We start from the raw sequence: 1,145,862 nt of genomic DNA on the forward strand, positions 1-1,145,862 counted from the left end.
GTGTGGGAGGAGAAAATGAATGCCAGTCCAGCTCCCTCTCCCTTGCTAACCACAGGCTCTTGACTGACCCCCGGACGTTGGAAACTGACCCCCAGTTTCCTAATTCATAAGTAGGAAAGGCAGCTGGGTGGCCCAGGAGTCAGAGCAAGATGGGAGACGCACTCGCTAGGCCATTTGGAAATGACTGGCTGGAAATGTGACGTGGGAAATGGGTCTCCCCCTCCAGCCCCGCTGACGACCTTCCCCTAGAACCACCACCTGCCAAGAGGTCAGTGTGTAGCCCGACTGGAATAACACCTCCATCCTCCATGCCGCCCACTCCTGCCCCAGCTGGGACACATAAGCTGGCCCAAGGTGGGGGCAGAGTGGGCACCTCACCCAGCCCCTTTCACCACATTCTCCTCTGCCCACTTCACCCACCCCCTCCCCCCAGGCCCGGGCCACCAGTTGCTCTGGGGCAGCTGTCTGCCAGGAAGCAGCTCGCCCAGGATTAACCCTCCTCGTGCTGGGCGCTCAGGCTGACTCAGCGCATTCTCGGGCAGCAGCCCCTTCCTCCCGCCTGCTCTGCGCCCTCGGACGGCGGAGACCTGGTCCCTAGGAGGCTCAGAGGGCTCCCACCCCTCACCTCTGCCCGCTGGTCCCTCCACGGGGGTTGGGAAGCCGACCTGGGGGGGTGGAGGGTGGGAGGTTGCCAGCCCCAGTCCCCAGGCTGACAGGTCCCCAGCTGTCAAGGGGGTGCCGGGGGCCAGAGTGCACTGCTGTGATGTGTGTGACAGGGGACCTCTGGGCAGTAGGGAGGGTGGGGCGGGGGCAGGTCAAATCCCCCATCTGGAAACCCTGCTACTGCCCAGAGGCGGCTCTCCAGCTGCTCCTCCCACGGGATCATAAATTAGCTGGTGAGCTGGCCCGTCTGCGTGGGGGACTCAGGATTCCAGCATGGCCTGTCGCCCCTCCCCCACCTTCTAGGCCAGCCCCTCCCCCACCCAGAGCCTCTCCAGCGGGGAACCACCTCTCCTCCCCCTCCCCCAGGTGGAGTTACAGAATTGCCCGGGAGCAGAGGGCGAGGAGAGGGGAGAGAAGAGGGAGGGTCATCCTGCTGCGTATTTCTCAACTCCTAGAGAAGCGGCAGTCCAGCCCCTTGGGATTCGGATTCGCAGGAGGCCAGGGACAGCCAGGAAGATGTGGCTAGTGGCGCAACCTTCCGGGAACAGCTGCTGGGGCAGAACTCCCACCAGGACCAGCTGGCTGCCACCCCACACATTTACTCGGCTCTCCAGGACTGTCCAGGGGGTCTCAAGTGGGACAGACACCCAGCTGGCCTGGCTCACAGACCGGGGGGAGCTGCCAGCCCGGCAGCTGCGCCTACCCCATCAGGGCTTCCCTTGAGGCCGATTTGGGCCAGGAGCTGGAGGGGAGGAGACCCAGTGGCCGAAGCCACCCAAACGCAGAATCAGCTGGGACACAATCCCGAGCTCAGGCCTCTACGTCCAATCCCATTTCCCCAGTGTCCTTGAGTGCCTGCCCTGAGCAGGAGGGTTCCACTGGCAGACAGAGATGGTGGGGTCCACAGTGCCCCAAAGCAGGGACCCCCCAGGCACAAGGGTTAGCGCACACCTGGCCCTGCGGCCCCAGCCCCCGCAGGTGCTCAATAGATGTCCTCCTTCACAGGCAATCTTCCTGGCACCGGCGGAGCCCTGAGTATCCTCCCTTCACTGCAGGGGGCCCCATGGGTCCAGTCCCTCCTGACCCACTTCCCTATTTTAGAGTATTTTTAAGCCAAACCCTGGGTAGGCGGGAGTCAGGTGGGATGGAATCTGACATGGCCCCCCCCCAGGGGGCCTCCCTGTCCCTCTGCAGATCGGATTCCCCCGCTACCACCGCCACTCACAGCTGACAGAGAGCACCTTCCCACACACCTGCTGGATGGGGCAGATATGGGGGCCAGTATGAGGGGTGAAAAACCAAAAACCGGCCGGGGAGAGGCGGCGAGGCTGCGCTGCGCTCCGGAGTTCACCCCCTCAATCCCGGGGGGACCCCAGCGACAGGGCTCCCAGGCTGCGGTCGCTCGGGTCGCTCTGCCAGTTCTGGGGTTGCGGGTGGGGCGGGGCCGGGCCGGGCCGTGGATGGGGCAGATGCCGGGGGCTGGACCCGGGGCGAGCGTGCCTGACTCCCGGCCGCGGCGCCAGACCCGGGGCCGACGGGGGCGCTCGGCCGCCGAGAGGTGCCCGAAGTTAGGGAAACAAAGAGCGGAGCCGCTGGACGGGGAAGAGAGGGCCGGCGCGCCCGGGGCCTGGGTGCCTGAGGGCGCGAGGGGGCCGCTATGGACCGGGAGCCACGCCCCGGGGGCCGCCGCGGCGTCGCGTTCCCACGGCCCGGCCCGAGGCCAGCAGGTGTCCCTTCCGAGAGGCCGGCCGGGCCGGGGTCCCAAGGGTTAAGGCGGCCGGCCGCCCCTCCCCCCGGCCTCCCCCGCCCCCTCCCCGGGGCGCGGGGCTCGGGCGCCCAGGCGGGCCGGGGCGGGGCCTGACGTCCGCAGGCGGAGCGAGCCGAGCCGGGCCGGGCGCCGCGCTGCAGACCCGCCAGGCTCCAGCCTCGCCCGCCGTCCCCTGAGCTGGAAGATGGCGAAGCCGGGCGCGCGGCCCCGCGGTTCCCGGGGCCCAGCGCCGCTGCTGCTGGCCGGGCTGGCGCTGCTGGGCGCGGTGCGGGCGCGGGCGGCAGCGGGCGGCAGCTTCAGCCTGCACCCGCCCTACTTCAACCTGGCGGAGGGCGCCCGCATCGCCGCCTCCGCCACCTGCGGCGAGGAGGCCCCGGCGCGCGGCGCCCCGCGCCCCACCGAGGACCTCTACTGCAAGTTGGTGGGGGGGGCCGGCGGGGACCCCAACCAGACCATCCAGGTGAGCGCAGGCCGCGGGTCGGGCGGGCCGGGCCGGGGTGGCGGGGCCGCCGGCGCAGGGCACGCACCGGGCTCGGACTCCGGAACTCCAGCCCGACTCGGCGAGGAGCCCCAGGGGCCGCGGAGAAGCCAGGTACGGACCGCGGCCCCCGCCGCCCGTCCCTACGCCCCGGTTCCGCCTTTCGGCAGACGGAAGGGACCCCAACTCGGCCCTTCGGGCTCAGCCAGAGAAGTGCGCGTGCCTCCGGGAAGGCGGCACGCAGCGGACCCGGGCGCGGCCGGCACCGCTCGAGTTCGGCGGCGGTGGCTGGCCGGAGGGGAGGGGCTGGTGCCTGGTCCCCAGCGGCCCCAAGTCCCGGGATCCCGGCGAGGGCGGGACTTGGCCTCCCCGGCCGGCTGCCTGTGGGGTGGAGGCGGACCACTCCGCCTTCCCCCGGGACAGGCTGGAACCTGCTGGAGACGGGATGGGACGGGGACGGGGACGGGGACGGGGATGGGGCGGGAGGGGCCAGACACAGCTCTCGCTCCCGCGGGTCTAGGGAGTCGGTGGGACCCTCAAGGTGGGAGGGGAACAAACGGAGGGATTTTTAACTGAGGATGGGAACACAGACCGGCTGCCGCTCTGCCTGGGGCGATAGGGTCTGCTCCAGAGGCTCCCTGACACCCCGTGCTAGGCCCATCCTCCCACCCCTGCCAAACCTGAGGGAGAGTCTGGGGGCCCCAAGGCTGTTGTAACCTGAGCCTCAGCCTCCGGGGACTTGCTGCCACCTTCCCGGTAGGAGAGGCTGGGGGAGGGAGGAGGTAGTTGGAGAGTAGAGTGATGGGGTGGGTGATGAATGAGGGAGCCTCAGCTGGGGCCCCTTCACTGCCGCCTGCCCACTCCCCTTGCCCCCCCCACCCAGGGAGGGAGGAGTGAGAGGGGGCCCTGGTGCAGCAGAGCCATCCGGGACAGAAATGTCACCTCCCGCCGGTTCCCGGACACACTTCTCTGGACCCATGCTCTCCTCAAAGCCCTGTACAGCTGAGCAGGAGGTCTCAAGCCCACGTCTCAGGTGGGGAAACGGAGGCCTGTAAAGCCCCAAAGCCAGACTAGGATCTGGCTGGGGTGAGCGGGGGCGACCTGAGACCCCAGTACGGGCCCTTAGTGCCTCTGGGTGACATCAAAGGGGACAGGTGGAGGGGAGGAGCTTGTGGGGGGGGGTCTCCAAAGCTGCTTAGAGGGCCTGGCTCAGTCCTGGCCACCCCTCCTAGATGCTCAGCTGGGATTCCGCAGCTAATCGGCCCAGGCTCCAAGCCATCTCCCTGTTGGAGAGAGTCTCCCTGTTGCCCACCTGTGCTGCCTGGCCCAGGCCCTTGAGGAGGGGCAGCTGCGTGGATCCTTGAGGGAGAGGCCATTTATTACCACCTCCTAGTGCTTAAAGGAGCAGCACAGGAGCTGGTGGCCTGGGGTCAAAGGCCTTCTCCTTAGCTGTGTGGCTCCCCCGCCCCAGCCTCAGGCTCCTCATCTGTAAAATGGGAACAACGTGAGGGCCGGCCTCACCCGAAGTTGTGAGTTTGGCCTGAGGGGCCGGGGAAGCTGTCCGTCACACAGTGACCACTTGGCAAGTGGCAGTGGCTGTGCGTTGCAAGCAAGGGGGCCCTGAGTGAGAACTTCAGCCCTGCCCTCCCAGCTCACAGTTTAGCAAGTTAGAGCTGAAGCCTCTCTTTGAAACTCTGTAGCGCTCAGCCATTGCACCCCTGTGCTGAGGCTGCCAGGGCAGAAAGACCAGCCAGAAAGGCTGAAGGCCAACCTTGGTCAAGTTGCTGGACCCACTGGAGCCTCTGCCCTGTCCTCTTGGGGGATGGGATCTGCTCACCGCCCTGCCTTCCTGTTGGGTTGGTGTTTGGGCCTTGCCCACAGACACTGGAGCTGAGTGGCCAGGCGCACCTCCCTGTCCCAAGAGCCCAGTCTTTTGGGTGGATCAGGGAGGACGTGGGCCCAAGGCTGCAGGCCAGCAGCTCCCAGGGCCCCCTGGGACAGAAGCTGGCCGGGGGCACGCCACCCGGGGTGTGGAATGAGCCATGCTGGGCATCGGGGCAGCTAGGGCAGGCAGAGGGCACCTTGGGAGTCCGGCCCTGCGACTTCAGGTGGGCAGCGGAGGAATTCTGGGCTGGCCCCAGCCCCGCAGGGGAAGTCGGGGGCTCGGCTGCCAGCGTGGTGACTCACCGGGAGGGGAAGTCCTTATCACTGCTCCTTGCTTCCTCGCTCTGTTCCTGGCAGGACCCTCTGCAGCAGAGGGGCGGAGAGAGGCTGCTTTCCCCAGCCCCATCCGCCAGGCAGAGAGGTCGGCAGTGACCACGTCACTCAGCGGTCCCGCTGCGGCCACGTGGGGAGTAGAGTCACCTTCCCCCGATTCTCTGGGTGGACCTGAGCAGACACGTCCCTTGGCTCCCTTGACCAAGGGAGCCTTCTTTGGAAGGCCCACCCCAGCCAGATGGCCCTACCCACCACCTCTGAGAAGCCTCCCAGCTCCGCCAGGCCCCAGACAGCCCACACGCACGTGCTTAGCGCTCTCGGTGAGCCTCTCTGAGCCCCTCCTCTGCTCTCCCTCTGGCAGCTCCCACAGGTCTGGGAGCCAGAGCCCGGGTTCCAGTTTGGGGTTCCGCATTTGAGCTGGTAGTATGGGCTGCACAGATGGTGGCCTTTTTCTGGGTGTCCTCCATTGCTCCAGCCCCTCGGCGTGGCACCTCTGGGTGGCGGCCTCAGGGAGGCAGTTAAGAACGAGGCAGGTGCACCTCCCCCCACCCCCCAGGAGGCAGTAAATGGAGAATTGCTAATAGCCAGACAATTCCACCTCTCCTGTGGTAGAATAAATAAAGCACAGTGATGGGGCCGGAGTTGTCAGGTCAGCCTCTTGGGTGGTCTGGAGCTCTGGGGCTCTGCTGAGGAGGTGACAGCTGAGCTGGAGGACAAGAGTTCAGGGTGCCAAGGCCCCAGGCAGGAACAGGGTAGAGATGGGGTCAGCCAAAGCACCCAGCACGAGGGGTCCTGGGAGCCCGCTGGATGGGAGGCTTGGCGTCTGAGTCTGTTGCCTTCTGGTCTCTCCATCCTGGGCGCACCGAGGAAGCCAGGAGCACGTGTGTCCGCGCCATGCGTATATGGAGGCTTGGGGGCTCTCTGTGGCTGCCGGGCCTGGGAGTGGGGCAGGGCATCTCCCACGCTCCCACCTCTGACTCCTAGGACAAGGTCTGGCCCCCTGGGAGGCTGGGAGGGGTGGAGCGGCCGCATTTCCCAGACGTGGCCTCTCTGGGCCTCAAACAATGCCAAGTCTCCGAGGGCCGCCTTTGTGTGCAGAGGGACAGCAGGTCTGGTTTCCTCTGGGGTGGGAGGTTGGGCCTCCACCGGGCCAGCAGCCAGGGCCCAGCTCTGCCTCTACCCCCGCCCCCAAAGCTTTCAGCACCTATTCCTCCCCCACGGGGACAGCAGGCCAGGATGATGCTGGGAGCCCCCTCTTCCCCGAGGACAGGGCCCCGGCAGGTGGCTGGGCCGTGACAGAAGCAGCTGCCAGGCCCCGTGTGGGATCCGTTAATCCTACAGTGGCCGAGGCAGGTGCCAGCATCGCCCCCACTCTTCACACTGGGGCGCTGAGGCTCAGCCGCTGCCGTGACCTGGCCCAGTCCCAGGGCTCGGAAGTGGCAGAGCCAGGAGGTCCAGGCCTCGTCTGCTGGCTGCCCACGTGCCTCCACTCTGGGGCCTGTCCCCACAGGCCGCCGAGATGGCTTAATTCCACCTCTCTGGAGACCCTAATCCAGATGGCTCTGGGTGAGAGTCTGGTGGGGAGGTTTGGGGGATGAGCTGGTGGAGGTGGCGACGGGCTCACATCGGGCCTGGGCCTTCCGGCTGTAGCCCCACCTTCCTTCCTCTTTAGGTCCCCCCCAGGCCCCATCCTGCAAGAGCCCTTCTGAAGCCCCCTGCAGTGGCTGGTGGTTGGGGGGCGGGGGTGGGCGAGAAACGTGTGACTTGCCCCTTGACCGTGCTCTTACCCCCTCAGCTCCAGCTACATTGGCTTTCTTGCTGTTTGCTCCTTGTTTGCTCTCCCTGTCCCAGGGCCTTTGCACAGCCAGCCCCTCTGCCTGGAGCACACCGCCCCCTTATGGTGTAGGCCTCAGATGCCACCTCCTCAGGGAGGCCCGCCATGTTTTCCCACCTGCAGCGGGTGCCCTGCTCCCTCCTTGCTCTCTCGTTTCCTCTGTAATGGGTGTGATCATCTCTCACATGAACCGTATCCCAAGTTGAGAATGTGTATTTGCTCTCAGTGTGTATTTGCCAGGTGAATGAGTGACTGGCGCACAAGGGTCCACAGATTGGGGGTGCGGCCAGTGTGATGGGGTGGGAGGGTGACCAGAGGGGTAAGGGGTCCCATCTGACCGCCCCCTCCCCTACAGGGCCAGTACTGCGACATCTGCACGGCTGCAAACAGCAACAGGGCGCACCCTGTGAGCAACGCCATTGACGGCACGGAACGCTGGTGGCAGAGCCCACCACTGTCGCGCGGCCTGGAGTACAATGAGGTCAACGTCACCCTGGACCTGGGCCAGGTAGAGTCCCTTTTTCGCCTGCTGCAGCCTGACCCCTATGTCCCTGGCCAAAGGGCTCACCGTGGGGCGAGGACCAGAAGGCGAGGTGTCCACCCAGAGTGAGCTTGGGAGGCTGGGCAGAGGCTGGGCACAGACGGGCTGCTGGTGGCAGGCCCATACAGACGGAGGCGTGGCACTGGGCACCTTCCGTTTGTTTTCTCAGCATCCTCGTGGTGCACAGGGAGAGAGGGGTGCCGGATGGGGGGCTTACCAGAGGTCACATGGAGAGTTAGGGTGAGGGGCGCTAAGGGGACAACACGGAGGTGGGGCTGAAATGCTGTGAGCCCTGGTGTTTACTCTGAGGAATTCCTCTGCAGGGAGCCAGGCTCCACTGGTGGGAGTGGGAGGGGCTCCAGGAATGCAGAGGAGGCCAGAGGAAGTGGACATTCCTAGGATACCTGTGCTGCAGAGGCCACCGAGGGGTTAGGTGTGCCTGCCCAGGCCCCTGCACAGGCAGGGGTGGGGGGTGGGAGCCAGGCGTTTCCCAGTGACAAACGAGCCCCCCTTGGTGGACCTGGGCTGCGTCCCACTCCCCATGTGACATTGTTAGGCGCCGGTCCTTGGTATCCTGGCCTGTGAAATGGGCCAACAGTCCTGATGCCTCCTTGGATGGGGTGGGGGAGGGGGAGGTAGATGAGGCCAAACCCAGAAGCGGCCAGCTCTGGGCCTGCCTGGGAGTTGGGCTACAAGGTCGATCCTGCTAGACCTCACCTCCACCCCCTTCCCTGTTCATGGGGCCAGGGAAGGAGCACTAGACCGTGAGTCCAGGGACCTGAGTTCAGGCCAGCTTTGCCACGGTCCCGGTGTGTGACCTGGTGGGTCTCTGCTCCTTGCTGAGCCTCCATCCCGCTGTCGTCCTGAGGGCATTCGAGGAGAGGTGGTGAAGCATCTCCTGTGAGCCTGGCTGGAGGGGCGGGCCCTGCGGGCAGGTTCAGGGGACAGTGTTGGGTGCCTCTTGCCCCAGCCCGGAAGCCTGCCGGCCTGGCCTGGTGGGCAGGTGGGCAGTGAGGGTGTGGGTTCGAGTCCCAGTAAGTGGCCGGGGATTTCCGGGGGGCCATGGGTTATCTGTTAGGCCCTGGGAGGGGCTGCCCATCGGGCCCTGCCTGCGGCTCCGGGGCTGGTGGTGCTGCCTGGCCCAGGTCTGGGTGGGGCTGGGCCGATTTCGCTTCAGCTCACTGGGCTTTCACCGCATCTGTGCTCTCCTTCCCCCTGGAGGCTGGGAGGGACCTCAGCAACCCTGTGTGCCCCCCGGGTGCCCCTCTCTCTGGCACTGCCACGGGTGGGGGGGGTGTGCCCGTGGGAGGGGGAGGGGGAAGTGGGTTCTGCCCTTGCCCCAGGGTCAATCGGGGGAACTTGTGCTGAGCTGCTGGGCCCTTCTCGCCCCTCCTCCCCCGTGGACAAGCCTGGCCAGACTAGGGCAGGGCAAGGGCCCTTGCTGGGGGCACAGTGGCCTGGTCTCCATGACAACCCCAGGGTGGCCCGGAGCAGGTGGGCACAGTGCCCTCCCGGGGTGCAGTGGATGGGGCCGAGGAGGAGCTCGGGTGGCGCTCAGCTCCCCCGGCTCTGTGGCCCCTGAGGCTTGGTGTCCACATGTAGGAAGTGGGCCAGCGAGGCGGAGGCAGGCGGCACGTCTGCTTTGTAGACTGGGCCTGGGCCGGGGAGAGGGTTTCACTGTGTACACCCTGCTCCTCCAAGCCGCAGTTTCCCCGACTGTAAAATGACGCAAATGTAAAAGGACTCAAATGACTTTGTAGACTGGGCCTGGGCCATTTCCAGCCCAGTTAGGGGGGGAGACTGACCCATCCATCCACCTAGCCATTCTTCCTCTCTCCCTGCCCCCCATCCTTCCTTCCTTTTTGCCACCCACCCATCCACTCGTCCATCCACCAGCCCATCCACCTAACATCCATTCATCCACCAACGCTTCTTTCCATCTGCTCGACCCTCCCTCCTCCCTCCTCTCTTCCTTCCCCCCTTTACTGACTTCCCAAAGCCCCCATCTTGGTTGGGCCAGGGGGCTGCCAGCCTTGGTTGGGGTGGGAGCTGGTGAGCATGGGGGGTGCCCACCAGTGTGCTTTAGAGTTGGGTGGAGCGGAAGGGCCCAGTTTCCAGCTCCGTGGGCGAGAGAGCTCTCTTTCCGGGGCATGTTTCTGAGCCACTGTGGAATTTCAGGGGAGACTTCCGCATTCACCACCTTCCCTTTCGGAAAAGGAGCTTGTTGCCCCTTCCTCCCTTGGCCACTGTGTGACGACTGGGTCCCTTCAGGGTGCCCTGCTCACGGGGGTCGGGGACAGAGACCAGGTCCTGCGTTGGCCGAGGAGCCCCACGTGGGGTAGGCGGTAGGGGAGGACGGAGGTGGCGCGGGCTGGAGCACTGGGCGGGAGGCGTCTCGGAGGAGTGGGCCCGACTTGTCCGGCTGGCCCTCATAGGGGCCCAGGGGTCTGTATCCTCAGGTGCCCCCAGGTCTGGTGACGGCAGCAGCTGGGCCCCGCCGTCAGACAGGATGTCCCCAGGCAGGGCAGGACCCTCTGAGCACACTCCCTGGGGCAGATGGGGAGAGAGGCCAAGTGGGAGGGGCCTGGCTAAGCCAGTTCAACCCTGGGGGCTCCCTTGCTTTGGGGCTGGGCCGTCGCTGGAGGCGCAGGTCCTGGGGTGGGGCTGGGGCTTCTGTGAGGAAGCGGGCTGAGTGGGCAGTGGGGCTGGGCACTCCCAGTGCAGCGGCTGCCAGGGGCCTTTGTTCTGGGAGCTGGAGCGGATGCCCCGGGAAAGCGGGGCGGGGCGGCGGGGGCAGCTGGCCCTGGGCATCAGGAGGACTTCCTGCCCCGGGGAGGACAGAGCGGGCTGCGTGCAGCTCCTCCTCACCCCTGGGGGGTGGAGCAGGGGCTGCTGGGGCCTGGTCCCTGCGGCGTCCGCCTGTGCTGGGGCCTTGGCAGCCTGCTCACTCTCTCTTCCGGTCACGCCTCATCCCGTTCTGACCTTCCCCGTTCCAGGGTGGGTGAGGGCCGTTGGACCCTCTTCCCCCCCATTTTGCAGATGGAGAACCAGGCCCCAGGAGCAGAGACCTGGCGGGAAGGGCACGGAGAGGTCTAGGCCTTTGCTCTTGCCCTGCTCGCCATGTGGGTCTCGGCCAGGAACCCTCAGACCTGAGAGAACTGAGCTGTAGGTCTGAGGATTGCGGGCTGCTGGCCTCGGAAGGGGGTTCTCCAGAGCGGGAAGTCTCCACGGCTGGTGACTGAGGGGACACTTGCCCGAGTCCCAGCAGTGGCCTGTCCTCCCAGGGGGCGCAGCGGGTTCTTGCTTCTCTCCTGGGTCCTGCCCGCCTCAGCCTCCCCATCGCGGAGCCTCACCCGTCCACGTAGCCCGGTGGTCTTAAGGAGCTGGGCAGGGTTAGGGCTGGCCCTGGGGGGCGTCCCCCACCCTCTCCAGACACCCGCTTCCTGGCCTGGCCATGGGGAGGGGCTCTCCCCAGCAGCCCCCGCCCCTCACCTGCGGGCCCGCAGCCCTCATTCCCTAGATGCAGGTGAGGAATGCAGATCCCCTGCCAACCGTGGGCTGTGTTTTCTTCTCCCCCCCGGGGTGGGGCATCCCCTTGTCCCAGTCCTGAGAGGCCGGGGCTGGAGGGGAGTGGCCTGGAGACCAGGTTGGGGGGTACAGCGGGGGTGGAGGGGGTGAGATGCAGAGCGAGGCTGGGCTGGCGGTGGAGTGTAGGCTGGGGGAGTTGGGTGTGAGGCCAGAAAGTGTTGGTTGGGGAACTCTAGAAATGCCAGGGTCGGGGGTCTGCCCTCCCTGGGGGACAGCGGGGAGGCGGGGGGGCGCCAGCTGCCCCCCAGCGCGTGGGGGTATGTGCAGCGCCTGGGGAGACAGCGCCAGTGTGGAGGAGAGGCCGGGCTTGGCAGGGCCAGGCCGTCTGTGCCTCGGTTCCCTCCTCTAGGTGCGGGCGCAGAGAGCACCTGCTGGGGCCTTGACGCCGCGCTGAGGGCCCCGGACGTGCTGGCTGTTTTGTGGCCGGGATGCTCCGTGCACGTCCGCCCTGCCCGTCCCGGTTCTGGGCCATGCACCCTCCAAGCGGGCCTGCTCGGGGCTCCCCGGGCGGGCCTCCTGGTCCTGGCATGCCCGCCGGTCTGCTGGGTTATGAGGTCATGGTCACTGGCCTGGCTGTCCAGACCTAGCTGGGCACTCGGCCACGTGGCCAGTGCCCCAGGACGGTCAGCGGGGTGGCTCGAGGGAAGCGGCAGGAAGTGTGGTTGGGCTGGCCAGGCTCTAGCTGCAGGGCCCAGCAGCCAGGACAGGTGCAGGGGCTGGGCCGGAGGTGGCCCCTTGAGCTGGGCTCCCGCAGAGGAGAGGGCGGAGCGTCCGGGAAGGCCTCCCCACCGAGGGTCCTCGGGCCGGCACAGGCCCCACCTCTCCTCATGGGAACCGCGAGACCCTGCCTCTCTCTGCTTCTCGCTTTGCTCGGAGGATGCGGGGCCGGAGGGGCCACCCATGCCCGGGGCGGGGGGCCGTTCGTCCTCGGTCCCCTGGCCATCCTGGCACACTCGTCTGCTCACGCTGGGCACACACAGACACCCCCGCCACCCCACACTGACTCCCCCAGGCTCTGGTGGCCCCCAAGGCTTCTGTCCTCTGTCTGCTTTTAAACAAATGCCATGGCGTTGGTTTCTGGCCATACAGCTCACACCTGAGACTAAACTGTTTGGGTGTCGGGGTCCCCTTGGGATAAACTCCACTTCCTGCGGCCTGGGACTGACCATCTGGCCTGACCTGGGCCAGGCTGTAGGGAGGATGGGGTGGGGGCAGGGCCTAAAAACCCCCCTTCAAGGCAGGGGGCCCAAGACAGCCCCTGGGCGGTCGAGGGGGCGGGTCTCTGAATCCCCCCAGGCCCAGCTCCGTTGAGGTGCTGGGCCACATGGGCATTTGCCCTTCACTCTAGCTGGTGAACTCCTACAGAGCCGTCGGAGCCCTTCCACCCCCACCCAGCCCCTGAAAGTCCCCCTGCTCTGCTCCACACACCTGTGTGTTGGGCTCCCGGCCCCGCAGTCAGGGTCCCTGGGGCCTCTGCCTGCCCTCTCTACATTTCAACGTTTTATTTTTCTTTCCAGCAGTGGCTCTTCCACTCTGGGAGTTGCATCCACATGTGGCCTGTTTTCAGGCTCCTGTCGTGTGGGTGGCCATTCTTATTTACCCAGTTGGGGGCCTGAGTAGACACGCCTGCCTGGCCGGCCCCCCTGCTGCAGCGTTCCTCTTTATCGAGGCTTCCAGATGGGGTCTCTGCAGAGAGGGCCAAACCTGGGGGTGCCGGGTCAACTGGATTCAGCACACAGGGCCCTGAAGGCCGGCCCAGCAGTCTGGGGTGGAGGGTCCAGGAGGGTGGGGAGCCGTCCCGGACGCCTCATCTAGGAGGGGCTTCCTGCCGCCGCCCAGCCACGGCCTGGGACCCTGGCCCGTCCCTGGGAATCGGCACGGGGCCCTGCTTCCTGCGGGGCCAGGGCTGAGTCACACGCTGCCTGGTGATTCATGCCGCCTGGCCCAGCGGTTGGGGGCTGGGCCCCTCCTTCCCCAGGCAGGGGCACAGGGCCTGGCCTGGGGCTCCCCAGCCCTGAGATGGGCCAGGGCAGAGGGGGCGTGCGCTGGCCCTGATGACCTTATGCTCCCAGGTGCTCCAGCCCCAGCCCAATCCCTGGGACGTAGGTGTCTGAGCCCAGGAGGCTGCCGACCAGCGGTCACCTCCTGCACCCCCATCCCTGGGGCTACAGAGACCCTCACGGGGACTGCAGCACCGGTTTCCTCTCTAGCCCTCCCTGTATTTTCTGACTCCAGCCCCGCCCATGTTCGCTCCCCTCCCCACACCTCTGCCTCTGGGCACCAGTGTGTGTGGTGTGGCTCTGGGTGGTGTCTCTGCGGCATCCCTGCCAGGTGGTTGCCAGCTTCTGCTGGCCTCTTCCCTTTCAAGACTTTCAGAGCCTTCACACCATTTTGAAAGGGCCTCAACCCTGAGCCCTGGTCTCTGACTTCTGCTGTGTTTGTCCCACTGCCCCATGCCCACCCAGGGCCATCTAGTCACTGAGGCCTGGGACCCACCCTGGGCCCCCAGCTCTGGCCCCAGGGCTCTGCAGCCTCCTGCCACCCCCCCGCCAGGCGGCGGCCACGGGGCGGATCCCCTCCCGGGCGAGCCCTGGCCCTCCGAGGTCAGGCTGCGTGTGGGGGCCGTCAGGGGAGCCGTGGCCGAGAGGCGGGTCCGGCTGCTGTCCTGGAGACGTGCCTGCCCCAGAATAGCCAGATTTTTAAAAATAACTCAGGAGGCTTTTGTTTGGCTTTTGCTTTAAAAGACTTTTTTTCCTTTTGCACAGAACTCTGTAGCAGCGGGAAAGGTCAGCTGGCGTTGGCAGCCGAGTGGAGCCGAGTGGAGCCGAGCGGGCAGGGGTGGCATGGGGAGGGCCGTGTCCAGGGAGGCCAGGGGTCTGCTCCCGCTCCTGGGTCACGCCCAGGGTGGCTGTGTGGCCCTGGGAACCAGGACCAGGTTGGGGAGAGATGGGGAGAGCTGAGCGCATGCCTTCCCGTCACTCCAGCCTGGGCTGGAGCCCCTGTGTGACAGCCAGATGACCAGGTGGACAGATGGACAGAAGGCAAGGGTCTTCCTTGGAGCACACCCAGCGTGCTGGCCTGGGGGCGGAAGTTTCCATACTGCCCGTGTCCTGCCCGATTAGCATCTCCGAGTCAATATTTGTGCAAGTGCTCTCAGCTGGGAAAAATGCGACCGGCCCCGTCGACCTGGGGGAGGGACAGAGCTGGCCAGCGGAGGGTGCAGCCTGGTGGCCTCGCTCAGGGAAAGGCGGGGGTGGGCCCCAGGGGCCTCGGCAGGAGGCTTTAATCTCCTTGGGGGCCTTCAGTGCGGGCCATGCTGCCGCCCCCAGAGCAGCCTATGTCCACGTCCACTGCACACCCAGGCCCCCCACGCCGCCATGCCCCCCTTTCTCACGAAGACCCCTCCTGGCACAGGGGCCATCTGAGATCCCCAGGGCTCCCTGGAATGCCTGAGAGTTGGCCAAATTGCCTGCTGGGTGTAGGGTCCATCCCCCCAGAGGCTTGAGCCCCTCCCCTGACCGGGCAGGGCAAAGTGGAAGATGACCTCAAGGTCTGGCAGTGGGTGAATAGGCCCTCATTCCCCCCCAACACCCAGGGAAAGGCCTCTCTTGGCCTGACTTGGGCCCCTCCCTGTAATCGCCAGGCCTTCCGGGAAGGGCAGGACTCAGACTGGGCGTGTCTCAGGGTCCCAGGACCTTACGCCCCCTGCCCCCCGCCCCACCCTGCCACGCCTGGATTCTTAGCAGGCTGGCCTCCTGAGGGATGGGGCCACGAGGTGTCCATGCTCCCTCCACTGTCCCTCGAGGGGGTCGTCACAGCGGCTTCAGGCTGACCAGGGGTAGGGGGTGACTGTGCGCCTTGGGCGGCCCTGGAGGGGATCCCCGCTCTGCCCCATGTGGCCACAGGTTCGGGGCCTGGCTGGCTGACCGAAGGTCAGCTGGTCCGGGGCAGAAGTCCAGAGCAGTGGACACCAGGAGGGAACCTGCTCCCCTGGGCTGGGCAGGGCCCCACTGAGGGGACGGTGGGCGGCCGGAGGCGTGACGTTGCCCTCAAGGCTGGTGGGCAGTTCAGAGCCCACCTGGGGGTGCCCCTGTGAGCAGGTCTGGCATGGGGGTGTGAGCTGGGGGTCTCCAAGGGGAGCACAGGCGCCGTCCATGGATGGCGTGCTCACTAACTGTGTCTCTGCCCCTCATCTGGGGCCCCCACTCTGCCCGTGTGCAGGGCGGGTGCCCGGGTCTCCCACTGGACCTGCCCGGGTCTCCTTGGAGCCCAAACTTCACGCACAGAGACCAGCCTGGACGATGGCCCCGTCTTCGGCTTTGGGGCGGGGGAGGGGTTCACTGGCCCTCAGAGCTGTTGAGGTCTGGAAACCACAGTCCCTACTTCGTGGTCACCGTGTAGGGCAAGCTGAGCTGGGTGGGCACCAGGGTGCTACCCCCAGAGGTGTGGGGGGGGCACAGCCGATGTGCGCTCTGCTCACGTGCCCACCCTCTCCGGGGTCTCGGTGGCTCATCATCGAGGCCACAGGCAGGGCAGGTGCTTCTGCCTGAGCCCATGGGCTGTTCTCAGCGGCCCCAGAGCCCTTTCCTCGGGCCTGTGCCAGGTGGGGCTGGGGGCCCCAAAGCTAAGACCTGCCAGGCTGCAGGGCTGGGGAGCAGTCAGCCAAGGAGGGGCCCCACCAAGCCCCCAGGGGCACAGGACACGGGGACATCCAGGGATGCTGACCTCTGGCCAGGAGGAGAAGAGAGACGAGGGATGGGCACCTCCCTGGGAGTGAGGTCAGGCCGAGACCCAGGGAGAGAGCAGCAGGTGGGCCCTGGGGGGTTCTGGACGCCTCTGGAAGAGCAGCCTCCCCGCTCCCTGGCCAGGTGCTCCCCCAACAGGCCGGGGGTGGGTTGGCAGGGTTTCCCCACGCCAGCTTTGGGAGGGCCCGTTTTTGTCTGTCTCCCCGCTGGGGGCTCCTGACAGCTGGGGGCTCCTGACAGCGGCAGGCAGAGGCTGGGCCCTGGTTGCTCCATGCTGGCTGCCCCTGCAGGCCGGTCAGCGGGTGAAACGGGCAGGTCCTGAGTTGGCTCTGAAGATGATGGGGGCGGTGACCAGGGTGAGGCCGTGACGGGGGCCCCCCATCCCAGAACAGGGGTTCACCGGCCTGCTGTGCGAGGAGGCCAGGCCCCTGGGAGCTTGGGACACTGTCTGGCCACCTTCCCAGGCCGGCCACCAGAGCTCTGGGGACAGTGGGATGAGCTCCTGCCTCGGCCTTGCCCAGCCCCACTGCCCGGGCCCAGGAGACAGGCTGCCCGTGTGTGCCCCGTCTGACTCCAGTTGCTGTCAGGCCCGTGTGCAGCCTCACAGCAGGGCTCTCCAAGCTCCTGAGGGGGGGCTGGGGAGGCAGGTGGGGCTGGGCCCTAAGGCACCCCCAGGCCCAAGAGGGGAGCCCTCCGGAAATGCTGGGTTCCGCCGGTCACCTTTGTGTCCTGGTGCAGGCCTCAGTGGCCAGGGGCCAGCCAGTAAGCGAGGGGCTGTTCCCTGAGCCAGTCGGCCCTCTCACCTGGGTGTGCCTGGCCCTTGAGGGCAAACACACAGATGTCCACTGTGAGCCCCGCCTCACGGGGTGGGCCTGGCCCTCCAGGTATGGGGGGGCCCAGGTGGCATGGAAGGGACGTCCATACACTCACTGCCCCACAGGTTTTCCACGTGGCCTACGTGCTCATCAAGTTTGCCAACTCCCCTCGGCCAGACCTCTGGGTGCTGGAACGGTCCATGGACTTCGGCCACACCTACCAGCCATGGCAGTATTTCGCCTGTGAGTCTCCCGGCGCCAGGGGTGTCCCCTGGGGTGGGCCGCATGCTCTCTCAGGGTCTCCGGACAGCAGGGAGCCCTCACGCCCAGCTTCTGCGTGGGTCAGGGCTGTCGGGTGCATGTCCCCGAAGGCTGGTGGGGGTTCGGTGGCTTGTGTCCCTGAAACGGGCACGGCTGGGTCCAGGGGCCCTCGGTACTGGGAGTCTCTCGTGCCATCTCCAGGTTCACTCTGGACTGGCCTTATGCTCCGGCAGCTCCTGAGGTGACAAAGGCGGCCAGCTGAGCTGCCCGGTCAGGAGAGCACGGGAGCCCTGCACCCCTGCTCACTGGCTGGCCGTTCCATGTGCCACCCTGACAGATCATGTCGATGGGGACGCTTCGATTGGGCGGGCCTGGGACACGTGTCCCCCCCAAACTCCAAGGCCCGAGAGTGAGTGCGGGGCGGCCAGTCCTATAAAGGACAGTCAGGAATGGTCCCCCAAGGATGGGGATGGCAAGGGCCACCCAGGGAACACACTTGTTCTCTGCAGAGAGAGGGACAGGCAAGGCAATCCGGGCTCGGGGCAGGGGCAGGCTGAGCCCTGGCCTTGCCCTCCTGAGGAGCTCCCCTGTCCTCCCAAGCGCCACAGTCTTCAACAGAACCTCGCGGGTGGGCGGCGTTCCCGCCTCGAGGTTGATGCTGCCTCCCGGTTGAGGCCGTGAGGCTCCTCCGGGGAAGTCCGGGCACGCAGGGCAGCAGGGCGCTGCCGTCGGGCCTCCTCCGAGGGCTTCCCTGGAGCCCTGCGCCCTCACCCTCCGGCGGTTCCCGCAGCCTCCAAGAGGGACTGCCTGGAGCGGTTTGGGCCGCGGACACTGGAGCGCATCTCGGGGGACGACGACGTCATGTGCAGCACCGAGTATTCGCGGATCGTGCCCCTGGAGAATGGCGAGGTGGGCGGGGCGGCGCGGGGGCGGGGCGGGAAGGGGGTGCGGCCGGGCGGTCCCTGCCGGAGCCACGCCCACGCCTGACCCGCGCCCACTCCGCAGATCGTGGTGTCCCTGGTGAACGGGCGCCCAGGTGCCATGAACTTCTCCTACTCGCCGCTGCTGCGTGATTTCACCAAAGCCACCAACATCCGCCTGCGCTTCCTGCGCACCAACACGCTGCTGGGCCACCTCATGGGCAAGGCGCTGCGGGACCCCACAGTCACCCGCAGGGTGAGCAGGCAGGCGGGGCTTTGGGGGCTGGTGTGGGCGGGGCCACGCGGGCTCGGCGCTGGGATCTGGGGGCAGGTGTGGGCGGCCGCTGACTTACCCGGGCCGGCGCAGTACTATTACAGCATCAAGGACATCAGCATCGGCGGCCGCTGCGTCTGCCACGGGCACGCGGATGTCTGTGACGCTAAAGACCCCACAGACCCCTTCAGGTGAGACCTGTAGCTCCTTGCCCGTACCCCACATCCCCTGCCCAGCCTGAAGGAGAGGAGGCCTGGTTCCGTTGCCCACCGTGTCCCCCGCCCTTGTGACCTGCACTGGCCCCTCACTGCTCGGCCTCAGTTTCCCCGTGTGCACCGTGAGGTGGAAGGGCAGTGCCTGGAGCCTGGCTTGGGCCTGTTTGCCGTGCTGCCGGCAGAGGTGGAGCCTTGCCTGGACCTGCAAGCCAGCTGCCCCTCCACCCAGCTGCCCCCAGCAGAAGCCCCCGGCCCTGTGGAGGGGAGTCAGTGAGAGAGGTAATCCGCCTGAGGCTGCATGTTTCTGTTCTCCAGGATAGGGGAAGCTCCCCCGCCTTCCTTGAGAACACAAACGATAACACTCCCTGCTGCCCCCAGCCGTGATCACACCCCATCACAGGCAGGGGCCAAGGCTCAGGACAGGGAGTAGCCCAGAGACCCCCATCTGACATGGCCAGTGCTCCTGCAGCTGGGACAGCTGAGGGCTCTGAGCCCCACCCAGCGTCGGCCAATAAGGCAGGGCCCAGGAATCTGCATCTTTAACAAGCTACCACTAGACGCTACGTGCCCAAGTGGCTCCAGCCGCCCCAAATTCAGCGGTGAGCACGCAGCTCAGTTATCAGCCGGAGCCTGGCGCTGAGCCAGCTCTCCTCCTGGCTCGCAGCCTCGGCGGCGGCGGGGTTTGTTCATTTGCTCGTTCCTCCCTGCCTCCTTTTTCCCTTCCCTCTTTCCTTCCTTCCTCTCTCTCTTCCCTCCTCCTTTCCTTCCGTGCTCCCATCCGTCAGCAGCTGTGTGTGGTGCTCACACGTGCTGCCCCAGGAGCACCTGTTCTGGGCAGGCCTGTGCCCAGCGCAGAGGTCCCGGTGGGGCTGAGTGCGCTGGGGGTCTTAAAGCAGGTCCAGGGCTGGACCCGAGGTGCTGGGAGAGGAAGCAGAGCCTGCGACGGGGGGCCCGTGACCAGGCTCCCCCAGCCTCCACCCCCGAGGGGCACCTCCAGCAGGGAGCGGGCGAGACCCTCCTGCTGCTTCCCTCACCTCAAGATCATGCAGCTCCCACTTCTGCTGGGGTTTTGTTGCTGTGTCCACACCCCAATTGATAGGGGAGGCGAATGAAGCCCAGACAGGGTAGGAGCTCACCCCGGCTCTCACCGTCAGAGCTGCACCAAGAGGTGAGCCCCAGACCTCTTCAGGCATGGCTGATGGGTGTGAAGGTGGAAGAGGTGTGAGCGCACTCCCTAGAGGACTCAGGCAGGCCCTCAGGACCCACCTGGCCTGTCCGGTCTCCGCACGGGCCCCAGGCATGGGTTCCTGCCCGCAGCTTCAAGCACTGAGCTCGGGCGCAGCTAATTGCTCTGGGAAATGAAGTGCCAAGTGGGAACTCGTGATGGTTGGGAAGGGCGCCTGCCGGGTGGCAAAACTGGCCTCAGAGGAGAGGTGGGCCTGCCCTTGCCTGTTGGGAAGGCGTCGGCATCCACCCTGACTCACCTGCACCTGGGCGTGGACGGAGCTCAGCTCACCCTGCAGGTGGGACGTCTCCCCCGGAACAACAAACGCTGACACCCCTCACACACAGTGTCCTGCAGTATCAGCCTGCCCTGCCGCCTCTGCCCCTTCCATGAGGGCTCTGCCCTGCCCACTGGCCTGCCTCCGTCCCTCTGCTTCCACCCCCCCCCACCCCAGAAGCTCTCTCCCACCTCCGTCGCCACGGCCATCGGTCTGAGTGCTGACTACCTGCCCAGTCTGTACTGAGCCCCCCATTCATTCTCCCCCATCCCTTGGTTTGGAAGTTGCATGTTTTGTTTCTGTTGGTGTTTTAGTTGAGTCAGGCCAACAAAATGCCAGAGGCTGGGCGACTTAAAAACAACAGAGATTTACTTCTTGCAGTTCTGGAGGCTGCTGAGGGCCCCCTTTCCTAGTTCATAGATGGCTGTCTTCTGGCTGTGTCCTCACAGTGGGGAAGGGGTGAGGGAGCTCTCAGGGGTCTTCTTATAAGGATGCTTAGTCCCACTGACGAGGGCTCTACCCTCATGACCTAATCACCTCCCAAAGGCCCCGCCTCCAAACACCATCGCTTCCGGGGTTGGATTTCACATGTGAATTTTGGGCGGACACGAACGTTCAGTCTGTGGCAATTGGTGATCACCGTTACATTTCTTTTCTAGTTCTGTTGATTGCAGTGGTAGCCCTCCCTCTTCAACAGGCATACTTGACCTCGCCAAATGCAGATTTAACTAGTTGTCTCCCTGATCAGACCCAGGGCTCCAGAACACTAACCCCAGGCACGGTATCTGCACCCAGCAATGGATCCATCACCTTGACTCCCAGTTCCTGTTCTGTGTCCTTGCTTGGCTCCCAGTGCATCCCTGGGGACTCAGTTTCCTTTTCCTTTAGTACTTTCCATGAGAGTCTGTTAGTCATTGAATGGCTGTTATGCCCTCACTCTTGGGTGATAGTTTAGCTGGCTGTAGAATTCCTGGTTGATGGCCGGCCGTATCTCTCAACACTTGGGAAATGTCATTTCAGTCTCTTGGCGTTTTTCGGTGGGTGGGAGAATGTGCTGTCACCTGCACCATCGTGCCTCTGTGGGTTTTGTGCCTCTTCTCGGTGTTTCTGTGATCTTGCCTCAGTGCTCTGCACGTTTACTCTGCATCGTTGAGTAGTGGACATATTGCCTGTTGCTCAGGGGTTGTGCTTTTTGAATTTAAAAATACGTGTCTTTGTTACTTTAGGACCATTTTTGGCCGTTGGCCCTCTAGGACTCTCAGCTCTCCCCTCGCTCCCTCTTTTCTCTTTCTGGAATTCCTGTTATACAGGTGGGAACGTGGGTGGTTTCCTTCGGTCTCAGGACTTCTTGTATTCCCGCCTCTGCCTCCTGAGCTGCTCTCTGGATGGCTTCTTCAGTTCATTGAATCTCTCTTCAGCTGTGTCTGATCTGCCGTGTAGCCCATCCTTTGAGTCTTTAATTTCAATCATTTTATTTTTCATTTATAGAAGTTCTGATTGGTTCTTTCGTCACATCTGCCTATTTTTCATAGCACTGTGGTTTTTATTATGTTTTAGATTCTTTTGGTTATAATCTTTAAACACTCTCTTTTTATGGTTTCTACTCAATTGCTCCATTAAGTGAAGCTCCTGGGGTGCAGCCCTGCTGTTGGTTGCGTCGGCTGACCCTCTTGGGTCGTTTCTCTGCAGGCTCTTCAGCGGGGCTTCATCCGTGTGATGGCCGTGTGCCCTGGATTGGGAAGAATCCCTCCAGCGTAGCTTTTCAAGGGCTTTTGACAAACACCCCACTTTTTGTGTTAATTTCTTGGTTTTGGGGTGCCCTGACTATGTAGATTCTTGAAAAACCAAACACCGGCCACAGGCTCTCGGTTACAGATCCTCGGCGCTTCCTGTGATGACCTCTCTGTGGCAGGTTATTCCTGCTTCCTTCCTGAACACCAAGGAGCAGTGGGGCCGAGTCCCAGGGCCCTGCAGCCCCTTGTGGGGGAGGGGCTAGAGCGTGATTTGGAGCTCTGGGTCTCTTCTTCATGGACTGGCTCCTGGGGGCTGCTCAGGACCGGCACAGCACCGCAGCTGTGGTGCTGACCCGGGACCGAGGGGCAAACGGCCCAGGGATGGGGCTGTGGTTCCTGCTCGCCCCCTGGCTGAGCTGTGGAGGTGTGTGCTGGAGATGGGGTTCTGTGCAGTAGGTGGCTGCGACCTCGGTCTTCAGCTGCGGCCAGCTGTCCCCCCGCCCACTGAGCCAACGGGAGCTGCTCTCCAGGACAGCAGGCAGGATTCCAGCTCTCTGACTGGTGTCCACCCCCGGCTGGAAGAGGAAGCCGTTCTTGGCCACTTGCTCCTGGGCAGGTGCCCTGGATACATGGGGGTGTCTGGCTGAGCCCAGGGCCGCCTGCTGATCGAGACCTGGGTCTCAGAGCTGGCCCAGGAAAGCCGTAGACTTGGCCTTGGGTCCTGGCCGTGGTGGAGAGGGCATAGCTAAATCCTGAAGGGCCCAGGGCTCCAGGCTGACCTGCGGACAGGGGCCACCTGCGCTGACCACTCAACACCCTGCCCCAGCTCCCACCCTCCGTGAAGGCCCTGCACAGCCCCGCCTTTCTCGTGTCCCTGTGGGTCCACGGCGGGTCTGAGTGCTTTCCGTGCCTGCGTGCCCCCCACAGGCTGCAGTGCGCCTGCCAGCACAACACGTGTGGGAACTCCTGTGACCGCTGCTGCCCCGGCTTCAACCAGCAGCCGTGGAAGCCGGCAACCACAGACAGCGCCAACGAGTGCCAGTGTGAGTGCCCCCGCGCGTGCTCACACGTGCGTTCACACACGCGCACACGTTCACACAGGCTCTTGCATGCACGTGCTGACGCCCACACGGAATGCTCACACGCACACACGTACTCACGTTCACACGTGTACACTCTCGATACTCGGGTATACGTGCATGTGCTTGCGCACACGTGTGCATGTGTGCATGTGTGCTAACAATACGTACAGGGCTCACGCGCGTTCACACACGCTTGAACACACTCACACGCGTGCTGTTGGCACACAGGCAGCATGGCACGTTCTGTCCCCTGAGCCAGGCCACGTTTGGGGTCACCTGTGGCTTGCGGGACGTGCCCCAGGGGTCCCAGTCGGGCGGGGTCACGGAGGCCGCCTGACAGCTGAGCCCCCGCTCTCCAGCCTGCAACTGCCACGGCCACGCCCACGACTGCTACTACGACCCCGAGGTGGACCGGAGCAATGCCAGCCAGAACCAGGACCGCGTCTACCGAGGCGGGGGCGTGTGCATCGATTGCCAGGTGGGCTGGGGCTGCTGCCAGGCCGGCTGTGGGGATGGGGGCTCCGGAGACCCAGGTCTCTCGGGTGGGCGGGTCCGTGTGAGGTCAGGCATGGGGCTGAGGATGTGGTCGGGTCCCTGGGGCTGGGGACGGGGCTGCCCCTGGACTCAGCGGCCCTGCCCCACCGCAGCATCACACCACCGGCATCAACTGTGAGCGGTGCCTGCCCGGCTTCTACCGCTCCCCAGACCACCCGCTCGACTCACCCCACGCCTGCCGCCGTGAGTGGGGGCGGCCCCGGGTGGGGTGGCCTGGGCGGGGGCATTCCAAGGGGTGTCCAGGAGCAGGGTCTGCCCAGGTCGGGGTGTCCTGGGGCCTTCGCGGCTCTGGGAGGCCCCGGCTCTCGTCCCACCTCCCAGGCTGGGGAGGCAGACGCTGCCCCTTCGCGGGGCCCGCAAGCCCTGGACTTGGGTTCCCCTGACTTCCCGCCCCCGCCCAGGCTGTGACTGCGAGTCGGACTTCACGGACGGGACGTGCGAGGACCTGACGGGCCGCTGCTACTGCCGGCCGAACTTCACGGGGGCGCGATGCGATGCGTGTGCCGAAGGCTTCAGCGGCTTCCCACGTTGCCACCGTGAGGGCGCGGCCTGGGGGTGGGGGCAGGCCCTGAGTCCCTGAGCATCCCTGCCTGCTGGGCTTGGAGCCAGGGCGGGGGGCGGGGGACCCCAGGGGGGACTCTTTCGTCCTGCCCGTACCTCCGGTGATGCCGAGAGACACGGGCGGCCGGGCACTGAGCCAGCCTGGCTGACACTTGCTGTCTCCTTCCTCAGCGGTGCCCTCCTTCTCTCACAATGACACGGGGGAGCAGGTGCTACCGGCCGGACAGATTGTGAGTAAGTGTCCCCCGAGGTCTCCATCCTGGCCTGGGCCCCACTGGAGCTGTGGGGCAGGAGGGGCCACACCCAGGTCCACAGAGAGCGGGTATTTCCGTTTTGTTCACCATGTCTTGGCTTCTTTTAATTTTGTGCAAATGTTACGTATTTATGCTAGAAAACCTTCAAAAACATAGGTGAGCAGAAAGCTAAAGAAGAGAGTCGTGCAGAATTGCACCTCCTGCGAGCAACCCCTCCTCCCTCTGTGTGCGTGCGTGTTTTTATAAACATCCATGTGCGCCGTGCACGCTGTTGTGTAATTGCGTTTTCTACCCACACCATCCTGTAAACACATCATTTCGTGTTCTGCCTTGTGCAGACAGATATAGCTCTTGCTTAACCTGCTCTCAATTCTTGGAAATTTAGGTTCTTTCCAGATTTTATAAAAATAACACTACAGTAAACCTCCTTGCAGCTAAAGCTTTCCATGAATTCTTAACTACTTCTGAAGCATACTTTCCTAGAAGAAGGCTCTGGGTCACTAGACATGCATGTTCAGGGACATTGTTGGCTGCAGGTTGCCAAACCGCTCTCCTGACATAAAATCGTCTACCGGGTGGAATGGCAACGGCCGCGTCACGTGTGTTAGGCGTTGCTGTCACTACACGGCAACATTCATTATTGCAGAAATCTTTTCATTGGTTCACTTTCCCCCTTTTCGGTTTTCCTGGAATTGGGATGCGCCTTTCAGTTGACGGCTTATTGATGTCTAATTGGCCGGCGTTTTCCTTTCACAGCAGCACAAAATAGTGGTGTGTCCTAGAATTGGTTGTGTCTTAGATCAGATGGCATTTGGTATTTCCTTGGTTTTAGCTTTGTTTGTTTGCCTCGTTTGCAAGGTTGAATCTTCCTTTTTTTTTTTAACACGTAAGTATTTACTTACGAATATATTTTGTTTATTTATTTATTTTTTTTTTTTTTTCGGCCGCACCACGCAGCATGTAGAGAACTTCCCCGACCAGGGACCAAACCCGTGGCCCCTGCAGTGGAAGCACGGAGTCTTAACCGCTGGACCGCCAGGGAGGTCCAAGGTTGAATCTTCTCTTGCATTTCTTGACTCCTGTTGCTTTCACTTGTGAATTTCCTATCCGAGGTTGTGGCTCAGTTTTCTTTTCACTTGTTTGCTGCTATGAGCTCTTTGTGTATTAACTATATTATCTGTTCCTCACGCGTCATGTGCTTTTCTCCCAGTGGGTAATTTGCCCTTCCTGTTATTTTTTTGCACGTGAATCTGTTGACCTGGTTCTTCTGGTGTCTGACTCAGTCATATCTCAGTGGAGGTCCCTAAACCCAACTATTCGCATATCTCTTGGTTCTTTGGCGGTTTTCTTTTTGACGTTTAAATGTTTAGTTTTTAATCATGGGGTAAACCAGGGGTCAGCAGATTTTTTCTGAAAAGGGCCGGACAGTAAATGTTTTAGACTTAGAGGGCCGTGTGTTCCCTGTTGCAAAGCTTCAGCTCTGCTGTTGTATGTTGCAGCTTGGAAGTGGCCATGGACCATGTGCAAGTGAATGGGCATGGCCGTGTTCCAATAAAACTTTATAAACCATGCACAGGCGCCTTGGACTGAAGTTTGCCAATCCCTGGTATAAACTGTTGAAAATCCCTCCTTTCTCCACTGGCCCTTGGTGAGCACTCGGTAATTGTGCTGGTGCGGCATTTCACTTTTAATCTGTGAACCGTAGGATGAATTCTACTAATATCCTTCCTACTGTGGACCCAGCATTGAACATAAACATTTTGTGTCTATATTTGTGAGTGAGGCTGGGTGAAAGCCTTCTTGTTATTTTTTTGGTACTATCTTGTTTTGGTTTTGTAATTCATCTTGTAGAATACTTGAAAAACAATCCATACTTTGTTATGCTCCAGAGCAGTTTAAAAATCACAGGAATTATCGGGCTTCCCTGATGGTGCAGTGGTTAAGAATCCACCTGCCAATGCAGGGGACATGGGTTCGAGCCCTGGTCCGAGAAGAGCCCCCATGCCGCGGAGCAACTAAGCCCGTGCGCCACAACTACTGAGTCTGCGCTCTAGAGCCTGCGAGCCACAACTACTGAGCCCGCCTGCCACAACGACTGAAGCCCATACGCCTAGAGCCCGTGCTCTGCAACAAGAGAAGCCACCACAATGAGAAGCCCATGCACCACAACAAAGAGTAGCCTCCACTCGCCACAACTAGAGAAAGCCCACGTGCAGCAACAAAGACGCAATGCAGCCAAAAATAAACAAATAAATAAATAAATTTATTTTTTTAAAAATCACAGGAATTATCAGTTTCTTAAAAGCTTGTTAGAAGTTACTTAAAAAACCATCTGGTCCTGATACCTGTTTTCCCATGGAGAGCTTAGATGATGGTTTTCTTTTATTATGTGTGTTTATTTTCTACGTCATTGTAAATCAGTTTTGATTATTTATATTTTCTTAGCAAATTGTTTGTCATTTGGATTTTAAAAGGTATTGGCATAAAGTTATGCACGACATTCTGTACATGATTTTTAAATTTCCTTTCATTCCTTTTGTCTATTTTTATTTTCTTCTTTCTTTTCTTTCCTACCTTTATTACACCTAACAGAAGTTTGTTGAGTTTATTGGTGTTCTCAAAGTGCAGCTTATTGATAAGACCTGCTGGAGTTTTTCTCTGTTTAGTTTGGGAGAGAGATTTTACTTCCTAATACGGAAAAAAAAATTTTTTTCTAAGATTTTTTTTTTAAATTAATTTCTTTTTTGGCTGCGTTAGGTCTTTGTTGCTGTGTGCGGGCTTTCTCTAGTTGCGGCGAGTGGGGGCTACTCTGCGTTGTGGTGTGCGGGCTTCTCATTGTGGTGGCTTCTCTTGTTGCAGAGCACAGGCTCTAGGTGAGCGGGCTTAGTAGTTGTGGCTCGCGGGCTCGAGGGCACAGGCTCAGTAGTTTTGGCGCATGGGCTTAGTCGCTCTGCAGCATGTGGGATCTTCCCGGACCAGGGCTGCAACCCGTGTCCCCTGCATTGGCAGGTGGATTCTTAACCACTGCGCAATCAGGGAAGTCCTAATATAGAAAATTTTGAACTAAAACCATCTTTCTTTCTTTTATTCATTGCAGTATAACTGGCATACGTTATTATATTAGTTTCAGGTATATAACACCACGATTTGGTATTTTTATATATTGTGAAATGATCACCACAGAAAGTCTAGTTAACATCTGCCACCACACATAGTTACTGTTTTTTTCTCATGATGAGTGCTTTGAAGATCTAATCTCTTAGCAACTTTGAATTATGCAGCACATTATTATTAATTACTGCCACCATTGCTGTACATTACATCGCCATGACTTGTTTATTTTATACCTGGAAGTTTGCACCTTTTGACACCCTTCACCCATTTCACCAAACCCCCAATCCCCACCTCTGGCAACTACCAATCGGTTTTCTATATCCATGAACTTGATTGTGTGTGTGTGTGTTTTTTGGGAGGGGAGGCGGGGGGTTTAAGATTCTGCATATAAGTGAGATCATACAGTATTTGTCTTTCTGTACATTTTTTGATTTATTATTTTTATAGCTTCTTGAATTAATTATTATTTTTAGTCTCTCTTAATTATCCACAAGAGGTTTAAAGTGTTTTCTCTCAATCAGGGGTGATTTTATTCTGCAGGAAAATGTCTGGAGACTTCTTTGGTTCTTATAACTGGGGGATGCCACTGTCACCTAGTGGGTGGGGGCCAGGGATTGTGCTAAATATCCTACAGTGCACAGGACAGCCCCCATCCGCACAATAAAGAGTTATCCAGGCCAGAATGTTACTGGTGCCAAGGTTGAGAAACCCTGGGTTAAAGCTATAAATTTGCTTCAGAGTGTAGCTTTGGCTAGCTGTCCCATAGGGTTGATATGCTGGGTTCTCACAGCTGTACCTTTCTAAACAGTGTATCATTTCAGTTTTCATTTTCCTTTTTTTTTTTTTTTAACATCTTTATTGGAGTATAATTGCTTTACAATGGTGTGTTAGTTTCTGCTTTATAACAGAGTGAATCAGTTATACATATACATATGTTCCCATATCTCTTCCCTCTTGCGTCTCCCTCCCTCCCACCCTCCCTATCCCACCCCTCTAGGTGGTCACAAACCACCGAGCTGATCTCCCTGTGCTATGCGGCTGCTTCCCACTAGCTATCTGTTTTACATTTGGTAGTGTATATATGTCCATGCCACTCTCTCACCCTGTCACATCTTACCCCTCCCCCTCCCCATATCCTCAAGTCCATTCTCTAGTAGGTCTGTGTCTTTATTCCCGTCTTGCCACTAGGTTCTTCATGACCTTTTTTTTTTTTCCTTAGATTCCATATATATGTGTTAGCATCATTTTCCTTTTGATCCGAGTTGTTTAGAACAGCGTTTGTCATTTCAGGTGGTTAGGTTTCCATTCCATCCTTTTTTTGATGGTTCAGTCCTAGTTTTACTGCATCATGGTCAGATTTTATTTATTTATTTTTAATTATTATTTTTTTAAATTTTATGTATTTATTTTTGGCGGCATTGGGTCTTCATTGCTGTGCATAGGCTTTCTCTAGTTGTGGCGTGTGGGCTTCTCTTCGTTGTGGTGCGTGGGCTTCTCTCTCGCTGCGGTGGCTTCTCGTTGCGGAGCACAGGCTCTAGGCGCACGGGTTTCAGTGGTTGCAGCACGCAGGCTCAGTAGTTTCAGCACTTGGGCTCTAGAGCGCAGGCTCAGTAGTTGGGCTTAGTTGCTCCGCGGCATGTGGGATCTTCCCAGACCAGGGATTGAACCCATGTCCCCTGCACTGGCAGGTGGATTCTTAACCACTGCACCACCAGGCAAGTCCAAACCCACTCTGCTGTTAATTTTTGTCACATTCTGGGAATAGTGTATTCAGTTTTTCTATGACAATAGTTTTGCCAAATTCTCCTCCCAATTACAATAGTTTTGGTTTTCAGCACCCCTGGACCATATGTATCCTGCTCTTCGAGCTTTGCGCATGCTGCATTTCTTGGGGCAAGTCCTTTTTCTCAACACACAACATCCCTCTTTGTCTCCATGAATGCTTGTGCCTTGGGCTCACCACGCTCCATGCTCCCCTTCTCTGTGACTGTGCCACCCACTCTCCCTTCTGGAAGCTCTTTGTTTCCTGTCCAAATCCTTGGTTCAAGGTGCAATCTTTCAGAAGGACATGACTGGATTCTCCTTCAAGAGTCTAACCGATGCCTTTGGGTTTATCTCGTGAGAGGAGATGTGGCCTGGCAGAGGGACTGTGGCTGCTGTCAATTTGGGCTCACAGCTGCCCCAGTTGTATCATTTCTCGCATTCTGCTTAAATTTTTCCTTTCCCGACTTTTGCTGGATTTACCAACAAAACGTGTTTTGGTTGGTTTGTGTTTTCTTCTCCAAGGGTTTGCAAGTTCTGTTTCTGTCTTCTGGTCTGGCCCGAGGTTACCCTTATGCTTTGACAAATACTGAACCATTATTCCATGTCAGTAAAAAAATTAAATAGTATTACCCCTTTCTGTGCATCAGTTACGACTTTTAGCACACTTTTTCTTTCTTATTCCTAATCCCCAGAATTATTTATAAAGAGTAGAATTTTCTTTTCACCTTGTTATGATTTTTTTGCATTTTCTCTGGTTGTGTCAATGCCTGCAGTTGGCTTGGTTTCTACATTATGCACAACTAATTATGTGTAGTGGTCCTGATTTCACCGCATGCCACTGTTTTCCCAAAACATCAGCTTTCCCTTGTTGGGATTTTTAGTCTTTTTAGTTTCACATGAGTGCAGTGTCAAGTGTAAGGAAAGGAGTTTTGTGGAGAAGGGAGGTTTTTTTGGGGGGGAGAGTGGGTGGCTGGGGTCCACAGGGCCTCTGAGACTCCTCCCCCCCCACCCCCCCACAGACTGTGACTGCAGCGCCGCCGGGACCCAGGGCAACGCCTGCCGGAAGGACCCACGGGTGGGGCGCTGCGTGTGCAAACCCAGCTTCCAGGGCACGCACTGTGAGCTCTGCGCCCCGGGCTTCTACGGGCCGGGCTGCCAGCGTGAGTCCAGCTCCGTCCCCGTCCCCGTCCCCGTCCCCTCGTGGACCCCAGGAGCCCAGCCCCTCTGTGACCACCTCCTCCCTGCAGCCTGCCCGTGCTCCAGCCCCGGCGTGGTGGACGGAACCTGTGACCGCGACTCGGGCCAGTGCACGTGCCGGACGGGATTCGAGGGGGCGGCGTGCGACCGCTGTGCCCCTGGCTACTTCCACTTCCCCCTCTGCCAGCGTGAGCGCAGCGCCCCCGGTGGGGGGTGGGAGGGGGACCGTGGTCCTGGCCTGCCTGGCTCAGGACCCCGTGCGCCTCTCGGCCCCGCAGTGTGTGGCTGCAGCCCCACGGGGACCCTGCCCGAGGGCTGCGATGACGCTGGCCGCTGCCCGTGCCGACCCGAGTTTGACGGCCCCCGCTGTGACCGCTGCCGCCCGGGCCACCACAGCTACCCCGAGTGCCACGGTGAGCAGAGGGCCTCAGGGGCCCCGGACGGGGTGGGAGGGCCACCCGCAGGCCCCCAGAGCCTGACCCCGAGTCCTCTGCAGCCTGCGCCTGCGACCCCCGGGGTGCCCTGGACCAGCTGTGTGGGGCGGGCGGGGTGTGCCGCTGCCACCCCAGCTACGCGGGTGCCACCTGCCAGGAGTGCAGCCCAGGCTTCCACGGCTTCCCCGACTGTGCCCGTGAGTGCCCTGGCGGGAGGGGGGGCGGGGGAGGGCGTGTGCCCACTGCGTGCTCACACCCCGCTCTCCTCCCCTCTCCCCCAGCCTGCCACTGCTCCCCCGAAGGCTCCCTGCACACAGCCTGCGACCCCCACAGCGGGCAGTGCAGCTGCCGACCCCGAGTGACGGGGCTGCGCTGTGACATGTGTGTGCCCGGTGCCTACAACTTCCCCTATTGCGAAGGTGAGGCTGGTGCCGTGTGTGTTTGTTGGGTGCTGTGCATGTCATGTGCTGCATGTTCCCATGACTGTCCCTGTGCTCTGTGTGCGCGCGCGTGTGTTCATATGGTTCACGTGCTGCGGTCACGAGTGTCCGTGTGTTGTGCATGTGCGTTCACGTGCTGTGAATGTCCACGCATATCTCCACATGGTTTTTGGATGTGCCTGTTTACTCGCATGTGGTCATGTGCTGTGTGTCGGTTCATGCTTGTTCACGTGCTTTGTGCATGTGTGCTCACATGACTGTTCACACGTGTGTGCCTGTTGTGTGTACTCATTGTGTGTTCATAATCACGTGCTGTGTGGTGGGGGACCAGGGCATGTAGGCACACGTAGTTTCTTGCCTGTTCACACGTGTGGGAGGCGTGTGTGTTGGCTCCCATGGAGCCTCGGGTCCTGGCCAGGCCTGGGGAAGCCCTTGGCCGTCAGGGTCAGTGACCGAGTAATGACGGTGGCCGGGGCATCTCTCCACAGCTGGCTCCTGCCACCCTGCTGGCCTGGCCCCAGCCGATCATGATCTTCCTGAGGTGAGCCCAGGTCAGCCCTCTGGGGCTGAGACCATCACTTCCAGAGGGACCATCACTTCCTCAGCTGCTCGGTTGCCATGGCAACCTCAGAGCCCATTTGTTCGCTTGGCTGCTCCTCTGTCCTCACTGCAGGGTCATGCCAGAGATGGGACAGGGCTCCAGGGTTGAGGGTTTGCGGGTAGGAGGGCAGGGACGCACTCTGACCCTCAGTCTCATCCTTTCCCAGGCACACATCCCCTGTAGGTGCCGGGCTCACGTGGAGGGGCCGAGCTGCGATCGCTGTAAACCTGGGTTCTGGGGGCTGAGTCCTAGCAACCCTGAGGGCTGCACCCGTGAGTCTGCCCGGAGTGGGTGTCGGGGTGCTGGGAGAGACCCCTGTGGAGGGGGAGGGCTGGCTCCACAGATCCGGCGCGGGGATGGAGTCCAGGGCCTCCTGCCCCCTGCTCTGCTCTCAGGCCCACTCTGCCCCTCCCCCAGGCTGCAGCTGTGACCCCAGGGGCACAGTGGGTGGAGCTGCTGAGTGCCAGCCGGTGAGTCTGAGGGCCCAGATATTGGGGGCTGTGGGAGCCGCATGTAGGGACCCTCCCCTGCCTGGTCCCACCTTCTCCCTTGGCCCCCAGGGCAACGGCCAGTGCTTCTGCAAGCCCCATGTGTGCGGCCACACCTGCGCGGCCTGCAAGGATGGCTTCTTCGGGCTGGATCAGGCCGACTACTTCGGCTGCCGTGGTAAGCAGCCGCTTACGCGGCCCTCGGACCACATCCTGGGGGATGCTGAGGCCCAGAGAGGGACAGATGGGGCAGGGACCCAGCCAGGGCCTGGGCACGGCATGGCACTTGCCGAGCTGCTTCTAGATGCCCGGCCAGACCCGTGCTAGGCATGGGAGTGAGGAGGCAGGTTTCACCCCTCAGTGCTCCTCCCCTCCATCCCTTGCCCCTGGCGGCAGGCGTCACTGACCGATCCCAGGGCCCTTGCCCCTGGACTCAGAGCCTCTGTTGTCCAGGGACCCAGGCAGCCCCTGGGGGAGGTGAGGCGGCCTCCCAGCCGAGCCGCTCTTGGCAGAGGGTGGGTGGAGCACTGAGGCCGGGTGGGGGCCGGGCCGCATTGACTTGCTCCCTCCCACCGCAGGCTGCCGGTGCGACGTTGGCGGAGCTCTGGGACAGGGCTGTGAGCCGAGGACAGGCGCCTGCCTGTGCCGCCCCAGCACCCAGGGCCCCACCTGCAGCAAGTGGGTGCCCCCGCCCCGGCTGGGCGGGCGGGCAGGGGGCTGGGGCGGCAGCTTGTCCCCCGGGCTTCTCCCTGGGGACCCTGGTGAGCGGGCAGAGCCAGTGCCCGCCCTGCCCAGACCGGATGCCAGCTGCCCTGACCGGCCCTGCCGTGGCCAGGCCGGCGCAGGACCACTACCTTCCCGACCTGCACCAGCTGCGCCTGGAGCTGGAGGAGGCGGCCACGCCCGAGGGCCACGCCGTGCGCTTCGGCTTCAACCCTCTCGAGTTCGAGAGCTTCAGCTGGAGGGGCTATGCGCAGATGGCACCCATCCAGGTGGGTGCGGTGCTGCCCCATTCTGGGGCCAGCGGAGTGGGTGGGCAGGCCCCTGAGGTGGCAGGGCCGGGCCGGGAATGGCCAGGGAGGAGCAGCCCCGACTTCCCACGCCCACCCGTACCCACCGCAGCCCAGGATCGTGGCAAGGCTGAACGTGGCCTCCCCTGACCTCTTCCGACTGGTCTTCCGATACGTCAACCGCGGGCCCGCGAGCGTGAGCGGGCGGGTCTCTGTGCGCGACCAGGGCAAGTTTGCCACCTGCGCCAACTGTGAGTGCGGGGGGCTACCCTCTGGGCCCCACCCCACTCACGCCTCGCCCCAGCCAGCCCCACCTCGTCCCCGCACGTGGGTGGGAGGCCCAGCCCTTCCCGCTGGCCCTGTGGGAGGTGCGGCCTGGGTGGCCATGCTGCGTCCAGGAGGCTTGCCGTCCCCGCCCCCAGGCACAGAGCAGAGCCAGCCCGTGGCCTTCCCGCCCAGCACGGAGCCTGCCTTCGTCACCGTGCCCCAGAGGGGCTTCGGGGAGCCCTTCGTGCTGAACCCCGGCGCCTGGGCCCTGCTCGTGGAGGCCGAGGGGGTGCTCCTGGTGAGGCGGGGCTGAGCGGGCTGGGGCAGGGCGCGGGGCGGGGGCCACGGCACCTAACCTCCCCGCCGCCCCCCAGGACTACGTGGCTCTCCTGCCCAGCGCCTACTACGAGGCGGCCCTCCTGCAGCTGCGGGTGACTGAGCCCTGCACGTTCCGGCCCGACGCGCAGCGCTCCGGGGACCAGTGAGGGCCGGCCGGTGGGGGAGGGGGCGGGCCTGACCCTCGCTGTGCTCAGGCCACCTGCCCCGTGCTGACCAGACTGTGCGCCCCCCCCAGCTGCCTCCTCTACACCCACCTGCCCCTGGACGGCTTCCCCTCCGCCGCTGGGCCTGAGGCCCTGTGTCGCCATGGCAACAGCTTACCCCGGCCCTGCCTCACGGAGCAGCTCAGCCCCGCTCACCCGCTGCTGGTCGCCTGCCAGGGCGCAGATGTGCGTGTCCCCGGGACCCCACGGGGGTGGGCGGGGTCAAGACTTGGGGAGACGTGCCCATGGCCTGGGGGGAGGGAGAGTCCACGTTGCAGTGACAGGACCCAGGCGCAGAGCAAGAGTGATGGCGGGCAGAGCATGGGCGGCACAGCTGGGTGCCCAAGGCCAGGCTGCCGGCTCGGGCAGCACCCGCTGCCTTCTGGGGCTCTGACCTTGGGAGTCAGTGCCTCGGGGCCTCATCCGTACACAGGGTACAGATGGCCCAGCCGTCCAGCTTATTGTGAGGAGGTGGCAGGTCGCTGGTTCACTTCAGGCACCGGACACTCTACAGTGATGAAGCTGGCGGGCCACGGGTGGGCAGGGGGGGCTCGGAGCGAGCGGAGGTTGGAAGCCGAGTGGCTGCGGGAGTGCCCCAGGCAGCAGGGACGGCGGGCACACAGGCCCTGAGGTGGGGGACGAGGCTGTGCGGGGAGGGGATGGGAAAGGCCGTGTTCAGGAGCGTCCTGTTCTCTAGGTGGGGTGCTGGGGCGGGGGCCTCACCTCGCCCTGTCCCCCCAGGTGGACGTCCAGCTTCAGGTGGCGGTGACGCAGCCAGGCCCCTATGCCCTGGTGGTGGAGTACGCTAATGAGGACGCCCGCCAGGAGGTGGACGTGGCCGTGCACACCCCCCGGCGGGCCCCCCAGCAGGGGGCGCTCACCCTCCACCCCTGCTCATACAGGTGTCTGGGGAGTGGGGAGAGGATTCACGCCTGGGGGGCCGGTGGAGGGCTCCGGGCTCCAGGGCTGCCCTACCCACTGACCACCCCTGCCCGTCCCCCAGCACCCTGTGCCGGGGCACCGCCCTGGATGCCCAGCACCATCTGACGGTCTTCCACCTGGACACGGAGGCCAGCGTCCGGCTCACGGCCGAGCAGGCACGATTCTTCCTGGTAAGGCCCCGACCCCCTCACCTGCACGGGCCCCAGGACCCCACTGGGGGGTTAGGTCTTTCCGAAGATTTTAAACACACGCGAAAGTAGAAGAATGTGATGAGCCTGGGTACCCATCACCAGTGCCATCTTCAGCTCACATCGGGTGGAGGTTCTTCCAGAACCCTCCTCCTGCAGGGGTTTTTCCCTGTGGGTATGAAATGTAAATTTGTTTATAAATAATGCTCACGGTCACATAAGAGGGCTGTGATGCGCTGGAGGCAGAGAAGGAAGAACAATCTTAACGAAAGGCTGCTTTTTGGTATAATTTACAAAAACACAACACCTTGTGGACCCGAATTAGGAAGGGGTCCACACAGCGTGGGTTCTGAAGCTTGGGATTCACTGTCGTCGTGGTAACTTGCTTTTTTTTTTTTTTTTTAATTCATTAATTTGTTTATTTATTTTTGGCTGTATTGGGTTTTCGTTGCTGCACGTGGGCTTTCTCTAGTTGCGGCGAGCGGGGGCTACTGTTCGTTGCGGTGCGCGGGCTTCTCATTGCGGTGGCTTTCTCTAGTTGCGGCGAGCGGGGGCTACTGTTCGTTGCGGTGCGCGGGCTTCTCATTGCGGTGGCTTCTCTTGTTGTGGAGCATGGGCTCTAGGCACGCGGGCTTCAGTAGTTGTGGCATGTGGGCTCAGTAGTTGTGGCGCACGGGCTTAGTTGCTCTGCGGCATGTGGGATCTTCCCGGACCAGGGATCAAACCCATGACGCCTGCATTGGCAGGCGGATTCTTAACCACTGCACCACCAGGGAAGCCTGTAGCTTACTTCTGTGTCAACTTCACAGAGTTGAAAATTAAATCCCAAGGCTAAACATTCTGGGCAATATTAATCGTTAGTTTGATGCCCGGAACCAAGCATACGTGTTTATTCAATAAGTGACAAAATGGATGACGTTGTTCTCATCAGAGTATTACCTAGTCTCACTGTCATGTTTCCCTTGGCCTTTAAAAGTTTTATCAGAGTATCATATGCACATATTTTTATGAAAGCGTCAAATATTGAAAACAGACTTGCAACAACAAAGCGTAATCGCATGCCCCATCTGCGCGTCTTCTCATTCTACTTTCCGGAGCAGTCCGTTTCTTCCACGTTGCTAAGTAACACATGCTACGTTGCTTCCTCCTAATTTTTCGACGTCGCAACCCCCACGGTTCTGTCCTCATGCACACGCGGCGCTGTAGTCGTGGGCTGGGACACTTTAGACTCTCCATGGAGCTGTACCCACAGCCCAGTACCCAGGCCAGGAAGCAACATGGCCCCACCCCCGACGCCACTCAGGCCCCCACCCCCACCGGGGTAACCGCCTCCAGACACTGACAGCACCGCCTAGTTTGCCTGTTCCGGAACTTTCTATAATTGGAGTCACACAGGTGTTCCTTTGCGCTGCCTCTTTGGCCGACGCCATGGCGGGGAAGGATGGAGCTGTCGCTGTGGTCACGCGGTATTCTGTCTTCGCTGTCGGGTTTTTCTAGACACCCTGAGATACCATGTTTTACCGCATCTGTCACACACGTTTCTTCGCCGTGGTAGGCGGTACAGGACGGAGATGCCTGCTCACGAGTCCCCGCTCGCTGAGTGCCTGCCTGTGCCGGGCCCCCGGCCCTATGACCACAGACGGCGGTGGGGTGCAGTGGGAGGAGGAGTGGCCTCGGGGGGAGCTGGGAGGTGCTCCAGGCCCAGAATCCACAGCCGAGGGCTGCAGAGAGCAGGACCGGCCTGGGTGCGGATGGGCCGCTCCTGCCGCCACACCCACACCTGTCCCCTGCCTGCAGCACAGTGTCACCCTGGTGCCCGCGGAGACCTTCAGCTCAGAGTTCGTGGAGCCCCGCGTCCGCTGCATCAGCAGTCACGGCGCCTTCAGCCCCAGCAGGTAGTGGGGCTGGGGGCGGGAGCCCAGAGCGGCAGCAGGGCGGTGGCCGGGACTCGGCGACTCACCCCTGTGTTCCCCACCCCCCAGTGCCGACTGCCTGCCCTCCCGCTTCCCGAAGCCGCCACAGCCTGTGGTGCTCAGGGCCTGCCAGGTGCTGCCGCTGCCGCCCGGCCTCCCGCTGACCCGCTCTCGGGAGCTCACGCCGGACGCGCCCCCGCCCGGGCCCCAGCCCCGGCCCCCCACCGCTGCGGACCCCGACGTGGAGCCTACCCTGCTGCGCCACCCCCAGGTGCGGGCCGGGGCCGGGAGGGGCCGGGGGGTGCTGGGGTAGGACTTGCAGCCCCTGGTACCCCTGCATCTCTGCCCACTCACCGGAGCTGCTCCCCCCGGCGCAGGGCACCGTGGTCTTCACCACCCACGTGCCCGCCCTGGGCCGCTACGCCTTCCTGCTGCACGGCTACCAGCCGGCCCACCCCGCCTTCGCTGTGGAGGTCCTCATCAACGGGGGTCGTGTCTGGCAGGGTAAGCAGAGGGGCGGACCCCGGGGCAAGGAGGCTCTCGGGGGTCTCGTCCACACGGCCCCTCGCGTGATACCACACGTGACGTGGATGGGGCGCGTGCTGGGTCCACAGCTCACAGGGGCCGTGGCTCGGTGCCCGCTGCCTGGCTGTGACAGGGCCATGTGCCCCATCCTGCCCTCAGCTCTCACATGAGGTGCCCCAGGGCCAACTGTGGGTGGCAGGCCCTGCCCCTCACATCTGTGTTGTGACTCAAAGTTCACCCCGTCCTGCGCTCGGGTGATCGAGGGCTCGCTGTGGGACCCGGGTCCGCACACGTCTATTTCATTCTGCTCTGACGAGCCCGGGGACCTGCGCCTCGTGGGGCCTCATGTGTGACCACAGCCGATTCACGTAGCACGAGTGGGCCCAGCCACGTGGGTCTCTGGGCGGGTCACACACGCGTGTCTTGTTCAGGGATGCACGGTCCTCGGTGGTGGGTGCTGCCGTTGGGATCCTCTCCTCCCTGGTGACTCCAGGAGTGTCCCAAGCCCGGGGTGAGGCCGTGAGGCCGTGGGGCGGGGTGCTGTGCGTGTGCTGGGGGCACTGACCTGCCTTTCCTCACCTCCAGGCCACGCCGACGCCAGCTTCTGCCCGCACGCCTACGGCTGCCGTGCCCTGGTGGTGTGTGAGGGCCGGGCCATCCTGGACGTGACCGACAGTGAGCTCGCTGTGACCGTGCGTGTGCCCGAGGGCCGCTGGCTCTGGCTGGTGAGTCCTCGGGCTGGTAGCCGTCCTCCACCCGTCGTACCGCTGTTGGTCGCTCTGCCAGTGTGTACCCTGCTTGCCGCGGCCCAACCCCGAGCTAGGTGCCAGGGGCGGCAGCCTCTGGGGACCTCCAGGCCCGTCACGAGAGGCTCCTGAGGGGTCCAAGGGCCAAGATGTTGCCCAGCAGCTCCCTGGGGCCCTGCTGGTCAGAGTGGCCTTCCTGGAGAGGGAGGCGTCCGGCAAAAAGGGATGGACGGGGCGCCAGGAGCTTGGGCCCCTCCTCGCACTCCCCAAGCTTCCGTTTGGCCACAGAGGCTGGCCTCCCCTCTGAGTGGCCCCGGGAGGGACCCGGCACCTGGCAGCCTGGCTGGGGCCCCGGACCAGGGTGTGATGTCACCACCGCTGTCTTAGCTGCCCGGCCAGACCCTGGCCTGTGGCAGAGAAGCCCTGGCGTTGGCCCCTGCCAGGGGGCTCCGGCACCCACCCCCGACCTGGACTCTTCGCTGGGCCCGCGGGAAGGTGACCAGGCCTTGATGCTCTAGGAGTACGTGCTGGTGGTCCCCGAAGACGCCTACAGCCCCAGCTACTTCCAGGAGGAGCCCCTGGACAAATCCTACGACTTCATCAGCCAGTGCGCCACCCACGGTTACCACGTCAGGTGGGCCGGGCTCGGGGCCGGGGGCAGCAGGGTAGGGGCCGGGCTGGGAGCTGGCCTCACCACCCGCCCTCACCGCAGCTCCTCCAGCTCGTCGTCCTTCTGCCGCAACGCCGCCGCCTCCCTCTCCCTCTTCTATAACAACGGGGCTCGGCCGTGCAGCTGCCACGAGGTGGGCGCCGTGGGCCCCACGTGTGAGCCCTTTGGGGGCCAGTGTCCCTGCCGCGCCCACGTCATAGGCCGTGACTGCTCCCGCTGTGCCACTGGCTACTGGGGCTTCCCCAGCTGCAGGCGTGAGTACCCCAGTCCACGGGAGCGCCGGGGGGTGCCTCCAGGAAACAGTGGTCAGGACCACGTCCTGGAGCCTGGTGGACCAGCCCTGCCGCGTCCTGTCTGCGACAGCCCGGGCCTTACAGGGTTGTCCAGGAGGTTCCGGGCACTAGACAGCAGTTCTGACCAGCTGACGCCACGTCAGAGGAGCTGCCTGGGGCTTGGGGCCCGGAGCTGGGTAGAACCAGGCTGGGGGTAGGGTGGCCTCTCCAGCCCCCCCCATGCAGTGTCCCCAGGTCTGCCGTCGGGTCCCCTGACCGGGGCCTGTGCACGCGCCCCACAGCCTGTGACTGCAGCGGCCGCCTCTGTGACGAGCTCACGGGCCAGTGCATCTGCCCGCCGCGCACCGTCCCGCCCGACTGCATCGTCTGCCAGCCCCAGACCTTTGGCTGCCACCCCCTGGTCGGCTGTGAGGAGTGTAACTGCTCGGGGCCTGGCGTCCAGGAGCTCATGGACCCCACCTGCGATGTGGACAGCGGCCAGTGCAGGTGAGCACCAGGGGGCGGGTCCCCATGGCCTCGGGGCAGTCCCGGGTCACCTGCCAGTGAGCCCTGAACCCACCCCCCCACCCCCGTAGTGTCCCCGGCGCTCAGGGGGGCACCACCTTGGTGGGGGGCACCTCTGGTCTCTCGTGTCAGTGTGAGGGGCCAGGTGGAGGAGAGGCCCAGCCAGCTCCTGAACCCTCATGGCAGGTGCAGACCCAACGTGGCCGGACGCCGCTGTGACACATGTGCTCCCGGGTTCCACGGCTTCCCCAGCTGCCGCCCCTGCGACTGCCACGAAGCAGGCTCTGCACCTGGAACGTGCGACCCCCTCACCGGCCAGTGCTCTTGCAAGGTGAGGGCGGTCTGGGACCAGACCTGCCGACCCCACCCCGTCCCTCGTCTTGCCTGCTCAGCGGACCTTCGTTCTCTCTGGGAGGTTGGCGCTTCCTGGCACCTTTGGGCCAGCCAGCCCAGTTGTGGGGTGACAGCCAACACTGCCCTGTCGTGCCCTCCTGCCCCCAGGAGAACGTGCAGGGCCCGCGATGCGGCCAGTGCCGCCTTGGGACGTTCTCCCTGGACGCTGCCAACCCCAAAGGCTGCACCCGCTGCTTCTGCTTCGGGGCCACGGATCGCTGCCGGAGCTCGGCCTACGCCCGCCGGGAGGTGTGCGGGCAGGACGGGCGGGGACTCAGGGAGGGGGTCTGAGACGTGGGACGGGGCCCTGTGATACGCGAGGGCATGCGCCTGTGTTACCCACCCGCGTGCCTTGCAGTTCGTGGACATGGAGGGCTGGACGCTGCTGAGTGGTGACCGGCAGGTGGTGCCCCACGAGCGGCAGGCGGAGGCAACACTGCTTCGCGCGGACCTGCGGCGCGTGCCTGAGGCCTTCCCCGAGCTGTACTGGCAGGCCCCGCCCTCCTACCTGGGGGACCGGGTGAGCAGGCCGATTGGCCCCTGGGAGGGCACCTGGAGGGTGTCCAGGACCTCCTGGAGGCCTGGGGGGGCCGGCAGTGAGGATGCTGGTGTCCAGGGAGGGATAGGGTGCCTAGAACTACAGCCGTCGACTCTGGGCCCGTGGACGGGGTCTGGCCAGGTCGCATCCCTCTGTCCGGCCTCCAGGTGTCGTCCTACGGCGGGACCCTCCACTACGAACTGCACTCAGAGACCCAGCGGGGAGACGTGTTCATCCCCACGGAGAGCAGGCCAGACGTGGTGCTGCAGGTGGCCCACCGGGTGGTCTTGGCAAGGGCGGGCAGCGGGCACAGCCGAGCCGGGACCGTGGGCAGCCCGATTCCCAGCCCTCATCCGCCCACACGCCTCCCCAGGGCAACCAGATGAGCATCACGTTCCTGGAGCCAGTGTACCCGGCACCCGGCCACGTTCACCGCGGGGAGCTGCAGCTGGTGGAGGTGAGCGGTCGTCTCTGGCCCCCAAGGCTACAGGGGCTGCTCTCCGTGTCAGAAAGCAGGGTCCCGGAGCAGGACGGGGCGGGACCCTCATCAGCACGCCTCTTTCCTGGTCCCCCGTGGGGGTAGTTCTCCTGGGCCGAGTGCGGGCTTGCAAACCCCTGATCCCTGACGAGTGGGCAGCTCCTCCGACGCCTGGCCCTGGGGTTCCCTCTGCAAGCCACCAGCTTGTGTCTTTCGTCCATTTCCTTTCCAAGGGGTTTCGTGTTATTCTTGATGTTCACCCTGTGTCCTGGCTTTAGAGCTGCGATCGTCTTCTTTTAGTCTGTACTCTTGTAGCTTGTGTGTCTTTCTGTAAGATCTTTGCTGATGAACAGACGTTCTTGCATTTGATGTACTCAAGTCATTCATTTTTCATTTGCAGTTAGTCTTTTCGTGTGTTAAAGTCTTTGCCTCTCAGATTAGAAATCACTCACCTGTACCGCGTGTCCCCCCCACGTGCCCTGCGTGTCCCCATCCCCCACGGGAGGGTCTGTCCTGGGCTCCTGCTGCGCCCCATTGCGGCGGCTGCACTGAGGCCCTGTCGTGGCCGCGCAGGGCAATTTCCGGCACATGGAGACCCACAGCGCCGTGTCCCGCGAGGAGCTCATGATGGTGCTGGCCGGCCTGGAGCAGCTGCACATCCGCGCCCTCTTCTCACAGACCTCCTCGGCCATCTCCCTGCGCAGGGTGGCGCTGGAGGTGGCCAGCGAGGTGGGCGGGGGACCTCCGGCCAGCAACGTGGAGCTGTGCATGTGCCCTGCCAACTACCGCGGGGACTCGTGCCAGGTGAGGTGGCGGGGGCAGACACCGGGCTGCCGGGCTGCCGCCGACCGGTCACCCTGCCCCGCGCGCGCACGTCCCCCCTCCCCCGAGCATCCACGCCTGGCCTCTGTCTCCGTCTCACCCCACCCGTCCTCCTGCCAGCTGGGTGTCACGCTCCCGGCAGCTGACCTTCCCGCCACAGGCTGAGCCGGCCACTTGCTCATCCGTCTGCTAATCCGCTGTCACCTGCCCCCTGCCCAGCCCCCCGTGCACACAGCTGTTCTTCATCTGTTCAGTGCCCAGTGCGTCCCACGTCCACGGTTTACCCAGACAGCATCCACCGAACCCCCCTCCCCTCCCTCCGCCCGCTTGGAAGAGGTGTTTGGAGGAGAACAGGAGGTGGTCCCCTGAGCCGAGGCATCTGCGTGGCTTTGTGGGCTGGACTTTGTGCCTTCAGCGGTCAGGCTCAGGAGCATGGTCCCCGGCCTGCCCCCATACCAGGCTGGCCCCGCCTCCTTTCCTGACCGCTGATGCCCACCCGCCCCCAGGAATGTGCGCCTGGCTACTACCGGGACGTCAAAGGTCTCTTTTTGGGTCGCTGCGTCCCCTGTCAGTGCCATGGCCACTCAGACCGCTGCCTCCCTGGCTCGGGTGTCTGTGTGGTGAGTGGGGCCCCGCAGGGGAGGGCAGCCACCAGAGGCTCAGAGTAGGGAAGGCCAGGGGGCCTTTGGTCAGTAGTTATGGGTACGCTGAGGTCTGGGGGAGGGGAGGTGCCCTGGGCAGGGCGCCCGCTGGCAGTGGGCAGAGTCCTGCAGGGTCGGGGTGGGGGAGCTGGCGGGAAGCGAGGCCTCCGCCGTCGGTGCTGATCTGTCCCCTCTGCCCCAGGGCTGCCAGCACAACACCGAGGGTGACCACTGCGAGCGCTGCCAGGCCGGCTTCGTGCGCGGTGGATCTGAGGACCCTGCGGCCCCCTGCATCAGCTGCCCTTGCCCCCTGGCTGTGCCTTCCAACAAGTAAGCTGGGCCAACCCCTCCAGGGCCCTGACCGTTGACTGGTGGACCAAAGTCCTTAAAGACCCGGAATGGAATACCACCACCCCCTACCTGGTTGGGTCAGCACTGCCCTCTGTGGAGGCCGGGGCATCCAGGGTGGGCCCATGAGGTGGGAACCCCCCCCTTACTTGGTGCTCACCTGGAGCGTGCTGGGGTGTAACGACCACCTCCGTCTCCGCAGCTTCGCCACGGGCTGCATCCTGCGAGGTGGCCGCACCCAGTGTCTCTGCAAACCCGGCTACGCTGGGGCCTCCTGCGAGCGGTGAGCTGGGCGGGCGGGTGCCTGACTGGGGCGGGGTCTGCGTGCGTGGCCCCGGGGACGCTGCGTTGCCTGCCAGCACCAGCCACTGATCCCGCCCCACCAGGTGCGCACCCGGCTTCTTTGGGAACCCCCTGGTGCTGGGCAGCTCATGCCAGCCCTGCGACTGCAGCGGCAACGGCGACCCCAACATGCTCTTCAGCGACTGCGACCCCCTGACAGGCGCCTGCCGCGGCTGCCTGCGCCACACCACCGGGCCCCGCTGCGAGAGCTGCGCCCCCGGCTTCTATGGCAACGCCCTGCTGCCCGGCAACTGCACCCGTAGGCAGGGAGGGCGGGGCTGAGGGGCCTCTGGGGGTACCCCCGGAGCAGGCTGTGTCCCGGGCCGGGCCCCGCATGGCCAGGGTGGCCCCGACCAGGCCCCCAGGACTCACGGTCGGGCGACCCCACGGCCAGGCCGAGGGTCATGCGGGGACTCTGGCCTCTCCTGGGGGAGGGCACCCCGCGAGGGCTCTGGCAGGTCCTCTGGCTGAGCCCAGGCTGCAGGGGAGGCGGGCACGATGGGCCGGTGAGGCGGCTGCATGGTCTGGACCTTGGTGGAGCAGGGAGGTGACGAAAAGCGAGGGTCTGGGGGCTTCACTTGGGGCAGGATGGAGTAGGAGCCCAGCGAGGGCTTTCCAGGGTGGGAGGGAAGAGGCCGGGGTGGGGGGTCGGGGCTACTGTCACAGCCACCCTTCTGCAGGGTGTGACTGCTCCCCGTGTGGGACGGAGGCCTGTGACCCCCACAGTGGGCATTGCCTGTGCAAAGCGGGTGTGATCGGTCAGCGCTGCGACCACTGTCAGGTAGAGCTGCCTGGGTGGGGTGGGGCCTTGATTTTGTGGGTGGGGCCTCGGTGTGGGGGTGGGGCTTTGTGGTTGTAGGGGCGGGGCCTTGGTGTAGGGGTGGGGTTTGTGGCTGTAGGGGCAGGGGCCTTGGTGTAGGGGTGGGGCTCGGGGCCAGAGGGGTGGGGTATGGGTGTAGGGGCAGGACGTCATGGCTGGAGGTGCAGGCTCTCCGGGCTGAAGGAAGCTGGGTCTTGAGAGCTGTGCAGAGCCCTGACTGCAGTTTGTGCCCCCAGGAAGGACACTTCGGCTTTGAGGGCTGCGGGGGCTGCCGCCCATGCGCCTGTGGACCAGCTGCCAAGGGCTCCGAGTGCCACCCCCAGAGTGGGCAGTGCCACTGCCGGCCAGGGACTGGGGGTCCCCAGTGCCGCGAGTGTGCCCCCGGCCACTGGGGGCTCCCTGAGCAGGGCTGCAGGCGTGAGTGCGGGCCGGTGGACACCTCGGGGCAGCGAGTACCCCAGGGCCCTCAGCCGGCCACTCACCCCACCCCTCCCACCCCAGGCTGCCAGTGCCAGGGCGGCCACTGTGACGTGCACACGGGCCACTGCACGTGCCCCCCGGGGCTCAGTGGGGAGCGCTGTGACACCTGCAGCCACCAGCACCAGGTGCCCATGCCAGGAGGGCCTGGGGGCCACGGCGTGCACTGCGAAGGTGTGTCCCTGCCCTCCCCACTGCCCCCAGCCGCCTGACCACACCCGGCCCCCCCGACCCTCCCAACTCCACCTGGGGTGGTGCCGGTCCCGGTGCCATGCTGACTTGGTGACCCCGACGTTCACCTCCACTTCCAGATCAGTTCTGTGGTCCCAGCTCTCCTTCTCAATTTTCTGAGAGACCCCACGGCTGTCCTGTTGACCCTGAGACCCCCACGCTGACCTCTGACACCCACTAACCTCGTCACCCTCAGCCCAGCTCAGTACCCCGTTCCATCTCCGTGACCCCTAGTGACCCGCTTCTAGCTTGCCGACCCCATGACTCCCCGGTGGCCTCAGGGCCGCCCCTCACCCCACGCCCACCTGCCCCCTGCTCGCAGTGTGTGACCACTGTGTGGTCCTGCTCCTGGACGACCTGGAGCGGGCCGGCGCTCTCCTCCCCGCCATCCGGGAGCAGCTGCGTGGCGTCAATGCCAGCTCCGTGGTCTGGGCCCGGCTGCACAGGCTGAACGCCTCCATCGCCGACCTGCAGGTACTGCCCGGCCCGGCCCGGCCCCCCAGCCTCCCCTTCCCAGGTCGCAGGCTCTCACCTTCCCCTCCCCGCAGAGCCAGCTCCGGAAACCCCCTGGCCCCCGTCGTGAGACTGCACAGCAGCTGGAGGTGCTAGAACGACAGACCTCAAGCCTCGGGCAGGACGTGCAGCAGCTGGATGGCCAGGCAGGCCCCTGGGGAGCCCTGCCCCAGAACCCACCCCCTGGAATGCTCCTCCCCTGGGAAAGCCCTTCCCCGGGACCTCGTCCTTTCAGCAGACCCCTCCCCAAGAGGCCTCTCTCCCCAGGCCCCAAACCATCCAGCGTCACCCCTGACCCTCAGCTCAGGCTCGAGGCCTGATGGGGTACTTCATTCACAGGCCACAGGGGCCCAAGCCCAGGCCGGCCAGCTTCTGGGCAGCACTGAGACCACACTGGGCCGGGCACAGACGCTGCTGGCAGCCATCCGGGCTGTGGACCGCGCTCTGAGCGGTAGGGGCTGGCCCACCTGGGCAGGGCAGGGAGAGTCAGAGCAAGGGGCCTGCCTCCAGGGGGCTCGGCCTTGAAGAACTGGCACGTTCGGATGTTTAGACAGGGAGATGGGCCTCAGCCGCGGAAGCAGCAGGTCCGGGTTGGGAGGTGGACGAGGCGGTCCATGTGGCCAGAGCGAGAGGGCAGGTGGGCCCCGCAAGACAGGCCAGTGCCCCCCACACACAGGCTGAGCAGACGGCAGTGGTGGGGATACCGGGGTGGGGGGCGCCCTGGGAGGTGAGGGGGTGTGGGCGAGAGGGCTGGGCAGGCCTGCAAGTCGCGGCCTGGAGCCGGGAGCTCTGGGGGCCGTCCAGGGCACGCCCGGTTACATGGGGGTTGTCTGAAGATGCTCGGCTGGGTGTTTCTGGCTCGGAAGCTAGTGGGCAGAGGTGTGCCCGGGCAGCAGGCCAGCCCTGGGCCCTGACAGCCTGCTCCCCAAACCCACACAGAGCTCGAGTCCCAGACGGACCGCCTGTCACCAGCCAACGCCTCAGCCCTATCGGGTGAGCTGCTGCGCCGGACACTGGCCGAGGTGGAACGGCTGCTCCGGGAGATGCAGGCCCGTGACCTGGGTGTTCCGCGGGCAGCCGCTGAAGCCGAGCTGGGGGAGGCCCAGAGACGTGAGTGGTGTCAGCCCCGGTAGGGCGGAGACGGGAGGGGTGAGGACCCGGCTGGGGGCTCTGGGGCTGAGGTCAGCCTGGAGGGGCGTCCCATCAGCTTGGGAGGGTGGGTGGGGACTGGGAGGCACCAGGAGCCACTGCCCAAGTGACCGTTCCTACGCGGGGCCTCGGCCAGTGCTGGCCCGTGTGCAGGAGCAGCTGACCAGGCGCTGGGAGAGGAACCAGGCGCTGGTAGCACGCACCCGAGACCAGCTGGCCCAGCACGAGGCCGGACTCATGGACCTGCGGGAAGCCCTGAACAGGGCAGTGGGCACTACGCGGGAGGCGGAGGAGCTCAACAGCCACAACCAGGAGCGGCTGGAGGAAGCCCTAGTAGGGAGCCTGCCCCGCCGGCCCCGCCGGCCCCCACAGCCCTGCCCCCTCCTCCTCCCTGCCCCTCCCCCTCCCCTCTTTCACCCTTATACTCATCATCCGCTACCCTGTCACCCCACCCCTTTATTTTCCTGCCTCATCCTTGTTCTGTCACCTCCTCCTCACTCCCCATCGTCTCCAGCAACGGAAACAGGAGCTGTTGCGGGACAACGCCACTCTGGGGGCCACTCTGCAGGCCGCCAGAGACACCCTGGTCCGGCTCTCTGAGCTTCTGCGCAGCATGGACCAGGCCAAGGAGGTGAGCACCACCCCCTCCCAAAGGGCTGCACGCTGGGCGCGGGCAGGCATTCCCAGATCAGGTAGGGGTGAGTAGGGGACGGGGACGAGGGTCCCACCTAAGCCCACCCGCCCCCAGGAGTACGAGCGCCTTGCTGCCAGCCTGGATGGGGCCCAGACGCCACTGCTCGAGAAGATGCGGGCCTTCTCCCCCGCGAGCAGCAAGGTGGACCTGGTGGAGGCCGCCGAGGCCCACGCGTGGCAGCTGGACCAGCTGGCGCTCAACCTTTCCAGGTGCGGGGCCCAAAGAGGGTGCCCGGAGGGGGGGGGGGGTGGGCGGCAGCCAGGGCCTGGAGGTGGCATAGCTGGTCTGCGAGGGCTCTTAGAAGGAGAGGCCATTTGTCCCTGCAGGGGCCGGGCGGAAGTCGGGGCCCAGGTTGGCAGGAGGGAGCAGGAGAGGCACACAGGGCGGTGCAAGGCCGGGCGTCTAGAGCCGCCAGGCAGGCCATCCCGGCAGCCAGGCAGGCGGAGGCCCGTGAGGTGGGCGGACCCCCCCACCCCCACCCTTGGATCCTCCCCGCTTCCCCTCACAGCATCATCCAGGGAGTCAACCAGGATCGCTTCATCCAGCGGGCCGTCGAGGCCGCCAACGCCTACAGCAGCATTCTGCAAGCCGTGCGGGCCGCCGAGGGTGCCGCCGGCCAGGCGCAGCAGCAGGCGAGCCGTACATGGGCGGTGAGGCCCTGACGCCCCCCACAGCCCCGGCAGGAGCCCCTGTCCCCTTGCAGCTCCACCGGGCAGGTGTGAACTGCCTCCTGTTCCTGTGTCTACAGGTGGTCGTGCAGCGGGGCCTGGCGCCCCGAGCCCGGGAGCTGCTGGCGGACAGCAGTGCCCTGGAGGAGGCCGTCCTTGGGGAGCAGCGGAGGCTGGGCCTTGGTGAGTGCCGGGTCCAGCTGGGTGTCCGGGCTCTGTGGGGACCCTCATCCTCCGGCCATGTGGGTCGTCACCGTGTGAGTCAGGGTCGCGGCTGCCCTCTGTGGGAATTTTCCCCACTGCCGAGCAAGTCCGTCCCTGGGAGCTCTGCAAAGGCCCGCCACCCACCCTGGCTTCGTGACAGGCCCCCAGGACGTGGAAGGGCCTGGGGAAGGGGACGTGGGGACCGGCTGACGGTTTTCCTGCTCTCCTGGCTGGGGGCCGTGTGCGTGCCAGGCTGTGTGCGTGCCAGGCCGTCGAGGAGGAGCAGGTGGGGAGCGGGGAGTGGGGTGCGCCCTCTGCTGCTAGCACCTCAGGGCACTGGTGGCTGTGAGCAACGGCTCGGCTTTTCTGAGCCTCCATTATTTCACCTGTAAAATGGGAATAATTGCCTTGGCTGTGGGCCCAGGAGGCTGCCCCAAGACTTGGGTGCCAGTGCCACCCCCTGAGCCGAGGGCCCTCGTGTCCAGATGTCTCCCTCTGACTGTGTGCGTGTGAGCCTTAATCCTCCGTGGTCAGGAGGGAGGACTGAAATGGGCTGCACCTGTACCCTGGGGGCGGGGGCTCCTCGGGACTGAGGCTGCCTGCCCCGCAGCGTGGGCCACCCTCCAGGGCACCGGGACCCGGCTCCGCGATGCCCGGGCCAGGAAGGAACAGCTGGCGGCCCGAGTCCGGGAGGTGCAGGCCATGCTGGCTATGGACACAGGTAGGGTGGGTCTCCTTCCTGCCCCCGCCCTCACTGCTTGTCCCCAGAGCTGAAGAGACACCTGCCCGGATAGGCATCAGCCAGCCTGTCCCGTAGGCTCTGATGGGGGACATGTTCACGCTTGCGCCGTCCGGAGCGGTGGCCGGGGCAGCTGAGGGGGGCCCCTGTGTGGGCAGCTCCAACCCTGGGGACCCTCCCCAGCCCTGGGGATCCGCTTCTGGTCGGAGACAGATGCCAAACGAACGTAGCCCCGGGCAGCAAGTGAAAACTGGAAGGGGCAGGGAGCACGCGGAGAGAGGTGGCGCGGGGCAGGCGGGAGTGTGCGGCAGGGACCGTGGGGCATCTGGGGGAGGGGGGAGGTGGAGGCAGCAGCAGAGGCCAGAGTGGCTGGAGCTGAGGGCTCGGGGGCCGGGGGGCCGGGAGGGCTTAGGGCAGAGGAGGGATCCCTGCCGACTCGAGAGTCGACCTTCCCTACAAGCCTGGGTTGGGGCCACGGGGACTCTGGGGGGGGGGGGGCGCTCGGGAGAGATGGTGTTGGCGGGGGTGGGGGGTGGCCATGGGGAGGCGGGGCTGAGCCGACACTGGGTGACCCAGCTGTGGCAAGAGAGGCTGGCACAGGAGGGGCCGTCTGGGAGAGGACGGAGGGTGCGTTTCCACCGCCCTGAGGCTCTCACGAGATCGGGGGCGGGAGTGACATCCCTGTTGCGGTCTTGTCAGGGGGGGTCTTAGTGGTCTCCCCAGATGGGGATGAGGCCCCCCGATGGTCCTCGCTTGCCCCCCGCTGAGCCTGCACACTGCTCGCCGCAGACGAGACAAGCAAGAAGATAGCCCACGCCAAGGCCGTGGTCACCGAAGCCCAGGACACGGCCGCCCGCGTGCACTCCCGGCTTCAAGACATGCAGAAAAACGTGGAGCGGTGGCAGGGCCAGTACAAGGGGCTGCGGAGCCAGGACCTGGACCGGGTGGTGCTCGACGCAGGCCGCTCAGGTGGGCCCTGGCGCGCGGTGCCCTGACAGAGGGCGGGCCACGGTGGGGAGGCCAGGGGCTCAGGGCTGCCTCCCCCCATCCGCTCCCCCCCTGCAGTGTCCACCCTGGAGAAGACGCTGCCGCAGCTGCTGGCCAAGCTGAGCCTCCTGCAGAACCGTGGGACGCACAACGCCAGCCTGGCCCTGTCGGCCAGCATCGGCCGCGTGCGGGAGCTCATTGCCCAGGCCCGGGGTGCTGCCAATAAGGTGGGTGCGAGTGCCAGGGCCAGGTGGGCGTCTGGGAGACCAGGAGGCAGACGCTGATGGGCTGTGCGCCCCCCACAGGTCAAGGTGCCCATGAAGTTCAACGGGAGCTCAGGGGTGCAGCTGCGCGCCCCTCGGGACCTCGCCAGCCTTGTCTCTTACACCGCCCTCAAGTTCTACCTGCAGAGCCCAGAGCCGGCGCCCGGCCAGGTCGCCGGGGACCAGTTTGTGCTGTACATGGGCAGCCGCCAGGTAGCGGGCGGGCTCGGTGGGCTGGGTGGAGCCGGGCGCCAGGTCGGAGCGGGTGGCCCACACCGGGTCCCTGTCCCTCTGAGTCTCCTGCCACTACAGGCCACCGGCGACTACATGGGTGTGGCTCTGCGTGGCCAGAAGGTGCACTGGGTGTACCGCCTCGGGGAGGCAGGCCCCACGGTCCTCAGCATCGACGAGGACATCGGTGAACAGTTCGCAGCCGTCAGCATTGACAGGTGGGAGGCCCGGCCCCCACGGTGCTCCCCGCCCCCGCCAGGCGTGGCCGCGTGTCCACGCCTCCCTCTCTTACCTCTGCCCTCAGGACCCTCCAGTTTGGCCATATGTCTGTCACAGTGGAGAATCAGATGGTCCAGGAGACCAAGGGTGATACGGTGGCCCCTGGGGCCGAAGGGCTGCTCAACGTGCTGCCTGATGACTTCGTCTTCTACGTGGGGGGCTACCCTGGCAACTTCACGGTGAGCCCGGCGCGGCCTGGGTGCGCGGCCACCCTGCCCCGCACCCCTGTCCGAGAGAGTCCTGCTCAGGGTCTGGCTTCAGTCCGTCGTGCTGTAGCCCGAGTTCCTCCCCTTGGGTCTGTCCTGGGCGGGGAGGCTCCCTGACCGTGTGCTGTGCCCGCAGCCCCCCGAACCCCTGCGCTTTCCTGGCTACCGGGGCTGCATCGAGCTGGACACGCTGAACGAAGAGGTGGTCAGTCTCTACAACTTCGAGAAGACCTTCCAGCTGGACACAGCCGTAGATAAGCCTTGTGCCCGGTATGTGCGGCCTGAGCCCCCCTCACCCCGACTCAGCCCACCCTCGGCTGACCCTGCCCCCTCTGACCTGCAGCTCCAAGTCGACCGGGGACCCCTGGCTCACGGACGGCTCCTACCTGGACGGCTCTGGCTTCGCCCGCATCAGCGTGGAGAGCCAGCTCAGCAACACCAAACGCTTCGACCAGGAGCTGCGGCTTGTGTCCTACAGCGGGATCATCTTCTTCATGCGGCACCAGGCACGTCCACCGTCCTCACGGCCCGGCCCGCCAGCCCGCCCGGCCCACGCTGACCCTCCCCTCCCCCCCAGGACCAGTTCCTGTGCCTGGCCGTGCGGGAAGGCAGCCTCGTGTTCCTCTACGACTTCGGCGCGGGTCTGAAGGAGGCCGACCCGCTGCAGCGCCCGCCGCCTCTGACCACGACCAGCAAGGCGGTAGGGCTGGGCTGGGCTCGGGGGTGGGGGGGCCTGGCGTGGGAAGGGGCAGGGGGGTCGCAGCTCGCCCTGAAGGTACCAGCCCGCGCTGGCGCTTCCCAGATCCAGGTGTTCCTGCTGGGGGGCAGCCGGAAGCGCGTGCTGGTGCGCGTGGAGAGGACCACGGTGTTCAGCGTGGAGCAGGGCCACGCGCTGGAGCTGGCCGACGCCTACTACCTGGGGGGCGTGCCAGCCCGCCAGCTGCCCCCGAGGTGAGCCCTGGCCCCCACGTGGGGCGGGCACGGCGGGCAGGGCCCGGGGGAGGCCGCCCCTGACGCTCGTCCCGCGGACCGTCCCCGCAGCCTGCGGCGGCTCTTCCCCTCCGGAGGCTCGGTGCGCGGCTGCATCAAGGGCATCAAAGCTCTGGGCAAGTACGTGGATCTCAAGAGGCTGAACACGACGGGCATCAGCTCCGGCTGCACCGCCGACCTACTGGTGAGCCCCCTCCCTCGCCCAGCTGCGCGCCCTCTCCGGCCGCCGCAGGCCCTCACGGTCGCCCTGCCCGCAGGTGGGACGGGCCATGACTTTCCATGGCCACGGCTATCTGCGCCTGGCGCTCCCCAGCAACGCCGTGCCCCTCACGGGCAACGTCTACTCCGGCTTCGGCTTCCGCAGCAGCCAGGACAGAGCTCTGCTCTTCCACCAAGAGTCCCCGGTGCGTCCGCCCGCCCCCTCTGGGGCAGCAGGGCGGGGCTGGTGGCCCGAGGGAGGGAGTCTGGGCCCCCGGCCTGGCCCGCTGACCCAGCCACTGTCCCCAGACCGGGCCATGCGAGGTGTCCCTGCAGCAGGGCCACGTGACCCTCCGGCTTGCAAGGACCGAGGTGAAAACACGACGGGGCTTTGCCGATGGGGCCCCCCATTATGTCACCTTCCACAGCAACACCACGGGGTGAGTCCAGCTTACCTAGTCTCTCCAGGGAGGGGGCGCAGTAGAGCCGGGGGGCGGGGGGCAGGGCAGGGGAAACACTGCTCTCCCCGCCAGGGTCTGGCTCTATGTGGACGACCAGCTTCAGGAGATGAAGTCCCACCAGCAGCCGTGGCCCCAGCCCCAGCCCCAGCCCCAGCCTGAGGGGTCGAGTCAGCTCTTCCTGGGGGGCTTGCCCAAGTCCGACGCCCTCCGTAACTTCAGTGGCTGCATCAGCAACGTGTTCGTGCAGCGGTGAGCCGAGTGGGCCTCGGGAGGGCTGGCGGCAGCCCGCTGGCCCGGTCCAGCACTGACCCGCGTGTACCCCCCGCCCTCCGCAGGCTCCTGGGGCCGCAGCGCGTGCTTGACCTGCAGCAGAACCTGGGGGGCATCAACGTGAGCTCAGGCTGCGTCCCGGCCCCGCACACCCAGGCCCCAGAGCAGAGCCCGCGCGGACTGCGGGCCACGGTGTCTCGGAAGGTGGGGGCATGGGGCTGGGGTAGGCAGGAGGTGGCCTCCATGCATTCCTGCATTCCCTCATCCCCATCCGACCCCCCAGGCCTCCCGCCGCAGCCGGCAGCCCGCCCAGGACGCTTCCTGCTCGCCAGCCTGGCCCCTCAGGGCCATACGAGACGCCTACCAGTTTGGGGGTCCCCTGTCCAGTTACCTGGAGTTTGCACACATCCCACCCCCCACCAGTGACTGGTAAGGACGGGGGCGGCAGTGGGGAGAGGGGGCTGCTGGGGGGAGGGGGGCAGCCCGAGGCTGATGCCCCCGCCTGGCTTCCAGGTCGCAGCTTTCCATGCTCATCCGCCCGCATGCCCCCCGAGGGCTCCTGCTCCTCGCTGCCCCGCTGACGGCCAGCAGCCCTTCCCTAGCCCTCTTCCTGAGCCACGGACGCTTTGTCGCTCAGACCGAAGGCCCTGGGCCCCAGCTCCGAGTCCAGAGCCGCCAGCGTTCACGGACTGGCCGGTGGCATACAGTGAGGGGCTGGGGAGAGGGGACGCAGGGGCGGGGCGGGGCGGTGGCCCTGGGAGCTCCCATCCTGATGTGCCTTCCCACTTCCCAGGTGTCTGTGCATTGGGAGAAGACTCGGATCCAGCTGGTGACGGACGAGGTCTGGGCCCAGAGCCAGGAGGGGCCGGGCCGGCGGCACCAGGGGGAGGAGGGCCCCCGGCCACACACTCTCTTTGTGGGGGGCCTCCCTGCTGGTGGCCACAGCCCGCAGCTCCCGGTGAGAACCACCTCGCCCCAGCTTCCCACCCCTGCCCCGCTGGACACTCTCCGCCCTCCTCAGCACCCCAGGGACCTGACCCAAGTCACCCCTCTGTGCCCACACAGGTGGCCATCAGGCGCTCCGGGTTCAGCGGTTGTGTGAAGAGACTGAGGTTGGATGGGCAGCTCCTGGGGGCTCCCACCCGGGTGGTGGGGGCCACACCCTGCTTCTCAGGTCCCCTGGAGAAGGGCCTGTTCTTTGCAGGCAGCGGAGGAGCCATCACTCTAGGTCTGTCCCCTGCTGGCATCCCCCAGTCCCCTACGTGCCTGGGCTGGGGTGGGAGTGATGCCCAGAACGGGGTCGGGGGGGGGGCCTGGGGCCGAGGCCTTCCTCCTCTCACGGCCCCTCCCTGCAGACACCCTGGGGGCCACACTGCCTGACCTGGGCCTGGAGCTGGAGGTGCGGCCCCAGACAGCCACCGGCCTCGTCTTCCACTTGGGTCGGGGCCCGGCGCCCCCCTACCTGCAGCTGCGGGTGCTGGGGAGGCAGGTAAGCAGGTTGGGCCGCAGCCTCAGGGCGAGATTGGGGTTGGTAGGGCCCTCCTGACCCCCTGCCGCCCCAGGTCCTGCTGCGGGCAGACGACGGTTCAGGCGAGTTCTCCACACTGGTGACGCTCCCCGAGGCACTGTGTGATGGGCAGTGGCACCGCCTAGCAGGTGAGCTGGGCCCTCCTGACCCCACCCCCGCTGGGGGCAGCTGCAGACCCCTGGGGTGGGGGGGCGGGCAGGGACTCAAAAGCCGGAGCAAAGGGGCAAAGGGCCCCTGGCCCTGTGGCTGGTGAGGGGCCCCCCGGCCCGGCCACAAGGAACCTGTGCCCGGCAGTGACCAAAGGTGGGAACAGGCTGCGGCTGGAGGTGGACCTGCAGAGCAACCACACCCTGGGCCCCGCGCCGGCCGCCTTGGCTGACGCCCCGGTGCCGCTGTACCTCGGGGGCCTGCCTGGTGAGTGTGGCCTTGGCCTGGGGGCAGGGGGAGGGAGGAAGGCTGCCCCTGGGGACCAGGCACTGGGGTCACCCTGCCTTCCAGCCCAGCGGGGAGACCGAGGCCTGGTGGGATGCCGGCCTCTGCTCCGACCCGTCTCCCTCCCTCCCCCACCCACAGAACCCTGGATGCGGCCTCCCGCCTACCGCGGCTGCATGCGGAACCTGGTCGTGAACCAGGCCCTGGTCTCCTGGCCTCGCGCTGCGGGCGTGCAGGGGGCAGTGGGGGCCGGCGGCTGCCCAGCCACGTAGCACAGCTGCCCCTCTGGGACCCCAGCCACCCGCTGCAGCAGCCAGGAGAGAGGGTCTTCAGAGCCCCCAGGCCCGGAGCCCCCAGGCAGGCTGCCCCATCGGGCAGGGTCCTGCCCCCGGAACCCCCAGCCCCGCCACACAACTTGCTGACAACACCGCCCTCGGCCGACTTTTTAGATCAAGTTTGTGTACGTTTGTTTATGTAGACTCCAGATTCTCCGGGCCATGAGTCTTATTTCTGGGAATGGTTTAAGTTATGTCTGACTTTCTAAGGGAAAGGGTAAAACGCTGCAAAATGGGGGTTTTATACTTTTTATCTTTCAGTTTAATTATGAAATTTCCCTTCCACCAATTTTTAATGGGAGATCTGTAAGTCATTCGTCCCTGCTTCTTGAAACAAAAATTAAAGTCACTTCTGTGTAACCGAGTGTCGACTTTAACTGGAGGAAAAGCAAAGCAGTCCAGCGGGTCTGGAGGCCCGAGGCGAGCACAGCACTCACGTGGGGAGCCCCTCCCCCAGCGTGGCTGTCCCTCAAAGTCAGTCAGTCAGAACCGGGACCTGGAGGGGCTTCCCGCACCAGCTCCCGTCTCGCTGATGGCTGATTGATTGATTGATTGATTGACTGATTGACTGATGATTGATAGGGGGACGGACGGGGCCATTGCACCCCACCCCGGGCACGCAGACAAACCAGAGTTGGCAGATAAAAGAAAAGACTTTTATTGATTAGCAAGTTGGGACAGAGGGGAGCGGGGTGCGATCACTAACGCCGCTACCGAGGCCGCACGAGCTGGAACGCCGCCCTTCTGACAGCGGCGACCGAACCCCTTAATCTAAGCTCATGTCCTCCTCCTCCTCCTTCTTGCCCTGGCCGTCGCCCTCCTGCTGCTCGGGGCTGGCACTGTTCTGCATGGCTTTGGCAAAGGCTTCCACGTCTAAAACGAAGTGAAAAGCACGAGGTGACCTTCCTAGACCCTGGCTTGGCCCTGCTGACCAGGGGGCCGGGAGGTGAAAACCAGATGGAGGCCAGGGCCAGCGGGACAAGCCAGCCCCGCGCTCCACAAATGGACAAGGCCTTTTCTTTCAAATGCAAGGAGAAAACCACCTCTGCCTCAACTGTGGCAGAGAGGCGGAGGGGCAAGTACTTACCGCCCTTGTTGGCGGCCTCCACGGCCTCTGCGGGCAGCCCAAACTGGCACATGAGGGGGCCCAGCTGCCCCGAGGCCAAGGCCGCGCTGAACATGCCCAGGGCCTGCAGGGAAGAGCCAGGCGCCTGAGTCCATGCAAAGAACTGGGGGAGCTGCAGGGGCAGGGGCGCTCAGCGCTGGGGGACCGTGCTGCAGTGGGCAGTGTCCCCCACTCCGAGCGCACAGCGGGGCACCCAGGCCACGCATCTACCTGCTGGAACTGGGGCGAGGTCAGCGTGTTCTGGATCTCCTCCGCAGTCTGCGGCAGCGACTCCCCGGACGGCAGGTAGGGCAGCAGGCGCTCCTGGACATCCGCGTTGGCAAGGATGGGGGCCATGATCTCGGGCGTCAGCACGCTGGCCAGGTCCACTAGGGCACAAGCAGGCGGCCATCAGCGGCTGGGGGCCAGCCCAGATGCCCACTCAGGAGGACAGTGACAGACTCCAAGCTGCAGAACTGCCGGGCATGGCGAGGTGAGGTGAGGAAGAGGCGACACGTGCAGGGCAGCAGCTTGGCCCGGGGACATGCTTGGACCCGTGCCTTGGAAAGCCAGCGGGCGGGCAGGGGGCAGCAGGCGCCTTCACCCCCCAGCCTGGAGCCGAGGAGCACGTGTTACCTTGCTGGCCGCCTCCTGGCCCGGCCGGCACGTTCATAGTGGCTAGAATGCTCTGAAGGTCGCTCAGCTGGATGGGCTGGGTTGGGCTGGCTGCCGTGCTGGTTCCATTACCTGAACTGGGCGCGGGGCTCGGGCTGGTCGTTGAGGCAGCTGCTGGAGCGGAGGGGGCTGGGGTGGCGCGGGTGGAAGAGGTGGTGGAGGACGGTGTGACCGCTGCCGACTGGCTCCGGGAGCTGGGAAGAGCGAGGCCAGCACTGGAGCGGCTACGCGCCCACCAAGGCGCCACAACGCGTCGGTCCTGCCCCCGACATTCTCGTGCTGCCAGGACCCCAGGAAGAGCCTGAACCACGAAAAACGATGGACCCTCCCCAGATGCCTATTTTGTCCTTCGGCACCTCCTACGTCCGGCCCCCGTGAAGGAGGGGACACTCGGCCACGCCAGAGTGTGCGAGCGTGAGGCTCACCTGGACGAAGAGCTGCTGGCTGGAGGCCCTCCGCTCCCCAGTAAGCTGGCCAGGCCCGGCCCCGTCAGCGCCCCCAGGCCACCTACCAGGAGCAAGGAGACGCAGCTCAGACACCACGCCCAGCCGGAGAGCCCCGCACCCCCGCCAAAGAGCAGAAAGGCCCCGCACTAAAGCCAGTGGGCGAGCAGGGGAGGTGGTGACCACAGCGGGCCTGCGGGGGCCCAGGAGCAGCGACTACTCAGGTGCGTCCTGGCCGCTGAATCTGCTAAATCAGATCAATTCTCCATCCCGTGACCCTACTAATGCACCTGGGTTCAAGGTAACATGGAGTTCAAATCCCGTACAAAGTAACCAGCGTTTCCGAAGTGTCCCAGAAACACAACCCGAGCCCGACAGGAGCTGGCAGCAGGCAGGCCAACCCAGGAGACCAGGGCCCCGAGCACGCGTCCTCAGGCCCGGCACCTCAGCCAGCCGTGCTCCCCTGAGGTACGGAACTGGGTCCTCCCTGGGGGCCCCGGAAGGCCTTGCCCACCCAGCTCCCAGGTCAAACCTTAAGGCAAACCAGCCCCCTCCCCAGGGAGGCCAGGACACAGAACATTCACAGGTGTCGCTCAGAACCGATCAGAAACTGCAAGTTGTTCAACTCCTAACAGAGGCTCCCGTGGGCCCTCGGCCCCTTACCCAGCCCTCCGAGGCCAGCAGGTCCGATGAGCTGCATGAGCTGGCTGTGGCTCATGTTCCCCAGCAGGCTCTGCAGGCCGCCCTCACCTGGAAGACAGGAGGCGCTCAGGCCCGGGCCTCCAGCCGTGCGCACGCCCGCTGCCACGGTCCAGGCGCCGGTCCCCGTCTCGGCTGCCCCGGACTGTGCGGCGAGTGTCTCCCGACACGAGCCAGCGCAGCAGGGCTCGCACACCGCTTCACCACGTGGAGATGGGAGCACCGAGGGGGAACTGCCGAGAGGCGCTTCTAACCTGGACACCTCTACGTCCGTTTAAAAACCACCGGCCCGCACCACCAGGGATCCACGCCGGCGGAAACCTACTCTGCCCTCACCGCACATCCGGGAAGGTGACCATTACCGCCCAGCGCAGACAGCTCGTGGCCTCCGCTCCCACTCGCCCCCAGGGCTCCGGGCATCGGCGGGTTGTTCAGATACTCGTTGACCTTCCGGCAGTGCTCCTCGTCCTGGTCCGTCTTGGGCTCCTGTGGGGAGGACACGGCAGCAGGCGCAGCTGAGTGGCCCACCCAGCAACAACCATGCTGACGAGGGGCCTGAGGCCTGGAGAGGGGGCCACCCGTCCGCGGTCACAGCAGGGAGAGGCCCCGGCGGGGTGCACGGGGACAGCAGCCCGATGTGCCCGCTGGGGCTGTGCTAACACCCGTTTTACAGGTGGGGAGACGAAAGCACTAGGAGCGCTCAGCACGGGGCAACGCCCTGACCCTCCAGACGCGGTTCTTTCCGCGACGGTCCTTCAACACGTGTACTTCCGTGAAATAACCCTGCTACCACGCCGCTGTCCACCGGCCAGCCCGTGGCCCTCCAGGGTTAGCTGGGCACTGACTACGGGCACCTGGGTGTGGGCAGGGGGGCATCAGGCAGCACCACCCTGCGGGCACCCCCAGAGCTGCGAGACGAAGCACCCACGCCTCATTTCTCCAAGAGTCACCGAGTGTGTGCGCAGTGGGCCTGCAGGGTCCTGGGGTGGGGGCCGGGGGGAGGCACACGGACACAGCCCAGAGCTCAGAGCAAAGGGGAGCAGAAAATGCAGCGGGTGGTGTGAGTCTGACAACTTTTCTTGGCGAAACTGTGGAGAAACAAGCTCTACACCAGCGACTGGCAAACCACGACCCCATCTGTGTTTGCAAATAAAAGTTTTACTGGAACATGACTGCGCCCATCCATTTCCTTCCTGCCCAGGGCCACCGTCACACTACTTCAGCAGGCGCGACACAGCCCATCCAGCCCACAAAGAGGAAAACCTTTCCTGCCCTGTTCTAGAAGGTGCTGGCGGGAGGGCAGCAGTCCAACCTCTGTCAAAACTACAAACGCAGGTGCATACCCACTGCACGAGCAAGTCCACTTCCAGTGGGTACGAGGACGGCCTGGTGCACTGCCACCCAGAGACCCCCAGAGCACACCACGGGAGAAGAGGCAGGACAGGGACACCACACGGGCTCACCCCTGCTTTTGGTCCAGGCTGCTCATGACCCTGGGGGGAGGGGCCGCTGGGAGACGAGCAAACCACAGGCAGAGACAGGACCCAGCCCGGAAATCAATCCTGGCGGTCAGCCAGGGAATTCCATCCTCGAAAGGGCACCCAAAGCCCAGCTACAAGTGTCTGGACTCTGGCGGAGCCTGTCCCCAATGCCCCGCACCACAAGGCGATACACTGGAATCCTTAGGTTCCATGGCAAGCGTGGTCAGCACCAGCTGGTCTGTGAAAGCGAATTCTACCATCCGGTGAACAAGCTTCTAACCTAATTTTATGACAGGAAGAAAAGACAAAATGCAAACAAAACCTACTTACCTGCATCCAAAAGAAGAGCCGTTTGGACCCTGCCTTAAACTTGAGCACGTAGACCCTCCCGCTGGGGCACTGAGGCACGCGCTTGAACTCACAGTCGTCGGGGAAGATGATCAGATCCTACAGAGAGCAGCAGACGAGCAGAGTCAGCTCCACGAAAACAGCACTGCGGAGCCCCAGAACCTCCAGGAAAACAGGCTGGACCCTGTGCCTAAGTGCGTGCGGGTGGGGGGAGAGGACACAGGACACAGGACACAGACGGCAGCAAGTCGCCAAGCCCGTCACCAGCAGGGTCTCTGCAGGGCAGACAAACGAGGGTCTGAGGCACCGCACGAAGGTCATGAGGGCCAGGAGAGGGGCTCGGTGCTGAACAGGGAAGGAGGGCTTCCGGCTCCTGAAGGATTTTTAACAGAGACGTTGTGGGAGCAACATTCCAAGATGAATTAAAAAGTCAACTCTGACCTGCTCTCAAACCTAATGAGAAACGATTTAGTCTGAAGAACAAAGAACACTAAATAAGATGACTGCTAGAGAAAGCTTTCTGGAGAGCTGTAATAAAGGTCAGGATTTTTACATGGTTTCTCCAATTCTAGGCACCTAATCTTCAGTTTTAAACATACATAGACGGGAGAAATCTATATAATCATTGAGACTAGGAAGCCCCACAGGCAAAAGAAAACAGCTGATGAGGGCACTAAACTAATGGATCCACGCATCCCACCAACACACTCCAAACTGTAAAACAGCTGCTCTGTGCCCAGAGCATGGTGCCCTCCTGTAAGAACCACGCTGTCCTGACGACCGGACGGGAGTCCTTAGGACGAGGTTCAGGCTCCCAGACACTTACGTCTTCCACGTTCCCCGATGTCCTGTCTTTCCAGCAAAAGTGAATGAGGGAGTCATCCGTCTGCTGAATGTACACAAGCCCTTTCCGTTTATCTGGGGTGACAGTAGTTCCTTTCAATGACATTTTTCCGGCCCGAAACTCCACCAAATACTTGTTGGAGGACCCACGGGAGCCTGGCACCAGGCTTGGAAACAGAGCGCCTGAAGTCGTCATCCTGAAAGAGGGACCAGCATGCAGAGCCGGTCACTACCGTGGACCTCCTGACTACGATCACTACCGTAGCACCTCCAGATGCTACGCTGGAACTGGAACGGGCAGAGGGAAAGGGCCTCTCTCTGAAGCCCAGGCTGTCCCCTGCTGGGAGCAAGGGGACAGGCCTCAGCCACCCAACAGCTGCTGCCCAACTCCTCCTGGGGTGGACCGACCCCACGGTACCTGAGCCCGTGGAGCCAGGTCCCCAGCTTCTCGTGGTCCTCAAACAACGAAATTTACCTCTGCATCTAGACCCCATCACAGCGGGAGACCCTCACCAACACCACCTTCCGTACTTTCTAAATAAACTGTCCTTTAACCTGCGGCTCCGAAAGATTTAAAACCTCTAGCTGGGCAGGCACACCGCTAACACACTGAATGGGAGACCACACTTGGGCCTAAACCTAGTTTCCATCGGACACACCGCCGGTAAACTGCAGCGCGGCCGGCTCGCTCCCTTCGGAGAGAAAACCCGAGCACCTGGGGAAACGCAGACCCGCGGCCGGCCGACCCGCTCCCACCCGTAGGCCCCACCGCCCGACGCCCTCGGCTACGGCCGCGGCAGGCCCGGGGCGGCGGCCGAGTTGCCCGAGAGTCAGGCCCCTAGAACCCCCGCCCGCGCTCGGCCCCCGACCCGGGCCCCAGCCTCTCCGGCCCCCGCCGACCCGGCACCCGCCCGGGGGCCGCCGAAGGCGCAGGCCCCGCCCCTGGCCGCCTCCGTAACCGTCCCCGCCCCCGGCGACCCCGCACCTGGGCCGCGCCGAGACTCGGCAGAGAGGCGCCGTCACGGCTTGCTCTTCCTCCTCGGCGCCTGCCGGGCCCCGCCGGAAGCCCCCGCTTGCCCCGCCCCGCCTACCGCTCTCGCCGCCGATTGGGCCCCTTCCGGTGAGGGACGGGCGCTGGCCCGCGGGCGATTGGCGAGGGTGGCCGCCCATCGCGCCGCCAGGCCCGCCCCCGTGCCGGCGGCTCTCTTCCGGCGGAAGCGCGGGCCGGCAGCGTGCGGGCCAGAGCGGCCTCTATTGTTGCTGTGTCATAGGGGCGCGGCGGCGGCCCCTGGCGGCGGCGCCGGGAACGGCGAGGCGGGCGCGGGCCGAGCTGTGGGCGTTGGACCCGGGACCCCCGGACCGCGGGACTGGCCGAGCGGGGGCACCTGCGGGGAGCGGGGCGGGGTCTCTCAGGTTCGCGTCCCGGGGGGAAGGTGACCGACTGCAGCCCCGGACGCTGGCGCGTGGGCCCAGCGCCCTCCGGACGAGCGGTGGTCTCGTGGGGGCGCGCGCGGCGCACAACGCGGGGCTTAGGCAGTGGTCCGGCCCCGCGCCCCCAGACCCCGCTATAACGGTGACGACATGGCTGCCCCCCTATCGTCCGCTGGGCCCTGGGGGGTCCCCCAGCCCTCCCCCACAGTAGTGATGACATGACTGCCCTCCATCCTCCCCAGACCCACCTATAACAGCGCCGTCGCGGCTGCCCGCTCATTCCCTGTCTGATGTGTGCAGTCACAACAGAGTGAAGGCAGCTGCCCTCCACAAACCTGGACTAGATAAATGTAAGGCACTGCCCTCCCACTGCTTTTGTTTTCCCCATCATTTACGTCTCTGTACATTTCTGCAGAGCCGAACACACACACCTGGAGCAGTGTGCCCTCCCAGCCCCGCACTGACAGTGACACGTGACTCCCTGCTCCAGGCGTGCCTGATTTACTATCAATCTGTGTGTACGTAAAATTTGTTTTTAAGCTTTTTATGAAAGGTATAAAAGTGAAAAGTATTCTTTTATGCAACATTGTTTTTTTAATTCATGGTGACACATGTAGCTCTAACCCATCCATTTTAACTCCTGTATGATATTCTGATGGATGGAATACCACAAGTTCTGTATCCATTGTTTTGTGATCTAAAGATTGACTAATTTTTTTTTTGTTACAGAAAATCGAGCTGTTTTTCATTTTAAAATATTACTTGTGTTAATAAGAAATGCGTTTGTTATTTTTAAATTAGTTAATATTTATTTTAAAATGTCTAATGTGGTAAATATCCATAGATAAAACCCACATAACACAAAAGCTCTGTGGGGTTCTTGATAATTTTTGAGAATCTAGAGGATTCCAGAGACCAAAGCGGTGGGAACGGTGAGCGTGAAGCCATTCTGTGACCTGTGACCACGGTCACCACCCCCGCAGCAATACCGTCCTGGGCCTTGTGAAACCAGGCAAGAAAACAGTAAGAAAACCAATCTGGCTTCCCTGAGAAGGGGCCAGCAGGCAGGTGTCACTTGTCCAAAGTCTTGAAAAGTTAAAAAGCTGCCACCAGAGGCCACAGGGAAGCCAACCTTCCAGAACCTGGAGATGGTGCTTCCCTTCCGGGCAGTGACCTCAGAGGGGCCCCAAATGCACATCTCCTCTCCCCGAGCCAAGGGAGCCTGTGCCCTGGGAGGGCTCAAAAAACAAAGCTTTATACACTTTCACTAGTTTCCGTGAAAAATCTACAGTAAGGAAGCAAGCTACAGGTAGACGGGCATCGTGGAGGCCAGTCCGAGCGCCCACCCCAGCGTGGGCTCTGTGAACCCAGCCTGTCTCCCTGAGCCTCAGTGCCTCCCTCAGGTGAAAGGCAGGGGGTGCAGCGACTGTGGACACAGGGGTGGCAACAAGGAAGCTGGCAAGGACGCGCCCAAACGTCTCATAAGGAAGGTGTACAGGTGGCCTGACATTCAGGAAAGGGTGGTGGACGGCATTATTCATAAGGAAAACGCAAATTAAAACACACCTATTAGAATGGCTAAAAAAAAAAAGAAAAAAGAAAAAGAAAATTGACAATCCTAAGTGCTGTGGAGTCTTTGGTGTTGGAAATACAAAATGGCACACAGCCACTTGAGAAAACAGTTTGGCAGGTGCTTTTGTTGTTGTTGTGTTCTTTTTCTTTGTTTAACAATAGATTTTCTTTTTTAGAGCAATTTTAGGTTCGCACCAAAACTGAGCAGAAAGTATAGCGTTCCCACACAACCCCACAGGCCTCCTCACCATCCACATCAAGCCATCCACATCCCCACCGGAGCGGTGTGTTTGCTACAATCCATGCTCCTACGTGGACACATCATGTCCCCAAGGGTCCCGAGTTTACATCAGGGTTCATGCTTCGTCTTGAATCCACGGGTCAGACAAATGCTTAGTGACATGTGTCCATTATAGCATCATACAGAGCATCTTCCCTACCCTAAAAATCCTCTGTGCTCTGCTTTGTCCTTCCCGCCCTCTTTCGTAACCCCTGGCGACCACTGATTCTTTTTTTCCAATTTGTTTTTATTGTGGTAAAATAACACATAACAGAAAATTTACCATCCTAATCATCTTTAAATGTACAGTTCAGTGGTAGTAAATACATTCATGGTGCTGTGAAGCCATCACCACCATCCACCTTCAGACTTTTCATTTTGTAAAACTGAAACTGTCTGCATTAGACACTGACTCCCCACCCCCTCTGTCCCCGACCCCAGCACCATTCTACCTTCTGTCCCTATGAATCTGACTACCCTCAGTACCTCCTATATATGAAATTGTACAGTACTTGTCTTTTTGTGACTAGCTTTTTTCACTTAGCATAATATCCTCGAGTTTTATCTGTGCTGTAGCACATGTCAGAATTTCCTTCCTTTTTAAGGCTGAATAATCTTCCACTGTATGTACGTCTACCCCACATTTTGCTTATCCATTCATCAGTGCATGAATGCTTGGGTTGTTTCCACGATTCAGCTGTTGTGAATAATGCTGCTATGAACATGACTGAACAAATATTGCTTCAAGGCCCTACTTTCAATTTTGGGGGGCAAATACTCAGAAATGGAATTGCTGGATCATATGGTAATTCTATTATTAATTTTTTGAGGAACCGCCATACTGTTTGCCACAGTGGCTGTATCATTTTATTCCTACGAACAGTGCACAAGGGTTCCTGTTTCTCCACATCCTTGCCAAAACTTGTTTTCTGGATTTTTTGGCTTTTTTTTTTTTTTTTTTTTTTTTTTAATACTAGCCATCCTAATGGGTATGAGGTGGTGTCTCGTTGTAGCTTTGATTTTCATTTCTCTGATGATTAATGATGTTGAGCATGTTTTCACATGCTTATTGGCCATTGGTATATCTTCTTTGGAAAAATGTTTATTCAAGTCCTTTGCCTATTTTTGAATCAGGTTTTCTTTGTTGTTGTTATTGAGTTTTAGGAGTTCTCTGTATACTCTAGATATTAATCTGCTATCAGATGTTTGATTTGCAAATATTTTCTCCCATTGCCTTTTTACTCTGATGCCAGTGTCTGATGCACAAAATGTGTTTAAATTTTCATGAAGTCCAACTTGTCTATTTTTTTTTTTCTCTTGTTGCCTGTGCCTTCGGTGTTATATCCAAGAAATAACTGCCAAGTCCAAATTTGTGAACTCTGTGCTCTATATTTTCATCTAAGAGTTTTATTGTTTAGGTCTCACATTTAGATCTTTGATCCCTTCTGAGTTAATTTTTGTATATGGTGTGAGGTCAGGATCAATTCTGTTCTTTGGCATGTAAATATCCAGTTTTCCCAACAACATTTGTTGAAAAGACAGTCCTTTCCCACTTGAACCTTGCCATTAAACTATATATGTTGATTGTGATGATGGTTACAAGATGGTATGAATCTGTCAACTGCACACAAGGGTGAGTTTCACTGTATGTCAAGGTTTGAATTCCATGTCCTCTACTTACCTACTCTGAAACCTCAGGCAAGCCCACCTTCCTGCGCCTCCCCTTCCTCCTCGATGGGTCAGACTGGATGGTAATTGTGGAGATTAAGCACCCAGGACACCAGGCCCGGGCTCTGGCAGGGCTGATGCTCTGTGGTCCCCACAGTCAGACACCATGGCCATGGTGGAGCCCCACATCTATGCCCACCTGGGCATTCCCAGGACATAAAAGTTGTGTGGACAGTCTGTCCCTCTGCCAGGAGCCACCGTGGCTACTGGGATCACCACCTCCTCTCAGCTCACCCTCCTGGGAAGCGCACAGCTGCTGGGCACCTAGGGCAGCAGGTCGGGCACAGGGACCTCTGAGTCAAGCGAACACTCTGTTCTGGGCATTCCGTTGCTTCCAGCAACAGGCTCCAATCCCCAGGAGGGAAGAGAGTCCATCAGAGCTCCTCGCTGCCCAGAGAACCAGACCCCTTCATCCATCTCATGTGCCCCTGAGCCCCCTCTTCGCTGTAACAAGCAGTTTTCTGAAACAATCCGTTAACTGGGCCAGTCCTACAGAACACACAGGCCGAACGTCTGACGCCTGGTCTCAAGGACACATCCACAGCTGATTTGCAGTCCTTTCCAGAGAGGCCAGAGCAGCAGACAGTGAAAAATTGTTCAGTACAAAACAAATGTCAACTACCACCCATTTGCAAAGAATCTCTATTCAGGGCTAGGGTTTAACACTTATCTCCACAGATCTGTCCGGTCCTCCCAAAAAATCTGAGAATGGTTGATTCTGTTTATATAGAGGAATATTGACAGTTATTACGTATTATAAAATTATAACAATAAATCCATTTCACTACGTGTTTTCTTGCCTGACGTTTTCGTGCTGCACGGATAGGACGAACAGTGTTCGTGGGACAATGGAGGAAGGACCCTGTCTGTGCGTTGTCACCCTCTGCAGAGACCAAGCAGCCCTTCACCAGACGTTTGGCCCAGGGTGGTTGGTTCACAAAGACGGAATGGAGCAGTGCATCCAGCTGAGGGCTGACGGTCCAGGACACATGTACCGAGAAATACCAAAATGGCATTTTCACTTTGCGAAGAAACCGACACTGAGAACGTACAAGATAGGCCCAAAGATGACGTGTATTGAGGGAAACACCACTTGATGTCCTGCAGGTCTGGTGACAGGCCCTTTTATCAGGGGACCCCAATCTTCGCACCCACTTTGGACATAGGAAGATCCTTTGGAAGATGAAGCCAGGACCAGCAGGAACTCTCTATTGACTGAACTCTCCTACAGGGCCGATAGCTCCACACAGGACGCAAGGCTTCACCAAGCAGCCCCCTCCCCTTCTAGCGTGCAAGGGTCGACAGGAGGAGGGCTATTCTCGATTCTGATTTTTGGAAGCTTATTAGCATTTTAAACGATGTCTTCATTTCATTGTTCTTGGTGGATACGTGAGACTTGCCAAACCTGTAAATCCCCAGCTCCGCGGGGAGCACTGTTTCCCAGGAGCAGGTGTCCTGAGAGGCAGCTTCTTGCTGGGGCGACCCGGAGGGCTGGCTGGCGGGAGACGCCCGGCCCTTCTCTCGTCCTGTTCTGATTTCCTGGCCTCAGGTCCTGACGAGGACCCAGCAAGCAGATGGCAACGCCTCCAGCTGGACAGCTCCATGCTCATTGGCACAAGTGGCCGGCAGCATCGGCCTGGGTGCCCAGAGGCCATCGGCGCTGTACTGGGTTCTTCTCCCCGTGTTTCGGGAAGATCCTTCCACGAGCCCAAGCATCATCCTTGGAGACAGAGTATGAAAGGGAGACCGTGGCCAAGAAAACCATCGGAGCTGGTCCTCAGGGGCCCTGCCTGGGGCCACTGCCGGCTTCCGTTTCCTTGTGGAGGCTGTGCCGCTGCCCTGCGAAGACCCGTGAGCCTGTAAAGGAGCAGAGGTCCGCCTGGCACCTTCGTTTCACCCCTTCCAGAGCCACCATGCTATATCCTGGAGGGTCCTGGCTTTCGCGGCAGCCCGGAGTGGCCGAACGCGGTGATGCCCGTGAGGGCCGGGGCCTGCTTCTCCGATGCCTTCTCATGACCGGGGCCCACAGCCGGCCGGCCAGTGCCGGGGATGCCCTGACCCTTGACCCCGCCGGGGAGAGAAGCACCACTCCTGGGACGGACCTGGGTGGCACAGCGACCCAGACACGACCGTCGGTCGCCCACAGCAGGCGGCCTGTTAAATCAGGCCAGCACCGGTGTGCACATGACAGTTCTCTCTTCCATGAAACATACTCTGAGACGTCAGTGCGGCTAACTCTCCAGTGGCTCTCGGTAAACGTGCACTGAATCGATGGACGTGTGACTGGCTCCTACCTTCAAGGGGGAGCAAAATCAAAAGGCGAAGTTCCTCCGGTAAAGTGTGCTCTACTTTTCATCCCACAAGGACGTTCTGAGTTACAAGACGGCTCCGAAAAGCACCCGGGCCCTACCTCAGAGCCACAGTCGCAAACCGGGGGCCGACGACAAGGCCACCACCTTCCACACCGGCCAAACACATCGGTCGTGGGAGGTCGTCCTTCAAAAAGCAAACTCCACTGAAAAACTCTTTATTAGAGAGAAACACCCAACATCCCACTGTGTCACGGCGGCGAAGCTGAGGGGGCAGCTCTGGTGGGTGTTAGCATCTGTGGACACAGTGGTTAAAGGATCGTAACGGCCATGCTTTGAGGTCATCGGCCGTCCTGCCCTTTCTCCTTTGACTCTTGAATCGGGTGCAAAGGAAGCGGCTACTGGGGCCACGTGGAATCTGACCTCAGGGAGGACCTAGAGATGCAAACCTTACGGTAACTTACTGGAGGTGGTGAGAAATGGGATAGTCCACGGAGGTTGTCAAACTGCCCTAAACACTGTTGCTCTAAATGCGTCCTGGGTCCCCCCCACGTTCCCTGGACAAGGAGCCCAGCCCCGCCGCCGCCGCCGCTGCCTCCCGACCAGAGGCACGGGGCTCCCCATCCTAACGACCAGGTGTGTCAAAATCTCCGCTCTGCATAACGTCAAGATCACACGTCCTCGGGGGCTTTCGTGCGTCGCCGGCGGCCCCGCTCGGGTCCCATCGAGCAGGTGCGCTGGGATTCGACCCCGATACCACGCCTCGGGTTTCCGAAGCTACAGAATCAAGCCTTCAGAGCAAGGATTTGCTTTTTAAAGTGTTTTAATTACAAACGTGATTTTGAAGCTGGGACACAAAATGCCGACACCCTCTCACTGAGAACCCACCGCTGCATACAGGTGCGTGTGTGTGCGTGCGTGTGCGGGTGTGCGTCTGCGCACACAGCAGATTGTTTTCAATTCAAAGAGCTCTGCAACGACCGGTGGTGCTGGCTTCTCTACAGACAGTAAACAGTCACTGGTGCAGACATGTGCAGAGATGGACACACAACGGTAATGACACCGCTGGAAGCAGACTGCTCGGACCCCCCCCGCCCTCGGTGCCCCCAGAGGCGGGTCCCTCGTATTTCACACATGCAGGACAGGAACACAGGTGCTGCAGGGACAGGCCAACTGTTGTGACTCACTCTGTGACGTGGGTGTGGCCTGCAGTGACAGGGGAGCCCTGGGGGCCAGAGGCGGGCTCCCAAACCCGTCAGGGCTGGGAGCCGTCTGGGGACTTTTTGTCAAGGTTTCTGGCCACCCTCGGTTGTCGTGGTAATGCTTCATTTTGGACAGTGTACACGTGATGTTAATGCCTATCTTGCTCTTCAGCAAAATATTATTCAAGTAGTTTGAACTTAAATATCTTAATAATCTTTACATTATTGAAGATTGGTAAAAAATACAGACTCTGACAACTTTTCATTTCATTCAATCAGATGCTTTGAAAATCTTCACTTTTGCGTTACTGTAATCTAGAAAGCAATTCCTGGCCTTTATAAAAAGCTCTTGGTGGGACTTTTCTCAAGATCCATCTTTTCCTGTTACTGGTTCAAATTTAAAATACTTTCAGAAACACTTTGCCACTGCGTTATAAGGAGGAATGTGGACCCCGTCCTGTTACTTCCTTTATTTATAACTTTTGTAATTAAGAGGGTGCTGTAATCTACACCAGCCCCAGCTCTGGTTCTGTCCCATAAGAGAGAACTGTAAAGAATTTTCCTTTTCAAACCTTAATGGAAACGTGACGATCCCAAGTGAAGCTTTATGAAGAGACTGCAACAGTAGTAAAACGTTTGGCCATCAAAAGTTGATTAGAATTAAATCCTCAACCAGGGATGGTGCCATCTCCACGAACAGCCGTTAGAAAAGCTGGTTTCTGCTGTGACTGAAGCTCAGAGCAGCCACTTGACGGAGTCTAGCCTCTCGGGTCTCCGGGTCCGGGGGCTGGTCCGGTCTCTCAGTAGATGTCTGGGCAGCCTGAGAAATCCCTCTCGAAGTAGCCCCCCACGTACAGCCAGTCGGGGGTCCCAGTGTACGGGTTACTGCCTCGGTGAAACCACCTGCGACACAGAGCAGGCGGTCAGGAGGCCAGTGGACAAGACACGGCCGTTGGTCTTTTCTTCCCCCTGGGATCGTGGCCCCTCTAATTAGGCATCATCACATCACACGTCAGTTTACACGCAGCCCAGAGCTGCTGGCCACCATCTTACGGGACACGGGGGAGCTTCTGCTCAGCCCCGGTGGGTGGGCGGCCCCCTCCCCGCTTCCTCGCCCTCGTGGCCACCAGACGTCTCACCTCGTCTGCCACTCGGCCTCCTCCCTGGCCCGCTCCCTCCGGGCCTCCCTCTGCTTCTCCTCCAGCCGTTCCTTCTCCTGGCTCGCCAGATCTGGGTGCAAGCACAGGGGACTGGGTCAGGGCTCAGGGTGACAGGCAGAGCTGAGGGCTGGGAGAGCAGATGCTGGAACACCCCTCACACCCGACCCCAGATGAAAAGTCACACTTGGGTTAGCAAACCACAGACAGTAAAGGCCGTCAGCGGGAAGGCAAACCCAGGCACGAGCGCACAAGTGCACGGCCCAGCCCGGCAGGCAGAGGGGCCTCGGGGCTGGGCAGGCATGGGGGGGGCGCCCTCCAGCCAAGCGGCTTTTAAATAACAATGTGTCCAGCTTCTGAAATGTAATCTCACTGTCTGTTGAACCTAATAAGAAGACAGCGTACTTGCATTTTGTATGTATTCTTTTTCATTCCATTTTCCTAGTAATTTAATCTTATTTTATTTAGAGAAGAATTGGGCTGCAGCAAACTAGAAATTTTTTAACCCTTTCCCCACAGACGGTTTGAGAAGCACGATCTAGAAGACGCGAAGTGTGGTTGGTTAATGGTGGGGGGGGGGGAACGCGCTCTCTTCCTGCGCCCGCCTGCTCAGCCGGGGCCACGCACCCATGTTGCCGTTCTCCATGCCTCGGATGTCAGGGCGCAGCCGGCAGTCGGTGGGGGCCAGGATCTTCTCCATGCCCGTCTCCAGTTCATTGAGACTAACCGTGAAGCTCGTGAAATTATACATCTGGGGAGCAGGCACAGAAATCGTGGCTATAAATGGCGCTCTCTTCTGCGCACTCTTCCCAGCTGGGGGCCAGCGACACTCTAAACCCCTTCAGAGCAGCCAAGTGTCACTGGCTCCCTGGAGGCACTGCTGTCAAGGTCACCGGGGCCGGGGCTCCTTCCCTGCCCTGACACGCACTCGCCTGGGGCTCCTCCACTCCGCCCCCGCGGGGGGCACCCAGACCCTCACCCTGACGTCCCACCCGCACGTCTGCCTCCTCACATCCTGGGGGCCGGACGGGAGTCTCCAGCTCAGCTCCTCCGGGGGGGGGCTGCTGCGCCCACGTCCCCCCAGCCTCTGCCTCCCGACAGCCCAGACCTGGGGACTCGCCTCCCACCTGGCCTCCCTCCCGCTCTGGCCCCTAAAGTCTATCTCCACAAGCGGCCAGAGGGGCCCACCTGGTCCCCTCGCTGCTCGAACGACCCCACATCGCTCAGAGGAGCAGCGGGGCTTGGGCCCCGGCCGCTCCCCCGCCGGAAAGCAGCTGAATGGCCACGTCCTCCGCACCCCCGCCTCCCCCAGGTCCTGCTCCACGTCCCCAGGGCCCCAGGAGGCCCGCCCCCAGCCCGGCAGGCCGGTCGCTGTGCTGTGTAGGGCCGGGGTCCTTGCCTGCCCTGTCCTCGGGCTCTGCTCCCAGGGACCTGGGCCCCCCGCACCGATCAGGAGGTGCTCACTGAACCAAAGGGATGAGTGTTATTTTTAAACCTGAGCTTTTTTTGCTATTATTTTATACTAGTTTGTACTCTACTAAAATTATAATAGTGGCTGTGTTGAGGTAATGTATTTACCGATGAATGTTTTGTTTTGTTTCCTTTGTTTTGCACATGCTGTGCTTTGCTTATAGGATGTGACGATACAATAAAAAATCTTATAGTATGTTGTGTATGTATTTTATATATAACTAACACATAACTTATAATATATTAAAATAAAATATAATTTATTACATGTGTTACAGTTATCATGTAATTATTTTTACATATTATACATTACTGTAAATATATTTATATTTAAATTATATTTAATTATAATTGTACTTACAATTTTGCATTACATTTAATAAATTTATTATATGTAATGCAAATTATAAGTGCAATTTTCAAAAACAAACATCAAAATGCATTTAAGCACCTAAACTGACGAGTCAGAAAAATAACCCCTCGAAACTGGTTTGGAAGCCCTTTTGGTAAGACGCACCCGGTGTAGACTCTGAGGGCTCGCAGTGTAACCCGGGTACTGTGATGTGTGCACACAGTGTTGATGTGTCGGGGTCAGGGCTTGGAGGGCAGGGAGTCCCTTGGGTGACGGTGGACGGCTGGGGGGCCTGGCTGGGGCGGGGGGCGCAGACCTGGGCGGAGTTGGGGGGCCGGGTGTTGACCCTCCAGAGTAGCTTGCTGCCCGGAATGACCTGCACCGTCTCCTGAGCCTCCGGCACGGCATCCACCACGTCGCCGTCGGCCTTCTCGGGGCAGTCGTCCTGAAAGACACAGCACCTCAGTGCTCCCAGAGCCCCTCCAGACCCGCCCGGAGCCCCCGAGACAGCAGCCAGGAGCCGCCCTCCTTGTGGGGGGAGCCCGTGCAGCCTTCTGGGTGTGACTGGACGGGGCGGCACCTCCTAAGGAGGCTGAAGGTGCCTCTCCCAGGTGGTTATTCCCCCACGAGCTGCGCTTCTGCCCTCAGTCGAGACGGGGTTCGCACTTGGTGATTTCAGGGTGTCTTAGCGTTTCTAGACTGGGGATCACGTCTCAATAAAAAGGTACAACTGCTACTTCTTTTTCAAAATCAACGGGACGAAGGGGAAGAACAGAGTGGTTATTCAGGCAGCTGTGAAGGGAGACACTTAAACCGTGAGAAGCACAGCCTTGGAGTCCTCCCCCACCCGCATGTTATGTGCTTTGGTGCCAGAAGCTAAATAAAGACACAGCTCAGTGACAAGTACCCACACAAAACGCTCCCTCCTTGTGAGGTTCCCCAAAGGGGCGACAAAGCCACACCAACGCATTAAAACACATCACTAAACGGATTTAACATTCCACTGTATGGTCTTTAAATGGAACTTTACTTTTTTTTTTTAGTTTAAAAGAGCATTATTAGAAACCATGTCTAATAGCACCCATGAAATATCACAATATAAAAAACACTAATGGCGGACTTCCCTGGCAGTCTAGTGGTTAAGACTCTGAGCTTCCACTGCAGGGGGCACAGGTTCAATCCCTGGTCAGGGAACTAAGATCCCACATGCCACATGCCATGTGGCATGGCCAAGCAAACAAACAAAAAGCACTATCAATCCCAGTGGCGGCTGAATATTTTGTTAAACAAATATTGAACACCTCGGGTTTGGTACAGTCTAATTTATCATCTAGAAAAATGTGACACCTCTTTTGAACTATCACTTCTAGTTTTAAGCTCAAGAAGAACTAGTCTTAAGAAAACCAGTATTCCAGGGCTTCCCTGGTGGCGCAGTGGTTGCGAATCTGCCTGCCAATGCAGGGGACACGGGTTCGAGCCCTGGTCTGGGAAGATCCCACATGCCGCGGAGCAACTAAGCCCGTGTGCCACAACTACTGAGCCTGCGCGTCTGGAGCCTGTGCTCCGCAACAAGAGAGGCCGCGACAGTGAGAGGCCCGCGCACCGCGATGAAGAGTGGCCCCCGCTCGCCACAACCAGAGAAAGCCCTCGCACAGAAACGAAGACCCAACACACCCAAAAATAAATAAATAAATAAACTAATTAAAAAAAAAGAAAATCAGTATTCCAAAGCTCCAAGGGGAAAGTATCCTTGTGAAAACTTTCCAACTGTTTGGTATGTTACCTGGTACTGAGAACTAGAAACGCAGAAGTGACATCCACTTGCTTGTTTAATGGGTCTAAGCTAACAAGGTGCAGGGAAACAGGAGATTTATGAAGAAGTATCCAGAAGAGGGACTTCCCTGGCAGTCCAGTGGTTAAGACCCTGTGCTCCCACTGCAGGGGCCCAGGTTCGATCCCTGGTCCGGGAACTAGATCCCGCATACCTCGCAGTGTGGCCAAAAAAAAAAGAGAAGTATCCAGAAGAAAACGGAGGTGTCCTCTGATTCCGCCAGGCTCGGGGCGGGTAGAGGCACGATTGGGACGCAGGTGAACTCCTCCCCCGTCCAAAATCAGAAGACAAGCAGCTTTGCTTGAGAGACAGGTTCTGTGATTCACCCTCTGCAGCTGGGGCCACAAAGGCACTGCGTCCCCCGCAAGCGGCAGGCCCGGCCAGGCTCCACCCACCCACCCACCCCACCCGCGGGGGATGCCGCACGGAGCCGCTCACCAGCTTTGTCTTCCGCAGGGAATCAGTCCTCCTCTCCTGCTTCTTGAAGGACTCGTACGCAGCAGGGTCCAGGCCCCACAAACACTCCGTCCATTTGCCATAGATCATAAAGAGCTTCTTTTTGCTGTAGTCAAAGGGAATTTTTTAAAACCAAGTTACCAGTTAACAATTATAAACCATTCATCTAAACGTGCAGCACCTTAATTGTGACCATGGAATAAATTCTCGTTCTGGCATGTCTTCTTATAAATTTTAGAGATATTGCTGGGGGTAAATGCAAAGATGAAAAGTTTCATTTTAGCATCTCCTACTCGTGGCTTTTGAGACTAACTATTCACACTCCTTCACGAAAGCAGAGAAGAGAAAATGAAGGTACGGAAACCTGAAGGGCGAAAGATGGGCCGCAAGAGACGAGATGATGTGAGAACAAGCATATGACGTTATTATGTTTAACACCCTATGCGCCCGACTGTTATTTTTGAAATACATTACATTTTTATGTACCGTGTGTTCTGCAGCCCTTTTTCTATAAACCACATAAACAGCCCTCCCCATATTCAGCTGATATGGTCTGCTTTATCTTCATAACCTCAAGTCAGACACCTCTGTCACTGTCTGCCCACATTTTTCATTTAGTAATAACCTCGACAGATCTCTCTAGATGAGCCACCAGAGCTCTCTGCCTGATTCCAAAGGAACAATGCCAACCGTGTTGGGCCCTTGTTTTTCCTTCTCACGTCCTCCTCGGGGGAGAGCGTACAGTTGGCCACGCGCTCCCTGGAAAGGCTGCCACGCCCGCCGCGGGACGTGCTGGGAGGGCCAGCAGGCAGGGACACGTGGCCAGTCCTCACTCGGCAGATGGCCTGGCAGACACTCTCTGTCTCCAAGAGATGTAGCGTTGGGAAAGAGCATCCAGTGTAGGGCGGAAAACCAGAAACTCAGAACACGACTGGCACGGCTCACTGAGTGCCGGTGGGCGTCCGCTCTCGCGGCCTGTTTCTGTGGATGAGCTGACCACAGGGCGGGTCAGTGCTATTCCCACTAACAGGACTGCTGTCCCGTGAAGTCCACACACCAGGTCCTAACTTACTTCAAGGAGCAAAGTGGTCAGAGTCTTACGTCTAAAGGTATTTTAAGGAATTAGAACAGGTGAATTTCTGGTACCCAGTAGAGTGGGATGGAGCAAAAGCACCCACTGCTTTACACTGGAAACTTCTTTCTACTTGAAAGTGTATATATTTTAGGAGCTGGAAGGAATCTTATGGCTGTTATACAGCCCAAGTTACTTATTGAAAAAAAAAGAGAGAGAGAGAAATTGAGACCCAACACATAACGTGGGGGAACCCCCCCCAAAATTTGTTAAAATTACTACTGGCCATTTCTCTGCTCACAAAAACTTTAAAAAGTCCCAAATTTCCAGATTGGAATGAACAAGTCCCATGAGAATGATGCTCATAAGCTAGTGTTTGGGTTTTGCCTGACAACTGTTACGGATGCCAGGAGAGAGAAGGAAACACATGATCAAATTCTAAAATCTCAGTCCTGTTTGCACAACTGCAATTTTATCTCTCAGTGAAAATGTTGAACTTTCTCACATCCATTTTATCAAAAGAAAACAGACCCAGATCTTTTACCCTCGAAGAAGGGGAAGCCGGGATCCATCAGTCACCACCCTGAATGGTGCACTTAAAATTCATCATTATCTCCTTCTGTGCTCAGTAATGAAATGCTTTTTCTAAACAAGAAAGAGTCATAACTTGTCCTCCCCGGCAGATGTCACCGGCACAACTACGTCTTTTGCAGAGACACACACGCTGTCCAGACACCCTGTGACCCAACCCACACGCGGACCTACTTTTTGTCTTGAATGTACCCTTCCACTTTGTGAAGTTCTTTTCCAAACAATCCACACGGTTTAAAGTGAAGCACACACTTATCTCCAGTTCTGCGGGGAAAACAAACACGGGTTTCTGTTGTAGACATGAAACATCCAGGAAAGAGAGAGGGAAGGAGGGAGAGGGAGGGAGGGAGGGAGAGGGCGGGCAGACTGGAGGCTGCCCAGGGCAGGGCAGCACCAGGACCGAGTGGACAGCACGGGGATCTTTCCGGGGGATGGAAAGCTTCGAGCACTTCCTTGTGCCGATGGTTGCACAACTCAGTAGATTTACTAAAAACCATTTAAGTGTCCACTTTACACGGTGGATTTTATGACATGTAAATTACATCTTAATAGATATAACAAAGCCAACCAGCCATGAACTTCTAGGAATAAGGCCTGACAGACTGGACAGCGGACAAGATTTGAGAACGGTCACTCTATTTGCATCGGGGAATCACACCATTCTTCAGTGTAGTTTAAAATTTCAAAATAAATTCACTATTGTGACTAAAAACAAAGAAATATCAACACAGAGCAATAATGATGACTTCGATCAGTGCCAACCAGAATCAGATCCAACCACCACCACGTGAGGGGCCTCCCAGCCAGCGAGGCCCGTCTGGAGGCCGAGGGGCACGGGGTACCAGGGAGGGGCACGGGGGACCAGGGAGGGGCCCGGAGAAGCTGACAACAGCGTGAAACCATGGGCTGAGTGCCAGCTGGTGCTCTGGGTGCTGCACCACCACCCTGACTTCGACCGCTGCATGACTGTCAGGGGCCGTTACCTGTGGTTTACAATCTCCACCGTCCCGTACTGCTCTATCCAGAGTTTCCCGATAATCACGTTGTGGACACAGCAGGTAGGGTTGGTCCACGTGTAGGCTTCATTATGTCTGAAAGACACCAGAGAACAGCAAGTCAGAGGCCAGTGAAGCAAAGACGCCGCGCGACCTCAAAAGCAAAATACCAGACAGAATCAAACCGTAATTGACTTAAAACCTGCAGAAGAGCAGAATATCGCTTTGAACTCCCTGAACAGGGGCTACTTCTTTAGCATTCGTTTGAAATGTCCTTCTTCTCTCCTTTGTAGCAGCAACAAAGCTTTCTACTTAAATGTCGAGACAAGTTAATAAGCAAGAAAAGGCTGAGACAAAGGCAAGAGGTTTCCTGTGAAGCCCTCAACAGAACAGCCCCGCCGCCCCAGACTGCGGGAACTGCGAGGTCCCCAGCGCGTGGCCCTGGCCGTCTGGGGACCCGCGTGTAGCGGGGATGGGTCCTGGGGGTGCAAACACCTTCCCGTCAGTCAGTCCTCATCCTCCCCGACTGGCCTTCTCCAAGGAGAAGAGAAACCCCACAAACGGGTGCTGAGCAGATGGCCGGACGTGTGTCTCAAGGGAGGCTGCGTCAAAGAGCCACAGTTCAGGGCAAAAATCAGCTCAATGCACAAGCATTTCATGATGAATATTTGGAACTCCTTGAATTTCCCAGGAACCCAAAGGTGCTAATTGACAAGGTTTGCGACCTTTCAGTTCCCCGTGCCTCACCCGAGAAAGCCAAGAGCACGGGACAGACGGGACAGGCACCCTCCCCAGGAAGGGGCCGCCCTCACCGCGGCCGGGTGACCTCGTCTGTCCCGAGGTGCAGGGGTTGGGGGGTGGGTTCTGGGAAGACCACGCTCCTCCAGCCCGGCGGGGACACAGGAAGTGCAATGACATCAGATGCTTCCCATAGGGGCTACGGTTAGCGAGGCTCACACCCCAGGGAGCCGGCTGCACCCCTCGGCCTGGACCACCCGCGATGGGTTTGCAGCGCCAGGCGGTTGCTAGAGACTCAGTTTCTGCTTTGAGGGTCTTTGATCACCATCGGATTGGGCACGTTTGGATTTAGATTTAACGGTGCTCGGGCGTCCGGGAAGACGGCCCCTTCCTTCTCACCTCCTGGTGGTCAAGCCCGACCTCCCACCCTGCACACTCAACCCGGGCTGGTCCGCGTGACCAGCAGCACGTGCACGTAGGGCTGTGGTCACTTCTGAGGTCAGGTCACAGAAGACACCGCAGGTTCTGTCCCGGTGGGGGTCTGCCCACCGCCCCGGGCCCCGGCTCTGGGGGATGCCAGCGCCTCGTCTGCACAGCTGTACGGAGCAGCGGGTGGCAAGGAACCGAGGTCTCCTGCCAGCGGCCAGCACGGTGAACGTGCGAGCAGAGGCTCCATCCACTTGCCTTCAGGAGGCCTCCCGGCCCGCATCCCGGCTGCGCCCGCACAGAACCCCGGCAGAGCCCCCCACGCTGCGCCTGACCTCCAGCCCCCAGACACCGTGGGAGGACAGTGTCGTTTCATGCTGCTGAGCTGGGCTGTCACGCAGCAGGAGGTGATGACCACGACCAGGGACCGAACCGCAGAGATCAGGAGAGAGAAGACGGGACCCGACACAGTCAGACGTGAGGAGGACCCCCAGGAACAGCCAGCCCGCCGCGGTCTCCAGCCTCCTTAGAGCAAGTCCCTGCCGCCGGAAAGGCTACCTGCCCGCAGAGCACGCAGGGTCCCTCCACCAGAAGGGAGGAGTCTTCGTCCTAAATGGAAATGGATTTCCCTTCGGATGCGCGGCCGCCCACTCACTTGAGAAGCTCCAGCGTGATGGTGCCACGGGGCTCCGCCTCCACGCTCTTCCCCCAGAACTTGAGCTTCGGGTAGATGGAGCCGTGAAACAGGAAGTCCTGATGGAGGCCCTCCGAGTAAAATGCACTGATGGGGGGGTGGTGGCTGACCTGCTCGGATATGAATCTGAACCCTAAGTCTTCCCTGGGAACAAAACAAGGAAAAGAAAGGAGGGGGCAGGAGGGACAGCGAAAGGGCCTCATCAGTGACAGCAAAGCCAGAAAGGTCAGCCCAACCCGCTCTCGGGGGCCCGCAGCTCAGCGCTTGTGGCGCTGCAGGACCGCATGGCCACCCGGCCCCCACGTCTGGGAGGGGCGCTGGGATAAGGGGACCACGTGTGCTGTCACACGTGGCAGAAATATCCGACACGGCTCCCTGACGTCACACTTGGCCTAACACTGACCACATGCAGAGCACATACACATGCACACAGCACACACACGCACAGCGCACACAGCACACGCACTGTGCCTCCAGGGCCAAAGTCAGCACCTCGCAGAACAAGCGACAGTGCAGAGAGGCCTCCCGCCCTGCACACAGGTGCACAAGGAGCTCTTAGAACCAGCGACTCAGAGGACTGACAGCAAACTGTCACCTTAGTCCTCGAGGGACGCCCACTGCCCAGTAAACCCAGAGTAGGACTTTCCAGCCTCCTTTCAAGGCTCCTGGCATTTCTGTGATGAAATGTCTTATGCCCAAGATATTCCTGGCCAGGAAACAGGATTTTTAGTACACTCTCTTTTTCAATAAAAATGTCAGTTTTTAATTGTTCCAGAACTCTGAATACACCTACAGCTGTAGTCATTAAAAATTATAAAAGCTCAACCACATAATTACTAACTTAACTGGAATCAGAATTTCCAATCATTACAGAGGAAGGAAAGTTGAAAAATTAGATTTTAAAAAGGTTGCCTACCAAGGTATGTAATTTACAAAATGAATACTTGTCTAAGAAAAGAAAGTGTTATTTTTAGTTATCCACAAGCAATCTCTAAGGATGCAAAGACACTGGTGAATGGCCAGGCTTAGTTATGTTGTCCCCCAAACAGGAAGACGGCTCCGTCTCACACGTGTGGCACGCGGCAGACACCGCAAGCGTGACCTGGAAGTTAAGGTCCGACACACAAGTTAAGAGAGAATGTCAGTGTTTCCCAACAGCCTGTGAAACTTTAATTCAACTCCTGAACTACGTTCATGAAAAAGATGAACAGTTAGGGGTGTCACTCTGTATTCAGCGTCTTGGGGGGTTCGTATGCTTTTAATCCATCTGCTTACTTTCGTTCGTCTGGAACTTTTATCATATTACGCTTTGATTTCTCTTTTCAGATATTTCGATGATGCTTTTAATAAACAAAAATGCTAATAAGAATCTGACAGCTACATAAGGTCAGAATCTCGAACCCTGGACTAAAGCAAACTAACCGGAGGGAGGGAGCTTTTGCTCAAGAGAAACATCTAAGAAAGGAGAAAACTCTATGTGAATTCAAGACAAAAATGTCCCCTTAAGAGTGACCCTCGGGGCAAGCCTTTCCCTTGCCTGGGCCTCAGCTTCCTCGCTTCTAAAAGGAAAGGGCTGTGCCTTACGGCCCCGCTGGCTGTGAGATGCCATAGCCCAAGGTCACCTGCTGAACCCCTGTCATTTACAAAGCCCCCCGGCAGCACACATCACGCTTTCTCCCAACTCGTCCAGCTTTCTCAAGGGCAATGAGATGTGGAGAACGGCTTCTCCACCACTGGTCAGTGCCAGCCGACCTCTAAGCCACACTAAAACCCCAGGGGGAATTCCCACTCCAGCAGCGTGTGGAGAAGGGGCCGCTGCTGAGCCATCCAGGACGAGCCAGAAACAGTGGAATTTGAAACTGACATGAATCTTGCTTTCCCAACCTGGGAAGTGACGTGCGTGCAGGTGTGCAGGCCGCCCACATCCCTAAGATGACAATTCCTCCCCAAATGGTCAGAAACCAGTGCAGATACACATATCCCCGCCCACACGCTTACACTCTACAAACCTGAAGAGTGCCCATTCTAAGCTGTCCAACATCCCCAAATCCCACCATCATTTACTCACCATTGGAAAAACTCAACCATTAATAACACATATGCAATAAAGGACCCAAGAACCAGAAGTGTGTGGTTCTTTGAATCCAAGATGCATCGGTCACATAACACGCCACTGGTTTTATAAAGATGCTGCAAATTAAACTACACCTCGCAGAAATGCCCAAACACGAGCACCCAGCAATCCGACACCCCGTGCTGCACGCTCCCGGGCATCCCCTCTCCATTCCTGAACCTAACGCGTTCTTCCGTTTTCAACTCGGTTTTTTCACCAGGCTTCTGTTATGTCATTAACACAACAGCTCTCGTACGTGCACCATCTTCCCGCCTGCAGTAAACCCCTCAATTCAATCAGCCTGGAGAAATCCATGCCGGACAAGCAGTCACCGTTGTCCGTCGCCAGAAGAACCTCACGCACGAGACGGTCACGAGGGCCTGTCCCCTTACCTGGTTAACTCGTATGTTTCCCCCAAGAGTGGATTGAACGGCTTGCCGGTCCTCTCCCACTGGGAAGCCACAGCCGAAACCGCAAAGGCCGCTACAGACTGGAAACAACCACAGGCTGGTGAGGGGCGGCTGTCCATCAGGATGCGGGAGCCGGGGCGGTGAGGGCGTCCCACTCACTCGCTCCTGGGTGCCTTTTCAGTCTCCCACTTGTAACACGTTTGAAACCGCAGAACTCCCGGGGAAATGCTGCTTATCACCCGCCACTTCTTCACAGCCACGGAAAGCAGGAACTCTGCCGCCTTCCACCCCCAGCCCGGGCCTGCCTCGCAGGCCCTGTCTGTCACACACACGTGCACACACACGCACGCACGCACACACTCACGTGGGGTGATGGTGCTGAAAGGGCCCAAGAGGAGCCGAGGGCCGGCGCCGCCACCCGCTGCAGCCCTGCAGCCCTGACCACCAGGCAGCCTAGACCACACCCGCGCAGAATGTGCCCGGGACAAATGCCTCGGCCTTTGGGCAGGACAGCACCCCAACATCCGTGCGAGCTGCGCTGGCCCTTCTCCCAGGTGTCCCACTGCTGAGGTGCCCGGGTCCCTGCCGCCACATGGCCAATCCGATGGCGTCACATTCATTAAGAGCTACGGTCTGCACCCAGCCAGGCTGCACCCAGCCTGGCCCTCCCCCCGAAAGGAGCCCGCCACCCACCTGCATCCTTTCCAGGGGCTGGGGCTGGCAGGAGGCTTTGTGGACGAGGTACACGTGCTCCATATACTCCGTGATCCGTTGCAGGAAACTCAGAGGCTCGTTGAAGGCGATGGGCATCGTGATCTTGGACAGCTCCTAGGGGGAGCCGGTGAGGACCCGTTACCGCTACCGCTACCGCTACCGGCGGCTCTGCCCAGACACCAGCGCCCCCGCACCCGCCCCTGCTCCGAGCATCACTCCCTTGGAGCCGCAGCCGCCTGCGCAGGTCGAGACTGGAGAGGCCCTGCGGGAGCCCGGCCTGGGAGACAGAGCTGCTGCCCACCCGCCCGCGGGCACCGCACCCACCACCCCACCCCGCGCTCACGGCACACAAGCCTGCGGGCGCTCCCAGGCCGCCAGCTCCAGTGACGACCCCGCTCCTGTGTGTGCCCCGTGCCGCCTCCAGCTCCACGGTCCCAAAGCATCGTTCCAACCCGTCACCCCAGGGTGACTTGGAAACTCCTCGGCCTGGCAAGTGAGACCCCCTACCGCGGCCCGCTCTCAGGTACCGTGCAGGCAGAGCAAGTGTGCAGCCCCAGTGCAGGGGGAGGCCAGGAAGGCGCTTGGGGACGCATGCTGCAGGGGGCACCAAGGGAGCCAGCATCTAGGGAGGGGGCTCCAGTGGAGGCCCTTCCCAGAAGCACGGCTGAGCAGCGCAGGACGGCTTTGTCAAGGGAGGAGCAGGGCTGGACAGGACAGGGAGGGAAGAGGAGATGGGGGAGGGGAGGGGGAGGGGAGGGGAGGGGGAGGGGAGGGGGAGGGGAGGGGAGGGGGAGGGGAGGGGAGGGGGAGGGGAGGGGAGGGGGAGGGGAGGGGAGGAGAGGGAGGAGGGGAGGGGAGGGGAGGGGAGGAGAGGGAGGAGGGGAGGGGAGGGGAGGGGGGAGGGGAGGGGAGGGGAGGGGAGGGGGAGGGGAGGGGAGGGGGAGGGGAGGGGAGGGGGAGGGGAGGGGAGGGGGAGGGGAGGGGAGGGGGAGGGGAGGGGGAGGGGGAGGGGAGGGGGAGGGGGAGGGGAGGGGGGAGGGGACGGGGGAAGGGAGGGGGGAGGGGAGGGGAGGGGAGGGGGGAGGGGAGGGGAGGGGGAGGGGGGAGGGGAGGGGGAGGGGGGAGGGGAGGGGGAGGGGGGAGGGGAGGGGGAGGGGGGAGGGGAGGGGGGAGGGGAGGGGAGGGGGAGGGGGGAGGGGAGGGGGAGGGGGAGGGGAGGGGAGGGGAGGGGGGAGGGGAGGGGAGGGGAGGGGAGGGGAGGGGAAGAAACGCTGCCGGCCCAAAGCCAGCAAAGATGCTGGCCTCGCTCACATCAGGAGAAAGGAAATGAAAGCACATGGAGAGTCCACTGCACACCCAACTCAAGTGGCAAACCCCCAAACCTCTGACCCCCCCCTGTTGGCAAGGCTGGGGGGAACCAGGCCACCCACACCTGCCGGTGGGAATGCAAAATGCGGCAGCATCCGGAGAGGAGGGGACCCAGCCACGCCCCCCCCGCTCAGCCTTTGGTCCAGCGGCCCCATGTGCAGGAGCCTAACCCACAGTTCCTCCAGCAAATACGCAGCAAAAGGCCAGAAACAACGCAAACATCCAACCACAGGGCCACAGTCAGTCAACTATGGGGCAGCACGGCGCGGTGACCAAAAGAATAATAAGCAGCTCTGCCCTCGCGGCTACACTGCGGAGCGGAAACAGGTGGAGAGAAGCCGACGGTCTATCTGAAGAACGGGAGGAGGCCATGCAGCCGGCGTTCTCACACGTGGCAAGAGGGACCAGAGCGTGTTTTGATAGTCACCTCCAGACTGCAGGGAGGGCACGGGGACCGGAGGCTAAACGCTTGGAACACACCTTGTCTGAGAGATGTGACTCTGGACTTACAATTTTAAACCAAAATTAAATTTAGAAAAGCCATCTCTAAACACCATAAACAAAACAAAACAAATGAACCCATACAACCTCCCTGGGGGCACAATGACCCAGAGGCGCTAAAGCACAGGGACTGAAGAGTCACCCTCGGGGCAAGAACGACAAATGCCACAGACGGGCTCTCCTGAGCCATCACGTGTGTGGGCGCAGCAGCGGGTCACAAGCTACATGCTGCGCTAAATCCATCATCTCCTGTGTCGTGAAAAACTGGGACGGTCGAGGTGGCGGAAGAGAGACACAGACAGAAGACAGAAGAGGTTAGATAAATCCTGTGGCCTGGAATTTGAAGCACCGTTGAAACAAATCAAAACACAGCTCCTAACTCTCTCCCCTGAAAAGACCTAGAAACAAGACCAATCCAGTAGCCTCCCCCGGGCCCAGCTACGGTCCTGAGCTCTCTCTCTCCTTGGACAATAAAGGTACGGGAGGAGTGGAGGCATCTTTTGTAAAGGAGTGCAGGCCAGCGTGAAGAGGCTCTTACAGCCAGAGACGGACACGTGTGACTGGACGCAGCACAGGGCCAACCCCGTGGGCTGCTTGGTTAGACCAGTTATGCTGCCAGGGAACCAAAGACATCATGTGAACACCTTGATAGAGAATCACTCATTGATCCCGACTGTCTTGTGCAAACCACATTCACAGTAGAGGAGGGGACTTTCTCATCACAGAAATATGCCAGGTAACGAAAGAAGGGCAATCGCTATCAGCCTGGCTCTGATTTGCAACTCCTGATGAGCTAATGGGTCTGGGCACCAAGCACCAGCAGTTCTTAAATTCAGAAGAAGAGCAACAGAAAGGTCTTGTGATGGAAGGACCCAAACGAGTCCCACACACAGACTGCAAAACACACACAGGAGAGCCACGCTCAGACGACTGGAAATTTGAACACAGAGTGGGTATTTGATGATGTTAAAGAATTATGTTACTTTCAAAAGTAGGATAATAGTATTGTGGTTGTGTTTTAAAAGAATCTATCCTTTAGTGATATATAAGACATGTTCACAAATGAAATGGTGTTTGGAATTTGCTTCAAAATACCAGGGGAGGAGGGGGGCGGTGGAGGGGCGGAGGACGCATGATTAGCCCTGACTGGCAGTGGTGAGGGCTGGTGATGGGCAGGGGTCTTCATGAGATTCTGGCTACCTCTGTCGGGAACTGTCGTGTTCACTAGTCCGTGGCTGGTTCAATGAGCTGATGGGCAGGGAAGAGAGGTGTGTCACCTCCCTGGAGGTGCATCCGGAGAGATGAGTATCTCACGGGGGACAGTGGACGGATGCTGTGAAGTGGGGCGGTGCGACCCAACCACCCCGAGTGTTACATCCAGCCTTACTCTGAATCCAGCCTACGGCCAGCTCCTTGGGGAACGCAGTGCAATGATGTCACTCTGTGAAAAGAGGCTTTTGGTTTTAGACCTCTGAAGAGTCAAGACCGAGTGGCTTGTTGAGTTCGTCACATCCCCAGATAGACACTCTTGTGAAGACCTGAATTGTGCACACAGTCGAAAACGTAGGAGAGGACAGTGCTAAAAGAAAACAATCCTGAACATGTCACTTTAAAAGATCACAGATGTGTACAGATACACGCGTGTGAGCAAGCAGGGGTCAGTGTGCACTCTTAGGTTTTCCAGCTCTGTCTGCTGAGAGGCCTGGAGCAGTGACACCCCGGGAGCCATGAGCACATCCAGCACCCAGGTCTCGGTTTCTACACACCATCCTCTAATAAAAGGTCATCGGTGGGGGGCTTCCCTGGTGGCTCAGTGGTTAAGAATCCGCCTGCCAATGCAGGGGACACAGGTTCGATCCCTGGTCCGGGAAGACACCACATGCCACGGAGCAACTAAGCCCTGCGCTCTAGAGCCAGCATGCCACAGCTACTGAGCCCCTGCGCCACAACTACTGAAGCCCTTGCGCCTAGAGCCCGTGCTCTGCAACAAGAGAAGCCACCGCCGCAAAGGGAGAAAGCCTGTGTGCAGCAACGAAGACCCAACACAGCCAAAAATAAAATAAGTAAAAATAAATAAATTAAAAAAAAAACAAACGGTCATTGGTGGAAAAACTGGGGAAAGCCCAGTCAGGTACGTGCTGCCGTTAACAGTAACGCCCCAGTGTGAGTGACGTGGTTCTCATGTGAGATGCTGTCGTTACAGAAGGCTGGGTGAAGGGTAAAAGACTCGCTATCCTGTGACTCTTCTGTAACTTTCTGTCAGTCTCAAGTTATTTCAAAATAAAAAGATGAAGTCCCCTCTGGGAAAAAAGAACTGAAATGGATACGGGCAAAAAAATAAATGCATTAGAAGACTGGGCTGAAGACCATCCGAGAAGCAGTGAAGTCATTTTTTGTAGCTCACGTAGCCCGAGTATGAGTCACCAGACATGGCCGCGGCTGACCACGCTGCAGTCTGCTCAAGGCAGCGCTCTCCCCTCCTGAGAAGGACCAGCTCCGGCTCTCACAGTCAGGGGAGACCATCAAAGGAAAGGTCTACGACTTCTGGACACTAAGTATCCAACTATTTTTCCTGTTACTCTGCCTGCAGCCCAGGGTGGGTGGGCTGGGGGACACAGAGCCTCGGTCCCTTGGTGTGTGGGCCAGGAACCCCACCAAAGCCCCCCAGTTCATGAGGATTATCCAAAGCCAGCCGGCTACAGCACATGATGAAACACCAAGGTAGGTGTAAACCCATCTGAAGCTCCTTATGTCAAGAGATTAACCTACAGAATGGGTGTCCTACTGTCTATTAATACTTTAGCTTTTGTTCACCTCTTCCCCTCCTGTATTTGTTCCTTTCCTGTTTTATTATCTTTACATCATGCTGTTTATAACTATGCAGAGTGCATCTTCTTAAACTACCAGTAGTGCAATAAATTCACAGGAATTAAAAATGTGTAAGATTCACACTTCAAAACGAGTCCATCTGAACTTACCAAGCCAATGCACTTTTTCAATATACTCCACACGCTGAAATCACTTCTGGTAAACATTGGGCAGGCAACGATGTCCTGTAAAGGGGTAACCAGAGTGACATGTATTTATTCAACCAACGTAAGAGTCACTTATGACTGATGGTTTTGCTCAATGACCGTGTCTTCCTTTAATCTTTCCAAGCATTAGCATTCCTCTATGCTGGCATGCCTGCAGAGAAAAAAATGACCAGACTGCTGCTGAAGTCCCAAAGAAAGCTTTCTGCATCGATCTTTGGAGGGCCTCCTAGGAAGCAATCATGGCCACACAGGCGACTTTCCTCCACGGAGCTGGGGAGACAGGTCGCTGAGTCCCCCCGGGCTGCCGTGTGCCAGCGGCCTGGGGTAGCAGCAGGGCCACAGACAGAGGTGGAGCCAAGAGGACCCCAAGAGGGAACTGCATTACGAAAAGCTCTTCAGGGGTCCCAGTGCAGGGGGCACGGGTTCGATCCCTGGTCGGGGAACGAAGATTCCACGTGCCGCGCAGCATGGCCAAAAAAAAAAGAAAGAGAAAACCTTTTCAGAAACCAGCTCTTAAACCCCTTTGAAGCCTGTGCTTGTCTTTCCTGAGGTACCTTCCTCCTCAGGTGCCTTCCCGCCGATGCCAGGGAAGCCCGGGCACAGGAGACCCTGCTCACAGTCAACTGGGTCGGGGGACCACGGGCCCGGGGGGGGGCAGGTGGGAGAGGAGGGCAAGGCAGCGGGAGACGAAATGGGAAAGAAAACTAACATTCACGAGGCTCCACTCTGCCAGCTCTCGTCTGGGGTCCCGAGCGGCCACGGCAGGACGGGCCCCCGCTGTGAGGGAGCCACGAGGAAGGAGCGTGGCTCTGTGGAGGGTGGGAAAGGGGTCCAAGGATGACCCTGGGGAAGCAGGAGCTGAAGAGATGGAGGTGGAGGAGAGGGCCGGGGCCAGGAGCCCCGACGTGGGACAGGCCAGGTTCACCGAGGACCCCGAGAGGCGGGGACCCCAGACACGGGAGGGGCCGCCCCCGGAGAGAGGCGAGGGCGCAGGTCCTCATCCTAAGAGGAGAAGCTTACTGTTCACGGCCCAAACCGCCACTTCAGAGAGGAAAAGGGGCCGCTGTCCCTGTCACTCGGGGCCACGTGCGCCTTGCCTGGGAGTTTACGAGGGGGCAGGCGCACGATCAGACCTGTCCTCTGAGACGGCTGGAAGGAAGGAGGAGGGGCGGAGCAGTGAAGAGGTGCCTCCTTGGGGGATTCAGGAGAAGCAGTGGTGGGAGGGGGCCGTGACAGGAGCGGGCAGAGTGAAAGCATCCAAGACGCGTCCGTCCGTCCGTCCGTCCGTCCGTCCGGAGGCTAGCGTGTCAGGCCGGGGGCTGGAGACGGGAGGGAGGGGCGAGCACGAGGGCGGCCTGAGCCAGATTCCCGCCTACAGGGTGCGGGGCGCTGACGGCAGAGGTCCAGGCCACACGAGCAGGCAGGAGGTTCTCTGACAGCTCCGGGGCCCCGGGTGGGCACTGGGTGCCAGCCCAGGGCAGAGATCTGGGGTGAAGCTGGGCTCCCTGGAGCCGAAGCACAAACGGCGCGGGGAGGACAGAGGCTGCCACCTCCACCCACCTGACTCACGGCCGTCCCGCCTACGCCCCCCCTTCTGCTGGTGAAGGCTTAGGTCACTCCATCAGAATCTGCTTGCATGAGAATGCAGCGCTGGTGGGAGAGAACGGACTGCGGCCTCGCTGCACTGAACAACCCTCCGAAACTCACTCACGGGGTGAGAGGTCAACGCGTCAAACACAGGCGGCTCCGCGTGAAGCCTGCAGTTGGGTCTGATACCAGTGACCTCTGGCTCTGTGCCAGGCCCCCTGCCAACGCTAGGGCGCCCACGGAGCTCAGTCCCCCAGCAACCCCAGGGCAGGGACGGCCGCCCGTCCGCTTACGGACGGGGGTCACATTGAGGAAGCGCCATCACTGATCTCCAGGGGCCACGCAGAGGGCCAGTGGGTCTCGGGGTCTTTGGCTGAACAGGGCTCTGGCTCTACCCAGGGGGCAGGGCCCAGGTGACACGGGACGGATGTTCCTCCAGCTCAGGGCCCGCTGCAGATGTGGGGCGAGGACAGGCGCGCTGGGAGACTCCAAAACGTCCGTGTGGGATGACATACCTGTGCTTTTGAATTCCATTCTCTTGAGGAGGCCTCTCCCCAACTTTTCCAATCCCATTACTTTTGCTGGTGTCCACATGAATCATGCCAGTGACTCTCTGATTTGCCTCTGAAAATTCCCCAGAAGAGTTATCAGAATCAAAGCCTGTGCGAGACAAGCAGAGTGGTAACTTCTGCAGGACGTGGAATACGGAAAAGCCCACCTCTAAGAATTCTCACTCTGCAAGCAGGCACCTGAAGCTCCAAAGTGCTTCTGACTGACACGTTCAGAGTAATGAACTCTGCTTCCCAAGAACCGAAGGGCGAGGCGGAGAATGAGGACCGCTCCCGGGGGGTCCCCGCATGAGGCCACCACCCTGCCACCAACGCCACACTCTCCAGGTCCTTACGTGGGGGGCGGCTCCTGGGCACCAGGACAGGTCTTCCCTGTTGTCGTCAGTGACCGTGCCCTCTGGGGCGGCCACCTCTACGGTGTTCACACCTAACTCAGGCTGCAACCCCTTCCTCCTCTGCACAAGCTGCAGTCAAGCTCCACATCACGTCCTGAGACACAACCTGCTGCGGTGTTTCTACGACCGAGCACCGCGCAGACACACCGCCAGAACCTACCACACCAACCAACAGTAACCGCAACAGCAGACGATGGGTGCGAACGCAGAGGGCACGCCACGTACACGGAAACCTCGGGGAAAGTGAACTATTAGGACTTGTGTGAAATACAGTCGTGCGGTCTCCTGGCCCATCCCATCCCCCGAGTAAGAGTAACACCACCCTGGGCTGTGCTCCGTGCCCCTTCTGCATCGGGAACGCTTTCTCCCAAAGCGACCAGTGACTATAGGGGAAAGGAAACTGTGTTTCCTCTCACCTCAGCCAGTGCAATCCACTGAAATACTCAAGTTCTGCTCCAGAGCAAGCCCGGACGGGAGCTGTGGCTGCCAGGGCAAGTCCTTCCAGCTGGGGTGGGGAGCTCCTGACCACTGACTATCGATGACCTTGACTACTTCAGTGAGGGCACAGCCCACGAGGAGCTCAGGGCTCCCATAACAGCCCCTCATTTCCGAGAGGAAGGCGAGGCCCAGGGTGACAGGCCAGGCGGTGACTACAGTCAGACACAGAACATAAACAAACCTGCTGCTAATAAGCCTCCTTGAGAAAACGTAAAAATAACCTTCCTTCATATTCTTCTATATTGACAGATGCACAAAATATAGTAGTATTGAGATTTATTACACAATGAATTTGAAAGGATATATTAAAAATGAACCTCTTGGACTTCCCTGGTGGCACAGTGGTTAAGAATCCGCCTGCCAATGCAGGGGACACGGGTTCGAGCCCTGGTCCGGGAAGATCCCACATGCCGCGGAGCAGCTAAGCCCATGCGCCACAACTACGGAGCCTGCACTCTGGAGCCCGCGAGCCACAACTACTGAAGCCCACGTACCTAGAGCCCGTGCTCCGCAACAAGAGATGCCACCGCAATGAGAAGTCCGCGCACCGCAACGAGAAGCCCGCGCACCGCAACGAAGAGTAGCCCCCGCTCGCCACAACTAGAGAAAGCCCACGTGCAGCAACGAAGACCCAACACAGCCAAAAATAATAATAAATTAATTAATTTTTTAAAAAATGAACCTCTTAAATAATCAATGCTTTCTGAAATAGCCTGTCACCTCTAGTTTTTGTTAACTATCCCCAAAGCAACATCTACTAATCCCCAGTCTAAACTTAGCCTGAAGCAGTCCCTGCTTAAGGATGCCCAGTCCTATGGACCTGGTGTTACCCTGCACGGGTGTCCCTATCTCCGAGGACCTCCCTCAGGGCTGAGATTCTGGGCCAGTGTCAAGTAGAAAGTTCGCTTAAATCACAACCCTGGTGTGTGCCCAAGAAAACAAGGCAGCTCCTCCCTGACAAGCGCATTGAAGTCTTGTCTCTGATGAAGCCAACACTACCTAACAGTTTAAACATTTTAATATACAACACATGTTTACTATAGAAAAAGAAAGTACAGACAAGCAAAGGAGAAAGTTGAAATCATCTGTAATCTGATCACTCAGAGATACCCACCTTTGACAGGTTAGTCTGACTTTTTACAACCCTTAATCTGTACATATTTTTCATGTACTTTAAAACCTTTCAATTTAAAGGTACTGATTCTTGGGCTTCCCTGGTGGCGCAGTGGTTAAGAATCCGCCTGCCAATGCAGGCGACACGGGTTCGAGCTCTGGTCCAGGAAGATCCCACGTGCCGCGGAGAAGCTAAGCCCGTGCGCCACAACTACTGAGCCTGCGCTCTAGAGCCCTCACGTGGCAACTACTGAGCCCACAAGCCACAACTACTGAAAATAAATAAATAAAGGTACTGATTCTTGTAGGAAATAATTGCCTATCTTTTAAAATTTTATTTATTTGTTTATTTATTCATTTTTGGCTGCGCTGGGTCTTCGTTGCGGCGCACGGGCTTTCTCTAGCTGTGGCGAGCGGGGGCTCCTCTTCGTTGCGGTGCACGGGCTTCTCACTGCGGTGGCTTCTCTTATTGTGGAGCACGGGCTCTAGGGGCGTGGGCTTCAGTGGTTGTGGCTTGTGGGCTCAGTAGTTGTGGCTCACGGGCTTACCTGCTCTGTGGCATGTGGGATCTTCCCGGACCAGGGCTCGAACCCATACCCACTGCATTGGCGGGCGGATTCTTAACCACTGCGCCACCAGGGAAGCCCCAGTAATTGCCTATTGAAGGCATTCATTTAATAACTGCTGGGTTTAAATACTTTTTAAATTAGAGTCACAAAGTAAGACCGATTCTATAAACAGGGAAGTAGTCACTGTCTGGGTATTTCATTGCATTGGGAGACTTCATATTTTTCGTCTTTCTGTTATTTGCTTGGGAACCAAAGGGCTGAGGTGAGGAATTATTTTCACCTAGACATCTGCCTCTTCCGCCTGCATCTCAGGGACACGCGGAGAGGTCCCGCCGTGCGGAGAGGCAGGGATGGGGTCAGCTACACACCGCATCCCATGCAGTTCAAGCCCTCTCTGGGGAAAGACCTTCCAGAGTATCGGTTACACTGGTCCCAGGTGACAGGGAGCTTCCCAGGGGGCTCCCGGGTGAAAAGGCCACGCCGAGGCCGGGCCCGCTTGGTCTCAGACGTGGTCAGCCTGCGAGGGCCAGGCGGCCCGAGGGCGTGACTCCCTGACAAACACCCCGCTTGGTGGGAATTCAACTGCGAAAGACTACTGATACGCGTGCGGGTTAAGCAGACAAGCACGCTTCCCAGGAACACACGTCTACAAGGGCCACAACAGCTATGAGGTCACGCAAGATAAGATGACTCAGCAGGTCAGCCTTTGGAAACAGCGATGAGCTCAGGGCCCGCTCCTCCTGGGGCTTCGGACAAGAATAAGTCAATAATCTCAGGCTGCCCATCCCTCAACCTGCTCCAACCCTTCACTCAGGAGAAGCACGGCCGGTGAAGACCCGGGAGCACAGGGACAGGTCTCCACGAGACAGGAGGCAGCAGGGACGGCAACGGTGTCCAGGGCAACAGTGACGGCGCCCAGGAAAGAGCCTTGTGTCGTGCTGGGCACCACGCTCTTCTGGCACTGATTACGGAAGTGCCCCTCTGACTGCCCTAGGGAGGGTTAGCACTGACAAACCCGGCGGCAGTAATACTTCAGAGCTGCTGTTTCTATGTTCCCACACCTGAGAGGGGGGCATGGGCTGGAAGAGTCTCCTGAAGTCCGTCTCCACCAGGAAGACCCCTCGATAGAGAAAGCAAGGTGACGCTCCCCCTGCTGACGAGGGGGGTACAGGGCAGACGACAGGGGGCGCCTTGAACGTGAGGTCTGGGGCCCCCTGTGGTCATCTGTCCCTCGGGTGGTAACAGGAGGAGGAGGGGTTGTTCCAAGCAAATGTGAACCAACCCAGCCGGCCTCTCCTCCCCCTGCCACCCCGCCACGCACTCTGCCCACCGGGCTGTGTACCAGCACTCACAGGGGTGTGTGAAAAGCGAAACAGAACTGAACGCTGACACAGTAAGAGCTGCTGTGAAAGCAGGTAAATGTACTATTTTTTGGTAGACTTTTAAGCAGTGCAAACACGATACAGTTATAAGACAGGACAATACGTTTTTCATCATTAAGTATAAATAATATAAGAATGCTGACCATCTCACTTAGGATCCAAATAAAAATATTTACACCCCAGGGCAACTCTTAAAGACTAAAACACAGTTGCCCTTTCTTGTTATCTTTAGTGGTCCAAAGTTGATCTTTTCCCCAAATCTAGGATAGGACACATGCTTTTACTGAAGGCTGGTGCCTGGGGACATGTCAGCTCTCTCTCTACACGGTTTTCCTGGGCCGTCCTCACGTCCCGGGGCTACGTCTGAGGCCTGGGTCCGAGGGCTTTGTGCTCACGACACAATCTCTGAACTTGCCTCTCCCTCTGCTCACCTGTGACGGCATCGAAGAACTCCTCCTCTCCGTTCATCCTTCAGGGCCAGGCTCCTCCGCCGCCTGATCTGTAGGGTCTGCTACTGAATCATTGTACTGGATCTACATCGACAGTGTAAGAAATTTCACGCTATGAACTTTTTAAGGTAAAAATCCAATAGGCACTGGAGATCTAAAGGGAAAAAAAAAAACCACATTTTGGTATACTTAGCTTTCAGAAGTTGTATGGTTTAGAAACATTTAAAAATACCCATTCACCATTCTTGAGGTCAATCTCAATTACATCTGAGCAAAGGAGTAAAAGGAATGATCTCATACAAGAGGAAACAGTCATAATATCCGCATCCAACAACGAGTAGCACGTCAACAAGTAACCACTATCTGAAGTTACTTTAAAAGCCACTACACTATATAAGGAAGCAGTGAAACGACTAATCTGGGGGTCACGTGGACACTTCGAGAGGCAGGTTAGCTAAGGTGAGGCATCCACACGCTGGGGCCCCACTACACCTCCGCTGACGGCCACTGCAAATCTTTACCAGAAGCTGGAACAAACGGTTATAAATAAATGCAAAGTTACGTGAAAACATTTATTTCACATCAACCTGAAACCAATTTTCAATTCTAGAGAATTAAGACTGCTGTGTAAGTTAGTTGTTATCAGTATAAACTGTAATCAACTTAAATTTTCTCAAAATTATTTTAGCTCAATATTTTAGTAGAACTCATGCATATTAACTTCTCCCATCATGAAGCACAGTATTTCATAAATGGCAAGAGACTGAAGCAAAAGGTCAACCTTGTCCCAAAAGGTTTGACTTCTTATGAAAGTAAGCAGAGACCCATATTTAATTGTGTGAGCCAGGTAGCGACGGGACCAAGAGCTCTCCTCCAGTTCTGAGAGCAGTGAAGGAACAGTGGTCCCAAGGGGGGATGCGTCCTCTGTCCTTGGAGTGGCCACACGGAGCTTGGTGACACCTCCAAAGCGCTCATCTCTGGGCTCCATCCTGAGCACATGTGAGCGTCTACATCATGCTACAAACTGGCATTAGGTCGTTCCGCTCTTCCTTCCCCAAAAGGCTCTTCCAGAGTTTCCTTTTCCTTTCGCAACCTCCCAACCAGCCAGCAGAACCGGACACCTATGCAGCTCCTGGAAACACCCATTCAAAGCCTCACTCAGTAGTTGATGGTTGGGTTTTCTTTGGCAAATTAGAGAAGCTGTTAATGCTTCTGATTCCTCTCTGATATGACAGGTCCCATCTACAACATCCTGCAATATATTTGACCTCTAGAAGCCACTAGAAGGAACCAGTGTTCCCTGGAGGAGAAATGGCTCAGTCCAGGACTCGGGTCCCTCTAGAGGCAGCAGGAAGCTGGCAGGACTACTGGGGTCAGGTCAAAAGGCTCAGTCGAACCTACAGAGGTTCCCACTGCGACAATGGGACGACGTGAGCCCCGTGAACAGCCAGACGGATGGAACACATTCCATACATTTAAGTCCCCGAGTTCACAGAGATGCTGAAAAAGAAATTAACTGGTCACCACTGGATGGATGATGCCAACACAGTCTTTTGAAAACCAGGACACGACAGGGAAGCGTCAAGCCTTTCAGCTGCCTTCCTGTACAGACTCCCTGTCCCACTTTATTTACTGATTTATTTGGCTGCATTGGGTCTTAGTTGCGCATGTGGGATCTTTCATTGTGGCGAGTGGGCTCTCTAGTTGTGGCGCGGGCTCTAGAGCGCTCCGGCTCAGTAGTTGTGGCACGCTGGCTTAGTTGCCCCTCGGCATGTGGGATCGTAGTTCCCCGATCAGGGATCGAACCCACGTCCCCTGCGTTGGAAGGAGGATTCTTAACCACTGGACCAGGGAAGTCCCTCTCTGTCCCACTTTTTAGAGGCGTTCCTGCCGATCCATGAAGGACTCAGGGTGTGTGGCATCGCCGTGTACAACCCTGATGAATTCCCACGTCTGGTCACTGACCACCCACAGCTGTGCTATCATAGACCCAGATGTGCTATGTGACTCCTCTGAAGGGGTCCTGTCAAGAAAAGCAAGCCAAAACCCGGCCCTCCTCCAACTGTAACTATCAACTTAAGAAGCACAGAGCACAGAGGAACATGCTAAACTCCATCGTGGGGACACGGTGGGCAAAATCCAGACTCTGGGGAAGTCTACAGGGCAAAGCCCAGCTTCTTCAACCAATAAATCACAAAGGAAAAAGAGAATGACAGGTGAAGGGATACTTTGCTATCTCGACTGAGGTGACAGTTTCATGGGTGTAGACATATGTCAAAACTCACTGTACACTTTAAATATGTGCAACTTAACTGTATGCCAATTATACCACAAAAATGATACTTTAAAAAAAGGCACAGGTGTCATAATTGCATTTTTTTAAAAGAGCCTTGGGACTTCCCTGGCGGTCCAGTGGTTAAGACTCCGTGCTTCCAATGCAGAGGATGCAGGTTTGATCCCTGGTCAGGGAACTAAGATCCCATATGCTGTGCGGCATGGCCAAAAAATAAAAAAAAATTTTTAAATATATTTTAAAAAGAGGCCTTATCTTTTAGAGCTACACACTGAAATATGTACAGATGAAATGATAGCATGTCTGGGATTTTCTTCAAAATGACTTGGGAGGAGTGGGCAGGGTGATTAATGGGACAAGATGGGCCAGGAACTGGTAAACTGCTGAGGCTAGAAATGGGCTCACAGGGGACCACTGTGCTATTCTGTCTGCTTCTCTGTACATTTAAAATCTCCCGGGACTTCCCTGGTGGCACAGTGGATAGGGAGCCGCCTACCAATGCAGGCAACACAGGTTTGATCCCTGGTCCAGGAAGATCCCACATGCCGCGGAGCAACTAAGCCTGTGCGCCACAACTACTGAGCCTCTAGAGCCCGCGAGACACAACTACTGAAGCTCTCGTGCCTAGAGCCCGTGCTCCGCAACAAGAGAAGCCACCGCGATGAGAAGCCCGTGCACCGCAATGAAGAGTGGCCCCCATTCACCACAACTAGAGAAAGCCCGCGTGCAGCAATGAAGACCCAACGCGGTCAAAAATAAATAAAATTAAATCTTTAAAAAAAATTTTTAAAGAATAATAAAAGACTGCATCTTTTGTTATTAAAAAATAAAATAAAATAAAATCTCCCATAATAAAAGGCATGTTGAAAGCCGTGGTATTTTCCTTTTTTATATGCTTCCTCACCTGTAACAAAAGTCCTAATGTTAAAAGTAAATCAATCCAAACTTATGGAAAGTCTTTAAAATGAGGGTGTAAGATGTCCGGTTGGACAAACGCTGAAGTCACAGGCTGGGCCGACAGCTGGGACCGTGACACGTCTGCAGTCCCTGCGATCCTGCTACGAGGACCACGCGGTCCTACCGTCACCAAGTACCGGAGCCCCCTCTGGGGAGGCTCCACAAGGTCAAGGCCAAAAGCCTCACAGCAGCCATCAGACTTGCTCGCGTGTGCAAGGTGGAGAGTTACTCCCACCCAGTGTGCAGGCGATTCACACACGTTGTATCTTCTTCGTTTTGCCCAGTGGAAACTAGGCACTGCTACAGAGAATCAATCCACACGAGAGGGCGGAGAGGAGGCCAGGCCTGGAGGGGAGGGCCTCTCCCGAGTGGGGGGCCCTCCGGGGGCAGAGAGGGCAGGGCATCCTCGCTCCCCCTCAGTTTGCCCCCCACCTGACCCCCCTCAGAAGCCTTGCTGCTGCAGGACCCGCCGGTCCGCACCCCGCTGAGTGGCCTCTGACCCCGAGGTGGGCCCCGCCCCCATCCGGCCACACCCCTGTGGAGGGGACCGCGGGGCGGCGGGAGCCGAAGCCTCTTTTCCAGCGTGTCTGTTGTGCCCTCAGAGAACGATCCATGAAGACAGTGCTTCAGGAAAGGGCTTTCTTTTTTAAAATCAGCTCTTCCTGGTCAGCTGCTTCCTTTTCTAACTCTAGAGAAAAACACGGAAAAATAAGCTTGTGCTGGACATCTTCGCTGGCCTCCGGGGCCCCTCCTCCAGCCCCGCAGCAAGCGCTCCCTCCCGGCCTCTTCAGGGGACACCAGCCAGGGCGCCCCGCCGCTGCCAGGTCCGCACAAGGTGCCTGGCCCCCCACAGGGCCCCCCAGCTCTCTTCAAGGCGCCCACTCCGACCGCGCTGCCCCGAGCTCCCAGGACCCGGCTCCAAACGCAGTGTCCACCGCCACGTACATGAAGACCTGCATTCAAGTCTTACAAACCCACCTTTACATTTTCTTAGAAAAGCAGACCCAGTCACTGAGGAATAAGTCACCGGCTAAGGGCCCTGGGGGTTAATCTCCACCGTCAACTCACTAGAGACTCGAATTGCGCGTTTACTTCTCTTTCTCAATAAAAAACGGGCAAGGCAACCTAGATGTGATCTTCACAAAGAAAGAAAAGCTCACCAATAATGTGAAGATTCTAAAGCTACTTTTGCGGTTAAATATCAATTCTGAATTTAAATTGTTCAAAATAATATAAATTTTATTTAGTAATTTAAAAATACATTAGCAAGCATCAACCAGATAGAAGATAAATAAAGAAACAGAGGACTTGAACAACACAATCAACCAACTAGATCTAACAGACGTAACCAGAACTCCACCCAACAACAGAACACACCTTCTTCTCAAGTACACATGGGAGGTTCTCCAGGATAGACCATATGTCAGGCCACAGATTACTTCTCAAGAGATTTTAAATGACAGATATACAAAGCATCTTCTCTGACCATAAGAGAATGAGTTAGAAATCAGTAACAGGTACTATGTATAAAACAGACAACTGATGGGAACATACTGTATAGCACCGGGAACTCTACCTATTGCACTGTGGTAACCTAAATGGGAGCGAAGTCCAAAAGGGAGGGGATATCTGTATGTGTATAGCTGAATCATTTTGTTATGCAGTGGAGGCTAAATACAACATTGTAAAGCAACCATACTGCAATAAAAATTAATTTAAAAAAAATCCGTAACAGAAGGAAAAATGGAAAATTCACAAAACTCTGGAAACTAAGTAACATTCTCTTGGGAATTCCCTGGTGGTCCAGTGGTTAGGACTCGGGCTTTCACTCCCAGGGGCCCGGGTTCAATCCCCAGTCAGGGAACTAAGATCCCGCAAGCCTCACGGCACGGCCAAAACAAAACAAAACAAAAAATTCTCTTAAAAAACCAACAGATCAAAGAAAAAAGTTACAAGTGAAATTAGGAAATCTTTAGAAACAAATGAAAATAAAAACACAACACACCAAAATTTATGGGATGCAGTGACAGCAGTGCTAAGAGGAAAATTTATAGCTACCATCACTTACATTAAAAAAATAAGGACTTTCGTGGTGGCACAATGGTTAAGAATCCGCCTGCCAATGCAGGGGACATGGGTTTGAGCCCTGGTCCGGGAAGATTCTACATGCTGCGGAACAACTAAGCCCGTGCGCCACAACTACTGAGCCTGCACTCTAGAGCCCGCGAACCACAACTACTGAAGCCTGCGCGCCTAGAGCCCATGCTCCGCAACAAGAGAAGCCACCACAATGAGAAGCCCGCACACCACAACGAAGAGTGGCCCCCACTCGCCACAACTAGAGAAAGTGCGCGCACAGCAGTGAAGACCCAACACAGTCAAATAAATTAATTAATTTTAAAAAAATACCTCATTTTCTAAAAAATAAAAACAAAAACAATTCCGTGTACAATACCATCTAAAACAATAAAGTACTTAGGAATTAACCAAGGAGGTTAAAGACTGTACAATGAAAGCTATAAAACATTGCCAAAAGAAATTAAAGACATAAGCAGATGGAAACACATCCCATGTGGACTGGAGGACTGAATATTAAGATGTCAACACTTACTCAGCCATAAAAAAGGAACAAAACTGGGTCATTTGTAGAGATATGGATGGACCTAGAGTCTGTCATACAGAGTGAAGTTAAGTCAGAAAGAAAAAAACAAATATCGGATATTAACGCATATACGTGGAATCTAGAAAAGTGGTACAGATGAACCTATTTGCAGGGCAGGAATAGAGACACAGACGTAGAAAACGGACGTGTGGACATGGGAGTGGGGGTGGGACTAACTGGGAGATTAGGATTGACATACACACACTACCCTGTGTAAAACGGATAGCTAGTGGGAACCTGCCGTATAGCACAGGGAGCTCAGCTCGGTGCTCTGTGACAACCTAGATGGGTGGGATGGGGGGTGGGAGGGAGGTCCAAGAGGGAGGGGATGTATGTATACATATAGCTGATTCATTCACTTCGTTGCACAGCAGAAACTAACACAGCATTGCAAAGCAACTGTACTCCAATTAAAAAAAAAAGAAAAAAAAGATGTCAGTACTACAAAAGGCAATCTACAGATTCAATACAATCCCTGTCAAACCCCAGTGATGCTTTTTGCAGAGACAGAAAAATCCATTCTAAAATTCATATGGAATCTCGACCCTGAATAGCCAAAACAATCTCGAAGAAAGGAGAACAAAGCCAGAAGACTCACACTTCCTGATTTCAAAACTTACTGCAAAACTACAGTAATCAAAACAATGTGGTACTGGCACAAAGACCAATGGAAAAGAAGAGGGAGCCCAGAAATAAACCCTCACATATACCATCAAGTGATTTGTGACAGGTGTGCCAAGACCATTCAAGAAGGAAAGGGCTGTGTCTTCAACAAATGGTGCTGGGAATCTGGATATCCACATGCAAAAGAATGAAGTGGGACCCTATCTTACACCATATATAAAAATTAACTCTAAATGGATCAAGGACCTAAATGTAAGATCTAAAAGTAAAAAACTCTTAGAGGAAAACATATGGCAAAACCTTTACAACTTCGGATTTGGCAATGATTTCTTGGATAAGACACCAAAGGCAGAGGCAATTAAAGAAAAATTAGACAAACTGGACTTTATGAAAAATTTAAAAATCTGTGCGTCAGACACTATCAACAGAGTACAGAGGCAACCCCAGAATGGGAGAAAATATTCGCAAATCATACATCTGACAACAGATTAATATCCTGAATATACAGAGAACTCCTAACACTCAATAACAAAAAACAAACGAGCTGATTCAAAAATGGGCAAAAGACTTGAATAGACATTTCACCAAAGAACATATATACAAATGGCCAATAAGCACATGAAAAGATGCTCAACTCACTAAACATCATGGAAATGCAAATCAAAGCTATCATGAGATACAATCTCACACCCATTAGGATGGCTACTATCAAAAAAAAAAACCACAGAAAATAACACGTCTTGGTGAGGATATGTAGAAACAGGAACCCTTGTGCACTGCTGGTAAGAATGTAAAATGGTACAGCTGCTGTGGGAAACGGTAGGGCAGTTCCTCAAAAAATTAAAAACAGAATTACCATGTGATCCAGCAATTCCACTTCTGGGTATATACCCAAAAGAATTGAAAGCAAGGTCTCGAAGGGATATTTGCACACCAAAGTTCACAGCAGCATTATTCACAATAGCTAAAACATGGAAGCAACCCAAGTGTCCATCCACAAACAAAAGGATAAGCAAAATGTGGTCTAGACATACAGTAGAATATTATTCAGCCTTAAAAAGGAAGGAAATCCTGTACTATGCTACAGCATAGATGAACCTTGAGGGCATTTTGACCAGTGAGATAAGCCAGACACAGAAAGACAAATATTGTGTGATTCCACTTATCTGAGGTCCCTGGAGGAGTCAAATTCATAGAGGCAGAAAGTAGAAGGTGGTTGTCAGGGGCTGGGGGAGGGGGTGGGGACTTGGTGTTTAATGGGTAAAGGGTTTCCCTTTTACAAGATGAAAAGAGCGAGGGGGATGGACGGTGGCGATGGCTGTATAAACAACCACTGAACTGCACACTTAAACATGGTCAAGATGGTAATTTTTATGCTATGTGTATTTTACCACAATTTTTTAAAAAAAAATATTTTCTCACTTTATTTTATTTTTATTTATTTATTTATTTTTGGCTGCGTTGGGTCTTTGTTGCTGCGCGCAGGCTTCCTCTAGTTGCGGCGAGCAGGGGCTACTCTTCGTTGCAGTGCGCAGCCTTCTCCTTGCGGTGGCTTCTCTTGTTGTGGAGCACGGGCTCTAGGCACGTGGGCTTCAGGAGTTGTGGCTCGCGGGCTCTAGAGCGCAGGCTCAGTAGTTGTGGCGCATGGGCTTAGTTGCCCTGTGGCATGTGGGATCTTCCTGGACCAGGGCTCGAACCCATGTCCCCTGCATTGGCAGGCGGATTCTTAACCACTGCGCCACCAGGGAAGTCCCCAGTTTTTTAAATTGGAAAAAAATACATTAGCAAGTAGGACAAACAAGAAATGAACAATCATGCACAGAGCTCCACGCTCTGGGTGCCAAGCTTCCGCAGCAGTACTCCGGAAAGGAAAAGTTCCACTGGGAACTTTGATAGATTCTCAAATGACAGACTCTCGCTAAGAAGGGCCCAAACCCCATCCAACACTCCAACCTCAGGGTATGTTTCTGCTTCTAACGGTTCAATGTAATGCAGCATAAACTTTGTAGCCCATTTCCACCAGGAAAGGCAACTGGCCGAGTGAGATCAGGGAGCTGCAGAGCTACGAGGGCAGTGGCTCAGGGCGGGGGGCGGGTTTGGAAACTGAGGAACAGGGCGTGGAAGAACTGGCCAGGAGACCCGCAGAGAAGACCCCACGAAGCCTGGTCCCACCCCCTTCCCCCACAGAGGTCACACTCAGAGGGCGGTCACAGAGCAGGTGCCCCCAAAGAACTGCAGGTGAGACATGGCCAGGGCCTCAGCCAAGGGACAAGCTTCACTAACCGGACACTTGCTCAACCCACCGGATGCAGAAAGCTGGGCTTCCGTCAAGAACGAGGCAGAAACAGAAGCCAGCCAGCAGCAGCCTTCAAGAGCACGGCCCATCCGTAAGACTCCCACTGCCCCGCAGCTCTTCCGGCCAAGGCCAAACCCGCCCCGGACGCGGACAGGCCCGTGCACAGTGCAGACAGCAGCGGCGTGCCACGGGCCAGTGACAGGGCAAACCAAAGGCGCTGGCGCCTCCCCAAGGGCCTCCCCTTCCCAGGGAGCGGCCTGGCAGGGACCAACCCGGCCACGCCGCCTGAGGCTGGCCTGTCAGACCCCAGAAAGATGCTATGGTGACACTTGATGCTACCAGAGCGCACAGGCTGGGGTGCCCACCAAGAATGTGGAACCAGTGTCACTTCTGAGCGTGAAAACCACAGAGTTTAACACGCAATGGACACAATTATTATCAGGAGGAATTAAGAACTGAAGGATGGGGATGGGAAAATTAAACTGGGAAAAGTGAAACCGAGGCTGCTAGGTGATGGGAACACACCCTGAGGACAGCGCCGGCCTGGGGAGGCTCTCCCAACCCGGCCGCTCCCGAGAAAGGAACGAGGCCCGGGGCCACCAGCAGCCCTGGGGCCTCCAGGAGGCCTCACCCTCTCCACGGGGCAGTGCCACTGAGGGTGGACGGTGCTTCCTGGCCACACCACCTCCATGGTCACTGACTGTTTCAGTGTTTCAGTTTTGAGATGTCCACTTTGCAAAGGAAGCCCACCTGGATGCCTAACGACCCCTGTCCTAGACACCCCACCATGCCACGGTGCCCACTTTCTTTCTTTTGTAAAAGAACAAAACTTACTGGAAACAAACACTCAACCTGTACAGATTCCAGAGCCGCGTTGCAGAACCTCCGGCCGTGCTGGAAACGCTCGGATCTGCTCTGCCCAGGGCAGTGGCCACTGGCCGCGGGTGACCTTGAGAACTTGAACCGCGTGGAGAGGAAGCCAACGTTTCTTTCTCTGTGATGCGACCCAGCTGAATTTCTTCCACTTCAACGGCCCACGTGGCAGGTGGCGTCCATCCTGGACAGAGCGCTCTAGGGCCTCACTGGGCTGGCACACCACGGGGGCCCTAGGAAGCTCCAGTGGCCCCACCAGGCAGAGGGAGGAGCGTGGGAAGGAGGCGGCAGGCGGAGCCGGCAGTGCTTGGCCTCCGTGCACACGTCCAGGCGGCGGCAGCAGGGCTGGCCCGGTCTCCGCAGCCTTCCACAGCCAGCCACGGATGGAGCGCAGAGAAGGGCATCAGGCCAAGCCTGCCCTTTATCTTATTCCCAAAGCCACCCTGGCTTTCTCACCTTGTACTCACTGAATGTGCATTTTGCTAGCTGCTGAAGAAAGATCAGGCCTTCATAATCCTGCGGCTGTAAAAGCTTAGGGGTGGAATCAAATAAATGCCCCGACTCTATTCCCAGCAAAGCCTCTTGAAAGGGTGGCCATCCTCTGCAGAGCGCCCACGCACACGTGTCTCGGTGACCACGGGGAGGAATCGAGTGGCCTTTTGGACACTGGTTCCTTATACTCGAGCAGAATCCGGTTCAGCCCAGGTGTGCATGAGGCTCCATCAGAGCACCATTTTGAGGGCGAAACCAGTCAACGTGTGTTTTCTGTCTGTGTAGCTTTAACAGCACTGGCCTTCTGCAGGGCTGCGTGATCTTCATCACAAAATCAGCTGCCTGATGCTTCAGGGAACGTAAAGCTTCTTCCCTGAGGGTGGGTGCCAGCGTGGGGGGCCGGGGCAGCCTGGCCCCAGAAGGCCTCCCGTCTCATCCACGCGGGCGAGCAGGTTACAGTCAGCACACGGACTGGCCGACGTGCTCAGGGGTTCAGGCAAGAAGCGGGAAGTTTCCAGACCTGAGGAAGGTAAAGGAACCTCCCTGCTGTGTAAACAACTGCATTCATCGCCCACTGTTTACCCTACTCCACCCCAACCGGGAGGCCTTGAAGGGCAGGCACAGGGCAACCAGCCCGGCCCCAGGAGCGGCCACGGGAGCCACACTTCCGGCTGGGACTCGGCAGGAGCCTGGAGCCCCACCCACACCCTCGCCCACGACAGATTCCCTCCAGTCCCGTGCCACGCCCCCGCCCCAAGCAACTGCTTCCTATGCAGCAGTGAGCACCGAAGACGTAGCACGCACGTCACGTCGAGGAACGCGCTTTTACAGCCCAGCACAGAGCACGGCAAACAAGTACTGCATGAGATGGACGGATGTTCTTTGGCGCAGACGCGTTTGTCGGAATCAACCTCATCATTCTGGAACCCAGAGTAAAGCAGAGTGGTTTGAATGCAGCCCGGAGAGTGGGTGAGAGAGCTCTGAACAGGGAGCCCGTCCATAGCCTCTGGGGCCGTGTTCACAGAAAACCACAAGAGCGGCAGCCACACCAGAGGCAGCGCGCTGAGAGCCGCGGAGAAGGCAGACCATTGAAGGGCCCCTCCCCACGGCTTGTCCACCTCTGCTGAGGACCAAGGGCGCGGACGCAGTGGGGCAGGATGCTTCAGGTGCCACCTCCATCACAGGGCAGGGTCCGGTTTGACATCCTCGCACTTTCGCCTCCTTCCCTCTCCTGTTCCAGGTCCTTCCCGTCAGCTCTCGCCCAAGGAGGACCTGCTCGGCCCCTGACCGGTTTCACCCTGCTGAGAAATGTATCATCCGGCGTCGCGCCTGCCCCCGTCACCCCTAACCATGCTTCCTGAGCACTAACGGGGTGGGTGTTTAAACCAAGGTCAGGGAAGTCCACGAATTTCTAACCACCAACCCCCCCCAAAAAAAGAGAAACAAATAAAAAGCGAAAAATTGCAAAATTCTGTTTGTGTTCGTTTTTCCCCAGGAACACAACTCAGACTCTTCATTCGGTTCTCAAAGGAGGGGGTCCCTGATGCAAAACAGGTTAGCACCCCATGGTGGGTCCCAAGCTCTGGCGAGCACACCAGCCACACTGGAATCATGGGAGTGTGCCACACACACACACACACACACACACACACACGGCCCTGGGCCCCCCGCCTAGAAGCCTGGATCCAGGAGATCCGTGGCTGGGCCTCAAGCCTACACTTTTTACAGAGTTCCGCAGGTTTTTCTGGTGAGAAGCCTCAGCGCTGAACCCACAGCGCCCTACCTCTGAGACAGACCCCAGGGCAGCGCTCTGGAGCTGCCCCCGCCCCGGGACCCCCCTACCCTCTCCCTCGCGTGTTAGAACACGCCCCACGGTTAATGTTTCTTTAGCACACAGGCACTGGTACCAAGTCCGGGGCAGGATGGCTCTGGTTCTTGCCCCTCGCGTGTCCAACAGGGCGCCCCGCGCCCCGGTTCACATCTGTCACCGCTAGAATTCTTCGTGGTGCTCCTTTTCACCCTCAAAGTTTCACAGTTTGGCCATCAAATCACATGCTTACCTGGTTTAAAGCGACAGCGGAAGTCACTTTCCAGCCAAGCACGGTGGTACAGGCACCAGGTCACAGCTGATCTTTTCTCACAATCAGCCTTTCGTTTGTTCAGTAAAACACACAGCCTCCCCTGCCCCCATGGCGACCATCGTCTTTCCTAGAACCTGGATTCAGGACGACTTCCCTACAAGGCCATTCCTCACGCCAGGCTCTCCCCCAAGAACCTGCGTCCTGCCTGGAACAGGTGCTTCCCTGGGCACTTGTTAAGGCCGGTGGTCCCGCCCCTCTGGTAAAGGTATGAGCTCAGAGGTCAGACAGGTCTGCCCAACCCAAAGCCACACAGACCATTCCCTCTGCTGATGTGACCCCGGCGCCCAGGGGTGCGGAGGCTTCCTGAACGGACAGGGAGGCTGTGTGTGGGGGGGGGTTGGTGCCCAGGAGAGTGCCAGGCCCTGTAAGCCCTTAGCAGTGTGCACCTTCCCACCAGGCTCCCAGGCTACAGGGCCAGGGCCGAGCCAGCCAGCACTGACGTGGGAGTTTGTGTCTCAAAAGAAATCCTGCAAGAATTCCACTGATGAAATGAAAAAGCAAAGAAGGAGACACACAAACATCAGGCAGAAGTCTCCAGACCTCCATGTTTCTCAAACACAGTCCCTTCTGAAAGCTGACCTCCACTGTTTAGCTCATTGCAGAGATTACAGTATTTGCACCACTGGGAGATCCAGCTGAAAGATGGTGATGCTTTGAAATTCTGCCCAATGACCCTGAATTCTTTTCTGAATTTGGAAGGAAAAGGAAATAAGCGCCACAAAGTTCATGGACACGTCGAAGTGACCATTTCATTACGTGTTTGTTAAGGGGAGCTGCAGGGCTGGGCCGATACTCCACACACGCTTCCAGCCAGAGTGTGATACGGCTGCAACGCCAACGCCTGGGATTTATCAGCAAAAACACTTTGACTGCAGCAGAGACACAAATTAATCACTGTACATGGAAACTGCATTTAAAGTGCCAAACTAGAACCTAAAATATTAAAAATTCTTAGGATTTAAGTATTTGTAAATAATCAATAGTGTTCAAATACTAACTTCCTTCCAGTCTCAATAAGCTATCATTCAATCTTAAAGTGCACCAAGTTTCAGAAATTAAACCTCGCCCCGCTGTCTGCGTGCCGTCCTGAGTCCTCAGGAGAGGAACTGCACGGGTCCAGGGGTTTTTTTATAAGACAACCCCACTTGAATAGTCATAACTTAGAAGTGTTACTGTAGCTCATTTCAGTAGAACTGCAAACCTACCTACCAAAGATTTCCTTAGCTTCACTTCTGCACTGCATTTGTTTGTCTGTGTCAGTGTCGGGTGGGGTCAATTTCAGTGCTCTCAGGTCTGGGACAGAAGGTCTACTCAGCACCTATTACAATACCAGAGCCTCTCAGGTTACATTTTCACATATATTCCTGGCAATAACCCACTTTACAGGCCAACACCCTTGAGGCAAGAGCAGATACGTAACTTTCCTCCCATCAAAGTTAGAGAGCGATGGGGCCAAAACCTGAGAGCCCCAGGCCACCCCCGGAAAGATTCTTAAACTCTCAAGTGGAACACGTTAGCCACCTGAGGACCGTCATCACAGCTTTCGCTCAAAGATGCAAGCCCTGCACACCTTATATCCGCCAGAGCCAAACTCCTAGGAAAAGATACGGCCTTGGCTTTTCACAGGAATACTAAGGAAATCATTTGAAGATAGTATAAGAATACATAAAACGTTTCCAAAATTTCGCCACCAAAAAAAGAATTGTCACTTTCGTAATTAGCTGAATATAACAAGATTTTAAAAGTCGACCTAGTTTTAAGTACATATCCAAGACTCATTTGCTAGCATTTCCCGGAAGGCATGGATAAGAGGCACTAAGACAAAGGTCAAGTGGCACTTTTCAAACACTGAAATAACACTGCTCATCAAAATGTTAAACCAGAGCTGACCCCTCTGAATGCACATGGGAGGAGAAAGGAAAGCCCTAAGTACATGGTTTACGGCTTTAAGTTCACCACATTAAGTTCGCTCAGAAATGAATTCAAAATCACAACCTCGTGTTTTATAGTGTGTCTATCCATCATCACCCCTCCTCCGCCAACTCGCCCTTTTCACACCGTGAACATCAACGACTTCCCTACTAACCGGGGAACGGGGCAGCTGGTGGGGTATTTCAGCAAAATCTTGGATAGCCAGATAGAGAATTACTACTTTATTTTAGAAGAAATAAAATGGTTTTATAAACATTCATGCTCACCCAAAATGAAAATCTATCAGTTATGTGTGCTGCAAGAAACAAAGTTCTGACACACCGTAATGCAGCACAACTAAATGTTCCACAGAAAAATGCTGAGGGGACCTTGTAAATGAAAATGTTGGTTTTAAAAGGCAGGAGAGAGAGGTATTTAAGGGTGTAGACTCTGGAGCCAGACTGCCTGGGTTCAAATCCCTGCTCCATAACTAACTACTGTGTGATTTAGAGTAAGTTACTTAACCTCTCTGTTCCTCAGCTTCCTCATGAATAGACAAAGGATAATGGAACTAAGAACAAGTCTTGTAGTTTGTTGTGAAAACCACATGAATAAAGTGAATATAATGTGCTTATAGCAGTCCTGGAACAACACTTGTCATGTATTACTGTCATCTTAGATAAGAGCTGTTATTAACAGAAGGACGGGTGAGGCAAACGGGAAAGGTAAATTCTAAGGAGATTCAGCCATCCGTGTACTAAATGACAGCACCCTGCCAGGCGCTGTGCTGGACAAGGAGGAAGTGCAGCCTATAAGTTTCCCGTCCTCATCAAGGGGGACGGGAACGAACAATTTGGAGCACCTACCACATGCCAGGGACTGCCGGAGACAAGCATTTCATCTGCTGCTCTTATCGGCCCTGCCAGGTAAACGGCACACATCGCAGAGGAAGGAACTGAGGCCAGGAGAGATGGGAAAACACTGCCAAGCGCACAAAGTCAGGAAGGGCCTTCGCTCTGCCACCAGGGCAAGGAGCCACGAGGACGGGGGTCCCACGACACCTCTGCTCTCCAGCTCCAGTGGATGGAGAGGTCCCACAGCTTGCAGCCAGGCATGCAGCGGGCATCCTAGAAATGTCTGTTGAACTGAACTGAGTGAGACCACGTCTCCAGATGTGCACGGGCAGCCCCAGAAAAGGGACTAGTGCAAAAGCTGCTGACTGCTGGTCCAGAGCTTGTCCTAGACTGACCCGTCAGGATAAAAACCCCAGGGACAGGAACACAGCTTCCTGGGAGGTGACCCTCACACTCAAGAGGGCCAGGGACTTCGTAACACCACCTGACTGCTTCTCCCAGAAAAACCCGGGAAGACTGATCGGTGATTACCCAACAGTCTTGTTCTGGGCTTATAAAGTCTCAAGATTTATTCTGCTCATTACCGGAATGCAAGTGGAAACAGAAGGAAGCTTTTAAAATCAATTACAAATCTAATTGATCTAACATATGTGTTAGGTAAAGAGCTCTCCACAGCAGGTACAGTCTGCTAAGGTTGACAAAAACAAAACGAAGAGCAGGGGAAGGGGTGGACACGAGCACAACACCTTGCAGGGTCGAGACAAACCCACAGGTGGTCGCCCGGGCAGGGGAGCGGAGGGAGGGCTGCACCGCGAGCGGGGACACTGACTCTTCACCCTGGGCCCTTCCTGACTGGTTGACCGCGGGCGCCGGCTACCTTAGACACAAGGGAAAGTCGGGGGTCCCAGCGCGCCCCCCGACTCATCCTTGCCGCTGAGAGGGGCTGGCGGGCGCCCGGGCCAGCTCTCCAGCCGACTTCCGGGTGCGGTGTCCGGCAGTGCGGCCCCGGGGCCGCAGTTGCCCGGCGACGCGGGGTCTGGGCGGCCGCCCGGTACCCAGGCCCGCCGCCCCCGCCGCCGGCCGCCAACTTTCCTCCCAAGTTTCCTCCGGGCCGGGACGCGGCCGGCGGGCGGGTGGGTGGGCGGCGGGGGGCCGGCCGGGCCGGGGCCGGGGTCGGGGCCTGGCCGGCGCGCGGGGGGCACGGGGCTCCGGCTCCACTCGTCCCGGCCCGGCCTCCCCGCCGCCCGCAGCCCAGGCCCGCCCGCCCGATGCCGGGCGCCGTTCCCGGGCGACGCGGGGTCGGGGTCCCGGCCGGGTCACTCACCTGGACCGCGATCCCTCCAGCGCCGACCGAGCTCCGCTGCCCGCCCCGCCCCGCCCCCGCCCCGCAGGCCCGCAACCCACTGACACCAAGGCGGAAGTGCGGCCGGCTGCCCAGTCGACTGACAGCCGGCGCCCGCCACTCGCTGCGCCCGGCACCGGCGCGTCGGCCGCCGCCCGCCCAATCAGCGCCCGGCCCGAGGGCCGAGCCGGGAGGCGGGACTATGCTAATAGCGCCGCCGGAGCGGCCCCGCCCTCCGCCCCTCGGGAGTCCGGCCCACGCGGAGGAGTGACGACTCGGATAACCAATCAAGGAAGGGAGAGGCGGGGATATGCAGATATTGACCCGAAAGGGGCGGGCGGGTGGGAGGAAGGGGCGTGGCTGGCTGAGCTGAGTTTACAAACAGCGAGTCGGGTGGCTCGGGCGCCGGTGCTCGGCGCGCTGAGGCCTCTGCGCCTGCCGCTCCCAACCCCCGGGGACGGGCGGAGGCGGGAGTCACCCTCCTAAAAATGCCTTCCTCAGCTCAAGCATCTTTCAGGCCTTCCCACCGTCCACCCTCCGTGCCGTGCCTTTCACCACTCACCAAAACCCGGCGCCAGTGTACCCTCCGGCTGCATCCCTGACCGTTCACTCCCTTGTTTAAAACCTTTGGGGGCTCTTACTGAGCCGTAGTGACGCCATGGTTAAGCCCAGAAGCTCTGGGCTTGTATCCTTACCAGCTGTAAAGAGCTTGCATCCTTACCAGCTGTGTGGCCGTGGGCAAGTAAACTAACCTCTTTGAGCCTATGAGTACCAAGGTTTTCCTTTGCAAACCAGGTTTTTCCTACCCAATCCCATCTAAATCTTGGGTCTGGTTTGGGGTGGGTGGAGTAACATGAATCAGGCTGGCTGCTGAGAGTCACAGCGAGTGGTTCAGGGGTGAGCAGGTGACCCTGTCCTGGCCAGTGAAGGTCGGCCCTGGGACTTTTGCTGGGGGTCAGAGAGCTCAGGCCAGAGGGAAAGCTGAGGTCAAACGTCTCTCCCATCTGCCCACAGACCTCCACAGAGCTGGGCTAGGTGACAGAAAGATGTATCGATAAGTCTGGGGCTACTGATGGGCATCTTGTCACCACGAGGGGAGGGGGCACCTGGGAATGAAACCAACCCAGAGGAAAGCAAGAGCAAATACCCCTGGGTCCCCTGGAACCAGCTGCACCCTCAGCAAGCTCTATGCTAGACTTCTCAGTAATGTGAGTGACCACGTTTTCCTTTCTGCTTAAGCCAGTTCGAGGTGGTACCAAAGAATCACTGGGACCCTGGAGCCACAAGAGTGCTGATAGACCACCCCTGATCATATAGCACTTTCTGAGGCTCCTGCCCCTCACTGCGTCTTCCACAAAGCTAGCCCCCGTTGGGCCTCTGCACTCCCTCCTCAGAACCTTTCCTCATTGCCAGCGGGGGTGCGGGGGACTGGACTGTGGCTGCCCTCTGCAGCCCCCGTGCAGATGAAGGCGCCTCCTGTAAACAGCGGGGCAGAAGCACGTGCGGCAGGGCTGCGGCCCAGGCTGCATCTCTGGGCCCAGAAAGCCAGTCATCCCCATGCCAGGGTCTGGCCCCAGCTCACTGCTGGGCCCACTGTCAGCGGGAGCCCGGAGACGTGCAGGGACTGAGAAGGAGCTCTCCCAGCCACTGTTGGAGAGAAAAGCCGGGAGGGAGGCGGGGCCAGGCCTCGGAAACAAAGGCATTGCCATGGTTACCTCTGAAGAAACTGACACCGGCTGGAGAGGGAAGGGTGCAGCGTGCAGTCTCCCAAGCCAGGACAAGGACAAGGCCGGTTGCCACGGAGATGCTCCACAGCTTCCCTCGTGCGCCTGGCCTGAGTCCAGCGCAGGTCCCTCACTCTGACAAGCCTCTTAAGACTCTGAGCCCCATGCACCAGCCCAGCTCTCGGCCATGAACTCCAGGGGTGAGTGCAGCATCAGAGAGCTCAGGCCAGAGGAGAGGTGGGGATGAATGAGGCTCCCACCTGCCCACGGATCACTGAGGGCTGAGCACGGCCATCTCTGCCCCGGCCTGAGGGGTAGGAGTGGGCTCTGATCCCAGATGGGTCCCGTGGCTGGGATGTCAGCTTATCCCCTTTAACCAGATGCAATAAACTGGGCTCCGAGGGTCAGCTGTTGCTTCCTCTTTCCTGGTCCCTGTGAATTGGGCAGGAATCGTCCTTCAGTTAGAGGCTGGAAGGAGGGTGCCTTGGGACCAATCAGGAGCGTTTTTCATGACCTTCAGTAGGTCAGGAGGCCAAGTCCAGCAAAATTCTCCAGGAATGGGATGAAAGATGGGAGCAGAAAAGCAGACAAAGAGGGTTTGGGACCAGGCAATAATGATGACAATGGTGATGACAGCTGACATTAGCCAGTGCCCCATGATTTACGTGCCTCATCCAGTTTCATGTGTACAACCGCCAATCAAATAAATACTCTGTATCGTCATTCCCACTGTACAGATGAGCAAACTGAGCCTCAGCAGGGGAAGTGACTCACCCAGGACCTGCAATGAGGAAGTGGCCCAGACCCAGTGCGTTCCTGCCACCCAGCAGCCTGGCACAGCCCAGGAGCTTGTCAGAAAGGCAGAGCCCTGTCCAGACCTCCTGGACCAGGATCTGCATCTGAAATAGGTACCCAGGTGTTCCTGGGACCGGTGGAGGGGGATGCGCGGCTCATGGCCATGATATCAGCTGATCCCTGCCCCATGGTCAGGAGGGGGCAGGTCATCGTAGTGTCCCCCTCCATCCTGAGCACTCGGGCCTGGCTTGGCCCCAGAGTCTGCTCAGGACCCCAGGGGTCCATCCGTGTGTGCACTCTCAGAGTTTGAGAAGTGCTGGGCTAGTAGATAACTTTTGGGGTGACTGGCCTCACCAGACCTGCTCCCAGATCAGGCCAGCCTGGCAGTCATGTCTGCCTGTGACCTTCCCTCCACCCCAGGCGAGGATGACTGGAGCCTCCCTGTCCCAACTCCTTCTGAATCAGAATCAGGTGACATCATGGCCCACAAGCCCCCTGGGCAGCAGCTGAGCCTGTGGCGCGAAGCTGGGAATCCTGGGCTCTGGAGGCCCCAGCCGCGTGGGAGCCACGTACCCTCACTTTGCCCTCAGGAGGCACATTCACGTGCACCGCCCTCCTTCCTTCCATCGCATCAGAAGGCACAGCAGAGACTATTGCTCCCCCTTCAGTGGTGAAACTGAGGCTCAGCGAGCAGGGGAGATGGCCCAGGGTCACACTGCAGAGCGGGCCAGCAGTGCGGTGCCAGCCCTGCCCTCGGCCTCCTGCTCTTTCCCCGGCTTCACTCCTCCTTCCCCAGCAGCTTGCTGAGCCTGGATGGGTCTCTGCATCTCAGTGTGCGGCCAGAGTTGCAGCAGAGCTGGGCATCCAAGGATGCCGGGTACCCGGCGTTGCTGACCTGGCCTTTGCCCCTGGGGAGGCCTGGCCTGAGGCTCACTCCCCTCCCTGCCGCGACCGGGTCCATGGAGAGGACATTTCCCTGCTCCCTTCTGTGGAATGCTGGGGAATCTTCTATTTGGATGCAACCTGGGTGGGCAGAGGGTGGCTGGCCACTGAGGCGGGGTCCCGGCCCTCACGTGGCCCAAGCTGAGCCTTCCCCACACAGCTTTCAAGTCTCCTCTGCAATGTGACAGCGCTCGGCTTCCCTGCCGTCGGAGAAGAGTATTTTTAGTTTTGAACCCACCACGTGGAGAGAGACAAGTTATCAATAGCAGCGGCAAAGGGCTTTTTCTTTTTTTTCCTCATGGCTTTGGGACCTGAGCAATCTGCACCCATTAAATTCTGCCAAAAGAGAAAAAATGTATTCCTCTTATAAACTTTTTACCCCGCGCCTTCCTCACTGCTGCAGCTTTGCAAACCAACTCTTCCCGGGTGGATCCCACCCAACTCAGCAGCGCTCCGCCCCCAGCCCCCTAGCCTCTGCAGGAGACCACTCCGCCCCACAAAGGGACCACAGGAGCAAGTTGACCCATGGAAGCAGAAAGAGCAGGGTGGGGGCTGCAGCCCCAGAACAGGCAGGAATGAGGGGCCGGGGTGGGGTGGGGTGACTTCCATGCTCAGAGTAGATTGACATGGGCCCTGCTTTTAGCTTCAGTAGCAGCCCTAGCATTTATTGAGCACTTACTGTGTGCCCAGCCCTGGGCTGAGTACCTTTGGGTATATTGTCTCAGTTAAATGCCCTAATCACCCTCTGAAGAGTTTCCAAAATGAGGTGCCATGGAATCCCAAGGCCTTTCTGGCTGCTATTAGGTGTTTCTAGAGGAAAGGGTTCCACGGTCAAGCAGGTTTGGGAATGCTGTTTAAACAAAGCCAACAAGTGTCCCCCTTCTCAGGGCCCTTCCCACTCTGGTATATGTGGGATCCTCCAAGACACAGAAGGGCCTGCTGCAGACCCAGGATTTATTGGAACTGGACAACTTTTTCTTTTCCCTATGGAATGTCTTGTATGACTCTGAAGTGGCCTCCTACCTTGCCGGGGGGACATTTGGGCCCACTTAGCTTCCTGCTTTTTAGGATTAGTTAGAGCTGCATACGTGAAAAAACCCAGAATAACAGGCGTCAGCAAAACAGAAATGTCCTTCTTTCTCACATGGCACAAGCCCAGGCTGTCCAGGGTTGGCAGGGTACCCAGCTCCTACCCTATTGTTTTACTCTTCTAATACTAGCATCCATCCTCAGTGTCACCTCACAACCCAAGATGGCTGCTGGTGCTCCAGCCATCACATGCATATTTGACCAGGAAGAAGGAGTGAGGGAAAGAACAAGAGCAGAGGTGCTGAGAGGTGCTGCCCCACCAGGTGAATCAGCTCCCTTTGAGAATCTGTCCCTGAAGATATACCAGACACTTCTGCTCACATCTCACTAGCCAAAACTGTATCCCGTGCCACTCTCAGTGGAACAGTAGCATTTTAGCTGAGTGCATTTCCAGCCTGAATAAAACAGAGGGCCCAGGGAAGAAGGTTATGTGTGGCTAGGCCTGACTGTGGCCCCCAGGCCTCCCCCAGCGTCCTCTGGCAGGCCCAGAGATGCAGACACCTGGTGAGGCATGGGCTCACAATAGCTGCCCAGAAAGAAGGGGCAGTGCCAGACGCAGAGCAGCGCTCTCAGCTCACAGCCTGTGTGCCTACTGTGTGCCCAGTGTGGTACCAGGCAGGGAGCCTCAGTGTTGTCCCTGGACAGAAGGCTTGGTTTCTCTCTCCCTGGCTGTGCCCTGACTGCTGAGCACCTGCTGCCCTGCTGGCCCTGCGCTGGGTGCCAGGTGCTGTCATGAGCAGGCATATGGTTTCAGGAGGCCACAGGGGACCCCCAGGCAGGCAGGTCCTTCTCTCCCCACCCTTCCCAGGGGCCCACGTGCAGCGGGAGGGGTGTGGGCGCATCTGTGCGCAGGGGACCAGTGGGGCACGTGGGAGCGGGAGGAAGGCAGCTCGGGCTGGGTTAAATTTAACTTGTCGGAGCTGCCGGCCCGGCCAGGGGAGCTGCCAGGCGTGGGGGTGGGAAGGGGCAAAGTTGAAACATGCCCAGGGAGCAGGGATGGGGGTGGCCCAAAGCAGTGTGATTCATTCCTCTTCCTGGGAGTGGTCTGGGCCAGCGGGGAGGGGCTGGCGGCAGTGGCAACACCTCCATTCTGGGCAGAAGCGAGCTGGCTCCCGCGGTGGGGGGTGGGGGCCCCTTGCATAAGAGAGATCCTGGCATTTGGGGTCTTTTGGAGGATAGGCGTGCTCCGCCCATCCCATCCCCGGAGAGGAAGGCAGGGAAGGGGAGAGGAGGGGGCAGCTAGCAATCTGTGCCGGGTGGTCACAGCAGGGTTGGGGGGTCTGCCCTGGAGGGTCCCACTTGGGGGGTGAGAGGTGGCCACAGTGGCGGGGACAGGAGTGCAGTCGCGTGGGGCTCCGGGCTCAGTTTACTGCTCGCCTGTTGCCATCTTGCAATTCTTAATTTCTGAGGAGGGGCCCATATTCTTATCTTGCACTGGGACCCACAAATTCTGTAGCCGTCTGAGGAGGGGTCAGCGCAGGAATCGGGGCCCACGGGATGCTGCCTCTCCGCTTCCCGGGCCGCAGGCTACGCATGCAGCTGGCCGGATGGCTCCGTCCCCTCCAGGTAGGGGGCAGACTGGGCCAATGAGCCAGGTTTGTTCTGGGCAAGAGGCAAAGGGGCTGGTAAGAGGCCTTGTGCTGGGCACTTGGCCAGCCCTGCCCCCGCTGAGGGAAGGCAGTCTGCCCAGGAGTCCCACGGCCCAGGGCTCGGGCCCTCAGGGCTGGTCCTCTCTGAGGCACCCCTGGAGACAGAGCTGGCCTGGCACCTCCACCCACTCGCCGGCTTCGGGAACGACACGCCTTCTGGGCTCCTAGCCGATCAGCACGTAGTAGGTGCTCGATGAACGCCCTTGGAGGCCAGCAAGAGGTGGGTGGGGGTGGGCTGGGGTGGGGGAGGAACCTGCAGCCCCACTCAAGTCCAGGCTCTGCCACTTGCTAACAGAGCATCTCTCTGAGCCTCAGGTTCCCCAGTGGTGGGGCCCTTGGAGGGCACGGGCGTGGCCCCCTGTGACGAGCATCCAGTTGCTCTGCACAGCATCCACCCCTGTCTTCTAGGAACAGCCCCAAATCCTCCTGTGGGGACCCCCACTCACAGGCTGACCCCACCTCTGGCACGTGACTGGAACCTGGGACATCACTACCTCAACTTTGAGATAAGCAGTCAGGCCATGGGCTTTGGCAAGCCCTGCATCTGCAGCTGGAGCTGTGAGCTGTGGGCTGTCAGCCTGGAGGGACCACACCAAGGGGAGTGGCTGCCTGAGAGGAGAGCAGGGCTGGGAGACACAGGCTGTGACAGGAGCAGTCGGGCTCCTGGATCCAGCCATGCCTGAAGGAGGTCCACCACCAGTGAACCGTCAGATGCATGCCCTGTTGAGCCAAGATTTCCATGCCCGCTTCTCCACATGTGGGGAGGATGACTACCTATCAGGACAGGCCTCTGGACCTTTCTTCTGTCCATCAGGGCTTCCTACTGAAGAACCTTCCAGTGAACTTCGTTACTTGTTACATGAGCGATTCCAACTCTGTATGAATCAGTTGAACAAATTTAGAAAACGTGAGGGGATTATGCAATGCCAGGAAAAGGTGGACCCAAACTGAGGTCTGGCAGGGACATGGGGAAGTGGGCAGGGGTCTCACTGGGGTAACCAGCACCCAGGGCCGTGGCAGAACCCAGGTGGCCCCGCTGTGCCCCTGCAGAAGGCAGGGCTCTGGTCAGGGACCGGGGGCAGGGACTTCATGGTTCTTAGTCACAGACCAGCGCTGCCACTTTCTACTGGTGGCCTTAGGCCAGTCTTCCAGCACAACCACCTGGCCAGCATGTCCTAAGAAAAGCAAACGGCTTCCCAAGCAAAGCTCCCCCAGCCCCCAGGGCGAGACCCAAGAGGTGCTGCTCCCGGGACCCCAGCCTGCTGCCCCGCAGCCCCTCCGCCTGCTGAGCTTGCCGCGCCCCCAGCCCCCGGCCCGGGGGCTGCCCACTTGTTTCCGTGTTGTGATTTCTAGCTGTGTGTGCCTGTGCAGCCGAGTGACTGAGATTTGTACCCAGGCGGGGGGCGGGGGGGCTACTCTAGAGCAATCTCTTGACCCCGGCCCTCGCCCAGGACCTGATCCTACAGTCAGGGCCACCCACGGAGGGAGGGGACATTTCTGTGACCTGACCTGTCCCTACAGGGTGGGAAGGAGGACGAGTGCCAGCTTCCTAGCTTCCTTCAGGAGCCCTACCCCTGGCTCAAGTCAGAAACACACCCACAGGCACACATGTATGCACATGTGCACTCGGTCACACCCACACCCACACACAGACTCATAGACACACAGCCAGGCCCACATGGACATATACACAGACACACTAAAAAACACAAGAGACACACATGTACAGAGACACATACACATACGTGCACACAGACACGCACACAGGCATACACATATGTACTTAACCACACGTGCAGACACTCGTGCACACAGACACACCTTGGGAGTTGTCCCAGGCCCCCTCCTTCCTCCTCGAGGACTCGGGGGACGTCTTCATTAACTGGACCCTGTGCCCCAGCACGGAGACGGTCAGCTCTTTCGTTATTTTCCTGACAGACACAGGCCCCCCAAGGAGCCACCTGAATCCCGGGGGACTCGGGGAGTAAACAGAGTTGCAACTCTGGGGCCTGGCCTCTCCTGTAGGAGGTAGCTTCCAGAGTGGGCCCCTCCTTCCGACCGCCCGAAGCAGGGGGTCAGGGCCCCACGCAGGGTGAGGGCCCTGTGCGTTTGCCCGGGGCTGGCACCGTGCATGCATGGCACACACGCCTGCACACACGTGCACACACATGCTCACGCGCTCTCTGGACCCCAGCACAGAACAGCACAGGCCAGGTCGGGAGACCTGGAGTACCCCTGAGGGCTGGCAGGGGAGGGCGGCGTGGGGCAGGGGTGTGTTTGCTGGGAAGAGAGGGAGGTGGGCTGTGGTTCCAGGGCCGGCACTGGGCCTTGGGGACCCTGACGGGGTCTGGGGAGGGGGCTGTCGGCCTCTCAGCCTCACCCCCCGAGCAGAGCAGGGCAGCAGCCAGACAGGGGGCTCGTGCACAGGAGTCAGAGCCCCAGGGAAGCCCCCAGCATGCCCAGCCCAGTGGCCACCCCCGTCCCCTGCCCCAGACGGACGACCCTACCCACATTGTGACCTCAGCTGCTCCATCCACGGGGAGGGCATCTCTGGCCCGTGTATGGAGCACGCTGCCCGCAGCCCGGCCCGCCCAGCCTCAACCCCAGGCTTGGGGTCTGCAGAATGGAGTGGGGTCACCAGGCCCCGCCTGCCTCGTCTGCACTGTCACCAGGGCCACCCGACCTGTTTACCACGAGAGGGGCCCAGCAGGGGACGGGAGGCCTGAGGGAGGGTGAGACAGGGCCGATGTACACGGGCTCTGACCTGCTGTGACAGTGGCGCTGCTGGGCACAGGGCGCAGAGCACGGACAGGCTCTGGGGGGCAGGGCCTCCAAGGGCAGGCGGATGGCAGCCAGCCACGGCCAGCTGCCAGCCAGGAGTCCAGACAAAGGCATGGCTCAGTCCCCACCCCTCACCCTGCAGCAAAGGCTGAGGGGCCGAGTCCACAGCAGGAAGCTCCAGGGTCGGGGGCAGCTGCAGCGCAGACGAGGACCCTGGGGCCGGGCTGGGCAGAGCTGGGCACCATCCCCGCCACTGCTTACACACGCAGGCCCACGCTCCCCCCCTCACCCACTTCCACGAGCCCCAAGGCTGGGCCTCATCAGAGCAGCCTGTCTCCACCCATGGCCAGGCTCGACCACCCCGAGGGGTTTGATGCTTACTACCCAGGGTCTGATCAGGGTCTAGGCCACAGGCCCTGGAGAGTCCTGGCCGGGACTCACGGTCTGAGCTTGGCTCAGGTCCCCAGCCCTGCTGACACATGGCGCTGCTGGGTCACAGCCACGGGAAGCCCCACCAAACACTCTTGGGGATGCAAGGGAGGTTCCCAGGCTGCGGCCAGCCCCCCATAGCTGGATTTGAGGGCCCTTCTGAGGCCCCATGCCAGCTGACACCTAGCCCCACCCAGGGCTCTGGAGAAGGCACCCTGGACGAAGGTCCACCTTCACCCTTCTTTCCTGCTTCTCCATGGCTTATGCTTTTTTTGGTGGGGGGGCCACACCACGGAGCATGCGGGATCTTAGTTCCCTGACCAGGGATCGAATCCGCGCCCCCTGTAGTGGAAGCGTGGAGTCCTAACCACTGGGCCGCCAGGGAAGTCTGGCTTATGAATTCTTAGCGCATGGAGAGAACCGCAGAGATGCAAGCGGTTTCATTCATTCATTCAGCAAATATCGATACTTAACTGCCAACCCTGGGAAGTGGGCACATCCAGAACCACACCTGAGTCATGCAGAGGGACTTTCTGGGGGTGAGGGTGCCTCTTTCCTTAGAGAAGAGCATTTATTACCTCTGGTCCCCACCGCAGTTGCCCCTGCGCCTCCCCGGCAGCTGTTCGCATGCCCTTAGATCAGACCTCCTGCAGGGAGCCCTCCTGAGAGTCCCTTTTCTCGTGGTTAACATCTCCACTGGCGCCGTCCTTAGGAGGAAAGGGCAACAGGTGAGGAAATTCAGACCCAGGGTCAAGTCCCCCCTCCCATCAGCTCTCCAAACTGCTCTCTCCAGCCTCTGAGTCCCTGCACCTGAGTCTCTCCGCTCCCCCCGCGTGGACACCAAGGCCCCAGAGCTCTTTTTTCTGGGGGCCACTGACGCAGGCAGTGGGATGGGGGTGACCTTGCCTCTAAGCTGGCAGCACTGGCTCCAGGAGAGGGGAGCGCAGGCCGGGAGGGAGGGCTGCCGGCCTCCTTCCTGCGGGTCGCCGCTGGGGAGGACTCCAGAGCCTTCCAGCCCAGGCTCTGTGGTCGGATGTGTCTGGTGGGCGGAGAGCTGCCCCTCGTCCCTCACCCTCTCGCCCTCATTCTCACGCTGGGCCCTGTGCTCACAGCAGCCAGGCAGCAGAAGACACAGATGCCCAGGAAGAAGGCCGTCTCCGCAGTCCCCAGTCCCACTGCCCCGCCTGCCCCCCACCCGTGAGCGTCATCTCGGGGGCCTCCCACCGAGCTCTCAGTGCCCAGGCCCGCTGTCCCCCCAGGACCAGGCAGGGGCTCCCTGGACACTGCCAACAAAGAAAGGCACTGCCAGGGGAAGCGGCACAGGCACACGGGACCCACAGGGGACGACTGCCCAGGGTGGGGTTCAAGTGACATTGACCACATTGCTGCAAGCTCAAGCAAAGCTGCCCCAGCTGGCCACCAAGCCAGGCCAAGGGGGCTAATTTTGGGTGCTGTTGGTAGCCCTGTCTTCCTCCTGGGGAGTGGACAAGAGCATAGGAGAGCAGCCTGGAGCTGCAGGAAAGAGATCTTAGGGGGACACTCCCTTCTGGGAATGAGGTGGACACAGGGAAAAGACAGGTGGAAAGAGAAGTTGTTCTTTGAGTTCCTGGATGCAGCTGTATCTGAAGCCCACCTCCTGGACTTTTCAGCCATGGGCAACAATAAACATTCCTTTTCCTTAGGCTTTTTGGAGTTGGTTTTCGTCATTTGCAGCCAAACCACAGCAACTGTATCCCTGGTTCTCCTGTCCTCTCTCTCCTTCCTGCCACCTGGGCCATGGGCCCAATTCAGCCTTGTCCCTAAAGGCAGGGAAATCAGACTCAGCTTTTATTCCAAAACGGTGACCTTGGGAGACAGTCTGATCACACCTGTGCCCTGAGCTCATCAGGATGCACCCGGAGCTGGCTCAGAATGTCACCAGGAAAAGAAAAAAAAAGAAGACAAGGAACAAAAAAAGAAAAATCTGCATTCCCATATGCCAGTGAGCTCTTGCAGAAAGAGAGAAGGCAAATAGAGGTTCCTCTAAAGAGGTGTTATGGCACCAGACCCAGAATGCTGACAAGCGCTCCAGCAAATGTGCCTTGGCCGTAAGAGCAGGACAGTTGCCCTGCAGCGGGCCACCGCGGCTCCACTCCCCTCGTTATTTCTCATTAGGGGGCCACGTCCCGTGCAGCAGGGTAGGGCTCCGAGGGCAGGCGCTCTGATGAAGGAGAGTTTTCCCAGCTCAGTGGGGCAGCTGGAGGCGGAGCCCGCTGCCCCGTGACCGTGACCGTGACCGTGACCGTGACCACGGGCGACCAGGACAGCGTCCTGCTGCTCAGACGCCGGCACACCCAGCTCCGTCTCCCCAGCCCAGGGCTCCTCTGGCCCCAGACCCAGAAGAGGTGAGCGGGCTGCTCCTGGGCCAGGCCTCGGACTCCAGGGCCGGGGCTGGGCCTGGGGGCCTGATGACCTCTCCCCCAGGAGGTCCAATGGGCCATCATCTATCTCAACACGCTCAAATCTGAGCACCCCCTTGTCCCCCAGCCTGCTCCTCCCGCAGACCCCCAGCTCATTCGTGTCAACGCCACCCTCGAAGCATTTGAGCCAAAACCCTGGAGCCAGCCCTGACCCCATCTTTCTCTCACACAGCTCGTGTGTCCGTTTCGACCCAGAACCTGCCCGGCTCTCCCCTCCCCCACTGCCACCGTTGTCCTCGCCTGGAGCCTAGCAGCGGGCCTCCCCACCGGCCTCTCGGCTCTGCCCTCACCCTGCTGGAGATTGTTCTGCCCTGAAGCAGGGAGGCCTGTCTCACTGTCTCTCAAAACCCTCCCGGGCCTCCCTCAGCGTCTGCACAGGGCGTGAGGCATCACGTCTGCCTTCCCGCCGCCCCGCCCCCGCAGCCGCCACAGACGCACGGGCCCCCCCCCACCCACCTTGTCCTTTGCTCCCGCGGTCCCCTCTGCCTGGAACGCTGCTCACTGCAGATCTCCACCTGGCTGCCTCCTGGAGGTCTTGGCTTGACTCCCTGGCCATCCTTCCAGAACCGGAATGCAGCCTGTGTCAACTTGGGTCCTCCAGGAAGCAGACGCGGAGACAGGGTCCAAGGTCGAGAGGTTAGTGGGGACACCTGTGAAAGACAAAGGAAGCAGGTGAGGAGTGTTCAGACCGCAGTGCGGGTCTGACACGTGCGCAGGGAGAAGGTAGGTAGGAAGGGGGAGCCCCCCGGGAAAGTCTCAGCCCCCCACGGGAGCCCCAGAGCAGACACTGCACACAGAGGAGTCCCACATGACAGCTGCTGACCAGATGCCCGGGCAGAGGCTGCTCTCAGCTGGGGCGGTCACCGGCCCTCCTGCCAGCAAGTTCCCCGTGGAGGGGCCTCTGAGCAGCACACGTCTGTGCAGCAGGTTCTCCGCTCCACGCGGCGGGAGGGAGGGGGGCGAGGCCCCGCCGCTGCAGCGGGTCTCGGGGCCCCTCCACTCACCAGCCTACAGCCCTCCTCAGCTGTCACCTCTGCAGATCTTGGGGGCTGAATGAACGAATCAACTGATCCATCAGTGGATGAGCTATCTCCTGTGTGAGGGGTTTGCAGGGGATCTGATTTCACTAATCTAGGGCTTACGTGATTGGGGCATTGCTTCCTTCTGGGACTGCACATTTTGAACCCCAAATGCTGGCTGTTTTGACAAATGGAGAAACTCTCCCCCCAGGCCACGCTCTTTGGGGGTGTCCAGGTGAGCTGAGAATAGGGGCCCATGTCCCCCAACGCTCAGCCAGCCTTTCCTAGGGTCTTGGGGCATTCCCTGCCATCCTGGGGCCTGAATACCCACTCCTTGAGACAGAGATGCCCTGTGGACAGTCACGTGGAGACCTGCCTCATTCACCCCAAATTGCCTTAGCCAAGTTGGGCCCAGCCCAGAGGACTCTAGGCTCCTGTCCCACCAAGGTCTAGGCCCCAAGAGTTAGTACATTTGCAAGGTCAGGGACCTTGATCTCAGGGCTGGGCCAGGAGTGTAAATGTTAAGAGAGGGGCCTCTGGCCTTGTGTGACCTTGGGCAGGTAGCTTCCTGGGCTCTGTGCAGGCTGCTGGTCCTACCCACCTTGTATGCTGAATTTCGGGGGGCTGATGAGGTCATGCGTGTCAGTGCCAACAGGGGGCGCTCACCACCCTTGGCCATGGCCATCCTCAAACCTCTGGGCCAGCTGTGGCCCTCCTCCTGATGGCCTCCATTTCAAGAGGAAGGTCTCCACACTCAGAGAAATTTGGTAACTCCCCCAAGTCACCCAAGTGCCAGGGTCTGAACTGAGTCCATCCCCTGCGTCCCCCGCTCTAGCTGCTATGGGGTGAGAGACTGCCAAGGAAAGCTCCCGAACACTAAAGGCCACAAGGACAGCCGGGCCCCAGCTTGACTGAGGCTTTAAAGGAGCTGCCCTCTGCTCAGACTTCCCTCCACCCTGGCCAGGAACTGAGGCTGGGCGGGGGCTCCCAGCCAGTGAGGAGAGAGCCAGGGCCCCCCTCACTCCCCACCCACCTCCACCTCCGGAGGCCTGGGGTGGGGTGCGGGTGCGCCCTTGAAGCACTGGCTGGCCAGCGCCGGCCTTGGGGTGCTTGTGCGGGAGCAGGCTCTGGCAGGGTCCGGGCGGCAGGGAGCCGCTGGCAAGCACAGAGGACGGCCAGTCCTTGCCCAGCACCAGAGAGGCAGGAAGGCTTGGATGGCGGGAGCGATGGGGTCCAGCAGCTCTCCACCTTGGCTCGTCTAACCACCAACTGGTGCCTGGCCCTGGCACAGCCCTGCCCACCATGCAAGTTGGGGAGCTGGGGGAGCCTGTACAAGGAGCAGGGCTTGCTGGTGGGAGGGGTACAGCCAGCTACTCAGAGAGGGCTTCTGGGAGGGGGAGCTGGAGCCCCACACCTCTCCCCCAGCGCAAGCTGCGAGAAGCCATAGAACTGTGGATCCTCTGGGGCTGGGGTGAGGGTCTGGGGTCTCCTCCCTGCAATCAGCCCTGAGGAGGGGGTAGGGGAACCCAGCACCCCTCCCTCACTCCCCAAAGTTTCTAAAGCACCTCGGGGCTAGGGGGAGCGGTGGGTCCCAGCGTGATGAGGAAGCTGCTGGAAGTGCGGGTGCCTGTGTGCCCGCGCCTGGGGTCCCCCTGCAGCCCCACCCCCGCACGCAGACGCGCACTTTTCTGTCCTCTTTGAGGCTTCGGCAGATGTGCGCCGCTGGCGACAGAGCAGCGCCGCTGCTTCCCTCTCCCTCGGGCGCTGTTCCCTCGCTGTCTGCGGTCTGATGTGTGCGCGTCTAACTGCCGTTCGTGGGTCCCCAGCCCGACGCTGGGCGGCTGTTTCCCTGGTCTGTGGGAGTCTGTGTGTCTGCATGTGGGAGTGTCTGTCTGTCTCGCTGTGTGTGTCTCGTCCTTGACCCAGTCTATCTGAGCGCTTGTGCCTGGGCGGATGGGGCGCTCCCTCCCGCCGCCTCTCCTCCCCCCAAACCCTCCCGCAGGCGCTAACGCAGCGCGCCGCCCCGGCTGCGCCCCGAGCGCAGTGACCTCGTCGGTCCCTGCAGCACTGACCGCCCCACTGCGCTGTCCACCGGGGGGACCCGTGGCTGGGTTCCGAGCCGATGGTCGCTCTCCCTTCAAACTAGGGCCGCCTGAGCCCAGGGTAGGCACGCTCCCCTCCCAGCTGGGTCCGCTGGTTCCCCATTTTCCCTTATGTAACTCCACATCTGTCTGCGCCTTGCAGGTCACCCTGGACGCTGCGCTGGGTCCTGCCCACGGGGAGACTCAGATTCAGAGTCGAGTCCCACGCATACGGGGGGCGGAGCGAACCCCTGGCTCGGGCACGGCTATCGGAGACCCCTCCCATCCTTTCTCCTCGGGAGGTTCCTTTCTCCGAGAACTGCTTGCCCGAAGCGTGAAACGAGGAGGGGTCCCGTGGGGCAAGTTCCCCCGAGCGCGGACGCAGGTGTTTCCCCTCACCCGCACTCCAGATCCCCACAGGCGCCCCGGCTCCCGACGAGGGCCGGCCAGGGGTCACCGGGGCCGAGGGCACGGGGCAGGCCGCGCGGTCCAGAGGCTGGCTCCTGTGTGCGAGCGCAGGTTGAACGCAGGCGAGCCCCCAGCTCCGGCGCCCGCCGTGCCGGGCTCCCCGCCAGGCGCCGTGCACACTCGTGCTGGGGCTCCGGCTGCCCGGCGGGCACGCGGCGCTGTCCGTGGTGCTGCCGGCGCCGGGCGGGGCGGGGGCGGGGGCGGGGCGAGGGCGGCAGCCAATGGCGGGGGCGCTGAGCGGGGCGGGGTGGCCGCGGGCTGGGCCCGGGGCTCACTCTGCTGCTCTCGGCACTTGGGGCGCACGGACGCTCCGCCAGCGGCTCGGGCTCCAGCTCCGCTCCGGGTCCGCTCGCGCTGCAGCGGTCGTGCCGCTGGCCCTGTTCGGCTCAGATTCCGGGCCGGGCCCCCTCGGCGCCGCCCGCCCCGGCCGCAGTCTCGGCGCCCGCGGACCATGCGCCGGGTACCCCCCGGGGAGCCCGGCCGGGCCGAGAGCCCGCAAAGACCAGGCTCCCGGGCCGGGGTCCCTCCCGGCCGCCCGGCCGGCGGTCCGCGCCCTGCCCTGCGCCCCGGCGCCGCGTGAGCCGGCGGGGCCATGGAGCGCTCCCCGCCCGACGGACCGCTGAACGCGTCGGGGGCGCTGGCAAGCGAGGCGGCGGCGGCGGGCGGAGCGCGCGGCTTCTCCGCCGCCTGGACCGCGGTGCTGGCGGCGCTCATGGCGCTGCTCATCGTGGCCACGGTGCTGGGCAACGCGCTGGTCATGCTCGCCTTCGTGGCCGATTCGAGCCTCCGCACGCAGAACAACTTCTTTCTGCTCAACCTCGCCATCTCCGACTTCCTCGTGGGTAAAGCCCCCAGCCCCCGCCCGAGCCCAGGGGCGCCCTGCCGGGTCGGGCCAGCAGGGATTGGAACGCGCGGACCTAGGGTGCCTTTGCCTCAGGGACACGCCCCGCTAGGGGGTCCGGCCTGGGGAGGGGGCATCCGGGACTCGTGGGGAGGTGGGCGCAGGCGAAGTTCCTTGCCTCCCCGGCCGCGGGACTCGGGCTGGGGAAGGATGTCACCGGGGAAGGGGTCCTAGCCGGCGGGCGCTCGGCCAGGCGCAAGGCGCCGCGGCCGCGGTGCAGCGCGGGCTCCTGCGCCGTAGCTAAACAAAGGCTGCAGAGGACTCAGGACATGGGGAGGGCGCTGGGGGGGAGGTTTGGGGGAGGGGACATGGAGGGGAGATTTTTAGAGCCGTGTTGGGGGAGGAGGCCATGGGGAAGGCGGGCGGGGTGGGGGGAGAGGCTCTGAGGAGTGCGCTCTCACGTGTCCCTGCGCTGCTGCCGGCTGTGGGGCGGGGCGCAAGGAGGGGGCCGGCGGACCAGACACCTGTTGGGGCTGAGACAGGCGTCTGCCAGACGCTCAGAGCGGGGTTGGCGGCGGGAGCAGTCAAGTGCCCTTTGAGTCCGGAGAAAGGCTTTTCTGAGCTGATGAGGAAGAGCTATCCAAAGGCCAGAATAGGAGCTTGGGATCCAGCGGGGCCAGAGAGGGAGGAAATTCTCTTTCCTTCCTCTGGGCACTGGGAGGCCTGGGCAGAAGCCCAGGAATGACCAGACCAAGGCTCTGGGGCTCGTTGCGCCCAGCGGTCCCCGCACCTGGATCTTCCTCCTGCCCCCAAGTCCGGGGGACCCAGTGGGGCTGGGGGCCGGGCAGGGGTTGAAGGCCAGGTGCAGTGCGAAGAGTGTGCCTACGAATGAGGCGGAGGGAGGATTGCTGGTCCCAGAAGGGCCACCGAGTGACCCTAGGTCCTGCCTGTCTCTCGGCTGGGGGTGGGGGGTCTGACCCCTGCGCAGCCACGGCCCACCACGGCCCTCCTCTCCCACAGGGGCCTTCTGCATCCCCCTGTACGTGCCCTACGTGCTGACTGGCCGCTGGCCCTTTGGCCGGGGCCTCTGCAAGCTGTGGCTGGTGGCGGACTACCTGCTCTGTGCCTCCTCTGTCTTCAGTATCGTGCTCATCAGCTATGACCGCTTCCTGTCGGTCACCCGAGCCGTGAGTCTGGGACGTGGGTGCCCATGTTCACTCCTGGGGGAGGGGTGGTCAGGAGCGGCCAGGAGACGCACCCGGCAGGGGGTACGGCCACTTCTGAGTGGGCAGTGCTGGGTGGGCTTGGTCCCCCCTGGCCTCACACCTGACACATCGGGCACTCTATGGCCAGCTGCCCACTCGGTAGCCATTTGCTGCCAGTAGGACTGGTCCTGGTTCAAGCAGAAGGCACAGTGTGGACCTGAAGGAAGGGGGTCACTTCAGCCTCCACCCTGGAGCAGGTCCAAAGTCCCTGGAACTAAGGGAGGATCTGGGCCAGGGGCCCTTGGTGGTACCTCCCCACAGGTGTGCGTGCCTCGGGAAGACAGGCTCCACGAGCTTCCCTGGGCGTGGTGGCCACCATGAGTTAGGGACCCTGGGCTGCCTGGACTTCCCACGTCGGTGTCCTATGGGCACCGGGCTGGCGGCACTGAAGCAGAGGTCACTCCAGTGCAATCTCATTTTCTCCCTGATGGCTCCATCAGGCACCCCAGGGCCCTCCGCTGGGGACCACATGTGTCCTAGTCCAGGGAGGCAGTGGGACAGAGTGCAGAGAGCATGGGTTTCGAGCCAGCTCTGCCCCTTGAGCCGACCCACCTGTGTTCTTTCCTGCCCTGCCTGAGCCATCAAGAAAGTGGGGATCATGCTGGAGCAGTTGTGAAGATTAAATAAGATGGTATTGAAAGGTGCCGAGCAGAGAGCCTGGCACACGGCAGGTACTCAATAGATCGGACAGTGACGTGACCCCCCGGGGGGAGCGCACAGCTGGTGGGGCGACGGCAGACAGGCAGCCCGGCACAAAATTAGGATTCTGGGGGAGGTTCCGAGGCCGTAGGAGAGTGTGACAGGGCCTCAGCCTGCCCGGGATTCATGGGGCGAGGGGAGGAAAAGGGAAAAGCATCCCTGCCGGGGAAGGCGTGCACAGAGGCCCGGAGGCTGCTGGGAGCTGCGAGCGGCAGCGGCTGACCTGGGCTCAGTCCCCTTGCCTCCTGACCCAGCGTGTCCCACCGCAGGTCTCCTACCGGGCCCAGCAGGGCGACACGCGGCGGGCAGTGAGGAAGATGGTGCTGGTGTGGGTGCTGGCCTTCCTGCTCTACGGACCCGCCATCCTCAGCTGGGAGTACCTGTCGGGGGGCAGCTCCATCCCCGAGGGCCACTGCTACGCCGAGTTCTTCTACAACTGGTACTTCCTCATCACGGCCTCCACCCTCGAGTTCTTCACGCCCTTCCTCAGCGTCACCTTCTTCAACCTCAGCATCTGCCTGAACATCCAGAGACGCACCCGTGTCCGGCTGGATGGGGCACGCGAGGCGGCTGCCTCGGAGCTTTCCCCCGAGGCCCGGCCCTCCCCGCCGCCGGCCGCGCCCAGCTGCTGGGATTGCTGGCAGAAGGGGCGTGGGGAGGCCGTGCCGCTGCACAGGCGCGGGGTGCGGGGCGGCGAGGCAGCCCCAGGCACGGGGGCCGAGGCTGGGGACGCGGCCCTCGGGGGGGGCAGCGGTGGAGGTGCCGCGGCCTCGCCCACCTCCAGCTCTGGCAGCTCCTCGAGGGGCACCGAGCGGCCGCGCTCACTCAAGCGGGGCTCCAAGCCATCCACATCCTCGGCGTCCCTGGAGAAGCGCATGAAGATGGTGTCCCAGAGCATCGCCCAGCGCTTCCGGCTGTCGCGGGACAAGAAGGTGGCCAAGTCGCTGGCCATCATCGTGAGCATCTTTGGGCTCTGCTGGGCCCCATACACACTCCTGATGATCATCCGGGCCGCCTGCCACGGCCCCTGCGTCCCCGACTACTGGTACGAGACGTCCTTCTGGCTGCTGTGGGCCAACTCGGCCGTCAACCCTGTCCTCTACCCGCTGTGCCACCACAGCTTCCGCCGGGCCTTTACCAAGCTGTTCTGCCCGCAGAAGCTCAAGATGCAGCCCCCCAGCTCCCTGGAGCACTGCTGGAAGTGAGCCGGCCTCCACGGGTGCCTGGGAGGCAGGGGCAGAGCCCTCCACTGCCACCCCCCTCGAGGTCCTGGGTTCCCGGGCAGCCGGGCCTCGCCGCCCTCCACCTGGCTGCCCCGCAGGCGTGAGCCCTGCCTTGTCTTCGGCCCACCCTAAATGCCATGGCAGCCTCTCAGATCGTCCGCTGGCAGTTGATGCAGCCTGGCGGGCGGCTGGACAGGTCCCTGCTACCTGAACCGGAATGTGGCCATCCAAATCCTGCTCTAGCCCGGGAGGGACAACCCAGGGGTCCCAGCCAGTCTGCCACCCCCAAGGACAGTGGGATGGCCGGTCGTGTCCACGCTTCACACAATCACTGCTTGGTGTCTTCCCAAAGCAAGTTCCTGGCACGCGCGCCAGGCCTCCAGAGCCAGTGCTCTGCCCCTGCACGTGCACACGCGTGCACACCCCTGCACACCTGCCCCGTCCCGGACAAGCCCTGGCCACTGGCTTTGCTGCTGTCTGTCCCCTGCTCTAGCCTGGGACCTGGCTCCTTCACCCCTCTTCCCTCCAACTCTCTCTGCGCCCCAAGTGCCGGGTACTCCCCAGAGACCTCGCGGCAGGTCTCCGCTTCTCCATTCTGGGTGTTTCAGGAAGACGGAGAAGAAGAAAACACGTCCGTGAACTCGCTGTTCCTTGGATGTTTAATGAAGAGAGACAGAACTGCTGAGGCGCTCAGGGCTGGATTGGCAGGTGTGGGCTCCCACGCCCTCCTTCCTCGTGCTGCTGCTTCCGGCTGCACCGCGCCAGCGGCTCCTGCCCACCCCGCCCCGCAGCTCGCGGTGCTGGGCCCCGACTGGCGGCTCTGAGAGCGGCCAGAGCCCCGGACGCCGGCTCGTCCAGCAGGCTGCCCTTCCTGCTCCCTCTACTCAACCAGAGTTTTCTGGGATTGAGGGGGACCCAGCAGCGCCCTGAGGGTCCTGGGGCTCCCAGGGGCAGTCGGAGGAGACCAGGGGCCGGGTGCCCAGCAGAGGGGCCGCTTCGCCATATCCCGCGCACCCGGTTGGCACTCCGCATGCTCCGCTCCCCGCGCACCTGCTGCACTGCCCCTGCAGACCCCGAAGTCCACAGTAAAGTGTATTTTTTTATTGGTGCTGATTCCTGAGGACTTCGTGGGTGTGGCTGAGCGCCCGTACTCCAGTCGGGGACCCAGGGGGGCACAAGAGCACCCAGGTGGGCATGAGGCACAGGCCTGCCCCTCCCCCTGGCCTCAGTGTCCTCTTCAAGCGGACGAGCCCGGCGGTCATACCAGGGTTTAATCCTAACAAGCGACGTGGCCCCGGCAGTGCCCCGCCCGCTCCCCACTCCAGTCTTGAAAACACGCGCCACAGCCCTCACCTGCTGCAGCCTGCCTGCCCCCAGGACAGGAGTTCTCACCGCTCTCAGCCATGATCTTCCCCCTGGGGAGCTTCCAGGGGTGTGGGGACTGGAGCTGAGCTTGAGGGGCTGGGCCAAGGGAGGGGAGGGGGCTTCCTGGGCAAAGGCCTGGAGGCGGGACTGAGGGTGATGGATGGGGACGGGGAGAAGGACCTGACGAGGATGATGCTGGGTGATCCTGGGCCCAGTGGGCTCCACGGAGGGGGCAGACACTGGCCCTCACCCCAGGTGCCAGAGTCCACTCGGAAAGAGGGCAAGACCAGCCCAACTTAGAGGCAATAGAAACTTGGGTGGGTCAGATGCCACCTCCTCCAGGAAGCCTCCCCTTCTTTCCAGCCACGAGGGCCCTCCCTCCCCTGACCTCATGGACACAGCCTCTCGTCCCCTCCCCACCGTGCTGGCCCAGCGTCTACAGTCCTTTCTTCCCAAGGCAGAGAGACCTTCGGCTGCCTCACGTCCCTCCCTTACAGCTGGGTGCCGTGGGTCCCATCTCCAGCAGTGAGGTGCCCGCCAGCTCTGAGTCTCACCACTGCAGGGGGCGAAGCTGTTCACAGCAACATTTGAAACCCACAAACCTTCCTCTTCCAGACATTTTCTCACCCCACAGCTGCACCTGCACTTTGTTTTCCCAAGTGCCCAGAAGTCTTCCTCCAGAATCCCAGCTGGGACTCCTTCCCCTCTGCACTTTCCCTCCACCGGAAGGGCCCCCTCTGGTCAAGGCAGGACGGTCTTCTTGGGCCCCCTCTTTAGTGGCCCGAGGGAGGGGCGAGCCTTAGGTCCCCTCAGGGCGCTGGGCACTGCCATGAGCAGTGGAGTGGGGAGCAGCCGGGGAAGGCGGTGACAGGGAGGTCGCCCACCGTTTGTGGGCCCAGAGCTTGGGGAAGCCCTCGCAGCTCTGGGCCCGTGGTGAGGCTGGCGGGCTAGCCATTGGCCTTCCCTCCGGCCCTGCAGACTTGCCTGGCCCCCAGAGGGTGGGCGTCCGTCCCGCAGCCCAGAGCTGTCTGGGGAAGGACAAAGAACCCATTCTCTGCAGCGGTGGGCACCTCCGTGCTGCCTGCACAGCCAGAGCCCTCGCTGCCCCTCGGCCCGGCCCTGCTAAATGGCTACAAATTGGAGGATAAAAGTGCAGGCTTTCAAGCAATTTTGCCTTCAATCTCTGCAAACTGCCGCTCCCCAAGCTACTGCGCAGGGATGGAGGAGGAGAGAAGAAAGACACGGAGTCTATTGGGCCCGTGTCCAGCAGCAAACAAACACGCCAAGGGGATCTTTCTCCTTGGATCCGACCGCTGGGAGCAGAGACAAGCTGAGCCCCAAGGCAGGAGCAGCCACTTCTGCAGGCGCCGCCCATGTCGGCAGCTGCTGTTTATTGAGCACCTACTGTGTGCCGGGCTCTGTGCTGGGCAACGGGCTGGCGCGTCAGCAGGGCCATTCCCGTGCAGACTGAGGACTGTGGGGGGACCAGGAGGCTGGTGGCCTGGCTCGTCAGCCGGGGGGACAGAGAGCCTGTCTGCGGAGGTGACGTTTCATTCATTCATTCCACAAACTTCCACTGAGCCCAGTGGTGACAGCCCCGAGAGGTGGCAGAGGCCGAGCCTGTGGCTGAAGGAAGGGCCCGCAGGTGAAGGGGACAGAGGAGCAGTGATGTTTCAGGGCCTGGAGGCCAAGGTAAGGAGCGTGGCCTTGCTTCTGAGGACCATGAGGCATCGAGAGAGTGAGCCTTAGGCCCTAGGATGGAGCACAGTCTGGGTGGCCCGCCTGTGTCAGCGCAGTCTTGACAGTGGGTGCAGAGACTGGCAGGGGCATGAGGCTGGGGGGCAGTGGCACTGAGGAACTGGGCAATGGCCCGACGCAGGGTTCTGCCCTGGGTGCCCGTGGATGACCTGGCTCCTCCCATCGGGGCCAGCTGTCAGCCCTCAGGGGCCAGCACATCTACAGGGCCCCTCGGTCTGGCACTGGCTACGTATGTCCGGCTGCCGCTCCTGCCCCGGTGCTGGCTCTGGGGCACCCCCTGAGAACACCTTCTGTGCACATGCTGGGTGAGGGTCCTTCCCAGCCTGGGGTGAAGACCCTATGTTCTCAGGAGCCCAGCAGGCAGTCCCCATCCTTCTACAAAGGGACAAATTATTCAACGCTCTTTTTGGGGCAACAGGGCCATGAAAAGGGAAGCCTGGGGTCAGCCGGCAGGGCTTCTGGAGGCCTGAGATGTGGGAGCCACACACTGTCTGGCCTCTGCCTCCCCACCCCCCATCCAGCCACTCGTCAGTGCTGCAAAGAACATTTCCACCAACATTTACTGCAGCCCTGCATCCTCGTGGCCACCCCACGGGGGGCTGCTCAACTCTCCATTCTGCAGACTCCCCAGAGCCAGGGCCCTGGAGGCTGGGCGACTCGCCCCATATCCCGCACTCAGCAGTTGGTGGGGGCCAGGACCCCATCTTCACCCTTCCCTGGGTCCTCCCCAGGCACCGCAGGGGATGGTGGTGTGTGAGCGGGTCCCTGCCACGCTGCACCTTCCTGGGGGCCAAACTGCATCCCTGGGATGGCGAGCGCACCAGGGAGACCTGCCTGATGGCGCATCTGGGGAGGGACGCTGGCTCCAGCAGGTCAGGGCTGGGGGTCCTGGAGCCTGCAGAGCCTGAGGCTGGGGGTCCCTGGTGCTGCCCAGGAAGGATGGCCATGGCGCCTGGCACAGGGAATGTGCTTAGACTACAATTATAATGAACAGACAGACCTACTATGTTCCGGGCACCATTCTGAGCCCTCTTCTTATGTAAACTCATCTAGTTCCCAAACAGAGTAGGTACTATTATTCCCATTTTACAGATGAGGAAACAAAGGCACAGAAAGGTTAAATGACCTGCTCAAGGTCACACAGCGAATGACTTTCCTTCCATGACCATTTTCCCAAGGCCCTCGGCTCTCAGGGCCACCTTCTCTTTCCTCTCCCGAGCCCGACCCCCAGGCACCCGGAGCAGGCTCAGGGGACACACACACATGCTCCTGAGTGTGCCCAAGGCCTCTCGCTGCACCCATTCTTCTGGTGACAGCAGCCCATTTCTCCTTTGGGAACCATTCCCCGTTTACTTCAGTGGCTCCAGGATGGGCGTGGATCCCCGGCGTGGCTGGTCAGCATCACCGGGGAAGGTTGGGGTGGTGCACGTCTCCAGCGAGGCCAGAGCGCAGCAGTCCTGGGACCTTGTCTGGTGCCCTGGGAGGTCTGTGCTCCCCTCCAGCTGGGGTTGCCGGCCTGGCGGCCTCCAACATTATCCTCACAAAGGCCACCCCGTGGAGGGGGCACACCTGGCGCAGCCAAGGCGGAGGAAAGCCACACCGAGAGGTGGACGGAGACGGCTTCCACGTGCTATTGTCTGAGGGCCTGGATCCAGCCTGGCCTGAAGCTAGAACCTGGACCTTTTGGTTTCATGAGTCACCAAATGCCCCTTCCTTCCTAAAGCCGGCAATGAAATGACGTTTTGCAATGTGATGGCCCAAGCTGGCATCCCTCTGTCTTGGGGTAGGGGAGGGGAACAGAACACTTCTGCCCATGGGAGGTCTGTGACTTTAATAAAAAATAGGGAAGTGAGTCAATTATTTAGTAATGATTGTTGGTAGGAAAATAATGATTTTTGGTATATTAGGAGTAACATACTGGCTCTAAGGGTGAAAGGTCAGGATGCCAGGCCATTTGTCTGTGACATCCTTCCTGCCCACAGGGGGACCTCGGCCAGGCAAGGGCCTTGGCCTTAGATTCCTTGTCCATTAAGCAGAGCGTCCCAGACAGCACGCGGCATCCTGCGCCCAGGGTGGCAGGTGCTGTGTCCAGAGGAGGCACCTTGCTCTGGAGCTTGTCAGACACAAATCTCAGAGGGGTGCAAAAATATCCTTCAAAAGAGAAAGAAGAAAGGGGAGAAGGGAGAGAGGAGAGGAGGGTTTTGGATGTAAGGGGAGGAGGGGGTGGTAGCGCTGTGGGAACTGCGCTAAAAATGCATCTGTGACACTCCGAAGTCACCAGTTTCCGAATTCAAACATGACAAATTTGATGATCTTTAAATGCTTCCACTTTAAATGCTGGACGATCTTTAAAGAGTCCAGCAAAGCCTGGTTCTGAGCAGAGGTGTAGGAGTCGGGGCAGCTCAGTGGACGGGGGACGGCCTGCCCTCTGCCCTCCTTCCTGGGCCCCAGCTTAGCAGGACCACACATTCCCGAGAAGCCAGGAGGGGGCAGGGGGCAGACCATTCCTCGCCGGCCCGTCCCGGGTGCCCCTCAGCGCCCGGGGCTTCCTTTGACAGCCGAAGCTCGGCTCTGTCCCAGCCCCTCCAATCCGTTAACTCATACTGAAGTGTGACGGACTGATTCTTCCAGGGACAGGGGGAGATGTGCATTGTAACAGAAGACGATCTTGATCTTTAAATCAAAGGAGGCAAATTCTAATGCAGGTATTTCAGACCGTAAGACACACCAAGTGGGTGAAGGACTGGGGGTGGATGGTGTCTGCACACTTTCTCGAGCTCCTGCTACCTGCTGGGCCCTGAGCCAGATGCTGACTTCACCAAGAATTCCAGATCCGTGCAGCTGGGACGTCAGGGTTCCTTGCTCGGAGATCCTGGACGGAACCCCCATGGTGGGCCAGCAGCTCTGTGGGCCACACAGATATTTCATGGGACCAGTGCCGGGTGCTTGAAGATGCCCCCTTTAATCAGCCATGGACCCCAGACGTTCCTCCGTGGTCCCTGTGAGCCAGCGGGCACCCCCTCATCACGGGGAAGGCAGACAGGCGGACAGGTGCCCACCATCTTAGGCAGGGGTGGCTGCTGCTGGGTCCACCCCAAGGACAGCAGGGGCAGCTGGTTGGAAGCGACCAGCTGGGCCTGCCCTGGCACAGGCCAGCAGGGCGAGGCCTCTGCCCCCCGAGGCCCACTCCAGGGACGGGAGGAAGGCAGGGCCCCTCGCAGAGGTACAGCCTCGCCCAAGTTGGCCCAGCCCCCCAGCCCTCCCTGCAGGCCCAGCATCAATGAGGGCTGTTTCCACGACCTCCCCCGCACCTCACCCCTTCACTTCCGTCATCAGATAAAACACAGGAGCTCAGTGCAATCTGGATTTCAGAGTCACAACAAATAATCTGTTAGCTAAGTACTGCATTCTTTGTTGTGAATCTGAAATTCAAACCTAACAGAGCCGGTGACCCTCCCCGTGTTCACAGACACTGCAGGGGACGGGCTGGGCTCTAAGGATCCATCCAGGTCTTTGGAAGCGACGGGAAGGGACCAGGGCTGGGCGGGTGGGAGGGTGGGTGGCTGTCTGTGGCCTGGAGCCCTGGGCCTGGCCAGGGGCGGTGTGCTGGCATCCTGGGGGCACGGCCCTCTCAACCCTGAGGCTTGCTCTGTCCTTCCCTGTGGCTCCCACAAGACCCCACACAGGGAAGAGGCTGCGTACCCTGGGTGGGGCTGAGGTGAGCAAGCTTGACCCCCAGGCCAGGCCGTGGCTCTTAAGCTACCCTGCTGGGCCTTAGTGTCCCCGCTGCACAGACAACGAAAACCAGGCAGCTGGGGTGGGGTGACAAGCGTGGGCGTCCCCGCGATACCCCACTGCCGAGCGTGACAGGTTCGGTGGGCTGGGCTGGGCAACCTGCCCACCCCAAGGCCACAGCAGAACCTGGAGTGATTTCCTGGCTCTGGGAAAATATCAACCCACTGGTGCCCACTGATTCCTTGCAAGGAAAGATTTTTTTCTCTAAAGAATCAAAGCATTGCAAGACAGAAAGAGACCGCCCAGGGGCCCCTTCTTGGGCACTCACAGCCCCGCCCCAGAGGCCTGTGGGTCTCCTCTGCTCTGTTTGGCCTTTCGCCCTTTCCGGAGAGGTGACACTCTGGCCTTGGTGAGTCCGAGCATTAGAGCCGCCCTGGCAACGGGAAGATGAGTGTCAACAGCAGACAGCGCCCAGCGCACGCTCCCCTGCACGCGTGTGCCTGCGTAACTGCAGGTGCGTGTGAGTGCGTGTGCTTAGTTCTATGTGTGTTTTCACTGCGGTCAAATACATCTAAAATGTGCCCTTTCCGCCATTTCAGTGCACAGCTCAGAGGCGTGGGGCACGTTCACGCTGTCGTGTGACCATCCCCACCACCCACCTCCTGAACTTTCTCGTTTTCCCAAACTGGAAGTCTACCCATCAAACACTCAGTGCGACTTCATCACGGCTCACGACACCCCAGGCCCCTCGTGCTGCCCTTCTAGAGCCGCAGCCACCTCCCCGCCCCAGGCCGGCCCCCCTCCGACCGTCTGAATGGAATCCGCAGGCAGCCACGTGGAGCAGCCGTCTGCTGCCCGTCGCTGGGCGGTGCTCTCCACTCTGTGGTCTTTGAACATGTGCCCTGTCGGTGAACATGCTGGCATGTATCCCCACACACGTGCATGTATTCACCTGAACTACGACCTGCCCAGCACATCTGTTATGCCTCCGGTGCCGGCGCTGTCCCGGCCCTGGGATGCAGCCCAGACCAGGAACCTCGTGGCGGTAGGGGCTGATGCGCAAGGCCAGGCCAGGGGGCCACGCGCCTGCCACAGGCTGGGCTGGCGAGGCGCAGGGCAGGGCCCTTGTGGGTGGGGCTGTTTGATCAGGTGGTGAGAGAGGCCCCCAGCTGGGGGGCATTCATAGGGTGTCTGAGGAAGGGCATCTGCATCACAGGAACTGGCGGCACAAAAGCCTGCTGTCCTGGAGGGTCCTCAGCGTAGCCAAGAAACAGCCTGAGCAGAGGACAGAGGGAGGGGACGGGCAGCAGGAGCTGGCAGGCCAGGCCAGGCCTGGCGAGGGCTGGGGCTTTGCTGGAGGGACAGGGTGGCCCAGATGGGGTGGAGGAAGGACCCGTGCATACAGGGATTACAGCACCTGGGCTGCCGTGCGGGGAGACGAAGGGGCCTGAGCAGGGTATTAAAATAGGGTGCTGACTGGGTTGAGGGACACCCTCAAATCCACAAGCACTGGAAACTTGCAATGTGACCTTATCTGGAAATAGGGTCTTTGCCATGAATTAGACAGTAAAGCGGGAGGGAGAGGAGACCAGGGAGGAGACGGCCACCCCGCCCCGGGAGGCCCCGCCGGGCGCTGAGCCCACCGCCTGCATAGGAACAGAGGGCCAAGGACACAGAGAAGAAATCTCAGGGAAAGGCTGGCGGTTGGAGCTTCTGGGAGATGAAACCGGTAGGGGAGGGACGACACTGGGACAGAAACACCACGCAGAGGTAGAGAGAAAGCCAGGCAAGGAAACAACCCAGGGCTGTGCCAGCCCCCAGAGAATGAGGGGCCCCACGGAGACGGTCAAGCGCCTGGCCCTACAGCCCACGCCCCGCTGGCCTGACGCAGACCCAGGCCGCCGGGTGCGGCCGTGGGGAGGGCACAGGGAGGGTGACATGAGAAAGCAAAGGCCCCGTCCAGGGGCCAGAGGTCAACAGGTGGTGCCCCGGGCTGATCAAGGAAGCAAGAGCTGCTCAGCCTTTGGAGCAGGTCACTCAGCGGCGAGGGCCAGGAGAGGTGGGCCCGGCCGAGGCTGAGCCCGGCGGAGTGGGGCATCCCCCACCTGCTAAATAGTCTTCAAACTAAAAGAAACCTAAATGCACCTAGCATCAGCCGCCACGCACCCGCTTGTTCCACAAATACGTACTGGTGCGCCCTGGGGGTCAGGTCCTGAGGCTGCTGGGGGCACCGTCGAGAACAGGACAGAGCCCCTGCCCTCTGGGGCGCCCCTTCTGCGTCAGCCACGGGAGGCATCTTGAGTGTCTCCCCTCTGAAGAGCACACGTGGTGGGCGCCCAGCAAGCAAGATGAAAGGCCATGGATAATTAATGCTGCTCTTCGCAGTGGCCTGAGAGAGAGCAAATACATGCAAAACCCATCTCTGGTTTCCAGAACACAAGGACCTCTGAAATTACAAGACATTAAAATAAAGCTTCAGGTAAAGGACTCTTGTTCTAGTTGCAGATTTGACGTCAGATCAAAACGGAATTGCTCCTGAAAGCTCAGGCGCTGGCTTGTTATTCGAGGTTTGCCCAACCCCCACGTGTGGAAAAGACGCTGGCCTAAGTGCACCCAGCGGCTCAGCCAGCTGCCTCGGAACCCTGAGGCCGATCCCCAAAGGGCCCCAGGTCCCTTCTCCACTCGTTCCTTAGGCCCTCAGGGACACGTCAGATGCATCAGACTTTATTTGGGGGAAACAAAAGTTCTAGACCATTTTGCCAGATGAGAAGGCTAGGAGCAGCTGCACCGTCCTCACGGGGCACCTGCAGTCACGGGACGCGGGGGGCGCGGGTGCGGCTCCCATCGACGCCTAGAGCACAAACCTGAGCCGCTGGCCACCCTGGGGGGCGGCGCTGCGATGCCCCACCCGCAGTCCACAGCTAATAACCCGTTCGCGTGTACTAAGCGGGTCAGAAGCCATGCGTCCCTGGGTCGGATACTGGGAGCATTCAGTCGTGAAGCTCGGCTCCCAAAGAGCACAGCACCGTCTGGGACAACAGGGCGGGTGTCACCCTCATTGCTTCCCTCAGACGGCGGCATCTGAGAAGAGGATCGCACCTGCTCCTTCACCACCGGGCGCCTGCAAATGCTTTCCCTCCCCCGGCCCTCGCGCAGCAGACAGAGCATCCCCGCAAAACTGCGCTCGCGGGGCGTGTCGACAGCCGTGGAATCAAGGGCCCACCTCTGCGACAGCTGCCACCACCCGAGGGTCAGCAGGCAACACCGGCTCCCATCTACCGTGTGCCCTCGGCAGCATTTGGTGACGTCAGGCAGAGTGTGGTCCCTGCTAATCAGGGGCCAATTAACACAGACGAGCCCATCGTAGCACGTCAGTCGCACGCAGGCGGGCGCGGGAAGCACTGGGAACAGACCGGCGGGTGCGTGAGCATCCGCCGCCCCAAGGTCCTAGGCCCAGGGCAGGGGGCGCATTGGTGGGGGAGCCCTGAGCTGGCGGGAAGGCCGCTGCACCAAGGCCTCCGATTCTTCGGGGCTCCTTCCTCATCTCCGGTCACAGTCAGCCTGCCCGGGACTGCCCATGCCACCTGCCGAGCCTACCACCTCCGCTACCACCGGAGAGGCTGGCGGCCACGCTCCAGCTCCGCGGCCACGTGGTCATCGTGCAGCTCCTTCAGACGCAGCAGCAGCTCCTCCAGGTTCTCCCCGGCGGCCGCCGACAGCGCGATGGCCTCTCGGCCTAGGCGGGCCTGCAGCTGGGGCAGCTGGGCTCTGGCCTGAGGGAGGTCGACCTTGTTCGCCACGACGGCGTGGGGTCTCTCGGACAGGCCTTGCCTGTACTGTTCTAGCTCGTACTTCAGGTCATCCAGCTGCGTCCACGGCTCTGGCACCGAGAGGTCCAGCACGAACAGGAGGAAGGGGCAGCGCTCGATGTGCCTCAGGAAGGCCAAGCCCAGGCCCCTGTTCTGGTGGGCTCCGCAGACGATGCCCGGGATGTCGGCCACTGCGGAGGAGAAGAGCAGACGGTCCAGGAGGGGAACCTGGGACCTCTGATCCTCTCCTTCCAAGGAACACCTTGCAAGTGAAGTCGTTCAATTTACTGCCTCAGTGATGCATCAGGCCAATTGCCATCCGAGGCATCTCAGCTTTCAGTTTTGCTAATGCTTTGAAATATTTGGTTGACAGGCATGATGACAGATCAGTCTAATAAGAACTACTTAACACATTCCAGTCTTTCTGGCTTCAAAAATGATTCAAAAAAGGGGAAAACGGCTTCCTGTACTCTATTAATAATTTGATTACCGATAGAAATGATAGAGTCTTCTGCAAATATCAAGTGCTATACAAATCACATCGCCAGCAGGCTTACTATTTTTAATGGGTACATTATCTTCTGGAAAAAGTTTTCTTCTCTCCAAATGGTACAGGGAAAGCTTTTTAAATCACATCTTGTCCACATGACTGACGTTGCCAAGTTCCCCGTAGATGAAAGAGAAGAATAGAGGCGGTGAAAAGGAATAATTTCCCCAGGTTTGAAATTTAAACGCCAATTCCTGCACTGCCGCTAGCAGGTGCCTGGGGGAGAGGGCGGGAAGCAAACCTAACACCTGATTCTGATAGAGAACGACAGTTTTTAAATGAAGAAAACAACGTTACACCTAAGAGTTACATAAGCATCGCTCTGAATCCCATCGTCACCCTGACCCTCTGAGAGACCCTGGTGTCCTACCTGCTATTTGCTGGTGGTCCTCACAGTGAACGACCCCCACGTGCGGGTTCAGGGTGGTGAACGGGTAGGAGGCCACAGTGGGCCTTGCGTTGGAAATGGCCCGGAGAAGCGAGGATTTCCCTGCGTTGGGGAATCCGACCTGGAAGAGAGTGGGGACGGCCAAGGTCGGGGGTCCTGGGTCGGGAACCGGGGACGAGGGACAGCAGGGCTCCTGACGAAGCCAAGTGGGCTGCCCGGCCGCCGCTCTCCTGGCATGTCCCCCGCCATCCTCCCGCCAGGCCTTCAGGTGACACCCACCAGCCCAGCGTGTGCCACCGTTTTGAGCTCCAGGAAGAGGACCCGCTCCTGACCCGGCTGTCCGGGGGTACAAGTCGTGGGCGCGCGGTTGCCATTGGCCAGGAAAAAGCGGTTGCCCTTCCCGCCTGCCCCGCCCAGCGCCGCGATGAACTCGTCGCCCGGGTGCGAGAGGTCAGCCAGGACTTCGTTTCCCTCCTTCACCAAAGTGCCCACGGGGACCTGAAAAATAACAAGCGCTTATAGGGGCAGCATGAGAAGGGGGCACAACTAAGCTCCACAGAGGGACAAAGGACCTGGGAAAGGGCCCAGCCCTAAAGGGCTTGAGAGGCTGACTGCACTGCAGGCAAACTGCATAAATGGCTTTTCCCAACAGCGCGTCTAAAGCATGAGGGTGAACAAAAGCATCTGGAAAATGAGAGTGATGCTGAGAGCACAAACTCTCCGCTCACAGGGAGGTGCCCGAGAGGGTAGGCGGGGGCAGATCGCGGGGCTGGAGACAGCGGGGGAGACCTGCGGGCCCCTCGCTGTAAATATAATCGTCTCACGACTTTCTGAACAGGTGACACATTCGCACGGTATGAAATCAGCACAGAGCCCCCGTCCAGGGTTGCTTCGTGGGGGACGGGGCCCCTCTGGACCACTCGGCAGGACCTGGGAGCTTGACGGCCCAGATGGCCTACCTGGATGTAGAGGACGGCGCCGTTTCGCCCAAAGCAGTTCTTCCTGCCGCCGGCTCCTCCGTCAAAGCCTTGGTACTGAGACAGGACTGAGGACAGGGACTTGACTTGCTGGTCAACTGGAAGTCAGAGCGAGAAGCGTCATCTCCCTCTGTGTCAAAGGCAGACCCAGCTCATGTTGCTAAGTTTCTTTTGTTCAGATTAAGAACGTTAAGAATGCACCTGGGACGGGACTTCCCTGGTGGCGCAGTGGTTAAGAATCCGCCTGCCAACGCAGGGGACACGGGTTTGAACCCTGGCCCGGGAAGATCCCACATGCCGCGGAGCAACTGGGCCCGTGTGCCGCAACTACTGAGCCTGCGCTCTAGAGCCCCTAAGCCACAACTACTGAGCCCACGCGCCACAACTACTGAAGCCCAGGCGCCTAGAGCCCGTGCTCCGCAACAAGAGAAGCCACCGCAATGAGAAGTCTGCGCACCACAACGAAGAGTAGCCCCCGCTCGCCACAACTAGAGAAAACCCACGTGCAACAACAAAGACCCAACACAGCCAAAAATAAATAAATAAATAATATAATAAAAATGAAAAAGAAAAATCTAAAGAATGCACCTGGGACCATGGAATAAAGTTGTGGCAAAAGTCGCTAAACTAGCAATGTGATTTTTTGAAAAAGCTAATTTCTTATTTTCTTTCAAAAAATACTACAATTTTCAAACAATTCAAAAATTACCCATAATGTCATCATCATCTTGAAAACAGCTGTACTTACTGTGCTGTGAATGGTTACTGAGGGGACTAGTTTGCTAATATTTGTGCTCCCTGTGTGTCAGGGCAATCAATACCCTTTCAGCACTTGACTGAGATAGTAACAGATTTAACCCTTTGACAGACTGTACCAGAATGTTAGATTCCCTGACAGTAAACTGTCTTTGTGTTCCTGAAATTAAAAAAAAAAAACCATCGAAGTTGGTTTTGGGTGGATTATCTAAACGTGAACATCCACATAATTTAATAAAATGATGTCCACAGGTCAATTTTTGAATCCAACTTCCTGTTAGGATAAGAAGGTGAAAACTCCCCACCCCAGAGGCGCGCAGACACAGCGTGTTTCCCCGGGCCGCCCCTCGGGACACCTGCCTCTCAGGATGACGTGGCCGCCGTAGCCTCCGTCGCCACCATCGGGGCCTCCAAACTCCTTCCGGGGCTCACTGTGGAAGCAGCTCACCCCGTCACCTCCGCGTCCCCCTCGGACAAGCACTCGGCGATGGTCCACAAAATGCCTTTTCTGCAGAGAGCACACAGTGGCCTGTCATTAGTAACTCTGCAGTCCTCCCAAGGACCAAGCAGTCATTTGAAATGTACCTTTTCTAACCATGACAGGCTTTAAAATTAGAAGCTAATGATATTAATATTGCTAACCGCTCCTAAAATGCAAATATAAGAGTTCCCACAAGTCACTGCTATTTGTAGGCAAATGTAAATCAACAACGCAGACGTAAAAAGTGCTCAGCGTGGAATACACACCCCAGTCACGAACGCCACGCTAAAAACCTAAATAAAACGCAGTTTAGGAGATGCTCCTTAAATAAAGCGTCTTCCCAGCTTTTTCAAACACAAACACGTTATGGAAATAACAGGTCTTTACTAATGGAAAGTTCTGTTCCTCAGGACGAGAGAATGAGAGTGACAGTCCCTGGGCCATTACCAGGCTTCCAACTAAGAACAGAAGTCTTCTGTGGCTGGCTGAACAGGGCTCCTTTTTCAGATGGGGTGGTGCAGACAGAGCCCTCACCTGAGAGCAAGTTTTTCTCTAGGTCCCTAAGGGAGACACAACCTACCTAGAGAATCAGAACTAACTAACCAGGTTAACATATATATATATGTTTTTTTAACATTTATTTATTTGGCTGCGCCGGGTCTTCGTTGCGGCGTGCGGGATCTAGTTCCCTGACCAGGGATCAAACCTGAGCCCCGTGCACTGGGAGCGCAGAGCTTTAACCCCTGGACCCCCAGGGAAGTCCCCTAACCAGGTTAATGTTTCATAAACGTTCGCTCACAGGACAAGATGTCCAGCTGCCCAAGGTGCCCGGGTGCAGTCCTGAGGGCGCCACTCCCAGCCCAGCCGTCCCGTCCCGAGGAGCCCACCTGCTCCCCGCACATGCGCACAGGCTGACGTGGCCGCCCACACGGCCCCTCCATGGGGACCAGGGCATCTGCACTTCCATCCACTACTCCATAAGCAGATCTTTTTTCAAAGGAAAATACAGAAATACTTTATGATGCTCTGGCACCACCACATGGAAAAACCATGAATTACTGTTTCAAAAACACAATGTACAATTTTGATCATAATGGAAATCAACCCGATGGGAAAAAAGCACAACTAATGAGCATCGTACAGAAGATAAAACTTAAGAGTCAATGTTTACAATCTGGGGAGGAGACAAAACCATGTGAAAACTTGATATATCTGAGTGCACACGCTGACTGCCAAAGTAATTTTTCCACAGGAAGTACTGTTTGCCCTAATGAGCCTTAATTGGAACCCGCACTTAGGAGGAAACAAAGTGGATTATAAACGTGTATTCTTGAATTTAATTAAAGATCATTCATGTTTTAAACAGGTTTTGGTAAACAGAATAAAAAAACATGTAAGCCTTCGGGAACTATAAAACTAAAGGTGTATGTCCCCGGTCCCCAGCCCCCATGTCATAAATTAAGAATTATTCACGTGTATCTAAGAATATATATAGTACACATCTCAGACACACAGGCTAACGATACCTAAGCCCCAGGCACCCTCCTGGCGAAGGGAGCGAACACGGTCATCACTTCCGGCGTGCTGGGCACTGCCCCGGGTCCGCCGCAGTTTTAGGCCAGCCCAGTATTTGGTACCCGCAGGCCTTCACCTCACGTCCTCATTTCCAAGGATAAACGAAGACAAGACAACAAGAGCTCACAACAATGCCCTGTGCCTTCGGAGGGGAAACGGCAGTCAAATTCCTTCAAGGTTAGAAGCCTCACCAGTTTTTTCTCTGAGAGCAGCTTCTTCCTGGGGGGTTCCTGGTGCTTGGTGCAGTCTGCACAGCTGACCGAGAGCAGCCTGGGAGAAGCGAGCTGGGGAAGGAGCCGCCCGGGCCTGGGAAACGCTCGTGCCAATGGTGTCCAGCACCCCACACCTTCCAACACCGGCCAGGATCTCGCTGAGAAAAGCCTCGAACGTATCATGGTTCCTTAACAAAAGTCAAACTGGCAAAATAAGACATCTGGTTTAAACCTGAACATGAAACCGAAACTAAAGAAGTGTGAGCATCTGGCACAGGAGAATCCTGGTGCGTGTTTCTGAAACAAATAAATGAACCAATGAATGACTTTCTTACCTCACTCACCACTTTCCACCCCGAGTCGTGCCCTATTAGCCTATATGCTACTTGGAGGGAGTTCCCTGGTGGCCTAGCAGTTGGGAGTCTGGGCTTTCACTGCCGGGGGTCCGGGTTCGATCCCTGGTCAGGGAACTGAGATCCCGCAAGCTGCACAGCGCAGCGAAAAAAAACCCTCCTTAGCCTATATGCTACTTGGGGGAAAGATCTGTGTACAAAGGATTTAAATCATTAAATCTCTTGCAACTCTGGAATATACTCCGTATAGAATATCAAATACCTGCTAAATGAAAATATTAAAAAGGAAATCTCAGCCTCAAATCAAAATTTCTTAAAAATAAAAACACCCATTTACTCAGATGCTATGGTGTTATCCTGCACAGTTTAAAATGGTCCAACTGGAACACAGTGGGATATTTCCTATGGGTGCAGTGGGTAAGCCGCCAGACTCTGCACAAGGACCTCTGCCCCTTTTCCCCAGGGTGACCTAGGACAGTTCACTCATCTGACGACGGACCAGGCTGGGAGGGACGGGATGCACGACAGCAGTAGCTGGCCCATGTGAAAACTCAGTAAGTGTGAGCTACTTTCCATTAACTAAGAGCTGGTTACACCACTGCTCGTTCATTAAACAGCTTGTGACGATTATATATCTTGCAGGTGCCGAGGGCCAACGTGAGGCGTCTCAGGCCCAGCCCTCCAGGAGATGACAGCCCTCCCCCCTCCACTGTTCTGAACATCACCCACTTCCACATGTCCCCGCTTCTCAGGCACACGTGTGCCACATAAAAGGAAACCACTGAGGCTTTCCTCCCATCGTTAAGTGCCAACTAGACATACAGAAGGGATATAAATGTACACACACTATTTTAAAAATAATTATAAAGCCACTATGTGCGTAATACAGCAGGCGAGGAAACAGAATTTGCCTTTTCCATTGAAGCCCCTCCTGTGTGCCCCCTGCTCCATACCTCTTGCCCCTTCTGAAAAGGAAATACTTTCTTGGTGGGAGTTATTCCCTCCACATGGCACTGAAAAGCTTTGCTTTTTGTTTGGAAACAATCAGTTATAGAAAAGTTGGAAGAACAGTACAAAGGAAAGTCCGTGAATCACTTGAGGGTGAGCGGCCGACCTGACACCCACTCCCCGGGACACGGAAGTGTGGCTCCCTGTGGACAGAGGCACCCCCTACAGAACCAGGGGGATGGCCTTTGAAACCAGGCCACCAGCCACGCCCAGACCCCCAGGTTTGGCTAACGGTCCCTAGAGCGTCTCCCACAGCAAAGGGTCCAGCTCAGAACCACGAGCTGCGTTTTGCTGTCACGTCTCTGCAGCCCCTCCCTGACTCTCGTGCCCCTGACACCTGGAAGGTCACAGGCCAGCTGTTCTGCAGCATGTCCTCGTTTTCCCTCTGACGGACGTCCCTTTGTGACGAGACGCGGGCAATGCACCTTAGGCAGGAATTTCACACGAGTCACGGGGCCTTGCTCACCCTGCACACGGAGCTCCAGCGCAGGGGGGCCCTGCCCGGCTTCCCTGCTGTCGGGGCGCCCCTCCCTCCCTGTGTAGCTACGAGGACCTCGGGAGAGGTGGTCTGAGACTGTGCAAATCCCGTTCCTCATGAACTGTCCATTGACTCATTTTCATGGGCTCAGTTTCCTATTTTATTCAGTTAGCTACACTCTGTCACTATCATTTACTTCGATGCTCAAACTGTCTCTGCTTTGGGCAGTGGCAGCCCAGCCCTTGGCTTCGGTGTCCTTCTGACACGTGCCCCTCAACCTGTGAGCACCTCGCTGCTTCCTGGCACAAGATGTTCCGGGCTCGCCGGGTGCTTTCCCTGGCTGACCCTGAAATCGGCCTTTCCTCCAGGGAGCCCCGGCTCTGTTAGCGGAGAATGGCGCTGGGATGGCCACCTGTGTGCTGCGGGTGCTCAGGGGCCCTTGGGGTGGTGCTGCCTGTGGGTCCTCTCCGCGGACAGAGCGGACGAAGGTAAACGCGTCCACACACAACACTCACACCTGCAGTCACTGCTACACCGATCCACCCACGGTTTTGGAGCAGCATCTTTTGAAAACCGTGGGTTCACACCTATACTCCCAATTCCAATTCAACACCACAAGGTTCTGCCTAATTTTCTCCTTCTGTCTTTGCAAGTCCATCCTCTGACTGTCAGAGTCCTGGCTCCGTTACCCTCAGTATGTTTACTCACCCAACCTCGACAGTAACCAAGCCCTCACCTCCTGACGTAGGTGCTCTCCCCTTCCGCTGGGCCGCCCCTCCATGGGGACACCCTCCTCCTGTTATCTTCCTGTTAATGTATTCTCCTAAATACACCTTTATTTCGGAATGATTTTAGATTTACAGAAAAGGTGATATTCCCATATACATCTTACCCAGTTTCCCCTAATATTAGCATCTTACATGACCAGGGTACACTTGTCAAAACTAAGAAACCAACCCTGCTATGTTATTATTAATTAAACTCAGGATGGCATTTGGATTTCACGTTTCCCCATGAATATCCTTTTTCTGTTCCAGGATGCCACACTGCATTAAGCCCTCTTAAAAGATATTTTTAAAGTGCTAAAAGAAAAAAGTCCCACCCAGCATTATTACACAGCCCGTGAAAATATCCTTCAGGGAGGGAAGTGACGTAAGACATGCTGGGTGGTGGGAGACACTGTCTCCACAAACAGTACCCCAGAAAGAAAATGACACCACAGGGAAACCCCAACCTTTAGGAACGAGGAGAGAGCAACAGAGATGGTAAGTATAAAAGACTATTTTTTGGGGACTTCCCTGGTGGCTCAGTGGTTAAGAATCCACCTGCCAGAGCAGGGGACACGGGTTCAATCCCTGGTCCGGGACGATCCCACATGCCATGGAGCAACTAAGCCCATGCGCCACAACTACTGAGCCCACGCACCACAACTACAGAAGCCCGCGCGCCTAGAGCCTGTGCTCCACAACCAGAGAAGCCATGGCAATGAGAAGCCTGCGCACCACAACGAAGAGTAGCCTCCACTCGCCGCAACTAGAGAAAGTCCGCGTGCAGCAACGAAGACCCGACGCAGCCAATAAATAAATAAATAAATAAATAAAAGTACCTATCCTTTAAAAAAAAAAAAAGACTATTTTTTTCCTTGTAAGAGTTTTAAAATATGTATGACTGCAGAAGGAAAAATTATAACACTGTCCAGTGGGTTTCCCATGCATGCAGAGGTGATTGCAAGGTTTCCACATTTCTGTGAAGTGGCACAAGTCTTAAGTCTAAGTGGATCATGAAAGGTTAGGTATGTGCATTGTAATCTCCAGAGCAACCACTAAAACGTATTTCAGAGATATATCCAAAGGCCAATAAGTAGATGAAATGGAATGCTAAAAGCCTTTCGGATAACTCAAAAGAAAGGGGACAGCAGAACAAAAGAGAGGGACAAACGGAAAACAAATAATAAAATGGTACCCTAAACCTAACCATACACGTAACTCAGACAAAACAGACTTCCAGAAAAAGAGCATTACCTGAGATGAACAAAGGCATCTGATAATGACAAATGGAATTAGTCATCAGGAAGGTCTAACAATTAAAAATGTACGGGAGCCTAATAACAGATGCAAAATACAGACAGCAAAGTTGGACAGAATTAAAGGGAGAAACAGACCATTCCACAATGATAGCAAGAAATTTTAACAACACTCTCTCAAGAAGTGATGAAATGAGTAGTTGAAAAACGAAACAAACAATCGAAAACAGTAAAGACATAGAAAATCTGAACAGTGCTATCAACGATATGGACTAATTGACATTTACAGAACAGTATATCCAACAACTGGAGAATATACGTTATCTGTAGCTGCATGTGAAACATTCACTAAGACAGACCACACCACAGGTCATAAGAGGAGTCTCAATAAATTTAAAAGGAGCGGGGACTTCCCTGGCAGTCCAGTGGTTAAGACTTTCCCTTCCAATGCAGGGGGTGCAGGTTTGATCCCTGGTTGGGGAGCTAAGATCCCACATGCCTGGCAGCCAAAAAACCAAAACAAAAAACAGAAACAATATTGTAACAAAATTCAATAAGGACTTTAAAAATGGTCCACATCAAAAAAATTTTTTTTCTTTTAATAAATAAATAAATTTAAAAGGATAGAAACATATCAAGTATATTCTCTAAACAACACAACAGAATTGAAGTCAATAAATATAAAATACCTAGGAAAACCCCAACCATCTGGAAATTAAACAACACTCTTCTAAATAATCCAATAGGCAAAAGAAGAAATCAAAAAATATTTTGAACTGCATGAAAGTATGACATACCAAAATTCATGGGATGCAGCTAATGTAGTGCTTAGAGGGGAACTTTTAGCTCTAAATGCTTCTATTAGTAAAGAGAAGAAAGATCTACATAGGCGGTCATCTTGGAAACCAGTACCACACAAACCAATCTGGCTTACCTTGAACGACTAGCTTTTTTATATACTGCAACTCTTTAATTGCAAACATTTCTCCCTACTCTGTTCTTGGTGGCATTAGAGAATTTGATTTTCTCTCTAGAGTTGGAGAAGAAAGAAATAATTTTCTGCTTTAGATACAATAATATTAGCATTCTAATTTCAGTCTTTCCACTTAATTTTTTAATAAACAATGTATTAACTTCCTTCTGCATGTGCTTTCAACTGTGTTGAACTGTATTATTTTTTTTTTCTTTTCTAATTCTAGAGTTTCTAATTTTTAATCTTCTAGGCTTCATCCTTCCTAAATATACTTTAAATTATTAATTTAAAAAAAAGAAAAAAGAGAAGAAAGATTTAAAATCAGTGACTTAAGGTTTCAAATCAAGAAACCAGAGAGAGGGGGCTTCCCTGGTGGTCCAGTGGCTAAGACTCCATGCTCCCAATGCAGGGGGCCCGGGTTCCATTCCTGGTCAGGAAACTAGATCCCACATGCCACAACTAAGAGTTTTCATGCCGCAACTAAAGATCCCGGATGCTGCTACTAAGACCCGGCACAGCCAACTAAATTCGTTAAGCATTTAAAAAAAAAAAAAAAAAGAACCAGAGAGAAGAGCAAAGTAAATGGAAAGAAGGAAATAATAAAGAGCAAAAATAAATGAAACTGAAAACTGACAACTGAAAAACTACCACAGCTTAAAAACTAGCTCATTGAAAAGATAAACAGGACTGACAAACCTCTAGCTAGACTGATAAGAAAAGTAGAGAACACAAATCACCAATGTCAGGGTTATCAATACAAACCTTACAGGCATTGAAAGGGTAAAAGAACACCATGAACAACTTTTTGCCAACATATTCAACAACTTATGTGAAATGGGCAAATTTCTTGAAAAACACAACTACCAAATAAACACAAGAAAAACAGAAAATCCCAACAGCTCTGTATCTACTAAAGAAGTTGAATTTGTTATAAAAGAACATTCCCAGAAAGAAGACTCCAGACTCAGACTGTTTTACTGGTAAATTCTATCAAACATTCAAGGAAGAAATAACAGCAATCTTACAAAAACTTTTTCAGAAAATACAGGAAGTGAGATCACTACCCAACTCATTTACTGAGGGCAGTGAAAGCCCAGTACCAAAACCTGACATTAAGAGAAAAGAAAATGACAGCCCAACATCCTTCATGAATGAGAAGTGAAGAATCCTTAACAAAGCATCCAACTGAGCCCAGCAGTAGAGAAAGGATCACACACCAGGACCAAGTAGGATGATCTCTGGAGCCCCAGGCTTCACCAACAGTCAGACCCACTCACCCATCTCACGGTGACAACCACATACACCTGACAAAAGTCAGCACCCACTCATGATTAGGAAAATGAAACGACACAGCAAACTAGGAACAGAAGGGAACATCTTCAACCTGATAAAAGGCATCTACAGAAGGCCTACAGCTAACACCACACTGACCAGAGAAAGACAGAACTGTCACCCTTTGAGACAGAGAAAACAAGGGTGCCCATGTTCAACACGTCGGTGGAACACTGTCTTTTAGACACTGCAATAAAGAACTAAAAAATAAAAAAGAAGAGGTAAAACTGCAGAAAATATGACTGTCTCCACAGCAAATTCCAGTGAAATCTATAAAACAAAGATTAGAATTAATATACAAAGAAGCAAGGTTATCGGTTACAAGGTTAATTTGCAAAAGTCAACTGTGTTCTACACTAGCAGCAAACTATAAAATGAAATTAAGACAACAATCCCATTTACAGTGACACCAATTACAAAAGCATCTAGAAATAAGTTTAACAATAAACATTTAAGACCTCTACCTCACTACTGGCAAGATACTGTTCTAAGTGTTTCCCAGGGATTAATGCATTTAGCTCTCATAACAGCCCTGTAAAGAAAGTACAGATGAGGACACGGAGGCAAAGAGAGGTGAAGTGACTTACCCAAGGTCACAGATCTCTCAGATGGGAGGAGTGGGAGTGGAGTGTGAAAGCAGGTTGTCAAGGAGCAAAAACAACCACCTGATAATCAAAGAAGCACACCCACAGCTAAGTCTGTTGGAGAGCTATGCCATCTGTCCCGGCCGGGTTGAAAACCAAGCTTCTGGGCACTGGTAACACGAAACCTGAAAGCGATCAATCAAAGAGGTGACGATTGGAAAGCCAACCAGAGACCTGAACTCTGAATCTTGCCTAATGTGGAGTACTCCTCCTTTTTACCTTTTCGATGTGTTTGGAAAAATCTGCTGAACACATGCCGTGGCTCTCCCTTGGCACGTGAACAAGTTCACTTTGGTATCACATGAATATTTGGTCTTTGTTTTCCTTCTAATGCTTTACCTGCTCTGGCCAATAGCCCCATGTGGCTACTAAGTTTAAATTAACTAAAAAAATTTTAAACGTAAAAATTCAGTCCCTCAGTCACACAAGCCACATTTCAAGTGCTCACAGCCACATGTGGTCAGTGGGTACCACAATGGCCAGCACCCATTAGCACATTTCCACCATTACAGAAAGTTCTCCTGGACAGCGCTGGTCTATACTGTGCAGTGGGAACTCAGAGTCCTCCTAGGAGCATCCTTTTTCCTGGGCCCAGCAGAGCAGAGTACAAAAGGTGGGACGGTGGTGAAAGCTGAGGGCCCGGAGTCAATCAGACTTCATGATTACAGGATGGGGGCTTTTAAAAATGCTGGGAAGGCGCTCAATACAGGGCAAGGGCTCCACTTCGTTCTGTAAAGTGTTAAGATCAGTTCTACTGGTCCATACACGTTATCATCCGCCAGGCGCCTCCTCTAAGATCCTCCTACGGAAATTTTAAATTTTATTCCATGGGAATTCCCCGGCGGTCCAGTGGTCAGGACTCTGCGCTCTCACTGCCGAGGGCCCAGGTTCAATCCCTGGTCAGGGAACTAACATCCCCCAAGCGGCTCGGCCAAAAACAAACAAACAAACAAAAATCCCTTACCACCACCCTATGAGGGGTAACAGTGCATGCTGGTTTTTTCCCATCTGCTTGTCTAGACCGCTTCTCCACCCTGCTCCGTTTCAGGAGCCTACCCTGCATGCCTACCCTCAGCTACCTTGCCGTGGGGAGGAGACTGGAGGGAGGAGGAGGGCTGGATCCTGACTGAAGGTCGACTTCCAGCCAAGGAAGCCCCGTCTATACTGCTCTCTGCTGGTCCTGGTAACTGGCCCTCCCCTTATCCTGCGGGTGTCCAGGCGCAGAAGCAACCCCACTGTTACTAGCGCCAGATAAAAACACTAATTCTGCTGTTTCCCTGCACACTCCGCTTTAAACTGGGCCTTTACAAACCCTCCTTAAAGTATCCTAAAGTGATGGTGCCATAACTTCCGACCCTTACATTTTTTATGCCGTTTTGTTTACCACGCTGCCTGGCATGCGGGGTCTCAGTTCCCCGACCGGGGATCGAACGGTGCCCCCTGCAGTGGAAGCGCGGAGTCTTAACGGCTGGACCGCCAGGGAAGAAGCCCCTTTACGCCCACTCTAAAGCAGTGGAGGCTGAGACTCAGAGAGGCTCTCGCGTGCCCAACACACAGTGTCCTCACTGCCTGTATTTCACAGCAGGGTTCTTCAAATGAGGGATGCGTACGCGACCACCATCCAAGGGAACCGAGGCAAGGGTCATTTTAAAAGAATCAGTTTTGTGCTCCTTAACTGTGGACACGTTTTCTCTGCTAAAGCATATCTGCCTGGGAACTGAATTGCGTTGAAAAGCGTGATCTCCTTTCCGCTCGTGTCGTGAGAAGGGCCCTCTACAGAAGGAAGCCCCCTCCAGGGAGCTGGCCCGAAGGACACGCCTCCCTCCTCCCGACAGGCCCGCGAGCAGGACAGACCCCGGTGTCCGCAGCGGTGCGGACGGCGTACCCGGTGCCGGCCCAGCCCGCCCAGAGCGCCCTCGCAGGAGGACGCCGCTCCTGTGCGACCCAGTGTTTATCACGCGCGCGCACGCTCACGCTGTTCGGTGCAACCGCGCGCCACAGCAGGTACAGAGCAACGTCCGGGAGGAAGGGTTTCACACTCAGGACCTCGGCCCGAGGGCGTCTCCGGGCCACCCGAGCGCGCCCACGCGCGCTGAGGGAAAGCCGGAAGCCCGGGCCGGGGAGCCGAGGGCGCCCCCAGCCGCTATTCGCACTCACCACTCGAGACGGCACGCCACTTCCGGGGCCGGCTCCGGGGGTCACTTCCGGGGTGGGTCCCGCCTGCGCAGGGCTCCCCAGCGCGCATGTGCGGCGCGGGGAGGTGGAGGTGGGGGTGGGGGTGGGGGTGGGGGTGGGGGTGGGGGTGGGGGTGGGGGTGGGGGTGGGGGTGGGGGTGGGGGTGGGGGTGGGAAAACGGAGCTGCTCGCGTCTGCGCAGAGGCGAGCGTGGTCTTCGGCGTGTGGACCGGGGCCGCCTCGGGACCCGGGGACTCGGGGACGCAGGGACCTCGGGGACGCAGGGACCCCGGGCCCGGCAGCCGTCTCCCCGCCGGGGCTTCCGGTTCCCCATCACCTCACGGAAACTCAGTCTCCAGGACGGTTCTCGAAGAGCCAGTTTATTAATCACAACAAAGGCATAAACAACTTAGACGCCAAAGTCCGGCTGAGGAGAGAAACGGACGGGTGAGGATGGTTGTTCGGGAACGGGCTGTGCTCACGGACGAGACGGCGTGACCTGCTCAGTCAGGGCCGGGAAGTCACACGGAAACGCCCTCCTCTCGGTCCGAGTGTGAGCGGCCGCCCCGCACGGACCGCCGAGGCCCGGCTGCGGCTGCGGGCGCGCGAGGGATGCTCGGGCCGGAGGCGGCGGGGCCAGCCGGCGGCCTGGGCGCTGTCGGCACCTCCGCGGGCCGCGCCGGTCACCGCTCGAGGCCCGCCCCGCCCGGGCCTCGGCCGTGGCAACTCGGCGGCACCGACCGCACCGCGCGAGCGACTCTCGGGCCTAAGCGTCTGCAGACATTCGTGTTGCGGAAGAGGAGACACAAAACAGTGAACGGAAACGAGCTGCTGGCATCACTTTCCCCACAATATTACATAAAAACGGACAGCACGTTAAATAAACATTTTGTTATTAATCATTAAATATGTGAACACCGACAATCATGTATAAATTAGGAAATAGATGTACAAACTATTTCACAAAGTGCTTTTAAAAATATATACACAACATTCAAGAAATTCTTGATGTAAGACATTTCAGATTGAAGTTTCGGGATAAGTTTTTTTGTGTCCTTTTCCTTCAAAAAGTATTAATACAGCACTTAAAAAAAACAAACACACACACACACACACACACACACACACACACACACACACACACACACAAGGCATATTCCCAGACTGGCAAGAAATAAAAATAAACTATTTTCACAGTTCTCTGAAATGCTTAACATTTTCAACGGGAAAATTTAAACCCCGACTGAGTTTGCAAATTAGTTCTATGAAAATTGTCAGGAAAGAACAGGACAAAATCAAGGGAAATGGCTCCCCAAATGAAATCACTAATGTCTGTGTCATTTAGCAGTTAAGGACTCTCATTTCAATAATTTAATACAGAGATGTATTTTTAAGCCCTTACCAGTGCTAAGGGTTTCTAAAAACCTGTATGTCTACAAAATAAACACTTCTATCCCAAGGCATGTGTGATTCTGTCTCCACAGAGGAGGGGAGAAGGTCCTAGAACAGGACTAATACTCGACCCGCCCCTTCTTTCCTCTGAGCCTCAGTGATTCATCTGTAAAACAGCAACAAGTAATTGCCACCATATTCCCAGTGTGGACTGTAGGTATTCATTCCAGTAAAAACACATCGAACATGTCTTATACACTGTAAAGTATTCAATTCTGGATAAAGAACTACTTTAAATTTAAGACTTAATAAAACATCACCTTCAGTAGACCTGATATATGAAGAATTGGATATATTTTTATTTTCTGGTTGTCTTGGAAATATGTCAGCATTTATCCAAAGATGTTTTTAAAAGGGGTCATAATAAATATGGATATTGTTATCCAGGTAAGAGTTGATAAAATGGCCATATGACTTATTAGTGAAATGTAGAATTTTTCCTTTGACCTGACTTTTCCACATGAGCTGTCTTTAATGTCTGCACAGAATTTAAATGGCATTTAATGTCCTAGGAATGTAAAAATTAACTCAAATTTCTCTCCATAAGAGCTTTCCTTCTCATTAGGAAGAACACAGTAAAATCAGTGGTGTTCTTTTTAAAAATAAGATGTGAATTTCAGATATCCCTGAAAGAAAAGGAATGCTTGTTTGGAGATCTGAATAAGTAGGTCCTGGAAGAAGTAGTATAAAATAAACAACTTGCCAACAGTTTGGAAAATTTGGTGTCAATATTTTAAATTATAACTTTGGAATTGGGCATATTAAATATTAAAATTCCAGAAATGACCATCAGATAAACAAGGGCCAAAGCCAAAGTAATTCCAGAGACTACCTTCTCTTTCCTTCAGCAATACCACTCTCCCTGGGTAAGGCTAATCATTCATTGCCTTCATGGATTCCTATTTATTTAGAACATAGTCATTGATCCCTCTTTACTTGTTAATACAAAAACATATAACTTTTTGGATAAACACAATTGGTGAGAGACACAGGTAACGAGTGAGCTCTGAAAATAACGGTTCACAGCGTCTCCAAATGAGGCTTAGTCATCCTTTCCATCGTGTAACAGAAACTGACACAAATCACAGAAGATGCCTCCCACCCCCCCCATCGAGGCACAGGAAGAGGCTGCCATCCAGGGGCTGTGCACATGTGTCCAGCTGCGGTGCGGCCAGTGAAAGACAAGTTTACAACCCACAGTACGACAGTGCATGAGACGCGTCAGACCTAAGGTCTGTTTATACAAGTACGTGGACTATGGCCTCTTGTAGGTATGTCCCATCACTGGGCACAGAACACTCTGATGACAAAAGGACCCCTAAAGCTAGCTAGAAACACTGCGGGGCAGGGGTGGGGGCGGACAAAAAGGGACAACCTCTCCGTTGTATGGACATACAATACTATACACAGCACCAAATATGTCACACCATCAAAGCGTTGTCTTGCACCAGCGGTGCACGCTCGGCGTCCTGCCCCACGTGAAATGTGCACGCTTCACATGCAGACACTGCGTGGGGTGAAGGGGCAGCCCGCAGGTCACAGCTCATCAGAACTGTCACTGGCCTGTCCATCCCAGACAGACATGCCGCTGCAAGGCTCCATAAGAATGTTTGTCCTTTACTGCTGGTAATTTCCGTACTGGCCCTGCAAGAGACCAAGACACAGATTACACCCCAACAGTCCTGCGTAAGAGGGTCCACGCCCAAGGGTAAGACAGACCGCCCCGCCCCCGCCAACACCCAGGATGAGAGGGAGGGAGGATAAAAGGCAAGCGACCAAACAGCCTCTGCCTGTTTCCATGAGGCAGGCAGAGAAGCGGCCTTCCAGAAGCCACTATCCAGGCTGCAGCTACTGATTTAGGTCAGAGGGTGGAAGAGGCTGGTTCACCCAGTCACACAGCAGCTCACTGTGCTGGGCTGGGCCTGGTCCAGGTGCCTCAAGTCACGTCCCCACCCTGAGCCTGCCGTGAACAGGTCTGTGACGGGCTCCCCCAGCCACAAACGACATTGGCACCACTTCCGGCACACTCACGGGAACATTCCAAACTGCTCTCTTCAAGGTCAAAAAGGTTTTCTCCTTAATTACCCTGCCCTGGGCTTGTTTACTCATGTTGAAAACTCATCGTCTAAGTATGACTGGTTCATTATCTCTCTTTAGGGAGCAGGGTGAGAAGCATTTAAAAAAATAAAATACAGGACCTTACCTATTCAGGTACCTGAGAAAAACATCCGTCATCCATGTGGTGCCTTGAGATTTCATTAGCTGTGTAAACGGTCATTAGTACCTATGACCCAGCACAAAAGGCCACCGATGGACAATCACCCCTTGCAAGGGCCTCTCTTCAAAGGAGGTTCCAAAGATGCCCAGGATAAGTCTCCTCCCGCCCCACTGCCCTGCTCCTGCCCTGAGCTGCAGACGCCAAGCCTCCTCCTGACCGACTCGCATGAGACACACCTGGCCACCTCAGGACCTCTGCACGGCTGCGTCCTGTGGCTGGCTCACGCTCATCCTCACGTCCTGGCCCCATGGCACCTCCGCTGAGAGGCCTCCGGACACTTACATTCACCCCTCGTGGGTTTCTCTCCCACCAGGAGGGGCTGACATCCATCATTTACCGCCCTTCTCCTCCACGCCTCCAGGTGGAAGTCTGAGAGGCATCTGAAGTTAAGCTTGATTTTCTTGATTTTCTCATTCACGCTGGTGCAAGACAGCCCTCTGCACCCCGAGAAATGGCAACTGCCTCAAGCAGCCCAGGCTAAAGTCCCTGGGGCCGCCCCGACCCGCCTCTCCCGCACGCCCCACGTCCAGTCCACCAGCAAATCCCGCTGGCACCACCTCTGAGAGCACCTAGAGGCCCGGAGCCTCTCACCTCTCTCCAGCAGCCACCGTGCTGTCACCGAAGGCCCCGACGGCCTCCAGGGCCCAACCCCACACAGAGCAGATCCTCGTCAGGGGGGCGAGGCCTCCCTGCCGTCCTGGGAGCCTGAGCGGCTCCGCTCCGGTCTGACGGCCTCGCTGTCGCCCGAGAGAGGGCCTCCCCGACCTGGTCTATGCCAGCCCTGCCACCCGTCGTTCTGTCGCTTTGCCCTCTGGGTCCTCCTCCCAGAACTACCTGCCGCTGCTCCATCCCGGCGCCAACAGCGCCCGGCTGTGTCAGGCGAGATGCAAGCTCTAGAATCTGCCTAGTTGCCGTGGCCCCCGAGCGCGCACCAGACACCCAACGCTGCTAGGCACGCGGGAAACACCCGAGGTGCGAAAGGACAAGGACACAAAGAGCCAGCTGTGTCTGACCGAAGAGGTTAAAAACCTTACAGGCTCAGAGAATTAACATCCTGGAGGGACCCTGGGAGCCAGTTCACCCTGTGTTATTGTTTCTCTTGGCCACAGGGGAAACCTTCGTCACGTCTCACGCACACGGGGGCTGCGAGAGTCTGGAAACGCGCAGAAGGCTTGCCTGCTCGTAGCCGTAAGGCCGCTGCTGCTGGGCGGACGGCCCCGTCTGAGACGCTCGGTAGCTTCCATACTGCTGGCCTTGTCCCTGCTGGTAGCTGGAGTATTGCGAGGGGGCGCCCTGGGCAGGCCCTAGAACACATGCGGGAGCCGTGAGACCACCCCGTGCCCCCGTCCCCCTGACGCCGGCACCCGTTCTCCCTCCACGTTAAACCCGTGCAGTGAAAGCGCCGCAGCTGGCGGCTGCGCGGAGTCCCGCGTGCCTCGCAGCTGTGCTCCCACCCCCACCCGGACGGAGCCTGGGGGCCACTCTCAGCGCCCCGGGCCTGCTTCCTGGGACCAGTTTACACCAGTCACGGTGGTCACTGTAAACACGAGAGTCAAACACACAGCAAATGGTGAAAACGCGCGCGAGACGGTAATCGTGCCTCCGGAGCCTAAGTAGATGGCTTAGGAGAAACTGACAAAGGCCGAGTGTTTTTTCCAAAATTGGCTGTTTCTGGGGCTGGGGCAGGGGAAACACTGTGGTCCCAGAAAGAAGAAAGTGCTCAAAACCAAAAGGATGGGGCACGTCCAAGGGCCACAGGCACCAACCTGAGCTCCCAAGAGGCAGGGCTGAGACGGTTTGAACAATAAAATAAAAAAGTGTGGATTGTAACTCAGTGTGTAAAATCAATACCCGTGAGCACCTACCAATATAAATAAACGATCAATAACTAAGTGAACGGGGGAGAAGAGACCCATCTGCCCTACAGAAGAATTCCAAACAATCTATGTAGACCAGCGGTCCCCAACTTTTTTGGCACCAGGGACTGGTTTCATGGAAGACAATTTTTCCACGGGCGGCAGCGGAGGCGGGGGATGGCTCAGGCGGTAATGCGAGCGATGGGGAGTGATGGGGAGAAGCAGATGAAGCCTCGCTCACTCGCCCGCCGCTCACCTCCCGCTGTGCGGCCTGGTTCCTAACAGGCGCGGACCGGTACTGGTCCACGGCCCGGGAGTTGGGGACCCCTGATGTACACAGTGCCCCCTCGAGTGGGGCTGGACCCAGTGACACCAGAGTCTGGAGGAGGAGAGGGAAGGAAGCCCGACACTGGGGAGGCCTGGCAGACGCCCTTGACCATGTGACCAAGGCCATACTCAACGGAGGCAAGTCATGCCCACAGGAGGGGACGCAAAGGCACTTCGCCGTGGTCTTCTTTCCAAAACTCAGAACCCAGGCCAGACAAACCCAACCTGAGGGGGCGTCTAGGAAGTGCTCGCCCAGCCCTCCTCAAAAGTGCCAAGGTCAAGAGGGACGAGGAAAGTCTGAGGAACTTTCGCAGCCCAAGGAGCTGTGGGGCTGATGTCATGTGGGATCGTGAACTGGTCCCGGACAGAGAAGGACATGCGGGAGAGCCAGTGAGATTCGAAGAAACTGGTTCAGTCCACGGCCACGCACCAACGTTGGTTTCTTAGCTGTGACCACAGGGCCCCGGTAATGGACGAGGTTAACCGGGGTGGGAGGACTCTCAGTTTTCCTCACAGCTTTTCCAGAAATCTACAACTGTTCCAAAATAAGAAGCCTGCTGGGCGCCCACCGAATGACCGCGTTCCTGTGATGGGCCCCCCAACCGCTTACCATAGCCTTGCTGCTGCCCGGGGTAGCTCTGCTGGTTGGGGTACTGCTGCTGGGAGTACGTCTGCTGCTGGGCTGTGCCCTGCTGGTACCCCGCCTGCTGCTGGCTGTACTGTGAGTTTCCTGCAGAGGGAAGGAGACATGAGCGCATTTCCAGAGAGCAATGGCAGCTCTGCTGTCCCTCGAGGCATGGACAGCTTTGGGTTCCCTAGACCGAGTCCACTGCTCCAGTACCTTTTCTTTTCCACAACAATTCAAATTATTTTATTATATTGGGTTGGCCAAAAAGCTCCTTCAGTTTTTAAGTAAAAATAAAACACAGTTTTCATTTTCACCAAGAACTTTATAGAACAACGTATTCACCGTTTTGTTCCACTACCTTCTGCCATTTTCCAGGTAACTTCATAATTCCATCTTCCCAAAACTTTTTATCCTTTTGAGCAAAGAACTGTTCCAGTTGCCTTTTACAGTCTTCCAGGGAATTGAAATTTTTTCCATTAAGGGAATTCTGTAAAGACCGAAAAAAATGGAAATCCAAAGGTGCGATGTCTGGTGAGTATGGCGGATGAATCAGAACTTCCCAGCCAAGCTGTAACAGTTTTTGCCTGGTCATCAAAGAAACATGGGGTCTTGCATTATCCTGATGGAAGATTATGCATTTTCTGCTGACTAATTCTGGATGCTTTTCGTCAAGTGCTGCTTCCAGTTGGTCTAATTGGGAGCAGTACTTGTTGGAATTAATCGTTTGGTTTTCTGGAAGGAGCTCATAATAGAGGACTCCCTTCCAGTCCCACCATATATACAACTTCACCTTCTTTGGATGAAGACCGCCCTTTGGTGTGGTTGTTGGTGGTTCATTTCGCTTGCCCCATTATCGTCTTCCGTTCCACATTACTGTACAGTATCCACTTTTCATCGCCCGTCACAATTTGTTTTAAAAACGGAACGTTTTGGTTACGTGTAAGTAGAGAATCACAAGAGGAAATACAGTCAAGAAGGTTTTTTTCGCTTAACTCACGTGGAACCCAAACATCAAAGCGATTAACATAACCAAGCTGGTGCAAATGATTTTCAGAGCTTGATTTGGATATTTTGAGTATGTTGGCTATCTCCCGCGTGTCATAACGTTGATTGCTCTCAATTAATGTCTTGATTTGATCGCTATCAACTTCAACTGGTCTACCCGACCATGGGGCATCGTCCAGCGAGAGATCTCCACGTGAAACTTCGCAAAGCACTTCTGACACGTTCCATCAGTCACAACACCGTCTCCATACACTGCACACATCTTTTTTTGCATTCTGGTTGCGTTTTTACCTTTCTGGAAACAACAAAGCATAATAGGCCAAAAATGTTGCTTTTTTTCCTTCCATCTTCAATATTAAAATGGCTACACAAAAATTCACCAGTTTTGATTTTTTTTTTTAAATGCACAGATATGACAGCTGTCATATACAATCTAACAATTGTTTCAAATGAAGTTAAAGACAGCTAAGCGCTACTAGAGTCATCTTACAGGGAAACCGAATGAACTTTTTGGCCAATACGATACTTTCTCTTACTATCTTATAGAAATACAAATATATCGCCAAAGTGAAGAGGTTAATGCAATTAAGACAAAGACCAATACCAGTGTTGTGGGTAAACTGTGTCCCCCAAAAGAGCTGTTGAGGTCCTGACCCCAGGAACCTGTGGCCTTATTTGGAAATAGGGTCTTCGCAAATGTAAAGGGAGGTCATACAAGGTTAGGGTGGGCCCTAATCCAGTGACTGATGTCCTTATAAGACGAGGGAGATCTGGACACAGACACAGGGAAAGGCCGTATGATCCCCACAGTTCAAAGAGACCCCAGAAGTTTTGGGACACCCTCGTTTTATTGGCAAACGTGCAAGCCAGGGTTCCAACTCAGACCTGTAATGTGTTTTCCTCTGACTTTATGAATGAAAAGAGGCAGACGTTTGCCCCTGTGCTCTGCATCTGTATGTGGGTACAGTCCCAGAGATGTTTTAGGTTCACTTACTTTTTCTTTTCCCAGAGAAAATGGCTTAATTCTCATTTTCAAAAATCTAACTAGCCAGCCAGCACCCGTGCTAAAAGCCTCATTTTGGAAGAAAGCTCATGGTAAGAAAATAATTTGGGAGAGCAGTAAATGTATTACCAAATAATTACCAACAGTTGAGGGAGTATTAACAACTATTTAAAAATCTTTCTACACGTGTAATGGAAAAGAACCTAAAAAAAGAATATATATATACGTGTGTGTGTGTGTGTGTGTGTGTGTGTGTGTGTATAACTGAATCACTTTGCTGTACAGCTGAAACACAACATTGTAAATCAACTATATTTAAATAAAACTTTAAAAATAAATAAATAAAAATCTTGTTATGAAGTCTTCCTAATGCAGGTCTTAAGAGTTTTAGATTGGTGTAGAGACTAAATTCCATTCCGTTTTCAAAACACCTTTATAAGAAGACCAATTTAAGTTTAGTTTCATCGTTTTCTTCAAAACCACAGTGCCTGGCCTTTAACCGCAGAGTGTGGGTCTTCCTCTGCGTGAGACCCCCGTGCTCTAGCAGGAGCAGGCGGGGCGAGGGGACCCGGGGTGTTTACCACCTGTGGCGCCAGACAGCCCGGAAAGGAGGGCTGCTTGTGGTTTTCTCGTTCTTGTCTTTGTTCTTAGTTAATTAAGTTTTTTATAGATTTTTTTTCATTAAAAAAATTTTTATTTTATTGTTTATTTATTTATTTTTGGCTGTGTTGGGTCCTTGTTGCTGCACGCGGGCTTTCTCTAGTGGCGGCAAGCACGGGCTACTCTTCGTTGCGGTGCGCAGGCTTCTCACTGCGGTGGCTTCTCTTGTTGCGAAGCACGGGCTCTAGGCACACGGGCTTCAGTAGTTGTGGCTCGCGGGCTCTAGAGCGCAGCCTCAGTAGTTGTGGCATGCGGGCTCAGTAGTTGCAGCACGTGGGCTCAGTAGTTGCGGCATGTGGGCTCTAGAGCGCAGGCTCAGTAGTTGTGGCACACAGGCTTAGTTGCTCTGCAGAATGTGGGATCTTCCCAGACCAGGGCTCGAACCCGTGTCCCCTGCATTGGCAGGCAGATTCTTAACCACTGTACCAACCAGGGAAGTCCAGTAAAATGTAAGTATTTTAAAACTGGGATCCTGATAACGTACATTTTAAAATAACAGCTTTATTGAGAGCGAATTCATGTAGAAAGGCTTAAAACCCTATAAGGAAGTGCAATTTCCAGCTGCGCAGCACAACGAAGGAACACACGCTCTACAGCGCAGGCGAGCTCTTCTCCAAGGTGGGCTCTGAGGAATCTGCTGGGTTTTCTGATTGGTCACCATCTAAGGAAACACCTTGACAGCTGCTCCCTCCTCACAACCATGCCCGGTCCCAGCAACAATGGCCGATGGGATGGCCGATGGGACGGCCGACGGCCGAGGAGGCCGTCAGTGACCAGTGGAGACCCAGGTTCACTGTCTTTGTGAGAAACGCATCGGAGAAATTCATCAGGGACTTGGCAGGTTTTCTCCAGGGTTTCAGAGTTTTGGGGTCAGTCTGCATATTCTCATGTCTTACAGCCCCTTTTCTCTTTCTAGGATAACGGGTAAAGGAGCTAAGTCACAGCAGCAGCCGCCGTGGCCTAGACACAGCAGGTGTGCAGGGGATGAGAAGCCGACACAACTCTCACGCACCCAGAAAAACCTCCTCTTGGCCCCGGGGCCAAATCCCAGCAGAAGACGGACCTGTATGGACGACTCTGAAAGGAGAGAGGCAGGACTTCTTTGAACGAGCCTGAGCGATTCTCAGGAGGGTTTCGTGGGAGCAGCAGAGCTGAGGAGCCCAGACTGCTCTTCCTAGAACAGCCCGGGACAGCGACGGCGGCTCCAGGGCCTTCCCTCCACCACCGGCAGGTACAACGACGTCTCTTGTTTTTCCTCTCCTTTTCATTTGTTTCTATCTTTAAGAATCTTGCAACATTCTGTGACGTGGCCATGAAAAAAGGAACCACTTATTTGTGAAAGAAGAGGCTGGTGTTGTCATTAAACATGGCAGGAACGTGGCCGTAGAACAGCCAGAGGCGCTAATGCACAAGGGTGACCGACCCGTCTATACAACCTCGTCGCCAACCAAGGATGAGCCTCAGGGACCCGCGTGGCAGCCGTTTGGTGCAGAGCCGTCCCCACCATCCAAATGCCCAATCACAGTCACCATCGCCATCGGGAGAAACGCCCCAAACAGCGGTGCTGCCACCCCAGGACTGGGGGCTGTGGGCGGGGCTGGGCGGCCACAGGGTTAGTGCTTTGATTTTCAGTAACTTTGACTTCTAAATGGGCGATTCAGAAATAAAAAAACAAACCAAGTCTGTCTTCAACAGGTCCGGGGAGGAAGGCCCTCTCCCCCGCCCGGCCGCATCATCTCCACCGCTGTCCCAGGTATTTCTCCAGAGGCTGTTTACGGAGTGGGTGCTCTTAGCGCCCTTTGTTTTACGCAGCAGGTGGCACCCAGACGCCCTGGTCCTGTACACCTGGCATGACCTGGGGGGACGTGCCACAGAAGCGCCCTGGACGTGTCACAGCGGACACCGGCTCTGTCCAGCCTTTGCTCCTGCAAACCTCATGGACAGGAAATGCCGTCGGGACTTCCAGGTCTCCTCTGCAGTGGCCCCGACAGCAACAGTGCCCTGCTCGGCTGGGTCGGCCACGCCCTGGCCCCTTCCTGACACTGGTCCCTTCCTGACACTGGTCCTCTCATTCCGGGGACCCCACAGGGCTCCTGCCAGATACCACCTCCTGTGCACAGCCCCAGGACCAGCGCCCCGTGCCCCTCGAGGTTCCCCATCCCGCTGGGGGGCAAATCTAATTACTAGAAAGGTCTTTGTGTTGGCTTCAGGCTACCCCCTTACTGCTCCCACCCAACACCCTGCCCTTCTCAGGGCCGCAGGCCACTTATGTGCCCAGTTCCCCTCAAAGCAAACTGCCCCCCGCACCTCTCACCCTAAACAAGACCCGGCAGGCCACCCGCTGCGATGGCTGGTACCGTGTTAACACGTGCAGGGCTCATCAACAAGGTGGAACAAAATGCTTCCAGGTCCAGGAGGGAACTGTGCCACGTGCCACACGTGCCTTAAAAGAAGTCACTGAATGTTTTAGCAAACTCCTCATCAATTATGAAAGACAAGCGTACGTAACCCAAAGCCGGGGTACAGAACTCTGCACTTCAGACTTCAACAAGCTTGTCCTGGGAAGCAGCACGCCGAGGCAGGCGGGGGCCCCTCCCGTGGAGGAGGCTGAGCCCCACTTTCCTGGAGGGGGAGGGAGCAGGGGTCGAGGAGGGGAAGTGGGGAGTTAGTGCTTACTGGGGACCGAGTGTCAGTTTGGGAAGACGAGAAGGTTCTGGAGACGACGTGGTGACGGCGGCTGCACAACGGGAATGTGCTCAGTGCCGCAAAACCGTGCGCTTAAAAATGGTTAAAATGGTAAATTTTACGTTTTTTACAACTTAAAAAAAGTCACCCCAAAAGTCACATTTTCGAGTCACCTGTTCTGTACGTATCATCTGTCTTTTCCTCTCCGGGCCCCTGGCAGCCTTGCCATTGTCCCCAATTCTGACGTCCAGACCAAGGCCCAGGACCACACCACGCTGTGAGCTTAACGGCTCCTCTCCTCTCGGGGCCCCTGGGGCGGCGGGAAGCCCCCGCACCCAAGAACCGTGTGAGAACCGACTATGCCTGTTTCTTCCCAAATCCGTGTTTGGTGACGTCGCCTCGGCGGCTTGATCGGCGCCTGGCCCCCATCTCCATACGCCCCGCGCCCATCGGGCCCGGAACCCGAGGCCCGGCCGCCTTACCGCCCTCGTAGTAGTGCTGCGTGGACTCCTCAAACGACCGGTCGTAGCTCTGCTCCGTGTAGGACGCCGGCTGGTAGGCATAATCGCCATGTCCTGCAAGCAAACGGGGTGCCCTGCAGTCAGCGGAGGCCCCGGCTGCCCACACCCAGGAGAGACCGCGTGAACTCAGCCGTCGGGTCAGGAGACCCCGGCGCTGGGCGCGGTCCGGTTTCCCTAGATGGAACCCCCGGGGGCACTTCCTGCCGTCTGGCAGCTGCGGTCCCCTTACTTTAAAGTGCAGACGGCCACCTGCTCCTCGGGGCAGCGTGAAGGTCAACGAGCCACGGTTTACAGAGCGTACTCGGTGCCCGACGCGCGACACGCACGTGGACGTCAGCTCTTAATGTCGCTACACGGTCACCGTCCCCCCGCCGGCTCCCTTCGGAGTGTGTGACACCTCGTGAGGCCCGGCCACCATCACACAGAGGGGCCACGGCTGGCCCTGCCCCGGTCTTGGCCACCTCCCCAGCGCCAGACCTGCTCATGCACCCCTGCCTGGGGGGTCCTCCCCAAATCCCACCCGTCCTCTGCGGCCATGTTAAACGCCACCTCCACAAATCCTGGGGCCATTTAAAGATGCCTGAAGGGTGACACGGAAAAGGAAAATAAGCTGCAGGAGTTGTAACTGAGCAGCTGGGAGGGGAGTGTTACGAGCCAGACAGTCGGCTCAGGTTTGCCACCTTCCTGAAGGCATCTCACAATGAGCTCGCGTCCATCCTCAGGACGTTTATGTCCATCCAGAGCACTGCGCACCCAGCCCCAGGGGGGCCAGTGCCGGAAGCTCCTCTCAGCAGAGACCAGCCACCCACGCCCAAAGGGGACTCTGGGTCCTTTGCTGGCGGATGCCGGGGCTCTGGGGTCTGAGTTGGGAACGACCAGGGAGCAGTGGATGGAAGCCGCTGCAGCCTCACCGTCAGGGTAGTACTGCTGGCTCATGGGCTCCGAGGCGGCCTGGCCGTGGCCGTACTGCTCGCCGCCGTAGTACTCCTCCTGGCCCAGGTACTGCTGGGACGAGCCTAGGGCACAGCGCCGGACGTCACCTCCCCGAGCCCCAGAACCTCCCCACCGGGCCTCCAATCAGAGGACACTCCACCAGGCCCGCCCAGGGGACACGGGGAGGCCTGCCCCACGCACTGCACACACTGCCCCTCCCCCACCGGTTCCCTGCACCGGGGGCGGGGCCTCACCTTGCTGGGAGGGCCGGTAGGGCGCCATGGGCCGCTGCCCCATCATGCTGCCCGCCTGCCCGCTCTGGCCCATCATGGCCATGGACTGGCCCTGGTAGTGCTGGCTCCCGCCCTGTGCCGCGCTGTAGTGGGACGAGGCTGCCTGCTGGTGCATCATGGACACTGGGGGACATGACAGACCCCGCGTAACCCAAGAAGCTCCCGGGCGGCACCCCGCAGACCCGCCTGAGCCCTCCTCCCGGGCTGGGCCCGTGAAGCTCCGCCCCGCGAGGCCACGCCTCCCTTCCTGCCAACGCGCCTTTGGGCAACTCATAAAATGTGAAATGCCGGCCCCCACGCCCCTAACTCCCCAAGGCTGGTCCCAGAGGAGCCTATCGCCTCGCCCTCCCCTGAGACTCAGGGCCTCGAAGGCTCCGGTGGGGGCCCCGCCTGCCTGTCCTTTCCTGCCACCCCTGCTCGGGACCCTCCAGGGCAGCACCGTCCAGCACAGGGGACGTGAGCCACGTCAGAGAATGAAAAGAAACAGGGGAAATCTATTTCAGTGACATTTTATTTGACTCAGTACCTCTAAACTAGATTGTTTTCAATATGTAATTAACGTAGCGAGAACTAAGGAGATACTTCACCTCCTCTTTTTCTGTTCTAAGCCTTTGAACCCCGGTGCGTCTGACTCTCGTGGGACACCCCAGTTGGGACCTGACGCTTCCCAAGTGCTCAAGGCCCCACAGCCCCACCTCCCCTCAGCCTCCCACGCCTGTGCGATGGCCGCCGCCCCTCCTCAGAGCCTCCCCTGAAGCCGCCCTGGGAGCAGCTGGAGGAGGGTGGCCCTGGGGACCACACTGGCCTGCGCTGGAGGGGGGCGGGGCCTCTGGGGGCGGTACCTGGGTTGGACTGCATGTTGATGTTGGCCCGGGACACGTAGCTGCTGATGGCGCCCTGGCCCTGCAGGGGGATGCTCTGCGAGGCCGGGCCCGAGTGGCTGTAGCCGGGCCCCGAGCCGTGGCCGCTGCCGGACATGCTCATGGAGGTGGTGGGCAGCGTGCTCTGCACTGTCTGCTGCAGGGTCACGTGGTTCGGACCTGCCAGGGCGGGGGGGGGGGGCGGGGGGGCTGAAACCCACCAAAGACCACCTCTGACGGCAGCCCTGGCCTCGCGCTAGGGCCCCGCCCCCGCCCCCCGGGCCAGCTTCCTTCACGCGGCTGTGGGGAGGGAGGCTGACCACGGTCAAGGGCGCAACGAGCGAGGGACACAGGCGCGTGACCAGGAAATGCACACACGTGCTGAGCGCGCAGAGGGGCCGCCTGTTCCCTGTTACCTTTATCAATGGTTCCCGACGGCTAGTGGCGGTTCTCAACCCAAGGACAGGAGCCCCACACGGAAGCCCGCGCTCTGAGGTGACGCAGCCCCAGTTCGCAGGGGACCTGGAATAAGGGCCTTATCCCTCCGCGTGTCACCCCGAGCACGTGTGCCTGCAGCAGGGCCTCTGGTAGGAGAGCGTCCCCACCACGGCGGCCGGCCACCCGGGAGTCCAGTTGGTGACCCCGTTGCTCCCCGGAACCAACCCAGAGCCCAGCGCGCCCAGGGCTGCTCACCGTTGCCGATCTGGGCCTGCATGAGGGAGGATGGTGGCAGGCCCGCGCCGATGGCGTCGCTGAGGCTGCCCTGCGAGTGCAGGCCCTGGCCCGAGCCGCTCTGGGACAGCCCTCCGGGGCCCAGCGCCAGGCTCTGGGTTGGCGGCTGTGGCAGCGGGAAGGGCACCGAGAGGGTTAGCATGGAGAAGGGCCACCAGGAGCCGCTCCGGGGGCTCAGCCGCCCTGAGACCCACAGCCATACTCCACGGCCGCCGGCCAGCACCTCCAGGGTGGGACACCGCCCTCACGCAGCTGGACGCTGCCGACGGCCGGCCTGGACACCTCAGGCCAAGACGGAAATGCTATGCCAAGTGTTCCCCAGGCTATCAACACACACTTGGAGGTTCAAAGCCGGGCCCCCCTTTCCTGGGACTCAGGGAGCTGCGTCCACCTCACCTTGCCCACACCCCTCCCCACCCCTCTTGGTCTCAGCTGGCCAGCCGTCTCTGGCCCTCACACCCCCTGTGCCCCAGGGCCCTTGCACAGCCTGTCCTGTGCCTCAGCACCAGGTTCCCAGGGCGCTCTCCCCCCACCCCCAAGCCCACCTCTGATCACAGGAGACAGACGGGAGATGGAGCTTACCAGTGACCCCTGGCAACCTCACCTCCCAGATCTGGACCAGAGAGCAGCCCCGAAGGCTTGGACAACGCTGTCTACACCTGGGCCCCCCACCCCGCGGCAGGCACTCACGGCGGGCAGCAGGGACTGCATGTTCTGGTTAGAATCGGCGATCGTGGCCAGGTAGACCAGGTTCCGGTGCAGGATCTGCTGGTACCTGCAGGCGAGGGCGCGGCTGAGGGGGAGGAGGCTGCCCTGCCCTGCCCTGCAGCCAAGCCCCTCCCCGGGCAGGGGGGTGCGCGGGCAGGCGGCACAGTGCTCTGCGGTCCAGGATTGGGGGGGTGGGGAGACCCCCGATCTGGTGGCCAAGGGGGAGTGGCTACCGGGTCTGTTCAGAGAATGGAGGGGGGGCGGGTCAGGGGGAGGTGGGGCCCGGGGGACACAGGAGGGGCTGCCAGGGCACGAGCCTCCTCGGGCGGACCTGGCACTGAGCTAACTGGATACCCCAGCCCCTGCAGAGGCACTCAGTGCCCGGCCCTGGGGTCACACGAGGTCCCACCTAGAGGAGCTTGCTGTCCCCTGGTGCGGCTGGCCTGGGCCCCCCAGTGGTCCCCTCTCCCCCACACTCCCACTTCCCTCCAAACCTGCCCACCTCTCCCTGGGGAGCCACCCAGGGGAGCTGACCCAGCAGCTTAGCTGACCCCGAGGCCCCACTCGCTCAGGCCCCCAAGCCCCAGAGGCGGCCGGGAGGGGCGCGGGCAGCCGCGGCCACTCACTGGGTGCACTCGGCCGTCTTGCCTTTGCTCTGATAGTCCAGGATGCACTGGATTAGGTGGTGGTTCTCGTCCAGCATCTGAAGGAGAAGCAGACGTGAGCGGGGGAACACGGTGCGTCCGCGGGCGGCCCGCTGCGGGGCTCGCGAGCCCCGGCTCACGGCTCACGAGGCCCAGCGGTGCCCGTCAGCAGAACTGCCCCCTCACGGCCCCAGCCAGCAGGGCCGAGCACCTTCCACATCCCTGTGCCAAGCACGCAGCCCTGCAGGCGCCAGGGCCCATCCCTTCCCCCCCCCGCCCTGCGCCCCCCAGTCCAGGTTCTCACTCCGCACAGGAAACCCACAGCCTGCAGGACCCGTTTTCTAGGGCCCTTGGCCCCGGTGCTTCTGTCCAGCAAGGGTGGACCCGGAGTCTGGGGTGTGAGGCCCACAAATCACGGCCACACGGTGGGGACTCCGGGGGAGGCAGCCTGCACCCTTGAGAGCATCTCCTAGACCCACGAAGCTGCTGTTCCAGGACGGCCACTCGGCGACAGCACCTGGGTGGCCCACGGAGACCAGGAGGGGACAGAGGCCACAGAAGGGGGAGGAAGGTCGCGTGGGAGCGTGGGAGGGGCCGCATATGGCCGGCCAGGAGGCCTGGCGTGGACACTGCCCACCGGGACGTAGGGCGGGGCTGGGGGGACCCAAGCGCCGAGGGCCTGCCCCGCCACTGCCTTGCTCTCCTCTCCCTCCCCGCTCAGCCCCTGAGCCTTCAGGGTTGATTTCCCTTGTTCGGGTTTTTTTAGTTATAACCTCCTCCTCTATGCTTGAGTGTTTTCTCCCCACTGCGGAGATGATGCCCAAATTCAGCCATTCCCACCCTGGCCAAGGAGCCGGCTCGAGACAGGGAACCACCAGAGGGCGCTCTGGGCTGGGGCTGCCGGTGGAGCCCACCCATAGGCAGGCGATCAAACCCAGGGGGACTGGGCATCCCGGCCGTTTGCCCAGGAAGACTTCCCCAGGTGAATTAAGAAAGGAAAACAACCACCAAAGGCCATGTCCTCTCCCTCTCAGAGCCACCCTTAAAAGGCTCCACGGGCTCTACCTCCTGGCCTCACGATGCCCAGCAGGAATCCTCTTCCAAGGCCACACACTCCGCACGCACGGATGTCCATTTCAGCGCCATTCGTGTCAGCTCGAAAAAGGGGGGACGCCAAATGCTCAATGACAGGAAACCACAGGATGAGATGTTAACCAGACATTACGAACGTCTTTGTAGTTTTTACAAGCAGGAGAAAATGTTACACTGCTAGGATTTTTTTTTTTAAGCAAGGTACTAACTTCACTGAGGTGAAGTTTTCCATAACTTCACCTCAGTGAAGTTATGGAAAAAAGACCAGGACACGCTGGGGGGAGGATGGCGGGCTGGGTGTGCGCTGAGGTCCAAACCCTCCCAGACCTGGCTGGTGGGAAAGGGATGAAGACGGTAACCCTTCACCAGGACAAAGTGAACACAGCTGAGACAGCAGCGCAGGCAGCAGGATTCTAGAAGCGGAAGCAACTGGAAGAGCAAGAACTGAATTAGCAGAAGCCAGGGTGCCGGATGTGACACAGACCCACACTGGGGACCCACCAGGCGTGGGAGGGTTGAGACTCTGGGACCTTCCCCACAGCTACCTGGCAGCAGTCCCCAAGGGGGGATTCAGGGAAAATGACCAGCCCGGGAGGAAAGTGCCAGACATCGACAGCAGGGGGACACCTCTAGCCAAGACCTCAGATGGGTGACCCGCACCAGCGTTCCCCGGAAGCCTGTAAATTAGATCCAACAAAACCAGCGACGGAGGCCAAAAGCTGGGGGAGACTAAGATTATGCAAGAAGGAAACTTAAAATACAAAAAGAAAGAAAACCCAACTATTATTAATATTCTCAAAGATAAAAGAAGTTGTTGGATCTATTTTTTTTTTGAAAGACGCTATTAAACAGAACAGAGAACAAAAAGAGCTCTGGGGTATTTAAAATATATCGACCACAGCAAAAAAACTGACAGAAGAGTTGGAACATGAAGTAGTAGAAAACTCCTAGACAGCGCAGCAAAAGACCAATGTAGAAAACAGAAAGGGTAATGAAATTGAAGAACAATCCAAATGGCCAAAAACAATTCTTCTAGGACTTTCAGAAAGACAGGAAGGAAGAAAGTCATCCAAAAATAATTGTTCAAGGGACTTCCCTGGCGGTCCAGTGGTAAAGAATCCGCCTTCCAATGCAGGGGACGCAGGTTCGATCCCTGGTCTGGGAACTAAGATCCCAAATGCCGTGGGGCACCTAAGCCCGCGCGCCTCAACTAGAGAGCCCGCGTGCTGCAAACTACAGAGTCCATGCCCTCTGGAGCCCGTGCACCATAACCAGAGAAGAGAAAACCCGCATGCCACAACTAGAGAGAGAAAAACTCTGCACACCACAACGAGAGAGCAGCCCGTGCGCCACAACGAAGAATCTGCACCACGATGAAAGATCCCGCATGCCGCAACTAAGACCCGACGCAGCCAAATAAATAAATAAATAAATAAATAAATAAAATGTATACAAAACAAAAATAATTGTTCAAGACTTTTCCTCAGAACGTGAAGGATGTGAACGTCCAGATGGAAAGGTTCTCAAAGGGCCCAGCTTGACAAACACACTGGGGCACAGAAAGGTCCTAAAAACGAATGGAGTGAACACCACAGTACTTGAGCACCTCCACACAGGATAGAAGCTTCGGGCAGCAAAGGAGCAATGACCCAGTTCCGAGGGAGACTCGACAGGAGTGACGACAGGATCAAAAGCAGGAACCCCTGAGTGATGACCAAATCCTCGAGAGACTTCCAGAGGAGGGATGACAGGAGCCTAAGGGAGACACTGGGGAGGGATAACAGAACTTGAGAGAGACTTCCTGAGGGGAGATACCCCGATCCTGAGAGAGGTTTCCTGAGGAAGGATTAGCCAATTCTGACGGGGACTTTCTGAAAAGAATAACCTGACTAAAGGTGTCTTTCAGAGGAGAAAGACTGACAGACTACCTGAGCTGAGGAGGCTTCCATGGCTGGAAGAAAGTCTGGGATAAACTAGCGAGAAGTGATTAAAAAGAAAGGGAGGCGGCTTCCCTGGTGGCGCAGTGGTTAAGAATCCGCCTGCCAATGCAGGGGACACGGGTTCGAGCCCTGGTCCGGGAAGATCCCACATGCCGCGGAGCAACTAAGCCCATGAGCCACAACTAGTGAGCCCACGTGCCACAACTCCTGAAGCCCGCGCGCCTACAGCCTGTGCTCCGCAAAAAGAAGGCACCGCAACGAGAACCCCACACACCACAACAAAGAGTAGCTCCCGCTCGCCACAACTAGAGAAAGCCCGCGCGCGGCAACGAAGAAACAAAGCAGCCAAAGATAAAGAAATAAAAATAAATAAATTTATTTTTTAAAAAAAGTGAGATTGCCAACTCCAGAGAAAAGACAAGACTGGGCAGGAAAAATGATCATGTGATCCTGCATGGAACAACAGTTATATCATCACAGCCAGAGGTGAATCTAATCCCAACCCCCAGGAAGCCATACTGGGGCAACGGGAGCACAGGTGTGTGGTGGGGGAGGGGCATGCAAATGAGCCAAGTCCCTCTTTTCCATCATCATCATGTGAGGCCAACAAATGTTATGGACTGAGTATTTGCTGTCCCACCAGAACTCCTATGTTGAAGCCCTAACTCCCGATGTGATGGCACCTGGACGTGGGGCCTTTGGGAGGTAATTAGGTTTAGATGAGGTCGTGGGGGTAGAGCCCCCATCAGGAGATCACTGCCCTTGTGAGAAGGAGACAACACCAGAGCTTCCTGGGTCTGCTGTGTGAAGACAGCGAGAAGATGACGGTCTGCAAGCCAGGGAGCAGGTCCTCCCTGGGAACCAACTCTGCCACCACCTTGGTCTCGGACTTCCAGCCGCCTGGCTGTGACTAATGAATGTCCATGGTATTCTGTTATCACAGCCTGAGTGGATTAAGTCAACAGACAATGCTTAAAGCTAAAAGCATTCAAGAAGTAGGCACTTGGTTTAGCAATGATGGGAGCCAGAGGGTGCTGCTGGGAGGTGGGAAACAGCACAGGGGTGGAAGAATGACCCCTAATTTTTAATACAAGCTCCACAGCACTATTTGATTCTTTATGTGCAGGCATGGTTTTGATGAGTAACCTAATCTAACCTAAAAACAAGAAATAAGTGACAGGAGGGAAACCCTGGCTCTCTCCAGATTGGAGATTACACATATAGATTTTATTTCTTATATGCATTTGTGTTCACTGAAATTTCTAAGAGAGGCATTTGTTACTGTTATCATTTAAAAGGTGATTTTATTTTTATTATTTTTTTAAAGTTTCTTTTTTTGATCTTCAAAATTTTTTTACTTAACTTTTCCTTTTTTTCTATTTCTTTAATATTGGAGTATAGTTGATTTACAACATCGTGTAAAAGGTGATTTTAAAGTGTCTGGGATTGCCGGGGCCGGGTGGGTCCAGGGGCTTACCTACTCTTCTCTCTACCTGGTGTGTGTCTAAATATGTGTATCCGTAGTACATAGCTGAAAAATAAAGACACCACTTACGCTGACGGGAGGATTAGCAATCTACTTCTTCATGTACTTATTGCTGTCTCCTGAGCTTTCTCACAGCTGATTCTGTGTATTCCTGCACCAGAAGGCACGTCCCTCACTCTCTGCCCTCTTGGGAAGCCTGATTTTCTATAGATTCAGGGCTGACGGGGCAGGTGACGTCGCAGAGAAAGGCTCTGAAGCCTGAGGGCTGAAACCCAAGTGCCAGGCGTGGCCCAGGGCCTCCGGAGGCGAGGATGCTGGGGGCAGAGAGCAGAGACGGTGGCCACACCATCTGGAGGAGCTGGAGCTCAGCATCGAGGGCCACAGCCGCCGAGTGGTGGTGAGATCCCCATCTCTGAAGGCCTGTCCTAGGCCCAGGCAAGCACGACGGAGAGGCGGCCAGACCCCACTCATGCTCACAGCGGAGCAGGCAGCAGGCGGCCGGAGTTGGGGAGAGATGGCCGTGGGCACACGTCTGCTTGGTGCCACAAGGCGGCAGCGTGTCGATCATGATTTTAGCAGCGGACATCCCGGGGGGCACCCAGGGATGGCGTCTGGGCCGTGGCTGGAAAGCTGACCGGGAACGCGCCGGTGGAGGTGAGAGGAAGGGCAGCCCAGGTGGAGGGGACAGCACAGGTAAAAGGCCTGGTGGAGCAGGCCACGTCCAAAAATGGAGACTAAGTTCCAGGAACCTGGAGAAGAGGGTGTGGCACGTCGGAGACGGGGAACGGTGGGGCAGCTGGGGGACAGGGAGTCCTGTGCCCAGCAAAGAGGGTGACTTTCTGAACCTCAGCCGGGGCTGACTGCAGAGGCTGATGGGACCAAGGTCACAACACACACGGGCGCATCCATTACCCGCTGCTGCATCACAAACATCCCCACCCCACGTGCCGTGGTGAAAGCAACAGTTCCTCAGTTCTCGTGATTCTGGGCTGTCGGGGTGGGTCTGCTGCGGGTCTCACGTGGGCTCTGCACTGGGGTCAGTTCGGGGCCTCCTTCTGCACATGGTCATCCTGGTGGTCTCAGGGCTCCGAGAGGGCACCCGAAAGCACAGGCCTCACACCAAGCCTCCGTCGTGCTGGCTGACATCTCAGTGGTCAGAGCATCGCGAAGCCAAGCCCAGTGTCCCCCTGGGGGCGGGAACACGGGCACAGACCCGGGGGGTGTCCTTCCTTGGCTGCTGTTTCTGTGACAATCGACCACAGGCTTTACAAGGGACTGGACTCGGCTGTGAGGGAACTGACGACCAACGTGGGAGCTCCGCTGCCCGTGGGCCTGCCTGGCCATGAGGACACACAGGCGAGAACGCAGGGCCCGGCTCAGGGGACACATCTGGGGCTGCGGGCGCCACACGTGGGGTCCGGACTGGGTGGGTGAGGGAGTGAGGATGACAGGGAACTGGGAGGGCGAGGGACTGGGGGTCCTAGAGACCACAAAGAGCTGGGCTGGGGCCACCGGGGGAACCTGGGTGAGGATCTCTGAAGGGGGAGTGGCCCCTCATGACAACCCTGGAATAGGGGCCACAGAGGGGCCTGGAAGCCCTGGGGCTTGCTGCTGAGGGGGGCTCAGGTCACCCCACAATGGGCAGAAAGACCCTTCACAACCTCCCTGTGGCTGTTTTTGTAATTAACAAAGGTTGCTGCCCTTTAAGTGGGAAGAGGTTCACGGACGGGCTGAAGTCCAGGCAGCCCCAAGGGAAGGGTGGGCCTTGCACCTCCCACCCTCGGCTGCCATTCCAGCCAACCTCAGATCGTTCTGGAAGCATCCCCCGGCCCCCCCCCCCCCCCCCGCTGTGTGCACACAGGGAACCTCCCGTCCCGCTGGTCTCCCATTCTCCCTGATATCTTGGAGACTGTCCCGTTTCAGCCGCAAAGATGCCCCCCTCATTGTTTCCTAGGCTCCAGAGAATTCCACGGAACAGACAAACACGTGGTACTCAGTCAGTCTCTGGCTTCTGTAGCTACAAACAAGGCCACAGTGCATGCCCCCCACACATGGGGTGGACTCCACGTGAGATCCTTCCTGGGAACCACCCGAGGCATGAGAGGGACAAGCCTGGGGCCAGCTGGAGAGCTGGGTGAGCGTCACCAGGTGGGTGAACCTTTCTTCCCACCGCAGCGCTCAGAGCAGACGCTGCTAATTGATCAGGGCTTCTTCTCCCCAGCACACGGGCAGCCACCACCGCAGGGGATGCACGAGCTGCGCCGGCACCGCAGACTCTGCTGATGGACGCTGACAGGACCCCTTCGAACATTTACCTGATTGGAGAATCCGTGAATCAGGTGTGTGGGTTTCAAAAAACCCCAAACGTTACTCCCGTGGTGTCCCTGGGAGGGGCTGGCCCCCGCCTCGTGGTCCTACCTGTGTCTGACACACGTGTTCAACTTCCAAAAACTCTAAGGACGCGATAAGACACGTTAACGTGGACACAACTGCAAACACATGTCCACCTTCCTCAAGCGACTCGGGGCCACCTCCTGTCTCAGTCACCACCGCTCCGCCCCCGTGAGCGCGGCTCCCTCTGCCTCTTCACACGACCCTGGACTCGAGGTGGTTTCCTGTGGTTTGGAATCTCCTCCCCTTCAGAATCCACTCATCGCTTCCAGTCAAGGCTCCGATCAAAAGGCTGAGACCGTCACTTGCAAGGTCACGTGCCTTCCTGTGCCAGGTGATCACATCTCACCACAAGCGCAACCGTGAGGACCCGACGACGACGACGTCATCCTCCTTAAAACAAGGAACCTGCGGCCCAGCAGGGGCTGGGCTGTGCACTGTTACAGCCGAATGAGAATCTGAACCCAGGAAAACACGCCCCCCAGCTCCACGGGACTCCACCCTCACCCCTATCCCAGGGCCCACTGCCCATCCTCCACCCCTGCAACAAGAGGAGCCCTGAGCAGCCCCGGTGCGGTCGCCCATCTGCTCAGGACCGGGACCACGTCTCAGGAACCTTCGCGGCAAAAACATCTAGCACCTTCTCCCTGGAGCCTTTCGACTCCTGTCACGTTCACACGGCAGGGTGCGCAGTCGTGGTGCCCGCCACAGATCAGGAGGTCCAGGCTGGCCCGACTCTGCTCAGGTCCTGCGACTTGGGGACATCAGCGCCAGGCCCCCCTCACTCCGGGGGTGGGACGGCAGCTCCTACTCGCAGCCCTGGAATCGCAGGTGACTCCCAGCACAGAGGCCGGTGCCCAGGCCCTGACCACTGGCCCAGGGAACAGGCTAGGGGCAGAGGGCCGGGCAGTGGGGATACCTCGAGTGAGTGTCACAGGGCCCCTGACTGCGGCCCCTCCCTCCGCCTCCAGACTCTGGAAGACAGACACAGCCCTGGAAGAGGCAGGCGACTGCTTTAGGAAGGGATGGGTGGACCTTACCCAGGTGCTTCCATCGTCCACCAGAGGGCACCCGGGGCAACACCTGCGTTGGAGCAGCGCCTGCAGGAGGGCTCTGTGCCAGGTTTCACTGGGCAGAGGGGACAGAGGCCTGGCGGTGGCTGTTCCCTCCCGGAGAATACACTTCCCCACCCGCAGGGGCTGCCCTCAGAGCCTCCACAGGGCAGGTTCAAGTGTGCTCAGGGGCAGCACCCTGGCCCGGGTCCCATCCCCGCCCCTCCCCAGGGCTGGCCCCAAGGACCAGAGTGAAGGGACACCATCACTGCCATCCCTGGAGACCCTTCCCAGGTTCTGCTCACTGGGGAGAAAGCGCTTTCAGAAATGATTCATTAGCCAAGTTCGTGGGCGTCTCAGAGTGCCCAGGCCATCCTCAACTGTGAAGGCAGCTCGAATATTTAAGATGGTCAATTTACCTCCCTTACGAATTAGCCCACACATTCTTTTTTTTTTTTTTTTTAATATTTATTTATTTATTTGGTCGCTCCGGGTCTTAGTTGCGGCAGGCAGGCTCCTTAGTTGCAGCATGCATGCGGGGTCTAGTTCCCTGACCAGGGCTCGAAGCCGCGCCCCCTGCACTGGGAGCGAGGAGTCTTAACCACTGCGCCACCAGGGAAGCCCCTGTCCCACATTCTTTAAGAGAAGTTTCAGGTCTGAGAGAGCACAGGGCATCCCCCTGCAACCCAGATGGCCATCCCTTACCCTTGTGCGCCCACCCCTGCCCCTGGGCACAGAGGACGCGGGGGCCAGGCCGCCGCCCTGTTGGTCTCACTCTCCCGTGCCAGACCCATACCAGCTGCCCACCTGTCCCGCAGCTCCCGTGGAGCCCGTCTCCCCCTGCACGAGGTGCTGGGGGTACAGAGGGACAAGCCACCATTCCCGCTCTCCGGCCAAGGAAACCAATACAAACAGTAACGATAAAACTTACATTTATTAAGCAACTACTATGTGCTACGCGGCAACGAGGTCCCCACACGCCAGCCGAGGCCCGCTCCCGGGGGCCCCTCCAACGTGCCCCAGCCCAGCTGCGCGGCCCGCAGAGACGGCGGCAGCCCCACCCCCACTGGTGGCGTCCAGAGCACGGCCTCTGGTCCCAAACCAGGGAGAGCAGCGCAGGGCAGGTTCCGGCCTGCAGGCCAGCTGGCCAGCTACAGGGCCACTGGAGTTTGCTGAGACACGGCTCACCTCCACCTCAGGACCTCTGGCAAAGTCACGTCCCCTGTGGTTCTCACCTGCGTCGCACCTGCACTAACGCTATGCTTGGTCACCACAAGCAGAACCACCTGAGCACGCAGCCCAGGCGCCCCAGATCAGGCTGGCTCTCCCAGCCCCGCCAGTTTTGGCGCCTGTACCTGCTCCCTGCAGACCAAAGGCAGGACCACCCAAGACTTCCTCAATCTTTGAGACCCTTCCTACCCCTGCTCCTTGATTCTCCTTGTCTGGTACACCCCTCCCCCACGCATCCTCTTTTATGAGTTGAACTGTGTCCCTCAAAACGATACGTTCAAGTCCTAACTCCCAGTGTCTGTGATCAGGGCCTTATTTGGAAATAGGGTCTTTGCAAATGTAATCAACTTACATTTGAGGTCACACGGATTCAGGTGGGCCCTAAATCTTGTGACTGGTGTCCTTATGAGAAAAGGGAAATTGGACACAGAGACACACACAGGAAGAGGGGCCACACGAAGATGGAGGCAGAGGTGGGGGGGACGCATCTGCGAGACAAGGAGCTCCAAGGGCTGCCAGCAAACCCCAGAAACTCAGAGGAAAGCCTGGAACAGATCCTCCCTCGGAACCCCAGAAAGGAACCAACCCTGCCAACACCATGACTTCGGACTTCTGGCCCCTAAAACTGTAAGAAAATTAATTTCTGCTGTTTTAAACTACCCCGTTTGTGGTAATCTGTTACGGCAACCACAGGAAGCGAATACAACTGCCTATCCCAAACACTTGCACTAATGGAACCAGTGTCACAGATGCTCCAGCATGTACCAGACACTGACTATGCCGGACACTGTGCCAACCTGGGGACACAACAAGAACAGGTCAGCGACACGAAAACCTGGGAGCCCAAGTGATGTGTCAAAGTGCTGTACTCACCACATGACTGCCAAGGGGGCATGAGGAGGGGACATTTCAGTGGGGCCTTGAAGGCTGAGTAGGAGTTTGCCAGGCAGGCTCCTATCCAAACATACTCTAAGGACAAGAGTATACTTCTTGCTCTCTTACTACCCTGCACGCTTCCAAGGAACCCCTGGCTTTTCTCAATGCTCTGAGCATGAGCACGTGCTGTGGACACAGAGTGTAGGACACGGACCTCTCATGCCCTCTCAGGACACCAGTAAAAGAGCCCCGGGTATGTATATTTACGGACAAAACACCAAGGTGAGTACACAGACTGCGAGCCCTATCAGGTCAAATCAGGTGACAGCCTAAGGTGAAGACCCATCTCCAAAGGTCAGCAGGCAGATTTTCTGCCCCGGGATGCAGTCTTTCTGATCTGAGGTTTGGAAGCAGTGCTCCAACACACACTTTTGCCTGGAGACTTCGGGGAGCTTTAATAGGGGGTGGGTGCAAAGTGCAAACACCTGGATGAATATTGACGCCAAGGCACCTTCAGGAACAGTGACTAAGTTCATCACACTGAAGCTCCAAAAGGCCAGGGTCCGCAGAGGCCCGTGGGCTGCCAACGTGTGCATCTGAGCCACAACGCTTGACTCTCTGCCCAGCCAAGAGTCCCACACGGAAGTCACGGTCAGGGCAGACCCTAGAGCCGCTGTCTGGGTTTGACACCTGCGCCACCATTTATCAGTGGGCACTCAGCCTCCCTATACCTGTCCCCTGATTGATAAAATGGGGATGACGATAACCACCACGAGAAAGTAAATGAACTAAGACCTGCAAAGCCCTCAGAATAAGGCCTGGTATACAGTAAGCACCCCATAAGTGTTGACTAAACAAATAAAAACACCCCACTTTTAAACCTGTATTTCTCCTGCTTCTCAAGTCATCTCTTTCCTATTTAGCGTTTACTGAGGCTTCTCATTTGTCAAAACCAGTCACAGCAAAAGTAGTCTCAAAATAGCCAAGAGGCTGAGGACAAGTCCCCCAGGTCCTGTCACGTCATCAAGGAAGAAGGGCTATGACCATCAAGGTGAGTCCCTTGGGGAAAAAGGAGGCTCATGGAAACCAAGGGATACTGCCAAGGACCCCAGATGAGAAAAACAAACAACGTAGCTACCAAAGACACTGAGAAAATTCCAACGGGAACGACTAACACCCCCTTTCTTCTGAGCTTATCTTCTAAACACAAACAGTAGGAAAATTTAAATCTGAATTTCAAAACTTAAGGCTTTGTTAAAGGTGCCCCCAAACCCAGGAGAAGGTTATCTCTAGAACACCACGAGGCCAAACTTACAGAACGCGGGCAAGGCTGTAAAGCGAACCTGTAAAGTTTCTGTTAGGTGAGAAATCTGGCCAGGTGTCACGCTGAAAAACAATTTGACACGCGAATAAGGGCGGCGAAGCTTGGCCAGCAGGTCAGCCCCGAGGTGTCGCGCGCTCCTTAAAGGGCTGCGGGACTGCTAGAACGTCGTCCCACACTCTGGATGCGCCCCTTTGTGCCTCGGAGTGCCAACACCTCAGGCGGCGGGCGCGGCCGAGTCCCCGTCGCCCCATGCGCCCCGTGGCGCCTCCACCAGTCAAGCTGCGCGCAGGGACCGGGGCCGCCCACCTCGCAGAGCCACGGCTTTCGCCAGCCAGGCGAGTTCCCTTAGCGCGCCGAGCGGCCAGCGGACACCACCCCGCGGGCACCCGGTCCCGCCGCCTTGCGCCCCTGCCCGCAGCCCCTGGTCCCGAAAGCGGCGGGTCCCCACTGTGCCCGGAGCGGCCCGGGGTCGTTCACGGCTTGGCTCCGCCGACACCACCCCGCGGGCCGCCCCGCGCCCCCGCCCAGGCTGGCGCACGCCGGCCGCGAAGCGCGCGCCGGGCCACGGCGGGGTCGCGGCGGTCGGCTGCGCCCCGGCTTTGTTCGAGCCCCGCGCCCGCCGGCTGCCCTCGACCCGGCCCGGCACCCGCCCGCACCCCGCGGCCCCGCAGCCCCGGCCCGCGGTCCCCAGCCCACCTTCTGGATGGTTTGCTGCGTGACCTCCCCTTTGCCTCTCGGCCGGGCGGACGCGAAAGCCACCGACATGGTCGTGGGTGCGGGATCAGCCCGAGATCATCAGGGTTTATTCTCCGGCTGCTCTCGGCGGCCAGAGGCGCTCATTCTCCGCAGTCGCTGGAGGGCGGGGGGCGTGGGGGGCGCCGCGCCGTGGGCTCGCCCGCCCCTGCGCCGCCGCGTCGCCCTCGGGCCCGCCGCGCCGCCGCCCCGCCCACCGCCTCAGCCCGAGGACGAGGCCCACACGGCGCCCCCGGGCGGCCGCTCTGCGCCCCGCTCCCGGCCCGCCGCCACCCCGCCGCCCCCCGCGCCCGACCGCCAGTGGTTCCGCCCGGCCCCGCCCCGGCGCGCGCGCACGTCCGCCCGACGCCGCCTGACGCCTCCGGACACCGCCTTACGCCGGCAGCGCAGTCGCCGGCGTTGGGGGCGGGCGCAGCGGCGTCGTGAATCGCGGCCTGCGCGGCCGTGAGTGTGCGCTTTTCCCGGTCCTGATCGCGTCGGCCCGCCGGCATGAGCTACGACCGCGCCATCACCGTCTTCTCGCCCGACGGCCACCTCTTCCAAGTGGAGTACGCGCAGGAGGCCGTGAAGAAGGGCTCGACCGCGGTGAGCGGGGAGGCCGGGCGCGGGGGGCAGGCGGAGGCCCGGGCGGCTGGGTGGGGCCCGGGCGCGTCTTGCCGACCAGCTTCCCTGGGGTCCGCGCTGACGGACGCGCGGTGGTGCGGGGCTTTGGGCGGCACGATGGTGTGGGGCGCACTCGGAAGCCGCGATGTGGGCGTCGCTGCGGGGAAGGGGCGCTGCGAGCCGCGGGCGGGAGATGTGAGGACAGGCCGGGCGGCTCTCCGGTCGCCGGCTTCCGCGTCCGGGCGAGCGGGGCGGCTCCTGGCTCGGCAGGCGCTCTGCAGGCCGCTGGCTTCGGTGCCCCGCGTCCGTGTCCGGAGCCGTGCGCGCGCCTGGCGCCGACGCCATCTTGGCGAGGGCCCTCGCGTGGACCTGGGGGGCGGGGGGCTGGGGGCCGGGCGGGGCGGGGGCGCGGGACTCGGAGAGGCAGGGCCCGCCCCTTGTTCGTCCCGGAACGCTCCTTAAGGGAGTGACTCCGCGAACTGTGTCTGGACAGCTCCCAGGTAGGCGACTACCCCCCCAACCCCCGCGGAAAGCAGTTGCGCTCCAAGTCCGGGTCGGCCTCGAGAACAGAGGGCGGCCGGTGTCGGCATCAACCCTGCAGTTCCCGGGCCGCCGGCGCGGCGGGCAGGCTCCGTCTTGGGTCCAACTGCTGAGTCCTCCACCCCTTTGGTCACTGCGCCAGACCCATGTCCCGTCGCACCCGAGCGCGCCTCTCATTTAGACGAGTGCTTCAGATATAAATACATGCTGTTCTCAAGACACATGTCAGCTTGCTGATTGGTCAAAATGGATGATGGTTTATCTTTTATCTGGTGTTTCAGAGGTTTGAGTGGGTAGAGAGAAAACACACACGATTCTGTAAATTTTGAAGTATTTTTCGTTTCTTGAATCTTTTTTGAAATTAAGGCCCCAAATCCATCTTGTGATCTGCCTCAGCTTAAAGACTATTGGGGTCAGCTGACACCCCCATCCCCATACTATCGTGGGTCAGGCCAGGGTGGCTACCTTTGCTTAACCTGTCTCTGGGCCTGGTCTTCTTTCCCTTGGGAACTTTGAAGACCATGGAAGACAGTTCACGAGAAAGTTCCTTGAAATCCGAAGCACTGCCAACCAGTGCTTCTCTGCACCCCACGTGGAGACTTCTAGAGGTAGAGGCTGGGGTGACACTAAACATCCCACAGTGCGCAGGGGCAGCCCCTCACAGTGACGAATTAGCTGCTCCAGGTGCCTGTAGGGCAGAGGCTGAGAGACCCTGCTCTGAACTAAGAGAAGAGGTTGCTTTTCCAAGTGATTGTCTCATTTGTGTCTGCTGCTGCTTCGATTGAGGGGTTTAACTGGCAGTCAGTGACTTTTTTCCCCCCCATGTTTTTAATACATTTTTCTCCACGCTACAGTGTCAGCCGTAAACAGAGCCACGGGCCTCCCAGTAATACTTGATATGTTGTCCACCTGATGCCATATCAGGCACTTTCCCGCCACTGTGCACATTGGTTTCAGAAGTGCAGGAGAGGGGAGTTCCTTGGCGGTCCGGTGGTTGGGACTCGGCGCTTTCACTGCGTGGCCTGGATTCAGTCCCTCGTTGGGGAACTAGGATCCCACGAGCCTTGTGGCCAAAAAAAAAAAGTGCACGAGAGAGAGGGGAATGTTTTGGTATAGTTTTACAACCACATCAACACTGCTTTCAGGACACCTGACTTCCTTGTTAGGGACTCACACTCAAGCCTTCCAGAGACTCTTTGATTCACCGGGCTGAAATGACACGTGTTCACATACACACTGATAATACAGTAGTTACTCCTTAGTTGTGCTGTAACTGAAACTACGTATCAGTATTTTAAGGCACAAGACTAGGCACCTAGATTGTGATACCTGGATTGGCTCTGCCAGAAGTGGATCGAGACCCACGGTGTGCAGGGTGTGCGTGCCACCCCTGGGCTGTTCACAGGACCACGTTAGCATCTGCTGTTAGTGCTCTGTGCCTGCTGGCAGAACCTCGTGTCAGCTCCTGAAGTGCAGTGTCGCCATTTATTGAAGGTTGGTGTCCGAGGAAAAGACATTGTTGTTCTTGGTGTGGAGAAGAAGTCAGTGGCCAAACTGCAGGACGAAAGAACAGTGCGGAAGATCTGTGCTCTGGACGACAATGTCTGCATGGCATTCGCGGGTAAGTTTGGGGCCCGTGCTGTGTTTCTCAGTCTCCTAGAACAGTGCTCTGGAGGTTAACCTGGTGGAAGGGCTATTGAGGGACGTGAAAATTGGGTAACCTGAAATCATTCAAAAGAAAGGGCTGGCCTTCAAGAAGAGGGCTGGCCACAGTTGCAGGGGGAGGTCCTCCCCAGGAGGCTGAAGCACAGGGGCCAAATGATTAAACACCCCGGGATGAGGCGCTGTGCTGTCGCCTCCATCGCTGCTGGCAGGAGAAAGGTCAGCTGTCACAGCTAACTGCGCCCGTGAAGTGGGGAGAGCTGGACAGCACCCTGCTCTCGGGACGTGCTGTGTGTGCTTGCACTTCTGGGTTTTCATTCATTTCCTTCCTCAGCGGGGAGGTCAGTTTACCTAAGCTAGAGATTGACTTGCTTTGTCAAAAAATTAGCGTGTTGACAGCCTGTGTAAATACACACAGCTCCTCGTACACGCAGCTTTCTCAGAGAAGCTCACAGAGGCTGCTGGTTCCGCTGTTGGTCACTCAGAATGATCTCGGTGCTGGGTGTCAGAGGACCGGCCAAGGGTAATTGCTGTTCACGCGTGTGATCTGCGCTGGCCTCGACAATTGGCCGGACGAGGGGTGGCTCAGCGGGAGCTCTCTTTGTGTTCGTTGCAGGCCTCACTGCTGACGCAAGGATAGTCATCAACAGGGCGCGGGTGGAATGCCAGAGCCACCGGCTGACCGTGGAGGACCCGGTCACCGTGGAGTACATCACACGGTACATCGCCAGTCTGAAGCAGGTGGGTGTGTCTGCCTGCCGTGGCTCGGCTAGCTGTGAGCAGTCACTGCTTTGTCGTGGAGTGTCCTGCCGCGTTACCTCACGTGGCCGCACACATCACTGTGGGGAGATCAGGAGACCATACTTGTTCCATGCACGTGGTCCTAGCCTTGATTTCTCTATGTGTAGTTTTACCATCATTTATCCTTTTAAGTGGCATTTGTCGTGTTCTTATTTAGTGGCATGGGGTAGTCCAGATTCATATTTCCAGAGGGAAATGATGTAGTTCTTGTCTTGGCATTTTGAATGACCAGTCACCAAGCAGTTGGGAGGGGGCTGAAAGCCATGCCCACTCTGGTGAAATCTTAGTCACCTGTGAACCAAAATGTGTAGCCAGATTGTGTCTGCTGTCAAAATAATTCCAAGTAGCCCCAGCTGTGCTTCATGATGCAATACTGGTCTCTCTGAGAATGAAAATGCAGCAAGAGAAGGAGGAATGCTGAAAACCATGGGCTCGTTTCATTTCTCACCTGAATTGCAAATAACCTGAACGTGGGCTTAATTTATTTTCATCCCTTCGTTAAAAGCTGTGTTTGGAACATCATGTATTTTACTTACGGCGGGTTCTGGGGGGCCTTCGTGCCAAGGCAGCAGTGTCACTGTGTCTCTTTTTCCACTAGCGCTACACACAGAGCAACGGGCGCAGGCCGTTTGGCATCTCTGCCCTTATTGTGGGTTTTGACTTTGATGGTACCCCCCGACTCTATCAGACTGACCCCTCAGGCACGTACCATGCCTGGAAGGTGAGTCCCTGACAAAACAGAGGGGCTTTGTTTTGGGCCATCTTGCCAGTAGAAGCAGCTTGGGAGGCCACTGGGACCTTGAGCTGGCCTAATCCTATAGATAGATGTGTACACATACACAAGTGTGTTCACGACACACTTGTGACATGGGAGCTGAGAAGTCATTAAGCGTTGCTTTTTGGGAGGAAAGGACAGCGAGGTGTAAGGATACGTGGCGTAGTCAAGTTGCCCTCGTGTCTTTCAGTAGAATCCCTTTCTTGGTAGGAATCAGCACCAACTCCAAATAGCCCTTTGCAAAAAGAAGCCATGGGGCAGGGCCTGGAGTACAGGCCCGCCTCCCCCCAGGCTGCCCCTCACCATAGCACATGGGAGCAGGGTGGCACTGGCTGGGCCACGGGGGTGGCAGTCGGGTCGTTTTCTTGGGCTGGCTCTGGATTGTCACACTCTGTGCCATGTAACACCCATCCCTGTTTCAGGCCAACGCTATAGGCAGGGGTGCCAAGTCAGTGCGTGAATTTCTAGAGAAGAATTATACTGACGAAGCCATTGAAACAGACGACCTGACTATTAAGCTGGTTATCAAGGCCCTCCTGGAAGTAAGTTTGTGTTTGAAATCTGGGCAATATGTTGAAGACGTGCACGCCGTGGTGGTGGTACTTGGGCTGGGCGGAACGGACAGCGCAGAATGCAGCAGCTGACGTGTGGGCAACAAGGAGGTGGCGAGGGCGCCAACCGTAGCACCAGGCACTGCTCTGGGGCTGTATCAGCTCCTTATACGTCTGGGCAGTCCAGGCACCGAGAGGCTAGGTGGCTTGCCCAAGCGCTCAGCCTTTCCGAGGCTCGAGCTACTGCTAGAGTCAGGGACTTAGAAGCGCTGGGAATAGTGGGTGGAAGCCGTCCTTGGAGGTGCTAGGGGGTGAAGCCAAAGAGGCAGAGGGGGTCCAGACGTCCGGGCTTAGTGGTGGGAAAGGCTGGGAACAGATGGGAGGGCCGTGAGCACACCTGCTGTGCAGGAGGAGGGGCCAGCAACCCCGCCCAAATCCAGCTGCCTGAAGGCAGGAGGGTATCGCAAAGGACTGGCCACATCAGTGTGCAGCTAGGACACACGCTCTGGGTACTGGGACCCCGGTGTCCCACCCCCTCCCCTTGTGTGGCAGCGCTGGGTTTGGGCTCACAAGGCACATGAGGGCGCTGTTTGGTCTTGAGGTGGGTGAGGTATCTAACGCTCTTTTCTCCCCTCCGAGGTGGTTCAGTCAGGTGGCAAAAACATAGAACTTGCTGTCATGAGACGAGATCAACCCCTCAAGGTAATCACCAAGTTGGTTTGCTGTCCTTACCTATGGAGTGTTCCCAGTGGTCAGGGCAGGGGTAGTGCATATTCAGGACCATTCTGCTGTGGCTTTAGCCCCGAGAAAGATTCTTTCCAAGGATCCCCACAAATGAGTCGAAAAGAAAGCATTCGCGTGCTGAAAACCTCAGCTGTGCACATTTGCTTCTGCTTTATAATTATCACCTACACATCAGTTCCAGCTTGTTCCCTGGGTCAGGCACATGTGGCCTTGCTTTCCTGTAGCAGCAGCTGGAAGGGGCATCTGGGGCCTATGTTCGGGGGCCCTTGTGTGGCTAACCATACACTGTTCCTTTGATAGATTTTAAATCCTGAAGAAATTGAGAAATATGTTGCTGAGATTGAAAAAGAAAAAGAAGAAAATGAAAAGAAGAAACAAAAGAAAGCATCATGATGAATGAAATTTTGCCTGTAGCAATTTTTAAATTCAAATCATGGCTGATTTTCCAAATGACATGTAGGCATTTCTATCCCATTTATCCGTACTGTCCAAGTGTCCTACAATAAACTTCCCTGTTTTTTAACCTTTCTTTTAGGGGTTAATGTATCCTTTAGGTGTATTGATAGCTCTTTAGAAAGCTTGCTCGCTTTGGGTCTCTGGAGCAATTCCTTCCAGCTCCTCGCCAGGCTCAGGCTCTAAGACAAGGCAACGGCCGAGTGGGGCTCCTCCCTTGGGGTTTGTGGGAAGGCTTTACGGGGTCCACACTGCTGTAGACAGGTGCTGTGGTTGCAGAAACTCAGGGTTTCTCCCATTCAGGAGTTCTAAACAGGATGACTGTTCTTACGCCTTTGTTCGAGTCCTTAAGGAATGTATGATGTCAGGACGTGGGGACAAACAGTGCTCAGTTTACATCTTGAGCTCATTTTGCAGAGCAGTAGCTGTGGAACTTGTCTTGAATTTCTGGTTCGAGTAGATGACGTCAGCACTCCTGTTTGCTACCTCAAGACTTCTGGTGCTGGCTGTTTCCTACCCTCCCTCCCTTTTTAGCCAGAAAGATGACCCTCTTCTAGCTTCCAATCCACAGCAGGGTGAGTCATGGTCCTCAGCTTTGCCTTTACAGAAACACCCTAACCACCCTCTCCTGCGCACCTCTGCCGCTGCTCGGGAGGCCCTGCCACCAGCCCTGGTGATGGCATTGCTTTTTGGCTTCCTTTGCCCCAGAACTCACAAAAGGCTTCTTAGAAGAGTCCTTGGGCTGGTTGTCTCTTCCGACCACAGTGGTTGGTAGGACTCCAACGCCAGGGCTCTGCTCTCTGTCTCCAGCCTCTCTTGTACTGGGTTCTCATTCAATGGCATATATACGTCAGGCTTCTAAAGAGGACTAAAGCGTATCCCTGGCGGTCCAGTGGTTAGGACTTGGTGCTTTCACTACTGAGGGCTCAGGTTCAGTCCCTGGTAGGGAAGCTAAGATCCCATAAGCCATGCGGCACGGTCAAAATAAATAGGGGTAAAGAGGCCCAGATACATTTTAAACTTAGCCTAAAGTGTCTAATCGTCACAATGATTGTCAGTTTAAAGTTTTAATAGCAAGGTTAGTCATAGGTGGTAAACTGTGACTTAACTATATTTAGACTCTCTAGCAGAGAAATACCTGTTTAGCCTGAGTGCTGAGTCACCTACCTAGTTTAGTGCTAAGGCCAGTTGCATGTAGCAGGTCAGCTATGGAAGGTTTTTATTTTTAATTGGTCAAAGATGTTTGTTAGTCAGCAAAAAAATGGAAGGTTGCTAAGAGTTTGTTAAATTCTGAAACTACCAGCAATGCTCAGGATCTGTTGGAGAGTGGTAGACAGCCCGGAAAAGGAAGCTGGCAAGAACACAAGGCTGCATGCAGATGTCACAGGCCAACTCGGCCTGCTGTCTGGTCCTCCTCTCAGCCTGAATCACTCACAGATGGCCAGGTGGGCCTTAGTCCTGAGATTGCTTTTTAAAAATCACCTGGAGGACTTCCCTGGTGGTGCAGTGGTTAAGAATCCGCCTGCCAATGCAGGGGACATGGGTTCAAGCCCTGGTCCGGGTGGGTTCAAGCCCTGGTCCGGGAGGATCCCACATGCCACGGAGCAACTGGGCCCGTGTGCCACAACTGCTGAGCCCACGTGCCACAACTACTGGAGCCCGTGCTCCGCAGCAGGAGAGGCCACCGCAACGAGAGGCCCGCGCACCGCAACGAGGAGTGGCCCCCGCTCAGCGCAACTAGAGAAAGCCCGCGCATAGCAACGAAGACCCAACGCAGCCAAAAATAAATGAATGAATTTATATTAAAAAAAAATCGCCTGGAAACCCACTGCAGTGAAATTACATGCTTTCAGTCTGAAACCAGCCAAGTCTTGGCTTTTCTCTGTAGTCCCAGGGTCCAGCCCTGTAACAGGTTCGAAGGCATCAACAACGTGAAAGTTCTGGGGAGCCTGGAAGCTGTTATTACGGCAGCGAAGGGGCCACTTCCGAAGCAGGTTCTCTAAACTAGTGTCCAGAGTATCCGGAAAGCAGCACCACTCACCCCGGGAGGGTGGCTCTCAGTAACCTAGGGCCTGGTTCATTGCCCTGTACCCAGACTGGCCAGGTCTCAACTCCAGAGTGCCAGATGTCCCCCAAATCTGAACAGCACACAACACCTTCCTTGACAGGCATGTGAGCCATGATGTAACTCGGGCAACAGAGTCAACAGGATTATTTATTTTCAGAGCAGAGAAGAAGAGGGTTTTAAAGGTTTGCATGTTTGTTTATAATTACAAGTTTACATTGCTCCAACAGAGCAGCCACATTGCTATGTTCTAATTCTTAGCCATTAATTCCTACAAAAATAAACCTAAGCTTTTACAGTAACTTAAGCGATACAGAACTGAAACCGTTAGGCCTGCTTAAAGGGATTTAGTTACCAAGGTGCTTATGCTCACCACCATGCCCTGTCAGAGGGACGCATGCTTCTACTGAAGGTCTGATCCCTTTGTTCATGCAACAAATTTATATTCCCCACCCTCCCGCCACCCACCAGTAAAACAAAAACACAGAACTATTTACAAGTGAGAGGAAATATGCTCTCGGTCAATTGACCTTGCAAAAAAAAAAAAAAAGACTGGCTCATTTCCAAGTGGATGAGACACCGAACAGTGTTCGGCCAGAGTCCAATGCTGACTGGCCTGGGTCAGGGACTGGCAGGGAGAGGGCAGGAGGGAGAGGGATGCCGCAGAGGAGCTTGTCCTGGGCATATTCACCCCCAGCCCCGATTCCTATGGAAGCCACACTCCAAGTGACAGCTCCCAACTCCCTCCCGTTCAGGGCCCCCGACCCCGCCAGCCCGTAGTCGCCGCTGCTCGGGATGTCAGGGTCGTCTGGTTTGCTTCTACAACGTGATCTGTGGGACACCCCACTTTCCATGCCCTAGGCCCCCCCATGCTGGCCACGCCTGGCTCCTAGGCCCCACCTGTGACAGTGGGTGCCAGGCCAGCAGCACCAGCGGCCAGTTGGATTACAGAGATGCGCTTGGCTGCTGCATTTGCCAAATGGGATTTGCTTCCACGTTAAAAATCAAAGCTGTCCAAAAAAGGTCACAAAGTGAGGATCACACGCTTTCGCTCTAGAAACCTTTCTGCAAAATACCAAAACCTTAGAATCAGGCTGTGCACAACTAAAAAGGAAAAATAGGCCAAGATACCTCAAAGAGGTTTCCCCTATACACGTCCCCCCAAAAAAGTGGTTCTAACTCAGACCATGTCCAAGTTCGGTTCAGTCCAAAACATAAGCAGTAGCATGGGAATTTTCCAAACTCAGTAAACAAAGTGACCCACGTCTCCTGCAGGAAGTGCAGCGTTTTCCAACGTCCTCGTAGACACAGCCTGGCGTCGGTGCCGCTTCAGCGAGAGCCTGCGAGGAGGAGCCACAATGCCTAGTGAGCATGTCCAGGCAGCTCCCCGGCCCGAGCCCAGCACCGTGGATGAAGGGCAAGGGCTGCTCAACCTCCCTCCCACCCCAAGTCAGGCCGGGGCTTCCCAGACCTTCCCATCACAACCCAAGGTCATCGTTTTTGTTCACACCGGGGGGCGGGAAAGCAGCTCCAGGTCCCACCCGTAGCCCACTCACCGCGCAGCCCCTACGGGGCACACACGTCACCCTCGACCTAGTTAAAAATGCAGACTCAAGGTCAGTGCAAGGCCAGGCTGGAGCTGAGACCTGGCTTGTAACCATCTCTCCTTCCTGACCACACCGGAGTGGGGAGCACCCAGCCCTCCTGCACCTGGACCCTCACTTTGACAACCCCGGGGCCTGGGTCCCACCGTCCCCAAGAGCCCCCTGGGGGATTCACTCAGAGGGTCGGGGCCTCAGTTTGGCTCCGAAGCTCCTGAAGAGGCTTCTACCGGGCCAGCCCTGTCCGGATGCCGCCCCCCCCAACCAGAGGACCCCAGAGCTCCCCTCACTCACCTTCGGCTGCCTCCTTACACCCTGCCAGTCCCAGCTCTGTGGGACGTCGGGTTACGACGGGCCGCACCGTTGCCCCTGCCCCCTCGAAATCCACCCCGGAAACTACGGCCACGAAGAAACCTTCCCGACACCCCGAAGGTCTCCGTGTTGAGCTTCCTCTCTTCAGCCCACGTCGTCCGCCTGGAACTGAACCAACAAGACAAGGAGCGTGAGACCGACTACAGCGGACACTCCTCACAGCTCTCCGGGCCGGGCCCCAGCCTCACACAGCCAGGGAGGGAGATAGGATAGACAGACGGATGGTGACTCGTCACTGGAGCCACTGGGGGAGCAATCCAGTCAGGACCCTGGAGCCTGAGACTCAACATTGCAGGGGCTCCCAGCCCAATTTCCAACCAGGCCTGTCTCCCACTGGACGGGGCTGCTCGGTATAAATCTCTCACACCTGCGTCATCTAAGGCCGGCACGCGACACCAGCGTGCTACGAAGGAAGCCCTCCCTGCTTGCTAGGCCCAGGGCCCGTGCAGGCTCCGAGACCTGGAGCAGATCACGGACCCCTCCAGACGAGTCTCCAGAAATGAGGAGGAAGCTGGGCTAAACGGAGCAGGGTCCCCAAGTCGATGACATGTACGCTTTAGGGGAGGTGCGGATGCAGCACCAACGCTGCCAACACTCGTTTCTGCACCTCCAGCAAGGACCCCCCCATGTCCAACTGTGTGCCACGGGGCTACTTACAGGCAGCTCACACGCAACACACCCAGCCCGACCCCCTGCTCTGCTGCCCCCCCCAGACCGCCTCACTCCAAGCAGCAGCAACCGCAGCCTTCAGCCATCCAGGCTCTCCTCACAGCCCATCAGCAAGCCTTCAGGGCATGTCAGAGGCCAAGCCTCTCTCCCCTCCTCCAGCACTGCCCACTACCCCAAAGCCTCTGACGTGACCACTCAGCTTCCATGCCTGCCCCACCTCTGCCCACTCTCCACAAAGCAGCAGTGAAACCTCAGAGAGCACTGCTCTTCCCAAGCCAGTTGTCACCGTGACCTACAAAGCCCGGCAGGGACCATCCCATCTTCATCGCTCCTCCCTGACCCCCCCAGGCTCCGCTCCAGCCACACAGCAGCTGCACGTGCCCGCCTCCACCTTGCACCCCGTCCTGCGTTCACCCGCCCACTGGCTCCCGAACCTCACCCGAGACCTCGGCGCTCCACTCCCCTCACACCCAACACACGCCCCAACCTCTCCCGCCTCACTGCTGGGTGTTATCTCGTGCGCCTGTGTTTTGTTCTCTTTCCCCCGCCACAGCGTAAGAGGGTGGCGGGGGGAACAGGGACCTCCCGGCTTGCTGTCTGCTGTTCCCCCAGTGCCCGCAGTGTGTCTGCTACTCCGTTGGCGAACGAATGGATCTGAGTTTCCACACCATGCCCACTCTGTAGACTTGGTTTACTGTCTAGCTGGTTCTCGGGCAACATCTGAGCACCAGCTGTTGGGTGCTAAAAACAAAGCACGTGACAGAGTCCCCGGCCTCGAGCAATCAGGTGGGTGAAAGAATACTGCGGACACTCCTGCCAGCTGCCTCAGGTAGCAAGGGCCTCAGGCCACCAAGGTCAGACCAAGAAGCAGGCCCAGGTGAGGTGGTACAGAACGGGAACATCGATGCGGTGGGGAGGGTGGTCCAGCCCAACCTTGATGAGAAAGGGGCAGCTGAGCAAAGAGGGGCCGGGACCTGGGTCAGATCCCTCAGGTGCCTGTGACCGCCAGGGCTTCCCACACCACCACCTACCGCTGGCACCGCTGGGCCTGACGTACCAATTACGGTGAAAATGTGAGCCTAAGAGATGTGCCTTGAACCTAAGATCTGGGTTTGGTCTCCAAGAGAGCATGCCCCAGTCTCAGAGTTTGGGGGCAGAGTGTCTTCCCACCAGCTCCCCCAGGCCTTGCCCGGCCCCCCAGCCCCCTGACCTGGTCTTGAGTTCAGAGGAAATGTTGTCAAAGAAGGACTTGGATTTGTCATAGTAGCAGTTGGGCCCCAGATGATCCTCCTCAGCAGGGGCCTCGTCACTCTGGGTCACCACCGCCAGGTCCTTCTCCTCCCCTTTCTCAGCTTTGTCGTCTACGCAGAGAAGCAGAGCGCTGAGATGCCAAGGAGCAAACAAAGCCCCTTCCACCAGGACAGGTCCTCGCTGGGCCACTCGAGGGCTGTCCTCAGGCCTCAGGGAAACGGCCACGAGTGTCCTGCACTACGTGGAAAGCTCTTCTGGCTCCTCACTACTGGTCTCGTCCAGCCCTGGGCCCTGCGATCTGCTACTCATCCCCCGAGCACGGTCCTCCCCCCAGACTCCTCTCCTTTCTGGGAACTCCTCAGACGGCACGGTTTCCCCGCCGACCACCATCCCAGCTGCCCCCGCCCGTCTCTCCTTGACCTGCGCTGTGGACACTCCTGGGGTGGGGCAAATTTTCAAACCTTTAAAATTCAGTTTCTTCTTAAATTCTTTGTCCAGCTCCTCTCGGTTGAACTGGGCATTTGCACTCTCAAAATCAAAGTCGCCTTCAAACTTGATTGTGTTTTCCTTGACGTTAGTTGGACGGCTTTGCCCTCTGGAGCGATTCCTTGTTCGTCTGTTCCCTGTGAGAAGGAAAGGACAGCCCTGGCTGGTAAGCCACTAACTCAGCATTACTCGGTGTGAGACAGAAGACAAAGCGGGGACAGAGCACACCGAAGCTGCCGCTGAGCCCAGCACCCTGAAACCGTCGCCCACGGAGAAGCGGGCAGGAGCGGTAAGCGGAGCGCGACCGGGTGGTTCTCGGCTCCCCAGAACTCAAGTGGCAACAGCTGTTACCTGATCGCCTCCTCTGAGGTCTTCTGTTCTCGTCATTCACCTGCCCTTGAGTCTGCACAGCTGCCGGCTGAGCTACATCTAAGGCGCAAAAAGGAAGAGTAAGGCAAAGCGCCTGCGAAAGCAGAGCCCCGGGACGGGAGCAGAGCCTGGCGGCGGGAGCAGGGCGGCGCCACCGGGGACCGCACAAGAGCCGGCCCTGCAAAAGCCTACAGGGCGGGGGGCGGGGGTGTCTAATTAAAGGGTAAAAAAAGAACCCCAGGAAGCGCCGTGCCACTGAGAACATGAACAAACCCCAGGGGAGTGAGTATTTAAGTACCGCTGGCGGCCTTGCTGCTTGGCGGGGCTGGGCGCCCGTTGAGCTGCATCCCCGCGGTGCCCTTGCCAGGTAACAGCTTTTTGGTGTTCAGGTTATCAAGAGAACCAGTCTGGACAGCCTGCTCCACCATGGGGCTCTTGCTGACTGAGACAGCCGGAAAGCCAGCTCCTGCGTTGAGGAGGAAGAGAGGTTAATAACGGAGACAAGGAGAAGGCCACACCCCCTCGCCCCCGACAGACACAGACACTCCTCGTCCAGCTGGCTGTGCGGCAGGAGGAAGGCAACCGCCTGGAGAGGTTCTACCGAACCCAGGCAAAGCCCCCACCCCGCACCCTCCCCTCTGCGTCTAGCCCAGGCAGCAAAAAAGCCAGCAGGCTCCCCCAGTTAGGGCATCCGGAGGAGGGAAAAACGGCCCAGCACAATAAGCACCTCTCAAGCGGTTTAGAAAAAGCTTCCCCCAAACCCACAAGCTCTAACCCCGAGGGGGCTCGGCAGTCCCGAGATGCCGGTGAATTCACGGTCTGAGAATGTGTTTCGCTCTGGGCCATGCTGGACAAGAACCGTCCCAGTCTGGCATCTTCCACAGAATGCAGTGCTCAGCCTTTGAAGTTAAAATTCTAGAACACTGTCGTTTTTGCTTAAGGCACGATAAAACCAAAAAGGATGAAGGATGAGAGCTGACTACAGAGAAATAACAGCCTGCATTCCTCCGGGTGAAGGCTCATCATAAGAAACGAAGGGTTCCCAGGCTGCCCTTGGAGACGGCGCTGCACTGAGTCTGTTCCCACCACACGGCATCCCCAAGCCTGAGCGCAGGGGTGCTCAGAACCCGGCCTCAGTGGAGGTGCCCCTCACGAGATGGGCCTCTGCCGCAAGAAGAGGACAGAGAAGGGTGTGCCACACACGTCAGGCCATCTCCTCCTTTCCCCTCCCACGTTCCGGTGGGCACTGTTTAAACGGGACAACTGAGGACTGGGGGGAGGTGCACAGACTTTTGAGACAGAAATAAATGAGCCCTAACCATGGAGTAACTATTATCGGAGGGGCAGCCCAACACAGTGAAGACTGGATAGTCTACCTTTGTTTTTAAACATAGAACAGAAACTATTGTCAGAAATTACTCTGAGAAATTCCTCACAACCTGATCAAAAGTACTCAGAGGGCAGGCCCTACATACTGATACTTCTTTTTCTTTTCTTATTTTTTTTTTTTGGCCGTGCGGCATGCGGGATCCTAGTTCTCCCCGACCAGGGATTGAACCCGTGCCCCCTGCAGTGGAAGCGTGGATTCTTAACCACTGGACCGCCAGGGAAGCCCCCCTACTGGTACTTTTAAGTGTCCTCTGTGATGGGCATTCATTGACCTAGACCACTTCCTCCGGCCTAGCGCCTCACTCAGCACGGCCCTCCCTGAACAAGACAGCTGCTTCCTGCTCACGCTGTAACTGGATGGGGCAAGAATCTTGGGCTCATTTGCTTTTCAAATAAAAAGATCAGTCAAAGTATCTTGCCCTAAGAGCAGTTTTATGTAAATTATCCTAAGGACAATGAACTATCTTGTGCAATTTTTAAGTGGGGAAAGAAACATCACTACCGCTGTAACTCAGATCCACTGGCATACATGCAGGAAAGCAACACATGCAAAGTAACAGACTGACAGTAGTTGTGTGCCATAATGAAAGCCCCAGGTATCATCTTGAACAGAGTCTCTGCAAAGGTGAGGGCGGCGCACATGGCGCTCTCACGTCAGACCTCCGGTGAAAGGAGAAGGCCCAGAAAGGGCAAGAAACCGCCCACAGGTGCGGCACCCGGCAGACAGGTGGGACAAACCAGTGTTACCAAGCCGGTCATCAGGCCCACTGCTCACCCGGTCAACAACTCAGGCCAGCCATCCAATTTTAATGGTGCTTCATTTTACAAAGACACCCGAGGCCCCCGATGCTGAACGCCCTGGATGGGTGAGGAATGTGCCACACGGGTCCTAGAGCAGCGTGCCTGTTACTTGGGGGATCGCCCTGCAGTCTTACCCAGCAACCTACACTGCATTTAGGACCAGCAGAAACCCCGGGAAGTGGCCTTCTGTGCAGAGGGACGTTTCCCATACGTGGCAATCACAGTACAGGTCAAAACAGACCCTGGACCCAGGAGAGTGAACAAAGTGCACTGCTGGTTCTTTCTAATACCCTCTTTAAAATTGTGAGAGTTAGTAAGTCAGGATTACGTGCAGAAACACACAGAGGCAGTTTAACTGATCCACGGGCTTGGCAAATTATCTGCTACAGCTACTGTCATTCTGGTCTACTGGTTTACCCCCTCGCTCTTAGGATGGCTCGCAAGACAGCATGCAGTTCTGCAAAACTGCTGTTACCCTTGGAAGTGAGCTGATGTGACTCTGAGGACATGTCAAGCTCTGAAACGGGCTGTGGAGATGGAGAAGAACTAGGGCTGGAAGCCGCGGCTGAGGCTGGAGGGCTTACCAACTTTTCTAAAAGAAGATAAAGGAGAAAAGAGCAAAAAAAAAAAAAAAAAAAAGCACACAAATAAGTAATGAGAAACTCGTCTTGTGTATAGCAGGCTTGGAAAGAGCCAAGCCATCTCTCATAGGACACTTTGCTCACACAAGCCTAATCTAGAAACAGGGAGCCAAGCTGAGAAGGGCTCCTGCACCCCAGGAGCAGCAATCAAGACAACAAGGGTCTTCTATTAGAAGCACGTGACTCATATGAGTGAAGGGGGTGATGCCTGCAACTCCGTGGTTTGAATGTGCCGCAAACCTATGGCCAAGGTGACTCTCGCTCCATGCGTGTAGAAGCGAACCTTACTCAACCTTAGGGGAAACTTCATTTTTGAGCAAAGCACTGACACGAGAATGGTAAAAGGATAGGATAGGTGGGCGTTGCATTTAACTTTTGTATTTATAGGCTGACAAATGTGCAAATGGTTAGAACTCATCTGTAATTACACACATCGGTTATTTCTTCTTTGAACCAGACGTACCACAACTTCCACCCAGACACAGGCTGACACTTTAAATGAATTTTGATTCGATTCATCTGTTCCAAAACTCACCCTGCTGCCTCTTCCACTCAACTGAGGAGTTACTAAGCGTTCTAACTAGTTGAAGGGCCACTGAAGAAGGTGCTCAGTGTGCACTGCCAGCTGAACGTGACATGAACACAGCGTCCCCACCACCAGGGTCTGGCCCCGCTCCTGGATGTCACGGCACAGGCACTTTACCAGGTAGAAAAAGGTTACTCACCTAAACCCAAGGAAGCGGCATACTGCTGGCTGAGCAGGGAGCTGGCGGCCAGCTGGCTGTAGGGCGGCATCCCTCGGAAGGGGCTGTAAGGCACGTGTGGCTGGAAGGAGGAGGCCGAGCCCGAGCCCAGGGAAGACTAAGCAATGAGACACACAGGTGAGAGCAGCTCAAGGCCCTCCTGTCACCCTGCCTGGAGAGCACCGTGCAGACCGGCAAAGGCAGCCCGATCCGTCTGCCTGCTCCGGGAGGCCGAGGCGGCACTGAGGGGCGCGTGAGCCTCCAGGGTGGCCTAAGGGGCTCAGAGCTGCCTTTTCCACGTTCACCCCCAGCTCCATCTGCCAGGTAATTCTAACACGACCTTCTCCTAACTCCACGAACCCCTCTAATGGCCCCACTACCGGTCGTCAGGGAGTCCAGGCTCTGCCAGGGACGAGGATGGCGTCCTCACCTGGGCCCTGGCCGCAACACGCCGGGGCACGGCTGTATAGCCGGGGAACTACCCCACGCGGCGTCCTCTCTCCGGCTCCCCGTGCTCCCGGGAGGCCCCTTCGTCCCTCAAGGCCTGGCTCGAGCACGTCCCTCTTCTGGAGTTCCCAAGGCCGCTCACCTCAAACCTTTCAGAAGTCTGGCCCGGGGCTTCTCCACGTGCCCACACAGCCCAGCGTGCAAGCCCCACCCTGCAGGGAGCACGCTCTGTCCCGCCGCCTCCTGCAGTGTGAGCCCCGCAAGAGTCGGTGAAAGTCGAGGTTTACAAGCCAAGACGATATTAGCCTGGACTCCCTAGTAATCCTGGGCAGAACACGCCATAACACAGCAGGCAGGCACACGGCATGACACCTGCAAATTCAGCATCCCACAACGCTGAATTTATCACCGGGACAGTGTTGGGAGAGCGAGCCCTGCTGTCCCAAGTCCCTACTAGCATCTCTCTTACTCACAGCATGCCACCGGGGCTTCAGGCTTACCCACCCGAGACAAAGGACAAACGCCAAGTGCCGGCAAGACTAAGAGCACTCTCCCCTGCACCGCCCAACACGCTGGGCCGGCCTCACTCTACAGCACACCCGGTGCATGCCGCAGGAGATGAGGCCTCCCACAGAACGCCAACAGCTAGACAAAGTTCAACTGCTTTTCACGAAAAGGCTATTCCTCGAGTTGAGCGCTCTGGCCAGATGACACCCAGCTCCGCTTGGAAGCCGGCGCCGCTTAGAGACGGTGCCCACGGCAGAAACGGGGCAGCGCACTTACTTGAACAATAGCAGGGTCCTGAGGGAGCGCATGCTGAGCTTTCGGAGGTTCACACACAGTAATGTCTTTGATGTCACTTCCCCGGAAGATGATGTACTCATACACTTCCTCTCTAGGGGGGGCAGGCCTATCTGTGGGACGGTCTTCAGTACCAAAGGACCTCACTTAGGGGTTGAGAAAAAGAAGGGTTATGTTGTCATCCTCAACCAAGTGCATTCAATCAGTCCTCCCATAGGAGCCATCCACAGCATGCAGTTTCCACGTTTCAACTGCTCCGCCCCCGATTATCAACGGACAATACCTACAAGACCCCAGCTGGCAAAGCTCCAAAAAGTTCTAGGTCACAAAGACGACCACGAACGATTCAGAGCCTGACAGTCTCCCTTCCAAACACGGAAGGCCAGCGCTCTTGCAAAACGACGTCTGCTTTGCAAATCTACCCCCCCACCCCCGCCCGCCGCCCCGGTTCACATCTGACTTTGCAGATTAAACAGCCCCAAAGCTGCTTTTTGATTGAAGCCTCGCAACACACCGCCCCTGGGGAGTCTCTTTTCTTCTGAGAAAAGCCAGCAGGTTGAGTGTCATCCCCACCCTTCTGCCCACAAGCAGCCTGGGAGGAGCTGGTAGGGAAACAATGGAAGAAAACGGCCCAGAACGCGGACCCACACCACCAGCGTCTGTGCCTCCCGGAGGGGTTTCCTAGGGGATTAACCCCTACCGGCAGGGTTCAAGGAGCCCAAGCAAGTGCCTCCTTCTCAGGTCTCTGAGGCAGAGCTGGGCTTGAAGCAGCCTCTATCTAATCCTGGCACAACTCCCGCTGAGGACCAGGGACTACGCTGGGCCTCAGTTTTTCCAACGGGGGTCTCAGGCCAAATGTAGCCAAAAGCCAAGAGTACAAGTGACCACAAAATCTTACAGTACTAAACTATGTCCTGGAGCAACGCATCTATCGGAAAACTTAAATACTAGGCTTTCAAAGGAGCTACTCCCAGAGCTGGGAACTGACCACGACCTGGATGGAGGGGGCTCCCTCTAACACAGGAGCACGTAGCTGCGCCTTGACCCTTAGAGGCCCAGCCCAGTGTCTCCAGCCTAACAAGACCAATCAAACAAACAGGGTTTCTGCAGACCTGGCTGCACTCAGCACTTCCAAGAGGCAGGGGAAGGACATAATCATCGTCCCTGGAGGATGAAGACAAAGAAAGTTTGGGCCCACCTCCTGCCTCAACACGCTCAGAAGAGGCTCTGGACTCCGGCAGAGCCACAGTACAGCCATCTTTCTCTAGGTCTCCCAGGGACTTCAGTGTGGTTACCAGCGCCCGCAGGGAGGGATCGGTCACAAAAGGGTAAACCCACAGACCGAAGCGTCTGAATTAGAGCAGAAAGACGCTTTAAACGGGAGCATGGAGCCGCCAACCGATGCTCCTATCCCGACAGGAGAATCCATTAAGACGTGGTTATTTGTTCAGGCTCAAGGCCCCAGCTGCTTAATAGGTTCCAGAAGGGCTTGCAGGAGTCGCGTTTTCTCGCTCCCCAGCCTTCTGGGGAGGCCCCGGGGAGACTCCGGGCCCCTCGCCCCACCCCTCCCCCACAGACACCGGGTTCTCGGCGCCAGCTGCCCCCTCCGCCCTCGGGCAGCTGGGGAGGAAACAGCCTAGCAACGCCGACCCCCCACCTGCAGAGGTGGGCTACGCCGCGGGGGGGGGGGGGCTACGCCGCGGGGGGCGGGCGGCGCCGCGGGAGCTGGACCCGCCCCCACCTCCCCACCCCAACCCCGGGCAGGGCGGGCCGGCCGCGCACAATTACGCTGCCGCCGGGGCGCGGGGAGCCCATTGTGCAGGCCGAGCCCCAGAGGGCAGGGGCGGGAGCGGCGCGGAGGCCCAGGGCGCCCCGGGGGGCGCGGGCAGGATGTGGGGGGCGCCCCGGGGGGTGAGGCGGGTCTGCGGAGGGGACCCGGGGAGGGGGGGTAGGGCGGGGGCGCGGGCTCGGCTGTTGGCGGGGGCGGGGCGGTTGGGGCGGCCGCGGGGCGCTACCTTTGGCGAGCGCCACCGTGGAGTTGTCCGTGTCGATAGTGTAAAGAATGCCCTCGTAGCGAATCTGCGCCTTGGAGATGAGGCTGATCTTGCTGCCCAAGTACGGGGTGCCCGAGGAGCCGCTCATGGCGGCGGCCGCCCGGCCGGGCCTGGCCCGCTCGCCTTCGCGCAGTCGCCTCGCCGCCCGCTCCTCCGCCTGTGCGCCGCCTCAGCGCCGCCCGAGGGCCTGCGCGGGGACCAGAGAGCGAGAGACAGCGCGCGGTCGGGGGCTCTGAGGGGAACGCGGGGGAGGAGGGGTCGCAGCAGCCACATCCGGGTCCTGCGCCGCCACGGCCCGCCCCCGCACGCTCGCCGCCCATTGGCTCGCCTCGCCGGCCTCCCTTTAAATATGGCCGCGCTGTCGGCCTGGGGGCGGGCCCGCGCTCCGCGCCTGCGTAGCGAGCGCCGCCTGCCCCGGCGGGCTTTCCCCTGCTCTCCGCCCCACTTCTCGGCTGGCTCCCGGCGGGCCCCGCGCGGGGTGGGAGCACGAGACCCGGCGGGCGGGCCTGGAGGAGGGGTGGGAATCGGCCAGGGCGGAGCGCGCGTGCGCGGGAGGGGCGGGGCGCACGAGGGAGGGGGCGGGGCGCCAAAGCTCCGCCCGCCGCGCGTGCCACCCTTCTCAGGACCTGGGTGCGGGGAACCTGTGGATCGTGTTCCCCGGTCTCAGTTTCCCCTCTACAGCAGCGTGCCAGACGCTTTCCCCCGTGCTGGGCCGGAAGGTTGGGATGCGCCCCACTGTCACCTTCCCCAGGGGCAAAGGCTGGGGGTCCCTTCCCCGGAGAGTGACCGGGGGGGGCCGGGGTCACTGCCCGTGGGGTGAAGGTGTGGGGCCGGGAGGTCTCTTCCCCGGGGTAGAAGGCAGGGGGCCGGGCCGGGGTCATTGCCCGCGGAGTGAAGACGGAGGGTGGGGGGTGGTCTCTTCCCCGGGGGCGAAGGCGGGGGACCAGGGTCACTGCCCAGGAGGTGAAGGTGGGCGCCGCGCTCCGCGCGTGGGGCGCAGTGGTAACTGCGGGTAACGAGCGCTTCCGGCGCGTCAGCCGCTAAATATAAGGTGCTGAGCGCATCTTCTCTTTTAATCCGCCCCTCCCCCCAAACCTGCGGTGCCGTTCCGCGTCCCTTAAAATAAATCCCAGCCGGCCACCAGGGCCTCCGAGACCCGCCTGACCTGGCCTGCTTGCCGCTTTGCCTGGCTTCGGCTCGGAGGCCTCGCTGTGGAGAAACGGGCCGCCCCCTCCTGTTCGCCAGACCCCCTTCTTGCCTGCACAGCCCTTTGCTCGATTGGTGATTATGTCTGCGCTGGCTTTCTGCCTGTCTCTCCCTCTTGACCTCAGATCAGCGACTAGTATTAGGTCCTGAAAAAAACTTGGTGAGTGGTGACCAGCATTTTATAAAAATGAAACAATGAGAGAGGGCATCTCACAGTGAGTGCTCTTGTTCTGTGAAGCATTTATTTCACTTACACGTATTTAAGTGGGTATTTGATCAAGATGTAAAGTGTATTTCTTACAATAAGTGCCAGACGAAAAATGAAAGCCGCTGCAGAGAACACCTTACGGCAACCTGCACATATGCTCTGACTCCCCATTTTACAGAGGAAACTGAGACCCAGCACAGGACAGCTGCCCTGCCTGCCCTTTGTGAATCCCCCCATTCCACCAGCACCCGGCAACAGTAAGAGAACAGTATTGGGTTGGAGAAAAGGGAGCACAGAAAGAGCAGAAGAGAAGATGGAAAAGTCTTCTAAATACATCTGCCAAGATTTACCAGTGCATCTCTGCTCCTGGAGAATCGCGTTGGTGAGGAGAGGGTGGACAGCGCGGCCCCAGGGTTAGCCCAGATCCAGTCAGAGCGGTCTCCAGGCATCGGGGCATCCTGCCCTTGGACAGGAGACAGGACTCTCCCTCAGCACAACGCAGTCTTCCCCAGAGTGCACCTGTGTGGCGTTGGTGCCACCCCAGGTCTCCTGACCACCTCAGCGACCATCTGGCCTGGTGGTCCCCCTGTACAGCAGAGGTCCTCCCCCCCCACCACCACTTCCCAGGTCCAGAACACGACTTGCCTAAGGTCACAGGTTCTGTGCCTCGGAACTCTCGCCACAATCTTCTGTGTGTGCTGGAGGTGGGGACGCTTTCCTCACCAACTGGAGCCGATTCTACCTTGGAAGGGGGAGCTGGGTCCTGAGCTCCAGGATCAGGGCAGGGGGCAGTTCCCGGAGACCTCTGAGAGCCCACCGGGCCCCCGGGTGTACAGCTGGGTGGTTCCCTGAGGACATCAGTCACTGCCAATGCCCGGGCAGGGCAGAGGCTAAAAATATACGTGGCGCACAGGTCCAGGAAGGCTGGCCCTGCCACTCTTTCCTTGGTGTCCTGCCCAAAGTGGAGGGCACTTGTGAAAGGTCTGAGAGGGGGAGCAGTTGTGTGGAGCCTCAACTTGGCCCGGGAGTCCATTGGTGTGGTCTGTTCTCCATGCAAGGGCACACCCCTCCCTGAACAGCACCTCCACCCTAAACAGCTGTCCACAGTGCCCACCTGCTCGGTCATCACCAAGCCTTAGACTCCTGAGCCTGGGGATGTAGAGAGGGGAGCTGAGAAGCCGAAAAACCCTGGGCAGGTTGGACTCTCTGCCTCAGTTTCTCCTTTTGCCGGATTGAGAAGACAGCTGTCCTGCCCATCTCACTGCTGGATGTGAGGACCCCAGAAGATAATGCCTGTGACGGGCTTTTGAGAGGCGCTAGGGGCCCGTGCATGGGAGACGGTGGTCCCTGCAGAGGACCACAGAAGCGGCTGGCCGGGTTTCCACTGCACCCATGAGCCACGTACCAAGCCCTGTGTGTTTGGAGGACAGCGTCCCTTATTAAGGACGGGTGTGAAGATAAGGACCCAGGACCCGGCCTGGGGTTCCATCGCAGCCTGTGTCCTGTAGCAGGTGACGGGCACGTGGCCACAGAAGGCCACTTTGTGACTGATGTGAACCTGAGAAACAATGATGGGCCCAGCCACTGATTTCACAGGTATCATTGCTTAGTAGCAGCAAAACAAAACAGGTGAGTTGATTCAAAGAGGTATTAGTAATAGATAGGTGGACACAGATAAAACAGAAATTGAGTCTGGGGTCTGAAGCAGGGGATGTGCCAGCAGGGTGGGACCTTGCCTGTCCCCTCCTCTCCTTCAGGCCCTAACGCACGAGAGGGGCAGATGTCCACCCGCTAGGAGGGAGCCTTTGCCCGGAGAGAGCGAGGAGCCAGGAGGAAGCTGAGGGTTGCAGGCGGGCTGGGCGGCAAGGGCAAGGCTGGCTTTGAAGGTGACCCGTACCAGGAGCCTTTCAGGCAGGTCACAGGGCTGGGAGGCCCCGGGCGGCTGTGTTCAGGGCCTCTGTGGTCAGGGAGTAAAGACAAGAAAAGCAGGGTTGATCCCACACGGCCAGGAATTCTCCCCGAGGTCTCTGCTCTCTGTGAATCCAGTGGGAATCCATCCCCGTCCCCGGGGCCTGCAGGGCTGTTTTCCCTGGAGGCTCCGTGAGCACCGCTGGCTTGAGGTTCATGCATCTTTGGACCCCCCTCCTCCCCTCGCCCTTCTCCTTTACCCCTTCGTTCCTCTTCCGTCTCCCTCTCCTCCCCCTCCCCCTTCCCTACCTCTGCTCCTCGCCTCCCCCCACCGGCCGCCCACCCAGCTGAGCCTTCTGGTGACGAGGCATGCTGTGGGGAGTAAACAGAAGTGCGTTAGGACCCAGACCCAGCTGAGCAGCCTCGGCCCACCTTTCCAGGCCCGGCTGGGTGGGAGAGGTAAGCCAAGTTGATGGGACTTGGCAGCCCCAGACACTAGGTCCCCAAGTGTCAGATTCTAGCATGGCGGCCCTTCAAAAATACAGAGAGAAAACACTTAGAGAACATCCTGGGAACAGAAAGATGGACAGGCCAGTCGGCTTTCCTCTCCTGGTGATGATTAAGCCCCTCGATACTGAGGGCTTTAAGAGCTCAGGAACAGCTTAGGGTGCACATTCCTGGGACCCCTTAGCCACCTTTACCACCCAGGGCCGGTCAGGCAGACGTGGCTGGCATCCTGGCCCCAGAGCCTCCTGGCTGTGCCTCCAGCATGAAAAGTGGGGCCCAGGTTGTGCTTCGTGCTGTGAGGATGGAAAGTGCAAGCGAGCTGTTTGCACCAGGCCAGCGTGTGGGAGGGACCCTCGTAACCCCTCATCCTGGGTCACCAGCGTCCGCTTGCATGTGTGGGGCCTCCCTGAGCAGGGTGATAGGAAAGGTAGCTAGCGACCGGGGCCTACCACGCACACAGGGAGGGTTGAGGGAGGCTGCGGTCCCCTGGGCCCTGAGCATCCCCAGCTGGGCCCACCCTCACCCATCCCACAAGGCCCTCCTCACCCCTTCCCTCTGCCTGGGCTCCCTCACCGCCTCATTTAGGGAAGAAGAGGTGTCCAGGTCAGAGAGTCAGTGGTGAGGGTTTGGCTCCCCTGCGCCAGACCGGCAGGGGTGGCTGCTGAGAGGAGAAGTGGGACAAGACAGGTTTCAAAGGGGAGAAGGAAACTGCCCAGAGGCAGAGCGCGCGGGGGCCGCTCCTGGTTCCTCCTGCCTCCCCCTCTGCTATGTGCCCTGGGCGTCTCCTCCGGCCAGCTTCTCCTGGGGCAGGGTGCCGTCAGCCACGGTGACGGGGAGGCCAGCGGCTCAGGGTGACCTGCCTTCACACCCTAAGAGCTTCCACGCTGGCCTCGGGTTCTAGCGCAGAGCTTGGCACGAGGCAGGTGCACCATCGCTGTTTGGCTCACCTTGAAGGGGGCCACGAGAGGGCCCCGGACAGGGGCTCTGCCAGCGTTCCATGCCAGCCGCCCGCACCTTGCCTCCTGGTGGGTCCCGAGAGGAGGTCAGAAAAGGGGTGTGGGCAGTGGGGAAGGGGACTGTAGGGCCCCCTGTGTTCCCCTGAGCGCACTACCCGCACAGTCGGGGTCGTTTATATTTATCAACAGAAGATCCCTCTAAGGGCCCAGTGGCGATGCATGTATCTGTTTGGCAGCAGACGCTCACTGGAGCGTTTTCACAGCAGAGCTGGAGACCCCCACGACCCATGACCTCTAGCAGGAGACTGGGTCAGCCTGGGCACCACCCGTGAGCAGACCGTGGCCGCACAGACGGGGCCACGAGGGAAAGACACACAGAGAACAAATGCCCTGTACAGAGTCACAGGCCCCCGCAACGTACACAGGCTGCTGGAGGTGAGGATGGCGGCCCCCCGGGGCCTAAGGGTGAGGAGACCAGCCTGGGCTAGATGCTCAGCCGGGGTCACACGGCCACTGAGTGGCCAACCTGGGATTCCGGTCTGAGCCTCAGGCTGCTGACCCGGACACCCTGCCTCACGGTGCTGCCTGCTCAGCCGCGGGGCAGGTACCAGATGCGGCTTCTTCCTTCAAGGAACGCACGCTGTGCAGGTGCCCCAGCTGCAGACTGTGCTGAGGCTGCAGCTGGGCACTGCGGGGAGAGTTCCTTCACCTTGTCCTCTCTTGACCCCGTGCAAAGGACGCAGGATGCGTCCCAGGGAGTTGCCCCAGTATCCCAAAGGCCTACCCGGGGAGCATCCTAGGATGTGAACTCCAAGTCAGCTCCAAGGCTGGGCGCTTGTCTTTGCACCTGCCTGATGGTGCACGAGCGCCGGCCTGGCAGAACCGCAGCCCCCAGGAATGGAGTTGTGTAAATAAAGGAGTGGGGGACTTTCCTGGTGGTCCAGTGGTTAAGACTCCACATTCCCAACGCAGGGGGCCCAGGTTCGATCCCTGGTCAGGGAACTAGATCCCGCATGTCACAACTAAAAGTCCACATGCTGCAACTAAAAGATCCTGCACGTGGCAACGAAGATCCGCATATTAAATATTTAAAATTAAATATTTAATATTTTAAATATTTAAAATTAAATATTTAATATTTTAAATATTTAAAATTAAATATTTAATATTTTAAATATTAAAATTAAAAAAATAAAATAAAGAAGTAGTAGAGACAATCCAGCCCTCCCAAAGCCTGGGGTCACCTGGCAGTGCTCGGGAGCCAACGTGAGGACCCCTCGTCTGCGTACTGACAGTCTCACCTGGCGAGAGGCTGGAGTGTGGATGGAAAGCATCCTGCCGGGCACATGGGTGTTTTTGCAAGTGTGAAGGTCCACCCTGTGAACACCATACACCTTCCCTTCTGTGGCTGCCTTAACCCCCCGAACGCAAAGGCTTGGTGGCCAAGCCTGGGCACCGAGGCAGACGCTTGTCGTGATGCGGACGCCCTCGGACGGGCGGGGGCGTGTGTGGCAGAAGGGGCAGCATGCGGGCTGGGCTGAGAAGCGGGCTCTCCTGCAGGAAGATGCCTCAGTCCAGAGCTGCTTCCAGATTTTCCAGGAGGTTTCAGCAGCTGGATGGGGCGGACGGCACCAAAAACACATTGCCATGGCTCGTGTTGCTCATACAAGCGATCGCAGACCTCCAGAAGTACATATTTGTCTTTCCCAAGCAGCAAACACGAGAACCACATTTGCCTTGGGAGTCTCCCTGGGTTCGGGGACGTGTTTTCACAAATGGCGTTTACCACGCTCCCTGGACTCTCGGGGCCCGCGGTGCCGAGTCTGATCTCTCTCCGCGCTGGGCTGGACTGAACTCACGCTTATTCGTTCATTTATTTGTTTGCTTAGCAACATTATTGAGGTATTATTTACATACCATAACATTCACCCATTTAAGGCGTTCAGCTCAGTGGTGTTTAGTATAGTCACAGAATTGTGCAGCCATCACCACTGTGTAATTCCAGAACATTCCAATCCAATCACAACTCCCGAAACCCTAGAGCCACTAGCGGTCACTCCCCACCGCCCTGCCCCCCAAGGCCCAGGTAACCACGATGGATTTGCCTGTTCTGGACATTTCCCATTCATGGAATCATACACTACGTGGTCTTTTGTGACTGGCTCCTTTCACTATGCGTACGTTTATGAATGTTTTCAAGGCTCATCCAGGTTGCAGCATGTATGAGTACTTTGTTTCTTTCTGTAGCTGAATAACATTCTGTTGTATGCTGGTGTTTACGTGTTCATCAGTTGATGGACATTTGGTTTGTTTCCACCTTTCAGCTACTATGAATAATGCTGCTGTAAACATTGTGTGCAAGGCTTTGTGTGGATGTGTGTTTTCATTTCCCCCGGTATATAGCTCGGAGTAGAATTGCCTGCTCATATGGTGAGTCTATGTTTAACATTGTGAGAAACCACCAGACGGTTTTCCAAAGTGGCTGCACGTCTTTATATTCCCACAGCAACGTGTGAGGGGAGCCTGGTCTTCGTCTGATGCTGTCTGGGGACAGGGTGTCCACGTCTCAGCAGGGCTGTTCCTTCATTTGGGGATGAAAGGCACTTCCCTGCTCAGAGGAGTGCCTTGGCGCCAGGCGTCCACGTGCTCTGTCAGCAGTCACCCAGCGGCCGACTTCCGTACTCAGATGAGCAGGGCAGATAGAGGTTTCTTTTACCACAGGCCTTGGGAGAGGACTGGCGGCCCGCTCCTGGGAAAGCTGCGCTGCGGTTGCTGCACAAGCAGCCAGCCTTTTACCCCAGTCAGTCATGTAGCACAGGGGTCCCCAACCCCCTGGCCGTGGACCAGTACCGGTCCGCGCCTGTTAGGAGCCGGGCCGCACAGCGGGAGGTGAGCGGCGGGCGAGTGAGCGAGGCTTCATCTGCCGCGCCCCATCACTCCCCATCGCTCGCATTACCGCCTGAGCCATCCCCCGCTCCCCCTGCCGTCCGTGGAAAAATTGTCTTCCGTGAAACTGGTCCCCAGTGCCAAAAAGGTTGGGGACCGCTGATGTAGCACAGGAGACGCAGGCCTTCAGCCTGGAGTCCCCAGACCTTACAGCTCCAGGTCTTCAGGCCTGCGGTCACCATCCCTGCCCTGATACAAGCAGACCTCAGAGATGTTGTGGGTTCCGTTCCAGACCACCGCAATAAAGCGGATATCACAATAAAGTGAGTCATGAATTTTTTTGGTTTCCCAGTGCGTATAAAAGTTATTTTTACGCTGTAGTCTATTAAGTGTGCAGTGGCATTGTGTCTGAAAAACATTGTACGTACCTTAATTTTAAAATAATGCTGTTGGAAAAATGGTGCTGATAGACTTGCTAAATGCAGGGTTCCCACAAAACTTGTTTGTGAAAAATGCAATATCTGCCAAGTGCAAAAAAGCAAAGCATAATAAAACAAGGTATGCTTGTAGAATGCAGACTATGCATTCTAATTTCTGCAGAGAAAAATAAGGCCCATGCAGCAAACACCTTGAAGGAGTGCTCAGAGAAAAAAGAAGAACAGCAAGTGAAATTCACAGTTGAGCGTGTGCTGGGCATCGTGCTGAGCAGTTTACACGCACACGTCTGATGTTTGAAGCAGCGCTCTGGGTGGGGCTCTATAATCATCCCATTTTACAGACAGGAGGACGAGGATGAGGGCAGTTAAGGAACGTACCTAGCATCCTAGCAGAGCCAGGTGCAAACGCAGGTTGGGGACGCCCTGGCTTCCAGCATGCTATTACACATCCTCCCCAAATATTTGCTGAGCTAATAAACCAACCCTCCCTGGCCGTCCTGCTTGTCATCACATAAAGGCCAAGTGCGAGGGTCTCCAGGAAGAAAGTGCTGAGACAAGTAAGGGTACAAAGGGTTTAAGGGGGGTAAAACCTGTGAGGGGAAAAGTGGAGGAAGTCAGCTTGGGCTGGGACCTGACCAAGTCTGCCTGCCGAGCAGGAGCTCTGGGGTCCAGGGGAGGAGTCTCACGTGGGGCAGAAATGGCCAGGCCTTCAGACCACGGCCTTGCTCGGGCTGACTGGGGCCACCCTGAGAAGGGCACCACCTCAGTGAAATCTGAGGCGGACCCTAAGCCTCTAATGGCTGCGGGCAGTCCGCTAGCCCCGCTCCTGTGCTGGGCAGTGAGTCTCTTCTGGAAGGGAGATCTGTGTGACCACAGCCCACCCCTTGTGCCCACAGGTTCCCTCCCTTGCACGTGGGGGGCTCCTCCAGGGGTACCCCAGCCTCTCTTCCTGGGGGAGACTTAGAAGAGGGAGGGAGGGAGGTGGGCGAGGCCCCACCGCTGCAGCGGGTCTCGGGGGCCCCTCCACTCTCCAGCCTACAGCCCTCCTCAGCTGTCACGTCTGCAGATCTCGGGGGCCTTCCTGGAGTGGAAGCCATGTCCTCGTTCAGGAGGGTCTGAGCCCCTGGTTACTGGACCCTCTCGGGCTGGGGTGCTGCTCCGTCCATTCACGGTAAGAGTCACCACAGCGCCAGGAGCACCCTCAGAATCCAGCCCCACCGGTCTTGGCAATATGTGCTGGCCGAGCCTTGCAGCCTACACTGTAACTTAATTCTGACAGGCCTGGTGGCCCAGAGAGGGTGTGGGGACAGTCACCTGTTGCCTAATGGGGGAGAGACTTCTGTATCGTCTCCCCCGGGGCCGGCTGGCTCTAGCTGGGGAGGGGGTCCACGTCTGCAGGCTCAGGTGGCTAAAGGCCTCTGAGGAATCAACTTCTGCATGCACACACTCAGGTCTCCACCCCCTGGGGTCCCCAGGGGTCCCAAGCAGGGTCCTGACATCGGCATAGCAGTCCTGCCTCGGCTGAGCAGTCAACCATCTGTGACGTTCAGCCGCTCCGGCCACCGTGTCTGAATGTGAGCTTGAGTTTTTTCTGCTTTACCGCCTGAGTTTCTTTGAAGCTGCTAATGAGACTCCTGGCTCCCACACATGGCTCTCAATTGTTTAACTGCCCTCAGCTTGTCATTATCGTCTCTAAGTCAGTGCAACTCAGTCAACGACCCTCCGGTTCCATCTTCCCCCTACCCCCCACCCCCGCTCCTCTACCTTTCAAGCAACCAAATCAGTTTGGATCATGACACAGGGCAGACTGCTGGCCAGTGCAGCCCCTGCTACCAGCCCGTTCGCCAGCTCCGTCCCCCAAGTCATCCCCAGGGAAAGTGTTAGCAGTTGGGCCCCGGGCCAGGGATGGGCTTCCCTCACTGCCCCGGTGGTGAGTGGTCCGGTCTGCAGCTCCATCCTGCTGCCTGCTTTCTTGGACTGCTCCACTCGGAGTCCCAGCTTGTTCTCCAGGAAGTAGATGCTGAGGCGGAGGTCTCTTGGGAAGAAACACCTTCAAGGGGGAAAAGGGAGGCAGCAGGATTGGGCAGGAGGGACCACGGACCGCGATGTGCCAGCCCAGTGGGCAGCTCCGGAGCACCTGCCCATTGGAGGGGTCCCACGCTGAGCAGAAATAGGTGTCCTCATCCCACCTACCGCCTTGCTGGCAGTCGCGGGGATCACCCGAGAAGAGTGTGACCTGGGCTTGAAGCTAATGGCTGGAGGCTCCCAGTCAGTTCACCCTGCTTCTTGCAGCTGGGCCGTGGTCCTTTCCTGGAGGGGCTCTGAGCAGCACATCTCCGCATCTGCACAGAGACGGTGTCAGTGTTTGTGGAATCCATCCCTTCCGCGGAGAGCCCTCAGCATTGTCACCTTGGGCTGTTTTGTGGAGAGTATCAAACGCCCTCTGGGAGACTGGCATGGTCCTGGCCCTTTTCTGCGAAACTGGGCCCCACGCAGATGTTGAGCATCTTTTCATGTTCTTATCGGTCATTTGTATATCTCCTTTGGAGAAATGTCTCTTCATATCCTTTGCCCATTTTTAAATTGGGTTATTTGTCTTTTTATTATTGAGTTGTGATAGTTCTTCATATATTCTAGATACAAGTCTCTTCTAAGTGTGATTTGAACTTTTTCTTCCTCTCTGTCGGTGTTTTCATGTTCTTGATGTCTTCTGAAGCTCAAAAGTTTAAAATTTTGAGGATGTCGAATTTATCTTTTTTGCTGTTGTTGCTTATGCTTTTGGTGTCATAGCAAAAGAGCCATCACCTAATCCAAGATCTATATGTATATTTTCTTCTAAAAGTTTTACAGCTTTTGCCCTCACATTTAGGTCTTTGATCAATTTTGAGTTAATTTTTGTGTCTAGTGTGAGAGAGGGATCTAGCTTCTTTCCTTTCCATGTGGGTATCCAGTTTTCCCAGCACGATTTGTTGAAAAACCTGTCCTTTCGTCATTGAATCATCATGGCACCCTTCTGAAAAATCATTTGACCATACATGTGAGGGTTTATTTCTGGGCTCTCTATTCTACTCCAGCTGGTCTATGTAACTCTCCATATGCCAGTACTGCTCTGTCTTGATTACTGTAGTTTTGTAGTAAGTTTGAAATTGGGAAGTGTGAGTGCTCCAACTTTGTTCTTTTCCAAGATTGTTTTGGCTATTCTGAATCTCTTGAATTTCCATATGAATTTAAGGATTCGTTTGTCAATTTCCACAAAGAAGCCACCTGGGAGTTTGATAAGGATTGTATTGAGTCTGATATACAAGTGGTATCAGGGAAACGCAAGTAAAAATCAATTTGGGGAGTACCACCATCTTAATGATATTCAGTCTTCCAATCCCTGAACATGGGATATTTTTCCATTTATTTAGGTCTTCTTTAATTTCTTTCAACAATGTATTGTAGTTTTCAGAATATATGTTTTGCACTTCTTTTGTTAATTTACTCATAAATATTCATGGGATTGCTTACTTAATTTCATTTTTGTTTTGTTCATTCCTTCTGTATAGAAATACAACTGATTTTTTGTATATTGATCTTGTCCTGCAACCTTGCTGAACTTGTTTACTAGTTCTAATAGTTTTCTAGTTGTGTCTTTAGAAGTTTCTGTATACAAGATCACATCATCTGCAAATAGTTTTCCTTCTTCCTTCCAATCTGGATGTCTTTTGTTTCATTTTCTCGCCTAATTGCCAGCCCAGTCCGCTGTTAGCTGTATTCCCAAAGAAATGTTTGTGTCACCAAAAGTCAAGTAGGGAACGTTCAGAGCAGCACTCTTCATAACAGCCCCAAACTGGAGCCCCCAGTGCCCACCATCTGAAGAGTGGATACGTAGCTGGGTGTGTCCAACCATGGATCCTGCAGCAGTGAGCATGGACCCTCTGCAGGGTGGCAACAACACAGATGAGCCTCACCTACCGCTGAGGGAGAGAATGCCCACGCACTTACCCAGTTCCTCGGTAAGTTAAACGTAGACTCACCACGTGACCCAGCAATTCCACTCCAAGGAATATACCCAAGAGAAATGCAAACATATGTCCACACAAAACCTTGTGTGTGAATCTTCACAGCAGCACTATTCCAAAAATGGAAACAACCCAACTGTCCATCAATGGATGGATGGATAAACAAAATGTGATCCATCCATGTAATGGAATATTATTCAGTCACAAAAGGGAATGAAGCACTGACACAGGCTACCATGTGGGTGAACCTCAAAAACAAGATGCTGAGTAGGGACTTCCCTGGCGGTCCAGTGGTTAAGACTCCCTGCTTCCACTGCAGGGGGCATTGGTTCGATCCCTGGTTGGGGAACTAGGAGCCTGCCTGCCGCATGGCACAGCCTAAAAATTAATAAAATAAAACATTTTTTTAAAAAAACGATGCTGAGTGAAGGAAGACAGACACAAAGGGAAGACACATATTGCATGATCCTATTTACGTGAAATGTCCAGAATAGGTAAATCCATAGGGACAGAATGTGGATTAGTGGTTGCCAGGGGCTGAGGAAATAGGAGGGTAGGGACTGACTGCTCACAGTTTTCCTTTCAGGTGAGGAAAACGTTCTGGAACTAGGTAAGGCTGATAGTTGCACAACATTGTGAATGCCACGAAGTTGTACACTGAAACAAGGTTGAAATGGTGACTTTTATGTTATGAGAATTTTACCACAATAAAAAATATTAACCCCCCGCCCCCCCCAACACACACACACACACACACACAAAATAAAACACTGGGGAAACGAAAGACAGAAGTCTGTATAATTCCATTTACCTCAAGTCACCAACCTGGCTACAGGAATGCGTGATATTAGAAGTCAGGTGGCGGTCACTTGGGGGAGGGGTGGCTGGGTGGGGTGTCTCTGGGGTGCTGGGCACATTCTGCTCAGCACACACCAGGTGCTGGTGACCTGGGTGTGTTTCGTTTGTGAAAATTCACTGAGTTGTGCACTTTCCAGTGTGTGTATTTTCCCTCAAGAACAAGTTAAGAGATGAAAAATCAAGCAGTGCTTCTCTTTTTTTAATGATAAAAGAACAACACATCCATTTAAGAAAATAAATTGCAGAAAAAGCACAGAGGAGAAGGAAACTCCAAGGTCCCCATCACCTTTCCAGTCTTTTCCTGGAGAGCCTTGGGCCCCAGGGCAGCGGCCAGCACTGAGGCCTGAAGCTGGTGAGAACCAACGCTCTATGGTTTCTGGCAGATGGATCAAGTCGACTTGGTTCTGGTGAGCTGTGAGTCCACAGCCTGGGGCGCGCCTTCCCTCCTGGTCTCTGGGTCATGTCTTTCACGTTTCAAGTTCATGCTTTGGTTTTTCTCATGCCACTCAGGTTTATCACGGAGGGCCAGTGGGGCGTCAGGCTCCTCATGAGAAGATTCGACCTTTTCCTCTCTAGAGCTGGGCTATCTTTCTGCTCTATAAGCTTTAAAAAAAATAGCATGTGGGTTCTTGGGGCAGGATGTTCATTTTGCAAACAGTTTCTGAATGACACAACCCATTTTGATAAAATATGACTGTCAAAATGCATATTGGCATGAATTTGGGAAAGGTTTTTTAAAAAATTTATTTATTTTGTTTATTTATTTATTTTTGGCTGCGTTGGGTCTTCATTGTTGCGCGCGGACTTTCTCTAGTTGCGGCGAGCGGGGGCTACTCTTCGTTGCGGTGCGCGGGCTTCTCATTGCGGTGGCTTCTCTTGTTGCGGAGCACGGGCTCTAGGCGCACGGGCTTCAGTAGTTGTGGCTAGCGGGCTCTAGAGCACAGGCTCAGTAGTTGTGGTGCACGGGCTTAGTTGCTCCGCAGCATGTAGGATCTTCCTGGACCAGGGATCGAACCCATGTCCCCTGCATTGGCAGGTGGATTCTTAACCACTGTGCCACCAGGGAAGTCCCAAAATGTAGAACACTTTCAATATCATAGGTCCATTTTTTGCTATAGATTTGCTATAGTATATTTAAATGCAGTAAAAACCCCCACCATTCAATGTTATGATTTTGCTTTAAATAGACATGTATTTTAGAGAAATGAAGAGGAAAAATATTCTTTTATATTTGTTCAGGTATTTACCATTTCTGATGCTCTTCATTCTTTCCTGATGACCAAGTTTCTATCTGGTATCATTTTCCTTCAGTCTGAAGAATTTCCTTTAGCATTTCTTGTAGTTTAGGTCTGCTGGTGATGAATTCTCTTAATTTTCTTGTATAGCATAATATCTTTATTTACTCTCATTCTGGAAAGATAGTTTGAAAGTTTGACATTCTGCAAAAGGGTTCACGGGCTTTCTTTCAATACTGAAAGGTGTTGGTCCACTTTCTTCTGGCCTCCATAGCTTCCGATGAGAAGTCAGCAGTGTCACTTCATTGTTCCCTGCATGAGATGTGTTGTTCTCCTACGGCTACTCATAAGATTTTTCTCTTTACACCCAGCTTCCAACAGTTTGACTATGCTGTGCCTGTGCATAGTTTTCTTTGAGTTTATCTTAGTTGGGGATTGTGGAATTCTTCAAGCATGTAAATTTATGCCTTTCACCAAATATAGAAAATTCTGTAAATTATGTCTTCAAATACTCTTCAAATACTCTTTCCTGCCCTATTCTTTCCTCCCTTTTTGTGATTTTAATTGCACAGATGTCAACATTTTGATTCTATACCAGAGACCCCTTATGCTCTTTTTATTTATTCCCCACTCCTTCCTTTTCAGACTGAATAAATTCTATTGATATACCTTCAAGTTCACTGATTGTTTTTCCTCTGTCATTCCATTCTTCTGTTTGGCCCATTCAGTTAACTTTATGTTTAGGAAATTTTAACTTTCAGTTCTAGAATTTCCTTTCTAAGATATTTTCCAGTTCCCTGCTGTGATTTATTTATTTGTTTATTTATTTATTTTGGCCATGCCATATGGCATGCGGGATCCTAGTTCCCCAACCAGGGATCAAGTCTGTGCCCCCTGCAGTGGAAGCACGGAGTCTTAACCACTGGACCACTAGGGAAGTCCCAACTCTGCTGTGATTTTTAAAAAAATCTTTTCACTCGTTAAAAGCATATTTTTCTTTACATGAGTGATTATAATAGTTACTTTAAAATTTTCTTTTGCTAATTCCATCACCTGTGTCGTATCAGGGATCAATTGCCCATACTTTTTTTTTTTTTTTTTTTTTTTGAGAATGGCTAAGATTCTCCTTTTGTTTGTTTAGTAACTTTAGACTGTGTCCTGGATATTGTGTTATTTTGTGTTGACCTTGGATTCTCTTATATTAACTCAAAGAGCATTGACTTGATTATTTCTGTGTTTGTGTTAGCAAATGGAAGATGACTTGGTAGGGCTCAGACAGCACATACTGTCCCTTGGACAGCAGCTCAGATCTCATCTCAGTTCTTTTATTCTTAGCCAAGATGCTTGGAGTCTACCCTATGCCTGTGTTCCAATGTCACCTGGAGATTTAGGCCCAGGTTACAAACAGAATTTGGGTCTCCCCTTCTCTCACTCCTTCCTTTCTGGGATGCCCCCAAATACTTTCCAGAGGGTGTCATTGCCCAAACTCTATCTCCTGGCTCTCAGGCCAGCAGGACTGCAGGTGTTTTGTTGGTGTTTATCTGCCCTGCATGGCATGGCCTGCCCTTAGGCTAGAAGCTGTGAAAGCAGGCAGCTCACCTGGCCGTTCTCTTCTTCCAGGGCTTCTCCTCTCCAGCACCTGCCTGTGCTCACTCTGGCTACTCCAGGTGAGCTTTATGTTGTCCAGAGTTCACAGTGCTGTCTGTGGCAGGTTAGTTCAGTAGGAGTTTACATACTGGCAATGGAAGCCTAGCTTGTCCATTTCTGTGCAGAGATCCTGCCTGGGATCTTAAAATCCATTTGCATCGATCTGTAGAGTATGTTGGGGGAGAAATGACATTTTTACAATACTGAGTCTTCCAATTCTTGAACGTGGTATATCCCTCCATGTAATTATTTTTTCTGTAATTTCTCTCAATCGTGTTTTACAATTTTTTGTCTATAGGTCTTGAGCTCTTTTTTGTTAGTTTTATATTAAGGTATTTGGTGATGCTGCTGCAAGCCAAGAACGCCTGGGGCCACCAGAAGCTGAAAGAGGCAGGAAGGATCCTCCTGGAACCTCCAGAGGGAGCGTGACCCTGCTGACACCTTGATTTTGGACTTCTGGTTTCTAGAACTGTGAGAATAAGTTTCTGTTGTTTTAAGCCCCCAAGTTTGTGATAATGTTACAATGGCCCTAAGAAATGAATGCACCTGCATTTACAATCAGTTATGTGTTCATCCTGGGACATGGATCCCCTCTTGACTGCGGCACAGCCCGCTGAGTCTGCAGCGCTGAGGGCTGCCGGCTGGGGCAGGGAAGTCTGGTGAACCAAGACTCTGGGAACAGGGTCGGGCCACCAGCTGCCATCTAGCTGCCTGTCTTTTTTTAAGATTGTTTTGTTGTGTTGTATTTCAGGCAGACAACAAAAGCATAGGAAATATAACAAACACTGCGTAGCTTTCACACAGCCAGAGCAACACTGAAATTATTGACTCGTGGTTATGTTTATTCTTATATTTAAGAGAGCGTGTCTGATGCTGTCTCCATTTTATTGAAAAGACAATATACTGCTTAATAAACCTTAAAGTCCCACACAGCTGCCGGCCTGGGAGGCTGCCTTTTTGCTCATGGCCTTGCACGTCTGCACCGCTGTAGGTGGCGAGGATGTACTGTTTCTGGGTTCTGCCGTTCTCACGTAACAAGAAACATTTTCCCCTGTTTAAACCTGGTTATATTTACACTCATTTTCAGGCCCTTTTTTCTTTTCATGCTAGTTGGGATTTTTGTTTCAAACTACGGAAGTCACAGGGAAGCTGCTTGTTGAAACAAGTAAAACCACAGAGCGATATTCAAAGAAAATGCCCCAAGTCCCCAGGGTGGCCAAGGTTAACAGTTTGGTAGCGTCTCCCCGCCCTTTCATCGGGAGGAGGGGAGGAGCCACGTGGCTTCCGCCCCCACCCCCGCTCTCCAGGCGGGCCGTGCTCTGGAGGGCACCAGATGCGGGCGAGTGCCTAAGCGGTCGGTAGCTCCCACCTTCCCTGGGGGCGACCCCTCTGGAAGGAGAATCGGGCGGAGCGGGGTGGGGCGGGGAAGGCGGCGCACGGACGCTTCACCTCCCACACTTCCTGCAGGACTGGAGGGCGCCCCGGAGGACTCTGGGGGTGATGTCAGCACCACTGCGGCGCGGGGGGTTGGAGGGGTCCTGGCGGGCCTTCAGAGGACGCAGGATGTCCCTGCACTGTGGGGAAGCAGGAGGGGCCTGAGATGGCACCACCTCCTCCCTTCACTGAAGATCTGAGTAACTACAGGGGCGGACGGGAGGGGGACCCCCTCCCCCGGGCCTCAGAACCCGGGGGTCACGGTCTCGCGGCAGCCAGTGATTTGCCCAGTAGCACGGCTGCTAACTCTTCTACCCTGACTCCGATCTGAGTGTTCTGAGTGTAGACTACGGTGTACACCTCTGTTTCCCACTACGGAGGTCGCACCCGGGGCTGAAGTCAGCTTGCTTTTGTTTGGCCCACCTGAACATTTTCTAATGAGTTGTCAACATTAAAGATGATGAGATTTTACACGTAATTCCACATTTCTGCTCTTGCTCGAAAACCAAACTGTCCGCCCCCGCTGGGCTCAAAGAGCGGTGGGGATGGCGCGCAGGCACCCCGGGTGCAAGGTCCCCCACCCCAGGTTTGTTCCACCCCTTTCCTTTCCTGCCTTCTGGGCACTCAAGTTCAGGTGCAAAATTCCGGTTCTCTCTTCGCAGGGTTTCCCCCTGACACTGTGGCCCGTGGAAGCCCCTTTCCACGCTCCAACCGCCGCGTCCATTGTCTAAACCTGCCCCGTGAGCGGGGCCCGCGGAGGCCGGCGGGTTCTTTTGTTAGGCGGTTAGAAAAGATCATTTACGTGTCAACAGCTTCCCGCATTGTGCTGCGGTCCGTGTGACTGCGGCGCGGGCTCTTCAGCTGGAGCGAGGCCGGAGGCACCTCTCTGGGTCCCCCGCCCCCCCCCAAAAGGGAAGAGAAGAGAACCACTAGGTATGTCCCAGAATACCATCTTTCGGTGAAAAAACCCGAAAACACGCAGGAGAGAACTTTACGTGAACTCTTTCTACAGAGAAGGTGCTCGTAAGGTTATTTTAGATAACTTACTTCGTCAAAAAGATAGAACGGGAAATAAGGACCCGAGGAAGACCTCCAGGCTGGACGCTCCCTACGGGAGCTGCTGGTCCCGGCCGGCGCCACCGTCTCACCCAGTAATTTACAGACACTCGTATCCGGGGGCCGCGCCGCCAGAGAAGATGAGTCACCCTGGCGCGGCCCCGGGCGCCGACCCCCGCCCCGCCCCCGCCGCCCGAGCAGCGGCCCTCACGGCGCGAGACGCCGGGTCTCGGGCGGACCGAGGCGCCGGGCCGAGGGGCAGGCCAGCGCTCGCCCCGCCCGGTGCGCCGAGCTCCGGGTCTCGCGCCCGCTGGGCAGCAATGGCGCCGACGCCCAAACCGCCTCCCTGCCTCGGGCCCCGGCCCCAGCCCGCACCCTCCCGGGGCGCCGGGTCCCCGCGGGCGGCGACGGCGACTCCATAAGGGGCGTTGGGGTCTCGGGAGCACGGCGTCCCCGGCTCCCTCGCCTGCCCGCCCGGCTCTCCCGTCAGCTCCGGCCGCAGCCATTTTGGAGCGAGCGGAAACAAAGAGCCAGTCACCGCCGCCGCCCCCACCAGGTCCCGGCCGCGGTCCCCGCCCGTCTCGTCCTCCTGGCCTCCGGCCTCTAGACCGTCCGCCGGTCCGGACCCCCACGTCCCCGCCGGCCCAAGGGCGCCGTGCCCGCCGCCCGCTACCCACCCGCCCGCCGAGCCCCGGCCGCCCTCCTGCGCACCGGCCTCTGCCGCTCGCAGCCATTGGCCGCACCTTTTAGGCGAGCGCCGCGGCCAATCGTGGGGCGCCGGGCGGCCGGGCGGGGGGCACCACGGCCAATGGCGAGGCGCCGGGCGGCGGGCGGGGGCGGGCGCGCCGCCGCGCCTGCGCAACGCGCCACCACCGCCCTCCCCCCCGCCCGGCCGCCCGCGCCCCCCGCCCGGCCGCCGCCCCCGCCCCGCCCGGCGCGCGCCGCCCCCCGCCCGCCCCCGCGGCCGCCCGCCCGCCCGCCCGCCCGCGCGGAGCCTCCTCCCCGCCCAGCGCCGGCCGAGCGGCGGCGGCGGCGGGCCGAGGAGGAAAGATGGCGGCGGGCTCGGATCTGCTGGACGAGGTCTTCTTCAACAGCGAGGTGGACGAGAAAGTGGTGAGCGACCTGGTGGGCTCGCTCGAGTCGCAGCTGGCGGCCAGCGCGGCCCACCACCACCACCTCGCGCCCCGCGCGCCCGAGGCGCGGGCCGCGGCCGCCGGCGCGCTCGGGAACCATGTCGGAGCCGGAGCCGTGCCGGCCGAGGGCGCGCCCGCAGCGGCGCCGGAGCCGCCCCCCGCAGGTAGAGCGCGGCGCGGCCTGAGCGCGGGCGGCCGCCGGCCGGGCCCGCGTCCTCACTGCGCTGCCCCGCTTGTCCCCGCAGGGCCCGCCGCGAAGCTGAGCGCGCTCGAGGCCGGCGCGAGCGCCGCGGCCGGCGCCGGGGCCGGGGCGGGCGCCGCGGCCGGGGCCTGCGCGCCGGGGGCAGCGGCCGCGCCCGAGCCCGCCGCCAAGCCCGCCGCCCGCAACGGCCCGCCCGGCGGCCCCGGCGCCGCGCAAACTTTGAATGGGAGCGCCGCGTTGGGGAACTCGCTCCGCGCCGCCGCCGCACCTGCTGTCAGCCTGCTCCACAACGGGCCCGCGCCCGCGCCGCCGCCGCCCAAGCCCGCCGCCGCCACTGTCATCCAGACGCCGCCCTTCCTCGGCGCCCCCCCCGCGCCCGCGCCCCGCGCCCCCTCGCCCCCCGCGCCCGCCGCGCCCCCCGCGACCCCCGCGCCCGCCGCCGCTGCCCCGCCGCCGCCGCCGCCGCCCGCCGCCGCCAGCCTGGCCCGGCCGCCTGGCCCCCCGGCCGGACCCCCGGCGGCCGCGCAGAACGGGGGCAGCGCCGCGCCCGCCCCCGCGCCCGCCCCCGCGCCCGCCCCGGCCCCAGCGCCCGCTTCTGCCCCGGCGCCCGCCGCCAACAGTCAGCCCGGGCCCGCCGCCGCGCCCGCGCAAGTGGCCAAGGCCGACTCGCCCAAGACCGCGCTGCAGCCGGCGCCCCCGCCGCCGCAGACCCTGGCGGCCAGCTGCCCGGCCGGCGCGGGGGCCGGCATGATCCTCGGGCCAACTATGCAAGGGGCTCTGCCCGCCGCCGCTGCCGCCGGTCTCCCGCCGCCGGCCCCCGGTACCCCCACCGGGCTGCCCAAGGGCTCGGCCAGCACGGTGACCCAGAGCCTGCCCAGGACGCCCTCGGCCACCAGCGGCGGGATCCGGGCCACGCTGACGCCCACGGTCCTCGCCCCACGCCTGCCGCAGCCGCCGCAGAACCCGACGAACATCCAGAACTTCCAGCTGCCCCCAGGTGAGTGGCCGCGCCGCCGGGCGGGTGCGTGCGTGCCCCGCAGCTGGGCGTCCAGGAAGTTGTCGGGCTGGCAGGACGCGGAGGTCATGGGTCCTACGCGGGCCTGCCGCGAGCGGGGGTGCGCCTCTGCCCCGGCGCGGGACGGTCCTGGGCGTGCGAGTGTCTGTGCGGGAGTGTGTGTGTGATGTGGCAGAGGGGGCCTCCTACCTGGTGCAGTGCTTGGCTCCAGCTTAGCCCATTGCGTTGCAGAGCTTCTCTGCCAGGGCTGCCAGTCCAGCGAGGGGGTCCTTTGCTCCCTTCTTGGCCCTGTGTGCCTGTGCCCAGTGCCCCCACGGTGGAGAGCAGTAGCAGCTGCTGTTTCGGGGACAACTTACTCGGTTGTTCAGTCTGGGCCCGTGGCTTTCCCACGCTTGGCACTTCTCTCTCTGATTTCTGGGATCAGGCATGTGGTCTGTGTCCTCATTGAACGCTCCTCCTCGTTTATTATATTGGGCTGTGATTGGTGTCCCCTGCCGGTGGGCTAGGGACCCCCCTTTCCTGGTGAGGTCAGCGGAGTGATGCCCCCTCCACGAGGCTGGGCAAGGCTGCATGGAAAGCTTTCGCTGCCCTGCTGACACCAGGATGGCAGAGTTCCCAGGTGAGCCCGGAGGAGTCGCGGGGCACACAGCCTTCCTGGTCGGAGCCCTTGCCACACGCCTGCTCTGCAGCCGTGTTTCAGCACTCCTCGTAGTCACCGTGTCGTTCTGCACGGTGTCCTCACGTAGAGGATGCCCGGTTACCTTGATTATTACCAGTGAAGTCAGCGGTGGGCACGTGCTCTCCTATCAGCGGGTCCCTCGGAGGTACAGACGGTGCAGGAGGACAGGGAGCCTCCGTGATCCCACGCTCCATCTCCCGTCATCTCGGCAGCTCTTTAGGTTCGCCAGCGAAAGGTCCCCCACGGCATTACGTGTCCCGCTGCTTTGTTTCGGGCTTCCTGGGCAGAGAGAAACTCCAGCGCTGGAGGCTCCCTGTCTTCCCTTCCATGCTCTCCGCCTCGCCTGCGTGGACTCGGAGCGCCCCTCCCGTGCTGTGTAGTAACGTGTGCCGCCGCACAGGAGTAGTAGAAACAGCACCTTCTGTGCCTGTGTCCCCATGCTTTCTGGAAAGAACGGTTGGTCACCTTGAGAGGATTTCAGCGTCTTGGAAGGAAGGTTTTGCTGTCAAAGTGCTGTGAAGTTTGGAGCGGTGGCGAAGCCTGGCAGGGACCTGATGTCACACGGGTGGGAGGAGGGGAGGTTCCAGCCAAGAGCAGTGTTTTGGGGTGGTTGTGGGAGCCCCCCTGCTGTGAGGGGGGTGTAAGTTACTTGAGAGGTGCGGGCTGCCCCTTACAGCACAGTTTGTTTGCTTTTGAGTTTGTAGGAGGGTTTTATTAAAGGTTGTGTTTTGCTCATTATGTGTCTTTTGACCTTTTAGTGGAAGATGTTTGATCTTCAGTAACGTTTGAAAAAGAGAATTCGTGGTTGTAGCACATTATGGACAACGTCAAAATAGTTTTTACCTAGTTATTAAAATACCTTCTCCGTGGTCTTCAGCACCCGCCTCGCTCCTAGCAAGGCGGGTTCCGTGCACTGCACTTTTGTTATTGAAAACTGGTGTGAGCTCGTCAGTAAATTTTGTGAGGCTGGCGCTGTGCCTGGCTCCCAGGGCGGGGCGGAGGCCCCCCCCCCCCCCCCCCCCCCCGCCCCCTGGCCTGCCCGGATGGTGCCTGTAGGTGTGGCCGTTTGGGGTTGACTGGATCCCCTTGGTCTGGGCCTCTGCGTAGGTGAAGCCTTCGCTACCTTATTTCTTCTGGGGGGAGGAAGCTGTGGTTTGGAAAGGGCACCTCTGTCATCTTCGTTGTGATTGACCCTGTACTCCCTCTCATCTCCTGTGCTAGCGGTGTGTTAGGGATGTCTGCATGTGACAAGTAGGCGACTGCTTGAAGAGAATTGTAAAAGCGCTGACTCTTTGCATGAGTTCTCACGAGTCTTTGCATTAGTCCCATGTGTGAGAGCAGAGAACAGCTCTTGTTGACATTTGGGTGACAAATGCTGAGAGCTGTGCTTTAAAAGGGCCAAATGCTTTCTAGAAAATAAAAGATTCGCATTCATCTCTTCATGCTCCCCTCCCCCCACAGTTGATCTACTGATTTGGAGCGCTGATTAATTCCGCTCCTTCACTTTAATAACAGAAGAAGCACAAAAAGTATAGTTAAAATTACTACCAATACCCCACAGCAAAGTATCTTCTTTTAAATAGCACAAATTAATTCTTTAAAGCAAAGTGACAGATTACGAATATTCTAGTTACCTCGTATGATTGGTCAATCAGAAAATGTTAAATTCTGTTTGATGTTTCCTTTTCATTGAAATCTTTCATCGTAAAAATGTACAAAGCGGAGGTGGAATTAACTTGTAAAAATAACTGTTGCTTTTGCATGATAACTCATTCTTGTTAGTACTCAGGCATTAGGGGTGGGCAGGGTTTTCAAAGCTACACTTAGGTGTCAAGTGAAATAACAGACTGTTGGCAGTTGGAGTGTGGGTGAGAGAGGCCTGCCCCTCCCTGTGCCTTCCCTCCCTGTAGGTCAGAGTCCGAGGGGGGAAACAGAGGGACAGAGGTTTCACCGAGTCCCTGAGGGCCAGTCAGGCCTTGCACGTTTCATCCTCACAGCCCACCGTGAGCGCGTGTTGAACTTGGTTTCAGGAAACTCAGTCTCGATATTCCTTGTCAGGACGGTTTTGTAAAGAGACGTTGATGTTATTGTAATTAATTTACTCACTTAAGGGTACCAGAGTCTCAATTTTATCTGCTGTGGGGAATATCAAGAACACATAAGCCTTCAGAGAGATTGTTGCAGCAAAGGCAGTGGACCCAAGAACAGTGAAAAGCACTAGTTAGTTCTGTACAGCTTAGAATAGTCATAACATCGAAGTAACGTTATTATTATAGTTGAAAGGAGAGAAAAGTGATACGACACTAAAATTGGCATGTGCGCAAATGGTTTCAAGAGAGCTTTTCAGATAGGTGTTACGCTAGAGATGCTTATTTCTAAAGGTTATCTTTTGGCAAAACTTGCATTTTCAGCAGTGTATGTCTGTCTGTTCTGCTTTCACAGAAAATTTGTTCTCCTGTGGGTCTAAGGTTTGGCCGAAGTGTCGGTTCTCATTCCAGGATAGAACACCTTTCGTCCATACCTGGGCTTCGGGAATGTTTGCATGGGGCTGGCTTAAGATGAACACTCCTGAGGCTGCTGAGGTCTAGGGCAGGGGTTCCCGTCCTTGGTGAATAGAATTATTGGATGGTGGGGAAAGGGGAAAAAGAGTCCAGGGTAGCCGACTGTGCTGTGTGGACCGGGTTGAGTTCTGGGAAGGCTGATCCTGAGCCAGGTGGCAGCCCCAGAGTTTTGGGGTCTGGACATCTGGTGGCCGACTTTGGCAGAAGTGCTTTGGCACAAGGGACGTTCTTAGGAGTTTAGATTTTGTTACTTGAGGGCACTCTTGACCTGGGACAGAATGTATGGTTCTTTGGAGCCTCAGTTTCCCCAGGTGGAAAGTGAGCTTGACCATTTTGTGAAGCACTGTGAAACTGCATTGGGAGGAACGGTACGCACCACTGTCAAGTAGCGTTTATTCACACGCTGTCTCAGCTCCATTACGTTTCTCACTGGTTTCCAAGCAGTATGTTGCTGTAGAGGTAGTAAAGTCTAAAACACAGTTTTATTCCCATCAGAACCATGCCCAGATTGGACAGGTTCTCAGGGACCAGGGAGCCTGGTGTGGTGGCCGGCTCTGCTTCTGTAAGTGAGAAAGTTGCTGAGGTTGTCACAGGTGGGCCGTAGACCTGGGGGACATGTCCTGGCAGCCATGGGGGGCAAGGGGGTGCAGCTGTCTGCAGAGAGAGTGGACCTGGGCAGGGGGCTCACTTTAGGCCAAAGGCCTTCACTGAGTTTTTCTCTTGACATCCTTAGATAACAGTGACATTTGAAAAAAACAAAAAAAGCTCTTGGGGAGCTGTACCCGGCCAGCACTGGCAGCTGTGCTTAGCGTAGCAGAGTGGCGGCTGAGTTCGCTTCCACACCGCCGGCTTGGAGGCGAGGCCCGCGGCGGGCAGGCAGGCGGTCACTCTGCCTCGCTCTCTGTCCCACCTTGGAAGCTGGCTGTCCCCAGGGTGGACGTAGCCGTCTTGGTGACGTGCACCGGGAAGACGTCGCACACATACGTGGGTGTCTTTCAGAGCTGGTGGTTCTCACGTTTTAGCAGCAGCCAGGAAGGGGGGTCCCTCAGGCCCCTCCGGGGCGTCTGCTCTCACTGCGCTCCAGGGCAGCGGGCCCTGCCCTTGTGGCGGAACCACCGGAGTTTGAAGAGACAACTTTCCGAGCACTACGGCATGAGGGGCGGGTCCTTCTTTGTGAGGGCTCTGGAAGGAAGCGGTCGGGAAAGTGGTCTCCTGGCCAGGGGGCGGCTGTCTCGTCCCCCAGACTGTGGGGTGGAGCCTGGGCTCCGGCTCCTCAAGGGCCTGCAGAGTCTCTGACAGGTGGGCGCTGGGCCCCCCGGCAGTGGTGTTTGATCAGAACAGGAGCGGCCGGGTGCAGACCCCGCCCTGGGGGAAGCGGCTCAGGGGGAAGAGCAGCAGGTGCACCTGTCTGTTTCCTTGAAGTCGTAATGAGACGCCGGCGGTTCCTGATGTGCTTCCCGAGCCCGGTTCAGTGTAAGTGTAAGCGTTCCTCATCGTAAATGATACGTTTTAAGAAAGCTTTTCCATAAATCACTAGTCGTATGTGAGTTGATCAAAACATAATTAAAACCGTTTTTGAAAATCTTGAAGCAGAGATTTTGAAGGATTCTGGAGAAACTTGCCTGAGATTTGGGGTAATTTGCATAGGTCTCAGAAGCACTTTTCGTTGTCTTCATGTTGATAACAAGCAGGAGACTCAGATTTTCTTGATTGTCTTGATTGATTCGGTCACCGTTTAGAGCTCCCACCTCTGAAATTTGTCTCAGGCTGGAGGTCGGCAGCCTTTTATTTAATCAGGCCTTTGATAGTAAATAAAACAGTCAAAGTAAGTAAGAAAACCAAAGGAGAGGGGAGCTGTTTGCAGCAGGACCCCCTGTCCTGGGTGCTGTGCGCCTGGCAGGTGACTGAACTGTGCTGTTTCCTGCTGGGCCTGAGGGGACCTTGGCTCCTGGCCTGTAAATTACAAATGCGTGCACTTCAGAGCTTCTTACTTAGAATAATTGCCCTTTAACGCTCCGTGAAGTAGAGCAAGTGCTATAAAGTCATGATTGAAAATTGGAAACTCTGTATTTCTAGGGTAGGGCTATGCACGCTTTGAATGAGAAATTTTGAAATTTTAAAAATAAATAAATTTATTTATTTATTTTCGGCTGCGTTGGGTCTTCATTGCTGCGCGCGGGTTTTCTCTAGTTGCAGCGAGCGGGGGCTACTCTGTCGCGGTGCATGGGCTTCTCATTGCGGTGGCTCCTCTTATTGTGGAGCACGGGCTCTAGGCACACAGGCTCCAGTAGTTGCAGCACGTGGGCTCAGTTGTTGTGGCTCACGGGCTCTAGAGCAGAGGCGCAGGAGTTGTGGCGCACGGGCTTAGTTGCTCCGCGGCATGTGGGATCTTCCCAGACCAGGGCTCGAACCCGTGTTCCCTCCACTGGCAGGCGGATTCCTAACCACTGCGCCACCAGGGAAGTCCTAAAAATTTTGAATTTTATATGTCCTCGAATAGCTACACCAAGGAATTAAAACCTTCAGTAAACAAAGAGATACAAAAAATGTCCACAATTTAGATTCCTCCCCCCGCCCCCATTTGAAAAGTGCATAGGTGTCGCCCCTGTTTGTCCAGCTTCCTTGTCTGGCTGCCTGCCTGTCCGTGCTGCTGCATGGGCGTGGATGGAGGCCGTGGATGGAGGCCAGGGAGCTCCCCACCCTCTCGGCATAGGCATCGTGAGCCGGGCTTGAAGCAGGGCCTGTGAGTGCAGAGCCCCTCTGCAGCCCTGCAGGCCTGTGAAGCTGAGTTGGACTTTTGTCCTTCCCTCCTGAAGTTAGAGCCTGGATGGGAACTTTCTGCCTTTTCCACATGGCCTGGGAGGAAGGGACGTGCACGCTGATTCTGAGCCCAAACGCGTGACCAGGTGAAGAGGAGGGTGCGGGATATCCGCGCTGACACTGGGGAACTAGTATCCTCCAGGGCTTGTTTCCAAATATTTTCTAGCTCCAGAGGTTGGGGAAATCCTAAAACGGTTCTTATGACCGTATCAAATTGGGTGTCAGATTTTAGAACTTAGGGGCAAGCGGTAAGAAGGTTCATAGCTCTCAAGTGACTTGTTTTTGGGGGGGAGGTCAGTGGTCTGAGTAGACACCAAGTGGACAGGGCAGGACTCTAGTAGCCAGGAGACCTAAGCCCTCCTCCCCAGGGCTGGGCACGGCCTGCCAGGTGTGTGTCTGCTGGTCGGAGTGGCAGGTGTTGGCTGGACACTCCACAGAGGGCAGAGAGGCCTGTGGGGTCACCGAGGAGACTGCGAGCTTTGGGGAGGGAGAGGGCAGCACATACCGCCCACACGGCCATGTCTCAGCATCACGGGGAGAAGGCGAGAAGGCAGCTTCTCCACTCCGAGACTTTGTGCTGAAGTATGTGGACAGCTGCTCAGGAAACGAGTTTAAAGGAGTTTTTACACCTCTCACAGGGGAGCTCACCTTCATACGGTTTATGCAGACGGACGCTGGGTGGTAGTGAGCCCAGCACATAAGAGACAGGCCTGCTGCATGCCTGTTTGATCTGTAAAGATGCTGTAAAATAGTAGCATCTTAAGTATCACGACAGGTATTTGAAGAATTAAAAAGGAAAGCATTCTTGATTGATTTTCAAAATGTAACTGTGTTATTAAAATCATTAGTGACTTGAAAATGACTCCTTTCCTCACCTGTTTTTTCTGATCATAAAATTAGTTTTATTCCTTTAGGAAGTTTGGAAAAAAAGGGGCCCTGTGGCCCGCCTTCTCCTGCCTGAGTTTTGAGTGCAGCTCTCACCCCTCAGTGCTCTTTGAAGTTCCCCTCGTCCGCCTGGACCCCCACTGCCTCGGGCCGACACTTCGTCGCAGGCCCCTGTGACAGGCTGCTGTGCTGATGTCCACTGGTCTGTCATGAATGGCCCTTAGGTGGCTGTCCTTGTGTCCACTCTGTGTGCGTCTGCTGGGCTGAGCACTTCCAGGTCTTTGATGAAGATTGTCTTCCGAAGAGCTCGACCATTTACGCTTTTGAAACCATGGTTTTTAGAAACGAGGCCAAAATACGACTCTTTAGAAACCGATAGCGTTCTAAAGACGTCCTTTAGCAAGTTGTATCTAGTTTTACGTCACATTTTTTTCAGCCAGGTGAGGTTAATTAAATCCCTTGGTTGGTGGAGGTGTTGATGGAGACGGCGGCCCGATCGCACTCATGCTTTCCAGGCGTGGGCTGAGCCAGTGAGCCAGGCTGCTGTGGTGCCGGGGTCCAAGCTGGGGGCCCCCAGTCCCACAGAGCCCCTGCTGCCAGGGTGCTTCGTCGTGCTGCGCAGCAGGCAGCGAACGAACACGCGGAGGCTCGGCAGGCTTTCTCACCCGAAGTTGATGAAGGAGTGGACGAGGGACCAGAAGGTACCGCCGGCCGGGAAGGCCTTCCGAGCAGACGAGTGAGACCTGGGTGATGAGAAAGGAGCCGCGTGCCGCCCGGGACCTGGGTTCAGGCAGAGGAGGGAGCCAGTGCAGGGGCCCGAGGGCAGGTCAGGGAGAAGGTCCTGGGCCGGAGTGGGCGAGCGGGGGTGGGGGGAGCCATGGGGGATGGGTGGGGGCTGGCTGGCTAAAGAGCCGTGTAGCCAGGTGTGCTGGGGGTTTGAGTTTATTCTAGGTGCGCTGGGAAGGCTTTGGAGGGTTTCGGCAGCGCAGCGGTAGAATCCGAACTGTGTTGTGAGAGCACTTTGTGTCTGTGGCCTGTGGAATGCAGGGGTGAGGTGGTGGGGGCAGGACGGGTAGCGTCCAGGCGGGGCAGGTAGCCGGGCCTGGGGTGCCGGTGTAGGGTGGAGCGCTGTGGACTTGCTGATAGGCTCAAGGCCAGGGGCGAGGACGGGGAGTCCGAGAGGGACTGAGATTCGGGACCACAGTGACACGGAAGAAGGTGGAACGTTCCCTGGGTGGGCAGTGAGGGTGGGGACAGATGTGTGTGTTTGGACACGTTAAGTGTAAGATGCCTATTCCCAGAGGAAACATCAGAGGTGGGTAGTTAAAGATAAAGCAGGAGCTTGCGAGAGAGGTTGGAAGAGGTCAGAATTTGGGAGTCATGGCATTCGATGGGATTTTTGGTTGTGGACGGTCACCCCCAAGGGAGCCTCAGCGCAGACCCAGCGAGTGAGGGCTGCCTCCTGGGAGAAGGTGGGGAGTGGGCAGCCCCCTGCTGGGGCGGAGTTGGGGAGGGCAGAGGGTCAGGAGGAAAGGGTGGCCCTGAATGCTGCCTGCTCTTTGGGGAAGAAAGACATGGGGCACTTGTTTTAAGAGTGTTTTGTGATGTCGGATGTTTGTCATTGAGGAAGTGCCATCCCCTGGCCTCTTTGCTGTTTTATTTATGAAAACGGCTTAGAATGAACATCATTACTTTCGACATGGTGCGTGAGTTGATGAACTCAGGTGGTTTGCAGTCCTCGACTTCCTGCCACGTGCAGATGGAGGGATGCAGGGGTCTGTAGGTTTCTGGAGCCGGACGGTCCTGTGAAGATGACCTCCCTTGATGAAGATGCTGAGACTGGAGGTGAGTGGCTTTTCAAGGACCCAGTGGCCAGTTACCGAGGGGCTGGGCCCAGAGAGAGGCCGGCCGGCTGGGCCTCCAGGGTGCCTGCTTCTTCCCATGTACCCCTCACGGCTGTGCCGACTTGAAACAGCTAATGCACAGGGACCGGGCTTTTCACGGGGAAAATCCATATGGCAAGAGGCTGTCCCCAGGGTGAGTGTGCCCGCCACCCGTTCTGGAGACGCAGGTGCGGGAGGGCGTGGAGTGCCCGGGCCGCGGGCTTCTCGGGTGGCAGGAACTGTGCTCTGCGGTCCCGGCTTGGAAAGGCCCCTCACGGCGCCCGCGGGCTCTTCTCTGCACGGGCCGCAGGTGCTCCGGTCGAGGCCACCTTGCCGGCTGGAAAGGGGAGCGGTCAGGAGGCACCCTGGCCTTGAGGCCCGGGACCTTTCTCCTGATGGCAGAGGCCGAGGGCTCCTTCGGCCTGTGTCTGGGGGCTGTCTTGGTGGACAGCCAGCAGCCCTACTCGTGGCCCCGCAGGCCAGGGCAGCGGTTTGAGGGCTTGGTCCCTCGTCGGTCAGCAAGCATTGACTGAGCACCAGGTTCAGGTCCGACCTTGTGCCGCCGCAGCGCGGTCCTGTCCTCAGGGAGTGCCTTTCTGACGGGGTCGTGGTGCTGAGCCACTGTAGGTCAGTGCGTGAGGGCAGGAGTGGGGCGAGTGTTCTGTCATTTCTGAGATGCAGTGTTATTAGTCAGTCCGTCCCCTGGTGTAATTTCTCGAAATAGAGGTTCCGTCTGTTATATTCAGTTCTGGAGGCTCCAGAGTTTTCTCTGCTGCTTTGGACTGATTAGATAACAAGTCAGGTCTGGTGCCACTTAGTTATGTGTTTAGCAGTTTAAGAAACTCAGTTCAGAATGCCCACTTTGAAAGTCCTCGGGTGATGTAGTAAAGATAGTCTCCAGCTGGGCCACGGGGAGGCAGGCAGAGAGCCCTGAGCCAGAGCTTGTCAGTGATGGTGCGGGTCCAGGCAAGGCTCCCGGCCGCTCTGGGCCTCGGTGCCTGGCCTGGGTCCTCGTGGACTGACCCCTGCTTCCCTTCCACGCTGAGCGGTTGGGAAACCGCTGCCTGGTGCCGTCTAGGTTTCCTGGTCCTGGAGCTGTGTGGTCTTTGCAAACACACCTCCGCGGGGGCTCTGAGGCTGCGCTTGGGGGTGCTGTTGGCTTGGCGACCTCGGGGCCGCCAGCAGAGTCTCCTGGTGTGGGTGTGGGCTGCCGACCCGCTGGGGACCTGCTGCCCTAGAGACAAGTGTTGTGTCCCCGGCCTAGCCTTAGCAGGGTGGGACAGGTGAGTGCAGGGATGCGTGGGCATGGGCAGAGCTGGCGGAGAGTATCCGGGCTCCATTCTCCGGGTCAGCACGGCCGGACGGCAGGAGTACACCGTGTGCAGGAAGCAGGTGGGGTGGGGCCCAGCGTGAGCCCACTTTCGTGGCTGTGCAGGGACACCACTCGGATCTGTGTTCCCACCTGTGTTGTGCCGTGTGTTCCTTCACGCGTGGGCTTTCTCTAGTTGCGGCGAGCGGGGGCTACTCTTCGTTGCGGTGCACGGACTTCTCATTGAGGTGGCTTCTCTTGTGGAGCACGGGCTCTAGGTGCACAGGCTCAGCACCTGTGGCTCGCGGGCTCCAGAGCGTGGGCTCAGCAGTTTTGGTTATGGGCTTAGCTGCTCTGCGGCATGTGGGATCTTCCCGGACCAGGGCTCGAACCCATGTCCCCTGCATTAGCAGGCGGATTCTTAACCACTGCGCCACCAGGGAAGTCCTTGAATGTTTGTTCTTATAATTGTGTGTATTTTAAAATTCTCCAAGCCACTTCCTGGATGTGATCATGGACGGATGCTTAGTGTGGTGTCGTGGGCGGTGCCACGTGGAGCTCCAGACGTGGGAGGGTGTGGTCGCGGTCACTCAGGTGCCCCTCACACCCTCCTCACTCAGTTCCCCTCTGCTTGGGGCGGTTCCATATGGGGAGCTCCGTGAGTTCTCACTGCTTGGGGAGGAAGCGTGGGCTCTCGACAGCGGCCTGCCCACGCGGGGTTCACAGTCCTATCCCCCTGCTCCTGTGCACGCCTGCCTTCTTTTTTTTTTAAATTTATTTAATTTGTTTATTTTTGGCTGTGTTGGGTCTTCATTGCTGCACGCAGGCTTTCTCTAGTTGCGGCGAGTGGGGGCTACTCTTCGTTGGGGTGCACGGGCTTCTCATTGCGATGGCTCCTCTTGTTGCGGAGCACGGGCTCTAGGCGCACGGGCTTCAGTAGTTGTGGCATGCGGGCTCAGTAGTTGTGGTACGTGGGCTCAGTAGTTGTGGCTCGCGGGCTCAGTAGTTGTGGCGCACGGGCTTAGTTGCTCCGCGGCATGTGGGATCTTCCTGTACCAGGGCTCGAACCCGTGTACCCCATATTGGCAGGCAGATTCTTAACCACTGCGCCACCAGGGAAGCCCATGCCTGCCTTCTTCCTCATCAGTCAGCACCCGGGTCACAGCCGTACATCACGGCCACTCTTCGTTTTGCCGAGAACATCACTCTGGACACTTCTGCCCGTCATCAGGCGCCAGCTCCAGTGTTGCTCCTGGACCTTGGCGTCTGTGGCCCCCAAGGCGGAGCAGGCCCTTCCTCAGGACTGCATGTCTCACGTGTCTCTCATTGAGGCCTGTCTCCATGTGTCCCAGCAGCAGGGCAGGTGGCTCTGAGCCTGTACAGGTGGGGCTTCTTGTGGGTTATCAGTTGGTTTTGACTGTGGTCTCGTCAGCAAAGCAGGGGCACCTGAGGGCAGGGAGCGTGGCTTGTGCGTCGCTCCTTTTTGACCTCAGCATCAGCGTGGCGCTCGCGTGGTGTGCGTGCTCGCCGCTGAGTCAAGGAGGCCTGGGGGTGTTTGTGGTCTCTCCGCTCAGTAGACAGGCCGAGACTTCAGGGAGCCGTTGGTTGAGATGGAGACCAGTGGAGGACAGGATAAGTGTGTTTGGATCTGAGATGTGTAGACGTGAATTAGTCATGGTCTCTGGTCATGTAACAGTTTAATAAGCACCTGTGACACCCCCGGCAGCAGAGCTGGGTCCCTGCCCACCTCCCGCGTGACTGTCTGGTTCCCACCTCTCTGGCCGCGGCAGCCGTTGTCCCTACTCGTGGTCACCACACCCTCGTTTCCCCTTCCTACCTGCTCGTGGCATCTTCCTAAAGGTTGCTGAACCGTGTGTTTGGTTTTGCCGTAACTTTGTAGAGAGGGCCGTGCTGTGGGCCATCTTCTGGGACCTTGGCTCCTCGGGTGTCGTGGTGCAGGAGTCGTCCTCCTGTAGGGCGGGCGGTCCTTTGTCACCTGGGGACCCCACAGCTTCTTCAGCCCCGCTCACCTTGCTGGGGTGTCCAGTGGGGGAGCAGGGGGCACAGTCCTGTCGTGGGAGGAATCGCCAGCCCAGGAAGTGTTGCCACTTCCCAGCAACGTGTGGGATATGCTGAGCACAGGCCAGTTATTTGCGTACGAAAACTCACGTACTTGGTTCTAGACGCTTGTGTTTGGGTTGTCCCCTAGATGCCCAAGTGAGTGTCGGCGGGAATTGAGATGTGAGTCAAATTCAGAAGTGGGTTCAGGGCTGGGGACCTAGAAGGGGGGGTCCCTGAAAGGGGGATGGTACTTTAAACCAGGGGGTCGGTGTGCTCGCCTGGTTTGGGGGACGGGTAGGATAACCAGGGAGGAAAGAAGCGCCCACAGATGTGTTCTGAGACCTTGTGACACCTGGAGGTGGAACAGGCGGGTGCAGCAAAGGATGCTGCAGAGGAGACAGGGGAAGAAGGGGGCCCTCGGGGCGGGGAGGCAGGTGTGGGGTCAGGAGTGTGTCAAGGAGGTGAGTGTCTTCATCTGGCGGGGAGGTGAAGATGGAGCTGCCCTTGGGTTGGGCCCTGGAGGCTGGTGACTGGAACGGGCCAGCCTGGGGGAAGGTGAGAAGGGCCGTTGGGGTGTCATGACGGTGCTTGGGGACTGTCGGTGGGGGACATGCAAGTGGAGTCTCAGGAGTCTCAGTCTCTTTGGTTGTTTCTGGGCTTGTTTCTGAAAGATGGGAGATTTTAGAGCACGGCTCTCCAGTGGAAATGTGACATGAGCCACACGGGAAGTTCAGTTTCCAGTAGCAGTTAAAAAGGACAAAAAACATGAGTGTACAGCAAGATGAAAGTAATTTTAACATATTTTAGCCCACTGTATCACGTCGGGCTGTCACCCGTATCCAAGTCACCCTGAGCTGTTGGTGCGCCTGCGGACTCAGCACAGCCCTGCCTGGGGCTCGAGGTGGCTCCTGGACTTGCACCTGGGGACGGAGAGTGCGGCGGGGGAAGGAGGGTGTGTGGTCAGGCCCTGGAGGAGGTCGCTGGGGGCCGGGCACTGAGCCAGAGGGAGGCGTGTGGAGCCGGCCTTTGGGGTGGGGGAGTGTGAAGAGCTTCCGTGCGGGCGGCAGCGGGGACGGAGTGGGGAGGGGTGTGCAGGAGGCAGGTGGGAGGGTCTGGGCTGGATGGGGGGGCCCTGCCTCCTTCCCTGGGAGCAGTGGGGAGGGGGGCCGTGTGCGCTGTGGCCTGCCTGCGGCAAAGCACTGGGTCACCGGGAGAAATCGGGTGGTGGGAGCGCCCAGAGTCTACCAGGGTGGCCGCGGGGCTGAGGTTGGGTGCGTTAGCACGAGGATGACGGACGGATCAGTGATTGCTCAGCGGCAGCGTTTTTGAGAGTGAAAGGAGGACACGGATAACGGAGCTCAGACAGGAGGGGGCAACCATTGCTCTGGGCGGGTCGGCCCCGTGGGGCTGGGGGGTGCAGCCCGCGGCGGGAAGAGGCCACGCTGGCTGGCGCTTGGGGTCCCCCGCGCCCACCCCACCTCGCTGCCCGGGGGCTGACGTCCTGCTGGAGCCGTTCTCCAGGAGCTTCCAGGGGGAGGCTGTGGCAAGCACGCCTGTCTCTGGCCGGGGGCCCTGACACACTGGGCCCCAGCCGCACCGAGGGCCCGGACCTTCAGCCCAGCGTTGCCATCTCCATGCCGGTCGCAGGACCCATCCACTGGGGTCTCCTGGGGCGGGTGCCCCCTGGCCCTGCCGTCGAGCCTGCGCCCCTGGACGCTCCAGTTCTCCAGGTTGAGGACAGCGTGCTGCTGTTTCTGTGGGCACTTCGCCCCTTCTTAGTAATTTCGCGCCTGTGCTCTCTTTCTGAAACTCCTTTTAGTTTGCCGGGAGCGTTGTGTCGTGTCTGGGTGGTTTGCTGTTGTGCGTTCTCCCCGGTTGTGGGCGCCCCGTGTCCCCAGCTCTCTTGAGTTGCTTTGTGAGAAAGGAAGCCCTCTGATCCTCAGCACGTAGCAGGTGTGCACGCCCCTGTCCTGTAGGAGCCTTTCCTGAAGTGTCTGGTGGTCCTGGCTTGTCTGAGCACGGCATGAACAGGGTGGGGGTCGTGCTCGTGCCCCGGCGCCCCTCATCTCTGGATGATCAGGCGGGACTAGGCGGGACTTCCTGATGCCAGAACGTCCTCAGTGTCTTAGGAGAGGATAATCCGGGTGTGAGTTCTTCTGCTTAAAGCCTGGACACGCGGCTGCTGTGCTACCCAGACTCCCCCAGTTCCTGTCCGTGGTCCCTGCAGCAGGCACCTCCCTCCCCGAGCCCTTGGGGGCGGTGCTGGGCAGACCCCTTCCTGCCCCTCCGCCTGGAGTCTGCTTTTCCTCCTTCATTCCTTGGTTCTTAGTTTCCTGACCAGGGATCGGACCCACGTCCACGGCAGTGGAAGCCCGCATCCTAACCTCTGGACTGCCAGGGAATTCCTGGAATCTCCCATCCTTCTGTTTTCTCCTTCTCTTGGGGGCTTGGGTCCACTTAGGTTCCTTTATTCTCATTTTAGTGGGTCTCGGTGGGGGAGGAGATTGTTCCACCGGTCAGCCAGCCGCCCAGAGGCTGCTTCTCAGGGGGGTTTTGGGGCACCTCCCTGGATTCTCCAAGTACTAGCAAAAGCAGATTTAAAAAAAATATATTTACTTATTTATTTATTTTTGGCTGTGTTGGGTCTTAGTTGCGGCGTGCGGGATATTTTGTTGTGGCGCGAGCTCTTCGTTGTGGTGTGCGGGCTCAGTAGTTGCGGCTCGCGGGCTCTCTAGTTGAGGCACGAGGGCTCAGTTGCCCCTAAGCATGTGGGATCTTAGTTCCCTGACCAGTGATCGAACCCATGTCCCCTGCATTGGAAGGCGGATTCTTAACCACTAGACCACCAAGGAAGTCCCCAAAGCAGATTTTTTTAAAGACAATTTTTTTAGAGCATTTTTAGTTTCACAACAAGTTAAGAGAAAAGTATAGAGATTACTTGTATGCCCCCTGCCCCCGCACATGCATAACCTCCCCCATTATCCACACCCTCCACCAGATGGTGCGTTTGTTACAACTGATGAACCTGCATTGGCACCTCGTCGTCACTCAGGGTCCATGGTTTACATCAGGGTTCACTCTTGGTGCTGTACATTCTATGGGTTTGGACAAATGTATAATGACATGTATCCACCATTATAGTATCGTACAGAATACTTTTACTACCCTCAAAATTCTCTGTGCTTCACCTGTTCATCCCTCTCTCCCCCAGCCCCCGGCAACCACTCATCTTTTCACTGTCACTGTCTCCATAGTCTTTTCCAGAGTGTCGTATAGTTGGAATCATACGGTATTGTAGTTTTTTCTGATTGTCCTCTTTCACTTAGTAATGTACACTTATGGTTCCACCATGTCTTTTCATGGCTTGATTGTTCATTTCCTTTTATCACTGAATAACATTCCACTATCTGGGCATACTGCAGTTTATTTATCCATTCACCTGCTGAAGGACATCTTGGTTGCTTCCAAGTTTTGACAGTTGTGAATAAAGCTGCTTTAAACATCTGTGCGCAAGTTTTTGTGTGGACATGAGTTTTCAGCTCCTTTGGATAAATACCAAGGAGCAGAGTTGCTGCATCATATGGTAAGAGTATGATTCGTTTTGTAAGAAACTGTCAAACTGTCTTCCAAAGTGGCTGCACCATTTCACATCCCCACCAGCAGTGATGAGAGTTCCTGTTGCTCCACATCCTCACCAGCATTTGGTGTTGCCAGTGTTCTGGATTTTGGCCATTCTGAGAGTGATATAGTGGTGTCTCATTGTTTTAATTTGCACTTCCCTGGTGACATATGACGGGAAGCATCTTTTCATGTGCTTATTTGCCATCTGTATATCTTCTTTGCTGGGATACCTGTTTAGGTCTTTGGCCCATTTCCAGTTGGGTTGTTTGTTTTCTTACTGAGTTTTAAGAGTTCTTTGTATATTTTGGTTAACAGTCCTTTATCAGGTGTGTCTTTTGCAAATATTTTCTCCCAGTCTGTGGCTTGTCTTCTCATTCTCTTGAAGTTGTCTTTTGTAGAACAGATGTTTTTCGTTTTAATGAAGTTCAGCCTATCAATTTTCTCTTTTATGGATCCTGCCTTTGGTGTTGTATCTGAAAAGGCATCACCAGGCCCAGGTCATCTAGGTTTTCTCCTCTGTTATCTTCTTGGAGTTTTATAGTTTGCACTTTACATTTAGGTCTATAATGCATTTCGAGTTAATTCCCGTGAAGGGTGTAAGGTCTGTGTCTAGATTCATCTTTTGCTTGTGGATGGGTGTCCAGTGGTTCCAGCACCATTTATTGAAGAGACTGTCTTTGCTCTATTGTATTGCTTTTGGCCCTTTGTCCAAGATCAGTTGACGATATTTGTGTGGGTCTATTTCTGGGCTCTCTGTTCTGTTCCATTGATCTATGTGTCTGTTCTTTCCCCAGTACCACACTGTCTTCATTACTGTAGCTTTTTAGTAAGTCTTGAAGTTGGGTAGTCAGCCCTCCAACTTTGTTCTTTTCCTTCAATACTGTGTTGACCATTCTGGGTCTTTCGCCTCCTCTCCGTGTGAACTTTAGAATCAGTTTGTTGATACTCATGAAATAATGTGCTGGGATTTTGATTGGGAATGTGTTGAATCTACAGATCAAGTTGGGAAGAACTGACATCTTGACAGTATTGAGCCTTCCTATCCATGAACATGGACTATCTCTTCATTGATTTAGTTCTCCTTTGATTTAATTCATCATTGTATGTATTATGTTAGATTTATATCTAAGTATTTAACTTTTGGGTGCTAATGTAAATGGTATTGTGTTTTTAATTTGAAATTCCATTTATTCATTGTTGGTTTATAGGAAAGCGATTGAATTCTTTTTTTTTTTTTCTTGGTTGCGCCCTGCGACATGTGAGATCTTAGTTCCTCGACCAGGGATAGAACCTGTGCCCCCTGCAGTGGAAGCGTGGGGTCTTAATCACTGGACTGCCAGGGAAGTCCCGCAGTTGAATTTTATATATTAACCTTGTATCTTGCAACCTTGCTATAGTCGTTTATTAGTTCCAGGAGTTGTTTGTTTGTTTGTTTGTTGCCAGTTCTTTTGGATTTTCTGCATAGATGATCATATGATCTATGAACAAAGACAGTTTTATTTCTTCTTTTCCAACCTGCATACCTTTTATTTCCTTTTCTTTTATTGCACTGGTCAGGAGGACTTCCAGTTGAAAGCAGTGGTGAGAGGGGACGTTCTTGCCTTGTACCAGATCTTAGTGGGAAACCTTTGAGCTTCTCATCATTAAGTATGATGTTAGCTGTTGGTTTTTTGTAGATTATCAAGTTGAAGAACTTCATTTCTGTTCCTTTATTGAGAGTTTTGGTCACGAATGGGGGTATTTGGGGAAGAGTCATCAGGGAGCAGCCTCCCTGGGATGCTGGAGGAGCCCGTGCGGCAGGGAAAGCCTGAGGGAGACTCCTGCCCTGTCCAGGCCTCGGGGGACTGTCACTCTTCTCAGTCTCCGAGTGGGTCCAGGGTTCTGAGAAGAGCATTTCCTGAACTGGACCCCCCAAGGGCAAGCCCCCTCCTTGGCCTGGGGTTTAGGTGACAAGCGCCAGTGTCGCTGCCCAGGGGACCTGGCCCTGCCCGAGCCCCCGGGGGCTTTCGGGACTTTCAGGGGTGATTTTTGGTGCTTGCACTAGAAGGCAACCCTCCCCAAGCAGGGGTGCCCTGCTCTGGGGAGGAGTTGGGCAGGTGGCCACACGCTGTGGGTGGGGAAGAGGGAAGTGCCCGCTGGGCGGCCGTGGCGGTGGGGGCAGGGGCTGAGCCTTGGTGGAGGGTGTGAGGTAGGAGGAAGAATGGGTCTGGGGGCTCCCCAGGGAGCAGTGGCCTGGGAGACGCTTGTTCATCAGGCAGCCCCTGTGCCTGAATGTCCTGGTGAGGGATTCTGGGTGCTGTATTGAGATGGTAGATCTCTGGCTCCCCTGACCGTGTCATTTTCCATATGATCAGAATTTGATAGCAGACATTTATGTTCACCATGCTCTTACCATGGAAACCAGGGGTCACTTTTCCTGTGGCAAAACCCGACATGTTCCAGAGCAGGTTGAAGCACTTTGGGGTTGGATGTGGTGTGAGTGCTGCCTTTACAGCAGAGAGGAGAAGGGCTTGGTATCTCAGCATCGTGGGCAGCTGTCCCTTTTGTAAGATTTTACCACCCCACTTGTAGGTCAGGTTTTCTAAAATGAGGCTGTGCCTCTGAAGGTCTCCCTGAGTGTAGTTTCAGACCAAGAATCCACCGAAGACATTGTCCTGTTTTGCTTGGTTAGGGTTTTCTCTTTCCTTGCACGTGAACTTATAATTTCCTGTTCAGGTCTAGGGTTCCCGCTCTAGGGGCAGGAAAGTAAGGCGAACACAGTGGGTCTTTCCTGTGTAATCTCTAGACCCTCACCCCTGCTGGGGAGGAGTGTGAAAATCCATTAGCTTTAGGAGAAGCCCACACTCTCAGTGTCTGCTTACTCTTGGGGAAGGCCTCCTCTCCAAAGGGGGTGGCATCTCAGGGCTGGGGCACAGGCTGCTGGGCGGCCTCCTGAGGAGACAGGGCGTCTGCCGTGGGGTGGCAGACGCTGGCTGCAGAGTCCCGGGAAGCGAAAGTGCGTCCCACTCGCAGTGACACTGAAGTCACCGTCCTAAAAACAGAGTAAACGTAGAAAGCAGGTGGCGATCTTTCTACCTGTAGCTTAGGAAAAGATTTCCTGGGACACAGGTGGCTGAACCATCGAAGAAGAGATCAGTAAACTGGATTTGAGAATTAAAGGAAAGCTATTGCTAGCTGACAGGCATTGTTAAGAAAATGGAAGGCGGGCTGTGAAGTGAGATGAGCTCGTGTCCAGAATGCAGCTCAGGAGTAAGAAGACAGCTCTGTCCAGAGTGGGCAGAAGTTTGGGACAGACGCAAGAGAAGTGACAAAAATGGCCAGCAAGCACGTGAAGAGTCATCAGAGGAATGCAAATTAAAGCCCCCGTGGGACACCCCCTCTGCTTCCACCTACACCGACGCAGGTAGAACGAAAAGGACTGACCGTACCTCCTGTGGGTGGATGTGGAGATCGTGGAGCCCTGTGGGGTGAGTGCCAACGGGGACAGCCAGGCAGGCGGGGACAGCTTGGCAGCTGCTTGAAAAATGCAGCATGTGCTCATGGTATCCAGCACCCCCTCCAAGAGAAGTGAGACCTGTATCCTCTTGGGGCTCGCTGGTAGCATTGGCAGCAGCCCTGTTTATAACAGCCCACGCTGGAAGTGACCTAAGTGTCCACCAGGTGGTGAGCAGTGCACGTGGTCTGTCCACATAGTGGGACATGACTTAGGATACAAAGGAATGGAGTATGCCACGTGCCACGATATGGAGGGCTCTCAGAGTCGTCCACCAAGTGCGAGAAGCCAGGCACAGGACCTGCTATGATACGGTTCCGTTTATGTGAAATTCTAACAAAAGCTATGCTGTAGAACAGTGGTTGCCTGGTCAGGGGTGATGGCTGTGTGCTGCCCAGAGACTTTCTAAGTTGATGGAAAGGTTTCAAACTTCTATTATGACAGTGGGTACACAACTATATGCATTTGTCCAAGCTCACCAGGTTGTACACTTTAAGTGGGTATATTTTGTTCTTTGTAAACTGTGTTTCAGTACAGCTATACAAGAAAAGTTCATGGTGCCTCCTTTTCTTCCTGCCTTGGTGTTGCATGATGTCCCGGGGGAAAGAAGGGTAGTTAGTTGGAGCTGGAGTTACAGTCTGTGTTCTCGTGTATTTGTGTAGGATACCAGTGTCTGCCCTCTCCTAAAACGAGGGTGCAACAGAGCAAGAAGTCGGGACTGCTGTTCAGGGGCTTCTTTGAAATGGCTTAATTGCCCTCTGGGTCTGATACTGGTTACTTAATCTCGCTTTTCTTATTTTTAAAATAGAGAGCTAGAGCACTAGGAAGCCATTTGCCTGAGCTAAGGGGACGTTTATTAGCTGTGCCTGTGAGGAGTTACTTTCCCCCTGGAGCCCCTGGGGGCAGTGATGTGTCAGGGACTGACGGGACCACCCACATTGCTTCCATTTTGCTTCTGTTTAAGTGGAAGTACCCGTCTAGTCTTCACTGGAGGAAGTTGAGTGTCCGTCAGGGGTGGCCTTCCTCTGGGCCTGCCTGCCCCAGAAGTGGCCATTGTAAGGTATAGCTTACCTCCTCTGTACTTGCAGACCAACAAGATGACATCTGGTCTCCAAATACATACCCATCATAGAAAATTCGGTAAACACAGAAAAGTATGGGAAAGGAATAGTTAATAATCTGTATTTCTGTCACCAAGAGGTCATTATAATTATCTCTGACATGTTGTTTCCTGATTTCCAGAATTTCCCAGGTCCTTAACTATTCTCTGGTAAATATGATTTTAGTGGCTGTGTACCTAAGTTAACATTCGTTCACTCTTCAGTACTGGCCTGGTGCCAGCTGTGTGCCAGGCCTGTCGTATGTGATGGGGACCCTGCTGAAAGGGGAAGCTGTGCTGTGGTGGGCGTGAGCACGAGCGTGTGAGCAGCGGAGGGTGGCCTGGCGGGTTCCTCGCCTGCCTGTCTGGGGGGCTCTCGGCACCTGACACACCAGGTGTGTCTTCACGTGTGTGTCTCCTCGCAGCCTTGACTGCATCTGGGATTCGTCTCCGTGTATCGTAAGGCGAGTGAACCTCGCGGCGTTTCTGGAGGTGCCTCTTTTTTCGCTGCCTCCCGTCTCTGCACTGGGGGCCGTGGGCCGGGTGGGGGGCCCGGCCTCCGCTCCGTGCTGGCTGGGCGGGGAGCGCTCGCTGTGTCCTGTGCTCTGGGTCCCAGGCCTGGAGGCAGACTTTTCCCAAGGAGCCTGGGAACGGTCTTTAAAGAAGAATGAATGGCTCTGGAAACACCGAGGGCTGGGGCCAGGTCGTGTGTCCTGTCACTGTCGCGCGCTCTGTGAGGGAAGGGAGCTCCTGTCGGTGTTTCCAACATAGCAGCTTCCCCCCCATAAATTCTTTGAAATTACATTTGTACCTCTTCTCGTGCACGGAGCATCTTGAATCCTGATCATATACACAAATTTATTACTTGGTTTATTCTACCATATACTTAGAGATAGTTTCAAGATTATAAGAGTAAGACTGGAGTAAAGTTTAAGGCTTATTTGCGGTTCTTTGTGTGCTCAAGGCTCCGTTGAAATTCTTTTTTGTGTGTGTGTTATGCTACCAATTTGATACATGGTTTAGTTTTTTTTTTTAAATTAATTTTTATGTATTTATTTTTGGCTGCATTGGGTCTTTGTTGCTGAGCGCGGGCTTTCTCTAGTTGCGGCGAGCGGGGGCTACTCTTCGTTGCGGTGCGCGGGCTTCTCATTGCGGTGGCTTCCCTTGTTGCAGAGCACGGGCTCTAGGCACCCGGGCTCAGTAGTTGTGGCTCGCGGGCTCTAGAGCGCAGGCTCAGTAGTTGTGGCGCACGGGCTTAGTTGCTCCATGGCATGTAGGATCTTCCCGGACCAGGGCTCGAACCCGTGTCCCCTGCATTGGCAGGTGGATTCTTAACCACTGAGCCACCAGGGAAGTCCCCAAGGTTTAGTTTTTTTTGTTTGGTTGTTTTGTTTTACTTTGTTTCAACTTTACTTCCTATTTTTTTGTTTGTTGTAATTTTGTATTTTGAATGTGTGAAACATTTTCAGGGTAGGAAGGCTGAACTCTGTAGAAGCACTTTCATCTCTAGTTCTGCCTCTCTTCTTCTCCTAGAGGGATAATTTAAAAAATTTTAATTTTCATTAGTTTGTGGGCCATCTTTTCAAGTATGTCTTTTTGTAAAAATAAGTGTGCACACAGATGTATTTTTTTCCCCCTTTTTCTTACACCAAAGGTGGCATATACATTGACTTGAACCTTGATGTTTTTCTAACAGTATAACCTGGAGATCATTTTCTGGTGGCATTTTATTTTAATTGAAAAACTAAGTTTTATAACTAGTACACTCTGAGAAGAAGTTACTTTTAGTAGTGACACCTTCCTGCATAGTTCAAGCACTAAAACGTAAACGTAGTTTTGGTAGGGAATGGGTTCAAAAAGGACATTAGACTTTTGCCTGCATGGTCAAAAGCATCCATAAGCATAAGTCACCTGTGCCAGGGAGCGTTGGGCTGAGGCGGTGGCTGGTCCTGCTCGTGGAGGTGAAGCTGTGTGGTTCCAGTACAGTCTGCTGTGTGCTTGGAACGGGGCCTCAGCTTCCCGGGGTGACGCAGAAGCCAGGTCCATGGTGTCTGAGGGCCGAGGGGCTCATCTTTAAATACTCGTCAGCACACGTAAAATCTTTTGAGGGGGGTATGCTTTCCATGCAACAAAGTGGACCCATTTTGAGCACAACAGGTTGAGTTTTGAGAAGTGGGTGCCCTGTCCACCGTCATGACCGAGACGCAGGTCGCTCGTTCATCCCTAGTACACCCCGGGCCCAAGCAAATGTTCTTTTTGCTTTTCTGTCACTGCCGTTTGGTTTTTGCCTTTCTAAAATTTCATTTGTACGGGATCGTACATCACATGCTTTCTGGTGTCCGGTGCTCTTCCCTCTGTGCATGCTTTGAATTCATCCACGTGGCTGCGTGTATCCGTGATGCTTTGTTCGTGCCGAGCAGCGTTGCACGTTTGGACACACACCGTATGTTAATTCATTCACCAGTGGGTGGGCAGTGGGTCGCTTCCCGTTTTTGGCTGTGGTGATTGATGCTTCTTTGAACATTACTGCCCGGGCTTTGTGTGGACGTTTGTGTGGACGTATGTATGGACATCCTTTCCTCTTGGGTGAATTGCTGCCTTGTGTGGAAAGTGTATGTTCATTCTCGTCAGAAGCCACACCCCACTGCTGTCCTGAGGGGTCGGCCTGCAGTGCACGAGAGTCCCTGTGGCTGCACATCGAGCCCACGCTGGGCGTGGGAAGGCTGTTTCATGTTAACCGTTCTTGTGGGTGTGCAGTGGTATCTCGTGTTTATTTTTTAAAGTCTGTTTTATTGAGGCGTAGTTTTCATACAGTAAAATTTACCCTTTTCAGGGTATAGTTTTGTGAGGTTTAGCAAACCTGAATTATGTAGCCAGCACCACAATCAAGAGACAGAACCGCTCCAGAGCCTGGAAAAATTTTGCCCCTTGCCCCTTGCCTTGGTAGTTAGCCCCTCCCCCACCCTCCCTACCCTGGCAGCCAGCGACCTGCAGTGTCTCTGTGATTGTGCCTCTTCTAGAATTTTATGCAAATGAAGTTATACAAGAGTAGTCTTTTCTGTTTGGCTTCTTTCACTTAGCAGAGTGCTTCTGAAATTTTCCAAGTTGTTGCATGTGTCAGCACATGCCTTTTTGTTGTAAAGTAGTATTCCGCGCTGTGGATGTACACTGCATTTTATTCATCTGGTTACCAGTTGGTGGATACTTGGGTTGTTTCCAGCTTTTGACTATTAAGAATAGTGCTTCTAGGAAGCTGTGTAACTGAAACTAACACAATGTTGTAAATCAACTATAGTTAAATTAAAAAAAAAAAAAGAATATTGCTTCTGTAAACTTTGTCTGTAAGTCTTTGTATGGACATAAGTTTTAATTTCTCCTGGGCAGCTACATAGGAGTGGGATTGTTGGGTGTGGTAGGTGAGTATTTAACTTTTTAATCTGCCAAGATGTTTTCTGGAGTGGCTGTACTATTTTACATTCCCACCAGCAGTGTGTGACGGTTGTTTCAAATCCCTGCTGTTAATATGGTCAGTATTTTAAATCTTAGCCGATTTCATGGGTGTGTAATGCTATCTCATTATGGTTTTAATTTGCATTTCCCTAATGACTAATGTTGTTGAGCATCTTTTCACGTGCTTATTTTTCATTTGCGTATCTTTCCTGAAGTGTCTATTCAGATCGTTAGCCTGTGTTTTTTTATTGGGTTGTTCGTTTTGTTATTATTGGTTTGGTAAGAGTTTTAAAAACATAGATGCAAGTCCTTTATCAGATAGAATTGTTTTATAGATGTTTTTTCTTAGTCTGTGTTTGCGTTTTCATTTATCTAACAATGTATTGCAAAGAGCAAGTTTTCAATTTTAATGAAGTCCAGCTTATCAGTTTCTTTCAGTGTTCACATTATGTCTTATCAAAGAAATTTTTGCCTGACCCAGAGTACAAGGATTTTCTACCGTGTATTCTTATAGGGTTTTTATGGTTTTAGCTTTTACTCAATCCAGTTCAAGTTCATTTTGGGATAGTTGTAAGGTAGGGGGTTGAGATTAATTTTTTTCCGCATAGAATATCCAGTTGTACCAACCCTATTTGATGAAAAGATCTTCCTCTGTTGAATTATCCTGCCACTTTTACTGAAAATCAATTGACCGTGTATGTGTGGTCTTTATTTATGGATTGTATTCTGTCGCATTTATTTACCTATGCAATACAACAGGGCGTGATTAGTGTAGCTCAGTCATAGTAAGTCAGTCTTGGACTCGGGTAGCATGAGTCCTCTGACTGCTCTTCTTTTTCAAACATGTTTGGGACTACTTGGGTCTTTTGCGTTTCCATGTAAGTTTTAGAATCAGCTTGTCAGTTTCCACAAAAAAGTCTTCTGGTATCTTGCCTGGGATTGTATCGAATCTGTAAACCAGATTTATGATAATTGACATCTTAACAACATTGGTGGGACTTCCCTGGCGGTCCAGTGGTTAAGACTTCACCTTCCAATGCAGGGGGTGTGGGTTCAATCCCTGGTTGGGGAGCTAAGGTCCCACATGCCTCATGTCCAAAAAAACCCAGAAAACATAAAACAGAAGCCATATTGTCACAAATTAAATAAAGACTTTAAAAAATGGTGCACATCAAAAAAAATCTTCAAAAAAAACAAAAACAGAACCAAAAACATTGGCTTCTGATCTATGAACATGGTATACCTCTCCGTTTATTTAGGTCTTTCAGTATTTCTCTCAGAATTATTTTATAGTTTTCAGTGTTTATGTCTTTAACATGTTTTGTTAAACATATCTTTAAGTATTCATATTTTTATGCTATATAAATGGTACTTTAAAAAATTGCAATTTCCCATTATTTGTTGCTAGTATTTAGAAATACAGTCGCTTTTTAAGTATTAACCTTACATCCTGTGACTGTCTAACTCATATATTAGTTATATATTCATATATATTCATATAGTAGTATATTCGTATATATTCATATATTAGTTCTTGTAGCAGTTTTGTGGATTCCTTAAGATTTTCTACAAAGGCATCCAACCGTATTGTCTGCAGCAAAGAGAGGCTTCCTTCTTCCTTTCTGTTCTGCATACCTTTATTTTTCTTCTCACTATATTGCACCAGCTGAGACCTCTAGTATAATGTTGAATAGAAGCAATGGGAAGGGACATTTTTGCCTTGTTTCCGATTTGGGGGGAATTGTACTCAGACTTTTTTCCATTAAATGTATGATACTAGCTGTAGGATTTTCATAGATGTCCTTTATTGGGTTGAGGAATTCCCTCCTATTCCTAGTTTGGTGAGAAGTTTTGAATGGATGTTTAATTTGTCCAATGCCTTCATGTATTGAGATGCTCTTGTGGATTTTCTTTTTTAGTCTGTTAATAAGGTGTTACGTGGATTTGATTTTGAATGTTAAAATCATGGTGCATTCCTAGGATAAACCCCACTTGGCCATGAGGTAGTACCATTTCATGTACTGTTATATTTGATTTGCTAAAATTTTTCTGTGAGTTTGTGAGGGCTCTTGGTGTTGTCTTCTTGCAGTATCGCTGTCTGGTTTTGGTTCATGAGTGATGCTGGTCACAGCACTTTACCTGCCTACACGCAGAGCTCCTGTCTGTTTACATCCCTGACAGCACTTGGTGTTGTCAGAGTTTTCAATTCTTCAAACATAGTGCGTGTGAAATGCTGTCACATTATTGTTTTAGTTTTCATTTCCTTTTCCTTCAGTATCGAGGAAGTTGACATCATTTTGTATGCTTACTGCTGTTTGTGGGTATCCTTCTGTGAAATGTCTGTTTATGTCCTTTTGCCCAGTTTTCTTTTGAATTTTCTTGTTAATTTGTAGGAATTCTGTTTATAGTCTGCTTACGATTCCTTTATAGGTCATGTATGTGATCGGTGTGTTCTTTCAGTTTGTGGCTAGTCTTTTCACCTTCTTTATGGTATCTTCTGATGAATAGGAGTTCTTGATTTTAATGGAGTGGAATTTGTCTTTTCCTTTATGGCAAATACCTTTTTCAGTCATGTTTAAGAAACACTTTCTAAACCCAAGGTCATATGAATGGTCTCCTGTATTTTCTTCTAAAATTTTAGTGTTTGCTTCCACTTTTATGTCTTTAATCCTCCTGGAATCAGACTTGCATATGGTGTGTTAGAGTTCCGTTTCCACTTTTCTTCCATTTGGATAAACAGTCGTCCTGGCACTGTTTACTTGAATGACCTTCCTTGTCTCACTAATCTGCATGTCCCTTCTGTAATATTTCAAGTCTTATATTATGTAGGGATCTGTTTCTGGGCTGTCGGTAGTTTTCTCTTGGTTTATTTGTCTTTTCATCAGTACCATCAGGTCCATAAATAGTGTAGCTTCATGCTGACTCTTGGTGTCTGCTGGGGCTGGTATCCCACTAGGTTCTTCCTGAGAATTGTCTATGCTAGTCTTGGTATTTTTTTTTTTTTCTCTTTTTTTTGTAGTCTTGGTATTTTGATCTTGCTTATAAATTTTTGCATCAACTCTTTGAGGCCCAGGTTATTTTGATCAGAATTTTATTGATCTGTGGGTCAATTTGGGAAGGATTGCTATCCACAATATAGTGCTTAGTGTATTCATGAATATGGCATATCACTCTACTTAGATATTCTATAATATCTTTCAATCAAGTTTTATATATTTTTTCCCGTATAGGTCTTACACATATTTTGTTAGATTCATTCCAGGACACTCTTAAGTTTATTCCTGTTATTGTAAATAGTAGTTTTTTAAAATTGCATTTTCTGATTCTTTGTTGATGAAATGTTGAATTGTAGTTGAATTTTGGATAGGGATTTTAAATCTAGTGATGTTATCAAGCACTTTCATGTAAAAATGTATGTGCAGATTTTTTGGGGGGTGTTATATGTGCAGAATTCTATTGTATGCAATTAGTGACAGTTTTATGTCATTCCAGTCCTCGTGTTCCCACTTCTCGACCTGTCTGTCCTCTGGTTTATGGGGCTTGCTGGGATCTCTGGTATGGTATTGGGTAGAAGGGGTGCTGACTGGCACCTTTGAATTGTTCCTGATATCAAAGGAAATGCTTCTAATGATTTACCGTTGGAGATAGGGGCTTGTAGATTTATTTCATCAAGTTAAGGAAGTTCCTTGCCATTCCTCATTTTCTAAAGTTGTTTGCTTTTCTTGGCGGAGGATGTTAATTTTTTAGTCCAGTGGACTTTGAGTTTATCAAATGCCTGTTCTGCTACTGGGGGATTCCTTCAGTTGTTTAAAACCCAGCAGTGTTGCTGGTCAGCTCCTCCCCATCCTGGTCCTCTGGCTTCTCCGGCCACCCTGTGCTCCCTGGAGAGCACTGAAGCCAGCAGCTGGGAGCCATGACGCGCTGCCTGGGCCCGCGTCCCTCCTGTCTGGTGGCCGAGGGGTCCTGGATCTCAGCCCTCGGGTCCCCTTGGCTCTCTCCTCAGCGTGTCCCTCAGGTGGTCTTTGCCTGCCTTGCTGGGACGTGGGGTGCTCTCCCCTGCCCCTCCTGACAGCCAGCCCCCACTCTTCCTTCCCGGGTCGTTTTGGTGTTGCTTCCTTCGGGAAACCAGTCAGGCCCCTCAGATTCGAGCAAGAACGTCCCCTGGTTGCACAGAGTGCCGGGCACTTCCCCTTTGTAGCATTGGTTGTGGCACTGATTGATCACATTGATTGGTTGCAGGGTTGATGGGAGGCAGTGGGTTGCTGGCTAGTGCCTGCCTTCCCCACCGTGTAGGAAGCCCCAGGCCGGTGTGTGTTTGCGGTTTTTGTCGGGCTCTGCACAGCCTGGCACGTAGTAGGTCCTCGGTGAGCGCTGGCGGGCTGGCGGCTGGCTTAGGGAATGAAGGAATGTAGTTCAGAGTCCCTTGTTTTGCTTCTTCTTCTCCGCGGGTGTTCTCAACGAGTGAGGTGGCCACAGCTAGCTGAAGTTTGCTGTACATCCTGTGGCGTGCGTACTGTCTGCCGCCTGACCGTAGTTCCCTGGAAACTGTGCACGGGGTTCACACTGTTCAAAGTGCGTTGACAACAAGTAGACCCACACTTGGAGTTGAGTCAGCTGCCGCAGAGCAGGCCTCGCGCGGGCCCTCGGCCTGGACGCCGGAGCCCGGCCCTGCAGCAGGCAGGCTCTGTCTGGGGCGGTGGGCCATGCTTCCCACCTTCGGCTCTCAGATCAGCCCTGCTCTGGCCTCTGGCTAAAGGCCGATGTACTAAACAGTTGAACACCTGAAAGGGTAGAGGTGGACAGGCCTGTGGAGTTCGGGTAAGAGAAGCTGGTACTCACCCGTCCGTGGAATCAGAGCTTGCCGAGTCACATGCCATTGCGGGTGGCTCCGATAGGGAGGGTTCTTTTCTCTTTGCTTACTGATCTTGAGAAAGGCCCAGGACGTTGCTCCAGAGCAAGCTGTGTGTTCCCCACCTGTCCTGTTTCCGGAGCTGCTCTTCACACGCGCACAGCTTTGCGGGGGAGGCGGGTGCTTCAGGCAGCTGCCTGCTGGCTGCATCCCTGAGGTTGGGAGGAGCATCTGCTCGTCCTTCTTTTGTTTATTTACACACGTTCTTACTCTAGAAAGAACTTCAGATGAATAATAAGAATAATAGAAGATAGAGTTGAGAGAAGGTCAGGGGAAAGGGAAGGTAAAGGAAAGATAGAATGGAACGGGTTGAGTGGAGGAGTGCTCACCTGGGGCTCTGTCAGCTGCCGTGGGGGGGTGGAGGGCACCGATTGGCTTCTGCCAGTCAAAGCAAAGGGAGCAAAGTACTGTTTGAATGGAGGTCAGAATCCGCCGATGAGAGAACACCGTAAAATGGTGCCTGGGCACAGGTTCTCCATTAGTGTGGAATGTTTAGAACTCGGGACGTAGGCGCACGGTGCAATACGCTCCGGCTTCTGCCAGGAGTGCGGGAATGCCCAAGGCAGGTCCACCCAGGCCCGCGGGACGCTGGCTGTCCTCACGGGAGGGCCATCCTGGCAGCTGATCCGCGGGCTCTGGGCCACTGGCTCTGGTGCTGGGAGGGTGGCGTTTGGATGCCCCGAAACCTCATCCTTGGCCACTTTGGCTGTGGGTCCAGGGCCCCCAGAGGAGGAACTCGGGGAAGCCTCTGAGGCCCATGGATTTCAGGGATTTTGAAAATGTGAGGAACTGGGAACCCACTGTTGGCTGCTTAAGGTGAGGACGTAAGAGACGGCAGAGGTGGGATCCGGGCTGGAGGCGTCCTCCACAGAGGCGGTCCACCGAAAGGCGCCCGGAGAGACCTGCAGGTGACACAGCCATTCCCCGTTTGCCGCACGTGTACAAGCAGGGGTGAGGGCATTCGGCCAGGTGCGCTTGGTTAGGCAGGTGCACGGACACCGCGGCAGGGGTGAGGCCCGTGTCCGTGGTGAGGTTGGAGGAGAGAGACCTTCCCTCCGTCGTGCTGTGCTGTCAGGGGCACCAGACGCATCCTTTTGGGGGAACATTGTTTTCCCTCTACCACCCAGAAGAGGCGTGGGATGACAAGGCGCTTGGAGCCCCGGAGCCCTGCACTCGTGAGGCCCCGCCAGCCCCAGACACGCGAGGTGGCATGGAGTGTCCGAGACGGTGGGACAGCATGTGGGCCACGGAGCAGCACTGGTGGCTGAGCCACACAGGTGGCACCCTCGGTGGTGGACCTTGGGGAAGAGGGAGGTGGAGGTGGCCCCAAGGGTTGAGGGGACCTCGGGGCCTGTGCGGTGTGGCGCCCCCGAAAGCCCGTCACCCCAGCGCTTCCTGGTGCTCTTTTTCTTTTTGTGGTTTCATTTAAGTGACAAAGTGACCCTAGAGCTAATTTAAAGAACTGTGGACACGTGTCTTCTCCTGAGAGGTCAGCGCCCTTAGGTGTATCTTCTTTTTGGTTTTTTTTTTTGGCCACACTGCGTGGCATGCGGGGTCTTAGTTCCCCAACCAGGGATCAGATCTGTGCCCCTGCAGTGGAAACATGGAGTCTTAACCACTGGGCCGCCAGGGAAGTTCACCCTTAGGTGTATCTTGACCGTCGTTTTTCATTTCTCAAGTGCATCACTGAGCACACACACATGACTTTTACACGAGCTAGTCACGTGTGTTGTTCTGCCGTTGTCTTCTCACGTCACGTCACGTCGCACGTCAAGGGCACGGGTCCCTGCCAGTGCGTGGGTGGACTGCCTGTGGACACCACGTGGGTACAGCAGAGTTGCGGCCACTTGGCCCCTGAAGGCGAGTGTCCCACTGCACAGGGATCCAGAACAGCAAGCGCCAGGTCAGGGGACACGCGTCACAATGTTGGTGCTGCCAGAAAGATCCTCGCAGGGACGTGTGTGCCCTGTGCCCACCCCGTGCCGGGGCGGAGGGCGGAGATGACCCTGAGCCGCGTCTGGGGCGGGGTGAAGGCCGTCACCTGAAACCTGCTCCTCTTTGCTCATCAGTGAGGTTGAGCGTCGGCTGTTTGGCCCTTTGTGTTGCTTTTGGAAATTGCGAGATAGATGTTTTCATGGCCAATTCTTAAAGTAGATAAGACAGTTGTGGTTACTGGCAACTTAGTCAAGTTTTAGGGCAAAGTTTTGTTTTCAGAAATTATGCTCTAAGCAGGTCCCTTACAGAATTCCAGCCTGTACGGACATGCTTGACGTGGGAAAGACCCCCTCCGTCCCCGACCCCCCACCTGCCACCCTGCCTTCGCTCTCATTCTCCAGCCTGCCCCGTGGGACAGTTCTGCGGGGTGCGTGCCCGTGTGTGCACGTGTGTGCACGGTAGCGCGGTTCTTAAACGCAGCGTCCGAGGAGCTCCAGAGGGCGCCTTGCCTCACTTAAAACCGTTGCTGTTTTATCAAGACCGTGAAAGTCACCGTGTGAAGTGAAGAGAGGTTAGAAGTAACGTGTGGGGGCCTGAGTCTCCGGCCGCGCTCTGCCGCAACCCCTGCACGGTGTTTGTGTGGGGGACGCTTTGCGTCGCTCCCCCCCTGGGGCCCCGGCCTGCGGCCCGCTCACTGGCCCTCCTGGCACCGCTGCGTGCGCCGTCCCTGATGGTCTGGCCGGCTCCACGTGCACTTCCCCTTGACGTGGCCATGCCCCACAGAGCGCTGTCCTCCCCCGTGTCCAGCCCCCAGGTCAGTCCCTGGCCGCTGCAGGTCATCTGGTTTCTACCCCTGGTCTTACTGGGCCGTCCGTGCCTGGAGGCCGGGGCGTGTGCACGGGGGCTGTGTGTGCTGGGTGCCCCAGGCAGATAGCAGGGTTCCTGCTGCCGCGGGCTGGGACCTGAGCTCCTGTGGAAGTAGGGTTATAGGGACGCACCTGTTTACCTTGCCCTCCCCCTCCCCTCTCCCCTCTCCCCTCTTCCCTCCCTCAACCAAGCTCACGTCACCTCTGGTTGCATCTCTACATAGCGAAGCATTTCCCACCTCCAGTTTTCATTTTGAGAAATTTAAAACTTACAGAAAAGACTAATACAGTGAATACCTGCGTACTCTCCCTCTAGAGTCACCTGTTCCTGACGGTTTTATCAAAGCGATTTAAGCTGTCGCTGACACGGGAGTGAGCGGCTGCACCTCTGGTGTGTATTGTTGGAGCCATTAGGTAAAGCACGTAACACGCAGCCACCGTGGGGAAGGATGTCTGTGGGTGGATGTCGGCAGCTTTAGGTTATGGTCTGTGAGAGGGGTCCACTTCCAGCGGGCGCTGCTTTCACAAACAAAACCCACACACAAGATGTGTGTTACATGTAAACACATACACACGTTAGTCATTTCTTAATCTTATTAAAGTATGTTAGTCATTTAAAGTTAACTTGTACTTAAAGAGAATTTAAGGAAGTAACATTTGAGGGGTGTATTGCGGCCTGGAGCAGCCCTGGTGGGACAAGGGCCGGAACACTCCGTGGGGCCGGCATCGCGAACCCCTGTGGTTCTGTGCCCTGTCAGTCGCACTGAGCTTCCACTTAGCAGGGGCGGGAGGCCAGGGTGCTGGGTCCAGCCCTTCAGGGAGACCCAGCTGCAGGAGCAGGGTGCACGGAACCCCAGACCGTGGGGAGGGGTCTGTGATGAGTGGGGGTTAGGAGGCAGCTGGGAAAGAGGAAGGTTCCAGGCGGAGGCCCTGTGTGCGTGCACGTGCGTGGTGGGGTCTATGGCTGAATTTGTGTCAGTTCTGTACCGTCTCGATTCCTGTAGCCTTCTAATCCATCTTTGAAACAGGAAGTGTTAGTCCTCCGACCGTGTACTTTTTCATAGATTTTTGGTTGCTCTAGGACCTTGGCATTTCTATATGAATTTAGAATCGGCTTGTCTGTTTCCACGCACAAGGCTGCTGGGGTTTTGATGGATCGCATTGCATCTGCAGGTTAGTTTGGGGAGCGCTGACGTCTTAATGATTCTGAGTTTCCCGACCCATGAACAAGGTATGGTAAGTCTCTTCACCTATGTAGGTCTTCCTTAATTTCCCTTAGCAGCGTCTTGTAGTCTTCAGTGTACGAATTAAAAGTGCGTGATTTTACAACAACATGTGAGGTGTGCAGGGAGCTGTGGACGCTGGACCTTGAATTGGGTCAGAAGCTTGTCTTGAGCTAAATATTCAGGAATGCAGGAATGCCAGTGCTCTTAGCACTTGGGCAACAGCAGCGTTTTCTCGCGTGCTGCTCCGGCTTCGGCTTCGAGCCTTCAATTGCCCCTTGCAATGATGACAAAGAACACATCTGGCTTAGTGGGAAACCGGTTTTAGAAGCAATACGCCCTGTGTGCCTACTGTTACCGCACAGATGCCCCTTGAAGAAGTAAGACCAGCCTTCGAGGGGGACAGAGCGCCAGGTTTGGGTCGACTTCTTCACACACCCGAGCTCATGTCACACTTGCAGGTGGGTCCTGCACCACTTCAGGGCCAAGAGTGAGAATTTTCAGGAATGATGGTGAGAATCCTGTGGCGTCCTGGGTGAGGCGGGTGGAGTGTCCCCAAAGTGTGGTGAGGTCGAGGCACTGACCAGCTGCTCTTGAAGGAGTGAAACCCTGGGGCCGGGGCCGGGTCCCACTCGTGAGCCGGCCATGAACCGGGCTCCCTCGTGGGCGGCACCAGGGCAGCACACAGGTTGGTGTGGTTGCCGTGCTCTGCCCTCCGTGCCTAGGGCTTGTGAAGTTGAGGCCAGGATGCGGGAGCCCCGTGAGCACTCGTCTTAACCCTTCCCATCCCCCTACCCCCGACACTGGCCTTCCTGGAGTCACAGCTCTGCAGGTTTAAGCACTTTCTTTTAGGTGGTGTAAAAGGCAAACAGCCACAAGGGCGAAAGGAACATTTAGGCCGTAATTTAAATCAGCTTCACCAGCGTCCGTGTTGGCGTCTTGCTGACTCTGCTTCCGTTGGAGTAGTTGGGGGACCCCATCCCATGGGGACCTGCTGGAGGGGCAGGCACCCTGGGCAGGGCTGGGGGAGGTGGTGTGGCAGGAGGGCCACCGTCACGCTGGCCAGTGGCTGTTCTGCTGGGCTGTTGGGTCTCAGGGAGGCTCCACGAGGCCCAGACTCCTCTCTCCGCTGCTGCGGCCTGGGGCCTGGACGGGACGGTCCTGGGAGCCCTCCCCGCCGGCTCCCCTGTACGGCTAGGAAGCGTGTCACGGCTCTCAGGAGCGAGTTCTCCAGCTGTGTGACACCACGCCACGTGCGGGTCCCTGTGCCCCTGTCCCGATGCTGGCTTCTTCAGTGTTCGTGTCGGGGTTTGGGGGCAGTTTCATTTCGCACGTCTTGGTTGTAGAGGATCTGCCTTTCGTAGCGCTCTCTCTGCAGACTCTCTGCACCGTCCGGCAGGTGACGGTGCTGGGGACCCTTGTCGGGGTGGGGGGGCAGGGAGGGGTCTGGTCCATCTGACCCGGCCGCTGTTCCCTGCTTGTGCCAGCGCAGCCGGGAGCCCCCCCGAGCCCAGGTGGAAGGACGAGCGTGTGTGACGGGGGTGAGGTCGAGGCCGGAGCCCCCGAAGGTCATGCTGAAGAACATTTCCCCAGAAGCGATGTCTTGCAGGTGGACGTTCCCAGGCGGGGCAGAAAATGCCTGTTTAATTTGTAGTGTAGCTCTGGCTGACCTACATTTTGGTTAAAAATACAGTGAAAAATGTTGGCATGAAAGGGGTCAGAAGAACCGTAACATTGGGTAAGAACACTTGAGTTGATGTCGAACTCTGGTGACTGAGGGCGGCTGGGATTCATTCAGTCCTTAAGGGTTGTTGGCTGTGCCTGGGCTGCGATGGGGGACGCGGCCCCACCCCTGCGGAGCTCTCTCTGCTCTGCGGCCGCGTCGGCCCCCGGCCTCCCAAACAGGCGGTGCCATGTCTGTCTGACGTATGAGCACGCGGAGGCTCGGTCACGGCTGATGTGGGTTTGTGCTGCGCGTTGTAATTGAAGAACCTGAGCTCGCACAGTAACAAAAAATAGAAGATGCCTGTCTTCATCAGTAAAGAAATCATAAATACGTTCTGGATGAAATATCATGTAACCACTGAAAATTACGGTTCTGAAAAGAAATTACCAAGCCAAATATCAACAAAATTACCCCAATTTTCTTTACGGTTATCAAAACACATATGTTATACATGTGCACATAGGACAGAGAGTGGAAAGAAATACACAGTCTAGTAGCCAAAGGAGATGGGGTTTCTGGAGATTGCTGTCTTCCTTGTACATCTCCATGTTTCTCAGGTTTTCTCTCATGAACACTTATCTCAATACTAAGAAAGATGTTAAAATTATTTAAAAACGAAACCCTGAATGGCTTTCTGGCTGCTTGAACTCGCCGTGTCGTGCTTGTTGCTCCTGCACGTTGGCCGGTTTTGGTTCCAGAGCGTCCTGAGTGGAGGGGTGAGGGGTGCAGGGAGGGGGACCTGGGCAGGTTCCCTGCCTGCGGGGCCTTCTGAAATGGAAGCTGTGTTCAGTGCGACAAGTTTGACTTCCTCCCCGACGTAAGGCTGGGATGAACATGGCCCATGCATACAGCCCTCCTCTGGGTCGCTGTTCAAGCCAGACTGCCTGGGTGTGTGCGCTGGGGCCTCGGGGGCTCCTGCGGGCAGCGCCGTGCTGTGCGGGCCCGCGTCAGGGCTCCTGGGAAGTCACTTCCCCGCCGGCCTCGGTGGCCCCGTCCGTAAGGCCCTTCCCTGAGTCGCTCCCAGAGCTGGCCTTGCGCCTGCGGAGGGGTGACGACAGGCGGCCTCCTGGCGTGGGTTGGGGCCGGGTGGGGCCCCGGGTGGTGCCCCGGGTGGTGTGCGTCCCAGGCCGCCAGTGCTGCCTGTTGCAAATGCGGGGGATTGCTCTTCCATGACTTTTTTTTATCTAAAAGTCATTTCAGTTACATTTTGAGACAGAGTTGTGTTTCTTTGCCTTTGAATGGATACTGCATAGTTATCTGTTTGAAGTGAGCGTGGTAACCAGAGTTTACAAGATCCAGAGCGGTGATAGTGTCATTACTGCGGGGTGTTTGAGGCCGTGCTGCTGTTTGGATTCACCCCGGGCGTCGAGTGCACGTCTGACTCCGCTTTTGTCAGAACCAGTGACTGTGCACGTGGTACCCAGGGAAGCTGACAGGTGTCCCGGGCGCAGCGCCTGCCCGTGGAGCCGCTGGCCAGACCAGCCCCGTGGCCCTCATGCCCAGAGGCTGTTGCTTTCCCGTGTCTGTAACCACTCGAGACGTTTTCAGTGCTGCAGAGAGGTCTCGTCACTTCCAGGGTCCAACAGTCACTTCTTGGAGGGACCTTTGCTTCCATCCCCAACTTGCTGTCTCACCATAGGCACATCACACAGCCCTAGTGACCATTTTCCTAGACTTTTGTGTCCAAAAGACCACCGTCCCTTCATGGCCATATTAATCCCGTTGCTTTTCATGAATATTATTTAAACATTCCTTTATATTTCTGCAGACATCATTTTACAAGCAAACGAGCATTCGATAATCAAAGTGTAGGCATCAGCTGCCCCATTAGCAAGTTTGAAATTGGGGTGTCCAGCCGTGGGAACTGCGGGGGCCTGCTCGGCTGCCCTGCTCCCTAGAATCCCTGCGAGGAGGGAGCAGGGGTCTCTGGATGAGCGTTTGAGTGGGCCGGTGAGTGAACGGCTGGGTGTTCACCGAGACCCCTCTTTTGGGGGCCCCAGCACAGGCATGGGCCAGGGTGGGTGGCTGTGCAACACCCCGCCACAGAGGCCCAACCCTGACTTCTTTGGCCCCTTGAGCTTCCCCCTGGCCCACCAAACCTGTCCCGAGCGTGGCGCAAACTTTTTAGGGCATGGACATACATCAGTTCCGGCTGTCAGCCTGCCAGGCCTTTCTCTCCTCAGTGCTTTAACAAGTTCCCAGGTTTCAAAAGAGTGAGTTATTTGCAGCAGCTGATTTTTTTTTTTTTTTAGCATGGCTTATTTTATTTTTTTATTTTTAGTTTTATTTTTTTAATTTTTATTTTATATTGGAGTATAGTTGATTTACAATGTTGTGTTAGTTTCAGGTGTACAGCCGGGTGATTCAGTTATACATAGACATATAGTCATTCTTTTTCAGATCGTTTTCCCATATAGGTTACCATAGAACATTGAGTCGAGTTCCCTGTGCTATACAGTAGTCCTTATTGATTATCTATTTTATAAATGGAAGCGTGTATATGTTAATCCTAACCTCCTAAATTATCCCCCCCCAGCCTTTCCCCTTTGGTAACAATAAGTTTGTTTTGTAAGTCTGTGAGTCTGTTTCTGTTTTGTAAATAAGTTCATTTGTATCATTTTTTTAGATTCCATATATAAGTGATATCATATGATATTTGTTTTTCTTTGTCTGACTGACTTCACTTAGTGTGATCATCTCTAGGTCCATCCACGTTGCTGCAAATGGCATTATTTCATTCATTTTTTTTTTTTTAACATCTTTATTGGAGTATAATTGCTTTACAATGGTGTGTTAGTTTCTGCTTTATAACAAAGTGAATCAGTTATACATATACATATGTTCCCATATCTCTTCCATCTTGCGTCTCCCTCCCTCCCACCCCCCCATCCCACCCCTCTAGATGGTCACAAACCACCGAGCTGATCTCCCTGTGCTATGCGGCTGTCATTCTTTTTTTATAGCTGAGTAATATTCCATTGTATATATATATCACATCTTATTTATCCATTCATCTGTCGATGGGCACTTAGGTTGTTTCCATGTCCTGGCTATTGTGAATAGTGCTGCTATGAATGTAGGGAATGTGTGTATCTTATCGAAGTATGGTTTTCTCAGGGTACACACCCAGTAGTGGGATTGCTGGATCGTATGATAGCTCTATTTTTAGTTTTTTTAAGGAACCTCCATACTGTTCTCCATAGTGGCTGTATCAATTTACATTCCCACCAGCAGTGTAGGAGGGTTCCCTTTTCTTCACACCCTCTCCAGCATTTGTTTTTCGACTTTCTGATGATGGCCATTCTGACTGGTGTGAGGTGGTTATCTCTTTGTCATTTTGGTTTGCATTTTTCTAATAATTAGCAGTGTTGAGCATCTTTTCATGTGCCTCTTGGCCATCTGTATGTCTTCTTTGGAGAAATGTCTGTTTAGGTCTTCTGCCCATTTTTTGATTGGGTTGTTCGTTTTTTTGATATTGAGCGGCATGAGCTGTTTGTATATTTCGGAGATTAATCCCATGTCGGTTGCATTGTTTGCAAATATTTTCTCCCGTACTGTGGGTTGTCTTTTTGTTTTGTTTATGGTTTCCTTTGCTGCAGCATGGCTTATTTTAAAAGGGATGTTTTGGAGGGAAGCTCTCGTAATGGGCATACACGTGGTTCTTTTGGATCAAGAGTAGCAGATGTGACCCCAGGGAAAGGCCTGTTATTTCCTGATGTCATGATGGGTGTCGAAGGAGCCGGGACCCAGCGGCTTCAGAGACTTCTCAGACTTGTGAGTTGGATCGAACTCCTGTTTGGTTCAGCAGGGGAAAGCCTGATGTCACTTGTGAAGCTGGCAGGAGGTTCTTGGACCTGATTTTCAGCTGCCTCGTGGGAGGACGCAGGGGCTGCCCAGGCAGCAGGCTCCTTGGTCGACACCCCCTTGCCCGGCTGCGTCGCTCTTCAGTGGGGTGCCTCGTGCAGGGACCTCTGCTGAGGCCTCGCTTTGGGAAGAGTACGGTGTTTATGGCGTTTTTAGGTCTCCCCTTGCAGCTCCATCACTAATCTGTCATGGGAAATCAAGTGTGAAAGTTGTGTTGCTGTTTCTAATGGAATCTAGGATATAATTGGTTGCCGGTTTTTGAAGCTGGAATTAACGCCAAACCTGCCCCCTAGGGTTGGGCTTCCAGTGATGTAGCTGAAGCACCGTGAAGTGCAAGTGGTCCTCCGTGTCTCTGTGTCTCTGTGGTGGGCACCCCAGGTCGTCGTGGGCACAGCACTGCCCCCCCACCCGAGAGCGGTCCTGTTCCTGGAAGGAGTGTCAGGGCCTCACAGGACTGCAGGCAGGGAGCCCTGGGCATGTGGGCTGTGGGGCGCTGTCTCCCAGGGCCCAGCCCAGCCCGAGGGGACGGGGGCGGGGACACCTGCTCCAGGGCAGGGCTCGGGTCTGAGGCTCCAGCCATGACCTCCCGCCAGACACCTGCTGCCTTGTGAACTTGGCCACGCCGGGCAGCCCGTGTTGGGAGCACACGAGGCCCTCGGCTTCCGGGCCTCCTGACCTGCAGGCCAGTGCAGGGGCAGACCGCGGCGTGAGCAGCTCGGCTGCCTGGCCCACTGTTGCTGTTTGAATCCAGGAAAAAAATCCTTTTACGTTTTTGTCGTGCTGCGGACCCTCTTTCTCGGCAGGTGTGTTTAGAGTTCCGCGACTGTGTTTGACAGCTTCTCCTTCCTCCTCTGAGCTGCCGGGCTCCCCCATGGAGTCCGGCCCTGGGACGTGTTTCCCGATGCCAGCTCTCCTCCCCCAGGTATGGTCCTCGTGCGCAGCGAGAACGGGCAGCTGTTAATGATTCCTCAGCAGGCCCTGGCCCAGATGCAGGCCCAGGCCCACGCCCAGGCCCAGCCTCAGACCGCCATGGCGCCCCGCCCGGCCACGCCCACAAGTGCCCCTCCCGTGCAGATCTCCACCGTGCAGGTGAGTGCGAGCGCTGGGCCTGGCGGGGGTGGGGGGTGGGGGGTGGGGGGTGGGGGGAGGGGAGGGGGCGGGGGTGTGTGGCGTGGCCCACGTGAGGAGCTCGGGGTCTGCCGCCGGGACCCCGCCTGGGCCCTCCCCTTCTCTCCTGTGACGCCACCTTCCCGGGCCTCGGTTTCCTCCTCTGCAACGTGGAGGTCCCGCATCTCGCCGGTGCTGCTCTCATAGGGCTGTTACGGGACCAGTTAGGACGTTTAGGTGCCAGGGATAGTGGAACAGAGGGAGCACTGAGCAAGTGTCAGCTCTTCCTGCCAGGGAGGCGCGGAAGAGCTTTACAGGATTATGTTTAACAGTACTCCCCTCTCCCCCACAGACGTTGAAGCCTTTAGGGGTTACTGCCCTGACCCCTGCGGCTGTGGCCCCCTGGGGTTGTGGAGGGAGGATGGGTTGGATGCTTGAAGCCCAGTGCCTGGGACTCGCCCCTCCCCCCAGGGTTCTGCCTCTCAGTTTCCATTTGGGTCCATGCCCGCACATCACCTCTCCCTACTCTGTCTCCTGATGCCTTTCTGTCTCGTGCTGCCGTTCTGCTGTTCTGAGCCGGTTGGCTGGTTAGAGACTCACATGGAGATGAGGAAGATCTCGAAAACTCTTTTCTCCGGTGATTTCAGCTGCGTTCCTCTGGAGTTGAGACCCCTGCCGCTGTAGACAGGGCGTGTACGTGCGTGGGGACTCACAAAGGGCCCTCCCCTGACTGAACATCCAGAGCAGGCCAGAGCAGTTTTCAGGGTCTGTCGAGGTCCGTCCAGTAAGACGCAGATGTGGGATATTTCGTTTTATGTACCCTAACTATGTAGGACAGTTCACTTTAAGTGTCTCGTTTACTTCCTTTTCTGCAGCACTGTGGCCAGTCTTTAGGCCCAGGGAACACGTGCTTCTTACTGTAGTGCCTTTGTTACTTTTTTAGTGCTTGTGGCCAAGATTACAAGAAATCCACACGAGTATTGATTTCCCAGGTGTATGCGTTCCTTAAAGGCCAGGTCGGAGACTTTGTTAAGGAGTGTATTACAGTTTATACGATGGAGGTTCCGATCATACACTTTTACTTGTTAAGGAGAGTTTAGACTTAGGGTGGCTTCCCTGAGGCTGGTGACTAGACCTTGGGGGCCCTTGAGCGCGCTGGCTCTGTACTAAAGGATGGAGTCTTGGGTGCGCCAGGTGCTGGGAACTACTTTCACTTGTCTCTCCTTCTAGGCGACTCCTCCTTGTTTTTCAGGCACCTGGGACCCCCATTATTGCACGGCAGGTGACCCCAACGACCATAATCAAGCAAGTGTCTCAGGCCCAGACGACGGTACAGCCCAGCACTGCGCTGCAGCGCTCTCCCGGGGTTCAGGTGAGGCTGGGGCTCCGCGGTGCCCACGACGCAGGGGTCAGGCCTCACGAGTTTGGGTGCTGGATGCTAAGTTTTGGAGTTTGGGGAACACAGCGTAGATCAGAGTGGCTTTTCTTTAAAGTCGCATAGAGTTTAACAGCAGCAACAGTCTTAAAAGCTTCCCACTGTGCCAGAAGTACAATTGAACATGTCGCCTTAGTAACTGACGGTGCGGCAGAGAAGATCTACTGCGCGGAGGGGGGGTGGGGGGTAAGCGTGTGCTGCTCGCGACCTGTTCCTGCACCGAGGAGGACGCGTCCTCACTGTGTATGTGCGTTCATGCGTGCGATTCTCACAACACCCCTCCCTGACGGGCGCGGACACGTGCGGTGTGAGAGGCTCCGGACCCCGATCCCGGTGTGGCCTCGGCCGGCCTCCCTGCAGCCGCACCTCGTCCAGTGCTCTCTCCGCTCACCCTGGTCTTGTCCTCCTTTGCCTTTTGGCGTCTGCAGCCGTGACATTGCTTTTCAGAACAGCTGGAGGAGCAGTTGGGTCCCAAGTAACTGAGCTCAGTGGTCTCCCGCGACAGGAGCTGCCCAGGCAACGGCGCTTCCTGAGACGGGGTCTTCTGGCCTGAGTTCAGTCTGATTGGCGCATCTGAACTTCAGTTATAGTGAAAGGAACCTTTTCTGAGAAGGTAGTGAAGCTCATGGTCAGCTTTTGCATGAGATTTAGTAGAAAATAAGTTTATCAACATAGTTTCCCACAATCTGAGAATTATCCAGGTGAAACGTGTATTCATCCGACCAGTAGAAGCAAGTGTGAGGAATAAATTTTGATGTAAAGGAAAACTCCCAAGAATTGGAAGTGCCCTGGCTGTTTCTGGGTGTCCCGAAGCAGCTCTGCTCTTCCCCTTTTGCGGCCCAAAGATGGCTGTTGGTCAGTTCTTTTACGTTTCTCCTCTGAAGTTTTTTATTTGCCATTTTGTAGTTACAAAAGTAATACGTGCTTAACGTTACAAGTAAAATACACAGATGATATAGGAAGAGCCCATCATCTCTTCCAACTGACAGTCCTCCCGTGAAACCAGTGTCCACAGCCTGGGGGGTGCAGACAGCTGCCCGCCCACCGCCCGCCGCCCGCCGTAGCGGCCGTGCCATCAGAGCCCCTTGTGCGGCAGGCAGGGCGCCGGGGCCTGGTTGCTTAGAAGAGCCGCAGGCGAGTCACGCTCGGGGTTACACTGCCCCCTACCTTCCGAAGTCGTAAGAGAGTAACGTTTAAAAAATTGGAGAAGTCTCCATTTTTAAATTGGAAAAGTGCTAATTAAAAAAAAAAAAACAGTAAATATTTGCATCCTGATTGTTCATGTAGACTAGAAGTTTTGGGAATTTGACCGAGGACAGTTGTTGTTTGATGTCTAGTTGTTTGCTGGCTTAAATATATTCGTTTAGCAAAGTAGCCCTTCCCTCCCAACACCAACTACATCAAGTCCCCGCCTGCTCTGAAAACCCCCTTTCCAGGATGTTTCTGGATGTGACTCGCTTTGGGGGAACAAAGAAAGGTTGGTCCGGCAGCGGTGGGGGAGCCCGGGACCCCGACGAGTCCTGGTGCCGCCCCCCGCATGGGGGGGGGGGCGCCTGCCCGTGTGGGTGTGACGTCCTGGCTTCCTTGTCACCAGCCTGCCTGCACGAGCCAGGTGACGGGCTTTTCAGTTGGTTTCTCTGTTTGTTCTTTTCAGTTCTGAGACGGGATCTGGTTTGGTTATTAAAAGATTATTTGTTTTGGTCACCATGTGACTTCTAGGATCGACTTCTGACAACCAGGTTCTTCCCGGCCATTGGCTTCGTTTCTGTCAGTTTTTGCTGCAAAATACTGCTTCCTCGGTGCTCAGGAAGGTGGCCCTCGGGGACGCGGTCTGCCGCGGGGCTGGTGTGGTCCCTTGAGGCCGCATGTCCCGTGGGGTCCCGCCTGCTACAGGGAGTCTCACGAAGGCCGTCTCCCCGCAGCCTCTATCTACCTTGTGTTTTGGCTTCTCGTAGCCTCAGCTTGTTCTGGGTGGCGCTGCCCAGACACCCTCACTTGGGACGGCGACAGCTGTTCAGACGGGGACACCTCAGCGAACGGTCCCGGGGGCCACCACCACCTCCACAGCCGCCACGGTGAGTGCCGCCTCTCGGCCACGTTTTGGGGCCATGTGTGTGGTTCGTGCTGCCTCAGAGCGCTGGCCGGCCCAGGGGAGCCACAGCCGCGGACGTGGGGATGCGTTGGGGTCTCCACAGCCCCATATGAGTAGGTCTGAGGGCAGTGGTCTCTGCAGGGCCGCAGGAAGGGTCCACCACCCTACACGAGGCTTTCGGGCCGTGGGGGACATCTGTGGGATGGAGCCCAGACCAGGTGTGTTCAGAGGGGTGACACGGGGGCTGCACAGCGGTTGCGGTCTGTAGAGTGGCAGTGTTGCCCTCTTAACATTTATTTCCAGCAGTTTTCCTGCACACGTATGAATCTTTAAACCAGTGGGATCGTGCTTTATTTATGACTTAACGTTTTTCATGTTTCTCTGCTGAGTATTTTTCATCATCTTTAGTATCTGTGCCATAATTCAGTTTCTTTTATTGTGCACTTAGATAGGTATCAGTTTTTCTTTATGATAAGCAACATCAAGGTGAATGTCTTATAGATCATCTTTTTTACATTTATTTGTTATTAGTTACATTTCTATAAGTAGAATTGCTGGGCTGAGTGAGCTGTAAACTTGGGTCTGGGCCTCCAGAGCACATGTCCTGGTTTATACTCCCATCATCAGGCCGTGAGAGTTACTGCATTTTCCTCAAAGAAGTTTAAGAAAAGAAATACACATTTCTTTTTTTTAAAAATAAATTTATTTATTTTATTTATTTATTTTTGGCTGCGTTGGGGCTTCGTTGCTGCGCGCGGGCTTTCTCTAGTTGCGTCGAGCGGGGGCTACTCTTCGTTGTGGTGCGCGGGCTTCTTACTGTGGTGGCTCTCTTGTCGCGGAGCACGGGCTCCAGGCACGCGGGCTTCAGTAGCCGCAGCACGCGGGCTCAGTAGTTGTGGCACGTGGGCTCCAGAGCACAGGCTCAGTAGTTGTGGAGCACGGGGCTTAGTTGCTCTGCGGCATGTGGGGTCTTCCCGGACCAGGGCTTGAACCCGTGTCCCCTGCATTGGCAGGCGGATTCTTAACCTCTGCGCTACCTGGGAAGCCCAGAAATACACATTTCTTATGTGACACCCATATCTTAGTTAAAAGCTGTGATGAAAATCTGCCTTTTAAGAGTTTTTCGCTTACATCTTTTTAACTTCTATCCAGGAAACTATGGAGAACGTGAAGAAATGTAAAAATTTTTTATCTACGCTAATAAAACTGGCTTCATCTGGTAAACAGTCTACAGAGACAGCCGCTAACGTGAAAGAACTGGTACAGAATCTGCTGGTAAGAGCTCTGTACGCCGGCCCTTCTGCCTTAGAGCGCTGTACTTGGCCATGGGGGGCGGGGCGCGGCCGGAGTTTGGGCCCCTCTGCCCACCACCCTGCCATCCGCTCGCCAGCCCGGCTTCTCGGAGCCTCACAGCAGGACGGCTCCCCTAGGAGCTCCTTTTCCACCCCGTCAGTCGCTCGGCATGTTGGCCGCAGAGGAGCGATGTAAATTCACCAGATGGAGGGTGTTTAAAGGCCCTCGCTCACTCCTCCACCTGCTCTACCTTTTTCACGGAGGATTTTTTTTTTTTTAAATATTTATCTATTTGGTTGCACGGGGTCTTAGCTGCGGCTCACAGGCTCCCTAGTTGCGGCAGGTGGGCTCCCCAGTTGTGGCATGCGAACTCTTAGTTGTGGCATGCATGTGGGATCTAGTTCCCCGACCAGGGATCGAACCCGGGCCCCCTGCATTGGGAGCACGGAGTCTTATCCACCGTGCCACCAGGGAAGTCCCTTTCACGGAGGATTTTAAGTGATACAGAAGCGGAAAGCAGAGTGACAGCCCTTCTGGGCCACCTGCGGGCTTCATCGGTCATGAGTTCTTATATGACTTTGCATCTGCTGCGCCCCCGTTGCCACCCACAACCCCTCCCCAGTCTCATAAATATTTCAGCACGGATGCCTGGACATAACCTGTGAATACAGGATCCCTCGCAGCCCCCAGGTGCCCAGAGGCTGAGTCCAGTGTTGCCTGCAGGTCTCGGTCAGAGTCGGTCAGGTCCACCTGTGGCAGCTGCCTCTGTGTCGCCGGTAACCTGGGGGTCCCCTCCTTCCTGCTGTTTTCCTTTCCTCTCGGTTTCTCTTTGCAAGGAAACCTGGTGGCTCAGCAGACGGGCTGTTGGACGTTTCTGTCCTGCTGGTGGGTTTGCCGGCTCAGACCCTCTGCTCGCAGCCTCCCTTCCGTGCCGAGGGCTTGGGCTGGAGGGGAGCCACCCTCGGGGGCTGGCTCTGCGCCGTCTCTGCAGACCACGTGGGTTTGGGGCCAGAAAGGAATGAAGTCCCGCTCTCACAAGCAAAAATGATCGCTTCAGATGCTCCTTAAATCTTTTCAGGAAACTCAGAGATTGAAAAATAATCTCACCTCCTGCGAGGAACAAGAACTCCCAGCTTTTTGTTTGTTTTAATTATAACAATTTTACCTTCTAATGAAAATTTCTAATTAAATAAATGCCGTTCCCTTTCTTCCCACGGTCCTTTGTCCGTGGTCCCTCCCCGGCGCTGGAAGCGTGGGCTCGTCTCGTTGACTCTCCCACCCCCCCATCCCCTCACCTCCAGATGAGCCCAGTGCCGTCCCCCTTGTGCTGCGCCCTTATCAGGGCGCCGAGACCCCCGTTCCGCCCTTGTTACAGGACCTCTTTGCAGCCCTGGCCACTCCCCCCTTGAACTGGGCCCAGTCAGCCATGGGCTTGGCTGCTGGTGGTAGGTGACCTCGAGTGAGAGGGCGCAGGTGGGCAGAGTTTGTCTCGTAGGATTCCCAGGTGTCGGCAGAGCCGGCTGGGACGGTGCTGACCCCTCCCGGGTGCCCGTGCTGTCCCATCCCCCAGCCCTCACACCCGGCTCGCTTTGGTTTCCAGAGCGGGGTCTGGGCCCTCTCGTCTGGGCGCTCGCTTCTCCCTGCCGGCGCCCCAGCTGCTCTGGGGTCTCCGGCGTAGGTGTGGTCTTTCTGGGTAAGGGTGTCCCTGGTCTGCGGTACCTTCCAACTTGGTCACGAGGGTACTTTTAGGCTAGTCTGTCACCTGGCAAAATGCCTGACCTGCGGTGGGTTAGGTGCCACATAAATGTCCTGTGGGAGCTGGTGTACGGAAGTCGTGGAGTGGGCCAGTGAGCCCAGATGGGGCGGGGCGCAGGGAGGGCCGGGGGCCTCAGCCACGCCTGGGAACCCGTGTCAGCTGAGCACGTGGCCCCCGGGCCCGCCCGCACCTTCGTCCAGCGCAGGACCTGGCGTGAGGAGCAGCCAGTCCTAAAACGCGAGACCAGAGAAATGCTGCGTAAAGTTACGCGTGTGCGAGTTTGTATTCGTGGAGGAATTTCAATGTGAATTTTATTTTTAAGGACGGAAAAATCGAAGCAGAAGATTTCACTAGTAGGTTATACCGAGAACTTAATTCTTCACCTCAACCTTACCTTGTGCCTTTCCTGAAGGTAACTTGAAGCCCCCTGCGAGCACCCAGCGTCGGGTGGGGGACGGGCGTGTCCCGGGGAGGGGTGGGCTCGCACGGGTGTCACCGGTGCGTTTGCAGGTTTCAAGCCCCCTGAGACAGAATGCTAAGTTTTCTCTTTCGAGGCTTCTCTGTAAGTTGCGAGACCCCCGCCCCTGAGGCCACAATGTCGTGTCCCAGCCGGGGACTGCGAGGGGCCCTCTCCCCACAGACGGGGGCCCCGCGCTGCTGGGGCGAGGGTGTCGCTCAGATGCCTCCACTGCCTTAACGTGCTTGACTGCATTTCAGAAATGGCGCTTCTGGTTTGTTTTTTAAACAAATTGCAGCCAGTTGTCACTGAGGGTCACCCTGCTCAGCGGCGGTCGGGGGACAGTGGTTTGGGATGCCGGCACCCGGCGTCCGGGGCGTCTCCTTAAGGCCCCGACCGACGCTGTTTGGCCGAGGACGTGTTCTCGTTTTCTGAGTCGAGGAGGGAGCCAACCCTGTGTCTGTCTTTCCGCCCAGAGGAGCTTGCCCGCCTTGAGACAGCTGACCCCCGACTCCGCGGCCTTCATCCAGCAGAGTCAGCAGCAGCTGCCGCTGGCCTCGCAGGCCACCACCGCGCTCACGGCCGTGGTGCTCAGCGGCTCGGTGCAGCGCACGGCCGGGAAGACGGCGGCCACCGTGACCAGCGCCCTCCAGCCCCCTGTCATCAGCCTCGCGCAGCCCGCGCCGGTGGGCGTCGGCAAGCAGGGGCAGCCCACGCCGCTGGTATGGAGGCCAGAGCCTTGCCCTGCTCCCCTGCGCGTGCCCGGCCGCCCATGGCTCAGAGAGACTGCCAGGGAGAACCCGGGGCGGGATCCGAAATAGTGAGGTGTCAGCCAGGGGCCGAGGCCCTGCAGCTTTGAAATTTATTTCTCAGTAAAACGAAATAAGCCTACTGAATTTTACCCTTTGGCACGTCCGTTGTCTGTACTGTTTCGGGCGTCCCTGGTTTAAATGGACACAGTGTGTTTGCAGTGGATCTTTTAGCTGGACGTTATCTTTGATTAGGAGCAATGGCCCAAATACACGAAACCGACGCTAAGTGCTTGGCGCTGGCCACGTCAGGTTTCATGGTCTAGAGCCCAGCTCTGCAGCCGTTGTTTGGGGCTCAGAGATCCTCGGGAGGCACGGCTGCTGATGGTGGATTTATCTGTGGTTGGGATCCAGGGTTCTGGTCGTGTAGCTATAGAAAAGGGTGTCTCTGCTGGGAAGAGTTTAGGATTGAACATGCTCCTGCAGGCAGATGGGCTTCGCCCAGTGTAGAAAGGCAGTTGCTATTTTTTTTTTTTTTTTTTTTTTTAATTTCAAAGGGATTTTGTTCCTATACAGACAGTTAAAAAAATTTAAAACAACGCAGGTTCTCACGTCACTTTCATAGGTTATGGAGTGTAGTTTACGATAATGCTCAAGTGATAACCAGGTGGGGAATCAAGGTCATGAAGGGTGGTGGTCTCTCACCTGCTCAAGTTAAAATCTGCGTTTGTTCTTGCCTTGATTGGTGGTGAGGAAGACAGACTCCCACGGGAGGTGGAGCCGTGTGTGTGCTTCCGGCCAAAGCGCGGGTGTGAGATCAGGGCTCGCTCGCATGCCCCTCACTGGAGGGTTGGAGCTCTGCCGCGCCCTTGCAGAGTCGGGCACCACCGGTCCATTGCCTGCTTCCCTTGAAGGCCGTAGGGACGTGCAACCTGGAGGCTCTTCCCTGAGTTCGTGGCGAGACTTGGCCTGAGCCTCCTGCAGGCAGTCGTGTGCGTGCTCCTTGCGGACAGTGTGAATTTTCATAGGTTTTGTTGCAGAAATAGCTGGGCCCCGGGCACCACCCATCCCTCCCCGAGTGCGCTGTGACATAAGAGTGTGCCCACCAGGTGACCTCCGTAAAATTCAGCAGCTGGGTTCTGATCCAGCCCTAGAGGCTCTGGAAGGGATCAGGGGGCGCCCTGGCACCTGTGCTCACATCTGGGGAGAAGTCGGCCGTTCCACGCTGGTTCACAGGCTCAGCAAACACTGTCCTCCGGGCGCTGGCCTCAGGGCCCCGTGGGTGGCTTCCGAGCAGTTAATCTGCCCCCAGGAGCTTGCAGCCGTGGCGCCTGATGCAGTGCCCGCGGCTGACCCTCCTGGTCCTCCCGGAAGGCTGCCCACCCCCGCCCCGGGCAGGGAACAGGTGTGGGAGCCCCCTCGGGCGGTGGGGACGGGGGTGGGACGTGTGCTCACGTGCCCCGTGGGCTCTGCCCCAGGTGATCCAGCCGCCGCCCAAACCTGGAGCGCTGATCCGGCCACCGCAGGTGACGCTGACGCAGACACCCATGGTGGCGCTCCGGCAGCCCCACAACCGCATCGTGCTCACCACGCCCCAGCAGATCCAGCTGAACCAGCTGCAGCCAGGTGAGGGCCGGTGGCCGGGCCGCTCTGCCCAGGACCCCATCTCCCTGTTTTTTTAATTGTGGTGAAACTCACGTAACATAAACTTGGCCATTTTAGCCACGTGAACAGGTGTACAATTCAGTGGCGTTAGTACGTTCATAGGGTTGTACGGGCATCGCCCTGTCAGTACGATTTTTACAATTACACATTCAGGACTGGGTTCTTGCCTACATTTCAAAAAGTTTGATGAGATACAGGAAGGCAAATGCGTGAGAGATGCTGCTTGTGCTTTTACTCTAATCTAGAGTTAGTAACCCAGCGTTTCTGACGTTTTAGGAAGCTTCCTTGTGGTGGGCGGGAGGTAGTGGCCCTCCCCGCAGCCCACCTGGCACCGGGGACGGCAGTGTCTCCGTCTCCGAGTCCGTGCGCGGGGGGCATACCCTCGTCTCTTGTTTTGCAGTCCCTGTGGTGAAACCTGCCGTGTTACCTGGAACCAAAGCTCTTTCTACTGTCTCGGCACAAGCAGCTGCTGCACAGAAAAACAAGCTCAAGGAGCCCGGGGGAGGCTCGTTTCGGTAAGGAGTGAGCCCGTGGCGCAGGAGGCGCCCGGAGGGAGGGGCCTCGCCCGGTGGCTGTTGGTGCTTTGAGGCTGCGTTCATTCCCTGCGCGCGCACGCACACGCACACACGCACGCACACACACACACACACACGCACGCACACACACACACACACGCTGTGTGCGTGTTGTCCCCCAGAGCGGCTCAGGGACATTTGCCGCAGACAGGGCGGGATGGCAGAGCAGCTGACTTTCCGCGCGAACCAGTGGGAGATTTGTGTCTGTGATACGATGGCTCAGCCTTCTGAGAGCATCACAGTCATAACAGAGGACGCGTCTGTGTCCTCCTTTCAACCTCAGAACCTTCAGAGATGCTGTGCTTTGATCTCTTGACGAGCAGCTGGTCTGAGCATCGCCATAGGAAGGGCTGCAGTGGCTACTTTGGTTCGGATCCAGCAGTAGCAAAGTGCATATGTCAGGGGACCTGGGTGGTCCTTCCCTTCCCTTCCCAGTCGCTTCGTCCCTCACTCAATCTGTTAGGGAGCAGGGCAGGTGTTGGCAGTGCTGGAGCCGTGGTGGCCTGAGCCGGGGTCGGCCTCCAGGCAGGGTGAGGAGGTGGGTGCCTGGCACAGCCTGCAACGGAGGGCAGGGGCCCACGGGTGGGGAGGACATCCACGAGGGAGAGGGCGGGTGGCGGAGATGGGAAGACGCATCCACCTGCAGGTGTGAGGGAGTCAGAAATGCAGAGAGGAGCAAACGAGGCGAGCCCAGGGGGTTGGGTCGGGCTGGGCGTCCAGCTGTGGATGCTCAGGAAAGGCTATGGCCAGAGCCGCCCACTCTGCCACTGGGGGGGCCTGGGATTGGTGACACCACGATGGCAGCAGCACACCCAGCGCCCAGGGCTCGTCTAAAACCGCTTCCCCCGCAGTGACCAGGGTGCCTTAGGGGGCTGCTGATTCCAGGCCGGAGTCGGGAGGGTGCAGGACGAGTTAGTGCACTTTGTTTGGTCAGAAAGCAGTGCTCGAGGGTCAGAGTTCTCAGAAGCCCCCAAGTGGCCCCCTCCCGCCAGCCGTGTCTGTAGTGACGTTGTATCCGCTGGATAAGACAGGAACCCAAGCCCCTAGAAGCGAGTTAAGTGGGTGGTTTAGGGGAATGGGATTTGCACAGTCTCAGACCACCTCCCCCAAGGTCCTCGTAACTGCACAGGGAGGGAGGGGCGCCCCGACAGCAGGGAAGCCGGGCAGGGCCCCCCGGCGCTGGAGCTCCGTGTGCAGGGTGAACAAGGCCCCGTGACTCGTGTGAAATTCCTGCCAAAGGTGCATTGCCCGCGTCTCGTCACAAAGGGACGTCCGTCAGAGGGAAAACGAGGACATGCTGCAGAACAGCTGGCCTGTGACCTTCCAGGTGTCAGGGGCACGAGAGTGAGGGAGGGGCTGCAGAGACGTGACAGCAAAACGCAGCTCGTGGTTCTGAGCTGGACCCTTTGCTGTGGGAGACGCTCTAGGGACCGTTAGCCAAACCTGGGGGTCTGGGCGTGGCTGGTGGCCTGGTTTCAAAGGCCATCCCCCTGGTTCTGTAGGGGGTGCCTCTGTCCACAGGGAGCCACACTTCCGTGTCCCGGGGGGTGGGTGTCAGGTCGGCCGCTCACCCTCAAGTGATTCAGGGGGGAAGAGTCCCTTATACTGTACTCCAGCTTTTCTGAGAGTTTGTGATCGTATTAAAAATAAATTAATGCTGTGAGATCATTTAAAAAAGGTTTCACAGAACAAACTCCTTGAAGCAGTGAGTAGGTGCTGTGCTCTCTGTGAACTTGGCGTTGACATCTATGTGCAAAGACTCCCATTCTGCCGTACCTCCGGGTGGGTCTTCCTTTAAAAGAACAGATTCGCTTGCAGGCGACCGCCTTCGTGCTCAGGTGACGGCAGTGCGGGGGAGCCGCCCCTCTGTCTGCCGAGTTGGGGGCACCCGCATGTGCCTCCTTGGCGGCCCTCGTTCGGTTAGACCCACCTCCTCTTCTTTCCTGAAGGGACGACGATGACATCAATGACGTAGCGTCGATGGCTGGCGTGAACCTGTCGGAAGAAAGTGCGAGAATATTGGCTACGAACTCTGAGTTAGTGGGCACCCTGACGCGGTCCTGCAAAGACGAGACCTTCCTCCTCCCAGCGCCTCTGCAAAGAAGAATATTAGAAATAGGTATGGCCCTGTCTCCTACCGGCCCTGGGACGTCAGGCCTCCACGCGTGGGCTTGGCGTGGACCACGGCTGCGGTGCTCCGCGCGGAGCTGTCCTGGGCTTGGGGGCACACCCCTTGTCCCTTGTCACCTGTTTTGCCAGGGTTGTGCTTTCGTGGGGTTGGCGGTGACGTTCTCAGGTAGTTGAAGCAGGTGTAGACCACCCTCGACCCTCAGGTTGCACAAAGCGGTAACTGGGGGATAAGGGAAAAACAGCGAAGGAAAGAAAAGAGCTTCAGTGATTGTAAAGTATCGCCTGTTCCCCAGGTAAGAAACACGGCATAACAGAGTTACACCCAGACGTGGTGAGTTACGTGTCACACGCCACGCAACAGAGGCTGCAGAACCTTGTAGAAAAGATATCAGAAACGGCTCAGCAAAAGAACTTCTCTTATAAGGTAACCCGCCGTTTCCTGGAGGGGATGCCCTGTCGCCCCTCCTGGGTCTGGTGCCGCCTGGAGGGCACAGGGGAAGCGGCGGAGTGTTGAGCTTGTTTTGAGTTTTTCCCAGAACGAGATTTTGGGAAGATGCCACTTCTTTCAGCCCCGTGGTGCTCTGGGCGCTTTCCACCGGGCTCTGGAAGGAGGATGCGGGGGATCCGACCTCCGGGTTAGGGAGCCGACCTTCTGGGTCTGGGCAGGCGGCATCTTCAGCTCTGGAGATGGTGGACCCTCCTGCCCGTTTCCACGCGGGGCGGGGCGGGGGGTCCCAGCAGCTGCGCAGGCCCGAGCTGTGTGTGCAGACGCGAGGGGCTCTGGCTCACCCGCGCTCCCGGGACTCAGAGTGGTGCCCTGCCGTGTGCTGTGGAGGGCCGGCTCGCCGGAGCCCGGCCTCGCACAGTAGGCTCAAGGCAGAGCCCGCCTTCCTCTTCAGTCACGCAGACCCTCTTTCAAGGGCACCGTGGAGCGGCCAGGCACTGCCTGCGCGGCGTTGGAAGTACAAGCCTGTAGCCATTTTGCTTTAAAAATACTTCTTATGCTATTAGAAAAAAATTTTAAATGTCACTTAAAAGAGTCAAATGATACCAAAGCGTATAAAGTGGACACTTGCCTGTGAGCCCCCGGACGACTTGCCTGAGACGGCGTGTGCGATCCAGAGCACTTCAGAAGCAGAGTCTGTTGGAGACGAGAGGGGCTTGGGTCTGCGCGCCCGCCTGGGGAGGGGGCCGAGGGAGGCGGGAGGCGGTGCGCGGACTGTCCGGCTGGGTTCCCAGGTTCGTGACAAACAGTCGTTTCACTTTTTTCTAGGATGATGACAGATACGAGCAGGCAAGTGATGTCCGGGCTCAGCTCAAATTTTTTGAACAGCTTGATCAAATTGAGAAACAGAGAAAGGACGAGCAGGAGAGAGAGATCTTGATGCGGGCAGCAAAGGCAAGTGCTTGCGCTTCACTCAGTTTTCCCCTCTCCACCCTGGGCGCTCGCAGACACCCTTGGGGTTTCCAGGAGCCGGAGCAGGGTTTGGGGCTGGCCTCGATGACAGGTGCACGGGCTTAGGAGCAGAGCCGGGGCGGGAAGCCTCCGGACCTCCGCAGGTCACCCAGCGCGTGGGGCAGGTCCCTTAACTGAGCCCGGAGCCCTGCGGGCTGCCCTGGCCCACCGTCCTCAGGTCACGTCAGACCATGGCGTGGTTCTTACGTCCAAATGGTATTGATTTTCGTGATGATAAATTTTCATCTGTTAGCTGTAAACGTTTAAAAATTTAATGCATTCTGTCACGTGACTTAGATGTCATTACGTCACGAATAAGATAACATATTTGTCAGGTGATGAACGTTTAGGTCACAACTTATCTTTCTTTTTTACCTGTTTGAGAATAGTCTCGATCCAGACAAGAAGATCCAGAACAGTTAAGGTTGAAACAGAAGGCAAAGGAGGTAAGCTTTTTCAGTCCAAGAATCTACACTCACTGCACACTTGAAAATATGTTCGTATTCAACCTCAGCACCTAACAGGAGAGAGAGAGAGGCTGAGAAAGCCATGGTATCTCTGCACAGTAGGCCTTCCTGTAGCGATTTATGATGTTTGCAAAAGTGTTTTCCTGTGCTTTTAAACTTCAAGGTAATTTCTCATTTGGTGCAATCCAGTCTCTGTACTCTCAAGATTTGCTCATATTTTCTGAGCTTTTTAAGATGAGCATCTATTGCTTTACTGTTTTTCTGATTGCAAAATATGCTTACTGTTTAAAAAAAAAAACAGTCAAATTAAATTTTAATTTAGGAAGATTTAGAAAACCCTTTGGTGTCTACGTAATACTTTTGTAGTAATAAAAAATGTGCATGAAATGACAGTCCCTGTTTCCTTTTCAAAACAAAGATGCAGCAACAAGAACTGGCACAGATGAGGCAGCGAGATGCCAACCTCACAGCACTAGCTGCCATCGGGCCCAGGAAAAAGAGGAAAGTGGACTCTCCGGGACCGGGATCGGGAACAGAGGTACCGCACGGTTGCAGGGACGGGGGCTGGAGGGGCCTCGGGGCACCTGCGTCCCGCCCGCCTCTGCAGGGAGTCAGGCACGCTGAGAACGGGCTGGCGTTCTCGCGCACACGTTGTCTCACCGCCCTTGGAATACTTGTTTTCTCGGTACATTCGATACTTTATATTCAAATCAACCTGTTTGTGGATATCACGTGAGCAAGAAGTTCTTTGCATGAGGAAGTTTGATCACTGTAGCTTAACATGATGAGATTTAGACTGACTTTGAAGAGAATATGGGGAGATTCCGTCAGAAGACTGACCTTTGGGGGGCTGACTGTTCTCCCTGAGTAGTGGGGTTAGCATGAAGGAAGGTTGTTGCCTGTTTCTGTGTGTCCAAATTTTGTTAGTTTCTTGTTTTGTTTGCTGTCGTATCTTTTTATGCAATGACAAACCCAACTTTAAAGTATTGTTATTTTTTCTTTAAACTGCCAGTTGCTTTACAAGTAAATCACAGGAAGAAAGAAAACATCGTCTTTTATATTTACCTGCTTATTTACCATTTCTGGTGTTTTTCGTTCCTTCTTCCCAAGTTCCAGGCTTCCATCAGCAGTATTTCCCTTTGGCTTGAAGGACAGCATTTAACGTTTCTTGTAGTGCAATCTGCTGGTGATGGATTCTTTCAGCTTTTGTTTACCTGAAAATGGTTGTATTTCGCCCTCAAAAGTTTGAATGAAGTTTTCCCTGAATGTTGACAGTTTGTTTTTTCTTCTTTCAGCTCTGTTTTTTTAACTTCAGGTTAATTTTCTCTCACATTCTTGAATAAGCCGAGCAAATCCAGATATCCGTCACTTAATTTTATAGAATGATCGACTAACAGGGATAAGTGATTGTAAGAATTTTAGCCATCCTTCACGTTTTTCCTCTACTCCTTGAATCCTGTCTTAACTGCTGGTCTCTTTCTTTTTTCCAAGGAAACTCCTATTCTCATTTAGACATGTCTTCTTGTTCCAGATCACAAAAAAGATGGGAGATCTCCCAGTGTGTTTTGCAGAATTGCAGAGCTCTTATTCTTAGACCTGAAAACAGCCGTGAACGTGTGACCGTCGTCGTCCTTGAAGACGTTGTTCCATCGTATTCAGGGCCCCACTGTGATTTCAGTGCTTGTTTCCTGTCGGTCACGTGTGTCACGTCTCCAGCTGTTTTGAGGTGATCGTCTTACTGCTTAGAAGTTCGTCTGTGTGGTGTTTAGACTTGGTTCTCTTGCTGGTCGCTCTGCTTGGGCTTCTCTGAGCTTCTTGGATCTGTAGGTCAGTAGTTCTCCTCAAATTTGCAACACTTTGGCCTTTATTTCTTCAGAACTTTCTCTGTTTCAGTCTTTTTCTATTGGGATTCCCAGTTATACCGTTAGATCTTTTGATCTTGCCCTGTGGGTCTCTGAGTGTGTATTTGTTTTTCTTTAATCACTTCTTTCTCTGTTCGGACTGGATCATTTCTACTGATCTGTCTTCAGATTCCCTGTCTTCTCCAGTCAGCTCTGCAGTCTGTCCAGTGAAGTTTTCATTTGTTGATGTATCTGCAGTTCTGGGATTTCCACTGAAGTTTTTTTTATGGCTGCTGATTCTTTGCTGAGATTTCCCTGTCTGCTCACTTACTGAGGCCACATTTTCCCAACATTCTTTGAACCTATTTGTAAAAGCTGCTCTAATGGTTTTGTCATGTCCGACATGTGGGGCGTCTCGATTCGGTCTCTGTCGACTGCTTTTTCCTTTGACCATGGGTCACAGTTTCCTGTCTCTCTGCATGTCTAGTCATTGTTGCTTGGATGCTGGATTTTGTGGATGACATGTCATCATCCTCTGAAGAGTATTGACTCTTGTTTTAGTTCAGCTCCTGGCTGCTCATCTTGAACTTGTGTGTCTTGTGTCTCACTTTGGTGTTCAGTAGGGTCTGTGGAAATCTGGGTCTGTGGGTCTGTGATGTTTCTGAGCTCCCTCACCCAGTGGGGCTCACCCTGCAGACTTGCCTTCCCTGTGCAGGTTTTAGGCTTGGTTGGGGTGGGTCTTACGTAGGGTGTGATCCTTACTCCCAGGGAAAGGCCTTTGGCGACTTGGCTGGATGCTGGGAGGGAGAGCGTCGGGTGGGCTGCGCTCCAGCGAGGACTGTCGCTCATGCATGTGTTTTGGTTACATCACGTGGCTGTTTCATGCTGTCCTCTCCCCCTGGACCCTTCGTCTTAGTTCCATAAGTAACTCTATGTTTAATGCTAATTACAAGTCTGTGTGGATGTCTCTATAGTCATTTGGTTTTCTGAATTGCGTTCTCTGTTGGATTCTTTTGGAATGTTTCATGGGGGCTGCGTTCCCCATATTTGTGCATGTCGATGACAGTTTTGATAGCTAGAAAATCCGTGGCTCATGTTTTCTTTCCTTGAGAATCTATCTTGAGTAAATAGTTACACTAGATAATTTTTTTCCTGGTATGAAAGGTTGCTGTCAGTCTGATGATAGTCTAATTTTATTTCTCGTGTGTTTCTCATGTGTTCTTTCTGCCCAAAGATGCCCACAGAATTCTTTTCCCATAAAGCCCAGCATTTTACTTGGAGTTGGCTGTCTTGGGTTGTCATTCTCAGGGAGAGGTTGTGTTCTTTCAGCATATATGCAGTTAAACCTTTCGTATTCAGGAACATTTTCTTTAACGCTTTCTTTGTTTTTGTTTTCCTCTTCAGAGATTCCTGTTATTCATACGTTGTATCTTTTGTATCTGCCATCAGTATTTGTCCTTTTCTCTTTAATCCTTTCAGTCTCTTCTTTTAAAAAGTTTTATACTCTGTTTATCCTTCTCGCTCTCCTAAGTCCTTCTTAAGGTATCATTTGTTGCGTTTATTTGCTCTTGTGTTCTTTTTAGTGTAGTCTTCATTTCTCAAGTGAAATTTTCTTTTGTTTCTAATTTTTCCTTGACTTTGTCACCTCATTTCTGAGTTTCGCTGATTCTGGTTTACGTTATTCTTTCATGCTTTTTATCATTTTCTCGATGTCTTTTAGCTTGTTTGGAAATAGAACATAACAGTTTTGATCTCTTTTTGATTGTGTCTTTTTGGTGCTTTTCATCGTCTGTAGGGATGTTGTTCTGCTCCTTATTATCTTTTTCTCCTAGGGCAGCTTGTCTGGGATTTGACCTTTCTGTGGTTCACTTTTATGTGAATTTTGCTGTCTTAAACCTTTAGGAGGAGGTGGCGTGAAGGTTGGCCACTTCACTGAGCTCCTCTCCTGTTGTTCCCACGTGGCGACGAACTTGCTGTCTGACATGTCAGCCTCTGCTGCTCTCTGACTCTTACCTGGACCTTTTTGTCTCCGTTGTCCCTGTCCTGCTCAGCTTTAATGTCCCTCCTCGCAGGTTCTCTTCTGTGTGAGGCCCTGTGCTGCGGGGCCCGGGCAGGTCGGAGGCAGAGTTCCTAGTGGCGGGGCTGCTGTTGAGAGGAGAGAGCTCCTGGCTGTAGCTGCTGCTCTCCGGTGAACCTGCCACTCTTCCTGGTGAACACCCGCTGGCTCCTGGGGGCTTTCGGGCCTCGCAGGTGCCCCGCTGCTTTTCCCGCACAGTTTTGAGATAGGCTTGTGGCTGCTCGCCGTTCGTCTTCACCGGTTTGGTTGTAAATATTGTCTGCTGGCATTTGGTTTTGCCTTCTAGTTGCTCTGTGTTTTATATGGCCTTTGGAAAGATTAAAAAAAACTTTGACGCCTCTGGCATCTTCTTCCCAGAATATACTGATTAATGTTTTTCAAAATGTTTTTCTTTTGATTTAGAGTAGTTTCAAACGTATAGAAAAGTTGTAAGAACAGTATAAAAAACTCCATTCAGATTCTCAGTTCTGAACATTTTACCACCTTTATTTCATCACCCCCTCTTTACACACACAAGTACGCGTGTGGGATGTTCCATCACCCCTAAATGCTGACAACACTGGACGTTCTCTTGTGTTACTACTGCACCCACCCCACCCCACCCCCCCGCATCGGGAAATCAGCCCTGGTGCCCCAGGGTCCCCAGACCTGCTCCCAGTTCACCGCCTGTCCTGCTTTCTCGTTGATCCAGGCGTGTGCGGCGTCCAGCCAGCTTGTGGCGTGAACCTCTTCCCAGTCTCCCCGTTCCTGACCGTGTTGAAGAGGGCGGGTCTCTTGTTCTGTAGGATGACCCTTGGCATCACTAGGTGATCTTAGCCTTGATCACCTGGTTAAGTTGCCTGGCTGAGAAAGCAGCTTTCTCCACTGTGTAGTCAGTTAGTCCCTTAGCGTTTATTAGTATTGTGAAAGGAGGTACTCCAGGATCACGCAGGTACTCTGTTCCCATCACACCTCACCCGGCCTTAGCACCCTTGCATGACTGCCGCTGCGTCAGGACCGCCAGGCTGGGGGCCAGATTATGATGCTCTGTTTCCATCACGCCTTCCACATTTACTGGTTGCCTTCTGCTGTGAAGAAGAGCTTCCCTCCCTCCCTCCCTCCGTCCTCTTTCATTCATGCACTCGTTCATCACTGTGTATGGACGCATGGATTCCTGCTGTATTCAGAGGGTTGTAATCAGTGCTCTCGTTATTTCTAGATTTGGTCAGTGGAAGCTTCTTCAGGCTGTTTCCTGTATCCTTTTGAAACGTAGCCTCGTCCTGTAAGTGCGAGAGGTGTCCAGGTGCCTCTTGTGCTTCCCCTGCCCTCACCCGCGGTGGCGCCCAGGAGCCTGCTTCCTTGCGGTGGAGGGTGGTATTTAGAGACCAGTATCTGAGCACTGTGTGTGTGGATCGCTACGGGGGTCCCTGCTCCAGGCCCCCAGCAGTCAGAGCCCGGAACGTATGTATGTGTACAGGCGCGTGTGCGCGTGCGTGCATGCGTGCCCCTTTCTGTATCTAGAACAACCCTGTGCGTTCCAGTTGATGCTGAGATTCTAGTCTAGGACCTCAGGGCTTCTTCTCGTCTTCTTCCTTTCCGTACTTTCGAATCCCTTCACAGGCAGACAGAACACGAGTTCCCGTTATTCTCAGTATATTTGTTTTTTTTTTTTTTTTGGCTCAATGTAACCAGTCCTCCAACCACTCTGGCTGCTGGGGTCCCTGTGCTGGGAGGGGAGGGCTCGTGGGAAAGACATGTTGATTCACTTCTGCCTTAGGCGTTTTCTAAAGAAGAGAAAAAGAGCGCGTATTTCCAGACTGAAGGGGAGGGCGTGGGGGTGGGGAGGAGTGTGGGGTGAGGGGGCACCTTGAGGAGACGGTGGGAGGGATGCGCGTCACCAGAGGTCCTGGGGCGTGGCTTCGTACGTTGGTGGTTGTGCCTGATTTTGGTCTTCAGGGATACTTGTGAGTTATGTGTGTGACAGTTAATACGAAATCTGGAATTTAAAAAGTCCTTCATATGCCTTTCTTCATCAGAGCTAAGGCTTAATTTCTCTTTTTCTTTTTTTAGTTTAGGATTATTTCTTGAGGGTGTGTCTTTTAAAAAAAAAAACAAAAAACTGTATCGTGAACGAATTTTAGACTTGCAGCAAAGTTGCGAGAAGAGTAAAGAGAGTTTCTGTGTATCCCTCACTCAGCTTGCCCTACGGTGCACCATTGGTGTGATACTACTGACTAAAGACCTTATTTGATTTGGTCTTTCAGAATTTAATTTTAAGTTAAGAAACTCTGTATTTTAGAGCAGTTTTAGGTTCACGGCCAAATTGAGTGGAAAGTGCAGAGAGTTGCCATACGCCCGCCCCTCCCCCCTCCCCTCGCACCTGCACAGCCTCCCGCATCATCCACGCCCCCCCACCGGATGCTGCGCTTGTTACAGTCGATGAACCTGCACGGACACTTCATCACCACCAGAGTCCACAGTTTACATCCGGGTTCCCTCTTGGTGTTGCACATTCTGTGGGTTTGGACAGATGTATGATGGCCTGTATCCACCTTTACAGTATCATACGGAGTAGTTTCACTGCCCTAAACGTCCTCTGTGCTTCATCTGTTCATCCCTCCCTCCCCCCAGCCCCTGGCAACCCCTGATCTTTTTACCGTCTCCATAGTTTTGTCTTTTCCAGAGTGTCATAGAGTTGGAATCATACAGTCTGTAGCCTTTTCAGACTGGCTTCTTTTGCTTAGTTAAATGCATTTAAGGTTCCTCCGTGTCCTCTCGTGGCTTGGTACCTCATTTCTCTCTTTTCAAGGCTGAATAATATTCCACTGTCTGGATGCACCACAGTTTATTTATCCATCACCTGCTGAAGGACATCTTGGTTACTTCCAAGTTTTGGCCACTGTGAATAAAGCTGCTATAAATACCCACGTGCAGGCTTTTGTGTGGACGTGAGTTTTCAGCTCCTTTGGGTAAATACCAAGGAGCACAATTGCTGGTTCGTATGGTGAGAGTATGTTTAGTTTTGTAAAAAACTGCCAGACTGTCTTCCAAAGTAGCTGCTCCATTTTGCGTTCCCGTCAGTTATGGATGAGAGTTCCTGTTGCTCCACATCCGCACCAGCATTTGGTGTTGTCGGTGTTCTGGGCTTTGGCCGTCCTAATAGGTGTGTAGTGGTATCTCATTGCTTTAATTTGCATTTCCCTGATGCATGATCTGGAGCATCTCTTCATGTGCTGCTTCTTTGGCGAGGGGTCTTTTAAGGTCGTTGATCCATTTTAAAAATTGGGTTGTTTGTTTTCTTGTTATTGAGTTTTCAGAGTTCTTTGTGTAGTTTGGATGAGTTTTTTTTTTTTTTTTTTTTAACCAGTTATGTCTTTTGCAAATGTTTTCTCTGTATTTGATTGTTACCATTCTCCACTGAAGATGTAGGATCCCATCCAGTACCCCTCCTGGCATTTGGTCACCATGTCTCTGTAGCCTCCTCTGGTCTATGATGGGTCCTCTGTCTTTCCCTGTCTTTCCTGATCTTGACACTTTGAAGAGTGTGTGCTGGTTATTTGGTGGAAGGTCTCTTAATTTGGGCTCATCTACGTTTCCTCTTGATGAAACCCAGGTTATGTAATTTGGCTAGAATGTCGCACCAGTGATACCGTGTCCTCAGTGCGTCGTATCAGGAGGTATGTGACATCTGTGTGTCCCGCTGCGGGCGATCACTTTGAACACTTGGTTCTAGGGGGGTGGCAGGCATCTCCCCTGCAAATCTGTGTCCCTTTGTGATGCAAGTGTCTTGTGGGAAATGCTGAGGGACCGTGCCCTCCTGTTCTCCTCATTGGCACCGCTGCTCCCCGTGTGCGGTGCCCGCAGGCTGACAGGCTCTCCTTCTCCTCTGTCCCCCGTTTGCTGGTTGGAGTTCTGCCAGCCCTGCTTGGTCCTCGCGAGCCCTTCAGTTGGGCTCCTCTGTCCTGTTGACGTAACCTGTCACCTTCTGAAGGGTTCTTACTCTCTCACGTCACAAATGTTCCAGGCTTACCTTATATTTTTCCTGCCCTAACAGTGGAATCGACCGTTTCTCCACAGAGCCGCGGTTCTTTTTTGTTGGGACGCGTGTGCAGGGACCAGGTCTGGGCACCGGTGTGCTCGGGCCCCTGGGTGTCTTGCTCCAGCCCCCACGGGGGTACAGCTGGGGATACGTGCACCACCCCACCTGTGTTTTCCGTGTCTGTACTGAAGGCGGTGGATCCAACCTGACGTGACAGGCCCTCCGAGCCGTCCCGCGTCCCACGTGGGAGGCCTGACTCTCATCGTCACGGTGGGTTTGCTCTTTGTCCCACCCTACTTTGCAGATAAAAAGGAGATCCAGAACTGCTAAGCCCTGTGAGAAGGAAGTGGCTGACTATCCAGAGTAGCATGTGTCTGCCCAGTTCTTTCTGTGTGTAGCCCTGCAGCAACCCCGAGTTCCGCATCCTCAGCGCCGCGGAGTTACCTAGATGAGCCCTTTCCCGCTGCCCCTCAGCAGGCCGCGTCCCTCCGAGTGGCACAGCTGGGCTCTCCTGCTGCTGTCTGTCCTCCGGTGCGGCCCCCCCCACCCCCGCTCGCGTTTAGTTGTTTATTTGTGGGTTCTCGGGGCCAGAGCTGTACAAAAGACTGTGCCCCCAGCAGTGCCGTCTCCTCCCCCTCAGACGCAAGCGTGTGTTTTGCGATTTCCGCCTCTCTCTCGAGGGAGCATAATGCCGGCGCCTTCTGCAGTGGGCCGTTTCACTTCGCGTACTCTGGAGCGCACTCCGTGCCGTGTCGTGGCGATGCTCCCCGTTCTTCACAGCAAGCGGGGTGCTTCTCCGCACCCACGTGCCTTGGGCGACCCCCTCCCTCGTGCACGGATGGTGCTGTGTTCTTGGGGGGGTGTTGTGGGGTGAAGGTAAGTGGGTCGGTAGCTCCGTTGGGAATTGCCAAGCTCCCGTCTGGAGGGCCGCGCCGGTTCGCACCCGCCGGTGGTGAAGGGGAGGGCCTGTCTCCCCACAGCCTCCCGGCGCGTGCTGCCACAGTCTGGAATCCTGCTGACCTGTTGGGCAGCAGGGGTGCTCAGCTTCCGTGAGTGTGCTGTGGGTGCTTGAGAACAAGGCGTATTCTTAGGCAGGGTGCAGGACTTGCTGGGTTTATATGGGGTGCACCTTACCGGTTATGCCCACTGTGTCTTTGCTTATTTTTGTCCACGTGATGTGTTTTGTGCTGGATGTGGTGTCCCAGAGCCTTCCGTTGTTAGTGTGTTTTTGTCTTTTTTTTTTTTTTAATAAATTCATTTATTTATTACTTATTTTAAGCTGCGTTGGGTCTTCGTTGCTGCGCGCGGGCTTTCTCTAGTTGTTGCGAGCAGGGGCTACTCTTCATTGCGGTGCGTGGGCTTCTCTGCAGTGGCTTCTGTTGTTGTGGAGCACGGGCTCTGGGTATGCGGGCTTCAGTAGTTGTGGCGCGCGGGCTCAGCAGTTGTGGCTCGCGGGCTCTAGAGCGCAGGCTCAGTAGTTGTGGCGCACGGGCTTAGTTGCTCCGCGGCATGTGGGATCTTCCCGGGCCAGGGATTGAACCCGTGTCCCCTGCATTGGCAGGCAGATTCTTAACCACTGAGCCACCAGGGAAGTCCTTGTGTTTCTGTCTTTATCTCCTTGCATCTCCTGCGGTTTTTGCTTTGTATGGGGGTTGCCGTGTTATTTGGTACATAAATATCCGTAAGTGTTACATGTTCACCGTGAGTTGTGAGTTTTACCATTGAAAAGTGTCTGCCTTTGCCCAGTGGGCTTGATGTCTCCTTTGTCCTCAGTCAGGGCCATTACCCCTGCTCTCCTGTTTGCATCAGCCTGGAAAACCTCCATTCTGCTTGATTTGTAGCTCTTCCTTTAGGTATGTCTCTTGTGTAGAGCACATGGCGGGGTCTTGTTTTCTGAGTCCAGTCGAAAAGCGTTTTCCTGTCACGGGTGGGTTAAGCCCGTCATCTGTATTGATGTAGCTGCCAAAGTGGGTTCTGACTCGGTCACAGTATTTTATGATGATGTGTATATTTTACAGTTGCTGTGTTTTTTGGTGAGATGTGTAGTCTTTGCTCCTTAATTAAGATTTTTGTTTGTGTTGAGGAAGGTTTGTAACTGTGCTCTGGTGGTTGCTTTTGTATGTGAGCGTTCCTGGGCGTCCTCAGCCCCAGGTTTTCACGTGCGTTTCCTGTTCGGCTTGCGTCCGCGTTCTCCTCGGCTCCCCGGTGGCCACACCGCATCCGGAGCCTGTGGTGTCCCCTTCCCTTTCCCTTTCGTGCTTGGTTACATCATTTCCACCTTGTCACAGCACTTGACGTTTCCCAGCCTCTTCCTCACCTCTGCTGTAGCACCAGCTGCGTGTTTATATATTATAAATGCTTATTTCTGCAGTTTTCTGAGGTTTCTCTGCTCTTCCCTTGTTGGGACGACCCCTGCCTGTTGCTGAGCCTTCGCGAAGCTCAGGTGCAGAGTCCCCTGATGTCTTGCAAGTTGAAACGGTTTTTCTGTGGCCTTGATGTGTGGAGGACAGTTAGGCTGGATATAAAAATGTTGGTTCACTCTTGCTTTCAGTGATTTTCCAGTGCTGTTCCATTGCTTTCTGTGTTGGTTTGGGAAAGCCTGATGCCAGGTTAATTCTCTCGTCTTGATGGTTTCTTTTCTCTTTTTACCTGGAGGCCTTTTCTTTATCTTGGAAAGCTGACAGTTTTATGAGGCTTTGTCGAAGTTGATTTTTATGGGTTAATTTTCCCAGGTGCCCACATGCCCTTTCAGTGTGTAGGTTTGTTTTTTTCTGTTTCTTGAAAGTTTCCTTGGATTACAGTTTGAGTATTAACCTCTGCCCGCACGTTTGTCCTCCTTGTCCGGGGGCTCTGACGATTGAGTACATGTCCTCCTTTGCTTGTCTTCCTTTTCCCCTGTTTTTTTCCTGGCCCTTTAATTTTTTTTCTTTGTCTCATTTTTATTCTCTTGTTTCTCTTCCTTTCTTCTTTGCCTCTTACTACATTTTTATTAGAGTTTTTTTCTCCCCTGAGCACCTTACAGTTTATATTAATTTCTGAGATAGTTTTGTCCTTTTTTCTCATTTCTTTCTTGTGTCGAATCAACTCTCATTTCTTTCTGGTCTTCAATCCATTTTCCCCCTAAGTTTTGAGTTTTTGACTCAAGGTGATTATCATATCCTCAAACGTTTAAGTATATTTTTTTTTGTTGAAAGCATTGTCTTACAGTTTTCTTGTTTTTCCAGACGGAGTTTGTCTCTGATACGTGTGGAGTTTAATTTTCTGACTTTTTGCAGTGGTTCTTTGTGGACCTGCTTATCTTCCTCTTGGGCATTTTCATGGTTTGGGTGTTTACAAGATTCACCATCCGATGGTGCCCTCTCCTGACAGTTCTCTAGAGCCCGGTGGCTTCGCAGGTGTCTGTCCGAGGGTGAGGAGGGCTGAGTGTCCTCTGGTGGCAAGGCCCTGTGCCTTCCGGACCCTGCATTCCCCCTCTTACTTCTTTGCCCGCCGCCGCTGCCCAGTTTCAAAGGACTCATCCCAGAAGCTGTGCGCTCTTAGGCCCCCCAGGCCCGCTCTGTCTCTGGTGCTTGGCCTCGTGGAGGCACTGTGGGCCCCGCCCAGGAGCATCGGTCCGCCTGGGGACCGGGCGGGCCCCGTCCTCATGTTGTGCGGATACCGTGCCCCGGGTAGGTCTGTGTTTCCCTCCCTGTTCTGGACGGTTCTTGGGGAGACGATGGGAGGTACTGGGGTGAGCTTGTCTTCAGCCTCCTGCGAGTGGCCCTTGTTCTGAGCTGAGTGCCCGAGGGGCTCCGTCGCTGCTGCTTTTCACGGTGCCCTCCAGCTGCGTGTGCTGGGCGTGGGCTCCGTCTCATGGACGCGTGTGGGGACCGCGCTGGCCCGAAGAGGAGCAGAGCGGGCGGCGGGGGCCCGTGCTGTTGGCGCTGCGACCTCGTCACCCGCCGTCTGGGACGCAGGGGCACCACGCGGGTTAGAGGTGCCCTCTCTTGGGCACAGACCTCTCACTGTGGTCGAGGGGGCTCTGGAGGGAGCGGCCACGAGGCCCCCGTGGTGCGAGTCCCCCCCAGACAGTCCCCGAGGGGCTGGTGCCCTCCGCCGACTGGGCGAGCGGCCACGGCAGGTCTGAAGCTGCACCGGCTGCCACCGCTGGTTGTGCACGGCCCTGGGGGCCCCAGCGAAGTGACCCCGCGAGCCAGGTGGGGTTGGGACGGAGGAGATTGTTTCCATTTGGTTTTTACCTTGAGTGTTTGTTGCCTGTCAGGTTGGTTGTGGTGTTTTTGACAGTGGAAAGATTGCCTTCAAAGGAGATACCAGCCTCCTTTCATGAATCCTCTCAACAGTCCTGTGACAGGACATGATGAATGGTCACACAGCACTTTCAGGGAGGAAGCTGGCCTCCGGGAGAATGTAAACCGTGTGTCCACGGTCGCTTTGTTTCAACCCCAGTGCCTGCAAATACAAAACAAAATACACCGAATCAGCCTCTTTGCTGGAGTGTGAATGTTGTTGAAGGTGGACGCCGGCACCTGCCCCGCAGTTTTCTGTCATCTGAGGTCACTGCTGGTCGCTCGGCTGCCGTGCCCGAGGGCCGCTTCCCCAGGCTTCCTGCATGGGGCTCTGGGCCGGACCGGGCCTCGCGCCCGCAGGCTGGGCGCTGGGTTCCCGTGACCGCCTTCTCTGTCCAGGACACCCCAGGGCAGTACGATCAAAGGACGGCACTCACCCCATGAAATCAGAAGTCATTTGAGTTGTCAAGTAGGATGCCTTTGAGCACATAGGCCTTTTTATTCAAGTCCATAGAACAGTGACGCGTGGCAGCGTCGTGACCTTCGGAGCCTGAGACGTGCGGAGTGGGGCCGTTGTGGTCCCGGCCCCGGAGCCCTGGCTGTGGGCTCTGCTAACGCTTGCCTGTCCGGATCGTTTGGAAGCACCTCTGACTTCTAAAAAAGATCTCATTAAAATATTACTTGCAGGGATTTCTTGAGTTTCAGCTTTAAATGCTGTGCCTGAAGGGAGCCCTCACCCCTGTCCCAGCTGGTTTTGGCCGTTGAACTGTTCTGAAAGTAAGAACATCAGACGTGGCCCAGAGTTGTAGCGAGTGTCACAGAAGACACCTGGCCCGTGGTTGAGGGAGCGCTTTGCTCTCCGCGAGCCCCAAGGTCTGGCGCCGCCCTGTCTGTCCCGGAGGCGGAGGCGGAGGCGGGGAGGAGCTCCCACCCGCCTGTCGGCCCCGCCCCAGCCGTCTGGCCAGGCACTGGCCTCGGCTCGGCCTGCAGGCCCCCCTGTGGTGCAGAGGCTTCACACCTGCAGGGCCCCCCCGGCGCAGGCCAGCTCTCCGGCTGCGGAGACGGAACCCCGTTTGCCTCCTGGCTCCTCTAAACTGTGTGCTTTCATCACCACCTTTTTCAGGGGCGCTGTTTGCCTTGTTCACAAAATGCTCCTTTAGGGCCGTTATGGAGACTCAGGGGAAACTGCCAAGAAAACCTAAATAGTTGTTTCAAACACGGAAAAGTAGTCACCAGAGGACTGGTCTGGAGGAGGGACCCCGGTGGTTAAGGGTGTCTGAATGGGGCATAAAGAACACGCGGTGAACGGTGGAAGAAGGGCGTGCGTGCCCTGAGCTGCCCTGAGTGCGCAGGAGGGACCAGCCTCACCTGCCACCTGCTGGCTGCTTGCTGTGCTGCCGCCTCCTCCAGCATCATAGGGCTCATTGCTCCCACCTTAAACTTCGAGAAAACGCCCTAAAAACACCGTTGTAAGGTTTGCGCTTGAAATATACACGAGCGACTTTAACCGTCAGAATACAGACACTCAGTGTTCATTCCGAGTGGAAAACCGAGAACTGTCCAGTTGGGAGTTGTGTGGTTCATGCCCACGAGTGTCGGTTGGAGGTGGTGACGTGCTGAAACCACGGGACGCTGGAGTTGTGTGGTTCATGCCCACGAGTGTCGGTTGGAGGGGCGGCGACGCGGCAGGAGAGCGCCCGGAACCCCGCCTGTGCCAAGCAGGCAGGCGTCAGAGCCCCAGCCGTCGCCCGGATCCCCCGCGGGCCGACCAGGCTGGGCGCCGAGCGGTGCAGGCCGGCTGAAGCGCCGCTGTCAGCCCGGGGAAGCAGGGAGCCCTCTCCAGGCCATGGACGACGTGGTGACTGTGGAGCCCTCGGCGCAGCCAGCCAGCCGACCACCACCAGCCCGCCCAGCCCAGGAGTCTAGACCTTGCGGCCTCGGGAAGTGTGCCTTTGTCGGCGAAGCGGGGATGACACGGCCGCCGTGGGCACAGCGTCAGCACACCTGAGTCCCTGGACGCCTGGAGGTCGGGGACGCCGGCCACAAGCCCCGGAGCTGTTCTGCCGTCCCCTTGGGGCAGGAGCCGCCACCTTTTCCTTCCTCGTGCCCCAGGGGCCGGAGTCTGAGCTCTGGGGGGAATCTCGGGGTTAGTGTTCTCGAGCGCGTGCCTGAGAGCAGCAGTCCTGGAGGGTCGGCGTGCCCCCTGCTCTCACCCCTCCCCGTTAGGGACTCGTAAAGCACTTCAGCTCCAGCAGTAGGCCTGCGGGAAGGAGCCGGTCCCAGGCCTGGCTTCCTCCAGAACCAGGGTTTCTTGGGACACCTGTAGGGAAACGTGAGTTGGTCCTGGGGCGGCACCTGGCCCTGCCCCTTCCTTCCAGCGCCGAGGGCCCTGCCCACCTCTGCGCACCACTAACTCGGCTGTCTTCTCCTTTCTCGTCACCAGGGCTCGGGCCCAGGCTCAGCGGTCCCAGGCAGTTCCGGCGTCGGAACCCCCAGACAGTTCACGCGACAAAGGATCACGCGGGTCAACCTCAGGGACCTCATATTTTGTTTAGAAAATGAACGTGAGACAAGCCATTCACTGTTGCTCTACAAAGCATTCCTTAAGTAGCACGGACGCGGCCTCTTAGACGGAGACGCCTGGGGACTTTTTCTATATTTGCAGATTACGCCTTTTTGTAACAAGCAAATGGGATATTGTTTAAAAAACAGCCACCTCTTTACAATGGAACAGTTTTATATTCCTGTTTCTAAGTCAACTCTTCAGTATGAAGGAAAACACGTTTCTGTAACAGAGAACAAGAGGCCCGCGGGTACTCTTAAAGGACAATTAAATCTTAACTCATCTTTGATCGAGTGGCCTTCTTGCCAAACAAGCCATATATAAAAACTGATGGAATCGTTTAGCAAATAAGTAGCTGCCCTCTGTCACCTCATAGCGGTTTCTACATCGTTTGTGCATTTGGTTTAGTTCAACCCAACTTACTGCGGAGGTGTGTGTCTACAGCCGATGACCTCATTTCTTTTATTTTATTTTTGTATTAGTCAGTTGGCAAAGCAAACTGATTTTTTTAGACTATTTATCTCCCTCCCTTCCCCGGCCCTCCATGCAGGATCCTCAAGGAGCAGGCAGCTCACCGTCCGCCTGCGCCTCGGGGCTCGTCCCTTTCTGCTTCGCGGGGGCCCGGCGATGAGGCTCCTGAATGTGTGGTCAGCATCTGTACAAATGCATTTTATTTGCTATCGTTTGTAAAGCTGTAAAGTTAAAAGAAATGAAAACCTTTTCAGCATAAATCTATTTTACTTGCACTGTTTTTTAGCTAAAAGTGAAAAAACTTAGATGAAATAAAATCAGAGTTGAGAAGAATCATCAGAAGACTGTTTCTCAGTGTGAATCAAGTGTTGAAAACTGGTTGGTGTATTTTGTCAGTAATTGTACATAACCTTTGGCACACAACGTGAGGACGGCTATGTAGCTATAATTATTTTGCTAAGAGGCTGTATGCAAGCTGTGGACTCGCTTTACAGACGTCCAGAGCAAAAGCCCCTTCTTTGTACCTATTTTTTTATTACAAATATACTAATTGGTTCTTTATATTTTCAGAGGTTATTGTATTAAATTGTCTATTGATAGTACTTTTATGACTGTAAATACTTCGGCTTTCTCCGTGTGAATTCTCACGTTAGACTTTATTCGCGCGTGTGAACTGAATGCTGATCAGTATTTTTTATCAACGCCTGAAAACTGTTACACCTTTTATTTTGTCTTTTAGGAAATCCCTGTCTTTCCATTTTTTCATGTAAATTTTGCACAGTTACTTGTTCATATGTAAATATTTTACTTTCAAAAATGAAGTTTTTAATTGCTATTGTTTTATATAGGATTGAAAGAAAATTAACTCCTTTATTAAAAACAAATTTATCTGTATTTGTTTTGCCTATTTTTCCCAGTTTTCCAGTTGTAGATTCTGCTGCCAGAGATTCAGCTCTGGTTCCGCTGAGGTGTGTATTTATGAGCTACTTGTTAGAATCAGTGTCTAAAACCCAGCGAATCTGGTAGAAATAGCCTCACCTCCAAGGACAGGACCTGCGTGCTCCAGAGTAGGACCCGGTGGGTCGCGTCCGAGGGCCCGGAAGCCGAGCTCAGGCCTTGCCCTCAGCCTGGGGCTCCCCACGTCGGACACAGATGGGACTTGCGCAGCGTGGACGCCGGGCTCCCGTCCATGCAGAGGCACAGGGGCACCCCTGGTAGGGGGAAGGTAAGGTGAGGGGCGGGGGAGATCTAGGGGGGGGCCGGTCCCAGCCCTGATGTGGACCCCCCCCGGACGGGGAGGGCGGGGTCTCCGGAGGCCCCGCCCCATCTGGCGGTGAGCATGACAGGTTGGCCTGGATGAACCATGGCTCCCGAGGGGCCCCCGTCAGAGGCTTAGCCGCCTGAGTCCCCACCAGCACTCGGCCTCTCGAGAGCCACAGACCCTGTCGTTGGCGTGATGGGATTCGGCATCTAGCTTTCACGTTAATTTTGACGAGTTTGCTGGATCTCCCACGATCCGTGGGCTTATTTACGAGTTACGGTCTCATTCTGGTACCTGTTGCGTCAGTCGCCTGGGGCCGCTGTGACAGAGCACCATGGACCGGGCGGCTGAGACCACAGGTTTTGGTCGTCTCCGTTCTGGAGGCTGAAGTCGAGACCCAGGTGTGTGGGCCGTGTTGGTTCCGAGTGTGGTGGTGGAGGGTGTGCCCTGGCCCCCCTGGCTTCTGGTGGTTGCGGGCATCTTGGATGTTCCTTGGGGCGTAGAAGCATCGCCCCTTCACCTTTCCCTGGCGTTTTCTCCGTGTGTGCGTCTGTCTTTGTGTCTGAGTTTCTCCTTTTCATAGGATACCAGTCGTTTGGATGAGGGCCTGTCCTAGTGACCTCATTTGAACTTGATGACCTCTGTGAAGACCCTGTGTCCAAATAAGGCCACGTTCTGAGGTCCTGGAGGGTTAGGACCGCCACACAACCCCGGCATAATCTTTTTTTTGGGGGGGGGGGATTGCAGTTCAGCCCGTAACGCCTGTGATTTTGGATGATGAAAGAAACTAAATCTGAATTTTCGGAGCCTGAGCAGGGAGTACCAGGGGCACAACTTCCAGTCTTCCCCCTGCATGAAAACGCCCAAGGCGGTTGATTAATTAGGTCATGCTTGAACTTCCTACCACGACTGGTACTTTGTTTTCACTAAGTTCTTGGCCTGAAATAAACTAGGTCAGTCAGTAAAGGGCAGCAGCGCTTGGGTCTCTGCAGGTGCGATAGCTTTAGTTCCGGCTCCCCTGCACGTCCTCCTGGGCCCAGTCGTTCTGCCGGGGGCCTCACCGAGGCACAGACTGACGCTCGCCGGGGATGATCCCTGGCCGAAGCGTGGCCAGCAGCCTCGAGGCGCACGTCTGTCCGTTGTTTCTCCCTCCTGTGGGCGACGGGTGCTGCTCAGCGTTTCAGCACAACACCTTACCAGTTGTCCGAAGTCCGACTCGCGTACCTCCGTGGGCTCGGGGTAGAGTGCTGTGGGGATGGGCCAGGGCCACGACAAGAGCGTCTGCTCTCACCACGTCCATTCCCCAGGGAACTGCGGTCCCAGTCGGGCAGAAAGGCGAGAGAGAGAAATGAGGCATGAAGTTCGGAGAGAAAGAAGGCGAGGGCAGGACCCTGAGGCAACACAGTCGAGTGCCCAGAAATCCCGAAAGAGTCGGTTGCGGTGCTTGTGCATTTTGTAAGATTTCGGAGTGCAAGGTCAGTATCCAGAATCAACCGTAATCCCATACGCCAGCAGCAAAAAGCTAGAAAGTGAGAAAAATAGCATTAACACCACCACCAGAAACATTGGGATACCTGGGAATACACACAATTAAAGATGTCTGCTTTCCGGCGGCGGGTGGGGAGGGAGGGCGGGCGGTGTGCTGGGTTCGCGCGGCCTCGGGGCCGGAGCCCGGGTCCCCGCCCGCCCCAGCGCCCGCCGCAGGCCGAGCCCCGCCCCCCGCGTCTCCATCGTGGGTCGCAGTGGTCGGATGTGCGTCCGGGTCCGCGGGACAGGCGGGCGCAGAGGTCCCTTGTATTGGCGCGGGTGGGTGCGGCGAGGTTCCGGCGCCTCCGCGGAGCATCGTGGGTCTGGGGCTGTGGGCGCCGCGGATTGCTGTCCTCTCCGCACTTTCCCGGCTCTGAAGCCTCGAGAACACGGCTAGGCAGCGGTAGTTTAATGGGGAGTTTGACTGCTGGGAACTAGGGGCCTGCTGGGGTCTCAGTTCTTGGCTGGCCCCGGAACACGAGGTTGCCAGGTGTGTGACGGCAGCAGGTAGGAGTGACCCGCTGGTGCAGTGATGAGCAAGAAAGTACAGGAAGGACAGCGGCTGTTGGCCTGTGAACCTAGGCAAGAATGACCAGCCGGCACAGTCCAGACGAAGGTCCGTGGGCCCAGCTCGGTCCTGTGCGTCTGGTCAGTGGAATAGACCTGCAGGTGTGGCTCTTGTCACTCTAGGACTGGCTTCAGGACAGATCCTGCTGATGTGCCCAGGGCACCGCCCTCAGTTCTCCAGGAGAGTGCGCCGGAGGGGAGCCAGGGGGTGTGCCCGACTCAGCATGGTGGCCATGCACATCCACTCTGCTGGCAAGGGCAGTGGGCAGCCGGAGGAAGTCATGGCCTTGGGAGTGTCCTGTGATGAAAAAGAACCTGCAGGCTTATCAGATAACTTCGGTGTGGAACGTTGGTGTGCTGAAAAGCAGTTCTGTGTGCTTTTCCCCCCTGGTGTGAATTAGCAGTGCTGAGGCAGCAAGCGGGATACAGAAGTGTGAGCAGAGACCGTCTGGAAGCCCCAGACTCCAGGGAAACTAAAGGTGACAGCCAGCCTAGTGAAGAGGACGGGAGTTAGGGGCGGGGGCGGCAGCCCAGCAGGGGCCCCTCGTCTCAGGGCCCTAATCCTGGCTCCAGCCGGCTGGTCAGGGGAGCTGCAAGGTCTTCTGGGCGAGCAGAGCCCACAGTCCTGAGCTGTTCTTCTCTGTGTTTGGGTCATCTCCCCCCATCCAAGGGGAGAAATCTAGATGAGGTTTAAGCATCAGTGCTTTAAGACTGTGGATCTCGGAGTTGAAACCTCGGAAGACATGTTTTCAGCACAGGGTGTTAAAGTGAACGGAAGGATTCAACCCCTTTTCAAGGAGGGTGTCTCCATGTGGGCAGAACTAGAGAATAAATGGGTCTTGAATAAAAAAAAAAAAAAGATGTCTAAGATCTTTACACTGAAATTAGAGAGATGAAAGGAGACCTAAAGAGAGAAATTTCGCTGTACCCACGGAGGGGACCCAGTATTGTGAAGATAGCGGTTCTGTCCCAACTGATTCAATGCTGTCCCGGTCAGAATCCCAGCAATTTTCATAGAAACTGACAATCTGATTCCAGAAACTTACATGAATCTGCAGAGGACTTAGAATAGCCAAGACAATCTAGAACAAAATGGAAGTATTTCCACCCCTAGATTTCATGACTTCCTGTAGAGCTACAATAATCAGGACGGCATGGTATTGGCGTAAAGACAGACAGGATCCGTGAACAAAATAGAGAGTCCAGAAAGGGATCCATACGTTATGGTCACTAGGTTTTCGCTGGTGTGACCGGATGCCCTATTGGGGGCGGGGACGTGAGCCCTCACACCACAGGCATCACTTCGAGATGGATCACAGGCCTGAAAACAGGGGCTAAAACTGCAAAGCTTCTGGGAGAAAACATCGGAGATCGTCATGACGTGGGAGTGGGCAGGGATTTCTAAGGGCATAGAAGGCACAAACCACAGAGAAAACATTGGAAAATTGGACTTTAAAGTTACAAACTTCCTCTCATCAAAAGATGCTCTTGTGACAGTGAGAGGGCAAGCCAGAGACTTCCAGAAAATATTTGCGAAGTATATGCCCGGCAAAGGACTTGGGTCCAGAATATACAAAGAATTCCACAGCTCAGCAGTCAGAAGACAACTCGGTAAAGAACGTGCGAGACCCTTGAACAGGTACTTTATGGAAGGTCTGCCCGTGAGCCAACAGGCAAATGAGAAGGTGCTCATCGTTACGGGTCATCGGAGAAACACAAAACCATGGTGAGATTCCACCACTCGCCCACGTTGGCTCAGGTGATAAAGGGTGACGGTGTTGTGTGTGGGTGGAGCTTCACACAGGCTGTCAGTATGTAACGTGGCGGAACCACTCGGGAAACCGTGGTAACGTAAACATGCGTGACCCCGCAGTTCCACCCGTCTGTGTCTGCTCAGGGAAATGAGCGCCTTGTCCTCCCGAGAGACCTTGCGAGGCTCACTGAGGCTCTGCTCGTTGATGGAGTAAAATGGGGACGGCCCACGTGTCCATCGGAGGGTGAGTGCAGGCAAACCAGAGGGTACTTATTCAGTGAAATACTACCCGGGAGTAAGAGGAACGCTCTGATGATGTGGTCAGTAACGTACAGACGAGTCTCCTGAGGATTACCCTGGGAGAAGCCCGACGCGCAAGTCCCCTCTCGCCCGACCCTGTTCGTGTGCCTGTAGCTCGAGAACGGGCAGAACTCCCGGCTGTGACGGGCGTCCGAGCGCGTTCCCCCGGCTGGAGGGGCCCCGGGCCCTCTGGGCTGATGGAAGCGCCGTCGGGATCCGGGCGGTGGTCGCATGGGTGTGAAAACATGTGAAAGGTTAGGCTGACAGGTAAGATCTGTGTGTTTTAGCGTGTGTAAAGTGTACCTCAGGAGACCGTGGGGGAAAGACTCCAGAGCTGAGCGTCGGACCCCCTGGGTGGGGCCTCAGCTCCACCTGGGCAGATGACCTGGTGCCACGCGGGAAGGCATGCAAGTGTCTCGGGATAGGTGTGCTAAGTAGGCGACAGCTTGTGATCTTCTGGGAATGCTGTTATGAAGGCAAATCTTGTGATTATCCACAGTTCACTTGTTTTCCTTTCTGTCACACTGTGGTCTCCAAGTGTAAACTTTATCTAAAAGAGGACTTCCCTGGTGGCGCAGTGGTTAAGAATCCGCCTGCCAGTGCAGGGGACGCAGGTTCGAGCCCTGGTCGGGGAAGATCCTACATGTCGCAGAGCAGCTGAGCCCGTGCGCCACAACTACTGAGCCTGCGCTCTAGAGCCCGCGAGCCACAACTACTGAAGCCTGTGCACCTAGAGCCCGTGCACAGAGAAGCCACTGCAATGAGAAGCCTGCGCACCGCAACGAAGAGTAGGCCCCGCTCGCTGCAACTAGAGGAAGCCTGCGCGCAGCAACGAAGACCCAACGTAACCGAAAGAGAAAGGGGGAGGGGGGGAGAGAGAGAGAGGGAGAGAGAGAGAGGGAGAGAGAGAGAGAGAGGGAGAGAGAGGGAGAGGGAGAGAGAGGGAGAGAGAGAGAGGGAAAGAAAGAAAGAAAAGAAAAAAACCATCTCAGAATACAGGTCTTAAAATGACTTACTACAGCTGAACAAATAAAGCGTTAAAAAAAAAATTAAAAAAAAAACTTTATCTAAAAGGAAAAACAGTCCACCCAGCGTCCCTCAGCCGTGCCCATCCCGGTAGCCGAGGCCACAAGGCAGCTGTTCTGGTCTCATGTTCTGTCGATCTGAGCAGCTTTGGGGACCGCTTTGAGTCCTGCGTAGCCTTCATGCCTTGCATACAGCAAGTGCTGAACCAGTGCATGCTCTCACGGTGGAGATATGCTCTTAGCCCCAGTCCATAAGCAGCCTTTCTGAGCTCCCCTTCCACAGCGACACGCTGGCAGCCTCTCTGTCCTCCGGATCGTTCTAGCCTCACCTGGGTCACCTGTCCCAGGAAAGACCAGCCCAAGGGGATGTGTCCTGTTTCCTTCAGAGACTCGCAAGGGAAACAAGTTACATTCCTACTTACAAACAAATTTAGCTGCTTATTGAGGCGGTTTCATCAGGCTTTAAGTCCTAACTGCCAGAATCTCTATGTTTTTGAGGAGAACAGGCCTGCACAGATCTTTCTTTTCTAAAATGTATTTGTTCAGCAAGTGCCAGTGAGAGGGCCAGGCACCGTCGCAGAGGGGGTCGGACTTCGGCTGGAAGAGGTGGCCAGGAGCCCACCGGGCGGCAGGGCGTGGTGGAGGCCGCAGCCTGGGCAGAGGTGTGTGTGTGTGTGTGTGTTAGGGGGGACAGGGCTTCTCCTGCTGGTGCAGCTGGGGAGAAAGGCAAGCACACTTTGTCTGCTTGTTTGGAAATTAGAAGCACAGTGAGATGCCAGCAACACACCATCAGGAAAAGACTGGCCATGCCAAGTGCCGGGAGGATGAGGACCCGGGAGCTGCGGGGCTGCAGGATGCACGGCCCTGGGCACTTTCTTCAGAAGTGAGATGTGTGCTATGACCACGTCCACTCCCACACCCTGCCAGGCACTCCTGGGCTCTCACCCAAGAGAAATGGAAGAGCCGTCCGTGCAAAGATTGTACACGAGTTTTCATAGCGGCTTTATCTCAAATGGCTAAAAACCGGAGAAACCCTAACTGTCCCTCTACAGGTGAAGGGATATGTTGGCCTGTTCCTACAGGGAGGGGCCGCTCGGTGCCACGATGAGTCTCGGGGTGATGGGGGTGATGATGAGGGAACGCAGCCTGGCCAGAGGGCCCCGTGGGGTTCCCTTTATGTAGAGCGTTGAGGTGGCCTGGGGGGTGGGGGGAGTCCTACAAAGGGTGCGAGGAATCTTTGGGGTCCTGGGATGTTTGTGATCTTGATTGTGGTGGCGCGTGCAAGTGTCGGAACTTTTCAGATTGCGTGCTGGAAATACGGGCGGTCTACCGTGCATCTGCTGTATCTCAGTTAAGGCGCAGAAATAAGTGAACGTGGATAAAACTGAAGCTGTGTTTCTAGGTGGGGCCTGGCTTGGATGGGATGTGGCCAGGAGGAAGGTGTAGGTGGCAGTGGCTGGGAGGGAGGTGGACACGTCCTGGCGCTGGACAGATGAGGGGTGGGGGACCCGCAGTTCCGGTGAATGGGAGGCTGGTGCTTGGGCTGAGGTGGGGAGCCGGCGGCAGAGGGAAGAAGGCCAGGGAGAGTCCCACAGCGTCCGGAAGTGACATCCAGGGCAGGGGGCGTGTGGCAAAGTGTGTGTGGCTGCAAAGTCCCTGGGGTGCCACGTGAAGGGTTCGGGGCCAGGACGAGGTTACTTGTCAGGCTGGGGACAAGGAGTGCCAGAGAGTGGTGAGCAGCTGCCCGACGAAGCCAGCGGGGGCCTGCAGTTGGGATCGTGCTGAGTGGGGAGCGAGTGGGGAGAGGGGATGGGCGTGGGGATCAGGCCGTATGTAACCTTGGGAGAGGCTGTGTGGGGAGGGGAGATGCTGGAGCATATTTATACCCCTGGGGGACAGGCGGTGGTGGCGGCCGCAGCAGTGGTGGCAGGGTGGGGCATGCTGAGGAGGAGAGAGGGTGCAAGGAGTGGGGGACTGGGTGCGGGACGGGAGGGGGGGGATGCGGGCACTCCACAGAAAGGAGCTGTACATGTTTGGGGGCTGGTAGGAGGTCAGCTTTTCTGCCTAGGGCCACCTAGACTGCTGCTTCTCGAGAGCTTGGCTGAAAGTGAGGCCAATACAGAACACCAGAGAGTGGTGTTCTTGTCGCACTTGGATCCAGCCGTGCCTGAAGGCCAGCGCTGAGCCTTTTTTGGACGTGTTGGGGCAGGGCGGTGACAAGAATTTCACATGTCAAGTCAACCAGGCCTGCACATCCAGCCCAGCCCTGAGAACTGGCTCCCAGGAGTTTGGGGAAGGACCGAAGACCCCCCAACATTGCAGACTACACCCTGGAAAGAACCTGTCTGAGTACTCCCACTCTCACGGTCCCTCCCCTCCCCTCCCCTCCCCTCCCGGGGCAGACTCAGCGAGGAAGCCAGGTGTAGCCCCCAAGCCTGGCTGGGCCAAGGACCTGCACCAGAGCAGAGGGGAGGGGCCGTCCCCTGGGAGGGGGCCTCTGCAAACTCAGGGTGAGGGCATGTCAGGGATTTCTGGAAGAAGGGAGACATTCGGAGAAGTAGATTGGGGGGGTGTGACATCCTCAGATTGAGGCTCCTCATTTGGGCACCAGAAGAAGGGGTGGCGTCTCCAGGCCTTGCCCCACCGCATCCGCACTTGCTGTGTTCCTGGCAGGGCTGGCCCAGGGCCCCCTGCTCCCCCAGCGCGGAGTCGGGGCTCACACCCCTTCCTCTGGATGCAGACAGCATTTTCACCCTCTGGGCCTCAGTTTCCTCAGCTCTGAAGTGGGGTTAACTGCAGCCCCCTGGGCAGAGGGACCAGAGATGCTAATTCACCAGTGGGCATGGGGTCTTTGGGGTGCTGTCCAGGACCCCTTCCAGTGCAGCGACGGGGCTGTGCCAGAGGCCAGGACCAGCGGGGCGAGGAAGCAGGCCGGAGGGAGAAGGGGCTCGCCCGAGGCCACCACCCTGCGGAGCCCGGCGCGTCCTGGGGGCCACGCGGGGACCTCTAACGCGCATCCCAGGCCGGGCCGCCAGGTGGCGGTGTGGGGCCGCGGGACCAGGACGCCCCGCCGGCTCGCGGGGGCGGGGCGCACGGGGTGGAGGGCAGGTGGGGTGGGGGCGGGGCAGCGTGGGGGGAGGCGCACGTGACCCACGGCGGGGGGCCGGGCGCTTGAGCCCGCGGGGCTGGAGTGCACGCGGTTGGGGGCACCAGCGGAGGGTCGCCGGGGCGGGGCGCGCGCTTCTCAGGTGCTTGGCGTTGAGACGCCTCGCGCCGCAGTTCACCTCCCGGGAGGAGGGGCGAAAACCTGGCTGGCGCCCCCAGGTTTAGAGACCAGAGGCTCTGTTACTAAGCTGATTGCCCCCGCGGGGCAGCTGTGCACCTGGCCCCCCAGGCCTGGCGGGAGTGGGGGACGAGTCCGTGCATCCAGAAGGCTCCAGCGAAGCTACCGAAATGTTATTAAAAAGTATGGGCGTGCAGCTGTGTGGATGAAAAGGCTAATCAGTAGTCCGTCTAAGAAAGAAATGGACACTTTTATTGGTGCCAGCCTGAGGGTTATAAGCCAGGACACAGCCTCTCAGAGGGCTCTGAGGACTGTTGGGAAGAGGTGAGGGGGGAGGTCAGCACACGTATATGTGATTTTGACGGTGGTGTACATGCACGCAAGCACACAGTTTGGTAGAAGGTCACTGCTGTTCTCCAGGAACAGATCTCTTAGCTAATGGTTTTAGTGCTTTTCTAAGTATGGGAAGAGGCAAGAAACGGGGCTCATAAAATTTTCTCCTAAAAGTATTTAACTACCTGAGGGCCGGTTCTGCCGGTTTCCCAGAGCTCAGAGTGCCTTGTCCTGATCTCCGCTCTGAATTCCTTTCAGGATGGGCTGTAGGTCAGCGACTCCAGTGGCTGACTTGATTCTTGTAGAACTGGATGGTGGGCAGCGGTCTTTATGTACAATCCCCTCCCTTTCGGTCTTAATTTCTGCCCAGGTTTGGGAGGCATTTCATGACCAATTTGTCCCATGGCGCTAGGAATGCTCATTCCCTGGTCAGGTGAGGATTTCATGGATGGGCCACTCGATGGGCTGTTCTTGGACTAGGCCCCGTTAACAGTAGCCCAGGCCTCTGGCCGCCTGTCTCACCGTCTGTCACGGTCCAGGAAACAGTTCCCTCTTGTCGCTTTGTCCCACATCTAGAGCTACACTATTACAGTCATTGATCTTATACAACTGTATATTTGGTCAGTGGTTTCAAGTCTCCTAGTCATTAATTTTTTCAGAGGTTCGGTCACACGTTTGGTAACGCAAGAACCAATAATCGGGTAAAACAGGCAGAGTACGGGTAATATAGCTAGTAACGTTAACAAGGTCATAAGTAAGTATTTAAGCTGAGAACTTGCATTAGGTGCAGCCCAGTATCTCCCCAGGTCGTCTGACCAGTCTGTTCTGCACCCGTCATTATCTTTAAGGGAAATGATACAGTGGCCTTGTCCATGAAGTCCACCAAGGACGTCTGCACGTGCAGGACGAGTGGTGGGTCACTGAGGCCCCTTACAGGACTAAGAAAGGAATGTTATCTTTTAGGGAATTACATGGCTGGTAGAAGAAGAAAAATTGATCTTTATGGCTGCGCAGGTATTTCTGCTGTTGGGGTGCTCTGGTTAATGCATGATGCACCCCGGAGGGGAGGGAGGAGGCCAAAGGGCAGAGAAGAAAATGTAGAAGTTTTTCTCGCTTGCCTTAAATTATGAATTTTTATTTCATCATCCACACCGCCAGACAGAAGATATAAAAGAAAGGCCCCGGAACCCCACAAAGGTTCTTCCCACGGGCCTCCTGGGTTCCATTGTGGAGAGTCCTAGGCTGGCCTGAGCTGAGCAGGGAAAAAGCAGACACATGCCCAGAGATGAGCATCCTCAGGCCCTGAAATGGCCTGGCCCATCTCTGTCCACCACTTGTAGCTGACCAGCCGCCCGGGGTCACCCCATCCTGCTAACGGAGGATGAGGTGAGGGGGCAGGGGTTGGCGCCCGCCATCCTGCGGAGGGCACGTGCCCATGAGGGCGCAAAGACCCGTCAGATTCCTCCAGGCGTGGTCACTGGCCCTTCACGTCCAGCATCCTCGCACGGATTCCTCCACATCCGTAGCCCTGACTGCCAGCCCAGAGGGAAGCCCTGCAGCTTCCCAAGAGAGGCCCTGAACCCAGGTTTTCTTTTTTTTTAAGGTTTTTTTTTTTTTGGATGTGGACCTTTTTTTTTTTTCAAAGTCTTTATTGAATTTGTTACAATATTGCTTCTGTTTTACATTTTGGTTGTTTGGCCGTGAGGCCTGTGGGATCTTAGCTCCCGCCCAGGGATCGAACCCGCCCCCCAGCACTGGAAGGTGAAGTCTTAACCCCTGGACCGCCGGGGAGGCCCCCCAGGTTTCCTTTCTGGTGGTGGTTGAGAGCTGGGGAGGGAGGTGGGTGACTGGCCCCACCTGGCCCTCCCAGCGGGCCCGGCTGACCGGCGCCCGACTGCTGCCTACTCCTCAGCTGCTCCTGACTGCCGGCCTCTGAGTTTCCATGGCAGCCGTTCCAGAAGTTTAAAAGGAAGGAAAAGGCCAGAGTGCAAGCACAGACCCACTCCTGGCTCCAGGTGCAGAGTGCTCTCCCCCCCACCCCCTGCCTGGCCACTTGGGCCAGCATGCTTCTGGAAGTTTCTTTGCCCCCCTCCCTAAGTCACCCCGAGTCTTTCCTCAGTGTTCAGCAGTGGGCAGAGGTCTCAGCCAATGGGACCGGGAGTGAAGTGCCCACCAGCTGCCCGGGTGTATGGCGGATGGGGATGGTGTGCGTCCTGTGAACAAACACACGCCCACACCCTGTGTGCGCACACTGCACGCTTGCTGACCACAGCGCACGTCCCTGGGGGCTGGCCATGCACTGTGGGCCCCCTGGGTGCCCGCACACCCCTGGGCCATGCTGCTGTGCTCCTGGGCACTCGGACTTCCGCTCATCTCAGTTCATCTTCCCAGCCACCCACCGGGCAGGTGGCGTTGGCCCGGAGACCTTTAGGGGACTTGTCCAAGGTCAGGAGCTCCAGGAGGAGCAGAGCTGGACTCAAAGCCGGGTCTTGACTCTGGCCAGGCTCTGGCTACACACTCGCTGCTGCCCCAGGAAGGCCAGGGGCCTGGTTAGCGTGTCTTTTTTTTTTTTTTTTTAATAAATTTATTTATTTTATTTTTGGCTGTGTTGGGTCTTCGCTGCTGTGAGTGGGCTCTCCCCAGCTGCGGCGAGCAGGTCTCTCATTGCGGTGGCTCCTCTTGTTGCGGAGCACAGGCTCTAGGTGCTTGGGCTTCAGTAGTTGTGGCTCGTGGGCTCTAGAGTGCAGGCTTAGTAGCTGTGGTGCACGGGCTTAGTTGCTCTGCGACATGTGGGATCTTCCCGGACCAGGGCTCGAACCCGTGTCCCCTGCGCTGGCAGGCGGATTCTCAACCACTGCGCCACCAGGGGAGCCCTGGTTAGCATGTCTTGACAGCTGGGACGTGAGCTCCTCCTGGCCAGGCCACCCTGGACGCTGGGAACACAGTGGGGACATCCAGGGAGGTCGCTGCCTGTTATGATGTATAGACAGGTCAGAGGAAGAACTTGTGGTAAAACACGTGAACGTAAATAATGAAGTTGTTTAAGGAATCAGACGAGGAGGAGGGACAGAGAGGACCGCAGGGCGGGCGGGGGGAGCTTTCCCCACGGAGAAGTCTGAGGGTTCAGGGCCACGAGGGTCTCCCGGGCTTTGCAGGGGGGTTGCTGCTCACGTGGAGCCCCGGCTGCCCGGGCACCCTTCCCACTGCCCGGCCCAGCAGGGCAGGGCCTGGGGAAGCAATGTCCCTGTGGCAGGGGCTCAGCGGGGCCAGACCTCACCCCTCTCTGTCCCCGTTCTTGCCTTTGGGGTAAATTTCCAAGCGGGTGATTTTTCCTAAACAGGCAAAAGTTCCTGTGGGCATGTCCTGAGGCCACACCGGAGCAGGGCCCGGCAGCTGGAGTTCAGCACCACGGTCAGCACCCTTCAACTAAGTGTGAGTCAGGACAGCCGTGTGTGTGCGTGTGTGTGTGGCACGCTTGCGTGTGTGCACCTGAGTCTGAGTGAGCGTGAGTGTGGGGGGTGGGTTGGGGACGGGATTGGTGGGCATTTGGGGGATGTGATGGGGCACGTGGGTTGGGAGGGAGGGCAGAGAGTGGTCTCTCAGGCTCAGACAGTCTGGCCACACCCCACTCCTCTGGCTCTTCAGCGGCTGTCCTGGGCCTTGTGCTTTCCAGTGTCAACCTTGAGGGTCCTTGTTTTCTGAGGCCTAATGCTGTCCAGATGAGGCAGTGCTCACGAGGCCCTCAGCCTGCAGAGTGCCCCGAATCTGATACAACCCCTGAGCGCCTGAGTCAGGACGAGGTTACTGCCACCCAGGCCTCCGGGGGAGGCCGCTGGCTGGGGCAGCAGGTGTCGGGGAGCGTGGGGTGGTCTTCAGGCATTCGGGACAGGCCCCCTCTGGGAGCCTCCGGGCCTCGGTCCCGCCGACGAAGGGGGCTGACTCTGCTCCCACCCACGCACCCAGGGACCGGACAAGGCCCTTCCCTCTCTGAGGAGGCTGCTTAAAGCTGCAGTTTGCAGGGTCAGGGGAGACCCCCCCTTGTGCTCCTGCACTGCCCCGCCCGCCTTGGCCTGAGGTGCTGTGGGGCTGTGCAGGAGAGGCCTGGCCCTGGGTGCCGTGGGGGCAGGTCCCGGTGAGCTGGCAGCGCCTCCGCCCTCGGGGGGGGGCCTGCTGGGGCAGGAGGCGGCCTTTGGTCTGCGCGTGTGGGCGCGGGGCTCGTGCTTGTGCCCCTTGGGCTCGGGGAGCGGTGGGATCACTTGACGTGGTGGTGCCGGCACGTTCCTGGCAAACAGTGACTAGGTCACACTGGCCCCAAAGTGGGCCGCCGCCGTCCTCTGTGGAGTGGGAGTCCCCACGCCCATGCGTCTCGCCGTGAGACGCTGTGCTGGGGCGTCCGGCACGGCAGAGTCGTGATGACCGAGCCCTCCCTCACTTCCCCTGCCCAGCCTTGGGCTGTCCTGGGGGCACGTCCCTGAGCAGATGGGAGGAACGTGTGTGCGAGGGGGGAGAGGGGAGCTTTTCTCAGGGCACTTAGGGGCTGGGAGAAGGTGGGAGAGGACGCGGAGGCGTGCCCAGGAGAGCCGAGAGTGCTCCTGGCTCTTGTGAGGCGGTGCCCAGCCTGAGAGTATCAGTTAAAATTGGGCTCAGGGTGGAAGTTTATTTTTTTTCCTTAGGTAAAAACGTTACCGAACTCAGGTCCAGCTGCTTGCTGTTTGGAGATCCGTGCTGGAGAGGCAAGTGTTGGGAGAAATGGAAAACGGGGCTTTCAATCAGAAGACCAGCAATCTGGGGGAGAAGTCGTACTCAGGGTCGCCCTAAACCAACTGCCAAGATTCTGCTCAGCCATGGAAGTTTTTTAAGGGAAAAGAGGAAGTAATGTCAGTTAATCATGGAGACTGGGGTCAGAGTCGCCGCCATTCCCCACTGTGTGCAGGGTGGTCGACTCCTTGCGATCTTTTTTTAGATGCCGTCTCGTTCACACAGTTTGTTCGTGAGATTACTGAAGGGGAAGCTGGGGGAGAGATCTGGTCGTCTGTTAGTTACTTACTCTTCGTTTCTCCTTCTTTGATCTACGGAGAGAAGCAACATGTGAAGCAAGGTATCGTGTGATCAGAAGATTTGAAAGGTGTGCTTGTGCCAGAGACGAGCAGAGCACGGGGGCGGCTGGCGTAAGGTTAGTGACGAGACAGAGGGACCTCTTGCAAAGAGCTGCTTACAGATCCCCACTTGGAACAGCATTCCATTTCTATGGGATTAGGGGTGAAGGCCTGTCTTCTGTAGCTTCTTCCTGCAGGCACAGGTGCCGTATTCTCACAGCGGAGGATGTCGACGTGGGTCTGTAGCACCTCTTTGCTGACAGTTTTAGTTGCCTGCTGACATATACGGGCAGGACGAGCTACACAAAGATATAGGTTAATATGAGCAATAATGTTAACTGCATTCTCTTGAGGCCAGTTCTTGGAACCGTGAGACAAGACTCAGTTGTCTCAAGCGCCACAGACTCAGTTCTGCTCAAGATGGAGGAGCTCATGTCACGGCTGCGCTCTGGTCATCGTGCAGCCAGCCTTTCCCTTCTGGTGGCAGTTACAGTATCAGTAAAATGGCTCAGGAATGTGTGTCAGCCCCCAAGTCTGTGACTCTTGGTTCTAATCATTAGCTTCTTGAGCCGCTCCTTTGTGACTCTGGGAGGCCTGGGAGACTTCAGCTTCTTTAGAAACAAGAGGCAGGGGAGGGCTTCCCTGGTGGCGCAGTGGTTAAGAATCTGCCTGCCAGTGCAGGGGACGCGGGTTCGAGCCCTGGTCGGGGAAGATCCCACAGCTGCGGAGCAACTAAGCCCGTGCGCCACAACTACTGAGCCTGCGCTCTAGCCAACCCTCTGCCGTGGAGCTGGGAGGGGGTGACCTTAAGCAGACTGTCCCCCCACCCCCCAGGTCCTGGCCCCGGGGGTCTGATTACAAGGAGCTGTGACTGCCTGTCCCAGGCCCACAGCAGTTGCCTAATTGTGAATGTCATTAGCTGCTGGCACCCTCAAAATTAGCAAGTGCTAATCATGCCTGTAATTGTCAGCTGCGCCTGGCCTGCCTATAATTAACCATGTGAGTGACTTTTTGTTGTGCACCTTGTTGTGGATGCAGATTCGAGCCCCAGGAGAGGCCTGGAAGTGGGTGGGGGCTGGGGGGCGGGGCTGGGAGCCTGGCCTGCAGGGTGGGTCCCTTGGGCTCTGGTCTGACTGCGCCACTTATTAGTGGGGTGAGCGGGGCGCCCCTCAGCCTTCCTGAGCTGTTTCCCTGAGGCGGGCAGAGCCCCAGCGAGTCTGGCACTGAACCCCGGGGCTCCCCTGTGCAGCTTTGTGACCAGGAAGGTGTGAGCCACCGCGGCTCAGACTCAGGCCAGCGGTTGAGGGCAGGCTGGGGCACGTGACCAGAGCTGCTGAGGACTGGACCCGCTGGCCCGTGGGTTTCCGGCTGGCGTCAGGGGTGGGCCTGCAGTCCCCGGAGGCGGGGAGGAGGCTGGGCCCTGAGAGAATCCGAGGGGCAGGAGAACCCTGAACTTGACCCAGGCTTCTCATGGTGGTTGGAAGATGTATCGCCAAGGTAGGAGGGGGACCACACCTCGCTGAGCGGTTTGTTAGCTTGGTTTAGACCTTCTAAGAACTTCGGCATATTTAGACATAAGGCCCGTAGGCCTTCATCTGTGCGCGTCCCCGGGGCCTCACAGGTGTGAGGAGTGGGCCTGGTCCTGTTGCTGTCTGTGCCCTCAGGGCCTGGGGCGGAGCCTGAGACAGAGCAGGTGCTCAGATCCCCCTCTCGACACCTCAGCCCCCGTGTTCATCTATCTGCTGCCCCTGGGCGGATGGGACACTTGGAGAAAAACCAGCCAGGGTCAGGCGACCACTTAACAGGGGGACTTTATTTACTGCCCTGGAGCAGTGTGCCAGGGCCCCGAGCCCGCTCCCACACATGGCAACTCCACGAAGCTGCTACTCAGTTTGGAGCCGAGACCGCCTGGCGCTAGAAAACACATTGAAAACATCAACGCTCTGCCCTTTTTTTCTTTTTTTTCTTTTTTTTTTGGTACAAAATGATACAAACAACAATACAAAATAGTTGTGCTGTTGACGATTACAAAAAAAGTTGGAACGTTCGTCTAACTGCGCAATGCTCAGAGATGCAGCGTGAATACATCATACTCCAGTATCTCTCCCCAGAACCACCACAGTCATGCGGGCTGCTACACATTTCGTCCGTTTTCAAAAAGAAACATGCAAAAAAAAAAAAAAAAAATCAGAACGGGAAAAGGAGAGAAAGGAAAAGCAAAACGCGTTGCAATTATACACAGAGGCTCCCCCCCGGGATCCCCTGCTTCGCGGGGGGCCTGTCTTATCTGCGCCACGTTGCCAGGAACTGTCTCTCAGGATGCTCCATGGGGCGAGATTGTGTTTGCTTTCTTGGTGTTACGCCTTTCAGCCTTGACAAAAATCGAGACTCCCCTCCCTGACTCTCCCCTTGGAGAGAACAGAGCTGTCATCTCAAAGGCCCGTGTAGACGGTACTCACAGTAGGGAAGGCCTGACGACTGCCGTTACCCTGACGCTTTGGCGGCGGGAGGTCTGGCGCCCGGGATGTTCTGAAGGACACAGGAAAGGGAAGGCCCGCTGGGCCAGGGGTGGCGGGTGCTGAGGCCTGACGGGCATGGTGGCCCCGGGCTGGGGGTGCCCGCCGCCCGAGGCCAGGGCATTCTTGCCGGCGTCTCCTGTTCACAAGAACAGAAATTCCCTACAGGCGCTGAACCTGCCCGAGCGCTTCGCCAGCACCGAGTCCAGGCCTCCGCTGGCCGCGTCCTCTGATCTGGACCCGTCGTATCTACAAGCTACGAAAGAGGGACGTTTGACGCTGATTGTGTGTTTAGCTAATACTAACTCGTTGGTTGGGACGGAGTTCTGGGAGGCATCTGGGAGGGGGTGGGGGCCTCCAGGGGCAGCTCTCCGGCTGCCTGGAAGCAGGGATGGGTGTGAGAAGCACCCCCTCCGTTGACGTGTCCCCCCGCTGGCTGCTGCAGCCTCAGCCTGTGTGATGCACGCGAGATGCAGGGGCCCTGGCAGTGATGAGGCGAGGGGCCGGGGGAACAGAGCTGGAAGGGGGCAGTGAGACGGACTCTGCATCCGGCTCTCCTGGGTGGGGGGAGGCAGGGCGCCTGGTGCCCCGAGGGGTCCGAGTCGCAGGCCGCGCCTGGCACACCCATCCTTGGGGTGAGCCCAGGGCCCAGGGGACCAAGGAGTCCTCAGGATTCCAGTGGGGAGAGTTCACAGCTGTCTGGGCCCCCCACCATATTCACCCTTAGAACTTCAACTGGAGGATGAGCTTTCCAGAAACAAAAACAAGGTTCCAGCTCACATCTCACCAACCCTGACACCACCAGCAATCCTGAATGGCCACACCTTCAGACACTGGGACAATCCTCATGGGCCGCCTGACCCCGAGCGATTTGCATAGCACGGCTTCACAGGGGGGTGTCCCCTCCCTTCGGCAGGCCACCCCGCCCGCCACGTCCGGGAGACGACAGTCTGCGTAGGGGCATCAGCATGTGACACCGGTGACCACTGCCTCCGTCCACGCGTCCCTCCCCAGCAGTCATGGACGGGGTCAGGATGGACGGAGCCCAGCACGGGCCTCCCTCAGGCCACAGGCCGGAGCCCGTCTCCCCAGCTCAGCTCAGCTCAGCTCCGGGAGGGTGGATGGAGTTAGTGATGAGTTTGGTTTGGGGAAGAACCCTGATGTCCGGGGGGACACACCCACGCGGACCGCGCACACACGTGCACACTCAAGCTCATCTTGGAAGCCGAGGCTGTTTAGAAAAGAGGAGGACCGTGGCCCCGGGGCAGGCTGTGGGCTGGGGAGTGGATCAGAGACCCCCCAATGGAAAGCACGGGCAGCGTGTGAAACCCCTCCCCCGCCCCTCCCGAGGCCTCCCCTGGCCCCGGGAGCAGGTGTGAGGTGGGGCTCCGACACCAAGTCCTGCCCGCGGCCAGTGGCAGCCTAGGCCCCTCCCTGGGGAGCCCGAGAGCAGGCCAGGATCCCCCAGGAGGTGGCTCTCCTGCCGGCCTGAGGCACCTTCACACCCAGAATGGCTGTCCCTGGGAGATGCTGGGCGAAGGGCTGCCCCAGCGCCTCTTCTCACACAGCCGCGGACAGACACAGCAGGGGGCTCCCTGGCGGGGCCTCCGGACACAGCCCCTGTCGCTGCGCTGTGGAGCTGACTCTGGAGTCTGGCTTGGGAGTCAGACTGCCCCTCAGGAGGCACGGCCAGCTCTGAGAGCTTGAGCAGCTACCTGGCCCTGCAGCTGTGGGCCGCTGACATGGGTGCAAAGGAAAGGAGACTGTTTCTGGCGGGTGTGGGACAGACGCACGTGTGGGACAGATGGCACAGCGAAGACAGGGCTGTCCCGGCATTCGGAGCTGACCTTTGCCGTCCACATCAGCTCACGAGCATCAGAAACTGGTCCAGAGGAGCACGGCAGGGGAGGAGTCTGCCAGTCTCCCCCTGGTTGTCTCCAGCCTCCTGGAACCCCAGTGAGAATCAGGTCTCCCTGCAGCCCGCACAGCCCCGCCGGTGGCCAGAGGCATCCAGAGCCTTCGGGGGTTTGCACTGGTGAGTGTTCGCTGGGCCTCTGGCGGGGCCCTCGGGAGTCTGATCTAGAGGGTGGAGGGCTCATGCCAGGGTTTGGTGGCATGCCGGCTGGTTTTGGTTGTGGTTTCCTGGGACACCGTACTCTCTTGGTCCAAAGGCAGTGGGGACCTGGGTGGCATTCAGGGTCACAGTTGGCCCTGGGGGAGGCCTCATGATTGACTGGGGGGCCCTGGGGATGGCCAAGGGCAGAGATGGCGGAGCATCAGGGACAGCCCCTGGGAACCCCACCTGCCCAGCTATTTCCAGCGTCTGGGAGTCGGGGGGCGGTGGACACTTCCGTGGAAGCCCAGTTGTACAGCGGGCCTCTGGTCCACTGGCTTGGCCTGCCCCAGGGGGACTCGCTGCAGCAGCTGAAGGTGGGGCCTCCGGCCTCGGGGACCCCCAAGGGGCCCGGGAGACCCCAACTGTGCACAGCAAAGCGTGAGGACTCAGAAGGCTTATGGCGTTTGGACCCCAAATTGTTTTTGTCAATTTTGTCAAGCGTGTCACCCAGTTTTTTTCTTAATAGAAGATCGGAAAAAAGGACACATTCTCCCCAATTCCTTAATTCGTGCCTTCAGAGCTGGGACTGGCTGGGGTTGGGGGCGCTCAGGACGGGCTGGGGGGACCTGGTCTGTCCGCTTGCTCCTAGTTGCTCCTGAGTGTGAGGGGATCTGATACACGTACCGAAAGGCACTTGCATTTTCTGTTTAAACAGCGCTTCTGTCCTAAGGAATTCAGGTTCAGACCGTGCCTCTGCTCTCCTTAGTGCTGAGTCAGCTGCCGCGCTGGGGGCGGCCGCGGGCGGACGAGTGTTCGTGCCAGACAGCTCGGTGCGGGGGGCGGGCGGGGACCCCGCACACACGGCCGAGTGGCGCGGCCGCGGGAGTCGGGAAGGCCCGCTGTCTCCGTCCGTCCGTCCGTCCGAGCGCTGTTCTCGTTCCGCCGGGGCGGGGAGGCTGCTTACTCCTCCTCGCCGCCTGCGTACAGGTCCGCCAGCTTCTTGAACCTGGGCCCCCAGTCGTTCAGGTAATCGTAGTCCTGGCTCCCGGAGCTGGACGAGCTCAGGGAGCTGACGGAGCCCGCGCTGGAGCCGCTGCCCTCGTAGTCGAAGACCAGCAGCGAGTCATAGGGCGGCGCCGTGGGGTCGTTGTCGGCCGCCCGGAGTCCCTGGGGGCCGTGGAGACACGGGTTAGGGTGCGGGGCGGGGGCCGGAGGGGCGCCCAGGAGCGGAGCTGGGGAGGCGCGGTGATGGGGCCTTGTATGCAGTAGGTGCTCAATAAGTGCTCCTGCGTGTCAGTGAAAGGCGCCTCAGAGACCCGAGTAGGGGCGCGGTGTTTGCGGAATGAGCTATGGAAGAGGCCTGGGGGCAGCGCGCGCAGCCAGGCGGAGGGCCGGCCGGGGCCTGTGCGGGAGGCCAGCCTCCACGAGTCCCTGGTGGTTGCCACAGGGAGGTGAACCCAGCGTGGGTGTCAAGACACCTGAAGCTGTTACTGTAAGTGTGCGCAGGAGCAAACGGGGATGTAGCAGGTGTGGCTGGAGCCCCTGCCCGTGCCCCGGCCCCGTTCCCCCAGTGCCTGATGCTGGGACCCCTGGCCAGGCCACCTCCAGCACTCTGGCCACTGGCCAAGGGTGCCCCTGGGCAGCTCCCACCCGGGGACCGTGGGAGGGGTGGACACACTTCCCAGGGGTCGGGACAGCTTGGAGGGTTCCCCCCCCCCCAGCTCCAGGGGTCTCCCGCAGGACGGCCCGGGGGCCCGTGCTGGTCACTGCCTAACCCTGCCCTGGTTAGGGAGGGGAGTACCTTTTCCATTATTCAGTACGGAATGGTTGGTCATTTCCATTTTTGCTTTTCTCTAAGTTGTTTAAAAGTGGGCTTTTGATTGTCGATTGGGGAGGACGTAGTTTTTGGAGTTTTAAAAATTTTATTACACTGTAGATGGTAAATGTTGTCTAAGCTGAATCGGCTTTTGGGCAGTCGTAAAAATTTCATTTACGGCCTGAGACATGGTCTGTATCGGGGAATGTTCTGAGAAATCTCTTTGTGTCTTTGCCAAACCACTCCCTGGGTTCTATTCTGTTTAAATAAATCCTTTTAAAGTCCGGTTCTGACGTAGGTGGAAAAGAAGTGTTGTCAGCCCCTCTCAAAGTACAGTCGTGTTAGAGACGGGGGGTAAATCCGCAGGGACCCACGCCGGCTACACAGGGCACGGAGGGCATCCCGTCTGTGGGAGCCACGGTGGGCACGGAGGTACTGGCTGCCCGGGACGCAGCAGCTGGCGGGGAGAGCATCTGGGGTGCAGCCATGCACCCTGGCTCACGCTGTCCCTCGGCTTTACCGCACAGGAGGATGGGAGCAGAGGTGGGAGGCGTGCTCTTGACGCCCTTGGACATGTCAGTTGGGCATCTTGGGCTCAGCTTCAAGAGGTGGGTCAGCTTTCCTTGCAAAGGGGATGATCAAAGGGACGCTGTTGGCTGGGACTTTGATGCTACATCGTCTCCAGACCCCAGGCGTCAGGATGGGTGACACAGGCGTGTGGTCAGGTGGCAGCTCTGGAATGACGCCCACCTCCCAGGCCGTCCCCAATGCCCTGTATGTGGAGGGGGGAGGGGGCAGCCTGTGCGTCTGGTTATCGGGGTTGAGTGGACACTGCGGAGGCCTCTCCCGATCGCTGCAGACAGGAGTCTGGGGTCACAGCCACCTCGCTGGTCCCCTTCCTGTTCTTGCCTGGACTGTGGCCTCAAGTTCCAACAGTCTTGCTAAGCCCTGTGTGTTTGTCCTCACCGGGGGCGGGGGCAGGTTAGTCCTTCTGCAGCAGGGATACTAAACCGAGGCGCTCGGCCCAGGGCTCCCTGCCGGCAGGAGCAGGGCCGGTGTGAACCCAGGTCTGGATCTGCCTGCTCAGCCCAACGCCGGGCCCCAGACAAGTGGGCTTTTTCTTGTCTGTGTTAACAGGTTTGCACCCCCGTCGCTGCTGGGCTACCCACCTCGCTGATGAAGTCCCCGATGTCTCCTGGGTGGGGCACCGCGGGCCTGGCCGGGTACCGGGGCTCGGCGCCCACCGGCCGCTCGTCCACCCGCCGCACCCCGGGGGCCTTGCTCAGCACGTGATCCACGGCCTCCGGCTGCTGCAGCTGGCTGAGGTCGTAGTCCTGGGGGGGCAGGGGAGTCAGGGAAGGCGGTCCGCGGGGATAACAGGCAGACACCCGAGATGAGTCCTGTTCTGTGACCGGGCCCTGAGCGTATCCACTGACCTATTCCGGGTCCCCCGGGGGCTCCCCCGTCCTAGTCCCTCACCTGGTCTGTCCTTCCTGAAATGCTCACCCCACCTCTGTGCATCCAAATCCTGCCCGTCCTCAAGGCACGTGTGGGGTCTGCGCCCCCTGCTGCCTTCCCCCTGGGGCCGACCCCCTCCCCCATCTGCTCAGCTGCCACCACATTCCTCATGTGTTCCCGGGAACAGCTGGACCTGAGGCTGCTGCTACGCCCACTTCGCGGGGGGTGGTCACTAAGCTTTAATGGGCTAAGGCTCGCCCTGAGTCGCCAGCGACCAACTGGGCAGCGCCCCAGGTCCACCCTCCCAGAGCCCAGGGTGCGGGCGGCACTGCGCGGGGGTCAGCGGCTGCGGAGGGCACAGATGAGGGGTGCAGGGCTGAGAGCAGGAGGTCACGCGGGCCCCCCCAGCGTGTGTGCTCCGCCAGGGCTGGGAGGGTGTCCCCACACGTCCCTGCTGCCCCGGCCGCGGGCCTCACCTGGTCCTCCTCGCCGCCCCCCTCCTCGTCGTACTTGAGGATGTTGTCACGTACGTCGTCCTCGGGGTCGATGAGCAGCTGCTTTGTGTGGCGCTCCTTCTCCCGCCGCCTCATCCACACGACGAACAGCAGGACCATGGCTGTGGGGCAGGGGGCACGCGTGAGCAGGTGTGCGTGTGTCTGCACGGGGGCGGGCATGCGCGGGAAGGTGTGCACGCGTGGCCGCCAGTGCCTGTGTCCGTTATCGGGCGCCCGGTTGGGCGGGGCTTCTGGAAGTCTCCTGGCAGGTAGAGCGGGGCCAGGAGATGGGGCCGTGGGCAGACCTGGGCCGCTCCTCCCGTCACCCCAGGACCAGCTGCACTCACTGAGCAGGATGACGATGCAGATGAGGATGGCCACGATGGCGCCCGTGCCCAGCCCGGCTGCTGCCACCGCGCCCATGGTGCTGCAGTCGCCGTTCTCATCGCACGGGCACACCTTGACTTTGATGATGGACGTATTGGACAGGGGCGGGTTCCCCGAGTCCGTGACGGTGATGGGGACGTCGTACACCCCGGTCTCCAGGTACAGGATGCGCAGGCTGAGCTGGGCGTAGTCACCTGGTGCGAGTGACGGGACGGGCTCCGCTCACTGAGCAGCCAGCCCTCCTTTCTGAGCGAGACTAACGAAGGCAAAGACTTGGCCCGATAGTGTGACCATCTAACACGCCTGTTTGGCTAAGACACACGTAGACATGCGCACATGTGCGCACACACACTGCATTATACCGTAAGGTTGAGACGCTGGCAATTCAAGAATAGAGCAGTTGGACTTCCCTGGTGGCGCAGTGGTTGAGAATCCGCCTGCCAGTGCAGGGGACACGGGTTCGAGCCCTGGTCTGGGAAGATCCCACATGCCGCGGAGCAACTAAGCCCGTGCGCCACAACTACTGAGCCTGTGCTCTAGAGCCCACGTGCTGCAACTACTGAGCCCACGTGCCACAACTACAGAAGCCCGCGCGCCTAGAGCCCGTGCTCCGCAACAAGAGAAGACACCGCAATGAGAGGCCCGTGCACCGCCACGAAGAGTAGCCCCCGCTCGCCACAACTAGAGAAAAGCCTGCGCGCAGCAACGAAGACCCAACACAGCCCAGGGAAAAAAAAAAAAGGACTAGAGCAGTTACAACACGAAGAATGAAGAAATTATTTCCTTAATATACAAAGAGTTCTACCAAATCAATTAGAAAAAAAACCCATTTTCAAAGAAAAATAGGCAAGGACATTGAACAGATGATTCACAGAAGCAAAAAATGGCCAGTAAATATATGAAACAATGTCCTCTGGCAGTCAAAAGATACAAGTGGAAACAGTGATTTTGGCTAAAAGAATTGGAAAAATGCTTTTTAAAACAATATTCAGTGTTGGTAAGGGCTTGGGGAACAAGCAAATGCTATCAGAACTTGAGAACTTGGATGCCCTTTCTACCAAGGCCACGGCTAGGAAAGTGCCCTCAGGAAATATGTTGGTTAGGGTCCGTCCCATCATTTGGTGACTGGCATAGGAAGTGGTCTGCAGTTATAGCCACTGGGATGGTCAAGGCTGAGCTTGTTAAAATGATGAGATTGGGGCCTGCCCTGGGGGCCTCCTTGGTGGCCAAGCCCTGGAGCAGGCAGGGGCCCCCACCCCACAGGAAGGGGCTGCGCGACCCTCCTGTGAAGGGGTGACGGGCCCCTGGGGGCCTGCGCCCTAGACTCAGTCTGATTTTCCCAGTGGCAGGGCTGCCAGTGGGCTGGTGCCCGAGGCAGGCTCACCGTTGAGGCGGGTGATGGTCCAGTTCTTCCGCACGCTCGCTGGAACGAAGGGCAGCTCGAAGACGTAGGGGCCGATGTTGGGGTCGACGTCCGCGTCGGCCGCTGTGATGTTGATGGTGTCCAGGCTGGGCTTCTCGCAGATCTGCGCCTCCTTGGGCAGCAGCTCAGGGGCGTTGTCGTTGATGTCAATGAGATAGATTTGGAGGGTCCCGGTGCCGCTGGCCGGAGGGATCCCTATGGGCCGAACACGGGTGATCACATGGGTCACTCCTGGGCTCCATGACCACAGACCCATGGTGTGCATGGGACCACCCCCAGCCCCACCCAGGACGGACCCCCAGTCCCACCCGGGACGGACCCCCAGTCCCACCCGGGACGGACCCCCAGCCCCACCCGGGACGGACCCCCAGCCCCACCCGGGACAGACCCCAGCTGACCACAGCCCCACACGCACACTGACACTCTGGCGTATGACATACGCAGCTGCTCCGCTGCACACACACAGGAACTGCACACACCTGCACACGTGTGGCTGTCCCGTCCCCAAACCCCTCCCACCCCGCCAACGCCCAGCCCCTGCCTCGGCCCAGGCCCACAGTGGGGGTGGACCAGTGCTGAGCGGCCAGAGGTGGCCTGTCTGTCCTCCGCGTTCTGACCGTGGCCCTGCCCTTTGATGGCAACTCTGACCCCGTCATTAACGACTGCGTTTCTTGGCTGAGGCAGGCGGAGCATGTAAAACATCCATCCCATAGTGCGTCTCTGTGATCTCCCAGGCAATGCATCAAAGCACGTTTAAGGCGACGCAGCTTGGTGCCTGATGTGATAGGTGGCCGATGACACAGCTCAGAGTCAGGAGAAGCACGGACGGCTTCTATTAATGCGAGCGGGACTTGTGCTCCGTTTCCGGTGTCTTCCTCGTGCTTTCCACTGCTCCGGCCACCGGTTCGTTAAAATCACGTTCTAATCTCATCTCAGTGCTCTAGCTGCCGCTCAGAGCAGCTTTCCCCGACCAGGGCCTGGCACTCATCGTGGCTGGCTGAGGGGCTGGGCCTCTGTGGATCCCGGGGGGTGAGGGAGGTGGGCAGGAGGCTGCGGGATGGTCACCAGGTCCCAGCTTTCAGCTGCTGTTGACCAAACCTTTGTGCAGCGGCTACTCTAGCTCCTGAAGCTTTATTATGCAGCTGATCCCAGAACCCACGTGGCAGGGGCCTGGCATGGGGCCTCTGCATGTGCCCTTTCCTGACTCCGGGACTCCCCTCCCCGCCCCACCTTCCCCTGGCTTGTCCTGATCCCGCAGGTCCTGGGCCCACGGCAGGTCACTCGTAGCCAACAGTGCAGCAGGAGGCCCCGGTCACTCTCCCATCCTCCATTTGGTTCTTTTCCAGCACCTCCCGTTCCCTGAAATTATCTGGCTGACTTGTTTCACACTCGTCTCCCTGGGGCAGAGACTGCTGAGTTGTCCCTAATATCCATTTCCTCTTTGTTCCTTGATAAAAGAACCGAAGCCCCAAACTTTACCTGGGCTCATCACTGCCCAACCAGAAGATGACATTCCTCAGCATCCCTTGCAGCAAAATGTGGCTTCGTGACTGAGTTCTGGCCTTCATGAGCTGTGAGTGGAAGTCCTTAGAAGGGCTGGGATGTGCCCTTGACCTCCCCTCTCATCCTGTTTGCCAGAATGTGGTCATGATGGCTGGAGCACCAGCAGCTGTTCTGGGCCATGCTGCAGCTTGCCAAGGACACGGGAGTGGCCAGAGTGAGCCTGGTTTCTCATACCTGACCCTGGGCTGCCTGCTTCCAGTCTTCTTTTATGTGGGAGAAAGTAAACCTCCATCTTGTTAAGATTGCTGTAATTATTATGCAGCCAAACCTGGTTCAAGCTGACACACTGGCCTCTAGAATGTCACCCATGCAAAGGAGGAGGCTCTTGTCTGTTCTGCTCACTGATGGATAGTGCCTGGCACATGGCAGGAGCCCAGGGAGTTGTAACAGTGGTGGTAACAGTGCCCAGCTCCCCTGGCACCCACGCGAGAGCAAACGACCTGGGCACCTGCGTCAGTGAACCACCAAGCCCAGGGCCTGCGTCAGTGAACCACCAAGCCCAGGGCTTCGAATGGGCAAGGGCGGGCCCCCCCGTCTCCCTGCCCCTGGGCGCACCGTTGTCAGCTGCCAGGAAGGTGGCCTCATAGACGTTGTTTTTGATGTAGAGAGACTCGCGGTCGAGGATGGCCGCCGTGCTGATCTGGCCGTTGGTGGCATTAATGTGCAGCCAGTTCGCTGGGTCCGACAGCTTTGAGTATCTGCGGGGGAGGGGGGGAGGGGTGAGGCGAGGGGCTGGGGGAGCCCCTCCTGGCCGCCCTCCTGCCGAGCTCACGCGGGGTGAGGGTGGGGGGTCCTTCCCTGCAGCCCTGCACGGGGTCCTCCCACGTGGGATGGTGACAACAGCGGCTGGAAGTCTCCAAGGAGGACGGGCTATTTAACCTCACAAGGACCCTGGGAGGCAGATTCTCCCATCGCCCCCTTTACAGGCGGGGAGACGGAGGGGCAGAGGGGGCCGGTGACTCGCAAAATCATAAGCACAGGAGCGTCAAGCGGGGTCAGGACCCAGCCTGACTCTAGATGCGGCTGAACGTCCTTCAAGCTTTTCCCACCGTCTCGTGTCAGGGCAGCCTGGCGGCCGGTGATGCCAGCTGCCCCGACTGGGCTTCCCTGCCTGGGGACACCACAAGTTGGGGATGCCCCTAAGCACCCACCCGGGACTTTCTGGGTTGCAGGTTTCACTGGGCGTTCAGGACTCTTCTCTACGGAAGATGGGGCACCCCGTTCCCAGGGCCCGAGGGTGCTCTGTGGGCCCACCTCACGGCCTGCTGCATGAACCGGTCGGGGTCCACTGCCGAAAACGTGGTTAGCACGGTGCCGGTGGGCACGCCCTCCTCCAGGCGGATCAGCTTGTGGTTCGAGGGGAAGTAGGGGGCCTCATTGATGTCCATGACTGAGATGGTCACCCCCGCCGTCGACTGGAAGGACATCTGGATCCCGCTGGCCAGGGGCGCCTGGTTGGACACCATCACGGTCAGCATGAACGCTCTGTTCAGCTCATAGTCGACTGCCTGGAATGAGAGGCGCCGAGACGGGGAGCTGGCTTGGGTACCCGCGAGGCCGGCAGGGAGGGTGGTGCCCGTGGGGCTGCTTGGTCTGCAGCCGCCCTGCTCTGGGCCCAGGAGGTCAGCCCTGAGGGATGCCGTCCCCCAGCTTCCCACATCATGGAGAGGCAGTAGCTGGGCTCCTCGGGGGCTACAGCTCCCGCCGGGCACACCTCCCCGCCAGCGGCTCCGGCACTCATCAAGCATTAGGAGTGCTGGGGCCCCACCCTGCTCCCTGCAGCCTAGCAGGTCGAGGCCCCGGCTGTTGTCCGTCCAGGGTGCCTCACCAGGTGTGGTGGGTGGAAGGGTGGCCTCCAAGGATACATCCCTCTGGAACCTGTGACTGTGACCTTTGGCAAATAGGGTTTTTGTAGATGTAATGAAGTTAAAGGTCTTGAGAGGGAGTCATCCTGGATTGAGGTGGCCCCCGATTCCAGCTTGCGTGCCCTGTGAGTTAGGGGAGGGAGACTGGAGACACAGAAAGGGGCCAGGTGAAGACAGAGGCACAGGCTGGGGTGACGCAGCTCCGAGCCAGGGATGGCCGACAACCCCCAGAAGCTGGACGGGGCAGGAGGGATCCTCCCCAGAACCTCCAGAGGGAGCACGGTCCCGCCGATGCCCTGATTTTGGATGTTTGGCCTCCAGAGCTGAGAGCGAGCATCCTTCAGTTGTTCTAACCCACCTGGTCTGTGGTAAGTTGCTACAGCAGCCCCAGGACACCCACAGACCAGGTCTCACGGGGCCCCCTCACCTCTGTGCGTGGCCCTTGCGTGACCATTCTCTCCAGTTAACACACATTTTGGGGGTGTCAGGACCCCGGCTGATAAATGCTAGTATGGTTCTATTGTCTGTAGTTCTAGCGTCTACGGGGTACGATCAGTCTCTGCGGGTATTCTTCACATTTTGAGGGGGGGACGGAAGCTGCACGGAAGCACGTGGGGCCCCGAGATGTGTAATTATTCCTGGCAAATCTTGCAACAGTCTCACTAGAAAACAAGCAACACAGCACACTGCAGTTGCATTTGAATAATTCTGCTTAGACACCTGTGAAGTATCACGTGCCCAAGAATATTCACTGAAGTATCATCTGTATCATTCACAGAGGATATATACTGCTGTCAACCCAGGTACCCACAGCCCTGGCTGGGTGGATGAGCTGCATCCGCACAGTGGGGACATTCGCAGCTGTAAGAAAGAACCAGGAAGATACACGTGGGAACGGGGAGGTCTCCAGGATCAACTGGTGAGCAGCAAAGGCAACATCCACTGCAGGCTGCCTCTTGTGTAAAAGGGGGAGAGGGACATGAATTTGCATGTGTATCTGCTCATATTTGCAAAAAGAAATGCTGAAAGGATGAACCAAAAAACTCATAAAAACAGTCACCCGTGAGCAGAGGGAAGGAATAGGGTGGAGGGAACGTCTGGAGGTGTGAGTTTGCTGCGTATGTTTTGCCACATAGCTTTGATTTTGGAGCCATGTAAAATCCTACATTCTCACATTTTAGGTATTACAAGTAAACTTGTATATATAAAGCAATCTCTGAAAATTAGAAACAAACTGAATTAAATTAAACTAACTATATATCGATGGTAATATAACTCCCAAGAAAATAATGATTTCTCGTGACTGGGACAGCATTTAGATGGTAAGTCCTTCATGGGATTTATTCTAAGGACAACAGTTATTGCAAAGAAATCTTAAATTCATTTGGTCTTCTTGCTGTTGGTAGGGATTTTGGATTTGTTATTTTTTAAGTTTATGTACAATTGGCTCTCCATATCCGTGGGTTCCACATCCGTGGATTTAACCAACCACAGATGGAATACATTTGAAAAAAATTCCAGAAATTTAAAACCTGAATTTGCCTCACACAGGCAACGATTTACACAGCACTGACATGGTATTAGGTATCATAAGTTAAAGTACACGGGAGAGTGCGTGTAGGTTATATGCAAATATTTGGTTGGCCAAAAAGTTCTCATGGAAAAACCCAAACGAACTTTTTTGGCCAACCCAATACTATGCCGTTTTGCATAAGGGACTTGAGCATCTGTGGATTTTGCTATCTACCTGTGGGGGGGGGGGTGTGTCCCGGAACCAATCCCCTATGGATACCGAGGGGTGATTGTATATTGTAGGTTAAAGTAAATAAGCAATTATATTACTGTTGTTAGGAACCAAGATTTTCAGTGTAAGAGAAATGAGATCAAGTATAAAATCAACAAAGGTAAGTAAAACCCTCCAATGTTCAATTTGGATGAAATGATCATGTGAATCGGTGAAGTAAATTTGAGGTGGTCAGGAAGCACATGCTCTGAAATGTTACTTCTTTGCTCTGCCCTGACAACATCCAGTAGCAATGGCAGCAGCCGCCGTGAGCACCTCTCGCATCTGGATGTTGGTTTCTAAGTACCACTCCTCGCTAGAGGAATGGCCCATCCAGATGTGAGGCAAGAAATCAGCAAGACGAACCTGGGCTGTCCACTCAGGTCCCAACACAAGGATGTAGCAGAAGCACCCAGAACCAGCTGCCGGAGGAGCCCCCTAGCCAGAGGTCAAGACCAGTAATAACTGCAGCTGACCAAAACACACCGAGCGTATAAAAATCTGCACACTCCTAACCGTGACGAGAAAGTGAAAAACGTAGTTTCACTGACTGCTTTTGGATTTACCCAGGTCCTCATCTCTGGAATCTGTGGATAGTCACTTGCCCTGGCAAAAGGGGACTTTGCAGGCACGATGAAGTTAAGGATCTTGAGCTGGGAGGTGGTCCTGGATTACCCAGGTGGGCCCTACATGCCGCCACAGGGTCGTTATGGGCTCCTGACCTCCAGAAAAGTGCGAGGGTAAACGCGTGTCGTGTTACACAATTGTTACGGCAGCCGCCTGGACGCAGGTGGTGACACTGCTTGTTGCTGGCTCACCAGCTCTGCTCTGAGAATCGGAAGTAAAGGTGGAGAATGAAGCCTCATTCTCGCCTTTTCTGTTGAACCGCATTAATTTCATGTTCCTATTTAGTGGCTTAAAACAACATAGATTTGTTCTCTTACAGTTCTGGGGGCCAGAAGTCAGAAGTCTGTGCTGCTGGGCTAAGGTTGGGGTGTGGGCAGGGCTGGTTGCTTCTGGAGGCTCCTGGACGCCTTTTCTGGCTCCGCCCGAGAGGCGCCTGTGCTCTCGGCCCCTCCCTCCATCTTCAAAGCGGCAACTCGGCATCTTCCAGTCTGTCTCTCTCAGACCTCTGCTGCATCCTCAGATCTCCTCTGACTCTGGTCCTCCTGCGTCACTCTTATAAGGACCCCGCGATTACTTGAGGGCCCCCCAGGACTATCCAGGGTAACCTCCCCATCTCAAGATCCTTAACTTAATCACATCTGCAAAGTCCCCTTTGCCACATATGCACAGATTTGGGAGATTGGGACCTGGGTGGGCATCTTTGGGTGGGTGTTGTTCTGACAGCTGCAGGCCTGCATTTCAGCATCATCGCAGGGCTCTTTTATATAGAAGCATTCTAGCCGAGGACTGTACAAGGAATGATAGGATTGTAAAGCACCATTTTATACCGCCTAATGAAGAAATTAACTTGGCAATGACCATCAATAGATGATGCGACCAGCAGATGAAGGCTGGTGGAGAGCTGTGTTTTTGCAGACTGCTTGCTGGTCATAACGGGAGGAGTCAACTCCACGGTGACGGGAGCAGGCTGTCACCGCTGGAGCCCACTGGTCAGGCTCAGATGGCTGTGCGTGGGACAACCAGGCTCCTCGCCGTGGAAGGGCCCTTCAGGTCTACAGCCCTGGTTACGGAAGAGCGGAGAGCGAGGGACCAGATACACCGAGGGGAAGCGATTGGACAGATTCAGCACCGCGGACCCTGCGTTTGTGACAGGTCAGAGGTGGGGGGAATGTTCTAGATTATGAGAGATTCAAGAGACGGCACAACCGAATGCAACGTGGGGACCCTGTTTGGATCCAGATTTGAAAAACCATACCACAAAGAGACACTTTTGGGAAAATTAAGGGCAATTAAATGTAGACTCATATTGGAGATCACGGAGGCGTGGCTGGCTGTCTCAGGTGCCGTAATGGCTGTGGCTATGTGAGCAGAGGTCCTGGACTTAGAACCACACTGCAGCAAAACATGGATGGAGCGACACGCCAGCATGCTAGTAACTGTGAAACTGAAGTGGCAGATGAGGGTACACCCGTCTCTCTTACTTCTAGGTGCGCTTGGAAACGTCTGTGATAAATAGTGTGACACATTTCTGCTCAGAGGGGAACTGATCGCCTCGTGGGACCAGTTGTCCTGTGAGCCCTGGGGGTGCTGGTGACGGGGCCCGCTGCCGTGCTGCCCTGCCTGCTGCTTACCTGGCCGGGAGGCGCCTCCGCTGATCTGGTCCAGCCCTGCCCCATCGCCGGGCTCCCACTGCAGCTCAGCCTTGGTTTCTTTGAGTATTTACAGCCATACACCTGGTGCATCAAACCCATGCCTTCTCACCTCCTGCTACTAAGTACGGTATTGCGTACGAGAAGGAGTTTACTATAAAGTGAGTACTAGTGCTGGGTGGGCGTGGAAAGGGGACGGAGACGTGGCTCCCGAAGGTGCAGTGCCTGCCCGACGGGAAGGCCTGGAGGTGGCCGCAGAGATCGGGGTTCTGCGCCGACACTCTCGTCGTCCTCCCTACTGTCCCCCCCGGCTGAACTTGCGGGAGCCCCCGTCCTCTGCAGCCGTGGTCTCCTCATCTGCTGAAGGAAGGGGTGTTCCCTGCAGACCCCCTGGAGCCCCCGGTGAGAAGCCACGTCCCTCCTTGGCGCGTGCCTCTTCATGGCTGAGGTCCCCCACCTCCGCTGCCGCCGCCGCCAAGAACTAAGCAGCTGCCAGGCCTCCAGCCCCTCCCCCAGGGCCCCCAAGCGTTGGCGGGGGATGGGGGCGACTCCACTCAAATATACTGCTTCATGAAATCACGGTGGTTGTGCCTCTGAAGAAGTCACTAAAGGAAGTGGTCCTTCTCCCGTATTTATCCGTTCGTGTCCCTGGAGGACAGGGAATAACGCTACATGTCATGCATTAAAAATTGTGTCACCAGTCTGAGTGAGGACACCTTTCAGAAAGATTATCATGGCCAACGGAAGTCCGTCGGAGGGCAAAATAAAACATATTGGTAACAGAGAAATCAATGGGTAATCTGCTGCAACGGTTTCAATCAGAGGCCGGACAGCCTCACTGGGCCTCCGCTCAGCTGCCTCCCCCAGATGTGGCCACGACCCTTCGCTCAAAGCCCAGGGGCCGGGTCTGCACCCTGAGGGGGAGCAGCCCAGCGTGGGTGCAGGCTCGTGGGGCAGGGCTGGGGGCGCACCAGTGCACGTGGGGGACCCGTCCCGGAGGCTCGGGGTGAAGCATTTTCGCTCAGAGCCTTGCTCTGGGAGCTGCTGGGGCTGGTGGGAAGGAGGGGCCAGAAGCTACCGCGACCCCCGAACTGGCCTGCTCCTGGTGTTCCTGCCACCCTGACCCTCCTCCGGGCACCTGGGGCACAGCTCACTCACTGCCTCGGGCAAGCCTTGTCGCTGCCCGGCGGGGAAGCAGAAGAGGCCGATTCTTGGCTTCTGAGCTTCAAAAGCTGAGGGCCAGGTGCGAGGGAGAAGGTGGGAGAGTTATCTTTTGGGGGGTGGGTGGCAGGTCAGGCCTGCAGAGTCCCTGGGGTCACGTGACCGGTCCTGCTGAGGCTGCCTCTGCCCCTGGCAGGTCGGGCGCACTCCTTTGCCCTTGGACACTGGGGTGGCACGCACTGAGTCCGAGTATCATTCCTGTTACGTCTGTCTCAGGGCACGTGGCAGGGGCAGAGCTCGGGGAGCCTAGCAGGAGGCGAGGCGAGCACCCACCTTCACCACGGTGACCATGCCCTCGTTGGTGACGGGGTCCGTGCGGACAATGAAGTGGCCCGAGGGGTCCCCGCTGATGATGCGGTAGACGGCGTTCCAGTTCGGGGAGTGGGGCTGGTCTCGGTCCATCACAGTGAGGTTTGCGACCACCGTCTCCACCCGGTTTTCGGGGACTTCGCCTGCGTACTGCGAAGTGTAAGAAAAGACAACATTACGAACCTGTGCGGAAGCCTGGAGAGGCCAGAGAAGGTTCTCTGCTGACCCTGGGGGGCCTCTGCTTCCAGCTGCTCCCAGACACGGTGACTCCCACAGGTGGGCCCATCCCATGTCCGTGCCGACGAGGTGCCGTTCAGAGAGGGCTCTGCTTCCTCCAGCGGAGGCCCAGCGAGGCCTGAGGCTCATCTGCACGTATCCGCCTCCAAACTAAGCCCTGCCTGTGCACGCATGCCATGCCTCCCTCCTAAATTCCCCTCCAGCCCTTCCCATAGGCAGCAGGGGACCAATGCAAATACCTGGGGCTTGCAAGAGACTATAAAAATGGGCTTACAAAATGGGAAACGAACAGGAGTGGGGACGCAGCTGCAGAGGGCTTCCCGAGCTGAACCATCTCTGGGCTCCTGCCATCCCGGTGGTCCCCGACACAGGCTTGGGGGCTGGGGTCAGCAGCTGCAGATGTGCAGATGACCAAACACAGAGCCTCAACCCTTTCTTTCCTGCCGCGGCAGTGAGGGCTGCAAACCACGCCCATCGGTGAGTGGGGTTCATGTGGCCGCGGTAGTTACGGGCAGGCAAAGACTGTGTGCATGGCGGGGTGTGTTGGTGCTGGTGTCGAGGTGGTGATGGAAATCTGAGCACCTCTCATCAGGCGAGAGTCACTGCTGTGCAGCTGTGGCCCAGCTCAGAAGAGCCCCGAGCTCGGTTTACTGCTGTGCTGTCACAGTCTTGAAGTTCTTCATAATTTGTGAATGAGGGCCCTGCGTTCTTATTTGGCACTGGGCCATGCAAATCGTGTGGCCATTCTGTCACAGTGCAGTGTGCTTTTGAGCCACAAAACCTGGAGACAAAGTCTGAACAAATATCTAGGGATTTCCAGTTGTGTTCACAGCAGCGCAGCCCTAACGATGGTCACCAAGTGCCCACTCTGTGCCAGGTACTGCCCTTGCATTATTCTGCTGGTCCCTCAGGAGAACCCCATTCTTATCCCCATTTTGCAGATGAAGAAACAGAAGCAAGAGAGGTTAAGAGACCTTGGCACAGCCCAGAGAAAGCACAGCTCAGGGAAACCGCCGAGTGACTGCTGGAGCCTGGATCCAGCCATGCCTGAAGACAATGCAGCTTCTGTGAGATGAGGAGATTCTCTTCTTGTTTCAGTTGCCAGGGTCAGTGTAGTGGACATCAGTAGGCTGTCTGGCTCTCCAGCACCTTCTGAATTCCCTTCTTTATTTTCCAGAAACGTGCTTTCTCGCCCTCCTCTACTGCCACGACCTGGTCAGGTGATCTAGAACCTGCCAGTGGGACACACCTTCATGACTTTGATTCAGAAGAGAGGCAGAGAGACCTTGTGCTTTGGCGCCTGCAGTGGCAGAAGGTGGGTGGTAGCGCCGTGGCCAGCGATGGAGACGGGAGCTGAGGTTTCTGCGCCCCATGGCAGCGGAAGGTGGGCGTACTCCCGGCGGAGCCCCCCGACCTGATGCACCCGGCTCTCGGAGTTTGTGGCCACTCACGTGCTTTGGCAGCTACTGTCTTAAATAACCAGGGTGGGTTCTGGTGCCGTCACCTGACAGGCCCCCCCGCCAGAGCCCAGTTTCAGTGCACCCCATGGGGGCCCTGTTGGGCGCCTCCACCAACTCTGCTCTGGTCCCCCGAGAATACGGGCCTGTGGTTTCACGGCATGGGGAGAGCTGCATATCCCGGAGACCAGTTCCTTCCAGACTTCTAGGTGCAGTTTATTTGAAAAGTCTATTTTAATTCATGCAAGTTTAATAAAGGTTCACAAAGAAGTGCCTTAAGCTGGTAAGTCTGGCTTAGGATTTTCTTATTAACCTTCCCCTAGCCATAATGAGTTTTAAATTTAATTTTTTTGGGTTTTCAGGCACAGGGAAAGCCTCTCCCACGCCCCGTGGGATGTAAAGACGGATATCTGGGAAAGGAAGAATTTGAAGAGTGTTGGAACGGAATTTCTTGCATTGCTGTAATCCAGAATTCACATGCACCCCCATCTCGAGAGGCAGGGTGGATTTCCTATTCGTGCCTGGGCCTTCCAGCACAATCCCAGCTCCTCTGCAGAAATCCGTGTGGCTCCTAGGGGAGGGTCACATTAGCAGAGTGGAGGATTTGGGTGGGAACAGTGAAGCCCAGCCAGGATTTAGGGAAGACCCCTCAGCCAGGCCGAGAGGACCGAGGATGGCAGAGCCTGTCCCCACAGACCCGGGGACCATCAGGGCACCTGCTCCATGGGGGACGCCAAGCTCCCTGAGATGATGCTTTTGTTTCTGGCCCCAGCATTCGAACCATCGCTGGTCCCAGCGCGGCTCAGGCCTGAGGACCTGGCCCTCCCCCAGGTGCCTTCTCTCTGGGCCCTGGACCCTGATATGGCCGAGGGTGTTAACTGCGAGGGGGGTGCCCCCCACCCAGTCCTCTCCTGAGCCAGGAGCTCAGGGATCGCCCTGGAACCCCATCCAGCCAGCATGCAGTCAAGGCCCCGCCCGCCTTGGAGCCCCAGGGGCTGCGTTGGCTTCTGTTGGAAAACGTGCATTCTCCTCTGACATTCCGATGGTTTTAATTTTTGTTTTGTTTTGTGTTTTGTTTTGAGTTTCTTTATCATTTGCAGTCAGAATTTCTAAGCCTCCCCTCCTTCTCTCCCTCACAGCCCACGGCACTTCCGAGCTCCTTCTCTCTTCTTTTCATTTTTCTGCAGCGCCAGGCCCCGGGGGCTCCGGCCCAGGGATGCGCGCCGAGGCACTGGTGCAGGGGAGCAGGAGGTGGTAGTGGCACAATGTTCTGGCGATTTTAACTTTTGAAATTTAGTTTCCTCTCCAGTAAAACGGTGACGATTTCTGTCGGCTTCTGAGTTTGGAATCAGAATCTGACGGGTGGGACCAGTGGCTCATAACGGGGGACCTGGCGGCTGACGTCCATCCTCCTCTACCCACAGGGAGGAGCCTGGGGCCCAGGGCCCGGGTGGTGACTCTGGAGCCTTGTCCCCTCCTTGCGGTGCTGCTGTGAGAACAGGTGAGTGACGCCCGGGACGTGGCCCTTGGGACGGATGCCAGCTCAGGGAGAGGACCCTGAAGCACCTCCCCAGCTTTTTGGTTCACAGACAGGCTTGATCACCCCCTTTCCAGAAAGAAGGGCTACTGGGTGCTTGCTGTCCTCTCTTCTGTCTTCAGACAACCCTGGGAGGGGACCCACCATGATCTCACCACCCCCTTTTAAAAAATATTTAGCCTAATTTTATTCATGCTTGCCTTGGAATGGGGAATAGGTCATCCAGTCAAATATACAGTAAAGACAAATATGTCCTATCACGTACAGTCTTGAACTGTAGTGCGATGTGCCTTAAGGACTCCCATCCTCCCTTTCTTAACAGATGAGGAAACTGGACTTGGAATGCATGTTCTGGTGCCTCCACCGTGAACCCCTCGCCCGCTGAAGGCAGAGCCGGGACCCTGTCTGCTCCGCCGCCCAGTCTGTGCCCCTGCGATGGAGGTCAGGTACCACCCGCGGCGTTTTTAGGGCAGAGAACAAACTTCCCTGTAGGTGAGCGGATGCTCCCAGCTTCACCTTGAGCCGTGAAACACTTATGCATCAAGAGGGGAAAACGTTCCGATGCTCAGAGAGGTCCGACTATCAGCCCAAGGGCACAAAGCTAGGAGGGACCCGGGGGTGGGCGGGGCGCAGAACGGGGCTTCCCGACTCCAGGAGACCCTCCTGTGGGCCTGTGTGTGGCTGGGTCTCAGGGCTTTGCTCCAGGACCTGAGGATGAGGCGGAGGGAGGCCCTTGGGTCGGGTCTGCGGCTGTGTCCTGGGGGCCTCGGCCCTACCCCAGTGGACCCGCCTCACCCTGCAGGGGTGCTGAGGTCAGTGGGCCCTCTGACGGCCGGACAGCCTCGTAGTGGCAGCAAGCAGAGCGCAGGCTTGGAGCAGGCGAAGGGAAAATGACTTCTAATTAACATTTAAGAATAGGAATCGGATCATGCAAATCCCCCCCCCCACCATCTCTTCAGCTTCTGCGGATTGTTCTTGATTAAGCTCCATAAAATTAGCCAGGCTGTGCAGGGGGTGCGGCCAGCCCTGGGCCTTCGCCCGCCCACCCCCACTGAGCCCAGCACATGGTGTCCGGGGGCCCTGCCTTCCACCCGTCCCGAGGGGGACATGTCATAACGTGTGACCCCGGGACATTAGCAACCCCAGCCATGCCAATCCACACACAACCACGCCGCCGCCCCACAGCCCCGACTGTAAGCAGGCTGGGCCTCGATGTGCTCTCCTGGCCTCCAGGGCCCGGGCCTGGCTGAGGCCGACTGGGGTGGAGGAGGGGCAGGGGCGACTCTGGGAAGAGGCAGCCGTTCCGAAAGCCCGGGGGAGCATCCTCCTGACGAACAGTCCCGGGAACCAGGCTGTGCCCACCTTTCCTTCATCCAGGCCTGCAGGCGGGAACTTTCCCCTGGGATGTGCCCCAAGGCACCTCCTTGGGTCACATGCAAACTCCCTCCTGGGTCTCAGTGTAATTCCCGGGCTGCCCCTTTTTCAGGCGTGTATGCGGATCCGGGGGTATCTTGTTGAGCATCTTCCCTCCCCTCGTGTGGACACCCCAGTGCAAACAGATCAGGAAGGTTCACCGCCCCCTCCTTTTCTCCTCCCCATCACTTCCTCACAGGCCATCTAGGACCCGGCCTTTCTAGGGGATCAGCGGGTGTTTGCAGGGTGGCTGGCGTGCAGGAGGGCAGACGAGATTCAGGCTAGAAGCAGGAGGAGCCACATGGGGGTCAGAGCAGGGCTGACCAGGGCTCGTCAAAGCCAGACCAGGGCTCGGGGCGGTGGGCGGAAGTGGTTCCCCGCGGACCTGCCCTGTGGGAGCTCGGGTGTGAGGGCAGCCCCGGGGCCCCTCTCTGGAGCTGTGGAAACCCGGGAAGGCAGGGCTGCTCCATCTCAGAAGGGGACGGGAGACACATTTGGGGTCTTGAAGGACAGAGCTGTGGTGCGAAGGTGGGCCCGAGGAAGCAGGAGATGTGGGTTGGACTCTGTCTCACTGTGTGACCTCAGGTGTCTCTGGTGGAAAAAGGGACAGCAGCTGTTTTCCTGACGGAGAAAACCCTCTTCTTAGGCAATACACTCAGAAGCCTTTAGGTGTGAGGGCATCATGCATACTACTGATTCTCAAGCAGCTCAGAAAGAATTCTGTGGGCACACCTCCAGGGAGCTGCGGGCACACATAGCATGGCGCTGACAGGGTAGACGTGCGCGGCTATTCTTTTTGTTTGCTTTAATTGGAGTACAGTTGATTTACAATGTGTGTTAGTTTCAGGTGTACAGCAAAGTGATTCAGTTATACACATATATATGTATATTCTTTTTCAGATTCTTTCCCCATACAGGTTATTAAAAAATATTGAGTAGAGTTCCCTGTGTTATACAGTAGGTCCTTGTTCTTTATCTATTTTACATATAGTAGTGTGTATATGTTACTCCCAACCTCCTAAATTATCCCCCGGCCCTTTGGTAACCATAAGTTTGTTTTCTATGTCTACGACTCTGTTTCTGTTTTGTAAATAAGTTCATTTGTATCATTTTTTTAGTTTCCACATGTAAGTGATATCATATGATATTTGTCTTTCTCTGTCTGACTTCACTTAGTATGATCATCTCTAGGTCCATCCATGTTGCTGCAAATGGCATTATTTCATTCTTTTTTTTATAGCTGAGTAATATTCCATTGTATATATGTACCATATCTTCTTTATCCATTCATCTGTCGATGGACATTTAGGTTGCTTCCACATCTTGGTTATTGTAAATAGTGCTGCAGTGAATACTGGGGTGCATGTATCTTTTCAAATTATGGTTTTCTCCAGATATATGCCCAGGAGTGGGATTGCTGGGTCATATGGTAGTTCTATATTCAGTTTTTTAAGGAACCTCCATACTGTTCTCCATAGTGGCTGCACCAATTTACATTCCCACCAACAGTGCAAGAGGGTTCCCTTTTCTCCACACCCTCTCCAGCATTTGTTGTTTGTAGATTTTCTGATGATGTCCATTCTAACTGGTGTGAGGTGATACTTCATTGCAGTCTTGATTTGCATTTCTCTAATTAGTGATGTTGAACATCTTTTCATGTGCCTTTTTGCCATCTATATGTCTTCTTTGGAGAAATTTCTACTTAGGTCTTCCGCCCATTTTTTGATTGGGTTTTTTTGATATTGAGCTGCATGAGCTGATTTTGGAGATGCATCCCTTGTCAGTCGCTTCATTTGAAAATATTTTCTCCCATTCCATAGGTTGTCTTTTCGTTTTCTTTATGGTTTCCTTTGCTACGCAAAAGCTCTTAAGTTTAATTATGTCCCATGTGTTTATTTTTGTTTTTGTTTTCATTACTCTGGAAGATGGATCCAAAGATGTATTGCTGCAATATGTCAAAGGGTGTCCTCCCTATGTTTTCCTCTAGGAGTTTTATAGTATCCGGTCTTATGTTTAAGTCTTTAATCCATTTTGAATTTATTTTTTGTATGGTGTTAGAGAATGTTCTAATTTCATTCTTTTACATGTAGCTGTACAGTTTCCCCAGCACTACTTATTGAAGAGACTGTCTTTTCTCCATTGTATATTCTTGCCTCCTTTGTCATAGATTGATAGGTGTGTGGGTTTATTTGTGGGCTTTTCTGTCCTGTTCCATTGATCTGTATTTCTGTTTTTGTGCAAGTACCATGCTGTTTTGATTACTGTAGCTTTGTAGTATAGTCTGAAGTCAGGGAGCCTGATTCCTCCAGCTCCGTTTTTCTTTCTCAAGATTGCTTTGGCTATTCGGGGTCTTCTGTGTTTTCAAACAAATTTTAAAACTTTCTGTTCTAGTTCTGTGAAAAATACCATAGGTAATTTGATAGGGATTTCACTGAATCTGTAGATTACCTTAGGTAGTATAGTCATTTTGACAATATTGATTCTCCCACTCCAAGAACTTGGTATATGCTTCCATCTGTTTTGTCATCTTCAATTTATTTCATCAGCATCTTACAGTTTTCGGAGTACAGGTTTTTTTTTTTTTTTCTCCTTAGGTAGGTTCATTCCTGGGTATTTTATTCTTTTTGATGCAACAGTAAATGGGATTGTTTCCTTAATTTCCCTTTCTGATCTTCTGTTAGTGTATAGAAATGCAACAGATTTCTGTGTATTAATTTTGTATCCTGCAACTTTACCAAATTCACTGATGAGCTCTAGTAGTTTTCTGGTAGCATCTTTAGGATTCTCAATGTATAGTGTAACGTCATCTGAAAATGGTGACAGTTTTGCTTCTTCTTTTCCAATTTGGATCCCTTTTATTTCTTTTTCTTTTCCAATTGCTGTGGCTAGGACTTCCAAAACTATGTTGAATAAAAGTGGCGAGAGTGGACATCCTTGTCTTGTTCTTTTTAAATTTATTTATTTTTATTTTTGGCTGCGTTGGGTCTTTGTTGCTGTGCGCAGGCTTTCTCTAGTTGCAGTGAGTGGGGGCTACTCTTGCTGTGGTGCGTGGGCTTCTCATTGCGGTAGCTTCTCTTGTTGCGGAGCACAGGCTCTAGGCGCACGGGCTTCAGTAGTTGTGGCATGTGGGCTCAGTAGTTGTGGCGCATGGGCTTAGTTGTGGCGCATGGGCTTAGTTGCTCCGCAGCATATGGGATATTCCCAGACCAGGGCTTGAACCCGTGTCCCCCGCATTGGCAGGCGTATTCTTAACCACTGCGCCACCAGGGAAGTCCCCTTGTCTTGTTCTTGATCTTAGAGGAAATGCTTTCAGCTTTTCACCATTGAGTATGATGTTAGCTGTGGGTTTGTCATATATGGCCTTTATTATGTTGAGGTAGGTTCCCTTTATGCCTACTTTCTGGACAGTTTTTTTTTTTTTTTAATCATAAATGGGTGTTGAATTTTATCAAAAGTTTTTTCTGCATCTATTGAGATGATCATATGATTTTATTCTTCAGTTTGTTAATGTGGTGTATCACACTGATTGATTTGCAGATATTGAAAAATCCTTGCATCCCTGGGATGGATCCCACTTGATCATGGTGTATGATCCTTTTAATGTACTGTTGGATTCGGTTTGCTAGTGGTTTGCTGAGGATTTTTGCGTCTGTGTTCATCAGTGATATTGGCCTGTAATTTTCTTTTTTTTTTGAAGTATCTTTGTCTGGTTTTGGTATCAGAATGATGGTGGCCTCATAGAATGAGTTTGGAAATGTTACTTCTGCAATTTTTTGGAATAGTTTCAGAAGGATAGGTGTTAACTCTTTTCTAAATGTTTGATAGAATTCACCTGTGAAACCATCTGGTCCTGGACTTTTGTTTGTTGGGAGTTTTTAAATCACAGATTCAATTTCGGTACTTGTAATTGGTCTTTTCATATTTTCTATTTCTTCCTGGTTCAGTTTTGGGAGATTGTACCTTTCTTGATGGGTCTTGCTAAAGTTTTATCAATTTTGTTTATCTTTTCAAAGCACCAGCTTTTACTTTAATTGATCTTTTTTTTATGGTTTTCTTAGTCTCTATTTCATTTATTTCTGCTCTGATCTTTATGATTTCTTTCCTTCCACTAACTTTGGGTTTTGTTTGTTCTTCATTTTTAGTTGCTTTAATGTAAGGTTAGGTTGTTTGAGATTTTTCTTTTTTCCTGAGGTAAGCTTGTATCGCTATAAACTTTCCTCTTAGAACTGCTTTTGCTGCGTTCCATAGCTTTTGGATCATAGTGTTTTCGTTTTCATTTGTCTCTAGGTATTTTTTGATTTCCTCAGTGATCCACTGGTTGCTCACTAGCATATTGAACAGCCTCCATGTAGCCTCCATGTGTTAGTGTTTTTTTGCAGTTTTTTTTCCTTGTAGTTGATTTCTAATCTCATAGTGTTGTGGTTGGAAAAGATGCTTGATATGATTTCAATTTTCCTAAATTTACTGAGGCTCACTTTGTGGCCCAGCACATGATCTATCCTGGAGAATATTCCATGTGCACTTGAAAAGAATGTGTATTCTGCTGCTTTCAGATAGAATGCTCTATAGATATCAATTAAGTGCATCTGGTCTAATGTGTCTAATGTGTCATTTAAGGCTTGTGTTTCCTTATTGATTTTCTGGATGATCTGTCCATTGATGTAAGTGGGGCGTTGAAGTCCCCCACTATTATTTGTTTACTGTCAATTTCTCCTTTTGTATCTGTTAACATTTGCCTTATATACTGTTTACATTTAAGGTAATTACTGATATGTATGTTCTTATTGGCATTTTGTTAATTGTTTTGCATTTGTTTTTGTAGGTCATTTTTCTTCCTTTCCTCTTTTGTTCTCTCTTCTTATGATTTGATGACTATCTTTAGTGTTGTGTTTGGATTCCTTTTTCTTTTTTGTGTGTATATCTATTATAGATTTTTGGTTTGTGGTTACCATGAGGTTTTGATATAGCAGTCTATATAAATATATGATTGTTTTAAATTGCTGATCTCTTAAGTTCAGACACATTTCCAGTATCCTGCATTTGTACTCTCCTCTTCTCACGACTGCTGGTGTTGATATCATTCTTGTGTGTGGATGATTTCCTACTTTTACTGTATGTTTGCCTTTACTGGTGAGCTTTCCCATTTCATCATTTTCGTGTTTCTAGTTGTGGCCTTTTCTTTTCCACTTAGAGAAGTTCCTTTAGTGTCTGTTGTAAAGCTGGTTTGGTGGTGCTAAATTCTTTTAGCTTTTGCTTGTCTACAAAGCTTTTGATTTCTCCATCAAATCTGAATGAGAGCCTTGCTAGGTATTCTTGGTTGTAGGTTTTTTCCTTTCATCACTTTAAATATATTCTGCCACTCCCTTCTGGCCTGCATAGTCTCTGCTGAAAAAAATCAGCTGATAATCGTTTTCTTTTTTTTTAAAATAAATTTATTTATTTTATTTATTTATTGTTGGCTGCGTTGGGTCTTCGTTGCTGCAAGCGGGCTTTCTCTAGTTGCAGTGAGCGGGGGCTACTCTTCATTGTGGTGGCTTCTCTTGTTGCGGAGCACAGGCTCTAGGCACGCAGGCTTCAGTAGCTGTGGCATGCAGGCTCAGTAGTTGTGGCTCGCGGGCTCTAGAGCGCAGGCTCAGTGGTTGTGGCACATGGGCTTAGTTGCTCCGCGGCATGTGGGATCTTCCCGGACCAGGGCTCAAACCCGTGTCCCCTGCATTGGCAGGCAGATTCTCAACCACTGCGCCACCAGGGAAGCCCTCAGCTGATAATCTTATGAGGATTCCTTTGTATGTTATTTGTTGCTTTTAATATTTTCTCTTTGTCTTTAATTTTTGTCAGTTTGATTTCTCTGTGTCTTGGCATGTTCCTCTTGGGTTTATCCTGTATCGGACACTCGGTGCTTCCTAGACTTGGGTGACTGTTTCCCTTCCCATGTTAGGGAAATTTTCAGCTATTATCTCTTCAAATATTTTCTCAGGCTCTCTCTCTCACTTTTCTCCTTCTGGGACCCCTATAATGCAAATGTTGGTGCATTGAATGTTGTCCCAGAGGTCTCTTAAACTGTCCTTCTTTCTTTTCATTCTTTTTTCTTTATCCTGTTCCACAGCAGTGATTTCCCCCATTCTGTCTTCCAGCTCACTTATCCATTCTTCTGCCTTATTTAGTCTGCTATGGATTCCTTCTAGTGTATTTTTCATTTCAGTTATTATATTCTTCAACTCTGGTTGTTCTTTATATTTTCTAATTCTTTGTTAAAAATTTCTTGTATTTTCTCACTCTGTGCATCCATTCTTTTTCCAAGATCTTGGATCATCTTTACGATCATTACTCTGAAGTCTTTCTCTGGTAGATTGCCTATCTCCACTTCACTTAGTTGTTCTTCTGGGGTTTTATCTTGTTCCTTCGTCTGGGATATATTCCTCTCCAATCTCATTTTGTCTAACTTTCTGTGATTGCAGTTTCCATTCTGCAGGCTGCAGGGCTGTGTTTCCTCTTGCTTCTGGTGTCTGCCCCCTGGTGGGTGAGGCTGGTCTAAGGGGCTTGTGCAGGCTTCCTGGTGGGAGGGACTGGTGCCTGCCCACTGGGGGGTGGAGCTGGGTCTTGTCCCTCTGGTGGGCAGGGCCGTGTCAAGGGGTGTGTCTAGGGGTGGCTGCGGCTCAGGAAGCCTTTAGGCAGCCTGTCTGCTGGTGGGTGGGGCCGAGTTCCTGCCCTGCTGGTTGCTTGGCCTGAGGCATCCCGGTGCTGGAGCCTGCAGGCTGTTGGGTGGGGCCGGGTCTTGGTGCTGGTGAGATGTCTGCCTCCTCGACAGTTCACATAGCTGAACACTCCCTGACATCGCCACCACCAGTGTCCGCATCCCCAGGGAGAGCCACAGCCACACCCCGCCTCCCCAGGAGACCCATCAAGAGCAGTAGGTAGGTCCAGCCCAGTGTCCTATGAAGTCACCGCCCTTGCCCTGGGGACCCAGTACATGTGATACGTTGTGTGCATCCTCCAAGAGTGGGGTCTCTGCTTCCCTGTGGAGCTGTGGAGTCCAGTGGAGCTCCTGCAGTCAAGCCCTGTTGGCTTTCAAAACCAAATGCTCTGGGGGCTCCTCCTCCTGATGCCAGACCCCCAGGCTGGGGAGCCTGAGTTGGGGCTCAGAACTCTCACTCCTGTGGGTGAACTTCTGTGATATAATTATTCTCCAGTTTGTGAACTGCCCACCCAGGGGGTATGGGATTTGATAATATTCTGAGTGTGCCCCTCCTACCATCTTGTTGTGGTTTCTTCTTTATATCCTTGGATGTAGAATATCTTTTTTGGCTGGGTCCAGTCTTTTTTATTTTTTAAAATTTATTTATTTTATTTTTGGCTGCGTTGGGTCTTCATTGCTGCACGTGGGCTTTCTCTAGTTGTGGCGAGCGGGGGCTACTCTTCGTTGTGGTGCACGGGCTTCTCACTGCGGTGGCTTCTTGTTGCGGAGCACGGGCTCCAGGCGCATGGGCTTCAGTAGTTGTGGCGCACGGGCTTAGTTGCTCCGCGACATGTGGGATCTTCCCGGACCAGGGCTCAAACCTGTGTCCCCTGCATTGGCAGGCGATTCTTAAGCACTGCACCACCAGGGAAGCCCCAGTCTTTCTTTTTTATTGATGACTGTTCAGCAGTTAGTTAGTTGTGATTTTGGTGCTTTTGTGTTAGGAGGTGAGCTCAAGGCCTTCTACTCCACCATCTTGTCTTCTCTCTGTGAGGCTATTCTTTTCCCTGTTTCTATTCTTGCAACTTTTCTGTGAGCTTGAAATTATTTCTAAACACATGTTGAAAAAAATTCCAAGGCTGTTTGGAATCTGTGGATATGGAAAGGTCTTCAAGACATATCATAAGAGGAAAAACCAAAAACAACGCAAGGGTCAGAGTGAAAACACAAGGGGCTCCTCCTCAAAGTAAGTCATTTTATACATTTTAAGGTGCTGTACCGTGTGTGTGAATTACCTAACCAAATACTCAAGTTAATTTTTAAAAAAGAGATAGATAATGATTAAGTGAAGCTGGGTGAGGCAATGAAAACTTGTTCCTAAAAGTTCCAAAGGATCCAAGCTGAGAATAGAAAGAACCCAGATGGGCGGGGCCCTATCTGACTGAACTGATACAACAACAAAGAAGGATCCCAGAGGCCTTATGCCACCGGGTGGGAGGCTCCAGGGAATCGTGTGTTCCGTGTGACTCCGTTTATATGACGTCCTAGAACAGGTAAAGCTCACCTTGGACGATGGGCCTGGGTTGCTGCTGGCCGGGGGGAAGGTTTCACTCAAGATTTGTGCCTCATACTGTAGGCACGTCAGACCTCAGTGCAGCGAACAAGGAGCTGCTCTCCTCATGTCCAGACTCCCTGGGACGCTGCTCCTGAGCCCTTCCTGCCACTGCCCACTGGCCTTGGAGAGCAAACAGAATGGAAGCCATCCCACCCTAAGCAGGGGGCAGAGGCCTGAGCTGCTCCCTCTGTGGGGCAATCTGCCATCTGCCCACCAGATGGCGCTGTGCCCTCATGGCTGAGGCTGCCCTCCTCTGGCTTGGTCCAGCCGGACACAGAGCCTAGGACTCTGAGATGCCTCATTGCAGGGATGTGGGGACTCCAGAATTTGGAGCCTGTGGGGGGTGGGGAAGCAGGATGAGGGCACGCGGGGACGCTGTGGTGGGGCTCCCTGTGAGGGGCTCTGGCCTGCGAGATGCCTTCACGGCAAGCTGACCCACCCACTGGGAGAATGAGGGGTCTCCTCTCTGTCCCCCCCCCCTGCTCCACCAGTGGGCTGAGCGGCTCTGGACAAGTGACTCAGCTCCTCTGAGCCTCAGCACCCTCCTCCATAACTGGGTCCCGAGGCTCACGGGGCCGGTGGGGACCAGAGGTCGACCAGGAAGCCCAGGCTGCTGCCTGGTGGAGCCGGGGAGCTCCACAGCCGGGCTTGCGCTCCAGTTCTTCTGTTACTGTTATTGCTGTTACTCTCTCATCCACTCGGTGCCGCGGGGGTGAGACCCTGGGGGGAGGGGGCGGCCTCCGCCTCCCAGCACTGCCCTGGGAGTCCTCGCTGACCCTCCCCTCTGCCCATCTGGCCCCTGCATCTGCCGCATTTCTGGACGGGCACCCGCAGGGTGGGTATATGTTCCCATCCTGTCAGCAGCCCCACCCCGGGGGGCGTGGCCCAAAAGACGCAGCTCCTTTGGAATCCAGAGGAACCGGGAGCCCGTGACTCGTGGCTCTGTGATCCCTCGGCTCTGCCGCGAGGGCGTTCCTGTGGTCATTTGGCTCTGGGCAGCCTGGCACGTGGCCTGGTCACAGCCCGCCGGCCGTGCCCGGAGGGGCAGGACATACAACGTGTCCCCCACGCCCCGCTGTCCCCCTGCTGATGGTGGGCCGTGGAGGGCCAGCCACGGTCCTGCCGCAGGGACCTGCCCTGTCCCCAGGCGTCCCCCAGACAGTCCTGCCTGGCACGCAGCCACGCACACCCCCCACACTGGCTGGCCCTGGAGCCCAAACACCGCTGGTCAACTCCTCTGGATTCAGGAGGAGTGTCCAACTCACTCTGCCCTGGGAGCCTCTCCAGGTGTCAGCCAGTGCTCAGTATCGGGCCTGCAGACACCTGGAGCTCCTCTCCGGCTCAGCCCCCCGCCGCTCGGGGCCTTTGTTAACAGCCTGTCTGTTTGTCAAGCTCCTTCCATCAGGTGGCAGCAGAGAGAGAAGCAACCCGAACGCCCGGGAACTGTCCCCGAGGGGACGTGCACTCACCGTGCTGGCAGTGAACTCTGGCGGGTTGTCGTTCACGTCCGTCACCGTGATGATGGCTGTGGCTGTGTTGGAGAGGCCATAGTTCAGGTTTCCTTCCATGTCTGTGGCTTGGACAATGACTGTGTACTGCTGAACTTTCTAGAAGGGGATGAGGGGAAGGAACAGAGCATCAGTTTGGATTTTAGTTTACAGGCTGTTTATACTTTCATTAAAGAAATATATTCCCCGGATGGACTCAGCTGGGTCACCTTCCTGCCCGGGGGTGCTGGCCGCAGGGCGCTCGGCAGGTGACCTGGCAGAAGAAAGTTCTCACTTGCGGTGGGTGGTGAAGTCTCTGCCTTCATCTCAGTGCCTGGCTTCCACGGGTGTAGATCGAGGTAGAAAGAAGGAAAAGGGGGCCTGGACCACACAGCACGCTGTGCTGGGTTTGCCAGACCAGGGGTGGACAGTTTGCAAAGAGGGGCGACCCTCAGACGTTTGTCTGCGGGGACCTCATTTCTTTAGCATCCTCAGTGTCAAGTTCAGCCTCAGTCCAGAACTTCGAACAGGAGAAGGGAAGTCAAGCCCTCTCCCCCCTCTCTGCAGGTGCACAGATGCCAGCACACTCCGTGTCTGAACACAGCCTGGAAGGAGTGGTTAGCGTTCGGACGCAGGTGTGAATTTAAAAGGCAAATGATGCTTGATGGGGACGGCGAGTTTCACTGGGCACTGAAGGGGCCTCCCAGCCCTTCTCCACCCAGGCCTCACCCGGACCCACTGGTGCAGCAACTCCAGGCCAGCAGAGGGGGCCTTGCCACACCCCTGTTCTGAGCAGAGGCCGCAGGTGTTTCCACTATGACAGGTGAGGACGAGCCTGGCGGGCAGCTCTCTGCTGGGACCACAGCCCACCTCTCACTGGCACCATTAGGGAGGGAGGGTTCTGGGGTCCAGGGCAGAAAGGGACCTTCTGAAATGCCTCCAAGGAATGAACGATCCCAAGTCCTGCTCCCCTAAGAGGTTCAGGGAAGAGCCCACTTCTCAGCCCCATGATTCAGGGAAATGTGCTCAGGATCCCTAGGGGGCTCTGGAAGGAATTATAAACAGCAGACGGTCACAAACTGCCACTCTCTTTCCCTCCCTCCCAGCCTCCCTCCATCCACTCATCCACTCCTCCATCCATCCATGAGTCCCTCCATCTCTCTCTCTCCTTCCCAGACCCACAGCCCATGTGGGAAAGCAGGACAGCCGCATGTAAATCAATGAAATTAGAACACTCCCTCTCACACCATACACATAAATAAATAAACTCAAAATGGCTTAAAGACTTAGACATGACACCATAAAACTCCTAGAAGAGAACATAGGCAAACCATTCTCTGACATAAATCGTAGCAATGTTTTCTTAGGTCAGTCTCCCCAGGCAATACAAATAAAAGCAAAAATAAACGTTAGCTTTTGCACAGCAAAGGAAACGATAAACAAAATGAAAAGACAACCTACAGACTGCGAGCAAATATTTGCAAATGATGCGACCGACAAGGGCTTAATCTCCAAAATATACAAACAGCTCACAACTCAATAACAAAAAACCAAACAACCCAATCAAAAAATGCGCAGAAGACCTAAATAGACATTTCTCCAAAGAAGACATATAAATGGCCAAGAGGCACGTGAAAAGATGCTCAACATCGCTAATTATTAGAGAAATGCAAATCAAAATTACAAAGAGATACCACCTCACAGCAGTCAGAATGGCCATCATCAAAAAGTCTACAAACAATAAATGCTGGAGAGGGTGTGGAGAAAAGGGAACCCTCCTACACTGTTGGTGAGAATGTAAATTGGTACAACCAATGGAGAACAGTATGGAGGTTCCTTAAAAAAACTAAAAATAGAGTTACTGTATGATCCTGCAGTCCCACTCCTGGGCATATACCCAGAGAAAACCATAACCCGAAAAGATACATGCACCCCAATGTTCACAGCAGCACTGTATACTATAGCCAAGACATGGAAGCAACTTAAATGTCCATGGACAGATGTATGGATAAAGAAGATGTGGTACATATATACATGGAATACTACTTAGCCATAAAAAAGAATGAAATAATACCATTTACAGCAACATGGATGGGCCTAGAGGTGATCATACTAAGTGAAGTAAGTCAGAGAAAGACAAATACCATATGATATCACTTATATGTGGAATCTTAAAAAAAAGGTACAAATGAACTTATTTACAAAACAGAAACAGACTCACAGACACAGAAAACAAACTTACCAAAGGGGAAAGGGAGGGGAGGGATAAATTAGGAGTTTGGGATTAACAGACTCACACTACTGTATATAAAATAGATAATCAACAAGTTCCTACTGTATGGCATGGGGAATTATATTCGATATCCTGTAATAAACCATAATGGGAAAGAATATGAAAAATATATGGCTTTATATATGTATAACTGAATCACTTTACTGCACACCTCAAACTAACACAACACTGTAAATCAAATGTACTTCAATAAAAAAAACAAGATGTTTGGTGGCCCTGGGCTCTGACATCAGGCATCACAAACCAGGTACCTCCCGGACAGGCCTCATGGTGATGCCACAACCTTCTCAGGGAATGAGGGCCGGGGAAACCAGAGAGGCTTCCAGGAGGTGGTGGGCTGTTCTGCCCAGAGGTGACAGGATGAGTGAGGGCTGAGTGGAGGGTGTGGACCAGAGCTGGGAGGTGGCTCGGGGGGCTCACACTGTCTCCCACCCAGACGGATGCCCGGCCTCCACCTCTGTCAGCGCCGCAGCCCGCGTGCCCAGGGCCGGCGTGCAGCTGGGGGGTGGCGGTGCTAACTCTGCCCATCCCCCCGTCCCTCCCCCCCCCCCCCCCCCCCCGCTGCCACCCTGGCTCTTATTCCAAGAGGCCTCCCCCGGGAGTGAGCCTCTCAGAGGAGCAGGAAACAGCTCCTTGGCACACGGCTGGGGCGTCCCTTCAAGGGATTAAGTATCTGGAGGAGGAGAGTGAGGAGAGCACGTCGGGGCCTCTGAACAGGCTCCTAGGTAAGGGGCGAGAGGGGAGGGGCCCCAGTGCTGTGCTGGGCCCAGTGTTCCCACCTGGGAGATGGGGCAGGGCCACGTGCCCGAAATAGCGAGCGGGAAAGCAGTTCCAAGGCCAGGACAGTCACTGCTCTTCCCCCCTCACCTGCTCTGACACCGGCCAGACCCTGGGGACCCACCTCGTGCTGGGCCCCTGTTCCCGCTGCCAAGAACCGGCTGTGACGGTGCCTCCAGGGGACCCCCTCCCTCGCCGCAGCATGGATCTGCCCTCCTCACAGCCCCACAGTCCTTGGGATCAACCCCTCTGACAGCCACTCAACAAACATGGGCCTGACTCTCCTGGGAGATGGAGAGCACCCCGAGGGTGGCCTCACACTCAGGCTGGGCCCCTGGAAGCCCAGCCTGGAGCCGGTACACAGAATGCACTCAGTCCGTGCTTGTTACACGAACTGAGCGCACGTCTAAACAGCTGATGTTGTTTTTTTTTGTGAACGTGGTTAGAACCTGCACCCAAGGAGACATGAAAAAATCAAAGAAATAGCTTACAATTGCTTGGGTGCTATGTCATACTTTGAAAGTTTTCTCACAAAAGATTAATAACTCTTGCCTCCTTCCCTTCTTCCTCTCTCCCTCATCCATCTACCTACCCAACTCCTCATCCATCCATCCTTCATCTGTGCATCCATCCATCCTTCATCCATCCATCCATCCATCCTTCATCTACAGGGACCCCTCCCTCTGTTAGGTGCATCACAACCACCCAGTGAGGTGGCTGAGGTCCTCTCAGCTGTTCACGAGATAAACGACCTCAGGGAGCGGGGAGCGGCTTCCCCTGGAGGTGCCACGAGAGCCAGTTCTTGAAAGGAGAGTGCGGCGCTCACCAGAGAGGGAAGCGGGGACAGGCACGATGTGGGTCCCCAGGGTCGGGGTGGTGTTGGGGCAGGTGAGGGACAGAAGCACGGGGACTGTCCCGGGCTAGGAAGGGCTTTCCTGCTCACAAAGCTTTCGGTGATGTGGCCCTGCCCCATCTCACAGGTGGGGACGCTGAGTCTCATGATGTCCCCAGTGGCACACAGCAAACCAGAGGCTGCTGGAGCGGCCGCTGGGATTCCTGATGCGGGTTGGCGCCTCTGTGACGGATGAATGCAGACGGCTCCGTGTTGCCCAGGCAGCGACGTCGGCCAAGATGCTAGTAGGCCTCTTTCTGAATGTGGCACAGAAGGTACCCAAGGGCATGGCAGCGCCCTCCTTAACCCGCTTCCCCCCGACTGCACGGTCAGGATCCACCTCCATGTGTGTGGACAGGTGCACGCTCAGAAATCCATCGGGCCCTTGACCTCAGAACCTTGCTCAGGGCAGGGGTCCCTCCTTCGCGACTTCTGTGCCTCTGGACCCCAGCAGGGAATAAGCGCCCCTCCCTCTTGCCCATCAAAGGCGGCTGGTCATCTCTGGTCACTGCTGCCTCAGCTGGGACATGGCAGCGACAGGCTGGGGACAGTACCAGTGCCAGGGTGGGTAGACCGACACACCAAACCCAAACCTCGGGTCTCCGTGTGCCCTCGGCGAGGGTCCTGCCCAGAGCATCCCGGATCCAGCTAGGCCTGAAGGCACCCTCTGTGTTCAATCACATGAGCCACTTATTCCTCTTTTTTGTTTGATCCAGTTGGAGCCGGTTTCTGTCCTCTGCCACAGAAGGGGGTCTGACCGTCCCACCTGTTACTGCCATTCTTTTTGTGAGGGACATTATCACAGGAAGAACAGTGGGGCGACCGGGGACCTAATGCACGAAGAGAACAAGATTCTGCTGATGTTTTCCCAGCACACTGTCCCCGACCCTCCGGGGCACCGACGGGGCCTGAGGGCAGACTCGGGGCCCGACGGTCGTGGCCTCAGTCGGGGTGCCGTGGTGAGGGCTCCGCCATCTGGCCTCGCCAGAGTCACCCCCACAGTGCAGACAGACACCGTGCCCTCTGTCCAGTTCTGTCTTAGATCATCCCGTACAGCTAAGGCTTCCTTGCACTTCAATAACCACGTTTAGAAGCGGTTTATGCCGCTGCTGTAAATGGCAAATGAGCGTCACCTGCCACAAATAGAAATCGGTCCTGAACACGACTGTGTATTTTTAAAGGTCCATCTGTGAATGTCCAGGCCCAGTGCACGAAGCACATGGGGGGACCCAGGCCGACGGAGCCAGGAGACGCCCCCCGCAGTGGTTGCCCGTCACCTCTCGCCATGTGGAGAGACACGCAGGCTGAGGGGCCCGCCCCACCCCCGGCTGGTAGGCTAACACGGAGCGGGTCCCAGGGCTCCTGTGCTAAAACCCGCCCTGGCTCTCTCCCTGGGCGGAAGCAGAGGCCTACAGGCCACCGGTCCCGGGGCAGGCGGGGCCCGCTGGCCTCACGCTCTCTCCTCCACCACAATCCACGGGGCCTCCTTGCTGCTCCTCAGCGCCATGGCGCCCTCCAGGCCGGTGCCCTCCAGGCCGGTGCAGGGCTGTTCCGCCCGCTCCCACCAGCAAGGCCTTTCCTGCCTCCCTGAATAGAATACAAACGCTGCCCCACACCTGCTCCCCCTGCCTGCCACCCGCTCTCCCGAGACTCTGTTTTTCTTCTCAGCGTCAGCGTGACCACCCTCCGCTTGCTCCTGCCCCACGAGCAGGGCTCCAGAGCCCAGGACTTCACGCTCAGTGCTGTCTCTCCGGCGTCTAGAACACGCCTGCATGCTGTCCGTGGGTGGCGGGGACGATGTCGCCCTCCCTGGGCGCTGGCGGTGACTGTCGGTGGGCACAGCTCGGCGAGGCCGGGGGCACAGCTTGGACAGGTCTGCCCCAGGACAGCCGGGCACAGGACGGGGGTGGGCATCGGGGACGCCCCTTGGGCTGACCCACACCACAGGTCTGGCGGCAGAAATGTTTCCAGAGCTCCTAGAATACAGACCACAGCAGGCGGAATGGGGAAGTGGGCTCCTGGGGGTCAGTGTTGAATGGAGACCCCCTCAGGGCTGGCTGACCTTGCAGGGCTGAGGCATCCAGAGTCCCACCGCAGGGCACGCACAGGCTCTGCCAGCCCCGACGTGGAAGGCTCCGGCCAGCCTGGGGGGTTCTGGAGGCGGGAACTGGGGATGCAGAGCAGGAGGGAGCCGGCTGGGTCTCCCATCTGACCACAAATTCACCTTTGCCGCCCAGGCCCTGCTTTGTGCGGCTGTCACGGGGAAGAAAACACACATGATCATAGCTCAGGAGCCCACTGTCCAGCGCGGGCAGCTTCACCCTAAACGGGTCATGCATGGGCCACGGCGGGCGGGCCTGAGATGGACGGCGCTTGGCTGCTGGGGCCTTGGCCACCCACCTCTGTTCCCACCCTGGTCTCGTCGGCCAGCAGGGATCACAGAGGTTATTCTTTTTGGGCAATAAAGACAAACCCAAATCTAAGTCCCATCAGGAGCCTCAGAACATGGAAATAGGGCCTCTGTACATAAAGTGAAGGTAAGGATCGAGATGGGACCACCTGGGTTAGGGCGGCCCCAATCCAGTGACAGGTGTCCTGGTGAGAGGAGATGAGGGGAGAGGACACAGGGAGGAGGTGGCCACTCGAGATGGGGGCAGAGACTGGAGTGCCCACAAGCGAAGGACGCTGGCAGAAGCACAGGAGGTGTTCCACGACCCTCCAGAAGGAACCAGCACGGCCTGCATTTGGGATCTCTGGCCTCCAGAGCTGGGAGAGCATGCGATTCTGTTGTCTGATGGCGCCCAGTGTGTGGTCACCCAGGAACTGCATAATGGCCTCAGGCTCCCCCTTGCCAGGCCGCTGGACGCATCTGAGATACCCCCTTCCCCATGCTGGCCTTGCTCCAAGCAGATGGTGAGATCCCACTTGGAGAGGCTTCCCCTGAGACCCCGTGGCCTCACCGTCTGGGCTCTGTCCATCTCACCGCCCGGCGGGAAGGAGGCAGGCCCAGGGCTGGAGGGCTGGGAGGAGGGACGTCACCCCAACCTCGCCTCTGGGACCAGCCGACACTGCACAGGGCCGAGCAGGAAACAGGAGGATTCATGCCCACAGCAAAGGGAGGGGCTTAACCAGAGAAGAGGAAGAAAAGTGTCGCCGTTGTCACGTGACTGACTGCAGCCAGAAGTCACTCGGTCTTTCTTGTCTCCTTAATCATAGAATCACAGCCTCTACACGGGGCCGTTATGGGCTGCTGCCCTCAGAAGACACTGGAGAGAAACATGGGGACATATGCAGGTGTGTGTTATGCATGTGTGTATGCATGTGCATATTTGTGTACTAGTGCACATATGTGTATGTGATAGGCACATGTATACATGTGTGCAAGTATGCACACATGTGTATGTATGTATCCATGTGTGCACGCACATGTGTATGTGCCTGTGAACGTGTGCACATTTGTGTGCCTGAGTGTGTGTTGGACAGACAACCACCACTAGAGGGCGGGCCGGTCCTGCTTTGGGGAGCAGGGTGGGGGGTCCTTCCTGGCCATGGCGGAGGCCGGAAGAAAATCCATCAAGAAGGAAGAAACAGGGGCTGGGACCCAGCAGAACCCAGTGCCTCCCTGTGGACAGGGCCTCTGAGATCCAGGCCAGCTCAGCCTGGGCACCGGACTGGGCATCGCGGGAGCACTGGGGGGACGCGGGTCCAGGCTCCGCTGTGGCTTTTGTTTCAGAAAGTATACTTTTCAGACTTAATAACGGTCACTGTTTTCTCTTTCACCAAATCCCGTTGTGGAGGGGTATCTAGAGGCCGGGAGTGGGTGGGCAGGGCCCATGCGCACCCCCGGGAAGCATCCCTGGACACAGACACACTCACATCTTAGCGGCAGGGTCTAGCATGGTTAAGAGTTTTGGCACAGAAATGAAGACCCAACACAGCCAAAAATAAATAATAAATAAATTAAAAAAAAAAAAGTTTTGATATTTTCATTTAAAAAGCCTTCCTAGATGGCGGAGTAAAAGGACATGCCCTCACTCCCTCTTGCGAGAACACCGGAATCACAACTAACTGCTGGACAATCATCGACAGGAAGACACTGGACTCACCAGAAAAGACACCCGACATGCAAAGACAAAGGAGAAGCCGCAATGAGACAATAGGAGGGGTGCAATCACAATAAAATCAAATCCCATAACTGCTGGGTGGGTGGACTCATAAACTGGAGAACATTTACACCACAGAAGTCCACCCACTGGAGTGAAGGTTCTGAGCCCCACGTCAGGCTTCCCAACCTGGGGGTCCAGCAATGGGAGGAGGAATTCCTAGAGAATCAGACTTTGAAGGTTAGCGGGATTTGATTGCAGGACTTCAACAGGACTGGGGGAAACAGAGACTCCACTCTTGGAGGGCACACACAAAGTAGTGTGCGCAGCGGGACCCAGGGGAAGGAGCAGTGACCCCATAGGAGACTGAAACAGACCTACCTGCTAGTGTTGGAGGGTCTCTTGCAGAGGCAGGGGGTGGCTGTGGCTCACCATGAGGACAAGGACACTGGCAGCAGAAGTCCTGGGAAGTACTCCTTGGCGTGAGCCCTCCGAGAGCCCACCATTATCCCCACCAAAGAGCAGGGTAGGCTGCAGTGCTAGGGCGCCTCAGGCCAAACAACCAACAGGGAGGGAACCCAGCCCCACCCATCAGCAGTCAAGCGGATTAAAGTTTTACTGAGCTCTGCCAAACAGAGCAACAGTCAGCTCTACCCACCACCAGTCCCTCCCATCAGGAAGCTTGCACAAGCCTCTTAGATAGCCTCATCCACCAGAGGGCAGACAGCAGAAGCAAGAAGAACTACAATCCTGCAGCCTGTGGAACAAAAACCACATTCACAGAAAGACAGACAAGATGAAAAGGCAGAGGGCTATGTACCAGATGAAGGAACAAGAGAAAACCCCAGAAAAACAACTAAATGAAGTGGAGATAGGCAACCTTCCAGAAAAAGAATTCAGAATAATGATAGTGAAGATGGTCCAGGACCTCGGAAAAAGAATGGAGGCAAAGATTGAGAAGATGCAAGAAATGTTTAACAAAGATCTAGAAGAATTAAAGAACAAACAAACAGAGATGAACAATACAATAACTGAAATGAAAAATACACTAGAAGGAATCAATAGCAGAATAACTGAGGCAGAATAACGGATAAGTGACCTGGAAGACAGAATGGTGGAATTCACTGCCGTGGAACAGAATAAAGAAAAAAGAAAGAAAAGAAATGAAGACAGCCTAAGAGACCTCTGGGACAACATTAAACGCAAAAACATTCGCATTATAGGGGGTCCCAGAAGGAGAAGAGAGAGAGAAAGGACCCGAGAAAATATCTGAAGAGATTATAGTCGAAAACTTCCCTAACATGGGAAAGGAAATAGCCACCCAAGTTCAGGAAGTGCAGAGAGTCCCATACAGGATAAACCCAGGGAGAGACAAGCCGAGACACAAAGTAATCAAATGGGCAAAAATTAAAGACAAAGAAAAATTACTGAAAGCAGCAAGGGAAAAACAACAACTAACATACAAGGGAACTCCCATAAGGTTAACAGCTGATTTCTCAGCAGAAACTCTACAAGCCAGAAAGGAGTGGCATGATATACTTAAAGTGATGAAAGGGAAGAAACTACAACCAAGATTACTCTACCTGGCAAGGATCTCATTCAGATTCGATGGAGAAATCAAAAGCTTTACAGACAAGCAAAAGCTAAGAGAATTCAGCACCACCAAACCAGCTCTACAACAAATGCTAAAGGAACTTCTCTAAGTGGGAAACACAAGAGAAGAAAAGGACCTACAAAAACAAACCCAAAACAATTAAGAAAATGGTGATAGGAACATACATATTGATAATTATCTTAAACGTGAATGGATTAAATGATCCAACCAAAAGACACAGGCTTGCTGAATGGATACAAAAACAAGACCCTTATATATGCTGTCTACAAGACACCCACTTCAGACCTAGGGACACATACAGACTGAAAGTGAGGGGATGGAAAAAGATATTCCATGTAAATGGAAATCAAAAGAAAGCTGGAGTAGCAATACTCATATCAGATAAAATAGACTTTAAAATAAAGAATGTTACAAGAGACAAGGAAGGACACTACATAATGATCAAGGGATCAATCCAAGAAGAAGATATAACGATTATAAATATATATGCACCCAACACAGCAGCACCTCAATACATAAGGCACCTGCTAACAGCTATAGAAGAGGAAGTCGACAGTAACACAATAATAGTGGGGGACTTCAACACCTCACTTACACCAATGGACAGATCATCCAAACAGAAAATTAATAAGGAAACACAAGCTTTAAATGACACAATAGACCAGATGGATTTAATTGATATTTATAGGACATGCCATCCAAAAACTGCAGATTACACTTTCGTCTCAAGTGCGCACGGAACATTCTACAGGATAGATCACACCCTGGGTCACAAATCAAGCCTCAGTAAATTTAAGAAAATTGAAATCATATCAAGCATCTTTTCTGACCACAACGCTATGAGATTAGAAATCAATTACAGGGAAAATAACGTAAAAAACACAAACACCTGGAAGCTAAACAATACGTTACTAAATAACCAAGAGATCACTGAAGAAATCAAAGAGGAAATCAAAAAATACCTAGAGACAAATGACAATGAAAACACGACGATCCAAAACCTATGGGATGCAGCAAAAGCAGTTCTAAGAGGGAAGTTTATAACTATACAAGCCTACCTAAAGAAACAAGAAAAATCTCAAACAATCTAAACTTACACCTAAAGGAACTAGAGAAAGAAGAACAAACAAAATCCAAAGTTAGCAGAAGGAAAGAAATCATAAAGATCAGAGCAGAAATAAATGAAATAGAAACAAGAAAACAAGAGCAAAGATCAATAAAACTAAAAGCTGGTTCTCGGAGAAGATAAACAAAATTGATAAACCATTAGCCTGACTCATCAAGAAAAAGAGGGAGAGGACTCAAATCAATAAAATTAGAAATGAAAAAGGAAAAGTTACAACAGACGCCGCAGAAATACAAAGCGTCCTAAGAGACTACAAGCGACTCTATGCCAATAAAATGGACAACCTGGAAGAAATGGACAAATTCTTAGAAAGGTATAAACTTCCAAGACTGAACCAGGAAGAAATAGAAAATATGAACAATCACAAGTAATGAAATTGAAACTGTGATTAAAAATCTTCCAACAAACAAAAGTCCAGGACCAGACAGCTTCACAGGTGAATTCTATCAAACATTTAGAGAAGCGCTAACACCCATCCTTCTTAAACTCTTCCAAAAAATTGCAGAGGCAGGGAACACTCCCAAACTCATTCTATGAGGCCACCATCACCCTGATACCAAAACAAGACAAAGATACTACAAAAAAAGAAAATTACAGACCAAGATCACTCATGAATATAGATGTAAAAATCCTCAACAAAATACTAGCAAACAGAATCCAACAACACATTAAAAGGATCATACACCATGATCAAGTGGGATTTATCCCAGGGATGCAAGGATTCTTCAATATACGCAAATCAATCAATGGGATACACCATATGAACAAATTGAAGAATAAAAACCATATGATCATCTCAATAGATGCAGAAAAAGCTTTTGACAAAATTCAACACCCATTTATGACAGAAACTCTCCAGAAAGTGGGCATAGAGGGAACCTACCTCAACATAATAAAGGCCATATACGGCAAACCCACAGCAAACATCATTCTCAATGGTGAAAAACTGAAAACATTTCCTCTAAGATCAGGAACAAGACAAGGATGTCCACTCTCACCACTATTATTCAACATAGTTTTGGAAGTCCTAGCCACGGCAATCAGAGGAGAAAAAGAAATAAAAAGAATACAAATTGGAAAAGAAGAAGTAAAACTGTCACTGTTTGCAGATGACATGATACTATACACAGAGAATCCTAAAGATGCCACCAGAAAACTACTAGAGCTAATCAATGAATCTGGTAAAAGTTGCAGGATACAAAATTAATGCACAGAAATCTCTTGCATTCCTATACACTAATGATGAAAAATCTGAAAGAGAAATTAAGGAAACACTCCCATTTACCATTGCAACAAAAAGAATAAAATACCTAGGAATAAACCTACCTAGTAAGACAAAAGACCTGTATGCAGAATACTATAAGACACTGATGAAAGAAATTAAAGGTGATACCAAGATATGGAAAGATATACCGTGTTCTTGGACTGGAAGAATCAATATTGTGAAAATGACTATACTACCCAAAGCATTCTACAGATTCAATGCAATCCCTATCAAATTACCAATGGCATTTTTTACAGAACTAGAACAAAAAATCTTAAAATTTGTATGGAGACACAAAAGACCCCGAATAGCCAAAGCAGTCTTGAGGGAAAAAAACAGAGCTGGAGGAATCAGACTCCCTGACTTCAGACTCTACTATAAAGCTACAGTAATCAAGGCAATATGGTACTGGCACAAAAAACAGAAATACAGATCAATGGAACAAGATAGAAAGCCCAGAGCTAAACCCACGCACCTATGGTCAACTAATCTACGACAAAGGAGGCAAGGATATACAATGGAGAAAAGACAGTCTCTTCAATAAGTGGTGCTGGGAAAACTGGACAGCTACATGTAAAAGAATGAAATTAGAACACTTCCTAACACCATACACAAAAATAAAATGGATTAAAGACCTAAGTGTAAGACCGGACACTATAAAACTCTTAGAGGAAAACATACGAAGAACACTCTTTGACATAAATCACAGCAAGATCTTTTTTGATCTGCCTCCTAGAGTAATGGAAATAAGAACAAAAATAAACAAATGGGACCTAATGAAACTTAAAAGCTTTTGCACAGCAAAGGAAACCATAAACAAGATGAAAAGACAACCCTCAGAATGGGAGAAAATATTTGCAAACGAATCAACGGACAAAGGATTAATCTCCAAAAATATATAAACAGCTCATGCAGCTCAATATTAAAAAAACAAACCCAATCCAAAAATGGGCAGAAGACCTAAATAGACATTTCTCCAAAGACGACATACGGATGGCCAAGAAGCACATGAAAAGCTTCTCAGCATCACTAATTATTAGAGAAATGCAAATCAAAACTACAATGAGGCATCACCTCACACCAGTTAGAATGGGCATCATCAGAAAATCTACAAACAAATGCTGGAGAGGGTGTGGAGAACAGGGAACCCTTTTGCACTGTTGGTGGGAATGTAAATTGATACAGCCACTGTGGAAAACAGTATGGAGGTTCCTTAAAAAACTAAAAATAGAACTACCATATGGCCCAGCAATCCCACTGCTGGGCATATACCCTGAGAAAACCATAATTCCAAAAGACACGTGCACCCCAATGTTCACTGCAGCAGCACTATTTACAATAGCCAGGTCATGGAAGCAACCTAAGTGCTCATCGACAGATGAATGGATAAAGAAGATGTGGTACATATATACAATGGAATATTACTCAGCCATAAAAGGGAACAAAATTGGGTCATTTGTAGCGACGTGGATCAATCTAGAGACTGTCATACACAGTGAAGTAAGTCAGAAAGAGAAAAACAAATTATCGTATATTAACGCATATATGTGGAACCTAGAAAAATGATACAGATGAACCGGTTTGCAAGGCAGAAATAGAGACACAGATGTAGAGAACAAACGTATGGACACCAAGGGGGGAAAGTGGTGTGCTGGGGTGGCGGTGGTGGGATGAATTGGGAGATTGGGATTGACATGTACACACTAATATGTATAAAATGGATAACTAATGAGAACCTGCTGTATAAAAAAATAAATAAAATTAAAAAAAAAAAGAATCAGTATGAGATGGTGGTAATGTAGAAATAGATAAGCAAAACAACAATGAAAGGAAACATAAATGGCATCTTGAACTTCCTTTCAGAATCTTAAAATGCACCTCTAAAAATAGGTACTTTATACCTAAATCCTTAGTTTATGTCATGTTTAATGTCCATTAAAGCTCAAAAATTAAATATCAAAAAATAAACAAATAAATAAAAAGCCTTCCTCCGGGCCTTGTTCCTTGGCCTTAATGTGCATTTCACGGTTTTCGCGAGGCCAGGTGAGGGAGCCCTGCGGGAGCGGACTGCCCGGGGCTGTTTCCGGTGCTGCTCTAGCGCCGCCTGCTGGTGACTCCACAGACCACACTCAGCATCCACCCCGACCTCCGACCAGCCCTGGGGAGTAGGGGCGTCACACCCTCCCCACTCTGCAGGTGACCACACTGAGTCTTTGGGGGGCCAGGTGGCTCCCTCAGGGTCCGGGCTGGTGAGCCGTGTGCCTGGGGCCTGGCGGTTGGAGGCTGGATCCCAGCAACCGGCTTCCTGGGACTAAGAGATGACCCTGGGCCCAGCTCTGGACCAGCCGGCGTTCCTCCTCCACCTCTGCTCTCCCTATCGACACGCCCACCCCAGTGGAGCTGGAAGGAGGTGGGTGGGTGGGTGGGCGGCCCGCTGAAGGATGGTTGGCGACAGCTGCTTGCCACCCATGGGTGTACCGAGCAGGTGCCCCCGCCGGCCAGCCTGGGCCACTGCCCAGCAGTACCCCCTGCTCCTGCCGGGCGCAGATCCCCTGGAGCCGAGCAGCAGTGGTGCCACAGTGAGTTCATTAAAACGTGATTTGCCATTTTCAAGTTCAAGAGGAGGGAAGAAAACCGCAAGCGGGTGTCCCTGGGGTCTTCACTCACCTCCCCGTAGCTCAGCATTTAAATTTTGCAGAACATCCATCAATAATGCATCTGGCCGGCCTGCCCTAGAAAAGCATCAAAGATTCCCGCGCCCTGCGCGCTCTCAGCCCTCTCCACGCGGGGCCGCCAGGACACGCAGCCAGCGGTGCAGCTCGGACCCCACCTTCCCCGCTGCTCCCGGGGCGGGGTCAGCCTGTCCCCGGTGCCGAGGGTCACTGCTGGGAGACAGAGCACACCAAGGGCCGGGCCTTCTGCCTGTGTCTGGTTCTCCTGTGCTCAGCCCTCGAGTGTCCGCTCAGGGCCCGAGAACGTGACTGGGGACCCACGAGATGGGCCCTGGGGGAGGAGGAGCCCCAAGACTGATGACCTGTTCACTCAAGCGCATAGAGACTTATCCCAAAAGGCGTGGGGAGTGTGGCTGCTGGGGAAAACTGGCTGCGGGTCCTGGGAAGTTACATGTTATGACCTCAAGTCCACGGCTAGGCGTGCACCCGAGAGAACAGGAACAGGCATTCAGGCAGGTGCTGTACCTGTGTTCACAGCAGCACCTGTCACGGGGGAAGCAGCCCAAACATCCACCAAGAGACGAGGGGATGAGCAAAACGTGGCCCGTCTGTACGGCGGAATATGACGCAGCTGGAAAAAGGAGTGACGCGCTGACCCCGGCTACAATGCGGATGAACCTCGAAAACGTGGCGCTCAACAGAAGCGGCCAGACCTGCAAAGGCCCACAGGTTGTAGCAAAACGTCCAGAGCACACCACTCCCTCAGGAGGGCAGGTTAGAGGCGGCCGCGTGGAAACGCCCTGGAACAGACAGCGGTGGAGGGTGCACGGCACTGCGAAGGTGCCAAACGCCACCAAACTGCACGTGTGAACGGGGTGCACTTCGTGGCAGCCGAATGACACCTCCAGGTGCCGGCACTACTGCCTCGTGGGGCCCCCGGGGACCTGCAGCCCATGGCCCACCCTGGTGCGGCTCACCCAGCTGGTGGGGGCCAGTCCTGCTGTGTCTGTCTGTCTCCTCCTCTTTCCTTTTTCTCTCTCCTCCTCCCTCCCTCCCTCTCCCTCCGCTGGACACAGAGGGGTGGCTGCACTGCCAGGAATGACCGCTCAGGATCTCATGAGTCTGGAAATCTGGGGAGAAGGTGAGCGTGGAGTGGCCTCGGGGGTGAACGGCGGGGACACAGGAGGTCCCGTCTGGTCCAGGGAGATGAGGCCACTTCGGTTTCTCCTCCTCAGGGCCCCTCCGGACCACCGACTCCAGGTCGCAGACACAAACACCTGCACTGGGCGGGGAGGGGCAGCTATGGCCGCTCACACACACCTCGCACTTGACCGTGGAGGGGCCATGCCCCCTGGGTCTGCAAGCCCAGGATTCCGTGGGGCCTGGCCATTGGGGCCCATGTGTGTGTTGGGGGGACGTCCCGTGCACTGCAGGGTATTGAGCAGCATCCCTGGGGCCCACCCGCCCGATGCCAGAAGCACCCCCCCCCAGTCACAGCTGTGACAACCCAAACTGTCCCCAGACATGGCCAATGTCCCTGGGGGGAAATCACCCTGATTGAGAACCACAGCTCTAGGGGAGGAAGCAGCCGATAAATAAGCAAAACGTGTCACACCAGATGGTCACAAAGGCTGTGCAGAAAACTGAGGCGGAGGAGCAGCAGCAGAGGGTGGTGGGGCGTCAGCTCACACAGGGCGGCCAGGCGGGCTGCCCTGCCAAGGGGGCGCTAGGTTAGCCAGCCGCTGGGTATCTGGGGGAGGGATGCTGTGGGCAGAGGGGAGGCAGTGCAAAGGCCCTGGGGCAGGGGCTCACTGTGGCCAGGAGGAGGCCAGCGAGCGGGGAAGGGGGCGCTGGAGGGTGGAGACGGAGCAGGAGCCACGTGGACTCCACGGTGGGGAGATGGGAAGGCACAGGGGGGTTTGAGAAGGCAGCGATGACCAGATCTGCATGTGGACACGATCGCCTGGCTGCTGACTGAGGACAGACTGTAGGGCGGGGGTGGGGCTGGGAGACCGCCTGGTCTAAGCAGGAGGCGACAGCAACTTTGGCCCAGTGCCAGGGTGCGGGTGAGATGTAAAAAAGGAAAAAACAGGGTACCTCGATGGGCCAGCCAGGTGAGTTTGCGGACAGACTCGGCGGGGAGGGGGTCCTGGCCCCTGAGGGGTGTGGGGAAGCAGGCTGCGTGCCGGGTCCTACACGTGTCGTCGGCAGAGTGAACACGTAGGGACGCCCTTCCGTTCTGCCAGGAAGTACACCTGCTCCCTTTCCTTGAGACGCATGGCCCTTCTCCCTCTTTCGTTCCCACTCTTCATTGTGGCTTTTAAGAGAAGCAGGAGCTGGCCTGGGGCCTGGAGTCTGGAGCCGCCAGGAGGACGGACGGGGGGCACTGCCAGGCATAGGCCAGCCTCTTGCTGCCTCGGGCAAAGCCAGCCTGGCATCCAGAGCCTCTGAACGTTAATCCAGAAATTGGGATTTGTATACAAAAGTCTGCTTAAATGTTGGCCAAGTTTAAACAACAACAACAACAAAAAGACAATAAGAAAACACATCTTGGGGCTGAATCTGTCTCTAGGCTGCTGGTTTGAGACCCTGTATCTGGCCGACAAGAACAAGCCAAGGGCACGGGTGAAATCCCTGCTCCTGCTTCGTAAGGAACCAGCCACCACGGTATCGCCCAGGAGTGGCTCTGGGGCCACGTGGTGTCCGCCGTTGCATCAGGAAAGCAGCCACGTGTGTAAATGAGTGGGCATGGCTGTGTGCAAATAAAACTTTATGTACAAAAACAGCTGCTCAGATGTGGCCGACCCCCAGCCAGCACTGCTCTGACCTCTGCCCTCCTCGGGAGCCAGGAGGGGTCAGACTCCTGTGCTGGGACCCCCGTGTCCAGAACCCTCACACCCGTCGGCTCCTGCCCACTTCAGGGGTCAGAGTTCATGCCGTCTGCACCTTTGGCTGCGCCGTTCCCACTCGGCACGCCCTCACCTTCCTCCTGCACGGCTGCCTGAGCCCTACTCTACCTGCACCAGGTGTCGTCCCCCCCGCCCCGGTTGACACCGTGCAAACGTACAGTAAGAGAGTGGCCTCCCCGGGCCCCTACCCTCCAGCCAGGCCTCCGAGGAAGAGGCAGAGGAGGGGGATGCAAAGGGGCAAGAGAGCAGCGAGGGCTTCCTGGAGAAGGTGGGCAGGTTTGGCTGGGGTTGGGGAGAAGCAGGGGCAAGGTGGGTGATGGCCGGGTGGTCCGGCCAGAGCTCCCATCCCAAGGTCTGACCACCATCCCGCCATCCATGGGGGGCAGCCCCCAGCTGCTCTCACGGGAGGCCCAGCCCTGGACCTGCCTCCATAGCCCCTCTGCAGCGTGGAGCCATGAGCCCCTGGGGACAGCGCCAGGCCTGCTTCCCCACCACAGACGCCACATCTCTGAGCTGACACATCTGCTCGAGGACAGATGCAGGTCCCTGCCTGGCTCAGTGAACAGGTGCGGCTGGGAAAGCATCACCTGCAGTCACGCTGTGTGCTGGGAGGCCCCAGAAAGCAGATACGGGGCTGAGGGCCTGGGCCGCTCCCGGGCGTGCTCTGCGGGCTGCATACATGGCTTTGACGGCTCCGTACCATGTGGAGAGAGTCCAACGGGGAACTCAGCTCAGACAGGGCCTTTCATTTTGCATTCTCTCCATCTTTCTTTAAAGGAAATGCTGTCTTCTGCTTTCTCTGGGGCTTATTTCTTCCTGTGATAATGTTAAGTAGAGGCCGGCAGGAGATGGCGTCTGGAACGCCCTGGAAATGGCTGGGACCAGATGTGTTAAAGGCAGTGCCCCCGTGTGCTCTGGATGCTCACGTCTCTGCTGGGGAAGTCCTCAGCACAGCTGCAGCCCCGGCACTGGTCCCCGGGCACCTACACCCTGGTCACCTGAGACACTGCCCTGCACCATCTCAGCGGTTAAAACTCTCCCTGAAAGATGCCAAGAGAAGAGCCCAGCGGGTTTCTTCTGGAGCGTCCTGCCCCTTGGAGCTCAGGACTCCGCGTTTGCGAGACCGTCCTGTGAGTCAGGAGACCCTCAGATGGCCGGGCGAGGCCAGTCTCAGAGGGAAGTTGGAGGCCCGAGACCTTCCTTGGGCTACTTTTCTCCTTCCCTCTATTCTCTTTTTTGGGGGAGAGCAATGACTTCAGGGGTGAGAACCCAATGTGAGGCGGGTCAGTGGCACATTTGCTTCAATCGGTAATTTTTTTCTCTGAGACCACAAAGCCGCGTCTGGTGTCTTAAAAGCAGCGTTCGGTAAAAATGATTCGAGCATCGGCCAGCGGGACGCACTGAACTCCGCCGGCTCCAGGACCACCACTGCCCCCTACCTCCCAACCCCGGACACAGTCTTACAAAGAGCTCATTTTCTAGGAAAGCACATTTTCGGAATTTCCCATGTGGCCTGTCACGACGCTTCTCGGGAAGCAAGGGGGTGATGCTTGTCTTGTCACCAAAGGACCACTTTCCACCTGAGCTGGGTCACGGGAGTAAATTAGCTAAAGTCGGCAGTGGCCATGGTAGTCATTGGCCCTGGAACGAGGCTGTCTTCATCACTCATCGTTCTCCGTGACATCGTTTCATCTGATCACCACGTAGGGTGGAGACTCGCGAAAAATATAGAAAGTGTTGGCTTTGCTTTCTTAAAAGTCCTGTGAACCATGAGATGGTGAATTCGGCCCGCCCTTGTCTGGGACAAGTTTCAAGAAGGTGAGCAGCCCGCAGCTAGCGGGCACAAGGACAGAGCGGGACGGGCCCCCTCCCGTGGGCAAACTTCACCGGGGACCACGCGGAAGTGGGTCTGAGAACAGCGGTGGCCCTGCCGCCCCACCAGAGCACCTCCGATGACACGGCACGAGAGATACTCAGCCACTCCCGTATCATCCCAGGCTCTCCTGACACTCTAATCATGAAGAAACGCTCAATTTACATAGGGCTGCCGAATTAGACACAGCAGCAGTTCTGTCTGTGGATTTTCCCCTTCCTAACGATGAGTTACTCTGCTGGTTCTGAAATAAGTGTCCGCAGGGTTTCTCCCCAGAGATGTTTCTGTTCACAGGGGCGGGGCATCAGCGTCCCTCAGAGAGCAGAGAGGTGCCGTCCATGGCCCTTTGCGCGTCTGGTCGCGTGGATGTCCAGCCAGAGCCACGGAAGCTGAGGCGCTGGCCGCATGGGGGAACCACGTGGGAAGGATGCGGCAGGCTGGGTTCCAGCTCACAAGGAGCCTTCAGGGCGCCCGGCGTGGCCTCATCCCCAAACACACAGCTGAGGCCCCGCAATGCCTGTTCCTGAGTCAAGACACACTGGCCGCTGCCAGCCAGAGGGGCCCCGCGTCCCACCCACGGGAGCAGCTCGGGACAGAAAGTGGACAGTGTAGTGGATGGTGTCCCCAGCGTCTGGACACTGGCTGCCCCAGAGGGCTCGTCTTTAGTGCAGTTAGTAACGAGGGTGCACGGCACACAGCAGGTACTCAGTACACATCACCCTGCTCCCTCCCTCTCCCCGCCACCCACATGGACGCACATCTCCTCGGGGGAGGCTTCGAGAGAGCCCCCGCACCTATCCTGCAGCCCACCCCACTGCTTGGCTCCAAGCCCCAGGCCGCTGTCCCCACGTTCCCAGCTCCCACTGGTCCTGGGTCCTTGCGTGGCCCCAGACAGGCCGGGTGCGGCCCCTCCCTCTGGGCCCCCAAGCCTCCAGCTCCCCCGTCCACACCGTCTCCTCGTGCTAACCTTGTCTGACCTGGGCCCTGGGGACTGAGCCGTGTCCCGGCCCCTCCCCGTGTCTCTCCTTGCCCCTCAACTGGAGCTGGGGACACTGGCCACCCCCCCTCGGATCACGTGCTCCTTCATGGGGACGCCGCCCCAAGAGCGGGAGGCAGAGGTGCTGGGAGCGAGATCCACGCACGTGACACGGGCCACGCGGGCCCACAGGAGGTGCTTCTGTTCCCAGGGAGTGTCACACGCACACTCCTTTCCACTGGCCACTCCAGGGTCCCTGGACCGTCTGAGATTCCCAAAGCCTGGACACGGATCCCCCTGGTACTTGGGACAGTTTTGAGGGTGCATCCAAGTGGCGAGAAGTCAGACGGACTCAGAGTGGGAGAGGGTTCCCGCTTCAATTCTGGGCCGGGAAAAGCTCCGTGTGGGGCCAGTGTTACAGGAGGTTACCCTCCTCATGGAGACTGAGAGAGAGGAAGGGGCGGGGGAAGAAGGGAGGCGGGGGGAGGCCTAGGGTTCAGATCTCGGAAAGGACACACTGGCGGGCAGAATCTCACACCCCCCGCCCCTCCCGCGCCCACCCCCCTGCCCCAGCCAGCAGCCCAGCACAGGCTGAGGGCAGGGAGCCGCCTGCATTCAAAGGCCAGCCTTCCCGTCCTTGCTGTGTGACTCTGGGCAAGCTTCTTCCCTCTCTGTGCCTCGTCTTATCCATAAACAGAGATTACACTGAAGTACCTGGATTCCTGAGCAGAAAGAGGAGAGGCGGCCGGCTGAGGCGGGAGGGGACCCCTGGGCAAATGTCCAGGTTTGGGACAAGCAGTGCTGTCCCCACCGGAGCAGGGCTCTCACGGCAGCGGTGGTGCCAACAGCTCCCACTTCTCGAGCAGCTTCGACGCACCGGGCACGGAGCCCAGCCTCAGGCCTGGCCCGGCCCCCCGAGCCTGTGGCAGGAGGGAACCCCCAGCAGAGGAGACAAGCCCACGTGGCGTCTCCCCTGCGCTGGGCTCTGCAGGAACTGGGCCGGTTCAGTGAGAGCAGAGGCAGTCAGGGAGGCCCCCCTGAGGAGGTGACGTCTGGTGAGAAGATGGGAAGGACCAGACGGCCGCAGAGGGGAGGGCTCGAGGCTGAAGGCTGTGTGGTTGGGGGCAGGCCACGGGGCGGCGGGGCCGGGGCCTCAGAGCGCTGGTCCTGCCCGCCACCCTCCCCCGCTCCCTCTGTCCGGGGCTGTCCTTTCCCGGGCTGGGCCCTCCCAGGCTGCCCACCCCAAGCCCAAGGCCTCGTGGCGCAGCGGGGAAAGCGGCCAGGAGGAGCGGCCAGCAGCTGTCTCACGGTCATCGCAGCCCATGGTCCGCGGAAGGGCTAATTAGTACAGACAGCTTGTGTTTAATTATTTCACTTGACCCGCTTAAGGTCCAGCAACCACTTGCTCTGGGGGGAAGGTGGGTGCAGAGCTGGCGTGACTGACCCAGCAGCTGCCCCAAAGGAGGGGCCAGGTCTCCGGGGCGGGACTGAGCCGGGTGGAGGCCGGAGGACGTGGGGTGGAGCCAGGCGCCACCCAGGCTGCTTCCGCCCATTCGGCTGGGCCGCAGGGGGCGAGAACGCGGCGGGGCTGGTGCCGGTGCCGGGCAGCCAGGTGCCGCGCGGGGGCACAGGGCGAGGATGGGGCGGGAGGGTCACCGCTGGAGCCAGGAGGAAGGGCCACGCGACCTTGCAGCGACCAAGAGCCTGAGACAGTGGGTGGCTCTGGAGGTCCTGGGTCTGCTTTAAGTGAGGGGCGAGGTCAGGGTGAGGGTGGGCCTTGGCAGTGGGCAGGCGCGGAGGAGGCCACCAGGTCCCCTTAAGTGAGGGTGCAGTGCCCGGCACACCCACCGGGATGTTCCATGTCCTCCGGTGTCCGCGGAGCAGGTGTTCAGGTTCGTTCCCAGGGAAGGAGGGGCCTCCGACGGCCGAGCGATTGCTATGGCTCCCGCTACAGGGCGAGTCGTGTCGCGGTGACAGCCCTGGCGGCTTGGTGCCGGTCACACTGATGGGACCTGATGGCTCACCCAGCCGGGCAGGGCCCTCGCACGTCATGCCCACCCGCCCGGCCAGCTTCCCCTGATCTGCAGGCCTGGCTCTCGGGGACCTTGTTTCCTGTCAGCTCCTCCGTCAGGTGCCACTGTGGCACCAAGGAGGAGGCATCGCCCACCGGGCTCTCCGAGGGGTGCCCCTTTCCCCACCCGGGCCCAGAGTGGGGCGGCTGCCTCAGGCTAGGCTGCCAGACAAGGCAAACAAAACCAGGGACCGTTCAGTTATATGTAACTTCACACAAACAACTGACAATTTTTGATATGAATATGTCCCATGCAATATTTGGGACACACTTGCAGGAAACACGATCTGTGTTTGTCTGCAGCTCAGATCTAGCTGGGTGCCCTGTGTTTTACCTGGCAGGGTGGAGCCTCTCCTGGGGTGCCCCCTGGAAAGGGTTAAGAATCCAGGTTGCCGGGGGCAGGCATGGGGTTAAGAGATGCATTTCAGGGATGCGTTCCTCCAGCCTCAGGACGGCACACACCTCACCCAGGTGACACGCATGTTCCCATTTCTGAGATGAGGAAAACGAAGCTTCCTCATGGCTAAACAGTGCTGACCATTATGGAAGGAGCTGGGGGTGTCCACGGGTGGCCCCAAGGCTGCATGAGGCCCACAGATGTGTGCCATTTGCCTTGCACAGGATTTTAAAAAATGCCAACCTGAGGCCTTCCCTGCTGTCTGCTCCACTAAGGCCCTGGTGGGGCAGACCCTCCCCAGGCCTCTCCACCCCTCCCCTCACTCCCCAGCGTGAATTCTGGCCCCTGTTGGCGTTCAGAGTTTCCAGCCCCAGCACCAGGGGAGGGCCTGGGCCCTGGGGGCCACGCCTCTCTTGAGCTCCGAGACCCTGCGGCCCTGGGCAATTAAGAGCCCCTGCAGCCTTGCCTTTCTCATCTGGAAAGAAATGCTATGACTGGAATTTCCCCCCGGGCGGTTTCAAGGACTAAGATGTGATAACGTGCACTGTACAGTGCCTAGCCCACACTGACCTTCCATGGGGTCCCTGGGGCGCCCCGGTTTCTAGAACAGGCTCTGCCCACGGCGGCAGCTCAGCACGTGCTTACAAAAGAATGGAAGATGAGTAGCAGAAAAGCCCACGAAACGCTGGCGGTATCCCTCCTCCCACTGCTCCTGGCTGGCCGTCCCTCCCTCCACACCTGCTGGTTTGTTCATAAATAAATGCAAACCGGGACGGCCCGCACCCCACCTGCTCAGGGAAGCAGGGGCGCGGCATCCAGAGCTGCCCCGTATCTTCGGAACCGACAGCTTCTCCGAGCTTTCTGAGGTGGGGCCTCTCCCTGCTCTGCAGACTTCCAGAAGGGTCCTCTGGGTGCTGCCCCTTTGTCCTCTAGACAGAGGCCCCGGAAACGCCTCTTTCCTTCTCCAAGGCCCGACATCGCAGCCAGGCTCCCAGCAGAGCCGTGCAGCCAAGCTGCTCTTCATCTCCAACGGAGGTCCGGGCGCTTGGGGCCCGCGGGCTGCGTACCGCCCGCTCCCCGCCTCTCTGTTTCCTGAACCTGAAGTCCACACTCATCAAGCAACGAACAGAAGCTCTTTAGAGGTGGCGGAGGCCCACTGAGGCCAGGCCGGGCAGGGCGCGGGGATCTGCCTGCGTGGGAGGTGGACGGGCCCCTCTGCTGCCGGGCTGGGGCCTGAGGCTGCTGGGATCTTGGACTTCTGGCCTCCAGAACTGTGAGAGGCTACATTTCCTTTGTTAGGACAGCCCTGGGACACTCATACAACTCCCTTCCCGGGACAGGACAGGGACATCCCTGATGCTCCATCCCCGCCCTCTGTGGACGGTACGCGATGCTCTTTCTTTATAACCCACGCCACTGCCTGAATTCATTTACCTCGTGGGGACTATTCCCTCTTGCCTGTTTCTCCCTCCTGCAAAGTGAGCCCCACGCGAGCAGGGACACCACTCGCCCTGTTTACTGCTGTCTGCCCAGCACCCTCAGCAGTTTCTAGCACAAAGTCAGTGCTCAGTGAAAGTTTTTGATCGAAAAGAGGAGACTGCTGAGTGGGATCTGTGATTGCTCGGAACCAGTTAGACGTCTGGTGTGCAGTGTTCAGAAAAAACGGGTCCTTAGTCCCAAAGAGGAGAAAATATGATTGATCTTATCAGCCTCCAAGGCTCAGAGCAAGGCCACCTCTTCTGAGAAGCCTTCCCTGATTTCTCCATCTCACCTCACATCACCACCCTGTGGACACAATCCACTGCCTACACACATGATCCACTGCATATACATGTGATCTACCGCATATACACACGTGATCCACTGCCAATACACATGATCCACCCCATATACATGTGACCTATTGCATATACATATGCGATCCACTGCCTACACGCACGATCCACTGCATGTACATGTGATCCACTGCCTACACACGCAATCCACTGCTTACACGCATGATCCACTGCAGCACATCCACTTAGGTTCTGCTCCCCACCCCTGGCCCTGGGGGCAGCCACCGTCTAACCAGCTCCACATCCCCTATGCCTCACACAGCTCTCTGTCCACATCTGCTAAGTGAGGAAGGAGCAGGCAGGGCACTTGCTCGTGTTCAGGGGTCACCATGCCCAAGTTCAGCCTTGACCCTGGACCTCAGACAGGAATTTCCTTGGAGCAATGCTTCCAAAGCTGACCATAGAGAAGGACACGTGCATGTGTGTGCAAGAGCGTGTGTGAATGTCTGCATTCACGCACGGGCCCCGGTCATACCACACTGCTCTCCCGAAAGGTGTGAAGACACCCTGGGTGAGGCTAGAGCCTGGAGAAACACTGTGGTACAGTCTTCTGGGGGCAATGGGGATGCCCTCCCTCCCGGGGCAGGTCGGGGATCCTGGGTGGGGAGAGACGGGGGATGGCTCGCCTCCCTGACGGCCCACGCCATGCAGCGTCACTACCCCCTCCGAGGAACCACCTCCCTAGCTGAGGGCAGCAGGCTTCTAGAAGCCGGATGGAGCCGCTCCTCATCCCAAGGGCCAACTGCAGGGCCCTGTCCGGGCCGAGCAGGCGCCCATCATGGTCCCGGCGAGGGTCCTGGGGCCTTGCTGGATCCTCTGGTACATGAGATGGAGGTCCCGGGTCCGCCCAAGGCCTGCTCTGAGCCCTGGGGGTTCTGGCCCACCTCCCGCATCACACAACTCCACTGACACGGGTCCCAGAAGACGTATTTACACTGTGCAACTTAGGCCCCGCCGGGTACTGTCTCCGCCAGGCCTCACCCAGGTGGGACCACGTGGCCCAGTGCCTGGAGACACCCTGCTGTGCCTAGTGGGAAAGGTCTCCCGCCCCAGCGGCGGCAGCAGCACCAGCGACCCCCGCCCCATCCCCCCGCCCCACGGCGGCCTCCTCACCTCTCGGTCCAGGCCGGCCGCCACCGTCACGATGTCCCCTGTCTCGCTGTTGATGGTGAACATGTTCTGGGAGGGGCTCTGCGGGGTCTGGGTCACGATCCGGTAGCGCACCATCCCGTTGGCCGTGGTGCCGTCGTCAGCGTCGCTGGCTGTGACCGTCATCACGTAGGTGCCTGGAACAGAGACGGCAGCGCACGTGGGACTCACCAGTCACACCCGCCGCGGCCCCGCGCCCGCACCCCAGCAGACGTCAGCCGGGACCATGCCTCCCTGGAGGCTGGACGTGGTGTGGGTCCTTCCCCTCGCATGGGCTGGAGGCCTGCCAGGCCCTGGGAAGTGCACCTGTCCCTCCCAGCCCCACACACTCCTGCAGAACCACCGGCGGGTTTCTTGCCGAGCTCAAGTCTGCTCGGAGGTCATCAGCGGGCAGAGAGACCGAGGCCCTGGAGGAGGGGGAGCCGCCTGGGGACAGCGGAGCCAGCGATTCTGGCTCAAAACCCAGCACTCTCCCTCCTGAGCCACATGGCCCACACGGCCCAAGGCTCCGGCCGGCAGCGTTTGCCGAGGATCCAGATCCCATGCAGAGGACGGCACGGCCGCGAATCGGCACGCGGTAGAAAAACAGGGCTGGGTATACAGAAGGGGCATAACATGCACTTGAGGAAGCTAAGTGAGAAGAGCCCCCTCGGCGGGGAGCTGTGCACACGGGGCGCAGGGGCAGACGGAGTAGTAAACCTAGGGTGCGCGTGGACGCGTGGTCACCCGCACCTCCGAGCCCGGGGGGTGAGCCGCCCACGCCATTTCCCATCCACACGCCAGGGTTGAGGTCCGCAGGGGACGCTCTGGCACGGTCCCCTGGCTCCTAAGAGCGGCACGTGGGGCTCCTACTGGCATCCTCCCTTCCCCACGGTGGGAGGCCCTGGTTGGACGGCGCACCCCACCCCTGGCCACAGTGATCGGGTCCGCGGTGGGCACCTTATCCAGTCAGAGCCTGTGATCCAGGCGGAGGTGCTCGCCGGGGTTACTGGGAAACCAGCGTACTGTCCCTGCCGCTGGCCTTGGTTGGGTCAGCGTGTGAGGTTGGGGCTGTGGTCACTTAGTGCCACAAGGAAGGAAAGTGAAGGACAGGGCCACCTCGGAGGAAACAAAACCAAGAGGGGCTCGGGTGACCACCTCCTATCGGGCAGCCCCTGCGTCAAGCGGCACCTGAAGCTGTCGCCTCTATACTTAAAAAATTACGGCTTCTTTTATAAAGTGGTTTTAGGCTCACAGCAAAATTGAGGAGAAGGTACCTTACTGACTCTTTGTGTACCTGAACCGATATATTCCCCTTCTTGCCTTATGTCATTTTGGTTTGAGTTTTTGTCGCTTGCAACCCAGAGTTCTGACTGGCACAGGCTCCCGGCCCTGTGACTGCCCCTGGAGTCTTGGGCATGGGGCCCTAGTCCTGATCTGCATGTCCTTCGTTCAGCTCCACGTTCCCAGGTTGGAACAGTGTGCTGTCCAGGGCCCACAGGGGTGAGAGAGTGTGGGCACCATCCTCCACTGGGTCCTTTCCTGGGGGGTGCTGGCTTAAGCTGAGACTGAACTGGGCTTGGGGCTTGGCTGTGCAGCTCGGCCTCCAGGCCTGTTGAGATCCAAGGTGGTGACGGGTGGGTGTATTAGTCATCAAACACGCACTGGGCACCTGCTCTGGGCTGGCATGGCGCTAGGAACTGGGCAGACAGTGGTGGAGACACTTTCGTGGTCCGGGCAGGGGGCCTTTTCCAAATCCTACCAGTGTTCTGGCTGCGCGGATGTGCGGGCAAAGCAGGTCCTCCTGCCTTCCCCCGTCCAACCCCACCGCAAGCAGCGAGGGCCTGACTGGGAATTGGCTTTAGCTTTCAGCTTTTAGTGAATAAAAACTTCTCAAAGCAAATGCATTTTATAAAACAGAAAGGAAAGCAAACAGAGAGAGGAAAGTGGAAATCTGTTTACAGGGCATAGGTTTTCTATTCTCATCCACCAACCAGAGAGGAATGGGCCCAGGACCAGACTTTTCACACGGAAAGGACGGGAAGTCCCAGCCTGGACGGGGCCGGACGCTGCAGGAAGCGAGGGCCCAGGAGCTCCAGGCCCGCAGCGCCTCCCTCTCCCCACTTGTTCAATCCACAGATTTACATAGTTTTTATCAAAATGTAATTCACGCATCAGAAAATTCACCCGTTTAAAGTGCACTAGTAGATTCACAAAGTCGTGCAATTGTCAATAGAGCGTATCTAACTCCAGAACATTCTGTCACCCCCAAAGAAATCTGTATCTGTTAAGAGTCGCTCCCAGGACTTCCCTGGTGGTCCAGTAGGTAAAACTCCACACTCCCAGTGCAGGGGGACTGGGTTCGATCTCAGGTCGGGGAACTAGATCCTACATGCCTGCCGCAACTAAGAGTCCACATTGCTGCAACTAAGAAGTCTGCATACCGCATGCTGCAACGAGGATCCTGCGTGCCGCAACTAAGACCTGGCACGGCATGCACGCATGCATGCATGCATGAATGAATGAATAAATAAATAAATGAGTTGCTCCCCATCCTCCTCCCCAGTCCCCAGCAATGCTCATCTACTTTCTGTCTGCAGATTGGCCTTTTCTGAACACGGCTTATAAATGGAATCATATACTATGCGGCCTTTGTGTCTGGCATCTTTCACGGAGCCTAACGTTTTCAAGGTTCACTCCTTTTTACGGCTGAATGACATTCCAGTGTGCGGGGATACTCAGCCCACAATTACTGAGTGAGCACTTGCTGTGTGCAGACACCAGGCTCTGTGCTCAGGATGTAGGAAGAGAACAAGCAGACAGACATGGTCCCACCCCTAACATGCCAGTGAGGACAGAACAAACAGGGAGACAGATCATCGCCAGCTGTGATAAGTGCTTGGAAGGGGGAAGAACGCTCGCATGAATGAATATGTAGAATAATGAGGTATGTGGGGTGCTACGGAGGAAGCAGGGACGGCCTGAGAGATGGGGGTGGTGGGGTAGGGAGGGGACGGGGGGTACTCTGGGCAGGAGGCCAAGGCCCTGGGGCAGAGAAGAGCTCCAAACGTTTGAGGAACCAGGGAAAAGGGGCACGTGATGGGGTTGGAGGTGGGCTGGGCCCATGGCGAGTATTCTGGACTTTATTCTAAGATGACAGGGCAGTATTTTCATCAGGAGAGTGGGTCAAATTTATGTTCTGAAGACATGCCGAGAACACAGACTGCATGCAGCCAGGAGTGCGGGGGGCAAGGGTGGGTAGTGAGAATGCTAACTCATTCACTGGATTTCATAGAGAACTGGTTGCAATCAGACCAAGGTGTTGCAAACCCACTAGGACATTTATTCATTCATTCAACACATCTTTATTAAGTGTCTTCTAGGGGAAAAAATATGGAACTTCTGTGTTTTGAGAACCCCAGGAAAAACATTCATCAAACACACCCACTTAATTTCACGCAATGGCTATTCTCGAAGAGTGTGTAAACCCAATTAATTTAATTTAATTTAATTTAATTTATTTATTTATTATTTTTTGGCTGCATTGGGTCTTCGTTGCTCTGTGTGGGCTTTCTCTAGTTGCAGCGAGCAGGGGCTACTCTTTGTTGCGGTGCGTGGGCTTTTCATTGCAGTGGCTTCTCTTGTTGCAGAGCGTGGGCTCTAGGCACGCGGGCTTCAGTAGTTGTGGCTCACGGGCTCTAGAGCGCAGGCTCAGTAGTTGTGGCGCACGGGCTTAGTTGCTCCACGGCATGTGGGATCTTCCCGGACCAGGGCTCGAACCCGTGTCCCCTGCATTGGCAGGCGGATTCTTAACCACTGCGCCACCAGGGAAGCCCTGTAAACCCAATTTTAATGAATTTAATTATCAGTAGAATTTCCCCAGAGGCATTAAGTATTTAAAAGAAATCCAGGAGGTTCTGTTTTTAGCAAATGGTGGACAATGTTATTTTAAACCGATCTTCCTCCTGAGGAAAATTAGAAAAGCTGGACCCAATGTGAAATAAAAACATCTCATTAAGGGCACTAGAGAGATACCAATGGCACAGACTCAGGGAGGGCGGGACAGGCCGGAAGGGAGAACCCGAGACCGGGGGCCATCTTTCCTCTCAAGACATTTGCTGATTCCAGGGACTTCCTTGGCGGTACAGTGGTTAAGACTCCATGCTCCCAATGCAGGGGGCCTGGGTTTGATCCCTGGTTGGGGAACTAAGATCCCGCATGCCGCAACTAAAGATCCTGCAGGCGGCCATGAAGATCCCACATGCCGCAACTAAGACCCGGCACGGCCAAATAAATAAATAAATAAATAAATATTAAAAAAAAAAAAAAGACATTTGCTGATTCCAAATCGGCTTCTGACGGCTGAAGAGCTACATGGAGCTTTCAACAGACTGATGGGAATGGGGGTAAAAACATTGAGCTTGGGGCTCGCCATATGAGGGTGGAGCCTGGAAAACGCTCGAGTCTTTGGGTTGGACTCGGAAGGGCAGCGCGCTGGGAGTGAGGGTGAAGGAAAGGAACCGTCCTAGCTGACGGAGGCACAGCTCTATTAAGGTGACTTAGGCTATGATATCTGAGGTTACCAGACTCCCCTGCCAGGAGCGAAAGCATATCCTTCATAGACAAAGGTAACATCTTACCCTCAAGTCACCTCTACAATTTTTCACACACAAGGCACAGCACGTAATGAACCAGGCACACGAGAAGACAAAACCTGACTGAAAACAGAGAGTTAAGAACTGACCAGGACCAGACCAGGGGAGATTCCGATAACAGAGTCATCAGATGCAGATTAAAAACAATCAGCCAGAAAAGCTGAAGCGCACCCCCAGAAATTCACATGGGACGCCCCGTCCTAGGCCCCGACTACCAGCCCCCACCAAGGCACACCTGAGCCCCCTTCTCTACCATGAAGCTCCCCGGTCCTCTGTCCGCCTTCGAGTCTCTGCCTGTGATGGTGGCTGGTGACCCCCCTGCTCTGAACACACAGCCTCTGCTGGTTCCCTTCGGCTGGTCTTCATTTATTTCCACGTTACTGTTGGAAAAACTGGATGAGGGACTCTCTCTGTCCTTTGTTGCACAAGCATGGGTGGATCAACAATGGTCTCAAATAAAAAGTAAAAAGAAGTCCCTGACCTGCGAATCTCGCATCTAGCGGTGCAGATAAACAAGGAGCATAATCAATTAGTACGTGACGCCGAATGTCTGACAACTGGGTGTTGGCTGAATAAATTGTGGTACATTCCCATGACGGAACTGTTTAAAGCCAGAATATTTTGTGATGCTTGAAATGTTCATGATATACAGCAAAACGGAAAACAATCCAGTTTCTAAACTGTGTTCTTTAATATAACAACATGTTCGTGGAGGGAGGGAAGACCAGAGGGATCTTTGACGAATGTGCTTGTGGCAATCTCTGCGTGGCAGGCAAGATGAGAGACTGCGATGTTTTTCTTTGTGATTTTCTCTGTATCTCTCAAATTTCCTCCAAAGATTATCACTTGATTACCAGAAGGTAAAATGTTACTTAAAAAAAGAAATAAGGCAACTGATGGGACTTTTTTTCCAGCCTTAATCACAATTTGGTTTCTTTCAAAAAAGATTCTGAAAACCTGGCTGGCCCATGGCCACCACTCCGTGATCAGGTGACCCATGCATGCCCAAGTGCTCTCAGCCGAAAGGCCAACGGGCAGGGTTGCCATGGAAACAAACCCAGATGAAATATAAGTGTGCAGGGCCCTGGAACTGAGAAAGGGCTCCGTGATTTTCACTTCCTTCCTAGAAGAAGAGAATGGGGCGGAGGCAGAAGGAACTCCTTTTTGAGACCTGGAGAGCTGCCTGGGGGAGGTGGCCTCCACTCACTGTCTGGGCACTCATCCCCACCCACCCAGAGGGCACTCGGCGATGCCTGCTGACCTGGGGGCCAGGCCCTGCCCTGGTGGCACCCTGCTTCTGCCCCCCTTGCCCGTGTCCTGTGTCTCAGTCTCCCCCTTACACTTGAGGGTGCCCCTTCCTGAACCCTCCAGCAAGTGTTCAGTGGCCACACCACGTCTCGGGTCGTGAGCAGGGCCAGCCTCCGTGTGTCTGGGAAAGCGTGGCCCTGGCATCAAGGTCCCCCGACCCTCTCGCCTTCTCCAGTGGGGGTGGGTCTGGTCCACAGCCAGCCGTGAGCACCCAGCAGCCCCGATGCCATGGCACACCTGGGCCGCCCACGGGAGGGAGGGAGCGATTCAGCCGCAGTACCCAGCTGAGCGCTCTGCCAGGAACCGCTCACTGCAGCAGCATCGGTAGTAACTGGGGAGTTAAGTCTCACCCCCATCACCTGGGCTGTGAGAACGAGGAGAAAATCATCCTTCCAGGGCTTTCTCTGGAGGCCTCGTTGGGCCTCTCCCCCTAGTAGAGAGGCCTGCATTTTTCTTAACAAACGAAACTGAAGATCGCTCTGTATTTTCCTCTAAGAGGGCACGCTGTCTGCTGCCCGAGATGCCGGACATCTCTTCATAAATCGTGCCATCAGGAAAAGGGGGAGAAGGCAGACTCTTGGTTCGTCCGAAGAGTTCATGTACAAACGCTGCCATGTGCCTTAAAGGATTAATTTCACAAACCTTAAATCGCAGTTTAATTTGAAAACTAATTCAGCTCCATAATTGGCTTTCTGCTCAAATCACTGAGGCTAAAGATTTAAATTCTTAACATGCAGATGACTTTCAAGTATCTGGCGCCATCTGTGCATTAGTCCGTGGCATTAATCTCGGGGGACTCCGCCGGCACAGAAATAAAATAAATAAACAAACAGGGCCCACTAATAGAATAATCTATTTAAGCAAAAACTGCATTATATAGATGAAGGTTTCTTTGACTTCATTTGCAGCATGTAGCTTTCTCTATTTAATATTTTAAAGCAACATTAATTTCAAAATTTATAATATAGGCCCTCACACAGTTACAAGGGGTTAGGGAAGGCAGAAATTCCAACTAGAGCCTTTTTTGTTAAAAAATAGTCAACACAGAGGCATCTTTTCTTGGGAGGCTTGAGAGACGCCATGAGACCGGTCAGGCTGCCTCTGGGCAGGAGGCAACACCACGAAACCCATTTCCAGCTGGAGAAGCCTGTTGGAAAGGGCGTGGACCCACGGCTGCTGCAGAGGGAAGGGGGCTCCAGTTATGAGCATGTAGGCCCCAGGCCTCCTGGAGCCTGAGGACTGATAATGTGAACCCCTGTGACCCCACCCCGTTACCTCACCATTAACCAATCAGAGAATTTTGCACGAGCTGATCACGTACCCTGGGACCCCCAACTCCCTTACCTGGCCTTTAAAAACGCTCTGCTGAAACCCTTTGGGGAGTTTGGGGTTTTTGAGCACAAGCCACCCATTCTCCTTGTTTGGAGCCGTTTCAGTAAATACCTGCACTCTCCTTCACCACAACCTCGTGTCAGTAGATTGTCTGTACCACGCAGGCGAGCGGACCCGAGTTTGGTTTGGTAACACCTGCCACTGGCTGTGTCCTTACTTACCTGTTCTGTGCCTTCGTTCCCTCATCTCCAAAGTGCTTGTGTCACAAGACTGTCAGGTTTCAGTAGGTTATCCTGTCGGGAGGCCTGAGGACAGTACCCAGCACCTGGAGGCCCTCAGTCAGTGCTGTGTTTCTGCGACGGCTGCATAATCAAAGCTTCAGCGGAAGGTGCGCCCCTTGCAGGGGGAGCCCGAGGCCTCCTGCAGAGACGTGGGACCTCCCCACTGCCCTGAGCCAGGTTCAGGAGCTCAGGAAGAGCAGGCAGACAAGGCAGTCGGGGCTCACAAGCTTCAGGCCAGGGAGCCCAGCTGCTGTTTTTATTTATTTTTTATTATTTTTAAAATTATTTATTTGGCTGCGTTGGGTCTTTGTTGCTGCGCACGGGCTTTCTCTAGTTGTGGCAAGTGGGGGCTACTCTTCGTTGTGGTGCACTGGCTTCTCATCACGGTGGCTTCTCTTGTTGTGGAGCACGGGCTCTAGGCGTGCGGGCTTCAGTAGTTGTGGCTTGCGGGCTCTAGAGCACAGGCTCAGTAGTTGGGGCGGACGGGCTTAGTTGCTCCACAGCATGTGGGATCTTCCCGGACCAGGGCTTGAACCTGTCCCCTGCATTGGCAGGCGGATTCTTAACCACTGTGCCACCAGGGAGGCCCCCCCAGCTGCTGTTTTTAATCTGTTGTTTCCTCTTCTCAAAGGAGCAGAACACAGCCTTTTATTTAATTTTATTTATTTTTAACATCTCTATTGGAGTATAACTGCTTTACAATGGTGTGTTAGTTTCTGCTTTATAACAAAGTGAATCAGTTATACATATACATATGTTCCCATATTTCTTCCCTCTTGCGTCTCCCTCCCCCCCACCCTCCCTATCCCACCCCTCTAGGTGGTCACAAACCACCGAGCTGATCTCCCTGTGCTATGCGGCTGCTTCCCACTAGCTATCTATTTTACATTTGGTAGTGTATATATGTCCATGCCACTCTCTCACTTTGTCACAGCTTACCCTTCCCCCTCCCCGCATCCTCAAGTCCATTCTCTAGTAGGTCTGTGTCTTTATTCCCGTCTTACCCCTAGGTTCTTCATGACCTTTTTTTTTTTTTCTTAGATTCCATATATATGTGTTAGCATACGGTATTTGTTTTTCTCTTTCTGACTTACTTCACTCTGTGTGACAGACTCTAACTCCATCCAACTCCCTACAAATAACTCAATTTCGTTTCTTTTTATGGCTGAGTAATATTCCATTGTATATATGTGCCACATCTTCTTGATCCATTCATCTGTTGATGGACACTTAGGTTGCTTCCATGTCCTGGCTATTGTAAACAGAGCTGCAATGAACATTTTGGTACATGACTCTTTTTGAATTATGGTTTTCTCAGGGTATATGCCCAGTAGTGGGATTGCTGGGCCGTATGGTAGTTCTATTTGTAGTTTTTTAAGGAACCTCCATACTGTTCTCCATAGTGGCTGTATCAATTTACATTCCCACCAACAGTGCAAGAGTGTTCCCTTTTCTCCACACCCTCTCCAGCATTTATTGTTTCTAGATTTTTTGATGATGGCCATTCTGACTGGTGTGAGGTGATATCTCATTGTAGTTTTCATTTGCATTTCTCTAATGATTAATGATGTTGAGCCTTCTTTCATGTGTCTGTTGGCAATCTGTATATCTTCTTTGGAGAAATGTCTATTTAGGTCTTCTGCCCATTTTTGGATTGGGTTGTTTGTTTTTTTGTTATTGAGCTGCATGAGCCGCTTGTAAATCTTGGAGATTAATCCTTTGTCAGTTGCTTCATTAGCAAATATTTTCTCCCATTCTGAGGGTTGTCTTTTGGTCTTGTTTATGGTTTCCTTTGCTGTGCAAAAGCTTTTAAGTTTCATTAGGTCCCATTTGTTTATTTGTGTTTTTATTTCCATTTCTCTAGGAGCTGGGTCAAAAAGGATCTTGCTGTGATTTATGTCATAGAGTGTTCTGCCTATGTTTTCCTCTAAGAGTTTGACAGTGTCTGGTCTTACATTTAGGTCTTTAATCCATTTTGAGTTTGTTTTTGTGTATGGTGTTAGGGAGTGTTCTAATTTCATACTTTTACATGTACCAGGACAGCTGGTTTTAAGTGAGTCTTATAGTTCAATCTGAGGTTCAACCTGACAATGTACTTGCTGGAGTCGGGAAAATGAACTAATATTTTGAGTAAGAACGTTTAACAATATTAATAAGTTAATACCCATTAATAGTAATAACATGATTAGTAATAGGTGTCGGGAGCCTCAGGTGGGCGCCCTCAGCTGACTCCAGGAGGTGGCCGCTACCATTACTTCCATTTAACGATGAGACAGAGGGAGCAGCCGGCAGAGGCTCCGCCACGCCGCACACTGGCCACATGGTGGCCGGCCGCCTGGATTCTGAGGAGGGTGGCTGAGTGCCACGTGACGCCACCTGCCAAGTGCACAGTCACACCTGGGGAGGACACAGGCGACAGCCAGGGTCTGAACACTTAACACGCCGTCCCAACAGCCTTCGACTCCACCCCACGTCAAGGCTTCCCATGGAGCCGCGGTCACCCAGGCAGTGTGGGGCTAGCAGAGGGACAGACACGCAGATCAATGGATAGAAGCAGAGAACCCAGGAACAAACCCACCAATAGGCCCAACTGATTTTTGACAAAAGTACAAAAGCAACTCAATGAAAGCCATTCCAACAAACGGTGCAGGAACACCTGGGCATCCATAAGCAAAGAAATGATCCAGACGTGAAGTCTCACGCCTTATATAAAAATTACACAGAAATGAACTTGGAATGGACCATGGAAGAAATGTAAAATGTGAAACCATAAAACCTTTAGAACAAAGCCTACAGCATCTTCAGGACCCAGGGCCTGGGACGAGTTCTCAATACTCAAGCCCAATCCATCGAAGGAAAGTGAAAATTGGACTTCATCAAAATGAAAAACTCTTGCTCCCAAAGGATGCCATGAAGAGGATGAAAACACAAGTCCCAGAGGGGGAGAAAATATTTGCAAACTACATATCTGACAAAGGGCTTGTATCTCGAATAAGTAAAGAATTCTCAAAACTCAGTGATTAAAAAAAGCAAACTAATTAGGAAATGGACAAAAGACATGAAGAGACATCTCATCGAGGAGGATGTGCGGATGGCAAACACACACAGGATGAGATCTCCAAGATCGTTAGCCAGCAGGGAAATAGAAACGAAAACCACCAGGAGATATCACTACACACCCCTCTGAACAGCTAAAACAACATGACACCACCAAATGCTGACGAGGACGTGGAGAAGCCGGGCCACTCACGTGGTAGGACAGAAGATGGTACCGTCAAGCCAGAAAAGTGCGTGGCCATCCCTTGCAGAGCTGAACCCTTGTCCCCTGTGCCACCCACCCAGTGACTGCGTTCTAGGGTATCTGTCCCAGAGAAATGAAAACTTACGTTCACGCGAAAGTCTGTATGGGAATGAAAGATCTTGGAGGTTTACTATGGCCCCAAACTGGGAACAACCCAAATGTCCTTCAAAGGGTGAACAAGGGCAATGCATCCACACCACAGACTTCTCAGCAATGAAAAGAAATGAACTTTGGACACACAACTCGGACGAATATCCAGAGAATTATGCTCAGTGAAAAAAGCCAGTCTCCAAAGGTCACATACCATTATGATTCCATTTACATCAAAGTCTTAAAATGACAAAATCATACAGACAAAACAGATCAATGATTGCAAGGGTTAGGGATGGCGGGTGGGCGGGGAGATGGCTGTGGCTCTGAAAGGGCAGCTTGAGGGTCCTTGTGACGGAACCGTTAGCGTCTTGACCGTGGAGGTCATGCGAATCAGCACACGTGATAAAATCCCACGGACATGGACGGACACACACACACACACACACACACACACACACACACACACACACACACACACGCAGGCAAGACTGCTGAAGTCTGAGTGAGGGCCAGGGCTTGCACCAATGTCCCATCCTGGTGTGACCCTGCACGGCAGCTCTGCAAAATGTTACCACCGGTATAAACTGGGTGAAGGGTCTGTGGGGTATCTCTGTATTATTTCTTACAATTGCATGTGTATCCACAATTATGTCAAAATAAAAAGATTTCTTAAAAAGACATTTCTTCCAATGAGACCCTATGGGAAGCACATTTAAGAGTCAATGGAGTGGTGACACTTGGGTAGCCAGTTCAAGTTTGTACAAAGCTTGGCCCTCCTGCTTCCTGCCCACCCCGGGGCCTGAGATACCTCTGTGGACCCCAGGCCCCAGTGGGCACCAGGTCACAATCCTCTGGAGCCTCCTCACATCTCATTTCAGTTGGACCCTTCCTCTTGGGAACCCTAATTTTGGTTCCACTTTCTGGTGAACTTGAAATCAATGAAACTCCATTTCTTTATGGAAACCATCCCTATTACAGATGGATAATTCTTATAAATTATTATGAATCTAAACTCATGAGCTCAGAGTCAATTTCAAAGCCAGTGAGAGAGGCCGTGGTGGAAACGACCGCTCACTTAAGACCCGTTTTGCGGCACAGGGATGCACACCAGCTGCCCTCCCATCACAACAGAGGGAGCGCGTGGAAACAGCGAACGTGCTTGTCCCGTGTGCAAAACACTGCAGACGCAGCGTCTGCCCGGGGGTGTGGGATGGTCCCCTCAAGGGGGTGGGCAAGGCAGATTTGGGGGACACAGTACAGGGTGGGTGTCAAGGCGGGCTCTGCAGAAATGGCAGAGTTTGGAAAGGCAGGGGTGACGTGTACACAGGGAGCAAGCGGCGGGGCACCCACCCGAGCAAAGCTCCCGCGGTGAGACATTCAAAGGGGGGCCAGCGGACATGCTTCCCCCTCTGCTCTCATCTGGAGCATCGCATGGAGTCTCCAAGGGGCTTGGTGGCCCCTGGCCAGTTCCATCCAGGATCTGGGACAATGACCAGGAGAGGACAGATGCTCCCGGGGGGGGAGGAGGGGGGGGAACTGCTGCTGTGACCACCAGCTTCAGGGGGCCCCGTCTGGGTGGGGACCCAACACGGCAGCCACTACCCACACGTGGCTAATTCTATTAAATACAAGGAGAAATTTAGCTTCTCAGTTGTAGGAGCCACAGTTGTGTGTGAGCCCATTCAACCCAGCAAAGCCAGAGAGGATTTCATAAAACTGAGGGGCCTGGGGCTGGGAGAAGGACGTGGGGTGACGTGGGATCGGCCTGGGATCCGGCCCCAGTTGGCTTGCTGATGTCCCCACGTGAACTTCCCAAACCTTAGAAGGTTCCTATCCAGCCGAGTCAATACTGAACACACATTCCCATTTGTTTTCCATTAGAACGTGCATCTGAAACCCTTCATTAGCCTATCATTCCAGAAAATAATGACTAACTTCTGGCGGTAGTTTTCCCTTATCCCACAAAGGCACTGTGTAAAACCCTTCCATTATTGTAATTTACTGGTGTAAGGGAAGAAACTGGAGAGACTATTTCCAAGTCCCTGGGAGTCTCCTGCCTCGAGGATGCGGTGCCCGCTTTGTCTGGATGTCAGGGTGAGCGAGGGCATCAAGCCGGGTCCAACGGGGCACCGTGCAGCTCCATCCCTGGCTTTGCACAAAGAGGCAGCGTCACCGTTCCCCTCTGAGGGTTGTTCCAGGAACAGAGGTGGAGCTGGGGGCCCCCAGGGGCTCCGAAAGTCAGCCAACATTTAGTGTGCAAAAGGTCCCAGAAAGGCTCAAAGCGTCTGGGGAATCAAGGGCCAGTCAGGGTCAACACCAGCCCTCAGCCTGCCCAGGCCACACCCAGCTATCCGAGGATGCTCCTATCAGGATTTCGAGGGGGAGACAAAGTAATGTGCTGCTTTTGTTATCCTAACGAGTAAAGGCAGTTACGCATTTGGGAAAACTGTCTCTATCGATCTGTTTGAAAATAAGATGCGGGAGGCTTGATTTGTGACATCCAGGCCGCTTTACAGAGCGTCCTGGGTCCTGGGGAGAGAGGACCCGCCGCTTCTGTTAACAAGAAAGCCCCCTCCCCAAGCCTGACACTCACTCCCCACCCTGATCCTTAAAGAGCTGGCTGTTGGCGGCCCTCATCTGTTTTCTTTGGCTGCTTGTAGCTAATTTGGCCACCCGCTGCCTGCCCCTGACCCTCAGGGGCCTGCAGGGCCCAGCTGCCCAGGGTTCCTGTAGAAATAATATCATATCCCGTTCCCTTTGCTGACACCAGGCTGGCCCGAGCCTCCCGATTCTGAGAGACAATCAATCATAAACGCAATCCACCTTGTTGCAGCAGCAGCCCCGAGACGGAGCTAGGACAGCCGCCTCCAGTGGAGAAGGGTCGATAAATGTTTGCTTTCGCGGGCCCCACCTCCCTCCAAGCCGGACGCCCACTGACCCCTCCTCAGAGGCCCGGGAAGCTGGCCTCAGGTTGCCCAGCACCGCAGACCTTCCCCAGAGCCAGGAAGCCTTCCCAGGGTGGGTGCCCGCCGGGGAGCCAGGGAGGGGCAGCCTCTAAGATGCAGGACACCCGGTTACACTGGACGTTCAGACCAACAAGCAATACCCTTTACTCTAAGTATGTTCCAGATCCTCCTGCATAAAAATGATCCCTTGTTTCTCTGAAGTTCAAATGTAACCCGAGTCCTGTATTTTAGCGGCAACTTCCGGCAGCCCCAGCAGGGACCTCAGCAGTGGTGCTTGACTCAGCTCCCCACTCGACCGGAGCTGAGCAGCTGTCCCGAGGACGACCCCGCCCCCAGTCAGGAGACAGCGGGGTTGTGCTGCTCCAGCTTCAGCCAGTGCAGAATCACCTGGGAGCTCGGCTGCTGGCCCCGGGGCCGCATCTGCAGAGTCTGAATCAGCAGGTGCGGCCACAAGCGATGCATCTGTAACGTGTTCCCAGCTGATGCTGCAGGGCCTTGAGCTGGGGTCCCAGCATCGGCTGGGGCTTCCCCACACATCCACACCAAGGGGCCGGGGCTGCTTCCTCCACCTCCCCAGGCCTTGAGTCTAAAGGGGAGAGGGGGGTGCCCACTTCTTGGTCGTTATGTCATCCAGAGGCCAGATGCTATAAAGTGGTCGTTATCATTTATGCTGGACAGGAGCCCATGGGAAGACGGGCTCTGGGTCAGTTCTGAGGGGAACCAAGGCCTCAGGCACGCGGCTCACCTCCTCGGGCTGGGGAGTTGGCCCTCTCACGGGCTTCCTGTTGTGCTTGGACTCAAACCCCAAGTGTGCCCAGGAGGCCTCAGGTGGCCGGCCTCCTCTCTGACCTGCCCCAGGACCTTTGCACATGCTCTTTCCACCCCCAGGTTCCCTCCCAGCCCTTCTCTCAGTGCTGTTCCTTATCACGCATCAGCTCTTGGCCCACAGGGTGCCTCCGCAGAGGGACCCTCCCTGATCTGCAGCCGCCCCCATGACTCTCAGTGCCCCATGGGTTTCCTTCTGAGCCTAATCATCACTGCAATAGCTTCACTCCCTTGTTTTAGCTCTTTTGTCTGTGCCCCCTCTGGACCGTGAGGTCTGTGGAGCAGGGACCCCGCTCCCTAGTGCATGCAGTAGGTACTCGTAAACACCCGCTAAAATAAACGCATCGGTGATGAGTCCCACGGTGCCACCGCGGCGGCAGGGACTGCGTGGCCCTCCCCAGGAGTGGGGCCCCTGCCCGCCCTTGGGGCCCGGGGCTCACCTGGCTTGGAGCCTTCGTCCACGGAGCCGTTGTACAGCTGGCTGAGGAACTCGGGGCGGTTGTCGTTCATGTCAATTACGTAGATGTACAGGTCGATGGGGTTCTCCACCTTGTTGCCATTCATGTCCACGGCGTGGGCTCGGAGCTGGAAAGCAGCACACGCCGTCAGGGCCGGCGGCCGCCCAGCGGGGACACACCTGACCGGCTGCCTCAGAACAGCCAAAAGCAGGTTCCTTGGACCCACAGCACTGGGACGGTGGTGGCATAACAGCTCCGGGCCCCCCAAGGGGCAGCCCGGGGACACGTCATGAGCCTCGGCTCTCTGTGGAAGTGGGGAAGGGTCCTGGGAGGGCAAAACCGGGTGTCCCATGGGAGCTTGAAACTGACCCGAGGGCCCACGCCGATGCCCACCCAGGACCCACTCATACCATCCCCACACCATTGACCATGAGGGTTCACGTCCACCTAGAGTAGCTACAGAAAGGCCACTTGTGCCAACCAGGGCTGGGGGCTTAGACTCCTGCTGCTGAGAGGTCAGGCCTGGGAGAGAGAGACACATGCGGGCCTTGAGCTTGGGCGTCCACTGTGAGGCCACCCTGCTGCCCATTCACACCCCAGCTTATCTGTTCTTGGGGCAGCAAAGAGGAAACGGGTCCAGGGGTCCTGGGGTGGAAGCCCCCCACTCTGCTGGGGAAGGGGCTCCAGGGAACTCCATCTGGGAACAACTTCAAGGTACAAAGGGAAGATACCCTCAACTCGGGCTGGAGGGTCCAGAGGGGCTGCTCAGACTCACCGCTTCACTTTTGGATCTTTTTTCTTTCATTCATTCATTCACTCATTAATTCATTCCCTCAGTCAATATCTATCGAGGGCCCATCTGTGCCAGGCACTGGGCTGCACCCTAGACTATGGCTCAGTGAAACACGGGGCTGCCCTGGGGCTTCTTGTGTAGAAGGGAGATGGACCCTGAGAAGGAAAGGAAGCAATACAGGACGCGTGTGACCACAGCGACCTGCTGGGGTGGGGAGGAGGCCAGGTAGGCCTCTCAGAGGAGATGATGTTGGAGCTGAGCCCTGGACAAGGGGCCAAGAGGACAGCAAGTGTGGAGGCCTCCGTGGGGCACGCAGAGTGGCTGAGCCCTGCAGGCAGCAGTGGGGGCTGGAGTGGGACCACTGGGGACCTGGGATTTAGACGGGACCAAGTCTTGGAGAGTGGAAGGGACCTGCCTGGCGTCTCTCCAGGCCAGAGCTGTGACTGTCACACAGCCGTGTCCCGGACCCCATCTCTCTGTGGAAATCATGTTACCCTCCAAGCCGGACACACTGGACCTCAGGGTCTTTGCACCAAGACAGCGCCATGCCAAGGGTGCCCAGAAGAGCCTGTGCTCCAGGCCTCCGGGGGGAGGGGTCTCTGAGCGGGGGCCCCACCCACAGTCGTTCACGCCCCACCCCGGTGCCCTGCACCCTGCGCGCTGCCAGCCTCAGGGGAGAGGCAGTGGTGCCCACCCTTCCCTGGAGGGGCCTCGTGCTAACTGCAGCACGCCAGCCCCAGCCCGACAGCCCTGGGTGGAATTTTACCCTTGAAACAGTGCGTTTAGGGGGGAGCTCAAGGCTGGCTTCACAGACCAGGTGACCTGAGTCATCAGAAGGAGACAAATGAGCGCTGATTCCTGGGACCCGCAGCCCGCTAAGTGGTGTGGCTGCCCCCTTGCAGACTGGCTTGAAGTATCGTGTTTAAACATCTCAGGATGCTGTGCGGTTGTTTCCACTAGCCACCCGCCCCAGCCGCCGTCAGTCCCCAGTTCCCGGAGCCCCGGTCTGCACCTGCCCTGCTGCGGAAGTCCTTCCCGCGGGCCACCAGGCCATCCTTCATCTTGTCAAGTGCAGCCAGGCAATAAGGCACTGAGCCAAAGGTTGAGAAGACTTTAAAAAGAGTAATTCTGAGCTAAAATTAAAGTTATCTTCTAACTAAAGCGACACTGCCGCTTGGGCCGCTGTCTTTAGCAGCAGGAGCAGCCCGAGTGGAGCTAATGACAGAAGGTGGCTGGTGCGGTTCTCCTCGTCCACCGCCCCCAAGTTTAAATAACGTTCGACAGTGTCCGTTGGCAATCTCTCAGAGCCCCCCCAGCCCCGTCCATCTCTCAGGCAGGGCACGCAGCTGCCGGTTGGGGGACGGGGGTCTGTCTTGGTGGTGGTGGAGACATGTCCTGCGACTTGCAAATCTGAGCAGCGCAAGCCAAGGGAACTTCCCGTGAGGCACTGCGGGCGCTGCGGACCGCGTGCGGGGCCGCTCTCTCCCCTCGCAGGTGCTCGCTCCTCGCGTCTTGATCGTCAGCCGTTGCTTTCTTCCTGGGCCACGGGACCCGGAACATTCTATGTGGGCCCTGGACGTGGCCTCACGTGGACTCTGGACACTGTCTTCCATCACCAGCAGCCTCTGGCTCTCGCTGTGCCCTGGCTCGGGCTGGGGGTGCCCCCAGAACGCTACACGCACTGCCTTACCTCACTGCTCCCAAGAACCCGTGAGCTGGGTGCTGCCCGATCCCTGTTTTAGAGATGGGGAAACGGAGGCTCGGGAAGATGAGCGACCTTGCCCAAGATGGCGGTATGTGGGCGAACCCAACAGCAAGCCTCCTTAAGGGGCCCTGGAGAACCTTCTGGGGAGTCATCTTGCAGGCCCAAGATGACGGTACGTGGGCAAACCCAACAGCAAGCCTCCTTAAGGGGCCCTGGAGAACCTTCTGGGGAGGCATCTTGCAGGCCCAAGATGACGGTACGTGGGCAAACCCAACAGCAAGCCTCCTTAAGGGGCCCTGGAGAACCTTCTGGGGAGGCATCTTGCGGGGCAGGGACAGCTCGTCTGCCTCATGTTTGCGGTCGTCTCACGGTGACCCGTGTCCGCGGTTCACCAGCTCCCTCTCAGGTGGAAGAGGTCATCCCACCCCCTCCACAGCCAAAGGTGCTGGTGGAACTGGGGTGGGGGGAGTAGAGAGGATTCCAGAAGGGCCCCAAGGATGTGGGGCACTGGTCCCAGGAGTGAGGGCAACGGGGCTCACCCCGTGATCAGGTCACGTCATGTGGCGGGATTGGCCTTAGTGGCAGGGAGACTGTCTGGGTGGACAGAGGTAGCCTCGTGGCCTCTAAAATCAGAGCACTTTCCCTGGCCAGCGGCAGGCGAGAGTCAGAGACTTGTGGTGCCGTCAGGAGGTGGGAGCGGCCCCTGGCCAACAGCTGCAAGGAACTGGGGGCCTGTCTGTCTGTCTGCCTCCAGCTCTCCCCCTCGGTCTCTCAGTCAGCACGGACTTGTTGGCAGGCGAGGGGAGCTGACCTTGACCTTGAGCCGTGCCATGAGCACTGTGGTGGCAGCACACAGCCCCCGTGGGGCGCCAACAGTCACATTGAGTCGGTGTGTTTCCTGCCGCGAGGCTGGCCGAACATGTGTTGGCTGGATTGTCTCGCTGGGTCTGTGCACGTGGCGGCTAACGGTGGGCCGGGAACTCCGGAGACCCCAGACCACTGTCAGTCGGGTCTCCTTTCCCCAAACCTGGCTCCTGCCTTCCCAGCAGCGGGTCTGGGGGTGTGCCGAAGGGGGCTCAGGGAGGCGTGTGGTATCCTCAGCATCAAGCAGCTCTCGGGGTGCCCGGGGCTGGGGGTCCTCAGGAATGGATGGTAACACTGGGTGTAGCTCTGGGCCGTCTGCACTGAGGCGCAGATGGGGCCCCGGAGGCCCAGACAACCACAGGTGGGGTCCTCAAGCTTCGGCCTTCCTGTCGATCCCACCTCAAAGGGGGCCACGAGCCTCACGGCCTTGTGTGACCCGCACAGTCACATGGGCCCTGTGTTCAGAAGGGCCTGCGTGTGGTTTAATGCTCTGCCGTCACTGTCTTAAAATCCTTAGTAAGCTCAGAGGGGCCCCCGTTTCATTTTGTGTTGGACCCGGAAATTCTGCAGCCGTCCTGAACATAGGGGAGTAATCGACTGAGAGAGGAAACCCTCGTGGCTCAGAGGGGACTGCCCGCCCCCCAGGCTGGGCTCCCCCAGGTGCACCTGCTTCTGACGGGACATCAGGGGTCCCTCAGGGGAGGCCACTGTTGCCAATGACAGAATCAACCTCCTCCCACCCACTCCCTCCCTTCTGCGAATGGGTGGTGAGCGTCCCCCAAGGGCTGGGCTCTGGTCTCGGGCCAGGGGATGTGGTGTGGACAGGCCTGATGGCTCCCTGCCCGCATGGAGCCTTCCTTCTGGTCCAGGAGGTGGACAATTAACCCGAAACAAACAGCCAGCAAACACGAGGGGCAGCAGCGTCTGGCCGCACTTCGCACCGCGGGCTGAAGCCGAGCGAGGTCAGAGCCGGCCAGCAGCACGACTCGGGCGGAAGGCTGTGAAGTCCATCCTCGCACGTGAAGGTCTTTGTTTGTAAATTACAATCCAGGAACTGGGAGTTCCGACGTCTTGACGATAACCCCAAAGGCAGCCTTATCAGGGGCTGGGCTCCATCCTAAATGCCTCACGTGTGGTCGCCCGTGAGTCCTCGGAACGACACGCTGATGCAGCCTGGCCGTCCGCCCCCTTCGCAGGAGAGAGCACCAAGGCCGGAGAGGTTAAGTGCCCAGGTCTCACCTGCTGGAGGCGGGGCTCCAGTCCGTGTGACCCCCACAGGTGCAGACCCTCATCCTGCAAACAAGGATGCAGAGCCCAGAGAGGGGCCTGGCACCAGGGCGGAGGGCGTGAGAGCTGAGGCTTCCGCCTTGCTCCAGGGCCACTAGGCTGTGAGGCCAAGGAGGAAAGGGGTGGACAGTCCCTTTCAGCTGAACCCCGAAGTCTCCACTTTCTCCTCCTTTTTCCCTCTCCACACACAGCTCTGAGATGGCAACAGCAGTGCTGGCTTCAGAGCTGCCTTTCTGCTCTCAGAGAGGCAGAAACAGCAGGGCTGCAGGATGCATGTCCGGCAATCAGAGAGGCCAGGGATGGCACAGCAGCCTCTCGACCTCCCCCCCGCCCATCAGAGCTCCTGGCAGGTCACGTGGATCCACGTCTTCCAGGTGGATCCAGTTCCACCAGTCGCTCCCCCAGGGTGTCCCAGACCCTCCCAGCATCACCCGGGAACGTGTTACAAGTGCAAGTTCTCGGCCCACCCAGCTCCATGAAATAGACACTCTGGGGTGGTGCCCCGCACGCGCCTGGGCTTTTCTGATACAGACTTGGGTTTGCCCTCCCCCCGCTTAGGGACCTGAGGCCATGGACACTCACGTGGTAGGAGGCTCGCTCCTCCCGGTCCATGGGCCGTGTGACATACATCCGGCCAGACATGGAGTCGATGCTGAAGACCTCCACCGGGGGCTGGTCGGCGCCCACGCCCGTGATGCTGTACCGGATGGGGATGTCGCTGTCTTTGTCAGACCGGATCTGGAAGGAGGAGCAGGTGGAGGGGAGGGTCAGGCTGTAGCGTGAGCAGGGCCACGTTCATCCCACCTGCCGGCCACACACGTAGCCGCTCCCAGGTGCATCTGGGGCCACAGCCAATGCTTCGTCCACTCTGGGGACCGGAAGGGCAGGCAGAGGCCAGGGGTTTACTGAGAGCCACCACTGCACGTCCGGTGGCCCACCAGGTGACAGGGGAGGACAGGACACAATATTCCAAGAGGAAAGGGTGTGCAGCGAGCATGGCAGAGCCAATGACACCGACGGGAGAGCCTGCAAATGATGGTCTGAAGTGGCTGAGGACCCAGTGCAAACACCCAGCACATCAAACCTTGCCAAAGACGAGGGCAAGGGAACAGCACACTCCACGGAGGTCTGAGGGAAAAAGGTCGGGGCCCAATACACTTGTGCCCTCGAGCTGTCACCTGTGTAGGAGGGAACAGACATTTCTGGATGCGCAAAGATGCAGAAAATGTCCTATGTTCTTGCTCCTTTGACAGAGGCCCTGAGAGGTGGGTCACAGCAAGGATCTCAAGAACGGGGGCTGCGACAGAAATGGCCCACGACCAGTATTTAGACACAGAAACTTAACTCTGAAAATTGTTGTCAACATGGTTTTATGGAGCTGAGTACAAGCACAAAAAGTTTGTTTTTATTTTAATAACAGAAACTGTATATTGTTGAAAAAACAATTTAATAATGCTTATCTGGGTCCCAAATCCAAAGTAAGTTAGCAAAGCCTGAGAGTTGGGGGAAGAAACGGAAAGAACAGAGAAAAATGCACGCGTCTGTGTTTTATGTGGGGTGGGGTGGGGCTACACAGAAACAACATGTCACTTCTGACCAGATCATTAGACAAACATACGCCTTTGGGAAACAGAAAGGACACCAGCAGAATTAAATATAAGACGTACGTCTTTCATTCAGATGAAGCAAAGACTCTTGTCGCATAAGGGGCAGTTAATAATCATAGACACCGTGAAAGACTTGTCCGAAAGTGGGAAATTGTAAATAAGCCACAAGGATGTGAAAGGAATAACTGATGGGGTCAAATTAAGATTAGCATAAAACTCTGAATACACCTTTAGAAAATACAACTTTTAAAAATCAAAGCCCAGGGGACCATGGCAACACTTTATAATAAAATGGACCACAACGAAAACCTCAAAAAACTGCACAAAGAAAAACTGACCAGGACATTTTATTGCAATTAAAATTTAATGATAATTTTAAAGAGACATTTTAGAAAACATTCTGAAGTAACCACAGGTTAAGGAATCAAAACTACATTTAGAGGTGATTTAAAAATAGTAATGACAAGGAGATGATTACACAGTGAAACCCAAGGAATTTGGCCAGAGATTGAATCAAAGCAAACCCTTAACTTCAAATGTTTTCATCATTAAAGTAGAATTACAGTGAATGAACTGAGCATTTAGCTCCAGAAGGAAAGGAATGACAAAGCAGGATGCGGCAAACACCCAAGTAACTGATTAAGACGAACGGAGAAATTTCTAAATCTGAAAACAGAAAAACTGGAAGAATTGATAAATAGATTCAAGAGCTGTACTTTGGAGAAAAATCCACAAGAAAATAGATGTACCTTTGGCAAATTTAAGAGAAAAAAATAAGACTTAAAAAAACATTTTATTCTTTCTATTTTATGTTAGCCAAGTCGAAAATCTTGACGAAACTGTTTATTTTTTGAGAAAATATAAAATTTCAAACTCAGCTAGAAAGAAGAGCAAACGTGAAGAGACCATTATTTCTTTAGGAAATTCCTCCGCAAAGGGCTCCAGGGTCAGGTGAGCTTACCTAGGAGGTGTTTGAAAGTTTTCCAGAGCCGAGGACACAAGAGAAAAAGCAATCCCCCTGGTTTTACAAATCCTCCTTGGATACCATTCTCCTCCTGAGAGCACAAAGTAAGGTAACTGCAAACCAATCCCACACACAGATGGAGATGTTACGGTCAGAACAGAAATACCAGCAGGTGGGGTTCAACCTGCACTAGAGCCGCCATCATCACATCCAAACGGGAAGGCTCAGGTGTGACCTGAGAGTGAGTCCTTGTTTAGAAGCTCCAGCAGAGCAAACCTCCAAAGAGCCTGCGTGGTCCTCACTGTTTCTGCTACACTTTTGTAAACGGTCAGGCCACGTTAAATGAGACCAGATTTATTTTGCAAACAAACAGTCTTACCATGATTACCTTTGGTAGAAATGTGGGTGATTGTAGAGACAAAAATTAGGTTTTGGTAGAAAGCTGTGCCTTGAGATTCTAGTCCTGTTTGTTGTCTTTGAGGCTTTATTGTCTACCTGTAACTGGACTGGATCCGCATTCTTCTAGTTTCCTCAAATATCTGGCCGTGCTTCTCCAAATCAACGTTTCTAATGTTCTCCTGCCCCCCCCCTTTTTTTTTGGTCATGCCTCACAGCATGCAAGATCTTGGTTCCCCGATCAGGGATCGAACCGACGCCCTTGGCAGTGAAAGCGCCGAGTCTTAACCACTGGACCACCAGGGAAGCCCCTTCTCCTGCCTTTCTGACTTGGAATCACTAAGAACAAAACTGCCCTTTCCCCAGAGCCCTGCAAACTAAGGCTGGATGACTGGGTACGAACTTCAGAGAAGCCCCCGAAACAGCTCATGTACCGACAGCCTGCCTGCCTGTTGCCATGCCGACGTTCAGAAAGTTCCCTGGAACATGCAATGACCTCATCAGAGGCAACCAGACTGCAGAAGATGCTGTGAGATCACCATCCAGAAATCTCGACTGGCTGCCCCCAGGACTCAGAAACGGGTTTAGAGCCTGTTCCAACCATTAACTTTTTCTTTTCCTTCCATGGAAATGCCTCGTATTATACACCTGATGGTTTGCATCCTGTAGAGCCATCCTGCAACCCTGCCTCCTGAAATGAGACTACTACTAACTGAACTGAGATATGGGTTCAGGGAGACGGAGCAACCCGCCCGCCCAGCTGCTAGGCCGCGAAACTGCTTGGGGGAGCGTCAAAGGCGGGGATGAAGGTTAGCGAGACGCCACCCCCAAATATGCCGCTGGGTGTAGTGACTGTTTTCAGCTGCAGGCCCTTGAGAGCCAGCAGGTGCAGGAGGGGTTTTCTCTGAGCTCCCTCATCCGCCTGGAGACAGAGACTCAAAGAGGCTCAGGTGTCACAGATCCCCTCCCCGCAGGGTGGGGTTAGCACCTGAGGAAGATTATTGCCTCTAGTCTTGGGAGGGGGGCTAGAAGAGACCAGCACACCCAGGCAGACCTGTCACACGACCACACCTCCCATCCCTCCTCCAAGGGTCCATCATCTTTCCTACAAGTCACTTCCTCTCCCCTGAGAGACCTACATTCCCCTCCCCTTTTCCTCTTAAACCTGAATTCTCAGCCATCTTGGGGAGCTACTCCTTTTTCCCCGGGTCCCCCGCGTATACATGACGCACTCATGTTAATCAACTTCTCCTTCTTGTTCTCTTGTTAATCTTTTATTATGGGGGTCTCAGCCAGGAACTCAGAAGGGGAGAGAGAAATTTACTTTTCCTCCCCCTACACGCCTAAGTGGGATTTATCTCAGAAACTAAGGGTGGCTTTTTCTCGGGCAACTTACTTCTGTAGCACAATAATCATCACAGGATGGTCTCCACGGAGGCTCCACAGAGATGATAATGAACATCCTTTCCAGCTGAACCTGGACCATAAGGACAAGCCATCCCCCAGAAAACGCCACTTCCGAGAAAATTCGGTCCAGTAGAGGACACCTTCCCTAAACCAGCATTTACTGTTAACACACCAGAGTCGACCCCCCCAGGGCACGAGCGTGGGGGCAGGGACCCCAGCCGCCCCGACGGCGACAGCGGCCTCTTACCTCCTTCGCGACAGGACGGGGAAGAGAAAATATCAGGAACCGACGGTCCGAAGGAGCCGACGCTTTCATCCCACAGGTATCACGGAGGTCAGCGTGACCTGGGCGGCTTGGGGGCGGACGGGAGCCTCCGAGAGGAGCCACGCGCATGTACGCATGCGCACGCACACACGCACGCGCACGCACACACGCACGCGCACGCACTGTCCGTGACGGGCGCCTTCGCTCCGGCTTCCCCAGCTCCGCCCTCCTCCCTCGCCTACCGTCACGTCCGGTTCCCCTGTTGATTGTCTACCCTGAGCAAGACCACTGAGAATGGCTGGGCCGGACGCCCCCCACGCACCCCTGGGCCGGGGCACCGCCCGCCTTCTGCCTGGATTGAGGGGGGCGTGGGAGCCCCTACGGCCCTGCAGAGATTGGGGGCGCGGGGGACACATCCGGCCCACCCAGTGTGCTTCCCCACCCTGCCCTCTCCGGGCCAGGCTGCCCGTCCTTCACAGGGAAGTTAATGATGAAACGGACGAAAAGAACCCGCCACACATTTCAAGATTTTATTTTTTGCAAAGAAATCTCATTACATCCTGACCATCGAGCCGCGCGTTCCCTTAATTCTCCAGGTGCCGTTTGGCGGCGCCTTCTGAAATACGCACAAGATGGCCTGAATTCTCCCACAGTTTACCGTATTAAGAAGAAATACTGTGCAGATGAATTCACCAGATCAGGGGAGAGCAGTTTCCCCTTGATTTGTGTCTGGAAAATGAGAAAAACATCACAGCAGCGTCCGGAAGGACCGTGAATAAAGAGTGGAGGCGGGCATTTCCATCACCCATCTCACTTTTATGACGCCATCGAGAATTATGCTCTTTTGCATTTGTTACTAAAGGACAGAACAGATGGTAAAAGGTTAGTTTAAAGTGATGTCGACATTAAAATAACGTATGGTGCCTGGCCATTGTGTTCGCCCAGGGACCTCGCTCGGAGGGCTGGATCCGTCCTTAGGAAAGGATGGATGAAATGCAGGATTCTGGCAGAATCTCCTCCAAGGAGAAGGTATTTGCCTAATTTCGAAGAAACTTGAAACTTGGAGAAAAGTCACCATGTGTGGTTTTGAATTGCAAACGCCTTGGAGGTTTATTCCCAAAGAATTGAAGGGGAGGAGAATCCCACTGGACCTGCAGAGAAAAACCTGCCTCAGGACAGGCAGAGACCCAGTCAGCCCAGGGGACACCGTCAGTGCAGGCTGGGCCCCTGGCGTTTCAACAATGTCTTCACTTGGCCCACGTGGCCTGTGCTGTGTGCCAGGCCCCATCACGCTGGACAGACACAGCCCTGCCCTCACGCGGTTCATGGACCAGAGGAATTAGACCTAAAAAAGTGACAGCCTCTCAGTGCAGTATAAAGTGATAATTATAAAATGGGGGAAGAACAGGGTCTGTGAGAGATCCTGATGGAAGGACTTGGGGGGCAAAGAGAATTTTCAAGAATGTCCAGTTAAAATTGAGTGTTTGGTCTTGTCCACCACGGTATATGATTCCTGGACATGCATGTGCATACACAGAAACACGCATACGCACATACAACAGACATGTAAACACACCCAAACACACACACATAAACACACACACCTGCACACATACCTATAAGCATACACACGTGTGCACAGGTGTGCACACGACTGGATCTCCCCTCCTTTTGCTCTAAGTCTCTTGGAAGGCGATGGCTATTCTGCATCTTCATGGCTTTGCCACGCCACTAATAAGGCCTCCCTGACCCTGTCCCCATGTTTTAAAAGATGCTCTCAAAACCCTTAGGATCAAGTTCTTCCACAAGGATGTAATTCTTCGGTGAAGTATTGTAGCACTTTCTCCTTGTATGATATTAAACCCAGAGATCTTCCCAGGAAAACAGGTTGCAGACTCTCATTTTTGTTACGTCTTGGGAGTTTTGAGCTGCCTGCAGCAGAGGGAGAAGCTCTGAGTCGTGGCAGCAGACGCTTTGCCCCCATCCACCCCGGGCTGGCCAGGACGCAGGCAGGCAAATCTACACTTGGCCGTAACTGCGGCCGGCCAGGAGGCTGCGGCCAATTTTCCTTTACAATCCGACTCTCACCAGAGCCAGAGTTAAGAGCACTCTTTCACCTTAAATGTATTTGCGGCTTCCCCGCGGCCTCCTCTGGTCCTCACGGCCCTCATGTTGGCCCGCGACGCTGGGGCTTCTAGATTTTCATGCTGACAGAGAATCAGGGTTTTCTCAGGTTTTGTGTCCGTCATCCCGTCTGCTCTGCAGGGACGGCTCGCCTGTCCCCCCACCCCCCGGAACTGTTGAGCACTAACGCTGCCCCACACCCTCCCCTGGGCCCTAGGAACACAAACATGCTGTCTGTCCCCACGGATGGCAGGTGCAGGCCTGGCACGGTGAACAGAGTAGGTGCTCAGTCTCCCTCTTCCCACAGGAGAACTATCTTCTCTGAGCCCCGAGGGAGGAGGCGGAGGGAAGGGGGGGCCCCGAGGGGGCGGCAGGTGGTCGAAGATCCCAGGTGGGAGGGAGACGGTCCACCCAGCCCTATGGCTACTGTCTGGGGGCAAAGAAACAGCCGGGAACTAGGGAGCGGGGAGAGAAGAGAGGTGGTCACCCCTCCCCAGGTGAAAACCCGGAGCAAAAGAAGGAGGAGGGGGGACCCCTCCTGGGTGCCTGCAGAGGCTTCTGGGGGCCCTCGGGGGCCGGGGGAGGGAGTCAGAAGGGTTCTGCTCTAGAGACTTAGCGGGAACCCGAGGGGTGTGGTGTCACCTGGCCCCCCGGCCTCCGGCAGGAGAGGAAGGAGAGGTGGGGAGGGGAGGGCTGATGGGACCCACAGCAGGACGGCCCATCCTCGGCCTCCTCTTCACTGTGTTTATCTCGGGCTTCTTTGCCCAGATTAGGGTTTCCCTCCTTCCGTGTCCTTATTATGCCTGAAGCTGGCACCGAGCTCCCCTGTGAAGAGGAGGGTTCCAGGAATCTCCACCCCGCACCCCTGCAACTCCTCAAGGGACAATGAAAGAAAAGTCCCAGAATGTCGGCCCCACTGACGATCCGGTCCAGCCCCTTCTGCAGATAGGGAGACTGAGGCGCAGAGAGGCTAAGGGTGCACGAAGGTTTCACAAGTAGTCCAGGATCAAGGGCAGAGTTCCCAGGTCTTGTCTCGGTCACGCTGCCGTCCTAGGAAGCTTCGAAGAGCAGAAAGGGAGGCTGAGGAAGCTGTGCCCACGTGTGCAAATGGGAGACTGAGCCCAGGAGGTCTCTGTGTCTCCCCAGGCTCACTCGACCCCTGACGGGAATCTCAGACCCCGGGTGTCGCTCTCATTCCAGCTGGTTTTACAAATACACAGGGATTGCTGAAGTTCCGCGCTTTAAAAAGTCACCGTGGCTCTAAGGCCCAGGACTAGAACGTCACTTTAATTGCTTTTGAAAGTGATCATGAATTTGTAACCGAATCCTACGTGACGCAGCAAAGTTTAATTTAAAAGCCCTTTGCCGTGGCGCTGGGCAAGCAGCAAGATCTGGCCAGAATAAAACAATTCTCTTAAGTGAATGGGGCAAACCTGGGGCTGAGGGTGAGTCAGGATCCATACTTCCCTCCCCAACTCTTCCTTGATTCTTGACCATTACTTTAAGAGGCTTGACGATGTTTGTATTTCTTGCATTTTACGAAATACTTTCCACGCACAATGAAATTCAGCTTTCAATTATTTCCAACTAGGTTCTTGTAATGAGCAGAAAAACCCAGAATGTGATAGGAAAAGGCATTTGCTGTGTAACATTGACACTACTATACATCACCATTCACAGTTACTTTGAGTTTTATAAATCATGAAAAAAACCCTCAAAGTCGTATGAATATTAATGAAATCCATGAATATGTTCTTACAAAATTTGCCTGGTGGGGAAGGGTGAATTAGATGCTTCTCAAAAGTGCCCTTCAGGTTGTACCAAATTAACAAAGGTAGCTACTTAATTCGGGGTATGGGATGACAGAAGACATTATTGCTGACAGTGGGAACAGGGCAGAGTCCACTCCCAGCTCTCACTCAGGCAGCAGAGGCCCGATTTCCTTCTAGGGGGTCATCGTTCCCCACTGTGAGTGGTCCTGGGGAGCGGTCGGTCAAGACGCCCTGCCCTGCCCTGGGCAACAGGCAGGCCTATGAGCCGAGCTGGCCAATCAGCTTCTCCTCTCAACTGTGGATGTTGAGTCAACAAAGAGTGGGGGGTGGGAAATATGGCTGGAGCCCCCCCCCGCTGCACGGCCATCTCCCTGCCGAGACCCGGGGCTCTGGGGCCACCTGCTGGCCAACCTTCCCTTCCAGTCCATCTGCGTGAGGAGGGGTAGCTGCAGTGGGTTCCCCCGTTGCATTCAGTCAAACCTCTGCCTGACCCAGATGTAGTCGGAGGGGCCCTTAACACTGCGCGGGGCAGGGAAGCTCTAACCAGAGGGCAGCGTCCCGTGGTGCCCCGGCCCCTGCCGCCTCCCCACAGAGGCCCACCCGACTTCTCCATCCCAGTGTGCGGCGGGGTTCCCTGCAAGCAGAGCCAGGGATGGGACTCTTGTGTGAGTGGTCGCCTGGGCAGAGCCTGCAGCAGCAGAGGCAGGAGAGGAGAGATGCGGGCTGGGCTGGGGTCTGGCTTCAGCCCCATCTCCCGGGGGAGCTCTGGGGCCTCCGGGTGAAGAGGTGGCCTCCGTGGGCCAGCCCAGGGTGAGGAGGGTCCGTCCTCTGCTGAGGTTTAGAGCGGCGGCTCCCAGGGAGCTAGGTGGCACCAGCGCCTGCCTAATCGTCTCCCCAGCCCTTCCATTGCAGCTTTTTCCTGTTTATGCGTTTGTTGACTGCTCTCTTTCTGTCTCCCCGACTACACTGTCCAGGAGATGCTCAGGAGAGACGGTCACTTGGCTTGCAGCAAAGTTTAACTTAACTCAGCACCCGGCCTCGAGTGGTGTTTAGCCGACACCCGGTACCTGGACAGCCTGCTGGAAAAGTGAGGGCTCTGAGCAGAAGTCGGGGCAGATCTGCGGCTTCCCTGCAGCTGCTTGAACTTGACAGCTAACAAGGGCTGTTGCTGCACAGAAGCCAGAGTGGGGACAGATTTCCTTCCAAGGCCCCAGGCTGGGAATATACCTGTCCGTCAGGGAGCAGAGCCTATGGGGGACACTTACTGCCTCAGCCCGATGGAGGCAGGGATCCGCAGGGCGGATGGCTCTTGTGGGCTGCAGTTCACCCTCAGATCTGCTGCCCACGCTCTGCCTGTTGTCATTTCTGGTCCCCCAAACGAAGAGTCAAGCGTCTCGTCAGGAACACTGCTTCATTAATACGTAATGCGTGTCCCTGCCCGTCTCTGCAAGGCCCTGCACACACAGTCTCTGACAAGGGATGACCCCAGACAGGATCCAGTCCTTGGAGACGGAGGCTGCAGCAGCCAGACCATGGCTGGGGCTGGGGGAGGCCCAGGCGGAGCTCGAGGGGGCCGGTCTGAGCAGGAGGACAGAGACCAGCCCCCAGTCCCGGAAGGAGAGGGACAGTGTCGGGGGGTGGGTGGGAATGAGGGCTATTTGAGGGACAGCGAGGGCGGGATGAGGCTGCATGCAGGCTGAGGCGGAGCACTGGGGCAGCCACCGTCCTGGCGTGTCTGCAGAGACCCACCCTTGCTGTCTTTGGAAACCGCTGCCCACCGCTGCTCTGTAGGGACCCGTGGGGAGGGCCCTTCCACGGGCTACAGGAGTACCTCCCCTAGCCCTGGGATTGGCTCAGGGAGAGACATGTGACCCAAGCTGGGCCAATGGGAGTGCAGCTTTCCCTGGCCCTGTGATTGGCTCAGGGAGGGCATGTGATCCAAGCAGGGCCAATGGGAGTGACTCCTTTTGGAGGGAAAGTCTCCTCCTTACTCTGGTAATCCTGCACCTTCTAGGAAGGTCATCCTGTCTCTGCCCAGGGACCCAGGAGAGGCGCCCTTTCCTCTGTAGCTCTCCGCCTTGGCCGAGACCCTTAGCCCCTTGCTTTATGGTCCTCACTGTAAATGGGGTTCGTATGCCAACCTTGCAGGGCTGTTGTTGTCAGTCTCCGCAGACCCACGATTTGAGCAGAGGCGTTGAAAACAGAGCTCAACTGGACGCTTCACCCAAGTTTTTACTGCCCGCCAAGAGCTGTCGACCTTTCAACAAAATGGCTGCTTCTCAGTCGGAATTCAGCCCCCAGATTCCAGATTGAGGCTGGGTCTCCACCGTCGCTGCGAGATTCATCCTAACCAAATCTCACGTCCTATTATCCTCGGTTGTGGGAGGGCTCATACACACACCCCCGGCCCCCCCCCGGGTTCGGGGGCTCTCAAGCCACAAGAAAGGAGTAGCTGGCAGGGGGGCAGACAGGCTTATTCAGTGATGCTGCGGGGACCACATGTGTGAGGCCCCTTTCGGGGACCAGGGAAGATGGACTTTAAGCAAACTCCATCCACGGAGGGGTCCCATAAGAGCTGAGAGCGCCAGCTCCTCTAGGAAGTGTGAGACCCGACCCTCCTCCCAAGGGATCTTCCCCCTCCCTGCCCGTTGCAGCCTCAGATCAGCTCAAATGCCACCTCCTCAAGCAATCCCCCCTGACTGCCCTGCCTGTGAGTTACTCTCTTCAGTCGCCTCTTTTCAAATCATCTTTAAACTCGATTCAACCTGGGGTGTGTGCTGACTTATTTATGGCCCATTTCCCCCTCCACTGGCTGCCCAACCCTCTGTGTGTGCCCGGAACCACGGAGAGGTGTGGAGTGGATGGATGAGGAGCGCTGCCGAGACCCTGCTCCGTGGAGCAGAGAACAGGCGCCTGTCCCCAGGTGACGCATCAAGTCTTCGTCAGGCCCCATGTTTGTTCTCAGTTGCTCTTCTTTTCTTTCTCAGGGGCACCCAGGGGTGACTGCTCTGCATCAGGCCCTGTGCTGAGCCTTGTCTCACCGACTTCTGCAACAGCCCTCAGAGAGGTGGTGCTAACCCACTTTAGATGAAGGGAGTGAGGGTCAGGGAGGTGGAGCCAGGGTGCAAATCCAGAACATCCCTCTGCTTGGTCACCACTCGACACCCCAGGCTATCTGGGGCCCAGGGAGGAATGGCCACAAAGCATCAGGGAAGCACTAGTGCCTGGTTTTGGGAAAACTGAGAAGGCTTCCTGGATGAGGCAGAGCTGAGAGGGGCCTGCATTTCCTGGTGCCACACCTTCTTAGCATCAGTTCCCGGGACTGTGATGGCAGGACCAACAGCAAGGAGCCTGAGGGGCCTCGCCAGGTGGGATGATGGCCAGAGAGAGTGACACAAGCAGTTCTAGGCCCAGAGGAGCCCGCTGCTGAATCCTCCCGTGGCACCGCCCTTCCTGCTAGAAGGAGGCCCCCAGCAGCCCCAGAGTCTCCATTGGAGAGCAAAGACACCCATGTCCACATACATTCTTACGGAGGGGATGGTCAATAGCTGGTTGCTCGGGAGTGGGGATGTCATTTGTCTCAGGGCTTCCCCGAGGTCTCCCTCACAGCCCCAAGCCCCCGATTCATATTCTGAGCCATGCCCATGCCTTTGGCATCTTTGTACCCATTTCCCTGTGCCGTGTGCCCCGAATCCGCTGCCTCTCGCCAACACGCCAGGAGTGGCTCTGGTGCCGAGCGGTCCCCCTCCTGCTCTGCACGAGCGGGAGAGAAGCTGCAGCGTCAAGAACTCAGGGTTCCCACGAGCTCTAATGGACTTTTGGTCTGTTTGCCGAACACATCCAACTGCCCAGCCCACGGCACTCCAGCCAGGCAGCCCCCGGGAGCCTTGTCTCCCACCCCAGCTGGGGCCAGGGGTGGAGGGAGAGGGCTGCACCGTGTCACCAGGAGGCAGAGCCATCGGCCCCCAAACCTCATGAATGTGGCTGCTCTCATGGCAAGAGCAAGGCGGCCCTCATCCAGCCGGCGTGTCCTGCCGGGGGCTGTCAGCACTGAGGGTGCTTCCATGGGGCTCCTGGAGCCCAAACCTGCCCTGATGGCTTGTCCAGAGTAAATGCTGGTGGGGGAGCACCCACTCCCCAGCCCCCCTCCACAGGAGGCCCACAGACCACGTGGAGCCAGGCTGGCGGTTCCTCAAAAGTGAAAGAGTCCCCGTGGGACCCAGCAATTCTATCAGGCGTCGGGCCCAGAGGACGGAACGGTGGTCGAAGAGGCACTTGTGCCTGAGCGTTCACAGCAGCCGAAAGGTGGAAACGGCCCACGACTGTCAACTGTCAGCTGCTGAAAAGAGTAGCGGAATGTGGTCCGGCGCTGCAGTGGAACATTATCAGGCCATAAAAAGGAACGAAGGCCTGACACAGGTCACAGCATGCATGGAGCTCACACACATGCTCAGTGGGAGAAGCCAGACACAGAAGCCCACATACTGTACGATTCCACAAACATCCGGAACAGGCAAATGCGCAGGGACAGAAAGCAGAGTCGTGGTTGCCGGGGGGCTGGGGGAGGAGGATGGGGAGTGACTGCTTAAAGGGTAGGGGGGGGGTCTCCTTTTGGGGGGATGAAAATGTTCTGGAACGAGATGGCTGTGAACGTCCTAAATGTCACTAAGGGTACATCTTATGTTGTGTGTATTTTACCAAAATAAAAAAAGCTGGGGTGGGGGAGGCCCACTGAGGCTGTCACTCAGAAGGTTCCAGCACAGCCCCCTGACCAATGTCCAAGACCCCAAACCTGTGGACACAGGTGGCCTGTGAGCAGCACGGGAAGACAGCCTGAGGTCCTAGAACGGCCGCCCTGCTGGGAAGTAGGGTGTCCGCGTCCTTCACTCTGGAGACCCCCGGGGTGGCTTGCTAAAGACTGGGAGACAGCACGGCCCAGTGGACCTGCCACGCCACTGGCTGTGAGGACCCGACGTGATGGTGACGGGGACCCAGATTCTGGCTCAGGATCTTTCGATTTAAGGCAAAAGGAGCAGCTGTGTCCTTATCCCCCGAGGGACTGCACCACAAACCCACAAACGCTCCTGAGGGTCCTGCAAAACCTCCCATTTAGGCCAGAACGTCTCAACCTCGGCACTGTCGACGCTTCGCACCAACCATTCTCTGTCGTGGGGGGCTGTCCTGGGCAGGCAGGGCGTCGCCAGCGTCCCTGGCGAGCAGGTTCCACACCGGACTGTGGCCACGTCACTGTTCTAGTGGCTTCCCTTCCCTTTCTCCTGGCTCACAAGCTCTGTGTCCCGGTAGCCCATCTTCCTGCCAACGCCTCATTCAGAACTAGACATGGCCTCTTATATTTCTTTCCACTCACCCATCCAGGAAGGGTGTCATTTGCTCAGATCCAGAAAACGCATATATCTGGCTGATGCCAGGCTCTGAGCCTCCCTGGGGAGGGGGTGATCTCAGCACACGAATCCCCCCTTGGGGGGGGGGCTGGCAGGGCTCCCTGCTCAGCACCCCGCCCCCAGTGCCTCTCCACAGAGCCTTCTGTGGGCCCCTTCCTGGGAGCTGCTGGGGCCTCCAGGCAGTGACAGCTCCGCTGATGACCTCAGCCCCAGCCAAGCCTGCACTGTCCATCAGGGTACCCCAAGTGATGGCCCCACTGCCTCCTAAGCCCTATTATCGGTGGGTCAGTGACAGGGCGGCTGGTAATGGCCCCAAATGACTCCAGAGGACTGGTTATAACCATTGAGTCCATAGACACTTGGGGGGGGGTGTTTGATGCACAGATGAGTGAAGGGACCCACACGGACCCCTAAATGGGAAGAGCCATTGCCCAGGCTGACGACAGCCAAATGTCCTGTGTCCCGAGTCCAGGGATATCAGCCAACGGGCTGCATGCAGCTGTTCTCAGGGCTCCCGGCAGAACTCACTGGTCAGCCTGGACCATGTAATTCTGTTCCCCATCCTCTCCCGATGCCCCACCAGGCCCTCCAGCCTCAGCTTTTACCATGCTCCCCTCTGTCCCTCCTCCCCAACCATGCCGGCCTTCCTTTAGCTCCTTAGATGCACTGTGTCTGCCCCTGCCTCAGGACCTTTGCACAGGTTGCTCCTTTTCTGAGTTAACTCCTGCTCATGCTTAGGTGTTACCTCCACCCACACCTGCCAGCCTGGATTGGGTCAACTTCCATAGCACGGGCCCCTCTCTCTTCTTGGTAGCATTTGTCACCATTTCCGTTTTATCTTTATTTGATTATTTGGCTAATATTTGTCTTCTCTGAGATTGAGAGTCCTAGGAGGGCAGTATGTGCCTGGCACAGAGAAAGGGCTAAAGGGCCACTGGATGTGACACTAGGTGAAACTGCAGGGGTCACGTCACAACCAAACAAATAACCAAAATGTTAGTCTAGTCTATTCCGGTTCTAAGAGTTCTGTTGGCAGTGGAAGGGTTCTGTAGCCAAATGTGTTTGATAAATGTTGCGTATCACAACAAGTTTCAGAGAAGCACCCTAGGTGGGAGTGTGCTAAAGGCCCTGAGAAGTCCTGCAGGAAGGAGGTTTGCTGCACCTCAGTTAATCCAGCATCTGCCAAAGCAATCTGACTGCTGAACACTTCAGTCTCCCCGACCCGCCACCACCAAAACAGCCACTGTGATACCATGGTTGCTCCATAGGACACACTTTGGGAAAAGCATTTATGAAATAAACTTTCATAAAAATGGTCTGTTAAAAATCAGCACAATGCAGTCCTAAATCAAATTACCTGTGCTCCTCCTTATTCATGTTTTACAGTTATCCGATTTTCCCAAATAACTGAGAATTGCTTGTACTGCTGTTTTGCATAAGCTATTTAAAAAAAATGAGAGAGGGAAGACAGCAGAAGCAAGAAGAACTACAATTCTGCAGCCTGTGGAACGAAAACCACATTCATAGAAAGATGAGACAAAATGAAAAAGCAGAGGACTACGTAGCAGATGAAGGAACAAGATAAAACCCCAGAAAAACAACTAAACGAAGAGGAGATAGGCAACCTTCCAGAAAAAGAATTCAGAATAATGACAGTGAAGATGATCCAGGACCTTGGAAAAAGAATGGAGGCAAAGATCAAGAAGATGCAAGAAATGTTTAAAAAAGATCTAGAAAAATTAAAGAACAAACACCTAGAAGAATTAAAGAACAAACAAACAGAGATGAACAATACAGTAACTGAAATGAACAATACACTAGAAGGAATCAATAGCAGAATAACTGAGGCAGAATAACAGATAAGTGACCTGGAAGACAGAATGGTGGAATTCACTGCCACAGAACAGAATAAAGAAAAAAGAATGAAAAGAAATGAAGACAGCCTAAGAGACCTCTGGGACAACATTAAACACACCAACATTTGCAGAATAGGGGTTCTAGAAGGAGAAGAGAGAGAGAAAGGACAAGAGAAAATATTTGAAGAGATTATAGTCGAAAACTTCCCTAACATGGGAAAGGAAATAGCCACCCAAGTTCAGGAAGTGCAGACAGTCCCAGGCAGGATAAACCTAAGGAGAAATACACCGAGACGCATAGTAATCAAATTGACAAAAATTAAAGACAAAGAAAAATTATTAAAAGCAACAAGGGAAAAATGACAAATAACATACAAGGGAACTCCCATAAGGTTAACAGCTGATTTCTCAGCAGAAACTCTACAAGCCAGAAGGGAGTGGCATGATATACTTAAAGTGATGGAAGGGAAGAACCTACAACCAAGATTACTCTACCCGGCAAGGATCTCAGTCAGATTTGACGGAGAAATCAAAAGCTTTAGAGACAAGAAAAGCTAAGAGAATTTAGCACCACCAAACCAGCTCTATAACAAATGCTAAAAGAACTTCTCTAAGTGGGAAACACAAGAGAAGAAAAGGACCTACAAAGACAAACCCAAAACAATTAAGAAAATGGTAATAGGAACATACATACTGATAATTACCTTAAACGTGAATGGATTAAATTCTCCAACCAAAAGACACAGGCTCGCTGAATGGATACAAAAACAAGACCCATATATATGCTGTCTACAAGAGACCCACTTCAGACCTAGGGACACATACAGATTGAAAGTGAGGGGATGGAAAAGGATATTCCACGTAAATGGAAATCAAAAGAAAGCTGGAGTAGCAATACTCATATCAGATAAAATAGACTTTAAAATAAAGAATGTTACAAGAGATAAGGAAGGACACTACATAATGATCAAGGGATCAATCCAAGAAGAAGATATAACAATTATAAATATTTATGCACCCAACATAGGAGCACCTCAATACATAAGGCAAATGCTAACGGCTATGAAAGAGGAAATCGACAGTAACACAATAATAGTGGGGGACTTTAACACCTCACTTACACCAATGGACAGATCATCCAGACAGAAAATTAATAAGGAAACACAGCTTTAAATGACACAATAGACCAGATAGATTTAATTGATATTTATAGGACATTCCATCCAAAAACAGCATATTACACTTTCTTCTCAAGCGCACATGGAACATTCTCCAAGATAGATCACATTTTGGGTCACAAATCAAGCCTTGGTAAATTTAAGAAAATTGAAATCATATCAAGCATCTTTTCCGACCACAACACTAGGAGATTAGAAATCACATACAGGGGAAAAAACGTAAAAAACACAAACACATGGAGGCTAAACAATATGTTACTAAATAACTAAGAGATCACTGAAGAAATCAAAGAGGAAATCAAAAAATACCTAGAGACAATTGACAACGAAAACAAAAACCTATGGGGTGCAGCAAAAGCAGTTCTAACAGGGAAGTTTATAGCAATACAATGCTACCTCAAGAAACAAGAAAAATCTCAAATAAACAATCTAACCTTACACCTAAAGGAACTAGAGAAAGAAGAACAAACAAAACCCAACGCTAGTAGAAGGAAAGAAATCATAAAGATCAGAGCAGAAATAAATGAAATAGAAACAAAGAAAACAATAACAAAGATCAATAAAACTAAAAGCTGGCTCTTTGAGAATATAAATAAAATTGATAAGCCTTTAGCCAGATTCATCAAGAAAAAGAGGGAGAGGACTCAAATCAATAAAATAAGAAAAGAAAAAGGCGATGTTACAACAGACACCACAGAAATACAGAGCATCGTAAGAGACTACTACAAACAACTCTATGCCAATAAAATAGACAACCTGGAAGAAATGGACAAATTCTTAGAAAGGTATAACCTTCCAAGACTGAACCAGGAAGAAATAGAAAATATGAACAGACCAATCACAAGTAATGAAATTGAAACTGTGATTAAAAATCTTCCAACAAACAAAAGTCCAGGACCAAATGGCTTCACAGGTGAATTCTATCAAACATCTTAGAGAAGAGCTAACACCCATCCTTCTCAAACTCTTCCAAAAAATTGCAGAGGAAGGAACACTCCCAATCTCATCCTACGAGGCCACCATCACCCTGATACCCAAACCAGACAGAGACACTACAAAAAAAGAAAATTACAGACCAATATCACTGATGAATATAGATGCAAAAATCCTCAACCAAATACTAGCAAACAGAATCCAACAATATATTAAAAAGATCATACACCATGAGCAAGTGGGATTTATCCCAGGGATGCAAGGATTCTTCAATATATGCAAAGCAATCAATGTGATACACCATATTAACAAACTGAAGAATAAAAACCATATGATCATCTCAATAGACGCAGAAAAAGCTTTTGACAAAATTGAACACCATTTATGATAAAAACTCTCCAGAAAGTGGGCATAGAGGGAAACTACCTCAACATAATAAAGGCCATATATGGCAAACCCACAGCAAACATCATTCTCAATGGTGAAAAACTGAAAACATTTCCTCTAAGATCAGGAACAAGACAAGGATGTCCACTCTCACCACTATTATTCAACATAGTTTTGGAAGTCCTAGCCACGGCAATCAGAGGAGAAAAAGAAATAAAAGGAATACAAATTGGAAAAGAAGAAGTAAAACTGTCACTGTTTGCAGATGACATGATACTATACATAGAAAATCCTAGAGATGCCAACAGAAAAATACTAGAGCTAATCAATGAATTTGGTAAAGTTGCAGGATACAAAATTAATGCACAGAAATCTCTTGCATTCCTATACACTGACAACGAAAGATCAGAAAGAGAAATTAAAGAAACAATCCCATTCACCACTGCAACAAAAACAATAAAATACCTAGGAACAAACCTACCTAAGGAGGTAAAAGACCTGTACTCAGAAAACTATAAGACACTGATGAAAGAAATCAAAGATGACACAAACAGATGGAGAGATATACCATGTTCTTGGATTGAAAGAATCAATATTGTGAAAATGACTATACTACCCAAAGCAATCTACAGCTTCAATGCAATTCCTATCAAATTACCAATGGCATTTTTTACAGAACTAGAACAAAAAATCTTAAAATTTTTATGGAGACACAAAAGACCCCGAATAGCCAAAGCAATCCTGAGGGAAAAAAACAGGGCTAGAGGAATCAGACTCCCTGACTTCAGACTATACTACAAAGCTACAGTAATCAAGACAATATGGTACTGGCACAAAAACAGAAATATAGATCAATGGGACAGGATAGAAAGCCCAGAGATAAACCCACGCACCTATGGTCAACTAATCTATGACAAAGGAGGCAAGGATATACAATGGAGAAAAGGCAGCCTCCTCAATAAGTGGTGCTGGGAAAACTGGACAGCTACATGTAAAAAAAGAATGAAATTAGAACACCCCCTAACACCATACACAAAATGTGTATTTAATCCATCTTTAAACGCCAGATGGATTAAAGACCTAAATGTAAGACCGGACACTATAAATCTCTTAGAGGAAAACATAGGAAGAACACTCTTTGACATAAATCACAGCAAGATCTTTTTTGACCCACCTCCTAGAGTAATGGAAATAAAAACAAAAATAAACAAATGGGACCTAATGAGACTTAAAAGCTTTTGCACAACAAAGGAAACTATAAACAAGACAAAAAGACAACCCTCAGAATGGAAGAAAATATTTGCAAACGAATCAACGGACAAAGAATTAATCTCTAAAATATATAAACAGCTTATTCAGCTCAATATTAAAAAAACAAACAACCCAATCAAAAAATGGGCAGGAGACCTAAACAGACATTTCTCCAAAGACGACATACAGATGGCCAAGAGGCACATGAAAAGCTGCTCAACATCACTAATTATTAGAGAAATACAAATCAAAACTACAGTGAGCTATCACCTCACACCAGTTAGAATGGGCATCATCAGAAAATCTACAAACAACAAATGCTGGAGAGGGTGTGGAGGAAAGGGAACTCTCTTGCACTGTTGGTGGGAATGTAAATTGATACAGCCACTATGGAGAACAGTATGGAGGTTCCTTAAAAATCTAAAAATAGAATTACCATATGACCCAGCAATCCCACTACTCGGCATATACCCAGAGAAAACCATAATTCCAAAAGACACATGCACCCCAATGTTCATTGCAGCACTATTTACAATAGCCAGGTCATGGAAGCAACCTAAATACCCATCAACAGACGAATGGCTAAAGAAGATGTGGTACATATATACAATGGAATATTACTCAGCCATAAAAAGGAACAAAATTGGGTCATTTGTAGAGACGTGGGTGGACCTAGAGACTGTCATACAGAATGAAGTAAGTCAGAAAGAGAGAAACGAGTATCGTATATTAACACATATATGTGGAATCTAGAAAAATGGTACCGATGAACCGGTTTGCAAGGCAGAAATAGAGACAGAGATGTAGAGAACAAAAGTATGGACACCAAGGGGGGAAAGTGGCAGGGAGCAGGTGGTCGTGGTGGGATGAATTGGGAGATTGGGGTTGACATATATACACTAATATGTATAAAATGGATAACTAATAAGAATCTGCCGTATAAAAAATAAATAAATAAAAAATGAAGCTCTGTGTTGGCAGCTGTGCGTAACATGGAGAAGTAGACCAATTCCTTTTCCTCCAGATGGTGAGGAGAAGAGTAATAGAAATGGTGTCTTGATTCTCCTGTTTATTACTGGTGGTGATGATGGTGATGGAGATGGGTAATGATGATGGTGATGGAGATGGTGACGGTGGTGGTGATGATGGCAATGATGGAGGAGGTGGTGATGGTGATGGAGATGGTGATACTGATGATGATGATGGTGATGGTGATGGTGATGGTGGTGATGGTGGTGATGATGGTGATGGTGATGGTGGTGATGGAGATGGTGATACTGATGCTGATGATGGTGATGGTAAGCTTGAAAATCAAGTGGGCAGTTGACAATGTAACAGAGATGCCACAGAGCAAGGTGGATCAGAGTCAATTCTGGGTCCAGACTGCCTGGGTTCAAATCCTGGGCCTGCTATTTTCTCCCTTGTGATCTTGGGCAAGTTAACTTAACTTCCTCTCTGCCTCAGTTTCCCCATTGGTAAAACAGAGATACAAATAGTTCCTACCTCCAAAGTCTGGGTGAATTTTGAATGAGATCTTGTATGTGAAGCACTTGGACAGGATTTTGTCCATAGTAGGCGCTCAATAGAATTCTTATGAGCCTTGTGGTGAGGCGAGAGCCAGAGGCTGGATCTATAAAAACTTTTACTTTTATTTTTACTTTGGTGTTATCACATAGATAATTTCTAAAGTCATGGGGTAAAGGAATAAATGAGGGAAGAAAGAAAAAAAAATCCTCCAACTCTAGGATCTACAAGTCAAGTGAGAAAAATTGACTCATGCTGTAAACATAAACATTTTAACTGTGGCTCTGAGATAAAAGAAATGGTCATTGTGTCCCACGAGAAGCGTGGGGTTTGGAGGGACTCAACCTTTAAACATCCTGCTTGAAGAAGCCCTCGTGTTTAATCTGCCAACACTCAGAAAATGTAGCTTCATCTTGTAATCTTAGAAGGGTTAAGCCTGTTCTTATAATGCACGTGGCCCCAATGTTATTACACAATTTAATGGTTCCTTTTTAGAATAAGTGGGAAGAAGGCTGTAGATGAAGAAAGCCTACAGATTAAAGGATTTTTTTTTTCCCCCATCTAAATATCCCTACAATTGGATTAAACTTGACCTGGATCTCTGTGTTTGGCACTGGTTTACTATTTCTTATCAAGACCTCTTTTCTCAGAAGTTTTCACCCTGGTTAATTCCAAATAAATTAATGAGGTCAGTATTAGAAATACGAACACGTGCACATACAGACTCTCTAACAGAGGCAGACAGCTCAGCACAGGGAAGAAAATGATGAGAATTTCACCTCCTTCGGTAAGACCCACGACCCTGTAATGATACTCCCCAAGAGTCTCTATGTTTTAATTCCTTTCTGCCTCTCTACCATCATCAGTTCACTTAATTCACAGTGCAGGGGTGGGGGCAGGGGGAGGGAGAGCATCTTTTGTATATCCTTATCCATCTCTATGAGATTCTGGAGCCACTACTCACTTCAAGTCATACCAGTTATCTGTGGATCCAGCTACCCAGCAGCAACCCGCACTTGGCAAGGCAGCAGTGGAGATGCCTTTGGATGCATGATGAGACCACCCTGAGGTCCAGAGGAAAGCTGGCATGAAACGGAGCCCCAATCTGAGATCTGCAGAGGACCACGGAATTTCTCCCCAGGGGACCTGTGGCTCCAGACATCTGCTGGAAAATCATAATGAGAAGGAAAACAAGCTGATGTGTTCAGCTGTGGCAAACAGAGTAACGGTCCTTAGAGCCTTGCCTTCCTCCAGCAATTGCTTCCCTACCCTAAGGACATTGTCTCTTCCAATCTTTCCAATAAAACACACCTTTTCCACCTAAGAAAGCTGCCCCACTGCATGGCTCCACTGCAGAGTATTTATTGATTGAGCCTTGCTTTGATGCAAATTTACTTCACTGAGAAGAGCACGTCTTGTTTTCTTAAGACTTTATGTGAACTGGAAACATAAATGTGCGCATGTATTTATTCTGATGCTGCCAAATATTTAAGCAGACATCAAGGCATTTAGCAATTCGGCTGCGTACACAACACACAAATTCATGGTGAAGATATTATATCAACAGTGACAAGCATGGGTTTAGGATGCAACTAGTTCTGAGTTCAAATCCTCATTCCACTTATTAGTGCCCATGTGGACAGGTTTGATCTTTGTCTTACTCTCTTCGTCTATAAAGGGATGACGGTACCTACTGCATCATAACTGTCAAGAGGATTAAAAGAAAGATGTTTGTAATTTAGAATACTCATAGAAAGTGCTCAAGATATGGTGGTTGCAACTTCTTCCTTCTCTTCCACCACCATCACCGCCATCATCACCTCCTCCTCCTCATCACATTACCACCCACCTTCATCACTGCAGTCATCACCACCATCACCACCATCATCATCACCATCACCATCACCATCATCACCACCATCATCATCACCATCATCATCACCATCATCACCACCATCATCATCACCATCATCATCACCATCATCACCACCATCATCATCACCATCATCATCACCATCATCATCACCATCATCATCACCATCACCATCACCATCATCATCACCACCACCACCATCATCACCATCATCATCACCATCATCATCACCACCATCATCATCACCATCATCACCACCATCATCATCACCACCATCATCATCACCATCATCATCACCACCATCATCATCACCATCATCATCACCATCATCACCACCATCATCATCACCATCAAGTTTACCATCATTACCATCACCATCAAGTTTACCATCACCACCATCACCATCAAGTTCACCGTCATTACCATGATGACCATCATCACCCTCATCAACACCACCACCAGAAGCACCATGACCACCAACATCATCGCCTGTATTACCACTATCATCGCCTTCACAATCATCACCACCATTTTATTCATCACCACCATCACCCTCACCATCACCGTCATCGGCAGCGCCACCACCATCATCACGGTGTGAGGGGTTCACCTGCCCCAAAGGAGGGAGAGCAAGAGATACAACGCATGAGTCACCTAACCAGGCTGAGAAAGACGAATGCACCCCAGGGGTATATCCCCCAGGTGTATCCAAGCATAATTGGGGGGCAACAGAATAGAGTATCCGAGTGCTTTCACAGCTTGAGACTTTGTGCTTCTCAAGAAGGATTCTGGACATTGTGTCCAGTATCACAAGCTGCAGATGTGTAACCTTCCTGTGATGAATTAGAATTTTCTGTACTTAGTACCTTGAGGCCAGCGTGTTTGCAACTAGGAGAGTGTCAGATGGTCCAGGGAAGAAATTCTCTAGGTGTTCGGGTGGTGAGTTCAGCCAACGGGCCTGGGACACTGGACGGAGGCCTGGCATCTCTGCTCACCTTGATGAGGATCTCATACAAGTGACAAAAGGCCCCAGGAAAGCATCCCTGGATCCAGCAGGAGCCTGTGTGGGTGGGAAGCCACGGCCAGGGTGCTCACCTGGTAACACCTTCTGGGTGACCTGGGCAAGTCTCCTCACCTTACTGGCCCTTTATTTCCTTGTCTGTAAGGTGAGGGTTTGGTGTGACTCTTACACATGCCTCTCCTGCCTCTAGATCCTGCTTCTATGATGATACAAAATGCAAATTCCAGGAAAAAAGAAATTGATGCACCTCAGCGGCAAGTGTATGTTTCTGAAGCTGGAGAAGTTTTTAGATCTGCTTTATTCCTCCTGGTGTCCCAGGTGACAGTGTAATCGGGAGTGACCGTCCTGTGGCATTCCCTGGATTTAACTCAGCTGGTTCCACCATAACTCCACCTGTGTTGTGGAGAAAGACCACTCACCCTTTGGGGGTGGTGGTGAGAAAAGAGAACTTCCTGGGGATGGCGAGGGGCCGGAAGACTGGAGCCAGCTTCCTGGAGCCTGGGACCCTGATCCCCACCCACGATGGTTACTTCTATGTGTCAACTTTTTGGGCCACGGGGGGCCCAGATATTTGGTCAAACATTCTTTTGGGTGTTTCTGTGAGGGCATTTTGGCTGAGATGGCCATGAAATCCCTGGACTTTGAGGAAAGCAGATTGCCCTCCCTAAAGCGGGTGGGGCTCCTCCAATCAGCTGAAGTCCTGAGCAGAACATAGGACCAGTCTTCCCCAAGCAAGGGGGGATTCTCCAGCAGACGGCCTTCAGACTTAGTCCACAAGGCCAGCTCTCCTGTGTCCCCAGTCTGCCAGCCCACACTGCTGATTTTGGCATGAGCCATTTCTTTATAAGTCTCTTTCTTTACATCCGTCCACCCTACTGGCCTTGTTTCTCTGAAGAAGCCTGGATAATATGCCACCTTCTCTCCCTGCCACAACGGACAGTCAGATTGCACAGTGGGGCTGGCTGCTGGGTGGGTGAAGCGTGATCTTCAACCTGCTGCTCTGGCAATTTTATGTTCAAAGATCATGGGGGGATTGCAGGCTCCTGTTATGTCCGGGGTCCAACTGGGGGCAGGCGGCCCTGGTCAGTCAGGGAGAAGGACAAGTGGGCAGGTGGACATTTTGACAAGCTCAGTGGCCTCTGGTTGGCCATGCTTGAAGCCCCGTGAAGCCCAGTGAAATCCTCTGTGGGGGACGTCGGGGCTTTGAGGGGACACACCCTCCAGTGTTCCCTCGGAGATGTTTCCACCCGCCAGCTCTGCCCTTGGGCAGTGCACAGAGGAGGTACCTCTGCATACCTCGGTGACTGATGGCTGAGTCGCGCCTCTGAGGGAGACCCTGGGAACTACAGGTGTGTCAGCCTACTTTTTTCCTTTATCAGTTTTCATTTTAGCGCCGTAATAAAATTTCTGATAATCTAAACACGGCAGTAACTCTGCTCTATAAAAATGACTGTCTCCTCACGTTATTGCTGTCATCAGAGGTGCCGTAATAACGCTCACAACACGAGGCAAGATGGTTATTGTATTAAAATGAATAAATGACAAAGGTTTTTATTACATGAGTGATTTTTCTAGGCATCAAGACGCTCTTTCTGCTGTACTTGCATAATGAACACATAATTCACCAGCACATTAGAGCGCTGGCCTTGGAGTCTGAAGGCACAGTCACGGCAAATAAGTAAATTATTAATGAGATGTTATCTAAAAATAAAATCGCAAAGCCCCACCTTCCTCCACTAAGAAGGAAAAAAAAATTTCTAGTAACTCTTGAAGCCAGAGGAGTTGGGAAGGGACCTGCCGGCAGTACGGAACGTGCTCTAGAACATGCGCGGGAGGGTGGCCGAGCCCAGTCGGTAAGCTCCCTTCTCCTTCCCTGCCTCCCACCGAAGAGGCTGGAATTTTGCCACCATTTGCTGTCACAGCCTCCCTTGCAGCCCAGGGTGGTCTGTGACCAGTATCTGAAGGATAAGACATGAAGGAAAGTCTGGAGGGGAAATCCTGGGATTCTTTTGCTTTCCTGACAACAAGCATGAAAAGATAGTTACTACTGTCGTTTCTTGGAGTGGAGAACATGGCAGGAGCACTGGCAGCCCTCTTTCAACCATGAGGAGACAAAACCAACAGCTATGGGCACCACAGCACGGTGGTGGTGGGGCTCGTGGAGCACGGCACTCACAGATGCAGTTTCTCATCCGACCCTCGCCAGCGTACATGCATGTGTATCCGCATCAGCTGATTCTTTTGTGAAAGAAATTAGGAAAGGCTACGAGCAAGCGGAGGGAGGGAGGAGGCCTCTACTTTCTACTTGGTTACTTTATGGAACTTCAAAAGAATTTTCTAAGCATGTTCACATATTACTTCTATTTAAAATAGAAGGCCAATGATGGGCATCTGAGTGGGGGTAGAAGCTATTTTCTTGTTCTTATTTTATGTCTCTGTATTTAAAAAATCTAAGGAATGTTTTATATATATATATATATATATAAAAATATATAATTAATTAATTAATTAATTTTGGCTGCGCTGGGTCTTAGTTGCCATATGTGGGCTTCATAGTTGTGGCATGTGGACTCTTAGTTGCAGCATGCATGCGGGATCTAGTTCTGTGACCAGGGGTCGAACCCGGGCCCCCTGCATTGCGAGCGCGGAGTCTTACCCACTGGACTGCCAGGGAAGCCCCTGGAATATTACATACTTTTTAAATAAACAACTCCTTTGCTGATAACCTTGCCAGCGGGTCACCCTCCCAGGCTAAAGGGCATCATGTGACCTTGAGGGGACCACGTACGCCTCCCTTGTGTGCACGCAGATCAGGACCCCATGCCTTCGGGCAGCTGCTCAGAACCCCAAGTTCATTACATTCAGAGCGATGGAATCAGGCCTCCTCTGGTTCAGGCAAAGCTAACGGGCATGGGCGTGGGGATGTGTGGGTCTGTTTCAAGTACGTTACTACGTGTGGCTCTAATGGTCCCAGACGGGGTGGCTTTCTCTGCCCCTCAGTTGGGCTGGGACCCCCCCCCACCCCCGTACAGCCCCCGCAGTGACTGCTTCCTGGGGACCAGGCACCGTCCAGGCACCTGTGCATCGTGGCCTCACCTTTCTCCTGTCCACTGTCCCTGGAGGCACGGCTACTGCTGTCCCTGCCTGACCCACGTGGGCACTGGGGCCAGGGTGTTACCTGTCGTCTATGGTGACACCGTGGGGCGACGGCAGAGGGACAGCTGCCCCTCAGGGAGGAGGTGGGGTTTCTCCTTGAGGTCATGACAAGGTGAGCCTGGGCCTGACCATAGCCCCAGACCCTGGTTTCAACGTCCTCTTCCTCAGTCATTAGAGCCCCCTTTGGCTGAGCCTGTGCCGTACAGCGAGGTGGCCTCTGAACACCTGAAATGTGACGGAGCTGTACTGAGTTTGCTGTCAGTAGAGGAAACACACTCGATTTCAAAGACTTAGTACCAAAAAGAGAGACTGTAAAATATCTCAGCCAATTTTTTAAATATTGATTTCAACTTGAAACAGCAGTTTTGGAGATGCTGAGTTAAATAAAATGCGCTATTACATTTAATTTCACACCCATGCTCATAGCAGCATTATTCACGATAGCCAAAAGGTGGAGACAACCCAAGTGTCCATCACGGGTGATGGATAAACAAACTGTGGTCCATCCTGACAATGGAATACTATTCAGCTTTAAAAAGGAAGGGAATTCTGACATGTACTACAACATGGGTGAACCTTGAAGAGATTATGCTCAGTGAAATAAACCAGTCACAAGAAGAAAAATCCTATATGATTCCACTTCTATGAGGTCTCTAGAGGAGTAAATTCATAGAGACAGAAAGCAGAATAGGGGGTTGCCAGGGGCTGGGGGCTGGGGAGTTAGTGTTTAATGGGGACAGAGTTTCAGGTTTGCCGGATGAGAATAGCCCTGGAGATGGAGGGAGATGAGGGTTGCACACATTACAGATGTATTTTAAAACCACTGAACTGTGCACTTAAAAATGGCTATGACTGCAGATTTTATGTCCTACGTCTTTGACCACAATAAAAAAATTAATTGCACATCTTCATTTTTACTCTTTTAAATGTGGCTGGTAGAAAATGTGAATTACATACGAGGCTTGCATGTTATCTCTGGAGTGTGATGTCCTGAGTCAGGGAGGCCCCATACCACCCTGCATCTCTCCCCGCAGCCCTGTGATGCTGTGGTTACTGGATTCGGGTGATGTTTGCTTCCTCATGTCTCTCTCAGGTACACTGTACCCAGGTCATAGGGGGCCCACTAAATGTTTGCAAATTTGGACTGAATTATAAGATTTTTTTCCTTTCCTCTTTCAAACTGCAAATCCATCCTAAGGATCACAGCAAGCACGAGAGCGGGGCTGAATCACGGGGTCACAGAGGCAGGAGGAGGTGGAGCTTGAGGCGGGTGGTTCCGGTGCTTTCACAACAGCTACAAATCCTAGAATGAAACACGTGTGCCCACGAGCCCAGTGCCCGGGACGTGGGGGCCCCGGAGAAATGGCAGCTATTTCTAAGGCCCGGTGCCCTCGGGACCCTAAACGACCTTGGGGTTCTCTGGGGAAGGCAAGGCTTGGGGGAGATGAGTGTGAAGACAGGATGGAGTTGGGGGGAGATGGGGACCCCCAAGTCTGAAACAAGGTGCAGCCAAGGGGAGGAAGGGAGGGGGAGGGAGGTCGGAGACATTCCCCAGAGAAAACCAGCAGACCTCGTAGGAGAAAGGGGACCCCAGATTCCAGGAGCCGGTGCCCCAGGAGTTTGACCCCCAGCCTTTCAAAGCAGGTCTGCCATGGCTCAAGGTCACAGAGTCAAATCAGTAACACGTGTCCCCAGCCTGGCGGTCCTGTCCCCGAGAACCCAGCGTGCGTTGCAGTAACAGCTAAATAACCAAGCCCACCCACGCCCCGTAAATGAATATGCATTTCATCAGTACAACTAAAATAGCTCCTTTAGAAATGTCTTTCCTCCTCTGAGCACACAGAGCTGGGGAGAAGGTTGGTAATTATACGCGTATCACAAGCAGTCCCAGCCCAGCAGGGGGCTTAGCGCTTCATATAAATTATACCAATCAGCAGCGGAGGGAAAAAAACCCACAGGGGGATGGAAAGTGGTGCTTTCTCCTAACTGATGTACACAAGTACTAGATCCTGGCGAAACAGGGCTGGGGGCGGGTGGGGGGGTGTCATCATAACGTAAGAGTCGCGCTCCGGCTCGGCCGCCTTCAGAAACGCAGACGATACTCTTGATGGTGTATTTGGAGGAGATGTGATCAATCACAGGGTTAAGGGGTCTGCAGAATACAAATGCATTTGGAATCTTCCTCGGCGGGGGGAGAAAGGATGATGTGTTTTAATACATCTGAGAAACGAACAGTGGACGCAAATACCAATACGCTCTCGGTCTCTCTCTCTGGGTCCCCCTCTCAGAAGGGGACAGTTTCAAGGCCAATCCTGTTTCCCTGCGGTTGCAATTGACACTCCTTCAAGTTCGCTCATCCTCAGTCCCTAACGGGCCTGGCCAAGATGCTCTGCAAAGGAAGATCCTGCTGGGAAACGGAGATGAAGTCCTTGCAGGTCCAAAGACCCCAGACCTCAGAGGTGGGGCTGAGGACAGAGGAGGGAACCCAGAGGCCCATCGAGGCAGGAGAAGGCAGCAGGGGGCATCTGGGTGCAGCCACGGGGCTCCTGTTACAACGCCAACCTCAGGAAGTTCCAGTGGGTCCCCCAACGGCTCTACCTTCTTCATCCTAAGCAGCCCTACCAGCAAAGGCCGTGAGCAGGAGAAGCTTCCGAGAACCCACGGCTATTTGTGTCATTAATTAGGATGACACGCGAGGCTTCTGCTTGGATTACTGGGAATCTGGGCACCACCTTCCGGTCCCGGGTCCCCAGGAGATGCCCCTGGGGTCTGAAATGCTCCTAGGCCCCTGCAGGACCTGGGGCCCTTCCTGCACGAGCTGCTGCTATGACGTTGAAGTCTCTTATGGAAACAAGTGCAGGTGGCAGAGACGGGGGTTAGGAACAAGCCCAGACTCCCTGGTGGGAACGGACGGTGTGGGGAACCGGAGGGCAGCCTGTGGGAGAGGGTCCAGCCGGCAAGGTCACGGCCGTGCCTCCGGGGAGTGACCGCACCTGCTGTCAGCTAGGAGAACTTCTGCCCGTTGTCAAACTGCGATGGCCAGGGTTATCCCCACAATTCTTCCAGACTCCACCGGCTCCCACCTGCCTGGGGACAGATTTCCGTCTTTTACCAGCGGCTCACTGACTGCAGGAAGCCAAGAGGTCACAGTTGGGTTTAAACAGTCATTTGCATAAGTCCCGAGAAGCTGAGGGCATGGTTTGCATCTATAATAGCTGCTACTTTTCATGTCTCCGGTTGGCAAAAACATGGCCTCTGTTATTATAGAAATTAACATCTCACAGGATAAAAGAAAATAAATTTGGTGTTTAAGGAAGTGGAAAATAGAATTTTCCATCCTTTTTCGCTGAGAATCTCAGCCGAACGCTGCCATCAGTATCGCTACTTTTGTATTTAGAAAATCAGGGAGCCGCTGAGAAAGCAGTTCACCCTGCTGAGTATTTTACCCCCGAACATTAGGGAGATGTCGTTATTGGGCAAATGATGGTGAAAGCAAACAAACATGTTACGTGGATTTTCAGGTTGGGAAAGTGGCCGCCCCTCCCTCAATAACCTCCCCGTCCCCTGGCTTCCTTCCTCCCAAGGCTGCTGCAGAACAAGCTCCCACATCACAGCTCGGGCCCCCGACTGCCCTTCCGTGGGACTTGTGCTCCAGAGCGAAGCCTCACCAGCCTCCGGGAGGACCCCCGGGGGCCGCCCTGGGAAGCCCCCATCTGCTCCCCAAACGGAGGCGCCCGAGTCCCTAGGTTTTAGGTGACTCCAGGCTCCTCTGTGCCGAGGCCAAGACAAATTGCTTCCGTAAACCTCTTTTGTAAATGAGAGAAGTGGGAGTTTAAAAAATCAGCACAGGTATCCGAGGCAGCCAGGAGAACCAAGGACAACCCAGTTCCCAGCTCCAAACCTCCCCTGCTGTGAGCCTCTCATTTCTGTCCGGGGCGTATTTTGCATTCGATAATCTGGGATTAACAGTTTCAAAGATTTAGAATCAGAAAACCAGTGTTCCTTCGGTTTATTTTCCTTCTAGCTTGGAATCCCCTGGCTGCGGCCTCCGAGGACGGAGAACGTAACTGCTAAGCTTTATGAAGTCCCCGACCCCGCAACCCTTTCCTGCAAAGATAGATTCCACTCTGGGGGGTCCACCGGGGTCTTCAGGGCTCCTGAGTACCGAGGAGTTTGATTTCAGACCGTTTACCCTCCAGAAGTCCAAGACTGAGGCCGAACTCCGTTGTATCTCAGAGCCTTCCTGCACTGATGGGGTCAGGGGTCAAGATCAGGTCAGGAACTCTGATTGTTCTGGAAGCAGCAGTGGGCCACCCTCCCAGCTCATGAGGACAGAAGTTGCTGGAATTGCCACAGGGGTCACTCCTGGGCCTGGACAGACACCCCAAGGTCACAAAGCGTGGTGCGCAGGACGTGTGGCCTCACTGCGCTGGGCGGGGGGTAGGGGGTGACCTGGGTGTGCCGTGGCACTGCGACCCCATCCATCACGGCCTCCCCTGGGAGGAGGGGTCAGGCCAGGAGCCATGGTGTGCGGGTCAGAAGGACTTCTCGGGTCATGTGGCACGAGCCCTTTCTGCCCCGAATCCTTCTCCATCCCTTGCCCTCGGACTCGTGCTGTGTCCAGCTCACACATTCCTGTGAACTCAAGTGCACCCAGGCTGCAGAATTTTCTGGCATGCGATCAATTATTTCAGAGGTCCCGGGTTGCTGCAAAAGCAGGCACAGGATGCTCGGCTTACGGCCTGGGAGAAATCCCAGTTTGAGGAGCTGCCCTCCCAGCGCCCACACCTGTGCTCACACGGGCATGGGAAAGCCGTGTGTGTCGCAAAGGTGCCCTGGGCCGCTGGGCAGGGAGGGCCCTGGGGGGAAGTGGGGGGCATAAAGGAGCACCGACCTCCACTGGGGGGGGGGCTTCAGGCAAAGAAGTGTCAGTGTTAATACCGCTCCACGCGCAGCGAGGCCCCAGGGGGGAGAATGTGCTTCCTTCCAGATGTTCACTCGGGAGCAGGTGCCTGGCCCGGAGGACTCGCGGACGCTGCTGATTACACGCTCACCAGCTGACACGGAAGATGCTCGAGCACCGGGATGAGCAGGACCGTGAATGAACGAGGGGACCACTTACAGACTCGCCAACATCTTAGCAATGTATTTACCGGTATATCCTTCTAACGGGGCTCATTTTCTTATCACCGCCAAGCAGGGTTTAATTGCACAGTGCAAACATTCTCTCGAAACGGGGGCTCCGCCTTGGGTCTCTTGCACAAGGGAGTTTTCTGCCAGTTATTTTGGGAGCCTCCAGCTCACCAGTGAGAGGCGGCAGAAACCAAACAAAACAGCTGTGAGGACGCGGCTCCCAGGGCAGATCAGCAGCCTCAGACCCTGGGGAGGGTCCCAAGGATGGCTCAGCTGGCCTGGGTTCCAGCCCTGTCCCTACATCCTAGCTGTGTGACCTCGGGCAAGTTACTGCAGTCTCTGTGCCTCACTTTGCTTTTCTATGAGCTGAGGTGACAGGGTGCGGGTGAGAAGAGATAATTCCTGGGACATTCTTGTGGGTGGGCGGGGGGGGGGTCAGTCCTCACCCCGTCTATGAGGCGGGCCGTTACTATCCCCATGTTACAGGTGAGGAAGTGGACCCAGAGGGGCAGGCGGGTGGGCCACAGTCACACGCTGGAGGGGGCGCCTGATGTGAACCCAGATCTCCAGCTCCAGATGCTGAGCCCTCCCCATGCCATGGGGGGCTCTTCTGGCCCACAAGCCGCGTGTCCGTGCCGCGAGCGATAGGGGCCGTGCTGGAGCATCCATGGCAACCATCATCCACTGTACTGGAGAGGATAGTCGGCCAGGCTCTGGGGTCCCCAGGCAGCCAGGGAGGAGGTCCCCAGGGAAGAGAGTTGCACTACTGGGTGGAGGAAACGAAACAAAGGCTGGCAGGAGCCAGGAGAGGCCAGGCGCCATCCCTGCCGCTGTGGGCGGCCGGAGTTGGGTGGACCGGGCATGCAGCACCGGCGGCTCCTCTGGCCCAGGTGCTGGGGCGAGGGCGCCAGGTGCTCTTGACGCAATGTTCACACTACAGCTTTGGCAGCAGACGGGCCTGGATCTGAAGCTGCTGCCTTCCAGCTGTGTGACCTTGGGCAAGTGACTAAGCCTCTCTGATCCTCAGCTTCCTCATCTGTGAAGAGAAGGATCACAGGGTCCTCATGGAGATACTCACTCCATCTGACCTTGGGAGATGGGAACCAGGTGAAAGGCGCAGGTGAGGCACAGCACTTGGCCCCTGAGTACCCCAGCAGGAGGGCACTGTTATCGCCAAGAAAACTCCCTGAGGGAGCGAGAAGCCGTGTGGGTTCCCCAGGGCGCGCGGCTTGGGTGGAGGGGCAGGAACCCAGGCTCATTAGCGGATTGACGGGAACGAGGCTGGGGGCCTCTGAAGTGCTGAAGGGAGTTCGAAGCACATTTTAAACATTCCCCTTGCAATCTTGTTTACTCTGTTAATTCTCAAAACTGAAGGGGTTTGCCAGGGACGTTAGAAATTCTGTTTGAAATCCGCAGCAGCGATGATTTAAGATGGCTCTCCTTCTATTGGGGCAGGAAGGCGGCACACGTGACTCTGGGTCGGTCTCTAGTCAACGCCGGCGCCTGCAGCCCCTGGAACCCAGGCACAGGTGGCCGCGGTGGCATCCTGACTTGCGGTTTGGGCCCTCAGAGCCGTCCTGCTGGTCAGCACGTTAGGTCCTGTTTGTTACCAGGATGCTGTGGTTTTTCCCAGTCTGTTTCTGCAAGTGTAGTCGACCTGCCTGAAGAGGCCCTTCTCTGCTGTGACGGCCTGGGGCGCAGAGCAGTGGCTTGGAAGCTCTGCTCTGCTCTAACACATCTGGGGTATGGTAGATGGGGGAGGCGGAGGAGGCCGGGTGCATTCTGCTCATGATGCAAACCCTGGGAAGTGCACACGTCCAAGTCCTAACTCCCTGGACTCCCCCAAAGGGCTCGGGTCGGTAATGAACCACCTCTACCTAAACACAAAGGATATCTGTCGGTTGGTGACTGAATTATGCACCAAGCGTGGGGAATGTTCTCATTAAATTTCAGTGCTATGTTTGGGATGGTTTGACTTAAAATCTAGGCCACGTGGGGCAGGAGAAATCCTCTTGGGACGTTGGAAAACACACCAAAGAGAGAGGTAGGTGCCCGTGGAGCTGGCGCTCTGCCAGGACCCACCTCCCTGGGCAGTGGTCCCTCCTCCAGCTGCTGGGAACGGGGGCTGGGGAGCTGCCCTTGGCCAACGGAGCCCCCTCCCACGGGAAGTTACTGCTCCCCACCCCGGCAGCCATGGCCGTGACTGCTGCGGAGCATGAGGGCGGGCAGGGCTGGAGGGCAGCTCTCCTCCTTGGCTCCCGGGACCAGGCTGAGGCTGGTCTCCAGCTGAGACCACATCCTTGCTCGGCTTCTTCCCCTGCCCATCCTGCTTCCCTGCCTCTTCTCCTGATAACGCTCCCCCTGCCTTTACATGCACCTAAGCCCCAGCCAAGCGGAAGCAGCCCCCTTGAGGGCAGATGAACTGAGAAGGCCGAAAGGCCTGAGAGGCCCCCGGCGGGGGAGACCGCTAAAGACACGAGGGTGGGTGGACGGCAGAACCACCAGGGCTTCGATGCAAAGCCCAAGTTGAAAGTCTTGAGGACAGATGGCCGGGCTGCAGGCTGCCAGGGAGGGGCCCCCGCCTGGGCAGCTGCTGGGCTTCTCGATAGGACGGTGGTGAGGCTGGGGCCCCAGGAATCCCAGGACCTCTCGGACTGGGCAACAACCATTTTCCAATTTGCTTTTCCATTTTCAACCAGTTGATTCCATTTGCTTTGCACATTGCTGTGTGGTGAGTGTCCTTTTCTCGTCGCAAAGGCATAAAAGCTATTTATTGGTTTCTCTTGGCTTCAGAGCATCCAAAGTCTGATCTTTATTACAGGTGAGTAATGGTCACCGCGCTCCCTTCTGGGTGATTTTGTGCGAGTCAAGCGCGCGCATTTATTCACAACCTTGAATGAAGCCATCCTGAGATGCCGGGAGTACGGGTCCTGCGTCTCAGGAAAATCTTGTTTCTTAAGCCTGAGTCGTTTGGATCTTTCCTCCAGCAACTTTTCCCTTCCACCTGGATCACATCCTCAGCAGAAGTTGTATTTTTTTCTCCCTAAGAGTTTGGGGATGTTTGCGGTTTTTAGAAATGCGCTTTCTGTTGTGTTCCTCCAGAGCGGCGTGCCTGAGAGGCAGGAGCTGGGCCTGCTGATGAAGCAGCTGTCAGCACATCACCGCCGGTTTTGCAGGGATGAGGCGCGTGAGCTCATGTGACTGACTTCTTTCCAGTTCCTGTTACAAATCCCTTTACAAATGCGGCATAATTTGCAGAGCAGGATAATGTCAGGATCTCCGGCCCCCAGCAAGCCCAGCCTAGAAAGTGCAGAGGCCACACGCTCTGCGGGTCACACCCTGGAGAGCAGTGTGGGAGGGGGGCAGCGGCTCTGCGGAGAAGCTCTGAGGCCCCAGGGGGTGACCCAGGCGTCCAGGGTTGGGAAGTTCTCAGGAACGGTGGCCCTGCTCGGTTCTGCAGAGAACGGATGATTTCAGAGTCAGATGTGTTTACAGGCTTTGGGGTTGCTCTGGGGTTGGCACGGGCCTGGGGAGGGGGCTTGGCAGAGATGGAGGAAAAGGGGATGGGGGTGCGGAAGGAAGCCCAGGAGGGACGCACACAGACTCTGATCTCCAGCGGGAGTGGCTCGGTTTTTATGATTCCTGACAACGCCCATTGAGTGAACAGAGAGGGTCACAAATTGGGTTTGAGAATCCAGGCCAGGCACATGCCCCAGGGCAGGTTGTATTCAATTTCTATTTGATTCCGACCTCGAGTAGTGGGATTGTGGGGTGTAATTTAATTTCATTTAAAAAATGGGTTTTGAGAGAAAGTAGGAACATAACGTTTCAGTGTCACTACAGTTCAGAGTCACGGTGAAATATATTCTAGAAAAACTCGCCAAGTTAAAGAGAGGGCTCTGAATCTGGCTCAGCGTTTCTATTTAAAAGACAAATTCTTTTTTTTTTTTAAATAAGGGGTTTTTAGATTTCATTTTATTTTATTGCTTTGCACAGCAATTCTCTCTTATTGTGGTAAAAAACACACAACGTTAAATCCACCATCTTAACCATTTTTACGTGTATAGTTTACGTAAAAGTGTGTTACGCACATGTGCACTGTTGTGTGGTAGATCTCTAGAACATTCCCATCTTGCAAAACTGAAACTCTGTACCCACTAAACACTAATTACGCTCCGCCTCCCCCTCCACCCTTGACCGGAGTCCGTTTTTGCTGGAAAGAATACTGGGGGGCTTCCCTGGTGGCACGGTGGGTAAGAATCCGCCTGCCAATGCAAGGGACACGGGTTCAAGCCCTGGTCCGGGAAGATCCCACGTGCCGCGGAGCAACTAAGCCCGTGCGCCACAACTACTGAGCCCGCACGCCTAGAGCCCGTGCTCCACAACAAGAGAAGCCACCACAATAAGAAGCCCGCGTACCGCAATGAAGAGTAGCCCCCGCTCCCCGCAACTAGAGGAAGCCTGCGCGCAGCAACGAAGACCCAACGCAGCCAAAAAAAAAAAAAAAAAAGAATACTGGGAACTGCAAGCCAAACCACTACAGTACACATAGGGGCCAGAATGATGATATAATAGTAACAGCTACAACACGGCCTCCCCTGCAGGCCCGTGACGATGGGTGGATTTCGATCAGGCCTGAATCCTCTCCCCACATCTCTGCATCCACTGTCCTCTCCCCTTCCCTGGGGTCAGCTCGCATCTTGCTTGGTCAGGGGCCGTTAGCGATTGGTCTTGGCCGTCCTTCTGCTTCTCTGCTTCTGTCCGGAGACCCTGCTGGAGGGTGGAGGCCCATCCCTCCAAGCCCCCAGGCACGAGCAGCAGTCCCCGGGGTTGTGCAAAAATATTGCCGCAAGAGACACTATGGTCTTTTCAGATAAAACCCACCTGGTCTCCCTCCCCTCATAAAATCCCCACAGACCCCGTCAGACATGGGACAACGTCCACACGCCTCCCCTCGGCCTCCGGGTTCAGTCAAAGGCTCCCTATCGCTGCCCTCCAGCATCACTGCCCTTGCCCCCTGGACGCCCGTCTGTCTTGTGTGTTGGTTGTAACGTTTGCGTTCAAGGTTCTGCCTTTGCCCCCGAGGAACCCAGCCATGAAGAACACAAGACACAACACAACACAAGAACACAAGGTCAGAGAAGGCCTGCTTTCTGTCGCAAGTCCTCACGCATTAAAACACGAGTTCCCTCTCTGGCCTCCTCATGCGTCACCTCCAACTGGATCGGGCTACACCTCTGCGTGCCAGCTTCTGCCTCTCCTCCTCTGTGCAAATGCTAATTAGTCCTGGTGTCACGGACGCACGGATACAATCACACTCAGTCATCGGCACTCGGGGACCTTGATCGCTGAGAAGAGGTCCCTCATTTCCAGGTGCCTCCGAGTTGGGGATCGGCCTTAGTTATGTAAACGGTGAAGATGACAGGTAAGGGTGTCTTCCTGGGTGTCATTTACAATTCACCACAACACTGAAGACCCTAGATTAATTTGATTTCTGAGCCGTGCTGACATATCACACCCATTGTTCGTCCAGCCCGCCATCCCTGGAAAGACGGGCTGGTGATGACAGCACATCATTCTTAGAAACACTTCTGCACAGTCGAAGAAAAGGGAGAAGCCTCATTTGGTGGAATTGATCATACATATTCACCCCAAGCTAAAGGTCTCAAGCTGGCAGGACCACTCACCACACGGCTGCCGTCACTGACCCTGGCATCTCCCAAGAGGTGGCGGTGCCTCCCTGCTGGGGCTGGAGACGGTTTTCGGTAGTGGATGGACAAACACTGCCTTTAAACAATAACATCATTTTGCTGCCATTTTTTGGGGGGGGGGTCTGTTCTCCTTGGGCCTAGTGATGGGGGCTTTTCATTAGACAATGGTTACATAAAGTGTCCTTTAAAATAAACTTATTTCATATGACAAGTGAGTTGATTTAAGTAACACCATCAGGAAAACAGCAGCATATGTGGTATCTGACCAGAGGCAGAAGGCGTGAAGGTGAGTCGTGAAAGACCTCCCGCGCTCCCTGGCTGTCGCGACCCTGCGGCTTGCAGGCTGACGGTAAACGGGGAAGCCGCAGGACGGCAGCTCACACTTCAGAGGCAAACAGTAGGCTCCAAACATCAGGAGTGAGGAGTGTAACTGAGAAGCTGCTCTGAGGCACCAAGCCGCTTGCTCTTCTGTTTCAAATCACATTAGGAATGAATTCTGCACGTATCCCCTTAATGTTCCAAGACGCATGAGCTCTAGGAGGGGCAAAGCCGGGACCGGAGAAAACCCCACACATCATTAAGATCTAGAGCTGGTCCTTAATGCGCCCACGGTCTCAAAATGAGGTCTAAATGGAGGCTTTTTCTCTCACTACTGGGTACAGTGGTTATAAATGTGTCTTTGCACGGAGCCTTAGCTGTATTTTTTGCAGCTGGCATTGCTGCATTTGAAACAAGGCCAAGAAAACAGATGTACCCATTAGGTTCGAAATCAGAGTCACGATTCTGGAAGTGCAGACTCCCGGGTGACCGGCGGAGACACAGCGTTCGTGACCCAGGGCTCTGCGGGGTGAGGGCCCTCGCAGCCCTGCCCGCACGGTGGCACCCGTTCCCTTAGCCGTCTGGGCAAGGTTCCCAAGCCACCGCAGCCACGACCAGTGTGCGGCCACAGGTGATCTCCCGGCGCCTTAAAGACGGCAGGAGTACGTCTCATGGCCTTTGTCAGTCTCGGGCGCACTCCTGTTTGGATCGGGGCTCGCTGGCTGACCGGCCTTTTTCACCCTGGGGTCGTGCCCCGCCCAGCACAGCCCACTCCACCCAGCATGGTTCTGGAGTGCCCCGCGCCTGCATCCCGCCGTGCCCGCCAGCCCACCACTGGGTGGATGTGATTTAACCTAATGACAGATGACATTACTGGCTGTGAGCTTTCTGGCTTTACTGAGCAACTCCAGACATCCCGGGGGTTGATAAAGTGCTATGTGCAAAATCCCTGGATATCTGGTCATTCTCTTGATACAAGACACTTTCCCGGTTTGTTCCATCGTGTCGTTTGAGCCTGAAGAGCTGTCAGTAATTTCTCATCGCGTCTTGTCCTCTTGCTTCTGTTTATTTTCCTGAACACTGTTTAGGTCATTACTGTGTGGCTACTTCACACAAATATCACAGCGTGCAAGACCTGCCTGTGGCCACCTTCCCTCCCGGATGGCGAAGCTGCCAAACCACAGGCAGGGGCCCAGGGGCCTCGGGCTCCCTGCGGGGAGCAGAGGGGGCGGACGGGAGCTTCTGGAGCCAATCAGTTTAGCCTGAATAGCCTCAAACTCGGACACGCTGGTACCCTGACCCCGACACCCTGTTATCAGAGGCCTGGAGTCGAGTCCACAGCACAGAAAATCCTTGTCAACAGCCTGACTGTTTTAAGACCCCCCCAACTCCCTCAAAGACACCAGCTGGGCAGAGTGAGCCTGGCCCCCCCTGCGGTTCTGGAATACAGCGACTGTGGCCTTGACGACACCCACTGTTTCTGCCAACATCACCCGCTTTCTTCCCCGAGGCGGCTTCTCCCCACCAGCCACTCCTCAGCCTGGCGATCCCACCAGGCACCTCCTGGGCCCTCCCAGAGCTACCCACACCCCAGCAGTGCTTCAGCTGGCCGGGGGTGTGTGTGTGTGTGTGTGTATGCGTGTGTGGTGTGTGTGTGGTGTGTGTGTGCATGTGTGTGTGTGTGCGTCTGTGTGTCTGTGTGTGTGCGTGCGTGTGTGTGGTGTCTGTGTGGGTGTGTGCGTGTCTGTGTGTGTGCATGTGTCTGTGTATGTGTGCAGGGTGTGTGTGTGTGTGGTGTGTGTCTCTGTGTGTGCGGGGTGTGTGTGCGTGTGGGTGTGTCTGTGTGTGCGTCTGTGTGTGTGTGCGTGTGTGTGGTGTCTGTGTGTGTGCATGTGTCTGTGTGTGTGTGCAGGGTGTGTGTGTGTGTGGTGTGTGTGTGTCTGTGTCTGTGTGTGCGGGGTGTGTGTGCGTGTGGGTGTGTCTGTGTGTGGGGGGTGTGTCTGTGCGTGCACGGGGTGTGTGTGTGGTGTGTGCGTCTGTGTGTCTGTGTATGTGCGGGGTGTGTGTGTGTCTGTGTGTGTAGGGTGTGTGTCTGTGTGTCTGTGTGCGTGTGTGTGTGTGGGTGTATGTGTGTGTGTGTGTGGGTGCCTGTGTGTGTCTGTGTGTGTGTGTGTCTGTGTGTGTGTGTGGGGGGTGTGTGTGTATGTGTGGTGTGTGTGGGTGTGTGTGTCTGTGTGGGTGTGTGTGTGGGTATGTGTGGGGTGTGTGTGTGTGTGTATGTGTTTGTGTGTGTGTGTGTTGGTGGGGGGTGTTTCCATGGCCCCAGAAACCCATAGATCAGGAACTGAACATCTCCTCCGTTTTCAGAATCACCTGCTGTGGTGGTTTCTTAGCAACCCGTTATTAGAGGGCTTCTTGGTAGTTAAAATAAGATCTCCCCCTCTCGAAAGTGTGGTTCTGGGTTCAAGAAGCCCCGATGCTCTCTGTACCGGGCATCAGTTGTCACCTGGTGGAAGATGGCACTTAACTACGTCCTCGGGGCCAGTGTGGCCCTGCATCGCTCTCAGGGACGGGAGTGGGTGGCAGACGGCTGCTCCACCACCCTGCCTGGCCTCGTGGAGCCTGACGCAGAAAGGCGCTGTACACGCGTGTGGCTGAAACGAGCACCCTGAAGCTCTGCCGCGGAGACGAAGGGGCCTGCCTTTCATACCCTCGACCCTCACCCCAGGAATTAAAGAGCCGCCGGAGGGACAGGCAGTGCAGTGTTTCTCCAGCAGCCCTCACGGTCGGCCTGACCTGCGTCCAGACGCTGCTACAGCGTCCAACACCCACAGGAGCATCCCGCGGCTCTGCTGGTGCCCGTGTGTGCACTTGCGTGCGTGTGTATGTATGTGCCTGTGCATGTGTGTGCATTTCTCTGGGGAAAGGGTCTGGAACTTCCCTCAGACCCTCAAATGGGCGTGGAATTGCCCCCCACCCTGCATTATGGTTTTTCATGGCAGCACAGCACCTCCTAAGTCCTCGGGGTACAGGTCCGTGAGGTGAGGGCTCTGGTGCCTGACTTCAGGGGTGCAGCGCATCCTCGCACTTTTCTAAACCGTGGGTGGAAGTGGAGTCTGGTCTCTGTCCCAGGCATGAGACCTCGGATGCACTCCTCAGCCCTGGGAAGGGAATGAGGATGCCCCCCTTCCTGGGGTCTTCGAAAGAACTGTTGCAGTCACCCCTGGAGAGGGCCGTGTACGGCGCTGGTTCCGGGTGGGTGTTCCGGACACGGAGCCTCCTGCCCGCTCTCCGCCCCCGCCCCGCCCGCCCCAGGGCCTGAGGCTGAGGATGGTGGCGAAGGGGTGTGGAGCTCTGCCCCAGGAAGGCCTTCCCTTCATTTACGGAACAGCTGCTTCCTGGGAAAACGCTGTCAAGGACTGTCAGCCTTTCTTTTCCAATGTGAGTAACAAACCAAACGGCTGGGAGTCCCTGCTGGAGTCCTGCGGATTTCCCCTGGGAGAGTTCGCTCCTCTGTGTGGGGTGGGTCCTGCACGTCCCAGGGGGCCCGGCCACAGGCCTTCACTGCCCCCGCTCGTGAAAACCCCACCCAGTGATGGGAACCCTGCCTCCGTCACGATGACAGGAGGTCGGGGGGCGGGGAGCTCCCCGGCACCCACCCACGTCTTACTTGGGGACACGGCTCAGTCTGTAGGAGCTGGGGCAGCCCTGGCGGCCCACCGGAGTCACCTGGGCAGCTTCTAAAACCCACCAGGGCTCTGGCTGCCCCGGGACCAGAGTCTATGGGGCGGGTCACAGGGCAGTTAGGCCCACGCCACCCAGCGGCCTCCCTGCTGCTTCTAGGATCCAGCTGCAGCTCCTTGAAACCACCTGACCCCGTGGGTCCCCCCATCCAGACCCACCCCCCTTGGCCTCATCTCTGCCCCCTCTGCCCCCTTCCCCCCACGGCGCCCCTCCCCCAGCACATGCACCCTCGGGTGGCTTGTCCAGGGCGCTGGTCCCTCTGCCCAGGGGCTTTCTTGCGTCCTCCTGCCTCCTCGCCAGGCAGATGCATGAGCCAGTCAGAGACATGGGTTGCTCCTGGAGCCACTGGGAGGAGAGACTCTCCTTCCACAGAACGGGGGACTGCGGGGGGTGTGTGAGCCCTGTGCTGCTCGGGGACTTGGGGTTGGGGGGCCCTGCTGAGGTGGGCTAACGTCAAGGATGGCAGAGCCACGGGATGAGGAGAAAGCCACCTGATGACACAGACGTCGCCTGAGCGCCTAGATCCTGCCGTGCCTGAAGCTGACCCACCTCGTTCCACTTCGTGCGCCCTGAACGTGAGACTTGGCTTCTGCCACTTGCAGGTAGAGCCCTGACTCTTCTGCTCCAGACCTCTGCCCTCGTGGTTCTGTACTTGGGTGGTAGCGGCTTCCACGTGGCCCCCCACCGCTCAGACCTCGCCCTGAGCTTCTGAGTCTGCTGCCGCTGCCCATCTGCTGGGTCCCCACTCCGGGCCACCCAACTCAAGCCCGACACACCAGAAGCTGAACTAGCCTCCGGGTGAGCGGTGGGCGGGTCCAAGCAGGAGACAGGAGGGAGGCTGGCCTAGGACACACACGTCAGGAGAGGCAGGGTCTGGGGGCTTCAGGAAGGAAGGAGCACCAAGCACTTTCAGGAAGAGAAGGGAGAGCTGCCCACTGGGTGCAACTCACCTCTCCACTGGGGTCGGCGGCAGGTGTGAGGCTGGAGGCCAGAACAGAGGCCGGCACGCAGAGGGTGGGGTGTCGGGGGGGGCCTGCAGGGACCCTCTGCTCTCCATTCTTTGCTGCCTGCCCCGTCCTGCTTCCTCACATGCACAGGGCAGCCCAGACTAGATGGACTGTTCATGGGAGGCGTCTCTGCAGAGCGGGCCTCCAGCGGGGGCTCGAGGAAATACCAGTTCTGTCCGGTCCTCAGCACGGCCCCTCTCAGACCACCTAAACAGCAGGCTGGACAGCTGGCGAGCTGTGCTTTTCACGGCCTGAACGATGTCTCCCCAGCTTGGTATCTGTTTTCAGTCATCCCTCCAGCCCTTACAGAAAACAAGCCTACTTGGAGAACATGCGCCTTTTTTTGGCAAGGTAATTTTCAGGTTTGGCAACTTCCCTGACAAGAGACTCATGCAGAAAACAGAAAGTTTAACTTGTTTACAATCCATTAGCTGCACAGGGTCTGCTGTGCCTCCTGGGGCCACTGGACAGACAGAGGGATGGGCATTACGCTGCGTGGCTTGCGGGGCTGCTCTTTTGCACGTGGCCCATCTCCGAGTGGTTGTGTTTTTTCAGCTTTGGGTGTTCTAAGCTGCAGAACCTCTGGAAATGGCAGCTTCTCTTGTAACGGATTTTCATTTGGACAGTTTAATAATCCTCCCTCCTTGATGGGAGGCTGGGAAATACGAGACTAGTTTCTACAGATGGCCCTTCCTCTGTGGCCAAGCAAGGAGCTGGCGTGTCCCCCTCCTAGGACCACAGATGACACCCTGTGAAACCACAGTGCCCCAGGATGCCCTGTCTGCGGAATGCCCGGGTTGAACCTGGCCCATGCTTCTCTAGTGGCAGAGAAACCGAGTTCCTAATTTGGATGGATTCCATCATCGGGGGATAAGCTCAGAGGAACAGAGATTTCGGCTACAATCCCCTGGCCAAAGCCACCTTAACATGTAATCAAGTTACCGTTTCGTATTTCCAAATAAAGTTGAACAGGTGAACGCAAAGATCTCATTCGGGAACTGAGCTTAAATTTAAATACCGCCTGCCTCCCGGAATTAGGGATTTTCAGACTTTGAAATAAGCAGCCTGGGGAAATTGGTTTGGACAGACTTTCTGGCTGCGTGTCCCTCTCAGCGGCACCGGTAATGGCTGGCTGGACGGATCGCCACCGGCATGCCAAGTACCGGCGAGCGAGCTCCTTGCTGGTCCAAGAGCATCGGGAGGTCAGAGCCTGTTGGGGCCACCCAGAGGGGACCCTGCAGCACTTCACGGACACACGGATGTGGTGGATGCCATCGGACACCTCACTGAAGAGACGGGACGGCTCACGGACGGCTGGTTAATTAGCAGGTGGTCATGCGAAGCCTGTGGGGCATGGGCGAAGGAGTGGGGCGTGGAGACAAGAGGAGGCTCCTTGCCGTCCAGAGCGAGTCGGATTCCAGCAGTGACAACGCAAACACGGACCCTCCGCCCCACCTGCCACGTGCGAGGACGCCACACCCGCCCCAAACGGAGGACGAGGGAGAAACACCCGAGCCAGACTCAGGCTGTGGGCATCGTGCAAAGGAAGACGGGAGGGGAGTGCAGGACCCAGCCTGAAGCACACAGGGTGCACCCCTACCGGCCACCCCAGTAATGATGCTTAGGGGCCAGTGGAGGGCAGACTCCGGTTCCCCTGCGCCCCTCAGGTCACCTGCCCCACCCACACGGGCGTCTCTGCTTAGCAGGTCCTCAGCCCCTCGCTGCCCCAGGAACTCAGTCACTGTCTTTGTTTGCAGCTGTCCTGGAGCTGGTTTCAAGCTGATTAGCTTGAAACAGCAAGTGAAAAACACAAGCATAGATTCCCATTTTTTATTCCCTCCAACAGAGAAGCTTGTTTTTCTTTCCCCAAATAAGTTTTCCTTCAAAGAAATATCCTGCAGAAGAAATGCATTTCTTTACTGCTAACTCGGAGATGGTGAAAACAGGGATGATGGGGCACCCCCCGGACCTGGGGGCTCTGGGCTCCCCGCACACTTTGCCAGGCATGACGGGGGAGCTCTTCAGACAGACTTTGTGGATTCAAAGCCCAGCTCTGTGCTTCGAGCTGTGTGACCTCCAGTGGGAACCCTGGCCTCTCTGAGCCTGTTGCTTCGGCTGGGAACAGAGGTGGGTCAGAGTACACTTCTCCTCCAGGGCTCAGGGGTTGAATAGAGCAGGGGTGGTGTCACATGGGTTCGGCTCCTAGGGAGGCTAGTAAAGGTGAGATGTTGTGAGCTTCCTTGTTTCTGGGAGAGCAGGTGAAAGAGCATCGCGGGAAAGGGGCGGAGACCAGACGGAACCTCCATTTCACTCCAGCTACAGGGGCCCCCCAGCATCCTACTTTGGGCCTTTGACCAGCTGAACAGGACCAGGTGTTCTATTCAAAGACATCCAGGTCCTAATCCCTGGGACCCATGAATGTCACCTTACAGGACAAAAAAGAGTTTGCAGACGTGATTACGTTCAGGCTCTTGGGCTGGGAGATGATCCTGGATTAGGCAGGCCCTAAGGGTCCTCACATGACAGAAGAAAGGGGATTTGAGAGAGGCAGCAGCAAGGGGCATACGCTGCATTGCTGGCCTTGGGGACGGAGGAGGGGCCACGCACGAGCCGAGGAATGCAGGCACCTCCAGAAGATGGAAAAGGCCAGGATTCTCCCTGAGCCTGCAGAGGATGTGGGAAGATGAGGGGCCAAGAACTCCTTCCATTCGGAGGTGCTGGACCAGCGCCAAGAGTTCACACGGACCGTCGCTGACCCATAGAGGGGTCCTGCTTTACAGGGGACACCGAGGCACAGGGAGGCCATGCTCCCCACCCCGGGACACGACTGGGAAGCGCCAGAGCTGGATCAGATCCCGAGGCTGACCCCCCGAGTGCCCCTCGGCTTGGCTGCCCCAGGAGAGTCTCCATGGTGTCTAGCCACAGACAAGAAGCTCTGGACCAGACCACACAGGTGAAGCCGCGTTTACCTGGGAAATCCCTGACCGGAGTCACGGTTCGCTGGCCCTCTGAGCACAGGATGCTCACACAAGGGTCTCTCCAGGAAGCCCCCGGACGGAGCGAGCGGCTGAAGGGGGAGGGCGCTTGAGGGACCTGGGTGACAGCGCTGGCAGAAACTTCTCGCTGAGCTCACCAGCCCCGTCTGCAGAAACCCCAGCTACCACCCCCCGGCGGGACCCCCAGAGGGAGCGTGTTCGTCCCGGCTGGGGGAGGGGCCTCCACGTCTCTGACGGAGCGTGCCAGCCTCTGCCCCCGGACACCACGAGGGGCCACACACAGCAAACTGGGACTCGGGCCGGGGCTGCCGGGCACAAGTGCCAGCCGCGAAAGCTGAGCGTGAGAATGAGTGTCGACCCACAAAGTCCCCACAAGCCTTTAGAGAATCTTGACTCAGGAACGTTTATGGCTTGCTTGAATCCTCTTGATATTCATGGGAATTTTAAAAATAATCCTCTTCCGTTCTGAAACATATTTGACCGTTTTTTCCCCTGGAGTGGTAACAGCTGGGTGTCAACCAACTCCACACTTGTACCAGCCAGACACACAGACCTGCCTCTGTGCACTTCCCAATTTAAATGTGATTTCCTGATAGAAGCAATAAGACAGTCATTTAGTTTATTTAAACTATTCAAATATTATCTGATTATTTAGAAACATTTATAGGGGCTAATTATATGTAACAGTTGATCAGAAATATAGCAGCTATAAAATTAATCCTCCATAACCACAGCTCTGACAAGTAGCTGGTATGTATTTAACGTACATTAAAAGCTTTTAAAATTTGCATTAAGAAGGGCTAGAGCTCAGCGAAATCTCCATGGGTCCTTGACTTCGATGAAGCGGCCGCCACACCTCAGCGTCTGGTTCTGAATGAGACGGGTCAGCCGGGCTAATTTTTACTGGCTTCCCCAACCCTGGAGCTGAGCTTTCCAGCCTGATTTTTTTTTTTTTTTTTTAGCAAAACAGCATCCCGAGTGTGAGGGCCTGTGGGGTCCACAGTTGGCCCTACGGGAGGTCTGCGTCCTAGCCCCCAGACTCCCACCTGGGGGGCTCGTCCTGGATCCACCCGGCCTGTCTCCATCAGAGCAGGGCTCTGAGAGGCCTGGCACTGGCATTTTATCAGCTCCCAGGTGCGTTATTATTATTATTATTTCTAAATACAATCATAGCTCCACATAAGCCAGAACTTGCTTGATTTAAAAACATGGGCTCTGGAGAAACACATTCTGCTGTAAGACAAATGTTTACCTTTCTGCTGTGATGTTTTAGCCTCTTTCGTGGTCATTTCCCGCCCTAGGCTCTGCCATGTTTCACAGGAGAAACACAGGATAGCGTGAAGCTTTCTAATCGGTGGTGACATTAGTGTCCCTTCAACTCATGGAGGCGTGGAGGGACTTGTGCGGCTCCCGCACTGACTGGCCTGCTGGCCCCTGGTCACCGGTCTACAGAGCACACCCCCCTCGGCCCTGGGCTGGGGCCCCACTTTCCGCGCAGCCAGGAGGGAGGGTGGCTCACGCCTGCGGGCCCCGCCTCCGACACTGGGGACACTTAACGGAGCTGCTGAGTTGAGCGCCATATGGCGCTCTCCCAGCAAACCCAACAGGCGCTTCTGTCACCATTGGGAAAGTGGCATGAAGCTTAATCTCTCGATGAAGTGGAAGATTTTCCACTTTAGCAGAAGCCCCTGCAAACAGCTCTTGCTCGGCGGTTCTATTTTTTCCGTCCTTCTCTCCTTCTCACATGCCAGCACCAGCGGGGTGAGCTGCAGGCTGAAGCTCCCTGGGCGCCGAGGCCCAGCCTGTAACTAAAGCTGCATTCTCCAGGTCGACCACTCCTGGGTCTGACCGACTGGGAGGTAATGGGATCCCACCCCCTCCTCCCTTTCGTCCTCCCCTCCCCAGGCAGGCCCTGCAGGGCCCAGGAAGACGGCAAGGGGGACCTTGTCTGTTTCTGTAGGATTTCCCTTCCGGGGAAATGGGAGGTGGGAGTCTGGGGTGGGCCCAGGGGGCTGAAGGACACAGAGCCAAGGGGAGAACCCAAGCTGGATTTGCCCTGTGCGGCATCGCCAGCATTGGGCTGTAAGCAGTTCATCAAAGTCGGCTGGGCCACTGACAAGGCGTTGCCCACAGGCCAGAAGGAAAGGGCTTTGATCACTTAGGTCCCCTGCACTGGGGGCAGGGCTGGGTGGGTGTCCTGCTCTGCTGTTTCCTGGCTGTGTGACCTTGGGCGATTCACTCAAACTCTCCGACCCTCAGTCCCTGCCTGTGGGAGTAAAGTGGCATCACCCCTTACTCCACAGGCTGAGAACTGTATGGTAAACAGTGTCCTCTGGGCCAACGTGGAGATCCAGGTGTGTGTGTGCGTGCCTGTGTGTGCATGTGTGTGCACACGTGTGCACAGCTTTGCCGGACTAGGGGAGGCCTGAGTGTGGAGTCCAGAGGAGCGGGTGGGGGCCGGGCTGGGTGGGGTTGGGGGTATCCCATCCTGTGGGCAGTTGCCATTCACACCAGCCAGCCAGGTCCACCTCAGGCCTTTCATCTGATGGGGGGTCGGGAGAAGGCCCAGATGCCAGGCCATGTCAGGCCAGTGGCCGCTGGTGTGCCAGGACACGCCTGGGGCACTGCTTTGTCACTCTTTAGGAGCAGAAGAAACCAAACTAATAGAACCAGTGGCCACCAGGGCTCAGTGCTCCCGGGCCCAAGCGTGGACCAAGCTATGATGTGACACGGGAATCCATCATCATCTGGGTGTCCTGGGGGGCCCACGGCTGCCCACTCAGAGCCTCGGGGCCCCCTGGGCCCAGCTGGTGGTGCTGGAGACCGAGGGGCCCGCTGGGTCCCCGGTCTGGGTCTGTGTAAATGCCGGTCCTCGTGGCTTCTGCTGAAACACGGGACACATCAGCCGTGCCCTCTTCCCTAGTCTGTTTCACGTGTGTAGACGGTTCCTGAAGCCACGAGTCAGGTAAGAGCCCCCACTTCGTCCTCGTGATGCGCTTCACAGGGAGAGGTAAGCGGCACGTGGGTGGGGAAGCTGCTGGCTCCTCGTCCGGGGGGGGGGGGCGCCTTGGAGGGTCCAGGCCTCTTCGAGACGTGGGTGGGGAAGCTGCTGGCTCCTCGTCGGGGGGGGGGGGCGCCTTGGAGGGTCCAGGCCTCTTCGAGACGTGGGTGGGGAAGCTGCTGGCTCCTCGTCCGGGGGGGGGGGCGCCTTGGAGGGTCCAGGCCTCTTCGAGACGTGGGTGGGGAAGCTGCTGGCTCCTCGTCGGGGGGGGGGGGCGCCCTGGAGGGTCCAGGCCTCTTCGAGACGCTGCTTAGTGGTCTGCTTCACTTTGCTTTTAGCAAACAGACGCTGAGGCTCCATGGCTCTTCTTGTTTTTATCTCCCCGCTTTTCAGGAAAATGAAATCAGCTTCTTGACTTAAATACGCATTTACAGCTCACGAAGCCCCAAAGCCCAAATCAAACACCTAACTCAATCGCCAGGCAGCCCAGCAGGCTGAAAACCTAAGTGCAGGTGCAAATGCCTCTTTAGGCCTCTTGGGTTCGATTAAAACAGCCCAGCTCTGAGGCCGTTTCCTGACGGTTGAGACAGAGAGGGCCCTGAGCCTGGGGCCGCAGTGGCCTGAGACCCAGCCGCTCTTGGACGGGGCTGTAGCCAGAAGCAAACAAAGCCCAGAGCAGTCCAGCCACAAGCCGGGCCGTCAACACAGTCTGTCTCTCGGACATCATTTTAAAGAATAACTCTGGAGACGGAAGTCTGACTGCTCTGGCATCACCGGGGAGGCTGGAACCACAGCGCTGTTTGCTGCTGTCTCCTGTAGCTCAGAGGCAGCCCGAGCTCCCAAGCACGACCCTCCCCGGACGCTGTCTGTTCTGATTGGCTTTGCTTTTGAGCCAGTGTCTCCGTGCCCTGTTTCGGTGAGTGGAAGTCAGGTCCTCAAGCTGAGAGCTTTGTGGAGACAGATGCCCCCCCTCTCCCCCCGCGCCCCGGCCTGGTTCCGCTCAATTCAGAAAAAGAGTCTTCAAAATTAAATGTCAGCAGTTTGGAAGTAATTAGCAGGAAACAGCAAGTACCAGAAACACAACTGGGCCTCCTGCAGGTCCGCGGTGCCTGGTGAGGGTTTCCTGTCGCCATCCCAGGAAGGCAGATGGCCTGAGGGCTTCTCCCTCTCGGGTCCAGGGAGCACCTGCTATGGGCACCTGGACGACCCTGGAGAGATGGGCTTCTGTTTGCAGCGGTGTCCTCTGCTGTCAGTTCCCTCCCAAGCCTGGAGGCGTCCCAGACAAAGAAAGCTGCACTGTGCCTTCTCCCTCCTCGGTCCCTGCAAGGACCCCCGTCTGCGACCACCCCGGGGTTGTGTGTCCTTCTGGTGGTCACCCTGCAGCTGCTTCTCATATCACATGCGCACTGAGAATCGGAAGCTCCAGGGCCCCTGGCCACGGGGTGGATGCAGAGCGACCAAAGGGAGCCCCTCATTCTCTGAGGGTCACGAGCATCGGGTCATCCTGCAGCAGATGCCCCAAAGCAGTGCAAACGCAGGAGCAGACGTGGCCTCTCATCATTCCCCAGGTTGGCCCGAGTGGCCGTGTGGAAACTAGCAGAACCTACACCGCGAAGAGGCCTTGCCGGGCAGCTAGGGTCCCTGCTCTTGTCCTCTCCGCCCAGAAGCAAAGCCCCACAGGGCCCCTCGTCCCTCTCTCAAAACCTGACGCACCTCGCACCTCACACCTCACCCCTGCGGCCTGGCCCCGGCTCTCTTCACAATATTCCTCATGCGAAGATGCTTGCTCTCACCCCTGGAAGCCAGCTCATGCCACGTGGCCTGCCTGGACCAATGGCGTGGCATGGCAGTGACGTCACTTCCAGGTGGCTGCGTTAAAGGCCGGTGCTTACCTCGCCGGCAAGCTGTGCCCTGCCCTGGAGGCGCCGGAGGTGGGAGCAGCCTAGACTGCGGAGCCGTGCCGGGGGGAAGGAGGGCGGGAGGGCCAGCAGCCCGCTGTGCAGTTAGCACTGAGATTTGGGGGTGTTTCTCCTGCAACAGGCCCTGGCGCTCCTGCTGACATACCTACTGTGAACGGCCCACGGGCTTCCCGAGAAGCCGAAATAGAATCCAAGCGCTCTAACCGGGCCCTCACCCTGACAATCCCACCGGACAGGTCCGAGGCCCCCGGCCCCCGTGTTCTACTCGCACCCTTGCTTGATGCTCTGTGCCCAGGAGCACGTCCTGTCTTTCCCAGGAACGTGCTGGGGGGATGTTTGTGAGCTCGTTTCTCTTAGAGCTGCTCAGTGCAGCCCAAAGTGGGGACACTGCCCCGTGCCCATGGGGCCCAACCAGTACAGTGATGCAGGGAGACGGAGGCATCAGGGGGTGGTGGGGACTGCGGCCAACTGGAGCTCATCCCCTGAAGGGCAAGCACCTCGTGACTGGCCCTGACGCTCCCCCACCTCATCACCCTCACCCTCTCTCTGCCCATCTCCATTCAGCCACTCTGACCTCCTGGCTCTTTCTCCAAGACTCTGAGCGTTTGCATTTGCTGTTCCCTCTGCCTAGAAAGCTCTTCCCCTCGGTATCACCATGGTTCTTCTGCCACTGCATTTGCTCTCGCACCAGAGGAGGCTTCTGGGCCACCGTGTGTTGGGAACTCCACCTGCACCCCACACCCCCTGGTCCCTAATATGTAATCATCGGTAGCTTATCTTTCTCCCCGAACATAAACTCTGGGAGGGCTGGGCTCTCTCTGCCTCATGTGTGTCTTTGTGCGTCCTCTGAGCCTAGAACAGCCGAGGGGGTGCGCAGTATGTACGTGCAGGCTTAACAAACATGTGACGATGAACAGATGACCTTCACCACGACCTTCTGTCATCATTTCATACGAGAAGGACAGCCACACCAAGGAATGAAGGGTGCCCCTTCCAGGAAGGGGCCACTGGCAACCCCGCTCCGACGTACTCCAAAGTCTGTACCTCCTCTGAAGTTGAGCCACAGGCCCGCCCTGCAGCAGCCCCAGGACCACAGTCATCAGTGTGGGAACCTGAGGGGACAGACGTCGGTTTCCCCGGTAACATCCACATTGTCCTGGAGGTGAGCTGGGAGTAAAAGAACGATGAACTAGTCCTGCCGGCTGGGGGTGGGGGAGAAGCAGGTTTCACCCTCACAGACACGTCCTCCCTCAATTACGGGGCACTGCTCCCCGATATGGAATATTCCAAGCCCTGATCAGCCCAACCTCCTCCCTGGTCTTGACGGTGAGTCCCAACCACACACGTGGATTGTGCCCACACTTGGGGACGACGTCCGGTCTGCAGACACGAGGCCCTGGGGCCGAGGCAGAACCCTGGCTGGCAGGAAACGGTTTGGGGGAGCCCCCTGGGAGCTGACCATGCTCGGCAGGTGCTTGGAGCCCTCATCCTAAACTCCCATCCACCCAGGGTGCTACAGCGATTCAACGACTAAATTAAATTTCTGAATATTAAATTAATGATGGAAATCTAAAATATTAATATATTCTAATTGAATATTCTCTGATAAATTATCTGAGCATTTGCAGCAATTTGATTTTACTTTCATTTCTTAAGGAACTTTCAGCTGCATAAATATAGCCATTAAAGCGATTCAAGAAAGGGAACATTTTCTGCTCAAATGAGGGACCGGTAAACACAAAGGGATCTGTACGTTTCTTCCGCATGATTGATTAAATCACAGAACCCAAGGCGGCTGAGTAGTTCAATGACGCTTTCTTCGTGTCCCTCTGGCTTTTGCGAGGACAATGCACACTCCCCGCAGGTCTCGACTGGGTGTATAATTACAGGGATGCCTGGAGGCTGCCATGGAAGACCCCCGATGGCACGTTCGTGCTGGGGCTGCACTTTCAGAACCGACACCACGTGGGGGCTGATGGTGCCAGACCCTCCCCACGGGGGGCTGGGCAGAGGGTGGACCCTGCACTGCAGGTGACGTGATGGGCACCCCCGTCCCCTCACTGGGGAAGGAGTCCTGCTGTTTCTACGAAAATGCTTCTCCAAATGCATGAGCACCTCCTCAAGGAGGTACGTCTCCTGGTGGGGATGAGTTGGTGCCCCTGGAATCTCTTCCTCAATTGTTTCTGGTTCCTTCTGTTCCAGTGACCCTCAAAACAGTGGACGGTGTGGTGAAGGCAGAGGTGACATTTCCGCAATCTGTTAAGATCTATCTATGGGGGAGAAAACCCAGACACAAGCAAACTCCTGGAGCAAGCCCCGCTCTCAGTTTCTTCCCAGAGGCTTCAGTCTGAGAAAATCCACTTCTTCTTCTTCACTCACCCACATGCGTTTCCGGCTTTGTAGAACAGGCCTTAAAGATCCACGAGAGGGCTTCCCTGGTGGCGCAGTGGTTGGGAATCTGCCTGCCAATGCAGGGGACACGGGTTCGGGCCCTGGTCTGGGAAGATCCCACATGCCGCGGAGCAACTGGGCCCGTGAGCCACAATTACTGAGCCTGCGCGTCTGGAGCCTGTGCTCCGCAATGGGAGAGGCCGCGACAGTGAGAGGCCCGCGCAACACGATGAAGAGTGGCCCCCACTTGTCGCAATTAGAGAAAGCCCTTGCACAGAAACGAAGACCCAACACAGCCATAAATAAATAAATGAAATAAAATAAAAAATTAAAAAAAAAAAAAGAAATGGTAACTTAAAAAAAAAAAAAAAGATCCACGAGAGAGGTTAGGAATTGGAGCATCTGAAGCCTCTGTCTCTTAGAAAGCAGCTGCGTCTGCCTGAAACCTGCTCCCAGGCGACTCCTTGAAAGGGAGGTACGCTGAAATTTAGGAGGGCAACGCCCACCTGGGGAAGGGCCCGCAGGCACCTGGGGGAGGTGTACAGCCAGAGGGGCAAGTCCCAGTTACACTGCAGTGTGCATCAGACAATCCCCCCCCAACAAGCAAGGCTTATAAACCCCACAATACAGTGCTATACTTTTGCTTTAAATGGTCAGCTGTATTTTAAATAAGTCAAGAGAAAAAAAAAAATACAGTCTTTTATGTTAACCCACACATTTATCTTTTCCGGTGTTCTCCATCCCTTCCCGTAGATCTGAATTTCCAACTGGTGTCATTTCTTTTCAGCCAAAAGGACATCCTTTACCACTTAATGTGGGCCTGCTGCTAATGAGTTCCTTAAGTTTGTTGATCAGAAATGCCTTTATTTCACCTTCAATTTTGAGGGATTATTTTTTTTTTCTGGATACAGAATTCTTGGTTGATAGTTTCTTTTCATTCAGTAATTTGAAAATGTCATTGCCCAGAGACCTCTATCACTTCTAAAGAGAAGCCAGCCCTTGTTCCCACTGTGGTCCTTTGTTTGTCCTGCATTTTTCCTCTGCTTTCAAGGTTTTCTCTCTAGTTTTAGAATTTCAGCAGCTTGACTATAATCAAGGTATGGTTTTGTTTGTATTTATCCTACTTGAGATTCACTGAATTTCTTGGATATATAAGTTTGTTTCTCCATCAAATTTGGGGAAATATCAACCCTTTTCCCTATCTTATTATCTCTCCTCTCCTTTTGGGACTCTAGTTACACACGTTAGGCCACTTAATTTTGCCCCAGTGAAACTCTTGTGTGTTTCAATCCTCTCCCCTGCCATTCTTCAGACTGAATAATTTTTATCAGTTGACACACTGACCTTTCTTCTGCCTTCTACAATCTACTTGTAAGCCCATCCAGTGTGTTTTTCATTAGAGATATTATACTCTTCAGTTTTACCATGTCCATTTTGTTATATTTTTAGAGTTTCCATTTTCCTGCTGTGATTCTCGATGTATTCATTCATTCTGACCATATTTTCCTTTAAGTCCTTGAGTCTATTTATAAGAGATATTTTAAAGGCCTTGCTGCTAATTCCAGTATCTGGGTAACCTCAGGGTTAGATTCTATGAGCCGTTTTTGCCTAATTATGGGTCACATTTTCCTTTTTTGTTTGTTTGTTTTTTTGCATGTCTAGTAATTTTTGTTTGGATACTGATCACTGTAATCATTGTAGATGATACTGTACAGAGAATCTGGTTCTGCTATCTTTCTCTGGAGGCTGTTAACTTGGTTGGACTGAAATTTAACTCTGTTTACCTTGCCATAGGCAGCAGCTGAAGTCTCTTCTCTGCGCTTTCAATCTTCTAGCTGTTGCTTTTCTCTGGGTTCTTTGGAGTTCTCCTTGTGCGTGCACAGTTTAAGGGGTAGCCAAGGAGCTGGACAGAGCTTGTAAGTGTATCTGGGAGTCTCCATTTGTGGCTACATATTTTATAGGATTTATCCCCTCACATTCCAGCTGCTTTGTCAGTTCTAAACCCCATCTTCCAACTCCTCTGGCCAGTAAGACTGGTATTCTTCATGAGATCTAGCCATACTTTGAGGCAAGGACGGACTGGGGGGTGCTCTCAAAGGGAAAGCCATATAAACACAGGTCTCACCCAGTGCTGTTTTCTTTTCATGGGTGGAGTCCCCTACAGTTTCTGCCTACTATTCATCACTCTCAAGTAACTTCAAATAGTTTTTAACAAAGAATTTCCCCTAGAGTTTATAATTGTTATTTGAGGAGTGTTAGTCTGATATAAACTACTCCACCATTACCAGAAACAGAACTTCCAACTTCATTATTTTCAAGGATTGTTTATCTAACCTAACCATCTTCATAATGATCATGAAAGGCTGACTAGTATAGGTGGGCATGATGGTTGTATCATTCATTCACTCAGTAAGTACTTAATGACATCTACTCTGTCCCTGCTGTTGTGCCTGACAGGTGAACTATCCCTCAAGGCCCTTTACATTTACTGGGGAGACAGACCTATAATCATTGAAAAAACAGTGTCAAAAACTCTACCACAATGGCAGGCAATGGGGAGGACCCGTGTTGGTCCTGAGAAGTGGGGCATTCTTCAGGGAGGCAGGAAGTAGCCAGGGTGGGGGGGTGTCAGGTACAGGGGGAAAACACAGGACTCCAGGTAGCCAAGGGTGTGATCAGGATGGGAAGCTACAAGTAGCCCAGCAAGGCTGGAGTTTGGCGCACCAAGGGGCAGAGTCATGGGGTCCCGTGTGAGGTGCTCCAGGGTTAGGTTTTCTCCTGGGGACAAACGGGAAATGCTGGAAGGGGAACAACACACACACATCGTGCTTTGAAAGGTCACTTTCTTCCATGAGAAGGTGCATAATGACCACGTCAGTTATTCATTCATGGATGGACACCTTCAGAGTACCAGAAAATAGGTTCCTAGGTGGACTCAGTGACAATTACACTGCTAGGTCACCCAGAAAACATTTTGTAGGATAACACTGAGTTAAAACTCCAGCTCCATCACATATATTTATACATCTGATGAACATTTATGGAGAGTCTATCTTGGGCCAGATACGGGCTCACTCACCATCTCCCTGTCACCCATCTCATAATGCAGACCCCAGCCCAGGGCACATTTCATCACAAAACTAGCTCCTGAGCTCTTGTCCCCCAAACCCAGATCATCCTCCCTTTACACAAAAGGTCGATAAATACTTGTGGTTGGATGTGAGGCTATGTGGTGCGCGTGCACAAAACGGGAACGAAATTGTCAAGAAAATGTGAAGAAAACTTTCGACTTCAGTTGGTTCAAGATCATCTGGATTGTCAGATGTGAGGGGCTGATTTTTACGACCCTTTCCAAGCCACCTGCCACCGAGCTCTCGAGCTCCCTACTCTAGAAACGGTCTCCTGCTCGCCTTTTCCAAGTGGCCATCTTTCATGCTGAGCGATTATGTAAGGACTTCCTTCCGGAGTCTTCTATTTAGAGCTCCCTTGCCAGGCTCTCTGGCAGGGACCCGAGGATGGGTCTGCATGACTTCCTGTCTGTTAAAATGTCAACTTCCAAAATTAAAGGACTTGTCTCCCAAGAGCATTACCTTCCTCCTCATCACCTGCAGCGGATTTCTACAGTCGCCCCGGACAACCTCTCAAGTTAACAAACTCTGAATTTTTATTAGGCTCTGCTAAGAAATGCATCCTCTTTCTAAAAGTTTGATTTGATTCTCATTCTAAATCTTGCCGGAAGTCAAACCTAACATCCATGCTAGAAAAGCAACTGTCTTTTTAAAACCCTCCACTAGTCTACATGTGAAGGAATCCTAACCGAGGTAAGGAAGGGACCAAATTCTGGATGACAGGCAGAAAGCTGATGCCTGGTGGCTCCTGAGGCCACAAAAGGGCTCTGTGTTCTCTCCCTTCTGAGTCCCCAGTGACTGCGCGGTGCCTGGCACCCATGGATGGCCCCAAACTGTTCTGCCCAGAGCCCAGGGCTGGAATTTGGGAGCGGCAAGGTCTCCTGTTAACCCTTGCCGGGTGTCCCCTCCTGCCATTCCCCGTGATCCCCCCGTAATGAAAAGCCTCTACCCAGCTTCCCAGGGGATCAGCTTAGCGACTGTGAATTGGTTCCTCCTCCCTTCTGAGAGGACAGCCTGGATCTTCTGAGTGCTACCTCCGTGAAGCGGCTGCATCTCCTCACTCACCACTTCACTGAGAGCGCGCTCTATTCTGGTGGTCGTGGCACCGGGAGTGCGTACCGGCCTCGCCAGGGACGTCCCGGCTCCCGGCAGCCCTGCCAGCAATAGCCGCCTCGCCCTGCTCAGGGCCCCCTCGGTGGGGCGGAGCGAATGCTCGGCGAGGGTCTGTTCTCCCTGCATGGCCCAGCGAAGGCTCACGAAGAGACAAGATACACTTTCCAAGGAAAACGCCTGTAAGTAACAGAGGTTTTTTGGGAAGAACATTCTGCCGGCTGCTCCCCTCCCGCTTTTTCATTTAACATATCTTATCAGAAGGAAACGCCGTAGTGAGCACAGAATTGCAGCTGATCCCAGCTGAACTTCCAGAGCTCCACGCTCAGCTTCCCACTCCCATCAAGCTGTAGTCACGCTTGCTGTGATTTGGGCTTCTTTCGGGGCAGCAACCCCCCCCCCAAAAAAAAACACTGACAGGAAACTCATCGACCTCCTGCAGACACAAGTGGGGTAGAAAAGCACCCCAAACCCTCACCTGTGCTCCTTAAGAGTTTAAGGGAGAAAGTGGGGAGGAGGAGCGAGGGAGGGTGTGGGGGCAGACGGTGAGCACACGAGTGTGCGTGCACGTGTGAAGTGGGAGGGGGTGTGTGCACACGCGTGTGTGCATCTGCCTGCGTGACTTTCTGGGCTGAGTTCTCCCGTAATGACTTGGAATCCATTGGGAAAACAAATCTTTTACAGAAACTGTAATGGAGATTCCATTTTCCATTTGCTGGAGATACCATCTCCCCATAAGGATCAGCTCAGCTTGGAGGCCGACTCCAGGGGAAGCAGTGCCAAGATCTGCCCCCACAAATGCCACATGCCACGGCCAGCATGCTGTGTGAGCCCATGGGCGCCTGGGACAGCGTTCGCCATTGGGACTGCTGCCATCACTCCCTCCCTCATTCATTTATTCATTCATTCGACACACGTAGTGCCTGCCGTTTACAGCACAGAGATGCAGGCAGGGCCCCTGCCTTCAGGAGGCCTGTCCTTGGATGCATAAATAGCAGGCATGACGTCAGACTGTACTAAGTGCTACGGAGCAAGTACAGCGGGACAGTGGGGTAAAGACAGACCAGGCTTGGAGAAGGGCAGGTGAGTCAGGTCTGATCGCTCACCTAGACCACCCCCTTCCTTGGCGCAGTGGGGCCCTTCGAGCCGAAAGGACGTGCACTTTCTCGTCTGGGGAAACCCACTGGGGCAGCACGCAGCCGTTTCCCACACGTACCCCTCCTCCTGGGCACAGAGCTGGGCTGCGTTCCCCGGCGTCCCCTGCAATTTGGCCAGTGGAATTCAGGAGGGAATGGTGTTTCCCGCGTCCAGGCCCAGCCGATCCTGCACTCCTCACTCTGGCGCCCCGCGTGACAGCCCCCAAATGACCTTCCCCGGAGCAAGAAATAAACCTCTGTCCTGTTAGGTTTCTGAAATTGTGGCAATGCCCGTCAGAGCGTCAGCCCTCCCTGCAGTCCGCGTGGGAGCAGACGTCCACCTGGAGGTAGCCTCCCTCCGGGGGCTGCGGACACGTCGGGGGGTCCGAGGAGCAGAAGACACGGTCTCTCCAAACCACAGCAACACTGCGGACCAGGAGACAGGAGGGGCTGCCGCTCAGTGAGTCCGGGCAGCGGCTGCTGGCTTCCGGCACGTGGATCGTCGCACGCCTGACGCCACGCCCGCACCGCCTGTCCCCACGGCTCCAGCTCAGAAACATCCCCGGCAAGGAGAGTCCTCAGGAGCCCCGTGTGCAGGGCCCCGAGAGCTCCGCCGTCGCTGCTTTCCTGCCGGATTTTGCAAGGTTTGTGTTCACTGGGGAGGGGGCTCATTTCCCTGCTTCGGAGCTGTGCACGTCCCCCATCAGGGCACGCAGACGTCACCGTGGCCTCGTGAGAAGACTGTGCCCCCTCAACACGCCCACAGGCCCGTGGGGGCGAGCGCCTGCTGGTCGGGGGAAGCCGGCTCTCCCCTCTCCTACTGCCAGACCCGACCTCTCTGCCTCGGGGCCGCCGGAAGTGGCCAGGCTGAAAGCACACGGGTGTCTTTCCTCCACTGTCCAGCAGAGGACAGACGTGGCGGGACCAAGCGACCCAGCAGATCTTGGGAACCCCTGCAGGACAAGGGCTCTGCCCACAGTGGCCTTCTCCCCTTTTGGGACCTTTCACAGGCCTGGGTGTGACTGGGCACAAAGGAGGGAAATTCCTCGTGTCGGTACCCATATCATCAACTCTGAGAAAGCTCTGAGGGCCAGGACGACAGAATATCCCAGTGGCGGTAAGATGCCTGCCAAATGCACGTGTGTGAGGGTGTGAGTGAGCAAACGCCCCTTTGGGGCTTATTACAGACTCACCCATCACTATAAGGTTCGTGCCAAGCGTCGAGTATTGGTGAGGATGACTCAGCCAGACGTTCCTGGAGTTTGGGAAATGAGGTAGATCTGGCTTGCGGGTCAAATCGGGCCCACTGCCTGTTTTTGTAAATAAAGTTTTATTGGAACCCAGCCACGCCCGTTGGTCTACATATTGCCGAGGGCCACCTTCACGCTACAAAGGCAGAGTAGGATAGTTTCAACAGAGGCCAGTCGGCAGGCTCACAAAGCCTAAAACATTTACTACCTGGTCCTTTACAGAAAAAGTTTGCCAATGGTTCTGAAGAACCTCAGGGCAGGACAGAAATAAAGACGCAGACGTAGAGAATGGACTTGAGGACACGCGGAGGGGGAAGGGTAAGCTGTGACAAACTGAGAGAATGGCATGGACATACATACACTACCAAATGTAAAATAGATAGCTAGTGGGAAGCAGCCACATGGCACAGGGAGGTCAGCTCAGCGCTCTGTGACCACCTAGAGGGGTGGGATAGGGAGGGTGGGAGGGAGACGCAAGAGGGAGGAGATATGGGGACATATGTATACGTATAGCTGATTCACTTTGTTATAAAGCAGAAACTAACACACCATTGTAAAGCAATTATACTGCAATAAAGATGTTAAAAAAAAAAAAAGAAAAAGTTTGCCACTCCCTGAGTTAGATGGACAAATTTCTACTAGAGATGACTTTTGGGGAGCACAGCCCAAGGCCTTCAATAAAACTGGCTCACACAATGAAAACCTGACTCCCTGTCCAATTTGCTTTCAATCCTGATGACACTTGAGAGGAAGCTTCTGGCTCCAGTGTATCTAAGACACATCAACACTTGCATGTCCCCCCCCCGCCCCGCCCCAGAGCTATGTTTTCTCTGCTTTATGCTTGTTTTACAGTCGACTTCCGTCGTAACAAATACCTCCAGCTTTCCAATTGTGAGCTAATAAAGCCTCCTTTTAGAATAAATTTATTTATACTGAAAATGAACTACTAGAGAAAATCTTAAGTAAATGACAAGTGGCAGTCTGACGCGGCAAGGGCCTTGAGGGCTGGTGGGGGCCCCAGAGCCGAGTCACCGGCACCCCCATCGGCATGGGCTGTGCCCTGGGCCTGGCCCATCGGCCTGGAGGACGCTCAGTCTGGGAAACTGCGCCCGGGCTGGGGGTCGATGCTTGAGTGCCTCCCTCCAGCCCTCACCTCCGTTTCGCCGTGATCTCGCCCTCCCAGGCAGGCCGCTCAAGGGCGGGTGATGGCTCTGGAAGTGAACTCCCATCCCAGGGGATTGAGGCAGGATGGTGGCTCTGTGTGACTGAAACTGAGCAGGACCCTGTGGGGCCCTCCTGGTCACAAAAGCCTTTCCGTGTCCCCTGTTTCTTACTTGCAGGAAAAAGGCTTCAGTCTCCTAGACCTTCCTGAATACCAAAGAGCAGATTCAAACACTTGCTAACCAGGGAAGTAAGGGAATGTGGAAACAAAGGGGGAACAATCGCACTACAGTGCAGAGATCAAAGCAGGATCCTGGTTCCTGCTCAAGGAATATATGTAACAGTATCTTCACTTCTTCTGCAGGAACTGAGGACCCCACCCAGGTGGAGGATGGCAGCTCCAGGCTGAGCACAAGATTCCTAGAGCCCCGTCCTGTTACCTCACCAGCAACCAGTCAGAAGAAAGTCACACACCCTGCAGCCCTCACCCCAAGTTTTGCTTATAAAAACTTCTCCCCAAAAACCATCAGGGAGTTTGAGGTTTTTGAGCACGAACCACCCATTCTCCTTGCTTGGCCCTGCAGTAAACACTTCTCTGCTCCAAACTCTGACATTTTGGTTTGTTTGGCCTCCCCCATGTGATGGGCACACACACTTGTGTTCGGTGATATGCTGAGCTGGACACACCCTCCTGCTCCTCCTTTTTTCCACGACTGCCACACACAGCACTTCTGACGCCAGACGTGTCACCACATCCAGCAATTCTCTGTGACACCAGCTGGGGGTCCTACCTTTTAACTCAACTCTGACACTACCTACCCAGAGAGGGCGTCCATCCCACAGGTTAAGGGCTCGGTCCCCCGAGACGCTCCCACTTCAGACGTCAATTGCCAAGTCCAGGTTGTCACCTGAGCTTCTGACCGACTGGCTGTAAATCTGAGGTTCCAACAACCCCCTCCTTGGGTTCGATTAATTTGCTAGAGCAGCTCACAAAACTCAGAAAACCAGTGTACTCACTAGATTATTGGTTTATTGTAAAGGGTGTGACTCGGGAACAGTCAGATGGAAGAGGCGTAGGACGAGGTGTGGGAAGGCGCTTGGAGCCTCCACACCCTCCCCGAGTGCCGTTCTCACTGAATCTCCATGTGTTCACCCCCAGGAAGCTCTCTGAACCCCATGCTTTTGGGTTTTTACGGAGACTTCATTACGTAGGCATGACTGATTAAATCATGGGCCACTGGTGACTGATTCAACATCCAGCCCCTCTTCCCTCCTGGGGCGGGCGGCAGGGGGGAAGGGGAAAGTGAAGGTCCCAGCCCCGCAGTCACAGGGTTGGTACCCCTGGTGGCTAGCCCTGGCCTTAGGTTCCCTTGGGACTTCCCGAAAGTCCCCTCATGCACATAAGCTAAGGTGTGCTAGAAGGGGTTTGCTATGGATGTCTGCAGACATCTTTTTCACTCTTATCATTTAGGAAATTGCACGGGTTTTACGAGTTCTGGCCAGAAACAGGAACAAAGACCAAACTAAGTCACAGCGTCACATGTGGTGAAGGCAGGGCAATAGTCATGACACGTCTCCGTGGCTGTGGTGTGTATGGTGGGGTGTCTGACCTGGGGGGCCCTGCGAGGTTTGCTGCTTCATCTCTGCATTTTAATACCCACCCCCCAGCTTTCTGCATCAAAAAGAACAGGAAACAAAACAGACCAATCAGGCCAAGGAATGAAGCCGACACCTTAATAACACTCGAGGGGTCCTAACTCCACAGGTGGGGAGAGGCGCACGCCACGGATGGGATTATTTAATAGGGTTCTCACCACCACTTTATCAAATTGTTGCTCAGATTGGGTTGCAATTTCCCTTCAAAGGGAAGAAGATAATGCTAGTTGATGGCCCTGATTATTGAAAAATAAATTTGTAAAACGAGTCCTTCTGTCCTTCAGGAAAAGCAGCCTCATGGTGGCTGTTGGGAGCAGGTGACCCTAAGGGAAGGGACACAGAACTGCCCCCTGGCACCTCAGGCTCAGTCTCAGCACCTCTGACTTTTCACCAAGATCATGGTTAGCGCGGACAAGCCATCATTCTCCATTCAATATCTTAGTCATAATCGGGAAGAAGTGTGAACGTGCAGACCAAAGGACGGTGTCAGAGGTCAAAGGCCACGACCCAAGCCTCCGTCCCATCCCCTTCCATGCACCAGAGCAGTCACTGGCCAGTAACCGGGGACAGAGGACCCAACGCAAGCAGCCCGTCCACCCTGGAGGACGCAACTGCCCTTCTGACTCTTCTCTGTTCTGTGTATTACTTGTCTCATTACTGAAAAGGCAAAATCTTGACCTCCTTAGACACCCAGTGCAGAGCCGGTCCCAGGCTCCAGGAACGAGCCCATCAGACTTGATTTGCAAGATCCCGGGAGAGGCAGGGGCTAAAGCCGAGAGCTTCCCCACCGGCAGGAGGGTCTCCACTTACCCTCACCAGCTGCTGCGGGAAGGGCCCGCGGGAGTTTTCTGGCACGTTGATGGGCGGGATGACCCAGTCCCGTTTCTGCCGCCTCAGTCCATTGGAGCTCTGATGCTGCGGCCACGGCAACAGCGTGTCATTTGGCGGCTGGACAGGGTCCAGGGCTGCACTCTTCTTTCCTTTCTGCAGCGTTATTTGGAAGGGAGAGAAGAGGAAAAGAAGCCTGGTTAGGTTTTGCAGAGGAAAAGGCATCTGTTAGAATTTGTACTATCCTAGATCCAGGGAAAGATTGGATGGTGTTGGGAAAAGTGGGGATGTGTCAGGGAAAAAAATCTAGCAAGACCCTCATCTCTACGAAGAAATGGACTACAGATTAAATGGGGGTTAAGAAACCATAAACAAAGAAGAAAATATAGCTGACTCTTTAACCAGTACATCAGGGCTTTTTAAGCCCAAAACAATGGAAAAAAATTACAAAGGAAAATATTCATACATTTTAACTTAAAACCCTTGTTTACGAAAACATATCTTAAAAGCAACTGATGAATTTACAACAAATCTGACAAACAGCTAAGAGCCTGACTATATAAAGAGTTCCCACAAATCAATAAGAAAAAACTGGAACTTTATTATAACAGGAAAAAGACACAAATAGATAATTAACAGCAAAATAAATACAAAGGATCAATAAACTCATGAAAAATGTCCAGTCATCAAACAACGCAAATTAAAGCAATATAGCCACCTCACCCATTAAACTGACAAGAGTAAACAAAATGAATCCTCCCCCTTGAGGAGCGTGTTGTGAGTGAGTCAGCAGAGGGTGATGGTTGAGGGTGTGGGATTTGGCTTTAAACAGACCTGGTGTCTTATGTTTACCTGCTACCAAAGATTCATGTGACACGGGGCAAGTCCCTTAATCTCTCTCAGCTCCAGCTACTTCTTTTATAAAACGGGCTTGGTAATAACAGCACTGAATTCCAAGGGTTGCTATGGAAATTAGACTGATAAGAGCCCATGCCTGGCGGGAGCCAGCGGGACTGAATGTCGGCTGCTCTGAAGTCAACGGGGCTCCTCACTGCTGGGAGCGGCATTCTGCCAACTACTATCAGGGGCCTCAACAACGGTCCTCGCTTTTGACCCCATAACTCCACAGCTGGAAATCTGTCCCAACGAAACTGCATGTGGACAAAACCCTCCAAATACAGATGTTCACTGTAGTTGTCTTTATAATAACATTATGTATATGTGAAATAGTAAAAATACCAGGAAAAAATTTCTGGAAGTCTGATGGTAGTAAATAATAGTTAAATGCATTACACTACGTTCATATCTTGGGATACTATGTGTCATTAGAAGTTACTCTTTGTAAGTCAGAAAGAGAAAAACAAATACCGTATGCTAACGCATCTATATGGAATCTTAAAAAAAAAAAACGGTACTGATGAACCTAGTGGCAGGGCAGGAATAAACATGTAGACATAGAGAATGGACTTGAGGACACAGGGCGGGGGAAGGGGAAGCTGGGGCGAAGCGAGAGTAGTATCGACACATATACACTACCAAGAGTAAAATAGCTAGTGGGAAGCAGCCGCATAGCACAAGGAGATCAGGTCGGTGCTCTGTGACGGCCTAGAGAGGTGGGATAGGGAGGGTGGGAGGGAGGCTCAAGAGGGAGGGTATATGGGGATATATGTATGCATATGGCTGATTCACTTTGTTGTACGGCAGAAACTAACACAGCATTGTGAAGCAATTATACTCCATAAAGATGTATTAAGAAAAAAAAGAAGTTACTCTTCGAAGATATGAAGAAATTCCATACACCAATAGGAAGTGGAGAAATGGCACCAAAGTATACAGGCAGCATAAGTCCCCATGTTTTTTAAAAGGATAGAGAAAAGATTGGAAGGAAATATGTAGAAATGTAAACTCTGGTTTTCTCTGGTCACCAGTGAGTTTTTATTTTAATTTATTCCTTTTACCTTTCTGTATTTCTGAATGTTATAATGTACATGAAATTGTATAATTAGAAGAGCCAACAGGATTCACGTATACACAAGACATCTACACCTATATCGCCTCCATGTTTATCTTCAAGGTGCCCCGTGTGGCTGCCTCTGCACCGTTCTCATGGTTGATGTTCATTCCACTCCGAGTCTCAGAGCCAGGAGCATATGAGAGCTCACGGGGCAGAGACAGACCTCGGACCAGGACAGCCCAAGCCAGAGAGGACAGAGTTGGCTGGAGGCCCTAGGCGGCGGCCCCTCTCCAATCACGGCAGGGTCCCCACCCTCCAGCTGAGCTCCCGCCCAGTAAGAACCTGTTGGTCTTGGCATTGCCCGTTGAACCTTCCCCACTCCCTTTTGCAAAAAAGTTGCATAGAAATAAGTTAGACACACGTAGACAAAACTAATTAAAAAAAAAAAAAGGATCAGTCCTGAATGCCAAAACTTGATGCTACATCAATGGAAAAATCCATCTGGACAAGCCACACTCCAAAGAGACCCCCCTCTGGGACTCTCCCCACCAGGGGCCCAGCTGTCTTTCGTGTTGAGCTCCTGCACTTAAGAGTCTGTAGCAATTAAAAACCAAAAGGCTTCCCTAGGTCGCTTCCCATCCTTCATCAGAAGGAAGGTGTGTGCATCCCCAGCGGCCTTGATTTCTACGGAAACATGACATTCTCTCAACGTCTATGCAAGTCAAACTAACAGATGCTGCCTTGTGACCAACCCTGCATCTCTCATGATGACAGGGGTGGGGTCATCTCTAGGCTCCTCGATGAGCATCACAGAACAGTGTTCAGGATGGTCCTGGCCACCCCCCCCCCTTGCAGCCAGGACGCAGACAACTGCTCTCCATGCGTCAGGGGCAGCCAACGCCGTGTGGGCACTGAGCGTTCTGCACCGTCTCTGCCTGCATCTTCCCTACTGCCAAGGCTGCAGGAAGGTCATCCCCCCTCTAGCGGGGAGGCGACCGGGCGGCTCAGAGAGGCCAGGTGACTTCTGAAGGCCACACAGCTCTTTAGGCAGAGGCAGGATCTGCGTGCCCCTCTCACTTCTGGGGTTTCTTCATGAGGCCCCATCCCCTCTACGGGTCCTCGTGTCAGTGTGCGGTGGGCTGGGCAGACACGGACATTCCCATCAGAGAGGCTCAAGGACGTCAGTGAAAAACCTCGGACCAGCAGAGGCATTTCCGAGTTCCCGCGGCGTCAGCTTCCAAGTGAGAAATGCCAAGTGTGAGATTCCCGCCTGGACTCCCCACCTCTGTGCTGACGCCTGCCGTGTGTGCTCAGTGAGCCCTCCAGGGGCCTGCCACGCTCCACAGACGCATGACCTTGCGGGGGCTCCCGGCCTCACAGGAAACGAGGGTCACCCGGCGCAGGCGCCTGCCTCAGCACAGGGGACCCGCTTGGTGTTTGCTCTGAGCGCGTCTGCGTGCGTGTGCGGGGTGCTGGGGCAGGGGTCCCGGCCACAAGCACGGCCTCTGGGAGGCGGAGCCTGGCCGTCCCGGCTCCCCCCACGTCTCCCACGTGCGGCACAGAGAATGCAGGTCTGCCTCGCCCGCTGATGCTTGGGCACCTGCAGAAGTTCACCCGAGCCTCTGAATTTTAGACTCAGAATTTTCAAGGTTTTCATCGAGCTGTTCTCCTTTTAAAAACCTGCTTTGTCTTCATTCGCTCAGGCTGGGCTTGCACAGCGTTAATTTCCCTAGTGTTGTTTAAATAAGTTGCACATATTTGCTACTATTTTAAAGCTGTGAGACAAATGTAATAACAAAATCTGGCGAAGATCAATGCCAGACCCGCACTAGCTTCAGCTGGGAAGACACACCCACTTCTCTGGGGGAGGAACGCCGACGATGACAATGACCCGTCACGTGATGGAGCGAGCACGCGCTTCTGGACCCGCGAGGACCTCGGGCCGCTCAGAGTGCGGCACGCAAACCCCGACGCGTAATCATACTAATGGTAAATCATGTTTCTGGCCACTCTCGAAGGTATTTCCGAACAGACAACAGCTGCCGGTTTCCCCACGGCACCCCGGTCACCCGTGTTTCTGCGCCAGCGATGGCAGGTGTTGGGTGATAACATGAATGTGGCCTCTATGCTCCTGATATACATGTGCATGTTCACCTACAGGCCTATATAGGCACACGCATGTGTGTACAGGGGCAGGCACATATAGACACACGTGCACACACATATATGTGCATGTGCCTGTGTGCTTACGTATCATATACACGTGCATGTGTGTACATGTGTACATACGTGTGTTTTGTTTGTCTCTCTCTCTGTGTATGTAACGTGTCACAATTTTCTCAAAACCAACAGCCCGGCCCTGACAGGCTGGCCAGGCTCCACATCACTGGTTCCTCACAGACAGTTCAGCCCAAGTCAGAGGTCTTGTAACTGGTGGGGCTCGGGGAGGGTCCCCACTGCTGCGCTGGCCTTGGAGCCAGCCAAGCTGGTACCTGCGGGTTTGCAGGATGGCGAGCGCTGAGGAAATTGCCTGGTCCTCTGATGGGGCTCTCAGCCCAGCCCAGCCCACCCCAGGGAGTAGCTGGTACTCGACCAGCAGCCGCCGAGCGGGGGACAGTGTGCAGCGGGGGTGGCGGCGTTTGGGCCCTGGGGACCCCTTGGAGCCCTGGCCCCAGGAAGGGGTGGCAGACGGGCTTTTACAGGGGCATCTTGAGGGGCCAGGACCGCTCAGGACACGCGTCTGCCCTGTTCCGCCCGCAGCGGGCCTTTCCCAAAAGGGGCGGAGGAAGGGTAGGGGCCATGGCTCCCAGGTACAGACCACGCAGAGGCCAGACGCTCATTTGTGAGGCCCTAAATCCGTCTGCTTCTTAATCAGCTCTTATTTACAAAGCATTTCTCATTTCAGATGGCTTCTCCCACTGAGCCTTCATCAATCCGGCTTAGCATCGGATTCGTTCTACCCTGAAATGGTGATTTACTAGGGGAGGAGCCTCCCCAGGCTGGGGTCTTAGCGCCGGGCCAGGGACCCGGGATGAGTCTTTTCCTGCCTCTGGGCCTCCGTTTCCCCCTCCGGGGCTGGACGAGCTCTGCACTTTGGGGGCAGCTGGGGCGTGGGCAGGAGGCTGGGGTACCTTCTGGAGCGTAGCTTCTTCATGTCACAACCTGGGGGGTTCGGTGGTCTCGCTCCTGAGCGATACAGGTGAGCTACGGAGTCACTGCCCCAACGGACTCGCACTTGGCAAAGACAAAACGCCATCCCGTGCCTGTGCGGTTGCTTGAGCTGGTCCCCCTCGAGGGGTGTGTACCCCCACTCTGCCTATAGCGTGTGGGGGCCTGGGGAGCCCAGGACGGGGGTCTAAGATCCTTCTAGGTCACCTCGTCTCTGGGCTCGGCGTTCCTCTCTCGGCAGGTTTTCAGGACCAGTCTCAGGCGTAGGCATCCTCTCTCCAGGGGCAAAGTGACAAGGCCCCCATGCTCAGGAACACAGTTCAGTGAACTCAAGAGAAAAGGGGAGGAATGGAGACAAGGACCGTCTTCCATTCTCACGGGAAGGCCGAGGCCCCAGATTCACAGGCAAGCTGCACGACTGCCATCCTCCCCCAAAAGTCATCATTTCCCACCTTCTCCTGGCACCCAGCCCAAACCTGGAGCCCAGCAGTGACCTGCACACCCGCCTTCCCAAGGTGGCTTTTGTTTTTTAGCTCCTCACCGGGCACATTATCTTATTTTCTTAAGCTCCCAGCAGCCCTGTGCCCGCCCGGGCCTGATCGCCTTGTAAGGAGGGTTGCTCTCTGTGTCTGATTATGAGCGTAATCAAGTGTGACTTCTAGGTGAGGTCTTCAGGGACTCCCTGACATTAGGAAGAAGCTCGGTCATTTCCTTTCCATCATCATTCACAAGTGAAAGATGAATAATGTAAAACTGACCTGGGGCAGGTTTTAAATTATCGCCTTTTTTTTTTTTCTTTTTTTGAAAAAGGAAAAAAAAAAAGAGAGAGAGGAAAGTGTCAGGGGAGGACGACGGTCATATGCACCTCCTCCAATCTACATGCAAAAAGTTATCATTTGTCATCTTTTTCTATCACCCAACCACTTGCCTGGTAGGAACACAGAATTATGAAGAGCCAAGTATAAGCAAACAGGTGACTCATAAAACACTCAGAAGTGACACTGAGCAGGGAATATAAACAATCCAGACTCTGTCTTCAAGGCAGCCAGTCCCTCCCCAGCCATCATGGTTCGAGGAGGGTGACAGCTGGTTAGCAGCGAATAAGCGATATGTAGTGCTCACCTCTCCTGGTGACGGGAATGTAGGTGACGCGTCCCACTGCGAGGCAGGCAGGGACCTGGGACCCGGGACCCTCTGCTGCAGGGCTTGCACCTGGACAGACGTCTCCTTGAGCAACAGATACAAAGAAACTGTAAGACACTAAAAAGAACTGCACCCACGGCGCAGCCGGGGCAAAGTATGAACAAGATACAAAAAGTCCAAAAACCCAACTGCCACTTCTGAAGACCTGGGAGCAAAAGCAGGGTCCTGTGCGTGTGCCCTGCACTCACCACAACCAAAGGGGTGGGCAGACCACCTCAGCCACCCCTCTGGCCTGGACACACCCCTATCCTCACCCCATACACGGAACCCCACGGACGCCCGGCCGCTTCTGCAAAGTGCAGCGAGCTCCACTGTTCTCCAGAGAAGATGGCCCAGCAGAAGCCACTGCCCTCAAGAGGCGACGTGGATATGAAAACGGCTTCAAAATCCCCAGATCCCTGTGCGTTTCTAAGGAGCGCCTGGCAGCCCTGACCTTCCAAGATGGGGTCACAGATGACAGCCTGACCCGCCATGGGCTCTCCCACGTAGCCGTGGGGTCCTGTGCTGCCCTGCCTCAGCACCCTAAACTCCCCCCACTTTTGAGAAAATAGCATGAACACAAGTCCACCCGATTCAAGAAAAGCTAAATTTATGGGGAAATTTTCAAGTTAGTTCTCCATGGGACGTGCCAACCAGGCGAGCTGACCGCCAATGTCCACGAGGACACTTCTTGATCAAGGGGCTTGGGGTCAGCTTTCCGGCCCTCCCGCCGATGGAATCATGGGCTTTCATTACCCAGGGCAGTGCCTTCTTGGGAAGGTGCCCTGTGCGATCTTCTTTCCCTGACTGGCAGTGCAGCCCCGTGGACCCTGAATGTGGAGGCAGGGGATGGGCAGGCGGGAGGGAACTGTGTTTTTTAACTTCCCTGGTCTTCCCTGCTCTCTGGTCTCCAGACTGGGCCATGTGCCCAGGAGCAGTGCGTCCAGCCCCTCTCTGGGCAGTGGGTGTGCAGCTCAGGGACGGGGGTCCGAGACCTGCACCTGCACTGACCTTCCCGTGAGATGTAGGGAGGGGAAGCCCTCAGGATGGAGCCCTGATGAGGCCGGGGCTGCTTTTCTTTCACCACGAAGGTCAACCAGCCCGCGTGTCTCACCGCACGAAGCATCGCTGGGGCATCCACCCGGGACCCCTTTCCTTTCAACCAGCGTCCAGCGTCCAGCCCTGTAGGCTCCTGCACCTTCTTACATGCAGAGTGACCAAGACCCGCTCACAGAGTCTCACCTGACCCTCTCGGTGGCCCTGATGTTGGGGAAGGAGGTGGCTCGTCCCAGCCACGGAAACACGACCAATGTAGGGCTTGGGGCCCCCACGTTATGAATTTCATGGGTCTGTACTCAAAATGAAACACTCGGGGAATGACATGCCATGTCTGCATTGTGGGCTAACACTACTTATGCTGCAACAAGGGTAGATGAGATTCATTCCCCAAATGTCAATGTTGTTTACGACCCTCTCCTCTGTCTCTGATTCACCAGCCTTCCTGCTTTCATTGCTTCCTTATAGCTTTGGGTTAAACATGCTTCAATAAGGGAAATGGCATCCTCCCACTCCTCAACTCTCCCAAATGTCAAACCCAGTACTGACTTTCACTGAGGATAATTAGATTTCATTAAAAAAAAAAGAGGCACCAAAATCTATACAGATAGTTCATTTCTCTACCTTCGACTTCCCTTTCAATATACATTTGAAAAGTGGTACTTTTTGTTTGCCTGCAAGCATGTATATTTAAAATATTTAACTAGGGTTCTGTCTGCAGCCTTCTGCCTGGTTTCCATGGTAGCTAAGGACCGACAGAATAAAACGGTATTTAACAAACACGAAATAAAACAACAGAAAGATATCTCCGTTCTTTAACAAATAGAGCATGGGAGCCATTCTAAACAAACATTTGCATGAGTTTGGTTCTGAAAAGGCACTTAGTGGGTTTTTTTCTTACATCCACGACACTATAGGGAAGACGAATGCCCTATCTATGCCCCGCAAAGCACTACGGTATTTCTTACTTGCGATCTCTTCTAAGAAGGGGAGATTGTTTTGAAAATTCCCATAAAAATCATACAAAGAAAGTTTTCCTGAATGAAATAGCATGATTATTTCCTTGTGCATCTATATTTGGAAGGACAGTCTTAAGCGAACACTCCTGTACACGCTGCCTGCTGTGTGCGGGGCAGGGGGGAGGGACGGACGCCCCCTCCCGCCTGCTCACTCACGCCCATGACAGCCCAGGAAGGGAGGGGTGGGTGCTGTGCTCACTCACACCTGGGCAGAGGTCCGGGGACTGGCCCAGGCTCATGGGGCTGGGGTCTGAACTCAGGCCACTCCCTCGGCCCCTCCCTGCTCCTCGGCTCGGAATGGGGCGCCCTGACATGGAGGGTAGATGCTGCCTGTGCTTTGCGACCCTGGCACCCAGTGCCCCCGTGTCCTAGGCAGATGGGCCGGGGACTCTGAGGGTGGGAGCAGCCCTGGGAGAACAGCTGAGACGCGGTTCTTTAGGCAACTCGTATCCATCACCATCATCCCGAGGGAAGGCTTCACGTTCTTAAGTAGTGTCAAAACCACGCTTCTTTTAACAGACGCTCGGAGCACACCCCTTGCCCTCTTCAGCCTTGTGTCCGCCCAGAAATGAAGACACAAGACAATGCGCCCACCCGTGCAGCCCTGGGAGCAGGCAGGATGCAGGTGTAGTGGACGGGAGCACAGGGGAGGACGTGTCTGCTTTACGGGCCACGGTAAGGAAGTTGGGGGATGCCTGAATGTTCAGACAAGCCCGCCCCACCGTGTGTGTGTGTGTGTGTGTGTGTGTGTGTGTGTGTCCTCCACGAGCCTGGCCAGGCTGCTCGGCCATCCTCGCCCCCCGGCACGCAAGGACCCCCAGCGCCCGAGCAGTTCCGCCTGCCCCTGCCCGGCTCGAGCCGACGTGTGGACCCAGGGCATCCCCTGGGGGGTGTCCTGCGCGTTTGCAGGGTGTTGAGCAGCATTCCCCCCCGCCCCCTACTCCTCCCGTTGACACAAGCCAAGCTGCCTCCAGGCATCTCCTGTGAGTACCCTGGCTGGGAACTGGCTCTGGAGAATCCAGAAAATTATGTTTTGCCAGGAACAACATAAAAGAAATTACTCTGTAGTTTACAGAAAAAAAATACAATCACAGTAAAAAAAAAAATTAAATTAGCAAGTTAGGCCAAAATGTATGACTTTTTCCTGGAGTTGTTAGCAGTGGGACCAAGTGGCATCACTCAATTCGTGTCAATTAGTGAGAAAAATGGTCAGTTTTGTTGGTGTGGGTGATCCTGGAAGGCTTTGGTCAGGAGGAAGGTTAGCGTTTGACAGGCAGTGAGGGAGAGTCTCTCTCCTCTCCTTTTTGTACTCACATCACAGCGCTTGCTTTGCTGCAGGAGAGGCGAAGAGCACTGCTGGGGGCGGGGCAGGTCCTGCAGAAGTGACGGGACATCACCCCCACAGGGACATGGGGGCAAAGCAGTGGATCTGGTGGGGTGGGCGTGGCCTCGTGCCCTCTGAGCCTTTTGTTTTGTTTCAGGAAAAGGATAAGCTGAGAGAGGGGAGATTCTAGGATCCAGGCAGGGGTACCGGGTGGCGGGACCTCCCAGGGCAGGGACGGGACAGTGGCCAGAGCACAGCAGTGAGGGGTGATGGACCCCACGGGCTGGGAGACGGAGCTGGGCCGGCCCCTGGGGGCCTCCACCCCACTTAGCAAACCAGCCCTGCAGAGACAAGCAGGAAGCAGGCTGAGCGCTGTGCTGGCCGACCCGGGGCTGCAGCAGAAGCAGCCTCCCCCTCCCCCGCTTTCAGCCCTCGCTGGGGCCCTGACACACCCTAAAATAGACTCAGATGCCTGACCAAGGGCCGCCTGGCCAGGGACCTGCCCGGCCACCTCCCCCAGCCCGCGGATGCTCCCTCTGTGGGAACGCTGGCTTCTCTCACCTCAGGTCTCGACTCAGATGTCACCCTCCTGACCCCCAGGACACAGCGGCCGCCTCTACCCTCTCCCGGCCCAGCCCCCCGCCAGGCACCCCACCTTAGTCCACCCCGTGGCTGCAGCTCAGTGGTCAGGCCTGTCGCCGCCCTCGTGGGACCATTCCCGGTGATGCCACTGCATCTTAGAACGTTAGGAAGTGTCCGGCGGGGACATGCAAACAGCCTTCACTCACCCAGTGACCAAGGGAGCGACGTGGGATCTTTCTGACTCACGGGGCTCAAAGTCCTTCGAGCATGCCCGCCGCTCACCTGCCCCCTCGGGGTCTCGCTCCTTGGCCCACAGGAACGAGCCAGGGCAGGATCGTGCAGTCCATTCCTCTCCCCTGGCCTGCGTGTCCGAGGCTTCCCTGCCTGGCAGTGGCCCCTCTTTCTTGTGCCCTTTGCTCCCCCCCGCCGTGGGAGTCAGTGAGCCACCCGTCACCCTCATTCCCTCGTCCCCCTCAAATCTCCGTGAGACGGTGCCCCAGTCTGCGACCCGCCCCCCCCGGCCCACCCTGGGACAGGCCAGGGAAAGTGACCAACGACCGTGATGCTTTTCTCCCTGGGCTGTGGGACCCTGGGCACCTTTCTTCGGCAAAATGAAGGGTTGACCCCGACACTCGCTCAAGGCCGTCTGCAGCCTGAAACACAGCCCGAGCTGGACCTCCTCCACCGCGTAACTCCTGCCGACCCCAGGGCCGCCGGCAGCCCCGCCCGAGGGCGGCTCTCCACAACCGCAGAAAACGCACGTTCCAGCAATTAGAAATCACTCGTGCCTTCACGCTGGCCGAGTTAAACGCTGCAGTCTTCTGGGGAGCTCCGCGCGTCCGCTGAGATCTACTACCGATCGCCCATCGCCGGGGCGGGCCGCCGGGCTGTGGTCATGACCACGGACTCTGGACAGGGGACAGCCTCCTTCCCGGCAGCTGCGCGGTCTCTGACGTGGAGAAGGAAACACCTGTTTCTCCCGCCGTCCCCTAGGCAGTCAAGCCCGCGCCTGAAGCAGGCCCGCGTGGGCGGCCCCGTCTGAACAGGCAGGAGCGAGAAGGTCATTATCACTCACTAACGCAGCTGCCGTCCTCCCGGGGAAAACAGGCACGCGGACGGCTGTCTGCAAGCTCGCTGACCACACTGTTGTCTGTTTTCTGGGAGTTGCTGTTTCTCAGTCACACTGAGGCCGCCTTTTGGAAAAGCATAAAAGGACCGTCTTGCTACTTTCTGAAGGTGTGCGCTCTGTTACTCGGCTCCACCTAATGACCTTCAGGTGCTTTCCCAAGGTGACGCCTGGCGTGGAAAGCCCCACGGGCCCCCTTTGGTTGAAACTCCGAGTCGGCAGTGTAGGCGTTTAGGCGCGGGCACTAGCCCTCTGGCGCTCATGGAAAGCGGGTGATGCTGGGACGCAGGGCCGCTCGGGGGCCAGACTTTCCTTAGGGGCTGCACCGCCAGGGGGTTGCAGGAGTTGCTTCTCAACCAGGCCCTCTCCATTCCATTGTCTTGTAACCAACCTGGGCGTCCATGATACCAAGATGGGCTCTGCCCACTCGCAGGGGGCAGACCGTGGGAATGGGGGTGATGGACCCCAGGGGCTTAAAGAATCGGGGTCTTGGCAAGACTCGTCCTCGCCGGTCGTGGAGACGCAAGCAGAGGTGAGGAGAGAACTTGAGGCATCGGGACCGCTGGCTTGGATGCCCGGCTCCAGACTCGCATCCCATCTTTGGGAGGCTGCCTTGGGCCTGTCGGCACACCCCCAGGGCCGGGCGTCCACCTCAGCTGGAAGGCACCGGCCACACCCCTGGTGACTGAGTGCCCTGGTGTCACCGAATCAAAGCACCACAGACTGGGGCGCTTCCACAACGGACGTTCATGTCTCAGTTCCGGAGGCCACAGGCCAAGACCCAGGCGTGGCAGGGCTGTCCCTCCTGAGGGCCAAGCATATCTGTCCCAGTCCCTCTCCTAGATTCTGGTGGCTGCTGGCAATCTTCGGGGTTCCTTGGCTTGTAGAAGCATCACCTCGATCCCTGTCTTCATCTGTACACGAAGTTCTGTCCGTGAGCGTGTCTGCGTCCAAATTCCCCTTTTAATAAGCTCACTTGTCATGTTGGATTAGGGTCCGTCCGCCCTAGGGACGTCACCTGAACTAATCACATCTGAAAACCCAGTCCCATTCTGAGGTTCTGTGGGTTTGGACTTCAACACAGGAACTTTGGGGGGAAAAGTTCAGCCCATCCACCCGGGGAGGCAGAGACCCCAAGGAAAGAAAGCGCTTCAGCATCTGGGCCTGGTCCGGCTGCTGGGTAACGCTCAGCTGAGTTTATCTTTCATAGATGCTGACACACTCTAAGACCCAATATTAGTTTCATAAACAACAGTTTCTTTCTTGCAAACTATACCCACAGGTCCCATTGACAATTCCAAACGCTACCGCAACCAGTCAGATGACAACGGTGCGAGGAACTTTATCTTCAGTATTTACTGTTAGGCTGGAATATTGCTCTGATTCCTCGGGGGCGATTCAGCACTCCCGTGGGAAATACGTGACCTCATTTACATTTTCTAATTGAATTGCTATCAGCTTTCCTGCAAGACTGCACACAAAAATGTTCTTCCAGATTCCAGCCCTGCTTGTATTACCCACAAAAAGACCGCCTTTAAATTGTTGCTAAGAAAGGAAAGGAAAAGGGGAGAAGTTGCCAAATTTTTATGGTTCACCTAACTGGAAAGCTGTCACTTTTGCTGGCTCCACAGTCACTGGAATAACGGACAAGGGAGACTGCGCTTGACAGGACCTTGACACGGGAGAGATGGAATTTACAGAACCGGGAAATTAGGGGGTCCCCTCGCGCCCTCCTCCAGGGATTTGCTTCAAGGCTCCTTTTGGTAAGAGCTTCTCGGGACTTTTAATGCTGCAAATGGCTCCTTTGAAGGAGGCCCTTGTGTTTCTAGAAACTTCTGCTAACACAACTCCTGCTGGCGACGTTCTCGTTGAGCTCCCCACCTCTCCAAACCCAGCCAGGAAGCCCTCTGCATGCATTAAAAAATGTTTGAAAATCGTGAATTAGAAACGACATGCAGGAAAGCGCTTGAAACGTCAGTGAACACACGAATGATCATAGAATGAACACCTGTCCCCAGGACCCCCTCACGTCCCTCAGGCCCCCACCAGGGCCACCTCCTCTCCCCTCCCACAGCGGTCCCCTGCGCGGCTGTACATGCAACTCTGAGCTGTCCACGTCTGGACTCACAGTCTGCACTTTCCTGCCTGGGTGCCTGCCCTCTTTCCCTCGATATGTGTCTGTGAGATTTACCCATCCTGTTGCTTTGTTCATTTTTGCTGCTATATAGAAATTCACTGTATGAATCCACCACCAGGTACTTATCCAACTTAATGAGGATGAGTGTTTGGATTCTTTTCAGGTTTATCAAATTCTGGTGCAGAGCTGTTGGTACGAATGTGTACACACTTCCGTTGGGCTTGTACCTGAAACCAGCAGCATAATAAAAAATACACATTTGGCCTTTGCCCTCCATTCCCGACACAGAGCTCTCAAAACCCTTGTAATCTCTGCAGTGATGGGCTGACAGGAGTATTTTACCCAGAGCTCCTAGGTCCCTAGGAATTTCCTGGGTGAGAGAGCATCTTTTGTTCTAGTGAGGTGACTCTGGGTGGGCTCCTGGAGGGGGCTGGCCACCAGAAAGCCTAAGCCATGATTAGAAGCTTGGAGCTCTCAGACCCACCCCCCATCCTCTGGGGAGAGGGGAGGGGCTGGAGGCCGAGTTCATCGATCATGCCTATGTGATGAAACCTCCATAAAACTCCCTAAACCCTGGGGTGTGGAGAGCTTCGAGGTTGGTGAACACGTCCATGTGCCAGGAGGGTAGTGGACCCCATCGTCGCCACAGGGATAGAAGCCCCTGCACTTGAGACCCTTCCAGACTTCGCCCTATGTAACTCTTCATCGGATGCTCCTCTGTGTCCTTTATAATATCCTCCATGGTAAACCAGGAATAGTAAGTGAGTGTTGCCCCGAGTTCTGTGACCCATCGTAGCAAATTATTGAACTGAGGTGGGGGTCGTGGGAACCAAGCTGGGCAGAAGCGAGTAACCTGGAGACCCACCACTTGTAAGTGACGCCTGAAGCGGGGTGGGCTTTTGGGACTGAACCCTGAGCCTGCGGGGTCTGCACTGACTCCGGGCTGCGAGTGTCAGAACTGAATTAAATTAGAGAACACCTAGTTGGTGTCCACGGAAAGTCAGAGAACCGGCTGGGGTGGAAAACCTACACCTTTGGTGTCAGAAGTGTGAGAAGAGGAACAGTTTTCCTTTCAACCAGGCAAACGTATATTCAACTTCCGATGAAAACGCCCGTTGCTGCTAGAGAGGCTGCACCATTACGCACGCCCACCAAGAGCACACAGTAACTCCAGCTTCGGCACATTCTCACCAATATTTGGTATTTCCAGTCTTTCTAAGGTTAGCCATTCTGGTGGATTTTCGGCTTTAATCTGCGTTGCGCTGCTGAGGTTGACAGGCCCTCACACTGATCCACCCCCTGGCTCTTCACTTTGGTGGACAGCCTGTGTTCTTTTTTCTTCTATCATTAGGTTACCTGTCTTTATGTAGTGATTTGAGGCTCTCTTTATATAGTCTGGACGTGCCTCCTTTGTCAGTCGTTAAGGGTCACAAATATCCTCTCTCCAGCTCTGGCTTATCTTTTCACTTTCTTAAGTACGTGCTCTGATGAGTACATTCTTATTTGTAACCAGGTCCAATCATCGACCTGCCCTGGATACCCCGTGCTTCATGGGTTGTGTATAAGGAAGCTTTCCCCACACATCACTCCCTATATTCTCTTCCATTTGTTTGGTTTGTCTTGAACACTCAGATTTACAATCCACCTGGAATTGATCTGGGGTGTGGAGTGTGGTACAGGGTCACTTCACGTTTTCCCCTTAAGGGTACCCGACTGGCCCAGCATCACTTATTGAAAAGATAGTCCTCACCCACTATTCTAAGTAGGGCTTAGCAGGCTTTTTGTTAAAGGGTCAGATAGTTAAATATTTTAGGCTTTGTAGGCCAAGAAGCAAAGTCGAGGATATTAATACAAGCACTTATACAACCATTTAAAAATACAGAAACCATTCTTAGCTTTCAGGCCATCAAAAGGCAGGTGGCAGGTCAGACGAGACCTGTGGGCTGTAGCTTTCTGGCCTTTGCCATCTGGTGCCACTCAAACAAATCAAGTGTTGGCACCGTGTGCATTTGACAAGGTTCATCAAGTCGTGTATGTGAAGTGGGTGAACTGTGTTGAATAAAAGTTAAACCTCCATGAAGACGATTTTTTAAAACATTAAGTATTTTTTCTGGGCTTGCTATTCTGTTCCATTCGTTTTGCTCTCAAACGACACCATCTAATTACTGTAGTTCCGTGGTTCTCCGATGGGGCGATTTTGCCCCCGGGGAGCATTTGGCAATGACTGGAGACAGCTTTGGGTGCAAGCGGGGGTGCTGGGGTGCTGCTGGCATCTAGGGGGTGGGGGCCAGGGACGCTGCTGAACATCCTGCAGTGCCCAGGGCGGCCCACGTCGGAGCATGATCGGGTCCCACATGCCAACAGTGGTGAGGTCGAGAAACTGGTGTGCTTTACTTGTAGTCTTGATGTCCGAAACACCAGGTCCTCCCATCTTTGTGTGATTCTAGGTTATTCTTGGGCCCCTGTATTTCTATTTAAAAATTTAAAGTCAGCTCTTAACCCTTCTATAGACAAGCAAAGAAAAAACATGCTGGGATTTTTGTTGGGATTGTATTGAATCTATAGAAACCTTTGGGTAGAACTGACATCCTCACAACTTTAAGTCTCTTATGTTATGAGCAGGGCACATCCCTCTATTTTTAAAGATCTTCTTTAATTGTTCTCAGTAATATGTGTCTTGAAAATTTTTTGTTAGGTTTATAACTATAATTTTTAATGCTATTGTAATTGGTATCTGGTTCAGATTTTATTTTCTAACTATTTATTCCTGGTCCGTAGAGGTGCAATTGCTTTTATATCCAGTGCCCTTGCTAACATCATTCATTAATTCCAGTTACTTATCTACAGATTATTTCAGATTTTCTACATTCACAATTATATAAGCTACACATAACGCTAGTTCTATTTATTCCAATTTCTTTTTCTTGCCTGACCTCACTGGCTTGAAGCTCTGGCGTGTAATGTAAGAGTGTCCTTGTCCTATTTCTGATGTCAAGAAAGGCTTCGAGTATTCCGACTGTAGACTGGATGTTTGCTGTGGACACCCTTTGTGAGATTAAGAATGGTCTCTTCTTGGGGCTTCCCTGGTGGCGCAGTGGTTGAGAATCTGCCTGCCGATGCAGGGGACACGAGTTCGAGCCCTGGTCTGGGAAGATCCCACATGCCGCGGAGCAACTGGGCCCGTGAGCCACAACTACTGAGCCTGCGCGTCTGAAGCCCGTGCTCCGCAGCAGGAGAGGCCGCGATAGTGAGACGCCCGCACACTGCGATGAAGAGTGGCCCCCGCTCGCCGCAACTGGAGAAAGCCCTCGCACAGAAACGAAGACCCAACACAGCCAAAAATAAATAAATTTAAAAAAATAAAAAATAAAAAAATAAAAAAAGAAAGTAAATCCCTATTCCTCTTTAAAAACAAAAAAACAAAAAAACAAAAAAAAAACAATGGTCTCTTCTTTTCCTAATTTGTTGAATATTTTCATCCTGAATGAAGTTAAATTTAACAGTCACTATTCAGATGATCATGTGATGTTTATTCTTTATTCTGTGTTGAATTACTTGGATTAACTTTTAAGTGTTAAACCAAACCTCGCATTCTTGGAACAGACGAATGTGGCCATTATATACCCCATGTAAACATGGCTGAATTTGAGTGTGTTAATATTTTGCCTCGGCTTTTTTCCCCTCTATTTATGAGTGGACTGGCGTGTAATGACCCTTTCTCTCACTGTTCTTTCAAGGTTCGTGCTGGTTTCAGCATGGTGCCCATTTGGTCGGGGAAGTGACCCCTCTTGTAAGATGAGTTTCAACTCCTTACAGCTTGGTTACAACTTACCAGTGGAGCCATCCTGGTGTGCGTATTTTTTTGTGATAAAAATTTGAATTAAAATTTTGTTCATAATAATAAAACAGTTCAGATTTTCCTTTCATGTTAGTTTTGGTAAATTTTATATTCTAGAATGTTATCCATTTCACATATATTTTCAAATATATTGGTATAAATTGTACATAATGCCCGCAAATGACCTTTCTAATGTCTGTGCGATTGGTCACGATGTCCTCTTTCCATTCCAGATAGAGATTATTTGCAGGTTTTTTTTCTTACTAAGTCTACAGTTCAGTAAAGAACCAACTTTTGTCTTTGTTGATTCTATTATTTTCTGTTTCATTATTTTCTCCTTTGTTTGTGTTGAAACACAAAGTGTTTCATTTCCTCTTCTTTTTATAATTTCTTGAGGTGAATGTTAACATCACTGATTTTCTGCCTTCTTTATCTTCTAATATACGTATGTAAGGCTATGCATTTCTATCTGGTGTGACTTCAGCTACATCCAGCTAGTTTTATTACTCAGTTCAGAATATTCTCTCATTTCCATGTGATTTATTTTCTACCCGAGGGTTAATAAGAAGGCACTTACTTAACTTCCAAATCTATGGGGATTTTTCAGTTATTTTCTTTGTTATTGATTTCTAGCTTAATTGCTCTGAGGTAAGAACACAAACTATGTTTGATTCTAAACTTTTGAAGCATGTTGAATTTTGCTTGAAGGCTCAGCCTATGGCTAAATTTGGTAAATGTTCTGAGTATACTTGAAAAGAATCTGTATTTAGCAGCAGCCGGTTTCTGTGTTTTATATACAACTCACTAAGGTCAGACGTCTTAATTCTGTGCTCCTAATCTTCTATTTCCTTACTGACATTTTGTCTGCTTGTTCTATTACTTACTCAGAGATATTTGTTAAAATTTACCATTGATTGTATACTTATTTATTTCTCCTTTAGTTCTATCAACTTTTGCTCAAATATTCTGAAGTCATGTTACAAGTGCACACGAATTCATTCTTACAGCAACAGAGCCCTCACCAACTTTCTTCTGATTAGTATTTGCACGGTATTTCCCTCCCTATGCTTTGATTTTCAACTTTCTCTATCCTTATACTTTTTTTTTTCAACATCTTTATTGGAATATAATTGCTTTACAATGGTGTGTTAGTTTCTGCTTTATAACAAAGTGAATCAGCTATACATATACATATATCCCCATATCTCCTCCCTCTTGTGTCTCCCTCCTTCCCACCCTCCCTATCCCACCCCTCTAGGTGGTCACAAACCACCGAGCTATCTCCCTGTGCTATGCGGTTGCTTCCCACTAGCTATCTATTTTACGTTTGGTAGTGTATATATGTCCATGCCACTCTCTCACTTTGTCCCAGCTTACCCTTCCCCCTCCCTGTGTCCTCAAGTCCATTCTCTAGTAGGTCTGCATCTTTATTCCCATCCTGCCCCTAGGTTCTTCATGACTTTTTTTTTTTTTTAGATTCCATATATGTGTTAGCATATGGTATTTGTTTTTTATCCTTATACTTTTTAGATGTATCTTTTGTAAGCTGCATATAGTTGGATTTTAAAAAATATAACCTGTCAATTTGTTTTCTTTTAATTATGAGTGAATCTATTTTCAATTATTATAATTAATAATATATTTGTAAATCTACCATCTTACTTAAAGACAAATATCTCATCTATTCTATCTTTTCACTTTTCTTTCCTTGCATTTTTTTAGATTGATAAGTTTTATTATTCTATTTTCCATCTATTATGTTAGAACTTAATCCTATGAATCTTTTTTATTGTTTAAGAAGCATGTTTATTTGAAAATTCACACTGATTACCGAGGAAAATGACAAATTATGTTATTTAATGGTCTTTTAAAACATACTGCCTAAATATGAAGACTAAAAAAGGTGACAATATTTAAACAAGAAATACGTCTAGAATGGAGGGAGAATTTAGCTGTCCCCTGTCCCAGTGCTGTGTTACTAATACTAAATTATCCAGCTATAGCATAAGATCTTCATATATGATAGTGTTAGAATTATATGAAAAGTCTAAGAGAAATAAATATCTGTTATTATAATAGATACATTTTTATCAGTTTAGTGCTAGTTTAGACACTATGTAGACTTTAGGTAACTCCTGAAGTTAAGATTTACTTTTGGACCTAGACTATGGTCAATCGTGGTCAGTGTTTCATGTGCACCTTAAAGTAACGTATCCATCACTATGGCTCTTAATGATGTGTCTCATCCAAGTATCATATTAGTTTGATATTTCCATCGTCTTCCAGGACAACACAAGCATCCTAGATCCCTTTGACTCTATTTATCCCTTCTCAAAATCTATGCCATTCTTGTCATGAATTTGAGTCATCTTCTTTACATCCCACAAAACATTACCCTGTAATTATACACTGGTATTTTCCCATCTACTTTATCTTCTCATTCTTGGTTTTCTACTTCATCTTATTTTTGCCTGAAGAACACAACTTGTGACAGATTCTTTCAGTTTTTATTTGTTTAAAAATGTCTTTATTCACCTTTACTCTGTGAAGGACGTTTTACTGAATAATAGAATTCTATTTTCTTTAGCACTTTAAAAATATCATTCCATTGTCTTCCAACCTCCATAGTTCCTGTTGAGAAGTCAGTTTTACATCTAATTATTCCTCTTTCAAAGAAACTCTGTCTTTTCTATTTGCTTCCAAGATTTTCTCCTTGACTTTTGTTTTCAACCATTTTACCTTAAAATGCCTATTGTGGACTGTGTCCTCCCAAAATTCTTTTGTTGAAACCCTATCTCCCAATGGGATGATATTAGGAGGTGAGGCCTTTCGGGGGTGATTAGGATTAGGGGAGGTCATCAGGATGGAGTCTCCATAACAGGATTAGTGTCCTTACAGGAGTTGCGAGTGAGCTGGCCTCCTATCTTTGCTCTCTGCCATGTGAGGATATAAGTCTGAAGGCAGCAATCTGGAAGAGGGCCCTCGTGGGAACTTGACCCTGTGCCACTCTGATTCAGACCTCCAGCCTCCAGAAGAGTTGAGAAATGAATTTCTATGGTTTGTAAGCCCCCAGTCCATGGTATTTTGTTATAGCCTATTGAATGGACTAAGAAAGTGCCTAAGTGCAGTTTTCTTTATATTTATCCTGTTTAGAGTTCATAGGGCTTTTTGAATCTATGCCTGGATGTCTGTTGCCAGTTTTGGAATATTTTCTGCCAATATTTTTTCATAATTACTTTTGCTCCATTTTATCTCTCCCCCTCATATTCCAAACATACTCATGTTAGAACTTCTTACCATTTTCCCAATATCTCTTACTCTTTCCTTTGCGTTTTCTCTCTGGATATCTCTTTACACTTTGGCCTGAATATTTCTTCTGATGTTTTTTGCTTCGTTAATCCTCTCTTCAACTGTGTCTAATCTGCAGATATATCTGTCCATTGAGCTCTTAATTTTGTTTGTTATATTTTTCAGTCCTAAACTGCCCAATTAATTCTTTTTTAATCTTCCAATCCTCTGTCAAAATCTTGCATTTAATGTGCTTAAAGACAGTGAGCATAGTTATGATAAAATCTATGTCTGGTAACTCTATTACCTGGAGCCCTGTGGGTCTTTGATTATCATCTGCTCCTCCTCTTGATTTTTATTTATCTTGTTTTGTCCCTCCAGTCATTTTCAGTTGAGTGCTAGACATTGTATATAAAAGGAGATATAATTTGAGGTCTGGTATGATACTTTCCACTGGAGAAGAGTTACATTTGCTTCTGGCGGGTGACTAAGGACACCAGCAATCTGGCATCACCTTAACCCATTTACACAGAGTGACATTATTCAAAGGCTGGCACTGGTCTCTGTAAGGGCACATCAACTGAGTGACCCAGTGTCCCACACAGACCCTCCTCCCTGTCCCCCCGGCACCACCCTGGTGAGGGCCTAGTGGCCATGATGAGCACATGACTCAGAGGGCTGGGACCATGCCAATGACAGCAATAAGAGCAACTATTTTTTGCCTCTTTGGGGACAGGGCTCTCATAGAGCCTGCACCCTGCCTGACCTCACATAATCTCACATAATCCTCTCGACAACTCTTGGATAGGATGTAGGTAACACTGCTGTCCCATTTTCGAGAGCAGTAAACCTCAGAGAGGTTGTATGCTTGTCCTAGAACATCAGCCAGTAAGCTGGAGAAGCCTTGATTCAAACTGACAATCCACGGCGGCCAGGCTCCGTTACGATGCCGGGCTCAGCTGTCCCTAGAAAGTCGTTTTTTCACTCCTTTCCAGAACATCGGTTCTCCCATGCAGCAAAGAGGTTGCAGTCACAGGATTCTGCTTCCCCACCTGTAAAGTGGGGACAGTGACAGCGCCCACTTCTGGAGATGTTGTGAGGATCAATGTGGACACACTTAGGGCAGGGTCTAGGTGGGGTCCTAGAAAGTCAGGGCAGGGCTCTTTGGATTTGAAGAAGGAGGAAGCAGGGAGCCATCAGCAACGAAGGCGACATGAAATAAACAGGGAAGGACTGGGTCAGGTGGGCTGCAGAGACTCTGCCCACCACTTACAGGGTCATGTTTCATGTGCTCAGGGTGTAACCCCACAAAGTCACTCCCAAGGATGCTCTGAGCCTGGGATGTGGAATCTGCAGATCGGGTGCTTCTCGGGCCTGCCTGCTGTGGGGCTGGAGGTTCACGTGTCCTGGGGACTAACTGCAGTCACCCTTTTTGGAGGATGAGGGGATTAACTGCATCAGAAATTGCTTCATTAACATGCCTGACAAAAGGTGTCATTATTTTTATTTTCTTTTTACTTTTTTAAAGATTTTTTTTTGATGTGGACCATCCTCAAAGTCTTTACTGAATTTGTTACAGTATTGCTTCTGTTTTATGTCTTGGTCTCTTGGCTGCGAGGCATGTGGGATCCTAGCTCCCCAACCAGGGATCAAACCCACAGCCCCTGCATTGAAAGGCAAAGTCTCAACCACTGGACCACCAGGGAAGTCCCTATATTTTTAATTAGTGCCTTTTATCTGAGGCCATCCACGGGCGTTAGGGAGCCCTACTCCTTGCCCACAAGGCGCAGTTTTTACATCACAGTCAGGGATGTAAGCCTTCCCACTGCTGCCCCTGCCCTGGCTGCCGACAGGGAGGGGCCCCTGCGTGGGCCACGCTGCCCTCTCACCAGGGTGTGGCTTGTCACGGTCATTCGGGAAGGAATGGAAAACCACATCCATGTGTCTCAGGGTTTTCAACATCCCCCAGGTGAGGCTCACGATCTGGGGGGCGCCCCTGTTAGAAGCGTGTTTCAACACCTGGTTCAGTGCACCCACGAGGGCACTCAGGACGTCCTTCCCGATGGGGTCAGCTCACCACCAAGATAAGGCTATCCACCGAGTCACCACTTTCCCTTTTCTCACCAAAACCACCTCTATGTTGTTTAACAAGACACAATGAAACACAGCCCCTGTTTTCCAAAGTGGGTTCCTCGGGACACCTGCCTTGTAAGATGTCCCATTAAGAAGGTTCCTTGGTCAAATAGGTTTGGGGAAACTTGCAGACTGTCTCCCACTGAGGTTCACCGAGCCCTTTAGTCCTGTGAGGTTCTGGGCAAATCTGTAGAAAGGGATCTGGTCAATTTGGTCTGACCCTCTACTTCCCTCGAACCCTTTTCCGAGGGAATACCCACAAATGCTGTCCCCGACGGCCTGTCCTGCTTTAACCGGTGTGTTTCCTTTGCTGGTGAACCACACACACATCATAACACTGATGACCCCGAGGCCTCCTGTTGACTGTAAGGGCGTCTCCCTCCCCACGGGTCCACCCTTCATGTAGGTGGACGTGTGTAGCTGGACCCGTCATGTAGGTCAGCTGGGCAGCAACTTCTCTGCTGATCGGGGAGCCCTCACGCTGGAGGCCAACGCAGCTGCCGAAACACGGGACCTGGTCCCCCTCAGACACGAGAAACCTAATGTGGGGATTTCTGGGGGCTGAGGGGTCTGGTCCTGGATTCCTGGGGCCTGTGGGGCTGAGAGGCCTTTCAGGACCAGGGGAAGTGAATTCACCCCTCCTGTCCGGTCAACAGGGCCATGCAGCCGAGTCAGAGGTGAAGCTGGAGGGAGGGCTGCGGAGGCGGGTGAGTGGCTGGTGTGTGTCTATGTGAAGGGTGCCATCCCTCCCCCTCCCTCTCCCCCTCCCTCCCCCTCCTTCCCCCCTCCCTATTTCCCTCTCTCTGAATCAGTCTCACACCAGCTACTCTGGCCACCTCACAAGGCCAGCCACGTGGCCTCTGTCTTACTTCTTGTCCCTCCAGGCCTTGGGCGCCTCCGGGGCTGGTGGGCTACAAGCCTCGGGCAGGAGAGGTGCCCGGTGAGAAGCGGAGCTGTGGGTCCCTTGTCCAAAAAAGGGTGCTGACAGCTGTGCACTGCCCCCAGCGGGTGTGGAGCCTGTGGGCAGCCCTGCCTGGGAAGATGGGAGGTCAGGGGTCCCCCTCCCGGCCCACGCCACCCACTCAAGTGTCAGCCTCTGCAGAGGTTCTGCTCGGTGACCTGAAGGAGGAAGGACCCCTACCCAGCCCCCTCCCCGCATGTAGTCACACCTTACCTTGTGTCCGGAGCGCGCAGGTGAGGTCTGGGCCACCAGCAGCCGTACCGCGGCGTCCCAGCGCTCGGCCGTCTGGCGGTCCCACACGGTCACGGTGAAGGCCACCTGCTCGGAGGGGATCTGCAGCTCCCGGGTGGCGAAGACCGTCCCGTCAGCCCCGACTTTGAAGTCCATGCTGTCGGTCTCATAGTGTGTCCCTTTGGTCCCCAGGCAGCTGCTGAACTTGACTGCAAGAGGAGGGGGAGAAGGTCAGGGTGCTGGGGACCAGCCTGGCGGGCAGGCGCCCGCTCACAGCTTATTTCCAGCAGCGGGTCCTTGGTCTCTAATGAGCTTCGAGAAAGTGGTGATTTAACTGACTTATCGACCTGCAGGTACTGGGTTTTATCTCTACCCCCTAGGGAATTAGCTGAGGCCTTAGAAAAGGAACATCGACCAAAAGCAATGAATGCATGTTCATTCTCTCTGAAACACAGCTGTTCTCATTTCTGCAAACGTGTCTCCCCGTCACTATCAACTCTGGGTTCAACCTGAGTCTGAGGCATGCGGGGGGAGGAGTTTCTTTACCCTCAACCAATTCCCTGGTGACCTTGGGGCAGCCGAGAGCTTTCTCGGTGACTTGGAAGCAGGCGTGGAAGGCGGATGGTCTACTGACACTGCAGGGCAGGCACGTTGCTGTGTTTCCCGAACAGTAATTAGGCACTGAATTGTCAGTCCCTCCCAATGACTCCATCACCTGGACTGTTTGTAAACCCCCTGCAGGAAAAGACATCTCGGAAGCCGCGCATTCACCGGGATCACATTAGTGCCTTTTTCATACGTGTGCTTTTGCAGCTGCCACCTTAATGCCGTGGTAAATTATGAGGCACCAACAGCCAGTGTCACATTCTGCTGATAAAAACGATGGATGAAGTTACCTAGTATTTATAAAAGTGTGGGTATCTCAGCAATTAGGGTGGGAGGATTGGTTTTTTAAGCAATTTCACTGTCATGAAATTACAGCTTACGTGATTTAATTACTATTTATTCTAGAAACTAAGAAAAGTTCCTCACTGTTAGGTTTGATAAGTGTTTGCTCCTGCGTTCACCTTTTATTGTTGGCTGCCTTGAAATAATAAATAACAGAACGTTCCCTCGTTTCAAATCCTTCACTTCAGACTCTCCCCAGTCCCTAGCAATCCCCACGTGTGGGTTTAATATAAAAATGTTTTTAAATGTGAGGAAACCAGACATTTCCGCGTGTGTACAGACTCCAGAGCTCACAGAGAGGGGTCCTCGGGTGGACGAGGGCAACCAAGGTGTGGAGTGGGCTGTGGCTCCAGGGAAATATCCCCCCCAGTGAGGGGATAATCACATTCTTTTTCAAGTGACAGGAAAATGCCAAACTGCCTTTGTAGTCCTGTCCTCCCCGTCAGTAAACAAATTAAAATCAGCAAAAAACTGAGTGGATCAACCATTTCTGATGCCCAATTGTCATTGACAAAGATAAAAATGACAGTTCTATGATTGCCGGGAGATTAGCACAAAGTACATTAATAAGCCCTTTGTTCTCTGAAAGAAAATTTCTAATAACATGAATGGGATTGGACAGTAGCGGGAGGGTTTGAGTTTCTTCAGGATTAAGTGATGGTGTTGTATTTTTTTAAAAAGTAGGCGCAGAGCTTTGGTGGCATTTGAGGGAAGTGTGGACACTGCTGTCAGAGAAAAAAATCACCCGCATAGGCGCTGCCCCAACAGGAGGGTCGGAGTACCGTCCACAGGAGCCTGGGACCTTGCAGGGGACAGACGTCCTCAGTGGATGGGAGCCCTCAGGACATTAAAGGTGGCACCACCAGACGTGACCTATGATGATAAAGTTGGGCCTCTCCTCGCGGGTGCTCTTAACATCTTTCCAGACTGGGTCTGACTCGGGCCCTCCACGCGAGGAGGCATGGGGGCTTTGGGACAACATGGAACCCAGCCTCCAGCTTCAGTGCAACTGAGGCTTGGCTGATCGGCTCAACCCAACAGGCTGGTTTCGCCATGATGTCTGAGACTCCAAGCCCTCATCAGTGAGGAAGCAGGAGCTGGAACGTGCCTGCGGGGATATGGGGGCCATTCCGAGTGCCCGCGGTGCTGGGGTGCCAGCTTTCCAGAAGAAAGGGAATTCAGAACAGTGCCTTCCTGTGCGTGCCTGGGCTGTGTCTCTCTTTCAAAGGGAAAGATCAGGAAGGTTTGTTCTTCTGAGACACCAGGGGCGTTCATGGCACTTTAGCTCTGAATAAGTGAACTCCCGTTTGAAACCCTGAGGAACATGGGTTTAAATTTCTCAACATGCACTGCTCAGAAGGTTACAAACACGACGTCTTGCCATAAAAATGGGAAGTGACGCAAGAGGGAGGAGATATGGGGATATATGTATACATATAGCTGATTCACTTTGTTGTACAGCAGAAACTAACACACCATTGAAAAGCAAATATACTCCAATAAAGATGTTAAAAAAAAAAAAAAGGGAAGCGAGCACTCGAGGGGCAGACTCTCCAGAGACACGTCTGAGGTCTTGGGGCAGGAACGGTTCCTGTCACCCAGAAGCCCATTTGCCTTTTTCTGGTGAATTGCCCCAAGGCAGTTTCCCTCTTTGCTTTGGCCACCAGGAAGCACAGAGGCAACGCGGTAGCTGGGACCTAGCAGTGCTGAGGCATTTACCAACCTTAGCACTTTCTGCCCAATTTTCTATCTTTGTTTCCTCTTCAACCCCCTTTCCTCCTCTTGCATCCTCTTTATTTCTGGAGTCTGCCTCTATCTCTGCAGGTTAAACGTCCTCCTCTTTTAGGGGCAAGGGTGCTGCCAGGCCATCGCATGCTCACGAGCTCCTGTGCGGGCCTGGCCGGGTGCTGTGGTCCCAGCACGAGGGTCCGAGAAGGTCTTCCACACTTCGTGGGGAGAAAATGCCTGCTTGGATGTGCAGGCCCCGGGGTCACAACCTCCTTCAGGCTCCACCGGAGGAGATCTGCTTGGAGGGAGACAGCATCTCCTTCCCTCCGAGGCCGGGACGTGGGGCCTGCCGGGCGCTCGTCACCCACCGCCCAGCCCCGCCGTGCGTCTCTGCGGCTTGCTAACTACTTCCACTAGTTTTAAAGAAACGTGACAAGAGACGGGAGGACTCCCGAGAGAAATTAGGTCCAGTTGTTTAAACATGCACAGTCACAGCCCCCGCTGCCTCCGTCCCCTTGGAGGGGTGGCGGCCGCGGCCCCTGGGCCCTGGGGGCAGCACTCAGCACACCTGCCCGAGGGCGGGGTCCCGGGAGGGTGGGGACGTGTATGCACTGATGCCCGCCGCGGAGGAGGGCAAGCGTGAGCTCCGGTCGCAGGTGTGCGCTGCAGCCACGCTCACACCAGCAGGCCCCTTCAGGATGGGGCTGGGACCCCAGGTGTGTGACCCGACCAGCAGCGGCCTCTCTGAGCACAGGCCTCTGGGAGCAGCAGGAAAGGATGAACGGGGCCAGCGCAGCGTAGAGGCTGGATGAACTCAACTTGTCTTGCGCTCCGGCTGGTACCCGTGTTACCCACCTGAGGAGACAGGGAGCACAGCACTGGGCCAAGGTCACACAAGCTCGTTCATCCCACAAACATTTATGGGCCCCCTGGTGCCTGGCTCTGGGGATGTACCTGGGAACACGGAGCGGAGGCTCTGGGTGGGAGGTGACTGGGAAATGGCAGCGCAGATGGTGGAATCGCACAGGCTTCTACGGGGTCACCAAGAGGGACCGGGCCAGGCTGGGGGCCCCAGGGGTGGGGAGGGGAGCCCTGCGGGATGTGTGGGGTCAGCCAGCACTTGGCATTCTGACCCTCTCGCACAACTGGGGGCCGGCTCCCCCTCCCCAGCCCAGGCCTGGCCCCCAGTGCCCGCCTCGCCCTTCGGACAGGACGGATTCCACTTCCAAGCCCTGTTCATTCCGAGAAGCCATCCAGAGAAGAACGGATACCCGCCTGCGTCTGCCCTGCTCCTGAAATGTGACCCGACGCTGAAAAGGCCCAGCATTTGGAGCGGCAACAGCACTGTCGATGGCTATTCGAGAAGCACACGTGAGAGACCGACGCCCAGGAAAGCGTCCAGCAGGACACGGTGGGAAGGCCTGAGCACCAGGAAATTCAACTATGTGCAGGATTCCGTCTCCCAGGGGGCCTCCCCTCCCTCACCCCTCGCTGGGAAAGCAGCGTTGAGGCTGATCGGCAGTCTGGGCTGGCTGTCCTTGGGCTGGGACGCTGCCCATCCAGATGAAGGGCAGGGGCGCACCTGGCTGGCCATCTGTCACCGAGATGCATTTTCCTTCGTGCTGCGTAAATGTTAGTCTCTGTCTGTCATCCTGGTGTCCCTGCCGACACGCCCCCTGAGGGCCCACTGAGTTATTGCTGGAACCCCCGTGGCCTCCCCTGCCCCAGGGCTGCCCAAGGATTCTGCCCCTGGTGGAACCCTTTGCCCTGTGGTGAAGGCAGCTGCACACGCAGAGCTCCCGGGGCACCAACATCCATCCATTTGTGTTGATTTGTGGACACAACAGTCAGCAAAAAGCACAGTGACCGCCAGATGGGGCTCAGAGCGGGGGTGGGTTGTCACACTGCGGATGTGGCTCCCAGGGGCTGGCGGGGGGCAGGGGGCTCTGCGTGAAGGAAGGAGCCCGGTTCTGAGACAGCCTGACCCAGACGTGCGGCGGGAGGGCTTCCCGAGGATGAGGTCCTGGTGCTTCTGCTGAGCACCGAGGGATGCAAGAGGGGAGCTGGGGCAGGGGAGAGCCTTCCAGGCCACACGGCAGCACGTGCAAAGGTTCTGGGCAGAGGCAGTGCAGGGTGTCAAGGACTCAGAGCCAGTGTGACGGGAGCCGGGCTGTTGGGGACGAACAAGAGTCAAAACAAGTGCCCAGGAAGGTCCTCAGCCAGTGGGATGACCTGCAGACTCCAAGAGATGGGCAGGGTTAGGGAACTCCCCGCCAGGAGGGAAGGGCCTCCGTGTCACTCCAGGGGTTTCTAGGAAGGTCCAGCAGCCTCTGGGGCTGAGGAGGTGTCCTGAGCGGATGTGACGGCCTCCCTTCGGGGCCAATGTTAAGAGAGGGTCATAGCCTTTTCCAGCCATAAAAACACCCAGTGAACTGAGTTAGGGGTCCACCGCTGTGACTTCAGAAGTACGTCCTCCACATTTAGCTACAGTGGATCACAGGACTCCTGCACACACTTCCGATACGTCTGCTTGGGAGAGAGAAATTCAAGAGCCAGGAAAAGAAGGAGAAAAGGAAGAAAAGGGAGCAAGGAATCCAGGGAGGGTTCCTCAACTAGATGATTCATCCACCCACCCAGCAACGCTGCATCACCAGGGAGACGGTGCAGGGAGCCTCTGCGGGGGAGGGGGAGAGGAGACAAGGCCAGCAGGGCCTGCAAAACCTCAGGACACTGCAGCACCCCCCAACTGGTCCTGGGGCCCCCGAGGGAGCCTCTCGTGGGTCATCCGCTGGGCGCGGCTGCGTCCCTGTGGGTGCCTCCCTTTATCCCCCAAGGGTGCTGTCTGCTGACTGTGGGGCCTCCTGGTGGCCGTCACCATGGCCCTTGCCCACCCGGGAGGGCTGGTGCTGCGGCCAGCGTAGACAGACGCAGCTGGGTGGCGGCGGGGGGCTGCGAGTGACTCCTGATGGGTACGGGGTCTCCTTCGGGGTGACGAGAAGTTCTGGAACCAGAGGGAGCTGACGGCTGCTCAGCACGTGGATGTACTAAGCGCCACTGCACTGTTGTTCACTTGAAGTGGTGAAGTTTATGTACGTGAATTTTACCCTGAAGCAGTTTCCAGGGCCTCCCTGAGTCCCTGCCTCCTGGCTGCTGGAAGGACAGGGAGAAGGGCGGCCTCAGCTTCCTGCCCCTCAAGACCCCCAGCCCCCCAGGCCGCACATGCCCAGAGCTTCACAAAACCTCCCTGGAAACAGCCGTGATCCACGACCCCAGCTCCCCTCCCCACGGCCTCTCCCCTCGCGGCCCAAGCGCAGGCCAAAGAGACGGGAAACGCTGACTTCGGAGGAGAGGAGGGGAGAGCGCTCTGGGGCCCGGGAGGGAGATGAAGGCTTCACGAAGCGGGGCTCTGAGCTGCCATCCTGGAAGCTGCCTGCGTGCCTTCACGCGCCTGGGTACCGCACCACGCGGGGACCCGCGAGAGCTTCACCGGGTCTCCAGCGCCTGCTAGGAGTGTCACAAACCTCTAGGATGTCAGGACTGGAAGCCGCCCCAGAGACCATCTCCTCCAGCCCCTCATTTTATCGATGAGCAAACTGAACTTGCTGAGAGAAGATGACACTGTAGAACGTGTCCCCGCGATACGCAGGCCCAGAGTCGTTACAGACACCAGCACTCTCCATCAGGGCCCTGGGCACTTTTAATATCTAGTTAATTGATGCCCAAAATGCAAAGCGTGCGGCAAGCCCGTTTTTCTTAGAATTTTGCTCATTCCTAACGTTTGCAGCTGGTGTGCACACCTCATAGGTGAAAACTCTGCATTCCACGTGCTAGAATCTGCGGCACAGGGTCCTGGCTCCGACCAGTTCTGAAATCTGAAGATCACGCCGATTCGCTACTCTGCCTGTGTAGCACCATAATTAGGCCCTCGGCTAAACAGCAGAGACCCGTTTCTTTCCTTTTTCCAGGACAGTGCAAAGCCCTTTCTTAGAAAATTTTTCTCTCCCCCGCGCCCATCTCGCTGGCTGGCAGCAGACAGGTGCAGCCATGCTTATCCACAGCGTCTGCCGAGAACGCGCGGCACCCATGAAAGGAAGCCCGGCGGCCCCCCCACCAAGAGGGTTTACATTTAACCCTCTACCCTCATCATTTTTAATTGCTCGCTCCGTGAGAAGAACGAGGTGACGGCATGCTGCGTGCGAACAGGCGTGAGTGACACCCAGGTCTGCTTCCGCATTGGCGGCAGCCTGCTGACATTTACGGGGGCAGGGGGCTGTGCCTCCCCGAGTCTGGCATACTGGAGACGTGCACCGTGGTGCTGAAAGTCCCCCCTTTTGCTTTTTAAATTATTTTTCTTGTTAGTTGCGCTGAGAAAGATCAAATGAGCCAGAGGTGAGCTTGTAGCTGGGGCTGCTGGGGAGTAAATACGTTCCCCCGGCGGAGTCAGCCTCCCTCCTTCCTTCCGTCCACCATCCCCCACTCACTGCGTCTCCACGCTCCGGGCACCGGCCAGGTGCTGGGCAGCCAGGGGAGACCAGGGCAGCCCCAGGGGCAGCACATGCTTCAGGTAAAGGTCAGGGTTGGAGAGGAGGCCTTGAGCATGGCCCTGGCGGGGGTTGTTCTGTGCACAGTGCCCCCAGGGATGCCTCTTCCCCCACGGAGTCTCCAAAACAGGACCTGTCCCTGGCAGGGACCTAGGCTTCAGGGAGGTGGGCACCAAGCACGCGATGCGCCCCCCTCCCTGCCCGACCGTAGCTAAAGCCACGGGAGAACGGTCAAGTGGCCACCGAGAGCCCCACTTGGAGCTCAGCCTTTCACTGTATCCTCAAATTTACCCTCACAGCCCACCCCCAGGGAGGAGACCACCTTTATCCTCCTCTGCTCTACTGATGGGCAACCAGGCGGAGAGCAGGTGTCCCTGGCCTCCAGTCTCCCAACCAGAAAGTGATGGAGGCAGAGCTTGAACGCAGTGGCCCCAAAGACCACGCCTTCCAGGTGCAGCTGAGAGGACTCGTGGGCTGTTCTCACCCCACCCGCCTCCCCAAGCTCACTTGCACCCTGACTCTCCCATAGCTCATCCCCTCCCTGTGGGCCAAATGCTCCAAGCGCTCAGCCTCAGTGCACTCAGTTTCCCGTGCCTGAAATGCTCTGCAACGCCCTTTACCACGCGGGCCACCTCCTCCGAGGAGCCTTCCTGGATTTATCCCAGCTGCTGAGTCCTCTCTCCCGAGAGCTTCATTCACTCGAGTGCTGTCCACTCCAGGGGCGGGGTGGACATTGTTTAGAACTGCTAGTGCACGGTGATCATAAGAGGCAGACAGAGGTTCAGCGGGTTTTACTAATGTGGGACAGGTGTGGGGGTCGTGCTTGAGTGGACTCCCCTGAGGAGGGGCTGTTGCAGGCCCCACATTGCTGCTCCCCCCGCAGCCTTGGGACGGACGGGGCACCACTGGAGCCCCAGGTAACTGGCATCCTTGGCTGTCCTTCCAGACTCTTTCCTGAAATGTGTATTTTAAACATAAAAGGTTGCTATGTTTGCCTCTTTTCCACCCAATCCGAATCAGACATCTCCCCTGACCGCACATGGGCATCAGCCCCACCCCTCCTGCCTGTGGAGTCAGGGAAGGCCGGTCATGGATGGAGACCCTGCATCTACTGAGCCCGGGAGTGGTCTGCCCACCAGGCGGACCCCCGGAGCAACCGGCCTGAGTGTGGTCACTGGCAGATGCCGTGGGTGCACCTGGACCTCAGGAAGGTGCCCCGGGGCCAGGATGGACGCCTGAGACTGTGGCTGGTTGTGTTTTCTTGTTTTCTTCTGCCATCATTTTGCTCAGCACAGATTCCCGAGGCGGCCATTTGTTCACACAAGTTGGAAAAGTGCCATTTCCAGCAAAGTGTGAGGGTACCTGCTGACCCTCTCCACGAGCAGGACCGCACTGCGAAGCCCCACACGGCGCGAGTCTGGGCGGGGGGGACAGGCACCCCCGGGGGCCGACGCGGATCACGGGGGCAGGGGAGGGGGGGCGCGCCCAGAAGAGGACCTCCGAGCCGGTGCTCAGGGTCGGCTTGCTCTGCTGTGGCACGTCTCCTAGCACCACGGGCAAGGGGTTGCCCGCCGCCCTCCAGTCCCCTGTCACCCGCGAGGATGGGGCGGGGGTGCCCTGCCTCTCGGAGGACGTGTCCTTGAGGATGAGCGCGGTTGGAATCTCACCTGGGCCTTTAAACTTAAAATTGATGTGCGTTCAAACCACGATGTGATCCTTCTTTCCTGAAGAGGCCCTGCCTTCGGCTGAGAACAGGCGGAGTCACATGCCCCTTCACCTGTGTCCCCTCACGGTCCTGCTTAGAAGCCTCCAGCAAGAACCAGGGCCAGGTCTGCATCTGCTGGAAACCTCAGACCCGAGCAATCTTCCCCCTCACTTCCCTCTGTGCCTCTTCGCCAAACTCCCGTTGCAGCGATGGGGGCGCAAAGCACAGCCGATTCCTTCTCAATCGGTTCCGTGCATTCTTCACGTCTTCTCAGTCATCCCCAGGTTTCACGTGCGCACACAGAATGTGTTGTTGGCATTGGCCTCCAGCCGCGTGGAAGAGCCTCTAACTTCGTGGGAGAAAGTGGGCCCTGAGGGAGCCCTGCTGCAGTGGGGTGCAGACTCCGAGGTGTCCTGGGTGGTACGAGTGTCTCCACGGGGGGCCACCTGAGCTGCCCACGGGTCTCCCTCCACGTGGTCTGTGGCTCAGCCATCCAGGCCTGTTCCATCCCGCCCTGCATCCCGCTCGCCCCCCTCCACTCTGTGTGCAGGACTGCTCTCCCCTACCCAGCCCTGGCCCGCTTTCAGGGTCCCCTTTCCCCCAGGATGTTGCGGGCCGTCCTTTGTGCCCCCAAGGCCACCGCCCTGCACACATGGCTCCAACCACTCCTGCCAAGTAAGCTGGGCCACCAGGCACTGGGCCAGTCCTCCTCACCGTGAATTCCAGCACCTACCACCGGGGTCCTCTGGCACCCAGGATTTGCTTGAGAATCTGGAAAATGCACAGATTCCATTTCTCTTAGCTTAAAAAATGGATATCCAGGGAGCTATCAAGCCATGGAAAGACACAGAGGAAACGTAAATGCATTTTACTTAGTGAAAGAAACCAATCTGAAAAAGCTATGTGACATTCTGGAAGAGGCAAAACTATGGAGGCACTAAAAAAATCAGGGGTTGCCAGGGGTTGAGGGGAGGGAGGGATGAACAGGTAGAGCACAGAGGCTCTTTAGGGTGGTGGAAATACTCTGTGCGATACTGTAATGATGGATACGTATCATTACAAATTTGTCCAAACCCAAGGAACATACACCACCAGGAGGGAACCCTAAGGTAGACTATGGACCTTGGGTGATGATGACGTGTCAGTGCAGGTTCATCCACTGTAACAGTGTTCCACACTAATTGGAACAATGCAAGATGTTAACAACGGGGGAACCTGTGCAGGGAGAGAGGGACTGTATGGAAGTCTGTACTTCCTGCTCAGTCTTTCCATAAATCTAAAACTGCTCTAAAATATAAAGTCTATTAAAAAAATGGATATTCACTATCCATTAGACACATTGTCTCCAGAGAAAACACTCTGTCTCAGAAATGTTAAAAGTCTCATTTTAAAGCAAAACATTGAAACCTGTCTCATGCCATCTCGTCTACGGGAGGGAGCGTGAAGCCTGCCTCTCCCTCTGGGTTTCCTTGGTAATGAATGCAGCACCGTGATCCAACACCCCTGATTTCACATCCATTTCTCTGTCCAGGAAACATCAGCCAAAGCGGCAACAACCATGTGTCCTGGTCTGAGCGACTTGTGTTTTCCAGCGTGACTCCCACCCCCAGTGTGGCCTTGACAAGTTCTTGGGGTCCTAATCTAATATTCATGCACCCTGTGAAGACGGGGATGCTGATGGGAGAAGCAGAGCTTGTCGCCCCCCGCCCTGCCACGACTGCGCCACGAGGCTTCAGTCTCAGCACGGTTCTGAGCCCACATAAGGAGAGGGATTTCTCTAGGTTCTGGGACTAATTAACAGTCCTTTGTTGAGGAAAACAGAGATGCAGGAATCTCAGGAGACATAGGAATTGGGTGGAGGAGGAAGGCAGCGGTTCCAGGTCTGAGGAGGGTTATTTATGCAAAAGGTCTTTCCTGAGTGGCAGTCAGAACGGAGGTCTGAGCTCCTCATGAGTAAATCCCACTGACGCACCATCACCACGGAGCTCGTGGCTCTTAAGTTGGTGGCACCTCTGATGAAACCCTCCCACCTGCACTCACGGGGGAGCCAGCAGGGGTGACAGTGGCGAATCCAGCTGCAGACCCGCCAAGACACCCAGGCGTGGGAGATGCCCAGGCCCCCTGCTGAACTGCTGTGCTCACCCCCGGAGGATGGCTGACCACGAACGTGTCATTCCTATGTTTAGAGATTTGGGCCGGGAGGGACGTTCTTCCCGCGAGGGCCCAGCGTCAGTGGAGGGAGGAAGGGCCCAGCATCAGCGGAGGGAGGAAGGGCCCAGCGTCAGCGGAGGGAGGAAGGGCCCAGCGTCAGCGGAGGGAGGAAGGGCCATCTGGTCCATAGCTCCATCTTGGCGACGTGGGAGCCGCGCTAACGGCCAAGGATGTGGGCGCGGTGCTCCAGGAATTGGGGGTTCCTGAGGACCCCGGAGGGGCTGGCCCTGCCCGGACCTTTACTCTCTCGTCCAAGATTCCAGGAGTCTATCTGATTCTTTGGAAAAATGGGGGGTGGTTTTTGACTGTTAAGAATTCTGTGATCTTATTGAAGATCTGGACCAACATTTCATGAACTAATGAACATTCTGTGAGTTTTCATTCGTTCACTCCTGACGCGGTTGTCACTCAGGTGTCCTGCGAGGCACCTGGAGCACCTTGTCGTACCGAACCTCACAAACCTGTCAGGAGTCCTGGGCTTTCCATGGTTCATAAGAGGAAACTGAGGCTCAGAGAGGACACTGACCCCCTCAGGTCCACGGCCAGCGTGTGGCACAGCCCGTGCTGAGGGTGAGGGGGCTCCTGGCCCCCAGTTTTGTGCCAGAAGCGCCCCCTTCCTTCCGGTTGCGAACGTGACCGAGGTCGTCCCTGCCCTGGAGCCCTTCCCCAGGGACACAGACCAGGCTGAGGAAATCGCATGTGTTATTTACATAACATCACTCCTCCCAACAGCTACGTTGTTTCAGTTATTTCCGAGGCACCCCTATTCTTTCCATCAGCTCTTGCTACCAAGAGCTTCACATATAAAAACCACACCCAGGTGTCCATTCACAAACACACGGTCACACCCACATTTTAAGCCACCAGGAGAAATGTAGCCGCACGTGTACTGACAGTCTTGACAACCCACAAGGGCGGGTCAGGTTTGCGGCTGTAATTTCGTACACTTGGGAGAGGGTGGCACTGGCCTGCTGCAAAACTTCCCGCTCTCCCGATGATGATGATGTTCAGGAAGAGAGAGGATAAGGCTTGGGTGGTCCCCGGACGCAGGGAGAAGATGGCAGGCTTGCTCTGAACAGGGCTCCTCCCATCGCTGCACCCAGGGGCTCCCTGCACTGTCCCCGGGTGTGGAAATGTCACTGCCCCCGGTGTTGCTGGCCATGAATGACCATTTCTAAGCCGGGCAAGTGCAAGCTAGCACGTCTCTCAGGGGCCCTGGTGACAGATAATGGTGATCACTGTAATAATAACGGCTGCAATTGCTTATAGAGGTCTTGGCACTTGCCAGGCTTTGGTCCAAACTCCATGCCCAGACCATACGCCGTCCCCACAGCTTGGGCAGGGACAGCTGTCACCCGTTTTACCAGTGAGGGCACTGAGAGATAGAGCGGGGACAGCAACCTCCAAAGTGATCTCTGTTTGAGGAGCATCGGGGGCGGGGGTTCCCGAGAGGAAACCGTGCCAGGCCCCTCCCGGTGGACAAGTCCTCGGCGGGGCTCAGTGGACAGCTTGCTCGCCTGGTGGTCACCCCATGGGCTCCTGGCTGCTCTTCTGCCTTAGCCTCCTTTGGGGCGCTGCCCCGGCACCCGGCCGCCCCAGACAAGCCTCCTGCTGCAAGAACAGGTGGGTTTGCAGCGTCCTCCACGGCTCCTTCCGTCCATGAGCCTCTCCTTCTGCAGGGCCCCGGCTTTGGCGGCCTGGGGCCAGGTCCCCTCTTGGGCTCCTTCCACATCTGAACGTGGCCCTCGTGAGGTGGTGAGGAGGGAGTGGAGGCTGACAGCAGGCCAGGGGGGCAGGCCCTGGGGGGGACCCTTTACAACACAAGGAGCAGGACTGCTATTTTTAGACCTGCCAGCCTCTCTCTCATTAGCTCCTGTGCATCAGGACTGAGCTAATGAAATCATCTGCAATTAAGGCCCAGGTAGAGAGATGGCTTTTCCCGTCCCCAGAGGCCACCTCTCCTCCCCCCTCCCCCTCCCCCTTCCTCCTTTCCCTTCCCCCACTTCCCCTTCCTTCACTCCCTCCTCCTCCACTGTCCTCTCTGCAGGTGGGGGGCCGGCAGGAGGAAGGGGAGACTCCAGATGGGCCCCCAGATCTGGTTTATGATTTTACTTCATTTTACCAAAAGGGCAGTTGGGGGCTGTTTCTTGCTCTCTGTATTTTAAAAGCATTTAAAAGCACTCCCGCTCCGCTGACTCATCCATTCACAGTTTCATTCTCCTCTCAAAGCTCTCGCAAGGCTGTTCCAAACATCTAGGGAGGACGTACTATTTAAGGCCGGGTTAAGGTTCGGGAGGGCGGCTCTGGGTGACCACAGGGACCACGTCTGGCCGTGTGACTCCAGGCAACTCCAGCTCAGAGAGGCGGGATCAGCCTCCTGGCCGCGGCCCCTCCCAGCGCCGGGGGGGAGGGGGCACCTCACGTGGGGACAGTGCGCGCGGCACCCGGCAAAGAAAGGAGCAGACACACGATCTGTGTCCGTCCATCCGTCCATCCGTCCACCCACATACTGACCCCTCGCACGCTGCTCTCTGCCGGGCATGGGCTCCTCGGGGAGCCCCTGTTCTCCAAAAAGGGGAGACACTGTGGGCAGAGCCAAGCCTGGTGCAGCTCGGGCGGCTGCCGTTCCAGCCGAGGGAGCCGGACGGGCAGGTGTCACAGGGCGGCTCGGTTGGTCAGGCAGACCGGGCGCGGAGAGGGCGAGGGTGGCCAGGAGGCCCGGGACACGGGTCATTGGAAGGGGCTCTTGGCGGTGAGCGGAGGAGGGCCGGCGGCAGAGGAACACGCAGGGGCAGACGCTCATGCACACCAGGGAGTGGTGTGCGCACTCGGGCACACGTGTGATGGCCGGGGACAGCCCCGGGCAGCTGGCGCAGACAGGGCCCCTCCACCACGCACAAATGAGAACACAGATCACACGTTAACTCATTTACCCACCACAGAGGTGCTAAAGGGGCCTCTCCTTCTGGGCCGCTTACCCCAGGCCAGTGTGGCCACAGGATGGGCCCCGACCCCCTCCGCTTCTGCTTGCGATTGGGAGGGACCTGAGATGTCTCCAGGGCAGCGACCTTCATTTGTATAGAAACCACCACTGTGATTCAGAAAGACTTGTGATTCTAAGGCTGCGGATTTCACAGGCCTGGAGCGGGCACCCAGAGGCTGGAAGCCTGACGCCTCCTCCCAATTTCTCTGAGCCCACAAATTCCAGGGTCACCCAGGGTTCCGAGGGAGAGGCCTTCCCTGGAGTCCGGGCAGGGTGTGGGGTCTGAACCCAGGCTGCTGCCCGGCTGTCCCGGCCGGGACTTGAGGCCGCCAGTGCCAAGATGGGGGCACGTTTGTCACCCCGGGAGGGGTCGCTCCCTGTGGGTGGGAGGGACAGCCCGAGACAGCCTAGAGCCCCCGGGCCGCCCTCCTGCACCGGCTTCGGGGCCCCTGGCGTCTGACAGCCCCACTCGCCGGGCACATCTTCAGTCTCCGTTTGAATCCAAACCCGCCCCTGAACTTTACCAGCTGCTCCCTCTGCAAACACACGTGGGTCGGCGGCCAAACATTTTTCTAAAGGAATTAGAACTCAGAAAGTGTGAACACATTTCCTCCCCCTCTCAATCACACTGACGGCCGGCAACCTCCCCCTGGGTCTTCCTTCATCAGAGCTTTCTCGTTCTGGACGCATTCATGTCACACTTGGCTTTGAGATGTTTGGGGACCCCCTTGAGACGAGCAGACCCTTGGGGTGCCTGTCAACCAAGGACGGAAACGTCCTCAGGGGCCAAGTGGGCCTTGAGCAAATGCAGCCAGGCGCTCAGGCGGGGGCAGCTTGCTGGGGACTCCGGGGTGCAAGGTGCTGGGAGAACCCAGGAGGGATCCTGGTGGCGGAGGATCCCGGGCAGGGGTTGAAGGAAGGCAGGAGCTAATCCGACCAGGCTAAGACGCCCTGGGCAGAGGGACAGCCCCACAGAGACCTGAGGCCCCCCTGCCCTGGGCCGGTCTGGGCTCCACGAGGCCCTGCAGGGCACCACAGAGCAGTTCTTCAGAAGGGACGGGGCCACACGCGGTACGCTCTGAGCACTTTCCAGGATGGGCCTCCCTCCGACATACTTTGGGCTCTGATGGTCGGCACCTGGGGACACATTTGCCAGGTTCATGACGAGGAATGCTCGGTGGTGAAGAGTGAATTCTACCAGGACACGGAAAGAAAGAACACGATTCTTCCTCTTAACTGTCTTCCCCAAACATCCCCTTCCTTGGCCAGGGACCGTCCCAAAGGAAGCAAAGACCCGAGACACCTGTTTGGTTGTCTCTGGTCCTAATCCCGCTTCTGAAGAGCATTAAGGAAGCAGGAGCACATTATTTACTGGTCACGACATCACCATCCAAAGAATGCCTAGGGCCACGGGTCCAGGGCCAGTGTGGGGGAGGGGTAGGAACACGGCTTCACACCTGTGGCCACGGTGCACACTGTAGCTCCCTCTCAGAAATCCTCATTAGAGACCAGGGGCCCGGGAGGTCCTGCGAGGGCCAGGGGACTGTATGACCTAAAACGGTTGGACCCAAACCATTTCCATTACCATTGGAAGAGATGCATATTGGGAACTCAGGGTGTATCAGTCAGCATGAGGCTGGGTTATGCCGAAGCAAGGAGCAGCTCCCAAAGCACCTGACCTGCCGCCGTGGGCCAGTGGGGAGGCTCTGTGCTATGGAATCCTGAGAGAGGTTTCTTCTGCTTCCGTGATTGCCAAGCCGGGAGCATCTGCTGCTGAGAAATGGGGGCCACTGGCTCCCTGGTCCCCTCCCGGGAGGGAGGCACCTTGCTCTTGCTCCTGGTTCACTGGCCAAAGCAGAGCGCGAGGCTAGTCCTAACTGCCCAGGAGGGAGGGAACGACGTCCTACCCCGTGGGATGAAGGAAGAAGGGTGGACTCTGTCAGTAACGCGTTAACACGCACGTAGCAACCAAGGTAATGACGGTGTCTCGAGTGAGACCCTTGCTCCAGCACAGACCTGTCACAGCATCCCCAGCTGGGATTTCTCTTCTACCATAAACGAAATGGCAATTAGAACGATACACGCCCAAAGCAAGTCCTTTAACAGATGCCTCCAAAACCACTGCCGTTTCATCTCAGCCTGGGGCGCGCAGGTTGGCAAAGGCTTCCTGATCTCCCTGCCTTTTCTGTTTGTTCTTTCTCTCATATCAGACTGTAAGATCCCTGAAAGTGGAGGTTGTGATGCTGACACTTTTCTCACCTTGAGCAGAAAGGTGAGGTCCAGGGAGCCCTCGCCCACTCTTTCTCACCCGTTTCTCTGATGGAGGCCGATGGATAGTGTTGGCCATTAAATCCCAAAGCCAGGGGAGAGAGCCTGGCGCTGGGCTGGGTCTTGCAGGAAAATGTCTCTGCAGATTCCCGCCCACCTGAGCTACACTGTGGTGGTTTAAACCCCGGCAGGAAAAACAGCCAGTTAATGAAGTCATTTTGGAGGTGATGGATCCTGGCCACGCACGGTCCTTGCCCCAGTTCCCCAGACCTTCCAACGCTCCCTTCTAGGGCCCTGCCCAACGAGCTGTATGCAAATGCAGCGTTTATCCCGGGGTAATTACCCCTTGTACAAGTTTGACATGAAATCTTGATAAGGAATTGTTTTTTTTTTAACATATTGGCAGAGAAGCTCAGCCAAACGCATAAAAATTATGTGACATTTCACTCCTGAGTATAAATTAAAATTTGCAGAAAGGTCAATGAACCAGGAATGATTTTTCTTCAGATGATTTAGGCAATGAGAACAGGGAAGACTGGAGGCAGAGGGCGAGCCCCTGGTGTCATCCGTGCCTGGCCCAGCCTTTGCCTGCAGAGGGCTGTCCCGCCCACCGAGCCCACTGCCCCGGCCCAAACGCAATCTGTCCCCAGTGGGCCTCGCTCCTGCCGAGTGCACGGTAGAGTATGGCGAAAGAAGTTTCTGGACTTTCCTTGGAAAGACAAGGCATCTCTCAGAGAAAGGCAGACTTTGGACTAGACTCTTCTGGCTGCTGAAAAGAGAAAGTCCTGGGCAGGAGGCTGCAGTTCACCTCAGGGTCCCTACTATGTGATCAGCACCTACTATGTGCACCAACCGTGGAGGGTGCAAAAGAGTGCGGCGAGCTGCCTTGCCAAGATCTGAGGTCTGGAGGCAAGTGGCACGAGCTGTGTGGCCTTGGAGCTCTCCCTAAACCTCTCTGATTCCAAATCTGACGCAGCACAATCACCCTCAAACCGTGAGGCACGAGCCTGTAGCCCACAGTCAGACTCATGGACTCACTGCAACAAGGGAGATACCACGTTGAACTAACAACCTCCGGCTTGAAGGGTTTTTCCATAATTCAGTGAGGTAGCACACAGAGCAAGCCCAGCACAATTATGCCCGGGGGCGGAAGGAAGCTGGTGAAGACTCTCGGTGCACCTTCCCCGCAGCTCCAGGGTCTGCTCTCCACTCCCAGCCTCCCCTCTGAGAAACGCAAGGGAAGACGAAAGAACAAGACAATGGCTTTTACAACAAGATGCACAGGGGTAGCTTTGATTTCTAAGCTCTGCAAGTAACCAGAGTGCAGTGTCTTATCACCTTTCTTCCTTTTAACAAAAGCAAGGTGCTTCCCCACCAGCCACGTCTTTATCTCAGCAGTCAGGGCTGCAAAGTGTACCTTAATTTAAAAAACAATTATGAGTGAAACACAAACTCCCAGGAATTATCCATCCTTCAGAAAGAAAGAACAAAGACACCGACAGAAAGACATGAGCCCCCGCTTGTCGTACAACATTTCCGCGGATGTTCACAAACACTTTGGGGATGAGGCCGCCCGCTGATGTCCCGCCGATGTCCCGCCCGTTCCCAGTTGTTTCTCTTCTGGGCCGGGGTGGGTGCGGGGGGGCCTGGATCGGGAGGCTTTGTAGGTGAGCACCGTCTAAATACAGCTCTGCACATCCTGCATTCATAACTCTAAAGGCTTTTGTGATTTAAAGCAGCAATTATATAGAGGCACGCGATAAAGACTCGGAGAAATTATCATCTCTCCTTGGGTTGGGAGGGGAGGGCAGCAAGCGAAGGTTAATGCTTTGGTGAAATATTTCCACAGTTATTTCATGCAACCATTTTGCAATATCCCTAATGTTTTCGCACATTACATACTCTTCCAGGAGAGAAACAGCTTGTGTTTTTGAAAGTGAGGGATAAAAACCTAACAGGCCTCGTGGCTGACTTGTACCTTGGAACATTCTGCAATGAGGCTACAGCTCGGAGCTGTTCTTTTACGTTCAGGCACCAAAGAGTGAGCTGCATCTTTCTCTGCGTTAGTAATGAAAAAAAAGGCCAAGACTCAAAGACAATCTCTGATAGGAACCCACTGAAGCTCCCCGTTTGGCCACAGGTAACACTGAGGACTTGGATACTGACCCCCCACTTTTGCCACCCTTCCTATCGGGAGGGCCCTTCTCCCCATCCGATTTCATCCTGGGGAGAGCCACTCGCACCTGCAGAACTTGGGGTCCACCCAGGGCAGGGCCCAGACGGGACCGTGCGAGTTCCAGGGACCGCCAGCGTCTCACACCCGCTGCCCAGCTTGTAGGGGATGGTGACTCAGCAGATGATGAGATCCGACCTCCCCGGTTGTTGCCTGGAGAGCAGGGCAGCAGGAGGGGCGTGGACCCGAGGCTGGGCTCCAGCATCCAGCACTGGCCGGCTGAACGGGGCAAGCAACTCGCACAGCTCCGGGCACGCGCTCTTGTTTGGATTAACGTGAATATTCTATTGAGGTCCTGGGTCATCTGGCGACACCTGCACAGGTAACACAGTGGCGCTTCTACCCCCAGAGCGTGAGGATCACGGCGCAGCCCAGGATGCAGGGTGAGGCGGTCCGGGCACTGCCCCAGCAGAGGGTGCCCAGTCACTCCTCCTTCCGTGTTTGGTGGTCGACACCAAGAGAAGCCTTCCTCCTGTCACACCTGAACTGTCTCCTCAAACTCCCAGGGGGCCCGCGTTCCCGTGGTCCCACCTTGCCAGGAAGAACAGAGACAGGAAAGGGGCGAGGGATTCGGGGAAGGGGCAGGTTTGTGCCTCCCCAGGATGGCTCCGGAAGACGCTGGGGCCCTAGGCAGCGTCAGCCCTTCTCCCCTCCACCCCCTGGAGAGGGCAGCAGGACCTCAACCTTCCTGCCCTGTGACAGGGTGGCCTCCCCATCTCGGCATTCTAAGACGCGCCCTAAAACCATAGCTTACACAGGCCTCGAACCCGGCAACTGTCCGGGGACGTGGGTGCAGGTGTTTTGTCAGGCTGTGCAGAGTACATTTTAAAAGCATCCTTTTGGGCATATTTTGTGCGTCTGCCCAGACAGAGGAGACATTAGGCTGCTCTGAAATGTCAGGATGAGGAAACGGGGCCAGGGTTGCCGCATGAGAGCATGACTCTGTTCAGTGGACCCTGGTGGCACAGAACCTTCCAGCATCCCTCTCGTGGTGCTTAATTGCTCAGTCACAAGTCCCAGGGCTGCCCCTGTGAGTCAGGGATGGTTCTTCTATTTGTTTCCATTAGTTCATTAACATAAAAAAAATATAATTTCCTCGAAGAGGTGCACATCCTAATCCCAGAACCTGCGAATACCTCACCTTCCAGGGCTGAAGGGACTTTTCGGATGTGATTCAGTTAAGGATCTTGAGATGGGAGATGATCCTGGGTCATCCAGGTGGCCCTAAATGTCATCACAAGGTCCTGATGAGAGGTGCGCAGGAAGTCAGAGTTCAAGGAGATGTGATGAGGGAAGCAGGTCAGAGAGAGATCGGAAGATGCTGTGCTGCTAGTTTTGAAGACAGAGGAAGGGGCTGTGAGCCAAGGAATGGCCTCTAGAAGCTGGAAAAGGCAGAGCAAGGACTTGCTCCCCCTGAGCCTCCAGAAGGAACCAGCCCCGTCCGCGTGGGGGGGACTGGAGCCCCATTTTGGACATGCGACCTCAAGCCGTCAGGTAACACACGGATATGGCTTTAGGCCACCGCGTTTGTGGTGCTTCGTTACAGTGGCCACAGGAATCTAATGCCCGCTCCCTGCGGGCAGGCCCGCCGTCCTGGCCTTCACGTCTCCAGCACCCAAGAACGGTCCCCAACACGAAGCGGGCACTCAGCAAACATTTGTTGAGTGAATGAATGAGGGTCTGGAGCCCTGTTAGCCTGAGCCAATCGGCTCACCTCGCATCTACAGCACTGTGTAAACACGTGTCGGATGAATGCGGCTCTGTCCACACCGGCTCCCCCCAGGCCCCTTCTCCTCCTCGCCACGGCCCACCAGCTCCTGCTGAGGTCGCCACCCTTGCAGCCTGAGGGCCCCAGAGGCAGGCGGGCTGTGAGTTCCCTTGGCGATGTCGCTGCTTTAATGACAAATTGCGTAAACGTGCACTTGAAGCTGGCCGGGAGGGGTTCTCTGCCACAGGAGAGATGACCCGGGAGCTGCACAGAGACGGAGGGCCTGGCGTGGCTGCAGATTTCCTGTGCTGCCTTTCATCCTCCGGAACCTTCCGTCGGGCCCACATGCCCCATCCTCACTTCCCAGGACCGGGAGCCCCGGGAGCCCGTCGGCTGCAACTTCTCCCAGACGCTGAGGCTCGGGGAGGTGAGCTCACTTGTCTGAGGACCAGCTGGCAGTAGAGGGACTTCCAGCCACCGTTTTTTTCTGGAACATTCTCTGGCTTGGTTATCATCAGCCCAGGCAAGGTGAGCCGGCCGAGAAGCGCTGAGGGCTGTAGGAGGCCCCCCACCCGGCCTTCTGGACTGTGTCCCGGCCCCTCCCAGGCAGCCCACACACAGGTGAGAAACACCCTGCTCAGCCCTTGTTTCGAAGTTTTAAACTCGCTGCTGGTGGCAAACTTTCCACTAAATACGCAGATGGTCCTGCCCGATCCTGTTAATGGAAAAGCTCTCACACAGCTACAAAGGCAGACGTGATCATCTGTTTCCCAACATTTTGAGAAAAGCCTACAGAGGTGTAAGGTGCTACACAAATGAGTATAATTAGCTTGTGCCATCTGTGAACAAAAGAAAAAAGAGACAAAACCTCCCTCCCAGCCGCACCCGCTATTTTGGGCTTGTGAAGACGCCGAGAGCCTCTCGGGGGGCATCGCCAAAAACGTTTCAATTCACGGCGCCCTTTCGCCCTCACCCCCTCAGGAAGCCGTAGGACCAGCGCTGCCCGGCTCCTCCTTCACCCTGCAATGAGCTGGCAGCAACAACGTGTCATTAGACAGTAATAAGCTGAAGTTCCCGACAGCCCTGATCGAATCTGCGGACAGCAGCTGGCCGGGAAGTGGCCGGCCTTGGCCGCAGCCTCACGAATTTGCTCCCACTCCCTGGAGAGAGGGACAGGCGCGCCCGGGTTCATAACGTGGGCAGCTGGCCACGGAGTCCAGGTGCAGGGGTGATGGGCGGCGGGTACCGGGGCTCCGGTCATCTGTTACTCAGGCCTGTCTCCTGCACGTGTTCTCAGGCGTCCCGGGCCTGCCCACCCCGGGGAGCCTGCGTGCAGGGAGAAGGTAGGCTCAGGGCAAAGCCCACTCCCCACTGCCCCATCCATCCTGCTGAAAGCCCAGTGTTTTGGTTTGTAATTCCATCTCCATCCCATGCTGATACTCTGGTAAAATACAGGAAAGATGAACTACCAGGGAAAGATTGCAGGTGTTGCTGCAGGTTCTTAAATGCTCACCCTTGACTTGTGTGCTTATCTGGTCCTGCTCTGTAGTGAACAGCCTGGGGGCCAGTGTCCATCTGTGATCCCACTCCGAGAAGTGCCCGCAGCAAAGGCGGCACTGCCCCATGTGAGGGCGGGGCAGACAGAGCCGTGCAGCCAGGGGGGAGAACAAGGGGGCCTTGGCTGGGGGATTCCAGGTGGCTTCCTGGAAGAGGCAACATTTCGCTGAGACCCATAGGAGGGGAAGGGGTGGGCTGCACAAACCTGGGGAAGCAGCTGGCTCCAGGCAGAGGAGGGCCTGCGAGGGCCGTGTGAGGCTGGACTGGGGGCTGGGACAGGAGGCACCCAGGCGAGGAGCCAGGGGCCAGGGTGTCACAGGGAGGCGGGCCCCTTGGCTGTGGCAGGGTGGTGGACACTGCCAGGCGTCACCCTGGTGGGGACAAAGGTGGCTTCAACCCGGGCCACGGCACAGAAAAGAGGGCAGTTGCATTCCAACCTGATTAGGAGGCAGAGGGGGCTGAGCCGCCAGTGGACTGGGTAAGGAGGAGGGCAGTCTGGACCAGCTCAGTGTTCAGCACCTCTGGTTTGGGTAAAAATCAGCACTCCCAAACACAGATGCAAAAATTCTCAGAATGTATCAGCAAATCGATCTGACCATGTACAAAAATTATACACCATGACTAAGTGAGTTTATCCCATGTATGCATGGCTGCTGGTTCCATGTTGAAAAATCAGTTAATAACATCGAAAGACTAAAAAAGAAAAAAATCATACGATCACATCAATAGATGCAGAAACAAATGTGACAAAAATCTGATATCCATTCATGATAAAAACTCTCTGTAAACTAGGAATAGAGGGTATCCTTCTCCACTTAATACAGACTATCTCAAAAAAATCAACAACAAACATCATACTTAAGGATGAGAAACTCAAAGCTTTCCTGCTAAGATCAGGTACAAGGCAAAGATGCCCCATCTCATCACTGCTTGTCAAACATCATACTGGAAGTCCTTGTTAATGAAAACGAAATAAAAGGTATATTGAATGGGAGAGAAGAAATAAAACTGTTTTTGTCTGTAAAACTGGAATTAATAAGCGATTATAGCAAAGTTACAGGATATAAGATTAATAGATAGAAGTTTATCACTTTCCTATATACCAGAAAGGAACAAGTAGAATTTGAAATTAAAAACAATATCATTTACATTAGCACCCTCTAAAATGAAATACTTGGGTATAAATCTAACAAAATATGTTTAAGATCTATATGAGGAAAACTGAAACACTCTGATGAAGAAATCAAAGAAGAATTAAATAAACAGAGAGATATTCCATATTCATGGATAGGAAAACTCAATATCGTCAGAACAACAATGTCAGTTCTTCCCAACTTGATTTACAGATTCATTGCAATCCCAACCAAAATCCCAGCAAGTTATTCTGTGGATATCGACAAGCTGATTCTAAGGTTTATATGGAGAGGGGGCAAAGGACCCAGAAGGGCCAACACAACATTGAAGAACAAAGTCAGAGGACTTTGTTCAAGACTTACTAGAAAGCCACAGTAATCAAGACAGTGTGTACTGGTGAAAGACTAGACAAACAGATCAATGGAGCAGAACCAAGAGCCCAGAAATAGATACCCGTAAATACAGTCAACAGATCTTTGACAAAACAGGAAAGGCAATACAACAGAGCAAAGATAGCCTCTTCAGCAAATGGTCCTGGAACAACTGGACATCCCTCCACAAGCAAAAGATGAATCTAGACACAGACATTACACCTTTCACAAAAATTAACTCAAAATGAGTCACAGACCTAAATGTAAAATGCAACATTATAAAACCCCCAGGAGATAACATAGAAGAAAATCTAGGTGACCTTGGGTATGGTGACGACTTCTAGATATAACACCAAAGGCATGATCCATGAAAGAAATAATGGATAAGTAGGACTTCATTAAAATAAAAAACTTCTGAGAAAGACAATATTAAGAGAATTAGAAGACAAACCACAGACTAAGAGAACATATTTGCAAAAGACACATCTGATAAAGGACTATTATCTAAAATACACAAAGAACTCTGAAAACTCAACAATAAGAAAACAACCCAATTAAAAAAATGGGCAAAATACCTTAACATCAACCTCACCAAAGAAGATATACAGATAACAAGTAAGTATATGAAAAAGATGCCCCACGTCATATGTCATCAGGGAAATGCAAATTAAAACAACGAGATACCGCTACACACTTACTAGGATGACCAGTATCCAGAACACCGACACCATCAAATGCTGGTGAGGATGAGAAGAGGTAGGAACTCCCATTCACTGCTGGTGGGGATGCAAAATGGTGCAGCCGCTTTGAAAGACAGTTTGGAGGTTTCTAGCATTAACTAAACATACTCTTGCCACACGATCCAGTAATTGTGCTCCTTGGTATCTACCCCCAAAAGCTGAAAACTCATGTCTACCCAGAAACCTGCACACAGATGTTTAAAGCTGCTTTATTCATAGTTGCCAAAACTTGGGAGAACCTAAGCCGTTCTTCAGTAGGTGAACAGATAAATAAACTGTGGTTCATCCAGACAATGGAATATTACTCACCACTAAAACTAAAGGAGCTGTCAAGCCATGAAAACACACGGAGGAAACTTAAATGTATATTACTAGTGAAAGAAGCCAATCTGAAAAGGCTACAGACTGTATGATTCCATCTATATGACATTCTGGAAAAGGCAAAACTATAGAGAGAGTAAAACGATCAGTGGTTGCCAGGGGGTTAACGGGGAGGGAGAGACGAAAAGACGGAGCACAGAGGACGTTTAGGGCAGTGAAACTACTCTGTATGATACTGTAAAGGTGGATACACGTCATCATACATTCGTCCAAACCCAAAGAATGTACAACACCAAGAGTGACCCCTAATGTAAACTACAGACTTTGAGTAATGACAACGTGTCAATGTAGGTCCATCGATTGCGACGAGGTACCACCTGGTGGGGGATGTGATTAACAGGAGAGGCTGTGCATGTGGCGCAGGGGATGTATGGGAAATCTCCATTTTGCTGTGAGCCTAAAATTTCTCTGAGAAGACGAGTTCTTTTTAAAACAATCCTCACGCCTTGCTGGCCGCACTAAGCTCACGTGTCTCAGCACACGGGCTGCAGCAGGCCCTTCCTACTGGGCTTTCTTCCTGACTGTCGCTCTGAAGCCACGGCTGTGTGTGGGTGATAGCAGTGCTTGGGGCCCTCAAGTGGAGCCCGGGTCTGAGTCAGCAGGTCCTCAGGCTCAGGGCAGGGGATGCACCTGGCTGAGCTGCCCGCCCGCTCCCCTGGGCAGCAGCCCTTGCAGACACCATAGCCCACTTCCCCAGCCAGGCCCCTCACCTGGATTATAGCTTCTGTGCGGTAATTCTTCCACAGGCATCATGTTGCATAATGTCAGGGGTCACCACAGTGGGAATAACCCAGCAAACGTGTCCCTGAACTGAGATCGGGGCATGTGGAGGGCTCCCTGACCCAGGGGCAGAGGTGCTGTGGTGGGGAGCCGAGGAACAGGGACAGGACCCCCAGAGGGGGTATGAGAGCAAAGGAGGATCTCCCACCGTACCAGCCCCCGGGGCCGCCCGGGCAGACACGCCATCAGTTGCCCTCTCCCAGTTCCACTGAGGCAGCCAGGCCAGAGACGGTGGCCAGTCCTGGTGGACCTCCCTCCCCACGAAACAGGGCTCTAGAGATGCGACAGACTCGACCACACAGCACTCCAAGTCCGGCCGTAAGCGCACTGCAGCTTCCACCCTGCTGGGATGCCGTGCTCTGGGGGACCAGCCGCCACACCGTGAGGACGCCCAAGTAGCCCGGTGGAGAGTCCACGTGGCCCGCAACCGAGGCCTCGAGCCGACAGCCGTGCGAGTCACCCATGTTGGAAGTGGATCCCCGAGCCTGGCCAGGCCATTGGGGACCAGCCTGACTGCAACCACATGGGAGGCTCCGAGCCAGAGCGGCTCAGCCAAGCCGCTCCCGCATTCGGGAGGCACAGAGCGTGCGGTAATCAAGGTCTAGTGCTTTGGAAGCCACTAAACTGGGGCATGATTTGTTACTTTTGTTACCGACAACACGGTGGTACCATATGGTCACTTCCTATGGAAAGGTGGAATTCCTGGCTGGGAAGGCTCGGGCTCCCAGTAAGAGATGGGCAAGGCAGGCCTCTCCACCCCACCCCAATTCTCCTCCAAAATACTCTAAATACCAACCCCGATCCCCCGATCCAGGACCTTCTCTCCTCCTCCACCCAGACAGCCCGCCTCTGGCCCTGGTGGTGGTCCCTGTGAACCAGCCTGGGCGTCTGGGGCAGGTCCCTGTGGGCCACGTGCGGGGCCTGGCACACAGCGGGCGGCACGGAAGCGTCCATGGAGCAGCCCTGACGAGAGGGGCTCCGCTGCCCTCCGGGAGGGTGTGACAAGGCCAGTCTTGTCTCAGAAAGGCGGCCGAAAGACATGCCCCTTCCCCCTCTCTGTCCAGCACCCATGGGCAGAGTTGGGGGAGCATCCTGTCCCCAACGTCACCCCTGACCGTCCCAGAGCTCACGGCAGCCCTCGTCTTCCAAGGAGGAGGCCCGGCTGCCCCTTCTCAGCTTCTCCCTCTACAACGCTTCTGTTCAAATAGTTTCCATCCGTGTTTCAGGGAAAACAAACACCTGGAAAGTTGCCAGAGCTGGGCGTGTTGGGAGAGAGCAGAGTGAGGGAGCTGTAGGGACCCCAGCGAGGGGCCGGGAGAGGGGCCGCGGGGAGGGAGCTCCGGGACACACCCAGCCACCGACCACTCGGAAGAAGAAGGGGGTGCGTCCCCGAGGACAAGCCAGTCAGAAAAGTCCATCCACACTGGGCAGGGCCAGCACAGCCCAGCCCCAGGCCACGCTTCTCCCTTCTCCTGGTCTCACCACACCCCAGCCCCGCCCCCCAACGGAGGCCACCCCTTTGGCCTAACCCCTTCCCGACTCCCACCCCTTCTCTCCTTCACAGAACACCCCCTGTGGCCAGGGCACTGGGCTCTCCGCCCCACCTCCCTTACCCCACATCCCCAGCATTTGAACACAAACGCCAGCCACTGCCAAACAGAACCATCTGGAATCTCATGGCTGCGAACAGACCCTCTGACATAAGGAAACGACGTTTTAATTGTTATCCATTAAAAACAATGACTCCTGGGGAAATAGGACATTCAACCTATCAACCACTAACATTTTAGTGAGAATTAGCTCCACCAGTGCATGACAACAGCATTGCTATGCATTCCTTTTATGCACAGACACGGTGTTCCACACAAGGTTAGGACCGTCTATTATACATATCTCATTTTCACTGGATTTGCCTTTTTTCCCAGCTTTCTGTGTACTCAGAATTACATGTTTAGCCTCTGACCCTCCCATAAAAGAGGGTCAGGACAGGGACCACACCTGCTCATCTGTCCCTGCACAGACAGCACCCGCCCGTCAGGAGAAGCTCTGTAGAAGGGCTGCAGCGGGTACCGCTAAGTCATCACAGCAATTTCCTCAGGGCCGGCTGGCTGATATGAAGACGGTGGGGATGTCTTGGAAGAGAGAAGAGGAATTAAAGAAAAAGGACACCGTACGGGGCACTCAGAACCGTGGAGGGGGTGGCATGCATGGTGGAGTGTGGAGGACAGGCATGGGGGGCAGCGAGGCTCGGGTCCAGAGGTGGGCACTGCTGGGGACAACCCGGTCCCACGTCCTGGGAGCCCAGCCTGGCCTGACCCACATGAACCCCAAACTCTCTGTCACCCTCCCTGAAGAGGGATCCAGCCCCCAGCACCCCCCCTGCCTTGGAGTTCCTCCAGCTCGCGGGACTGAAGGGGCCCAGAGGCAGTGGCTGCCCATCTCCCACAGGCCCACACCGAGGCTTTGGTGTCACTGGCCCCCTGGGGTTCTGCCCGCGAGTCCTCCCGCGGTTTGCTCAGAGGTGGGGCGACCGGCACAGGAGAGGCCCGAGCTCTGCTTGGGGGGAGCTGCGAGAGAGGGTCCCTGACTCTCGGCAGGAGTGGGGAAAGCCAGAGGGGGGCTAGAGGGGGCCCATGGTGGTCTAGGAGCTGGAAGGCCAGCCTGGGATTTCCGGGAGTCGGGGGTCCTGCCAGCTCGAGCTGCCATCCCCCGCACCCGTGTGCAAACCAAGGTCAGGCTTTCAAAGCAGAGGCTGGCTTCTCTCTTGGGGTCACTTCCCATGGCGCCCCAGCTAACAAATACCTCTTAGGTGCCTGCTCTGAGCACCCATGGGGCAGGAAAAAACAGTAGCACTGAACATTCACGCAAGAAGCCCTGGGACGTCCGTTGCATGCAGCCAGCAGAGCTGGACACCAAGGACGGGGGCTCGACCTGGGCTGCCAGCCTCACCGAGCCGTCCCGGGCCCCCGGGGAGCGAGTCCCCTGAGCTGACCTCCCCCTCCGAGCACGGCCAGGCTGCAGGCCGGCACGGTTGTGAAAAGGGCCCCACAGACACGGCCGTGTGGCCCTGATTCTGGATTCCCTGACTCTGTCTCCTCGAGATGAAATGCACACAGGCCTGGCTTTCTCTCCACGGGCCACGATGGCTGAGTTTGGTGCTTCCGAGGGAACGCTTGACCCTCCACCTGGGCCTGGGGCAGCCAGATTCTCGGCCCCGGTGCAGATGCTTCAGTGAAAGCTCCTGATAGCCTCCCAGGAGCTCTATCCCTTCTCCAGGTGAAGATCCGGAGGCTCAGAGAGGTGGGCTGCTTCTGCAAAGCCCCCAGCCCTGCAGGCCGTGCAGCTGGACCTCGGTCCCGGCTCTGCCTGCTTTGGAGCTCAGGGTCCTAATCCCTCTGAGCACCGCGCGTCCCCCGAATGAGCACGTGAAGGATGCTCACTGCTCCTCCTTCATGCCCCCCTTTTATGGGGCGACCTGTTCACTGCCCGCCAGGACAGGATGCTGTGTGCTCTATGCAGGTGAGGACACCAAGCTGCCCTCTTCTGATTTGCTTTTACATCACTCTACACATTCCTGCATCACACGTTCACCCAGCACGAGTCGGAGGCTGGGGGGGCATGTGGAGCGTGGCCATCACAGCTCTGTGGTGACCAGCTGACCTGGGTTCAGATGCCCTTCGTCTTCATAAAAGGCTCGGCTTCCCTTTATGATGCAGAGTCCGCGTTGGGTGGCGCAGTTCAAGGGAAAGTCCAGAGCTGACGGCCAAATGATGTGCTTAGGGGCTGAGCCTCACCATCAACATCTGACTGACCCTGTTCTGCTGAAGTGCACTGTTCATCTGACCTGCGATCACACCGAAGAGAAGTCAGCCCTGAGTTTTCTAAATGTGATGCAGTGCGTGCGTTTTATGTGGAACTGGAGAGAAAACGGGCTCCGCCGGCTCGGCTCACGTCTCTTCCCGCAGACCCAACCATCTGTGTCCTTGGCTTTGGAAACCCAGCTGCTAGTTGGGCCAGTCTCTCTGTCTGTCCTTCCTCCCCTGGAGCCCGCACTGAGGCTAAACTTTCTCTGACCCCGAGAAACCATCCTTTTGTCACATGCCTTTTTCTCCCTCATGGTACTGAATATTGTGAAAACCGTCCACACGCGTTACTCTTGAGAGACATGGGTCGCCTGCAAATGAGGCCGACTGTAGCTTTTTCCCAATTGTCAGAGCTTCACGGGTGGTGCCTGGGTTGCCCCCTTGTCCCTCCTGAGCCTCCTCCAATCAGCAAGAAATCTAAAGGTTGGACTGATGCCGCCCAGCTCCGAGATAGGGTCCTGGGAGCCCCACTGCGGAGCTGGGGGAGCAGCTCACCTGAGGTTTGCCAGAGAAGAGTGGCAGCCGGGGGGGCTGCTCCCTCCGCCCCTGGGGTGTGAGCACAGGGAGGGGGAGGGCTTGCTCTCTGCCCGGAGGGGAAGAGGGGGCAACAGCTGAGCCGGTGCTCCGTGACGGAGAAATCTCCAGGCGTCTATAAGGGGAGGAAGCAACATGGAATTTACAAGGGGCTCTGAGCTCTGCACATCACATCTGGGGAATCTTGACACAACTAGGGTATTTGATTTGGCCGTTAGTGATGCAGTTTTTCATTGTTGACACAAATGTGTGCAGAATGGCCCAGCAGCCCCCCTGCAAATGGAGCCTTCTGGCCACTCTGCAGGCTTCTGCCTAATTTAAAACTTTGCTGAAGTGTCTGATGTTGGAGACGACCAGATGCTGGCTCACAGCCCGGGTGGGGGTGAACTGCAGGCAACACCACCATTAATCTGCCTGGTATTTATGCCCCGTCCAGACCTGTGAGGGTCAGAGCCAGCCCCACGCGGGTGGGTCTCCTGATGGAAGGTCCACTTGAGGTTGCAGGAGAGGACACAGCTGCTGCTTCCATGAACGGCTGTCGGCCACGGGCTCCAAGATTGATGGAGATGCTGCTGGGGACGGTCCTCTGAGCGCCACAACCCCTGATGCTTGGTGAGGTCGGCCCGGGAGCAGGATGATATTGCACACATAAAACAAAACGCGCAAGCCGCAGCTGAAGGGCTGACCGCTCACTGCGGTGTGGGGTAAGCCTGGTCCCACAGACTGGCTGTTACCCGCCACGCCCCTCTCTGGCTGGAAGGGGCATGGCCTCCCCAGGTGGCTGAACAGTATTCTGTTCATTTCACGGGATCCGTAACTGCGGCCCCCCCTGAGGATCTGAAGGGAGCCTGGGAAGAAGGTGGGAACAAGCGTTTCTGTATGAAGCAACGTCCCAGAGCTCGTGGTGGGTTTGCCTGCAGCTGGCCCACTTTAGGTATGAGGCCCGTGTGGTGCTGGGCAGGAGAGGGATGCTCTGGGCTTGAGGTGTCACCAGGCAGAGGGGACGGGGCTGGCAGGGAGGCAGTGCCTGGCTGGGTACACCTGGGCACTAGGGGAGCCTCTGAGCCCCCCGTGCATTTCTGGGCCCAGCTGCCTATTAACTCATATATGGTCTTTTGGGTTGGTCTATTATAGAATTCACAAAAAGAAGACTCACAGTCTAAATCGCTGGTTCTTACTGGGGGTGACTTTGGCCCCCAGGGGTCACTGGCAGTGTCTGGAGACATCTTGGGGGGGTCACAGCTTGGGGAGTGTGTCCCTGGCATCCAGTGGGTGGGGGCCCCGGATGCAGCTAAGCATCCTTCAAGGCACAGGACGGCCTCACGACAATCAGCTGGCTCACAGTGACAACTGTACTGAGACCGGGAAACCCCGGTCTAGGCTGTAGAGATTAGGTACTGGCAAATTTCACATTTAAAAAAAAATCCAGATTTTCAGCTCTTCTGGGAAATTCCAAAGACCTGGTGACACCCAGGCCTCTCTGCGGCAGCCACCAGCTGGAGGTGGGACGCGAGCCCACCCGCCTAGAGGCCCCCCTCCCTTCCGTCCTGTCCCACTGCCCCTGCTGCCTGCCTTCCCGGTTGACCTCATCTGCCTTGACCCTGAAGCGGCTGGATCCCAGGTACCCACGGCTGAGCCTCTGGCTGGCTGTGCTCAGGAGCAGGCTGTTGTCCTCTCCTACAAGGACAAGGCTGGGCGTCGAGAAGAGCAGGCGCTGCTCGGGAAGCAAGGCAGAGAGTCACCCCAAAGCACACCCCACTTTAACAAAGGCAGCCCCCTATCGCTGGCCGACCGGACCTCTTCCACTCCAAGCCACCTGAACTAGCATCAGCGTTCTTCCTCCGCCGAGAAAGCTGGTCCTGAACCCCTTGGAGGGAGGAAGCAGCTCTTGCCAGTATCCCTGTTGGACAGGAGGCTGGGATTCTGTAGCGTTCATATCCCTCCTAGCAACTGTGGACACTGGGCACTTGGTGGCCACACAGGGAGAACCAGAGGCCCTGGTCCACATGTGAAATGGTCAGGACGCCAATGACCTTGGGAGATTAATTTCAGTCACTGACTCCTGACCTCCAGCTGGTTCATTCTGCTGCGTGTGACGGGCTCACAGCCTGGACTTGGAGGAGGTCAGGAGGACGGGTCTCTGGACTCAGCCTTTCTCCACACTCGGGACAGAGACCAGGTTTCCCAGACCTCAGGGGCGTGGCCACCTGTCTGGCCACTCCAGGGGCAAGGACCCTGCATGTGGCATCCCCACTGCACAAATCTGCCCCGCTCCCACTCCCGCCCCCGCTTACGTTTGTTCAACCTTTTCATTTTATTGGAAGAGTTTAATTGGGAGTTCTGAAAGGTCACAATTAATATTTTCAACGGCAAAACACAAGGTAGAGCAGCTCTGAGTAAATATTGTTTAAATCCACATCCAATCCGATGTGCTTAAAATCAAAATACAAAGGAAAAGATTAGGGGAGGGAGGCCAACCAGGGCACAGGGTCTGGTGGGAATGTCCCAGTCCGGGGTCCAGAGGGGCCACCGAGTCCTGTGTGGTAGACCAGATGGCTGCACCCGCCTGTTCCCTTAGATCCACGGGAGGAGGGGGGGGGAGGGGACACAAGGGGAGGATTTAGAGGCTTGGGTTCCCCTGCCCTAACCTCACTCCTCTTTCTCCCACTGATTCGTGGGCACCAACAAGAATGGCATCTTTTCAAGATTGGGTTAAATACTCTGCAAATGCAAGGTCACATCCCACCCCCATTCCCAGCCACGCTGCCCTCTCAGCTCCTCTACGGAATTGCACTCCAAGGACACCTTCATCCATGTTCAGACATCACCCACGTCCATCCACGCCAGGTCCGCTTTTCCTGTAACACTTACTGCCACCTTCCATTTTGCCTGTGTATGTGTGTTTTTCACCTGTGTCCTCAAACTCGGAAGGAAGCGCCATGACGTCAGGGTTCCTGCACGTAGACCATCCCCGGCATGAAGCAGGGCCTCCATGACACAATGAGGAAGGAGAAGACGGGACCACGTCTGATGGTCAGCCTGGTCCTTGCGGCATCTGCAGCGTCCAGTGGCCCTGGTAGTTCTGTGAGCCCTCTGCCCCGCCTGCCCATACATTTGGCAAGAGGGGGTGATGTCCACCGTGATCACTGCTCTCCCCCAGCGTATGGCACAGAGGTTTGCAGAGGAAGACACTGAATGCCCTCCACACGGCACACGCACGCACGCACATGCTCTCCCGTCTGGCACACACCTAGGGGACCTCCTCGTGTAATGAACAGGTCGTCGGGAAAAACCAGGCCCTATCTGCTTCGGAGGAAAGTGACAGATATAGATCAAGAACTCCAAATTTCCATCAAATGGAACAGCAGGTTAGTTGCAAAATCCTTCAAAGTGCTTTGGAAAAGACACCACGCTAAGGCAGGCGGGCACACACGCCCTGGGCCTTCTCCAGGCCACACTGCCCGTCCCCGACTTTATGGAGCACTCGGGACGCTGCAGCTCAGGCACAGTCTTCATGGTTTTAAGGTGCACATTCAGATAAATAAAAATGTGTTTAACCACAAGCGGCCATTTTGCGCGGCTGTAACTGAATCAAGGTGGCGGAACAGTTACGGCATCACTGAAACAGGTGTGGGGACTCACAACCCACAAAGTGTACAAATACTTGCACCTGAATTGGCCACGTTGGCTGCTCTGGGAGGATGGCCCCTGCTTTCCTTTCACAAATCAAGGTTCTGCGGGGTTTGGTGTGGAATGTTCTGGAGGGCAGAGGGATCCGCTGGGATGGTCCCTGCCTCGCTCACCCTAGTTCAGCTCCCGCCCAGGCTGCCCAATTCCACAAGGATCACAAAGCAGGTAATCACAAGCCACTCTTACTCTGCCATCTGTTCTGGGTTCTCGATAAAATCCATTTCTCAGAAATCGTCCTACAGGAAGGCTGACTGGGCTCCATGGGGGAGGAACAGAGCATCGTCAGCTGCTCCTGGGCCAACTCTCAGCTCAGCGATGGCCAGACAGAGCCGAGGCAACGGTGGAAATGACAATGAAATAAAAGGATGCTTCCTTCCCGTCGTCTGACTTCCGTCCAGCAGAATTCGCCTCTGTCCAGTGAAGACAGGGTTTCTCCAGACCTCCTGGAGCCTGGCTCTGCCTCTGGCCACTGGCCCACCACCGTTTGAACAAGGAGACAAGGCGTAGCTGAGTTGAATGAGCTTCCGTTTTGCCTGAGCAACTCCCCTTCCTTCGTGATAACATCAAGCTCCCAGCATGAGAAGGAAAGCAGTCTTCTCCTGACTGAGGAAGACCCTGTTCCGGGTTCACCTGGATTTTCCAAATCTGGAAATGTCTCGCCAACCACTGGCCTGACCCCAGATCTGTGTGCTGAAGACCCGGCCTGTGTGACCCCTCGTTTGGCGTCTGTTTTTGTCCAACTTCCCATAATCGGAACGAAGCTCACCACCCACGTGACTCTCCCCGGGACCTCGATGCCTTCGGGGCTGGTCCGCACTCTCGTGGCCTAGGGGAGTCCTCTGGTCATCCCTTGGAGGTCATGGCAACGCCCAGCAGCACTCGAGTTTCCAAGCTGAGCTGGTGGAACTACAGCCCAGCAGCTGGTCAGTGCTGGGACACCCCAGGGAGGACCCAGCCAAAACCCCTTTTCATGGGCTGAATTGTGTCCCCTCAAATTCATACACTGGAGTCCAGCCCCTAGCACCTCAGAAGGTGACCTTATTTGGAATTGGGTCTCTGCAAATGTAATTATTTGAGATGAGGTCACAATGCAGTAAGGTGGGCCCCTAACTTAATATGACTGGTGTCCTTACAAAAAGGGGGGATTTGGGCACAGATGGGTGTGCACAGATGGGTGTGCACAGAGGGAAGATGAGTGAAGAGCCTCAGGGAGAAGACGGCCGTCTGCACACCAAGGAGAGTGGCCTGGAGCAGATCTGCTCTCCAGCCTCAGAAGGAACCAACCTGGTGGAAGCCTTGATTTCAGACGCCTGCCTCTGAAGACTGTGCCACGTATTCTGTTGCATAAGCTGCCCCGTTGGTGGAACATTGTCACAGCAGCTCTAGGAAACGAATTCATCCTTTGAAAGTGTTTTACAAAAAACGGAGCTGATATTCACTCCGAGGAAGGCATTGGTTCCCTATGAGATAACGAACTCCAGCTTTAAAAAGACTCGCGTAGCGCACACCCCGAGCCCCTGCCGTGGGGCTGGTGTGGCGCTACATCCAGGCGAGACAGCCGCGAGGACGACAGCTGCGATCCCGCCCAAGTGGAGCTGGTCTAGGCTGGGTTGCTCTCCACACAGCAAGCCTGCACTGGCGGACATCCCTGAGCCCTCGCGGGCTTGTGGTCCAGCCAGGAAGTCTGTAAAGGATGGGAGTGAAGATCCAGGTTCCTGATCCAAGGAAGGCCTGCCCCCGAGAGTCTAAGAGGAGCCCTGAGGACAGACCAAGAGTGTATCCCAGGCAGTTAGAATTACCGCCGATGAGAAACTGCCTCCTCGTGGCTGCTGGCTGCCCTCCTGATGTGTAGAGTGGGCACGACGGCACGCACCACTGTAGCAGGCTCCGCGGCCGGCAGAGCCGGGCGGTCGGGTCTGGGAGGACTCCCGGACGAGGGCTCGGACCTAACACGGCCCCTGGGGGCCCGGAGAAGCAAAGCCCCCATGTCCTTTTGCCAAAAGGCCCCCTTCCCTCTCTCCGGGGAAGGAGGGGATTACCCGCTGGGCTCGGAACTCCCGCCTGTGTGGGGGAATGCCTGTCTGAGCCCGCCCGCTGAGATGCTCTCGGAGACCCCCGTCTTCCCCTCTCGCAGATTTGGTGACCTCGTGAGGGACCCAGCTGGGCACCTGCCTGCCAGTTGGAGAGAATGAAAAGCCCAGAGATTAATCCCCACCACCAAGCTCAGCAGGAACACGGGTGATACAGAGTGTCTTCCTGCAGACTCGGGCGGGGAGCACTTCCGAGGCGGACGCCGCTGCCCTCTCAGTGGCCTGAGGGCTGCAGGACTGAGCCTTTGGATGCTGCAAAGATTGATGTTTCTTGACCCCCAAAGGAAGCAGTCGGCATTTGCGGGCAAGTGCGTGCAGACCCCAGGCCCCCGTGTGCTCTTGTGGCATAAAATCCTGTGCCCGCACGTCCGGCTGTGGTTCCACAGCATCCCCATGTCCATGTGGTTCTGCGTTTGGAGCTACACAGTGGCAGCAGAGTGAAGTCCAGGCAGCGGCTGGCAGCAGGAGGACGCCAGTCAGTGTGAGACTCGCAGCCCGACATCCTGTTCCTGACGTCTCCCGGTTCCTGACATCCTGGGGTTTTCTGCAGAGGCCACCACGGCCTTCACGAAGGCCCCTCTTCTCACGCTCTGAACCCCTACAGGACTCATGCGGTGACCGCCAGCCCTGCCATGCTAACAACCCCCCACCCCCATCTGAAGACGCGCTTGTCGGTTTCTCGGGGGGAAGCGTGCACCGCAGGCCACAGAGGAAGTGCAAAGCCTCGGGGAGCCCCCAGGCTTTCTGCTCACTTCCCACCCAGCCCGTGCCCCCAGGTCTCCTCTTTCATCCGGATTTATCCTCAGCTCTGATCTCATTTTAACACCTAACGACACGGTGACCTCCGTGAGACAAGCGTGGAAGGAGCAGCAAAGGTTGGGTGGACCTGGAAAAGATAACTTGGCAAGGGCACTGGTGACACCTAACATGCTGAAAATAATAATTTCTTGATGTGACAGCAGCACGTAGCACGAGAGGCTGCCATTTTGTCCAGAGGGTGAGACGAACCCGGCCCCCTGCAGCCCTCTGGGGTCTCACACCGCCCGGGGGATGTGGGGACTCGGGTTGGTCATGGGGGGTGGTGTGTGAGCCTCAGGGACTAGCCTCTCTGCTCCAACCTTATCCGTCATCCCCAGCATGCATTTACAGCCACGATGACCTTTACAGGAGGATGGAGTGACCAGCCAAGTAAACGCGATTGAGGTTCTGATAAATCACGCCCGAGGCTGTAATGAGGAGGGAAGAGTCGTCTTTCTCCAGATACAGACCATGTAAGCACACGTCCTCCAGCAGGACTCGGGGGCCATGCTTGTATAACTTGAATGGGGGGGTTCAGTGGGACGTGGCCCCTGAGGCCCAGGATGTTCTGACCCACAGGGGATGTGCAAGCAGAGCGGTTCCTCAATCTGTCCTCGGTCGGCCGTCAGCGACAAATCATTACAGATGCTCAGCGCCCGGCTCCAACGCGGACCAGCGTCCCGGGTCACTGACAGGCTCGTGCACCTAAGGTTCAGTTCCCTTTCCCTAACGGCGACCCCAGGGCGGTAGTTCTCAGCTCAGTGTCTGTGGCATTTTGGGGTGTCACAGCTGGGGGTGGACCTAGTGGCACCCAACGGGTAGAGGCCAGGGTCCTGTGATGCCCAGCGCAGCCCCACAGCCAGGAGGCACCTGCCCCACGAGTTGGCAGCACCAAGGCTGGGAAACCCTCGTAGAGTGTTGAGAAAACCCCAAGGCCAACGCCCAGGAAGCAGCGGGAACCCTGTGGTCCTCCTGCGGGAGGAGGGGGGGTTGGAGAAGCGAGGTCAGGGTGAAGGCAGAGGAGGAGGACTTTCAGGGCTCGGCCATGTGTCAGGTCAGTCGTTTCCAAGTTGATGCTTCTCTCTCAGATGCTGCGGCTGCTTTGCTGGCGTTTTTCATTCCTCGTGTAGGTGCTGTTCTAAGGTTCCGAGTGTCCCCCGTTTTCTTGTCCCCCGACACACAGTAGCATCACGCCTCTCCTCGCGGGGCCTGGAGCTGACTGAGGGTCTCGGTTACTCCGTGACCACCCCCCACCCATGGCGCTCAGGCTCCGGAGGAGAACTGCCGGGAGGAGGGGCTGCACGGTGATCAGGGATCAATGTCTCCCAAACCATGAACCCCCGGGGCTGCTCCAGCAGCCCAGCTTGGGGCCTGGCGCAAGTTTGCAGGTCCACCTGGAGTACATCTGGTCCCTAGGATGGCGCGGACAATGAACGGCACTGCTTCTGGGCAGGGAGGTCTCTCCAGGCCGGCCCGCTGACCTCTGGCCGAGGGAGGTGTGTGTCTCCTTGCTGGGCTGACCCTGCCCGTCGTGAAAGTGCTAATTACTCTAAATAGGTATTGCTTCTGTACCAACATTACCAGGGAGGCATGGCTTCAGAGCATTAAAATTCTGCTCTCAGAAAACATGGCTGTTTTGATCTTTCTCTACAGCCAAGCAGTGGAAACGGTGCACGTGTTTTCTGCACCTATCCAAAGAAATCCATCTTTCACACCCTACTTCATGCCATATGTTGGGAGCTGAAGGAATGAAAGATTTAGCTGTCAGTCTCTGAAAGCACGACAGGCCCCATTCCAGCTCGTCCGTGGTGCCTCGGATCGGCAAGTATGACATTTCACTTAGCTTCTCCCGGCAGTATCCCCGGTGCATCACCGTGCACGGCAGAGACTTCTGAGGGTGGCTCCTGTGCAAAGCAGAAAACTGCTTGCTAATCTCCTCTTCACGGTATCGGGCTGGGGGTCGGGGGGACCGTGGTCTCTAAAGGACGCGGGAGGTTGCAAAATGCAAGGCAGGCTGAACCTGCCCTGGTGCACATCTGTTGGGCACCCCGCCTCCGAGGTTTTACTTATACCCCAGGGTCCTGATTCAGTCCTCCTCCAAGGGAGCTCGTTATCCTGGGGGGTCCTTGGCGCTCCCAAGGAGCATGGCCTCCAGGAAAGCACTTTCATTTTCTGGTTTGAAATCCCAGTTCACATTTCATCTGGCAAAAATGATTTAAATGTTGGTACTTCCTCATTTCCCTCTTTATATTTTCACCTTGACCTAAATGAGAAATAAATTTCTCTTCTACGTCAATAATGGGAAGGTGAATAGGCCAATAGGGTTGCAAAAAACAGCATCACGGTTCCTGAAAAATGCAAAACAAATGAGAGACCGGCCCACTCCTTCCCATCGAAACCCGTCTGTCTATCTGTTTTGCAAGTTCAGAAGAGGATGCCATTCTGGGTGTCTGAGAAGTAGTTCCAGTTGGAGGGTAGCTTGGAGCTACTAGTGACAATATTAGTTTCTCACGAAAAGCACAGAATCCTGCCATTCATGTGCAGTTATGGGGGAATCAGCACCGTCCGATTCCGCATACCTTCCGGGGCACCTGGCCTGTGGGGTCTGTCTAGGCGTCGGGGGTGGACGCAGACAAGGCATGGCTGTTACTCTCCAACATTCTAGCTGGAGAGGCTGAAAACCCCAAGTCAGTGCGATCCCAGGGAGCGACACGGGCTACACGAGGACACAGGGTGAGTGGACAGAAGTCACGGAAGTGGCAGGGGGCTGGGCGGGGGGCGATCGCAGAGCAGGGCCTCCGAGGGGCAGAGAATGAAAGCGATGCCTTTGTGCTCAGGGGCCCTAATGAGTCCGCACGTGGCTGTTTGCTCCCCTTGCTCAAAGTATCCTAAGCGGTTTCAGCAGAAGTGGCCCCCAAAGCTCCCCCGGAGGGTGGGGCACGCCCACTTCTCTCAGTCGCCCCCCCCGCCCACTCTCCAGGCCCCCCGCTGACGTCCCCGCACAGCGTCCGGCACACAGCAGGCGGCAACGGAGCGCGCAAAGGAAAAGAATGACCATGCGAGCCTGCGGACAGGTGACCGGCCCCCATCGCAGGGACCCACGCCCATCGCAGGGACCCACGCCCATCGCAGAAACCCACGCCCATCGCAGAAACCCACGCCCATCGCAGGGACCCACGCCCATCGCAGAAACCCACGCCCATCGCAGAAACCCACGCCCATCGCAGGGACCCACGCCCATCGCAGAAACCCACCCCACCGTACTCTGCTGAGCCCAGCGAGTGACCCGCAGATCTGGTGACGGGTTACCAGATCCCCAACTAGCTATTCAAAACCCCAAATACCATTTTTCCTAGTCTCCCTGGGGCTGGCTGCCCTCATGGATCATTTTGATTGGATAACTGAAAAAAAATCCTTCTTTCATAAACCGCCCGACGCTATTCGTTTAAAGGCTTTCAGGAAAATGTGCTAACTTTTGACCAATATCCAATGGGCATTTCCGAGGCCCTATCTAGCAAAAAAAACATGCACTTGCTGGTAGAAAATAGAGCATTAAAATAGAATCTGAATCAATTTTTCTGATCAACTGCGGCAGAAATGTACGTAAGTGGCTGCAAATTGAGTCCTAGGGAGCACAGATGGGTTTTTGCGATGGTGTAAAGTTGTTATAAATTTGCCCCCTGCCCCATCACACTCCAACGCTCAGGGAATTGCCGGTGAGGGTGCATATCTGAGAAAATTTCCTGGTCTGATCAACAAATGCTTGTTAGGAAACGTGGCACAATACATACCCACTGTAAGCAAATTCATGTGATTTTAGATAGATGCTGAGTCTTTTTCTCATCGTATTTTCCACTTTTAAGCCTTAGCGTGAGTTCAGTCTATCGGTTTAAAACAGATCCTTTTAGGAATATGTTGACCAGAAAGAAAATCAAATGCCTTTGATGTCTCTGGAAATAAAGAACTATTCCTTCTAAATTCCTTGATTAACCTTGAGGACACAGGTGATGAAAACAAATATAAAAAGTTGCACACACACACATCTTTATCCCCCAATGGACTTCATTTTCCCTCATGTCTAGAAATTTCCTTGCACCAAGACAAGGTGAAGAATTTCCCTTCCTTGGCAGAAACAAAGGGCTTTTTTCTTTGCAGATTCACACAATACTTAGAAATTCAAGGAAGGCTGTAATGGGCGCTAATTTATTTTAAGGACTCAAATATTTATATATTTATACCTCTACCTACACACCTACACACACACACACACACACACACACACACTCATATCTGCTGGCCGGGGGCTGGGGCGGGGTCTGGTCCCTTCACCTACAGCTGCTGTCAGAGGTGGAATCCCCCCAGCAGGAGAGGGTCATCATCAGTCTAAGAATCATCCAGTAGGTTCATCTCTGGGAGGGATGCTCTGCCCACGGTGGCTCTGCAGAGCCTGTGGCCGAGCCTTGGCGAGTGTGTCCACTCCCAGAATCTGTATCAACACCACCACCTGGTCCCGAAAACCTGGAAAACCTGCAGCCACTTTCTCTTGTCTCCTCTGTCAGGCCAGACCCATTGACATCAAAGCACCAGGGCCACGAGCCACAGCTGGCCGCCCGTACGGGGAAGCTGGGCAGTCTCGGGGCGGCGAGCTGGGGTCATCACGGCTCTTCTCTCCCTGCACCAGGTCCACCTGGAGAGGCCCTTCAGGTACCACCGCTCGGAGCGGGTACAGGGAGATCCACAGGGTCCTGCAGAAAGAAGGCTTGGCAGGCAGATGGTCAGCCAAGGGGATGCAACGGTCCCTCCTCTGCCCTCGGCTGTCATCGCCCCCTCCCTGGGGCTGATGCCACATGCTGAGCACCGGCCTTTGAGTACACAGACCTGCCTGGACAGCCCAGTCACACACAGCCTCACCACCTCCTGGAAGCCTCCAGGAATCAGTCACTGCTGATGCCCGGCCTCTCACCCTTGTCACCCACTCATCACCCAGCCTCCAGCCTTGGTCCTCGTCCAATGGAACCCCTGTGCCACCCCGGTGCCCTGATTAGGCTGTGGGGGTCAGTGGTGGCCACCCACACATGGGGCCCACAAGCAGGAGAAACTCAGCCAACACGGAACCCGCGTATCGGCCCAAGTCACGCTGGGGAGTGAAAGAGTGAGTTGAAAGGTACGTCCAGAAGGATTTCAATTTTGAAAGAATAAAATCCATTACGTCTACGCATATTTTACTGTATGCAGAAGATAAGCTCTCAGAGGACCATTGCCTGACTCACGGCAGCTCTCTAAGCGGCTGAGATTACAGGGACATTTCCCCACGGATGCCACACGTGCCCATGTTCGAACTTTTCCTGCACCATACGTGTCACATTTGTTATCAGAAAAGACGGAATTAAAAAGACTGATTGATTCCTTGGAAGCACTTGGTCCTGTGGGTGACGCTGAGTTCTAGGCTCACGGTGGAGGCTCTCAGGAGGCACTCCTGGGAAGAGGTAGAATCGTGCAGTGATTGGGGGACAGGCCTGCAGTCGGTGGGCCTCTGCAGGCCTGCGTGGTGCTGATGCTGAGCCTGAGAGGATGGGGATGAGGACTCAGGCCCTGCCCGCGGTGCTGTGGGCAGAGCGCTGCCAGCGGGGCAAGGCCCACCAAGCCCAAGCAAGACCGTCTGCTGTTGTTTTAATCTTTATTGGAATGATGGCTATTCCGCAAGTGCTCAGCAAACATCACTTAGAACTAAGTTCATCTGAGCACCGGGTGCTGGGTATCGGGGGGTACAAATGAAGGGGCAGAGAGAGCAAGGGGGATGGAGGGGGGGAGGAGGGAGGGAGACAAGGACCAGAGCAGGTAAGTTTAACTTGATTTGGTGACTATGTGTGCAGAAATGCTTAATCTGATAAGGGCGGAGAGACACGCCTGTTGGATAAGAATATTCCAGGCCGTGTATCAACCCCTAGAGTTTAGGCAATAGTCCAGCTTAGGAGAGGGTGTCTGAGCTCTGAGGGCTGGAGGACAGGCCCCCAGGCCGCAGACTCGGCTTCTGAGACTCGGTTACATCTCGGCCAGCAGGTCCTGCATTTTGTCCAGGCCTCGGTCTGCTGAACTTAAATATCACGTAAATGAAATACTAGCAATATCGAAACTAAATAATAGCTAAACTGATAGCCCTTAACTGATGGGAGTTAATTTCCTTGTAAGAAAGGATCAGATACTAAAAAAAATCCAACCCAAACCCAAAAGCCCTCACACTTGTCCTGTGGTTACGAAGTGGGCCAAGTTCTCTTTCTAGGAAATATTTTCATGCTCTAGACACACAGTGACTATAGACCGCATTTCTGTTTTTCAAATGAATGCTGATTCATCAGCTGCTCTTGCACTAGCAGATGTTCCCTGAGATAAATGCTACCTGTCAAGATGTCCCTTCGATCAGGCTTTAAGGGAGAAAGAATTTCCAAACCATTTACTTGGGAATTTTAGGAATCTTAAGTGAGTTTGTCTGCCTGAAAGTTCCTCGCCTATTTCACATTATCAAATCTATTTTTTAAAAATTTATTGTTTTATTTATTTATTTTTGTCTGCATTGGATCTTCGTTGCGGTGCGTGGGCTTCTCATCGCGGTGGCTTCTCTTGTTGCAGAGCACGGGCTGTAGGCACACGGGCTTCAGTAGTTGTGGCTCGCGGGCTCCAGAGCGCAGGCTCGGCAGTTGTGGCGCACGGGCCCAGCTGCTCCGCGGCATGTGGGATCCTCCTGGACCAGGGCTCGAACCCGTGTCCCCTGCATTGGCAGGCAGATTCTCAACCATTGTGCCACCCAGGAAGCCCTCAAAATCTATTTTTAAATAGGGTTGTTCTTTGTGCTTAAAACTACTCCAAAAAATAACTCCCCGGCTGTTTGGTACAATTAAAGCAAGCTCGCTGATTAGAGGGCTGCCTGAGTCAGCAGGCAGCCCTCTGCTCCCCGCGGCCGCGGACGGAGGGGCCCCCGGGCTGCTCGCCGGCATCTGTGCATCTGGTGAGCCCTGGCCCCGGGATGCCTCCAAGTCCGGACAGTTAGTTTGCCACATGGGAGACTCTGGGTTTTGCAAGAAACTGTTGTTAACGAGTCACATCCACAGGGGGGAAGAGGGGAAAAAAGACACTGTCCGGTTCTGTTCAGTGGATTATATTTGGTGTCAGAGATACAGACGGGTAGGGGAGCCCCGAGGAGGAGGGACAGTCATCCTGCGGCTCTCGGGAAAGGAGGTGCTTCCCTTTAGTGAGAGCTGGACAAGCACCACTTCTGCCAGTTACATTGGGCGGGGCTGGCCAGGACAGTGACGCCCGTTTATGGCCACTGTCGGGGGAAAGCACTGCCCGCTGTGTGCTTGGGTCGTGAGATGGTGAGACCACGCGGCATCTTGTCCGTGGGGGGCAGAGCCTCCAGTGGGCTTCGAAAGGAGGCTTTAATCTGACTCGAGCGAGGTCGGTAATCGGCGCATCACCCTCGGCTGGTGCTTGCACTTGCGTGCACAACACGTGCACACACGTGCACTCACAAGGGCTTCTGCTTCTGACTCTTAGTCTGTTCACGCTGCCATCACAAAATATCATAGGCTGGGGGCTTATAAACAACAGAAACTTATTTCTCACAGCTCTGGAGGCTGGAAGTCCACAATCAAGGATTCAATGTCTGGTTCACAGATGGCCGTCTTCTTGCTGTGTCCTCACTTGGTGGACGGGGCCTCTGTTATAAGGGCACTAACCCCATTCATGGGGCTCCATCCTCACCACCTCATCACCTCCCACAGGCCACCTCCTAACACCGTCACATTGGGGGTTAGGACTCAACACACGGATTTGGGGGTACACACACATCAGTCTCTAGCAGGCTCGCAGGTCTCCTGAGCAGAGCAGATGTGGTGACGGGCAAACACCTAGCCAGGGAGACGGCTCTGCAGGGAAACCACCTGTCATCAAATTCACAAACAGTTTGTAAAACTCCAGGAGTTACCAGTGTGAGGGCAGCGGGATGCAGGGGGACAGCTCGCCAAAAGCCAACACACGCTGCTCAGGGCACGGGGACAAGAGATTTTGCCCGATCCTTCTTCTGTGTCGCAGAAACAGTCTCTGAAACGGATTATTTCCTCTTGTGACGACCGTTCCCCTCTGCCATCCTAATGTCTATTACGCACTACTTTCAAAGATCAGGATTTTACAAGACTAACATATGGGTCTCAAGATTTATCATATGCCCTATAACGCACAGACGTGGAAAATACAGCTGTGTGTACTTATTCACACTCTGCATATTTATACCCAGCACGTAAATTCACATAAACACATTCCAGGGAGAAAATAGTGTATCAGAATCATAGGAGGTGAGTCCCGTTGCCAGCCCTGAATGGCATGGTGACTTCGTATTTATTTTAATAGACTCCCATCTGTCATTTACAGCTATATAAAAAGATGCTGGATTTTTAAAAAACCAGCCAAGAGGGAGCCATTCACAACTTGTTCTTATACATCCTTTCACTCAGTGCATTTTTCCAAAGAAAGGGTAATGCTGGTTGGGTGAGGAACTAATACCTACTTTCAGTATATTTGTTTATGGGCATATTGTCCCACAATTAAAAAAAGGTTCCCATGACAAATGCCATAAAACCTACAAATTTGACAGTAATACAGTGCTACACAGACTAGAATCAACTGGAATTTTTCCAAGGTTCCTCTTCAATAAGCCAGAAACATCAGGCATTCCTTGGGGAGATAAAATATTCCTCCAGATATTGTTTTATCCTTAATGAATCCTTAATGCCCGATTCTCTCCTTCTTTGCCTTCCTTCCATTTATCCATCCGTCCGTCCATCCATTTGTCCACACAGCTGTCTCCTCCTTCCTTCTTCCCTCCCTCCCTTCCTCCCTTCCTTCCTTCCTTCCTTCCTCCCTTCCTTCCTCCCTCCTTCCCTTCCTTCCTTCTGTCCACCTGTCCATCCGTCCAGCCATCTATCCACCCTCTCCTCCACCCATCCCTTACCCTCTTATGTCCGCTGAAGGTAAGCGCCATAAAGGCGGGGACACGCGCAGACACCAGGACCCAGAATGGAGGCGGACGCCCGGCAATTAGGCATCGAGCAGCAGCGCTGATGGTCCACTGGACCATTTCCTCCCTCCCTGTCGCTACTGAGTCCCTCACACTCCTCTTGGAAACCACGCGGGTACATCCTTTTATCTGCTCTCCAGGAGTCAGTGACTGAGCCGGACAGACATGGGGTCCACCGAGGAGCGGCCTCGGGACCCCAACTGCCGCTGGGGCTACAGAAACCCAGGCAGGGTCGGGGCACTCAGGGACCTGCGGCAGCTGGGGGGGCGTGGAGTGGCACCATCAAGGCCCAGGGTTGGGGTGTGACTGGCACCTGTCCACTGGGCACCCGGCTCCGTCCTGCTGGGGCTCGGGCATCCCGTGTCTCCCGCCACGCGGGGGCTGTGGCTCAGAGAGCGCTGGGCGGGGGGCGGCTTCTGACTGTCCTCGTAATCTGGACAGTCCTGTCCCGCTGCCGTTAGACAAACGCAGCCACAGCCCAGAGCCTCATCCAAGGACGAAGTTGATGTGACCTGGCCTGGGGCAACCAGACCCGAACACGCCATCTTACTCCTCTAGGCTACCTGTTCTGTGCTTAAAGTGAATGAAACACTTTAAACGTGGCGAGAATGTGAGTGCCGGGGGCAGCAGGTGTGGAGTCCCTGCTTCGGAGAGGGGAGGGGCTGATTCTGAACTCCCCCCCGGGGGAGGGGGCATCCCGCAGGCTGGCCACGGAGGAGGGGCAGGGACTGGTCTGGATGCCCCATCTGCGTGGTGACCCGACCAGGAAACTGGACAGATGGCCAGAAACAGAACCGGGATGGGACCAATATCACATCAATGGAAGGCAGAACTGAGCCTGTTCCTCTGATTCGGGGACTAAGTGTCATCCCAGACCAACAGCATCAGCATCAGCACCAATTGGAGTGGTTGCCAGAATAATGGTCCCACAAAAATGTCAATGTTCTGGTCCCCAGACCCGTCCTGTACCACCGTCCACGGCAAGGGGACTCTGGGTGCGACGGTGCTGAGGATCTTGAGGGGGAGAGGATCCTGGGTTATCAGGGTGGCCCCCTGTCCTTACACGGCTCTTACAGGTGGAAGAAAGAGGACAGAGCAGAGGGAGATGCTATGGGCAGATGCTACGGTCTGGCTCTGAAGATGGAGGGAGGTGCCGGGAGCCTCTGGAAGCTGGAAACGTCAGCTTCTCTCCTGGAGCCTCCAGAAGGAGCACGGCCCTGCCAACGCCTCGATCTCAGCCCACGAGACCCATTTTACACCTTTGACCTCCAGAACTGCAAGATGATCATTTTCTTTTAGGCCACTAAGTTTGTGATAATTTGTTACAGCAGCCAGAGAAGACTCATACACTTGGGACTTGTTTAAAATGAAAATCCTGGGACTTCCCTGGTGGTCCAGTGGTTAAGTGGTGGAATGAAAATCCTCAGGCTCTACTTCAGACCTACTAAATCAGAAACTCCAGGGATACAGCCGCAAGTGTGTGTGTTAACAGGCCTCCAGGTGGACCTGACACCCCATGGAGTTGGGGGCCAAGGTCCTCATTTCCCAGCAGCAGGCTACCTCTACTTGGTTCCTTCATCTCACAAAACCGTGGCGTCCTTAGTCCAATGACTTTAAACCTCAGCTTTTCCTCTTTGTCTTTTGTTTACCGATTTTATGATCCCCTGGTGGACGGTGAGTGCTGATGGAGATTTGGGTGCTTGGTCCTCAGCCCCCACCAGCCAAGCAGAACCAGGGCCACGCACCCCCACTTACATCGGGGACACAGATGTACAGTCTTGCCACCCTGGGGCCCTGGCGGCTCATGCAGGCTCACAGGACCAGCTTCAACATCACAACACACGCCACCCACACCCGCAAAAGACAAACTTCAAGACTCTCTCTGCCTTCTCCCTGGCCAGGAAACCAAAGACCTGTTAATGAAGAAATCATTTCCAAAAGCAGACACAGAGCTCCCTATTGTAGGCACTCCAAAGGCACCCCATCCCAGGCTGTGGAGGACACCCCTATTTTCCTAACGCCAGGGCCCCATGCCTTTCGAGAAGGACCCTGGGCCTCTCTAGGGGACCACGGCTTCCCTCCCATGCACAGGCCAGCACCCCATTCTCTCCTCACCCCTGGGAGTGAGGGTGGGGGACTGATTTCTTAAATCGTATATGCAGTTATAAAGAATTGTCTATCGCATTTTGGCCACTTTTTGGGTGTTTTAAGCCTCATTTTTATGCGTGGCAGAGAGTCGTAACAATTCAGAAAGAGTATTTTGTACGACTTGGACAAAAGGGACAATGCATCCTGAGCCCTGCAAAAAGCTACTTAGTAGTGAAGTACTGTATACAATTTGTAGGTAATTCACATCAAATTATATCTCAAATTTGACTGTGTGTGGTTGAAAGAGGGAAAAAAAGCAACGAGGTTGTGAAGCCTCCTTAAACGATATTAGGGGATCTGAACCCTCTCCCTTTGATCATAAGGCCAAGTGATTCGTTAATAAATGCCCGGGTTGAATGGGTATCAGAGACCACTTTGCTTTAAACACATTTTTCTTTCTGGAAAGTGACCCACTGGTCTTCCCGAAGAAGTGGGGTGGGAAGGGGAGGGCAGGAGGTAGGATGCTGCCCTGCCTCCACCCCCAGGGGCTGTGGTTCCTCAGAAGCATCAGCTGAGTCTCCGTGAGAGGGACTGTCCCCTGGGAGACAGGTGACCAGGCCGAGCCCTCCCTCCAGCTGACTCTCGGAGGACTCTGGGTCAGGGCAGTGGTGCCAGGGCTCTTGCAGGTGCTGTCTCATCCTGTGTCGTGGAAGACAGGGTTACCCAGACAGCCAGGACCCGCCAGCACCACCAGGAACGCATCCAGATTGAGGCTGTTGGAACTTTTAACATCTGTATCTAACCATTGCTTCAGAAATGAGACTCCGACACCACTTCTGGCGCCCTGCCCGTCACCAGCGTGAGCCTCTTAGGGCTGCCCCCTCGGCCGCCCTCTCGGCCTCCATCTCTGCCTCTCTCATCCCGATTTTACGGCCTCTGCCTTCACGGAGGCATTTTCCCCTTGGCTGGTCTGTCACAACAGGCTGGAGCAATCGCCCTGCTTCTGATTCACCCCACGCCTGGGAGATGTCTCTGAACCTGATTTTCTCGCCTCCCTCGCCTGGACACCTGCTCAGGATGGAGGTGAGAACGTGGAGGCGGCACTGACTCGGTCTGATGCGGGGGGCGCTGGCCCCCACATCCCCTGCAGACGGAGGTCTCCCTGCCCCGTCTAGTGCCCGTGTCCCTCAGCCTGGCCCGTGCTCCCCCCTCCCACCCCAGTGCCCTGCAGCCCCCTGCCCAGGTCACTGCTCTTCCTCAAAGTCCAGGTAAGCTGTGGCTCTTGCTGTGCCATCTGACGTCCTGTGTGCCAGGCGGGAGAGCCGGCCGGAGGGGCTGTGCCGTGATGGGCTGTGATGGGCGAGGTGCTCCCCCAGCCTCAGGCAGGGTGAGGTGTGGGGACTCCAGGGAGGTGGCACCGGCTCGTGCAGGTGCTACGCAGCCTCACGCTGACCTCTTCAGTGCTTTTATCTGCCCTGCCCTCGGTACAGCCCCTGGGAACTGGATAGAAGCGCAAATACCCGGGACTCAACCCCAGTCTCTGGGGTCCAGACCAGCCTTTGCCCTTGAGGGACCCTGATGCTCCCTCAAACTGGAGAACCCCGTGCTGCTGCAGGAAGGTTGGCAGGTTGGGAATTGGAGGAAGGGTGGCGTGAATGACACTTAGTGTCACCTGGCGCGTTTCACAGAGGGACAGAGGACTGCGGGGAGGGAGGAGAGCACTGAGTGCAAACTGCAAGGGCGCCGGGCAGGTCCTGCCGCCTGAGTCCACCCCTCCCGGGCCGCCCGGCCAGGACCAGGTGCGGCGGGAACGACACACCCAGGGCCTCTCCTTGGGAGCCGCACAAGCACCTGTTGAACCCACGGGACAAAACATGTACATGGTGTGCACGCTGCTCTCTTGTGCACCGTCCTGGGTCAAACAGTGTCCCCCAGATGCACGTCCGTCTGGAACCTCAGAGTGTCACCTTATTTGGACACAGGGACTTTGCAGGTATAATGATGGTAAGGACCCAGAGGAGCCCATGCTGGATGAGGGTGGCCCCGAATGTAATGGCCGTGTCCTCATGAGAGACAGTGAGGACACACAGAGACAGGAAGAGAGAAGACGGCCACTTGAAGACGGAGGCAGGGGTCAGGGTGACATACCCACAAGCCCAGGACGTCGAGGACACCCAGGATGCCAAGAACTGATGGCACCACCAGAAGCTGGGAAAGGGGCCTGGACAGATTCTCCCTCAGATCTCCAGAAGGAACCAGCCCTGCGACACCTTGATTTCAGACTTCTGGCCTCCAAAACCGTGAGAGAACGAACTTCTGCTGTTCTAAGCTCCTAAGTATGTAGCATTCTGTGTGGCAGCCCCGGACAGACCCCAAAACTGCTCGGCTGAATGGCTCTTTTCTGGCTACTGGATGCCAAGGCGTCTACCACAATTTTATGTTATTTAATGCTTTTCTACATGGTTTATGGCTCTGTAAGTATTTACTTACTTTTCAAGATTCTGAACTAATTAACTAGTTAACATCTTCAGAAAACCATCATCTATCTATTTATCTGTCTACCTACCTACCTACCAGCTATTTACATATCTATGTATCTATCCACCATCTATCATCCACCCATCTCTCACCTCCTCTTGGTCCGCAGACCACATCGCGCTAACCCCTCTTAACGTGGGCCTGGTGGGGCTGGGGGCCCTGCTGGAAGAGTCTGATTTAGTAAAAAAGTCTGAAGTGCTGTTGACTTTTTCTTAAAGAAGAAAGCAGTCCTGCCACTTCTGAGTCCACACATTAACACCGATGATACCACACTAACAAAGACGAGCTGGGTGTCGGCAGGTAGGAGCCTGGCTGGACGTGTCCTAATGAAGAGGGAAGGTCTGTTTTCCTCCCTGGCACCTTGCCTGGTTCTGTGCATTTAGCACGTTTGCTGCATGTGAATGGCACTGCTAATGTATCTGATACACACTGTCTTCTTAAGCAGGTTACACGCCCGTTTCCTGTAACTGAATCTGCACCGGGAGTCTGCCCTCCTCCCCGACGGCAAAGGGGCAGCTCTGCCACCCCCCCCACCCCCGGCAGCCAGAGGGACCCCGTCAAACCGCAGGTGGGCGGTGACCTCTCCCAGGCGCCCAGGACACGCAGAGCGAGAGTCCCAGCCCTCCCGGGGGTGCTTCACCCACCGAACCGTCCAGCACTCCCGGCCCCCCCAGGCCCTGCAGCCTGGCTCGCCCCCATCCCCTTTTAAGACTTCTCACAGATGTCACCCCAACCAGGCCTGGCCTCCCGACTGGAAACTGTGGACCCCCTGCCACTCCCAGCCTCACCCCTGATTCCCCTTTTCCTCTTTTCATTGCAAAACCCTTCTGACACGCGGCTCCATCCAGGGGCAGATTTGCTTGTTTGCTCAGGGTACGTGGAAGGCTCCAGAACAGCACCAGTCACACTCAGTAGCTCCCAACGAGACGGGCAGCCGCCGGAGACAGCACAACAGCCCAGGCCGGGGCCTCCCGGCTGACCCACCTCTGCAGGCAGGTGGTGCTCGTGCCTCCGCTGGCTGTTCTTCCAACTGCCGTCCCCGCCCCGCCCACTCTGAGGGGGTCCATCCCGGGGGAGGGAGCCCCAGGACCCCCACCTGGCACTGTCCCTTCCCACCCTGCTTCCAAGCCTTTGGAAGCAGGTCCTTTCAGGGGAAGGGGGAAGCCTCAGAAGATGGAATCAGAACGGGAAAGGAGATGCTGAACTGTGGGGCATGTTATCATCAGGCTGCAGAGCTTGTCTTGTGGCGGCAGACAGACCTGAGCCAGGTACATATTCCCGATGCCAGGCGAGTGGCAGCGGGGCTGATGGGAAGATGTGGGTTCATGGAGAGGCATCCGCACGCGCACATTCACGGGGTGAAACCCCAGAGCTCGACCCACGCTTGGCCGCCACCCAGGTCCCCAACCTGGCTGCACAATTAATCACATTCTGTTACATCCTGAGGCGTCTGGAGGGTCCCAGACAGGCGAGCTAAGGGCGGGGCTTCTGGGCTTTGTGGGGGGGGGGCGGGGCCTGTGAGGCACCCGCCCACACCGGACTTGGGCTCCTCCTGAAGCACAGGGTCTGACCCCAAACCCCGAAAGGCGGGAGGAGCTTGCTAAGCCCAGACCTTAGGCCCTGAGGTGGCTGCCCTTCCCCCAAAGTGGGGGGCACAATGCTGCCTGGACCTGCTACCAACCTCCACACACTGTCCACCCGGCGGCTGGAGGGCTTTCTGCCAACAGCACGGCAGAGCCTCCCTCCCTGCTCAGACCCTTCGCGGCCCCTGCCCTTGCCCTTAAAATGAAGACCCTACCCCAGCTCCTTATAGAGCAGGTCTGCAGTGTTTCCTGAGGCCAGAGAGCATATTTTCTGCTTGGTGGGTCATGACGTCTCTTTTCCAACTACTTAACCAGGTTGTCAAAATGCGAAAGCAGCCACAGACAATATGTGAATGATGGCATGGCCCTGTGCCAATAAAACTTTATTTACAAAAACAGCCAGGGGCCGGATTTAGCTCAAGGACGGGGAGGGTGCTGGCCCTGGCCTAGGGCTGTGCTGTACAGTACGGCAGCCACTGGCCACTTGAAACATGGCTGGTCTGAGCTGAGCTGAGCCGTCAGTGTAAAACACATGCTGGATTTTGAAGACTTGGCATGAAAAAAAAAGAATGAAAAATTTCTCACTAATAATCTTTTATGTTGACTGCATATTGAAACAAAATTATGGATACAGTATTAAATTAATTTCACTTGTGTTTATGTTTTAAATGTAGCCACTTGAAAATGAACAGCTGCAGAGGCAGCGTGCATGAGTGGTCAAGTTCCATTCCTGCAGGTCGGCTCTCTCCGAGGAGGGCTCCCTCCGCCGGCCCCGGGTGGCCTGCTTCTCCGGCTCCACAATCTGTCTCAGGCTCTTCCTAGTCTGCCCCGCCGTCCTTGATGCCCTACTTAACGCCCCTTCTCCTTCGTTTAACTCCCACCTCTGCAAGGAGGGCAGCACCCCCTCAGCTACCCCTTCGGACAGTCCTCGCAAGGGGCATGAAAAGCAGGTTTGCTCCTTCATCAAGCACTTCTTCTGGGGTCTTCCTTTTGTTTCTATTAAGATATAAGTTAAGTGTGAAAAACGTCCTCTTTCTGTCGGTGCCAGTTTGAAGCGGATCTTCACGTGATGAGGAACCGAGGACCTGAGTTTCGTGAAGGACATGCTCCCTGACGCCCATCTCGCTCTGTCACACTGTCTAGACAAGAGATGGAGTCTGATTTTCTCCTCGGCAGAGAGGTGATTTGCGTGTGTTATTTGCCCAGGGGCATCTCCATAGCCCATTTTGAATTTATTTCATGATGCCTCTTGAAAGCACCATGAACCTGAGACATCATTAAACTAATGAACTCGGTGCCGACGACAGACCCTCCTCAGCCCGTGAGGGGCAAGTCACTGGGGAAGGATGAACAAAGACTAGATGGTGGGGCTGTCCTGGGCCCCGGCCATGTGCTCTTGAGATAACGCAGCCTTGACAAAGATGCAGACGTCCACCTGGAACATCAGATCTGACCTTTCACTCGCGGTGGGATCCTCGGGCTTCTCAGCGGCCCCTTCCTCACCGGGCACACGGGGTAAAGAGACCGACTGCTAGATCTCAGGTTCACACGGCAGCCAGCGGGATCTCTGAGGTCATCCTCACTGTGGAGTTTCTAAAAGGATGCAGTGAAAAGACAGCTGGAGAAAAGGAAGCTGGTGGTGAGCTGTTTGTCCTCATTTCTTCAAGGTTAGAGACCCCGTGTGCAGCTGGAGGCCTGTGGCTAACAGGTGCGGAGGGGCTGCTGTAACACCTGGCCACAAACGCAGCAGCTTAAAAGAGCACGGATTTGTGATTCCACAGTCCTCGGGGTCAGAAGTCTTGTGAGGGTCTCACTGGGCTGAAATCAAGGTGTGGGCAGGGCTGGTTCCCTCTGGAGGCTCAGGTGGCAGGGCTCCACTTCCTTGTCCTTCAGGGGTGCCTGCATTCTTGCCTCCCTTCCAAGGCCAGCACCTTCCAGCCTCCCTCTGATGCCCGCCTCTGCTATCATGTCTGCTTCTCTGATTCTGATTCTCCTGCCTCCCTCCTTCTGTATGAGGACCCTTGGACGGCATTTCGGGGCTGCCCAGATCACCCAGGATCATCTCCTTAATTTACTCCCATCTGCCACGTCAGGTGACGTCTTCACAGGTTCTGGAGAGCAGGACGTGGACCTCTTTGAGAGCCGCTGTTCTGTCTGCCATAGGTGCTGTCTCAGACTTCAGTCTGGATGCAATACCAAGACCCCATCTGGGTCATTTCTGCCCCACCGGAAAGCCCCTTGCCCGCTACAAGGCGGGTGACCTGCATGCGCCCTGCTCCCCTGCCGTCACGACTACCACGCTGTCTTCGGCCTCGTCCCGCACGTCCTGGGAGCCCCCGTCTCCCCCGAGCCCTTCCCTCCTCGGGCCGCACGCTCACCTCCTCGGCCCCTGTCCCACCACACCCGGCCGAGTGCCGCGGGAGGAGACAGCCCAGCTCGGCAGGGACACGGGGCACAGCCTGACTCCTCCTGAACTGCTTCATCGCCTCCACACACACAAGCAAGCACTTTGCACATTTTCCTGCATAAGCGCTGCTCTCCATGGCTCCCTCTCTTCTGGTGACAGCACCTCGACTGCCGGGCAGGAAGCCACCCTTCCCTGTCGCAGTCAGGGACGATGCTGCACTGAGGCTGCTCTGTGACAGTCATTCCCAGTGTTTGCCTGGAGCTACGGGGGAAGCAAGAAGTCTCCCTCTTGACGCTGGGGTGGCCGGAGCACAAGGACGGAAGTCAGCAGGGTGGGAACTGGCCTGTGGGGGGACCTGCTCGAGGATGGAGTAACTGAGGGGGAAGCAGCCAGAGTGTCCTGGGGGCCCCCCGAACGCCGGGTCCAGCCGTCCCTCCAACCGGGCCTCCTGGGGTGTTGCCGTGGCAGCCATGCTGCTTGCCCGGCTGCTCTGAGCTGTGCTTTTGTTGCCTGCAGCCCCAAAGCCCTGCCCGATGCCCGCGTCCCGCCAGTTCCACCTTCTGCGGCCACGTTCCCCCCGCCAACCCCGTGTCATCAGAGCAGATCCTTCTACAAAGGGCGTTGCCCTGACCTGAAAGGCGCTAGCCTCTCCGGATAACCCGGGGAGGGGCCACAGCCCGCTTGGGCCACCTGTTCAGCAGCCAGAGCTGCGTCCTGCACGTATTTATACGTTTTATTTATACGAAAATGTCACATCCCATCCTACATCAGTGTCTTATAAACACAGCTGCCAGAAGTTATTTTCATTAGAGCCTTTTGTGGCTGGGGGGGGGGCGGGCACGCAAAAGGAAGAGCATTCACGGGGAAAATGATCCCTTCGGGCTCAGCGGCAGATTCCAATTTCAGGAAAGGGCTTCTCTCCGGGGCGTGGGAACATTACGCCGGGCTAGCTCTCTGAGGGGGTCTGGGGCATCCTTTCTCACTTTCTTACCACGTTCCAACTCCTCTGGGCTTGAGAATAGGAGCCAGAGCAGAGGCCACTCAAGTTCAGTCGAAGCCAGAACTCACCCTTCTGCTAGAACCCTCGAAGGCTCCCAGTGGTCTCAGAATAAACGCAACGCTCCCACCATGGCCTCCCTCCTGTGACGGGCACCCCTGAGCCGGTTGTCTGCTCTGTCATTTGCTCTTTTAAGCACCTGCTCAGCCAGTGAACGTGCTGAGGACCCTGGGGGTTGAGGCCAGTGGGCTGAGAGCAGCGGGTGCAGGGACCTGAAACCAGGTCCCCCCAAGTCTCACCCGTGACCCCAGACCCTGTCACCGAGAGTCTTGTGCACACCAGGTGCCTCGGCGGCCAGCCCCCATGCCGTTCTAGGGGAAGTCACACCACCAGGGCTTGTGGCTACAAATAAAACCGATTCCACAACTGATTCCACAACTGAGGGCAGAAGCGAACATCTCGGGGCTCCTGGGAGGAGAGTGGGTTCAGGTCGGTCTATGAAGCAGACCCCCAGCTCCCAGCCCAGCCCATTGTTCCCGTCCATGCAGCATCCTCTGGGGAAGCATAGCGGCCGTCGGACCACACGTGGCAAAGACCACCCCACTTTTCGGAGGCTGGGATCCACAGCTTGACTGGGAGGGCAGGGGGCAGTCACCTCGTCTGCAAGCCGGCCGGCCAGCCAAGGCTGGGACAGGGCTTCTGGTTTCCATCTGCGTGGTTTGGTACCCGGGCCTCAGCGTCCACCTCGGCTGGGCTGGGGGTGGCTCTTGGACCCCTCTCCTGCCTTGGCCTTTGCCCTGACTTGCATGAACCGACCTCCCAGCCCGTGACCTTAACATTTGGCCGCTGGGGACCCCTCTCTCCCGCCGCCGCTGTTTTCTCTGCTCCCTGTCGTCAGCCAAGATCGCTCGGAGACGCAGACAGTCCGGGGAGCGCGCCGAGGTCCATGTCGGAGCACTGTATAAACTTTGCAGGCGGCAGCCGCCAGCCTGCGCGTCAGACACTCAAAGGTCAGAGATAAATTTGATGTTCTGTGACCCCGTGTATCATAAGCCAGTTCGGTTGCCCTTGGCTATGCACACCTCATCAAAAATGAATAAACAGAAGCCTGCCCAGGAGCACCCGCTCACTTTGGCTATCATCCTGAAGCCCTGCTCGTGATCTTTCCAGACCTCCCTCGAAGGCACGCTTCATGGGAGGGGTTTATCACTCACTCAGCGGATCCAACAGGGATCTTGCATCTCAGAGGAGGCAGAACCCCGGGGGAAGGGACTCACTGCATATTCAAAGAGGAGCCCCAACGTGAAGTCACCCGGTCTGCTTGTCAACAGGCTTTTCTCTCAAGCCCACAGCTGAAAACGCAGACTGCTTTGTTTTTAGTGTCACTTAACTGATCAAAGATCAAAGAGTTCCCGGTGCCATTTCAGGAGTGAGCGGTCCATCCTGGCCAGTGCCCGGGAGAAAGAGCGTCTGGATTATAGTGAGTGATGCCCTGTTGGCAGCTGCTTGGGTCTGGAAGCCAAGGCACCACAAGCTCACTGGTGTAGCTGCTGCCTTCTGGTTTATGATGTGCGATTGAGACTTTTCATCAGCTCAAGAGACCATGTGCCCTCCAGGCCTTCACACACATTCCTTCCAGCACTCAGCCCAGCCAGGACTGTCCTGTATACCCCACCTCCCGACGGTTGGCGAGCAGCCACCACTGCCAGCGACGTCTTTGCCTGGCAATCTCCATCTCTTAGCAACCAAAGATTTGTATTTACTCAACCCCAGACTAATGAGCTGGTAGAAATAATTTCAATTATCAAGCCTCTTTTCTGTTTTTGTTCAGATTTGATGACTTGTTAATTTCAAGAAACTTCATTCCATTCCCGCTGCCTTTGTCCTCTGAACAAACATGGAAAAGATGAATTGCCATTGTGGAATCCAATACTCAACATTGCCACAAAAGATTCTGCATTTAGGGGTGTCTGCCGTCTTCTCTGGAGTAAAGGACCAGGGTGGAGGGCTGGAGGTGAGGCTGGACTGAGCAGACACCTCTGTGGACCTCACGGAAGGATCCCTAGAGGGAAGCCATTTTCCGTCGGTGCACCAGGGTTTACCTCGGGGAGGGGGTGCCTGAGTCCTCGATGCAAGACCTGTGTTCCGGGTTCTGTGGCAGCTCCAGGGGGAGGAGGATTGGGGCTTTGAAGGACGGGCAGATTTCCTGCACAGAGGTGGGCGTTCCCCTCCGTGAGGGACCACGGAGAGGAGGCCCGAGCCCCGCTGGGAATCCAGGCGAGCTCTGGGACGGCTGCGGGGGAGGTAGCACAGCTTGACCACAGTGTCCCCATCCCTCCCCTGAATTGACTTGGGGGCTGAACGGACGTTAAGCACGGAGGTCGCCTTGCCCACCGTGCCCTGACTCTGCTCACTCTCCCTCCCTCCCTCCCCCCCTCCCCCCCCTCCCCCCCTCCCCTCCCTCCCCTCCCTTCCCTCCCCTCCCTTCCCGTCTGAGCCTCGTTACCCGCTTTTCTTCCCACGTCTTTGTGCAGCTGCGTCTATTCCGAATGGCAAAGCCACGCTTGATGCTGGGAATGTTGACAGCACGTCCTGGACACTTTCAAGTCCCCGCTGACAGTGTGGCTCCGGGAAGCCAGCACAAGCTCCAGCGTGTTCCCAGTGCCGCCTCCACCCCCAGCCATTTCCATGATCTAAATGTGCAATTTAAATCAGGTCTGATTTGGAAGAACCCTGTTTTTACAACTTCCCTAAAGATGAATAATGGAGAAATCTCAGGGGGGAAGACACCCAGCTAGGTTGGTTAACATGCGCCGTGCGCCCTGCAGCTCTGTGTGTGATCTTGGACCTGGCGTCAGCCTCCTCTCACAGAGAACAGGGACGTGGGCGCCCACGTGGCGACTGCATGAGGCCAGGCCCCAGAGGACTGACCCCCCAGCCTCCGGCAGCCTCATGGTGGGGTGTAACTCAGGAACCAAGCACGCGTGTCATTCTCAACCTGCCCAGGGAGAGAGACTCACTTAGATGTGGTCCACTTACCTTCCCGATGACCCGCCTGCCAAATGCCCTGAGAACAGAGGTGGCCATGGAAATTTCCGTAAAGGTTTCCTACCCACCCAGATGCCTCTGCATTCTCCTACCACCCCCAGTACCTCACTGTGTTATAGTATCCACATCATCTGCATGTTATTTTTCTTTACACTGTCTATTCATATAAACACACCCACACACATGTATATGTGTATACACATGCAGCACACACAGTGCATGCAACACATATGTGCACACACATACACACGTGCACACAAACATGCAAATGCACACACGCATTGACACATAGACATGCATACACATATACATGGAGGTGTGCACACACATACATGTATGTGCAGATATACATGTATGCACATGTACACATACACACGCCCTTTTCCATCACTTCTTTAAATCTCCCTTAGGTGGAAAACCAGTATCATATCACTTGCTACAAAAAACGGGCCATTGTAAGCAATAAAGGAAAGTTACTATGTTCTGGAGGCAGGGTGTGCTGCCTCCAGAAGGACTGCAGGAGTGCTCGGAGGCAGGGTGCACCATGGTTACAAACAGGAGCTCCGGGGCTGGACTGCCTGGCTGAAATTCCACTCTGGAGATTTTTTTGCTGTGTGACCTTGGACAAGTTGCTTAACCTCTCTGTGTCTCAGTTTCATCGCCTGTGAAATGGAGGTAATAAAAGAACCCACATCACCGAGTCTTGTGAACTAACGGGTTTGTCCCCAAAGGGCTTAGCACAGTGTCTGCTAAAGGACATAAGTGTTCCTGGTATTGCTACTGTCATTGCTATGTTACTAGTGTGGCTGTGATGGTTACTTCCTGGCTGAAGTTCTGTGCCCGAGGTCTCTTCCTGCTCTTTGAAAGAGATTACAAGTATCAAAGACACATTTGTTGAGAACTGGCATTTTCTCCTTGAGGTGGTCAGAACAGATGGAAGAGCCTTTGCATTAGAAAGCAAACGCTTTCTTTTCAAGGCGCTTCCATCTGTGCCCCTGTACTTCACGTGCCGGCCCTGGGTCCTCGTGCCCCACTGCCCCCCTTCCCCCCCAGGAGAGCAAGGCGCACAGCATGCATTCTGGCAAGCTGGGGTTTCCTGGAAGAAGTCCTGCCATTCTTGAGTTCCTCACAGTTCCTCCTCTTGGGATGCTCCCCAAACACCTGTACGGGGCCAGGGCGGTAGGAAGAGGCTGGAGGCCACACGCGGTGCCTCGTGGCCTGGCGACAAGGCCGAGGGTCCTGACCCAGCCAGCCCAGGTGCCCAGGAACCTGGCCCTAGTTCCTCTTTCTGCCGCCTGTGGCTAGCATTCCAGGGCCACCCTGGCAGAGCAGGAAGACAGCGAATGGGGACTTCACCTCCAAATGCTAATTCCTGGCATGGCGGGGGCTCCATCTTCAGGAGCCCCTGTCTGACGTCATATGTAATTAAAGTCCTAATTTGGTGATTGTGCAGGTCGGAAGTTCTACCACTTGCGTCCTCTGATGACTCCCAGGAAGCAGGGTGTGGGCGGGGGGCAGCCCCACGCCAGTGACCCAGAGGTCCCAGCCTCCCCGGAGCCGAGAGGCAGAGGCTGCCTGGCTAGGAAACAATTTTTCCAGGAAGAACACCAAAGACAGCTCAAGATGTAACTTTTTTTCAAGTTCCATAACGAGCAGCTTTTCACGGATACTGGGCAGGAGAGCATGGGCAATGAAACAAATTGAAACAGGCCCCGGACTGAGAGGGCTTCTCCTGAAAGAAACATCAAAGGTGGCCCCAGGTGGGAGGCCGGTGCTCTTATTTGTGGTGAGGGCTATTTATAGACTCTGAGAACCTGAGTTATTCATCACCATGGCCCCTGGGCCCTGGGGGTCCTCTCCGTTCATGCACTCACTGCACCCTGCACAGAGCCTGCTGGTGTGTTATCCATCCAGGGCGATGCAGGCTCCCCTCCTGGACCTGCCTCAAGCCCCCTGCAGAAGGGCAGTCACTGGAGGGGTGGGCTTGGCAGGGAGGGGGTGATGGGAATTCTGGGCACCTCTGTATTCAGGCATCCGAAGTACTCGGTACTGAGCACCCCTGTGAAGTACTCAGGTGCCTCGAAGTACTCAGTACTGAGCACCTTTGCTAAGTGCACAGGTGGTCGGCCACCCTGTAAGATCCCATTTCCCCTCTGGGTGTGGTTCACAGCCTGGAGCCTCACTCCAATGTCTTTTGGGCTTTACAGAGGAAAAGAGCCACGCTTATCTTCCAATGGTCCCCGATTTGCCCCCGTCTCACTCAGGGCAGGATTCCGCTCCTTGTGGCCCTACGGGGTGACCGTCCCTCCCTCCAGACATCTGTCCCCAGCCCAGCCACTGACATGTTTGCAGATTCGATCAATGACCATATGCCAGCATGGACCACTGAGGCCCAGGGTGGTCTTTGGGATAAGGGTAGAAAGTGGCTGGGGGGGGTCTCCCTGTGGGGCTCACGGTAGAAGAGACACAGGGAAGGGGCAGATGGACATAGCTCTGTACAGGGTAAGACTGGAGCCCAGGGGACCGGGGAGACCCTGAAGTGGGTTCTGTGCGTGCGTGTTGGGGGGTCATTCATGGAGGCGACTTCTTGGAGGTAAGTCCCAGGAGAACCTGGCTTGGGAAGGCAGGTAGGATGTGACAGCCCAACACACCTGGGGTTTAACAGATTAAATCCTTTAAAAAATGTTTTAACTTTGGAATAATTACAGATTTTCAGGAAGTTGCAAGGACAGCAGAGAGAGGTCCCACGTCCCGGTCACCTGGTTTCCTATAATAGTTGATCTTAGACAAACTCCGGCACAATATCAAACAAATTACATCTTCTAAATGGGAATGAATATAAGGTGTACCCACCCCTCGGGGCCTAGCCAAAGGCCTGGCCTCGTCGTAAGAGCTAAATCAATGTTCTGAGAACCACTGGCGGATACTCAAATACGGTCAGTCCAGACCCAAAGCAGGAACTAGTTTTGTGGCTAGAACGTTTCTGTGACAACTTGCTATGAGATTGACAAACACAAAAGGCTCCTGACACCCTTTTCAAGTATGAAGTTGATGAGGGGACCCGTGTGCCATCACACTCCATGATGTATGTGGTGTCAACCACTGGTCCTTTCTCCAGCTATTAAAAAAGAATTTCCTTCCAGACCCAACTCTGACATTTATGAAGGTATCAGACAAACTCATCAGAAGCCAGGTGGATTTAAAGACCTCCTAAGAGGCGTCATTTGGCCCTGATACAGAACTCAGGCTTGTGTGGTGACGTTTTTCTCCCTCCAGGTCGTGAGGCCTGGTGGTTCGTTGACGTCCACACACCCAATCGAAGGCCAAGGTTCCTGAGATGGGGCTTTCCTGTTCTGTCCAGCTGCCCAGGCCCCGGAGAGCTGGCCCCTGCGGGAGAGAACATGGGCCGTGGGTGAGAACCACGGGAGGTGTGGGGCAGCCTGGCTTCCCTCCTGCTCTCCCCGGGCTGCGGCCAGAGTCTCAGGCCAGCTGGGCTGCTCCACATCAGGACAGGCCTGGCCCTCCGTGCCTCCCTCCCCCTCCCCCTCTCCTCTGTTGCATTCCATCCACGCCTTCTTTTGGGCTGCTGTCTTCTGAAAAATACTTCTGGAACTTGTAGAATTCACTTTTAGATGTTTAGAATCTGCTCTCAGAGGCAATTTGGAAGAGACAAGGATGGAGGAGACAAGGATGGAGGATCCTGCCGGCGACCAGCCTGGGGCAGGCCCGCAGACTCGGAAGGCTGGGAGACCAGCCAGGCCTCACAGCGGCCCCCTGATGGTTGTTGCTGGAGATTTTTAAATGTTGGCAGCTGGTTGCAAAAGACTCCGCCAGGCAAGCAAGACTGACTTGTTGCTATTATTATTTTGAATAAAGTCTTCTATAAGGTCAATTCATAAAATTCATGATGAGAAAAATAAAAGATGGTACTTTATCTTCATTTGTTCCTTCTCTGATCTGAGTGTCTGACCCATACACTATTTTCCTTCGCTTGGAAGTACTTCTTAGAACATTTCTTGCAACACAGGTTTACTGGTGAGACATTCCCCTGTTTTTGTTTGTCTGAGAAAGTCTTTATTTTCCTTCCCTTTTGAAGGGCGCTTTTGCTGGATGCAGAATTCCAGGGTGGTGGGTTTTATCGTTCAACAATTTAAACGTGTCCCTCCAGGGTTTCCAAGGAGGTGGCCGCTGTAACTCATCCCTGTTCCTCTCTCGGGAAGGTGCTGTTTCTCTGGCTTCGTTCGGGATCTTCCTTGCAGCTCCCCTGCTCTTCCTGATCCCAAGGTGACCTAGTGCGCTGGCTCCCCGCTCCTCCCCCGCTTTCCGCTTCTCCGGGAGGTCCCCCAACAGTGGACTCCAAAAGCTCCACCCCCGGCAGCCACCCCTGTCCCCGGGGCTTTGTACCGAGAGAGCCGACCCCCACCCTGGGTCCCCAGGACTGTTGGCTGCGCTGATCGACCCCACCGCTCGGCTGACTGCAGGGAAACGCCCCTCTGCAGGCAGGTGGCCACGCTCTTCTTTGCTGCAAGCTTTTAAAGACTGGTGTCTCCAGGGTCTCATCCAAGAGCGTTCAAGAGTCCGTCCTCCCCTGTGGCTGGACCCCGGGCTCGCAGCATCCCCACACACTGGTCTCATTAATTATTCACAGCAACTAACAGAGTGACTGTTCATCAAGACGGTGGTGCTCAAAGCGACTGCAAGACCACCAGCCCCTGGGAATTGTTAGACGCACAATTTTGCTCCCACCCAGACCTACGGACTCAGAACCTCGTGGGTGGGTAGGGGTGACCCCCACTCCCTCCCACGCATCCTGCCCATAGCCACGGGCCTGGGGTCGCCACAAGCGGGCACATCAGTATGTTCTTAAATGCTTAGGTTCTTTCACTTGCAGGGATTTAACACTGTTGGTTTTGGTCTATCACAAATCCCACGCCATGCCACGCTTCACTATGAGGCGAATGCCGTGTTTATATTATTAAGTATTCCGCAAACATCTTCATTTTGAGACCCTCTGATCGACGTCCCTCCAGCAACACACAGAACCTCAACACACACTCCCAGAGATTAGACATCTAAGCTCTTCTGGAGCTCTCCACAGTAGTGGTTTATTTTTTCCCTTTACTGTGACCTTGAACAAGTCACAGACACCCCTGCCCTACATTTTCCTAATCTGGGAAACTAGAAAACAACTTATCTGCCTCATCAGAGGTACTTTAGAACGGTTTTTGATAGGCGAGAGAAAAGGGCATAAAACGAATAGCATCAGATAGGCATTCGTAAGCTGCTTTGAAAGTCACGCTGTGGGTTTATCTTTATAACCCCCAAACCCTTGAAATCACTCAGAAATACACTCATGAAAATGTGTACCAGTTACCATTTGAGACTCTGCTGAAGAAGCCTGTTTGGGGAGACAAACTTACTTCTTCCTAATTCAGAGCATGGAGAAGAGCTCGCCTTGTTTTGGTAGCAGTTAGGTTTGCATGTTCATGCATCAAAACCCTTTCATGGTGTGGGACAGAGAAAAACCTGTGTCCACCGGGCCCAGCCGTGGGGCGTGCCACCCACGGGAGGATCCCAGCCAGACAACTGGTCCCTGAAACGCCACATGGTTCACTCACACATCTGTTAGGCCCTGCTCTGGTCCAAGAATGTTCTAGATGCTGAGGCGTCTCCGTGCAGCCTCCGCGGGACTCAGCCATTGTCAGCTGAGCCTGGCACATCCCCGGTGAGTGTTTCTGGGCAGAAATAACAAGGGGTGCCAGCAACTGGTGGCTAAGGGCGCAGTTATCTCACCACATCCTCCCGCCAAGGCCCTTTGGAGAGCGAGGTGGGAGAACCGGGCCAGCACATGCAGACCCCAGCCCTGGTCCGTCTCCGCATCTGCCCGGCCCAACCCCGTCCCCAAAGCTGCAAACCCCCGCCATGGGTGCCTCACCCCAGGAGCAGGTCAGACGGCCTGCGGGGGCCCCATCCCTCTACCGAGGCAGGACCTCACTCTGGAGGCAACTCCTACAGCCTCCCCAGCCCTCGCATGAGCTGTTTTCCTGTCTCCTGTGACCGTCATGAGGGCTAATGCCACACCTTCCAGGCTCTACACATTTGCAACAGGGTCATTTCAAAGCTGTGCCTGGTCCAGGCTGATGCGTCCTCAGTGCCTGGTTGCTCTTATCAGCCGCCTGCGTTCACCTGGGCTGTGCCAGGGACCGTGCGAGGGGACCCCAGGGACCTGGGCTGGCTGTCCCCTGTGGTGCCCCAGTGCCTAGAAGAGAGCCAGGCACCTGAGCGAAGGAATGAACGAATGAGGAGGTGAGCAAACAAACCTGCTTTCAGACCCGACTTGCTAATGGAATGCACAAAGCACCCATGACTAAGAATGTGATGACCTGCTTGGCTAAGACCTTCTGCTGAAGCTGGGCCCAGCGGGAAGTGGCCTCTCCTCCCAGAGCGGGGGATGCACCTGTGGTCAGGGAGGCCAGGCAGTGCCTGGGACAATGGACACTTCTTTGAACTGGGTCCCATGTGCCATTCCACCGTCCAAAGGCCAAAAGGAAAGAGTTGTATGTGTGTGCACGCGTGTGCGTGTGTACCGTAAAAATGATCACACATACATTTCTTCTGTTAAAGAAGTAATATATCTGTTAAGAAACTGGAGGGCACATATGATTATAAAGCAGACAAATCACAGCCAAAATCCTACCACCAGGAAGGAGCCTTGCCTGTATTTCCATGTTTGCTCCCAACCACTTCCCTATGCTGATACGCACATAAGTACATACGTACATATATGCACACTGTTTTATACAGTTACAAATGTAACTTTCTTATTAAGAAGCCGAGCAAAACTTAAATAAATGGAATAAAAATAAAAGTCCTTCTTTGAGCCCCTGGTTCCCGCTTGCCTCCCACCCCAGTTGCCTGTTCCCATGGGCAGCCGGGAGCAGATCTGTACAGACACCACTGGGTCGGCCAGACCAGGGTGACACTGCTCCACATGGCAGATCTGGTCCCCCTGTCTGTCCAGAACACCTAGAGTTCCGTCCTCTGGTTCGATGACCTTTCTAGTCAAGGTTTTCATTGGTGAGGTCACACTCCCTATAAAATTTCATATCTTGATTTTACTGTTTAACCTGATTTCATTAACTGTTTTATGTCATTTTTTGGTAAACATTTTTAGTAAGTGTTATAGACGCCAAATGAACCTCAGTAATGGGTTAAGACACACCTAATAAATAAAACTGTGTAATAAATTACAAAAGAGCAAGGTGAAAAAATCAAATAATTATGCATATGACCGTTTTAAAAAACAGACTACATCTCTTTTCACACAATGTAAATGCACTAATTAACAATTATAGTTTCTATGAAAATCTTGAGCTTTCTTTGGAGTAAGTACAGGAAATGAAAATGTGTTTTTTTTTTTCAAATGAAAAATCACCCCATGAATTAAGGTCCTAGGCATTACCATGGGGACAATAATCAGGTAAAATTAAATTTCAAGATTCCATGGATTTGAACGGATTTTTCTCAAACACTAACAGTGGGGACGCATATAATCCATTTTTTTCCTGAAGGACAATATGATATATCTAATAAAAACACTACAAATGTTCATGCATTATGACCTAATAATTCTATTTTTAAGAATTTATCCTAAGGAGATAATAGACAAATGCAAAAATGATAACATTAATTTTTCAATATTATAAATAATAAGTATATAAATAATAAAATAAATATATAAGTAAAATAAATATATAAATAATTATCACATTATCACATTATTTATTATCACATTATTTATAATATTGAAAAATTAGAACTAACATAAACATCACACAGGACTGGTCATATTACAGTTTCCCTATAATATTGAATCCAGTCATTTAAAATGATGATGTAGGGACTCCCCTGGTGGTGCAGTGGTTAAGAATCCACTTGCCAATGCAGGGGACATGGGTTCAAGCCCTGGTCTGGGAAGATTCCACATGCCACGGAGCAACTAAGTCCATGCGCCACAACTACCGAGCCTGCGCTCTAGAGCCCACGAGCTACAACTACTGAGCCCGCGTGCCACAACTATTGAAGCCCACATGCCTAGAGCGCGTGCTCTGCAACAAGAGAAGCCACCGCAATGAGAAGCCTGCGCACCACAACGAAGAGTAGCCCCCGCTCGCTGCAACTAGAGAAAGCCCACACGCAGCAATGAAGACCCAATGCCGCCAAAACAAAACAAAACAAAACAAACAAAATAAAATGATGATGTAAATTTATAACATGGACTGCTGTGCATGGTTTATTAAGGAACCAAGCACCTCACTATTTAATATAGAGAGTACAACCCCACTGCAGTAAATGAACATATATATATATATAAAATATATAAAGGAATATATGTATATATTCTTTTATATATAGGAATAAGAGCATGCATAAAAGGAACTATGTAAAAGTGGTTTTGCATACATACTGGGTTATGGATGATTTTTCTTTTTTTTTCTGTATTTTTCACTTTTTTTACCATGAATGTCTATTATGTACTTTAAAAAGGTTAAAGAAATGGTGACATTAAAAAAAATGTTGACATTGACTCAAACCTCATATTATTCAGTTCTCTTTTTCTCTTTTCTATGATTACAGGCTGCAGTCCTAACCAAGGACATCCTCTAAGTAAATATGGGGAAGATCAGTAGCTGTTTTCTGCCACCAGCATCCATCACCCCTTGTTATGGGAGTCTCCTCTCTCGTCTGAGCATCATCTGGGTAGCAGGACAACTGCAGGGACCTGCCTCTCACCCCAGAGCTGAGGTCTCTTCCCTGAACACACAAAGCTCTGAACTCCTACCATCCCCAATCTCAGAGCTCAGTGAATTAAAAGAGGAACACCATTTTTTTACAATTGTGTTTAAGACTAAGGAAACGGAGAGAAGCCCGAGAGAGGCACTAAAATCACTGAATTATTGGAAAATAAATGAGCATAGATAAAAGAAATAATTGGGGATTCTCTAACTTAGAGAAGAGGAGGTTGGTGGGAGTCCCCTATAGTGGGGTTGACCAGATGACCCTTAGTTCACCTGGGAAGTGGGGTAACCTGTCCCAGGTCACAGGGCTCTTATGAGGTGAAGCCAGAGTTTTGGCCCAGGTTTGAGTCTACACTCATGCACTGACCAGGTGAGGGGCTGACTGTACTGAGGGATCCTGTTAAGATAAGTTGCTGGTCATAGGTGACATGGTAGGGAAGCTGCAAAAAGGAAAGTAGCACAGTAACAGAGGCATCCACCTGTTCTTGGGAGGCTGTGTGTTCTGCACACAGGTTTGGGAGACCCAAGCAAGACTCAACACCCGTGAGTTTGGGAAACGCCCACTGAAAGGCAACTGTCTTTCCCTGAATACGAAGATGCAGTCAGAAGTCACTGCCATGGAAAACCACAATTCTAACTCCCTCACCACAGGAGAACTGAAATGTCCTCTCCATAATGTTACTGGTTTTAAAACCTCCCTCAGTAAAGGTTTGATGTTAGTCCTGGGTAGAAATAAATATGAGGGCCATTTAAGAAGATGATTATGTAGATAGTCAATGGATGGATGTGTTGACTAAAAGCCTCGCTAATGTCTAAATGAAATAAATTTCACACTAGTGAGAGAGACTAAGTTAATTGTTAGCTCTTGGAAAAATTAACAAAATACTACTTATTTCTCACTTAGCAGCACTAAAGACCTGTAATTGTTATTACCTTTAAGTATGGAAATAAACTTTAAAAAATATAGTATAAACACAGCATGTGGATGATCATATGTTGATGCTAAAGGCTAGGTTTTTTTTCATGTTTTACTTTTTATTTTTAGTTAAAAAAAAATTTTTTTTAACACCTTTATTGGAGTATAATTGCTTTACAATGGTGTGTTAGTTTCTGCTTTATAACAAAGAGAATCAGCTATACATATACATATATCCCCATATCTCCTCCCTCCTGCGTCTCCCTCTCACCCTCCCTATCCCACCCCTCTAGCTGGTCACAAAGCACCGAGCTGATCTCCCTGTGCTATGCGGCTGTTAACTGGCCTCTCTTATCAAGACTACATCCCATTGTTTGGCACAATGTCTGACATACAGTAGACGCTCAATAAATATTTTTTGGGAGAAAAAGGATGACATATTTAATAATAAAGCTTCCTGGATAATATTAAGATGAACTACTTAATGACAGTGTCAGTCAGCATTTGTCCATGTTTCCAGATATCCAGTACATAGACATATACTACCCTTATATATACTCAAATCTATAAATACACGTCACATCATAGATAGCAAACGCAGCATTCATTCAAAAGTATATACTGATTGCTGACTATGTGTGAGGCATCATCTTAAGCAATAGGAATTCAGCTGTAAATAAAACACAGTCCCGGTCCTCACGGAGCTTACAGTCTGGTGAAGAGATTCATCGTGAATGATAAGTATACATTACTGAATGGGAAAATGCACAGAGGGAAAAGGACAGGGCTGTGAGAGAATAGTGCATGATGGGGCAGGGGAGGATCTAATTTACACTGAGGTGGTCAGGGCAGACTTCTTGGAGGAGGTGACCTTCCTGAAGGGAGAAGAGGAGTTTGCCAGGTGGAATGCAGGGGAAATGGCATTCCAGTAGCAATGAGCCATTGACTCTGAGGTTAGGAAGCACTTGGCCTGCTCAAGGAAACCGGAGACGCAGTGACCATGGGGGAAAACAGGCTTGAGTGCAGCCACCAGCTCACAGAGGGCCTGGGGGTCAGGCTGAAGAGCCTGGGGCCCACTTTACTCTAAATGTGATGGAAAGCTATTGATGGATTCTAAGCAAAGCAGTGACTGATCTAATTTTTATTACAAAAATATTGACTGGTCTGGCAGCTGCATGGAGAATAAATTGGAAAAGGCAAGAAGAGGTGGCCCGTGAGATTGGGATACCAGGAAAGCTACAAGCCACCTAGGAGGACAGGGCTGGGATATTTATTCCTGAATTAGCTGCACTAAAGGCCTGTAGTTATTAGTACCTTTAAGTATGGAAATAAACCTTGGGAGACTCAGCCGCTGCAGCACAGGCAGGGGGAAACCACTTCCTCTGCGGTGAATTTCACTGTTGGACCAAGGACAACAAAGCCAGGAAGCTCTCCCTGGGCGCTGTGTGCCCTTCCACAGCGGGGCCATCTCTCAGCAAGCTGGGGGTGAGACAGTCTAAGCAAAAGTCCTGAAACATTCTTCTCCCAGGCGTCACAGCCCTGGACGTAACTGCCAAGTGAGTCCCTGGCCCCGGGAATATCCTGGCAGTAAGAGATCACAGAGGCTGCAGACGGCTTCTCCGCTTTTCTTGCAAACTAAACACAAGCCCAGATGCTCCCTTCAAGTCATCCTATAGTTTTGAGACATCCTATCTTCCCACGTTGATACAGAGCCCCCGTTCAGCTGCTCCAGCAGGAGCTGAAGCTTGAGCCTTTCCTGGCAGGTGCCAAGCCTGCAAGCCTCTCCCTGCAGGAAGCAATGTATTGTAATTAATGCAGAGTTCCTTGATTCCCTGTCTCCACTGCAGGCAAAAATGTCAATTCTTCATTTCTGAAGTGGAGTTTTATGACAACTTATAAACTGTGACCTGGATGTACAACTTCTAGAATCTCAAAAATGAGTTCAACGAAGTAGCATGCAAGAGGGAGATATTTTTAAAAAAAGAATCCAGAAAGAGAGCTAAAGGATTTAGGGTAAGACACAGGCTGCACAGCTGGCCCGTGAGGCCCCAGCAGAGCCGAGCCCGGCCCACGTCTTTGACCTCACCTCCCGCCCTCTCCCCTTGACCTTGGGCTCCCACCAGAGGTCTGCGGTTGAATGTAAAAGGCCCCGTGTCCCGTGCGCTTCGTCCAGATCTGGTCGCAGCAACAGAGGAGGGCGGGTCCCAATGGCAGGGGAGGTTTAACCGGGGTGGATCAGTTGTGACTACAGTTATACTCGGGCCATCCTAGAAGTGAGGCAGGCCCTAGGCGCCACTGTGAGCTCCTTCCTGAAATGCCTTCCAACAGTAATACAACGAAGAGCGGACCCTGCTGCCACAATTGTAGCACTTTGCGCGTTAACACACCTCTCCCAGAGCCGGTACTGTTACTATTCGATGCTTTCAACACAGGCAGGAACTAAGACTCGGGAGGGGGTCTGACCTTGGTTTGACTTGAGCCCAGGGAGGTGCTCCAACCACACGCCTCTGCCCCTGGCCCCACCCTGTTTCCGTCGTAGGAGGGTAACGAGATACTCACCAAATGGATAAAGAAGATGTGGCACATACATACAATGGAATACTACTCAGCCATAAAAAGAAACGAAATTGAGTTATTTGTAGTGAGGTGGATGGACCTAGAGTCTGTCATACAGAGTGAAGTAAGTCAGAAAGAGAAAAACAAATACCATATGCTAACACATATATATGGAATCTAAGAAAAAAAAAAAAAAAGGTCATGAAGAACCTAGGGGCAAGACGGGAATAAAGACACAGACCTACTAGAGAATGGACTTGAGGATATGGGGAGGGGGAAGGGTAAGCTGGGACAAAGTGAGAGAGTGGCATGGACATATATACACTACCAAACGTAAAATAGATAGCTAGTGGGAAGCAGCCGCATAGCACAGGGAGATCAGCTCGGTGCTTTGTGACCACCTAGAGGGGTGGGATAGGGAGGGTGGGAGGGAGGGAGACGCGAGAGGGAGGAGATATGGGGACATATGTATACGTATAACTGATTCATTTTGTTGTAAAGCAGAAACTAACACACCACTGTAAAGCAATTATACTCCAATAAATATGTTAAAAAAAAAAAAAAAAAAGGAGACCGAGAAAGGGGTGGGGAACACACGTTCCCAGCACTTCCTTCCCACGGCAGCCTGCCTGGTGGTCGTACTGGAGCAGAGCAGCTGAGCTGGGACTGGACCCCAGCCCCGTCACGCCCAGACCTCACCTCTCATGGAGGAGGGTGCTTACGCATGACAGTGAGCGGCTGCGGGCAGCTCCCAGCCCTCTGACCCTCTCCTTCCTCCCAGGTACCTGGAGAGGGAAGGGGGCTCCCATCTGAAAACCTGTGCCCCCGCCCCAGCTTCCAGGCCACCAGAAAGGCCCAGATGCGGAACGAGCCTGTGAAACAAGCTTCCTCTCTCTTGTGCTGCAGGAGCCACTCGCTGTTAACTGATGGGGGGCAGGTGGCCGGTGCTCTGCACCTGCGCCCCGCCCGCCTGTGCCCCACCAAAGGCGCAGGGGAGGCGGAGGGTGGGGGGCGGCAGGAGCTGGGGGGGCCCAGGCCACAGTGAGCACATTCTAACTGGGGTGCTCGGCCTCTGTGGTTCTGGTGTCACGGCCAGCGGGCTTCCTGCTGGCTCACCTGTGCTGCCACCCGCGCGGGCTCTGCAGGGTGGGGTCAGCAGCCCTGTGCGGGGAGCACTAACGTGGCCGAGCCAGTGACAGGGACGTCACTGCAGGGCTTGCCTTGGTTTCCCGCCTCTGGTGATGGCCACCGTTTCACTGTCCACTGAGGCCACTTCCACGGGGTCTGGCCACATCGCCCATGTGTCCTGAGCAAACGCCCCTCCAGGAACAGCAGGCGGGTGAGGAACTCATGGCCGACTCCCTGTGGTGCCTGGAGCTGCCCCTGCGACATGCCGACCGCCTGTGTGCACCTGCCTTTCCCCAGTTCAATGCCTTTATCGCTTTGAGGTAAAAAGACACGGAGCTCGAATTTCTGGCATTTGTCAGTTTTCATTTTATTATGCAAATCCCCCCTCTGACTTGACTTTTTACAGTCACATGAGTCATGTTTTCAGAACCCTTGTTCTGCTGACGTGGCGGATATGAAATAAACAATTCACCCTGCAGAAGGGGCTACGCCAGGGCTCGGGATGAGGGGGGAGTGCCCAGGAGGGTGACCGAGGGTGACCCTCGGAGCTGGGTGTGTTACCAGGGGTGCAGCGGGTGGAAAATGACCCTGCTTTAGGTGGCGGAATCCCTCATGAGCCCCCTCCTCACTGCGCACACAACACTACGTGTACAGCCCTAGTGGGTGGGTGGGAGAGGGAAGAGGTACAATTACACCCTTGTAGGAGTGATGGCATGGTTTGTGAATAATCCCTATAGGCAGTTACAACATGCAGCGCGCTCCCTATACTACAGGGCGAGGCCAGTCCCTTCAGAATAGAATCAGACAATCACATTTGAGCCTCAGGTTGGTCTTACAAGGAAGGAACCACTGTTACCTCTATTTTCTGAAAGAGAGGCCAGACTCTGGTTTTGAGCACAGCTCTGGGGTCAGACAGGCCAGGATCGAGTCATGGCTCCATCTCTTGCAGGCTGTGGGTCCTTGGGCAAGTTACCTAACCTCTCAGTGACTCAGTTCCTCCTGTGTGTATGTGGGTGATGATTGAAGTAGCCTCTGGTTCAGGTTGGGGGTGATGTAGTGAGATGATGCAAGTACAGCAATCAGAACAGTTCCCCACACTGTGAAGCACCCAGGAAGTGTTAGAGATCATTTTAAATTATGAAACTGCTGCTCAGAGAGGTTAAGTAACAGGCCTGAGGTCACAGAGCAAAGCTGTGCGGGACAGAGCTGGAATTCCAGACCAGGCTGTCTGTACTCTTAACCAGTGTTCCACATGGCAGATGTGATCAAGTATTATAAGCAACTGACCATAGAAATTGTAGGAAACACAGAGAAAGAGGAATACCAGGGAACAAAGAAGCTAGTTGGGCTGAAGGGATAGAAATGTTGGGTGTAAACTGAGTGTGACAGCATTTGGAGATGGGGCCTCTAAGGACGTCATTAAGGTTAATTGGGGTCAGAAGGGTCACAGAGCCCTGGTCTTATGGGATTAGTGTCCTTATTGGAAGAGATGCCAGAGCTCTTGCTGTCTCCGTTTCTCTCCGTCTCTCCCTGCGCTCAAAAAGGGCATGTGAGCACACAGCAGGATGGCGGCTGCTGACCCGCCAGGAGGAGAGGCCTCACCGTGAAACCTACCTTGCTGGCACGCTGGTCTCAGACTTCCCAGCCTCCAAACTATGAGAAATGGATTTCTGTGTCTAAGCTGCCCAGTCCATGGAACTTTGTTACGGCAGGCCTGAGCAGACTAATACAGGGAGGGCTCTATTCGCCAGATGAAAAGAAAAACCCTGCTAGGTATCCACTGTAAATATAAATTTATATATTTTTTATTGAGTTTCCTTAAAGACAAGTGGGCCTGAATCAATGTATTCATTGTTTTTTATTCATTTATGTTTATTCATATTTTAAAAATAATATGTTAATTGAATACCATCAAAGGGCTCATCAAAGCTGGCATGTGGCTGTGATATACGATTGGGGTTTCCCAAGGTCAGGGACGCACCTGGAAGTGGCACACCCACTGAGCTCCCAGAATCGTCTCTGCCTCTGGGAATGAACTCAGTGATGTGAGCTGCAGAGGGGTGGAGCAGCCGTGGGTGTGGGTGTCCCATGGATGGGGCCCTTCCTGGGACTTGGGGCTCTTTGAGGACCAAGCGGCTGTCCTTCCCTTCTGTACCATTGAAGCAGAATTTCCCAGGGACCATCGCTGGTGGAACCGTCATGATTTCTTCATGACAAGGCAACCCGTTAAGTCACCTTCAGCGCTTCCACTCTGCTCTGATGCATGACACTTCCTCTCTGACACCCCCTCCCTCTGGATTTAATGAAGACGGTGGCTGCCTCGGGTTGCTGTCTATTGACTTGGAAGTAGTTAGCATTCGCTTTCTGCTACGCACTCTTTTATGCCACTTGGAAATCCTCGGCTGTTCTGAAGGCGTTCTCGTCAGGGGTGGGGTTGTCCCTAAGCCAGAGGAGGTTAAAGGAGCCGTGCGGCTCCTCGGGGCCACCACGCATCTGGAATCCGGCTGGCGGAATTCCCTCCCAGAACGTACGAGCTCCAGTGGTCCTCCCTGAATGCTTTTGTCTTTGGGATCCAGCTTAAAGTGCCTGCTTTCTGGAGCCTTCACAGGACGGGGGAGGTTGGTTTTCACCTTGGCTTGTCAGCTCTGCTGTTCCTGGAAGGTGGGAGGCTGCCTGTTCACAGAGCATCTCAGGAACCGGCAAGGAACCAGGGCTGCGGGAAGAGGCCTGGTGCGAGGAACACAGTTCCTTCTGCCCCTACGTAGGGCTTCCCCGGCTTTGAGCGGGGTCTGCGCGTGGCCTCCCCACCTGCTGAACCTACCTGGGTGAAAACCTCTCCTTCCTGCTCCTGCCGGAGCTCATGCCATGCCCGGCCGGCTCCCCTTGGTCAACAGTCCTCTCATGCAATCCGGGGCAGTGGGGCTCAGTAAGTGACTCATGGCTAAGATCCGGGATCGGCACTTCCAGGGCGCAGGGGGAGACGGAGCAGGATGGTGGGCCAGCGGAGGCACACGTGCTGCAACCACCACCACCAGCTCTGAACCCTCACTCCCCCACCCTCAATGGCTCTGTGCAGGTCTCCACATCTACAGGGGTTGATGACGGTGTTTGTTCTCAGGATTCAAACATGTGCCTGGGGCCAGGGCTCCCGCTCTGACCAAACTTTCATTGGGGTCCTCTGAGACCTCTTTTCCAGCCGGCCTAGACCTTGGCCTGCCGAGTCAGGTTCCATCAGAGAATCCGGCTGGGCTGGTTTACGGAGACTCCCCCCGCCCTTCATATCTGACTCCTTGGCCTGCGTTTAGCAAGAATCCCCCACCCTCGTCATCTCATCAAGCTCCTCGCCAATCATGAAATGGGGACAAGTCTGAAACTGCCCCCAGATCCACCGGTGGAAGGCCCCAGCGAGGCCCTGCACGTTGCAACCTTCCCCTGGTCAAGCTGCCTCCTCGTCAGGCTCCCCTTTCGACGCTGCAGGACCTGCCCCCCAGGGCCTCCTCGATCCCGGCTGCCCAGAGCGTTTCACCAGCCTCGGCAGCACGAAATGAGGCAAGAAGAGTGGCCCAAACACGTGGCACAAGCAGGAGGCAGCACAGAACCGAACACCCACTGACGTGGGCCTCCTGGTACGACCTGCAAGCCACGGGGCGCAGATACAAGGCCGCCCGCTGACCTCCCTAGGGAGACAGAGATGCACACGGAACGTTCCCTGAGCAGCTGCTTTGCCTGGTGCCCAGCATGGATTCTCACTCCTTTCCCCTAACCCAGAGCTGAAACATGCAGTATTAAGGAGTCGTTAGTATACACAGAGCCAAGACTCGCCGGGAGACAGACCAACAGCATAGCCCAGACTCCCATTACTCTTCAAACATTAATCAATGTCTCATGTTTAATTAATCTTTGCTGAGTTTGCTGGGTGATAAAAGCAGAATTTTCTATCAGTAGGAAAAACACGTATGTATTCAAGGCTCTTCTATAACGCTGCCAGCAAATTCCTGCCAACTCTTAAAGAACCGTCTCAAATCCCTCTTCCCCTTGAAGCGTCCCTCATCTCCTCCCCACGGGGTGTGACGGGGACTCACCTCTAGAGATTATTTTCACCTTTATTACGGTGGTGGTGGTGGCTTGTACACGTGTCTAAACTCACTGACAATCCTGGACAGTGGCAGCCCTTGGCATTGGCCCTGGCAGCCAGCACAGGGCCAGGCGGCTGGTCTACCCTCTGGCTGGTCTAACCATCTGGCTCACTGCACTCTGCCTTCTGAGTTGTATTTGCATTTGCCCAGTGCAGGCTTGCCTTCGCCTCTGGAGGCTGGCCCCTTGCAACCAGGACCAGAGGGGGGCCATTTGGGTCGTGGTGAGCTTGGTGGCAGAGACACATCTAAAATCATTATTTGTGCTCGGACGAGCTGGCTTTAAATCTTTCCATGCAGGAAGGCTGGCCTGGCTGTACTGTTCAGATGTCACAAAGACCGAGAAAAGTAAACGATTTTGGGCACATGCCTTCCTCCAGCTAAAGAGAGATCTTGCTATTTTCTCTGGGATTTTCTATCAAAATCTACACTAAACATCAAAAGCTGCAAAGTTTCACGGGGACGCCAGATCTATGGCTTTCTTTCTCCCCTCGGCTCTCCCAAGTGAACCATCCATGAAGATAAAACAGCAAAAGCTCCTATAAGAAAGTAATTACTGCAAAACCGAACAGAAGGCACTTATGACAAGACAGAACTGCGTTTGGGTGCAGCATCTGACAGAGCGGCTCCAAGATGACAAAGATGGGCATTTTCATGCCCAGATAACCAGACTGTTTTCTGTTCACAGTGGTATTCTTAATATAAAAAAGGACATAAAATAATTGGCCAGCTAACCTCCGGTCCGCCAAGAAATAAAGACGCTGCTCACAGCTCCGGGAGCTCCTGAGAAGCTCAAGCCTTCGGCTCCGCATTAAGAATATAAATTGCCAGAGGAGACCAAGATGGATCTTTAAGGAAAACGATCCCTTTCCCTCTAGAACTTTGCAGGGTTATGGCCCATTTTGGACAAGCACAAGCTCGATTTATACTTGACTCCCAACCATCATGTTAAACTCCAGTTTTAATCAAGATGACCCACTGCCCGACGTCTTTATCATGTCTTTGAAGAGGTCATGTGCTTAAATTAATATCGTCGATGGTTTTACTTCAGGTTGGGAACTGTGAACATCGGATAGTTAGCGAGCACACAAAGGAAATGGCAGGGCAGCAATCTGACACAATTGGAGGAAGGAATCAATTCCGTGGTACTTGCCAGGCTGGATTGCCACGTTGGCTGAGGGAGGTGGTAGTCGGTCCGACGCTTGCCCCCTTGGGGGGAAGATGATGTAGAGAGAGCTCTGGGAAGCCCGTGTGATCTGTGGGCGCTTAACAGCAGAGACCATAATTGTACTGAGTACCACCACTGAAGCAGGGGGAGGTACCCACATTATAAATTCATGCCCCTCTTGCATTTCCAATTCATCACCTTGCACGAGCTTCAGAATGGTTGCCAAATACTGTAGAACATCACCTGTCCTGCACAGAAACGTGAACTAGGTGGGTGGTCTTCCTTATTCATTCATTCATGCATTCATTCATTCCACCAGCAGCCACACTTGGTGACGTCCTTACATGTCACTTCTGTGCTCTACACGAGGTAGTTCACATCACTCCTGTGAGGACACCATGCGATGCTTATTATTTTTATCATCCCGTCTGCTGGGACCTGAATTGGCTCCAATCCCCCAGCACACACTGTGTGGAAGCCCAAAGCTTCCCTGAGATCTTTGGGAATTTTTAGGGAGGTTCAGTTTTCAGGGTCCCCTCTGCTTCCACGTCCACACAGAGTACCTCTGTTCTGCACTGCATCTTTCCAAATGTCAAAGCAAACCCCTAAACCAATCCTTTCTGGAAGCACTGAACTCAAGATGGGCAGAGACGGAAGACAGGGGAGTCTGAACCCAGTGTGGCTTCAACCAAATGTGAGGCATCTCTGCTCCACCGGGTCCTCCAGCCAACACCACGGGAGCCCTTCTCTCCCTGCTGGTCTCCAGACAACCTCATGTCACCCCCGGACGCCTCTACCCAGATCTCCTATATCCTATTTTCCCATCATTACTTCCCTCCCAAATGTACCTCCAGAGTTTAAGACAACTTCCATCTCTTTGAGGACACCAGTAGTTCTCCTTTGCTTCTAAGACCAACTTGCTATATTCCAATCCATCAGGATGCTCTACAGAGCACAGGGCTTCCTGTTTATCAGGACACACTCTCCTTAGAAAGCCCCTTTATGACTCATTCATTCAACCATAATTTCCAGAGAGCAGTGAGGAGTAAATACTCAGCACGGTGCTGGGTGCTGTGAGATCAGGAGGAGGGTCTGTTTGGGGCAGGAGGTCCATAGATCAAACCTTATATGTGGGGTCTGCCCGTATTGCTGCTTGCCCCTCCTATTCATCCACAGTGGATGCTGTTCTCTTCCCATATCTTCAGCTGTCCTGCAACTCCCCCAATAGCCTCAAGCCCCTGACCCCGCTTCTTCACCTTTATCCATCCATCCATCCATCCATCCATCCATCCATCCATCCATCCATCCCTATGTTCACTGTCTCTCTCCACTAGACTACGAGCTCCATGAGAGCAGGGACCTTGTCTGACCTCACCCTCACCTTCCTCCATCATCCATTCATCATTCATTCATCATCCCTCCAACCATGCACCCAACCATCCATCCATCCACCCATCCATCCATCCATCCACCCAACCATCATCTGTCCAGCCACCCATCCAACCACCATCCACCCATCCATCCATCCACCCACCCGTCCATCCATCCATCCATCCATCCACCCACCCATCCATCTACCCATCCATCCATCTATGTTCACTGTCTCTCTCCAAGTTCCATGGAAGGACCTTTGAGGCCATCAATGATTGAGACATACAACACCTCCAACCTGGGTTCCTCCTGTAGCTCTGCCCTCCTCCTGAAAGGTCTGGGTCCCCTAAGCATACTCACCTACATGCCTCCTGCCCTGTCATCTGGCTTCCAATCCACTTTCCAAGAGCCAGACACACCCCACCCCCAGCCAGGGTGCAGTGAGCCCTCTTCTGGAAGCTTCCAGAATCTTGTCACCACCAGACCAATCTGAGGTCAGGCCTCTGTGTGCCAGCATCCTGAGTGAAGCCTCTTTGGGGGTGGGTGTGCTGCACTGGACCATATGTCTTGAAGATATGACTCAAATGTTAGCTAATACAACAACCGTACAGGGAGAGGAGGAGGCTAGGAAAAACCAACACACGCTACTGCAGCTGGGAGAGGGAGGAAGGGGGAAGCTGGCTCTCAAAGGATGGAAACGTTCCAGAACTCTCTCTTCACAAGCCCAGCCTGTGGTAAGCTGAATGATCAGCTGTCAGAGTTTACTCGAGAGATCAGTGGCTGCATGTTCACGGAGCCAGTCAAGTCGGCAGCAACGGGCTCTCCTTATCACCAAGTCAGTCCGGGCGCCAGGCTAGGGCAGGATCACGTCTCCATAGTGAGTGGAGGATGGAGTGGAGGCTGTGGCCCAAAGCCCAGAGCATCCGTCACCCCCACTGGCGGCCTGTGGCTGACAACGGCCAGAGAAACGATCCATTCTATGGGCCACCAGAGTTTTCAGGTGCCCCGTGGCACTGAGAACTTACACAAGGACTTAAATTAGAGAATGAATCTTACAAAGCATTCAGAGTTATGCAAAGCAACCTGGTCCATTTCAAAGGTGAGCCTCAGACGAAGCCACTTAAGAACATCAGTTGAGAGAGGGCAGGTGACATGAGAGCGAGGAAAGGGCTGAGTCACAGTTGTGATTCTTAGTGAGATCCTGAGTCCAGGGGCCAGGAGGGGAGTGTGCCAATCGAGAGAGACCAAGTCTAAGGGAAAAACGATCATAATTCAAATAGGGGAAAACCAAACCTAACCAAAATCAGCCTGAAAACGTGATTCTGTATCTCGTTATGTACACATTTCAGGGGATTCAGAGGCTGTGAAGGGAATGGTGGGCAATTCAGAGCATCAGAGAAACAAAGAATTAAATTGTGTGCTCAGGAGACATCTCCTGGGCTTTACAATCTATAATTTGTAATCGATTACTCGCCCAAAGTAGATTCAATATCTCCCAGCGCAGGAAAATCTTGTTTAGCAACAATTCAAATATAGTCAACATGCTATTTATTTTTATGTCACTTTTCTTCTAATGACAAAGATGCTCTATCCTGAAAGAGAACAAAGCTAATATTTTATAAGGTTTAGATGCTTGTTAAGATGTGAGGAAAGTACATAGAAGAAAAATAAAATGAAAAAGAGGAAAGGAAGAAGGCGAATTAACAGAAAACTCAACACAGGCCAGTGAGAGAGGATGGTTGCCGGTTACTATGAAGAACTACGCACTACTGTACGTGTGCAGCAGTACCCACTAAGCTCTCCCCAGGAGGCCGGGCTCACAGGCGCTCTGGGAGGAGATCAGGTGGGAAGTGAGTGGCCCACAGCCTGGCCAGGTGTGACTCTAGGGCAGTAAGAGGAAGGTCGCTGTGGCCCTGCTACAGCTCTGTGTCTGATGGCCGTGGGGCTGCATGAATCTACACGTGTGATAAATGGCAGAGAACTGGGTCAGTTTCCGGGCTGTGATTCTGCACCACGGCTGCGGAGGGTGCAGCCACTGGGGGAGGCTGGGGGAGGGGTGCACAGGCTTCTCTGTACTATCCCTGCAACTTTCTACTCATCTACAGCCACTTCAAAATAAAAAAGTTAGAAAAGTATTAAAAGAAAAACAAACAAAAGCAAAACAAGCCAGAAAACAAACAGACCCCCAAAGCCACAGGGAGACTCACTGGATCCCCGTCTCCAGGGTGGATCTAGGGGTCTGCAGCGGACGGGCGTCCAGGGCTCTCCCTGCAACCATGGGTTGCTCACAACTGGAGGGTCAGCTAAACTAGCCCCTCCAGGTTGTGCAGGGGTCACCCAGGGAAGGTCAGTGGGCTGGCAGGGGTGCGGCTGGGATCCTGTCCCTGCTCCGGGGCTAACACCCCTTCCACCCGGACTCCAGTCACAGACTCTTCTAGCAAAGCCTGGACAAATCTTCCTGGGCATCTGACTTGTCACACTCTGAGTCCAGACTGTTGGCCCCCAACACGTCCAGTGACGGAGGGTCTCAGATGTCTCGGGAGGGGTCACGGGTGGGCTCAAAGTCGGAAGATTGGGCCCTGGGGAGGTGGTGAAGGGGGAGGGAGGGCGGCAGTGGGTGGGCACCAGTGACTACCACCCCTGCCTTCCAGCCTGGGCTGCAGCTAGGGCTGAAAGCCGTGTGAAAAGTGGCGAAAAGGGCTCCAGGGGGAGAGACACAAAAATCATGTTCAGATGATCAGGAACCGACCGGGCCCCACACAGGAGACTAAGGAACTCAACAGAGATGGAGATTCCATTTCAGTTGGTAAATGAGAAAACTAATTATTCAAGCAAAAATCCCAGTTTAAAAACCACACATGACTTATTAATGTAATAAGAGCCCTAGCAAGTCTCTCTCTAAAAAAGAAACTTTTTCTCTCTCTAATTTTTAATGGTTTGAGCCAAAGTCTCCTAGATTAAATAGAAATCGACTTTTTGCCTTTTGACAAAGGTTTTGATTTCCCCACATTCCGTTTCAGGGTCTCCAGGAGCCCTCTCCTAGTGTGCAGGCAGAGGGCAAATGCCCAAGGAATTCTCCAGTGGCCGTTAGGGCGAGGGTCCGAATGAGGGGCAGCCAGCTCTTTATATTGGACATGAGATGAGAGAAAAATAACAGAGTGACACCAAGATTCAGTCCCAGGGCAGAAGCCAGCTCTGATGAGCAGAGCAGCAGGCCCTGCTGTCTGTGCCCGGGAGGGCTGGCTACGCACGGCTGTCACAGGGCATGGCTTCTGGGCTCAGGAGAAGGCCCTCCCCTGTCCCTGGCAGAACTCCCAAAGCCCCCGCCACCTCCAAGCAGAGAAGCAGACCCCTCTGTGGCAGCTTTGAGGCCTCTCTTTGTCCAGCCACCAGCCCTGAGGTCTATGAGGTAGGCCACAGCTGGGTAAGCTTCGGGGATATGGGGGGGTGTCTGGAAGTGCGGGAGCCAGAAGGATGGTACCCTCAATGCCAGTGCTCAGGAGAAGGGGGTTTTGGGTGTGTGTGAAGCTGGGGAGCCACTGGAGAAACCTCCTTCTTGTGTTCCGACCTCCAGAATTCCAAAGCTGCTTCCCTCAGGGTCGAGCCTCATTGGGGATGACAATGGAGATCCATAGCATCTCCTTTCTGGGCAACTGGGACGAGGATGGATGGATGGATGGATGGATGGATGGTTGGGAGGATGGATGGATGGATGGGTGGATGGATGGATGTATGGATTGATGGATAAATGGGAGGATGGGTAGATGGATGGATGGATGGTTGGGAGGATGGTAGGATGGCTGGCTGGCTGGCTGGCTGGATGGATGGATGGATGGGAGGATGGGAAGATGGATGGATGGATGGATGGATGGATGGATGGATGGGTGGATGGATGGATGGACTGATGGATGGATGGATGGATGGGAGGATGGATGGGAGGATGGATGGGAGGATGGGAGGATGGGAGGATGGGAGGATGGGAGGATGGGAGGATGGATGGATGGATGGATGGATAGGAGGATGGGAAGATGGATGGATGGATGGATGGATGGATGGATGGATGGATGGATGGATGGATGGGAGGATGGGAAGATGGATGGATGGATGGATGGATGGATGGATGGGTGGATGGGTGGATGGATGGATGGACTGATGGATGGATGGATGGATGGGAGGATGGATGGGAGGATGGATGGATGGATGGATGGGAGGATGGGAGGATGGATGGATGGATGGGTGGATGGACTGATGGATGAATGGGAGGACAGGTGGATGAATGGATGGATGGATGGATGGTTGGGAGGATGGGTGGATGAATGGATGGATGGATGGGAGGATGGATGGATGGATGGATGGATGGATGGATTGACGGATGGATGGATGGATGGACTGATGGATGGATGGATGGATGGACGGTGGATGGATGGATGGATGGATGGACTGATGGATGGATGGACGGATGGATGGTTGGGAGGATGGGAGGATGGGTGGATGGATGGACGGATGGATGGATGGATGGACGGACAGATGGATGGTTGGGAGGATGGGTGGATGGAGGGATGGATGGATGGGTAGATGGGTGGTGGATGGCTGGGATGATGGGATGATGGGAGGATGAGGCGGGACTGCAGCCGAGCCTAGCTGGGCTGGTGAGAAAGCCTGGGGATGGTGGCTGGGGTCTCAAGGGTCTGGGGTGAATTCGCCCTCCGAGCTCGCTCTGCAGGATGTCCTGGGCGGAGGCTGCCTCCTTCCAGGCCTCCATGGGCACCAGGAGCTCTGCCAGAGCCTGTCACCCGCCTTGGAGCCCAGGGAGAGGCGGACACTGGAATGAGACAGAGCTCCTTATACCAGGGGTCCGTGTGTCCCTGATTCCCATGCTGGGGTCACCACAAGGTACATCCATCTGTCCAATAAGAGAAGCAGAATCCTGTGTAAAGACCCAAGACCGTCTAGCAGAGAAGCCTGGAGAGGCTCGGGCCATCTGGCTGTGATGAGGAAGGGGACTCAGGGACACACGCAATGCCCGGCACCTCCAGGCAGGCAGGGCACAGCGTCGACAGCACCGCAGTCCCCAGTTCTTCCCCACGACTTCAGCCACCTCTGGTAATGGCTGGAAAGCCCGCGGCCACCTCCAGTGATCATTTTTAACAGGTCTCCCTGTAATTGGAAGATAAACCTTCCAAGTTCGTAGCTGTCTCAAATTCATCTTTAACTTAAAAAGAAATATCAATAATTAAAGCCAACTGCAAGCACCGCGGTGACACGTATGGGGGACAGATAAGGGCCCGCCGTGCCTTTGATTACAGCTTATTCTGTCTTGGGGGATTTAATCCTGAGACCCCAGAGCCCAGGCTCTGAATTATCTTTTTTTATTTCATTTCTGGCATCGCCGAGTGCCAGAGCATCCTGACTCCAGCCCCCGGCAGCCAGGGAGCTCCTCACTGTCCGGCACCCACTGTTGTCCCGTGACAAGCGGGGCAACTACCCCTCCACCCCTCGCTCCTGTTTCCTGCATAGCTGCAAACGAGGCGGGCCCCTCGGGATCTGCAGTCAAGCCTCAGGCTCCCAGCTGAGACCCTGCCTTCTGGGTCAGGAGCAGAGGCGCCCGCAGAGAGAGCCCGAACACGTTTGCCAGATGCCTTGGTGGAGAAGCACATGCCGGCGCTCACTCATTAAGCATTTATGAAGCCCCACTGTATGCAGTGCGCTGCCTGAAACCATGATGGAGAGATGAAGAAAGTCCGAGACACCATCCCGCCCTCCAGGGAGGTGAGAGGGGGTGTGTGGTCCGTCGTGCACTCCTGACCTCACACATCCATCCGTGGATATGGTCGTGCGGCTGCACCAGGAGGGTCTGGATGCAATCCATCCATCCATCCGTCCATCCTCCCATCCATCCCGTGTTCTCACTGCTCTGCTGCATCCATGCTTTTCACACTTGAATGTGAAAGCCCAGTGCCAGGCCCGGAAAGCCGGACAGCTTCTCCAACCAGCCCCGCCCCCATCCAGCCTGGATGCACAGTCCGTGGGACTGGGGGCCCCGCCAGCCCACGGACGTGTCTCTCTCCTGTACCCAGAATACCAACCAGGCTCCTGGAGGGAGCACTCGTGCCCATGAATACACGAGTATGCCTTTAATGAATACAAATAAAATATGAATTCATGAAGCCTGAGTTACATGGGCAAATGGATGAACTAAAAAATAAACGGATGCCCCCGGAGGCCAGTGGGGAAGCCAGACGCCGATGAGCAGTCCCCAAAGGCTGTCACCAAGGAGAGCCCATCCGGGGAAGGCGCCCGGTTCTGTACGCGCAGGGCCGGCGGGGAGCAACAGGGTGACACGAGTGGTGCCTGTCTCTGCAGCGAGCACAGAACCTGTCGGTATTTTCAACCCGACCGTGGTCAGGGCGTCCCAGGGAGAGGAAACAGCACATGTGAGAGACGCACGGACCTCTGGGAGTGAGGGCAGGTGGCGGCTGGCATGGGAGAGTCCTAGAGATGCCTGAAGGAAGGCAGCTGCTCCAGGGCTCAGAGAGCCACGGGGCGGGGGGCCCAAAAGTGAGATGAAAACCCCCTTTGCGCTGCATGGGGAGGTGGGACGGGGACCCCTGACAGGGCGTGCGGAAGCTGAGCATCCCAGGAGCTGTCCCCTGATTTCCTTATCTGATAAATGGGGCGATGAGACCCAAACTGCCCTGCCCTGAGGGCAAGCACAGCGCTGAGGAGACGAGCACGTGGGGAGGCCCTCTGAAGTCTGTGAGAACACCAGCCTTTTTTAAGCATGGAGGCTGCGAGCATCCAAGTGTCTGCATAGACAGCCAAGCCTAAAAAATAAACACAAACCCTGAAAAACAAACAAAATTCCCTGTTTTTTTCCCTCTTTAAAATGATGTTGTTTTCACTGCTTTCAGATTTGTTTCCCTTGATCTGCTGATATTTGTTTCTCATGGTAAGTAGATGATTATTATTTCTGACCCTAATATAGCTCCGTGTTTTCCCTGCTTCCCACTCCCACACAATCTTTTTGGAACAAACTACCACACAGGCTGCTCAAAACTGTGGACGCCTCAAATACAAACCCTTAATAAAGATGCCAAGTCGGTTCAGCAAATGTCAGAGATTTCTGATGTTATGGAAGAGGAAAAAGTTCTCATTAAATGTTTGAATGTTGAATGAATATACTAATTAAATACCCAGAGAAAAACAAACTTGTTAAAAATGGCTCTTCCCGTGTTCTCACGCCTGGTGTGGGTGCTTCAGGGGACCCTGGCATCATCAGGAGAATCCTGCAGAGGCTCCGGGCACCATGTGGGAGACACACTCCCCGCTGGTCCTGCCCTAGTGGGTCTTGTCATGGAGATTCTTACACATCCCATCAATGATGCATTAACCTCAAAAGGCAACTTGAGGGCCCAGGAAGACCCCAGCCCCACGATTCAGAAACAAAAGCACCGCCTGCTCGGGTGGAACCTCACAGCTAGTCTGCAATTACAAGGAATTGGGCTTAACTCATTAACTGTGTGGTCCTGGCCAACTGGTCAACCCTCTCTCAGCCTCCACTGCTGCAGTTCTGCAGCCGGCATGGCTGGGGTCACCTGGGTCGGCGCTGAGGGCGCCCAGATCAGCCCTGGGAAGAAGCCGGCACTCTGCTCCCTCGCACCCAGGCCTCACCGACTCCTCCCCATTCTGCAAACATGTCTCTTAGCTCTTTGTTTCATTTTCTCCTCACCAGAGAAGCCCCCACTGCTCCCCCTGGGCAACTTCCTGGCAGTATTTTTGTGCCTCGAAGTTGACACTGTCTTTTCCTTTTGCTTTGTCCTCATCCTCTCACCCCTGGGTCTGGCCACTGAGGGCTGGCCTCACAGTCTACCCACCTGGCCTTGGATTCCATTTGATGGAATCAAATTCCAGACACCCTCACTCTTGTCTGGAACCACCTCCTTGGGAAGCTGGGAAGGGAGAGTGCAAGGTTCCCCAATGTGGGCTACGTCTACTTCCCAGGGCGGCATCTGAAGACCAAGAAGCCCAAAGTCAACGTTGCCTGATGCTGGGACTTGGCCAATGGAACACTGTAGGTCCAACAGTCCTTGATATGGCTTTTGGGACAAGTTTTAGGAAAGAAGGATAAATGTGGTGCTTTGTTTGGACCCTGCATGGGGATGGGACCTTTCCTGAGGTGAAATCACCATGATGAGGACAGCCACTTGTCCTCTAGCCCAGAAGGATGGCTTCGTGGAACATTTACTGGGCACTTGGGGCATCTTGTTTCATCCTTCCAAGATCCTCCAAGATAGGAACTATGATCACCCTCAATTTACAGAAAAGGAAATGCAACAGCAGAAAGAATAAGCTACTTTCCCCAAAACCCAGAGTGAGGACATGGCCCAGATTTGAACCTAAGCCGTCTGATTCTAGCGCCTTTGCCTGTTTACTCTAAAGACTGTACTGGGGTGTATATCCCGCCAGAGTCAGAGTCTCCAAAGACAGTGGTCTCTCTGTGTTTCCTGTTTAGATTCTAAGTAAATTTTATTTTGTTCGCAAAAATACTTTACACTCTATGACTTGCTAAAACAGCTTTTCCTGTTGATGGCTGGTCCCCAGGGCTCCATGGTGACAGGTCAGAACCTCCCTAAAGATCAGCTGTGACACACTTTCAACAAATGATGCTAATGTACAGAACAGACAACGTGGCCGTTGGATATGGCTCTCAATTAGTCTGTTGGGCTCTTTCTATGGTTTAATTAAAAGCAATTATGCTTTTTTAGGTGTTCAACTTGTTCTTGAAATCATTTCTATTGTAGTGGTATTCCTAAACGCTTGGACAAAAGGTGGGACCTACATAAAGAAGACACATATGGAATTAGCACCTTCAATATTTGTTCTAAAAGGGAGTTGAGAAGGGGTCCCAGGCTGGTGTGGAGAAAGATAAATCCCCAGGGTTCTCCCAGGAAGGTCCCCTGTCCCAAGTACAAGAGGACAAGATGTCTGCTAATGATAAGATGTCCTCAACACTCCACCACCTTCAGGCACTGTGGGAGCCCCCGAGAGACACGATCCCATTTAATCCTCACATCAACCCAGCTGATTTAACAGATGGGGAAACTGGGTCTCCGAAATACATTCAATAATCTCCTGGCCACCAGCTGGCCCGAGGCTGGGTTGGAATGTGAACCCAGGTCTATTCCACTCTCAAGTCCAAGCTCTCAGCTGACCCTACCTCTCCTGTGTCCCCACTCAACCCAAATGTCTATGTCATTATTTTAAATATCAGTTTGCCTCAAAGGCATGCCTCCCCAGTTGGTGTAATGACGTTAGATAATTTATCATGGTCCACACTGAAAGCTCATGTTTATCCCACTGTCCCAAGTAGCTTCCAAGTGATGGATGGCCTCCAGTCCTCATGACCTGGCCCCTCACGGAACCCCAGACGTGCTTAGCTCTTCACCCCTGCAGCCTGCTCCCCATCTCCCATCACTTCTAACTCGAATGCAAAGATTCCCGACCGGGGGTGATTCTGCCCCCACCCAGGGGACAAATGGCAATGTCTGGACACACTTTTGGTGATAACTTAAGGTGGTTGATGTAAGTGTATTTCCTCTATGACACATGGGCTGAGAGAATGTAGCATCATGTTAAATGCAGCATATTATGGACTGAGCATGTGTTCCCCCAACTCATGAGCTGAGAGTCCAACCCCCAGTGTGATGGTGTTTGGAGGTGGAGCCTTTGGGGGGTGATTAGGTCACAAGGGTGGAGCCCCTACAATGGGATTAGTGCCCTCATTAGAAGAGACACGAGGAAGCTTCCTTCCTCTCTCTTCCCCTGCCCCACAAGGACACAGCGAGAAGCCAGGAAGAGAGTCCTCACCAGGAACCCAGTCCGCCAGCACCCTGACCTTGGGCTTCCAGCCGCCAGACTGTGAGAAATCAGTGCTGCTGTTCACCTGCCCATCTGTGGAATTTGTTACAGTCAGCAGGACTGAGACAGCACAAACCCATCTGTCACTTCTTCCCAGCTCTCCTGCATGAAATTATGGACACAGAGCATCACAGTGAAACTTTTCCTTTTCCCACCTCTCCTGCTGCAAGTCCTTGAGGGCTGGTCCTTCCCGGAGAGGACAGGACACAACTGTGAGATGATTCATTGATCACCACAAATTAACGCCGGCTGCCCACCACCTGCAGAGCACGCTTTCCTATGTGGCCGGGCTTTGACAGGGAGCCTGCTTTAATAATTATAGTGTACACACGTAATCTATTTTTATTTTTAAATTAAACACCTATGTGTGTTAGGGATCTTGAGACAGAAGCACACATACTTCATTTCAAAGAGGGTTTTCATCCCTGGCAAATTAAGTAAAATAGAAAATTAACACATGTAAATAATATCAGCAATCCGAATTACATATTAAAGCCATCTTCTATCTCAATGATTACATATTACATCCAAAAAGGACCCTGAACCATAAACCATCCTCACCAGCACAACCCCCAGCTGCTGGGTGTTTCACGTTGGAATAACATTTCCCTGTGCAGCCGCCACTCTTGTTCGCTGTATTTCTGCCAACTTGTGCAGCCAGAGGACAGCAGTGATGAAAGCTCTGTTTGACAGATGCAGGCATCAACAACTTTGTTACTCTGACTCACTGCATGGTATTTTAGGCAAATTAACCTGTCCAAAATAATTTTTTATTACTGCATTCAGGCACAGATGGAAATACGAACTTGACAATTCTGGGGACTAGCTTTGCAATTAACTGTAATGTTTCCATAGACTAATGAACTTTCATTCGCGGCACGTTCCCTGTCAGCAGAGGAGATGGACTGTTGTCTGAGGAGGAAGAGTCAAGGACGGCAGACACACCCGGCAGCCGCGTTCTGTGCCGAGGGGCAACAGGCAGCCCCGGGGAGCCAGCACCCCAGTCTGGGCTTGTGGTCCATTCGAGGGCTCTTTTCTTACATTCAGACTCTACCCGAGGCTGGGTTTTCTATAGAAACCTCAGTTCCCAACACTGACCTTTGACTGAAGAAATGTTGGCGATGCCATAGTAAGAAATGCACGAGAGCAAATATTAACAGTGTGACTGGAAAACAGAAACAGATGCTAAGGACCCCTTGAACACATGGAAACAAACACACTTAACAGAGAAATCTCCACAAACCCGCAGATGTGACGGACAGGGACCAGACTGAATTGGGACAAACCCAGACACAGGGAAGCTGAACCTTGCTCCCTGGAAGAAGACCTCTCACTAGGAGAGGGCTGGGAAAACGGGCTTGTAGCTCCTGTGACTGCTGGGGTGGTGTGCCCAAAACGCTTCGCTTTTGTATCTGACCTATTACAACATATAAGGCCACTCTCTGCAAACAGATAACAAACATCTCTCTCCAGGCAGCCCAGTGGGAAATTGAAGATGTTGGTTTCAATTAAATGGACTAAAATTAAAATAATTTAAACATCTTTGCTAATGAATTATGGAACATGTTGGCAAATGGCAACCTCTATCTCTATTCTTCTAGCTATATTTGCACATCTATCTATCTGTCTGTCTATCTATCCATCCATCCATCCACCCATCATACCTATCATCTATCTGTCTGTATCTACATCTATCATTTAGGTATCATCTGCTATATATCATTACTCATCCATCTTTTCCTTTCCTTTCTTCCTTTTCTTTCTTTCCTATCTATCCATCCATTCATCACCCATCCATTCTTTTCCCTTCCTTCCTCCCTCCCTCCCTTCCTTCCATCCTTCCTTCCTTCCCTTCCCTTCATTCTCTCCTTCCTTCCCTCCCTCCCCCGCTTCCTTTCCCTTCTTTCTCTCTTTCCTTCTTTCCTATCTGTCCATCCACCCGCCCATCCATCCATCTTCTCTAACGCTATCATGGCACAAAGCTTTATACATCCACGCCCACGAGGATGCCCTCCTGACCCACATCCCTGAGCTTATTCAGCCACAGGAAGCCCAAGAAGACAAGTACTGAAAGCAGCTGTGATTCCCTGCCCAGCTCCTCCTGACTTTTGGGCTAGAGATGTCACCAGTTGCAGTCCCCTTTCCACTGCGCATCCCAGAAGAGATGGAGGAAGTGCCCAGGAAGCCAGGAGTCAAGGGGCTCTGTGCCCCTCTGCAATCCTACTTCAGTACCATGCCATGCCTGCATCTTCCTACAGCAGGGCTCCATCCGAGATTTTCTTCACACAAAACCTTCCGTGGCTCCCAGGCCACACAGCCCACCCCTTTTTTGGGCACTCGGCCTTCGGTTGCCCCCCTCCGTCACCTCTCTGGGGGATCAGTCCTCACAGGAGTGACAGAGCCATGCACGTGGGGCCGTAGCCACGGGGGCAACTTGAAATGCCTCCCCTCCTCCCCGATGGAGATGTTCGGGGCCTGAGCTCCTGGATCTCGGAGAGGAGACGGCCCCCGACTCAGCCAGGTAAGAGAGGAGCCATGATAGTGGCAGAAAAAGTTCCCCAACTTGATGAACTATCCCTCACCATTATCCTAAGTCTGGAAATGCAAGGTTCAGTTGCCCTCATTTTCGTACATGCTGACTTTTATAGAAATTGTTAATTCTGCTCTCTCTCAAATCCCTACATTAATAATTACAAGGTCTGTTGGGAAACGTAGAGCTGGCTGGGCCCAGATGCATACTTTTTCCTTAAGACACTACAAAGAGAAGAGAGAAAACACCAAACTGTGAATTATCACCGATACAGGCAGTATCTTTAGCATATGAGTTTCCAACTACCCGCCGTTCATTAACTTATTTTTCTTTACGAAATATTAATGCCCGAGACTTAAAAGTTCATAAAATCAGCTGCACTTGAGCACTTTGAGGTTTAACTGATTATAAATATTTTTCATCATGGAAGTTGCTCACTTACGAAAACATGCAAAATATGTGAATACATTTCAAGTACACGGAATTCCAACACAGCGAAGGGCCTCTTCCAGCGAGGGGTGGGTGCCCGTCAGCTCCTGCACTCTCTGGGTGGGCAGAAGTCGCCGTTTTCTTACTGAACTCGTCACTAGACAGACCACAGGGGTGCGGAGCTCTCACAGCGAGGGTGGGGAAGGGAGGCGAGGGAGAGCATCGGGCGGGATCTGGGCAGGTGGCCCATCCCTGGGGGTCTGCGAGAACAGTGCCTCATGACAACGGGAGAAACCGGCACTCTCTCTGGTCACCTCCCAAAACGAGAGGGTTGAATTTTTCCATAGCTTTTTGCTCACACCCTCTGGAGTGTTTGCTTTGGCACCAACCAGTTCCCCAACAACAGAACTGATGTCCAACCGCCCAATTCCATTGGACACTAGTAACCTGCAGCGAACACAGATCCCCCAGGTTCAGGGCTCAGTTCCACGAGACCGTTCCCACTTGAGACACAGTTACAAGTCCCAGGTTGCCACCTGGGGTGATCAACCGGGGGTTCCCATGACCCCCTTCTCAGGTTCAATAATTTCCTAGAATGGCTCAGAACTCAGGAGAACAGCTTACTTACATTTGCTGGTTTATTATAAAGGACACCTCTCCGGCTCAGCCACATGGAAGAGATGCACAGGGCAAGGTGTGGGTGCGGGCAGACCTTCCACACGGTCTCGGGGCTCCTCATCCTTCCCACACAGCTGGGGAGCTCTTAGGATCTCACGGCTCTGGAGTTTTTATAGAGCTCAGCCTCCAGCCCCATCCCCTCCCCTCCTGGAGGTTGGCAGGTGGGGCTGAAAGTCCCAACCCTCTAACCACTTGGTCTCTCTGGTGACCAGCCCCCTCTGAGGCTCTCCAGGGACCGGCACTAAGTCTCCTCACTAGTGTAAACTCAGGGGGATGGAGAATGGCTCCTTACGAGGAACAAAAGGCACTCCCATCACTAGGAGATGCCAAGACTTTCAGGGGCAAGAAATACGTTTAGTAAGACCTGCACATCCTGCCTCTGCAGGGCGAGACAGCTGTATTGGAGACTTGCCGGCTCAGCGATCACAGGGACCCCAAACATGCAAATATTTAGCTGCAGCACATCTGGAAAATCAAGCAGCAGCAGCTGCGGTGGGGAAACAAACAAGTCCCGTCCCATACCCCACCCCCGCCCCCCCTTCCAGGCGGGCTGCACACACCGGTCCGCGAGGAAGCCCAAGACACTCAGGCAGGAGGGGCGAAGGCACACACGGCTGGCTGGATACTCCCTAGCGGCTGGATACTCCCTAGCCGAGCTGCCCCTCTCCTTTTAATCTCTTGGAATTAATTATTTCCCTGGTGGTTTAGGTATCCAGTTCACTAGATTTATTTCTCTTTTGAAGCCCCTTTTTTCAGTTTTTCTAGTGTTGCATCCTGGATTCTGCTCAGAGATGGACAGTATATAAGTGACTCTCACTAACACCAGTGTGGAAGTGATGAAAGGAAATGCATGTTCACTCGGAGGCAAGCATGTTTCTGGGGAAATATGAAGGAGTGAGAACATCGCCACCTTGCACTTGAGGTTCTCCTGCTGATTGACACATGCAAATAAGTGTCTGGTCGGATCTGTAATGGGGGGGGCGGAGGTCCCCGCCACTTCAAGAGCAGCTGCTCTGGATACTCGGTTACAGCCTTGGGCTCACTCTGCCTGGAGGGCAGCCGGCTTGGATTTCTAAACCCCTCCAAAGGTGTGTGTTAGCTTTTTGAAGCACTGGGGTAAGACTGGGTCTGTGGTAATGAGGCCGGGAGGGTGAAATGGAGACAGAAAGCAGGGGGCGGAGAGAGAGAGAGAAGGAAAAACCCTGTATTTTTCAAGGAAGCACTTGGGAGAACAGATGAACATTCTCTAAGCAGGTGCATGAGAAGCAGTAGCTCAAAAGCCCATCGCTCTGGGCAAGCAGGACCTCTGATCACACCTTTACTTGCCCTCCTAGAGGTGCGGTGGGCTGTTCCCAGGTCATTTTCTGCTTCACACGCAACACAGAGAGAGAGTGGTAGAGGCTCCTGAGAGCTGAGTTCTCTGCAGAAGAAATGAGACAGAAGACAAGATGGCCAAGGACCAGACAGACGTACAAGAGAAAGGAGAGGAGAGCCCGGAAGCATATGTGTGTGCAACCCCTGCCTCACACCAAATGCAGAAGCCAAGTCCTTGCAGGCCACAGACCTTGGTGCAACACAAAAAACCGTAACACTAATGGAAAAAGGAGGGGACAGTTTGTGACTTGGGGGTGGGGAGAGATTCTTTAAATAAGACCTGAGAGTCTAAACACGGCATCAGAATGAAGGACTTCCGTTCAGTAACGTCCACAATTGACAAAGTCATCCCATGAGTACCATATTGGAGACATTCCACCTTGTAAAATCAATAATGTGTATGAAACCCAAGAAACCTTTGTAAAACCACAAGGAAAAGGCAGGAACAACATATATTTTTAAAATTGCAAAGGATACAAGTAGAGAATTCATACATGGGGTAGAAGTCAAATGGGAACTAACTATGTGAAAAGATGTGGAATCAGACAAATGTTCATCAAAGCAAAAAGAGATCCCCTATGCCCACCGGATTCGAGAACACAAGAGGTACCCAAGCGTGGCCACTGGTTTGCTTGTTTCGCATCCGGTTTCTACAGGACGAGACCTTTGTGTATCAGGTACAAGAACTTGAGGTCTCCCCTCTCCATCTCTTCTCCTTCAGCCCCCTTCCCGCCTCTGCAGCTGCGTTAAAGTAGAGCCACCAACAAACTCTTCTTTTTGCATCTGCTTCAACTTGGGAAAGCACTGCCAAAAAGTACTCTACATAAAAAGCAAAACAAACAAAATAAAACAGAGAACACCCTCTGCAGACCTTCAAGGCGCTGGGTGGAGGTGGGCTTACATCTCCCAGGTCAGGAGCTTAGTGCAAAGCCACATACAGGCACCAAGCAAAGGTTTCTTAGTGGAGAAAACCCTAGAGGTGAATTTCAAAGCACGTAAAACCAAGTCCTTCCAGCAATCATGTCAGTAGGTGCTAGAGAATGCAATAAGAAGCTTTAAGAACATTCATGTGTGTTTGGTTTTAAAGTGATAATTAAGACAGAATGAGACATCCTCCCTTTATAGGCTTGATTAGACTAATTTCAAAAGCCATATTTGCATGCCCTGGACACTTGACCATCTGAGGGGTCCAGGTAGCCCTGAAGCCTGAGAGGGGAAAGTGGTCTGGGATTTAGCAAAAGATGGAGGAACTGGGCAAGGCTCTTGATGTCCAGTGCTGCCCTGAGGCACGGGGCTGCGCAGCTGGTCCTGCTGGACAGGTCTTCAGGCAGCTGCTGCAGAGCAAATGTTGCAGCAGTGGCCTCAGGCCCTGGTGGCCAGGCCCGGTCCTGCACAGAACGTGGACATCTGCTCTCTGACCCAGGAGGTCATGCTTGTCCCTTGTTTGGATGAACGCATGACGGCTTCATTGGGAAATACCTCCAGACACCCTCAGCAGTGATGAGTAAGTGCAGGTGGTTGGACCCGTGACTGAAGAGTGAGCATCCAGCATGCAGGTCTGTGGAATTAACTCCTTGAATAAAAGAAGAGGAAGCGAGGAAATGTGCAATGGGCCATGTCGAACCTTCTCACATCACAAAGCAAAACTGTGAGAAGAAAGGGCAAAGAACAACGCTCCAGAATCAGGCCGCAGCTCCACATGCCGGGGCGGGGCAGGGGGGAACGGGCAGTCAGGGTCCAGCCACGGAGACCCCTGGGCTCCAGGCTGGGGAGCTCTGTCCAGGGTGCTGACGAGTCCAGGCTGCAGCTTTAGGCGCTGGCAACCACCTGCTGGGGTTCATGGCTGCTCCATTTGGACGAGCAGTAGGCCAGCCTGTTGGCGGGGAGGACACTTGCTGGACCCATTGACATTCTTTGTTCTCAAAATGACAGCTGCAACTTCCCATTTGACTGAAGTCATTGGGTAAATTTATTGTTAGCACTTTCTGGACACGATCAAGACACCTCCCTGCCAACTGGTGGGGCTTAAAAATAAATCTGCCCTCCCCCAAATTGTGTGTGTTGGACCGGGCATCTGTGTTACAGTGAGCTGCACACAGGAGGGCTAGAACCCTCGTCTTCCAGCCCAGGACACAGCAGCCACTCTGGGCGTGGAGACGGTGAGGCTTGGGGCTGGGGGGAGGCTCATCTTTACACCGGTGACGCTTGAAACCTAACAAGTGGAGAGTTCTCGGAACATGGGAAAGCAGGAGGGAAGGAGGGAGGAGCAGGTGTTGATTGAGTGCTGTGGTCGGGAGGGAGGCCGACCTAGCAGGTCAGACTCGGGCCAGAGCCAGGTCTCCAAACTGGCCATGAGATGAATGCATAGCAACAACTCCCCGCCAAGGAAAACCCTTTCTTATTCCTAATAAAAATCTCCCTGGCCACCTTGAGGGGCCCAAATGAAAACTCAGCCAGGAGCTAGATGGGTCTCAAGGGAGACCTGGCCCACGTGAAGAGAGCTCTGGTCCTTCCCCACCTCCGGGTCTCACTGAGGCTTTCATGAGTCCCTGTGCCAGAAAACTCCCTTAAAAAGTCACACAGTTTTTAATTAATCTTATTACATCAGTGCGGATTTCATGGCTGCCAACCATTTTGTGTGTTATCTCCCCCTTTTTGCATGACCATGTTAGTTAGGTTTTATGTCCATTTTTTAAAAGATGATGAGAAAGATAATTCATGAGAAAATCATAAATACTGAGTGTGGACACCAAATGTGTTTTCAAAATAGGACATTTTTCTTCTTAAATGGAATCAAAAAGCTTTTCGATTTTTAAAAATCTTTTTGCATTCCAGAAGGTCACGATGTTACTTAGCGTTCTTACGAAAGGAAAAAAGCAAACAAATGTTGAAAAGGAAAATATCTCAGTCAGTGCATCCCGGGGCCAGGGGAAAATTCCACCTCCGTGATGTATACGCTCAAAACCCATTTGGCCCTCGGCTGAGGGCTGTTTGCTTTCCATCACCTTTGTGTATTCAGCTGAGCCTCTGCGTTTCAGGTCGCGTGGCAAAGGCAGATTAAATCAGCGATGGTGTTAAAACAAGACTGTAAAGGTTAACAGACCAGGAAATGGACAAATTACCGCCACCGGCCACGGCCAGCCCCGCAGCTCTGTCCCCTCTCTGTCCTGCCTCAAGCTGCCTGTCAGACCCTTGGCCCAGCTTCCCGAGGGCCAGTTAGAAAAATCACTTCTGGACACCGCGCCCCCCGCCCCCCTAGGTATCACAGCAGGGACCCTGAGGCCAAGCTGGAGGTGGTGGCGTCTGAGCGTCATCCCCTTTCCCACCAGCGTCTCCAAATAAGGTCACTGGAGTCACTTAACTCGAGTCAGATTAGAAATTCATTTCCCTTCCAGAAATAACTCTGGACACCAGCAAATGCGTGTGCGATGTGAGTGGAGGGAGGCCGTGGAGAGGATGAAGCCATATTAGGAGACAGTGAATCCACCGATTTCCTGACACATCCTGGTGTCTTTGTCAATACTAAGCATTACAAGCCCAGAAGAATTAAAAGGGGAAGACACCCCTCCGTGTACAGCGAGGATGGAACACTTGCGGCCCTTTTTTAGCTGTGCAGAGAGCCTCAGACGTTGCCACGAAGATAAGCCCGGAGCCAGGTGGGCCTGGGTACCAATCCTGCCTCCCTGGCTTTCACTGCTGTGTGATGCCAGGGGAGTAACGCAGCCTCTCTGTGCCTCAGTCCTCTCTTCTGAAGGACGGGGATGTGGTAGTCCCCACCCCTCATAGGGTTGTCGAGAGAATGACGGCAGGCCAGGCGCCTGGCAGGCTGCCGGACGTGGGCACTCGCAGGCAGAACGGCCCTTACTGTGATGGTTGCCATTTGCCTAGTCTCTTCTGCTCAGTTTCCGGGGCTTGTTTCCTCGTCTGCGGGTTGGATGTGTGGAGCCATCCAGGCAGCCCACATGGAGACGGGGGTGGGGTGGGGTAAATAGCATACCGACTGGACGGGACTTTGAGCCACGGAGGCCATGCAAAGCTTCACTCTGCTTTCTGACATTTTCCATCTCGGTCTGGCCCTCAGGTGCTGGGAGGGCAGCTGTTCCCACCTTGCACACAGGCAGCTCTGGCGTCCGTGTGCCAAACAGTGCGTGCAGGTGCGTCACGGGCCCACCTGTCCTCGGGGCCAGCGGGACCATCACGGCCAGACTCCGCCTCCCTATAAGCGGTGGGTCCAGGTCCACAGCACATCCTCCTGGGCCTCCTCATCCCAGCGGGCAGATCCAGTGCCTTCACCGTGGCCCTACTTCCCGCTTTATCTCCACAGCACTGACCGCTGCTGGGGGCATGTTTGCACTTGGGTAACGTGCTAACTCCCTCTCTGTACCGGGATCGCATCAAGGTGGTGCAACGATGTCGGATTCGAGGGCAAAACCTGTATCCTGTGTGCAGAGCCTGCCAGGTAACAGGTTCTGATGGCGCCCTTCTCCCTGTTCCCTGGGACGGAGGTGTCAGAGGAAAGGGAGGAGGGAGTGGGAAAGGGGTGTGTGTGCATGCGTGTGCGTGTGTGTGCACGTGTGACAGAGTCTGTACATTAACCACACCCTGCACCACCCAGCTGGCAGCAGAGCTCTGTCCTGCCTTCCTGGAGGGGCCTCGTCACCCTTGGTCCCCAAGGGCCCTCCTTCATCAAAAGTGACTCCCCTCGGGGGCTGACCCACGCCCAAGGGCGGGCAGGACTCGTCACTTCTAGGCTCGCTGCCTGACCTCGCAGCGGGTCTTCCTGAGCGTGTGGAGCTGCATCTCATGGAGAAGTGCAAACAGGCACCGGGCAGGCCCTGGTCTTCCACGCGGTCACACAAAACACTCCGGAATTTCACTCGGGACGCAGGGAGCCTGAGCCCAGCCCCGATCACGAGGGTCACGAGACCTGCGCGTTCCAGGGCCAGAGCCCTCCCCCGGGCCCGTCTCCCCCAATTACACGAGCATCCCTGCTTCGTTCCCCGTTTCGCCCGAAGTGATGCCCACAGCAACGTTCACCGGGAGCTCCGTAATTACACCATTATCGTGAGCCACCGGGTCGGGGAGCAGCCGTTTGTCAAACGCCTTGTCCAAAAAATGGTAATAAAAATGAAAAAAGTCCATACATGTGTGTGTTGGGGGGGGGGTGCGTGTGCACGCGTGTGGAGGAAGGGGAGTGTCAGGAAGAACAAACGCCAAACAGAAGGGCTCCTCCCACTGGCCCCCGCGGCCCCCACCATGGAGCGTGAGGCCACTTCTTTTCTGAGCCTTAAACCCTGAATGTGCCAGGAGCAGCTCTCATGGCTCTGGGCCAGCCTCCCTGCCCGGGAGCACGTCCTCGCAGAGGCCAGAGAAGCATTTCTTCTGAGGCCAGATATTGCCCACTCTGGGTCCTGTGCTCTGCTGCAATTATCTGAGGTGCATCCCGGGATCAGGGCTCACTGGAGATCAGCGTCAGCGTCCAGAAAGGCTCATTAGCTGCACCGGGAAGCACGGGGCCGCGGGGAGACGCCGTAATCATGTGTGCATCTCACCCTCCGCGGAAGCTCTCTGCCTCTCGCTCTCAGGCAGTCACCATCTCAGGATTCTTCCTCTGGGGCTTAAAAACATTGTATTCTTGGCTTCAGACACAAGAGTTAATTGGGAAGAAAGCAGTGACATCAGCGTGCTGCATTGTGTGAACAGCGCGGTCTCTGCTAGGTTGCGGAGAAGAGGGAACTGGTCAGGGCCAGCGCAGAGGACTGTGGTTGTCGTGTGTGCGTGTGTGTGTGTGCCCACGTGCACGCGTGTGGATGTGTGTGCGTGTACTGCATACTCACACGCATATAGGACACTCCCTGAGGCTTATTATATACCTAAGGCTTTTCTTGCCTTATCTGCTGTCTCGTCAGAAATAGTTACAGGAATCGGAATCTTTACTTCTCCAGCTGGAGAACTCCTCTGCAGGCTTCCTGATGCGGCTCAAATGCCACCTCTTCCAGGAAGCCTCACGAGCGTCCCCAGCACTTTGCACACTAGGAACTCTGTCCTGGGGGGCTGAGGAGGGGCTGGGAGACAGCACCTCCTGGGGTGAGTGCCTGGGAAGGTCCTCCTGCTCAGGGTCCCTCCGGGGTCCCCCTCCCATCCCTGCTGCACCGTCTCCCCGCAGGAGCAGGCTTCTCTCAGCTCCGTCATGCTGCCCGCAGGCTTTCCTGCCCCACAGTGCTCCCCTCTCCTCGTGCGTCCTTGTCTAGATCCACATGTGGCCAGGCTGTCCTGCCGACCTCCGCAGAGGGGCTGCCTGGCTCCAGGGCTCTCTGCCCATGGCCTGGGTTGACTTCCCACCAGGAGCACTTCTAGGCTGCGGCTTCCTCATCCACCTCCCACTGGAAACAGGCGCTCTCGTCCACGGCCGCGTCCCAGCACCCCCGCCGGGCCCCCCCCACAGGAGTGGTCAACCGAGGTCTTGGCTGCCTCAAAGAACGAAGAAGCGGCCCACCCAGAGGCTTTAATTTATCTACCTCTCACCTAGATGGAGAGCTACGAGAGCAGGAGCCACGCTGCCCTCTTCTGTGCCCTCTGTACCCACACGGCATCTGGTGCACAAGAGCTGCTCCATCCAGAGCTTCCACCGTGCCCGCAAATCACCTGGCATCCGGTTAAAACACAGAGCCCGACTCGACACGTCTGGGGCAGGGCCCCAGCTGATGCGATGCTCCTGGTCTAGGGATCACACTTAGAGCACCGAGGGCTTAACATACGTTTACTAAGTCTATGACCCCACAGCTCCTGGGCAGGCCTGCCAGGCATCGTTTATTATCTGCCACCATTGCTGCTGGCCTGGCACACACAGTACGTGGCACATGGCAGTTGACCAAATATTTTCTGAATAAATAAACGTATGAACTCCACAGCAGGGAACAGCATGGAGAATGGCAGGCACCAGCAGGCACCAGGATGAATGCAGCTGAGCTAAAAGGCGGAGCCTCAACTTTCTTCTGCACCAACTCGATGGCAGAGGATGGAACATCGGAACCAAACCAGTGGACATCAACTACTGCCACAGAGATGACCCAAAGGGGTCCAACCTCTGCTTCCACCCCCATCCCAGCTGGCGGGGCTGGATGTGGGCAGAGGTGGTGAGGTGGCACCTAGGCAGGTACAGGGAGGCAGGCAGTGGCATCTGAACCAGCCACAGGAGGAACAAAGCCAAGGGTCTGTCCCGAGTCTGTACAGTGAGCACCTACTGTGTGCTGGGCCTTGAGAGGGCAAGACAGATATCAGGGCCACAGGTCAGGAGTGTGTGGGAACTTGGGGCACGAGAGGAGTGTAAGGCAGGGGAGGTGCCTCAACGAGGGACAAATGAGCAAGGCGTTGAAGGATGAGTAGGAGTTCATCAGCAAGCGAGCAGGTAAAGTAAAAGGTCCATGAGGCTATATTAAAGTAATTAACACAGGTGTCTCTGGCTGAGTGCTTACCTTGTGTTAGAGTCTCACAGCAGTTTGGTGACATGGGCACTATTGGGGTTCCCACCACAGAGATGGGAAAACTGAGGCTCAGCTCAAGGCCCTGTGGCTGAGAAGTGGAAGATCCCTGCCTGGCATTGAAGTCTGCATCCTCAACCATCACACACATGTGCGCTGCCTGAAGACAGCACGGCTGCAGAGCCGGTTCCTATCCTTCCTGCACCAGGAGGTGCCGTGTGCTCACGATTCAGAAAGCAAAGAATCCAGGAACTGACTGTCGACCCCACTGCCCTCCTCTTTCACAACGTTCTGGCCAAAAATTAAATGACACGACATAACCCTTATGGTTTCACGCAACTGCTGCCCTATGGCCACGGCCCTGCCGCTCCGGCACCGCGTACCCCTGCTCCTGGTCTGCGTTCTTACATCTCCCCTCCAACCCCCCGCCCCATATTCTTAGCGGAATTCTGGGAGCCAGCTGGTTTTGAGAAACATCTCCGGATAGGCAGACAGTCTGTTCAACTAGTGAGCACTCCTAAATTATAATAAAGCCTTCACACTTTCTGTCATTAAACCCGTGTGCCTGTCACTTCAACTCAGCACCGGCAGTGTCTCTCCGGAACGGCTGATGCTCTGTCCTGTGGCTGGGGTCCCTGCCTTCGTTTTTCGAGCGATGCGCACAGGGTGAAAGGCGGCTCCAGTGTCATGCGAGGTGCACGGAAGCGGGGTTCAGCTTCAACCAGGACTGGGGAGAGGAAGTGTCAGGAGGAGAAAGGTGGGGGGAGAGGGGAGGGGAGGTCGAGCCGCGGCTGTGGTGATCAAGGAGGGGGCACAGAGAAGATTCTAGGTGCTTCTCCGTCTCTGCCTCTTTCATTAGCTCAGGGCTTGCTTCACAGGAGTCTGTGCTCTCAGAGGGAAAGCGTGGTCCGCAGTCCCTTCCGGCGCGTCCCTGAATCCAGGTGGGGCTGTGCTGCGCGGCGTGCCTGCCCTGCCGGCTCGGGGGCTGGGGCTCAGGCCGGGCTGTCCACTTAACACGTACGCAGCCACCTGGTCTCTGTCTCGTGAGAGCCCTTCCTGCCCCCGCGCTCACCCTGAACACTGTGGGCTCCACGGCCGCAGCGCCCGGCCTCTCCCGCGACTCTTCCCTCCTCAGCAGGACCCGTCTCCCCACATGTTCGCATCTCCTGCAGTGAAGTAATCAGCCCCTCCACTCGCCTGGACGCCCCCCAGGACCTCCTACAGAGGTCGCCCAGGACCAGACAGCAGGGCACAGAGGGGAACAAATCCAGGCAGAAGTGGGGAGGGCGGTGGGCTGGGGACGTGGAAGATCTACATGGTGAGGATGGAAGCTGTCAGGGCTCGAGAAAACGCCAAGTGAGAGGACAGCAGAGGGAGGCGTGGACGGAGGTACGGGTGGAGCAGACGGAAGGGCCTTCTAGGCCAGGGGTCCGGCCCTGGGGGCGTGTGCCTGGAGCTCAAGCTAGCACACCAGCCCCCTGCCCCCAGCACCCCCCTCCTTCATGCCCGTGGGCAGCGCGCCCTACATGGTGGCCGGGTTTCATATCCTGCACTGCAGCTGTGGGTGGCCTGACGGTCAGCACCTCTGGAAAGTTTCAGAATGTGTTAGACCCACCACTGGATACTGTTACTTAGCAGGTTAATAAAAATATACCCTTCTATGTCACAGATTTGTTTTTCCTATTTTGATAACCACATTCCAATATAATTGCTTGCCTTTGTGATCCAAGGAATTTCATTGTATGCATTTGAAAACACTGCTCTGTAAAGGGGGATCACAGCACAGCTCCGACTGTCTGCCAACAAGATCAAGGGCACAAGCGCCTCAGAACCAGAAGCGCAGCAGCTGGGGGTGGGAGAGTGCGGACGAAGCAGGGAAGCCCGGGTGGCCCCATCGGGGACTTACCATCCCCACCGGGAACATTACGTGTCATCACTGTTACTAAACGTGAGCGTTCCCGGGACCTCCTCTGCTGAGGTCACCACTGTGCCCCAGACCCAGACCAGAGCTGGTGCTCATGGCCCAAGAAGGGTTTATGACTTTAATGTTTTCCAGTTAAATGTTAAGTGACTTTAATTAAAGGGTAGCTACTGGTTTTATTACAGCCACAGCACTGCTGCCGCCCCTGCTCCTCCAGCCAGCGTTCCTTACGGACACGGGGGCACTAGGACGACGGAGAAGACCGAGCTTCCCTCAGCAAGAAACCTGCCGCAGCCCCTCCAGCCACTGGGACTTGTCACCTCTGCCGGCAACGAGCTGTTACCCTTCTGGTGCGGCCAGTGTCCTGTGAGCTGCTGGACCAGGACACCTCCCTTTCCGCAAACCCAGAGAGGGTGTGTCGGCCTCGGGGTGAAATCCTAATAAGAGCACACCGTGAGCGCCTCTTTCACTTGTCCATATAAATACCTTGGATTCCTTTGTTTCATGGTGGCGGGAAGTATTCAGAGGGAGTGAGAAGAAAATTTTAGAGGCTGACATCAGAGCTATTTTATCCCAGTGCTTGATGCCGTTCTGGCCCCTGGAGATTTCTCAACTCAACCTGGTCAAACTTCCCTCGTGCTGAGGGATGCATTTGTTCCGGGGCTTGTCGCTGTAACGGAAAGCGCCTGTACTCCCGGAGGACCACTCCCCTACAAGCTCACACATTCTGGTGGGGAATGCATGGCCTCTCCCTGTCCTGAGCCAACACAGATTGAATTCGTACGGGCAGACGTTATATGGGGAGGGGTTTACGGGAAACAGCCCGTCACCCAAGCCCACAGCCATCTCCTCAATCAGAGGCAGAGCCCGGTCCCCGAAAGTTCAATCTTTCTCACCAATGCACTCCTGCAAAGCAGCCCACAGAATTAATCCACACGGCACAGGTCTGCAGTGTACAACGCGCCACGCAGCTTAGACAGACGGGGGGCGTCTCCGGAATCTAAATGAGCTCCTGCTTCTTCCGTTCTGCACAGGGCCGAGGAACCTCATCAAATGCTCTTTAAACACTGAAGAAGAATCGATAAAAACATTTTCCTAAAAGAAAGAAAGGTTAACTCCTGTGTAGTTCTTCTTGTTCTTACTTGTTTGGGACAGTAAGGAGGAACGGGTCATCGCAAGCCGCCTCCTCCTTCCTCCGGCTTCTCTGCGGGGAAGGGGCTCCGGAGTTCATGCAGGCGGCTCACAGAGCCCCGGAAAGGCGGCCCCGCCTGCACACTCCGCACGAGGGAAGCTGCTCGGGGAACTTCCCGGGGCTTTGATGACATTCGACGCTCAGGACAGGGTCTGAGGCCGCCCAGCATCCCGCCCTTCCCGTGTGCAGAGCCTGGCAGGTGGGACCAGGTGGGGACATGGCCAGATGCTGGCAGCAGGGGTCGGTTAACCCCTTAGTGTTTTTAGGCCGACAATGGCATTTGGGTTCCCTAATCCTGAAGGAGAGGGGGTGGGGGTCATAGGGAGCTGACCTCAGACCGTTATTAACCTCTGAGCCCATTTCCTCTTGTGCAACATGGGCCTGATTACGGTCCCCGAATGGCAGGCGGCCCCACGGTCACGGTTACGTCCTCAGTGAGTGGCCGATGCAGACATAAAACAGGTACTTGATAAATACTGGGTGAATGGATGGATGATGGGTGGGTGGATGGATGGATGGATGACCACAGTGAGGATGTAGTGAGATAATGGATGTAAAGTCCTCAAATTTTGCTACTAACTTTATCCTATTTATTGGTCTTGAAAAGGATCAGTGTCTATGGTTCAATGAAAATGACTCAGCCTCCACAGGTGTCTGTGTGGTCGGCCCTGGGGGCCCGGGGCTCGGCTGCACAGGCTGTGTTTAAAACCTGGCATCAGCGTCCAGGTCTTTTCCTAAAGCAGCCCATTCATCCTTCCTGCTGGAAGTATGAACACAAGCAGAGTCCTTAGCGGCCAGAGCGAAGATACAGGAGACATTCAGGGCTGGGAGGGACTCAGGGCTGCCCTGAGCTGCGCCAGGCGTCTTCCGAGCCTGTTCGCTCCTCGGGTAAAGTGTGCTTTTGGGAACTCCTGCTGCTGTAGAAAGTGAGCCGATGCACAGGTGATGCCCCTTTCCTGTTGGGGCAGTGACAGGGCAGTCACTTGAGATGGATTCTAGAATCTCACGGCAGATGAACCACACAGTCAGTCCCTTCCTGGGTGCCCGTGGGTTCTGGCTCCTCCCAGGGCTGCAGGCCTAGCCCTGAAGGTGACCCGTACATCCACCCTGAACACAGCCCGCCCTCCCGACCTCTGAGCCTGCATCTCCACGTGCCATCTGGACATTTGGTAAACGATAAATTGATAAATCCTGAACGTCTGACGTGTGCTGGGGAGACGTCAGCAAACAACACACATGTCCTCGGGATGCTTCTGTTCCGACGGGGGAGGTCTGCGCTGGAGGGCACACCGTTTCCTGTGATTTCACAGCTGTCCTCAAAACCCCTTCAGGAGCTCTGCTGCGTCCAACGATTTTTGTAATAATATTAAGATGTTGCACCCAGAGAGTTCTAGAGTGAAGGTGTGAGGACCTGAACAGACCCCTTCCCCAGTGAAACACATGTAACTGGTAAAAGTTATTTAAAAAGCAACCATTTAACATCTCTGGAAATTGTCCTAAGAGCACAGAGCAAGTAGAGAAACACTCATCCAGGAAAACGTGCTAAATCTCAGTAGGAACAGTGTGAGTCTGGGCGTTTGAGCCGAGACCCGCTCCACCCCTGCCCCTCCGGGTGGGCGTGAGGAAAAGTCCACTCCACGTGGTTGTGGCCAAGAAGAGGGGGCTCCTTCCCTACAGTTCCCCGTTTAGGGCAGCGGGTTCTCCCTGGGAGGAGCAGGGCTTCAGCACCTCTCGCACCCACCCCCCAGGCTCTTGTGCTGAAGGGCTACTCCTGGCTGAGCGGTCTGGGGCTCCCTTCCCCACCCACCACTCATAAATCATAGGTCTGAGCATCTGGGGAGAAAATATGTGCAAATGACATATCTGATAGAGGACCTGTATCCAGAATGCATAACGAACTCTTACAACTCAATAATAAACAGATGAATAACCCAATTAAAAATGGGCAAAAGACTTGAATAGGTATTTCTCCAAAGAAGAGATCCAAATGACCAATAAGTACATGAAAAGATGCCCAACATCATTATTATGGACTAATCAAAACCAAAGCAAATCAAAACCACAGTGAGCTACCACTTCACATATACTAGGAATGGATGTAATAATAACTTAAAAAACCCCCAGAAAATAACAAGTGTTGGTGAATATGTGGATGAATTAGAACCCTAATATATTGCTGGTGGGCTGAAAATGCTGCACCTGCTTTGGAAAATAATAATTTGGCAGTTCTTCAAAATGTTAAACATGGAGTTACCATATGATCCAGCAATTCCACTCCTAGGTATATATGCCAAACAATTGAAAACATATGTCCACACAAAAAATGTGTACACAAATATTCCTAATAGTATTATTCATAACAGCCAAAAGGTGGAAGCAATCCAAGTGTCTATCAACTGAAGAATGAATAAACAAACTGTGATAGGTCCATACGCATTATTTTCCTATGGCTACTGTAACAGGGGACTACAAACTTGGTGGCTTCAAACAACACAAATTTATTACAGTTTTGTACTCTGGAGTCTGAAATCAGAACTGTGTTCATTCTGGAGGCTCAAGGGGAGAATCTGCTTCCTGCCTTTTCCAGCTTCTAGAGGTCACCTGCATCCCTTGGCTCATGACCCCACACCGTTCCAACCTCTGCTTCCATTGTCACAGCTCTTTCTCTGACTCTGACCTCTAGCCTCCTTCTTATATAGGAACCCTCGTGATGACACTGAACCCACCTGGATGATTCAGGGTAATCTCCTCCTCTCAAGGTCTTAACTGGATCAACCTGCAGAGTCCCTTTTGCCATATACTGTGACTCAGTCGCAGGTTCCAGGATTAGGAGGTAGACCTCTTTGGGGGTCCACTGTTCTGTTTATGACATCATACTATAAAAACTATTCAGCAATAAAAAAGAACGAAGTACTGATAATGCTCCAATGTGCATGAACCTTGAAAACAGTGTGTGTGCTAACTGAAAGAAGCCAGACACAAAAAACCACATATTATATGATTCCATTTACATAAAACATCCAGCACAGGCAAACGTACCGAGACAGAAAATACATTGGTGATTGGTTGTCTAGGCGGTGTGTGTGTGCGTGTGTGCATGTGCGCCGTGAGGGGGGGTTAGAAAGGGAATGGGAGGCAACTGCTAACTCATGTGGGGTTTATTCTGGGGTGATGAAAAGGTTCTAAAATTATATTGATGGTGATGGTCCCACAACTCTGTGAATATACTAAAAACTATGAATTTTACATTTTGAAAGAGTAAATTTTTTGGTATATAACTTTTATTAAAATAAAATGGTAAAATGGTGGGTGCCTTGGCAAGAACCAGGGTAATCAAGTCATCATGTTTTTCATCACCAAATCTTCACTGTGGGAAAAAATTATTTCACTAAAGAATGTCCTTGATGAAGCAGAAGCAGAAAAAATTAATTTTATTAACTCTTGACTCTTAAACATATTTCTTTTTATTATTCAGTGTGATGAAAGGGAAAGTACAGATAAAGTAAATACCGAAGGAAAGTGTTTGTCTTGATGTGAAGCACTTGTGTCACTGTTTGAGTTGCCAGCTGAACTAGCCACTGTTTTTCATGGAAAATTACTATTACTTAAAAGAACAACTGACAGGCAAACCTTTGTTAGTCATATTCGAGTGTTTGGCAGACATTCACTTGCAAATGAACAAAGTGTGTCTGTCACTTCAAGGAAAACAACTGACAACGTTTGTTGCCAATGACAAAAATTAGAAAATTTTCAAGCAAAAATTAGATTTTCAGAAAACTTGTGTCTGCCATTGTGAGCTTGAAAGTGTCCCAACAATTAGAGACTTTTCAGATGAGACTGGTGGTGATATTAACAAACGTGATTTTTAAAATATTATATAATTGAAGCTATACGTAACTCAGAAAAACAACTTCAAAAGACTAATCCATGATGTTATAAAATTATGCATCAGTTAAAGATTCATTCTAAGTACAACATAGGTCAATGGATTTTAATTTAACAGAGTCTGAAAAGTGCAGTGAGATGGTTTCAGCTTCCACACTGCAACTAACCTTTAAGAAACTAACACATCAACTTTTGGTATAATATCAAAGGAGAGTATCCACCATTATCTGAAAAGATGATTAAAATACCCCTTCCTTTTCATTTACACATCTGAGTGAGGCTAAATTTTTTCATATATTTTTCAACCCAAACAACATGTCACACAGTGAATGCAGAAGCAGATATAGCAGTCTTTTTCCTGACTTTAAAGAGATTTGCAAAAATGTAAAACACTGCCACTCTTCTCACTAATTTGGTTTTGTTTTTGCAAAATACGGTTAGTTTTCATAAAATATGTTAGCATGTAATGGGTTTATTTTTCTTATTTTTAAATGAATTAATCAATAACTAGTTTTCAAAGGTCTTAGTTTTAATGTTTACTATGATAAATATGGAAAGATTTCACCTGTCTGCACAAAAGCTCTTTGGGTCTTCAATAATTTTTCAGAATATAAAAGAGCCCAGAGAACAAAACATTGTAGAAGTGCTGGTACCTCCTGCTGGATGTCAGCAGGGGTGGTGCTAAGTGGGGAGAGAGCAGAACGAGGAAATTCAGAGCACTGAGGTGAGGAGATGGGCTGCTGACCAAATAGGGTGGTCAGGGCAGACCTCAGAGGGAGTGTGTGGGGTGAACTGTGCCCCCTCACATCTGTATGTTGAAGCCCTAGTTCCCCAGTACCACAAGATGTGACTGTATTTGGAGACAGGGTCTTTAGAGAGGTGATTAAGGTTAAATGAAGTCATATGGGTTGGCCCTAATCCAATGCAACTGGTGTCCTTAGAAGAAGAGGAGGTTAAGACACAGACACACAGTAGAAAGATGACGTGAGGATACAGGGAGAAGATGGCCATCTGCCAGCCAAGGAGAGAGGCCTGGGAAGACCAAACCTTGACCTTGGACATCCAACCTCCAGAACCGTGAGACACAACATTTCTGCCGTTTAAGCTGCCCAGTGTGCAGTATTTTGTTATGGCCGCCCAAGCTGACTTGGGAGGGTCATGCAATGTTTGAAGAAGTGAAGCAGTTAAGCAGATATAAGGAGGCAGGGCATTCCAGGCAGTGGGAACAGTGAGCGCAAAGACCCTAAGGTGGGAACAGCACATGACGAAGCAGCAGCTCCAGTGGCGGCTGGGACAGAGTGATGGCAAGAGTAGGAAGAGGGGGCTTCCCTGGTGGCACAGTGGTTGAGAATCTGCCTGCCAATGCAGGGGACACAGGTTCGAGCCCTGGTCTGGGAAGATCCCACGTGCCGCGGAGCAACTAGGCCCATGAGCCACAACTACTGAGCCTGCGCGTCTGGAGCCTGTGCTCCGCAACAAGAGAGGCCGCGATAGTGAGAGGCCCGCGCACCGCAATGAAGAGTGGCCCCTGCTTGCCGCAACTAGAGAAAGCCCTCGCACAGAAACGAAGACCCAACACAGCCAAAAATAAAAAAAAAAAAAAGAGTAGGAAGAGGGTGGGTGGTGAGAGGCGTGGCTGCTACAAAGATCTTACTCTGCTTTGAGTGAAAAGTGGACTCTCTGAAGTACTGGGGGCTGACCAGTGAGGGGCCTGGCTCAGGCTTTGGCAGGATCCCTCAGACTGCTGTGCTGAACAAGGATCAGGGGTCAGCAAACTACGGCCTGCCTGCCAACATCTGATTTTGTAAATAAAGTTTTATTAGAATGCAGCCACGCTCACTCGTTTACCTATTGTCTATGGCAGAGTTGAGTAGTTGAGTACAGGCAGCAAAGCTGAAAATATTTACTATCGGGCCCTTGACAGGGCAAGTTTGCAGACCCCTGGCATTGACTGCAGGGATGAGTGTGGATCCTGGGAGATCCATCAGAAGATGATTTTGTTCCTCAAGCATAGAGTATTCAAAACTGAGCTCTTTAAGAGTGATATCAGCAAGATAATGTAATAGGAAGCCCCAAATCATTCTTCTCCCATGGGAACAATTACTTAGCAACAATACATAGATCAACTGCCTTTGAGAAAAATCCAGAGACCAGTTAAGAGAGTCCTGCATCTGAGATGAACCAAGAAGAACCACATCAAAACTGGCAGGAAAATTCATGACATTTACTCACCATAGCCCCTCCCCTAGCACAGAGGAGTGTGATTGGTGAAAACTCCCAACTCTTGGCTTCTCCCTTGGGAGGGAAAGAGAGGAATGAAACATGGTCCAATACTCTGACTTTTTAGGGGAATAGCTGAAAGACTAGTTTCTGCCTCACCTGAACCTAAATGCTGACAGGTAAGGGAGCTGGGTTGGAAGCCACTGAAAACAAAAGAAATTCCATGGCAGTCCAGCACCAGAGAGGTTGAAGTACCACAGACAGAAACTAGGGAGAAATCCTGAGTAGAAACAGGCAATTCTCAAATAGGAGATTACATGCACCAGCCCAGAGAAGATCATCCCCAGAAAAAGCCTTGAGAGGTCTTCAGAATCTCTGGCCAGCGGATTGGTGAAGGTCTGCCATGTACAAAGCCAGATTATAAAGAATGAGAAAGGTGGTCATTTTTTCCAAATGTGCAAATCCCAACCAAGAAACGGGGAAATGTGGCCTGATAAAAAGAACACATTAAATCTCCAAAAACCAACTTTAAAGAAATGGAAATATATGATTTACCAGATAAAGAATCCAAAATAACCATCATAAGCATAGTCAATGAACTAAAAGATACTTCAGAAGGACAACTAAATGAAATCAGGAAAACAATGCATGAACAAAATGATACATCAACAAAGAGAAATGATAAAGAAGAAAGAAATAGAAATTCTGGAGCTGAAGAACACAATAATTGAATTGAAAAATTCACTAGAGGAGTTCAACCTTGAACTTGATGAGGCAGAAGGGAGACTGGTGAACTCAAAGACAGGGTATTCAAAATGATCAAGTCAAAGGAACAAAAAGAAAATAGAATGAAGAAAAATGAAGAGAGCCTGAGGGACTTACAGGACACTGTCAAGTGGAACCATTTATGCATTATGGAAGCCTCAGAAGGAGAAGAGAGAGAAAGGGGCAGAGAGCCTATCTGAAGAAACAATCACCGAAAACATCCCATATCTGAGGAGAGAAACAAACACACAAATTCAAAAAGCTTAAAGACCTCCAACTATGATCATTCTAAAGAGACCTGTACTGAGACACATTATAATCAAACTGTTAAAAGTCAGAGACAAAGAGAGAATCTTAAAAGCTACAGGAGGAAAGTAACTTGTCACACAAGGGAGCTCCTGTAAGATTATCAGTGGATTCTCAGCAGAAACTTTGCAAACTAGAAGGGAGGGGGTGACGTATCAAGTGCTAAAGCAAAAACTGTTAACCAAGAAAACCGTATCTGCCAAAACTGTCCTTCAAAAATGAAAGATAAATTAAGACTTTCTCAGACACACAAAAGCTGAGGAAGTTCATTGCTAGATCTGCCCTGAGAGAAATGCCAAAGGGAGTCCTTCAAGTTGAAATGAAAAAGATGCTCAACAGTAATGCAAAATCATATGAAATATAAAACCACCTGGTGGAGGTACATATATAGACAAATAAAATACCTGCAGTATTGTAATGTTGGAGCATAAATCACTTTTAATTACAGTATAGAATTAAAAAAAAAGCATAGAAAGTAACTATAAATCTATGTGAATGAACATGCAGTATAAAAAGAACATGCAGTATAAAAAGAGGTAAATCTATGTGAATGAACATGCAGTATAAAAAGAGGTAATATGTGTCACAGTAACGTAAATGGTGGGGGGTGGGCAGGCATGTAAAGGAGTAGAGTTTTCATATGTGACTGAAGCTAAGTTCTTATCAGTTTAAGTGAGATTGTTACAACTTTACAATGTTTTATGTAATTGCAATAGTAACCACAAAGAAAATATCAATAGAATAGACACAAAGGGAAACGAGAAGGCAATCAAAATACATCATTACAAAAAAACAGCCTATGGGTGTCCTTTCGCCTGAAGTGAGTCACTCCAAGACAGCATATAGTTGGATTTCATTATTTTGTTTTGATCCATTCAGTCAATGTGTGTCTTTTAATTGGGGAGTTTAGTCCATTTACATTTAAAGTAATTAATGATAGGGAAGGACTTGCTATTGCCATTTTGTTAACTGTTTTCTGTATGTCTTATTGCTCTCTTTTCCTCTCCTGCTGCCTTCTTTTGTGTTTTGCTGATTTTTTTTTTTTTTGGTAGTGACAAATCCTTAGCTAGACTAAGAAAAAAGAAAAGACTCAAATAACTAAAATTAGAAATGAGAGAGAAGGGACGCCACCAGAAATAAAAAGGATTATAAAAGAACACTATGAACAATGATGTGCTAACAAGTTGGATAACCTGGAAGAAATGGATATATTCCTAGAAATATCCAACCTACAAAAACCGAGCCATGAAAAAATAAATAAAAATCTGAAGAGCCCCATAACTAGCAACTAGAAATGCTGCTGAGGAGAGAGGCAACCCTACCAGGCCTGCTTGGTAGATCCCACTTCAATGCCTCCTTGGAACCGTTAGTTTGCAAGACCAGTAATTCCTCGTTTCCCAGAGAACGGTCGTGCTGACAAACCCGTGAAGTCAGAGGCGTCATGTAACGCAGCTTCCGGGGGCAGCTGGCTGCGGCCGGCGGCTCTGTGCTATCTGGACGCATGAAAGGCGGTGAGGGAAAATCAAGTTTAATGTGCTCGTCTCAGGAACCTGGACTCAAAGCTGCCAGAATCGTCCTTCTAGAACATTCCCTGATGGCGTCACTTTCCTGCTCTTACACGGCAGGGCCACCGTGCTGCCGACAGGAGGATGTGACTGCCGCCTCCCACTCCTCTGTGCCGGCCTCTGGACGCCGGGACTCCAGGGCCCCTGGACTACAAGGGTCCGCTCCGGCCCAGCTCCCCACGGAGCCCCTACCCCGCCATCCCCTGCCCCCCACCCCACCTCCTGCCCTAGAGAGGGCTCCCTCTTCTCGGCGGCCCAGCTTGCTCCCCACTGGCGCCCACGGGGCCTGCGGGAATGGGCACCCTCCTCACAGCCTTCTGGCTCTTTTGCTTCTGGAACATGCCCCCTGCCCATCTCTGTCCTCCCCACAGGCTACTTCCTTGACATGGAATAAAGGCTCCTCTTCCTTCTGATGGCAGATTAAACGCCGTTTCCCACGGGTGCCTTCCCAGGCCAGCCAATCCCTCTGCAGCCCCCTCCTGCACGAATTACCCCTGCAGTTCGCAGTCAGAGTGGACCTGTTTCTTTAACATCCATCACAGACTTCAGGCTGGGGGCGGGGAGCGGGGCACGGGGCACGAGGGCTGTTTGCGGGGAACCCCCAGCCGCAGTGCCGGAGCCACGAGGACCTACCAGGTCCACTCCTTGACCAAGTCTTCAGTGAGCAGCTCCTGAGTGCCGGGCACCCCTCTGAGGACATGACGAACAAACAGGCACCGTGCACGCACTAGCGGGCCGTACCTTCTAGAAGGGGGAGGCGGGCGGCAGACGGAACAGGCAACGCGGAGAGAACTCAGGCCGAGGGGCAGGGCTGGGGGGATCAGTGGGGCAGGGGGGCAGGTGCCAGCAGGAGGCAACCTTGAAGCCTGGGAAGCCGCAGCCTCGAGACCCTGACGGACGCTGTCCCGGACCACTCCTGGGTCCCGCAGGGCAGTGCAGACCCCGATGGCGAGGGGTCACGGAGCGGGGATGGGCCTTATTCCTCAGATTGGAGCCTGGAGACTCGGGACCCCACCATGGTCAGGCACACGTATTTGAATTGTATCCCAACATCTAGAGTGACAACATCAGGATGGTGGATGGTGTGCTGACCACCGTCCTCGCCCCTGACCGGGGGCCCACGGAGGCGTATGGGCCCTCAGGCCGAGAGGCCACCCAGTGGTCAGAACACAGCAGGGGGAAGGCTCTGTGTCCTGCCCGTCCCCTCTCCTGGCCAGGCATTCCGGAAATCTACCAATTTCAAATGTTCTTTCCACTGTTCTGGACTGAAATGTGCAAAGAGACCATTTATTTTCTTTCCTTCCTTCCTTCCTTCCATTTATTTATAATTTATTTATTTATTTAATTTATTTTTGGTTGTATCGGGTCTTAGTTGTAGCATGAAGACCATTTATTTTCTAAAGAAAAAAGGTTCTTGTCAGAGAGTTGGCATGAGCCTGAGCCTGCCGTCGCTGATGGGGTGAGAGAGTGCAGCCCTGTCCCCAGGGTGTGGCTGGACACCCGCATCCTCCTGCCTGCCTGGGTGCTGAGGCCCTGCAGGCAGCGGGGAAGGCGTGTGGGAACCATCCGCAATCCCCACCTGCCCAGGGGGCACCAAGGCTCCTGGGATCATACGCAAAGCAAACCTAAACCTGCCTTCAGGGCGCCCAGCTCAGGGTGGTCTTCTGGCTGATTCCATCTGTGTTGCCAAATCCGGACACTGGCCCCATCGCAGCCCTCCTCCTGTCTGCAAATCTCCTTGAACAGGGGCCAACCTCTCTCCCCCTTTCCTTCAATCCCTCCACACAAGTCTCCCTACAGCAGCTGGAGTGAACACAAGCAACATTTCATCAAATTACTTGCGCTCTTGGTATAAAATCTTCCAGTGCCTCTGTCCATGGAGCCTCCCAGTTCTCTCCCACCCCAGGGCCTTTGTACCTATCCTTCCCCTGCCCGGGGCTCACTCTCCTGGCTCTCCTTCCTGCAGGAGGAACCTCAGCCGCCCCCTGGCCACCCCTTCTCAGGGAGAACCAGTCTCAGCACCGGTGGAGCCCTTGGTGGTGCTGATTAGTTTCTGTTTATGGTGGTGTTCCGTCTGCTTTCTAATGGCCTCCCTCGAAAGTCTGGGGGTCCCTGAGGCTGGAAACCTCGTCTTTCTATTTTACCCCTGGATTTGCATCATCTACTACTTTACTTGGCACACACTACGTGTTCCACAAACACATTTTGAAAGGAAGAATCAGGTAAGCTTTGGATGTTCTTGTGGGCTCACCTGTTTCTGTATGTCACTTGTTGAATTACATAAGCTACAGGCATGTTATATTCACCAACAGAAATTTTCCAGCAGAAAAAAACCCCCTGAAAGTTTATACATTAGAAACAAAGTTAAATGAAGAGGTTAAAACAAACCCAGCTCAATTATTTCCCAACCACAAACACTGAAAAACTCAGATGAAGAAGAAATTACTCCTGATTAATTTGCATCTGTCTTAAATCTAAATGGAACCTTTTTGTTTCAACATCACTTAACGCTTAGGCAGAAGGAAGACTTGTGTTTTTAAAGACAAATGATTCGAGTCTTATTTGTAAGTCTCCACGTAGCACAGGTAATTCTAAGAAGCGTGTTCGACAAAGTTAATCAGACGCTGGAGATTAAATTTTTCCTTTATAGTATGCACACATTTAAAGTTATGAAGAAACATTCTCAACAAATAAATCATGCTTTATAAATTACTAATACCCAAGGAACAGATTACGACGTGAGATGAAGTCGTGTTCAAGTCTCAGATGTGTAGGGACACACACATCTCTGATCTATTGTCAAACGGCTCTAAATAAAACAATTATAGATGTTTGCATATATTTATCGTCTCGTGTGTTTTTACAAGCGGGATGCCAAGAGTGTGCTTGGAGCTGCACAAAAGATGAAACAGGACGAGGTCTCAGCCCTTGGGGCCTACAATCAGAGTGAGGCAGATAAAACAATTCAGACATGAAATACATCAGTTGAAAAGTCTGTTAAAATTTATGAGGTGCAAGGTTTGTTGGCTTTTCCAGGAAAGGCAGAACCGAGAGGGGAGCCAGATTACTGAAAACCACCATGGGCGAGTGAGTTTCAGGAGGAAAGTTGAATAGAAGATACAAGTGCCCTGAGCTGGAGGAGAAAAAGAGCAGGTGCGTGTCCAAGGGGGAGGCCGGCTGGGGAGGGAAAAGCAGGACCCTCAGGTGAGAAAGCCAAGGGCCACCTGTGCCTCAGGTCCAAACAGACGACTTGGTTTCACCTCAGAGGGAAGTACTATTGCTCAGGTATAAACACGACCACTGGTATCTGGGACTGGTCCCTCTACATAAAATCCAGGGTCTTTTCTCTGCACGTCTCTCCCTGCCGAGGGCCTGGAACCGCCCTGAGCGCAGGGCTGGTCCTCCGTGTGAGCCGAATAGAACAGAGCAAGAATTCCTGTCTTCTCCCCTCACTGCCCTGGTTCCCTGCCCAGACCCTGCTTCTGGAAACAGTACGACACCTCTGACCACAGGACCTAAGACGGATGGCTGCAGGAAGGAGTCGGTCCTCTCCCCGGGCCTTGAATTCAGTGTTAACTCGGTTAAACCATTTCGGAAAGCACCTTAAAAATCTGGAGCTTTCCCAGTCTGCAAGCCCCACTTCCGTCTCCTTCCCAACTCTGGCTTGCTGCAAATAATGGTAATAGTAATAATAGGTGATGCTTCCAGAACGGCTACCACACAGGTGTTTTGCTAAGTACTTTTCAGGCCTTGTACCTCGGAAGGATCCCCGAAGCGAGAAAAGCAAGTTCTAGGTAACAGCACCATGACATCGTTTACATCTCTAAAATGGAAAACAAATCTGTGCACTGTCACGTGTATTTTCAACTGCGCAGGAAAGTAAACACACAAAGCTGGAAGCACCGGTTACTCCAGGGGAGGACCGATCGCATGTGGTGCTGCTTGAATGGCGTGGCTTCACTTTTCAACGATGGGGAACCACTCATCTGCTACTCGTGCAGTTAAAAAATGAATTAAAAACAAAAAAATACCAACGAAAGTGGCTGCTTTCTGCTGCTTAGCTTTCGTTCAGAAAAGGCGCTAAGAACTGCGTGGGCTACCGTGAGGCTGTCGGCCTTCAGGTTACCCACCCCCCTGCCCCGAGCTGGGGTCTTCCACACCCAACCACCCAGGCAGTGTCAGCTGGTGCCCCAGGAACAAAGTGACGTGGAAGGTGCCGGTGGTGGGTCGGCTGGGGGAGGAGGGGGAAGTGGGCCTTCTTCCACCGGCCCTCACCTCCCTGGCTCTCTGCCCAGGCCTCACTTCTGATGCGATGAGCTAAGACAAGACCTCGACAGGAAGACAGAAGCTCTCTTCCCGGGTCTCAGAGTCAGTATTTCCTCGGTTAAACCGACTTGGAAATCAGTATAAAAGTCCAGTGGAGGAGATGCTGTGCACCTACGCACCACCCCACCCTGCAGTGGGGGTCTCTGGGGACGAGGAAGTGAGCAGAAAGACAAGGGCCGAGCTGCAGGGATGGAGAGGCTTCCCCCATCGCAGTGTCCCCCTGCCCCATACTCCCTGCCCCACTTCAAGCCGCCGGCCCTCCACCCCTTCCTCAGGGGTTTCTCCCTCCTCCCTCCCAGGAGCCCTGAGGCCTCCTGATTCTCAGTCTCTCTACAGCAATCAGATGAAGACCGCAATGCCAGGAAGCCATGCCCACCTTTTCCAGTCCCTGCGTCACCCTGGGACCCTGAATCCCACAGGCACTGCTCTCCACACCTCCTTCCTCAGTCGTGGGGCACCCGGGACAGTGCGAGGGCAGCTTTCCCCTCCCGCCTCAAGCTCCGTAAGCTATGCCTGCTTCGTCCACACTTCTATCCCCAGGCTTATTAGCACACAGTAGGCACCCAGATGTTTGTTTGATGAATAAATTAATGAATAAACATAGTGGATAATTTTTGAACTGTTATTTAATTGCTTTGAGGATGCAGGTGCGTGTGCTTGTGTGTGTGTGTGTCTTGTCTCCCACAACCTGCTGCGTTCTACAAAGGTGGGTCGGATGGAGGTTGAGAGCAGGACCTGTGGTCCCAGGCAGCCTGGGTTCAGATTGCAGCTCGGTTACTCATTGCCCAAGTAACTCTGGAGGTCACTCCAACTTCCTGTGCCTCACGTTCCTTGTCTGCAGAAGCAAGATGCTTCATAAGGCTATTGTGAGCATGAAATGAGTTAATGTGTGTAAAGGTCTTAGGACTGTGCCAAGGAATCCATCAGTGCTGAAGAGTGTTAGCTGCAGTCTTCATCATCATCCCTGTTATCACCATCATCATGACCATCACCATGACAATCATCATCACCGTCATCATCATCATCATCACCATCATCACCATCATCATCACCATCATCATGACCATCATCACCCACCATCATCACCATAATCACTACCACCACCATCATCATCATCAACACCATCAACATTATCATCATCACTATTATCACCATCACCGTCATGACCATCATGACCATCATGATCATCATCATCACCATCATCATCATCTCTAATGCTCCACCAAATTCCAGGAGGATCCCACAGTAGATCTTCAATAAAATCCTATTGAACTGAATTTGGCCAAATAATCAGAAAGAAAAATCGTCCTCTGAATACACAGATTGAAAATTAAGGGGAAATGACACATAAAGAACATATATTTTGCAAAACATAAACACCTGTATATAAATAAGAGATCTGCATCCAAACAGGACCCTACTAAATAAAAGTGATTTGCTGGTGGGTTTAGAATTGACAGGACAGGAGGAGAAGATGGGGGAGGCATGAAAGGGCAGGGAAGACCCAGGGTGAGGAGAATTTCTACCAGGTCAAAGGGGAGATAGCTGGAAATGAGCAGCGGCCCCATGATTTGAGCCTTTGCCGCTCCACACGACACTCAACTATGCAGATGGCATTTTCCAGCAGAACTGTTTTGTTGGAATGTTTCAGAGCAGACCTGTGGCTGGGTTCCAGCACTGCCACTTAACACACCGGCCACCCTGAGCCAAGATTCCTGAGCTCTGGGCCCCATTTTCCTTATCTGTGCTGTGCAGGCGGAGGAGCGGGGGGGAGCCCAGGGCGAGCTCTGCACACAGCAGTGGGCGACCGCAGGCTCGAGGAGGAGATAGAGGGCTGTCGGTGGCACCTGTGGAGGTGACCTCCCAGGGAAGTGCCATCGCTCCTCACGGGGAAGCTCCGTCCTCCTGACGCTCATCCCATCAAGTCTCACAGTTACCTGATGGCAGGCTCTGGGTCACTGCTTCTGTCGCCCGGGGGTTCTTCCCTTAACTCATTCCCGCAGCCCCCCTCATCCAAGCGCCCACCCCCGCACAGTCCCGCAGGCGTCTCTTTGGTTTACTATATATTTTACTATTGTTCGAGTGAAAATCGGACACCCGAGAAACCCCCAAAACCTTCATCGTGCCGTGGCCAGGGGACGTGCTGTCACTGGGGACAGAGCAGCGGGTGAGACGGGCTGTCTCTCTCCCGAGTGGGCTCTCTAGTGGGAGAAATAGACTAAATCAATCTGCTAAAGACAGACAATTACAGAGTGTGAGAAGAACTTGGAGGAAAATAAACAGAGTGATTGGGCAGGTGGGCAGGGCGGGCATTCTGACTTGTAAGGGGGTGAGCGAGCCCTCTCTGGTGGAAGGAGCTTCTCAGCCTAGATCTGCAGGAGTGGACGCTGCCGCGGGCACCCAGAGCCCAGGACAGAACATTCCAGGCCAGGGACCAGGGCTGGCTGGGGCTGGGCCATCTAGAGGGGTAGGGATTTTATTCCAGGAGCAGGGGTGAAGCCAGGGGAAGGACCTAAGCAGAGGGCATCCTGACCTGATGCTTATTAAAGGTTATTATTAAAGGTCCTTCTATTATCTGGAAGGCCAGTGTAGGCATACAGCCTGCACCCGTGAAGCGCTGTCCTAACGCGGGCATAAGGGGGAGAAGCGCGTCCACCTCTCTGCGGGTCTGCCTGTTCCTGTCCTCCTCTCCCAGACGTCCCCACACCAGCTGGGGGCCTGGTTCTTTCCATGGGGCAGCCAGGAAGGCTTCCCTGAGGAGGGGGCTTACGTACATATGTTTTCGCTGAGACTCGAAGGACAAACGCTGGGAGGACCACCAGGGTCACGTCCCCGGCGATGACAAGACGACCCAAGGACAGGCTGGCCCACACCTGGCGAGATCGGGGGACCCTGAGACAGCCCCACGGGGGGGGGCGGTGACAGGAGGGACCTTATGCTGCGCACGGCCATGAGCACCAAGGAGAGATTCCAGGCATTACAGAAAGTCATAATGTGGCGGCTGAAAAACAGCCCTCACAAATGTCCACGTTCGAATCCTTGGTAGCTGTGACGATGTCGACTTCCATGACAAAGGGAACTTAGCAGATGGGATTAAGGACTTTGAGATGGGAGGTGACCCTGGATTCCCCGGGGGGCCCAGTGTCGTCACAGGGTCCTCCTAAGAGGGAGGTGGGAGGGTCAGAGGAGGGATGTGACAACTGAAGACCTTGTGCTGCTCCTCTGAAGACAGAGGAGGGGCCGTGAGTCCAGGACACTGGGTGCCTCCAGAAGCTGGGAAATCCAGATCTTCCCCCCGGGCTGCCAGAAGGAACCAGCCCTGCTGACATCTGGACTTCTGACCTCCGGAACCATAAGATAATATATGTGTTATTTTAAGCCCCTCTGTGTTCACTTGTTACAGCAGCAACAGGAAGCTAATACACACAACAACACGCTCACTCGTGGATATTTGGAGCCAGGCCCTGGCAGGCAGCTTCCGTGGGCTCCCCTGCTCTCTCTGTCTCTGTCTCTCTTACGCTTTCTGCCTCTTCTGAGAACCAGGCCAGAAAAGAGCAAGATGACCCTGGAAGACTCACCCCCCTCCCCTCCCCCTAATTCTAGCAGAGCAGTTGGCCCCTCAGTTTACTTTGGGGTGTGTTCACTGGCTGTCGGTTTGAGGATAAGCCCTCATGGACAAGAGGCCTGGGACCCAGGCCCTGGACAGACTCGTTTCGGTGACCCCGATGTCCCCAGGCCCTCGGGTCCCAGACGGGCTGCGGGTCCCTGTCACTGACTGTGGTTCAGGGCTCAGGGGGTCTCTGTGAGGTCCAGGGTCACCTCAACCTCTCAGGGAGTCAAGGCCCTAGTGCTTAACCCTTCACATGAACAAAGTGGGGCTGGGGAGCCTCTTGGCCCACTTCTGAAGCCCCACCGTCTGTTGGTCAGCATGATCTCATTTCGTGCTCCTGCACCTTTCGCAGACAATGGTTTGCAGGCAAAGACGCACGAGTCTTCTACAACAAGGCATCTCGGCTTCAGCCAGTAGAAGACATACAGGGGACTGATTTCCCCTCTTGAGTGTCAGCTCAAAAATCAATGAATCACCTTTGGTGTACAGGCGACGTAGCCAAAATGAGCCCGTACGCTTCCAATTAAGGCATGGGGGGTCTGAGCTGCACAGGTCCCAACCAGACACTCGTGAAATGGTAACAAAAATGCACTCAAACATCTTTTTTTTAAAAATAGAGTTTGCCTTGACTTTATACAGATTTTCCCCCCTTTTTATAGCAGCACAAGAGTCTGTAAATCAAGGCCTATGTCCCGGGTTGCGTTATAAACAGAAAGGGTACACTCAGCAAATGGGCTGTTTTCCAGCTGATAAAGATGCAACATGCATGGAAGGGGCTGGATGGACCTCTGCTGTACAGATGTTTATTCGAGAGTTTTCTTTTTATTCAGAAAGTGTGTGCAATTTAATTAGCCATTTTATTAAAAAAGGTACATTTTGGCTCCGAGAGCTTCTGAATAACTCTACTATAGAGGGAGAGTAGCCTTCCCAGTGAGCAGCCCAGCCTTACACATCAATTTGACTGGACTTTCGAGTGAAGGCAGATGTCACCTGTCTCTGTGTGCAGATGTGCCGGCAGCGAGGTACCTCCTCTGCGTGGGCATGGGGAAGAGGACGGGGAGGTGAGCCAGACCGGGGCTCTGTTTTCATGGGACCCAAACTGGGACTTTGCTCCAAGGGGGGAGATGCAGGAGGAAGTCCTCCCAGGTCAGCTGGCTCGGGGTGGCCCTCCTGCTCGCTCCCGTGGACAGGGGTGGGGTCCTGCAGACATGTCTGAGGAGTCCCGGGAAGAGTGAGTGTAATGCATATTTGTCATTTGGGACCCTGCCTCTCTTTTCGGAAGCCCCTCACCCCCATTCTCAGGTGACAGGCCCCCCTCCCCAGTGCCATGTTTGGGCCCCAAAGGGATGATCAGCGTTGCCCACCCCTTAGCCACATGGTGGTTCAGGGCTGGAACCCAGTCCTGGCCAAGGGACAGGGGAGAGAGAGCATCCCCTCTCCTCCCCGGACCCACGGGGGCGCTGCTCTCTCTCCCCCTGGGTGGGGCGGGGGTGGCATCTTACTGCAGATAGGAGGGTGGGACCGGCCCAGGCCGGGCATGGGGGAGACTGGAAACAGGCTGTCACGGAAGGGATGCCACGGGAGGATGAGGAAGGAAGGATGCTTGGGGGACATGAGCTCTTATTGGATGGATTTTGAGTTTGGTTTTGAGTCCCTCACAACCCAGACTTTGAACTGCACAGCAAGTAGGAGACCGACCTGTGATGAGAGGGCGGTGGCCCGACCTGCAGGAGGGATCCTGGCAGACGGCCACCTGGAGCTGCCGCCCGAACGGCTCCAAGGACCGTCCTGTGAGGTCGGGGTGCGGGTGGAGAGTGCTGAGCCGCAGACCTTGTTTCCCTTTGCTGAGCGGTAAATGGCCTTTCCGGACCTGTCACGTATGGCTCCAAGCCCAGCCCGTGGGAGGCCAGAACACACCCATTCCTTTTGCATTAATTTGAAGAGAAAGCCGGCAGTTACATCCAGTGAAATCACAGAAAGCTGTGGTACAGAACCTTCTGACAAAACCGAAAAGTGACACCGCTTTAGAAGAGCCTGTCTGCGCATCGCCACACAGCACACGCACTTCATGCCCAAGCCCAAACCCTGCCTGCCTCGCCTGGCGCCCAGTGGGCCATCAGCACAGCCGTTCCGTCTGGCTGGGACGGGGCCTCTGCGCTCCAGGGAGTGGACCTGAAGTGTCACGTGCCACCCTGGGAGTCGGGCCCAGCCGTGTTGGGGGGCCGCATGGGCACAGCGGCGGGGGAAGGAGAGAAGCTTGAAGGAAGGAAAGGAAATTAAAAGGGATGAGATGCGAGAGAAATGAAGACAAGCTTCGCCTATTCACAGCTTTGCCTCAGGCTAGTTTGCTTCTAAGGAGGGAACACAGTGATCAGAAATGTTAATTATGTCAAGACACACGCCTCTCCTCGAGTGCTCCTGGGGCTGCCCAGGGCCACCACCAGCAAGATTTAATCACCGAGGCGAGCCGCCTACTCCCACCAACCGAGGCTTCCAGAAGCGAGAGAACAGCCGCCCGCTTTCCAAACGTGCCACCCCACGCAGCCTGCAAGCTCCGTCTGTCCTCCTCGGGACCCAGACCCTAGGCCCACGGGTGTGTCCGGGCAGAAGAGAGATTCAGCTCAAGAAATCCGCGTGATGCCACAGGTAAACGTCTCCTCGAGCTTCTTGCAGCCATCCGCTGAGTTTTGAATGCTGCTTTTTAATTTCCTACTGCACTTCATGGCTCTTGCAATGACTTTCTTGTTTGGCATTAAAAATAAATAAATCTCCCAACACCCTAGAGTCCCAAGGCTTAATGGGGCTAATTGTAGATTTGCGTTTTCAATCTTCCAGACGAACTGCTTAGGGGCACACTTACTGCCACAGAGAAATTAATGCGCTTCACAGCAGCCCTCTTTCTTTCATTCACCCGTCATTTTTGAGCACCCAGGACTAGGGTGGCAGATGGGTTTCTCTGGGTGCTGAGTGGTGGCAGTGGCTGTCTGAGCTAAGCAGTTCACGAGGCTCCATCCAGCCCAGCGGGGATTGATTAGTGATGTCTGCCTCAAGTTGGGGAAGGGGAGGTAGTCGTACAGATGCCATCACTCTGCCAACCCACATCCCCACACGGTGCTGTCCCGGTGCTGGTCAGACAGGCACTAGTGAAGCCAAGAACATGGGGTTCAGGTAGAAGGTTAATCTATTTCAGGCTCGGTATTCTCAGCACCAAGGGGTGCTTTATTCTCTCCTGAACCTGACCCGCCATCTACAAACACCATTGGCTGGAAGAAGGATGGTGGCAGGGGGTTAACGACACCACTGGCGTTCAACCCAGTGAGGATGGATCTGACGAGCTGTCTTGCTGCAGGAAGAAGCTTTGTTTTATGTTCACACACACAAACATAATAAAAGTCAAGATACAACCCACACTGAGAAGCCGTGCTCCCAGGAGCTGTGCTCCAGTTCCTCCTGCAGCTTTGACTCAGCGCCCACGCCCGCCGCTTCAGAGGGGGAAGCACAAACCCTCTGGGTCCGTCCTTCATCTCCTCCTCCACGTGTCCTTTCTCCCCACCCCTCCCACTCATAAAAGGTAATCCCAGGAGGAGCACCATGTCTTAGAGCCAAAACACCTGCCTATATCCCCAGCCCTCCCCGCATCTTCTCTTCCTGCCTCCCACGTCTCTGCTGAGTTAAATCCTATTTATTCCTGAGATTTCAGTTCATGTGTCCCCAGGGAAGCATGCATCCGTCTCCCATGCTCTGCAGGAGTCAGCAAACATTTTCTGTAAAGGGCCAGAGAGTAATTAATTTAGTCTTTGCGGGGCATGCGGTTACTTGCAATTACTCAACTCTGCTGTTGTAGCATGAAAGCAGCCATAGACAATATGTAAATGATGGACATGGCTGTGTTTCAATAAAACTTTATTTACAAAAACAGGCAGGGGGCCATAGTTTGCAGACCTCTGCTCTATAGGCTCATGTTCCTTTCTTCTCATTGCTCTTTCTTCATTCCAAGATTTGGTTAGTGTCTGTCTTTCATTAACATATTTAAACTCCATGAGAACAAATTTGTGTCTTTTTACCACCATGATAGCCCATCTGATAAATGCTTGTGAAATGTGGCACTGAGCCTGGCACTGTAGCTGTGCAACCCATAAGCACATATCCTGGGAGTTGCATTAACACTGCCAGGAAAAACCTCTCTTCCCTCCTCTCCTTAAACTGGGGAACAGGTAGGCTTGGATTGACCATTGCCAACTTGCCTCACTGAGGGGAGAGATTTGATTAAAAGGAGCCAAACTGGAGGTGGCAAAAATAAGAGAAACCAGGCCCCGAGGATAACATCTTCAGCCCCTGAAGCAATCCCCTGGATCTTATCCTCTGCTACTTAACATTTTCAGGTTAGCTAGTTTGAGTTCAGTGTGGCCACCTACAGCTGAAAGAGTACTAAATGAAGAATGTGATTAATGAAACATGAGCTCTGTTTCTGAAACATTTCCACACTTTTCCAGTGCCTCAGTGTTTAATGTGGCAGAACTCTCCGTGAGTTCGTGGACAGGTGTCTGAGCCGTCCTATGGGTGGTTATCCCTGCTCCATCCTGAGAGGACCTTCCCCCAGCAAAGGCTCTGCTGTATTAGTTCTCCCCTCACTGGAACAATGCCCGGGCATTTAACTGGCCACCACTGGGGCATATGGCAGTTGGCACAACTATGAGAATGTCGGTCCAGAGCCGCTGTGGGCGAGGCCAGAGCCCACAGAGAAGAGCATACAACCAGCTCCTAAAGCGGAGACGTGAACACATCCGAGTCCCTCGGTGGAAAAGCCGGGGCTCAGTCTCAGGCGTCTTGCCCGTGACAAACAACTGCCGGGTCAGAATGTGCTCATCTGATGAGAATCTACTGTTTCTCTCATTTGGGTCATTTGCTGAAGCTCTGAAATATCTTTTTTTCAACTTAAACTGGTAATTACTTTTTCTCTATAATTAAATAAGACCCACAAGATTTCTGTGGCATTCACACCTGGGGAAGAAATGCAGGCGGGGGCGCAGCCAGCCTGAACCCGAGGATGCGACTGTGTACGACGTTCTTCTCCCGCAGCGACGCAAAGGTGGTGCTGAGTGGTGGCAGTGGCTTCCTAGTGTGCTCCCTGGTGTGCTCTTCCTGGTGTGCTCCCTGGCTTCCCTGTTCCATAAAATGCCTGCATCGGTTTTCATTTCATTTTGCTACTTCCTGGTGTGCTCCCTGGCTTCCCTGTTCCATAAAATACCTGCATCGGTTTTCATTTCATTTTGCTACTTCCTGGTGTGCTCCCTGGCTTCCCTGTTCCATAAAATACCTGCATCGGTTTTCATTTCATTTTGCTACTTCCTGGTGTGCTCCCTGGCTTCCCTGTTCCATAAAATACCTGCATCGGTTTTCATTTCATTTTGCTACTTCCTGGTGTGCTCCCTGGCTTCCCTGTTCCATAAAATACCTGCATCGGTTTTCATTTCATTTTGCTACTTCCTGGTGTGCTCCCTGGCTTCCCTGTTCCATAAAATACCTGCATCGGTTTTCATTTCATTTTGCTACTTCCTGGTGTGCTCCCTGGCTTCCCTGTTCCATAAAATGCCTGCATCGGTTTTCATTTCATTTTGCTACTCGGGGCTCACGTGCCTCCTCCCCAGCACATCCTCGCTCGGCGGCACACGCACGTGTCTGCCCGCTCGGGTGGCGATAGCGCAAGATCCCCGGTGAAAATATTAACCTTGGCTTGGTTACGAGCGAGGAGATGCTCTTTTGAATCTAACACATGCGCTGGGCTCCCGAGCCGAGGAGGAGGGGAGGGCGCCTTCTCGGCCACGGCCGGGAAAGTGGGGAGCCCGAGGGCTCGGTGAGGGAGGGGGCCAGGCCACGGGTGCCAGCTGGGGCCGCCAGTGAGAAAGAGATTCCTGGGGCACCGCCCAGGGCGGGGGGACTAATTGGCTGGAATGTCCACCCGCAGACCACTGGCTTCACGGGGCCCCCGTGGGCGCCTTGATCAATCAGCCGGGAGGCCGAGCGGGACTCAGGAGCTGCAGCAATGAAAACTCGTGCCTGCTCCTCCCGGGGGGCAAGGCCGCAGGCACAGCGGGCGAGGGGGGGGGGGGCGCCGAGTTCCTGGGTGTTATCAGCACACAGCTCTCCCTTCCGTCCGTCCTGGGTTTGAGTTTCTCACAACTGTGTCTGTGTGCAGTTTATGCACACAACTGCAGCTGTGGCGCGAGGGAATTTCTGCCGTACGAGGACCCAGGACACATACGCTGTTGCCGTTTCCTCTTCGGCTGCTGCTGAGAAGACGGCATTCCTGGCAGTGAGCATGGGGGCGCAGGGGGCTGACTCCTGGCCCGGCGGGCACCAGGGTCTGGGGGTCCCCCTGAATGGTGTGCGTCGACAGCTCTGCATGGCCAGGAGACACAGAGGCTGCCCGCGTGGCCCTGGACGTGCTCGCAGCTGGCCAGGGGACCTCGGGGGCCTCCCACAGGAGACGACCACATGCCAGGAGGACCCCGCGGGGTTGAGGCCACGTTCCGGAATGATCACGTGCGCTCCGGACCTAAGTTCCACCCTCAACAGCATCCGCTCTCCCTCCCAAAGTGCCAAACCACGTGACATTTCCACAAAAATCTCCAAATCCTCAACTTTTTTTGTTTCTGAAACGAGAGAATCGCAAGGTAAACGCCCAAGTGAGTCCTGAGCACGGACCGGCGTTAGGGATTGTCCGGGAATAGGGCTTCCACCTTCCCTCCCTGCAGTTACTGGGATGGCATTTCCCTCACCTCCCTCTCTGATGGGGGTCTCTCCCTGACAGGGGTCTCATTTCTGGGCTCAGAGCTCAGCTGAAATGGGAGCCCCTCCCCAGTCAGCTCGCTCTCCCTGAAGGCAGATTTGGTGCAGCAGCAGGACCTGCAGGGGGAGCACCCACCCCCCCCGCCCCCCATCCAGGGTGGGCTCCTGCCCCCCGTCCATCCATCTACAACAGGCGCTTTCTAAAGCCTGTGGTAGAAAATACATGGCACAGAATTTCGCATCCTCACCGTGTTTAAGTGAACAGCAGTGTTAACTGCACACCCATCGCTGTGCAGCACAGCCCAGAACCTTTTGATCCTGCAAAACCGAAGCTGCACCCACTGAACAACGACCCGCCGTCCCTCCTGCCCCCAGCCCCAGGCCCCCACCCTCCTCCTTTCTGTCCCCATGAATTTGACTCTTCTAGGGACCTCACGTAAGTGGCATCACACAGTACTTGCCCTTCTGTAACTGCCTCATTTTAGGCAGCACGACGTTCTCACCGTTCACCCATGCTGTAGCCTGTGTCAGAATCCCCTTCCTATTTAAGGCTGTATGATATTCTGCTGTGTGGCTACAGCACAGCCAGCTTATCCACTCCTCAGTGCAGCGCCAGGTATATTTTCCAAGCAGGATCTTCACAAGAAGATCAAGCTTCTCAACAGCCACGACACCTCCAAACACAGCACACTTGGAAGAGCAAGAAAACGCCAGTTCTGGTTTCCACGCGTCTTAAGGTTCTCTTCCTTGAGGTCACCTGCTTTATCGTGCACAGAAATGATTCTTCGCTGGTGTGTGAGATGCAAACCAAGTCAAGACGGTGGGAATACGGAACGTTTAAAACTAAGAAATGCTGTCCTAGCAGCCTCACACAGAGGGGTGGGGAAAGGCCTTCTTCTGCCTGAGAAGCGGGGGCAGCGTCCCAGGGCCTGGGGCATCCCCAGCGCATGGCTCCGAGCCGCCCTTCCTGTGCGGATCCGAGAGTCTTCCTGAGGACAGTAGGCAGGATTTGGGGGTCTCTGCCACTGCCCCCGAGCCTTCCAGGCTTCTCCCAGGCTCACACCATTGCTCACTTCCCCTCAGCCTCACGACTCAGGTAGCTGCACCCAGGCCAGTCCTCCTTTACCAGGGCCCTGCCCTTCCACCCACCTGTGCAAGGCCACCTGGGGAGACTCCGACCTTTGCTGTGGTGAACTTAATACACGTATGCGTACTGTATACACTATTATGTGTTATATATACACAATCTAAGGGACACGCAGGTATCAAGGAAAAAGGAAAATCCCATTTTTAAGCAAAATTAGCCCAGCTCAGAGCTCATGTGATGAACCCCAAGCCCAGGGGAGGTCTCCACCCAAGTGTCCAGGATGCCATTTCCTTCTTAAGTCAGCCCTGCTTCCTGGAGGCCACGGCCCCAGAACAAGAACTCCCGCTCGTTCCAGCCCGTTGTTTATGTTTGTTTCACTCGTTTAGGGTTTGGCTCTGAGGGAAGCTACACCTGGGGCTGAATCCAGCTCTGTCCCCTTCCAGCTGTGAGACCCTGTGAGTCTGTGCCTCTGTTTCCTCCTCTGTAGGGAGCCGACACACTGGCATCCGCAGCAGCGGAGGCCCTGGCAGGAGGTGCCACTCTGAAAGGTCCCTGGGGCAGGGGGCGCTGGGGAGGACGGGAAAGCACCGCCGTTCCTTGCAGCAGTGAAACTCAGTTTCAGCTTCTAAAGCCTCAGCTGCAGCTGGAGCTCTCGGGCTCCTGCAAACTGGCCCGGACCTCAGCCGTCAGCTGGGCCCCGTTCCTGCAGAAACCGCCTTGCAGAGGGTTTGGAGGGGGCCTGTCGAGTGGGGACGCCCGCCCGCCTCTCTGGGCTCTCGCAGGAACCCGGGGAAACCTCCCCGGTCCTGGTCCTAAGGCCCCTGAAGCCAGGGGGCCCCGCTCCCCACTGGTCCTGCACTCACCCCACCCTCTGCCCCAGGTGCCCCTGGAGTCTCCAGCTCCTCTGCCCTAGATGAGCCCGGCTCTTTCCTGGGCGTCAAGGGGACCTTGAAGAAAGGTGGCTGAACGCCAGGATAAATACCTCTGAGCCGGCAGAGAACGCACACCTGCTGTGTCCACGGACTGCAAGGCCTGGGGTCCTGTTAGGACTGGGGTTGAAATTCCTATTCAGACCACACATACCGCTGGTGCAGTAGAAACCAGCCAACACGCCTTCCTCGGGAGCCGTCGTTCCCAGAGGGAAAGGCGGCACATCGTGGGAAAGCAGCCTGCAGGCTGGGTATTGACCCGCCCTGCAGCCGAAGGTCAGGAGCCACCGATGCAGCGCCCCACCTGAGCAGAGAAGCGCAAGGCAGCGAGGGCGGGGCACTCGCTTTGCAGCCTCACAAACAAACACGGAGAGTCTCAAAAGGCATGTCTCCCTGCTGCCCGCGCCAGCACAGAGCCCCTTAGGCACCTAGATGCCACGTTTTCTTAGGAGAGGCTGTCAATCTTCTCAACAGCCTCTACACGCGCAGCCAACACGCTCGGAAGAGGAAGAAACGCCAGCAGCCCCAGGGTGCGGTGGGAAGGTAATTAGCATTGATTACAGGAGCGTCATCGAAAACCACGGGTCAAGAAGCTCCTCTCCCGAGTCTGATTTCTCCCAGTTGAGCCCACTTTATTTGGCATTGCGTCCCTGGAACTTGAGCTCCAGATCAATAGTCCAACGTCGCATTACAAACAAAGGCGTCCACACACACCACACCCTTACCCGGCCCAGCATCCGTGCTCAGAAAGCACAGAACTCCACGCCCAGACCCAAAACAGACCACCTCTTGTCATCTACCTTTTCATTCCCATTCTTAAGGTGGCCCCAGAAGATCCCGCTTCTGGAAATAAGCAACACAGGTCTAGCCTGAAGTAGCATCAGGGCTGCCAGGACCCACGACCCACTTCTGCAGCCAGGCCTGTGTGCGTGTAATTGAAGCAATATTTCCCATTTGGCCGGGAAGCAGCGGTGCCGGGTGTCGCTCACCCACCGCGCTAGTCATTCTGGCACCTGAAGACTCTCCTTCTGAATGTTAAGTAAGACACGTATTCACGTGTGTATATTAGCATCCTCTCTGTCTGGTACCATGGATCATATGGGGTCCAGATCATTAAAGTGGAATTATGGTTTCATAAGGCCTCTTCTAGAACCTTCCACAAGGCTCCCCAAATGACAGGCCCTGAGTATTTTCAATATTTGCTGTACTTGCTCTAGGTCAACTGCCTATTTTCCCACTAACTCCCCATCACATCAGCCCCACAGTGACCAATGACCCCTTCAAGCAGTGCTGACAGGGACACGCCGGCTCAGAGATACGAGTGTTTTCCCTGAAAAACTCGTCTTGCATCTTCTAGACCAGCAAGATCGCGGGTTAGTTACTGCATCCCCCAGAAGACTCTGGGAGCAAGAGGATCCTCGTGTCTGGCCACGTCCACAAGGCTACATTCTAACAGGAAAAGTTCACTCCATTTTAAAGGGGACTCTGATGGCCACTTTAAGAGAGAAATGAACAGCGATTCTTGGACGGCATTTGGTTGGATTTAGGTGCCTGTGGATCCCAGCACTGAAGGCGTTCACCTCTCCCGGGGGCAGGCAGAGCAACCCCAGGCCAGCGACACACGGGCTGGTGATAGTGCAGTGCGCTTTGGGTCCAGAAGACACACAGTCTGTTCTGCTCTGTTCCGACGGGGTGGATGCTTTTAGCAGACTCTTATGGCAACCCCCAAGCTCACTCAAGTCTGGGCGGGCCCAGAGTTTTCAAAAAAGGGAGCTGTTACTGGTCCCAGAGACCCCTTCTCTGAATAGACCTGGCCGCATGCAGCTGTCCTCTGGGGTTTCAATCTCTTAAGACTCTCAAGCAGTGACTGGCAAATGAGAAGGTGACTTAGTGAGGCGTGGGTAAATACGGACCCTGCTGACGTTTTACGGGATCCTCAGTTACACTGATGGCTCCTCGAGGTCGTGCTGGCCTTCCCCGGAGGGTGCTGGGCCCTGTAGACCCCGCCCAGAGAAAGAGTGCTTCCCCCGCACCAGCTCACGCTGTGTCCCACCCACCTCAGTGAAGGGCAGCTGGGAGGAGACGCAGCTAAAAACTCACAAAGCGTCCTGCCCTGGCAATTGCCACAGTTCCCTCACGCTCGGTAACTAGGTGGATATTTTACTCGGCCGCTGTAGAGTCAATTTTTAATCCAATTCTTCATCATTGGTACAGAAGCTAAAAAATGATCCCTAAGGAAATCAGACTGTTGTTCAATTTCTTTCAGTATCTTTGGAAGAACCAAAACAACTGAAAGGCGAAACGCTAAATTCGATTTGTTACCCCTAAAGCAGAGGTTCTGGGTCAAATCTGCAGGAATCAAGGGCAGTGGGGTGTCATGATGAGCCCTCCAGGAGGGCCCAGAGGCCCCAGACCCAGGATGGGGTGAAAGAGGCAAGGGCGTGGTATAAAGGAGGGGGGCTCAGAAAGCCTGTCCAAGGGGACAGACCCTGTTGTGATGGTCAGTGACACAACGTGAGTCACCCTGGGGCACCCCTCACGCTCCCAGACGCTGCCATGACCTCGACAAGCATGCTCTCTCCTAATTCAAGGAGCCACCCTAAATCGGCCCATCCTTCACAGGGCGACACCTCGGCAGCCACAGGACCCTGGGAGGCAGAGTTCCCAGCTCACCGTGGTGGCATCCGGCACTGGGGGAGGACTGGGGCCATCCCTGATGACTCGCACCCACGGGGCAGACGGGGGGAGGCACAGCAGGGGAGGGGAACGGCAAAAGAGCCTGCTCAGCACCCACCAGCGGGCACCTCGTGAGGATGTGCCAGCGGGATGCAGGCGGTGGCTGGCTCCTGTCGGGCAGCCCTCGTGGGAAGAGCTGCCTGCACCTGCTGCCTGCGTGTGCGGGAGCCCTTCCCTCTGTTCCGTGTCCGCACTGCCTCTGTTCTCGGGGCTGAGCGGTCCTCTTGGCCAGGAGTCTGCTGCCCCCGCTGCTGGCTAAGAAGTTCCTGTCTTGTGCGTGGTGCAGTGACATTGCGCCACCTGCTCCTGGAATTTACCTGTGGCCGCTGGACATTAACCCTTGAGTGATGTGGGCCTCCAGGAGCCCAGGCATGTGGGTGGGACGGCCGGGACCTGGTGGCCACAGAAACACCAACTCACAGCGGAGAGCAGCTGACTGAGCTCCTCCCTACAACCTCCCCAGGGCGAGCTCGTGGGTTGGCTCAGGCATGAGAGCCAAGGGCAGCAGCACAGGAAAAGCTGGAGCCAAAGCAGCCCAGCAGCAAATGGGGTGAAGGCGTGGCAAGCCCGCCGTGGGCCAGGTGTGGCTCCCAGGTGTCCGCTCCCTTCATCCCCATGGCAACAGATGCTGACACACAGCTGCATCTCAGAGGCTCAGCAATAAACCATGTGGAGCAAACCCACAGATCTACAACATCCACCATCCCATTCCTCTAGGGACTGGATCATTCTAGGAAAGGCAGCTGTTTAATAATTCCCTGAGGGAGACCTGCCTTCTTGGGTTCCAGCTCTGAGGCTCTCCAAGCCTCAGACCCCATGGGGCGGCCAGAGGGTCTGCTTCGCAGGACGATTGTGAGGACTAACTGTACCCCTACCACCCCAGAGCAGACCCTCCAGCTCAAAGCCCTGGTCAGTGCAAATACGCTGACCCAAACGGCAGTGAACAATCAGGAGCAGATGTTCCCTCGAGGTTGATGGCAAGATGTTGGATGCAGCGGGCAGAGGCAGGGAGATACCAGGTGCACCTGGAATCCCAGCCTTGGCGCTCTGGGTCCACAGGGACCTTCTTCCCAGGCGCTTCCTGGGAAGAGAACAAGAGAAGCCACTGCAGTGAGAAGCCCATGCACTGCAATGAAGAGCAGCCTTCTTTTTTTGAAAAAAAAAAAAATAATAAGAAAGTTTATTTTACACTATTTTACCCTCTTCTGCCCACAGCTCCTCATCTGTGCTTCATGGTGAACTGCACGTGTGTGGCCCCTGTGCCTTCATATCTTCGCACAGAGCATCTCCAGCATCATATCATCCATGCTGATTGTGTCTGAATGGGCCTGAAGAACAGTTTGGCCAGGACATTGGCACTGATGAATCTCAGCAGGAAAAGGGTGCTGTTCAGTTCAGCCAATCTGGCCTGGTGCCCCCTGTGCGTCATCCTGATGTGTTCACTGAGTATCCGCTGTGTACTCAGAACCAGAAGCCACCTCGTAACACAATGAGTGTTTACCTTTGAAAATGGCTATTTGTGCATTGCCTTCCTGGAGCCAGCAAGAGGACTGCGGGAATAAAACAGAGCTGGCGCCACGCATGGCCAAGCTTAGGTTCCTACAAGTTCATGCCCACATGTCACAGGCCAATAAAGGCTGTGCCTGCGGCCACTGGGAACGGCCCTGGTCAAGGCAGGGGGCCTGGCCTCGCCATCGGGAGCCGAGACGCCCATCGGGGCCTGCGGTCCTGTCAGGACAGTGATCTCAGGTCGGGCGAGAGCCTGCATGTGTTACTGTGTGAGAGTTTGCTCAGCCACGATTGACACAGAAAGACAGCTTATTAAACTTTTAAAATTAAAGCTTAAAAGCCCCTAATTAAAATAACAAATCAGAGACCCATTCCTGCGGGAGGGTGAGAGGAGCTGGATGGATTTTGGATCCCTCCCTTCAGCTACTCCAAGTCTGAACGGCCACATTACATGGTGACTCTCCCCACTCCACAGGCGCGGCCGTTGAGGGCTGCCCCATGCTCTGGTCCTGCCAGACGCCGCAGGTCAGGGTGCACATGGCCACCTCCCACCAGACCCCCCAGTTCTCCCAGGCGGTGATTGCTCTGAGAATGAGAGAAGGGACCGGGCACCCCACACTAAGGCACCAGCAGCCGAGTGGGTCAAGATTCCAGGGAATGGCATTGCCACCATCCTGGTCCCAGACTTTGCCCAGAAAGAGGGAGTGTCAGCAGCGAGAACAGGAGAAGGGCTGATCCTTGAGCCCGGGGACAAAAGCTTAAGTGTTTGTGGGTTGTTTGTTTGTTTCTCTCTTCTGCCCACGTTATCAGAGCAGGGGCTGCAGACGTTTTCTATGAAGGGCCAGATAGTAAATATTCTTGGCTTGGTGGGCAACAAGGACTGTATCACAATAACTCAACTCTGCCATGGTTGCAGGAAAGAAGCACAGACAATATGTACCCCAATGTTCACTGCAGCACTATTTACAATAGCCAGGACATGGAAACAACCTAAATGTCCACTGACAGATGAATGGATAAAGAAGATGTGGTACATATATATATAATGGAATATTACTCAGCTGGAAAAAGAAATGAAATTGGGTCATTTGTAGAGATGTGGATGGACCCAGAATCTGTCAAACAAAGTGAAGTAAGTCAGAAGGAGAAAAACAAATATCATATATTAACACATATATGTGGAATCTACAAAAATGGTACAGATGAACCTATTTGCAGGGCAGGAATAGAAAGGCAAACGTAGGGAATGGACATGTGGACCCGGGAAGAAAGGGAGGGTGGGAGGAACTGGGAGATTAGGTTTGACATGAATACACTACCATGTGTAAAACAGATAGCTAGTGGGAACCTGCCGTATAGCACAGGGGGCTCAGCTCGGTGCTCTGTGAAGACCTAGATGGGTGGGATGGGGGGTGGGGAGGGAGGTCCAAGAGGGAGGGGATGTATGTATACATATAGCTGATTCACTTCACTGTACAGCAGAAACTAACACAACATTTTGAAGCAATTATACTCCAAAAAAAAAAAAGACAGAAAACAAATGGACACTATGTCTTTCAAGACAACTTTGTAAGAAGAGGCAGCAGGCCAGGCTGGGCTCACAGGCCATCGTCAGTCCCTGCCAGGGCCCATCAGAATAAAGGTGGTGACCCATCCCCAATACTTTTCATGGGAAATTCCTAAGGAACGGGATCCCTTTCGTAATTCTGTTGGATAGGTGCAGGCTGAGGCTGGGGTGGGAGGGTGTGCAGGCTTTAGGTCCTGCTAGCTGTGTGGCCTGGAGCAATTACTTACCTACCCTGTGTTTCAGCTTCTCGTCTGTAAAATGGGGTAACAGTGTGGTTCCTCTTAGGGCTGCAGAGAGGACTAAAGTGAGCTAAGCCCATAGAAGCCCCTAACACAGCCCCTGCCTCAATTCCCACTACATGGGTGGGGTTTATGTACGGCCCCCAGATCCAGAGGATGGAAAGAGAACTGATATCTGATTTCCTGTCTTTACTGTCACGCCGAAAAGAAAGTTATTCTTTTGTGAGTCCGTATGCGCCCAGGGTCTCAGGCGTGGGGATGGCTGGAGGGGCAGTTGTGTCCAGAAGCAAAGTCACCTGTTATTCTTTTTTTTTTTTTTTTTTGTTATTATTTAAAAAAATATTTATTTATTTATTTATTTTACTTTTGGCTGCATTGGGTCTTAGTTGAGGCATGTGGGATCTTTCGTTTCAGTGTGCAGCCTCTTTGTTGCGGTGAGAGGGCTTCTCTCTAGTTGTAGTGCGTGAGCTCCAGAGCGCGTGGGCTCTGTAGCTGCTGTGCGCAGGCTTAGCTGCCCCGCATCACCTGTTATTCTTAAATGCCCAAGTCCTTCCAGTGACTTGTCCAGGTGGGACCTGAGGGAGGGGATACACAAGACCCTACAAGTCCTACAGGGTGGGAGGTGCTGTCATCTTCATGCTCCAAATGAGAAAGTTGAAGCACAGGAGGGCTAAATAACCTGCCAGCAAGTGGTGGGCCGGCGGCTTGGACCCAGGCGGTGTGAGCTGTCACTCTTATCCCCTTGGATAAAATGACACCTGGAAACATCCACGGAACAACTTTTACCACGATGGTTACACGCACTTATAAACCTGAATCAATGAAGAGTTGCTGCCGAAACATTATATATATATTTAAAAGGTACGTGATCTTGGAGCCTGTTATCCTGGGCTTGATAAAACCACAGGTGAGGAAGCCGCTGACTGTGGAGCTGATGTTACCTGGATTCCCAAGGTCGTCAGCCCCGCGGAGGTCCTGCTTCACCCGGTGACCGGATAATCGCAGAAAATGTCCTCAGGTGGCTTGGTTCACCTCTCCTCCGTAGACACTGCAGGGGACTCAGGGCACCTAACAACTGATGGCAGCGCAGGGAGGTGAGCAGGTGTTTGGGGAACTGAATCAGTTGATGTCAATGGACAGAAGGTTCAGATGTGGTGTTTGTGCTTGAAGTGTGTGCAGCTGAGGGTCTCAGCGCCCCCAGAGGGCCAGCGTCTGCCCACGAGCACCATCTTGGCAAGCGAGGGACCCTGGGAAGCCAGCTGCATGGCCCTCGGTACACAGAAGAAGGATGGAGAAACCCACGGGGGGCACTACGGTGATCCTTAACTGCAAGATCAGACTGTGAAGATGTCACCTCTCCTCTGTCACCAGCGTGCTGGCTCTTGCTCGTGACACGCGGGTCCTCCCTTCTCCGAACAGGCCGTTTGTTCCAATGAGCAAAGACACTCCTTCCCTGTTGAGCTTCCCTCAGGTCTGCCCAATAGGGAGAAAAGGATTTAGTCTTCCTTTTTTTTTTTAATTAATTAATTAATTAATATATTTTTTGGCTGTGTTGGATCTTCGTTTCTATGCGTGGGCTTTCTCTAGTTGCGGCGAGCGGGGGCCACTCTTCATCGCGGTGCGCGGGCCTCTCACTGTCGCGGCCTCTCTTGTTGCGGAGCCCAGACACGCAGGCTCAGTAGTTGTGGCTCACGGGCCTAGTTGCTCCGTGGCATGTGGGATCTTCCCAGACCAGGGCTTGAACCCGTGTCCCCTGCATTGGCAGGCAGATTCTCAACCACTGCGCCACCAGGGAAGCCCCAGGATTTAGTCTTTAAAGCCACTTAGCACAGGTGGTGACTTATCAGCCAGGGGACCGTGAGGCCGGGGCCAACTGGCAGCCAGCAGCCCATGCAGAGGCCCCGCAGCCCTCTCCATGGGGACCGTCGCTCTCCGGCAGCTCTGGAGACGAGGACGCTGCGGTGCATGTCAGAGGACCTTCCCTATGTCGTAGGGATGCAGGTCAGTATGGAGTTCTCCAACCACCTTTACACGGTCAGTACTGACGCGGACTTTCTTTCTATGGCTTTGCCCCCCTTGTGCCTCAGCTTCCTCACCCGTGAAGTGGGGACAGTAATGGTATCTGCCCCACGTGGTTGCAGGGAGGGTTCGATGAGTTAATGCAATACATAGAGTCATGGGGGACATTCGGTCAGTGACGCTGATGGCTTGTGATGAAGACAATGAGTGTGGACACTGGGCAAGGGGAGAGGATGGGCACGGGATTCCTGACCTATCTGGCTCTGGTGCTCTCGTCAAGGCTCCCTCGGGGACCGCCAGGACAAGATCCAACCGCGACCTTCATTCATTTTACATGTGTTGACTGAGCATCTACTACATTGTGAGAGGCTCTGTGGGGGGAAGGGAAGGCAGATACAGAGGGCACAGTGGAGTACGGGGGACAGAGGATGGTCCTATAACCACAGACAGCTGTAAAATGCTCTTCTCCAATCCCTCCAGCATCAGAACAAGAGAAAGGGTTTAAGAGGAAACCTAATTACTCACACTTCTCCTCCAGAACTTAACTTCTCCATGGGCACTGGTTGCAGTGAAAATGGGCAAGGAGAACAGAAATAGGGCTTTGAGAACCAGGCACAGCCAGCATGAGGATCTCCAAAGGATGGTCCTAGGTTCAGGACAAACTCTTCCCGGGGACAGGATTCGTGGTGTGATTACCGAGTATTCCTCTTTGTCCTGGACATAGAGGAGAACTGTGTAATCTTATACCAAAAACCACCACAGGCTAAACGGGGTGAAAAGATACCATATCATTATTAACCAATAATCACAGTTTGCCCTGGTATGCTATCATCACATTGGTAAAAAATAATGTCCAGAAATTAATGAAAACGAGAAAAAGTGAAACTAGTCCACCAAAATTCCAACCTGAAAACATAACCGGTCTCCTTCAAATTGGCAATTTCTGTACAAACCCCAACCTACTACAAGAACCATTTTATTGTCACAGCTTGAAATTTGTTTTGAATTACCTTGATAATAATACAGACATCCATTCAGCAACGCACACCACACCAATAATGGATCTCGGAGGCCCAATTTCTAAAATCCAGCGTTGCATAGTTATCGTATAACTAGAATTAGTGACGCTCCACCAGAACAAAATGGCCCGAGTTTGTCTTTGCATGATTGAAACGCAGGTAGTTACACATTAATGTTGTTAACAAGACTTTGCGGATTCCAGCAGAGCCATCCATCCGAGAAATTCACAAACAATCCAGGAGAGCTCAATGGTCCCCTCTACCCTGGAAATCCGAGTGCATCCAAAAGTGTGGCGATTCTGTTAAAACGAAGGCTCGATTTGGAATAACATTGTAAATGAGCAGCAATTTTGCTCCTGAATTTTATCTCCTCTCACCCCTCTAAGCCACCGGGATAGCAGCCATCACATTAAGAAACTCAATTAATATATAAGCAGAATCTATCGTAAGCAGATCCAGGTCTTGCTGTACATAAAACTTACTTCCACTCAAAGGCAACCTTGGAACTGAATTGCTTTTGCACACCCAGTGTTGTCTTAGTCAAGTCACACAGAACTGAAGGTCTCTTGGACCAAAAGTCAACAGACTATGGCCTGAGAGCTGAATCGGACCCCCGGTCCGGTTCTGTAAGCAGCTCTGTGGGAAGGTGGTCACCCCCATTTGTATACTTACTGTCTATGGCTGCTTTGGGGCTATACGCGGAGTTGACATTATGACAGAGGCTCCATGGCTGCAAAGCCTAAAATATTTACCATCTGGCCCTTTTATGGAAAATGTTTCTCGACCCCTGCTTAGACCACAGGACCCTCTAAACCAGAGTGAGCTGCCTGGTGACAGAGGAGCTGGGGAGTGAGACTGCCTTTGCCAGCTCAGTTCTCTTGTCCTCTGTCCCCACAGGGCCAATTCTGACCTTTGTAGTTATCAGCTCATGGGTCACAGGAAGCCTGCTCCCGCGTGAACACAACACCCAGAAACACGCAACAGCAAGGTTAAAACTTAATAAAATTTCACCAGCTCATCAAGGGATGACCTTACATTTGGAGAGACCCAAAGATAAATTTCTCTTTTGATTAAATGGAAAATCAATTTCCAGTGACATTTCTATTCATCAGGCCCCAAATCGAGGCAGAGGCCAGAGCCGTGGAAGGAGGACTGGGGTGCCCTGACGCCTCGTGCCTCTTGTCTGTGACATCCCTGGGCAGAGCCGAGCCACCACACACCTGTTCAGGGGCAGAAACCCAAGGGGCATGCGAGCCGGAAGGTTGGGGACTTCAAGGATTTACATTCGTGGCCTCTGTGAACAGTACTGCTAGGTGAGCAAGCTGCAGACTGCACGTTTTCAGGGGGGTGCTACCCAAAGTGGGAACCTGAGATCACAGCAGTTCCCTGTGACGGGGAAGAGGGCTCCCGTGGTCCATTTGTTCTCAATCGTGGCTCAGTTAAGAAACATTCACGTTCACGTTTGGACTCCGGCCACTTCATTTGAAGGACTCTTTGCATTTAATAAAAGTCTGTGGGAAGAGCACCCGGGGGTCCTGGTGGTTATCAGAACACAGTCTCTGCACAGAGGACAGATGGCCCCCACCCCACCCCTAGAGCCTCTCTCCGGGATGTCTTTCTTCTTAATCATAAAAAGATCTGAGTGGTTCCCCACCCCTTTTTGGATCCACGGGGCACACACATTGGGAAAGTGCAAGAGAACAAAGCCTGCGTCTGCCCAGATCATCCTGCATTTATTTCCAAGCTTTGAGGACTCAGTGATGCCCTAGTGCACATTCTTGTCACCAAAGCACACGCTGGGGTGATGAGAGCTCTTCCAAAGAAAGGCAGAGGAATGTGAATGCCTCCCTGGGGGTAGGGGTGCCCAGGGCGATCCCACCACGGCAGGGAGGGCGTCTGAGCCAGGGAGAGCACGGGCCACGCTCAGAGCCACAGGCAGGAATAGACACAGGCTGTCTCTTTCTTTAACACCATTTTTAAGGTGTAATCAATCTTTATGGGCTGTCCCCATAGTGAAGGCATAATGGAATCTAGTTGTCACACAATTGCAAACTATGTGCATCGCGTTAAAAACAGGATTGTATCGTATCTCCTGGAGCAATACTGATGATTCCTTGAGGTGGGTGCGAATTGTTTCTCAAAATGAACATTCTGTGTGATTTAAATAAACTTAATATGATAAAGGAAGGCGCTCTGCCACTCTAATGAGCCCATAACTCATCGTACGGGTCCAATTCATCCCAAACGGAATCGCTGTTTACGTGGTTTTTGAATAAAGGGTGCGATTTTGTGATTCATCACATCAAATCCGTTTTAGTCCCTGCACAAATAGCTCCAGAGGTGAATATAATCAGAAAGACGGAAAGCAACTGACTGCTTCCCCTCTGGGTGTGGTGCCTGGTGCCTGAGGCAGAGGGGGAGCTGGGCAGGGAAGCAGTGCCGTCGGCGCGTCCACAACAGGACACTGTCCCGCAAAGAGAGTGGACGGGCTACGCCTCCCCGCAGGCTGGGTGAGTGAAGGAAGCAGGTACAACACGGAGGGTGCTGGGTGCTCCCTCGGACATGGGGCTCATGAACAGCAAAGGTCACCTGTGCTGAGACCGGTCAGGGCAGTGGGCCGCCGCCTGGGCTGGGATTGACAGAACAAGAGCACAAGGGGCTTCTGGGGATGCTGGAAAGGTCCCGTCCCTCGATCCACTTGCTGGCTATACGAGCAAACTCACTCTGTGACAATCCAGTGGTCAGTGGACTTTTCTGAACTATTCTATACGCCAGTGAAATGTGCCAGATAAAGTAAAGGAAGAAGGCTGAGTTGATGTGATGAAGGGTCAGACAACACAGGGAGGAGAAGCCTTCCTGCTCTGGCACACATCTATTGGGCGCTTAGTGTATTCTGTGCGCTGAAATACACAAAATAATCAGCACATACTTATAAGCTAACAACTCCCCAGTGCCTACAATGTTTCACACACCTCCGTTCATGAAATCTTTATAAACCCCTAGGAGAAGGGGTTTATAAACTACTATCACCTGCATTTGTAACTGAGGATCCAACATCCCCACATCACATGAATGGGAGGCAGAGCCCGGCTTCCAACGTCCTGTCCGACTTCAGAGTCCACTCCCTTCCGCGCTCCCCTCGTCCCCTCTAGGCAGCAGGAGGGGGCTCAGCACTTGCCCCCGGGAAGCTGGGCCACGTCGCTGGTGCAGCCCTCCACAACCTGGAAGCTTAGCTGTTTCATCTCTCAGCGTCAAGAAGATGCTAGCGATGTGGATGATGCCCTTTCAGTGAACAGGACGAGGGGGTGAATAGAAAGGGCTGCAGATCCTTAAATACACGAGGAAAGTCCTGAATTTATAAGTTTGTCCACGCAGAAAGCAAACTGTGGAGGAGCACCTCCCTTAGAGCCTGCCCCTGCCCCCTTCCTTCAAAGTACCGAAGTGTTTTTTAAAAACAGCGCCCACGTTAGCATCGTTGAGCTGGATCTTGTTCTTGGATAGATACCAAGACAGCGTCTGTGGTTTCTAAGAGCCTTCCTGACGCTCCTTTCCGGCCACGGAGCGCTCTCAGACCCCCCGCCCCCCGCCCGCATGCTCCATCTGTCACCTGTTATCCTGCCCGTGAAACTCTCGGTGCTCTAACCAGCGGCTGTGACGGTGTATTTTATATCACTTGCTATTGGCTCAACCTTGGGGTCAGAAGCACTGTTTTTTAAGACTGCAGGAAGATGGCTTCTCATCGTGACATTAAAAAGCAGGGAAGGGCTTCCCTGGTGGCGCAGTGGTTAAGAATCTGCCTGCCAATGCAGGGGACACGGGTTCGAGCCCTGGTCTGGGAAGATCCCACATGCCGCGGAGCAACTAAGCCCGTGTGCCACAACTACTGAGCCTGCGCGTCTGGAGCCTGTGCTCCACAACGGGAGAGGCCGCGACAGTGAGAGGCCCGCGCACCGCGATGAAGAGCGGCCCCCGCTCGCCGCAACTGGAGAAAGCCCTCGCACAGAAACGAAGACCCAACACAGCCAAAAAATAAAATAATAAATAAATAAATTAACTAAAAAAAAAAAAAAAAAAAAAAAAGCTGGGAAGATATTGCCGTTCTTCTCGTGGGCGGAGATGCGTTTGCAAAGTCTAGATTTGGTGTAACCGGATGATGCTTCTTAAATAACTCCTGTGGGCCTTACTCTACCCCCGTTATCTCCATCCTGCCGCGCGGCTTCCACCCGCCTCTCCCCCGAAAAGCCGAAGCCATTTGTAATTTCATAGAACCAGACACCCAGCGCTTTCTCGCTGATGGTTTCAGCTCCGTAATCTTCCTAATTCATTTCCCTGAATGAGCCACCTTTATCCATTAGTTGGATAACATTCCAAGCACCTGCCAGTTCTTGTAATATCCCAATTCCTCCTTTTTCCATCTCCTAATCGGTGACATTTCTTTTTAGAAGAATAAGCGTTGAGGTGTACCCGATAACTGTTCTTTAAAATCTTCCAAGGTTGGGCTGCGCAGTCAGAAGCTACTAATCTCTGCCTTTTCTCTTTGAATTGCTTAAAAACGAATGCTTTTAGAGCCAATTTATTTGCTACACCCTGAGAATTTAAATTTCTGTAAACATGCTTTAACTTTTTAATAGACGTTAAGCCATGAAAACGCAACCCATCTGAATAAAGATGTTGCCCCAAGAATTTGGCATGATAGTTAAAAAAATAAGATGTAAAATATTCTGGAGCTGTACGGGGAGGGATTAATCGAACATCACAAACACACCAGCTCTGCCCCTCCGTCGCCCGTTCCTGATTCTCTCTTCACCTTCTCCTCTGAGGCCGACCCCGGCCCCTGACTTCCACAAGGACTGTGTCCAAGGCCGGTCCCTTTCCCTCCCTCTGTTGCCCCGCTCCTGCCTCCCAAGCCTGGGCCTGGAGCCCCCAGGGCCCTCTGACCCCAGGTCTGAGCTCCTACAGATCTGCAGAGGTTAGTTATGAGGTCCTGGAATGTTTCTCCCACTGCATATCCATTGCCCTGCATCTCTCATCATTTCTAACTTCTAAAAGCGCACGGGGGCCGGACCTCACACGCCCTGATGGAAGGTCTGGCCACTTCAGAGAGCTGGACTCTTCCTCAAAACAAATTGCCATGGACCTGCTGGGGCCTCTGGGTCCAGCTCCCACTGCCGGGGGCACTCGGGGGGAGAGGAGCCAGCTACAGCACGTGGGAGATACAGATGCACACCCGGAGTGGGGGTCTGCAGGGCGGACCACTGCCCCCCCTCCACAGACCGGAAAGACAAAACCAGGGAGACCCGTCAGCCAAAAGGCACTTCACAAGAGCCTCAGCTGATGTCACGGTGTGGACCCATCTGGATCCGAATTCAAAGGATCCATATTTAAAGATGACATTTGAGCCCCGGGACGTGTGCATGCAGCAGACGCCAGGGGACCAGGGGACGGCCGAGAACCTTCCAGGTGTGACGACAGCGTGGCTGGTGATCGGGGTGAGTGCACGGAGGGAACCACCTCCTCTGCAATGTGTGTTCAAAGAAATCCCCGAGCCAAGCTGGGTCCCGGTCCTAAACCATGGTGCCCAAGTTCATCCGTTTCAGAGCAAAAGCTGGCAGGTGCCGGGGGGGCGAGGGGAAGTGGACCCTCCTGGCTCTACACCCCCGTTCTCCCGCCTCACCCCTCACAGGCCTGGAGAAGCACCTGGTCCTTCCAGCAACACAGAACTGTGTCGCGTGGAGGCCGGTGCCCCTGGCGAGGGGTCAGTGCACACAACACCCCACAAGCCCAGGCCTCACCCGGGGCCCGCCTTGACCCCCGCTCCCCTCAGGCGGCCGCGGTCGGCCCACTGGCTCCGTGGGGGTCAGCCCCACCTGCTCGTGGAGCTGACTGGAGGAACAGACACCCAACAGGCCAGTATGGAAGAGCCCCCGGGTCTGGAATCCTGTCCAGGGACGCCCAGTGCCGCAGGCGTGGCCGCTGCACTCACCTCGCCGCCCCTCCTCCGCCTGCTCCCCGGCGCGCGCACTGGGCCCCACAGAGCCCACGGCCCAGCCGGGAGACAGGACACATTAGGTGGCAGCAAGGCCTCTCCCTCCCTGTGCACAAATGGCACGCTGTGTTTTATTTTTTATTTATCTTACAAATATTTATACAAAGCTTACTCTCTGCCAGGACGCTGTTTGAAGGCTTTTCAAATGTTAACCCACTTAACAGGCGGCCAGGACCTGGGTCACCCTGCAAACTCTGCCAGGCTCCGAGGGTGAGACTCGCAGAAGAAGCCAGCTCATTGGTGGGACCCCTGCCCAGGGCCCCATCACATTTTTATCATTGCTGCAACTCTCACCTCTCTCCCCGCATCTGACAGGATGATCCACCCAGGGAAGCCCTCCTCGTGAGGCTACTAAGTAAGCTGTGGGGAGAGGCTTAAACCTCCATCCCTGGAGCCTTGGCGCTCCTCAACCCGGGTCCCGGCTCAGTGGCGCCGGCACAGAGGACGGCAGGTCCCTGCTGAGCACCCACCGGCAGCCAGACACTGCTCCAAGCGTCTCACAAGAATATGCACCGGTACAAGGTATAAGTACATGCACGTGCGCACACACCTGTGTAAGTGCACACACAGGCACACGTGCACATGCGCGCACACACAGGCACTGCACGTATGCACACACATGCATATGTGTCAATGCACACACGTGTATAGAAAACAAGCAAGCAGGCATGTATGTGCACATCAGTGCATGTGTGCACGCCTGTATGTGGGTTGTATATGTGCATGTTTATAGGTGTGTGTCCATACATATAAGTAGTGTGTATGTTCGTGTGTATAGATGCTTTTACATATATATGTATACATACACACATGCGCATGTGCCCATATGTGCATGCACCCTTAGTCCTTTTAACAACCCCATGCATTATCATTTTATGTGTATATGAACAGTGCACATATACATGCGTGGATATAAGCATGTATGCATGTGTATACATGCACTCAGATTTGTGTGTACATTAAGCTTATATATGTGCATACACACCCAGTCCTGTAACAACCCCACACAGGACCATTTTACAAGGTAGGTGACATAGCACTGGGGCCATGAGAAAGCTCCAGAACCGCCTGCCCAGAGGTGGCTGAGCCTGGAGTCGGATGCAGCCTCTTCACTGTGATCCTGAACCACCTCTCGAGGGCCTCAGCCTTTCTGAGACTCATGCTCAGTAGCAGGAAATCTGGGAGTGTTTGTTCTTTGCCTTCACAGGGTCTGCATGTAGCCAGTTTAGGGAAAATGAAAAGGTTTATTGGTGATTGTGTTTCATTCAACACAAGAATAGCTTGCGTAACAATGCTGGCATTCATGGGGTGCTTCCTGGGATGGAGCCAGGCCCTGTGCTAGCTAGCCTCTCGCCCACATGAATCATTTAATCCTCACTGGCAGCTACCATCACCCCCATTAACAGCGCCAGGAATCACGGAGGGCGGAAGAGTGGTCCTCCCTTCCTGCAGACTCCCCGCTTTATCAAGGAGCCGATTTCAGTGAGAAACGGGCCAAGCATCCCTGTGCTCTGGGCCCGTGTAAGAGGGGGCAGAGGGGCCCCTGGGTCAGAGCCTCGTGGCAGGACGTGGGGGACTGGGCCCCGAGCTCCAGCCTCAGGGACAGAACGAACGTCCACTGGCCTGAGGGCAGCTAGCATGTCTGTCCTATCCTATGTCCTACGGCCAGGAGCCCCGGGGACAAAACCCTGAATGTGTTTTGGGAATGAGTTGGTGAGTGAATGAAGGGAACCTTGGAGTAAATGGTGATGCCACCAACCTAGAGAGAAGGGCGTGGAGGATGGAGGTCAGGGGCAGCGGTTGCTGGTTTTCTGAGTAACCTTTTATCCAACAGCATCCTAACCGGCGCGGTCCATCACGGCCCCTAGCTGAGGCCCCACTCAGCCTCTGAACCTGTGTCTGGGCTGCAGGCGCTGCCCTGGCCTCCTGGCAGGATGCTCTTGGGCACAGCAGCTGCCGCCAGCACATCTCAGCTGCATTTCCAGCCAGGCTGCAAACTCCCCCAAGAAAAGCAGGTCGGGGTCCTGCTGGTGAGTTTCGTTTCTGTATTTCAGCCTTCCAGATGGGCCACTGTATCCTGTTCAGGATGGCATCTCTAGGCAGCATGCAAATCAGCTCCGTTTTCACAGTTAATCTCTTTTCTCTGTTGTAACAGAGAGGGAAACACAAACCTACCGACCTACCTAGATTTTCAGGTAAACACTCACCTGAGAAGCAAGCAGGACTTAGCACCTTAGTCAACTGCGTTCTGGGGGTGAGACTTTTCAAAAATGCTGCAGACAGCCTGAGGTCACACATGCCAGAGATACTGTGAGCCCCGTGCATGCTGACAATGCAGAGTGTGTGCCTCTGAGGCTTATGCCCAAAGCATACATGTTCTGTGTAACACACAACATAGCACACACTCATGTGCACACATGCCATGCTATACACACGCACACACTCCCATCACACACACACACACACACACACACACACACGTGCAGGACAGAGCATGGGTGGCACTGGTCTCCAGGGGCTCCGACAGCTGGACGATGAAGGATGACCAGAGAAATGAACCTGAACCGCGATTGTGAAGTGGGGACCCACGTTGTCAGCTGGACTTAAAAGAGAGTGGAGGACGGGGTGGGGGCTGGGGGACCCCAGACGGACGACCCAACATCCGACGCCAGGGCCTGGGGATGGCGCAGGCCCAGGAGGCCGGGGGGGGACGCCTGCATGGGCGGTCGGCGTCCCTCCCGTGCCTGTGACAGACTGACAGCAGAGACCCCAGGGAAAAAGACTCTTACCTCTGAGGGGCCTCCGCAGTTCTAGTAAATTTCCAGCAGCCCTTTGATGGATGTTAATTGCTCTTTCATGAGTTTCCCACCACTTCCCAAATGTACACTTGCTGGAAATGGCTGCAATTTTAGCATTTTAAAGGTAATTTTTAATGTGTTGGTCGGCTTGGCCTTTTAGAAAGGCTGTGTTTGCTCCCACGTGGGAACAATTAACGCCACGCTGACCCGAGGCCGCTCGGCCAAGCTCGCGGGTGTCTTCCTCTGGCTGCACCACCCCAGGCTCTGAAAGTGGCCCAGGGATGCTGCTGCCTCCAGGCCAGGCCCTGGAGACCAGCCTGGCTCCTCCCTCCCCAGGCAGGCCAAGGCCAGGGCCCCAGAGCCCCCGGAGGGCCTGCCCGAGAATCATTTGTTAATTGACCCTCCTTATTCATCCACATGTTTAATTCCTTCTTCATAGCGTTGACTTGACCCAGCACCTGTATTTGCCAAACTCCGAGATCCCAGTCGTATTTTCCCTTCCCTAAGTGTAAAATTCAAGTTCATAATTCATAGAAACTCTCCTTCCTGGGGAGCAGAGGGGCCAAGCAAGTCTCACAAGCAAACTGCCAGCAGAGTAGGAATTCCAGCCTGTGGGCCAAGCCGAATTTATTCAGTTGTTCCGGGCTCTCTCCTCCAAAATGATCCCAAACTGGCACCAGGCTCTCACGGGAGGTGGTCAAAGCGCGGTCAGGTACTGGCTGGGGGAGGGGCCCGGGTGGAGTGCAGCAGCTTGGGGTCAGGGGTTCTGGCTGCTCCCCTGCTGTGTCCCATCACCGTCAACAGAGAGAGAGAGACACTGTAACCGTCCATCACGTGTCCTGTCTTAGCTGAGGGACATGCATCCCACACGGGCTTTCCTCCAAAGATTCCGGGATGCCCTGTTTCCCAGAACATCCCAGAATGCGCACAGGTCTGATGGCAGAGGCCACACTCCCACAGGGCAGGCCGTCCCAAAGCAGTCTTCTCCTCCTGGGCACTAGTGACACCGGGGTTGGATGACCCTCTGTTGTGGGGCTGTCCCGAGTGCATCCCTGGCCTCCACCCACGGGCTGCCAGCAGCATCCACCCGGCAGTGGTGACAACCCAGACTGTCCCTGGATGCTGCCCATGCCCCCTGGGGGGAGCGGGCAGAACTGCCCCTGGGTGAGAACCTCCCTCCGCGGAGACCCACTAGCAGGTGGATCACACACCTGTGGGTCCATGTGCACCGAGGCCGGCTGCGGGTCCTGGAGGAGGAGGGGCCCTTCCCGAGGTCCTCGGGCCTCAGTCGTGAGTGAGAGGAGGTCACACTGCCGTATTCTTTTCAGCCCAGTTGAAAAGGCGTCCTTGCTGATAGCCCAGGTCAGCATCTGAGCTGCTTCCACAGCCCCGGAGGGGGTGACGTGATGGGGAAGGGGTTCCCTTAGGGGCCCCACCCGGACAAACGGCTTTCAGCTTTCCTGCCTCTTAGCAGCTTTAGGGCAGGGAAGGTACCAACTCTGCGATCCATTACCAAAAGCCCACTGACACTCTTGAGATCATGTGTAATCAGGCCGCGTTCAGAACAACGGTGTTTTAAAGCTGTGATTTGTGAGTGTCTGCAGCTGCCCTGCTGTGTGTGGTCACCTGGCTGTGTGGCTTCTTACTTCCATCTCAGCCTCGTCTCAGCACCGACGGAGCTCAGATGTGCCCTCAGCATTTTGGGTTTAAAAAACTTTTTATAACAGAAGTTAGAAAGAAAATAGTGCTCAGTTTGGCAGTGTCGCGAGTGACAAATGAAACCTATTACGGCTGTGAAATTAGCAAAGCTGTGACATCCGTGAATTTAGCAACAGTTTTATGGCTCAGCCCAACCCTGCCATCCAAACTTTTACTAACACAAGAAACTGTCACTTTTCCAAACCCCGGGAAATTGAAACATCATTCGTAGAGTCATGTCGGACGCTTCCAAAGGGCCGGAGCTACTCCAGCCCTCATCTTGAGTGACAGGATGCGCGCTGGTTGACGGCCCTTCCAATGCAAGAGTCATTATTAAAAGGAACAGAAAGACCCTTTTAAGATGTTCTGCTTATAAAATATCCCCTGTGTGTTACCAAAAGTTCACTGAGCTGGTAAGAGCTTCTTCTTTTCTTATGTCAACATAGAAAATTCCCCAATATTGTGCAAAGTACGAATTATTGTTCATTAAAGGGTTGTTACTTGCATGATCACGGGGAACTCTAGTATGTCACAGCGTCACAACTTACACTGTATCTATAAAGAGGGCTTCTAGGGAAAATTAAAGCAACGAAATAACGGAATTCACACTCTTCAGTCTGGAAAATGTGCTGGGGTCATTCAGAGGAAAGGACTCTCTTGTGCATGGTGGGAGGGTAAGCTGATTCAGCCTCTTTGGAGAGCGAGTCAGCCGCACCAGGAAAGCTGAAAATGCAACGGCCCTTTGGCCCAGAAAATCTAGGTAACCACTCTAGAGAGATGTGAACACTAGGGCCAGGACACACACGTGAGGCTCCTCACTGCCACACTGCTTATGACGACACAGAGTTGGGACGGGCCCTGTTAGTCCAAACAGGGGGGGTCCTGCTACACTAACAACCAGCCCCCGAGTCTCAGTAGCCTAACCCCATACGAAGAGTTTATTTCCAGCTCAGGCAGCCCTGCGGAGCAGCTGCCCTGTAGATGTGGTTCAGCCTTCCGCGCTGCTTTGATCTGGAGGATTTCCATACGAGAAAGAGGGCCCTCAACATCCTCATGGGGGTGGTTACACACGCGACACACATGATCCCACGGACATTTCATCGCCCAAAGCAAGCTGCACGGCCACACCCAACTCCCTGGGGCAATCTGGAGCAACCGTCTCAGGTGCTCTGGAGGGCGCAGAGGGGGGACACTGCAGAGATCTCAAAAACAACATCACGTAAAACAAGCCAGTTCCAGAATGCCAGGGTGTGATGCCACGTACACACATTTTCAATAAGTCAACATAAAAATTTAGCATAATCTCTGTATGTGTACGATATAGAAAAAGTACCAAAGCATGGATGGAGAGATGCCACACTCAAAAGTGTTGCTTCTGGGGACGGAAGGGGTTGTCACCTTTCCTATAATGATCTTATTTCTGTAAAAAATCTATTAACATCTATTAACTCTAGACGGTGGACGTCCCAGTGTTTGCTATGTCATTTGCACTTTTCAGTGTCGTATTGATTCTTTGGACAGATACAAAGCTAACCAGTATGCTTACTGAAAACAGAGAAACACACCCCACAGGGTGACACACAGGAAGATGCAGCAGAGCCTGAGGACGGCCAGGCTGAACCTGGGGCTGGTGAACCCCACGCAGAGCTTCAGCGCTGTTGTGAGGTGTGAACTCTCTGCGTTTTATTCCCCTCCCGTGTGTTCAATTTCACAAACATTCTCTACACATTAACTCACAAGCATAAACTATAGACTCCAGTCGTGTGACAGCAGTTGATCGAAAATTCTGTTTTGATTAAAAACCCATGCAAATACATACGGAATTAATGCTGACTGGGGTATTTGACTATTTTCTGGAAAGGTACAGAGAAGACACTAAGTTCCCCTTCTGACACCTTCTGGGCACAAGGGTAAATGGCAGATGATAAGCTATTCTAGGCAACAGTCGTCAAGTTTGTCCTCCCACCCGCCCTCCCGTTTTTGACAGGCTGTGGTGGAACAGGATGGGAGAGAAACTCAAGGAAGCGCCAGGCTTCAGTGCCTGGGGAGAGGCCGGGAGGGTGTTTAACCAAGCGGCCCGTTTGATTACTGCCTTAGTGGAACAATTCAGGATCAGCTTAATCACCGGGTGCCACTGAGTGCCCGCACATCAAGGGCTGCCAAAGAAATGAAGATTCCCGACGTTGCCCTCTGGCCTTGAAGATGCGTGGATTCCATCAACATTCTGGAAAAATTTATCCGGAAGTCAGATATTAGACGTGGAAACATCTGGTGCAGCCACTACAGAGACCAGTATGGAGGTTCCTTAAAAAACTAAAACTAGAGTTGCCATATGATCCAGCAATCCCACTCCTGGGCATATGTCTGGAGAAAACTCTAATTTGAAAAGATACATGCACCCCGATGTTCATAGCAGCACTATTCACAATAGCCAGGACATGGAAGCAACCTAAATGCCCATTGACAGATGAATGGATAAAGAAGGTGTGGTACATATATACAATGGAATATTACTCAGCCATTAAAAAGAATGAAATAATGCCATTTGCAGCAACATGGATGGACCTGGAGATGATCCTACTAAGTGAAGTAAGTCAGACAGAGAAAGACAAATACCATATGATATCACTTACATGTGGAATCTAAATTATGATACAAATGAATGTATTTACAAAAAAGAAATAGATTCACAGGCATAGAAAACAAACTTATGGTTGCCAAAGAGGAAAAGGGGGGGATAAATTAGGAGCTTGGGATTAATAGATACACACTACTATATACAAAATAGATAAACAACAAGGTCCTACTGTACAGCACAGGGAACTATATTCAGTATCTTGTAATAACCTATAATGGAAAAGAATCTGCAAAAGAATAAATATATATATCTGAATCACTTTGCTGTACACCAGAAACTAACACAACATTGTAATTAGTTAAAAAAGAAAAAAAAAAAAGAAAAAGAAAAGAAAAGGAAACATCTACCAAATGGGAGGGTTCTTTTGAATCATCTCTCATTACTGGTGGCTGTGTAAGATGATCCCTGGGACAGGAGACTCCCCCAGTTATCTCTGTGGGCACCCATGGCGTCCAGCATTTATAGGGTGCACTGAAAACCCCTGGTCAGAGTTTATGAATGGAACCAAAACCCCAAGACCAGAAGCTGAAGTTATGTGACTTCAAAAGCACTTTCGCTTGCCCCATTGGTCACAGGGGAGTGAACTTACCATGAATTAGACATCAAAATTTGGGGCACTTGTACCCCTGTATTCTGCAGTCTCCCATTTCAAACATGGCTCTGGGTGGCTTCATGAATATTTTCCAACACTGTCCCAAATTCCAGAGCACAAGCCATATTGACGGATACGTTTTTGGCTGGACTTTATGGGTCTTTTCATGTAATTTTTTGCCTTTCAATAAAGTCAGTTCTTTAAATGTGCTACCACATGCAAGAGCTTTCTAACTGTGGTTTCTAAAACTGGATAAGAAATACGCTACCGTTTGTTCACTGCCCACCCAGCCTCCTGCGTGCTCGCCTGGGGAGGGGTTTCCCGTCTGGGTGCCGGGCACAGCGGGGGCTCCCAAGTCCTGCTCTGCCCTCATGTCCACAGCTGACCACAAACTAATGGGTCACCAACCTTGGCTGAGGCTGCTCGGGATTTGGGGGCAGCAGGGGAGGAGTGGGAGCTGCTCACCGACGTCCCAGTGCTCAGAGAATTGTCCTCCAGGCTCTGGAAGGAGGTGTGACCACGTCACTGGCTCCAGCCAATGAGATGTGTACAGAGCCAGTGGGCTCTGCCCCCTCTCATCCTGCCATGATTACAGATGCACGTGTATGGGGCGGGGGGAAGAGATGCATGTGATAAGAGCCACAGGAACGCTGAGCCAACTCATGGCCAACAACTGCCCAGGAGAGACCCCCGCAGTTATGGGCTGAACTTTGCTCCCCAAATTCATACAGTGAAGTCCTAACCCCCAGAACCTCAGAATGTTAACTGTATTTGGAGACAGAATCTTTAAAGAGGTAATTAAATTAAAATGAGGTCCTTGGGGCGGGCCTTAATCCAACAGGACTCTGTCCTTACAAGAAGAGATGAGGACGGAGATTAGGATCTGCACAGAGGGACGACCAGGTGAGGACACAGGGAGAAGGTGGCCACCTGCTCGCCCAGGAGAGAGGCCTCCCGAGACACCAGCCCTGCCGACACCTTGATCCCACATTCCAGCCTCCAGAAGTGTAGCAGCATCCCGGCCCAACCTGCCCCCCAACCAAGCACCCCTGGCAAATCTGGGGCCTCCCGTGTGCCAGACTGCCTGTGTTTTAGTCCAGCTCAGTGCCAGGGGCCCAGAGCAGGGACTCAGCAAATATGTGTTGGACCAATTAGAAGTGGTGCATCTGCACCCAGATGCCCCTAAATCATAGTTTGGCCCAGACTTCAGCAAAGCAAATCAGCCCTGTTGGAAATGATGGGGACGTGTGTCCTCATCAAGGGCTTGAGGATGGAGAGTCAGAGCCTTTGGTTCCCTGCACACAAAGTAGGTGGGCATCTCACTCACCCCCTCCCCCAGAGGTGGGGTGGGGCTGGCCTGGGTGCCCCCAATGAGGACAGAGGGGCCAGAGGAGTCAGGGCCCAAGAGGATGTCCTACTGGCCTGGGTGCATCTCCCCCAGGGCTCGTGCCCAAGGGGTGGGCTCTCTATGAAGAAACCTGTTTGACCCAATGCTCCCAACCTCCCCACTTCTGGCACCTGCCCGGCAGAGGCTGGGAGTGCTGGGTGGGTGTGGGACAGGTGCAGCTGAGGGTTGGGAGGGGTGGAGGAGACTAGGCTGGCCCGTCTACCTGGGAAAAGGCTGCTCAAACAAGAAGGGGCACAGGGCCCCTCTCGCCTCCCTAAGTCACCTCTGGCTTCTGCAGCTAGACGCCAAGGGCCCCCCAATGCACTTACTGCCCAGCTGTTGCCGTCTTGAAATTCTTAATACCCTGAAGAAGGGGCCCTGCGTTTTCATTTTGCACTGGGCCCCACAAATGATGGCTCTGCTTCTGACCTTCTCCACATATAATTTATTTCTAAAAACATGTTACATAAAAGGCTTTCAGGACAACTACAAATTCATTTTTTTCCTAAGCCTGGCGTTAGGACCATTATTTTAAGTCCAGTTCTGTCCGCTTTGTATTAGCAGCCATTTTCAAGAAACCGGCCCGTGGATGGGATCTGCACACGTAAGGTCGAGCCCTGCAGGCCCCTCGGGGGGCGTCCCCATGGCCAGGGCCCCACGTGACTCAGCTCACCCTCCGTGGGGCTGCTGGAGACCCAGGGGAGGCTATCAGACCTGTTCCTTGTCGGCCTCTAATCTGCCACGGAAGTCCGTAATTCATTAGCTCTTGCTTCTGAGCCTCAACTTCCTCATCTGTGAAATGGGAATAACTATAACCACCCAGCCAGGGTCAGGAGAGATCAACTAAGGTGGGGGCTCAAGTGACATAAGCCGAAGACGCCCCTTGGACGAAAGGCTCAGTTAAGGGCAGATGGTCCGTACGCATAACACTGTAACCGTCACTGTGAAGTGGGCATGGGATTCCCGTACCCGACTGTCCCTGCAGACAGGCAGGGTGACTTCTGAGTGAATCTGGACGAAGGTTGCTTGCCCACCACACCTGCAGGAGGCTGTCACAAGGGGTGGCATCTTTGCTCTATGGTATCCCCATGAGGTGAGGCCTTGGGAGACCAGACAAGGTGCAACTTTGGGGAAAGACCTCAGAAGTTCGGGGAAAGAAACAGAACCTGATCAGTGCAGACACCGAGGGCCACTTCTGCAGGTCCAGACCCTGCAACCAACCCAATGACAGCCGCTGGGGTCTCCAGAGCAGGTGCCTGTGGACAGCTGGCTGGGGGCTTGGCGGGTGCCCAGCCCCGGTCAAGTCTCGAGCCTGCTTTTCACCGTTTACCAGCTTTTCAACAATTGTATTGAATACAGAAGGCACACACCCAGGCACACACATAGTCCTGGAAACCAAGCAGGCAGATACTGATTTTTTCCTTTGGGTCTTCGGCTGGACCCCAATCCAGGGCCACACGGACCCCTCCCACCTCCATAGGGAAGTCACTCGGTGCCCCGGCTCATGAGATGCAAGAGCACGTGGGAAATGAGGAAAAAAAATCGAACAATCTCAATAATATTTTAAGTCACAAAGTAATATTTCTATAGCAGAGTGCAAATAGAATCTTACATAATGCACAGAATAAATGTCTCTGAAAAATCAGTATTTCCAGCTGGATGTACAAATTAAATGATGATATTCAAGTGCCAGATTAAAACAACGATTTAAGATAGAAGTGGAGTTGTGTTATCTCATGCCTGCCTACCGCTGAATATGTTTAATAGAGCAAACTTGTTAGCATTCAGTCAATTTGTCTCCATGAACCAAAGCAGGTGGGGATTCCTGTCTGAAAAGCAAAAGGATGGCGAGAAAAACCTCCCCAAATACGTTTTGGGTGGAAAGACGGCAAGGCCAGATGCTCGTGTGGGAATCGGGGAGGCTTGTTCTCCTCCTTCAAGGCGACATGGGGTTAATTTTCCAGAAGCTTCCTTGGTTCCACCCCACAGGTCTAACGCCGCGTGGGGTTCCCACCTCCTCTCCCAGCGAAGAGGGGTAGTTAGGCCTGGCACACGTGAGGTCTGCAGCGCCCGGGCTCGCACAGTTCACACCCAAGGTCACATCCTCACCCTGTTTATTCTCTTCGAAGACTGGGAGGCCCGTTCTGGCCTCAATAATGCAGCAGAAGGCGGCCCCGTTCACGTCCCCACTCGCGGAGCAGCTCTGATTGCAGAGAAAGGCAGCCAGGGAGACTCTAACAGAGGTCATGCTGGCTGGGGGTGCTGGCACCAAGCTGCCCTCTCAGGTCACTGGGTTTTCCCACGCCCGGGGGACACAGGGCACTAAGTCCGGGCACGGCTTGCTAATCGGTCTGTGCTGCAGGGTCTGCACACTCCTGGGGACAGAGGGAAGCAGCGGGCACACCCCCTCAGCCCAGGGCACCAGTGGACCGGCAGCTTCGCTCACCTGTCGGCCCCTGGCCTGCCCTGCATCACCTGCCCCGATGTTGTCAGCTGCTGTGGATCCCTGCTTCCCCTCAAAACGTGCTTCCCCTGGAGCTCAGCGACACCATCCCCCTGGCTGTCCCTCCTCCTTGCGGCCCCTCCCCATAATCTCCCAGGGTCCTCACCCTGGAACTCTCTCCCCTCGCCCCACCTCGCTGGGTGGCCTTCATTGTGGAAGATGCCACGTGGGAAACAGAAGGAAGCGAGTTCTGCCCCAGCTGGTGAGCCTGGGGGACCCCGGCCCTGATGAGAACAGAATGCAGCCCCAGCTGACCTGTGCTCTTAGCACCGTGAGACCCTGAGCTGAGAGCCGGGCCCGGCTTTCTGACCCACAGGCCTGGGGCGCATCAGTGGGTCTTGTCTGAAGCCACCGTGTTTGCGGTAACTTCGACCCCAGGACAGAAGACCAGGACTCATGCACCTGTTGACCTCCCCCCAGAACGGGCCCCATATCCCATGGCGCTCCGCTGAGGAACCCCATTTCCCCAGGGCCTTCTCAGCAATGACACCAAACTTCTAGGTTTTTGCTAATTAGATGAGCAAGCAGGGCACTTTGGTTTGCTTTTAAGTGATTTCCAGGCAGGTAAAACATTTCTAGATATGTCTGTTTACCACTTTGTTTTGTGTTTTCCCATTTGTGTCTTTTGCCCACTTCTCCATTTTTTTCTGTTGCGTGGTCTTTTTCGTATTGACCTGTATGTGAAGCAGGTCTTTCTACAGACGAGTTGCATTTGACCCGAGGGGTGGGGAGGGCTGAGATGTAGGGATCTGCTTTAATATTTGGTCCTGATAACGTGTCTCCATTTCGGTATCTGGCCCTCGTGCTGGTCAGGGTGCAGGGACCATCACACAACATCTGGAATGTCCTTTATGCATTAAGACCAGGTAAGAACAGAGATTTAGTTTGGTCACCGTCCCACCTGGGGTTGGGGGATGGAGAGAAGACTCCACCACCTGGGGTGCCTGTGGAATTGGCCTCTTTGTGGAACCATCTGGGGTCCGTTCTCCGTGGGTGATCAAGATGGGGTTGGCCGTATTCTGCAGTCGCAGAAATGGAGCCCGGTGGTTTGTTTTGGTTTTGCTGGCTCTGGTTTTCATCAGCATCTCTGCCTAGGGTGGCAGGAAGCCTCAGGGCCAGCCGCAGGTGCCACTTCTGCGAGGCCACCTGATGCTTTTTCCAGCTGCAGATCCCTGACCAGGGCCCCAAATCTCCTGAAGTCCCCACCCTTGAGCAGCGCAGAAGATAAGAACAAACTTTAGAATCCTGGATAATCCTCACTTTACTAACAAGCAGTTCTAAAATTGGCTTCCTTGTCTGATGTTGGTGGAAGCGTTCCCACATCCAATTTCTAGGTTGCATCCGGACAGCGTGACCCCTGGGCTCCACAGCCGGGCCAAGGCTCCTCTCTCCGCCTCATCTCAGGCCCACCTAGTCCCCACGAGCGGGGACTCAGGCAGTGCTGCTTCCACTGTCTGCACGTGGCACCTGAGGGCCGCCCGGGAGAACCAGGAGGGTCTCGGTATCTTGTGGATGAGATCGACCCCCTGCCCTCCACCAGCCCACGCCAAGGATGGCCCACGAGCCCCATTCGGAAAAATCTATTCATTTAAATTAACCTGGGAAACATTTTACAGCGAACATCATGACACGCCAGGCCCTCTAGCAGTTTCATGTTCGTTCGTTCAGTCCCTATAACGACACTGAGGCAGACCCTTCTGCCCATTTTACAGACAGGGAAACCAAGGCAAGAGGAGGCCACCCAGCCGCGGAGTTCTGCAGCTGGAACTTGGACACGGCAGGCTGGGTCCAGGGTCTCCCTGTTTGGAGAGCAGCTGTGGGCAGTGATTCCAACGATGTTAAGATTGTTCAGTCCGATTTCTCCCTCGACCCCTAGACATGAATGTTAATCATCCTGACAACGACGAAGAGCAACTCCGTCTTTCAAACACGTATGCAGCACCACCTCCGTGGACAGCACTGTGCCAGCAGACATGGATCCAACAGAGGGAAAAGGCTGCAAGATGCTTGTAACGTTGTCTCCACCAGCTGGGCCAAGCGGAAAGCTGGCCCGCCTTCGCTGGTGAGGCACGTGTGCTCCCGGACCCGCCTCTTGGACCAGGCAGCCATGGTTGGTGGAGCAGGTCCGTCTCTTTCATGATGGTAGACACTCCCAATGTAGCCTCTTCCCAGCCAAGCATCCTCGCTGTGGGTCTGTTTTCGGAGATGCTCCACGGCTTTCCTTTGACCGTTCTTGCTGCCTTGCTCTGGATCTCATCCAGTTAACCCGGAGGTGCCAGGTCAGGGACGGCTTTGTCAGTTCTCAGCTGTGTGGCTCCAATGAGTCAATCCTTGGGTCCCTCCGTCACTCTGACACGTCCACTCAGCTTGCCTCCACCCACCCTCTGTGGCCTTCATCAATACCACAGGACCCCAGCTACTGTCAGAAAGAGATTCTAAGGAAAAGGGCCATTTGGGGGCAAAACATCCAAAACAGCTAAAGATGAAAAATGATGCTATGAACATATTCCACCCGGCAAACATCGTTTCAAATAAAATAATCTAGAGTAAGAACAGGAAGTTCTGAAAGTAAGCTACAAATTCTCACGGGATCACGCTACAGATTTCCTGTAGATGGATGCCATGTCATATCACACACATTTGTATGAAATTATAAAAGCCAATATCCACCCCGGGATTGTGCAATAAATAGAATTTATTAAAGTACTTGTGAAGCGCCTCCAGTGAGAAATTCATCTTTGATCCAGATTTTAATAAGGATTATATAATCATAATGAGACTGTAATAAAACAGCATTACCTGAATAAGCCATTTTATTACCAGTGTTATTATGAGTTCCCATTTATTACAATTCATTGGATATTTAAAGCATATGTAAATGATGCAATGTGAAATATATGAGGAACAGGAATTATGGTATACGTCTATGTAAATTTATCTTCCTGATAGCCAAGATCTCCAAATTCCAAAGTTTACACAATCAGAAAGGATCTCAAGGGAAGGTTAAAAGCGTGGCTTTGGGTCTCAGGCGTCAAGTATGAATGTCTCACCAAGAAAACAGCCATTCCTTCCTACAGATATGAAATCCAAAGTCTGCAGGATTAAATCTTGATTAGGGGTAGAAGACTCTACATGAAACCAGAGAACCCTTTTTACTTGGGCCTCTGTTGGCAATCTTTCTAAACTGTCTAACTCCCGGCATTAGCAAGCACAGTATGTGGACCACACCCAGTCTTTAATAACCAGGGACCAAGATCATGCATTTGTAAAGAGAGAACAAACCACATCAAAAAGCAAGGTGAACACCACCTCCCTCTCTAAGGACCAGGAGACAAGGAAGAGGAGACTGGACTTGCATTGCCCCCATCCTATGTCCTGATGATGCTTCTAAGCTTTGTTTTTAGGTAATTTCTAGATTGGCTAAATAATCTGTCTTCCACCTCTCAATTCCCTTAGTTTTGGTCTTTTCTTCTCTCCCACATTTGCTACTTAGCATCTCCTGCCCTCTCTCCTCTTTCTCCTTCTCTCTCCTTTTTTTTTTTGGATGTGCCCTGTTCCCCTGCTAATCAGTAAAATCCTTAAGAAGAGGGGCCGCTCCAGCCTCTACTACCTCTAAAGCTCAGAATCACACTCCTAGATTGTCCAATGTGTCTGATGGCACAAGACGTACCTCCCTCTCTCCAAAACCAAAGTGCCACGAAACAAGGGCAAACGTGAGACGAGGGAAGGGAGGGTCTGCTGAGCTGCTTCTAGTTAAGGGACGCTCTTCTGCCTCATTCTGTGACCACGGTGGGATGTCACGACCTATCCATGCAGCGCTCAAGTGAGTGGGACAACGGAATGCCTCCTAAATGCAGAAGCCGGGAACCATGGCCACTTCTTGTCAGAGCGCCCACTCATTGGAGACGCCAGGGCAGGACTCTGCCTGGTCTTTCACAGAAACACACGGAGCACGAGGGACGTGGGACAGGAGAGGGGATTTGCAGACGACACAGGCTGTCTGCTTTTAAAAACAGCTCTTATTTATGAAAAACATGGGGAGGGGGGCATCCGGAATGCTGGTTATGTGGTTCATTCTCTTGTGAAAATTCAGAGGGCTATTGCACGCAATTTGTTCACTTTTCTGTATGTGTTGTAGTTTATGAAAAGTTTGAGAACGTTAGCCAACAATCCCAAGGTTTAGGAAGTACTGAGATGGGCAAAGAGCCCCTCTGAACACCCGGAAGGCCCCTCTCTAGTCTCCCACATGCTGTCGCTAATGTCTTGGGGGCAGAGCACTTGACAATCAAACTAGAGTCAATTTTCAAAGAGCTTTCCGGAAGAACATAATTAGATTAGAACGTTACATTTGTTAATTTTTCAGTTGCTCATTAAAACTGACATGTCATTTGATTTTGACAGAAACCTTTTTATCTTGATGTAAGGCTGTAGGCTTTTTTTTTTTTTTTAAAACAAAGCTATATTTAGGAAGTTCTGAAATATGACAACTGCAATAATGAAATGGAAACCACTCTCTCCATCATTCATATCTAAGAATCATGAAACAAATCATCTTTCCCCATAACATTTTAAAAAGAAAAACAAATGAGGTTGCGGTCTTTATTTAAACTTTAAAAAAGATGAGTCCATCATGGGAAGGAAACTCCTGGCTCTGGTGAAGCATTCGGAACACCAGCAGTGAGCCCGCTCTGTAGAGGAGTGCCCGGGGAATTCAGACCACAGGACACGGGCTCTAGGGAGGTCTCTGACTCCTTCTTCAGACGGAACCCTCGCTCAGCCCCTGTGTGACATGCGTGGCATGGATGCTAAGTGGCTGTGCTCATTCCTGCAAAGAGAGGAAAAAGCAGCTTCGAACGTGTCATCTTCAGTGGGCGCTTCTGCAAAGTCAGAACAGAAACACTTGGACGGTCGGTGCCCATCGGACAAGAGGGAGTGGGCGGCTGGATGCACGGGGACCCTGGAAGTGGAGAGCCTGGGTCCAAGCCCCTTCCCCGGCTTAGCTACGTGCTCTGGGGCAAGATGGCTGTTCTCGGACCTTCTGTTTCTTCATCTGTTAAATGGAGGTAATGCAAGTGCTAACTTTGTGCGAAGCCGGGTGGCTGACCACCGAGCACGTGTGCCCCTCCATGGGAGCAGATGCCCACGTGGGGACGGCCCTTTCTTCCATCCTGCAGACATATGTGTGTCCACCCTTAGTCTCTCTCGACTCCAGCAGTTGGATGGAGAGAACTCCAGGGACCCAGAGAAAGTTGGACTCTTAAGACAGAAGGAGTCTCGGTTTCTGCGTGAGGGTGAGTGGGGAACATCTGCAGAGCTCTGGGACGCCAGCAAGAAAGGCACTTGCAGAGTCCCGGGGAGCTGGGGTTTCTTGGTTACAGCAGCTAGTCAACGAGGCCACAGTGGCTACTGCAGAGAAAGCGAGACTCAGGTGGTGGCCGCTGCGTGGTGCCACGCACCCAGCGGACGCTCCGTCAGTCCCTGCTTTCCTCCCTCTGTCTTAGCTTTAAGCAAGTCTCTGGCTCCTGCACGTGGAGGGTGTTCAGTTGAAGTGGACCTTGGATACAAAGGACATGTTTGCTGGGGTCACAGCCATTTCTGAACAGCCTGCAGACACCTCCCAAGGCAACCTCAGTATCTTGCAGCGGCATCTGCAAGAAATGACCAGAGCTACCCTTCCCAAGTGGGTGTGCTGGCTCCCAAGTGGGTGTGCTGGCTCCCAAGTGATGAGAACCACCGTGCAAACCCAAGGGTGGGGCAAAAGAAACGAACCCGTAACCCTCTCACTCCCAGTAAAACTCCCACCAAAGCTCTTCCAAAAGCACAGCTGCAGCAGCTCAACTCCTCGGGCAAACCTCTCTTGTTCCAGCCTGGTCTCCCGTCACCAGAAACTTCCAGCTGTGCTAAATTATACAGGGGATGAGTGAGCAAATGGGCATTAGGATGAACCAGGGAATTTGCCTCCTGAGAGGTCTGTCCAAGGTACCATTTGAGCTTAACAACAACACAGCTATCATTCAGAAAACGACCTGTCCTAAGTCCTTTCTGACCTGGGAATAAAAAGCTGGCATTGGAACTAGCCTTGCAACGTTAATGCCTATTTCAATGTTCACATTAGAAAGGAGGATTAATTTTAAATGGTGGGGAGGGTGAAGAGAGGTAAAGAGAAGGCACCTTTGTATGTGAGACTCTGCTTTCTTTTCATTAAAGGAGAATTTGTTTATCGTTCAACCCAAGAAATCCATCTGCAGGGTTATTATCCAATGAGAACTGAAAGTGGTGAATATGGGCTTTTTAAATTTTAACTTTGGAATAGTTTAAGACTCACAGAAGCTGCAAAATCAGTGCAGAGAATTCCTGAGTCTTTCTTCCCCAGGCTCCCCGACGACACCTTACACAGTGGGGTCCTTGCCCAGGAGCAGGGCAAGGACAGTGTCACAACACAAGGAACCCCGGTGCAGACCTTGTTCAGATTCACCAGTTTCCAAGCGCCCTCGTTTTTAAGTGGATATAGTTAATGCATCTATTCTGAACATATTCAACAGGGAGACTTCCAAGTGGAAACATGGCTGTTTCATTGCAATATTCCAGCTCCAGCGGCATAAATACAAAGTAGAACAACTGACTACAGCAGCTATTGAATTTCAGTGAGTTTGTTTTTTTGTAGCTTTAATAAATGGCACTAAGAATGATGGAGAGAAATGTTAGGTACAGACTGATACACTGTTGCTGGGCTTTAGGGAAGCCCCACGGTTCATGACCGAAGAGCACACAATCCCCTCCCCTGCCACTTGGGGGACAGAGCAGCCCGGCGGAACCTCGTGGCCCCCATGCAAGTCCCCCCCGCCCCCCGCCCTGGCTCCGGCGGGGCGGCGGGGACCCTCGAGGAGGGAAGTGGCCTGCAGAGCCGCACCGACGCCCAGGCCTCCCAACTCCTCATCTGCTTCTGCAGAGCTTCCCCTTTTTAAGGCAAAAAGCTGACTTCTGGGAACATGGCCCTATTCCAACACGGGCTCTTCAAAAACTTTGGTGCTGGTTCTGGAAAACAAGCAGAACCGCGCCGTTTACAACACGTGCACAAGGGGCTCTGTGCCTGTTCCCCTTCCCCTCCTTCCCGTCTCGGCAGCTTAGCCGGCGGCCCCGGCGTTTTTCTTGGGCACTGAGCTAAAGCTGCAGCCTTCTCCCTGGGCTGCTCTGGCCTTTCAGCCTCTTACCACTTTTCACCATCAAAATTAAATGAATCCCTACTCTGAAGGATTTAGCGACGAGTTAATGCAGGAAAAGAACCCTGTGTGTGTACCTGTGTGCATATGTATGAGGAACTTGTGTGCATGTACATGTGTGTATATGTGTGTGTGTGTGTGTGTGTCCATAACCTTTCCACACCAGGGTGCTGGGGAAACGCTTAGCTGACCTGCTTTGTCACGTGGGCCCCTCGGGTGCAAGCAGAACCCATCCCGTCCTTCCTCTGGTCCGTGTCCTAAATCAGAATTCTCAGCCTCCTGTTGCAGCTGCTCAAGGTGCGGGACCAAAGGTAAGGAGTCTCCATGGTCTGTACTTACGCTCCGACTCCTCTCTTCCTGCGGCCCAGAAATATCCAAGAGACCGCCCCAGGAGGCGTGTGGGGAAACCTCCCTCACCCTGGGTCACAGCACCACCCCACGGGGAGGGCTCTCTACCCTCGGTCCCCCATGAGAGGAGAACCCTGGCCTCAGTGTCACCTGGGGCAGACCCTCCGCCCTCTCAGGAGCCGTCTTATTTAAGCGGCACGATTGTGTAAGGCCAAACCTCCCCCAGCCCCCCAACGAGGTACACACAGCAGGGAAGGAGGCCCGCTCACCCGCCTCAGCAGCTCCTGGTTTGGGGCCCACACAGCATCTTCACTGAAGCAGGAGAGGTGGGCGGGGGAGGTTCGGCGGATGAACCTCAGAGCACAATCTGATATCAAGAAGCAATTTCTAGATGTCTTCTCCGGTGTTGCTACTATGATATTACTCTGGTTTTCTTCCTCAGATACCGTGAGCTTCAGGAAGATGAAGCCCTGCCTGGACCCCGGCCTCCTCTCTGCCCTGGGAGCCCTGGCGGGCTCTTCCCCGTGGAAGCAGAGGAGGTAATGGATGGTCGTGATGAGCGGGAGCTGACGTCACGATCTGGGTGACGGCCCGACGCTCTGGTCCGAGGATGAGCCAATCCTGGGAGACGCTCCGCCGGGCGCCCAGACCACTGCACGGGAGCTGAGCCCTGCCTGGGAGCCTGTCTTCGCAAGCCCGTCAAACGCTCTGCAGCACAATCAGGTCTTTGTGAGCCCTTCTCAACTGGGGGCAACTGGTCCACCCCACTCCCACCCCAGGGACACTGGGCGATGTCTGGAGACATCTCTGGTTGTCAGAACTTGGGTGAGCCGCCACAGGCACCTAGCGGGTGGGGGCCAGGGATGCTGCTGAACACCCAGGGCGGCCGCAACAGAGGGTGAGTCGGCCCCAATGTCAGCAGTGTCCAGGTTGAGAAACACGGACCTATGTCTTTGACTCTCTTATGCAAAGATTTCTTATCATCACAGGTTCTTACAAAAACTTCCTATTATCAAACTTGCAGAAATATGTATTTTTGAGAATAAAAAACATTCTCAAAAATTATTTATGGTGGTGGGTCAGAGAAAAGAATAGGAAAACAATGCCTAAGTATTTAGTGATATTAAAATAGGAAATGAATTTCTTTCCTGGTTTTTTCTTTTTCCTTTTTTTTAATATGAATAATCTGAAGCAGGGAGGGGTATAGATTTTGTTTGTTGTTTTTGTTTTTCCCGTAAAGTCGCATTTGTAATAGGCATCCACAAACCAACTGTGACACAGCTCTGTTTTTCTACCCCTCCTTCTCCCTCCCCCCAATAAAAGGACTGGATTTAATTAATTTATCAATGTTTTTCTTTGTTCCAGTTTAAGTTCAATTAGTTGGATTAAATGACACAATGGATATGAAAAACAACTTTGAGAAGAGTTTAAAGCACTGCATACATATAAAATATCATCGAAACCACGGAAAACCATTTGTCCCAATTATAATTACGGGACATTTGCACGGGTAAGTAATAACAGACCCGCGTGTCTGTACTGCTTCGGTATTTACAAATCACTTTTGCTTGCGTTATTGCATCAAAAGAAAGTGAAGAGTGAGCAAGATGCAGACAACAGCCCTATAGAGACAGCCTGTCTCAAAATTCAAGCCAGAGGTACCTTCCTTTCCCTTTCCATAGGCAGACAGAATTGTGTTAATGAGATATCTGCTCCCTTTACGTGAGAAAACCCAAGCAAAGTGGTCGGGCTTGTCCTAGCACACAGCCACCAACAGCTCTTGGCTATCATAAGTAATTTTCCCTGAATATTAACCATGTTTAATTTGACTTTTATAGAAAAGCAAAACTCGACACTAGGATCCCACATGGGAAACGGGTACATATCTTCCTGGTAAAGAGGAGAACTCACTGCTTACAGGTGATGAAAGCAACGTTATCCACCCTGATGGTCGGGGAGACAGGTGGATGGTGTGTCCTCCCCAAATGAATGGTAGAAACGTGCATGTCCACTCCCGCCCCGGCCATTTGTGCCAAAGGCAAGTGGCCCTGGAGATGCCCCGAAGACCACATGACACCTGCGATCAGCCGAGGTGTTTCTCAAATGAATGTTAGTGAAACTTACGGCTCTGGACCTAGAGGCTGCTGGAGGAGAAATATTTCACAAAGGGCGGTCTCCAGAGGGCCATGGAAGAGGGCCGTGGGCAGGGGTGGACCCGACACGGGTGCTGGGTTAGCCTCACAGCCCCCCGAGCACTCTCCAACCCAACCAGGAATCCCCTGAGGATGCAACAGACCGTGACCGTGGACAGAGCTTCCCGATGACGCCTAAAAGGTTCCAGCATAAAGGAGGAAACCTGTGGTTAGAGAGACGGCTGGAGGGTGGACATGTGGATGGACAAGGCCAGCCAGCTCGGGGAAGCCGGGTCCACCCATCTGCAACTTGGGCCAAGGAAACATCAGCAGAGGAAGTGCAGACAGAAGCCAAACCAGGCTGCTGGTTACGAAGCATCTCATTTCGAGGCACCAGCGGCTGACTGAGCCGGCCAGCCTGACCGCAGGACATGCATTCTGAATGCGAGGTAGCTGCCCAGACGTGCCCACGAGTCAACGGTTCTGTGTATCTCTCTCCCACTCCGCTTAAAGCAGAAAGCTGAAGAGGGCTGCAGCCCGTCTCAGTAGCAAGTATCTGACTAATCGATTGGCCAGGATAACCTAAAAATAAAAAATTGAAGGGAGAGGGGAGGCCCTGGAGCGGATAATAAGACACACAGGCAACTGGGCGGTCAATTAAAGTTTCCACAGAGGAGAAGGGGCCAGCAACGAGGTGAAGCCAGCAGCGAGGTGAAGGGGCAGCCTGGGCTCGGGCCGGGAGCTGTGTGCACACGTGCCCCCAGGGCCACAGCCTGCCTGACCGGAGGGGGAAAATGAATCAATGAATAAAAACAAATTACCTTTTACCAAGTTAAATAAAAGCTAATATAAATGAAGCACTGTGGGTGCGGCAGATTTACGCTCGCTACGACCACTGCATTCCAGGATGGAAACGTTTTAATGTGATATTAAAAAAAGATCAAATTAAACTGTAATGGACGAGACACCGGGTGTCCGAAACGGCACGGCGCCTCGCTTACATGTTCAGAGTTCAAGGCTCCAACTCCACCTGCACCAACTCTCCAGGTGCGGGGCGGGGTCTTCGGTGGGGGGTCTGCCCCGCTCCCCTGCTCGCCAGGCTGGCTCTCCTTCCCCCACAGCCGGCAGCACCGCCTTGAGGCCCCGCCCACCTGCCGAGTGTTCCAGCTCTAGGAAGGCACCGCGTGAGAGCTCTGGCGGACAGGTGGCTGCATGGCTGAGCCTGGCCCCAGCTCACACGATACACTCAGGGGGCCTGGAGCGCTGGCACTGCTCCCGTGGGAAGTGCATCCCGGAGTCCTCTAGTCTGCTCTTCCACGTGGCTTCCTGGGAACGGTGAGCGTCCACCCATCAGACCCAGGTCAGGCAGGTCAGGATGTGGCTCAGAGCTGGGCACAGACAGCGTTTGAATCCTGGCCACTCCAAGACCTCGCTGAACCTACGTTTCTGTGCCTGGGTCTCCCCTCCGTAAAGTGGGAACGTGCTCACGCTTCTGAGGTCCTCGGAAGACTGAGGGAAGGCGTGCTGTGCGCTCATGGCCAGCTCCCTCAGAGATACGCTTGTCCGGAACTCAGCTTTCAACGCCCTCAGCAAAGCACGGATGTGAGGCTGAGCCCCCCACTTCTGGTCAATGTCCCCTTGGACTCGTTTCTTCCTTCCAAGATGGGTTTCCTGAGAGGTCCGTCTGATCCAGTTTTAGAAAATCATGTGTTATTTTGCTGTCGATTTACCTCCTCATCTCAGAGGCCGTTTTCCATCACTCTGCTACACAAGGTGCTGAGGATACAGGATGGGCCGGGCTGTCCTAGTCCCGCAGCAGCTGGGGGTCCAGCTGGACGTGCAGAGACACAAAGCTCTCCCCATAGTCCTGGAAACCAGCGATGGTGGCACGTACTTGGAGAACCATAAGAAGCAAGCTTTGGTGGAGCGGAAGTCCTTTCTGATGGAATGATCATGAAAGAAACTAACCATCTTGTAAGTGTTCTTCAAATCAAAGCGGACCAAAGTGCTGGGGTTCACATTTAATCCCTGATAATGGGTGCAGGCCCTTCTCTGGCCTGGAAGGCCCCCCTGCATTCCCAGTATGATATCAATTCTATTTGCCCCTCAGAAGCTGCAGCCCCCCACAAATCCTCGTGGGCCTCCAGCACAGGCGAGGATCCATTACCCATTTGAACACTTAATTATCCCCTTCATTTTCTTGCTGTAGTTTGGATGATTATAATCTTATCTTCCCAACGAGGCTGAATGCTTCCTGAGGTTAATGATTTCTACTAAGCAAGCAGGAGGGTCATCAGGACCTGGGAGGGGAGTCTGGGTGTACATTCTGTTTACAGCTCGGTTCCTGCACTGGGGATGGATGCAGAGATCAGCACCCCCTTCGAAGGGCTGCTCGGAGGACTAAAGAAGAAGGCGCAGCCAAAACCAGACAAAGATGTCACAAAGAAAGAAAACTACAGTCCAATATCACTGATAAACATAGATGCAAAAATCCTCAACAAAATACTAGCAAACAGAATCCAACAGCACACTAAAAGGATCATATATCATGATCAAGTGGGGTTTATCCCAGGAATGCAAGGATTCTTCAATATACACAAATCAATCAGTGTGATGCATCATATTAACAAATTGAAGGATAAAAACCATATGACCATCTCAACAGATGCAGAAAAAGCTTTTGACAAAATTCAACACCCATTTATGATAAAAACCCTCCAGAAAGTAGGCATAGAGGGAACTTACCTCAACATAATAAAGGCCATATATGACAAACCCACAGCCAACATTGTTCTCAATGGTGAAAAACTGAGACCATTTCCTCTAAGATCAGGAGCAAGACAAGGTTGCCCACTCTCACCACTATTATTCAACATAGTTTTGGAAGTTTTAGCCACAGCAATCAGAGAAGAAAAAGAAATAAAAGGAATCCAAATTGGAAATGAAGAAGTAAAGCTGTCACTGTTTGCAGATGACATGATACTATACATAGAGAATCCTAAAGACGCTACCAGAAAACTACTAGAGCTAATCAATGAATTTGCTAAAGCAGCAGAATACCAAATTAATGCACAGAAATCTCTTGCATTCCTATACACTAATGATGAAAAATCTGAAAGAGAAATTAAGGAAACACTCCCATTTACCATTGCAACAAAAAGAATAAAATACCTAGGAATAAACCTACCTAAGGAGACAAAAGACCTGTATGCAGAAAACTATAAGATACTGATGAAAGAAATTAAAGATGATACAAACAGATGGAGAGATATACCATGTTCTTGGATTGGAAGAGTCAACATTGTGAAAATGACTATACTACCCAAAGCAATCTACAGATTCAATGTAATCCCTATCAAACCACCAATGGCATTTTTCACAGAACTAGAACAAAAAATTTCACAATTTGTATGGAAAAACAAAAGACCCGAATAGCCAAAGCAATCTTGAGAAAGAAAAACGGAGCTGGAGGAATCAGGGTCCCTGGACATCAGAATATACTACAAAGTTACAGTAATCAAGACAGTATGGTACTGGCACAGAAACAGAAATATAGATCAGTGGAACAGGATAGAAAACCCAGAGATAAACCCATGCACATATGGTCACCTTATCTTTGATAAAGGAGGCAAGAATATACAATGGAGAAAAGACAGCCTCTTCAATAAGTGGTGCTGGGAAAACTGGACAGCTACATGTAAAAAAATGAAATTAGAACACTCCTTAACACCATACACAAAAATAAACTCAAAATGGATTAAAGACCTAAATGTAAGGTGAGACATTATAAAACTCTTAAGAGGAAAAGATAGGCAGAATACTCTATAACATGTATCACAGCAAGATCCTTTTTGACCCTCCTCCTAGAGAAACGGAAATAAAAACAAAAATAAACAAATGGGACCTAATGAAACTTCAAAGCTTTTGCACAGCAAAGGAAACCATAAACAAGATGAAAAGACAACCCTCAGAATGGGAGAAAATATTTGCTAATGAAGCAACTGACAAAGGATTAATCTCCAAAATATACAAGCAGCTCATGAATCTCAATACCAAAATAACAAACAACCCAGTCCAAAAATGGGCAGAAGACCTAAATAGACATTTCTCCGAAGAAGATATACAGACAGCCAACAAACACATGAAAGAAGGCTCAACATCACTAATCATTAGAGAAATGCAAATCAAAACTACAGTGAGGTATCATCTCACACCAGTTAGAATGGCCATCATCAAAAAATCTACAAACAATAAATGCTGGAGAGGGTGTGGAGAAAAGGGAACACTCTTGCACTGTTGGTGGGCATGTAAATTGATACAGTCACTATGGAGAACAGTATGGAGGTTCCTTAAAAAACTAAAAATAGAACTAGCATACGACCCAGCAATCCCACTACTGGGCATATACCCTGAGAAAACCATAGTTCAAAAAGAGTCATGTACCACAATGTTCATTGCAGCTCTATTTACAATAGCCAGGACATGGAAGCAACCTAAGTGCCATCGACAGATGAATGGATAAAGAAGATGTGGCACATATATACAATGGAATATTACTCAGCCATAAAAAGAAATGAAATTGAGTTATTTGTAGTGAGGTGGATGGACCTAGAGTCTGTCATACAGAGTGAAGTAAGTCAGAAAGAGACAAACAAATACCGTATGCTAACACATATATATGGAATTAAAAAAAAAAAAAAGGTTCTGAAGAACCTAGGGGCAGGACAGTAATAAAGACGCAGACGTAGAGAATGGACTTGAGGACACAGGGAGGGGGAAGGGTAAGCTGGGACGAAGTGAGAGAGTAACACTGACATATATACCCTACCAAATGTAAAATAGATAGCTAGTGGGAAGCAGCCACATAGCACAGGGAGGTCAGCTCGGTGCTTTGTGACCACCTAGAGGGGTGGGATAGGGAGGGTGGGAGGGAGACGCAAGAGGGAGGAGATATGGGGATATATGTATATGTATAGCTGATTCACTTTGTCATACAGCAGAAACTAACACACCATTGTAAAGCAATTATACTCCAATAAAGATGTTAAAAAAATAAAAAAATTAAAAGAGAAAGAAGGCGGCGCAGGCCAAACGCCAATCTTGGGACCTGACCCACTGGGGCGCCCAGCCAACCGAGCAACTTTACAAGGAAGTGTGGTTACACGGTGACTCGCAGGTGGCACCATTCTGTGCTCACACTGTTCTGAGTACTTCACGGAGACAATTCTACAAGGAAGGTGCCATTATTTACTCCACTTGACAGCTGAGGACACTGGGGCCCAGCGAGGCAAAACAAGTTCCTGAGGCCACACAGCCCTTAGGGCTGGGCCTGGGCTCTGGAGCCAGGCTCCTGACCCTCACTCGGGCTGATCCCTCCCAACTGTCACCACCCCCTTTCACAGATCAGAAGATTGAGGCCAGGCGGTTCGTGTTGGTGCCTCCATCCTTGGGGGCGTTGCTGTTCGAGATGCCCGCTTGCCGGCACCTGGCAGAGTAACTCTCAAATAAGATACTCGGCAGAAACACATGGACGGAGCCGTGGGTGGGCATGCTTGTCCTGACGTTCAGTAGCATGGCAACTGCCAGTGACGGAGCCCACACTGCTCAGGGAGCATGAGGACCGCCGTGACCAACGGCGTCGTCAGGTCTTTGTGGAAAAGGAACAGTGCTGTTTAAGGAGCAACAGCACAGATGGCAAACGCAGGTCGCTGGTTGAAAAGGCTCCTCAGGGAACCACCAGCCGCGCTCCCCACCATTACATCTTCAAGCTCCGCCCGCTGGACTGTTATCCAAGGGGATGAAAGCAAAGCCCCAGAGGCTAGAAACAGGGGTGATGAATGCTGCGAGACATCATACATCTTTAGGTCCAGAATGGAGACATCCAGTTTTCCAAAAAGTCATCAAGTGTTAATAGGGGTGAGTTGAAGTCAGCTTTCAAAGACCGTAGAGCATGCTGTACCGTGAAGCTGCCAAATGTCATTAAACATTAAGGGACTGAGGACATTGAGGGACTCCCAGAGCCCAGAAATCCGCAGTGGGAACCTCCAGGAAAGAACCTCACTTTCATTGCTTTGGTCACTTCAGAGGTGACACTCACAACCACTTACAGAAAGCCCAGCAGGAGGCAGCATTATGGGGGTCCAGGAGCATGTGTCCCATGGACAGATGGATGGATGGATGGATGGATGGAAAAATGGATGAATGACTAGATGGATAGATGGATGGATGGGAGGATGGGTGGATGGGAGGATGGGAGGATGGATGGATGGGAGGATGGATGGGTGGATGGATGGATGGGTGGATGGATGGATGGGTGGATGGATGGATGGGAGGACGGATGGATGGATGGATGGATGGATGGATGGATGGATGGATGGATGGGTGAATGGGAGGGTGGATGGGTGGATGGGAGGATGGATGGATGGGAGGATGGGAGGATGGATGGGTGGATGGGAGGATGGATGGGTGGTTGGGAGGATGGATGGATGGATGGATGGGTGGATGGGTGGATGGGAGGATGGATGGATGGATGGATGGGAGGATGGGAGGATGGGAGGATGGATGGATGGGAGGATGGGAGGACGGGAGGATGGATGGGAGGATGGGTGGGCGAATGGCCCCATCATAATAGAGACTCTGCTTCCGTCCAGATTCCAGTCTGCCTCCAACAGTCCTTTTCCTATCACAGGGAACAGAATTAGCATAGGGGGCGGTTAGGGATCTTTCCCGCACCTCAGATTGCTCTGCTTTAAAATGGGAATCGTACCACCACCCTTGCAGGCTGGCTGTGGAGACGAAGTGGTTTCCTGGGTCTGGGGACTAGGGATGCTCAATAAAGGGGCAATGGCAGTACAAACACCCATCCAGGGCCCGGGACTCATGAGCGGAGCGCTCTGAGTTCCCAGAAAAGAGCTGACACGAGCGCTGGACTCGCTCTCACTGACCATTACTCTCAGTGATGCTCTTGTCAAGACCGCAGTTGGACTCTTCCTCCGAGGCCGGGGTGGGGCCCTGTGTTATTAAAATCAGTCCGTGAGGTTCTGATATTTCGCTTTAAAATAGCTCAGCTGCCGAGCTTTCTCCCAAATGACCCTGTGGACTGTTTCCATGAAGCCGTGACTCAGGGACAGGGGTGGAAGCAGACGTAGTCTCCAGGGTGGTGAGAACGCAGGTCCTGCCTCCGGCTGTGATGCCGTTCAGTCACGGTGCCTCCGTTTCCCCATGTGTAAGATGGAAGCCAAGGTCGTTTCTACCTCGAAGGCAGGAGAGGAGCGGGGAGAGAAGGAACAGGATAGTGTCGACCTGGGCTCCACGATGACAGCCACAGTCACCTGAACAGTCGCGGCGCAGGGAGGGAGGCGGGGGGAGGAGCGCTGAACGGACAGCTCCCATTAGAGCGGGCTGTGCGGTCAGCTGTCCTGAGTCCCCAGGCCTGGAGGCCCGCGGCGGGAAGAGGAGGCCCGAGCCCACTTCCCGGCCCACAGCCCCACCTGGATGGCCAGAAGGCCCAGCCCTCCCACCTCCCTCACGCTGGTGACGCATGGTGAGAAGAGACGCGGGCAGGGGGCGGCTTGTGTGGGAATCACACTAGGGGGGTCGGGGACTTGGCCCATGAGGGGAAGAGGACCCCTGTGTTGAACCCAGGAGCGATGGGACATGTCAGAGGACAGTCTGCACGAAAGCTGGACAAGCCAGAGAGAGAGGGAGACAGGATGGAGGAAGACGACTGTCAGATTAGCTTTCCCGGAAGAACGAAAGAGAGGCAGTGATTTCGCCTTTATTTGTAATCATGCATAAGAGTCTCCGTTCCCGTTTACAGTTACAAGAAAGGCAGCGCCCTGCAGTGGGTGGATGGCCCTGCAGCACGGAGACCGAGGAACTGCTGCGCATTTGTCCTTGGAATTTCCCTGCAGTGACACCTGGACTTGACGGAGCCCGCAGCCCACACAGGTCCTCAGGGAGGAGCCCCGGGAGGGAGCGAGGGAACCCAGCTCCCGACACGGAGTGCGCACGGCTCAAGCAGGAAGGGACAACACCTCGGGCCGTTGGTCATTCTGTAGCCGTCTTAGGAGGGTTTCGCTCTGTCCGCTAGAAAACCACAATCCTGGCTAATTATTCGGCTTGCAGACCGGCCATCGGGGCGGTGACCTTCATGGACTGCAGTGTCCTTTTGTGCCAATCCAGGACCTGCAGGCTCTGGGGCCCACACTCCCCAGGGCACCCGCCCACATCGAGAGGTGACTCCCCAGAGCCAGGAGCGCAAACGGAGGTGGGCAGTGGCCGGGCCTGCGGGGTGCAGGGCCATGTGGAGACTTAAAGCTTTTCAACCATTTGCCAAAATGTAAAAGTGAGCCAATTCCATGTTAGAAAAGAACTCCAGTTCCCTCTTCTCTCAACGTCACACGTGATTATGAGCCTGTGCTGTGCCTGACACTTTGATGGGGACTGAGGGACAACAGGCCTCTGCTTCCTGGTAAGGGGTAGAGGCCCAGCGGGGTGACCACCCCTTGTCCAGGCCCAAGGCCAAGCAAGGACCAAGGCCAATTGTGCTGAGGCCTCAGAGAGACCCGCCTCCCCTCCCCCCGCCCCCGGCGGCTGCCCACGTGCCTCTAGTCACCACTCCTAGAAAACGTCATATTTATGGCCATCTAAATCCTCTTGACCACAATTCCAGAGCTGCTCTAGAGATGATGAATATTTGTACCAAATTCCGTCTGTATTTCCCGAGGCAAAATAAATCTATGGCTCTCCATTCAGCTCCCTGCAAGGATCACGTCAATACATTACCAGCCACCTTCAGCCCCGTAAATATTTGGCTCCAGTAAGACCTGGTCACTCAGTTAATGCCCACGGCCCTTGCACGGACCCGTGACAAAGAAAAGGACGGGCGCCGGCAGTGACTGGGGGCCAGGCCTGCAGAGCTGGGAGGGGTGTGAGGTGAGCAGGACGCAGGCCTGGAGTTGTCAGATTTTCTTTTCAGTGTTTTTAAGAGAAAAGAAAACTGGTTGTGTTTCAGGGAGGAGATGTGGCTGGAGGGAAGGGAGGCGTGTTGAAGGTGGACATCAGAGTGGTCACGTGCTGAAGCATCACTGTGGTTACGGATATCATGCTTCCTATGCCTTGGTTTCCTCCCTGTAAATGGCTGGGGGGGGAGTAAGTGCGTGCCCTGTGGGCTGCGGGCTGGGAGGAGAGGATGTGCAGGAGGCTCTGAGGACGCGCCCACCCTGCCTGTGTCGCTGCGGAGCTGACGGAGGAGTGGACACCGCGGCCCCCTCCTGGGCCCTGGGCGCTGGCCACACACTGAGACCCTGGCGGCTTCCCTTCCACCCCTGCACCCTGTGGCATCACAGGTTGGGGACCTCCTCCCAGGCAGTGACACCAGGTGGCCGGAGGGGCAGCAAGAGGTGGGACCGGGCCAGCTCCAGGAGGACAGTGCTCCCGGGTTGGCAGAAACGCCTCTTCAGGTGGAAGGAAGCCCACCTCATGGGATGCAGTCCTCCGCGGTGCCAAAGGCTGCCTTGTGAGTGGACGGTGTGGCTCCCCTCCTGGGCACCACCCTTAGAGGGCACATACGCTTTAATCATGGAAAAAGGAACTCGACTGGTGTCCAGAGTCTACTTTGGAAAAACAATCCGATTTTGACGGACTGAATTTATAATTTGCCAAAACAAACAAAAAACCCAACCTGAATTGCAAAGCCAACACTGTCCCCGTGAACGCTGATTTCTCTCTCGGGAATGTGAACCCAGTGAGTTTACATGGAGAGGCGAGAACAGACTGTCCTGCTGTCTGCAGGCTCCATGTCACCAGCAACCTGCCTCAGAGGGGCATCTGAGCAGGTCGCCAGGGACCACCAGGGAAGGAGGACGCGAGTCTGGAGAACCGGGCTCCAGCCTCTTAGTTGATCTTTGCCAGCCAACACCGGCACATTTCTAAGTGACTGCTCATGGAATGATTATTTTCCCCCCTCATCCACTTCATCTCCCTCTGATGACCTACTTTTGGTCTTTCATAAGCCAGCACTTGGAGAACTGGGTCATGACAGGAGGGAGGTTTCAGTGATGTATGTTTTCGTAGACTCAGAGTCATTTAATCTCCCACTGTTCTGGGCCTGAGACAAGATGAGGCTTATTATTCAATCTGCAAACAGGCTACTCAGAGGAGAGAATGGTCAATTTAAATGATCATGGCTCAGGTCTCCCTGTGCGTGGGGAGCCCTCTGTAAAAACTCAAGGGGTCTTTAGAGCAGCTCATACACTCAAACGCACATGCACGCCCTGGTCACCACCGTAGGGGCTCTGGAGAGGCAGGTGGGGAGCCCAGGCATAGATCTGAGAGGGCGTTCAGCACGTGCAGGCCGGACCACAGGGTGGCCGCAGACGGGAGCCTGGCTCTGATTTACTGCCTGGGAGCCAGCAACCTCGCTTACCTCCCAGGAAACGCGATGGGCTTGACTACAAAGTTTGCAATCCGTGCAGATGAAGGGTGTTCTTTGTGAAATGTCAGTGTCCCAGGGGCAAGCTTCACAGTTCCCAAGAGCAGATAAAGAGAACTCTTTCTCTGCAGGCATTAAGATGAGGAGCCTGGAATTTTCCAGATAGTTACTCTACAGGACAGCCAGGAAAAAAAAAGGAGTCTCACAGTTCAGTGTATCGATGTCTTCAGGGCAGGAAATCAGTGCTGAGCATCCAGAGTGACTTAATCTCGGCAGAGTGATTAGCTCTGTTTCTGATTAGGAAGCTCGGAGCTCTTTTACATCTGCCGGATACTCGCTAAGCATTAAACCTTCTCTCTCCCCCTTTCTTCCTCCATCTACACAAGGGTCACCACGTCACTCACTGCAGAAACCTATTTTATGATTCACGAGCAGATTTGTAAAGAGCTATGGATTGTTTCAATACACGTTTGAAAGTAGCAAGTGCTGGTCAAAGGAGCGGGAAGGAACATTTCTTTTAGACTCTTTTTCTTGGTGGCTGGGGAGGGTTGTGTTTCTAAGTCTACAGTATCATCCAAGCTAATCTGATTTAGTGCAAGAGCTTTTTAAAGGAATTCTCCATTTAGGGAAATGGACAAGAGAATCACAGTACAAGCCATGGAATTAGAGGGATGTTAGAGGGATGAAAGAAGATGTAAGATGTCTTCCAGGCCAGTGGTCCCCAGGGTGGATTTCTAGGCTCTACCTCTGAAAACTGAAGGGGCTGGGGGTTCTGAGGCCCCCCAGGTGAGCCCGATGCACACACACCCACCAGCAGTAGCATAGGTAGGTGACATGGACACTTCCTTCTGGATTGACAGTATGTCCCGCCCCACTCGTGTATTCAGCCTCACGGACTTAGGGTCCGCCTCCTCTAAAATAATTTAGGAAACTCATTTCTACCACTTTTATCACTCATGTAGTCCCCCAAACAGTCCCACGTGGATGTCCAACCATGAAGCAATGACAGGGAGTAAGGTGGGGTGGCCGGCCACCTCCCGGACCCCACGGGCCATTCTTGTAGCAGCCGACCTTGGTGGAATTTTATGCAGGATGCATCTCTCTTTCTCAGGGGAAGTCATCAACCCCTTTGGCAGATCAGTTTCAGATAACTAATGTGCCCTCCACCCCTTGGATGGAAGCGAAGGGGAGAGGCCAGGTCAGCCTCAGCTTCCACCGTAAACTTCTGCCCACACTACCCCAGGGAGCAGCTTCGTGCCTTAAACCACAATCCTCAAGCACAAATCCAAGCTCACAGAACGCAAAGTCACGGCCTGTCCTAAACCACACACCACAAGGCACACACCAAGGATATAGTTTTTAGTTGTCCTTTTTCTAAGCATCATTCAGAAGGAGAACCCCAGAGGACAGACACTAGCGTATTTCAAATCACTAAATTTCTGGGTTGAAGATCTTTCTGATCACATTTTCAAACAACTTTAAATGAATAACACTCCACTGAAAAAGACACGCAAAGCCATACAGGCTTTCCAAAAGGAAATATCAAATGCTGAATATAGATGCAGCTGATATTTACGATTTCCAAATTATGTTAACCCAGCCATTAGTGAAGTTTACAATTGATTTTAATGAGAACCTTCACCATATGGAAAGATCCCCCCACCCCTTTTTTCTCTCTCCCTCCTTTTTCACCCCTAAAATATGACGCTCCTCTCCTTAGCATCCCATACCAGCTGCGAGCAGCAAGCTTGCTGACTATCAGCATCTGTGAGTGGTCGTGTGCCGTCTTTGCCTCAGACCAGACCTGAGTGGTCCTGGTTTCCCCTTCCCTGTGCTGGCTGACGCTGCCCGAGGCCGGTGCTGTCCAGCGGAGGCCCTGCAGAGTCTCCGAACCCAGCCCCTCCCTGTTCCACCACCGCACCTGGGTTCCCGCCCTTCTGCCTCTGGCTCCGCAGAACGACTCCCACGTGCCTCATACACCCTTCCCTCTCCGCCCGCTGCCTCACTGCTCAGCCCTTGGGAGGGACTTTCCTGTCACCTGTCGCTCGCATCCTCATCCCCCTTCAAGGCCCACCTCAAATGCCAGCTCCCACAGGGAGCCTTGGTAGACCTCCGCTCGCCCCGCCCCCGACACAGCTGCATTCTCACAGCAGCTCTCAGTGGTGCCTCTTTGACCGGCTTCCAGGAGGCGAGGGCGGCTTCTCCGGACCTCGGCTCCAGCTCGGAGCATGAAGACCGACACGGTGAGGCCCACAGGCTGCCTGGGGTTGGAGGGTTTTGCGACGCAGAATTCACTTCTGAGTTTACTTCCAGTGTCAGAAGGATGTCATGCTCTCTGAGACTGAATTCAGTCATATATTGACTGACCGACTGACCGACTGACCGACTGACCGAGTCAGTTTTAGACACAGGGATGCTGCTTAATGATGTTCCTGCATCGTTAGGGGGAAAAAGCGTGACACGGACTCTCGTGCCCGGTGCGGTTTCTCCCTGTGAAGCACGGTGCCCAGAAGCAGCAGGAGATGCCGAAATAGCGACAGTGATTCTTCTTCCCAGTGGTGGAACAGTGGGTGTTCTAAGTTATCTTGCTTATATGTTTTAAAACAGCCTCTTTATTTTAGAATAGTTTTAAATTTACAGAAAAGTTGCAAAGACAGCACAGAGAGCTACACAGTCCTCACCCTCACTTCCCTACTGTTAGCATCTCACCCCGAAGAGGTACATTTGTTAAAACTGACAAACCAATATTGATACATTATTATTAGCTAAAGTCCATACTTTATCCAGACTTGCTTAGTTTTTTCCGGCTGTCCTTCTTTTGCCCAGGATCCCACACGACAGTTAGTTGTCACTCTCCTTAGGCTCCATTTGGCTGTGATAGTTTCTCAGACTTTCCTTGTTTTTGGTGACTTTGATAGTTGGAGGATTGCCAGTCAGGTTTTTTTTTTTTTTTCCCTCACCGTACTCGTTTTTTGTTTTGTTATCCTCTAGATTCTGTTGCAAGCCCAGGTTCAACCGTCAGAAATATAGATGAAACCCAATCATGACTAGGAATTTTTCAGTGAATATGTAGGGAAATATTTGGGGATTAATAAGTTTAGGTTATGGAAATATGGTTTATGGAAAACCTTGATGTCAATTTCTAACATGGAAAAAACTAAATGACTAAATTCATTAGTGCCATAAAAAAACATCATTTTTCCTTAGCCATTGATTACCACCCATTGAATAATTCCAATGATTACACATACAGGTACTACCTAAGCTAGTTTTATGTGATAAAAATGGTCAGCTTGCCCGATGCAATCATATTTTCTCCATCAGGTATTTGTGTCTCTGTGAACACGTGGCCTGGTTGCAGTCTGGGATGCAGGAGAGATGGTCTATTGAGAAAGCAGGCATCTCTTCGTGATCCCAGCAGTGGGATATATTGTTATATGGTAGCTCTATTTTTAATTTTTGGAGGAATCTCCATACTGTCTTCTCTAGTGACTGCACCATTTGCTTTCCCACCAACAGTGTGTAAAGGTTCCAATTTCTCCACATCCTTGTCAACACTTGTTCTTTTTTTGTGATCATAGCCATCGTGACAGTTGTGAGGTGTTATCTCATTGTGGTTTTGATCTGCATTTCCCTGAAATTACTGACATTGAACATTTTTATACACACCTGTTTATCATTCGCATGTCCTCTTTGGAGACATGTCTATTCAAGTCCTTAACCCATTTAAAAAATCAGGTTATTAGTTGTTTCTTTGTTGTTGCTGTTTGTTTGTTTGCCATTTAATTGTGGAAGTTACGTATATATTTTGGGCATTAACCCCTTACCAGATAAATGCATTGCAGATATTTCCCATCAGGTATTTTGTAGGAGGTACCCTTTATTTCCAAGTGCACCACCGTTTGTTTTTCCTAGAGCAGAAGCTTGTCTCTGAGACACAGTGAACCCACCTTCGCTGTGGGCTTTTCTTCAAGCTTCCTCCTGAAAAAGCCAATTTTTCAGAGGAGCCGCCAGGCTGAGCACCGCCGGCCGTCTCCTTGGTCTCCATGCTCACTGAAAACCCTTCCTCTCCATTTGGATTCCTGGCTTCAAACAAGGACTAAAAATAAACCGAATCTACTTACAAAATACATGTTGAGTGAGCTAATTTAACAGCGCATTATCTGAAGACGGTTATTATAATCAAGATGGTTCTGCGTTGTTCTACAATCTCCTAATTAGATGTGGTACCAAAAGCTATTCTGGCTTTTAGAAAAAACTACCTTTGGAGAAAATGTATGTATTTGTAAATGTCTGTGTATGTGTGTACATGTATATTTATTTTTAGTTGTTGCATCTGACTCAAGAAACTACATTCTGCTAAAAAACTCACACAGCGTGTGACAAACTCACTTAGGAAAACCAACAAACCCCAAACTCTCAAATGGGGCAGATTTTCACTAAAGCCAAATCCTAGGGAAACTGGGGTAGTCACAAGCCACTGAGTTGAGTGATTTTTATTCTTTCAGTGGCCTTGGGGGGTGCACAGCCTCGTGTCTGAGTGGTGGGCTTTGAAGGTTTCTGTGCATTTGGAACCTCCTGGCTGACAGACCGGGGCTCCTTTATAAAACATTTAAACCCTAACCAGCACCATGGGCCCACCCTTCCAACCCTCGTCCCACTCAGAGTTAGAGAAGAACAGGCCCTGATCGATATTCCTCACCTCGGGACCCCAGAGAGCTTTCCTGGATTGCTGTTAGCACCGCATATGGGTGAGGCCACAAAGCCTTTTTCTTTCCGCATATCTTGCAGGCTGGCTCATGTTTATATCACCCAGGGAAGAAGTCTTTGCCCCCAGTAGGTGCCATATAAATATTCACTGAATTATTTCTTTGATACATTTTGGCCTAACTCATCGCGTTAGTAAAACGGAGGGTTTATCCTAAAGGGGAAAAGTAAAAGTAACGTAGATAGGATTTAATGCTTCACCAATTTTTCCCCCCTCACATTTCTTTTACCAAACAAACCCCTGAAAGTCAGCTACAAATGAGAACAAGATCACCAGTGGTGAGAAATATGAAGAAACATCACATGCAACCAAGCTGTTTAAACATTTACATTGCATCCATAATACTCCAAGTTTAAGGCTGAGCTATTACCGTAATTGGATCTTAATAATGGCAGAGAATTGTCTGGAGTTCTGGTTCCTGCTTGCTCCACATTTGAAAATATGATGCGTGAGCTTCTTCACTCTCCACCAAATATGCAAGTTTCCTAACTCATAATTTTGGAAAAAACTCATTTCTATCACAATGTGTCATCCTTTGTTTACTCCCCCCTATAAACTATGTAAATATTTAACACTAATAGTAAAGTCACTTTATTTTTGTTGTGATTCACACTCAGAATTCTTATGGGGGAGCAAATGAATATCAAATCCTACATGGTATGAGGTTAATTTATGAAGCTGTAATTGCATGTGTCCAATTTAAGCTCCACGTTTGGACACCATGTTTGGACTTCTAATGGACCTGGACCTCTTCTATGCGTACGAGTTTCTCTGTCAACTTATCAATAGAGTTCTTCCACCTTTATGAGTAGGGAAGATTTAACTAAGAATGAAAACTAAATAAGGGAACTCACGTGGCCCTGGATATTCTGTGGAAGAAGCAGAAAACGCATTCGTCGTGTGCCAGTCGGCATGACGACTGGGCTTCTCCTAGAACACATCAGGCTCTTAGCTTCTGGGGAGGGAAGTCATGCGCATCCGCTCACTCTTCCCAGCTTTCTTTTTTCCACCAACATTAACTGAGTGCCTGTCATGTGCCAGGCAGGATGCCAAGTAGAAGAAGAAAACCAGCGTCACCAACAAAATCATGTCCCCTGGGCCCCCGCACCGCCTCTCGTGAACATGTGCGTTTGACATGCTTCACGGGACAGGTGAGAACAGGCTCACGTCCTGTGGCCCACGTGGCCTTGTGAACGAGTCGAGGGGCCAGCTGCACAGCCGCAAGTTGGGTACGGGACTCCGCCACCCACAGGAAGCTCAGACAAGAAAGAGGGTCCCAGCAGAGTCCTCCCCTCCCTGGACATCATACCCCGTTTCTATTGACTGGATACCAAAGCCTGCTCCCCCAGCGCGACGGCGCACTCCTGGTGGGCGAGGGAGTCACAGAAGCTGTGGTTGGGGGTTCGGGATTCATCCTCAACCCCCCTTTAGATGGCCCATAACAGAACATCATGGCGGTTGGCGGCCCTGCCTTCCCCGCTCTTGTCCTCGTTTGGCTCCTCTCAGCCGCCAGCTCGCGGTAAACTCTCGGATGCCCTGCACTGCATCGAATCTGCCTAACACGCCTCCCATCACGGACCTTCCTTCTGAGACATGAATGAAAACAGATGCGAATTGAAAAGTAATTTCCAGGAGAAACACAGCCTCCAGCCCTACATCTTAAGCAAAATGTTAAAACGAGAAACAAAGAATGCTGAGCTGTGTAATGAAAGAAAAGCACCTTCCCTGTACTCGGAGGGCTCTCAGTGGCCTGTGTTTCTTGTTTCATCTCCCCCCCCCCATTAAATCAGACACTTCTTCTAAATCAAGCCCTTGGGGTGGAACCAGGAAAGTGATGAGAAGGCACCGCGTGGACCGGAGCGGGAACGTGTGCTCCTGCCTTGCTCTGTGCCCATCAAGGGGAGCGTCGCCACCCGCCGCTGTCGGGAAAGAACCAGTGCAACTGTGCTTCTGGTACCCATTGAGGTCATCAGTCAGAATCACACGGGGCAGAGACACCAGGGCTGCGATCGCCGGATTTCGCCCACAGCCAGTTATTAAATGGAGGGGCAGGAGACTGGAACTTCGTGTCCCCGGAACAGTGTTTGCACTTGGGGAGAACAGAGCCACCTCTCACACCGTGCGGGTTTCCTACCGGCCCTACTCTTGTTTGGGTGATAAAACACAGCCAAGTGATGCAGCAGGGGCTGTGCAGCCAGGACAGAATGAACTGCTCCATCCCTGACGTGCTGTGATCTCGGGCAGCAGCCTAACCTCTCTGGGCCTTGTTTCCCCATCTGCAAGGTGTGGGTAGGAACCACATGCACCTCATGGAGCCAAGAATTAAATGAGTTGATGAACAGAGGGTCTGCACCTAATCCTTAAGTCAGTGTTTATGTAGCATCAATAGTAATGCGTTTTAAAGTTTTTGTCATCGGTTAACTCAGGGTCTCGCATCCTCGGCCCTACTGACATCTGGGGTGGGGTGAGTTGGTGCTGAGGGCCTGTCCTGTGCACTGGGGGAAGTTGAGCACTTCCCTGACCTGTCCCGACTAGATGCTGCAGTGCCTCTCCCCCCAGAGTGGTGAGAACCCCAAATGCCTCCAGACTCTGCCAAACATCCCAGGGGGTCAGTCACCCTGTGGAGAACCACTGACTTAACAGAAGAGAAAGCCCAGGTGTCACACCGAGTAACCCGGGTGTAGAAATCCTCTTAAGATGATGTTTAAGGACCAAGTCAGAGCATCACTTCAGTAGCTAATGTGTCTCTGGAGAGAGTGTGGAGAACACAAGGTCTGAAATCAGACATCGAATAGGGACTTACAGGATCTCAGACCCAGACAGTCTCAGGTCAGACAAAGACATAAGTGACCTGGATAGAATCGCAGGTCCCAGCCCCGGTGGGTGTCCGGCCACAGAGGTCCCCACCCGAACAGGCTCCGTTCTTTGGTGCCACCTATGGCACTGGGCGCCAGGATCCTGGGACGAGAGTGTCCTTCGGGGCATCGGTGAGTAATGAGGTCTCCAATATGAGGAGAGCAGCGCCTGATCCAAGGTTAGGACACACGAGAGGCCACTGCAGCCCAGGGTGGCAGCCGCAGCCAGTGTGGAGGGGAGTACGCCTAACCCCAGGTTCAAACCCCGGGCTCAAGCGGACAGCATGAGGGGACGCCCCACAGAAACCAGGCCACGTGCCAGGGCTCTCAGCCCACCTGTCCGGTTACCTCCTCTCCCTCCGGGTGAGTCCAAGATACACTGAGTTCAAATGGTAAAACATATTTCCTTGTGAGAGTAAATGCCAGTATTCAAATGGAGTTTAAAAAATTGTGTCCACTTTATCCACAGACTTATGAGACATGTTAAATAACATTTAGCAAATAATAAATAAGAATTCACCAGTTCATTCAGGATGTGGCTCCTTACACCTTGAGGCCAAACACTATGCCTGAATTTGTGGTAAAGCATGACCTACGTCCTTATGACATATAACCTATGCCATATGACCTATGTCCTTCCACAGACTCAGGGAGGTTAGGGCAGGGGGTGGACCCCACCCTAACATCTGGAACATCCTGACCACACTTGTGTCCAACATTCATGCTCCAAACAGTGGGCTTGTCTAAGAAAACAGTGCTTTTTCAAAAGAGATTTTATATTCACTGTTAGTAATATTTTATGACCTCTTTTTTCTATTTCTCTTTGTCCTTTTTGAAAAGAAGGTCCTTCACATTTGCAATTCAGTCTGCACCTGAAAAGCCTGAACTCAGACTCCCTGAACTCAGAGGTCAAGAGAGACACCCTTCTGCTTGGTCTGCAAGGAGCATCTTCTTTTCCCCAAAGGGCCCCACCTGACGGTGGGTGTCCTGTTGTACCCAAACCCCAGGACCCTTGCAGTCCAGTCTCACGTGGGATGACTGGATTGCAAGGTGGCCCCATCCATCCTCATCTGTGTTCCACCAGGGAGCGTGCTGCCCACAGAATCTGTAGCATCTATTATTTCTCCAGGTACATGAGGTTCTCCTGGTACCCAGCCAAGCCATGAAAGGAATATTCATTTGGGCCTAGTCATCTTGGCCTCCAGAAATGCTTTCAATGAGTTGTACTTTAATATTATTCCCACTGTTTTATTAAATAAAATGGTCAAACCACCACATAGAACCCTCTGTTGTGTTTTGTCCGGAAACATTCAGGATGTTGTCTAATATATTTATTACTCAGTGTCTCCAACACAGGAGACCTGTCCAATGAGGGATTGTTCTTTTAGACATCAGTTCTGGTAAGAGTATTTTTTGCCAGAAAAAAAAAGAAGGAAAGAATGAGTGTTTCTCTTTCACGATGTCTGCAAGCATGTTAATGGCTTATGTTTACCTCTGCGCTTTGGACACCAGGAAGCTGACAGCCAAGTGTGAAGCTCCTCTATGGTGCTGAGGAAGGGCCTTCACCTGTTTCTTCTTTACACCTGGCCCTCTAGCCTCTTGTATCTAGTTTGCTCTTTTTTTCCCCATTCCTAACACCCTTCATGGCACGAGGCTGGGTAACTATGAACGTATGTCATCACAGGTGTGGGCGTGCCAGTGGCTTGGCTTTTTTTTTTTTAGAGAGTAACGCAAGTTCCCACATAAGACAGAGAGTGTAGTAAGGGTTAGAGGTGAGAGCTTCCCACACGACTCGGGGTCAGAGAGCATTTCCTGACCACACACACTTCACGTTGCACCCTTAGCTGTCTTTCCACAAGCAGAGAAAAATCTTCAGCTATTTACTTTTAACATTTTCTTTAACCGAAAACACCTTTGAACCATTTGCCACAAACCACAAGAGCAACCTTAGTCTCCTAAGAAGCCAGCCCAAGGACAACCTGGGAGAGGGGAAAGCAGACCCCCAGAAAGTGTTCAAAATTTAGAAGCAGTTGCTTCCAGGTCAGACTCAAGAAAAAATGCAAACCACACCGCCAGGTCGCTCAGGTAGGAAAAGTGCCTCACCGTGAGAGCAGGTTTTGGAGCTCACCCTGAGATGCTGGGCTCAATCTCATCTGTGTTGGAGTAGAATCGAATTGTCCAGGCTGGCTTCTCAAGTTAGAGATTCCACATCAGTTGCCTTTTCCCTGGTTCCCGGCTTGGCTGTCTCATTCTCCCCCCTCCCCCTTCTTCACCAGCACAGGTTTCACCAAGAAAGATGGAGCGATGCTGTCACAGCCTGGGAAATGTGACCCCATCGCTCGCTCTCACTGGATCTGCCTGACTCACACTTTCCCTGGGCTGAGGAGGAGCCGGGGAGCGGAGACAGGTTCTCACAGGTGAAACAGGTGTGTGAGGACACGTGTTCATTCAGCAGCGGGATCACTTACCTAGGAGGGAGAGAAGAGGAGAGGTCATTAGCTGAGCCTGGAGCCTCCCCAGCACGCACGGGGCTGACGCGCACAGGTGGACCACTAGTTATCCAGACTAGCAGCCTCCGCACTCCGCACGGCATGTCCCGCTGTCCAGAACACGCTTCTCTGCATGCTCTTTGGGCCATACAATAGCTGTCGGGCGGCGAGGGTGGGCGTCTGCGGGTCCCGGAGACACGGGCTCAAAGGTTGAGATTCAGCCGGCTGATGGGGCTCCTGATCTCTCAGCCAGGCTTCTTTCCAACGGTACCCTGCCCTCCCCCACCGCCCCCACCCCCCGCCAATAAATTATTCCTAACTGGACGCTCAGTGTCCGCACAGGTAGCCAGGTAAATACCAATAATCAGTGGCATTTCCTAAGGACGCCGCTTCTCCATTTCTCTCCATCTCCCCAGGGAACTCTTTTCCACCAGTTATAACTGTTCTTTTGCACAGAAGCCAGATAAATTAATGTGTTCTCTATATGATCTAAAGCTGCAGGCTTAAAGGGACTGCCAAGGACATCGATACTATGAAGCTTTAAACATCAGATACGGGGAGGCAGTTTGCATGAAGATGCTGGGCTGTGGGCCCCCCTCCCTGACCCTGGTTCTGCAGAAGCAGGCCTGGTCCAGCCAGGGCTCTAGAGAGGACACCGTCTGGCGCTGACCAGGAAAGCCCTTGGAGAGCAGGAACTCTCCATGGGAGAAGGAGGTGCTTTCTCTCCCACCATCAGGAACCCTGTCAGTGGCCCTACTGCTGGGAATGCAGTAGTAACACAGCCTCCTGGAGAGGCTGATGCTGCAGAACCTTAGAAATAATAAGTTTGCCTTCCCATGTCCAAGCCAAGAGAGTCCACGTGGGCACCTGCACTGCCCGTGTCGAGGGCCTCATCCCACGTATTCAGCACCCAGGCTTGGGGTGCCACCCAGGCTTGGGGGACTTGGGGCCATGAGGCTGCAGGACACAAGCCCATGGGCCCATGATGTTAGGAGAACAGGACTTATAAGGATGAAATATGAACATCTATAGAAAATGCCTCCACCTAACACTACAGAGATGCTGTCAAACTGCCATTCTTTTCATTGTAATGTCATTTTATGACACTCGAGCACCGGGGCCCTGGCCTTTCCACATCTCCAGGGGAAAGAACACAAATCACAAAATGCGGTCACGTCTCTACTGTGTTTTTCCCCATCACTAGTGGACATGGGCACAGAAGTCCCTTCGAGGCAGCTTTGTCGCGGCCTGAGATGGAGCCCGAAGCCCAGGGAGGTGGAAACTGAGCAGACCGGGAGCCGGCATCCACTCCTCTCCACTCGACAACACAGAATTTTAATGAGCAAGTACTGTATGCGGGCTCCGCTCCCAAACAAGCGTTTTAATTCGCAATGTAGTTCCAAAGCGAGTGTGAGTAATGACTTTATAATGTGTAATTATCGCCAAAGGGCCCTCCTTTGTGCTCCTCGTTTCTAATTATGACTGTATACCTTATTAAGATTTAATTTCCATTTCTGAGCGCAGCCTATAATATCTTCGTTATTTGACAAACACAACAGTAATGTAAACGAATTACCGAGACCCCTCCCCCCACGCGGAAGCCAAAGGAGGCCCTGCCCGGCTGGGTGACCCCCCTCCTTGTCAAGGACGCTCTGGCGGTTCCCGACAGGAAAGTGACTGTCCTCACACTGATGGCCATCGTCATGGCAACGAGAGCACTCATAAAATTAATAATAATATTTATGGCCCAGGTGACAACTCGGTGACACTCGAGATGGGGCTCGTGGTCCCCTAAGTGCTTTGTACAGATTACCCCACGGACACCCCCCAACCACCTGTGGAGCAGACAGGACTGTCACCCACGATCTGGGGCTGGGCACATGAGGCTCAGAGGTGCCGGGGAGCCAGGACTGATGGGAGGCATCCGGCTCGGGGCTGAGATGAACTCACGGAGCCCCTGCCCACGAGGGTCCATCACTGCCCCCAGAGCCTCGCTCAGCACCACTCCCACCCCAGGGAAAGCGGGGAGTGAATGCACGATGCACTCAGGCACGATGCCTGGGGTCCCTGCGCACACAGCGCCACCCATAGGAGGAGGGTGCCCTGCCAGGCTGCAGGATGCCTGCAGGCCGAGGCCCGAATTCCGGCTCTGCCACCTCCTGGCTGGGTGACCTCAGGGACACCAAACACGACGACGGCATCGGCATCGCCACCTCCTGAGCCACCGTCCAGGGTGTTCCCGAGGGACCGGGGTGTCCAGGGACAGCACTGCCTGTAACTACTTTCCCGTGTGCAGTGCGGACCGCCAGGCCACCCCCAGCTGCTCTGGGCAAGCTGAGAAGCATTCCCCAGGCAGCCTGGAGACTTGACTCCCACGGCACGGCCTCTGCGCCCATGTGCCGTGTCTGCTGTCCTGGGCTCAGGGCCCATGGCTCTGTCCACACCCGGGGTAGGGGGTCCTCCAGAGGAGTCAAGACTCACGGGGCCCTAACTCCAGGTTGAGTCCTCTTTACACAAGAGAGCTGCAGTAATAAGGGTTAAAAACCACGTCGGGTTTTTGGGAGATCCTCCCTTGACTGTCCGATGATATTAAGAGTGGTTTAAAAAATTCAGCAGTTATTAGATTGAATTATTTTCACAGAGGTAACTAAAAGCCGGAACCATGCTGTCCCCTGAGTCTGCTTACCATTAATTACTAAGATGCTGATAAATGTACGAGGTGGGGGGAGTTTGTATGTTTCCGGTCATCCAGGCCAGAACGTCCTGAATGTCCTCCTTCGGCTAATGGTGAAATCAGCTAGCTGATGTCAGCCAACTCCTAACCCATCTGCCTTATTCCTGTCGCACACCTGTCCTTCCCACGGCTGCTGCCTCGACTTTGCCTTTTAAGGAACTTTGGAATAGACTCTGGTTCCCTAGGAATCCCCAGAGCAACTCCTGCGACGCAATGCAAAGAGGGAGAGCTAAAAATCCAATAGAGAACTTCAGATAAAATTCTAGAAAAATTAAGGAACATAACAAAGGAGGATAAGAGAAATTACAAAGGGACACAAACAAAACTCCAAACATCAAGTGACAGACCTAACTCCAACCGCATCAGTCATAAACCCGAAAGGGAGTAAACACTCCAATGTCAAGACAGAGTTGTCAGAAGAGATAGAAAAAAAATCAAGATCCAAACACATGCCGTCCACAAGAGCCTCCCTTAAAGACAGAGATGGGTGCAAAGCAGAGACGGGAAGACACGCACGGGCCGCGGTGGGCGTGCGCGGCCAGGGCTGCTCCACCAGCGTCAGAGAACAGGGACGTCCACCAGGGCAGAGCAGGAGCTCCTGCTACGACAGCTTCACACTGGTGTCCGCGGCAGCTCTCTTCACAGCCACCCCAGACTGGCTGCAGCCTTTCAACTGGTAGAAGGCAAACCGCACACCAAACCCCCCAAAGGGGGCATGACTGGTGAACACGCTACGGGCAAAGTATGGTGAAAAAACCAGAACAGCACAGTGATTGCCTCTGGGACCCGGGGGGACAGATGGGCCACCAAAGGGGCAGGAGAGGACTTTCTGGAACAACGAGGATGCTCTAGACCTGGACAGGAGTTTCGGTTGCTCAGGTGTATGCATTCTTCAAAGTTAAAACCTGTGTATTTTCCTCTCTATAAATTTTGACTCAAAATGTAAACAAATAGTGAACTCTATTTCATGAGACGCCTGCTGAAGTGTTTAGGAGGGAAGGATACTGATTTCCGCACTTTCACTCTGAAATGCGTAAGAAGCACAACGGACGTATGGATGGCAAGAGGACAGGTACAAGGTGAAGCAAACACGGCAGCCCATGAAGTGCAGGGTTTACGTGGTTGCTGAGGGCAGGATTTTCTCGGTGGGTGAGTTCCCTCAGCTTTCTGTAAGTTTAAAACATTTAACACATACTGGAGGGGAAAACCCTGGAGTCGCTGTTCCCTGCGCAGCAGGTGCCTGGCATGTTTCCCTTCTCTCTGGCTGCTGCTCTCTGCCCCCGGCTCCCTGCAGAAGGTTAGGTTCCTCTAAGCTTCTTCACTCCACCCAGCTCTCTGCCTCCTGGACCCCAGACCCCCTCGGCCTCCTCCCACACCCGGCCAATCCCCGACCATCCACCCCCTCCAATGCCCTGTTACAAGGGGGCACCGGGGGCCTCCCCGAATGAGGCTGGGTCACCTCTGTCCACGGCTCCAGACTCCCTCGCACCCCTGGTCCCGCGTTTCTCGTTATGTTTCGTGAGTAACGGTGGTGTGTGTTTTTTGCCTCCAGGGGCCTGGGGCCATGTTTCTCCTGCTCGCAGCTTTGGTGCCAGAGCCACGCCTGACACATAAAAGGTGTGCAACAATCAGTTTTGAATGAAACAACTGAATAAGTGGCCCTCTCTTTCTGTACCTCGCCCCTACGTGACTGGTATTTGGTCGTACAGGATCACATGTTAATTTATTAAAACAGCGGGTGAACCCCTGCCATGGGTCTCCCCACCCTGGTTCCCCACTCCTCGCTTTATGAATTCAAGTCTCTGTCTGTTCCTCCCGCCATTCAAGGTACGAACCCCGGGCAGCCCCCTTCCTGCCTCAGTTTCCCAGTGCAGACACTGCACCTGGCAGACAGAACACGTCCAGAGAATGTGGGTTAAGTGAATAAATGTCAATCACTTATTTGTGGTTAATCATGCTAACCTAACAGCCTAAAGAGCTCTACCTTCTAAAGAAAATGATAGCCAGAGAACAGATAAAGCATTCACTAAGTAGGGAATAATGTCAGTTTTCAGTAAGTTCCATTCTCTCCCATGCTTTGTTACCCAAAATTGATGGCTTTGACTAGATGTCCCCTAGAAAAATTCTTAACTGCTATGTAATAAAATCTATTAGGGAATAATTCAGGTTCTCCCACATATAGATTTTTGTAGATACAGAATGTTTTAGAAGAATTATTCTCTCACACATATTTTATTAAAAAGCCTAGTACTAAACATCCCTCTTCTTAAAACAAAATTACTACCTGCAAGGAAATAGCTGTTTTTGAAAGAATGGAAGGGAAAAAAGCCCTTCCAATTGTGTCTTTCTGTATTTCTGTTTGTTAAGTACTGAAGGGATAATGGATAACAATGCATTTGTTAAATGACAAAACTTCAAATATAAAGATTCATTTACGGGTTTCTTTCAATAGAGTATGATTTTCTAAATCTATTCAAGGTTCATGGATTTTGGTGATTTGCACACAGCACGTGAGGGCAGAGCGGGAGATTTCGTTATCAAGCTTAGAAAAAATAAGGAAGATGAAGGCAGCATTTGACGTGAAACTTCTCTAAACTTTCCGGATGAACAGAAGCAATGGTTTCTAAAATAATCACAAGCTGGGATGTAGCCTCCAGGACTCGTGGGGATTCACACACAGTGTGCGGGGACCGGCCCAGGGACACTGCTCTCGCTAACAGGCTCCGGGATCGAGTTACCTGTAATGAGCTAGAATCCAGTGGCCATTTTCCTCCCACCCCACATCACGTCCTGGCAATTTAGCTGGAGAACTATCTCGGCAACACAAACCTGGAGTCTCACATCACGGTTTTTTTGGGTCTTGCTTCAGAGGGAGAGTCCGTGGGTCACAGAGGACCACAGAGCGGGACCTGAGGGGCAGCCTCCTGCCCTGTCCTCCCAGGACTGGGGTGGGGCTCCACTTAGAGGAATGCAGACTGGATCTGCTCTCTTTTTGGAGGGGGGACCAACCTCATGGGGTGGGATGTTATCATCACTCTGGCCTGCATGTCCTCCCCAAGAAGACTGAGCAAGGAGACGGCTCACCAGGGGAGGGGGAGGAGGAGGGGGGAGAGGGACAGCAGAGGGAGGTGGGGAGGGAAGGAAAGACCCAACCAGGCCAGACCACGGGTCTCTCTGTCGCCCAGCTCTGAGGATGGAGTGGGAACCCATCCTCTACGTGGGGATCCATCCTGCGGGATGTTCCACGCAGAGAGGCGCACGGGCTCCAGGCCATTTCATCTGCGTCGATGCCTCCGCCATCGTGAAGGGGAAGAGAAGCAATGGTGCACAGGGTTTCGGCCACGAGGCATCACCTACTCATCAGCACTCAATTTCTGGTTTCCAAAAACCTTTTTATGTGACGACAGAGGCAGTGACCCCCGGCGGGGAAGACTGCTCTGCAGGAAGCAAAAATACTCAGAGAACCGACAGGTTACTTCTGAGCATCGCCCAGGAGTGGGGAAAACAGGTGTACATGCGGAGCGGGTGTAGCGCATCTTGTACTGAGGGGCTCGGGAGGGTCCACACTGAGTGTGTGCTGCTGGTATGGGTGGGCTTGCACCAGCCTTCTCCCAGAAAAAGGTCAAGAGATGGCGAACTTCCAGAAAAGTTCCCGAGCTAAAACTCAATGGGTTTGAGTGAGTTGCCTGAGTCTCAAATATTTCACTTGCTTTATCCAATCCTGGGCTTCAGCTCTGCCTGCTCTGTTCATCTCTCCAGTCTGGGTCAAAATCCAGGCCCTGGGTAACCAGCCTGACACTCGCCAGCACTCAGTGCCAGAAATGACGCTCCGTTCCCGCCCCCCTCCCTCCCCTCCCTCCCCTCCCCCGCCAGGGTTCTCAGGTCCTGCTGCACTTGGTAGGTCTGCCCTCACACGGCCTCCCACTGCAGCACCCAGTGTCTGCGCTCTGGTTCCCACCATGTTTTGGCTTAACTGTGGCCTCCCAAAGAGGCCTTCCCTGACACTAATTTAAAGTAGCCCCTCTCGATAAAAAATAAGGTCCTACCATACAGCACAGGGAACCATATTCAGTATCCTGTGATAAACCATAATGGAAAAAAATATGAAAAAGAATATATATATGTGCAACTGAATCACTCTGCTGTACAGCAGAAATGAACACAACATTGTAAATCAACTATACTTCAATTAAAAAAATGAATAAAAAGAAGAAAAAAAACTTTTGTGGGCGATGAAAATATTCGTTATCTTTTTAAAATTAATGAATTAATTAATTTTTGGCTGCACTGGGTTCTCGTTGCTGTGCACGGGCTTTCTCTAGTTGTGGTGAGTGGGGGCTACTCTTCGCTGTGGGCTCAGTAGTTGTGGCTCACGGGCTCTAGAGCGCAGGCTCAGTAGTTGTGGCGCACGGGCTTAGTTGCTCCGTGGCATGTGGGATCTTCCTGGACCAGGGATTGAAACCGTGTCCCCTGCATTGGCAGGCAGATTCTCAACCACTGCACCACCAGGGAAGTCCAAATATTTGTAACCTTGAATGTAGTTTCCAATTGTATGCTTTAAATATGTACAGTATTTTTCATGACAATTATACTTCAATAAATCTGTTTTTGAAAAAGAAAAGAAAGTAGCCCCTCTCTCAACTCTCCATCAACCCACCAATATTTAACATTTTTCTTGTGTACATAGTGGTTCTTGCCTTCTGATACTGTCATTGTATGTTGATTGTTCATTATATGCTTGCCCTCCCAAGACCGCGAGGGAGCTGCAGAGGACAACATCTCATCTGACGTTTTCACCGCTGTCTCTCCAGCCCCCCGGTCCTGGCACACAGTGGGCCCCACCCACCCATCCAAGAGTCTCTCACCAGGAACGCACAAACGCACAAAGAAGCCCTCCTACGCCAACGTCACCAACAAAACAGAGGAAACACATATACACAGGGTCAAACAACAGAGAAGAAAGGGTGGACTTGTCCGAAAGTTCCCCCGAAGGATGTTCTTTCTCCATCACAGTTTTTGTGCGTCTTTAATATCCCACCCTAACACACCACTGTAAAGCAATTATACTCCAATAAAGATGTTAAAAAAAAAAAAAGATGGGAGGTTCCACGGTCAAATACGTTTGAGAAATACTATATATTTTATCTCCCTCATGGAGAGTCATAGCATTATAATTTAGAAAAATAACGTATTATTATGTATGTATAATAAAATTCTGAAAAGCCTTAAAGTAAAGAAATTGGGAAACCTAGAGTTTCCCAACTACAAAAAAAAAAAAAAATCCCACCCACTCTATAAGCCCCACAGGACACACGTGACCCGACATCTATCACTCTGGGTTGTCCCTCTTTTTACCAGCATCACCAGTCACGCACGTGGTGCTCAGAACACCTGTCCTGCAAGAAGTTTGGGGTGAAGTTCTGGATGGTCCACCTTGGAGTGTCTGGGATGAACATCAGGGCCAAATGTCTGGCCTATCAGTGATCTACACAGCACTGAGCAGGCTGGGTCTTAGCTGCTGTGGTCCAACCTGTCACACAGAAAACTCCTGAAAACCGGTGTTCTCCCTCTCGGCTTATCCTTATGACGCACACACTGGTGCTTGGAGAGCCCCGTGTAAAGAAGCTTCAAGGTAACGTGCAGTTGGTTATATCATGTGCCGTATGCTGTACTGCAATGGAGCCAGCGATAAAATCCTATGTGGTTCTTCTGTAGGCCCTTCATCCCCAAGGAGTCAAGGCAGCAGAAGTCTGGTAAACAGTTATCCAGTGCAGGGAAGGATTTCCGATTAGTCAAATATACCTCGAGTGCAACCACACAAATCTCACATGAATTGTCCATTGCCCGGCAATTAAAGTACAATCAGGGCTTCCCTGGTGGTGCAGTGGTTGAGATCTGCCTGCCAATGCAGGGGACACGGGTTTGAGCCCTGGTCTGGGAAGATCCCACATGCCGCGGAGCAACTAGGCCCGTGAGCCACAACTACTGAGCCTGCGCGTCTGGAGCCTGTGCTCCGCAACAAGAGAGGCCGCGACAGTGAGAGACCCTCACACCGTGACGAAGAGTGGCCCCCGCTTGCCGCAACTAGAGAAAGCCCTCGCACAGAAACGAAGACCCAACACAGACAAAAAAAAAAAAAAAAAGTACAATCAACCATCCTTGATAGCACTTTGATTGTCCTGTCTTTTTCTCTTTTGTTAATGATTCAGGGAGTATTTTAGGATCCTTGCAGTGGGCTTGCCCCATGACAATTATGTGGCCATGTGCTGCAGGCACGAAAGGGCCCACTTAGTCAAGAAGCCCCGGCGACTGCCACCTCCCCGTATTGCGAATGTAAAAATATGCCAATTCACGTCAACAGGTACAGTAACGATACCGAGAAAGGTGGTGAAAATAAATATTCTGGAATTTCCATTGTGCTCAGCTCTAGGTGGCACCTGGCCCACACTGCTCCTTCCAGACCGGACAGCTTCATCCACTGGCAGCCCTGCATCCTCCCTCTGACAAACTCAGACCTTCCTCCTGAAGACTTGTCTCCCGGGACATAATGTCCTCTGATGTCCCCTGGCACAGTGCTCTTGAAATGTCATTGGTAAGGGAGCATATGATGTATGCTGATGACACACCTCGTACACTGAGAGGACACAGAGAGTGAAGAGTGACAGCAAGTCGGGCACGGAACAGTCACCTGGGCCCAAGTCACACTGAGATCGGAGCCCACTTACCTGGTGCAGGTGTGCCAGGCAAGCTTGGGCACCAACTCCTGTGCATGACGTGACAGGAAAAGAAACAGTCCCAGGATAAGCACAGGAGAATCAGCTAACAAGTAATTCCCACTCTACAGTGATCTATGAAAAGAAAACCCCAGCGATCCTTGTTATTGGTTAAAATTGCTACAATTACAAAATGGCAGCAGCTCTCAACAGACCAACGGCACTTGGTCCTAACAGGAGGAATTAATTGGGACAGGAGGAAAAGAGGACCCTTTGCAGGGCTGTGCTGTCTGGGGCCACTTCAGTGCCCTGGGACAACTAGACACCATGGTCCTAAGTGTCACCTGACTTCCCTCCTCTCTCTCCGCTACCTGCATTTGGATCCAGGAAAAGAATGCCAGAGGGGTTCCACCATCTCCGGGGACTCCCCCTGTGCCAAAGTCTAGACTTCCAGGGGAAGGCAGGCAGCCCCATTTTCCAATCCAGCCTCACAGTGATGAAATGCGAACTACTCGAATCCCCACTGGACTCCTGCATCTCAGCAACGGCTGGAATCTACAGACGACGACTCCTTGGTTCATGAGCATCCCTCAGACCCCCCACAGGCAGGTAATCATAAACGACCACCCTGCACCCTGGGGCAGCTCCACGAGGGAGAGACCCCTTCGCTCCTGCATCAGAAGATAGTCAGAAATCAACTGAACCGCAACCTATATTTGCTTAATCACATATTTATCCATCCTCTACTCCCCTGACAATCCAGCTCATTTTGGGATACATCAAAGTAAGCTACAGACTTCAGAATAATTCATCCCTGACCATTTTACCATGCATGTTATTAACAAGAGTTCAATATTTCATTTATGGGGTTTTTTTTGATGTAAAATGCATTTGGAATGAAATGCAAAAATCTCAGGTGTGACAAAGGCAGCCCCCCGTCAAGACAGTGAACATCGTCACTGCCCCCAAAAGTCCCCTCACCACCCACTCCAACTCCCACCACTGCCCGAGGCAAACACCCTGATGGTTTTTTCAAACCATCGATTAGTTTGGTTCCTCTCACAATGTCGCATAAATGGAACCGCACACTAAGTATGCACTCTGCTGTGTGAGCCCTTCTCCACTTTGCACGCTTTCGAGACTCATCCACGCTGCTGCGTGTATCAGCAGCCTGCTCCTCCTCGCTGCTGAGCGGAACTCCACTGCGTGGATGGACCTGTCTGCTGTTGGTCACCTGGGCTGCTTCCAGGTTTTGGCCTACAGTGAACACTCTGGTACAGCCTTTCGTTTCCTTTAGATAACACCTAGGGGATGAAAAGCTGAGCCAAAAGGTGAGTGTAGGTTTGATTTTCTTTTTCGATAACAAATAACATGACTGCTGTCCACCAGGAATTTGTGAGCTAAAACAGCAGTTCTCAAACTGGGTCCATCATCACAGATTCCTGGGCCTTCCACCTACTGACTTAGAATCTCCCTGAGAGGGGCCCAAGGGAGCTGTATTTTTCAGAAGTTCCCCAAATAATGCTGATGAGGGGCCACGTTTGGAGACCACCAGCCATTTCGTTGGGGTTGGATTCTGACTCTGAGACCAGCTGGATTGGGTTCCAAAAGCAAGTTACTCAACCACCCTGCATCAGCAAGCACTTTAACCTGTAGACTGAAGATGAAAGAGCTTAATAAACGCCCAGTGCTTAGAGTCTAACCACGAAGCCCAGCACACGTCACTATCATTATCAGAACCAACTGGCCTGTCCACTCAAGCCTGGTCAAGGGTTCAGCTCAACCCCGGCTGTGACTGTTGGCTACAGGTGCTCAGCCCCTGGGGAACCGGGAGGAACAAGTCAAGCATAGTTTCAAGTTTAGTGCTGTTTTGTCACAACTTTATTTATGAAACAAGTCATCCTTCTGTTGGGTCTGAGTCTCACCTTGGGTCTGTCTGCACTCCCAGGAGATGCTGGGAGCTCCATGGAGTAACAGCCGTCAATCACAAAGGGCAGGAGAAGGACAAGAAACTGATACCCAGAGCCTCCAAATGAAGATCTGGGAAACACTCGTTCTCTGCAGTACAGACACCAAGGGATGGATCTCAAGGTAACACATCAAAGCACGAAGCGATGAAATGCATTACTTTTCCAAACTGATGGATGAATTAAAAAAGTAAACTTGACTCATATAAAACAGCGAGACACACTTATTTCCTGTCTTTGCATCTTTAAACTTTAAAAAAAAAAAATTTATTTATTTATTTATTTAAGCTGCGCCCGGTTTTCGTTGCAGCATGTGAGATCCAGTTCTCCAACCAGGGATCGAACCCGTGCCCCCTGCATTGGGAGCACGGAGTCTTACCCACTGGACCACCAGGGAAGTCCGTTTAAATTTGATAAGTGCCCCCAGGGCACTCTGGTCTGAGGACACACTCCAGAAAGCAGGGTGCAGAGTAAACATTGTGCGTGCACCTCCAAATTCTCACCATCTTAGAGAATGCTCAAGGAACGCAGGAGAGCCGGCAGGAGGGTGGTGTCCCATTTCTTACAAAGTTACCACAGACATTTCCAGCCTGACAAGTTGGGAAAGTGAGGAACAGGGTCCTCAAATATCAACAGCCAACTTCTCTTTTTTAAAATTTATTTATTTCTTTATATTTTATTTTTCACTGTGTTGGGTCTTTGTTGCTCTGCACAGGCTTTCTCTAGTTGCAGCGAGTGGGGGCTATTCTTTGTTGCAGTGCGCGGGCCTCTCATTGTGGTGGCTTCTCTTATTTCGGCACGCGGGCTTCAGTAGTTGTGGCGTGCAGGCTCAATAGTTGTGGTGCATGGTCTCAGTAGTTGTGGCTCGCAGGCTCTAGAGCACAGGCTCACTAGTTGTGGCGCACGGGCTTAGCTGCTCCGCGGCATGTGGGATCTTCCCGGACCAGGGCTCGAACCCGTGTCCCCTGCATTGGCTGGTGGATTCTTAACCACTGCGAAACCAGGGAAGCCCCTGACTTCTCTTATGTTTGGCCTCTCCTCACTCAAGCAACCCTCCTGCTACCAGTCAGGCCCCAGGATGCTTCTCACAGAGCACATGCTCCTTGTGCTTTAGAACTTATCCTAAAATTGAAAATAAATCAGCCCAGCACAAATTCTACCGCAAGTATAATTCACGCCAACAGAAGCAACTGCAGAGCAATCACCCCTGCAGGACGTCTCTTAGCCAAAGCCACTCAGGAGGATCGTGCCGGGGGGGCCCATGTGAACTCCAAGTGTTTGTTTATAGAGGCACTCAACAAATGAGCTAATTTGGAATGCTCTTTGAAGAAATTAAAAACGGCTCTGTTCCATTAAAACACTCTGAGTCTCGGCAATGGTGGCTTGCTATGCTCACCCCCTGCCCTCTGCAGGACGTCAGGGTGGTGAACCACGGGAAAGGGAGCACGTGCCGATCCATTGCTCAAAAATGCCAAATCACATTTGTTAATACCAGGCGAAGACTAGTGGTGAGCGTCTGGGCCATCTGGAAGAAATAAACCACATGGAGTATGCCGAACGACCGTGCCCTTCTCTCCCCACAGAATCACTGATCGGATCGCTTTTCCTTCCGACGTGGGTTGTAAGGAACAAACGTAGACACGCCAATGGTGGCCGAGGACTCAGGTATCCTCAGGTCCTCCTACTGGGAAAGGCAACCTCTGACTGGGGTTGCAACCACACGCACACCGTTTCTGTGCACGGGGCTCACCCATTTTGAGCTGTACTTCAATCGCAAAGCAGATTGGCACATTGACGCACCCTCACTGGGTGGCCCCGGTGCTGGGCTTTGACGGATGCTGTTTGGGAAGGGCGTTTCGGCTCAGGTTTCCGGCTGGAAAACCGAGGGGCCCGGAAAAATGAACTTGCTGAAGGGTTGCCTTGTCAGCAGGCAGTTCATTTCCCTCCGAGGCTTCTTGTCCTGGGAGGAATGGTGAAGAGGATCGGGAAAGCACCGCAAGCCCAGCTGTTGAAAGGGCAAGTGGATGGGGGGAGGGACGAGTCAGGAGTTTGGGGTTAACAGAGACACACCACTATATGTAAAATGAACGACGAGGACCTCCTGTTGAGCACAGGGAACTCTACATCCTGTAATAGCCTAAACGGGAAAAGAATTTGAACAAGAATATTTAGATACAGGTAAATGCGTAACAATCACTTTGCTATGCACCTGAAACTAACACAACATTGCAAATCAACTATACTCCAAAATAAAATAAAAATTTTTAAAAAAGGGCAAGTGAGACATGCGCTCTCTGGGGTTGTCACCCTGAAATCTTGGTCCCGTTTGTACGGAGGCCAAAGCTTTTGGTGCTTGTGGAAGGAATGGAGGCCCCGCTATCGAGGCTAAGTAAGTACAGACATCGCCATCATGCTCAGAGTCACTGACGGTCACAGGGCGCAAAGCGGCAGTCCATCCCAGTTTCCCTGCCCACCCCCACCCTGCTGGGAACCCTCTCACTCTCAAGCCTCCTTCCCTCCTCCAGGCCATGAAGGACCAAAGCGCCCCTTCCCCTGGGATGTCAGAAAGCCTGGCAGGCAGGCGTCTGAGCCGGCTTCCTCTGTGTCTGTGGCCAGGTGGGCATCCATGCCCCTCACTCCAGCCCGACCCCCTCTCCCGGCTCCAGGGTTGTATCCAAACATCTCTGTGACAAGCCTTCTTGGGGACCCCGAGGTGCCCCCGTGTTCACAGGCCCCCAAACGCACTCTCCATCTTTCCTGTCCCGGCCCCCCTGCAGGCACCACTGTCCCAGCCAGTGACACGTGGGTGCAAACAGCCAGACGCCGAGTCCCCTTGAGTTCTCCCCGGGGACCATGACAGGATGTGGCAATTCCTCCTCCACACAGGCCTTTAGCCCACCCACTGGTCTCTGTCCGGTCCTGTCTACACCCATGACCTCAGTGGACACCACAGTCTGACTCAGGTGGCTCCCTGGCTTCACAAGGCCACACCCTGAGGTCAAAGCCCCGACCCTTAGCGGGGCTCACTAGTCCCTGTGGGATGTGGTCCCTGCCCACCCCCTCCACCACCCTATCCCCCTTCTCCAGGCTTCAACCTTTTCTCCAAACACGCCTACCCCCACCTCAGGGCCTTTGCACGTGCCATTCCCTTGAGAAGGCCTGTCTCCTGTGCTTTGACTAAAACACACCCAACTCCCCCTCCTTAGGGGCCTCCCTGAAGGAGGTCCTTCCTTAGAGAGGGATTCCCGACCTCCCCTCCCCAATGAAACGAGCCCCCTCGCCATTACACCTTTTCCGAGCACCTCTTTTCTTGCACGGCATTCTCACATTTATATATGCATTGACTCATGACATTATTTACTTGTGGTCTCTCTCCTCCTCTTGCCTGTAACCTCCATGAGGGCAGGGGTCACCTCCCTTGTTTGGCTCCACATTCTCCGCTCCAGGCCTATGGGGATGCTCAGTAAATATGCTGGATTAGGAAATGAAGGAATGGGTCTACCACATGCCAGTGTCCCTCGCTGTACCAGGCAGCTCTGCGTATAAACGATAGTTAAGACACGGTCACTCCCTGCAAGCACCTTCAATATTTATTCAGGAAAATAAAACCTGCATCTTAGAAAGCAGATTCCCAGCTGAGGTAGTAACGTAAGTCGTTTGTTTCTAACAACAGCTGAAGTCATAAGGATGGCACGTGATCGCCTTTGTCTGCACTAGATGGGTGTTCGTTAGAATCCTGCGTTCACCCTCCCAGCTGCAACCTGATACACTTCCTCCACTGTGGGAACCAGGGCGCGGGGCTGGGGTGTCCAGCAGGGCATCGGGACGTGTCCCCGTGACTGGACGGTGACGTCAAGTGAATGTGAGTCTTCCAGAGCTCTTGGCCCTCACCCAGCCCCCTCGGTCCTCGCCCCAGCAGCGGGCACTGGCCCATCACGTCCCCGTGCTCCCAAACCTGGGCCGCGGGGCTGCTGTGCAGAGAAACCTGTTTGTATCTCCATGAAATGTCTGCGGTGTATGAACTTCACAGCATGCTATGGGGGAGAAGGGAGAACAAAGGAACACAGCAGAATTAGACGTGCTGCCTTTAGTTGAGTTTCTTTTATGTTTTGTGGATTTTTCTGGTTCATAATATCTCAGAAATGAAAAGCACTGCTCATCATGGAGGCAAATACTTGGCACTTCCCTTGGCAAGACGCACAGCCTGGCTTTCCGGCAGCTAACTCCTCGGAGAGAATTATCTAAGCCAGTGAGCGTGAGCTGATGCATCCGTTGGTTTGTGCGTCAAGGTGTAGACAGAGGAACGGTGTTGCGTCCCTGTGTCGATTCCCTCGATCGGGGAGAACCCAGAGGGACGTGGGGACCAGGACCAACAGGGAAGCAATTCAGCGGCTGCTCCCCGAGGCCTTGGCCAGCGGGCGGGGGGATGTCGGCTGAAACTCGCACTTGGCAGTTGGTGGGAGGAATGGTGTCCCGATGGGCAGTGGTGCACAGCCAGTGCTGATTCATTCCACAGCCGCCCTGCCCTTTGCAAGAGGCAGGGGTATCCTTGACCACTGGCACAAAGCAGCTTCACTGAGGCCCTGGAGGTGGCTGATGAGCCCTCCCGCGGGGACCTTGCACGCCCCGTGCTCACACCTGGCCACGTCTGGCAGCGTATAGGGGAGACCTGTGCCCTGGGGTCAGCTGCCCCAGGCTGCACGTTCCCGGGACCCAACCCCACCCCTGGCAGAGTGGACGGGCTCAACCCACATTTGTTGGTTGGAACCATAAATCTGCAAGAGTCTGGAGTGCTAGCCTCAACCTCCTTCATAACATGGGATATTCTGGGCAAGACTGCGGGGCTGTGATCCACAGGAGCTACCCAAGATGCGGCCAAAGAGGTGGAGCTCAGGGGACGGAGTAAGAGAAGCTGGGCAGGTTTCCCTGCCACCCTATAATTATATTTAAAAAGTAAACTGAATACAATTCTCTATCAGAGAGATCTTTAGAAGCTCATGGCTGCCAAAGACATCCCACAGTGAAACAGGGGTGCTGACTTTAATTTTGAAGAACCCAACTCTTTTTGCCAAAATCATCAAAATGAGGCTCGGTGTGCCAATGCATTTCATGAAATGAAACCGCCTGTTGGAAAGGGATGAAATTCTTATTTCTTAGCAGGGAACTGGTCCACCACATTAATTTTTTCATGCTAAATTAATGGGTGCTGCCCAAGAGTCTTTTCTTAGCCCCAGGAGGAGGCACGGACGACTCCACACTCTGGTAGCATCAGATCTGCTCTGAAAAGAGATGAGATAAGACAGTCGCCAGGAGGCAGTGCGGCGTGGTGGTTAGGAGCTGGCTCCATACCGCGAGGACGTGGGGCTCAGGTCCCGGCTGTGCTGCTGGGCAAGTGACTTAACCTCTCTGTACTTCAGGGGGACTGGGTTGTGACAGCTCCTCTCCCACGGCTGATCTTAAGGATCTGATAAGAATGGACGCAACGCCTGCCCAGGGTGCCCACCAGGGCCGGTGCACCCGGCAAATACTGGCGACTAAAATTACTGTGGGCGGACCACAGGCAAAGCCAGCCCAGGCTCTCAGGCCGCTTATTGCCCGGTTGTGGTGATGAGAGACACAGAAGCCAGAGGCTGCTAAGCGTCCAAGGTGGCGAATTAGTGGAAGACAAACGGTGCTGATGAAACGGCAAGCAGGACGGACAAGTGATGGTGGAACTGCCCCACTGTGGATGCCCTGGGTACACCGGTAAAGAAGAGCAGAACCCGCCCAGTGACGTGGTCTCTGAAGGTTTTAGGAGGAGGTAGGAGCTGGGTCTTAAGACTTAGTAGAATCTCAGGGAAGACAAGAGTGCACAATTTTGAGAAGGGAATATTCGGGCCAAAAAACAAAACGTGGTGGCAGGTTTTTATTTGAGAGGAGGCAGCACTGGGGGCTGTGGTGTGGCCAGTTTGGAGAGGCGGGCGAGACTGGTCAGCTCAGTGGGGTGGCAAGGAGAACAGGGGTGGAGGCCGCCGGCCGGCCATTCCCTGGCTGTCCAAGCTCGTGCCTCAGTTTCCTCATCTGTAAAACAGGGATGATGTTGGCACAATGGATCTCACAGGGTGGCCATGGCGTCTGGCACTGGGTAAGCGTATAGTATCCGTGGCTGCTATTGCTGTCGGTGTCTTCACATCAACCACGTGGGCCATGGCCCATCTCACGTGGAGGGCCGTGGTCAGGGCGACGTGCACACTGATTGGCTGGCTCTGGGTCACATGATGCATCTCCCCATGTCCAACCACACTGGAGGGGGGAGTCAGGTGAGCAACATCTCGGCCCCGTGAGCAGCAGGGTGGGGAGAACCCAAGGAGGCCCCAGAGTCGGGCGCTGGGGTGGGGGAAATCAGCCCCACCTCCCTTCCTGTCACCAGCATGCACTAACGGGGCGCTGACTGCCATCTCTGTGGTTGAAACAGACCAATTGTTTTCATGAGCATCTCCTTATGAATAAAAGAAATGCAAACTGGGGACAGACATACACCAATATTCTGAGAAATGTTGGTATGAGTGCATTTCGGCCTCATTCTACTGCCAGATCTCTGATAACACCTGACATTTTCAGGGCCCAACAGAATCGTTCCTCCGTTAATCTGCATTTTGCAGAGCAGGCGGCAGTGCAGAGAATTCAAGCAACCGGAATAAGAGGGCGTGATGGGCCAAAGGAAGCAGAATTCCAGAGGCTCAAAAGCAACGGGGCACACTTTCCTGAAGAATGAAGCCACAGACCTTTTGCCCAGACCAGCCAGCTGGATCTCAAGAGGGAGACAGAAAGAGAGACAGAGGAGGGAAACAGAAAGTCATGGATATGGATGGACCTGCAAAAAACCATATGAGAACATTGCATAACTGAAAATTTGAGCATTTTACTGTATTTGAAAAGCATTTGCTGAAGCAGTTTGGTTCCTGGGGAGGTAAAAACCCATTTTGATGCTCTCTTTAACACACAGAAATGCACAAAGAGCTAGAATGAAAGGCAAACTACATCTTCTTGTAACTTGCTATTGCATTTTTAGCAGCAAATTAGTCCTCTTATCTGTTGTTGGTGCCTGCAGCCAGCATAGTTTAGCCTAGGTTGTGCTTCAGAAAGGAGGTGTGGTTTTTGCTTTTATTCAACCTCCGCACACCCTGTAAGGAAATGCCTACTGTATACATCTGGACTACCATCATAATTCACCTGTGTAAGTGCCCAGACGGCAGAAGCGGTTTAAAGAGATGCACCTCCATTAGCTGTGATGAGGGGGACAGAGCCAGGAATTTGACGACTACTGCATAATCGGGCTGGAATCGTGAGATGTTATTTTCAAGGCGCTTCTTGGTTTTCGGAGCACTTTCACAGGAAGGTGTGGACTAAGGGTTTCCCACCTCAACCCTGCTCCTCCGCATTTGGGGTGCATCATCTTTTGCTGTGGCGGCTTCCTGGGCAGCGTCCCTGGCCTCCACCCCCCAGATTCCAGTAGCATCCTGCTGCCCCACCCCAGCTATGACAACCAAAACGGCGTCCTGACCTTGCCAAATGTTCTCTGGGGGGCAAGGTTTCAGTTGAGAATGACAGGTGTAGAGATTTGGCATCGAGAGACTTGAGTTCCAGACCGAGGTGGTTACTGCCTCGCTGCGGTCTCCGGCCGCTGTGCACTGAGCACTGCCTCAGACTGTGTGCTCTTGGGTTGGTCTATCTGGGGAACAGACACAAAGCTGCCTGCCCCCCTGCCTCTCACAGAAGACGCCTGAGAATCAAGTAGAAAAATCAGGGTGAGCACACCTAAAATGAATAGGAGCATCTGAGTCGTGTTATCTTTGTTCTACAAACCCACATATGGACAGAGCGTGTAGGATTAATCTCAATGTAGAGCCAAACACTCGGAGGTGCAGAGGAGGGGCCTGGCTTCCATACATTCAAACGAGCAGGTGCAGGAACCAGAAACCTGGACTCGCATTCTCGTTCTCTGACCTCTTGGAGCAGGAGTGGAAGCCAGGCCGCCAGACGCAGATGTTCTCCTCTGTTCCCACAGCCCCACCGCCTGGACCTCCTGGGGAGTGTGGGCATCTCCCTGCCTGCCCCGCCAGGCTCCCGCCTCCGTGCCTCCACCTAAGCCTCCTGCACTTTCCTCACCCTGGCACCAGTCAACCACCAAGACTTGATCATTACATGGATTTCTTGTTCCTGGGAAGAGCAGGGAGCTGCCCCTCTGAGGATCTTCCGCAGATGTTACTAATTCTGCATTTGTTTGTCAGGCCCTCTGATGGGACCCAGAGTCTGGATGGTGGAGGAGGCTTCCTGCTGGCGGGGGGATGCCACCTATCGTGGATCAGAGAATCTAAACAAAGTATATGGGCCACGGTGTTCAGACACTGGACGCTAGGGCGCACAAGACAGTGATCTATGTCGAGGGGACACACACAAGGGGAGTCCCAGGAGCGCCCCGGAGCACTGTCCCGAAAAGAGTCTCCAGGCTGGGGCACTAGAAGGGGGAGCCAGGCAGAGCCCAGGGGTCCCCCGAGTTGAGGAGACAGAGGTGAGGGTCTGGGAGGGGGCAGGGTATAGACATAATAAGGCAGAATATGAGAGGGGGGGCAGGACTCCCACAGATCAGCAGAGGGTCTCCGTCAGTCTTTAGCTGAAAATGATCAGAGGACACATGTGAAAAGATTACCCCAGCCTGTAAGAACCACCTGAAAGCATTAGAGAGAATAACACCCAGAACTCATATATGACACGTGATGGTCTGTGTTCCCACGAGCCAGCATGGATAGACTGCGTGATTCATGGGACACTGAGCAGATAACTCAGAAAAAACCTGCCTCAGGAGTGGGACAAACTTAGCCCTGGGCTAAATACTGCTCTAGTCCTGCCTAATACAGCTCAAAGCAAGATCCCAAAGGACTAAACTGTTTCTAAGTAAGTTACCTCTGTACCAGAACAAAGATCAAGAATATTAACAGGTATATAGAAATACCCACGCCCACCAAAGCAAAATTCACAACACCTGGCATCCAGTAAAAAAAGTATGAGGCATACAAAGAAGCAGGAAAATATGACCCATAATGAGGAGAAAAAGCAATCAATAAAAAGGTCAGAATGAGAGAAGTAGTGGACAAGGACGTTAAAAAGTTCTTGTAACTCTGTCCCATATGTTCAGGAAGGTCGAGGAAAGCACAGCATGTCAAGACACAGAAACGTCCCAAATCAAACTTCTACAGATGAAAACTATAGCCCCTGAGATGAAAATACACCGGATGAAATTCATAGTAGATTGGACACTACAGGAGAAAATAAAACATTGAACTTGAAGATATACTAATAGAAAGTATCCAAAACGAAATACACAGAAAAAAAGAATTAAAAGGACAAAGAATCAGTGAGCTGTAGGACAACTTTGAGTGGCCTGATAGGCATGTAATTAGAATCTCCAAAGGAGATGGGGTCAGGGGAACAAGAATATTTGAAGAAATAAAGACTACAAGTTACCAAATTTGATAAAATCTATAAATCCAAAGATTAAAGAAGTTCAACAAAAGAACCTCAAACAAAAGAAATATCAAGAAAACTAGGCCCAAGGCAGTTTATGATCAAACTGCTCACAACCACTGATAAGAGAAAAATCTTAAAAGCAGCCAGAGTGCGTGTGTGTGATGGGGGGTTGGTGCATTACGTACATTAAATTAGAACAAAGTTAAGAAGGACAGAAGACTTCTTGTCAGAAATGAAGCAAGCCAGAAATCCCCGGGGCAATATCTTTCAGGTATTGAAAGACAAAAAACCCCCAAAACTTTCAACCTATAATTCTATACCCAGCAAAACTATCTTTCAAAAATGGCAAAATATAGACTTTCTCAGAATACAAAAGCTGCAAGAATTCATCACCAGCAGACATGCACCAGAATGAATGTTATAGAAGGTCCTCCAGACAGAAGGAAAACACCACCAGATAGAAGTCTGGGTCTACATAAACGAATGACAAGCCCCTGGAAACTGTAAATAGAAGAGACAGCTCTTCTAATTTTATCTTGATTTAAATGGTAAATGAAACATAGTTTATCTCTGTTATGCATTTATCACATCACCATGGTTTCTTGCTTTCATGTCTGCTACACTCTGGTCTTTGATCCCTGGACAGAGGAAAGTATGCATGTTCATTTTATATCCTCAGCACAAGCATGGTACCCAGCACACATCAGACACTTAATAAATGTCCGATGCATTAACATACACTTGTTGTAGGCTACATGGACATCCTGGTAGACAATAATAATACATAAGTTACGTCACACTGAAACATCTGCTGGAATGGCAACCAGATTCAGCCCTGGGTACCCACCAATCATATCATTATGGACTGACTGTGACCCCCCCCAAATCCACATGTTGAAGTCCTAACCCCTCGTGTGATGATATCTGGAGGTGGGCCTTTGGGAGGTCATTAGGTTTAGATGAGGTCTTGAGGGGGTGCCCCCATGATGGGATTAGTGTCCTTATAAGAGGAGGAAGGACACCAGAGCTTCTGTCTCTGCCACATGAGGCCAAAGCCAGAATGTGGCCGTTTGCAAGCCAGGAAGATGGCCCTCACCAGGAGCCAAATCTACCAGCACCTTGATCTTGGACTTTGCAGCCTCCAGACCTGTGTGAAATAAATGTCTGCTGTTTGAGCACCCCACCCTCCAAGTCTACGGCATTTTGTTACAACAGCCCGGACACACTAACACCCATACGAAACTACATCTTCTATTGTCACACTTGAGACACAGCAGAATCCCCACTGTTCCACCGTGTCCACAACTGTCCCCAAACCAAGGACCCCCTGGTCACTAGTTTGGAGGATGAATGCCCATCCCTGGCCTGGCTGCCTGGACTCTCCTGCCATGGCACAGACAACAGCTCCTAATGTCCCTTCTCCTCCTCGGCCGCTCTTCTGTGCACGCCAGTCTCGTGGTCCAGCAGTGGGCGTGGAGCCCGGATGTCTGGACCCAAGCACTTTGGAAGAGTCTTCTCTGTTGTCTGGGGTGCTTACAGTTCCCAATTTAGAGGCATATTTGTGTGCTCTGAGCAGCTCCGATCCCTGCCAGCAGATGGGAGGAAATGTCACTCCTCATACAATTATCGACAGCTTCAGCCCCCCATCTTTCAGGAGTTATATTTACATCTCATAAACGATGTTCGTGCTTTATTTTAAACAACTAAAGCTCTGTGTCTGTGGATAAGACTGGGAGAAAGGAATTATTTCCCAGCCCATGAAACCTTCTACAGAACTGAAAGGTTTTGCTCGAGAATACTACCTCTTAAAGCCTTCCCCCAGCAACAGGGTCGTAAACTGCTCCCGGAAGGGGGTTGCTCTCCCTCGGGGGAGAGACACACAATCTTCTTTACGAGCCGTGGGCTGGAAGGAGGGAACACTGCTCCTGGGAGGGTGCTACTGCTGTAGAAACAAGCTCCCCTCACAGCTGTTGGGATAAGTTGTTCACCGTGTTAAACGCAGGGTAACACGGGGACCGGCTCAGGAAAGACTGATGGTTAAAACACAGAGGTACGGTGCAACGTGCCAACCCACGCAAATCTCTCTCCTACTTCCACCCCAAAAGTCTTAAAGTGGGGGTCAATTTGGAAAAGTACTGAACTTGAAATTTTGTTTTTATTTTTTTTAATAGACTATTTTTTAGAGAAGTTTTAGGTTCAGAGCAAAATTGAGCTGTAGGGGTACAGAGATTTCCCCCATACTCCCTGCTCCCACAGATTCACAACCTCCCCCATGATCCACATCCAGCACCAGAAAGTACATTAGTTACAACTGACAAACCTGCATGGACACGTCCTCATCACCCAAAGTCCACAGTTTACACCAGGGCTCACTCTTGTGTTGTACGGTCTATGGGTTTGGATAAATGTATAACATGTATCCATCATTATAGTATCATATAGAGCAGTTTCACTGGCCTAAAAATCCTCTGTGCTCTGCCTGTTCATCCCTCCCTCCCCCAACCCCTGGCAACCTCTGATCTTTTTACCATTTCCATAGTTTTGTCTTTTCGAGAATGTCACAGAGTTGGAATCACATAGTCTGTAGCCTTTTCAGATTGACTTCTTTCACTCACTAATGTGCATTTAAGATTCCTGCGTGTCTTCTTCATGGCTTGACAGCTCATTTCTCTTTAGCGCTGAGTAATATTCCACTCGCTGGATGAACCACAGTTTATTTATCCATCATTTAATGAACAACATCACGGTTGCTTCCGAGTTTCAGTAAAGTTGCCATAAACATCTACATGCAGGTTTTTGTGTGGACATAAGTTTCAACTCCTTTGGGTAAATACCAAGGCACATGATTGCTGGAAATCCTGCTTTTATATAAGAAACTGTTCCCCAAGTGAAGAGCATTGGATGTAACTGCCTACCGTGCAGCTTCATTCTTTCCGAGGCCACCTGAACAATGAAAGAGCACAGTCCAGAGCTGGGCTGTCCAGACGAACTGTCTTTGGTGATGGGAGTGCTTTGTATCTGCCCTAACACAGGAGCCACGCGTGGGACTCAGCACTTGAAATGTGGCTCATGTGACCGAGGAACTGCCCGCTCGCTGTGCTGCACTTTAGTTCACTTCAATTTAAGTGGCCGCGTGTGTGTGGCTAGTGGCCCCCATGCCGGGCGGAGCAGGTCTGGGGGCTGAGGTGAGTGCAGGTCGGCGGAGGCCCTGACCCGGTGTCAGGCCTGCTTCTCCCACCTCCTGGGCTCCAGGACCTCTCTCCACTTTCCCCGCCTCTGGAAATGGGCTGGCTGTCCCCACCCCTGAAGCAGGTGCCTCATCTCGTCCGGCTCCGAGGATGTTGACCCTGACACGCACGCCTCCCCGCCGCCCACTCCAGTCTTCATTCCTCTGTTTCTCAAGCACAGCTCTTGCAAACACCTGTCGCTGGCACAGCTGCCCCAACCACCATCCCAGTTCCTCCTCATCCCAGCCGCTTCCAGCACCTGCTTCCTCTCACTCTCCACTCTTAACCCCGAGGCACCCGGCTAGTTGGACATAATCTGCGTTTTTGCAGAGCTGGTGCCAGGCGGGCAGGGGGAGGAGCCCCTCACCGCCTGTGTCTCACTGCCCATCTTTACGTGTATATATTTGTATATACACGTGTCGTGTCTTTGTTTAGAAAAAATACATACACACCTCTATGTTTGGAGCATATGTTCAGAACACACACACACACTTATTGATCAGTTGGGCAGGCCGTGAATGTTCTGGAAATGTTCACTCTGACTTCCGTCTTCCCGAGGACAGAAACAAGGACTCATACCTCTCCACTTTCCTGGGATTTTTCCTATTTTAAGGTTCAACATGGTCCTTAAAAAACTAAAAATAGAATTACCATATGACCCAGCAATCCCACTACAGGCATGTACCCAGAGAAAACCATAATTCAAAAAGACACATGCACCCCAATGTTCATTGCAGCTCACTATTTACAATAGCCAGGTCACGGAAGCAACCTAAATGCCCATCCACAGACGAATGGATAAAGAAGATGTGGTATATATATGCAATGGAATATTACTCAGCCATAAAAAGGAACGAAATTGGGTCATTTGTTAGAGACGTGGAAGGACCTAGAGACTGTCATACAGAGTGAAGTAAGTCAGAAAGAGAAAAACAAGTATCGTAGATTAACACATATATGTGGGATCTAGAAAAATGGTACAGATGAACCAGTTTGCAGGGCAGAAATAGAGACACAGATGTAGTGAACAAAGTACGGACACCAAGGGGGGAAAGCAGGGCAGGGAGTGGTGGTGGGATGAATTGGGAGATTGGGATTGACATATATACACTAATATATATAAAACAGAAAACTAATAAGAACCTGCTGTATAAAACAAAATAAAATTAAATTAAAAAAAAAAAAGGCTCAACACGGGACTGAAACTAAAAAACCATTAGTGGAATAAGAACTCAAAGAAATGCCAACAAAATATTAAAACTCGAGTCAAAATTACATCTAATGTGAAAATCGTGTGGTTGGTCTTTAACTCTGAGTAATATTCCAGCAAAGAACCATTAACCAGAATCAAGTATGCACTTTGAGCGTTTTTAGATTACTATTATTGGTAGTAGTATTGTCCATCCAATGACACTAATTATTAATAGTATTATTGTGCCAGCAGTAACAACACCCAGATCCCTTCAGTCATTAACGCTCACTCTTGCTCAGACCAGGTTCATAATTCTGACATTACCTGGAATTCCGTCTTTGGCCACAATACTCATAAGCAGATGCAAAAGCCACATTGCTGAAGGAAGATTTCTTGCAAAATCAGTACATCAACACCTTGTAAATTTATCTCACAAGTGGTGTTCATTTGCAGTCTGTGATGAAATAACAATGCACAGACATTTAGAGGCCCCCGTGGAAGCAGTGGGGAGGTTTATCGTGAGGTGTGAAGTTCAGCGCTAGCTTCTCAGAGCCCACAGCTATGGGGCTGGGGGGGTGGGGAGGAGGGAGAGAGAGGGAGGGAGGGAGAGAGAGGGAGGGAGGGAGAGAGAGGGAGGGAGGGAGAGAGAGGGAGGGAGGGGGAGGGAGAGGGAGGGAGGGAGAGGGAGGGAGGGAGGAAGAGGGAGGGAGGGAGGGAGAGAGAGGGAGAGAGAAGGAGGGAAAGAGAAGTGAGAGGGAGAGAGAGAGGGAGGGAGGGAGGGAGAGAGAGGGAGGGAGAGGGAGGGAGGGAGGGAGAGAGAGGGAGAGAGAGGGAGGGAAAGAGAAGTGAGAGGCAGAGAGACAGAGAGGGAGGGAGAGAGAGAGAGGGAGGGAGAGAGAGAGAGGGAGGGAGAGAGAGAGAGGGGGGGGGAGGGAGAGAGAGGGAGAGAGAGGGAGGGAAAGAGAAGTGAGAGGGAGAGAGAGAGGGAGGGAGGGAGGGAGAGAGAGGGAGGGAGAGGGAGGGAGGGAGAGAGAGGGAGGGAGAGAGAGGGAGAGAGAGGGAGGGAAAGAGAAGTGAGAGGGAGAGAGAGAGAGAGGGAGGGAGAGAGAGAGAGGGAGGGAGACAGAGGGAGGGAGAGAGAAGAGGGAGGGAGAGGGAGGGAAAGAAAAGTGAGAGGGAGAGAGAGAGAGAGAGAGGGAGGAAGAGAGAGAGGGAGGGAGAGGGAGGGAGGGAGGGAGGGAGAGAGAGGGAGGGAGAGAGAGAAAGACACAAATCCTACAGGGAAAGAAGGCAAGGATGGGGCTGGAGCCTGGCCTTTGAAGGCTCCAATTCGGAACACCCGCACTTCCGGGCAGTTTTCTGGTGGAGCAGAGTATCAGGTCTGGGCATTTGAAGGCGACTGAGTCTGAAGGAGGCTGGGGGGTGGGAGTAGCGGGCACTTCGAAATTCTGTCCCCGTGGTTCAGCTGAGTTTTCTCTCCAGACACAACTACATGTGCGTGACGGCTTGTTAGTCCTGTGCTCAAAGAAAAAGAAGTGGCCGTGCAATCTCTGAGTTCATAGCACACATATCCCCTTTGTGCGGTGCATTCGCAGCTGGTTTATACACCGCAGGCTTCTCAAATAAAGCACATCATGAACTACGTGGGGGTCGCTCTAATCAAAGAGCATCACGAATCCAAAGTGAACAGGAAGATACTGTTGGTGCTGTATTTGCCTTGGGAGCTGTCATATTTCCAGAGATGCTGGAAATAAATTATATCGGGAAGCAGGTTTCTAAATGGACAACGAAAAGCCCTAAGCTTACAACCAAACCCTGCAGCTCGCACTCCTGATATAACACTCTGAAATGCTCAATAATGCTGTAAAGTCTCATCCGAGGCAGAAACAGCAGACTGCTCTAGACTATTTGCTGGGAGCATCTGCCACAGCAGGAATTTTCTTAATAGAACACATAAAAATGCCCCAGGCGGTATCAAAAAAGGTAAAAAGAAGAAAAAAAAGAAAGGATATTTCCAGAAAAGAGAATGTTGAAAGCAATCAGAATTATGTCTTAAAGAGAGGGTTTGACTGCTTCACTAAGTCACCCAGGGCACAATGATTGTAAAACTCATCTCTCTTCCAATCTTAGGTAAGAGGAGGCTTCTTAATAATCTAAAAAATATTGCTGTATCTCTCCTAACCTCTGTGAATCAATGATATTTACAACCCTGAAAGAATTGCATTTCTTTTATATCAAGGAACACTGATAATAATGTACTATTCTATTACAAAAGAACACCTCACTGAATGGATATTTCTAAAGGTCCGGAAAGCAGAGGAACTTTAAATTTCATCTTCTGTGACCCTCAGCAAAACAGCCTGGATCTTTACAGAGAACCAGAATGGTCCAATATTCTGTGGTGCTTTTTACGATGGAGTCCAGAAGAAGCACCATGAAAACGTGAGCTGGTGTACAGCAAAAGAGGCGAGAAAAAAACCACTGGTACACAGCTGTGCATTCAGAGCTGATTCCAAAATCACTGTCGTCTCTGCCCTGACATGCATGTAAAAAGAAGTGCTGTGTGTGTGCCCGCACGTGCCTGTGTTAGCTATTCCACGCTCACTGCCTTATTAAAGTTGTTTTAACAAAATCATACAGACACGGTGGACTTTTCTCCCACAATGTATTTTATTACAAGTGCACAGAACCGAGAACTATAAGCAATCTGCTAAATGAACCAGAAATTCAACTTTCTGCTCATGAGTTAAGTTATGGCGCCTATTGGTTAAAATGTGAGCTCCAAAAGTTGGTTATTTCTACTTAGGTCGGAGAAAATAACATGCTGGCTGAGATAAGGCAGGGAGACCCATGGCTCTTCACAGGAGGGGCCCAGCCCACAAGCTCTCTGGCCACAGGCCCCATGGGTGGGGCACAGCCATCTGTGTGCAGCTGACTCCTATAGACACGACAGAGCCCCTTGTTAAATACCTAGAAAATTTGTCAGCCTGTTGTTAATCACAGCCACTGTTAAAAATTAAATTGTATAAACTCACAATTAATACATTATAATAAAAACAGAGGTAACGAATACTCAAAATTTCTCACTTTTTAATAACTTTACTACTTTCTATTAATACCTATGCTACTGAGGTTGTTTCAGTCTATTCTACCTAAGGTTAGAAATACCATATGATGATGTATTATTTTCATCTCTTCTCAATTTCACGTCCAATGATGTCATGCTGTAGCTTGAAACAGAGCACAGAATGACACCCTGGTAATCGGCAAACGCTGGGAATCAGGACTCTCCACTCTCACCTCTCCTGTCCCAAGAGATCAGGGCCTGTCATCAACCATGTACCAGCACGCTGCTGGGTACAGCTCGCCAATTTTATGTCACACTTTCTAATTGGAAGAGAATTAAGTAAAAACAAAGTTTCACCATGAAATCTAATTCTGAAGAGAACCGCTAAGTCTCTTTTCTAGCAAAAGGGAAATAGATGATTCATATTTGAGCACAGAGCAGACATGTATTCAATTCTGCTTACTGGGAAAATATGAGCCAATGGTATTGTTTGCTAAAAAAATTCATCACTAAATGTTGTAGACTTCACAGAACAAACCAAACTCCATGAATAATGGTGGCTTCCTGGGAAGTGAAAAAGTCATGACTACAAAAGTATTTGAACAATTCTGACAGTTACGCAGCGTGATAAGGCACTAACCTTACACAGGGAGAGGTCTGGCCTTAGGCTCCTGGGAGGTGATCTCTAAGCCCTTGGAAGGTCCTGCCTGACAGGAGTCTTTCATTGCCTGGGGACCTTGGACCAGCCAGAGAATAACAATTTTATGTAGGGTGGGGGCTTTGGGTCACGTGCTATCAGTCCTCTCCCAGAGGGGCTGGAGATGAGGTCAGCCATGGGGCAGTCAATAATGCCTACGTGATGGAGCCCACGTCAAGATCCTGGACCCTGAGTGAGCTTCCCAGGTTGGCAGTAGTCTGTGTACCACTCAGTGATGCTGGGAGAAGAGCCCTGCTCCATCTCCACCGGGAGGAACCAATGGAAACCACGTACTTGGTGCCCTCCTACACTCTGCCCACAAGCCTCTTCCCTGGACTGATTTTAATCTGTGTTCTTTTGAGGTTAGAAGCTGTAACCATGAGTATAACAGTGAGTTCTAGCAAATTATCAAAACTGAGGGTAGTCCCGGGGGCCCCCAAACTCTGCACTTGGTGTCCGAAGTGAGGGTGGTCTCCTGGGCGGTCCTCTCTAACTTCCTAGCTGTCTACCTCTGCACAGACCACGAATGGGACTGATGGGGGCAGGCATGGCTGCGGGAGAGTCAGACTCCACACACCCTGCTCTCAGGGGGCGACGGGGGTAGAAGTTGTCACTGGCAGCCTTTCTCATCCCATTCTTACCCTATCCAAGACGACGTTTCAGAGAACTGGCCACAGAGCCCCTCAAAAGAACTGACATCAAGACCTCATAATGTAAACTTTCGAAAAGAACCAATTGAAATGGAAATCCAGTACTTAGTGTTTAACAAATGTTAGTGAGTTAACATGTGTAAGACATCCTTTACTGGTCTTTACTGGTTTGATGTGGGCTTGATTTAGGTGAACTGGTGGTGGTTTTGAGAACCTGTAATAAGGAGAATGTGACCTTGGTCACACATTGTGACTCTTCCCCGAGGCCAGTTTCCTCATCCACGAACCAGAGCAGAGTCCAACTTCCCCAAAGGTTATTTATGGGGATGAACGGAAATAACGCTGCAATGGTTTATTGAAGAACCTGGCACAGAGAAAGCAATCACAGAATGGCATACACTATTAAAATCACTGAGAATATCACTGCTTCAGTGGAAAAGTAGGTAGAGATGGGAATTTCAAACCTGAATAAATGTTTTCAGCAACTGTTAAGAAACAACAGTTTGACTGGTCAGCTGTCTGAGCCCTGCCTCTCGGAGAGGACTAATTCTCAGCTCATTATCACTGTAATCAGGATGCTGCAATCTTTTACTTGGGAAGTGAGTTTGTCGGTCCTGGATGGTGATTCTGGGATGGTGCTGAGTCATCCATTATGCTTTTCTTCTTTCGGTTATGTGATACACTGTTTTTTTTAAAAAATAAATTTATTTATTTATTTTTGGCTGCATTGGGTCTTCGTTGCTGTGCGTGGACTTCAGGTGCGGTGAGCGGGGGCTGCTCTTTGTTGCGGTGCGCGGGCTTCTCATTGCAGTGGCTTCTCTTGCTGTGGAGCACGGGCTCTAGGCATGTGGGCTCAGTAGTTGTGACTCGTGGGCTCTAGAACACAGGCTCAGTAGTTGTGGTGCATGGGTTTAGCTCCTCCGCGGCGTGTGGGATCTCCCCAGACCAGGGACTGAACCCGTGTCCCCTGCATTGGCAGACGGATTCTTAACCACTGCGCCACCAGGGAAGTCCTATGTGATGATACACTTTTTGTTTGCTCTCTTATTACAACTGTGGTGTAGCCTTTCCCTTCTTAGCCATATTTTAAAAGAAAAAGAAAGCATGGGAGGAAATGTTATCTAATAGGACTGCAGCAAAATCACCTATTTTGGTAAAGATGATCCAGCTGTGTTCACATATTGTCAAACATCTGGAGAGAAGCTTAAAAAAAATCATTCGAATCAAACCATCTGGTGTCTGGGCCTACGTGAATACAAACGCTGCTTGGCTCTTTGCGAACCTCTGACTAAATCTTTCCATTTTCAGCCTGCTGTTGTGGTAGTACAGGGGTAGCCACAGAGAGAAATAAACGGAAATTCACATCTCCTTTGGTGGACAGGAGCACATTACATGCCATCCACACGCTGAGCTAAATTTGATGCACTCTCAAAATTAAAGACTGTCCCAAGGGGAGATCTGATCCTATTTCCTCGCCATCCCAAACAAGACGCTTCCTCCATCAGTGAACTCACACAGGCAAAGTCATTTGGAAACAGGCCTATAGAGAACATAGGAAAGTCGAAATTTGTCCAAAAAGAAAAAAGGCCATATTTTATACTCCATAAACGAATACACCAGACTTGAGAATCTGTGATTCTGGCTTGTAGTTTCTAACAATTCCTTGAGGTCAAAACTGAAAGGAACCTTTGCAAGCATGAGACTTGCTCACAAATGAAAATCGAGTTAAAAATGTGCAAGAATTTACAGAAACAAACACCAGGAGATAAATATTCAGAATTAAAGTACAGCCATTTAACTTCACGCCAACAACAGCTCAAAAAAATGTCCACCTAGATGCAATTCCTTCCGATGCACTTAGCCATGTCTATGTCAAATCAATATGTACGTACAATCTACAGAGAGGTGTCACATGTCATCCATCAGGCAGAGTCTCCCTGTGCCAAGTATAATCATTTTTAAGACAATAAAGACAATAAGACAATAAGACAATAAAAGGATAACTTCATTATCATGAGTAAGTACATTTTGCTAGGAAATACTGAACATGTTTGTATAGAGGGAATATAGCAGAGGTTTAAAAAAAACCAACCTGGTTTGATACACACTTGCCCCTCCCCACTATCGTATCTCCCTGGAAAGTTTTCTTTTTTAATGCATAATTCCAACAGAAATTCCACTCTTCCTGAATGCTCTGATAAAAACTGGAAAGCTGCAGGTTAGCTCTTCTCATATAATCAAAACGCAGACTCTCCAACAAATTCTCTGACAGACCCCTTCCTCGTTCCCAGAGGGACAGAAAACACACAATACGCTGCCCCTTCTAGCTTTCTCTCTGCCTGATCAAAGTCCCCACTGATGGTCACCTGGGATGTTCAAACACATCCTTTAAATGTGTAGGCATATGACACTCGCACGCACGCACGTTTGAAGGCCTGTGCGCACTCTCAGGGCCTGCTTAATAAAGGATCCAAATTCGACATTTTCAGACTCTTGGCTTATTAAACAGCAAAAATGTAAAATGCATGACCTGGATAAAGGAGCCATTCTTCTCACTGGGCTCCTGGATTTGAAGCCGGCTTCTTTGTTCTCAGTGAAAATTAGTTTGGTAACAGCTCCGAGTCCACAGCCAACGGCGGGTTCCCCCACCCACCCACCCACCAGCAGATACTGGTGAGAGGGTCCACTCTGCTTGGGAGGGCACTGGGCTCAGGCAGCAGGAAGACTGAATTGCTTCTCCCTCCGGGGACAGAGGATACATCCAAGTTAGTTATTGGACTGTTAATAAAACCAGATCCCAGAGACCCCGTGGTCCAGCTGGCTGCGCTATCCTCAATGCCAAGATCCAGGAAAGCCGTTGGTGTCCAAAATTGCCCAAATGAATTAACCTTCTCGAGTATTATTCCCTACTCAGGGACAAAACGCTGTGTTCAGAGGCAAAATGAGGTCTTGGCCAGGCCCTCAGAGGTAATAATAAACTAGCACATTCTGGTCAACAGCCCAACATGGACGGTCGTTTCTTAAGTAAATTACAGGGTGGCATTAACTTTCCTACAAGCTGAAAATGGTCAGGAACATACTCCAAACACTCACCCTTTACAGTCAATCTGGATTCCAAGTGGAGCTTAGTAAGATCACATCCTTCATATTATACCTGGAAACTAACCTATTGGGACTTTAAAAAAATGTAATATTCTGGAGCTCACTGAATACTGCTCAGCTATCTGACTGCAGCAAGGCTTACCCCATCCTCCTGGCACTTTCTCCCCAACACAAATCAGGGCCCCCAGCATACCAGCTTTCCCAGAAACTGATAGTTCCACTAACTCTGTTACCTTAACCATAAGTTCATGGGCATAATAACGTTAGAAAGGAAAATTAATTGCTAAGGGGAGGGTCACTTGCCATGGGCTTATAGTCAGAAAGGCTCAAGTTCAAATCCTTGTTTCATCCCTTCCCTGTTGACCAAGATGGTGGTAATGTTCCCCTCAGCTGGACCAAACTTCTTTTTTTTTAAACATCTTTATTGGAGTATACTTGCTTTACAATGTTGTGTTAGTTTCTGCTGTATAACAAAGTGAATCAACTATATGTGTACATATATCCCCATTTCCCCTCCCTCTTGTGTCTCCCTCCCACCCTCCCTATCCCATCCCTCTAGGTGGTTACAAAGCACCGAGCTGATCTCCCTGTGCTATGCAGGTGCTTCCCACTAGCTATCTATTTTACATTTGGTAGTGTATATATGTCCATGCTACTCTCTCCCTTTGTCCCAGCTTAGCCTTCCCCCTCCCCGTGTCCTCAAGTTCATTCCCTACGTCCGTGTCTTTATTCCTATCCTGCGCCTAGGTTCATCAGAACCATCTTTTTTTTAGATTCCATATATATGTATTAGCATACAGTATTTGTTTTTCTTTCTGACTTACTTCACTCTGTATGACAGACTCTAGGTCCATCCACCTCACTACAAATAACTCAAATTTCGTTTCTTTTTATGGCTGAGTAATATTCCATTGTATATATGTGCCACATCTTCTTTATCCATTCATCTGTCGATGGACACTTAGGTTGCTTCCATGTCCTGACTATTGTAAATAGAGCTGCAATGAACATTGTGGTACAGACTCTTATTGAATTATGGCTTTCTCAGGGTATATGCCCAGTAGTGGGATTGCTGGGTCATATGGTAGTTCTATTTTTAGTTTTTTAAGGAACCTCCATACTGTTCTCCATAGTGGCTGTATCAATTTACATTCTCACCAACAGTGCAAGAGGGTTCCCTTTTCTCCACACCCTCTCCAGCATTTATTGTTTGCAGATTTTTTGATGATGGCCATTCTGACCCGTGTGAGGTGATACCTCATTGTAGTTTTGATTTGCATTTCTCTAATGATTAGTGATGTTGAGCAGCCTTTCATGTGTTCATTGTCAATCTGTATATCTTCTTTGGAGAAATGTCTATTTAGGTCTACTGCCCATTTTTGGACTGGGTTGTTTGTTTTTTTGATATTGAGCTTCATGAGCTGCATGTAAATTTTGGAGATTAATCTTTTGTCAGTTGCTTCATTAGCAAATATTTTCTCACATTCTGAGGGTTGTCTTTTCGTCTTGTTTATGGTTTCCTTTGCTGTACAAAAGCTTTTAAGTTTCATTAGGTCCCATTTGTTTATTTTTGTTTTTATTTCCATTTCTATAGGAGGTGGGTCAAAAGGATCTTGCAGTGATTTATGTCATAGAGTGTTCTGCCTATCTTTTCCTCTAAGAGTTTTATAGTGTCTGGCCTTACATTTAGGTCTTTAATCCATTTTGAGTTTATTTTTGTGTATGGTGCTAGGAAGTGTTCTAATTTCATTCTTTTACATGTAGCTGTCCATTTTTCCCAGCACCACTTATTGAAGAGGCTGTCTTTTCTCCATTGTATACTCTTGTCTCCTTTATCAAAGATAAGGTGGCCATATGTGCATGGGTTTATCTCTGGGCTTTCTATCCTGTCCCATTGATCTATATTTCTGTTTTTGTGCCAGTACCATACTCTCTTGATTACTGTAGCTTTGTAGTATAGTCTGAAGTCAGGGAGCCTGATTCCTCCAGCTCCGTTTTTCTTTCTCAAGATTGATATGGCTATTCGGGGTCTTTTGTGTTTCCATACAAAGTGTGAAATTTTTTGTTCTAGTTCTGTGAAAAATGCCATTGGTAACTTGATAGGGATTGCAATGAATCTGTAGATTGCTTTGGGTAGTATAGTCATTTTCACAATGTTGACTCTTCCAATCCAAGAACATGATATATCTCTCCACCTGTTTGTATCATCTTTAATTTCTTTCATCAGTGTCTTATAGTTTTCTGCATACAGGTTTTTTGTCTCCTTAGGTAGGTTTATTCCTAGGTATTTTATTCTTTTTGTTGCAATGGTAAACAGGAGTGTTTCCTTAATTTCTCTTTCAGATTTTTCATCATTAGTGTATAGGAATGCAAGAGATTTCTGTACATTAATTTTGTATCCTGCTACTTAACCAAATTCATTGATTAGCTCTAGTAGTTTTCTGGTAGCATCTTTAGGATTCTCTATGTATAGTATCATGTCATCTGTAAACAGTGACAGTTTTACTTCTTTTCTGATTTGGATTGCTTTTATTTCTTTTTTCTTCTCTGATTGCTGTGGCTAAAACTTCCAAAACTATGTTGAATAATAATGGTGAGAGCGGGCAACCTTGTCTTGCTCCTGATCTTAGAGGAAATGGTCTCAGTTTTTCACCATTGAGAACGATGTTGGCTGTGGGTTTGTCATATATGGCCTTTATTATGTTGAGGTAGGTTCCCTCTATGCCTCCTTTCTGGAGAGTTTTTATCATAAATGGGTGTTGAATTTTGTCGAAAGCTTCTTCTGCATCTATTGAGATGGTCATATGGTTTTTATCCTCCAATTTGTTAATATGGTGTATCACAGTGGTTGATTTGTGTATATTGAAGAATCCTTGCATTCCTGGGATAAATCTCACTTGATCATGGTGTATGATCCTTTTAATGTGCTGTTGGATTCTGTTTGCTAGTATTTTGTTGAGGATTTTTGCATCTGTGTTCATCAGTGATACTGGCCTGTAGTTTTCTCTTTTTGTGACATCTTTGTCTGGTTTTGGTATCAGTGTGATGGTGGCCTTGTAGAATGAGTTTGGGAGTGTTCCTCCCTCTGCTATATTTTGGAAGAGTTAGAGAAGGATAGGTATTAGCTCTTCACTAACTGTTTGATAGAATTCACCTGTGAAGCCATCTGGTCCTGGGCTTTTGTTTGTTGGAAGATTTTTAATCACAGTTTCAATTTCAGTGCTTGTGATTGGTCTGTTTATATTTTCTATTTCTTCCTGATTCAGTTCCAACGGTTGTGCTTTTCTAAGAAGTTTCCCATTTCTTCCAGGTTGTCCATTTTATTGGTATATAGTTGCTTGTAGTAATCTCCCATGATCCTTTGTATTTCTGCAGTGTCAGTTGTTACTTCTCTGTTTTCATTTCTAATTCTGTTGATTTGAGTCTTCTCCCTTTTTTTCTTGATGAGTCTGGCTAATGGTTTATCAATTTTGTTTATCTTCTCAAAGAACCAGCTTTTAGTTTCATTGCTCTTTGCTATTGTTTCCTTCATCTCTTTTTTATTTATTTCTGATCTGATCTTTATGGTTTCTTTCCTTCTGCTAACTTTGGGGTTTTTTTTGTTCTTCTTTCTCTAATTGCTTTAGGTGTAAGGTTAGGTTGTTTATTTGAGATTTTTCTTGTTTCTTGAGGTAGAATTGTATTGCTATAAACCTCCCTCTTAGAACTGCTTTTGCTGCATCCCATAGGTTTTGCGTCATCGTGTTTTCATTGCCATTTGTTTCTAGGTATTTTTTGATTTCCTCTTTGATTTCTTGAGTGATCTCTTGGTTATTTAGTAACATATTGTTTAGCCTCCATGTGTTTTTATTTTTTCCAGTTTTTTTTCCTGTAATTGATATCTAGTCTCATAGCGTTGTGGTCGGAAAAGATACTTGATACGATTTCAATTTTCTTAAATTTACCAAGGCTTGATTTGTGACCCAAGATATGATCTATCCTGAGGAATGTTCCATGAGCACTTGAGAAGAAAGTGTATTCTGTTGTTTTTGGATGGAATGTCCTATAAATATCAATTAAGTCCATCTTGTTTAATGTATCATTTAAAGCTTGTGTTTCCTTATTTATTTTCATTTTGGATGATCTGTCCATTGGTGAAAGTGGGGTGTTAAAGTCCCCTGCTATTATTGTGTTCCTGTTGATGTCTCCTTTTATGGCTGTTAGCATTTGCCTTACGTATTGAGGTGCTCCTGTGTTGGGTACATAAATATTTACAATTGTTATATCTTCTTCTTGGATTGGTCCCTTGATCATTATGTAGTGTCCTTCTTTGTCTCTTGTAATAGTCTTTATTTTAAAGTCTATTTTTTCTGATATGAGAATTGCTACTCCAGCTTTCTTTTGACTTCCATTTGCATGGAATATCTTTTTCCATCCCCTCACTTTCAGTCTGTATGTGTCTCTAGGTCTGAAGTGGGTCTCTTGTAGACAGCATATATATGGGTCTTGTTTTTGTATCCATTCAGCCAGTCTATGTCTTTTGGTTGGAGCATTTAATCCATTTACATTTAAAGTAATTATCGATATGTATGTTCCTATTACCATTTTCTTAATTGTTTTGGGTTTGTTTTTGTAGGTCTTTCCCTTCTCTTGTGTTTCCTGCCTAGAGAAGTTCCTTTAGCATTTGTCGTAGAGCTGGTTTGGTGGTGCTGAATTCTCTTAACTTTTGCTTATCTGTAAAGGTTTTAATTTCTCCATCGAATCTGAATGAGATCCTTGCTGGGTAGAGTAATCTTGGTTGTAGGTTTTTCCCTTTCATCACTTTAAATATGTCCTGCCACTCCCTTATGGCTTGCAGAGTTTCTGCTGAAAGATCAGCTGTTAGCCTTATGGGGATTCCCTTGCATGTTATTTGTTGCTTTTCCCTTGCTGCTTTTAGTATTTTTTCTTTGTATTTAATTTTTGATAGTTTGATTCATATGTGTCTTGGCATGTTTCTCTTTGTATGGGACTCTCTGCACTTCCTGGACTTGATTAACTATTTCCTTTCCCATTTTAGGGAAGTTTTTGACTATAATCTCTTCAAATATTTTCTCAGACCCTTTCTTTTTCTCTTCTTCTTCTGGGACCCTATAATTTGAATGTTGGTGCGTCTAATGTTGTCCCAGAGGTCTCTGAGATTGTCCTCAATTCTTTTCATCCTTTTTTCTTTATTCTGCTCCCTGGCAGTTATTTCCACCATTTTATCTTCGAGCTCACTTATCCATTCTTCTGCCTCGGTTATTCTGCTATTGATTCCTTCTAGAGTATTTTTAATTTCAGTAATTGTGTTGTTTGTCACTGCTTGTTTGCTCTTTAGTTCTTCTAGATCCTTGTTAAATGTTTCTTGTATTTTCTCCATTCTGTTTTTGAGCTTTTGGATCATCTTTACTATCATTACTCTGAATTCTTTTTCAGGTAGGTTGCCTATTTCGTCTTCATTTATGTGCTCTTGTAGGTTTTTACCTTGCTACTTCATCTGTAACATATTTTTTTGTCATTTCATTTTTTTTGATGGGTGGGGCTGTATTCCTGTCTTACTGGTTGTTTGGCCTGAGGCGTCCAGCCCTGGAGTTTGCAGGCAGTTGGACAGAGCCGGGTCTCGGTGCTGAGATGAGGACCTCCGGGAGGCCTCACTCTGACTGATATTCTCGGGGGTCTGAGGTTCTCTGTTAGTCCAGCAGTTTGGACTTGGAGCTCCCACCACAGGAGCTGAGGCCCGACCTCCGGCCTGGGAACCAAGATCCCGCAAGCTGGTGGCTGGGGGTTCCTCCCGCCCCCTTAGGTGTCTGTGGTCCCCCACCGGTGCCTAGTAGGTGCCCTAATTGTGCAGAGACACGAGTTCCACGTCCTCCTAGTCCGCCATCTTGACTCCGCCCTTGGACCAAACTTTAGGCAAGTTTCCTCCTGACTATGGGTCCCTGACACTCCTTTTCTTAGAGCATCTACTTTAGAAAACTTGTTATTGTAAATTCTTCCTCTGCCCCTTTGAGAGGTAAACCTTCTGCAGACCAGGAATGACTTTATCAAGGACCTGAATGAAATGAATCCCTGAAGGAGACAGGCCAGCTCAGTCTCTGTGGGAGGAAGGAGCCTCACTTCTGTAAGTGACAATTAGCAAACCCATGTGGTCTGCTCACAGTGACCACCTACCTCCAGTGCTTTTCAGGACTCCCCGCAGGCTCAGTCCTGAAATTCCCTGCCCCCACTGATGTTCCAGCAGAGTTAAGTTCAAATCTGTCTCCTCTGTTGTAAGAGTCTTGAATAAAGTCTCTCTCGCCTGCTTCACTCGCTGGGTACAATTTTTCTTTTGCAGTTCTGGCACCGGGACTCAGGTAGGATGGGATTCATCACTGGACCCTCAGATCTCTCACCCAGGACCCCAGGGCAGCATTTCTGAAGCCTTTGTCTTCCCTCCTGACCGATCCGGATCCACTGGTGAGTCCGACTCTTAATTCAGTGGCCTGGACGGCATTCCACTTGAAGCACGGTTGGGACAGTTTTGATTCTTAGGATTCTGAGTACAGTCCTGGGGCTGGGTTAGAGTTTTGGGCATCTTTGTTTGAGAAGAACCAGTGGTTTAGAACATGGGAAATGCTCACTGAGATCTCACTGGGTTGAACTTCAGTTCTTTGGTATTTAGCAGATGCTTTTTCTGTGCAGACCTCGTTCAGATTTTCTTTCTTTGTTGCTGTTACTTTGGTGCCTCCCTTCCCCAAGGGAAACCTCACTCTTCTGATTGCCTCCCCCGCAGACGCTTGCTTCATCACTATGGTGTCAACTGTGTCCACTTCCCTCCTCTTTGGCATGATTTTACTAAAAATAATCAGGAGCTTTAACAGAGCAAGGGCAGTATGATAGCAAAGGAGAGAACTGTTCCACTCTGCGTTTGGGAAAGGTCAGCCCAATGGCAAGGATGGAGGATGAACCAGAAGCCAGGGTCCTGGCAGGTGTGGCGCTCACTTCAGGAAGTATGGCCAGCAGGACTCGGGGGCCGATGGGATAAGGGAGGGAGAGATGGAGGACCCACGATGCACCCAGATGTGCCGCCAGATGAAGGAGAGAGAGGAATGTGCGTGGTGCCTAGAGCCTTGGGCTTAGAAGGGAGAAGGTGGGACAGAGTCTCTGGACCTGGATCTGCTTGGCAACCTGGCAAAACATCTATATAATGGTTTACTTTAAGTAATCTTATTACTTTCAGAACAAAGATGCAGAAAAAGATTAGGGAACCCTTAGAATCAGGACTGCTGGATCCTCTGATTTAACAGACAGGTAAGAATAAATTTTTCTCAGAATCCCAACTGTTGGCACACACACGGTCTCCTCCACCCCTGCAGGCAAATCCTTCCCCACAGAGGATGCAAAGGGAACCCCAGTCAAGCGTGTGACTGGGCAGGACCTTTGTGTGTTACTCTGCAGGATTCAGAGAGAGAGCGGTGTCTGAATTACTGAGTTCTCGGGGTGTTTCTGTCTTCACGAGGACTCGGGGGAAATGAAGGCAGAATTTCAACCGAAAGTTCTAATCTGTAACAAGATTTCGGAAAGGCTGAAGGAGGAGAGCATTTCATCTGCCGGCCTTGCAAAGCTACAGCACTTCGAGTCCTGGGTTAGTTTTGGATTTATTCGTTAATCCAGCTAACACCTAATCCTTGACAATTTTCTCATCAGAAAGCCTCACTATCACACAATAATTTCAGGTGCGTGTGGATGCCACCCTGGAGCCTGAACCAAGAGTATGAACAGTGGCAATCCTTTTGTCAACTCAATTTTTAATGGCATCTTAATTTTTCATGGACTTCTCCACTGGGTTTCACGTTGACTCCTTGGCCCCGGGAGCTCACACAGCCTTCCGGCGCTCTGGGCAGCGAAGTGCTGAATAATCCCTCTCTCATCACTTGCTAGTCAAGTGTAAAGAGTCTGTGCTTCTTCCATCAGATTCCTCTGCAAACAGCACGCGTCTCTGGCGGGGACGATTCCAGATCAGCGCACAGGTTAAGTGAACAACCTCACAAATGCAGAAATGACACACGAGGACAAGACACCAATTCCAGAGAGCAGCAGTTTAGGGGAAAAGTAATCAAGCCCCCGCCCCCTGCAGCGCCTCCCCGCAACCTGGGGCCTCTGCGTTTCCCAGGCATCTGCACCGGCCTTGGGAGTGTCTCCCTTCTGCCTGGAGTCCCGGGCACCTAAGAAGCCCGTTTTGGAAGATGCCTCATCACCAGGCCTTCAGTCTCATCCTTCCAGAGGAAGGAAAGTCACTTCTAATTTCCTACAAAGATATTCTACGGAGGCTCTGTCCCAGTGCTGGTGTGTCAAGTTCTGAGAGTCAGTATGTTAGTTTTCAATGAACTAATGTAGTTCATTAACCCTGCACAACTGACAATTAAGGGAGAGTGCCGGAAAAGCTTTGCTTTTCTTGATACCCTTTTTGATTGCAGGAAAAGCGGAGGGGCTGCACGCAAGGCTGTCTTCCTCCCTGACGTGCTCAGAGCTCCAGACCGAGGGATCTCACATTTGTTAATCCAATTTGCTTCTGAAATTGCCAATATTCCTCTAAAATACTTTGCATAAAATTGGGGGGAGGGAGGAGTGGGTGATACAACATTCACTTTTAAAATTTCGGATTTAGATTCATGCGTCTACAAATGCAGCCCGGTTCTGTCCTCTGTGAATTCTCAAAGGTAACGTCCCTGGAAAAAGGTGCAAACAGACTGCAGCAGGACACCTCTTGTTGGGGCATCAGGTGGAGGGGGTCCCCCTAATGGGATGGGGTTGCTGAGTGCAGAGCTTCAGCTGCCAGGAGGGCCACCGAGGAATGGCAGTGGCATTATTCACGCAGCAGCGATAGAGTGACCGCTGCCATGGATTCAGCAGGGCACTCCCACTGACGACCTGGTCCATTTCCCCCAGCCCCCTGAGGTCTGCTGCCCCTCGAAGCCAAGTTCAGCACCCACTTCTCCCCTGCCCATGGTGAGACCCCTCTCTCCAAGAGAGCCAGCTCTGCCACCCCTCAGGGCTCCCTGGGGCCCCCACGCAACAGAGGTGCCTTTCCTATAGTGGCCACCTCCTCCCATTCCGCACCTGGGGACACCTCTGTTTACACAGGAGTCCCAGCAGTCTCTGTCCCACGTACAGACCAGGTTGCTCCCAAGGCAGGTTAGTCCAGGGCTCTGGGGCCACCTACGGCACTTGTTCAAGGCAAAACTGGGACCCACATCTCCCGGCCACTGCAACAAGGCCAGGCAGCAAGGGAACCTGCTGGCTCCTGGACCCAGGGTAGGGAAGCAGGTCTCACTTCCAGTGGCCCGGGCACATCTGCACTCCTGAGGGGGCGGGTGCCCTCTCTCTGCTACCGCACGAAGCCGATGACGTGCTCCCTTCCCATAACAGAGCAGCGGTGCCAACAGACAACGGCAGGGTGACAGCAGGGGCAGGCGCTTATTCAGTGTTTATTGTGTGCCGCGTGGCGAAGCGCTCATGACACTCTTCTCCCTGAATTTTACACCTGTGCGAGTTCACTTAGCAAACGTCACTGACTTCCTACTAATGGAGAATATCCACAGATTGGCAAAGCGTGACCTGGACCCAGCGCCCGCCGCCTGCTTGATACGCGGGCGGTTTCCTGGCTTCCCCGCCCAGCAATCCCGCCCTCCTCCCCCCCACCCCGTGGTGGTTCCTAAGCCTGAGACCCTAGCATGGAGGTCCCCGTGGGATCCGACCTAACAGGCTCCCAAAGGCTGATGCGACCCTGCGAGGGCACAGAAAGCTCTAGGCCAGGGTTCTCAGAGGTGACTTCCCGTTTGGCCTCCACTGACCAGGAGCTGGGATACAGTGATACCCAGCGCGACCACCTGCTCTCAGTGATGGACCTTCTCAGGATGGCGATGGCCCAACAGGCCAGAGAGACGCTAAACCTGCCCATCAGGCAAGGCCAGGCACAAAGACACGGAGACAGTGACAGGACATGGAGAGGGGGCCTCTCCAGGGGACGGTCTGACATGCAAACCGATCCAAAAAAGGAGACAGCCAGGAGGAGGTCTGGGTGAGAAACTTCCAGAGAGAACAGAAATGCAAAGCCCAGAGGCTGGACTAAGCCTGCTGGGCTGCAGGATGGAAGGAGAATGGGAATGGCCGGTGCTCAGAGGTCATGCCTGGGGGCAGCTGAGGCCAAGAGGTGTGCAGGGGAATACTGCAGATCACTGAGGAAGAAGCGGGGCCAGAGGACCATTCTGCTGACCCCGACAAGGCTGCACCCATCACTGCTACTGCCATTGTCATCACCATCATCATCACCACCAAAACCGCCACCTCCATCTGCACATCACTGCCGTCACCATCATCACCATCACCATCATCACCACCAACACCGCCACCTCTACAGTCACATCACTGCTACTGCCATTGTCGCCACCATCATCAGCACTATTATCATTCTCATCATCACTGCCACCTTCATTGTCACACGACTGCCACCACTAAATTTTCTCAGAGTGGCTCTGTCCCTGCTACTGTCTCCAGCTCTCTCTCCTGGTGTTACCTTTAACAGAGCTCCTTGAAGGAGGATAAACAAGCCACCCCTTCAGAGATGTGAAGCACAGGGAGATGTGAAGCCCCGGTGAGCAGAGAAACTGACTGGCGCTGTTGTCAACCTCCAAGGTACACGGAGAAGCTGGGCTGCAGCAGCCTCAGCACGGGCGGTGACTGCAACACGGAGGGTGGGCCACGAACTCCATGTAGGTACCAATTGTTTTCAAATGACTTTGTTTCGGCAGAGACCGTAAACATTGGTTTGCTCTCTTTTAAGGAAAATTCACACTCTGAAAAGAGAACTCTGGTACAAAGAGCCTCTTGCCGGTCAGTAATTTTCTGACAAATTAAAACACCAATTTTCCTTTGTGCAGTGAGTTTCCATTTATTACCCCATTGTGAATCCAGGCTTCTCCTTCTCTAGGTGTTAACTTGCTCACCCCCAGGAGAAGTTTTCCTATTATTCTCAGAAGCGTCGCTGCAGTTATAGAACACCTGTGTCTTCACATAAGTATATATCATCACGCTAATGGTACATCCAACATACAGGGCACACTTTCCGTGCTAAAGACACTTGGAGAAACTTCCTTGCAGACCTCACCTCAGGATCTGCCTCCCCCACGTCTCTTGTCTCCTACAGATGCACAAGCTCTTTGTGCATCCATTTTGTTCAAGGCCGTCTTCAGTATTCCAAAATCAATTAATTTACTTTATGGTGGCTTTAAAAAATAATACGGCTGAGCCCCTTGAGCAGAGTCGCTCAGCCCAGCCCTCCTGACCATCGGGCTGGACCATTCTTTGCTGTGGAGGCTACCTTGTGCTCGCCGGGTGTTTAGCAGAGTCCCTGGTCTCTACCCACTCGATGCCAGTAGCACCCTCCCCCAACTTGTGACAACCAAAAATGTTCTCAGGGATTGCCAAATGATCCCTGGGGGGCAAAATCAGCTCTTGAGAACCTGACCTACAGTAAAACCGCAGATTTTTACATAACTTGGTGCTTTTACAACAGCCAGATGATGATTTTCACCCACGAAGTTATCAACACACTCTACTTAGGAGTGGGGAGGTCCGTCCATCCGTAAAGGCCAGAGACGGTGAATTCAGCACATATGCTGGGCAGTGGCTCCTGAGGATTTCCCAGGTACAGTGATAGTTAAAGCCATCCATCCATCCATCCATCCATCCATCCATCCACCTATCCTTCTCTCTCTCCATCCATCCATCCACCCACCCATCCCTCTCTCTCCATCCATCCATCCATCCGTCTGTTTGGCTACTTCACACCTGCCAGGGCCCATGCTACAGATGAGATGTAAGGACTAAATACAGGGTCCTTGAGGAACTAACTCATAGTCGGGCACAGTGGCTCTCATGAGGGTGGCTCTCCCACCCCAGGAAGCAGTTTTGGAAATACAGGGGGTATGTTTTGGTTATCACAATGTCTGGGTGCCATGAGCAGTCTGTGGGCAAGGGCTAGGGATGCCAAGGCATCCTGCAAAGCATGAGAAGTTCCATCTGTACACAGCGGTGTGGCCCACTGGTGCATCCTGTAAGTCTAGAATTATTTGAGCCCAGAGCTTAATTTTGTTTTACATATAAACATCACCTGGTTTTGCAGGATTTTAATCTACAATGAACATTTCAGGAGTGAAACTGCCACAGAAACAGAAGGAAGGTTTTCCTTTGGGTTGTCAGAACTTTCTTCACCATAAGAGAATTACATCACTGACAGCAACGCTGACCTGAGGCCCTTGAAGCAACAATCTAACACGTCCGTGTCCATAAACATTTGCCCTTGTCACCCTCCTGGACAAGCCACAGGCCCCTCGCCTCACCTTCTTTACCCTCCTGAGGGTCTGGTGCATCGCTGTCATTGGCTGGACACTCTTATAATGTCTGAGTGGACAGAACATGAGATGAGATCATGTAGCCCTGGCGTCATCCACGGCATCCCATCTGCCACGCTTCGACGATGGCAGACGGGACGGAGAGGAAGGGAGGTCCTGCAGGCCGCCCGGCGGGCACAGGGCCAGGGCCGCCTTGCGACTGAGGCAAGGTGAGGCCCAGCTTCTCTCAGGGGAAAGGCCTCCTTGCCATAAACAGAGAGTTTATGTGGGGGAAAATGATAGGAAATCTACAATGTATGTTCTGAGCCCATCACCAATCCGCCTTTTCCAATTACGCAAAATAACGTCCCTAAATATGATCAGGGCTGAGAGCAGCTGCCTCCTGTGCTACATGGTGCCCTGGCCTCCCGGGCACCCCGCCTCCTGCTTCCGCCTCCTCGGGGTGTCAGGGGACCCTTTACAGAGGGCGGGGGGCGGGGGGCGCCCAGGCCGGGGTCCCAGAGCTCTTCCCCTCACAACCACACGTGCGCCGAAGTCTGAAGTCTTTAGTTAGAGATGGCACCTAAACGGGAGGGGCCCAGCGGGAGGTCACGGCTGACCTACACTGGTGGGTGATTCTGAACTAGTGTCTGATGCTCTGGGCAGGGCGGGGTCCCCCGGGGGCGGATGAAGAAGATGGAGCTGCTGAGGCCCTGAACACACACCGGCCACGGTCTAGGCCTGCAGAGGGGGTTCTTGCCCTGAAGACAGATTCTTCTCTGCAAAGGTAACTGGCCCCGGGCGGGGATGGAAACCAGGCGCCTGGCCAGTTAGCCCCTGGCTGTAGCCACGCGCAGGGTCATTCCCGTGAGAGTCGTGGGACCACACGCAGGCCACTGGGATGGACTTCTCGGTGTTTTGGACTGCATCCTATAATCCCATTAAGGGAGACAGGCAAAAGGTTTGGTTTCTAAATTAAATACAAGCAAATCTACAGCCTGCACACCTTTCCTCCATGGTGCCGAGTGCCCCCCTGGACCCGGCCCCAAACGGACACCCTGTGAAGTCAGTGCTATTAGCATCCTCCTCAAATCGAGACAGGACCCCGAGCGAGGGTGGGTCCAGCCACTTGCCCAGGATGGATGCCCACCCAGCAGGATGGGAGATGTGTGAACCCAGAGACCACAGGCTGCTGCTCTGCCCGGCTCTCTCCCCTCCAAACCTGATCTCCAAAGTGAAATCCGAGCTCCCTCCCCGTGAACTTAGCTCTCTAACCCCCACCAATGCCAACATCCCACCCCTGAAAGACGAATGCTTCAACCTGACAGTTTCGAGAACTATAAATTGTTCGTGTTCCTAGATATTAAATGGTGGCATTAAAATTACTTAATGTCCTCAATATACTCTTTCGTTGCTTTCTCTCCCCCTTCCTTTCAAAATTCTTATGGCTTATTATAAAATGGGATAATTACTTCCCAGGAAGTTTGATTTTCATTTCTTCATTTGCTTCTTATTAAAATCTTTTTCTATACAGTTAGCTTGGGATGGGACACATCACGAGTTGAACTTGAAGACGTTGCAAGATTAAATTAAACGCCAGCTCTGCGTTTGCTGCCGTGTGTTATTACAGAAGGAAGGTGAGTTACAGCTGGGAGGTGGGGTGTGGATGGATGGAGGGCAAGAAAGGGAAGAAATAATACAAGTCCGTGTTTTTCTCTTTTCATCACACCCCCATTCTACCTCTGCCTTGTCTGCTTTCTCAAGGTTTCACCTACTGAAACACGCGTGCACGACAAGCAAGGCCTTTGCACGTATCAAAAGAATGTATCTCGAGGATTAATTGTGAAGAGAAAAATGTCAAGCAACACTGCTTGCTTTCCCTGCCTTACTTCCATGCGGAATGGTGGAAAACCCTTCCACAATCACAGAAATTTAGAAACTGAATACCTCAGAAAACTCTCACAGCAAGCCCACCAGATAAGATGCGTCAACAACCACCTGTACCTTTGACATTCATTAACCAAGGCAACTTACCAAGCCTGCCCCGGAATGCGTTATTCACACGAGAAGAGCCACGCTTGATAAATATGGAAACCTTGCCTATTCTGCAGGGTCTGAGTGCTTTTACATAAACTCCCACTAGGATTAGCAATCTTTTCAGAAATCAAACGACACACATAAAGCTACTTAAGTTTGGCTTTTCTTCTCCATCAGGCAGTGTAAGGGAATCTCTAAATGAGGAACTAAGATCCATTACAGGCCAGCAGAATCAGGCATCATCTCGTATAATTTTCTGACCCATGAGATTAATTTCAAAGACGCCTGGAGCTCGACATGTAAACCCGCCCACCGGTTTGCGGGCCCAACCTGGGCACAATACAGCGACAGCCACAGATCTAAGTGGAGCCTGAGCCCATGACAAGCAAATAAACAAATGGCATTAGATGCCCAAGGGCGCCCAGTCCTCAGGCTGGGGCCAGAGCGATTTTCCGGAGGATGCAAAATGAGTGTATGTTAGGCTGACGATCAAGTTTACATTTTATAAAGTGAAGTTAAGTGTTGGGCAATTATGTGGATAATTAACTTTCAAATGGATTCTGCCTAAATCATCTAAGTGCCCATAAATGAGGGAGAGGCTGGAGGAGGAGAGTAAATTCCCTCCAAATTTGGCTGTGCAGATTGGGTCTCTGGGAACAAACTGCAGCGGAGACCTGTTTGCTGTGGGTAAGTCTCCTCTGAAGATGGACCTGGACCTGGACCAGGAGCGGCTATCTTGTTGATCAGACCAGCATGGTGGCTGGAGGTGGCCCGGCTGGGGCTGCTCCCCATCACGGGGCTCGGGGCCAGATCCTGCCTGGGAATCGTCCTTGCTGTAGGACCCTAGGCCTGGAGACGCACGTCTCTCTGGCCCTCCTCTAACGATCTATCTCTGAAGATGTGCCACGAGGCTCTTTACTCAGAACACCACCTTGTCTCTCCTGACCATTGCAGACCCCTCAGTGGGGGATGTGATGCTGGGACGTGGAATTTCTCATCAATGGGCCGTGTTGGATTTCATATAGACATGTGGCATCCTGCCATATCCAGCACTGCCCAGGGGCTGGTCCACAGCTCTAGGACTCCTTCAGAACCGCTGGGTGGCCATGGCTGTCAGGACGCTGGGATGATGCTGGAGAGACCTCCACTCCAGGGCCTCCACCCTTGGACCACGGAGAAAACATTTAGACCCACAGAGCCATTCAGAGTAGAGGGAAGTGCCCATGCAGCCCAGGGTCTCTGCTCAGGACAACAATGCCCAATGTCCTCCATCAGAGCACGCTCGGACACCTTCTAGGTGTAAGGAAACCCAGACATTAACAGACACACTACCAGCCATATTTTCAAAACTGAAAGCATATTTCAATATAAGGGCCTCCTTTTGTGCCTGAAGTCTCCCTCAATAAATCCTGTGTCAAGTGAAGAACAGCCCTGGGGTTTGTTGATACAAGTCATGATCCAGAGGTTAGGGGTTGGTGTAAACCATTCTCCCATTGCAGGGAAACCAACTTACGTGCGCACCAAGAGCGTTTGGGGACAGGCCCAGCGCTCGGTCCTCTGCCTGAGATGGCTCGGGGGGGCGGGGCTCTGCCCTGGGCTCAGGCCTGTGTGTGTGTCTCCTGTCCTTGGGTCTTATTTAGCTTCCTTGGGAAGCACCAGTTCCCCATCCCCAATTGGTCCAGAGATTGAAGCTTGGGGTCTCACAAAGGGCCAGTCCTATGGGGGTGACCCCATGAAGGGGGTTCATTCAGAGACAGCCCTGACTCACAGACTCAGGTTCAACATTCACAAACACGGCCCACAGAGAATCGTTCTGGAAGACTTCCAAGATTCCACTAAGACACTTTCGGTCATAATGGCATCATTGTCAAGACTGTAGAAATTAACACCCCCTGGTTTCCCAATCTAAAAAAGGGTGTGGCTCAGCCACAGGTGCAGAGAGCAACCCTACTGTAAATTGTCCACTCCTCAAAACAAAGCCTAAACAGTTCCTGATGGAGCCGTTTCCCCCTTTAATGACAGGAGCACTGAAACAAAGCATATTCTGAATTGGTTACGGAAATTACTTCACAACACTACTACGGAGTACTATGGAATCCATGCAGCTCTTAAAAACAATTGTTGAAATCTATGTGTAACGTGGAAAATAGCCACAGCTTATAGATAAGTTGGGCAATAATTTCACTTTTTCACTTTAAAGAAAAAGGCTAGAAGGGATATTTGTAGATCAAACCATCAATGGTGGTGATTTTATGCTCTTAATTCTTATCCATTTTTATTAAAATTTTCTACCATCAATATACACTACTATTAAAATAATTTTTAGAAAGCAATAAAAGTTGTTGAAGTCCTTTCTTTTGCCCTTATTAGGAGACTGTGCAAAATCATCATTTAAGCAAGATGGGCTGTATGTCCAATTAAAAAATATCCTCCATGTCGCGTGAGATGGCGCCTGAGACTAAGAAGGCAGGGTTAGATGGTCCTTATTAGCAGAGGGACCTGGGGAATGAGCAGAGCAAAGACTAGCCCATCAAAGAGCTTGGGAGAAAACCAAGCTCTGGAGGATACGTAAATGAATGGCTTTAATTTCCCCTTTCCTTGGGTCTGGTGGCAGCCCGCCCAGCATCTGCACTGACCCGTGCTGCCAGGTCCTTCCCCCAGTGGAGGTGAGTGTGCCGTGCTGCAGGCCTCCAAGGACAGCCTTGGCTTGGGTTAAAAACGTCGGCACCACGGGTTCTAGTGCCCCTCGAGGCAGCAAACGTTAAGCCTGGATGACCCCCCAGCCCCAGTGCTGCAAGCCGCGGTGGGCAGATGCCCCCCCAATCCCCACTGCCCTCCCGGGAGGCTGTGTGCAAAGTGACAGAAGTTAATGAGAACCCAGGTTTTTAAAAATGGTAGAGAAAAGCATTGCATATTCAAGACCCAGCAGCCCCTCCACATGACCTACTGCATAATCAAGTCACCGCAGCTGTTTCCTAATAAAAATTTAAATATTTCAGGGCTTGTTGATTTTGCTTTGTTTTTTTGTGTGTGCTGTTGTTATTATTATTGCTATTTTTCCATCACTAAACTCGAAGATTGACCTACAAAAAGACAGAATAGCCTTTTCAGAGTATCAAAAAAAACCCCAAAACCCTCGGATATGTGTGGAGTGCCTATTTGTATATTAATTAAACAGAACTGCACATCCACGCAGGGAAAGTTCACCATAACGAGGTTTAACACAATTGTGGTTTCCGAGGCTCGGCCTATTTAAGTCACTTCCCCCCCAGCACGGTGATAATGCAGGACCAATCACCCCTCCATCTCCTATCACAGCTCAGAGCCGCCTCTGTCCTTTTAAAGCACCCGTTATCTTCCCAGAGAACACAACATGTGTTTATTTTACAAAACCCCCAACGCAAATGAAAATAAAAAACACATTCTGGAGGAGACTAGAGGAGCCTGCAATGTGATGTACGATTAACTGTATTCCATTGGGTGTGAGCGGCAAACAATGCCGAACAATCCAAATTTCTAGTATGTTTTCTCTCCATTAATTTCTACATTCTGCTCATAAAATGTTCACATAATGCCCTTCTAGTGTGGGAGAGTGCAGGTTTGTTTAATAAAAAATCTCTTATGGAAACTATAAAAGCACCTTCTTTATCGTCAGCAGAAGGTGAAACAAGTCCCTAGGTGCCCACGACCCTGGACACGGAAGGATTAGGGGCAAATTTCTCTGGCATTGGCACTGGGCCACCCATTTTTAAGATCCTTCGGGTCCATTTCTAAATTGGTTATGTAGGGAAGTCAGTGCCCATTGAAGGAAAGGGGTATGAACGCAGAGCTGACGACAGAAACTTGGGAAAGCCAGTGAGATCAAAAAAGGGAGGTTACTCTCTGGTGTCCACAAAATGAGAAGAAAAATGAAGAAGTGGAGCATCAGGGAAAAAAAGAGTGACAAAAAGTAAGAAGAACAGGGGAAGAAAACAGATCAGAGAGTGAAAGGGGGAAAATTAAAGACACTGAATGATAAAGGGCAAGTAAGAGAGATGCACTTGGGAAAAGATGAACAGATGTGACAACAAAATAAGTGAAACTCTAAGTCAGAAAACATGAATAAAACCGAAAGACCAAAGAAAAATGGGGGGCTATATGTGCAGGGGGAAAAGGAGGCAGAAAGGTTCATGAACAGCACTGAAGAATTCGTACAAATCAAACAGGAAAAGATATGTATTTAGGTGAGAAAAAATAAGTAAGCAAATCCAAAAAGACAACTAATCTACAAGGAAAAAACAAATGGTCAATAGATTAGTGGCAATGAAAGTTCAGCTTCAGTAATAATGGCACATAAAAATGTAAACAACAGATTCAGATCTTCCCCTTATAAACTGGCAGAAATGGATATCTTTATTAATGGATATGCATAAATGTATGCACCCCACCTGTGTGCTCCCCACCCTGGGATTCCTACAATTAGTGAATATACACACCTGCTGGGTTTTCCAAGGGCAGCTCAGCAACAGGTGTGACAATCCTTAAACAGACTCAACCTCAGGGAAATGATCAGAAGCTCATGAAAAACATGCACAGGGTTGCACACTTCAGCGCTACTCTCTCCCTAATGAAAAGTGGAAACAAGCTAACTTTTTAGCATAAGGTGGATCCATAAACAGGAACAATCCATATGATGGAATACTTATGGAACTGTGCATATCTGATGACACGGAACGTTGTGAGACGAGCAGAATAAAAATGTCTGTTCAAAAGGGTAACTCCTGATTTGGCTTAAAATTGTTTCAATTTAAAATATGGGTGTGACTAAAGTGTAAAGTTTTTTTTTTAATTGGAAAAGTAACTTTCATAGGCAAAACAATTAGTCAAATATTTACTTGCATAACATTAAATCCTGCTCTCCAACGTCTTTTTAAACACATACTTGAAACCAAGGTAAATTTATGAATTAGTTTTTAGAGAAATAGGAGTTAGCCATTTTGGTCTAAGAAAGTTTTTGTAAGTAATCCTCTTTGGCCAGTGTTGCCTGGTGTGTGGCAAGCTTTCTCCTTCCTAATTAGATTATGAAAGTCTGTGTTCTGAGGTAATCTCAGTAAAACTCACTCCTCCAAATAATCACCCACCCTTCCTGATCTATTTGGGTGTGCATAATATCACAAGTTTCTATGTGCTGTAAGTAAATATCTGATTAATTGTTCTGCCTATGAAAATTACTACTTTCCCAATTTAAGAAACCTTTATACTGTAATCATATTTAAGGGGGGAATATGAGCTGTATCATTTCCCTAAAAAAGTGTGAGTTTAGTCATCTTTCATTTTTAGCAGCCTTTCTTTCTTTCTTTTTCTATAGTCTAGTATGCAGTGTCAAACTTTATTAAATATATTTGCATTTTGTCTCTTTTTTATTTAGACATACAGATTTCACTGTTTTAAAATCTTTGTTATTTTTTATATTTTAAAAAATCTTTGAGGGATCATTGACAAATATAATTGTATATATTTAAAGTGTTAACAGTCTTTCTTCAGGTGGCGCTGGGACTCAGCACTTGTAAATAAGCTGCCCAAAGTCCCTGGTATCAGTCTTACGGTCTGTCTGCTGAATCGCAACCAAGCTCCAGGTGCCAGAGGGAATGAGATGCTGGGGTGAGGGTTCTTCTGGAAGAGAAAGATGCCACGGATTTTCCCAGGCTCCCTCCGCCAGAGACGAGGGGTAGTGCCAGCCACCCCACCCCCGCATCAAATCCAGAAAGTGTGACTCAAGCCAGGAATCACTGCCTTGAACACCAGACTCAAGGAACATATAAATAATCCACAAGGAACGTCCTGCATTTTGCAGCAGTTTAATTCTGCAATGTGTCTTTCTTTCCCCCACTTTTTAAAATTTAGAGCAAGCTAAATATAACATGAACCAGGTGGATTTGAAGTTGGTGAGAAAACCGCATCTTTAGAGCTAAAAGTAATGCCGCCATGGTCCCTTAGCTTACTGCTGACTTGTAGGAGACAGGAAGGAAGACGGATGGGAGCGGAGGAGAGGAGAGAAGGAGGTGGGTGCCCATCAATTTTCTCTCCAGAATTCCGACCCTCCCATCATGAACACTCCGGTCTGCCTTTTATGGACCCACATTAGGTTCAGTCCTGGTACGGGGTACTCCTGCCGCCCACTTGGAAGGGGTTGGCCTAGGGTGACCAGGCAGAGTCAGCTTGGGCTTGGCCAGCCGGACCCTTCCTCCAGGAGATGGGAGTCTTGAACACTAACTGGTCTGTGCGCGGGAGGGCTGGGGGCACAATGCGAGGCTCCAGACAGGCCAGGCCAACCCCTGCCGCTTCCACAGCCCCATGATGGTCTGCACACATTCCCTGTTTGCTGGAGACACCAGAGTTGCTTGTGATTCCTGCAATCAGGAGCAGGGAAGAAGTGGAGGGAAAGAAAAGAATGGGACAAAGCATTCCCAGCGCCAAGAGGGGAATGAAGAGTGTGTCTCACACACACACACACACACACAGGGCCCAGCCCTGCAAGCCCGGCCCGAAACAGAAATGAAATGAGTTGTAGCCTTCAGATACGTTCATTTCAATAACTTAAGCCAGCAGTCCTCCTGCAAAATTAGTATCTGCTCCAGTGGCTTCCAGCTTTCCTCGTAAAAATAATGGCAGTGAATAGGGAAGGGCTGTCATGTGCCCCACTCCAGGTACTGTCAGCGTGACAGCTGTGTGATCAGGAGAAGAAAGGTATGCAGAAACAAAAGGAATAATTACAATGAGCCACCAGAACCAGACCTGGATTTAAATGTTTAAATGTTTTAATTTAAAAGAACAATGGCGCCTTGAAGTGTCTTCACAACCGGTACTGACAACCTGCCATTTATTAATCAGTGTTAAATAACAGTGGCTCTGGGTTTGACACCAAACAGCAGATGATGTGTGATGATCCCTAAAATAGCAGCCACGTGCCAAAGCTGATTTCTAAATGACTCTGGCATAACAAGGAATATTTACTGTACCAATTACAGAGCATTAACAACTCTCGTGGCAAATAAGAGTCCTGGGAAGCGAGATTTCAGTGTGCAGAGCCTTCCAGGTAAATCGAGGTGCTCTGCACACAGGTAGGGCTTGGGGTATTTCCACCATGGCTCATAGGATAAAGCACATTTTTAAAAAGGCCTATTACTAAGGCAGTGGTTCTCCATCAGGTGCTGTTTGGTTTCCAGGAGACATGTGGCAACGTCTGGAGACATTTTTGATCGTCACACCTGGGGATGGGGAGCGGGGTGCTACTAGCATCTGGTGGGGAGGGGCCAGGGCTACTGCTGAACACCCCACAGGGCACAGGATGCCCCCTGGCAGAGAATGATCCAGCCCCCAATGTCACTAGTGTCCAAGTGGAGAAACCCCACAGTGCTCAAACCCAGGAAACGCATTCTCACAAATGTGTATTTCTTCTAATCAGCACAAAGAGGGTTAAAGTTTTTCCTTGTTACTTATTTTATATAAGGGGCTGCATCTGCACATCCCCTGGGGCCTCCTCGGCCCCCTTACGTCTGTCTGGAAGTCACCGGCAGTGGCTGAGGCGCTGATGAGCGCGAGTGAATGCCCAGGGTTTTGTGTCTCATCCTCCAGAATGCAAAGCCCCGCTTATGACAGCAGGCAGCTTAAACGCAGTTACACGCACGCCCCCGAAGTGAAGCCTGGAAACGCCCAAGTAGGCCCGTCGGAAATGCCACTTTTACTTAAAATGGTGGTTAGTTCGGCAGTGGTTTTATTGGAGTTCTCAAAATCTGTTATTAGTTTCACCACAAACATTTTCACAGCAGGATAAGCATAAAGGATACAGAGAGGTTTCATCGATCTGACAGCGATGATGTTGGTTTAACAATATGTTCTGGAGGTACAGTGTGTGGAGAGTCTCATGTCAGGGAGACGTTCGATCCAAGTCAGCTCACACGCAGGCTCTGGACGCAGCACCAGCCAGCTCTCCTTGCCTGTAGTCTTTGCGAAAAGTGCACGAACACGCCTTTAAATACATCTTGAATAAATCCTCGTTTACTTGCTCAATTTAGCAAAGACTGATAAAATCCATCCTGCTAATTAGCAGCAGTGAAACAGTAATAACTGTTCCTGGAAGCCAGGCTGCACTTGCTTTTAGGTGATCCCCTGTGTGGGTCAGATGAATGCTCCGTACTGTCATTCAGAAGGACACACAGATACACAAAGATGGTATTTGAACAGGGCTCGCATTTTCCCGAAACCACGTTTTCTTAGCTGAGAAGGATGCCAGGAAACCTGAGTCAACACACTTTACAAAATGAACAATTCTGACTCTTCTCTTTTTTGATGGACCAGTTGGTGATAAAATGGCAGTGGGAAGAGGGAGGCTTTTCTCTCAGTTTGGGTCCATACGATTGGTCCTGCTGACTGGCCATGAGGCCCTTGCCCACTTCCGGCCAGCTCGCTGAGTGGTCCCAGCCCCATCCTTGGGCCCCCGGCCTCACTCTGAAATCAAGGGGCTGGCGAGGACGCTCCTTCTGCTTTCCATTCCTTCTAAAATCCCCGATTCTCAGACTGAGTCCCGTCTCTTTTTACTTTTCCCAGAGAACGGACACTTCGGGTCCCGTGAGGGGCTGGACCACACCAGGGCTTCTGCTCTGAAGCTGCATTTCAAGTCTGAGATTGCATTTCAAGTCACAAAGCACAGGTCTGCCCACTCCAAGGAGGTGCTCCCTACTTTGAAAACTGCAAACAACTGGATCTTTTTCACCCCAAGACAAGCTAGAGAAAGGAAATGTCTTTGAAGCTCTATCTGAACTCAATAGAAACTTCCGTCTCAGACCCGGGTCTGCGCCGATGGCTGCGACGCCTTTCCCGTGGGTAATCTGCCGCCGACGGGCTCGCCTGGGCTCTTCCCCGTGACTATATCCTTGTGGGAGCAGCTCTTCTGTCTCCTGACACGGAACCAGACCTCTCCCACTCCTCATCCTGTGTCAGCAAAGCAAGTGGCAACCTGGGACAGCAGGACCCTCAACCGGGTGCCAGCAACAGCACCTGCTCCGAGGAGCTTGACATTCCTAAGTGGAAAGCTAGAATCCCAACCCTGGTCACCTGGATTTACATCCTTATCACGGAAGGCAACTCAAACCCTCAGAGAGACACTTAAATCGAGTATTTAATATCCAAAACAAAACTAACACATATTAAAAATACATCGATTTTATTTTACATTTAATAAAATTTCAATTATAATTACAACTAAATGCTAATTTTTAGAGTGAAGGAATAATTCAATAAGTGTCTGTTTCTTCAGCATAGCTTGCTAACAAAAGTCTATGGCAGCCCCTATAGGATACTCCCTTTTACACACAACTTTTAGAGCCCAGTTGTAAAGACAGTGATTTCTATAAAAAATAGTCTAGAATCTCATTAGTTTCCCAAAGGTGTACTCTTAATCATTTAATGTTTCAATAATTCTCTTTGGATAAACATATACCATCATTGGCAAAAAGCTGACTGTGGCCTCTTCAGTGATTTTCTGGCTGAACTTCACCTTCTCCTCATTGTCAATGAGTGTGAGTGTAGTTTCTACAGTTTTTCAGAAACACCCTCGTCATCTTCATGAAATCCTGCATTTTTGCATTATGTTGCACTGTCACTGTGCTATCAATTTACACTGCGTTTGTGGCTTCTTACGGGCTATTTCCAACACTGGACAATCAGTTACGACTGACCTAAAAAGAGGGTGCATTAGGCACTGACAAGCAGAGGCACTCAAGTGGCAGTTCAGTGCACGAGAGGCCTGTACCAGGGTGTCCTTCTCTCCCCCAGACAGCCTCGTAACGAGGGCCGAGAGTGAGCCAGGGCGTGAGGACCCGCCCACTGGGGCTGTGGTAGGTGGTCCCTAAGGGTGGCACCACTGATCTTCCCTTCTCTGTACTTGCAGGCTGCTTCTCCCCGCAGAGGGGGCTGCTAAGCCCCTCCCCTTGACTCTGAGCTGGCCACTGACTGCTCTGACCAGTAGAATGCAGAGCGAGGGACGTTCCTGTGCTCCTGAGGCCGGTTCCGGAGCCAGCTTCCACCTGGGCTTCTTGTAATGCTCTCCTCTGGGACACATCCCCCTTAGAACCTGGTCCACGTCCAGCCCACAGTCCCAGCCAGTCTCCCTTGTGATGACAACATACAGGTGCCATCCTGGACATCCAGGCTTGGGGAGACTCCAGTCCCAACCACCATCCGACTGCAAGTGCCCGGGAGCCCGGATGAGCCGTCAGGCTGAGCCCGTCCGCAGATGGACATCCCACCACAGTTCCCCAGAACCAAGCACGAAGCAGTACGAGGTTGTCTCAGGCCTCCGAGTCCGGGCGGTGGGGGGGGGGGGCTGGGGGGGTTTGTTTGCAGTGATGGGCAACTGAAACGCACACATCAACACTCCTCCTGGGCGCTCGCGTTTAACAGGCCCGCATCTTCAGTAACTCGACTTAAAGCGCCGAGATTGTCTTCACCATTTTGACAACAAGTCAAACTATTCTCCAGGTAAGAGACAAGTCTTTTAAAGTTAAAAATATTTTCAGTCAGAACAGTCAACACAGAAGACAAACGCTAGGCTGAGAGGAAAAATAAAAGAAGCGTTCAAACACTTCACCCAGCACGTTTCCACTGTGTGAATAATAATGGAATTCTGTTTTCTTGACGTTTTAAAGTGAGTTAAGTGTTTTTACCAATTTTTGCTATCTGTTTGGGGCTTTGGAAATGAACTGGGCTTCTGCTCTCAGGTTATTGGGCATATTCTTGATTTAATAAGATAGCAGGATTTATTTTTTACCCAGGATATGTTTCAGGACAGGGTTGGGGTGGGTTACTTCAGCATCCTATCAAAACAGGTTTGCCAAAAGTTTTTCGAAGCACAGAACATTCTTTCTGATATATAATGTTTTCAGGGCAACTTCCCCACCTTATCCACTTAAAGTTCTGACACTCAAATAAATTTTGCATGAGCAGAGATGTAAGGCACCCACAGTTAAGGACTATGGCCAACCCATTATATCCACGTGTCGTTTTGCACTTTTACAAACCCCTGATAAAAGAGAAAATCTTGAAGAAAGTACTTCACACAGAAAATACTTCTTTTATAGCAAAATGTGTCCAATTGATTTATAAGGTCTTTGGTGGCAGAAAAAAACACACGCATAAAACTGGGACTTAAAGAAAGGTTTCCTGGCTTTTCAGAAGAATAACACGTGACACGGGGGATAGGTTTTTGTATTTTCTAATGTGAATTCTTCATGGAGGCTGCACTCTCCTACTGGTGGGTATGTTTATTTTTAATGATAGTATAAATTGAAAAAACATGAAATCTTCTCAAGTGCTGGGGCTTTCATTCAAAGCATAATTGGTAAAATTTGATCCATAAATTAGGGAAATGTGTGGTACATTTTGTCTAGCTTGGGACATTGAATCAGAATTGTCAGAGACTGGCTCAGGTGTTGGCAAACTCCTGCCCACCACCCACAGTGGTCTGCACTGCTTGTGGGAAAGAAATGCCCCTGGAATCCAGACCATCCACCTGTGGCTGTTTCCCTGCTCTAACAGCAGAGCTGAGTAGTCGTGACGGAGGGAGGGGGCACAAAGCAGAAGACATTTACTGTCTGGCCTTAACGGAGAAAGTTTGCTGACTTCTGGACTGAGAACGGCCGGTCCCTTTGGAATTACCACTGTGACTTTAGTTTTCTAAGGGGATGGCACAGGCCCGGTGGAATTTTCCTATCAGTCTCATGGGGCGTGTCTGCACCATGGGAGGATCTACAGCAGAGCCGTCATTGTAAGACCCCCAGCAACTCAGTTCCCCTTAACTGGAGGGCAGTGGACCTGAATTACACAATCGAAACCACCAGGCAGTGACACTTGGGAGCAAAAGAAGAACACTCTCATTTTTTGTTACCTGAACACACACAAGATCCATGTTTAAAAGTCAGCCCGGCCTGCACGCTGTCTCCCTGCGGCGCGGTCCGTGTTGCGGGAACTCCCATTACAACTGCTCTCGGGATGAAACCGGTGGGCCGGGAAAGCTCACTCAGCAATCACGCCCGGCATGAGCTTGCTGAGAAGGAGGCGTTTCCGCTGGCCCCAGCATTTTTGCGGTGTCACAGGGAGATGCAGAGAGAGCTGCCATTGCTGCCGCTAAATGCTATCATTTTAAGCACCATTCCAAAGAAAACAGGGGTCTTGTCAGAGGAAGATTAGAACACACCAAAAAGGGGGAAAAAAAATCAACATCAAGGTAGACAGACAGATTCCTCTCGTGGGCCTAGGACTTTTTCTCTGAATGAGAAGCAGTTAAAAGAGCAAGGGACAGAGCGGGGCGCTCGCGGGGTGGGGCCGGGGCCGGGGCTCGCACTCTGGCCTTCAAAGGTGCCAGTGCGTTCTGGTGAACAGTTTTTCTCCCATCTCCTCCCGAGTCCGCTGCCGCCTCTCTGCCATCACTCAGACTGACACCCCCTTCTCATGTTAATATTTGGGGAGTGCCCGCAAGTTCTAGGCACTGTGCGCGGGGCTAAGATACAGCAGAGAGGAAAACCAGGCAAGGCCCTGCCCTTCCCGAGCTTACTGCGGGCGGCAGACAAAAACGGAACAACCGCACTGCTGTGTATTAGGAATTAGGTCTTTGTCCCTGGTCCCTGGTCCCCGGCAGGGAGCTTCTAAAACCCTCGCGATTTCCTGAGTCATGGGAGTGTCTTTGTTGTGCTGATGAGGTGACTCACTGTGGGCCCCCAGTTTAGGAGGGGGGCTGGTCACCAGAAAGATTAACCACTTGCCTGGAGCACTGGGGGCTTTGAGCCCACCTGACCTCTGGGGAGGGGGGGGCAGTCACATGGCCAATGATGCACTCAACCATGCCTGGTAATGAACCCCAGTAGAAACTCTGGACTCAGGAGCTCAGCGAGCTTCCTGGTTGGTGAACACACAGATGTGCTGGGAGGGTGAGGCCCTGACTCCAAGGGGACAGGGATGGAAGGGGTGCTCGGCCTCCAGACCTCACCCCACATGCACTCTTCATAGTAAAACCGCAACCAGAAGTGCTGCCTTCCCGAGTTCTGTGAGTCTTTCTCCTGAAGTACTGAATTGGGGTGGGGTGGGGGGGCATGGGAGTCTCTAATTTATAATCCGTTGGCTGGAAGTGCAGGTGGCCTGGGGACCCCTCAAGACTTGTAACTGGCATCAGAATCGGGGGTGTCTTTTGGAGGAATTTGCCCTTAACCTATGGGGTCTGAGCTAACTCTGGGTGGGCAGTGTCAGAACTGAACTGCAGGACACCTGGTTGGGGTGGGATTGGCTGACCTGCGTGAACAGTGATGGCGACAGTACTGCAGAGAGGAACAACGTGAGTCAAAGCTGAGACCAGGAGGGTCTGACCCGGAAGGAGAGGTCTGGGGCAGCTTCCCTCAGGATCTGACAGGTGAGCAGGGCTAACCAGGCCCAGAAAGGGCACTCCAGGCAGAAGGAACAGCGAGTGCAAAGGCCCTGTGGCAGGACTGGGAGGAGACAGTATCGCCCCAGTGGACAGAGATGGCCCAAAGGTCAGGGAGGAGGTGTTCCCAAGGTCAGGGAGGAGGTGTCCCCAAGATCAGAGGGGAGGTGTCCCCAAGGTCAGGGAGGAGGTGTCCCCAAAGGTCAGGGAGGAGGTGTCCCCAAGGTCAGAGGGGAGGTGTCCCCAAGGTCAGGGAGGTGTCCCCAAGGTCAGAGGGGAGGTGTCCCCAAGGTCAGGGAGGAGGTGTCCCCAAGGTCAGGGAGGAGGTGTCCCCAAAGGTCAGAGGGGAGGTGTCCCCAAGGTCAGAGGGGAGGTGTCCCCAAGGTCATGGAGGAGGTGTCCCCAAGGTCAGGGAGGAGGTGTCCCCAAGGTCAGGGAGGAGGTGTTCCCACACCCTAGGAGCCCCTTCCCAGCACCACAGGCCCAGAAAGACTCTCCCCAACACCCAGATGGGCACCGCAGGTCCTCTCACCTCCACAGTTAGAACCTGCAACCTCTGCGGCCGGTCCTCATGGCTGATCGGAAAGCATCCTCCCCTGGTCCCACAAACCCCGTGATCTCTCAATACAGTGGCTGTCGAGGCTGTGAATTCGTCCTTGGGCACAAGCCTCTAGAAGGAAAGTGGCAAATCCACTTAAAGGATGGGCTCAGGCCCTGCTAGGGACAAAAAGCCATGAGTCACCAGGACAGTGGGGACGAGCCAGGCTGGGGGCAGACAGTGAGCGAGGTCAGGGAGGCCACAGGGGAGCGGATGCCCTGTGTCCTGTCACCTGTTGGGGTGTCAGCCCTCAGCTAACATTTGGAATAAGAGCAGCCCAGGCCTCCTGGAGGTGAGAGGGCTCAGGGAACTGCCGTGTGGGCAGGGCTGGGCCTGTGTCAGCTGCAAGCCTTTCCTGGCCTCTCTTACTCCCTTCTCCCAGGCCCCTCTAACTTCCCCTTTCCACTCGTGTCTTTGAAACCTCACTTTCCGTCCTTCACCTCTTCCCCCTCTGTGCACCCAGGTCTGGGTACGGGATGAGGCCGGACCAGATATCCTTGGAGGGCCTGCGGGCCCAGCAGAGGAGCCTCGGAAGAGAATCCCGGGGCTGCGCTCAGGGCAGGAGACAGGCTGGGTCTCGGAGACGCAGGTTCAAATCCTCCTTCCTCTGCCTCTGCCTGCAGACCTGGGCAGAGCCTCAGTTTGCTGGAAATGGGCACACAATGGAATCCACACCCCCGGGCATTCTGAAGATTCCGAAGATGCAGAGATCATGCAGACGCAGTGAGCCGTAGCTTCTACAAAAACCAATCGTCACGAATCCTGCAGCTTCACGGTGTCAGAAGAAAAACCATGTTTGCCTACACAAGCTGGCTCGAGCAGAGACAGTTAATCCAACTTTGTACATGTGGGCGGGGGCTGGGGTAAAGGCTGCATGGCATCTGTGCATCAAGAAAAAGAAAGGCAAACCAGCTCACTGTTTCACCTACTCTACGTTACGGTGGGGCTCCAGAAAAGCAAACGGTTAAATCACCCGAGTCCCTAACAAGAGGAGCATTAGAAAGAAGGTGTGGGAGGAGCAGAAAAAGAAACGGCAGCGGGGCAAGCCGAGGGGCGGCCACTGAGGAAAGAGCCCTCAGCCTCTCACAGGCTGTCCCAATGCTGCCACGGGCCTGGTGCTGCCTTCCCGCCGTCACACCCAGAAGACGCGTTTTTTGGTGGCCTCCTTGTGACGGCGGAGGAGGTGAGGCTGGGCCCGGAAATTAAGCATCCCGTGAGGCGCGTAAGAGTTTATCAAGGCCCCTAATGTGCTTAAATGAGGGAGAAGCAGGTACCTGCTCCCAGGACCGGTGCCACGGCAGCAATTTCCACTGTTGCTTTTCACACTTAGCGCTCTGTAAAGCTTCCCTTCTCGCCCCAAAGGAGAGCTGGATTAGGTGGGGAAGAGCCTGACGCCTCTAATGCAAGCTGATCTGGTCTCACCGCGCTCGGCAAACGTGCAATCTATCTCATAAATGCATCACAATGTTCCACAAATCACCCATGTTTATCCCCTGAGACGTCTTTAACTCGGGGCTTAGAGTTACAAATGAATTCTCCTATGGATCTATTATTCTCTCAAACTCAGAGAGGGAGCAGGGGCTCGTTCAGGGCTTCTTAGAGCCGGGATGAATTAGATCGTGCATATCTAATAAGAATTTTCAGAAACACGACGGAGCTATGGCGGGTATGAGCTGCAAGCCAACTCTTAACTGGGCAGGTATCCAGGGGTCAAATGTTAGTTCCATGAGCTACTGTCTGATGTGACACCTGATACTTACAGGTAGAAATGACCAAAGAATAGTCACGTAGCATCCATCCCAGGACAGAAGTCCCTGAAGAATGGCACGTCATAGAGACATCATACCTCCCAGGGGTCAGGAGACTGATGGCCCTGACACAAGAAAGCCATGCTGCTGAAGAAATACCAACCGAGACACATGGTAAGTGGGTCTACACCAGCTGGGTTTAGATTGCAATCCGCAAACATTTGCAGCTCACCTGCAAGCTGCCGTATTTTATTTAATCCTCTCAACCATAAGCTACTCTTTTAACTCTTATTAAAGTTGAAGAGTCTAACAGATAAGATAGTGCTAAAGGCCCCGCAGGAATGCCACGGAATCCCCCTCCATCCAGCTGCGGGTCACTCCAAGGAAAAGGAAGCTCTCGGAAGGCAGACTGAGGCCTTCGAGAATGCCGTACAGCTTCATTCTTTTCTTCATCTCCTTTGGCCTAGTTCCTCAGTTCTCACACTTCTATCAGGCAAATGTGTAACCTCTACACTACGGAAACACAGTGGTTCTCACACTTCTGCACGCATGAGGATTAATCAACACGAAGGGCGGCACGCCCAAAGCCTTGCATTGGCTCTTTAGAGTCAACTTAAGTGATTTTCAAGAGCGATTTTGACAATCCCAATCAACATTCCAGCAGGTTTTCTGTTTTTTTTTTTTTTTTTTTAAGAAATTGACAAGCAGATTCTAAAATTTACATGAAAATGCAAATTGCCCCGAAGAACCAAAGACATTTTGAAAAGAATAAAATTGGATGACTTACACTCCCAGATCTTGAGATATCCTATAAAGGTGCAATGATCAAGGCAGGTGGTATTGGCAGAAAGATGTCCTGTAGAACAATGCACAGAATAGAAAGTCTAAGGGCAGAGCCACATACAAGATCACCTATTATGTGACAAAACTGCCAAGGTAATCAAATAGGAAAAGGAAGGTCTTTCCAACAAATGGTGCTGGAACAACTGGATATCCCTAAGGAAAAGATACATTGATCCTTAACTCACTCGATACAGAAAGTTCACCCTAAAACAGATCACAGATCTGAATGAAGAAGATAGAACTCTGAAACTTGTAGAAGAAAGCATAGGAGAAAAGATGCTGAGACTTCAGGGTAGGACAAGATTTCTTAGATAGCACAAAGAAAGTGTGATCCACAAAAGGAAAAATCGACAAACGGGATTCTATCAAAATGAGATCTTTTGCTCTTTGAAAGACACTCCCCAGAAAACAAGGCAAGCCACTGAATGGCAAAGAATGTTTTAATATATAGACAAAAATTATATCTAGGATATAAAGATCAGTTCAACACAATGATAATGAAACCATACAGGACACTGTGGGGCCTTCCGGGGGACAGATTCCTCCCATGTCCCCCGCCTCTCATTTGTAGAAAACCTTTACCTTCCTTGGCCTTCCCCAAGTTCCAAAGAGCAAATTTAATCAGAGAAGTAAGAAAATTCAGAAACAAAGGAAAACAGTCAAGCAAGACAAAACAATAATTGTTTAGCCATAAAACTAAGTCAAGGACCTTGAGTTCCTCCTCAAGGGCTATAGATAATTTTATGAGCCATATCCTTGAGCCGTTTTGCAGATACTAAGACTCCCACTAGGTGGAATAAGTTAATTGTGTGCTGACCACAAGCATGTAGACCCCAGACCAGTTGGAACTAGAAGGTTGATGACTGAGATTCCAGAAACATCACCCTGTTACCTTACCATCAACCAATCAGAGAATTGTGCAGGGGCTGATCACATACCCTGCGACCCTCCTCTCTCACTTTCTCTTTAAAAACCCTTTCCTAAAAGCCATCAGGGAGTTTGGGTCTTTTGAGCACGAGCTGCCCATTCTCCTTGGTTGGCCCTGCGATAAACACTGAACTTTCCTTCACCACAACCGGGTGTCAGTAGATTGGCTGTACCACATGTCACGAGAGCGACCTGAGTTTGGTTAGGTAACGATGAGAAGACAAACAATGCAATCTAAGAATGGACTGAAGATTTAACAGAAGAGGTATGAATGACAATGAGAACATGGCAAGGTGCCCCACATCATGAGTCTCCAGGGAAATGAAAATTAACCACCACGAGATCCCATGACACACTCGCCAAAATGGCGATAATTTAAAGGACTGACCACACCACCTGAGGGATAGGATGTGGAACTCTCAGGCTGCTGTAGGAATGTAAAATGGTCCAACCACTTTGGAAAACTGTCGGGAAGGGTAAACATACCCTTACCAGCAGCTGTTCCACTCCTAGGGGCTCACCCCAGACAGGTGGAACACGGGGGACTTGAGTCCAAATGCTTAGAGCAGCTTTATTCCCAGCAGCAGAAACCTAGAAACAATCCAAAACGTCCATCCGCAGGTGCATGATAAACAAAAAGTGTCTCCATACAAGGGACTACTACTCAGCAACAGAAAGGAACAACAGACACACAAACAACACGGACGGATCTCAGAGTCGTTAAACTGGGGGAAGGAAGCCAAGCACCAAATGATTCCATTTCTATAAAGCTGTAGAAAATGCCCACTCATCTACAGTGACAATAAGCTGATCAGTGTTGCCAGGGGATGGCAGAGGGGAGGCTGACTGCAGGGAGGCTGACTGCAGGGAGGCAAAGCGAGCTTTTCGGGGGGAACGAAAAGCTCTAAATCTTGGTTATGGTGGTGGTTTCACGACTGTGTTCATCTGTCAAAACTCATGGAAATGTACACGTAAAGGGGTAGAGTTTATTGTATGTAAATTTTATCTCGATAAACTTGATTTAAAAAAAGAGTAATTTTTTTTAAAGTATTTGTTTATTTATTTATTTACGGCTGTGTTGGGTCTTCGTTTCTGTGTGAGGGCTTTCTCTGGCTGCGGCAAGCAGGGGCCACTCTTCATCACGGTGCGCGGGCCTCTCACTATCGCGGCCTCTCCTGTTGCAGAGCACAGGCTCCAGACACGCAGGCTCAGTAATTGTGGCTCACGGGCCCAGTTGCTCCGCAGCATGTGGGATCTTCCCAGACCAGGGCTCGAACCCGTGTCCCCTGCATTGGCAGGCAGATTCTCAACCACTGCGCCACCAGGGAAGCCCAAAAAAAGAGTAATTTTGACCAAGCAAGATTTTCTCCTACATTGGAACTCCAGATTTGTCAAAGAGATCTTCCCCATTCAGTACTTTATGATTTGAAATAGTCGGGGTGGGGGGTTTTGCTTGTTTGTTTAAAAGAAAACTACTTCAGTGAGCCTTTAAGGTTCAGGTCCACCCTACCCCTGACTGACATGCTGTACTTGGTAGGTGGTTCCTAGCAGGTGACTAATTTCACTTCCGTATATGGAAGCAGCACATTACAGCCAAGCAGAAAAACAACAGCTCCAGAACATTCTTCCGTTAACGCTGACGGCGGCACCTCCTTAGAAGGAGGCATCTCATCTCGGGGCATTTTGGAGCGTGGGCATCTCTTGTCAACGAACAGCCAGAACAGTTTAAAACGCACTTCTGCAGAGAACCTGGGGCCTGGTGGGGTATCAGCACAAAGGAACACTCAGGCTTCTTTCTCCGTCTCTTGGCCGGTGGGAAATAAAGAATACACTTTTAGCTAAATGAGAACTGAAGTGTATTGGAGGAGTGCTATAAATTATATGCGGGCCACCAAATAAAACTCAATTTTCAGGTGATGTGAAGGTGCAGTGCTTCTGGAGAAGCTGCTTTGCATATCACACCAGACAGCAGGTAATGAGAGGCAGGCCTCGCGCCGGACCGTCGGCAGCGGCCGGTGATTGCATGCTTCCTTCCCTCCCTCTGATCGCACCGCTGCAGTGTTGATTCCGAACACGGCGGCCCATGAACAGTGTCACCGTTGTGTCCCTGGTGCGGGTCTGCTGGCGACGCCGGCAAGCAGCCGCTGCAAATAAAGCGTGATAAGGCACTGCATCCTGCCGCGCTCAGCAGGCTCCCCTCTCCTCCTGCAGTTAACATCAAACTGCTTTAGCTTCACAGGCTTCGGCACTATAAATGGCCTCGAGGCAGAAGGCCGCCTGGCCCGCTGATGGACGGGCTTCAAAGCTGAGCGCAGACTCACATTCGGGGTGGAGGCGGGGGGGCTGCTGAAAATCCGTATCCCTCCCTTCTCTGCGTGCACACACCCGCTCTGCAGAGCCCCTAAGACACGCCTTAGAAATCATTCTCTCATTAGCGCTGCTTGGTCCAATCAACAGAGGGTTTAGGGAAACATTATGAAGTGTCGTTGCAAGAGCCATAGCACCAAGAGGCGCTGGAGAGCTCTCGACGCCCTTGCCACTTTGCCTTGAGTGTGGTCCACAGTTGAGCAGAGCAGCTTCTCCTGGGAGCTCCTTAGAAATTCAGGGTCCCAAGACCCCTCAGGGGCCTGCTGACTCAGAATCTCTGGGGGTGGACCCAAAGATCTGTTTTAACGGGCACCTTCACGTGAGAAGCGCAGCTCTAAGCCCTGTTCTTGGCTCTCAAGCGCACCTGTGCCTCTGGTGCTTTTCTCGGGAATCACTTACCTGCAGACACAGATGCCAGACAGGCTCAGAGGGAGGCTTCAGAGGGAACACTTACTGAAAATCTCATCCATTCATCCATCCATCCACCCACCCATCCAATCCTACCTAATCCATCCATCCACACCCACTTACTGACACAGCTATCCACCTATCCCTTCATCCATTCATCCCTCCCTCCATCCACCTACCCTCCACCCCTACCCCCATCTATCCACCAATCCAATCCATCCATCCACTCAACCAACAGATACTGGGCGCTGATTTCCTGCCTGGGACTGCAGACCCAGGGATGAGAAGGCCCACTGGGTGCTGTACCCTCTGTGTCTCTAGCCCACAGTTGGCCTTAAACTAATTGACACCTAGTCTACCTCATCACCAGGAGAGGTGAGAAGGCCTGATGGCCAGAGCACGAGTGGGCTCCGAGGCTGCCTGTGAGGCTTGGAATGCCACCTCTGACGCTGCCTGGCTGTGTGACTTTGGGCAAGCTGAACAAGCTCTCTGAGGCTCAAATTTGTCAGATCTGTGAGATAGAGGTTATAACGGTCTCTACCTCAAGACTTGTTTGTAAAGGTTAAATGAGTTCATAAATGAAGACCAGTATCTGGAAAGAGTGAGCAGTCAAATATAAGCTGCGTTTATTTTCATCACTTTGTTGTCATCCCTGTGAACAAGGAACCCAGAGTCTGAAAAATGCAAAGAAGTACAATACAACAACATTTCTAGAGAAGTGGAAGAAGAATACACACGTGCTGAGAACATGGGGGAAATGGCTCTGTCTGTGTACAGCTGTCCCTGGAACACAGTCAGCAATCATGGTCTCTCTCCACCTACCTACCTACCCATCCTCTATCTGTTTAGCTAAGATTTATACTAAAGCACACATCTGGTAAAAAGCACAAACCGTTAAGTGTAGAGCTCGATGGATTTTCAAAGTGAACACACCCACCATGTTAGGAGCATCCATCACTGGGACCACGGAAGCCCCCTCGCGCCATAGCCCAGTGCCCACCTGCAAAGGTGACCACTACTATGCCTTCTGCCAGCATCAAGTCTGGGAGCCGCCCTTGTACGGAAGGCAGCGTTCACCGTGTCTGAATGCTGTGTAGTATTCCGCTGCACACACATCCCACCGTTTCTTGTGCATTCTACTACCGATAGGCATTCGGATGTTTGGGGAAATCACAAATGATGCTGCGGAGAACATTCTTGTACTTGTTTCCTGGTGCCCATCCACACGCATCTCTGTTAGGGACCCATCCCGGAGTGGGATTCCTGGGGCACGGGATATGCTTACACTCAGCTTTTTTTCTTTTTTGGCCATGCTGTGAGGCACGCGGGATCTTAGTTCCCCGACCAGGGATCAAACCCATGTCCCCTGCTTTGGAAGTGCGGACTCTTAACCACTGGACCGCCGGGGAAGTCTCCCACTCAGCTTTGATAGCAACTGTCAACAGTTTTCCTGATGGCTGGACCGGTTGACACTCCCTTCCGCCCCACAGTGGGTCAGAATTCCAGGTGCTGCACACCTCTGCCACGGTGGGCAGTGTCCGAGTTTCCCCTTCAGGAGGACTTCGAATGAACCCACCTTCCCAGCCTTGAGAGGCTCTGGACCACAGGCCTTCCCACTCTGCCCCACTCTTCACCCCCTGAGCAGCTGCTTTCTGCCCGGCGTCTCTCTCATCCGAGAATGTGTACCCTAGAAGTCAGCACCCACCGGGGAAACGCCACGCAGATGCTGGCCCCTGTTCTCTGTAGTTCTCTGTAGTTCTCTTTGCTCTGGGATACTGGCCCCTCAGGTCCTAGGTGCCTTGGTTGCTTTCTGATGCTTTCAAGTCTTCCTTCCTCCCTCCCTCCCTCCTTCCTTCCTTCCTTCTTTCTTCCTACCTAATGCAACCTTTGATTTTTGGTGACTTAGTCGGATACCAGCCGCTCTGTCATATTGGACCTGGAGGTCCCGGTTGATAGGTATGGACTGACTGCCTGGTGCGAGGGGCAGGTGGGAAAGAGCTACTAGCAGAAAAGTAAATAATGACCAGATAGCCTTTTGCCTGTCATGAAATTCGGGGTCTGGAACTGGCACTCCAGGCAGAAGACAGAGCAGGGGCTGCACACACCAGAGGCTCCACGTAGATGATCCTGTTCAGGATCCTGGAAGCAGCAGCCTGGGAAGGTGGAGAGTGTGGGGATGAGAGGCAGAGCAGAGGGGCTGGAAGGGGCCAGGTGGTCCCAAGACAACCTCAGCTGGAAAACAGTTCTGATTGATGCAGGATGACACGTAAATCGAGAACCAGAGAAGATGATGTTCTGACTTCACGCAACAGTCCCTAAAACCCCTGCAGGAAAACTGGGAACGCCCTTGGCCTCTGGATCTGTTTGTGCCGGAGAAAGACACATCCTCCCTCCTGGCCCACTCAGAAACAGGCCACTGAACCCCATCAGCGAAGCTGTGCAGAACAGGGCGAGCTGCCACCACACAGAACCAGTGCTCGTCACACGATGCAGGGCAAAGGTCTCCTCTGCAGGGCTGGGAGCACGGAGCTGGAAAGAAGAGAGGGGAAGGCAGGGTGTTTCCACCTCGCTGTTTGAAAATGCAGCAGGAAGCTAGGTAGTGGCTTCGAGACTGTGTTAATTGCTTGTTCCAAAGATGCCAGCCCGTGAAGCCCCCACTTCTGATTTTTCTTCTCCCTAATTAGACCCGGAGTTGCCGTCATATGTACAGTGCTCACTTCGGTTATAAATGAGTGACACGGACATTATTAAAGAAAACACCACCTACAATGAATGTGGTAACCAGCAACAGAAAAATTACTAACAATTAGCCAGGAGCCAACAGCTGGTTTTAAGTAAAAGCTCACAGGCAAGATCTTTATGTAGAGGAGTATCTTTATTCTGAAATCCTAAACACCCAAACACATCCCTACACACATCCTGTGCTTCTGAGACAACCCAGAAAGAAGACCAGGCAGCAAACACTTGCTCTTGCCTCACCCTCCCTGGCAACCTCCCCGGCTAATGCCCTCTGCCACCTTCGCTGGTATTGACAGCCCAGGCGACCTTGGGTAGCGAGGCAACACCGTGATCCTGAAAAGTTTGGGAGGGCCAAGCCTGCCCGGCACAATCACAATGTCATCGGCCATGTTCCCGGCAATCATAATTGGGATCTATATGAGCCACTCACACACGAAACGGAAATGCAGGTGGTGGGACGGAATTAGCAAACAGGCAAACGTGTCCTCTGCAGTCTCCGAAGCTCAGACCTGAGGAAGACGTGGAGGTTCTGCAATTCTCCACCTGGCACACCAGGATCCAGGTAGCCCACAATCCTATCAACATGATGTAAACGTACATTCACTGAACTTAAGTCAAACGGCAATAGTGTGTATGAGCTACGGATAACATTTTGTAGGACATAACATTATTCACCATATACACCTACGTTTTCCTGTATTTCGAGCTACGGATAACATTTTGTAGGACATAACTTTATTCACCATATACACCTACGTTTTCCTGTATTTCTCATCTTTAATACATGAAGCTAGAGTATTTTCCAAGCAAAACTTCAATCACAATCAGCGGGATTAAAACACTGCTCGGTGGAAAAACAAGATCATTCCTTTAACTGTCAGATTAAAAAAAAAACAAACTAGTAACCTCTATTAAATACATTATGCATTCCTCTGTCTTATCGCTTTTTGTTTTCTCATAAAAGAAATAACTCTTCATCAGTTTTTTAACTGCAAAGAACACAGAATAAAATTCCCTGGGGTCTCCCCCCCGCCGAGGGGTGTATTGCTAATTGTCTGCTGTGTGTTTCCCTGAATTATCACACACAGGATGTGAGCACGCTTTTGGGTTCACGGCTGGGCCAAGGCCACTGATGTGATCAGCAGCGGGTGGTCCTGGTCCCGTCCTGGGCAGTGCCAACCAGAACCACTGGCCCCGGTGCTATGGGGACTAGGGGACTAGGGGGGCGACTGGGGTTCTGGTGCCACTTGCTCCCTGTCTCTGCATCTGGACGGCCTTCCACGGGCTCTCACCTCATCTCACAGGCAATCACTGCAGTGTCTTCCCTCCTCAAGGGTCTCTCCTGGGCTTGACCTCAGGACTGCCTCCCAGCAGGTGCCCGCTGCAGACCCGGGCTCTGCATATCCACACAGGGACCGGCCCCACTGCCCTGTCCTGAGCCTCCCCGAGAGCCCCTGCCCCCTCCCCCTGGCTCCGCCCAGGCCTCCGCTGACCCTCCCTGGCAGATCCCTTCCTCGCTTCACCCCAAGTGCCCAAGGGGGCCAAGTGGCTGCTCCAGCTTCAGGGCTGAGCCGCCATCCTGGCTGCCTTCCTCCCCCCACCCTCCTGCGGGCAGGGCAGCGCTCAAGAGAGAGGGTGTGCGGTCCGAGGGGCCGGTGTGAGCCCAGCACCGCCGTCAGAGCCCCGCACGCAGCACAGATGTAGAGTTGGCTGTCAAACGGGACACTCGCGGCCTGCGGGCCGGGGAAGGACCGCGTGTGCTGGGCTGGGCCGCGTGCCGGGTGCACCAGGGCCTCACCTGGATGGCAGGTGGAGCAACAGCAAGAAACACCCGAAGAGGGAGGGGCTGCCCAGGGTCCACCCCTGGGGCTTCCTGACCCCAAACCTGCTCTGCCTCCTCACCTGCAACGCCATCTCTCCTACCCCGCCTCTCACAGCTGAACCTCGTCCCTCTAGGTGTAGCTTCGAGGCCGGTCTTCCAGAGCCTCCCCTGGCCTCCAGGACTCTGCACCTCTGCACTGGAGCCCCACAATGCCCAGCGTGGTTTTCCAGCCCAGCACGGCCTCGTCCTACTTTGCGGGTCTCTCTGTCTCCTGCACTGACTCTCATTTCCCTGAGAGGAGGTTGTCTGATGCTGGTGCCCCAGGGCCTGACCCAGAGCCCATCTCCGCGAATCTTCCTCGGATGCGCCTGCACGCGTGAGAGCCCGAGCGCGCAGGCTCCCCTCCTGCAGTGGACCCCGTGCGCTCTGGGGCGGTGGGTCAGGTTTCAGCTTGTGTGAACGCACATGTGTGTGTGTTAAGTTTTTATGTGCATTTGTGCGCACGAACACATTCACACGCCTGCGTGTGTGCACATGGGTATGCGTGGTACGTGCATGCACACGGATGTTAATTTGTGTGCATGTGTGCATGAGCGTGTGATCAGGTATGAGCTGGAAAAGCAGGCAGAGGCCAGGTGGGGGAAGGTTCCAGAAGCCGCTGAAGAAGTCTAGCCTCCATTATGGTAGGACCATGCATTCAGGACTGTTTGCCTGGATGCAAAGAGAGGGAAGGACCAAGTAAAGCACTATTCATGATGCAGAAATCAGAGGGTATAAGTGTGTAGATCTCAAACTGAAAAAAAAAGCAAATGACAAATGTACCTGCCAAGTAAAAAAAGGGATCCAATGCAAGTCACACGCAGAGAAATCCCCCACCAAGTCTCCCGCAAGTGAAATTTCTCAAAGGGTCATCTGAGTCGATGCGAACCAAGTTCATCCGAGTCCATTTGCGAAATTAAACAAAACCAGAGCGAGAGGAAAAGAGCCCGGGGCTCCACACACCCTGTCTCTGTTGTGGACGCTGTGGAAGCTTTGCCGTCGGCCAGTGCAGCCAGGACGGAAGAATCTCCCTCACTGCCCGGACGGGGCAGGGCTGGCACAGGAGGGAACTGATTTAGAGGCACAAGGGCAGGGGCTGCTGCGTCTGCGGTGGGCACACACCTCCAACCTGCACCCCGGCTGCAGCCCTTGTCCTAACTCAGAATTTGTGGCCAGACTCTGGATGTTCTGGATGAGAGGTCTACAAACTTTGTGCTCAGGTACCCCATGGATAGAAGGACTTTTCTGGCATGCACCCTAATTATGTGGATATTTACATGTTTGTAAACGTGCTGTCAGTACTCAGTAGTTTAAGGCACAGGGCTCCCTTCGGGGGAGGCTGGGAGAGGTTTCTTCCATAAGGATAATGCATATAGATTTACATTTTGGAAAGTCCTCTTGGTAACTCTGCATGTTTGGGGCTGACTTCTCTCAGATGTGATGGGATCATCGTTTGCTGTTTGTTTTTGCTTTTTCACCCCTGACTCTGGCCGGGAAGGGGTTGGCCCTCACCCAGAAGGGGTGTCAGCTCTGGAGCTCTCTGGCTCACTTAACACTGATGCCGTGAGGACTGTCTCCAGCTTGAGGTTCCTCTGTAGGAATATTTGAAAGCCACTTGTCTACTGTGTTAAGGTGAGTTTAGTTAAAACTAGGCAATAATTCATAAATACACTTCACCAAGCGCGCTCCCAATGAGCCCGTCTCCGTGGGCTGATGCCGGGCAGTGAGCACGCTCCCCTCAGCTCCCCTCCTGACACAACCCAGCTCCTCAGATCCAGGCACAGGCAGAGGGTTCTCCTCTACCCCCATCATGAACATCAGCCAAGTTCAATGTCTTCTGTTTTTCCTTGAAGCAGACATCAAAGTATAACAGGAAAAGTCTACACATCACAGGTACCCAGCCTGGTGGATTTTCACTGTGAAAACCACCTTACCTCTCTTGTGTAACCACCACCCCAAACCCCCCTTAATTCCCTTTAGCCCTGAAACACCCTCCACCCCAAAGAGACACCTTTACCCCGACTTCTGTGTAGACAAATTCTACCTTGTTCAGTATTTCCTATCAACTGAAGCATCCAGAATGCTCCCTTTGGCGTCTGGCTCCTTTGATCAAAAGTTTGTGTATGTGCTTCACCCATGTCCCTTCTGGTGGCTTCCATTTTGTCTAGAATTATGAAGTCTCCTCTTACTACTGGATTTAAGAAAGATTTCCTGGTGATTTTCTTGGTAATTATCTTTCTTTTTTTAAAAGTTGATTTACAATGTTGTGTTAGTTTCAGGGGTACAGCAAAGTGATTTAGTTATACATATACATATATTCATTCCTTTTAGATTTTTTTCTCATATGGGTTATCGCAGAATATTGAGTAGAGTTCCCCGTGCTATACAGTATGTCCTTGTTGGTTATCCATCTTATATATAGCAGTGTGTGTGTGCTCCTCCCAAGCTCCTGACTTATCCCTCCCTGCCCACCACGTTTCCCCTTTGGTAACCATAAGTTTGTTTTTAATAACTGTAAGCCTGCTTCTGCTTTGTAAATAAGTTTATCTGTATATTTTTTAAAAGGGATGGGATAGGGAGGGTGGGAGGGAGATGCAAGAGGGAGGAGATATGGGGATATATGTATATGTATGGCTGATTCACTTTGTTATAAAGCAGAAACTAACACACCGTTGTAGAGCAATTATACTCCAAAAAAGATGTTAAAAAAAATCAGATTCCGCATATGAGTGATATCATAGGATATTTGTCTTTCTGACTGACTTAGTTCACTTAGCATGATCATCTCCAGGTCCATCCATGTTGCTGCAAATGGCATTATTTCATTCTCTTTTATGGCTGAGTAGTATTCCATTGTCTGTATGGACCACATCTTCTTTATCCCTTCCTCTTTCGAGGGGCATTTAGGTTGTTCCAAGGGTAATTTTCTGAAATTGAAGCATATCATTGCTGGAGTAAAGGATACACTCCTAACGACAAATCTCACAGCTGCGCAACCCCATGTAACCACCAGCCAGTGAAGCTAGAGAAGATTTCTGGCCTCCCTGTGCCCCGCAAGGTCAACCCTCCCACAAAAATGAGGCGCTCATGACCTCCATCACGATGGGCTAGTTTTGCCTGATTTTGGGCTCCAGGTCGTGGAGTCATGTACTCTTCTGAGGCCGGCTACTTCCACTGACATCATGTCTCTGAGATTCACCTGCAGCCACTCTTCATCACTGTCTATATTGTTCAGTTCCGTGAAGACATCCCGATTCATCAGCTATGGGTCGTTCCCAACTCTGGACTGTTAGGAAGATGCTGCTGTGAACCCTCTAGGACGTGATTTTTGTGCACACCACAAGTTTTCGTTGGGCATAACCTTAGGAGGGGGGTAGCTGGGTCCCTGGAAATGCACATGTCCAGCTTTAAAAGACCTGCCATGTGGGTTTCCAAAATGGTTGGGCCATTTCTTTTCTTTTTACTGGCAAAAAAAAAGTTAATGGAAGTTGTAGTAAGATCTCCCCAGCCTTTCAGGGACATTCTCACATGGCCCACGTGGGGATGGCTGCCCACAGGACACAGATGATGTCTCCCTGCTGAGATGTCCACCCACGTTGCCATGGTGACGGGATCACACCCAGAGTGAGGGGCACCTGCAAGCAGCCCCTCTCTCTCTTCCCGCTCTTTCAGCCATTTTTAGCTCCAGCCCCACCAGGCCTGGCCCTGACCTGTCCCCTCCCACCAACAAGGCCTCCAGGCCCCCTGCAGGTCTCCCTGCAGCAGGAGGAGCCGTCTGCAGAGGGAGGCTCTTTCTCAGAGCGAAGGATTCCCACAGCTGCGCACACTCCTGGGACCACATCGTCAGGGCTACGCTGGGAAAGAGCCAGACAGTACTGGGTCAGCAGCCGGTATCTTCTACCGCTGTGGGTCCGAGGCCTCCTCATCCCCCTACACTTCCTGGTAAAGTGGGGCTCACGGATGCCCACTCGGAGGGTGAAGGTTAGAATTCGATGAGAATTCACAGGCTTTGCAAACAGTGCACACTACAGACGCCTCCCATGCTGGGTGCTTCTCAGGAGGCTGCAAACATTCGCGTGTGATCCCCACCCTCAGGGCCACACGGGGCAGGTGACACCGAAGGTTGCGTAGTTCAGAGCCGACGCCGGCTATGAGGGGACAGTGCAGAGAGACAGAACACAGGGGAGTCACAGGGCACGAAAAGCAGGGACCTCTGCAGGGTGGACAGTTAGGCCACGGCCTGAAGGGCGAGCAGGGATTCGCCAGACAAAGGGGAACAGCACGGGGGGCAAAGGCTGGGAGCGGGGACGGCCTTGGCTCGGGGACCGAGAGGGAGACAGCCAGGCCTGCGGAGTGGAGAGCGGAGCGGCGGACGGGCCAGACCCATGTGGTTCCTACAGGGCACAAAGTGTCCAGACAGAAAGCCTAATGGATAGTTGGGGCCTGTCCTTTCCAAACGTGCCTTTGAGTATAAAGATGGCCTGGCTGTCACTGGCCCCACTGCTGGACCAAGACGGCCAGCGCTCAGCACACGGGGAGGGAGTCGGGCCTCTGGCGGCAGCTTCAGAGCAGAGGCCACAGGGACGGGGTCACGTCCACGCATGTGTCCCCCTCCCCCCACTGCACATGCACAGCGTCTGTCTCCAGCCCTCCCGGAACTGTTTCAGCAGTAAAACAAATAATGCAAGTCTGGAAAACTGGCCGACATTCTGAGAGGTAAACAGCTAGAGATGCCCTCCCGGGTGCACGGTGCCCATCTCAGCATCCTGAGACATCAATAGATATAAAGATACTGCGGCGAGAGACGGGCCGGGTGCGTGGAGACAGTTGTTGGTAACAGTCGGCTCAGAGGGGGACGCGCTGACTGCCTGACGTGTCACCCGAGGCGCCTGCTCACGCCCGCATTTAGAGGCAACAGCTGGCGCTTCAGTGGGCGCCCTGCACCCCGCAGCTGGTCCAGGTGGAAGAGGCCACCTCAGCAGGTTTGCTGGCGTGGGGGGAGGGGGAGGGGGAGGGGGAAGGAGGGGGTGGAGGGAGGGAGGACACGGACAGAGAGGCCCGGACAGCACGGCCCCCAAGAGAGGCCTTTTCTTAGGAAGAAGGAAGTGGCCGCAGAATCCGGGTCTCATCCGCAGCGCTCTGCTCAGCTCTGTGGGCCACGTATTTCTCTATTGAGCAGTAGTGCCGGCCTGGGCCAGTCCTGCTGCATTCCAAATGACAGTTTCCAAACACCCCCTCAATTCAGCTTCCCCTTGGGTCCAAAGTCTTCCCATCCAACAACTGGGCCAGCTCCCAAGACGTGCACCCCATGTCTACGTGCAGACATCCAATCCTCCCCAAAGGCAGCAAGTCAGGAAAAAACTGTCCAGGTTTTACCCTCTCAGAAAAATTGCCTTTAATTAAAATGCATAAACCCACATCCCCCAAATCACACTCAGAAACCTTGTGTCCGACATCCATTCACGATAAAAACTCTCCAGAAAGAGGGCACAGAGGGAACATACCTCAATGTAGTAAAGGCCACACGCGACAAGCCCAGAGCAAACATCATACTCGATGGTGAAAAGCTGAAAGCGTTTCCTCTAAGGTCAGGAACAAGACAAGGATGCCCCCTCTCATCACTTTCAGGCAACATAGTATTGGAAGTTTTAGCCAGAGCAAGTAGGCAATGAAAAGAAATAGAAGGCATCTGAATCAGAAAGGAAGATGTAAAACCATCACGTTTTTGAGTGACATGGTATTATATGTAGAAAATCCTAAAGACTCCAAAAAGCTGTTAGAACTAATAAACAAATTCGGTAAAGTTACAGGGTACAAAATCAATACACAAAAATCTTTTGCATTCCTATACACTAATAATGAGCTAACAGAAAGAGAAATTAACATTCCCATTTACAATTACATCAAAAAGAATAAAATACCTAGGAATAAATTTAACCAAGGAGGTGAAAGACCTGTACAGTGAAAACCATAAGACATTGATGAAAGAAACTGAAGAAGATGCAAATAAATGGAAAGATTTTCTGTGCTCATGGATTGGAAGACTTAATATTGTTAAAATTTCCATACTGCTCAAAGAGATCTACAGAATCTCTGCAACCCCTATCAAAATTCCAATGACATTTTTCACCGAAATAGAAAAAACAATCCTAAAATGTGTATGGAACCACAAAAGACCCTGCATAGCCATCTTAAGCTGGTGGCATCATACTTTCTGATTTCAAACTATATTACAAAGCTGTAGTAATCAAAATGGTAATTTCTGGTATAAAAACAGGCACAGAGACCAGTGGAATAGATTAGAGACACTAGAAATAAACCCACACATATGTGGCCAATTAATATACGACAAAGGAGCCAAGAATATACAATGGGGAAAGAACAATCTCTTAAATGGTGTTGGGAAAACTGGACAGACACATGCAAAAGAATGAAACTGGACACCATCTTACACCATCCACAAAAGTTAACTCAAAATGGATTAAATACTTGAACATAAGACTTGAAATCATAAAACTCCTAGAAGTAAACACAGAAGGTAAGCTTCCTGACATCAGTCTTAGAGACGATACTTCTGGATTTGACAACAAAGGCAAAAATAAACAAGTGGGATTACATCAAACTAAAAACCTTCAGTACAGCAAAGGAAACAATCAACAAAATGAAAAGGTGACATACTGAATGGGAAAAAATATTTAAAATAATTTACCTGATATGGGGTTAATATTCAAAATATATAAGGAACTCATAGAATTCAATAGCAAAACCCAAAAACAACCAAACAAAAAATCTAATTAAAAAATGAGCAGAAGACCTAAATAGACGTTTTTCCAAAAAAGGTACAGATGGCCAACAGGTACGTGAAAAGATGCTCAACATCACTAATCATTAGGGAAGCGCAAATCAAAACCACAATAAGGTACCACCTCGCACCTGTTAGAATGGCTGCCAGCAAACAGCCAAGAGTTAACAAGTATTGTTGAGGATGTGGAGAAAAGGGAACCCTAGTACACTGCTGGTGGGAATATAAGTTGATGCAGCCCCGATGGAAAACAGTATGGAGGTTCCTCAAAAAGTCAAAAGTAGAACTAACATGTGATCCAGCAATTCCACTTCTAGGTATTTATCCAAAGGAAATGACAACAGGATACTGAAAAGATATCTGTACTCTCATGTCCATTGCAGAATTACTTACAATAGCCAAGATATGGAAGCAACCTAAGTGTCCATCAACAGATGAATGGGTAAAGAAGATGTGGTGTATATACACACTGGAATATTATTCAGCCTTAAAAAGGAAGGAAATTCGGACACAGGCTACAACGTGAGTGAACCTTGAGGACATTATGCCACGTGAAATAAGTCAGTCACAAAAAGACAAATACTGCATGATTCCATTTACAGGAGGTCCCTAGAGGAGTGAAACTCATAGACAGAGAGCAGAGTGCTGGATGCCAGGGGCGGGGGAGAGAGGATGGGGGGCTGGTGTTTAATGGGGCCAGAGTGTCAGTCTGGGGAGATGGAAACATCCGGGGGATGACGGTGGGTGGGGATGGCTGCACAACAATGTGAATGTGCTTAATGCCACTGAACTGGGCCCTTAAAACTGGCTAATGTGGTAAATATCATGTTATGTATATTCACCACAGTAAAAAAAAAATCAATTTCAACGGTTTCTTTTTATTTTTCTGATGTGGCTACGAGACCATTTAAAATCGCTGTGTCGGCCTCATTTTTGCCTGGGCAGCGCTCCAGGGCTGGGCACACGTAGATCTCTGGGCCCCACCCCGAGGCTGCGATTCAGCAGGTCTCCAGTGGGGCTGAGAATGTGAGCTTCCAACACTTTCCAGGTGATGCTGATGGCACTGACCCCGCTCTCAGAACCACGGCTGGAGGGGATCTCAAATGCCACCCGCCTCCCAGCGGTTCTGAAACTTCCAGTTGGCAGAGGGTCCAGCTTCCTCTGAGGGACACAGGACCATGATGCCCCATCCTGGCAGGAGAGGGGCATGCGGGCACCAACGCACACACTGCAACAGGCCTTTCCTCCTGTTCTCTAGTCGGCATTTACTGGGGGTGGCAGGTCCAGCCCAGCTGCTCACCCTGATTCACAGGAGACCAACTGACTTTAACAAGAGGACAACAACAGGCTTCTCAAAGTCCTCTCCCACCGGGGAAACCTCCCATCTGTGGCTCTAATTGGAATTCTGATTCTGAGAAGTGACCCGGCTGAGAGGAGCCCCTTGGCCACTGCAGAGCAATCCCACCCTCCACGTTAGCACGGCCGCTTGGCTTTCTGCTGCCCTTGCGAGATGGGAGTGTTATTAGTACCACGGCCAGGAGGACAATCAGATCACATGGAAATGCTGGGCGTCAGCTTTGCCGGGAGCTTGTTGGTGAGCAGCGTTTATAACGAGCTGGCGTGGAAGTGGGCTGGACGGGCCTCTGCTTCAGAACTGCGGGCCACAGACGGAACCCCTCTCCTCCCAGATGGTCTCATACTGCAGCCGAAGTAGCAAGCTACATGAGCTGACCAAGTGCAGGGAAAATGCATGTGGTCAATGCATTGACCCACTGCCCCCTCCCTGCCTGCTGGCATCAGGGCTGAGCTGGGCTCGGGGGTGTGCCCACTCCAGGGGCCCTATGTGACACGTGTGCAGCAAGGGGCTGGTGGGTAGTGTGATGGGCTGAACTGGGTCCCCCAAATTTCATATGTTGAAGTCCTCATCCCCAGGACCTCAGAATGTGACTGTATTTGGAAACAGGGTCTTTAAAGAGCTGATTAAGGATAAATGAGGGTACTAGGGTGGCCCTAATCCAATAGGACTATGTTCTCACAAGAAGGAAAAATTAGGACACAGACAACATACACAGCAATGACCTGGCGAGGACACAGCAAGAAGATGGTCATCACATTCCAAGGAGAGAGGTCTCAGAGAAGCTAGCACTGCCTACAGCCTGACCTTGGACTTCCGGCCTCGAGGACTAGGAGAAGATAAATATCTATTCACATAAACATGCCTGTGGTCCGCGTCTCGCTGGCTCGAGGGGACACACAGGAAAGACCTTCTGACAGCTTCCCTGGGGGGCAAACGCTGGCTGGGAGTCAGGAAGTGGCCGGTCACAAATGGGTGGTGTCGGGGAGAAGCTGGAAAGTTCCTGGGGTGGGGGTGGGGGAGGGGGCCCTCGGTGACAATCTGGGTCCCCACTGTGTGCCAGGCCGTGACCTCCTCAGCACGTGGTGACAGCGATGACCTGGGTCCTGCGCTGTGTGGGTGCACACTGGGCTCGTCTGAGCTTGCAGCGGTGCTGTCACCACCCTGGCTTCCAGATGAGGAGCCTGAGGCTTCTGCAGACCCAGGTCCCAGGGAGGAGTGGCCCGCGTGCGGCGGGAGGAAAGGCGGCTCCCAGCAGCTCCCCAACCTCGCGGCAGGAAGAGCACGTGCCAGGCCCCCTCTCCCCTTCACGCCCTCCCCCCAGGGACAGAGCAGCGCCGGGAGCTGAAGGGGTACAGACACAAGTCAGGGAGCTCCCTCGTCTAGAAGGAAGGAAGGCAAGGAGGAAACGAGGCAGGGGCAGGGATCCAGGCGGCGGTGCAGGGTGGGCTCCGGGCGTGGGGCCTCTGCTGCGAAGGAAAGGGCGGGGAGAGCGCCACGGGGGCCTCAGGAGGGAGGGTTTAAAACCAGGCGGAGCCAGAAGGGCTTCTGCACGGAAGTAACATCAAAGTCAAACAGCCAGGGACACGGGTATGACATACGACCGGTTCAATGCAGTACTTTCCAGAGGCGAAGAGGAGACCCCAGCATCTGGGATCCAGCCTGCCCAGCACCCACGGCCCGTCCTCGGAACCCGCCCCTCGGCTCCCCCTGACTTGGCCCGGAGTTCAGTGGGCTGACTCTGCCCCTCCAGCTCGGGGGTGAGGACATGACCTAGGCCCTAACTGGTTCGAGGGAAAACCAAGATGTAGCTGCAATCTCAATACTTCCGCTAGGGTTCCTGGCAAGAAGAGCTCTTGTTTCTCTGGGTTTGGACCCGGAGCTGCAGGCGTGGGGAGGTGAGGCTGGGGTGGAGCTAGACCAGTCTGCGGACAGTCAGAGCCCCCAGATCTAGGGACGCAGCAACACATGGAGACGCATCATGTGAGCCAATACATCCCTTCCCTACACCCCTCTCTCTTGTCCTTACGTCACTTTAAGTTGAGTCAGAAAAGCAGGAGGGGCCTTGAACACTAAGGAATTGGAGGAGGCCAAGCCAGTGGGGTGCTGGTAGATGCTAACAGCTGGCCCTCTGGGAGGAGGCTGATGTGTAGCACTTGCCAGTTTTCTGGTGTAACTGTTCCCTCCATGGCCAGTTTCAAGCCCCTACGTGCCTCTACTGACCAGAGTCCGGGAGAGGCTGCTCTGGGGAGATGCTGCGAGCCAACTCCAGTCACCCCTGGTTCATGCCCAGCACCCAGATTTTCCTGTTAACAGTCACTGAAATTCCTCTGGCTCATCTTAGAACGAACTAGGCTGAAGACGGTACTCATCTGCCTACCAGGATTCGGTGATGAACCAGGCGGGGGGCAACCCCAGAAGAGAAAGTGGTGCCTGCAGGGGAGAGTCGATTGTCTCAGTGACCCAAGCGTCCTTCACCTGCTCTGCTGAGAGGAATGACAGGGAGGGGGCCGGGCTCTGGTGCTCTCAGGGTGGGGGGATCTTGTCCACGTCTTTCTGGATGCGGCAGGAGGCTCAGAGAGGGGAAGGGATGAACCCGTGGTCACACACTGAGATGTGGCCTCATCCGTGGTCCTCCTGCTGGACCGCGCTGAGGAGTGAGCATGCTGGTGGCGCTGACCAGTTCGTGGTCTGAGCCTCTGTCCGCGCTGCCCACGCCAGCTGGCCGCCTGCTCTGGTCCGCTCATGTGTCACATACCCCGGCCCGCACGTATGCCCCACCATCCACACGCGGCTTCCCTTCCAGGCCCAGCACTCACTGCTCACTTTACTTTTATTTTTATTAATTCTTTTAGCCGAAAACTCACTCTGCACCTGAGAGAGCTCCAGGAAATGAGCCGCCCGGCACAGACGCAGAGCATATGGCGGGCCCTGTCGGAGCCGTGCTGCTGGCGGCATCTTTGAGGTGGTGACACAGTGAGCCCAGCTGGCAGCTGAGCCTCCGTGTGGAAGCTGGGCCTTTTGACCCTGTGGGAAAGCTGTCCCTGTGAAAACTAAAATAGAGAAGATGAAAGAGTCTCACCTGAGGCCGTGCCAAAGCAATCGCCTAGGCGCAGTCTCTGCTGAGGCCTTTACACCCTGAAAGCTTGTCTTCGCACGAGGGAGTGACTAATGCAGTTTTGAAATCAGACTCATCCTAGATGAGCCTGAAGGTGGAGGCTCAGGGGACCCTCGTCAGGATACCATCCAGTCTCCCGTTTTGATGGTGGTATAGGATGGTGAAGAGTAACAATAACAGTAGATTCATGAAAGTAGGGACTTTGTCAGCCTCATTGATTGCAGAATCCTCAATATCTGAGATGGACGGAGGCATGAATGCATGGGTGGGTGAATGAATGCATGGATGGATGGATGAATGGACGCATGGGTGAGTGGGTAGGTGGATGGATGGATAGATGGATGGATAAGTGAATTGATGGGTGGATGGATGGATAGATGGATGGTAAGTGAATTGATGGGTGGATGGATGTGTGGGTAGGTGGGGTGGTGGATGGATGGATAGGTGGATGGATAAGTGGATGGACGGGTGGGTGGATGGATGAGTGGTGAATGGGTGGGTGGGTGGATGCATGGATAAGTGGATGGATGGGTGGGTGGGTAAACAGATGGGTAGCTGAGTGGATGTATGGATGTATGGTCACAAGGTATTCTTCTTTTATAATAACTTATGGGAAAGGCATTAAAGTGTCACCAGGCTTCCCTATGACACCAGCCTGTCCTGGCTCAGTGTAGGAGGGGAAGCCGCCTGATCTCAGGACCTAGACTGACTGGTTGAGATCCCTGCTCAGTTCCGAGCTGTGTGCCTTTGAGCAGGTTGCTTCACTTCTCTGAGTTTCCTAGTTCTCGTCTGGGAAAAGAGGGTGAAATGACACTAACCCTAAGGTCTGGGCAAGGATGGCCTGTGGTCTCTAAGCTCCCAAACATGAACTAAGATTATTAGTGTTCTAAAACACTGAATATTCTTAGCTACTTAATGCTATATTTTTGCTAGCTTTGATTGATCCCCTTTCAAAATTTCTAAACTGGGAACATTAAAAAATAAATGACATTTCAGGGCCATGGGGAAATTGCAGTGTTAAAGAACAGTTCCTAAAATCTTTCCAGAATGATTTCCGGGACTCATGTCTCTCATATACAGCAGCTTTCACCTGCTTGAGACATGCTTAGTAGTTCTTATCCTATTTCCTCTTTAAAATAACTCTAAAATACACAAAGTGAAGCAACAGCATGCCCTGAGCTCCACCTCAGGTCGGAGGCGGCTGGGGGCCTGATTTCTGACGTGCACTGGCTCTGCTGAGCATGGAACCCACCCTAGGCCCCAGCGAGCCCTTGTGTTTTCATGCTTAATTTTCTTTTCTTTTTTTTTAAATTAATTAGTTTATTTATTTTTGGCTGGGTTGGGTCTTCGTTGCCGCGCACAGGCTTTCTCTAGTTGCAGCGAGCGGGGGCTACTCTTCCTTGCGGTGCACGGGCTTCTCATTGCGGTGGCTTCTCTTATTGTGGAGCATGGGCTGTAGGTGTGTGGGCTCAGCAGTTGTGGCACGTGGGTTCAGTAGTCGTGGCTCACGGGCTCTAGAGCGCAGGCTCAGTAGTTGTGGCGCACGGGCTTAGCTGTTCCGCGGCATGTGGTATCTTCCCAGACCAGGGCTCAAACCCATGTCCCCTGCACTGGCAGACGGATTCTTAACCACTGAGCCACCAGGGAAGTCCGATGCTTAATTTTCAATTTGCATCTTTAAAAAGGTAACATTTGATCCAGATGAGTTGGTCTAGTCTGAAATATTTATCTGTGAAGAACACGTTTTAGTTCCTTATGGGGAGGGAGGGAACCCCTTTCAACGTGGAAGTTATTTAAAGAGCGTTACGGGGGTGTGCTGTGTTTCTCTCTGAATCCCAGCTGTTTCAACGTCTCTTTGCCGGTTCTGACTCTGGTACCAAATGAGGGAGAAGCTCAAGGTCAAGGCCACACTCCCCGTAGTGGCTGCAGGGGCAGCGTGGGCTATTCCAAGGTCAGTGAAGTACTGCGAAGTCCTCCACGCCTGTGCCAGCCCACACTGGGCTTTGGAAAGCAAAAACATCCTGCAAATGTCCTTGGTGCTTTGCTTCTGACACAACTACCCGGCAGTTTTCTAAGCTGCTCAATGTGCAGAAGCTTAAATGTCACACTCAGGAGTGAAGAAGCCAGCGGAAGTCGGTGTCTTCAAAGGGAGACGTTCTGCGTGTGGTCCCAGCCCCAGTGGACCCGGTCCCCTGGCAACCATGGGGCTGGGCTCCTTGAAGACACACAAGCGGCTGGGGCACCCATGATCACAAAGAGCTTTGTTCCACAGACATTAGTGGAAGGCCCACGCTGCAGACTGTCAGGGGCCCCGTTACAAAAGTAAGTTATCCCACCTTCCAGAAGCTTGTTGCTTCCATGAGCATGGTATGCAAAATGAAAGAGAACCAAAGAGGATCCATAAAACAGGGCTTCATTCCACCCACCCTGTGCTCCAGACCCCAAGCTCCACCAGGGCGAACGCACACCGGAATCTGGCTCCTTCTTCCTTTATCCTGCTGAGCATGGGGGTGTCAGCCCCACACAGCGTAGTGTCTGCAAGGAAGCTGACCTTAACTTTTTTTCTTTTCTAAGAAATGTGTACCGATGTGTGACATATATACAGTAGTAACGTGCACTGGTTTTCAGGCGACAGCCTGATCAGTTTCACAAATGCGGGTGCCGGGTAAACAACACCGTGATGCAGACCTTGGACGCTCCCTCCTCTCCGTTCACAGGCCCCACCGGCAGCCCGCTGCTCTGTGGCCATCCGTTAGTGCAGGGGGCAGAAGGGGTCTGCAAAGACGTCCACGTCCTCGTCCCCAGAAGCTGTAAAGATGTGACTACATGACAAAAGGGACTTTGCAGATGCCATTAAATTAAGGCCCTTGCAACGGGAAATCTTCCTGGGTTCTGGGTGAGCCCAAGGTAATCACGAGGGTCCTCTTAAGAAGGAGGCAGGAGGGTCGGAGTCAGAGAAGGACCCGTGATGATGTAAGCACAGGATGGGGCGATATGGAGCCAAGGGGTGTGGGCGCCTGCAGAAGCTGCAAAAGGCAAAGAAACAGATTCTCCCCTGGAGCCTCCAAAGGAGCAGGACCCTGTTGACCTACGCTAGGTGTCCAACCCCCAGGACTGTAAGAAAATACATGTAGGTGTTAACTTGTTTAGTTTGGCCTGTTCATGAGCATCACGTAACTGGAGTGGTCAGCATGTGCCCGCTGGAGTCTGGCTTCCCTCGCTCAGCACCCCGTTGACGATCCTCATCTATGTCACGTGAATAGTTCCTTCCCTCCATTTCTGTGCTGGATCCCACGGGATGCATGTGCCCTGGTCTTTTTACCCACTCTCCTCTGTGTGTGCACTTGGGCAGCTCCCAGTGTTGAGCGACTATGAATAAAGCTTCTAGGAACATTCCTGAACATTTAAAAAATGATTTTTTGTTGTGATAAACGCACTCATGCCTCCTGGGAATATACCCAGGAGTAGAATTTCTAGAGAAATTCATAAAGAAGTCTCTGTTTCGCTTTAGGGAAACCTGGCGAATCCTTGTCCAAAGTGTTTGCACTGATTTCCACCACTATTCATAAGCCGTGAATAAGAGTACAGTTCTTCCACACCTTCATCATGACTTTTAACCACAATTTTGCCACTTCTTCACTGAAAACGACTTATCTGAACAACTACAGCGGTCGAGACCCTTGGATTATACTTTCATTTCAGCTTCAGATCTCTCCTCCCCTCTGCTGCAGATGTGAGAATATTAACTACTTTCATAATATGAACACGAGGCATTAGGGCCATAGCTACATGTACGTGGTTCAACCACTCTAATTTCCTATTCTTCACTTTTGAACACGGAGTAGATTCCATCCCCTAAGATCGTACGTGGGCTCCCAGGTCCATCTCTAAGATGTGGGACTCTGCCCCCGCTGGGAAGTATCAGTGCCACGGGGATGGGTGATTCCAGGGTGCTCGATTAAAGCCTGGGCATCTCCTCGTGGGATGGGTGTGGGAGCAGCACAGTGTTCACCGGACAGAGCAAGAGGGAAGTCGCCAGGCCCGAGGAGGGCAGTGGAGAGGAGTGAGGTTGGCGTAGCTTCTGGGAAGTGGGACCAGAGCTCTTGCCCCTCCCGGGGAGGCAGGTGCAAAAGACAGGGGGACGGACAGCTTTAACTGTGGTCACCAGACCCCTAAACAAAATTAGCCTGAAAAGGTATTTAGATGATGTATCAACGGTACGAGTAAAAACAACCCATGGTTTTCTTAACGATGTTCCTCCTAAAAGGAACAAGATCTCCCCCATCGCAAATCCATGAAGCCCCGGATATCAGGTGTTTCCCTTAGGAAAGGATGCAGATTAATAGGAAATTTGGCCTTAAGAGCACAGGGTGCTATTTCCACCCAAATCCTTCCCTCAATCTCAGCTACGTCGAGAATCATCATGTCTCCTCCTCTGACAGTCATAAACACAATGAAGTCTCGAAGCCCTGGGTCAGGGCCAGGTGCACTGGGTGCTTTTGGTGCCACCGGATATTTGAGAAAAGGCAGGAAGCGTGAAATTTATCTGATGCCTTGACACAAAACCACTCTACCACTGTGGAGGACAGCGAAAGGTGTGAAAATTAGACAAATTAACCCAACTTTCCAGAGAAGCGCCATTGTTTAGGACTTCAACAGCTGTCCTAATTGTTTTTGGAAATTAAAACAAACAGGAAAAGAACAGAGGAATGAGGGGGGAAAGTGCAGGGCCTCTTTCCCTGAGCCGGGATGGTGGGAGTTGTGGTCCTGGGCCCCTGCCCGCCTGGCTTCCCAGCAGCATCTGGGCATCCTCCTCATCCTCCCCACCCTCCCCACCTGGCACTCGGCCGCTGGGACTCCTGGCTGCACCTTCTGACCAGTAGCACGTGAAAAGACATGGCCCTCTCTTTAGTCCTTAACCGAGGTTGTCATTCACCTAATTGCTTCAATAAAATATAATTAATTAAGAATAACATGTGGAGATATTTACATGAGCTGAAGATCGCACACTGCGATTTCTAGATTTTTCCTGATAAGTTGTGTCCTGCCACCTGTTTCGTTGTCGTATTTAGCTAAAGGGTGAAGTGATTCCACAGTCAAAGATGCTGCTTTCCCGTTCGCCCTTTTGGTTTAGGGGATAAAGAGAATTCAAGGTCTATTATTATCTGTGCAGAAATAGTGTCCTATGCAAAATCCGGGGCATAGGCAGAAGTTGCTGGAAGAAAGATGCAGACATGGAAACATGTAAGGTGAAGCACAGACACCTGGAGAATAATTCGGAAAGTGATACCCTGGTATGGGACAGAAATAAGTGACGTGGAGAAGGACCCTTTCTTGTTCTCTGAATCTGGCTTACACATTTTCCCTGAGATTATTTGATTGGAATCATTGCACCTGCATGGGGCGGGGTGGTGGCACAAAGTGGTCACTTTCCAGAATGTCCTGACTTCTAGAGAGGTGACAATATACCACAGAGTATGACAACAACCCAAGATGAGTGAAGCTACAACTGAAGTACTACCCCTTCCCCCAGCAAAAATAAAAGTTATGCTGTAGGAAAAGCTGCATTAAGTTCAACTGTACACACAGACACCCCCTCAAACTTGTAAAGGTGTATTTGCTCACATAAATGAAGCCCAGAGGTTGGCAATCCAGAGGATTACAGTTGCTGGCAGGATGGTGTATTTCTCTGCCCTGTGTACATGGGGTTTCCATCTTCAAAGTCCCCTCATGGTCCAAGGTGGCTGCTGGATCTCCAGCCATCACTTCTATGTTCCACACAGGAAAAAAGGAGGAAGGAAGGAGGTTGAGGGGGGAGGCATAAGGGAAAGTTTGCAAAAAAAGAAAAAAAAACTTTCCAGAAGTCCCACGAAATATTTTTGGTGAGAACTTAGTCACATGGCAACACCTAGCTACAATGGAACACAGGAAACAAGCTCTTTGGCTGATATATCATTTGTCCTGGATAAATCTGTGGATCTATAAATAAGGAAGAGAGGGAAAAAGGATGTTCTCCAACAGACTCCACCATGGCGCCCTGCGAGAACGTGGCTTAACCTTTCTGTTTTCTCATCTGTAAATTGGTCTAACACTCATTCAGGTAAGAGAAGTATGTGCCTTAAGACTAAAGCTCTTTGCAAATACTCATTATTAAAAAAATCCCTGCTGCATCCAAGAGCTAAATAACCAGGGCAGACATTATAGGGGAGATCTCCAGCCTGCGCAAACCGCATCTGACCCCCACTGGCTGTCCCCACGACAGGTCTGTGAGGGGGGGCTGCATCAATGCCAAAGGAGACACGTTGTCCCACCAATGGACCTGAAGGTGCTCCCACGTCCCCACCACCCCCGGCCCTTCCCCCATATTGTGTGACTTCAGTTTCTCTGGAAAGGCCAGTTTCTCTGGTGTGGCCGTGAGTCTAATTCTGCCCAATGGACGCCCTGGCCCTGGGTTCCTCCCAGTGGGCGGGTCGCTGCGGTGGTGACAGATGAGTCCCGGGTTTGGATTGGAAGGTGAGGGTGAAGCCTGGATCCCTGCCTGACTGTGTGGAGCAGAGCCCTACAGACTCATGGGGATGGGGAGGAGGAGTAAGATGTAACCTCTGATGTTATTGGGGGGTGTCTGTCCCCCAAGCAGACCCCAGCTTGTCCAGGCTGCTAGCGGGACTGCACCCCTTCCCTGGGCTGCCACAGCTCAGCAACAACCCCACCTCACCTTGTAGCAACACTAACGAGCTCCATCCTTTCCTTCCTTTCAACAGGTACTTCTGTATTCAACTACAGCTTCTGAGAGATGCTGCTAATTGCACGCAAGATTTTAACAGCCTTCATCTTAGTGCGTTGTGTTGAACAGGTATAAAAACATTCTGGCCTCCAAAGGTTTCTGCAAGTTGAGGGGAGTGAAACCCCCCTGGAGAAGCCCCCTGAAGATGGAGGGGTAGCTCTGCTTTGCCACCAGAGCCGTGAGCATGGAGTGGACCGTCCTCCATGTCACCATCCTCTGCAGTCAGGGTCAGGCCATGACCCACCTCCAGAAGAGCTGTCCCTGCAAGGGCACCTGTCTAAAGAGGACAGGAGGGGGTCCAGGTGGGAGGGCCACCCAGCAAACCCTCACTCCACCCCTGGCACCTGAATGCAGCTGTCCAGTGGGGTCCCTGCAGTGGGAGCTGTGCGAGGACCACTGGTCTCGGTGGCGGCCCCGTGGGCCCACAGCTCCCTCACCCTAAGTGGCACAGGTCAGCCCATGACCCCTGTCCTCAGCCCCTGCCTGGAAGGCCATCACTTGTCTGGGAGCCCCTGGAGAGCAGGTGCAGAGTTCATTTCATCCCAGCCTCTCAAGGTTCAGCATCACACATGAAAGCAGGCACCAAATACAACACCGGCTAAAAGGTATCAAATCACAGACCGGCCACGTGGAGGATTTAACGATGGATGTCAGGAGTGAGTGAGGCGGTGCGTGGCCTGATAGACAACAGTGGGTCAGTCTCAGTGCTTTACGCTGCTTCTGCGAAGGAGGGCAGGTGATTCGGTGGCGGCACGGATGCAAAAGACATGTCCCAGGTTGGAAACTAGAAGCCGAGACTTACCGCGGGGGCTCAGAATATTCTCCTCTCTACTTCTGAGTATGTTTGAAAATTTCCATTACAGATCTTTTTTAAAAATTGGGTAGTTCTTTTTTCTTAAAAAAAAAAAAACAACAAACCTGACAATCCTGTTTGGAGGGTCCAGTCTTGGAAGAAATTAGTGTAAATAAAGATTTGAGGTTCAGCTGATAACAAATTTAACCCCAGTCAAGGCAGAGGGATGCCTCCACCACAAGAAGCTGCACAACCTAGAAATCCTGGAACAGATGTGCAGGCCAGCTTACAGGAGGGGCCACGGCGGGGGTGATGGGGCAGAATGGGCCCTGCTCAGTCAGGGTCTGAGGTGGGTGTTTTTTTAATTTTTATTTTTTTTATTGAAGTATAGTTGATTTATAATGTTGTATTAGTTTCAGGTGTACGGCAAAGTGATTCAGTTTTTTATACGTATATATATACATATGTAAATATACCTATTCTTTTTCAGATTCTTTTCTCTTACAGGTTATTACAAAATATTGAGTATAGTTCCCTGTGCTACACAGTAGGTCCTTGTTGATTATCTATTTTATATACAGTAGTGTGTATACGTTAATCCCAAACTCCTAATTTATCCCTCCCCCCCTTCCCCTTTGGTAACCATAAATTTGTTTTCTGTGTCTGTGGGTCTGTTTCTGCTTCATAAATAAGTTCATTTGTATCATTTTTAGATTCCACATATAATATCATATGACATTTGTCTTTGTCTATATTACTTCACTTAGTTTGATAATCTCTAGATCCATCCATGTTGCTGCAAATGGCATTATTTCATTATTTTTTATGACAAAGTAATATTCCATTGTGTATATATACCACATCATCTTTATCCATTCATCTGTCCATGGACATTTAGATTGCTTACATGCCTTGGCTATTGTAAATAATGCTGCAATGAACATTGGGGTGCATGTATCTTTTTGAATTAGAGTTTTCTCTGGATATATGCCCAGGAGTGGGATTGCAGGGTCATATGGTAACTTGAGGTGGGTGTTCTATCCTGGGGTCTAAAAGTGGGTGTTCTGTTCCAGATACTCTGCTTACAACTGTTGCTATGATTAAAGGGACGACAATGGCTAATGCAAGTAAAATAGTTTTCCCAGAAACGAGGAAGCCATGGAGTGGAGGGGAAGGTTTCTCTCTGTGTGTACAAGGCAAAGATAAATGCTGCCCCTCTTCCTTGTTCTAGAGAAAAGGCCAGTGGGTGGAAGGAAAGCGGGATTGTAGCCCAACTTCCAAGAGTGGACTAAGCGGCCCAAGGGGTATCCTGATTCATGAGGGGTCAGTGGCTGAGCCGAGGTGGTCTGTTGGGACCCAGAGCGAGTGAGAAACCATCTCAGCTGCTTTCGCCAAGTGACTCAGAAGAGTTGGCTTCACTGACTGAAACCATCATGGTCGGGAACTGCGGCCACAGCTCCAGGTCACTTCTAAACAAACGTCTGTGCAGCAACTTTATGACAAGAAAACCAAGCAAGAAAACGTACACTTTCCTAGCTTTTCCAAGAGCAAGGATGTTGTTTGGTAAGGATCTCAATGAGAGGGGGCGGAGTCAAGATGGCGTATTAGGAGGATGTGGAGTTCGCGTCTCCGCACAGCTAGGGCACCTACCAAGCACCGGTGGGGGACCGTGGACACCTAAGGGGACGGAAGGAACTTCCAGCGACCAGGTAGGACGTGGGACATGGGGGGAGTGAGGGGGGAGGAGAATGGAGGTGGGACGGGACTGGCGCCCCTGAGGGGTGGCTGGGGGAGGGGAAGGGATCCCACGCCCGAAGGGGGAAATGGGGGGACCACTGGGAGGGCAGAGGACCAAAAGGGAGCGTGGCCAGGTTTCCCCTGCCCACTTGGGCCCCCGGGAACCTGCTGAGATCCCGGGCCTGATCCTCTGCCCACCGAGGCCCCCTCCAGCCACGGGGTCCTGAGGGAGTGGGAGGGAGGGAAGGGGGAGCAAAAGTAAAGGCCAGACCTCCAGGACCTGCACCCCTGAGGGGCGGCTGGGGGAGGGAGGAGTTCCCACACCCAGCAGGACCCACCCACGGTTAGGGGTGCAGCGGGGACGGGGGAGACCCCGGGGGAGACAGTGGGGGAGGGGCGCGGAGGAACGGGAGGGCACGCGGCCAGCCCTTTCCCTGTCCACTCAGGCGCGGGGAGGCTGCTGGGACCTAATCCTCTGCCCTCGGAGCCTCCCTCCTGCGTGCAGAGCCCAAGCCCCGCCCCTGCACCCCACCCGGGGCCCCTACGCCTACCCTCAGAGACGCCCTCCACCACGTGGGCCTAAACCCCCCACACACACCCCACCCAGGGCCTCACCCCCAAACTCCGTAACCCCACGCTCCAGAGGCCCGCCTTTCCACGTGCTGCTGCTCCCCTTGCGGGCAGGTCCTAAGCAGAGGCCCCGCCCCACGCTCAAACGTCACCCCACCTCGGCCCCGCCCCCAGGGCCTTATCCAGCTACATGGGTCCTGAGCCTAGGCCCCGCCCCACGCTCAAAAGTCACCCCCCACCCGCCTAGGTCCCGCCCCACCCTAAACCCCACCCCTGCCTAAGTTCCACCCCCAGCCTAAACTCCGTCCCAAGAGCCAAGGCTTTTTTCTTTTCTTCTTTTCTTTTTTCCTCTTTTAGATTGGGGTTGGGTTTTACCTTGTTGGTTCATTGTTGTTGATTCTTTCATATTTTTATTTTTCCTAATAAATCTTTTATTTTTCTAATTTTATTTTATTCTTTACACCTTGTTAGTGATCTTTTTGGCTTGTTCCCCTGCCCCCATTTTTTTTTTTTTCCTTTTTTCTGTTGTGTTATTTTACCTTGTTGCAGTTGTTTCAATTATAGTTTTACTTTTCCTAATATATTTTTTATCTTTCTAATTTTATTTTGTTTTTTATTCTTTGATATTGTACTGCTCTTTTTCTTTCCTCCTTTTTTTTAACACGACACAAGGCTTGCAGGAACTTGGTTCCCAGGCTGGAGGTCAGGCCCAAGCTCCTGTGGTGGGAGCCCAGAGTCCAAACTGCTGGACTAACAGAGAACGTCAGAACCCAGGGAATATTAATTGGAGTGAGGCCTCCTGGAGGTCCTAATCTCAGCACCAAGACTCGGCTCTATCCAACTGCCTGCAAACTCCAGTGCTGGACGCCTCAGGCCAAACAACCAGTAAGACAGGCATACAGCCCCACCCATCAAAAAAAAATGAAACGACAAAAAAATATGTTACAGGCGAAGGAGCAAGGTAAAAACCTACAAGACCAAATAAATGAAGACGAAATAGGCAACCTACCTGAAAAAGAATTCAGAGTAATGATAGTAAAGATGATCCAAAAGCTCGGAAACAGAACGGAGAAAATACAAGAAACATTTAACAAGGATCTAGAAGAACTAAAGAGCAAACAAGCAGTGACAACACAATTACTGAAATTAAAAATACTCTAGAAGGAATTAATAGCAGAATAACTGAGGCAGAAGAATGGATAAGTGAGCTGTAAGATAAAATGGTGGAAATAACTGCCAGGGAGCAGAATAAAGAAAAAAGAATGAAAAGAATTGAGGACAATCCCAGAGACCTCTGGGACAACATTAGACGCACCAACATTCAAATTATAGGGGTCCCAGAAGAAGAAGAGAAAAAGAAAGGGTCTGAGAAAATATTTGAAGAGATTATAGTTGAAAACTTCCCGATATGGGAAAGGAAATAGTCAATCAAGTCCAGGATGCGCAGAGAGTCCCATACAGGATAAACCCAAAGAGAAACGTGCCAAGACACATATTAATCAAACTATCAAAAATTAAACACAAAGAAAAAATATTAAAAGCAGCAAGGGAAAAGCAACAAATAACATGCAAGGGAATCCCCATAAGGCTAACAGCTGATCTTTCAGCAGAAACTCTGCAAGCCAGAAGGGAGTGGCAGGACATATTTAAAGTGATGAAAGGGAAAAACCTACAACCAAGATTACTCTACGCAGCAAGGATCTCATTCAGATTCAATGAAGAAATTAAAACCTTTACAGATAAGCAAAACTTAAGAGAATTCAGCACCACCAAACCAGCTTTACAACACATGTTAAAGGAACTTCTCTAGGCAGGAAACACAAGAGAAGGAAAAGACCTACAAAAACAAACCCAAAACAATTAAGAAAATGGTAACAGGAACATACATATTGATAATTACTGTAAATGTAAATGGATTAAATGCTCCAACCAAAAGACATAGACTGGCCGAATGGATACAAAAACAAGACCCATATATATGCTGTCTACAAGAGACCCACTTCAGACCTAGGGACACATACAGACTGAAAGTGAGGGGATGGAAAAAGATATTCCATGCAAATGTAACTCAAAAGAAAGCTGGAGTAGCAATTCTCATATCAAAAAAATAGACTTTAAAATAAAGACTATTACAAGAGACAAAGAAGGACACTACATAATGATCAAGGGACCAATTCAAAAAGAAGATATAACAATTGTAAATATTTATGCACCCAAAATAGGAGCACCTCAGTACATAAGGCAAATGCTAACAGCCATAAAAGGGGAAATCAACAGTAACACAAGAATAGTTGGGGACTTTAACACCCCACTTTCACCAATGGACAGATCATCCAAAATGAAAATAAATAAGGAAACACAAGCTTTAAATGACACATTAAACAAGATGGACTTAATTGATATTTATAGGACATTCCATCCAAAAACAACAGAATACACTTTCTTCTCAAGTGTTCATGGAACATTCTCCAAATCAAGCCTTGGTAAATTTAAGAAAATTGAAATCATATCAAGTATCTTTTCCGACCACAACGCTATGAGACTAGATATCAATTACAGGAAAAAAACTGTTAAAAATAAAAACACATGGAGGCTAAACAGTACGCTACTAAATAACCAAGAGATCACTGAAGAAATCAAAGAGGAAATAAAAAAATATCTAGAAACAAATGACAATGAAAACACGATGACGCAAAACCTATGGGATGCAGCAAAAACAGTTCTAAGAGGGAAGTTTATGGCAATACAATCCTACCTCAAGAAACAAGAAAAATCTCAAATAAACAACCTAACCTTACACGTAAAGCAATTAGAGAAAGAAGAACAAAAATAACCCAAAGTTAGCAGAAGGAAAGAAATCAAAAAGATCAGATCAGAAATAAATAAAAAAGAGATGAAGGAAACACTAGCAAAGAGCAATGAAACTAAAAGCTGGTTCTTTGAGAAGATAAACAAAATTGATAAACCATTAGCCAGACTCATCAAGAAAAAAAGGGAGAAGACTCAAATCAACAGAATTAGAAATGAAAACAGAGAAGTAACAACTGACACTGCAGAAATACAAAGGATCATGGGAGATTACTACAAGCAACTATATACCAATAAAATGGACAACCTGGAAGAAATGGGAAAATTCTTAGAAAAGCACAACCGTTGGAACTGAATCAGGAAGAAATAGAAAATATAAACAGACCAATCACAAGCACTGAAATTGAAACTGTGATTAAAAATCTTCCAACAAACAAAAGCCCAGGACCAGATGGCTTCACAGGTCAATTCTATCAAACAGTTAGTGAAGAGCTAACACCTATCGTTCTCTAACTCTTCCAAAATATAGCAGAGGGAGGAACACTCCCAAACTCATTCTATGAGGCCACCATCGCACTGATACCAAAAGCAGACAAGGATGTCACAAAAAAAGAAAACTACAGGCCAATATCACTGATGAACACAGATGTAAAGATCCTCAACAAAATACTAGCAAAGAGAATCCAACAGCACATTAAAAGGATCATACACCATGATCAAGTGAGATTTATCCCAGGAATGCAAGGATTCTTCAATATACGCAAATCAACCACTGTGATACACCATATTAACAAATTGGAGGATAAAAACCATATGACCATCTCAATAGATGCAGAAGAAGCTTTCGACAAAATTCAACACCCATTTATGATAAAAACTCTCCAGAAAGGAGGCATAGAGGGAACCTACCTCAACATAATAAAGGCCATATATGACAAACCCACAGCCAACATCGTTCTCAATGGTGAAAAACTAAAACCATTTCTCTAAGATCAGGAAGAAGACAAGGTTGCCCACTCTCACCACTGTTATTCAACATAGTTTTACAAGTTTTAGCCACAGCAATCAAGGAAGAAAAATAAATAAAAGGAATCCAAATCAGAAAAGAAGTAAAACTGTCACTGTTTGCAGATGACATGGTACTCTACATAGAGAATCCTAAAGATGCTACCAGAAAACTACTAGAGCTAATCAATGAATTTGGTAGAGTATCAGGATACAAAATTAATGCACAGAAATCTCTTGTATTTCTATACACTAATGATGAAAAATCTGAAAGAGAAATTAAGGAAACACTCCCATTTACCACTGCAAGAAAAAGAATAAAATACCTAGGAATAAACCTACCTAAGGAGACGAAAGACCTGTATGCAGAACACTATAAGATACTGATGAAAGAAATTAAAGATGATACCAACAGATGGAGAGATATATCATGTTCTTGGATTGGAAGAATCAACATTGTGAAAATGACTATACTACTCAAAGCAATCTACAGATTCAGTGCAATCGCTATCAAACTACCAATGGCATTTGTCACAGAACTAGAACAAAAAATTGCACAATTTGTATGGAAACACAAAAGACCCCGAATAGCCAAAACAATCTTGAGAAAGAAAAATGGAGCTGGGGGAATCAGGCTCCCTGCCTTCAGACTATACTACAAAGCTACAGTAATCAAGACAGTATGGTACTGGCACAAAAACAGAAATATAGATCAATGGAAAAGGATAGAAGCCCAGAGATAAACGCACACACATACGGTCACCTTATCTTTGATAAAGGAGGCAAGAGTATACAATGCAGAAAAGACAGCCTCTTCAATAAGTGATGCTGGGAAAACTGGACAGCTATATGTAAAAAAATGAAATTAGAACAATTCCTAACACCATACACAAAAATTAACTCAAAATGGATCAAAGACCTAAATGTAAGGCCAGACACTATCAAACTCTTAGAGGAAAACATAGGCAGAACACTCTATGACATAAATCACAGCAAGATCCTTTTTGACCCACCTCCTAGAGAAATGGAAATAAAAACAAAAATAAACAAATGGGACCTAATGAAACTTAAAAGCTTGTGCACAGCAAAGGGAACCATAAACAAGACGAAAAGACAACCCTCAGAATGGGAGAAAATATTTGCAAACGAAGGAACTGACAAAGGATTAATCTCCAAAATATACAAGCTGCTCATGCAGCTCAATACCAAAAAAACAAACAACCCAGTCCAAAAATGGGCAGAAGACCTAAATAGACATTTCTCCAAAGAAGATATACAAATTGCCAACAAACACATGAACAGATGCTCAACATCACTAATAATCAGAGAAATACAAATCAAAAGTACAATGAGGTATCACCTCACACTGGTCAGAATAGCCATCATCAAAAAATCTACAAACAATAATTGCTGGAGAGGGTGTGGTGAAAAGGGAACCCTCTTGCAGTGTTGTTGGGAATTTAAATTGATGCAGCCACTATGGAGAACAGTGTGGAGGATCCTTAAAAAACTAAAATAGAACTACCATATGACCCAGCAATCCCACTACTGGGCATATACCCTGAGAAAACCATAATTCAGAAAGAGTCATGTACCACAATATTCACTGCAGCAGTATTTACAATAGCCAGGACATGGACGCAACCTAGGTGTCTATCGACAGATGAATGGATAAAGAAGATGTGGCACATGTATACAATGGAATATTACTCAGCCATAAAAAGAAAAGAAATTGAGTTATTTGTAGTGAGGTGGATGGACCTAGAGTCTGTCATACAGAGTGAAGTAAGTCAGAAAGAGAAAAACAAATACCGTATGCTAACACATATATATGGAATCTAAAAAAAAAAAGGTTCTGATGAACCTAGGGGCAGGACGGGAATAAAGACACAGATATAGAGAACGGACTTGAGGTTACGGGGAGGGACAATGGTAAGCTGGGACAAAGTGAGAGAATAGCATTGACATATATACACTACCAAATGTAAAACAGATAGCTAGTGGGAAGCAGCTGCATAGCACAGGGAGATCAGCTCGGTGCCTTGTGACCACCTAGAGGGGTGGGATAAGCAGGGTGAGAGGGAGACACACGAGGGAGGGGATATGGGGATATATGTATATGTACAGCTGATTCACTTTGTTATACAGCAGAAACTAACACAACCCTGTAAAGCAATTACACTGAAATGAAGATGCTAAAAAAAAAAAAAAAAAAAAAAAGAATCTTAATGAGAAAGGCAGTCTGGAACATGTCCAAATCCAGTGCTTTTCTGGGACCTGCATCTGAATACATCAGGACAGAATGTATGATGTCCAAGAAATGTGTCAAAATTAATCCTCGCTCAGCTAGGTTCTACTGGCCCAAGGCATGGGTGTGCAGCCTGGGTGCCACGCCTCGGGCTTTGGGGAGGTGAAAAGTGCATGATTCACAAGAGGACACCGGCAGAGGAGGAAGGCCATCCTCGTGCCTCTAACCGCTCTGGTTTCCTCTCCACAAGAAATGACAGGGTTACCGGCATGCATGGCAAGTGAAGCTCCCTGCCCGCTGGTGGGCACAATTCTTCCTATTAGATCAGGTCTCAGTGGCTCATGGAGAACACGACCTGCTTCTCTCAAGAGGCAGGTGGTTCCTCCACCCGTAGCCATCAGTGAACTTATGAAGCAGACCAGGTCTGTGCTTGTTAATGCTGTGGGTCAGCTCGGGCCGGATGCCCCATCCAGCACCAGTTTACAGGTGGCTGAAGGTATCTGGGGATGAGATTAACATCGAAACCAGTAGACTTTGAATAAAGCAGAAGGTCCTCCATAATGTGGATGGGCCTCATCTAATCAGGTAAAGCCTTCACAAAGAAAAGACTGAGGTCTCTCGACAAAGAGAAAATTCTGCCAGCAGACTGCCTTCCGATGCAACTGTACCATGGAATCAACTCTTCCCTGGGTCTCCAGCCTGCTCTGCAGATTTCCCCCCATCTTTGCGTGAGCCAAAGCCTTACAGTCAATTTCTCTCTCTCCACTCATACACATCCTATCAGTTGTCTTTCTCTGGAGAAGCCACTAATGCAAAGTCCTTCCTGTTTCCTTTACCCTTATAAGTCTCAAACAACATGACTGGAGTCTTCTTCTTTATCTCTAAATAGCACTCTTGGGAACATCATCTCTTCTCTACATAAGTTGTAAATAGATGCAAATCTATCATAATGCAAAATCAAGCCTCCGTAAATATTTAAAGCTGAAAATCTTTCGAGGTACATCATCAATCCCAAGATAAATAAGCAAGACTGATCTACTTGGATGCTCATTCAATGCTAATGTGAGAATATGAGTCTCTGTAAATGAAAACAGCGAGTGAATCCTGCAGAAACGCTCTGAGCTCCCTCCCCACAGTACACGGTGCACAGAGCTGCCCACTGGTCAACGACTGGTTGTCCATCACACAAGTAAACCTCCCCCCTCAACAAAAAATCCATTCTGTGGACGGGGTGCTTAAAAAATAGTAACCGTGACACAGCCAGGCCCTTACGGGACTGTTTTCGAAGCCTGGTTCCTAAACTTTGACACATGAGAGAATCTCATCATTCCTTCCCTCCATCCACGTAACCGCTCCTTCCCGAGGCAGGTGCAGGGGCCCCGCCAGCACTGCCCACGCCCACCAAATGGGGGTCCTACTTGGGCAGGAATTGTTTCTCTTTCAACCGAAAACTGTAGTGTAATTTAAATATTTATATTCCGTACATCAACATTTTAAACAAGAAAAGAATACAATGCCTTTCTGAAGAAAATGACAGGACCTATAAAAAGTACCAGTTCCCAGGGCACAGGTTTCAAGTTCAATCCCGTCAGCACATCAAGGTGACTCTAGGGCACCTTGGGCCTACCTTCAAAAGCCTGTATTTTAAAAAAGTGTGTTTAGGAAAGCACATAATACATGCAGAAAAGCAAGGAAGTCATAAATGTACAGATTGATGGATTTTCACAAAGTGAACCCACCTGGAAAGCCCCGCCTGTATCGGGGAAGGATCCTGACAGCCTCCTAGAACTACCTGGCCTCCCGCCTCCCAAAGGAATCACCCCCAGAAGAGGCCTCATTTTCAAAGACTTCCTAGATGGCCCTTATTTCAATAAATATTTTTATCAAAATAATTTTCACCTAGTTTAAAGATTTAAGTAGTATCAAAAAGTATATCAAGAAACCCGCTAGACCCCTATCACCCCCTCCCCAGTCCTGGGGCATCCAGCCTCCTGGGGTTGTGTCCCAAGGCTCAAATGGGGTTACAGGTGAGGCGGCGACAGAGATAAAGGGGAACAATTACCCCTCTGGTGCCTCCGCATGGCCCTCAGGGCCTGAGAGACCTGGAAAGGCTGAGCTGGGGAGAGACCAGACACAAGGCGGGTTGCTCCGAGGCTGTGCCTGGCGTGGACCCTGCCACACAGCCGTGGTTCAGACATGGTTAAAACAACAGATCACCCACCAGGCGGTGGGGGTGGGGGCAGGATGTGCGCCTGCTGTGAGCACCCCCGTGAGCTGGACTCTTCCTATGTAGATGGTCTGAGGACAGATGTACCTCGAGCGACCCTGGTCAGGTGGGCTTGAGAAATGTCCCCTCAGCCCTTGACAACTATGACCCTAACAGGAAGTCACTGAGAGACCAGAGTGTTTTCTAGATTCTTCCCAAGCCTGCTCTCGCCCACAGTGCCTGAGAAGCTCATTAAAATACCGACCCTACCCTCCCACCCCTGCCTACGAGATCTGCAAAGGAGAAGCTGGGATCCAGATCTTCAACAGGGCCCCTCGTGGTTCAGGGGGGGTGCACCCCATGTTTGGGGATCATTACTTTTCCAGAAAGGGCCACTGAATAAATATTTTAGGTTTGGAGCGCCATGTGGTCTCTGTTGCAACTACTCAACTCTGCTGATGTATAAAAGCAGCCACAGCCGATACCTAACAAGCAGGCTGTGTGCCAATAAAACTTTATTTATAAAAACAGGCAGAGGGCCAGATAGAGCGGCCCTACTTCTAGTCCTAAACCAAGCTGTCTGTCTGTCAGCCACATTAAGAGGTTAAAGGCCATGGAGGAACAAAGCAGATTTGATGAAATCATCCCAAACATCTGAAGTTAATGAGACTCTCTGGATTTAATATGGATTTATCCCCACCTCATTAGTGATAGAGCTTGCCCTAAGTGTTTACTGTGCCTGAGATAAAATGTTGATAGCAGAGTTAGCAAGACCTTTAAAAGCTGTGTTTAGAATATTAGTAACATTATTAATAATGCCATATACATATTAATAGTGTGAAAGATTCTTTTACTGTTAATAAATTAAGTAAACATCTGTTTTCCTCATCCTTTAACATGTCAATTTATGCTGTGTGTTTTTACTAAACAACAGTAATACAGGAGCTCCTGCATATAATTTATAAAATAGCAAATATGGGCTAAGTGGTCAGATCTTTTTCTCTGGGGTTTGGGAGCCATTGATCCAGTGACAAGCTTCCCAGCACATCTTCTTTTTACAAAGCTTTGAAATTTCAGGCCTAGGAAGAGGCGAGCGACTGAGAAGCTGAAGGTGGACCCCCAGGGGCTCCCCAAAGGCCCAGCCCTGCCCTGGCACGTCCTGTCCTCCCGGGGGAGAGCCCAGCTTCAGATGGAGAGGTGACAATTCCTAATTCTCTGGGACATGCTGACCCCCTGGCTTGAATCCATGGCTGGGGATCCGGGCCAGCGGCTCTGAGCCCGGGGGCAGACTTTCACAACGGGCCCTGGGGAGGCTGCAGAATGACTGTGGGTGTCGGGGAAGCGAGGGGCGGGAGCTTGAGGTGCTCAAAGTCCAGCAGTTGCTGAGGCTTCCAACTACACAAGTGTTTGATTTGGCCCACACGGTGGCTGTTGTGGTTTCTCTGTTTTTTAATATGAAGCTTCCAACATTTAAAAATGGAAAGATTTCACATAAAAATCTGGATTTGAATCCACTGGAGAAGTTGGTAGATGTGGTGGTTCTGGCTCAAGGATCTGCTGCGGGGAGGAGAGCTGACCGCTCAGATGGAGGCACGTCCACCCTTTGATGCAGTCCGCACCCCTCCCCAGTGTCTTCCACCCACTCCTTACAGCAGTGTTCAGGTGCAGTGTCTCACTTCTGCCCCTCCGTGTCCCCATCAGAGTGGGAACATGAAAGGCCTTTAGAAAGCCAAGTCTCCCAAGGTCCAGGAGAGAACAATCTTTCTTCATGGAGATACAGCGATTCCCAGAACTGCTTCCCTCACTCGCCCAAGAGAGGCCGGCGGGGTGGGACAGCCTCTGGTGGGGAGTAAATCCTTGAGTTGAGCCTTGACAAGCGAAGAGGAAGACCTCAGGGGAGAGAGGACACATCTGATGGAGGGGGCCTGAGGTCGAAGGTATGGGGCAGTTCGAGAGGAGAGACGCTCTCCAGGAATTGCTGGCTTCACCTGAGATGCAAGCCTACACCACCTAGGAATCCCTCCAGGTGGAGGGTGACCCATCCCCTTTCTCACATATCTCAGAACGCACCGCACCATGTTAGATTAGTAACGATAACAACCACAATGATAATAACAATGCGATTACTTGTATAAGTGTTTTATATTACGATACGATATGTGTGATACATGCACATAGACTAATGTTATCAGACCACATTAATACAGTAAGATAGTAACAGTCTTTATGATGATGATGACGACGACGATGTGGATGGTGTTGGCTCACTCTTACTGAGTGCACACTCTGCCTGGAGCATTACGTACCCATCTTACAGGTGATGTAAGTTCCGTGGACGTGGACCCCAGGCCCATCTTGGCAGTAAGGGTGGAAGAAGCTGACCCTGTCGTTATAACGGTCAGCTGCACAATCTCCAGGTCAGACAGCCTAGGTATGAATCCAGGCTCTGCTGCTTCTTAGCTGTGTGACCCTGGGCAAGTTACTTAACCTCTCTGAGCCCAATATTCCTGTTATGTATATTGTAAGAGTATCTACAATATTCTGAACACTGTATGCGCTAACAGTAAAGTGTTGCTTGGACCGCTGCCTGGCACGTGCGAGGATTTAATGAACGCTGGCACTGCTGCTGGTGGTGGTGGTGACTGTCGTTATTAGTTATTGAGCATTTATCCCTGGCATGATGCTTACCTCCATACATGCATTCGCTCATTTAATTCTCACAAGAGCCCAGTGAGCTGCGCTCTTATTCTCCTGATGTGACGGAGGAGTTAGAGGCCTGGAGTGATTGGGACACACAGCCAGGAAGTCCCTCCAAAACTCGTGCTGGCTCTGCTCTGCCATGGGGCTTCCTTGCATGACAGCCAAGGGGCTGACACCTAACATGGGGCTCGGCTGCAGTAGCTGTTCAGCAAACACCTGCTCAGTGATGGATGTGCTGGGAATGGACTCGGGCTGGGCGCTAACTCAGAATCACTTCCATGAGAGCACCTCGTCTCAGGATGCCCCTTTCTGCTGCCAATCAAAGCTTCCAGGCTGAATTTTGCCAGTGCCTGGGGGTCGTCCGGATCAGTGAGGCTGTAGGTCGTTCATCCCTGCATCAGATACTGGTAAGGAAGGCCCCCCGGCCCCACACACTGATGGGAGGCCAAGCGCTGCTCTGGCTTTTCTCTTGAGGAACACGGGGTCTCCCATGAGGGGAAAAGGAGACGCGGCTGCCCCAGCTGGCTCATGTGAGGACCAATTAAACAGCGCTATCAGTGTCACCAAGACCTCACTGTAGAAAGCAAACAAAGGCCCTCAGGTCAAATAAGATAATAAAAAGGATATTCCTACGGAGATTCAGCGGGAACTGACTCAAAAAGAAATTAGAAGCAAAATAAATGGCACTAATCACAGACTGGGCCCAGTAGGTGGAAGACGTGCCTCTCCCCCTCACACTCTCTGTCCTGTTGGTCCTCCAGTGGATGATGCGGGCAGGCCCAGCCAGGGCCCCGAGCCTCTCCCAAGGGTGCACAGGGCCTCAGTACCTTCCTCCCCACTGGGGAGCCTTTGTGTTGGTCAACTGGCTATTTCTAAGCCAAGTGACACAGGAAGACAGCGGTGGGAAAAGTGAGGGCTAATGCATTTGACATCTCTGGAGAAACATTGGGGGGCTAGTGCTTCTCCAGCCCTGCCCCCCACCATGAAATAAATATGCAATGTTGAGTTTTTGGTGAGTGCTGTGAGAAACAGTCCCAGGTTCTTTGAAAATGTCAAATTTAACAGCATGGGAAAATGTCTTTTGAATCAGAAGATGGGAGCTCAGGGGAGCTGAATTAACCACAGAGCACAACATTTTACCAAGTAATAGGACCATATTTCCCCTTTATGGGACACTGCTCAGGGCAACACTTAATCTCTGGAGTTTAATGAACTTTTAAAACTTCTCGATAAATACTCAAGGCCATGACAAGCACTGTCACAAGATAAATCCAGCCCTACTTCAATGGACTATACCATTTTTGTTATTAAGAAAGGTTAATTTTCATAGGCAAGGAACTCAGTTCTCTGGAAAATAACGTCAGAGTCTCACGCGTTCCATCCCGGCAGCTCCCCGTGAGGGCGCATACTGAGCCCCCGGCTGCTCCGGAGACGTGCAGGACGGGGACCGGCGTCCACGGGGGCGCCGTCACGTCACCGCCGACCATCGGGAGCATGGCCCGGCTGACACTCTGCTGCCAAAGTCCACGCTGGCCAAACGTTAGGCTTGCCTGGAAACAGAGAGGCTCTTGTAGGGCATCCCCAGTTCACATCCTGCAGCACGAGGGTCTCCACCCAAAGTACATCTGCTCGGCAAGGGTCTCGGCAAGGGTGTGTTCCCCGTGAAGCTTAAAGCTGAGCTCACCCTGACCTCACATTCAGACCCTAGGAGGCACCCAAGCTCCCAGGACAGCCTCCTTGCGCGCCAGGCCTGGGGAAGGCGGGGACTGGCCTGCTCGCCTCACTTCCCTGTTTACCAGGATTATCTCTGTGCCCCGCTCACCAAGGGCCGTTTCTTCCGCTAGCTCCTCGTCACCTTCTGCTGGTTGCAGGGAGAGGGAGGGCGCCCAGCAGAAATGAATCCCCCAGACCCTGCAGCCAGGGTGCCTCTCTCTCTCCTGTGGCTCTGTGCGCCCGGGGAAGGCCCAGGAGAGCTACCCAACGCAGGCAGGTCAGACGCAGGGACAGACCGTGACTGCCCGTCCCTCAGGCCTGGAGGAGGGCAGTCCACTAGCGCAAAAATATCGTCTCCCCGTCTTTTACCTAAGGATTATTGTGCTTATGTCCCCTGAGGGAGAGAGGAGGGAAGCTGGAACTACTGGCCTTACTACCCAAGCACAGGCACATGCCAGAACCGGGGACGTTCCCACAGGAAACAACACGGACGGATGTAGAACACACTGCGTTGTGTCAGCTCAGACATCCCAGGCCCCGAGCCCCGCGTGCGGGATGGGACTTTCCCTCGAGGCTGTAGGAATGGCGTTTCGAGTGGTGGGGACACCGCCCAGCCCAGACGATGGCCCTTAGTCCAACAGAGTGGCTCAGGGAGTGGATGGGGTCCAGCGGGCGGCCTCTCGCCCTGGCTGATTGGCACCTGTGATGCTGCAGGTGTCGGCTGCGTGTGCTCTGCCCGCACCCCAGCCCAGCCCAGTCCAGCCCACCTGCTTCTGGGCCCCCCCTCCCTCCCTAAATGATGCTGGTTCTGTCCGTTTGGGTGAATTACCGCTTTCTGAGGCTCACATACGTGGCAGGTCAGAGTAGGCACATCTCAAGGGAGTCTTCTGGCACATGCTTTGAGCCTCCCTGGGCTCTGAGGCCTGAGGGCAAGTGCAGAGACTCCCCCGCAGGACAAAGCCAGCCGGCTGGTGGCTGTGGGCAGAGAGCTCCTGAGACTCCCGGCTGCTTCACTCCCAGCTGCTTCACTCCCAGCTCACTGCAGTTCATAACACCTCTCTAATAAGTAATTTTTAATTACAAAATGATTTCAGAGACTTTGGAAACTGACACAATGAAAAAGAAGAAATGATCTCGTGACCTAGAATGGGGTTTCTCAAAGTTGGCGCTGCTGACATGCTGGGGGGATCCTTGTCTGCGGTGGGCCGTCCTGTGCACTGCAGGACGTTTAGCAGCATCCCTGGCCCCCACCCCTAGATGTCAGCAGCAACTCTCCCCTGCCCCCCGATTTGTGACAAACAAAAATGTCTCCAGATGTGGCCCAGCTGGGACTTCCTGACCTACACAGCCACCCTAACACGCTGGCCAGCACTCTCCCCATCTTCGCTCTACACATTAATCAAATCATATCAAATCAAATACTCATTCAACAGGTATTTGTGAAGCACCTACTATGTGCCGGGCATTGGAATGAGGTATGAGAGACACTGTGGTGAGAAAGACAAGCTCACTTTTTTAAGGGAACAAACAGATGTTTACATGTTGCCCCAAGTGCTAGCAAGTGCTCCCTGGGAAACAAACGGGGCCATGGGATAACGAGTATCTGGGGCGAGACGCCACCGAGGAGGGTGGAAAAGCCAATGCTGCACCACGAGGGGGAGCCAGCCAGAGGGAGGGGGAGAGGAAGCCCAGCCCTGCCTCCACCCTCTGTCTTCCTTGCTGAAAGCCACACTCAGAGCACAGTCACAGCCTGGCCAGGACCGTGGCCCACACTCTGCCTTCCCTGGGAACAACTTTTGGTTATTTTCTTTCTCTGAAAACAAAAACAAACGCTGCCACCAAAAAACACCTCCATCCATTTACCAAACATATCAGAAAGCTTTTAAAGTATGTCCCTGACTCAACACTTCTACTACTTAAAATATCTCCTGAGGGCAGAGAAATTCAAATGTAAAAAGATTTAACTTCAAGGCTCTTTATCCCAAAGCTGTTTATAATTGTGAAAAATTGAAAATATAAAGGATTAGTTAAATATAGGATGTTGTACTCGCACAATAGCATAATTAAAGTTACGTTTTGGTATAATTTGTTTTTATGAAACTGCTTCAGGAGATGCTGTTAAATGAGAAAAAGCAGACCATAAAAGAGTAAAATGGGTCTCCTGTGTGTGTGTGTGTGTGTGTGTTTATATACACGCAACCTCCATCAATTGTCATGCTGTCCATGATATATTTAAAAATGAAGTTGTAGCACAGTATGCAGTAAATCTATTTGTGTTAAAAAAATAACAAGAAGATAGAAAAATGGTCAGAAGAGATAACTAGGAGTGTCACAAGTAACACGTATGTTGCTAAGTACATGAGATGGTAAACCATGTTTGCTGTCAATAATATGTAAATCAGAGGTCAAGATATCATCTTGGACCTGTCCCAGTGCACAAATTAAGCAGCCCGGCATCACCACATGTGATGGGGGTGCGAGGACCAGGCTCCTTGGCCGGGACTCACGGGAGTATATTTTGTTATTTACACTTTGGAGAGTAATCGGGCATGATCACGACGTGTGGAACATTTGAATTCCTCAGCCTCTACTCAAGCGAGAGAAACTCACCTATGTGTCCATGGAAACGTGGACCACACCCTGAAGTCCACACACGGGGGTGTGGACAAACTGTGGGACTCACATAACGGAGCGTTAGATGGTGGTCAAAAGGTACACTTTCTGACCCTTACCAAAATAATTTTGAGTGAAAAACACTTAGCGCCCAAAAATTACGTAAAAAGATGCCCATTTATTAAATTTAACATAACCAAAACCAAGGAATATATACTTCTCAGTGAAACATTCAGATGTGATAAAACCGTATTAGAAGGCAAACTGGGAACAGAAGATAGCATGATGTAGGACAGTGGTTCCCTGGCAGGGGAGGTGAGGCACGGGGCAGTGGGAGGTGGGGATAGGGTATGGGGGAGGGGTCATGAAGGCGGGTGCAAACGCTATGTTCTTGTTTTAGAGGGTTATTACTAAAAATGAATTTATAAAAATGAGAATGTGCCATGAGTCAAGTGTTAGGATTAATTTAATGGTATACTTGATTTAATTTACGTATCAGCTAGAATGCGGTGTCTGCTCTATCAGTGGGGTGTACTAGCAGGCTTGGAGATGGGACGAGGGACATGCATCTTTCACCTTCAATCATTCTGACCTGCAAGGTTTTTCTTTTTCTTCTAACCATGGGTATATTTTCCTTTTATCATTCTTTTTAACAAAATGGCAAAATTTAAAAAGAATCCCACCCAAATCAGAGGATGGAAAATCAGTCACAGGAGGGCTGGGTGGGTTCTGCCCCTCTCAGGTCACATGCGGGTGGACTGCCAGGACGGCTAGTGCTCCCTCCTCTGGGTACCACGGGCCACACCTGGTCTCCCTGGAAGGTCCAGCTTTGACCTCTTCCAAGAAGCCCTTTGGTGCCTGCAGTTCAAAAATCAAGTTTCCTGAAGACACAAATATCAAGGTCGGCAGCTACCGTTTATTGACTTGAGCTCTTTGTTACGTGCTAGGCTCCGTGCTGAACACTTCGGCAAAGCTCCCTCATTCGACCCCGACAGCAATCTGGGAGCACACGCACCATCCCCGGGGGGAAGTTAAGCATTTCGGAGGTGGAAGAATCTGTCCAAGCCCCTGCATAATGGCAGAGCCAGGGAACCCGGGCCCCCGTGACCTCACAGCACCACCCTGTCTCGTCTGTCCATCGGAGACCTTAAGACCCTCCCTCCCTCCTTGCTCCCCCAAAGGCAGGAGCGCTTAGTGTAGGCTCAGCGCGTGCCAGGACCACAGCAGGAGGGCTGGTGGGAGGGCAAAGTGAGCTGGAAGGCAGGTCAGAAGGGATTATTTAGAACGTTGTGCAGAGACAAAGGGTCGGACAGAACGTCAGGAGGCATGGGGTGGTGGAGGCGGGAGAAGCTGTAAGACATCTGGACACGAGTTCAAGGAGACTCGCAGGGCCCCCAGCTCCCCAGCTCACTGGCCAGCTCCTGGAACTAGGGCAGCAAACTGACCCCCGGCCCCTCGTCGGCGTGCGGCTTCTCCATCCCTGGATGGGGCCTGGATGAGAATGCCACCTCTTCAGCAGCCCTACCCGGGCCACTTGTGGCTCGGTCCTGACCCAGTTTCCACGCTGTGGAGTGACCCTGACTCCAGCCTCAGGTTTCCGCCCCAGTGTCAGTCCCGACAACCCCTCCACTGCGCCCACTGTCCCTACTTTGCGCCACATAGTGGGACGAATGGTGTCCCCTCAAAAGATACATCATGTCTGGACCCTGTGAATGTGACCTTATTTGGAAAAGGGGTCTCTGCAGGTGTGATCGAGCTAAGGATCATCCTGACGGGGGTGGGCCCTAAGTCCAGTGACAAGCGTCCTTATAAGAAGACAGAAGATAGGACACAGAGGCCATGTGACGACGAAGGCAGAGCTTGGAGGGATGTGGCCACAGGCCAAGGATGCCTGGGGCCACCAGAGCTGGAAGAGGCAGGAAGGACCCTCCTCTAGACGTTCAGAGGAAGCTGGCCCTGCCGACACCTCGGTGTCAGACTTCTGGCCTCCAGAGTGGTGAGAGGATACACTTTTGTTGTAAGCCGCCCAGTTGTGATAATTCGTTATGACCCCAGGAAACCAACATCACTGTCACGCCCTCTGCCTTTTTAGGGGGGTGGCGAAGGAGACCCTGGTAACCTGCTCATGGGGACGTCCACGCCCAGAGCTGGCTCCTTCCACATCAGGGCCTCCTGTCTGTGTGCTCACATGCACCCCCTTCAGAGCCTGCGCCTCTCCTTCTTATCATCCCGATGAAAAACGGACCCCACTCCCCACCCCTGGTCTTTACATAGTAAGTTAGCACCACCAAGCTTGAAAATTCCATTCAGCATCTAGAGAGTTAACAAGCAGCAAGTGAAATCTGTTTCTAGTTCTCATTTCTTATTTTTACATTTTAGCCTCTAATTAAATGAAGGATTTGGCCAGAGGTAGCAGGTATCCCTTCTATTAGGCATTTCTGCTGATAACGGTGATGTTTTCAAATAATTCTCTGAAAGACATTTTCTGGTTGAGGTTTTTCCCTTTACTTGATGAGGTAAAAATCAGATTGGGAGAAAAAAAAAGAAGTAAGTAACTCACATTCCTTTGAGTGGGCAGGTGGGTGGCTCAAATTTCCAAAGTGGGACTTTCCAAGGTCCAGGCCCTACTGATTCTGTTGGATTCCTCCTTAGTAACGATGTCACTTTGTTCTGAGCTTCGAGCCACCTGGTGGGGGGCGGGGGCGGGGGCGGGGGCGGGGGCAGGGGCGCGGAGCACACTCTTCCCTCATTCCTCCTCCTCTAAAACTAAAGAATCTTCTACGTGGATGTTTTTGTTTATCGTCAACTGCTGGGTTATGTGAGATGGACTAATTATTTCCGCATGGTCTAAAACAAGCCCAGAGTAATTGTTATAAACTTCTGCATTTGCTTTCTCCCGAAGAACGTATTTTTCTCCCTTAAATTTCAAAGCCCAAGTTCCTGATTGGGCCCTGGTGATATCATCTATAAAATGAGCAGGATCTCATATCAAGTGTCACTCACAAATGTCCTAGTGACCTTTCTGGGTGAAACCCTCGTGGCTCCTTCAAAGGACACATTAGGGAGAGCTCAGGCATCAGGAAGCTCATCCGGAGGTGGTGGTGCGGGCGCTGGGAGAGCAGGCCCCCCGCCCCCCTCCACATTTAGGATGCTCCATCCTGAGGCCTGCCCAAGCTTCCCCTTGCAAAGCACCATTCTGAATTTCCATCTGCCGCTTTCAGATGGTGGCGATGTCATTCGGCATGGCTTGTAGCTTTCAAATATTTGCTAGATTATAAAAGATTAAAAAGTGTTCTCATTACATACACATTTGCCCACGCCCTTCCCTCCTCTGGGCGATTGTTGCTGGTGGCTTCTGAAGCAGGTGCAGCAGGGAGAACTCTGAAGGAGCCCTGATGCCATCTTTCTTTGTAGAACACCAAACTTCTCCTTGGCCAAAGCTATGATAGGCCCCACGCCCCCTTTTCTCACCATTAAAAATCTCCCAGTTGTAAAAAGCATGCCCATGTTGAGCCATTTAACAGTTCATATGGTCTTTAAAATGCATGTCGTGTGACAGTGGATCTGGATTTGTGAATGACAGCTTTTTATTAGAACTGCCCTTCCATCTTCCGGAAAGACCGTATCTTCCTGTCTTTGCAACTTGCCAACATCATCTTGAGGGATCCAGGGAGGGGTGTACGCGGGTGGGAGGTGGCAGAGGAGAAGGAGAGTCTGCAAAGAGGAGCCCCTGAACCTTGTGAGTTTATGCAAAACGGACAATGCATCTGTCCACAGACACGGTGTCTGTGAGAGGATCACAACTCCATGAAGACGTGGCCCAGGACCGGGAGGCAAGGGAGAGGGTGTGATTCATCCACACGGTGTCCGTTCAACCACGAGGCAGCAATAAAGGTATTAATTTAGCCGCAAACATTAAAATGTGTACAGTAAGATGGATTTTTTTAACAGTTCAGTGTGGCATAACCTTAATGCTGTACATTAAAATCATTCATTACAATGAATAAATAGCTTAATGAGATCGGAAGAATTGAGCAGTCTCCCCGTAAATGTGTGATGAAGTGAAGCAGGCGATGGCTGTCACTGAATATAAATTATGCAAAAATAATACCCTTAATACCTTCTCTCCAGGTGCCTTGTTGCTTTCGTTGAATATTCAAAGGGACGGCTTCCCAGGACAATATCAAATTAGTCTGTGTAATAAAAAAAAGTCTGCCACAAAATTATCTACGCCATCCTTATCTGCATAACTCTCCACTTTAAACAAAGGCCAATTATCGTCTGATTTTCTTTGAATGATTTGTCTCCGCTCTAAGCAATGCTACCTGAAGTGATTCTTCTTCTTGTTTTATATTCCTGAAGTTGACACTTCACTTCTAAAACTTGCAGTGGGGACTTAAACAAAGACTGTTCCAGCACAGGGGCGGTGAGTAGAGTTGGTTCAACAGTGAGAACGGGAAAGAATGTCACTGCAATTTTTCTATTGCTCCTTAGAAGGATCCTTAGTCAAATCAGTGCATTTTAAAGAGGCATTTGAATATCCTTTTTTTTTAAAAGTAGGACCATCCCTCTCCTCCATTTTAGGTTGCAAAAAGTGATAGCTATACTGTAAACTGCAGGGAGGGACAGGGTATTTAAGTACCAGCCATCGGAGCACCTCCACCAGTGCCCTCTCCCTCGGGGAGAGGAGGTTCCCAATTTGCTTAATGACCATGACCTTCAGGATTTTCCTACGCAGATGCAAACACTGGACTAACTTTGATAACTATAAAAATCATGGCTGTATTGTAACTATTCTGTCCTGCTTGGTATTTGGGAGAAGTGCAGGAATACTTTGCATGGCTGACTGCCAGTTAAGGTAGCTCTGTCCTGTGGGCTTGCCCATCAGGGGCTGAGAGAGCAGAGCTCTTCCTGGAGCCATGGAGACCCAGCCGAGGGGCTCACTCCGAAACCACGTGTGTGTTCCACGTCTGATCTCCAGACCCTCCCAAGGAGCAGATCCTGAAACGCACCACGTTCTAAGCTCCAGCTTTAATCTATCAAAAGGAAGCGCCCCCGCCATGCCACAGGCAGGCGAGATGGTGCAGCCCAGCATCCGTATCACCTCCTAATTTTCACAGTCACCCTACCTGGCATTCTCAAACTCCCCTTTCATAAGTAAAAAAAAAAAAAAAAACCTTGGGGTCAGGATGGTGAAGACTTTACTTAAAAGTCACACAGCTATGAAGCGGGGGCCTGGGATGTAAACACACATCTCTCTGACTTGAAATTAAGCCCTCGAAAGAAAATTATGCCTCCAATATGAGGACTGTATCAATTGTCAACTTCCTGCTTGTGATGCTGTACTAGAGTCATGTGACAGGTTACAGGTAGGGGAAATTGGGTGAAGGGACCTTTCTGTACTATCTTTGCAATTTCCCTGTAAATCTGTAATTACATCAAAGTAGAAGTTTATCGGTTACGCTAAGCCATCTTTCATCCCTCCATCCAAAACTACACGTGGTGGGCTGAATGATGCTCCCTCCCTCCCCAAAAGATACGTCCGTGTCAAGCCCTGGAAACTGTGTATGTCACCTTATTTAGAAAAAGAAAGTTTGCAGACGTAATTCAGAATCTGGAGATAAAGAGAATATCCTGGATTATCTGGTTGGGCCCCAAACCCAGTGACAAGGATTCTTATAAGAGACACACAGAGGAGAGAAGCCCTGTGACAATGGAGGCAGAGCTTGGAGGAATGTGGCCACAAGCCCAGGGACGCCTGGAGCCCCCAGAAGCTGGAAGAGGCAGGAAGGACCCTCTCCCAGAGCCTGCAGGGGGCACGACCCTGCCCACACCTTGTTACAGCAGCCTCAGGAACCTAGTCCACTGTACGTCCAAACTTTTCAAGGAAGGAAATCTGTAGCCCAATGCAACTTGTAGAACCATTTTCCCCAAACATGTTCACTCAGATCAAGCAAAACCAACACAACATTAAGAACTAAAAGCACAGAGCGGTCCCAGTATTGCTCACATATGGGGACACAAGGAGGGACCCCTGACCTGCCCACCCACTCCTTACAGGGTCCATGCTGACCGGTCTTCAGCCACAGTCCTAGGAGTGGACCCAGTGAGGTCCAGACCTGTGTGGGGTGCCACCTTAAGAAGTCAGACGGGGAGGGATGGTAGCGCCATTTACAGGGCGCTGAAGGGTTGCCTTAAACCTTAAACCGTGATTCCTACGTCGTAACAGCCTAGGAGCTTCTGGTTCTGAAAGGGACATGAAATGAGCTTAACACGGAATTGTTTCTGAGAATTCGGTGCACGCCCTTCGGACCTGATTAAAGACTCTGAGGTTTGGAAGCGACGGCGGTCAGTTGGTTACGGAAAGCCATTGGCAGGCGGTTTTGTTTCAGATCTGAGCTGAGAGGAGAAAGACCAGCTTCCCTTCCTTCCAGACAGAAGCTCCAAAGGCTCTTAGAATTCGCATGAGGTCAGTTTTACTCAAAGCTCCCAGGGGCATCGGGGCTTTGGGATGGGGATGGGTTCCGTCCCTACGTGCACTGAGGCAGCTAAAGCAGCAAGGTCCCCACCTGGGCAGGGTGGGAGGGCCCCTGGGCCCAGTACCATCCGGAGCGTCCCAAACACCCCCTAGGGTCAATGACACTTCAAGTTCACCTTAACGATCACTTCTCATCCAAGTGGCACTCGGCAAAGTCTTGGTGCCAGAGGGTTTTGCACTGAGGCCAGGGGTGCAAGTGGGAGAGACAGGGACAGAAGGGTAGAGGCCACCCAACAACTCGGCCGTCCACTGACACACACGGGGCCAGACCCTCTGGACCTGCCAGAACCCAGGAGTCCCCACCCGCGGCATTCTTTAAAGGAAGCGGGAAAAGCAGAAGCGGCAGCCCGAGCTCCTCGGCGAACAGGCCACGAGAGACGGCCACGCTCCCCACGCTCCCTGCTCAGTTTTAGATCAAGCCACAAAGTCTTCAATAATTACAGAGCGCTGCTTGCAAAATATGTCACCAGCCGTCCCTTCCAAATCCCCAGTTACCTTGGCAACGCAGACATGAACGACAGCAGCCGCCCGTCACGTACTGGTGGTGGGCGCACGTTCGTATTTTGATCGTCCTACGGCTCCGAGCTTGCCTGACTAGTGCTCTCGGGTGGAGATGAAGGAGGCGGCCCTACAAGCAGGAGAAGCGGGCTTTCGACTCAGGAAACACGTCCTTCCGTGGGGACCACCCAGGAAGCTGGTGGGACCAGGATACCCGCCAAGGGAACCTTCTGGGAGGAGGGGCCGTGTGGGGATGCCTCACGCCGCCTGCGGTCCTGGCTTGGCACACAAATCTGGGTGACTTGGAGAAGTTTTGCCCCACCCCTAAGCCTGTGTCCTTCACCTGTGCCGTGGAAATCTCAGCACCCCTCCCGGGGCTGGCTGAAGGGTCCGTGCTGGTCCCACAGAAAGGAGGGACCACGTGAATCACAGGGGGAAGAACACACAGGAAGCGGCTGTTCCAGGGCAGGCCCTCCCCCCACGGCTAATCTGAACTCTGCCCCGGGTAGGCATCTCCCATGCTCACCATGCCCAAATCCATGGCTCCCGCCCCCTACCCCCTCGATCCCGCCCGCTTGCTCTGCTGGCCCCAGGCTTGTCCAGCCTCCACACCTGCGCTGGGGCCGTTTCTCCAACCTGGGCAAGCTGGCCTCCCTTCCTAGTCCCGGTCCGAGCCTCACTCTCTCCAGGAAGACGACCCCCGCTACTCTGGCCCTCCCTCTCCCGAGACCTTTTCTAACAGCACTTGCATTCCACACCACAGAATTCCAGGGTGATTCATCCTCATGGCCACTTTCTCACGGATTCTATGCTCACCTCACCAACACCAGTGGGGTGCAGACAACAGAACCTCACCACCCACTCTACCATCTTCACCACCAACACACAACAACAGTCGCCACCTGGACCACAATCTCTACCACATCACCACCATCATCAACACCATACAACCACATAACCACCAGCACCATCACACAATCACCACCATCACCAATCCCATCTCTACCACAGGGACCACCACCATCACCTCCACTATGAACTATGACCACCACCACCAGCCCAGAACCAGTTCTATCCCCTCCAATACTATGGTCATCACCACCACCATCACCTTCATCACCACCATTGTGACAACCACCACCATAATGGTCACCACCATCACCGAGCACCGTCTCTACCACAAGGACCACCATCACCATCTAACCTTACTGAGCACTTAATAGATGCCAAGCATTCTTTTAAGTACCAACTTTATAAAAACGCTGTGAGGTGGATATTTTTATCCCATTTTACAGCTGAGAGAACAGAGACCCAGACAACTTAAGTAACTTGTCCAAGGCCACAGGGGAAGTAAGTGGAGGAGCCAGGACCTGAGTCCAGGCAGTTGACTCAAGTCAACACTCTTAACTCCAACCCCGAGCGTACCCCCTTCTCTGGACTCCCTGGGAACTCCCCAGGTGTGCCCTGACATGCCACGCTGCTGTGAAGCGATGCCCTGGTCGACCTCACAGCTCACGCCCTCCCCACCCCCCAGCCTGGCCATCAGCTCCTCTGAGCAGCCTTCCCGGATCCTGTGTGTGAAGGGGTCATACCTCTCCTCTGTATCATGTGGCACTGAGCTCATTTTCTAAATCTTTTTCCCCTATTAGCCCGTGAGCTCCTCAGGAGGGACCGTGCCATCCTACTGTCAGAAAACCAGCACCAAGATCCATTCCTGACCCATAGCAGGTGTTTGACAAATGTTTAAAGACTCAGAGGGGCTGGTCTGTCAAAGCTGGTTGACCCCCCGCCATCAGGAGCACCAGGATCTCCGTAGCTCTAGGCTCCCCCAAACCCGCCACATGCACCCCAGCCCCAGGCGCCTGCACCTGCACCCAGGGACCACCCCCTGCTCTGTGAGTAGCAGCATCCACGCCTGTTCCGCCATTTTCTGCAGAGGCCAGGGGGTCCCACGTGTTTAATGTGAGTCCGAAGAGTTTACACAGTTACACACGTATTTCCACCTCTTCGTGCCACCACGCATTTGAATAAATCACACTGAGCACTTATGTTGCCCTTGATGTTTTCAACCCAGTAGCATCCAGAAGGGAAGAATTATGATTGTGATTTCACAGTTGGCAAAATAGCTCCGATACCCCCCCCCCCAACTGGCCAAGGTCACCAGACAATTCAGGTGTAAGCCTGGTATGAGAAGTGATGGCCCCTGGTTTCCGGTTTCTAATCCTGTTTAGCGGGGAGGTCAGAGACAGAGAGGGTTTTCTATAGTGTTATCTGCTGCTTTTTCTCGATTAAGTCCAAATGGTCCTGAGAGGCCCAGGACGAAATTCCGCTGCATTATCTGCAAAGAACAAAGAATATCATTGCTGTTTTTAGAATAAAAGGAGCCCTTGAATGAGTGCAAGAATTCAAAATGAGCGACTCAAAGGGCACAGCCTGTTTCACTCATCTGGTGCAAAACGGTGCAGCCAGCCTTCCTGCTCACCAATCTTCGCTGGCTCTCCCCTCAGAGCTGTGATTGTCCTGGGCCCCGGACTTGACTGGTGTTGAGTGTCACATGCACAAAGGCACACGACTTTATCCCGGGCGACAGGGCTGGGTGGGAGTGGTGACGACACAGGGAACCCATCCCGACCAAGGGCCACTGCTGCCCCAGCCGGCCATCCCTGCCAGCAGGAATGGGCCCCGCAGCCAGAGCCTCCACTGTGTTAGAAAACAAGCCAGAAATCACGATTTTTATGAAAAATATGATTAAGTGTTGACATCTAAATGAAAAAACAAAAATCTGAAACATTGCACAAGGCGCATAAAAGACACGAGATCTGGCCTGACTGCTCCTTTATGCTGCAGGTTTAGAACATTTAATCTCATTTCCAGGAACTGCAGTGCACTTTTGGCCTGACCCTAGACGTGCGATGTTGCATTCTAACCCAGTGGCCGTGTCCTACTACTAAAGAGCTGGCCCTCCTTCCACCTGGCAAAGGCCTAGGGGACAAGGTCTGCTCCTCATGTGAGATGATATTGATAGCTGGTTGGCTTGGGGTTGGTGCCGGGGAGGCCCAGCCTGGGGGTCCCCTAGAAGTGGTGCCAGGGTGACCAAGATCTCTGCGGGCCCATGAGTGTTGCCGAGGTGCCAGCGGTCCAGCCAGGTTGGAGGCTGCTCCTGGTTGCTCCCACTTTATTGAGAGAGGAATTTGCCACTCCTGGTCCAACAGAAGCCACTGTATCCACAAGTAGATTTCCCGAAACTACAGGGAGCAGTGCCCACGGAGCACAGTGCCCACGGAGCACAGTACCACGGAGCACAGTACCCACGGAGCACAGTGCCCACGGAGCACAGTGCCCACAGAGCACAGTACCCGGGCAAGACTGCGGTGACTGAGAGACAGACAGAGCCTGTGTGCTGAGGCACCGGCCTTGCTGGTTTTCTCTGGACATGAATACTGGGCAGGAAAGGCTGGGGTACCAGGTCCTGACACAGCTGCGTGTGACTCCGGCCACGCCCCGGCCGTGTGACTGCAGGACGGGGGCTGAGTCAGACACAAGGGATGGACAGGGCCTGGGAGGACGTGGCGTTTGGCCCTCAGGGACGATTGGGCAGCCAAGCTGGCCACATGCTTCTTCTGGGGCCAAAAGTCCCGGCCAGCACGAAGTGTCAGAGGTGGACACAGGATCATAGACGTGGAACAAAAGCACTGACTTCAGACGTGGAATCCCAGCGTGGGAACTTGGATTCACATAGAGTGATTTCTTTCACCTGAAATGGGCAGTGTGTTTGCAAACACCGGATCAAACCCCACTTCTGAGTCATCTTCACGAGACCGGCTTGGTGTGTGTCCCCAGATAACAGCAGCAAATGTTTGGCAGAGGTGAGGGGCGGAAGGCGGAGCCACATCACGGCAGAGGGAGATCTCAGATGCTAAACCTGCCTCCGAGATGTACCCGACACTGCGGTGAAGCCGGTTTCCAGCACCCGAGTCTTCCGCTGGGCTCTCACGGTGCAGCTCTGGGGTCCCACAGGAACACACAGCCCTCACTCTCAGGGCCGTGATCCAGTGACCAAGCTGGAAGCACACACATTCCATCGCGTGGAGGTGTGGACCCTGCAACAAAGGCCTGCTGGGCCCTGGGGGTCGGGGTCGGGGGTGGGGGAGGGAGATGTTCAAGCGCAGAACGGCCGAAGGGCTGAGAAGCCCCTGAAAGAGAAACAAGGAGGAGTCTGGAGCGTAACCAGATGGTCTGTCCGCACCACGCGAGCTGGATGGCCTGTGCTGGCTGGACTGCGGCCTGGCAGTTTGAAGCATGTCTGCAGAGTCGCCCAGTTCCTGAGTGAGAAGCAGGGAGTCTACTGGTGCCTCCTGGATGCCGGCGGTGTGTGTGTGTGTGTGTGTGTGTGTGTGTGTATGGGGCCGTCCCAGGAAGAGACTCTGTCTCTCCGCCCTCCCCCCAGGACCACAGGCCCCAAGGTGGTCTCTAGGAGAGGCTGCAAGTTGACAAAAGTGCCCTTTGGCCTCCAAACTCAGCATGGAGGCCCGCCAGGGCCGAGTGTGCTTCCTCTCCCCTCCCCCCACCACCCCCGCACGGTCCCTGCCAGGCCCTGTGCAGCCTGCGGCCAAAGCCATGGGGGCAGCTCCAGAGGCTTGTGCAGGGCTCCGTGCACCAGGCTGCGATCAGATTACATGCTCCAGCGCCCAGCCCCGCTCGCTGCACACAGAACGAATCCATTCATTCACACCGAGGCCAATTAAAAAGTAGGCAGGCTCCCAAATAAAAACCCCCAAGCTGTGCGTTCCCACTCTTTCCCAGGAAGTGACCACCACCCGCATGGCTGACATCCTGGGGGGACAGGCGGGGCAGAGCCGAGAGACAGGACCAAGGCGGGCACTCTGCTGTTTCCCGGCTCGGACAAGAGGGTCACCATCGGTTCCCAGACCCCTCACCGCTTGGGCACAGCACTAAGCCTCACCGCAGCCTACTCCAAACCAAGTTTTAAGGAGTCGTTTTGGGTATTCTCATTAAAGACCTTAACATCCAGGCGACAGGGGGAAAAATTGCCTTCACATTACAGCCTCTGTAAAAACAATACTGTAAAAATTTACCACTGATTTATTTACAAAGTAAGAGATGCAATCGGTATTTAAGCAACTTGCCGGAATGATCTGTCTTATCCTAACGTGGTCATGTTACAAGCCCGGGCTGGCAGCGTCTGACTCCTTCTCCAGGACTTAGAACCAACGAATAGTTGGTCCCAGACCTTTGAGGATGAAATCCCCCGTCTCGGCGCAAACAATGACCCACGAGAGGTCAGAGGCCTGCCAGTCAGAGGGAGGAGGCGTGGCCATGGGAGGTATAAAGGCCCCTGGATGCCCTGGCCTCGGAGAATGCCCCCCACCACCACCCCATGCCCGCCACCAGCTCCTTCCCATCCTGCGTGTGTCACACAGGCCACCATCGGCATTTATCTCCGAGCCAGGAGCTCCTTGAAGGCACGGAGACTCTGGGTTCAGCCCAGCTCTCTACCCAGGTGCTCAAGATGAAAGGACAGGGTCATCTCTGAGCCTCCCCTCTCCCGGGGCCCCCCAGCTCCACCTGCAGAACATATCTGAACCGTCCACTCCTCTGCATGTCCCTCCCCCACTGCTCTGCCAGGTGTGGGCCTCCAGCATGATGGCAGCTCCACCTGGATGGCAGCAATGGCCTTCCTGGCTGGAAGCCCCACCTGGTCCCCAATCAGTTCTCCCATCAGCAGCAGACAAGGGACGCACCAGACACTGTGCTGCTTAGAAACCTTTCCCCAGGCTCCCCAATACCCAGGATAGAATCCACATCCTACCCATGCTCTGGTTCCTGCCCCTCTCCCACTATCCCCTCTCCTCCTGAGCTAAAGCCCCAAGACAGGGCCTTTTTGTGTCCCCAGGACTCTGAAAAGCTTCGCACTGTGGCCACCTGCACCTCTGCTCTCTCTGATCAGTGTGGCTGCTGCCTTCTCATTCACGTCTCAACTCAAATGGTGCCTCTGCAGGGGTCTTCTCTGACCATCTGATCTAAAGAGCTCCCTGGATCCCATCTCTCTGAATCTGACATTGCTCACTTACTTTTTTGTTTTTACTCTTATTTCAATATAATTTCAGACTTACAGAAAAGTTATAAGAATATGACAAATAATTCCCATATTCCCTTCACGTAGATTTCCTTAACCCCATTTGCTTTATCTCTAATAAATACTCTACTGTATATTTTCTAGAACCAAGTTCATCCTCTTACACATCCCAATTCAGATATCAAGATCAGGATGATGACGCTGACTCAATATTATAATCTAATCTACAGACCTTACCCAGATTTCACTAGCTGTCCCAAGCATGTCCTTTAGTAAAAAAAAAAAGAAAAAAGAAAAAAAAATCCCAGATCAGGCATTGTACTCTGTTGTTTCCACTCAGATTTTGTTTGACTGAAATTTAATTGACAGAAATTTAATCAGTTTCTGTGTTTCATGACTTAGACAGTATAGAATGTAAATGTTACTATAGAATGTTCCTCAATTTGGGTTTGTGCGATGGTTCCCCATGAGTAAATTCAGGATATTTAAGGATACCACAGAATGATGCTGTGTCCTTCTCAGTGCCTTATGCCAGGAGGCACGTGGTCATGATTTGCTCTGTTTCTGGTGATGTTAACTTCGATCACTTCGCAAGACAGTGTCTGCCAGCTTTCTCCCATGAAACTGACTGCTTACCTTATAAACAGTATCTTCAGGGAGGTATTATATACACATCCTGTTGCTCCTTAACCTTCACCAACTAGATTTAGCACCTACTGGCGCTTCCTGCCTAAATCAACTATTATTATGTGCTTGTTAAACGGTGATTTTCTGGGTCCGTCACTCACTCCTCATTCATTAGTTGATGTTCTGCTGTAAGGAGGCTGTGCCCCTCCCCACCATCATTTTTTTTTAATGTCAGTGTGGACTCCAGTATTCTTACCTTATTCTATAGGTTATGACCCACTACTGTCCTCATTCATCATTCGTTTCTGATTCTCAAATGTCCCCACACGGGGCCAGCAGGAGCCCCTTCAGGCTGGGTCCCGTGTCTCTTCACCATGTTCCCTTACTGTATACACTGCTCTTCTAACCAGCCTCGCTTAGAAACAGCTGGAATTCTGAGGCTGACTCGTGCGTCTACCTCCTTAGTTACTAGCTTGTCTTAATGTCAACCTCATTTACTGGGGCGCCTTCAGCTCTGGACAGTATCTGGCACAGAGCAAGCAGTTAACCAAAGACAAGCGTCAGATGTGTTCAGACCCGGGAAGCTCGCGGGACCAGGTGTTCACGGGAACCTTAGAGGATACTTCGGGAGCCCTGCCCATAACCCTGGGCCCCAGTGTGACTGAGGCTGGGACACTTGTGAGTCAGTGTCTGGGCAGACTGGGCCTGCCGGGTGGACACCCCAGCCAGTGACCGGCGGGTGGGGTGCTGGGTGAAGGCTGGCCTCCTCCTTCCTTGCAGTGGGATCTATGTGGCCTCCTAGGGGGTCCCCAGAGGGACTGAGCTGAAGTTCCTCAAGTCCGTGACACCCATTAATACGTCCTTTTTTGGTTTTCCTCCTTGCTCTGTCACCCCTCCCTAAGCTTCCTGGTCTCATGCTCCAAATAAGCAGCTTGCACCCCATCCTTGTGGCAGGCTCTCCTTTTAGGGGACTCTAAACCAAGACAGGAACCTCACCTTAAGATGAGACCCAATGCTGCAGACACTTGCTAGAGATGAACTAGATGCAGGAGCTCAGCAATAAGCAGGATGATAAGTAGGACCTACTGGTCCTCTAATCACCGAAGAAAACAAGCTGGTCACTAACAGTGTTCATACACACATGTACACACACACATGTGTACACATGCACGCCCACACAGTCACACATGTGAGTGCACACAAGCAAACATGGCCTGGGGGATTTACAGGTTAGTTCTACCAAGCAATCAAGAGAGGATTTTAATCCTATATAATTTCCCTAGAGAGCAGAAAAAGAGGGAGCCCTCCCCATTTGGTTTAACAAAGCTGGTATAACCTTAATGCCAAAATCAAGCCAGAAAATTACAAGGATAAACTACAGTTAATCTTCCTCTTCAGCACAGATGTAAAACTCCGCAAACTAAATATAGCAAGTTGTCTCCCATGGCCAAGCAGAGTTTATCCCAGCGACGCAAATTTGTGTATTCATGCAATTTTCTCCACGAACAGATTAAAGAGGGAAATTACAAGATTATCTCAACAGAAGGAAAAAAGTCCCAAGAAAATGTCATAGCAAACTGGGAATGAAAGAGCCCCTTCTTAAAGTTCATAAAGAATATCTTGTTAAACATACAGCAAACACCATCTAACGATGAGTCCTTAGAGTCTTTAGATGAGGGACCAGACAAAGTCACCTGCTACTGATGTCTCTAGTTAACACTGACTGATTAACGAGGAAGGACGGTCAAAGATACAAAGATGGGGAAGAAACAAAAATAATAGTATTCATGGATGATATGATTATCCACTTGGAAGAACCCCAATTAACCTATAATTTATTAGAAATAAACTGAACAGATTGCTAGATAGAATTTTACAAGCGTTCATTGCTTTTCAATACCACAGAATGGGTAGAACATGTAATTTAATAAGAGATGCTGTTTCTAATCACCTAAAAAATATGAAGTAACCATAAGTAGCTCTAATGAGAAATGTGCAAGGACTTTAGGGAGAAAATTATACAATATTACGGAAAAAATTAGAATATTTGCATAATGGAGAAATAAATCTCTAGCGTAAATATGTCAGTTTTCACCTGACAGGCCTTTAGGTTCAAAGAAATTCTAATTAAAATTTCAGAGTTATTTTTGTGGAAAGAGATTTTCATGGAAGAGCAAAGGATCAAGAATAGGCAGGACGGTCTTGGTGAGAATGAGGTGGAACCGTGCCTACACTACTCCGAGACTTAAGAATAAGGGCTTCATTAATCTAGGGTGGCACTGGTGCAGGTTTCAACAAATAAAAAATCCAGAAACACATCCACACACATATGAAAAATTTCCATATGAAGAACTGGTATTGAAAATTAGTAGGGAAAGGAACAGTTACCCAATCTACTGTCTCGAAGAATCAGCTATTCATAAAGAATGAAGTGAAATTGGATTTCTGGCTCATGTCATTGACAAAACCAGTTCCCAAAGGTTGAAGAACTTAAACCTGAACTTCTACAAAAATTTTAGAAGCAAATGTAGCAGAATATTTATATGACTTCGGAAGAATTACCTAAGTAAGGCACACAAAAAATCAATATATACAGAAAATGACTGATAACTTCCCCAGCACTCAATTAAGAACTTGTGTATACCGAAGGACACCATAAAGAAAGTTGAAGGACAGAATACCAGTAGGGAGAAAATATTTCCCAAAACAAATCTAATAAAGAATTAGTATCTAGAGTATATTAAAAAAACTACTATAGGGGCTTCCCTGGTGGCGCAGTGGTTGGGAGTCTGCCTGCCAATGCGGGGAACACGGGTTCGGGCCCTGGTCTGGGAGGATCCCACATGCCGCAGAGCAACTAAGCCCGTGAGCCACAACTACTGAGCCTGCGCGTCTGGAGCCTGTGCTCCGCAACAGGAGAGGCCGCGACAGTAAGAGGCCCGCGCACCGCGATGAAGAGTGGCCCCCGCTCGCCGCAACTGGAGGAAGCCCTCGCACAGAAACGAAGACCCAACACAGCCAAAAATCAATGAATAAATAAATAAATTAATTAAAAAAAAAAAAAAAAACTACTATAGATCAGTAAGGAAATGATAGCAGAAAAGTGAGTAAAAGACCCAAACTAAAGTTTAACAACAGAAACAAAAGAAAAAGGTCAAGCAAACATATGAAAAGATGTTCAACCTCATTAAGAATTTTTGAAATGGAAATGATACCACCAAATGACAAGTCAAACATCTTTTAAATATCGGACCAAAGACTGAAAAATACTTGGAGCGATAGGAATTCTAATACACTGCTGATGGGAGTGTCCGTTTTCCCAATCGCTTTGGAAAACAATGTGATGTTTTCTATTAAAGTTGAAAGTAAGCAGATCTTAGTCTACAAGCCAGCAATTTCATCGTGGGTCTGTTAACAAGGGAAACTTACACATCGACACGAGAAACATGAAATAAAAAAGTTCAGAGGGCTTCCCTGATGGCGCAGTGGTTGAGAATCTGCCTGCCAATGCAGGGGACACGGGTTCGAGCCCTGGTCTGGGAAGATCCCACATGCCGCGGAGCAACTAGGCCCGTGAGCCGCAATTACTGAGCCTGCGCGTCTGGAGCCTGTGCTCCGCAACAAGAGAGGCCGCGACAGTGAGAGGCCCACGCACCGCGATGAAGAGTGGCCCCCGCTCGCTGCAACTAGAGAAAGCCCTCGCACAGAAACGAAGACCCAACACAGCCAAAAATAAATAAATAAATAAAATAAAAAATAAATTAATTAATTAAAAACAAATAAATTAAAAAAAAAAAGTTCAGAGAAGTACCATTCGTAAAAGGAAAAAAACTGGAAACAAATCAAATGTCCATCAATAGGCAGGTGAATAAATTACACTATATTCATACAAGCTGTGGGGCAGTGACAATGAACAAATCACAGCTATAACCGCAACATGAGGGAGTCACATAAAACATGTATTTTTTAATTTAAAAAACTGCAGGCACAGGGGACTTCCCTGGTGGTCCAGTAGTTAAGAATCCGCCTTCCAATGCAGGGGACATGGGTTGGATCCCTGGTCGGAAAACTAAGATCCCACATGCCTCGGGGCAACTAAGCCCGCGTGCCGCAACTACGGAGCACACGCACTCTGGAGCCTGTGCACCATGAGGAGAGAGAAGTCCACGTGCCACAACTGAGACCCGATGCAGCCAAAAATTAAACACAAAAAAGCTGCAGGCACAACCAGATGCACATAACTGCACTCTGTAAATGCACCAGAAGCATGTTTTCCAGGCGAGAAAGCAGAGGCCCAGGGGGCTGAGTGGGCTTGCTCCAGACCCCAGGGGCAGCACTGGGACTTGAACCCCATGGCTGGCTCCAGAGTCTACATGGTTAATCTTTTCTAGGCTGGTTCTCAGCACTGAGTGAAAAAAGCCAGATCACAGAGCATTTGGTATGATTTTCCATTTTTGTAAAGCTCAATCAACAAGCAAAACAAAACAATGAGTGTTACAGGAAATGATGAACACAAAATTCAGAGTCAGGCAGGGGCTCCTATTGGACGCGTAAGGGTCTATCTTTATGTTGGGAGCTTATTTTTCTATTCTTTAAAACATAGTTATACATTCTTGTTGGCATTAATACTTCATATATTGTTCAGGAGCCATCTCAGGGGGAAAAAAACTAAAGTAAAAACAACCACACACACCAAATCAAAGGAGAAAAGGTCACCAGCCTGGCCTCTGATCCAGCCTGGAAAGTGTATTTACAAGTGTCCCAGCTGACGACCAGGATGGGGCAAGTCTGTACATGTAGTCCAGGGCAGCGGGTCCTCAACCTCAGCGTGCATCAGAACCCCTGGAGGGCTTGTTAAAACACAACGCTGGTCCCCACACCAAGAGTTCCAGAGTCAGTAGGTCTGCAGAGAATCTGAATTTCTAACAGGTGATGCTGACACTGCTGGTCTGGGGACCACACTTTGAGAACCAGTGGGAATCATATAAGCCTCCTTGCTCTTCATTATCTCTTATGGAAACAGCCTCACCATCGCTTGGGTTTGAACCAGACACGTATCCCTCCTTTCAAAGTCCACTTACTAGAAGCAAGGCGTAGGTCAGATTGCCATCCTTGGATTCTAAAAGAGCAACATTTTGTGCATGTTCCTGACCACTTGCGGACAGCATATACGCCACGCGGATGCCCACAGAAGCCTGAAATCCAGGAATACGGTGGGCTATGACCTGGCTAGATGGGCCCCAAGCTCCCCTTGGAACCTCCGTACTGACTGTAGAAGAGAGAGGAGCTCGGGCTGAGCCCTGCAGATGCAGCTGCAGAGGCCAGGCCCTGGGGGGCTCCTGGGGCTTCAGTGGGGCCATGAATGTTCCTGTCTTCTATCTGAAGGCGGGAGAGCCCACGGAGGCGTCAGCAGAAGGAAGGCAAAGGGCTTCGAGGGTGCTGCCGCCTTGTCCCCAGCCCACAGGCTGCGTCTCCGGGAGCTTCCACGTGGCCTCCCTGGGAGATGCCACCTCCCGGGGTGCCCAGCCACTGATCGGAAAGGCCCCAGTGAAGGAGGTGGAGAGAGTGCTATCAGAACCAGGGATCTGCGGAACCAGGCACCATGCTTTTGCAAGGCCTTGCTTTAGGTTGGATATTGGTCTGTCGGTTCATTCCTGGTAAGTGTATAAAACACACGGACACATGGAAATGCTGGCCCTGGACAATTCAGACCTGAAGGTTTCCAGATCCGGTTACTCTAACTCACTCACCCGGAGAAACATTCCCTGGCTGCTTCTGCTCACCCATCACCCTCTTCCTGATGCTTCCCGAGCTCCCCTGAGTCTGCACGTTTCCCTCACTGCTGACCACGCTCAAAGCTTCCTTCCCACTGTCCACGGGGCCCAGCGTGCGCCCCATCCCTCTCAGGGCCTTGCACGTGCTGTGCCCTCGTCCAGACCTCTCTTCTCCCGAGATGCTGCCTGCCTGGCTCTTCCTTGCCTCAGGACTCAGCCCAAACGGCTGCTCCCCGGCAGGGTCCTCACTGACCTTGCTGCTGAAGGGCGCCCAGCAGCCCTGCTGAGTCTGCCCTCCAGCATCTGAGCTGCTCCCATCGGGTTAGTCACTTGCTTGCTGGTCACGCCTCCGTGACCTGCATGAAGGCAGGAGCCCACTCGCACACCATGCTCAGAATCCCCGGTGCCTGGAACAGTGTGTGAGGGGCGGCCAGACGCTGGGCTGACCTTCTGGAGGGGAGACACCGCCGGTCCCACACCACGTCACCCCTTCTGGATGCCCTGGACCTGGTGCCCTGAATGCTGGGGGCTTGGAGCTGGACATGTGGAAGAGCGGATGGACGCAAAGCCCCTTCTCCCCTCACTTTGCACCTGCACCATTTCCCAGCTGGACACTGGCTCTTTCTCCTCGGCCCCTATGCTCCTGCTGGTCTGGCACCGGCTGTTGAGCAGATGTCCATTCAAGGAAGGAATCAGGGCTAGCCTCCTTCACACGCAATCATCAGAAACAAAGTTAATATGGGAGCGTTTTTCTTTTCCGAAAGCCGACAGACAGACGCTGTGCGGATTAGAAGGAGGAGGTCCAACCAACGTGTCTGGGACTCATCTGCTTTGATCACCTGCGCTGCATGCACCTCCCCCTGGAAAATCATACCCTGGAGGGATTTGCAAATACAACGTGCCAAGACCTTCTCTCACCTTCCAGTTCCCCAAGTTTGCTTTCCTCTTTTTGACACATTCAGTCCTGAAAGCTAAGAAATGATTTCGCCTCCTCCTCCTCCCCTGCCACAGCCCACTCGTGAGCTCATGTGTGCACACGTCTCTTGGCAAAGGGAGGCGTCCACTCCCGTGACTCTAGAAAAGTCTAGAAGGGCCTGGAAGGGTCTCCAGAGCATCCGGCGAGCCCCATGCTCCATGCAGATGGAGATGTAAGCTTTCGGGGGCCTTTTCTCTCCAAATCTCACCATGACAAACACCCCCAGGCCCCCAGGAAAGTTTCAGTCTCAACATCGCTGCTTCTAAACTCTGACACTGGCCACCCTCTTGCCCAGGTTCCATGAGCTTCTCATCTACTGAGGCTGGACCAGAGCTCACAGGATGCTCCCTTCCTGGAATCTAAATTCTCCGACACCTCGCTCAGGATTCCTCCTGCTGCATTTTACCTCCCTTCCTTCTGTTGGAACTCTGTGGAGATGGGAATGGCCAGGCTACATTCTTCTTGGGCAGCAGGTTTAAAAAATCATCAGTTTACATGTGTACTGCTCTTATTTATCAAAATGTTCTTCCCAAAGTTGAGTTTATACGCATTTGATCATTCCAGCTGCTTTTTAACAGATTGTGTAAAGATTTTTTTTCTACTTTGTGTCAAACGCAGAAAGTCCCATGACTCACCAGTATCTGGGGCAGAACTGAGCCCTAAGGAATATCTTTGTCCTCTGACTCTCCTCCTGGACTCCTTCCCCAGGTGGTCTCTTTCTGCCCTGGTGACATCCCAAATGGACCTTCATCACTGTGTTCATCACAGCCTGCTTTGACCATGGCACCCTGGACCCTGAGCTCCTAGACAGGGAACGTCTTATCTCTGCAGCTCTGGGCAGAGCCCTGTGCCTGGCTCACAGCAAATACAAATAAATGGGAACCATCCTGGAATGAATGGCTGATGGAAGGAGGGATTCGACTGGGAAATGACCCAGAGATCCCGACCGCAGCCCCTCCACGGGCAAACGCCAGCCCCACCAGCATCTCTTCTGCTTCCCCCCACTGAAGGGTCCTCCCCACCTCCACCTCATACCCCTCATCCCTCTGAAAGGTCCTCGAGGGTACGGAACTCATTCCTTCACTGTCTTCCAACCCTGGTCATGCCACACATGCGGGGCGCACTTCAGTGTCCTTTGCTCTTCCCAACAAATCCAGAATCTCATTTCCCCAAGATGCCACATATACAGAGACTGTCTCCAAGGCAGCCTCGCTCAGATTTTAATGACTCTGGTTATAATTTGGGTTCAATGGGAGGAGAAAACTGTGTGTGGCAGTTTACTTCTACTTAGAACCAGGATCTTGCCAAGAGTTCCAGATATCAGCTTTTGGATGTTATTTGTTGTTCCTTCCAGAAAGTCATCGTCTCTGTTCACTTTCCTTCCAGAGGATTTGTTTGATCTGCTGTCTTATCTCAGCTTATTACGGCTAATTACTCAATAAAGAACTTCTTTCCAAGGCCTTTCCCTCTAAAGTGCCATCTCACGGGGTGGAATTGCTGTCGTCCTCTTTTGATTTCCCTCCACCACAACCGGCTTTCATCAGGACATGCCGCAGACTCTAATGGGAGCAGTTAGTGCAAAACGAATCCTTTAGATTTCCTCCCTTCCCTTCTGCCTTTCTCTCTAAAGCTGAAAGATGAAGCATGTGGGAAAGATGATGGCTCCAAATCCCTCGTCCCCAAAGAAAGGCACGGAGGGTCTGCCAGCGCCAGGGACGCGGGCCGCATGCTTCATTTACCACTTTGTGGGGCAGAACAAAGACCCCAGCCCAGCCCCCTGTCAGCCCTTCACACACACCACGCAGGAAGCGGTGAGAACAAACCAGCCTCATCACACCACAGGCCATCTGAGTGCTGGGAATTCAGGAGTTTTAAAGACGAGTGTTTCTTGAGTGAACCTGGCACTTGGATCCATATGCATTTTACTGCAGGTTTTCCCAGGAAAGGGAAGGCGGGGAGCACACGTACACGGACATGTGCACACACATGTGCACACACACACAAGCACAGGCACACACATGCACAGGGATGCACACACAGACACGTATGCACATGTGCATACATGGACACACACGGAAACAGGCATGAACACAGACACATGCACATACATGGATATGCACACGCACATGTGCACACATGGACACACAGGAACACATACGCAGACACACACACTTAATTTCGGGGGGATGTGCAGACTGACCCTCGTAACAAGCCCCCCTTCACCGCCTACGAAAGTGAGCCCAGGACACAGAGTAAATAACTCACCAGGTTTAAGAGGGCCTTTCCTGTGGGGGTGATGTGTGAGTTCACTGTTTCTTTATGAAAAGAAAGCCAAGATAAGTCACTGACCCAGAAACTTCTCTTGGAATTAATGAACTCAGGCTGCCAGGGAGTAAAATATGGGCATGTTTCTTTGCTGGTTGCTTTCTGGGCACCTCTGCCTCGCTCTCTCCACATCCTGGCTGCCCCATCTGAACTTGACAGGTGAAGGACAGCAGCGTGGCAGACCCTCTGATTAGAGAACCCCTCCCCTGCCGTGTTCTAGCGCGGGGCGTCCTGTGCCCAGAGGCCGGGGGCGCCATGGAGCAAGCAAGCCCTGTCCCTCCATCCCACCCAGGCTGAAATTTATGGTGCGCGTTCGGCAGGACGGCTCCCTGCGGGGCACACTGTTTTATGTGGTTTCATGTGGTTTCCTCTCCTTCAGCTCCTGCATTAATGGGATTGTTCCCTTTGGTAAGAATTACTGTCTTCGGCTTGAGGCCAGGCTCACTGCTGCCCTCAGCCTCTACACCAGCCCTTAAAAACAGAAGTGAACGTGCTTTCCAGACAATGTCTGCACGAGGTTTGCAACAGAATAGGGAAGGGCCATGCACCTGACCCTCTCCTAGAGAAATACAGGGCTGTTTACAAGGGGCTGGACTTCAGGTTTTACCAATTAACAATATAAGGCTGATGATTTAAAATGTCCTCGTTTCAACAGCAGAGCAATTGGAAGGGAGCTGATGGGAAACCTATAGCTCATTCAGCCTTTATTCGACAAGTATTTATGGAATGTTTACTCTGCCCAGGGCCCTTTGATAGGCATGGGCATCTGGCGGAGAAACAGCCAGGCCTGGGCCTTGCCCTCGTTTTGGAAGGAAGAAGTGGTTCTTACAAGGACCCTATGTTCTAAGAACGGAAGGAATCTAGCAGGTTTGGATTCCTCGGGGTATCATCATCCTGGAAGGTGTACTGCTCGCCACCGAGTCCTACACTGGGTGCTTGTTCAGGGGAAATACCACAGGACTGTGGGAGTGAGGCGTGGCCGATGCCCCTGTGTGCTGGGCGCGGGGCCTGGTGCTTCCGGGAAGCAAGGGGGCAGCAGGATAAAGACCCCACTGAACTCACAGTCTGGTGGGCAGTGGGAAAGGGAAGCAGACAGCACCACCGACCATCCCAAACTAACAGCCCTAACAGGAGAGATTTAGGGCCAGGGGTTTGAGACCTCCGTGCAGGAGCCACTCCTGTGGCTTAGCTCATGGAAATTTCTCAGAGTGTGCATATCCAGGCGGAGGACAATCAGGGTGATTCCTATTTATTAACATTAACACGTCTTATTGGAACTAACGGTTAAAGCGCTAACATCTATAAACACTATGCATTAGGTAAAACTGCTCTAAATGTTGAACAGAACAAAAAAACTTTATTTTCAAAAAAATTATTAACAACCACCAAGTGCTCAGTTATGTAGGTATTGTAGGGGGTACCAAGGAGAAAAATAAAGAGAACCGTGGTTCCTGCTCTCAAGGATCATTGAATCAAAGTGGGAGAGGCCTGCTGGGCTTGCGGTCCTTGCTGGAGCGGGGTCTGCTTTGTGGGGCCTGCACAGTGTTTTAAAAACATGTGAACTGTTGCCAATATTTGATAATGGTAGGTTTCACATTTAATTCCAGATTTCTGGCTTCTTCTGAAAAACATGAAGATCTGGCCGTGCTGGGCCCACATTCAGGGCTGCTGTGACCCTGCGATGGGTCCTGGGCTGCCCAGTTTCTCCGGTTTCCCTGAGGGGACCGTCTGGTCTCTGCAGAGATGGGAACACAGGACCATGATGGGCTAGAAGAGGTCACCACCACCAGAGCGGGGAACAACCCCTCACACCTGAGACCTAGGAGAGGGAGGGATGGCTTCAGAGAAGCCGAGAGGTTTCCCGACAGTCCAGGGTACTGGCACCATGCAGGATTTGCATGAGCTGTTGGTCAGCCATGTCCTTCTCTTCCTGTCTCACTCAACCTCTCCCAAAGCCAAAAGGAATGCTCGATGTCCAAGGAGAGGCACGAACAAGGAGGCAAGTTTCCACCCAGCAGCACAGGATTTCTAGCAGAGCGCTCCCAGGTGGCGGATCTGGCCATGCCTCACCGCTGGAGATGTGCTGTCTGGGGGGGGCTGTCGGATGAAGGTGAGGGTTGTGTGCCGAGCAAGCACCCAGTGTAGGACTCGGTGGCGAGCAGTACACCTTCTGGATGATGATACCCCGAGGAATCCAAACCTGCTAGATTCCTTCCTTTCTTAGAACATGGGGTTCTTGTAAGACCCACTTCTTCCTTCCAAACAGTTGCCAAAGGGATGAGGTTGAACAGGAATAACCTCTTTGAACTTCATTTTACATTTAAAAAATCTGTCCAGTTAATCCCAGCCTCAATCCAATCTCCTGACTTTACATAACTATTCCAAACTGGCTGATTTTCAGTCGCTTTGGCTTAATGTTTTTTAAAGGGATATTTTCTAATAGAGGGGAAAAAAAACTCCTTTTCATGCTTCACTAATGCAAAAACAGCTGAACCAATTTAGCTCAAACTTTCTCAATAGCTTGTTACAATCCTAATTAAAATATTCACATACGGCACAAGCTTTGGGGAATATAACATTGCACTGCCAATCAAATTCTGGCTGAATATTTACAACCAGCTAAACAGAAAAGCAACTGCATGGCCTCTTGAAGAAAATGTAGTCAGACAATTAATGGTGAGGGGATTAATGCAAGTATGGGCCGTGGCATTTCTCCACTTGGCTTAACTTGTAAACAACTGGGCATAAAGACTCTCGGGGTTCTTGGCTGAAACGGGTGGGGTTAATGCAGAAGACCTCATTTACCCAGGATCTCCCGGGAAACGGTGGCTCTCAACTCAGGGAATGGCTGTATTGCCAGGTGGGAGAGTGTGGGCACCATAAGGGAACAGACTCTGTTAGAGACCAGCTGTGTCACCTTCCAGCTGCAGGATCCTGGGCAAGGGGCTCGACCCTCTATGCAGATGGGCTCCTCATCTATTCAGTGGGAATAATGACAATCCCCAATGAGAGACAGCATGTCCCAGCTCCCCACCGGGCACACAATAAATGCTCCATGAATGTCATTGCAGTATCTGATCATTCCACCTCAGTGGAACGCCCAGATCAACAAATTCCTGAAATGAAAAATAGTAAAAAAAAAAAAAAAAAAAAATTCAACCTTTCTGGAAACAAACTTTTAGCAAGTGCATGATAAGCTTCATGCCTTCTGAAACCCTGGGATGCTCTCCTGACAACCTGATCATTTCCAGAACAATCCATCAGTATCTAGTTCCCACCTTATGGGCTATGAAGAAGGGAGGGGATTTTCCAAATTTTCTAATGCTTTTCCGTTCCTGTGACTGCTGGGTGTTTGCGTGTGTGTGTGTGTGTGTACTGATAGATACATAGATGCATAAATGACAGACTGATACATATAAATGGAAGATAGATAGATACACATATATAATGCATAGATAGATGCATAGATTGCGTACACACTCACACATAGATGTACACATGTCTACATGATTTTCCTCGAGTCTTAACCATCAGCTACTATTTCCCAGTGTCTGTCTTCAGCCCTATGTTTCTTCTCTTAAACCAGAAGACCAGATGGCTGAACGTGTGTGCAAGAGAACAGTCTCTCGGTGAGGCCCGTGCAAGAGCTCAGATGGACTCTGTGTTTTCCGTTTTGGATGCAGGTGGCCTTTTGCTTCATTTTTGGTGTTTGCCTTAGATGTAAAAGTCCCACAAGAGCAAGATTGTCCTGTATCCCCTCCCCATCCTCCCCTTGGTCCTGCCAAAGTCCCTATGAGCCCCGAGAACATGCAAAGCTCTCTGAATGGCTGTGCCTCCCTCCCATCTAAACACACACGTTTTTTTACGTGGCAAAGGCAGAATGGGAGACAAGTCCTCTGCTCCAGCCTCCCTCAACCTCTGCTTTCTTGTTCCTTTCGGGGTCTGCAATTCTCCAGGGAAGGTTCGTTCAGTTTTTACTGCCTGGACATTAAAGGTTTGGGAGCCTTTGTCAAAGGAACCGAAGTGGAGCGCTTTCCTCCCTGCTCAATGAATACGGCCACATTTGAGGGGTTTTATCCTCACAGGAGCTGCCTTGGATATGCTGAGTGTGAAGCCAAAACCTCAAAGCCAGCAAGAATTAAGTTGGCTTTGCTTTCCTTTATGAGCAAGTGGCCTATAAAATGTTAATGCATGACTCTCAACGTGGCCGGCAACTCCTAATTAACAGGGTGTCCGTAGGTGTGGTAGCTGCTAGAGCACAGCCAGGGACAGGGTCCCTGGGCCCTGTTATCCCCCGCAAGAACCCCTCCTCAGTCCCCACCCAGTGCATCCCTAGCCCGTTTCACAATCTCCTAGTTTGACGAGGAGTGTGGTCATCAAATCTGGGATAATAATTTATATCAAACAATGCAGCAGAAAGTACCATCTCGATGCCTGCCATTTGCAGGTACTTTGCTAAACTCCAAATATGAATGGTCCTATTGATAGGTCTTCATAAGGACCCATCAAGAGTGGGTAGTTATCTCTAGTGGACATAACGGGAAACTGGGGTTCAGAGAGGTTAAGTTGCTAATAAGAGGTAAGGCTTGGAACTCAACAGGTATGGGACCCCGAGTCCAGCAAAGTGCCTGCTGGCAAAACCTGTGCTCTTCCTGCCCCTACGGAGCCTGTGGGGCATCAAGCCTCAACCTTGGCACCATGGACACTTGGTTGTGTGGGGAGGTGTCCTGGGCACTGGAGGCTGTTGAGCAGCATCTCTGGCCTCTGCCGACATCCTCCCAGTCATGACAACCAAAAATGTCCCCAGACACTGCCAAGTGTCCCTTGAGAGCAAAATCACCCCTAGTTGAAAACCAGTGCCATAGAATTTTCAGAATCACTGCCCTTGCTGTAAATTACGTACTCCCCATATCTAGAAATAGGAAAACAAAGTCTTCCAACACTGAAACTGGAGATAAGTCCTCTAAACACACGGCAGGACCATTGGGGTGAAAAACCACCATTCTCCACTGTGCCCAAAGATAAATCTCATTAATGCAGCCAAGCTAAAGAGCAATTTTCATTTTTAGATGTTTCTAAAGTGGCACATCCCAGGCTTTGACTTGCAGGGCTGCCCGTCTGTTGGAAGGTGAATTGGGACAAATCATAAATATTGCGCTTTCATCAACTTTTACAGGTCAAAAAAAAAAAAAAAAAAAGAACAAGACAAAGAAGGCAGAATTAACCAGAATTAAAAGATGGGCTACAGGCGGAGTGATTAATTTGAACGGTGTCCACTCTCAAGCTGTGGAATAAAATCTGGCTTCCTGTGAAGACTATATTCCGTGGACCCTCAGTACATTAAGATGGTTTACGACGGAATGAGTTAGATAACAGGGGTGAAGTGAATTTACAGGCCAGAGTCGCAGGCATCATGCAATCGCCATGATTTGGCACTTCGCTGGAGACTCTGAAATTAATTTTAATGGAAGAGGCGATTGTTAGTCGGGAGACAGGCTGCTTCAGAGACACGCAGCGGCCACGGTCCCAGGTCCTGGTGCCTTTGTGCCCCGGGCACCACACTCCCAACCTTGAGATCCCCTCACCTTCTAACCAAGCCTAGCCTCCAGTGGAGGAAGAAGCAAATCCATCATTTAATTCTGCAGAAACCTGTGAGGTATCAGAGCAAACTCAAGAAGTGGGGCATGTGGGGTGAGAAAAGTAGGGGGAACTCAGGCAGGTGAGGGCCCCCGTTACGGATCAGAACCAGGGGAGTGAACCTCGTTCTTCATTTCTTCAAAGTTGGAGTTGAGGAAAAGCAACATTCTGTCCCTAAGTGGTGGGGGAGCAGGAAAGCCAGCTCTCAGGTCCCCAGGGGCCTGATTCCAGCTGAGGCTGTCAGTCCAGCAAGACATGGGCAGAATAAATTGATCTTGGTGTGTTGTGCTTTAAGGGTTCAAGGTTTCCTGAGTTCTCTGACTTTCTGTGCCAGGTGAGAATGGAAAATTGGCCCCATTTCTCACCTTCTGAGTGTCACACCTTCACAGGGTGTCAGGTTACACGCTGTGCTGTTCAGAACTCAGAAGAACAGAAAAAGGCAGGCAACCGACTGCCAGAAAGTGAACATACTGTGTGACACATAAGAAATTAACATACAGCATATATAAAGAGCTCCTGTGAATCAATAAGAAAAAGCCACCCCCCCAAATATATTCAAGTAGTAACATAAATGGGCAATATAAAACATGAAATGTTCAACCTTACTGGCTATCAGGGAAATAAAAATTAAAACAAAATACAATGCCTTAATTACCAGATGATCAGAAATTCAAAGGGCTGAGAATACCTAGTGCTGGCGGGGTTGCCCAGAAAGAACACACTCATGCATCCTTGGGGGGAATGTGAACAGGGGGAGTCATTTTTAAAGGCAAATAAGCAGTGTTTTTCACATTTTTAGGTGTCTTTACCACAATGTAGAAGGACACTGGTTGTAATAAAAGACAACACGGCAACAATCTAAATGTCATCAATAATAGTTCAATAAATTAGTGGAACATCCAAGCCATGGGACATGTTGCAATTTTTTTTTTTAAATTGGGAAAACTATATGTCCTGATAAGGCATGTACTCCAATATAAATGAAGCTTAAAAAGCAAGTTGCAGAAATATATGTATAATAAATTCCATTTATGCTACAGTAGGATGTACATAGGTTCATCTATTTATGTAAATGCACTGGGAAGTGGCCAATGGTCATCTCTGCCAAGGGGAGTGAGAGAGGAGGGGTGAATGGGGACCCTTAGGGTTTGCCAGATACTCACTGCATTGCCTGTGACAATGACAACGTTTCATGTATTATTTGGGGGGGTGGACGAGAGAGAGAACGGGCAAAATTATGATGTTGAGAAGCTGCTCATGTGATAATTTTATACGTAATAATTTTTAAAAGTTTAAGATGGTGGGTAGAAAGGGAATTCGCAGAATACAGTTTTCATTCAGCGTTTGCTTTCCCTACCGCAGAGCCCCATTCAAATGACACCCAGGCCACTTCAGCCGCTTTTAGAATTCACTGAATTTCACATTGAAGTGGGTACTGGCTGGCACAAAGCAACACCCACGGTCAGTGTGGCGTTTGCCTTCCTTCTGGCACTGGAGCCTCCCCGGGGCTGAAAGCTGGTACCAATCATCACCCCCTCCTTGAAAGGACGCTTCCTCGTCGTGACACCAGTGGGGACGGGTCGTAGAGCTTACTCTCTGTGTCTACACTCAGGAATGCAGCTTATGCCTGGTCTGCACTTGAGATTTGCTTAGCCTAGGGCATATTCTGTGTCTTTCATGATTCAGTCCCTGATTTGTACAACGTTTCCTTTCAACATTATCTCTAGAAAATAAAGAAAAGCAACATGCAGCATGCTCATGGAATAACAATTCCAAGGGAAGCTTGGGTTCCCAATTCCACATCTTTCTTATGAGACCACAAGGTTTCCTCGCTCAAAACTGAGTCTTTCCCTTGAGGCCACATGCAGGGGACCCCGCCGCCCCCGCCTCCAGAGAGGAGGGCAGAGATGCATCAGCCACAGGGCTGGTCTCCATGCACCTGGCCAGGGTCTCCACTGACCTCAGGTGTGGGAAGAATGGGGCCACGGCTGTTTGGGTTGCACTAGTGGGTGGGGCCACGTCCATTCCCTCTCCTACGTGACTGTCCCCAGACAGACTGTCCCGGGCACAGAGGGGCCGAGCGCTGGGCCAACCCCAATCTGGACATGGTTTGGTCCCCTGGAGCAAAGTGTCTGTTGACCAGGTCTCCCTCTCTTCAGCTCATGCTTCATTTCCAAGGGGTCTTATTTTGCAGACAAATGGGCATGACTTTCCCCCTGAGCTGTTTATGAATGTAACTGTCATTACTCTTCAAAACAACCGGGGCACATTCCCGAGCTGCTGACCCTACCAGCCTCCCGACCAGAGTGTGTCTGCACGGAGTCTGCACCTGCCCCCAGCTCCACACCCACGGCTCGGCCGATGGAGGAGATGGAAAAATCACTCTGCTTGCCCCCCAAGTTGCTTGGGGGGTTCTTCCTCTCCGACCTTGTAAATTAACTGGCTCACACTTCAAGTGGCTGTTTTTTCCCCAGGATTCAATTCACAGCAAACGTTAGCCAGTGCCCAAGAGGGTAACTCCCAGAGTAGATATGGCACATCCCACCCACAGCAGGGATGGGTGGGATGAACCCTGGTTCCATTCTGCTATCTCCTTCGAACTGCCCAACCCCTCCTGGTACAAACCAGCCACTGGGTGGGGGTCGGGGTGGGCGGGGCACACCCGGAGAGAACAGTGGGCCCCCCCATCATCCATTCGTGATGACAGTGATCTATTCCTCTAGACCCCAGGCCAGTTCCAGAGATTTGGTCCATGTCCTGTGTAGCCCATGACAGTGTGATTTCCCAGCAAGAAATCATGGATGCCAGGGCGACACAGCATAAAGCAAGACAGAAAGCGGAATACATACTGGGTGATTGGGACAAAGCAAGGCCCTCCCCTGTCCCCACCTCATCAGTCATAGAAGCCCTGGATGGCCAAGAAAGGACGGGGGCTGTGTCCTCCAGAGAGGTGGAAGCATGTGGGGCATCTCTGTGCTTTTTATAAAAAAATGTAGTTTCCTTAAAAAACTAAAAACAGAACTACCGTATGATCCAGTAATCCCACTCCTGGGCATATATCCAGAGAAAACCATAATTAGAAAAGATACATGTGCCCCAGTGTTCGCTGCAGCACTATTCACAAAAGCCAGGACATGGAAGCAACCTAAATGTCCATCGACAGAGGAATGGATAAAGAAGATGTGGTACATATATACTACGGAATATTACTCAACCATTAAAAATGATGAAATAGTGCCACTTGCAGCAACATGGATGGACCTAGAGATTGTCATACTAAGTGAAGTCAGTCAGACGAAGACAAATATCATCATATAATATCACTTCTATGTGGAATCTAAAAAACACGACACAAATGAACTTATATACAAAACAGAAACAGACCCACAGACATAGAAAACAAATTTATGGTTACCAAAGGGGAAAGGGGGAGGGGAGGGATGAAATAGGAGGTTGGGATTAATGTATATATACACACTACTATATATAAGATAGGTGAACAACAAAGACCTACTGTATAGCACAGAGAACTCAATTCAATATCTTGTAATAACCTATAAGGGAAAAGAATCTTGAAAAGAATATCTATATCTATATCTATAGATAGATGCTGTACACCTGAAACTAATGCAACATTGTAAATCAACTATACTCCAATAAAAAAAATTTAGTTTGAAAACAAAAACAAAAAGCAAAAACTAGGAGTTCCTAGAAACCCTGAGTTAATTATTATATTTAAAAATCCAAACGGTTTTCTCTTCCTTATAGGAAGTGAGAAGCAGTTATTAGCTGTCATCGATTGCTTATTTCAAAGCCAGGAAGAAAGTGACTTCTGAAATGACGAACCCTTTGTGTTTCCAGAAGTCTTACTTTTCCTTCTCCACACCTTCCCGTCCTGCTGGGAGCCATAACCTTCATGCCATTTGGAGAGGTTGGGCCAAATCGTCAGAAGAAGAGACCATCAACTGTAAACTGATTCTGGATTCCTGCAGCGCAGGAAGTAAAAGAAAATGAAAGAAAGTGAAAATGACGTTCTCATTGGAAGTTTGGTTTTAAGGTTCAAGAAAGTTCAGGCAGAATCCAGTCTTCTTACATTTTGCTAAAGAGAATTGTTGGCAATAATTCCTCGGTCAAGGGGGCAAACGATTTTCTACTATCTCCTGACTCCTCCACTTCAAATGTAGAAATTTTTACCATTATGGTGAGAAAACAGCCCAATGGAAGTCATCATGGTACGGGCTCACTTGTACACAGAAGAAAGTTTTCTCTGATAAACACATATATGGGTTTCTGGAGTTTTCTTTAATCACGTAAAGCGCTATCCCTAATTTTACAAAATTGCTATTCACTCTGGCGGATAAGACTTGACAGCTCCAGGATAACCTGGTGATTCTACGTAGAAATCTTCACATACCCTGAGGCACCGACAGTTCACACCCAGTAGGCCAAATCAGCTGGAGTCAGAGAGACCGAGGTCTTTTTCCAAACCAAGAAAGCACAGCCTACCCACTCGAGACAAAGACAGTCTATTCGAGACAAAGGGAGGTGAGTTGACATTTCACAAACACTCAAGCTGGGTGTATTTTGCTTTATAAGCACCTGCGATGCCTGACTTAGCTGAACGGCATACATCCAGGTGTGTGATGAATGGGAAAAACCTTCAGTGTCTCTCGCAGTGTTCATTAGAGGGGAAATAGGAAGGTCTAATTCATTTTAAATAACACGGACAGCTGCCATTAATGATTCCTTCTGAGATTTGTCATAGATATTTATATTTAGTCACCACAGGAAGAATTGTGGGAGGTCCCTGTCCTGTCATTTTTTTCCCTTTGGTAAAGTATGAAGTAGGAAAAATGTGTTGATTTTTTTCCATTTAAGCAAAATCCAAGTAAGAACATTTAGAACAATCTAAAACAGAAGGCTCTTCTAACTGGATCACAGGCATATTGCTAAACACAGGTCAGCCACCACACGCCGACCAGGAGGAACTAATAAGATACATCCACTGAGTGTTCTGCCAGGTCAAGGATGGGTTGGGAAATGGTTCTTTTAGATTAAAGCTAAGGTCTTGGGGCCACGCAGGGGATGAAGCTGCGAGGCTGGCTTCACGAATGTCAGGTTCTAATAACCGGAGTTGGCGAGTCAGGGGTGCTGTGGGATCCTGCTGTGAGGTCAGGACCTACATGGGGTCCTGGAGATAAAAGAGAAAAACATGGTTACCAACCTGGAAGAACCCACAGGCTGGTGAGGGAGACAGAGGAAACCAAAGTATGAGACAGTGTGATGTGCGGCTTATTAGCTGCATGTGCCAGTCGGTGGGAACGAGAAAAGCTGGAGGGTTGCCCCATCTGTGGATGTGTGATGGGGATGAGGGACAGACTGGCTGCCACCTGAATATGGAACCAGTAGGACTTGCATCCTATCCTGAGGCACCTCCCCAAGGCCTCTCCCCTGCAGGATGCACAGCGGCGATGCTGGCTCCCCCCGACCCCCACCCCCCGCGCCCACTCCACTTGTGCTCCTGTAACACACGCTCCGGACACAGCTCCTGGTGAAGACCCTCTAAAGCCTTCCTGCTCACTCAGAATGGAACCCAGACTCCCTGCTGTGGCCCCGACCTCTCCAACCACAAACAGCCTCCTTCCTCCGGCTCACCGTGCCCCAGACGCGGGGACCTTCCTGTGCCTTTAGGACTGCCGGCCCATCCCTGTCCCAGCTCCTCTGCCCCTGCTGTTCCCTCTGCCAGGAACAGCCCCACAGCTTGACTGAATCCATGCCTGTTCCTGGCCACGAGAGACCCGTCCTGAGCACTCAGTCTGAGGCAGAAAGCAGTTCCTGGCATACCGCCTGCTCTGTTTCCCTCATAGCACCCTCCTAGGCGAAATCACCTCACTCACGTTCTTCCTTGCGTGTTTTTGCCTCTCCCCCAAGAACGTGATCCCCACGAGGAAAGGAGAATTTACAGCTGAAATGCCTAGGAAAGTACTCGGTCCAAAGTGGGTGCCCAGTAAATGTGTGCTGGGTGGAAACAGTACCTTGGACAGCACCCGGCACAGTTCCTGCCATTCCTGCCAGCAGCACTGCCCACCTGCCCAGCACAGAGGCTATAACGCAAAGCTCAGGGTCCCCTCCTGAGAACTGGGTGGTAGGTGGTCCCTGAACCTCCTTTCCTGCTTCCACTTAGGTCCCAAACACACGGACGACTACCAAACTCTCTCTTCTCCCAGCTGTAGTTAAAGGTGACAGTAAACCTGACAGTTTACTCAACACTCGCTCAGTTGAATAAGATGAATAAATTATTAGCACTGTCCCAGTTAGGCTGCCTTCCATGGTTATTATAGATTCGACACCCAGGCATCCCACACCGGCACGGTTCCTCCACCAATGTGGCCTTCTTTTAGCCCACACTGTGTTAAGCTGAGTAAAAATTAAACACTGTTCAATGAAACATATTCCCAATGAAACATGGCTAGTTAATTACAGGGACTAACACTGCTTTTAAGAACGGGAGGGTTTGGATTTCACTGCGCTAATAATTGCTCAGAGGTGTCACGTGACGTTTCAGAGCTACTCCAGGTAAGAAATTAAAGAAGAAATGGCATGCCATCCATCTCCATTTCACTGGGGGAGAAACAGCACTTTTATAGATGAATGCATCTAACAAATATGTCAACGATGAGGGAAACAAATTAGGACTGGCACAAAATGCTCATACAAATCTATTCATATTTCTCATTAGGAGAATGTTGACTCTTGGTAGAGTTTGATCATTTACCAGAAGGGACAGCTAGGAACCAAAATAAAAACATTTCTGCCCCTAACAGTATCAGAGCATAAGTAGTCCTACCCTAGACTCTTGCTATAATCCCACTCACTACACTGCAGAATTGAGCATCACGATGGGTCCTGGACCTCAATTCTACAGATAACTGGATAGAGCACACAATTACTTTGTTTCAAAGGAGTTATACCCTGTCCCTTAGAATCTAGTGATTAACTGTTATGTAATTCTACTTATTTTGTCCCTTTACAGGGTGACTTCATATTATCAAGTTTAAACTTAGGAAAGTCTTCTTTTGAGTGTGTATCTATGAATTTGTGTTGGTATTATAGTTCTCATCAAAAAATTAAAATATTAAAGTTGAATAGAAGACACTGGAAAATAAGGACTCAGCCAAAATTTACAATGAAAAATTAATATAGGAAATGCCAAAATGTATAGACCTTTGTAAATTAATAAGCACCAGGGAAAAGCAACTCCTTACTTCTTAATGAACAGGTAGGTCGGTCCCTGGCTACCTCGTCACTGGGAAAAACAGCAAACCTAGGAAACAAAAATACTTGAGGGCGTCCATAAGAAAGTAACAGACGTTTCAATGAGTTACCCCTCTCTCTTTCCATCTTAACACTTAGTGTATATGGTATTTTATTGAAAATCACCTCAAATCCCTTTTGAATATGGACAAAAGAATAAGGACAAGCAACAAATATGGAAAACCCAACAGAGTAGCTAAATAATTCCCAAACCTGAGGTAATTCCAGAACAAACACGTAAACTGAGGGCATAGGACTACTCTTTCTCTCGTGTGATCCTGGTGGGAGGAAAGCCTTACAGCAGGTCCCTTCCAAGAAAAGCACAAAAATATACACCAAGAGGGAGGTGTCCATGTCGGCCCTGGCCAGCACTGTCCTACTGGCCCCACAAGGCCGGCATGACCCACCTCCTCTCCCCATCGGGCATCTCTCTGCCTCACACCGAACACTCCCAGGGAACTTCCAGGAAGTCCTTGGTACATGTTAAGATTCGCCATGCCTCTGTGGCTTTGTCCAGAGTTCTTCTTCCTCCTGGAATATGCCCTCTTCGTCCTTCACGGAGATACAATCCTTTAGGTCTAAGTCAAGTCAGTTTCTCAGGGAGCCTTTTGCTGTTTATTTGCTTTTTATCTCAGCCCTACAGTGCCCAGCGGACGTGACCGACTGTCATTGCTGTGATGGGCACTCTACTATATGATACTGACACAATGGCCCACACAGTCTTGGAGCTGAGAGCCTAACAAATATGCATCAAAAACTCCATCCATTCATAATATGAGCTTTGAAAAGAGCCTTAAAAGGCACAGGTGCCGGAAGAGCAACGAACATCTTCAGCCAGGACTCTGGTATAAAGAAGTCACTAAGCCAACCCACAATAACATTTTTTGAGCAAAATGTAAACCTTTCCAGAAGGTTTACACTGACAGCCTAGGGTTATTTGTTACTGCAACCATAACTTACCGATGCTGACTGATACCAGAACCGTGGAAGGTTTTTATGCTGGAACACAGGGGAGGGAGGAGCAAGAAGACAGGCAACTACACAAGTTCTTGCTGGGATCTTATCCACATGCATGAACCTAGTCCCCTGAACACATCCTAACTGCTGGCTGAGATCTGTCTGGGTTCCCACACGGATACACAGCGTACACACACACGTGTCTGCACACACATTTCCTCACAGAACTGTTCAAATATTCTAGTTAAATATTGTTCTTTTTATGTTCTTGGCTCCCAGCCAATCTCTTGATATAAGCTGAATGGAAATTATTTTTTGGCAAGGACTATGAACCTGAAGTTTCTTTTACCTTAATTCATAATCGTTTGCGTCTCATTTTCTAGCCTAGAACAGATATTCATCTCCTTAGGTCCACACGATGTTGGCTGAGTGAAAAAACTCTTCAGGAACATAACATATTTCACAAGAGGTATAAACAAATGCTCGCTTCCCCAGCTACAGCACAAAGCGCATCTTCCACCTTCACCAGCAAGCAAAGTTCAGAGATGACACCACGAGCCACTCGAAGTCCTGTGGACTAATAAATACGGGTACCTCCAGAAATCAGGCAGAGTGGCCTTTTCCTCATAGTCAGTAAGTCGTTGGTGAGGATCAGAGGAAAAGTACATTTGACAGCATTAGGCCATGGTTGGATGCCTTCAAATATTTAGGATTCTTCAGTTCCTTGTGTACATTTCACTTAAGATGCCATCTTTACGTGCGGCCAGAATTGCCATGCAGGATTTTAAAACAGAGACTTGCCATTCCCAAACCCATCTGCTACCCCTAATCTGGCTCCCACAGCCTGGGCGATTTGGGGGAAGCCACTTCTGAGTCAAGAAGATACCCAGAGAGAGACGTGGTCACGCAGGGCGCGTCCACCCTTGCCATCCACCTTCCCCACCACAGCACAACAAACAGTCTAAGCCACGCAGCGGAATCTTCACAATCTGTGCTCTTCCAGGGAGTTAAAGCTCACCATCCTTCAGACCCGAAACACAGGACTGGCAGTGACCCCTGATCCTGTCACAGTGTCACCAGGGCCAGCAGGCCTCACAGACTGTGGCCTGTGCATTTTCGAAGAGCTTTACGAGCTCTAGACCTTGGACTGAACAACCAGGCTTCAGCACGCTCCCCGCCGTCCACTAACCCTTACGATGCTACTTCTCCCCAGGTCCACGGAAGTAAGCAAGCGAGGGTTGGCCACTGAGAGCCCTGAAACTTGGTCTCTGGTCTGTCACCGTTCAAGCTTCTCCCTCTTGCCTTAAAGATGTTCTGCACCGAAAACGGTCATAAAAATGCAACAAACAGATGGGTTTACAAGACTCTCTGCCAGTCACTTCCAATTACTCAGCTTCCTATTCATAGCACATGGCAATTAACCAACAAAGGTGTTTATCATCCTAGAAGAAGGGGCTCTGGCTGAGGAATCACATTATTCACCCATCTTCTCTCTGCTAGCTTCCAAGGTGGCTAAGGTTAGAGATCCCCATCTCCTTCCTCAACTCCAGTTTGTCTTCAATAGAGACATACACACGTTAAGTGGATGAAACCATGTAATCCGCTCCCGGCAGTTCTGTCAAACCAAGGGAACGCTGTGTGGGTGGGGACTGCTTCACAACTCCTGAAGTTGGTCACTGTTAGGCCATACAATTCGCTTTGTCAGTGGAGTCCTTAACGCCTCCCCTGAGTTTCCGTAGCTGAAGCAAAAGTTCCACAGAAGTAGTAACGACGACGAACATTTATTGAGAAAAAGCCACGGGCTGAATTTTGTGTTGAGCACTCACTTCACCTCCGTTTGAATCACAGCCAAGGGCAGTATCATCCACCATGTGGTTTCTGCCTTGGAAATGGCGGGACGGTGCACAGAACACGCCTGCAACAGCGGCCACACGCTGGGATGCACTTGCCCGGTGCTCATCCCCCATCACTCTGAGCCAGCAAGTGTGCTAACTGTGGAGCCCGGGATCGTGCCTTTCAGGGGAAGATCTGGGGTTTATCCTCACATGGGAGGGAATCGGGCCGCTGCCCTACAACGGAAAGGTTACTTTCCACTCCACGGGAGACATAAGGACGCATCTTAGAGTTTGCACTCCAAAACTGTGATCACGCATCCGGCCAACGGAGCCCTTGCTGGGCAAATGCCAGATGTGATGATTTGTGCCTCAATATTTGGGGCTTGGTAGGGAAACAGAATCAAACACAAACCCAAAGGGCTAAGAGACGTCATTTGTTTTACGGCATGCTCTAAATTCTTGGCCCAGCAATTACTTTAGGATGAATAACTTTAATATAAGTCATCATAGAATCCGATGTAGAAAATCCAAAACACCATCCCTCCGGCAAGATCCCTGACAGATGGACGCCTCGCCTTTGTTTATCCACCCAAGATGGCGACGCCCTTATGTGGTGAACAGGGGGATGCTGGCCGGTGGCCCGCTGCTGGAAGGCTCTGGTCGTGGGTAACGCATCCATATGCTCACGTAAACCATCTCCGCGATGCCCCCGCGGGTTTCTGTGACCTCGGGACCAGAACGAGCCTCCTTCCTCATCCACCTGTCGTGCTCCAAACGGCTGACCTCTGTTCCTTTGCTAACTTTCCTTCCCTACCCTGTGACCCTCTTGTTGGGATTACTTGTACAGTTAAATAGTATTTTCTAGTCTCCCATTTAAGGTTTTAAATGATGGGATTACATTTACCTGGGTTTTTAAATTATGTCAAAGAGGCTTTCTGGGAATTAGGATTTCTTAATTAACTCATCTTTTTAAACTCGGTAATACTCTTTATATTCATAAAATGAACTCGGAAGCAATAAGATGGCATTTATAACATGCAAGCAAATAACTCTTTAAGAGTGTGACTAATTCAGAGGGCTTTTCCCTTCAAACATTCTAAACTGGCTGTTCTATATGGGGTTTTGAATTCATTGCTCTGATCTGAGCCTGTGGAGGGTCCCTTCTCAAATTCCCCATCAGATAATAAATCCCTCTAAGGCATATGATGTCCAGCTGTGCCTGGGAGGGAACAGAGCTTGAGGAAACACCAGAGTGTCCATGTCATAGGTCTGGGGAAAGGCAAGGTGCAGGCAGAAAACATACGTCACGACCTGTCTCAGAATCCTCTACAAAGTCCTATTCAGCACACCCCAATTTCTATCTAGACCCAAGAATTCTACCTCTTCTGAGAGATTCTGATGTTCAAAAACAATTATGTAAAATCTCTTCAAATCCATAACATGACCAACAGTGTTTATTTAACTATGAAATATCTCATAACCTGCAAAAAAGTGCAAGAAATAATCATACACACACACACACACACACGCACCACCTAAATTTAAGAAACGAGAAACATTAGCTTTTGATCTCAGGAATGATCACACATTACAGTGGGAACCCTTGCTGCCCACCCTCTTCCATCTTGTCTCCTCCTTCACACCAGTTACCCCTATTTGGAATTTGGTTTGTGTGTCTTCTCTCCTCATGTTTATACTTTCATGGACCTAGAGTTGTCACAGTGAGTGAAGTAAGTCAAACAAAGACAAATATCATATGATATTGCTTATATGTGGGATCTAAAAAAATGGTACAATGAACTTATTTACAAAACAGAAATAGAGTCACAGATGTAGAAAACAAACTTATGGTTACCAAGGGGGAAAGGGTGGGGAGGGATAAATTGGGAGATTGGGACTGACATATACACACTACTGTACATAAAATATATAACTAATAAGAACCTACTGTATAGCACAGGGAACTCTACTCAATACTCTGTAATGACCTATATGGGAAAAGAATCTAAAAAAGAGTGGATATATGTATATGTACAACTGATTCACTGCTGTACAGTGGCAACTAACACAACATTGTAAATCAACTATACGCCAATAAAAATTAATTTAAAAAAACAAAAAACAAACAAACAAAAACAAAATGGTATTAGGATAAACAGCTATGAAAAGAATAAAAAATATTACAATTTTGCATACAAAAAGAAAATATAGTATATGAGGGCATTTTGAAACATCATATTAATGATACCATTTAGTCAATATCGCTCTGCAATTTTTGTGTACATTATGTTAGAGATTTATCCATGGGGATATGTATATAGAAATAGTTTATCACACAATTACACTGTTTGAATATGCCACAATTCACACATTTATTCTCCTATCATTGGACATTTTGGTTTTATTTTGTTTGATTTTGCCATTATGAACGATTTGACAGTAATGTTCCTGTGTATTTTCCTTGGGGATTTGTTCAAGAATGTCTCTGGAGGATATACATAGAAACAGCAAATTCACTTTAGGACATCCACGAGCATAAGATGAAGAACAGGATTCTCTCTAAAATTCTCCAAGATGATGTTATCATGGTCCTAAGGATTGTCCAACAATTAAAAAATAAACACTTTCCAGAGAGCCATTAGTATAATTACAAAGCTCCCTTCCAATTCCAACTTAAATCTTTGCATTGGGCAAGTGTTTGACATTATTATTGAAAATAAACAGTCACGGTCAATCAGAGACTGATGAGGTTGGAGGGTCACGTCTGACTCCTTGAGTACGGGGCAGTTAAACGTGGGTGGTCAGCGGACCGGACAGAGGGAAGAGGGGCTAGCGTCTGGGTAAAAGATATGGCGAGAGCCCTGTCTTAGGTCCCAGCCCGCCTGCCCGTTCTCTGGTTCCCTTTCTCCAGAGAACACGTCTTCACCGCAGGAAGACCAGCCTCGCTCACTCTTCCGCCCCCACTCTCACCCGAGTCTTATTCACAACTGCTCAGTCTGCCAAGGCAGAATGTTCTCCTCTGAAATTTTTAGTTGCAGGAAAAATAACTTTTTGCTGGTTCTAAACCCCTGATTTTCTTCTCCTCAACCTCTCCCCAGTCTCCCTTCTTGAAGTATTTGATAACGGGCTTCTTAAAGCGTTCTGAAGCACAGTCTGTAGAGAAGGAATAGTTGAACCATGGTCTGCAAAATGGCTGCTATTTCTCTCCTGGGTCAGACCAAAAAGGCAAACCTAGCCCGCGATTTTCTTGGGAATGGCTAGAGGTGATTCCAGCTATTCGAAATCTCTCCCTGTCCCTGGCTTCTCTGCAAGCCCCCCACCCTGCCGCCCAGCCCTGGGAGTAAAACCTCACAGAAGACCCCAGTGAGGAAGGAGTAGGAGTCCTTGGATAGCTGCCCAGTTAACAAGAAAACTGTAAATGCTACTGTGAAATAACCAAACTAATTAACCCCCTGCAGTTTGAGAAAACTAAAAACCCCGGGGGCAGAAATTCACACATTTCAAAATTACCAGGGGAAGGAAGGAAGGAAGGAAGCGCCGTTTCTATCTTCACAGCAGTGCAACTCGGTGGTGTGGCACAGCTTTGAAAGCAGGACACGCACACACAGTAAAGGAAAAATCCCAGCTCAAAGACAGAGAAATCTTAAAGATGACAAAGGTCACAGAACAAGATGTCAAACCTCCCAAACACGGGGGACAAGGCAGCACAGTGTGAATGTCTGAGGTGGATGCCCTTAGGGACAAGGTTTTGAAAACAACCCACCTAGACTCTTGAATGTAAACATTGGAGAAATTTTAGGACTAGACCCAGCAGGTATCTGCCCAGGGCCATCCTCCTCCTCCTTATCATCATCATCATCTTTATCCTCTTTGTCATCAGCAGCATCACTATTAACATCATCATTATCTCTATTTTTATCATCATCATCTCCATCATCATCTTCATCCTTATTATCTTCATCATCGTCAGTATCTTCTTTATTATCATCATCTTTTTCGTCATTATCATCACCACCATCACTACTATCAACGTCATCAACTTCATCATCTCACTGCCATCATTTTCTTCATTATCATCATTTTCTTCATCAACACTATCATCCTCATCATCTTCACCATCATCGCCATCATCTTCTTCCTCATCATTACCTACATCATCATCATCATCACCTGACAATGCAGTCTGCCAGCCACATTCAAGAAAATAACCCCCACTTTACAGTAAAGCCCCTGCCACTCAGAGAGAAACAGTAACCTGTCTGGGGCCAAGCAGCGCAGTCAGGATTCCAGCCCAGGCCCGTTTTTCTCGAGCTCTTGCTGTGAGCCTCACGGAGAGAAGGACCCTGGTTGTTCCCAATCAGCCAGACTGAGGCCGAAATCTAACTCCCACCCAGAGGGCCTGTCCTTACTTCTCCGTGTGAGTGGATGTGTTTCTACACTGGGTGTTGTTTCCATGGAAGAGAGACAGGGAGGGAAGAGAGACCCTTCCCTGTAAGGTCCAGTGGGGGAAGGAGGGCAGCGAGGAAGGCTCCAGGCCCTCAGGGGCTCCATCTGATTCTCCAGGACTTGGGCCACCTGCCCTCTGCAGCGAGGACTGGAGATTCTATACTGACAACCTCCCCCGTTTTTGGTTAAAAAGAAGCTGGTCCCTACACACACACAGGGCTGCACATGGGAGGTACTGGCCTCCTTCCACCAAACACTTAGTGAGGACCTACTGTGGCCACAGGATTGGCCCTGACCAAGGGAGACTGGAAGAGGCCCATAAAAAGGCCTTCCTGGAAGGGCACAAAAAGGGATTGAAAAAAGACCATGCAGTATGCGGGGAACAGGTACCAGGAGGTAACAGGCCAGGAGAATTAGTGAAACACTCCTACTGAACCACAATAATGTTGATGACGGAGGAGAAAGAGGAGTTCACAGCCTTACTACGTGCTAGGCCCAGTGCCACGTTTCACACACATCATCTTACTTCATCCTCAAAATGACCCGTGAGTGAGGCAGGCACTGCTCTTACCCCGTTGTATAGGTAAGAAAAACAAGGCTTAGGGAGCCAGCTCTTACCAAAGTCACTCTTCAAACATCCCTGGCAGCCGAGTCAGAAGGTAAAAACCCTTTATAGCCCACTCCCCAGTAGCCACCAGGACCAAACCCTGCACTGTGGCTCCTGGCCAGGGTGATGCTTGGGTGAGACCCACTGTGCTCTCTGCTTTGATGCTCTCCGCACAGGGAGTTCTCCGACTTTGCACAATGTATGAATCCCATCTCAGTGTGAATTTTCTGCAGATTCTTTCACAAGAATCTGAGTCATGGATATTCAATATGCTTTACTGTCTTATCAGGAACAATCATTTGTGTAATTAGGGCCCTGCCAGGACCACCTCTGGGCGGACAGACCACCTTGCCTGGCTGAGTAACTGGCAAGCAGGCATCCAAACCAGGTGTGCTGTATCCATGGCGAAATAATCACACTTTGCATATCACAAAAAAGGTGCAATTAAATGTTTTAAATATCGGATCCACGTGTCTGGAATCTTTAAAAGCTTCACGTGTGGCTTATTCCTAAATTTCTGAACAAAGTGAATATAATTACCTTCGATCTCCCTTGGACCAGAAACACTGAGACTTTAGCTGTTACATGGAAGAGAGAAAACTGCTGACTTGGGCCCTGCTCCTTCTTCCACTTCGGCTGGGCCAGTAAGGAGAGAGTCAACGCAAACACTCGACATTTGTCCACAGCCACATGCCCCCCGCTCCCGCGTCTGTGGAGCTGCCTGTCTACACGACAGAGCCACCACATTACAGGGAGTTGTCGGATGTCTTATCTCATTAATGTCCTGCAGCAGCATTACTGCCGCCATCACGCTTATTACTAAGACACACAATACCGCTCACATGTGTCGAGAGGACTCTGAGATCTTAACAGTGACTGAAGGCTCTGCCAGTTCCTTGCGGTCCCTTCAACCAGGGAGGGCGGCCTGGCGGCTTCATCTCGGCAGGTGAGAAGGAACGCCCTCGCTTTCTTTCTGGGTGTGCTTTGTTGGATGTTGCACAGTCTCTAGTCCTATACTGGGAAGGTCTCATTCCCACACCACGGGGTAAGCCCCTGTGGGCGGCCTCCATCCCACAGTCACTTGGGGCTTCGGAGCGCCCGGACGAAAGCAGATGGGGCAAGCCCAGGGGATGATGCTTCCACTCGAGGCCTGTTCACCCAGCGAGGTCTGAGCACCTACTACGCACCAGGCGCGGGCACAGAGCAAACAGATGCCCCTTGGTCACAGAGCACCCTTTCCCGTGGAGGAAAACGGACAACAAACCAACCAACCAGGAGGGCAGTCTCAGAGCCTGCTGAGCACTGTGCAGACACAGCAAGAACACAGCACGGAGAAAGCAGAAGGGAGAGAGGGGCTGAGGACCACCCGCTTCAGACCACTGGTACCCAGACAGGGAGGGCAGGGGAGGGCACTGCAGGCCCGTGAGATGTGAATGCGCCTGGACACACGGGGACGTGCAGAATCGCCAGAGCGAGGTGAGTCACTGCAGGGGGGCAGAGGGGTCAGGAAGGGGCAAGACGGGTAGGGTAGTGGGGGAGGGCTGGGTGGAGACAGTGTGCTTTTTTCCTAATAGCTTAATTGAAATATAATTTACATACCATCAAGTCCACCCACTTAAAGTGCACAATGCAATGGTTTTTCATATGTTCTCCGAGCTTGCATCCATGACCTCTCTAATTCCAGAACATTTTCATTGCCCGCCCCCGATAGAAACCCCATGGTCATTAGCAGTCACTCCCCACCTCCCCAGACCCCAGCCCTGGCAGCCACTGGTCCACTTTCTGTCCCTGTAGATCGGCTGTGGGTCCATCCTGACTGCCTGCTTCCACTCAGCAGGCCTCACCCATGTTGTCATGTGCCAGCACCCCATTCCTTTTTCATGATCAAATAACATTCCCTTGTGTGGATTTTTTTCCACATCTTGTTTATCCATTTATTGACCCCTTGATAGGTGTTTGGGTGGTTCCCACTGGTTGACGAGTCATGGTTTTAGGAACACTCGTGTACACGGTTTTAGGAACACTCGTGTACATGGTTTTAGGAACACTCGTGTACACATTTTTGTGGAACGTGGGTTTCATCCTCTCAGGCGGATACGAGGAGTGGGGTTGCTGGGCGGTATGGTGACTCCAGGTTTACCCCCATAGAGCGATGTTTGGGTGGAGACCAGCTCTGCCACCTGCGGGGTGGGTGGTGGGCAGACCCCCATGCAGACCCCTGGGAGATGACCCTGTTTGGTCTAGAGGGACAAGGAGCCCAGGGTGTGGATTTCAAACACATTTTGGAAGTGATGGAGTTTGCTGTGGTATGAGGGAAACTGAGGGAGTGAGGACAACGAGGTCTCCAGGGGAGACTGTGTATGTGTATGTGCACATATGTGCACGTAATACACACATGCAAACACACACACACACATACACGTACATCCCCGGATCCGCCTTATGAATTCTGACCCAGTGGGTCCGCAAGGGTCCTCGAGTCCATGCTCTTCGGCTTGTCAAGCACAGCCAGGCATGGGAGCCACATGGCATCAGCCCCCGTCCTTTCTCAGGTGAGGAAACTGACGTTCTGGGGCCATGGGACGTTCCCAAGTCACAGGAGCCACCTCTGCCCCGTGACCTGCTGGGTGAGGGAATTATCAACTCGTGAGTTGGCCAAGCCTCTTCTTAAATAACCCAGACCTTTTAGGACATTTGGACTGAGACCTGGTTGCAGACACAGGCTGGGGGAACACCATGCTGGGCATTGGGCAGGGAGGGCCGAGTGGGTGCAAAGGCACGTGGGCATCCCGAGGGGTGAGACCGAGAAAGGGGCTCTAGCAGTTCACCCGCCTTAAGGCTCTCGGCTAGAGTTTCACCCTCACAGCCACTGAGGTGGGTCCTCCCCACCCAAGGAATCCACAGTCACATTCATGAATGGAGCGGCCGGTGGGCAGTCCTCCCCCACCACGGAACTGATCACAGTAAAAGTGACCCCAAGTCCCGGCCAGTCAAGGAGGAAACAGCTGGAAGGGGGCTCTGTCCAGTAGGAAGATAACACGAGCCACGTGTGCAATCCTAAACCTCTAGTGCCACGTTAGAAAGGTAAAAATAGAGGTGAAATTGATTTCCCTAATATGTTTTATGTAACCCAATACAGCCAAAGTACTATTGTTTACACCTGCACACTGCACAAAAGGTTATTAGTGGGTGTCGTGCAGGCTTTTCCACTCCGAGTCTCGGGAATCCAGCCTCTTCTACACCCGTGGCTCAGTGCGCACAGCCCGGTCCCTCTGCTGACCCACCCCGCGCTGGACAGCGCAGACCTGGGGCTGCAGGAACGTCCCTGGACAGCGGGGCTCACTGGCCCGGGAAACGGAGGGTTTCAAGATCCTGTGCGGAAAGCTCAGGCCATAAAGTGAAAGAGGGAGGCAAGGGTAGGGTTTCTCAGCAAATCCAACCACATCTATTACGGGAAGGAAGCCCAAGGTTATAAAAAATGAACGCAATACCCGGTACAGGCTGGGTCAAGAGCACCGGCCATGCTCTGCCAGCATAAGGGGAGGAATAGAGATGAGGCCCACATCTTGCTCCACCACCCACTGCTGTGTGACCTTGGGTGGGGATTTGACCTCTCTGAGCCTGACCCTCACCTGCAAAGTGTGGTTAGTGGCGGTGCCTGTCTCACGGGTTGGCGAGACTCACCTGGGACTATATGTGCGGCACAGCCTGAGAGAGCATGGGCTCCATAAGCCTTGCTCTCAGGTCAGAGGAGCTTGTATAGTGAACAGGACACAGTTTCAAGAACTGGGAGGAGAGGGAGGGAGCCTGGGCTGGTTGGAGAACGGCTCCGATGGGCCCTCAGAGGGTACAGCCAGGAGTGCTTCCTGGTCCCCTCTTGGGGGCATCTGGAGCTCCACCATCTTCCCCTGCCCCTCCCCACCCAACTCTGAGCTGCGGCCAGAACCCCCCCACCCCGGGCTATTCCACCCCTGGCTGAGTTGGGCAGGCTGTGTCCTCCAGAGGGGGAAGGTCCCTCATCCTGAGGCCTGGGGCAGCAACGGAGCAGGCCACCATCCACACTTCCCAACCTCCACATTCACCAGCTCACCACTGAACTCCCACCCCAGCAGCCTCTGGGCTCTGGGACCACCCCGCAGAACACAGCAGGCAAGGTGGCTGCCCTTGGTGCTTCCCCTCTAGGGCAAGGGGAGGACACAGTAACCATGGCGACTGCTGGGAGGGAAGTGAAGGACAGGTGCCCTGCCTGGAGGGGCAGCTCCCACCCCAGGGATGAGGAGGGGCCAGCTGGGTGGGCTGCAGGGGTGCTCCAGGAGGGGGGAGCAAGGAAACAGAAGGGTTTAGACAAGAAAGGCCAGAACTTTCCACTGCAAGGGAAGCCTGCCCCCTTGTAATCTTCCCTAAAACTCCAACCAGGAAGGAGAGCCTCGTCGGCCCCCGGCCCCAGATGTTCGTGTGACTGGAGCGCCGGTTGCACCTACTTTTGTGTCTTTTCTTTACGAGAGCTGCTGAAACGCCGCTAAAAATAATTCCCCACTCTCAAAAGGCCAAGCAGGCAGTCGACGATGCCCAGGTAGCTTCTTCAGAGGGGAAGAGCACCGCCCTTCACAAACAAAGTCCAGCTTAGTCCAAAAATAAAGACTCCAGGTTGGGGCAGGTGAGGCTGAGGCTTTGTTTCCGGCTGAGGCTCTAAGAGGACCTGGGTCTGGCAGGGGAGGGGCCCAGACCTCCACGGGGCGGGGCAGAGAAGCCGCCACAGGACAAGCACTAAGATTGCAGCCTTGTCCCGAAATACCCCGTAACACAGAGTGAGGCCCAGGAAGGGCCGGGGCCACCGTGGGCAAGGCGAGTAGCATCCATGGAGAAGGCGGATTTCTTACCTCAAGATGCCAAGCGAGAGCCATGAGTATAAACAAGGGTGCTCTCAGCCAAGGGAGGGACCATGGAAAGTCAGTCTCTGAATTAGCCTAGAATGGGATTTTGTGCAGCTAAGAGACCCCTGGATCACCCCCCAGGGCAGAGGGAAGCAAGGCAAATAGCATTCCCTGCACCCAGGAAAGGGTCTGAGTCTGGGCCGGGGAAGCTCAGACACACGCAGGATGATGGGATGCACCAAGAATCCCCCCAGCACCAGTGAGAAACAGGAAGGAGACCCCAGGGCTGGGAAAAGTGCTCTTCCCAGGGCAACAGGAACGTCTGCACCCACACGGGTGGTCCGGGGCCTCTGAGCTCTTGCACTTGCCCAGGGCAGAGCGGGGAGCATCCCTGTGGAAGAAACCGTGCCCTGCAGGCCAGCATCACGTCACAGGAGGTTTCCTGGATTCTTTAGGGATGCTGCCGGACCTGGCTGGCTCTGAACCCATAACCGTGATGAAAACCTATTCCAGCCAGGAAATCTGGGGTCTTTCTCCATCATCACTCTGACACAGGTTTACATGTTCCAGCCTCTTTCCAATGATCCCCCTGAGACAAGCCTACATCCCAGGCTCTGCTGTGATGGGGACAGTTGTGGGGACAGGGCTGGGGGACTGGCCTGTTCATACTTCTATGTGCACCTATGTTACTGTCCTCAACTGGCCTGTGCCCATCAGCAGAGACCTTTTCAGGCCAACGGGTGCGGGGGTCCTGCTGGCGTTTGTGCCATATACGCAGGGGCTTGTGCGGGTGGCGAGCGGGGCTGCAGGACACCCGCAGGATCCCAGGACAGGCAGCAGTGCCACTGCCCAGAAGGCAGGCAGCTGAGGCCAAGACACCAGCATTCTTGAAGGACCTGTGACTACAGCTTGAACCTTGTTGAGCCAAAGCACAGGCCACGTGGGTGACAACAAACAGTTAAAAGTGACTGCCCAGGGTCTGTGGGTGTGAGGGGACAACTTCCAGGAGGCAAGCACACCCTCCAAAGGCAGGGGAGCATGAGAGAGGATCAATGTTGGAGCAATGGCGGCATGACCAGCAGACTCCTGCACGTGGGCCCAGGGCCACAATTTGCATTGAGAATTAGAATGCAAAGTGTCTGTGAATATTTTTATTACTTCAATGTATAATGGGGAATGTGATCATTGTCTACACCTAAAAGGAAAGGTAAGCTTCCTCCCTGAACCAACTGTTTAAATTAGCAATTCTGTTAAAAACCAATCCAAGTCCACCATAAACAACTCACAACAGGAAGGAAAAGCCCCTTCCCTCCCTGCTCCCCTCTCCCACCCCCAGGGGAACGTGTAACATTTCCTGTATGTCCTTCCAAAAATGTTGTACAGATATACATAAGCACAAATGTCAAATAGAGTCCCCTATTTCCCACAAACAGGGTCCTAATGTATCTTCTTACAAATTTGCTTTTTTCACATAAGGTTAGTTATTAACCAAAGTTCCATGGCCATTCATAGACTTATACCTCATCCTCCATAAAGGCTGGCAGGTTTTCTGTTCTGTACTGGAAACAGTTCTCCACTGATAAAGATGTTGTTTCCAGTTTCCTACAATAAATAAACTTTCAGTGAACACACCTGCACACCTGGGAGTACAGACACAGAATAAGTTTCCAGAAGTGGAATTGCTGCATCAAAGGTGTGTCCACTTTCCAAATAAGGTCACATTCACAGGTACTGGGGGTTAGGATTGGACATATCTTTGGAGGAGGACACAAAGCACGGCACCTCTGCTCCCCCTTGTCCCAGAGCACTCAAAACACAGATTCCACACCTTCCCTGAGGCCCTGCATCGGGGACCCCTGACCAACTCTCCCTCATTCTCCCCCTCAGTGTGCCCCAACCATGCCGATGTTTTTTGGTTTTGTTTTGTTTTGTTACAGTGGTTAATATCTAGATCCTTGAACTGACTTGAAGTAATTCATAAGCACAAAATTGGTTGAACACACTCAAAGCCTGTAGCTTTCCAAAATGCCATCTGAGAGCTGTTGGTTAGGACTATGCCCAAATCACACAGGGCTGGCATGTGTACATCCTTCCAGCCTTTCTTCTTTGTGGTTGTATTTTTATACTCCAAATTGATAGTGTTCAGGTCCTAAGCGTGTTGCTTTTGAATGTTCATTAAGCTTTCTTTAATATAGTAATACTTTAAAAAATTGGGGGAATTCCCTGGTGGTCCAGTGGTTAGGACTCGGAGCTTTCATTGCCGTGGGCCCAGGTCCGATCCCTGGTCGGGGAACTTAGATCCCACAAGCTGTGCAGCATGGCCAAAAAAACATAAAAATAACTTTTAAAAATTTGGATTTTTAAATTTTCAAGATACCATTTTCATTTTTTGTTTTATTACTTAAATGCAAGGTGCTACCTTGTTACAACATTAATAACGTTAATAACATCTAATTTCTCATTTAATTGTACATGTCAGATCCTCACTATGTGCAGAACACTGTACTAGTTGTAGTGCGTGTGTGTGTGTGTTTGCAACAAACATGAACACACATCCACTCCCAAGGAGATTTTAATTAAAGAATATTATAAAATTCTTGAAAAAATTCTTGAGGATTCGGTATATTAAATTCTTTAATATACAAGGATGAAGATGCGTATGTGTTTGAGGTGCCAAATAAACAGCAAAAAGACTTGGTTGAAAATATGTCCTTTCCAGAAATTGTACCTCTAAACTTTCCCTTTTTCCCTTGAATCATACCAATAATAATTTGCTACTCAAAAAAAAAAAAAAAAAAAAGGTGTGTCCAGTAGAGAACAAATGTATGGACACCAAGGGGGGAAGGGGGGGGTGAACTGGGAGACTGGGATTGACATATATACACTACTGATACTATTGATAAAATAGATAACTAATGAGAACCTACTGTATAGCACAGGGAACACTACTCAGTGCTCTGTGGTGACCTAAATGGGAAGGAAATCCAAAAAAGAGGGGATATATGTATACGTATAGCTGATTCACTTTGCTATACAGTAGAAACAAACATAACACTGTAAAGCAACTATACTCTAATAAAATTAAAATAAATAAAGTACATAATTCAGAAAAAAAAGGTGTGTCCATCTTACCTCCTGTGGATGTGGTCAAGTGACCACCCAATACATTGACTATACGTCTGCTACCACCACCTGTATGAGGGCCAGAGTTCCACAGCCTCCCAACCCTGTGCACCAACTTTCTAATCTTGGCCAATATGAGTGGTGAAATGGTAGGTCAGAATTTTATTGAGCACCTTCAAAATGTTTCTCAACCATCTAAAATCCTTTTTTCCCGTTAACTGCTTGTTCACATAATTTAGCTATAAAGTCACATAATTTAGTTCAACACGCCTGCTCCCCTTCCCCACCAATTTGAGCTCTTTGTCTCACTGATTTTAAAAATCTCTTTATTTACTAAGGAAAACTGTCAAATATATTTAAAAACATTTTCCCTAGGATCCTATGTTTTCCTATAAAATTTAAATGGTATGCTTTGACAGTCAGGAACTTTAATTTTTATACAAATGTAACTGTCTTTTCTTATATGGCTTCTGGGCACATGAATTTTTCAGATAAAATATGAAACTTCAAAGCAATTATTTGCTTCCAGCAGACCACTTCAGGCAATGCCCACAGAATCCCAGGGCTGCACCCTCCCTCTCCTTTGCCACAGAACTGCTCTGCGAGCAAGGATGACGAGGACGCCCTAATCGTGCTGGTGGAGGTAAATCTTCAGTCTTATAGTCCGTAAAAACGTACCCGACAAACAAGTTATTTGGAAATGACATACAGGAAGGCAATACCAGAAATGGTTATTTCATCTATCTCACTGTGTTTCACAGCGGTGATATCTTGGTCCTTCAGATGCTTAAGGATTACCGAGGTGAAAATTCCTAAGAAGGAACATGTCTTGCATTTACCTGTGCCCTCGTACCACTGAAAACCAAATAAATTTCTCCTCCAAGAAAACGAAAAACAACTCATTTTGTGCTCCTGATGGATGTGACCTAAGAGAGAAAAGCCTCTGTCCTATGGAATCTCACCCCGAATGCTCTCAGGCAGGGGGTCAGCCCCCCCGACATGCAGTAACCTGGGGTCTCCAATGACCCCCTGGCATCCTCCATGATGCCTGTGAGCCTTCTGGGTCAAGGAGGAATTGAAATCTATGAAGTGTAATTTTAATGTTAATCACATTGTCTTATATTGAATCTGAAAAATGGTCATCTAGTTTGCAAAGAGTGACACTCTCATGCCCCCACCCCATTTGATTAGCCAAAATTCCACATCCTCCGAGCTGGCCAGATAACATGTGTGCTATGCATTTTCCAGGAGATTCTGAAGCCACACAGCACACTGGGGAGAAAATCATGTATTTCATAAGAATAACCCTTTTTTTCCCTAAGCAAGCTTCCTGTTATGCATGCAATTTTGCAGCCGTGAGACAATATAGTTCAAAACATGTCACTCAGTCATTTGTTCATTTGATATATATTCATAGAAACCTGCTGTGAACTCAACTTTGGGCTAAACTTTTCCTAAAACAAATCACTTAAGTGGAGAAGTCTGTGGAGAGTAACTATTAATTACCTGCCTAAATAAAGATCCCATGAGGGAAACTCAAAAGAGTTACCTCATTCCTTCACTATATTTGTCACCTAAAGTTAGTGTCTGCAAACAGAAGGGAAAACATAATTACAACTAGTTCCACTCAACTTAGTTTCTCTCTGGGAAAAGATGGTACAGATGGTCCCCGACTTATGATTTTCTGACTTTAGGATGGTGCTAATACACATTCAGTAGGAACCATACTTAGACTTTTGACTCATGACCTTCTCCCGGGCTGGCGGTATGCGATTCTGTCCTCTTTCGAGATGCTGGGCAGTGGAGGCCACAGCCCCGCGACCAGGAGGGTGAACAACCAACACACTAACAACCACTCTGTTATTCACACTCAGTACAGCATTCAATCAACGACGTGATACGTGCAACACTTTGTTATGAAACAGGCTTTACGTTAGACGCCTGGCCCAACCGCAGCCTGATGTCAGTGTTCTGAGCAGGTTTAAGGTGGGCGAGGCAGGTCGGTAGGTCAGGGGTCTTAAATGCGTCTCTCACTTAGAATATTTTCAACTTAACCATGGGTCTATCGGGACATAATCCCATCATAAGTCGAGGAAGATCTGTACTAGGAACGGTGATTTCTCATTTCCTGATGGGTGTGGAAGGGTGCCCCCATCATCAGGGACGTTGAGAGGTGTGGGAACAGGGTGCTATGCTGACGAGGCCAACTGGACGGGTTCCAACGGGAAAAGGAGATCAAACCCATTAGATCAAGCATCTGGGATTAGAGCACAAACTGTGTGCAGGTTTTCATCTCATTTCCTAACCACTGGAGGCTGCCCTCCAAAGCTGACAGCCATGGAGCCCTTTATAGAAATAAGCCTGCGACACGTCTGCAGACAGAGCACATTGTCAAGACTTCCACCTGGACCAGGGCTCCTGGCTTTGCATTTACTCCAAGGAACTTGAACTCTGTTCCCTCCCCAGTCTGCTCTCTTCCCCCCAGACCCAGTGATGTGGAAGGACATCTCCTCGCTCCCCAGACACCCACCTCCCCATCCTGACACCCCTCAACAAAGATTCATCATCTTCTCTTCGTACCTTTTGTCAGAAAAATGAGAAATTTCGAGGCCCTGCTCTGTACAGGTAAGGAAACACCACCAGAATTTAAAACAGCAGCTTCACACCAGAAAGGGAAGGCTATTTTGGATTTGCCTCCCGGCTGTCGGAGACGCAATTTGGGGATGTTGGGTTCCTCGGAACATCTTCAGGAGACTTTCTACGTGAAAGCATTTAAACGCTAAGCCCTTTCTTCCAACGACCTCTTATTTGTGACCCTCAAGGAGGGTAAGGAATGCTGTTCCAGAAGCCAGTGGAAACACCCTCCTGACAGTGAGCTCTGTGCCAGGCACTGGGCGAAGCACCTGACGAGCATCATCTCATTTAACCTCCACAGGAGCCCTGGGAGCAAAGTGCATCTGTGATGGCAGAGCTGAGGCCACAGGTTACACACCTGCCCAGCACCTCTGGGATCAGGAGTGGTGGAGGCCAGGATTCACACCGGGGTGACCGTAGGTACTCCCTCCACGCTTAGGAGGGAAGCTAGGTGATGGTCTGGGAAGCTGATCTTGGATCTCCTTGTCTGGCGCCTCCTGGGGAGTTCCGAGTCCCGGAGTTCTTCTCATGGTCGAGTGCCTGGTGTGGTGTCATCTATAAATGGGGGATGTGCAGACTGACAGACAGCCACAGTGCCTCAAGGCCGTGCCCCTGAGGATGAATAAATGTGACTCTTTCTGGGTGTGAGAAACTCTCCCTCTGCACCTCTTTCATATTCACTGCCGAGCAGCGTCCTGGGTTAAATAGCATCCCCCTCATTCATGTCCACGTGGAAACTCAGAATATGCCCTTATCTGGAAATAGGGTCTTTGCAGATGTAATCAAGTTAAGAAGAAGTCATACTGGATTAGGGTGGACCCTAATCCAGTGACTGGCATCCATATAAGGGAGAAATTTGCAAGCAGGGGTGACTCAGGCACACGGGGTGGGGTGGGGGGAGGCCATGTGATGACAGAGGCAGTTGTTGCAGTGATGAGCCTGGTAGCCAAAGAGCACCACAACATCTGGCCACCCCCAGAAGCTGGAGGGGGCAGGAAGGACCCTCCCCCAGAGCCTCTGGAGGAAGTGCGGCCCTGCCAAGATGCCTTGATTTCAGACAGAACTGTGAGGGGTCTTAAGCCACCCGATTTGTGGTAATTTGTTACGGCAGCACTGGGACACTAACACAGTTTCAATTTAATATCCAAACTCTTCCAGGAAGCCTTCCTGGACCTGCAGCACACACAGAATGCCCCCCAACCCCCCCACAAATCAGGTTCCCCGCAAGGCTCAGGGGCCCTCTCCAAATCTACCCCCAGGGCTGGTACTCGTGACACACCTGAAGGCCAGGGTCACATCAGAACATCGTGGAATTCCACCTAGCACCACACACGTTCTCACAGGCACTTGGCAGCTGATGAGGACAGACAGATGGATTTTTATACAAAGGTAAATGGAATAATTGCTACGTAAAGTTCCAGCTTGTTGGAAATCACCTCTGTGATCTCCCCTCAGTGTACTGATGGCAGAGCTAATATTCTCCCATAATTTCAGGAACAAAGGCTGTGTCTCCAAGTAAGTCACAGCTATAATCTCCTCTCTCCACTGTGACCATCATAAACGGTTGAGTTCATTGTTTCCCCAACAAGGAGGCATTAACTGCAACAAGCCTCTTTGAGACACCCAGAAGATCTATCACAAACACAGCTACATGTACCGAAGGTCATGGCGTTTTGTTACTCACGTGATGAGCATACCATCACCCCCCCTTGCACCGGGAGCCTCCTTCAGGGACTTGGACCCCATCCCAGTGACCCCAAGGTAGCAGTTCGGGAATCCAGAATGAGCTCTGATCTCTTTATCGAAGCTGGCGACTAACCCATCTATGCCATGACCAGTTCAGTAAATCACCACCGTCAGGGCACTCGGGGGTGTCAGAGGCCCCCGGTGACATGACAAAATGGCAACGAGTCAAGTGTCACTGGATCTGACCGGGGGTAGTTCAAAATACATGTTGTGCATTATTTTGTGTGTGATGCATCATTTTTCCTGGTGGATTCAGCCAACTGGACAGACCATCCAATCAACTCCAAGAGAGCAGCCACCCCATGAAGAGGTCACTCCACGAAGGACTCCCAACCCTCCTGGCATGTCAGGATAATGAATGATGCCGACGACTTCAAGGCGAGGGGGAGGGGCTGACATGGCCGTCCACTCCGTCACCCCACAGCACAGCCAGCGGTCACCACCAAGGAAGAGAGCATTTCTGGACCCACACGAGACGGGGATATTCAGCTCAATTCTCAGATGACTCTGAAGGGACTCTTCCCTGTTCTTGGTCCCCTCTTGCCACTGTCACTACTGACATCGAATCTGGGGAGGCGAGGGCAGGATGGGCAGACGAGCCGGCCATAACTCGTACCCTCTGTACCCGTGGGATAAGCGTGAGGCCCCAGACGTTCCTGAGCTCGGTCCCATCACCTGTCAGACACAGGTGATGAGCATCCTGACAGGGTGGGGTCGTCAACGAGGATGGTGTTCGTGAACTCACAGCACGCTGCCTGGCGCGGGGAGCGCACCCGATAACCGCTCCTGGGAGATGAGCTCACGGTGAGAAGCCTTGCTGTCCCCAGCCACCTGCCAAGTGACTTGGTGTCTCTGTGCCTCAGTCTCCCCGTCCGTAAAATGCGGAGATTAGTGCTGCTGCTAACACAGCTCTCATCAGGTCATGGAGAGAACCGAGTGAGCGATGCGTGTGACCATTTGTAGCAGGTCTGGTGCAAGCTGAGCGGCGGCTGCTGCCAAGGTTATTGTAACCTAGTCATCCGTTCATCACAGCATCATGTGATCTTTGAGGAGACCAGCACTCACCAAAGCCCGTCCTGAGCAGCACCACCTCTGCATGACAACTCCAGGCAGGGGCCCTGCCAACAAATCACGGCACCAGCCCAGTGTGACAAACCCAGAGGCCTCTGCTCACTGCAGAGCCTCCAATGGAGGTGCCGGTGAAAGCCAGGAGGGAGGTAAGGATACGCAGTGTCTCCCAACCATACTCTGGGGATCCCTGTCTTCAACGCACACGCACACACTCACGTGCACTCACACACGCATACACATACACATGCATACACACTCACACACACATGCATATGCAACTTCTCATATTTTTTAAGGAAAATCTTAGCATCAGCATTCCAAGGCCCTCATTTTAGGAGACATAGGGAAAAAAAAAAAAAAAAAGCAAAGATGATCACGGTGTTTTGGTTAAAATGCGACCTCACCTTCAGAATCCACAAAACCAGCTCTACCTCATCCTCTGCTGCTAAGGTGAAAGCCGCCTTCCCTGGATCAACGAGACGACTGTATTCACTTCCCAGGAAATTAACTGGTCTACTTTGCAGAGTTAAATCAGCGCCGGAGCCCTCTGGCCTCAATCGACGACTAACGAGACCCACATAGCACCCCTCTCCCCGGAAATGTGCGGTGGGGCTGGTTTCACTTTCTGACCACTAGCCAAAGGCTAGACTAGGCAGGTAAACACGGCCCCAAGGGGGATCCAAGCGTCGAGACCCAGGAGGAGCTGGTGGTAAAGCGGCCGGCGCCAGACCGCAGGCCACCTCCCCAGACCAGGCAGTAGGACGATGCCCACCCTGCCCCCTCGGAGGCAGCCAGGTCCCGGCCACCGGCCCCTCCCCCAGGGCCTTTCTCAAGCTGGTCCTGCCTCGCCTGGGCCCTGGCATCTCTCCCAGCTCCTCTTCACCCTTGCTCCTCCCGCCCTGACCTTCTTCCCTCTTAACCTGCTTGGCTCCCGCTCACCGTTCAGATCTCAGCTAAAGTCAGGTTTTCCCAACCTCGGCACTAGGGACACTCTGGCTGGATAAACCCCTGTCCTGAGGGGCCACCCTGATAAGCTGTAGGGTGTAATCAGCTCCCCGGCCTCTACCCATCAGATGCGAACAGCACCCCCATCCTCCAGTCGTGACAAGCGTTCAAAGTCTCTGGCCTTGCCAAGTCCGTGGGGGCAGACCAGCCCCGGCTGAGACCCCCGGCAGAGGCCGCATCTCGTCCAGGTCCTCCTTCCCCCAATCCGCCCCAGCTCGGCCTCCTCCGGCCTCCACGGCGGCCCCTGCCTTCTCCTCTGAGGTCACGGGATTGGAGCTCGGCTAGCCCACCGGGGACGAGAACCACCGAATGAGTCCCTGTGCCGAGCACAGCTGACCTCTGGTAGATGCCCCCAAATGCTGGCTGAATGAATGAACGACCACGACAAAAACAGAAAAAAACAGGGAGCCAGAAGAACAAACACACGCCCACACCTGAGATGCTCAGGAAGAGACTCGCTCACGGGTTCCCTGGACACACTTAGGTGCTGCTGTACCAGCAACGCAGGGGCCCCAGATAAACCCAGGCGTGAACACCGCCCCAGAGACACTGAAAAAAATGAGAGCATTTAACATGAGATCTGCTCTCTGAACAGACTGTCACGGCACCTGTCTGTGGACCGTGGGCGGCTAGCTCTGGAAGGTGCTCATCTTGCACAACTGAAACTTCATCCCCCCTCCCCTCCCCCAGCCCCGGCAACCACCTACCACACACTCCAGCAATCCCACTGCTGGGTACGCGCCCAGCAGACTCGAAATCAGCGTCTCAGAGAGATATCTGCACCCTCACATCCTTGCAGCACTATCCACAACAGCCAAGGTGTGGAAACAAACCAAGTGTCCACGGACGGAAGAATGGGTACAGGCGACTTAAAATCTGCAGTAAGAAAAATGCAACCTAGCCCTACCTCCTGGTATAATATGGAAGAAAATCTCTGATAGCTGAATGCTCCAATCTCGGAAGTATCAGAAATGCCAACTTGTCCTGTTGACCCTACACACAGGGCAACACCGGTATGCAGAATCAGCCGTGGCTAAGGCCAAGGTCACCAGCCCAAGGCCTCGGGGGTGGGGTGGGGGGTCTTCTGCTCAGCCCTCCAGCACACGGAGGATGAGCGGATGTTTGCTGAGTGAAGGGACGAACGATAATAAACAGTACATGGGGAAAGGAGCAGGCTAGGTCATCGATTCAGTCAATGACTCTCCAATGTTCCTTCTCTATGCCAAAGGCCAGCTAGTAACTGATGACATGAAGCCAAACAGGACACACTCCTTGACCTCATGGAACTTGGTTTTCTAATCAGGAGCAATGCTCTGAGCTGAGCGTGTAAGTTGGGGTGACCTAATCACCCCCATTCTTCTGTCTCGCTGTGTCCTGGTAGACGATGCATGCACATCACTAAGCCACCCAGATGCCCTGATTCATTGTTTAATAATGAAGCTGTTGAGTGGACAAGACTTCGTTAGGAGAGAGTCAACATTAATTCTAAGAGATAAACAAATGGGCAAAGGGGAAGGGAAAAAGAGCATCATTCTGAGGAATTTTTACACGCTTAGGTTTTTATCATGCAAAGCAGTAGATCCTGGATGAAACCAAACACAAGGCAAGACTGCATCCTATGTGATGACATGGTTGAGACCATGTGGACGGTGGACCGCTTGAACCCCGTTAAGGCCTCTACATAAACTTTAAGATTCTGGCCGGCGGGACAGAGATCTACTCATCTTGTGGCGCCCAAGTCAAGCCTCGTATATAAGTTCCCTGCTTGTTAAACCTGCCACCTGCCCATCTGGAGTGGCTGCTCCCTTCTTAGGCCTCTCCTGGCCCTCTGTGTGCAGGGCCAGGTTTTGAACCAACATCAGCCCTTTGCCTAGCGCTGTGGTTCTTGACCAGGGGGGATTCTGCCCTAGGAGACACTGGGCACGGTCTGGGGGCACTTCTGGTTGTCACAACTAGGGGGTGTGCTACTGGCATGGAGTGGGTAGAGGCCAGGGGTGCTGCTGGACATCCTACAGTGCACAGGACAGACCCCAAAACAGAGAATCGCCTAGCAGTGCCCAGGTTGGGTCCCTAGCACCTGGTCTAGGGCAAAGACAGAGGGCGCTGTGGCCCTGCATGTGCCTTAGCCGAATGCACTGCAGCTGCAGCCTCCCTGCCCCCAAACAGGTCACGGGCTCGGGGCTTCAATTCAAGCATGATTCAACAGAATTACAGTGCAGGCGCCCGGAGGCTGGGCTGCTCAGGCACCTTCATTTATCCGGTTTCAGAGATAATGGGGTGGGTGGAAGACTTCCAGCTCCACGTCAAGGTGTGTGCTCTGAAGGCTGCTGGGAAATTAACAGGTGAGGCGGCCATGTCCACCTGAGGGAGAACACACGTCCAGGTGTCTCCCCACTGGGCTGGCATCTCAGCTCTGACTGTCACACTGAACAAATGATTTTAAAACAAATGGTGGCCAGTTTCCAGCTCTGGGAAACAACTCAGAGATCCCTCTAAGGATCTCTGAGGATCTTGCCCCACGCAATGTGGGGCAAGGACGCCCTAATGACAGCTGAGTCCAACTTCGCTTTCCTCCTCTTTCACATGGTCAACACTTCTTCACTGCCAATTAGCCAATCTGTTTGATCAAACCTTACTCCCAGCAGTCAGCAACATTTGTGTCCTACTAAATTAATTGCACTGAAAAGCAACCACTTTTCCTGTAACAGGCAAAGCGATCCCGCTCAGAAGACGCGGCATACGGTGGATGGGGAGAGGCGAGAGGCAGAAACCCGGTAAGAGGGAGCTGATGGCTTTATTCTTCCTTCCAGCCAAAGGTTTATTCCATCTCCGCTGGAACAACACATCAGTTTTGCCACCTGAACCTGATTTAAGGGGACAAGGGGACTTTTTCAAACTTGTTAGAGCCTTCAAATTATAAACTTAGTTAAGCCCGGTCTCCATCTGCGAGGACCTGGGCCTTTTCCAACTCCGATGTTCCAGAAAATCAGATTTTCCTTTTCTTAAGTTCTCCTGATGGAATGGGTTTTGAAAAATGCAGATCCATCAAAAAGCCCATCTGAAAACACCCTTCCGTTTGGAAAATGAGCTTCCATTTCCTGTGTCACAGGTTTCCCAGAAACCCGCCAATCCTAACCCAGCACTGGGGAGGCCAGAGGACAAGGGTGCGGGTATGTAGGCGGGGGAAGCGGCTGGCCTTTCCCTCCCCTGGGATGACCCTCGCCACCCGCATCCCAAGTCCACCCTCCCAGGCCTCAGGAAGCCCACCTTTCCCTAGACCTGCTCCCCCCTAACCCACCCCAAGGACAGAGAGTGGCATCCTAAGGACGAGGTCCAGCACTCTCTCTCCTCACCCTGTCCCTCGCTGCCTGGCTCTGGCAGTTTTGGGAATCATTCCTTCTCAAGCCCTTGTACCTGTTACTTGTCTTTCTGCAGCAGGAGAAGGAAAACCTGGCGCCAAGTAGCTTAAGCAACGTGGGACTGGTGTGATTTTGCAGCTGGGTGTCTGGAGTCTGACCATGTCCTCACCTGCTTGGGTCACTGTCCCCAGGGTCAGCTTCCTCTCTCTGCTCTGAGCTCCGTGCTCCCCGGAAGCACCACTTCCAGAGGTTCCTCTCCTTCTGGACACCAGACTCCTGCCGGGCATCCAGGAAGAGTTTCTCTTGTCCAGGAATCCAGAAAGCCGCAAACGTTTTACTGGTCCTGTGTGATCACAAGCCCCACCCTGTGTAATCACCATGGATGGCCCCAGAGAAGAGAGGTGCTGCCGATGAGGCTGGGCCCCCGTGGCCCCCACACAGCCTGAGCTTGGGAGGACCCTCTGTAGAGCACGTGGGGCTTTCCTCAGACACGAGTGGAGGTCCTATTACCAAAGATCCCTGAATGGGTGAGGGACAGACAAACAAAACAGACCCTCTGCTTCCCAAGCAGCCCTCACATCCCCCGAGGTCCAAAAGGTAAGCTCGTTGCACGCCCAGGGCACAGCTGCCTGTGCCCCCCAGGCATTGGTAACTGTTAATTCCTCCCTCTGAGGTCCTTCAGATCAGCAGAGATGACTGGGAGATTGTTGTGCTTGGAAGAGGGTCCAGTGGGGCCCCCAGGACGGAGGGCCTTTCTCCCACCCAAGGGCTCAGCTGCCATGCACCACCGATTCTATCTGGAAGGGAGGAGGCCCATCTACCTAAAAAACACGGAGACAAAACGACTTCCTGGACGTGCCGTGGTCCCGCAGGTGGACAGCCCTAGCCCATCTCCCGCAGGCCGCGACCAAGGCCGCCTCTGTTTGCACACGATATTAACACCTGCTCTGTTTGGTTCTGAAGACATATTTACCGAGGTCTCCGCACCGTGAGAAGTGACTGCTGGTTCCCCGGCAGGGTCTGTCTGCACTACAACAAAGGCACCGGGGGCAACCTGGTGGGAGCTAAGAAACCAGAGACACGTATGCCCTCCTTGAAGGAACTTCAGCAGCGTTCACAGGGGCCACCTGGGGCTCTCGCTTAAACCCACTTCCCCACCAGCCCCTGGGCTCCGGCCCAGCCCTCGGGGCCCCAGCTGGTACATCTGGCCTGGGTGGCCGAGGATTCATCGCAAAGCACCAGTAAAGACGCCATCTTAGCAGGACCGTTATCCCACGCTTGGCTAAACCAGGCCCGTGTAGTACACGGGATCAGGAAGGGAGGCATAAGTAGATTCTAAACACAACCAGGCCCTGAGAAGCCACAACATGAAAGCCATCCTGGATTAGGGCCAGCCTGTAACAAGAATTTCCTCGCTGTGTCGTCAGCCTGGCGTGCACTGTGCAGGGACCACCGTCTCACCTCTCGAAGGCCCGAGGTGGGGCTGCCCTGGGAAGCAGAGGGGTGAGGGCTCAGCGGGAGAAAAGCGCACTCACCCAACTCCGGGGGGATGAGGTTGTGTGTGTGGCGGGGGAGGGGAAGCCGACTGGACACTGAACGAGGGAGGGCGGTGCTGTCCTGGCCGGCTCCCACGTGGCCCAGGGGTCGAGCTCTTTACTCTGCACTGGGGGGGTCGCAGCAGGCAGAAGGGCAGGAAGTGCTGGGTTGAGAGGAGGGACGGGACAGGATCTGGGTGGTGCCGGCTGCCCCACGTGTCCCCCCAGGGTGCAGGGACTTGAGGTCCATTCTGGAAGGTGGCCCCATGCAACACACAGACCTGACCGCCACCCTCGGCCCCTACTTCCACTCGGTCAGCACTCTGCAGGTCTGCTGCATGCGACGGGGAACAGGGGGACAGAGGGACACGGGCCCCATCTCCCGGGGCTCCCAGCTCACAGGGCAGTTGGACGGGGAACACAAAGCAGAAAAAGCCGAGGAAGGAGGAGCCCCAGTGCAGCCGGCCAGACCACGGCTTTTCCTGACCCTGTGGCCTGGGGCAGGCGCGGCGGGCGCAGCAGAACCGCTCGCCCATGGACGCCGCAGAGCACAGAAAGCTAGGCTGCGTCCTACAGGTCCCCACCCACCCTCGTGGGTTTCTCCTTTTTTTCTTTTCTTTTTTTTGTACTGACTACATCTGGAATCACCAAGTAAAAAAAGTGCACAACCATTTCTGTGGCTCTTGGCACGTTTCGCCAATGCCTTTTCTATTTCAATTTAACATTTCTGGATGCAGTGTAAAAACGCTAACTCAACAGATTTGGGCCAGTTTTGAGTAATATCACTTAAAAGAAAAAACTCTGTAAAACTGGTAGGACAAAAGTGGCAACATACTGTTTTCAGGTCATTTCCTTGGTTACTTGTGAAATTGAACATTTTTTTTCACTATGTTTATTAAATATCTGCTGTTCTGTAATTTTTCTTTAAGGTTTGGTCTATTTTTCTAATTTGCATTGTTCTCACTGCTCTATATTACCTCTTTATATTTAAAGGTGAGAAATTCCGTGTCCTATTTATTGCAATGATTTTTCCCAATCTGTTTGGCTTTTATTGTGAAAAAAATTTTTTGTAAAATTTAAAAAAAATCTTTATTTTTTTCAGATCCAGCCATCTTTTCCTTTCTGATTTTATCTCCTGCTTTTCTGTTCAGCAAGCATGTTCCCATCACTATTCAGAGCTTGAATAAACACTCATTCCACCATATTTTTTGTTTGTTTTGTTTATGTCTTTTAATTGGCTAACTTTAAGTGTCTGACCAACACATCTGGGATTCAGCTAAACCTTCAGCTCACCCAGAAGGTCTGACCCTGAGCCTCTAGAGAATTCCTTCTTGCCTCTGTGAGTCTGGCCCAGCTGTGACCTGGGGAGGCTCTCTCCATGCCCAGTAGTGGCACCTTGGGAAGAAGTATTATGGGATAAATTGTGCCCGTCCCCCCAATTCATCTATTGAAGTCCCAACCCCATTACCTGAGAACATGACTGCATTTGGAGATGGGGCCTTTGAAGAAGTAATTTAGGTAAAATGAGGTCACTGGGGTGGCCCTGATCCAAGAGGACTGTTGTCCTCATAAGAGGAGGAGATGAGGACACAGACATGCACAGAGAGACCACCAGGTGAGGACACAGGGAGAAGACGGCTGTGTACACGCCCAGGAGAGAGGCCTCAGGAGAAACCAGCCCTGCCGACACCTTGATCTTGGACTTTCAGCCTCCAGAACTGAGAGGAATAAATTTCTGTGGTTTAAACCCGTCCAGTCTGTGGTCCTTTGTTGTGATGGGTGGCCTGAGCAGACGGATATAGGAAGACTCTCCCTCCCGACCTGGCTGGTAGGAGAGGACCTGCCCACTGGAGTGAGGAGCCCCCACTGGCTGGGGGCGTGAGGCCTGCCCATCGCCCTGGGCCCGGCTGGTCTGACACCAAGCCAGCTGCACGCGGCCCTGTGCGGGCACAGTCGGTGGTCAGCAGAGGTCGGCTGGTGACCTGAGCCGACCTGTTGGCATGAGCCCTGACGATGACTGTGCCGTCTCTCTGACCAAGAGGAAGGTCCCCCTGCAGACACAGTCATGCTGTGGAGGTGAGCAGAGCGGAGAGGGTGGCTGAGAGGCGGGATTGCAACTACCTGCGCCAGCCTTCCTCCCAGGAACTGCTTTCACACCCGTGTTTCTTCCGGCCAAAGGACTTTTAAAAACGGGTTTGGAGTTAGCCACATCCAACTCCAAGACTCCCATGTAAGACACTCACTGTGACTAAGTTCCCTAAATCTTTCTTGGACTTTGTTCACTGTTATATCCAAGCCCCGGCACTTAGTACACATTCAAGAAATATTTACTGAATGAATGAATAAGACAATCTACAAATCAGTCCTTCTACTGCTCAAATCTTCTACTAAATATTACAATCGAGGTCATGTGTTTCCTGCAACTAGTGGTATGAAAGGTACTGATGATTTGGGGAAATGGTTCTGGAAGTTTTATAACATCTACCAGCCATTTCTCTTCCTTCATTCTGTTATGTTAGTTTTTCCTTCTTTTACTTTGCTGTCGGTTCACAACAGCCCACCCAACCCTACACAAACCACTGCAAATAAACGTCCAGAGGAGAGAGGAAGGTGCCCACGCCCAGGGCAGCTGAAGAGGGGAGAGGACAGCTCTGCAAGGCGTGGCCTGTGCTGGGAGCCCCTCCCCACATCCCAGGGGGTTCAAGAGAGGCACTCGCCTGAGCTCCCAAGAATGGGGAGCCCCTTCCGGCCCCCACAGCCCAGCACTCGGCCAGATCTCAGGACCGGCTCCAAGAAGTCACAGGCTCTTCTGGGCCCCAGCTGCCCCCCGGGCAGGGCTGGCCTCAGGCTCCCTGGGCACCTGGCGCTTGGAAGGGTCTGTGCTTGGCTCAGTGTTCTGCTGTCACCATCTTGAAACTCCTCATAATCTTGAACGAGGGGACCCACACTGTCATCATGCACTGGGCCCCTGCAAATCTGCAGCCAGCCCCGCCCCGGCCAAGGGCTGTCAGGGCGGGCAGTCTGGGCACAGCTCTCACCTGCTGGAATCAAGATCCAGCAGGAAGGAATCAGTCCTCCCGCCAACTGTGGGCTGCAAGCCCTGCTCCCACAGACCAGCCTTTGAACGGGTTCTGAGCAACTTCAGATGTACAGGAAGGGGCTATTTCAGGCACCAAGACAGGTTTCTGGCAGCAAAGTCTAAGCCCCAGAGATCGTGGTGCCCAGCTCTCCTCCACCTGCAATCATCAGAGGCAAGACCTCGGGGCTGGGGGTGGTGCCTGAAGAGGTCCCCAACAGCAGAGGAAAACCACGCACTGGAGAACCAGAGGCGCCTCACATTTTGTCTGGACTGTGCTAAACGGTACGCCCGGCTCCCCGCACTTTCTCCAGCCCCTAGCACAGGCAATTATTCTGACAAACAAAAGCAGCAGCCGTTTCAGCAGAAAAATCTCAGAGGCTGCTGGCGTGTCTGACTGCTGCCAGGATTTGCAGGTGGACAAAGATTAATTGTCTGCGATGCTTTCTTGCACAATGCAGCTCGAAAGACGGTGTCACTGGACTTCACTGCTCCCTGCCTCCTCGCCCCCGCAAAAGACACTGGAACCCACTAATTCCATCTGCAGAAAACCAGTTCCACCCACCCAACCGTGCAGCTCAGGGTAGTTTTGTGACAGCTTTGGGTGAGTGTGTGCACGCACACGGTGTTTCATATTAAAGAACTCGTCTGCAGACCCCTTGAATATCACACTGGCCCTGGCATGGTACGAATCCATGTGAAAACACGCTACGTACACTTAGAACCAAGAGGCTCACTTGGAAGGGACTGAAAGATGCAGGGATATTTGCATTTCTCCCCTGGGCGCTGAGTTCCGCCCTGACACACTCCACTGTTGCCAGCTTTCATTGTAAATGAAAATTCTGGTCCTTTCATTAACACAGGAGAGCTGTGCTCCAAAAGGCCAGTGCAGAAGCTTGGCACGTGGCTGTTCGGTGGGCCCCATGTGACACTGCCTGGCGTGGCACCATTAGAAAAACCCAGGTGCCCATCAGCATAGATTGGACGAATAAAATGTGGACACTCACGGGAAGGAAAGCTCTAGGGTGAGGAGGGGGCAGAAACCATGCCGCGGGGAAGCCACAATCTGATGACTCACAGCTCAAAGAAGCCAGATGCGCGATGGTAGATGCTACAGGGTTCCACTGACTTAAAGTTCAAAACCAGGCAAAACCGACGTGTAGCAGACCCCTTTGGAAGGGAGTGACCACTAGGGAAGGCCCCGGAGCATGGGTCCCACTCAGCCCCTTGGAAAGGCTGGTGCTGGTGGCACAATGTGCTTAGTTTAAGAAGCTTCGTCATCCGGATGCTCACAACCTGTGTGATTCTTCTGCGTGTAGTTTTAGATCAATCAAAAGTTTTTAAAAAGCCAATGGCATTGCAGCAACATAGCCCATCAACCACTTCCTGTAGCATAAATTGAAGTTTTGAAGGAACCTAGGACGTTTTGCCTACGATATTCTAAAGCAGCTTGCAGAGTCAAGATTCTCAATCACCATCCTTCCCAAGACCTTGGAAAGACCCTTGAAGTCAACAGATGAAAATGAAACCCTCAGCAACAGAGGGAAGTGGGGAAGCTTCCCAGCTTTTCAGGAGGGACAGCCAGGAACTGAGCAGACACACGGCCCCTCCCGTCTTGGGCTCTGACCTGTGTTAGTGTGGCTGCTGTTCGTAGAAACATTAAAGGGACGAGAGCGAAAACAGCAGGGGTGCCGTCAGAAGGCTTATCCAGTTCACGAGCAATTACAGGCCATAGAGATTCACTGCCCCACCGGATCAATGTGAGGCCCAGATTTTCACACTGGAAGCCGGGTGTCAGATACACCCCATCCTGCGGGTTATCCGGAGCCCTGTGGGACGTGGCGGTATCCCTCCTTCACGTCTTTCTTCTGTACAAGCACCAAATGGTGGCAGCTCACTCTCATCTTGAGCAACAAGCCCGGCTCCTGAGCAGGTGCCAGCTCGTGTCCGTCTACGTCCTGGGACGCTCTCAGACCAAGGGGAGGAGGTGGGAGAGCTGGAAGGCGTCAAGGGGTTATTTGCAACCTCAGGAGCTGGCACAGGGACTTGGCTGACAGAAGGCTACCAGGTGTGTGCGTGGCAGGGGGTGGGCGGAGTATGACTCTTGCTCCATAAACTGTGGTCCCCAGTCCAGTGGTGGCAGCCACTGGGAGCCTGCAGAGGTACACACCCTCAGGCCCCAGCCCAGATCCTCTGAATCAGGACCAGTATTTTGACAGGACTCTGATGTGATTTGTCAACACATTAAGTTTGAGAAGAAATTAAGAAGAAATCTGAAGAAAGTAAGACGTGGCATTAAATGTCCCAGTTACACCCAACACTCTGCATCACAGGCTGTAGATATAATGTTTCTTTCCTTCCCCCTACTTCCCACCACCAGGACAAAGAGAAGAAATCACCAAATGAAAAGACAAGTTTACATGCAAAACGTGATATATACTCATGGACTGTCAAACTCGGTGTCAGATACAGTATCTGTATGCCACACACACACACAGAGAACACACATGCAACACAGAGCACACATACAACACGTGCACACAACACACACAGAACAGAACACACACAAGCCTCCAGCTCATGGTTTAAAGAGAAGACAGTGAGGCAGAAAGACATAAATATACTAAACTGAGGACACAGAAAACCACAGTGTCAGGATGATCTGAAATGACCGATATTGAAGAGTTCAGTTGTTGCCTAGGGGGGCCGTGAGCGTCATCACCCTCCCTAGAGAAGGACTGTGCTCTCCACTCTATTCCACCCAAAATATCGACCTCAACAAAGGGGTTCAGAGGATGCCGGGAGAAAGGAGTAAAAACAAAATACACGTGGAGGAAGTGCGGGGCCAGCAGGATGATTTCTTGGCCAGCGGCTGAGAAGAGCAGTGTCCGGTGTCTGTCTCATACAGAAGGATGCGAGTGCCCGGGTGTCCCGCACAACGGGGTTGCAGCCCCATGTTCATAATCGTGGGGCAGAGCCCTTGGTGGGGGCCCTGCAGGACGCTGCCCCTTTGTCAGTGCGAGAGGTGGGTTCTCTGAAAATTCAGAAAGTGCGTCAAGCCAACTCGATTCCGAAGTGGCCTCTGAACTATTGAAGAGCAGGTAAATCTGTCGCCCACATTAACGTAACAGAAACTGCCATGTGTCCCCCTGAACTTGTGGGACTCAGGACGGCCTCTAAAGTCCTCCTTCCAGCTGGTGCCCTGAACGCCCTAAGAACTTCCATCCTAGGGTCTCCCTGTCACCAAGTGTGCCCAGAGGCACAGGGATGCTCTGAGGACCCCCGCCTGGCTCCTCCTCCCCCGCTCCTCCACGCACACAGAGGCATGGAATTGGTTGGAAGTGAGGCGGACGCACAGACGGAGAGCAGCGAGGAGATGGAGAGGACCCAGATGAGTGGGCACCTTGCAGAGCTGGCTCAGCCATTCCGTCGCTGCCCGGAGAGATGGGGAGGAGGGGACTGACCCCAAATCACAGGGCAACTGGTAAGGGACCCTTTTTCTGCTCCTGCCCCAGGCACCTCCCCGGGAAGCCGGGGAAAGGAGGGCAAAGAGGCAGCCGGAGGTGCTGAGAGAACAGACAGGGAGAGGCCGTGGACGTGAGCCTGTGCGGGAGGCCTCCGTCCACCTCCCCCGGCTTCCCCGCGGGCCCTCAAAGCAGCACCTGCACCAACCAAGCAGCAGTGCGCCGTGGAGAGCTCCTCGCTCTGGGCGGGCTCCCCTCAGCATCCTCGGCTCATCCCACCCTCGCTCAGCCCCCTGACGTGCCCCCTCCCACGCCCGTTTCCCAGGTGAGAATAATGAGGCCAGAAGGGAAGTGGCCTGCTCCAGGCCCCACAGAGCATTAGTTCCCTATGGCTGAAAACAACATAGATTTATCATATTGCAGCTCGTCAGGTCAGAAGTCCAGCTCGGGTCTCACTGGGTGAACATTACGGTGTGAGCAGGGCTACATCCTCCAGGAGGCTCCGGGGGAATCTGTTTCTGTGCCTTTTCCAGCTTCTGGAGGTGCATGGCCCCTTCCTCTCATCACTTCAACCTCTGCTTCCACTGTCACATCTCCTACTAACTCTGCCTTCCTCTCTCCCTTTTAGAAGGGCCCTCAGGGCCATAGCGGTCCCACCGGGATCATCTCCCACCTCAGTGTCCTTAACCAAATCCCATCTACAAAGTCCTTTTTGCCATGTAAGGTGACATATTTGCGGGTCCTGGGGATCAGGACCTGGACATGTTTGGGGGCCATCATTCAGCAGCCCCCCCCACACAGGTATCCAAGTCTAGAAAGCAGGTACGTCCCAAACCTCAAACGCTCCCTCAGGGATGTGCAGGGCCTGGCGAGGGGCCACCTGCCTCAGGATGACACGAGGGGGCGCAGTTAACAATGCAGATTCCCTGTCCCCACCCTGACCTCAGTCAGATCCTCTGCAGGAGGACAAAGGGACCCTCCCGTTCTTGGGAGAATAAAGTTCACGACAACAGACCTTGACCCCCAGGTCAAGGGAAAACACACACATGAAACGTTCCTTCTGCTTTTAGTTTTCAATGCGAAGTGATACATTAGGCTGGCTCATCACGTTGGCTGGTTTGATTTTAGAAAAACCCGCTTGCAAAGTCTGGAGAATGCATGATGAACGGACAGGCAGTACAGCCATGTGCACTGGAGTGAGGACCAGGCATGGATGCGGAAGCAGGAGCATTGGCAGGGCACCCCCCACACACACCGCTATGGCCACAGTCACCCGGACCAGCTCCCGGTCCTTCAACTGAAGCATCAGGCATGGCCGAGGGGCTCAGACGGCATCTCAGCCAGGCTCCGATACTTCTCTCTCCCCGACAAAAGTCCCGCTGCTTTCGAGGGGGTTTCCTACTCTTGCCAGTTGGATCTGGCCGAAAAACTACACTAATCTTCTCTTACCTCTGTGTCGTCCTTTACGTACTTAAGTTTTAATGATACCTAAGTCTACCTGAAGACGTTTTGGGAAACTTCCACTATTGTACGTCAGCAATGGAATACGGTGGAAGAGCGCATGTAATTTCCAAACCCCCAGTTGTTAATGAAATCCCAAACATTCAGATTTTAATTGAAGTAGATAAAGATTAAGAAGCTTAGCAGCAGCTGGCATTACGAATTAGTTCTCAGAAGAGTTTCATGTTGTACTCCGAATCATCACTTTTGTAATCGTCCTAAATTTTCCTTTATCTTGCTAATGCAGATATGATTCTCAGGGAACATCGGGCTGCCTGCGTCCCCACTGCCTGAACTATTTTGATGTGTAAAGTCTTCATAGTACTTTTAATAATATTGTGATCTACACGTATGATGTATATTCAATAAATTCTTACACTAATTAGAAAAAATATCAAGGCTTTTATGTGACCTATTTTTAGAGACGAAGTTTATTGCCTGAGGATCATCCCTGGAAACAAGTAGAAAAGCAGGAAAACTCCCCAGAGGGCGTCGGGAACAGCATGGACTCAGCAGACCAGGTCTGCCCCAAACGTCGGTGACACACCTCCCCCCAAGGCAGGGAGCACAGGTAAACCCCGCTTCAATTAAACCAAGTTTGATTCCAGGCGCAGGGCTGTTCTCCCGCGTGGGACGGTCAATGTACTTCAAGTGTGTCGACGCGGGTGCCCTTGCAAACGCACACAGCTGCTCCCTGTCACACACCGCCACACCTCACCACCACCCCCCGCCGCCGTGTCTGCATGGCAGAGACCTGAGCCCGTTATGGGAATGACCGCAGAGACAGGCAGGCTCGGGGTCTGTCCCTTCACTGTCCAGGGGCCACGGCGAAGTCCTGCTCCCCCGTCTGTGATGTGGGCGGGCGGCGGGGGCTTCGGACCCTGCGATGCGCCCTTGGCACAGACCGTGCACATCATAAGCCCTGGTTGCCGGCTGCCCGTCTCCCTCCTCACTCTGGAGGCCTGGGAGGCTTAGCGGGGTCCAGACAGAGGACGTGTGCGTGCGGCTTCCCCGTGGCTTACATGAGCAGGAGCGTGGGCCCAGCCGCCAGTCCGCAGGGGTGGAGGCCTATCACTGCCGCTTGAGAATGTTCTAAATGAAGGACACGGAGGGGTTTGCTTCCCGGGGGCGCCTGCCTTCCTGGGGGGCCTGCCAGAAAACCAGGGCTTTTCCACCCAAAAGAAATGGCATCGTGGGAAGCTGAAGAGTCTGCGTCGCCCCACTGCAGGGGACCTGTGAGTGTGTGTGGGGTAGGGAGAAGGGCAGCCAGAGGCAGGGGAGCCCTGCACCCGGTAAGAACTGGGCATTCTCCCCACCCACGGGGGCCGGAGCCCAGCTGCAGCCCATCAGCCTACACTCCAAGGCTCTTAGGAGCAGGGGCGAGCTGAAGGCTCCTGGCTGTGGAATGAGGGAGAGCTGGTCCTGACAGACGAGGCCCTGGGCTCAGACCTCCATCACCTGCAAGGTCTGAAGAACAGGCTCCGACTGCCCCCCTCTCCTCCTCTGACTCTTCTGCGCCAGACACACTGAGCTGCTTCCTGTTCCTGGAATGCGCCCTGCCTTGGGGCCTTTGCACGTGCGTGCTGTCCCTCTGCCCAGAGCTGTCTCCTTAGAGCCACACGTGGCAGGCTCCTCTCCTCCCCATTACTCAGGCATCCTCTTAATGTCACTTCACCTGTCAGGCACCCCCCCCGACCCCATCTCTGACCTCAGCCCCTTGTCTGGCTTTGGAGCTCCAGCCCCTGCCCCTGGGATCTCCTGGTTCACGTGACTGTCAATCCTGTCTCTCCTGTACGATGCCCTCTCCAAGGAAGGGACTTCTGTTTATGCACCAATAAATTGTCAGTACCCAGGACAGGCCATGCTTGTTTGCTGAGTGAACTAAGACATACATGCTTCCATAAAATATTATTTTTAATAATGATTCTTTATGAGAACTGGTCCCAAACCCGGTCCTCCTTCTAAAACTTCAAATGGTCACACCGGCAAAACAGCCAGCCCCAGACACTTGCTGCAAGCATCACACCCTGAGGGGAAGACGCGGGCTGATTTTTACGGCTGATTTCAAAGGGCCCCTAACACTTTTATAGGTTGCTTTTTTCGGCTTTAGGCCTCATCATCATCTGCATACAGCATACGGTTTTATGAAACTCTCACAAGACAGGGCGAAGAGGGATGAAGGCAAGGAGAAGGCGATTTGGGGAGCTGTGAGTGTTGGAGGGGCTTTCAGGAGTGATGCTCACAATGTTGAGACATCAGGAAAACGACACTCAGACTCCTGATGCCAACCCTGTGTTTCTGCAATGACACCACTGTTCCATCATAAAGAGAGCCGGAAACAGAAAACTCACCCAGAGCAGAAGTTCCTCCCTAAAAAGTCACTCCTGGGTGTCACTGAGAAGGTAAGTTACCAGCACGCATTTGAACCAACACTTTTGTTCCACCATGTTTTCCTGTGCCCTTCCACAACTGCCATATCCCCCAGTGTATTCCACTCCCGGGGCTCCTGTAACAAAGGACCACCAACTGGGGGGCTTCAGACAACAGATCGTGACTCTCTCACACTCTGGAGGACTGAAGTCACCCTCGGGGTGTGGACAGGGCCAGGCTCCCCCTGAAGTGTGTCGGGGAGGGAGCCTCCTGCCCCTCCCAGGCTGGCCTGGGCGTGCCGACACATCACTCCACTCTCTGCCTGCCTGCGCTGTCCCCTCCCTCCTGCTGTGGGTCTCTACCTAAAACTGGATTAAAGGTCTTCTTCCTTCCTTATAAGGATACCAGTCACGGGATTTAGGGCGCACCCTAATCCAGTGTGACCTCATCTTACCTTGATTACACCTGCAAAGACCCCCTTTTTCCCCCCAAATAAAGCCATGCTCATAGTACCAAGGAGTAAGGATCTCAACATATCTTCTTGGGAGACACAATTCAACCCATAATACTCAGCAATATTCTTATTCAAAATGCTGCCACTAGGGCTGCAACTTCACTGTCTTCAGAAACCAACTCTGTTCTTTCAGAGCATTTCTAGTTCCCGAATTTAGGCAAAGCATTATGTTCACCACGTACACAGACCTGCACTTGCTTCTGCCATTCCCACAGAAAAAGGGGGACTCTTAGCCGCTATGAATCTCAGACTCCTTCGCAGCTTGACTCGGAAATGATTTTCTTTACTACATGTTCTTTTAAATTTTTATTTTTATTTTTATTTTTTGGCAAGAGAAAAAGGTGATGATTATAGTAGAATTTGAGGGTCCTGCGGTTGCCAGAAGGCTCAGAGTGTCTGTCACAAATAATGTGTTATTTTTCAAAGCAGAAGCGGTACTGACGTGTCAACACCGGGACCCAGATCCTCCGACGGTCTGTGGAAATGCACACAGGCCTGTCATCCTGCAATACTCGGAGGACTGAATAGGACCCGGCCAGTGACAATGTTCCAGAAACACAACCCAGGAGAGAGGAAGGCAGGGAAGCCGAGCGAAAGGGGCGAGGGAGAGACTGAGCCAGGCCTCCCTGGGTTGCGGGTCCTTGGTGCTAGGAGGGGACTTGATTGTCTAGGATGATTGATCAATAAAATCAATAAAGCACACGGACTTCAATCTAATCCTACCAACATAAACGCACTCAACTTAATTGATCTCCATGCCAGTTCAGAGCCAGTGGCTGGGATGCCTGTGGTGGCCCAGGACCAAGATACTCTGCTGGTGTCCAAGGTCAGGCAGCTGCCAAATACCGGCCAGGAGCCCCGTTCCTGGACGGGTCACCCTGACAGCATCACCTTCTCCCATTTCTCCAAGCCCCACCAAGGGAACTCCCCGAATAGCAGAGCTATTGAAATTGCCGCACAGAAGCCACCCTGTGAGAGCCAAAGCCATCTTGGGATTCTGGGCAGGTGTGCCTGAAGCGGATAGTGGGCCCCCAGAGCCAGCCGGAACCACCGAACCCAGAAGAAGGTAGAGCAGTTTCCAACAGTTTAGGTGTCTCCACAGCGACCAGAAGCACCTCCTGATTGCCATTCAAACCACACCATCATCACACATTCACTCTGGTCTCCCCACAGATTCAGGAAAGTTCAGCCAAGGGCGCATATTTATTAGATTAAAGGAACACGCTAAAGCAATGGGAAGCCCTGGTAAAGGGTTTGACATGCGCTAATGTCTCTATCACACAAGAGACCTGGGGAGCGGAGAACGTGCTCATGGCCTTCCAGAACCCAGCTTTCACAGCAAGGCAGAAAGACACGTCTCTTCATTCAATGGACAAACAGTCAAGCATCTACTGTGAATGAGGCCCCGTCCTTGGCCCCGGGAATAGCAGTGACCGAGGCAGACAGACCCCTGGGGGAGCTGGCCTGTCAGTGGGATGACGTGCACGTGCTCAAAGGCACCAACTGATCACTGAAAGTCACCTTCTAAGGATGCTCTGTGGTGAGCAAGACCTCCATCCATGGCGTTGCTTTATACCAAATACAGACGCTCTTCACACTACAAGGCCAGTACTTTTCCATGTCTTTTTAAAAAGAGAGGGACCCACGTTAGGAACACTGTAATACACTGTAGGTAAACAGAGAGCTGCTGCAATGGAAGCTCAGGTGAGCTCCCCAGGTCCTGCTCACTTAAATCAGCCCCCAAGTCCTGCCAATAACACCAGCAGCTCCAGAAAAAAATCTGCTGAGTAATAACCATTATGAAGAAACTCAAATTAATCCATCCATCCTTCCCTCCATCCATCCTCATATCCACCCATCCATCTATCCTCCATCCATCCTTCCAGCTAAGAATCTGTGTATCTTTCCATCCATCTACTCATCCTTTCATCTGAGTTGGCATGAAATATCCAGCTCAGAGACCTTCAGCCAAACCTGTTCTTTTCCAAACACTGCTTGAATACCCACCCAGAACTTGCCCTCCAAAATGTGCTTTTCTAACTGTGGCCAACAACCTAGTGAGCCGTGATAAACATTCTAAAACAAAGTACAACAGAATGGTAATGGTATCACCTGCACTAGGAAGGCAAATATGATTCTGTAAGATTTTATTTATGTTTGTATGGGGGTATGGGGGGGGTGTTTACTGCCTTACATTTTAAAATTCATTTTTCTCTATGAATCATGGTCAAAAAACTTTGAGAACCTGTGCCCTGCAGAACCCACCATGTCTGAACTCTATGTTCCATAAGCTCATGGAAACCTATTGTTTTGTCACCTATTGATACAATAGCTCCAGAGCTGGGAACTGTGTGTGGCAGGCAGTGGGTCTCTCTCTCTCTCTCACACACACACACACACCCCTTGTTGTCTCATACGATCCCTGAGGGTTCCAGCATGGTGACCCCTTAGTGTGGAGCAGACCAGTCGTCTGGTCTACCTGCTGCCTGCACTCTGCTCTCCTTCTTTCAGATGACTCTGTCTCGTCCCTCAGTATCAGCTTAGCCACGACCCCCCTAACCCCCCAACCACCACCTCCCACGTCCTGGCGTGTCCCCCCTCCCACGAGTTCCCGCTGCCCCCACTCACGCAATCCCATAGCCCTGTCTCACTCTGCAGCTGTCCTTTGCTTTGTCTGCTCCCTCCAATGGACCTGGAGGGGCGGGTGCCGTGTTTATTGCTTTATTTTCTGAGTCCAGCCCAGCCCAGCGCTGGTGCGCAGGTGACAGCAGGGCTGTACACCAGAGGGGCGGACCACGTGCGCGAAGCAAGAACAGGGGCTGGGGTGAGGGCGGGGAATCCAGAGCGGGTGGTCAGGGACAATAACCGAGGTTAAGGATGAAGGGAGTCAGCCTGCCCCCCGCCCCATGGCGGCCACAGGACCACCCCCTTGAGCTCTGAGGAGTGGGGGAGCGGATGTCAGGTATGGCGGCGGCCACCAGCCTGAGGGGCTGGATTGAGGGTGAGGGGCCTTCTGGACCACCGTCTCCTTATTCTTGGCTACATGCCATTCACCTGTGTAAATACAAGACCCCCAGAAGGTGCCCAAGGCCATTGCAAGTCTGCAACTTCCTAGAATTAATATCGATGTATTGTAGGCTCGAGCATCGAAATCACAGGTTCCGAAAACCAAAGGGACATTCTGACAATGCTAGTAGGCCCACTTTGCAACGTTCATGAAAGGTGTCAGCGTCTGCAAAGTGCATTTGCGTCTACGATAGCATCTTATCATCATTACAGTCTTAGAGGGGACGGGGACGAATGTCATGACCCTCCTGTGCAGACAACAGGCCTGGTACCCTGTCTGAGGCCACACACTTAATCAGTGTGCCTCCAGGCTGCCGGACTCCAGAGCCCCATGGGGGGATTTATAACGCCAGGTCTCTGTGAAAAACGTGCATTAAAACATCGATAAACATGTCCCAACCTCAGCAAACTTAAAACTCTTTCCACGAAGCGGAGGAGTGCTTTAACTGCGTTTTAAAAAACTGAGCGCCTTCACCCCATGTCCCAGCCCACAGTGGGCTGCCGGGTCCTCTCCCTCCTGTGACACAGGGATGGGGGCTGTGTCCATCTTGCGACTCTGTCATCTGTCAGCCTGGAGGAGCACACCCCCCCAACTCCTAAATGCCACATCCCCTCCGCACCAGCGGAAGGATCAGAACGTGTGGTCAACGCACAGCACCGTCCCTGCCACACTGGCCGCTTCTGCTGAGCTGGGGTTCTGTGGCTCTAAACCCAGGGAGCCCTGCTGGCCCTGGGGATATTCTGGTGTCACTTCCTATTTCACACAAGGTCACCGAGCCAGCACCTGACGCCTATTTCATGCAAAGGCTGGGAATGCCGCTGGCCGTGGCCACCCTTTCCAGGCAGCCCCCGCCCCAGCTGGCACCGCGGAGGCTCCTCCCAAGCGCTGCTAGCTGGTGGGGCTCAGTGCCCTCACTGTGGGAAGGCAGGAGAGCAAAAGCAGGCAGAGTTCCGGATCGACCTGCCCTGGAGGGCAGAGCGGGCTGCGTGGGGGGCGGAGCCTGGGGTCCCCCCGGGCGGGCCACTGCGCCCACAAGCCGGGGCCGTGGGGAGGAGGCCCTGAGCACAGTCACCCTGGGACCAGACAAGGCCCGCCAAGCAGGGCGGGGGACAGTGGAGCCACCCCTTCCCTGGGCCTCCCATCACCCCGGAACCCCATGTGGGAGCACCTGCGAATTTTCCATTCGGCCTGGGAGCAAAAGCAACCGCCCCCTTCTAAAGCAGGTACGTGTGACATAAATCACTCTCCCATTATAATGGCTGGAGAGAAGGAATGAATTCCTGGCTTTCTGAATTCTTTTTGTCCTTTCCTAATAGGAGCTCGATAAGCCACTTTCCTTTTAAGCCGGAGTTTACTTGCAAAGAGCCTGAATCTGTGACTTTTGCCTCAGAACATGATGATTTTATTACTGCCTGAAGACGACGAATACCTTGACCCTCCCGGCACAGAGAAACGCCAGAACCGCTTCTATTTTTATTGCTGGGCAGCCTGCAGGGGCAGCTGGGCAGGCAAGACCGGGTCTCAGGCGCCTTCACTGGCAGTGTCGCCTCGCCTGCAGCAGCCGCCCCGGGGCCCCTGGTACCCGCAGCTGCGCCTGCCCACCGCGGCCAGGGCCCCGGGGCTGCTGGACCAGCAGGCTTGCTCATCAGGGGCTGCTCGGCGTCCACTCCTTTCCCGGGGCTCACGACAGCGCTGAGCGGATCGTGCGATTAACAGGCAAGGCCCTGCCTGTCCGCCCCACCCCAGGCCCCGGCCACCCCCCAACCCACAGCCGCCACCTGAAACACAGGGGGCGAGGGCATGTGGCTGTCAGTCGAGAGTGACAAATGCAAGAAAAAAAAAGTGACAAATGCGATATTTTCAGCTAAAATAGGTTACACAGTTCAACTTTAGGGGCCTGAACCAAAGACAGGAAAATCCCATTTTTATGGATCAGCCAGGAAGTACGGCCAATCCACGAAAGATTTTTCTGGGAAAACGTAACCAGAGAATTCCACTGAGGGACGCATTCTATCTGGGAAGAACGAAGTCGTGAGACTAGAAATACGCCAGCGGCTTCCTTCACCAAGTGGATTCGGGTAAATATAATTAAACGCTCATGACTGTCCTTCCAAGTCCTAGTGGCTGTAATTTTCTTTCATTGTGCGAACTCCACGTCACTGAAAACATTTTACCCCCAAAGGGACTGCTGCCCTCCCTGGAGGTGCCACAAAGCACTCACTTCCCAGGAGACAACGGGGCGGCGCTGAGTTACCAACGGGCACCTGGGCCTGGACCGCCTTTCACCCCAGAAGCCGGGGCCCGTGTCACGGTCGTGCTCCCCACGTGGGATGCCGTGTGTATCGGTCTGACCAACACCCGCACCTGCCGGGGAGCCGGCTGGACGCCAGGATGCCCACCTACGGCCCAGAGTGACGCCCGGGTCCCCTGCACATCCTTCTGGCAGGACCCCCGGGGGAGCACAGGGAAGCCGCGCAGGTGAGGCAGGTCCTTGAGCTGCTGGGCATCACGCCCATGACCGTCCACCTGACTCCAGGCTCTGACACACACCTGAGTGCCCCGGGAGGGAGCTGGCATCTCCGGAGAACGCCTGGCCACAGTGGGACGTGACCGGGGCTCACGGCACCCCGAGACGTGCCCTTCACTGGGCTTACTTCCCAAAAGGAGCCACCGTGGGCTGAGCGACACACCCCGCCTGCCAAGTACCCGCAAGGTCACCGCCACCCACGCTCCCCTAACCCTTCAGGACACTAGTAGGCGGTTGCGACTCTTACCCCAATTCGCAGGAGGGAAGACGGAGGCTCAGAGGGCGCTGGGCGTCGGGCCTGGAGTCCTCGCACGTTCATTCTCGGGTTCCGGGTCCCCCCGAACACGACGAGCCACCAACCTGACAATTCAGGAGGCGCCGTGGACAAGTCTGACGTCGGACGTGTTTCAATGTTACCGGTCGCTTTTCCAGCTTTAACTCTTCTGTCCGCTTGACCTTAAACCTGGGGCGAGCGTCCGTCCCACAGAGTCCAGATAACCAGGCAGAGAATGTGAGCTCCCCGGGCAGCAGGTGGGACGCTGATGTGGCCCATGTACGGGTGACCGCGAAGCCGAGGTGACTGGGGAGTCCTCCCCGCCGGCCAAGCCCGAGTCCAGGAACAGGACCCGCCCACCCGGGCCACGGTCCCGTCGCCGGGGCGGGACGGCGGACAGGAGGTGCCACCGAGAGCCGCCTTCGAAAGCTGCCCGCCTTCAGGGTCCATGGTGCAGGGCCCCCAGCAGCTCCCGCCCGCGCTGCAGGCGCCCGGCGGCCACAGGCCACTCGCTGGACTGAGGGTACCTGCGGGCCCCGGCTTCCAGCCTCAGCTTCACAGAGCGGAGCATCGCAAGGGAGGCGACCAGATGCGACCACTGTGGTCAACTCGCCCCCCACCTGAGCACCTGAAGTCCCTTCCAATCGCTCCACGCCCGGCGGGGACAGGCAGGGACTTCCCGAGTGGACTCCACCACAGGAGCGCCTCCTCGGCTCAAAATGGTGCCCTGTGCTCGCGGCTAACCCCGCCTGACGCCCCCGTGCGCCCCCTGACCCGGATGGAATGCGCAGAACCGGAAGTGTGGGCATTCTGGGAAGCAGGAGCGGCTTCTGGAGGCCGCAGGCATCCAGCGCCGGGAGGGACGGCCTGCGCCCGCGCCGAGAGGGACGGCCCGTGCCCGTGCCGGGTTCCGCCGCCATCCAGGCCCCAGCAGGTGAGCGGTGACGTCCCCGAGCGCGGTCCCTCTAATGAGGCCGAACGTTGGCGTTCGGGGCCCAGTCTGTGGAGCATCCTCTCCGTGTCCACACCTGGGATGAATAGAGCACAAAGGAGGTGAGCAGTCGTCCGTTCTTAACTCTAGATTCACGTGCAGATCTGACACTGAAGGCTGATCACACCATCCACCAAGGGCTCATCATGTTTCACTTCCTTCCTCTTCCATTATCACGGCCATCCTGATGGTGGCATCATTACGTGCCAGCAGAAAGCGCTCTTGGCGGGGCTGGGAGGACCCAGCTCTCTGCATCCTTGCCTCCTCTGCTCCCTCTTTGCAGCCCCTCCGGACTCAGGACTGCAGCCCCCAGGCCAGCGCCGTGGCCGCTGACCCATGTGCCTGGCCCTGCTCCGAACGGCACTTATGTGGCTGCTGTGCCCGTCAGGCAGACGTGGGTTTAAAGCCCAGCTCTGCCACTTAATAACTACCTGACCTCGGCTATGGCATCAAAGCTTGCTGGCCTCAGTTTGCTCATCTGTCAAATGGGGCTGCAATGCCAAGCTTCATAATGTGGCTATGAGGGCTAAAAAAAAATGTACTCAGAGCAACGGTTCTCAACCGGGAATAGTTTTCCTCCACATGCACAGAAAAATAGGAAAGTGACAAAGGGAGGGTTTGGTAGAGACGCAGAAAGGAGGGGCGCTGTGTGGTAACCTGCACACAGCCACCCCATTCATGACGAACTGTCTATGGCTGCAGTTGTGCTACGGCAGCAGAGGTGAGCAGGTCCCGCCAGACCTATCCTGCAAAGCCTAAAATAACTATCATCTGGCCATTTACAGAAGAGGCTTTCCAATGCCTTGTTCTGGCAGCCTTAGATTTCAACCCTTGATTCCAGGCCCTCAGAAAGCCCTGTTACCTTTCCAAGAGTCTGTGCTAGGACTTCCACCAGTTTGCATGGGCTTTGCTTACTTATTCCTGTAAACAATGGTCCCTGGTTAAAATAGGTTCCATCAAGCATACTTCAGCGGCACCTCCATCCTGCAGACACACTGCTCACACATCAGCACATGTTACGCACTTAGAGACAAACTCTAAGAATACACCAAAACTACTTGGAAAAAATTACAAAACTTTTCTGAGGGATCTCAGTGGTGATAGGGCTAAAAGAAAGCATTGTATGAGGCCACTCCAATCACCCCTGAGAGAAAAACTGACAAACGCAGACACATAATTTGCAAAAGAAAAAAAGGGGAAGGAAAAGTAGATTTTTTAAAAGTTCCCTACCACTCTACTAATTACTAATTAAATAAATGCAAGATTAAATGACACCATCTTACACCTGTCAGGCCGCAAAACACTTATAAAAGAACGGCCATATGACAGGCCTCGGGCCAAGGAGGCCCGGGAACACGGGTATCTCCCAAGTCCTGGCTGGGAGCACAAATTGCCACTACCTCCCCTGAATCATCCTTTACACGCATGGATCCAAGGCCATGTAACGAACAGAGCCTCTGAACCAGAAATTCTGAATTCTGCCTCTAATGATTCATCATAAAGAAGTAATGAGAGATGTGCGCTGAGATGCGTTTACATAGATTTTCTTCAGCATCCATCATTTTCAGCACCAAAGAACTGGAAACGTCCTTCTAGCCCTCCACCACACAGGCACCCCGCACGTACCGGATATGCATACGTGCCACATGCATACACACGTGCACACCACACAGGCACACACATTTGTGCACTACACATGCACACGTGCACAAACACCCACGTCTGCACATATGCACACACAACACTCACATGCTTATATGCATGTATGTACCACTCTCACCCAGCACGTGTGCACATACGAACACAGGCTACAGCCATGATCACACATTATCACACCAGTCACTTGAATGTGTGTGCACGTGTGGTATATACACAGCACCCACATGCTTGCACACAGCTACATACAATACACAAGGGTGCCCACGTGACTACACGTGTGTACTCGTGATATCATGCCACGCCTATACACAGCGTGCGCGCACGCACACACACACGCACACGCCTGACATGCCAAGTGATTAAACATGGCTGTTCAGGGGAGGGAGACAAACTTATACTAACTTACTTTTTGTGTGTTTTTCAGTTTTTCAAGTTTTCAAAAGTAAATTGTTTGACATTTTAAAAATACAAAATGTTCTATTAAAGTAAGAGAGAGAAGGATGAAAGGCAGTTGCTTTCGAGAAAGAAGCATCTTATCTAACATGTGTTCCCAGAGGGTAACTCTTGCGTTATGTCCTCATTAATTCTGCTCCTGACCGGCCTCTTCCCCAGTTGTCTTTCTCCTCCTCTGTGTGGCTCTCTCCACAGCAGCTGGAATTTTCAAAGCAACATCCAGATAGACCCAGAACGGGGCCAGGGCCCACTCACTCTGCAGGGGCAGGGTGTTTCATTTGTGTTTATCGGGAGCAGCCAGGCTAGCGGACAAGGAGATGCTGGGTCCTCTTGTGAGAGATGCACATTCTGGGGTCCGTCCCCTGACGGACGTTAGACACACATGTCCCCTCGGGCCTCGGTGCTGGCCATGTGGACCCCCACCACGACTTCTGGTGCTGTCCTGGTGCACACGGGGCTCGCCTGGGTCCCCACAAGGCCTCACGTTAGTGCTGGAGCCGGCAGGGGGTTGGGGGGGCGGGTGGAGGGAAACCCTCGCCCACCGCAAACTGGGGGTAGAATGTGCTGACAGCTCCGAGCCACCAGAGAGGCCCACCCACACGCTGGGCTGTCCAGGACTCCAGCGCAGCTCTGTCCGCAGCTGGCCCAGCCCAGGCTCTCTGCCCCATCTGTGGACCATCTTACCATTTTCCCTCCCATTTTTCTAAAAAAATTCACGACTTCCGAGGAAACATTTCATCACCCAGGGAAAATGGAAAACCGGTAGCACGTACCACAAAGAGAAGCAACCGTCAAGAACTGTCAAAATGTTGGGAACAGTGATGCTGTGAGATCTTACCTGGACGCTGCTGCCCCTTGCCCCCGGCCCCTCCTTCAGGGCGAGCTGCACGACTGGACAGCTGCCGAGGACGTCCTGGCCCCAAGGTCCTCACCAGGGCGGCAAGGGCACGCTGCACACGCGGCGCCACCGAGTCACGCGACTGCGGTCACCTCCAAGGCTTTTATGTTAACTGACTCTGTGGGTTTATGGACGTACTTGCATTTAAAAGGGAAATTTGTATCGCTGGCTAACATCGTGCTTGTAAACAAGCACAGTAAAAGCAAAGTAATACCATTCAGTTCTTGCTCCTGCCTGGTGCTTGCTCCCTCTGCGAAAAAGTGAGATTCTCAAGAATAAGGACATCCTGGTGCCAACCTGAGGCCTTGATGTTGGAAGAGAATGTAAAGGGCGGTGGCTTTTCCTACCCTGCATGCGCCACGGGAACCCTGGATCCTTCTGGATGTAGGGAGGCACCGCAGAGCCCGACGCTTTGGGGGTCTTCAGGCTCCGACAGCCTGTATGTGAGCAAAGTGCAGTTAAAATCCGCTTTCCCACCTTGGTGGGAGTTTCTGGTCAAAACAAGCTGTCCTCACCGCACTGCTACCTGCACCGCGCCCAGCCCTGAGGCCCAGCCCCGAGGGACCACGCACTCCACCCACCCAGCCCCAGCGGTCAAGGCTCACGGCCAGCAGGAGGCTGGTCCTACCTTGGAGGCCCTGGGCACCGCCGTCCACTCGGGCCGCCTCTGGCCTGCAGTCAGCACGGAGCCGTATTCTAAAGATGCCAGGCCAGGCCGTCTCCTTCTCCCCAGAGAGGTTTTCTTCCTCGCAACCAGTGGGCCCTGGTTAAGGTGTCCCCTCCTATCCAGCGATGCATCTTCGAGACGGTGTCACAGGCCCACAGGAGTGCTGGCCTTGTGACATAGAGCAGAGTCCAACCCGCGGTCACGGACTGTCGGCCTGAGATTCGGCCCAGAGACCTGTTGTGCTTGGCTCGTGGAATGTTACAGGATTGGGAGTTTTCACACCAGGGTCCAGACTGCCTGTGTGTCTGGCAACTGGAAACAAGGCCAAGTCTGTGTCCCCCCAGCGCTCAGGCCAGGGCACCACCCTCAGAGGCGCCAAGTCTTTAACACCCCTTACTGTCTCCCCTCTGCCCCCCGGCCCCTGCGGGCTTTGAGGGCACCCAGGTTCCAGCCTCGGGGCAGGATCCTTCTCCCGCCCAGGAGGACAGCACCCGTGGATGACTGGCCCCAGCAGGTGCACTGGGGGGTGGGGGGTGGAAGTTCCAGCTGCTGACCTTCCCAGGCCGAGCCGCATGATGGCCTCTACGGCAGGGCCCGCCAAAGGGCAGGGGAGAGGTGGGGGCCCAGCCCCCTCAGGAGGGGCAGGGGGCCTCCAGAGAGGACTTGCTGCCTGAAGGGAGAAGAAGTAGGCCCTTCCCAAGGAAAGGAAGTAAAGGGATGAAGGGCCAAGGAATTCCAGCCATGGGGGCGAGAGGGGGGCAGGGAGCTGCACTGGGGGAGTGGGAAGGAGTGTGACAGCCACGAGAACCTGCGCAGGCAGGGCTGTGGATGACGTCGGGGGGGTTAGAGCAGAGCAGGGACACGACCTGTCACCCATTCAGCGACCGGCCGTGAGTGTCCCTCTGAGCCCGGCCAGCACAGGCCCGTGTGCTCTCAGAGCCATGATGCAGCAGAGGGAGGCGTGACGGGCAAGAGCATAACAGGAGGGGCTTCTGGGCAGCCACAGCGCCCCAAGGCAGGCGGAAGAGGGAGGCCAGGAGGGCGACGGGTGGACAGGGACGCCCCCCGGCGAGGGGACAGGAAGCACGGCCAGGAGCAGTGCAGAGGGTCCCCCGCAGAGGCCCCGGGACGAGGATGAAGAAGAGAAGGGAACCAGGGGCAGAGGGCACGTGGCTCAGCCAGGAGCCCGGCGAGGGGACAGGACGAGGAGGGCGCACGGCCTTGCGGGTGGCTGCGGCTCTGCTTCCGAAGCTCCTTCTGGCATTTTGGCAGAGGATGCATTTCAAAGCGAGAGCTGAGAGGCAGCAAGGCCCCTGCGAGGACTGAGCCATCCGCCGGCCAGGAGGACCAGGCGCCTGGACCCTCCCGGCTGTGCCCGGCCGCCTGCCCAGCACGCGAGTGTTCCTGGATGTGCGTTCCGTGCAGCCCGGCTGCAGTGGAGACCTAGAGGGGACAGCTCTCAGAAAGGGCAGTCACGGGGCCACGGGGCTTCTCATCCCTAGAAATGCAGGAGTGTGGGCGGCCCTCAGAACGAGAGGCGGGGGCAGCCAGCAGCAGACCCACCCTAGGTCCGCAGCTCCCAGCAAGCTCAGCACACTTCCACAGCCTCCAGTGTCTGTTACGGCACCGGCTGCAGCACACACCGCAGGTCAGTCTTCAGTCTCCACGCAGAAGGAGCCTCGCTGTCGGACTCTAAAGCTAGCCCCCGCTTAAGAAGTGAAGCTCGTCAGAGTCACGCCTTCTGGATCACTGAGTCAGTTGGCCCCCCGTGCAGGTGAGGCCCCAGGGCCCCCAGGCCCTTCCTCAGAGCCTCCAGCATCCCACAGGGTCGTCACCCAGAGCAGCGAGGGGTGACCTGTAGAGTCTCAATTCTGCGCTCCTGGAGGAGACACCCTCCATCCCCTCCCACATTCCCTTCCTGCCCAGTAGCCTCTGTTTCTCTTGCACTTTGAATGTTCTCCTCTTGGGACAATTACTGTAAGCCCTGAGCTGTTTCCTGGGGACTGAGCCCCAGGATAGGGCCTCTGGGTCTCGCAGCTGGAAAGGCATCCCCTCCCCCACCCCCGCCCCCAGCCAGCTGGGCTGCTGCCTGGAGTCCCTGTGAGCCGAGCCCTGATAAAGAGCCAGTCCTCAGCCCACGGACACGTCATTTCAGCATCAAGAACGAGAACTACCTGCCCAACTACAACCCCGAAACATCACTACCTCACCTGGGAGGCCTCGGGCTCAGCAAAGCAGGGGAAGGAGATGAATCGATACCAAGTTATCAGCCAAGCGGTTTGATTCCTGCACATTTAAGCACACAGGCACCTCTGGATCTCGATCCCCTCAGGTCAGCATAATTTTACAGAGGTGCCCGATTCTCAGCAGTGAAATGATACTGGCAGACAGGCCTAGCTGGGGAGGGGTGGAGGTGGCAGGGAGGGGGCATAGGTCAAACAGTTTTAAAAACAAATCAGAAGTCAGTAGGTGGGCGTCCTTGGCGCCCTGACCCCCGGCGAGGAACCACCTGCCTCACAGACACCCAGACCAGCCAAGCAGCCTGCTGAGTAGTTTACCGGATGACAGCAGAGGAGCTTTTCACCCAGGTTACAACACAGAGAAAAGTGCCAGGAGCTGAACTGTGAGGGCCTGTTGGCCTGATGGGCACCCAGTCTGCAGCTCCTGGTCTGGACTGGGGCTGGAGCAGTCAGCCCTGCCCCAGCTTCATCAGGAGGCCTATGAGCCTCTGCGCAGAAACAGGCACAGAGGGAGAGGCTGGCCGGCACTAAAACTCCCGGTGCAATGATTGTCGTCGTTATCCAATTATGCTCGCAATACCTGAAGCTAACACGGCCCACAGAGGGGCAGTTTCATTAGACTGAGACCCACTTGTCTCACTTTACTTTGATAACAGCTTAATGAATAAACTGAGTGAGTCCTAACACAGAGTTGCGAAATGAAAAATACTTTGGCTTTTCCATTTTATGCCCCTCCTTCTCTAATTATCTCACTTTCATATTTTCTTGCTTGTCAGTTCCAGCCTCTGCCTCCTCCAAAAGGTGGGAAAAGCTCATCTCTTTCTCCTGCAAAGATCCCTTCCTGGGAGGGCGTTCCCTGGGTGTGCGCTGGACCATCTATCTTCTCTCTCCAGACCTAACACACAGTTACCTAGAAAACACACACACTCAGAGTAAGACCATAATTGGGGCAGCCATAGAGGAGCGTACAATCAACATTACATTATTGCATATTTTAATAAAACTATGAGACAAGGGAGGTGGAAGGAATTAATTTCACTTAGCTCAGGCAGAAGGGAAGGGAGAAGACCCCAAAAGAGGGCCCAGTGGAGAGATGACATTTGAATCAGGAGGCCCTGGAAGATTCCCCAGATGCAGGGGCAAGCTGGGAAGGGTGGCGGCTAAGACAAAGGCACGGAGCAGGGGAGGGCTGGCAGGTTCTAGCTACCTGGGCAGGTGATTCAATGCTGGTGCCTGGCAGGGTGGGCATGCCATGGGGAAGAAGGGAAAGAGCCGTGGGGAATGTGGCCTGAAGGGCCTAAGACTCTCCGGGATCCATTGATAATGGGTCAAGGGTAGCTACGGTTACTTTGACATCTAGGAATCCAAAGACCCACAGGGTTTATGAAGTGAATCACCGTCACCAATGGCAAAATGAACAACGCAATATATTAGTGACAAGTGTGGGGACAGGAAGATGGCAGAAGCACGGGGTCACAATTATCTACTGCTCCACGGTGGCCGCTAATCGTCTCTTCCCCCAGCCCCGACATCAGCACCTGGATCAAGAATGCCCCCGTAGATCAAGGCACTTATCCCAAGTCTAACCGAGTGCATCTAACCTCAACCCTTCAGATCATTTAAAAGCAAAGGCATAATCACATCACAGGTACAAAATCTATGGAATTATGTTCAGTTCAAAACTGCAGATACGCACTTCTGGTCCTACGTTCTAAGCTTAAGAGTTCAAACAGAAATGAGACTTTAATTTCTGCTCGGGAAAATAAGAATAGATTAATAGGGTCCAGTCAAGCTGCTAGAAGAGGTTTTTCTGTGCCAAGAGACAGGCACCGCGAGTTTCCCTAAACAGGTTATCATTTTAACATTGTAAAGCACTAGATTTATTTTTTAAACAGCAAAACTACAATTATCTCTGCACGTCCCGTACCGCCGCTCTGCAGTGCTCCCGCGTAACCATCCGACTGTCAGTGATGTGGCTGGGATGGGCGTGTCTGTGCCATGCTAGACGGCCGGCCTTATCAAAGCCCAACTGCATTAATCCTTCTCCTTACATCCAAAACCAAATAACTTCCCGGAGAGAGGCTGCAGTCTCACCAAGAGCAGTTCCACTGGTAGACAGCGAGTTGAGATTAACAGCACAATATGTTAGGAAATAAACAGATAAGCGTTTGCCTCCGCAGCTGCTGGCTGACACTCAGAGCTCAAGACTCCTTCAGAAAAATACAGGCAAGGGTCCAGAGTCGCACCCGATCTCGCCATCAGCCTTCACCACCCAGGAGAGAGACCAGGAAGTTGGGCAAGAAACAACGCCCTCACCCACGATGCCGTTTCCCATCAGCAAAAGTTTTTACCCGCGTGGCATTTAAGCAAGAAGGAAATAATATTTCAAAAGTGAAAAGAGAGAAATGCAGTAAGGCAACGCCTAAACAGCTGCAGGAGGGGATGCCTCCCTGATAAAATAACCACCTTTCAAAGGGAGAAAACAATGGGATTTTCTGCCCAGGGAGAGGAGCAGATTTGGAGGGAGGGGGCCTGCAGCCTCCTTATCTTGGGAGCAGCCCTTCTGCTCCCCTGGGGCTGGACGAGGTGACTAGTGCCTCCTTGAAGCTGTAACCTTAGAAAGCCACTGGGGGACTTTCTATTTGCATGTCACCGAGTGACATCCTTCCAGAATCCTCCTTTTAGAACCCAACAATGGAGCATGTCTGCCAGCGCAGGGGCTGCCAGGAGGACGCAGGCCTGGCTTGAAAAGAATTCTCTTCTTGGTGCCTCTTTTGTGCGGGGAGGAAAGGCCATTCATGACACAATTTTATGTTAAAGAAGGAAGCAACCAAGTCCCCTCTCTTCTGGTCTTTCTCCCTCAGCCCTGCACCCCTTCCCATCCCCACCCACAATCAGCTGCCTGATTTAAACACAGCCTCCGAGTCCCGACCTGCCCCCCCCACGAAACCTGGCGCATTGAGGGGAGACCTGTCACCTTTCATTTTTATCTTTCAAGCGGGAAAAGGCAAAACCAAGATTCTCTCACATCGTGACAGAACCATCACGTGAGCAGCACCTTTTCCGGGGGGAAAGGCACAACCTCCAGGCTGACGGTGCTGAAAAATCAAATTCCTATTTTAGGTTCACGTGGCCTCGCCCACTGTGTGAGGCTGACAGGTGAGAACCACCAATGCTACATCAGGTGAGCACAGAGGATTTAAACACAGACACGTGACCCTCCAGGCTGAAGCCTCACGGTGTAAGATGCTGGAGCCCAGGCCTGTGGCTCCACGCGAGCCCGAGGGGAATTCAGTCCTGCTCACAAAGAAATCAGAAAGGCAGCCCCCTGGCCCCTCCCTTGCGCTGATTCAGCGAGGCCGGACGTGAGGACCGTCTTCTATCACTTAGGAAGAAGGAGTGCCCCTGTCAATGGGCTGCATTTAATACAGCGGAAGATGCGGGAATCGAAGGGCACTGGGAAATTAACACACAAGGGATGATCCTTCAAGCCGGGCCCTACGAGTTTCCTCTAATTACAGGCATCTGCTCTGCCCAAGCAAACTTGCATCCCAGGTAAAGCACACAAGACGTGGAGAGAGGTGGGAGAGGCTCAGGTGAGAAGCCTCTCTCATCCCATACCCTAGTCTATCCTGTGAAACTCTGGGAAGTTCCAGAACCTCTGTGTGCTGGAATTCCAAAAAGTGGAGACAACCCCATTCTAATTCCAGGGGCTGCAACAAAAGTCTGTCGCTGTCATATTTAAAATCAAAGATCTTTAGAGAAGGCTATGCTTATAGTATTTCAAATGCAAATATCCCAGGACAACCTACAAATACAGTTCAGATTTATCGGGGTGGGGGACAGATCTTATGTCATAAAGACTCATCTGCAGTTTCTAGGACTAGAAATCCAGAGCATTTGTTAAGTGTTTAAACCAAAAATACTCCAGTGAAACACTCCCACCAGTTGGGAGACACTCTCCCTTCCAGCAAAGGTGCCACTGCTCAGCCAGAAGGAAAGACACTTGAGGTTCAGGCGGTACCCCTGCCCCTCATCACTTTCAAAGGATCCAAGATTTCAAAATGGATTTCAAAGGCCGCTGCAATTTGGGCAGCATGGTAGAAAATTGACGTTTACCAGCCATTAACCTTTCAAGCACGGAACAATTTTTTTTTCTTACATGGAAGTATATCTTACACTTCTCTGCAGATAAATCCTTAAGCTGTCCAGCTCCTTAAAAAAAAAAAGTCACTGTGAAACCTCTCTGTTCTCAAGAAAATATAGTTCTATAATTTTACGGACTTTTGATCACAATTTTATCGCCTTCAGCCCTTTGCTGGTATTCTGTTTGTATCTTAAAATGTAAGAACTAGATAAGACAAGTGGTATAATCCCTTCTTTGTATCTGAGGGAAGGTGGGAAAGAATAAGATGACTTGAGAAAAAGGCGTCCGGCTTTAAACAGCAAGGAGCCTGCAGGATGGTGACAGCTGTCTTTGGACACTCATTGCCTAATGGCTCCATCAGCTCATCCTGCCCCAGCATTAAATGTGATCTGACATAATCCAGTCATCCCCAGCCCTATTAATAAATAACCATCGTGAAATTATGTCCATGTGCCGCCTCCATTCCCCGTGAGCCTACAAAGCTTTAAATAAGCCTCTCCATCATTTGTTTATTCAATTTTAAAAACATGCCTTTTGCCAAAAGGTCTCTGGCCACACGTAAGAATGTAAAGGTCAAGAAGGGAAAAAGTCCCCAAACAAAACCATAAAAAATATCAAATCAAGCTGCCGTCTAATGGAAAACTTACTGCTCCAGAGGCCAGCTCATCACATCTCAGGGGCAAGGCTCTGGAGGAGGAGTCTGGGTCATCTGTTAACAAGAGCAGTGGCCACGATGCAGGCTGGCAGTGGCCTGCTGTCCACGGGCCAGACTCGGCTTCCTGCAGGTCACACATCAGTCCTGCTGGACCCTCAAGACCAGCCTGGGCAGTGAACTGTCATTTCCTCCTGGGGAAGCAGTGCCGGCGGTCACGCCAGACACGGCACGTGCCTAGTGCCACACAGCTGATGACGGGGGCGCCGGGTCTGCACCCCCCAGGCTATCAGACCCCGTGCCTCGGGGGTGCCCAGTCTCCGTGGGGGGAATCGGGGCCAAGGTGATGGACAGGACAGGACAAGGGCGGGCCTCAGGAGGCAGGCTGCCCCACTTAAACAACTGTCCCCAAACCATCCAGCATCACCATCCCCTGCTTCGTAAAGGGGGGCTAATAATGCGCCCTCCTCAGAGGGTGGTGGTTGGCACCGGCGAGGTGCCTGGCACAGAGGAAGCCTAGATCCACAGACGAGAAAACAGAACAACGGTCATACCAGCTCCTCGGATGGGACCGGACGCAGGCACGGGACAGGGCGCCCGTGGCAGCCTGGTGCTCACCACAGGGGCTGCATGACCCTGCTCACCCTGTCTACAGCGTCCATAACCCAATGCCGTGCAAACAGCCTGACCATCAAGAGAAAGCAACGACATGGCTGATCCAGAACGTTCCAACCCGAGGGCCCTTCCGCCTCTGTTCCGGCTGCCCTGGGTCACTCGTGGGGAGATGTGTCGCATGCAGCCCGAGGGGCCAGCTGGAGCAGCGCCTGGGGCCTGAGAATCCTGGTGCCCGGTGGCAGTGGTCATGGAAAGGCCAGGCCCATTCCCATGCCGGTTGCCGGCCCTTGGGTTGCTTGCCCATCCCAACCCCAAAAGACAGACAGGATGGCCGCAGCCACTCCTTCCCAGTTAAGACCTGGAGCCCCCTGGGATACCCAGGGCTCCCCATCAACACAGACCCAGCAGGCAGGGCGGCTTGCAACAGTCTGGTCCCAGGAATGCAGGAGGCTACCTGCAACGCAGCCGCAGAGGGACAGGGACAGGGTCAGGGCCTTGGAACCTGAGCTGAGCAGCTGCCTTCCTGGGGAAAGCCTGCTCACCTCTGCTTTCCGGAGAGCTAAGGGGCCAGGCAGCAAAAACGCAGCTGCTCGAGACACGGAAACGAGACACTGGGAGCCAGAAATAATGCCTTTTTGCTTTGCAGAGTAAAGCAGTTCTGGGGAGAGAAGAGGCATATTCGATGAATGCTTTCCTTCCGGAGAGCACCCGCTCCTTCCCGGACGTCTCCACAGTGGCAGAGGGAGCGTGCCTTTCCTTCTGCAGCAGCAGTGGTTCAACGATACATTCCCAAATGCAGACCTTCAGGTTAACAAAATATTTACAGTGTATCTATGTAATATTATCTGAGCTATAATCCTTGTTAAAATTCCATTTGACCGGGAAGGATAATGGGAGGAGAGCAAATGTTCACATACATTTTAATTCCAATGAAACTGTTCCGTGTCAGGCTTTATAATACGAGATCCTACATTTCTATACTGACGTGCCCCATTCACTGTTCTGGGGAGATGGAAACCACAGCATCCTTCCCACCGCCCACCTGAGCAGCACTTTCGGATGCTGGTTACCTGCCGGCAGACCCCCTCATGGAAAACACACTTTCTCATGAGGGATGCTGAGCGCTGGAATTCTGAAGGTAAACGTCCTCTAGACCTGAAGCCTTCAGGCTTTAAGGAACATCAGCTTCCCTGGCAGTTGGATTAAATAGGCAGAGTCCTAGGCCACAGACCCAGGATTTCTAGTTCAGTGCGTGTGTGAGTTTCCTGGGGCTGCTGTAACAAGTGACCACAAACTTAAAAAAAAAAAAAAAAGTATTCTCTTGAAGTTCTAGAGCCCAGAAGTCTGAAATCCAGGTTGGCAGGGCTGCACTCCCTCCACAGGCTCCAGGGGAGGGTCCTTCCCGCCTCTTGCAGCTCATGGTCCCCCAGGTGTCCTTGGCTTGTGGCCTCAAAACTCCAGGCTCTACTTCCATCGTCACACAGCTTCTCCCCTGTGTGTGTGTCTCCTCTTCTGTCACTTATAAAGACACTTGTCACTGGATGGAGGGCCCTGGATAATCCCGGGTGATCTCATCTCAAGATCCTTAACTTAGTTGAACCCGCAAAGACCCTTTCTCCAAACACCGTCACAGTCACAGGTTCTGGGTTGATGTATCTTTTGGGGCCACCGTTGTCAGCCACGAATTGGCCCTTGCCATTGGCACTTGCCATCTACCTCTACAAGGATTAAATCACATGTTGCTGCAGCTGCTGACCTTCGACACCCCCTGAAAGGAGTTCAGGGTGGAGGGCAGGAATGAGGCACTCTGTGCTCTGGGAAAAAGTGGCAGAACAGATCTTCAGACAGTTAGATATTTTCAGGAGCCGATTTTATGAGCCCACTTCTTGTATCTCCTCTTATCTAGAAAAGCACTAAAATCCTTCATGGTGACGTCTGCTCCTCGTGACTAGCAGAAACTTTCTGCAAAAAATATGTGTTTGTTCGCATGTACTCCCCCTTCACCAAAATCACATCTATACTGACCTTCCACCCTACCTCTTTGGAGCGGTTTCTCAGAGCTATCTGAGATGCTGTCTCCCGGGCTGCAGTCCTCATTTTGCCCCCAGTAAAACTTAACTCACGACTCTCACACTGCATTTTTTTAAGTCGACACCATCCAACCCGCTACAGTTGGTGTGGGAGGGGACCCAGGGGCCTGCCGGGTTTAACAGTGTCCCCCAGGCAGGCAGTTCCTGGACCACACTTGGACATCCTGCCCCTCTGCAGATAAGGAAACCAAGGCCTAGAGAAGGGAGGGCCGCCCCCATTCAGCTCCTCTCCCAGGAGCACTCCCCACCCTCACTCCTCCCCTGCCCCGCTGGACGCAGAAGACTGGGACGGCAAGCTTAGCACACGTGCACACCGAGGGTCCCTCTCGGCTTTCCAGGCAGATCAACATCGAAGGTGTTCAAACACATTTGGGCAGCAAAACCCAAGCAAAACGAAACTCTACCATTTCTCCAAGTCAGATGCACATGCACGGGTTCGCACTCCCGAAGGGGGCTGGTCCGGAAGGCAAGCCGTCCTGTCTACTTGGCTCAAGGATAAGGAGAGCGAGGCCCCCTTCTTGGACAGACATGGGGTCTGCACCCCGACCCCAGGGCTGGAACTGAATTAAACTGTATTCTAAATGGAAAGCACACCTGTTCCAGGCCAGGAAGGCCTGCAGCTTCTCCCGGGGCCTCTCCCTGGGCAGGTAAGCTCCCACCTCCAGGAGGCCCATCCTCCTACCTGACAGGAAGGGGGTGGCACTCCCCTGCCCTGCAGATACTTATCTGTCGCTGAAGGCTTACCTTAATCCTTCCTAAATCTCCACATGCTGTCGGCAAGAAAACACAATGAAGCTAAACAAGGTGCAGTTAAAGCAGCCCGATCGGAAGCTGCTTGGAACGGGTTTTGTGGCCGCCGTCACCCTTCAGAGTCTCCAGGGTGGCAAATCCCCGTCTCAGGACCCACGAGGAAGCTGCCAACCAGAGTCCTAACTAGAGACACCGTAGGCAGGAGCTCCTCGAGTGAGGCAGGATGGGATGAGGGCCATGGGGGGCAGGGCTCAGGGCTGCAGCTTTGGATGCAAACAGGCCTCCCTAACCCGTCTCCCACTGGGTTACTGAATAGCCCTGGGCCTCACTTTCCTCTCCGTGAAGCGGGGGTGCCCGCCTGAACCGCTGAGGGTCCACAGGAGCCGAGTGAAGAACACAGCACAATGCCCGAGACACAGCAGGTCCTCAGCATGTGGCGGCCTGCGGGAGGCCCCAAGGACACCCACGTCCGAATCCCCGAACCTGCGAGTACGTCACCTTTGTGGCAAAAGGGCCTCTGCAGATGTGCTCAAGTCCAGAACCTGAGATGGGAGGTGATGCTGGACTATCTGGGGGTGGGGGGCCCAGGGTCCTCACGGGGTCCTTATGAGCAGAAGAGGCAGTCAGGGAAGGTGATGTGACCGTGGGGAGCTGCACCGGTGCTGGTGTGAAGGTAGAGGAAGGGGCCGCGAGAAAAGGATAGCAGTGGGGCCTCGAGAAGCTGCAAAGGCAGGAAACGGATTCTCCCCGGAGCTTCCAGAAGGATCCAGCCTGCCCACACCTGGATGTTAGCCCAGGGGGACCCATGTTGGATGGAGTCTGATGTCCAGAAGAACAAGCTGATAAATCTGTGTCTTTTAAGCTGCTACATTTATGGGTCACTTGTACCACACTAAGAAACGCATACAATCCATAATCTAAGCAAATTCCTCCCTGAAAAAGGCAGTGTGGGAGCGGAAAGTCAAACAGACCAGGTGATCTGGGGGTGTGGCCTCTGACTGCCCGGAGCCCACAGGTGTCTTGAAGGCATTAAATGTGAGTACTTATTAGCATATAATAAGTCCTCAAAAAACACCACGTGCCCCTGATGCAGGCTGCAAGGGAAAAGGGCCTTTGGTAACATACACTAGTCAAAGATAATTAAGTAGGTTTCTGTTCAGTTTTGTTATCTTTTGTTTAAGAAAAGGGGTGGAGGTGGGGAGAGGTGGCTGAGACAGTACCAGAGGCCACCAGGAGAGGGCAGCCTAGAGCCTGGGCAAAAAGTCGCCTAAATTCTTAGTTTTTAAGCAAAAAGGGAGCGCTTTTACCAGCCTGTCTTACAACATAGCACAGCCCTCTCTGAAGATTACAAGAAAAACAAGTGCCATGAGGTTTTACAAGAGCACACTGGGAAGAACTTTACCACCCTTGACGGAAAGACAGTCACGCAGCTTACGGTATTTTGTATAGTGGAATTCACTTGGAGTAAGAATTTTTTTTTTAATAAATGTTATTTATTTTTGGCTGCACTGGGTCTTCGTTGCTGCACGCGGGCTTTCTCTAGTTGCGGCGAGCGGGGGCTACTCTTCGTTGCGGTGCGCGGGCTTCTCATTGCAGTGGCGTCTCTTGTTGCGGAGCACGGGCTCTAGGCGTGCGGGCTCAGTAGTTGTGGCTCACGGGGTCTAGAACGTGGGCTTCAGTAGTTGTGGCGCACGGGCTTAGTTGCTCTGTGGCATGTGGGATCTTCCCGGACCAGGGCTCGAACCCATGTCCCCTGCATTGGCAGGTGGATTCCTAACCGCTGCACCACCAGGGAAGCCCCATCGGAGTAAGAATTGCTCCTTCAAAGAGTCAGAATAACAGGAACATTCTTTGAAAAAATGAGTGCTGGCTTCCTCACTCGCTCTCAGTTTGTGGTTAGTTCTGGCATCCACTTAACCATGCTCCAAAGAAAAAGAAAGAAGGACAGAAGGAAGGAAGGAGGGAAGGACCTAGAATCGGAGGCCCCTGCAAACAATGAGGACCCCAGACCCAGGCAGAAAGGACCACCTGCAGACGGAGGGCCCTCTCTCCCGCACAGCCCCCGCATACCACAGAGGTGGTGCCAAGAAGCCCGGCCTGGTCAGGTGGGCGGCCTCCTTCAGACCAGGGTCGTCAGCTTTTCTCAGGAGGCTACTCGATGTCCCCCAGGCTCTGAGCCGCAGCGGGAGTGGTTTATGACGCTGTCCCGAGCCTCAGCCCTGCCCCCATCAAATGTGTGCCAGGACGGCTGGCTCCTGTCGGCTCTCTCTGCTGTGTCCCCAACGTGGGCAGAGTCTGAGAGCTGAGTGAGGGTGGGGTTCTGGGACTGTCTGCCACATGCCCGGAATCGCACATTCCTGCTGGCGTCGCAGAATCCTGCTCTTCTAAAACCAAGGCCAGTTTTGCCAACCCAAGGTGTCCACCGAGTTTGGACCCACTTCAGATGGGCCCTCCCACATCAGCAACTGCAATCAAGCACTTCTGGATAAACTGGGCCTCTGTTTGTTCCAATCGTTCAAGATGAGAAACAATTAGCACGTCTGAATGCCTGATAATTGCCGGTTTTATGACAGTGCCCCTGAACATCTGGGGTGTCTCTTGTCTGCTCAAGTGCTCTAGAAACCATCTCCGTTCACATTACAGGGGAGATGTAAACAAGCTAAGAGCGTGGGTCTGGACAAAGAGGGAAAACAGAGCGAACTGCATGCATTTAGGCCAATCTCTCAACCTCAATCTTCAGTTTCTGATCCATACAATGGGAATGATTTTACCTCCCGAGAAAGGCTTTTGGGAGGATTACACGGGATGTGTGCAGAGGCTGGCACAGACCCAGCTGGGACGCAATGTTATAAGTATATAAAGTTTCACATTCCCTCATCCTAAGACTCCATTAAAATACATATTTCTGAAATGCAAAAATCTTAATCTTTAAACTGCAATGTGGATGAGTCCCTCATCCTCACGTCTAACTGGTGTGTGTGCCTCTGAGGTGAGGATTTTTATTTAATGCCAGTTGACTAGAGAGGGCACAGGGGTTAGAGGGTGCTGGGGGGCGCTCCTGGTCCATGGCCTTAGGGACCCAGTGAGGAAGGCCAGGCACTGGCACCTCCCTCCGGGCTGCAGGGGGAGCAACAGAGGCAGTGGCCAGGCCTGCGCGCGGTGTGGTGGCCGAGGGCAGGGGGCTGCAGTCCGTGGCCTCCTTTTGGTTTTAAACACGGCTATCAGGGCCCTCCATCGGCGTGAGCTTTGGCATGTGGGCAGCGCATAAAGCAGGCTTTTCGTGCTTTATCACTGTGCTGGTCTTACCTCTTATCTGATAGAAGCCACTTTCTAAGTATATAAACTTCCCTTTCTAAACCTCTTAACTCTGCGACCAGGCAAAATTATAGCAGGGAAAGGCTGCTGAGAAACCCCAAACAGCACTGGTCCCTGAAAAGGCAAGGCTGGCCCCAAAGACAGCCAGAGGGGTACCATGGTCTCCACCACTACCACGGGCTCTGGGTGCTCCTTTTCAGGGGACACCTTAGGCACCACCAACAGAAGGCAGTGAGGTCTGGGTGCTCAAAGGAGCCTCCTTTGGCTTCAAGAGCAAGGAAAGTCCTGGCTTAGAGCCAGTGGAAGCCACCCACAGGGGCTCAGCCCTGCTTCACCTCCACTCACCTCCATGTCTTTGTTAAGACCAAGATTCCCAGTGCATAATCTCCTGGCTTCCTGGAAGAAGGTGGCTAAGAGAGCCAGCAGAGAATTCACATTCTGGGATGGGTGGATCAGATAGACAGCCCTGACTTAATATATGTAATGATTCAGTCATATCCTGGCCAAAGAGAGAGTCTGAAGTGGTGACTATTCATTTCCTCTGTTCAACAAATATTTACTGAGTGCCCAGACATGCTCTCTGCAATCCAGTGTGCTGGATGTGGATACTAATTTACAGAGGAGCAGAGGGCCGCTACAGCAAGAGTAAGGCCAAGGCCCAAGGAACAAAGGATGGATAGAGGCTCAGGGCAGAGTATGAAACATGCTCTGAGCTTCCAGAGGGAAAGACAAGCACTTGCTAGCATGCACAGCTCTTGCGTTCCCAAAGGCAGGGATTGCATTTAGCTGCACGCCACAAGAAACTTGACTGTGGTGTTTTATCCTTATTTTTCTCATCTCTCAGGTGACAATGAAAGGTCTGCAGTTGTTCGAGGATGCCACCTGAGATCCAGTTCCTACTCCACCATCCTCACAGTCACAAGATGGCTGCTCTGCCCCGGACATCACATCCATATTCCAGGCAGGAGAAAAAGGTAAGGGCAAAAGAAAGAAGGCATGGCCAGCTGAGTCTGTTCCTCTTTACCATGAAAAAAACAGCTTTCCCACAAGTCTCATCTAACAGAAAAACCTAGTTAGATCCCATTGACCAGAAAAGGGCCATATTGCCACCTTGGCGTAAAAGTCTACCAGAGGTGTGAGTATATTAAACAGGGCTCAGTGTGAGCCAACCGGATCAGGACAGAAGAGGTTTCATTAGTAAGGAAGAGGTTCTGTTAGTAAGGAAAAGGGACAGAATGGATACTGGACAGGCAACCCGCAGTGTCCAGTGATTCATAGCACACGTGGTTGCTTTGTCGTGCGTGCCATTTATCTGAACATTCAGAGCAGCTCCCGCTTATCTGTGAGTTGATGGAGGGGACTCAGAAACACCACAGTGTCAGCATTTTCTGGCTCATTCATGACTTCATTTGACAACACTGGTTGCACACCCATGGCCCCACAAGGCAGGCATGACACTGGGTGATAGGTGTGCAGTCAGACTTGCTCAGCGTCTTGTCCATGCATCTAGCGACACCTTCCACCCTGGCAAGAGTTACCCGTCTTCACAGAAGAGGGTAAAGAGGCTATTTTCAACATACTTGTAAAGACAAGATAGTGGTACTTCTGGACACAGTCATTACATTGTGGCGATTTCTTAGATGCCGATTCCAGGCCCCTGCATGCATTTGGTCTCTCCTCAACCATCCCTCCCTCTGTGTGACTTGATACACAAATGAGTCATTCGTTCTACAATGCATTGCCTGTTACTCTGCTTTGGGTAGGGTGCTGGAAGCTGGCGAAACCTTATGTGGCAGACACTGATGCTTGTCTCCTCGGTACCCATTCCTCCCTTCTTCCTTCCTAAGACCCCCAACTCTGCTCCAAGTAGCAATTTACTCATCTACCAGGTGATGGATCATAATAGGTCTAAGTCAGACTGCAATTCTCTGCTTCCCAGCCTCCCCACCTCTTTCCACTGGGAGTGGAATGTGACCTAGTCCTTGCCAGTGAGAACTTCAGCAAGGGTTCTGAGAAAGTGTTTGCTTTTCTGATACAGGGAAGAGATGCAGATGGTGCTACTACTCCCTCCTTTTTCTAGCTTGCTGTGAACTCAAATGCAATGCCTGGAGCCACAGCAGCTAGTTTACAATGATGAGGCAATACACTGACAAACTAAAGATGGTAGAATGATAAGAATAAAGATCAGGCGTGAGATGGTGCCACTGATCTGATCAGCCCTTGACTACTTATCTCTTCACGGTTATGTGAGAAAAATTAACCCCCATTCATTTAAGATTCTGTTAATTGGGTTTTAGTTGGCCCAGAACATTCTAAATGTTAAACCAGAGTGACGGGGCTGCTGCCCTTATGAACCTTACAGTTTAAGTAAGAAAGATGATTGACCAGATAATATAAATTCTCCAATGAGAAAGCAAAGTGTGGTCAAGGGCACAAGATGGTCATAAACTCACTGGGATATGGGAGAGGGAAGGCTCTTCTGAGGCAGTCTCAGTAAATGAAGTCATCAGAAACAAAGCACCTCTTTCTGTATTATCTGAACTCGTGGGGCAATGTCCAGACTCCACTTCCCCTGCCCTGGCAGACAACATTTTCACACACGTCACCCTCTTCTCCAGGAGCGAGGACAGATACGACCCATTCGTGCTGGTTTCCCACAAAGCCGCCCCTCAATCTCCCATCCTTGTGGGGTTTTGCCTTGAAGCTGGTCTGGGTTTTCGCAGAACTCTGCCTGCCATGAGAGAGCAATGCAGGTCAGTGCATCAGCTGCAGCCTCGGGTCGGGCTGACCGTTAATTATTAACAAAGCCGAGAAAAAGACACCAGCTTAGCCACTACCCAATGCTAAACTATGGCATAGAGAATGCTCTGTTGTCGCGTAAGGAAAAGGGCTCAACCATCCTATTTTAGATATTACCATGCACCAGTGATCATGGCCATCAGTGAATGATCCTGGAAACAAACCACGGTGTAAGAGTGTGTGCAGTTACATTCGAGTGCTGGCCAGAAAGAGCACAGACAGGAAACAACGCGGAGGGGATCTAGGAACTACACATCAGCTAAACAAACACTCCACACGGCATACGTAGCGGTTCTGCCCGCCATTCAAAAGGATCCCAATACCATAGTATCTGCTACCCTACTGGTGAAAACTATTTTAAGCCTAATTAGCGTGAAATTTTTTGAATGCAAATGCTTTTCATTTAGACATAAAACAAAATGCCACAACATTTCTTCCATCCATTTATCATAAACAAGTTAATTACTGTGTAACAAATCTCTCCTTCTGGAGTCTGGATGTTTGGGGCTGCCGGTGAGCTGACTCCGGCAAAGAGAAGGAACCGCAAAGCAGTCATTAACGGCTTACGGCGCATTTAGAATAAAACGGGGACTCTGTGAAGCTTTGCTTGTCAAATTAAGGTTAAGCTCTCTCCACTGGAATAACTCAATTGTAAGTAGTCATTATCTATTTAACTTGATTCCTACCAGGATAACAGAAATATTGTGCCACTTATTTATTTTCGACACATGCATCTTTACTGTGGTCCTGTTGTTTGCAAAGTTTTCTACATAAACAGAGATTTTTATCTGCCGTGGTTTGAGTGTATGCAGTGGTAGCTTTTGCCTCCATATGTGTAAAATTATTTCTAAGATAAAACCTCTCTGTCCCTGAGAACACAGAGGGAGTGGCACACGCAGGTGAGGGAGATACTCTGTGATTTCCCCCTCAACCAGGGTTGGGTTGGGCCTCATCGCGGGTGTAAGTAAGTGCCGAGAATATGAGTCTTGCATCCACACAGCCCGTGAGCTGGTCCAAGTTCATGTATGTTGATGGACTCCTGGGGCATACGGGGCAGGCCAGCATCCAGCCAGCGACCAAGCCTTCCCCATCACTAGGAGCAGAGGGTAGGTCAGCCTGGACCCGCACAGTCCACCAGGAGAGAGGGGAGATGCTAGTTGGAAATCTTACATTTTATTAAGCAACGTAAGAGAATCATCTGTCATTCTCTTCCATAGTAGGTAGCACCTGCTGTTACAAAAATAGAGGTACTTTTTCTTAAATTCCTGAGTAAAATTGATACGCCAAGATCTTATCAAGTTTAGCTCCACACTGGGAGGTGGCAAGGATGCCAGCCTCAGGACACACAAACAGCAGGACCGCAGTAAGCTGCTCCTGATTTGCACTGAGAGTGAGAGAGTCTTCCGGACCTTCTCTGTGCACACACAGGGATTCTCATAAACCCACAGATCCTGAAAGGCGGTCTACACGTTCTAAAATGACACACACCGTGCAATTAACAGAGCATCTCTTGAAAACTTTTACCATAGACGCCCACTCCTACAGCACACCCAGCCCGCTTCTAGGCCAACTGCCAAGAGGTTGGGTTTTTTGGTTGTTGTTTTTTGTTTTTTGATCATCAGTGAAAGAGTCAATAGTATCACACCCCTATTTTAATAGTCAACTCAGATGACAGCAAATAAGTTAGAAAAGCTGGACTCGGTTCAAAGTAAGATCCTGATTAATATAACCAGGCACACCCAGTAGGTCAACGAGCTGTCTCCACTGACAGGATCTGAAGAATCAACCAACTCTGTGAGTGTTCCCCCACACACGAAGGATCTGCAGTCAGTGCTCGTGGCGGGGACGCTGTATTCCCTAAAACAGAAAACTGGGGAGGAAGTCAGCAGCCTGAGCATGATTTTGCCCTGAATATTGAAACTTAGCTTTGATGCTTCCACTAAAGTTTGTTCCCTCCATCACTTTGGAATCGGCTAAACGCAGCCGCTTCTGGGAAACCGATGCGGGGAGGGAAGGCACGCGCCGAGGTGTTTGCGGTGCCACTTTGAAACCTCAAGGAAGAAAGAGCTGATTTAGTTCCCCTCCCACGCAAATACAAAGGTTAGTTAGTTTGTCTTGAGAGGGAAACAGGTCGATATGCAGAATGATCTATTGTCATTTGAGTTCTGAAGCTGCCTCTGACTTCCCCATCACAAATGTGGATATCGTCCTGCGGTTACGATAAAGCTAATTGGCAGCTCCCTCCTGCACGTGTGTTTCCGTGCTGTCAGTGGGACAGTAATGAAAACTCATGCCACATTTGCGAACAGAACGTCTGTGGGCTTATTTACTGCATCCCCAGCAACATCGTCTGCTTTATCATGCATTTCAAAGCAGGGATAATTTAAGAATCCAGAATTTCATACACAAAAATACTTGGTAAGAAGGTCTCTCTCTCTGCACATTATTTGGGTGACGCTACATCCGAATTCCAGTTTGTTGCCCAGGAAATGATTCACCTCACTCAAAAATGACAGGGATTCTGAATCCTTCACCTGTGATGCAAAAGGCCATTTAGGTCGACCGAGCTGCACCTCCACTGACCTCTCCACCATGGTTTTGCAAAGAGCCTGGCTCAAAGCCAGCCGAGCCTCTTTTCCTGTGGGTGGTAATGTTTCCCTAATCCAGAGCATGGTATGCCATTTCATTTCCATGTCTGCCTTACCTTTGAGGACCTTCTCTCCTTCCAGAATATTCTGGGAGATTAATGCCGTGTAATCTTCTTCAGAGAATCCAGCTTTGCAGGTCTCCCTGGCTGTAAGATCTCCATTGTGGGCCTGAGAACAAAAACAAGAGAGGTCAGAAAAAACACAGGTTCACAGAAATTGCATCCAACCCACGTTTAGTCGGGCCTCCTGCATGCAAGGTCTCCACCTTGGTCCACCAGAGCCTCCACCCAGACATAATCTGGGGTCTGCCCCTGTGGTCTCCACGTTGGCCGGGGACAGGGGGCATGCAGCAGGGAGGGAGGGCCGGCGGATGGCGAGGCTGAGGGCCTGTCAGGGCCTCACCCACACGTGGCAGAAGGGAAGGTCTGAGGACTGTCCAGCAGGAGAGCCAGGAGTTAGCAAATGAAGACACAGAGGAGGGGCGGCCAAGGGAGCAGGCTCCTGCCAGGGCCATGTCACCGTCCCACCCCAGTGCTCAGGCTTTGGCTGAGGTGGGCCAGCAGGCCTTCTCCTCCCTGTGGTGGCCAGGAGGAAGGAGAGGGACAGGGCAGGAAAGGAGATTCTCCAAGACTCAGCTCCACCTCGGAGCTTGGCTCTCGGGGAGGCTGCCGGGAGGCGGGGGAGGCTGCCACCCGCCCTCCAGCCCTCCCCCTCCACTTCTTGGACGCTTGTTCACTCTTGGAGCCCTCATCTCCAGCCTAACCAGGCCAGAGAGCTTCCCTAACTGACCCGAGAAGGTGGGTGTCCTCCTGTCCTATCCCCCGGAGCACCCTGGACTATCCTGCCCAGTGGGAGGTCTAGAACCCTGGTCGCCAGGAGGGCAGGGAAGTGTGGAGGTGGGCGAAGAGCCCCTCCCAGGCTGCGGGGAGTGGCAGCTAGGTCAGCCGCGTAGGGATGGGGGATGGAGGGAGAGGCTGCATGTGCGACGGGAAGCCAGCCCCGCGTCAGAAGAAGGAGCGCCACAGCTCCCGGCTCCGCGGCGAGCGCAGGAGCAGGGGCGCAGCCCGAACCCCGCAGTCGCGCCTTCGCGCGGCCACCAAGCGGAACGCACCTCCCCGCCTCCCGCCTCCTCCAGCCCTGCGCGCCGCCGCCCGCCCGTCCTCGGCTCCGGAGGCTGCCCCAGCCCGGAGCTCCCAGTACCCTGACGCCGGCCTGGACGCGGCGCCCCCATCAAAAAGCTCCAAGGGGAGGAAGAGCAGGGCGCGGGGTCACTCCTCGGGTAAAGCTCCACACCGCGGCTCCGTGCCTTGGGAACGAAGCTCCAAATAGGACCGAAGCCCGGGGATAGCTAACTCGCCCAGGAAAGTTTCTACCCGCCCGGGCGTGGGTCGAACGCACCCAAGCGCCCCGAGCCTCACAGCGGGCCTCCGGCAGCGGGCACTTGTTTATTTCCGAGGTTACAACAGCGAGGCCCTGGAGGAGCAGCGAGGCCGATCGGCCACGAGAGGGGGTTCCTGCAACTCTCGCGGCCCCGCTGCCTTACCCCAGGGGCGCCCCCCGGCGCAGCCTGCACGCTGCCCTCGGGACCTGCACCCTGCAGGCGCAGCGCAGGGCTGGGGACAGAGCGCGCGGGGCTCCGCAGGAAGAAGGCGGGCGCCCGGACCGCCCTCCCGGGTGCACCTCACCCTGCTCCTGCCTGGCGCCTGGCTCCCCGGCCCCGCTCCGAGCCGCGAGGGCCCCGCCGAACACTGGCTGCAGCAGGGGCGCCACTCGGTCCACATTGCCCCTCGGTCCACATCCGCCGCCCACCAGCAGCGGCGGTCCCTGCCAGCACCCAGAGAACGAGGACGGATGCGGCGCCGCGCCGGGAGCACCGGCCCCCAGCAGGGGCGGCCATACCGGGTGTCCCCAACACCCTGATTTCCGGCCGGCCGCCGCCAGCTCCCCTCGTCCTCAGCCCTGCCCCGGGCTGCGCTCGCCAACTCCGGAGGAGCGCGGCGAGCGGGCGACGGAGGGCTCGCCAGCGGGCAGCCTGCCCCAGCGCGGGAGAGCCGAGCTCCGGGGCAGCGGCCGCGGACCTGTGGTGGCTGAGGGATGCTCGGCGGGTCCGCTTCGGGCAGAGCTCCCCGCGTCCCGCACTCCGCACCGCACCGCCGCTCCCCGCTGCCCCGGCGGCTCCGCGCTCCTGCCGACCGCAGGCGGCTTCGCGGAGCGCGGGAGCCGGCTGGATGCAGCGGTGCGCGCGCCGGGGACGCCCGGCGCGGGCCGGGGAAGCCCGGGAAAGCCCCGCCGGTGAGTGCGCGCCCCGCCGGCTCCGGGGGCGGCCCCGCGCTGCCTGGGCTGCCGAGCGGCCCGGACGCGAGGCGCAACTTACCCGGAGCGCGCCGGAGAGCGAGAGCAGCACGAGGAGCACGCCGGAGCCCACGGTCATCTTCCCCGCCGCGCCGCGCCCCGGCGCCCGCCCGATGCCCGGCGCCCGGAGCCCGTTCCCCGCCGCGGCCCCGATCGCGCCGCTCCGATCGCCGCCGCCGCCGCTCAAGCGGGCCCAGCGCCTCCAGCCAGGCTGCGCCGCCGCGACTGCCGCCCGGCTCCGGGAGCGAGGCCAAGTCCGGCCGGCGGCGGGCTCCCTCGGGCGGGTGCGTCCGCCGGCCTCTCAGCCGCCCGCGCCTCTGTTCCGCGCGTTCGGAACTGCAGGTGAAGCCGCGAGGCGGCCCCGCCGAGGCCCCGCCCCGCCGCCCGGCCCCTGCGCTCGCTCGGCCTGACGTGGGCCTTAAAGGCGCCGCGCCCTCCGCGCCGCCCCCGCGCCCCCCGCGTCCCCGCCCAGCCGCCGCGCCCCACCGTACCACCCGGCCCGGACAGGGCATCTGGAACCCGGGTCAGCCGAAGGGGCCGAGGACACAAAATCTACTGGGGAAAAAGGGGCAGGGGAGCTGTGAGGTCTGAACAAGGGGTGGTGGTCCCAGATCCCAAACTATGGGTACGCCTTCCTGATGGGGAGACCCTGATGCCTTAATCCAGCTTCCTGCCTGGGCGCACAGTGGGGGTAGGCACCCCCATCCGTCCTGTATGCTTCAGGTGTCTTCCCACTAACTCTCCTGACCCAGGCCCACCTCCTGGCCTTGCACAGCTTTTGGGCTGTCAGGAATTAGCCCTGAGAGACCAGCCGATTAGGAAAGCGCAGAGAGAGGGCCTGCAGGCTGCATAGACACCCAGGGTGAGGGAGAGCTCCGGGTCTGGGCCCTGGCTATGATGGACCCTTAAGGACCAAGGAAGGGGCTAATTCCTGTTTGTGCATCAAAATACACTAGGCCTGAGAAGCCAAGAAAGAAATTAGAGGCCCCAAGAAGGAAAGGCAGAAATTCCCCCGCAGAAGAGCTGTCAGGAGCGTCAGCCGGACAGGCCAGGCGGCGCCATCTGCCCTGCTTGGGTGATTTCTGAGCTGGGGGGACACTTCTTTAAGGGCTCATCAAGTGAAAAATATGTACAGCTTGGAAAGTGAGTAAATGTCTCTGCACGTTCCCTTTTGGTTTGGAGATTTTAAGAAAAGTGGTCTTGTTTGCTCAGATATTTCAAATTTTCTTTGTCTTGGTTTGGAGAGCTCTGTGTCCAGAATACATTAGTTCTGGTTTAAGAAATATGCTGCAAAGGAGGGGGAAGAAGATTGACTGAACTGTTGAGCTCCAAGGTCAGAGCCAGCTTGGGCAGGAGAGCAGGAGAGCTGTAGCACAGCCCTGCCCTCCCCTGGAACCCTTGCACCTGGGCTGGGGGGCCTGCTGGTTAGCGTGCTGCCTTGGACTGAAGGAAGTCAGAGTCTAGACAACTGCAGAGGGGCAAGGCAAGTGTGCATCTGAGAGCACAGCGACTTGTGGCTTCTCACCCAGTAACTGTGCGACAGTTAAAGGGGACACTGCATCAGTACCGGCCTGTCACACCTGGCCAGAGCTGCATGGGTTCCCAGCCTGGCGGGATAGGGCCAGGGTGCCCCTGTACGTGGCTGAGTGTGCCTGGCTCATCTTTATGCTCAGACTTCAGCACAGATCCTTTGTCACCCGTGAGGTTTCATGGACAGATCCACCCAAGACCCACGCTGGGAGAAGTTCCACTCCTCAGCCTGTGCTCACACCTCGCAAAGACCCCTCCAATTCCCCGCTTACTCAGGGTACTTCATCACCGCAGGGAGCTGACAGAGGCCGGCCACGGTCCTTGCAATAGTTCTGAAATGTCCATCACTGGGACTTGCCTTTGTCTTCAGAAGGTCCGAGTATGATGGAGATCGTTTTCAGGAGAGACTTCTAGAACCCAGCACTTGCTCTGCTGTGCTTCCTGAAACAGCTCCGTGCAAACACGTGTGCCAACTTAAATTACAAAAAAAAGTGGTGTTGGGTGGGGGGGTCCTGAGGCCCAAACACTGGGGGAAACCCCCTCCCCCTCCCCCCTCCCCCTCCCCCCTCCCCCTCCCCCCTCCCCCTCCCCCCTCCCCCTCCCCCCCTCCCCCTCCCCCCACCGTCTCCTGCCGCTGAGTGTCTCAGAGTCTTGAGTCCGCTGAAGTGCGTGATGACTTGCAGACCTGGAAGGCCCATCCTGACTCTAATCAGCCTTGGGGGAGGTGCACATGGGGGAGCTTTGTGTGAATTAACTCCTAGAGCCGTCCTGACTCCAGAGTGGGGTCTGCTGGCATACCCATTGCTCCCCTGGGCAGGGGAGGGGGAGGCGTGGGGAGGCCAGGCGGAGGCTGCAAGACCAGCGTTCTCACCCCAGCCCTGCACCCCTGGCCTGGGGAGCATTTTTTTTCCCCAAACTCATTTGCTGGAGGAGACCTCGTACACAATATATTGAATATGATGTCTTATGGGAACTCACATGTTTAGGAATATGGTTTCAGAAACACTGCAGTAACTGATGCAAGTCCAGTAGAGAGCATTGGTTTATCAGACTTGCTGTGAATGAAGCAGAGGACGCACTGAGAGGAAGGAAAAGACGGTCTGAAATACAGGGCAGTGGATTCCAGAGGACGGTCCTCAGAGCAGCAGCACCGACTTCCCTCAGGGACTTGTTGAAAATGCGGACCCTCAGGCCACACGCCAGACCTCCTGACTGGGAGTCTGCATGGGAACTGACCCTCCCTCCAGCCCACCTCTGTCCTCACATGATCTGCTTCAGAATCCTAGCGAGGCTGGTGAAAAATGCAGACTCCTGGGCTCCACCTGAGACCCACTGACTTGGAGCTTTGGGGAATGGGGCCCGGGACCTGGCCTTTTAACAGCCTCTTAGGTTGATGTTCACGCACACCAGTGTTTGAGAACCACTGGCCTATCCCACAGGCCATAGGTGGCTCCTGGGAGCGTCTGTAAATGCTACTTCCTGGGCCCCACCCTGGACCTACTGAATCTGGGTGTTTCAGGGCGGAGCTGGGGTTGGAGACACAGCTGCCCTGAGGGAGGGCTCCAGCCGCCCGGCTCTGCCCAGTGCCAGCAGGCTAAGCCCACCTGGTGAGGAGCTATCCTCTCAGGCTGCTGGGTAGAGCCCCCGGAGAAGAGCATATTTTTGTTTCTAAGAGAGATTAAGAAAATTCCACGGAGAGGGTAGCCTGTGAGTGACGGTCTCCTTGTTGAGGATGCTGGTGGGAAGGGCTTCAGCTTTGGAAGCAAACCGAATGCTTGCATCGGGGCTACTTTTCCCTGCCTTGTCATCTGATGTTAATTTGTTTCTCCTCCATTTATCATTATTTTTTAGATTCTTCAGTGCTAGACAAAAAGCTGTTTTGTAAAGAAAGCAGGGAGAAGTTAGCAAAAGGCATGTCCCTAGAATAAAACAGAATCTTTGTGGACAATTGAAGATATTCAGGCGTTACAGAAAAGAGTGCAATCAGCCTGCCACCCGCTTGAGAAAACCTCCCTGCACGGAACCCAGAAGAACAATCTTAAAGGAAAAAGCAAGAGAGAGAGAGAGAGAGAGACAGGCCAGCACAAATAGCTCTCTGCCTTCAATTCCACTGACTCTCACCCCTGGAGAAGGTTGATGCTGGGGAGAAAGAGAACAGCCGCTATTATTATTTGTTGTTTTTTTTGAATTTTTGAGTTTTATTTTATTTATTTTTTTATACAGTAGGTTCTTATTAGTTATCCATTTTATACATATTAGTGTGTACATGTCCATCCAAATCTCCCAGTTCATCACAGCACCACCACCCCACAGCTGCTATTATTACTGTTTTTGTTTTCACTAACATCACCTCTCCCTTAACACGTGTTGATATTGAGGGTGGGCCGGGCCCTGCGTGGAGGGCTTTTGAACTGTTATCTCGTGTAATCCTCACAAACAAAGGAGGTGGTCTTTCCCACGTTCCCAGCCTCACCCCATCTTCTTCCTTTTCCCACCTTAGGCCAGTCACGCCAAGCCTGCCACCACCCTGGACCCCTGTCAGGGAGCACGTGCGTCCTTCCGGCTCCCGTGCCCGTGCCCCCACCGTGCCCTCTGTCGGTACCCCATCAGCCTTCGTGTGGGAGGCGACCCCTCTCTCTATCTCCAACTGGCCTTTCTTCAGGGGCAAGGGGCTGTCTTTGGCTGCCTTCTGACTTCATACACACCTCACACTGTCCCACTGTCCTACTGTCGTGGAGGTTTTTTCTTTATACCCCCCACCCCCCGAAACTCCGAGAGTCTGAGGGCAGGGGGCTGGTGTAGTCACTTCTCCCTACATAGCCCAGGATCCAGTCCCCAGTGGCTGGATGAATAAAGCAGTGACAACAATTCTGGCTCAAATCAGCAGCTCTCCTGAGCGTCTGGGTACCTTCCTACACGCCCCCATTAGACAGAAGGGGAAACCGAGGCCTGGAGCAAGCAGAGGGCTGAACCACCTCCCACTCACCCAGGACTTTTCACACCTGATTCTTGGTTTGTCTAATGTCTGCAGTGGAGCAGGGCCACCTCTGCCTGACCCACAGCTCTCTCCCCAGCCCTGACAGTGCCAGCCCAGCCTGGACAAATGTCTGAATAAGTAAACGTCTCAGTGGATGATCAGAAAATCTGGGAGAGATGAAGCATCTTCTGGACAACCTCAGAGGAGTGGGGAGGGGTCCGGTGATGCTGCACCCAAACACTTGCCCCACGCCTAGGAGGAAAGAACACGGATGGTTTCTCTTCTCTCTTCTCATAAACTCTGGGGCAGAAGAACGAGAATTGGTGCCAGAGGAGGTGGTTCAGCGTGAAGGCGCTAACAGCAAGGGATTTGGAAGGCAGGTGGGTGAGGGAGTGCAAGGAGGATGATAAAAACAAATGTCTGAGGAAAGGAAACCAATTAAACAGTAAAATAGATAATATTAGATTCAAGGGGAAGGAGAAAACAGGGGAGATGTTGGAAATATGAGTAGACTGAGAGTGGCAATAAAACACAGGAGAGACCAATAAAATGGAAAGGAAGTGGGAAGTGGCCTTTACAAGTTAAAACATCTGCCTGGAATTATGAGCTTCTCTGAGCTGGATGATATCCTGTTGGCTTCAGCTCTTCTGGGTTCCCAGGGGAAACGCCTTCTACCTACAGTCACTGGTCGGATCCTTTACAAGTTATATTTAACCTGGTTTTATTACTGAACTTTGGGGGGTTAGCACTGATCACCTTCTCCAGAACACCGGTCTCAGGGCTGTTGAGAGGTGGCTGGATTCCTTGGCAGGGGGTGACAGCCCTGGTCCACTCTGCACAGGTGCAGTGGGACGTGCCTTGGAGGCCTAAGTGGGGGCACTCTGCTAAGTGCAGGGGCCAGGGATGCTGTCCTGTCCTCAAGAAGCAAGCCCTCGATTTGCCTTTGCTTCTGGGTCTGTGGCTGAAGCTCTAATGGAGAAGAGTCTGCAGAGGCAGATGGGCGAAGCCACCCGCTCAAAAAACACAACCCCCATTAGAGATTCACTTCTTTGGGATGAGGCAGGGATTCTCAAACTTTAGTTAAGCCACAGGACCTCCTGACAAGTGTCTTAAAATATGGGTGCGTGGAGCCCAGCCAGCCCCGGCAATTCCCATTGAGCTAATATCAGGTAGGGCCTGAGCAACTCTGCTCGCCACGTCCCCAGCTGAGTTAGGATGCACGCCGGAGGGTAAGGCATGAAACCACTTCTGAATGTTTCCATCTTGAAAGGCTTCTGGTGACTTGAGTTCTGATAACTTTCTAGAAAGGGTGCTCCCATGGGTTGGGCAAATGAATGCGTGATTTGAGGGAGGGAAATGTGGCCAGGGGTCTGGAGGTGGCAGGGGTATCACCTGTCCAGGTGGGGTATGGCAGGGGACTCTCAGGATGGTTGGGAGGGTCTCAAGGCTGCTGGGCTCTGTGTGTGAAATGAGAAAAGCCCTGAAGAAAGAAAGGCGGGGTGGGGGGGACAGTACAGACACGGTCACCGGTCTATGCGGCAGGCGACCCAGCTCTGAAGCTAAACTCCGTAGAATTGATCCCCAGGAATAAGGCTCCTACCGTAGATCATGGCCTAGGACTGATCCTCGCTGCCCTAGGAAGAGGCAGGTGCTGGGTGGGTTGGTGGAGATGGATGCTGGAATCATACAGGATGTAGCCCTTTCAGGTGGGCTTCTTTCACTTAGCAATGTGCGTTTACCTTTACGTTTCCTCCACATCTTTTTATCACTCCGTTGTATGGATGTACCACAGTTTAACTATCCATTCGCCTATTTAAGGACATCTTGTCTGCTTCCAATACCCCTGGGTTTTTAACTAGTGAAGACTACAGGCTCTTCTTTCCCACTTCCCCCCAACGTGAATTTCACATATGCCAGTGGCTTCTTTCCTGACTCACGTGGTCCTCTGCATCTATGATCCCAACTTTGGAGGTGGTGGATGGGTTGGGTTACTCCCCCAGCCTTTGGCGTGAGCTTGCGGGTGGGGCCGGTGGTCGTGGTGCTCAGGCATCTCCCTCCCATCACCGCTCCCTCCAGGGCGATAACCTCTGGCCCTGCGTGAGCCGCCTGCCGTGGACCCTGCTGGTCACACCCGTCGTCTCCTGAACCCTGGTGAGCACTGTTCACAGCAGGGATTTGTAGACACCGGTTAACAAAGTTGCCCTCACCCTCTCCCACTTGGGAAATGGCAAGCACAAAGCACTCTGCGTTTATAAACAGTCTCCTTCTTTGGGGGATTTCAATGCTCTCTCTTTCGTTTATAAATTACTGCTGGGGAAGGCACATTCTCAATAAATGCTCATTGCTCTTAAGAGAGAATCATCTTCGCTGGGCCCCAAGGCCTTCCCCACCCAGGAGCCAATTTACTGCACTGGAAATTCAGTGTCCAGAGGAATATCGTGAAAGTGCCAGAGAGATAGTGCAGCCGGAAGAGGGCTGGCATCCCTGGTCAGCAGTAGCCACTCCCATGGTCCAGATGAAACCAGGAAAGAAGAGCCACCTTCCCTACTGACCCTATTCCTGGGCCAAAGTGGTTTAAACGCATCATCTCATTTTATTCTCATGCCCATTTTCTGAAGGAGGGTCCATTGTGATCCCCATTTACTCAGGAAGAAACGAGGCTTATAGACAAAGCAGCCACTCTGCCTGTAGGAGATTAAAGATGGCAGCCAATTCTTTGTTCTCTTTCCGTTGAGAAGTGAAGCTGGACTCTCCTCCCCTGAATCCCGGCTGGCCTTCCTGACTTGTTTGGGCAAACGCGATAGAACTGACTTCTGGGCCCTCTGACACTAGGTCATAAGAAGCCTTGCAGCTCCCAGGGGACCCATTGGGACACCCCCCCCCACCCGGGCCCCTGAGCTGCCGTGTAAGAAGTCTAACCACCTGCAGCCACCTTGCTGAGAAAGCCGTGTGCAGGGGGCCTTCCAGCTGTACCCACCTCGTGAGCGAAGCTTCCCAGGACCCTCCAGACCAGTCCATCCACCAGCTGAGTAGCTCCGAGGGACGTTCGTTGATATCACGTGGAACAGAATTCCTGTTCCAATGCCTGACCCGCAACATGGTGAGATGCAATCGGAGGTGGATGATTTAAGACACTGAGTTACAGGTGATTTGTTACCCAGCAGTGGATAACTAACTGTAACACACCCGCCTCCGAGGCTGGGGAGCTGCAGACCCACCCCAGCTGCCTCCAGTGCCTGCTCACTTTGCTGCTCGTGGGTGAGACACAGGGAGGAAACATCACTTCTGGGAGCCGTGCTGCAGGTGAGCTCGCAGGCTGTCCTGCTGCTGCCCTTTGATGTGCAGGAGGGAGGAGGGGTGTGCTCGTCCTGGGCTTGCAGGGAACAGCCATTCCGCGACAGCAGAGTTAGCCCGGCATCTCGTCGATTCAGTCGCAATCACCGGACCTGGACCCTGGAAATCCAACCGTGTCCCTAATGACGTTTGCTTCCCTCACGCAGCCGGAAGGAAGTAGCCGTTCCCAGGAGGCCTCAGTGCAGCACGCAAGCCCTTTGACGTCCCCCACTTCACATATGAAATGCGCCATTCTCCTCACACTCTCATTTGCAGGCGAAAAGCAAGACGGGAGTCTTGCATCTCTACTCATGTTTTCTCCAACCCCAGAAGGAGACGGGGAGGAGGCGGGGAAAGACAAAAAAAAAAAAAAAAGAGTGAAACAATGCATTTCAAGAGTCTAAATACAGGTTACATGTCCCTCCTTGGGACTGCCCTGGTGTTTTCCTAAAGACTGAGCGGCCTGGGAGGAGGCCAGAGGGTTCCTGGGAGATGCGGGTTGGCTGTGGTGTGTTGGGTCTGGAGCGATCGCAGAGAGAACTGGGGACGTGAGTTGCCTGTTACTGCTCCCTGCATAGACATGCACCGTGACGGGAAAATCTGTTGGGGAAAATGGGGTGTAACGCTTCTCTAAGATGGTAACTGTGGGAACCAAGCCAGGGATGTGTTTCTATCGTTCCTGGTTCTCCTGACATCGGAGGCCAGACCCCGTGACACTGGCCCGAGCCCCAGCTGAGGGACCCCTGCATTGGAGGGGTGGCCTCTGTGAGGCTTGCTCCCCAGTAATCCAGCTGCACGGCCGAGGAAGGAACAAAACCTTCCAAAGGTGACACCGGGTAGGTGGTTTGTCCCCCGAGCAGCGGCAGGAGGCTCTGTCCCGACTGGCCCTGCTCTACGAGCTCACCTTGCCCTGGACGTTTGGGATGTGCCGTTTGCCAAATGCAGTCCCAGACTCTGGAACAGCAGAGACACGTTTAGGGTCCTGGCCAGGGTCTCGGGGGCCCTGCGGTGGGCTCTGCGCTGAAGTGTGCGCTCTGGTCGGGTCACACCACTCAGGTGCACATAGCAGCCAGTGGCAGTTGCCCAGCTCAAGCCCCCGCAGGGCCTTCTTCCACCTCCAGGGGAGCCTCAGCCCCACACGGCTGAGCCCAAAGTGTGTGCACGGAGGTCGGGGTACAGATCACTTCCTGGGGGAAACCGGCAACCAGTGGTGGGTGGGATTTAGTGGATAACTACCCCTGTCCCCTGTTCCCATCCTTTGCCAGGACAACTTTTCAAGTCATCGGAGTGCAAAGTGGTCCCATTGTACGGAGCAAACGTTTCACTTAATAGTGAACAGAGAGCAGCGCTTTTCGGAGCGGGAGCCCAGGCGCTCAGTCAGAAACCAGCTCAGTATCACATCCTCCACCTTCCCTGTCTCCCTGCTCCTGAGACCATCTTTATTGTTTTATGAATGCAAATTCATTCATTCATTGGCTCATTCATTCTTCTTTTTTTTTATTGTGATAAGAACAGTTAACATGACATCTACTTTCTAGAAATATTTTTAAGTACACAATACAGTATTGGCAACTATGGGCTCCATGTTGAACAGGAGATCTCTAGAACTTATTCAAACTTTACACCCATTGAACAGTAACTCCCCATTTCCCCCCAGGCCCTGGAAACCATTGGTCTACTCTCTATTTCTGTGGGTCTGACTGTTTTCGGTAACTCATATAAGGGGAATCATGCAGTATTTGTCCTTTCAGGTTCATCTGTGTTGTTGTATATTGTAGTTTTCCTTCTTTTTTAAGGCTGAATAATATTCTACTGTTTGTATGTACCACATTTTCAGTGGATGGACATGTAGATTGTCTCCACCTCTTGGCTATTGTGGATAATACTGCAATGATCATGGTAGTGCATATACATTCTTCTCAAGCACACATGAAGTATTCTCCATGATAGATCATGTATTAGGTCACAAAGCACATCTTAACAAATTTAAGAAGATCGAGATCATGTCAAGTATCTTTTCTGATCATAATTGAATGAAACTAGAAATAAATAGCAGACGGAATACTGGAAAATTCACAAATATGTGGAAATTAAACAGCACACTCCTGAACAACCAATGGGTCAAAGAAGAAATCAAAAGGGATTTTAGAAAATGTCTTGAGACAAATGAAAACAAAAACACAACATTACCCAATTTATGGGATGCAGCAAAAGCAGTACTAAGAGGAAAATTTATAATGATAAATGGCTACATGAAAAAAGAAGAAACATCTCAAACAAACAAACAAACAAACCCAACCTGACATCACACTTCTAGGAACTAGAAAAACAAAAAACAAAAAAAAACAAACTAAGCCTAAAGTTAGCAGACCAAAGGATAGTAAAGGTTAGAGAAGAAATAATTGAAATAGAGACTTAAAAAAATAGAAATCAATGAAACTAAGAGTTGTTATTTTGGAAAGACAAACAAAATTGACAAAACTTCAGCTAGACTAAGAAAAAAAACTAAGAAAAAAAGAGAGAAGTCAAATAAATAAAATCAGAAATGAAAGAGAAGACATTACAATGATTCCACAGAAATACAAAGGATCATAAGAGGCTACTATGAACAATTGTACACCAACAAATTAAACAACTTAGAAGAAACATATAAATTCCCAGAAATATACAACCTACCAAAACTGAATAAAGAAGACATAGAAAATCTGAACGGACCAATAATGACTAAGGAGATTGAATCAGTGATCAAAAACCTCCTAACAAAGAAAAGCCCAGGAGCAGATGCCTTCACTGGTGAATTCTACATTTAAAGAAAAATGAACACCAATCCTTCTCAAACTTTTCCAAAAAATTAAAGAGGACAGAACACTTCCAAAGGCATTTTGTGAGGCTGGCATACCCTGATACCAAAGCCAGAAAAAGACACAAGAAAATTATTTTCATCAGGCAACATCCCTGATGAATATATGCAAAAATCCTCAACAAAATACTAGCAAACTGAATACAACAGTACATTAAAAGAATAATCCATCCCAGGGATTTGTCCCTGGGATACAAGGATGGTTCAATATACAAACATCAATTAATGTGATGCACCACATTAGCAGAAGTAAGGGAAAATCACATGATTATATCAGTAGATTTGGAGAAAGTACTTGACAAAATTCAAGATCCTTTCATGATAAAAATTCCCAAGACACTAGGAATGGAAAGAAACTCTCTCAACATAATAAAGGCCATATATGACAATCACACAGCTAACATCATACTCAAGGGTGAAAAACTAAAAGCTTTTCCTTTACAATGAGGAGTAAGGCAAGGATGCCCACTCTCATCACTTCTATTCAATACAGCCCTGGAAGTCCTAGCCAGAGCAGTTGGGCAAGAAAAAGAAATAAGAAGGCATCCAAATGGGAAAGGAAGAAGTAAAGTTATCTGTGTTTGCAGATGACATGATCTTATATGTAGAAAACCCTAAAGACTCCACACACACACAAACCCTGTTAGAATGAATAATTCAGTAAAATTGCAGGATAAAAAACAACATACAGAAATCAGTTGAGATTATCTTTAAATAAACTGTCTGCACCTTAGTCTCTGTCTCAGGCTCTACTTTCAGGGAATCCAACTGAGACCAGAGGACCCAAGACACGGTCCACGTGTATTGTCAGCAGGACCTCCTCCCCGGAAGCATCCCTGCATCAAGAAAGACTGGCCCTGTGCCTTGCACAACCACAGCAATAGACTCTGCAAAACCACATTGCTGGCTGCCCTGAAAGTCACAAAACTACGGCAGAGGCGGACAGAAAGTTTAAAATCACAGTTATATAAAATAAAAATTCACGTCCTGGTTTTCCAACCACTCACTTGACATTGGGCTCTTACCTCCCAGGCTCATCTGAATCAAGGAAAGCTTCCATTCAATGGGAGACACAGGCCTCCAGCCCAGTCAGCATTTTTCATGGTAATCAGAAACCCAGGTATTTTCTGAGCTCTGGCTGCTTTCCTGAGGTTAGAACAAAGTCAGGACTGGGGCCACACGTGTCACAAAATTCAATGGCAGCCCTGCCACATCCAGGGGCATGTTTGTATAGTCTTCTACATAATTGTGTGTACTCATTTACATAGATTTTCCTGTTGTGTTCAAAATGCCATTGACTCCAGCTATGTAAAATAAAGTAAAATTAATAGTTCAACTTAAGTGTGTTCATGCGTATTATCCACACATGTTCCCTCCATTGGGAGAGGAGAGCCCATGGCAGCCAGCTGGGCAGAGATCTCAGTCATCTGACCCTTTCTCTGAATCCAAGGTCAGGAGCTGGGAGAGCTGGGACTAAAGCCCATCTAGAGGCTGGGAGAGTATCGGGTTGCCTCTAAAGCAGGAAAAAGTGGGTTGGGGATAAAATGCTGAGAGGAATAGGTGATACGCAGCTGCAAAGAAAAGACCATGGAGAAAGTCTGCTTTCCCTTTTTATCTTAAAGTGATGCACTTCTTCCATACAAGCTGATCACTTTGCACGCTGACAGCCTGAGAGGTTGGATTTACAAAGGACAGAACTTGAAGGAATTCAAAAACTACCACTAACTTCGAATTAGACTTTTGTGGTTGCAAGGAAATCTAAACAATTGCGAAGTGTTGGGGAGACTCTGATTCTTGGTATTTGGGTTCTAAGTTGTATTATCAGGATATTGTTTTTCAGTCGGAAGAGAGTGAATCCCAACTCATACTGGCTTATGTTTAAAAAAATAGAAGAATATATATTGTCTTAGGTAACCCAAAGCCAAGACATCATTAGCTTCAGGCATGGCTGGATCCAGGTGCTGAATAGACTTCACTTGTCCCCTTCTGTATTGCATGCATAGCTTCCTTCTGAATGAGGCTTTCTCCTTCTAGTAGCAAGATGTTTACACTAGCAGCTCGACATTTATACCCTGCCTTCCCAGTAACACAAGCAGCAGGATAACTAACCTTATTCAACCGTCTCAGCAACAGTCCTGGAATGAGCCTCATTGGACCAAGCTGGTCATCTTAGCTCTCTGAACTAGTCACTGTGCCAGGCTGATTCGATGCTCTGATTGGCCAGGTCTGGGTCACATGACCACACTGGAGACAGGGGCGGAGTCAATCCACCTGAACCTCACTGATGGGGAAGTTAACCCCCAATGAACACTGAGGGTCTGTTACCAGGAGAAGGGGGATGGATGCTGGGAAGGCAGGAGCCACAGATACCCACAAAACAAAACTGAGCCTGAGCGCTCAGGCCTGGGTCTGGGGTCCTTCCCTCGCAGCCCAGGGCAGCCCTTACTCTGTAGGTATGTCCTCTGGGAGTGTGTACATGAGTATATCTAAGCATAAATTTTGGGAAATGGGCTGTTGTCAAAAGGTCCATATATTTGTAAAATTCCTAAACGTTCATTTTGCTCTCTTTAGATGCAGCCCTAAAAGAAAAAAAATAATAAATAAAAGACTTGCTTTAAGCAAGCAGCTTGCGTCTCTGGCCAGAACCACTTTAATTATCCAGACTACCGCACAGAGGACCCTCCTCATGACCGTGACTCCAGGCCACCGCGGGGCCAGCGTGGAGGGGGTGCACCCTTGCCCCCCGAGCCCCGCAGCTCCTGCTACCCCGGCCCCTCAGCCCCTCTGCCCTGGTAGCCCAGCCTGCATGTGCTCCCCTCGTACGGAGTGGAGCGCTTTCAGCTCAGGTCACTGAACAGAGACCCGAGGGGCAAGGTGTCTCTTCTAAATCAATAGGAAAATGACGGCTGCGACTTTTCACCTTCACAGGGTGCGGCTCCAGCAGAGCGGGTTTGAGCAGTAACGCTGAGACTAAATGGAATTTCAGGGGTGATGGAGGCAAGGGCTGGGGGAGGCATAAATTCATATGCATTGTGAAAAATATGGCCTGGCTCTAAAGGACGTGGCGCGGGGCCAGGAGATGAGCAGACACGGGCTTCGTGTTTACCCAGCATGCTTCAGTAGACTTTCAATCTATTTACAGGTATGCATGACAAACTGCCTTGAATGTATGAGTTATTGGTTCTGCTATAAATGAAATTAATAATACCAGGTGGAGGAGGTGTAGTAATAACACATCACTGAAGCTGGCTAAGCTTGGAGACCAGAGATCAGTTTCCAAGAGAGGGAGGTTTCTAACAACTGCAGTGTATTGCCAATTGACCCAGACGCCCTGGGTGTTACCTGACTAGGAAGAGGAGGGACTGTCTCGTGCAGGTGGTTAGCGAGTCGGTGCAGCCAGGAGGGGGAAGCTGTCAAACAAAATCACGTCCCTCCATCACGGTGTTTTTGAGGGTCCTCGATGTCCAGTCTTCTTGCCAAGGAGGCTGTTATGAAAACAGGAGGTTGCCCCTCATTTACAGATGGAAAAACTTAGGCACAGCATCTGTGGGTACATCTCCCCATCTCTCTGAGGTGACAGTGGGAGAGGTTTGTGATCCTGAACTGTCACATGAAAATAACCACAAAGCTGTGCTTCTAGCAGACCGTCACAAAGGGGCTCCGATGTCGGTCCAAGTTACACGCAAACTTCGTGAGATTTGGGAAGGTCTCCAGTCTCATTCATCATGGCGACCCTGTTTCCCCGATGGTGCTGGGAGAGGCTAGTGCCTCACCACTGGGCGGATGGTGGATCGTCTGCCCAGTCCTTGAGGGCACATGTTGTAAATAACAGTCCCACAGCTCAGGGCAGGGGGCATTATGATTACTATTACTACCACTTATGGATGAGGGGGCAAATGGTGCCCAGAGAGATGGGCAAGTCTCTCCCCATGAGCTCAGGGCAGACAGGGCTCCCACCCACCGGGCAATCTTTGCTCACCAAGCATAGAAGATTTGCAGAAAATTCTTTACAGGAGGTAGAAGTGGGGATTGGCAAAGGTGATGTTTGTTTTCCTGAAACGTGCAAATGCACACAGTTCTGTGTTCTCTATGGGCATTTTTTTCCCATTCATCAAAATATGAAACCTGAATAATTCACCCAAACTCATATCCAATCATGTAAAACCTCACCAAGACTGACAGGGGTGGAAAGTGAGCAAAAAGTCCGCCAGCCTCTGGGTTTCCCACAGCTCTGGGCAAACGCAAATTAGGAAGAACAGGAACCATGCAGGAGGGTGAGGCCCAGCTGGGGGGCCATTCCCTTTCCCAGCTCTGTCGGCACGCGGGAAGGTTTCCCATTTATTTGTCAGAGGCCAGAAAGCTTTATAATTATTGCAATAAAGCAGTGGTTTGAAAGTGACATCAAGTTGCTGGCAGCGTAATGATGCCTTGGCAGGACGTGCTGTCAGACAGTGGAGCTGGGGGTGCGGACTTGCTGGGGCCTTTGTTTTGGCCGCTACTAGGTGCCTATCTCTGTCAGACCCTTCAATGGGCAGCATTTAATTGGGGAATATGTGCTTTTTACGAGCAGTCAGAGACCCTCGAACAGGATAGAATTGGTCTGTACCCTCAGTTTCCCCATCTTCGGAACTCAGTGACCTATTCATTTGGTGACAAAGTAGCTGAAGACCACTCAGAGTGAATTGACCGGGTGTGGCCTGGGGTGACCTGGGTTGTCCTGGGTTGACCTGGATTTGGCTTGGATTGTCCTGGGTTGGCCTAGGCTGGCCTGGGTTTGGCCTGGGTTTGGCCTGGGTTGGCCTGAGTTTGACCACTCACTCTAGGCCCAGCTTCCCTTGAGGCTTCTTGGAGGACAGGCATTTCTCCTGGGAAGGGTTGCTCTGGGGCTACACGCCCTTCTCTGAACGCACCCGGGAAAGCTTTTGGGGTGGGCATGGGAGACGCCAGGGGCTCTAGCAGGGCAGTTGGGATGAATACGAATCCAAGGGCCATGAATCCAAGACTAAGAGCTGGGACTGGGACCAGGGGAAATCAGGGAGGCGCCCAGGGTGCAGGTGTGAGGCAGCCATCAGTCCAGGGCTCTGCAGGTGCAGGGGCATCCCTGGGGAGCCTACATCCTGAGGGCCTAACTTGCTTCACCCTGGTCTGGGACCTGCTGGCACACTGCCTCAGAAGTGACGACGGATGAGAGCTTCTCACTGTTGGGAGAGTCGGGATGTGCAGCGCCCCCCTTCACTTGAATCTCGGTTCACGTTGCCCTGCGATGAGGTGAGAAGGAGGCTGTTAGTGAGGGCAGGAGCCGAGCTCTAACTCGAGACCCTGTGCTCACCTGCTCAGTTAGTGACAGCATCACAGTGACTCAGCATCAGAGGGATAACTTACAACCCAGACCTGGTCCATTCAGATTGGACGTGGCTGATCGTAGCTCCTGGGGTTGCAACATGGAGGACCTCAATGAAAGCATCGTCCACAGGGGTGGAGGGACATAGACACCTTTTTGGAGACTTCCAGGGAGGTTGAGGCATGGGTTCAGTTCCCCGCTCCTTGGCTTACTTGCTGTGTGACCTTGAGCAAGTAAGTTAACGTCTCTGAGCTCAGCTTCTTGTTCTGTAGAGAAATAATGACGACTCACGTGCAGGCAGGTGGTGAGGAATGGTGAATTTGATACGTGTAGGGCAGGGGTGCGTTTGCCCCACATGGCATTTTGGCAGTGTCTGGAGACCTTTTATTGTCACAGTTGGGGCCAGGGCAGGGGTGGGGACAGAGGGCGATACTGGTATCTCGTGGGTAAAGGCCAGGGATGTTGCTAAACATCCTCTAGCGCACAGGACGGCCCCACTGCAGAGACGAAGTGGGTCTTAAGGGCCACTAGTGCTGAGGTTGGGAAGCTGGTGACAGCGCCATGTGTGGGCAGCAGGACAAGAATTAGAATAACCTCCTAACCTCCAGCTGAAGGCCAAGGGTGGTGGACACGGACCCCACCCGGCGAGCAGCAGCCGTTCCCTCACGACCACAGAAATCTTTGCTCCTCTCCGGGCATTTGACGGTGAGAAACACACTCTTTGGAAGCGTTGCCTTTCCTTAGTGTAACACTTGCTGGTTGTGCCTGGCACATGGGGAAACAGTAGTCGGGCCCAGGCCCAGCTCACAGGGGCCTTCCTTTCTGGTGGAAGAGGCGCGGACAGACACGGGATGCACATACCAGAGGCTTCCAGTGGGGGACCCTTGCTGAGAGCACAGGGGACAGAACTCCTGGGGGAGAATATCTGTGTGGGGGGAGCCCACCCTTGCTGGGGGATCTGGAAGGCCCCCCGAAGAGGTGACCTCAGAGCATCCCAGGCAGAGGGAGTGGCCAGGCCAAAGCTGGGAGGGGCCCATTCTGGCCAGCCCCTCCTGGCCTCAGCTGAGCAGACAGATGGACATGGGACCCAGAGGTCAGTGGCCGGCGGCTGGGAAACCAGCTGGACACGTGGTGGGCATGGGGCAGGCAATCCCAGTCCTGTCTGGGCAAGGGGGCCAGGAAGGAAGCAGATGTGACTCAGACAGAGAGCAGGAGCTGACATTTATGAGAAACAGCAAGACCTTGCCTTAAGACGAGTCGGTGTGCCGATCAAGTCAACCACTGAAGAAAAGAGGTGGTCCGACCCCTCCTTAGAAGGATGCTGGCCACTGTCAGCCAGACGCTCATGACTCTCTGCCTCTAGTCGATCAGAGCACCTCATTTGTGGACAACTTGCTCTGGAGCTGCTGGAGGGACAAAGGTGTGCCCTGTCCCCACGGCAAAGGGACACTCCCCACCCTCAGCCCAAAGCTAGCCATCGGGGTCTGCGTTTCTCTTTGAACGTGCAGAGTCTCACCGCACAGCCTGCAAAAGCATGTACTCGGCTCTAAATACAATAAATATTTGGGTCCAGCGCTTCATCTTTAAGTTCAGGAGAGTGTAGCTCTATTACTTTTTCTTGAATACATGATCACTTATTTCCTTGGAATGTGTGTATATGTGCATACAGATAGATAAGATAGATCCATCAATAGATGATAGATAGGTAGGTAGGTAGGTAGATAGGTAGATAGATAGATAGGTAGGTAGGTAGGTAGGTAGATAGATAGATAGATCGATCTTACTTTTGTGTCAAGAGTTCCCACACACAAATACTAGGTTGGACCACTAGACCATTTCATCATTTCATATGGTTCTGCCAACCCATTAATACAGACACTTGTGCATTCTCTAATTCCATTTCATTCATAGTTTGTTACTGTCTGTGAATGCCAACATAGCTCTCGGATATGCAGAGAGCTCTAGGGACAAAATTAAAAAGTGATTAAAAAAAAACAAACCCATTTTTCCATTGTATATATGCACCACATCTTTATCCATTCCTCTGCTGACGGACATTTAGGTTGCTTCCATGTCCTGGCTATTGTGGATATATATATATGTATAACTGATTCACTTTGCTGTACAGCTGAAACTAACACAACATTGTAAATCAACTCTACTCCAACAAAAATTAAAAAAAAAAAAAAAGTTTTTCCCTCAGTCACCGAAACCCACCAGACCGGCAGCCAGGCGTGCCTGGGGCTCTCAGCCGCTAAGTGGCGCTGTCTGCAGCTCAGCTGGGTTTGGAGCGGTAGCCACGCCTGTCAGGAGGTTAGAGGTTTGGGCATTATCATCCGACCAGCAGTGATGGATCCTGTCCTTCCCCAGGCCACACCAGCCAGGAGGAAGCAGGAGGAATTTCCCAGAGGAAATGAAGACACATGAGATGCACAGGGCGGTGGGTTGCAGGGAAAACTGAAAAGAGGCAGGACTTTGCTTGCAAAAAGCGGCGAAGGGCAAATCAAGTGCGGAGATTGTGAGGCACAAGTACAAGGCCTTTGGTTTTATCTCCAGGAAGTAAGAAGAAAATAGAATAGTTCACATTTCAAAAAGCTCTGGCGTGTGGGAAATGAAACGTCTTTCCCTCTCGTGTAGGAAACAATGCCGCCGTTGCCAGCGTTGTCAAGGGACTGCAAAGGGCTGACCTCAGATTAGGGGCCCAAGACTGTTTTCTCACTTGGTTCCTCTTCATATTTTGTGTCTGTTCCATCGGCTGAAGCCTCCCGTTGGGCACTGCCTGGAGATCGGTGAGGCCCGAGTCTCCCCAGGGTCCAGCCAGGGTAGAGCTCCAGGGCCTCAGGGGGAGGCCAGGGGTGCAGAGGCAGAGGCAGAAAATTATCATCAGCTCCCTTCACCAGGGAATAAGTGACCTGCAAATCTGTAACTATTAAAAAGAACTCTGCCGTAAGCCTCTATATCCATGATCAGGACTTACAGCCGTCCTATCATTATGAGTTCTGAAGTTTGCCTGTTGTGGCTCATAGCCCCTTCCCTTTTTTAGTCCTTTAACATTTTTTTATTTCCTTTTTTTTACTTCCTTTCTAAATCGTGGCTTAACTCCCATGGAGTACTCGCCCAGGGCAAGCTCTCCTCATGGCAGATCTCATTTAACCCTTCAAACAGTCCTGTGGAGTAGACACGTCCACTGCCCCCACTTTGCAGAAGTAAAGGTGGGCAGCCTGACTCCAGAGCTGCATTAGTTTCCTACAGCTGCTGGAACAAATTACCGCAAACTTCGTGGCTTAAACAATGAAATGTATTATCTCACAGTCTGGAGGTCAGAGTCTGAAATCCGCCTCACAGGGCTAAGATCAAGGTGTCCACACGGCTGTGTCCTTCTGGAGGCTCCAGGGGAGAATCCATTTCCTGGCTTTTCCAGCTTCTAGAGGTGCCTGCATCTCTCAGCTCCTGGCCCCTTCCTCTGTCTTCAAACCCAGCAGCAGTGGGTCAAGTCTTTCTCACACCTTCTTTGACACCTGTTCCCTCATCGCGTCTCTCTTTCTCTGACTGCAGCGGGGAATGGTTCTCTGCTTTCAAGGACCCACGACATTGGGTTCACCCAGATGACCCAGGACCATCTCCCGTCTCAAAGTTGACAGCCTTAATCACAGGTGCAAAGTCCCTTTGCCATGGAAGGTGGCATATTCACAGGTTTGGGGCATTAGGATGTGGGCATATTTGGGGGCACCTTATTCTGCTGACCGCAAGTACCCACAGCTGCCCAAGTCGTCTGCCCAAGCCTTACAACCATCATTTCAGATGGTGATTTCACTTCCGTTTTATATCTCATGATCTGCCTTGCTACCCTCTGCTGTCGGCTTTTGAGAGTTTTCCAATTTCTAGCTGTAAAAATTGTCGCCTCTATGTTAAATGCTCCCCAAACAATGTGTACATTTTGCACGTTCCGAACAGACAGTCTCCCAACCCCACGTCCCCATTCACAGCCCCTCCACATCTGCCACTGTTTGGTGGACAGCTACCTCTGCCATAAATCCAAACCCAGAGCTCCAAGGTGAGTGGGGCTTCCCAGGGCCAGTTCCAAAAAAGACGCCCCACCCCAGGAGCTGCTGACTTGCTCACTTATCTGACCCAGATAATAGGTTAAGTGCAGCAGGCCTGGGTAGCGTGGCCACTTTACACAGGAATTTAGCCAGAATATCAACTCCCTTTAAGACAATTTCTGCCTGATCTGATTTAATTTGCTCAAGTGTGTGTGAGATAGATTTTCAACCTGAAATTGATGCGTGTACCCTGAGCGTGTTTTGAGCAGCAAACGGCATGAGCCTGTGCGTGGTGGGCAGAGGGGACGTGGGCATGGGAAAATACGCCCTCCTTCAGCCAAGACCCGCTGTTTGCCTTGGAGGGTGAAGATAGTTTGAGATGATGACGTGGAGAGAAGGGGGCGGACGCAGTGGGTAGGAGAGAGCTCGGGCAGGACTCTGATTGCAGGCAGCCTGGCCAAAGCTCAGGGGCAGGTCCGTGTTTCCCTAAGTGGGAAGTATTTGTTAAAGATGCAGACTCACGGGCCACTCCCCAGGAAGTGTAGGTTCGGGCTGGGGTAAAGTCCAGGGGATTCTTATGAACGGGGAACCTGGATGGCTTTCAGCTCCACCTCTTTTTTAAAAATTTATTTTATTGAAGTATAGTTAACTTATAATGTTGTGTTAATTTCCACTGTACAGCAAAGTGATTCAGTTGTACATATATATACCTTCTTTTTCATATTCTTTTCCATTATGGTTTATCACAGGATATTTAATATAGTTCCCTGTGCTCTACGGTAGGACCTTGTTGTTTATTCATCCGTTATATAATAGTTTGCATCTGCTAATCCCAAACTCCCACTCCATCCCTCCCCACCCGCCTCCCCCTTGGCAACCACAAGTCTGTTCTCTATGTCTGTGAGTCTGTTTCTGTTTTGTAGATAGATTCATTTGTGTCATATTTTAGATTCCACATATAAGTGATATGATATGGTATTTGTCTTTGTCTGTCTGACTTACTTCACTTACTATGATAACGTCCAGGTCCATCCATGTTGCTGCAAATGGCGTTATTTCATCCTTTTTTATGGCCTTCAGCTCCACCTCTTTTAGCCGAGTCTATTCTCCCTCGCTCTCCTCCAACCTCAAGGATGCTGAATTACACCCGCAGCTGCCCGGTGCCGATTTACACCAGGAGCACACTAGGTTCTGGGAGTATAAAGGTGAAAGGGTTTCAGAAAAGACCGACCCAGCAGAGAGAGACATGCAAAGAAAATGCCCAGAATGATCCTCTGTCACTCCCCTCTCTCTTTCCTGCACACACACGCAGTATGAGTCCTCTTTTCTACACACAGACACACAGAGAGACACAAACACAGACGCATGTACGGACACATGCAGACTCACACACACAGACACACATGCAGGCACACAGACACAGACACATACTAACCTTGTGCATGAATTGTTTTGCTTTAAGGGCTTAAACTCTTGCAGAAAAAAAAGAAAAAAGTAATTCCTTGTAATAATGGAAGGGATTTAGCATACTTACTGCTCTCACATATTTATTTAGCATTTACTCAATTGCTAGACCTCATGTTAGGATGAAGGACACAATACACGTGCTCACCTCCTGGGACCTTGTGAGTTCCTTAATTTAATTAACTTGCCAGCCAGCCAGCCGTGCCGTGGGAAGCACCCCCGTCTCCTCCATGAGACACCTGAGGCCACAATGGACTGTGGCCATAGTCAGACAGGAGGTGTGTGAGTAGAACTGACCCCGGGGCAGCCAGACTCATTCCCCCCACGCAAGCTCATTGCTGGGCAGAGCACACATGAGCCTCCCACATCCTACCCGGACCTTGGCTGGGCCCCAACCATGGGGCTGTAACTTCTAAAGTTAGACAGGATCACCTACCAACCCCAAGAGACACAGGAGCCCAGGTAGGGATGGCCACTGCCCTGGCCGCGGCCCCAGGAGATGGACTGATGCTCTGAGATGCATCCGCCCCCCTGGCATACACCCTCTTGGGCTCCTGGTGTCTTTCGAAGGGATTGGCCTGCCCCACACGCTCTACAAATGACCATCAAGTGAACAAGTTCTAGAACTACATAGAGGTGATGTTACGCTTAACGCCACTGCACTGTCTTCTTTAAAATGATTCAAACAGTAAATTTAGAACATATGATGGGGAGAAGGGCTTTGTGGTTATTAAAAACATTTTGGAAAAACGTGGAATATCCTCTTCTTGCATTCCAAGAGGTTATATAACGTTTTTAACCCACAGACTAATACACACGATTTTCACCCTATGGATAACAGAGGTGAAGGCTATTGAGGTCATTTGGGGGGCCCGGCATCTATTCCCCCTCCTGGCCTTATGCCAGCGTCCCTCCGGGGAGCGACCCTTGCCCCTTCGGGTGGGGCTGAGGCAGGAAGCAGAGCCAGCGCCTGCCACCCATTCAGGAGGCCAGAGGGACGGGGTGGCTTCCTTCTCCCTCTACCCCCTGCCGTCCGAGGGCCTGGCCACGTCTGAGCGCCGTCAGCCTGCTCTCCATGAACTCTGGCCTTTGGGCCTGTGGCTTGAGGATGGCGGGAAGGGTGGGCCCTGTCGGCGGGACCACCCCTGAGGTTTTCGGGGTCTTCTCTGTCTAAGCTGCTTCTCCGGCCACCTTCCCACTGGGAACGTTCCAGACCCCCCAGTCCGTCGTGTCCAACCCAACTGTCTGTTCAAATCCCCTGGTGATATTTTTTAAAAAGGACTGATTCCCACAGCCCCACCCTCACAGAAAGTATTCTTTAACTGGCTCGTGTGATCTGGGTATTGACGTTTAAAAATCTTCCCAGGTGATTCTAACATATAGCCAGGGTTGAGGCTACCACTCCAAAACTAAATCCCTTTTCTCCCCCTTAATGTGGTTGGAATCAGTCTCTCGACTTGTAAAGGAAGAACGCTGCAGCGTGCCCAGGAATACACACTGGGAACCAGTATTTGCCTAAATGTAGGAGGCTGGGCAAGCCCTGGTTGGTTTTCGGTTTTTTGTCTTTCCTTAGGAGTGATGAGGGTTGACTTCCTCTTGCTGGAACTCACAGGGAGCTGTCTCCCTTCCCCATGCGGAGGCCCCAGATGAAGATCTGAATGTCTGGGAGAGCGTGTCACTGGCCTGCGGTGTTGACCCGGTGCCCTTTCACTGGTTTAAGAGCAGCTGCAGCCTTAGCGGAACAAATACTGAAGAGCTGCACACCCCGTGGGTGCAGGGCTGGCTTTGAGAGATCACGTTTCAGTAGGGCCGCCGCTGCCTTGAGATCAATACAATAACCTCAGAGCAAGTGTTTGGACTAGGATGTGGGTTCTCAAGGAGAAAAGACAATAGCCTCCCATTGAGTTCGATGGGACGGGCGTGGCTAATCTCCGCCATCCCGTAGCGGGGCCAGAAAATCTTGGGCTGTCATTTTCCTGGGAAGCCCAGTCGGACAGCATCCTAAATAACACTTGTCAAATGTAGGGTTCTTAGTATGAGGATCAAAACGCTGAAACTGGCAAGTAAATCTATAGATCTTGTTTTCCTCGTTTAAAAATGTCATTCACTCTGGATTATGGCCTGGGTGCTCTGATGCATCAGGAGATATTTGCGACTGCTAAAGTGAAGCTGAAAAATGTGAGTCTGGAATGGTCTTTATCCTGCCAGGGCGACAGTGGCTACAAGGCTCGTCACCGGATTCCAGGAGTTGGAAGAGAGAAAAAGCCCTCCTACCCGCCCCCCCACCTCCACGCCCAGTGAGGAGAACCCGGGTAGCTGCGCCCAGGACGGTCCTTACTTGACAAGATGTCATTTACCTGTGGTTTTGTTAACTCCAAAAAGTTCAAGGTTATTTTTCATTACCAGCGACGTTTTAATTGCTGGCTCTAATTAGCCCTTATATTAATTCCACATGTGCAATAAAAAGCCACCGCAAGTGGGCCCCCCGGGGTATGTTTTTTTTTTTTAAATAAATTTATTTATTTATTTTAAATTTATTTTTGGCTGCGTTGGGTCTTCTTGCCGCGTGTGGGTTTTCTCTAGTTGCGGCGAGCGGGGGCTACTCTTCGTTGTGGTGCACGGGTTTCTCATTGCTGTGGCTTCTCTTGCTGTAGAGCACACAGGCTCTAGGCGTGCAGGCTCAGTAATTGTGGCTCGCGGGCTTAGTTGCTTTGCAGCATGTGGGATCTTCCCGGACCAGGGATCGAAGCCGTGTCCCCTGCATTGGCAGGTGGATTCTTAACAACTGCGCCATCAGGGAAGTACCCTGGGGTATGTATTTCAGTTGAGGTACAATGTGTAATGCAAATTGACAGGTACAGTAGCCAAAGAAATAGATATAAGACATTCAGACTAAAGGTTTTATTTTTTAAAAAAATGACAGAGTGATGGATGAGTGAGCACAGTTTTCATTGAAGGATTATATATCTAGATCCTGGAGGTTGGGATGAGCCTGACCACAAGGCTGACCATCTGAAGACCAATGGCCAATCCCTAGGCCAGTGTCATGGACATGTTTTAGGTTCACACATGTTTATTCAATTCTATGCTGTCCAGTACAAGAGCCAGAGGTGGGTATTTAAATTTAATTAACTGAAACGAACCTAACTTTTATATTCCTTGGTCGCACTGCACTAGCCACTTGTCGGTAGATGCCAACATATTGGACAGAACACATATAGAACATTCCAGCATCCCAAGTTCTACTGGACAGTAAGAGCCAACCCTCCGAATCATGCCCTTTTATTGTCTCCTTGAATCTTTGCACTTTTATCTTCCACGGCTGTAATAAAACGGGCGATTGCCAATGCAGGGGAGGATTTCTCATATGTACATACCACTGACGCTTTTTTATTCTGGAGTGAACACGCGTGAGTGCACAAGGCCTGGCCGAAGATCCCTGATGAGCTGAAGTCCACTGGCCAGTGGGCAGTTAGCGGATTGCACTTCTGTTTGCATATTTAAAGGTTGGGTTAGTAGCCGAGCACCCCTCTCAGAATTCTGTCTCTATTAACCCATGCAGCCATGAGCCTGGAGGAGTGATAAAGTGCTCTCACGTTTATTCTTCTGTTCCAGAGAATTTGATGTAAATTCAGGGTCCCTTTTGTAAGATCCCTTAACAGGGACAATGCAAGAAGTAAACCACAGTTGAGGGAAGATGTTTCCCATACAGAAGACTGACCTTGCAATGACCTCTCACTGAAGTGAGAAGTTTATTGAAAACTGTTGGGACTCTAGGTGTTGCAGGACAGTGGGCAGGGTTTGGCTTTGGGAGCCGAAACTCAAGGAGGCTCAAATCCTGCCCTTGGATTCTTAGTAGGAAGAGTTCTGAACTTGTACTGAACCAGCTAAGTATCCATTTCCTGGGCTGTGAAGTCAAGCGAGTCCTCCCTCATGATCAAGGCTGGGTGAGGAGAGGGAGCTGGTCCGAGAGCACCCGGGGACGGGCTCAGCCCCAGGAGATGCTGGCCTCTCTTCGTTCCCTGTGCTCTTTGTCTGTCAGCCCATCTCGTGCTCCTGAATCTCTCTCTCCTCTGATGCTGAAATGTCTATGGCGAGGCAGCCGACTCTCACCCGCCATCGAAGGAGCTGGCTCATGGGTGGAGGGTGTCTCCCTGGTGGTGTATTAACCGTCCAAGCGCACCTGGGAAGTGCAGGAAGATGTTCCAGAGAGTGGATGCTTTTGTTTTCTCCTGCTGCTGTAACACATTCCCATAAACTGTGCGACTTAAAAAGTCTATTTATCATTGTGTAGCTCTGCAGGTCAGAAGTCTGACATGGGTCTTACTGGCCTAAAACCTGGGTGTCAAAAGGGCTGCCTTTCTTTCTGGAGGCTCTTGGAGAAGATGAGTTTCCTTGCCTTTCCCAGCTTCCAGAAGCGCCTGCGTTCCTTGGTGTGTGGCCTCTTCCTCCATCTTCAAAGCCAGCCATGAGGGTTGAGCCCTCCCATCGTATGGCTCGGACACTGCTTCTGTTGTTGTCATCCGCACATTGCTTTCTGTGACCCTGACCTCCCTCTTCTGCCTTCCTCTCCCACTTCTGAGGACCACTGTGATTACACTGGGGCCACCCGGATAATCCAGGCTCCTCCCCCTTTCTTAAGGTCCCCTGATTAGCCATTTTAATTCCATTTGTGACCTTAATTTCCCTCTGCCACGCACCCTAACATATTCACGGGTTTGGGAGATTAAGATGTGGACATCTTTGAGGGGGGTGACATTGTTCTGATAACTGCTACTGAGGATAGTAAAAGGCAAGCAAAAATCTCAGTGTTTCACTTTATGGTTTCATAGCTTTAATTGTAAAATGGACCATCCTGACATGTCAAAGGTGGAAATGTTGAGATAAACTTCATTGTGTTTTTCCAGTTTCCTACTAGTAGGGAGGAAGGTTGACAAATAAACCAACTGAGTCATGTTTCCTTTCTTCCCGAGAAACGTATCACGATAAGGCCTCCCCGGGATGCCAGTCCTCAGCCAGGCACGAAGGAGCGAGACCAGAGGTGGGCGGTTAGTGTCTTCTCCCCGTTCTGAGCTAATGATTAGGGGGGGTTATGCATTCTCTCTCTCCTGAGGTATTTTTCAGACCTGCCCACACTCTCTTTTGTACACTGATGGCATTATATATGTTGTACCTTGTTTATTAATTAATTCCTTAGCCTGGAACCTTCTGTAACAATTACATCATGGCTGATGACAAATCGCCTTTGTTTAATGATACTAGTTTTCCAGCATGATAGTTAAGGAGATTATTTAATGAGACTGAAGTCAATGTTACTTAACATTGCATTACTTAACATAACATTACAGCATTATTTAATAAAACAAATCTTAAAATGATGCTGGGGAATTAGGTGCATAACTCTCATTATTGTTAATGGTTGTTGCATATCTAATTCCCTGCTCAGCGCACTCACATCTGGGCTGCAGCTCCTTCTGCTATGGAAATGAGCTTACCAGCTTCTGCACAGAACATCCAGGGCCCAGGTACAAATAACCGCAGCGCTGTTTCTTTGTGTATGCAGAAAGTAGCCCTGACCCCAGGAGAGGTAGTGCCTGTACGTAGATTCAGTTTGACAATCAGCGGCCTGTAAGGGTCATTACCAAGGAAATGAGGTAAACATCTAATTAGTTTTTATTGACTTTCACACTCGGAATATAAATCTTGGGACTAGGTAGGACTCATCGCCTTCTGGGGTCTTAGTCTGGCATGTATGTATTTTAACAAGATGGTTTATTCCTCAGTTGGCAGCTAGAGAATGGGCAGATCGGTGAGTGATGCTGGAAGGTGGCATCTGCTTGAACTGGAGCACAGGGGGGGCGGGGTGGGGCCTCCCTTACGAACCACTGGCTGTGTGCTCTGCCCTCTGGGGAAAGAAGTGCTGATCCACCTGGGATTCGGACATTTGGCAGGAACCCAACCGGACCGGAGGAGAGTCTTGTTCCCTCAGACCAAGCAGCACAGCATGGCCACAGCGTGTTGAGAACTTGTGTGGGCGATAAGTCAGCTCCACAAGGGCAGAGGGCGTGCTCATCTTGCTCATGCTGAGTCTCTGAGCTGGTCACAGTGCCTGGAACGTAGCAAGCACTTCATAAATGATTTCTGGCCAATTTCTGGCCAGGACAGATTTCAATCATTGACATTTAAATGTGGAGGTAGGTGTTCAGGACCTTTTTGTTGGCAAGTGGCAGAGATCCACGTAAATCTGGACTGAACCAAAAAAAAAAAAACACAAACATGTACAGGCTCATGTGCAAAAGAAGTCCAGGGCCATGAGACTTCAGGTATGGCTGGATCCAGGCGATCAAATTACTTTGTCAAGTTTCACTCTCTCTCGTTTTTCTTTCCTTTATGATGATTTACCAAGTTGGTAAGAGAGTTCTCTTTCTCAGTAATTTCCAGCCAAAGTGCTGTGATTGTGTCTCATTAGTGTGTCTTAGGTGTGGGCAATGAGTTGATAACTGTGGCTGTGGGGATGGGCTCTGCAGACTCCATGCCTGGGTCTGAGATCAGTCTCAGCTGAACACATGGACTCAGGATGGGGCAAGGTTCCTTCCCAAAGGAAAAATGGTGCACTGATGGTAAACTGCGGAAAGCAGGCATGAGTCACCTTCTTCTGTGGGAAGGGTCACCTGTCACACCAGTAAAGCCATGGAGATGGGTTAAATAAAAGCCAGAAGGCCTGAGCCTGGTAAACATTTTGCTACCTATGTTGCAGTTTTTGTTAAATATCTTCATTTCAATGCAGCCAGTGACCTTTGCTCTGCCCACCTCACTGGGCTTTTGTGAGGAGTGAGTAGAACGATATTATCCGACACAGCATTTTGTCGCTGGCGAGTACAGGTTGGGCAAATGCACCACGATCTCAGGTTCTCCCATCAATACAAAGCACTTGAATTTCAGAGAAACAGGGAATGATTTTCTAGAATATTGAAAAAATATTTATCTGATATTGACATTTAATTAACTGGATTTTTTTGTTTTTGCTAAATCTGGCAACCTTACTATGATCATTATGTAAGTCCAATACATTTCCCTCTTTTCCACATTGAGGCTTTGTCTTCTTTCTTCTCCAAGTGTCCAGGAAGGTGGTGGTCTCTGCACCTGGGTGCCATCTGTGGTGCTGGTCAGCGTGGCTCAGGGAATCCCCAAGGCTGTCACCCTGAGATGGAGCAGAGACTGTGGCTTCCCCAGAAGACAGGCCCAGAGGATGCATCATTTCCCAAATCGAAAGCTCAGGGTATGTGTATGAAATGTGTTCAGGCATGAAGGGAATGAAGGGAGGGAGGAGAGTTTGTTTTCCAAATCCCAGTTCCCAATTTCAGGAGGTATTTTTGTGCAATGTAAAGAAAATTGTCTTATATTAAATAAAGGAAGCGTGATTTCATGAATTTGGAATCAAGCATGTGGAAGTCATTTCTTAAAGGCCCAAAATACACATTGTTCATAAAGAATTTCAATTCACCAGTGTGTTTAGGAACATTTGCTGAGAGCTCTGTGTGTGTCCTGGCGTGGCTGGTCCTGGGGATGCAAGAGTTTACTGGCCAGTCTGGGAAACCTGTAAGTTACAGATAAGTAAGGAAGGGGTCAAAGGTCAGAGATATGAGCCAAGTGCTGATCCCGCCTGAGGTGGCTAAGGACATCTTCCCTAAGGTGACAGTGATTACATCTACCACTACACCTACACCTGCATCTATACCTACACCAACATCTACACCTACATCTACATCCACACCTACATCTACATCCACACCTACACCTACACCTACACCTACAACTACACCTACACCTACACCTACAACTACACCTACACCTACACCTACACCTACATCTACATCCACACCTACACCTACACCTACTACATCCACACCTACACCTATACCTACATCTACACCTACCCCTACATCTACACATACACCTATAGCTACCCCTACATCTACACCTACATATACATCCACACCTACCTCTACTACATCCACACCTACACCTACATCCACACCTACACCTACATCTACACCTACATTGACATCTACACCTACACCTACATCTACAGCTACACCTACATCTGCATCCACACCTGCATCTACACCTACAGCTACACCTACGTCTGCATCCACACCTACATCTACACCTACATCTACTACATCCACCCTTACACCTACATCTACCTCTACACCTACACCTACATCTACCTCTACACCTACATCTACACCTACATCTGTAGCTACACCTACATCTATATCTACACCTACACCTACATCCACACCTACACCTACATCTACCTCTACACCTACACCTATATCTACATCTACACCTACATCTACATCTATATCCACACCTACACCTACACCTACATCTACATCTACCTTTACCTCTACATATATATCCACATCATCTATACACAGAGAGATAGATATCAAAATGTGTAGGTCTTAAAGCTATGGCTTTCTTCAATGAATCCCCATTCAGATGCAGAACATGCCCAGCACCCAGAAGCCTCTCTGCTCTTGAGGTGACAATTAACTTAGATATTGAAGCAGGGTAGAAAGTGGCCACTGAAGAATGGAAAAGGGGTATGCCTGGTGGAGAATAATGTGAATATTAAAGTAGTTATGTCACTTGATGAAGACCTTGCAGCTAATTCTAAGGGCAGTGGTGGCTAATTCCCCAGGTGATGTGCTCCATCACTATGCCACATGGTATCAGCTGGAATTGGGGTAGCTGCTCATAAGAGAAATACTCTCCTCCTACCAAAAAGCAATGGCTTATAAAAGATCAAAGTTGATATCTTGAAGGCAGAAGCTTGGAGGAAGGCACCCAGGATATGGTAGAAAATAGTTCCATGGTGTCATCTGGGGTTCTGGGTTCCATCTTTCTGCCCATCAGCTCAGCACATGGATTTCATCTTTCAGATCAGCTGATGGTCCGAGATGACTGCTGGAGTAGCAGCCTTCTGAGCTGTGGTCTGGAAGAAAGAAGAGAGGGAGAAAGAGGTGTCTTTCATCAAATCCCAAATCACACTTTTGATTGTGTCTCTTTAGAGAGAACACAGCCAGGTGGTTAGGTGTCTACGTGTGCTAATCAACATCAGGACTTTTTTCTAAGAAGGAACAGGGGTATGGTTAAAGAATGCACACCACACATGTCATCTCATTTATTCCACAGGAGGTAATTCTGGCATAGAAATCAGACAAGTCACAGAATTGCAGAACAACAGACAGTCATCCAAGTGAGAGTTGATATTTACATAGTAGTGAGGTTGGAGAGGAAAATGTAGTGCCTAAGACACTTCTGGGGTAGATCTGGCAGAATCTGGTTACTAAATAGAGAAATTGAGTGACAGAGAAAGACGGTGACATGTTTAAGACTGGGAGACTGTGTGGGTGGTGATGCCTTTAATTGAAAGTGAAGTGAGTAGGTTGGAAGTGTCTGCAGGGCATTGAGGCGGGAGCTGAGGATATACTTGTAAACAGTGGACTAGAGTTTAGGAGACAGGCTGCAATGGGAGATGGCAGCTTGGGAATTGACAGTGTATAAATTATCACTAAAACCTTGGGGGTGGGTGAAATCATCCAAGGAGAGACCAGAAGAACATCGTGTTGGCGTCATGGACGGACCAACAGCAGAGAGATGCGTACAAGACAAGCCTGCAAAACAAGCACAGAGGCAGCAGTGGGGCTGGGGAAAGTGCAGCTGTAAAATTCAAGGGGAAGAGTGTCAGAAACTAACAGCAAGATGTTGGCTTCTAAATAGTATTCTCTCCAAAAGGAGCCAGGGCCAATGGGACCCCATGGATTTGGGGCCTAGGGATGGGAAGAACACGATGAAATGGAAACATGCTCTTGTGCCCGAATTCAGGAAGTGCTCAAAAATTATTGGAGACAGAAAAGGACACCATGGCCAGGTCTAGGAAATGGGTTACAACACATTGAATAAGGAAAAAACAAAGAATCCATGGGTGCATACTTATACAAATGAATGAACATTTGAAAAGTTGGGGTACATGGGAAAGCTCTTCTTTACAGAAAAATATCAATGACTAAATGTAGAGGAATCAAAGAAATAGGAAATCACCACTTTACAGCTACCATAATAACTACTGATTCAGGCAAGAATCATCAATGGATGCTAAAATCACTGGGTGAAAGATCGCTGGTGAAGAGGGTATCCACATGATCAAAGTCTGGTATCATAAATTACTTATTCATTGCTTTGGGCAAAGGAAAACTTAATAGGAGAGAAACTGGCAGACACCATCTTAAACAAATGCTCTAATTTAACATGGTGAATAACGGGAAACAGTGATTGCACGTATGCCCTGATGTGATGCCCAGGGAAGGAAACATTTCCTACAAGGTTTTCTGACCAAAAATGATGATCTTGAATCAAATCACGAGGAAATAATCAGATCAATACATTTGAGGGATATTCTGTAAAATAACTACCCTGGACTCATCAAAAAGTCAATGCCATGAAAGACAAAAATAAAAATAAAGCCAAGGGAACTGTTCCAGACTAAAAAGGGATGAAGGGAATTTTGCAACTAAAGGCAATTTGTGATCCTTAATTGACCCTGGATTAAAAAATAAAACATCTGTAAAAAGGGTTATTGGGATAATTGGAGAAATTTGAATATGGATAGCATTTTAGATAATAAAATGATTTTAGCATTGCATTTCCTGTGTATGATAACAATGTCGTAGTTACGTGGTTGTTTTTAAAAAATACATGTTGATATATTTAGTAATAAAGTGTCCTGATGCCTATAGGATTCCAATGGTTCAATAAAACAACATGTACTGCAAGAATATGGCTCAGTGTCTGTGTGTGTGTGTGCACATGCTCATTGTACTAGTCTTGCAACTATTTTTCAAAATAAAAATTTGGGACAAAAGAAGAGGTAAATGTGTACATTGTGAGACATTGCAGGTATGTGTGTGAATCTGTCTGTGTATATACAAATACAACACTCCTATGGATATAGGCATTCTGATATTTTGAACCAGTCCTTCAGAAATGAGAGCACACACTCATAAAAATGCATGCGTAAGGACCCTTTTTGCATCAAAAATAAACAAAACAATCCAGAAACAAACCATCCATCAATGATTAAAAAGTGGGACATTTATAATATGAAATTTTATGCCGCTATCACAAAGAATGCCTTCTGGCAGAATGGTGGCTAGATATGACAAATTCCACCGAAACCAACCAAAACTGATGGATTAAAAAAAAAGAAAAAAAGCAAACCTTTAAAATGCATGATGTGCCGTCAAGAAAGTAAATTATACGTGGAGGCCAGCAACTGATTATTACTCGGAACCCAGAGAGGTGATAAGAGCAGGGAAGCTGGCTCTACCTTGAGGGCGTCTGACAACCAAGCACATTTGAGCTTCATTTAGAGCCACTGGGTGAAGGAAGAGAAAGCAAAGCTCGGGATCTGTCCAAGGTGCTAAGTCAACCAAGAGTTCTTTCCACATAAACCTGGGGCCCCAAAGGGCTGCACCCAATATAAGGGGACGTGGAAACAAATCCACCCTCAGGGACTGCAAGGCCACTGTCCTCTTAAACCTCAAGGCAGATTTGAGAAAGATAAAATCTATCCCAAAATTGATAACTTGAGAATTCAGCATTGTGGGCTGAATTTATATTAATATTGAATCTGTAGAACTTCAAACGGAGAGTGTAGTTTAATGTAGTCCTAGTTGATAACGTTCTCAAAAACCTGTAGAAGCAAAAGGAAGTAATCTCACCTTCAACACAGAGCCCAAGGAATTGCCATAGATAAAGATCTAAATACATATGAACTCATTCAAAAATTGTAAACTCACAGGGACACCAGGCACTGTGAACAAGGACCAACAAAACAACAGACAGTATAATAAGTATGTAGAAATTTAGATATTAACATTATCAGGTTATGAGTATGTTTACTTAGTTTACGGAAATAAATGAAAGGATTGCAAATATGGGGAAAGTGAGAGAATATAAAATGGCCAAACACATTTGGAAAAGAACCAATTACAAATGTGAAAGCGTAGAAAGGATCAAAATTAAAACTCAGAAGATGGTTTAGCAGTGGATTACACAGAGATGAAAAGCTAATTAGTTTATGGAAATATGTATCTGAAAACATTATCCAAAATGCAGCCCAGATAGACAGAGAAATGGAAAAATATGGGGGGAAGACTGACGTGAAACATGAACGGTAAAAACACAATATGTGTGTATTCAGAGTTCCAAATCAGAGGAAAGAAGTGAAAAGGTGGAGACAGTATGTGAAGATACAATGGATAGAATTTTCCAGAACTGATGAAAGACACCAATTCACAGATTCAGGAAGTGCAATTCATCTTAATCAGGATAAGTAAAATTTTAAAGCCCCCCACAATTCTAAACACATTTTGGGGAAACTGCTGAAAACTAAAGACAAGACAAAATATTCAAGCAACCAGAGAGAAAAGACAGATTGCTCACAAGTTTATGACAATTATTAGGCAATTGATTGGCTTGTCAATCCTGACCATACATATTCCCCTCTACAATTTCCTACAATCTACAAAAAGAATTGTCTTTCACATTTATTCCTTTAAACCACATTGAACTGGTTGTGCATATGATGTGAGTTAGAGGTATAACTTATTTTCCTGCAGGAATATCCAATTGCTCATCATCATTTATTGAAAACTCTGTCACTCATCTATTTCACCTCTTGCTAGGACCCATCCCTCTACTCTATTCCTGCCCTACCAATCTCCTCCCCCAATATCCTTTAAAATTTTACTTTCTGATCTTTCTGTTTGAAATATATGTCCCTTGCCCCCGCTAAGGCTCCATCATCAAGATTCACCTCAAATATGTCTCCTTTATGAATTCCTTGATTCTTTAATAAAATAAATTAATTAATCCTTTAATTCTTCAGACTACACAATGTATAACCCACAAACCCTTGTAAGTTGTATCATTATATCACTTTTTATATCTGTAAAAGCTATGTATAATCGTATCTTTGGTGCCAGACAGGGCAAGGCTTGAATCTTGGCTCTGCCTATTTGTGAGTCTGACAGCCACTAGGAACCTGAGTGAACCAGAAAAACATTATTAAATTTGAAAAAGGTACCATTGTCTTCCCAGGCTCTGGGTTGGAGATCCATATGTCAAGGGAACACATAAACAAGAGTTAAGAATACAAGAGATAACAAGTGTTGGTGAGAAAGTGGAGAAAAGGGAACACTTATACACTGTTGGGGGGAATGCAAATTGATTCAGCCACTATGGAAAACAGCATGGAGGTTCCTCAAAAAATTAAAAATAGAACTGCCATATGATCCAGACATCCCACTTCTGGGTATATATCCGAAGGAAATGAAAACAGGATGTCAAAGAGATACATACACTCCGATGTTTATTGCAACATTATTCACAATAGCCAAGATATAGAAACAACCTAAGTGTCCATCAACAGCTGAATGAATAAAAAAGATGTAATACACACACACACACACACACACAGGAATATTATTCAGCCATGAGAAAGAAGGACATCCTGCCATGAGCTGTAACATGGATGAAACTTGAGTGAGAAGTCAGAGGAAGACAAATACTGTATGACATCACTTATGTGCAGAGCCTGAAAAAGCCAAACTTGTAAAAACAGAAAGTAAAATGGTGGTTACTGGGGATAGGATGTTGCTTAAGGGCACAAAGGAGTGGTAAATAAATCCTAGAGACCTAAGGCACAGCATAGTGAGTATAGACAACAATATTGTATTACAATCATCAAACTTTCTAAGAGACTAGATCTTAATTACTCCAAATACTAAACAGATGATAATTATGGGACTTGACAGAGGTGCTAATTATCGCTACAATGGCAATTATATTACAATATATGTGATCAGATTAACATGGACACCTTACATTTACACACTGTTATATGTCAAATACGTTTCAATTAAAAAAAACCAAAAAATCCCCACAACAGTTAAAGACATGTTAAAGACTTACTAATACTGAATGAAGCTTTCTGCCTGAGTAGTCAAAGAATTGAATAAGCTCATTGTTATTCAACACCCATACCTGCAGCACCAGAATTAACTCTGATACTCCTGCCTGTGCAATTTTAGCTACTTGCTGAAACCACATGGAGTGTTTCTAAAAAATACCCATGCTGAGGTCACTCCCAGGCATTCTGACTTCATTGGTGTGGGGTGGAACCCAGGCACCAGGATATTTTCAGAGCTCCACACTGTGTACAGATTTTCTAAGTCTGTAATTGTGTGTATGTTTGTGATGGTCATCAAAAATAGCTCAGTTTACAAGAGAATCTCCATGTATTACCCCATTTAAATAGATTCAGCAAGTGTTTCTTTAGTACCTAGTAGAAACACAGCTCTGAGTCCCACTGCGTGCTCTATAGGAAGAAATGAAGAGAGACTGAACTTATGGATGTTTTGAAACCTGTAAAATTATGTCAGATGTTATGGAAATTGCTAAACGTATGTGCATTACAGAAATAGGTCACACACAGATGTAGAGAACAAACGTATGGACACCAAGGGGGGAAAACTGCGGTGGGGTGGGGATGGTGGTGTGCTGAATTGGGCGATTGGGATTGACATGTATACAGTGATGTATATAAAATTGATGACTGATTAAGAAAAAAAAAAAAAAAGAAATAGGTCACAGTCATCACACACATTATTCCAGAACCTGTGATTTGTCCTTTGGCTTAATGTTTAATTTTGTTGTGGTAGGAAAATGTCATTGTACTAAGTATTCTTCTTATGATGTGTCAGGGGGCTTTGTGGGGAGGATACACACAGGCCATGAGTCTTCCTTTCTCTTTTAGAGGAATCTTGTTCAATGGTTAGTAACTGGTAAGTGTTCTGTGGCTTCCTGAAGGCAAATAAGTAGTTCTTTGAAGCTGGGAGCATTTTGGTAGTGTTAGTTTTTTGTTAGTGCAGTGTTTCTCAACTCAACTCACCAGAGTGGCTTTAAAAAATGCACTCATACGTGGGCCCCTTTCCTGGAGATTTTAATTTAGTTGTGTGGGGTAGTATTTTCAAAAGCTTCTCATGTCTCTTTTACATTTTTCTATATCTCAATATAATGTTTTGAACATATGGAATATAGTTATAATAATTGTATTAATGTCTTTTTCTGCTAATTCTAACATCAGTTCTGGGTTTGTTTCAATGAGTTATTCTCATTATGGGTAGTGTTTTCCTACCTTTTTGTATGTCTGGTAATCTTTGGTAACATGTCAGACATTGTGTGGTTTTTTACCTTTTTGAAGGCTGCATATTTTCGTATTTTATTCTCAAGTGTTTTGTTTTTGTTTTTGTTTTTTTTTTCCTGAAATGCAATTAAGTTAGTTGGAGACAGTTTAGTCCTTTGGGGTCTTTTATGATGGTTAAGGTGGCTTGAGAGCTGTCCTCAATCTAGGGCTAATTTTTACTTCTATTGATGCAAAAGCTTCCTGAATACTTTGCTAAATGTCCCATGAATTATGAGTTTCTTCAACTTGGCTGGGGAACAGAGATCCTATTCCTGGTCCCGTGTGGACACCTGCCACTGTTCCCTCCAATCCTTTCAGGTGGTTCTCTCCCCAGCCACATGTAGGTCCCTTACCTGTATGTGCTAATCAGTACTCAGCTGAATATTCAAGGAGGACTCTGTATAAAGCTCCAAGATGCTCTTTCTGTGAATTTCCTCACAGTTTGTTCTAAAGTGAAGCCAAGGCTGATAACATAACTCTGGCTTAGTGGATCAGAAATGGTCATGCAGAGGTGATTTGCTCTTTTCCTTGCCCTGCATCACTGCATTTTCTGTACTTCTTTAACTTTCAATGAACTGAAGATTTATCCGTCAAGCTCTGTTGTCATTATTGAATGACTTTGAGATGGACAAGTGAAACAAGTCAACAAACCAAACACCAATTGTATTATAGAGACTTCTACTAAAAGCGTGGCACAAAACACTCAATAAAAGTCTTCGTTTGAGACTGAGAGATTAGTTTTAGTGAAATTTGACTAATTAAATTAATTACTTTTAAAATTTGTTATGTTGTTATTGTTGTTGAACCAAATAATAAGCTCTGTTCACACATAAACAAACACATACTGTTTCTTTCATCCCTCTCCAAAATGTTAGATTGCCTTGAAATTGACAAGCAGTTATCACTGTTGTCTGTGGTTCTTGACTGAAAGGAAAATAGTGACATCAGAATGCACAGAAACATGGACTCTCTTCCTGGGTTTTGTATTTCAAAAGTCTAGGTTCCTAGGCAAACAAAAAGATGCAGGGAATAGTCAGTAAATTTGGGAGGGAGCAAAGGACAGACTTTCCTGCCTTTGGGACAAGAAGAGCATCCCTGGGAAGATGGAGAGGTTGGGATGATGGAGAGAGAGGTTGTGGTGATGGAGAATTTGGGATGATCTGAGGGGGACGGTCACTAGCTGGCACAGTAGAAATGGGTCCCATGCCTTGCTTCCTGGACTAAGCACCAGGAAAGGAGGCTAAGCCCAGAGAGGCTTGTTAGCTCCCAGAACAGAGGGAAACAATGCCTTTCTCCTGGGAATAGTTTAGAGAGAACATGGTTACTCTGATGAGTCAAAGAAGGTACAAGAGCACAGCACAGAGGAGGTCGGATCTGAGCCCATGGTTGGAAATACAGAATGTCCCCATGTGATAGATGTGGAAGAGAGGGGCTCCGGGTCAGAAGGGCCTGCGTGAGTGAGGATGTCTCCAGGGTGGTCTAAGTGGGCCACAACTGACCGATATCTCAGTAGTTGGCTGTACAGATGGATGACATTAAGGGTCCATAGGGGGCCCTGCCCTCTCTCTGTCTTCTCACTTTGTAAACTTTTAGAACTTAGCTATAGGCACAGGGTAAAGGGATTGTGCAGAGTTAAACAGACTGAGATTGAATTTCTCCCACTTCAGTAGAATGGAGTCTGGGGATTCGGTTGAGTTTTGGAAAATGAAGATAATGTCATATATTAATTATGTGTATCAATTAGCTGAGTTGCATATCTGCCACACTCATTGTACCATTTGAAAAATATACTGTAGGTATATCAGTTGTATCAGTCAGGTATTGCTGTATAACAAACAACTGCAAAATCTCAGTTGTATATAGAAATAAGCCTTTATTTTTCATGTGTCTGTGCACTGGCTAGGTGGGTTTGCCCATCTTGCCTGGGCTGTGCTTGGCAGTTTTAAACCACTGTCCTAGGCTTAGAACTAGCACACACCCCTCTATTCACATCCCATTGGCCCAAACAAACCGTGTGGCCAAATCCAAACTTAGGTGCATGGTAACAAACTGTATGTTTAGGAAGAGAAGCTGGAAAGCTACAAAGCAAGGGCATGGATTTTGGAGATTAATTAACCTACCATGGGGGTCCACAGAGAGAGAGGTCAGTGCAGACACATCTGGAAAGAAATTCATGGAAAGGGAAGACTAAGACTTGACCTCGAAGAAAGAGTAAGGTTTGGCCAGGAGTGGCTTCCTGGGTGAGGGGAATGGCCTGAGCAAAGCCTTAGCACCAGGCAGGAACGAGGCAAGTTTGAGCGACAGTGAGTTTGGTGGTGGCCATTGTTATTCTAGCAAAACAGTGAGTGAACCTGGGTTCTGTACACCCAATTGCAATTTACGCTTTTCTGTCAGCACAAATGAAAATGACTGTTCGATCTTTAGGTGAATATAATTTTCAAGCACCCATAAGGTAGTATTGGTTAAACAGAAGGAAGGCGTAGTAAATTTCCCAGGAGGAAACAGTGCAGTTATTCTTTTCTATGGAAAATAAATACTAAGTTCTAAGTGGTGTTTTGGATGCATCCATTGAGTTGCTAAATCAGCCAGGCCTCCTCTCCACCGTGTCTTGTATGGGTGATAGACAACTGCTGAATTACTGTAGGCAACTGGTAATTTTGCCATCCACAGCCTTGTTCTCTCATTTAGCATTAGGAAATCTCAATACTTTTATAAATGACTTAAAATATTTGACATGTATGTCTCAGTCCCTTGAATACGTTGGGGGTTGTGGAAAGAAGTCTTTGTTAAAAACTCGGCTTTTGAGGAACACTGAGCGGGGAAGCTCCAATACCAGAAGAAAAAAAAAGGTTGATGAACGAACCAGTGCAGAAAAACCTCAGTGCCAACTCCCCTGTCCTGTCGCACGAAATTCAGCATCACACACCTGGATGTATTCTTGGAGGTTAATGAAATAATGGGAAGACTGCCACCTCCTAAACCCCTTTTAGAGAGAAAACCTTTTAAACACTGAGATATGTGATACCATGATTTCCACTAATGATTCCAGTGGAAAGCCAGTGAAATGCATCACAGATGTGGTGAGGATAATTATAGATATTACTGGCCCTGCAAAACGGTTCCGTTCCAAAGGAGGCATCACTTTCTGCCAGCAGTTTAAAGATTTGAGAAGTGAAGCGACACCCCGAGAAGCAGAGTTAACGGAAGTTAGAAAGAGATGCATTTAGAATTTAGACACTGAGATCCCCGATGTGCCCCAGAAGAATTTCAGAGAATGAGAAATCTGTCTGGAAGCTCAGTCCGAATAAAAGGAAGACCCAGTGGTGAACAGCGTGCCTTCCTCTGTGATCCTGCCAAAGACCACAATGGCTGCACCCCAACCTGGTTTCCTATGCTTTGTGGGTAAATCTGAGGCGGGGGAGGAGGCAAAGGGAAGCCTCTCAGTGTTTCATAAAGGCACGGACGCCCTCACTCCATCCTGCGGGTTGTAGCCACAGTTCCAGGAGACTCAGGTTCTCAGGGTTTTCCTCGGTGACCGGGAGGAAGGGAGGATAAGCTCTCTCAAGGAGCCCCAAATTGTGCATTCGGCTCTAAGTTACTTGCTGCTTCTTATCTGATTTATACTAAAAATCCAACTCAAACTGGTTTAAACAATAAAGGGAAAGTATTGGCTCATATAACTGAGAAGTCTGAGTGAGGGGCTGACTTATAGTAGATCTATTTGTACTTCATATTGGGTCTCATCGTGGACACATGCATGTCGGGCTACTTTACCACGAGTGACAATAAGTTTCATTGTTGGCTTAAAGAGGGGGCTGCCAGATCCCTCCACTGTGTAGTTATACTTTCTCCCATTAACCAGCAAGTAATCTGTGGGGTTACAACCCGGCACCAACACTTCTCCAACCCTCATCAATCTTTCATAGAAGGCTTTGCAAACTTTATACTAACTTGCCCCATTTTGAGTATCCGTATGGACCCATGGTTTTTCACTGAATTGACTTAGTTCTGATTGTTTATAATTATCTTTTTCTTGGTGATGTTCCCATTGTCACAGTGTGTCCATTGGAAGCTTGTTGGGTTAGCTTCCTTTGTCCTTTTCATACTATTCCCAAACATTTTGGAAAGAATTCTTGCCCTCTGGCAACAGGATGTTCTAGGACCATCTTGACTTTATTCTTCTGCTGAATGTCAGATCAGTTGCTCTCTGAGGATCTCTGATTCCTCTTATGGAAGACTAGTATTCAAGATCAAAACTGGGATGGATCAGAGTATCCTGCATAAATCCCATGGGGAAGGTACTTATTGTTTAAAGCATGAGTTCACAATTTAATAATCACATCACTAACTCTATCAAACACTTTCTATTCTAAACTTTAAAAAAAGGAATTTTTGCCTTTAAAATATTTACCTATGTTTCACTATAATTGCAATGGTAATTCTGACCTGTGCTGTTGACCACCATGCTGTGGGCTCCTAGTTGACCTGTGACCCCTTTCTTGACTCAAAGCTCACTCTTCGTTTATTCTGGAAGCCATTTGGTGCCAGGCCTGGAGCTGTGTCCTGCGCATAAGTGCTGAACCAGGCAGACACAGGTGTTGGACCTTGAGCTTTGATGATTCAGAGGAGGACACACACAGAATTGCTTGTGGTGAACCATGAGTACCATGCAAGTGCAGTGTGGCTGGACTCCAGGCTCAAAGCAGAAACTGTGAGGTCAGGAAATGTGGCCATTTCTTCCATCTCTCAAGGGTCCATCACCTTTCCTTTCTGTTCTGTCTCCTCTTTCTCTCTTTGCCCGTTCCTGTGCCCCATCCTCATATCTCTCTGGCTATTAAGCATCCTACACAAGCACTGTTTTCTGACCCCTGGTCCCGTCGTCTGTGGTGGGAGTAAGATTCAGTGTTGCGTGGGTGGACTTTCAGGGTTGAGTGGGGGCAGGTTCTCCGAGACAGGACTGTGGTGCAGGAGCTGGTGGGTTGGTACATCCAAAATAACCCCGCCGGGGACACTGGGGTCTGCAATCCAGGTACTCAGGAAGACTGTCAACACTTTCTCATTTGGGCATCCCTGGTACTCACTTTCCACCCCATTCCCACACTCCAGTCTTGACTCTGTTAGGATACGTGCCCTGGCTCCTCGCTGTGAACTCTTCCCTTCAGAGGGTGCTGTTCCCCTACAAGGATGCTCTAGAAGTTGAAGCCCCAGGGGGAAACCCTAGGAGTTGTTAACACTCATGTGAGATTATGGAACTTCTGTCCCTCGACAGCTTCAGGAGGCCAATGGCTACCTCCTAGACATTTTTGGTGATGGATTAAATATGCACATGAGTATGAAATTATGGGAGATTCCATGTAACTGATTGACACATGCTCCCAGAATTTGTAAAGGTGATCTTTAAACATCTGAGACTGGTCAATTTCTCCTTGAAGCATAGATCTTGCAGTTAATGGACTCATATCAAAATGTTAGGATGTTACATTGAGATCCTTAATTTTAAACTAGTTTAATTTAAAAATAAACATTTCTTATACTATATACAAGGAATACAGTAAAGCAAAACAGAACTCCCCCTTGCCAAACGTATAGAACATAACCTCCCCAAGCTAAGAGAACCGAACAACACAGAACCACAATAAAAGGAGGGAAAAAAGTCAAGCAATAAATATGCCAGTCAATGGATGGTGTGACGGAGATTGAATAACCACAGCTGCACAGAGGAAAAAACAAGACATTTGTCAGGAACAATTACCCTTCAAGCAACTTGATTCTGGAGGATTTGCTCAAAAGAGAGTCAATCAGAAATAAAACAGCTGTTTTAATGGGAGGTGGGGGAGAGGACGTTGTTGCCTCCTGGAATAACTCGTGTTGCCGGGAGAGGACCGGAGAGGGGCAGAATGCACTGTGCCAGCGGGTGTTGCAGACACGGAGGGCGCAGCCCATCGCGGGGACCCCAGACACCCTGACCCAGCGAAGGGCTTCCCTCTCCATCCTTCTGATGAAATAACAGACTCAGGGAAATTAGTTTTCCTAAAGGTATATAAGTCCCAGTGTGCATGTTTAAAGCTCTTCCTTGGGTACCCTTGAGTCCCATTTGCATGCCTCTCTCAGGAACAGGATCCCAGGTAGTTTGAACTTCTAGGGCATTTCTCTTTAATTTGGTAATGGAAGGTTAATTCCCATTGAATGCTTACTATGTAGGTTCAAGGTGAACTGTTAATTTTACTTCCGCTTCATTCCAGAAGGACCTGAGTGCTTGACTGGACACCCAGGCACCCAGTGGCACTGCGGAGACTAGAGCTGTTTTTTTATTGAGAGCCTACTATGTGCTGGGTACTTTGTTAACCTCATTTTATCTTCAACCCCAAGAGGTAACTGTTACAGGGATGAGGAGATCGGGGCTCAGAAAGTTTACAAAACTTGTTAAGATTCAAAGCAAATCAGCGGGAGCATTGAGGGATGGAGGAGATGGTCTAATGCCAGCCATATTCCTAACTCCCAGGCTCCCAGGCTGGCTGAACCCTCACCCTGAAGGGTACGAAGCAGGTGAATGTTTGCTCACACCAATGTCAATGTCTCCAAATTGTGCCCGCTGCCCCCTCTGTTAGTTACCTCGCTCAGCTTACAAGGATGCAGCCCAGTTTTCTCTCCACATCAGAACGGCCTCTGCCAGCTCTTCCGGAGAACTGAACCGCCTTATCTCATGTTGCGTATGACTGCAACAGCTTGACAGTCTGTGCTGCAAACAGGCCTGTTTCCTCGAGCACAAGAATTCCCAGCCGATGCTTTAGAATTTTTTTCAGCATCGCACTGGAACTGGGGTTATAAAGGTGGGAAACGGGCAGTGTGATTTGTAGCCACCGCTGTTTAAAATCCCGGCTCCGTGCGTTTGGTCCACAGTGGGATTCTGCCTCCTTTCAGAAGATGCCGTACACAGGGCTACATGACGGAACATCCGTAAAATTTCCTTACTTGATAAATTATATGTTTCTTTAGATCGTGCCCTTGCCAAATTTCGATATTAATTGTGTGCAGATCTCTTTTCAAGCCACAGGGTAATTATAGCTATTTAGGATTTATCACCATTGTTTCAACGATGCACTATCATTGTCTCTTGGGTTTTGCCTCAAGCATAAAGAAGCTAAACAATGAATTTCAAAATGTTGGCAAGAAACACCCATCCAAGAACACATGATACAAAAATGTCTGTCTTCAGTCCTCCACCTGGCACTCACGTTCCTTTCCACAACCTGTTAGAAGGAGCTGCCTGTCGTTTCCAAAGCCAGGCCAACAATGATGAAAGTTTAGAAACGGCCCATCCCACCCCTCTCTCTGGGTCTGTCTTCAGGGTCTCACAGTAGACCTGAGTCCATTGATAAACCTCCCGGGGGCCACTGGACCAGCCGGTTCTTCTGCAAAATACAGAAGGAAGGGTTGATGACATTTGTCGGGGAACAAATTTCCCTTCCCACAACCTGAACACGCAGGTTAATTTTCCAAAATGAGTAGCCCTGGGCAGGATGGAGCCCCGGTGGTGCTGAATTCTGGAGAATGCTGGCCTATCTTGGCTACCTTCCAAGGAGTTAATTACCAGAAGGTCACCATGGAAACACATTCTTAACTCGTGAGCAGAACCCATGTTGGCTGGTTACGAGACCATAACTTGTGGGAAGGCAGGTGCATATTCTGTCTCTTAAATCAAAGCTGTGGAGTTTCATCGTAATAAGGCTGCCTGCGGGAGACCTGTGGTCCCGTGTGTGAGAGAAAAGTCCCAGGACTCAAAAGATGACACGCGTGGTCAGCAAAGATGGGCCTTTTCTTGTCTGCAGTTCCCTCTTCCCTCTTTATCTTTCCCTTTCCCTTGGACCTGGGCTCTCTCCCTCTTCTATTCAAACACAAATATGTATTGAGTCTCTGTACTGTGCCAGGCTCTGTTCTGGGTGCTGGGGAAACAGATGGTAAGAGAGATGGATGGAACCAAAGGTCCCTCCCAGAGCTGGGACCACAGTGACAGCCACAGGCAGCAGACAAGTGAACCAGCCAACAAAATCATGGGTGTGGATGCCCAAAGAAAGCTGGGGCGTACGTGCAGGATGTGAGTGAGGGAAAGTCAGTGTGTGTCTGTGTGTGTGTGTGTGTGTGTGTGTGTGTGTGTGTGTGTAGCCCGAATCCACATGTGCATGACTGTACGTCTGTGCATGTGTAAGCGTGTGTGAAGGAGCAGGTGTGAGTTCGTATGTGAATGCATGTCTGGGGAACATTTCTGGTCAAAGTGTCCCAGACAGAAAAAGCTTGATCTTGTAAGGAATAAAAGAGGCCACGTGTGGCTGGACGGCCATGATCCAGGACAAGGGACAGCCCCCCGGGGAGGGCCGTGTTGGAGGGTGGGCGGGGTGGGCACACCCATGGAGGTGCAGAGGAAGAGCTGGGGCTCTTGTTGAAATGCAGTAGTTTTGGGGCGGGGCCTGAGGCCCTGTGTTTCTAACACGCTCTCAGGCAATGCCCAGCCTGCTGGTCCGTGGACCACACTCTGAGAAGCAAGGCGTCTACCTTCCCATGCATACGTTTCCAGCCTTCCATACTGCCCACAATCATGGCCTTTCTGCATCTGGGCTACCTCGGTGCCGATAGCAGAAAGTGTCTGAGGGTCTCTGGTGGGAGTCCCCCATTCCCGCAAATGCTAACTTTTGTGAGGATGGGAGACTTCTGCCCGATCTCCTCTCCTTTGTTTCCCCGCCCTGCTGGATACCCGAAGTGGTAAATGGGAAATGCCCAGCCCACTCTACTGTGCTGAGTCCAGTTTTTGTATGTTTTTAAAGGTTTTATTTTGGAGTAATTTTAGGTTTGTGGAAGAGTTGTAAAGATAGTCCAGAGAGTTCCCCCCCGCAACATCTGTCATCCAGCTTCCCCTAATGGAGACCTCTTATAAAACCGCAGGATGTTTATCAAAACGAAGAAATGAGCACTGTCAACGCCATGCTGCTAACTCAACTCCAGCTGTTACTCAGTTTCCCCTGTTCCGGGGTCAGATCCAGGACCAAGCGTGGTGTTTAGTCTCCCTGTCCCTGCGTCCCCTCCAATCTGTGACAACCTCTCCATCTTTCTTTGTCTCTCTTGACCTCTAAGCGTTTGAAGAGTGGTAGTCATTGGACAGTCTGGGACCTGGGACCCTTTGCTGCAATGCTTGCACCTGGACAAATGTCTCATTGAGCAACAAAATACAAAGAAACCATAAGGGACTAAAAATAACTGCATGCATGCACAGTTGGGGCAAATTCTGGATGAGAAGACACAAAAAGAACAAAAAGATGGAAAAACCCAACTGCTACTTCTGAAGAGCCGGGAGCAAAAGCAGGGGGTCGGGAGCAAAAACAGGGTACTGCCCGTGCCCCCTGCACTCAACACCACCAAAGGTGTGGGCAGACCACCCAAGCCCCACCTCTGGCCCGACCCCTGGACCCACCGCTACACTCACCCCATATAAGGAACCAGCTCGCCCCCGCTCGGGGAGCGAGCAAGGGAAGATGTTACTTGTTTTCACTCTTTCCTGCTGCAGCAGGAGCCCCGATAAAGCCTTGCCTGAAATTCTTGTCTGGCCCTAATCAATTTCTATCGATTGGGGAAGGCCAAGAACGCTGGCCGGTATCAGTTAGGTATTTCCTAGAATGTTCCTCGATTTTGGTTTGTCTGATGTTTTCTCATGTTCACATCCAGGTTACGGATTTGGGAGAAGGAGACCCCAGAGGTGGGTCGCCTCACACCACACAGGGGTACTTGCTATCGGCATGACTTGTTATGGATGATGGAAACCTTGATCACTTGGATAAGGTGGTCTCCCAGACTTCTCCTCTGTAAAATTCCTATTTTTCCCTTTCCATGCTCTCTTCATTAGAAGTGAATTGCTAAAACCAGCCCATCCTCAAGGGAGAGAATCAAGCTCCATCTCCTGGAGGGAGGAATATTAAAGAAAGTGTGGACATATGTTAAACCCACTCCAAGAATTAATAAACACTTTGGGGAGAGAGACTTTGTGGCCATGTAAATGCCCTATTCCTCTGTATGGCCTCTTGTAGTTAATTCCTCCCCCAGCCCCAAATTTGAGCAATCACTTGTCTCTTTTCCACCCTATGGTTTTGCTTTTCCAAAATGTTGTATAAAAGGCACACTGCTATATATAAAATAGATGATCAATAAGGACCTACTGTGTAGCACAGGGAACTCTTCTCAATACTCTGTAATGACCTATATGGGAAAAGAATCTAAAAAAGAGTAGACATATGTATATGTGTAACTGATTCACTTTGCTGTACAGCAGAAACTAACACAACATTTTAAATCAACTATACTCCAATAAAAATTAAAAACAAGAACAAAATGCTGTATAAATAGAATCATACAGTGTTTTGCCTCTTGGCTTTGGCTATTTCCATTTAGCAAAATGCATTTGAATTATCCATATTGTTGTGTGAATTGATCACTTATTCCTTTCTATTGCTGGGTATTATTCCATTTTACAGATATACCACTGTTTGATAATCCATTCACCTGTTAACGAGTATGTGAATTGTTTCCAGTTTTGGCAATTAAGAATAAAGCTTCCAAATAGACTCAGAGACATAGAGAACAGACTTATGATTGCCAAGGGGGAGGGGGGTTTCACTGCAGTTTTAGTGTACATTTCCCTAATAATGAATGATGTTAAGTATCTACTCCTATGCTTGCTTGCCATCCATGTATCATCTGGTGAGGTGTCTATTCAGATCTTTTCCCATTTTTAACTGGGTTGTCGAGTTTAAGAGGTTTTTATATGTACTATATATGTCTTTTATTAGGTATGTGATTTGAAAATATTTTTCCAAGTCTGTAGCTTGTCTTTTCATTCTCTTGACAGTATATTTCACAAAGTAAAAGTTTTTGTTTTTAAAAAGTCCAATTTACCATTTCTTTTTCCTTTTAAGGATCAAGTTTTTGGTGTTATAGCTACAAACTTATTTCCAAACCCAGGTCAGGTAGATTTTCTCCCTAGAAAATCTCTAGAAGATGTTTTCTTCTAGAATTTTAATATTTTATGTCTTACTTCTAGATATTTAAGAAATAAGAATATGTATTTCTTTCTTCTTCTCCTCCTCCTTCTTGGTAATATCTTTGTCTGGTATTGGTATTAGGATAAATTTTAGATTTTCTCCCTAGAAAATTTCTAGAAGATATTTTCTTCTAGAATTTTAATATTTTATGTCTTACTTCTAGAGATTTAAAAAATAAGAATATGTATTTCTTTCTTCTTCTTCTCCTCCTTCTTGGTAATATCTTTGTCTGGTATTGGTATTAAGATAAAGCTTACCTTATAAAATAATTTGAGTAGTGTTCTCTCTTTTTTTTAATTAAAAATCATGTTTATTTGTTTAAAAGGAAATAATACATAAACCTAATAAATTGATAAATACATGTGACCAAGAATTAAAATGGAGATTATGTTATTCATTACAGGAAGGACACGTGGTTCCAAATATACCACCCCAAGATGTTAGAAACAGCAGTAGTGTGCTCTTTTTAAAAAACAATTTTTGGAAGATATTATCTCGATTTGGTAATATTTCTTTTTTAAATTTTCGATTGAATATGCCAGTGAAGCTGTCTGGATCAGGAGGTTTCTTTTTTGAAAGGTTTTTCACTACTAATTTAATTTCTTTAATATGCGTAGGTCTATTCAGGTTATCTATTTCTTCCTGAGTAAGTTTTGGTAGTTTTTGTGTCTTTCAAGGGATTGGTATATCTCATCTAAGTTGAATTTATAACATAACATTATTTGTAAATTTTTTTCTTTTTCTTAGTATCTAGGGGATCAGTAATGATCACCTCTCTTTCATTCTTGGTACTGATAATTTGAGATTCATTCTTTTTTTCTTGCTCTACCTGGATAGTGGTTTGTAAATTTTACTGAACTTTCTCAGGGTCAGCTTTTAATTTCTCTGATTTTCTCTATTGTTTTTCTATTTTCAATTGTATTTATTTCTGCCGTAAATTTTATTATTTACTTCCTTCTGCTTCCTTTAGGAATATTTGACATTCCTCCTGTAATTCCTCAAAGTGGAAGCTTAGGTTATTGATTTAAAAAAATTTTTTTTACTAGTATAAGCATGTCATAATATAAACTGTCCTCCAAGTACTGCTTTAACTGCATCCCACACATTTTGATATGTTATATTTTTATCATCATTCAGTTCAAAATTATTTTAATTTCCCCAGAGAAGTCCTTTTTTTATCCATGTCTTTTTGAGAAGTATGTTATTTAATTTCCAAATATTTAGAGATTTTTCCAGATGTATTTCTGTTATGGATTTTTATAGTTTAATTGAATCTTTGAGTATATACTTTATAGGATTTCTATTCTTTTAAATTTATTAAAGTTTATTTTATGGCGTGGAACATAGTCTCTCCTGGTGAATTTACACTCACACTTTAGAAGAAAGTGCCTATTTTGCTGTTGTTGTGTGGCCTGTTCTATAAAATATCAATTAGGTCAAAATCATGATGGTATTGTTTAAGTTAGCCATATCCTAATGATTTTTGCCTACTTTTTATGTCAGTTACTGAAAGAAAAGTGTTGAAGTCTCCAGCTGTAGTTATTTTTGTCTCTTTTCGGATTGATTAGTTTTTTTGCTTCAATTATTTCAAAGCTGTGATGTTAGCTGCATATACATTTTAGAGCATTATCTCTTCCTGGATAATTGACTTTTTTATCCTTATGTAACACCTCTCTTCAGCTCTGATAAAATTCCTGTTCTAAATTCTGCCTCTGCTTTGTATGAAATAACATAGTCATGTCAGCTTCCTGTCGTTTTGTGTTTGCATGTATATCACTCTCTATCTTTCTACTGTTATTGCATCTATGTATTTACATTTCAAATAGATTTCTTCTGTACAGCATATGGTTGAGTCTTCCATTTTTTTAATCCAACCCGACAATCTCTGTCTTTCAACTGTCTTTTATTTAGACCATTCACATTTAAAATGATTATTGGGGGAAAACGTACCACTTTGTTTGCTGTGTTCTGTTTGTTTTACTTTTTAAAAATATTTCTTGTCTCTGCCTTCTCTAGGTTTAACTAACCATTTTATGGTTACGTTTTATTTCTTCTATTGCATATTTATACTTCTTAATTCTTTTAATATTTGCCCTAGTATTTACAATATACTCTTTAAAAATCTAAGTTCACCTTCATGCTACCACTTCATATGCAGTGTGAGGGACTTATAGAAATACGTTCCTAATTCCTCCCTCCCATCCTTTGTGCCATCTTTGTCGTATATTTCATTTTTACACACAAACATGTGGCACTTGGTGTGTTTGTGAGATGGTGCAAGCCCTTACCAATGTCTGTAGTCACTATGCACTTTACATGCTCGTGCTTACCCATGCTTGGCCTTTATCAATTACTTAACAGTTTAAAGCTGAATTTTGTTATAGTATATATGTTATCAGGTAACATCTGCTCTGCCTAACAAATGTGTGGATCTTCTTTTTCTCTGCCAGCATCTGTCTCTCCCCAGGTTTTGTTTATTTTTAATTTATTTTATTTTTGGCTGCGTTGGGTCTTCGTTGCTGTGTGTGGGCTTTCTCTAGTTGCGGAGAGCTGGGGCTACTCTTTGTTGCGGTGCGCAGGCCTCTCATTGTGGTGGCTTCTCCTGTTGCAGAGCACGGGCTCTAGGCACATGGGCTTCAGTAGCTGTGGCATGTGGGCTCAGCAGTTGTGGCTCACGGGCCCTAGAGCGCAGGCTCAGTAGTTGTGGTGCATGGGCCTAGCTGCTCTGCAACATGTGGGATCTTCCTGGACCAGGGCTTGAACCCATGTCCCCTGCACTGGCAGGTGGAGTCCCATCCACTGCGCCACAGCGAAGCCCCCTCTCCCCAGGTTTTGATTTTTTTGTTTACTCTGCAACCTAGGTTCTTTGGTGGGTTCAACAAGTCAGTGGCTTGCAGTTTGTCCTTTACTTGTTATGAAGATGGAAACAGTAATCCTTCCAGGTCTCTCCATCGTTGAAGTAAAATCTGAAGTCTTTGACTCTACTTTGCTTGAATTGTATTTCACTCTCTCTCAGTGAACAAAAATTCCATTACAGAAACTTGATCTTATCTGGCTATCTGGCTGGTGCATCTTCTAAGAAACTGTAGGAGTACCTGCCAAGGCTCGTGAATACCTACCAATTGTATCTCACACTAGAAATCTGCAAGATGTTATCTCACCTTTTCATTACTTTCAAGATTTCTTTCTTTTAACCTCCACAAAAGAATTCTCGAGAATTCTTCAGGGTGCCCTTAGAATGGCAATAAAGCCTTGAATCATGCAGATCTGGGTTCAAATTCATGTTCTACCACTTTTAGTTGAAGGACAAAGTCAATTTTCTTAATCTCTCTAGTTCTTCTTTGATGGGGTGATTATGTGTAATTATGCATTATTCCTTTCACATAAGTGATAACCTAGGCAGCCATCATTTGGTTTTGTCTTGTAGGGTTGCTTCTATTAAACAATCAGTATTTGAATAACTCAATAAAAGTATCGAGTCCATTTTTTTAGGAAAGATTCTTAGGTAGACACCCATGAAGACATCCATGAAAGCAATAATCCTTTCTTATTGCAGAATAGCTGCATCTTCATCCCCTGCGGCCCTTTCCCAGGGACAGAACCGTTTCTTGGACAGTGTCCCCACTCCAGCCAATGTCTTTGCCACCCACCCCAAAACTGAAGCTCAACATCTAGGAGACATTCCTAACTCTTCTTTTTCCTTAGCGCTCATATTCAGTCCATCTCCAAACCTTATCTTCCTGACTCTCTCCTACATTTCCTGGCCTCCCTTCCAAAACTGCCGTCATCCTTCCATCAGAACTGTGCAACTGCCCGTGAATTGGCTTCCCCTGCAGCTGTTCTCTGCTCCTCTGCCGAGGGTTCTTTCTAAAATGGACTCATGGCTCCACTCCAAGTCTTTGTTGATTTCCACCCCTTGAGTTTCCTATCACTGGCCCTGGTGGGTCCCCTCGATGCGTCCTGTGGCATCTGCACTTCCACGCCACGCCTCTGTTCCCTGATTTTAAGTTCTGCTTTGTTCACTACAACTAGCTGAGACTATACCACCTGCTTATAGTAGGCACTCAATAAATATTGGTCATATAAATGAATGAATGAGTGATAATAGGAGTCTTATATTGTAGAAAAGGGGATCCAGCTTTAGAAAGAAATAATATGAACTTTCATAGTCAACACTGCCGTAGCCCTTATCATGCACTCGCTACTGCTTCTAATTAAGTAATTTAACACATGCCAGCCTGCAAGGCAGGTGCTATTATCTTTGTTTTACAGATGAGAAAATTGATACCTACAGATACTCACTAATTTACAAAAGTCATAAAGTAAGTTGTGTGTGTGTCCATTTACAGAAATCCATAAAACTGACTCAAAATGATGTTTCGATTTTATATTATTGATACAAATGGGGACAACTAATTTTTAAAAAGATTTAAAAATTAGTACTAATAAAGCAGTAACTTAAGTCAATTCTACCATGAAGCATTTATATTTAACTAAATGCATGAGAGGGCCTGAAAATCATTCTGGTAACCCTCGCATGCTTCAGCCCAGTGCACAGACCCATGGCTGTAACCGATGTCTTCTGAAATAAGAGTGTCTGGTCTCTACCCCAGCAGGGTCCTAATTCTTAGAGGGGAGCTTCTTTCCTGAGAACTGTGATGAGTCCCAACACAGGTTGGCATTCCTTTGGGCGGGAAGGAGCCCTGGGCTGTCTGGTCCTCGTGCACGATGGCTGTGACCCCTCTCACTCTCTTCGAGTGTCACCTTACTGCCGAGCATCAGTAAGCTGTGCGGTGTGTTGGGAGCTGGGATGTGGCCCCCGACAGAGGTGCCTCTCGTAAACTTCACCCGTGGGGAGCCGTGTTTGTTAAGCTTTCCCCAGAGTTTATGTGGCATTTGCTCAAAATTTGGTCTTTCAAAAATGCAGAGTTTGCTGTTAGTTTAAGAGAAGAGAGCTGATACCGTTTAGAAAAGGTGCTCTCAGGCCATTGTTCAAAACACAGTTGCAACCTAACATCTGCAAAATAGTCTTCTTTTGTTTTTTCACGGTATAAAGGGCTGGCTAGGTGCCCTCAGAAACATTAGCAAAACAACCTCATGGAATAGTATGTTTGTAAGATACATGATTATCCTTTGAAAGAAAAAATACAGCAAAGGATTTTGATCACTGGAACAGACGTCTGGGGTCACTGAGTCACACTGCACGTTTATTGAGGGGAGACAGAGGCTGTGAGTGCTGGGCTGGTCTAGGGTGCCTGGGTGGTGGAGCTGCACCTTTGAACTTGACTGCACACTCTCACCTGGAGGTCCTACAGTCATTCCACAGGTGGGGACAGGTGCCCGGGGTTGTGCAGATAAAGGCCTGAGTGGGTTGAAATGCACACCTTGGATCAAGTCCCACATTGGTGATGACAGGGACCTTCACTGGGTTAAGGCTGAGATGGATTCAAATTTTCAATCCCAAACACACTCTATTATCTATAAAATAATTTTTAAAACATGCTAGAAAACAATTCCAAAACTCAAGTAAAAATTCAAAGTCTCAATTGTACCTTGTGGAGGTAAGTGTGGTTAAGAATTTGATGTGAATTGTCCTACATGATGAGGATACAAACACATACACACACCTTACATCTGTTTATGTACAAATTTTTGTGGTGGTTTATGCATGTATAAACAAATATATATAAAAATGTATATATATCTGCATATACATGTGGCAACCACCTTGGAAAGCAGTTTGGCAGTTTCTTAAAAAGTTAAACCTTATACAAATATAAAATCATCATATCGTACACTTGAAACTGATATAATGTCGTATGTCAATTATACCTCATTAAAGAAACATTAAACCTACACCTACCATATGATCTAGACATTCCATTCCTAGGTATTTATAGAAAAGGAAGCACATGTCTGTACAAAAACACATACAAGACTGTTCGTAGCTATTTTATTTGTATTAGCCCCCAAATGAAAACAATTCAAATGTCTATCAACAGAAGAACTGATAAACTGCAAGGCATCCATGCAATGGAAACTTCTCGGCGATCAAAAAGGGATGAGCCTATGGTCCCCGCAGCAACATGGATGGATTTGAAAGCAATTATGCGAGTGAAAGAAGCCAGACGGAGCTGAATATGCCCTGTGTGCTTCCACTTACATAAACGTCTGGAAAATGGAAATTAATCTAAAGTGACAGAGAGCAGGTCAGTGGTTGCCTGGGCAGGGAAGCAGGAGTGGGAGAGGGAGGCGTGAGGAAGGGCAGGAGGGAGCCTCGGATGGGGGTGTGGTCCAAAATATAAATAGATCGGGGATGGTTTCATGAGTGTGCCCTGTGTCAAAATGTATCCAATTACACACTTTAAGTATGTGCAGTTTATTAAATGTCAATTATACCTTAACAGAACTGATTGCTAAAACATCCTGGAAGGGCGTCTTTCCCCCATTATATTTCAATCTGCAGCCCTGTATTAGCTGCACAGATCATGCCATTATATGGGCGCCCCCAAATTAAACAGACCACTCTTGATAAGTGTTTAGGTTGTTTCCAGTTTTCTACTGTTATTCATGACGATTATCCATATATGTGTGTCTTTGTTCATCTAGGCTGTTATTTCTGTAGATAGATTTGGAGATGGAATTGGGTCAAAGGGGATGCACATTTTAATTTCTAAGTGATAGGGTCCAAGTGCCCTGAAAAATAAAAATAAAAAAAAAAAGAAAGAAAGAAACAAAGAACAATGTAAAGATGTTCCACAGATTTACTCTCTCATCATCATCAACAGTGTGAGAGCTCCTTCCCCACAACCCTCAGCAACGTCACATTCAGATAAATAACAAGGCTGACAACCCTGTTACTTCCCTTAAGATAATAGGGTGGCTGACCCCACTATCTTGAGGGCAGTGGCATAGTTGGGGCACATTGCCACGGGGACAGATCCCGGGGGGACCCATGAATAGAAGGGGAGGGTGGCAAGATCATGCCTTTAAAAAGTAGCTCAATTTGTAAAGGGACAAGTAGGAATGACCGCTGTCAAGACGAGCTCTGCTTTCAGACAACTGCTCACGCCGTTGGGCAGGAGCCCCACCTCTGCTCCACCATCGCACACACAGGGCTCCCTGTGCCCAGCGTCAGAGGTGATGGCGGATGGAGACCCTCAGCTATCGCTGCAGAAAAGGGCCTTCCTCCGCCGCCCCGGTGCCCAGAAGCTGGCTCTCGGCTGGGGGGCTGTTTCGTCAGTGTTGTGAGGGATTCTGTTGCTCATACTTGACCTTTGGCTCAAACTTCTGAGATGCAAATTTGCATAAGCAGCTGCGCTTCCAGCCTTGCTATTTGCCTCCGTTTGGATTATAGCTCATCAGCAAAGAGGCTGCTGTTCCTCATCCATAACCAGGACCCTCTCTCTCTGTCTCTGTCTCTCTCTCCGACATGCGCGCCCCCCGCCCCCCAAACAAACACAAAACAAAGTCAAAGTCTGGAGAGCTTTGCAAGCCCAGGATCCTCTCCTTTCACCTTCCACAAGCCCTTTCCGTCGGCTCTTCAGGGCAGATGGCGGATCTGGTTCCCACGCTCCCAGAGGCCCCAGGATCTGGAGTCTGATTCCCAAGCCTGTTTCACAGGATGTAAATGTTTGGGTTTCTATTCGAAGAGATGTGTCTCCTTAGCTACCAGAAGAAGGCAGGACCAGTGAGAGAGGTTGGAACTTGAAATATAAGAGTCAGGCTAAGCGGATGCGTTTCCCGGCCTCTGGTTCAAGGTAAAAGAAACTTGAGATTCGAGGTTTCTCATGTGTTTTGACCCCTGGTCTACATTTGCACATTTTACCATTATTCTTATTTTGAGGAAATCATTTTCATCCAGATGTTCTAGAATGTTGCTTATGTTTTAAACGGAAGTTTTTAGAGCTGCGGGGATGTCTTCCATGAAATATCTGAATTAGGTGTGCGGCTTTTCATTAGGTAGCTGGGGGAGCATTTCCAAATACTCTAAAGACCTCTGGGAAGAAAATAGCTTGTGAGCACTTAGAAATGAGACTTAACCTAGCTTCTTCTAGCAGGTTCTGGTAGCCGGAGGTGGAAACCATCTTCCACTGGAGGAGGGAATCAAGACAGAGGTGACGAGCAAGGACGGAGCCGGGCGGCGGGCCGGGCTTCCTCTGAAGAGGACGGGCAAGGCCTCTGTTCCCCTGAGTGCCCACATCACCGCAGGGAAGCCAGCACGTCACTTCAGGTGGAGGGGTCAGTGCTGTGAAGAATGTGACACAGGGCGGGTGCAGGGTAAGGACCCAGCCGGGCAACAGGGATGGAGATCTCGCAGCTCCTTGATCTTCTCCCATGAAGCCCACAGTCCCCAGGGTGTTCCTGGTGGCTCCTGGGCCCCGGACAGTTGACTGTGCTCACCACCTCTTTCCCCCTCCATGCTTGGGACATCACATCCCTGACCACCCTTGACCACAAAGAGAGAGTTTACACCATGGAAATCAGCGAACACTGCAGATCGGGACCTTCCCACCCTTTCTCCTGAAAGCTGGTGGTTAACACTTGCCAGCCACCCCTTCCCCGCGGGCTCTATCTGTCCGTGACGTCTCCCCCTGGCGTAGCTGAGCTGCTGGCTGGAAGGGGCAGGCTGCCTTTCCAGTTTGGAACCCATGGGCCATCTCCCCAGGCGTCCCTTGGAGCTCAGACGGGGGGTAACACACACGGCCACATTTACAAAGAGCACCCGGGGGTCACAGACACCTCTCAGGCAGGGACCGTGGAGGCAGAAGGAGGCCCATGTCTCCAGAAGCCCGGTCCCTGTGCCTAGAACTTGGGAGGGAAATGTAGCTGCAGGGCATTGGAAGCAGCCCAGGAAGGAAACACAGGCGCAGAAAATGAAGGGGCTGAAGTCTGGTGCTGGGAGAGGAGTTCAACATCTCTGGGGTAAATTGTGATGGGTTGACCTCTCTGAAAATTGGAAGGAATGGAATAAAGGGATATTAGAGGGAATAATATGGACATTAATGAACATTCAGTCATTCTGAATGTACGACGTATTGGATTATGGGAGTAATCAAGAAATAGCTTGACTAAATGGCTTATTTATTTTTAGGCTCAACAGAATTTGCAAAGTAGGGCATTGATTGATTGATTTACTCATTTATTCAATCAGAAGCTTATTGAGAGCATACTGCGTGCTGGGCAAAAATGTACTGGGGCTGTGATACTGAACAAATTAGATGAGGGCCCTAATTTCCTGCCTATCGGGAGAGATAAGCAAGAATCCAATAATGACATCAGTAATTAGGTGACTACAAATTGTAGTGTGTGTGTGTGTGTGTGTGTGTGTGTGTGTGTGTGTGTGAGATTGAGCTTTACAGACAGAAAAGAGCACGTGCAAAGGTCCTGGGGTCCAAAGTGAGCAGGAAGGGCAGGAAACGAAAGAGTGCCCAGGCTGTGGTGGTGAAGAGCCCCAAGGACCAAGCTGGCCATGGCATCCACGTTGGCTCTTCTGGTCTTGACGGCAGAGTGACGGGAGCTGCTGATAGCATAAACCAAGCCGGCGGGCCGTCAGTGATGCCGTTTTAAAGACCACTTGCAGGAATGCCGTTGGGGGGTGGGGGACAGAGAGGTCAGTGGAAGGTCCTTTTGGGAAAGAAGGACCTCCTCACTTCCTGATCTTCCAACTCGGTGGTTTCCGTGGCCTGGGATGTCACAACCTGGTACCTGCTTCCCGAGCTCACTTTTTGATTTTCATAAATGCAAATTCAAATACTTATCTACCCTATAAAGACTTGGCATGTTTAAATAACCATTATCCTTTCAATGTATTCCAGGGATGTTGGAATCATTTTTCTCACAGATAGAATAGGCATTAAATCCACAGGGGAGTCATTAAAAGACGACTCTTTCTCTCCGTTTGACCGAAGAGACAGTTGTAATGTATTTATTCAGGATTTAGAAAATAGAATTCAATTAGAACTGAAACGGTGTTAAATTAAGTAATTCCTATTGTATTTGCCTGGCAGACAGGGGTGGCCTGACCTGGGAGGGAAGTGCCCCTCCCATGCCCCGGGTTCCCTTTTGCTGGCTGACAGATGTCACTAGATCCTACTTAACCCCTTAAACACTCATTTAATTCTGTTAGTGACACCTAAGAGCCATGCAGGTTTATTGATACAATTTGATACGTTAATAGGAATAATCTTCTTTATTCAAGTTCTCTGGTAGGGACTTCACTTTTGCAGTATTACTGTCAGGTACAAGTCATGTGGCTTCATCATGTTCCCTTTAAATAACAAGGTATAATGAGAGGATAAAACAGATGGAAATGGATATGCTGGTTCCCTTTTTATTTTACTTTTTTACAGTGATAGAGTTTGACATTTCAGTGACAAGGAGACTCTGAGCTATTTGGAAAGAAGCTGTTCTAACATCTGCCTTGTTGAAGTTGAATTCTTGGTCGCTGTCTGCCAAAGAAGGTAGATTTAAGTCAATTATTATGAACCTGAAGACAGAATTTTCTAGCCAATTAGAAAACAAAACGAAAAATAATCATAATTTAAAAAACCCAAACCACTAAAAAGAAAAAAGAAAAAAAACACATGGATTTTAGATTTGGCTATTACACCCAATGAATACTTCAAGCAACTATTCAACTTCTCCCTCTGCTACATAGTCACGGTGTAATGTGAATATTTAGATACTTTATTGGGACAAACATCCACAGACAGGGTTAAAACTTGCACTACTATTATAAAAATTACACGTCCAAATGCGGATTCTGAAGACATAAAGAGAATTCTGAATGGCAGACCGTGTTTTATCCATTTGAGATTACAGCCAGAGAGCTCAATACATTGGTAAAAATTAGGCTCCCCTCCCATACATTATACCATTTCTTGGTATAGACTGAGAACCAAACGCAGTGACATCTTTCCTATGCTTAGAAAATAGACGGTAGATAGTTCGGTTTTGAGAGGAAAGGGGGTGGGTGCAGGGCTTAGAGCCACGCTGTGGGTTTCTGAGATGGATGTTGAAATCGGTGCATGAATTGAGACAAATGGTAGGAAATGCTTTCAGTCCCTTGACAAATAGCAACCTCAAGGCGTTTTTCATACGTGTAGACTTGGCAGTTTTCAAAATATTTCTGCACGCACAGAAATGGCTAACATATGATAAACACCCCATAAGACATGGAGGATCCCTTTGGAGTGTCTGGGAGCAGGTGGTGTGTCTTTGTAAAAATAAGGATCGGGCGCAAGACAGCTAAGGGGGAGGGGCCCTCGGAGGGTCACGTTAGCAGAACGCTGCCCACCCAGAAGCCTGAAACTCTTTGCTGATCAGGAGAAAATTCGGGAGTTCAAATGAGAGATGATTTCCCTCGAATACACTGAGGAAGCGATAGCTCATGACACGGGCTCTGGTTGCTCTAACACGCAGGTTCTCTCCTTCCACTTCAGGCGCCTTCCAGAGAATCTCAAGCTGTTAGTGCTGTCTCTTGAGGAAGGAGGTCATCAGCTGGAAAACAGGATCAAATCCCAGCGTACCAAATGACCGGAGGAGTTCTCGGTCCTGGCTGAGAAGGTGGGGGACTGAGAGGCTGAAATGTCGCTGCTGATGGTGCCGAGCTTGGCTGGGCGGCTGTTTCCTGGACGTGTGGGTGGTGAATCCGGGGTTCAAAGGCGCGCATGTGCCATTTAGTAAGAGACGCCCTCAGCTTCCTTCTGGAGGGCGTAGGCCGTGAATCCCAGACAGAAACCCACAGCTGCCCCTCCTCTCCGGAATCACCTGTGAGCCCCCAGGCCTTTGCTCAAAGACAGCCGAGCTGCCCCTCCAGTGCTTGGCGCCCCCCACCCCGAGGTCCCCTTACGTTCTGATTATTTGGTGCACCAGCACCTGCCTTGTTGCAGTTAAGTTCTTAGTCACTGTCTGCCAAAGAAGGTGAATTTAAGGCCATTATTATGGACCTGAAGATGGAATTTTCTAGCCAATTAGAAAACAAAATGAAAAATAATCATGATTTAAAGAACCCCAACCACTAAAAAGAAAAAAGAAAAAAACACAGGGATTTTAGGTTTGGTTATTACACCCAATGAATACTTCAAGCGACTATTCAATTTCTCCCTCTGCTACATAGTCATGGTGTAATGTGAATATTCAGATACTTTATTGGGACAAACATCCACGGACAGGGTTAAAACTTGGTTATTTCTGTGGATGGCCTGTAGTTTGTTCCAAAGGAGATCCCAACAGCTCTCATGGCAGTTCCACTGCGATCGCTGGCCGGCCTGAGTGTCCCGCAAGCCCACGTTGACCTCGTAGGTAGAAGATTTGACAAAGCCGTGGTAACAGTGGGTCTTGATGGGAAACAGCAAGAAAGCAAATACCTCCCTTAATCGTATCTTGGTGCTGCCCTGGGTCCTGGAGGCATTATCTCCGCATGCTTTTATGAACTGAGTTAAATCCATATTTCCCTCCTCGAGAGTAGGAATGGTAATAATTGCCAAGTCTACGAAAGAAAATAAAAGTTTACAATCGTGCATGAATCATGAAACGCTTCGGCCACCAGGAGCAAACAGCACATCAGCTCAGACCGTGCAGTGAGCCCTTTGTCTCGTAACGGGTGGCAGGTGCCCGTGGGGACAAGGCTCGGGTTTCCTGTCCCTCTGGCAGGCACACCCGCATGCACATTTTTAAAAATTAATTAATTAATTAATTAATTAATTTTTGGCTGTGTTGGGTCTTCGTTGCTGCGCGCCGGCTTTTCTCTAGTTGCGGTGAGCGGGGGCTACTCTTCATTGTGGTGCGCGGGCTTCTCATTGCGGTGGCTTCTCTTGTTGCGGAGCACGGGCTCTAGGCGCGCGGGCTTCAGTAGTTGTGGCACACAGGCTTCAGTAGTTGTGGCTCACGGGCTCTAGAGCGCAGGCTCAGTAGTTGTGGCACACGGGCTTAGTTGCCCCGTGGCATGTGGGATCTTAGTTCCTTAACCAGGGCTCGAACCCGTGTCCCCTGCATTGGCAGGCGGATTCTTAACCACTGCGTCACCAGGGAAGCCCCCCGCGTGCACATTTTGAATCAATTAATGCAGTAGACGGGCTATGAGAAGTATTTTGCACAGCCCTCATTTCCTAAATCGTTGTTTGAAAAAAGTTGTTCTGAGTTATTGGTGCCAGGGCCAATAGCCATCCAATGTATTAGGCCACACCCACTCAATTCCTGAAAGGTGAGTCCTGGGGAAAACATAGGCCATATGTAGTAATAATAATAATATCTATTTGCTTGCCTTGAGCTAACATTTTTCATGTTACCTCGTGGAATGCTTACAAAATCGGAGTTATTATTCTGATGTTAGAGATGAAGTTTAACAATCAAATAACTTTCCCAGACGACAAATAGGGGTCCAGGATTTGCACTCCTTACCCTTGAATTGTTAACTTGAAGAGCAGCCCCTCGGCGCCGAGAGCCAACACATCCCCACCACGTGCTGTGTGCCAGGCAGTGCGCTAAGGGTGTTACGTGTGCTGTCACTGTTCCCTGAGTGCGCAAGAATTGTCGTTCACCAATAAGGCACATCAGTGTCCTGGAGGGACCACTGCCTAGTGGATGGTTTCTGAAGCCCACTTTCTCCCCACTGAGCACACAAGCCCTCTGAGGGGTCTTGTAACAGAGATGGGCTCCCAGCCAGCTTGGAGCGCTGCCCTCGCCTTCAGATGTAAGGAGCTTCTCCTCTCTCTCAGCAGCATCTTCAGTGTGGTACCCTAGGTCTACAACCAGGAGACAGGCAGCTTGCTACCATGACCTTGGCAAGTCCAAGGTCACTTGCTCACCTCTCAGTGGCTTCACCAGCCGTGCGGTTAGACCCAGGCTGAGAAGCAAGCGCTGCCTCAGGCTGCACTTTTCATGGAAAATAGACGGTCTCCTCCAAAAAAAATCACAGCTTCCAAACCACATGGCTTCAATCTTTCACTGGTGATTTAAATTTTAAAATGTTTCTATTATAAACCCTGAAGAGTGGTTTCTGCTGGGTTCATTTTAAAGTCGCCCCGTAACAATCCCATCCCTGGAAAACTCAGTCAAACTTAATAATAGGAGAGTTGAAAATAGAATGATACTTTCCTAACACTTCTTTTCCCCATTCAAGTTAGATGACAGTTTTGTTTACTTGGTTCAGGTGAAATTCCAGTTGCATTGTGAGCTTTTTAGAAGAATGAGAAATTTGTCTTCTCCCCGGGCAACACGGAGCTCACAGACTCCTGTAATCTTCATATAATCTTTACAGTGATCTATTATAAAGAAAGCTGCTACTGCATATAAACGTATGAAGGCCAGGGCAGCCCATGTCTCCCAGCCCCTGGACCAAATGATACTGAGCTGCCTCACTGGTCTGTTAGGAAAGAAGATGCAGCTCACACCACGTGTGCTCTTAAACAAGAGGCCTCAAAATCAAATGTTACCGGGGTCAGGCAGTGTGTGTAAATAAGTAAAACACACTTGGTGTGCAGAGGAGAGAGAGGAACTCCACCCCCCCAACCTCACCGTAGCTCTAGTACCTTCCGGTCATGTGGTAAGGGGGCCACAATACTGTCAGATCTTAATTTCCCAGGAAAGCCAGGAATCCCGATATTTGATGCAAAATTGCCCAAGTCTTAAATATTGGCAGGTCATTAAAAAAGCAAAATGAAAAGCATTACGCAAGCAAGCACAGCAGACCAGCAGGCCACAGATGCGGGCACACTGCAACCTGAGTTCCTGCTCCATTCCTGAGGTCAGGCTAGAGCTAAGCAACTCCTTGAACAGCATCCTTGACAGGTTAATTATTCTGAGCGCCTGTTCTGGACATCATGGCTTTTACACTAGCACATTTTTACCTCGTTTTTATTAATACTTATAGTTACCCATTTTATGGCTCTGCCTCATGATCTGTTGTCACGCGAATTATTATTATCAGCAGCCTGATTTGACAGGTTTTCTCAGTTCTGCTCCCACTATTATTCTACTCACATTTTCCCCCGTTTTGCTATATTTTATACATGGACAAAGACATATTGGGAGCTTCAAAGGCATTCAGCACCAAGCAGTTCATTTAATAGGTGATTGCTTAGTGCCCTTTGCAATAATTGCATTTAAAATGTATCGTTCTTTTATTTACTGCTCTGGTCTGCACTCTCTGCTTGATGCTAACATTACTTGACTTATCATTCAATCAACAATTCCAGAGAACAATTGGTTTCCCTGAACCCTCCCACAAATGTCCTTAATTTCCTTGCTTTAATTCCCAGAGTCATTCGTATTAACTCCCCAATCGAGTGAGGTTTACGGCTTTTGGCTATTGGTTGAGAGGGACCCGTACAAAATGCTGAAGATCCTTCAAGCTCGTGTTTTTCAGTAGGTCTATAGCATCTTCTCTTTCTGCCTTTTATTTTTAATCCTTCAATGCAAAAGCTATTTAATGGATGCATCCTAAAGTAACCTCATTTTGAATTCATATGGGTCATCATTTAAAAAAATGATCAAGCCACATATGTATCCAAATGTATGATAAACACCAGGCCTATATGGGATACAGAGAAACTTACAAACTCTTTCCTATAAATTTTCCATGAGGATACATGCTGGAACTAGAAACATAGAATGCCAGTGGCAATTGCTTTCCCTAGCAATTTGTTTTTACAAATGAAAGGTGTGCTCTCAAAATTGGATATTAACAGTGTACAGTGGAAATTGACATGAGCGATGTTTTCACACCGTGTTGTTAGGTTTCCCGGTGCCGGTGAAGTGTTGGCTCAGTGAAAATCAATGATTTTATTAATATATACAGGACCCAGATCCTCATCCTGCTCAGAGGGTTTTTAATGAGGTCGATGGTGCAAACATGGGGTTTTGAAAAAAGTTGAATAAATGGCATGTCGGTTCTGTTAAGTCATGGTTGGTTATGTACATATTTTCCCTTTTCCTCCCCAAATGGAGTCAAGCTAAACAACCAGAGCACTTGGATGCACGTGGTCTTGTTAAAACAGGCTCTTGGATCCTGAATGAAGTTGCAAAAATGAGGCTGAGACAATGCTGTACGTACCCCAAAACGACCCAAGTGTCCAGATCCCACGGCGCCTGCAAAGCTGGTTCTCTCCAGAACGCCCAGCATCATGGAGCTCATTAGTGTCACGATTGGTATAATATTAAGTTTCAGAGCTACTGAGAGATCTAATTAGATGGAATGACTGATTTTTAAACACTTCAGGCTCTGGATGACACTCACTTTGCAAAATAAATCAAGCTTCCCGTGTATGTATCTGGGTCTCATGGGTTGGAAGAAAAAAAATGCAACCCTGTCTTTGTAGGAGAGTCTCTGTGACTCTCATTGCTAAGGTTAAAAGTACATTTTGTTGTTGTCAAGGGCGAGGGAGAGAACATTTGACTTCATATGTAGTTCCTTAGGCAATACTATTTAGTTACCAAGTCTTAATTGGAATATTTTATTCTTCTAAGAGAGGAGGGAGAAACATGTAGCCGTGGGGAAATCCTACTTCAATCCTCCTCTTTCTATATTTCCAGTTGGATATTTCAAAGGAGAGACATGTCATATCCTGTTCACAAATGAAGCATGGTGAGAAGTGACGTGACTTAGTGTCTCCCTGAAGACTGCAGCCCCTCCTAAGCAGAGGCAATCTGTCTCCGGCAAAGATGCTGCAGGGTGTGAGTCTTGGGCTTGGCTGGGAATTCATGACATTCGGCATGCATTGGTTATTAAGATTTCATAAGTGTTACAGTACATTGTCACAATATTATGTCACCTCCTCCCAAAGTATCAAAGACATTATGACAACATGTAGCTCGTCAAACAATTATCCGTTGAGGCTGATTAATGTAGACAGCCTATGGGAATATTTCAGGTAAATGGAACATTTCGAGGGCTGGCATTTGGATGAGACACACGCAGATGGGTGCGTTGACATCCCATGCCCATTTCTTTGGAAGAATTCAATTTAGAGTGAAGAGAACAGTTTATTTTTCCCATAGTGTGATTTTCAGAAGCTCATTCTTACCTGGGCAGTCTGTTCCTTAAGTTCAGGGATCAGTTCTATGCTACAGAAATACTAGCATCAGTGTGCAAGGATGTGTTACAAACAAGGTTCAACGCAGCATCTTTTGTGTCAGGAAATCGCCGAGAGTCACCATCTCAATGTGCAGAAGTGGAGGAACAGGCAAGCACGTTGAAGGGCGTTCATAATGGAATATGGTGCAGCCCTGAGATGGGTGGGACGATCCCGAGCACTGACGTGGGAAGGGTCCTCATATATTGTTAAGTGTAAAAGCAAATTGTAGGATGATGTGCATCCTCGAATCTTAATTTTGTTACAAAGTCTGTAGAAAACCCATGTTTCCTGTGTGTGTGAGAGAGTGTGTGTCTCTCTTTCTGCATGCAAATGTGTGCATGTGTGTACAGGCACGTGCATGTATGCGTATGTGCACATGTGTGCATGGGTGTGCATGTTTATGTATACGCTTATCCCTGTGTGTACATGTGTGGATTTGTTTGCATGTGTGTCCCTCTGCACTTGCATGTGTGTGTACACATGTATACAGGTGTGTGCACATGTGTGCTCTTATGCATCACAGAACATGTCTGGACGATCACACCTGCATCATTTTTCTGCTGTCATCTCTGTAGATGGTATTGTGTTTTGGTGGGGCTTTCACTTTATGTATGACTATGTGATCTGCATTTATTACAGCTGACCTGGAGTGTTTTGTAATAAACACAATCAACCAAAAACCTATAGCACCAGGGATAGAAAAATGTGTGGTCCTTCTGGGGTGGAGGCAACATTTACAACACACCCTGTGGGAGAAAGTGGATAGCTTGAGAGGAAATATTAAACCGGCTCCATCATGAGATGTGTCCAGCGAGGCTGCCTGGGGAGGACTGCTCTCGGCTCTTTCTAGAAGGAAGTTGTAGTGTTTCCCTGGACTCCCTAGGGGAGGGACCCCCTCTTTCCTGTGTGTTGGTCTGCAGACCCGGGAACCAGCAGCCAGTGCTTGTTGTAGTACAATATTAGCAGGAGTAATCATTGTCATCGTCATCGTAATCTCTCTCCTCGACTTCCTTTTGTTTTCCAGGCAAGCAGCTGAGTAGGGAAGGGAGGAGGGCAGAGCCTGGTGGCACACGCTGTGTTCCAGCACACACCCAGGAGGGCCCAGATATACTCCCAGCACCTCCCCTCTGTTTTGCTTCGCTTTGCAGAGTCAACACTTTTTTAAGCAAAGCAGCCTTGCCCCCCTGGGCCTGCAGCTGCCAGGTCTGTTCTCTGGCTCCCGAGACCCGCCTGCAGGGCTGGGCTCAGCCTGCAGAAGCCTCCGTCAACCATCAAGTCCTCCGGGGCGCAGGGATCCTGAGGCTGCGGCTGCCTCATCTGGAAAGACAAAGGGGGCCTTGCCAGCGAGTCATTGTGGGGAGATTTCATGGTGGCCCCTAGAGGATGTCCCCACGTCCAAGTCCCCAGAGCCTGTGACTGTGACTGTTTGGAAAAGGGTCTTTGCAGATGTGATTAAGTTAAGGACCTTGACGTGAGGAGATGATTGTCCTCCTTGAATAGCAAACCTTGGGAAATGGTAGAAAAAAAGATTGGCTCCTGAGGGGGTCTTGTTCCAGAAGCCCCTCCCTTAACTGCAGTGGACGCTCCGCTGGGCCCGGCAGGAGGGGCTGGGAGCCGGGAGTCCCGACAAGGTGAGGCTCAGCCCACGGGGCCCGGAGGCCTGCACTCAGGGTGGGAGCAGGGGCAGGGGTCTGGGTGTCCCCCACAAGCTCATTAGCAGGACGGCCCGCGTGCCCTGTTCCTGCACTGCACGCCCGCCTCGGTGGCCGTCACACCAGTGACTGGTCTCACGTGCTTCCGGCTCCTCTCCCCTCTTGGGAGGCGACTTTCTCTCTGTCACGAGTGCTCGTGTGTCTGTTGTTCACAAGCTGCCGTGCTGAGGTTGTCGCAGGGGGATGCAGCCACACAGGATTGCCCTGCGGCTGGGACCCACTGCAGGGGCTCGGGGGACGGGGTGGCAGAGCTGGAGCCAGAGGGAGGGGACAGGGCCCTGCAGTATCCGCCAGGTGTCTTCGGGCCAGCTGCTCGGAACAGCTGCCGAGGGACCGTGCTCTCCTCTCTGGGGTGTCTGCGGGAGCCCTCAGGCTTTTGGAGGAGGCACTGATGAGAACCCAGCTCGGGCAGGTGCATGTGGAGAGGAGGGTCCACAGGTGAGTGGGGTTGACACATCCAGGGTCTCACGATGCCCCACTCACCTGTGAGGGCGGCTCCTGGGACCCGCTGTCCTAGTCTGTCCAGCAACAGCCCCCCCACCCCCCAAGGGCTCAGAAGCCCCCGCAGCTGCCGGGGGGAGTCTCCCTCAGCAGACCATGTCTGGAGTCCAGCCTGAGGTGAGGAAGTATGTGGCGTGTGGGCGTGTGAGTGTGGGTTTGTGTGGGAGAACACGTGTGTGCACGTGTGCGTACGTGTGTGCATCTGTGTGTGAGCATGGAGGGCGGGGCTGGCAGAGGGTGAGCCCAGCCTGAGCCACCTGGACCGAGAGAGGCGAGGGCGGTTTCCCAAAGGAAGACCGGGCGCCACCATCCCCGGCAGGAGGCAGGTTGCAGCACAGACCCAGCCTGATGGAGACGGGGTCAGGCGAATGACCTTATGGCTGGTGGGCCATGACTCCGGCGCTTCCCCTCCTAGATGGACCCACCGTTGGCTCCCAGAGGACCTGGTCTCCGGGAGTTGAACTCGCGGTCCCAGAGCCATTTCCTCTGCCCCAAAAGGCAGCGGCCTCGCCCACCAGCAGCTGCGCTGGAGCCGGGCGCGCTCCCCCTTCTGCCTGCGGGATGCCCGCACGAGAACATCTCTGTCACTGAGATGCAGGATATTTTAAGGCACGTTGGGTGTTGGTCCAGCCAAAGTGCACACTTGAATTAGGACCCCTTTGTGTTAATCACGGCAATCGTCGTCCGCGTGGTGATTTATCAGCTCTTTGGGGGCCTTGCCCCAGCGCCGCAGTTAGACCTGCTCTGACAGCAGCCAGGACTCTTCTTCCCTTTAATTATGGAGGAAACGATGTTTGTGAACAAGACAGCTTCATTTCCTCCCTCTCAGTGGGTGTGGGGCTTTGTGCTGGAAGGAAGAGCATCCCGTGCAGGAGGGGGGGCTCCGCCTGGAATCCAGGGGTTCACTACAAGGTGGGGGTAACCCTCGTGTGAATATCTCTGGTTAAGGACTAGACTAGTTCAGGCTCCAGACCTTGGCCTGTGCGCTTGACCAGCCAGGAAAAGGCACACACCACCCTGGCTCTAGCTGCAGCCTCTTCCCCGGTCCCAGCGCATCTGTGACCGGCTGGGGCACAGGGGCCTGGCCCCGGGCTCGTGTAAGGGATGCAGTGGCTTGGGGAAAAGTGTGTATTTAGGTGTGGCCGCTCCCCTTTTGCTACATCCTGCTCAAAAACTTTATCCCGGACAATTTTGCAAATAAGCTGAGCTGGCTTTTAGCAGAAAAGTCCTGAATGTGAATGTTTCTTGCACAAGTGGATGCACTTGAATCATCCCCAAGCACTCGGCACCTGAGGGGTGTGATCACAAGCACCCTGCTGCTCAGGGCAGGTCTGGCCGGCCACGTGCTCCAGGGCTTCCTGGGCAGAGGGTGTGGTGGTCAACGGCCATCAGGACGACCACAGTCTCAGCTCTGATGGAGCAACCATCCTGCATACCCGCTGGGAAGGTGACCCTAAAGTCATCTCCGAGGTGCCCGGTTACTGAAAGGGGTTGTGTGCACTGACCCAAGGCCAGTCTCCTGCAAGGATGGTGAGGCCCCTAAGATAGAAGCATCAGGGGGCAGAAAGGCCAGAAGCCACTCCCTCGCAGCGAGTTGGGTGGAGCAAGGGGCAGGGGTGGCTGACAGTCAGGATTTGTTATGACCAGGCCATTCCGGCAGCAGGCGTGGACCTGGGAGGCCAGTCTATGCTGCAGTGGCCCGGTCATGGACAGTGCCACTGTCCTTGGCTGAACACAGTAGGGCAAAGCTCTGAGGACACTGGGCAGCTCCAGGGTTGTGCAGGCAGTGACACGGCTGTCCCCTTTGGCGCTGGCAGCAAGAACAAACCCCAGCTGTTTCTTCCAGTTGCCTGGATTTCCAACTGTGAACCAGGACCCCATCCCCTCTGCAGGGATAAGTTTCAGCCCTGAGGGCACCATGAGGAGCCCTTGCTACCCCGACTTCACATGAGTCCTGTGGACACAAGCCAGACCCTGGGGGCCTCTCAGACACGCTGGGGAGGGACCCCAGTGGGTGTTGCAGGGATACAGGACTGGACTCCGTCATCTGGACTTGGAGGAACTCCTGCTGTATCGTGGGGCACATGGGAGGGGACAGGACTCTGGGGTCTGCCAGGGGCAAAGACGTTTCTGCTTCTGTTCAGCTCACCAGGCACATCCAGGAGCACGTCTATTAGTGAATAGTCACTGAGCAAGGGAGGGATTTAGTTAGTGGGTGGCTGGGCATAATGGCAAATGCTCCTCCTTCTTAGGTCGCTCCTGGCTCTGGCACAGAGCATCCAAAAGTGAAAGGGGAGCCTCTGGTCTCTCATAGGCCGCTCAGTGCCCTGCCAATTATGGTCATCAATAGGCAGTGGTCTAGAACTGGGGGCAGGCAGTTCCAATGCATTCCACACTAGCCCTTTATGTTTATGATGCTTAGAAAGAGCACATGATTTACTGTTAGTGCTTCGTCTAGCCGTGGGCTAAATGCACCCATAGCATCCTTGGCTTGGTGACATGCAACGAGAGGGCTGTTTTTGCTACAGTTTGCTTCATATACAGTAAAGCAGGTCCGAGCGAGCTGACTCCACGAAGGACAGTTGGGAGGAGGAGGCAGATGGGCACAGGGATGATGCAGTGTCCACATCTGACGACACGTGAGGAGTGCAACATCACGTGCTGCTGTGGAAGGGCTAATCCTATCCTGTAAACAAGGGCAGGTAGGATACATACAGCACGTCCTGGAGTTTGAGACATGTGGACTCATTAATGGGCTTTGTAGTGGTGAATATTACATGTCAGGTTGATGGGACGCCCAGATATTCGGTCAAACATTACTCTGGGTGTCTACAAGGGTGTTTCTGGATGAGATGTCCATTTGGATGGGTGAACAGAGGAAAGCAGATTGCCCTCCCCAGTGTGGGTGGGCCTCATCCAGTCAGTTGAAGGCATGAATAAAACAGAAAGGCCGACTAAGAGGAACACCTTCTGCCTGACTGCTGAGCTGGAACGCTGTTCCTTTCCTGCCTCCAGACTTGAACTGAAACTTTGGCTGCTCCTAGGTCTCCAGCTTGTTGACTGTAGATCTGGGGACTTTCCAACCTCCATAATTGTGGGAGCCAATTCTCCATAATAAATCTCTTTCCCTCTCTCTATACATCCTGTTGGTCTGTTTCTCTTGGGAACCCTGATGCACACAAGCCCCCAAGCTGGGTAATCCAATGGCATCACTGCAGACTCCAGCCCCACACCAGGTCCATGCTAAGGTGTGTGTGTGGAGCAGGGGTTACAGGGCCCGAAACCTGGGGAGCCACCTCCTGACCTGGCTTCACGGGTCACTGTACATACATTCTTGTCCAGGGGCCACAGTTCCTTGAAGGGGGCTCTCTGAAACTTCCACCCCAAGCTCAGTCCACCCCTGGACTCCAGACTCCCAGGGAGCATCTCTGGGGCTACATCTCGTATAAGGGTGGGACTTGGACCCTCCTGACCACTCAGGACCTGCAGTCTCCGTCTTCATCTCCATCCTCTGGCCGCCTCTGCTTCCTCACTTTCAAAGGCACCATCTCTTCCTCATCCTCTCAGGAACTCCTCAGTGAATCTAAGCTCTTCTCAATCTGGGCTTCATGTGTTCTGCAGGCAGCCTCTCCCCGTGGCCCTGCCTTTTGGGCAAGGGCACACATGCACTCTCAGAGAGAAGACGAAAACGCCGAGTCCCCAAAATCTCATCTTTTCACACAAGCGCGAGACCCCCGTGACGTCGCCAGGATGAATGAGGACGCCATAAAAGAGCATGTTTGGATGGCTGACTGGCCTCTGCTTTCATTGGAAGTTCTGAATTAGTGACTATTCATTTTAAAACAGCTTTATTACTTCCAAGTAGACCTCACCTTGAATTCAGTCCACAGGGAAGCGCACACTGGGATCCACTTATTAAAAACAAGTGGGGAGAGTGGCGAGCCATCTTCCCTGACAGAGAAGTGTGATCATAGAAAATGTCACGTTTTCCTTTACATACTTTGGAACTAGTTTCTTATTATAAGAAGCCACATGGGGCTTCCCTGGTGGCGCAGTGGTTAAGAATCCGCCTGCCAATGCAGGGGACATGGGTTTGAGCCCTGGTCCGGGAAGATCCCACATGCTGTGGAGCAACTAAGCCCGTGCACCACAACTACTGAGCCTGCACTCTAGAGCCCGTAAGCCACAACTACTGAAGCCCGTGCGCCTAGATCCCGTGCTCCACTACGAGAGAAGCCACCGCGATGAGAAGCCCACGCACCGCAACGAAGAGTAGCCCCCGCTCGCTGCAACTAGAGAAAGCCCGTGTGCAGCAACGAAGACCCAACGCAGCCAAAAATAAATAAATTGATTAAAAAAAGAGGTCATATGATTTCATAATAAAAATTAAACACAGGTTAATATGGTTTGTAATTAGTATATAATAAGAATTTAGAGGGAAACGAATGTCCCCTACCCGCTTAGAATCAGTGTGTGACCTTAAGTGATAGTGTGCCTGTCCCTAGTAATTATATTTGTACCAAGGTTTGTCTGCTAAATCTAATATTCCTCCTAAAGATTATAAAGAAATTTTTTAAGCCAAAGCTTGCCTGCATCACAAATTCCGAAGTAGCAGAGTCCACATTAACGACACTTTCCTGCATTTAGAGTTGTTATCAGGCAACCAATCGGTCACTCCTGGCCAGCTGTGTGCTACGGCTATGTTCTGCGTGCTACGCATTTGGAAAAAGAACAAATGGGGGTACATTCATTTTGCTGAATAAACAGGTAAAATGCTTCAAGAGCACAAACACTTATTCTCACTTAGTCTCACAATATCCTGTTCCATGTCTATTGCAGAAAAGAAAAAAAACACATTTTTTATCTTTTGATTCATAATTCATATGGTTGGTGTACTAGGTCTTCTGATGATCTCAATTGTTAATGTTTTCTCTTTGTAAGACAGGGTTTGAGCAATGTTAATATTTTAATGTTGACAGTTAATACTTGCTTGACATAATTTGTATATTACTTCCTTTAGAAACTGAAAAGGAAAGAAAGCACCTTTCCTGAAATAAAGTTTTAGGGGATGAATATAACCGCCACATTCAACATTCAGAATCCGTTTATCTTAGGATTTTTAAGAAATATGAGAAATATTCACAGCGGCAAGATATCACTGGAGCAGTCTACAAGATAAATTAGAAACAATGGTGCCTTGCCTTTGATTTATTACCCAGAAAATGTAAATGTGATTCTATGACTATTACTCAATGAGTGAAAAATGCCAAGCGTAGTTTATTGTGATTATTCTAGGCTAACAATCCTGTCCAGTTGTTCTATCAATAGACTGGTTGCTAGGAAATTTAGATGGCATCCTTCTCTTGAAGAATGCTGGACATTTTATCCTGTCTCCTGGCAGAGGTGAGAGGAAAGGATTGTGCTATATTTGATTACCAACAGGAGGGCTACGATTTCCTGGCTGCAAGGTTTTGCTGGACAGTGATGGCTAAGGTGGTAACGGGAGGGCGGCCCTTTGGGAGAACTCACTTGCAGAAAACCCTCTTCAAGGGCATCGAGGTGGTTGTCTCGGTTGTCCTCAATTCCTCTCCCCCAAGGTTGTGACCTTGCCTCGCGGGGCAGGGACAGGCCTCTGAGCTTCTGCCACTTCTGCACCAGCCAGACTGGTCTTTGTGGATGACATAACAACTCCTTCTCATTGTGCAAGGGGCACAGGAGATGAAATGTTGTCCTGAGCGATGGAGATGTCTCTCAGGAAGTTAATCACCTGGTTCAAACAACAAAACCAAGACACCGGAAATGACAAAGAGCAGCTAGCGTTAATCTGTGGGGCAGTCTCTCTAGAGCAGGGTTCTCAACATTTTGACCTTGACTATGGACATTTGGGCAGATTGGTCTCTGTTGCGGGGCATCCCCGGTCTCTACCCCCTCGATGCCAGCACCACCCCGCCTCCCCCATCCCAGTCGTGACAACCAAAAATATCTCCAGATGTTTCCAGATGTCCCCTGGGGGGCAGTCACCCCAGTCAGGTATCAGGGCTCTAATTTACGGGCCAGGGTGGAAAACACTTCAATATTCCTCTAATATGAAGTTTCTTCCCTTCTCTTGGTTTTTTTGTTTCTGAGAGAAGCCAGGCCCTTTGTCTGGGCTTTCACGCACGTTCCCTTTGCTCTCTCTCTAGCCTGCGCCTCCCCAACCTGCAGATGGACCCTCCCCACCACCTCTGAAGACCCAGGGTTTCAGTCCCAGTGCCAGGCATGATGTGGGTGTGCAGTGAAGAACCGTCATGTGGAATGTTAGCGGGAGGTTCTGGGGAGCTCGTGGGCTTGTATTTGGAAGGTGAAATTCTAAGAAAGGTCAAAGGAAGTGAGAAAGAAGGTGATTCACGGTGTCTTACGATCACTGAGTCAGTTTGCTCGGGATGGGACTGGTTCCACGACGCCCAAGATGAAGACAAGGAAGCTCCCAGTTCAGCATTGAGAGCTTTGGAGGAGCTATAAGGTAGCACCCATGGGCTTTTCCAGACTCATTACTGCATCATTTTTCTAAATCTCAATTCATCCGTCTTGGAAGGAAGGGAGTATCTCGAGTCATAGCTCATGACCTCCGACACCTTCAGGGCTCCGAGAGGTGTCCTCGCTGTGCGGCATTGGCTGTGTTTCCGTGAGCATCGGGCCCAGGAGAAGGCAGCGCCCCATCTGATTCCAGCCTGGCCGCTTAGAACAGGACTGAGAACCCACACGGCAATGAGAAGTGAGTTTCCATAAAAACAGAAAACTCACAGACACAGAGAACAGACAGGTGGTTGAGGGTTGGTGGGGGGGGTTACAATCTAGGGGTGCAGGGGTGCAAACTACTGGGCGTAAGACAGGCTCAAGGACATGCTGTACAACATGGGGAATAGAGCCAATACTGTGTAATAACTGTAAATGGAAAGTAACCTTTAAAAATTGTATAAAAATAAAAAAATTTTTTTGATGTTTTTATTGGAGTATAATTGCTTTACAATGGTGTGTTAGTTTCTGCTTTATAACAAAGTGAATCAGTTAAAAATCTACAAACAATAAATGCTGGAGAGGGTGTGAAGAAAAGGGAACCCTCTTGCACTGTTGGTGGGAATATAAATTGATAGAGCCACTATGGGGAACAGTATGGAGGTTCCTTAAAAAACTAAAAATAGAGCTACCATATGACCCAGCAATCCCACTACTGGGCATATACCCTGTGAAAACCATAATTCAAAAAGAGTCATGTACCAAAATATTCATTGCAGCTCTGTTTACAATAGCCAGGACCTGGAAGCAACCTAAGTGTCCATCGACAGATGAATGGATAAAGAAGATGTGGCACATATATACAATGGAATATTACTCAGCCATAAAATAAAAATTTTTAAAAAAGAAGTGAGTTCCCCACAGGGGAGCACAGTTTCACATCTGACACATGGACGCCTTGGTCCCCTTGCTGGCTCCAGGGCGGGAGGTCTTCTCGGCCTTCCCTTCCTTTCCTTAGTGAAGCTGAGGCTGCTTGTGCATTTTGGACACAAGAGGTAAGGAGAGAGAGTGAGCATCTCTGGTACAACCCCTTCCTTTGTTTTAAGCATTGTTTGATCACATTCTCCATTTAGTCCATCATCCTGGAGCAGAGCCTCATTCTGAAGGTACATTTTGTTTCCCAGAGCAGAGGAATTTTGTCTAACTCAGAGTGTTTCCATTTCAAATGATCATGGAGCCCAGCTTGGGCTACTCAGTTCTGGCCGAATCACTCCAGACTCAATGTTCCCTTAAAAGCACAGTAGTGGGGCTTCCCTGGTGGCGCGGTGGTTGGGAGTCTGCCTGCCAATGCAGGGGACGCGGGTTCGAGCCCTGGTTTGGGAGGATCCCACATGCCGCGGAGCAACTAGGCCCGTGAGCCACAACTACTGAGCCTGCGTGTCTGGAGCCTGTGCTCCGCAGCAAGAGAGGCCGCGATGGTGAGAGGCCCGCGCATCGCGATGAAGAGTGGCCCCCGCTTGCCGCAACTGGAGAGGGCCCTGGCGCAGAAACGAGGACCCAACACAGACATTAAAAAAAAAAAAAAAAAAAAAAAAGTACAAATAATTTTTTTAAAAAATTAAAAAAAATAAAAGCACAGTAGTGAGTGTGTCTATCAATTTCTCAACATTCAAAGAATCAGAGTGTCTCTTAGGTCCTCACTAAAAATTACTAAAAAGAGCTTAACCTGCACGCATGGCCCACGGCTGCCCGTGTGACACATCCGTGCCTCTGACCTGTCATCCCCTGCTGGCCGGGATCCCCTGGCTTTTCTTTCTCAGCAGCCTTAGGTGGCCTTGATAAGATCCCAAGAAGCAGCAAGGGAGGGTCCTGATGATACACGGAAACAGCAGCCTGTCAAACAACATGGAGACAGCAGCCTCTGAAAATAAACCTAGAAAGATAAATAAGGATACAAATCTCCTAAAGCAATAAAGAAGACTTTGACATTTTAGAGCCAATATGGTATCAGAAATAGATTTTTTATCTCTCTTTTTCATGGGCTCTTCAGTCGATAGATCACAATTCAGTAAAGCATAAAAGGACTGATGTTCCTGGCTCTATATTTTACACACAACGGAGACATCACGGTAAGGCCTTCTCTTCTATGTCAGTAAATAAAAGAATACTATTAAAAGAGGTAATCAAAGAAATAAGAAATATAATCGCCACTGAGGAAACAGATTGCTACTCTGGGCATCCTCTCAGGAAAGGAATAGATACCAAGGCAGGATGAATTCATATTTTCTCTCCCTGGTTTGTTTTGTCTCTTGCTGACATAAATAGAAACCCAGTGCTTCTGTGTCCATGGGACCGAGCACTGCACAAATCACAGAGCACAGCGTGGTTTCTTCTCTGACGTTGCAGGATAAATATGCTGAGTTCTGGGACTCTCAGCCAGAACTCCCTCTTGGGCTTTTGGAGAGTCTGGGGACCTGTGACGACCAGCATCTGGGAGAAGAAATGTCAGAACCAAGAGTCAGTAAAGGAGGGGGGTGGGTGGGAGTGAGAAAGGCAGGCGTGCAGGGGAGGGAACTTGGTGAAATGAATCCATATTGGATGGACATTAGCAGGAGCTCCTGCTTGGCTTCCACTCCAGAACAGCCCCTGGATCCCTGGTTTCTAGGGTGTTCCTCGGACGTTACCGTCTGAGCTGCATCCCAGCCCACGATGGTCTAGATCCATCAGTGAGCTGCACTTTGATTAGTTTCATACAACCCACAGTTACCCCACTTTATCCCCTCCCCAAATTAATCTACCTGGCGTAGATTAATGGAGCACCTTGCCATCTTATATCTATTACCCTTTGGGGGGCTACTTTCGTAGGGACTCTACACCATGTGTCTGGATCTTTCAGCCTCACGTGGGAAGAGGCATGACTACAAATACGCATGTGGCCTTCCCTTTCCCTTTTTCTGAAATGTACACTGGTTTGGATTTTGGAATCCAGCCTGTGGCAATGTGGAATTCATAAGGGCAGAATATAGACCCAATAAAAGTCCAAGAAAGGAGCAGCACGGATTCAGAAAGAGACCACTCAGGGAGGACTTGCTTCTTGCCACACGTGGCAACCTGGGCAGCCTGGGTTTGAAATTAAGCCTTTAGGGCATTGCCCTGTCCTTGCCCCTGCTCTGTCTCCTGCTCCCGAGATGGTCTGGGTGCTGGCTTCTTCCATTGGGTAGATCTTTGTGATTTTGCTGCTGCTTTCCTAAGTCTCAATATGTTTTGCAGAAGTAAAGGATGGCATAATTTATCACAGTTGAACATGTGCTTTGTTCAATGACAGGGTAATTAGACATTCTTTCAGCAGACACATTAAATATATACTTATGCATTAAAGCTCTGTGTCGCCGATCAGCACTGTTGATTTATTCTTTATGCTTGGATCTTTGCCTGTTGATAGCCATATAAAATGAAACTTCCATGCCAAGAAATAAAAGTGACAGGGAAGAAGAAATGGCTTCCATATGCTAAGTCAAGTGAAGGGGCAGGGGGGGTTGTCTAGGGGGATGGGGACACACACACACATACATGTATATACACGTGTATATGTATATATATAAACACTTAACCTTTCTAAACAGGCTGGGCCTTGATTCTTTTCTGCCTTCCTCCGTAAACATTAATTATGCAGTGATCAAAATAATTTTGCATGCATAATGCTGACCTCTTTCACTAGAGGGCAACACAACCCCAGCTTAAGGAACCTCTACCTTCTGCTTCCAGTGACAGGAAACGATTAATAAGATGCTGCATGGATTTTATAATGAACACCCTGTTAATTTTACATAAGTGTAAAGTTACTTTTGAAAATCCAGTGACGCTCCTGAATACACATGACTCGGCCTTCCAACAGGTGGCAGGGAGCTGTTTCCTAATTTTTGCCACTGCGGACAGGGCACCACCCTGTTTTCACTTGGGATGCATTCTTACAAGGGTGGGGGGGGGGGCTTCCCATGGAGGAACACTTCAAATCCACCCATGCCCAACCGCTCTGGAGCAGAATGTCACCTCGGCACCCCAAAAGTATATGGACTGAGCTGCAGCTTGCAAAAGTTCCCATGGCTCTGCCACTACCTGAGCATCTGCTGGATAAGCCTTGCTTCTGGGCATGTGCCTGGCTTTCTGCCCCCTCCCTCCCTCTCATCCTGCCTTGGGAGGGATTCAGGGGTAGGAGCTGCAGGTTTCAGGGCATCATTCTCTGGGTCTCTTTCAGAAGCCTTGGAGTTGAATTGGGAGGAGTCGAGTTGATCTTCATCTCTGCCCCAAATGTTGAAGGTAATTCATCCACCACCAGAACTTGTATCAGCTGTGCTCCTTCAATTTTCAAGAAGTCCATTTGCTTTAACAAATGGGGCTCCTGCATCTTCTTTTCAGCTTGTACGGAAGGAGGACCTACTTGCTGCCATGCTCTGTTGAGGAAGAAGAATCTTTAAAAACCCCGAGAAATTGATTACACAGATTCCACCACTAGAAAACTCATTACAGAAATCTGTCTTTCGTTCCTTAATATGTTAAAAATATCAGGAATCATTAGAGGAATGAAACAAAGCTGTAAGTTTCAAGAGCCTTTGTACCAAGTGTTACATATGCAAAGAACACATTGAATTTCTTTTCTCAGAAGCATTTCGGGCCAAGATGAATAATGAGGCCCCAGTTTTCCTTTGGAGGAGAAGCATGACATTCTATAAACACCCTTACTCAGCATTTATAGTTTTGCTTCCAGAAATAACCATGGCCTTTTCTTTGAAGTGAGTTCTTCGAAAGAGGAGCTCAGGTTTGTAGAGAGGCTTTATTTCCAGAGGAGGATGGATGTGCGGGTCCTGGGGACATGGAGGGGAGGAGGGGTAAAAACATACAAGTGTATTTTTTCACAGGACAGCTGACGCCCTTGGGGAAACGGGGGATGGAGGCAGTGCAGCTGTGAGATAGTGTTCAGTGGTGTTTGCAATGTGAACTTGGCATCCTCACGCTCCAAGCCCTTAATCACTGGCAGCATGGAGCTGAAAAAAATCTCCAGAAACCTCCGTGGTGCCTTTTGCTTTCTCCTTTCTCTCTTCTTGGGACACTGTCGCCGTGGTCCAGCAAAGCCAGCCGGCTGCGCATGTAAGTCACGTTGGCGAGATGCGTCTTTCTCCAATTCGCCAGGCGACGCCTTGGCCAGTCCGTGCTGGAGTGTTTCACCATTTCCTTTGAAATGTAACTCATTATACAAAAGCAGAACTAAATAAAAAGTACTCCAGAGAGGGAACAGATTGTTAGCTATAGATTAGAAGCGCAGCCTAATCCTTCACAAGCATTAAATATTTAACATAATCGCACCACAGGTGCCAGGAAGATGTCGGCATTGTTTAATTAAACTTAATTAAACGTAAGGGAAAGTCTAATACTAATTCATTTCGAGTTTTTTCATCGATTACAAAACCTCCCCCTTTGAGGTCCCTGTGTGTTGGCTGTATTGCACCTAACCCTCTTATTAACTAGAAAACCACTGGGTAAGAGTTGAAAAGTCAGGCACAAAGAATGGAGATGTTGTCTACAAGCAACGGGGCTATATATACATGGACCCAGAAAAAAGAATATTTTTACAGTAAAGGAATTGCATGGACACTCGACCACTTCCAACATCTGTAAGGTGGGCATAGGACTTCTGTCTGTCTTGCATCTCATTCTTGATCTGAAATCTTTCAATTGGGAATGGGTACAGTTGGAACTTGAATCATACATATGTGTGTGTGTGTGTGTGTGTGTGTGTGTGTGAAGGATACCATTCAGACCGCACCATCCACACTGGAAAGCTAACAAGAAATGTGACAAATCCTACTTTGATCATGTGCTTTCAGTACTAACTCTAAGACCTATTAAAGGACAGGCAAATACATTTGCTACGCAACAGAAATGTTTTAACATTTAGTACACGTATCATTGAAATAATAACCTTTCTTTATATCAATGCTAGAGTGTGAAATTATTTTAATTTCCTACACCTGTGTCTCCAAAATGAAGAAGGAACGCAGAACCTCAGATACTACCATGGAGCCATGCGAAACACGATGTTTAATAAGTCAGGATGTTTTTCGGTTTTTTTTTTACTTTTGCTGCTGCAGTACGATTGTAAATGCACACGTCTCATATGAATGTGTGTTAACCACAAGAAAGTTGGCTGCTGTCTCCAGGTAAATGATGCAGGATTTGCCATCTAGGACAAAAGACCTTTGGTTTTGTAGCACCATCGATATAGAAATTAAACTCTGAGAATTTTATCCTAAGGAAATAATCATGGATATGCCCAAAGATTAATTAGACAGATGTTCACTGCAGTGTTGTTTAAAATAACAACAACAAAAAAAGAAGAAGACGAAGAGAAACAATCTAAATGTTTAATCTGTACCAAGGAATTTATAAAAAATAACATTGTAGAAAAATACTTCATGCCATGGGGAAAATGTCAAGTGGAATCTAGCTGGTGAAGCTGCCCTTTTGGCTTCTGAACACATAGATGCTCTTACTGTCTTTGGAATCCTGAGCAGGTGGAAGGCAGGTGTGTCAGCCCTTCAGAGGGTGAGGTCAGAGGGAGGAGGGGTCTCTTTCCCCTCCCCGCTGAACGAGCTTGTGCCAGAGCTGGAGGGAAGCCAGCGAGATGCTTCTGCCCAGATTGTGGAGGCCTGGCAGAGAGACCAAGTCTCGGGTCCCTCAGAGGTTATGTGGGGCAGCTGTGGGGAAGGTGGAAGTCCAGTGTCAGAGGACAGTTGGGCTGATTGATGGAGGCCTGCGTTGGGCTGATGGAGGCCTGCGCTGGGGTGTTGGGTGATGGTTCCCTTTTTACTGGGCACCTTCCACAAAGGTGGCTCTGGCATTTTACATACGATGTTCCTACCCTCACACCAACCCACCCAGTGAGGGCATTCATCTCCTTTGGGCATCTCCATTTTATAGGTGAAGAAATAAGGCCATTCAGCCTGTGAGTAGTGAATTCACAAATTCATCCCATCTCTGCCACGTCTGTCCTTGGCTCACGGATGCCTTGTCTATCTTCCTTCCTGCAACCTCCACCCATTTTCATGCAGGAGCCCAACCCTGGACTTGTCCCCGGAGCTGCCTTCCAAATGCACTTTCTCTCCATCCCACCAACCCCCTAGGTGGGTCCCCCTGGCTTCCTAGGCCCCCCTCCCTTTTATACAGTGAGGATCTCCCCTCCCGCTGTGCCTCACGTTGTCAGATTATTGACTTCATTGTGTCATTTCCCCTCTAAAATCCTTCCATAACTTTTCCCTGTTTATAGGGTAAAGTCCTAATACCTGGTATTGGATGCAGATACTTCAAAATCAAACTCTGCCCACTTTAGCCAAAATCACCTTCTGGGTTCATCAAATGAACATTGAATTCCATTGTAGCAGCATTTGCTCTACGCCCAGAAGAAATCACACGCATCCTCACCTCCGGGACTTACCCATCATGTTCTTCTTCTTGGTGACCCTGATCTCCCTCTACCTGTGTCTTTTAGGACTGGCCCAGGTCATTCCCCCTCCAAGGTGCCCAACCCTGCCCTCTCTTGTCAGTATTGGCTGCCCCTCCCTGAGGTCCTGTCCACAGGAAGTTTTCTCTGAACCACTCACTTTTATGCCATCTTCTCCTTTGAAGTCTTGCCTGTTTTCATGAGTATCTGGTCTTCCCACTGGATTTGCAAGCTCCTGTAGGGCAGAGGCTAGTTCACATAATTGTGTGCCCCCCACCAGCCCGCCCACCCACCAGGTTCTAGCACAGGACCTTGAAATACAGCAACCGATTAATATTTGTTGGATGAATAAACACATTTGCAATGGACTCAAAGCTACAGTACTGACACCAATCATAGCTCACAGGGTAAGGTCCTAAAAGAAGAAGTCAAAATAAGGCAGCCAGGCATAGAAAAAATACATATAACAAAATATGCACAAAAATAAAATGATGTCCTCCATCTCTCATTTTGCTTTCCCTTTGTGATAGGCTGAATAATGATCCCCAAAGATGTTCACATCCTAACCTGTGGAACCTGTGAATATGTCACCTTACACGGCAAAAGAGATTTTGCAGATGTAATTAAGTCAAGGACCTTGCGATGGGAGATTATCTTGGACCAGCTGGGTTAGCCTCATGATGTAATCACAAGGGTCCTTATAAGAGAGGGGTAGGAGGGTCAATGACACATTGTCAGACACGAAGATGAAAGCACAAGGGTGTGCTAAGGATGCGAGGATGGAGCCACGGAATGCACACAGCCCATGGGAGGTGGAAAAGGCAAGGAACCGGATCCATCCCTGAAGCCTCCAGAAAGAACCAGCTCTGCCCACACCTTGATTTGAGCCTGGGGAAACTGGTTTCGACTTTCCGGCTGCAGAATCATACGTGAACACATTTGTGTTGTCTTAAGCCATTGAATTTGTGGTCATTTGTTATAGCAGCCATAGGAAAATCATACACCTGCAGCTCATAACTTCTGAGAGTCTGTACCTGAGGCCATTGCCTTAAGGTGGGTTTCCTTATCTTTTTGGGTGTGATGGTCATAGGAGAGAAACCATGAACGAGTTATTAGAGGGAAGAGCAGCCCATGCGGGTTCTGGAGCCTCGGATTCCCATTCTGCTCTGTGTCTGCATGTGGGTACCATTCAACAAGATGCTCATCTGCTCTTGGCCAAGCGTGAAATAGAAGCGGCACACTTTCATCGTCTCCTCCCACTTCAAACATTTTTCGGAAGCTAAATTACGGTAAAATTCAAGGAAAAGCTTTGAGACTGTTTAAAGATTTCCCCAAGATGTTAATGGAAAATGTGGAAGCAATGTTCTTTTAGGCAAATTCCTTATGGTTCAATTCAAAGATCAATATTTTTCTTTTTTGTGTTTTACAGAAATTAGGCTGGGTCATAAAAATAAAAGAGTACAGTCAGTATTGTGCCCCCTCCCTCCCAGAAAGTTGTTTTCAATTTACAATGTGTAGTTTGCAATTCAAGGTGTCAAAGAGTGGAGGAAGAATGGAACAGTTCTTTTTTTTTTTCACCTCAATGATTTAACAAAATAATTGAAAAGCATTTTCGTAATGACTTCTGGTCAGCAGGGCTGTCATTTGCTATAACTGGAATTGGTGCTTCAAGTAAGGTGAGGGTTGAGTAACCCGGGATCTCATTGTTTCTGGTGAGACCAGGACCACACGTTACCCTACTCCGTGAAAGGGGGGTCTGATGGGATCAGGCTACAGGCGTTCTGATTCCAAAGGCTGGGTGCCCAGTCACCTCTCCAGCTGGAATCTCGAAGAAACCCAGACTTAGGAAATGCCACTCACTGGCCATTTCATTTCTTTTTTTTTTTTTTTAACATCTTTATTGGAGTATAATTGCTTTACAATGTTGTGTTAGTTTCTGCTGTATAACAAAGTGAATCAGCTATATGTATACATATATCCCCATATCTCCTCCCTCTTGCGTCTCCCTCCCACCCTCCCTATCCCACCCCTCTAGGTGGTCACAAAGCACCAGGCTGATCTCCCTGTGCTATGCGGCTGCTTGCCACTAGCTATCTATTTTACATTTGGTAATGTATATATGTCCATGCCACTCTCTCACTTCATCCCAGCTTACCCTTCCCCCTCTGTCCTCATAATTCAAAAAGAGTCATGTACCACAATGTTCATTGCAGCTCTATTGACAATAGCCAGGACATGGAAGCAACCTAAGTGTGCATCGACAGACGAATGGATAAAGAAGATGTGGCACATATATACAATGGAATATTACTCTGCCATAAAAAGAAATGAAACTGAGTTATTTGTAGCGAGGTGGATGGACCTAGAGTCTGTCATACAGAGTGAGGTAAGTCAGAAAGAGAAAAACAAATACCGAATAAAGACACAGACATTTCATCTCTTAAATTTTAGTCTCGGTCACAATTTTCTATGTGGTTTGTTCAAGGGCTTGAATTTGTCTCCCAAGTAAATTGCTTGGGCTTTTCTGGAAATCCGGATGTTAGCAGCAATTGTATACAATAGCTTAATCGCAAGAAAAAGGAGATTGTCAGAATGGAAGCTGTCTGGGGAGACTCAATTCCAAGAGCCATGGGTCCCCTTGCTATCTGGTCTTTGCACTTGGTGGGGACACGGGGTGGCCACCTCCAGCATCACTCCTCATCACTGAAGACGGAAAGCCTTCAGTAGCACCAGGGAGGGGTCAAGCAGGGCTGCCCTGGAGCGTGGAGATCCGATCACCTGCCAGAAGCGGGTCACCCCACCCACGTCGCTCACCGTCCTGCCACAGCCCAGGGGCCCCAACCCCTGGCTCTCCCAGATCTGCCCTGTCTCTCACTCTGGTTTGGTACCTGGCTTCTCTGATGGAACTCTGTGACCAGAATCTTCCTTTTATTCTATATAATAAAAACACCCCGTCCTCTTCCAAATCACTCCAGGTCTTGTCTATGTGAAAGCATGAATTTGCAGACGCTCATTGGACCTGGGAGGTTCGTAGGCAATGAGGCCAGGATCTCGGTAAGTGATGAAGCTGCACAAACCATCTGCATCTTACCTTCTGATTTATACAAGCATGGTGCTAAAACTAGCTCTTCCAGGGTGGGAAAATTGCTTAATTTCTCTGAGCCTCCGTTCCTCACCTGTGAAATATTAACAGATCCTACTCACGCTGCAGAGCTATTGTTGGCAGGCATCTTAAGACCTGAGAAGTTTAAGACACTGATGTTCCCCGGTTCCACAGTTGTGATTTCAAAGCCCTGCTCTGCCATAATAGCTGGACGATCTTAGGCAAATGTTCAAACTCTCTGACACTTGATATTCTCATCCTTGAAATGCAGGCCATCACATCTGTCCTGTAGATTGTTTTGAAGATTAAATTAAGTGAGATTTTGTAGGTGAAGGCTTTGGCATGATGCCTAAGCAAACTATGAATGATAGATATGACGATGGTTATTTTATATGCTCCCCAAGCCCCAAACAAGTTATTTTTAACATCATTTTAAAGATGAAGAAACTGATTTGACACATTCATTTTCACAGAAGTCTGGGGAAACATTCCCCTCCCAGCTCACCCCTCCTCCCCAGCCCAGAGGGTGAAGTTTCTAAGTCTTAAAACTGATCACGTCCTCTGTCTTCTTTTAGATCTTGTCATGGATTCCCATCACCTTCAGGGTAGAGTCCAAGAGCTTTAACCTGAGAAAAATGTGGCCAGATGACCGAAGCCCTCTGTTTCTCCAGCTGTATATGATGTGTGGACAGACGTCTCTCCATCTAGGTTTGCTCATCTAGCCCTGCACCCTGACTCCTGACATGCACAGACCTCTTCTGTATTCTCACCAGCATCACTTCTGCCACCATTTCTCACCCGGACGATTGCAGTGGGCTCCAGAGCATCCCTGCCCACCCACTGCCCTCCCCGTCCGCTCACACAGTCATCTGTTCAAAGGCACATGTGACTAAATCAAATCCTCGAAACCTTCCACTGCTCCCCAGGTTCTAGAGACGCAGCCAGATTGCCAGGCATTTAGTGAGTGCCTGGGACCCTTAGCTACGGTGTGCCCACTGTCCCTTCCTCGGCCCCGCCAAGCCCAGTTCTGGCACATGGTAGAGCTGGGTCAGCATCCCTGGAGGTGGCTGGGCTTTGAGATGCTCCCGGGGGTGTGGGGCTCAAGGCCTAAGAACCTTGTCAGTCCTGGGCCTGTGGCTCTCCCATCTTCTGAGGGTGGTTTTTCCCCTCCAAAGTGGTGCCGAGCACAAGTCCAGGGGCATCCCAACCTGCACCTTGGAATCACAACCCACCTCCGCCCGCTGCCTGAGTGGGAAACTCAATCCTGCTGGTAGAATCCATGGGTTCTTGGCACCCCCCCCAGGTTCCCTCTCACCTAGGAGCTGACCCCCTGGCCCAGGATTTCCAGGAACCCTCTGAATAAAGGTGTCCTGGGAAGGTTGGCCTTGTTCAGGATAATAACACTTTATTCTGGCAACGCAAGGTGATTCTTTAAAATGTGGGCTAAGAATCACACACGCACCTATTCAATAAGGAAGAGCCAGCATCTAAGTCTGTGTTTTACATGTGACACCCAAGAAAGGGAGATCGATCTTTAAAAATATTTTTATGTGGTCCCCTAGAATCATCGTGTTGTGCTGATTTTGCTTCACAGAACCAAGGGCAAGCTGAACGTGTACTTGTGCTGACAGAAGGAACACTCAGTCTCATGTGAGGACATCATGCTTGTGGAGAACAGGCAAGTCACAGGTTCCCAGCAGGCGTGCTGGGTACACAGAGCTGTGTCCGTGTGTCAGACGGAGTGAGGGTGAGACAGTACCTGGCCTCCCCGATCCTCGGGCTCACTGCCCTTGGCCTCTCCCTTCAACCACCGGGCACCGCTGGCCATGGGGGTCCTTGGGGACCAAGCAGGGACTCAGCCTCTGCCTGGCTGAAGGCTGGGGTCAGACGGGGGGCTGTGATGCATCTTGACGTGCTGAGAACAGAGGGGCTTCGCACGCCCACAAGGCAGGGAAGCGAGCCCGGCCCTGAGCCTCCCGTTCCTGGGAGAGCTGTTTCCCTGGCAACTTTCCACCACAAATCAGGTGAGTTGTAAGATCAGATTGAACTTATCAGACAGGCCACGTCGGAAAATACACTTAACTTCCCATCCCAGTTGTGCTCTGGAGGGAAAAGCAGGGATACAACACACTTTGTAGGTGACATTATTAAAGAAATAACAGGGTCCTTGAATCATTAACGCAGTCGACAGACATTCGATGAGGGAGGCCCTGGGGTGAGGCCAGGGCTACAGCTGCAGTGGGAGCCCTGGGATGGATGGTCCACGTGCTGCTGTAATGTGGGCAACGCGGGAGCAGCGGTCAACATCCCTGACGTAGCAAAAAATAATAAGGAACTGCAGAAAAATCTGTCAAATTAACATATTTAAAAAACTGTCATCTTTAATACTGTTGGGGATATTGTGTGTTACGATCCTACATTGCTGATGGCACTGTCAATTGGTCTAGTTCCTTGGGAAAACAATTTGACGATATATAAAAATAAACATAAAAATATCAACAACCTTAGACACAAGACATTTAGCTCCCAGGAACCTACTCCAGGGAAGATGTTGCAGGACTAACAACAGTTAAGAACCAGCCCCCCATGTCCGTTCTCCCCGAGGGGGCCAGAGGACCCAGTCTCTCCGAGACTGCCGTACTCCCCAGATTACAGCAAGAGGAGGTGACAATGCAAAGTCTGACCCAGGAACGTGACTGTGTGTGATGGTTTATCCTTACAAATCAGGACCAAAAGGGAACCAAGAAAGAATGGGAGGGGTAACATTATGTCAGTGACTAAAACTGAAAAGAACTTGTTAATGTCGTCTTAATTTTGCTTGAATTATTCATTTAAAAAGTAAGTAAAGTAGAGGGACAACAATCCCTCAAGCAAATAAGAACAAATGACAGGTCTGGTCATTGTGCCCCAAGGAAGCGTTGGGCAGCAGGGTTATTGCCGCCCAGATTAGCTTGGGGAGGGCTTGATTTTGGCCACTTAAAATATCTGAACAGATTCTACCCACCTCATGCTGGGCTCCCAAGTGAGACCCATGTAAAATCTGGCTCAAACTCATGTCCGGTTTCGTCTCTGTTTCATTTCCAGCCCTGTTGCTGCAACACGACTGTCTCACAAAGTAGAAGCACTTTGTCCTTCGTCAGTATGCCACTGCTGGGATCCTTTGAGCATGAAAGGTGTCACCGGAAGGCAAATTGCCTTCTTCCCGTTGTATAAAATGTCTTCTGATGCCTCATCACTCCACTTTGAAGGGAGCACAATGAACTTATTCAAGCCATCTCCACGTGGACCCCCGCGTAAATACATTGTAAACGGCTTGATTTGTTCCAAAGAGTTGACAGCTATCTCATGGGGAAAGTACCTCAAAGATATTCATGCTGATTGAATCCCCCCTAAGTCAGATTTCAAGGAGCAGATCCTTTCAAAGGCAAGACAAGCATCTGAACCTTTTGTGAAAAGCACTGGTCTAATAGCTGCTGTACTGATTACGGGCATTTAACGATTGCATTTGAGAATTATACACTGCTTAGTTTTCACTTGAATTCTGCTTTCTTGCTTCTTTTGACTGGGGCAAAAGGAGAGCGGGTTGGGGAGAAACACACCACTTAATCTCTGCTTCTGCTTCATCTTCGTGCGGAGACACTCATCAGCCTCATACAATGCCCTCTGCAGCCACAATAAAAGGCTGCATTTGCAAAGAGCCCAGAGTAAGGCGACTAATAAAAACCGATCCGCCTGGTAACCTGAGTTCTGAGCTAAGTCTTTAGTGACATGAGGACAGTTCATTAATTTGTCATCCCCCAGAACAAGCTTGGAATCAAGTTCTGATTTTTTTTTTTTTTTTTTCAGGCAGATTCAAAGGAGTCAGGGAGAGAAAGCTGTCTTTGAAATTCCTTTTCATCCAAGGCGGTGCTTAATCACACCTTTGAGGGCACTGCACGGCTATGTTAATAACAGGGCCCGTGTGAGCACCCACACCGCTCATTGTGTGGCAGGCTCTATTATTGGGTATGAACTATTATTGGGTATGAATGTCCAAGCGTAACAAAGCAGCTGTTGGCGCTTTCATAAGAGGGGCAGTGAAGCTGCAAATGTGCCCAGGCAAGGCGAGCATCTCAGAGGGATGCAGCTGTGCATGGGGCCCAACCTATTGGCGACTCAGGGGCCATCTTGGGGCGCATAGCCTCTCTCCCCAGCTCAGTCGTCCGTACTTGGAGTGCTGGGTAATGCCAGTTAGGTGGAGAGCTGGGCCTAGTTCTTAACATCCTTGGTGGGGACAGTTTGGAGGAGGAAGTGAAATAAACAGCAATGCTCCCTCTAAGGATGGCTACAGCCCTGGTGAGCTGGCAGGGTGTCCCGTGTCCATGGGTGTCATCAAAGTAGCCGCTCTGACCCCTCGATGGACACACGCGTGGTCTCACTGTGTACATTCAGCCTCACTCAACTGCAAACTCTGTGTGACAGTCACCAGGTTTAAAATGTCCAAACCCAGGTTAAGTTAGAGAGAGAAAGGAAGCGAGGGAAGGAGGGCGGGAGCCCCAAGAATTGACGTTAAGTAACCAGAAGAGAAGAGATATGGGTCTTGATGGTGCGTGGCCGGTCATGAGTGTCCCGTGTGGAGATCCTCAAATGCACTCATATCCCCAAGGCCGTGCAGCCAGCTCCACGCTCTGGAGGATGCAGCCCGGAGCATCAAGTCCAGGATGAGGCGAGAGCCCTTCTCGTTTACCAGTTGACGAGATTCTGTATATTTTTGCTCAGAAATGTGTTATCAAAGCCCTCTAGTTATAATAACGTGTCTTTGGAAACAAGAACCTTAGAATAAGCGCTGCATCCTGATGTGGAGAAACACCGGACCTTGTCACAAGGATCCCGAGGGCTTCGTCCAAGGCTCTGAATTTATTTAACGGGCAGGCAGGGCTCGTTGGTGGAATGATTCACCAGAGTCGGGAAGCCCTGAGGACAAAGAGACCACACAGAAGGGCAGCGGCTGACCTCAGGACCCCAGGCGCTCGAGGAACAAAACGATACTCACAGGATAAACTCAGGAGCATCTCGAAAGCTGACCTGTGTCTTTCAGGAGGAAATACGCTTACCTGGGGAAGAACTGCTGTGACACCTCTGTTTGGGGTTGTGACAGCCGATCTCCAAGTCATGCTGGTGGCAGGAAACTGAGACACAGCCTCAGATGCTCGGAGGGAAAGAGCGTGTCAGCCGATGTGTCTGGAAAATGCAGGGAGTGGGTGGGATTCAGTTGAGGTGTGAGTGGGCCTCTGGTGGGTCCCTGGGACTCCTCCTCTGTCTGGCCCCCTTGTGGACTCCAGGTGGCTGCCATGGCACCGGCCACTCTCCTATTCACAGGCGGGAAGGGCCTGAACCAAGTTTCCAAGGTCCTCCTTGCTTGGGGCAGCTCAGGTCACAAGCAGGGTCCCCAGAGGGCTCGGTCTACCTGGAATGAGGCGATTGTCCTGGGTTCGTCAGTGGTCGAGTCCCTCTGGCCTCAGTCCCCAGGTCGTGTGCCCCAGCCCTGCACCCACTGTGGCCCCACGTGACCTGAGACTGATGGGTTCAGGCCGCTCACCATGGCCGTTCTTAAAACTCGGGGGAGGGGCCTGCCCCACTCAAGTCGCAAGTCTGTGGGATTCTAGGCCTGTTGGGAAGGGGTAGGGAAAGAGACCCCGACTGTCCCATGAGCCGCTGGGAAGGCCTGAGGCAGAGTCCTCCTGGCAGTGAGGTTGGAAAGCTGGCAGCCTCCCTCCCCTCCCCTTGAGCCTTGGGTCAATCACATGGTTGGTCTCAGTGACAATCGAGGATGGTTCTAAATTGTTTTTTAACACTTAACTTTTAGAAACACCAAAAGCTAAGAGTGTGGTACTTGTATAGATTTTTTTTTTAAAAAGCATTAATTACTGAACATTTCTAACATACACAAAAGTAGAGAGAATGGTACAATGAGCTCCCAACATCCATCCCCCAGATTCAGCAGTGATCAATACGCAGCCAATCTGTTCTCACATTCTTATCCAGCCCACCCACTTCCAGATCTCAGACACTGGATTCTGTTTTGACTTTTATAAACATCAACATTTAGCCTCTGAGAAATAGTGGATGTTATTTTCTCTTTGGCCTCTCAGCTTCCAAATTCAACCGGCTGAACATTATGGTTTAAAACTTATATTTAAGCTAATTAACAGGTACTGGTTTATTTTCTCTTTAGGCCACCTGATTAGTTTCTCTGTAGGAACAGAATGTTGGTGGATGGGAAGCAAACATTGTCTAAAACATCGGTACATTTAGACTGAGTCTGCCCTGAATTAGTCAGCTGTTCCCTCCTAATCCTGGGGCCCTGCTCTCCACGGGTGGTACAGCTGTCCCTCACTCTTGTCTTACATCCCCGGACGTGGTTCCAGGGCGTCAGGGCTCGCCGACACGGACATGCTGCCAATGATGCCAAACAGAGGCCCGGCTGTCTTGAGCAAGGCCTGAGATGCTTTCACCAGCCCTGGGGGTAACAAGTGCCATGGACACGGTGGTCTTTCTGTCCGTGTAATGAACCGAAGCCACTGAGGCCAGACCTGCCCCAGACTCAGGGAAGATGGTGTGAGGTTGGCCCCAGACCCAGCCGGGGAGGTGAGGCGCCCGCGGAGCCCACAGAGGCACCCTCGGCACGCGGGCCATCGACAGCAGCCTGGAGTTCATGGCGTATCTCTCTCCTGTCACTGAGCCACGTGAAGTGTCTGCCGGGGAATTACTTCCACGTCTACCATGGCTAAGCTCCTAGTGGCACGGAGCGGAGGTGTCATCTCTAGCCGGTGCTGCTACAGGGGGAGCCGCCCTGGCCCGTCTGGTCCTGGCTGACCCCTCACCTGGAGCGGGCAGGGCTCCTCCTTCCCCCGGGCTGCATCTTCTGGCTGCATCTTCTAGTTTGGACCCGGGAAGGAAGTACTCCAGTGATTGCGTTGCCTTCTGGGTGAATTTTTAAAATTCCCTGTCCGTGGGGAGCATGGCAGTCTCAAGGAACAGAAATGGATCCTTAAAGGGGGGAGTAGAGTGACTGGAGGGGACGGTGGGCTTCGATTCCTGCTCTACAGGGCGTGGGTGGCCCTTGTCCGTCCATTCACGGACCTTCCCAGCACAGAGGAGGCCCGCGGAAGGCAAACCATTCGACCTTTTTGTTGTTTTGAATCATTTCCATCTTCGATTTATCACCACGGGAGTTTGGCAAAGAAGGCCGAGAGTCTTATCCTAGGAAACCAGGCAGAGAAACACTGGTTTGACTTTTACTAGAATTCTCTTTATGCTGCCGATGGAGCTGCTTCCACATCCCATTTTGGAGGATGTGAGTGGTGACAGGTTCTGGGGGCCTCTTTATCCGCTCAAAGAATGGCCACGCCCATCACCTCGTCAGACATTTGCGAAAGCCCAGATGGGGAGCTGCCCCATCACGGCTTCATGGAAGAGGAGGGGAGAGACCCCCTCAATCCACAGGGTGCATCAGTCCAGCCCTGGGTTAGGTGCCTGCATGCATTCCACGGCTCTGTGCTTCCTTTGGGGCCTGATCTCATGACGGGTTGCTTAGGGTCACGTAGCAGGGTCTCATTTCTGAAGGAGTCTGGTTAAGAATGACTTTCAAGGGCTTCCCTGGTGGTGCAGCGGTTGAGAATCTGCCTGCCAATGCAGGGGACACGGGTTCGAGCCCTGGTCTGGGAAGATCCCACATGCCGCGGAGCAACTGGGCCCGTGAGCCACAACTAATGAGCCTGCGCGTCTGGAGCCTGTGCGCCGCAACATGAGAGGCCGCGACAGTGAGAGGCCCGCGCACCGCGATGAAGAGAGGCCCCCGCTTGCCGCAACTAGAGAAAGCCCTCGCACAGAAACGAAGACCCAACACAGCCAAAAATAAAAAAAATATAAATAAAATAAAAATTAAGAGCTTTGAGATATAATTTAAAAAAAAAAAAAGGTAGGTGGAAATTAATCTGCTTTAAAAAAAAAAAAAGAATGACTTTCAAGTTTGTTCTCTCTTTGCTTTCAAAAGTATCAGCTTTTATAACCTCCGATCTTCTTTCAGCACGATTTGGTGGTCAGGACTGTGTTCATTCCAAAGCATTTTCAAAAGCAGCTGTTTATTAAAATGCCAACAGCAGTGATTAATTTCAGGTGCTCTGCAGTGCATCTGTTTCCCGCTGGATGACATTCCTGGTTCAAGCTGGAATCTGTGGCAGCCAGCTCTGCCAGGGCACCCCCCTCCCCCAACCCATGTTTGTTCCATGAGATGCATTTATTTTGTCCAAGGAAGACCTGTCCGTAAGCCCAATGTCCAAATAGTGTACATGCCATTTGGCATCTTTACAGACAACTGGCACTTCTAAAAAACAAACAAACAAAAAAGCACAGAAATATGTGGGTTAACAGTTTGCATTAGAATCTCTAAAGAGGAAATCTGTTAGCTGATATTCCAAATGTGGTGATTGATTCATGATGCCTAAATCACATCTGTATGGGGACGGTGAGGGAGAGGGTGGATGGGCTGTGATCTCTGGCGGAAAAACATCTGTCAGCAGCCAAACAGGGATCCGCGTTTACACAGCACAGTGTGCAAGACAGCATCTGATGGTGGATCTCACTGCGGTTGTTTGGACCAGAAGCACTCATTTCACATCTCTTTCCCTCCTCCATGGGAAAGTAGGGGGAACTGGCTCCTTGACCTCATCTTTCTAACCCCTGAGGTGTTGGAAACAATGCTTAGCAGAGTTGTCTATGTGGTCAGCCCACGGATTGGTAAAGTTGAACCAATGGAATGGTTGAATGGAACATACACACGTCTGCAGACAGCAGAGGGCAAGCTCCTTGGAGAAGGTCAGCGTGGTCGAGAGGTTCATTGGTTGAGGGGGAGATGAGCTTTGTGCCCAAAACATTGATTGGCAGAACTAACTCATGGTCAATCAGTTCACCAAATGAGTGCTTTGCTGCAGGATCGAATCCCTGAAATCTAACGTAATTCACTTTACTGAATTCAATTTGCAAATATATCAATTGGGTGCATTACCTAGGTGCTAAATGTGCTTCTGTTAACTGCTAATAAAATGTGTAGCAATTCCAGTTGCTACTGGTTTCAACAGCCTTTTGAGGATATTTCCAAACAGTTTGGGAGAATAAAAACACATCCTGGGTATTTTGAGTTTTAGGTGCCTATCATGAATGTACATGCTGTAAAATGTTGGATGGGTCCCCCTCCCAATGCATTTTTCATTTCCAGCTTTCTTTCCAGATTCTCTTAATTCATGGATTTGGTTCTTAGAATGGAAGAGAAAGGGTTGATATGCAGCCCTGGAAATCCAGCCTGGGAAACTGTTACAGAATTGGAAGGCACATGCCTGTTTTATTGGATTATCCCAGGAATCAAGTGGGATAGAGCATCAAAGTGCCCAGCACATCATGAGAATTCAGACAAGGTTTGTGTATCCCTCCATCAGCTGGGCGCTCAAACCATCCAAGGTCTTTTGGCTTCACTCCCAAAACTGTTATGAAGTTTCCAGGCTATACGTTTGCCCCTCACAGGGCATTCCAAGCACGCCGTTCATCACTTGGTGGAATCGTGTCATCCTCTCTTTAAAATAAGGAGGACCACAGGAATCCTGCAAGGCTATTGTATAGACTGGAGAGCAGACTAGCCTCTTGACTGCCTAAGCCGTGGTCTCCAGGGTCAGCACACACTTGGGGAGCTGGAGTCTTGCAGCCTTGGTCCTGGAGCAAGGGACCAACCACAGCTGATGCAGGGCCACTGGACGAGACCAGTACTCTGCCAGGAAGGTGGGCCATCCATCCAGCCCGCTGCTGCCCCCCCGGGACACCGAGTCCTGTGCTCACTCCAACTCACCAGGGGATGCTGCCCCTATTCTCCCGTCCGCTAAGCACCCTCAGCCTCACGTCCTTATCCTCCTTGCTGTCCCGAGATAAAAGCCTCTCACCATCTCTTTCTTCCTGCACCTTCGTAGTCTTTTCTTCCTGAAGCAACCTCTCTTTCCTGGCTTCCCCCATTGCCCTGTTTCCCTTATAGAACGTGCCTGGGCTAACGGAAGAGTCTGCATTCTCCATACTTACACCCAGGCTACTGCGGATTTCTGGAGAAACCCCCAGCCACGCAGACTGGTACCACTGTTAATCCGCGGCTTCTCCCTGTGCCCTCACCCAGCCTGGCGGTGTTTCTAGGTTTCCTGCAGAAACAGCCTCTCCCATTTCCTCCAATGACTTTCAAACGTTGATTTTTTTGCCACTGGCCTCCTGAAGCGTATGTTCTAGTGGAAGGAGGTGGGGAATAAATAAAGGCATAAAATGAGTGGGAGTGGGGGAGCTAGAGAGGGCCAGGTTGGCTTCCATTTTAAGGAAGGTGTGCAGAAAAGGTACCCCTGAGAAAAGACAGCAGGGCAATGACCCAAGAGGGGGCATTTTGAAGTCATCACCTGGAAGAGTCATTACTCCGGATATGATGTGAAATTGAGTTGAATTTTAGACCCAGACTCATGCTTTAATTGCTCGTTGCTTCTGGGTCTGTGACCATATGTCCCCTGATCCGTTCACCAACCCCAGGGAGGTGCCTTTGTTTAAGAGAACTCAGCGGATGGTCTCTGCCCAGAATATGTCAGTCCAAGTGCCACTGGTGTCATGATGGAATATGAAATGTCCCTTCCACTCAGAAACCACCATCCCCCTCTGAGCCCAGGGTCCTGCTCTCACCTGTGACAATTAAAATGCTCTGCAAGCCGCTAGATAGGTGGGTAGGATGGTCCAAGCAATGCACAGTTCCTGGGGCACAATTTCTGTCTCCCGTGCTGGGTTCCCAGCAGGGTCACCATGTCCCTTTGTTCTTTTAATATTTATTTATTTTTTATTTTTGGCTGTTTCGGGTTTTAGCTGTGGCACACGGGCTCCAGAGTGCGAGGGCTCAGTAGCTGCGTTGCTCGTGGGCTTAGTTGCCCCGTGGCATGTGGGATCTTAGTTCCCCAACCAAGGATCAAACCTGCGTCCCCTGCATTGGAAGGTGGATTCTTAACCACTGGACCGCCAGTGAAGTCCCTTCCTTTGTTCTTTCAATGTGTGTTTAGGGAGCTGTCTGTGTACTCAGCCCTGTGCTGGTAGAGGGGCCAGTGAGTGACATTTCATGGCCCCCCACCGGCCGTCTGGACCTGCCATCGCGGTGTTGGTGGGGGAGCTCCAGGTCGACAATACACACATAAAGGCAACAAACGAGATTCTTCCAGATAAGTGCTATGGAGAAAACAAAACCCCCAAAGAGACGAGGCAGTCACGCGCCTCTGCGTGACTTGGGTCAGGGGCAGCTGCTGTTGAGGTGCCTGGCGAGGCCTCCCTGGGGGCCTGGCCTTGGGGCGCATCTCCAGGGCCCAGGGGAGCCGGGCCGTGCAAACCCGGTGTGAAAGGAGAGGCGTGGAACGAGGAGGGTGTCAGGTAGGCAGGGGCGAACCTTGTTACCGCGGGCAAGGGTCGGGGGAGGGATAGATTGGGAATTGGGATTGACGTACGCACTGCTATATTTAAAATAAACGGCAAGGACGTACCGTATAGCACAGGGAGCTCCGCTCAATACTCTGTAATAACCTAAATGGGAAAAGAATTTGAAAAAGGATAGATACGTGTATATGTATAACTGAATCACTTTGCTGTACGCCTGAAGCTAACATGACAGTGGTAATCAACTATACTCCGATATAAAATAAAAATTAATATAATAATGATAATACAAATAAAGTATTTAACAGCAACAACAAAAAGGAAGCATTGAGGGTGTGTTGTCAGGTGAGAATTGTGGGTGGACACGGCAGGGGTAGGGGAGCCCAAAGCCTGTCCCTCCCCATCTGGGATTTGCTTCTTGGGAGGCGACTGTCTGTCAGCCAGTCTGTCCCCAGCAGCGCCCCGAGCTGAGGGGCTGGAGGCACAGAGCTTGGAAACGCTTCCTCCCCAGGCCAACGCCGGGGACCCTCCCCTTCTCCCGAGGGACAGGTGTGAGCGAGGGCGTCGAGCTCTGGAAAGTCACATGACTGGTTTCCTGGACTGTTCCGCGTGGCCTCCACAGCGTTTTCTTTAGACCCGGCGCCGTTTCCCGCAGAGGGCTGTGTGGAATTCACATACATGCACCCGGAGACGGTAAGTGGAAGACGCATCTTCGTTTAAGGGAAAGTCTCCCTCTAGCACCTGGCTGTCTTCACGGTTGCACATATTGTAATTAAACATTTTTTTAAAGACAGAATGAGCGTACACAGTCGAGTTTATATCAGTAAAATCTTCACTTTTGCTTGGGAAACTAGAATCAATAGGAGACAACCAGGCGCTGTAGGTACGTAGGCAGTTAGTCTATGGAAACAGCTCTACTGGAAGGAGTGTTTCAGGTGCCATCTGGGGCGGCGACCCGGCAATAAGTGAGAAGGCATCAATATGAATATTTATATCCGGACCGTGGTGGGGGTCCCCCGGGGAACACACTGTGGTCGGTTACATCTAAGCCATTTCCTTCATATCATTGCAGAAAGGGGAGAGGGTGTCGTTTAAAGACGTCCTTGGGCGGCTTTAAATTTCACAGTGTTTTTATTACCTCGTTAGGAAAGTGTCTCTGACACCGTCAGAGGGTAACGCTGGCAGAGTTGAGAAATGCCAGCACGCTCCCTTCCTACCTACCCTGCTGTATTTTTGATATGCAAATTGGATTTCAACGTGTGCTTCCAAGATACTCAGACTGACTGGGTTTGGATCTGGCGGCACCGCGCTCGGTGAGACGAGGTGATGTGATCCAGCAGGGCTGGGCGGTGGATGCCGGGGTCTTGGGGCGGGAGACCAGGGTCGGTGGGGAGCCCACGCCCGGGGCTGTCCTCCCTGCAAATTTCAGAACCCCTGCCGCTATCTCCTGCTGACTCTGAAGGTCGTGGAAAGGCTGTCCTCTGGGCTGTGTTCTTGGTTGAGTTTGTGGGTGGCTAAAACATGACCTCATTTTCATGTGTGTATTTCTAGAAATGCAGGCTCATCACTCATAGCCACGTGTTAATTCCTGGGCCCCCACGACATTCTCAGGGCCTGGACAAAGGACAGAGCAGAGGTGACTCCTGCCTGGGCCCGGGATTGCGGTGGGCACTGGCTCTAAGGGGACCCGGCAGTGGGTTGCCCTGGATCGTGGTCTTGGCTCACATGAGGACAGAGCAGCCTGAGCTTCATTACTGACGTTGGCTCTGCCCCCAAACTCTCCCCGTTCCACCTCTGCTTTCAAGCCCCCGGGCCCCTGCTGTCTGACCCATCCAGCCTGGAGCACCTGCAGGAGCTCACCTTCTGGGTGCACAGGTGAGGCCAAGAGCTGGGCGCCACCAAAGGAGGCTGCGGGTACGACCCAGAGGACTCGCACACATCCTTCCCCGATCCCCCAACACTGGGGGCTGTTTATCATCTGTCCTCATCAGGAGCTTCCTCCAGGAGGGTCTTGGGGGTTGAATCAGCCCTGCCGAGGTCACAGCACGTACCCAGAGCTCGGCCCAATGTGTGCCACTGAATGTGCCTTCCAAGGGTTCTGAATGAATGAATGAACCGAGAATGGATGAGTGAATGAATGAATGAATATGGTTGTGCAGGGATCCATGACCAGAGGACCGACATCTCACAGACCTGGGTGGGACAAGGAAGAGACGCCCCCCAAGACATATAGAAGATTACGAAGGAGACCCTATAGGGTCTCCAGTGGCTGTGATAACAAAGAACCACACCTGGGGGCTTCACAGAAATCTATTCTCTCACACTTCTGGAGGCCAGAGTCCAAAATCAAGGTGTGGGGGGACAGAGGCAGAGGCAGAGGCAGGAGGGATGCGGCCACCAGCCAGGGATGCCTGGGGCCCCAGAAGCCGGGAGAGGCAGGAAGGACCCTCCCCTGGAGCCTCCGTCCTCACAGGGACCTGCCCCTGTCCAAGTGTCTCTCTGTGACCTCCCCTCTTCCTATTCCTTACAAGTCACTGGATTTGGGGCCACCCCAAGTCCAGGATGACCTCATCTTAAGATGCTTGAAATCATCGCATCTGCAAAAGTTCTATTTCCAAATAAGGTCACATTCACAGGTTCTGGGTGTTAGGACTTGGGTGTACTGTGGGGGTCCACTATAGTGGGGTCAGCATGCGGGAGCTGATCCTCCTCGACTGACCCCTCTTCCCTCACAGGGAGCGTGGGCATCTGGGAAGGTCAGGGCCGAGTGGTTTTATTAAGCATGTTTTCTTGTTACCTCATCTGTTATACACGGATGACCAATTTTCAAGGAATTAGAATAAAATGCAGTTAACACTAAAGCTATTTTAAACTTAATTTCAATTAAATTCCTTATGAATATCAATTATCACTGTATGGTATGATCCCCAGTTAATAAGGATTTCCATCTGATGGAACACCAAATTGAGCGGCTTTATTGCACGCAGTGCAGGGCCGCTCGGAAAGGCCTGTAATCCACGTGTTTTTTCCAGCAAGAACTTTGGACAACAAATCCAGCTGAGGGCTGGCCACAAACTCTGCAGGTGCAAACTCTCACCTTCCCTGCGCCTCGGCTTCCTCACCTATAAATAAGGGTAATGATGACAGTTCCACCAAAGGTTGCTGTGAGACTAAAATAAGACCGTACAGTAACATTAGCTAATGCTTGCACAGCATGTACCATGAACCATTCTGATGGTATATTATTTTTTCCCACACTATATAATAATATATATTATAATAATATAATAATGATTTTATTACTATTCCCATTTTATAGATATTGCTCCACTTTACAGATGAGAAGACTGAGGGTGCAGGAGGGGAATTATGGGAGAAACTTTCTTGAAGGACCCAGCAGGTGAAAGCCAGGCTCTTTCCAAAGCCCTAAAAATCCTCTGTGGTGCATTCTGTGGGTTTGGACAAACGTATAATGACATGTATCTATCATTATAATATTATAGAGTATTTTCACTGCCCTAAAAATCCTCTGTGCTCCATCGGATCACCCCTCCCCCCCACCTCCCACCCACACCTTGACAACCACTGATTTTTTTTTGACTGTCTCCATAGTTTTGCCTTTTCCGGAATGTCATAGAGTTGGAATTATGTAGCCTGTAGCCTTTTCAGATTGGCTTCTTTCACTAGGTAATATGCATGTAAGCGTCCTCCATGTCTTTTCATGGCTTGATAGCTCATTTCTTTTCAGGGCTGAATAATATTCCACTGTCTGGATGGACTACAATTTATCCATCCACCTACTGAAGGACATCTTGTTGGTGTGTTGTTCTAGCACCATTTGTTGAAGAGAATATCTTTGCTCCATTGTATTGCCTTTGCTCCTTTGTCAAAAGTCAGTTACTACAGTGACATGAGTCTCTTTCTGGGCTCTGTGTTCTGTTCCATAGATCTACTTTTCTACTCTTTCACCAACACCACACTGTCTTGATTGCTTAGCTTTATACTAAGGCTTGAAGTCAGGTAGTGTCAGTCGTCCAACTTTGTTCCTCTCCTTCATTACTTAGTTGGCTATTCTGGGTCTTCTGCATCTCCATATAACTTTAAAGTCAGTTTGCCAATATCCTTAAAATAGATTGCTGGGATTTTGATTGGGATTGCAATGAATTTAGGTTCAAGTTGAGAAGAACTGACATTGTGACAATGTTGAGTCTTCCCATCCATGAACATGGAATATCTCTCCACTTATTTAGTTCTTTGATTTCATTCATCATAATTTGGTAGTTTTCCTTATATAGATCTTGTACATATTTTGCTAGATTCGTACATAAGTATTTCATTTTTGAGGAGTGTTAATGTAAAGCGTATTTTGTTTTTAATTTCAAATTTTACTTGTTCAATGTTGGTATATAGGAAAACAATTGACTTTTGTAGGGTAACCTTGTATCCTGCAACCTTGCATTAATTGCTTATTAGTTCAAGGAGGGTGTTTTTTTTTGTCCGTTCTTTCAGATTTTCTTCATAGATGATCATGTCATCTGTGAACAAAGACAGTTTTATGTCTTCCTTCCCAATCCGTATATGTTTTATTTCCTTTTCTTTTAAATTCATGAAATTGCATTAACAGGGACTTCCAGTACAATGCTGAAAAGAAGTGGAGAGAGGGGATATTTTTGTCTTGTACATATCTTAAGGGGAAACCTTCAAGTTTCTCACCATTAAGTATGATGTCAGCTATTTTGTAGATAGTCTTTATCAAGTTGAGAAGTTCTACTCTATTCCTAGTTTGCTGAGAGTTTTTATCATGAATGGATGTTGTATTTTGCTGAATGCTTTTTCTGCATCTTTTGATATGATCATGTGATTTTCCTTCATTGCTCTGTTGATGTGATGGATTACATTAATTGACTTTTGAATATTGAACCAGCCTTGTGTACGTAGGATAAATCCCACTTAGTCATGGTGTATAATTCTTTTTATTCTCTTTCGGATTTGATTAGCTAATATTTTGTTGAGGACTGTTGCATGTATGTTCATGAGAAATATTGGTCTATAGTTTTCTTTTCTTGTAAAGTCTTTGTCTAGTTTTGGTATTAGAGTAATGCTGTCCTCATAGGATGAGGTAGGAAACATTTCCTTTGCTTCTAAACTCTGAAAGAGATAATAGAGATTTTGTATCATTTCTTCCTTAAACGTTTGATAGAACTCACCAGTGAGCCCATCTGGGCTGGGTGCTTTCTGTTTTGAAAGGTTATTACTTATTTATTTAATTTCTTTAGTAGATACAGGCCTATTCAGATAGTCTGTTTCTTCTTGTGTGAGTTGCTGCAGATTGCGCCTTTCAAGGAATTGGTCCATTTCATCTAGGTTATCAAATTTGTGGGCACAGAGTTGTTGATAATATTCCTTAATTAGCCTTATAATTTCCATGGTATCTGTAGTGATGTTCTCTTTTTTTCTGATATTAGTAATTTTTGTCCTCTTTCTTTTTCTTAGTCTGGCTAGAGGCTTATTGATTTTTTTTTTTTTTTTTTTTTTTTTTTTGATCTTTTCAAAGTATCAGCTTTTGGTTTCACTGATTTTCTGTATTGGTTTCCTGTTTTTAATTTCATTGGTTTCTGCACTAATTCTTCTTATTTTTTTCTTCTGCTTACTTTGGATTTACTTTTTTTCCTTCTTTTTAGTTTCCTGAAGTGGAAACTTTGATCATTGGATTTTAGATCTTTCTTCTTTTCTACTATATGCAATCAGTGCTATAAGCACTGTTTTCACTGCCTTCCACAAATTTCGGTAAGTTGTGTTTATATTTTCCTTTAGCTAAAAATATTTTAAAATTTCTCTTAAGTTTTCTTCTTTGACCCATGTACTATTTAAAAGTGTGTTGTTTGATTTCCACATATTCTGAGATTTTCCGGATATCTTTCAGTTATGGATTTTGAGTTTAGTGTGTTGTAGTCTGGAAGCAGACACTGTGTCATTTCTATTCTTTTAGATTTGTTAAGGAGTGTGTTATGGCCCAGAATGTGGCCTGTCTTGGTGAATGTTCACGTGAGCTTCAAAAAAATGTGTATTCTTTTATCGTTGACGTTGTCTATACATGGCAATTATATCCAACTGATTGACGGTGGTGTTGTGTTCAGCTATGTCCTCACTGATTTTCTGTCTGTCCATTTCTGAGAAAGAGGGGTGTTGAAGCTACCAATTATGAGAGTGGGTTTATCTGTTTCTCCTTGCAGTTCTACCGGTTTTTGGCCCCGTATAGTTTGATGCTCTGTTGTTAGGCCCATACTTGTTAAAAATTGTTGTTTTCTCGGAAAACTGACTCCTTTATCATTGTGTAAAGCCCTTCTTTATCCCTGATAACTTTCCTTGCTTTGAAGTCTGCACTGTCTGCAATTGTGTAGTGACTCCTGCTTTCTTTTGATTCGTGTTGGCATGGTACAGTTTTCTCCATCCATTTACTTTTAATATGCACGTGTCTTTATGTTTAAAGAGGGTTTCTTGCAAACAGCATACAGTTGGATCTTGCTTATTGAGGCACTCTGACAATCTCTGTCTTTAATTGGTGCATTTAGGCCATTGATATTCAAAGTGATTATTGACATAGTTGGATTAATAGCTACCGTATTCATTACTGTGTTCTACTTGCTGCCCTGGTTGTTTGTTCCTATTTTTGCTTTTACTCTTTTTATGCCTTTTGTGATCTTAACTAAGCAGTTAATATCATTCTATTTTCTCTCATTTCTTAGCATATCAATTATACACCTTTTTTTAAAAACTTTTTTTGTACTTGCACTAGAGTTTTCAGTATACATTTACCACTAATCAGAGTACACTTTTAAAGAACGCTGGACCTCTTCACGAATAGTGTGAGTACCTTGTTATAACAAAATAATCCTAATACTTTTCTCTTATTCCTAGTATCATGCAGTTATTCATTTCACTTATATATAAACACGCATAAGCATATATATTATATACATAAGCAAACATAATCAAATACATTTTTGCCATTTTTATTTGAATAACCTGCTATCTCTTGGGTCAAAGAAGAATTGGAAAAATAAGTTTTTCTTTTACCTTCACATCCACATTCAATGCTCTTCTTTCTTTATGTAGATTCGAGCTTCTGACCTATATTATTTTCCTCCTCTCTGAAGTACTGCTTTAATATTTCTTACAAGGCAGGTCTACTGGCACAAACGCCCTCAATTTTTGTTTGACTGAGAAAGTCTTTCTTTCTCCTTCACTTTTGAAGAATAACTTCACAGGTTACCGAATTCTAGTCTGGTGGGGATTTTTTCTCTGAACACTTTAAATATTTCACTCCACTCTCTCCTTGATTGAATTGTTTCTGTGGAGAAGTCAGATGTAATTCTTATCTTTAATCCTCCATAGGTGAGGTGTTTTTTCCTCTGGCTGCTTCAGGATTTTTTTCTTAATCTTTGATTTTCTGTAGTTTGATGATGATGTGCCATGTGTAGTTTTTTCTGGTATTTATCCTGCTTGGTGTTCTCTGAGCTTCCTGGGTCTGTGATTTGGTGTCTGACACATTAATTTGAGGAAATTCTCAGTTGTTATTGATTCAAAAATGTCTTCTGTTCCTTTCTTTCTTCCTTCTCCTTCTGGTATTCCCATTACGTGTATGTTACCTTTTGGCATTGTCTCCCAGTCCTTGGATTCTCTGGGTTTTTTCCCCGATCTTTCTTCTCTTTGCTTTTTGGTTTTTGGAGATTTCTTTTGAGAAATCCTCAGTCTCAGAGGTTCTTTCCTCAGCTGTGTTCAGCCTACTAATAAGCCTGTGAAAGGCATTCTTCATTTGTGTTACAGAGCTTTTTATCTCAAGGATTTCTTTTGGGTCTTTCTTAGGATTTCCCCTGTATCTATTTATCTGCTTACGCTGCCCATCCGTTCCTGCATGGCACCTGCTTTATCCATTAGAGTGCTTAGTATATTTTCATAGTTGATTGAAATTCTCGGTCTGATAATTCCAACATTCTTGCCTTGTCCGGGGCTGATGTTGTGTTTCAAATTGTGTTTTTTTCCCCTTTTGGTATGCTTTGTAGCTTGTTCCTGATAGACGTACATGATATTCTGGGTAAAGAGAACTGCTGTAAATAGACCTTTAGTCACGTCGTGGTGGGGGGAAGGGTCCTATAGCCTGTGATTTGGTCTCTGTCTTTCGTGAGCTTATGTCTCTTGACTGTGAACTTCTCCAGGGTTTCTCCGATTTTTCTCCCCTTTGTAGAGGGAAAGGGGCAGGATGACGGGAATAGACTGGAGTTGGGTATTTCCTTTCCCTGGGTCACTTAGGGTCTGATAACCCAGCAGGTTAGGCTCTGGAAGCTCTGGTTAACTGCTTTCCCGGGAGGACAAATCTTGTCAAGAAGAGCAGAGTCCTGGAGTAGTTGAAAATGGTCCCTGTCCCTCCGCCTGCTGGAAGCCTGAGGGAGTTTTCTCTGATATTTACTGTGGGAGCCTGGCCGAGCTCTGGGGGGTGCGTCTCACTATACCGTGGGGCTTCCGCGACCGGGTCCCCCTGGGGTTTCTAGCTCTCAGCGCTGTCCCCGCAGGACCTCCACGACTCATCAACTGCCCTTCAGGTCTCCTGCCCTGGCGCTGGCTTCTGCTCCGGGATGCTGTGGCTCCTTGTCTTTGTCTGCCTCTCCAATCTTGGGGCAGCATTTGCCTGTGTCTCCCTTTTCTAGGAGCCAAAAAGAATTGTTGATTTTTCAGTCTGTTCAGCTTTTCACTTGTTAGTATGAAGTGGTGACCTCCAAACTCCTTCCATGTAGAACTGGAAACTGGTCAGTCCTTTTGTTTGTAAATATTTTTCCTTAATAAATGCCCATAAAGCTGTACGTTTGACTCTGAGCACCACTAGGACAGATCCCGGCGTCCCAGCTGGGCCGTGTTCCCTTTGCCATTACTGTTCACTGTGAATGACCATCCCCAGTCTCTGACATCCTCCCAGGGCTTCTTCTGCTCTCTGCACCACGTGGAACTCTCTAGTGGCCCGTGGGCCTCACCCTGCGAGTGCACTAATGTTCCCAGCTTCCAGGGGAGCAAACTGAGCCTCAGAGAGGTTACAGACCCCTCAAGGTCACCAAGACAGCGAGCGGTCACCTGGCGTTCAAGCCAGGCTCTGCACACGTCCACAGCCTGAGCTATAGACCCTGAGCCCCAGCTGCCCCCGTTCCTGCGGTGGCCGCTGGAGGGGAGTGGGGCACTCACAGCCGCCAGTGGCCAGTAAAACAGACCTGAGAACAGGGCTTCTGATCCTGCTTCTGGGAAGGCTAGGGTGAAATAATCAGGGCTATTTTTAATGTGGCATTTTATCATCTAATCTATGGAGGGGTACGCACACAAGTTTCCAGAGTAACAATTTAGATGTCTTGTTTTGAATTAACATCTTGCAGCTCTTAAAGCCCTGAAAAAACTTGAATATTAGTCAGGTATTTAGTTGCTAAGAAACGGCGCAGAAGAAGCAGGCCGTTTAGAGGAAACCATGGAAGTGCCGCTCGCCGTGGCACCAAGTGAAACACTTGGTTTGGGGAGAACCCAGCTCCACCCTCCCAACCACGAGGGCATTTTTTAAACAAAGAAGGTGTCTCTGATTCCTTATCATGGTCTACTGGTTTCTACATCCAGTCCCGAGAGAAGGAAGACCAAGCCCAGACATACTTGTGTCAGAGGAAGGAAGCGCCCATGGAGGAGGAGCTCGGGAAGGGGGGTCCTCCCTGCTCAGCTGGGCACCGTGCTCCCCTCCACCCTCCCCTCGCCTCCCGTGTCGGACCCGGCCGCCACGGCCTGGACGCTTGATCTGAATGGAGACAATCGGATTCTGTGTCCTGGGAATTTGGACCTGGGTCCGAGACACTCTCGTGTGGGTGTCTCACCAATGCAAACAGACAGAACCTGGGGGCCTAGGGGCTTCTGCGCTCACGGCCATTGGTGCGGGACGCGGGGAGAGGGCGGGAGCAAACGTAGGTGTGCAGAAGCCCCAAGAGGCTTCTCCTCTATGGAGATGGTGCTGTTCCTGCCTCAGCCTGCACCCCACACCCAGGCCCCCGAGACGCGGGGATCCTTATCATGAGTTCTCACACTCCTGGCTTATGCAAGCTCAAGATGTTTTCTATTTCTTGCAACCGAAAAAATCCTAATTAATCTCCATCCATTATTGGAGCATGCTCAGAAACTCCCTTCCATCCCCGGCGTTCTCCCTGGGGACTTGGGTATGTGGAGTCTCTTTCTCAACCATCCTGAGTCTTAAATCCTGACTCACAGCCTCGATGCCGCAGCCCTTCAGGGCTGTCCGAAATCCAGGTTAATCCCCTTCTATTTCTCCTTCATTGGCACACCTACCTTGGCCTCCCCACCGGAGCCCCGGGTGACATGACACACTCACTGCCTCACTGCAGACGGGATGCCCGCTCTGCTGCAGAAATGCAGGTTGACGATAACTCAGAGCGTTCTAATGTTAAAGACTGGGCCCATTATTTAATCTTTTTAAGCCTCACTTTCCACATCTGTAAATGGAGGAAAATAATACTCTCTGGTCTTGAGGATGAAAGGGGGTGGTCTATCGCTGTGAGTTGAATTGAGTAACCCCCCCACCCCGTTCATATGCTGGGCTCCCAGCCTCCAGGACCACAGAATGTGCCTCTATTTGGAGAGAGGGTCTTTATAGAGATAACCAAGTTAAAATGAGGTCACTAGGGTGGGCCCTAAAACAGTATGTCTTTATCAAAAGGGAGAACGCCCTGCAGAAAAGGAGGGGAGACCCAGGAGATGCAAGTACAAATTGAGGAACAGCAAAGATGCCAGCAAAGAAGCAGAAAGTAGGGGAGAGGGCTGGAGCAGATGCTCCCTCACACCCCCTGGAAGGAAGAGCCCTGCACACACCTTGAGCCACTGCACGTTCTTGCTGTAATTTCTTCCAGCATCACACTCTTTCCTCTGGCCCTGAAGGTCACTGTCCCAGCCAGAACCCTGTGGAGAGTCTCTCCTCTCCTTCCTGGGGAAACTGTCAGAGGGGTCCAGCAAGTCTCAGGCTGCTGCGGCAGAGAAGACCAAGCCCAGAGCCATGCGGGGCCCCGACTTAGCTCAGCGTGTGTCTGGAGGGTTCTCGCGTGCCCCTCTCTGCACTGCACACACACATGATGACTGAATCCTTACGTGCGGCCCATAGAGGAGAGTCTGGGCCAGAGGTCAAACGAATGAGAAGAGAGACTCCGGGGGATGAGCACAGGTAACCTCTGGAGGCCGCGGGACGAGAGGTGATGGGAGAGCAGAGAGAAGCCGATCCCCTGAGCGCCTGGTGACCAAAGAGAAACGCAGACAAACAGCCGAACCCCTGGCCCAGCCTCTGGACTCTACGCCAGGCCGATCATCTATCGAGTCCTGGGATTTATTTTTATTTTGGCTGGTGATAACTTAGCTGTCCAGCCTTCCCAAAGTTCAGGGCGTCCACAGGGATGATCCCTGCAGGAACAGCCCGCCCTCAGATCAGCGAGGATTTTTCAGGGTTCAAGGTGAGAAGGCCAGGAAGGAGGGGCAGCCAGCGGGTGCGAGGGGGACGTGGTCGGGGCTGGGTACTGCGTTCCCACGCCGTGCGCCATGCACTCCCTCAGCCTGACGTCAGAGCAGCACATGCAGCTCCTGGGTCTCCTGGCTGACAAGCAAGAGACAGGGAGCTCAGCTTTGCCACCGTCCTGCCAACCGTCTCCGTCCCCGGGGCCAGGGAGTGTCAGCCAAGTGTCTCTGCGCCAGCCTGGAAATGAGTGCGCTCACCGCAGCCACTGCAGGTTCCCCGAGGTCCATGAAGCCCGAGTCCCCGTCAAGCTCCACCCTGCATGCGCCAGAGAGAGAAGGACGGACACTCTGACAAGGGCACTGGACCCAGGGGGGGCCACTCTGGCCCCCGTGGCCTCCACGGACTTTCCTTTTCAAAGCTTGTCATTGGGGACACCTGGGCTGAAGTGACGTGCCCTAGAGGTCATCCTGGGCTGCTGCCCCTCCCCCTTCCCAGCCAGCATCCAGAGGAAGTGTTCCCCTCCACCCGGTTCCCTGCTTCCCTCCTCCCATCCCTTCAACTTGTAGCTGCTGTTTTCCCGTTTTCCCCCTCGTGGCAGCGCATCAAACTGTGAGCAGGTTAATGATGCTTTGTGAAAACGTTTTGCATTCCAGAGACTCAAAGGGGCCATCATGCGGGCCGTTCCCATGGAGACGGTGTAAACAAAGTGGCTTTCCTAGTGATCACTCCCACTGGTGGCATACTGGGGGACGAGGCTCCAAGATCAAGCAGTGAGACAGCAGGACGCACAGAGTAAACTCATATCCATCCTCTCCCGACCCATTGGCTGGTCCTAAGCATCTTACTAACAGGAGTTTCTGTTTCTGAAAAAACTTGCTGGAGAGAAAACTCAAGAATATTCTAAACCCCAAAAGATTCCCCATCCTCTGAAAAAACAAAAACAAGTGCAACTGTTTCAAGATATTTATTCTCCTTGTTGTTAAGGCAAAGAAATCCTAAATCATTGCATTAAAAAAACCTCGTAGCAAGGAAAACAATAAATTCCCTTAATAATAGTGTTTCTCCCTGCCACAGAGAGGTACACATTCTGATATTTTCAAAGGTGGATTCTCAGTTAACCAGGGAGAGGACCAGAGGATTCTCTCTGGTCAGTGTGGTCCACTGAATAATGGTCCCCAAAGATGTCCACGTCCAAATTCATGGAACCTGTGGCTGTGTCACCTGACTTGGCAAAGGGTCTTTGCAGATACGATCATGTTAAGGACCTTGAGATGGGAGCTGATCCTGGGTCATCTGGTGGCCTTGATGTGATCATAGGATCTTTATAAGAGGGAGGCAGGAGGGTCAGAGTCAGAGGGAGAGATGGGAGGATGCTTTGTGCTGGCTTTGAAGATGAAGAGTCCGTGAGTCCAGGGATGTGGGTGCCCCTAGAAGCTGGGAAGGCACAGAAAAGGATTCTCCCCTGGAGTCTCCAACAGGAGGCAGCCCTGCTGGCCCACACCTTGACTTTGGACTGCTGACCTCCAGACTGGGGGAGGGTAAGTTTGTGTTTGTTGTTCTAAGGAGGTTGTAATCTCTTTCAGCGGCACGGGAAATGGATACAGTCAGCACTAGAGTTCGGTGTGTACTCCACACATTTCCCTCCAGTCCCCTCTGCTTTTCCTTCCAAAACATATGATGGGATGAGTTAGGGCTGAGGGCATGATGCAGAGTGCAGGAAGCATTGGCACTCTGGTGGCTGACAGCCACCTTCTTTATCCCCACCGACTTCCTTGCTCTTAGTTGCACACTTCACCAGGTGACAGACAGGCTAGGCGTTTGGGGCTGGGCTGTGTCTTTCCCAGAAGCGTGGAAGCTCCGTGAGAGCAGATGCTTGGTCTGTTTGCGAAGTGTGCTTTCCCCCCCGCCCCCGGGCACATCTGCCGAGCACATAGTAACCTCAGTAGATATCTGTTGGCGGAGTGAAGGCATCCTGCTGGACCCAGGCTCTTGGACGTATCAGGTCAGTACTTTGCTTGCATTCAGATCAAAAGGAAATAAAAAGAATGTGGTAAAACAGTGCCAGTGTGCCCCCCCCCCAACCCCGGGGAAGCCAGGTTCTGACCTGCCCCCTTTTTACCCTGTGTTTTCCTCCTGAGGCCCAGGGCAGTGGGACGTGCTTCTCTGGGGGATAGTGCTTTCCTGCAGGTGTCCTGGCTGAATCCGATATCCTAAACGTTTTCATTAAGGTCATTCTTTAAGGTATACATGATCACCCCGGGTAGCAAGTGCCAGGCTGCTCGGAGTGAATTACTATGGTTAGCACCTGAGCTCTCGCAGGGTCACTGGGGCCCTGCATACAATTCAAACCATTTCAGGCACTTGGAGAGAACTGAGCCTTTTGGAATCATCCAGGGCTGTCACACAGGGTGAGCTGATGGGTCCGTGCTGTGATGTGAGGGACAGTGACCTGCCCTCACAGGTGCATGATGGCTTTGCATCATTTATGTCCCGGATCCTACCAGACCTGAAACTCACCTGCTTTGAACCAAGACCTTGCTTTTGTTCCATTCCATATAAAGTACCTAAAATGATGTGATGTTTACAGCATCAGCTTCTCCACTTTACAATGAGGAGAGATCAAGTATCTCTTCCAAAGTCTAGTTAATAAACGGCCGGCAGCAGTTTGCCCCACAGGCTGATGCTAGAATCAAGGTCCCAACCCCATCTATGCTTCTTCCTCTTACAGGTCACCATAGAATTTACAGACGTAACCTTACTACAAAGAAGAGATTGGCACAGTTGGTACAGCCTGCCCTGTTAGGTAGTGAGTTCCAGGTCCATAGAAGCATTCAAGTAGGGGGTAACCCATAGCCCCAGTCTGTGTCCTCTGAGTCGAGAATAACCTTCCCAATGTCACCTCCAGAACAACAGTTAGCCTTTAATCAGCCTCAGTCCTCTCGGGAATAATACGAAGGGGCACACAGGAATCGGAGCTCTGAGAAATTTCTCTTGAGTAATTGCTCCACTTTTTACAGTATCACGTGCCTGGGTTTTGTTAGCCTTTATGGGTTTCCTGCTGTTTGTCAGGAAAGGAAGCTCCTGGGCTTGGGGCAGGGCTGGGGGGTGTCCACCCCATCCTCCCCTGCCTGACTGAGACAAAGGAACCCCAGGGCTGTGAATACAGGGGCACTGCTTTTGAGTTTTCAAAAGGCAGTCGCTTGCTTGGCTTCTTTTTCTCTCCCATTAAAAGTGATCCACGTCCACGTCCTTGGGAATTTTTGGGGGAGACACAGATGGAAGACAAGCATGGGCTCCTGACCTGCCTGCTCCCGTCTGAGTGCTTGGTGAACGCGGGCGGGCGCAGGTGAGCCTGGGTGCCCATTCTGCGTTTGGGGGCACGGCCTCCCTCCTCTCCTGGGACCCCAAGGAGTAGGTTTATCCTTCCAAGCTCATTCTGCAAAATCAAAATCCCCTGAGAAACCACCGGACCACACGTGTGACCCCAGTGATTCAGACGTCTGTTTGTAGAATGCATCTTGACACCTGCAGACGGGAGAAGCTGGGTCGGGGTGGGAGTTGCTGGCGATGTCTTGGACAGGTCATTTTTTGAGCACGTTTGGGGAGAAAACGCAGCTTTCTTAGGCTCTCAAAGCCCCATTTACCTTCTCTTTAAAAAGAGACTGACAACAGGATCTGACTCATAAGGTGCTTGTTCAGATTCGGGGCAACAGACCAGGGGAAGCTCTCGGAAAAGCCCCTGGCGTGGGCCCGGCACCCGACAAATAGTAGGATTAATATTAATTTTTAATTGCTTTGTTATTATTAAATATTCATTATTAAATGAATTTTAAATCAAAGTCTCTGGAATTTGAGCTGCAAGAGGAACAAAATCCCGGGGACCCAAGTTATCTCCAAAGCGCTCTTTCCTTTTGTTTCCCAGCCCAGAGCTGGGGACTCTGGAGGCATTGCGGCTGACAGGCTCGTCCTAAAGAGTCTGTCAGTATCCGTGGCCCCAGCCGTCTGGTTCCAGCTGCCCCTGGGCTGCACCCCACTCCCTGGAGCTGCTCACAGGCAGGGAGGGGTACTGCCCACTGGAGACCCTGGGGCAATTAGGAGCCCATGCAACGGCATCGCAGAGCTGCACTCCAGGGCTGGCCACGTGCCTGGGTGGCCCTGCAAGAGAAGGCCAGGGCCATGGAGAGGCCCAGGGGTGTCTGAATGGGCAGAAAATCTAAGGGCGGTGTGACTGACCATTGAAAACAGCAGAATCTTAGTAGCCTGGATTGAAATACTTCTGGAAAGTCGTTTGTTGGTTTGGGAAGAGTTACAGGAGCTGGAACCTTCTAGATCGGGTAGCAGAAGTTGGCTAAGAGCATGCATGCGTCCTCTCGTGGAGTAAATGTTTACTGAGCGCTGCTCTCTCCCTGGGCCTTCAACAGCCAGTGAACAGCGAGGAAACTCACTGGCCTTATCAGCACTTTCGGACCGTGATCAGGGTGAAGACTGAAATATAGATCATGTTGGACGCTGCACGAAAAGCCGTGCTCCCGTGGGTAGGAGAGCCAAATGGCTACGATGGTGCCCTCTGCCGGGCAGGTCACCTTACAGCAGGTCACCTCGTTTCCTTGTTTATGAACAAGGGGGTGATGGAGTAACAGCCTGGTGGAGTCCCATGAGGGGCGCTGGGGATGACACATGTCGGCACACAGTGGATGCTCACGCTCGTAGCTGATTATTACCCTGTTGTACGGACAGCCACCCACCCGTTTTCTGTCCCTGCCACAAAGACACGTGTGCGATTTACTCGGAATAATCATAAAATAACGAAGCACAGTGTTTTCTCAGGGATGGGTGCACCACCTGACAAAGTCTGCCCTTTTTTTTTTTTTTTTAAATTAATTAATTAATTAATTAATTTTTGGCTGTGTTGGGTCTTCATTTCTGTGCGAGGGCTTTCTCTAGTTGCGGCGAGCGGGGGCCACTCTTCATTGCGGTGCGCGGGCCTCTCACTGTCGCGGCCTCTCATGTTGCGGAGCACAGGCTCCAGACGCGCAGGCTCAGTAGTTGTGGCGCACGGGCCTAGTTGCTCCGCGGCACGTGGGATCCTCCCAGACCAGGGCTCGAACCCGCGTCCCCTGCATTGGCAGGCAGATTCCCAACCACTGCGCCACCAGGGAAGCCCTAAGTCTGCTCTTTTTGCATCTGTGGATGCATCTAGTGGGCCATTCTAAATAAATCTGGCCTTTCAACCTCGGCTGCAAGAGGGGGACCCACTTGCCTCATTTCAAAGCTTCAGGTGAGGGTGGCTTGTGTCTCAGGCTCCCCAGTGTTGGGGGGGCATCTCCCCAATGTTCTGAAGATGCAGACCCAGGTACAGCCTGGCTGGTGTGGACCCGGTGGAGGTAAACACAATGGTTACTCTGGAAAATTGTAATTCGGATGGGGTTGCTTTATAATTACCCAGTTAGAGTCTCTTCATCCGCAGGAAAGTGCATGTATAACTCCAAAATTAAGACAGGGATGCAAAACAAGGAAATGCATTATTTTGCTCTGTTAAGCATCCACCTCCATATGCCCATATTTCCCAAGATTCTGCTTCCCTGAGCTTTCCTGGCGACCCATCATTTCTCGGATCCTGCGGGCTCCCCAGAGGAATCCTTGCAGGTCACTGTTTAAATGAGGAGAAAATTGGTTATAAATCAACTTAATTTTCAAAGATATTAATCCAAGGAGAACCCAATTTTGTGTGAGATGGTGGCTCCATTAAGAAGTTACCTGAACGCATAAGAAAGAAACATAAATGTGCCTCTTAAGTTGGAGTCAAAGAAACATATTAAATTGTGCCACAATTACATGTTTTTAAATGTTTCTCCAGATTCACTCCCTCCTTGGTTTTCCTTTATTTCATCAGTCTGGCATAATGAGGAAATACAGCATGCTGGAAGAGAATGGCAGAAGCAGCGCTTATGTGCTGTCAAAAGCTCAGAGCATCTCTGACCCCCTGCTCCCTCCTTCCGCCCACTGGGTGGAGACCCTCATTCCTGGGGTGGGGGGGGTCTGGGCAGAGGACATGCTATGTGTCACTTCATGCTATGGGGTCATTTCAGTGTGTTCTCTAGCCTCTGACCTCCCCCGGGGGGTGGGGAGATGGAGGCTTCCCAGGTTCCTCCTCCAGGGGGGCAGAGAGGGGACCTGGAGCCCATCCTCGGATGGAAGGACGACCCTGTCCCTGGGGGGCAGGGGAGGATTGTGGGCAGGGAAGATGGCCCCTGGGGCTGGAAACTGCGTACAGTGGGAAAGTGAGAAGCACGTCTGGGGAATGATCAGTGAACAAAGGTTTTATCTGAGTTTGAAATTTGTTATTTACGCACATGGATTTCCAAGATGTGATTTGGTGCCCTTGAGCCAAGGAAGGTGTCTACTCTGAGCTCCTCACGGCCACTCCATGGCATGTTACTAATCTCTGGATTGCACAGTCTTTGGTACTGAATTTGCAATATTTTCTTTTACTTACTTATACAAATATATTTTTCTAATTAAAAAAGAAATTCATGTTTTTATGTACATTTGGGAAAATATTAAGAAGAAAATTGAAGTCTCCAGTCATCCTAGCATTCCTGTATGCCTCCTTTCAATTTTCTCCTGCCAGTGTTTGGGTTACTTGTGTGTGTGTGTGTGTGTGTGCGTGTGCGTGTGTGTGTGTACAACGCAAAACTGAGTCAATCCTTTATTCACAAATTTCTCTCTTGCTTTTTTTCTCATATCCATATGGCATCAGCATTTCCCGTATTCTCAGATGAGAATGAATTTATGAATTGTGTCATATTCCATCATGTGGCTCTTGCATCATTTTTTCTCTTACAGCTGTTCTCTTCTTATAGAACATTTCGGCTGCATGAAACTTTTCATTGTAATTAATCTTGTTGCAATGCCCATCCCTGTACCTAAGGCTCTGGCCATGTCCTTTGGGTATATCAATGATGTTTCGGAAGGAGTGTTATTGACTGTCACTCTCGTCTCAGGGAATGGGCACTGGGAAACGTGGCCGAACCCCCTGCTTAGGCAGACCCTGATCCCCCTTTAAGTGGGGTCTCCCTCCTGGCTGGGGGTTGGGCCCATGGCTGAGCCCACAAAAGAGGCTGGTTAGAAAGAAAGGGTTTCTAAAAGGCTCACGTTGCCTTTGGTTCCAGACATTCCCAACAGGATGAACATGGTGCTGACTTCCAAATGAATAGGAGCTTTTTCAGAGATGTAAAAACAGAGAGAACAGGTTAAGAATGGCACCATCAATTTCTAACTGAAAGGAAAAAAATGATCCAGAGTAAAACCCTCATCATTCAAAATATTAATGTTTTCTTTTCCAGCTTTGTGGTGTGTCCAGATGATTAGACTGAGAGGAATTTCAGGAAAATCACAGCAAAATCACTCAAAGCCCATTATGAAGAGGCAGCCTCTCAGGGCTGCCACGCTGTAAGACCAGCTCCAGGCCGCTTGGCTCTGCCATGTGTGTGACACCCCATGCCCGCCAGACCTGCCATTTGGGGTCAGATAAGGGACATAGTTGGGGAGAACGTGACCCCGAAACTCTAGGGCAGAGGATCTTGGTAGAAATGGTGTCATTTCTGGAAGGCTGTTAGAAGGACGCTTCCCCAGCACCAGAAGGGCTGGTGAGAAGCGGCTGATGTGGCAAGGACAGGGTCCCTCTGTTTGGGGTCCATTGCAAGTGGCTCAGGAAGATGGCGAATTTAAAATAAGGACTGAAGGCGATGTTAGGGGCCCCAAGAATAGGAAGATGCCGGAGTCTCATGACGGGCTGTAACTAGGAAGGGGGTCCCGTGGGACCCAGGGTCTCTGCCTCTCCTTCCCGCTCCCCACTGTTTTCCTTTGCTTCTCCGAGTGTGCGGGGCCAAAGTGGGCTTCCTTAGCATTCTCTTCTTTACCTGCCATCGCACTGAGCCGCTGGCAGGGATGGAAGGCTCTCTCAGCCTCAGTGACGCGTCCTACAGAGGGACTTGCTGACGGGCTCCACTTGGGCGGGGTGACCACTGTGTTTCCAACTTCTACAGCCAGGGCCACAGGCTGATTCCCGGGCTCCTCCTAATCTCTTTAGACCTTTATGCTCCCAAGGTCTGGACAGCATGATGCACGGGAGTCTCCAAGAAGCCTGAGCCGTGCTGGCCTCGGCTGACCACTGGTACCATGTTCACTCTCCTCTATGGCAAGAGTGGAAGGCATAGACCTAGGCAACGCTAGGGTTTCCAAACCCACAGGGCTGATCTGAATGTCATCAGCCAGTTCGTTTTGGCTCCAGCTGAGATGGTGCTGCTTCTCTTCCAACCGAGCCTCAAATAATTGTCCCCCTCCCCGCCTTGTCCCTCCACCTGCAACAGCCCATTGGAACATGTCGGCACAAAGGGATGTTGGTTACACAAAAGGTATCATTAACTGCAATTGAAAATCAAACCGCTATTTCATTAATGGACCCATTATCAGGAAATACAGTGGTATTTGAATACCTGCCTGTGGTTACTATAGATATTCCTCTCCTTGGTTGCACTTCAAACAAATAGTCAGCATAGCATTTCCTGGGCTTTGTGCACCCATGAGTGTTCTTTGATAGACGTAATTATCCCAGGTATGCTAGATGATCTTTATTTGAATGCTTTGAATTGATGAAAAACGTTGCAAATGCAGATTGTAGAGGGGAAAAAAGAACAGTGCAATTCATATCCTACCAGGTATTATTATTCTTTAAAAAATTTAAAATCAACAGGTGCATTACCCTCTTCTTGTTCTCATTTGGAATGAGCTACAGGGAGATGACCAGGCTCGGTTTCCCCTGGACATGCCAGGAGTCACCACACCCTGAAATGGGTGCCCGGAGCCCTGGGAGTAGCCGTGAAGATGCTGGCACTTAACACGGCTGAGTGTGAGACAGGAAACAAAATGCCCAAAGAAGGAGAAGCTGCAGCTGTACAGAGCTGGACTCCTGTAAAATACTGGTGGAAAAAAATGACTTCTTAATATTCTCTCTTTCCAAGTCTGCAGAGAATAAGAGTCCAGCCCAGCAGTGCAGGTGATGAGGTCCCGGCAGCGATGGAGCAGAGGCCATTGTCAACTCAGCCTGTCCCCGGGATCTGCCTCTGGGCAAACCGTGTGGCACGGACACCCCCCTCCTGGGCCCCTGCCCTCTTGCCCTGGGTGGGAAAGCCGGTCCAACAACATGGAGAGCATAGGGAGGTGGCTTTCCCTCTACTGGGGTTTTATAGTCAAAGCCACCTGGTCAATGAGGATCTGTGTCCCCAGAGGCAACAGGTGGTTCTAACGGGAGATGGGAGGAGCCTCACCAAGCCCATCAGAGTGACTTCTCACCTGGGGGAGCAGAACAGGGGGCCAAAGGTGCGGTGTCGGCCCCTCTCCCTCACGCCCACCAGAGAGAACACGGAGGAAGCCGCATGCCTTGCCATCATTTTAAATAAACATTGATACCCAAAGTTTAACGTAAATTACCACCTCATTCCAAGATGAGGGGACCTGCCACCAGCCCATGAGTTGGCCTCCCTGAGGAAAGAACTTGAATATTTTGCTTCTGACTGCATCTGAGTCCAGAAGGTCATGGCTGTGAAGACACAGACTCTAGTCTGCCTAAATAGGGAAAGGACATGCAGGACCTGCAGGCTGCCCTCCCATCAGAGCGTGGGGTCCAGGTGACGGCTGCCGGGAATCCCTGCTGAGGCCTGACGTCAGCATCTCCTCTCTGCTCCGGGTTCAGGATGTCACGTTGGTGGCTTGTCACCTTGATGGTAGAGGTATTTACACCATGGCGATTGGCAAAAGCTACCTTACCTATCCTCCCCCCAGAAATCTGGTGGTTAAACAATTGCCAACACCCACTGATTTTAGAGCTATAAGGAGGCATGGAACTAATATTTTGGACACCTACTGTAGGCAGGTGCTCCTCACATATTGTTGCCTTTAATCCCAACACTGGCTTCAGTCTGAGAGGCAGATATTAACGTCTCCACTTTTCAGCTGAGGACGCCGAGGCTCGGGGGAGTTTGGTGAGGTCGGGGCTGCAGTTAGGACGAGTCAGGGTTTCACTGAGGGTCTGGGGTCTTTGTGCTGGGTGTTCCCTCATGGAGACGGGGAGGAGGTGACCCCGGGGTGTGATTGTCTGCCCCAGTCCTTGGGGTCGCATTTGAGCTGTGCCCGATCTTCCCTGGAGCATCTTCCATTGTCACCACGAATTCTCAAGGTTCTAAAGGGAAAGGCTTTTCCCTTTCTCCCCACCTGCCCACAGTTGCGCCTGATGTTACGTCATTTAGAAGTTGCAAGGCAGTAAGTAGCTTTGTGTATCAATGCCCTTTTTCTATTGATGTCCACTACAGCAAAATTTTCTTTTCTTTTTTTTAACATGCTGAGGTTGATCTTTTTTTAAAAAAAATTTTTATTGGAGTATAGTTGATTTACAATGTTGTGTTAGTTTCAGGTGTACAGCAAAGTGAATCAGTTATACATATACATATATCCACTCTTTTTTAGATTCTTTTCCCGTATAGATGATTACAGAGTACTGAGTAGAGTTCCCTGTGCTGTACAGTAGGTCCTTTTTAATTATCTATTTTATATATAGTAGTGTGTGTATGTCAACCCCAATCTCCCAATTTATCCCTCCCCTTACCCCCTGGTAACCATAAGTTTGTTTTCTACATCTGTAACTCTATTTCTGTCTTGTAGATAAGATCATTTGTATCCTTTTTAAAGATTCCACATATAAGCAATATCATATATTTTCTATAAAGGGTCAGATAGCAAATATTTTCAGTTTTGAAGCCCAGAGGTCTGTCTCAACTACTCCACTCCGCCATCATCAGAGTGTGAAAGCAGCTGTGGAGGTAAACGAGTGGGTGCGGCCATGCTCCAGTAAAAAGTTATCATTTGCAAAAACAGATAAAACTTCGGAGCAGCTGAAATTTGCCTGCAGGCTGTAGATCATGGAATCCTGCTTTAGACAAAAATGTAATGAACCAAAATTTACAAGTAGACATTGCAGCCATGGAGTTCAGTAAAGTTTCTATTTTTTTTTTTTTTTTCATTTTGAATGAAGACAAGGGAACTGTAAACAAATTTCTCTTGAAAATTCTTCTCCCTCCCACGAAATATCAAGATCAGGGATGCTGCAAGTGACATCACCTCTAACGTATACAATCGATGGGGAACCTTTCAATCATTTATTCAGCAAATCTATCCTTAGTGCCTGTGCTGTGCTGGGCACCACGGTTGGCCCAGGAACGGGAGAGCAAACTGGACGTCGGAGCAGAGGCTTCGATGGCCTAAGGATGCGGTTTGGTGACTGCAGGAGAGACCCACGCAGGCTGATGCTCTCTCTGTGTGGACACTGAGTCTCCTCCATGGACGGGATGCAGAGACACAGGGATATTCTTCCACTGGGTCCAGCGCTGGATCCCCGGCTCTGTTCGGGGTTCTGTCCATAGGACCTGTTTCACCTCCTCTCTTCGTCTTTCTCTCTCTGAGTAATCACAGCGCCTCCTGATAAACTCCATCCCTCTCTCTGTATTTTTTGGGTTATAGCAGGCAGCTTTCCTTTCTATAGTTTGCATCCGAGCCAGAGAACCCCACCTGGACCAAAGGGACCTGCAGCACAGACCTTTCATCCGAACTGCACTAAGCATGTAATAGCTGCTCACTCAGTTCCTTCACAAGGACTGATGGATATTGAATAAGCATTATCAGGACCTGGAAACAATCATAAAATGCCTGTCCCAAACCCATAGCTCCCCGAGTACACTGTGTCATGGCCTTTTTACTGCATCTCCCAGTAGAAAACGAACACTGCAGTGTGACTGCCGTGACAAGCGGGCTGGTGGCATCTCACAGGGATTGCCTGTGAGATGGTGACACTGGTGAGGGTGGGGAGCATCTTTTATTTCCCACTGGCCAGTTCAGGGACCATTTCATGCAACTTGTAAACTAGGTGCCCTTGTCTGGTCAAAGCGTTTCAAGGGAGCACATTGGGATAATTCTGTAACAGACGCAGCAGAATGGTAGTGAAGGGTTTAGTTAGACTGTGTCACAGGACAGCGGATGGTTTGAACTTCCGCAGCAGAGCACAGACAAAGGAGGAGACGTGATGCTCGCAGCAGAGTCGCTGGTGGGCTCTGACTGCAGCCGCCACTTTAAAAATAAAATTGGTGTCTGGGAGGTGAGTTTGGCTGAGGCCAAGCTGGCAGCTTTCAAGTCAGAGAATGTGCGGGGACGATGGAGTAGCAGTTAAGCCTCAGCATCCAATGGCTGTTTTTTAGGGAAGGAGTGAAAGTGATGCCTTCCTGTCTCTTCTCGTGGCATCTGCTGTGTTCTCCTCTCACAGAACAGGGTGGGGGCCTGAGAAGGCAGGTGCATTTGGTTTTCCCAGAGGTTCCCGAAGTTATGGCCAAACTGATCACCTAGGTCGGCTGGTCTTATCCCTCATTTCCAAAATAATGCTGGGATTCTGTCTTTGAAAAGGTTAAGCCGGTGTCTCCCCAACTCTGTCAATGGCACTGCTGCTGGATTTGATCGATTTCCCTCCTACCCAACCACCTCTCTGCAGCCCCAGCGCCCCTGCCTGGCTCTCCTCCAAGCTGCTGCAAAGCTGCCGGTCAGGCCTCCTTGACTCCAAACTACCCTTCAGGCCACAGGCAGATGCTTCCTTCAAAGCATGAACTTGGGTCACGTCATTCTCTTTCCTGAAACTCTTCCTGGTGCCCCCGGTGGTCACGGGACTCTCCCATTACGTGGCCTTGGTACCCTCCCAGCATCATCTTCTTTCCCTCCTCTCTCCCTCTCTCAGTCTCAGCCCCAGGGGGACTGGGCCCCTTGTGGGATGCTGACATCACCATCTTTATATTCCTTCTGGGCCCGTGCAATGCAGCGTCCCCCCTTCTCCTTCCCTGGGGAGCTCCTGCCCGTCTTCCAGGCTCATTTCCGACGTCCCTTCCCTTCACCTGGAAGCCTTCCCCTGGTCCAGCGGTCAGGGAGGGAGCCCCTGCTCTGTCCCCATGGCGCCCCAGCTCCTCATCCACCTTGGAGACCCCACGCCCACACCTCCTTCTTGCCTGTAGCCTGACTCGCCTCTGCCAGCGTCTGCATCTCTGTCCAGGGCCCTCCCTGCCCTGTACAGTCCCCACCTCTGTGCCCAGCAGGCCAAGTGCCAGAGAACTAGAGCTTCCCAGGAGCGGCCCTCGATCCATCCATCTCGGGAGACTGTGTAGAAATACCCCAGCTCCCTCCGCCCTCGGGAGGGACGACTCCGAGGTGCAGGTCCCTTGCTGGATCCTGAGGTCCCTAGTGGGACTAACTCCAGGTGCCACAGTGGCAGCTGCCTTCATGACACACCCTGATTGCCTTCCTTCCTGCTGGGGTTTCCTGGGACTCCCTCCCAAATAAACGTCTGGCCCTTGAATCCTTGCCTCAGGCTCTGCTTCTTGGGGAACCCAAGTGAAGGCAGGGACTCTTGTCACACTTTTGTGGTTCCTGCTCTGAGCTCACCTGGTGGATGAGCTCCTGGGGGCTCCAGGATGCCTTCCTGCCAGTCTGACCATCGCATCCCTGGTCCAGAGCATCCTTCCCGGCACATGGCACAGCTCCAGTTAGGACAAATGAAGAAAGGCACATGTGCTCATTTCACTGTTCAGCCAACCAGAAAATTGAAGGAAGCTGGTTAGCCTGGGTCGGGGGCCTTGGTTTGGGACCCAAATGTGCCTAATTGTTTGACTATCAGAGACAGAACAGACAGTCGTTGCTGAAGAGACTGTGTTATTTTCTCTTCCTTTACGACTGTACGTGAGGCGCTAAGCTTTTCACGGGACTTACAAACTGGTGGGGGCGGGTAGGGGGAAAGGAGGACACTTGTCTTTAAAACACATGGGTGATCTTGACCCTTCTCTTGTTAGAGAAATTCACAAGCTTTTGGGATCCCTGCTAGAAATATAGCCCTGAGGCCATTATTCTTCTGACTTTAATTAAATTGAGAATGATATCTCACCTGCGAGATAAGCCAAAAAAAAAAAAAAAAGGACAGCAAAACTATGAGATGTCGTTTACTTGTTTCTTTCTGCTTTAGATCTGCATTGTGAGCATTTTTTTTTTAAAGGGAAAAATTTTAGCTTACTTATTGACTGAGATCTAGTACAACTTTCTTCCTTTTTAAAATAATTATCCTTATCACTACAGAAAGAGTATGCAAACAAACAGAAATTACCCTCAATTTTCTCTTGTCAAAGTTCACTCAGAAGATTGGGCAGCTGAAGTGAAGCCCCAGGAATACCTGGAAAATTATATAATTATCTACAAAGTGTACTAATGGTGCTAAAGCAAACAGCTTTTCATTTCTCTTGCCATCTTTGACCTCTTAGCACAAATAATCCCAGAGAGAGAGACTGCAGCCACTTTCTCGCTAATGGGTAGGGGTAACTGCTGTGAGACTTGAGGCTGTTTTTTGGCAATTTCAGATAATTAATTAACTGAAATAGAAAAGAGTGATACCGTGTAGAGGATGGATAGGCAGATAAAACTGCAGCAGAGAGATGATGGTGGAAGTCTGCTCAGCTTAGGGGAAATGGTTACGGGGGCAGATGGAAGGGCCCCCAGATGCAGGTGTGTTTGCCCCTCCTGTTCTCGGGAAGTTGGCCAGAGGAATTGGGAAAAGAGGTCTCTACAGCTGACGGCTGCTCCAGGTGACCTCCCTCTGGAAGGAAAGTTGAAGAGTGTAATTTTAGGTTGTTGATAATATGATGAGAATGATAACAACCAGCATTGATACAGGGCCTTTCAGGAGGTCCAGGCTTCACCAGAGTCACCATGGTGGGTGAAGACCATCATCTTAGGGGTGGAGAAATGCAATGATTTGCTGAAGGTAGTTTGGTCTTGATCAAAAATGGATGTTCTATTATGAGTAATTAGGAGGTTTCATTTCACGTCACACAATGTTCTTATTCCTGTCATATATAAAATTTGGATCATTTTCAAATTTGAGAAATCTTTTGCCAAATTTACTTCAAACATGAACTATAAGATTTGGGAGAACTTTCCAAAGACCAGCTTCTGGCTCCTTGAGTTTCTCTTGGACGGTCACTGTGCTTCTAGGACTAGTGACTAAGACCTAGTGTGTTATTTATATCATGATAGAACTTCTCATGCCGGCCCGGTCTCTTCACAGCCGTATGATGGCTTTATGTGTTGCCCCTCTTTCTCAGAGGTCCTAGAAGTCCCTGGTCAATGACTGAGGGATGCTTTAGCAATTTGCACATGGAAATTTGGGGAAATTTGGACCCCCAAACAAAGAAATCGTTATATTTTAATTGGTATTACCAACTTGCTAGGAGAAACATTTTCCTTTCAAAAGAAGAAAAGAAAACACCCCTGGGAAGAGTTTCAGGGACCTCTGTCCTTCACTTTTCTGCAGACCCTGGAGGCCACCAGCTTCCCCCCAGGTGCCGGAGTCACTTCCTGTTGACTGAATCGTTTACAATAAGTAGTTTGGACAAGTCAGAGAGGAAGTTAATTTATCCTCTTGCTGGAATATTTCATTAGATCAAGGGTCTCGTTTCTTTCACTTGCCGAGAAATTGGAAGGAGCAGAGAGGGAGCTTCCTTACGGGCCGTGGGTGTCGGCTGCTTTGCACCCGAGTGACAGAGGAGCTCGCTTACCGGGGACCTTGGTGCCTGCGCATCCTGCCGCGGCGCACCGTGATGCGGAAGGCAGTCTGCGTTTTATCTCCCGCTCCTTTGCTGGCTGGAAATCCTGGGGACGTAGCGGGGCCAGTGAGGGAAATGAGGTGGGGCGAGCGGGGAGTGGGGTGTGGGTGCTAAGTCTGTCTTTCCGGGGGGCAGCAGGAGATTTCCTGTTTGCGTTCACGGTGCCGCTGGCCTCGGGGGACGAGAGTAGCGCTGCCTTGGTGGCTGGAGAGCCATCGGGGCACCGAGCCTTCTGCCCTGGCCACTGTGGTCCCTACGTGCTCTGGCTCTGCCTGCAGAGAACCCTCGACTTGAATTTCATCTCTGGGTGTCACCTGCAGTGTGGCGTTCGGCTGGTTATTTAAACTTTGCGAGCCTTCCTCTTCTCGGCCGATGAACGGGAGGCCCGCCGCCCAAGGCCACTGTGACAGCGGATCAGACCGCGCAGGAGACTTGCTGGAGCACAGCCTTGGCCCGAAGGGAGTGCTGAGCACATGGTCTGAGTCACTGCTATTATTGTGCTATTATCACATTATTAGCCGTCATTCCAGTTCTAAACAGGCAGTGAGCCCTCAGTCCGTGTGAGATGTTACCAGTGATCACTAGCTCCCTGCATCACACACAGATCTGTGGGATTGTGGTACTTCTTTCAGGAGGTGAGATGGAGAAGCTGAGCTTGCGGCACACTGGGCCGCCGCTGTGGCCCAGCACCACGTTCAACGGAGTGGTTTACATCTTGCCTGTTGCTACTTTCTTTCCTTCTTTTATTCATTTTTTCTTTCTGCCTTTTTTTGCTAAAGAAAGAAAAAAAAAAAGAACTCTGTTGGCCTGTAACTTTTCTTTTTGCCAGATAAAAGAACAAGGAACCAAACCATAAGTGAAGCAGCAGGAATGGATTTATTCAATTTTTCAGACTTGTATCTTTGTAAATTACCCTGGCATCAAACACATATAAAAAGTGCGTCAGTGAAGATTATTTTATCACCTTCAAATATGCTACTAGGGGAGAAAAAAGCCAAAACAGTCACCAGACACATTGGCCCAGTAGTCAAATGCATGTTTTAGGGGTTTGGGGGGAGGGAATGAGGGACGGCAGACGTGCCAGGGTTGATGTCATCCACATGGAAGGATCAGTGAACAAACACAAGAGCACTTGACTACACCAGAATTTAGATAAATACAACGTAAACAGAAGTGGACGTCATTTCATACCGATCAGACTTTCAGACGCAAAAAAAAAAAGTCAGAGAACTCCACACAATGGCAAGGATGTGCATAGGGCGGAAGCCACATGGAGGGGGCAGGGGGCGTCTTCATTCCTTGGAGAGCAATCCGCAATTTGAGGACACCTAGGAACACAGGAGAAACACAAGTCTACACTGAGCAATTCCACGCCTAGTACCTACGCGTTATGCTCGTGCAGCTGGAGAATGTCTACGGCTGTCCACTGTGGTAAGTTAGTAAGAGGGAAATAGTGGGGAAAACGAACTACTCATCCTTAGGGGAGACGGCCAAGTCTGGACTACCAGACAGCAGTCGATGTGAACAGACTGACTACATATAGCAGCATGGATGGAGCAGAGGCCATTGTCAGCATTCTACTGAATAACTCACCATACAGATTCATACAGTACAATACACTTTGTGGAAATTACAACACACATATACATTCACACACTATGTAAAAGACATGGGCTTCAACATAATTCTATTATAGCCTTGGTGAGCTCAGTTTAATTGAATAAAATAAAACAAAAAATGGGAATGGGGTGGGGAATTTTCTAATATCAACTGGGCCTGCCCAAGTCTTTCTACAAGCTTGATGATGTTGTCAAAACCTCTCTTTTGACAAGTTGAAATTAACCAAAGTTATGACCCATCTCTGTGTATAAGAGCCAGCAGGTCATGAAACAGGGGAAGCGTTTATTGAGAATTCTTTATGGGCCCAGGACTCCCTTGGGCTTCCTGGAGAAAAAAATCAGCTCACATATTGTTGTTGCCCTTAGGGGTCTCAGAGTCGCCCAGAACATTCATGCATGAGTCAGGTCACCAGCTGTTTGGTGGTGGCTTGTTTTTAACTAGGATGGGGGAGGAGGAACGGCCGTGGACGTGGATTTTGGCCAAGGCAGGGGCGTAAGACCACTCCTCCTCTTGGGGCTGTGATCTGAGTGTAGGACGCCTGCCTTCCACGAACTCCAAAGCCAAGAGGAAGTCAAAAGCTGGTGAGAAAGAACGTTCTCTCTTTAGCGACTGAGAGGCTCAGAAGTGAGGGGTGTGGAATTAGTCCTGACACAGAGCTGGCCCTAAGCGCAGTGGGGAGGCTGTTTAAATAATAATAAAACACTAACTGAATGGGAAGATCCATTTGTGTATTGGTTTCTGAAATGAAAGGCGTGGACTGCCTTGCCTGTAATTGCTGTCAGGCTTTACGCAATCCTCTTTTCAGAACTCTCCTGTTCATGCGGCCGTGAAAATTGTTACCGAGCAACAAAGCAGGTCTGGAGGGGTGAGAACTCAGGAGCGATGGACCTGGAGACCTTCCAGCCAGTGGCCGCCGCGTGACGTCAGCGGCTCCGGCTGGGGCGGGACAGGCCTGACGTTCAGGACGGGGCGGGGGAACCCACGAGGTTAAAAATAAATAAATGAACAGGTGCATCCTCGAACACCACAGAGCAGCTCTGTATGGGTCTGACTTTTGTGCTGCAAAATCGTGCCATGAAAGGGTGGGTGCGTGTCTCTTTGTCAGGACAGTTGTGTCCATTTCAGCCTGGGCCACCAGAAGCAGAAGGGAAGTCCTGCCTCAGGACTCCACGGGGGCCTGGGAACAGGCAGACCTGAAACCCCAGTCCAGGCCCAGCAATGGACTGACCATCAGGGGCCTTGACCTACTCAATCTCCCTCAACGGCACCTGGAAAGTGGATCAGTCAGGTCCCATGGGCACCACCGTGTCCCCTCCAACTGCCTGCTCCGACCTGGCGGTCTCTGTGCCTGGAGGTCCTCGAAGGCCTGACCCAGCTCCCGTTCACACTGGTCGGTGCCCGTTTTGAGGAACCTGAGGGATGCTCTCCGTTGTTTCTCAGCTGTAATTCCCTCCAGCTGGAAATTCTGCTCTGATTAGGGACTTCCTGGTCTGATTCTTGATCACCAGGTGTCTTCCTCGGGAATAATTTTTCCCTCCGACTTGAATTACTGGTCTACTGCCTTCGTGGTTTTCACCACGTCCACCTGACACAGCTCATGCCACTTTGAGACGCAGCAGTTTACTTTCCTGAAACTCAAACATATAAACATAAAATAAGTGGATCAAGCTTCACAGGAATAAAGAGAGTGAACTTCTAAATGTGCAACACACGGTCCCGTCTGGAAGACAAACACGCAGCAAAAGAAGCCAGATGTGAAAGTGTGTGTCCCGTGTGTTTCCGTGGATGGGAAGTTCAAGAACAGGTGGTGGGGGGAGCTGACTGCGGGGGGCACAGAGGAGGCTGAGGAGTGTTGGAAACACTCTGTCTGCACCGGGGGTGGTGATGACATGGGTGAGGAGTTAGGGACTCATTGATCTCTTAAGTTCTCCGTACTTTATCCTGGTAAGTTATTCCTCAATTCAGAAGAAAAAGGAGAACCAGAGCCATTTGCCGAAAGTAGAATAATTTGGTTTGGGTCCTTGCCGAAATCAGAGATTCCCTCCTCTGGGCCGGGACTATTTGGTTACTTTGGGGGGACAACAGGGCAGAACTTTCTAGAGATCTAAGCTGGTTAGAGGTGGGTTCTGTTGGTCCATGACTCTCTACCCCAGATAATGTTGTGCCCCACACCGATTCTGCTCTCTGCCTGATGAGCATCTTCTTTTCGCAAATGTCTGATTGGTTTGGATGCTTTTTTTTTTTTTAAAGAAGATGGGACTCAAAGAGCTTTCGAGGCCTCTTCACTGCTGCAGAAGGATGAAGGTCCATGGGCCCATATTTTGCGTTCCCTGGGCCAAAAATGAGGCACAGAAATAGCCAATCATAAGTGGACGCCCTCAGGTGAGACTCAACAAGCCACCGAGGGCTGCATTTGGGGCCAAGACGGGTCTCTTAGGAGCTTCATAGGGGTCCCTCCCTCAGCTCCGTGTCTCACGTGACATCCAGAGACTATCCAGAGTTTGGTAATTCTGTACTTTTTTCCCCACAAGAACATAAAATCATTACTTGTAGGCTCAGCACCCAGGCATTCAAAGGGGAAATGGGTCCTTGTCAATGACTTGTCTGAGAGTTATGGACACATTAAGATTAATTCATACCATCAAGTCATTGATCCATTTATCATCTCTCCAACTGCTAGTGGTGCGCCTTCATTTCCTTAAAGATGGAGACAGAGGGTAATATCCAAGACTCCACTGACATGCCAGGCATCTGGGATACACAGATCCAGTCTGGGCCTAAATTCAAGTTGGGGAAAACAGACGCTAAACACACAGAGTGGTAAAAGTGCTCTGAAGGAGCACAAGGTGGTGACGGTGGCCCTAAGCTCTTGGATCCCCATCCAGGAGAAGCTCTTGGACAAGTCCCTCTGAGCAGAGGCGCGGCAGGAGTGGCGAGTGCAAAGGCCCTGGGGTCAGAGGCCAGGTGGTGCACCTGGAAACAGTAAGGGGGCAAGCGTGGCTGGATCAGAGCTTTGGGGGAGAGGGAAGAAGGGCCAGAACAGGGCGGGCAGCACCCTGAAGGCCAGGTGAAGACCCTCGCTCAGCTCAGGGCACACTGGGAGCCACGGGTGTGACGTGAGCAGAGGGGTAGGCTGGAGTAGAGGACTTACGCTCCCAAAGGGCTGCGCCTTCGAATGGAGGGTCCACCCTGCGGGGCTGTGTGGCAGATCCAGGGCCCAGGCAGGCGGCCCGGCTGTCGGGCTGGCTTCCCCATTAGGTCCCAGGGCTCACTGGACTTTACGGACAAGAAACAGTTTAATCTCCTTTAAAATCTGAAGAAACACAGGAACACAATCCGGCCTGGATTGTATTTGTCTTTATACCAACATAGTCATTAAAAATTTTACATCTATACATATTTTACATACATATATCATAGTCTATATCATATATAAAAGAGTCGTTAAAATGTTTTGCATATGTTTTACATATATTTATATATATTTTATATGTAAAAATTTTAACGACTGTTTTATATATGTGATATAAATAGATAGGTAGGTAGATAGATAGATATACAGTGGTCCCTGGTTATCCACCCTCAGGGGGGTTTGGTTCCAGAACCTACCACAGATAGCAAGATCCAAGATGATCATGTCCCATTGTTGGTCCTCCATATCACATGTTCTGCATCTGTGGATTCAACCAACCGTGGATCCTGTAGGAATAAATACATTTATTGAAAAAACTCTGTGTAAGTGGACCTGCGTAGTTCAAACCCATGTTGTTGAAGGGTCAACTGTAGATAGGTAGGTAGTAGGTAGATAGATAGATAGATGATAGATAGATAGTTGATAGATAGATAAATGGATGATAGATGATACATAGATAGATAGATAGATAGCTATAATGGAAGAATGGGCCATGAAGGCAAAACCAATCGATTAGGGCCCTTGAAAGTCCACTGCATCCCTGACTGCTCTTGGCCTGGCCAAGGCAATGGTGGCCTAGACCCAAGCAGTGATAGTGAAAATGGCGAGAAGTGTTCAGAGTCTCCGTGTATTTCACAGATGATTCTGGCCAGATTAGCTGGTCCACTGGAGGTGGGGTGGGAAGGGGAGAGAGTCAGTGCTGACCTGAGGGGTTTGTCCTGTAGCAGACACCCATTTCCTCGTGCCCAGCATCACGTGCCAGGCGGCCTCCGAGATTCCAAACCCTGGTGAATGCAGCTCATCCCCAGGTGAGTGCAATCCCCAGGAGACCCGGAACCAAGCAGAGGAGCAGGCGGGTGTCGGCAGGGAAGCGGGCTTCGGTCTCTTAGAGGAGTTGTCACCATGCAGGGCATCCCTCGGGCACGCCCACCGTGACCCCTGGAGGCTGCTGATGTGCCGATGCGCATCCTTTGACATCAGTCCCTGTGGCATCCGTGGGGAGGGGCTCCCCTTCCGAAGCAGGTTGTCTTCCCTGGTGTCGGCCCCTTGGAGTCCTGACACCAGGACTCACCTTGCAGAGCGCTTGATGGAGCTCAAAGCGTGTGTGTGCATCGTGTTATCCGGAGCCTGTTTCCCCCCTGCCACTTTCAACGAGATTTCTGAGTCGTTCCGGGCACCTTCAGAGGAAGCAGCCCTCTCGCTCTGGCTGGCTCGTATGGAGCAGCTCAAAAAGAAATGACTTCTAAAGCTTCCTCACCTGTGCACTGCTCCCGTGAGCACGTCCTGCTTTCCTGGGCTCCTGGCTCTGGCCTGCAACTCTCTGATCCATCTCATTTCCAAGTCTTTTGTGGAGAGTCCTAGCAGCCAGCTCAAATGGGAGCAATTAGCTTCAGTGGATAATTAGGCTTCTTTGCTGGCGCTGGGCTTGAGCTGTAGGACACAATTGGTGATTTTTATTTCAAGTCCATTTTGTATCACTTCTCCCAAGTCTGAATCAGGTGGTACGGTGTTTAGAAAACCCAATTACATTCCAGTAGCTTCCCAGACATTCACAATATGTTCTAATGCAGCTTCTTGCCGTTTACTTTAAAAATGTATCTCTTTCTCATCTTTGCTATTCAACATCTGCCAGCTTATAAGACAAAGCTATCTCTTGGCCTACCTGTCTCCTGTCACAGGTCAGCCACAGGGGAGGCAGCCCAGGGCTGCTGCTTCAGCAGCTTGGGTTGTACGTGTCACGAAGGGGCTGAGAGTGAAGATGAGGATAGTTGTGTTAGAAAGTATTCACCACCCAATGGTCACTGGAACGGCACTGAAAGGTGATCTTAGCGGTCAAAGCAGACGGACTTATAGGAACTCCCACGAATCACTTGCTAAGATCTTGCTTCCTACAGAGGTCACCACCTTCAGAGACACGGGCCCTATTCATGTTAGAGAAGGATCTTTGCAGAGAGCCTGAATAGTCAGGCACACATCACATGTCTCTCTGGACATTTCTGTTCATTGCTCTTAACTCTGGCCTCAACAACACACAGACTCAGAATAAACTTTCTACACAGAGAGAGTGTTTCAAGTGCTTGAAGGGACCTCTGTGACCTGGGGAAGCCTTCCTGCTGCTGGTCACACACTCCTAGGCCCTCCAAAGACCCTGTTCACACCTGTCTCCGCAGCTTGGACAGGGCTGCCACCAGCCAATACGGTGGCTTTGTGCCAGGAGAAAAGCGTCCATCTGGGGGGGTGAACTAAGGAAAGGCACTTTCTCTGGGTGGGCACAGCCCTGTGGGTGTAGGGCTGAGCTAAAGGCCTTTCTGTGAGAGCAAAGAGGGGACCAAGGACTTGTGGGAAACTTCAACCCCTGTTCACCCTGAGGGTCGGGGTCTTTGGACAATGCCCTGATCTTGCCAATAGCAGGCACTCATGTTCTAGAAATTAAAGATGGAAGGGCTGGTTCTCACACAGCAGGGCTTTACTCATGGGACAAGCAAGCTTCGTGGGGACGGATTTAAGGAAATAGCGTCTAAAGGCCATTTTCACCTTTGGGTTCTTTTGTAGAAACTGGGGAGGATTTAGGAAGTCAGGAGAAGAATAAATCAAAGGAAACCTCATCCTAGGGAGGAAGGGACCACAGCTGCCCTGGGATCTGGGTGGAGTCCTGGCTCCGTCCCTGCTCACTGTGGCCGAGGTTTACTCCCCCTGAGTCTCGGTTTCCTTGTTTATAAAACAGGTGGAGGGACATACACCCACTTCAGTGAGCTGTTCTGAGACGTGAAGGTGATGATTTCTGTAGCACCACTTGGTAAACTACCATGTCCCGTGTACTTGAGGTAGGATTATGTCGTCTAATTTGTGTTTGGCCAAGATTCAAAGTACCTTGAATTCGCACAGAGAGAAAGCGCTCAGGCACATGGTGAGAAAATTGAAGGGCTTTCTTTACTTTCCAGGAAACAATCCAGAAACCAGGTGGATCTAGTAAGGCTCAGGGGAGGAAACAGAGACCACTCGAGGCAGTGGAAGGAGAAAGTGACTTAATATGGGGAATCAGGTGCTCATGAATTGGCTGGATGGGTAGAAGACTGGACACTAGCGATGCCCAGACTGACCAGCCAGCAGAGACAGGATGTCCTGCAGAAATGACCTGCCAGGGGGCTACCACCTCTTCCACCAACAGGAAGGTGGAAAATTGGGAGATCGCCACCGAACTATGGACCCCAATGACCCGTGGGACTGTGACCTCCCAGCTGGGCGCTAGGCTGCTGCCAAAACCACAAAGATGCACAGACTGCATCTTGGCTGCCACCGTTGCTGGGATGCAGGCTGGTGACCTCATACAGACTGGTTGAAATCAGCCAGAGGAAGCCAGAAGATGCTTCCCTTCTGTGGTCCATTGCAGGTACATTCCATTTAGGCCACAAGGTGAGTGATTTCAGCCGGGAGACTTGCAGTGGAGAATGATAGTCACTCCCTGTAGTGGGAATCCGGTAATCCCGAAGGATGCACAGTGGATTAGGCATCCCATGTGTGGGGTTGTTTGGAGTGATCCCATTACACAGCATAATGGGAATATGAGCCAACATGATAAAACCCCAATGGGCAGCTGCAAATAGAATGCCCAGCCCATGTGTTTACTTTTAGACACTCACATGCTTTCCGTTCGTAGTGAATTTCCAGGGGACATGGCAGTGTGGGGACAGGTGGCTTGGGGGAAGAGGAGGGACTTTGGTGGCAGGCTGCTCTGGGTTCAAACCCAGCTTCTCCTGCTTATAAACTCTCCTGTGTAAGGCACACACCCTTATCTGCACAAATAAGAATACTGACAACTGCATCTTGACATCATGGTCAGACCAGAGCTGAGCCTGTAAAGTACCAGGTGCCACGGCTGACACACAAGAGGTGCTTAATGAACAGTAAACGTGCTGGGTTTGTATCAGCTACCTACTGCCTCAGAGCTGTGTAACAAACCATCCTGACACTAACAGCTCAAGGGAACTCCTACACGTTCTTTTTCCACTAGTGTAGGGGTTGGCTGGGCTCTTCTGCTTATCTGAGCCAGGCTCAGTGGACTCACTAGGGTTGGCTTGTTCTGAAGCTGGCTGCAGGTGGCTGGGAGCTGCTGGACCAGTCTCCACTCTCACTTTTTTTTTCCTAGCAAGCTACCCTGAATATGTTTTCCAGGTGGTGGCAGGAGTCAAAGCATGAAGGGAAATGCCCAAGTGCCTTTTCCAGTCTCTGCCTGAGTCACAGTTGCTAACATCCTATTGACCAAAGCAGGTCACCTGGCTGAACCCAGAGTCAACTGGAGGGAAGAGTCGTGGGACAGAGGATGGGGTGGGGTACAAGGCAGCCACTAATTGGGCCATTAAGGCAACCACTTTAACATGGAATTCATGGGAGAAAGGGCTTGGAATTGGAAGATATTCTACAAATTTCATGTCATTTCTCCTTATCCTGATCTGAGGTGCTGTGATACCCAATTTGATGACAGGGGTGGCAAGTCATTGGGATGATGAATGTAAAATAACTCCACAGCCCAGAAGACCAAGACTACTGGGAGAATTTGGAGAGGTAGAGACCAGAATCAAATATGGAATCCAGGAGGTTGCAATGATTAAAAAACAAGGAAAATGATAGGACATGCCTTAGAAATGGCAGAAAAGTCTCACTTTTATAAGACCTTTCAGAATGTGTCTGTTGAATGTACATTTTCATTTGCAGTTTCTAAGCAGTAAACACCAAAATAATTGAATGTTTGCTGTTCAGAGATGCCTTTTGTGTGAACTAATAAATGTCTTTCGGACTTGTGTTTGGGGGAGAAGTTAAATAAAAATGGTCACGAATGATTAATGCTGCCTGCTGCCAAGACATTAACTGCTTCTCTTTCCTTCATTTCAAAGTCTGAACAGTGGGCCTCCTGGGCAGCCCAGCTCCCCCAGGACTGAAGGCCTAACTGGGGAACAAAGGCTGAGGTGGGGCTTGCGGGGGATGGACGAACTCCTAAGAAGAGGATCCCGAGGGAAGTGGGAGGGGCTCCTTCTCAGCACTGGTTTGGACCCTGAGTCTCCCTCCCCATCTGTCTTTCCTCTTCCCTCCCAAGAAGTCGCTAACCTGTGGTTGGTTTTGGTGGACAATGCGTTGACTTTTGCCCACAAATCAGGCTTGCTGATCACTTGAGGGAACCCTCATCCTCCGCTGTGACGTGTTGCCATCTTTGAGAGCATAATTGCCCGGTCTGGCCAACTTGGGACCTGCTTCCCTCATCTTTACTTCCTCTCTTGGGATGCCCTAACTTGTATTTACTTTCACTTAAAAGAGAGCAATTTCTTCTGATGAAATCAACAGTTTCCTCTGCATGCCAGCCCTGTTTTATGATATTAAACATTTATTTATTTTTATAAATTTATTTATTTATTTTTTTAATTTATTTTTGGCTGTGCTGGGTCTTCGTTGCTGCACACAGGCTTTCTCTAGTTGCGGCGAGCAGGGGCTACTCTTCTTTGGTGCCCGGGTTTCTCATTGCGGTGGCTTCTCTTGTTGCGGAGCACGGGCTCTAGGCACACGGGCTTCAGTAGTTGTGGCACGTGGGCTCAGTAGTTGTGGCTCACGGGCTCTAGAGCACAGGCTCAGTAGTTGTGGCACACAGGCTTCAGTAGTTGTGGTGCATGGGCTTAGTTGCTCCGTGGCATGTGGGATCTTTCCGGACCAGGGCTCAAACCTGTGTCCCCTGCATTGGCAGGCAGATTCTTAACCACTGTGCCACCAAGGAAGTCCAATGATATTAAACATTTAAATAAAAAATTATACACGCACCATGAAATGCTGATGGGATGATTACTTTATTTTTATTTTGCATGTTTTAAGGCTGTGGGGATTACTGTCTCGAACCAAACCCAATTATAGTTCTCGAATTCTGTGCAGAGTGGAGAGAATTAGTTCCCAGCCATCCCCATGAGAGAGCGGTGATGCAAAGACTTCCACGCCTGGCAGCCCCGTCTGTGCCACCATGGTCCCAGGGAAAAGAGAAGAAAGATGTGGGGGGGGAGGGGGGGTCTAAGTGCCACCAGGGGGTTGGGAAGAAGGGAATTATCTCCTTTGTGCCCACTTTCACTCAGCCAACGAGCCTTCCAGGATGGTCAGGTCCTGTGCCCTGCAGCTGTGTGGCCTTTCAGGGTCCTCTGAGGCTCTGACCAGGCCCAGTGCTTGACTGGGGACATCTGTGTTTGAGCCATTACCTACTGCTTTTAGCTCTGTGACCTGGAGCTTCACGGAAGCTCCTTAAGCCTCAGTTTCAACATCTGTGAAATAGGCAGTTGCCTCACCTGCTGGGGATGCCTGGAGGACCCAGACAGGGCCTCTGAGAATGTGGACCATTTCTGTGGACTTCCTGAGCACTTATGCCCATCGGACCCGGCCTGCACCAACTTCCCTGCCCCTGGGCTTCCTTTGCTGGCCTCCTGAATATGCTGAGTAGTTCAATCCAATCTTTTTTTTTTTAACCACTGTAAAAAACTGAGGCACTACTCAGTTAAGTAACTTGTCAAAGCTCAAAAGCAGAAGTTGGAACCAGTCGGTCTAGTGCCAGATTTTGGACTCTTAATGCAGACGGTCATCCCCACATCATCGTCCACTGGGCTGGAGGGGCAGTGCTGTCCTTTTCTCACCCTAGAATCGCATCAGTCCGTCCACCAGTTCTCCCCTAGCTTTAGATAGACCAGCTAACCCTGAGTTAGAAGAGGGTGCTGATGGCTCCAGAAACCGTGCTCCTCCCTGCCCGTCACCTAAGAAATGCTCACCTCTGTTTTAAGATACCGCTCCTCCGTGGGAGGGGTGGCGGCAAGGCAGGATGACACAACAAAACACAGATTTTAAAAAACTGAAAAGCCGTTCGTTTTGCTTCGTCCCTGTGTCTGATGCTGGTAGAGCAGCAGCGGGTTCTGAATTCACAATGATTTTCCCCGACTGGCTGTTCTCAGCTTGGGAACCCGTCCTGCAGCCCTCCAGAGCCTCTCACACACCGTGCTGTGGAGTGGGGCCGGTAGAGGTGCAGCCCGCTGCTTCAGGAGTGGGTAAAAATGCAAATCTGGGTCCTTGAAGTCATAATCCTGTTTGAGACATTGCCTCCGGTTGCCATGGTGATGATTATGTTATCAGAGGATTATCATTTCCTATGAAGAATGGGTCCGGAGAACCAGACCAACATGGAAGAAACAAAAGACCTTGTTCATAAACAATCATTCTGAAAAATTAAAACATAAGAGGTAACACATTAGCTGGCAAATGTGTGACACTCCAGATTCTTTTATTCCAAATAACATAGTTTTCCAGTCTTTTAGTTCAAAGCTTGTGTTAGGGGAAAAAAAATTTTAAAAAGCCATCACCACGAGAGAATAAAAAGGGGAAATTTAATGAGAAACATGACAGGAGAGCAGAGAAAATACAGAAGTTGAAATATAGCAGATAACAGAACAGGAAAACATTACATGGCTTTTAATGAAAGGATTACCCTGAAAAAAAATACAACTGGGAGGGCAAAAAATAATTTAATTATTTTATTACAAGGAGAAAGCAGATGAGCTATCACTCATGAACAAAATTAATCCACACATTAGAACTCAATGTGGGAAGAAAGTTGTCCATGGAGGCTGACTTTGGTGGAAGGACTGTGTTTGCTAACTGAGTTACATGTAAATTGAATATTCTTCAAAGACCCTATCACATTATCAACTGATACGAACAATCTAACGTCAGTTAAGTATTAGAGGTACACAAAAAACTTTCAAAAGTTAGGTTGAGAAGAAAGTGGTTTATAGACACCCTGGTATTTCATTCAAAAGACCTCATCCAAAGACTGTTCCATCTTGAATTTGAGACTGTCTTGTCTCAAATTCAAATTTCCCTTTAAATTGTAAAGAGCTAGCTTGAGTACTGGTTTCCAGTCAACATGGAGTCATCTGTTTTGGATTTCACTCTGTGCTCTCTTTCTGGATCAGAGAATGCTCCATCAATGTTATTTTTGAGGTACATTCCATATCTATTAACTATCCAAGCTTAGACCCATCTGTATCAATCAGCAGCTGCTACAAGAATGCTGAGTAACAAACCTCCCCAAAACCCAGAGCCTTGAGGCAACAAGTGTTTCTTTCTCACTCACCAGTGGGCAGGCAGCTGCCCGGATCCTTGGGTGGGTGAGGCTGGACTCATCTCCCGGCTCCTGGCTCCAGGCTCCAGGCTCCGGGCTGCAGCCTGGGTTGACTTCTGCTCACGACCCCTCTCCATCCTTGAACTTGTGGTTACCAGGGGCAACAACAGAAGCACAGCTGGCCATGAGGAAGAGTCAGGTGCTGTCAAGTCTTGGCTCAGGAATGGCACGTTGTCCCTGCTTACGTTCCAGAAGCCTAAACATCGCGTGTCCCAGCCCTACTTCAGTGGGGCCACACAGTACACTGGCCCCAAGGGGGAGGGGAAGGAATATTTGCTGAGCTATAACCCAGTGTTTGGTACCATCTGACCCCGCAGCTGCTCCACCTGCTATGGTCCCAGGGGAGGCAGCAGCTCATCGTCAGAAAAGCCTGGAAGTAAAGGGATTTCGGCTGTGTGTCTGCTCTGTGTCTGCCCCAGCTTCGGAGCCTCTGGGCCTCAGCCTCCATCTGAAGAAGCAGCTGAGGCTGGGGATTTTGGAACATGGCCTAGGGAGTCACCCAGACTTGAATTCTGGGATTTGCCATAGGCTGGTCCTATGTTCTCTGACCCTCAGTTTCCTTACCTGTGAAATGGGGATAAAGCCACCTCCCTTTACCTTTGTAAGTCAGTGTAACTCCCGGTGGGTGGGTGGAAGGCAAGGGGGTCACACCACGCAGGGCACAACCATCAGTGTCTACTGGACGTTAGCAATTGTGTTGGTTACACAGCACAGCGTATGGTGACCCCTCATAAAGTGGGCTCACATTCTAACCCCTGGAAACTTGAAGTGTGACCTTATTTGGAAAAGAGATCTTTGGAGGTTTAATTAAGGGTTTTGAGATGAGATCACCCCGGATTATCCAGAGGGTCCCCAGATCCAATCACAGCTGTCTTTATAAGTGACACAGAGGAGAGACAGGGAAGAAGGGAAGGCCCAGTGAAGACAGAGGCAGAGATTGGATTCACGTGGGCTTAAGAGACCGGAAGAGGTAGGGAGGGTCCTCCCCGAGATCTTGGCCCTGGCCACACACTGATTTCAGAATTTTATCCTCCAGAACAATGGGAGAATTCATTTCTGTTGTGTGAGTCCCCCGGTCTGTGGCCCTTTGCTAGGGCCACCCCAGAACACACACACAGGTTCTGTGCAGGCTGGGGCCCAATCCTGCAGGTCTCACTTGTGGGGCTGAATCCTGCTGGTTTGGACCTGGGGCTACAGTCAGGGCCCAAGCCCATCAGTTACAAGAGCTTGTGAACCCGCTCAGGCCTCCTTGTTCCCCCCCCATCACCCCCAGACGCACACACGATGGGGAGACGGGTGCCTCACCATGAACATGGGGCATAGCTCCACGTGGACAAAACCAGGTGGAGGTGGAGGACATGGCAATCCTCCATCACTCAGCAAAGAGCATGAGGCCGCATGGGGACGCAGCCAACAGGACAGGCACAGCCCCAGCCGCCAGAGCTGGCATCCCAGGGCGAGGAGAAAGGCAGTAAACCCAGTAAGCACAGATGCTCTGGGTGAGAAGCGCTCCAGGGAACCAGGCCAGGGCACAGGGTGTGGACCGGCAGCTGTGATGGCCCTGGAGGGACCAGGCAATATCTGAGCAGAGATTCGAAGGAGGTGCAGCCACGTGGGCATCAGAGAGAGAGAGTTCCAGACAGAAAGAACGCAGGCATCGGGGCCCTGGGGCAGCTCAGCACATTGGAGGACCAGCAAGGGGGCTGCTGACACAACGCGCTGAATTCAACCATCAAGGAGAAACATACACACCAATGACAGATGTGTGTCACCCCGTGATATTAGGGTGCACCTCTGAGTAATGGAAGACCATTTCCAGCGGGATCTCCCACACTCAGCACTGCCCTGGGAGCCGGCGCGGGGAACTCTCTTCTCCTGGCACGCGCCTCCTTTCTGACCCCTCCTCCTCCTCCTCCTTCTCGTCAGACAAGTACAACAAAAGGACCCTTTCCGAGATGCCTAGAAAAACTCCCACCTCACAATTTGGGCAGCCTGCCTCCTTGCTACTTCAAGAACGAAGGGGCTGGGTTGAAAGCAAACTTTGCCGGACCCTGGCTACATGGTGCATATAAAGTTCCATTTAATTCTGACCACAGTGGCTGTGAGGTGACTTTTGTCACTGCTGTACTACTGGTGCCTGAATCGAAGCTCCAGGAGGCCAGCACCTGGTCAAAGGTCACAAGAGTAGGTGTTGCTTCGAGAGGATTCTGGCCTTTCCAGGCAGGCGTCTTGAGCCCTGGCCATTCAGCGAGAGGCATGGTCCAAGAGACACTCAGCCGGGGGTACCTGGCGGTCACGGCACGTGGCGGGGTATCAGGTGGCAGAAACCGAGCTGGTACCTCACTGACTGTCTACTTTGTCAACTCAGTGGCCAGGTCACTGCTGTGGGCAAAGTACTTGCTGGGCTTTCCGCGTGCAGGGAAAATCATCAGATGCACGTCTCACCAGGGGCACAGACGCCCCGTCCCCAAGTCACAGGTGAGGAGGTCGAGGCTCAGGGGCAGCACATCTCCTTCCAGAGCTTGAGCCTGGATCCGCTCCTCTGTCAGGTGAACGGGTCCCCTGGGCCCTTCCTGTCCCCGGTCCCCACAGCCCTCCTGCAGCCCTGTGCATACAACAGGTGCTCACTAAATGCTTAAGGAGGGAAAGAATAAGGCGTTGCTGGGGTTCTTTTATTTTGTTTCAAGGGAGTCTGCCTAGAACACAGGATGGAGCTATGTCCCAGGGAAGCAGAGCACAGGATACCCCGTGAGGCTGGCGCGATGGCGACGCTGATGCTTGAGATTCAGGCCTCTCGTCCTCTGTCTGCCCAGTGGGTGGAGACTTTTCTCCTGTCCTTCCTCTGTCCCACAAACTGAGAGAAATGTGCAGAACACAGGGCCTGCTTCAAGACCCGTCTCTGCTAAAACCAAGTGGGCACAAAGGATACCCAAGTCCAGGCAGGGGAATTGGTGAGAGTTTGAATCCCCGGGAAGGGGCTGGGGCATCTCTGGCTCCCCTTCTGGTTCTCTGCGGTTTTCCGAAATCAACCTGCTACGGTTTTGCTTTGGAACAGTTACCTCCCCAAGAGGAAGTGTCCTCAGGGGCACTGGAAAGGGCATTTTGTTCATCGTCTAATTGACTGTAATTCACTGAGGATAAAAAAAAAAAAAAGAAAAGAAAAGGGACAAAAACGGACCCAGAGAGAGCAGAGACCCAGGGAGAGGAAGAAGATAGATAGTCAAATTGAGCACCGTGTGGAGGCGAGGGCAGCATCATATTTTCCTTTTCTAATAAGCTTAGTTAATATGCAATGATCAATCACGCCATCACAGGCATTTTTAGCTGCCCTGCTTATCAATACGAGGTGGCTGAATGTCAATGGCTCTGACATGTCCCCGATACAGACAGAAAGGGGATGGCGTGGGTATTCATCTCTGAAAGCCTCAGATCATGATGGCAGATCAATGCGTGTCAAAACATCCTGATCCTTTGTGAAACCACACTCTAATGACAGTAATTAAGCTGTGAGAGCTGGTCTGGCTGAACCCAGCACTCTTGCACTGCAAACAAATTTCTCATTCATCAGCATATTTTATTTTTAATATTCATGGATCAGCCACACTCTCAAACACCCCCTTACTATGTGCATGTGAAATGAGTCCTTCCCCAGGATCCAAGGACTGGGCTTCCTCAGCCCCAGCACTCCATCAGGAAGGTGGGTTTCCGCGTGAACAGGACAGCTGGCAGGAGGTAGATGCCAGCACAGGGGGTGAAGCCTTGAAGCAGCCAGAAGCTTTGCTTGCCTGGGTTGAACCCCATCCGGGAAGCCAGCTCCACCTGTGGTCCCTGCCCTGCTGTCTGTCTCCTGAGCCACTTTGCTGAACCAGAGCCTGTGGTGGAGGAGGCCACGGAGACACCCGACACACCCCCTAACCATCCCTATTTTGTGCCCACCTGACCTCCACTGTGTGGTCGGGCGCTGGGAGCCTGTGAACATCCGGGCGGTGGGTCCGCAGTGCACCCTCTCCCTCAGCCCCTTCATCAAATTGACTCATCGGTGCCTGATGGGGTCCCTTACACACCCGTCTGCTTTCCTAAAACTGGAATGCTCTGCGGCTGGGGGCCTGCCCTCCTGGGAGCTCTCACATCGCATTCTCATCCTCGGATATTAGAAATGTGTCCTCTTGATATACCTTACTTGCTAAGAACTGCCTGGTCACCTACCTGAGATTGATTTCCCAAAACTCAGTTGGAAAAATTAGGGAGATTATTTCTTGGGGGACTATTACACATTACAATGCGAGAGCCTTTTATTTCAAGGAAATGCTTCTTTCCTGTTTGATCTGACTTTAAAATCCACTGCTCTGTGGGGACAGCACTGATCATGGTGCCACCACCATGGTGACGTGCCTGGGTCCCCTACTCTCTGCAGCCACCCTTTCCTTTAACCCCTGGTGTTAAGCACCCTTTAAAACCTTGATGAGATATTGTTAATAACACCTATTCAAATGGACACAATGAAACATACTGATGATACCAAGTGTTGGCAAGGATCTGGTGCCACAGGTACACCTGTTCATTGCTGGTGGGAACGTGGAACAGGACAGCCACTCTGGAAAGCAGTTTGGCAGTTTCATAAAAAGTTACACGTACAACAACCATCTGATCCAGGACTCCTACTTCTTTTTTTTTTAATTTATTTTATTTATGTATTTATTTATTTATTTTTGGCTGCTCTGGGTCTTCGTTGCTGCACGCGGGCTTTCTCTAGTTGTGGCGAGCGGGGGCTACTCTTCATTGCGGTGCTCAGGCTTCTCATTGCCGTGGCTTCTCTTGTTGTGGAGCACGGGCTCTAGGCGCGTGAGCTTCAGTAGTTGTGGCATGCGGGCTCAGTAGTTGTGGCGCACAGGCTTAGTTGCTCCGTGGCACGTGGGATCTTCCTGGACCAGGGCTCGAACCCATGTCTCCTGCATTGGCAGGTGGATTCTCAACCACTGCACCACCAGGGAAGTCCTCAGGACTCCTACTTCTTGAAGTCACCCTAGAAAAATAAAAATGAATGTTCATGTTAAACTTGTATGTGCATATTTATAGCAGTGTTATTCATGACCTCCTCAAACTTGTAGAGACAGTCCAGATAGCCTTCAGTGAGGGAGTGGCTGGATGAACACACTTTGGCACATCCAGATGGTGGAATATTACTCGGCGATAAAAAGGATTGAACTGATGCTCACACGGCAGGGATGAACTGCAAACGCGTTGTCGTTAATGACAGAGGGCCAGACACAAAGGCTCCATCCTATATCACACCATTTTCAGGGCAAAACTATAGGAAGAAAGAGGTCACCATAGATTAGGAGGTGGAGGCCTTGAATACAAATTGGAGCTGAGGGCACCGGGCTTGCTCCGTGTCCTGACTGTGAGAGGTAATGCACGAGGAAAAGCTCATTGAATTGGACACAAAAAGGGTGAATTTCACTGTATGTAAATTTAAAAAATTTTAAACTGGAGAACAAAGGGGAAAGAAATATGTCTTATGATTTGTTGGACTTCCAACTTCATCCATTTAAGCAGAGTGACCAGTAGAGACACCCCCACTTGGGGAGCAGCTTCCTCACGCACGGGCTGTAACCATCCTGTGAGGCTGTCTTTCAGGCTCTGAGATTGTTCAGGGGCTTATAGTCAGCAAGGAATTACCACCCTGTGATGAGAGCGGAGGTCCAGGCAGACAGATGTGATTGTCAGGATCCTGGTGTGAGGCTCTAAGATGAAACTTTCAGCTTGGAGGTTTAAGAGTGAGGAGAACATCATGGAGCCAGGCAGATGTCTGGGGTGGTGTGGGAGAGCCCCTGCATGTTAGAAACCATGGCTGAAAATCCCCCTAGAAAATTAAAAATATTAAAAATATAAATAAATTATAACTAACCAGAACCAGGCCATTTAGAATACTTTAATTATCCAGATTGTGCTTTTCTCTTTATTTTCCACTGCCTTCTACTTGGAGACTAGAAGGTAAGAGTTGTACATCAGTTAAGATTTCAGGGCTGAGTCAAAAAAGACTAACTTAATATCCTAAACCAAAATGGGAAATTCTGGAGATTCCAGGATGGCTGCTCTGGTGATCAGTGACATACTTAAGGACAAGGATTTTTCACCTTTCTGCTCTGCCGTCCTGTTGGCGTTAATTCCAGGACCTGCCCCTCATGGTCACAAGGTGGCTGCGACAGCACCTAGCATCTTATTCTTAGAAAACATCACCCAAGGGCAGGAAGAGAGGACAGTCTTGTGCCTCCTTTTAAGAGGTAGAAAACCTTCTCTAGAAGCCCCTCAGCAGACTGTCCTTCATGCCTCAATTCCAATCCCTGTGGTCACATGCCAATTGTTTTAGGAACTCCTAAACTGATCACTCTCCAGAGGATTGGTTTAACTAATCAAGATTTATTCCCCCCCCCCGCCCCCCTCCCAGGGCTGGAGCGTGGTCCCCAGCTTCTCTAAATTAATGGTCACCTGATGCATGAACAAAATAGGTGTTTTTTCTCTAAGCGAGGAGGCAGGTTTGGGTCCATGGTACCTGCCAACATCTTTTGTGGTTTTTACAAAGTAAATTTCATACAATTATTTTGGCCTTTCATTTGGGACACCCTACTCCACATTCTCATAGAGCGTTGGATTAAAATGGGCAGGTGACTGTTGCCTTACATTTAGGATAAGAAGTGCCTGACAGCCGTACGATTCTTTAAGAGAAGAAGTTTGTAGGAGATGAATGCCCACAGCATTGAGGGGGTCGGGGACGGCCTGGGAGAGCACCTGTTGTGAGAAGTGATGATCAGATAACGATCTTCAACCACCAAGGAGAAACTCAGTTATGTTCATTATACGGCTGTTCCTAAGACAGATGGGCACTTCTATACTTAGAAAGATGTTCAACAATGAGGATTTTCATGGCAGCCAGAAGAATGTTGCTGATGACTCTTCAGTTAACTTTAATCACCCATTCATTTGGTTAACAAGAACATCTCGCCCAAGCGCAGTAGTTAATTGAGACTTTCCATGGTGGTTCTTGCAAAGCAAGAAAAGAGGGAAAAGAAATGTGAGAGATGAAGATGACACAGCCCCGAAAGAATCAGACCCAAGAGATATAGGGTTGGGGGCGGTGCCAGGAGTGATTGGCAGTCAAGGTCACCAATGAATTCTTTCAACAAACAGTTTTGAATTTCTCCTCCACTCTGGCTCTGTGCTGGGCACTTCTGCGGGACAGGAAGATAATGAACCAGACCTTGTGTTTAAAAATCTTCTAATCTAGCAGGGGAGATAATACAAGTACGCACAAAATTATAACACATTGTATTTGTGATAAGTGGTTGGAAAAAATTGGGAAGAGATGACCAGCAGATTCAGAGAACTAAGAACACATCCCTGCCTGGGGGCCAAGGAAGGCTTCCGAACAGGATGTTGTGGAAGCCACGTTTGGTTTGTACACAACTGTTCTGATTAACCTCTGATGAGTGAATGTGTGAGTGCTCTGGACGTTTCCTGGGATGGAGGGGAATGATGAGATAGATTTACTACAAGAAGGAATCAGTTTGTGCCCTTTTGTAACTCAGGTTGGGTTCTGCCTTAAATAGACCATTCACAAATTTGACTGACAACCTGCTACCAGCTGGTCCTCATGTTAAGCATCCATCCATCTCCTCACCCCAGGAGCACACACATCTCTAGCTTACGTGGGCTCACCATTCCACAGGAAGTACAGGTGGTTTAACAAATTATTATAATAACATGTGTGGCCTTTGCCAGCACAAACAAAACAAGGTCTTCTAGGTAAGGGCAGAAGGTCGAGTGGGAGTTAGTTATCCAGGAGAAGTCCTTCCTGCCCTGCTGGAAAACTTTTCAGCTATTGGGCATCACACACTGAATAATTACTTGATCTCACACCTGGGAATGAGCTGGTCCAGATCAACCCAGCATCAGCTGGGCAGGGAGAGAGGTCCGTTCACTCCCTGGTCCCATCTCGTAGGCTCCTGGTTCCTTTTGCATAGCCAGCCACGTAAACCTCTCACATTCTTGAATTTCACTTTGGATTGAATTAAAAACACCAAGGTCACTCACCAACTATTCCAGCTAGTTCAGAGGTCTGTTCAGCTTTTATGGAACCCCATTAAACTTCACTGCAGATATGTTAAAAACGTTAACTGTTCTGCAGAAAGTTTAAACCACTTTATGTGACTTCTGCTGTGCAGAACAAGGGCATTGGAACCCTCCGACATCACCTCAAACTGAAATCAGAAGGAGACAGAGTCCGGTGGTGGTTGGACCCCATGGACCTCCATGAGGTCCACACTGCAGGAATTGATCCCTAGGAGGCCCAGCTCCTCGGGCCTCTGCTGCCCCAGCCCCAAGCTCAGCCTGGGCCCTTTCTGACTTGCAGGCAACAGATCCAGGGCCTGGGCACCCCTGCACTGCCCAGTATGGCAGCCAACGGCCACAGGCAACTACGGGAGACTTGAGACGTGGCTCGCCTGGATTGAGAGGTGCTGTGAGTGTAGAACATACGCCTGATTTGGAAGGCTTAGTGGAAAAAAAGCATGCAAAATATTTCGTCAAGACTTTTTATGTTGATTACATGATGAAGTGGTAGCATTTGGACCTACTTGGTTAGATGAAATGCATCATTAAAATTAGTACTCGACATCACTAATCATTAGAGAAATGCAAATCAAAACCACAATGAAGTATCACCTCACACCAGTCAGAATTGCCATCATCAAAAAAATCTACAAACAATAAATGCTGGAGAGGGTGTGGAGAAAAGGGAACCCTCTTACACTGTTGGTGGGAATGTAAATTGATACAGCCACTATGGAGTTTCCTTAAAAAACTAAAAAAAGAACTATCATATGACCCAGCAATCCCACTACTGGGCATATACCCTGAGAAAACCATAATTCAAAAAGAGTCATGTACCACAATGTTCATTGCAGCACTATTTACAATAGCCAGGACATGGAAGCAACCTGTGTCCATCGGCAGATGAATGGATAAAGAAGATGTGGCACATGTATACAATGGAATATTACTCAGCCATAAAAAGAAACAAAACTGAGTTATTTGTAGTGAGGTGGATGGACCTAGAGTCTGTCATACAGAGTGAAGTAAGTCAGAAAGAGAAAAACAAATACCGTATGCTAATACATATATATGGAATCTAAAAAAAAAAAAAAAGGTTCTGATGAACCTAGGGGTAGGACAGGAAAAAAGACGCAGATGTAGAGAATGGACTTGAGGACACAGGAGGGGGAAGGGTAAGCTGGGACGAAGTGAGAGAGTGGCATGGACATATATACACTACCAAATGTAAAATAGATAGCTAGTGGGAAGCAGCCGCATAGCACAGGGAGATCAGCTCGGTGCTTTGTGACCACCTAGAGGGGTGGGATAGGGAGTGTGGGAGGGAGACACAAGAGGGAGGAGATATGGGGATATATGTATATGTGTAACTGATTCACTTTGTTATACAGCAGCAACTAACACAACATTGTAAAGCAATTATACTCCAATAAAGATGTTAAAAAAAAGAAAATTAGTACTGCCTGTTTCTTTTCACCTGTTTTGATGTGGCTACTGGAAAAGTCTCCCATTGCACTGCGGTCCCACCAACTTCTCCCACCAACCCTGTCCCAGCTCCTCCCATCAGCCTAGGAAATGGTCCAGTGGGGTGGAGGCCTGGCTGTCCCCTTGGACCTGTCTCCTGGACCGCTCTGTCCCCCTCTGCAGGGGCTTTGGGAGGCAACAAAACAGGACACGGCCCCATCCGTGTGCACCTGCCTTAGCTTATGCCGCCATCCACAACTCCCTGGCTGCTTGCACTGGGGAGAGGGCTTGACGCTTCCATGAAGGGAAAGGATCAGCTTATGTGCAGTCACCCAATCCTATCAGCATCCTTAACGCCATTGCACAGAGGAAAACGTGAAGACTTAGGATATGAAAACTCTAAGATCTGGGCATCAGAAAGAGGCCGAATTTAGGTCTGTCTAACCCCAAGCCTGATTTCTTTTGGTTTTTTAAAAAAGTGATGTTTAAGACAGCCTCACTGATCAGCACAGCTTATTTGTATTTTTCCTGCATTCCCCACTAATTCTGAGCTCTGGGGGGGGATGGGGCCGAACTTGATCACCTCCTTCTACCTGCCCGCAGGTAAGTGACAGCAGCCACCTTCATCCCTTCTTTTTCCGTCTTTCTTTTTCAAGCTGACAAGAGAGGCCTGCCACGTCAGCTCCCTGAAAGATCTTTAGGGATTCATGTCTCGCAGACTTTCTCAGGATCCCTTTGGTCACTGCCTTGTTCTGGGAGTCAACGCGGGCGGCGGCTTTTGGGTCCTGCCTCAGGTGGCTTTGTTCAGAGGCCTCTGTGGCCCTTTGTGAGTTGGAGCTGCCCGGCCAGCTCACTCAGTGACTCCTGTGGTCATTCAAGGATGAAGACCCGGGCTGGGGGGTTGTCCTCCCGGCAGGTGGGGAATGAGGCCCACAGTGGAGAGAAGCAGACGCTCAGGTGAGGGGCTGAGGGAGAGAGCACAGTTCTGGGGCTCAGAGCCCCATTTCTGGAATCCAAGACCCTGGCTCCCCATGCCCTGAGCTAGCCGGGGCTTCTGGACAACTTGAGGTCGTGTCTGGCCCTTAGCTGATTGGGCACCAGCTGCTGCCACCGGGCTCTTTGCATCCGACATGGTCCGCTGTCTGGCTCTGTGTAGCGTCTCCTCTGCAGGGTGAAAGGCCTGGGTGCGCGTCCGCAGTTCTCCCGGCGCGGAAGCTTGTGGCTGTGTTGTCGGCTCCCCATCCTCGGGGCAGCCGCTCCAATTGGGCCCCCGAGGAGTCATCCTTGCCTGGAGTCCCACAGTCACTTGTGCCCCTGGGGTCCCTCCTATTCCGGTGGCTGGCTGTCAGGGGTCCCGAGTGTCCGCAGCATCTTCCCTGCCCGTTCAGGGTCCGGGTCTGTCTCTGCAGATGGGCTGCGCCCCGGATGTGGGCTTGGCTGGGGAGGAGCCCAGCGAGGGGTCAGCACTGTCCCTGCTGCCTCATCCGTCCAGTCTCTAAACCGCTCAGCTGTGTCCTGAGCCCTCAGCTCCCGGCGACCCCCGGGCTCTGGCCATCCCTCCCGGTGGGCGTCTGAGCACGAGGGGCCAGGCGGCGGTGGGGGGCGGCCTGTGGTTGGGAAGCGAGCCGGCTCTGCACTGGCTTCTGCCTCTGAAGGACAAAGGAGGAACACTTTCAGGTTTGCGCCAGTTGGAGGGGGACACCCGCGCCGGAGGTGCGCGGAAAGCAGCGCTGAGAGCGGCTGAGCCTGGGGGCCCCCCGTGTCACAGAGGCTCAGGGCCCAGTAACTCGGATCCTGGGCAGGGGTGGGGACTTGCTAGGCCTCGGTTTCCACGGGGGGGCGGGGTGGCGACTGTCCTCACCCCAAGAGCTGTAGAGGAAGGTGGGTGAGATAGAGTTGCTGAGGGTTCAGCCCGAGGCCTCAGTGTCTGCGGGGTGAGTTGTAGCCACTGATGCTGTCACAGTCACAGGGCACACGGGGAGCATCCCGCCACCTACAAACATAGCAATAATAATAGGATCATGATAATAATAACAGAATAATAATGTTCTCGTAAGAACATTCTGAAGAGTTAGCTACATCTTTGTCCTGTGTTCTAGAGCAGTGCTTCGCTCACTTCTTCCCATCGAGGCACAGTAGACCACGATGACCCTGACGGCCTTTGTCTGGCTCCGTGAATCGAAAGGATGAGCCCTCCAGGTGCCACAGCGAGCGGCCCGGCAGCTCCAGCCGCCCCGGCCCCGTTTGGCCGCCTGAGGGCCCAGCAGGTCAGTGAAGCGGCCGCTGGTCTGGCCTCTCCAGGGCAGGGCTTCTCCACCTCGGCGTGAATGACACTGGGGGCCAGGCAAACCTTTGCTGTGGTGGGCTGTCCTGCCCGTGCACCGCAGGATGTTGAGCCACCGCCCCCTGGAGCACCTGCCCAGCTGTTCCTGGGTGGGGCTGCCTGTCCTCTGGGGGAAACGCTGGTCTCGATGGTCTCCACGCATCCTCTCCTTCCAACAGCTCTGCAGGGAGGTCCACCCCTCTGCTCTGCAGAACTGGGGCTAAGCAGCGTGACCACGTGGTCCAGAGCCCGGGGACTCGGGGGTCAGGCCCAGATACAGAGCTGCACTTCCCGCCACCCCATGCCTCCCTGCTGGGCAAGTTCTGAGGGCTAGGAAGACCTCTACCTCCTCTTCTGCCCACAGCTGGAGGCCCCGGGTCCCCGCCACAGGACACAACCCTCATCGGTTCCCAGTAAGTGACCCGTACTCAGCGGGGATACTCACAGGTACACCAAGACACAAAGCCCAGCCGGCAAAGTCTTCCTCTTTCAGCCCTGGCTGGGGGGTCAGGGCTCCCGGGGGGCAGGCGGGATCCAAGGAGATGCAACCAGCTCTGTCTGCATCACCGCTTCTCCAATCCTGGTCCCATCTGGATTTGCTTCGACCTCCATTTCAGACTGGGGGTCAAAGGAAAACATTTTGCTTCCCTAAAGATAACTAAGGCTTGGTATATGAAAACAGCCATTTGCGTGTTTACTGTTGAAACCGCATGGAAATTAAAGTTCTATCAATTATAAGAGAGAAAATCTCCTTCAATGTAAACACCCGCATGCAATTTGCTCTGGGAGTGTGTATACACACAATGGAAACCAAACAGTATTAAATGATCATTATTAGTGACAGACCGCTCAGGCTTCGGGCTGGTGCCTCTCTGGGCTGAAGATGCCGCCCGACTGTCAAAGTACCTGGCGCCCGGGACTCGTGCTCCTTCACACCGTTTCTGGATCCAGTCGGCGACGCTGAGGTCCTTGTCGGCTGAGGCTGGACTTGTGAGGGAGGCAGGTGATTGACCGTGGCTGATGTGAGGCAACCTTTACATTCGGTTAAAGATGCCAAAGCCACCCTGTCACTCATCTCTGCAGACCAGGCCTAGTGAAGCTGCTGCCTCACACGGCAGCGACCTCCCTCCCTCTCCACCCTTCCTGCTGCTTCTCAAAGCCCAGCTCGACGTTTATAGGCTTAAGTGTTTACCTTCCAGCTGGGTCGCCAGCATGTGGTCAGACACAAGGCAGGCCTTCATTCATTCACTCATTCATTCAGCAAATGTTGTTGAACACATCCGTTACTAATCCGCCAGTTTCCTTCAAGTTGCAATCAAGTGAGGGGGATAGACAATGAATAGTGGAAAACAGATGTGTTTGTGAAAAGCATCATCGGGGCCCCCAAGGGGGTCAGTAAAGGCCTGTCTGAGCAGTGGATTAGCCCAGTCTGAAGGGTGCTCGGAAAATACTTGACCCATAGTTTATTTAGCAGTTACTAAGTGCCTACTCTGTGAGGCTCTTTGCTTGCTTTATCTTGCTTCATGCTCTCACCGACCCAGTGTCTCTCCTTTCTCTAAATCAGGAAACAAGGTTAGGGTGGCAGCAGAAACCCAGCTGGTCATTGGGGGACGCCAGGTCCCAGAGCAAGGCGGCTGATTCTGAAGTCCATGCTCGGGGTGACTGCCAGGCTTGGCCCAGTTTTCTCCATCAAAACTGCCCTGTTGCACCATGTCCTGGGGAAGAACTGGATTATTCCTGGAGTGTCCCCACTGTTCACCACAGGCAAGAGGAGGGGGAGGTTTTCCCGGGGTGACATGTGGTCTCAGCTCTCTTATTTGTCAACTGGGTGTCAGGCCATCATCTCTTGGAAAGTCTATGAAGAGTCAATAAAATAATGAGGATGTGAAAATTCCAGGAACCGAGCCAGGGACAGGCCCAGGGTGGTTGCCGAAGAAGGTGTGTGTGTGATTTTGTTTTGTCTGCTTGTTTTCTGTTTTGCAAACCTCCTGAGGGTGACGGTTCTCCTTTGCTGCCTGTCCTCAGGCTGCCATAAACCTCCGGGACCTGCTGGCAGCACCCACCGTGGCAACAAGGAAGCAGGTCCTTCTGCCTTTGCTTTCTTCCTGCAGGGAGAGTGGAACACTTATTTTTTTTATTTTTTAATTTAGGCACGCCATACCCACTTTCCCTGCCTTTTCAGCACATGAGGCCGCCTTTCCTGACCTGCCTTCTAGGGGGGTCATCGTTCTTTTTTTGAGCATTATTTTGAAAAAATAAAAATAAAAAAGGCCATTCCAGACAAGTAATCTCCTTGTTTATTGATTTGCCCTGTCAGGTTCTTTTATGCCGACATACGTTTTATGATAAAACTTCAGTCTTGCTTTTAGGACAATAAATAATGCATCGTGCTTTTTGAGCATTCCCATGTCTGTGTGAGATCCACGCCGGCTCCAGCCTGAGGTTCCCGGCAGCCCCCGTCCCCCCAGGTCGCCTGCTTCCAGAGTTATGATCAATTTTCTCTTTCCGAAAGATGAGCTCAAGATGGCCAGCTGGAAACCACCATCTCTAATTGGCAATTAAATTCCACTGTGTGCTTTTTTATATTATATCTTCTCGGCTGAAGGATCTCTGTCAGTGAGTGAAAGAGTAGCCCACGCCTTGAGCAGAAGTTTTCACACTATTTCGACCTCAAAAATCCCCCCCTTCCTCCCTGTGCCTGACATCCCCCCAGAAGGGGAAGCTATGGTTGTCGGAAGGGCAACAAGTTTTCTGGGAAGATAAATGATGGCTGAGCCCATGGAGGAAGAGATGCTGTCCATCCCTGTCTGCTCCCCCTTGAAGGCATCTGGAACGGAGGGTTCTTTTCTACCAGAGCCTGACCAGCACCACCTCGGGCTGAGCCCAGGATTTCTCTTGATTCCTGAAGCTTTGAGATTCTCTAATTGCAGAGGCATGAAAAAGCCACGTGTGAATCTCTTGTGAAGGGAGAAGCATTGGTTGCCGAGGACTGGGAAGGTGATGTCTGGGAGCTGGGTCTGCCTGCGGTCCCATCCCCGATCTACACAAAGGCTGGAGGGAGTTTCCTGGAGGAGAAGCAGGGGTGGAGGTGGAAGCGTGATGGGTGAAGCAGAGGCCAATGGGGCAGGAATATTCTAAGCTTCATCTGGCAGCTTGTGTTTCCTAAACCACTGCCCTCCCTCTGGGTCTCATTCACATCTAATCCCACCAGGGATTATAAAGCCCAAATCCATCTCCATTGTGGCCAAAAGCCAGTGCCAGCGAGGCGATTAGAGCTAACTAATGACTTCCTGGAGAGCAGCCAGCTCTCCACCACATCTTCAAAGCCAGCCCAGAATCTCACCTTCAGCCCCAGCGGAGGCCAGGGAGGATCTGGCTGGGTCTTGATCTTGTGGTGGGCCCAGGGCAGCGATCGGGGGAACCACTGCAGAGCCTGCTCGTGCGGCCCCCCGTTCCGCGGGAAGTCTCTTGGCGGCCACATAGTTATGCTGGAGAAGCGCAAGTTCTTTGGTGATGATTGCAAACTTAGTGGCTCCCTGGATGAACCAATCGCTTCCTGTGGTAGTAAAATGAACAATTCATTGTAGATTATTTGAAGGCAAATCACTTTAAGTGTAAGGAATAAAAAGACAAATTGGCAATTGGATTTTGTGTGAGAACATAAGTGGATGATTTGCATTGGCGAGTGTGCTAGGAAGACTTAACAATACTGGGGGGAGAAAACGCTGAAACAGGGTCAGCTGGAGACGTTGCCATTTCAGGACTTCTACACGGAGCCCTGGGAGAGGACCACGGGTCAGGACACAGGCTTCCCCGAAAAGCTCTTCCCAGTGCACTTTGCCGGAGCAAGGGGACAGCTTTTATAACTGGATTAGCCCGGGAAGACCCTAACATCTTGTCAACAATGTAACTGATTTTTATACCACACTTTTTAATGGGACAAATATTGATGTTGTCCAGAATAAGTCTTTCTTGGATTGTATCCAGTTCCCCAGAGCAACTTCGATGGAGACGCTGGCTCTATTAGTTCCAATTTCGCAGGGTAAAAGCCCAAGAAGCAATTGCCTCTTTAAATTGCCAAGGTCTCCCGGGATAGAAAGCCAGAGCTCTGTTGAAAACCATTAACATGGAACCGGCCCCCTCCACTGATAAAGCCCCTTCTCCAGGGTATTATGCTGTATGGAAGAGAAGCTCTGGACTCTGGAAATCTCCTTGATGGAATTCCCAGGGACCCCACTTGGAATAAGCAGCATCGTGGGAACTGATGCTACAGCAGCCTTCCAAAAGCAGCAGCACAGGCGCGATGTCCCCCATCTCGCCCCCTCCTTTCCTCTCTTTCTTAAATAGGTATCTTGTAATTTTACACTTGGCTTGGGGCTGGAGGGTTAGCTGTGCTCACTGACCTCATACAGTTTACAGTCAAGCAGGAGAGAGACACGGTTCTTGGCTGCAGGTCCCGAGGAGGCTGAGATGCTGCACTTTGCCGAAGGTGGGTCTGGTACCCTGGTGGCTGCTGGACCCCAAGAAGGAAGCGAGTCCTGCTCTTCACCTCCTGGTCCCAACGTCACACTCAGTCCCTGCAAACACTGCATCCCAAGTGGACACTGCCATCACCAGCCTGTGAGACAGAAAGCTTCCATCTTAATGACAATGTTTTGGTCGAATGCATTTGATATAAACCAAGTGTAAACTGGGGGAACCAGATCCATTTGCTGCAGGACTTCTCAGTGCCTTTCTCAAGCCAACATGTGCATCGCAAATCTTCCAGGGAGGGCCGGGGGGGGGAGGGGGTGCAATGTTTCCCCAGGGACGTCATTCACAAGAAGCCCTTTTCTCACCCACATTTGCACACGCTCTTTGTACCTGGCAGTCTGCTGGGTAAACGCACGAGAGTAGAAGCGCCTTTTCTGCTTCCCTCCTGGCGACTTCCCAGCTCTGATGAGCCCCTCTGGTGACCGGGAGCATACCATTTGCCCACATCACCTGGGCACAAGGGTTCCTGGGCCCTTTGTGCTGTTCACGCATCCATGTCCACCTCCACAATCATCTCTGAGGGGACAGGGCTGCCCCCCACTTCTTGCAAAATGCCAACAGAATCCAGGGCTGAGCTACGGAACTGCCTTTGAGTAGGGAGGGCTTTATAATCACGTTATATGACTTAAATGAGCCGAGAAGCGGTATTTGGGGCACGTGGCAGCACCTGTGGGTCTGGGGGCGTGGCCTGTGCCTGCAGGGGTTGGGGGACTGCTCCTGGGCCCCCTGGTTTCTCTTCCACCAGGCACCAGGGGCATGGATGGTTCTGGGCTCCTTGCTGCCCTCCTGGCCCCCACCTCACTGACAGCCACTTCATAGGCCTTTCGGGAGCAAGGTTTTTGATCAGATCATGTGCAAGGTTCATGTGGAAGCAAGGGGGCACCCTGCTGCACCCCCAGACCTCGCACCGGCCTGAGGCACAGAGCCAGGAGTTCACTTTTGGAGCAATCTCTGAGATCGTGGCCAGGGAGAAAGACTTTAAATCTGTCAGTCTCGGGTGACCCTGCAGTGAAACCCCTCCAAAGAAGTGAAATGTAATGCCCTGGGTGCCTTTCTTAATCTGGGGTGACCCAGCATGCAGTCTCCCCATTTCACACCCATCTGCTTCCAAAGGGCCTTGAAGAGATGGTGACTTAAATCTAATGTGAAAAAAGACGGCACAGAGCAGAGCTCAGGGGTAGGTGCGGGAGTGGACACAAGGGCACCGGAGCCGAACAGACCACCTTGTTCAGAGAAGCAGTGCCGCTAAGATTCCTGGCAGCTGCAGGCAGAATTTTTGTTTTCAGATGAGAGAAAGCATTTGTGGAGATGAAGTATTCCAGGAACGAAACGCAGATAAGAAGGACTTCTCCTGTTTGCACAGGATCACTGGGGGCTGGAAAGCCAGGGCCCCGGTAGTTGGATGTCTGAAATCACCCTTTCAGCCCAGAGCAGCTGCACAGACTGTCCAGCCGGGCTCAGTCCCTTCTGTCTGCAGATTGCCAGTGTCTACTCAGCAGCGGACGTCCTGGAGCCTGGGACACTGCCAGGCAGTTGCTAGGTGCTCAGAAACGATGAATCAAGTGAATGCATCTATTACTGCAGAGGGTCAGTCTGTGACTTTGAGGACGGACAGTGTGACCTTGTCCACGGTGGATGGTCATAATCACAGCAGGACACCAACAGCTGTGGTCTGCTGAGAGAATGTTCTGGACCAGGCTCTGAGCTGTGTTCTAAGTGCCTGCATTCATGGGCCCAGGTGCCAAAGCAACGTGCCACAGACCAGGCAGCTGAAACATCAGACATTTACTTCTCCTGTTCTGGAGGCTGGATGTCCCAGATCAAGGTGTCAGCAGGGTCGATTCCTCCTGAGGCCTCTCTTCCTGCTGGGTCCTCACGTGCTCTCTCCCTGACATGCCAGCAGCCCTGGTAACTCTGTGTATCCTGGTCTCCTCTTCTTATGAGGACACCAGTCAAAGAGGGTGAGGGCCCGCCCTGGTGACCTCATTTAACCTAATTACCTGTTTGAAAACCCTAGCTCCAAACACAGTCACCCCCTGTGGTACTGGGGGGCAGGATTTCAACAAATGGATTTTTGGAGGGGAGCACAGATCAGCTCCAGCTGTGCCCTCTATGAATCATCGCCTTTGGACCTGCCACCAACACTCCCAGGTAGGTCCAGCTATGGGTGATGGGACTCAGGTGTGAGTGCATGTGGGGGGCGTCACAGTCCTCGGTCACACACAGAACGGTGCCGGAGTGAAGCTCTCACTCACTCCTGCAGGACTCAGATGCACTCGACGTACAATAATGTGTGTCGAGGGGACCCGTCCGGCTCCCAGCAGTAGGGACTCTTCCCCCCTCCTCCCTCTGCCTCGTGACATCCCGACCTCCAGGACAGCTGGCCCCCTGAGCCAGAGTGGGCTCTGCTGCCTCGCCCCCAACTTCAGCCCACATGACCGGCTGCCACACTGTGGGTCTGGGCTGCAGGCAGCTCCTGCTGCCTCGGGAGCACAGCTGGTGGAGGGAAGATGCTGCTGCTTTCCAGAAGTTGGCCTCCGACCATAAGGGGTTGAGAGACGGTGATTATGGAGGGCTTCTTGGAGGAAGCAGTGTCTTGAATTAACACGTGAGAAAGGAGCAGGAGTCAACGGGCAAAGAAGGGGGAGGTGTCTCAGGGCAGCAAGGACACAGATGTAAAGCAGAGACTGGGGACCGAGGATGCTGGAGGGACAGGGAGGGCCGTCCCTCAACGCTCTGTCCAGGCTTTTGCCTGAAGACAGGATGGCCCCAGGAGCAAAGGGACAGAATGCAGAGACAGAGCTTGGAGCAGGACCACTGGTCCTCACGCCCCTTTGCCAAGGTGGTCAGGGCACCTGGGGGACTGTCCCAGGCTCCTTGGGGGGCGTCCTGGGGGGCATGGAGACCAGGAGCTCCCGGGGGCGTCTGCACGCTCCCCACCCACCGGCTACTTAGCAGCCCTGGGATTTAGCCAAGGAGCTACTTTTAATTTCTTTGCTCTTAAAACGTCCTGGCTGCGTGAAAACCAGCACGAGGCCTGAGGAGGAGGTTGCCTGCCTTCAAGACGCAAAGCGGCTGATAAGAGATGAAGGCAGGAAATCTTCGTGTGTACTTTAGTTTCTGGAATTTTCCCTTCTTACATCTGGAAAAGGGAAATAGCAGGCGCTGAGGTCCCGGACAGATCCGACCTCAACGTTGTGACAACCTGGTGAGATGCTTAGAGCCCAGCAGTGTCATTCTGCTGTCAAACACGGACGTGAACGTGGACGCTCTGGAGAAGGTGACGGGAACGTGGGTCCCGAGACCGAGGGGGGGCTGCTGCCCTCCACGCCCAGCTTCATCCTCACCCCGGACTCTTCTCCCATAGAAATGACCAGCTGAGACGCCCCCATTACAGAACCACCCCTTCCTGACTGTCCCAATCCAGAGCGAGACCCCACTTCCTTAGGGGGTCTCGACCCCCAAGGGTGTGCAGTGTCCTCGCTGCAGCAGGTGACAAGCCAACATGTTCCTCTCTGGGTCCTTGCGGCTGGGACGTCACATCCACGGGCCCAGGAAGAGAGCCTCACCCAGGGACGTGAGCACAGCTGGAGGAGAAGTAGCCTGAGGACAGTTTTGCCTGGTTTAGCATGAAAACCTGAGCATCTCGACTGGGCTCAAGGATGGCCCAGAGACCAGGGGAGAGGAAGGAGGATGTGAGTGGAGAGGGGAAGGAAGGGAGGAGGAGGAGATGGGAGAGAGATACATAGAGGGAGGGAACTAAGCTGGAGAGAGAGAGAGAGAGTCACCTTACCCTGGGGAGGGGGTCCTGAGCCATAACTCATAGCCAGTACTGGCAGCTGGACCTCTGTGGGCTGTGACCTCCCAACCTGGTCCAATGCCCCCATGCCCATGTCCCTTGTGGGGCACTGAAGCAGTGGTACCCAGGATTTCATCTCCTGGCTTGGACAGAGAGCATGTCGGCCATGGCCAGCAAAGACTGAAGACCAGGGGGTCTCCCCCATTTCTTTGCTTTACTTAGGACCCCTGTGATCTTCGAGGACTCTGGGGATTAGAGAGAGGCCACAAAATGTCTGAGCTTCAATTTGGTTAAATTTCGTGCACATCTGAGTTTGCAATTGCCAAGTGTTACCGCCGCCTAAGTGGTGCCTGGCCGAGCACCACTGGACTCTTTTCCCAACTCATTGGAACTGTTTTGACTCAATCATTAAATCTCACAATTAATCCGTCTTCTGAGCAAACGTTTTTGCGCCAGCTGAAAACGTGTGTGTGTTGCTAGGAGCAAGAATTGTACATCTGCAGTGTGGTTAGTTGTGCTGTTCTTAACACAAAAGGAAAACAGTCAATCAGTGTGAGCTCAATAAACCTTTCTTGTCAACGAGAGACTTGCCTCTTTAAAAAGAGGCACACAGCTGGCTCTCGTACCCGCAAACCCTTTGAAAGCTGCAAATTCATAAATAAAGCCCCAAATAGAAGTTGAGCACCAACAGCCTTACCCAAGGTGTGAAACACTTAGCACTAAACAAATCCTCTCGTCATAATCGTTACGTAAACAGTGGGATTGAATATAACCAGGGACAAAGAACCGAAAGGAGCACACAGATTTTTTAAGACAAAGCACTTCACAGCTTCTGCTCGGCCGGTTAGGTCCACGGACAGTCATCTTCATATTTGGAGCATGAGTTTTCTTCTCTTTGCTTGAATTCAGAAGACAATGATGCAAACATGTTTTGATCGGTGGATTTACTAGGGTCCAATCTAAGCTTATTCTAACTTTAGTGTGAAAACGAGAAAGTGGCCAGGAATCTGGGAATGTCACACTGAGTCTGAGGGATGTCCCACGTGCCACAGGAGGTGCTGTCCACAGCTAATTGCTGTAAAAGACTGGAGAGTTTTCTATCAGGGATGTTTTATAACGCCAGCAATGCAACAAACAAAAGACCTTATAAAGGCGTCTGCTTCCTCAGTTCCATGTAGAATTAAATACTGTGCTTGAAAAGCACCAAGTGTGTTTATTATATGGGGGGACAAGAGAGAGAGAGATGCCAGCTGAGACCCAAAAGCCTCACTTAGATTAGTATTTCCTTATTTCCCCATAAATCACTTATATATGCAAGTTAAGTTTTTTTTATAGCTAAGGAATAAATTTACACTTCGTCTTTTTAACACATCGGTTCTTTCTGAAAATTCATCTCCACAAAAGAGTGTGTATATAATATTAAAAGATGTCATTAAAAGGTATTTAGAATTGCCATTTTAATTCCAAAGTCTGGCCAGCGCATCTCTCTGTGCTTACCCTCACCGGTAGCCTAAAAACATGCCTCCTCCGTCTACACCGACCCTCCTGCCACCGGATGCCAGGCCCATGGAGAATTTTATGCCAGGAGGGGTTGAAAGCATAATTTGCTAACGTTCAGTTCTTTTGTGTTGCATCCAAGTTTCACATTAAGCAGTTTGCACCTCAGAAAGCATTACTGGGTTTATGTTTCTGGAAGTACTTTTCATTATTCATATTTAAATTATGTTCCTTTGAGAAGGAGATAAAGGCTGGAAATTTTCATCAAGAGACATGGAGGTAGTGAAAAACCTCAGCCTTTTACTATTCAAGGTATAAAACATTCCAACAGTAACCAAAATACTGAAATAGCATAAAGTCTGACTACAATGTGTTTAATGATGGAAGTAATCGGAGGGGTTACATATAACAACCTGCTCTAAAACTGTTTACATTTGATCAGGTTGACCAGATGGTCAGCTCTGAGTCTAAAAGGATGTCAGTCCATCATGCTCTAGGCTTATGGGAAGACAGTGCTCTGCAGGTGTGCTGTGCGAGGTTTCCATACGTCAGACCCATACGACTGTCTCCAGGGCTTGATTCCCACAAGGTGTTCAGTGACTATTTACCACTGATAATTCAGTAAGTGGCAGGTGAATAAAGAATTCCTTTAGTGACATAAATAGACCAGACAAGTGCCTGCTGGGGAGACTTAGGCCAGAGTCTCTCAAACGGATTCGCTGACCAACTGACCCGCAGTCCTGTGTCCATCAGAGGCCCTGCCCACGCTGGTTCCGGCCGCACCACGGACTTGCTGCAGTAGCTTGAGGCGGGGACTGGGACGGGGCCCGGGGACACCAAGATCATCACCTTGTCCCCTTCATTGCCTGGAGGTGTGGGTGGCCCTGTCGCCCCTAGGAAAGGAATTAGTTCCTGTGTATTCTCAAAACCAAAGCCAGGTACCCAGAAGCCCAGGAGATGAGTTCTCCCTCAGGAGCGAAAAAGTGAAGAGCTAACATTTTTATGAAATAGCATTTTGCTGCAGAGTGAAGGGCAAAGAAAACGCAAATTGTCTGGGGAGCCGGTTGGGGGAGGGGCTCCTTCCGGAAAGTAGTCCACCTCCTTGGAATGTTTTTCCCGCAAGGAGGCCTCGTGGCAGATAAATAGCCCCTCCGAGGTAACAGATCAAAAGCACTTATGTGCAGATAAAAGGATGAAATACAGCTGCAATTCTTTGTTATGGGATTTTGCGAGGACACTAAAAGAACAAGGTTAAAAAACGTTAAACGTTAAACGTTAAAAATGGAAAAGGACAGGAAAGAAAGAAATAGATGGTGTAGGGCTCACCAGTAAATAAAACCACAGCTTCTGAGAAAAGCAGCCATCATGGAATGTGGCATTTGCTTGGTTTGTAAAACAAAGCCAGGAAGAGCATTTGGGTTAAACAGGGAAGGATTTGACCTCACACTTGGCCTTGGATAGGAAATTCCAGGGAATCCTCCCCTGAAACATCCCACTTTAGAGTGTGGGCCATCCGTACAGGAGCGAGGAACACCTGGCGAGGCCGAGGGCTACCTGCAGACAATGGGGTGGGATGGAGAGAGATGCCAAATGCAAACCCCTGCCTGGTCATCACTGTTCATCCTCTACCAGCCACGTGGCTCGACGCCCACCGGCCACCCAGAGAGCTGGGAAGAGGAGGGTTTCAAAGCTCTGGGTGTCCTCTCGCTCCTGTGGTCCCTGCTTGCTTGCTGCGTCCCTGGGTCCCGTGCCTGAGACGCCACCTTCCCAGCTCATGTTTCCAGGAATCACATTGAAGGGCAGCTTTGTGTCACTGTAGGCTACTGGCTCCTGCAAATTTGGTCTCACGTGAGAACAGAGAAAACCCTCCTCAGACCAATTGCTGTGAGAGCCCAGCTTCTGCCTCTTTGCTGAGAGCTCCCGATTGCACTGCCTTGAGCCTCCTCCTTCATTTCCCACTGGCTGGGCTGATCCCGGGGCACCTGTAGCTGCACGTGCGAGTCCGGAAGAGCTGACCCCGGAAGGCAGATGAGCCAGGCCGTCCACTGTGCCCCAAGCACATGGCTTTGCTTTTCACTAATCTTTTGTCTCTGAGTTATTTTCTGCCTGTCTCCCTGTCTGTAAATGCAATGGATCCTTAGAACATCGTTTTGAGGATGACATGACATCAGTCAAGTTAAGGTTAAAGGAAGACACAGGTCAAGTGAGGTGGATGGTAGAGAGGATTGTGTGTGTGTGTGTTTACGACGATTTTGACCCAGAGAAGGGAGATGGCAGCTTGGGCCCTGGAAGTCACCATCCTTGGAGAGGGAACTAGATGAAGACTCACTTCGCTGGGAAGACACTGAGAGGGGATAAAGAGCTGCCGTCCTGGCCTCAGAACGGCACGGAGGGAACCCGGGAAAGAGGACCCTGGGAATCTGGACCACAACTGCGTCATCAGGCCCGTTTGGGTCTCAGCTGGGTTGGGAGGAGTCACTGTATTATTTTCTTCTTATCTTTGTTGTAGTTCTAGTTCTGTCTCCTGTTCAATTCTTAATATTATCAATGACTTTATTGCATTTTGTCTTTCTTTACCAATCTTGCACTCTTTTCATAGAACAAAATTTAAAACAATTTTTTATCTTTTTTGAAATCTTAAATCATGGGAAAATGCCTAGAAAAATATCGGTTACTGAAAAATGAAAAGGAATGCAGAGTAAGACTGCAGTGAAATCTAATTTCACGTCCTCTTCCCCGGCTGACGAGGACGGTGACTGGTGATTTCGGCCAGGCTGTGCTCACAGCGGGAAGGGACCAAGCCCTGCGAAGACAGCTGGGTGCTGCTGAGTGGAGGCCCCACCTGTGAGTCCACACTTCTCTTCTGGATGGATACTGAGACAAACACCTGCTCATGTGTAACAGGAGAGACACAACGACCTTGATGACCTTGATGGTTGTTCTGGGGGATCATTGAGAATATGATGGGGCGATATTCATCAGCAGCAAAATGAATCAATAAATGGCAGTGCCTGCAGGACATGTAAGTGACCCAGAGCTGGACCCCCGACGTGGCGGCCACCAGAGAGACTTGAGTGCCGTTGGTAAGTCACAGAAGAAACGATCTTGCGTTTTTTAATAGAAACTTCAATAGCACATGTGGCTATGTGAACGTTGAGAGATCCAACCAGACATAGCAAAGTTAAAAAGTAAAAGAAGAGAATGCGAAACACAAAGTTTATTTAATTTTTATTTTTTATTATTATTTTTTAAATTTGAAGATCCAGTTGGCTTTATCGTACATTGCATGATTGGGCCAGTGTCTCGTCTCCTAATTAGAGAGATGCTCCCTAGAAAAACACATTAGATTGGTCGTTCCTTCTGGAGGAGGGGGCTGAGAGCAGAGGGGCCTGTGGAGGGTTTTTTTAAAAAATAAATAAATTAATTAATTAATTTTTGGCTGCACTGGGGCTTTGTTGCCACGTAGGGTTTCTCTAGTTGTGGTGAGTGGGCTTTCTCTAGTTGCGGCAAGCAGGGGCTACTCTTCGTTGCAGTGCGCGGGCTTCTCATTGCAGTGGCTTCTCTTGTTGCGGAGCGCGGGCTCTAGGCGCGCGGACTTCCGTAGTTGTGGCACATGGGCTCAGTAGCTGTGGCTCGCGGGCTCTAGAGCGCAGGCTCAGTAGTTGTGGTGCATGGGCTTAGTTGCTCCGCGGCATGTGGGATCTTCCTGGGCCAGGGATTGAACCCTACATTGGCAGGTGGATTCTTAACTACTGCGCCACCAGGGAAGCCCCTGTGGAGGGTTTTGAACAAGGCTGGCTCCCCCAAGATGGGGGTGATGCCCACTGGGTGCTATATTATTACTCTTATTATTATTTAAGCTGTACTTACTCACCACACATACCTTTAGAAACTAAGAAGAAATAAAGCCGCCTCTCCCTTCCATACGGGAGCTGGGAGAGTGGTGTGTCAGGCATGGTCTAGTGGACCCTCTGGGTTTGGCTCGAGGATTCTCGGGTCTCTGCTCCAGGAGGCCTGCAGCTGGGTCCTACGGTCACTGAAAAATTCTCTGCTACTCCCCTGAAAGTCAGACTGAGCTGGGCATCCTGTTGGTTCAGTGGCTAATCTGGCGAGCCTGGCTCCAAGGGACGAGTGGGGCTCTGGCAAGCAGGTGTCAGGTTGCGGAGGAGAGTTTGCCACTTTCTCCAGAAGATGCTCCTTCTCACACCCCGCACCCCATGACCTTCTCACAGAGCCAGGGGTGACCACCCTCAAGATGACAGATCCGGGAATAAATAGGTTATAACCTCAAAGAAAAGTGGGCTCCTGTGTGACCATTTGGGTCATCTTTGCAGCTGCCCGGTGGCTGATAAACAATCCCCTTTGACTGAGACACATCTCACGACAAATCGGGGCAGTGTCTGCCAGCGAGCTGTGGTTACAGGGGCTGCCAGGAAGGTCTGCGGGGATCTGGCTGGGCGTCTGTCAGGACCGTAAAATATTTAAAAGGCAGATGTGATTCAAATTTCTCTCTCTGATCAGGAACACAGCTAAGGGAAGACACAAATTACTAACTCATAGAAATGACTCAGCCTCGGGGATCTCTGCTTCCTGCTTGTCTGACAGGAGGAAGTGGGGGGCTCTGGCATCTTGAGGGCACCGTGGGGTGGTGGAGCCAGACTGTGGATGGCTGTGGAGTGGCTACCGCAGCTGCGGGGAGCTGCACGGTCTGTGAGCACATGGGGACACGTTCAGAATGGGTGCCAGGTTCCTATGTCAGCAACAGGCAGCAGGCCTCCTGAGAAATCCCTTCTCTGGAAATGGCACCTGCTTCCCTCACAACGGTGATGGTGATGGGGAGGCCGCTGGGGATCAGCCTCAAAGGCGATGCCAGGCAGTGGAGGCGTCAGTGGGCATCACAGGGAAAAGTAGGCACGTCCCACAGAGCTATTGACAGGATCTTTCCCCTGGCTGGCTGCCTTGCATGGTTCCCTGATTTTGCAGGGAAAGTGGTCCCCCTGGCTGCCAGGACTTGATGGGGACTTGCATTTGCCTTGTATTTTGATGCTGGCCAGGAGGCCTGTAAGACTGGTCTTCCCCAAGAATAGAGATGGTGCTTGAGAGAGTTTTAGGGGCAAGGAGATGGATCCAGCAAGTGACTTGAAAGCTGGCTTGTCACATTTTCAGAGCTTACATAGAATAATTAGTTAATTATCACCTCTAAAGATAAAAGACAAGACTGAAAAAAAATGGCCCAGTATAGATGAGGACTGTTGGGGGGAGGGATAAATTGGGAGTTCGGGATTAACATACACACACTACTATATATAAAATAGATAATCAACAAGGGCCTACTGTATAGCACAGGGAACTCTACTCAATACTCTGTAATAGCCTATATGGGAAAAGAATCTGAAAAAGAATAGATCCATGTATATGTATAACTGAATCACTGTACTGTACACCTGAAACTAACACGACATTGTACATCAACTATACTCCAATATAAAATAAAAATTAAAGAAAAAAGATGAGGACTGTCTATCAAAAAGAAAAACAGGTCAGGCCTCTGTAGGGACCAATATTGCCCCATGGTTCTCACTGGGGGTGACACTCACCCACTGGAGGGTATTTGGAAATATCATCAGGGTGGTTTGAGGGTGCTGCCTTTAAGCTTTGACTGGTGACAGCACAGAGGCTAAGGATCCTGCACCATGCGCGAGGGAGAATCCTTCACTCACCCCCAAGTGCCATAGGGCCCCCACTGAAAGCACGAGAGCAGAGGAGAAATACGAGCCCACTTCTGGGGCTGGGGGCTGGCTTCCGTCAGTCCCAGCAAGACTTCTAGGGGAAGCTGTAGCCTTGACTGCAGAAGGCTAGTCAACTAGAATATGTTTGGGGCTTCTGATGTGTATTCTCCATTTATCGATCCCATATTTTACAACAGGGAGGCAGGCTCTCTGGAGAGGGCAGGACATTTCATGTAAATAGGAGAAAGAAAGAAACTTAAGTGTCAAGAGGAAGGAAGTTTGTTACTTACACTCTCCTGCCGGGCTGATAGGATAGAAGGAAGGAGAAGCCAAAGCTCTGGGCTTTGGGACAATTCCCTGGTTCTCAGCACAGCAGATTTGCAAGTCTTCTCCCCCCAGTGAATCCATGGGTCACCTGTCCTGTCAATCTCAGAAGCTGTGAAGGGAAATTAGATAATGCAGGTGAAATATCTTGAACAATTCAAAGGAGGTACATACACATAAGGTAAGAGTAATCGTGATGATAATTATTCCAAAGCACAGACTGCAATATGTCCTCATCAAAGAGATTTTAGAAGAAGGAAAAAATTTAATCCTAGCAGGGGATCAACCCTTCAAGATCAACCTTGTAGTAATTAATTTAATAACGACAATAATGGCAAAATTGAGTACCTGCTATGTGTGTTATGTGATCGCTGGGGATTTTTTGTTTGTTTTTTATTTGTTTTACAAAGGTAAATGCCATTTAATCCCTACAAAAATCCACTGGGGTAGGAATAAATATTCTCACTTTAAGATAAGGACATGGAGGCTCAGAGAGGTTCATTAACTTGCACGAAGTCACAGAACTACACAGTGTTAAAGCAGGGGTTCAAACTCAGAGCTTTAGAAAGATGCATGTAGCTCATGGCCCCTCCAGATGTGTTCCTGAGGAGAGCGCCCGGACATCCAAAGCTGCTGAGGCAAGAGTGTCTTGTGTCCACTTCATAGACATCTCAGGGTCTACAGCCAGGCTTATAATTTTCACATCTGCCACCTTCAATGCATCAAAAAAAAGTGATGACAAAAGGCATAGTACTCCATCATCCCCCCAAAACTCATTTGATTTGGCTGCTGGGCTCGACTGAGCTAGGTGAGGTTATGCTTCAAGTAGATGAAGGGAGACGTCTCATTTCCTGCAGTGCCTACCTATTAAGATGGGCGTCTGTCTAAACACGGTGGCAGGTATAAAGACATTTATCTTCACAGTGGGAGACCTCCTCTGAGGTTGGTCTTTAGACGTAGCAGGAATGGGATGCAGCGTTTGTCCTCCCCGGCAGTAGACCAGAGCTTGGAAGAACTTCTTAGATGTCTCTTTTCAAGTGGAAAAAAACAAAACATTTGGAATATGGGTATATTTCTTTTTTCAATTTGCGTTATAGAAACACAGGCTCTCAAAGCCCCTAGTTTATAGACAAAAGCCCCCTGAAAGCTCAAACTGAGAGTTAAATAACTTGACTAACATTCAACATTAGACAAAATGAACATCAAGATCATTTATTCTGCACACTTTTTTTGTTTATGATTCTTTTTTATTTTATTATTTTATGTTTTACTGCATTTTGTGAGCGCTTACTTTGGCCAGGCATCAGGCTAAGCTCTAGAGATGTAAAGGTGAACCAGAACTGGCGTGGTTCTTATGGTCCTGGTGCTTTCAGCTTGGTGGAGTCAATCATGAACCAGATAGTCACACAAATGGTGAAACACTGAACACTTTTCCCCTCAGATGGGAACTAGGCTATGGTGTGCCCTTTGCCACTTCCGTTCAACATCACCCTGGAAGTCCTAGCCCGTGAAACAAGGCCAGAAAAACAAACAAAACCTGCAATGTGCACAGAGTGAAAATAAAGAAGTAAAACTGTTGCTGTTAGCAGTTGACGTCATTGTGTACATTCAAAAAATATGGTGTCTACAAAAATTACGACTAGAACTGATAAACGAATTTCACGTGGCCCCAGGATACAAGGTCAAGGTGGGGATGTTCTGAGATGACTCCATCAATTTCTTTCCCCTGCTGTGTGTATGGCATGGCCCCATTGACAGGTCAAGTCTATGGCTCCCCACCCCTTGAATGTGGGCTGGTCTTCGTGATTTGGTTGACCAACAAGATGACGTGGACTTGACCATCTGGGGTCAGGTTATAAGAAGAACACTCTCTCTGGGGGTGAGGGGGGTGTCCAGCCACCATATAAAAAATCCAAGTACTCTGAGGCCACCATTCTCCCAGAAGCCCGTGCCTTATGCAGATGCTACATGGAGAATGAGATACTGTGGAGGGAGACAAAGAGAGACGGGAAGCCCAGGAGCCCCCAACGGCCGTACGAGCGAGGAGATCTGAGCTGACACCACGTAGAGCAGAGAGGAATCACCCAGAGAAGCCCTTCCTGAATTTGTGGTTTACTAAAACATGAGTGAAACGCAATGCTTGTGTTAAGCCTCTAGATGCTGGGCCCTGGTGCTGGATGTGCCCAGTGGCTGCCATGTTAGATGACACAATTCCAGAAGACAACAGGGGAGAGCATCTCCAGGCCACTGATTGGGCAAAGGTTCTGTATGCAGGACACAAAGAGCACTGACCACAAAAGAAAAGCTTGATTTTTAAAAATGTCATCCAAATGACAAAATTTGTCTATCAAAAAATACTCTTAAGAGAATAAATAGACCTACTGTATAGCACAGGGAGCTATACTCAATATTTTGTAATAACCTATAAGGGAAAAGAATCTGAAAAGGAATATATATATACATGTGTGTATGTATGTGTGTGTGTATATATATATATATATATATATATATCTGAATCACTGTGCTATACACCTGAAACTAACACGATATTGTAAATCAACTGTTTCTCAATAAAAAATTTTTAAAGAGAATAAACAGGCAATTCACAAAGAGAGAAAAAACATTTGCAATAACCTGACAAAGGACTCATAACCAGACTATATACAGAATTCTTACAAATCAACAATTCAAAGAAAACTAACATAATAAAAATGGTCAAGGCAGTTTAACATCCACTTCATGGAAGAAGTTGTATACATGGCTGGTAAGCAGAGAAAAGGGTGCCCAACATCATCAGCCATCAGGAAAATGCAAATTAAAGCCACAATGGGACACTGTTCATCAGAATGGTTAAAGTTAAAAAAAAACAACACGACAATGCCAAATGTTGAATAAGATGTGAAGCAAACAGAATTCTCCTACACTGCTGGGAGGTGTGCAAAATAATACAGCCCCTGGGAGAAGGGTTTGGCCATTCCTTGTAAAGTTAAATATATGTCATCCCTATGACACAGCAATTCCACTTTTAGATATTTATCCAAGAGGAATGAAAACATATGTCCACAAAACGGCTTTTACAACAATGTCTACAACAGGCTAATTCATAATAGCCAAGAACTAGGAGCATCTGAATGTTTGTTCGTTGGTTGGCGGGTGGAAACGTGAGTTCTGCTGTATTATATAGAGGAGCACCGCTCACAGGAGAAAGGATGTGCTGGTGCACGCAACAGCATTGATAAAGCGGAACACAAAAGAGTATAGGCTGTGTGGTTCCACTTGTGTGAAATTAGAGAATAGATGAAACTGATCCATGGGAATCAGAAGGGCCGTTGCTTCTAGGGGTGGGGCTTGTCTGGAAAGAGGCAGGAAGAAAGTTTCTGGGTGATCCAAGTGTTCTGTGGCTGGTTTGGGGTGGTGTGTACTATTTAGGGGTGTGTATAATTGTCAAACGTATTGAACGGAACACTTTAGATCTGTGCATTTTAACGCCCATAATTTATACCCCAATTAAAAAGACAGTCACACAAATAAAGGTACACTTGCGGGGTTCTGCAGGGAAGTTCTATGACACTGGAAGTCTGTATCAGAGGAATCTGGCCCTATAGTCCCTGAACAAATGACCTTTGTACTGAGGTGTGGAGGAAGGTTAGACCTTAAGTCAGAGAAGTGAGTGGGAGCAGGTCTGAAGTCCCATCCAGGGAAGCTTCAGTGTCTGGGGGAGAGAACGGATGCCAGCCTGGCTGACTGTGAACATCCAGGATTTTGGTGAAGATTCTGTTCCTAAGAGCAGGGTTAGGGTGTAAAGGGCTTCTGCTCAGAGGGCGTGTGGTAAGGTTTGTGTGTTTAAAAGATCATCCTGGCAGCTGAGAAGTGATGGGGCTTGGGGAGGCCTAGTGGGAACAGGAACTCATGGTGGGAGGAGGCATTTCCTGCAGCTGCCCAGGTGAGAGGTGGTGGATGAGGCCAGGCAGCTGTGGAGGGAGACAGAGGTGGGCACGTGTCAGGGGTGCGTAGGGGGCACCTTCATTAAGGATTTACTCAGGATTTGCAATGGGGATTGAGTGAGGATGAGGATGGGGGTGACCTTTGGGCTTCTGACTTGTGGAAAGGAGGATGATCCTTTTAGAAAGAGGAAACAAGCTTAGAGGACCAGGCTTGGAAGAAACATGTAATATGAGAACTAAATTTATGCAATCAAGGAAAGCTGAAGGGTAGAGGGTAGTTTTTAGAGTGTGTGGCCATCTAATTTACTTAACTGGAGAAAAAATGTCTGCATCTTCCCCAAATTTTGAGAATTATTAGTTCTATTATATTGAAGAGTTGACATTTTGCCAGAAATGTACACTCCTTTATATTCTTATATATATATATGATATATATGATATATATATCATATATATATATATCTTCATATGCAGTTATAAGAAATAACACAGAGAGATCCCACATGCCCTTCGCCAACTTTCCCCAATGGTAACATTTTGCAAAACTCTAGTACAAGATCACAGCCAACATATCAACGTGGATATAATCCACCAATCTCCTTCTGATTTCTCCAGTTTCACCTGTACTCACTCCTTTGTGTGTGTATATTTAATTCTCTACAGTTTTATTCTTTATATTTTTAAATGTTCTATCTCTATTTGAATTTTACTTTTTCCCTAATAATTTTACAAATTAAAGGAAAGGGAATTGACAAAGAAATTGCAAGCTCGTATAAACTTTCCCATTAAATTAATGATGTGGGACCCACCCATCAATCTATTGTAAAACTCGAAATTTCTTAATTGATATGGGGACCAGGGGGAAAAATATAAAAATCCACCATAAAAGCTGATGGTTTAAAAGGACTTCTAACACCCAAATTATTTAGGGCTCTAATTAAATGAACTGTGGAACCTTGTGTCCTGGATATAGAACCACCGTGAAAATGGAGTCCCTTCACAGTAAGGGTCAGTGTCCAAATTTGTTGTCTTAGCAACATCGTTAATGTCAGCGATGTCTTGGGGATGGGGTTAGGGAGCAAGGGCCACTCAGTTCTTAGTATTTCAACAACCATACTTTTTCTCTGTGGACATAATCCTAAACATACATGTTCTCAGGAGTAAAATGTAAATGACGATGATGAAGACGGTTGTCTATCTTTACTGAACACTCACTACTCACCGAGTGCTTTCCTTAAGGAATCTCATATAATGTCAGGACCACCTCACAGTGGAGGACAAGGAGACACAGTGCAGTTAAGTAATTTCCAAGGTCCCCAGTGGTAAGTGGCAATGCCACAATGCAAACTCAAGTCCATCAAACATGTGAGTCAGTTTTTAATTATTTCAGCGTTTGCCACTATTCTATTAATGTACTTAATACACAAATTGGTTCAAGATTTGCCCATTGACCATGGAGTTCATGGCCAATGGTGCTGGTCACAGTGAAGGCCGTGTTCTAGGTGCCTCACTCCTGGGCTCCCCCCAGGACGACTTGGGCTTCCTCACAGCATGGCAGCTGGGTTCCAGGAGGGGGCCTCCCCAGAGGGCTGGGTGGAAGCTGTCTCCTGTGGCCTAGCCTCTACAGTCACATAGCATCCCTGCCTGTGTTGCCACCAGCTGGTCCAGATTCAGAGGGAGGAAACAGACCCTCCTGCTCGCTGGGAAGAGCCTTACAATCGCCTTAGAGGAGAGCGTGTGGAGCTACTGCTGCAGCCGTTTCTGGAAAGTGCCGCCTGCTCCACACTTCCAGGAAGCCTCTCACAGCCCCACAACCAGGCGACTGCACCTTCTCGGGGCTCCCAGCAGACCCAGCGCACAGCTTTGTGTGGCATCCACCGCACGCCAATGGAATTCTCTCTCTGTATCGTTTTTCTCGCCCTGCCCTGCCGCCACTCCCAGGCTGCATGCTGCTTTATTTCAGGCTTTGCAGATACTTAATTCATCTTTATACTCCCACCTACTAGTCCCGTACCTGAAAGAACATGTAAACAAAACAGCTTTGATCAGTGAACGAATGCTTGAATAAATGAGTGAAACACGTCTTCTTCTTCTTTTTTTCTAATTGCATGACTGTGAGAACGTAGTTCAATGGCCTTGATTGCCAGTTTCGTCATCTGTACAACCAAGAGGATGAAGTCTGAATCACAAGTTTGGTGGAGAGTCAAGGCCATGACCTATGGAAAAGCGCTTAGAACAAAGGATGCATTGGGTGGATGTGATCTGCACCTGAGAGGGCGGTGATGGTGGTGGGTGTGATTGATGCCAGGGAGGTACCCAGTGCTAGATGAACAGGAAGGGAGCCACATGGGGCTTCCCAAGGGAGAGACCTGGGCGCCAACCTGAACTTAAAACAAGAGCAGAAGATCCTCAAACAACCATCATTTAGAACGAGCAGGAGCTACTTTATTTAAGATCTAAATATGCTTCCCATAATTAGTTCTCCACTTAGCTCAATAAATTCCCCTGTAAGCATACAATTCATTATAAATAAATATTACCATGGAGATGCAATGATTATAATATTTTAGAGTGTTTACTCCATATGAATGTTTATTACCCGTATGCCTTTACCATTGTGTAGTAAATGTCTGAGCTTTCTAATGAGCAAGTCTTTTCATGTTTATATTCTGATTATTATCTTCACAGGTAAAACCTTGCAGACAAAGTTGGGAAACCATGTGAAATCTTGGGAATATCCTTGAGGATGGTCTCACTGATCCTTTTATTTCAGGTTAGGTCAGAGGTTCTCCAGGGTCTGTGAAGAAAGGCTTATTTTCATAACAACACTAAAGGTTTTTTGTCTCCCTCACTTGGAGTTTTTTTGAGTGAACAGTGGGGTTTTGCAGGGCCCGCGACAGCTGGAGTGACATCATCAGTCTGATGGTGTGATTGCTTTTTCTGGAGCTACAAAATCTTCTCAGCTTTAATTTCTAATATTGTAAATACGGATAGACAAGCAGAAGCACTTTGGGATTTTTGCTCAATTTTAAGGGTGAAAACAGTCCCTGAGACTCTAGCGTTTGACAAACACGATCTAAATTGTGTCCTCCAATCTCATGTCCGGATCTGACCCCTGGAGATACAGCAGCAGATTTAGGAGACTGTGTAGAGAGATGGAGATGAAGACGGTGATGGAGAGGTAGAGACGAGAGACAGGAGATGAGAGAGATGAGAGAGAGACGGAAATAGAGAGGTGAGGGGGGTATTACAGGGTCTGCACTGGTCAATTCTTCCTGTATAACAAGCCACTCTAGAACTTAAGGACTTAAAACAATTGCCTCAAAAGCTTAAAACTACTATTTAACTTTTGATTCTGAGGCTCAGCCATGGGGCCTGCCTGAGTTGGGTGGCTCAGATGCTATCAGCCAGGCTCTCTCTTCCCTCTGAGGTCCACCGTGGTTGCCTAGGCAACCCTGTCTCTAGGGGTGGCTGGTGTTGGTCGTGGTACCTTGGCTCTTCCCCACCCAATGTCTCCTCCTCTAGCAGGCCACCCAGGCTTGCTCTGATGGCCAGGCCAGTTTCCAGAAGAACAAGCAGAGTCTCTCAAGGTTTCAGGGGCTCCAGAGTGGAACCCCTCTTGGCCCAGCCAGTCTCAATTCCAGTCCCCGTTCAAGGGCTGAGGATACAGCCTCCCCTCTCCACAGGAGGGGCTGTGAAGTCCCCTCAGAGAGCATCCTGACAACACCAAGTGGGGCCACTTCTGCAAACCATCTACCACTGGGCCTCGCTCTCTGCCACTGTCACACTGGAGCCTCCTGTGCACCCAAGTGTCACCCCGGCTCCCCCCAAGGGCTGCGGACTGATGGTCACACTCACCGACGGCTGTCTTCTGTGTCGAGCAATTGTTTTAGGCAAAAACATCTGACTTTGTCCTCAGAACGTGAACTCTGCACTTCTCATTTAAGTGGCATTATATGTGAGAAGCAGATGTTTGGAATTATAACCTATTTTTCTCAGAATCAAGGACAATTCAGGTTCCTTAGACTGTTCTCTGAAATGTGCATTGTGTTGACGGAATTTGGGCTTGACCCAGAAATGGGCATCTGTGTGTACTCATTCACAGCTTTTGACAGGGAGGTCCTCAAAGTTGCATCAGCATTAAGTCTGACTCACAGCAGTCATTTTCAAATAATTTTAATACATAAATGCAGCTGGAAACGTGCGTTAGGGGGATGGGAAACCTTTGAGTAGCAGGATGATTCTTTTCTCCGCGACAAAGTGGGCATTTAAAGGTAATATCCGCATGGCAGGAGGCATTTGTTCTAAACTCAGTGATAAAACCCAAAGAGCTAGTGTGATTCTGTGGCCAGAGAATACAGAATCTCAAGGAAAGAAAATGATTTAATTGTCATTATTTCCCTGCATTCTATTTTTTTTTTCTTTTGAAATCGCAATGTTTGAGTTTTTAAATAAATGTTAGTGTTTGCAGAGACACCATATGGTGAGCTCACATCAAACGCCTTTTTCCAATTCCAGGATTCTGGAGAGTGTAAACCCCAAAGCCATCCTGTGCAATCACTCAGCTCCAACAAGCACCCAGGGTGCCAATGACAGCAACTGGATGCTGATTGCTGAAGCATCATTAGGAGATTCCATAAAAAATATCCTGGAAAATGAACACTTCTCAAACCCGTAACTCCAAGAAAATTCCCCAAAGGATTTTAGTGCACAGAAATTACGAGCCTGTTCAAAAAAAGTGTCATACCTGTGCTTTCCAGATTCCTGAGCTGTGCTGAGATTAAGACTGATTAACTGCATCAAGCTGTAAGTGGAGTGAAATATGACTTTGCATCTTGAGGAACCATCCTTGGAGTTACCACTTCTGCTGTACAGCAAAGCGAATCAGTTATGCATATACATCTATCCACTCTTTTTTAGATTCTATTCCCATATATGTCATTACAGAGTACTGAGTAGAGTTCCCTGTGTTATACAGTAAGTTCTTAATAGTTATCTATTTTATGTATAGTAGTGCATGTGTGTCAATCCCAATCTCCCAATTTATCCCTCCCCCTCCTATATTTTTATTTAGCAGATTCTCATGCCATTCTCAAGTTTCTACTTATAAAAGAAAACCTTTTTCATTGGAAGAATTTTGAAAATTTGAACTAAAAATTGAAGAATTGTTTAAAATCATCTTTTGAGCAGGGAGATTTCGGAACTCTCCGCCTGATTTCTCAGCTGGCGTGATACTCCACATTTACGAGGTCCACAGGACCTGCTTCAGATTTCCGAGGCTCCTGAGGCAGCCTCATTCTCCTGGTACACGGGTCTTCCAACCAGCTTTTCAGAGGTTCTACTGTAGAGTCCCTTTACGGACGATCTAGCTGAGCGCAATGTAAGGGGACACCAGATCTAAACGAAAACGTCCAGAGATGTGGAATTCTTTTTTTGTTTCTACTATTAAATACCCATGGGATATTCTGGGAAGATATATTTTAAAAATTCATCCACCGGGAGTCAGGGTTTCAGACGTGAACTCCTAAGTTGTGGCAATCTGGAAGAAATGGAATTTTGAAACTCAATCGTACCCGTGGTGCGTGCAGACGGAAAGAGGCTGTAACCCAGTTCTCAGATCTATTGAGCTTTTATCGGCCAGCGTTCGCTGATAGAGAAACTAGTCAACAAATCTCTCTCTGCAAAGCAAGCTTGCCTAAAAGAACTGGAAGGAAGGAATAACCCTAGTAAACCTTAATTCACCTGGTGACAATTTCCATGATGTTTCCCCCATATTACTAAGGATTCTCCAGCACATGCCCTTTTGAAGGAGTGGGTTGGAGAAAAGCAGAAACACATATTTGCATATCAAAGGGGACCTTGGGTATCGCCGTCATTTTTGCAAATCACTTATTACATAAATGTTCAAGTTTGTAAATAGTGAAGATGGCCTGGTCTTTGATTTTGGTCTTTGGCATAGTCTGAAAACCCCTATACTTTTGAAGATAAAAACCTCACTTTTATTTACTTATTTACTAGCTAGTTCCTGCCTGGCACAGATTGGAAGTGTGAAAATATCACTGCTTATCCCTCAGGGTAGGATTGTCACTGTTTCCACTGCCAACCCCCTTTCTTTAGCCGAAACAACCAAGCTCGGTCAGAATGTGTTGAAAATCAATATTAAAGGTGCTTTTTAAAAGTTAAAGAAAAAGTTTTAGTATCTTTCCTCCTCCTCTCTTCACACAAATGAAATGACAGAAAGAGTACGGTTTTGAGATGAAAACACGTCCTTTTAATGCCAATGACTCTGTGAATATCAGCTGCTGCTTTGAGCTACGTGAACTCTTTGATCCTCAGTTTTTTCACTGGAAAATGGGGAGAATTACAATTACACTGTAGGGCTGTCGCACAGATTACAATGAGATACATCCCCACGTCCATAGCAGGGATAACAAAGCATGGATTTTTCTTGATTAAAAGATACTTAAGTGGCCTAACAACCAAATGTGATTGGTGCACGTTGTCTGGATTTGATCTGAACACACCAATTATGAGACATTATTAGGGCTATTGGAGAAATTTGAAGATGAATGTTATTAGATGATATTAGGAGAAGATGCTTCTTTTGTGAAATCTAAGAATGGTACTATGGTTTATAAGTAAATGTCTTTTTCTTTAAGAGATTGGAACTGAAGTGTTAAACCAGAGATGAAATATCAGGAATTCATTTTTAAAGTGCTGAAGCCAAAAACAGTTGAAGCAAATATGGTTAAACAGTAATTAATAATCATTTAATCGAGGTGCTACATGGAGATTTATTATGCTATTCTCTCTTCTTTAGTGTCAGTTAGAATTTTCACAAAAGACGATATTACATGTAAAGTTCCTCACGTGGGAACCCTGCAGGTGTTCCAGGCCCAGTAGAGTCCAATCACTCTTGTCAATCAGTAGATATTTATTGTTCTCTCTCTCCTGACCAAAGAAAGGAACTTGGACAGGAGAGGCATGGTCTGTGCCCTCCGGGAGCTGCTCTTGTGGGGAAGGCAGTTGTTTACGTTGTAATTAAAGAAGGCACCACGGGGAGGGGGAAGGGTAAGCTGGGACGAGGTGAGAGAGTGGCACGGACATATATACACTACCAAATTTAAAATAGATAGCTAGTGGGAAGCAGCTGCATAGCACAGGGAGATCAGCTCGGCGCTTTGTGACCACCTAGAGGGGTGGGATAGGGAGAGTGGGAGGGAGGGAGACACAAGAGGGAGGAGATATGGGGATATATGTATATGTATAGCTGATTCACTTTGTTATACAGCAGAAACTAACACACCATCGTAAAGCAATTATACTCCAATAAAGATGTTAAAAAAAAAAAAAAGAAGGCATGAGGGGCTCCATTCTGTGGCTCGATTCTGTGGCTCGATTCTGTATAGTTTTCCAAAAAGTGGAGTGTATGTGGGTCTGATCATGCAAGATTTAGACCTGAAGTCTACACAGATTTTGCCGAGTGTCCTGTGTGTATCAGAGGAGGATGGGGTGGCCCCCAATGCCTCGTACTTCCCATGGCTTGACTCCCCACCTTGGATGGGTCACTGCCCTGTTTGCAGTGCCTGACCCAGACTCTCATAGTGGGACTTGCCTCGGCCAGTGGGATGTATGTGAGCAGAACATGCGCTGAAGCTGGGGCCCGTGGAGGGCTGGGCGTGTTTGCCGAGGTTCCCCTCTGGCCCTGCAGGAGGACGCGCCAGGTCGGGTCCGCAGAGGATGGTGATGCATGGGGGGGACCCTCACCACCAGTCTGTCCACTGATACCCAGCTCCAACCAACGCGGGAGCCAAATGCATGTTTGAATTTAAGCCTCTGAATTTCCAGGCAGGTTATTAACAACAGATACAGGGTTGGTACGGGGAGGCAGTGAACTTTGCTTCTTCATATGAATAGCTGGACTATCTTCATAAAAACATTTACTAAGGCACTATGCATAAAGAAACTCACAATAAAATGGAAGGGAGAGAGTTTTGCAGGCAATTGGGGCTGTTGTGAAATGTCCAGTAGGCTTTCAGACTTGCTTCGGGCTGGGTGATTTAAATTTGTAAGCATTTCAGTATTTGAATGCACTGGACTCAGACTTGATCGTGCTTCCTTTCCATTTGAGAACATTATGAAAGGGCTTAGTCATCACCTGGGTGGAGCTCTCAGGTCACCCAGAGACATGGGGGAAGGTCATCTGTACCTCCTTCTTCGACCTCCGTGCCCCAAAGTGATGGGAGGCCTCCCGCCAAGCCCGTCACCTGGGAGCAGGTGTGAGTGGAGGAAAGACCAGTACGGTCTGCCTGGGGGGCAGCAGCTGCCCTCCTCCCCCACCTCCTGCCGGAAGGGACAGAAGCCACAGCTTATGGAAAGAGAAGGAAAAAAAGCCCTGAGAACTTTCAGCTGCAGAGCCACGTCGGGTTGTGTGATGTCGGGTGACATCAGTCATGTCTCATTACGAGGTGCAGTCCCCCTGGGGGGACGCGACCCACTGTGTCAGCCAGAGAGAGAGGAAAGAGAAGGAAACACAAACCATTCCATGGCTGCTCCAGATTGGAAAAGGAAATTTCTTAGAAACGGAATTTTCTTCATGTATAAAAGAAGGTGAACACAGATATTTAAACACTCCAGATTTTCTGGCTGGAGTTGAAGACTGGGAAGAATTAGAGGGATTCCCAATTTTCTTAGATCTTGAGCTTATAATAGCATTAAAAAATCCATTTTTATGAAAAAATTCCAAATGTACAGAAAAGTAGAGAAAATGGTATCATGAATTGCCACACGCAGGTCCCCAGATGATCATTATGTTCCCATAGTCTCTTGTTCCTCTGTCCCCCTGCAGTATATTAATGTATATTATAAGCACCAGGATATTTTGCCTTTAAATACTTCAGAAATACAGAATGCTTTCTAAAATAATTCTAATAGTGTTTCACTCTACAGACGCCCAGCAGTGTTTCCCTGGGCGTCTGCATGAGAACCCCTGGGTAACTGATGAAAATACTGGTTCCAGGGCCCCATGCTGAACCCACCTAATCAGAACTCCAGTCGTGATACGTGGCATATGCATTTAACCTGCCTCGCCTTGACTCTGATGCACCATCCAGTCTAAGAGCCCCAGGAATGCTTTCCTCTCGGCCCCTGTTGGTGGAGTCCACCACCCTGTCTCCAGAGCTGCAGCTCTACGAAGGTGCTCGTCCTTTTTGAGTCTGAAGGACGTAACGCTCAGCTGTGAGATGGGGCATGCGGTGCCCCTGGTCCTTCCAGAAATAACATCCTCCTTTTCATTAACGTTTCCAAGGGTTTCCCAAGACGGGGCTGCTTTTCCGGGACTGAGGACCACAGAGCGTACCCTCCCACAGCCTCCGTGTTCAGCCCGGTGTTGGACCAAGGAAGTTGGACCAAGCTCTGGGGGCGGATTTGGGGAGAGGAAACCCTGTCTGACGCACGGAGACAGCACTGGGTGACCTGGGGCTGCGGTCTTGCCTTTCGCCCCTTCCTCCGGAAACTGCTGAGTCCCCGCTTGGAACATCCCAGGGGAGAAGACAAGCAGTCAATGGAAAACTGCATGCCAGCAGCTACTGGGAGATTCAAACTTCTAATTACTATTAAATGAATGGGATTGTGTAAGGCGAGATCCCTAATAATGTTTACTTTGCACTTAATAAATGTCAGACACGGAACTAAGCCCTTTATGTGCTTTACATCATTTAATCCTTCCAACAGCCTTTTGAGATAAAATATTATAATTTCTGATTTCCAGATGAAGAAGCTGAGCTTCAGGAGGGTTCAATAAGCCGCTCAGAATCTATCAGCTAGGAAGTGGCGAGGATGCTGGTATCCGTGTCTGTAACCATTAGCATGGAACACCCACCAACGGGGCAGAGGGAGGTGAGTTTTAGCCAAGGATTATTTTTCTTTTCTAAAATTGTACATCATGTGCAGGGCACAGCCACTGACTTCAGAAAGTGGCATTAGCTTCTGCAGCACAAGGTAAAAAATTTACATCAGATTAGGAAGCGCGGTTGCTATGGTACCAGGAAAGTACACTTTCATGCAAAGCAATTTAATAGATGTGAAAATGTGTACCTTCTAACAGAAACACTATATTTTAGAGATAAAAATCCTCCAGCAGGCAGTGAGCTAATAGACAGTCCTCTCATCCGAGGCCTGGTCCTCTCCTGACATCCCTTCCTGCCTCCTGCAGGGAGGGACTGATGTGAAGGGGATGCCTTCCCTGGGCGGCCTCAGGCTGCTTCCCGACGGGAGGTGGAGAAAAGGTGAGCCCCCCTGCCCGTCTGCATCCTATGCATAGACTGGGTCTCAGCCCAGCTTCCTAGGACCCGAGGGACACCCCGTTCAACCATGGAAGCGCTCCCTTCTCCACTTGCTCCACCTCCACAGCTGCCCTGGGAGCCCAGGTAAAGGAGCATCGTCTCACCTTTACCTGCTGTATCCAGAGCCCAGGGATGTGGTCTTGCAAAGTGCTGGGGGCACCCGATCTGTGACGGGGTTCCTTTCTTTGTGCCCGGAGTCGGACACATTCTGTCTGTGAAATCTTGCACAGGTTACTTAGCTTGAGTCTCCGTTTCCTTGTCTGTAAAATGAGCCCAATAATTAATTTACCCCCCACCCAGTTTTATTGAGATACTGTTGACATAGTGAATAGTTTTAGGTGTACCACGTGATAATTGGATACATGTATATATTTTGAAAAGTGGCCACGGTAAGTATAGTTAAGATCATCACCTCACATAGCTACAAATAATTTTTTTCTTGTGATGAGATCTACTCTCTAAGCAACTTTAAAATACACGATACAGAATTGTTAACTTTGGTCACCCCGCTGTACATTAAGCTACTCTTAAGATGGTTTAAACTGACCAACTCTAGCCTGGGTTCTTGACTCACTAAAGCTTATGGCTCACAGCCCCAGCGCCTGGCATGTTTGCTGAATAAACACAGCTTGCGTCTCCTTGCCTGGCACTTCCTCCCCAGCCTCACTGGCTCCCTGTTCTCCACAAGACGCCAGGCAGCATCCAGTAACTAGCTCACTGCTTCAGAAGGAAGCTCACCTCCCAGCCTTGACTGTGGTATGCCTGTCCAGCCCATGGTACGCCTGCTTGGGGCCTTTGCCTTTGAATAAGCTGTTCTAGGAAGGTTTTTCCCTCTTTTCTTCACCTTTTTCACGCCTACGGATTCTTCAAATCTCAGTTCAAATGCCACTTCCTCCGGGAAGCCCTCCCTGATCCCCCTGACTAGGTCAAGTCCACATTACATGTCCTCGGGGCCCCAGGTCCCTCTCCTTGGTAGCTCTGTCTTTGTGCTTTGTTGGAACCACGTCTTTCTCCTCAATCTACAGGGTCCGCTCTGTGACGGCAGGATTTGAGTCTGGTGTTTCTTTACCATGTTTTTCTGCATTTCCTTGCAGAACTGAGCACACAGCAGGCACCCCTGACTACTTGTTGAATGGATGGATGGATGGATGGATCAATCGATCGATCAAAGGAAAGCTGAATGTGAGTTTTGTATCAGTCAGTGTTCTCCAAAGAAACAGAATAGGATGGATTGATCAATCTATCTATCATTTATCATCTATCTATCTACCCAGCTACCTGTCCATTATCTATCTAAAGAGATCTATTATCAGGAACTGGCTCCCACAGTTATGGAGGCTGAGAAGTCCCACAGTCTGCCATCTGGAAGTACAGACCCAGGGGACCTGATGGTGTAAGTTCCAGCCTGAGGGCAGGAGAGGATGGGTGCTCCCTCCAGGTCACGGTCAGGCAGAAGGGACCGACTCTCCCTTCCTCTCCTTTGTTCTTCCCAGGCCCTCCGCTGGCTGGACAGAGCTCACCCACACTGGGGATAACCATCTGCTTTACTGAGTCCACGATTCAAATGCTAATCTTCCTGGGAAACCCCCTCACAGGCACCCTAGTGTGGGGCCTAGTCTGGGCCTCCTGCCAGAGCACACACCCCCGCGAGGTGATGGAGTCCTCTGTGGGGTGTGCCAGAGGCCCCAGGTGTGGCACCTGCCATTTCTGCTCTGTTCCTGCCCCAGCGGAGCCTTACCCACCACTTAGGCTGCAGACCTGCCCCTCTGACCACAAGCTCTGGGTGCGCGTGAGGGCGGGGGACCGCCCAAGAGAGGCGAGCTTCGTCCAGGCTCCCTGGGGAGGGAGAGGCAGCCCACCTCCTCCCCACTCCTCCGGGTAGGAGGGCAGCTCAGGAGGAAAACCACAACGCGCTTTCTCAGGAGTCCTGGCTGCCCCTGCGCAAGCGTCACAGCTCCAGCTGAAGACAAGAAGACACAGTTGAAACGGAGTCCCTCTCCCTCCGTAAATTAAGTGTTTAATTCTGCTTCGGTAAATGCGAGCCTGTGTTAGGCGGAGAGCGTGGTGAACCCGCGGGTCCTGCGATCACTCACCTCCGATGGGAAAGGTGCTTCCGGAGCTCAGGAGCCCGTCTCTGTCTATAACGGCCTCTTTTATGAACCAGATTCCCTTATTGTACCTGCCTCTCGGGCTTTCACGTGCCCTAAAGAGGAAACAGACCTTTGAAGGCGTCAGCCCTGTGGTCTACGTAGGGAAGAGCTCATGTCTTCTGAGCGCTTGCGTTATCGGCTGTGCATTCTCCCGTTTAATTTTTATCACAGCAACTCAGGGAAGCAGTTCCTATTACTTTTTCTATTTTATAGATAAGGAAATAGAGTTTCAGAGGATGCTATTCCTAGCCCAAGGTCACCCATCTTGGACATGTGATTGCGACATCCCTAGGGTTTGGAGATGGATGCTATCGGTAAGGATGGGTTTTCAGACTGGGGAATAAAGATCTACCAGCGAATGAGAGCAGGCCTGTTATCACAGGCAGAACATGTTGGAGAAATGTACAAGGCCTGGGGGAACAGAGCCCAGTTCCTCTGGGGCCAGGGTGCGAGGAGGGACACAGTGGGGGACGGCCTTTAGACCAGTCACCCCACAGCCAAGACGTCGCCACCTGCATTGTCAGCTCTTGCTGCTATGTATTGAAATTGTGCATCGGTTTGTGTCATTAATACTGCAGGGACTGTCTGGTTATGCCAGTCATTGGTGGCCAGCGCTTAGCAGGCGTGTGACATATGGTATATGTATTTGGTGGAGGGACGGAGGGATGGAGGGATGGAAGGATAGAGGGACAGATGGATGGACAGACAGCAAGGGTGAGGGCAGTGGAAGGCCATGTTAAGGAACGTGGGCTCTGGGGGTCAATGCAGTGTCTTTCCATGACTTTGGGCTGTGCTATGGGCTGGGTTTGGAAGACCAGTTGGGTTTGGCCTCCAAGATGGCAGAAATTACACTTGAGCATAATTGGAAGAGGAATGGGTAGGGTTTTTTCCCCACAGTTTTGCAAGCCTCCAAATCTTTCCAAGCCTAATTCTCTTCACTCCCTCCTTGCTGTTCAACGAACCCCAATTCCTGCCAAGTCTGTTTCCCGACTGTCTGTTTCCCTTGCACCATCCCTCCTGTCCCAGGGGCCTCTGAGCCCCCGTCTTCTCGCCCCCAGGTCTCAGCTGTCTCCCAACTGGTCTTTCCTTCAAGGCTCTTGTTCCCCCAGTTGATCCTCTCAGAGGCAGGGCCCCACCCCTGCTCACAACCCACCTGTGTTCCCCCCTCCCCGCCCTCTTGAGGCTCACAGCCCTGGCCCCTCCCACTGCCCTTGTTCCTTCGACTTGCTGATTCCACTTTGTTTCAGGCACTTTACAGACGCTGCCCCTCAGCCTGGAAGCCTCTGTGCATCCTTCCTCTTGAGCATCAGCTCGTGGCTGGGGTCTCCGCCTTGGGCAGGTCTCCCAGGACCCTGCCGTGTGCTCACGGCACCAGGACCTGCTTGCAGCTGCCATCACACGGGCTGTGTTGTGATAAAGGTAAACGATCCGTTTCCCTGCTCAGCCGTGGCGTTCACGAGGCTTGGAAACTGCTGCCCGGTCCACTGCTGTGTCCCCAGCAACAGGCCCAGCTCCTGCGGGAAACCAAGAAGTATGTGTTGAATGAATAAGTGTTGGTAAAAGAGGTGTCATGTTCCTATGGAGCGGTTCGGCTGCTTAGTGACGGGAAGGGCCCTGACCCAAGGTTGCTGGTTAGAACCCCGGGCTCTCCACTTATCACTGAGTTTCAATTTTCTCTTTATAAAAGGGGCTGGGGGCCGGAGTGAGGAGTAGAGGTCACCCCGCAGCTCCTGGCACGTGGAAACCTTCCAGTAAACCTCTGCTGTTGTCATCGATTCAAGGGAAGAACAGGCAGGACACGTGGAGGGAAATGGCCCGCGATTCAGATCAGAGCTGGAGTCCTGGTCACGATGTCAGTCTTCTGAAATTAATTTCTGTATGAAATTATATTTTCTGAGTGAATACACATGTGTTGTGCAGCGCTGTTTGGTCTGCCCCGTGTCGTATTTATTTTATATGCGGGCTTTCAATCAAAACCAGAATCTAAGTGAAAAATTGTTGTAAGATAATGACTTTCTGGTAAAAACTAACTGTATGGTAGGAGCAGATTTCTGGAGTGTTCGCAGAAAGCTCCGTACCTCTGTCTGCATACGAGGTAACTGGGGCTGGGAGCCACAGGTGGTGTGAGGCTGTGGGCTCTGGGCCGGGACGGCTGGCCTTTGGGCCCTGGTTTCATCACTGCGAAGCTGTGCAACTTTGGGCAAGTTCCTTAACCTCTCTGGGCCTTCATTTCTTCATCTGTAAAATGGGACTAATGGAAATCCCTGTCTCATAGGGTCATTGTGGGATCCGTGAAAATGAGCGTGGTGCTTAGAACAGTGCGGGGCACACGGTACAAGCTTGGAAATAGTTTTTGTTCTTGACAACAAAAACTGAGCGGCTTCTGATGCACTCGAGGATGAAAACACTTTTCCTGTGTGTCTGAGAATTCAAGGTTCTCCACCAACGTTCCTGTTTATCGGCTCTTTGTTTCTCCCCTTGGTAGGTCAGCTCCATCAAGTGTATTTGGAATGGTAAGTTTTAAGATCTTAGTATATTTATCATTTTTATGCAGTATTGGTTTTGACACTAGGTAGAAGTTGAAATTCAGTTACTTAAAATTAAAAAAAAATTTAAAAAAAGAAGAAGAAGAAAAAGATCCAGGCAGCCATTCTCTGGCAAACGGCAGAACAGCAGAGAAAACGGCTGCAAAGAGAATGAAGGTTTCTTTGGAATGCGTCACATGGAACGCAAGCTGGATATTAGCAAAGGGAAGGAACTAATGGGACATGACACCAACAAGAAAACCGACAAAACAGCTGAGGAGGAACCTCGAGCCCCCGGCAGCCGAATCCGAGTGAGGCGGTAGGGGAGGAGGCCAGAGTGAGGCCCGGTTGGGGCAGAGATGTGGGGGAGGCGAGGGGCGAGCGCCTGGGGGGCTTCCAAAGACCCGGGAACCTCCAAAATCGATGACGAGCAAAGCAGGAATGGGCGTTCTTACTTGGAGGAGTGAAGTAAAGCCAAAAAATAAATTAAAAGAAAAGAAAATAATAAAATAGCCACAGCTGGGAAGCTCGCCTTTCCTGACTTAGTGGGCAGTGCGTGTTTCCACGTGTGGCCGTGAGATTTGTGAGCCCTGCAGCAGGTTCCATAGGTGACAAAGGAGGTGGCAGGCACCACCTCTCTGCCTACCTCTCTTCTTCTTCCTCCCTCTTCTGTCCCTGACCCTCCTGGTCATCGGAATGGCACCGGGCTCTGAGTGTTTGCTGCGGGGTCAGGCACCGGCTGCTGGTCACCCCCCGTCCACTTACTCTCCACAGGGAGCCAGAGCCAAGCTGTTATCACCCCATTTTACAGGAGAGGACGCTGAGGTTTGGAAGGCTTAAGTGACTTGCTTGAACTGACACTCACTTGCAAGAGGCCAGGCCAGGATTCACACCCAGAGCTTGTGGGTCGTCTGTGAATGTCAAGGCCTTAGATACAAGGGGTTGGTGTTTGCAGAGCAACCTCACTTGGTAGGACCCAGAAATTCGACTCCGGCATCTGCTTAAGATACAGGAAACATGTGTCCACACAAAGACTTGCCCACAAGTTTACAGTAACTCCGCACTGGAAACAACTCAAAAGCCCATCAGCTGGTGAGGGGTGGACACCCATACAGTGGGTTTCTTTCTTCCATAAACAGGAGTGAAGCTCTGATATGAGCTCAGCATGGATGAACCCTGGCGACATTATGTTAAGTGAAAGAAGCCAGGCACAAAGGACCACATCGTATGTGATTCAACTTATGTGAAATGCGGGGAAAAGGCAAACTGATAGAGACAGAGAGTGGATGAGTGGTGGCCCAGAGCCAGGGGTAGATGGGGGTTGATTGTAAACAGACATGAGGGTCTTACTGGGGGGATGGAAACGTCTGGAATGATTTACGGTGACAGTCGCACCTCTTGGTAAAGTCACTAAAAATCATTGAATTGTGCACTTGAACTGGGTAAGTGTGATGATATACTTCCATGAAGCTGCTTAAGGAAAATTAAAAGCAACGGTGCTTCATTGTCTTGGGTGATTCTCTCTCCTTCCTCGAAAATGAGTAGGGGTGGGGCTATTGGCAGTTCCCCGTCATTCAGAGAACGTTCCCAGAAAATGAATAAAACATAGCGTTCCTTTCATGCCATGTTCTCTGTGACGTCCCGCGAAGCAGGGAGCTAGAAAGACCCACACGACAAGACAGCCCGGCAGAGGGAAGGGCCGGAGCTGTCAAGATCAGCTTCCCGGCCGCAGGAGTGTCAGCCCCACGGGCTGGGCGCACAGCTCGCATCGCACGGGTCTGGGTCTGTGCTTTCTGCACTCAGCCTCAGTTGCTTGTAAAAGGATGCAGGTGCTTGAGTTCCAGCAGGATCTGGCTAAACAATGCCTAATTGTTGCCGGGCCCCTAGAGGGTCATCCGAAATAGCTGGAGAAGCGCAAGTAAGTGATCCGTCACATCTCGTTTGGTTGAAGTGGGTGCCTCACCTGCCATTCTCCTCCACTCCCATCCAAGCCCACCCTCCGAGATCCCTGCCGTCCCTGGAGCTGGGAGTGAGCTGGGAGGCTATGCATGCCCCCCACCCCCAGATCCTGGGCATCGTCTGTCCCCTTGTAAGAAGTGTCCAGACACTGAAATCCACTTCCTCTGCTCTCCTGGGCAGACGGCTGGCAGGCCACTATGGTGACACCATTTAACACAAATCTGGGGACAGCCAGGCCCGAAGGCGGCAGTGTTCCCAGTGATTGAACCTGACAGCGCACTTTCTGTTGCCAGTGACAGTGGTGGCTAGGAGAGAATTACAGGAATCTGTGGGCTCATCTCACTGAAAAGTCCAAACTGAAAAGCTTCAGCCACAGCGCACCCGGGAGCTCAAAGATGTCACAGCCTCTAAGCTCTGCTTCCTATCGGTGGGCGTCCCCTTCCTCAAGTCCTCTCCCTGGGGTGATGTGGACCCCCGGGGCAGCAGGCTGATGGAATCTTGGTGTCAGACAGTGTGGGAGGATGGGGAATATTCTGGGATTGACTTCCTGTTGAAGTCCCAGGACGATCCCTCTTTGGCAGTGCTCGGGGAGCCAGGCTGAGAACGGGGCCTGCCCCGGGGGCTGCAGAAAAGAGGGTGACAGCCTTCGGCTCCACATGAAACACAGAGGCCGAGCGAGGCCCAAGGACAGCGCCTACTGGAACCTCAGTGAAAGAGAGTGGCAGGGACACCAGGCAGTGAAATGTCACTGACCCCGTGTGGGGTCATGGTCTGCCTACAGGCGGGAGGATTAATTTGGGGCCTGTCCACCGAGGATGACAGACTGCTGCTGTCTCCGAAGAAAGGTGGCCTTTTCTCTCCCAGCACCCTGTGTAATGTCAGGGCAGGACTCTCTTTGTCCAGGTGTGGGTCCCAGGCCGTCCTGGGAATTCACGGTGGCCTGGAGCTTAGGGCCCACTTTGGTCATGAAGATGAGTTTACAGATTAGAAAGCCTCAGTCCCCCAGGAAGCATAAAATCTAGAGGCTGCCCAAGCACTTCTAGAAATGTCTATTGTATGGAAATCAAGCAGGCTGTCTGCTCTACGGGACCAGAAAGCAGACGGGGCAGAAGAGATGTGCTGGTCCCATCCCTGTTCTCATGTCCCCGCCTCATTCCAACCCTCCTTGGCCAGCTCTACACTAACTTCTCAGATCTACCCACAGTCATCCTGGCTGGAAAATGGCCTCAGCTGCCCCACACACTCCCAGGACGCACAGCTGTCCCAAGATCCACAACCAAATGTCCGGGATTCCACGCTGCTCTGCTGGGCTGCTCTCTGAGCCTAACAGGTGTTCAGCGTGACCCATGTTCTCGCCCCATCTTGGGCATGAGCACGTGGCCTGATGTCCCGTTGCCCAAGAACCCACCGCCATGTGAGCTCCTCAAGGGTCTCCCCACTGATGCTCATTCTTTCTGGAAAAGACAGACCCACGAGCACACATTTCAATCACAAAACAGCAGGTAGATCAAAGCCCCAGACTGAGCTGACACAGAGAAAGGCACATGAGGGTGCAGGGCGAGAGCATCTCCCGTCTCTGGGAGTTTGAGCTCCACTTCTGACCTTGTAAGGGGGCGTACATTTTTCAGGCCATTTGTTTCAACATGGAACCAATGGCAAAGCTGTCTTATGTCAGTTCCTTATTTTTTTTTTTTTAATTTTAAAAGATCTAGTAATGCCACAGTTTGATTCTGATTGCGCCAGAAAGAAGGTAGCAAACATTTGGAAACCGGTCTTTCTGTTTCTGCCTGCACTTCCAGCACAGACAGCTGTCCTACACTTCAACCACCTTTTTTTCTTTTTTCACATCTTTATTGGAGTATAATTGCTTTACAATGTTGTGTTAGTTTCTGCTGTATAACAAAGTGAACCAGCCATATGCATACATATATCCCCATATCCCCTCCCTCCTGTGTCTCCCTCCCACCCTCCCTATCCCACCCCTCTAGGTGGTCACAAAGCACCGAGCTGATCTCCCTGTGCTATGCGGCTGCTTCCCACCATCTATCTATTGAAATGTTACAAATCAAAGATGCAAACGAGGATGGGTTGATGGTCTTTTGCTCAGACAAGCGGCCATGGGCCTGGGTGCCCCACATCTGTGCCCTGGTTACACATCATCACTGTGTTTAGGGGCGAGCGGGGTCTCAGAAGTCATCTGTGACATCCTGCCATTTGTTAGCCGAGGGAATCAGACTGAAAGTGCACTTAACGTGGCGCACAAGGCTGCCCACTGGCAGCCGTCATTGGGTTGATCCCTTTGCAGGGGGCTGCCTGAAACTGACAGTGTTTTTAGAGGCTGCAGCCAGTGTTGCATTTGGGGGTCACAGAGGAGCAAGTAGAGACTGTCCCTGGGCTGTCTGCCTGCAGGGTGAAAAGAATGTCATACCTCATTGCAAGCTAACAAAATTTCATGGAGCGCTGGGCTACAAACTGAGGGTTGTAGACTGCAGAGATAAGAGTAGAGCACAGCCTCTGTGTCCCAGGAACTCTTGTTTTTGGGTGGGAAACAGTTTGCACTGCCCTGAGTTAGGTCCAGCTGCACGTGTCAGAAAACCAACGTCAACAGCATCTTCAATGGGCAAAGTTTTACTCTCTCTCAGTTCAGGGCGCATTCCTGCAAATCCATCGAGGACCAGGCGCCTTCATCAGCAAGGGGGAGGTCCATCTGCAGGAAGTGGCCGCCCTTGGCGTGCTCCAGTGTCACTACTGCCCAGCGTCACCCAGCCACGCCTGCTACGGGGGACACGGCTTTTGTAAGTAAAGTTTAACTGGAACGCAGCCATGCCCACCCATACATATATTATCTGTGGCTGCTTCCTTGTGGTGCAGGGCAGAGTTGAGTAGTTGTGACAGAGACCATATGGCCCACAAGACAAAAATATTTACTTTCTGGCTCTTTACAGAAAAAGACTGCCAATTCCCACACCAACTGATCCTGTTCCCACCCTTCTCTCTGACCTCATGTCACATCATCTTTTTGTTCTCCAGCACAGCTGAGAGTTTAGGAAACAGCAGGGAGACCCCGATGGGCTGGAGCAGGGGTGCGCAATCCTCTGGGCAAGGATGTTTCATCTGGAAGGAGCGTTTTGCCTATTACAGTAAATGGGATCACTCTGGGCTTTTGGCTTAAGAGAAAGTAAAGCCTGTTTGTTAAACAAAGCGAAGCCAGAGCTGTGCCGTGTATGTTTCAGGGGAGTTTCCCACGTGTGGTCTTCATATCACTAGACTTTTAACTTAGTTAATAGCTATGGGCTGTGATGACGGCTAATGTACAAAGCCAAGTCCCAGATTGAGGTCCCCATCGCTTGTTTCCAGTTGAAATGTTGAGCGATACCAGACAACGTCTCGGGGGAGGAAATTCATGCAGACTGGTTCCCTCCCTCCTTCCACGTCTCCCGTGGAGACCCCGTCCCCCTCGCTCTTCAGACCCTGGGCATCCTGACCACGGCTGTCTCAGGGCCCCTGCATGGTGTTGCCTAGTGGTTTCTCTTTCCCAAGGCAGCTGGTGCTGGGGGTCTGGGTACTGTATAGGCTTCACGAGCTTCCAGAAGGAGAGAGCTCATCCTCACTCAGCCTGGTCTCTCTCGGGGGGCATAAGACTAGGGGCACACAAAATGCTTCTAGGGAGCCCATGAACAAACATTTAAGTTTTTTTCCTAACAGTCAAACGACTCTTGAAATAGACATTAGAAAAAAAGTTGATTAACAAATCAGACCCTTAATCTTATCCTTATTATAGCTTCGGATGAAGCTAGGTATATTCAAGTTTAAAAAAAAAAAGTTGATTTAAAGGAGAATGTTGAGTAAATAATATACGTGTTACACACAGAGGAGGCAAAAGTGGAGAAGGCCGTCCGCGAAGGGTTGCAATGTGAAAACACTGATGCAGTCTAAGACCTTGTGTGGTGGCTGGGGAGGGTGAGAGGCATGGCGTGTAGCTTCCCTAACCCACCCGTGGGCTGCCAGCAGAACTAAGTCTGAGTCCCCTGGGCCCAAGTTCACTGCTATTCCTTTGAGTCCTGCTGAGGTTGGATTAGAAAGACAACCTGTAGATGGCGTTCCTCGTTGACGGGCCACCGGGTGCAGCTGCCTCTTCCCCTAGTTAACACAAATTCAGCTGAGTCCCCCTCGCCTACACCGCCCTCCACGGGCAGCCTGCACCCAGGGGCGTCTCCTTGTGTTCACATAGGAGGTCTTTGCAGAGCTCAACGGAGACCCTGGTGTGACTGCGTCCAAGTTCACCACCTCCCTCTGTCGACTCCTGCTTCCCTTACTCTCCCACAGCTGGTCATTCTGAGAGGACTTCCCAATACATCTTCTGGGTGTCTCCTATCTAGGGACACTTACCCGTGACAGTTGGTACTGGGAATGATCCCAGCAAGCAGACTCTAAAGTAGTTTTTTGAAGTTTGGTCATCAGCCGTCAGGCTGGCTATGAGAGCAACATCGCTAAGGGTGGAGAGAGGCATTGACCGCCCCTGACATGCATAACATTAAAATGTAAAAACTTTCACAGTGGAAGGGGAGATGCTAGCAGGTGGCAGAGGGGTAGTGGGTAATATCCCTGCCTGGAGTTTCCTTTGTGGGAAAATTTTTTAATAAGAGATTCAGTTGCTTTAAAACTATATAGGACTTTTGGATTCTATATTTCTTCTGAAGTCAGTTTTCATGTGTCTTCTTGTATAAGTTTTGATAAGTTCTATGTTTTAAGAATTTGCAGTTTCATCTATGTTTACAATTTATTGACAATTCATTTATAATATTCTCTTATTATTTCAGGACTGCAGAAACTTAGTGATGACCCTCCTTTTATTCCTAATACTGGCAATTTTAAATTTTATCATAGCTAGGAGTTTATTAATTTTATTAGCCTTTAAAAAGATGGTTTGCCTTTCCTGGCGTTTTTGTTTGTGTACTTCTGATTTCATTGATTTCCACCCTTAACCTTTGATATTTCCTTTTTTTCTAATTACTTTGGGTTTAATTTGTTCTTTTTCTAGCATTTAAGGTGGAAGCTAAGATCATGGCTTCCATCGCATGCTGGTATTTTACTTTCGGCTTGCTGGAGGGTTCGGAGCAGGGCTGCGGTGCAATCTGATTTATATTTTAAAGACAGAGGAGAAACACAGACCTAAGGACTCCTGAAGGTGCGCGTCAGAGCCCTCTGGGGAGATGACAGACGTTCCCGGGGTGTGAGATTTGAGGTTTGGTCCGAGGGCAGCAGTCCTTTCCTGGCAAACTTATACAGGGAGAGGAGCCTTCTCGTGTTGGGGGCCCTTTGGACAAGAAGTGAGAAGGAGTGAGAAGCGAAGAAGGTGTGGGGCTGGGGTTACCTGGCAGATGGCAGAGGTCAGGCTTCCGACTGCTTTGGTCTACATTCCCCCTCTGCCTCTCACTGGCCATCTCACCTTGGAACCAGTGTGTTGTCCTCACACCGTTTCCGCATCCGGAGAGACCAAACCGGATGTGCGGGGTTCTTCTGAGGATTAAATGAAATCATCTAAGTGACATTTTGGGCTGAGTGCCTGGCAAATAGTGAGCCCTCAATAAGCCATATCATTAATGATAAGGACCTCCCATTCAAGGAGTTTTCATGGCTCGCTGCAGAAGAAAATGCAAAACAGAGGGAGAGATGAACCATCTGAAGCCTTGGTGTCCTGGACCAGTGGAAAAAGGAGATCTTTTAATGGGGAAGCTCCCCACCGCCCCTTGGGAAGTGTCATCCTTTGCTCTGGTTTGTCTACTGGAATCTTCTTCATCTTCCAGCAGGTCTTGGAGGAGACGTTCGTGCCTGTCAGAGATTTTCAGCCTTTGGTGGGAACTTCACGCCCAAGGAGAAACAAAAGGAGAGCTGTACTGCCCTTGTAGCAAATTCTGCTTTGAAGTCTCTGCTTAACTCTTTTGAATGTAAAGGTCCTTTAAAGCTATTTTTGAATCTAATTTTATATTAATCTTTTAATATGATCAGATTCTTAAATCTCTCACATTGAACGTGTGAGCATCCATCAAACCCTGCTCTTGCAAACGCCTTCAGGTGGGGTTATGGAGATGTGCTTCTTCATGCCCTGGAGGCTGAAATCCTTATCCAGTTCCTTGAGACTCTGTTCCTTCTCACACGTGGCACCAGTGCTGCCTCCACGGGAAAGTTGAGCTGATTCTGACGCCCTCATGGAGATGAGCAGAGGGTGAATGAGTTAGCCTGGGTCTCTGCACAAAGACGCTTAAGGCCTCCCGGGCAGGGAACTTGGGGTCCCTTGGGCAGAGTATCCACGGTCTCACTGCTTGTCTCTAAGGGCACTTACGGCCCATGGTACCCATGAAATTGAAAAGATATCAGAAGCCGGTACCATGTGGTTTGTCACGCTCCCTTTAGAGCACTTGGCTTCAAGCAGGGAGCATGTTTGCCCCCAGGGAACACGTGTCAGTGTCTGGAGATATTATGTTGTCACACCTGCGAGGGGATGATACTGATATAGTGGGTGGGGGCTGGGGATGCTGCTACACCTCCTAGAGTGCGTGGGGCAGCCCCACCACCGACAGTGATCTGCTCCAGAGCATCAGTAGTGCTGAGGTGGAGAAACCCTGGCTTACGGTAATTCACTAATTTTTAATGTAACAGATGTGACTCTGAGAACATCCATCCTGATAGGCAAACTCAGGCTTCAGAATCACTTTATTAAGGAAGTGTTCCCTTGGCAGTCTTTATAACTAAAAAACCTAAATCCCAGGAAAATTTCATGGAAATTTGAGAACCATGGTCTCAGATGATGCAACAGTGGGATTTCTTGTTAAGTTGCACAGACTCTTGTAAGGAGAAGCTTTTCTCTCCAATCTATATATTTTGTGACTTTAGTTTTACCTGTTGTGAGGGCTAATTTTATGTCTCAACTTGACTGGGTCACAGGGTACCCAGACATTGGGTCAAACATTCTTCTGGGTGTGTCTGTGTGGGTGTTTCTGGATGAGATTAGCATTTGAATCAGTTGAGTGAAGAAAGCAGATTGCCCTCCCAAGTGTGGGTGGGCCTCGTCCAATCAGTTGAAGGCCTGAATAGAACCAAAGGCTGACCTTTCATCAGGAAGAAGGAATTCCTCTTGCCCGACTGCCCTTGAACTAGAAAATCAGTCTTTTCCTGCCATTGGTGTCAAACAGAAATCTCACTTATTGGGTGTCAAGCCAGCTGGCTCTCAGGTTGAACCCACACCTCTGACTCTCCTGGGTCCCCAGTTCATTGGCTGCACATCTTGGGACTTGTCAGCCTCCATAATCCCAGGACCCAGCTGCTCATAATAAATCTCTTTCTCTATATACACATTCTGTTGGCTCTGTTTCTCTGGAGAACCCTGACTAATACACGTGTATTGATTTTTTTTTTTAATTTAATTTATTTATTTATTTATTTATTTATGGCTGTGTTGGGTCTTCGTTTCTCTGCGAGGGCTTTCTCTAGTTGCGGCAACTGGGGGCCACTCCTCATCGCAGTGCGCGGGCCTCTCACTATCGCGGCCTCTCTTGTTGCAGAGCACAAGCTCCAGACGCGCAGGCTCAGTAATTGTGTGGCTCACGGGTCTAGTTGCTCCGCGGCATGTGGGATCTTCCCAGACCAGGGCTCGAACCCGTGTCCCCTGCATTGGCAGGCAGATTCTCAACCACTGTGCCACCAGGGAAGCCCCATGTGTACTGATTTTTAAATCCACATTTATTTCTACATAGGCCTCTTCTTCTTCTTCTTCTTCTTCTTCTTCTTCTTCTTTTTTATTGCACATTCACTCTGACCACATGCAGTAGATGTGGTGTCTGGTTTTTGTTTTGTCAGCCAGGATCGCTTCTGTGGGCAACCCAACTACCCTCTACTCATTGGGATTTGGGCAGGGTGCTCAGTTATTTCCCACCTGCCATCCCATCTGCAGCATACCCTTAGTTAAGGGTATATGTGTTACTCCTGAAATGAAATAATAGAACCTACCTACACATATAATTTAAATCAATTTTATGTCCTAACTGTAATATAAAGGTCAAGGGAAAGGAAAGCAATTTATAATAAAATATGTATTTCAAAATGTAAATGTGCAGGAGAAACTACCCTGGGAGACACCGTGGATAGTCAGCTGGTTCTTCCTGTGGGTGAATGCAGTGTCTAAAAAAGCAGAACGGATGCAAACTAGTTATCCAGAAACTCAAACCCACCAGCATCGTTGCCGTCAGAGACATGACTCTCCAAAATGGAGAGAACCTCCTGATGAAGCGCCTCCCGCCACCCCACACAAAATTTTGCAGTCTTCCCTAGATTCGCATGGAAGTTATGTTCCTGGAAGATTCAGTGTGTCTCACAAATGTGTTCCTTGCAAACCAGCATGAAGACACAAGGCTCAGATGATGGTTAACAAGCTTCTTCCTCCATGAGCGTCTGCATGGATGTGTGAACATGGTGGAGGATGGGCACAGGCCCTTCACTGTGCAGGGTGTCCAGCACCCCGGCACATGGCACAATGCCGGGCATCCCTGAGCCCCGGCCCCCCACTCCCCTTCCAATGCCAGCAGCACCCTCCAATTACTGTGATGCCAAAGACGCAAAATGCTCCCAAGGGCCTTGAGACCCTGCTGGGGGCCACTGAGTGGGCACCTTCCCTCAGCTGGAAGCAGAGTCTGCCGTTCCTGCTGGAACCAAGACGGGGGAGGTTATGAAGCCTGGGCTGCTGTTGTTCACCTTGTCCCCCACACATAGGAAGCCTGGGAGCAAGGTGTAACGACAGCAATTGGAGGTGAAATGAGATGCAGAGCGGAGAGCGTGCCATCACTGCAGCCCCTGGACCCAGTGGTACCTAAAGGTGGTTCCATCCCTACACCTAGAACTATCTGAGCCAATGATTCCTTCCGTTCCTATCACTGCAAAACCAACGGGATTAACCAGCAGCACCGAGTGTCACCCTGAACCTTCCACCAAAATAATGAATTTCAGAAGGTACAGATCAAGACCTTTGGAAAAAAGCTTCCTCCCAAAACCGCCATTGCACAAAAAAGTACCCCCCCTGTCGCACACGCTTCAGATACAACTACTTGGTCACATTGCGAACTTCCAGTTTGATTTCATTTAGTGATTTGTTGTCATGCTTTCCTCAGGCTGTATTTTCATACCCAATATCAATTAGTCTTAATACTTATTTTCACAAAACCCTAATGTAGGTAAGTGGTGGGATGATCCAGGATCAGCCAATTATTTCTGTGGTAGATATGACACAGGATCAATTATCTTTGAAGTGATATGTGATATGCATTTCATTCCAGAATCTGCTGTTCATCGGCGATGCCTTCAGAGAGTGTGTATTAATATTTTAATGCAGAGAAAAATGACAAGAAGACAGAAGACTCGTTGCTGCTGCCTTGGGGTGAAATCATTGGCGCCACATTCAAATGGGCTCTGGAGCCGGGCAACATCTGCTCGCAGGATGAAAAGGGGTCAGAAGAAACGAAGAAGCTCAGGGGCGGGCCTGCAGAACGCGTGTCACCCGCCTCTGTTTGCACAGAATTTGCTTTTGTTTCTCAGGGAGATTATGCTAAATCCCCAGGACTCACTTGCATCTCTGCATTGGTAAAAGGTAAATGCCTCTTTAAAGAAAATCAGCATTATCAGTTTAACCTTCTAGCATGATCTGTGTGCAGAAGCCACGTCTGTGCTTTCCCGAAGAAGCCCCAGCTCGTACCCGTAACGCGGTAATGAGACACTGTGCCAGGCAGTTTCTGAAGCTCCAGGAGCAAACGCTGCAGTTCCTAATCCTTCCACAAGAACCGGGGAAAAGACTAGGAGGATTTTCTCCAGGTTTCCTCTGCTGATAATTAACCACTGGGCAGAAAACTGGAGCCAAGTGAGCCTTTTGTAATTTTTCTTTGAAATGAGATGCAACTTTCAAAACTACTCCTGAGAAATTGGAGATGTTAGTGGCTACACATGACATTGTATTTAAATCAGAAACATGACAGAAGAATAATATAATCATACTGCTCTAGTGTGTGTGTGTGTGTGTGTGTGTGTGTGTGTGTTTTGAAACTGGGTTGAGAAGAGCTGCCTTTTCTTATGAAATGTTCTAACATTTAAAAATCACAACAGCTAACCTCCTACATACACAAGGTAGGCCATAACATACCTGGAAACCACACAACTTATTTTCAGTAAGGTAAATAGTACTTAGGAATCTGTGTGCATTGCTTTGCAATGAAAACACAGCAGGTACATTTTAATTCTGCGATAAATGTCTTCACCAGAGAGGGTTTCTCAATAAAGGGTAGTTTTCCCTCTCTTCTGAGGACCAGAATCCAGCCACATCGCCAGAACTAGGTAGAAATTTTTCATGTTCCCCACAAAAACTGGGGGGAGAAACAAACGGATAAAACCGATCCGGGCTTTTCCAGAAAAGTTTAAATATAAACATTTGAATTAGGTGCTTAGTAACTTTTCTAATGGAAATTTTGGATATGCCTCTACAAATAAGTTTAATTCGGTATTTCTGCAGATGTTCGAATGCCTGTTTATTCGTGGCAGGGTTTCTGCCGGACTTATTATTTTAAGGGTGTTTGTGTTGGATTGATCTCAAGACAGTTTCTTTTCTCGACACTCTCCCTTCCTCAGCATTGCATGATATCTAAAAATATTTGAAGCTCCTGATTTTATCTCTCTTAAACATCTTTTTTAATATATTGTGTCACAGTGTGCATTTCTGGGATGGGAGAACCCAGGACAGAGTATTTTCTTGTTACTGGCTTTGAGAAAATGATTGTTTCTGTAGAGAATGAGACCAAGAGAGGAAAAGTTTTCTCTAGCCTTCAATTAGAGCCTTTATTTTAACAAGTTACACAGAATCTGCTGACATTTCGGTTTGGGGCCCCGTGATAGCCCCTGAGCGGCTCTGGCATTAATTGGCTTCCGTCCTTACTCACTTACTTGACCAAAATCTCATTTCTGCTCTCTCCTCAACTCTGCTCCTGAGAACCTCTTTATTATGAAAATCACTGGCTTCATTATAGATCCTCGGATAATCTCCCGTGATGGATGAGAGCTGGGGCGGATGATTGATTCAAGAGGAAAAGTTGGTTTCCAGGCCGCTGCATTTCCACCGGCTGCCCTTGGAAGGGACCCCATTCCTCTGTGGCCAGAGAGAGCGATGCTTGGGTTACCGTTACCGGGCTCTGCGGGTTCCAGATGGAGGAGCTTGCCAGCTCGGGTGGGGAAGTGGACGACCTGGACCATACGTGGTGACGTCCAACAAGACAAGTGTCCTCGGTGGCCCCCGACGCTACAAGGGTTGGCTGAATATGAAAGATGCTTGGCCTGAGTTCTTATTAGGTGAGAGTTGGGAAGAGCTACAGCTCACCATTTAAATGATAAGGGGCTGGACCAGGGCCTACGGAGGCCCCTCCCCGAGCACACATACACTCTATTATGCTTGAAGACATCCTTGGTGACTGTTTGGAGCCCCGGCTTGTACATGCTGCTGAAGAGCCCCGGAACATTGCCTAATGTCCGCAGTCCTCAGTTTGCTCATCTGAGAAGTGGGGATGGCAAATACCATTAGCTGTGGAAGGAGTGCCTGCAATTTCTGTTTGCTATCCCCTTCTCTTTCTGGCTGTGGTTTTCCTCTAATGCACCCCACCTCCCTTCACTCTCTGTCCTTATGGGTCCTGGTAACCACTTGATCACTTGACCTTGGTCTGGCCAATTAGAGTCAGTGAATGACACTGAGCATCTGGCTCCAGCTGAGCCTGAAGCCAGATTCCCTCTGCATTTTTCTATTAATCAAACTGATGAACGCCCTGTCTTGTGCCCAAGTGAGTTTCAGTTTGGTTCCCATCACCTACAACTTTAAAGAGTGGTTCTCAAAATTGGGCATCCCTCAAGGTCCCCTGGAGGCTTCCTTAAGGGCACACTGAAGGCTCCACATCCAGTGGTTCTGATTCAGCAGGTCTGGGTAGGGCCCGAGAATCTGCATTTCTCACAAGTTCCCAGGTGCTGCTGCTGCTGGTCTGAGGACCACACTTTGAGAACTGCAGCGTGGACTCAACCAATGTCCTGTGGCTGTCGTGATGTTATCATTAGATAGATTAGATTTATTATGTATTATATGAGAATACATATAGGATATATATTATATATACTAGGGATTTTTATATATGAGATTTATATATTTATGTATAAAAAGATTTATTGGCTCATGCAATTAAAGAGGCTAAGAAGCAGCACGGTCCTCCATCCACCAACTGGAGGACCAGCAGAGCTGGGGGTGAAGTCGTCTGACTTCACTGCCCTGACGACCAGGTGATGAGTAAGTCTCAGTCCAAGGGCAGGAGAAGACCAAGGTCCAGCTCAGATAATTGGTCAGGAGGAGTGAATTCCCCTTCCGTCACATTTTTGTTCTATTCAAGCTTTCACTAAGCAGGATATGGCCCATCCACGCTGTGGAGGGTCTGCAGATTCAAAGGCTAAGCTTTTCCGGAAACACCCAGAAACAGCTTTTAACCAGCCATCGGGGCCGGCAGTGGCCTGGTCAAGTTGACACATGAAATTAGCCATCACACTTGCAGACAAGGAGCCTGGTTGCCTTGTGCCCAGAGAGAGCGACACTTCCCCGAGCAGAGACCGGTGGCCCCACGTGGCAGAGCCAGAGCTGTGAGCCTGGGTCAGCGTCCACCAGACACGCGATAGAATCCATGCACGTGTGCTGAGGGGAGTGACGCTGGGACCCAAGGCACTACGGGGCCAGGGTGATGTCGCAAAGAAAACAAAACAAAAGATGAATTTATCAAATCGCCCTTCACTTGTGAACACTTGATAAGAAAAATGCATGAGGTGGGAAAAAAAGATGAAGCCATCCGCCTCTCTATCCTTTCTACACAAGCAAGACCCCAGAAATTATTCATCATATAACAATCCAGGAACGTTCCCGGTCTCCTGGGTGATTGCTGAAGCCACGAGGAAGTAAAACTGATTTTCTTTTCTTTTTCTCTGCCTTTCTTGGGCAGTGATTTACTAAAATGCTGGAGGCCTTGATTTCTCCCCTAAGAGCCGGAGACTTAAAGGCTGTCTCTGGGCTCAGCCTCCTCTGGGCGGTGAGATGCACCTGTGACACCCTGACCTTCTGATGCGGCTTTTTCAGAGGTGGCAGTTTCCCAGGTGGAGCGGCTTCAATTATGTTATTTGCAAAGGAGAATGTTCACTCACATTCTGTCTCATTATGCCCAGTGATTCACACCTGGATGGAGAAAATCAGAAGTGACCAAGAGCCTCACTAATGAGCTGACCCGAGAAAACCCCTCACAGACAGTAGCTCTGGGGCCTGAGAAAAGTTTGGATACTCTCAGATTTCCTGATAGCTCGGTTTTCCACCTGAATGTTATTATTATCCAATTTTGTGAGTGGGTATATATGTAATGAGGTTAATAGTCTATACGTCTCTATCTATCCATCAATCTATCTATCTTTCTATCCATCCAGTCTAATCTATCACTGATATGGCTTTTCAACTTGTAAACATTTTGTTATGATATAAAGATCTCCTTGGTGAGATGTTTTCTCCTTCATGGGGAGATTTTCTCCCTCACCTAATGTTTTTGGAAGATTGCCACTTCCAGACAATGGGTTGTGCTTGCCCTTGACCCCGCAAATGCCGTGAATTTGTTTAAATTATCTTATCCTATAAGCAAAGGGTCTTTGCTTCTTTGTTGTACATTGTACTTCTCTTCAAAATACCCGGCACCATGTGTGTCACCATATCCATTTGTGTAACCAAATAATGACAGTGAATAAATGCTTTCTATTTTTGTTTTAGGGAGGTGGATTAAAGCCATCACATTTCAGGGATGGAATGGATCCAGTTTAGGGACCTCTAGCCTCTTGTCCTTGTAGCCAATACTCTCATTTTCTCCATAACATCCTCAGTGAGAAGGAGAAGCCAAGGGCATGGATGTTGGTTTAAGGACGACCTGGCTTTGAATCTTGGCTTGTGATGGGGAAGGTCACTTTGTTTCTCTGGGACTCCTGCTGCTGTTAGATGGAGTTGAAAGCAGCCCTTTGCTCCCAGGAAACATGGGTGACTGTTGACCCCCAAGGGCAAATCCCAGTGGTCAGCTCGGTGGGAGCCTCCCGCTGCCCTGAGAAATGGGCTCCTAGACAAACAAGCCCTAATGTGCCCTTGGCTGTCTTCCTATGGCCATGGTTACTCCCCTTCCCACTTCAGAAAACCCCGTTGTTCTTCAGGCAGCTACACGCCTTAAGCAGCCAAGCATCCCCATCTTGGTCTCATCCCACCCATCTGCTGCAGGCTGGGTGAGCGGTGGGCATAGAACAATTTCTGGCCAGTGGCACACAAGGGAGAGACTTTTGGGGAAGCTTGAAGGTGTTTACACCCTGATTGAAAGAAAGACTTTGGAGCTGATCCTTCCTTCTTTCTGTCTTGAATATGGTTATGGGTGGATGAGACACTCAAAGATGTGCAAACACAGGGCTGTAAGCCCCAGGATTAACTGCCAATGTGGTGAAGATGGCAGAGGAGGAGAGGATGAAGCTGGGTCCTTGATGGACCACTGCACCACACCTGAGATTCTCTCCTTCCAAACTACGGGTTACAGGAGATAATTATACATCTTTCCTGTTTGATGGACTCTTAGATGGTGATTCTGTTTCTTACAACTGAATATATCTTAATGGGTAGAATCACACAACCAAGCCTTAGTTCTCTAACCAGGCAGCCCTTTTTCCTTCCCCACTTGACCCCCTGGACTTACTTCTACATGCAGAGTCAGAGAGATAAGATCGCGATTCCTTCAGAGCTGGCCCCTCTCCGTCTACAAGAACCAGAGCCCAAGAGGGTGAAAGAGAGAGTCAAGGGTGAGAAAGTAAATTAAGAAAACTCAGCTAGTCCGGCTTCCCCAGGCAATTTCTTCTCCTATTGAGCTCTCTGCATGCCTTTGATTTTTGCCTTGGTTCTTAATGAAGTCCTTACTTGGGCAAATTGCCTAGCAACTTCAGTTGGAAACTTGACCCTGGAAAATTCCTTACTTAGAAATAATGTGATTAATAACTAGGCTTATATACGCTAGTAAATAAACTCTGGCTGAAAACAAAATTTTTGAGACTCAGGGGGAAGGGTTAACTTTTTGCTTGCCTGGGAAGGCTGGGTGCATCTTCTCTGTTCTAAAGAAGAGGGCAGTAAAGATGAGCAGCCCAGGGGTCAGCTCATTAGGGTGTTTAATAAATGCTTGTCACTTAATTGGTAAAAGATTCACTTAAAGTTTAAGATAGACCAGTGGATTTTACTTTACTAGGATATGAAAAGTTCACAGACGTGACTTCAGACTTGCACTGCACCTCACCTTTAGGAAACTAGCACTTGTTGACTTTTGGTGTAGAATCAAAAAAGAATGTCCACAACTATCTGGGGAGACTATTAAAATACATCTCCCTTTTCCAACTGAATATCTGTGCGAGGTTACATTTTTTTCATGTATTTCCCCCGAAGTAACATCTCACAACAAACTGAATGCAAAAGCAAATTCAGGAACCTCAATTCTTGGATGGTTGGAGCTCTCTTACGAAGCTGTATTACCCTCGCCAAAGCTGGCCTTTGAGTTGAGCCAGCTTGGACCACAGCCATCTCTTTCTGGTAGGATCGCTTTGAAAACCATGAATGGCAGTCAAGCCACTCCAATACTTGACATTTTCTACAAAGTCACCTATGGCTTAATTGTTTAGATCAGATTTCCAAAGGGTAAGATAGACTGAGAAGTAGGCTATTATCTGTCAATTTCACACCTAGAGATTGCAAAATTCACACTGTTCCAACTAGGATGAGTCAGCCAGGCCCACATATGGGAGTCATTCGATTACAGCACTGTAATTCAGAGTAAGCTTTTCAGGATGAATTTAGACCTATGCACATCTCCTTCAGAACAATTTCCATTCTGTTGGAATTGCTAACTTATATGTCTGTCTTCAATGCTGGGAGTTGATTGGTTTTTCTGGCTTTGGAATAAGGCAGCTAGAGTTAAATTTTGAGACATTCAGTTATGAATTCTGCTGTTCAAGCTGCTTTACTTAATCTCTCTAAGCCTAGTTTCTCCATTTGTAAAAAAGGGGATGGTGATTGAACAGACCAAAAAGTCCCATTCCAAGGTTTTTGTGTGATGAAGCCTGTAAATATATACATATTTACACATATAGAATATATATTTATATATACATATTTACACATATAGAATATATATATATACATATTTACACATATAGAATATATATTTATATATATACATATTTACACATATAGAATATATATTTATATATACACATATTTACACATATAGAGTATATATTTATATATACATATTTACACATATAGAATATATATATATACATATTTACACATATAGAATATATATTTATATATATACATATTTACACATATAGAATATATATTTATATATATACATATTTACACATATAGAATATATATTTATATATACACATATTTACACATATAGAGTATATAGTTATATATACATATTTACACATATAGAATATATATTTATATATTTATTTACGTACGTATTTACATGTATTTATTATGTGTTTATGTGCATATATTACATGTTTTTGTCTGATTGCTGTTGTTACTTTTGCACCCTTTCACTGTGAGGTTCTGGAAGGTGGAACCACGTTTTAGGTGCCCAGGACGTGACCTGGCCCAAAGGAAGTCTTCAGTAAGTGTTTATTAACTTGAATTTCAATGGGAGAAGAGTTTCACTGTGTACATTAGAAAATCTATTATCAGAATAAAACCCCTCTGCTTCCCTTCTTCCAGGAAGAGTGGATGCTTTCACTGCACTCTGTGTGGTCAACGCCAACAGCTCCGGCGTCACCGTGATGGGTGGCAGCACAGAAGAAAGGCAGCCTCTGGCGGCAGTGGCCGTGGGGAGGTGGCAGGACTCACCAGGGAGGGGAGACACAGAAAGGCGGCCTCTCCGGGGCCCGGTGATTTTGTGCCTGGCCGAGCATGTCCGCTGTGAGGTCTCCTGATTGATTTCCATTTTGATCTGCCAACCAAACTTCAGGTTTGGGGTGAAGAAAGCAAAACTCAGCCCTGATCCGACTGACCCGGAGATGTAGACACGGGTGTGTGGCTTCCTGTGCATGTGTGTGTACATGATGCTGTGTGCACAGGGGAGGGGGTGTGTGTATGCGTTGGCGGCAAGCACAGGACTAACCTGGGTTTGCCCCGTAAGGGGGGATGCTCTACAAAGACCACGGAAGTGGGGGTCAGAGCTGGCCTGGAACCCATCACTCATTGTGGCACAGACTTGGAAAATCACTTCCTCTCCCCTGGACTGAATTCACTCACAACCAAGTAAAGAGGTTGGACCTCTGACTTTTGATGACCTCTGATCACCCTTACAGCCCAGAGAGGGCAAGATTCCATGTTCTCTCCCGTGTGTTTGTTTCCTCCGTCAAACGAAAACCACTCTAGCCTTAGGTTAGGAGAGATTTGATTTGAAAAGGCGATTGCAGAAAAGAGAAAGATGCTCTGGCCGTAGCTCCACAGGCCTCTCAGAGGTCGGGCAGACCAGGGCGGAGTAAGCCGCATTCGGGAATGTGTCTCTCGTGGTCAAGCGGGGCTGTGCGCTGTGTCAGGCTGAGGGTGGGGCAGGGCCCAGGGCCCCGGGGTGGAGGGGGGGGGAAGAAAGAGGCTTAACCACAGTGCGGTCAAGTCAGTTAGCAATTTGTCCTTATTGGGCAGTTCAGCTAATCGTTTAGGAGGCAATGAATGGGAATTTGGAAGGCCCGTGTCTGAACAGGTCACAGGTATACCAGGAGGCGTCTGTGAGTCTTAACTGAGTCGTATTGTAGGGAGTGGTTTCCTGGAACATGAAGGCTGGGGGCTTCTTTTCCAGGAGCCTGGGGCTCAGGTGAAATCAGGTCTTGTCGTCTCAAAGTCAAAACCCACCAACTGTCCTGGGCTCCGGACATTGCTAGCGGAACTGGATGCTACTGGTTGACAGAATAAAAATGACACCTCACTGTTGCCTCTTCTGTTATAGAGGCCCAATCAGGGGTTCACATTTAGGATTGCACTCAACTTTCCATAATGGAGAATTCTAGCACAGGTCAAGGCTTTGCTTCTCTCAGTTACAAGTCAAAGTTGGAAGGTCTTGGACAGGTGTGTTAGTGCACTGACATCCAGGACCGAGGGTCTGTCCATCTTCCATCTTCCCACTTCTCCCTCCTGGCTTGACTTTCACCTTCACGGTAGGAAAATTGTTCCGGCACTTGTGGCCGCCATCCCTGCATTCCAGGCAGGGGACGGTTTGTCATTTTATTTAAGAAGTGACATCCTTCCTACGGACTTCTGTGAAAACCCCCTTGACCAGAATTACGTCCCATGGTCACTATAGCTGCATGGCTTTCTGGAAAGCTGAATATAGCATAAAAGTGACCCACCTCATCCTTGAATATTGAAGCCTCATTTTTAAAAATCTAGTGATTTTACTCTACAAATCTGAATTTGTTTTAATATGAAAATAATATTTTGAGTACTCACCAATTAAATAGGCTTTTTCCCCCCCTACAACACTGGATTAAAATTGAGGGCAGGCTTTGTCCATTGGGCGACCTTGAGAACAGCTGGGCACAAGCCAAAGCCCTTGGAGATGCAATTTCTCGGACCCTCCCAAGATGTGCCAGGTAATTATCACTTTATAAACTCACAGTTAATTAGACTTTGTAGCATTGAAAACATGGACCCTGGGAGATCTGAATTTAGAAACACTTCAGTCCAGAGAAAAATGTGTGTTTGGAGAAAAATAGGTTAAAATATAGTCATGGCTAAAACTGCCCCAAAGAGAGATATTGATTATTGTTTGATACATCAGATAATAACAAAATTGCCAGAAATCTCAGGATTTTCAAGAACAAAAGCTGTGATTGAAAAGAACACCCCATGGGCTTCCCTGGTGGCGCAGTGGTTGAGAGTCTGCCTGCTAATGCAGGGGACGCGGGTTCGAGCCCTGGTCTGGGAGGATCCCACATGCCGCGGAGTAACTAGGCCCATGAGCCACAACTACTGAGCCTGCGCGTCTGGAGCCTGTGCTCCGCCACAAGAGAGGCCGCGATAGTGAGAGGCCCGCGCACCGCGATGAAGAGTGGCCCCCGCTTGCCGCAACTAGAGAAAGCCCTCGCGCAGAAACGAAGACCCAACATAGCAATCAATCAATCAATCAATCAATAAATCTTTAAAAAAAAAAAAAAGAACACCCCCGGGCTTCTTCATCCCTGTGGGCTGGAGACCGGCTAGAGCTCGGAAGTGAGGGAGGGGGACACTCTGCTGTCCCCTTGGGGCGGGTGAGATGTTCTCTTTGCATGAAGGTAGCACAGCCGGCGCTTCGATCTCTCCTTGTGGGGACAGAGCTGCTCTCACACAGCAGAGTGTCTTGTTCCTTTGTGTGCTCATGTGCTCACCTGATGTGTCACTGCTGAGCCCCTCCTAGAAGCTGAGCGTGGGTGGCAAATGTGAGACAAACAGCCCTTATCTGCAGACAAACACACAAGCCACTTTCAGAGAACGATAAACACCAGGGAATAAATAAAACCGGGTGACTATTACAGCAAAGAGTGATTCTGGGCGTTGATGTCAGCTGGCGTGGTCCGGGAAGACTTCTCCAAGTAAATGATGTTTCAACTGGATCCAACGCTAGGAAGGGAAAGGGCATTTCATGTCAGAAATTGAGGACGGCAAGTGCCAATGTCCTGTGACCCATTGGAGGAAGTCCTGCAAGGCCGACTGGGCAGAGGGAAAAAAGAGGGGGTGAAGGGAGACGAACTCAGAGAAAAGGGCTGGGGCCGGATTATACAGGGCCATGCAGGCCGTGGTGACAAATCTGGATTTTACTGTAAACAGGCACACCTGTCCCTCTATGAGATGTTTATCAGTTTAGTCTGCGTTTCATTCTCTGAAGTCACACAGAGCTATTCTCTTCCACGTTACTGCTCTTCAAGTAAATGAGCACAAACCCCTGCCCCGTGAACTTTTTTCTCAATCCCGTATTTCCTGCTGGTGTTTTGGCGTCTCACTACCCTCCCTGCTCCCTTCCCGCTGGAGACCCTGAACTGGCCAGGGTCCCCACAACTCCAGCCAGAAGGCGCCATCAGGACCGGTACTCAACCTCCCTTTTCCTTTCTCAGCCACCACCAGATCCTGCATCCTTTACATACACTGATCTTAACTCTTCTGAGGTTGCTCATTTGTTAGGTTCAAGCCTGCACTTACGAGCAGGGGCTCCAAGAGGGCTGAACGCCTAAGGCTCTGTTGCTGCTGAAATGCAGATTCATGCAGTTCTTTCCATCCTTTGTAACTCTGCTCAATTCAAAAAAGAACAAAACTCACAAAGATCATCGTAATAAAAAAAGAGGGAAGGAAAACAATATGTCTGTGCGGAGCCATTGAGGCGCTGGTGTAGTGAGAGTTCCGTCTGGGAGAGGTTCAGGTAAGATCCCATTTTGTCCAAACTAGGTCAACCTTTGCTTTTCTCTTTCCTGCTTAACCAACTGCTTGCTCTCTTGTGGTTTCTCCTGGTGCCTGTGATGAGAAGTGTGTCCCAATGTAATTACAGAGATGGAAGCTCGGGGAACACAGGCAAGGAGAGCAGACGTCAGGATCAACCACACTGCTCAGGGCTGCTCAACTCACCTCTCAGCTCCGAGGCCTGATTGAACTGAAGGACCAGAATCTGGTCCTGGGCAACTGGTCTTGAGGGTCTTTGTTAGTGAAGCCAAGGATTGCCCTTCCCTTGACCCCCCACCAATAAAGCTGAAGTCCCTTACATGATATAAAAGGAATTTGCATTCATGGTGATGACTGGTAGCCCAATAGGTTTGAGGAATTTTGCCTGGAGGATAAAAGCTCTAGGTGAGCAGCATCTGCCTTTTTCTGAGTAAGCCATCAATCCAACCATTAGTCTACCCATCAACCAACCACCCAATCAATGATTAATCCATTCACCCACCCACTCACCCATCCATCTACCCACCTATTCATCCATCATCCATCCATTCAGGCATGCACCCACTCATCCAACCATCCATCCACGTATCCATCCATCCATCCATCTATCCATCTGTCCTTCCATCCATCCATCCATCCACCCAGGCATCCATGCCTTCCTTCCCTCCTTCCTTCCTTCCTTTTCCTTCCATCCAATGTCTGTTCTTACTATGTCTCAGGCATGTTCTGGGTACTGGCGAGTCAGTAATGAACCCAGGCATTAAAGCCTCACCTTCATGGGCCTTTCATTCTAGCTGCAGAAGACAGACAGTATACAGGTAGACAGTAAACAAAATGATTTCAGGGAGTGACTCATGTGATAAAGTAAAGCAGCTTAAAATGATGCAACACCGGGCTGGGGGCTTCTCCAAGCAGGTGCTATAGCAGCCAAAGCCTGAACCAGCCTTGAAGCCCCTCACGGAGGTGCCCCAGAGGGACAGAAGGGAGGTAGTCAGGCCTGCAGAAGGGGAAGTCAGAACACAAACTGAGGTGTTTATGTGAATGGCACCCCTGGAGGTTGCGCGGTGCATGGCCCTATGCCTATCCCTACCTGCAAGTCGTCTGTCCACTTACATTCTGTGTCTGAACCTTCTAGATACGCTGTCAACCAGCCAGCTGATGATGAGAGCTATGGGCACCCTAAAGCTCATTCATTCATTCATTCATTCAGTAAATATATACTGGGTGATTCCTGGGGCTACCTGCTCTTCCCCCTCTGTGACTCTGCCTCTCCCCAGGGTTAGGCTGCTCTTCGGGACCCCACCATGGGCCCCTCTTGCCTACCCCTTTCCTGTAAGGAGGGGGATCCCGGGAACCACCAAGGTCTCTGCCAAGATGCCCAGGCAGCACGCTCACCAGGGCCCTGGTGTCCACTGCCCACCGTCCCTCAGGTGCCTTTTCCAGGGTCTGTTCTCCCATTTGGGTATCCCAGGTGCCTGTGTTTGGGGAAAGGCAGGGAAGCTTGCAGTCCGCCTGGGCCAGGGAAGGCAGTGATCTGGATGGACCCAGTGGGCACCAATGTAAGTTAATCATAAATATCACCGACCGAGTTCTCACCACGCAGGCAGGGTACCCAGTGCAGTGCTCACATCTTGTGGAATCATCTCCACACATTGAAGGGGTAGGTGCTGCAATCCACACTTTACAGAGAAGATCTCAAGGGGGTTAAATGTCAGAAGTCAAATCCAGGCAGTCTCCTCCGAGACCCTGGGCCACTGGGTCATCGCCGTGTGCTGTATTCCTCCCAAGAATGAGTGGGGTCCCAGCTACCACTGCTTCAGGGATCCTGGAGTCGGGCACAAGCTCTTAGGAACAAGCCACAACCACGGGTCCTCATCAGCCCATCGGTGCTGAAGGCCTCTGCATCCTGTTGCCATAGATACCACTCCTCTTCTCAGGTAGGAATATTTCTGTGTGCTACCTGGAAAGCAGTGATTCAGCTGTATCAGCTGATGACTTTAACGATGAAGCCATCCTTTACTAGAGAGAAAAGAAAATCTTTTAAAAAATAAATTCTGAAGAATCATACTCATTGGACTTTTTGTTTTGTGCCTAGGGTTCATTTTTAAAAATATTCTGTTTTATATTGGAGTATAGTTGATTCACGATGTTGTGTTAGTTTCAGGTATACAGCAAAGTGATTTAGTTATACATATATATATATATATATCTATTCTTTTTCAGATTTATTCCCATATAGGTTATTACAGAGTAGTATAGTTCCCTGTGCTATACAGTAGGTCCTTATTGATGATCTATTTTACATACAGTAGTATACATATGCCAATCCCAACCTCCCAATGCATCTCCCTGCCACCTTTCCCCCTTAGCAACCACAAGCCCGCCCTCTAAGTCTGTGAGTCTGTTTCTGATCTGTAAACAAGTTTACCTGCATCATTTTTTTAGATTCCACATATAAGCGATATCATATGGTACTTGTCTTTGTCTGACTTACTTCACTTAGTATGATCATCTCTAGGTCCATCTGCAGCAAATGGCATTATTTCATGCTTTTTAATGGCTGAGTAATATTCCATTGTGTGTGTGTGTGTGTGTATGTATATATATATACACACACACATACCACACCTTCTTTATTCACTCCTCTGTCGATGGACGTTTAGGTCACTTCCATGTCTTGGCTGTTGTAAATGTGCGACAGTGAACACTGGGTGCCTAGGGCTCATTTTAATTTCAAGGCAGCTCCGCATGAAGTAAGATGTCTGAGCTCTGGCTTCCAGGGAAGTGCAGTACCAGGGTGATGGGTGGGAGGCACTGTGCAGCCCTCGCCTCCTGGACAAGAGGCAGACAAGCCCGTGCACATCCTTCCCTTCAGGCCGGCAGCGGACAGCGGTCCAGTGGGTCAGCTGGTGCAGGATCTCACCCTGGAGGGCGCCCAGCTCCAGCTGGTGGGTTGGCTGATCGACGCAGAAGCAGTTGGAAACGGTTTTGCTGATGAAAGTAACGACATTTGTGAGCGGGATTTCCCAGCATCTCCTCCATCCGCCTGCTGTGAGGGCCCGAGAGATGACAGAGAATCAGAGAGCGAGGGGGAGCCCAGCGAGGGTCCAGCCTGGGGCCCCCCAGCTGTGTTTTGAGGGCTTTGAGCTTCCCTGGTGGCCACTGGAACCTGCCTGGAGCAGCTCAGGGATGCCTGGGCAGGATGAGTTCAGGCCTGAAGTCAGAGCTGCGGGCTTAAAGATTTTTTTTCTTAAGATATAATTTAGATACCATAAAATGCAGCCTTTTCAGTATGCAGTTCTGTGAGTTTTGACAAATGCCTACAGTCACGTAAACAGCACAGTCAAGATATGCAGCATTCCTCTTCCCCCACTCCCCGTCCCCGGCAACCACGGATCTATTTTCTGTCCCTACTGTTTTACTTCTTCCAGAACGTCATATAAATTGAATCACACTGTTTGTAGTGTTTTGAGGCTGGATTCTTTCAGGGCGCACCGTGCATATGAGATTCGTCCGCGTGGTTGAGTGTATCAAGAATTCTTTCCTTTTAGTGCTGACGAGTATTCCATCAATTTGTCTATCAATTGCCCAGTTAAGGGGGTTTTGGGTTGTTTCTAATTTGGGGTGATTTTTCAATAAAACTTCCATCCCTATTTGCATGCAGGTTTTTGTGTGCACAAAGATCTTCATTTTCATTCTGGTAAGTTTCTAGGGTTGAGGCTGCGGTTTGTACGGTAAGTTTACGGTTATAAGAAACTACCATCTGTTGTCCGGAGTAGCTGTGCCATTGTTCACCCCACTGGCAAAAAATGAGAATCCCTGTTGCTGCACATTCTCGCCAGCCTCTAGTGTTGCCAGTTTTTAACAATTTGACCATTCTAATAGGATGTGGTGTTATTGTCAGTGATTTTAATTTGCATTTCCCTGGTGACTAATGATGTTGACCATCTTTCAGGTGCTTACTTTCTCTTTGTAGATATTCTTGGGTGCGTTTCCATGTAAACTCTTGTTTCGCTGGCTTCTATTTGTCTCATGTATCGAAGTGCCACCAAAGATTTTATTATGGGGAAAAAGAGTACAAGAAAAATTACGCAGCCTGATAAAACAGATGGGAGGACAGGTGGAAAGGTGGCCTTCCAATGCTGCGTTTAGTACTTTTTCCAAAGTTCCAGATTAAGGTGTACACCCAGTTCCTTTCAGGATAATGGCAATGGTGAGGCAGGCAGCTCCCCAGATGAAGACCCTGATGGTGGCCACTGGTAACTCCATTCTCTACATTATATTTAGAGTAAGTATCTGATCATTGTTGTTTGTGCACGAGATGACAGAGCTGTAATCACACCAACTGATTTCATATTATTTATGTTACCAGTGAATAGTTCATGTTTGTTGCTTAATAGACACTTGTTGAATATGTATAAGATTCTGTCCCTGCCCACTAGGTCCTGTGCTGGGTTTGGAAAGCCAAGATCTATGTATTCAGAGAGAGAATTAAAAACAGAATCTGTGACACTGACTATGGAAAGTGGGTACCAGTTAGAGGTTCTACAGGAGGTGGTTTATGGAGGTTATGAGGGTCTGCTGGGGGGAGGTGGGGCTTGAATCGGGAGATCGGCAGAGAAGACGGTGAAAGAGAATCCAGGCTGAGGAGGGCAGGTGTGAGCAAGGCACGTCGGGGAGACGGGATGGGGGAAACCAGGCCAGCCCGAGAGAAGGCTCACACCAAAAGCAGCACGTATGTGTGGGTGCGGGGCTTGGGGCAGCTGAAGTTACACAGGGAAGGGAGGGGGAGGCCAAGTGATGGGGGGCCCTGTCTCGTGAAGCAGGGAACTGGTCTCAGTTTGATCAGGTCCACACTCTCCAAGCCCTGTACCCATTTCAGTGATAAGACTGGCTGAGGTCACAGGGGTCATTCCAGCAAATATACCTGCTGGATGAAGTGCCCACCTGCCAGATTCCAGTAACAGGCAGACATCACTCCAACAGGAAATGTCTAACATTTCTTCAGATAAATCAGCTCAAACCAAGAATTTTGTGATGTTCGCCAAAAAAGAAGAAAAATGTCTAGGCTTAAACCATGAAGAGGCTTTACAGGGAACTCTCATTCATTGATATAATTATTGTAGACTTTTGCCTTACATTGCATGCTTCAAGAAGTTCATTCCAATGTATCGCAGTTAAATCATTTTTCCTTTATATTTTTGGCCACTTCTCTAGTTCCTTAAATATCTCCTACTTAGTTTCTTTTATTGAACAAGCAATCCGTATGTGCATTGATTAGATTGCAACAGAAACAGTGCTACTTTCAAGCAGGTTGTGGAAACAAAATCCATTTGTCAAGACTCAATCCATGGTCTAGCCAATGACCAAGTCTCCCAGGAGTCTCTCTGTGTGGGATGGCGTGGACAAGTCTATGGCTGTGTTTTTATCCCTCAGAGCTAGCTAGTCACCCAGGCTGCACGATCGAGAAACACATAACGGAGCCGTAAATGAAGAAAACATTGGCCCTTGGTCTAAGGTCCACTAGTAAAATGGCTGGAACCTCATTCCCCTGTTCTGTGGTTCATGGGATCCCTTGGGTGTTACTGTGCTGCAGCCACAATGATACTTGCCTTCTGTGGGTTCACTGGGCTCATGGCCTCCACGCTCCCACTCTGATGTTACCTCGAAAGCTCTGCTTCCTTAGACCCGTAGAGATGTAAGGAAGAGACAAACCTACCTGGCTCTGGACACTGGCTTACAGGGATAGCCCTGCGGTTGAATAATTACTCTGGGTCCCAGAAATGAAGAAACAAACACAGAGCAGGCTCACGGCAACCCAGAACCGTAGAGTGCCGTTTCTGGGGGTATTTCTGGAGCTCTTGAAACTCACCCTCCAGGGGAGCACCTAACATTTACATTTCCCCGGGACTAGCCCATCAACCGATGCATCACCATCCGTGTGACCTTCCATATTTGTGCAGTGTGTGTTTCCGAGCTGGCTGGCCCTCCCCAGGTCCAGCCTGATGTGGTGACCTTTGCCTCAGAAACAGGTCTGACTCCTTTAACTGGTGCCATTGATCCCTCTGAGGTCATCTTTGGGACGTCATGCTTTTTCCACTTGACTCTACATCCTCCAAACGATGTGCTCACGTGTTTCTAGAACACCCTTCCAATGCTCCCTTGAACCAGCGGTTGGTAAAGAATGATCCTCAGTTCAAATCCACAACACCTGTTTTGCAGACGACGTTTTGTTGGAACCTGGCCAAGCCCATTCCTGTAGGAGTACTTTCAACAGAAACATCTGGCCGCAAAGCCTGAAATGTTTACTCTCTGGCCCTCTGGAGGAACAGCTTGCTGACCGTGCTTCAGACAGCAGCGAGCGCCTGACCGTGGCAGATGCTCAGAGCTCCGCTCTCAGGATCTCCCTGCACGCTCCCCGTGGGGTGGGGAAGGGCTGGAGGGTCCTTGGTGGGGGCTCTGAGGACCAGGTGGGGTTTTGCTCCGTCTCGTCTCCATGATGTCTCTTGACCCCGGATCACTCGGTTCTAAATGCCCCCCAATGATTTCTTCTGTTGCACACGCCGCCCTCTGATGCCTCCCCGATAACTCACCCCCTAGGCTCCGGCTTTCTCTTTATTTGCATCCTTGTGAGATTCATAATTGTGTGAAATTGCATGAAATGTGCAGTGCATGTGATTAGCTCTGCCGGTGGCTATCAGTAGGTGGTGTATGTGTGTGTGTGTGTGTGTGTGTATATATATATTATATATATATATATATATATATATATATATATATATATATATATATATATATATATATATGGTGACTTTGAATTGAATGATTTTTGCAGTTAGCCAGCTAGAGCCGGAGGGGATATACAACCACCACAGTGAAGGCAGCAATTTGCTGGGCGGCCTGCTTTTGTTGCATCTCATTCCAGTGCCTGGTGAGCCAGCAGCGTCCATGTAGAGAGGCTTAATTGGGAAAGAAAGAGGCGGCTTGGAGCAAGTCATTTCTATTCCAAAGGCAGTCCTCATTTTTGTTCACTCTGGTTATTTCCTCTCCTCTGTCCCTCTGAGGTGAGTGAAGGGCACGCCGACCGGGAAGACTCTCGGACCACCCCAATCACAGGCAGTTTCTTGGTCCAGACCCGTCCTCCCAGTGGTTTGGAGCTATGAAGAGCCAGGCCAGTGTATCCCAAACTCGCCTTATTATGAGAACCGTTTGGGATGCAGGTGAAACGTCATACCCATGGGTCCCTCCCTGGAGAGTTTGACTCAGTGGGGGTCTCTAGAGCCTGCATTTTATTTGACATTTCTGGGAATTCTTATGATTCGGCAGGTTTGGGGAACACTGAATTTGTCCACAGGGGAATGGTAACACCAGGTGACATACTTCCTGTGCTTGCCTCATTCATCCGCATGTCTGCCCTCTGAATAGGTGGCAGCACCCCCATTTCAGAAAGAAGGAAATGGGGGCTTCCTAGTGGGTCTCTAAGGCAAGGTGCCCCTGCTGGGATGGACGTGAGAGGAAGTGTGGAAGCAGGTGCATCCTAAGGGGTGCTCACTCACTGGTTCACTCACTCATTCATTCATTCAAGCTATGGCATCTGTATATATACCTTTTCTTTATTCATATCTGTATCCATATCTGTATCTATATTCGATATCTGTATCTGTACCCATCAGTATCTGAATCTATATCAAGCCCATATCCATACTGTATCCATATTCATATCATATCCTTATTTCTATCTATTTATAATTAAGCACCTACGTGCCAGGCACTGGGGATCCCCATTTGCAAGTTGGGGAGGTTCCCGACTTCATGGAGCTCACAGGCTACTGGGAAGTCAGACACTTAGGATCCAGTGGTCCAGACCATTATCCCGTCATGATCCAGGTGGGGCCTCAAGCAAAGAAGTAGCGGGGATGGTTCTTCAGGGCCTCAACTCATCTTCAGAGTAGAAACACATCTGCAATTCTATTTATTTTTCCAAAATACCCAAACTCTTCAAACCTGCAAAATCAAACTCCAGTACCTTATCCACCCGTGCTACGGTCTTTGGAATTTGAGCACAAAAACCCCTCACCTTGTCACACTGAGCTGTTTAGAACTGACAAGTGTGGCTGGGATGTGCAACCTTTATCTGAGGGAAGAAAACCTTTTCTCCTCGAGCGGGGGTCACCCCAAGAGCCGAGGCCCCTGGAATAGCTTAGTGAAGCCGTACTGGTCATCACACCATCTGGCCAGTTTTCAATTATGAAAAGTCTCTTAATCAACGTCTCCAGCCCGCAACCCATATTTAATTTAGGGTCTATGTTTTCATCTGTAAATTAAATGATGAGAGGGCCTTTGTGGCGGCACACGCACCTTAGCGCAAAGGAACACTCCCGGTCCTTCGAGAATCCCAGCCGCTCTCAGTGGGACCCACACAAAGCGACAGCAATTACTGTGCATTTCAATGATGTCTTCCAAGTCGAGTGCAGAGAAGCTCCGCGGAAGGTGCGCCCTGAGGATGTGATCAATGGGAACGGGTGAACCTTCCTTTCCTGAGGAATACTCCTTTCTTTAACGTTAAAGATTTTTCCCCTCGTTTCACTTTTGCAGAGGCGTCCATGTTGCAACTGACGCTGAGAGTGTCAGAAAAATTATCTTGACCATCAAGACAAATGTGAAAATGGGTCTAGATCGAACTTCTGGCCATGGTTAAAATGTGAATCATTTGGAAATGAGAGTTTCACAAAGTGACACGATAAGTATCTATTGATAGGCTTTAAAATGCCAACAACTTGCTCTCATGTCTCCACAGAGGGCATGGTTTTTGGGTCAGGATCAGGGACACTGGCCAAGGAGGCTGCCCCGCCTACCCGACTGCTGCCAGGGAGCTCATTACGGACATCAAAGTGGGGCCTGACATTCCCCTCGACCTCCCCCTCCCTCTCATCCCCCTGGCAGGAGGAGGGGTGGGGACCGTGTCCACCCCGCGGACAGTACGTCACCTTCCAGCTCCCTCCAGGCTGCCTCATCTGGGGGCCGGTCCACGGTCTCCCCACTGCAGGGCCAACAAGTCGATCGGGGCCAAGAGAGGATATGTGACTCTGGAATCTTCGCCCCGGCGGCTTCCTAGGTCAACAAGCAGGTCCCAAGAGCCGTTGGTTGGGCTCTTTCTGAAGCCGACTCTGGGATAACGATTCGAGGGCAGTTTAGTGATCTGGGAGGTGACCCCAGAGCAGAAGGGCCTTGGAAAGTGAGGCAGGGAAGGGAAGGATGTCAATTCACTGAGCGAGTGAGCAGGATGCCGCCGTGGCCCCCGGGGCTCATTCCTGATGGGGACTCTGGCGTCTCAGGAAGCGGGGAGGGGCGGGGGCACTTGGCCACCAGTGTTTGCTCCATGGCAGGGGAGGGCCGCCCCTGAGGGCTCTAACCTTGGGGTGTTCAGGAACGGAGTCCCGAGGAGAAGTGGACGGGGCCCCAGCCCCATCTTCCCAAACTTCCTTTGTGCTTGTGGCTCTGCCTGTGCGTTCCTTGGCGGTGACCTCACAGACCCGCCTGCCCTGTGCTGTTCGGCCCGCACTTGTGTCCCCCTACCCCTACCTCCCCCCACCCCTGGCACCATGTGAGGGCTGTGAGGTCCTAGATGCTTTCACCACCGACTCCTCTCCGGGTGGGGACCTTCTAGACCCCAAGGCTTGCTTATGTCCTTTCAAGTGTTCTGCACACATACATGTGACCGCAACTATGCCAAACCTAGAAATTTACCTCCTTTTTTCCTCTTCCCACGAATGTTAAGCTAACAACCTAGTTTTCATTTTTTTCCTTTTTAGTGCAAGATTTCCCCCATCAGAGAGTTAAATCTTATTTGTAAAATACTATGGATTCGAGCATATTAATATATCGTCTATCGTGCTCCCCTTCTCCTGCAAATGCTCATAGCTCTGCTGAGGCTACATTCATAACACGCCAGGAAAATGCACCCTGACCCCTTCGACAGAAGAGATCTGGAGTCCAGAGTCTGGTGATGGGCGGGGAGTGACACACACGTACGGGAGGTGGCGGCAGCAGGATCTGAACACAGACTTGCCGCCGTATGAAACACAAGCGCTCTTTCTACTAAGCCCTGGGGCCTCCAGTGTTAGATTAAAGCTTTGCATCCTGTCTGTCCCTTTGCTAGAATTCAAAGTCAAGGCAATGAAAAGACAGAAGACCAAGAACAGTGAGAAGCTACAGAGCTTAAGAAACATCCAGCTTTGTGCTTGGAATTCCTCCTTTTGCCCCTTAATTCATTAAAGAATACTAGTGGTTCACCTCCTGGGTGCCAGGTGGTACCGAGTCAGATGCTGGTTACGTGATACTGAATGAAACGAAAGTGGTCTCAGCCCTCGTGCAGCACCGATGTAGTGGAGAAAACAGTCACTAGAAGTTAGCAAACAGGTGCCTACAAAGTGACACCTGTGTTCAGAATTGTGAAGGGAGTGGGTACCTCTTAGAGAAGGATGGGGATGGAGAGGAGGAGACCGGCTGTTGGGTTAGGTTGACAGGGAAGATCTGTCTGAGGTCACTGGGGTTCCTCTGAGGGTTGAGAAGAGGCCATGTGGTACAGAGCATCCCTGGCGGGAGGGTCAGTGCATGCAGAGGGCCTGAGGGAGGGGAGGGGCTGGAGCGAGGGACAAATAGAAGGGAGAGCCTAGGGGTGATGGGGCCCAGCCCACTCAATCCTGCAGCTCCGGGCTGAAGCCAACTGCCTATAAACAAGAATGAGCATTGGTTAAAGATCAAAACGAAGAGAATCACTGCATTAGGCCATTTTACTTTAGTTTTGTTGTGACTGAAAAATGCACACGATAAAAGTTAGTAATCCCGTTGCCCTACTTGTCACAGTTGCAAAACTGTAAAGAAAATGCTTGGCTAGAAAAAGACAAATGCACATAAGGCACAGAATGCAAAGCTCATGCCCCCTTCTTGCCTAAAATCCTTCTCCCTAAGTAAGACTCTCATTAAGAGCTTGAGTGTTTTTTGTTTGTTTTAGTGATTCCCTCTAGAAGTGTATGTATATATAGTTTTTCTCTGTTTTCAAAGCCTTGCCTGGAGAGCTTACCATGTCGATACCTCATTTCATTTTGAAGGGCCGCGTGGAGCGCCCGTGCTCACGTCAGCACTCACTCTTCCATCTGCTACTGACAAGCTCCGAGGGATTATTCTGTGTCTCATCGCTGTAAGGATGCTGTCCCAACTTCCCTGGTGGACTGTTGCCAGGATAGAGTCCTTGCAAGGGGCTGGTTGGATCAGAGGATTTGTGTGGGTTAGCATCGTAAAGGCACCAGGCGAGGTGCCTGCTGGGTCTCTTGCGCCTGGGGCTCAGGATGGGGAGTTTCTAACAAAGAGGGAACCTGGGGCTCTCTTGGCAAAGTCTCTGCAGAAGAGCTGGAAAGGGATGGTGTTCTACCTGCTTGCTGGTGCCACCAGCCTGCCTCCAGCCAGGCCGTGCTGTGAGCTGCTTCCATCTTGTCGGACCAGCCCAGGGCCACGTTCTCCCAACACAATCGGTGAATCCCAGCAGCTGCAAAATCAGGCACCTGGGTAGGTGTGGGGACCAAGTGTGACTTTGGGCTCGTCAACTTGGTGGTTGTGTGACCTGAACAGCAGATCAATCGTCTGAACAATCGATGCAATTAAATCAACAATAAAGGGTGATTGGCATGACCATCTATGGCCCTTAGGAAAAATATAGTAAGATGATGATGGCAAAAGGGATGCTGAAGAAAATGGTGATGTCTTAGGAGGAGGGGGAGGGGGAGGAGAAAGGGGGAGGGGCAGGACGGGTGATGCTGTGCCTGCCTTTGCTCGCTCTGAAGCAAACCTCCGAGCCCAGGAGTGAGACGTCTGTCTGTCTGTCTGTGGCCTCATTAGAGTCACGCTCTTAATGAATGGAGTTAGGACCAGTCCCGGAAACAACAAGATGTGGAGAAGCACCCAGAGAGTCGCGTTTACAAGGGGACAGAGAAAAGCTGATGGATTCCTCCTTGGCCTCTTTTGAAAGCCGGGGGTGGATGTGCCAGAGGATCCCCTTTGGCTTCTTGGATAATCACCCACATTCGGATCTCTTTGCTTCAAGGTATTTTTTTTAGGGAGCTCACAGGAGGAAGGAAGTGCCAGAGACGTTTCTGTCGTTGCCAAGCTGATTGTTTACATAATTTTCAGCAGCTTTTGTCTGGGAGAGCAAGTGGGAGGAGCTTTTTCAGGACGGGGCAGAGGCACTCCGCGGGGGCGGGGGTGGGCGGTAGGCAGGGGAGGGGTGGGGAATGCAGAGGCTGCAGCCCCTGGATTCCGTCCTCTCATGCTGAAACCTTTCTTTAAAGCTTTGTCATCACAGTTTGCAGTTTTGCTTCTGCTCTTGTTACCATATATTTAAAATTTTATACCAATGCTCTTGCTACGAATTGTGCCTTCATGTACTGAGGTCGGCTGTCCACGGTTCTCACGACCACCCCAGCAGCAGGATGCATGGGAGGGTGGGCGCCCTGGGCTTGCAGTTGGAGGACGGTGGTAGACCCCCAGCTCTGCAGACGCCAGCCCGAGGTGGCATGACCTCTCTGTACTTGGAGGCTGTGATTCCTGCTGGGTTTGCCCCACAGGGCGATAACCAGGGAGCTAGGATGTGTGCATTTCGGAGACCATAAATATTACGCAAATATGAAATAAGAGTATCTTTCTGGTTTGACAGATCTGCCTGAGATCACAGAGCTACTCAGTGCTAGAAACCGGTCCAGACTTCAGGTCCGTTTGTCTTTGAGCCTGTTCTCCAGGGCGCTCAGGAGAAAGGGGGCGGGAGCTGGAGGAGCCGGGAAGGCGCAGAGCGGGGGTGCAGCCTCAGCTGGAGCCGCTCAGCCGGATCCCCCCAGAGCCCTCGAGCAAGACACGCACCCCGGAGCCGGGCCCACCGTCAGGATCCTCCTGTCCGCCCGTCCTGCTCCACTCCTGGGAGCTGGGGAGGCCCCCTGTCAGGCAGGTGCCATTGCCAAGGCCGATTCTCCAGAGGCGGGGCGTCGGAGGCCGTCGGCAGCCGTAGCTCCAGCAGCTGGAGGTGGGCGCCTGCCCATTAGCGCGGTCTGTGTGGGCCCCAAGAGACCCACCACCCCTTGAATGATTTTTCACCATGATACACAACATAAACCATATGCTGTAACAGTTCATACAGTGTGTCATAATCCAGCACTAAATAATAATTCACAGTGAGAAGGGAGAAAGCCAAAGCCACTTTCCCTGTTTGCTTATCTCCTCCTTGATTGAAATCCGTTAATAAAGTTCGTGGAGAGCAAAGTATGGAACCGTACCTGGCCTCTTCCGCACCCTTCGATGCTCCTTACAAGGCTCCCCCCACCACGTGCCCTGCTGGTCTCCAGCGAGGCCATTGCTGGCTCGAGCCCAGCGGGCCTCCCCCACCTTCTGCTTCTTCCCCTTCATGCCCTGTGGCCACGTGGTCCCTTGATTCACTGGGTCCATTTCCCACCTGTAATACTGATGGGCAGTCATGGAGTCCATGTGGGATGAACACGTGGACACACGTGGACTCTTTGCACCTTCATTGCCACCCATTTCACAGATGAACAAAGTGAGGCAGAGTCCAGCTGGGATTCAGCCCACTCTACAGCCTGTGTGACCATCTCCCGAATGGAGTCCTTCAAACCTGCCCCCCACGGCCTGATGTCACCGAAGTTCTCTCCTGAGTCATCACAACTGCCTCCTAACTGGTCCCCTTGCGGGTGTCCTCCCTCCATAGAACCCCTCTCCTTAGGGTCACCGGGCGGAGAATTGTACAGTGTGTGTCATGCTGTCACTTCTCTGCTAAAGTCCTTCAAGAGTCCCCGTGTGGGTTAGTCAGCTCCAGCCGTCCTAGCAAAACACCACAGACTGGAGGCTTAAACTTCACACATTTATTTCTCATAGTTCTGGAAGCTGGAAGCCCGAGATCAAAGTGAACAAAGTTGGTTTCTCGGAGGCCTCTCTCTTTGGCGTATAGACGGTCACTTTGTTGCTGTGTCCTCACATGGCCTTTCGTCTGTGTCAGCGACTCTGGTGTCACTGCCTCTATTTACAAGGACACCAGTGCTGTGGGGTCAGGGCCTCACCCTTGTGACCTCATTTAAGCTTAGTTGCATTCTTAAAAGTCCCTTCTCTACCTATGGTCACACTGGGGGTTAGGGCTTCAACATGTGAACTTTGGGGGAGATATAATTCAGCGCAAACACCGTATATGGGGGAGCTCCTGGGATAAAGTCTAAGCCCTTTGCCCACCACCACAAACGTCTTCCTGGTTTGCTCCCTGCCTGTTTCTCCAGATGACTCTCTCGGACCTTCCTTCTCAAAACACCCCCATTTGCACCCTGTGCCCAAGCCATACATGGGTAGTTGAGTTCCCCAAACGTTTCCCGCCCTTGTCCTTCCTTTGCCTTTGCACGAGCAAGCCCCCAGCCCGTGAAGCCCGTGCTGGCTGTCCTCGGCCAGGCTCGCTCGTACCCCAGGTTCAGGCCCTTATTCAGTCCCATCTTCTCCTGACGCCACAGTGGGATGTGCGCTCTTTCCTTCCTTTCCACATCGTACCAACCTATGGGCAGCCTCTCCCCAGGGGCCAGAGTAACCCTACAGCAGGGGCCTGGACTGTTCCTCTTTGCATCTTCAGACCCCAGAACTACGTCCAGTGCCTGAGGCCTGAGGAGCCAGCCAAAGGGACCTGGATGGTGGTAACGGCTGAGGCTGATCTATTCCCCCCGCCTCTCTTTCTAGGCTCTGCTGCTGTTTGGGGCCGTGTGACATTCATCACCTCCCCACCAGGTGAGAGGTTTCATTGCTTCTGTTTCGCAGACTCAAGGATGTTATTAGGCTTTCCAGTGACCACACAGCTGGGCAGTGGCGGAGCAGGGGTGTTGTCTGGGCTACCGGAGTCCCCAGCTCGCCTCTGACCCCCAGGCTTCACGGCCACCAAAGAATGAGAGAACCCAGTGAGGGACAGGAGGCCATCCCGTGCAGTAACCAGAGTGGGACGGCCACACCAGTGGAGACCACGGGCAGGTGGAATCTCAAAAGTGCTGTGTGCAGCGGGGTCAACAGCAGTTAGGTGTCAGGGAAGGGGGGGCAGCGTCTCCTTTCCCCACCCTCTACCCAGTCCCCTGCACTGGGCCTGGGCCAGGGGGTTGCTAGCGGGTATTTGTTAGGTGGACAAGGGCCTAAAAGCCGCTCCAGAGATCTGCCCCGCCCCCTTCCCAATGCTGTGCAGCAAGCTTTTCAAATTGATGCCAGGCGCGTTGGAGGGTGTCGTTACCCGTTAAGCCCTTACGTGATGCCAGCAAAAGCATACTTCCCGAGAGCTCCTTGCTCGGCTCTCAAGCAAGCAAGCATCGGAGCCAAGCATCAGAGCCGTGTGGACAATGTGTAAATGACTCTGCTGAGACCTAGGGAGTCAAAGTCTCCGGAGGCGGGGTGAGATGTAGGGACTGCAAATCTCTATTGTCAACAGCTCCTTTGTTGACCCCGACACTGCCACCCCAGATGCAGCAACTCCTGTGAAAGGCACAGGGAAAGATGTGAGACTCAAGTCATCCCCAAGTTTGGAGATGCCACTTAAGAAAAATAATGCAAAATTATGAGTACAAAATTAGGGAGAGGCCTTGGAAGGGCCATCTCCTTGAGAATCCATATGTTAAATCTAATTATGACCATATAAAAGAAATCTTTGTCCCTATCCTGAAGAGCCTAAAATCTGGTCAGCCACACACGGAAAGCATTTCCTAGATTGTGTGCTGAGGACGTAGATACTCTGGGCTCCAATGATAGGATAGATTAGTATTCCTATGAGTTGTTCATGGAAGGTTAATGAACCTGGAATTGAGCCTCACGTTGGGGTGCGGATGTGAGCTCCATGCAGCAGGGAATGTGTACCGACAACTAAGAACATCCTCCTAGCACCTACTACTTCCTCCTTCGAGTTCTCTGGCTTGGTCGTGAGAAGTCCTCTATTCTCTGTTTTCCTGCCTTGGATCAACATGGAAGGATTATCCTGTTCCATCAGAAAGCTCATGATTCATAGTCCTTTGGAGAATAGAGGCGAGAAGTACAATTCAATTAGGGACAAAACCAAAGCAACAGCTTGTCAAGCAGTTGGCTTGCAGGTGGTCCTAAATCCGTGTGGACGTGCAGAGAAGGCTGCCCAGCACTGCTCCCCCGACGCCCTTGCGTATCTCGTCTCTGTGGAAAGACTTATTAGTCCTAAGAAGAAGAAAAGGGGGTTTGTGGAGAAGCAGATTCGGGGAGGGGAAAGGGAAGAGGTCTGACTGTGGTTTGCTTTGTGAAGGACCCTCGTACTTTCCTGGCTCACTTCCACAGAGTCCTCCATCGGACCTGGAGATGGGATGATGGGCATCAACCCGCCTGGATGCCTGTGGCTTCCTCTCCTCTAACAGGAGTGTCTTATTGGGGGGGAGGGGCTCATTCTCTCATCCCTGCTCTGTCTTGCACACACATGCTGCTCCGTGCATTACACAGGCGTGGATGAAGCCGGCCAGGTGGAGTCGCTGATATGGAGACCTCAGAGCTGGGTCCGCTGAGCTCATGAAAATCACCATTGCAGCCACTCCTACCCTGCTGGTCTTATATCAGGCATTATTTCAAGTGTATTTAATTTCACACTTTAAACTCTCATGAAACCCTTCTCAAGTAGGAATCGCCGGCACCCCTGCACGGTGTGGACGGGGAGACTTAAGATGAGTTACCTGCCCAGGTCACTGCTGGTCAGTGGCAGAGCTGAATTAGGACCCAGACAGTTGGCCCGGAGGCCATGCCTGAAAATCACTGGACTTCACTGTAGATGGAAAAAAAGAGAAGTGTTCCTAGAACAGCTCCAGTTTCGTAAGAGGAACGAAAACAAGAACCAAAACAAAGAACACAAAACTGAGTGGTATTTTCAGTTCCTGGAAGGGGGCTAGTTGCTCCTCGGCCTCCGAGGCCGTGCTTAGCATCCTGGGCCCAGGGCCCTCCTGCTTCAGGAGGGAGAGTGAGAGCATCTGAGACACGGTCAGGGAAGATGGGCTCGGGCACGCAGAGGAGGGACCCGAAGCTGAGGGGCCTTGGGAGTGCTGGCTGCTGACACCCTGCAGAGGTCGCCCTGGAGGCAGGGTGGGGTTGCCGGGGCTTCTGGGATGGGCTGAGCCTCACTCCTGCCTGAGACTTGAAGAGGGGCTCAGCCCCCCACCCCCTGCTCCGTCCTGCGGCCGCCCCTGCCCTGTTCCTGCCCTTTTTCCCATCACCAGAGCTGCCTGACCAGGCCTCCCCAGCACGCAGCCTGCAGGCCAGCTGAGGCCCGGCCGGGACCCTCCCTACCCACCACTGCAGCCTCGCATAGCCCTCGGCCCCCTTGGGCCGGGCCCGGCTCTTCTCACTCTCACTTAAGGCCGTCCTGGTGCCTCTCCATCTCGCTGGGACTCTCTTCCGGGCCCTGTGACCCTCTCTTTCCTTTGGTGTCTGGCGAAGTTTATGGGGAGGCTGAACTCCGTCAGAGCTCACTCTCTGGAAACACTCGCCAAATGTCATTACTTATCTGTTATCTTCTGTATCTGTTTCCCCCCAACCCCAGACCCACCTCAGTGCCAGGACACAGTAGGTGCTCAATAAATGCTGAGTAGGTGCCCAGTATAAATGAGAGAAGGAACAAACCGGGGAAGGCCTGGGAACTAATGCCAGTCATGACAGCCCAGGCTTCCCCCAGTGTCCTCTGGAGGGTGGAGCCCTGGGCAAGGGTGACCTTCCAGCCTCTGTCCTGCCCTTGGGATTTGGGGAGGACCTGGGGGCCCAGCACAGGCCCAGAGGGGGCGGCGACTCCTCATCTGCTCCAGTCCTGGCATGAAGCCCTCCCTCTGCTTCCTCATTCTCCCCGGTGCCTCTTGGCATTGAGACGGCCCTGATTCTACCTTTACAGCTTTGTTTTCTCACCTTTTTTGAGGATTCTGCTTTAACAGGTCTGGGGTGGGCCCAGGTGTGATGGTCACGGGCAAGGCTGAGAAGGTCTGCTGGAAGCTGTGGGCAGAGCTGGGGCTTCTGATTTCTCCAGTCTCCTCCCTTCCTCCCTGTCTTGGTGCCAATTCTCCCGGGACCCAAGGGAGGAGGAGGGAATTTCTCTCTTCTGTCTCCCCTTTGGTCCTCTCTTTATCCACTCAACAAACATTACCCAGTGCCTAGCACTTGCCAGGTACCCTGCTGAGTACTTAGGACGCAGAGATGCACCAGACAGAGGCTATCCTCAGACTCACGTTCCAGGAGCCCCTCCCTGGCCAGAAATGTCCCTGTTCACACAGAAATTTCCCACTGACCTGCCTATCCAGGCCTTCCCAGGGAGGCACAGTTCCGCAATCCCCAGTCCTGTCAGCTGCTCCCAGTGACCCTCTCCCAGCAGCCGTGTCAAGTCATCCAGGATGATAAGAAAATCCCACTACAAAACTCAAGCCAAGGAGACTCCCTGGCTTCTGACTTCTTACAACTTTCTGAATAAGAGGACAAGTTCTAGTGAGCATCGTCAGTGAATTCCCCCACAGAGAGAACCCTGGGATGTGCCTCTCCTCCATCCACCTGGGAGCCTGACGGATCGAACCGAGACAGTGGAAATTTGAAATGGAACTGAATTTAGTAGCAATATGGTTCATTAATAGAGGCAAGAGTCTTGAAGACTTTGAGAAAAAGACCAGATTTTCATTTCTCTGACATCTTCCCCGTGAGTCTTCTTAGGAACATGCCCTGGATAAGTACTTACACTTTTACAACCAAGAAAGTGTTCAAGGTCAAGTCAAATATCAAGACAAACACTCTGCTGACGCTCGAAAAATGTCTCCGTCTTCCAAACAGGAATCCATAAAGTCAAGACAGAATTACAAGGTAGCCCCGTCGAAGGGACAGAGAAAGAAAGAAGAGAAAGCGACATGATTCTAGAAAGAATTAAGTGTCACCACGTTCAGTTTCAATCCTGGTCTAGGTGGAAACAACTGAAGGCTGTGGACACCGTTTTGTAATTGATGCAGCATGCGAAAAGTTATCTGTAAAGGAAATTGTGCGATAGACAGTAAATTAAGCAAAGCTGCCCTATAAATTTGGATTAAGTCTTACATTGGTTTTAATATTTAATACATCATCATGAATCACATTTTCATAAACCACAAGAACTTTAAGAATCTGCTAGATGATGGTGATGGTGATGATTTTTCTTCCATTAAAATCTTCCTTTCAATAAAGCATGGAGTCAGTTGCATTTTATTCTACTATATTACAAAAAATAAAATCTCATTGAACACTGATGTTGCTAGATTTAGTCCAAGGCACAAAGGACAACTTCAGTTCATATATTACCAGAAGAACTCGAATTATATGCCAAAAGGATTAAGTGTGCATGCTCATTCCCTCTTGATTTATTTTGTGATTCTAAAGAAAATTGGCTAGAGGGTGGCTAATAAAATGTGATGTGGCAGGAGAGAAAGGTCTATAGAGCAGAGGGTTCAAAGACCAGAAGGGAAGATGATTTGAGTCCTGTATTTCCAGTTGTATACATCGCTATCTGTAAGCTGCCAGCAGATACAGGCACGTTCTCAGCTGATCAAGTGTGTGCAGCAGTGTTGGTTCATGAGGTCCCCAAATATGTATGAATTTGAACCTCATAATTCAACTTTAAGTTCAGATTAATGAGTCTAAGTTTAGCCTGAAGGAGCAAAACAATATGTATCACAGAATGACCAACTTAAGAGCTCATAACTGAACGAAACTCAAGATTAAAATGCATATGAAACAATTTCAGCAGAGACACCAATGACACCTGCCTTTGGGCCACTGCTCACAAGTGTCAGACACCTGACTGGTACCAGTAAGCTCAAAGGCGATCTCAGAATTCTTCTCCCTGTATTTACCTCCACGGGAACAAGGTTACATCAACAAGTTAGAGGATCATTGGTCATTGGGTACCCAGACTTTTGGTGCCAAGTCAGTTCAGTCAAAGCTTGGAAGCTAAAAGTCACTGTGGGGAGGAGGGTTGGTTAGGAAAGGATGGAGCTGAACCTGGAGGCAATGCAGGTGCCTGTGGATGGTGGGGAGGGTGGGCTTTTCTGCAGGGAAGACTAATGTGAGCAAAGTCACCAAGGGAGGAAGAAGAAAGGGCACGTGGGACCCAGCAGAGAAGAGTTTGGATGTGTCATGGATCAGGTAATCCAGTGAGACGTTGGACCTGATAAGGCATAACTTGGGAGCTCAGAGAAGAATCAACACCATGAGGAAATCAGGAGCCACTTTTGGGTGGTTGAGTATGGTGCTGAGGTGATGCCGGGGGATTCTGGAGGGTTTATGTCCAAGGGAATAAAGTGCACCATTGAAGGATGCTGCCTTGAGCCTGCAACAAAAAAGGAGAGAAACCTGCCAAGTCAGAACCCCAGGGAACCCAGCAGTAAGCTTCCTGAAGTCCTGCCCCAACCAGACTGCTGGGCAGAGAAGGCCAACAGCAAGGTCAGGAGGAGGATCCAGACAGAACCCTTCCAATCACCCTTGAGAACAGATGGCCTAGAAGTCATCCCGGCTCTACAGATGTGCTGTGTTAGGATGGGCACCTATAGAAGCAGACCCAGGAGGAGGATTTGAGAGCAAGTTGGCTACGTGGGAGGTGATGGTGGTGATCCCAGGAAGCACAAGTAAGAAAGGGAAGGAAGGCAGTCAACAAGGTGTGTAGGTTCGGGGTTTGCAATCGTGAATCCACTGTGCCTGTGCGTTGGAATTGAGTAGTTACCTAGCGGGATGGCAGATGGTGGGAGCCAGGCTGCTCGCTGTTGGGGAGGGAGATTACAGATGAGCAAGGGGAGGGGGCTAGAATGACCCACATGTTAAAAGTATCAGAGGTGGAGACATCAGTATGAACTCATGTTTACCTTAGTATAGATGCAGGTGGTTACATATAGAAATATGTATAGATATGTGAATATACACAGATTCATATACACACAAAAATCTCCTTGCTCGGTCAGCTGGGGGGGGGGAGGTGGTTGGGCGGCCTAGAAGCAATGACACCTCAGTAACAGTGAGTACCCATTGATTGGTCTCTAATCCATTCTCCAATAACGGGACCAGGATTCCCCTGGAGAAATGGTTGATTCTAGGACTAGGACAGGAAATATTCAAGATGAGCCTGGAGCTTCTTGGAGTGCAGGAAAGTAAGGAAATGCTCCAACCCCACACCCACATTGATGGGATATGTCAGAGGGACACAGGCGCCAGCTGAAAGCTCAAACTTTCAAAGCCGAAACAATTTGAGCAAGAAAATAGAATTTTGAGACCAAGTTGGTAGATTGCAGGAAGGGCTAGATAAGCAGAGATTTGGTGGTCTTGGAGCATAAATCATAAGCAAATGCGGGAAGAGGGATAAAGTTAGAAAATTTGAAAGGGGTCAGAAAGTGATGGTTTGAGAGGAAGCTGCTTCGGGTAGCTGGAGGACCAGGCTTGCTGTCACGTGGCCTCAGCACGTGGATCAAGTAGTCACTGCAGAGGGAAAGGCTCGCCTGCTCTGAAGAATATGGCATTTCCATGCTGGATTTCTCATTTCCCTGAGAATTAAAGTTTGCTTCCATTTTGCTTTCAAAATAGTCACTTGACATTTCCCTGAGAGCGAGGCTGTTCTTCCCTCCACAAAGATGTTCCCTAAAGAGTTGAGAGGTGCCCTTTTAACCACGGCCTTGCTAAGATTTGCTCTGAAACAGGCCAGTCAGTGCTATCCCTGTAAAACAAAGCGGGGATGACACTTCAGCTGCTCTACACGTTCTTATGTGCCTGCTGGGAATCGGGTGATAATTACTCTGGGAAGCCCCGTGATTCTCTTGCTTGAGCAGGTAAATATGCCAGGTGGTCTCAGGGGCAGGGAACACGGCTCCTCTTGGGGAAGCACCAGTGTGCGGGAAGTCTGTCCCTTCCCAAGCCGGGTGGGAGGACCAGTTGGGCCCTAAGAGGGCACAAGAGTTATTTCAAATTCCTAGGAGAAAGTTGAACAATGTGGGGCTTGAAATTAACATGACAATAAGGTTTCCACCACATATAAACCTAGATGTAATTTGGGTCACCTTTTGTCCGTGGATGTGCTGGGTTTTTTGTTTTGTTTTGTGTTTTTGGTTTTTTTTAACTTGTGTTTTTGTTTTTTGTTTTGTTTTTATCTTCAGGAAGTTCTTCCCTGCAGAGATTTCAGAAACAGCAGGGCTGCCCCTTGATTGGAAAGAGAACCCAGGCCCTCTCCTGGCAGGTGTGTGCTGAGATGTTGACCCCTTGCCCACAGCCCCCTGACACTCACTGCTGCCATACATTTGGGGTTTTCTCTCAGCCCAGGTGGGGCAGGATGGAGGTGCTAGGGCAGCCCTCAGCCAACAACAAGCGTGAATTGGAGGATGAATGTCCCAGGTTCCTAATCCCTCAGGTGATGTCATTCTGAGGTGTGTCCTCTACTGTCTCCTAGAATTCCCAGCGGAATTGAGTCCCAGCTGCTCACATATTTATTATTCCATCAACTCGTCATTTTAGGATACCTTTATATTTATAGAAGAGTGACAAAGATAGTAGAATGTTCCCATACATCCCACACCTAGTTAACCTCTTGCATTACTTCATTTTATTCATCCCAACTAGTGGACCAGTATTGATGCATTGTTATTAACGAAAGTCTTTATTTTATCTAGACTTCCTTTGTTTTGACCCAATGTCCTTCTTTCCGTCCCAAGATCCCGTCCAGGACAACACACTACATTTAGTCATCATATCTCCTTAGGTTTCTCTAGATGGTTAGTTTTTCAGACTTATTTTCTATTAACTTGACTGTGTGAGAAGTGCTGGTCAGGTATTTTACAGAATGTCCTTTGATTTGGGTCTGTCTGCTGCTTTTGTTTTCACAGGGTTAGAGTGGGGTTATGGGTTTCGGGAAAGAAGACCACAGAGGTGAAGTGTCATTCTCATCACATCTTATCAAATGCACATGCTATCAACCTGACTTTCTATTGTCTATGTTAACCTTGATCGCCTGGCTGAGGCTGTGCTTGTTGGGTTTCTGCATCATACAATTACTTTTCCTCCAACTTTTCATAGTCTTTGGAAGAGAGTCACTATGCACGGCTCAGACCTAAGGAGTGGGGGGTTAGAGGCTCCACGTACTTGAGGGTGAAATATCTTCATCTCCGTATCCATCTCCATCTCTATATCTATCTATCTATCTATCTCTATTTTATTTCTTCTGCACTGGACATTTATCTTTCCTTCCTCCCTTCTTACCCTTCTTTCTTTCTTGCCTTATTCAACCATTAATGTATACTTCTTTATTTTGTAAAAACTGGCAAACTGATTTTAAAGTTTATACAGAAAGCAGAAGACCTAGAACAGTCAACACAGTGCTGAGGAAAAACAGAGCTGAGACCTGATGTACCCAACTTCAAGGCTTTCCATAAAGCTACGATAATCAAGACAGAATAGTATTGATAAAAGCATAGATGCAGGGGTCAATGGAATAGAATAGGAGAGCCCAGAAATAGACCTACAAAAATATGGTCAAGTGATCTTTAGCAAAGAAGCAAAGGCAATTTGATGGAGGAAGGATAGTCTTTCCAACCAATGGTGCTGGAACAATTGGATGTCTGTATGTGAAAATTAAATAAATAAATCAATCTAGACACAGACCTTACATCTTTCACAAAAATTAACTCAAGATGGATCATAGGTCTAAAAATAAAATGGGTTAAAAATAAAAATAAAACAGATTGCTACAAAATGTATAAAACTAGAAGAAAATATTGGAGAAAACCTAGGTGACCTTGGATTTGGCAATGAGTGTTCTGACACAGCAACAACGTTCTTACAATTAAAACCATGTGCTCTGTGGAAACGACTGATAAGATAATAAAAAGACAAGCCACCTGTTGGGAGAAACACCTGCAAACCACATATCTGACAAAGATCTTGTACCCAAAATACACAAAAACTCTTACAACAATAAGAAAATAACTCAATTTTTAAAAACGGGTAAAGGATTGTAATAGATACTTCACAAGTAAAGATATATGGATGGCAAAGAAACATATAAAAATATCACACTCACCGTCATTTTTCATCAGGGAATTATAAGTTAAAACAGTGAGATGTCACCATACACCTATTAAAATGACTGAATTCCAAAATAACAAACAGTGACAAATGTGTCAAGGATGCAGAATAGCATAACCTCTCATTCATTCCTGGTGGGGACGCAAAATGCTTCAGCCACTTTGGAAGACAGTCTGGTAGCCAAAGAAAGTCTTGCCATGCAACCCAGCAACTGTACTCCCATTTAACCAATTGTTGAGAAACACTTCTGTGGAAAAACCTGCGCATGAAAGTTTACAGCAGCTTTATGCAGTCACTAAAAACTGGAAGCAACCAAGACGTCCCTCAATACATGAATGGATAAACAGACTGTGGCGTTCAGTGGAATATTATTCGGTGATCAAAAGAAATGAGCTACCAAGCCATGAAAAGTCATGGAGGAAACTTGAACGCCAGCGCTAAGTGGAAGGAACCAGTCTGCAAATACTACAGCCTGTATGGCTCCCATTACACGACATTTTTAAAAAAGGCAAGACCATATTGACAGAATATTCATCAGTGGTTGCCAGGGGTTCAAGAGGGGGAGGAAGGAAGAGATGAAGTCAGGGTGTTTTAGGGGACTAAACTATGCCATGTGATACTGTAATGCTAGACACATGACATTTTGATTTGTCAAAAGACGTAGAACTTAACAGAGCAAAGAGTAAACCTTAATATGCAAATGTTTTAAAAACTCATTTTAAAGGACCCCAGGAAGGAATGCAGACTGTCACAGGAGAATCTAACTGTATTACAGCTGCAGGAAGGGAGTGTGGGTGAAGGAGCCTGTACTCTAGTTGATTAAGTTGTTTCCCATGGGGGTATGAGATAATAGTTCTATACTGAAATTTAACAGTGTACCTAAATGGGTCTCAGATGATGGGAACCAGGTTGCTTACTGTGAGGGTGGGAGATTACAGATACACAAGGTTAGAATGGTCCATGTGGTCATGGATTAGAGTTAGAGACACCAGTGTAAGCTCATGTTTTGCTTAATATAAAGAGCAATACTGTTAGGAATATTTATAGATACACCCACATACACAAGTTAGTATATATACTCGTATTTCCTCGCTTGGTCAGATGAGAAGGTGTGCCTAGAAGGTGTTCCTAGTGCCTAGGTCTCAGTTTCCATACTGTTCTCTTTGGGAAAGTGGCTTATTCTGAGAATGGAGTAGGTAATACACAAGATGTGCCTGGAGAATCCTGTAGTGCCAGAGAGAAAGAGAGTGCTCAAAAACAAAATCTCATTGATGGTAGTATGTCAAATACCACAGGAGCCAAATGGAAAGCTCCCAAGGGCTAAAGCTGGAACAATGTAAGCAACCCAATAAATAAGGGAATGTTGGGTTATAATACCAGTTACAAAATGAATATCCATCAGTCCATATTGATATAAATTCATGAGTAAATAAATAAATGAGAGATCTGTGCAGGAGAATTCCAAATAATTTATGTAGATACTCTGCCCTCATGGGTAGAAGCATAACTCCCCCCTCCTTAGGTGTTAGCTACACACAGTAACTGCCTTCCAAAGAGCACAGTATGGAAATGGGGAGAAAAAAGTAACTTTTCAGCAGAGAAACCTGTCAAACGTGACCTCAGCCAGGTGATCAAGGTCAACATGGATAGTGATATCATGTTGATTTTATGTTCCCTTCACGGGATGTGATGAGGAGGGCACTTGACCTGTGTAATCTTCCCAAAACCCATCACCCCAGTTTAACCAAGAGAAAATCATCAGACAAATTCCAATTGAGGGCCATCTGACAACGTACCTGACCGATACTCCTCAAAACTGCCAAGGTCATCAAAAACAAGGAAGGCTGGAGACACTGCCACAACCAGTAAGAGCATCAGGAGACATGACAATTAAATGCAATGTGGTGCCCTGGGTGGGATCCTGGACCAGAAGAAAGAGATATTTGGTAAAAACTCAGGAAATCTGAATAAATCATGGACTTTAATGATGTATCAGTATTGGTTTGTTAATTGTGACAAGCGTACCATGTAGTATAAGACACTAATAATACAGAAAACTGGATACGGAGCTTATGGGAACTCTCTGTATTATCTTCTCAGAATTTCCCTAAATCTAAAAGTCTATTATGTAAAAAATTTTTATTTCCTCTATTTGAAATAGTCAAGATAGACATTGCTCAAGTGCCAGGTAGAGTTTTCAGACAAATGATAATTCTGATTATTATTCATGCAGCTAGCATTTATCAGATGCCTACAAACATGCCACACACTTTTCCCAGCTCTGAGAGTGGAGCAAAGAACAATGAGACAAGGTTGTCATGACACTCATGATCTCTCCTTTGTACCACTGCCCTGCTCTGTATACTTTTTTGTGACACTTCTATTATTCTGCCTGTTGTTTTATTTGCATGAATTTGTTTTACCCTCTCCCACTGAACATTCTGAGGGCTTCAAAGTCCCAATGCGTAGTGAAGTGCCTTGCAAAGAACATGTAAGTAATAAATTCTTTCTTTTATTTATCAAATGCTTATTAAATATCTATTCTCGGCTGGGCACCATCCTACGTCAGAACTCATGGTCAGATGTTGAAGACAGCCCCCAATTTTTCTTATGAGACACATGCATATGTGAAAACAATCTACCAATAAACGGGATAACCACAAAGAGTTACAAAGAACAAGTGTGGTTTTGTGCCATGTGCCTGTGGTAGTGATAGGTATGTGGACTGTTTCCATGGGGGGAGAATTAGGCATTCAGTACATGCTCTGCCCCCAAATATAGTAAATTGTTAGCATAATGACTTTGTTATATAAAACTTGCACCGATAAGAAAAAAGATTGCACTAAATTATTGACGATCTCATAGAGGCTGAGAAAAGGAGGGGAAATCCCACAAATTAAGTTATTCTGTTCCTCCTAATCAAGAAAGGGCTGTAGCTGAATAAGAAATTTTATTCCAGTGTGATTCCCCGCCCCTTCTGCCTGCAATTTTCCCCACTAATCAGCCCACGTGCCTTAATTTTGTGATTGACCTGTTTACCAGAAATCATTTTGTCTTCTGTATATTCATATAGCTCACTCTTTTTGTTTCCCCACTTGGCAAGTATTTATTGAGGTGGACCATATGCCAGTTTTGCTCTAGGTGTGGCGGATACACAAGGAGACTGTCCTTGCCTTCATGGAGCTTGCAGTCTACTGGGAAAGATAGAAAACAAACAAATAAGCAAACGAATGAGTACCTAAACATTATTATATATGTTAATAATAATATTAGACATCTTTCTCTGACCACTAACTTAGTGTCTTTGGCTAAAATAATTACTTCTGCCTCTGTGTATATTCCCTTCCCTGGATGGTCATTATATGCCCCACCCCTCACCAGGTATCTCCAGCCTCATTTCCATACACTCTTCTACCTGCCCACTGGGATCTAACCCCACCGTGTTCCCTTCTCATTCTTTGGTGTTGGGTTAAATGTTGCCTCTTTGGCAAAGGCTTCTCTGGTGATCTCCGGGTAGGACTGACCCCGCTTTGCGGGGAGAAATCCAGGTTTCTGGTCACACTGCCAAACACCCTGGCATGGAGTTGAGTGCACTTGTGGCTGCCGTGTTGAGGCTTTTCCAGATATATTAGAACAACTGTGTGAAGTAATTATTTGCACGGAATCCTGTGGGGTTTGCACTTTCTTTGGCAAAGAAGCCAAAATAAGGTGCTGAGCTGGGGCCAGAAAACTGGTGTTTGGAGAGTGCGTCTCAGCTGGGACAAAAGCAGGAGCAGGTAGCTGGACCCAGACTGTACTTTATACAATTAGTCAAGATCGGGCAGAGCAGAGATGGGGGCCAGTGGCTGGATTTGTGGAGGTGAAGCCAGAGTGGCTACATGCAGGGCAAGCAGAAGCTCAGGGAGAGGGGCTGTTTTACCTGTGCAGAACTGCTAACAGCAGCATCCACTTAGCAACTTGGACAGCTCCCAGGGAGCCAAGAGCCTGGACTGCTGTGAAAGGACCATTCCCTTCACTTCCAAAGGAGTAGCGTTCATTCTTGGGATAAAATGAAGACTCAAGGAGTAACAGTCTCCAGCCCACTCTGATCTCTTGGTTTCTGACACAGGTAACAGTTTATCCGTTCACTTGCTACACATTCTTTGAGAGCCTGCTACTGGGCCAGGGGCGCTTTTGCGTGATGCAGGGTTCCACAGGATGTCTGTATCTGTGGTGGGATGCGGGGCATTCTGCAGAGTTGGTGCAGGTGCATTTCCCTGCCTGATATGCCGTTTCATTATGGAAGGAGCCTCTGGAGCCGGGGGACCTTAGGCTCATATCTCAGCTCTGCCACTCACAAGCTGTATGGCTTTGAGATAAAAATAAATGAAAAATTAATAAAAACAGACAGTTAAAAAATTAACCTCCCAATTTTAAATCCATCATTCATCTAAACGGTTGGATTGTGGAAGGACAAAAAATAATGCTCATGAAGGATCCAGCATGGTGCTTGGCTCCTAGACGCTACCTAGTAAATAGGTGAGTATGAGAACTGGGGAGGGGTCATCAGCTTGAAAACCCTCCAACCCATCTTCATGAAAGCAAAACATATGTCACATTCTCTGGGCACTTCACAAAAGGGAAATATTAGTTTGATTTTATTGCATGAGTAGTGCCCACAGAATGCGTCTACCTCCAAACACAAAAACAAAACCCTCATTGTTTCCTAACCTGATGCACTGAACTCAGTGCAGCTCCTACGCGGGAAGTGGCGGGTCAAGCTGGCCTGCCTTACCAACACCACGTAATTAATATACAAAGCCCATCACACAACATTGCCTTCCTAGGGCTCTGTCCATTTTTGTAAAAGCAAAGGCTGGCAGCTTCCCTGTGTTGAGCCCCTTGGAAGTGTTCACTGTGGCTGTTATTCCACCTGTCCCTCGCTGTCAGCAGTGAGTAAGAGGCTGCCTTCTATGGAGCTAATGTTGTGCTTCCTTTCATTTTCCTGTCACTGTGGAGTTTGCATGGGGGCTTTTGTGAAGTACTCTAATTGTTTCCAGGAAGAGGTGATGATGCCTTAGAAAGCTAAAAGTCCCACCACGTCTCCATTGAAAACACTTGTGGCTCATTCCCCTTAAAATATGTAAACATGTCATGGCATCTGTGCAGAATGCACGGTCTGGAGCTCTCTGGGATGACTGCTTAGATTTGAGGACTTTCTGACAGTTTGAGCACGGGAAACAATGAAGAAGAAGGAGAGAGAGGTGGCGGGGGGGAAGAGGACTAGAGAGAGAGATGTATGGGGAGTCAGGCAGCACAGAGCGTCACATTTCTCTTCCTTAAGAGAGACACCAAAGTTGACAGAACCATCATTTTATTTCCGTATTAGGATCTCCAGAGCATTCTTATTTAGGTAGCAATCTTTTAGAAAAGACATCGTTTTCAGCAAAACACACAAACACCTAGTTCACTGGGGTGATGTTTGCCATGGCGACTTTGTAGATGAAGAGCTATTTTGTAGTGTTTTGTGAACAAGCCATTTTTAATAGCTGTATGCTGATGCTCTCTTGGTGGAAACAATCCCACTGCTTCTGGCAGATTCTTGAACTTTTATCTTTACTTCCTATAGAGCACTAGACCTGAACTCATCCCTTAAAATCCAAGAGAGCAGGTGCTGGGTGGTGGATGTAACTTTTGTTTGTTTGTTTTTTTTTGGATAGCTGACTTTTCTGAGCCAGGTAACCTGTCTGAAAGAGCACAGGTATGGGAAGTCAAGTCTCAGTGGGACCCAGGTGAAATGCATCTTAATACACCAAGAAAATATAATAAACACTTGCACACCTACTAACTGACCAGAAAAATGTACAAAGCAAAACTTTACAGAATTGAAGGGAGAAATATTCAGTTCTGCAATAATAGTAGGAGATGTCAATACTGTACTTTCTATAATGGATAAAACAACCAGATGGAAGATAAGTAAATAAATAGAGGACTTAATATAAAACCAACTGGATCTAACAGCCATATACAGAGCAGTCTACCCAACAACAACAGAATACACATTCTTCTCAAGTGCACATAGGACATTCTCCAGGATAGATCGTATGTTAGTCCACAGATTAAATTTAAATATATTTTAAAAGATAGGTCTTTAAAAGATAGGTCTCATACAAAGGACACATACATACATACATTGTATCCTCATACAAAGGATCTTCTCTGACAACTGGGATCAAGTTAGAAGTTAACAACAGAAGTAAAAGTGGAAAGTAGACAAACTTGTGGAAATTAAACGGCATACTCTTAAACAACCAATTGAGCAAAGAAAAAAATCACAAGAGGAATTATAAAATACCTAGAAACAAATGAAAATATAAACACAACTTAGTGAAACTTATGAAATGCAGCAAAGCAGTGTTAAGGGGGAAATTTATAGCTGTAAATGCTTACGTAAAATAACAAGAAAGATCTCAAATTTTAAAAAAACAAATTTACAAATTAAGGACCTGGAAAAAGAAGAACAAACTAAACCCAAAGCTAGTAGAAGAAAGGAAATAATAAACATTAGACAAGAGGTAAATAAAATAGAGAATAAAAACAATAAAGTTAAAAATACCCAAAAACAATAAAGTTGATGAAACCTAAAGTTGTTTCTTTGACAAAATCAACAAAATTGACAAACCTTTGGCTAGATGGACTAAGATAGGAAGAGAGAAGACTAAATTTACTAAAATCATAAATAAAAGTGGAGACATAACTATTGATCCTACAAAATAAGAAGTATTATAAGAGAGTACTATGAACAATGATGTGCCAACAAATTGGATGCCCTACATGAAACGGACAAATTTGTAGAAACACAAGACCTACCAAGCCTAAACCACAAAGAAATATAAAATCTGAATAGACCTATAACTAGTAAGGAGATTGAGTCAGTATTCAAAAATCTCTCAACAAAAAAAGCCCTGGACCTGACAGCTTCACTGATGAAACTGTATCAAACATTTAAAGAATTACTATCTAAACTTCTCAAACTTTTCAAAAAAATTAAAGATGAGGGAATACATTCTAACTCATTCTATAAAACCAGCATTACCCTGATATCAAAGCCAGGCAAGGACACTACAAGAAAATAAAACTACAGACCAATGCCCTTATGTATATTGATGCAAAAATACTCAACAAAACAGTGTCAGACCTAATTCAGCAGCATATTAAAAACATTATACACCATGACCAAGTGGGATTTTTTCCTAGGATGCAAGGATGGTTCAACATCTAAAAATCAACAGATGTAACACAACACAGTAAAAGAATGATTGAAAAAACCCACATGGTCATCAATATTGATGCAGAAAAGGCATATGACAAAAATTCAACACTTTTTGTGACTAAAAACCTTCAACAAACTAGGATTAGAAGGAAACTGCCTCAACATAATACAAGCCATATATGAAAAAAACCCATAGCAAAACATCATATTTAATGGTGAAAGACTGAAAGATTTTCCTCTAAGGTCAGGGACAAGGCAAAGAGGCCCACTTTTACCACTTCTATTCAACACAGTATTTGAAGTCCTAGTCAGAGCAATTAGGCAAGAAAAAGAAATAAAAGGCATCCAAATTGGAAAAGAACAAAAATTATCTCTATTCACAGATAATACTATCTTATATGCAGAAAACCCTAATGTTTACACACACACACACAAACTGTTAGAACTAACACATGAACTCAGCAAAGTAGTCGGATACAAAATCAACACTCAAAAATCAGTTGCATTTCTATATACTAACAATGAAGAATCCAAAAAGGAAATTACAAAAACAATTCCATTTACAGGAGCATCAAAAAGAATAAAATACTTAGGAATTAACTCAACCAAGGAAATGAAAGACTTGCACAATGAAAACTACAAAACACCGCATCAACAAATGGAAACACATCTCATGTTTATGGATTGGAAGACTTAATATTAAGATGTCAATACTACCCAAAGAAATCTATAGATTCAATGCAATCCTTATCAAACTCCCAAAGACTTTTTTTTCAGAAACAGTAAAACTTATCCTAAAATTCATATGGAATCTAAAAGGACCTCAAATAGCCAAAACAATCTTGAAAAAGAACAAACCTGGAAGACACACACCTCCTGATTTAAAAACTTACTACAAAGTCACAGTAATCAAAACAATGTTGTACTGGCATAAAGATAGACATATGGACAATGGGACAGAATAGAGAGCCCAGAAATAAACATTCAGATATATGGTCAAATGAACTTTGAAAAGGGTGTCAAGACCATTTAACGGGAAAAGAACAGTCTTTTCAACAAATGTGCTGGGAAAACTGGATAGCCACATGCAAACAAATGAAGCTGGACCCTTACCTAACACCACCATATACAAAAATTAAATGAAAATGGATCAAAGGCTTAAGTGTAGGAACTAAAACTATAAAACTCTTAGGAGAAAACAGGACAAAAGCTTCATGACATTAGATTTGGCAATGATTTATTGGATGTGACACCAAAGGTATAGATAACAAAAGAAAAAAGAGAGAAATTGGACTTCATGAAAATTGAAAAAAAATTATTCATCAAAAGATACTATCTACTGAGTAAAAATCAACCCAAAGAATAGGATAAAATACTTACAAATCATATACCTGATAGAGAATTAACATTCAGAATATATATATATATATATATATATGCTCCTAAAACTCAAGAACAACTCTATTCAGTAATGGGCAAAGGACTTGAATAGACATTTCTCCAAAGAAGATATACAAATAGACAATAAGTACATGAAAAGATGTTCAACATCACTAATTAACAGGAGAATGAAATTCAAAACTACAACAAGATACCACTCATACCCAATAGGGTGGCCAGTATTAAACAACCCAGAAAATAACAAGTGTTGGCAAGGATGTAGTGAAATTAGAAACCTTGTGCACTATTGGTGAGAATGTAAAATGGAATGAAAAACAATATGGCTGTTCCTCAAAAATTAAAAATAGGATTACTATGGTGCTCGCTTCAGCAGCACATAAACTAAAAATAGGATTACTATGATCCTTTAATTCCAAGTCTGGTTATGTACACACAAGAACTGAAAGCAGGATTTCAAAGAGATATCTGTATACCCATGCTTACAGCAGCATTATTCATAATACCCAAAAGGTGGAAGCCACACTGGTGACCACTGAAGGATGAATGGATAAGCAAAACTCAATATATGCATACAATAGAGTGTTATTTAGCCTTAAAAAGATAGAGAATTCTGACACATGCTACAACATGGATAAACTTTGAAGACATTATGCTAAGTGAACTAAGCCAATCACAGAAGGGCCACTACTGTGATTCTATTTATATGAGATACTTAGTATCACAGAGACAGAAAGCAGAATGGGGATTCAAGGGGCTTGGTGGAGGGGGCTAGGGAGTTATTGATGAATGGGTATAGAGTTTCAGGCTTACAAATGGAAGAAGTTATGAAGATGGATGCTGGTGATGGTTATACAACATAATGTATGTATTCAATACCATTGAACTGTACACTTTAAAATTGTTAAGATGGTAAATTTTATGTTATATGCATTTTACCACAATAAAAAAATTGGGAAAAAAAATTCTTGATAAGATTAATAGCTGACTTCTCATCAGAAACCTTGGAGGCCAGAATGCAGTAAGAGGGCATATTCAATTTGGTGAAAGAAAAAGATTACCAACCAAGAATCCTACACCCAATAAAACTATCCTTAAAAAGTGGAGGATGAAATGGGACATTCCCAGTTAAATAAAAATATAGAGAATCTATTATTAGCAGACCTGCTGTATAAGTAATACTAATGGAATCCGTCAGGCTGAAACAAAAGAGCACAACGGTAATGTGAATGCACGTGAAGAAATAAAAAACACTACAAACGTAACTATAAGTAGATATGCAACATATATATGCCTTTTTGTAACTGTTTTCTCCTCCCATCTAATTTAAAGGATGACTGAAAAAAGCAGGAATTATGAAACTATGTTGATGAGTGTAATGCATAAAAACACAATCTGTCTGACAATAATAGCGCAAAGGAGGGGAAAGAATAAAACAAGACTGGAACATAGTGTCTGTGTCCTGTTGAAATTAACTTGATGTTAATCCAAACGCCAACATGCTAATTGTAACCTCCAGGGAAACCACTAAGAAAACAACTCAAAAATACAGTGGAAGAAATAATAAAGGAATTAAAATACTATATTAGAAAGTATGTATGTAGCACTAAAGATGGCAGTAATGATAGAACACAGGAATAAAAAGACATAAGACGTATAGAAAACAAAAAATGACAGATGTCAATTCTACCTTAGCAGTAATTAGATTAAATTTAAATGGATTAAACACTCCAATGCAAATCAAAAACCTGAATAGATAAAAATCGTTTAAAAATACGATCTAGTATATGCTGTCTACAAGAGACACTTCAAAGACAGAAAAAAATTGAAAATAAAAGAACGACAAATTATATAACATGCAAACAACAATCTTAAGAGAGCTGGAGTGGTTATACTAATACCAGACAAAATTCACTTTAAAGCAAACAATTGTTACTAGAAACAAAGAGGTTTATTTTATAATGCTGAAAGGGCCAATCCACCAGAAAGACATAATGATTATAAACATATATCCACTTAACAATAGAGACTCAAAATACATGAAGGACAGACAGAATTGAAATGAGAAACAGACAATCCAACAATAGTTGGAGACTTCAATACCCCACTTCCAATAATGGGTAGACCAAATAGAAGATCAGTAAGGAAATAGACTTTTCAACACTGTAAACCAACTAGACCTCACATAAATCTCCAGAGCACCCACCCAACACAAGCAGAAAACACATTCTTTTCAAGCTCCCATGGAACCCTCTCCAGGATAAACTATGTGGCAGGTCATAAAGCAGACTGAATACATTTTAAAGGATTAATATCAAAATAGGTTCTCTGACCACAATGGCATTAATAATGAAATTAGTAATGAAAGGAAATTTGGGAAATTCACAAACATGTTAGAACTAAACAACATACTTCTTTGATCCACAGGTCAAGGAAGAAATTACAAGAGAAATTAGAAAATACCTTGAAATGAATTAAAACAAAATCACAACATGCCAAAACTAGAGGATACAGCCAAAGCCATTCTTAGGAGGAAACTCAATTTGTAAACAGTTATGTTTTGCATGAAAAAGACCTTCAATCAATAACCTGACCTTTCACCTTAAGAAACTAGAAAAGAGAGAGCACACTAACCCCAAAGCAAACAGAAGGAAAGACATCATAGAGATTACAGTAGAAATAAATGAAATAGAGAAAAGAGAAATGGCAGAGAAATGGAAAAATTACTCTGAAAATCCTATAGTGATGCTGCAATGCATAATTTGGGTTAGTTTCATGGAAATCAGTCTTTTAGAATGTGCATACACAGGGGAGTTTTCAGAGATTCTACTTGCCTCAAAGGAAATCACTACAAAAACTGGCATGGAAGGGTTTTTTTTTTGTTTCTTCTCATGCACATGTAGACAGAACAAGCCTTTGTTTGTGGAGACAAGCACATGCAGCAAAAGGAATTTTCTCTTGGCAAAATTCTTCAGGGACTTGGGAAACTTTGGATCAAAATGCCATATGTTCTCTCCAGTCATTTCCATCTGTCACTCTTAATCTCCATCTCTTCCTGTACTTACCCATGACTATGGAGAGTGTAATTATTTAAATACATGCATGCTTTAAAATGTTGATAACATATTACAAAATCACATTCGAGGAAGCTTGCTAGCTTGTTATTTTCATTCATTTTTAATTTGTCCAATCCAATACAGTAAAAAGGGTTTCCTTACTTTGTTTGAAGTTGCATTCCCCTGATTAATTTTGATTGATAGTTTAAATCTATTTCCTCTTTTGTAAAACAAATGTTTGAGTTCACTGCCCATTCTTCTATTGGACAATGTATATTAAGCATATTTCTATATGGAGGATATTAACCCCTTGTTACGTGTACAATGCAAATGTGTTCCAAATTTGTCTTTTAACTTTTACAATTTTGCGTGTGTATGTGTGTGATACAATGCTTTTACTTTGTCAAATCTATCAATATTTCATGTTTGGGATTTCTAATGTCATGCTTAGGAAAATGTCCCCTTTCAGCAAGATTGCAGACTGTGCAAATAAATTTTCTTCTAGCATTTTGATTGTTCTTTTTTACATTAAAACTTTAGTACATCTGGATGAGATTTTGAAATGACTTCTTTTTTCTTAAATGCTTGATTAATCCCCTCACCATTAATGTAATGATGCCTTCCTATATTAACATGACTGTTAAACTAAATTCTTGTAAAATAAATTCTAATATGCTGAAATGGGTTCTTGTTCTATTGATCTATATATATCTTGATACCTTTGCCACAATTTTGTTTTTGTTTGGTAGAATACATACAACTTTGAATGTACCATCTTAACCATTTCAAAAGGTACAGTTAAGTGGCATTAAGTGAATTCACAGTGTTGTAAAACCATCACCATCACACATTTCCGGAGTTCTTCCTCCCAGCAAAACATTTGCCACACGTTTTACATGACATTAGACTATATCTCGGACACTGCTATTATTTTTTCTTTTCAGCATCTCCATTTCTCATGTTTATTCCTCCCTATGAATTGTAGAAATAGTGTTTCCCTCAAAAAATTATCTTAGGAGTTTGGTTGGAAAGAGATTATAAGGTACAATTTACATTTCAAAAAATATTGTGTTCCCATTCCAAGATGTGGGATTCTAATATTTTCAGTTCCAGGTTATTGATAACATCTTGCTGTATACCCTTACTTAATGATTATGTCTCCATTTGGTGAAAGTTCCCAGAGGATGTTGAATGCACCGAGATTGTCTGTTGCATCCCTAGCACCTGATTCTGGCTGGCACATTTTAAGCACTCAGTATATACCTAATGCCTAATACATTAATGAATAATGGATGACATGTTTTTATGTAGGATGTGTGCTTCTTATTTCTTTAATGGATATTTATGGAGCTATTTTTCGGTGCAGGTTACTATGGTGAAGGAAACAAGATTTAATGGAGATTTTATTCCACTGGACTTCTTAGAGTTCTTGAAGGTCATCTGCTGTGGATGGAATTATGTCTCCTGGAAATTCCTGTGTTAAAATCCTGACCTCCAGCACTTCAGAGTGTGACATTGTTTGGGAACGGGATCATTGTGTGTGTAATTAGTTAAGATGAAGTCATACTGGACCAGAGTGGGCCCTAATCCAATAGGTGTCTTTATAAAAAAGGGGAATTTGGACACAGACTTGGACACAGGGAGAAGGCCATGTGAAGATGAAGGCAGATGCCTCTACAAGCCGAGGAATGCCGATGATTGCCAGCAAACCACCGGAAGCTGGGGAGGAGGCATAGAACGGGGTCTTTCTCACGGCACTCAGAAGGGACCGACCCCTTGATCTTGGACTTCCAGCCTCCAGAATGTGAAACAATAAAAGCCACCCAGTCTGTGGTACTTTGTTATGGAAGGCTTATCAGACCAGTTCAGGTTTGGCAGGTTTGGTTTCTCACGAGGCGTGGTTTCTCCTTGGCTTGCAGATGGCCACCTCTTGCTGGGTCCTCACATGCCTTTCTCTGTGCATATGCATCCCTGGTGACTCTCTCTTTTGCTTATAAGGACATCGATTCTATTGGATCAGGACCCCATTCTTATGGCCTCATTTAACCTTAATTACCTCCTTAAAGGCCGTGTCTCCATACACAATCACATTGAAGGCTAGGGCTTCAACATATGAATTTTGGAGGCGGTACACCATTCAGTCCATAACATACACCCTCCATCAACATGTAAATATGTGTCTGAAGACGTTCCTGGATTAGGCAGTGATATTTTAGCTTATGCTTTCACCTACATAGTTCTTGGAGAATTGAAAACTGGAAAGGTTCCTTTGGGATGAATGGGGAGGGGGCAAGAACAGAGTTGAGAGGAGAGACGCAGGGACCAGTGGGCTCTGCCAGGGGTGGAGACATTAAGAGACATTTTCCCGTTTTCTCTATTTTACTCAAGCCCAGCTTCTTAGGTTCTTTTCTTTGCTGGATGCTGGTTTCTCTCCTAGATGTGTCTGATCAGCTCACCGAAGTACCCTAGTGACTAAGCCACAGCATGTGCTTGAGTTGGCACGGTGCCTCCTTACTGCTTGTAAAGAGGAACCAGGCTATAGAAAGGGCTATTTCTCTCAGCTTCAAGTTTGGTACTTAAAACAATTAATTACATGAATAAGAGGTGAAAAAATTCTCTTGCAAAAAGAAGTAAAGAGAACCTTCCTAATAAAACTGAAGTCTCTCTGTATATTTTTCTGAGCTTTAAAAAATACCTTTATATAGATCTATATATTCCTATAGAAAAGTTCCATCAATCTGGACCCCCCTCTTCTACTCTATGTGACATTTAAAGATCTACCCATGTCACTAGATGAATATTTTTTCAGATCTACCCATGCTACTAGATGGATATTTTTTCATTTTGAATTGCATGCGGTCTTCAGTTAAAAAAAATAGACTAGTTTTAATTCAGTCATTTTCCGATTGACAGACTTTCTCCCATTTTTTCCTGTCTCCAGACAATGCTGTGTATGTTTCAAAGAGTATCTAGCCATCAATGTGATTAAATAGTTTTAATATATATGAACACCACTTTGCTGTCACCCGCAGGTAAGAGTTCTCTTTGGTTTGGGTCTTGTAGCAATTTTCGTGCAATTTCTTTAATTTTCACTTCCATGAAAGAGATGCATTTCTTTTTCAATTGAAAATGGTACTTGGTTGGAACAAAAAGAAGCTGAACTCCCCAAACAGCCCTGCAGATGTTATTTAATGCCTCGATTTCTAAGAAGATCATTTCTGCAGGGTCATATGTGGCAAGGAAGCCTAGAATGTCCCACCTGACTTGAGAGGAAGACTTGCTGTGATGTGCCTTCTATGACAAAAGAGAACAAATAACCTTCAATAAATCAACCCCAAGAAATGTACTCTAAGAGCCAAACCAATCAATCAGCCTCAACAGCTCTGGAGAGAAATCTCAGACTCACTCCCTTCTGCCTCCGAAGCACTGGCAGCAGGGCCATTGTCATGGTGGCTGTAGCAGGGACCCCGACTACAGACCTTGCTGAAGTCATGCCCAATCAGCCAACCATCGGCACCATCATCATCCTCGTCACCGTCGTCTTTCTCATCAACAGTCATCCCACCAGCTGGCATGTACCACGTGCTTATTCCGAGTATGACATTCTGCTCAGAGGTTACGTGTATTATGTCATTTAAACCTCACAATTATGGTACAATGCTACTAGTGTCCCCATTTTGTAGACGAGGGAACGGAGGTCCAGAAGGGTGAAGTAACTTGTTCAAGGTTATAGGAGGGTCTTGGTTTCTTGGTTCATATTACCTTAAACCCATCACCAGCTCATCTGGACTAAGATTTTGCAGAAAGCCCACCTATAATAATAGGATCTTGGCTTTTGTGACTCCAAGCGTGGTCCCTGCACAGACAGCATCAGCATCGTCTTAGTGTCGATGCTGAATCTCAGGCCCCATCGCAGACCTACAGAATCAGGATGCGCATTTTAACAAGACTCCTGGGTGACTTGAGAGCACACTGAAGCCTGAGGGGCACTTCACAAGTACACACCACTTTGTTCTCGTGAACACATAGGTCTGAAACAGGCCTGTGACTTGGTCCTACAGGGGTTGGGACACCTGTCAGACTGACTTTCCATTGTCTCAATCTCATAGGAAATATGCAGAATGTACTGGGGGGATGCGACAAATTATTTGCATTTGGAAAGCAAAGGGCACGTAGCCAGTGTCTCCAGATCAGCATGGAGGGCTGGAAGGTGACCATTTTCCCTGGAACTGTAGTTGGGAATGAGCTCCTTGCAGGACTCCTATCCAGTGGAAGGGTCATCTCCAGCCAGGTCCCTTCACGGTGCAGGCCTGCCGGCCTGACTGCTGCTCTGTGCAATGGTGTCTGCACAGATACACTGAACCTTTACCTCCATCGAAGGAAACTGATCATTGGCTCTGTTTGTTGGGCTTTTCTGGGGCCTCGGATTCTTCATGACTAAATTAGGGTCACAGCAAGAACTAAGACACCAAGCAGAGTTCATGGAACAACTGGTGACAATTGAATAGAATAAGGCTGTAATATAGCTAACTGTATTGTACTAAGGTCCATTTCCTGGTTTTGATGTTGTGCTGCAATTACATACGATGCCTTCACTGGGGAAGAGTTCAAGGGACTCAGGGTACTATTTCTGGAGCGTCCTGCGAGCCTGAAATCACACCCATGGGCAATGGTACCACGTAGGGATCTTTGCTTGTAAACAACACACCTCATTCAGGTCAAATCAAGCACAGAAGGAAATCTTTGGGAAGATGTAGAGGAACTTCCAAGAACAAAGGAGAATTCAGAAAGGACAGGGAGAGGACCACGACCTTCTGTTCCAGAGGGTCCGGCTGGCAGAAGTGAATTAACAGCCTCAGCTAGAAGACCCTGCAGGAATGGACGTGCTCTGGCCTATTCTGTCATGTTACTTCTCTGCTTGTAACTCAGATTCTAGGCCGGGAGCACGTTTTTAGCCCAGCTCAGACCTCCTGCTGGACCAGTGCCCAAAGATGGCATGATATCTGGAGAATGGTCCCACTCAACTGAATACAGGAGGGCTTCAAAAGGGTTTGGCAGATTGTCACCAAAACTTGACAGGCAGCCAAATAAGCACCCAGACCTTTACATCCTCTGGAACAGGCACCAGTGGAGCAACTGTGCCGCCAGGTAGGGCAGTGCCTATGTGCCACAGCCCCTCCTGGGCCCAAGGATGGCCTACAGCAGGAATAGAGGGGATTTCATACCATTAGATGTGCTCCACGGACATCTGTGTTATACGTACATGTTTATGCTCCTATCGTGAATTCTTTGGAAAGTACAATGTCGAATTTTAGTATGCACAGATCGGTTTTTAAAAGAGGTAAAACCAATAGCCACCTATGATCTCTCATTGCTAATATTAACATGGTTTTATATATATATATATATATCCTCCTGGCTCTTTTTTATGCATAATATTATATCTTCTCAAACATTTAAAGCAGATTCTAGGAGTTAGAGCCTGGAAGCATCCCGTCTGTCCATCACTTTATTACGATTTTTAGATTCCTGATGGAAGCGTTGTTGCTTTAATTTTCCAGCTCAGCTTCTCCAGGGTGGACATGGGAGAGGCCTCTGTCAGTCTACACCCGCGCAATGACAGCTCTAGCAAACTCGGATGCTTCTCTCATAAATAAAATCTAGTGATTGTGTGACACCCCGTCTTCCTGTTGTTGGGAGTGATGGGGACATCTCATTTGTGAAGAGTCTCAGGAAAACAAAATCTGTGGAAAACATTGGGAGGTCTCACCCTTGCCCCTCACAACATGGCGATACCTCTTGGTGATGACAGCTGGGGCCGTCAGGGGACGGGCGATGCTAACGCAAGGGTGACACGGAGTCGCTATGAAATTCACAAGAGCTAAGCTCATGGCCGGGGGTAAGGTCACCAGGGCCCCAGCTTGGGCTGAGGTTCCCCTCCGCTCGGTCCCAGAGCACAGGGGTTGAGTTCTGGGAAGAAATCATGCACTCGGTCAGGGCTTCCCACGTTTGGGCCACTTGTGCTCCGTTCTCAAAATTGCATCCCCTGCAGAAGCGCGTTTCCAGAAACATTGCTCCAGGGTGGCCGCTGTCCATGGAGGGTGGCAGCCACGCCCCCGAGCATCCCCAGGGGCCTCGGCTACGCGTCACTCAAGGCAGGGTTACCTTCACACCTGCCACCTCCAACCCTGTAGAGGCGTGGTCAGGTGCCAGGCTGGGTGTGTTCAAGTCCCCTTGACCACCTGGTGACTTTGCTGTGCTCCGGATCCCTGCCTGCAAAATACAGATGATAAGAATAACAGCAAGGTCACCAGATGGTCATGGCACCAGCAGGGGATTGGGGGGGATTACCCCTGCCATCTTCCTCTCTACCACATTGCAGTGTATTCGCTGCACCCATCCACCAAATTCCATAGTTCCTTCCTATACAGCTCTTTCTCCATGTGCTTGTAACTGTTCCTTCCTTTATTGCTGAGACCTACGATTGGTACCCTATTAGCCCCAGGGTGCTTCAGCACCCCTCATCAATTTCCCTCTACCCTGCCAGCCTTTGTAAATAGTCTTCTCATTAAAAGTGATTGAGGGCTTCCCTGGTGGCGCAGTGGTTGAGAATCTGCCTGCCAATGCAGGGGACACAGGTTCGAGCCCTGGTCTGGGAAGATCCCACATGCCGCGGAGTAACTAAGCCCGTGAGCCACAACTACAGAGCCTGCGCGTCTGGAGCCTGTACTCCGCAACAAGAGAGGCCGCGATAGTGAGAGGCCTGCGCACCGCGATGAAGAGTGGTCCCTGCTTGCCGCAACTGGAGAAAGCCCTCCACAGAAACGAAGACCCAACACAGTCAAAAATTAAAAAAAAAAAAAAAAAAAGTGATTGAAACTATCCCCTTTAAAAAAAAGACTAACTAACTTGTAGGGTTGTCAGGACTCAGACGTCAGCACAGGTGGAGCTCAGGCAGACACTTGGTGGAGTCCATTCCCATTGTTATTGGGCTTCATTAAGAAATTATGGGGCGTGCTCCCCACCCTGGGAACAGAATCTGGCTTATAGTGGGAAGTGAAGAAATGTTTGTTAAAAATGAATGAATCTTTCTGAGCCTCAGTTTCCTCATCTGTAAAATGGGACTAAGAACAGCACTTAGTACACGGGTTTTCATGAGAATTGAATTAGGCAAGGCAGAGTGTTCAATCCACTGATTTCATTGTTTTCAACGTGAGTGAGAAAAGTACACAACTCTCCGTGATACACAATAAAATGATCAAAGTGACAAAGAGGAACAAGGTATAACTGGGGCTCAGAGAGGGGACAGAGACAGAGAGAGAAGAGATGTGTGGGGTGGGCAGAGAGGGTGCAGCCCTCCAGGGTGAGGTTGCGTGTGAGCTGACCCTGGAAGACAGCGAGAATGACAACAGCAAAGGTGCTGGAGGGATAGAAGCTTCCGGTGGGGGGTCTCTGTGGTTTTAAAGGCATGATTTGGTGATGTGACTGAAAGGAGATGCGGAAGGATGCTAAAACAAGGGGAGGTCGAATGTCCAAGTGAGATGCCTGGAGAACACGGATGAACTAGCATGGAGTTAGTTGTTCAAAACCACACCCACAAAACAAACATTCCTCCCCTCACTTACGTTGGGCAGGAGAACAGGATGTCAGCAGCAGAGATGATCCAGAGAAGGAATGGTAATTTCTCCAGGCTGAAAGGTCTCCCTGGGTGAAGAAAGCACAACGAAGCATGAGAAAAAGTCCTGAACTAGCTTCTCCCGCGGTTCCTCTTCTCGGCAGCCTTCACTGTTCCAACAGGAACCACCGGCGTATTTGGAGCTGGATGATTTAAAGGGCTGCCTTTGGACTCAAGGCTTGCACCTGTGGATTTTGCATATGGGGCGAGCTGCAGGTGCACAGACATAATTGCATGTCAGATGCTGGTGCCTGGTTGACAATCCATCTTCCTTTTGGATGAAAATGCCTCATCGTACAGACGCACAGGGGAGGGCTGCTCCCCTCCTACCCTGTACACCTCCCTCACACCTTCCCTCCAATAGTGCAGGTGTGCAGTTGAAGACCACCTTTGGAAAACAGGCTCAGTGATATCTATCCAGGGTGAAATCTGGGAAGGGACCCTCTGTGGGGTGAGTAGAACATACCACGAACCCCGGGAAAGTCAGAGGCGGATCACGTTGGGGCTATTGACAAGCACAGAGGAGGGAGAGATGCTTGGGGCCCATCAGCCACCCCCTCAGCTTCTGCCTTCCTGGTTTCCAGCTGAATCAAGTTGAGAGTTGCCTGATGTGCAGTGTTATCTCATAAGGTGGCTCTGGAATGCGGCTGCCTTGGCCATGGCCCACTCCTGCCCAAGCTGGGAAACCACAGGAGCCCCGCTATAATCCATCTTCCAGGAAGCGGGGAGCTGGGGTAGAAGCAACAGCTTGCGGGAGGCCCGGCTGTGTGGTTCCCCAGCCCTCACTCTGCTCAAACTATCACAATAATAACTCTTTGTGAGGTCCTCGGTAAAGTTGCCATGAACTTGCTGTAAATCAGGAGCACTTTAATGACTTCAGCTCAAGCACCATTTGCAGGGGAAGAGAGATGTGTGAGCGAGTCTGCTGGGGCATCCTGAGGAGGGGACACCTGCGTTTCTGTCCCTTCTTTCTCTCTTTCCATCCTTTTCTCCCTCTCCCTGGCTTTGTCTGAGATACAAAAGTGAGATGTATTTTCTCTCCTCCTCTCCAAGAAACACGACCGCCTGGAGAATTCTTAGTTCTCTGGACTGATGGCTGAATGGGCTTTTCCCCATGGAGCGACATTCTCCAGCAGGAAAAGGAAAATGGAACTTCCAATGCACATTTTAAAATGATTTGTGATGGAACAAGGAACAGAAATTAAGGTACACATGCTTTAAGATGTAATTTGAAATTCAATGTGTATAGGTTTTTTTTTTTTTTTAAGTAGAATTGTTCTTAAATCCATTATGACACAAATTCTCACAGCTAAGTTTATTTGGATTACTTTTTGGTAAACTTTTTACTATGGAAGATTTCAAATATACAAGAAAGTAGAGAGCATTGTTTAATGATCCCTAGGTTCCCATTACCCAGCTTCTATGATTGTATTTGAATCACTTTTTAAGTACTTAATTTTAAAGTTCTCAGATTGCCTTCTGAAATTGGGTCAGAGAACATTGCTCAGAGACCTCTGGGTTTTCCCTAAATGCGAGATTGTGCCATTGTCGAAAGACTAAATCACCAACCAGTATTCTCCCATTAGTCTCTAAAGCGGAAAATCAAAGGGAGCGTCGCCATCCTGGAGCACCGAGAATGGCAGCGCCTTGGAGAACAGCGAGCGAGCTGGTGTTGAATGGAACAGAGGCTGGTGGTCTGGGAGGAGAGTCCCAGATGCCTGGTCGACACCAGACACACTCTCCTCTCCTTCATGGAGAGTGTAGGGGACACACCTTAGCAAGCATTTGGGAACCAAGGAAGGAGCTGGCACACACTGGATTCCAGGTTTACCTGTTAAAGGTATGACTTTAACCTTTCATCCGCAGTGGTGGTGCTGGAAGGGGGGTTGTGGAGACGGCATTAGCCTCACTCTGATGTGTGTTTATAATAAGAAAAGGGTTGGACAGAGGGTCTGAGTGGTGCACATCAGGGGGTCCATCAGTGCTTTACACATAAAAACAGAAAACTTGGGAATGCCCTAAATGTCCCAAATAAGCAATTGATTATATAAATTAGGGTTTGTTTATACAATAGGACATCATGTCAACGTTCAAAAATGATCATGAAAGTCCAAACTTGGTGATTAGAACATGTTTTTATGAAATATTTTCCAGATAAAAGTTAGTTGCTAAGAAGCACAACATCTAGTTTTGTGATTCATGTATATCTTTATCTAGGTATTTATTCGTATGCAGGAAATAGCCAACATGGGTATGAAAAGTGAAATGTTCGCATGGTTATATTTGTGTTTCAGAGTTTGGGGATCTATTTATTTTCTTTTTTGTAACCTTCTGTATTCTCTAAATAAACGCACACACACTGAAATAAAGACACATTAGTTTTATACACGGAAATGGCACATCTTTTAAATGAAAATAAATCTCCAAATACCATTAGAAAGGGTGGAAGCAACAAGACACTTGGATGGGCATTTTATCAGGAAACAGAGCAAGTGAACGGTCTGGGAATCCTGTTTGTTGGAGGCTGCATTGTGCCTCCCTTATCAAATACTGAAGTTGCTTTCCATAAAGCTCTATATCAAATGGAGGGATGTTTTCCCCAAGTATGTCTGCCATTTTTCAGCACCTGTCAACTCTGATTTAAGTATCAAAACCAGCCTTTTCTTGTCTCATGCATGTCTCATTATCTCTGCATTTACAGCCAACTAATCCAAGAATGATATCTCCCCTTTGCCTGTGGATTTAGTGGTAACAGAAGCCTAAAAATGTGGAATTGGTATAGCCTTCTTGGCTAAAATTCCTATTTCCCAGAGAATGCCTAGGGATTTCTGCCAAACATCTTTCCCCTCTTGTATAAAATGCTGATCCGAAGCCATCGCAGGTGGCTGGTATTAGCTCCACACATCTGTCTCATTTTGTGAAAATCAGCTCACACTTCAGGAACATTATTTGGAAATCAGTAATATCTTTTTCAGGGAGAACCTATGTCTTTCTGCAGCACCGGAAGAAGAAATTCAAATCATGGGCGAGCAGATTCTGAAGCAAAGGAATCCGTTATCTAAATTAAGCCCTTTTAGACCATTTTTAATGGTGATAAATTGGGAACGTTGCTAAATGAGACTGAGGCCATAACTCACATTGGATGGTATGAAGAAGTATTTAATTTAGCTTTATCTTCTTAGAAAAATCCCAGGAAAAAAATCACAAACTGAAAATAGTGATTCTTGGAGAGAATGCGTTTCAAAATCGGGGCATTAACTGCCCTGAGACAACAGTAAGTACTTAAGCTCCCCTCAAAATCACAGTAATAAATCACTTAAAGGCAAAGTAAAATTTTCTCCAGTGGGTCTGCTTAACGACTGACAAACTTAAAAGACTATATCCTGGTCTGTGCAAGAAGCTTGAAGATGTTTATTTGTTAAGGAGGATTGAACTGGCTTAATTCTGTTCAAATTTATGTAATGTTGAATTCTTCTACCTTTCATCAGTTTAGTTTCCCAACACGTCTAGATAAAATATAATCCTCACTTAATAGACTAGAGGATTAGAGACACTTAAGCTGTCTTAACACCACATGTCTGGTTTTGAAAGACCTGTATATGGACCCCGTGAAGTGTTTATCAATGAATTGTCCACCTGCCCACAAGTCTAATCATAAGAATCCCCTAAGTGGTTCTAATGTGCACGAACACTTGGGGAAAACTGCTGGTGAATACACGGAGTCTAACCTCCCTTCCTTCTACAGCAGGAGTTGTCATTCTTCTTCTGTAAAGGGCCAAATAGTAAATATTTTAGCTTTGTGAGCCATATACTCTCTATTGCAACTACTTAACTTTGCTGTTGTAGGGTGAAGGCAGCGAGAGACAATATGTAAACAAATGGGCATGACTGTGTGCTAATAAAACTTTATCTACAAAAACAGGAAGTGGGCCAGATTTGGCCCATGGGTCCTAGTTTGCCAACCCCTGCTCTATAGGCGGCTCCCATGGACTTTAGTTTCATACCATCATCATCACCACCATCATTACATCATCACCATCATCATCACCATCACCATCATCATTCCATCGTCAGAATCATCGTCATCACCATCACCACCATTATCATTGCCTCATCATCATCACCATCATTACATCATCATTCTATCATCATCACCATCACCATCATCATTCCATTGTCAGAATCATCATCATCACCATCACCACCATTATCATTGCCTCATCATCATCACCATCATTACATCATCATTCTATCATCATCACCATTATCACCATCATCACCATCAGTACATCATCGTTCTATCATCATCATCACCACCATCATGACATCATCATGATCACCATCATCATCTACAGTCACCATCACTGTGTCTGGTAACAGTCACTGTGGCAGATGGAGCTAGCGTGCTCTTAGAGTTCACCGCTACTATTCTCACTGGGACACTCCTCTAGCTCCTTTGGAATATTGCCACCTTCCTTTTTATGGTATTTAAATTGTTTGCCCTTCACTACTAATCCTCGTCAGTCACTCTGAGTAGATGAGAAGATCCTCTTCACGGCCATGTGATTTAATCCAGAAAACATAGATTGATCTGAGACAAAACTCTTAAGGAATTTATATTTGTGTCATTATGCAAAGTATGCTCTGAGCCTACACGTCAAGGTCCTCCTCACTGGGTTGTTTGGAGGGGCTCCCTGAGCATGGTCGTCTTGCCTCTAGTTTATAACCTCCATCTTCAGCCCCCATCCCATGCCAGGAGTTACTCTGTCCCTATTTTAGGGTGAAAAAATGAAAGTTTAATTCAAGTAGCACACTTTGTATTTCTAAGTGGATCAACTACCTCCGTTCCCATCTCAGACAGCAGGTCTGAGTATTTTCATGTCTACTGCCAGCACATCACTGGAGTAAAGCCTCCCTCAGCTCAGATGACACGATCCAGGCGAGAGGTTTTCACAGGCTTTCTTCTCAGGAACAATTTTTGAGGGCTAGAAAGCTTTGGTACCTTTAGTTGAAGAAGCTGAAATCTCAAAGCATCACCAAAGAAGTCGGCAAGCATTAAATGGGAACTCGGACATGACATCACAGTGCCTCACCTTGTCTGTAACAGCACTGAGCATCGGATCGACTGCCCTTCAGTAGTATCACTGTTTTGATAGAATCATGAACTTCCCTTACTGTGCTCCTTTACATACCCACCAGGCAAAGTTTTCCACATCCGATCTTTCTGTGGCACCCGCTTAACAGTTCTCTTGCGATTACTCTTACTCACAGCAATTGGGGCATTGTTATGCAGATATAGCTTGACCCTCAGCTCAATGCTGCCCCAACAGATATTGCTCTAAAAAGGGCATCTGGATCATCTTACAGATTCACCAAAGTTTGCTAGTGTACCCTTGGAGAGGGCCTCAGTACTCTAGGTTGCCGTGACAACTGGATGAGAATTAGTGATCTGGGGATTATTGGATCTTTGTTCCCATGAGATTTCCCCCGTCATCCACACACGATTTCGGGAATCAGACTTAGTTTCTTTCTAATGAATACAGGTCCCTTAAAATTCAATTAAAAATGTAAATGATATTACTTAGATTCTCTGGAAACTCAGAAGAGAAAAAAACAAACAAACTGATGTTTCTTAACTACCCACTGTGCCCGAAATTGTGTGGAGACCAGTTGGCCCCTGAACAATGCAGGGGTTAGGGTGCCAACCTTCCCCATGGTCAAAAATTCGTGTATAACAGTCGGCCCCCTGCATCCACAGTTTCACATCCCTGGATTCAACCAACCTGTGAAATTAGCATTTAGTGAAAAAAATATCCACGTACAAGTGGACCTACGCAGTTCAAACTGTGTTGTTCAAGGGTCAATTGTATTTTCACATGAAATGCACGCTGTAGTTTGGTGCACGTGACATTTTCATGTTACTATTCTTCCCATTTTGTCGAGGCTGACAGAAGTTAAGCAGTTTGCCTGGCCAAGTAGTGGGTGGAGCCGGGAGGCCTCCTGCTCTGTCTTCTCCCGGAACCCACGCTTTCCCTCTGCGCCTGGCTTCCTTTCCTCGCCACGTCCAGAGGGGACCCCAGCTCACAGGAAGGGACTATGGTCCAGCGGCTCTAGAACCCCCTTGAATTTCTACCTTGACAGTATCCCCAGACACCCATAATACTGGTGAGCAGTTGCTGAGTGTTTTTCTATAATATGACTCCTGGCCAGGCAAGAAAAAAACCCAAGAGCCAGAGACACTTGGTAAGAGGAGAAGTGGATTGACGTGGACCGTCTCCTCCATCCTCCTCGCCCACGTCCACAACAGGTCTTTCTAGAGTGTTCTTGTCTCGTTCTGCTCCACATTCCCTTTTGAGCCAAGTAGGGTGTCCACTGGAATGAAGGGACGGGGCCCAGGAGTGATCTGGAGGCGGCTCCAGGCAGGGCACAGAGTCCCCTGACCGCATGCTGGGGACCCACTAGAGCCCAGCATGGACACGGAGCTCCAGGGACGTCGTTAAGAGGGGGGTTTTGGAGAAAGGCCAACCCAGATCTGAGCTCTGACTCTGCCACTTGCTGGGTGACCTTGAGCAAGTTATACCCCTTTCTGAGCGCCAGTTTCCTCGACTGTGAAACGGGGGTGCTGGGAGTGGTTATACTGAGGGAGCTAAATGCCATCACGTGTGACAGTGCATGGGGCGGTGCTCGGCAAGGGGTGACGTCTCATTAAGGCAGGGTATAGGTACATTTATTGATTGAATAATGGTGATTTTTAAATCATTTTTTGGAGAAGGAGTGCATTCACTTCCTGGGGCTTGGGTAACAAATTATCACAAAGCGGGGGCTTAAAACAACAAAACTTTATTCTCTCCCAGCTCTGGAGGCCAGACATACAACATCAAGGTGTCAGCAGAGCTGGGCTCCCTCTGGAGACCCCAGGGGAGGATCCTTCCTGCCTTTTCCAGCTTCCGGGTGCTGCCGGTATTTGCTGGTTTGGGGAAGCATCATTTCCGGTCTCTGCCTCTTTCTTTACTTTGCCTTCTCCTCTGTGTGTCTATCTTATAAGGATTCATACGATTGCATTTAGGGCTCGCCCAAGTGATCCAGGATAATATCCTTCTCTCAGCATCTTTAGCTTACTTACATCTTTTGCCATAGAAGTCGATGTTCCCAGGTTCCAGGGATTAGGATGTGGACGTGTCTTTTTGGGGGGCAACCATTTAATGCACTGTAGGTGGCAGTGACAAAGCCATATGCTTTACAAAAGACTTAAAATAACTCAAAACAAGGAGCTGCAAGTCTTTGACACATGGATGCTGGAGTAGGGTTCCCGCTGTACCTGCACCGATTCTGCAGAGATGAGTTGGGAGGGGTTGAAAAAAGAGTGAATCCCGAAGGCCCCAGCTCAGAGGCCACATTTAGACCAAGCCCGTGAAGGCAGGACACACGCATGATTTCCTGCAAGGCCCCCCTGCGACTGCTTTGCTGCACCCAGCGTCTCGTGTTCTCCTCAGGTCCCTCTGTGCCCCGGCATTTCAGGGGGTGTACACTGCACAGCTGTCTTCTGGGGGTTGATTTGGAGGATGAGAAAAATGATAGATCTTCTTAAGTTTGGTCGATTTTTGCTTATGGAAGCACATTTCCTACCTGAGGCGCCCTGGGAGTCCCCCGAGGACTATCAGTTACTTCTTGAGCCAGGAGACATGTTTACGGCGGGTGGAAATGGTCCCACGTCATCAAAGGATCTTCCCTGCGGACTCCCGGGTGCTCATTAGACTGGTGGATGAGAAGCTCCCCAACCCTTGGCAGAAATGAAAGCTCAGCAAGAACCAAACTCATTTAATTCAAATTTAATTAAAGTTGGAGCAACGCTTTTTACTCTTTGTTCCTAATTATAATAATTTGCTGCATACAATCACACTGGAAAACATTCAGTGAGTTTCAGAGGAGAGAGCGGATGGGCTGGATTGGCTGAGGCAGGAAGAGGGTAGAGGCTCATTTCTTGTTTCAAAATTTCCAGTAATTGATGGTTTTCTAATAAGGTGGCCATTCAAAATGGAAACCACTTTGTAGCAAACAACCAGATCTCAAGGGATAACATTAATAAAAATGCATGTGTGATGGAAAATAAAAAGCTACAAAACAGTAAAAGAGGCATCAAATAAGAAACGATTCTAGTCGGGGCAGACGATGTTCTGCAGTGAATCTCAGTGTCTTATCCCCAGGAAAGTGGTTTCTTACAGCGCAGGTGTTCAGAAGGTGGCCTTCCATGCGGTAACTCCGGAGGCCAGGATCCTTCTGCGTCACGGAGGTGCCTCTTGCGGATCCAGGGCTGGAGCGCTGTGGCCTGAGGGTCAAATCCAGCCCGCAGCCCGTGAGGTCAAGTCAAGTGTCACTGGCACCCAGTCCCACCCTCATTTGTAGGGTCTCTGGCTGCTTTCCCGCAACCCGAGCAGAGTGGAGACACCGAGTGCCCTGCAAAGTCTAAAGTGCTTACTACTCGGCCCTTTACAGAAAAATGAAACCAAACGGCCTGGTCTAGGGCTTGGAGTCTCCAGTGGGAGCCTTCGCCACGTGCTTGGCTGCCGTCCCGATGAAAGGCTTGTCCCTGAAGGACGTGCCCCCAGTTCACCCAGAGGGCCCATGGACCCAGTGTTGACCTCACCCGGGACACGAACTCTTTGGACCAGGAGGTGAGGTCAAGCGACCTAGATACACACACTGGGAAGCAGGTGGGTCAGTTCTTCCCCAACCCCTGCTGGCCAAAGGGGGCTCACGGGCTCCCAGCTGACTGCCCGGCCCCTTCCTCACATAGGATGTTTTCAAGCGCCCGGCCCAGGAGGTAAGCACAGGACTTAGGAGTCAGGGAAACTTGGGTTCCCATAGAGACTCCTGCCTCTTCTACGTGGGCCAATGGCTTACATTTCCCGGCTTTGGCTCCTCTTGGACAGAATGGTGATGGTGAGAATTAAATCAGAAAGTGGTGTTGAGGGCATGGGGTCTGGCACCTGGTAACTGCTCCATACCTGTTAGTGATTTTTATTATTCTCAGCAAACCAGGCCACGGGAGTGCACTTGGGGCCATGACCCCCAGGCTGGGGAGCACCAGACGCCTCATAAGGGGACCTGGAAACGGGCTACTGGGCTATTGGCGGGACACCTCCGCCAATTTGGCCTTTTTGTTTCTTGACTGTGCCAAGCTGGCTCCACCTCAGGGCCTTTGCACTTGCAGTGCCTGCTGCCTGAATCCACTTTGCCCCATGTTTTCGCAAATTTGGATTCTTTTCATCTTTGAGGCTCCAGTTCAAATGTTTCCTGCCTGACCACTGGTTAAAAATGTCTTCACTTATTTCTTTTCTCCCAGTGAGTCCCAACAGCCGTCTTTATTCTCTTCATAGCATTTATTGCTTATGATGATGATCTTGTTCATTCATTTGTCTGGTTTTCTTTGTCTCTCACCCCTTACAAAAGGTAAACCCGTGCGAGCAGAGCCCTGGAAGGCTGCTTCGTTCAGAGCTAGAGACTCACCACCGTGCACTGGCCCCATACAGAGCAAGAACTCAGTAAAACCGTTGATGGGCTCAGCGGTCATGACTGAGGTGGCCAGGCAAGGGGGTGGGCAGTCAGCAGGAGGGGGCGGGGGGCTCAGGGGAAGAGCCTGAACAAAGATCATGGAGCCATTTAGCACGTGAGGCAAGAGCAAAGGATGCAACGGTCACTACTGTTGGTCGGCGGAGAGTGATGTGGACCGGGCAGTGCCAGCCCAGATCCTGAATTTCCTTCTCAAAACTGATTCAGTGCATGTTTTCACAAGTTCTGGCCTCAGCCGCCCTGAGCTGTTGGGAGCAGAAATGTTCCCGTTCCCAGTCAGAGCTGCCTGAAGAGTGAATTGTCGGGCAATTTCAGAGAGCACATTTAGGAAGAAGACATCAAATTTAAGAGGTTACAATGAGTGTTCAGAGGTCAGAAGAATTGGGGAAACGACTTTGTGATTTTTATTCTATGGAGGCAACACATATAACGAAATAACAAATGTGCGAAAGCCCAAGCCCTTTTTCTCCTCTGTGTATTTCATGCAGCATAAAAACATGTCTTTAGAGTTTTCTTTGAGTGATTTAAAAACCAGATGGAAACGAGCAAACAGACTGCATCTGTCCTGGTAACGCTGTCATTTATGTCCTGTGTAAGTGAGTAGAGATGGCGGCCTGGGCTTCTTGCTGGATGAGGAGTAGAGAGCATTTGGCCGGCAGCTAAAGCACAAATAATTTCTATGCATGATGAATCCTTCCAATAAGCAGGCCCTGCAAAAGGCAGGATCAAATCATAGTCATTAGGGCCTGCTACTCTTTTCAGATGGATGCTTCAGAGTCTTTGCGGCAAGTGCCCTGGCGTCAGTTGAGGGAGCTACTTGTGTTTTAGTCTGCCATTTTTCTTCTTTTTTGTTCTTTTGGAAACAAAATAGGTCAAGTCGATACTTCAAATATGATTGTTGAGAAAGGCAGAAAAAAAATGTCAATTGAGCAGAATCCATCACCTAGCCCGGGTGATGATTGGGACACAGAGCCCCTTGCACAAGCCCAGGGTCTTTCGTGGCTAGAGGCAAGGAAAGAGGCAACAAATTCACATCAAATACTGATCCCCTTGCCTTGATCCTTAGATACGCAGAACTGGATTGACTCTGATCATCAGTTTGGACAAACCACTGCCATCAGGCAAGGACGAGTTTTTATTTGTTTTTATTTCTTATCCTCTGCACTCAATCTCAGCCTTCTCCCCAAGAGGCGTCACCACCTGTGTTTAGACACCATCAAGCGTATTTTGCGGTGTATTCCGTCCAGCGCCTCCTGCTGTCTTGGGGATGCGCTGAGTGGATTCACATTTCGTGGTCCTTCCTTTTAACTGATAGACAGCACACCCTGTCGGTCTCTCCCCCACTTCATTTATCGTCTCTTCTCCTAATGGTCACTTAGATTATTTCTGTTATCAAAGTAATGTTGCGGTTGACATGCTTGAGTTTATTTTTTGTTTGCGTCTCTGCGGAAGTTTCTCTTTCTCCATGAAAGCAAATGTGGGAGATAAATTTTAGGTCAGATGAAGAAATGTTCTCTTTCTCACTAGAAACTTCCCAGTTGTTTTCCAAAACTTCAGCCGCAATGCTCACTCCCGCCAGCAGCTGAGTTTCCTCCGTAGCCCTGATCATCACATGACATTCCATTTCTGACAATTGGGCATAAATGTTGTCTCGTGCGTCTCAAGATCCATTTTTTCAGTAGTGCGTCTGAGCAGTTCTCTGATCCTTATTAGCTGTTCCTAGCGTTTGTTGTTTACTATTGGGTCTTCTTTCCTTTGTCTTGCTGATTTACTAGAGTTTCCCCTGTAGTCTCCATATTAATACTTTGTCAGTTACTTATATTGTAAATTTCAACACCAGGTATTTATCCATCGAAGGATACAAATAACTTATAGGTGAGGCCTGAAGCTCAAGTGCCTTTTATGACATCTTCTGAGTGTGTAACACAGAACACACACTGTGCATCTCTCACCCAGTGAGCAAAGGGGATGAATGACAGAGTAATTGGAGAAGTAGAGTGGATTTATGGGGCAAGCAGGGTTTGGAAGCGAAATGGGCCTTTTTAAAACAAATCAATTCTAGCTTGGCCACTGCCCCGTCATGGGGTCCAGGGCAGGGTCCTGACATATTACCTGGGTTTTCACACCTGCCTCACAGGGTGTGGGCTGGGGAACTTGCAAGTAAAGGACCAGTATGTCAGCGACATGGGACGGGAGCATCTACACAGCAGAAGGAAGAGAACTGATACTTAAAATAAGCCCTGGAACCTGAACGAATTTAGATAGATGATAGATAGATAGATAGATAGATGATAGATAGATGATAGAATAGAAGGAGAGAGAGAGAGAGAGATGATGGAGCAAATGAGCCCCTTCATAATTACTCATTTTTTTGTCTTTCCCCGATACAAATGGAAGTGAACTTAGCCATTAAACAAAAATTAACATTTAATGGCATTTTAATCAGATAAAGATGGTGTACGACTTATGATTCCATTTTGCCTATATTCCAAATACACACAATGGGTAAAGTGAGCCATAGCTACACCTATGGACATGTATCTATATATGTGTGTTAGTCCTTCTTCCGTGCACACTAAATGAATACATGCAAAAATGATAATAGCGCTTATTTTTGTGTTGGGGTTATAATTCAATTTTATTTTTTCCTTTTGCTTAACATTTTTCTACTTTCTCTAGAATTGATATGCAATTATGGGCATAATAATAGAATATATTTAAATAACATTTATGGAGATAAAGCAACTGAGAAAGTGCTTGCAATATGCTAATGAAAGAAGCCTGTTGCAAACTTGTGTCTCTGTTCTGATCACAACTGTTGTTAAACCGAAATGAACAGAAAATAGGCAGGAAGGGAAAATGCCCAATGCCTGTGACCCTTCTAGCTGCCTGCTGCTGGTGACGAGTTTCTATTTTCATTGTTTTTCTGCCTCTTTGTTCTTCTGAAATGTGTTTATTAACCATTTATTAGTTTACTTTGTTTAAAATGCTGTAAGAGCCTGGAAAACGTTCAAGAGTATGTAAAATATTTCTTAAGGGAATTCTTTAACCAGAAAATTCCACATCCTATCCCTCAAAGCCCAGGTTAGTCAGGGGTATAAAAGGAGTTTTGTGGACCTATGCACAGCTGGAGACCACGTGAGAGCTCCCTGCACCGAGCCCCATGGAAGCTCCTCGTGTGTGTGCCAGGGCGCATTGCACACGCACATCACAGGCAAACACGTGCACACACGCCCGTGCTCCCGCTACTTCAAGCCACGTAGGCACCAAGTTGCCACCTGGAGAATTGCGTGGCAGGTGCCCCGTCAGCACTGTGATTGGGCAGGATGGCTGCCATGGCGACGGACCCTCTCCGCCTTCTTCCCTGTTGGTCCCCTGTGGCTTCACCTGCCACCCCCCTCAGGCTGGAGCCTGTGCTCCATACCTCCACCCAGGCAAGGGGACTGGGGTCCGGGGGTACGGGGAACACCAGCCACTAGCCTGGCCGCTCCAGGGCACCTGCGGCGGGCGCGGTCACTGCAGAGCACGTGCTGGCCGGGTGGGAGGCCCTGTGGGGGAAATGCCCAGCTTGGGCTTTATCGTAAAAGCCACTTTTGAAGGAGCAACTGAAAGGAACCTTTCCTTTCTGCCCAGCTTTTCCAAGTCCTCCCACATGTAGCCGACAGTGTCCTTTGATAGGCAGACATCAAAGATTCCAACTTCTTCCAGAAGATCCCTACCCTGAGATATGTGATCTCCAAGTCTGGACCCTCCTTTAATTTTTTTGGAAAAGTGGCTCTCATAACGAGCCAGTTTCATCCCTTCATTTTTTTTTTAACATCTTTATTGGAGTATAATTGCTTTACAATGTTGTGTTAGTTGCTGCTGTATAACAAAGTGACTCAGCTATACGTATACATATATCCCCATATCCCCTCCCTCTTGCGTCTCCCTCCCTCCCACCCTCCCTATCCCACCCCTCTAGGCGGTCACAAAGCACCAAGCTGATCTCCCTGTGCTATGCGGCTGTTTCCCACTAGCTGACCTAAATAGACATTTCTCCAAAGAAGATATACAGATTGCCAACAAACACATGAAAGGATGCTCAACATCACTAATCATTAGAGAAACGCAAATCAAAACTACAATGAGGTATCACATCCCTTCATGTTTTATCAGGATTTTAAAAAATTGAGATATAATTGACATATGACGTTGTGTAAGTTTAAGGTGTACCATGTATTGATTTGATGCATTTATATATCGCAATATAATTATCACCGTGATGGCATTAGCTGACACCTCTATCATGTCACATAATTATCATTTATTTTTGTGGTGAGAACAATTAAGATGTAATCTCTTAGCAAGTTTGCAGTTTATAATACAGCCTTTTGGCTATAATGACTACGCTGTGCATTAGCTCTCCAGGACTTATCTTCTCACTCTGAGTTTGGACCCGTAAACAACATCTCCCTAATTCCCCCGCCCCCAGCCCTGGTAACTACCACTCGACTCTGTTTCTGCGAGTTCAGCTCTTACAATTTCCACATATAAGTGAGATCATACAGTATTTGTCTTTCTCTGTCTGACTTATTTCACTTAGCATCATGCCCTCAAGGTCCACTCATGTTGTCGCAGATGGCAGCATCTCCTCTCTCATGGCTGAATAATATTCCATTGTGTGTATATATATATATATATATATATATATAAAATTATATAATACGAATTCATATTCATATTATGAGAGGGAGTGCAGCACAATATTTGAACCAGGCATTGGAGCTAGATAGCCTAGGTTTTAGTACCTGCTCTGCCACTCACCTGCTGTGTAAACTTGGAAAGGTATAAATGCTTTGTGCCTCAGTTTCCTCATCTCCAATATGGGAGCAAAAATAGGTCACTGTGAGGACTGAATGAGCTATTACTTTAAAGTGCTTAGAACAGTGCCCAGCACATAGCGAGGGCTTAATAGATAGAATTATCATTGCTGACATTGCCATGACCAATATCGTCACCATCACCATCATCGTTACCATCATCACCATCATCATCACCATCAACATCACCATCATCACCATCATCATCCTCATCAGTACCACCACCACCACCATCATCATCATCATCATCATTGTCAACATCATCATCATCACTATCATCATCATCACCATCAACATCACCATCATCATCATCACCATCATCACCATCATCATCACCATCAGTACCACCACCGCCACCATCATCACTACCATCATCATCACCATCAGTACCACCACCGCCACCATCATCATCATCATCATCACCATCAGTACCACCACCACCACCATCATCACCATCATCATCACCATCAGTACCACCACCGCCACCATCATCACCATCATCATCACCATCAGTACCACCACCGCCACCATCATCACCATCATCATCATTGTCAACATCATCATCATCACTATCATCACCCTCATCAGTACCACCACCACCACCATCATCATCATCACCATCATCATCACCATCAGTACCACCACCGCCACCATCATCATCACCATCATCATCATCACCATCATCATCATCACCATCATCATCACCATCAGTACCACCACCGCCACCATCATCATCATCATCATCATTGTCAACATCATCATTATCACCCTCACACTGGTTTAGGGTTTGGGCTTTGAACTCTGGCAGATTCAGGTTTAAATCCCAGGTTCATACATACTACTTGTGAGATCTTAGGCAAGTCACCTGGTCTCTCTGACCTCCAGTTTTTCCATTAATGTAGCATATAATACCTCCCCAATAGAGGATTGTTATAAGGATCCGATTAAATAATGACCCTATGTGCTGATCATGGTACCAGGTACATAGTCAGTGCTTAATAAATGATATCGATATATTAATATATAAAGTAATGTATAATATAATAATATATACTGATATTAATATTATTTTAACACAACTATATTAATATGTGTGCATACATGTATATATGGTATATATTACTTATTGAGCTTATATAATATATATACATATATAAGCTTATGTGATGTGCATGTTCTAATCAGCTGTTCCTATCATGCTTTAAGACTGTAAGTCTTGTCATTTTAAGCCTGTTTTACTATTAATTTTATGGAGACATTTTGAAAATCAAGGGCCCCTTTTCTTTTCTCGCGGGCTCCCCTCCTGCTTGACTCGTCTCCAGGCAGGGCCAGCGTATGAGCTCCTGTCCGTGGGCGCTGGCTCGGCGGCTCTGGAGGGCCGGCTTCCAGCAGAGGCGATGTGACCACGGTAGCAAGGGCAGGTTTGGGGCGGACGAGGCTTGCTGGGACATCTCTCACCTGCAGCAAGAGCGAGCCCCTCCATACCTCCCTGGCCTTGGTTCCGGGCCCCTGGCACCATCGCGGGCACTCTGTCATTTTATCCTGGGATATTGACATGTCTCCTCATTTTTTCCTGCTAAGAATTCTGAGGCTATTCTTGAAAGCACAAAATATCACATCTTTTTTGAATACTGGTTATTCTTTTCTTTTGCTGTGTCACCTATGGAAGTCACTGAAGCGGTTTGGACTGTAGTTTCCTCTGGAGAGCTGTGCATATAGGGTTGATTGGCTGGGATGGCTGTGGATACCCACACATCAGTGCATAAATGTTTACATAGCATCTATTGTGTGCTGAGTACTGTGAAGTCGCTGAGGACGTGCAGGTGGGGGAAAAGGTTCCCGTCCTAAGGAAGCTCATTTTAATGGGAAACATCACATAAATAGAAACATATATCTGGTCAGTATAGAGGCCCCTCCATACACCACTGTATCGTCAGAGCACAGAGGAGGAATCATCCCAGATTGTTGACAGGAGTGTGTGGATGACAGATGAAAAATAACAAGGGTGGAGATGAAAACCAGCATGATATGTGTGGAAAACTATAAATAGATCAGAGCTGCTGGACCATAAATTGTGACTCAGTAACTGATTCATTCAACAAGTATCTACATGAACACCTGTTAGGTGAGGGGACCCCAGGGAGAGTGAGAAGTCACACAGAGAAGGAGGCGGGGGCTTGGGCCCAGAGGGTCTCCTACGCTTCCTTGGGTCACTGCCTCCACCCTGTAATTCACAGGTAGTTCCCCATTATGCATGGACATGAGAATTACCTGGGGCAGGGTGAAATACTTCAGATTTCCAGACACCTTCCCTGGAGATTCTGATTCATTCTTTCTATGTCGAGACCGAAGGATCTAAACCGTTCATGAGCGCCCCGGAGGATTTCCATTACCTGGAAAGTTTGGAAGCATTTTCAGGGGGCAGTGATGGGGCTGAGACATTTTTAGCTACTGGGAGGCATGGTCTCGGGGGCAGTACAGGGAGCAACGAGGCAAGGAAGAGGCTGATGGGTGGGTGGGAGGGATGCCGAAAGGGGGGCTGATCTGAGAAAGGGGCAGCAGCTAACGTCACTGGCTTTGGCCTCTAGGGCTGGGAGCAGCATCACGGGGCCAGCTGCTGATCTAGAGAATTCAGGACGAGAGACAGGTGCTCCAGGACCCTAGGGAACACATGTGTGGACATTTTGATTTTCAGTTGAGTTTGGGGATCTACCCAGATCAAAGATGACCCCCACCCTGTTCTATAGACCATCCTCTGATTATTTAATAACATAAAATGTCAGGGCAGCAAGAATGAAAGATCCAGTAAGACTTCCTATTCTCACTGAATCCCTTCTAAGTGGACATCTGATAATATTTAGATTCCGCCCACAGTGCCTCAGCCCTCTGTGTGAAGGTGGGAAGTTCAGTTCTGGAAGTGGTCCTGAGCCCAAGCAGGTGTTGTTCATCCAGGTCAGGGGTTATCCACAGAGGGCGTGAGACCCTCGTTCTCCAGCTGAATGAATTCCCAGCCCTTCATCTCTCCCACAATGTCCAAGGGCGATGCAGGAGACAAAATGAACTCACAGCTTCACCAGTGTTCTCAGCCCTGACCAACACCCCCTGCCCTGCCCCGTCACCTGAGAAACTGTTAAGCACACAGATGCCCAGACCCTGCCTGGAAAGAGCCTTTGGCATGGATGCTGAGAGTTGCCAGATGATTTTAATGGGCAACCGGCTTGGGAGCCACGACATTAGACCTCACCCTGCCAGTCTCTCCCCTTCGGCCGATCCTGTTTGCCCCAGACAAAGAGACAGTCCTCTCTTTAGATAAATATGACCTCTAGGCTGAACTGGAAAGATTCCCCGACAAAAGCAAGGGACCTCTATATGTTATGCTTTTTCTTCCATGCAAGTATGGCTTCACTTCCAAAGGGGGCAGTGACCTTTGGCATACTTTGCTTGGAAACAAAAAAGACCTACATGCATTTTTTGCATATTTCTTACCGTTAGTAGAAAAAATATATCATTTTGTGGCAGGCACCCTTAGGACCTGGGGGATTTTTTTGAGTCTCTCCCATAATCCTTTTTCTTTGGGACATCCAACTGGAGAAATCCTGCAGGCTGGTGGAAATATGCCTTGTGATTCAGCATTATCATTAATATTTAATTCTTAGTTTCTGTAACTGAAATGAAATTGGTTCATCCTTTGCACTTTGTGGGTTTATATTTATGTTTGATACAGAGGAGGATTTTCTAATGCTCACGCTGTTTAATAATGGGGGGGCTGTCTTGAGAGGGGCTGAGGACTTGTCTTACCGTGAAGGAGGGCATGCTCCGGCATGCACGTATACATCCATCTGCGCGGCATGTCCTTCCTGGGCACCTACCTGAGCAGGTAAGACGTGGTCCAGGTCCTCACAGGAGCTTGGCAGTAACACCCAGCCCGTGTTAGGGCAACCACTGTCCAAGAAGCAGGATTATTACATGGTTATTACAGTGATACAGAACTTTCCTTGCCTTTTACTCTGACTGGCAACCATTCACTGAAATCGATGGCACACTCCTCTGTGCTAGAGCCCCTGCTTCAAATCCATGCAGCTCCGGGAAGCCACAGCCCGGCCGTGGGGTGTGCTCTTCACCGCGGGAAGTGTAGGGGCTCCTGAAGATGCAGGTCCCTACCTTCTCTCCTCCCCTCCAGCCCCCAGCAGGGCCGGGCTCAGCCCTGTTCCCAGCTGTATGCACCTGGAACAGGTGTGTCCCCAGTGAGGTCATCCTGAGCTGGTTAGAGCAGGGAGCTGGTGAGTCCCGACTTCTGGGTTAAGCTACACTGTCTCAAGGTTATGCGCTATGTGTTCTTTAAACCTAAAAATCTTTGAAGATACATGTGGGGAATATTAACCAAGGATGCGGAGGGATCAACCCAAATTATCCCCTGTGGTCGAAGACACCAGCTGGGTCACTGATGATCTGGTATTGAGACAGTATTTATATTATTCCTCCCTAGGCAGTGCTTTCCCTGGTAATATGCTCATTCCCTGAGAAATTTCCAAGTGACTGCATGATGCACCATGTGACACTCATAGGGGATAAACCCCAACTGTCTTGGCTGATTCTATGTCAGTCTATAGAGCTCAGGTGAGCCCAGGGGGACATTCTGAGGTGGTGACATCTCCCTCCAAGACTCTGAAGAAAGCCCTTCCAGTTCTGTCCCCTTACGACGTATCAACGTTAGAAAAACTTCACAGTGGTGTCTGCAAGTCATTTTTCCAGTCCTGGAATAACCGTCTCTTTTTCTCCGTCTCCGAAATCTCCATTTACTATCTCTGCTCCTTTTGCTAATGCTTTGTGCACTCAGTTTATAAAACAGAGAATCCGAATGGAGTAAGGAGTGGTGGGGAGCTGGAGAACTTGGCCAGATCTTTTCAGTTCTGGTCACAGAGTCACCGCAATCGTGGCAAACTCGCCACATGCGTGTGCTTAAGTGAGCCCTCCAGTTGCCTTCACACAATCAGGTTTAGAATTAACACGTACACACTAATACATATAATATAGATAAACAACAAGGACCAACTGTAGAGCACAGGGAAACATACTCAATATTTTGTAATAACCTATAAGGGAAAAGAATCTGAAAAAGAATAGATATTTATATATGTATAACTGAATCATTTGCTGTACACCTGAAACTAACACAACATTGTAAATCAACTGTACTTCAGTTAAAAGAAAAAAAAAAGAATAATTCCCTTCAACACCCGAGCTCGGAAAATGTTCGCCATCACTGAAATAATAAAACATTTAAATCATAAATTTGTATTGCGAATATTTGGATCTAAGCTAATCACGTGGTTCTTTGGAGACTTCCCTGAGGGCTTCCTTTATTTCAGGGGAGAAGATGCCTTTGGTTACAGCTGTTGGCCAGTCTCTACCTCCAAGCCAGCTGTTCTCAAATGGATGGGTTGCCATGTTGGAAACTCACGCTTGAGGCAAAAAGAGCTTGTAAACATCATTTAGCTTGATGGGTACGGGGCCTGTTGCCACTGTGTGAGCTGCCAGAAAGACCATCCTCTGCTTCCCTGTGTCCACAAAGGCAGCTCCGGAGACTGGAAGCCTCTCCAGCCGGGCAGAAGGCCAAGCGGGGCGAGCTTGCGAGCTTTTTATCTCAGCTCTGAACTTGTGCTCTGAGGTTCAGACTTAACTCAGATTCTCACATGTTGGGGAATCAATCATTTGAAAAGAGCATTTGTCAGCATCAGTGTAACTCCTAGAAAAGGAGATTCAGCACCTTCAACTGCTTGGCAACCGGCCCCTCTGAGGTGAAGCGCTCACACCTATTTCATGGGGAGACTCGGTCTAAAAGAAGAATCGCTTTGATTTTTATCTCTAATCTGTTGTGTCAGTTTCCCAGGGGGAATTCTTCACTTCTCTCTAGCCTTTGAATTTTCAAATACCTCAGACCAAGGGCTTGTAAAAATATGCCAGTCTATGTGTGTCATGGGTATGATTTTTACTCACAGTCAAAAAAAAAACAAAAAACAAAAAACTTTATAAAACGTGGGTGTGCAAAAAGGTAGCTTTATCAATCTGAGTCTATCTTAAGCCCACATTTTCCTCTAATAACAGAAAATTAATGGATTCGCTTGTAAGGGGTTCTATCCCATCATGTAATATCTCAGTTAATTCAGGTTTAAAATGTAGTCACGTTCAAGGTTATAAACTTTCCCCTTAGGCTTTTCTCCCTTCCTCACTTCTAGGGTGAATTTGTGTCCCTGGGGACTAGGGAATGTCCCCCAGGGGATCCCAGGTGGCTTTCTGCCTGTTGTTCTGTGTCTGCCCTCTGCCACTTTCTGCTCCAGACGTAACTCACCCCATCATGACGCTCGCCGTCTTCTGGCCTCTGTATCCCTGTCCCGTTGCATGAGGCCCTCTGGCCAGTTGCTGCCCACCCTCCACGTGCAAGCTGCCAGCTCCTTTGGCTCAAGTGGCTTCCCCCGACACTCTGTGACCTCCTTCTGGGCAGTGGAAAGGTTTGGCTCTTTTCTTGAGCTCTAAGGGGAACAAGGGCTGTATTAGTTAATTTGCTACAGTAACAAATAGTCCTGAAACAATAACCACAAATACTATCAAGTTACAGATGGGGGTGGGCTGTGATTCCGCTGCCGCTCTGATCTACGTTTTTTTCTCATCCTGAGACCAGGTTGAAGACGTCGTTCCTGATGGTGATATGTCATCCGTGTGCTACACTCCAGGCACTGTCCTGGGCGGTAGAGGGGACAGAAGGGTGATCTGGGCAGTGTGCTGACATCAAGTTTATTTACTGGAGTAAATATGATACTGTAATATCAGCCCACTCATGTGCATACACTTACACGCTGTAACACAGTGGAAGCCTTCAGGAGCTTTTCAGTGGTTCTTAGGCACCACTCAGTACGGACTTCCCCAGTGGAGGTGGCCTCTGGGGAGTGGAAATGTGCAAGAGCGTCTGAGAACGCTGACAAGGCTGTGAGCGGCATGGGTGTGTAGTGAAGGCGACCGGCTCTGTTCCATCACTCTCTCCAGAAATGTCAGACCACCTGGGACCAGGACGGTGGGGCTTACCTAGGCCTAAGGAAGGGAACATGAGGGTGGGGGAAGATGAGGGTGTCTGGGAATCAGTGGGGGGTAGCCGCTCACGGGCCCTGGCTGAAAGGGTGACATGTGGGCCGGAGGAGCACTGAATCAGGGCTGCGTGTCTGCCTTGGAGCCGGAGCCTGAAGGGCGAGCCCACACCATGGGCAGGCACAGGACGGGGTGGCGGGGGGCCGTGCTTCACAGGCGGGGGCAGACGGTGCAGACGGAGAGCGCTGGCCTAGGAAGAAGCCCCTAGGAAGAACGAAGATCAGCAAGGCGGTTCTTGCTCCGGGCTCACGCTCCCCATTTTG

At 52.0% G+C, this 1,145,862-nt stretch overlaps 11 protein-coding genes across 25 annotated transcripts; 4 read left to right on the forward strand and 7 right to left on the reverse strand.

The window, feature by feature from the left end:
- Window positions 1-2,559: 2,559 nt before the first annotated feature.
- On the forward strand, window positions 2,560-55,241 carry LAMA5 (laminin subunit alpha 5). The gene is made up of 80 exons (XM_061207758.1): window positions 2,560-2,891; window positions 7,316-7,468; window positions 16,775-16,892; window positions 17,701-17,819; window positions 17,916-18,086; window positions 18,198-18,295; window positions 22,482-22,597; window positions 22,996-23,114; window positions 23,284-23,374; window positions 23,593-23,727; window positions 23,924-23,986; window positions 29,904-30,044; window positions 30,132-30,269; window positions 30,360-30,494; window positions 30,578-30,712; window positions 30,797-30,934; window positions 31,444-31,496; window positions 31,723-31,828; window positions 31,974-32,026; window positions 32,117-32,222; window positions 32,623-32,722; window positions 32,880-33,036; window positions 33,167-33,305; window positions 33,477-33,619; window positions 33,696-33,802; window positions 33,896-34,049; window positions 34,605-34,765; window positions 34,867-34,975; window positions 36,791-36,888; window positions 36,976-37,177; window positions 37,284-37,410; window positions 38,017-38,156; window positions 38,696-38,811; window positions 38,890-39,101; window positions 39,422-39,626; window positions 39,831-39,975; window positions 40,146-40,286; window positions 40,396-40,557; window positions 40,743-40,844; window positions 40,949-41,032; window positions 41,627-41,857; window positions 42,382-42,495; window positions 42,719-42,846; window positions 43,067-43,147; window positions 43,251-43,465; window positions 43,887-43,987; window positions 44,263-44,443; window positions 44,528-44,677; window positions 45,057-45,208; window positions 45,283-45,393; window positions 45,587-45,698; window positions 46,187-46,357; window positions 46,533-46,729; window positions 46,911-47,027; window positions 47,145-47,299; window positions 47,599-47,740; window positions 47,839-47,941; window positions 48,573-48,683; window positions 49,491-49,670; window positions 49,767-49,915; window positions 49,994-50,164; window positions 50,264-50,400; window positions 50,487-50,640; window positions 50,804-50,937; window positions 51,011-51,173; window positions 51,245-51,367; window positions 51,470-51,618; window positions 51,709-51,841; window positions 51,915-52,061; window positions 52,165-52,295; window positions 52,389-52,565; window positions 52,652-52,790; window positions 52,870-53,015; window positions 53,100-53,292; window positions 53,380-53,544; window positions 53,652-53,814; window positions 53,942-54,075; window positions 54,149-54,242; window positions 54,409-54,528; window positions 54,688-55,241. The coding sequence occupies exons 1-80, from the start codon at window positions 2,616-2,618 to the stop codon at window positions 54,816-54,818; spliced, it is 11,073 nt and encodes a 3,690-aa protein (XP_061063741.1). The 5' UTR covers window positions 2,560-2,615; the 3' UTR covers window positions 54,819-55,241.
- Window positions 55,242-55,523: 282 nt separating this feature from the next.
- ADRM1 (ADRM1 26S proteasome ubiquitin receptor) lies at window positions 55,524-61,543 on the reverse strand. 3 transcript variants are annotated; one of them, XM_061209178.1, is made up of 10 exons: window positions 61,461-61,543; window positions 60,459-60,672; window positions 59,615-59,731; window positions 58,166-58,289; window positions 57,768-57,854; window positions 57,087-57,168; window positions 56,623-56,855; window positions 56,218-56,375; window positions 55,969-56,071; window positions 55,524-55,754 (listed from the first exon to the last, which is right to left on the reverse strand). In XM_061209178.1, the coding sequence occupies exons 2-10, from the start codon at window positions 60,669-60,671 to the stop codon at window positions 55,648-55,650; spliced, it is 1,224 nt and encodes a 407-aa protein (XP_061065161.1). In that variant the 5' UTR covers window position 60,672; window positions 61,461-61,543; the 3' UTR covers window positions 55,524-55,647. The 3 variants fall into 3 exon arrangements, with proteins under 3 accessions (XP_061065161.1, XP_061065162.1, XP_061065160.1); XM_061209179.1 differs by lacking the exon at window positions 61,461-61,543 and adding an exon at window positions 60,894-61,174 and having other exon boundaries at window positions 56,734-56,855; XM_061209177.1 differs by lacking the exon at window positions 61,461-61,543 and adding an exon at window positions 60,894-61,170.
- Window positions 61,544-68,600: 7,057 nt separating this feature from the next.
- Window positions 68,601-103,169, reverse strand: OSBPL2 (oxysterol binding protein like 2). The gene is given in 15 exon segments (XM_061210385.1): window positions 68,601-69,900; window positions 70,137-70,227; window positions 70,782-70,905; window positions 72,293-72,421; window positions 74,246-74,369; window positions 76,101-76,190; window positions 76,910-77,017; window positions 78,741-78,923; window positions 81,285-81,382; window positions 81,996-82,130; window positions 86,864-86,925; window positions 86,928-86,938; window positions 89,023-89,131; window positions 93,465-93,636; window positions 103,149-103,169. Coding segments are annotated over 14 exon segments (1,404 nt in total). The 5' UTR covers window positions 93,502-93,636; window positions 103,149-103,169; the 3' UTR covers window positions 68,601-69,797.
- A 22,786-nt stretch (window positions 103,170-125,955) lies between these two features.
- HRH3 (histamine receptor H3) lies at window positions 125,956-129,373 on the forward strand. Its single transcript, XM_061209054.1, has 3 exons — window positions 125,956-126,205; window positions 127,225-127,391; window positions 128,438-129,373. The coding sequence occupies exons 1-3, from the start codon at window positions 125,956-125,958 to the stop codon at window positions 129,371-129,373; spliced, it is 1,353 nt and encodes a 450-aa protein (XP_061065037.1).
- Window positions 129,374-138,957: 9,584 nt separating this feature from the next.
- Window positions 138,958-153,987, reverse strand: MTG2 (mitochondrial ribosome associated GTPase 2). 11 transcript variants are annotated; one of them, XM_061207895.1, is made up of 9 exons: window positions 153,691-153,951; window positions 152,025-152,188; window positions 151,749-151,930; window positions 144,974-145,198; window positions 143,087-143,234; window positions 141,953-142,068; window positions 141,273-141,491; window positions 140,976-141,114; window positions 138,958-140,249 (listed from the first exon to the last, which is right to left on the reverse strand). In XM_061207895.1, exons 4-9 carry the CDS (start codon window positions 145,175-145,177, stop codon window positions 139,855-139,857), a joined length of 1,221 nt encoding a protein of 406 aa, XP_061063878.1. In that variant the 5' UTR covers window positions 145,178-145,198; window positions 151,749-151,930; window positions 152,025-152,188; window positions 153,691-153,951; the 3' UTR covers window positions 138,958-139,854. The 11 variants fall into 11 exon arrangements, with proteins under 11 accessions (XP_061063878.1, XP_061063879.1, XP_061063881.1 ...); XM_061207896.1 differs by lacking the exons at window positions 152,025-152,188; window positions 153,691-153,951 and adding an exon at window positions 153,963-153,980; XM_061207898.1 differs by lacking the exon at window positions 152,025-152,188 and having other exon boundaries at window positions 151,749-151,826; window positions 153,780-153,951.
- A 360-nt stretch (window positions 153,988-154,347) lies between these two features.
- On the reverse strand, window positions 154,348-182,821 carry SS18L1 (SS18L1 subunit of BAF chromatin remodeling complex). 2 transcript variants are annotated; one of them, XM_061208912.1, is made up of 11 exons: window positions 182,652-182,821; window positions 170,547-170,623; window positions 169,903-169,987; window positions 169,174-169,318; window positions 168,463-168,660; window positions 167,582-167,743; window positions 167,306-167,410; window positions 166,356-166,448; window positions 160,503-160,622; window positions 158,886-159,013; window positions 154,348-157,075 (listed from the first exon to the last, which is right to left on the reverse strand). In XM_061208912.1, the coding sequence occupies exons 1-11, from the start codon at window positions 182,718-182,720 to the stop codon at window positions 157,049-157,051; spliced, it is 1,209 nt and encodes a 402-aa protein (XP_061064895.1). In that variant the 5' UTR covers window positions 182,721-182,821; the 3' UTR covers window positions 154,348-157,048. The 2 variants fall into 2 exon arrangements, with proteins under 2 accessions (XP_061064895.1, XP_061064894.1); XM_061208911.1 differs by lacking the exon at window positions 154,348-157,075 and having other exon boundaries at window positions 158,838-159,013.
- A 261-nt stretch (window positions 182,822-183,082) lies between these two features.
- Window positions 183,083-188,912, forward strand: PSMA7 (proteasome 20S subunit alpha 7). The gene is made up of 7 exons (XM_061207925.1): window positions 183,083-183,293; window positions 185,346-185,472; window positions 186,130-186,254; window positions 186,913-187,035; window positions 187,512-187,631; window positions 188,280-188,342; window positions 188,685-188,912. The coding sequence occupies exons 1-7, from the start codon at window positions 183,198-183,200 to the stop codon at window positions 188,775-188,777; spliced, it is 747 nt and encodes a 248-aa protein (XP_061063908.1). The 5' UTR covers window positions 183,083-183,197; the 3' UTR covers window positions 188,778-188,912.
- Window positions 188,913-190,658: 1,746 nt separating this feature from the next.
- Window positions 190,659-202,796, reverse strand: LSM14B (LSM family member 14B). 2 transcript variants are annotated; one of them, XM_061208333.1, is made up of 10 exons: window positions 202,488-202,796; window positions 200,455-200,618; window positions 199,207-199,342; window positions 198,316-198,432; window positions 195,949-196,116; window positions 195,633-195,710; window positions 195,257-195,418; window positions 194,755-194,905; window positions 192,798-192,983; window positions 190,659-192,242 (listed from the first exon to the last, which is right to left on the reverse strand). In XM_061208333.1, the coding sequence occupies exons 1-9, from the start codon at window positions 202,612-202,614 to the stop codon at window positions 192,812-192,814; spliced, it is 1,275 nt and encodes a 424-aa protein (XP_061064316.1). In that variant the 5' UTR covers window positions 202,615-202,796; the 3' UTR covers window positions 190,659-192,242; window positions 192,798-192,811. The 2 variants fall into 2 exon arrangements, with proteins under 2 accessions (XP_061064316.1, XP_061064317.1); XM_061208334.1 differs by lacking the exon at window positions 198,316-198,432.
- A 19,055-nt stretch (window positions 202,797-221,851) lies between these two features.
- TAF4 (TATA-box binding protein associated factor 4) lies at window positions 221,852-292,934 on the forward strand. The gene is made up of 15 exons (XM_061207927.1): window positions 221,852-223,200; window positions 262,525-262,691; window positions 263,962-264,081; window positions 266,100-266,219; window positions 267,389-267,511; window positions 269,608-269,697; window positions 270,219-270,464; window positions 271,970-272,117; window positions 272,557-272,671; window positions 274,681-274,850; window positions 275,155-275,285; window positions 276,135-276,260; window positions 276,707-276,763; window positions 277,203-277,322; window positions 291,450-292,934. Exons 1-15 carry the CDS (start codon window positions 221,919-221,921, stop codon window positions 291,615-291,617), a joined length of 3,183 nt encoding a protein of 1,060 aa, XP_061063910.1. The 5' UTR covers window positions 221,852-221,918; the 3' UTR covers window positions 291,618-292,934.
- A 19,643-nt stretch (window positions 292,935-312,577) lies between these two features.
- On the reverse strand, window positions 312,578-875,025 carry CDH4 (cadherin 4). Its single transcript, XM_061207811.1, has 17 exons — window positions 874,969-875,025; window positions 872,651-872,762; window positions 474,160-474,386; window positions 456,423-456,527; window positions 450,161-450,334; window positions 387,156-387,311; window positions 381,907-382,051; window positions 366,691-366,863; window positions 340,757-340,894; window positions 326,317-326,502; window positions 320,153-320,406; window positions 319,454-319,596; window positions 317,297-317,530; window positions 315,873-316,106; window positions 315,508-315,647; window positions 314,743-314,907; window positions 312,578-312,924 (listed from the first exon to the last, which is right to left on the reverse strand). Exons 1-17 carry the CDS (start codon window positions 875,023-875,025, stop codon window positions 312,718-312,720), a joined length of 2,850 nt encoding a protein of 949 aa, XP_061063794.1. The 3' UTR covers window positions 312,578-312,717.
- On the reverse strand, window positions 545,361-556,706 carry LOC133104448 (guanine nucleotide exchange factor subunit RIC1-like; the record flags this gene model as incomplete). Its single annotated transcript, XM_061210229.1, has 5 exons — window positions 545,361-545,462; window positions 547,958-548,062; window positions 548,889-548,942; window positions 549,184-549,246; window positions 556,104-556,706. Coding segments are annotated over 5 exons (927 nt in total), but the record flags the coding sequence as incomplete, so codon positions are not given.
- Window positions 875,026-1,145,862: the final 270,837 nt, after the last annotated feature.

The sequence above is a fragment of the Eubalaena glacialis genome, chromosome 13, assembly GCF_028564815.1.
Source record: "Eubalaena glacialis isolate mEubGla1 chromosome 13, mEubGla1.1.hap2.+ XY, whole genome shotgun sequence".
Classification (NCBI taxonomy): domain Eukaryota; kingdom Metazoa; phylum Chordata; class Mammalia; order Artiodactyla; family Balaenidae; genus Eubalaena; species Eubalaena glacialis.

Coding starts and splice junctions, on each gene's coding strand:
- LAMA5 (XM_061207758.1), top strand. CDS start 2,616: ATGGCGAAGCCGGGCGCGCGGCCCCGCGGTTCCCGGGGCCCAGCGCCG. Junction 37,178..37,283: donor CCCTGCTGCGCCACCCCCAG/GTGCGGGCCGGG, acceptor CCCCCGGCGCAG/GGCACCGTGGTCTTCACCAC. Junction 50,938..51,010: donor GTAGATAAGCCTTGTGCCCG/GTATGTGCGGCC, acceptor TCTGACCTGCAG/CTCCAAGTCGACCGGGGACC.
- ADRM1 (XM_061209178.1), bottom strand. CDS start 60,671: ATGACGACTTCAGGCGCTCTGTTTCCAAGCCTGGTGCCAGGCTCCCGT. Junction 56,376..56,622: donor GCCAGGAGGCGGCCAGCAAG/GTAACACGTGCT, acceptor CTTGTGCCCTAG/TGGACCTGGCCAGCGTGCTG. Junction 55,755..55,968: donor GGAGGCCGCCAACAAGGGCG/GTAAGTACTTGC, acceptor ACTTCGTTTTAG/ACGTGGAAGCCTTTGCCAAA.
- HRH3 (XM_061209054.1), top strand. CDS start 125,956: ATGGAGCGCTCCCCGCCCGACGGACCGCTGAACGCGTCGGGGGCGCTG. Junction 126,206..127,224: donor CATCTCCGACTTCCTCGTGG/GTAAAGCCCCCA, acceptor CCTCTCCCACAG/GGGCCTTCTGCATCCCCCTG. Junction 127,392..128,437: donor TCCTGTCGGTCACCCGAGCC/GTGAGTCTGGGA, acceptor GTCCCACCGCAG/GTCTCCTACCGGGCCCAGCA.
- MTG2 (XM_061207900.1), bottom strand. CDS start 145,177: ATGATACGTTCGAGGCTTTTCTCAGCGAGATCCTGGCCGGTGTTGGAA. Junction 141,492..141,952: donor GCGCCGTCCTCTACATCCAG/GTAGGCCATCTG, acceptor GTTATTTTTCAG/GTCCCCGTGGGCACTTTGGT. Junction 141,115..141,272: donor CGGTGGCACACGCTGGGCTG/GTGGGTGTCACC, acceptor ACTCTCTTCCAG/GTCGGATTCCCCAACGCAGG.
- SS18L1 (XM_061208911.1), bottom strand. CDS start 182,720: ATGTCGGTGGCTTTCGCGTCCGCCCGGCCGAGAGGCAAAGGGGAGGTC. Junction 169,319..169,902: donor TGCAGTCCCTGCTGCCCGCC/GTGAGTGCCTGC, acceptor CCGCTGCCACAG/CCGCCAACCCAGAGCCTGGC. Junction 168,661..169,173: donor GCAGGCCCAGATCGGCAACG/GTGAGCAGCCCT, acceptor CCGCCCTGGCAG/GTCCGAACCACGTGACCCTG.
- PSMA7 (XM_061207925.1), top strand. CDS start 183,198: ATGAGCTACGACCGCGCCATCACCGTCTTCTCGCCCGACGGCCACCTC. Junction 185,473..186,129: donor TGTCTGCATGGCATTCGCGG/GTAAGTTTGGGG, acceptor TGTTCGTTGCAG/GCCTCACTGCTGACGCAAGG. Junction 187,632..188,279: donor TTATCAAGGCCCTCCTGGAA/GTAAGTTTGTGT, acceptor CTCCCCTCCGAG/GTGGTTCAGTCAGGTGGCAA.
- LSM14B (XM_061208333.1), bottom strand. CDS start 202,614: ATGAGCGGCTCCTCGGGCACCCCGTACTTGGGCAGCAAGATCAGCCTC. Junction 198,433..199,206: donor TGCCGCTTCCTTGGGTTTAG/GTGAGTAACCTT, acceptor ATCTTCTTTTAG/AAAAGTTGGTAAGCCCTCCA. Junction 194,906..195,256: donor GAAGAAACTGAATTTTAAAG/GTTTGAAAATTT, acceptor TTCTCTGCGTAG/ACGACAAAGCTGAGAAAGGG.
- TAF4 (XM_061207927.1), top strand. CDS start 221,919: ATGGCGGCGGGCTCGGATCTGCTGGACGAGGTCTTCTTCAACAGCGAG. Junction 269,698..270,218: donor ACCTTGTGCCTTTCCTGAAG/GTAACTTGAAGC, acceptor CTTTCCGCCCAG/AGGAGCTTGCCCGCCTTGAG. Junction 272,118..272,556: donor GCTGAACCAGCTGCAGCCAG/GTGAGGGCCGGT, acceptor CTTGTTTTGCAG/TCCCTGTGGTGAAACCTGCC.
- CDH4 (XM_061207811.1), bottom strand. CDS start 875,025: ATGACCGTGGGCTCCGGCGTGCTCCTCGTGCTGCTCTCGCTCTCCGGC. Junction 387,312..450,160: donor TCCCGCAGCAGCTGGTGAGG/GTAAGTGGAGAC, acceptor TCCTCCTTCCAG/ATCCGGTCTGACAAAGACAG. Junction 314,908..315,507: donor GGGGCGGCGAGGAGGACCAG/GTGAGGCCCGCG, acceptor CTGCCCCCCCAG/GACTACGACCTCAGCCAGCT.